The following is a 1153433-nucleotide window of genomic DNA, read 5'->3' as shown; positions in this document are numbered from 1 at the left end:
TCTACATTTATACTCCGCAAGCCACCCAACGGTGTGTGGCGGGGGGCACTTTACGTGCCACTGTCATGACCTCCCTTTCCTGTTCCAGTCGCGTATGGTTCGCGGGAAGAACGACTGCCGGAAAGCCTCCGTGCGCGCTCTAATCTGACTAATTTTACATTCGTGATCTCCTCGGGAGGTATAAGTAGGCGGAAGCAATATATTCGATACCTCATCCAGAAACGCACCCTCTCGAAACCTGGACAGCAGGCTACACCGCGATGCAGAGCGCCTCTCTTGCAGAGTCTGCCACTTGAGTTTCCTAAACATCTCCGTAACGCTATCACGCTTACCAAATAACCCCGAGACGAAACGCGCCGCTCTTCTTTGGATCTTCTCTATCTCCTTTGCCAACCCGACCTGGTACGGATCCCACACTGATGAGCAATACTCAAGTATAGGTCGAACAAGTGGTTTGTAAGCCAACTCCTTTGTTGATGGACTACATTTTCTAAGCACTCTCCCAATGAATCTCAACCTGGTACCCGCCTAACCAACAATTAATTTTATATGATCATTCCACTTCAAATCGTTCCGCACGGATAGTCCCAGATATTTTACAGAAGTAACTGCTACCAGTGTTTGTTCTGCTATCATATAATCATACAATAAAGGATCCTTCATTCTATGTATTCGCAATACATTACATTTGTCTATGTTAAGGGTCAGTTACCACTCCCTGCACCAAGTGCCTATCCGCTGCAGATATTCCTGCATTTCGCTGCAATTTTCTAATGCTGCAACTTCTCTGTATTGTACAGTATCATCCGCGAAAAGCCGCATGGAACTTCCGACACTATCTACTAGGTCATTTATATATATTGTGAAAAGCTATGGTCCCATAACACTCCCCTGTGGCACGCCAGAGGTTACTTTAACGTCTATAGACGTCTCTCCATTGAGATCAACATGCTGTGGTCTGTTTGCTAAAAACTCTTCAATCCAGCCACACAGCTGGTCTGATATTCCGTAGGTTCTTACTACGACCTTCACAGTGGAACTGACCATGGGGCCCGATAGTTTGTATCGAAAGTGTATCGATTAACTTCCGGAAACCCCACACGACATCTGCTTGCGTGTCATCGTCTATGGTATTGCGAATCTCATGAACGAACAGAGCTAGCTGAAAGATTCTGTTCAGTAATTCGTATTGATCACAAAAGATTAATTTCTGTTCTCCAGAGCTCATAACACCAGAGCATTAACAGTGTTCTACGATTCTAAATAGAATGACTGCAACCATATAGGCCCATAATTAACTGCAGCTGTTCGACGATGAATCTCGATAAAGCGGAAGTACAAGCCTTTCCTGAATCGCTTGCAGCCCCCTGTGCTCCAGCGCATCCTGCGAAAGTTATTGTAACCGGATGCAACCTTCGGTTACAGTATGTGTTCACCACATCTCCAATGGAGGATTATGCGTTGTAAGGAGCAAGGAGCACTGACTTACCCTCTTATGACAACCACAACACATCACCACTTGATTGGCAGAAGTCCAGAATGTTACTATATTGCTTCCAATCTACACTGTTTTTCTTTTCATTTTCCTTTTTGGGTTCACAGATACGAAGGTTGAATGGAGAGTAATGCCTCCACCTTCGTTAATTGGCTTTGAATGGGAATATTTTAATAAGTCAAATGCAGATTTAACCCTTAGAATGTTATCTTTAATTACCAATATTCACTTTTCCACATAATCACCAGCCAACTGGGTACATTTCTGTCAACGATGAACAAGTTTTCTGAAGCGGTCACAGAAGAAGTCGACACTCTGTTTCCGCAACCACAGTCTCACAGTTCTCTCAACGTCTTCATCAGACACATAATGATGTCCCACGATTGAATGGAGAAAGGCGCCACCTTCATTCCCGTAACGTGAGAGGAGTTCCTGGCAAATTTCAAGTCCGTACGCTTTCGTTTCAGGAGTCAGCATCCGGGGTACCCATCGTGCACAGATCTTCCGATAGCCAAGCAAAGCAATAATCTGACCCGGACGTTCTTGTGAATTGCCGATTGTGCTTGCACTTTCTCTCTGAGTGATACGATGATCGTCCTGAATCAATATGTCAACATTTTGCTTGTGAAACTCGGTGGTTGCTGTCACAAGACGTCTAGCTCTTTCTTTGTCACGTAGGTCAGATGTTCCCGCCTCAATATCTTAAACATACTCGCCCAACGACGCACTGTACGCACATCAACACACTCACCATAAACTGCTTTCATTCTCTGCTGATTCTTCTTTGGGGTGACATCTTCTGCTGTCAAGAATTCAATGACTGCACGTTGCTTAAATCGCACTGAACGACCGTCTGCGCAGGGTTCCATACTTTACACACTGTATCAACACAACCGTTCAGTGCTAAGGCTTCCCGCCAACTGGAGCTGTAGAGAAGAGGCTACGGAACAAGCCAGTACGTGCCGCATACCAATGCTGCCAACTGTTGAAGAGTGACGAAGGTGGAGGCATTATTTTTCAGTCAACCCTCGTAATTTCTCTCTTTTGCAATAAATGAAACTACTTGCAACACCTCTTACCAGTTGTTGTAAACCTAATCTTTTTTCTTAAAGCCGGCTGGAGTGGCCGTGCCGTTCTAGGCGCTACAGTCTGGAACCGAGCGACCGCTACGGTCGCAGGTTCGAATCCTGCCTCGGGCATGGATGTGTGTGATGTCATTAGGTTAGTTAGGTTTAATTAGTTCTAAGTTCTAGGCGACTGATGACCTCAGAAGTTAAGTCGCATAGTGCTCAGAGCCATTTGAACCATTTTTTCTTAAATTAAGTTTTATATTTTCTGTATTTGCGAGAGTTAGTCATGAAGTTTTAATTAACACTCCGAAGAATTAAAATTACGTAACTACTTTCTGTTACTGTGCAGTTGCATTTTTGCAGCCCAGGGGTTCACAGCGAAAACCCATCATCACAAAACAAAATGTCGCAGAATATTGATAAGGTGAAGTGCTGTACGATAATTTATTTTCTGCATTTGAAGGGGAGCAACGATGCAACAATCCATACTGTGTTATGGAAATGTGCGGCAAACATCGCCGCGATTTGTGGTTTACAGACCGGACAATACTGTGACCTCTACACCTTTTGATTAGGCGTGAATAGCTAATCGTCGGCTAGTGGCAGTTTCACTGTCCTCCAACCACTTTCCACAGTAGTTCCGGAATAGTTCAATCGTTTCCGAGATGCCCTTTCCCAGGCGTCGAGCCATAACAATCTGGCTTTTGTCGAGGCCGCTCATGTCAGTGGATTTCCGTGATTCTGGCTCGCATCACCGCTGGAGTCATTCCCCCATTCGTCTCTGCTCCGCTTATGCATAAAGGGTGACCAAAAACATTCCGTCCGAAGGCGTTGCTTAAGTTTATACAGGGTGTTACAAGAAGGTACGGCCAAACTTTCAGGAAACATTCCTCACACACAAGGGTTCGATTCCCGGCGGGGTCAGGGATTTTCTCTGCCTCGTGATGACTGGGTGTTGTGCGCTGTCCTTAGGTTAGTTAGGTTTAATTAGTTCTAAGTTCTAGGGGACTGATGACCATAGATGTTAAGTCCCATAGTGCTCAGAGCCATTTGAACCATTTTTGAACCTCACACACAAATAAAGAAAAGATGTTATGTGTCCGGAGACGCTTAATTTCCATGTTAGAGCTCGTTTTAGTTTGGTCAGTATGTACTGTACTTCCTCGATTCACCGCCATGATTTCATACGGGATACTCTACCTGTGCTGCTAGAACATGTGCCTTTACAAGTACGACACAACATGTGGTTCATGCACGATGGAGCTCCTGCACATTTCAGTCGAAGTGTTCGTACGCTTCTCAACAACAGATTCGGTGACCGATGGATTGGTAGAGGCGGACCAAGTGCATGGCCTCCACGCTCTCCTGACGTCAACCCTCTTGACTTTCATTTATGGGGGCATTTGAAAGTTCTTGTCTACGCAACCCCGGTACCAAATGTAGAGACTCTTCGTGCTCGTATTGTGGACGGCTGTGATACAATACGCCATTCTCCAGGGCTGCATCAGCGCATCAGGGATTCTATGCGACGGAGGGTGGATGCATGTATCCTCGCTAACGGAGGACATTTTGAACATTTCCTGTAACAAAGTGTTTGAAGTCACGCTGGTACGTTCTGTTGCTGTGTGTTTCCATTCCATGATTAATGTGATTTGAAGAGAAGTAATAAAATGAGCTCTAACATGGAAAGTAAGCGTTTCCGGACACATGTCCACATAACATATTTTCTTTCTTTGTGTGTGAGGAATGTTTCCTGAAAGTTTGGCCGTACCTTTTTGTAACACCCTGTATACAACGTAGCGCGACTCCAGTGCGGGTGTATAAGCACCGACATGTAGCTAAGGGGTTGGTGCGGTATTCGTGTCTTTGCGACATGCGTGCGGTAACTGTGGAAATGCGAACTATGGCGACTTTATTACCAAAGTCGTCCAAACAGACCCAACGTTCTGTTATTCTTTTCTTGTTGACCAAGGACAAACACCGGTAGACATCCATCAGAGAATGAAGAATATACAAGGGGCAGCATGTCCGGCGAAACCATCGTTGTGGAAATGAGCGCAAAGTTCGGTGCTGGTCGTCATTTGACAGAAAAGGCCGGTCCATGTGGTAGGCCAGCCTCGTCCGTTGCGGACAGCATACGAGCGGATGATGACGCGACCTGGGCGAATCGGTGCCTCAGCATTCGTGCGTTGGCGGAGGATCTCGACATCAGATTCTGTAGCGCGCAACACATTACCCTGCAGTTGCCAGGCTACCTTAAGGTCTGCAGCCAGTGGATACCCAGGGCGCTGAGTGCCGAAGAAGAACCAAACCAGGTGGCCGTTTGCCTGAAGCACCTGATGCGTTTCATTGTTGAAGGCAACACGTTCCCTGAGCCCACTGTTGCAGGCGATGAAAGCTGGTGCCACTACTACGAGCAGGCACTCGCCTCCGTGGCCGTGGTCGCTAAAGCACTCTTATGTGGTGGCGCTCGAGCTGGCGGTAAGCTAGTTCGAATCCTGGTGGTGGAAAAAGTTTTCACTGTCGGCAAGTGGACGAGATGTGGTGACTTTAATTGTCTTATCACCAGACTAAAAAAGAATTCGCTAGGAACAGACAGAGGTCAAATGGTAATGAAGTCACATTACGGAGGGTGGACGAAGGGGAAGACGGGTTCACTGGTTACCATAACAGACCACACTTTGGTACGATTTCACAGAAAGCAGGCAAACGTTTAGGACAAAGAAGATAAAGTGTTGTTTATCTCACAGAATGGTTCAAATGGTTCAAATGGCTCTGAGCACTATGGGACTCAACAGCTTAGGTCATAAGTCCCCTAGAACTTAGAACTACTTAAACCTAACTAACCTAAGGACATCACACACATCAATGCCCGAGGCAGGATTCGAACCTGCGACCGTAGCGGTCACGCGGTTCCAGACTGAAGCGCCTAGAACCGCTTGGCCACACCGGCCGGCTCTGATTGTCTGTCAAAGACATAATCTCACAGTTATTCGACTGTATATTTATTGTTGTACCCTCTTGCGTCTGATCAAAAAAAAAAATGGTTCAAATGGCTCTGAGCACTATGGGACTCAAGTTCTGAGGTCATTAGTCCCCTAGAACTTAGAACTAGTTAAACCTAACTAACCTAAGGACACCACAAACATCCATGCCCGAGGCAGGATTCGAACCTGCGACCGTAGCGGTCTTGCGGTTCCAGACTGCAGCGCCTTTAACCGCACGGCTGCGTCTGATCTATTTGGTTTTAACGATTTTTACGTTGAAATATTTTATAATTTATATGGCTGTGCTGTGTAACAGGGGCTTCAAGCATTCTCATGATATATGAATACGAGCGAAAGTGTAAGTAAATTAGCCGGCCAGTGTGGCCGAGCGGTTCTAGGCGTTTCAGTCTGGAACGGCGCGACCGCTACGGTTGCAGGTTCGAATCCTGCTTCGGGCATGGATGTGTGTGATGTCCTTAGGTTAGTTAGGTTTAATTAGTTCTACGTTCTAGGGGAGTGATGACCTCCGAAGTTAAGTCCCATAGTGCTCAGAGCCATTTGAACCATTTGTTTTTATTATAAGTTCGATTGTACGTTTCCAATCTTGTAATTGTACAGCTGAAGACGTGAATTGAAATCACGAAACCGGTCGCGTTCCTGTAAATGTTCATATACAGCTGAAACCGGTTCATTTCAGAAAAACAGAAGCATAAAACACTAAACAAATTGATTATCTGATCACTAGACATGACAGTCAATAGCTTTCACCAACTGAACAATACGTTTACTTTTACGGAATAAAGGAAAAAATTAAAAAACGATCGCGTATCTGTGAAAAAACAGTTGTGCCAACTTGTGCTCCACAAAATTTGTTTCGAACTTACAACGTCGTCTACTTCCGTAGTAAGTAGTCCAGCACACAATGACTTTCCGAATGCACTGTGCGATGTGAAGTACCCTCAGCGACGCATTTCACAGTGGCTTCCAAAATGAAGCACTGGCCATTTGAAAGTTTTCTATAGTAAAGGTTGTCAAGTTGATTTCAAAATGTGTTCAGTTGTCGGAATGCAACTACAGTATGTGACTGACAGGGATCAGACACAAATAGTCCGTACCTGGTTGTTCAGACATCTCGTATGGCCGACGGCCCCTCAGGCAATACGGCAGTTTCGATTTCACGCGCTGGCGCCGGCGGCACGAACTCATTACGGGCGCGACAATGCCATTGTTATTTTTGACAGAAGTGCGGCAAAAATCGCCGCGGCCCGTAATCAGGAGCTGTTTGATCAACTGAACAGTAATTACGGCGAAATGAGAGCGGGGGCGAGTTGGGTGTGCTCGCCAGCAGTTATTTAGGCAATCACTGAGGACGAAATGGCCGCCGCGCAGGGCGAGAGTAATGGCGGCGTGTCCGTGCTGCACAGCGCCCTCTGCAGCGCCGCGTGCTCGGCGAGTCTCGCCTCTGTTAACGTTGTGTCGCTACCGAAACAGCTTTACCGTCTGGCTCCGTTAACCCTAGGACGCCTAAGGGGCGGGGGGGGGGGGGGGGTTCGTTGAGCCCACAATTTTTTTATGTCCCCTGCTTTTGCCCAAGTAACTTTCATACTACATATTCCCTTTGAGTTATTATTTGTTGGCTATTTTATAAAACGTTAGTGTCAATATATTTTATAGAAAATTCCTGCTTTGAAAGAAAAAATAAATAAAATTATTATGGCTCAACAAACTTCCCCCTTAGGCTTCCATGCTATAGAATATTTCCCTTAGTAGGATTTCGTATTTCTCATCTCTACAACAATGCAAGTTAGTTTCTTGTTGGTTGGTATTCTTGATATCCACAACAATCGGTTTACTTTCAGAGGAAGTGATTGTTGATGTCAGTCAGCTGTTATTTATCTTGTAAACTTGCAGTGAGTTAGCGCAGTTCCCAGCACTTAGGCCTCCAGTAACTTCGGTGTCCTACACAGCAAAAACGAAACCAAGTAAAAACTTACTGATGTTTGGCAACAGTGCACCAAGATAAAGGCACTGTTGGAGGGGAGAAGAATAAAACCGAGATAAGTGCATATTGTAATTCCACTAAAGGTGGAATTGATACCATTGATCAAATGGCGCGTATGTACACCTGCAAGAGGGGAACAAAGAGATGGTCTCTATCTGTATTTTACTCTCTCATCGACATTTGTGCTATGAATGCAACTACCATATACATCCAGCAACATCCAAGATGGAATGAAAAGAAACGCAACAAACGGAAACTTTATCTTCTGCAAGCTGGGATGGTACTAGTGAAACTGCAGGTATAAGAAAGAAGTGTCAATTGAATAGGGTTATCTAACCAAATTGTTCAATCAATGGAGACTATTCTACAAAAGAAAATTAAAGAAGTGACAACAAAAGCACGTCAGCCTCCTGCAGGGAAAGGTCGGTGCCATATTTGTGTAAGAAAAGCTAAAACAAAGAAGCAGAAGTACAACAATCTAAGTAAACCAAAACATTATTGAGGACAGTGTCATAAACATGTGTGTCCACACATTCAGAAAAAAAAAATGTGAAGTGTGTCTCTTGCCTTGAAGTTGAGGACTCAGAGTAGTCTATTGTACATGAACACATCTGTATTTTGTATCGCAATATGTCAATTTTTTATTTACTCAATCCAATATTTATAACAATTAACAACTTTTGTAAACCGATGCCATAGTTAAAATACATAAACCATTTTGAAAGTTGTAATTTTTCGTCAGTAAACTTATTTAATACTTGTGGGCTCGCCGAACCCTCCCCCCCCCCCCCCCCTTAGGCATCCAAGTTATAAAAAAAGGCTTCCGATGAAAACTTATGCATCTATCAATTTCAGCAAAGCTACTTGTCGATGGGAGGCGATGAAAACCTCGTAACTCTGTTTTGTTAAATTTTACAGCAGAAGCAAAACCGGTTTCTTAAAAAATAATAGTGTGTATACAGATAACGTTGCTTCATGTTAACTATATAGTACAGCCTTGTTGTTGACAGATTGGAGAAATCCCAACACTTTCAAATCTCTCCTTGATAACTAGTCACCTCATTTTAGAAGTACGAGGTTTTCACAGACAGTTCGGGTTAGGGGTTTTAACTGGTTACCATCGATACTGTATCTAGGGCCAAAGGCTGAACTTTTGATGCAAGCCACACCAGGGATAACTAACCCAAAAAGTAGCATTTCAGAAAACGTTTCCAAATTAAAAGTGTACAGTGAACATGTAAGATTTATTATTTAACTGTCTAAAAGTTCACAATATAATTTGTGATTTTATGAATTTATCAGTTTAAAATTTAAAAAATGGTAATGTTTAAGGTATTCAAAAGGATCCATTTACAGTATATGAACATTTACACTTTTTTAAAAAAGAACAGAAAGTCAGTACTTATGACCACAAGAAATGCATATTTCTATTTTTACGTATGAACAAACATGGAAAGAGCATTTGGTATTACTAAAACCGTTACAATAAAAATTCCTATCCAGAAATTCAAAATAAGGCATTTCAGTACAGTAATGCAACCAGAATGTGTGTATGTAAGCAAATCTCTAGCATTAAACTATAATTTAGACAAATTAGAAATATTAGAAAGGCGAATTATTACGAAAATGCTAAGCCCACGAAGACCTATGGAAGACTGTAAATTCATGGAAACATAGAAAACATGTCACAAGTTATGAGAAAAAAAGACTTGTAATTTTTGGATGTTTATATAGAATCAATACCAAAAAATTTTCAATTTTATATGGGGTAAAAAGTGAATAAGATGGATCCAAGAAGTAAAAAAGGATTTAAATAACAATATGTATATAAAAGCTGAAGATACAGCTGACAGAAGTGTTTAGGGAAGAAGTATTGAATACGGAAGTATTCCAAGATAGAGAAGTAAAAAAAATTGGTCAGAGCTGGCCAGAGACAGGAAGAAAAAACACAGTGAACAGATCGAAGAGTACTGGGAGAAAGAGAAAGAACAACGAATAAAGAATTGAAATTGGCATTTCACTCTTACTTAGCTCGTCCAAGAAGAAGAAAATTTTATTTTCTGAGCAAATGCGAGATTATAAATGTAATGTTACAACACTTTCCCAAATAATCAGCTTTCAAATGAAAGTTTCCAGTTCAGTGGTCCACAAATTTTTACGTTTTGTTTTTTACAGAAAAAAAGAAATTACCGTGCTTTATAGATTTGGATGCGCTGAACACTTGATCAAAGTTAAAACTGTCTCCTAGTTGAGGGTTACAAGTAAATACATTTTACAGTCACAGTTATGGGTCATTGTAAGAGCTATATGAAGGGCATTGTGACAAGAGATACTCTGCCGTAAGTGACTAAGGCAGACGCATCCAGTACAGTTTTATAAAACTGCATTACACAATGACTCATTTGCGCACCATTCAGTCACATGGGCATTGTCGAATGTAGAAACCAGACACGATTTTAACTGCCGCTAGTCACGGGTGTGTGCTCTTGTGCTGCGTTAGTTCATTTGTTACAGGAAGGAGCGTCGTGGCGATTGGCAGTAAATTTATGAACGGTGATGTGTTGAAATTGAAGAATTGTGTTATTACGCCCGTGTTCGCTCTCAGAAAAATGTTCCGCGGCTGCAGTAACTTGTTACATTTGTGCAGATGTTATTTGTGGTTCAAAAACGCGACTATTGACTAAAGCAGTGAAACAATCTTACGCCTTGTGCTTCGGGTGTCGAGTTGGAGACCAAATTAAATCATGGGCTCCAGACGTATCTTGCATCTCGTGGTCATTTTCACTGAGTGCTGGGCTGCATGGCAGGCACATTTCCATGAAGATTGATGTATCTGCTATTTGGCGTGAAACCCACACCCATGCATCAAATTGTTATTATTGTATGGTACCTCCCTTTGAGGATAGGAGTCAATACTAAGACGAATGGGAATGTTCGGTACCCTATATCCCATGTGTCAGTCGCCTTGTGTCTCATGGCGAAGGGCTGTCACTTCCTGTTCACCAAATGTACCACAGCATAGCACTGACAACGGTGATGTTGAACCGGCACATACAGCCGAAAAAGTCAGATCATCCGCTAGTGACGCTGACTCTACATCTATAGCAACTACGTCATCTGGAAAATCACACAGAATCTCACAGCGTGGACTCAGTAATCTGATTAGGGATTGGTATCATGCATAAAGGCGACCTCTTGGCCTCATGACTGCAGCAGTTGGATCATCTCGCTAAGAAATTTTGGTCTTATGTCAAAGCGGTAGGTGGATCAAAACAAAATGTCCAGACACTCTGTGACCAAAATGGTACTGAAACAGAGGATGACAGACTAAAGGCCGAAATACTAAATGTCTTTTTCCAAAACTGTTTCACAGAGGAAGAGTGCACTGTAGTTCCTTCTCTAGATTGTCGCACGGATGACAAAATGGTAGATATCGAAATAGACGACAGAGGGATAGAGAAACAATTAAAATCGCTCAAAAGAGGAAAGGCCGCTGGACCTGATGGGATATCAGTTCGATTTTACACAGAGTACGCGAAGGAACTTCCCCCCTTCTTGCAGCGGTGTACCGTAGGTCTCTAGAAGAGCGTAGCGTTCCAAAGGATTGGAAAAGGGCACAGGTCATCCCCGTTTTCAAGAAGGGACGTCGAACAGATGTGCAAAACTGTAGACCTATATCTCTAACGTCGATCAGTTGTAAAACTTTGGAACACGTATTATGTTCGAGTACAATGACTTTTCTGGAGACTAGAAATCTACTCTGAAGGAGTCAGCATAGGTTTCGAAAAAGACGATCGTGTGAAACTCAGCTCGCGCTATTCGTCCACGAGACTCAGAGGGCCATAGACACGGGTTCCGAGGTAGATGCCGTGTTTCTGGACTTCCGAAAGACGTTCGATATAGTTCCCCACAATCGTTTAATGAACAAAGTAAGAGCATATGGACTATCAGACCAATTGTGTGATTGGATTGAAGAGTTCCTAGATAACAAACAGAACGCAGCACGTCATTCTCAATGGAGAGATGTGTTCCGAAGTAAGAGTGATTTCTGGTGTGCCGCAGGGGAGTGTCGTAGGACCGTTGCTATTCACAATATACATAATTGACCTTGTGGATAACATCGGAAGTTCACTGAGGCTTTTTGCGGATGATGCTGTAGTGTATCGAGAGGTTGTAACAATGGAAAATTGTACTGAAATGCAGGAGGATCTGCAGCGAATTGACACATGGTGTAGGGAATGGCAATTGAATCTCAATGTAGACAAGTGTAATGTGCTGCGAATACATAGAAAGATAGATCCCTTATCATTTAGCTACAATATAGCAGGTCAGCAACTGGAAGTAGTTAATTCCATAAATTATCTGGGAGTACGCATTAGGAGTGATTTAAAATGGAATAATCGTATAAAGTTATCGTCGGTAAAGCAGATGCCAGACTGAGATTCATTGGAAGAATCCTAAGGAAGTGCAATCCGAAAACAAAAGAAATAGGTTACAGCACGCTTGTTCGCCCACTGCTTGAATACTGCTCAGCAGTGTGGGATCCGTACCAAATAGGGTTGATAGAAGAGATAGAGAAGATCCAACGGAGAGCAGCGCGCTTCGTTACAGGATCATTTAGTAATCGCGAAAGCGTTACAGAGATGATAGATAAACTCCAATGGAAGACTCTGCAGGAGAGACGCTTAGTAGCTCGGTGCGGGCTTTTGTTGAAGTTTCGAGAACATACCTTCACCGAGGAGTCAAGCAGTATGTTGCTCCCTCCTACGTATATCTCGCGAAGAGACCATGAGGATAAAATCAGAGAGGTTAGAGCGCACACAGAGGCATACCGACAATCTTTCTTTCCACGAACAATACGAGACTGGAATAGAAGGGAGAACCGATAAAGGTACTCAAAGTACCCTCCGCCACACACCGTCAGGTGGCTTGCGGAGTATGGATGTAGATGTAGATGTAGATGTCTGTGTTTCGGGAGTGTCAGAAAAAACTTGAGTGTCATTTCAGTACTGAAGGCCATATCATAGTCTGCAGTGTGTAACACCGAAAATGCAGATAAAATACCTTCTGCACCATTCAAAATTTTTCGTCGTTTAATATCCGTTGATAACTTGTACTGTACTTCCGATTCACAGTCTGCAAGCCGTATTACAGAAACTATATTTAATACGTAATCGATGTAATGTGTATTTATTTCTGACTGTATATAATTGATTGTAATTTTAATGAAAATATTGTAAATTGCTGGGCAATAACCAAGGGAACTTTATTTCAGTGTACCGATAGCGACGACGAAATAGTAGCTGTGCCGTTGTTTGTCTTTGCGTATGGAGTGTCTGTGTCGCGCTTCGAGCAGAGACGAGGCAGAGCAGCTTGAGCGGAAGTGTTAGCTGAGCGCTCCCGCAGACGAGGTGAGCTATGATCACGCCAGTATAAGCGCATCTTGTCGATAACCCGCTAGTGCTGAGAGCACCGTAGGATGGACAGATAGAGGAAGCTGCAGTTCGAAATGTTGCCCAGCCCATAATCATCAGTGGCTCTGAAGACGACTCGGGGTTCTCATCCAGCCAACCAGCAGTAGCAGCAACAGCGCCAGCTGAGCGCTGTCGTCGCCTACAGTCTTCGACATCCGCACAGTTACAACATCGTAAGCCCGCAAAGTGGTAGGTATAATATTTTAGATTCTTTACCCAGTGACTTTCCTTTCGCAAAATATGACTAATGATCATAATCTGCAGTAGTTAAAACTTGTTGGGTACCTCTGTTGTCAATGTCCTCTGACATTATTAACAAGCAGGGTTCCTTTCCTTTCCATGCAATCACGGAGTGTTGTAAGAATATGAAAACTGAGTAACTAAACTACTGGCCATTAAAATTGCTACACCTAGAAGAAATACAAATGGTAAACGGGTATTCATAGGACAAATATATTATACTAGAACTGACATGTGATTACATTTTCACGCAATTTGAGTGCATAGATCCTGAGAAATCAGTACCCAGAATAACGGCCTTGATCCGCCTGGGCATTGAGTCAAAAAGAGGTTGGACGGCGTGTACAGGTACAGCTGCCCATGCAGCTTCAACACGATACCACGGTTCATCAAGAGTAGTAACTGGCGTTTGTGACGAGCTAGTTGCTCAGCCACCATTGACCAGACGTTCTCAGTTGGTGAGAAATTTGGAGAATGTGTTGGCCAGGGCAGCAGTCGAACATTTTCCGTATCCAGATAGGCCCCTATAGGACCTGCAACATGCGGTCGTGCATTATCCTGCTGAAATGCAGGGTTTTGCAGGGATCGAATGGAGGATAGAGCCACGGGTCTTAACACATCTGAAATGTAACGTCCACTGTTCAAAGTGCCGTCAATGCGAAAAAGAGGCGACCGAGACGTGTAACCAATGGCACCCCATACCATCACGCCGGGTGATACGCCAGTATGGCGATGACGAATACACGCTTCCAATGTGCGTTCACCGCGATGTCGTCAAATACGGATGCCACCATCATGATGCTCTAAACATAACCTGGATTCATCCGAAAAAATGACGTTTTGCCATTCGTCCACCCAGGTTCGTCGTTGAGTACGCCATCGCAGGCGCTCCTGTCTGTGATGCAGCGTGAAGGGTGACCGCAGCCATGGTCTCCGAGCTGATAGTCCATGCTGCTGCAAAGTTCGTCGAACTGTATATTCGGATGGTTGTTGTCTTGCAAACGTCTCCATCTGTTGACTCAGGTATCGAGACGTGGCTGCACAATCGGTTACAGCCATGCGGATAAGATGCCTGTCATCTCGACTGCTAGTGATACGAGGCCGTTAGGGTCCAGCTCGGCGATCCGTATTACCCTCCTGAAGCCACCGATTCCATATTCTGCTAACAGTCATTGCATCTCCACCAACGAGAGCAGCAATGTCGCGATACGATAAACCGCAATTCTCCTCCTTACACGAGGCATCACAACAACGTTTCACCAGGCAACGCCGGTCAACTGCTGTTTGTGTATGAGAAATCGTTTGAAAACTCTCCTCATGTCAGCACGTTGTAGGTGTTGCCACCGGCGCCAACCTTGTGTGAATGCTCTGAAAAGCTAATCATTTCCATATTACAGCATCTTCGCACTGTCGGTTAAATTTCGCGTCTGTAGCACGTCATCTTCGTGGTGTAGCAATTTTAATGGCCAGTAGTGTACATTGGATTGCTTTCGGTAACAACATACGCGAAACGTTTAGTCCCGACTTACTTGTAACACTGAGCTAGGAGACAACTTGAGCTGTGACGTTCGTGTCAGCGCATCGAAATCTACAATGACCTTCTATTTCGTTTGTGCAAAAAAATCCAGTATGGGCCAGTGTTACCATACATGCTGATTTTGAGATACACGTCGGACCAATGAAGCTTCTTATAATACGAAATTTCTTGGCAGATTAAAACTGGAGACTAAACTGGGACTAGAAAATATGACCTTTGCCTTTTGTGGGCAAGTACCTCACGTACTGAACTATCCTAGATGTCTTCCGGCCCGCCCTCGCAGCTCTACTTCCGATAGTATCTTTCTCTTACCTTGCAGTCTTCACAGAAAATCAGCAAACACCCCGCTGCAGAGTGAAAATTCGTTCTCGAAACAGTCCCTTTGGCTGAGGCTAAGCTATTTCTTCGCCAAGTTCTTCGTTCCAGTGGTGCGCCCCGCGAGGTATGCATGATAACTTCTGTGACGTTAAGAAGATAGAGCACTTGGACAGGAAGGGTAAGCGTCCAAGGTTTTCGTCCGTGACCGGAACACTGTTTTCATTTGTCATGAAGTTTCAAATTAGCGCACACTGAGCTGAAAAGTGAAAATTTGGTCCTGATAATTATAATATTTCGTAACTTCTTTATCTTAAAATATCGCTTTACATACTGAGGGAAGTCAAACATCCTGTCGGCTTTCTAACATGGTCATTCGAAGCCTGGTTTTGATCGTCTTCAGTTTTGAAAAAAGACGTTTCTGCAGTGCTGTTCGCCATCATCATCATATTAGATACAGGCTCCCAGGTAGATGCTATTTTCCTTGACTTCCGGAAGGCTTTCGATGCAGTTCCGCACTGTCGCCTGATAAACAAAGTAAGAGCCTACGGAATATCAGACCAGCTGTGTGGCTGGATTGAAGAGTTTTTAGCAAACAGAACACAGCATGTTGTTCTCAATGGAGAGACATCTACAGACGTTAAAGTAACCTATGGCGTGCCACAGGGGAGTGTTATGCGACCATTGCTTTTCACAATATATATAAATGACCTAGTAGATAGTGTCGGAAGTTCCATGCGGCTTTTCGCGGATGATGCCGTAGTATACAGAGAAGTTGCAGCATTAGAAAATTGTAGCGAAATGCAGGAAGATCTGTAGCGGATAGGCAGTTGGTTCAGGGAGTGCCTACTGACCCATAGACAAATGCAATGTATTGCGAATCCATAGAAAGAAGGATCCTTTATTGTATGATTATATGATAGCGGAACAAACACTAGTAGCAGTTACTTCTGTAAAATATCTGGGAGTATGCGTGCGGAACGATTTGAAGTGGAATAATCATATAAAATTAATTGTTGGTAAGGCGGGTACCAGGTTGAGATTCATTGGGAGAGTCCTTAGAAAATGTAGTCCATCAACAAAGGAGGTGGCTTACAAAATACTCGTTCGGTCTATACTTGAGTATTGCTCATCAATGTGGGATCCGTACCAGGTCGGGTTGAGGGAGGAGATAGAGAAGATCCAAAGAAGAGCGGCGCGTTTCGTCTCGGGGTTATTTGGTAAGCGTGATAGCGTTACGGAGATGTTTAGCAAACTCAAGTGACAGACTCTGCAAGAGAGGCGCTCTGCATCGCGGTGTAGCTTGCTGTCCAGGTTTCGAGAGGGTGCGTTTGTGGATGAGGTATCGAATATATTTCTTCCCCCTACTTATACCTCCCGAGGAGATCACGAATGTAAAATTAGAGAGATTTGAGCGCCCATGGAGGCTTTCCGGCAGTCGTTCTTCCCACGAACCATACGCGACTGGAACAGGAAAGGGAGGTAATGACAGTGGCACGTAAAACGCCCTCCGCCACACACCGTTGGGTGGCTTGCGAAGTATAAATGTAGATGTAGACATTCGTAGAGCGAACGAGGTATTAGGAAAAGTAATATCCGACTTTCTTCCAACGAGAAAAATTTCTTTAAATTTTTGCCAAGTCTCTTTGAAACTCAGGGTGAGAAGCTTTGAACTGAACCTGTTCATTTCCTGGTTGATTGTCTAAGTCAGTGTTGTATGAGGGTCTGTCGAAAAGTTCCCGGAATTTCGTCGCACATGTTTATTACCTCACTGTAGATACACGTTTTCTTAATTGCATTCATAGTTGTCTTCTTTTGCACACACGAATTTGTTCCATCGCTCCCGCCATTGCTGAAACAACGATGAAAGTCTTGTTTTGTTATCTTCCGTAGTTCAGCCATCGAGTTGGTTTTGATGTCTTGTACGGTAGCAAGACGGTTACATTTGAGGTTTTTTTTATTTTGGGGAAGAGCCGGAAACCCGCCGTTGCTAAATCCGGTAGAGAGCCGGAAACCCGCCGTTGCTAAATCCGGTAGAGTAGGGAGGCTGGTGGCAGAGTGAAATGTTCGTTTCTGCAAGCCATGTCTCCTCAACAAGCGAGTTACGGTATAGAGCACTGTCGTGATGCATCGCCTGTCCTCCATGGCGTTTCGCGGGACGTTTTCTTCTGATTACCTCCCTGAGTCGTTTCAAAACCTACCGTTAACAGTTGGTCCAGCTGGTACAAATTAATGGTGCACCACACCTTCCTTATTGCAAAAAGCGATGACCATCACTTTTGTATTCCATTTGACATGGCGCACTTTCTCTTGTGGTGGAGAGGACGTTCTGTGCAATTCTGACAATGGCCTCTTTTGCTCCGGATCGAACGCATACACCCAATTCTCAACACGAGTAACCATTGTCTCAAGAAAGGTCGGATCCTCCGTGCTTTTTTTTTCAAAATATTTGGCCACAGTCAAAAACGAGTTCCCATTTATCCGGAGTCAGCATCCGCGGGACAAAATTTGTACTGACACGTTTCGTCTTCAAATCAAGGATTGCGTGGATGGATCCATAAGAGAACTGTAAACCTTGTGGCAATTCGTCGATGGTCAATCGTCGGTCTGACGTGTTTAACTGTTTCACTTGCTCGACCATTTCTTCGTTAATGTTAAAAAATATATCGGCTCAACCACTTGTTTATAGTGTAAAACACTAAGATTAACGCGTTGCGGAAGTCAAGCTTCCATCATCAGAATAATAAAAAGTAAAAGAACCTGTTAAAACTCGCTAAAATGGAACATGCACCAGGCACAATAAAATTGATAATAAAATTAAAAACATCGTGGCTACTTCCCTTGTAGCAGCCGTGTCTTCCAAGGGGCATCTCCACATTGTCGTCAAAATATAAAAAGCTGGTGTCGCCTATGGTGTTCAACATCTAACCACATGGCTCTCTCCTCTATGGTCGTAAACCGCCAGTGCGTCTTCGTTGATACCACACACCACGTAGCCAAACACGACACTGAAACGCGAGTAAGCTCACGCGCAAGTAAACAAGGAAGTCACAGAGATGTCGCCGACCAATGGTTTCCGTGTGGTTGGTGCAGAATATGGCGTCCTTCATTGTGTGGTCAGACGAGGTCGACCGGAGCCTTCATAACGGGTATGCCTGCGCTAGCGTTCCCTTTCAGTCAAGCAACAGGCTACTGTCATATCCGAATGCAGCTGCATCTAAATGTTGCTCGATATTTCCAGCCCACAAAATAGACATCAAAAATGGGGAACTCCTTGAAACTCTGTCAGGTGCTGATAATGCTGTCTCACACGATTACGCGGCATCTCTGTGTCCTTCACACCGATCACTCAACATCTGACGCTGTTCACGCCTATTATAAAACCTACCAGGTCTTGTAACAACACTGAACATGAGCAGCACTATTAAACTCTTGAACATCCAGCAGACAGCAGCTGCAGAATTATGGATGCAATGGGAATCATACAGCGAACCAGTTGCACGTCTCAAAGGTTTATTTAAATCTTTACCCTAACTAGTTCTGCAGATGATGAAGAAATTGATGAAATGTATGATGAAATAAAAGAAATTAATCAGGTAGTGAAGGGAGACGACAATTTAATAGTCATGGGTGACTGGAATTTGAGAGTAGGAAAAGCGAGAGAAGGAAACATAGTAGATAAATATGGATTGGGGGTAATAAATGAAAGAGGAAGCGGCCTGGTAGAATTTTGCACAGAGTATAACTTAATCATAGCTAACACTTGGTTCAAGAATCATAAAAGAAGGTTGTATACATGGAAGAATCCTGGAGATATTAGAAGATATCAGATAGATTATATAATGGTAAGACAGAGATTTAGGAACCAGGTTTTAAATTGTAAGACATTTCCAGGGGCAGATGTGGACTCTGACCACAATCTATTGGCTATGAACTGTAGATTAAAACTGAAGAAACTGCAAAAAGGTGGGAATTTAAGGAGATGGGACCTGGATAAACTGAAAGAACCAGAGGATGTACACAGTTTCAGGGAGAGCATAAGGGAACAATTGACAGGAATGGGGGAAAGAAATACAGTAGAAGAAGAATGGGTAGCTCTGAGGAATGAAATAGTGAAGGCAGCAGAGGATCAAGTAGGTAAAAAGACGAGGGCTAGTAGAAATCCTTGGGTAACAGAAGAAATATTGAATTTAACTGATGAAAGGAGAAAATTTAAAAATGCAGTAAATGAAGCAGGCAAAAAGAAATACAAACGTCTCAAAAATGAGATCGACGGGAAGTGTAAAATGGCTAATCAGAGATGGCTAGAGGAAAAATGTAAAGATGTAGAGGCGTATCTCACTAGGGGTAAGATAGATACTGCCTACAGGAAAATTAAAGAGACCTTTGGAGAAAAGAGAACCACTTCCATGAATATCAAGAGCTCAGATGGAAACCCAGTTCTAAGCAAAGAAGGGAAAGCAGAAAGGTTGGAGGACTATATAGAGGCTCTATATAAGGGTGATGCACTTGAGGACAATATTATGGGAATGGAAGAGGATGTAGATGAAGATGAAATGGGTGATATGATACTGCGAGAAGAGTTTGACAGAGAACTTAAAGGCCTAAGTCGAAACAAGACCCCGGGAGTAGACAACATTCTATTAGAGCTACTGACAGCCTTCAGAGAGCAATATGTATGAGACAGGCGAAATACCCTCAGACTTCAAGAAGAATATAATAATTCCAATCCCCAAGAAAGTAGGTGTTGACAAGTGTGAAAATTACCGAACAATCAGTTTAATAAGTCACGGATGCAAAACACTAATACAAATTCTTTACAGGCGAATGCAAAAACTGGTAGAAGCGGACCTCGGGAAAGATCAGTTTGGATTCCGGAGAAATGTTGGAACACCTGACCCTACGACTAATTTTAGAAAATAGATTAAGAAAGGCAAACCTACGTTTCTATCATTTAAATACTTAGAGAAATCTTTTGACAATGTTGACTGGAAAACTCTCTTTCAAATTCTGAAGGTGGTAGATGTAAAATACAGGGAGCGAAAGGCTACTTACAATTTGTACAGAAACCAGATGACAGTTATAGGAGCCGAGGGACATGAAAGGGAAGCAGTGGTTGGGAAGGGAGTGAGACAGGGTTGTAGCTTCTCCCCGATGTTATTCAATCTGTATATTGAGCAAGCAGTAAAGGAAACAAAAGAAAAATTCGTAGTAGGTATTAAAGTCCGTGGAGAAGAAATGAAATTTGGGAGGTTCGCCGATGACATTGTAATTCTGTCAGAGACAGTAAAGGACTTGGAAGAGCAGTTGAACGGAATGGACAGTGTCTTGAAAAGAGGATATAAGATGAACATCAACAAACGCAAAACGAGGGTAATGGAATGTAGTCGAATTAAGTCGGGTGATTCTGAGGGAATTATATTAGGAAATGAGACACTTAAAGCAGATCGAAGTAGAGAGAATGTAAAATGTAGACTGGCAATGACAAGGAAAGTGTTTCTGAAGAAGAGAAATTTGTTAACATCAAGTATAGATTTAAGTGTCAGGAAGTCGTTTCTGAAAGTATTTGTATGGAGTGTAGCCATGTATGGAAGTGAAACGTGGACGATAAATAGTTTGGACAAGAAGAGAATAGAAGTTTTCGAAATGTGGTGCTACAGAAGAATGCTGAAGATTAGATGGATAGATCACCTAACTAATGAGGAGGTATTGAATAGAATTGGGGAAAAGAGGAGTTTGTGGCACAACTTGACTAGAAGAAGGGACCGGTTGGTAGGACATGATCTGAGGTATCAGGGGATCACAAATTTAGCATTGGAGGGCAGCGTCAAGGGTAAAAATCGTAGGGAGACCAAGAGATGAATACACTAAGCAGATTCAGAAGGATGTAGGTTGCAGTAAGTACTGGGAGATGAAGAAGCTTCCTAGAATAGAGTAGCATGGAGAGCTGCATCAAACCAGTCTCAAGACTGAAGAGCACAACAACAACAAACAACAACCCAGCTTTCACAAATACAAACCTGTCTTCCTCAGGAGAAGTAATAACACCTAAAAATAGCCTATATTACAACCAGTACAGTAAAAAAGAAACATTAAAAATTACATACCAGAGAAATATTAAGTAAACTTCCATGTCGCATATTGCGTGAAAAGTGAAACGAAGTCATAGGGGTTGGTCAACAATTAAATAATCCATTTATAGGCTAAGGCATAGCCATATGACTTAGTCAACAGTAAAAATGATCCGTGTAAAATATAAGGCAGATGGGCATCGTAGACACAGACAGCTACCAGAACAGAAGGGACAGACCAGCTAGAAACTTGTGGTCAGGCGGTGCTCACATAACAACCTATTCGAATAACAAAAGACATCTGACATGTTAATAAAATTACGTTAAAACTGCATTACAGTAAATGTCACACAACAAAAATTATAAAAACAGCATACACTACGTTATCAAAAGTATCCGGACACCGCCAAAAACTTACGTTTTTCATATCAGGTGCATCGCGCTGCCACCAACTGCCAGGTACTCCAATCAGTGACCTCAGTAGTCATTAGACATCGTGAGAGAGCAGAATGGGGCGCTCCCCGGAACTCAGGGACTTCGAACTTGGTCAGGTGATTGGTACTGGCCGACCACGTCTGTTGACTGACAGAGACCGCCGACAGTTGAAGAGGGTCGTAATGTGTAACAGGCATACATCTATCCAGACCATCACAAAGGAATTCCAAACTGCATCAGGATCCACTGCAAGTACTATGAAAGTTAGGCGGAAGGTGAGAAAACTTCGATTTCATGGTCGAGCGGCTGCTCATAAGCCACACATCACGCCGTTAAATGCCGAACGACGCCTCGCTTGGTGTAAGGAGCATAAACATTGGACTATTGAACAGTATAAAGACGTTGTGTGGAGTGCCCAATCACGGTACACAACATGGCGATCTGACGGCAGGGTGTGGGTATGGCGAATGCCCGGTGAACGTCATCTGCCAGTGTGTGTAGTGCCAATAGTAAAATTGCGATGCAGTGGTATTAATGGTCTGGTCGTGTTTTTCATGGAGGGAGCTTGCACCCCTTGTTGTTTCGCGTGGCAGTATCACAGCACAGGCCTAAATTGGTGTTTAAAACACTTCCATGCTTAGCACTGCTGAAGAGCAATTCGGGGATGGCGATTGCATCTTTCAACACGATCGAGCAGCTGTTCATAATGCACGGCCTGTGGCAGAGTGTATACACGACAATAACATCCCTGTAATGGACTGGCCTGCACATAGTCCTGACTTGAATCCTACAGAACACCTTTGGGATGTTTTGGAACGTCGACTTTGTGCCAGGCGTCACCTACCGACATCGGCACCTCTCCTCAGTGCAGCACTCCGTGAAGAATGGGCTGCCATTCCCCAAGAAACCTTGCAGCACCTGATTGCACGTATGCCTGCGAGAGTGGAAGCTGTCATCAAGGCTAAGGGTGGGCCAACACCATACTGAATTCCAGCATTACCGATGGAGGGCGCCACGAACTTGTAAGTCACTTTCAGCCAGGTGTCCGGTTACTTTTGATCACGTAGTGTATAATCCTACGCAAATAGTGAACAAAATTACGACGCACATTAGAGTACGATAGTGACAGATTGCGTGTTTGAGAAAAGTAAAATACGAAACAGCCCGGAAACCCGATACATCTGCTATCTCAATTTAAGAACAGGCCGAAAGCTATCGAAAATTTTTTTTTAAGCTGCAATAGCCCATATAACTGAAATTGTGCTTAAAAAAATGGCTCTAAGCATTATGGGACTTAACATCTGAGGTCATCAGTCCCCTAGACGTAGAACTACTTAAACCTAACTAACCTAAGGACATCACACACATCCATGCCCGAGCCAGGATTCGAACCTGCGACCCTAGCAGCCGCGTGGTTCCGGACTAAAGCTCCTAGAACCGCCCCGACTACAGCGGCCGGCGAAATTTGCTTCAAATATTTTCCAATTCCTCCAGCAAGTCGCATCTAAAACCCTTCTCTTCCCTATGCAAAATAAACCGTGTCTTCAAATTTAATAGGGGAGTGTGCACGTTGAATGAGATGCTGGGCGTAAGTACACTCCTGGAAATTGAAATAAGAACACCGTGAATTCATTGTCCCAGGAAGGGGAAACTTTATTGACACATTCCTGGGGTCAGATACATCACATGATCACACTGACAGAACCACAGGCACATAGACACAGGCAACAGAGCATGCACAATGTCGGCACTAGTACAGTGTATATCCACCTTTCGCAGCAATGCAGGCTGCTATTCTCCCATGGAGACGATCGTAGAGATGCTGGATGTAGTCCTGTGGAACGGCTTGCCATGCCATTTCCACCTGGCGCCTCAGTTGGACCAGCGTTCGTGCTGGACGTGCAGACCGCGTGAGACGACGCTTCATCCAGTCCCAAACATGCTCAATGGGGGACAGATCCGGAGATCTTGCTGTCCAGGGTAGTTGACTTACACCTTCTAGAGCACGTTGGGTGGCACAGGATACATGCGGACGTGCATTGTCCTGTTGGAACAGCAAGTTCCCTTGCCGGTCTAGGAATGGTAGAACGATGGGTTCGATGACGGTTTGGATGTACCGTGCACTATTCAGTGTCCCCTCGACGATCACCAGTGGTGTACGGCCAGTGTAGGAGATCGCTCCCCACACCATGATGCCGGGTGTTGGCCCTGTGTGCCTCGGTGGTATGCAGTCCTGATTGTGGCGCTCACCTGCACGGCGCCAAACACGCATACGACCATCATTGGCACCAAGGCAGAAGCGACTCTCATCGCTGAAGACGACACGTCTCCATTCGTCCCTCCATTCACGCCTGTCGCGACACCACTGGAGGCGGGCTGCACGATGTTGGGGCGTGAGCGGAAGACGGCCTAACGGTGTGCGGGACCGTAGCCCAGCTTCATGGAGACGGTTGCGAATGGTCCTCGCCGATACCCCAGGAGCAACAGTGTCCCTAATTTTCTGGGAAGTGGCGGTGCGGTCCCCTACGGCACTGCGTAGGATCCTACGGTCTTGGCGTGCATCCGTGCGTCGCTGCGGTCCGGTCCCAGGTCGACGGGCACGTGCACCTTCCGCCGACCACTGGCGACAACATCGATGTACTGTGGAGACCTCACGCCCCACGTGTTGAGCAATTCGGCGGTACGTCCACCCGGCCTCCCGCATGCCCACTATACGCCCTCGCTCAAAGTCCGTCAACTGCACATACGGTTCACGTCCACACTGTCGCGGCGTGCTACCAGTGTTAAAGACTGCGATGGAGCTCCGTATGCCACGGCAAACTGGCTGACACTGACGGCGGCGGTGCACAAATGCTGCGCAGCTAGCGCCATTCGACGGCCAACACCGCGGTTCCTGGTGTGTCCGCTGTGCCGTGCGTGTGATCATTGCTTGTACAGCCCTTTCGCAGTGTCCGGAGCAAGTATGGTGGGTCTGACACACCGGTGTCAATGTGTTCTTTTTTCCATTTCCAGGAGTGTATATCCGTGAACGTTGCCGCCTCCTGTACCCAGTTAATGTTCTTTGGATCTAACTTCGGCCGCTCTTCCAGTCTGCTCTACATGGAAACAAAGACAACCATTACACCTTATTTTATAAACGCAAGACTGAGAAAATGGTTCGTTATTGACTTTAAGGCGTGATTTAAATTTTCCCCATGACAGTTGTTAGCTGAAAACGAAACTTTACATCCGGCTTATCTAATATGAAATGTTTCCCAGAAATAGTATGAAAAAGAAATTCCCTTCCTGTTTATCTACTTTTTTCAGTCTGTAATGTCCTAGAGAGGAACTTTTTTAGCGTTTTTGTTATCAAATATTCGTTGTACTAATGACCAAATCTACTTGCAAAATGATTTAGATAAGATATCTGTATGGTGCGAAAAGTGGCAATTGACCCTAAATAAAGAAAAGTGTGAAGATATTCACATGAGTACTAAAAGAAATCAGCTAAATTTCGATTACGCGATAAGTCACACAAATCTGAGGGCTGTAAATTCAATAACAAATAACCTAAATTGGAACGATCACATAGATAATATTGTGTGGTTAGAGCAAACCAAAGACTGCGATTCATTGGCAGAACACTTAGAAGGTGCAACAGGTCTACCAAAGAGACTGCTTACACTACGCTTGTTCGCCCTATTCTGGAGTAGTGCTGTGCGGTGTGGTATCCGCATCAGGTGGGACGGATGACATCGGAAAAGTACAAAGAAGGGCAGCTCGTTTTGTATTATCGCGAAATAGGGGAGATAGTGTCACAGACATGATACGTGAAATGGAGTGGCAATCATTAAAACAAAGGAGTTTCTTAGTTGCGACGGGATCTTCTCATGAAATTTTAATCACCGGTTTTCTCCTCCGATTGCGAAAACATTCTGTTGGCACCCACCCACATAGGGAGAAATGATAATCGCGATAAAATAAGAGAAATAAGGGCTCGCAAGGAAAAATTTAAGTGCTCGTTTTTCCCGCGTGCCGTTCGAGAGTGGAACGGTAGAGACAGCATGAAGGTGGTTCATTGAACCCTCTGCCAGGCACTTTATTGTGAATTGCAGAGTAATCACGTAGATGTAGATGTAGTACTGGCTATAGTTGCATAAATTTGTCTCATTATACTATGGTGGCTGTTCTGCTCGTCACAGTGAATTGCACCTCTGATCATTTACATAACTGTTAATAGTGTGAGCGAGTACGACCTTGTCTTCTGGTTGCTTGGGTACTTCAGTTTTTTTATTTTTTATTTTTTTTTATTGCTTACTGAACTTGTAGTCGAAGTACTCAGGTACTTTCTGGTACATTCGGTTTTAGATATGGCGTTACAGTAGCGCAGCGCAGCGTATCTTGGTTTATATGATGGTTAATTATCTTATTTTTATTCTGTCTACTGATACGAAAGTGCTTCCATGAACCAGAAACCAGCTGTAACAACGGAAATAGATGCAATCTGAAGGATACTAAAGTTTCTTGCACAACAATTGACGGCGCATCTTCTTCTGAAAATGAGAATTTGGTCATCTTCAAAACGAAAAATGGCGGGCAAACTTTTCTGAGAACGTGAGTTTGTTTTTAAGCCTTGCCCCGAATTTTAAAATTTCTGCATGGCAAGCTTACCACCTGAGCTGTATCCACTATTGTAGTGCTGAGTGCAAGCACATAGTGGGTCCGATGTTACGTAAGCTCGCGTTCTGTCCGCCTGCCCTGAAGTTAATCATGTGGTCAGCGCAGAGCGGTTAGTTCCCGCTTCAGTCGCCACGCAGTGGAGTCGCTCGTTGCTTCCTTGGCCGCGAGTCGTCGCATTGTCTGCCAACGGCAGCGTTCTCTCAGAAACAAGCGAGTATCGATTCTCAGCCCCCGTCGGATTCAATTCGGCTCATGCATACAGCACGGCACTCGGGGGCTTTCAAGAGAAAAATTGCTTTCGTGGCTCGCCATTTGCCCCGAGGGAAATTGAATCTCAAGTTGCGATTTGTTGACCTTTGCCTCTCTTCTTTTTTTTTACGTCTGTAAAATCTTCAGCAAATATTCTGGTAATTGAGTTGCGTACACCAGAGGTTTCTCTTTCAAAAGTTTAAAACTGCACGAGGACAATGCTGCTTGTCGGTGAAGGCAGAGAAAGATAAAAAGCGAGATCTTAACGTGAGTATCGTGGATGCTGGTCCGGACTCGCCCATGAAAAATAGAAATATATTGCGTCAGTTCTCGATTTCAGTTAGCACCGGCAGCGTTCGGATGTAGTACAAAATGCAATAAATATATGAAGAAGCGTTTCCTATGAAAAATGAAGATGTACAGGTAACATTCACTTAAGGAGTGCTTATTACATGTGTATAACTCTCACATGTTCTAATAGTGTAGATCTGTAAGTCAGGTAGTTACTAACAAGAAGCAGTACCTTCGTCTGATCATATGTGCTTCGTTACCACGATGGTTCAGTTGACTCATTTTTACGTGGGACCACAATTTTTTGGTATTTTCTGGCAACTCGGCAAGAAATTCCGAATTAATGGGACGCTTCTAAGGTCGCAAAAACCAACAATCTAGAAACGTTGTGTTTTTTGCAGGCGTTTACCACTGACAGTTTCACAAAAACCTACCGATGTTTGCACACATTTCACAATAGGACCATTTTCATCTCCCCTCAGCAGCAGATTTTTCAGCTTCTATTTATTGTTCTAATGCAAGAGAAATTTCTGTCAGGACGTTGAATTCTTCCAACACCCAGAGAGGTCGATGAGCTAATTTATTACCTCTCAACCGTCCACGGAAAGTCTCCGTCATTAACTGTTCGAGGATTTTTGCGACTCACTGCGCACAAAATTTCGGAACATGAGAAACGTTTCGCTCCAAATGTGTGAAAGGAAGTCATTTGTAATGTAATGGAGTTGAGTATCGTGGTAATTGCGAGTTTCGCAAATTCCGCGTTAATTACTTCTTCATTATTAGTGTAGCGACGGACGAGCAGCACGGCGGTTAGTTCATTAACTCTGACTGCAAAAAAATAAAAATAAAAAATAGGTTCACCAAAAAGTCCGTGTGCAGGCGCTGGTTGCGCGAAAAATTGACCCGCGTCGAACAACGCGCAATTAGCCGGGGTTTCCACTCTGCATCCGAATAAATCACCAATTAAAGATACCGACCGGAGCCTCAAACAGATTAAACTTCACGCCCGAAACTGAATTTTACACCACGTCGAGGGTCAGCGCTTTCATTAAGGGAACGATTCGTTACGTTTTTTATAACAAGGTTACAATAAATATCTAATAAATGAATTATCCGGTTATGTTGCGCGACTCACTATGGCAGAAACGGACGTGCGGAAAAACGTGGCGCATCTATTTAGTAAACACAGTATTATACCTGCTATTCCATTTAATTCAACTGAAGAAATACGTGCCCAAGAAATAACAGGAGACAAAACTATAGAAAATGTAAGTTACGAAATTCTTTAGTCTATCGGTCCACTAGGGTTTGAAGTGTGAAATACATGTAAGTAACTTGTCAAACTCTCAACCATATTTTTGCTGCCGTTCGTTATGGCGGCGTTAGGTTGCAGTTTAAGGCATGGTTCAGAATCAAACGTGGACTCATCCACATAGGCTATGAAAATGCATCTAGTATTTTCGTACTTAGAAACACTGAGGAAGCCGAACTTTTCCTAAGGAAAAGCGCAATGATCGTGTCTTGGCGTCAGGAATACTATGCACAATTCCATTCACCATGAAATCGGTTCCTCTGAAAAGGCTGCTCACTGCATTAATACTAGAGCCGATGGATTTTTCGAATTTCCTAAAACTACATTTGGAACAAAAATGTCCCATCTCTTGTCGATACGTTTACAGCCATCGCATACTTTTTTTATTTCATGCAATACGTTTCCCTTTAACAAATAGTAACTCCAATGGTCTGTTATTTTGTTTCAATTTTAAACATTAGGCACAGTCATGTTAGATCTTTACAATTTATTTCAATATATTTTCGTGTCGTGAAATAAAAAATGAAAATTTTCTTAATTTTTGTCCAAATTAACTTAAATATGTAAATAATTGAAATCTGTTTGTAAAACCACGAGGAAATCTTGTGTTTTTATAGAAATACAGCCAAATCATTCAACAAAATGGTATTTTTCTAAAAGTAAGCAAGAATTTATAATCTGTGATATACCTCACAGTCTATAAGTAAATACCTACAGGTCATCGTTGTCAGTAGACTGACTGTACTTTGCAATCTTTCCAGACGTAGGGAACTGTAATAACATACATCTTGCACGCTGGTTCGTCACACGAAGAACTTTTATAAGAAATTTTCCCTTCTTTGCAAGATTTTAGCTCCTAACATCGGCAGCAATTTCCACCTAGGTTTTTTGGTTCAATTTGAATAGCTAAAGCTCTGACATTGATTTGTGTGTAATCTTTGGCAAGTTCCGCCTCGTGCTTGAGAAGGAAATCACGTCGTGTTATTATGATGGTTGTTACTTATCTGTAGATTACCCAGGCATGGATACTTGATAAATTTAAAATATTATAAAAAGCACAATAGGCCACTTTCTTCCACCAGCATTCACTGAGTGCTGAGGGCTGCGTAGCCAACAGCACCTTCTCCGTACAGTAACGACCACGGATGACGAAAATGTTACAAAGCATTAGTAGGGTGCTAAATAACCAGTCATGAAATGGTTGAGATTTACTGAGTGTACTGTGAAAAATAATCGACAAGAAATCGAAAAAACAGAAGTTACGGAAGTAGGGGTTTGGCACATAGTAAATATCGCAGGACACATTGCTTTGTTGGACGGAGCACATGTACAAGTTGTTTCCAGCCTGTGGCGGATACCTAGCATAGCTTTCCGATTTCACACAGTGAAATAGAAAATAAAATAGCTCGGTAAGAAGCATTGGCACTGTTCCATTGAGCAACTATGGGCGCTTGAAGCTGCTAAGACTTTTCGTGGTTCTTAAATATGAAGCGACAATAAATAGAACACGACGCTGCATATTTTTTGCGAAGTACGTGGTTATTAACAGGAAGACTTACCAAATAAATAATACGTTTGATGGTATGGTGAGATACTTATACAACTGCTGATATGTCCAACAGTGATTAAGAAAGGTATAACTCTACTTAGATCGTTAACTTTGTGTAGAGAGAATCAGGACAACGATTTCTTACGTGTATGAGAAAATGTGGTGAATCTATAGTAGAGAGTAAGCGATGTGCTTAGACTAGTGTGGTGTATGATAATCAGTGTAATTCTAATCAATGATGAGCGACTTAGACTAAATGATTTAATTAAAAGTAGAGAGATTTTTCAAAATGCATTATCTGCATGATGTTTAGTGTAATAACAATCAATGATGAAGGAACTTATCATGTGAGTTAATTAACAGCAGCAAGCTTTGTCCGAAATGCCTTATGAGCATGATGCTTAGCGTGAATGATATTTAGAGTAATGGCAGTCAATGATGAATGATCTGTGACAATGACAGTCAGTTATTTTGCAGAATGAATTATGAGCATTATGTTTAATGTAATAACAATCAGTGCGTCTTTAAACGATTTTTGACAATATTTGTTAACTAAAACAATAGTATGTTCAAAGCAAATAAATATCTAAATCGAAGTATGCTAAGATTTTTCAGAGCGGTTTCAGAACCACACAGGAGTAAGATATTTCGTCATTCTAGTTACATAGACTGTATTGATTTTACTATCGGTGTCGCGAAATTGGTGAAGCGAGTACGTACTGCCACAAAATGTCAAGTGTTGAGACATACTGTCCTGCTTTAGCCACACTCGGTAAATGAAGGAAATGGTTTATTTGTATTTTTTATTATGTGTTTTGCATAAGAATTGATTTCTGGTATTTTTTTTTATGTTTCATGTTCAGGTTGCGAGACTTTCTCCTAGCCGGCCGGTGTAGCCGAGCGGTTCTAGGCGCTACAGTCTGGAACCGCGCGACCGCTACGGTCGCAGGTTCGAATCCTGCCTCGGGCATGGATGTGTGTCATGTCCTTAGGTTAGTTACGTTTAAATAGTTCTAAGTTCTAGGGGACTGATGACCTCAGCACTTAAGTCTCATAGTGCTCAGAGCCATTTGAACCATTTTGAACTTTCTCCTATCCTGAGCAACCGGTAGTGAAAACAAAAGACTGTCCGTCAAACAACTGTGTGACGTGAGTCTTCGACTGCGAGAAAATAGGCGTCATCGATGGATGTTGTTACGACAGTAAGAAATTAGAAAGATCGATACAATTAAAATAAAATTAGTCAGTTGCTTTTGGATTGTCCTTAAATTTATTTACAAGTAACCCTTTTGCAGGTAAGCTGTTTACAAGTTTGTGTAAAGCGTGTTTTATGAGAATTAATTTAGTGCACGAAAATGTAGTAGGCCTAATGATTTATTACCAAGTAATCTTTTATTTTTTAAATGTAGTAGGCCTAATGATTTATTACAAAGTAACTTTTTTTTTTCAAAAGTGAGTGAATTAAGAAGATAGCATTATCCTCAGTTAGAGTTACTGGACGTCTATCAGTGAAACTGAAGTCACGGAAACTATACATTTTTGTGCCTGTAAAATCTAGTTTTACGTAAAAACATTTATAGCCGAGACATTGACAGGTTGGTTTCACTATTCTGCGCTGATTGTGTGTCATACTTTGGAAGTACGCATTTACCAGAAATTTCGACATATCCACTGATTATATCTGAAAAGAACCTGCCAAGAAAGGTTACCAATTTTTCTAAAATTTATCTGAGTGAAATGGTAGAGTATTTTAAAGTATTCTTCGGCATTTCTTTCTAAACAATACCATCTGTTTTATACAACCCCTTGAAATTTTATCATACACGGCTATGTAAACCCTGTATTTCTTTACTGAACACTGCATTTAAAAATTAAAAAAGGCCAAGAAAACTGGACTATGACACTGAGACGGATTCGATTTTTCGATGGATTGTGGTACTCAGAATTTTACCACACTACCACAATACGTGTAACATTACAGGTCTTAGGTGAGAAGTGTTTGGAAATATTCAGCCGGCTGGTGGAATATTACTGGTCTGACCTGTACATTGTTTTCTTGACATTACACGGTATACGACTGTCTCGTATTAATCTTCCTTTTTATTATTTATGGGAAAACTGTTATTGTTCACTGAATCTCGGAATTTTGAGTGACTCTTGCTTCAGCTGCAAGTCGTTTCTATAAATGAAAACTGCGATTTTCCCATCTACATGTGAACACTGCAAAGCAGTGTGAAACGTATAGCAGAAGGTACTTCCTCAGGTACCAGTTATTTGGGCTTTTTCACATAGCATTGTCCTACGCAACGCGAAAAGGATGAGTGTTTAAACGCCCATGTGCGTGGTATGGGAGCGAAACCAGATGGATGTAGTATATCCTAGACTCAACATAGAAATATGACGGCACTGGGCAATAGGATGGAGGGATGGAGCTGATTGATTGAGCTGCGTTACAAATTGCAATAATTGACACATTTATTTAAGTAACCTCTGAAGAACATAACAAATCCCAGTAACTTGACAGATCGAAATTTAGCGTGATCTCAGTTGACTAATAGCTTATCACTTACAGTAATGCCACAGATGTCTCGCGAAAAAAAAAAAAACAGATGAAACGCATAATTACTGTGAAACAAAGCTACCAAGTAATTTAACCCGACATCCTAAGAATTTAAAAGCAGCTTAACAACTTCTAAAACGTCATGATTAATAGTCACAGCATTATTAAAATACAGCGTAAAGGTAGTAAAACCAATATTTAAAATACAGCTTCAGAATGATCATAGAAAGTGACGCTTATACGACACAGACTTAAAAATGAAATATTTAAGAAAGGTACCTTCCCCTTGGTATAAACAGCTTTGATGCTGTCAAGTAAGGCGCCAGCATTAAACATCCATCTAGTTCAACTACACGTGCGGACTGCCTGCATCACATTGTGATCATTTCAAGCACATGTAGTTTACCTCAAAATTAACCACTACTCAAACGTTTGCCTGAAAGAAAAAAAAATGTATTAGTGGAACATCCACAACTGTTCTGCAACACGTCCGTGGTAAACATATCAGTCACGGTTGCAAAATGCTTTCATTGACCAAAGTCTTACATGACATAAGTCGCTATACACTACCACGGTTTCGGGGCCTTAGCCCCATTATCGTTTTAAATGTTTTTACTGTTTAAAGGAGTAGGTTACAACTATTGCTTAACATTAGATTTCAAATACACCTGATGGTGGGACTAAGACCACGAAACCGTGGTAGTGTATAGCGACATCCGTCGTGTAAATAAGGCATTTTACAACTGTGGCAGGTTTATTTACATTGAACATGTTACCTGAAAGAGTTCACCAATAGACACAAGACACAACGAGATATTAACAACATCAGTATTACTCAATTTAAACCACTGATTTTTAATAGTTGCACTCATCAACATGCTACAGAAACTTCATTCAATGTGGAATGTAACCTAACTACTAATGGCTAGTTCATCTTACGAACGACCCGCCAGAGTCGTCACTTTTCAGTCACTCTGGTAAAAAGAAAAAACGGAACAGATTTCAGTGTCTGATCAAAGCACTGTCTTTCCAGGCATATGCTAACTACATTCACTTGCAGGTCACACATTAATGTATGATGCTCAAAATGACAGAAATCTCATCCAACACTGCATGTTCAACACCAGACAGCCACACGTTCGAAAACGCCAAGCGTGCACTCTGGACAGTAGGACACAGCTGCCTCCATCGTTGACGTCCGTCGTTTCGCGCTCCCAGCAGTGAACAGTCCTGAACTCGGCTCACTGGGAACTTCTACGACGCGGCTTGGGGCATACAGATATCACTCTTTCGCCAGAAGAAGCATACACCATCTCTGCCCAGCGACTCATAGAACCACCTTGTTACAGAAACCAAAACTAGTGACACCCTTGGCACAAAAGGTTCTACGGACCTTACAATACTGGCCATTAAAATTGCTACACCACGAAGATGACGTGCTACAGACGCAAAATTTAACTGACAGGAAGAAGATGCCGTGATATGCAAATGATTAGCTTTTCAGAACACCTACAACGTGCTGACATGAGGAAAGTTTCCAACCGATATCTCATACTTAAACAGCAGTTGACCGGCGTTGCCTGGTGAAGCGTTGTTGTGATGCCTCGTGTAAGGAGGAGAAATGTGTACCATCACGTTTCCGACTTTGATAAAGGTCAGATTGTAGCCTATCGCGATTGCGGTTTATCGTATCACGACATTGCTGCTCGCGTTGGTCGAGATCCAATGACTGTTAGCAGAAGATGGAATCGGTGGGTTCAGGAGTGTAATACGGAACGCCGTGTTGGATCCGAACGGCCTCGTATCACTAGCAGTCGAGAAGACAAGCATCCTCGTATCACTAGCAGTCGAGAAGACAAGCATCTTACCCGCATGGCTGTACCGGATCGTGCAGCCACGCCTCGATCCCTGAGTCAACAGATGGGGACGTTTGCAAGACAGCAACCATCTGCACGAACAGTTCGATGACGTTTGCAGCAGAATGGACTATCAGCTCGGAGACCATGGCTGCGGTTACCCTTGACGCTGCATCACAGACAGGAGCGCCTGCGATGGTGTACTCGACGACGAACCTGGGTGCACGAATGGCAAAACGTTTTTTTCGTGTGAATCCAGGTTCTGCTTACAGCATCACGATGGTCGCATCCGTGTTTGTCGACATCGCGGTGGTCGCACATTGGAAGCGTTTGTTCGACATCGACCTACTGGCGTATCACCCGGTTTGATGGTATGAGGTGCCATTGGTTACACGTCTCGGTCACCTCTTGTTCGCATTGACAGCACTTTGAACAGTGGACGTTACATTTCAGATGAGTTACGACCCATGGCTCTACCCTTCATTCGATCCCTGCGAAACACTACATTTCAGCAGGATAACGCACGACCGCATGTTGCAGGTCCTGTACGTGTCTTTCTGGATACAGAAAATGTTCGACTGCTGCCCTGGCCAGCACATTCTCCAGATCTCTCACCAATTGAAAACGTCTGGTCAATCGTGGCCAAGCAACTGGCTCGTCACAATACGCCAGTCACTACTCTCGATGAAGTGTGGTATCGTGTTGAAGCTACATGGGCAGCTGTACCTGTACATGCCATCCAAGCTCTGTTTGACCCAATGCCCAGGCTTATCAAGGCCGTTATTACGGCCAGAGGTGGTTGATCTGGATACTGATTTCTCAGCATCTATACACCCAAATTGCGTGAAAATGTAATCACATGTCTGTTCTAGTATAATATATTTGTCCAATGAATACCGGTTTATCATCTGCATTTCTTCTTGGTGTAGCAATTTTAATGGGGAGTAGTGTAAATAGAGTTTCATGAGATATCTTGCGTCTATCATTTTTAGACAAAATTTCTAGTTCGTGTGGTAAATGGCTACTAGCTCTAAATGTGTAAAAATATAAGTTAATGCGGATGTGTAGGAAGAACAAACCTATAATGTTCGGATGCAGTGTTACTAGTGTCCTGTGCACCAGTATGTCTAAATAGTAGTCATGTGAACAAAATCGATGTCGAACTTAACAACACCGTGGGCATTATTTCAGGAACCGTTAGGTCTACACCCAAGCTATGGATACCTGTCCTGAGTCATATACCACCCCCCAAAAATACGACGAGAAGCAGCCTCGGTCAGGAAATACAGCAAGATGGAAGCAAACCGTGAACTACCGGTACCCATCGATATACGTGATCTGAGCATCAAGAGGCTTCGTTCAAGACATCCCCCTCTTGCTCTCGACAGCCTCACTGGGGCTGACATCAACTCTTGGAGAAGAGAATGGCTCCAGAATCCCCCAACAACTTGCCACATAATGCCCTGTATTGCTGAGGCAGTTCCTGGGTTCGATCAGCCCCGCAAGATCTGGTCAACTCTGAACCGACTAAGAACTGGGCATGGAAGACGTGCTGACTCACTCTTCGAATGGGCTCTCATTAAACTTCGACAAAACACAGTATATACAGTTCCACGCAGTACATGCAATGATCCCATTAATAAATATAGACTTCGATCAGAAATCGGTAGCTAAGGTAGAACATTCAAAATTTCTAGGTGTATGCATTGATGAGGGGTTGAACTGGAAAAAACACACTGAGGATCTGCTGAAACGTTTGAGTTCAGCTACTTATGCTATTAGGGTCATCGCAAATTTTGGCGATATACATCTGAGTAAATTAGCTTGTTGTTGTTGTCATCTTCAGTCCTGAGACTGGTTTGATGCAGCTCCCCATGCTACTCTATCCTGTGCAAGTTTCTTCATCTCCCAGTACTTACTGCAACCTACATTCTTCTGAATCTGCTTAGTGTATTCATCTCTTGGTCTCCCTCTACGACTTTTACCCTCCACGCTGCCCTCCAATACTAAAATGGTGATCCCTCGATGTCTCAGAACATTTCCTACCAACCGATCCCTTCTTCTAGTCAATTTGTACCACAAGCTCTTCTTCTCCCCAATTCTATTCAATACCTCCTCATTAGTTATGTGATCTACCCATCTAATCTTCAGCATTCTTCTGTAGCACCTCAATTCGAAAGCTTCTATTCTCTTCTTGTCTAAACTATTTATCGTCCACGTTCCACTCCACACGAATACTTTCAGAGACGACTTCCTGACACTTAAAACTATACTCGATGTTAATAAATTTCTCTTCTTCAGAAATGCTTTCCTTGCCATTGCCAGTCTACATTTTATATCCTCTCTACTTCGACCATCATCAGTTATTTTGCTCCCCAAATAGCAAAACTCATTTACTACTTTAAGCGTCTCATTTCCTAATCTAATTCCTGCAGCATCACCCGATTTAATTCTACTACATTCCATTATTTTCGTTTTGCTTTTGTTGATGTTCATATTATATCCTCTTTTCAAGACCCTGTCCATTCCGTTCAGCTGCTCTTCCCAGTCCTTTGTCGTGTCTGACAGAATTAGAATGTCATCGGTGAACCTCAAAGTTTTTATTTCTTCTCCATGGATTTTAATACCTACTCCGAATTTTTCTTTTGTTTCCTTTACTGCTTGCTCAATATTCAGATTGAATAACATCGGGGATAGGCTACAACCCTGTCTCACTCCCTTCCCAACCACTGCTTCCCTTTCATACCCCTCGACTCTTACAACTGCCATCTGATTTCTGTACAAATTGTAATTAGCTTACCATGCCTATTTTCATTCTCTGCTTTCGTATGGCATCATATTCTGGGGTAACTCACCATTGAGTAAAAGAGTGTCCACTGCACAAAACCGTGTAATCAGAATAATTGCTGGAGCTCATCCAAGATCATCCTGCAGACACTTATTTAAAGAGCTAGTGATCTTCACTGTAGGCCACAATATATATATATTCACTTATGAAATTTGTTATTAACAGTCCGAATGAATTCAGAAGTAATAGCAGTGTAAATGGCTACAACACTAGGAGAAAGGATGACCTTCACTACTCAAGGTTAAATGTAACTTTGTCTCAGAAGGGGGTAAATTATACTGTCACGAAAGTCTTTGGTCACGTACATAATAGCATCAAGTCTGACAGATAGCCATATAGCATTTAAAAGGAAATTAAAAGAATTTCTTAATGGCAATTCATTCTACTCATTAGATGAACTTTTGGATATAGTAAGTGGGTAATTTCCCCCACCCCCCAAAAAAAATTAAAAATATTAAGTATCATGTAATATTTTGTGTAATGTAATATCTTGTATTTATTAACCTGACACGTTCCACATCATTGCATAGTGTCGTATTCATGATCTATGGAACAGGTACTAATCTAATCTAACTATAATCTAAATGGCGACTGCTGTCTCCACCAGCATGTGACTGCGGCGCGCCTAAGCAGACCATCCAACACATCAGAGAAGAATGCAGTGCCAGAGCGTTCAGTGGGGACTTCGAAGAATTCCTCATGGCATCGCAAAAATCCACTGAATATATACAAGGACTAGATGTTTGTCTGTGAATATATATGATGTTATGTAATGCAGAATAACGTGATTCAATTCTGAAATGTACTTAAATGCCATACGCTAAATAAAATCAGTTTCGAGGACCCAATTCATAAGAGAGTAGTTGGTGGTGACTTTAATTTACCCTCTATATGTTGGCAAAAAAAACATGTTTAATTCCGTAGGTACGCATAAAATAATATCCGAAATTGTGCTAAACGCATTCTCTGAAAATTATCTCGAGCAATTAGTTCATGAGCCCACGCGAATAGTAAACGGTTGTGAAAACGCACTTGACCTCTTAGCAACAAATAATCCTGAGTTACTAACGAGCATCAAAACCGATTCAGGGATTAGTGGACACAGGGATGATGTAGCAAGATTGAATATTGTAATCCCCAAATCCTCGAAAAATAAGCGACAAATATACCTATTCAAAAAAGCAGATAAAAATTCACTTGACACCTTCCTGAGAGACAAACTCCACTCATTCCAGATTAATAATATAAGTGTAGACCAGATGTGGTTTAGATTCAAAGAAATAGTATCGGCAGCAATTGAGAGGTTGATACCAAATAAATTAACAAACTACAGAGCTGATCCTCCTTGGTACACAAAACGGGTTAGAACACTGTTGCAGAAACAACGAAACAAACATGACTATTTAAACAGACGGAAAATCCCCAAGATTGGCGATCTTTTACAGAAGCTCGAAATTTAGTGCGGACTTCAATGCGAGATGCTTATAACAGTTTCCACAACGAAACTTTGTCTCGAAACCTCGCAGAAAATCCAAAGCGATTCTGGTCGTATGTGAAGTATGTTAGCGGCAAGAAACAATCAATCCCTTCTCTGCCCGATAGCAATGGAGATACTATCGAAGACAGTGCTGCGAAAGCAGAGTTACTAAACACAGACTTCCGAAACGCCTTCACAAAAGAAGACGAAGTAAATATTCCAGAATTCGAATCGAGAGCAGCTGCCAACGTGAGTAACGTAGAAGTGAATATCCTCGGAGTAGTGAAGCAACTTAAATCACTTAATAAAATCAAGTCTTCTGGTCCAGACTGTATACCAATTAGGTTCCTTTCGGAGTATGCTGATGCATTAGCTCCATACTTACCAATCATATGCAACCGTTCGATCGACGAAAGATCCGTACCCAAAGACTGGGAAGTTGCACAGGTCACACCAATATTCAAGAAAGGTAGTAGGAGTAATCCACTAAATTACAGGCCCATATCGTTAACGTCGATATCCAGCAGGATTTTAGAACATATATTGTGTTCGAACATTCTGAATTACCTCGAAGAAAACGGTCTATTGACACACAGTCAACATGGGTTTAGAAAACATCGTTCTTGTGAAACACAACTAGCTCTTTATTCGCATTCCGTATTTCTGGATTTCCGGAAGGCTTTTGACACTGTACCACACAAGCGGCTCTTAGTGAAATTGCGTTCTTATGGAACATCGTCTCAGTTACGTGACTTGATCTGTGATTTCCTGTCAGAGAGGTCACAGTTCGTTGTAACTGATGGAAAGTCATCGAGTAAAACAGAAGTGATTTCCGGCGTTCCCCAAGGTAGTGTTGTAGGCCCTTTGCTGTTCCTTATCTATATAAACAATTTGGGAGACAATCTGAGCAGCCGTCTTCGGTTGTTTGCAGGTGACGCTGTCGTTTATCGACTAATAAAGTCATCAGAAGACCAAAACAAACTGCAAAACGATTTAGAAGAAATATCGAAATGGTGCGAAAAGTGGCAGTTGACCTTAAATAACGAAAAGTGTGAGGTCATCCAGATGAGTGCTAAAAAGAACGGGTGAAACTTCGGTTACACGATAAATCAGTCTAATATAAAAGCCGTAAATTCAACTAAAGACCTAGGAATTACCATTACGAAGAATTTAAATAGCAAGGAACACATAGAAAATGTTGTGCGGAAGGCTAACCAAAGACTGCGTTTCATTGGCAGGACACTTAGAAAATGTAACAGACCTACTAAGGAGGCTGCCTACAGTACGCTTGTCCGTTCTCTTTTAGAATACTGTTGCGCGGTGTGGGATCCTTACCAGATACCACTGACTGAGTACATCGAAAAAGTTGAAAGAAAGGCAGCACGTTTTGTATTATCGCGAAATATGGGAGAGAGTGTCACAGAAATGATACAGGATTTCGGATGGACATCATTAAAATAAAGGCGTTTTTCGTTGCGACGGAATCTTCTCACGAAATTCCTGTCACCAACTTTCTCCTCCGAATGCGAAGATATTTTGTTGACACCGACTTACATAGGGCGGAACGATGACAAAGATAAAATAAGGGAAATCAGAGCTCGTACGGAAAGAGATAGGTGTTCATTCTTTCCGCGCGCTATACGAGATTGGAATAATAGAGAACTGTGAAGGTGGTTCGATGAACCCTCTGCCAGGCACTTAAATGTGATCTGCAGAGTATCCACGTAGATGTAGATGTCTGACACACTCAAGTCGTTTAAATATCTATGTATAACGTTTAAAAGCGATATGAAACGGAACGATCATATATGAGCACGTTGGTACAGAAGGCGAATGGTCGACTTCGGTTTATTGGAAGAATTTTAGGAAAGAGTGGTTCACCTGAGTACAACCCTAATGTTTGGGATCGGTACCAGGTCGGATTAAAGGAAGACATCGAAATAATTCAGAAGCGGGCTGCTAGATTTGTTACCGGTAGGTTCTAACAACACGTAAGTCTTACGGACGTGCTTCGGGAACAAAAATGGGAACGCCCAGAGGGTAGGCGACGTTCTTTTCGAGAAACACTATTAAGAAAGTTTAGACAATCGGAACCTGAAGCTGATTACCGAACGATTCTACTGCCGCGAACATACACTCCTGGAAATGGAAAAAAGAACACATTGACACCGGTGTGTCAGACCCACCATACTTGCTCCGGACACTGCGAGAGGGCTGTACAAGCAATGATCACACGCACGGCACAGCGGACACACCAGGAACCGCGGTGTTGGCCGTCGAATGGCGCTAGCTGCGCAGCATTTGTGCACCGCCGCCGTCAGTGTCAGCCAGTTTGCCGTGGCATACGGAGCTCCATCGCAGTCTTTAACACTGGTAGCATGCCGCGACAGCGTGGACGTGAACCGTATGTGCAGTTGACGGACTTTGAGCGAGGGCGTATAGTGGGCATGCGGGAGGCCGGGTGGACGTACCGCCGAATTGCTCAACACGTGGGGCGTGAGGTCTCCACAGTACATCGATGTTGTCGCCAGTGGTCGGCGGAAGGTGCACGTGCTGTCGACCAGGGACCGGACCGCAGCGACGCACGGATGCACGCCAAGAGCGTAGGATCCTACGCAGTGCCGTAGGGGACCGCACCGCCACTTCCCAGCAAATTAGGGACACTGTTGCTCCTGGGGTATCGGCGAGGACCATTCGCAACCGTCTCCATGAAGCTGGGCTACGGTCCCGCACACCGTTAGGCCGTCTTCCGCTCACGCCCCAACATCGTGCAGCCCGCCTCCAGTGGTGTCGCGACAGGCGTGAATGGAGGGACGAATGGAGACGTGTCGTCTTCAGCGATGAGAGTCGCTTCTGCCTTGGTGCCAATGATGGTCGTATGCGTGTTTGGCGCCGTGCAGGTGAGCGCCACAATTAGGACTGCATACGACCGAGGCACACAGGGCCAACACCCGGCATCATGGTGTGGGGAGCGATCTCCTACAATGGCCGTACACCACTGGTGATCGTCGAGGGGACACTGAATAGTGCACGGTACATCCAAACCGTCATCGAACCCATCGTTCTACCATTCCTAGACCGGCAAGGGAACTTGCTGTTCCAACAGAACAATGCACGTCCGCATGTATCCCGTGCCACCCAACGTGCTCTAGAAGGTGTAAGTCAACTACCCTGGCCAGCAAGATCTCCGGATCTGTCCCCCATTGAGCATGTTTGGGACTGGATGAAGCGTCGTCTCACGCGGTCTGCACGTCCGGCACGAACGCTGGTCCAACTGAGGCGCCAGGTGGAAATGGCATGGCAAGCCGTTCCACAGGACTACATCCAGCATCTCTACGATCGTCTCCATGGGAGAATAGCAGCCTGCATTGCTGCGAAAGGTGGATATACAGTGTACTAGTGCCGACATTGTGCATGCTCTGTTGCCTGTGTCTATGTGCCTGTGGTTCTGTCAGTGTGATCATGTGATGTATCTGACCCCAGGAATGTGTCAATAAAGTTTCCCCTTCCTGGGACAATGAATTCACGGTGTTCTTATCTCAATTTCCAGGAGTGTTCATTAAGATTGAGGACCACGAAGATATGAGTACTCAGTGCTCTTACGGAGTAACATAGATAGTCTTTTTTCCCTCGTTGTATTTGCGAGAGGAACAGGAAAGGAAAGCCGGCTGGGGTGGCTGAGCGGTTCTAGGCGCTACAGTCTGGAACCGCGCAACCGCTACGGTCGCAGGTTCGAATCCTGCCTCGGGCATAACTGTGTGTGTGATGTCCTTAGGTTATTTAGGTTTAAGTAGTTCTAAGTTCTAGGGGACTGATGACCTCAGAAGTTAAGTCCCATAGTGCTCAGAGCCATTTGAACCATTTGAACAGGAAAGGAAATGACTAGCAGTGGTACAGGGTACCCTCCACCATGCACCGTACGGTGGTTTGCGGTGTATCTATGTAGATGTACATGTAACTGTAGGAATTTCTGCCTGTTTAGTTCCTTCAACATCTCCATGTCGGTCTCTCTTTCCCACGGGCTAAACAAATCTGTGACAATTTGTGCAGCCGTTCGTCACACACGCTGAATATCCCCTGTTTGTGGTATTTGTTATTAGTCCCATGTACTTGAGCAATATTCCATGGTGGGCTACACGAATGTTTTGTACACTACCTCCTTCGTGGACTGATTGCACTTTCCTAGTTTTATAACAATGAACCGTAGTCGTCTGCCACCCGCTTTACTTACGACTGAGCATCTGTGATCGTTCCATTTTGTATCCCTAAAAATTTCTACACCCATGTACTTATATGGCTTGACCGATTCCACCATTAACTCACTGATATCATAGTAGTAGGACAACACGTTTTTACGTTTTGTGAAGCACTAAATTTTACATTTCCGAACGTTTAACACAAACTGCCAGTTTTTGAAACACTCAGAAATCTAATTAGTATCTGACTAAATATTTGCTCATTGAATATTACACTGCGCAGTAAACATTTCACTGTTAAGATATAAGAGCTTTTCGTGCAATGACCCTACGCAGGGATAATCTAAATTTTAACCTGTGCTGACAGTTATTCTTTCTATCTATTCATCAGGCAGTACAAAGTCTGGCAATAAAACCTCCTCATTTTAATAGTTTGTCACAGAAAAACTAAAAATGATAGAGGAAAATTCCTTGTATTCTTAAAAAAAAAAAAACATACACTACTGGCCATTAAAATTGCTACACCACCAAGATGACATGCTACAGACGCGAAATTTAACCGACAGGAAGAAGATGCTGTGATATGCAAATGATTAGCTTTTCAGAGCATTCATACAAGGTTGGCAACGGTGGCGACACCTACAACGTGCTGACATGAGGAAAGTTTCCAACCGATTTCTCATACACAAACAGCAGTTCATCGGCGTTGCCTGGTCAAACGTTGTTGTGATGCCTCGTGTAACGAGGATAAATGTGTACCATCACGTTTCCGACTTTGATAATGGTCGGATTGTAGCCTATCCCGATTGCGGTTTATCGTATCGCGACATTGCTTCTCGCGTTGGTCGAGATCCAATGACTGTTAGCAGAATATGGAATCGGTGGGTTCAGGAGGGTAATACGGAACGCCGTGCTGGATCCCAACGGCCTCGTATCATTAGCAGTCGAGATGACAGGTATCTTATCCGCATGGCTGTAACGGATCGTAAAGCCAAGTCTCGATCCCTGAGTCAACAGATGGGGACGTTTGCAAGACAACAACCATCTGCACGAACAGTTCGACGATGTTTGCAGCAGCCCGCATCTCGTGGTCGTGCGGTAGCGTTCTCGCTTCCCACGCCCGGGTTCCCGGGTTCGATTCCCGGCGGGGTCAGGGATTTTCTCTGCCTCGTGATGGCTGGTTGTTGTGTGCTGTCCTTAGGTTAGTTAGGTTTAAGTAGTTCTAAGTTCTAGGGGACTTACGACCACAGCAGTTGAGTCCCATAGTGCTCAGAGCCATTTGAACCATTTTTGATGTTTGCAGCAGCATGGACTATCAGCTCAGAGGGAATGGCTGCGGTTACCCTTGACGCTTCATCACAGACAGGAACGCTTGCGATGGTGTACTCAACGACGAACCTGGGTGCACGAATGGCAAAACGTAATTTTTTCGGATGAATCCAGGTTGTGTTTACAGCATCATGATTGTCCCATCCGTGTTCGGCGACATCGTGGTTAACGCACATTGGAAGCGTGCATTCGTCATCGCCATACTGGCGTATCACCCGGCTTGATGGTATGGGTTGCCATTGGTTACACGTCTCGGTCACCTCTTGTTCGCATTTACGGCACTTTGATCAGTGGACGTTACATTTCAGATGTGTTACGACCCGTGGCTCTACCCTTAATTCGATGCCTGCGTAACCCTACATTTGAGCAGGATAATGCACAACCACATGTTGCAGGTCTTTTACGGGCCTTTCTGGATACAGAAAATGTTCTACTGCCGCCCTGGCCAGCACATTCTCCAGATCTCTCACCAACTGAAAAAGTCTGGACAATGGTGGCCGAGCAACTGGCTCGTCACAATACGCCAGTCAATACTCTTGATGAACTGTGGTATCGTGTTGAAGCTGCATGGGCAGCTGTACCTGTACACACCATCCAAGCTCTGTTTGACTCAAAGCCTAGAAGCCCAGGCGTATCAAGGCCGTTATTACGGCCAGAGGTGGTTGTTCTCGGTACTGATTTCTCAGAATCTATGCAACAATATTGCGCGAAAATGTAATCACATGTCAGTTCTAGTATAATGTATTTGTCCAACGAATACCCGTTTATCATCTACATTTCTTCTTGGCGTAGCAATTTTAATGGCCAGTAGTGTACTTTGGCATTTTCGATTATTTGGTTTTAAAAATTATATCTGCTAAGTGACGTCCTCCATTGTTGACGCATTGACGGAGTCTATCCCGCAAGTACACCTTCGTGTCACTTCTCTTGGAATTGCTGCCAATTCTCGGGTAGTGGCATCTTTAAATGCTTGCAGTCTTGTGGGACGATATTTGTACACTAGAGCTCTTAAGTGTCCCAAAAGGAAAAAATCAGAAGGCGATGAATCAGGTGACCTTGAGGGCCACACGATGTCTCCTCGCAAAGAGACAAGATGACCAGCGACCAACTCGGGCAACATTTCCACCGAACGCCGAGAGGTGTGGGATGTTGCTCCGTCTTGCTGGAACCACACTTCTTCATCTTCGTGATCTGTAATTAACTGGTTTACCCTAGGTTGGAGGAAGGTCTCTAGCATGTGACAATAACGGTCGGAATTAACCGTTACCGCGTGGCCACCTTCTACGAAAAAATACGGTCCCCTCACAAAACATTCAGCAACGGCGCACCAAACTGTCACATGAGGCAGCTGTGTGTGCTGACGAATTTCACGACGGTTTTCTGCAGCCCAGTAGTGGAAATTTTGTTTGGTTGCAGTTCCTGTGGAAATGGGCCTCATCCGAAATAATAAACAAATCACCACGTGGAATGTTTTCAACAATTTCTGCGATTTTCAAAGTATCTTCCACATAATTCCTGGGTAACCATCATGTTGAAGGGGTGCATATGAAGTTCTCTATGAAGAATTTTTCTTACATTCCTGTCAAATAATCCCAGGGCAGCTGCTAGTTTAAGTGCTGTACGCACTGTTGCACTGTTTTCCTTTTAAGTGCTGAACCTGTCCTTCTGAAGTTTGACACCCACAGTTGAATGGTTTCTCTATACGGGACACGGTAATGTCGGCCAAGTTCGAATTGTCTCCGAAACGCTCGCTGGGTACTAATCGCAGAACCACTGTTACGAATAAATGCCTCCACAACAAACGCACGATGATCACCAAGCCAGCGTGACCGCTACGGTCGCAGGTTCGAATCCTGCCTCCGGCATGGATGTGTGTGATGTCCTTAGGTTAGTTAGGTTCAAGTAGTTCTAAGTTCTAGGGGACTGATGACCTTAGAAGTTAAGTCCCATGGTGCTCAGAGCCATTTGAACCATCACCAAGCCACGCTATGGCGCGCACTGAAAATAGCACGTACACCGCTTTCATACAAAACACACTCCACATCAGTATTCCCACTACAACTCGCAAGCCAGGAGGGTTTTACTGCCGGACTATGAAGAAGACTTCTCCATCAGTCATTGTGTCTGTAAAGTGTAAACAAATGAGCTCCATTTGGGATGTTAACATTCCTTATAGTTTGTTTCTTATTACTGTATCCAAACCCATAATAATGGAAGAATACTTCTACAGTGGCCTTTAATAGAGAAAAGCTGATCTTGCAATTAAATGGTGTTTGTGGATCGTTTGGCTACTCTCATAGATTTAACGACCATGGTTTATTGGCGTGTTGTTCAGCTTTATCATGGAACGGGATACAGCGCACTTGAAAATCTTGTAAACGACAGTGGTATTAGACAATAATTAAATCTGATATTACCACAGTCTTTTACTTTTTCAAAGTTTTTAGTTGATTTTTGATGATTATTTACATGTGAAAGATATAAATTTTGCGTTTTGACTTCTGTATGAATCCTATGTGCAGCGTTGCGATGATAATAAGAAATCAGTGAAATATAACTTTGTGGTACATTTATGCTCAATAGCTCACTCCAGAGACATGGAATGTAAAAAAAAATGCGCTTTGCACTTTGTGCTAACGATAAAAAAATCGGTAACTTCATTTAGAGCAGATGGATATTAATTGCGAAATTTAGCGCTTGGAGTTAATCATTCACGAATGCAGTGTTATTAGTCCACGATTCTTCTGGACATTGACTTGGTGCTAGCCTGAATATTGTGACCTCGCATCGCTTCCTAGCATTGGCGATAGTGACTAATTAATTATAGTGAGCTACTGTCACAACGTCCCATAAACAGTTAAAATAAGTACGGGGGTAGTCACACAGTTTTAATTATCAGCAGTTGACGGAATGGACAGTGTCTTGAAAGGAGGATATATGATGAACATCAACAAAACCAAAACGAGGATAATGGAATGTAGTCGAATTAAGTCGGGTGATGCTGAGGGAATTAGATTAGGAAATGAGACACTTAAAGTAGTAAATGAGTTTTGCTATTTGAGGAGCAAAATAACTGACGATGGTCGAAGTAGAGAGGATATAAAATGTAGGCTGTCAATGGCAAGGAAAGCGTTTCTGAAGAAGAAAAAAATTGTTAACATCGAGTATAGATTTAAGTGTCAGGAAGTCGTTTCTGAAAGTATTTGTATGGAGTGTAGCCATGTATGGAAGTTAAACGTGGACGATAAATAGTATAGACAAGAAGAGAATAGAATATTTCGTAATGTGGTGCTACAGAAGAATGATGAAGATTAGATGGGTAGATCACACAAGTAATGAGGAGGTATTGAACAGAATTGGGGAGAAGAGGAGATTGTGGCACAACTTGGCTAGAAGACGGGATCGGTTGGTAGGACCTGTTGTGAGGCATCAAGGGATCACAAATTTAGTATTGAAGGGCAGCATGGAGGGTAAAAATCGTAGTGGGAGACCAAGAGATGAATACACTAAGCAGATTCAGAAGGATGTAGGTTGCAGTAGGTACTGGAAGATGAAGAAGCTTGCACGGGATAGAGTAGCGTGGAGAGCTGCATCAAACCAGTCTCTGGACTGAAGACCACAACAACAGCAACGTAATTATTTTTGTTTGTTTGCAAATACTTGTCTGTAGCCCTGGTACACATAGAAATACCCTCGCCGCAGGACCGTAGCACGCCGCTAGAGGAGCGAAAAGAAAACTGGTGAAGCCCTTTCATACAGTGGGAATACCGTGAGGTAACAGGTTTTCTGCGCTCGTAATGGAGCTACTATGCAACAATCGTTGCTGAGTTGGTGGAACTGCACGGCAGTAGTGCACCAGCATATAACCTACAGGTAGTAGTTTGGTGGCCACGCTTCCAGTGTGGTTAGACGTATGAATGTCGTAGAATCGAGTTGAAGACCATCTCGCTATGAAGAACCGGAAGAGAAGTGTACGCCTTGGTGTTAGACGAACAGCGTATCAGAATGCTTTTGACACGGCACCCATCACCCCTTCCTCTTGCCTCGGGTAGAGACCACTGCATTGCAGGATTCTGTAGAATGCATACAAGGTGATTTTCGTGGTGGAACATTTCCTGAAGAGCGAAAATGCGAACTTTTCAAACCAAGGTCTCAGTCAAGTCGTTCGACGTTGGGAAAAATGTGCCTTATTGAAGGGTGATTATGCAATGAAAGGCTAACATCGTCAAGAAGATTCGTGGTCACAGCTTGATTCCTTCTAATAAAGTGTCCCACATACAAGGATCGCATACGTACCTCAGTAATTGGCACGTGGTGATAATTGCTCACCAAAGTTAGCCAACTTGACTCATTTACTTTAATCAGATGAAAAGAATGCTGTGGGAACCAGTCACTGCGCCAAGTCGTGTTCTATCTTTCTGGAGGCCGTGTCCTCTATTTCTGAATACTTACAAGCTGTTGAGCACTACCTGCACAGGATGTAAGTGAAATTTTTTCCCATAAATGTAACAAACACAAATTAGCTACACAAGCTGAATATTGTAATAAATCCAATGCGATACACATTAGCCTCCTGAAAGACCTACAAATTGCTTATTACATTACTGGCCGTTAAAATTGCAACACCACGAAGATGACGTGCTACAGACGCGAATTTTACCGACAGGAAGAAGATGCTGTGATATGAAAATGATTAGTTTTTCAGAGCATTCACACAAGGCGGGCGCCGGTGGCGACACCTAAAACGTGCTGACATGAGGAAAGTTTCCAACCGATTTCTCGTACACAAACAGCAGTTGACCGGCGTTGCCTGGGGAAACGTTGTTGTGATGCCTCGTGTAAGGAGGAGAAATGCGTACCATCACGTTTCCAACTTTGATAAAGGTCGGACTGTAGCCTATCGCCATTGCGGTTTATCGTATCGCCGCATTGCTGCTCGCATTGGTCGAGATCCAATGACTGTTAGAAGAATATGCAATCGGTGTGTTCAGGAGGGTAATACGGAACGCCGTGCTGGATCCCAATGGCCTCTTATCACTAGCAGTCGAGATGACAGGCATCTTATCCGCATGGCTGTAACGGGTCGTGCAGCCACGTCTCGATCCCTGAGGCAACAGATGGGGACGTTTGCAAGACAACAACCACCTGCACGAACAGTTCGAAGACGTTTGCAGCAGCATGGACTATCAGCTCGGAGACCATGGCTCCGGAAACCCTTGACGCTGCATCACAGACAAGAGCGCCTGCGATGGTCTACTCAACGACGAACCTGGGTGCACGAATGGCAAAACGTCACTTTTTTGGATGAATCCAGGTTCTGTTTACAGCATCATGACGGTCGCATCCGTGTTTGGCGACATCGCGGTGAACGCACATTGGATGCGTGTTTTCGACATCGCCATACTGGCGTATCACACGGCTTGATGGTATGGGGTGCCATTGGTTATACGTCTCGGTCTCGTCTTGCTCGCATTGTCAGCACTTTGAACAGTGGACGTTACATTTCAGATGTGATACGACCCGTGGCTCTACCCTTCATTCGATCCCTGCGAAACCCTACATTTCAGTAGGATAATGCACGTCCGCATGTTGCAGGTCCTGTATGGGCCTTTCTGGATACAGAAAATGTTCGACTGCTGCCCTGGCCAGCACATTCTCCAGATCTCTCACCAAATTGAAAACGTCTGGTCAATGGTGGTTGAGCAACTAGCTGGTCACAATACGCCAATCACTACCCTTGATGAACTGTGATATCGTGTTGAAGCTGCATGGGCAGCTGTAGCTGTACACGCCATCCAAGCTCTGTTTGACTCAATGCACAGGCGTATCAAGGCCGTTATCACGGCCAGAGGTGGTTGTTCTGGGTACTGATTTCTCAGGATCCATGCACCCAAAATGCGTGAAAATGTAGTCACATGTCAGTTCTAGTAGAATATATTTGTCCAATGAATACCCGTTTATCATCTGCATTTCTTCTTGGTGTAGCAATTTTAATGGCCAGTAGTGTACATAAAATGACTTCCAGAAATAAAACAAATGGCAAATTGCACACTGTAAGTCTTTTGATACCGTAGTCTAGCAGAAGTAATGCGCCGTGAAAATGACGCATTTTACAAGAGGACTTTGTTTATTGATTAGACAACTGAGAGCGAAGTTAAATTCTCGAGCATAAAGGCGAATACATATACTGCATTTCCCAGCTGCAGAGAGTATTTGCAGCCGTCTGCGCAACTTTATTAAAACGCCCTCGCTAATATTGCAGATTCCGTGTTTGTTTACTCAGGGCGTTTATGGATCAGCATATATTTGAGCCTGCTTAAGCTGTTTATGAACAGACAGCGGAATCCAATCTCTTTGAAATTACCTCTGCTGCGATCATAGGACTGGAATGTGCACTAGCAAATGAGTGTGTTTAGATGAGCTTGTTTATTCTTTCACTGTTTGTTTGCTCGGTCCAGTTTTAATGCGACCATCAGGCCTTCTGCTAAGCACTCACTTCGCGTCAGACTAAATACAAAAGCCACACTGGATATCACATTTGTTTGGATCATTACAGCTGCTCGATAGCCACACTCTCATTTCAACTGAGACGTGTTCTTTGAATTAAAGTCGTCACAGTGTGACGTTATTCCATTCACTGCACTAAGACCTGAAGGTAACACAACATTTCCTAAGTGTTTATTGCAAGCAGTATGCTGATATACACACAGCAGACCTTACCACTACCGTTTTCCACTCTGGTGTTGCATTATCGAATTGTGCACAGGAAGATATAATGTTCGTAAAACTTTCTGTTAGGGTTAATTTCTCTTACATACCCATCGGATCAATTTGTCAGATGTATGTGAAGGGAAGAAACATAAAACAATAAACATAAAAAAATGAAAGAATTATAACCTTGTTTACCAATGACATTGTAATTCTGTCAGAAAGGGCAAAGAACTTTTAAGAGCAGTTGAACTAGAACAGAAAAGATAGTGTGTTGAAAAGAGATTGTAAGATGGCCAAACTAGAGAGGATGTAAAATGTAGACTATCAGTAGCAAGAACTCGCTTTCAGAAAAAGAGAAAACTGTAAACATCGAATATAAATCTGAACACTAGAAAGTAGTTTCTTAAGGTATAAACAGTTCAGACTCAGAAAAGAATGGAAACTTTGTAGGGGAACTCGGGGCGGAACAGGACACTTAATGTTTAACAATTTCTATAAAATAAGGGAACACAAGGAAACACTTCTTAAAGTGAAAAACAAACACCTTATAGTGTACCCTAATGCACCTTATTTTAAAATCACTTAAAACAATACATTTTGCATTTTTTACAATTTTGCAAAGAAAGTCTTGCATATTTCCAGTTCCCCCACCCACGGCGCAGAATGGGATAAGGGCATTTTTTGTTAAATTATTGCATAAACGTTGAACTTGAATTACGAATATCGTATTAAACTATGACACAATGCTGTATAACAGGCAGTTCATACTAAGGAATGTGTAATTTAAACAATTAAAAAATCATTCTTCAAAATAAGAAAATATTTAAATGTCATTCTGACGAATGTACAGTGATTAATAACCACCAAACCGCTAACTACTAGCCCTTTCGACAATGGTCACAAATCAGTATTTCCTCTTCATCTTCACTGTCTGTGCCAGCACATGAATTGTGTGCCCACTCTGGCATGCGACCCAGCCCTCATTAGAAACGGAGTAGAAGTCCCCACAGTAGACACACTCAGCATCCTCTCTCTCTGATTCTCTCTTGTCCATCATCTTCTTCCTTTTATTTTGCTTAAGGTCTTTGATGTCCTCTGTTTTGCTTTTTTTGGGTGTACAGTTTGATATTTTTGCCTTAAGTTGCATTGCACGTGACGTCTCTGTCCTGACATTCTTTATATTTGTGCACCCTCCTCCTTTCTGTAGGCCTACTTCACGTGTGACAGCATTCTGCAGTTCCTTCTTATAAGGAGAATCTGTTAATACGACGGGTTTTCCTTTTGGTCTTGTAGTCCGCCGAATATTTTGACAGATTAGTGGGATTGGAATGACAGCTTCGGGCGATATCTGGAAAGCTGAGTTGTTCGGCGAACATAGCTGGTTGGGAGAGTCTGGCATCCATGAACATCCAGGCTGGGTTTGCTTTCTACTTGCATAAAAATATGACGGGGCAGAACGGGACACTATCCCATTCTGCCCCGTCCCGTTCCGCCCCAAGAGCACTTTTGAGGTTAACAACTTTTATGGAGTGTAATAACTGACGTATTTAAACGCATTAAATAACTAAAGTATAACAAATGCCATGCACTTTGAGGGAATGTGTCATTTTAGGGTATACAATTAACAATTAACAGCTTACCTGGCGTTGAAATTCACCAAACGCTAGAACAACGCAAGCGGTAACGTGACGGACAATATTTCACTTAGATATCGCACTTCAAACTGAATCAGAATGGCTGCCCTCACTTCCCTTCCATTCGGAGAAATAGTCACATGCCCATACAACAGGTTGCAACACTGTCCAAGTCTAGAAAAGAGCAATTTCCCATTGTGCCCCGCTATCCCGTTCTGCCCCGAGTTCCCCTAAATATGGTGTTGCAGGACAATGTTGAAGATTAGATGAGTACATCAGGTAAGTGATGGAGAGTTGCGGAATTGAGTTGGGACGTAAAAGAAGTTTATGGCAGAACTTGATCAAAAGAAGGGACCGCTTCAAAGGACGCAGTGTGGGGCATTTGGAAGGAGGTAACATATTGCCTGGCTCCTCTCTAAATTACACTCTCGCACTTTTATTAGTAAACCTCTCATGTGCAGTGGCTCCCTAATAAGTTCTGTCACTTGAGTTGGATGAGAAACTACTTTACATTCTCACAGTTAACAAATGAAACCCTGACGAAACGCACCGACATTCTTTGGATCGTCTCTATTTTGTGTTTTAATGCTATCCTTAAAGGTCTAAAATCTACTAGGAATATTCCTAAATGTTTTGAATGAATGCTTTGTAGCCCTTTATTGCATGGATGAATTTGTTTATGGTGTTTTCTAAGCAAGATCCTATTGATGGTGGTACGTCATTTCCTTCCTCCTGATTTTCCACTGCCACCTGGACACAGGCAGTCGCGCAGTGGGAAGAGACGAGTGTGTTCACCAGCCACTGTAGGCCGCAGCCACGCGGCCACTAGTGTGTGGGTAGCAGCAGGAGGTAAAGAGAGGGGTGTTCCAGCCGTGGCAGCCAGTAATCAGTGACTGCTGAGGGCGAGCAGTGGCACGAAAGGAGTGGGTTTTAGCAAGGGACCGGGTGGCCACTGCTATGGGAACAGGAGCAGGAAAGAAGTGGGTTCTCTGGCCAAGGTAGCCAGTGGCCACACAGCAGCTGGCAGGCGGGCAGTGGCAGCGAGGGATCAGGATTTCTAGCCAAGTAAGCCAGAGCCACCTGCATGCCGGCAGTGGCAAGAAACGAGTGGGCTTTCTGGCCACAGCAGCATTGCAACCGCTGGCAGTTGAGAAACGGGTCGAAAAGAGTGGATTTTCTGGCCACAATTTCCAACAGCTGGAATGAAACTGGCAAGCGATCAGTGGCAGGAAAGGCGTGCATAGTAGCAAGTAGGCACGCGGCCACTGACTGGTCTGGCAACGGAAGACAGCAAAACGAAAGTTGAAATTTTAAATTTAGCATCTGAGAAATCTTTCACGCGGGAGGATCGTGCAAACATACCGCCGTTTGAGTCTCGTACAGATTCTCGTATGAAGGACATAGTGATAGACATCCCTGGGGTTGTGGAGCAGCTGAATGGGTTGAAAATAAATAAATCGCCAGGTCCTGATGGGATTCCAATTCGGTTTTACAGAGAGTACTCCACTGCATTGGCTCCTTACTTAGCTTGCATTTATCGCGAATCTCTTGTCCAAAGTAAAGTCTCGAGCGACTGGAAAAAAAGCGCAGGTTACGCCTATATATAAGAAGGGTAGAAAGACGGATCCTCAAAATTGCAGACCAATATCCTTAACATCGGTTTGTTGCATGGTTCTCGAACATATTCTCAGTTCGAATATAATGAATTTCCTTGAGACAGAGAAGTTGCTGTCCATGCATCAGCACGGCTTTAGAAAGCATCGCTCCTGCGAAACGCAACTCGCCCTTTTTTCACACGATATCTTGCGAACCGTGGATGAAGGGTATCAGACGGATGCCATATTCCTTGACTTCCGGAAAGCGTTTGACTCGGTGCCCCACTGCAGACTCCTAACTAAGGTACGAGCATATGGGATTGGTTCCCAAGTATGTGAGTGGCTCGAAGACTTCTTAACTAATAGAACCCAGTACGTTGTCCTGGATGGTGAGTGTTCATCGGAGGTGAGGGTGTCATCTGGAGAGCCCCAGGGAAGTGTGGTAAGTCCGCTGTTGTTTTCTATCTACATAAGTGATCTTTTGGATATGGTGGATAGCATTGTGAGGCTGTTTGCTGATGATGCTGTGGTGTACGGGAAGGTGTGGTCGTTGAGTGACTGTAGGAGGATACAAGATGACTTGGACAGGATTTGTGATTGGTCTAAACAATGACAGCTAGCTCTAAATATAGATAAATGTATATTAATGCAGATGAATAGGAAAAAGAATCCCGTAATGTTTGAATACTCCATTAGTAGTGGAGCGCTTGACACAGTCGCGTCGATTAAATATTTGGGCGTAACATTGCAGAGCGATATGAAGATGGACAAGCATGTAATGGCAGTTGTAGGGAAGGCGGATAGTCGTAGAATTTTGGGAAGATGTGGTTCATCTGTAAAGCAGGCCGCTTATAAAACACCAATACGACCTATTCTTGAGTACTGCTCCAGCGTTTGGGATCCCTGTCAGGTCGGATTGAGGGAGAACATAGAAGCATTTCAGTGGCGGGCTGGTAGATATGTCACTGGTATGTTGGATCATCACGCGAGTGTTACGGAAATGCTTCAGGAACTGGGGTGGAAAGCTCTAGAGGAAAGGAGGCGTTCTTTTCGTGAATCGCTACTGAGGAAATTTAGAGAACCAGCATTTGAGGCTGACTGCAGTACAATTTTACTGCCGCCAACTTACATTTCGCGGAAAGACCACAAAGATAAGAGAGATTAGGGCTCGTACAGAGGCATATAGGCAGTCATTTTTCCCTCGTTCTATTTGGGAGTGGAACAGGGAGAGAAGATGCTAGTTGTGGTACGAGGTACTCTCCGCCACGCACCGTATGGTGGATTGCGGAGTATGTATGTAGATGTAGATGTAGATTGACTGCGAGGGATCACAGTTGAAGAATGGGCCTTCTGGACGCGGCAGCCGGCAGCCTTGCAGCCACTGACAGGTGAGCAGTGACACGGAATGTGTGCGTTTCCTGACCACAGTAGCCAGAAGCTTTGCAGCAGCAGGCGGGCGAGTAGTGGGTCGAAAAGAATGGATTTTCTGGCCATAATTTCCAATAGGTAGACGGCAACTGACAGGCGATCAGTTGCAGGAAAGGAGTGGATTTTCTGACAAAAGTGGCCGGGAGACAAGAAGCTGCTGGCTGGAGAGGTGCGGAAGGTGAAAAGTGTGAGGTCTGGGATTGACAGCCAGTCGCCACGTGGGCTTTGGCAGGTGAGCAGTTGAAGAACAGAGGTGTATGTTCTGGCAGTGACACCAAATGGTGAAGGGGTCGCTGTAAGCCGAGGCTATGGCAGAGTAGGTGCGGTTCTCTCGCCACAGTAGCCAGCAGCCACTCAGCTTGCAGCAGGTGACCGCAGAACGCTTGGAATACATCTACATCTACATTTATACTCCGCAAGCCACCCAACGGTGTGTGGCGGAGGGCACTTTACGTGCTACTGTCATTACCTCCCTTTCCTGTTCCAGTCGCGTATGGTTCGTGGGAAGAACGACTGCCGAAAACCCTCCGTGCGCGCTCGAATCTCTCTAATTTTACATTCGTGACCTCCTCGGGAGGTATAAGTAGAGGGAAGCAATATATTCGATACCTCATCCAGAAACGCACCCTCTCGAAACGTGGACAGCAAGCTACACCGCGATGCAGTGCGCCTCTCTTGCAGAGTCTGCCACTTGAGTTTGCTAAACATCTCCGTAACGCTATCACGCTTACCAAATAACCCTGGACGAAACGCGCCGCTCTTCTTTGGATCTTCTCTATCTCCTGCGTCAACCCGACCTGGTACGGATCCCACACTGATGAGCAATACTCAAGTATAGGCCGAACGAGTATTTTGTAAGCCACCTCCTTTGTTGATGGACTACATTTTCTAAGGACTCTCCCAATGAATCTCAACCAGGCACCCGCCTTACCAACAATTAATTTTATATGATCATTCCACTTCAAATCGTTCCGCTCGCATACTCCCAGATATTTTACAGAAGCAACTGCCACCAGTGTTTGTTCCGCTATCATATAATCATACAATAAAGGATCATTCTTTCTATGTATTCGCAATACATTACATTTGTCTATGTTAAGTGTCAGTTGCCACTCCCTGCACCAAGTGCCTATCCGCTGCAGATCTTCCTGCATTTCGGTGCAATTTTCTAATGCTGCAACTTCTCTGTATACTACAGCATCATCCGCGAAAAGCCGCATGGAACTTCCGACACCATGTACTACAAAACACCGTTGGGTGTGCGTAGGTTTATGTGAGTCTCACTGTCCGCACTATTGAACAGCGTCGCATGGAACATGAAAGGTTATTCTATGAGATTTCGGGATTGCAGCCGGATCATGCTGACCTCTTGCCGGAGTATTTCGGCTGGCAACCGTTCAGCCATCTTCAGGTGAAGCAAAGAGATCAAAATATCGGACAACAGCCTCAATAGAAAACGGTGGATTGCAGCTGAGCGCGGCCTGGGATCCTGTGATTGGGGAGTTAAAGTGGGCGCGGCGGTTGTGCCACCAAAACACTGCCATACGTAGTGCCGGACTGGACACCAGTGACGTCACTGGCGGCAGGGTAGCACGGAAGGGGCATTCAGACGAGAGTCAGCCACTTGACAATGGCAGAGGAGAGCTCTGCCGAAAGCTCGTGGGCAGGTAACCAATTGATGCGGCTCGAAACCCGAGAATATTTTATCAAACAGAGTGAAATATTTATTAAACAGTGAGCGGATCACTAAGTTACCTAACAGACATAAATGGCCATGGGAAGGAGCTCCTGTGCATATGAGTTGAGCTTTTCTTTATGGAAAGTTGGTAATATAAAACCATAAAGAACAAAACAGTTACAGGTATACTGACCGAATGAATTAGTTGTTTCATTTAGTCAACTATAGCTTACATTATAGGACAACTTCTGAGACATCGACGAATTATCAATTTGGTACTGGATGAACATAGGCAGAGCAAAAATTGTAAATGGAGAGTGTATCGTCCGAAGATCACGGCGCCACACCAAATTCGGCAATGCACGTCGATACCACAGACGTTAGCCAGGTGTGGCTGTTATGTGCGGCGTCGAATGGGAGAGGCTGAAGAAGACACGGGCTCTCTCTCGGGACAGCAGCGCCCCTGCAAAGCAAGTCTGTGTGGAGCCCAGCATGCAAGCACTCTGCCCCGGTTCATGACGTCGGCTGAAGCAGTTCACATTTCAGGGTAGAAACAAAAGAGTTACTCAGGATTCAGACAGAAATGTACGTACGTAAATAGAAACACTGTACTTCAGGATAATAGTTTGTGAATTAATGCATCAAGTGCTGCCTCAGTAGTTAATGACAGAAGATTATCAGGCGCTCCTACGACAAAGGATCGTACCAAGTTAAGTAAAGTTTTTTTCTTTCCTAATTCCTCTTTAGTTTCGTTTTGCGCATTATCTATTTTCCTTTCAATTTCTTTTTGCCCTGCTATAATTTCCTCTTTTTGTTCTTTTAAAAGTAATTTTTGCTCTGCTATAATTGATTGTAACATTGACATTTTTGATCTCGCTCGACTCCTTTATCCTGGCTATTACTCTCAATTGGCAAGCTGTCAGCAGCATCAGTTCTGTGACCTAATCTACCTGACTTCACTGTCGGCTCATTTGTAATGTCGACGTCAGATTATGTGTCTCTGATGTCGTCATCCAAATTCACCACGTCATTGTGGTCAGGAGCGACAATACCTACGTCCTCAGTGCAATCGTTTAACACAGAATCAACATTTTCAGAAACATTATTAATCTCATTATTATCTGATCTTTGCAACTGAGCTATTAAATCATCTACAGTGTTATTTATTTGCAAGCCTTGTGGCTGATCTGAAGGATCATTGCCATCAATATTTACTTGATCTCTATCCCTGCTTCTAAGAGGTTATCTCTTTTCCCTTTCGTCAGACATTTTATACCTTATAAAATTTATGAATGTTAGCCAAATATGTTTAAATGAATCAAATTTAGACTACACTTTAAGATTTTACAACAATTGAACTGTCCGTTGCATAGATTACATTGTTGTGCCAGAACAACACTTACTCTTAGATACTATTGCTGCCGTCGAGAAGTTCCTTCTCTGCTGCCGCTGCTGAAGCTGGCGTGGCGTCCTGCTTTCCGGACTGCTGAAACACTCAGTTCAGTAACGCTGCTACAGCTGTGTCTCGGCGCTGCTGCTGGCTGGCAAGGCGTGTATCTGCCGCGGTGAACTGCGCCCGTTCGCACTGCTACTGCTGCCTCCCAGCGTTGCCTTGCGTCGCCTCGTAGTACGACGAAAACTTCTCGATGAAATAATAACGTAATCCCATGGACCGTGCACACATATTTGGTTTTTTGACTATTGCACATCAACACATCCAGTTTCACTCCCAACAAACGTTATGTTCTCGTGAATAAAAAAATTTGTCTGCGGCATCAATAATCAAAGTTCAACTAAAGTTCAAAAGAAAGTTCAAATACAGTTCAAAGACATTTGACACAGTTCCTATACAGGTCTGTCGTAATTTAGTAGCAAATTAGTCACTTTCAATGTTATGAATTTTTCCTAAAATTTTTCACTGTTCACTGTTCTCACTAATAATCGAGCCTCATATTTCCAAAGCACTCAAACATCGAAGATTTCCCCACCAGGGATGCCAGGTACGGCAAGAAAGGAAGAATGAATTGATTGTTGGTGTTAATAACGATCATCCTCCTTTACCTCCTCTGCATTACTGCAGACGACGTCTCACTGAGCACATTTGTTCTGTGCATGCAGTACACGTGAGGCGCCTAGTTGTTTCCACTGCACTGTGCGGAATACGAAGGTTCTGTTACAGTTCACTAACCTGCTGTCTTCAAGTTGATGTCCCCAGCGCAGAAAACAGCACGCGGGTCGTGGGTTCTGTTTCTTAAGGCTGAAACTGACTTTTAGCGAGGTTCTGTTCGGAAATAATGTATCACTTCTTTGGGATGCCACTCGCGTATTTTAATATAGCCGTACGAGAAGACTGCATGATCTTAATACAACACCTTCTGATACAGCAAAGTACATGATCAAACACAATGTTTACGAAAATGTATCTTTACACTATTTGTGGCACGTGTCTGTGCGTCATGACTACCGGAGTGAATCTTTTAATACTGAATACTGGCAAACACATCCTGCCACAGGCCACATGACTGTACATCTGGACTGCCTAATCCAGAGTGACGAACAGGAACTTAAATAAAAACTGGAAGCACATCCTTCGACAGACGACATGTCTGTTCTACTCGACTGCCTAATCCAGAGTGACGAACAGCCCGAAACACTTCACGCGCCATACCAGAAAAGGCGTGACCCGAACGCTTCCGAAGTGCTTAGTCTGCAATTTCGTCAGTCTTTTGTTTTTGATTTAACTTTTTTCAATAATTCTAAAATGACTGATTGATAGTCAGCTGTTGAGAGATATTTATATTAAAGAGTGAAGTCATTCCAATGAGTAGTTTAACTAATAATAATAACTATACTTTAACGTTTTGGCGCCCTTGCTCCGATCACAGCAGCCAATCACAGAGCAGTAGCATAATGCAGGCGGTCTTTCTCACGGGAATTGTACCGAATGTAACATCTGTCACAGGTACCTCACACCACATTTCGTCATCTATATACTTCTTGCATCTCCACTGCTCTGGGGACAGCTTCTTGGAGCCTAATATGATGGCTGACTAAGCCAGAAATATTACAACACAGACCAAAATAAGTTTTGCATCACGCCGCTCCCCGCAACTCTGAAAGATAGACGTTGACTGTACCTTTCACTGTTAAGAGATTTCACTAAACCCGCCCAAAGATGTCAACAACCAGTCATTCCACCGGGAAGGAGGTCCCCGCTCGTGTTGTCTGTAATTCAACCATGCCTAGACGGTCAATACCGCGGTTCGATCGCGTCCGCATTGTTACTTTGTGCCAGGAAGGATTCTCAACAAGGAAAGTGTCCATGTGTCTCGGAGTGAACCAAAGCGATATTGTTCCAACATGAAGGAGATGCAGAGAGACAGGAACTGTCGATGATGACAGGCCTCGCTCAGGCCGTCTAAGGGCTATTGCAGTGGAAGACCGCTGCCTACGGATTATGGCTCGGAGGAACCCTGACAGCAATGCCACCATGTTGAATAATGCTTTTCGCGCAGCCACAGTACGTCGTGATACGACTCAAACTGAGCGCAGTAAGTTGCATAATGCGCAACTTCACTCCCAAGTCCACGGCGAGATCCATCTTTGCAACCACGACACCATGCAGTGCGGTACAGATGGGCCCAACAACATGCCGAATGGACCGCTCAGGATTGGCACCACGTTATCTTCACCGATGAGTGTCGCATATGGCTTCAACCAATCGTCGGAGACGGTTTGGAGGCAACCCAGTCAGGCTGAACGCTTTAGACACACTGTCCAGCGAGTGCAGCAAGGTGGAGGTTCCCTGCTGTTTTGGGGTAGCATTATGTGGGGCCGACGTACGTCGCTGGTGGTCATGGAAGGCGCCGTAACGACTGTACGATACGTGAATGCCATCCTCGAACCGATAGTGCAAACATATCGGCAGCATATTGACGAAGTATTCGTCTTCATAGGCACCATTCTCGCTCCCACCGTGCATATCTTGTGGATGACTTCCTTCAGGATAACGACATCGCTCGACTAGGGTAGCCAGCATGTTCTCCAGGCATGAACCGTATCGAATATGCCTGGGAAAGACTGAAAAAGGCTGTTTATGGACGACGTGATCCACCAACCACTCTGAGGCATCTACGCCGAATCGCCGTTGAGGAGTGGGACAATCTGGACCAACAGTGCCTTGATGAACTTGTGGATAGTATGCCGCGACGAAAAGAAGCATGCATCAATGCAAGAGGACGTGCTACTTGGTATCAGAGTTACCGGTGTGTACAGCAATCTGGACCACCACCTCTGAAGGTCTCGCTGTATGGTGGTACAACATGCAATGTGTGGTTTTCATGAGCAATAAAAAGGACTGAAATGATTTTTATGTTGATTCCTTTTCCAATTTTCTGTACAGGTTCCGGAACTCTCGGAACCGAGGCGACGCAAAACTCTTTTTGCATCTACATCTACATCTACATGGTTACTCTGCAACTGATACCCAAGTGCCCGGCAGACGGTTCATCGAACCATTTCCATACTGCTTCTCTACCATTCCACTCTTGAATGGCGCATGGGAAAAAGGAACACCTAAATCTTTTCGTTCGAGCTCTGATTTCTCTTATTTTATTATGATGATCATTTCTCCCTACGTAGGTGGGTGTCAACAAAATATTTACGCTTTCGGAAGAGAAAGTTGGTGATTGAAATTTCGTAAATAGATTTCGCCGCAAAGAAGACCACCTTTGTTTCTGTGACTGCCACCCCAACTCGCGTATTGTATCAGTGACACTCTGACCCCTATTGCGCGATAACGCGAAACGTGCTGCCCTTCTTTGCACTTTTTCGATGTCCTCCGTCAATAATACCTGATAAGGATCCCACACGGCGCAGGAATATTCCAGCAGAGGACGGACAAATGTACTGTAGGCTGTCTCTTTAGTGGGTTTGTCGCATCTTCTAAGTGTTCTGCCGACAAAGCGCAGTCTTTGTCTCGCCTTCCCCACAATATTATCTATGTGGTCTTTCCAATTTAAGTTGCTCGGAATTGTAATTTCTAGGTAATTAGTCGAATTGACAACCCTTAGATTTGTGCGATTTATCGTATACCCAAAATTTATCGGATTTCTTTTAGTACCCATGCGGATGACCTCGCGCTTTTCTTTGTTTGGTGCCAATTGCCACTTTTCGCACCATACAGGAATTCTCTCTAGATCATTTTGTAATTGGAACTGATCGTCTGATGATTTTACTAGACGGTAAATTACAGCGTCATCTGCAAACAATCTAAGGGGGCTGCTCAGATTATCGCCTAAGTCATTTATGTAAATCAGGAACAGCAGAGGACCTATGACACTACCCTGCGGAACGCCAGATATCACTTTTGTTCTACTCGATGATTTACCATCTATCAATACGAACTGTGACTTCTCTGAGAGGAAATCACGAATCCAGTCACACAACTGAGATGATACTCCACATGCACGCAATTTGATTAATAGTCGCTTGTGAGGAACGGTATCAAAAGCCTTCCGGAAATCTAGGAATATGGAATCGATCTGAGATCCCGTGCCGACAGCAGTCATTACTTCATCGGAATAAAGAGATAGCTGCGGAAAACTCTGTTTAGTGACTCCGCTTTAGTGGCTCCCTGATCGGTAACGTTTCTATCGCTATCGCACAGTGACGGTATTGACTGTTTTTTGCCACTGGTGTACTTTACATACGACCAGAATCTCTTCGGATTTTCTACCACATTTTGAGACAATGTTTCGTTGTGAAAACTATTAAAAGCGTCTCACATTAACGTCCGCACTAAATTTGATGTGTGGAATAAGGTGAACTAATATTCATGTTTAGATGAGCCATGTCCGAGACAAATGCCGGCCGTAGTGGCCGAGCGGTTCTACGCGCTTCAGTCCGGAACCGCGCGATTGCTATGGTCGCAGGTTCGAATCCTGCCTCGGGCATGGATGTGTGTGATGTCCTTAGGTTAGTTAGGTTTAAGTAGTTCTAAGTTCTAGGGGACTGATGACCTCAGATGTTAAGTCCCACAGTGCTTAGAGCCGTTTGAACCATTTGTAGTTATTCGCCTGAATACCACGATAACAAAAACTACAACAACATGCCTAAATTTTTCTAATTTTTGCCAGTACCATTACCCTAACACGTAGCAGCGCCTGGTCCAGCAAATGATGTTCTTGTAACACCTTCATCTGATGTTGGTCTTTAAGTGGCTCTAAAACTAGCTAATGTTACTATAAATCGTGTCACATTCAACAATCGACTTGTTCCATATCATATTTGTATTAATCACCATTTTAAATTACTGTTGCAGTTCATGAACAATAATGGATGTGACGACTGGAATAAGTCTTTTGTGCGTGAAAAGCCAGCAGTTTGTCTGAGTTGTATTGCAACCGAGGAATGCATTTCAGCAGTTGCACAGACAGTACCCGCATTAATAAAGTAGTTTACCACATTCCTGTCGAACTGTAATTTCTTTTTCTGACATTCTTTGGCGAGTACATTCGTTCCGGAGTGGTGACCGCGAAGCAATATTCCCGAGCAATAAATCGGCAACGCAGAGGTTTATGCCCCGTTCGCACTGCGGGGGAGTGGAAGAAGGCAGACCCCTCTGGCCGTTCTCTGGCGACGCATAAATCCGGAATTCAATAAGCACCGCACCGCAGCGCGCCACGGCACAGCAGACCACACCACACAGCACCACACAGCACCACACAGCACCACGCCCGGCCTCACCTCACCTCAGCTCAGCTCGCCGCGGCCACACGGCCTCACTGCTGTTTGGACCCACTACGGCCCGCAGCTGGGGCGGCCCCGCCTCCCTCACGCCTCTGGAATTCTGCTGCGAGGTTTTAATTTCGCCGGCCGGAAGTGGAGTTTAGCTCCATGTGTCCAGTAAGCGGGCTGTGGCCGGGTCAGGGAGGGGAGGGGTGGAAGAGACGAGGGAGGGAGAGAAATTCTAAAAAGAGAAAGGAAACAGGAAGGCGGCAGGGCAGCACCTGCTGGAGAACTAGAACAGGAGAGTCGGCACCTGCTGTTGCGTGCTGCAGTTAACACACAACTGTTCTCACGTCCCTACGCATTTCACTTGAATTTTTACTTCGTTCTTACCTTAATTAAAAAACAGTTTTTGTGTAGGTGTGTAGTAACACAGTATCTACACTACAGTACCACAACGTAATTCGTTTTTTCCACACAGTTCATTCTGATGGTAGACGGCGACGCTGTTAACAATAAAAAATTTCATTGTAAAAATATTTTTTTCATTTCTCTCTTTTCTCTTTTACTTTTCCTCTCAGCTTACAGCTGGTACAAGCTATGTGTTTTTATTCAACTGTGGAAAATGTTATGCATTATTAAAGTAGAGATTTTTAAAAATTTTCAGAAGTATCGATAGAAATACATAAAAAGCAATACAAAATACATAAGATATGGATGAGTAAAAGGAAGAATCTTCAAGAACATTTGGAGTTACCAGAACCGTATCTCCCTCGGTCCAAGACGAGGGACAGGGGAGGAAATCCGCAGCTCGTGGTCGTGCGGTAGCGTTCTCGCTTCCCGCGCCCGGGTTCCCGGGTTCGATTCCCGGGGGGTCAGGGATTTTTTCTGCCTCGTGATGACTGGGTGTTGTGTGATGTCCTTAGGTTAGTTAGGTTTAAGTAGTTCTAAGTTCTAGGGGACTGATCACAATAGATGTTAAGTCCCACAGTGCTCAGAGCCATTTGAACCATTTTTAGAGCCGGAAGGAGTGCAAGAAGAGTCATCCACGTTTTGCACATCTCCCCAGTCGCGTTTCGTAGTGACGACTGCAGATTCCCATTTTTTGGAGAAGACATTGATCGGTCCCTGCTACGCGAGTCCGATTCACCAACTGCAGCCGGTCGGGTTGGAGACTTTCTCTGCCCGGGGACTGGGTGTTTGTGTCGTCCTCGTCATTTCATCATCATCCTCATCATTCGGGACAGTAGCTAGGTTGGACTGTGAAAAAAATCGGATTCTGAAAAAATTGGGACTTTGTACGGGCGCTGATGACCGCGCAGTTGAGGGCCCCACAAAACGATCATCATCAACATCAAACCAACAGCAGTTTCTCTTTTTTTTGCGATATCTTAGTGCCAGACAAGAAACTGGAGCATCGAAAACGCAAGGATGACACGAAATCAGTCTTCACGGGTTGAGAGAGTATGTGATGTTATTTCGGTGACTATAAATTCGACTCAGCTTTAAAAAGAGTTTGACAGTGTGAGCTCTTAAGTGTGTAAAAAGTAATTGAAAAGCCACGATCGCATAAATATCGTTTACTAGATGACCGGTTTCAGCACTCTGAAGGTGCCATCATCGGATCTGAAACGTGGATTAACATTTATAAAACCACTTATAAACCTACGTTTCAGATCCGATGCTGGCACCTTCACAGTGCTGAAACCGGTCCTCTAGTAAACGATATTTAAGCGATCGTGGCTTTCCAATTATTTTAAAAACAGAGTGATCGCCCCACGACACACCATGTGTTCACTTCATCTTAAGTATGTCTTTGCAGCATTTATGGCCTGGATACACGCGCTGATTTTGTTTCTAAGAGTGCCATTAAGTCTTTGCGTCCTGTCCTCGGGGTAGCTTCTCCGCCTGGTCCCACACAGATTCTATTGGGGCCACATCTGGGGATTTTGCTGGCCACAGAAGTACATCATGACGCAGACGGTTCCTAGAGACTCGTGGCAAGTGTGAAAGAGTGTTGTCTTGTTGAAAAATGGCACAACGATACTGTCACACGAGAGGTAACACGTATGGGTGTAGCGTGTCCATGACGTAACGTTGTGCCTTTGCAGTTCCCTCAGCGGCTACCACTCGTGACCTGGTGCCACATAAGTTTGTGGCTCCCCACACCACCAGAAGTAACGCGGCTGTGCTTCTTCAAAACTATGGAACAACGTAACCTGCCTCCAGGCTAACGCCACGCTCGTTGACGATGACCATCTGTGGTAATGCAGAATCGTGTACACAATGCGCCGCCGTTCACCAGCAGTCCGTGCTTACCTGCTACTGCACCACTCCAAAAGTAGCCGTTTGTGTTGTGACGTTAACGGCAGCGTACGCATTTTCAGTTTTTAAATTCGGTCAATAATTATATGAAACATGAAAAATCAGATTTTTGTTCTCTTTGAAGCCGTTAGATATAACCTACAACTGGGACCGGCTCGCCGGTGGCCTGGTGATCGCTTTAGCCGACAGAAAGAGCCATAAAAATGTAGACACTCTTTCATAGTTAATATCTTTGGAAACAAATGACATATCGCTGCAATTTTGCGCGGTAGCGTAGGCCATTGTTTTCTCGACACATCTTGGCGCGCGTTTTCCAGCAGATGACCAGCGCAGCAATGAATGAAGTAAGATTGTCGTTTGGGCGACGCAATGGCAATGGAAATGGCAATGGCGTAATGTGTACGGAACCCAGCCACCAACGAGTACAACAATTTATCGTATTAGGGATAAATTTGAAGCCGATGGTACCGTTCAGGATGTGCATAAGGAAAGGTGTGGCCGACCAAAAACATCAACAGGTCCAGCTTCCAGCGCTGCTGTATCGCAACACTTTACTGGGTCAACTAAAAAATCTGTGAAGCAGGAGGCACGTGAAAGCAGGGTAAGCCGAGCCAGTGTACGACGAATTCTGAAGGCTACCAAGTAAAAAGTGTGCATTCCAAGGTCGCAACGCGCTATGAACCAGGACGCCCAGGATCGAAGGATGGGCTACTGCGAATGGTTTGAAGGCATGTTTCTCGAGGACGAACGGTTTGCAGAGATGGTTACCTGATCTGACGAGGTCCAATTCAAACTGAACGGTACTGTAAACCGCCGGCCGGTGTGGCCGTGCGGTTCTAGGCGCTTCAGTCTGGAACCGCGCGACCGCTACGGTCGCAGGTTCGAATCCTGCCTCGGGAATGGATGTGTGTGATGTCCTTGTTAGGTTTAAGTAGTTCTAAGTGATGACCACATAGTGCTCAGAGCCATTTGAGACATTTTTGGTACTGTAAACAAGCGCAAATGCGTATGCTGGGCTGCTGTTAATGTACCGTCTGTTAATGTCTGGCGTGGTCTGTCATCGCACTGTTTGATTGGCCCATTATTGTTCCATAAAATTCAGGGCGTGCAGCCGCATATATTCAGCTTTTTCTTCTAATATTTCGACTGAATACCGTCCAGCCACCTCCAGCTCTTGCTCCGTCCTTTTAAACCCGAGGACCGAACCACTGCGTATGCGGCCAAAGATATGAAGTGGTTCGGTCCTCGGATTTAAAAGGACGGAGCAAGAGCTGGAGCGTTAGTCACCTCGGCTCACTCTGAAGGTGGCTGGACGGTGTTCAGTCGAAATATTAGAAGAAAAAGCTGAATATATGCGGCTGCGCTCCCGGGATTTTATGGAACAGTCTGTACGCCGCGAAAACACGAAGATGGCCCATTATTCTCTGAAACTGGTGAGGTGTATCTTCATATGCTGCAAGCACTGCTTTTACCTGCCATCCGAGAAGTGTTTGGAAATGAAAGAATTTTACCTACAAAAATGGTTGAAATGGATCTGAGCACTATGGGACTTCTGAGGTCATCAGTCCCATACAGCTTAGAACTACTTAAACCTAACTAACCTAAGGACATCACACACATCCATGCCCGAGGCGGGATTCGAACCTGCGACCGTAGCGGTCGCGCGGTACCAGACTGAAGCGCCTAGAACCGCTCGGCCACTCCGGCCCGGCTTTTACCTACAACAAGATGGTGCTCCTCCTCACTACCACAGAGGTGTCAGCTTGGATGGTTGAAGAGAAACTGCTGAGTAGGCACCACTGTCTCCACACCTTACACGTCTCGACTACTACCTATGTGGGACTTTGAAAAATGAAGTTTGTCAACAGACGCCAGCTGCACTGAACGAGCTACGGGAAATCATCGAAGAGTCCTGTCCGACTATCACAAGGCGCCAATGACAGCCGTAGTTTGGTCAACAGTTCCGAAGCAGCCACGTTGTTTGGCTGCTATGGAGGTCACCTCCCATCGCGCAAGAATTGCAACGGTATGTCATTTTGTTCCATTAATATTGACTATCAAATAGTGTCTTCTTTCTTCTGGACCCCTCTGCATACGAGGGCGATATTTCTTTTTTCTTTTAGTTCTGATCGGTCACGAAATGGAAACTGCAGTGCAAATAAAAAATGTTTTATTTGCAACATTTAGCTACACTGTCCGGCTAAATAGTCGCCGCTCCGACATAGACTAACTTTCCAGTACCCGCGTCGTTGAAGGCAGCCGTCTGTGCTTTCGGCCTGTTCTCTACGCTGATCTGCTCTTGTGTGTGCCACTCTGTGGTGGCTGATCAATCACTTCCGACCAAAACACTGCAGGATCGCACTTGTTCCAACTCCACAGTGTGAGGCTGAGTTTTGTCTTGAAGAAGGATAATGCATGGTGACAACAGTTCTCTTCGCTTGCTGCGAATTGCCCTTTGTAGATGACTTTCTCAAATGGCCAGCTCTACTCACTGAATAGGGTCATCGGTCAATTCTCTCTTTTTCCTCTGACCGCCTCCATCATGAAGTTCTACACTGAGCTTCAAAGCTCTTGCACCGTTACCGCAGTTTTCTGTCACGCATGACAGTTACGTTAGGTCGGCTGCATGAAATCATTCATGCGGAACCCCACAGCATGAAGGAATCGAATGATAGTACGTACGTCACACTTGGCGGGAGACACTATTATTCTAGGCATCTCTGAACTGAAACGTACGACGTGGCGCGATCCATTGACGTACTAGAGACACTACGCATCACATCTGCCCAAAGCTTCAACAGAATTTCACTGTGTTTTAATTTTGCTACCGATCTGGCATTGGATAAGAAAATCTCGTGAGGTATCAGCAATGGCCTTTAAGTTCTGTAGTTATGAGGAAATTCGAAAAAAGCCAGTGCGCTAGATCCCATAGTGAGACTGAAGAGCGTCAGTGACGTAAATCATCTTGTTTAGGGGGTGCACGTATGGCCGGCGAATGAGCCGAGCACAGCAGTGTAGTAAGGGTCCCATCCGTACGAGGATCAGTCACTGGGACAGGAACAGAAAGCAGGGCCTTGCATAAAGCCAGGTTATTGTGCTGAAGCTCCCTACTTAATCTGAAATAGTTCACAGATGTGAAAAGACTGGTAGCAGTGTTATTCTTCCAGTTAAGAACCAATTACAGCTTTGTCTCTGATAGACATGCAATGAAAAAAAAAGGACTAGAGTATCGACGCTAGTTCATCACCATTGCAGTTAATCGGTATATTAAGTTACAACAAGTTTCTTCAAAGGCTAAGCGCTCGCTTTGCAGCACTGCACATGATAAAGAGTTGTATCCCTCCACAGCTGGCGTACTTTCTGATAGTCGAGCGGTGTATAAGTGCCAGCCAAGTGTATTGAATCAGCACAGTGAAGATGTGGTAGAACGGCGGGAAAGGGGCTATCGTGTTCGGACGTGCCCGTCACCACACCATATGCGAAGCTGCCCCATTTGTTGGTGTGCCAACGCCGACTGTCCAACGGTCTGCAAGGAACTCTGTACCACCCACAGCCACGTCAAACAGTGTGGGAACAGTGCTTGTAGAAAGGTCCTAAGCGATAGGGACCAGAGGCGAATGGCACGCAATGTCAGTGTCAGTCTGCTCCAAACCCATCAATAAACACTGCTAACAGTCAATGCGCGTCCGTCTCAACCAGTGTCCCACCCTTCCTTGCGAACAGAATTGCATGCACTGGTCGTTTTGAGTCCAGTATCTCATCTCCTAAAAGACCACTTCTCTCATCAATGTACAAAGCTGCATATCTTCAACGGAATGGTTTGCTGTCGACAGTGATGAGACCAAAATGTTGAAATGTGTGTGAAATCTGATGGAACTTAACTGCTAAGGTCATCAGTCCCTAAGCGTACACACTACTTAACCTAAATTATCCTGAGGACGAACACACACACCCATGCCTGAGGGAGGACTCGAACCTCCTCCGGGATTAGCCGCACAGTCCATGACTGCAGCGCCTTTAGACCGCTCGGCTAATCCGACGCGGCTGATGAGAACAACCTATTACTAAACTGTTTACTGTATCTCAGTAACTGTCCCACTTTCATATTCATAACGAATCCTACTCTTGTTATACTATTCTCTGCTGCTGTGGGTACTGTTCTATATTCGTTTTACTGGAAATCTTTATCTTCTTTCCATTTCACTTCACTGACTCACTCTACAAGGTATTCCAGAAATGTTGCAACAAACTGCGGGCGGTTGTAGAGGGTGTCTTGAGGAACATACTGAGCATACTAAACCGTTTCCGGAAACGTCATCCAACGACGCTACAGAGCGTCGATATTAATGCGACGGCGTCTTCCCATTTGGCCACCGCTTCGGCAGCAAACGTGACTTTGTACGCTGAAGGATCGTAGACGAATCGTCTTGCAATGTTATTAGTTATACAGTGATCGCGACTGACTGCCACGATCGGCATTGGAGAAGATCGAGCTACCAGCTGCGTAGACAGGCCTTGTCTCTTATGAATGCGAAGCTCTGTCGACTTGGTGCGTGACGGTTTCAGACACGGGTTTCCATCCGCAGCTTATTTTTGTCCTGCATGCCGAAAAACATTGTTGGAGATTTAAGAGGATTCCAAGAGAAAACGAAACTCCAGATGGAAACACGTGCCTGAAGTGGTCATTCTCCAAAGCGAAGAGCATTGCGTTGATAGGAGACAAGGCCTGTCTACGGAGCAGGTAGCTCCGTCTTCTCCACTGGCGGTCGCGGCAGTCAGTTGCAAACGCTGAATAACAGACAACGATGCGAGACGGTCCGCCTAATGTCCATCACTGTGCATAGTCACGTTTGATGCCAGAGGGGTTGTCTAATGGCAGGCGCCGGCACCTATAACTTTGACGCTCTCTAGCGTCGTTCGATGGCTTTTTCGGACATGGGTCTCTATCCTCGATTTGTTCCTCAAGACACCCTCGACAACCACACGAAGTTTGTGGCAACATTTCTGGGACACCTTCTACATTTGCATCGAGCTGTTGTCTCTCTCTTTTCAGATGTAGCTTCTTCAAGGTTACGACATTGCAACTTGTAGGTTGTGACCCACACACTAGTTGCTCAAACTTTTTCTGATTGTTCCTGATGTGTCGGCAGCGGGGCCAACACCTTGTAGATCGAAGTGGCTGAAAGTGCACGCTAAACTAACGCAGACGGGCGTGAAGTACTGGAACATGAGACTTATTAATGAATAAGAAGAACAGTACGTAGCTGGAATAATATACTTAACTTTATTCTCTTGTTGGAATACATCTCTTGAATAGTAGTAAGCTATTAGCACTGATACAATTTGCGCCTTGCTAGGTAGTAGCTATGGAATAAGCTGAAGGCTATTCTATCAGTCTCTCGGCAAATGAGAGGAAGACTTGGTAGGTCTGGTCGCAAGCTATGTCGTCCGTACAACTGGGGCGAGGTCATGTCCATGTCTTGTGACCTGCCATGTGGTGGCGCTAGGATTGCGATTACACAGTGGCGACACGCGGGTCCGACATGTACTACAGGACCGCGGCCGATTTAAGTTACCACCTAGCAAGTGTGGTGTCTAGCGGTGACACCACATTCCTCCCCCGCAAATCGGCGAACGGTCGTGAGATAAGGCTTCCGCCCGCCGTGGGGAGGACCCCATGTTGACGTATGCGATGAGGTGGGGAGCCTAACAACAGGCGAGGCTGTGCCACCCGCACCCGGCCATTCGGTCCGAGGGGAGCTAGGAAACGCCTGCAAACCTAGTCCAGGGTGCACGTCAACATGAGGTGTATGCGCACGTAATGAGACAGAAGGGTCGACCTCCATGTGGTCGGAGCACCCGACGGGCGAAGACGACATCTGGTCCGGAGCGGGCAAGAGGTCCATGGCGGAGGACGGCTGGTCACGGGAAGCGAGCGGCGGCGCGTGACCCAGGGAGGCGCCAGGCGGTTGCAGCGACGCGTCCACTGCGGGCGGCGCCGGCGGCGGCTGCGGCGGCGGCGCGACGCCATGGGGCAAAATGGAAGGCAGCGTCGGTAACACCTGGGGATGAGGCGAGCCAGTAGGTGGGTCCCCAAGGCGCTGACCTGACGGCTCCGTCGCTGAAAGCAGACGGGGAGCGGCAGAACCCAGGCGACGACAGAGGCGCAGCTGATTGAGATGCCGACGCACCTCACCAGAGGCCCCCAATACCAAATACATCGCGCGGCCGAGGCAGCGAAGAATGCGCCCTGCGAGCCAACGCCGTGAACCGCGATAAGTGCGATAATAGACAACGTCGCCAGGAGCAAAAACAGGAGTCTGCCGCTGCACAGGAACCTGATGCGGCGGATGCAGCAAAGACATCAGGGTGCGATGAGATCGACCATGGAGCAATTCAGCCGGCGAGCGACCATCGCGGGGCTGAGAGCGATACGATGACAAAAAGAGCAACAAAGCGTCCTCCCGAGAATGCGATTCTTTCAATTTCAACATCTGTGACTTGAACGTCCGGACCAATCGTTCAGCGGCACCGTTGGACTGAGGCGAAAACGGCGCGGATGTCAGATGTTGAATACCATTGGCCGTGCAGAATGACTGAAATTCTGCGGACATGAATTGTGGGCCATTGTCGGAAACAATAGTCTGCGGAAGACCTTCAATGCAAAAGATAGCAGACAAGGCTTGGATTGTGGCAGAAGACGTCGTGGAAGACATCCGGACAACAAAAGGAAAATTACTGAAAGCATCGACCACAACCAACCATCGAGCATTCCAGAACGGACCAGCAAAATCTATGTGCAAGCGTTGCCAAGGGGAAGTGGCTTTCGGCCATGCAAAGAATTTCCGCGGCGGTGCGGATTGTTGTTCTGCACACGCCACGCAAGAGGAGCACATATTCGTAATCGCAGCATCGATTCCGAACCAAGTACAGTCCTGACGAGCAAGCTGTTTCGTTCGCACCATACCCCAATGTCCTTGGTGAAGAAGCTTTAAGACAGAGGACTGCAACGAACGTGGGACTACGACTCGGGATTGATCATTATCGGAACGCAACAACAAAACACCACGTCGTACTAAAAGTCTCTCCTTGTGAGCAAAAAAACGGCGAACCAAAGGATCTTCGATCCGTGACTTTGACAAGGGCCATTGCGTAGCAACAAAACGCAAAACCGTAGCAAGGACAGGGTCAGCAGCTGTGGCTGTAGCTACACGACGAAAATCAATCGGAAACGATGCGACCACGTCATCGGTTTCGGAATCAATGAACATGCAAGCAAGTTCGGAAGAATCGAATGCTTCAGCCTCAGCAACAGGCAAACGGGACAACGCATCAGCGTTGCCGTGCTTAGCAGTGGACCGATACAAGATATCGTAGCGGTACTGCGAGAGAAAAAGTGACCAGCGAATGAATTTCTGCGCTGTACGTGGAGGTACAGGCCTGGTCGGATGAAAAAGCGATGTCAAAGGTTTGTGGTCCGTGATGATGGTAAAGTGACGACCATACAAGAAGTCATGGAACTTGGTAACACCAAACACGAGAGCTAAAGCTTCTGTCTCTATTTGTGAATAATTTCTTTGCGCAGAGGAGAGCAATTTGGACGCAAAGGCAATAGGGCGATCATGCGAGCCATCTTTGTGCGCAAGCACAGCACCGATCCCGAAATCCGATGCATCAACCATCAACAAAAGGGGTTTTCGGGGATCGAATGGCGTAAGGCAAGTATTTGAAAGTAACGCCGATTTCAACTGGCGAAAGGCGCGTTCGCATTCCGTCGTCCAGACGAACGGAACACCTTTACGGCGTAAGCGATGTAGCGGAGCTGAAATGGAAGAAGCATTGCGCACAAACTTAGCATAGTAATTAATTTTACCCAGCACACTCTGTAGCTGTTTCAAATTCTGCGGAGCAGGTAAGTCCTGTATGGCACGGAGGTGCTCTGGACTCGGATGTATACCTTGGGCATTTATGACATGCCCCAGGTAGGGTAAGTCCCGAGCAAAGAACACACATTTGTCCTTTCTCAAGCGAAGACCATTATGACGCAATACCTGAAATAATGTTCGGAGATTTTGCAAATGTTCTGCTTCTGTCTGTCCTGAGATCACAATATCGTCCAGATAGTTCGCAGCAGTAGGGACCGACGCACAAATAGTTTGTAAATATTGCTGAAACAATGCAGGGGTGGAGGCACACCCGAATGGCAGTCTTTTGAAGCGATACAAGCCAAGATGCGTGTTTACCACCAAGACGCGCTGGGAGTCTTCGTCCACAGGTATCTGCAAGTACGCATCTGCTAGGTCCAATTTTGAAAAATATTTTCCCGGGCACAGTTTGTCAAAAAGATCTTCCGGGCGGGGCAAAGGAAAAGTAGCAGTCACAAGTTGTGGATTCACAGTGGCCTTGAAGTCCACACAAAGTCTCAATTTTCCGGAAGGTTTTGGCAAAATTACTAATGGTGAGGCCCAGAGAGAAGCCTGCACACGTTCAATTACACCTTGAGATTCTAACTCGGCCAATGTTCTTGCGACCTCATCACGCAATGCGTGGGGAACATTGCGCGCTCTGAAAAATTTCGGTTGCGCGTTGTCTTTCAATTCCAAATGTGCAGCATAGTTCTTAGCGCAACCAAGGCCCGGTGCAAAAATGTCTGCAAATTCTTCACAAAGACTAGAAACACTGGCGGAAGGCACAGTCTGAGTCACTGATAGGACCTGATTTACTATAGACAAATTAAACAATTGAAACAAATCTAAACCAAACAAGTTCACTGCACTAGAAGAACGAAGAACGTAAAATGATACAAGTTTTGTTTGTCCCTTGTATGTTGCAATAAGGCTGCACTGTCCTAACACAGGGATCGGCTGTCCTGAGTAACTAGTTAACTTAACATTTGCGGCACGCAATGGCGGTTTGCCCAGTTGTTTGTACGTGTCGTGATTGAGCAACGAAACTGCAGCTCCGGTATCGAGCTGGAATGGTATCACTTTGCCTTCAAAGTCTAAGTCCACAAAAAGTTTATTGTCCTGCTGACGACAAGAGCGACTGTCACGTGCAATGTGAACTGATACAGGTACAGAAGCACTTGCGACTTTACGGGATTTGCGGCGACGGCGACGCACTCTGTTTGTGGGACGAACACAGTCACTGATAGCTAAAGTGTCACTGGCCGGGTGGGAATGAACTACATTAATGTCCATGGGCGAAGGTCCACGAGCCTGATTGTCCTGGGTGCGATTCCGGCGCGAAGCAAAAGGCCTGGAATTATTGCGATTGTCTGATCTAAGCTTTTTCTGGCAAACACTTTGTACACGTCCTTTCTTTTGACAGTAAAAGCAAATAGCTTGGCGTGACGGGCAATTTTCACGCGAATGTCTAGTTGCACACCGCGGGCATGATTTCACTGCAGTGGCGTGCTTACGCGGCGCACGTGTTTGCGAGCGCGGCTGCGACGGGCGCGAGGGCCGCTTAGCGTCCCGTGCAGCGGGCCCGGCGGGCTGATTAATGTGACACACTGCTGGCGAAGTTTCAAATGAGTCCTGAGCAAAGTCAAGTGTGTCTTGCCTATCCAATATGTCGATCACTTGTTGAAGGGAGGGATTAACTAGTTTCAAAATCTGTTCCCTTATGCGAACATCAGAAACGTTCTGTGCTATTGCATCACGCACCATAGTATCTGAATAAGGGAGGCCACAGTCACATTCAAAGGCGCACTCCCTAGTAAGTCCTTGCAAAGTTGCAACCCACTCCCTATTAGTCTGACCGGCCGTACGTTTTGTACGAAAGAACGTATACCGTTTTGCAACTACATTGACTGTTTCTTTGAAATAGGCATCTAAAGCAGACAAAATTTCTTCGTAGGACAGAGTTGCTACGTCGCGTCGGGGAAACAATTTCACTATCACACGGTAGGTAGACACACCGACACAGGAAAGCAAAAACGGCTGCTGCTCTTTACCTTGAATTCTGTATGCTGCTAGGTGAAACTGGAACTGGCTGGCCCACTCAGTCCAGGTTTCGCACGTGGCCTCAAAGGGCCTAAATGGCGGTGCGACAGCGTTGTGTGGCTGCGGTAACGATGAAGCGGCGGCTGCCGCATCGGTTTGCAGCGCACGTTGACCCTGGACGAGCTGTCCAAGGGCTTCCAATAACGCCTGCGTCTGCTGATTCTGCAAGCGAAAAAATTCGGACAGTACATCCGGAGATTGTGGCGAAGCCATGACACAAGCAAATCAGAGCACAAAAAGGGAAAAAGAACAAATCAGTCCAAAGCAGAAAAAACACTATCCCATCCTCGTCGCCATGTGATGTGTCGGCAGCGGGGCCAACACCTTGTAGATCGAAGTGGCTGAAAGTGCACGCTAAACTAACGCAGACGGGCGTGAAGTACTGGAACATGAGACTTATTAATGAATAAGAAGAAAAGTACGTAGCTGGAATAATATACTTAACTTTATTCTCTTGTTGGAATACATCTCTTGAATAGTAGTAAGCTATAAGCACTGATACAAATGGCGCCTTGCTAGGTAGTAGCTATGGAATAAGCTGAAGGCTATTCTATCAGTCTCTCGGCAAATGAGAGGAAGACTTGGTAGGTCTGGTCGCAAGCTATGTCGTCCGTACAACTGGGGCGAGGTCATGTCCATGTCTTGTGACCTGCCATGTGGTGGCGCTAGGATTGCGATTACACAGTGGCGACACGCGGGTCCGACATGTACTACAGGACCGCGGCCGATTTAAGTTACCACCTAGCAAGTGTGGTGTCTAGCGGTGACACCACAGTTCCCTCCCTCTTGACAGTTCCCCTCCCAGATATCCCAAAGGGGGACTAATCCGCAACCTTCGTCCATGGAGACACTCTTTTCAGTTCGCATTTCTGTGGATGCATATTGAGTGCATTTAATGCGGTGTTTTCCATTGCCATCTCATCACCATGCTGCTGACCACGGCTGATTGTTCCGCCTCTTAGAGATAGTTTCCAACACCAAGGGCAATAGGTTCTCCTGCAACTACGTCCGCTTCTCCACCTTCTTCAACATGACCGTTGGCAGAACTAGAGTGACTGCTTATACCAACAGTCTTTAGCCGCCATGGCTAAAGAATTTTATTCAAAAAATAATGATCTGCTGGGTTCAAACCATGGACCCAGGAAATTTACATTGGTAGTTAAAATGCTACCCCTTTTCTTAATCCTTAAAAACTAATTTTTTACATTTTAAGGTCGACAGGCAGTTATTGCTGCATATAACTTTTACATACATAAGAAAACCAAACACCCTCAGGTGTAATGCTTACGTTTATGCCTCTTGTGGAATCAGGGCCACAAAACTGTACTATAAGAAATATGATCAAAAATTAGAACCGCACTCAAAATATGTCTGTTGGGCCAGTAAAGAAATAAATAATTCTTTAAGAAACGTTATTGATGACACATCTTTAAATGTTCATGCCATTACCTGTAAATACATTTAAACAATGTGACATCCTCAGTTTGTAAACTGCTACATAATTAATATGGAAAAGAGAACACTCAGTTCCGTTTTGGAGTGAACAGAAAATTTAGGCCTTTGGAACTAGAATGAGATTTTCACTCTGCAGCGGAGTGTGCACTGTTATGAAACTTCCTGGCAGATTAAAACTGTGTGCCGGACCGACACTGGAACTCGGGACCTTTGCTTTTTGCGGATGAGTGCTCTACCATCTGAGCTATCCGCGTACGACTCACGACACGTCCTCACAGCTTAATCTGCCAGGAAGTTTCATATCAGCGGGCAATCCGCTGCAGAGTGAAAATCTCATTCTAGAAACATTATCCAGGCTGCGGCTAACCCATGTCTCTGCAGTATCCTTTCTTCGGGAGTGCTGGTTCTGCAAGGATTGCAGAAGAGCTTTTGTGAAGTTTTGAAGGTAGGAGACGAGTTACTGGCAGAACTGAAGCTATGAGGACAGGTCGTAAGTCGTGCTTGGGTAGCTCGGATGGTAGAGCACTTGCCTGCGAAAGGCAAAAGTCCCGAGTTCGAGTCTCGGTCCATCACACAGTTTTTATCTGCCACGAAGTTTCACGTTTGGAACTGTTAAGCGCTTTTCTAGCACAATACCGATTCTTAGGAATTAAAAAAGAATTCCGTATAGCAGTCAAAAACATCCTAAAAAATTTTACTTTCGCTCAATCAGAATCAAATTCAGTTGACAGTTTTGAAACTGTTCGTTACCCACACATTCAGTATTGAAGTAGTCAAACTAAACAGAAATTGTGTGCCTGTATTTCACACATTCACTTGAGTTCTATTTCTGTCGGTGCGTAACACAAGCCATTTCATTATCATCAACATCACTCTGCCTCAGATTATCATTACGTTCTATAGCGCAGCCAAAGTTAGGCTTCATCCGATGCTTCAATGTTTCGTCAGCTAATGATAAAGTGTTTTGCTCCCCAGTCTTCTCTTGCAGATCATTTTTCTTTGGCAAGCGACACAGACTGGTGCGATTTCATTATCCTTCTTTTCCCCTTAATGTTTTTTGGTATTAGATACTGGAGTTTGGATTTCTCATCGCCTTTCTCACTGCTGGTCCTGTCTCTTTTCAATAATGTTTTATTGTTGGTTTGTACTTCTGTAATGAATATTCTGAGAACTTGCACAGTGTAGAAGAGGTTTTGACAAGGCTTCCATTTTTCACTGTTTTTCCCAGCATGGTGCTTTTATCGGCCATGGATGCGTAGTCATATTTGTTTTCTGCGTTTTCAGAACATTTAGTTTCGCTATTTTTGAACTGTTGTTTGGAGTCACCAAAGCTTGCTGCCATCTCCATATCCCCTTCCACTTCCATATGCTCGTCATGGTATTTCTCATCACGTGTGTCATCAATGACGCTGAAGGCATCCTCGTTGGCTGACTTATTTGTATTGTCAGTCTTATGGCCCTTCATTAGGTTCTCTTGCTTGTTAGAGATGGATTCTGTGATTTCTTCATTCAGGTCTCCCTCTGTCAGGCCTTGATGTGCTCATTCCCCCGTGACAGAGCGGCTGTAAACTTCACTGACGCCCGTTAACTTCTTCAATACACAATTATACACGAAGTGCACGCTCACAATTATCCCTCATGTGTTCAGTGGTATTACGTATGGAGCACACCCGCAACATAGCCCTATGACCGCATACATTCACGTGAGTGGTTAAGTGCTTTGTAATTATATACTCATATTCAGAAAAAAAAACAAATCACCCTGAACGACTAGAGACAGGGATTTCATATTCGAGCGATTTGTAAGGTAGTATATTATGAATAACGTATTAGCATTTGAACCATGTCGGCGTGCGGGCTCAAGGTCAATATCGATATTGCGGCGCAGCACCACCAACTGGTAAAACGTGCCTGGCGGCTCTCGTTGTCGTTACACACCGAAGGAATCAATCAGTGTGACCTGAGCAGACGCCCAGGATGCCTCGCAGACGTATGTGCGAACCACACCATTCAATCAGTGAATTTGAAAGGGTGCGCATTATTGACATGGGTGAATGTGGTGCATCCATCCGGGACATGGCTTCTCGTGTGGGACGAAGTGTTTCGGCAGTGCAACGCGTGTGTGCAGAATGGTTCACTGGAGGCCGTAGTATACAACGAGATGGGTCAGGTCGCACCACCCAGGTTCCACCCCGTCCCAATAAGATCGACACCTCATCCGAACGGTATTTCAGGAGAAATCTGCATCCTCATCGGCTCTGGTGCAATAATGGAACAGTGTGTCACATCATATAATATCAGGGCTGACTGTTATCGCCGTTTATTACGGCAAGGGTTACGTGTGGACATCGTCCACTTCGTCGCCTATCTTTGACAAATGTGCAGCGGCCGTTGTGGCCGAACGGTTCTAGGCGCTTCAATCTGGAACCGCGCGACCGCTACAGTCTCAGGTTCGAATCCTGCCTCGGGCACGGATGTGTGTGATGTCCTTAGGTTAGTTAGGTTTAAGTAGTTCTAAGTTCTAGGAGAGTGATGACCTCAGATGCTAAGTCCCATAGTTCTCAGAGCCATTTTTAGACAAATGTACAGAAACATGCTGGACGGCAATGGTGTATGGACTGACGTTACTAGGGACAGCAATGCCATCAGATAGTGTATTCGGAGGAATCCAGGTTCAGTCTGTTTGAAAATGATGGCCGAATTACGGTTCGCCACAGACAGGGGGAGCGGCATCATTGTGACAGCATTCGCACAACACATACAGCGGCAACTCGAGGCCTTATGGTGTGGGGTGCTGTTGGGTACGACCAAAAATGACAGTTGGAGCGTGTCCAGGACATTGTGACCAGTGTGACCTACGCGAATGACATCCTGCGACTCCCAGACACACCGTTTCTGCGCAACACCGCAGACGCCATTTTTTCAGCAAGACAATGCACGACCACATGTTGCTGCACGAACATGTGTCTTCTTGGTGTCACAGGATGTCAGTCTTTTGCCCTGCCCCTCCATGTCATCAGACTTCTTGCCAATTGAAAATCTGTGGAATATGGCAGGTGCAATGCCAACCACCCCAGATGGACTTTGGAACCAGGTGAACGCCATTCGTGGCTTATAAGCGCTGATGCCATCACGCATGGAACAAGTTATTATGGCCCGTCGCGGACCCTGTGCCTACTAGGCAACACGACACATGCTCGATCGAGGTTGATGAAATGCTAATCATTTCTGCAGAACATACCAATATACGTGTCCTGTGAATATGAATGCCCCATCTCTAGTAGTTCAAGGTGTTCTGTTTCTTCTGAAAATGAATGTACTTCAGCTATTCGGTTTGCATTGAGCTTTCCATGTGAAAAGTTTGCTGATCACATTTTTCCTCCGGTACCGTAAATGGTCCGTTGTAAACTAAGAACGTCTCTGATCTTTTCGAGCGCCACATTGAACGGTAAATTACACACTCTCACACATCGTAAGCCAAGACGTGCGTGTATTATTGATACTGCGCCGAGAAAACAATCACTATGCTTAAATTTAATGCTACCATTGGTGTTTCTCACTATTAGCTCACTAAAGTCGTTAGTCACACATTTTGCGTATACAGAATTGCCAACATTGTCAATCTGAATGACCATCACCTTCCTATCAAGTAAAAAAAATGTTCAAATGTATGTGAAATCTTACGGGACTTAACTGCTAAGGTCATCAGTCCCTAAGCGTACTCACTACTTAAGCTAAATTATCCTAAGGACAAACACACACACACCCATGCCCGAGGGAGGACTCGAACCTCCGCTGGGACCAGCCGCCTACCAAGTAACTTTACATTATTAATCATCCATTTCCGAATAGAGAGAGGGGTATGCCTACTCGTGTGCCGTTCAAAACTAAATTTCAAGGTTTCTCTCGTCGAAGATGACATTTTACTTGCAGTTAAACTGATAATTCCCTGCAACACAAACGGCACTCACTAGGAGAGCTCAGCAAGTGCCGTAATTCGTTTTCCCAGAAATTTCGCTCAGTAGAAGAAGGGTCAAAGTAAGCGAGCACGTGCCTCGAGTTATCTTTAGATACTCTACTATTTCCGAGAAAACCACGATCAAAGTTTCCGGCGTAATTCAGATGCCTTCTAGAGCGTGCTAATCTCAGCGGGGATGGGCGCACGGCGGGTAGCGGCGCGGTCTCTGATAATTCATTTTATTTTTTCCTGTATCAACCCATGTCCGTGGAAAGTTACTACACGTCGCTTTTTTATGGTAGGGGATACAAATGCGTTATATTAATTGCTAAATTAGAAATGGGTTTCACAGTAAGTGTGATACGTTTATTATACAATACAGGGTGATCCATTCGGGAGGACGACGGTTCAGTCCCACGTCCAGCCATCCTGATTTAGGTTTTCCGTGATCTTCCTAAATCGCTCCAGGCAAATGCCGGGATGGATCCTTTGAAAGGGCACGGCCGACTTCCTTTCCCATCCTTCTCTACTCCGATGAGACCGATGACTTCGCTGTCTGGTCTCCTCCCACAAACAACCCAGCCCCCCAGGGTGGTCCATTGATAGTGACCGGGCCAAATATCTCACAAAATAAGCATCAAACGAAAAACTACAAAGACCGAAACTCGACTAGAAGGGGGAAACCAGATGGTGCTATGACTGGCCCGCTAAATGGCACTGCCATAGGTCAAACGGATATCAACTGCGTTTTTTAAAAATAGGAACCCCCATTTTTATTACATATTCGTGTAGTACGTAAAGAAATACGAATGTTTCAGTTGGACCACATTTTTAGTTTTATGATAGACGGCGCTGTAATAGTCACAAACGTGTAAGTACGTGGTATCACGTAACATTCCTCCAGTGCGGACGGTATTTGCTTCGTGATACATTACCCGTGTTAAAACGGACCGTTTACCAATTGCGGAAAAGGTCGATATCGTGTTGATGTATGGCTATTGTGATCAAAATGCCCAACCGGCGTGTACTATGTATGCTGCTCGGTATCCTGGACGAGATCATCCAAGTGTCCGGACCGTTCGCCTGGTAGTTACGTAATTTAAGAAAACAGGGAATGTTCAACCACATGTGAAATATCAACCACGACCTGCAACAGATGATCATGCCCAAGTAGGTGTTTTAGCTGCAGTAATATCAGTTGCAGACAGAATGGCGATGTACTTCCAACATGATGGATGTCCGACACATAGGTCGCGTGCGGTTGAAGCGGTATTGAGTAGCATATTTTATGAGAGGTGGATTGGTCGTCGAAGCACAATACCATGGCCCGCACGTTCACCAGATCTGACGTCCCCGGATTTCTTTCTGTAGGGAAAGTTGAAAGATATTTGCTATCGTGATCCACCGACAACGCCTGACAACATGCGTCAGCGCATCGTCAATGCATGTGCGAACATTACGGAAGACGAACTATTCGCTGTTGAGAGGAATTTCGTTACACGTATTGCCAAATGCATTGAGGTTGACGCACAGCATTTTGAGCATTTATTGCATTAATGTGGTATTTACAGGTAATCACGCTGTAACAGCATGCGTTCTCAGAAATGATAAGTTCACAAAGGTAGATGTATCACGTTGGAACAACCGAAATGAAATGTTCAAACGTACCTACGTTCTGTATTTTAATTTAAAAAACCTGCCTGTTACCAGCTGTTCCTCTAAAATTGTGAGCCGTATGTTTGTGAAAATTACAGCGCTATCTATCACAAAGCGAAAAAAGTGGTCCAACTAAAACATTCATATTTCTTTACGTACTACACGAATATGTAATAAAAAATGGGGGTTCCTATTTTAAAAAACACAGTTGATATCCGACTGACCCATAGCAGCGGCATCTAGCGGGCCAACCATAGCGTCATCTGGTTTCCCCCTTCAAGCTAGACAAGTTTCGTTCTTTGTAGTTTTTTCGTTTGGCGCTTATTTCGTGAGATATTTGGCCCGGTCACGATCAATGGACCACGCTGTATATATGTGTCTATAGTATTTTCAAGGGTTACAATTTTTTAAAAACCCCATATTCTTTATAATCGTACTTACATATATTCTTATATTTTATTCTTATGTTTATTCTTCAGAAAGATTTCGTGCTTTCGTTTGGGTGATACCGATCGTGGAAAAATTTGAAACACAGAAATTCCGAAAACAACGAGCATCGCAGGAAGGCACATTTGCCACAGTGATATTTCTTCGTATGAATTTCACTCGGAAAAGAAACGTTTTTAACATTGCAAAAGATGTCACGCATTGGCAATAATGTCGCGGCAGACCACGCATAACGTATCAGTTTAAAATAAATTTCTCATTCATTTATTGTTTTTTTAATTTACTGTCGAGGAACACAATTAGTGAACGAATAAGGACAACTTTATTTCAATTTACATTGGAAAACATTCGTGCAGTAACCTTCTACGAACTTGGGTAGATAAATGAATAACAAAAATAAAATTAATAATACGGTTTCGAACACGGGTGGCAAAAGTATGAAGTCGTGACGCAAGCCACTGCGGCACCGCTTCAACAGAACTACTTACTCCCTAAGAGAAACGTAAATTACTCCGAAAACTTTGACCGTGTTTTTCTCAGAAATTATCTACGGGTAAGCCGAGACACGTGTTCGCTTATTTTGCTCCCTCTTCCACTGAGCGAATCTTCGGGGAGATCGGTTTATAGCGCTTGTCGTATGCTCGTCGTCAACAGTAAACAAGCGCTCCGGTCCACACAGCCGCTGCGAATCACCGCAAGCTGTGGCGACCGAGTAGGACTTTTTCCTAGACCACAGCGTCATGACGATGGGTAATACAACAAAGGAACTAGATAGCTTACTGTAGGCACGTGGTATGGTCCGACGGGTAGCAAAAGTCACTTTTTATGTGATGCAAAGCTTAGAGTGCACCAACAGTCCAACGAGAAGTTTAATCTACATGGTGCCAGAGTGTAGTTCAGGTCGCAGAGTGTACGGTGATGTTTTAGGGTACTGCTTGGATTCACTCGTTTAAGTTACCGTGAACATGAATGTGGATGGTTATTTCCACATTCTCGGTGACGAAGTATTACCCTATCCTATTGCATCTTCTTGATAATGCTGTGTCACTAACAGGGGTACGAGCATACGATCCCAGTTTGGCGAATACTCAGGCACCGTATTGCACCTTGACTGGACTATTAAATCACCCGAGCTTAATCCCATTTACAATGTTTGTGACTATTTGGAACAGCAACTCAAACGTAGGGAGTCAACATCCACGAAATTAGGTAGCTGTACAGGTTGTAACCACAGTGAGTGGCTTCAGTTTGATATGGCATAATTGAAGAAGCTTCTGCACACACTTCCTTGCCGAAGTGAGGCCATTATCAAGGCTAGAGCATTAGCGTGATATCTCCTGGGATGACTGATTTATTTGTCTGCTGTGATTAGCTGCTGAGTGTTGTGTGTGTAATAACCTTTCTTTAACATGAAGCACTGGAACTATTAATAGAATCTGACGGCTAGAAATTTTAATATGTTGATGGAAAAATACATTTGTCTAGGTAACATATCCAAATGATTAACATTGCAAGATCAACTGGTTCAAATGGCTCTGAGCACTATGGGACTTAACAAATGGCACTGAGCACTACGGGACTTAACATCTATGGTCATCAGTCCCCTAGAACTTAGACCTACTTAAACCTAACTAACCTAAGGACATCACACACATGCATGCGCGAGGGAGGATTCGAACATGCGACCGTAGCAGCAGCGCGGTTCCTGTGTGAAGCGCCTAGAACCGCTCGGCCACAGTGGCCGGCTGTCGAGAATTCTTCCGGGTTGTATGGCCTGGTCCGGAACTTTTCTATCCCTGACGTTTCGTCCACAGCTGCGTTGGACATCTTCGGAGGTGCTCCTGGTTGTGCTGAGTCTTGAAAAGGCCGGCAAGACTCAGCACAACCAGGGGCACCTCCGAAGATGTTCAACGTAGCTGTGGACGAAACGTCAGGGATAGAAAAGTTCCGGATCAGGCCATACAACCCGGAAGAATTCTCGGCAAAACATTCTACAAAAATGTTCAAATGTCTGTGAAATCTTATGGGACTTAACTGCTAAGGTCATCAGTCCCTAAGCTTACACACTACTTAACCTAAATTATCCTAAGGACAAACACACACATCCATGCCCGAGGGAGGACTCGAACCTCCACCGGGACCAGCCGCAAAGTCCCTGACTGCAGCGCCGTAGACCGCTCGGCTAATCCCGCGCGGCAAACTTTCTACGTCACGTTCTTTAATCTAATCACAGAACTAAATACAAGAAATTGCATCCATGCTCAATGGGTCAATGGCCACCCGTTTACTTCTATAAACTACACTACTGGCCATTAAAATTGCTACACCACGAAGATGACGTGCTGCAGACGCGAAATGTAACCGAGAGGAAGAATATGCTGTGATATGCAAATGATTAGCTTTCCAGAGCGTTCACACAAGTTTGGCGCCGGTTGCGTTACAACCGATTTCTCATACACAAACAGCAGTTGACCGGCGTTGCCTGGCGAAACGTTGTTCTGATGCCTCGTGTAAGGAGGACAAATGCATACCATCACGTTTCCGACTTTGATAAAGGTCGGATTGTAGCCTATTGCGATTGCGGTTCATCGTATCGCGACATAGCTGCTCGCGTTGGTCGAGATCCAATGATTGTTAGCGGAATGTGGAATCGGTGGGTTCAGGAGGGTAATACGGAACGCCGTGCTGGATCCCAACGGCCTCGTATCACTAGCAGCCGAGATGACAGACATCTTATCCGCATGGCTGTAATGGATACCTGACTCAACAGATGGGGACGTTTGCAAGACAACAACCATCTGCACGAACAGTTCGACGACGTTTGCAGCAGCATGGACTATCAGCTCGGAGACAGTGACTGCGATTACCCTTGACGCTGCATCACAGACGGGAGTGTCTGCGATGGTGTATTCAACGACGAACCTGGGTGCACGAATGGCTGTTTACAGCATCATGGTGGTCGCATCCGTGTTTGGCGTATCACCCGGCGTGATGGTATGGGGTGCCATTGGTTACACGTCTCGGTCACCTCTTGTTCGCATTTACGGCACTTTGACCAATGGACGTTACATTTCAGATGTGTTACGACCCGTGGCTCTACCCTTCATTCGATCCCTACGAAACCCTACATTTCAGCAGGATAATGCGCGACCGCATGTTGCAGGTCCTGTACGGGCCTTTCTGGATACAGAAAATTTTCGGCTGCTGCCCTGGCCAGCACATTCTCCAGATCTCTCACCAATTGAAAACGTCTGTTCAATGTGGCCGAGCAACTGGTCGTCACAATACGTCAGTCTCTACTCTTGATGAACTGTGGCATCGTGTTGGAGCTGCATGGGCAGCTGTACGTGTACACGGTATTCAAGCTCTGTTTGACTCAATGCCCAGGTGTATCAAGGCCGTTATTACGGCCAGAGGTGGTTGTTCTGGGTACTGATTTCTCAGGATCTATGCACCCAAATTGCGTGAAAATGTAATCACATGTCAGTTCTAGTATAATATATTTGTCCAATGAATACCCGTTTATCATCTGCATTTATTCTTGGTGTAGCAATTTTAATGGCTGATCGTGCTACGATAGGTGCTGCGTATATTACCTATATTGCTCTTCTGCTCAACGACATGGTCCCCAGCCGGCTGTCCTCGTCGTGCTGTTATGTGGATCAGGTGTGATATGGCTGAAATCACAACGCCGCGCGTACACGACACAGTCCCACGATATTATCCGAAGTTCAGGGTAAGGTGCACAACTAACCTGCAATTACTCCATATCGGACGGACGCTGAAACGCGCGAGTCCCATGTCTACCAAAATCTAGTGCGGCCTGTTACTCCGCTGCTGCGGCTGCTCAATCGCATCATTTAAAAATAATTTTAACCAATGAACGCCTCTCCCGCCAGACTGTAGGTGCGCAGGAAACGGCGCTTACGTCACATCGATCTGGCCAATCGTGGTCGCCTGTGGGAGACGCCGCTCGTCCGAAGAACTTTCCAGACGCTTCCTCGGCGCCAGCGTCTAAACGAACACGTTCCGCTCCCTTGTCACACACTCACAAAAAATGGAGTATGCGATTCGCAGAAGTACGTTCATTGCTGGCAGTGCCGCCCGCGACGCTTTTGTGAGCCCAGGCGACATGGCGGTGGGGGAAACAGCGTCCCCCTGCATTATTCATTTTGGGGAGAAGTTCTGCTTGCCGCGCAGTGTTTTGCCGGAAACGCCGCCAGCGTGTCGAGCGCATCAAAGCCCTGCCCGGCATGGTGGGGCCAGCACCTACTGGGTGCTGCAGGTTACAAAATACGACCTCTGGGCTAACGTGCTGCTGGCTTCACTGGCTCTCTGAGTGACATCCCGACAGAAACCTGTACTGTTTCTCCTGAGTGGACTTGGGGTTAAAAAAACATGGAAACTAGCCGGCCGCGGTGGTCTAGCGGTTCTGGCGCTGCAGTCCGGAACCGCGGGACTGCTACGGTCGCAGGTTCGAATCCTGCCTCGGGCATGGGTGTGTGTGATGTCCTTAGGTTAGTTAGGTTTAAGTAGTTCTAAGTTCTAGGGGACTTATGACCTAAGATGTTGAGTCCCATAGTGCTCAGAGCCATTTTTGAAACATGGAAACTAAATATTACGATTAATTTTGTAAATAATTGACAAGTACGCCAAAGAGGAAGAGATAGAACTACAATGGACATGTTATTCCTTGGACTCTTGCACTTTTATGCATGAACTATTTTTCCTTTGTCATTTGCTTATCCTATCTTCTTGGATTCGGACCTAAGAGGACGTTCTTGTGTAAAGCTCATCTTGCTGTACCAGCTGATAACGTAAGTTGTACTTAAAACCCGAAAAATATAATGGTTATTTTGTCAAAAGAATTTGTGTATGTGGCCAATCAATTTGTAGTCTGATATCTGGACTGTCTTGAGTAGATATGGGCCTTAGCAAAGAATTTTCATTTTTAGGCGCCATCTTAGAAAAATCTTGAACATTTTTCTTTTAGTTCATCTACGAGACGTGCCGTCGGTTAGGACAATTAACTTTATTTCAGATCCCACGAGACCGGAGGCAGCTACTGATAATTTAACAATTTTATTTACAGATTTTCGTTATATAACGAGATAACATCCCAGGCAGAAAAGGTCTGGTCACAGCATTCCAGTTCCGTTATAGGATTTCATTTGTAGATGCTACTCTTGTTATCTTATATTGGGCAATCGAGACGAAACCAAGATAAGTTACGTATTACAGTAGTGTACATCGATCAGACTTGGCAAATATTCTCTGGTGGAATAAGCACACGACTTCTCACGAGCCTGGAATAATATCTGTAGTGTTGGATAGATAAGAAAAGGACAATTAATTATCGACGATTACGTAACTACCCTGAGAACTGAGCTAGTTTACTGAGTGCTTATACACGTCGGGCTAAATTAAATAACATATTACACTGTTAATAATATTCCTACATTAGTTATTTCTCTTTTATGCTGAGCCATTGCATTAATGTGTGTTTCTTTTTTGTACAAGTCACGGCTCATATTAATTCTATTACATTACACTGATAACAAAGAAAAAGACTCACAAAAAAAGTTATTTTATTACATTACAAACCCTGTCTGCAAAACTATTTGCGCTTAGCGCAGGGCAGCACATTGTCACTGCTTACCCCTTAGCCACCTCTATTACCATAGCGCGAAGAGCCGTAAATTTGTTCACATCAATGATACTACTTGTGGTTACTGCCCTAATTACTTATCTAACAACGCAAAGTGGCGTTTGATGTGGACCTTGCACTCACAGTGCAACGCCCATGTAGGCTGCCACCTTGCAACCACGTCCGATCTGAAATGTGACTAAGGCTCTCGACCATTACAGCGCGTATTTAAAGCAAGCTCGATTTGCATCTTCATAGTGACGCTACTATCGCCACTCTGATGTGTTGCGTGAAACTTGAACGGACATCATGCCTCAGATGTAGAAACACACCTACTAACTTTCGTCTGTGTCTCACAACTCCTTATCGCTGTTGCGACCTTTTCTCCGTCAGTGTATGTGGTGCACTGATCCTCAGGGGGTCAGTGTGCTAGCGACCTCCACAGAAGAACGGCCGCTGACAGCCGAGCCTTGTGAACCTGCCAGGCGGTCGTAAAGTGTGGCCGTTGTTTACACGCCGCCACTGGAGGCCGTATATCAGCGCGGGAGCTGAGCCGATCTCCGGTTTAGGCGGTGAGGGATAGGCAGTCTCTTCCAGTCGCCAACGCCGGCCAAGCAACCTCAGCAGCGACACGATGTAATCTCGCAGCCGATGCTGTGCTGTGCTGTGCTCTCAAGCGTAAGAGGGAGGGGCAGGTAGTTACACACTCCGGACAACGTTGTCTAGCTAATGAATAATCAGTAAAAAAACAGAATATTCTTCTTTTGCTTTCTTAGCTGAATGGAGTTCAGGGCGATGCAGCTGAGACAGCTCATGTCCCAAAGTAAATGAGTAAATGTGAGCTGCGCTACAGCGGACGGTGCCGCTAATTTCTGGCATACCAAAGTTATTGTTGAAGTTCGTTATCTGCCGAATTTTTAATGGAGTTATATACTTGAGCCGTGTGCAGCTCGCGTTCATGCCGTTTGTTCTTTGGCAATTTTGTCACATCGAGTGGCGTCTTGTTTCTTCCTCACTTACTGGCGTAACGAAGTTGTTGGCTTGACTCCGTGAGTGGCAGCAGCAGCGCTTATCGATACTGGTACTGACGTGCTATCTTTGGTATGACCGCTAGTATATCCGGGTGGTGGTGGTGGTGGTGGTGGTGGTCAGTCGGTTGGGACGGGCAGCATAGCCAGGCTGGGACCGCTGGCGGCGTGCACGCGCTGTCGGATCGTGAGGCGCTAGCTGCGAGAGCGACAAAGTTCGTAGCCCACCGAACCTGGACACTGAAGTTGAGTGATCAGTTAACCTGTTATGAAACCTCAGCTATTGTGACATCTCTTTTTTCATTTGCGTGTTGTTGCTCCCTGGGCCGTTCAGGCCAGCAGCAATGTATGATGTGCTGGAGTCGGCGAAATCTTGCAGCCCTCTTCCCATATTGTGATTAATTATTAAACTGACTGTTACTTGCCAGTGACCTGCACCAGCGGTATTTTCTGCCCTGTGGCCGTTGACGCCCCAGTTACCTGCCCTGGTCGTTAGCGTACTTTTCCGGCAGTGTGCCTTTCCTCGTCATGTTGATGCTATCCGGCACGGTGTGTAGTTCGACAGCCTTTTAAGTTGTTTGGTTCATATTTTGCTTAGAGTGGTTATTATTCCCTTGGCTGTTTTTAGTCGCCAGTTTCTGAAGACGTAGTGCTGTTCGTATCCTCGCCCTTGGCCGATATTGTCCATCGTTGTGACGTTGGTCAGACGGAAGGGGATTCGTTAAGTTGTTGATTGGTCCTTGGGCCGTGCCTAGTTTGGGTTGCCATCCGATTATTTAACTTCAGTTCTTGGCTGCCTGTCTCACCTCACCTTATGTTTGAGCTACCTTCTCATGCCGACCCTTGAAACACTTGTGAGCAGCACTTTTTCTGTTTGTTTTAGACTGTGATTTTCATTTTCATTTAAAGTACTGTGCGAGGCCTTCGTCTGTGTATTAATTCAGTTCTTTTTAAATTTTAAATAAAGGCCATCAGCCACGTTAAATTAAAATTTTGAAGATTGATTTTATTTTAAAAATATTTTTCCTTAAAATTTTTTCTATCTGAAATTGTTTGTAATTCAGGCCCTAAGCCGTTAGTTGTTCGATGTGTTATGTGTGGCCTTCGGCCGAGGATTTACGTGAACCCCTTGTAATAAGGCCTTCAGCCGTCTGTATTCTTTAAAGCAATTTTTTATAAGAAGGAAGGGGTTTATTTTAAATTGTTTGTCTGACTTGTTCTTCAGGCCTTCAGCCGTTGTTTCAAATTTGTTTGTGGCCTTCAGTCGTGCAATAAGTTAATATTTTTTAATTATGCTTTCGGCCGTTCCGTAGTAAGTTAAAAAAGAAATTTCTTGGTTAGAAAAAATTGTTTATTAATGTGTAACCTCGCCACAAAATTTTATAATTAAATATAAATAATGAATGTGATTCTAATTTAGTGTAACCTCTCTACAGAAATTCATTCACATTTAACCTCCACACAAAATTTGTTTCCCATTTAATGTTCCCACAAAATTCTTTTCTCATTTAATGTAAGCTCGAAACAGAAAAATTCCTAAACTTCTTAATAAAAAATAAATTCAGTAACCTGCTAAAATTTGGACGACAGCAGTGCTGCGTCGTGGCCCTGTAAGATCATTCTGAATAAAAAGCAAAAATTCTTACCTCAATAAAAACGGCGAATATATCTGCTCTTACTTAACATTTTTCCGGCACAGCTCCGTGCAATGCTCGCCTATACATTTGTGATTTGTGAAAGGAAGCAACTGATTATTTTAAAATGAATGCTTTTTTAAAATAACAAAAATTATTATTAGGACATATTTTTAAAACATTTGGATGACAGTTCAGATACATTACTAGACATGCACGAGGCTGCTTTTTACCTTATACAATAATACTCAGGCTCCGGACTCCCGACCAGAGCAGACTCCAGACAAGCGCAGACAACCTCAGACTAGCGACTAGCAACAACTTACTGCTACAGCTACACAGTTCGTACTGCAGTCAACACTGCTCTCTGGTCAGCGATTCTCATATCGCAGGCAGCGCATACCTCTTACATAACCCTCCACTGGGAGGGCAAAAATTTGGCAGCGATGGTGAGTCAATTGGACTTGCCATGAGCAACAAATTTTTCTCAATTAACTAAGTTTACAGTCACAGAATATATACATGTATATAAGTGCAGAACATGAAATAAAATATAGTGCACATGCACTGAGTACAGAACATATCAAGAAATCACAAAATGTATACGCAATGAGTACAAATCATATTAACAAATGACATAAAGTGCACACGCACTGTAGTACAGAACATATAAAGAAACCACAAAATGTATACGCAATGAGTACAAATCATATTAACAAATGACATAAAGTGCACACGCACTGTAGTACAGAACATATCAGGCAATGACAAAATGTATACGCAATGAGTACAAAACATAGTAACAAATGACATAAAGTGCATACGCACTGTAGTACAGAACATATCAGGCAATGACAAAATGTATACGCAATGAGTACAAAACGTATTAACAAATGACATAAAGTGCACACGCACTGTAATATTTTTTACCATTCTACAAGAACTAGGATAAGAAAGGGAAGGATTGCATCATGGTTGTAGCACAGTAGGTTGCACGTAGCTGCACTGAAAGTCCATATCTTTCTACAGAAGCACAACACCAAGTGAGACAATCTGAAGTTCTCTTCCCTGAAGTATTAATCATTGTAGCCAAGACACTGCATGTCGTATTAATATTCAATGTTATCATTTTGGTAGTACATTAGGTACACAAAACAGTGGGACCATAATAACATCTCCATCGCTCAAGGTGGTGGACAGCATGTCGTGTCAACACCACGTTCTTGTAAGGTACACCAACGTATAATTAGTGCAAAAACCAAATATAGTGCTCCATGATCATGAGGATAGACAGGACAAACGGATATTCCAGTAATTTCTGGTAATTAGGTCAGAAGGTGAAGGACATTAAGTCTTATGCCAGTCATCATTGAGAATTACACTAGTCTATCAACTGATTTGAGTAATTGGTGGCACTCATCGCCTAGTTACTGAACATTTCTGTACTATGTATGAAGTATTACAGAATAATGTTCATACGTTATCTGATTATAGTGAACATTGGCACTCATTGGCCAGTTACAAATCATTTTTATGCATTATTCAGAAGTGATCATTCAAAACAAGAGTTAATTAATGGCATACTATTTACATAATTCAGCTAGTTATAGTAATCATTGGCACTCATTGGCCAGTTACAAACTATCAGAAGTCATCCTTCAAAACAGGAGCTAATGAGTGTAGCATCAAGCTGCTAGTATTCATATATATAGCATGTAAGTGACACAATACAAATATAAGAAACAGTGGCATTCATTGGCCAGTTACTAAACATATAGCAAGTATTGAATATTACAAAACACTTTTCATCATTCAAGTGACATATGACATATTTAAAATAATTATTGGCACTCATTGGCCAGTTACAAATCATCAAAGTCATCATTCAAGCGGGAGCTAATGAGTGTAGCATCAAGCTCCTGGTATTCATATATAATAGCATGTAAGTGACATAATACAAATACAAGAAACAGTGGCATTCATTAGCCAGTTACTAAACATTAGCAAGTATTGAATATTACAAAACATTTCTCATCATTCAAGTGACATACGACATATTTCAAACGTAACACACTGTAACTATTACTCAAGGTCTGTGATTAGAAAACATCATTCAGTATTACTCAAAACTCTCTTAAACTGGTAGCATTATTTGGGACTGGTAATACATTTTTTTTGTGCTAGCAATGCATTGCGTTGGGATCGATAATTAATTGCTGGGGCATAAAAATATTTGTTTTTGGCTTATTGCTGCAAATGAGCATAGGTAACGTCTTTCGTCATGAGTCAGCTGTAGCAAGGTTATGAAACAAATAGAGTATATGTGATCACATTCATGAATGACACATACAAATGGGTAAAAAAAAGTGCAAGTACTAGAACAGGTTTAATGACCAACTGCTTATAGCACATTACTTTCATGAATAGCTTCTCCTGGAAAAAATACAAAATGAATTATTAAGCTGAAAGAAGAAACGCATATTATGCTGAAAAGTAGTGAACTTCGAATTAACAGGTAATGAAATGTGTATTCAATATATATGTTCAATAGCTGTCTTTTCCAAAACCTTCAGTCATTATACCATGCGACATAAGACATACTGTCAAAACGAACTGCAACAAATACTTAAATAACTACATAGCATTTCTCAACTAACAGTAAATATATAAACTTCATCATTATCCTCATCTGCAAAGAAAAACTTAAAAGTGGTGCGTTTAGTGGCCATATAAAATTTATCACTATCATCACCTGTAAACAAAAACTTCATATCACCATAACTTCATTATTATCATCACCTGCAAAGAAAAACTTCATTATTCATATTACCATATACTTCATCACTATTCATCACCATTCATTATCATCTGCAAAAAGACACTTCATTATTCATTATTCATATTACCATTTACTTCATACAACTATTCATAGTATAGAGTTTCTTATTTCTATTACATTTCATCACTAAAACTAAGATGTGTATCTCTGTCTGACAGCCTGCATCAATCGCCTCGTATTCTGAAAGAAAAAATTAGTTAAGACCGCTATCATACGATGTGTATAGTATATTTTTGTTAATGCTTGTTAATTCTGATCCATTTACTCTTCGTGACGAGGTATTGCATCTTCTTTCGTTCATTCCGATGGTGAAATTCCCATTTCATAGTAATCCATTGTGGTTTGTTTAATTTATTTCTTTTACACGTTATTGCTTTCTGAAAATGATGAACAATGATTAATGTCTTGCATTTAAATCATATACCCATTAAATAAAAACTGGTTTCTAGTGATATAATTGAGCATACAGCATAGCATGACAGAAAACGTAATATGTCAAAAACATAGACAGTGTGCAGGTGTGAAAATGTACACAGAGTATCACAATATAGCAGCAAAAAAATGTAAAATAGTCACGATGTTGAGATATCATAAGGCAAAATGTCAAAGTCAACTGGTGTTTGTTATATCTTAGAGATTTCATAGTGCATACAAACAAAACAATCATACATACACGAAGAATGGAAAATGTGCACGGTCTGATGTGTAACGACAAGAAAAGCGACCTGCTAACCTTACCTTGCCGGGCACTAGCCAAGAAAAAATACGATAATCATCAGTAAGTAGTGACATAAATATAATTGCATCATTGGTCATATAAAAATCAGGAAATGGCATTACAGTGTGATAAATCATAAAGTATATTCATTTAATAAAGGGTTTAATATTGGAGACATGGTGGTTGCCTTTACTTTTTCTGGTTCTCAAAGTTTCAACGTGGACTACATTGGGGTGAGGAATGCTGTGAATTCGATATGGACCTGCGTATAGAAGCTCAAATTTACTACATCTACTCTTTCCTCTGTTAGATAAATAATGTGTGCGTACTAATATCTTCTGTCCAATGTGAAAGTCACGGCGTGTACAAACCTGTTTTTGCTGTCTTCTCCGGCGCTCTGCGGCACGTTTGATGTTGTTCAGCGCACTGTCAATTATTTCATGGTGTCGTAGTCGACGAGATGTAGGAAAGGTTACTAATTCTTTAATTTTGTTAGGTGGTTCAACATTTTTCAGTATAACAGTCGGAGATAGCATAGTAGATTCATTTGGTATGGAATTAATTACATCCTGGAATGAGAGTATGTGTGTGTCCCAATCAATATGTTTTTATGGCAGTATATTCTACACAGTTTACCAATTTCTTTCATTAGTCGTTCACAAGGGTTCGAAGAAGCATGGTACCTGGATATATAGATCGGAGAAATGTTTCTAGCTCGTAACATACCTGTCCATATAGCAGATCGAAACTGTGATCCACTGTCGGAAATTACTTTCAATACATGCCCTACATGGAATAGAAAATGTTTTACAAATGCTTTCGAAACAGTTTTAGCAGTAGCTTTGCGTAACTGAGTGAAGGTAACAAATTTTGAAGTGAGTTCAACAGCGACAAAGATGTAGCAAAAACCTCTATTAGTTCTGGGTATCGGACCAAAAATATCTACAGCGGCCATGTGTCTCAATTTAACAGGTACAATGGGATGTAATGGAGGAATATGTGAAGTCGTGTCTGACTTAGCTTTCTGGCAGATTTTACATGACGCTAAAACTCGTCGAATACGTTTCTCCATGTTGGTAAAATAACAGTTCTGTCTCAGTATAAGAAAACATTTTCTGGCTCCATAATGTGCGTACCTTAAATGAGTATACCAAATTAATTTGTTAACAAGCTCGTCAGGAATACATAATAACCAATTGTTGCTGTCAGGATGAGAGCGGCGAAACAGAATATTATTCCGTACAGTGTAAAGGTTTCTAATGGTAACATTATTCCTATCTTGCCAAAGGTGTTTAATTTCTTTCCATAGGTTGTCTTTACTCTGCTCTTGTGCTATGTCTTGTAATGACGACGAAATGAAATTCTCAAATGCAACTTTTGAATGTACATGACGCTGAAATTTGCTTTGCAGAAGTTGGTTGCGATGTCTTGCTGATTGTTGCTGAGAGAACGGGATAGTGCGTCTGCTACAATATTTTTTGTGCCGGGAATGTGAACAATTGTAAAATTAAATTCCTGTAAATAAAGTTTCCATCTGCTTAATCTGTCGTGTGTAAATTTAGCGGAGAGTAAAAACTGTATAGCTCTATGATCTGTGTAAACGGTAGTGTGTCTTCCATAAAGAAAATGCCTAAATCTCGTAGATGCCCATACAACACATAATATTTCAAGTTCTGTAACAGAATAATTGCGTTCAGCAGGTGACAGAAAGCGACTCGCAAAGGCGATGTTGTTAATTACTGTAGTACCATCTTCTTCAATTTCCTGAAAAATGTGTACGCCTAAAGCGGTGTTAGAACTGTCGGTAGCAATGGAAAAATTTCTAGTAAGATTTGGATGTGATAAAAGTGTTGCGTTCAACAAAGCTTCTTTCAGATTCACAAATTCAGAATGTGCTTGGCTATTCCAGGACCAAATAGTGTTTTTACCTGTCAGTTGACAGGTCTAAAGGAGTGTCTAAAGCAGAGTAATGAATAAATTTACGAAAAAAGTTAATTAAACCCAAAAAGCTACGTAGTTGTTTCTCCGTCGTAGGAACAGTAATGTCACGTAAAGCTTGAAGTTTTTCCGGGTCAGGCGCAATGCCTTCAGCTGAAATTACATGTCCCAGAAATTTTATAGAAGTTTTCCCAAAGTGCGATTTACTGAGATTAACTGTGAGTCCTTGTGCACGAAAAGTTCGTAACAGTTGTTCAAGAATCGGATTGTGTTCAGACCAGTTAGCTTCGGCAATAAGAATGTCGTCTACATACGTTGTGATTCTGTCTTTTAATCCAAAAGTGTGTATCGGATGTCGTCAAAAGTAATAACATTTTCGTGAACAAATTTCTGCGTGTCAAAAGTATTGCTTGCGTTGCTGGAAGATGCAACCTGTACTGTATCTAGTTAAATTCTATCTGACGTGCTATCATTTTCGGGAGGATGCTGTGGCATTTCCACTATTTGTACTGTTCTGTTATTTCGTCCTGACGTATTACGTTCGGGATGATATCTACTGTCTGGTTCATTCATGATAATTTGTTGTTGCGGATGATTTTGTTGTTGGTAAGACCGACTGTTATTAAAAGTACGCTGAAAATTCTGCTCATTACTTTTACGTCTGTCATAATAGTCATTTCTATACGGTGCATTGCGATATGAATTGAAATGGTGTGTTTTCTGTACGTACTGATTTCCTTGTTGCTGTGCGTTACTATTTGTTGGAGCTGACGCTATACGTGTAGGCGGCGAAACATTAAAGCTTCGTTGACCTTGTACATTACATTGTTGGTTAGGTATGCTAACCGGTTGGTTTTGATGCTGTTGCGGAGAAAAACCTCTATTGTTGCCAAAATGCGTCTGCGATAGCTGAAAATTTTGTACATACTGATGATTACAATTTTGTCTGTTATTAAAATTAAGCTGGTAGTTCTTGTCATTTCGGGAGCGTATAATGATAAATGTCACTTTCAGATAAAACTTGTTGTATCAGGTTTTCTTTACTAGTTTCTTAATTCTAGATAGATCGATAGTTGAAGGGCTGTTTTGACAGATATAAAGGATAGTAAAAGAGAAGGCAGCAGTGCAGAAAACTAAAGATGAAATAGCACTACTACGGATCGGGGCCCTGTGCACGCTACGGCATATATTCATCAAAGTGTAGTGAATCCCCTGAGGTCTATTACGCGCTACAAATAAATTTTGGTTTCTGTGTTACAGGCAATGGCGGTGAAAATTCAAAAGCAAGTTGTTGTATCCAGTCCAATGCTAGTTTCTGCATTACAGGCCAAACTGATGAAAATACGAAAGCAAATTGTCGTATCCACTCCAAAGCGTGACTCTGTGTTATGTCATTATTACACGCCTTAGATTTTTTTACGGATAAAAATTGCTTATAATCAACGTTATCGTCTCTGAATGTGTGAACAGGTTCAGGTTTGTGTAACAGTCTGTTTGTCTGTGACTGTTCGGAGTCTAACTCACGTACTCTCTGTAAATTACCTAAATTATACTCGCTGTGTGAGTCTGACAAATGTTCGCAAAGTGGCGTATGCTGTGATTGTGGGGCGGCGGGTGGAATAATGTTGTTATATAAAATTTCTGTAGAATGTAGAAACACTGCATTTCCCGGCCGATGCACCATATGTGTGGCAGCGGGTCGAATTTTGTTGCTGTTATATAATTTTGTTTGAATGTAGAAACACTTCCCGGCCGATTCACCGTATGTGGGGCGGCGGGTGGAATTTAATCAATTTTATGTTGTTTATATAAATGTTTGGTTTGTATAATGTAAAACCAGTTCATATTATTTATGCTGTTGTTTGCCGTTCTCAACACTGGCTCTCTAACTGCAATATTGGCAACCAGAAAGTGATTAGCGAAAAGTGAAGCCTGTAATTAGAATTCCTAGTGCCCACTTCATCTGAGAAACACACTTATAGCTGCAGCTTATAGCTCTGAGAAAATTAGGAGATTGACTGGGATTCATAATCAAAAACGATTTTCTAAAAATTCTCTGTATTCAGAAAGTCACAGATGAAAAGAAAAAGAAAAAATCCACACAATCTAACAGAGCCGTTCAGAGTCTAATGCGCTGATGCCACTATAACTATCCAAATTAAATATTTAAATGAATGCTCGCCATAATTTGATGATAATGTTTCATCTGTCCCGCGGCGGCACGTGAAAATACGACATACGCAAACTGAAGCTAGATAATTAAAATCATCCCAGAATTAACACTTCACTCGAAAATGATTTCATGGTTACGCGTATCCCGAGTAACTTACTACGGCATCCGAGGCCGTTTATAGCAATGATCCCGACGCGACGCGACTCCCGACACAGATGGCGTGCTATTCAGCGTCTGGAGAGAACTGGGCCTTTTCCTCGTGCAGCGTTCTTATATATAAAACCGCGGTGCGGACGGCTAAGGGAACGCCTGATCAAATCGGCTCTACCGACTAGCCGCTGGGCTAGTAATGCACCACATTAAGTTATTGAATAAATCATAGCTTCTTTTGCTGATGGCCGATGAAGCTCTCAATTTAAATGTGCATTCAACACACAGGTAAGTAATCATAATAAAAGTTTGACGTGGCTAAGTTAAATATTTTGGGCGAGAGAATTAATTTAATTACACTATACGTAGTAGACGAGCTCTGAACTGGCCCTTTGGAGATACGCTATCGCTATAGTTTTATAGTTATTCAAATGAATCTTCTCACATCTTTATGGTTATAGCGGATCTCCATTCTACTTAAATCTAAACATCCTAGCATTATTTATTAGCCTACTTAATCTATCTTGCTTCCTTAACTTTAAATACAAAAACCAGAAAATCATGAATTTCAACTAAAATCTTAATTTGTGAGATCCAGAAGACTGTTTCCATTAAATATTTATGAAAAAGGAATCCAAACATAAATTTTTAATTCTCTAGCTCTTTTCTGTTGCGCCAATGATTTTTACAGAAAAACGCCCAAATTTCGAAAATGGTTACAGTTATCGAACTGATATTCAACACATATTAATTTAGTATTACTCCTGACATGCTAGAAATGTTTTAGGTTATTTGCTTGATTTTTAAAGTATTGCGGAACATTTATGACGTCAGAGCTGGTTATAGCGGACTGGCTGGCACATAATGGAAAGACTGACGTGAATTTACTATGGCATGAGTAGGCTGCTTCCCTACATCACCCTCTACTTTAATTTTTCGTTTTTGAATGTTAATGAATGAAAAAAAAATTAATTACAAAAAGGGAAGCAAGAGTACAGCTTAACTTCCTATGAAAATTAAAATGGAAATGCAAACATGTAGAAACATTAAAAGAAAACTGATTACCTACATTAATTATTTAAATTGTGGGCATGTTCACTGCCCCTTAAGGAACATTATCCCTCAAAATCCAAGCAAAGTCAATGAAACACTTTGGCATACATATTGCCTTAGACAAACAAACACATAAAAATATGTAAAATTATGAAAATCTTAAATCCATTAAATGCATTTTTACATACACAAATTTAAATAAAATAACAGTTTTTCAAGATACATAAACAGATGATTATCTCTTAGCAGTCTTTTCTAAGCCTGAAAGAAAATTTCACAAATCATTTTTACACACGTGGTTGTAGCCGCTTTGGCTGGCGTCCTACACTTCCATTCACAAGGGTAGAGGAGGGGAAGTTGCTGTGGTGTGCGTCCTTCACGTTCTCTCTAAATTACATGGGGAAAGGGGAGGGGTCACTGTGAGTTGTGTCCAAGTCACTCCACGCTTTCACGCAGTTACCAGGCTGCCATTATCTGGTTTGTCCTGTAGAACAAACAAAAAGAGTGCCTCAGACTCTGTTCACTTAATATCTAAGGGTGGGTCACAATGAAATGGGGATATATACATTTTATCGTTCAATATTTTGCTGGAACAAAGTTAACAGAAATTTTTCAATTTTACTCTCGCGGTCACTTAATTGTCATAAAATCGATAAACAAATGGCTCAAAACGCCGTTAGTCACGTACTAGAGAAAATTTATGCTCAAGGCATACAATCATGAATCCTATTTAATTTCAATTTATTATTTCTGGGCCGGAACACTGAACCAATGCTCGGTACATTCCTGATACATTTGTATTTTATTCACTTAGCTGACTCATCTTCGATTACCTTATTCTTAGAGATAGTATGAGTATGATTAGTGGTTGTTTTCTCAGTTTCTTTGTACATGTGAGTAACTTTTGGTAATAGTACAGTTCTGAGTGTTCAAAACACACTACGTTTAGTTGACTACAAAATCCACTTATTGGTCCTCTGTTGCTGTGTCAGTTCCACATCTGCAATTATGTACTTACTTACTTTGAAGTGTATTTATGCTGAGCTATAAATAATGTTTCACGTCTGCCATTAGGTTACTCAAATATGTTGCTAGTGTATGTACTTATTTAACACTCACTCTATTAATATTTATAGAATAGGATAGCACATTTACTTCATATCTTTAGTGTATTGTAGCTGATCAGTTTGCTCACGTGGCAATCCATTTCCACTCGATCGGACGCTGAAACCACAGGTAGTCTCTCTCGACCTACCAATAAAGTGCATCAAGTAATTATGGACGAGCGTAATGCTAAATTCCTTACACCTATAGGACACCATGAGCTGCTCTGTCTCATCTAACATAAAGGTACCTATGGTCGCATTCACGCCTCCAACTCATAACCTCAATACATGTAGGTGTGTCCTGTCACACACTACACCAAATAACGGCCAGCTCCAACCTTATAAATACTTCAGGGTCGTGTCCTTCACGTCTCAACCACAAACACTGCTCACTTCTATTACACTGCCATTCCTTGCTACCCAAGGTGAGTTTATTCTTACAACTTATCTGCATATTTTTCATAACACTAAGCAATCTCTTTTACTATTAATTAGTTAGCTCTACAGCATACAATAGGTTTCACTGCCACTTCAGATCCTGCTTATAAATGAATTTGTACATCTTTTTAAAATATTATTGTGGGACCATTTCCAATAAAACAAAACTTTGTACTTATAATATTATCAGGGTTCTATACATAACTGTTACTCAAATACATTTGTATATTTAATTACGTCATACAATAAAACAAAACTTTGTACTTATAATATTATCAGGGTTCTATACATAACTGTTACTCAAATACATTTGTATATTTAATTATGTCATACTTCTCTATTGTTTATGTCACTGTTAGGTTTGTCACATTAGGTATTTTTCTTCACTAATCGGTAGATAGAATGGTTACAGAACTCATGGCTTGATAGCCATGACGGACAATTTTTGTATTACAAAGAAGGAGTCGAAACTTTAGTGGATAGGAAAGATGAAGATTGAGTGAGACCTGAAATGGGAAAGAAGATCTCACACAGCTGGGACTGCACAGCTGCCACACTGTGCAGAGGTTATAGAACAACCTCCTCCCTACAGCATTCATTGGTTTCAGAAAATTTTCATATTGGAAAGAAGGGGTCAACATTTTTGTAGACAGGAAAGATGAAGAATGAGTGAGACCTGAAATGGAAAGAAGATCTCACACAGCTGGGACTGCACAGCTGCCACACTGTGTGGAGGTTATAGAACAACCTCCTCCCTACAGAATTCATTAGTTTATTATTGGCTTGATAACCATACCGGAAAATTTTGTGTTGGAAAGAAGAGGTCAAAATTTTTTTGGGGGACAGGAAAGATGAAGATTGAGTGAGACCTGAAATGGGAAAGAAGATCTCACACAGCTGGGACTGCACAGCTGCCACACTGTGTAGAGGTTACAGAACAACCTCCTCCCTACAGCATTCATTCATAACCTTTGACCACGCCACGTCGATCTGAAAATACCTTATGATGCCTTTTTAAAACCTGTCTCTGTTCTTCCTTCTGATTAGCTGAAATTTTATCTATTTCCTGCTATTTAGCTTCTATTTTGTCCGAAATAATTGCTTCTTCTTCTTCTGTGTTTAGCTTACTTGTACTAAGATTAACACTTTCGTCCCAATATCTCCTATTTTTCAGAACTCGTATAGGCAGCTCCCAAGTTTCATCATTAGTTACTACATGTTTATCACTCAAAGGTACTGTAATCATTCCGGTTATTGGCAAGACCATTTTTAACTGGCTTCTTTCAAAGTCAGCAACACTCTGATATTTTGACAAGAAATCTATGCCAATTAAAACCTCAATACTGAGATTGTTTACAATTAAACATGGATGATCAATTAAATTACCATTAATGTTAGAGGGCAGCAAAGCTTCTTGCTTTACTGTTTTTGACACCTTGCCAGTAGCACCAATTATTCTTAGTCCTGATACCCTCATTACTGTAAGCTTGTCTTTACCAGGTAATGCATCAAAGAAGGACTGAGATATCGCACTCACCTCACTTCCACTGTCTAAGAGACAACGTACATTGATACCCAACATATTCACTATTATTATAGGGTGGCTTATTCTAGGTTGTACAGGTGGTTCCTCAAATTCATCCAATAGTTCCTTTTGAATTTGTCTCTAACTAAAGTGATCGACATCTGTCTTCATTACATTTAGGTCACAGTGTGTAGGGGTTTCCTGAATTACATTTTCAGCTGCCTTTTCCAGTCGGTCTATTAATTTCAAATCGAAACACCGCACGACTGCATTACATTTAGTTTGCTGAACATAACCCAAATTACTGTAGTCTGAGCGATTCTGCGCCTCCAGACCGGGCATAACACTAGTTACAGCTAAACCACTTTCACCATTATCGTCGGTTTCCTTCTCAAGTGACAACTGGTCACAGCTACTGGGTTCATCGACCCCCAACAACCTACCCTCTACATTCTCACTTATCTCCTGTCCTAAATCTATTAGTACATTATCCACATCCTGCACAGGCACTTTAGATAAGAGCACATTATCCTCATCGTAAATATAAGCATGAATTTCTTCTGCTTCTTCACCTGACAATTCAGTATTTTGTAGCTCCTCCCTATTGTTACACTGCTGCGCCTTCTCTTGCTCTTCCCACTTAGAAAGCGTCTCTAACACGGTATCTATCAAATACTGTGAGTGATCTAATATTTCTGTTGTATCCTTAGATGCTACCGACACTTCAGCCACATGTTCAGTTTGAGTATTCTGATCTGTCTTACCAATTATTGTAATTACTGGCTTAGGAAAAGTAACCGCCTGGTGAGCGCCAGTGTCCTCATAGACGGGAACTAGTTTTCCTGCCTTGGCCTACTACTGTTTCCTTTATTTCCATTATAGTCAACTGGCACAGCATTGCTTTCCGCACTGTTGTTTACCTGCATAATTTTGTTTGGAACAAAATTACTATCATTTGGATGCCATTGTTGGATCTGATAATTATTTCTCCAATTCCTACCTCTCTTAGGATGGCGAACACCTACTGTTCTGATGTTTACATCGCCATTTTGCTCGTTCCTAAAATTACTACTAGTGTTATTTAGATTTCTGTTGTTACGTGCTTGCTCCTCATTGGCAGCCACACGCTCTACACGTTCCAAATATTCAATGAAACGATCCAGATTGTCTCTAGGGGCAGATATAATTCTAGTTTGCCAATACCATGGCAGTTTGGCTTCAAAACCTAGTATTATCATTTCAGGTTTCAGCTTTTCGTCCAAATGTGACAAACGTGAAATCTATGACTTAGAAAACTCTTTAATTGATTCCTTGCCTGAATTGAAGCGTTTTCCACTCCAAAATTCTCTCAACACTTCATTTTGCTTATTACTAGACCAATACTCATTAATAAAAGTTGTTTTAAATTCTGCTAATGTTTTACACTTCAACATAACATCAGCTGACCAGCGCATGGCGTCACCTGCTAAATGGCTTCTAATAAATGAGATTTTCTCTCGTTCAGACCAAGTTGGTGGAATCACATCTTCAAAATCAATCCAGAAATCTAGCGGGTGGATATTTTTATCTGGATCGAACCGCAATAACTGCCGACACCCGATAAAAGCGGCGTTTGCAGCTACAACTTGTTGTATACTACCATTACCAGAAGCTACTGAAGCTACTTTACTCTCAATGTTAGCAATGTTAGTACTGATATTTTCTACTCTCATTTCAACATTATCTACTCTTTGCACAATATGAATAGTATCAGTTTTGATTGCGTCTACTTCTGCTTGACATATTTTTACTTTTATATTAACATCTTTAAACCTATCTGAGCACAGTTCAGATTCCACCTCGATCTTTTCTGTTAACTTGTGCTCCAGCTTCGCATCTTCCATTTGGAAGTCTCTGCGAACCTCAGCAACTTCAGATTTTACTGTTTTATACATTTCAGAAAATTGTTGAGCAACCTTTTTCGTAATATCCTCATGACTGTAATCAGTTTTACAATTCAAATTGTCCAGATCCTCTTTCAACTTATTTCAACCAGCCTTGAAGGTATTGTCCATTTCCTCCAATTGTTTATTAAAACTAGTTTGGCTGGCCACAATTCTGTTATTTTTCTCAATTATATCAGATTTTAATTCAGCTGTCATTCTAGCACTACTGGCTGACATTTTTGCATTACTGCTTTTGACCTCAGTTATTTCAGACTTTAATTCAGCTGTCACTTTTGCATTACTGGCAGCTATTGCTTGTAATATAACATTTAAATCAATAGCCCCAGTATCTTTGGGTTGCTCACTAGCTGGTTTCTTTTCACACTCAGGTGACGAAAAACTAGCTCCAACACCAGAATCATCAAAACTAAATGAAACTTCTGATTGATCAGTCATATCTAACTTCTCCTTCCTAAACTCTACCATCTCTGATGACTGTTTCATTTTTAATTCATCAGAGAAACTATCATCCAATAAATTAACAATTTCTGATTTCTCTATTATTGAATCATTGCCCCTTTTTACACTACTGTCAGGAGACAATACTTCATATTTCACTTTAACATTACTACTTTCATGCATATTTATGCTTGAACCGTTGTCTGGATTTACAGTTCCCTCAACAGACATAATTCTGATTTAAGTTTAACCTTGGTTTCTTCTGGCAGTTCCATTTCCGACAGTCTTTTAGTGCAGGTTAGTAAAATTTTTAACAGCTTTTCACTTAACTTAGTTCCTTCTGCACGACGTATGGCGTTGCCGGCGTGGCGTACCAGTATTACTGATGCGACGCAGCTCGCTGAATTGCAGATGGCACTCCGACGGCTGTTGTGTGTTTGCGTGGCCCGCAACTGCAGGCGCGGCTCCGGCTGCTCCAGCGGATGACTGCGGCTTCTCGCGATGCCGGCAGCGCCGCTAGACTCAGTGCCAGCTCCGTCAATCCAGATGCGTTGTTAATCCAATTGCGTCGTCCACATGCACACGTAACACTTTCACTGTTCTATTACTCAGCTGCATGTCGCATTTCACTCACGAATCTGAATATTTAAAAATCACTTTCACTTTTACTCAGTTGTTTCCCGGCCGATGCACCATATGTGGGGTGGCGGGTGGAATAATGTTGTTATATAAAATTTCTGTAGGATGTAGAAACACTGCATTTCCCGGCCGATTAACCATATGTGCGGCGGCGGGTGGAATTATTGTTGTTAAAAATGTTCCTATTATTTATGCTGCCTTTTGCCGTTCTCAACACTGGCTCTGTAACTACAATATTGGCAACCAGAAAGTGATTAGCAAAACATGAAGCCTGTAATTAGAATTCCTAGAATTCCTAGTGCCCACTTCATCTAAGAAACACACTTATGGCTGCAACTTATAGCTCTGAGAAAATTAGGAGATTGACTGGGATTCATAATCAAAAACGATTTTCTAAAAATTCTCTGTATTCAGAAAGTCACAGATGAAAAGAAAAAGAAAAAATCCACACAATCTAACAGAGCCGTTCAGAGTCTAATGCGCTGATGCCACTATAACTGTCCAAATTAAATATTTAAATGAATGCTCGCCATAATTTGATGATAATGTTTCATCAAACGCCACGCTAAATAATGGTAGAATGTCTGTCCCGCGGCGGCACGTGAAAATACGACATACGCAAACTGAAGCTAGATAATTAAAATCATACCAGAATTAACACTTCACTCGAAAATGATTTCATGGTTACGCGTATCCCGAGTAACTTACTACGGCATCCGAGGCCGTTTATAGCAATGATCCCGACGCGACGCGACTCCCGACACAGATGGCGTGCTATTCGGCGTCTGGAGAGAACTGGGCCTTTTCCTCGTGCAGCGTTCTTATATATAAAGCCGCGGTGCGGACGGCTAAGGGAACGCCTGATCAAATCGGCTCTACCGACTAGCCGCTGGGCTAGTAATGCACCACATTAAGTTATTGAATAAATCATAGCTTCTTTTGCTGATGGCCGGTGAAGCTCTCAATTTAAATGTGCACTCAACACACAGGTAAGTAATCATAATAAAAGTTTGACGTGGCTAAGTTAAATATTTTGGGCGAGAGAATTAATTTAATTACACTATACGCAGTAGACGAGCTCTGAACTGGCCCTTTGGAGATACGCTATCGCTATAGTTTTATAGTTATTCAAATGAAACTTCTCACATCTTTATGGTTATAGCGGATCTCCATTCTACTTAAATCTAAACACCCTAGCCTTATTTATTAGCCTACTTAATCTATCTTGCTTCCTTAACTTTAAATACAAAAACCAGAAAATCATGAATTTCAACTAAAATCTTAATTTGTGAGATCCAGAAGACTGTTTCCATTAAATATTTATGAAAAAGGAATCTAAATAAAAATTTTTAATTCTCTAGCTCTTTTCTGTTGCGCCAATGATTTTTACAGAAAAACGCCCAAATTTCGAAAATGGTTACAGTTATCGAACTGATATTCAACACATATTAATTTAGTATTACTCCTGACATGCTAGAAATGTTTTAGGTTATTTGCTTGATTTTTAAAGTATTGCGGAACATTTATGACGTCAGAGCTAGTTACAGCGGACTGGCTGGCACACAATGGAAAGACTGATGTGAATTTACCATGGCATGAGTAGGCTGCTTCCCTATATGATGTGTTAAAGGCTGAAACATTTTTCATTTCTGTCACTTCTTGTTGTAAAGTTGACAATATTCTACGTAATGTATTATTGGACGAATCTATCTCACTGATTGTCTGCTGTAAATTTTGGAATTCAGGTGTTTGATTCAACGAAATCGGTGAAGTATCGTCTGATTTGGTGTCATTATTACTTTCGATAACATCAATACGACTAGCCAATTCATCATATTTTTCAGTCAGTATTTTTACCTAATCATCGTTTTTAGTCTCGCAAGCTTTAATTTGTTCTTGTATTTACGTGTGGTTTTGTTCAACTTTTTAACGTCTGCTTTGATGGCATCGGGATCCTGAATTAGTTCTAATTGTTCAAGTCTGTCGGTCACTGTCTGAAAGTCTACTGTGTGTGTGTCTGTTTTTGTTTTAAGATCGGAGATTTCGTCATGCAGTTCGGTGTTCAACTGTTTGATAGTATTAATTTCGTCTGATACTGTAGGTATATTGTTGTCTACGTATGTTTTTGCTTTCGTAAACAATTTACGCTTATCTTCCTGTCTCTGTGCAGTAATTGTTTCCATGACTTGTCGCTTTACTTTATTCTGTTCCTGTATAAATTTACGGTAACGCGTTTCACTGTTTTGTAGGTGGTGATTAAAACGTTCGTCAATTCGGCTGTTCTGTTGGTCAAATTTCGCGTCTACTTTCGCATTCAGTGTACGTGAAAGTTCTGCTGACATTAATTTAAACTCGTCGCGTAACTGTGTTGCGTTTTCAGAGCATTGTTTAGCGACTGCACTAATTTCGTCTCTAAGTATTTTAGTTGTGGCTGCATGTGCATTAATTAATTCTTGAGCCACAGATCTAATTTCTTCACTACTGCTCCTAGCACAAGCCTTAATTTCCTCACGTAATTTTTATTTAGTATCATGACATTGCACGGCAACGGTTGCAATCTGTTCACTAAGTTGATTGTGATTGTTGTCTTGTTCTTTCTTCGACTGTTTAAGACTTTCATTAATTTGTTTGTTCGACTCATTAAGATTGTCATATTTTTCATTAAGTCGTTTGAAATTGTCGTCTTGTTCTTTCTTAGACTGTAGCACTACTGCCATAATTTGATCCAAGCCAAAATTAGCGACTCTATTTTCTATGCTGTGTAATGGTGTATGTGCGTTTGTCACGTTTTCTGTAACCATTTGGTCATTCTGTAATTCACAAAAAGGTCTGCCAATCGGATGTGCACTGTTGGTCACTATCTCGGAATCAAATAAATCTGACGTATTTTGACTACATTGTTCATGTTCGTGACAAAAATTTATCTGTTCACAATTCAAATTTTGCAAACCGGGTGTGTCAAACTGCGCAGCGTTCATTGTATCGGAACATGCCGCGTCATCAATTGTTACATTTACGGTGGACATAGTTGAATTTGTTTGCTCATCATTAGCATTAAAATCATTATTAGTGGTCGGTACGCACTGATTATCTGTAATTAGGGGATTATCACTATTACACTGAGTGTCGCAAATATTATCGGTCAAGCTATTCGAGTCGGCTATTTCACTCATTGCACATCGCGATGTAGTGTTAACAATTTTTCGCGGCATTTTTCACAAATCAAAATTAAGCATAAAATGAAACAAAGACAAAGCAAAAAATGGAACAAACAATTACAACAAAGAGCAATAAATTGCCGATGATCTGTGAAAGAAAGGGTGACAAATTAGTAAATGCGTTGCGCCAGATGTAAACTACACTCCTGGAAATTGAAATAAGAACACCGTGAATTCATTGTCCCAGGAAGGGGAAACTTTACTGACACATTCCTGGGGTCAGATACATCACATGATCACACTGACAGAACCACAGGCACATAGACACAGGCAACAGAGCATGCACAATGTCGGCACTAGTACAGTGTATATCCACCTTTCGCAGCAATGCAGGCTGCTATTCTCCCATGGAGACGATCGTAGAGATGCTGGATGTAGTCCTGTGGAACGGCTTGCCATGCCATTTCCACCTGGCGCCTCAGTTGGACCAGTGTTCGTGCTGGACGTGCAGACCGCGTGAGACGACGCTTCATCCAGTCCCAAACATGCTCAATGGGGGACAGATCCGGAGATCTTGCTGGCCAGGGTAGTTGACTTACACCTTCTAGAGCACGTTGGGTGGCACGGGATACATGCGGACGTGCATTGTCCTGTTGGAACAGCAAGTTCCCTTGCCGGTCTAGGAATGGTAGAACGATGGGTTCGATGACGGTTTGGATGTACCGTGCACTATTCAGTGTCCCCCCGACGATCACCAGTGGTGTATGGCCAGTGTAGGAGATCGCTCCCCACACCATGATGCCGGGTGTTGGCCCTGTGTGCCTCGCTCGTATGCAGTCCTGATTGTGGCGCTCACCTGCACGGCGCCAAACACGCATACGACCATCATTGGCACCAAGGCAGAAGCGACTCTCATCGCTGAAGACGACACGTCTCCATTCGTCCCTCCATTCACGCCTGTCGCGACACCACTGGAGGCGGGCTGCACGATGTTGGGGCGTGAGCGGAAGACGGCCTAACGGTGTGCGGGACCGTAGCCCAGCTTCATGGAGACGGTTGCAAATGGTCCTCGCCGATACCCCAGGAGCAACAGTGTCCCTAATTTGCTGGGAAGTGGCGGTGCGGTCCCCTACGGCACTGCGTAGGATCCTACGGTCTTGGCGTGCATCCGTGCGTCGCTGCGGTCCGGTCCCAGGTCGACGGGCACGTGCACCTTCCGCCGACCACTGGCGACAACATCGATGTACTGTGGAGACCTCACGCCCCACGTGTTGAGCAATTCGGCGGTACGTCCACCCGGCCTCCCGCATGCCCACTATACGCCCTCGCTCAAAGTCCGTCAACTGCACATACGGTTCACGTCCACGCTGTCGCGGCATGCTACCAGTGTTAAAGACTGCGATGGAGCTCCGTATGCCACGGCAAACTGGCTGACACTGACGGCGGCGGTGCACAAATGCTGCGCAGCTAGCGCCATTCGACGGCCAACACCGCGGTTCCTGGTGTGTCCGCTGTGCCGTGCGTGTGATCATTGCTTGTACAGCCCTCTCGCAGTGTCCGGAGCAAGTATGGTGGGTCTGACACACCGGTGTCAATGTGTTCTTTTTTCCATTTCCAGGAGTGTACGTTTAAGTAAATAAGAGCAGATATATGACTACTTCTCAGAGATTCACAAAGAAATACGTTCCTGGCCAGATGTCGCCAAGTGTAACCTCCCCACAAAATTTTATAATTAAATATAAATAATGAATGTGATTCTAATTTAGTGTAACCTTTCTACAGAAATTCATTCACATTTAACCTCCACACAAAATTTGTTTCCCATTTAATGTTCCCACAAAATTCTTTTCTCATTTAATGTAAGCTCGAAACAGAAAAATTCCTAAACTTCGTAATAAAAAATAAATTCAGTAACCTGGTAAAATTTGGACGACAGCAGTGCTGCGTCGTGGCCCTGTAAGATCATTCTGAATAAAAAGCAAAAATTCTTACCTCAATAAAAACGGCGAATATATCTGCTCTTACTTAACATTTTTCCGGCACAGCTCCGTGCAATGCTCGCCTATACATTTGTGATTTGTGAAAGGAAGCAACTGATTATTTTAAAATGAATGCTTTTTTAAAAAAAATTACTTTATATTACAAAAATTATTATTAGGACATATTTTTAAAACATTTGGATGACAGTTCAGATACATTACTAGACATGCGCGAGGCTGCTTTTGACCTTATACAATAATAGTCAGGCTCCTTACTCCCGACCAGAGCAGACTCCAGACCAGCGCAGACAACCTCAGACTAGCGACTAGCAACAACTAACTGCTACAGCTACACAGTTCGTACTGCAGTCAACACTGCTCTCTGGTCAGCGATTCTCATATCGCAGGCAGCGCATACCTCTTACAAATGTGCTTTAATTATAGTTTCCTTCAGACGTGTAGTGTAGGCCTTCAGCCGCTAATTGTTTTCAATTCCATGATTTTTTTTAAAATTTACCTTCTATTTTTAATTGCTTTTGATTTCTAACCCAGGCCTTCAGCCATTCTTGTTTTTGGTGTGGTTTTGGGCCTTCAGCCCAGAAAGCATCTCAAGTTTCCCTTAACTAGGCCTTCAGCCGTATTGTCTAATTGTGATCTTTTAAGCAATGTGTGAATAAGTAGTTCGTAGAAAAATAAAGTTGTATGTTTGATTGTGCAACTCACAGTAACAGTTTACGTCCCCATCCACAATCGTAAACTTACCCTGTGCCCTCTCTGAGTACCTACCAATCAGGTGTCAATACTTTTTCTGTAACTCTGGGAAGAACCTTCGAAGAGAAATGCAGGTGCATAACCAGTGTGGCACTTGATAAAGAAGTAACATGATATAGCGGCCTATAAACGTCTCCTGTGCTGTACCAGATGTGAGTAAATGTAATTCACGAACTCTCTTCCACGCTTGTTATGTTGCTCGAGTCCTGTTCGAAAGCTGTTGACAGTGAGACAGAGAAATGTATGTAGTTTCCTATTTGCTCAAGTCGATGTCACAGCTTGGCAGCTACAACCAATACTTAAGTGACGATGAGTGGTATCTCAACCTGCACGAGAGTTTCCGAACTCGCTCTCCAAGTTCAATTCTGGCCGAATGCTTCAGTACCCCTCTCCCTTTTCTCTCCTTAAATAGCTAACCATACAATGTTGTACTGTCGTCTGCATTTGTTGTTGATACGTGTTGTTGTCACATGTTGACGTTTCCCAGACCGCCCCTCGTGAACTATATACCCGTTTCCTTCAGTACGTTACAAAATGTGCTCGCAGGGAAGTCTCACTTTAGACGATCCCAACTTTAATAAAATTGTTACTCGGTGGATGGAGGAAGAAGTCAATGATATAGATCAAGAAATAGGCGGAAAAGGTGACGATTTTGCTATAGCCAATGATTACAACTCTGAGCGAAGAGGATCATTCATAAGACAATGATGATGGGAACCTCTCTGTTTCTGTAGTAAAATAAAGTGTTGGTTAAAATAATATGTGTCCTGAGAGGTAGCAAAGACAAATGTAGGTCTCAGAAATGAATTTCAATTTGCGGATTTCCCTTCTGTACCTTTCGAGTGCAATTTTTATGTGCAAGGTTAAAACCTGGAGTTAACTTTTAGCTGAAAAGGGGAACTATAATTTTTCAGAATGTCAAATTCAGTTCTCTAGCAGTTTGTTTACGTGTACCATTTAAAAAACCGCTCAAAAGTACGTGATTTTGTGTTATAAAAAGTACAATACAGAAAGCTTCAGTGCAAAAAAACAGCGAATATTTAAATAAATGTAAAAATAAATGTTGTGCAGCTTAAATTATAATTTTCTACTTTTTATTTGTTTATTCTTATGGCTAGGGCTCCCCGTCGGGCAGACCGTTCGCCGAGTGCCGGACTTTCAGTTTGACGCCACTTCGGCAACCTGCAGTCGATGAGGACGATAGGATGATGATGAGGACAGCACATCACGGAGGCCCTGGGCGGAGAAAATTCTCCAATCCAGCCGGCTATCGAACCCGGGACCCCGTGATCCAGAGGCAGCAACGCTAGACACTAGACCAGGAGCTGCGGACAGGAAAGCCTGCAGCAATTTCAACTAACTTGGTGTAAGTATGTCGTACAATCTGGAAAAATATATGTTCTGTGCCCTTGGGGTGGAGTAGGGGCGTGAAGCGAGTGGCACGTAAAAACGAAACGAAATACACAGTGTTGGATCAATAATTTTTGAGATTACTAGAGTGCTTCGTGAAATCAATCCCATTTGCGTTTGTGTGACGGTGGTAGGGGGTGACACAAAAACGAAGTTCATGGTCAAATCTACAGCTCATTCAGAGTAGAATCCTAGGTTCTGTAACAGAAAGAGTAGAGAGCTAGTCTCACATACGCTACGAGAGCATTGCAGGATTAGTTTCAAATAGTTGAACTACCGCAGTCAAAGCAGGAGGTAAAGATATCTTCATGAGCAAGATATTCAGAATACAATATTTTAATTCGTACAAATCGGTTAAAGTATCGTACAAAAATACGGATTACTCATAAATGTTTTATAGACTGACCCTGACAAAGCCTTACTTGAACCAACAGGAAGCGTGTCATTGATGGATATATTAGGAGACAGATAAAAAATTTTAAACCTTTGAAACTTTATTGGAAACATTAAAATAATTGGTAAACAAAGTATCAGTGTAATAATGAAATGTATTTAAGATAAAGGTACCATACTTAAGGTTTGTACGAACGTGAAGTTCGCAGGGAACCACTTTGTTAAAGGAGAAGAGCATTCTTGCTGTAGAAATAACCAGTAAGGACGTTTGTCACTGGAGCAGAGTGGGGAAACTAGGTCACAGAACGATTCATGCAGATTTCTTCATCACAATGTTCTGAGCTTACCAGCACCCTCGTGACATAAATAATGACATGCCGATGAAATCGTCAGGCGCAGGAGGAAGAGGAGATCATACAAGATGTAACAAGAGTCGGTAGTGTTATGAAACGTCGACCCTGTTGGAGGGAAGGGGGCGGGGGGGGGGGGGGGGGAGAGAGCAGCGGCGGGCTTGTCAGGGTGGGCGTTCCGGCCTGCTCAACCCGCGTGTATGGGTTCACCAGTGGGGAGCAATGGAAAAGTTAGCAATGCTCGTGTTACAAATGTATCCACTTAGATTTGGTGCTCGGGGCCCATGTCCAGTGGACGGCACGGGCGTCGAACGCTCGCTCCTTTATTGCGGTGCGCCTTCAGTACCCCGCGCCCAGAGTGCCTCGGAGCTGACCGTTCTTTCTTGGCAGGCAGCGAACGCCACATTGGTAATTGCTCTGACTTACAACACCACCACAATCAACTGCGGCCCCTTAGTACGGATATTATAGTCAGTTTAGATGTAGTCTCCTTCTTTATGAGATTTCCAAGTTTTGATTCCCTGGAACTAATGGTAGTTAAGTTTGACGATTGACACAGAACTCCTTGGGCAAGTTCTGCTTATTTCCTGTTCGACGGAAAAAATGTTACGAACAAACCGATGGCGTGCTGTTGAGTAGTCCGTGGCCATATGGAGCCGAAAAGCTTCGAGAGTTCCTGGAATCACTACCCCATCGACAGGCCAGAAACGACAGAATAAATACTTCCACGAAGACTTCTTACGTCCCTCCAGCCAACAATCATCTGAGTCTTCCACTGTCAACCGGAAAGGCTCTAAGAAACCAAGCAAAGGCAAACGGTCTTCTCCTTCGCCGACTGGAACATCCTCTTCGACAATACTGCCACATGACACCTTCAGCTGGCCGACCTCCATGTCGCCGGTGCATACTGCCAATCGTTTTTCTGGACTGGACTCCACAGACCGACGCCTCTGTAGATCTCACGGAGCAGGATTCTCCAGCCTCTGTGCCCTGTAGCAGTGAGTCTTTGAAAGATGGCACTTGGCAACCTTCAAGGTGACGCCAATTCATTTTCTCCCTCCTCCCCTTTCCTCATCATGACTCTGATCCAATGGAATGTTAGCAACTTTCGATCCAACAAAGAGGACTTACTGCTGCTCTCGGAATCGCAGCATCCTCTTGTTTTCTGCTTCCAGGATACAAATTTGTGTCCTGACGACTGCTCTCAGCTTTCACATTTCTTCCCAGTCCATTCTGACCTCCTCCCCGAGGATAGCATTGCATCTCATGGGGGAGTCATGCTGCTCATCTGGGATGACGCTCATAGTCAACCAATCTCCGTGACTACCTGGCTTCAAACTGTTGCAGTCGGCACTTTCCTTCCCCACTTCACCTTTTCCCTTTGTACCGTTTACATCCTTCCATCATTTGGTGTCACCAGGGAAGACTTCCTCCAGCTTATTGCAGAACTCCATCTCTTTCTGCTGCTCGGTGACTTTAATGCTCACGATCCCCTTAGGGGTTCTCCCACAACCTGTCCGAGAGGTGACCTTCTTAACCAGCTTAACCTTATCTGCCATAGCACGGGAGCACTCCCATTCCTACTTGAATCCACGATCACCTATCAGCGTTCGGGCCTCTCCTTCTGCACTGCCCAGCTTGCCCATCGCCTGTTCTCTCTGACACTTACTCGAGGCACCATTTCCCATGTGCTATCCATTTGCTGACCCCTGCCCCACCTGCATGCACATCCAAATGGTAGCTAAGGCCGACTGGAGGCTTTACTCCTCTCTGGTGATCTGCGACGAACATTCCCCCAGTTGTGATGACCAGGTACAATATCTTACAAACGTTGTTCTTACCGGCACATAACGTTCCATTCGTCGCACTTCTTCTTTACCGCTCCATGTCCCACTCCCGTGGTGGACAGAGGCGTGCCGCGACGCAATTCGCGCATGGATACGTGCTCTCCACGTTTTTAACCGTCATCTTACGATGGCAAACTGCATTCGTTATAAACAGTTTCTTGCACAGTGTCGTCGCGTTCTTCTGTATAGTAGAAAAGCTAGCTGGATTTCCTTTACTAGTTCTTTTATCAGCTCCACTCCCTCTTCCACCATGTGGACCAACCTCCGATGGCTCTCTGAGACCAAGTCCCGTTCCCAAGTTTCCTGCCTGACAGTAGCAGACGATATCCAAGTGGGCCCTATCGCTATCTCTGATACCTTGGGCAGCTATTTTGCGGAGATTTCGAGCTCGACTCAGGATGACCCTGCCTTTCTCCATCGGAAACGATTGGAGGAGGCTCAGGCGACATCCTTCTCACAGTCGTGAGTCCTACACTGCCGCCTTTACTGTGAGGGAGCTAGATCGTGCTCTCACTTCATCCTGATCCTCCGCCCCAGGGCCGGACGATGTTGATATTCAGATGTTGCAGCACCTTCCTCATGTGAGCAGGTACTTTCTCCTTCATATGTAGAATCACATCTGGGCAGAGGGCACGTGCCCAGACGCTGGCGTGAGCTACTGTCGTACCCATTCCTAACCCCGGTAAGGACAAACACTTTCCTTCTAGCTACTGCCCCATTTATCTCACCAGCGGTGTTTGCAAGGTGATGCAACGTATGATTCATGCCCACTTGGTATGGTGGCTCGAGTTTCGCAATTTACTAACCACTGCACAGTGTGGATTTCCAGCGCGCCCTGCTGCAGCTGACTATCTCGTCACTTTGTCAATCGATGTCATGAATGGTTTGCTGTGGCAATACCATACTGTGGCCGAGTTTTTCAATTTGGAGAAAGCCTGCGACACCTTCCAGAGGACTGGTATCCTCTGTACTCTCTACACATGGGGCTTCCGTGGCTGTATGCTCCATTTCCTTCAGGAATTTTAAAAGACCGAATTTTCAAAGTACAAGTGGGTTCTACCTTGTCGGACACCTTTATCCAGGAAAACGGTGTACCACAGGGTCCCATTCCGAGCGTCGTCCTCTTTGCTGTTGCCGTTAACCCTACTATGGCCTCTCTTCCACCAGGCATCACCGGCTCCATTTTTGTTTACGATTTTGCGATCTACTTCAATTTTCCACGGACCTGTGTCCTTGATCCACGTCTTTAGCGATGTCTCGATCGTCTTTACTCATGGAGCATATACAACGGATTTCAGGTTATTTTACATTATTTTACATTTTAACATATTTAAATAATCAAAGCTTGACCACTTTCACGTTTTAAATAAAGTAACAATAATACCCATCACACAATAAACGTTAAATTCTTTTACATAAACCAATACAATTTCCTTCTTAAATTTGAATGTCACCGACAGTAGCCTCGCACCAATGTGCTTTCTGATAAATAAATAAAGAACAAAAGTAACTATTACGCACTAAACCTTACAACAAATATTCTAATACCTAATGATTCAAGAAGCTGTCATGCTGTCATCGTTCAATGTATTTTGTGTGGAGGAAATGATGATCTCATAATTAACTGAAAATATTGATAATTTAAATTTACTATATCTTTTAAAGAAATAAAGTTACAGAGTTGATATTTACGACATTTTGTCATTTTAATGATGTGCTTCTATATGAAATGTCGATCGTTAAGATCAACTAAAGCGTTCAGATTTTAGCATTCAGGTCTTTGTTACAAAACATATTAATTTCACTTTAACACTAAATCCTAAACTATTGTACAGGATGGCGGGTATATGGGCAGGCGGTGGGCGTTGCGGAATAATAGGGTAATTTTTAGAGAAAGGCCATTTATTGGCTAAAGCATGATGAAAAGGGGCTACATAGGCCTAGGGAGGTGAGGGTGAGCCAGAGCTTACAATTTGGCGAACATTGTTCGCGAAGCTACCGAAAGTGGTTGTCTGCCAAAACTAAGTCCTCAGTGCCGCAGCACCGGGAGAAGCGGGAGATGTTCAGTGCTACAGGGCGCGCATCCGACTCGCGGGTGAGCAAGAATACAAGAGAGCGGGCCCGGCGACGGGCGGCCGGGTATATTCGACGCACCACGGGGCTTCCTCCACCCTGATTGGTCAGGACCGAGCAAACCGTGCGGGCGGCATGGAACTTTCCAGAGCGTTGCCTGCTAAGCGACGCCTGGGGCGGCGTTACCTCGTAAGCACATGAGAGAGGCGCGTGATCAAGGTGCCCTTCCTCGGTGCTGACTTCCTATAACTAGACCGTGGGACGAAAGAATTTACAGGCAGCTAACACTGCCGGCCGTGGCTTGGCCGCAATGGAAAAATGAAGTTACCGTTTGGGTGCTCATATACACTCCTGGAAATTGAAATAAGAACACCGTGAATTCATTGTCCCAGGAAGGGGAAACTTTATTGACACATTCCTGGGGTCAGATACATCACATGATCACACTGACAGAACCACAGGCACATAGACACAGGCAACAGAGCATGCACAATGTCGGCACTAGTACAGTGTATATCCACCTTTCGCAGCAATGCAGGCTGCTATTCTCCCATGGAGACGATCGTAGAGATGCTGGATGTAGTCCTGTGGAACGGCTTGCCATGCCATTTCCACCTGGCGCCTCAGTTGGACCAGTGTTCGTGCTGGACGTGCAGACCGCGTGAGACGACGCTTCATCCAGTCCCAAACATGCTCAATGGGGGACAGATCCGGAGATCTTGCTGGCCAGGGTAGTTGACTTACACCTTCTAGAGCACGTTGGGTGGCACGGGATACATGCGGACGTGCATTGTCCTGTTGGAACAGCAAGTTCCCTTGCCGGTCTAGGAATGGTAGAACGATGGGTTCGATGACGGTTTGGATGTACCGTGCACTATTCAGTGTCCCCTCGACGATCACCAGTGGTGTACGGCCAGTGTAGGAGATCGCTCCCCACACCATGATGCCGGGTGTTGGCCCTGTGTGCCTCGGTCGTATGCAGTCCTGATTGTGGCGCTCACCTGCACGGCGCCAAACACGCATACGACCATCATTGGCACCAAGGCAGAAGCGACTCTCATCGCTGAAGACGACACGTCTCCATTCGTCCCTCCATTCACGCCTGTCGCGACACCACTGGAGGCGGGCTGCACGATGTTGGGGCCAGAGCGGAAGACGGCCTAACGGTGTGCGGGACCGTAGCCCAGCTTCATGGAGACGGTTGCGAATGGTCCTCGCCTATACCCCAGGAGCAACAGTGTCCCTAATTTGCTGGGAAGTGGCGGTGCGGTCCCCTACGGCACTGCGTAGGATCCTACGGTCTTGGCGTGCATCCGTGCGTCGCTGCGGTCCGGTCCCAGGTCGACGGGCACGTGCACCTTCCGCCGACCACTGGCGACAACATCGATGTACTGAGGAGACCTCACGCCCCACGTGTTGAGCAATTCGGCGGTACGTCCACCCGGCCTCCCACATGCCCACTATACGCCCTCGCTCAAAGTCCGTCAACTGCACATACGGTTCACGTCCACGCTGTCGCGGCATGCTACCAGTGTTAAAGACTGCGATGGAGCTCCGTATGCCACGGCAAACTGGCTGACACTGACGGCGGCGGTGCACAAATGCTGCGCAGCTAGCGCCATTCGACGGCCAACACCGCGGTTCCTGGTGTGTCCGCTGTGCCGTGCGTGTGATCATTGCTTGCACAGCCCTCTCGCAGTGTCCGGAGCAAGTATGGTGGGTCTGACACACCGGTGTCAATGTGTTCTTTTTTCCATTTCCAGGAGTGTAATAAAGTAAAATCCCCTATTGTCTGGCTCATCCTTTACATTCCTCCCCCTTCCGTGGGAGCGGAGAACGTACGTGAATTCGCTCAATGTAATTATTATTTGAATGTAAACAAATGTAGCTTGTAAAACAAAGTAAACATTACTTGATTAAGAATGGCCCTCACGGAAGACGGCAGGGGTCTTAACCTATGGGAGGGTGTAGAGACTCTAAAGACCTCCTAAGGGTCGCAAGGGGACTTACATCAATAATATTGTGTGTATACAAGAATCATCATAAAACATCAAAACATCGTAAAACATCAAAACATCATAAAATCATCACAAAATTAGAACAAAACGTACAGTGTGAGTTAGGTAAACATGCTAAGTGTTCTTGCTGCTAAGATGAGGTAAAAATGTCTTTTTTTTTTTGCTTTTGTTTGAATAAGTTGAAAATGTAAACATATCACCACCGATGAGTCACTGCGGGGCGCCTGGCGTAAGGCGGCGTGGTGTGTTGTCCTCAGCGGGCAGCGCGCTGGCTGTCGGCGGGAAGGGGGCGTGGCCGCGGCCTGGGCCGTGCACTGGAACTCAGCGCAGGGGGAGTATGAGGGGAGATTCACACGTTCCAAACACATTTAGAAAGGGAGTTATCACTAAGGGAACACTTCACTACACTACACCAGTTTTTCCACATTAACTGATATCTCAGTTTCACTCTTAAAACTAAGGGAGGGCACATGCCTGATAGGTTCTTGTTTTCCCTTTTTTGTTTGGTTTAATTTGCGACTGTTTGCCATTCATTTAAGTGTGCCAACAGGCGAACGTAAGAAATTTGTCCTTTTTCAATGTTTTAGCAAGTTATCAATTGACGATAGGTGATCATTTGATTTATTAGATAAAGCTGGCAAGTTAGCTGACGGAGGAATCATGAATGGGCTTTCAGGTATAAAAAACATAATTAAAGGGGGCGCGAATACTAAGTGAGTAAGCCGTAGTGGCATGAAACGTCATTAATGGCGTTCCGACAGGAACCGTTTGCTAAAGATCTGCGCGGAGGCTACGTCAGAGTGGCAGCTGACTGCAAGGCCGAATCTCGCGCTAAGTCAGAAAGGCGCGCGGCAGATAATTTCCAAGGCCAGCGCGGCGTCAGGGCTGCACGCGGCAGCTGAGAAGCGGAGCCGAGGCGGCTACGTGCGCACGCAGTGCGCACGTGCGCGACGCAGGAAGCATGCGTCAGATGTAAGAGCGAGAGAGAGCGATGAAGCCTACCGACGCTGTTCGCTGCGCTGTCTGTACTTTACACTCTATCCACATGTTCTTGGGCTCCTGCGCCAGATGAGGGTATTTATGTGCTTCAAAGTGACGAACATTAATGTCACAAAGTGGAATAATGTCACAAAGTGGAATAGATGTACCTCATCGACATGGTTTTTTTTTTCAATGATGACCAACAAAATAGAAGTGGGATTACTCGTGACATCACGCTAGATGAGTTGTTACAGTGGGTTCTGTTTAAAATTACATTATGCATCAGTAAATTGGTTCATAACATGAAAATATAAAAATGAGTTACACAAATATTATGAATTGCTGCATATGCTATATCAATACGTAAACAAAGAAAGTTAAGTGCCTCTTTGGGCTGACCCTAACGTGTAATGACGTTCACATTATGAGAAGTTTCTAATGCATCAATGTATTTGCTGAACATATCAAGTGAAATTGACAAAGAAAAGTGACACCAGTTTGGTGCAGGTGGGGTGCAGATTGTGTCGTTGGATGTCAAGGCTGTTGCTAACAAGAGGAGAAAAATAAAACTCGAAGAGAAGCTAGAGACTTCTATAGTGGGAACAGAAAGTGTAAGAATTTGAATTAGAAAAGACTAAGTTGAGCGTAATTTCTGAAGGACTTTTCCTGTATGAAGGTATAGTGCATGGCGCATCGTTGACACGACATTATCTCCTACTTAACTGTGTATATGACAATTCTGCGACTCCAAGATAGCTGCTACATACTTCTTCGTCAAACTCGACTTCTCCGACATAAAAAATACTTTACTGTGCGACAAAATTCGTCGTCTTTATCCGCTCAACATCTTGTGACTAAACTCATCGTCTCTATCCTCTCAACATCTTGCGACTAAACTCGCCGTCTCTATAACTCCATGGTGCTGGCCTCCTCTGGCCCAGCTGGTTGCTTAAAACTCCGTCTATCATTGGGTACATCGCAGTGTCCTGGGACACGTCATACAGTTAAAAGCTACTACTTCAGTAGACGGTATTCCTTCGGAAAATACAACGGGAAACAGTGTCAAAGAAGGCTCAAGGTTTGAACAGAGATTTCCGCTTACTGGTGTTTAGCTGCGGGCTAGACGCGGTTCGCGTCTGATGGTGCCTGATCAGCTGTCGTCAGAGAGCACGGAACACTGTTCTCGTGAACTCTTCTTCGACATGGAAGATCAAAGTCTGGGCTGAATAGTTTTGTGTCTGTTGAAATTTGACAGATGAAAGTGGGTAGGATGGACTATGCCGCGAAACGGAAAAGTGAAGGAACGACACAGCTAAGGGACCGCGCGGGTGCCAACCGCGTCACGTAAGATACGTGCCCTTGCGGGTTGTGGTTCTCTTTTTCATCCAACAGACTAGGTATATAGCCAAAACTTGCTCGTTCTGGGGGTGTGATTCACTCTGTTTACGTTATCTATCACGGGGGTAGGCATGTGGTATGTCCCTCCAAATAAACATTCAAATACAAATGAAAATAAAGCATGGTTACATCCTAAATTACCCTTCCAAAACAATTTATTACCTAAGACATCATTATTACTGAACAAATAATTGGCAGTACTCGGGAACTTATTCTAGCGTACTTGAAATCCTACAAAATGATTATCCTCATCAATATAGTAACACAGCAACACATGGAAACACTAGGTTGATACAAATACGAAATTACTGGTGCTGGCAAAACTTTAGCAAAATTCTCTAAATAGGTAGTAATAAAACAGTCAAAATGAACAACAATAAGATGATACATGGACTTACGTAATTGGACACAAGTAATTAGACATGATCAATTGGACATAAGTAATTGGCAACTCGTCATACTGATATAAGCGGTGGCAAAACCGCAACAAAAGCAAAAGTTTAAAATATTATTTGCTTTAAACAAAACTTCCTTATCCTCCAGTTACATTTCGTAGCAAGATGAATGTAAGTATCCCTTGGTATTTCTTTATGCTCTCGTTTTTATTTCCATACCAACTGATCTTTGGTACTTCTACCCACAAGAAAACTGTCACTAAGTAATGGCAATGTTATGTGTAATGCTGTGGAATAGTGTGATGTCACGTTAATACTTCCTTTAACAAGACTGATGAAAAGTGGTTTTGTGTCTCCTTCAATGGACAGACCAATAATTATTAAACGTGTGATAAACCGTTTCCTGTGTTGACTTGTTTTTGCAAATATTTGTGATTATCAGTCACCCAGTCAATCGTTCAAGGATATGATTGTTGTTCTTTTTGTTAATTCTCTCACTTACCTGCTTCCATATAATCAATATTGGCGGCTCGACGAAGCTAGTTGCATCTCGGAATACGTCGATATGTCTTACCTGCCGTTGCTTTGGTTTTTAATAAAATTAGAGTTCATTTGTCATATAAAAAGTGTGTAGGGAGCAAAGTAAGTTCCTGACTATTGAAAATGTGCATAAAGTTATTCACAGGGTTCGTTGTTGTTGTTGTTGTGGTCTTCAGTCCTGAGACTGGTTTGATGCAGCTCTCCATGCTACTCTATCCTGTGCAAGCTTCTTCATCTCCCAGTACCTACTGCAACCTACATCCTTCTGAATCTGCTTAGTGTATGCATCTCTTGGTCTCCCCCTACGATTTTTACCCTCCACGCTGCCCTCCAATACTAAATTGGTGATCCCTTGATGCCTCAGAACATGTCCTACCAACCGATCCCTTCTTCTGGTCAAGTTGTGCCACAAACTCCTCTTCTCCCCAATCCTATTCAGTACCTCCTCATTAGTTATGTGATCTACCCATCTAATCTTCAGCATTCTTCTGTAGCACCACATTTCGAAAGCTTCTATTCTCTTCTTGTCCAAACTATTTATCGTCCATGTTTCACTTCCATACATGGCTACACTCCATACAAATACTTTCAGAAAAGACTTCCTGACACTTAAATCTATACTCGATGTTAACAAATTTCTCTTCTTCAGAAACGCTTTCCTTGCCATTGCCAGTCTACATTTTATATCCTCTCTACTTCGACCGTCATCAGTTATTTTGCTCCCCAAATAGCAAAACTCCTTTACTACTTTAAGTGTCTCATTTCCTAATCTAATACCCTCAACATCACCCGACTTAATTCGACTACATTCCATTATCCTCGTTTTGCTTTTGTTGATGTTCATCTTATATCCTCCCTTCAAAACACCATCCATTCCATTCAACTGCTCTTCCAAGTCCTTTGCTGTCTCTGACAGAATTACAATGTCATCGGCGAACCTCAAAGATTTTATTTCTTCTCCATGGATTTTTATACCTACTCCGAATTTTTCTTTTGTTTCCTTTACTGCTTGCTCAATATACAGATTGAATAACATCGGGGAGAGGCTACAACCCTGTCTTACTCCCTTCCCAACCACTGCTTCCCTTTCATGTCCCTCGACTCTTATAACTGCCATCTGGTTTCTGTACAAATTGTAAATAGCCTTTCGCTCCCTGTATTTTACCCCTGCCACCTTTAGAATTTGAAAGAGAGTATTCCAGTCAACATTGTCAAAAGCTTTCTCTAAGTCTACAAATGCTAGAAACGTAGGTTTGCCTTTCCTTAATCTTTCTTCTAAGATAAGTCGTAAGGTCAGTATTGCCTCACGTGTTCCAGTATTTCTACGGAATCCAAACTGATCTTCCCCGAGGTCGGCTTCTACTAGTTTTTCCATTCGTCTGTAAAGAATTCGTGTTAGTATTTTGCAGCTGTGGCTTATTAAACTGATTGTTCGGTAATTTTCACATCTGTCAACACCTGCTTTCTTTGGGATTGGAATTATTATATTCTTCTTGAAGTCTGAGGGTATTTCGCCTGTTTCATACATCTTGCTCACCAGATGGTAGAGTTTTGTCAGGACTGGCTCTCCCAAGGCCGTCAGTAGTTCCAATGGAATGTTGTCTACTCCGGGGGCCTTGTTTCGACTCAGGTCTTTCAGTGCTCTGTCAAACTCTTCACGCAGTATCGTATCTCCCATTTCATCTTTATCTACATCCTCTTCCATTTCCATAATATTGTCCTCAAGTACATCGCCCTTGTATAGACCCTCTATATACTCCTTCCACCTTTCTGCTTTCCCTTCTTTGCTTAGAACTGGATTTCCATCTGAGCTCTTGATGTTCATACAAGTGGTTCTCTTATCTCCAAAGGTCTCTTTAATTTTCCTGTAGGCAGTATCTATCTTACCCCTAGTAAGATAAGCCTCTACATCCTTACATTTGTCCTCTAGCCATCCCTGCTTAGCCATTTTGCACTTCCTGTCGATCTCATTTTTGAGACGTTTGTATTCCTTTATGCCTGCTTCATTTACTGCATTTTTATATTTTCTCCTTTCATCAATTAAATTCAATATTTCTTCTGTTACCCAAGGATTTCTACTAGCCCTCGTCTTTTTACCTACTTGATACTCTGCTGCCTTCACTACTTCATCCCTCAAAGCTACCCATTCTTCTTCTACTGTAGTTCTTTCCCCCATTCCTGTCAATTGTTCCCTTATGCTCTCCCTGAAACTCTCTACAACCTCTGGTTCTTTCAGTTTATCCAGGTCCCATCTCCTTAAATTCCCACCTTTTTGCAGTTTCTTCAGTTTTAATCTACAGGTCATAACCAATAGATTGTGGTCAGAGTCCACATCTGCCCCTGGAAATGTCTTACAATTTAAAACCTGGTTCCTAAATCTCTGTCTTACCATTATATAATCAATCTGATACCTTTTAGTATCTCCAGGGTTCTTCCATGTATACAACCTTCTATCATGATTCTTAAACCAAGTGTTAGCTATGATTAAATTGTGCTCTGTGCAAAATTCTACCAGGCGGCTTCCTCTTTCATTTCTTAGCCCCAATCCATATTCACCTACTATGTTTCCTTCTCTCCCTTTTCCTACACTCGAATTCCAGTCACCCATAACTATTAAATTTTCATCTCCCTTCACAATCTGAATAATTTCTTTTATTTCATCATACATTTCTTCAATTTCTTCGTCATCTGCAGAGCTAGTTGGCATATAAACTTGTACTACTGTAGTAGGTGTGGGCTTCGTATCTATCTTGGCCACAATAATGCGTTCACTAAGCTGTTTGTAGTAGCTTACCCGCGTTCCTATTTTCCTATTCATTATTAAACCTACTCCTGCATTACCCCTATTTGACTTTGTTTTTATAACCCTGTAGTCACCTGACCAGAAGTCTTGTTCCTCCTGCCACCGAACTTCACTAATTCCCACTATATCTAACTTTAACCTATCCATTTCCCTTTTCAAATTTTCTAACCTACCTGCCCGATTAAGGGACCTGACATTCCACGCTCCGATCCGTAGAACGCCAGTTTTCTTTCTCCTGATAACGACATCCTCTTGAGTAGTCCCCGCCCGGAGATCCGAATGGGGGACTATTTTACCTCCGGAATATTTTACCCAAGAGGACGCCATCATCATTTAATCATACAGTAAAGCTGCATGCCCTCGGGAAAAATTACGGCCGTAGTTTCCCCTTGCTTTCAGCCGTTCGCAGTACCAGCACAGCAAGGCCGTTTTGGTTATTGTTACAAGGCCAGATCAGTCAATCATCCAGACTGTTGCCCTTGCAGCTACTGAAAAGGCTGCTGCCCCTCTTCAGGAACCACACGTTTGTCTGGCCTCTCAACAGATACTCCTCCGTTATGGTTGTACCTACGGTACGGCTATCTGTATCGATGAGGCACGCAAGCCTCCCCACCAACGGCAAGGTCCATGGTTCATGGGGGGAGGTTCGTTATACAATGGTTAAGTATTTCTGTGTTGAGATTCAGTGCAGCTTGAGGTGCTAAGGTGCGACACGCGTCGCGCTCGTGAGATTGTAAGTTGCTGACAGTACGGCTGTGTCCGGTTTCACTGGCTCGGCGGCAGAACTGGCGTTCACGCTGGGTCCGTCCTCTTGCTACGCTTGGAGTTAATCTCTCGGTACAGTCACAAAATTTCCTTCCAGAGTTATCCTATGTTGTTCACGACAGTTATGCATGGAGGATGATATTTTCTAAGGGACTCTAATAACTTCAATCGCTAGAGGTCCCAAAACTATCGGGTTCCAATTCTTTTACTTAAACACTCTGTTCTTCTAAAATTTAGGTAACTGGCAGGTGTTAGGCTTCTATAGAAACTGTGTTTTGCGATGGCATTCCAAACCCAACTCCTTGGCTAACGCGTTTCCCACACAGCGGTCGTTTACAGGACAGATATAGCGACAAGTGTCGGCTTCCTTGACGCCATATAGATCCGTTTATTAACCGTGGTGGTGATACAACATAGCCGGAGATCGATCTGAAATTCCAACGTTTACTAATCCTGATGGTTTAGAAAATGCGTACCAGGAAAAAGTTCTCTCTCCGACAAAACAAACAGATTTCCATCTTTAGATCAGACTAGTAAAATCTGCAGGCGATATTAAGCTGGCGAGTTTATTTCTATAACTATCACTTTAGGTTTGCTGTTTAAACTGCAACGTACGAATGTACGAAGGTGTAGCGTGGCTGATGCACGTGGCGTGCAGGGCGAAGGGTTGGTGGAGAGGAGGGGCGAGGGGAAAGGTGCAGATACTGTACGCGCCAAAGACAGAGGTGGTGGGTGGGGAAGGGGGAACTGCAATGGCCGCTCTCTCGGCAGGCTGGCGAGAGGGAAGGGAAGGGGGCCGCGTCGCCAGCTGACAGGGAGGGGCGGGACTCGCCGCATGTGAACAGCTGTAGACAACAGCGGCGGTATTTACGCGACTCCTTCCGTGGCATTTAATATACAGAAATACGTGGTACCAAGAAAACTTACCTTGTTGTCTGTTCACATCGCATCATGAAAACAATAAAATAGCACTTGAGGAAGACTCCTTTTACTTTAGAGTAACCTATTTGTTGTTTAAGTTGGACATACTTATTCTTGTTATTATCGTTGTGTGATCACTTAGAAAAACATACATGTAATTGGGCGTATTTCAAAGGACAGGTAGACGGCAGCATGTAGTCACTGATCTACTGGCAGTTACAAGGCGTGTTACTATCACGTTTTTATGCTAAAGCTTTAATAGCTGTGTTCGTGCACTATTCACTAAATTAACAAGTGAAATGTGAATCCCTTTGAAATATACAAGATTAACTGATTCTTTCTCTACGTGTTCTTTTGACAAGGACAACTTTCCCCTTAATTCCATGATTAAAGAATGTTTGTGGTTTTAATTCTCGACTGCTACGATAACATTACTGGAGACATTAAATGACAAGACAAAATGATTACATAACTTCAGTCACTTCCATTAACATGTGACGTCATAAATTCTATTACCAGTTACCAATGGTTGCCAATTCTTATGTCTACTTAGAACTAACATGCACAACTTAATTAAAGGTATAGTACCGTCAATTGATTCTCTTGCTGCATGCAGGACTTTTCCAACTGTTTGCATACCATTTCAGACCTACTTACTGGAACGCAAATCATAGGGGTTTGACCTTAGAGCATATCTACGTTGCTGTCTAGGCGGTTGTATTACCTTCTTTCTTGCTTTTTTAGGTGGAACTACTGGCGTACTAGGCCGAGCTTCTCCGGTCGGGATTTCGTGCTGACCCAAATCCGTAGCCGGTAGAAACTGCCTCTCTTCAAACAACCACGAAAATTCCTCTAATACCGGCTGCAACATCCTTCTCTCCTCACTGTTTAAATGACCTAACTTCTCTGCTAACTGACTCCTTATCGTCGACGCGACATATCGCACTTCCCTAACTGAACATTTCTTTCCTTTCCTTCCTTTCTCATTTTTATCTCGCTGCTTCTCAGCTCCTCTTATTTCCTCAAAAATTTCCTGACCACTGGCAACAATAGTACCCTTCGGTATCACAACATCTTCTACACCAAAATTATCTATACTTACTGGTATCGCAAAACCCTTCTGTCTCCTTTCCGGTCGGCAGATACTTCTCTTTATATGTACTGACTGACGATCTAAAACATCATTCTGGGTGAGCGGGTCAACCAGAATGTCTGTCTTGGTCTGTTCTTGACTTTTGACATCTATCCAGAGAATCTTTCCACTTCCGCCTTTTATCCTCACACGGTCAGTGGTTTTTATCGCCCACATCTGCGGTTTTATGGGAGACTGCGAACGGCGCCTTTCGCAGCTCCCTCGCGTCTGACGGGGGTGCGCACTGCCAAATCGGTGAATTGCTTCGCCGAACTGCACAGTTCGCCTTCGATAATCCACTATCCCCTGATAACGGTGCAGGAAGTCATTCCCTAGTATGATGTCAAATTCACCCTTCTTTAGCCTTACTACCTCCATCCTCTGAGCGTATTTACCCTCGTTGATTTGCAGATTCACTACACACGAACCTGCAGGGACAATTACTTCCTCTCCAAGGCCACTGATATGGTACCGGGGTGGCTGTAACACCCTTCGATCATTTTTCTCCACAAACAATACACTAACTTGAGCACCAGTATCAACTAAAATTCTAACTAATTTGTTCCCGAGTACGCCAAATAGACTAACGTGTTCCACCTCTTTACATTTTTCGGTCCTAACCGGGCGTATTATTTTTGTCGGGGGCGCGGGTGGGTGGCGGAACCTGCCCCCCAAGCGTTTCCCTGATTCGACCCCACGTTGCGGCGGTGGCCGCGCATCTGATTAGAAAATGGAGACTTTGTGGGGCAAACATTATTAGCATGACCTACTGTCTGGCAAGTAGTGCAATACGGCGCGCGACAGCGCATTGCCGTATGGTTGGGCTTCCCACAACGCTGACAAAATACTTCTTTTGCTGGGACCGGTACTGGGTTCGTTGGGCGCGGGGCGGCAGCGCAAAAACGCAACACCTCTTCGCGTAGCATTGCCAAACGAACAGCTTCAAACAGAGAAGTGGGGGAGGCAGCTTTGACTTCTCCTCCGATGCGGGGGTCAATACCGCGAACAAATGCATCAATTGCACGCGCTTCGGCTTCTGAGCGCAAAATTCTGTTTTCACTGGCATTTTCACCTAGCTTGTAGGTACGACAAGACACTGCTCGTATGCGATCTGCAAAGGCATCAAAATCCTCATTAGGCTTCTGCCTAAGGGTTGATAATTGATCTCTGTAATATGCGGTACCTCTGGTATCGGAATAACGCGTAGTCAATCCGCGGGCCAATACTTTAAATTCGTGCGTGTCACGCAATTCGTCCACCGTTTCTATAAACATTCTGGCTTCCCCTGTCAACTTCAGTCTGGCTACATTGACCAGTAGATCATGCGGCCAGGCACACGTGCGACCCACATCACGAATATTTTGTAAAAACATAGCCACATTTTCGTGGGACTTCCCAGAAAATGTGGGAATGAAATCAGCCGCAGGAAAATTACTTACAGTCGCCATGTTAGCAGAAATTGTGGCGTTTGTATTAGAGACAGAATTAGTGTTAGTTGCCTCTGTTTGAGCATTTGTTACAGGGGCGGAGCTAGCCACAGGTATTGAAGTTCGCGCACTAGCTTCCAGCGTCTGTTTCAAGACGCGGTTTTGCTCAAGTAGCTCCTGATTTTGTGCGAATAACTGGCGCATTTGTGCATTTATGGCCTCGAGCGGGTCTTGCGAGGCAGGTGCCTCTACGGGGGTATCCCGTTCCGTCGCTCGTGTTCCCATCGGCATGTTTACAATTTTATGGGACGCTAGTGACCAGAAAAAAGTAATGATTGTTACAAAAAAAGGACGGCCACAAAGATTCTCAATCCAGCGGCGGAAGATCGTCGAAGCTATAGTTGTAAGCATCGCGGCGACTTACATGGCGATGGGGGCGGTGCGACGCATTGGTGGCGGCGACGGCGTGGTGCAGTGGCTGCGGCGGCGGTGGTCGGCGGGCGGCAGCGGGCGGCGGCGGCGGCGTCGTCCGGACCCTCGGGCGGCGGCAGATGTGTTGGCGGCGGACGGCGCTGGCTCGGCCGGTCGGCGATGGCGGCAGGCCCCTGGAGCGTCGGTGACAGCGGCGGGCGGCGGTGGGCGGCGCGACGGCGGCGTCGGCTGGCGCGGCGGCGGATGACGGCGGCCCGGCCGGTCGCGCAGCGCAGCGCAGGCCCCTCGAACTCAGGCAGCGGGCAGCGCGGCGGCGTCCGGCTCACGTGGCTGACTAGCGTGGGCTGCCTCGCTGCAGCGCGCGCCCTGTGCGTGTTCACTGGCGCAGCCACGGCCCACGTGGAGCAAACGTGGCGGCCGGTTGGCGCATTCCATGCGCGAAGTGTACGGCGTTTTGCCGGGAAAAATTTACTGTAGCGACAAAGTCACTACGGGAACGCATCCCACTTCTGACACCAGTTGTACAGGATGGCGGGTATATGGGCAGGCGGTGGGCGTTGCGGAATAATAGGGTAATTTTTAGAGAAAGGCCATTTATTGGCTAAAGCATGATGAAAAGGGGCTACATAGGCCTAGGGAGGTGAGGGTGAGCCAGAGCTTACAATTTGGCGAACATTGTTCGCGAAGCTACCGAAAGTGGTTGTCTGCCAAAACTAAGTCCACAGTGCCGCAGCACCGGGAGAAGCGGGAGATGTTCAGTGCTACAGGGCGCGCATCCGACTCGCGGGTGAGCAAGAATACAACAGAGCGGGCCCGGCGACGGGCGGCCGGGTATATTCGACGCACCACGCGGCTTCCTCCACCCTGATTGGTCAGGACCGAGCAAACCGTGCGGGCGGCATGGAACTTTCCAGAGCGTTGCCTGCTAAGCGACGCCTGGGGCGGCGTTACCTCGTCAGCACATGAGAGAGGCGCGTGATCAAGGTGCCCTTCCTCGGTGCTGACTTCCTATTACTAGACCGTGGGACGAAAGAATTTACAGGCAGCTAACACTGCCGGCCGTGGCTTGGCCGCAATGGAAAAATGAAGTTACCGTTTGGGTGCTCATATAATAAAGTAAAATCCCCTATTGTCTGGCTCATCCTTTACACTATTATAGAAATGAGATTTTAGCATTCAGGTCTTTGTTACAAAACATATTAATTTCACTTTAACACTAAATCCGAAACTATCATAGAAATGAACAATATTCAAGTTTTATTGGGATCACCATGAGAATTTCAGAAAGATGGTAGATTTAAATTACTGTGGCTTCATTCCCTGACTTACTACAGAATTAAATAGTTTTCATAAATGTTTCCCTTCGTGGCCGATCTTAGATCCGCCATATTTAACACTGCTACGCCTCCCTGGGCACAGACAGCTCCTTCGGGGTTTCCCTATGACGTAGGTTCTCGTCTGTCTCACTCGCACACTACAGCGCTTAGGCCTGATCAACCTGGCCTCATTCAGCAAAATAGACACCTGTGAATTTCCCCATCTTGTGGGGACTCTGTGCTGTTTGTGGCACACGGTCCTGGACGACAGGATTCGTTTCACAATTCCTGGGAGGCTGTCTCTTGCGGCCATATACTTAAATGAGAGCGAAATGCTCGTTAACTCACAAGGTGATACCAGAGAACAGGCAAAACATACTGGGAAGCATAGTAGTAGAAATGTTGTGATGTCTAGAAGCAATTTCTATACAGCAACGGTGAAAAAGGGTAGTTACGAATATAGCAATTCGAAACAGGAGTCGGAAAAGTATTGTATAACATACAGAGTTATCTGTGACAGATGATAAATGATTAATAAATTCCTAACGTAGAAAGTAATAATAAAAGTTTGGATACTTGTCAGGCACTTAGTGGAGAGAGAAAAGTAACCTTTAAAATCAAGATGAAGCCAAGATAAAGAGTTAGAGATTTATCTTGAAGTGTCGGGAAAACTTGTGTTATCCACGACGGCAGATGACGTCAGCCGCCTCAGGAACGTGAGAAACTTCGCTCTGCTCTCATGTCACTGGACTTATCAGAACGATTCACATTAGTGCTACCTGCGTATCCTAATTTGTGGCAGAGCACCGTGAGGATTCACTGACAACATTCGAGTGCAGTGTGTTTTTCTATATAGCTTATTCTTTTGCCTTTATATTTCCTTACAGTAGTACCATATTTTATCTTCACCATATTTTCGTTTCGTACCTTATTTCCTCGTGTGGAGATGCATTTGTTTGCTTTCCTGTCTCTGCTAGCATTTATCAACATGAACCTCTTCATCGCTTGTTTTGTAATCGTGAGTTCTGAAGGCCTTTCGCATTGGAGGGCCATACCTCACTTCTGTAAGTGAAAACAAGTCGTACACACTGATTTTAATGTTGCCTTATAGACCGTAATTACATTGCCCAAATTACTCCAGACCAGTTTCGCGCTGGCCGGAGTGGCCAAGCGGTTCTAGGCGCTACAGTCTGGAACGGTACGACTGCTACGGTCGCAGGTTCGAATCCTGCCTCGGGCATGGATGTGTGTAATGTCCTTAGGTTAGTTAGGTTTAAGTAGTTCTAAGTTCTAGGGGCTGATGACCTTCGAAGTTAAGTCCCATAGTGCTCAGAGCCATTTGAACCATTTTGAACCAGTTTCGCTCATCTGTTTACTTCTTTTGTTGTCCATCCTGTTGTTGCCTCCAGTTCCCTAAATACAACAAACCTCATCCGTCGGTTCTGTTGTGACCTACCTGGTCGTGAATCAGCTTGTAGTTCCTCAGTGGCAACGACCTGGGCGAAAAATTGACTGTTAATGTGGGTAGATACAAAACTATCTACGAGGGTTGAATCTTAAATAGTGGCAACTATTTATTCACAATCGATACAAAAGAGTTACATGTTTGCACCTGTTACTGCCCTTCAAAGTAGTCACCAGCGCTGTGTAGCACCCGTTGCCAGCGATGTGGAAGGCGTAGTATACCGTTAGCAGAGCCTGCTCTGTTGATGGTGCGAATGGAGCGGTCTAAAGTTATGGTGGTTCTTGCGTACCACTGTGATGGTGTTATCCTGACGCATTACGTTCCTCCACGGCAGACCGTCAATGCACAGTATTACTGTTAGTTTTTGGAGTATCACCTGCTACCAGCTTGGCGAAAGAAGCAGCGAAACTTTCTGCGCATCCCACCAATCATTTTGCACGACAATGCGCGGGCGCATACAGCGCAAGCTGTGGCTGCTCTGTTCGGTCGATGGGACTGGGAAGTACTGTACCATCCACCATACTCCCCGGACTTAAGTCTATGTGACTTTGATTTGATTCAGAAGGTGAAGGAACCACTTCGTGGCATTCGCTTCAGAACTGTTCCAGAGATTCGACAGCCAGTAGACCGCTCCATTCGCACCATCAACAGAAAAGGCTCTGCTAACGGTATACAACGCCTTCCACATCGCTGGCAACGGGTTCTTCACAACGCTGGTGACTACTTTGAAGGTGAGTAACAGGTGCAAACATGTAACTCTTTTGTATTGGTGGTGAATAAATAGTTGCCACTATTTAAGATCCAACCCTCGTATATCCAATAATGTGGTCGACACACACACACACACACACAGAACACACACATTTTTTTCACAGGTTTTGCTTCCATAAATGTGAGACCCCCTCCCTCACAGAATTAACCATGGCCAGTCCGTGTCTTAATTACGTAGTTAAGTCTCATTCACCAGGTACGCAAATACTTCAAAAATGTTCAAATGTGTGTGAAATCTTATGGGACTTAACTGCTATGGTCATCAGTCCCTAAGCTTACACACTACTTAATCTAAATTATCCTAAGGACAAACACACACATCCATGCCCGAGGGAGGACTCGAACCTCCGCCGGGACCAGCCGCACAGTTCATGACTGCAGCGCCTCAGACCGCTCGGCTAATCCCGCACGGCACTTTAGTGATAACTAGGAGCAATATTATGAGCTGATTCATTTTACAAAAACAGTATAATGAAAAACAATAACTTCCTGTTTGTATACAACATTGCTAAAGATCCGTTCTACAGGGATGTGGAATCTAAGCTGAGACGTAACTGCACTGCGACGTGATCTCCTTGGTTCCTTGTGACCTCCCCCTCCCTTATCGACCTCAATGACTGTGAAAAATTAAACCGCGTGTACCTAATGGAAATTTGGGAAAATCAATCGTCACCGAAGTTAACCTGTCGGTAAAGAGGGAGGAAAGGGGTACATTTAAATGAAAGGAAAAATGCTAATGAAACTGGTGGAAATTAATTTTGAAAAGGGGTAAAGTTAATAAAGAAAGTAAATGTGCGGCCGTTACGTTAACAATTAACTAGCGGTAATTAAATATTTGAGATTTTGGGAAAATTACAGTCGCCAGTCCTATGGACAATTACTATAGTAACTGAAAAAGAAAGGTTATTGCACATACAATTAGCACTAAAATCATGGCAACTGAAGGTTGACACGTGTAGTGTGAAAACTGAAAGTTTGTCTGACGTAATAAATTTCGCTACACTCTGACTTAATTTAGCAAAAGAATTAATAAAATCGGAAAATTGAAAGTCAGTTTAGTGACTGAAATTAAAAGTGAGCTTTGTTTCTGAAGCACATCGAAATTCAGTAAAATACGGTTAGTCTTGGGCTACCTCAACAATCATTTCAAAAGCTACTTGAATCTACGCAATTTAGAAATAAGAGGTTTAACTTTGAACTAGAATTTAATGATTCTGAACAATTAACAATAGTAAAATTCAGTACGTACCAAGATGAGCTGTAGTCACAGGTAAGCTAAAATACGTTACAAAACTCGCAATCTTAATTTGTGCTTGTGTAATCTAAATATTGTAGCCAGCTATGAATACCTTAACTGAACTTTGAAATTAAAGCAGTGAAATCGAATGATATTACTTTAATGCTGGCGTTTGAATTTCACCGACACTCGGGTTCATTCCGGAAAAGGAAGGGACCCTGCTTGGTAATGCAATTGGGACAATGAGCAACAAAGGTTCATGCTAAGTTGCTGTAATTTTGTGATGCAACAATTTTGAAAGCTGAGATCTGCCATACAGTTCTAAAACTTTACGTGCTTCCAGTCTTCCTTGTTGGTTGATTGAAGGTTTGAAGTCGTCGGTCGAGGAGGTGGCGACAGTCACTCATTGTCGGCCGTCGCTGTTGCAGAAGCTGGATGTTGGCGCGCCTCCTTCTCGACACGGTCACCAGGCGAAACGGGCTCTTGATGTGCGCCAGCTAATGCTTCCCGTCCGCGACACCGTGTCAGAAACTATCATAGCAAGTCGAGCGCAATTACATGCTGCCAAACCCCGAAAGCGCGGCAACTCGCGGGAGCGTCACTCAACACACCTGCTCAACCGCACTACTCCCGCCAGACTCCTCTGCTCTGCCCGCGCTCCACGCGGCAGAGTTCACACTACCAAAGATCCTACACACTTTGGTTCTCCACACGACCTATCGATGTATTCGTTCGATAGCATAGTTTTCCCTAGGCCAGACTCAGCGTAAAATTACAAATACAAATAGTAAAACAATTACAATATATAAAGAGACAGAAATGTCATATCTTCAGGTGACAAAATAAGGAAAAATTTTATAGTACAATAGATGGAAATAGGAGGATATGCATTTCCGGCGTTACATCCTTCGTTCTGCTTGACCAGGCTCATTGTCAAGATTACTGTCAGGTATGTGCTTCGTGGACAGATTGGTTGGTATTGCAATGAAGGTGCCCTGACCTGGATTTTTGTCGATGTATTTAATAACTGCTGTGTCACCATTGCAAGACATACAGACTATACTATTTCTTCTGATTTTCCTGCTCCAGCGGGACCAGCCGCACAGTCCATGACTGCAGCGCCTTAGACCGCTCGGCTAATCACGCGCGGCGCACATACTTCACGTTCTAATTATGCAACAATAGTCGTGCAGTACAAAGTAACGAACCCAGAACAGTCTCACTGAGATGAAACGATATATATTTTTTTTTCACTCCTGCAAACGCCAGCGAACTAACAGTTGCAGAGTCAACATTGCGTGGTGAAGCTAAACTTGGTAGTTTCTGTTGGTAGCGTCGAACGTCGACTACGTCATCATTTCCCCTCACACTTCATTGCACACCGCAACGACCAATCTTGTCGTTTAGATTTATGCTATTCTTTTTCAGCAACTGTTTTTGAAGAATTTGGATGTCTATGAATAGCGCCCTAGTTGTGTGAAAGTTGTTATTCCATTTACACCGCTACCCCCAGTGCAATCGCTGGTCTTCTTTAGTGCCACATGTACTTGCTTCCCACAGCCAAAGAGAAAGATTGGACGTGATGAAAGCTCAAAAAATAGTAGGAGTCCTTCACACAGTGAAAGTAAAATTGTGTCCTACCACAGTTTCAAAAGAATGACTTCAAATTTTTTCCGAAAAGAGTAAAAAAAATGTAACATAAAATAAAAATATCGGCAATCGATATAGCCGTTTTGGTGCCGATATATCGATACACAAGGAAAAATACCGCCGATATAACTAACGAAATATATTGGGAAAAACATTCATGTATATCGATATTTTATCAACAGTCCTATTACCGACAAATTTGAGTATGTGCGAGACAGGTTGCAATAAAAGGATGTGCACTAAAACTCTCTGGCACTGCTTCTTCTACAGCGGTGTCCCTGCAGTAAGGCATGTGCCACAATGAGCACATACACAGCTACATTCTGCCTATTACTGCAGACGCCACTGAACAGGATAATTTTTATAAGAGCTTTGGGATTTCCTGCTGCTGCAGTCAACAAAATGAAGAATGGGAAGGAAGAGTGGTTTTATGTCTCTTGGAGTGCTGTTACTATAATACTTGTCTTACAGCCTCTTTAATTACAGAGTCTACTCGGAAAGCCATTTCCTGGAATTTTGTAAGCAGGCTTTCCCAAGACATTAGGCGTCTTTCATTGAGGTTTTAAAGCCCGTATTATTTGAGCGTTTCTCTCCGGCATTGGCCAATGTGCCATCCCCATGACGTTATTGCGAAAATTTACGAAACTACTGCGACGACATAAAAAACAATCGTAATAACGAAATATTGATAAAAGCCATAAAGACGATGTCTTGTGATTATTGCAGTGAAATATTGTAAAATAATATAGAAAAAGAACAATGGAAATTACTATTAATACGAAAACTATGTATTTCAAGGCTAATCTGTGAACAAGGACAAAAATGAATAGACAGTCCTCTAACGAGGAAGAAAGAGAAAAAACTAACTACTTTTCATTTTGTTCTTCATTGTAGAAGGACGCCATTAACGATTCGTGATGAGAATGGTATGTGTTTGTTACTAATATTCTAAGAAAAAGCAATCTTATGATAATAATAATTAATTCTATAAATGTGTAATGTTGTGTTTTGCTTTCAATAGTGTAGGCAAAGGCATCCCATAATTATTACTGAATAATTTGCTATTTTCATATACTGAGCTGATTTTGTTTCAATGGCGCCATTACGGGCGAGAACATAATTTTAAGTTTTTCATTACGCCACACGGCTCAAAAATAGGAACTCACTCACTGAGAATTATCTGCTTAAGTGTTTCACTTGAAAGTGAATTAATATTTCTTGCAGAAACTGTTTTTGTGTTAGCCTGGACCAGTCAGTACGGATCAGGATTCACGCGATTCACTACATAAAAAATAATTGTAATTCAAATGTAAATAGAAAATAGCTTTCAAAGAATTTTAATCAGTTCTATAACGAGATTTCAATGCGAACCTCACAGAATGCCCAGAGTCTCTTCTCGTTAACAAAACAATGAAGCTGGTCGGATTTTAATGTGCGCGACATTTAGCTTTGCTACATTTCATGTCTAATACGTTAAACACAGACATGCTAGACTGCTGAAATTCGCAGTTGAAAAGAAATTAACATTACTGGCACAACAACCAAAGCCCTTCACGTAACCGTCAAGATTTTGGTGCACTTTAACACAGCATTTCAGCTTCGTGTTGCAGAGCGGCTCTGCGCGTCTGCAAACGACGAAAGGTACGTGAAACATAACATTCTAATAACGACAGGCCCACAGAAAACTAAAGTGTGTGGGGCCAAGGCGCCCAGGAAAAGTACATTTCTCTTTATTGAAAACAGCAAAGCTCAATTTAGGCGGCTTTAATGGTGTTGCACTTTCTAATTTGCAACCTTTCATATCATTAAACATCATTACGCGTTAGTAGAATTTAATATTCTGCATTTATAACTGCATTTACCATTGATACTGAGAATAAGTGGTCTTAATTATTTCTTGTGCTATACGAACATTGACAATAGCATCATACAGTACGGAATGTAGTACACCGAGCAAAGTACTGTGGCTCTTCAGAGATCAGAGAATGAATCGTTCAGCAATACGATCTCGACCTGTAACGACGGGGATGAAATTTACATGTCGCGGAGTGTTAGATAGTGAAGACACGACTACAGTGTCCGTCAGGGAATTAGGCACATCGCTTGTTTACAACGTTGAAAATGTGCGACAAATACAAGTATTAAGTATTGCCTTTTGTGTAGTTTATGTAGCAAATGAAGCAGGTAACAAGGAATATAGAAACCTCAGAAAATGAGGCTGACGGAAAGTTCAAAACGGCTAAGTCGGAATGGATAGAGAACAAATGTAAGGCTGTAGAAGCATGCGCAACGAAAAGACAGGTAGATGCCGCCTATAAGAAAATTAAACAGACCTTTGGAGGAAAGAGAAACTGCTTTACGAATACCAGGAGCTCAGATGGTGAGCCAGCACTAAGTAAAGAAGGGTAAGTTGAAACGTGGAAGGAATATACACTGGATCTGTACAAGAGAAATAAACTTGAGTGCAAAGTTGTAGAAAGAAAAGGGGATGTGGGTGATTCATTTCCCTACTAAAGCTGCTGCCTTTATTTATTCTATCTGCAATCCACTAACATTTCCTCTGCTTCTGTAAAATGCGGTCGAACTTCCACGTACTTAACCACACGTGCCTAATTCCCTGCAAGTAACACTGACAAGTCCACACTTGGTACCGCGCGGGGATGCGAGGAGGTACTCAAAAAACCAGAAATCTATATATTTTCAAATTGTTTACAGAGAACCTTGTCCCCTTCAAGATACTCTCCATCACAACTAACACATTTGTCCCACCGGTGCTTCCACTGTTCAAAACATTTTTGTAGTCACCTTTAGAAATGGCTGACACCTCCTCGCTCGTTTTTTCTTGACTTTTCAGTGTTGCCAAATCGGCGGAGTCCCTTCATGTCCCTTTTCATGTGTGGAAATAAGAAAACGTTGCACGGAGTCAGGATAAGCTAGTAAGGTGCCTGGGGCAGCAGAACCACGCCATTCTTAACTAAAAACTTTCTATCAGAGATGGCCGTCTGTGCAAGTGCGTTGTCGTGGTGGAAGAACCAGTCTCATGTCTGCCAGAAATAGGTTCTTTTTTCACGAACACTGTTGCGCAATCTTCTTAAAACTTCTAAATATAAGCTTTGATTGACGGTCTGACGTGAGAGAAGAAACTCTGAATGAACTACGCCCTTAGCATCAAAAAAGCAGATCTAGCGTTGTTTTGAAGTTTGACTTGACTTGACGACATTTTTTTTGGACTGGGTGACGATGACGTCTTCCATTGGCTTGTCTGTTGCTTTGTTCCTGGGTCGCAACAATGGCACCATAGCACCATGACTCATCACCAGTAATCATCTTTGACAGAAAAGCTGGATCAGTTCCAAGCTGTTGTTTTAAAGCACGACATGTTTCAACTCGACGTTCCTTTTGACTGTCAGTCACAACCCGAGGAACAAACTTGGCAGCAACCCTTCTCATTCCCAAATCTTCGCTGAACGAGCTCCAAGATAACCCGCTAATCTCTGACAGCTGATCAACTGTACGTCGACGGTCGGCGAGCACAAGCTCTCGAATTGTTTCAATATTTTCGTCAATTCAGGCAGTTGATGGACGTGCAGAGCGAGGTTTGTCATCAATCGAAATGTCGCAATTTTTTTTTCCCGTCATCTTCGTAAGCTGTTTTCAACATTAAAAGTTTGAGCAGAATTTTGACCGAGTAGAAAACAAGATTTCACAGCTGCACGTTGTTCACTTAAACCTGCCATTCTAAAAACGGCGTAGCAAAAACAATCACTGCAGATGAACAGAACAAGCCAGACCGACAATGCAGGCGGCATTGAACTGGCAATGAGTTGCGATATAAACGCCTAGCGGCAGATATGTGTGCTACACAGACTCCGCCACGGCAATGTTATTCCTTTCTTTTTTCTTGGGTACCCCCTTATAAGCAAGAAGAAAACATAAGTAAATTCCAGGGATTTATCTCGCGGTAGAACCACGAGGTTTTCCTGGGAAACTTTAGCGGCGTGCAGCGCCACAGTTCGCCAGCCTCGGTACACCCAGCAGAAGAGCTGCTTAATCGTCCTTAGCCGAAAACAGCTGATAATAATTAGTACATACAGGCTTTGCTCTTAATGGTACAACGTACTCTTTGATGGTCTAACATAGTCCTCGATCATTAACATTTTGTCTCCTCGTTGTACAAGCACATCAGAGCTATAGTGACACTTTTGTTCATTGTAGCCTTTGTATAACCTACAGGGTAACGTTATTCGTATGTTAATTGACATTTAGTCTCTTTTCACTTAGCTATCCCCCAGATTTCACTGTGGGTTAGCCCTCTTTACTAGCCCTTTACTGCGTTTGGGTTTTCGACTTTGACCTTCCGACATTCGCTCTTTTTTGCGGTTCAATTTCCTTGTCTATTTATTACCTTCATTGGTTCCTAAGTACTTCATAGCCATTCTCCAAAATCATCCCCTCTAGGTTCCTAATCTATTTCTTTTATTTTTTCTTTCATTTTTATTATTCTCCTCCTTGTTTCTCGTATTTCAATCGCTGGGATAGTTTCTACAGCAGAAGACTGCTAACAGATTTACAGAGTAGTATTATATTTAAAGGACTGCAGTTCAGAAAAACGAAACTAAAAGAAACCTGCAAACAGGTTGGGAACCTAGGTACTCCACAAGCGTGTTCACTTAAGGTGTGAACTCCCCCACCTTTTCTTATCCTTGTAAGGCAGGGCGGATAATCGGTCAAAGTTTCCGGCAATCTGTTTCCCTTGGGGTCCGATACTGCCCCTAAAGGCCAAACAATCAGCAATGATCAACGTCATTAGGATGCAGAAGACAATGGAAACTACTGCATTAAATACATATTATGTGCATTCACAGGATATGTGACCTGCAATTGAAAAAGTGTCATGATGATTCTCCATTGGTAAAAGATTCCGTAACAAGCCCCCTTTCTGATCTCCAGGAGGGGACTGCCAATGCTTGGGTCACCATAATAAAAAGACTGAATAACCAACGAAAGGATAACATTCTACGAGTCGGGCGTGAAAAGTCAGAAGTTTGAAAGAGTAGTGAAGCTAAAAAATCTGAAAAGGGAAATGCAAAGGCTCAGTCTAGATATAGTGGGAGTCAGTGAAGTGAAATGGAAACAAGTCAAGGATTTCGGTACGATGAATATAGTACAATAACAACAGCAGCAGAAAATGGCGTAACTGAAGTAGAATTCGTTATGAATAGGGAGGCAGGACTGAGAGCGTCTTACTGTGAACAGTTCAATGTTCTCATTACAGTCGACATCAAACCAAGACCGATAACGATAGTTTAGGATTACATGCCGACGTCGTAAGATGAAGAGATAGAGAGGGGAATGAGGATATTGAACGGGTAGTTCAGTAAGTAAAGGGAGAAGAAAATCTAACAGTTATGGAGGGTGGAATGCGGTTGTAGGGGAAGGAGTAGAAGAAAGGGGTACAGGAGAATATGGTCTTGGTAGTAGTAATAAGATAGGCGAAAGACTAATTGAATTCTGCAATAAATATCGGCTAGTAATAGCGAATACTCTGTTCAGGAATCACAAGAGGAGGATGTATACTTGGAAAAGAGCGGGAGATAAGGGAAGATTTCAATTAGATTACATCAGGGTCAAGCAGAGATTTAGCAATCAGATACTGGATTTTAAGGTGTCCCAAGAGCAGATATAGACTCAGATGAAGTGCAGACTGGCGTTTGAGATATTAGTCAGGTAGAGTCATTACGCAATGAAGTGAGATACGGAAGTACTAAGAAATGACTAGATAGGCTTGAAGTTCTCTAAGGCTGTCGACACAACAATAAGGAATAGTCCAGTAGGCAGTACCGTCGAAGAGGAATGGAAATATCTAAAAAGAGCAATCACCGAAGTTGGAAAGAAAAACATGGAAACAAAGACGGTAACTGCGAAGACACAGTGGGTAACAGAAGAAATACTTCCGTTGATCGACGAAAGAAGGAAAATTGTTCCGAGAAACTCAGGAAGACAGAAATACAAGTGGTTTAGGAATGAAATAAATATGAGTGCTGGGAAGTTGAGGTGAAATGGCAGAATAAAAAATGCAGCAGTGTCTGAAGGACTGACTGAGCATATAGACAAGTCAAACAGCTGTCGGTGGCATTAAAAGCAACGGTGGTAACATTAAGAGTGCCTCGGTAATTCCACTGTTAAACGCAGAGGAGAGAGCGGATACGAGGAAAGAGTACATTGAAGGCCTATATGAAGGGGAAGAATTGTCTGGTGTGAAATAAGAAGTAACACGAGTGAATTTAGAAGAAATAGGGGATTCACTATTAAAATCAGAATTTTAAAGAGCTTTGGAAGACGTAAGACCATATAAGACAGAAGGGCTAGATAACATTCCATCAGAATTTCTGAAATCACTGGGGGAAGAGTCAACAAAACGACTATTCATGTTGGTGTGTAGAATGTGTGAGTTTGGCGATATATCATCCAACTTTCGGAAAAAATATCATACACACAATTCTGAAGACTGCAAGAGCTGACAACTGCGAGAATTATCGCATAATCAGCTTAACAGCTCATGCATCCAAGTTTCTTACAAGAATAATATACAGAAGAATGGAAAAGAAAATTGAGGATGCGCTAGATGACGAGCAGTCGAGCTTTAAGAGAGGTAAAGTTCTGAAGTTGCGATTGGTAACGCAAGCAAGACTGAAGAAAAATGAAGACACGTTTATATTGGATTGTAAGGTGTCGCAAGAGCAGATATGGACTCAGATGAACTGGGAAAAGCGTTCGACAATGTGAAATGGTGCAAAATGTCCGAAATTCTGAGGAAAACCGGGGTAAGCTGTAGAGAGAGAGGTGGGTAATATACAACATGTACAATAACCAAGAGGGAATAATGTGTAAAATCAAGAACCATGTGCTCGGATTAAAATGGCTGCAAGACAGGGATGTAGTCTTTCGCCGCTGCCGTTCAATCTATACGTCGGAGAAGCAATGAGGGAAATAAAAGAAAAGTTCTAGAGTGGAATTAAAATTCAGGATGAAAGGATAGCAGTGAAAAAATTCGCTGATGACATTGCTGTCCTCAGTGAAAGCGAAAAAGAATTACAAGATCTGCTGAATGGAGTACAGAATATTGATCAGCAATAAATCGAAGAAAGAAGAAAGTAATTACAAGTAGCAGAAACGAGAACAGCGGGAAAATTAACATTGGTATTGGTAGTCACGAAGTAGATGATGTTAAGGAATTCTGATACCTAGGCAGTAAAGTAAACCATGACGGACGGAGCAAGAAGGACATCACAAGCAGACTATCACTGGCAAAAAGGGCATTCCTGCCTAATAGAAGTGTACTAGTGCGAAACATAGGCCTTCATTTGAAGATGAAATTTCTAAGAATGTAGGTTTGGAGCACAGTATTGAATGACTGTGCAACAACTACATCTACATTTATACTCCGCAAGCCACCCAACGGTGTGTGGCGGAGGGCACATGGACTGTGGAAAAACTGGAACAGAAGAGAAGCGAAGCGTTTGAGATGGGGTGCTACAGAAGAATGTTGAAAATTGAATTAGGTGTACTGATAAGGTAAAGAAAGTTCACGAACCTCTTGTCGACCTCTGTTCAGGAGTCTGGGTATTTTGACATTGGCCTCTCAATATGTATATTCCTTATTGTCGTTTCTTGTTACCAATAATAGTTTATTTCCAACAATAAGCAGCTTTCACTCGGTTAATACTCGGCAGAAATCAAACCTCCATTTGGATCGGACCTCCTTAACTCTTGTGCAAAAAGGTGTGCAGTATACTGCTGCATCCATTTTCAATAAGCTGCCACTCGAATTCAAAAATCTTAGCACTAATCCACGCGCTTTCAAATCGAAACTGAAGAGTTTCCTCATGGGTCACTCCTTCTATTCTGTGGAGGAGTTCCTTGAAAAATTATGATGATTCTCATTGTATTGCTGATAGCGTTTGCTTAAACTTATGGACTGATTTTCTTTCAGGTTCATGAACATTTATTTTTATCTGTTATTACTTTTATGTTGTAAGTTCATGTACTGACCCATTCCATGACCTTGGAGATTTGCTCCTTAATTTGGTCCTACGGAACTTGACATGTAAATAAAAAATAAATAAAAATAAAGAGGAGGTTCTTCCCTGAATCGATGAGGAAAGCAATATGAGGTTGAAAGGGTCCTACATTCCCCTTTCATTATCATTTTATTTGCTTCACAGTGCACTTTGCATCCTACAGAATAATTCGGGTGTTTTCGTTGCTAAATTTCGTACCAGAGAAGACAGCTCAATCTAGCCTTAGCCTATTTCTTTCTACTATTTGCAAGCGTCATATGTGTGTCATGTTGGTTCTGTTCAGACTTGCAAACGCATCTATAACGCCATTATAAGTCTTCCATGTTTTTATAGGTAACCCAACTCACGACCATGAGTGCATAAAATGTTTATCCCTTGTTCTCCTATTCCAAAACTCTGACACGCGTGAGTGAATGAATGTAGGTGTGTTTCATTTTGCTGTACGGTGGTTTAGTCTGCTGCAGAGAATCAGCGGTAGGCTTACGGACTGACCAACCCTTGTAGTTTTCAGGTAGGCAAAGAGGTTTGTTTCCTTTGTGTGAAAGTTGCCGGTGTTAGGTATGTGGCGGAAAGCTCATCTCTGGATTTTCCTGGCCACGGGGTTATGTGGGAGAAGTTTTAGTGTGAGATGGGCAGTCTACTTCCAGCTCTCCGAGGGTCTGCAGCCAAGGTCTCTTCGAAGAAGGGTGAGTTGATTTAACCGCTTGGCGCTTTCTCTCATAGAGAGAGGGGTGCTTTTAGTAATTCAGTCTAACTGAACTTGCACCTTGTGCAGCTTTTGGCCTCTCGCTTTGTCTTATACAGATTGTTTTGCTGGGTCGCAGCAAGGGAAGCAAGGCTTTTGCAGACTTTCAGTTTGATTCCTAATGCAGACTTTGGTCCGTAAGAAGAACGTAACACAAAGGTGTTGCATATGTTGAAGCGATCTCACGTAGGAAGTGCGCCCTCGGTTCATTGTGAATGTTTGTGTGCCTGCGACTGCGTGTGTATACGTTCTAATCTTTTCAGAATCTTGGTAATTTTTGCCTCTTTGTGAATTTTCTTTGTTTCATTACTATATGACCATTGGGAATCATCCAGTGTATTAATATTAGAGTTTGTTGGCCCTCTGCCATTACCCTTTGGCTATTCAAATTTGTCTTCTGTAAAATGGTCCGCAGCTCGTGGTCGTGCGGTAGCGTTCTCGCTTCCCACGCCCGGGTTCCCGGGTTCGATTCCCGGCGGGGTCAGGGATTTTCTCTGCCTCGTGATGACTGGGTGTTGTGTGCTGTCCTTAGGTTAGTTAGGTTTAAGTAGTTCTAAGTTCTAGGGGACTGATGACCATCGATGTTAAGTCCCATAGTGCTCAGAGTCATTTGAACCATTTTTCTGTAAAATGTTAATTGTTCGCGGCTGCGTGGTTTAATGTTGCTAAAATTTGGCCACGGTACCTAGAAATTGTGTCTCCGCAAACCACGTGGCCCATGAGTTAACTGTGCTCCTAACTTTCCGCTGGTTCCCTGTCTCTGTCCTAGAGTTTACTTATTGGTCAGATTTTGGAACATTAAATATATGCTGTCCGGATTATTCAATTGCATTTGTGGTTTGTGATTGCATGGTAAGAGCGTTAAGCGTGTATGTGTGGCCCACGTTGAGGCGGTTTCTCCAAACCGAGGTTCAACTTTAAATGAAACGGTGATATCCAGATTTACTCTTTTATTTAATCATTTCTCAACACAGCGGAACAAACCTCCTAGCTTCGTTGCTTATTGGTGTTGGTGCCGTCCTTAATGTTCTTTGAGTGAATGTGGGTCTGAATGCGAGTATTAAACCTTTCCCGTCCCACTCTAATTACGACCGCGATTCTAAATTAAGAGACTCTGTTATGAACAGTATAGCGTTTCACAACCAGTCGTACGTAGTTACCAGGCAAGAGCAGTTATACAGCTGTCTTATATCAATGTCTTAAGAAATAAATAATTTTGTTCCAAGTCTTATGCAGTGTACGATGTTACGTCTCCTTTAGCTACGTCTAACCTGACACGTTCCACATCATTACGAAATGTCGTATTCATGATCTATGGAACAAGTACTAATCTAATCTAATCTAAGTCATTTACTTTGTAGTTTCCTTGTTAGCCCATCCACAGCGTTCATATGCGCACAGACCCAATAATTAGTGTTCCCTTTTATTTAAAACAAATTCTTCAGAACAGATCATGTTTTTAAGAATGTTCTGCAAGCTGCTTTTATTCAGAGTTCACGCACTTTTTACTTTATTTTAATACTTGACAATCAAAAAAATGGCCCTGAGCACTATGGAACTTAACTTCTGAGGTCATCAATATCCTAGAACTTAGAACTTCTTAAACCTAACCAAATTAAGGACATCACACACACCCATGCCCGAGGCAGGATTCGAACCTGCGACCGTAACGGTCGCTCGGTTCCAGACTGTAGCGCCTAGAACCTCTCGGCCACCCTGGCCGACATGTCAAAAATCCCTGGATCATAGTAATAATTACATCCCATTTTTTAATCAGTAACATTACAATGAACTTTTATCAGTTTTTTTCTTTTGACTAAATTAATTTTCCAACTCAGTCGAACCTCTTGTTTGTCGTGTGGCTAGACATGGTGGCGACCCAATCTTTTACTTTGATTTTAATGTCAGATAGTATTTCTATTTAATGTGGCTCTTTTAGCCATCAGGATATAGCTCATGGCTCCACTCATTTCATAAACACCATTTACAGAGCACGTCACTTACAAAGTCTGTTCAAAAAAATTCCGCAACTTTATCCACAAATGTTTCTACGCTAACCTTTTACTTATTGCGCACGGTCTACCTCGATATACTCTCCTCCACAATTGATACAATGCTCTCAACGCCATTTCCACTTCCTGAAGCGTTCTTGGTACGCCTCCTGATATCGTTGCAATCTTCGTCCTTACAACGGGGTTTCCAACTGTGGAAATAAAATGAAGTCTGCAGGAACCAGGGCTGGAGGCTACGGAGGGCGAGGCAACACAGCTATTCCGTCTTTTGCGTGATATTCACTCACCAACAGGGATGAATGTGTAGGTGGATGGGATGTAGTTGGCGGCAACACGGTGGATTCCAAGACGTTGTGTCAGGATTTCATGACATGATCCAACTGGAATGTTACGTTCTTCTGAAATATCTCGGGCAGTCTGTCATCGACTGGCGAGCAGTCTAGTTCCAGTCATAAGCGTCGTCGGTGGACGTCGAAGGCCGTCCTCAACGAGGTTTATCTTTAACTACCGCCTGGCCATTTCTAAACCGTGTAAACCATTCGTGAAGACCTCATCACTGTAGGCTTCTTGCGCCATTTGATGTGTCTCTGCAAAGGTTTTCTTTGTTTCATGGGAAATTTAATGCAGACAAGTTGCTCCTCTAACTCTGCCATCTGGAAATTCGCCACCTGTGCGGCATAACGTTCATTTCAATAAAGCACGGAACAATAACTAACAGACATACAAAAATGAAACTTCCGGGAGTTACACATTAAACACACGCGTGTTCAGGAATGCCAGTCACATTTCGATCCAACAGACCATTGACGCGAAATTACGAATGTTCCAGAATTTTTTGAACGGACCCCACGTATGGAAAACACCGACAGAAGCAAGTGACAGCAAGTCACCAGTCAGCAAGTGACCAGTCAGAAGAATGATGACTTGAAAGAAAAAAAAAGTAGGTACCTCACCACCGACCAACGCCACTTTTAACCATTTATCTGGTGTCGCCTTTCTCATTTCCTTCTTAACATCTAATTCAGACATTCAAGATTATGTCGATAAATCGATTAAATTTCGGAATCCTGTGCTATTTTCTGATAAATCGAAGATTAACTTGTTTGGATCTGAGCAAAAGCGGAAAGTGTGCAGAAACGAAATACAGAGCTCTAGTCACATATCCTCCCTACAGTAAAGAGATGGCGGAGGAAGCATAATTGTTTGGGAGAAGAGGAGGAGATTAGTGTTTAACGTCCTGTTGACAACGAGGTCATTAGAGACGGAGCACAAGCTCCGATTAGGGAAGGATGGGGAAGGAAATCGGCCGTGCCCTTTCAAAGGAACTATCCCGGCATTTGCCTGAAACGATGTAGGGAAATCACGAAATACCTACATCAGGATGACCGGACATGGGTTTGAACAGTCGTCCTCCCGAACGCGAGTCCAGTGTGCTAACCACTGCACCACCCCTCTCGGTAATTGTTTGGGGACGCATGGCACCTTCTGCTGTTGGTGACTTGGCAATTATTGTCACGGATCATCGTAAGTATATCGCTGTGTTGAGAGGCCATTTACTTAGCAGTGCACAGAAACTTGGTCTTGCTGTTGTCTTCCGACAAGACAAAGATCCAAAACATACGGCTATGAGAACTCGGGAGTGGGTACTGCGTACTTCTCCAAGAAGGTTTTCCCTCCACCACAAAGCCCCGATCTTAATCCGATAGACCATCATTGGGTACACCTAGATACAAAAGTTCGAAAATTCCGTTCACAGGAAAGCGGGAGTTTCAGACAGTATTGTTAGAGGAATGCTGAAAGATCTCCCCAAGTATTATTGCGACTTGGTTCACTCCATGACAAGCCACCGTGGTACAACAACCGAGTTAGAAAACTACTACGGAAGAAAAGGTAACTTCACAGCAAACATAAATATAGCCAAAGCCTTGCAGACAAACAAAAATTACACGAAGCGAAATGTAGTGTGAGGAGGGCTATGCGAGAGGCTTTCAATGAATTCGAAAGTAAAGCTCTATGTACTGACTTGGCAGAAAAGCCTAAGAAATTTTGGTCTTGTGTCAAAGCGGTAGGTGGATCAAAACAATATGTACAGACACTTTGCGACCAAAATGGTACTGAAACAGAGAATGGCAGATTAAAGACCGAAATACTAAATGTCTTTTTCTAAAGCTGTTTCACGGAGGAAGACTGCACTGTAGTTCCTTCTCTGGATTGTCGCACAGATGACAAAATGGTAGATATCGAAACAGCTGACAGAGGGATAGAAAAACAATTAAAATCGTTCAAAAGAGGAAAGGCCGCTGGACCTGATGGGGTACCAGTTCGATTTTACATAGAGTACGCGAAGTAACTTGCCCCCCTTCTTGCAGCGGTGTACCGTAGGTCTCTAGAAGACCGTAACGTTCCAAAAGATTGGAAAAGGGCACAGGTCATCCCCGTTTTCAAGAAGGGACGTCGGATAGATGTGCAGAACTATAGACCTATACCTCTAACGTCGATCAGTTGTAGAATTTTGGAACACGTATTATTTTCGAGTATAATGACTTGTTGAGACTAGAAATCTACTCTGTAGGAATCAGCAATGGGTTTCGAAAAAGACGATCTTATGAAACCCAGCTCGCGCTATTCGCCCACGAGACTCAGAGGGCCATAGACACGGGTTCCCAGGTAGATCCCGTGTTTCTTGACTTCCGCAAGGCATTTGATACAGTTCCCCCAGTTGATTAATGAACAAATTAAGAGCATATGGAGTATCAGACCAATTGTTTGAGTGGATTGAAGAGTTCCTAGATAACAGAACGCAGCATGCCATTCTCAATGGAGAGAAGTCTTCCGAAGTAAGAGTGATTTCAGGTGTGCCGCAGGGGAGTGTCTTAGGACCGTTACTATTCACAGTATATACACTCCTGGAAATTGAAATAAGAACACCGTGAATTCATTGTCCCAGGAAGGGGAAACTTTATTGACACATTCCTGGGGTCAGATACATCACATGATCACACTGACAGAACCACAGGCACATAGACACAGGCAACAGAGCATGCACAATGTCGGCACTAGTACAGTGTATATCCACCTTTCGCAGCAATGCAGGCTGCTATTCTCCCATGGAGACGATCGTAGAGATGCTGGATGTAGTCCTGTGGAACGGCTTGCCATGCCATTTCCACCTGGCGCCTCAGTTGGACCAGCGTTCGTGCTGGACGTGCAGACCGCGTGAGACGACGCTTCATCCAGTCCCAAACATGCTCAATGGGGGACACATCCGGAGATCTTGCTGGCCAGGGTAGTTGACTTACACCTTCTAGAGCACGTTGGGTGGCACGGGATACATGCGGACGTGCATTGTCCTGTTGGAACAGCAAGTTCCCTTGCCGGTCTAGGAATGGTAGAACGATGGGTTCGATGACGGTTTGGATGTACCGTGCACTATTCAGTGTCCCCTCGACGATCACCAGTGGTGTACGGCCAGTGTAGGAGATCGCTCCCCACACCATGATGCCGGGTGTTGGCCCTGTGTGCCTCGGTCGTATGCAGTCCTGATTGTGGCGCTCACCTGCACGGCGCCAAACACGCATACGACCATCATTGGCACCAAGGCAGAAGCGACTCTCATCGCTGAAGACGACACGTCTCCATTCGTCCCTCCATTCACGCCTGTCGCGACACCACTGGAGGCGGGCTGCACGATGTTGGGGCGTGAGCGGAAGACGGCTTAACGGTGTGCGGGACCGTAGCCCAGCTTCATGGAGACGGTTGCGAATGGTCCTCGCCCATACCCCAGGAGCAACAGTGTCCCTAATTTGCTGGGAAGTGGCGGTGCGGTCCCCTACGGCACTGCGTAGGATCCTACGGTCTTGGCGTGCATCCGTGCGTCGCTGCGGTCCGGTCCCAGGTCGACGGGCACGTGCACCTTCCGCCGACCACTGGCGACAACATCGATGTACTGTGGAGACCTCACGCCCCACGTGTTGAGCAATTCGGCGGTACGTCCACCCGGCCTCCCGCATGCCCACTATACGCCCTCGCTCAAAGTCCGTCAACTGCACATACGGTTCACGTCCACGCTGTCGCGGCATGCTACCAGTGTTAAAGACTGCGATGGAGCTCCGTATGCCACGGCAAAGTGGCTGACACTGACGGCGGCGGTGCACAAATGCTGCGCAGCTACCGCCATTCGACGGCCAACACCGCGGTTCCTGGTGTGTCCGCTGTGCCGTGCGTGTGATCATTGCTTGTACAGCCCTCTCGCAGTGTCGCGAGCAAGTATGGTGGGTCTGACACACCGGTGTCAATGTGTTCTTTCTTCCATTTCCAGGAGTGTATAAATGACCTTGTGGAGAATATACGTAGTGCACTGAGGCTTTTTGCGGATGATGCTGTGTTATATCGAGAGGCTGTAACAATGGAAAATTGTACTGAAATGCAGGAGGATCTGCAGCGAATTGACGCATCGTGTAGGGAATGGCAATTGAATCTCAATGCAGACAACTGTAATGTGCTGCGAGTACATAGAAAGAAAGATCCTTTATCATTTAGCTACATTACAGCAGATCAGCAACTGGAAGCAGTTAATTCAAATGGTTCAAATAGCTCTGTGCACTATGGGACTTAACATCTGTGGTCATTAGTCCCCTAGAACTTAGAACTACTTAAACTTAACTAACCTAAGGACATCACACACATCCATGCCCGAGGCAGGATTCGAACCTGCGACCGTAACGGTCGCGCGGCTCCGGACTGAGCGCCTAGAACCGCTAGACCACCGCGGCCGGCGAAGCAGTTAATTCCATAAATTATCTGAGAGTAGGCATTAGGAGTGATTTAAAATAAATGATGACATAAAGTTGATCGTCGGTAAAGCAGATGCCAGACTGAGATTCACTGGAAGAATCTTGTTGTTGTGGTCTTCAGTCCTGAGACTGGTTTGATGCAGCTCTCCATGCTACTCTATCCTGTGCAAGCTTCTTCATCTCCCAGTACCTACTGCAACCTACATCCTTCTGAATCTGCTTAGTGTATTGATCTCTTGGTCTCCCTCTACGATTTTTACCCTCCACGCTGCCCTCCAATGCTAAATTTGTGATCCCTTGATGCCTCAAAACATGTCCTACCAACCGATCCCTTCTTCTAGTCAAGTTGTGCCACAAACTTCTCTTCTCCCCAATCCTATTCAATACCTCCTCATTAGTTACGTGATCTACCCACCTTATCTTCAGCATTCTTCTGTAGCACCACATTTCGAAAGCTTCTATTCTCTTCTTGTCCAAACTGGTTATCGTCCATGTTTCACTTCCATACATGGCTACACTCCATACAAATACTTTCAGAAACGACTTCCTGACACCTAAATCTATACTCGATGTTAACAAATTTCTCTTCTTGAGAAACGCTTTCCTTGCCATTGCCAGTCTACATTTTATATCCTCTCTACTTCGACCATCATCGGTTATTTTACTCCCTAAATAGCAAAACTCCTTTACTACTTTAAGTGTCTCATTTCCTAATCTAATTCCCTCAGCATCACCCGACTTAATTTGACTACATTCCATTATCCTCGTTTTGCTTTTGTTGATGTTCATCTTATATCCTCCTTTCAAGACACTGTCCATTCCGTTCAACTGCTCTTCCAAGTCCTTTGCTGTCTCTGACAGAATTACAATGTCATCGGCGAACCTCAAAGTTTTTACTTCTTCTCCATGAATTTTAATACCTACTCCGAATTTTTCTTTTGTTTCCTTTACTGCTTGCTCAATATACAGATTGAATAACATCGGGGAGAGGCTACAACCCTGTCTCACTCCCTTCCCAACCACTGCTTCCCTTTCATGCCCCTCGACTCTTATAACTGCCATCTGGTTTCTGTACAAATTGTAAATAGCCTTTCGCTCCCTGTATTTTACCCCTGCCACCTTCAGAATTTGAAAGAGAGTATTCCAGTCAACATTGTCAAAAGCTTTCTCTAAGTCTACAAATGCTAGAAACGTAGGTTTGCCTTTTCTTAATCTTTCTTCCAAGATAAGTCGTAAGGTCAGTATTGCCTCGCGGGTTCCAACATTTCTACGGAATCCAAACTGATCATCCCCGAGGTCGGCTTCTACCAGTTTTTCCATTCGTCTGTAAAGAATTCGCGTTAGTATTTTGCAGCTGTGACTTATTAAACTGATAGTTCGGTAATTTTCACATCTGTCAACACCTGCTTTCTTTGGGATTGGAATTATTATATTCTTCTTGAAGTCTGAGGGTATTTCGCCTGTCTCATACATCTTGCTCACCAGATGGTAGAGTTTTTTCAGGACTGGCTCTCCCGAGGCCATCAGTAGTTCTAATGGAATGTTGTCTACTCCCGGGGCCTTGTTTCGACTCAGGTCTTTCAGTGCTCTGTCAAACTCTTCACGCAGTATCTTATCTCCCATTTCATCTTCATCTACATCCTCTTCCATTTCCATAATTCTTTCCTCAAGTACATCTCCCTTGTATAAACCCTCTATATACTCCTTCCACCTTTCTGCCTTCCCTTCTTTGCTTAGAACTGGGTTTCCATCTGAGCTCTTGATATTCATACAAGTGGTTCTCTTCTCTCCAAAGGTCTCTTTAATTTTCCTGTAGGCAGTATCTATCTTACCCCTAGTGAGACAAGCCTCTACATCCTTACATTTGTCCTCTAGCCATCCCTGCTTAGCCATTTTGCACTTCCTGTCGATTTCATTTTTGAGACGTTTGTATTCCTTTTTGCCTGCTTCATTTACTGCATTTTTATATTTTCTCCTTTCATCAATTAAATTCAATATTTCTTCTGTTACCCAAGGATTTCTATTAGCCCTCGTCTTTTTACGTACTTGATCCTCTGCTGCCTTCACTACTTCATCCCTCAGAGCTACCCATTCTTCTTCTACTGTATTTCTGTCCCCCATTCCTGTCAATTGTTCCCTTATGCTCTCCCTGAAACTCTGTACAACCTCTGGGTTAGTCAGTTTATCCAGGTCCCATCTCCTTAAATTCCCACCTTTTTGCAGTTTCTTCAGTTTCAATCTGCAGTTCATAACCAATAGATTGTGGTCAGAATCCACATCTGCCCCTGGAAATGTCTTACAATTTAAAACCTGATTCCTGAATCTCTGTCTTACCATTATATAATCTATCTGAAACCTGTCAGTATCTCCAGGCTTCTTCCATGTATACAGCCTCCTTTCATGATTCTTGAACCAAGTGTTAGCTATGATTAAGTTATGCTCTGTGCAAAATTCTACAAGGCGGCTTCCTCTTTCATTCCTTCCCCCCAATCCATATTCACCTACTATGTTTCCTTCTCTCCCTTTTCCTACTGACGAATTCCAGTCACCCATGACTATTAAATTTTCGTCTCCCTTCACTACCTGAATAATTTCTTTTATCTCGTCATACATTTCATCTATTTCTTCATCCTCTGCAGAGCTAGTTGGCATATAAACTTGTACTACTGTAGTAGGCATGGGCTTTGTGTCTATCTTGGCCACAATAATGCGTTCACTATGCTGTTTGTAGTAGCTAACCCGCACTCCTATTCTTTTATTCATTATTAAACCTACTCCTGCATTACCCCTATTTGATTTTGTATTTATAACCCTGTAATCACCTGACCAAAAGTCTTGTTCCTCCTGCCACCGAACTTCACTAATTCCCACTATATCTAACTTTAACCTATCCATTTCCCTTTTTAAATTTTCTAACCTACCTGCCCGATTAAGTGATCTGACATTCCACGCTCCGATCCGCAGAACGCCAGTTTTCTTTCTCCTGATAACGACGTCCTCTTGAGTAGTCCCCGCCCGGAGATCCGAATGGGGGACTATTTTACCTCCGGAATATTTTACCCACGAGGACGCCATCATCATTTAATCATACAGTAGAGCTGCATGTCCTCGGGAAAAATTACGGCTGTAGTTTCCCCTTGCTTTCAGCCGTTCGCAGTACCAGCACAGCAAGGCCGTTTTGGTTAATGTTACAAGGCCAGATCAGTCAATCATCCAGACTGTTGCCCCTGCAACTACTGAAAAGGCTGCTGCCCCTCTTCAGGAACCACATGTTTGTCTGGCCTCTCAACAGATGCCCCTCCGTTGTGGTTGCACCTACGGTATGGCCATCTGTATCGCTGAGGCACGCAAGCCTCCCCACCAACGGCAAGGTCCATGGTTCATGGGGGGGGGGGGGGGGGGGGAAGAATCTTAAGGAAATGCAATCCGAAAACAAAGAAAGTAGGTTACAGTACACTTGTTCGCCCAGTGCGTGAATATTGCTCAGCAGTGTGGGATCCGTACCAGGTAGGGTTGATAGAAGAGATAGAGAAGATCCAACGGAGAGCAGCGCGCTTCTTTACAGGGTCATTTAGTAATCGCGAAAGCGTTACGGAGATGATAGATAAACTCCAGTGGCAGACACTGCAGGAGAGACGCTCAGTAGCTCGGTATGGGCTTCTGTTGAAGTTTCGAGAACATACCTTCACCGAGGAATCAAGCAGTATATTGCTCCCTCCTACGTATATCTCGCATGAGGATAAAATCAGAGAGATTAGAGGCCACACAGAGGCATACCGACAATCTTTCTTTCCACAAACAATAGAGGAGACTGAAATTGAAGGGGGATCCGACAGAAGTACTCAAAGTACCCTCCGCCACACACCACCAGGTGGCTTGCGTAGTATGGATGTAGATGTAGACGTCTACAAGCTCATATCAGTGCCAACAGTACGCACACAGGCTACTAGAACTGAGTTACGTGGATTAGAGAGACATTACTTCATTTTTCTCTAAGTGTGCCAATACTTTTTTGATATGTAGAGCAACTGATTTTTTTAGTGAAGTAATACTTTGTTGCGAGAAACATATGTTTACTATTGTGCTTTATTAAATATAACATAGGGCCTTCATTTGGTTCAAATGGCTCTTAGGACTATGGGACTTAACACCTGAGGTCATCAATGCCCTAGAACTTAGAACTACTGAAACCTAACTAACCTAAGGACATTACACACATCCATGCCCGAGGCAGGATTCGAACCTGCGACCGGAGCGGTCGCTCGATTCCAGACGGGGCCTTTATTTGTTTGTAATGTATACATGATGGTGTGTCAGTACCTAGTGGTGCCACTGTACGTGCGAATTCCAACGGAGAATTCCAGGGCGAGGTAACAAAACGGAGATATACGCTCACAGAAGGCTGAGATATGGTGAGATACTATTAAGAGCAGCTGGCTTGCCCAGCTGATAGCGCGTGAAGACTCCACGCCTCGGGACGTTATCGCGAGCGCGCTGGGGTCAGCAGCAGCGCCCGGCGATAGCGCTGCGAGCACTCGCGCCGCGGCACGGCCACCCGGCGACAGTGAGCGGCATGGCGCGGCGCCGCGATCCCACCCCCGTGCTCATCCTGCTGCTGCTGGCGGCGGCGTCTTGTGTGGGGGCGCCGCGGATGAAGCGCATCGTGGGCGGCAGCCCGGCCGCCATCGCCGACTTCCCGTGGCAGCTGTCGCTGCAGTACGACGGGTCGCACACGTGCGGCGCGGCCGTCATCGGCGGCGAGTGGGCGCTGACGGCCAAGTCGTGCGTCGGCACCGACCACCTGGAGCACCTGCAGCTGCGCGCCGGCAGCGCCGCGCGCTCCAGCGGCGGATCGCTGCACAACGTGACGCAGGCCGTGCGCCACTACCTGGCGCTGCCCACCACCATGGACTACGACTTCGCGCTGCTCAAGGTGCGCCGCGCTCACTGCTCGACTCTGCCCCGTCTACAAGGCTAGTTTACGAGGCACTAAATCGCCAAACAGGGCGCATGCGCGGCGCGCGGTTGCTCAAGTCCCTGTAGAAACTAAACCGTTCGCAGATATGAAGCTTCCTGGCAGATTAAAACTGTGTGCCGCAGCGAGACTCGAACTCGGGACCTTTTCCTTTCGCGAGCGAGTGCTCTACCGACTGAGTACCCGAGTACTACTCACGCCCCGTCCTCACAGCTTCACTTCTGCCAGTACCTCGTCTCCTACCTTCCAAACTTTACAGAAGCTCTCCTGCGAACCTTGCAGAGCTAGCACTCCTGAAAGAAACCGTTCGCACTCTGGCGATATGAAAATGCAGCCGCGCGGGATTAGCCGAGCGGTCTGAGGCGCTGCAGTCATGAACTGTGCGGCTGGTCCCAGCGGAGGTTCGAGTCCTCCCTCGGGCATGGATGTTTAGGTTAAGTAGTGTGTAAGCTTAGGGACTGATGACCTTAGCAGTTAAGTCCAACGAAATTTAAAAAAAAAAATTGAAATGCACTGCACAAACAAAACTGAAGGATCACTTTTTCGAAGCCCGTCATTTTCACATATTGCGCCTCTTAACTTTGGATGCAGTCTGCCTTTGGCAGAACACGGTTTTGTTTTATATCCCATACATGCTTCACAGCAGTTGCAGCATCATCTGTGGGATTTTATTTTATGGCAGTTAAACATAAAGAATGTTCTTTACTATTTGTACACATGTAAATATTGGTTTTAAAAATCGTAATTACAAATTTTTGAAGAATGCATAAAATTAAGTATTTATAACTCTTTTTACCACATGCTGTGGTTTTCCTGAGGTATGTTTTTATAGTGCCTTTTTTTCTTTCACAGTTTGTCATGTGCAATCATATAGAAGTCAATGTAGACAAATAATTAAAGCAAAAATTACGATTTGGAAACTGTTCTGGCTATGCCTGAAATTAAGGTTATTTGGAAGGTTTCAGTCACTGTTCCACTGTTCACCAGCTGTAAAAATAAGACGGTGGACAGTGGAAGAGTTGAAGCTATTCCTGGCGGTTGTTTTGAATCTTTCAGAGTTGTAGGTGTTTATTTTGTGTGTGTGAGTGTGTGTGAGTGTGTGTGTGTGTGTGTGTGTGTGTGTGTGTGTGTACATGGGCGAAAGGTAATTGGGGAGGGGGGGGGGCGTTTCTATGTTGTTGTGGTCTTCAGCCCAGAGACTAGTTTGATGCAGTTCTCCATGCTGCCCTATCGTGTGCAAGCTTCTTCATCTCCCAGTACTTACTGCAACCTACATCCTTCTGAATCTGTTTAGTGTATTCATCTCTTGGTGTCCCTATACGATTTTTACCCTCCACGCTGCCCTCCAATGCTAAATTTGTAATCCCTTGAGGTCTCAGAACATGTCCTACCAACCGGTCCCTTCTTCTTGTCAAGTTGTGCCACAAACTCCTCTTGTCCCCAATTCTATTGAATACCTCCTCATTAGTTATGTGATCTACCCATCTAATCTTCAGCATTCTTCTGTAGCACCACATTTCGAAAGCTTCTATTCTCTTCTTGTCCAAACTATTTATCGTCCATGTTTCACTTCCATACATGGCTACACTCCATACAAATACTTTCAGAGACGACTTCCTGACACTTAAATCTATACTCGATGTTAGCAAATTTATCTTCTTCAGAAACGCTTTCCTTGCCATTGCCAGTCTACATTTTATATCCTCCCTACTTCGACCATCATCAGTTATTTTGCTCCCCAAATAGCAAAACCCCTTTACTACTGTCTCATGTCCTAATCTAATTCCCTCAGCATCACCCGACTTAATTCGACTACATTCCATTGTCCTCGTTTTGTTTTTGTTGATGTTCATCTTATATCCTCATTTCAAGACACTGTCCATTCCGTTCAGCTGCTCTTCCAAGTCGTTTGCTGTCTCTGACAGAATTACAATGTCATCGGCGAACCTCAAAGTTTTTATTTCTTCTCCATGGATTTTAATACCTACTCCGAACTTTTCTTTTGTTTCCTTTACTGCTTGCTCAATATACAGATTGAATAACATCGGGGAGAGGCTACAATCCTGTCTCACTCCCTTCCCAACCACTGCTTCCCTTTCATGTCCCTCAATTATTATAACTGCCATCTGGTTTCTGTACAAATTCTAAATAGCCTTTCGCTCCCTGTATTTTATCCTTGCCAACTTTAGAATTTGAAAGAGAGTATTCCAGTCAACATTGTCAAAAGCTTTCTCTAAGTCTACTAATGCTAGAAACGTAGGTTTGCCTTTCCTTAATCTTTCTTCTAAGATAAGTCGTAAGGTCAGTATTGCTCCACGTGTTAGGTTGGTGTTATCTAATACGTCTTTGAGTGCAGAGAACAGATTTCCATTGCAGAGACCTGTTTATTCATGTATTACGTGTTTTCCTTCAACTATGGCTTTTTGTATTTCAAATTTTTCTTCAATTATTAGTTTTTGTGGGGGGGCTGTTGCTCCATTTGAGAATTTTCAAGTGAGTATTGCTGTCTGTTGGGCTATGTTTCTTGTCCATGAGGTTTTCAGCAAATGTGGAATGACAGGTGTTACTTTTTAATGCTCTTCTGTGTTCTGTCTACCTGCTATTAAAGTTTCTGCTTGTCTGTCCTATAATAACAGATTTGCAATCCTGACATGTTTGTTGGTAAATACCAGATGCGTTGTGTTTGTCTGTGGTTCTCCTTAGTTTTCTCTGTGTTGAGTTTTCTGTCCTGTAGCCTATTTTTAGCTCTTGGCTTTTTAGTATCTTACCTACTCTGTGGGCTGTTTTGATGTTATAGGTGAGAGTGAAGCACTTGTTTGTTGTTGTGGGTGTTTCTTATTCATGTATTGTTAAAGCAAACACAGAGAAAAGAGCTTCAACCTGAACATGATTACGTAAGTTTCATGTTTGCCTCAGAGGTGTGTGCACCCTTCCTTTGTGATGGTACAAAAGCGTGGCGCCCTTCGACATCAGCCTCGGGCTCGACGTCGAGGTGTCGACTCAGGTGGAAAAAAGGCCAGAGCTCAGAAGTTCATGTGACGTGTAAGGCGGGTTAACGACGTCACATTGACACCAAACTTCACAATTCTGTCCAAAGCCTCTGCGAACGTGTCACACAATGAAAAGGTTGTCACAGACGCCACAGAAAGATCCGTACTTAAACACTTGAAAATTGCTCAAGTCACACCAATACCCAAAAAGGGAAGTAGGAGTAATCCGATGAACTACAGGCCTATATCACTAACGTCGATTTTCAGTAAGGTTTTTGAACGTATACTGTATTCGAACATTATGAAGTACTTCGAAGAAAACGATTTATTGACACATAGTCAGCACTGATTCAGAAAATATCGTTCTTGTGAAACACAACTAGCTCTTTATACTCATGAAGTAATAAGTGCTATCGACAGGGGATGTCAAATTGATTCCATATTTTTAGATTTCCAGAAGGCTTTCGACACCGTTCCTCACAAGCGTCTTCTAATCAAACTGCGTGTCTACGGAGTATCGCATGAGTTGTGCGACTGGATTCGTGATTTCCTGTTAGAAAGGTCGCAGTTCGTAGTAATAGACGGAAAGTCAACGAGTAAAGCAGAAGTAATATCCGGCGTTCCCCAAGGAAGTCTTATAGGCACTCTATTGTTCCTGATCTGTATTAACGACATAGGAGACAATCTGAGTAGCCGTCTTAGATTGTTTGCAGATGATGCTGTCATTTACCGTCTTGTAAAGTCATCAGATGATCAAAACGACTTGAAAAATGATTTAGATAAGATATCTGTATGGTGCGAAAAGTGTCAATTGACCCTGAATAAAGAAAAGTGCGAAGTTATTCACATGAGTACTCAAACAAATCCGCTACATTTCGATTACGCGATAAGTCACACAAATCTGAGGGCTGTAAATTCAACTAAATACTTAGCGATTACAATTACAAATAACCTAAATTGGAACGATCACATAGATAATATTGTGGGTAGAGTAAACCAAAAACTGCGATTCATTGGCAGAACACTTAGAAGGTGCAACAGGTCTACAAAAGAGACTGTTTACACTACGCTTGTCCGCCCTATTCTGGAGTATTGCTGTGCGGTGTGGGATCCGCATCAAGTGGGACTGACGGATGACATCGAAAAAGTACAAAGAAGTGCAACTCGTTTTGTATTATCGCGTAATAGGGGAGATAGTGTCAAAGACATGATACGTGAATTGGAGTGGCAATCATTAAAACAAAGTCGTTTCTCGTTGCTAAGGGATCTTCTCATGAAATTTCAATCACCAGTTTTCTCCTCCGATTGTGAAAAAATTCTGTTGGCACCCACCTACACAGGGAGAAATGATAATCACGATAGAATAAGAGAAATCAGGGCTCGCACGGAAAGATTTAAGTGCTCGTTTTTCCCGCGTGCCGTTCGAGAGTGAAAGGGTAGAGAGAGAGGATGAAGGTGGTTCATTGAACCCTCTGCCAGGCACTTTATTGTGAACAGCAGTGATTTGAAGTAGCAAAGGGTGACTGTACTTTTTCATCGCTCGTATTTCTCGTTCCTGCTGTGGCGTAAACAGGGAGAAGGGCGCGGGTTGGGAGGGTGTGACATTGACACATACGCGAATAAAACGGTGAAATGTCCTTTTAGGACCCACCAGTTTGGTAAAACTCTCGGTCACACCAAACAACCTCTGTTGAGCGCCTTGAAAATGTACCTGTACAGACAGAACCTGTGACGAAAATACCACGGCCCCTGCTGCTGCTCTTTAGCCACCATACTGCTGGTCAGTAAGTGTCTAGTCACGTGTTCTCTCTGTACAGGTGGGCGAGGGCCACAGAGGGTTTTGCCCAGTTGGGTAGTCTTACGTTAGAGGCACGCTTCGCAGTTTTATTCACGCATGTGTCAGTGTCACGCCCCCCCGTGATCACCTCAGAGGTGGACGCAAAATAGGAGCGCTGAGAAAAGCGTAACCACCCTTAGCTGCTTTCTATCACAATGAGATTTCGTTGATTTGGACAGTCACTAGTGGTTCCAGAGCGAAAAATGCGGAACTACTGTGCTGCAAAGAGGTATGATCATCACCGATGGGGATGCGGCCCCACAATCTATCAGAAGGGATAAACGCCCGAGGGTGTTAGCAGTGGCCAAGGTTGTCAAGAACGTCTTCTTGTCACTCGCCCGAGCACGAATTGTCGAGAGAATCGACGCCCCAGAGAGGGTGGTGGTTTCACTGCCCTGTATGCCACCCCCTGCGGCCTTTTCGTGCCTATTATGGGTGAGGGTGTTTTCCTTGGCTCATTGGGAAACTGCGTGGTTTCAAAGACGGGCGTCGGTGTTCTGATCTCGATTGCAGAGGAGTCTCAGGAAGGGGTGAAATATGGATAAGAGGGAGTGTGACAACATTCCAATCATATGACACGTCCACCGTGCCACTGGTCAGAATTTCGGTACAATTTGGTGGGTGAATACACCCACATTACACGTCACACGAACTTCTGATTCGTGCCATTTTCTTACACGTGCCGACACCTTCTTATTCGAAACGTCGTGGAGCCCGATGGTGACGTCACAGGGCCTCAGGGTTTTGCACCATTACTAACGGATGTTGTACGCATCTTTGAGCCAAACATTACAACGGGAGGAAATTTCGGGGTTTCGAAAATGTGATTCTTTAGTTCTGTTGCGCCATGTAGTAGTAGCATGTGGTTTGAGGTTAGGCTGAGCTCGACCCCATCGAAGCAGTAGAGTGTTTGATGTCCTGGAGGAGCACTTTGGGGACCGCATTCTGGCTCTGCGGTACGCAGAGGCCACTGGCGAGGGCCTCGATTGGCCACCGTATTCTCCGGATCTAAATTGGTATACGGCCGGGAGAGCGGTGTGTTGACCGCATGCCCCTCCATATAGGCATCCAGTGGTGCCTGTTGGCTGAGGATGACACGGCGGCCGATCGGTACCATTGGTCTGTCCGGGCGCAGTTTAGTTTCTTTGATCACATGCGACTCCTCTTTGTGTACAGGTGTACAGAAAGAACGCCAAAATCATTGCTGAGCTGAAAACAGCCATTCAGGAGGTCGTCGACACCATCGGTGTTCAGACACTTCAGTGGGTCATGCAGAAAGTCGCTATTCGTCTGCGCCACATCAACGTCAGAGATGGCAGACATATCGAACATGTCATAACCTAAAACCGAATATCTTTAGTGACGTTTATGAAATCCAGGTAACAGGTTGAGGATAGGAAAGGACCAAACATCAACACGCGGAAGGGAGACCCATCAGATTCCGTCGTTTTCACCAAATTAACATTTATTTAAGAGAAACATATTGAGCAATTAAATTCCAGATTAATAACAACATGAAAAACATCATAATTATAGTTACATATAAAGTGACAAACTACTGAAATTAACCAACATAAACAAAAGGAAACAGTTTTCAATAAAAACAAAGCATATGAGTTTATGAAAAGTAAGAATGAAATTTGAATCGTTCAGTAAAGGGAAACTACATTTACCAAATACAAAGCACATCAGATTTTAAGAACAAAAGTTACTAGAGAATTTGGACGCTCTTCTTTTATGAACGGTAAGAGGATCAACAGCTCGATTATAATTTACAAAAGTTCGTGAGGTAATCCCAGTAAACTCCATTGCCTACAACCCTGGCGGCAGTCGCCCAACCCAGGTACAACTCCAAGGAACAAGACAACTACTCAACTTTGATACGTATGACGGAAGACTGTGCAAAAGCGCTCCCGCGGCAATAACTTAGACGTCGGGCGCTGGGTAGGGTTCCGCCAAGGTAGCGGCCCAGAACTCACGGTGCAAACACCAAGGTAGACTCGCGTGTTTCGCAATCAACTGTGAACGCAAATCACACACGTGGCAGCACCCTCAAACAGTAGCAGAATATACACCATCTAATGATGAGACTCGGTATAACAAGATAAATACAACGCGTAACCTTAGATAAAACACGAAGTTAAAGCCAAAGCATGCAGATTTGCTAGAAAGGAAATGATAATTAAATTGACACCCTAGCTGCAAACAGGCTCAGATGGATAGAGCGTCTGCCATGTAGCAGGAGATCCCGGGTTCGAGTCCCGGTCGGGGCACACATTTTCAACATGTCCCCAATGAAGTACATCAACGCCTGTTTGCAGCTAGGGTGTCCATTTAGTTATCATTTCATTTCTAGCAAAGCTGCATGGTCATCCACGGTAACTGTTCTTTCGGGAACAGATTCTACCGTCATATATAGTTAAAATATGGCTTCCCGGCCATTGACCTTCTTGTGCGAACGCACACGCTATGCCCGAACTCGTACGGGACTTGGTAGATTAATCTGCCACGAGTAATGAGTATGATGGGCAAACATCTACTAGGCGCACTACGAATGTAGTGGTGTGGACATGTTGGTAATGTGGATCTCACGGGGAGCGTGCAAGGGATAAGTCCCTGCAGACGCACTATCATCTGTGCCCGCGGTGGCTCAGATGGACAGAGCGTCTGCCATGTAGCAGGAGATCCCGGGTTCGAGTCCCGGTCGGGGCACACATGTTCAACATGTCCCCAATGAAGTACGTCAACGCCTGTTTGCAGCTAGGGTGTCCATTTAATTATCATTTCAAACTTATATATATTATTAATATTTTTGATTATTCCCTTTTGAGAAAGCGACTGAACTTGAGTAGTCATGATTTCTTCTTCTTTCTTCGTTCTTCCCAAATTCACTTCATGCGTTCACTGTGTTCTCTCTTGCGTTCTTCCGACCATCTTTTTCCCGTTCTGCCGACCGTTGTGGCGGAACGGTTCTAGGTTCTTGAGTCCGGAACCGCGCTGCTGCTACAGCCGCAGGTTCGAATCCTGCCTCGGGCATAGATGTGTGTGATGTCTTTAGGTTAGTTAGGTTTAACTAGTTCTAAGTCCCATAGTGCTCAGAGCCATTTGAACCATTATCCCGTTCTGTTCTCCGTATATTCTTGTTTAAGTGTGTGTTTCTGTATAATGTTGCTAAACTTTTCTGTTATTTATGTTGTCTTGTGTGATTCCCAATTCTTTAATGTCTTCTTCTGCTTCAGTGATCCACTTTGTGTTGTCTTTGCTCTTGTTTACTATCTCAAAGATTTGTCTTGTGAGCCTGCTTCTATTCATCCTGCTGATATGTCCATAAAATTTCATCCTTCTTTTTCTGATGGTGTCTGTTATTGTTTCTATGTCTTTGTAAATCTCTCTAGTTGGCCTCTTCATCCAAATTCCTTCCCGAAACACTGGTCCATACATTTCCTTCAGGATTTTTCTTTCCTGCTTTTCAATCCCTCTGATCTTCGGACGACCATGAATCACTGTAGTTTCTGCAGCATAAAGTACTTCTGGTAGGACTACTGTGTTGTAATGCCTTAGTTTCGTATTGACAGAAATAGGTTTCTTATTATAGTGATTCCAAGTGAGCTTATATGCTTTTTGTAATCTCGAGATTCTATCTTTATTGGCTAATGAGTTCAGTCCTGATGCTTGGATTATCTCTCTCAGATATCTGAAGTTGGCAACTTGTGCCACTTTCCCGTATTGACAAGTAATGGGGAGATTATCTACAGGTTTGTGTTCCATGTACTGTCTTCTCTCGTAGGAGATTTGTAGCCCAGTTTTCTGTGAGATGTCGTGTAGTTTTTCCAATGCAAGTTTGGTTTCCTCCCTATTTTTCGTTAGAATGGCAAGATAGTCCGCGAAAGCCAGACACTTCACCCTAATTCTCTGCTCTTTCTTTATCCCTAGCTGAATTCCTTTATTTCCTTTTCCCATGTTCTTACAGTTTTTTCCAGAACCATGTTAAACAGAAGGGGGGACATCCCATCTCATTGGCGAACACCAGTATGAATATGAAATGCTTCTGATGTTTCTCCCATGAATTTAAATTTGGCGGTTGTATCTGTTAATGCCAGTTGAATAATTGACCTTGTTTTCCTGTCAATCCTGAACTCCTTTAAAGTGTGAAATAATGTTTGCCTATCTATTAAATCGTAAGCCGTTTCAAAATCGACAAAAGTTAAGACAGTATTTCTACATCTTCTCATTTGCAAAATTGTTTTTAAATTCCGTATATGTTTGATGCAAGATCGACCTTCGTGAAACCCTACCTGATACTCCCCTATTAACTCGCTAAGATTGGGAGATAATTGGAATGGATTTTGTCGTACACAATAAATACATATGCCTCTGTCTAGGTAAGATGATAAGTGATTATATGTAACTAAAGAGCGGCAGGTACAAACTGAGCAGTTGCAGTTAAACCCCCTGATGCATGAGTAAGTATTGCTAAAACGCCTTAACAAACATCAGTTAAGGTGAGCATAAGAAAAGCAGAAAATTTCACTCAGTAGTAGCCATACGTAATTCAGTTGTGACTAAGACACATCAACGTAGGACCGGTGTTACCGCTTCAATTCATGAAACCTTCCCGTCTCCTCTATATCTCTCTTGTTACTCAACCTTCCCTTTTACAATAACCTTCCCTTAGGATTTCTATCTCTTGCTTAGTAATAACAAATGAAATCTTCCCTTTGAAATTAATTCTCTTTCTCAATCTTCTGCTTATTAAAAGTGATTATTTCGACGAAACATAGAATGTGTCGTCGTCGTGGCCTCAGTCGTTACCTGCAATAACCCAAAACTGTTCCTTACCTTTTTTACTGTTACTGGATCGCCATCTGACTGCTACATCGAACTGCAACGTGAATATACTTAGTCTGTTTTACTATACTCTATTAGCTACTGGTGGGCTGTCATAATAAGTGGCTGTATTTATTACCAAAGCTGACGCTATTCTTTAATAGCAAAGCTGACGTTATTCTTTAATTAATTTGACTGAAGTTACGTAATTCATAGTTAAACTTTTTCTTGACAACAATAAAATTTTGCAAAGTTTTACGTTGATGGTTTTTGGGACGAATTATAATCAGTAATGCAATATTGCTGGCAAAAATTAATTATATTCTGAATGAAATGATTTTACAAACGTTCAAATGGGACTTACTTTTTACAATAATCTTACAACTAGCATTGCGCAAACATACCTTCAGTAGTCTTGAGTTTCTCAAAAAATTAATTCAATAATAATAGTTCCTCTTATGATAATAGTTAGCTGATGTCTGTGTACATCCGTTTATAATCTCTTGTAAATCATAGCTAGTGGGTGCCAGGCACACCGCTCCTCTCAACCTCTCGCTTCAGACCTGCTACCGACTCGCTTCACACCTCGCTTACTACTGACTTCCTACGAACGCTGAAGTGCGGTCTCTCCCCTCAACACTGCTTTCTGGTGCAGACAATTCCTGCTACCGTTACAAAATGTATCAATGCGCGGTCTTTCCCGCTCTTTTCTTAAAACGTATCTGTACGGGGTCTCTACCGCCCTTTTTAAAATTATATCAATATGCGGTCTCTCCTGCCAACAATACTTTGGTGCAGACATTGCCTGCTACCTCAATTCTTTCCAAGATGACAAATATTAATTATTCCTACTTAATCCTATAAATAAAATATAAACATCTTTCATAAATTGTGGTTTGACAGAAGACAATAGAGATATACACGTCTTACGTTCATAACATCGTACCCCAAGCGGGTGCACACAAGGGGTTAACCAATTAAAAGAATGACTCAACTTGGAAGAAGGCGCACTAACAAACTATTGGCCACTCTCAGACCAAGGCACACTGCAGAACGAACAAACACATATTATTCACTGAGCAAGACACAAAAATATTGCAGCAATTTTCCTTTAAACAATAAAACGACAGTGCCAGCATATCAATAGGTAGTATGTTACGGTGCACTCTCCGCACCGTCAACTATCCTTTTTAACTCCTTTCCAAATTCTAACATTCTGCGTGGTGTCTGTTTGTTCTAAGTCGTGTCTCCCTACCACTTTCGCGCAACGACGCTCTGAGCGGGGTTTTTAGGGAATTGACTAGTTTGAACCTGGGACCTGCTGCTGGTAAGGAGACGCCAGACCACACATGACATGTAGAGTTCAGAAGAGTTCAGTGAGACTAGCGATGATATAATCAAATACTTAATGGTTTCAGCGTCAGCTCCACTGCACTCCCTGTAAAAGAATCTTAATACTAACTAAATTTAATGGAAGGGGTTCAAGGCTTTCCTATTTTTAGTTATCTGGTAAAATAACGTCGGAAAAGAAGTTAGGTTTACCATTGGAATTTTTATTCTACTCACAAAACATTGTTTATAAATTGCGCTGTTGATGAAAGGAAATATTTTAATACAGGATGATAAAAAGCAGCTACATTCAACAAAAATGTGAACGAATATTCCCTGAATGGGTTTCCAAGTTCTATAATGGATGAAAGGATGACCTATGCCATATCACATCTATAATCTAGGTTTAAATTAAGTTTCATAAAATAGAAAACTATCAAAAATGGTCTACAGTGACCCTCAATAATCTTTAGTTACTTATTTAACTTGTCATGAATTACAGTGGCTGATGAGGCTTCTCAATAATTATATAACAGAAAAACCATCGCATTTCAGATTTTAACTTCTAGTAGTAAATGTGAATACCATGAGCTTTAATTGACGATTGACACAAGTATTACGCAAAAAGGGGATGTAACAGATGAGACTTCTGCAGTTCTGAGTGAAGCTTTATGCGCTCTTATGCGGCATCATGTGCGTTCATTACCTTGTCAGTGGTTAGGCATATTCAGGGGCGGCTGGCGACGCAGCTCCACACACCTCGCCGTCTCGGCATCAACTCTCTCAAACTTATCATTACTACTGTTTACCAAAGTTGGTTTAAGGAAAAGTTATCTGGCTGTGTTTTCAACTGACCAATCAGGGTCTCAATGTTAACCTTAAGCCCCGCCTACAAAAATTCTGTCTGTCCAATGAGAAACGTTATACGTTTCGTGGTGGGGCAATGTTTTTAATGTTTGCAATGTAGCAGAGACGTGTATAGTCTCGCGCTAAAACTTGCAGCTCGTGTGGCCCTTTTAGTGTTATCGTAAGATCTATACTGTTCTTCTGGAGGGGTCTACCTTTTAATATGGGCTGGGGGGGGGGGGGGGGTTGGCGGTCAGCCGGCGACGTGGGTGTCCGTCCCTTATCGTAGGGCCTTCTAGCTTACACGGCTCTGCTCTCGGCTTCTGTTCTCGTTTCTCCCCTCGGAGCTGCGTCTGTTTCACGGTGGGAAGGTATGACATGTATTTAGGCATTCTTGTGTTAGTCTGTGGTATTCCATTTGCTCACTCGTTGATCGTATTACTTTGGTTAATTTAATGTCAGGATTTATTCGGAGCTATGTGACATACTGCCGGATTTGCTATCATGTCAGGGTTTTCATGGAAGGTGTTGGATTTGCCTGACACAAAATAACAGAAGGAGGCCCCCGTCACCAGAGCCCCAGAGCACGACCTTCGTCACCTTCTTTAGTGGCTGCCCAACATTCGACAAGTGGCTCGGCGATCCGGCTGGGTATATGCGCTGTCAAACCCAAATCTGCCCAACCAGACCGCGTCACCAGGCACTGCTGCTCCACCCTTGCACCTTCCGTCACGTGACGTTCACAACTCACTACCGCCGCGCCGAGCCTCCACGCCTCAACCAGGAAAACCAGAGATAAGTCACAAAGGGAGGTGACTCTCGGTACCGGTGCCAGAGGTAGTTAGGCCACGGCTCAATTTACATACTGAATAAAGTGTGTGCATGCCGTAGTTTGTAACTAATTCATATCTTTTTGATACAGTTCAGTAACTGTCACCCTGTATGCACGCGCCCAATGCAGGTCAGCCCCGCGTTCGACCTGGACGATCCGAACGTGAAGGCAGCAGCGCTCCCCGAGGAAGGCTCGGACCCTCCGGCGGGGACTGCAGTGACCGCCACAGGGTGGGGCCGCAACGGGACCTCCGTGGAGCTGCCGGAGACGCTGGAGCAGGTGGGCAGCGCGGTGCTGGAGCGCGCCGACTGCCAGGCGCAGCTCGGCACCTGGTACGTCACCGAGCACATGGTGTGCGCCGGCGCCAGCGACCGGGGGCTCGTGTGCTGGGGCGACACCGGCGGGCCCCTGGTCAGCGGCACCACACTCGTGGGCGTCGTGCCCACCACCGGCGTCTCCTGCGACGAGCAGCCCTCCGTCTTCTGCAGGGTCTCCGACGTCCGCTCCTGGATCACCAACAACACCGGCATCTGAACCAGCTGTCGGTTCCTGCACCGCACCACCTGACTGTGTGCCGGATCTGCCTTTTATGGAGTGTTAAATTCTTATCTTCCGTTCCTTCTTTCCCGCTCTGGAAACTAATTAAATAGCGATAGATTTGTTACGTTATTCAGTACGAAAATCTAATTTTTACTTACGTCATTCTTCAGTTGTGAAATATTGTACACGAGTGTCTCAAATGAAAGGATTAGGTGCATCATATGCAGGAGCTTAGCTAAACTATTTTATGACTGAAACTTCCTGGCAGATTAAAACTGTGTGCCGGACCGAGACTCGAACTGCTTCCATTTCCATAAAAGATTCTGTTTTGAACTACAACTAGATTGATTGCAGTTACCCTACACAAAATTTATTCTGCAACAACCTAAAATGTTTTTTCAAAGTGGAGATGTTTTTGATTTATTACGTAATTTCTTAAATTTCTTATTTTATGCTCTCATTACTTGTCAGGTGTCTTTTGCTTTGTGATGATGTTTGGTTTGTGGGGCGCTCAACTACGCTGTTATCAGCATCCGTACAAATTCCCAATCTTTACTCAGTTCAGTCTCGCCACTTTCGTGGATGATGATGAAATGATGAGGACAACACAAACGCCCAGTCCCCAGGCAGAGAAAAATCCCCAACCCGGCGGGGAATTGAACCCGGTACCCTGTGATCCTCTGTTTAAAGCTCGATTTCGACGTTAACTTTTAGTATTTGACACACCTAGTTGAGAAGCAAGCATGACGACTGCTTGGCGCAGGTAAGGGCCTACCTACACATTTGAAGGTTGCACTTTGTGTCATACACTTGCTATCACAGAGAAAAAAATTGTAAATTTGTCTTCCATTATAGGTCTATGTATTGGTTTTTTTTTATCTTAGGACGGCCTGAGGAAGGTAATGTGTATCGAAACTGGCAAATAAGCAAAATAAAAACTGCAACCATAGACTAAAACATTCATTTGTCCCCTACAAAAATTTACATGTTACATCATCATGGCACGGGGAAGAATTCAGCGAAGGCGCAGATGGAGACCACCGGAATGGCGGAGCTGTCGGATGAAGCAAGCCTGCTTTTAGGGGTAACATAGAAGCCAAGTGGAGAGGGATCTCAGAGGCGTAGTGAAGGCAGTCCCTCTAGGACAAGGGTAAGTCTGAAGGAGAATTCCCCTGGGACTACAGGTAGCGGATTGTGCTTCAGCCTGGCTCCATGTACAGGTAAAACAAATATTGATAGGCATCTCAAGAAGAAAAGACTGGTGGATCTCATGGGAAACGTGAAAGAACTGTTCGAACTGGAACGTGGATAAATCAGGGCCTCAGCAACAAATTCCAATAGGTGGTATCAGAAGTTCAGGAACAGCAAGTAGATATTTTAGTTTTGACAGAGACAAAGAAGACAGGTAGAGTGGTGAAACCGAAATACCAGCATGGTGTTGACAAAGGCACATGGGCTTAAGCTGAGGTGTCTGTTTCGGTAAATAAAGGATGGAAAGGAAGAATAAAGAACTGGGAGAAGGTAAATGAAAGGTTCTTGCAGTTGGTGATTGAAAAGTTTGATAATGATGGGGTTATAATACCAACATATGCTCCCTCTGGCTGTGCTGTCATCGCTGATAAAGAAGAATGTTTTGACTGGTGCAACTTCTTCACATCAGGAATAAATTGTTGTAGGGGATTTAAACAGTAGAGTTGAGTGTCGACTAAATAATAGTGTGACAGAGAAATTTGGTGAAGAAATGATGAACGAGATTAATCAAAGTACGTGATCAGATGCAATGTCAAATTATGAATGGGTTTTTTCAACATAAGGATATCTGTAAGTACACATGGATTCAACCAACTAGGAATTTAAGGTCAGTAAGAGATTTAATAACTGCCACGGAGGGTAGAAGATCAGGACGTGAGAGTGTTTTGAGTGCCAGAATATCGCCATATGATATTTGGAAGAGTCATAAGCCCCCTAAGCTCCAAAACTTTATTTCATTTTGCTGACATCAGAGGGGATATATCACGACACATTTTAACGCAGATGGAAAATCTCTTCATAAACATCTTTACTGTGCACAAACGTTTATATATTACCAAAAACAGTACTAAGCCATGTATTCAAAATGTACTCTTTCCTTGCTTCTGCTACTGCGCACGTTCCTACTGATTCCACACATTAGCTAATGACTTTTAGATATTGTCTGAAGTTCTCAGATACTTCCACATTTTCCACATGTTGTGACGCTCTTTTCATTTTCCATTCACGAACCTTTTTGTTGAAAGGAATTCATTAGTGCCAAAACAAAATTATTCTCATCATGATCTTTAAAACTAAAACAAATACAATAGCACATAAATTTCACCAAACACTATAGATTTATTGCGTACTGTCCTTGGTTCCATCCTTTTGTAGACTCATTACTTATGATTATTAATGTAATCGAAAATAATACTCAGAAGAAACTCTGCTGAAATATATTACTGTATTGAATATCATACAAAACTTGAAGTAAATTACTGATCAACTTACGAGCTCCTGGTAGGATAGTAGAAGAGCTCGAGTGAATAAGGAAAAAGGAAAGATGAATTCACACAGCTGTGGTAAGCCTTATACCACATAATGAATCTTTCAAACTTACACAGAAAATCACTATTTTGCACTTTCTCACCAAACGCTGCCCTTTGCAAACTATTCATTTCTTTATATACATCTAATGCTTTGCACATCTCAGTCAGTGATAACTTTCTTTAATTTAATGACTTTTTTTCTCTTCACTTCAGCATGACATTACTTAAACTGATATTTACTGATTGCATTTGTCGTCCCTTCGGTTGTTACGATGCGTGACGTAGTGTCGACTGAAGTCTTGCAGTCGATCGTGAACGCACCTGTTGATTGGCTGCTGTCCGTGATGGAGTCGACACTGTTGTTGTCACGAAGTACTGGGTTTTCCATTGCTCAGACATTCGTCTCGCAATGGCACCCGTTTCGACTTGCAAATTCAAACAGTAAAGTTTTAGTGTTCCACGAATCATTGTCTGTGCATTTTCTCAATCTACATCTAATTTCAGTTCGTTTACGCCGCACAAAAAGTATTCACTATCCCTCTGCGACGGTCATTTCACTGCTACGTACAGATCGTTATTTGCCACAAGTCTCTTGAGTTCACTATCACTGTGCCCATTTATGTCAGTTCGTCACACGATACGGCGTCAAATGTAGCGGAACCGTACTTACATGTACCAATAAGCCGTCGGCAGCTGCACCTCCGTCGAATCTGGCTGGAAAGTGGTTGTCAAAACTCACTGACGTCAGCTGCATTGAGATTACTGTTCAGACATTTTAACTGCACTTCGGTGTTAAGTAACCCACTGTTTATGGCCAGGTCGTGTCCCACTAATTTAAATTATGCACAGGTAATTGATTAGCCGCATACTACACTCGGTTGGTGTCTTATAATATGATTATTCGATTGAAGTAGCCTAAAGCAGAAATGACACAACAAGAGTTCAATTGTGGCAGATATACATATTATACTCATAAAACACCGTTCTTGGAATGTAGCAGTCAGCTTGGTACGAAAACGATGTGAACAGCAAGTAACTATTGGAAGTAGCAACGTTCCTGCTCAGATCATATTGTCACAGTTAGGAGACGGTATTATTGAGAATTAGCACATTTCTGAAACTAACAGTGTACAATCAGACATTAACAACAGTCACTTAATAAACTCACGGACGTGGAATTGAGATAGAACTCTGCACATTTTACTACTAGTAATAATGTTTTAGTCAATAACTCTAATTGTACAAGAAATAGATGAATGCAGTAGTTGCTAACATATTTTCTATATTTGCTGTATAAATAATGCAGACCTTCACACGGTTTTTTGAAGTACAGGGTGGCGCAGGAAAACGGGAAATTTCGAAATATCGTCATTTCCATGAATAAATTCATAAAACTAGCAATTTATTAACGAAAGTGAATGTATTCAGTATGCCATTATTCAGTATGTCTTTACAATCAAAATGTCGAAAAGTATCTCTTTACTTTTTAAAGATGACATCGGAAAGATGTGCTCCCATTCGGCGTTCACACTCTAACAGCCTGTTATGAAAACTCTGGAATGCGCGGTGTAGCAAATCTTGGGGAATGGCAGTGATTTCGTTTTCAATGTTCTCCTTCAGTTCATGGATTGTTGCAGGACGTGTACGGTACACCTTGCCATTAAGATATCCCCACAGGAAGAAGTCGCACACACTAAGATCAGGGGATCTCGCAGGCCATGCAATGTCACCGTTACGTGAAATAATGCGTCTTCCAAACAACTGACGAACTGCTGTCATCGATTGTCGAGCAGTGTGTGACGTGGCTCCGTCCTGCTGAAACCACACGTTTTCGACGTTAAGATTAAGCTCGTACAGTCTCGGTGTAAAGAATGTTTGAAGCATTTCAACATATCGAGCGGATGTTACTGTCACTGCACTACCATCCTCACGTTCAAAAAAATAAGGGCCGATAACACCATGACATGACACAGCACACCATATTGTGCTATTTTGGATATCGCCGTCGCAGACGAATGCTGGTCTACAAACAATTGGTGAATATTACTGGCACCTATGGTACTGTTCCAGCACCTGGTACGAGTAAGAAGATAACAAATCTCAAGAAAATTGCTTCTTTACCTGTATTGTCAGGTCCTATTTACTTTTTAGGACTTAAATTGAATTTTTCCATTTCAAAAGCATCTGAATCAAGTACTATAGGTAATTGTTGGATTACCTTTGCTGTTGTTGTGTGTCATGATGCTTCAAGGACTGGCTTGGAAGGTTTTACGTCACGTGAAGTTTTGGCATTTCGTACTGTACATTTGGATGAAATTCTTGTATTGAGTGAAGGTTCTTATCTAGTACCTTATGGTCCATTGTCTCTTAATTGTAGGACTAGGCGTAAGGTTAATTGTGATGAAAAAATTTATATTTGGTCTAAGATAAGTAGTACATCTAATATGGAAGATTGTAAATTTGTTGGTGATTGTATGATATATTATCATTAATAAAAACTACACATTGATCTTGCCAAAAGCCGAGAAGCGATTCTTCTTAGTGTTGTAGCTCCCTGGGGCACCCTGGGATGCTCTCTGGGCCGCCCCCCCTCAGGGGCCTCTCACATTGCATGTGGTTACGCAATCGTCTTCTCAATGGCCAGCTCCGTTCAGGTGGAAGTGGGCTTCGTCTGATATCCATAAGTTACCAAGGAAATTCGCGTCCTCGTTGATTTTAGCCAATATCTGGCTAGTAAACACCATACGTGACGCTGGGTCTCGTTCATGTAAGTGTTGCACAATCGGTAACTTATAGGGATGGAAGTCTAATTCGTGCAGTATTCTTTGTAAGCTTCGTCGCTTAATCGCTAGCGCAGATGCATGCTGTCGAACGGAGCAGCGAGGGCTTCTCTCGATTGCAGCTCTAGCAGCTGCAATGTTCTCTGGGGTACGTACCGTTGGAATGCCACGTGGAGGTTTCTTTTTCAAGGCAGATCCTGTTTCTTCAAAATTACGCACCCACGTTGTAATCGCATGCGCAGATGGGACACGTCCGTGACGTCCAAGCTGGTAATGCTGTCGAAACATTCTCTGCGCGGCAGTCGCACTATGACCATTTTTGTAAAACGCTCTCACAGCTACTGCACGTTCCGCACCAGTCCAATTCTCCATGATTACTAAATGGCAATGCGTTCACATCAATTGTGCAAGGTTTCGAACATCTGCCGGCGCTACAGTGCTGCCAACTGTAACGTTCAAAATTTCCCGTTCCCCTGCGCCACCCTGTACTTTATCAGGAAGTTATCAATCATGTATATGTTTACACACAAAAAATGATAACAAAGTTACTGGTATATGTATTTAGGAGGTTTTTAGGTAAGCTAATTACACTTGTGAGTTTCCATTAACTGAAAGAATGTAATGGACAATGAAGTTAAGTTGGCTAAGCTCTGAAATTTTTGGTACAGTGCACACGCCATATAAGTGAGCCTATTGATGATGTTTGCAAAATAAATTAAAAATGTTGGGTTAAGAAAACATAACAGGAGGAAAGAATGTACCTGCTTTGTTACCGTGTCTTTCCGACGTGCGTACTGTAAATGCAGATACGTGAGCTATGGCGATGTTATTACCAAATGCCTCCAGACAGGACCAGCCAGCAGCCAGCCGTTACTATTTTCTTGGCTGCTGCAGGATAAACGCTGGCAGACAGCCATACGAGAATGAATAATGTGTACGGGGCAGCTAGTCTGTCGGAAACCACCATTGTGGAGTGGTGCGCCAAGTTCGTTGCTGGTCATGATTGGCTACAAGACGCCAGTCGACCTGGGAGGCCGGCAGAAGTTAAGCCAACTCAAGCGAGTGCGACTCGAGTACCTGCCGTATTGCCCTGATGTCACCCCATGCGACTGTTACGCCTGCGGTCCCTTGAAAAGAGCCTTAAAGTGTCGACGATTCATGTCGGACGAGGATGCGCAGCAGCCAGTTACAGACTTCTTCCCACAGTAGGGCACGCTGTTCTACCAAATGGGTATTTGCAATCTGGTGCGTCGGTGGAGTGATTGCCTTAATGTCTGTTCGGCATACCGATACTGGATTGTACGGCCTTCGAACGCAAACTTTTTGATCGCCCCTTTTATATTCACCATTAGATTGTCAGGGGGACGCCAGCTGTTACTATGCTCTTATTTGAGTGTGGATGAATCCTTCCGCTGTATTTGAAGATCTCACTTTATCTGCTATTGATTTCGGCACTACAATGCAACATCTTCAGGTCACTGAATACATTAAACACATTCTTGTCATACCTGAACATAAATGCAGTAAAGCAAATTACTTTTAAAAGTGATCAGACATTAATTCCGTTAAACTGAGAAATATTGCTGTTTCGATGTGTACCATGTGGTAAGCAATCCTGTAAATACTTATCGATAGCTGGAAGCTACAGGTTAGTGTCTACAATGTACGATATTTTCAAATATGGCCCTAAAATCTGACGAAATAAATGGAGTACTAGGCAAATGCATCGAAAACACAGAGTGACAAGACTCACTAAGGGATCAGTCAATATAATGTAGAATCATATTGGCCAATATAAAAACTAAGACGGCAGGCTGGAGTCCTCTTGTGTCAGTGACAGAAACAGGATCTAAATGGTGTGGCACGTAACGTGTATATACGTGAAACGTTTTCTGAACCTATCATAAGAACCAAGAACAGTCAGCGAGTTTTGTTAAGTTATTTAATCGTGTAGCACAACTCATCAACGTAAGGCAGAATTATTAGTTTGGTTTGACAGGGCTATTTACGGCATTCCGTCTCACTTTGGCTAATGAGTATTGTATGTGACACAGTATATGATATTAATAACCCTACAATCCATCAATGAAGTATGCAATTTCAAACTGGGGAAGATGCATCCTGTCCCACAAACAACAAATGATAACACATCGCAACGCAAAGGCACACGAAAGCCAACGCTGGCAGCTCATTTCACACTGTATAACACTTTTAGTTTTCTTGAAGCTGAAAATTATAGGGAATGGGGTAGAGTCATGCGGAAGACCGGGTAACCGCCATAGTACACTTCGATAGAGGGCAAAATCGTACCGACGGCCGCGATGGTGAATTCCTAAACCTGATGTCGCACATAATATCAACTAGACTGCTGGTTAGAAGCAGGAATCTTAGTTGACGGAAATTCAAGATTCATAACACAACCATAGATAACTCCACTGTGTATACCAATCTCTCAAAAAACCGGTGGAGATAAACGAAAGAGTACTTACGGAAAATATTAGGTAAACATAAAAAATGACGCTCCTATGATAAAATATATAGATAACATAACATACTAAATCATAAACCGAGATGTATGGCTTTTCATTATGACATGAATGTAGTGTGTTGCGTTTGCAATACGTTTCGTACTCTTGAGGTGTGCTTCCTCCTAGCACATTAAATCCGAAAGACCTACTTGGCGGTAGGAAAGTAATGCTAATGTTACACTCCTAAACTTACTTTGACACTATTTGTCAATAATTATTTATTTTAAATTTTATTACTATATATGTAATTAGATTTTTTGTTGCACAGTGTATCTAGTACCAGAGAATGAACGCTATGATAGTCAACAATGACACCAGAGAGCTAACCCCCTTCCTGAGACAATTCCTGCGCGGGGTCATTACAGCCAACGAACAAATTAACTGAGTGGGTTTGGCTTCATGAAGCATAGTCATAAAACATACAAGATATTTGCGATTTCTGCTGCCACATCGGACTTAGATGAGCGCAGCGCTTTCTTTATGCGCTTTCGGAACACACGGTTCCACTGCTGACCTTAATGAAAATACAGGGCGATCAAAAAGTCAGTATAAATTTGAAAACTTAATAAACCACGGAATAATGTAGATAGAGAGATAAAAATTGACACACACGCTTGGAATGCCATGGGATTTTATTAGAACCAAGAAAAAAAAAAACAAAGTTCACAAAATGTCCGACAGATGGCGCTGGACAGCAAAACTGCTACCGTGACGGGTGAGAGGTACGCAGATATGTTACAGAATCGCATCATCCCCAGCCTGGCTGATAAACACCTGCTGGAACGTATGATGTTTATGCAGGATGGCGCTCCACCCCATATTGCTAGACGCGTGACTGATCTCTTGCACGCGTCGTTTGGTGATGATCGTGTGCTCAGCCGCCACTTTCGTCATGCTTGGCCTCCCAGGTCCCCAGACCTCAGTCCGTGCGATTATTGGCTTTGGGGTTACCTGAAGTAGCAAGTGTCTCGTGATCGACCGACATCTCTAGGAATGCTGAAAGACAAAATCCGACGCCAATGCCTCACCATAACTCCGGACATGCTTTACAGTGCTGTTCACAACATTATTCCTTGACTACAGCAATTGTTGAGGAATGATGGTGGACATATTGAGTACTTCCTGTAAAGAACATCATCTTTGCTTTGTATTAATTTGTTATGCTAATTATTGCTGTTCTGATCAGATGAAGCGCCATCTGTCGGACATTTTTTTGAATTTTGTAGTCTTTTTGGTTCCAATAAAACCTCGTGTCATTCCAAACATGTGTGTCAATTTGTACCTCTCTATCTACATTATTCCGTGATTTATTCAGTTTTCAAATTTATACCGACTTTTTCATCACCCGGTATTTATCCGAACGGTACCGCATAGCTTCAGTGTTCTGTCGACTTAATTTGTCGAACCCGGTTTCAATAACATGATCATCTTTAGTCGGCATATACACGTACACTGTAAGATCATGGACATTCAGGTACCTATTATTGGAGATCAATATTTGGTGTGTGACGTCTTGAACTTCGATGTGGACACTTTCAACGAGGTTTCTCAATGTCTGTGGAGAAATGGCCTCTCATGCTTCAAGAGCCGAAACTCGAGAAGGTAGTGATATTGGACGCTAGGGTCCGGAGAAAAGTCGACGTTCTAACTATCTCAGACCTGTTCGATTGGGTTCGAGTCCTGTCTCTGGCAGGCCAGTTCATTTCAGGAATGTTATAGTCCATGAAGCATTGCCTCACAGATGATGCTTTAGAACAGCGTGCATTGCCATTCTGTCAATCATTGTCTCCGAACTGTTGTTGAATGTACACAATGCTGTAAATTGTTTTCATACGAGTCCATGTTTTCTGTTTTGTTAACCGTAGTAAGGGGACCACAGCCCAAACACGAAAAATATACACATACCGTTACAGCACCTCCTTCGTACTTCATTGTTGCCACTACACTGACAACAGATATCGTTGTGCAAGCATTTGCCAAACAGTTCAGTTCACTCATTTCTGAAGTCATTCAATGTCTAGCGGTGGCGCTTTTTCACTATCTCAAGTGTCACTTAGCGTTACTACAGAAATATGTGACTTGTGAGTAGCTGCTTAACAATTGCGTATTGGCTAGTGGACTGCTAGCAACATTTTGGAAGTCGCGAGTGAATCCTTCAGCCGACTTCATGCAACTTTTGCAGCCACCTTCCACAGACGTCACTATAAAACGTACGTCAGGTTTTTGGTTTATCTGTGGTTGTTCCTCCGCGTTTCCGCTTCACAATGACATCCAGCAGTCGCCCTGGGCAGCTTTAGAAGGACTGACACGGCCCTCATGGACTTGGTACTCAGGTGACGTCCAGTGATCCAGTGGCTGCTGCACGTCCTAAGTGACTCAGTTCTTCTGGCCGACCAGTTGTGCTGCTGCGGCTTCTCTGCTGACGACAAACTACACTCCGGCTCTCTTGTGCCCGTGGGCCCGCCTCCCGTGAGGTCTACTGGTCCGTTCGGAATGATATGTGGGTGCCGGATATTTTTGATCAGAACCTTACCACGTCACCTGCACGAACTGTCTCACTCCGCCACTGCGTGCCTTAGAGCTGGCAAGTTTCCATTGTCACTGGGCGGTTGCAAAGAACCCAGAACTTCTATCAGCTGATGTCTTTTACATGCTGAACCAACGATAGTGATTTTGCGATACTGGATCCTTAGGATCACACAGCCCAGTCAAAGATACATATATGTTTCGTGTTTATACATGGTTATATGGCGAATGTGACGGGATTTCTAACAATAAGAATATTGTTAGTCAGTTCCTTGGATATTATATTCTGGCATGACACGTGATGGATAATATGCATGCACATTCTCTACCACAGCAATACAAACACTACTTCTTTTTATTATAAGTAGAGGAGTACAGTATCACAAACCAGTTTGGTCCACTGTTCAATGTTGCAGTTAGAATAGTGAACACAGTTTCCGGTTCTCCTTTCATACTCCAGTTGAAATAAAATGTATGTGCGAAATAATTTTCTTACCGAGTCTTTAAAAAATCTTAGTTTCCTAATTACAGTTGCAGATAATGTAATAATAAAATGTACAGTATCGTAATAGAAAACTGCAGGAGTACAAATAGTTTTAGTCTCCTTTTTGATACAGTTAAGATAGGAAATACAGTTACTAACCATGTCTTCACAGTGTACTTGAAATGTAAAAAAGTACAACAAAGAGGCTCTATCATTTTAAAAGATATTTTAGCTATTACTGGTTTGATACTTTATAAAAACGTGTACGTATATCTATAAAATTCAACTAACACACCAAATATCAAATTTTGTTACATTGGAAACGGAGGAGAGAACAATTTAACTAAACTGTGTCCTCATATTAACACAAAAAAAACATGGGCAATAGTGATGACCAGTCAAAACTGACAGTCTCGTCTAAGATTAGTCTAATAGGACTTTTATTGTACGACTACATGAGGCGTGAGAACACATTTTTAACCTATTTGGATCTTCTTTGTACTACTGTGGGCTGAATCTTCCGGTATTTTACAATTAACTTGAGTTGCTAGATGCGAAATAGCATAGCTGCAGCTTAGCTAAATGGATGGATGTCTGTGCAGGATATACGACGTCCTACCGCTGCATGGCAACGGCGGATTCTCCAGCTGTCGGTAATATCTACTGCACTCTAATGTATGGGCACTGCGCTGAAATCAGCGCCCTCCATCGGTAATGCTGGAATTCAATATGGTGTTGGCCCACCCTTAGCCTTCATGACAACTTCCACTTTCGCAGGCATACGTTCAATCAGGTGCTGGAAGGTTTCTTGGGGAATGGCAGCCCATTCTTCACGGAGTGCTGCACTGAGGAGAGGTATCGATGTCGGTCGGTGAGGCCTGGCACGAAGTCCGCGTTCTAAAACATCCCAAAGGTGTTCTGTAGGATTCAGGTCAGGACTCTGTGCAGAATAGTTCACTACAGGGATGTTATTGCCGTGTAACCACTCCGCCACAGGCAGTGCATTAGGAAAAGGTGCTCCATCGTGTTGAAAGATGGAATCGCCATCCCCGAATTGCTCATCACCAGTGGGAAGCAAGAAGGTGCTTAAAACGTCAATGTGGGCCTGTGCTGTGATAGTGCCACGCAAAACAACAAGGGGTGCAAGCCCCCTCCGTGAAAAACACGATCACACCATAACACCACCGCCTCCGAATTTTCCTGTTGGCCCTGCGCACGCTGGCAGATGACGTTCACCGGGCATTCGCCATACCCACACCCTGTCTTCGGATCGCCACATTGTGTACCGTGAGTCGTCACTCCACACAATGTTTCTCCATCGTTCAGTCGTCCAATGTTTAGCTCCACACACCAGGCGAGGTGTCGTTTTGCATTTACCGGCGTGATGGGTGGCTTATGAGCAGTCGCTCGACCATGATATACAAGTTTTCTCACCTCTCGCCTGTCATAATACTTGCAGTGGATCCTGATGCAATTTGGAATTCCTGTGTGATGGTCTGGATGGATGTCTGCCTATAACCCATTACGACCCTCTTCAGCTGTCGGCGGTCTCTGTCAGTCAATAGACGAGGTCGGCGTGTACGCTTTTGTACTATACGTGTCCCTTCACGTTTCCATTTCACTAACATGTCGGAAACAGTGGACCTAGGGATATTCAGGAGTGTGGAAATCTCGCGTACAGACATATGACGCAAATGACACCCAATCACCTGACCATGTTCGAAGTCCGTGAGTTCGGCAGAGCGCCCCATTCTGCTCTCTGACGATGTCTAATGACTACTGAGGTCGCTGATGTGGAGTACCTGGCAATAGGTGGCAGCACAATGCACCTAATATCAAAAACGAATGTTTTTGAGGGTGTCCGGATACTGTTGATCACATAGTGTACTTGGAGGCTCGCCCAGTCCTTCGCTTGTTCACGTAATGTCAATATTTGGCCGTCTCTTGATTATTTATCCAGCTTTGACTGTGGTAAAAACGCTAGGATAACTACAATATGTTTCTTATGGAGACATGTTCAAAATGCTTTTAAAAGGCTTGCAGAATTTTCTTACCTACTTGAGGACTGTCTCTTGTGATCGAGTTCAGTTTTACAAGACTGTTATTCTGCCATATTTTCTACACAGTGACTTCATCTCCGAGGAAATGGTTTTCCGGTCAAGCGTTCTAGATTCCGCCGTGTCATGATTCCATGTCATCCCACACGGCTAGGCTTTGCAACCCGTGCAACGTAATGTTGTATCATACTTCTTTAGAATTTATAAAGAGCGAAGCAATAAAGAAGCTATAAAATCGACCAGCACATTAATACTTCCCACAGTGACGTGGTAACGCAGTGTTTAAATTCATAAACAGGGACGAAATTACCCGATCTGTGCTATCTGTTTGCTGTTCACATTCAAGATTAGACTGGACCATAGAGAGTTTATCAATTACGCTTATCAGTGATTGCAGAGGAGACCGGGAACGCATGTACCGATTACATAGACACATTACGAGCTGATCGAAAGCAACTAAATGAAAGTCCAAACTGGCTCTTGTTCCATGATTATTTGTAGAACTATTACTCAAATCCTAATGTTTTCTTTGATACACATGACAGATTGCTAGATGTACTCATTTGCTGCAGTAAGGAGACCCAGTTTTTTTAACTAGTTCTATACAACGAGCCTCACTACTATATTTAGTTATTATTTTTGGATCCTTTTCTGCTGTTTGAAAATTATTTCTATGTTTTCTGCCTTTGACCCCCAGGAAAGAATTCCACAGCTAAGAACTGAGTGTAGTAGGAACGGTATGTCACCAACAAACATTACCTTTTACACACTGATGACAGAACACAAGAACATAAAATACTGCTGACATCCTTTTTGATAAATAAACAAACACATCTGGATTTCAACTTTTTACTCACCGACAACCGTTTCCAATCTGCGCTCAGGTCATTTTTAGGTCTGGAGCCGCAGTTTGTCAACTTTTTTTTTTCTTCCGAGAACGTTGACAAACTGCACTTAGCGGCGCCAGACCTGAAGGTGACCTGAACGCAGATTGAAACCGGTTGCTCGTAAATAAAAAGTTGTGATCCATGCGGCGTTTGTTTATTTACTACAAAAAAGGGTAACGATTACTAAGACATGCCACCTGTTATGAAGGGCATTCTTTTTGCAGCTATCTTCGTGTATTCATTGCACGTTAACTGGCAGCTAATATTCATCACTCGAAATCTTTTTGTGTTTGTTACACAATCTGTAGGTTTACCATAAATGCTTAATGCGACAGACTTGTGTTCCCTTTTTGTGCTGAAGCCACACTGATTATTTTCTTTATGTTCAGCGTTTATTTATTACATTACATATTGCCCAATTGGAAACATTTCTGAGGACTTTGTTCCATCACCGTTTGGGGCGTGCATCCAGAACAGTAATATTTCTTCTTCCGATATTTCAGCTGATAACCGCATAGCCATCTTCAACGTGCATCAGTGACGAAATTAAAAAGACCTTACACATCCTTGAAGGTTTCATTTTTCCTCTCTACTAAGTTTCCAGGTGTACCATTGACTACATTATTGTCTTGAAAACACTCTTATATATTCTATGCCTTTGTACATTTGAGCTACGTATTTTCATTGTATTATGATGACAAATACTGCATTATTATGAGATGACCCCTGGGTGAATAAATAAATAAAAGAGCAGCAGGTAGTGACTGACTGTTGTGTATCTGCAGCATTTGCGATGAGCCTCGCTGACTGTTATCGGTTACACTCGTGACGAAAGCCATATGTGATCTCGCAGCAGCTACTGAAGTGCCTCTCCTGACGCCTCCCAGTGAACTGTCCCATAATAGATAAATCTCTCTTCTAACATGCCGTAAAATTTTCTCGGCCTGTGTACTGACATATGATAGGCTACCTTCGATTCCTACACTTGCTAATTGACTATCTGTTAGCAACTTTCCTTACTGTTGCGTAGTGCCATCTTTTCCCAAGCAGTGAGTTACTTGGAGAAGAAAAATCAGAAGAAATAGTAGAGTCTGTATGTCTTTCCATGGTTGACACAGCAGTTATTAAAGACATCGACAAAAATCCTGGTCAGGGCACCTACTTTGCAGTTCCAACCAATCTGTCCACGAAGCACACACCCGACAGTAATCTTGACAATGAGCGTGGTCGACAGGAGATCATGTCGCAGTGCAGTTACGCCTCAGCTTAGATTCCAGATGCCTCAAGAACGGCTCTTTAGCAATATTGTATTCAAACAGGAAGTTATTGTTTTACAGTATACTGTGTTTGTAAAATGAATCAGCTCATAATATTCCTCCTGGTCATCAACGACGTCAAACATAACTAATTGCCCGCATCTCGTGGTCGTACGGTAGCGTTCTCGCTTCCCACGCCCGGGTTCCCGGGTTCGATTCCCGGCGGGGTCAGGGATTTTCTCTGCCTCGTGATGGCTGGGTGTTGTGTGCTGTCCTTAGGTTAGTTAGGTTTAAGTAGTTCTAAGTTCTAGGGGACTTATGACCACAGCAGTTGAGTCCCATAGTGCTCAGAGCCATTTGAACCATAACTAATTATTCATTTGTTATTTTCATAATTGTAACTTCCAGTATTTAATTTACTGATTCATAACTGCAAGCTGCATTACACTCAAACATAGACTCCCGTTTGCATGACTGACATATTATTGTGCGTAGCTGTTAACTCACGACGCCCACTGCACTCAGAGTATCATAATAACTGAAGCGTGATTCAACGCATTAGGAGCCCGATTATACAGGGCTATTACAAATGATTGAAGCGATTTCATAAATTCACTGTAGCTCCATTCATTGACATATGGTCACGACACACTACAGATACGTAGAAAAACTCATAAAGTTTTGTTCGGCTGAAGCCGCACTTCAGGTTTCTGCCGCGAGAGTGCTCGAGAGCGCAGTGAGACAAAATGGCGACAGGAGCCGAGAAAGCGTATGTCGTGCTTGAAATGCACTCACATCAGTCAGTCATAACAGTGCAACGACAAAAAAAAAATGGTTCAAATGGCTCTGAGCACTATGGGACTCAACTGCTGTGGTCACAAGTCCCCTAGAACTTAGAACTACTTAAACCTAACTAACCTAAGGACAGCACACAACACCCAGCCATCAGGAGGCAGAGAAAATCCCTGACCCCGCCGGGAATCGAACCCGGGAACCCGGGCGTGGGAAGCGAGAACGCTACCGCACGACCACGAGATGCGGGCAGTGCAGCGACACTTCAGGACGAAGTTCAACAAAGATTCATCAACTGCTAACTCCATTCGGCGATGGTATGCGCAGTTTAAAGCTTCTGGATGCCTCTGTAAGGGGAAATCAACGGGTCGGCCTGCAGTGAGCGAAGAAACGGTTGAACGCGTGCGGGCAAGTTTCACGCGTAGCCCGCGGAAGTCGATGAATAAAGCAAGCAGGGAGGTGAACGTACCACAGCCGACGGTTTGGAAAATCTTACGGAAAAGGCTAAAGCAGAAGCCTTACCGTTTACAATTGCTACAAGCCCTGACACCCGATGACAAAGTCAAACGCTTTGAATTTTCGGCGCGGTTGCAACAGCTCATGGAAGAGGATGCGTTCAGTGCGAAACTTGTTTTCAGTGATGAAGCAACATTTTTTCTTAATGGTGAAGTGAACAGACACAAAGTGCGAATCTGGGCGGTAGAGAATCCTCACGCATTCGTGCAGCAAAGTCGCAATTCACCAAAAGTTAACGTGTTTCGTGCAATCTCTCGGTTTAAAGTTTACGGCCCCTTTTTCTTCTGCGAAAAAAAACGTTACAGGACACGTGAATCTGGACATGCTGGAAAATTGGCTCATGCCACAACTGGAGACCGACAGCGCCGACTTCATCTTTCAACAGGATGGTGCTCCACCGCACTTCCATCATGATATGTTCGGCATTTCTTAAACAGGAGGTTGGAAAACCGATGGATCGGTCGTGGTGGAGATCATGATCAGCAATTCATGTCATGGCCTCCACGCTCTCCCGACTTAACCCCATGCGATTTCTTTCTGTGGGGTTATGTGAAAGATTCAGTGTTTAAACCTCCTCTACCAAGAAACGTGCCAGAACTGCGAGCTCGCATCAACGATGGTTTCGAACTCATTGATGAGGACATGCTGCGCCGAGTGTGGGAGGAACTTGATTATCGGCTTGATGTCTGCCGAATCACTAAAGGGGCACATATCGAACTTTTGAGTTTTTTTATGTGTGTGCAAAGCATTGTGAAAATATCTCAAATAATAAAGTTATTGTAGAGCTGTGAAATCGCTTCAATCATTTGTAATAACCCTGTATATATGTGCGGTAGGGTCGCGTGAATGGAGTATGAAACCACTGACACGAGTGGAAGTGAGTGAGTGAGGTTTATTCTTGCCAGTTGTTCTCGTCCAAGTCTGCTGTTAGGAATCAGCGTCGTTATCTGGTTTTCCCGTTGTTATTGTGTTTTATTGTGTGTGCTCCCCTGTCGGTGTGTAACATTCATTTCAAATTCTTCGAATAATAGGAAACCCCATTGGGTACGCAACTTCTTACCTTTAATCCTGCTGTCGTACATTGAATTAATTATTTAGCGTCGTTAAAAAAACCCGACCTGGCTCACTGGTTTGCACTTGACCTGTTTAGTCCGTTGTCTTCCATTATACAGCTGATGCCTGCTGCTGTTGGTCAAGTTGAACTACAACGCGCTACTGTGCTGCTAGTTTGCACAGTTGGTGCGGCTCAGGTAACAGGCGAACCCGCGGGAATTCGGAGCCGACATTTCAGTTTTTGAGAGGTAATCGCTGTCTATGTGACGATATTTACCGAGCTAAGACGTCTCGATTCACTTCATTCTTAACATTGATCGTGATAATATTCACTCACTTGTGATATTTGTGTATTATAGTTCTCGTAGAGCAGGAAAGTACGGTTCAAATTATACGTAACAGAAGGCAGTTAAAGAGCGGAAGCGGATCCTCAAAGCTCTTCGCTCATCAGCCTGGTCTCCTTCGGTGGATAGCGTTTTCAAAAATGCGCTTTGTGTGGGCCTCGAAATATTAGTCCCGAGTAATCTGGTAGTATTCCATTCAGATACGCTCCTACTACCGAAGTAAACTTTGTGATAAGCTAACGATAACGCTATATCTCCGCTCGTGAACAGGATAAGAGGCACTTGGACCAATTTATAAGAGCTCATGCTTCATCAGTCTGAGAACAAAACCGTATTACACTGCAGAAGATATAGTGAAAAACAGAAAGACCGAACTGCTTCTGCTGGTGTACAGTACATTGCGTTTCATGTGACGAGCGAACTGCATTTCGATTTGAGCCTTGTGAATGTCACTTAGTCTGGGATACTAACGCTGCTGTTGGGCAAATGTACCCTACTACGAAGGAATTGTTCGTAGTAGTGAAAACTCAAACCATAGGAAACATCCTTTTATAAAATATAAAGCAATTACACCGATTAATAATTTATAGACTAGTGACGCAATGCTATTTGGAACTTTATTATCACTTGAAATTTTTTTAAGCGGGTGGACTGATTGAAACATTCACTGTATCAATTTTCGCAAAAGACAAAGGACCTGACAAATAGTTTTCCTCCGTAACTGTCACTGTTTTTTACTAATGATGAAATGTTTCGGGTTATTGTTTGGTTTACATTATATTGATCATAATTAGTGGATTCTGCTTTAATGTGCCCGTACTCTGGCTCAATTATGTTTAATATATTCTTTGAAAGCGTCATTATTATGTTACTTAAATATTGCTATTATTATTTTGGTGGCATTGTCTACGTGTGACGTAATATTGCTGCAACTTAGCAACGCTATTCCACAGACGATCTATATCTTACCAACACATTAAAACACAACCAAATGCACCTTGATAATTATTCGTAAAAATACATATGCTTTCTTTCAAATTCTGAAGGTGGCAGGGGTAAAATACAGGGAGCGAAACGCTATTTAGATTTTGTACAGAAACCAGATGGCAGTTACAAGAGTCGAGGGACATCAAAGGGAAGCAGTAGTTGGGAAGGGAGTGAGACAGGGTTGTAGCCTATCCCCAATGTTATTCAATCTATATATTGAGCAAACATTAAAGCAAACAAAAGAAAAATTTGGAGTAGGAATTAAAATCCATGGAAAAGAGATAAAAACTATGAGGTTCGCCGATGACATTGTAATTGTGTCAGAGACAGCAAAGGACCTGGACGAGCAACTGAACGGAATGAACAGTGTCTTGAAAGGAGGATATAAGATGAGCATCAACAAAAGCAAAACGAGGATAATGGAATGTAGTCAAATTAAATACGGTGATGCTGCGGGAATTAGATTAGGAAATGAGACACTTAAAGTAGTAAAGGAGTTTTGCTATTTGGGGAGCAAAATAACTGATGATGGTCGAAGCAGAGAGGATATAAAATATAGACTGGCAATGGCAAGGAAAGCGTTTCTGAAGAAGAGAAATTTGTTAACGTCGAGTATAGATTTAAGCATCAGGAAGGCGTTTCTGAAAGTACACTCCTGGAAATGGAAAAAAGAACACATTGACTCCGGTGTGTCAGACCCACCATACTTGCTCCGGACACTGCGAGAGGGCTGTACAAGCAATGATCACACGCACGGCACAGCGGACACACCAGGAACCGCGGTGTTGGCCGTCGAATGGCGCTAGCTGCGCAGCATTTGTGCACCGCCGCCGTCAGTGTCAGCCAGTTTGCCGTGGCATACGGAGCTCCATCGCAGTCTTTAACACTGGTAGCATGCCGCGACAGCGTGGACGTGAACCGTATGTTTAGTTGACGGACTTTGAGCGAGGGCGTATAGTGGGCATGCGGGAGGCCGGGTGGACGTACCGCCGAATTACTCAACACGTGGGGCGTGAGGTCTCCACAGTACATCGATGTTGTCGCCAGTGGTCGGCGGAAGGTGCACGTGCCCGTCGACCTGGGACCGGACCGCAGCGACGCACGGATGCACGCCAAGACCGTAGGATCCTACGCAGTGCCGTAGGGGACCGCACCGCCACTTCCCAGCAAATTAGGGACACTGTTGCTCCTGGAGTATCGGCGAGGACCATTCGCAACCGTCTCCATGAAGCTGGGCTACGGTCCCGCACACCGTTAGGCCGTCTTCCGCTCACGCCCCAACATCGTGCAGCCCGCCTCCAGTGGTGTCGCGACAGGCGTGAATGGAGGGACGAATGGAGACGTGTCGTCTTCAGCGATGAGAGTCGCTTCTGCCTTGGTGCCAATGATGGTCGTATGCGTGTTTGGCGCCGTGCAGGTGAGCGCCACAATCAGGACTGCATACGACCGAGGCACACAGGGCCAACACCCGGCATCATGGTGTGGGGAGCGATCTCCTACACTGGCCGTACACCACTGGTGATCGTCGAGGGGACACTGAATAGTGCACGGTACATCCAAACCGTCATCGAACCCATCGTTCTACCATTCCTAGACCGGCAAGGGAACTTGCTGTTCCAACAGGACAATGCACGTCCGCATGTATCCCGTGCCACCCAACGTGCTCTAGAAGTTGTAAGTCAACTACCCTGGCCAGCAAGATCTCCGGATCTGTCCCCCATTGAGCATGTTTGGGACTGGATGAAGCGTCGTCTCACGCGGTCTGCACGTCCAGCACGAACGCTGGTCCAACTGAGGCGCCAGGTGGAAATGGCATGGCAAGCCGTTCCACAGGACTACATCCAGCATCTCTACGATCGTCTCCATGGGAGAATAGCAGCCTGCATTGCTGCGAAAGGTGGATATACACTGTACTAGTGCCGACATTGTGCATGCTCTGTTGCCTGTGTCTATGTGCCTGTGGTTCTGTCAGTGTGATCATGTGATGTATCTGACCCCAGGAATGTGTCAATAAAGTTTCCCCTTCCTGGGACAATGAATTCACGGTGTTCTTATTTCAATTTCCAGGAGTGTATTTGTATGGAGTGTAGCCATGTATGGAAGTGAAACGTGGACGATAAATAGTTTAGACAAGAAGAGAATAGAAGCTTTCGAAATGTGGTGCTACAGAAAAATGCTGAAGATTAGATGGGTAGATCACATAACTAATGAGGAGGTATTGAATAGAACTGGGGAGAAGAGAAATTTGTGGCACAACTTGACTAGAAGAAGGGATCGGTTGGTAGGGCATATTTTGGGGCATCAAGGGATCACCAGTTTAGTATTGGAGGGCAGCGTGGAGGGTAAAAATCGTAGAGGGAGACCAAGAGATGAATACACTAAGCAGATTCAGAAGGATGTAGGTTGTAGTAGGTACTGGGAGATGAAGAAGCTTGCACAGGATAGAGTGGCATGGAGAGCTGCAGCAAACCAGTCTCAGGACTGAAGACCACAACAAAAACAAATATGCTTTTAGCTGCCATTTGCTTTTTAGTGTGCTAGGTCAAATACGATATTTACTCTTTGTAATGACTGTCGTCCTTTGACGTATTATGGGCCAGGACCTAATTCCACACAACACCTTAAAATGACTGGCAAATTCGTAATTAAACTGCCTATTAAATAGTCTGCGCTGATAGTAACGCGCCTGTAAAACAATTATACAAATTTTAGACGTGCCACGTAATGTTGGCGGAATGCAGTTCACCAGCAATGTTGTTTTCGCTCCGCTATAATTCTGAAAACTGGGATTATTTGACATAGGTTTAACGCTTCTATAAATAAAATTCAACTCACGCTTAACTTAGTATGTATTTGATATCAGCCCAGTGAATAATATTACGTTACATTATTTACATTACAGACCTGTAATAACGTTTCGGAAGACAACCAAAGGGGAAGAGAGAAAGAGAACATTTACGTATAGAAACTGGATACAGACCGTAGATGAACACTTATCAGTTCAATCATATCGTTTATTTTTCAAATACATAATATCGTCTTTGTTTTTTAAACTATTAATTTTTGTAATTGTTTGCATAAAACACTATCTTTACGCATTTCATAGTCATAAGACCTTTTTTTATAGTTTTTGTACGTCTTACTTCACTTCCACATATTGGTATGGGATCACTATACTGCGGAAATGTAGAAGGAAATGAAGCACGTACCTTTAAGTTAACTGCGATACAAATCATAGCACTTAACTTTATGAAAAATTGTTGTATTATAGAGATAATATTAATTATAATCTATCATAAAACGTTTGTTTTAAGAGCCCCTGTGAGAATATTCAACAGTGGATTAGAATGTTTTACGCTGTTGAGATTTCTTCAGTTCACTCTTAAACTTCACCACATTAAGAATGAGACATTGAAAGTGGCTGTTGATCGTCACTTTAAATGATCCATTTTACGTTTTCTATATTTTCATTACTTCGTGCAACATGAGGGTTGCAACTTAAATAATGGCAACTATTTATTTACAACCGATACAAAAGAGTTATATGTTTGCACCTGTTACTGTCCTTCAAAACAGTCACCAGCGTTGTGTAGAACCCGTTGCCAGCGATGTGGAAGGCGTAGTATACCGTTAGCAGGGTCTGTTCTGTTGATGGTGCGAATGGAGCGGTCTGCTGCCTGTCGAATCTCTGGGACGGTTCTGAAGCGAATGCCACGAAGTGGTTCCTTCATCTTCGGAATCAAATCAAAGTCACAAGGACTTAAGTCCGGGGAGTATGGTGGATGGTACAGTACTTCCCAGTCCCATCGACCGAACAGAGCAGCCACAACTTGCGCTGTATTCGCACGCGCATTGTCGTGCAAAATGATTTGTGCGTTGCGCAGGAAGCGTCGCCACTTCTTTCGCAAAGCTGGTCGCTGGTGATGATCCAGAAACTAACAGTAATACTGTGCATTGACTGTCTGTCGTGGAGGAACGTAATGCGTTAGGATAACACCATCACAGTCGTACACGAGAATCACCATAACTTACACCATACTGGGGCTCTGACGCACTTTCGATTTTCGCAGCGACCCACAATGACGCCATTCGTTCGATTGGCGTTTCAGTTTTGGCTCGTACGATGTGGCCAACGTCTCATCCAGTGTTACGATACGGTATAAGAAAGCCTCGCCTTCGCGCTCATAGCGCACCAAGTGCAGCTTCGTAACGCATCCATTTCTGTATTTCCGTCAACTCATACGGAATCCATCGTGATGCAGTTTTTCGCATGGCCAGGCGTTCCTTCAGGATGCGAAGCACAGTCGTATGCGCTAATCCGGTTTCGTGGGAGAGCTCACGAACCGTATGGCGTCGATCACTGTCCACTAACGCGTCAACAGCATGCACTTCTTCTTCAGAGACACTAGGACGACCTGTCCGATGGATGACTGCCACAGTTTGCCAAACTTCGTTGAAGGCTTTTACCCAATGTGCCACTGTTCTGTACGGTAATGCCGATTCCCCGCACGCCTCTTCAAGACCTTGATGCCACTGTCGTGCTGTACGACCTCTGGCACATTCAATCCTGATCCAACTCCGTTGTTCCTGTTTCGAAACCACAATGACACCGTTACGTTAGACCGCTCCCTCATAACTATTTTTCCCTCGATTGTGCACAAGCCGGTGACGTGGGATGGGCGAGTTCATTTGCACGGATGTAAGTTAGGTATGTCAACAACGTGTGCTATCAGCGACAATAGTAGATTCCATTGCATAGTGTCTCCACTGCAGTGTTGCCACTGTTTAAGTTCCAACCTACGTAGTTATCATAGCTTTAATGAAAAGGTGATTCTGTAATCAGTATCGGATAAAACATAGTATCTTTGGGGTTTAGATTACGAGGTTTGAAGGAGGCATCCTTTGGAGTGTGTAACGACAACTGTACATATTATAATTTTTTCTTTATGAATTTCTCTAAATTAGTGTGAAAAATGGTTGATTTAATTTCTTGCTCTTTTCGTGATGTTAAAGAAACTGTGAGTAACTTTTGAAATGAATATTATTAATTATGTTAGATTTCAAATGATGTGATAATCAAAAGAAAGTGTACTTAATGTTAAAACTATTGTAAAATGTGGAAATTGTAATTTAAACACTTGGTCCATACGTAGGTAATGCATTAGAATATGTGTAGTAGAAAACCTGTGGTGAATACCCTACCTGTAGGGGAGCGGGAAAAGGTGGAGGCAGGCGAGCGCGGGAAAACGCACACTGGCGCGGTTCGGCACAACGGGCTCAGTAGACAGTCGGAGGCGAGCATCAGTAAGAGTCGGAGTGGTGAATTGGTCAGAGGAACACGTACTGTACCGAGGCAGCTACCTAGGAAAAGTGGATTCCTTTGAGCCTCGGATGAACCGATTCCGACGACTACTTGGCATGGCTATATTCTGAGGCACAAAATTGGAAAGATTACGACGCTAAGAAGATGGAAAGTGCCTGTGTAGCGTGAGCCTTAGCCGCGCTTGTATGTGTGCCGTGCTGCCCGCTATCTCGCTGCCCGCCAACCGCCGCACCGACTTGCACAGGTCAAACATTTATTTCATCTTTAGAAGTGTATTTGTGTGGACCAGTGTCGAAAATGTTTCTAGCCGTTCAATAATAACGTGACTTTTACCAGAATTGCCTTAGCCATGACTTATCCTGATCACTGACCTAGACAGGATCCTTACCTCGTATTGTGCAACCCGAGTATCCTGAACTGAAAGTTTATAATTAGTGTAAATGAGAATTATCAGCAGTCAAACTTTTGCTATAAAGAAATTTAAAAGTTCTGTGAATTATTGCAAATGTTGGTAAAGGACAAAAGTATGACTAAAATGAAAGAGAGTTTTTTGAATTGAGTTAGCGATGCTATTTAATTAACTTGAGACAGAACTAATGACAGTTAACTTATTCAGAAGTAAGACAAAAGAGTAGTTATCCATTGATTGATAAATTTGAGTGTTAATTTGCCTTTTATTACTTAACAGTTTCAGGCCCCCCCCTTCTCTTGTTCATTCTTTCAAACCTTGAAATGTGCTGATCATATTTGACCAGTAAATTTAAGTCCTTTATTGAACCTAAGTGTATTAGTGTTGTTTTCCCAATTTCAATAGTGACATTGTATGTGTGTTTTCAAAACTGTGCACTCTAGGAAAATCTGTGCCCAATTTCAGTCTGATCAATATACGAAATGCAGTTCGTAATAATCATTGCTGTGTGGTGTTGTGTGAATTTAGCTCGTCCAAATTAGTACAAAAAGAGAAAGCTTTAGTTCAGTGGATTTTTCCGGGTCCAAACTTTGCCATATAACGCATCATTACTACGTGTTACTATGCTTGTACATGCACCCACTTGTACAAGGAACAGCTCACTCATTGCCTAAGTAGGCTGGCGACCGAATCATTAATTATAGGTAGCATCTACTGTGTATACTTCTTGTCCGTGCAAACGAGCAATTATGCTTTACATTTGCTTGATGCATCTCTGTAGTTATTGACTGAGTACAAGTCCGATCTTGCTTCTATTAGGTACACGCGGTCAATTTATGTACTAAAATCCTTGGTTATAAGGTGAAGCCCGTGAACTTATTACAGTACAGGCTTTATACAGCTAACGCACGTCCGTTTAAGGGCGGTAACGTTACACGTGGCTTCCCGGTGACAGGACATCCAGTTGTTGTCGATTACAAATTAACGTAAAGATCGAACAGTGGATGTTCAGTGGCACGAATAGCAATAAAAGTCAGTAAAAATAAACTGCAGTGAACGTCAAGTACGACAGTGTGTTGTAGTTGGCATTCGATATGGACGGGAATGTAGGCAGGGTAGATGCGCCGAGCGAAATGGAGAATGCGGCTGGCAGTAGCCGGAGTTTACGCGGCCAGATAACAGATGGCATTAGCAGAAGACAATTGGCGTACATATAATACCACGAACACGTTAACGAACGGATTGAAATGGCGAGATCGCCTCGAACGCAGCAAGGAATGAAACAGGAAGTAGAGGGTGACTTTGTAGATGATAGTGGGTATGTGAATGAATCCACTGACATGTTTGAGTCACCACAGATAAAGAAAGAACCGAAAGAAACTTTTGAAGTAGGATCGGAACACACCGATTCCGTAGAACAAAACAGTGTGAACATTTTAAGCATGAACGATTTATTTGAACAATTAACTAAACAAATTGCAGGACAGAATGATCAACTTCAAAAACAAATTGTAGGACAGAGCGAGCAGATCAAAACACAGAATGATCAGCTTCAAAAACAAGTCGGCAATCAGGTTAATCAGCTTAAAACACACGTTGACGAGCAACTCAAAACACAGAATGAACAGCTTAAAAAACACGTTGACGAGCAACTCAAAACACAGGGACGTCAGCTCAAAACACAAAATGAGCAACTTCAAAAACAAGTCGGCAATCAGGTTAATCAACTTAAAACACATGTTGCAGAGCAGCTCAAAACACAGAGTGATCAGATTAAAACACAGGTCGAAGGACAGGGAATTAAAATTAGTTAACAAATAGAACAGGTAGAACAAAAAATGGGTAATTTAAGTTCTGTGGTAAATACACTGAAATTTGAAATTGATACCATTAACAAGAATATGGATACTATGCAGGGGGAAATTGGAAACATTAATAGTAGATTCGATGTTGAAATTCTCAACATCCAAGAGAAATTAGAACCTCTGGTTGAAACTAAGATAGACGAAAAAGTTTTCGGTCTCAGAACTGAGATCGTAAACGAATGTCAACACGGAATATCACAGTTGAAAAAGGTAGTTTTAGAAACTGAAAGGGATTTAGATAAAAAAGTAACCGGATGTGTTCAAAATTGTGAACAAAGTACTACGAAAATTCAAGGCAGAATTTTCGATCTGGAGAGCAAAATTAAAGATAGGCCTGGTGTTGTCTGTAATGGCACACCGATTACGAAGCTGTTAGAAGGCGAGGAACGCTTCGATCCAGCCAAGAAACATAACGGGTGGCATCCGTTAGATTTTATCAAAAATTGCGAGAGAGTATTTCCTGAGCACTTGTCTGATCAGGAAAAGATAAACGTTGTAATTAGCGCCTTAGCAGGTGATGCTAAGCGCTGGGGAATAAATTTAAATACCGAACGAATGACGTTCGAAGAATTTAGGCAAAGATTTATGGAAGAATATTGGTCTGAACAAAAGCAGGACCATTTATGGCGGGAGTTCATCATGGCCAAACAGCATGATAACAGGGGCAGGAATTCTTTAAAAGATTTCTGCGAGCATTGGTACCGGAAATTGACGCATTTAAGAGGCCGAAGATCAGATTCAGAAATTATCTGGGAATTATATAAAAAGCTTCCAGAAGATTCAAAGAGATACGTAGGAAGCAATCATCGAAGCTTCCAAGCATTTCTAGAAAGGGTCGAAGACGAAGACCATTGGCGCGAAAGTCGTGCCAATTATCAAAATTTTGGTCATCGTAATAATCGTAATAATGACGAACGAAATGACGGCGATGGATTTCGCGTCAATATAATACAGAGAGGAAGAGGCAGAGGAAGAGGTAGAGGAAATTATTCAGGTAGCGGTAGAGAGTATACCGCGCAAAATAATAACGACGCGGGAAACTAATTTCCGCGAACGTTGCGGGCCAAACGGAAGCGGACAATACATACCGGCCCCGATTTGAAAAAAGATACTGGACCGACCGTAATGTAATGAGACAGGCTAGGGACAGGAATGGAACGCCGCGGCGTGTGGTGGCGAAACAAGCGTCAGCTGCGAGCCAGAATGAGTCATTTCTGCCGCACAGAACGCTACAGGTTAACAGGCGAGTGGAGCATCAGAGGGCAACGGCCCAGCCTAGCAGAACATATGTTAAGAAAGAAGCCGCTAGAAATACGGCAGCAATAGATACGAATATAGCCGTCAGTGCTAATGAAAACTTTACGAGTAATAATTCCGTGGCAAAGGAAGCGATAAAGGAAACTGTGAATACATAGAGAGATGCGGTTAGCAGTGTTTGCAATGAAATTAAAGGCGAGGATGAATTAGCAGAAGTAACTGATTGGCGTGTGCAGATCGATAATCTGTACAAGGGCCTAAAGCAATGTGAGTGGGAGGATTTTAAGGAGTATGAGGCGAAGAAGGTAGTTAATAGGAAAGGAAATGATAGGGACGTCGATAAGGTGACGTGGCCCGAATTGGAAGAGGAGAGAATAAATAGCGCCGCGCAAAGTACGCGTGCTGCCAATAGGACGCAGATTAAGGGTAGGAAGGATTTGGAGGATGAAATCCTCAGCATTGACGAAGAAATAACTTCTGCTAACAGTCCGCCAATGGTACAAGCTGCTACCGAGAGGCACCGTGGAGAAGGGGCAGATGATTACCTGAAAGTAATCAAAGTCCACGAGGATTACACCGAATATGAAGTCACAGTGGAAGTGAATAAAGCTGAGGATGAGGCCGTATTGCCAAAAGAGGAGATTGAGTTAAAATCCAAGCCTGACGACAATACAGAGGAGGAACTTAGTGCCTGTCTCAGAAAAGCTTTTATGTTAGAACCGGAAAGCGATCCGGAATGGTCGGATTCCGACGATAGTTCGGATGATGAAAGGTACGCAAATACGGACGAAAATGAATGTACTAACTCTCCCTATTGTGCAAAAGTAGCGTACTTAAGTGAATCTGACGTTGAGGGAGAAAGTAGTGATGACTCTAGTGAAGATGAATTTTTAGGTGTAGACGAAAGTAAATATACTTTTACTGAAAGAGGGTATGAGAAAATTAGTGAAAATTTTCCAGAGCAAGATACAGTAAATAGAAGTGGGCAAAAACCGAATGAATTATTAAGTAATGTAAAACAGGGGCATAATTTGCAGGAACCTCCAGATGATACTATACTGGGGCAGGCCTTAATAAATGTTTTGAAGGAGTGGGAATTACAGGAACAAAAAGAACCACCTGATAAAATGATGGCAGAACAGGGAATGTTGTACCTTGCTAAAGACTTTGTAATTTCAAAACCTAAAAAGCCACCTGATGAAACGAAACGTTGGCAAGATCTGAATGGTTTAGTGAAAGATGTAGAAAATAGGAGGCCTAAAAAGCCACCAGACTTAAGTGACTGTTTTATGAACCCTAAAAGACTGCCTTGTTAATAAAGAGACTGGGGGCAGGATACTGTATTTTTATATATTATTAGTATTCTGCATGACTTTATTATTACTGTATCTCAGTGTTACCTGAAAGTGAATTATTGGTTTGTTGATTTGGAGTCTGGGGCAGATTTATATCGGATTTTGAGAATGTCGTGAACACATTACATCATGAAACTACAGGATTTCCACCGGAAGAAATTTTGTTAGACAGAAGTAGTAAAAGTTTAATTGAAGAAAAACTAGAGTTTCCACCTTGTACAAGTTTGGGATTGGATCAAAAGAAAGAATTGGTGATAAAAAGAGCAAAGCAAAAAGCTGAATCTAGATCTAAAAGACACAATAAAAATTTAAAAGTTTCAAAATTTAAAATTGGAGATTATGTTCTTTTAAAACCCCACGAAAAGTCTAGTGAACTAAACCATGAAATTTCAAAATTTAAATATATTTATAATGGACCATATATAATACAGAATATTCCACACGACAATGCTTACTACCTGATCTACCCAAACTCCAAAAGACCTTTAGGTGTGAGAAATATTGTGGACCTGAAACTGTATGTTCCTAGAAATGAGTGAGATAAGAATAATCAGAAAGCGACTGGCAATAAATGTGCTGTATCTTATGCTGAACCCAAGTTATTCTAAATGTAACTAATCTTTGTAAATGTCTGTATACCCTTGAAAGTGTGCTAATGTAGTTGTGTGAGTTTGAGTTTCAGATTACCAATTGTACTGTAACTGTAAAAATATATGGAGAAAGGGACTGAAATGAAAGGATAAGTGCTATCAGCCAGATAAAAGATGGGACTGTCAAAAATGAAAATGGGCAGTGTATGAACCATGATATGAAGGACTGCCAAATACCAATGAGGGCAGATAAATAGTCGATGGAAAATTGTAAATATGATCCAGGAGATGTGATAATATGAAGTGAAAAGGACTGCCCAAATCCGCACAATAGGCAGCAAATATGTGTAGTTAATTTTTTTGAATATATGTGTGTGTATTTTGTTTAGTAAGTAAGGAAATAGACTGCTATTCAAAGCAAGCAGCGACAAATTATCTAATAGTGTGTACAAAATATGCAATTGTTTTTGTAGTTATATGTTTGTATTCCAAAATTTAAATTATTTCTTTGAGAAAATTAGAAGAATTAATTAAATTACTATTTTAGTAATGTTATGATGAGAAGTTGGACTGTGCAAAAGGCACTTGAGTAAATGATAAATAATTATTCTTGAAGTGTTAAAAGAGTGTAAACTTATATACAGGGAGTAGAAGGACATATGTAGTGTAAACCTTTTGGACATTTAAGTAAAGATTCAGAACCACTGTATAATTGTAAGATTAAGTGTTCCCATAAAATTTGGACTTAAGCAAAATTTTCTGGAAACAGGGGCATGTGTAACGACAACTGTACATATAATAATTTTTTCTTTATGAATTTCTCTAAATTAGTGTGAAAAATGGTTGATTTAATTTCTTGCTCTTTTCGTGATGTTAAAGAAACTGTGAGTAACTTTTGAAATGAATATTATTAATTATGTTAGATTTCAAATGATGTGATAATCAAAAGAAAGTGTACTTAATGTTAAAACTATTGTAAAATGTGGAAATTGTAATTTAAACACTTGGTCCATACGTAGGTAATGCATTAGAATATGTGTAGTAGAAAACCTGTGGTGAATACCCTACCTGTAGGGGAGCGGGAAAAGGTGGAGGCAGGCGAGCGCGGGAAAACGCACACTGGCGCGGTTCGGCACAACGGGCTCAGTAGACAGTCGGAGGCGAGCATCAGTAAGAGTCGGAGTGGTGAATTGGTCACAGGAACACGTACTGTACCGAGGCAGCTACCTAGGAAAAGTGGATTCCTTTGAGCCTCGGATGAACCGATTCCGACGACTACTTGGCATGGCTATATTCTGAGGCACAAAATTGGAAAGATTACGACGCTAAGAAGATGGAAAGTGCCTGTGTAGCGTGAGCCTTAGCCGCGCTTGTATGTGTGCCGTGCTGCCCGCTATCTCGCTGCCCGCCAACCGCCGCACCGACTTGCACAGGTCAAACATTTATTTCATCTTTAGAAGTGTATTTGTGTGGACCAGTGTCGAAAATGTTTCTAGCCGTTCAATAATAACGTGACTTTTACCAGAATTGCCTTAGCCATGATTTATCCTGATCACTGACCTAGACAGGATCCTTACCTCGTATTGTGCAACCCGAGTATCCTGAACTGAAAGTTTATAATTAGTGTAAATGAGAATTATCAGCAGTCAAACTTTTGCTATAAAGAAATTTAAAAGTTCTGTGAATTATTGCAAATGTTGGTAAAGGACAAAAGTATGACTAAAATGAAAGAGAGTTTTTTGAATTGAGTTAGCGATGCTATTTAATTAACTTGAGACAGAACTAATGACAGTTAACTTATTCAGAAGTAAGACAAAAGAGTAGTTATCCATTGATTGATAAATTTGAGTGTTAATTTGCCTTTTATTACTTAACAGTTTCAGCCCCCCCCCTTCTCTTGTTCATTCTTTCAAACCTTGAAATGTGCTGATCATATTTGACCAGTAAATTTAAGTCCTTTATTGAACCTAAGTGTATTAGTGTTGTTTTCCCAATTTCAATAGTGACATTGTATGTGTGTTTTCAAAACTGTGCACTCTAGGAAAATCTGTGCCCAATTTCAGTCTGATCAATATACGAAATGCAGTTCGTAATAATCATTGCTGTGTGGTGTTGTGTGAATTTAGCTCGTCCAAATTAGTACAAAAAGAGAAAGCTTTAGTTCAGTGGATTTTTCCGGGTCCAAACTTTGCCATATAACGCATCATTGCTACGTGTTACTATGCTTGTACATGCACCCACTTGTACAAGGAACAGCTCACTCATTGCCTAAGTAGGCTGGCGACCGAATCATTAATTATAGGTAGCATCTACTGTGTATACTTCTTGTCCATGCAAACGAGCAATTATGCTTTACATTTGCTTGATGCATCTCTGTAGTTATTGACTGAGTACAAGTCCGATCTTGCTTCTATTAGGTACACGCGGTCAATTTATGTACTAAAATCCTTGGTTATAAGGTGAAGCCCGTGAACTTATTACAGTACAGGCTTTATACAGCTAACGCACGTCCGTTTAAGGGCGGTAACGTTACACGTGGCTTCCCGGTGACAGGACATCCAGTTGTTGTCGATTACAAATTAACGTAAAGATCGAACAGTGGATGTTCAGTGGCACGAATAGCAATAAAAGTCAGTAAAAATAAACTGCAGTGAACGTCAAGTACGACAGTGTGTTGTAGTTGGCATTCGATATGGACGGGAATGTAGGCAGGGTAGATGCGCCGAGCGAAATGGAGAATGCGGCTGGCAGTAGCCGGAGTTTACGCGGCCAGATAACAGATGGCATTAGCAGAAGACAATTGGCGTACATATAATACCACGAACACGTTAACGAACGGATTGAAATGGCGAGATCGCCTCGAACGCAGCAAGGAATGAAACAGGGAGTAGAGGGTGACTTTGTAGATGATAGTGGGTATGTGAATGAATCCACTGACATGTTTGAGTCACCACAGATAAAGAAAGAACCGAAAGAAACTTTTGAAGTAGGATCGGAACACACCGATTCCGTAGAACGAAACGGTGTGAACATTTTAAGCATGAACGATTTATTTGAACAATTAACTAAACAAATTGCAGGACAGAATGATCAACTTCAAAAACAAATTGTAGGACAGAGCGAGCAGATCAAAACACAGAATGATCAGCTTCAAAAACAAGTCGGCAATCAGGTTAATCAGCTTAAAACACACGTTGACGAGCAACTCAAAACACAGAATGAACAGCTTAAAAAACACGTTGACGAGCAACTCAAAACACAGGGACGTCAGCTCAAAACACAAAATGAGCAACTTCAAAAACAAGTCGGCAATCAGGTTAATCAACTTAAAACACATGTTGCAGAGCAGCTCAAAACACAGAGTGATCAGATTAAAACACAGGTCGAAGGACAGGGAATTAAAATTAGTAAACAAATAGAACAGGTAGAACAAAAAATGGGTAATTTAAGTTCTGTGGTAAATACACTGAAATTTGAAATTGATACCATTAACAAGAATATGGATACTATGCAGGGGGAAATTGGAAACATTAATAGTAGATTCGATGTTGAAATTCTCAACATCCAAGAGAAATTAGAACCTCTGGTTGAAACTAAGATAGACGAAAAAGTTTTCGGTCTCAAAACTGAGATCGTAAACGAATGTCAACACGGAATATCACAGTTGAAAAAGGTAGTTTTAGAAACTGAAAGGGATTTAGATAAAAAAGTAACCGGATGTGTTCAAAATTGTGAACAAAGTACTACGAAAATTCAAGGCAGAATTTTCGATCTGGAGAGCAAAATTAAAGATAGGCCTGGTGTTGTCTGTAATGGCACACCGATTACGAAGCTGTTAGAAGGCGAGGAACGCTTCGATCCAGCCAAGAAACATAACGGGTGGCATCCGTTAGATTTTATCAAAAATTGCGAGAGAGTATTTCCTGAGCACTTGTCTGATCAGGAAAAGATAAACGTTGTAATTAGCGCCTTAGCAGGTGATGCTAAGCGCTGGGGAATAAATTTAAATACCGAACGAATGACATTCGAAGAATTTAGGCAAAGATTTATGGAAGAATATTGGTCTGAACAAAAGCAGGACCATTTATGGCGGGAGTTCATCATGGCCAAACAGCATGATAACAGGGGCAGGAATTCTTTAAAAGATTTCTGCGAGCATTGGTACCGGAAATTGACGCATTTAAGAGGCCGAAGATCAGATTCAGAAATTATCTGGGAATTATATAAAAAGCTTCCAGAAGATTCAAAGAGATACGTAGGAAGCAATCATCGAAGCTTCCAAGCATTTCTAGAAAGGGTCGAAGACGAAGACCATTGGCGCGAAAGTCGTGCCAATTATCAAAATTTTGGTCATCGTAATAATCGTAATAATGACGAACGAAATGACGGCGATGGATTTCGCGTCAATATAATACAGAGAGGAAGAGGCAGAGGAAGAGGTAGAGGAAATTATTCAGGTAGCGGTAGAGAGTATACCGCGCAAAATAATAACGACGCGGGAAACTAATTTCCGCGAACGTTGCGGGCCAAACGGAAGCGGACAATACATACTGGCCCCGATTTGAAAAAAGATACTGGACCGACCGTAATGTAATGAGACAGGCTAGGGACAGGAATGGAACGCCGCGGCGTGTGGTGGCGAAACAAGCGTCAGCTGCGAGCCAGAATGAGTCATTTCTGCCGCACAGAACGCTACAGGTTAACAGGCGAGTGGAGCATCAGAGGGCAACGGCCCAGCCTAGCAGAACATATGTTAAGAAAGAAGCCGCTAGAAATACGGCAGCAATAGATACGAATATAGCCGTCAGTGCTAATGAAAACTTTACGAGTAATAATTCCGTGGCAAAGGAAGCGATAAAGGAAACTGTGAATACATAGAGAGATGCGGTTAGCAGTGTTTGCAATGAAATTAAAGGCGAGGATGAATTAGCAGAAGTAACTGATTGGCGTGTGCAGATCGATAATCTGTACAAGGGCCTAAAGCAATGTGAGTGGGAGGATTTTAAGGAGTATGAGGCGAAGAAGGTAGTTAATAGGAAAGGAAATGATAGGGACGTCGATAAGGTGACGTGGCCCGAATTGGAAGAGGAGAGAATAAATAGCGCCGCGCAAAGTACGCGTGCTGCCAATAGGACGCAGATTAAGGGTAGGAAGGATTTGGAGGATGAAATCCTCAGCATTGACGAAGAAATAACTTCTGCTAACAGTCCGCCAATGGTACAAGCTGCTACCGAGAGGCACCGTGGAGAAGGGGCAGATGATTACCTGAAAGTAATCAAAGTCCACGAGGATTACACCGAATATGAAGTCACAGTGGAAGTGAATAAAGCTGAGGATGAGGCCGTATTGCCAAAAGAGGAGATTGAGTTAAAATCCAAGCCTGACGACAATACAGAGGAGGAACTTAGTGCCTGTCTCAGAAAAGCTTTTATGTTAGAACCGGAAAGCGATCCGGAATGGTCGGATTCCGACGATAGTTCGGATGATGAAAGGTACGCAAATACGGACGAAAATGAATGTACTAACTCTCCCTATTGTGCAAAAGTAGCGTACTTAAGTGAATCTGACGCTGAGGGAGAAAGTAGTGATGACTCTAGTGAAGATGAATTTTTAGGTGTAGACGAAAGTAAATATACTTTTACTGAAAGAGGGTATGAGAAAATTAGTGAAAATTTTCCAGAGCAAGATACAGTAAATAGAAGTGGGCAAAAACCGAATGAATTATTAAGTAATGTAAAACAGGGGCATAATTTGCAGGAACCTCCAGATGATACTATACTGGGGCAGGCCTTAATAAATGTTTTGAAGGAGTGGGAATTACAGGAACAAAAAGAACCACCTGATAAAATGATGGCAGAACAGGGAATGTTGTACCTTGCTAAAGACTTTGTAATTTCAAAACCTAAAAAGCCACCTGATGAAACGAAACGTTGGCAAGATCTGAATGGTTTAGTGAAAGATGTAGAAAATAGGAGGCCTAAAAAGCCACCAGACTTAAGTGACTGTTTTATGAACCCTAAAAGACTGCCTTGTTAATAAAGAGACTGGGGGCAGGATACTGTATTTTTATATATTATTAGTATTCTGCATGACTTTATTATTACTGTATCTCAGTGTTACCTGAAAGTGAATTATTGGTTTGTTGATTTGGAGTCTGGGGCAGATTTATATCGGATTTTGAGAATGTCGTGAACACATTACATCATGAAACTACAGGATTTCCACCGGAAGAAATTTTGTTAGACAGAAGTAGTAAAAGTTTAATTGAAGAAAAGCTAGAGTTTCCACCTTGTACAAGTTTGGGATTGGATCAAAAGAAAGAATTGGTGATAAAAAGAGCAAAGCAAAAAGCTGAATCTAGATCTAAAAGACACAATAAAAATTTAAAAGTTTCAAAATTTAAAATTGGAGATTATGTTCTTTTAAAACCCCACGAAAAGTCTAGTGAACTAAACCATGAAATTTCAAAATTTAAATATATTTATAATGGACCATATATAATACAGAATATTCCACACGACAATGCTTACTACCTGATCTACCCAAACTCCAAAAGACCTTTAGGTGTGAGAAATATTGTGGACCTGAAACTGTATGTTCCTAGAAATGAGTGAGATAAGAATAATCAGAAAGCGACTGGCAATAAATGTGCTGTATCTTATGCTGAACCCAAGTTATTCTAAATGTAACTAATCTTTGTAAATGTCTGTATACCCTTGAAAGTGTGCTAATGTAGTTGTGTGAGTTTGAGTTTCAGATTACCAATTGTACTGTAACTGTAAAAATATATGGAGAAAGGGAATGAAATGAAAGGATAAGTGCTATCAGCCAGATAAAAGATGGGACTGTCAAAAATGAAAATGGGCAGTGTATGAACCATGATATGAAGGACTGCCAAATACCAATGAGGGCAGATAAATAGTCGATGGAAAATTGTAAATATGATCCAGGAGATGTGATAATATGAAGTGAAAAGGACTGCCCAAATCCGCACAATAGGCAGCAAATATGTGTAGTTAATTTTTTTGAATATATGTGTGTGTATTTTGTTTAGTAAGTAAGGAAATAGACTGCTATTCAAAGCAAGCAGCGACAAATTATCTAATAGTGTGTACAAAATATGCAATTGTTTTTGTAGTTATATGTTTGTATTCCAAAATTTAAATTATTTCTTTGAGAAAATTAGAAGAATTAATTAAATTACTATTTTAGTAATGTTATGATGAGAAGTTGGACTGTGCAAAAGGCACTTGAGTAAATGATAAATAATTATTCTTGAAGTGTTAAAAGAGTGTAAACTTATATACAGGGAGTAGAAGGACATATGTAGTGTAAACCTTTTGGACATTTAAGTAAAGATTCAGAACCACTGTATAATTGTAAGATTAAGTGTTCCCATAAAATTTGGACTTAAGCAAAATTTTCTGGAAACAGGGGCATGTGTAACGACAACTGTACATATAATAATTTTTTCTTTATGAATTTCTCTAAATTAGTGTGAAAAATGGTTGATTTAATTTCTTGCTCTTTTCGTGATGTTAAAGAAACTGTGAGTAACTTTTGAAATGAATATTATTAATTATGTTAGATTTCAAATGATGTGATAATCAAAAGAAAGTGTACTTAATGTTAAAACTATTGTAAAATGTGGAAATTGTAATTTAAACACTTGGTCCATACGTAGGTAATGCATTAGAATATGTGTAGTAGAAAACCTGTGGTGAATACCCTACCTGTAGGGGAGCGGGAAAAGGTGGAGGCAGGCGAGCGCGGGAAAACGCACACTGGCGCGGTTCGGCACAACGGGCTCAGTAGACAGTCGGAGGCGAGCATCAGTAAGAGTCGGAGTGGTGAATTGGTCACAGGAACACGTACTGTACCGAGGCAGCTACCTAGGAAAAGTGGATTCCTTTGAGCCTCGGATGAACCGATTCCGACGACTACTTGGCATGGCTATATTCTGAGGCACAAAATTGGAAAGATTACGACGCTAAGAAGATGGAAAGTGCCTGTGTAGCGTGAGCCTTAGCCGCGCTTGTATGTGTGCCGTGCTGCCCGCTATCTCGCTGCCCGCCAACCGCCGCACCGACTTGCACAGGTCAAACATTTATTTCATCTTTAGAAGTGTATTTGTGTGGACCAGTGTCGAAAATGTTTCTAGCCGTTCAATAATAACGTGACTTTTACCAGAATTGCCTTAGCCATGATTTATCCTGATCACTGACCTAGACAGGATCCTTACCTCGTATTGTGCAACCCAAGTATCCTGAACTGAAAGTTTATAATTAGTGTAAATGAGAATTATCAGCAGTCAAACTTTTGCTATAAAGAAATTTAAAAGTTCTGTGAATTATTGCAAATGTTGGTAAAGGACAAAAGTATGACTAAAATGAAAGAGAGTTTTTTGAATTGAGTTAGCGATGCTATTTAATTAACTTGAGACAGAACTAATGACAGTTAACTTATTCAGAAGTAAGACAAAAGAGTAGTTATCCATTGATTGATAAATTTGAGTGTTAATTTGCCTTTTATTACTTAACAGTTTCAGGCCCCCCCCTTCTCTTGTTCATTCTTTCAAACCTTGAAATGTGCTGATCATATTTGACCAGTAAATTTAAGTCCTTTATTGAACCTAAGTGTATTAGTGTTGTTTTCCCAATTTCAATAGTGACATTGTATGTGTGTTTTCAAAACTGTGCACTCTAGGAAAATCTATGCCCAATTTCAGTCTGATCAATATACGAAATGCAGTTCGTAATAATCATTGCTGTGTGGTGTTGTGTGAATTTAGCTCGTCCAAATTAGTACAAAAAGAGAAAGCTTTAGTTCAGTGGATTTTTCCGGGTCCAAACTTTGCCATATAACGCATCATTACTACGTGTTACTATGCTTGTACATGCACCCACTTGTACAAGGAACAGCTCACTCATTGCCTAAGTAGGCTGGCGACCGAATCATTAATTATAGGTAGCATCTACTGTGTATACTTCTTGTCCATGCAAACGAGCAATTATGCTTTACATTTGCTTGATGCATCTCTGTAGTTATTGACTGAGTACAAGTCCGATCTTGCTTCTATTAGGTACACGCGGTCAATTTATGTACTAAAATCCTTGGTTATAAGGTGAAGCCCGTGAACTTATTACAGTACAGGCTTTATACAGCTAACGCACGTCCGTTTAAGGGCGGTAACGTTACACGTGGCTTCCCGGTGACAGGACATCCAGTTGTTGTCGATTACAAATTAACGTAAAGATCGAACAGTGGATGTTCAGTGGCACGAATAGCAATAAAAGTCAGTAAAAATAAACTGCAGTGAACGTCAAGTACGACAGTGTGTTGTAGTTGGCATTCGATATGGACGGGAATGTAGGCAGGGTAGATGCGCCGAGCGAAATGGAGAATGCGGCTGGCAGTAGCCGGAGTTTACGCGGCCAGATAACAGATGGCATTAGCAGAAGACAATTGGCGTACATATAATACCACGAACACGTTAACGAACGGATTGAAATGGCGAGATCGCCTCGAACGCAGCAAGGAATGAAACAGGAAGTAGAGGGTGACTTTGTAGATGATAGTGGGTATGTGAATGAATCCACTGACATGTTTGAGTCACCACAGATAAAGAAAGAACCGAAAGAAACTTTTGAAGTAGGATCGGAACACACCGATTCCGTAGAACAGAACAGTGTGAACATTTTAAGCATGAACGATTTATTTGAACAATTAACTAAACAAATTGCAGGACAGAATGATCAACTTCAAAAACAAATTGTAGGACAGAGCGAGCAGATCAAAACACAGAATGATCAGCTTCAAAAACAAGTCGGCAATCAGGTTAATCAGCTTAAAACACACGTTGACGAGCAACTCAAAACACAGAATGAACAGCTTAAAAAACACGTTGACGAGCAACTCAAAACACAGGGACGTCAGCTCAAAACACAAAATGAGCAACTTCAAAAACAAGTCGGCAATCAGGTTAATCAACTTAAAACACATGTTGCAGAGCAGCTCAAAACACAGAGTGATCAGATTAAAACACAGGTCGAAGGACAGGGAATTAAAATTAGTAAACAAATAGAACAGGTAGAACAAAAAATGGGTAATTTAAGTTCTGTGGTAAATACACTGAAATTTGAAATTGATACCATTAACAAGAATATGGATACTATGCAGGGGGAAATTGGAAACATTAATAGTAGATTCGATGTTGAAATTCTCAACATCCAAGAGAAATTAGAACCTCTGGTTGAAACTAAGATAGACGAAAAAGTTTTCGGTCTCAAAACTGAGATCGTAAACGAATGTCAACACGGAATATCACAGTTGAAAAAGGTAGTTTTAGAAACTGAAAGGGATTTAGATAAAAAAGTAACCGGATGTGTTCAAAATTGTGAACAAAGTACTACGAAAATTCAAGGCAGAATTTTCGATCTGGAGAGCAAAATTAAAGATAGGCCTGGTGTTGTCTGTAATGGCACACCGATTACGAAGCTGTTAGAAGGCGAGGAACGCTTCGATCCAGCCAAGAAACATAACGGGTGGCATCCGTTAGATTTTATCAAAAATTGCGAGAGAGTATTTCCTGAGCACTTGTCTGATCAGGAAAAGATAAACGTTGTAATTAGCGCCTTAGCAGGTGATGCTAAGCGCTGGGGAATAAATTTAAATACCGAACGAATGACATTCGAAGAATTTAGGCAAAGATTTATGGAAGAATATTGGTCTGAACAAAAGCAGGACCATTTATGGCGGGAGTTCATCATGGCCAAACAGCATGATAACAGGGGCAGGAATTCTTTAAAAGATTTCTGCGAGCATTGGTACCGGAAATTGACGCATTTAAGAGGCCGAAGATCAGATTCAGAAATTATCTGGGAATTATATAAAAAGCTTCCAGAAGATTCAAAGAGATACGTAGGAAGCAATCATCGAAGCTTCCAAGCATTTCTAGAAAGGGTCGAAGACGAAGACCATTGGCGCGAAAGTCGTGCCAATTATCAAAATTTTGGTCATCGTAATAATCGTAATAATGACGAACGAAATGACGGCGATGGATTTCGCGTCAATATAATACAGAGAGGAAGAGGCAGAGGAAGAGGTAGAGGAAATTATTCAGGTAGCGGTAGAGAGTATACCGCGCAAAATAATAACGACGCGGGAAACTAATTTCCGCGAACGTTGCGGGCCAAACGGAAGCGGACAATACATACTGGCCCCGATTTGAAAAAAGATACTGGACCGACCGTAATGTAATGAGACAGGCTAGGGACAGGAATGGAACGCCGCGGCGTGTGGTGGCGAAACAAGCGTCAGCTGCGAGCCAGAATGAGTCATTTCTGCCGCACAGAACGCTACAGGTTAACAGGCGAGTGGAGCATCAGAGGGCAACGGCCCAGCCTAGCAGAACATATGTTAAGAAAGAAGCCGCTAGAAATACGGCAGCAATAGATACGAATATAGCCGTCAGTGCTAATGAAAACTTTACGAGTAATAATTCCGTGGCAAAGGAAGCGATAAAGGAAACTGTGAATACATAGAGAGATGCGGTTAGCAGTGTTTGCAATGAAATTAAAGGCGAGGATGAATTAGCAGAAGTAACTGATTGGCGTGTGCAGATCGATAATCTGTACAAGGGCCTAAAGCAATGTGAGTGGGAGGATTTTAAGGAGTATGAGGCGAAGAAGGTAGTTAATAGGAAAGGAAATGATAGGGACGTCGATAAGGTGACGTGGCCCGAATTGGAAGAGGAGAGAATAAATAGCGCCGCGCAAAGTACGCGTGCTGCCAATAGGACGCAGATTAAGGGTAGGAAGGATTTGGAGGATGAAATCCTCAGCATTGACGAAGAAATAACTTCTGCTAACAGTCCGCCAATGGTACAAGCTGCTACCGAGAGGCACCGTGGAGAAGGGGCAGATGATTACCTGAAAGTAATCAAAGTCCACGAGGATTACACCGAATATGAAGTCACAGTGGAAGTGAATAAAGCTGAGGATGAGGCCGTATTGCCAAAAGAGGAGATTGAGTTAAAATCCAAGCCTGACGACAATACAGAGGAGGAACTTAGTGCCTGTCTCAGAAAAGCTTTTATGTTAGAACCGGAAAGCGATCCGGAATGGTCGGATTCCGACGATAGTTCGGATGATGAAAGGTACGCAAATACGGACGAAAATGAATGTACTAACTCTCCCTATTGTGCAAAAGTAGCGTACTTAAGTGAATCTGACGCTGAGGGAGAAAGTAGTGATGACTCTAGTGAAGATGAATTTTTAGGTGTAGACGAAAGTAAATATACTTTTACTGAAAGAGGGTATGAGAAAATTAGTGAAAATTTTCCAGAGCAAGATACAGTAAATAGAAGTGGGCAAAAACCGAATGAATTATTAAGTAATGTAAAACAGGGGCATAATTTGCAGGAACCTCCAGATGATACTATACTGGGGCAGGCCTTAATAAATGTTTTGAAGGAGTGGGAATTACAGGAACAAAAAGAACCACCTGATAAAATGATGGCAGAACAGGGAATGTTGTACCTTGCTAAAGACTTTGTAATTTCAAAACCTAAAAAGCCACCTGATGAAACGAAACGTTGGCAAGATCTGAATGGTTTAGTGAAAGATGTAGAAAATAGGAGGCCTAAAAAGCCACCAGACTTAAGTGACTGTTTTATGAACCCTAAAAGACTGCCTTGTTAATAAAGAGACTGGGGGCAGGATACTGTATTTTTATATATTATTAGTATTCTGCATGACTTTATTATTACTGTATCTCAGTGTTACCTGAAAGTGAATTATTGGTTTGTTGATTTGGAGTCTGGGGCAGATTTATATCGGATTTTGAGAATGTCGTGAACACATTACATCATGAAACTACAGGATTTCCACCGGAAGAAATTTTGTTAGACAGAAGTAGTAAAAGTTTAATTGAAGAAAAACTAGAGTTTCCACCTTGTACAAGTTTGGGATTGGATCAAAAGAAAGAATTGGTGATAAAAAGAGCAAAGCAAAAAGCTGAATCTAGATCTAAAAGACACAATAAAAATTTAAAAGTTTCAAAATTTAAAATTGGAGATTATGTTCTTTTAAAACCCCACGAAAAGTCTAGTGAACTAAACCATGAAATTTCAAAATTTAAATATATTTATAATGGACCATATATAATACAGAATATTCCACACGACAATGCTTACTACCTGATCTACCCAAACTCCAAAAGACCTTTAGGTGTGAGAAATATTGTGGACCTGAAACTGTATGTTCCTAGAAATGAGTGAGATAAGAATAATCAGAAAGCGACTGGCAATAAATGTGCTGTATCTTATGCTGAACCCAAGTTATTCTAAATGTAACTAATCTTTGTAAATGTCTGTATACCCTTGAAAGTGTGCTAATGTAGTTGTGTGAGTTTGAGTTTCAGATTACCAATTGTACTGTAACTGTAAAAATATATGGAGAAAGGGACTGAAATGAATGGATAAGTGCTATCAGCCAGATAAAAGATGGGACTGTCAAAAATGAAAATGGGCAGTGTATGAACCATGATATGAAGGACTGCCAAATACCAATGAGGGCAGATAAATAGTCGATGGAAAATTGTAAATATGATCCAGGAGATGTGATAATATGAAGTGAAAAGGACTGCCCAAATCCGCACAATAGGCAGCAAATATGTGTAGTTAATTTTTTTGAATATATGTGTGTGTATTTTGTTTAGTAAGTAAGGAAATAGACTGCTATTCAAAGCAAGCAGCGACAAATTATCTAATAGTGTGTACAAAATATGCAATTGTTTTTGTAGTTATATGTTTGTATTCCAAAATTTAAATTATTTCTTTGAGAAAATTAGAAGAATTAATTAAATTACTATTTTAGTAATGTTATGATGAGAAGTTGGACTGTGCAAAAGGCACTTGAGTAAATGATAAATAATTATTCTTGAAGTGTTAAAAGAGTGTAAACTTATATACAGGGAGTAGAAGGACATATGTAGTGCAAACCTTTTGGACATTTAAGTAAAGATTCAGAACCACTGTATAATTGTAAGATTAAGTGTTCCCATAAAATTTGGACTTAAGCAAAATTTTCTGGAAACAGGGGCATGTGTAACGACAACTGTACATATAATAATTTTTTCTTTATGAATTTCTCTAAATTAGTGTGAAAAATGGTTGATTTAATTTCTTGCTCTTTTCGTGATGTTAAAGAAACTGTGAGTAACTTTTGAAATGAATATTATTAATTATGTTAGATTTCAAATGATGTGATAATCAAAAGAAAGTGTACTTAATGTTAAAACTATTGTAAAATGTGGAAATTGTAATTTAAACACTTGGTCCATACGTAGGTAATGCATTAGAATATGTGTAGTAGAAAACCTGTGGTGAATACCCTACCTGTAGGGGAGCGGGAAAAGGTGGAGGCAGGCGAGCGCGGGAAAACGCACACTGGCGCGGTTCGGCACAACGGGCTCAGTAGACAGTCGGAGGCGAGCATCAGTAAGAGTCGGAGTGGTGAATTGGTCAGAGGAACACGTACTGTACCGAGGCAGCTACCTGGGAAAAGTGGATTCCTTTGAGCCTCGGATGAACCGATTCCGACGACTACTTGGCATGGCTATATTCTGAGGCACAAAATTGGAAAGATTACGACGCTAAGAAGATGGAAAGTGCCTGTGTAGCGTGAGCCTTAGCCGCGCTTGTATGTGTGCCGTGCTGCCCGCTATCTCGCTGCCCGCCAACCGCCGCACCGACTTGCACAGGTCAAACATTTATTTCATCTTTAGAAGTGTATTTGTGTGGACCAGTGTCGAAAATGTTTCTAGCCGTTCAATAATAACGTGACTTTTACCAGAATTGCCTTAGCCATGATTTATCCTGATCACTGACCTAGACAGGATCCTTACCTCGTATTGTGCAACCCGAGTATCCTGAACTGAAAGTTTATAATTAGTGTAAATGAGAATTATCAGCAGTCAAACTTTTGCTATAAAGAAATTTAAAAGTTCTGTGAATTATTGCAAATGTTGGTAAAGGACAAAAGTATGACTAAAATGAAAGAGAGTTTTTTGAATTGAGTTAGCGATGCTATTTAATTAACTTGAGACAGAACTAATGACAGTTAACTTATTCAGAAGTAAGACAAAAGAGTAGTTATCCATTGATTGATAAATTTGAGTGTTAATTTGCCTTTTATTACTTAACAGTTTCAGGCCCCCCCCCCTTCTCTTGTTCATTCTTTCAAACCTTGAAATGTGCTGATCATATTTGACCAGTAAATTTAAGTCCTTTATTGAACCTAAGTGTATTAGTGTTGTTTTCCCAATTTCAATAGTGACATTGTATGTGTGTTTTCAAAACTGTGCACTCTAGGAAAATCTATGCCCGATTTCAGTCTGATCAATATACGAAATGCAGTTCGTAATAATCATTGCTGTGTGGTGTTCTGTGAATTTAGCTCGTCCAAATTAGTACAAAAAGAGAAAGTTTTAGTTCAGTGGATTTTCCTGGTTCCAAACTTTGCCACATAACGCATCATTACTACGTGTTACTATGCTTGTACATGCACCCACTTGTACAAGGAAAAGCTCACTCATTGCCTAAGTAGGCTGGCGACCGAATCATTAATTATAGGTAGCATCTACTGTGTATACTTCTTGTCCATGCAAACGAGCAATTATGCTTTACATTTTCTTGATGCATCTCTGTAGTTATTGACTGAGTACAAGTCCGATCTTGCTTCTATTAGGTACACGCGGTCAATTTATGTACTAAAATCCTTGGTTATAAGGTGAAGCCCGTGAACTTATTACAGTACAGGCTTTATACAGCTAACGCACGTCCGTTTAAGGGCGGTAACGTTACAAGTGCTTCCGGTTCAGCGGGCCAATCAAAAAGCTAACCGCTCACGGATCACACAGTTTCCTGGTTTCAAATCTATTCTGTTGGGTGCTTTGCTAATGGCTGGTGTCGTATGGACTGCATCAAGGTGAGGAGGTTAGGTGTCGTACCGTTGCTAATCCAATGCTTCTCTGTAAGGTCAGAAGAAACGAGGCTTGGCACGGAATCCGACATTGGACAATGAATACGAAGAATATTACACTCATTTCAGTCACTGTTGCTTTCAATCAATCTTAGGCTATTAAACGCTTTTTATCGTCTATGAGAACTTTGTTGGGATGATGTGTATATACTTGCATCTGCGTAACACGTGTTGTGAGCTAATATGGTATCTGCTGCATTGTCGTTTTCATCAGGTTTATCGCCTTAATTGCTTGCAGTCGCACATAAGCATTCTCTTTATTTTGCCTTGCCTTCGTTTACTTAGTGCATTGACGGGACTGATACTTCGCAACGATTATACGATCTCACAATGCAGTGTGTAACTACCGGTCCGTTTTTTATGTTAATGTGAGTTTGGTTGGCAAATTAGCACATCGCTTTATATCTAAATGTAATTTTGTCCCACGATATTTCGCAACTGTACTTGCGATTACATACATTTAGCTATCGCTGATACTTTTTCATCTGCATTCATATACGCTGCTGAGAAGCACACATTTTGTAGAATTTCACTTGTAAATGTCACTTTCCAACTTCGCCAAAGCACAGTGTAAATTTTGCTCTTGTATGCACAAACTCAGTTGGTGTTAATTGCTCTCAAGTGACTTTGGCGTCCTACCTGAATTTTATTTCCTTTCTCTGTCTCTCTCTCTCTGTCTCTCTCTCTCTCTCTCTCTCTCTCTCTCTCTCTCTCTCTGTGTGTGTGTGTGTGTGTGTGTGTAGTGTAGTGTGTTGTCTGGATATTAGTACTTTTAAATATGTTTTAGTTGGGTGGGTTGTGGGTGATTAAGTTATCAGCAGTTGTCCTGAACATCTTGCCTTAAAGATTCTGCATGAATGTTCTTTGTATACTGACTCACATGTAATGACACTGTACGTGCTTCTGCAGAAGTGACTGTATCCATTGTTTGATATTTGACTATTACAATCGCAAATTGGTGTTTTACATCTCCATTGTATCGTCGCCGACTATAAGTTGAGTTGCTAAAACACATTAACTAATGTTGCAATCTTAGAAGTCATTTTCGTGATATCTTGTGTTAAGTTTGTAGCAATTCCCGCTAAGTTATGCAGCGCTATTAACGCATATGTGAACTGCTCAGATAACTTTCATTTGTCGTGCTACGGTGAGATAGCATTCTTTAAAGAATAATATAGGTCACAACTTTTATCTATGGCAGGGCCTAGTTTTCTTAAATAAGGGCTTTATCAACAGAATGGCCACCTTACAACGTACAGGCCTACTATGCTATGCCAGGTTGTTGAATGGAAACCCATTGTAATTTTCGATCCCCTAATTCACTCAATAAAGTACATCAACTTGAGGCTGAGTGCATTCAATCACGCGAACTGCAAATTAATTGTAATTAACATATCCATATACTCATGTACATGTACACATACTCCGCAAGTCAAAGTGCTGTCCACGGCGGAGGGTACCCTATACCAGCATTAGTAATTTCCGTTTCTGTTCCACCAGCAAATAGAGCGAGGGAGAAACAACTATTAATACGCCTCCTAAGAGCCATAACTCGTATCTTATTTTCGCGGTATTTACGCGAAATGTATGTTGACGGTAGTAGGATTGTTCTAGTCAGCTTCAGATGCCGGTTCCCTAAATTTTCTCAATGGTGTTCCTCGAAAAGAGCTTAGTCTTCCCTTCAGGGATTCCCATTTGAGTCCCTGAACCATCTCCGTGACACTTGTCTGTTATTGGAAACTTCCGGTAACAAATCTAACAACCCGCCTCTGTATTGCTTCGATGTCTTCCTTTAATCCGAACTGGTACGGATCCCAAATACTCAAGCAGTACTCAAGAATAGGTCGCATTAGCGTCCCATATGCGATCTAATTTACAGATGAACTACGCTTTCCCAAAATTCTCCCGTTAAACCGAAATCGACCATCCGCCTTCCCTACCACAACCCTCACATGCTTGTTCCATTTCACATCGTTTAGCAACGTTGCGTCCAGATATTTAGATGAAGTGACTGTTAAACTGCCTATTGGCTTCTGTCTCGGGTTCTTCGGCCGACGTTCATCTAATGATTTTTCTGACGTTTCGCCAGCACGAGTGGCTGGCATTGTCAAAGCTTCACCCTCCATTGCCGGTGGTGAACTGGAGGCGAGCTCGCGGCCGCAGACTATATGTACCTGGCGCGCCAACGTCCGAGGGCTTCTCCGCGGTCATTTCCGGTGCGGTTCTCCTCCCGCTACCTGCGACGGTCGTTCGCTGCAGTACGGGAAGCCAGGATCCGTTTACCTTAAGGCTTTCCTCTTTCTTGTTGAAACTGTTCGCGTGTTTTTGGATTTCTACAGCTTCTCTGAACAAGCGCGTGTGATAGTGCTTCTCTACAGCCAGAACTTCCGTGTCGGCGAATTTTATTACGTGGTCGGTCTCATTCAGTGCGTGCTCCGCCACGGCCGATTTCTCCACCTGCCCCAACCTGCAATGTCGCTTATGCTCTTTGATCCTGGTGTTGATTGATCGTCCAGTCATTCCGACATAAACTTTTCCGCATGTGCAAGGTATATGTCGGAATGACTGGACGATCCATTAACACCAGGATCAAAGAGCATAAGCGACATTGCAGGTTGGGGCAGGTGGAGAAATCGGCCGTGGCAGAGCACGCACTGAATGAGACCGACCACGTAATAAAATTCGCCGACACGGAAGTTCTGGCTGTAGAGAAGCACTATCACACGCGCTTGTTCAGAGAAGCTGTAGAAATCCAAAAACACGCGAACAGTTTCAACAAGAAAGAGGAAAGCCTTAAGGTAAACGGATCCTGGCTTCCCGTACTGCAGCGAACGACCGTCGCAGGTAGCAAGAGGAGAACCGCACCGGAAATGACCGCGGAGAAGCCCTCGGACGTTGGCGCGCCAGGCACATATAGTCTGCGGCCGCGAGCTCGCCTCCAGTTCACCACCGGCAATGGAGGGTGAACCTTTGACAATGCCAGCCACTCGTGCTGGCGAAACGTCAGAAAAATCATTAGATGAACGTCGGCCGAAGAACCCGAGACAGAAGCCAATAGGCAGTTTGTCAACAAGTGGCCACGAAAGCCTTAACAATTTTGTATTACGCCTCTACGGGGAGGAGATTTGCAGATTGCACCGACGCCTTGACCAACGACGGAAGAAGAAAGCGCGACTGATGTCCTCTCTCGCCTTTCTGTCACGGTGCCGAGATGAATGTGCTACACCGAAGTTCTTGAGATGCAAGCGCCTATTCACCACCGCCCAAGCACATCGTATCTACGACAGAATGGAACGAGCTTTTCTTCGTGAGCGAATACATACAACACGGAGAGACTTGGCAAGAACGGATCAGGAACTTCTGGACATTTTCTATCAACTAAGTAGCAGAATGCATCGAGACGACTGGGACAAGATCGACAGCATCACTCACAGGAGCATGCAGAACGAACTCGAGCGCTGCACCGAGCGGCAAAAGAAAAAGTTTGAAAGATGCCGGAAGCAGACCGACAAGGCGATTCCCGACATGTCACACACAGTGGTCAACCTCACTGAACGACAATTGACCGAAGAGGAAGTGTCAGTCCTTCAAAAAGGAGGGAATTTCGCTATCATCCCGAGAACTATACCTATGGAGGACATCATTGCCAACACCGAAGCAGCCATTCGGACCCTTCCTTGTGAAAGGGCAGAGGAAATACGCACTGAAACAGCCAGGATACTGCGCCGAGCAAAACCACCAGCTTGCAACCTGAAGAAAGAAGCGGTACAAGCCATTAAGAATCTCAACGCCGACAAGAGTATATTGGTACTGCCTGCCGATAAGGGGAATGCGACCGTCGTAATGAAGACCGAAGATTATGAGCAAAAGACCCGAGACCTATTAGATCCGACGACGTACCGAAAACTAAGCGCAGATCCGACGCAGCGTATCACTCGGAATACGAATCGATTAATCAAGGCGTCTTCTCTGCCGGCGGACATACAGAGAAACCTGCGCAACACAGAAGCCCTACCACCTCGGCTGTATGGATTACCCAAGATCCATAAGAACAACGTTCCACTGAGACCGATCGTTAGTGCTCCTGGCTCACCAACGTATAAACTGGCGAAACACTTAGCCTCTCTGCTCCAGCCACACGTGGGAAAGACCGACACATACGTTAAGGACTCAGGACATTTCATTGAGAAGCTGAAGAAACTGAAACTTGCGCCAAACGACATCCTGGTCAGTTTTGATGTTGTTTCGTTATTTACGAAAGTGCCACTCAACGACGCTCTGGAGCACATCGGTTCCATGTTCCCGCAAGACATCAAAAAGCTCTTCCATGCATGTCTCACCACGAGCTATTTCACGTGGAATGGCGATTTCTACGAACAGCTGGAAGGCGTCGCCATGGGTAGTCCTCTCAGTCCAGTGGTGGCCAACTTCTTCATGGAACGCCGGCCGCGGTGGTCTAGCGGTTCTGGCGCTGCAGTCTGGAACCGCGGGACTGCTACGGTCGCAGGTTCGAATCCTGCCTCGGGCATGGGTGTGTGTGATGTCCTTAGGTTAGTTAGGTTTAAGTAGTTCTAAGTTCTAGGGGACTTATGACCTAAGATGTTGAGTCCCATAGTGCTCAGAGCCATTTGAACCATCTTCATGGAACAATTCGAAGCACAGGCACTGGACTCGGCGACTTGCAAACCTAAGGTGTGGTACAGGTACGTCGATGATACTTTCGTGGTGTGGAGCCATGGTGAAGAACAGCTCGGTGAATTCCTGAGACACTTGAACAGCCTCCATGTCAACATAACATTTACCATGGAGGTAGAAAAGGACAGGAAACTGCCATTTCTAGATGTGCTGGTCACAAGGGACGGCGAAAACCTGGGACACAGCGTGTATCGAAAACCGACACACACGGACCGATACCTGCACAAACTGTCAAACCACCACCCGAGCCAGAAAAGAGGCATGATTAGTACGCTCGTAACGAGAGCAGGACGAATATGTGAGCCTCAACACCTCAAACGAGAAATGCAACACCTGGAAACTGTTCTGAGGAGCAATGGGTACTCCACAAATTACATTAGAAGTGTAACAGAGCTAAACATTCGGCGAAGTAAGGAACCAGAAAAAGAAATGTCGGGTACGGCCTTTCTGCCATACATTCCCAGAGTGACGGACAGAATCGGCCGTATATTGCGCAAACACGGCGTAAAGACGATTTTCAAACCGACAAGGAAGATCAAAGAGTGTCTTAGATCGGCGAAGGAGAAAAGAGACCCACTTGCAATGTCGGGAATATACCGTATACCTTGCACATGCGGAAAAGTTTATGTCGGAATGACTGGACGATCCATTAACACCAGGATCAAAGAGCATAAGCGACATTGCAGGTTGGGGCAGGTGGAGAAATCGGCCGTGGCAGAGCACGCACTGAATGAGACCGACCACGTAATAAAATTCGCCGACACGGAAGTTCTGGCTGTAGAGAAGCACTATCACACGCGCTTGTTCAGAGAAGCTGTAGAAATCCAAAAACACGCGAACAGTTTCAACAAGAAAGAGGAAAGCCTTAAGGTAAACGGATCCTGGCTTCCCGTACTGCAGCGAACGACCGTCGCAGGTAGCGGGAGGAGAACCGCACCGGAAATGACCGCGGAGAAGCCCTCGGACGTTGGCGCGCCAGGTACATATAGTCTGCGGCCGCGAGCTCGCCTCCAGTTCACCACCGGCAATGGAGGGTGAAGCTTTGACAATGCCAGCCACTCGTGCTGGCGAAACGTCAGAAAAATCATTAGATGAACGTCGGCCGAAGAACCCGAGACAGAAGCCAATAGGCAGTTTGTCAACAAGTGGCCACGAAAGCCTTAACAATTTTGAAGTGACTGTGTCAAGCATGACGCTATTAATGCTGTACCCGAACGTTGTGGGTTTGTTTTCCGACTCATCCGCATTAACTTACATTTTTCTACACAGTCACTCAACTTCGACATATATCCGTACACCGGTGCATAATCAGAAAACAGCCGCAGATCGCTGTCCACCCTGACCGTCAGATTGTTTACTCATATAGAAAATAATAGCGGTGCTATCACACTTCCCTGGGACATTCCTGACGATATCCCTGTCTCCGATGTACGCTCGCCGTCTAGGAATGCATACTGGGTTCTATTATGAAGACTTCGCGACATTCACATAACTGGGAATCTATTCCGTATGCTCATGTCTTCATTAAATGTCTGCAATGGGGCTCCGTGTCAGATGCTTTCCGGAAATCTAGAAATATTGAATCTGCCTGTCGCGTTTCATCCATGGTTTGCAGTAGATCGGGTGTGAAAAGGGCAAGCTGAGTTTCGCACGAGTGATGATTTCTGAAACCATGCTGATTCGTGGACGCAAGCTTCTCGGTCTTAAGAAAATTCATTATTTTCGAACTGCTAATGTCTTCAAGAATTCTACATCAAACCGATATTAGGGATATTGGTCTGTAATACTGTGGGTCCGTTCTTTTGCTCTTCTTACACTCCTGGAAATTGAAATAAGAACACCGTGAATTCATTGTCCCAGGAAGGGGAAACTTTATTGACACATTCCTGGGGTCAGATACATCACATGATCACACTGACAGAACCACAGGCACATAGACACAGGAAACAGAGCATGCACAATGTCGGCACTAGTACAGTGTATATCCACCTTTCGCAGCAATGCAGGCTGCTATTCTCCCATGGAGACGATCGTAGAGATGCTGGATGTAGTCCTGTGGAACGGCTTGCCATGCCATTTCCACCTGGCGCCTCAGTTGGACCAGCGTTCGTGCTGGACGTGCAGACCGCGTGAGACGACGCTTCATCCAGTCCCAAACATGCTCAATGGGGGACAGATCCGGAGATCTCGCTGGCCAGGGTAGTTGACTTACACCTTCTAGAGCACGTTGGGTGGCACGGGATACATGCGGACGTGCATTGTCCTGTTGGAACAGCAAGTTCCCTTGCCGGTCTAGGAATGGTAGAACGATGGGTTCGATGACGGTTTGGATGTACCGTGCACTATTCAGTGTCCCCTCGACGATCACCAGTGGTGTACGGCCAGTGTAGGAGATCGCTCCCCACACCATGATGCCGGGTGTTGGCCCTGTGTGCCTCGGTCGTATGCAGTCCTGATTGTGGCGCTCACCTGCACGGCGCCAAACACGCATACGACCATCATTGGCACCAAGGCAGAAGCGACTCTCATCGCTGAAGACGACACGTCTCCATTCGTCCCTCCATTCACGCCTGTCGCGACACCACTGGAGGCGGGTTGCACGATGTTGGGGCCTGAGCGGAAGACGGCCTAACGGTGTGCGGGACCGTAGCCCAGCTTCATGGAGACGGTTGCGAATGGTCCTCGCCGATACCCCAGGAGCAACAGTGTCCCTAATTTGCTGGGAAGTGGCGGTGCGGTCCCCTACGGCACTGCGTAGGATCCTACGGTCTTTGCGTGCATCCGTGCGTCGCTGCGGTCCGGTCCCAGGTCGACGGGCACGTGCATCTTCCGCCGACCACTGGCGACAACATCGATGTACTGTGGAGGCCTCACGCCCCACGTGTTGAGCAATTCGGCGGTACGTCCACCCGGCCTCCCGCATGCCCACTATACGCCCTCGCTCAAAGTCCGTCAACTGCACATACGGTTCACGTCCACGCTGTCGCGGCATGCTACCAGTGTTAAAGACTGCGATGGAGCTCCGTATGCCACGGCAAACTGGCTGACACTGACGGCGGCGGTGCACAAATGCTGCGCAGCTAGCGCCATTCGACGGCCAAAGACCGCGGTTCCTGGTGCGTCCGCTGTGCCGTGCGTGTGATCATTGCTTGTACAGCCCTCTCGCAGTTGTCGGAGCAAGTATGGTGGGTCTGACACACCGGTGTCAATGTGTTCTTTTTTCCATTTCCAGGAGTGTATATACAGGAGTCACTTGCTATTTTTCCAGTCGCTTGGGACTTTATGCGGGGCGAGACATGGTGGTAGCTTACCATAGCACGTGCCTTCGTACAAAGGGTGGGAGCCTACTCTGTTCCCACAGAAAATTTCCGAAAGAAACGAGAAAGCAATCATTACGTACATTCATTTCCCTACATAATCTGAAGCTGGAAATAAAAAGAATTAGTTCAAATATTCAAATACCTTTCTTCCTGTGAACATCGAGGCAGACGCACTGAGGGCTCGTTTTCTCACTTACCCATCTTCTCTAGAACTCCTAGAATATGGCGGACACCCGGAGGTCTTCCTGGGCTCCGGTGGAAGGGATGGTCGAACCACCTGGCCGTGACCAACTTCTCCAACCCAAATCTTAGGACACTGGAACGTCTTTGGCTTCGACCTGCCTGTGCCTTATCTCTGAACCCCTACCCAGGAGTAAGTTGGCACTACTATACTACAGAACTACCTCTACTGGACCTCGCTTTATGGAAAGGTCTGAGGAGGATTAGGATTGTTCACGTGCAAAATTGGCATTCAAGTAGAACATGACAGCCGACATATATAAATATGTATAATGAAACCTAACACACTCTCCATCCGTCCACATGGGAATCCGTTGCACCCGCGGCTGGCCGCGTCGTCAATAAAAATTGGCGGCGGAGCCTCCTCAGTTTGTATTCCCGGTGTGAGCGAGCAGCGAAACCTGCTGCATATGGAGCGGTAACCACTGTAGCTTGGAGTGCCCTACAGCAAAAACGTAATCAAAACTACTATTTTATTGTAAATGTACCTGTAAATATTTTATAATAACATAAACAACTGCAGAACTTAAATAAGAACTTGCTTACGTTGTTATAATTCATTTCAACTCTTTTTACAATAAACCAGTCCATTTCCATTTTCTTGTCATTTCGCTGTTGGTCACCATCACATCAAAGAACTCTCACAACACCCAGAGAACTTCACACTTACATCACAATGTAAATTCAAATATGAACAGCTGTCTGAGGACGCAATTGTCGGTTCGACACCGGTATCGGCGCTATTTGCTCCTAATAAATAGTATTATTGACAGTGGCTGCTTGCCGTTTTTACTTTCTTCCGAGATTTACCTGTATTTAATGTTCCTTGTAGAGCGACAGCGGCCGAATGTCCAAATGATGTGCTAGTGTGTACGCCAATTCATAGGGCTACTTTTTGTGCTGACAGCCAGTGTTACCATAAAGTATCTATGTACGGTTTGACCGTTCGAGGACCCTGGAGATTGAATACTTATACAAACCGCATGGCACATTACGCTCTGCCGAGATGCACTGAGAATGCAAAATTCTTTTTCACCTCACCTTAGTTTCACAGGCATCTTGACATACCGCTTTTGGTGTCAAAATAGTATTGAGAAAGAGGTTTCCAGAAGAAAAACATGAATCACGCAAGTGATGAGGTTGACCATACTATTTTGTGCAGCTTCTGTCGTATTTTAATAACACTTCAGTAGGTACTTACGGAATGGCGAAGGACAGTAACAGTCCTAGGAGTGAAGGAGCTGGCGGTATCAGGCTGCTTTGAGGATGCTTCTTGCCAGAACTTTCCTCAGACCGCCCAACCTTCCAGGGAGATTCTGCGCCGTGGCAGCTACGCAACAGGCGGGGCCAAAGTTTTCCTGCGAAATCAACATTTATGGCCGCCCACGTCGCAAAGTGTTTCACTGTGAGAAATAGCGGGAAGAGCTTTGGCCCCGTATATTAAGACAGGCGCGACTTTCACAGGGAGCTCGGAATAAATCATACAGCGCTGGAGAAGCCTCAACAACACGGGACAAGCACTCCTGGCTCCGTCCCCATAGATCACGAGAAGTCTCACGAGAAAACACGAAACTATCCACACTCCGTGATCAAGATAATAAACTTTTCAGTTTTATTAATACGGTCTCTGTCAGCACCACTGGGGGACGATCTTAAGCCGTTTTGTCTAGTCTGCAGAAAGTGACGTATCAGAAAAGGATAAGTTGCCTAAACTGCACCGCTTTTGAGGTTTTACTTATTAAAGCGTAAACGTTAAGTCAGCAAATTATTCAGGCAATTCCAGTAGCAACTATAGGTTCAAGTGGCTCTGAGCACTATGGGACTTAACTTCTGAGGTCATCAGTCCCCTAGAACTCAGAACTACTTAAACCTAACTAACCTAAGGACATCACACACATCCATGCCCGAGGCAGGATTCGAACCTGCGACCGTAGCGGTCGCGCTGTTCCACACTGTAGCGCCTAGAACCGCTCGGCCACTACGGCCGGCAGCAACTATAGGATCTTCTAATTAGTATCTGGTTTAAAGAATGGTAATTCTTCAAGAAACACACTACACTTAATTATCTAAACATCTGTAAGTGGTACGGTTTAGGAATCTGGTCTCCTAATTTGTATCAGCGGATGCATAAATTGTACCACACTGATAAAAATTTAATCACCCACAGAGAAATCATTACAAGCATAATTTGTAAGGTGTCAGGCAAATCCAACACCTTCCATGAAAACCCTGACATGATAAGCAAATCCAGCAGTATGTCACATAGCTCAGAATAATTACTGACATTAAATTAACCAAAGTAATACGATCAACGAGTGAGCAAATGGAATACCACAGACTAACACAAGAACGCCTAAATGCATGTCATACCTTCCCACCGTGAAACAGACGCAGTTCCGAGGGGAGAAACTAGAACAGAAGCCGAGAGCAGAGTCGTGTAGGCTAGGAGACCCTACGATAGGGGCCGGACACCCACGTCGCCAGCTGACTGCCAGAACCACCCCCCCCCCCCCCCAGCCCATGTTAAAAGATAGAGCCCTCCAGAAGAACAGTATAGATGTTACGATAACACTAAAAGGGCCACACCAGCTGCAAGTTTTAGCGTGAGACTATACGCGTCTCTGTTACGTTGCAAACGTTAAAACATTGCCCCACCACGAAAAGTATAACGCTCCCCACGCAGAATGTTAGACATTTCATACCATGTAATTCCACCACTGGATTTCATAAACGCCTGGATACGGTTTGGAAATAAGACAACAAGATTGTGCAGCGACGCCGTATCCAGCTTAAACTACTCGTTGATTATTTTATCGCGCGATTCCACCAAATTGCGGGGATGATGATGTTGGCGTTTTATCCAGTATTCCAACGTATCTCACAAATTTATTATGGAGTCTGGTGGTTTTGCAGAAAAGTCGAGACCTTTTTAAAAAAAAAATCTCTGCCACACACTTAAGTATGATTTGCAAAGTATTCATATAAATGTAGATGTAACAAGGCGGGGGACAATTCAGAAAACAAGTCACACATTCTTCCAGCTCGATGAACTTTGCTGTCGGCTTTACGTGGCTGTGTGAGCAATGGCCGTTTGCAACGTGACCGACTCGAAATGTTCATCGCATGCGGTTCCTGTTGCAGTGTTCTGCTGCTAACAGGTTGGAATGGACCTTCATTCACTGCCTGCAGCAATTCATTGTCGCGTTTGGAAGCGATTTTGACTCACAAGCCGTGCAACGCGTCTCCGGCCAAAGTACTGACGTCGTGTTTCGTGACCACGCGTTTCACACCACTGTTTGCAGACACGTTGAACAGTCCGCCGCGAAACAAAAACAAATCCGGCAATTTACACACCCTGTGGCCACGGGCACGGCTAAACACGACTACCCCATCTAATATTCTGCCACGTTCTTACATTTACCTATGTTTACGTACAATATCCGCTTGAAACATAAATGTGTCGCCGATCGCTACGGTCTTATGCATACGTAGATGAAGTGTGAACGCGGCTGAGTACATTACTCGAACGCTTAATAATTCATCTGTGTGTGCGCACTGGGGTGACCAGCTTTTTGTCCAGCGAGTTTTTGTCCCTGAGCTTCAAGATTTCTAAAGATGTCGTTGCATGTTTCAGTTTTTTCAGTATTTGCAGACATTACAGTATGTCTCCTTCGCTTCTTTCCTCACCCCTGCACACTTTCCATCAATAAAAATTAAGCATTTCATCATTTTTTTCCAGTGTATCTTCCTAGCCCAACTCGCAACGCCAGTCCTCTCTTTTACGAATGAGTTTCTGTGTTGGCTTTCCCGCAGAGGCTTCACAACATTTTCTTTTCACGTCTGAAGCTGCAGTTCTAGATTTCTTCTCCTTTGCTTCGCTCAATTTATTTGTTTTTTCTTTGTCTTTCAACATAGACTTTTCTTAAGCTCACAGCCTCCTCGGCTGGACCTTGAAGTTTTGCTTGGAGCTTTCACCATTTCTATCACATTCCACGATATCTCTGGGATGGACACCTTCAGTCCACATTTTACCTGCCGCGGCTTCTTCTGCATCGAAATTACGGTGCAATCTTTTTTTTTCCTGCAATGTCTAAAGCAAGTTCTCTTACAACCAACATGCATTATCCGATCGTCATCTTTTATATAAGATTCGCTGGAAAAAACTTTTTCTGCGGCTAAAACTTTTTGTATCCCCGTTTGATTTTTTTTTCAGTATGCTCTTAATGCTCGGCTTATGCACATTTTATATGCGTCCACATTCATTTAATCCATGACCAACATTTAAATATGCTGTTACAATAGCACTCCGTCTTGAGGCCACAAGTGGCCCATCGGGACCATCCGACCGCCGTGTCATCCTCTACTGAGGATGCGGAAAGGAGGGGCATGTGGTCAGCACACCGCTCTCCCGGTCGTTATGATGGTTTTCTTTGACCGGAGCCGCTACTATTCGGTCGAGTAGCTCCTCAATTGGCATCACGAGGCTGAGTGCAACCCGAAAAGTGGCAACAGCGCATGGCGGCCGGATGGTCACCCATCCAAGTGCCGGTTACGCCCGACAGTGCTTAACTTCGGCGATCTGACAGGAACCGATGTTCCCACTGCGACAAGGCCGTTGCCTATGCTGTTACAGCTAGACGCTATTCATCTGCGCTCCGGTTTTCCATAACGCCTGTTTCTGTACGGTAATACAAAAAATTAGTTAATAACTTAGGATAAACAACGCATTAGAAAATTCGCCTCATCCTTTCTAAACATTATGTTATATTAATAACGCTAACGCATTTTTTAGAGCTCATGTACGAGCAAGTTTCTTAAACTGTAACGATACAATATCAGAAATTAATAAAGGTACATTATGGGCAACATCACCATTTTCTCTTTTTCATTTTAGAGCTGTGTCATATTGTCAGGTACCCTAAGTTATGATCGCGTCGTCATTCGGCTGTTATCCAAGACAATATGCCGTGTATACGATTATATAACGTTGGTGCATAAGTTCGTAGCGTTTTTGTTTCGCATGTTGCTATGGGTTTATTTATCGATTGTCGTATTTTATTTGTACTTCACTGTTGCTCTTTGTGTTTATATATTGTGATTTCGTCACATGGAGACAGTGAGTGGAGCTGTGGACGCTAGAAAATGGAGTGCCAAGAGGAGAAATCGGAACATTTCCGCCATGTTTTTCGGTTTGAGTTCCATAGAGGGGCTACAGCAGCGGACCCAGCCAGTAACGTTCGCGACGTGAGAGGGGATAATGGCACAGGACAGAGCACGGCAAGAAAATTGTTTTCTACTTTTAAGATGGATCGTTTGAGAGAGACGATACTAGAACTGTCGGAAACGAAGCCCTTAAAGAAGGAAGATATTAAGAACTCATTAATTTTGTGTGTGTATAGGTTAAGGCTAAAAGCAGCATGTATATGTATATGAACAGTGTGGAAACAGCAAATGTTTTTGTTTTAAGCTCATTTTAAAGACTTTAAAGATCATTTCAATGTATATTTTTAAAAAGGAAACAGTTCAATACATTTTAATTATGGAAAGATTTTTATGCTTATGAAGGTAGCTTGTTTAATGTGATATTTGTGCACACACAACAAGAGTTGAACTTTAGTCGTTTCTTATGCAGTCTGCATGGCCAAATGCTAGTGCACTTCGTAAAGTATCAAAATAAATTGATCAAAAATTATAATGTGATAGAGCACTGTGTATCCATTGAGCAATGTTGTATACATGTCGAGCTGCTGAGTGACAAACGATATGTTTAAAAGCATTTCTTTCACAATCAGCAACCATCCATTAAGTTCCGCTCCCCAAAATCCATGTCTCTTTCGAACTTAAAATTCACCCATAAATAAAAATTATGTTGCCAGTTTGCTTAAAACAGTAAGTCTGTTCGACATGTGCACAGACGATCTGCTCCTCAACGCACAGAACTTACAGGTGACAAAATGGCCCCAAGAAACACGCAGCTCAAGCTGACTTCTCAAAATATCGGATAGTGCAAGAGGTACGGGTTTTACAATAGTGGTAGAAATTAGGCAACTTTCCGCTACTGAGTTCTATATTCGTTGGAGTTGTTTGTAATCTTCTTTTACACTACCTGGTTTGCTACTGGTAATCTGTTAATTTTCATCACTGTTTAAATAAGATACATAAAGGAACTAAATCCGTCTATTGCATGTTTTCAGGTAATAAGTGATACTTGCAGAAATTATTGTTTCAAGATCCAGGCCTGACCCACAATTATGTTGTACAGGGGCCGTCAAAGTTTACATTATCAGCTAGGAAAAGATCGGGAGCCCTGAAACATGGTGCTGGTGTCAGTCCTTTCCTACATGTTCGCCTTTCAATGTATAGATTTTTTCCGATGACGGTTTGCATTTTGGCTGTCAAGAAGACGTTCAACCGGATTACCCATCTCGCCACAGTTCTCGAAGTTCTTGCTAGGCAATGGTTTGTTCATCACAGGAAGAAAGAAGAGTTAAGAGGGGCGTTCAATAAGTAATGAAAAACATTTTTTTCTCGCCCAGTTTCTCCTGAAAAAGTACGTAAATGTGGGACATCGTTGAATATTACCGCTTTAGCTCATATAGTTTCGTGAAGTTCCAATAGATAGCGCCGCTATACGTAGCTTTCAAAATGGCGTCTGTAACGGAGTTGCGTTCCGTGTAGAGAGCTGTCATTGAGTTTCTTTTGGCGGAAACCAGACCGTCGCAGTTGTTGATAAGCGCTTAGAAAATATCTACGGAGACATGGCAGCGAACAAAACCAAGGTGAACCGTTGGGCGAGGCGTGTGTCATCATCGCATCAAGGTCGCGCAAATCTGTCCGATGTCCTGCTTGCCGACGGCCAGGCACAGCTGTAACTCCTGAATTATCGGACTTCTGCGTGTTCGTCGGCACAAAAATGCGAACGAGTTTCTCCCTCTCCATGACAACGCACGGTGTCACACAAGTCTGCGTACTCGAGAGAAGCCTACAAAACATCACTGAACTGTCCCTCTTCATTCTTCCTACAGCCCGGATTTCGTACCTTCTGACTTCCACCTAACTTGGCCCAATGAAGGATGAACTCTTCGGGAAGCAGCTCGGCCGGCCGGTGTGGCCGTGCGGTTCTAGGCGCTACAGTCTGGAACCGAGCGACCGCTACGGTCGCAGGTTCGAATCCTGCCTCGGGCATGGATATGTGTGTTGTCCTTAGGTTAGTTAGGTTTAATTAGTTCTAAGTTCTAGGCGACTGATGACCTCAGAAGTTAAGTCGCATAGTGCTCAGAGCCATTTGAACCATCTGAAGCAGCTCGTGGATTTGGGGTGATTATGGATGCAACGAGATGGTGGCTCCGACATCGACCAGCAGAGTGATACCATGCGGGCATACACATCCTGAAACGGGGGTACGGGGTACTTACTGGAATTAAGGAAAACTGAAAGGGAGGACCCACCGATATAACTTTCTTTTCACACAACCTGTTTATTTAACAATATATAACCATAATTTTTTATTTATTTTTTTACAAAATGAGCAAATTTGCAAAATACTTTTGACCTTAAATCTTAAGATGAATAAGCTTTTGCAAAAGAAATCAAAACAGCAATCAATATGACACTGATTACAAGACGGACGGACCTGCAGTCCGCCCGTTATCAGGTGAAACAGCGGTGTTTACTACCGCACTGGACACAGTCTGTCTTATGAAATGCTCTTCTGCAATACATGAGAACCATGTGAGCACCATTGATGACAAGAGTGATTCAATTACTCAAAACAGATAACGTACTTTCTAATTTGAAATCTGTATGTCGAAAAGTTCGTGGTAAGGTGCGCACCTGTGCTTAAAGGTTAAACAGTTTAGCAAACAATATGAGAATGATAAGACTTACTTCAAAGCAACCAACCTCTTAATTTCAGTCGGCAACCAAGCTGCGACTGGATCCCAATCCGTCCCTTTTGACAATCTTACTTTGACTAAAGCTCTGGTGACAGCTGGCTGTTAATATTTTTAAAATTAAATTGACTGTCAGTTATTAAGACTGCTCTGAAGGAACGTCTTGAAACATTACTTGTGAACACTTATTACAAGAGAACTCACTTGGCGGAATCACAAGATCCAGGTAAAATACACCAACAATGACCCGGTCTATCATACACATCAACGCACAGCTCAGTACAACAAGTAGTTCAGATTATAACCAGTGACTGAGAAATACAATTATAGTCAAATAATTGAACCGGTTAACATCTAAATCTAAGCATTAGGCCCCTGTTTTGTTTAACGACGACCTGTGCCTTAGTACAATTGTTCTGGCTGTGTTTACGACCAGGAGGTGATTTATTAGAACATTAACGATCGGGTATAAACCAGAAAGGAAACGCAATATAATAGCGGGACAAATTTTCAAACGACAACACGTGTCTTAGTACAATACTACGGCCTATATTTTACGACCAAAGAGCCGACCGAGTAAACTCTGAGGGTCGGATACAAACCAGAAAATAATGATGGCAGGTAGGGAATGACACAAATCACCGCAGAATGTTACTCAGCAAGCAGTAATATGGATCCACGGTGCGTCGCGGCGGTTACTGAGTGGTGCCGATGAAAGCCAGGTAGAAGAGGGCAGCCAGGCCACTAGCGGTCGCCCAACACAAATGTTGCCAACCAACCGACGGGATGTCGGCCTGCTGTTTGTAGGCGACACTGACCCCGGTGAAGTACTCCGGTACCTTCGCACTGCGCAGGCCCTCCTCGCGCAGCTCGTGGCTTCGGCTGCTCGGTCATCGTGACCACCTCTTGTCGCGACGCTACCGCCAATCCCCAAACTTCGTCCCTCCTTCTCGAGCCAGCGAACCCCCCCCCCCCCATATATATATATATATATATATATATATATATATATATATATATATATATATATATATACGAGGCCTGTTCAGAAAGTAAGCTCCGATTGATTGCCAAATTGAAACCACAGTGAACATCAGAAATGTTTTACTTGTAACAATTAGCTACACCTTTCAGCTACTTCTCCACGTAGTCGCCGTTCTGACTTAGACTTTTGTCATAGCGTTGTACCAACTTTTCAATAGCCTCATCATAGAAGGCAGCCGCCAGTGCTTTCCGCCAATTCTCCACGCTGGCCTACACCTCGTTGTCTGTGTCAAAATGTTGTCTTCAAAGACAGCGGTTCATGTGACCAGAGATGAAACTCAGGGGGAGACAATTGCGGACTGTATTGTGGGTAATCTCACATTTCCATTTGAAAACGATGCAGGAGCATCTTCATTGCCCCTGCAGAATGCGGCTGAGAATTGTCTTGAAGAAGAAACAGCACGACAGTTATGTAACGTTAGCTGCATAGCTTCAGGCGAAATTTCTCACCAGGCCCCCGTACTTGGCGGCAGACACTATTTTCTAGACATCTTTACGCACTCACTGCGAGCTCAGAAATGAGAAGAGCGACGTGATGCTAACTGGGGTTATACTAGAGACACTACCCAACACATCTGTGCAAAGCTTTATCGGATTTTCATAGTCGTTTCCATTTCGCGACCGATCGGAGCTTACTTTCTGAACGCCCCTCGTATATATATATATAGGTCTCGGTCTGACGACCAGTGTTCAAGTATTGTTCGATGGATTATTTTGTAAGACAGTTCCATTGTTGATGTATTACATTTCCTGAGGATTTTTCCATTGAGACTGCCTGGCATCTGCCTTACTCGTTATTAATTTTATGTGGTCGTTCTATTTCAAATCGCTCCGTCCACATGTTCCTAGGCATTTTATGGAAAGTAACTGATTCCAGTGATGCTTCTGCACTTATGTAATCACACAATAAAGGGTATTTGTGTCTATATATTCGCAATACGTTACATCTTTTTATGTTGAGGATCAATTGCCATTCACTGTACCGCACATTGATCATCTGCAGGTCTTTCTGCATGTCGCTGTGTATCAACAGCATCATCTGCGAAAAGCCTCATGGAACTCCAGACATTATCTACGAGGACATTTATATATATTGTGAAAAGCAATGGTCCATAACACTCTGTAGATTAGAGGAACAGTTCGGAGACGTTGGTTCTATTAGCATGACAATGTACCTTGTCATAAACAACATATGTGAGGCAATGTTTTGTGGACAGTAACATTCCTGGAATGGACTGTCTTGCCCAGCATCCCGACCTCAAACTAAAGTAACATCTTTTGGATTAGTTAGAACGTTGATTTCATTCCAGACACCAGTGTCCACCATCTCTATCTTCTCTTGTTTCGGCTCTTGAGGAACAATGCGCTGCTGCTGCTCCACAGAGTTCAGGCTGTCAACCCGCATTAATGTCCAGTAACAGGTGTTCGGATACTTTTGATCAGACAGTATCTTTACGAAGCTACAGATGAGTACACACAGTAATTTTTCCCTCAGTCAGTACTCGAATGGGTGTGGCTGATAACTGACTTTCGGAGTATAGAGGAAGAGGCGCACAGCTTTTTGACTTCAAATAAGTTGTGACTCGTTAAAGATATTGCTGATCTCTTTTCAACTAAATTAATGCTCAACAGAATCTCGTGAAGCAGAAACCAATGCATCAACTTAATTTGGTTTAAACTGAAACTACGTTATTATTCGAACTAGAACAACAGATATGTATGAAAGATATTCAGTGTATAACTCTCATGTATGTATGACAATACATTACAGGATAAAAATACATTGGATGTGGGTACTATTCAGCTGTTGTTGCTACTGAACAGCGGGCGGCTCTCATGTTTGCCCCACTCTCCATGGAGACTGACACCGTTGACACGTGATGTTTGCACCGCTCCCGATGGAGAGTGAAGTAAACCTGAGACCGGCCCGCTGTTCAAACGGCGCAATAACAGTGCAAAAATACCCACATCCGATGTATATTTACTCTGTAATTTCTTCTTATACCTACATAAAAGTTGTGTCGCTGAATTTGTTCCATGCATATATGCTATTTCTGTGCAAATGATGCCGAAGCCCCAATTTAAAAAAGTGAAGTTGATGCATGTATCCAAGGATTAATAGATTTGCTAAAAGATGTAATTCTTTGCTTCAAGAGCTTCTCTTCACTATGCTTCTAGTTCAAAACGATTACAAATATGTCTTAACGAGTCGAAAGTAAGTTGATGAGAAGTTAGGTACTCACCTGGTACACAAGGTGAGGCATCTTAAGACAGCCCTCCTCAAATATTAACCTGAACGAATGAATATATCCAACTACAGCTGACCTAATTGTAAGTTATACTAGACAACGTGGCGAATATTGTGACGTACGAAAGTAATTTTAAACAGCTATAACCACTGAATTATGATACTGATCGTGGTTTTTTAATAAACACAATTGTGTACTTTCATGTGTGGCGATGTAAATGGCCTTCAAACAGGAATTTGACGACATTGCAAGTTGCCATTTGCGTGATATTATTGTCAAACACATATTTAACATGTTTTTCTATGATATTTGTGCCTACTTGTCGATATCTGTGTAGTCGCTACTGACGCCGGGTAGATTGGCTTAACTAAGTAAGGTCTTTGCCGCGAGTGGTGTTCCCGTCAGTGAGAAACCAAGGCAGCCAGATAGGTGGCACGGCCTATAGCTTAGAATAGGAACAAAGGTTCCTATTCTGTTCTGGCTCTGGTGGTGTTCGGTTCTTGTGTGTGATGTGGGATGGTGTGGTGTGGTAAGAGACTTAGCTGCTCTGGAATCCACTGAGAAGAAAGTAGACTGAGGTATAACTATAGCCTGGATTTATATCTATGATAATACTGTGAGAACTGCGAACAGCATATTGTCTGTCAATGAGCGACAGGAAACTATGTAATATTTGTTGCAATTCCGTGCTTGGCGAGCCATGTTGAAATAAGGAGTACTTGTCCGCTTTGAATTATTAAGAGTTCAAAATGTTCAAATGTGTGTGAAATCTTATGGGACTTAGCTGCTAACGTCTTCGGTCCCTAAGCTTGCACACTACTTAACCGAAATTATCCTAAGGACAAACACACACACCCATGCCCGAGGGAGGACTCGAACCTCCGCCGCATTAAGAGTAACAAGTTGGTATTTGAAGTTTCGATCTGAGTGGGCCATTTTAGCGTCTTCTGTATGGTGTATTTGATTTGTAACCGAACTGAGTACAGACATTCTCATTCAACTAGCAGTTCTTGGCATTTCAGATGATTACCTTAATATTTTGTAAATGAAGTCTTTGTCTTGTGGTATAAGCACCAAGTGGTTCTTGTAACAATGATTCTGGTATTTCATGTGAAATAACTCTATCTTTTGGTTTCCAATAATTATAAAGTGATACAAAATATCTCACATTTATTTGCGTACCTTCCTGTCACTAAACTGAAAATATGTAGTTGTCTAATGATTGTCTTTGATGAGCCACGAGGTTATTCACTTCTACACCATTCAGCAGTGTTAATCGACTATGATCTTGTGCCTTCAGCATGATTCTTTACTTCGATGATTATTACTTTTCATGTCGTAGCTACTTTTTTAAAACGTGCGTTTGTTTATCACATTCTTAATAGGTTCGATAAAGTAATCGTCAGACCAGTACTTACTACACTATGTTCTATGCATATTCAGTATTATCCTGTTCTTTGCAGAAAAGGGCTCTGTTTTACTGTTCTCAGCCGAGCAATTACATCGCATATCTTTTGCCTATAAGGTGGGATGTATAAAATTGTTACGTAAACTTTTATTTCTTGTGGTACTAAATTATTTATTACAGAGAATTTATTATACCTTAGCTAAATTTGAGTAATGTGTTAAGTAATTTTGTATGCGTTGGATTGTTCGTGTAGTGAGACATTATTATTTTCATGGGTGAACATTCATAAAAAAAATGAGCGTCATCACCAGGGCAAATTTCTCTGGGGACTACAATGTCGACTCAGTTTACGGTATGTGTGTTTTTAGGTTATTAGGCAAAGTAGGTAAGAGACGACAGAGGCGTTTGTCTCTGCATAAGTCGGATCTGCAAGATGTGATTTGTAACACCTGAAGGTTTTGTTGTATCGGTTTAACAGTTTCATGCAAGTGTTTGATACTTGCGAGTAATTTTGATCATATTCTCGCGCTTTGCGGAAGTTCGGTCTCCCTATCGTTAGTAAGGGGGCCGGATCATGTTATCACTGGCCCACATTCACTTTATTGGGATAAATTTCAAGGCATAATGTGTGTCCATTACTTTGCATGAAGACGCATAGGAAGGCGGCTTACCAAGTCCACATCGAAGGCTGTTTCCAAATCCACGCAAAAAGCACGAGTATTTCGTTGCATTTGAAGTAACCAAGTCAGTGTTACAACTCGGAAGCGTTAAACTGTAAAATTAACGTCCATACGTCAGAAATTTTCTTACACTGTGCACTAAAATTCTGCGAAAACGGTACCGCGGTATACTTAGTTGTGTTGGATATATTTCGGGGTGCCTCACCCTGAGTAGCAATGTTGTCAGACAGGCTGAGGGGTCACGACCATAAATAACTCCAGAACGCCGGCCTGGAGCGAGTGACGATAAATCCCAATTACCTGTTTGTTAATTTCAAGTTTGTGACCTAATTGCCGGCTGCTATTACTCACCGGGCCTGTGTCTGCCGGAAGGTAATTCCACGCAGGGTGGCTGTGCTATCACGACGACGCAAGTTGTCCGGGACTGCTGGGGAATTTTCGGGGCCGAACTTGGCGAGCAGCCGTCATCCACAATATCGGCGTCCGCTGCCACCCTCGCCTGCCTCCATTCCCCACTCTCTACCTTTCGCATCAACACTTCTAACTCTCTATCTTTCTCTCTCTCTCTCTCTCTCTCTCTCTCTCTCTCTCTGTCTCTCTCTCACCGCCTCCCAGCTCCCTGCTTCTCGCTCATTTCTCGTGTATTCATCTCTGTTTAAGAACCTGCCAGAAGCTTGTTTATCTACGAAGCCTTTCGTAGCTAGCTGTCGTCAAGTAATACTAATATTGCTCTCTTCTTGTGCCCTGTCTCACTGATCGCGACCGCCATCAACGTAGGTACTGACTGGTGCGTTTCTCTTTCGGTGTACAAATGACCGTTTAAACATGGGCGTCTGTCTGTATGAAGATGTTTCTCCACATTGTTGTACTCATGTATGACACACTGTATTTGTAGCTATACTTAAAAACTACCATTAGGTGCGGACCGTTCATTGGTTGTGTGTAGATCGCAGTACTCAAATGATTTACAGCGAAATTGTGACTTCTTTAACTACTGCTTGCTTCCCAATATAATTCCCCGGTCAGTGCCTGATTTAATTAAAGTACATTCCGTTACCCTTGTTTCACTTTCGTTGACGCTCATGTTATAATCCCTTTTTCAAGACACTACCGAGTTGACTCAACTACTCTTCCAACTAATTTGCCGTCTCTGACAGATTTAAAGTGTCTTTGGTAAACATTAGCTTTTATTTTTTCTCCGCAAACGTCTTTCACCCTCCAAATTTCTTTTTGGTTTTCCTTACTACTTGCTCAATGTACAGATCGAATAACACGGTGGAAAGCCTGTAACCCTGGCTCACTTCTTTCTCAACTAGTTTGGCCAATATCTGGCTGTGTTACCTGCGTAATCCTTGAACATTTTATATGTATCACGAGGGGACTTTAAAAAGTAAATTACACATTATTACGGCACGCCATTTAACTTTTATTGAATGCTGCACTACATCATCAAAATGAAACAGATGCACAACACTGTCACGAAGTCTCTGTAAACAATGGTCAGGACTTTGCACCAGTCGTTCAGTTCCTGACGGTATACAAACATTCCTCGATCACGGTGACTCGAGAACTACTGTGTGGACGTCCTCATCACTGGAAAATCCGTCTTCCCGCCTCTTTGCTCTAAATGTAGAAAAACGGAAGTTAATACGGATCAGTAAGAAAAACAGTCCTGTACCGTTCGAAAACAGCATTAGTAGTGTGCTGCTAGACTCACTCACCTCCATTAAAGATGTAGGCGTAACGTTACAAAGCGATATGAAATAAAATGACCAAGTCAGATTGACAGTGGGCAGGGAGAATACTACAAGGGAGGTTTGAAAAGTTCTCGGAATCACCACGAGAGGTCAGAGCTAGTGCAACGAGTTGTTCACGTGATACTCATCGGACTGTAGCCTGTAAACACGTGCCACGTCAGTGCTCTTGGAAGAGAGTCGTCACGGTGGCATGGCTCTGTTGCTGTTCCCGCGTAGTGACTTGCGAAGATGAAAAAAATCGAGATTCGATTACGAACTTCCTAAAGAAAGGTATGAAAGCAAAGGACATTCATGTCGATTTCCATAATACACTGTGGGACTCTACTCCTTCATATTCAACTGTTGCCAAATGGACAAATGAATTTAAATTTGGTCGGGAGAGCTTAAATGATGATCCGCGCGGTGGTCAGCCAAGATGTGTCGCTACTCCAGAAATCATCGTAAAAGTGGACAAAATGATCACGGAGGATCGCCGATTGGAAGTACGTGAAATTGCTCACGCTTGCCAGATGTCATCTAAATAGGGGGCATCATATTTTAACTGAAGGATTAGAAATGGAAAAATTATCTGCAAGATGGGTGCCGTGACTCTCGACGCTGGATCAAAAGCGCTTGACAATGGACTTATAGGAACAACGTTTGGCCAGTTTTAGGAGAAACGAACAAGATTTTTTGCGCCGGTTTGTGATCACGGATGAAATTTAGCTGCACTACTGTGCCCCAGAGACAAAACAACAGTCAAAGCAGTGGAAACAAACTGATTCTCCTTCGGCGGGAAAGGTCATGGCATCAGCGCTCTGGGATGTGAAGGGGATTCTGTTACTATATTATCTCCCCACAGGGCAAACAATTAGTGGAGAATACTATGCTAACCTCCTGGACAAATTTTACAAATGCTACCCTAAAAAGCCGGCCGGTTTGGCCGTGCGGTTCTAGGCGCTTCAGTCTGGAACCGCGTGACCGCTACGGTCGTAGGTTCGAATCCTGCCTCGGGCATGGATTTGTGTGCTGTCCTTAGGTTAGTTAGGTTTAAGTAGTTCTAAGTTCTAGGGGACTGATGACCTCAGCTGTTAAGTCCCATAGTGCTCAGAGCCATTTGATACCCTAAAAAAGGCCAGGTTTAGCAAGGAAGAAAGTCATCTTCCATCAAGACAATGTGCCTCCGCACACATGTGCCGTCGCCATAACAAAATTACACGAATTAAGTTATGAGTTGTTGCCACACTCGCCTCATTCACCTGATATGGCTCCGACATACTTCCATCTCTGTCCAAAACTGAAAATTTTTCTTGGTAGACGAACATTCACTTCAAACGAAGATTGATAGCCAGAGTTCACAACTATTTTGCAGGCCTGGAGGAAATTATTTTCGAGATGGGATCAAGAGACTGGATCATCGTTGGACCAAGTGCATTAATCTACAAGGAGACTACACTGAAAAATAAACAAAAGTTTCAGTGATGTAAGTACTTTTTTTCTATTCCGTCCCGAGAACTATTCTAACCACCCTCATAGATTTCGTTTTATTGGGAGAATTTTGGGGAGGTTTGGCTCATGTATGAAGCAGACGGCGTATAGAACGCTAGTGCGGAACGTTCTAGAGTATTGCTCGACTGTTTGGGGTCCCCATCAGATCGGACTGACGGATGACGTCGAAGAAATTCAGAGGTATGTTGCTAGATTTGTCACCGGTAGGTTCGATCAGCACGCAGATATTAGGGCGATGTTCCATAAAAGGGAATGGGAATCCCCGGAGGGAAGACGGCGCTCTTTTCACGATGTGCACCGTTGCGGAAATTTGGAGAACCATCGCTTGCGACTGACTGCAGAGCGGTTCTACTGTTGCCGACGTACATTTCGAACGCACGTCATAAAAATGAACGACTAGCCGAGATCTTTCGGTGTGGCCTCTGACTTCTTCTGTTTTATTACGATGATCCTATCTCTCTATGTGATGGGAGTCAACAAAATATTTTCGCCTTCGGAGGACAAAGTTAGTGACTGAAATTTCGTAAAAAGATTTCGTCGCAACGAAAACCGTCTTTGTTTCAATTATGCCGCCGCAAATCGCGTATCATATCTCAGGCACTCTCCCCAGTTTCCCGACAGTAGAAAAATAGCAGCCTTCTGTGAACTTTTTCTTGGATGACTAAAGCTGTGTGCCTTATCGAAATTCGAACCGAGAACCTGGCGACTCACGGGAAATGCGCTTTCCGGCTAATTTTGCCAGGAACGAAACATAGCCCGCCTTCACAGTCTTATTCACGAGAGACACTCGATCAGTTTGAAAGTTACGACTGAGGCAATGGCAGAGGTAAAGCTGTGAGGTAAAGTCGTGGGACGTGCCTGGATAGCTCATTCAGTAAAAGCATTGCCCATGATAGAGAAGGTTCCGTTTTCGAGTCCCGGTTCCATACACAGTTTCAGTTCCACACCACATTTAACAGTTTACACTAGTTCGATTTACCTGAAAGACAACGACCCCGTCTTTATATATGGGATTGCAGGCTTTCTTGGCGAATAATATTTCTGTAATCTTCCCCGTTTATCAACCGAGTCGTGCCGTCTTGACGCAATGTTTCGACGAATTTGGTCCTCAGTATCTTACGGTGAAGTACAAAATATTTGATCACATGAACGTCCGCAGCTGAGCAACATATTTATACACTACTGGCCATTAAAATTGCTACACCCAGAAGAAATGCAGATGATAAACGGGTATTCATTGGACAAATATATTATACTACAACTGACATATGATTACATTTTCACGCAATTTGGGTGTATAGGCCCTGAGAAACCAGTACCCAGAACAACCCCCTCTGGCCGTAATAACGGCCTTGATACGCCTGGGCATTGAGTCAAACAGAGCTTGGATGGCGTGTACAGGAACAGCTGCCCATGCAGCTTCAACACGATACCACAGTTCATCAAGAGTAGTGACTGGCGTATTGTGACGAGCCAGTTGCTCGGCCCCCATTGACCAGACGTTTTCAGTTGGTGAGAGATCTGGAGAATGTGCTGGCCAGGGCAGCAGTCGAACATTTTCTGTATCCGGAAAGGCCTGTACAGGACCTGCAACATGCGGTCGTGCATTATCCTGCTGAAATGTAGGGTTTCGCAGGGATCCAATGAAGGGTAGAGCCACGGGTCGTAACACATCCTAAATGTAACGTCCACTGTTCAAAGTGCCGTCAGTGCCAACAAGAGGTGAGCGAGACGTGTAACCAATGGCTCCCCATACCATCACGCTGGGTGATACTGCAGTATGGCGATGACGAATACACGGTTCCACTATGCGTTCACCGCGATGTAGTCAAACACGGATGCGACCATCATGATGCTGCAAACAGATTCATCCGCAAAAATGACGTTTTGCCATTCGTGCACCCAGGTTCGTAGTTGAGTACACCATCGCAGGCGTTCCTGTCTGTGATGCAGCGCGTCAAGGGTAACCGCAGCCATGGTCTCCGAGCTGATAATCCGTGCTGGTGCAAACGTCGTCGAACTGTTCGTGCAGATGGTTGTTGTCTTGCAAACGTCCCCATCTGTTGACTCAGGGATCGAGACGTGGCTGCACGATCCGTTACAGCCATGTGGATAAGATGCCTGTCATGTAGACTGCTAGTGATACGAGGCCGTTGGGATCCAGCACGGCGTTCCGTATTACCCTCCTGAACCCACCGATTCTATATTCTGCTAACAGTCACTGGATCTCGACCAACGCGAGCAACAATGTCGCGTTACGATAAACCGCAATCGCGATAGGCTACAATCCGACCTTTATCAAAGTCGGAAACGTGATGGTACGCATTTCTCCTCCTTGCACGAGGCACCACAACAACGTTTCTCCAGGCAGCGCCGGTCAACTGCTGTTTGTGTATGAGAAATCGGTTGGAAACTTTCCTCATGTCAGCACGTTGTAGGTGTCGCCACCGCCGCCAACCTTGTATGAATGCTCTGAAAAGCTAATCATTTGCATATCACAGCATCTTCTTCCTGTTGGTTAAATTTCGCGTCTGTAGCACGTCATCTTCGTGGTGTAGCAATTTTAGTGGCCAGTAGTGTAGAACAAAAATCCGCTTCAGCTGTCAGTAATTTTCTTTAGTTTATTCCACAACCGGTTTCGAAGTTTAAAGATAAATCTGTGTTCGCTACCAAATGCTTATGGGAACATAAATGCGTGTTGATCGAGCCAGTCAGGCATGGGGATCACATCACACCCACGTCAAATAAACGCATGGGAGTGTAGGACCAGCAACCACAGTGCCCACCTCAGCTGCAAGGCTCGGAGCATGGACGTCCACGTCTTGCTGCCCAGTCGGGCACTGTGGTTGCTGGTCCTACACTCCCATGCGTTTATATGACCTGGGTGTGGTCCCTCACTAACGACTGGCCTCACTGCCACACATTTAAGTTCCCATAATTATTTGGTCTCACATTAAGATGAAGCTTTAGCTCGTGGCATAAATTAAAGGAATTTACTGCCAACTGAAGCGGATTTCTGTTATTTAAATATTCAGACGAAGGGTTGTGTTCACGTACAGCTCGTTTCTTCACAGCCGCGGGACCGAAGACACCTCTGTCGAGGACGCAAAGAGTGGAGCAGTACTGGTATTTGTTCGTTAAAGAGGCAGTGGAAATAGGAGTAAGCGATGTTGTGAACCAGAGCAGTGGTTTGCCACTGTAGTCCGCGTGGGATACAGCATTAGCAAAAATATTTCAGGAAGGCTCTCGTGTAAAAGAGATCGAGATAACTGTTGGCATAGACGGGCAGTAGCTGGACTCGATGCCTGGACCCCACTCTTCCCTGCCGAAGGCCTACCTGCCACCGTGTAACCTCCCCATTACTAATCGGCCTAGCCTGCTTGCGATATGAAATATCAGCGTGGATCGCGTGTATACCTAATGGAATTTTTCTAATTGGATAAGGCTATCTTTCCCGAAGAAGTAGTACCGATAAGTAGGGGGAAATTGTACAACCGATCTTTCTGACAGAAAAGTCTACTAAAAACAAAAAAGTAATTAAACCGAACAGGGCTACAATTTGGAAAAAATGAAAGTTATTTTGTGCATTCACTCACGAACGACACTGGACAGAAAAGGGGTACCACTGATCATGAATCCAAAAGTTACACTAATGAACGAAAACTAACTAATTAACGGTCGCCAGCCCACTAGGGCGATTTACATCCAAAATCCTGTACAAGATGATGGGAAAGAAAAACACCTATTACTAAACACTCTCGTGGCAACTGAAGGTTGTCACGTTTTTTGACACTACTTTTAAGTGAGTATGTAATGATAAAGAAAACTGAGAAGTCACTTTCACGTTAAGTCTGTCATTAAATTTTGAAAAAGGCAATCGAGTAATGATTTGAAAATATCCACTGAAACTGTATGTTAGTATTGAAATTCGTTACGTGAACAATGACTTTCAGAGACCTCAACATAACGTCATCGAAGAAATTTAGAGAAAGGCAAGCACTTTGTACTTTGCAGTTACTTAATTTTCAAATTGAATTTCATATTATAGTCTAAACAACTGAGCCTTTTTTTATTGACTTGAACAGAATTAAATACTAGAATACGTACCAAACCAATCAGCCATGTGCTCCATCCTATATGTAAAATAAATAAAACTTCCGCACTCTTAATTTGTGCATTTTCTTTAGATTTGCATTTTTTCCAGTGATAGCTTGTCAAACTTCGGTTAGCATATAAGGAAAAAAGGGAACAAAGACCCTGCTTGGTAATAATGTCTGGGGGCAATGAGGACACAATCGCCCTGAGTTTAACTGATTATTATTTAAATAAAGTTCATTAATCAAATGACATTCAGTTGTGCTGCTGGGTTAGCCGTTAATACTTTCTACGAATGAACAGTCTTACTTCAGTGCTATGCGTGCGACGAAACTCGGAGCCGACTACGGTTCTGTGTTGCTGGAACTGCTGCTGTTCCTGAAGACGGTGGCATCTTGTGGGTCCACGGCTAATTACAGGAACGGGCAATCGTAATTAATACAGCCTCTTCCGCCCGTCCACTGTCCTTCCTTCTGCTACTAGTCATCTGGCCGGCGCGCGTACATGATGCCGCCGAAGTGGTACTATGCTACGAGAGCGTCAACACCACACTTCCGCACACTACAAGTGCTGCAACCCGTCTCTCGCTCTCTCCGTGCGCTCTGCGCAACAACCCCCTACCCAAAGATTTTACAACGCTCAAGCACTGCTATTATCGTTGCTAGTCGATGCAAGTAACAATTCCTTTGGCTTTTTCCCAAAGTTTATAAGTTCCACAGATAAATACAATGAACCGTCAACAGACTTCTACCTAAATGTACACATACAGTGAAGCAATGTCCTCACTTATTAAAAGAAAGCATTTAAATTACAAATATTTACACACAATTTAAAAAAGAATTATACATCCTGCATTTTCGGTGTTACAACCGCTCTCCATAACATCTATTTCAGAAGCAAGCAATTGGCCCACCCTTTCGGCCATCAACAAAATGGTTCAAATGGCTCTGAGCACTATGGGACTTAACATATGTGGTCATCAGTCCCCTAGAACTTAGAACTACTTAAACCTGACTAACCTAAGGACATCACACACATCCACGCCCGAAGCAGGATTCGAACCTGCGACCGTAGCGGTCGCGCGGTTCCAGACTGTAGCGCCTAGAACCGCTCGGCCACTCCGGCCGGCGGCCATCACCAGAGCAGCGGCTATAAAGGAACAAACTGGTCATGTAAACGACATTTCTCCTGAAGATCACAAGCAGGAAACTCACCGAAACGTTGCGACAGCACGATGCTACGACCCTCCTGATACCTGAGATTTGGATTTTCTTCATGGAAACCAACATGGTACCCGAAAAACTTCCATCATGTCATGCGGAACTAAACTTGCCATAGTAAAAAATCATACATAGTTCTAGTTCAACATGGCACGTTCTACACTGAAGCGCCAAAGAAACTGGTACAGGTAAATACATAGATATGTAAGCAGGCAGAATATGGCGCTGCAGTCAGCAACGCCTATGTAAGACAACAGCCGTCTGGTGTAGTCGTTACATCGGTTACTGCTGTTGCAATGGCAGGTTATCAAGATTTGAGTGACTTTGAACGTGGCATTACAGTCGGCGCACGAGCAATGAGACACAGCGTCTCCGAGGTAGTGATGAACGAATTTTCCCGTACTACCATTTCACGAGTGTACTGTGAATATCAGGAATCTGGTAAAACATCAGATCTCCTTCATCGCTAGGCCGGAAAAAGATCCTGCAAGAACGGGACCGACGACATGTGAAGAGACTCGTTCAACGTGACGGAAGTGAAACCCTTCCGCAAATTGCTGTAGATTTCAGTGCTGAGCCATGAACAAGAGCCAAGCGTGCGAACCATTCAAGTAAACATCGTCGATATGGGCTTTCGGAGTCGAAGGCCCACTCGTGCACTCGTGTACCCTTGATGACTGCACAACACAAAGCTTTACGCCTCGCCTGGGCCCATCAAAACTGACATTGGACTGTTGACGACTGGAGACATGTAACTGGACAGATGGGTCTTGTTTCAAATTGGATACAGCAGATGGACTTGTACAGGTATGGAGACAACCTCATGAACCCATGGACCCTGCATGACAGCGGGGGACTGTTGAAGCTGGTAGAGGCTCTGTAATGGTGTGGAGTGTGTGCAATGTGAGTGATATGGGACCCCTGATACGTCTAGATACGACTCTGATAGGTGACACGAACATAAGCATCCTGTCTGATCACCTGCTTCCATTCTTGTCCATTTTGCACTCCAACAGACTTGGGCAGTTCCAGCAGGGCAATGCGACACCCCACAAGCCCAGAGTTGCTACAGAGTGGCTCCAGGAACTCTGTTCTCAGCTTAAACACTTCGGCTGGCGACCAAACTCCCCAGACATGAACATTATTGAGCACGCCTTGCAACGTCGTGTTCCGAAGAGATTTCCAACCCCTCATACTCTTACAGATTTATGGACAGCCATGCAGGATTCATGGTGTCAGTTCCCTCCAGTCCTACTTCAGACATTAATCGAGTCCATGCAGCGTCGTGTTGCGGCACTTCTGCGTGCTCGCGGGGGCCGTCTACATCTACATCTACGTGATTACTCTGTTATTCACAATAAAGTGCCTGGCAGAGGGTTCACTGAACCACCTTCAAGCTGTCTGTCTACCGGTCCACTCTCGAACGGCGTGCGGGAAAAACGAGCACTCAAATTTTTCCTTGCGAGCCCTGATTTCTCTTATTTTATCGTGATGATCATTTTTCCCTGTGTAGATGGGTGCCATCAGAATCTTTTCGCAATCGGAGGAGAAAGTGATTGAAATTTCATGAGAAGATCCCATCGCAATGAAAAACACCTTTCTTTTAATGATTGCCGCTCCAATTCACGTATCATGTATGTGGCACTATCTACCCTACTTCACGATAATACTTTTTTGTACTTTTCCGATGTCAACCGTCAGTCCCACCTGATGCGGATCCCACACTGCACAGCAATACTCCAGAATAGGGCGGACAAGCGTGGTGTAAGCAGTCTCTTTAGTAGACCTGTTGCACCTTCTAAGTGTTGTGCCAGTGACTCGCAGTCTTTGGTTTGCTCTACCCACAACATTATCTATGTCATCGTTCCAATTTAGGTTATCTGTAATTTAATCCCTACGTATTTAGTTGAATTTACAACCTTCAGATTTACGTGAGTTATCGCGTAATCGAAATTTAGTGGATTTCTTTTAGTACTAATGTGAATAACTTCACTCTTTTTATTTCTTCAGGGTCAACTGCCACTTTTCGCACCATACAGATATCTTATCTAAATCATTTTGTAATTCGTTTTGGTCATCTGATGACTTAACAAGACACTAAATGACAGCATGATCTGTAAACAAGCTAAGATGGCTACTAAGATTGTCTCCTATATCGTTAATATAGATCAGGAACAATAGAGGGACTATAACACTTCCCTGGGGAACGCCGGATATTAGTTCTGTTTTACTCGATGACTTTCCGTCTATTACTAGGAACTGTGACCGACAGGAAATCACTAATCCAGTCGCACAACTGAGGCGATATTCCATAGGTACGCAGTTTGGTTAGAAGACGCTTATGAGGAACGGTGTCGAAAGCCTTCTAGAAATCTAAAAAATGGAATCAATTTGACATCCCCTGTCGATAGTACTCATTACTTCATGAGTATAAGGAGCTAGTTGTGTTTTGGAAGAACGTTATTTTCTGAATCCGTGCTGACTGTGTGCCAATAATTCTTTTTTTTTCCCCCTGGGCAATTCATAATGTTCGAACACAGTATATGTTTCAAAACCCTACTGCAAATCGACGTTGGTAATATAGGCCTGTAATTCAGCGGATTACTCCTACTTCCATTTTTGGGAATTCTGAGAGAAACCTGACTGGTATACAATGTGGACCAGAAGCCTTGCCTTTATTAAGTGATTTAAGCTGCTTTGCGACATCGAGAATACCTACTTCTTGGCAGTTGTTCTTGATTGGAATTCAGGAATACTTACTCCGTCTTCTTTGGTGAAGGAGTTTCAGAAAACCGTGTTTAATAACACTGCTTTAGTGGCACTGTCATTAGTGACTTCACCGTTGTTGTCGCGCACTGAAGGTATTGCTTGCATCTTGTCACTGGTGTGCCTTATGTATGACCAGAGTCCCTTTGGGTTTTCTCACAGATTTCGAGACAAGAGTTTCGTTATGGAAATTATTACAAGCATCTCGCATTGAAGTACGCACTATATTTCGAACTTCTGTAATGCTTTGCCAGTGTTGGAGATTTTGCGTTCTTTTAAATTTGGCATGCTTTTTTTCGCCTGCTTCTGCAACAGCGATCTGACTCGTTTTGTGTACCATGGGGGATCAGTACCATCACTTATTAATTTATGTGGTATATATCTCTCAATTGCTGTCGATACTGTCTCTTTGAAATCATTTCACAACTTTTCTACGTTTACATGACCAGATCGGAAGACACGAAGACTGTCTCTTAAAATGGCATTAAGAGCATGATACTAGGCAGGTGTACCAGTTTCTTTGGCTCTTCAGTGAAGTTCGATGTGAATGACCCAGTGGTCAGTCGTATCCTCACAGTAGGAACCATCACAGCATTTCCCATCAATGGGGAAACATGAAAATCAAGATAGTTGAATAGGGATTAATACTGCAAACCTCACGAATATAAGCAAGATAGTTGAATAGGGGTTAATACTGTGAACCTCACGAATATAAGGCCACTCCCTTAAAACCTCGTTTCGTTTATCCCTAGCCTACGCTACTGTTTTGTATATGCATTTTTTTTTTTTTTTTTTTTTTTTTTTTTTTTGCAAACAAGTTGTTTCCCCAACTTACAAAAGTAGTGCTACACCGTTCTTTCATCTCTAGTCACTGCTCACACTAAAAACACTATACACATATTTTAGTTGTCATCAGATTCATGGCAATATACATTTTCTCTACTGCAGCTTCCCATTTTCTTACCTTAAAAATGAGTTTGAAATCCTCCAAAATCAGTGAGATGTTGATTTTAGAAGGAAAACAAATTGTTAGTGATATCCACTTTAGAGAATGGGTGGAACATTTTCCAGACAAAATAAAAACATTGCAGTGTAAAAGTGTTCTTTTATTATTATTATTTATATTATTTATTTGTCTGACATATTTACTTGTCTGACATATTTTTAGCAAGCAGCTACCAGGTGTAATCATAATTATCCCCTACAAAAAAAATCTGGCAATGATCATCAAACTTATTGAAAGTGTCTGTCTTTCTTTACACGTTCACTCTTCAAGGCAACACATTTTTCCCAGTGATGGATGACTTGGCTGACATCTTACTTATAGAGGTCTGCATTTTCTCTCTTCCACCTGCAAAACTGCCTCTTCATCATTCTGCATGCTACATTTAGATTTCTTCATCCAAGGAAAGGGGAATGAGTCACTCGATGCCTTGTTAGAAGAATGTGGTGGTGAGGAATCTGAATGTGTACAGAAAGAGTTAGAGTGTTGTACTACAGCAAGAGAACCCTCAGACACCTTCCCAAAATGCTTCAACCAGACAGCCACCCTTGACGTCGTCAGCACAGTTTGGTAATATGCTTCTGTGACAGTTGCCCCTTAGGACAAAATCTCCTAACACGCCATTGTAGGCACTCCTGCCTTCCCAACAAAAATAAAAATAAAATAGAAACAAAACAGTCAGCACCATAATTCCAACACTGACAGTGTCTTCACCTTTGTTAGTGGTAGTGAACTCACAACTTTCCACAATTTGCTTTCTCCTTTGAATCTAGATCAAACTGATTAACTCATGACTAAAACGAAGATACCTGGATTGTCCAGATGCGGCTATAACATTCTTTTGCTGCCTTAGTTCAACAGACTTTTTGAATGGATCCAAGCAGGCTTGGAACGCAGAATGGAGACAATTTTGTCATGCTCAAAATGTTGTCAAAGAGCCGAAAATTAATCCATACTGAGTTTCACTTTTTCATCTGTTGCCTTGATTATGATATGCTGGACTAGGAGCACAAACCTCAACTTTCTTGCGATTCCTCATTCTTCACTGCCAGATGATCAGTCATTTCATTTGTCATCGTTCAGAAGCATGTGTGCCACCTAGAACCTGCATTACACAATTGCGCAGTACTGCCGTATACTTAAAGCCACACAGCATGGATTACTACAGTGTTGGCCTCCATGGAATTCAGAAAATGAATTATCTCACAGTACTACACTCTGATTTTTCTGAGCTGGATATTAAGTTGTGCTTGTTGAAAATCAGTATTAAAACGTAATCTCAACAACCGTTCACAATGCAAAAGGACTAAAATTGATGAATTTTAAAGAGGCAAGCCTACAAGATTCGATATTTGTTCTTAAGTATAACTATGTATTTACCTTTTAATGGTAAATGTTGGACTGACTATGTGCTTGGGCGTTTATCCTTCATTAATGCCCAGAATCCTATCGATAAAATCCTACACTATAAGTACAATATGGACAATTATTGCTTTTGACAAATCAGGGGAATGGAAGGTTACAGAAATTTTAAATAAATGTAATGATTTGCACAATAAAGTTGAATTCACCATCGAACAAGAAAATAAGGCAAACTGCTACTCCTCAATCTAAATATCATGAAGATGATAGACATGCCTCTAAAGTGTACAGGAAGCTGACGTTAATGGATATTTTGATACATAATAACTTCTGTCATCCAAATGGACAAAAACTACCCACTGTTCACTGTATAGTCGACAGAGCGTTTTAAAGTACTGATGAGCAAACATGATACAATGATTGAGCTGAATATTAGAAGAAATCTTGCTACAGCTAACTGACATCATGAAAACAAAGTGACTAAATTACTTGGTAAGAAACAGCACACAAAGGTAAATGGGAAAGCCACACAGAATATTAAGAGTGTCACAATCTGTTTTTCAGTATTTTAGCTCAAAAGCAGCTAATATTTTTAAGCTGTTTACAGCTGAAGGCTCTTTTAAAAGCCAACAACATGTAATGATGTAAATTAATGAATAATTTAAAACAATATGTTGATGAACATGATAGGGATAGTATCTGTTAAATTCAGTGTAGCAGTTGCAACTACATTAGTCAGACTGTTGGGACTTTTAAATTGAGGTTCAAGGAACATAGTGACATTCTTTTTTGGGATTTGAAGAAGCCCTCATAATATTGGACATAAAGGATAACGGTAAAAACTGGATCAACTGAAATAGTTACAAATTACTATGCATAGCAGAAATAATGAAAATATGTTAAATGAACAAGTTACAAGATGTGCAAACAATTGTTTCTTAAATTTTTATAGATCTGCTATAATATCAGTGTGAAGTTATCTATTTTACTGGATGTAATACTCCTGTCATTCAGTGTGTGACAAATTTTGGACTCCCAGTCATCTCCATACGGGTGTGCATTATCGTTCATCATTGGTGAGTGTGTCTTTGATTTCTCAATAATGCACGCAACGCTCTTAGTTACGCTACATAAACTGCCTGATCAAAAGTATCTGGACGCCCCTACGTAATGCAGATTTGACCACTAGGTGCCATTGAGAGGCAGACCTGCCACAATAAAAGAATTCAGAGTGCACTGTGTTGTCAGCAGAGAAGCTGTAACAGCAGAATGGGTGAGTCAGGATTGTTCAGGGACTTCAAACATTGACTGATCATTAGATTTCACCTTGAGTAGCAAATTCATCAAGGAAATTTCATCCCTTCTAAAGCTGCCTGAGTTGACTGTTGGTGAGGTGATAGTGAAGTGGAGATGTGAAGTAACAACCACAACTAAAGCAAGAGCAGGCATACCTCATGTACATATGAACAAGGACCCTGGAGTACTGCAGAAGGTGGCTGTAAAACACCACATGAAATGAGTGTTAGGAACCACTCACAATTTCCAAAGTGTCACCTGCAGTTTTGCTAGCATTATGACTACATGTAGGCAGTTGCAAAGAATAAGTCACAGTGGCTGAGCAACTCTTCACAAGCCACACACTTCTACAGTCAATGCTAAGTGAAACTCGAGATGGTGTAAAGTGCGACACCAATGGACAGTGGATTACAGGAAATGGGTAATGAATCCTGGTATACACTGTGGCAGTTCGACAGAACCAGCCTGCCTGATTCCCAGTCTAGACATGATGAACACCACTGGAATTAGTTAGAATGTCAACTTCACTACAGACTGCAGCATCCAACAGTTACCTTCTGGCTGCTTGGAGACCCAACCTGAACCCAATGGAACACCTATGGGATTATTTAGAATGTCGACTTTGCTCCAGATTGCAGTGTCCAACGTAAATACCTTCTCTGGCTTCAGCTACTGAGGAAGAAAGGGGTGCCATTTCTCAATAGACATTCAGACACCTCACTTAAACTATTTGCAGCAGTGTTCAAGCCATCATAAAGCCAAAGGGTGGACACACCCCTTATTAACATCCACTACCAGATGTCCAGATACTTTTAATCAGGTAGTATATATGTTTGTATTCAGGTGTGCCTTTACTCTACGTAAATGGACGGTGCATGCAGAAAGCCTTTGCTGTGACATTGTCCATATTCATAGGTTGGTTTGGGGAAGGAGACCAGACAGCGAGGTCATCGGTCTCATCGGATTAGGGAAGGATGGGGAAAGAAGTCGGCCGTGCCCTTTGAAAGGAACCATCCCGGCATTTGCCTGGAGCGATTTAGGGAAATCACGGAAAACCTAAATCAGGATGGCCAGACGCGGGATTGAACCGTTGTCCTCCCGAATGCGAGTCCAGTGTCTAACCACTGCGCTACCTCGCTCGGTGTCCATATTTATAGACTGCATATGCTGATTCATTTTAGTTTATTTTACTATCGTGACAGGTGATGTTGAAACACATTTAAGGAAGACATTATTACAGGTTAAGTTACCTAGAATTCGTAATACTTTTATTTTTTTTTTTTTTTTTATCTTTAGCAGTTTTATAAGATTCTTGTACAATGATTCTGATGATGAAGGTTGCTTCTATGGAACACATCATTTTAGTGATTTTTCATTGTGAACATTGATTGAGAGGGCATTTTAACCTCAATACTACATTTCATCAATGGACTGTGTGATTTTATTTTTGTTTCAGTGTCATCATGTTGCGGTATTGTGATGCGGAGATTGCACTGTGTACCATGACTGTAGACTCACGCCTGGAAACAAATGGAAGATCTATTAGTCATCTTGTAAGTGTTGTAATTATTATTCTTTCCATGCCTTCTAAAAGAAATGTTTCACTAATTTTTGTGCTGTCTTCAGTAGCCTTATTTGACTATTTTCTTTCTTACATGAAGCTATTGGTTGTTTATGCTCGTAGCTTTAGGTCTCCTACACAGTTTACAGCTTGCCAATTATTTTATTTTGTGGTGCTTTTTTCTTTATTTGTCCCCAGGTAACAAGCTTGTTTTGTTTACTGTTGTCGTTACACATGCTTTTTTTTTTTTTTTTTTTTTTTAAGGATATGTTTGCTAAAAGCAACTAAGCACACTAAGCACATATACAGAAATAACTCCTAAAGTTAAAGATAAGATGAGAAATGACTTGTGTAGCTGGAAATAGTTACATTAATCACTTTTTGTTAATTACATTCTGTTAAACAACCAACACACAAAAATGCTTCCAGTCACTAGGGCATTTAAACATAGATATAAGTATGATACTTGGCTTCAAAATATACATTGTGTGTCCCAGAATGAATAGTCGGTGTCCAGGGATACGACAGGAACTGTCATTCAAAGCAAAAAAATCCAGTAAACACTGGCTCTAAAATGCATACCTGAAGAGCTGAGAGCACTTCATAATCTTTGCTGCTGTGTCAAAACTAGAAAAGATTGTCTAGCACATGAGGCTCCCCCCCCCCCCCCCACTCCGTCGGAGGTTCGAGTCCTCCCTCAGACATAGGTGTGTGTGTTGTGTGTTGTGCATAGCATAAGCTAGTTTAAATTAGATTAAGTAGTGTGTAAGCTTAGGAACCAATGACCTCAACAGTTTGGTCCCATAAGACCTTACCACAAATTTCCAATTGTCTAGTAAACATGTTCTCTAAAATGCATACCTTAAGAGCTAAGAGCACTAGTGTATCTTTATTAGTGTGAAACATGTATCTACTACTTGCTTATCTCTGTTACTGTGAAGCAGGCCTCTTCTACTGAACAAGTGCCCATAGTTCTTATGGTATGAATGTTAGAGCCCATATTTACTAGACTTTTTCGCTTAGACTGACAGTTCCTGTCATATCCCTGGATATTGACTATTCCTCCTGAGACACACTGTATAATTCAAAACCATGTATCATACTTATGCCTTTTGTTAACCCTTTAACTGCTATGGACTTGTTAATGCGTGTGCCTTTGTACCTGTCCCTGTGTGTTCTGAACGTGTTTATGTGCGCCACCAGTCCTTCCATCTGGTACTCTGATCGTGTCTACACATAGACACATTCAGAGTACCAGGTAGAAGGAATGATGGCATGCGTAAACACGTTCAGGGCACACAGGGGCAGGCACAAAGGTGCGCGCGTTAACACGTCCAGAGAAGTTAAAGGGTTAAGTACATTAGTAACTGGAGGCATTTCTGCGTGTTTGTTTAAATGGTTCAAATGGCTCTGAGCACTATGGGACATCAGTCCCCTTCACTTAGAACTACTTAAACCTAACTAACCTAAGGACATCACACACATCCATGGCAGAGGCAGGATTCGAACCTGCAACCATTGCAACAGCGCGGTTCCACACTGAAGGGCCTAGAACTGCTCAGCCACAACAGCCGGCTGTGTGTTAGTTACTTAACAAAAGTGATGAACATAACTGCATAAAACTACACAAGTTATTTATTATCTTTGGCTTTAGGTATTATCTTTGTTGTTTTGAGTGAATCGGCACATGAAATATTTGGTAGCTATAAGTTATTTGATGTAATTTATTTAGATTCAGCAGGAAATATTGAATTTTGTACAGTAATTTGGTAACAGTTACTACAACTGTGAATAGTTCACAAATGTAAATGCCCAGTACCCTTGAATGGTTGACATTACATCCCAATTCATGTCTTAGGATTGATGGTGATAGAGGTAAGATTGTGTTGCATGGTTTGTAAACTACAACTCATTTCATTACATAACTGCAAATTATATTATTCTCACTGATGACAAAATATTTATTCCAAAAATAGTTCTTACAAAGGTCATTAACAATGTTTTGATATTAAAATAAGGGACACACACAGGTCAGTGAATCATTATTGCTCTCCTACTTTACAGTGCATTTTGTTTAAGAAGTTACATTTGTAAATGTAAGAAAATAAAGGCACCTTTACTTGGTTTGTATTTAATATGAATTAAAGCATAGCATTTTATTGTACTTTCACAGCCCACAGTTAGCCACATAATCATGAGGTGCTTCTAAGAAGCTTCACATTTGTACTTCAGTATCAGCATTAGAATGTAAGCCACAATGACACATGTTGTGTATTTCACAATCGTACCCACACAGAAATATCTTATGATGAAAGGGATGAGCCAAAATTCATGATAGGAGAAAGAAAACAGGTGTGATAGTTCACTTCCCCTGCTGAACACAGAATAGCAGCTGCACACACAGTTGGTGGACAGCTTCGTACTGTCAGCATTCTCTGAGGATGGCCAGGGGCTCCCTGAAAATGATTACACTTTCATGTCTCTCTGCAGACTTACACAGAGGTTTTGTACAAGAACACAGAATAAATATGGTTGTCCATCATAACCACCAATATGGAAGTGTCCCAACCCCAGGTTAAACAGATGGCTGCCAATGTGAGACACAGTTAAACAAATAAATATTTATACTGGTGCATACAAATGAATGTACATATGTTTCAGCACAGCTGAATTTCAGAAGAAAATGTAATTGTCATATTGCACACGAAATTAGACGAGGCTAAATGAAAAAACTATCAGATGATTAGTCTAAAAAGACCCACTTCTAAACAACTGACCAGAAAACTAAAAGAATATAGGGTTATAAAGAGAATTAAGACTTTCTGGGAGAAGTCAGGAAGGTTTCAGGATGGGAAGAGGTATTGTAGGAGTAATTTGACACAGTGTTTAGCAATGGAAACTAGACTGTTGATAAGCAATGAAACATTACTAGCATCTGGAAGTTGAATAGGATGTTGACGTCTTTATAAGAATGAGGCTGATGTGCAGAGGGAGCCGAATAATCTGGTTAACATCTATAAAATCCAAACAGTAGCAATAAAACTGGAAGTCAAAGACTGGTAAGTTCATGTTTAGAACAGTTCCAGATTTCCACCACAGTTGGTCAATTTATGTGGGAAAGAGAATGAATGAAGGAAGCAAAGGGACAATCTGGGAGAGGAATGAAAAAACAAAAGGAAGGAAAAAACACGATCATTTGAAAGGAATGGACGCCAAAGATATATTGAATACAGTTTAAAGGTAAACGAAGCATATTATAAAGGTGAACAATACCTTGATCAAGATCAGAACTGGAAACAACACAGTAGTAGAAGCAGGAAGGAAATCCTCCTACCTCAGAAGTCTGATTACGCCTAATGGCTGAAGCAAAGAAGACAGCAGGAGCAGAATGGCACAGGTGAAGATAGCTGTCTTTAGCGACAGAGCTCTACTGGTATGAGCAAATAATATGGAGCTTTTAGTGATACACAGCTTTGTTTGGTGTCATTGAAGAACTGGCTGGTACACATAAAGATTCAACTTTCATGTGATCAACCACATGAAGAAGCCCAAAGCTGTGCAAACCTTCTGAAATGATTTTTTGTACAATGAAAAAAGAAACTGAATACTGTAAAATATACTGTCAATATTGCAATAAGTTCTCATTCTGGCTACGGTCAACTTAACATGTATGTCATCACTTGGCATCTTTAATATGTGGTACGGAACTGTATTCTTTAGTGTTGAATAAAGCAAGCTCAATCGCAAGTGATTTTGATAATGAAAAGGACCAAATGAAGTATATGCATTTTCTGAAATATCTATGAAGAAATTTATTTGTGAGTGTGTCTGGATGGAGATTTTATCAACTGCTCACTTACAATCAAAGAATTTAAAGTGAAAGCAGTGAGAAAAGAAAGAAATGATATTTTGGGGGAGGGGAGGGAGGACGGAAGAAGAGAGAGAAATCAACAGGAAGCCAAGACAGAAAACAATAAATGTATCCCAGGTAATATACTGTCAAAATCATCAAGAAAAGAAAAGGACAGAGGAAAAAGAAAATAGTATTCCACTTTCAAGGCATAGCCTTTAGATGAAGATGATGTTAATCACTCACACAACAATGTTAAAGGAAAAGAGCACATTTTCTGGCCTCTAGTGTTTGCAAACGTGTGATTACCTTTTTCTTTCAGAGAAAGAGCAATCTCATCCTGAAGGGATGTCGTGTTCACAGCAACTGTGTCAGCGACTGCTGAGGTGACTCTGCTTCCATCAACTGAAGGCTCCTCTGGCTCAAATTTGTCACAAGGAAACTGCAACATGCACAGAAAATGTGTTCTATACCACCAGTTCTTAAGGTGCAACATAAAAGAACATGAAAAATTACAACAACGTTAGTGCCACAATTCACTGTTATTTTCCCAAAAAAAAAAAAAAAAAAAGCTGAAACAATCTTGTCAAAAGAAAAATAAAAGTAAAAGTAATCTGTGGCACAAGCCCATGACCAGGCTACTGGCCTCACAGTAGGTGGAGTACAGCCTTTCTTTGCCACAGTACTACGAGGTTGTGGGTGGCAAATCGAGTGCCCCAGCTGCCTTTCAGCCCTGGGAAATACCTCTGGTACTCATTTGATAGCTGACTCAGTAGACCTGGGGCCATACTGGAAGGAATGGAATGAAAAATCTTTGCCCCTATCAAGGACTGAACTCAGGGTTACCACACCCAAAGAAGCCACTCAACAGACAGGTTCAATATGCATTTTTCAGTCCTTAGATTCATACTGAGAAGATCCTCAATGATGAAACACAGCTTATAAAAAGCAAAATGTTCCTTCTGTACATCCTAAATGGTACCCAAGAAAGTAAAAAATCTGAAAGATATTTCCATTTAAAATTTGTTATTAAACTTTTCACAAACATGTAAATATGTACACATTGATGTACAAAGCATAATTTTACATTTGCTTATACAGATGGCATTACTGCACTGAAGATGTGCATAAGTCGTAATTGATGCAATGCTCAGGTTATTTGTTAATTTTAACAATGTACAGTATGTCATCTAGTTCAACAAAGATATTCATCGAATCAGGAGTTGGCCATCAATACATTCTTTTAGGCTTCACTAAAACTGTACTTTAGCAGTAGCTAAATTCTTGTGACTGTTAGGAAGTTATTGAAAATATTTCTTCCTGGATCATAGACAAATTTTTGGGATGAAGCAAGTGACCTTTAATGTTTTCATGGTTATTCACATTTCTGGTGTTGATTCCATGAACTGGACTACTGATATGAAAATATGATATTTTATTTATGACATGTTTCATTCACATCTAAATATATTTTGCAAAATTTCAGTAACAATTTGCAATTCTCTGAGCAAGCCTCTGCAGGACATTCTTCAATTCACATCATAGACAGTTCATAGTATCCACTTTTGGACTAAGGAAACTGTAGCCTGGCCCAGAAGTTGATCCAGCATGACATCATGGAATCAAATCAATCAAAATTTTCCAGAATTTTTTCTGTCATGTACGTCTAACAACATCTGTATTGTAAATAAAGGTTTGTTTAGGATTCTCAGTAGACCTCTGGATGCTTCTCCCATCTGTATTCATCAAGTTATAATCCCAACATGAACACTATCAACTTCATTTGTCTGCTTGTCACAATATCTTAGACATGTGGTAGAGAGAGACCTCTCTCAGGTCTTGAATAGCATTTAGTATGTCTATTCTGAAGTTCTTGGACACAGAATTGGCTAGAATCCATGTATTGATGTCCATGAAACATCCTTAACAGCTACTTTTAGAGCTATAACTTATTTGCTATTTATTGCAACATTCATATTATCTGTCAACAAAGCAGAATGAAGACTGACAGCTCAACATGGGGCAAATGACCTACTGACTTCAGTTGTCCTCCGTGCACAGTTATTCCTCTGGCACCATAATATTAAACTTTACTTAAAAAGATCACATTATTTATGCAGCCAAATGCATTTATTTATTCTTATAAGAATAACATCCTCATCAACAAGCAGTGTGGATTTCAGACACAACTGTCAATCGGACAGGATATTTTTAATTGAACAGATAATATGCTACAATCAGTACATCAGAGAGTATTATCATAATGAATGATTTGTGATATGGGTAACACTTCAAGTTTCATGGTTTTTGCTATTTACATGACAGACAGCAATTCCATTTACATCACATAGCAACAGGTAATCAAAATTGCAAGCAGTCAGATTAGTGCTATTTTTGGTTCAAATGGCTCTGAGCACTATGGGACTTAACATCTAAGGTAATCAGTCCCCTAGAACTTAGAACAACTTAAACCTAACTAACCTAAGGACATCACACACATCCATGCCCAAGGCAGGATTCGAACCTGCGACTGTAGCTGTTTTTGGTCCTGCGCTCTTCTGATGTGTGCAAATGTTAAATGACACACATTGTTAGAGGGTATAATTCTTGTTGTGCTTGCCAAGGACACAATATAGGTACAAGAAGTAGTAGTACATGCATTGTTAGAGGACATAATTCTTGTCCTGTTTGCCAAGGACACAATATAGGTGCAAGAAGTAGTACCAGTTCTCTCACTGCAAAGAGAGACAATGTCATATTTGAAAAGTCAACAGATGGTTCAAGGGAAAAGAATTCTCACTGCAGGTTGACAATATTCAGAATATTAAATTCTGTAGTTTTCTATGAACATGTTGTAAATAGCCTTCTTTTACAATGTACGTCACATAGGATTCTTTAGCAATGAAGTACAAGATGCAGGAATTATTAAGTGGGAGTACAGTTAAAACTCACATGTTATTAGAAACCCCACACTCTGTAATTAATGAGGCATCTTATTTAATCTCTGTTTGCTATAAACAGATTTTGAGTAAAGAAACTAGTTTATTCTGGTTATTTCGATCCATTACTGAGCTGCTGAATAATTTTGTAAGGAAGTCAGTATACAAGAATACTTGTATAAGAATACAGAAGGGTGTTCTTAAGTTGTATAACTTGTGTTAATTCTACAACTGCAGATAATGTTAAAAAATGAGTAGTATGGCAACTGCTACACAAGACATACAGATATTTATTAATGCCCTTTTCATCACTAGTATTTGTAGTTTATCAAAAAAACAGTGAAAACTTGTAGAAAAGTGGAACTCAAAACAGCCTCTACTGAGGCTTCCTATCAGAATCAAATGCACAGGTACACACATGTTCAGTAACTCACAACAGCATATTCCACGTTTCATGGGTGATGCAGTGGAGTTCTGCAGCTCCATTGAAGAGCATGTTCACAGAAAACTATTAAAATGAATCCTCTAGGTTAGTTGACACACTTGTTCTGATGAACATGTGCTCCTAGAATGAAGCTTCCATGTCATACTTTTCTTTCAATTAACTTGCCCATAACCTGCTCCACATTGTTGTATTTCACTCTCATATATATTATAATCACTAAACACAATATAGGTAAATAGATCAACTACAAAATTCTCAGAGTGACATTAATTATGTTATTTTCCCTCTGACATTTCTGTCAGCAGGTCAGTCATAAAAGCACATGTCAAAGAACGATGAGCATCAAATCTACCCTGAATAGATGATCCATGGAGTGCCTTTGTCATTTTCATCATTTGTGTTTTCAAGCACTGCTCCTAAATGGCTTATGTAATGCTTCCTTTTACAGATTCCTCCAGTGCCCAAATACATGTGGAGAAAATACATTGGCTGCAGTTTTAAATTTTCTCACATTTATTACATATGCCAGCAAAAAATCAATAATATTGATACTGTGTCATACATGTTCAAGAAATCAGATGCTACCAGTGAAACGAGCTGTTTTTATCTTTACTGTTGATGTAGTCTTACGATGTATGTGTCATATGCAAGAATATTAGCAGAGGATGTGTAGAAATAAATGCATTATATGTGGATGAACATGGAGGAACTGAGTAATAAAGCTACTCATAAAATATTAGTCAATTATATTCAATTAAATTTGAAACTAAGCAGAAGTTTAAGTAGTTTTTAAACTAAACCGTAGTTCATCTGTATGTTCTCGATGGAAGTATATTTAACCAGAAAAGTGAAAGATAATTTCCCTCATCTGATTGATGGGAGGGGCACAGAAAAGAACATTGATGTTATTAGACGCAACGTGTCATCCACAAATCTACATCTACATCATTACTCTGCTACTCACAATAAAATGCCTGGCAGACGGTTCAATGAACCACCTACAAGCTGTCTCTCTACCGTTCCACTCTCGAACGGCACACGGGAAAAACGAGCAATTAAATTATTCCGTGGGAGCCCTGATTTCTCTTATTTTATCGTGATGATCATTTCTCCCTATGTAGATGGTTGCCAACAGAATGTTTTCGCAATCAGAGGAGAAAATTGGTGATTGAAATTTCATGAGAAGATCCCGCCGCAACGAAAAACCCTTTGTATTAATGATAGCCACTCCAGTTCACGTATCATGTCTGTGGCACTATCTCCCATACCGTGCGATAATACAAAACGAGCTGCCCCTATTTGTACTTTTCCGATGTCAACCGTCAGTCCCACCTGATGCGGATCCCACACCGCATAGTACTACTCTGGAATAGGGCGGACAGGTGTGGTGTAAGCAGTCTCTTTAGTAGACCTGCCAATGAATCACAGTCTTTGGCTGGCTCTACCCACAAAATTATCCATGTGATAGTTCCAATTTACGGTATTTGTAACTGTAATCCCTAAGTATTTAATTGAATGTACAGCCTTCAGATTTGTGTGGCTTATTGCGTAACCGAAATTTAGCTGATTTCTTTTAGTACTAATGTGAATAACTTCACACTTTTCCTTGTTCAGTGTCAATTGCCACTTTCTGCACCATACACATAAACCATCTAAATCATTTTGCAATTCGTTTTGATCATCTGATGACTTTACAAGTAGGTAAATGACAACATCATCTGCAAACAATCTAAGACGGCTAGTCAGATTGTCTCCTATTTCGTTAATATAGATCAGGAACAATAGAGGGCCCATAACACTTTCTTGGGGAACGACGTATATTATTTCTGTTTTACTCGATGACTTTCCGTCTATTACCACGAACTGTGACCTTTCTGACAGGAAATCACGAATCCAGTCGCAGAACTGAGGCAACATTCCATAGGCACGCAGTTTGGTTAGAAGACGCTTTTGAGGAACGGTGTCGAAAGCGTTCTGGAAATATAAAAATATGGAGTCAATTTGACATCCGCTGTCGATAGCACATTAGTTCATGAGTATAAAGGGCTAATTGTGTTTCGCAAGAACGATATTTTCTGAATTGGTGCTGACTACATGTCAATAAATCGTTTTCTTCGAGCTGCTGAGAGAACTCTTCTATAAAGGTTATTTTGCACTCACTGAGCAGACATGTGAATGAATGTTGAAGAGGCAAGTATTTCAGTGATTTCTTTATGATTAGTCTACTTTTCAGTTATGGAAGACCTGCGAGTCAATGGCCATGTGCATACAGAAGATGAAGTGGTGTTCATCTGATTTGAGCATTTCGAAGGAGTGGTAGAATTTGCGTGAGACTGAAATTAATGTTGCGTCAGCAACATAGAGTACAGGTGAGATTAAATTTGTGTAAGCGTGGAGAATTGTTGCCCCGTTAGCAGATTCAGTTCCGAAAAGAAGCTGACTTACCTTGTAAAACTCCTCGTCATACTCGTAGTCATCGAGGGAGCCGACGCTTAACATACTCGTCTGTTGTGACCGTGATTGTGAAAGACTCGTCTTTCTGAAAAATGAACGAAGTATTTTAGACATTTAGACAGACAGGCTAGAGGCAGAGGAGGTGAGTTGCATGGAGCGAGTTGGTGGTGTCTGCGAGTTACCTGGAGCTGGAGAGGCGCTCCTCAGACGTGGTCTGCTGATCTCGGCAGGAGGTAAGGGTGTCCGCCATTCCCCTGACCATCTGCAGCTGCTGCACCAGCCCTGCAACGTTCAGTGGCGCCGCTGAGTGGAGGAGTTACTCCGAAAGGCGAGTAATAGAGCATTTAATCTTTCTCCATATTAAATGACATCGTATTACTGACGAGGTAAATGTCTGGGACAGTAATTCAAGATCTCCTACTAATTAAAACATGGACAATATTGTTACTGCACTGTATTAAGTTTTTATGCAGCCCACTTATATACAGAAAATAGAGGGGAGATTGTAGAAAAAATAGCAATATCTCACTAAAATTTGTAGAACTAAAGAAGGCTTTTGGCAATATAATAAGGCATAATGCGTTCAAACATCTTTTGAAAAGAGGGGCCAAAGCGTAGCGACAGACTAATATATTCGATATACACACAAAACGCAAGTAGAAACAATAAAAACGGAAATAAAGCAAGCAGAAGGGTTTACGGAGATTTCCCATTAATAGCCACTGTCATTCAGCATGTATGCCGAAGAAGTTATAACGATATGTTTACGTAATGTGTATACATAAACATACAGTTATAAATGTCCCCGTTCGTAGTCGCTAATTATAGGAATATGTTTACTTTTTTGCTGTAACATATAGCTATAATCAGCGGTGGAAATATATTTGCGAACGCCGACCGTGTGTGGCTGTTTCTTGTTGGATCGTCTGATCAGTCGGAAGTTGCATTGCAGAGGAGAGTAAATGCCTATTCAAAATATAATTATTTTTGGATAGCTCAATATGAATTTCCTAAGGGACCATAGTTTTCACGTATTTACCAGTAGAATATGGCGCGGAGAAAATACTTCGCCGCATGCAACTTCCGTCAGATTTCGACGAAAGAATTCGTTACTGTGAACTCTCTATTTGGCAGAAACTTAAAGAAAATTAAATAACTTCATGAAGGAGTGAGACATAGATTCTATACTAAATAAATAGTCCATACACCAGTTCCATTTAACTCTGAATTTATGGCAATCAATAGATGAACTTACACTGCAATGATGGATTTAACACGGATGCCGTTTTGACTGGCACTTCTCTTCTCGTAATGAGAATAATTCCTTTGACGTTTTCACGTCGCATAATAAATCTACTGCTATGTAGTATTGCACTTTTAGTATTGCACTTTCACTTTACACTAAAATAATATTTTTAACAATAATAATACGGCGGCAAGACATGCGCGTCCGATACGAGTTACAAGAGACAAGAGAAAATGAGTAACTGAGTAACTGTTCATCGAGAATATCTCGTACATCAAAAGAATGTGTAAAAGTGTTCTTCTTCTGTCCGTTTTTCGCGCCGCAGTTTTCAAAGTCAGTAACTCACTGCGTCTCTGACGGAGCTTCGACAATCAACACGTTACGTCACAGGTCGTTCACCTTTTACATTCTCGCAACTTTATTTGATAATTGTAGTTGCTGCCGAGCGACTGCTCGATTAGTGAATGAAATGTCGTGTGGCTAGGGCCTCCCGTCGGGTAGACCGTTCGCCTGGTGCAGGTCTTTCGGTTTGACGCCACTTCGGCGACCTGCGCGTCGATGGGGATGAAATGATGATGATGAGGACAACACAACACCCAGTCCCTGAGCGGAGAAAATCTCCGACCCAGCCGGGAATCGAAACCGGGACCTTAGGATTGACATACTGTCACGCTGACCACTCAGCTACCGGGGCCGGACGATTAGTGAATGATTCAAAATGATAAGGCAATCACATAATGTTAAAAAGTGATGAGAAAAGTGGAATAAAATTTAAGGAGGAAAATAATACAGCAAGAGGAAATACATTATTGGAGACTATACGTGACATGTGAGGCGAAAAGTAAGGAATACTTACATTTCTTAAAAGGAATGGACAGCACGGTTCAGAATGTGGCTTACGGACGGACAAACCAAAAAGAGCAGAATATAAAGGTTGAGTATACTGGCACAGTTAAGAGGAAAATATTAGCACAAGAGGGGAAAAAATGGAAGACAGAGTCGGATCAATAGCGAAATTAATTAATTAGAGAGAGTGAATAAATTGTGTGTGTGTGCATGTGTGCGTGCGTGTGCTTGAGCGAGAGAGAGAGAGAGAGAGAGAGAGAGAGAGAGAGAGAGAGAGGGTGGAGGGGGGAGGTAAAAGCACAAGATTGTTAAGAGGATGTTACGGTGTTCAGGAATTCGTCAGGAGTTAATGATGGAAACTGCTGGCAAGTTGAAAAATGATCACGAACCCAGCTTGTTTGCATTCAGAGATGGTAGCAGTAAACCCTTCCGCAACTTTCGATGCTTTAAAGAATCGAATTCCCACACATAAAACAGCTTCAAACGTCTGATTACAAATAACTTAATGCGTTAAACATCTGCTGTCAAGCATACAAATTCTTGATCGTTGAAGACGTAAAACATTAACTGGTTTTGTTAATTTCGGATTATTCATCCAAGGACTAATGAAAACTTCATAACCAAACTGGTAAGCTGAAAAGGTGTTAACCCTTTTATGTGCTCATGTAAGACCTTGTTGACAAACAGGTGCGTAATTTATGCTCCGTTTTAAGAAAAAGTAGTTGTTCGTATCGTTCAATGTTTATAACTTCGTATCTCCTAGATTATATAATGGTAAGACAGAGATTTAGGAACCAGGTTTTAAATTGTAAGACATTTCCAGGGGCAGATGTGGACTCTGACCACAATCTATTGGTTATGACCTGTAGATTAAAACTGAAGAAACTGCAAAATGGTGGGAATTTAAGGAGATGGGACCTGGATAAACTGAAAGAACCAGAGGTTGTACAGAGTTTCAGGGAGAGCATAAGGGAACAATTGACAGGAATGGGGGAAAGAAATACAGTAGAAGAAGAATGGGTAGCTTTCAGGGATGAAGTAGTGAAGGCAGCAGAGGATCAAGTAGGTAAAAAGACGAGGGCTAATAGAAATCCTTGGGTAACAGAAGAAATATTGAATTTAATTGATGAAAGGAGAAAATATAAAAATGCAGTAAATGAAGCAGGCAAAAAGGAATACAAACGTCTCAAAAATGAGATCGACAGGAAGTGCAAAATGGCTAAGCAGGGATGGCTAGAGGACAAATGTAAGGATGTAGAGGCTTATCTCACTAGGGGTAAGATAGATACTGCCTACAGGAAAATTAAAGAGACCTTTGGAGAGAAGAAAACCACTTGTATGAATATCAAGAGCTCAGATGGCAAACCAGTTCTAAGCAAAGAAGGGAAGGCAGAAAGGTGGAAGGAGTATATAGAGGGTTTATACAAGGGCGATGTACTTGAGGACAATATTATGGAAATGGAAGAGGATGTAAATGAAGATGAAATGGGAGATAAGATACTGCGTGAAGAGTTTGACAGAGCACTGAAAGACCTGAGTCGAAACAAGGCCCCCGGAGTAGACAACATTCCATTGGAACTACTGACGGCCTTGGGAGAGCCAGTCCTGACAAAACTCTACCATCTGGTGAGCAAGATGTATGAAACAGGCGAAATACCCTCAGACTTCAAGAAGAATATAATAATTCCAATCCCAAAGAAAGCAGGTGTTGACAGATGTGAGAATTACCGAACAATCAGTTTAATAAGCCACAGCTGCAAAATACTAACACGAATTCTTTACAGACGAATGGAAAAACTAGTAGAAGCCGATCTCGGGGAAGATCAGTTTGGATTCCGTAGAAATACTGGCACACGTGAGGCAATACTGACCTTACGACTTATCTTAGAAGAAAGATTAAGGAAAGGCAAACCTACGTTTCTAGCATTTGTAGACTTAGAGAAAGCTTTTGACAATGTTGACTGGAATACTCTCTTTCAAATTCTAAAGGTGGCAGGGGTAAAATACAGGGAGCGAAAGGCTATTTACAATTTGTACAGAAACCAGATGGCAGTTATGAGTCGAGGGACATGAAAGGGAAGCAGTGGTTGGGAAGGGAGTAAAACAAGGTTGTAGCCTCTCCCCGATGTTATTCAATCTGTATATTGAACAAGCAGTAAAGGAAACAAAAGAAAAATTCGGAGGAGGTATTAAAATCCATGGAGAAGAAATAAAAACTTTCAGGTTCGGCGATGACATTGTAATTCTGTCAGAGACAGCAAAGGACTTGGAAGAGCAGTTGAACGGAATGGATGGTGTCTTGAAGGGAGGATATAAGATGAACATCAACAAAAGCAAAACGAGGATAATGGAATGTAGTCGAATTAAGTCGGGTGATGTTGAGTGTATTAGATTAGGAAACGAGACACTTAAAGTAGTAAAGGAGTTTTGCTATTTGGGGAGCAAAGTAACTGATGATGGTCGAAGTAGAGAGGATATAAAATGTAGACTGGCAATGGCAAGGAAAGCGTTTCTGAAGAAGAGAAATTTGTTAACATCGAGTATAGATTTAAGTGTCAGGAAGTCTTTTCTGAAAGTATTTGTATGGAGTGTAGTAATGTATGGAAGTGAAACATGGACGATAAATAGTTTGGACAAGAAGAGAATAGAAGCTTTCGAAATGTGGTGCTACAGAAGAATGCTGAAGATTAGATGGGTAGATCACATAACTAATGAGGAGGTACTGAATAGGATTGGGGAGAAGAGGAGTTTGTGGCACAACTTGACCAGAAGAAGGGATCGGTTGGTAGGACATGTTCTGAGGCATCAAGGGATCACCAATTTAGTATTGGAGGGCAGCGTGGAGGGTAAAAATCGTAGGGGGAGACCAAGAGATACATACACCAAGCAGATTCAGAAGGATGTAGGTCGCAGTAGGTACTGGGAGATGAAGATGCTTGCACAGGATAGAGTAGCATGGAGAGCTGCATCAAACCAGTCTCAGGACTGAAGACCACAACAACAACAACATCTCCTAATCCATGTGTCGCACTGTGATGTAATGTTGCGGATGTGTTCAGCGGTATATGTGGATGCTGTCTGCAAAGTGTTTAGTAGTAAAGACATATTAAATATAAATGTCATGGCTGATGCATAAGTTCTACTGTATGAACTGCGGAAATATTCTAAACCATACTTTTTTTTCTTTCACAATTTTCTAGTAGGTGTCGGCAAGAAAACGTTCCGGACAAGTTTTAAATTACGCGTAAAGCTTGCTAGAAATGTGAAGTACTCTTATTCTCAAATACTTGATGGATATAATCTGGTTAATTTGTAAGCCACGACACGCTACTCAAGACATGTAAACAGTTTCTAACTTTAATACTTGACTTCTTGTGTTGAACCTTTAATTTCAGATTATAGTTCTTAATTACCTGATAATAACAGTATTTAATTTTTTTCAAATTCGATCATTATTAGAAATACTGAAAATCAAACTTCTGTTCCTCCTGGAAGCCATTGCACTGGCGACCTGGAACTTGGACTAGGTTATTCTCGGCCATTTAGTTCCGCAGGGTGTCCGAGGAGGAATGGTGAATACTCACGGATATGACAGGAACGATCATTCGAAGCAAAACATTCTAGTAAACATGGGCTCTAAACTGCATTCCTCAAGACCTATGATCATTTCTTGATCTTCGGCACTATGAAACAAATCTTCCCCACTGCAGGCTCTTTCCTTCCATGGTTTGAGAGGTGGCAGTATAGAGCAAAACAAGAAAATATCTCCAACAAACACTTGCTCTGAAGTGCAAAGCTTAAGAGACATGAGCAGTTGTTCATCTTCGACACTGTGGACCACATCTCTTCTACTGAACAAGTGTTCACAGCTCTTAAGGTATGCATTTAAGAGCCCATGTTTACTGGACTCCTTTGCTTCGAATGATCTTTCCCATCATATCCTCCTCGGACATCCCATGTATACAGCGAGTAAAATAAAACTAGCCCGGAATACATTTTTCGCGCTGTAAGACAGGCAACGCAGCTTATATCATACGCCCGGGGTGCGGGTGACATGTTGGATTGTCTCTTAGAGTGCGTTGAATACGAGGGGCTTTCAGTAAGTAATGAAATACTTTTAAGACTTTTATCCATTGTGGATGTGGAGCACTGCGACTGTGGTGTGAACAGGTTTTCAGAAATTACTGCAACCAGTCGCCTTTTATGTAGATGTATTTTATTTAACCATGACCGGTTTCGAGCTGCCTAGCAACTCATCATCAGATGGTGTATACATTTAGTGCTTTTTTGTACCCATTGTGTGGGTGGTTGAGTATCTGTGGAAATAAGTCTTTTTGCAGGTATATATATCTCTTTTAGGACGTATTTTTGAAACCATTGTGTCTTGTTTTTCACAATTTCACAAGTTAAAACTTTCACTAGATGTATATTACTTTTATGAGGCACTGTTGGAAACATATATCTCGTTTTTCGTAAACATCGCTGAACACACTTAGCCACAGATACGAATACAGGATTTACACATTATAAACAAACCAAAGATTGCAATCTTTGGTTTGTTTATAATGTGTAAATCCTGTATTCGTATCTGTGGCTAAGTGTGTTCAGCGATGTTTACGAAAAACGAGATATATGTTTCCAACAGTGCCTCATAAAAGTAATATACATCTAGTGAAAGTTTTAACTTGTGAAATTGTGAAAAACAAGACACAATGGTTTCAAAAATACGTCCTAAAAGAGATATATATATACCTGCAAAAAGACTTATTTCCACAGATACTCAACCACCCACACAATGGGTACAAAAAAGCACTAAATGTATACACCATCTGATGATGAGTTGCTAGGCAGCTCGAAACCGGTCATGGTTAAATAAAATACATCTACATAAAAGGCGACTGGTTGCAGTAATTTCTGAAAACATGAAATACTTTTTTCCCAATACAGGTCAGTTTTATTCAGGATTTCAATACACCATTATTATTCCCCATACTTTTGGCTACAAAATCCTATTTTTAAACATTATCTCCGTTTACTGCGACGGCCTTAAGCCACCTTTTAGGGAGGGCCTGGATGTCCGCATGGTACGACTCCACTGGTCGATATCGGAGCCAACAACTTGTACCAGTGACCTCGCCATCATCCACGCCCTGCTTCCCGTGGAGTGCGTTCTTCATTGGGCCAAACAGACAGAAGTCGGAAGGTGCGAGATCTGGGCTGTAGGGTGGGTGGATGAGGAAGTACAGTCCAATGGAGTTTTTTGAGCACCTGTCGCTTGTGTAGACTTGCGTGAGGTGATCCGCAGTCATGAAGAAGGGAACGATCGTCTGCAGTTTTGTGGCGACGAACACACTGTTGGGTGTGGCCGGCCGTCACGAGAGACATCTGACAGGTTGCGATGATGACAGACGCCTTGCCCAACGACTCACCTTGCTTTTATTCAGTACATTCTGTACGCGCCTATGAATGTATGCAATGCTCTGGTTCTCCGCCAAAAGAAACTCAATGACAGCTTTCTGCTTAGAAGTCCCCTCCGCTACAGACGCCATTTTGAAAGCTACATATATTGCGGCCATCTATCGGAACTTCATGAAACTATATGAACTGAAGCGCTAATATTACACTTTTTTTTCCTTTGTTGAATTTCGTTTTCCCCCGTAGGGGGAGGACTGGCTGCAGCTTAGTACGCTGCTCTTCAGCCTACAGAATTTGTTAAAACATAAGAAGAAAAGAAACAATAAAAGCAGGCGATAAAACGGCGACTTAAATTGTAAAACGGCGTAAAATTGTGGAAAGTTAAAACGTAAAACAAATGGGTGGGCGATGCTAAGAAAATACACAGGAAGGAGACAGGTAACACAGTAGACAGACAATTAAGAAAACATGGCGACAGTCTGGTTTCTGTTTGCAAGAGATATAAAAATCACACCCAGCGACAGTATTATGTCCGTTCGCAACACTTTGGAAAAAACGCACAACACTTAACAATCACTGCACTAAGAAGTCAGCTCGAAGATGACACACCACAGCCAAGGGCAGATTTGGGGGGGGGGGGGGAGACCTGGACAGATGAGGGGGAGAAAAAAAGGGGGGAGGAGAAGAAAAACGAATTGTGGGGGGGGGGGGGGGAACCGACGGAAGGAAAGTACTCATAAGGGGGGACGACGACGGAGGGTGAGGGCTCATAAGGGGGGGGGGGGGCAGGACAGACGCGAGAGGGAATGGGGAAAGGCAGAGGAGGGAACCGCAAAAGGACTCGGGGGAGAGAAGGGAGGCAAAGAGAGGGTAGTCGGGGAAAAACAGGATGGAAGGGAGGGAGAGGGAGCCCAGGAATAGGACAGAGGAAGGGAGGGGGAGGTGAGGATCAGTAATATTCCACGATGTCCGACAGAATTTACGTACTTTTTCCATAGAAACCGGACGAAAAAAATGCTTTGCATCATGTTATGGAACGCCCCTCGAATGTTCCAAGCTAGTGTTGTTTTGCCTACCCTGAGTGAGAAACGAGTATAAAATGTGTGTGCAGTGCTCCTGCCGGCATGAAGCAGGATGCTGCAGCTGCTGCTGCCGAGGTGTGACAGGGCTGTCTCAGCGGCGGCGCGCCTACCTTGCTGCTCGAGCAGCAGCGCCCAGGCGAGCCGGAAGCCCGTGGCCACGTGCTGCTGCCGGTGGCGCGACCCCTGGCGCCTCGCACCCTCCGCCACGCGCTGCAGCCGCGCCGTCTCCTCCCGCTGCGCCTGCAGTCGCTGCTCCAGCTCCTCCTGCGCGCAAAAAAGCCCCACACACAAACCTAAAAAAACTCCACACCACCTCCTTGACACAAAAGGTAAGTATACGCAAACCTGAAACACTACTCGTAGTCGTTTTAAAGCGCCGCTCACACACACGCAACTTCAGTGGCGCCAGAACTCGAGTGACACTGCAGTGGTACCGTCAGCTGCTACTACACATTCTGACGGCCGAGGTGGCCGAGGGTTCTAGGCGCTACAGTCTGGAACCGCGCGACCGCTATGGTCGGAGGTTCGAATCCTGCCTCGGGCATGGATGTGTGTCATGTCCTTAGGTTAGCTAGGTTTAAGTAGTTCTAAGTTCTAGGGGACTGGTGACCTCAGTAGTTAAGTCCCATAGTGCTCAGAGCCATTTGAACCATTTGAACTACAAATTCTACGTGGTGGCACAGTTTTGAATATAACGGCACCTGAGATGCTTTCTGCAGCTGTCAAACCTTTTTTTTTCTATCTGATCAGAAGTATCCAGACACACCTACTAGCACACATTAATACGGCATGTGGCTACCATTCGCCTTTATGACGGATTGAACTCTGATGCGATCGCTTTCAGTGAGAAGTGAAGTGGAAGAATGGCAGGTCGTACTTCCCCAACAATCGAAACTTGACGAGGTGTCGCTCGCTGCTGGTCTGAAGTGAAGTCGATGTTCTACGTTGTGCCAAAAGCTGGCCCAGTGAGGTCTTATCGAGGCTATGAGCAGGTCAGTCCACTGCAGAAATGCTGTTGCCCAAAACCCATTGCTCACAGATGCTGCTTTATGTCATGGTGCATTGTCATGCTGAACAACCATCGACAGTGTGCATTGTCATGATAATGCAATCATCGTCTCCGCGTTGTTTCTATACTGTATACCGAGCGAGGTGGCGCAGTGGTTAGCACACTGGACTCGCATTCGGGAGGACGACGGTTCAATCCCGTCTCCAGCCATCCTGATTTAGGTTTTCCGCGATTTCCCTAAATCGTTTCAGGCAAATACCGGGATGGTTCCTTTGAAAGGACACGGCCGATTTCCTTCCCAATCCTTCCCTAACCCGAGCTTGCGCTCCGTCTCTAATGACCTCGTTGTCGACGGGACGTTAAACACTAACCACCACCACCATCTATACTGTATACCGTAGAAACTGCTGTAAAATGTGTTCATATCTTTCCGCATTTGGTGTTTGCTTTAGCGCAGTAACGGGACCACACTCGACTGGCCAAAATACACCTCTATACCCTATCACTATACATACTCCGTACTCCACTGTCGGCACTACACATGATGGCAGGTAACGTTCTCCAGGCAATCAACCAAACTAAACACAGGCTCTAATGTGATTCATCACTCATTTCCAATCCTTCACTGTCTTTTTAAGAACTGCATCGTACTGCTTTAGCGTACTGATGTCCACTAGTTGTTGTGCAAATCCTGTAAGTAAGAAGGGAATTGGCCAAGACCAGTCTCTAACATCACCTTAGACAAAAGTTCATATTTACGCTCACAGGCGTAAAATCCATCCGAGTAAAGAGCAAACACATACCGTGCGCAAGATGAATTCGAAAATAACTCATATACACTGGATCCGTTTCCACAGGTCTTGAACAAAATATTGCATCAGTGAAAAGCTCCGTGAACATAAAAATCAAAAGAGACTGAAGGACCAAATATGGATCACCAGCTAATGAATCAATCACGTGCGGCTTCATATCTCTCCACCTTCTCTCTGTTTGTATAGTGTCCGCCTGCTTAGCTGGGTGGTAACGTGTTAGTCTCCCATACAAACGGGACCGAGTTCGATTCCCGGCAGGGCTGGAGATTTTCTATGCTCGGCGACTGGGTGTTGTGTTGTCCTCATCATAATTTCATCCTCATCACCGGCATACATGTCGCCCAGTGTGGCGTCGACTGCAATATGACTTGCACTTGGCGGCCGAACTTATCCATATGATGCCATACCCTCTTTTCCATTTCTGTTTATATAGGCTATCTAATGCTACACACTATAGTGACGTAACTGGGTGTTCACAAATGTAGCTGCTCCGCGACTGCAGTATATCATTAGCAGTGACGACACTTTAGTTTATGCTCTTTACTCCACACACAGTTTACACGTCAGAGAATAACGTCAAAACCTTAGACACACAATACACCATCTTCACCAGCACGTTAGGAGAGTGGACATTACAAGACATCTTATTAAAAAAGCACTGTCATTAACGTTGCATATTTTCTGCTTCCTTTGCTGTGACTTTTTGATGTGTACCATAACTTCACCTGCAGAAAAACTATGCCTTTTTTTTTTTTGCTTCACAAGCGATTTAGTCAATTATTACGAGAAAACTAATTGTCTATACTCACGACCTGTGGCCCAAACAGACTTCTATAGTCGGGTCTTGGACCGACCAGTCACACCACTTTCGTGTTGGACACAGCCAGCACACACGCAGAAGGAAAAATATGCCACATTCAGTCGGCGACAGTAGCTCATATAGAGAGGCAGTGAGATGACACAGTCGTTTCGCTTGCTTCATAACTTAAAGTTTTCGGATGTTTTGCGACCAATGAGTTCCGATTACAATTAGCAGCTCAATGAAATCATTATAATGTCATCATTATACTTAATTTAATCTCGTCTGATTTCCTATGTGCGAGTTACAGGAAACTGATATCCGTTGCAAATACTGGTTTGCTACACAACTTTTCAGCTGTATATTTACGTTGTCCGATTTTCCGTCAACATCGAAAGGGCCAATTCATACAAAACAGGTAATGTCTAATGCCGAGTACTAGCATGTAGCCATATACGGATGTAACAGAAGTAATACTACTACCACTTTTTAGGTCTACAGTCGAGACAGTCTAAAATAAACGCGAAATCTAAAAAGGTCTTGTGCTTTGAAGTAAAATAAATGTTGCAGTGAAGTTGCAGAGATGGATTTATTCAACAGACACAGGCTGTTTCAAAAAGAATCATCCTACTTCGCAGGACTGTATCTTTTACCTGAATGAATATAGAAACATTAAACATATTTTAATAAACGTATGGGACTAAAGAGTTCTTATCATCACCGAAAACTTTCGAGTTCCAAGGTTATATCTTTTACGTGTGTCCGCGTCCGTAGCTGATTCGTTAGTGCTGCTGACTGCATGGGGAGAACCCAGGTTTGATTCCCAGTATTGCCACAGATTTTTCCTTGGCAGTATGTCTGGAATGGTGTGCGCACAACCATGTCATGCCAATTTAGGAGCTACTTGGCCGATAGTAGAGGCTTCAGGTCACGAAAACTGACAACGACCGGGACAGCAGTATGCTGATGTCACGTCGTCCATACTACGTTCAGTGCCGACATTGGCAGAGGATGACTTGGTGTTCGGTCGGTGCCGATTACCTTGCCAGTGCCTGTGAGCGGAGATTACGTTCATTTTTTACGTGTACCTTCGGAAACTTTTTACAATTAACTTTCAGAAATATTCAATGTGCTCTCCACCAGTCGTACGACAGACATCCAGGCGATAAGATATCTCGTACTGTAGTTTTGTGAGCGTGTATGGAGCTGTGCTTTTATTGTTGTTGGTATGTGGCATGGCAATTCCCAAAGATGATGAAAGGCGAGACACACAGACGAATAGGGGAAGGAAGTGTTTGCAGAATACTGAAAGTGTTGGCGTTAAAAAACGTTTGTATCAGGTGGGTTCCCAGGATGTTGACAGTGGCTCACAAAGATACACGAAAAACGGTATGCAGCGAACTTTTGGAACAGTACGAGAATGGTGGGGATGAATTTCTTGGAAGAATTGCAATCGATGGAGTGGCATCATGCAAATTCACCCAAGAAAAAAAAAATTCAAAACCACACCTTCTGCTGGAAAAGTTATGGCTACGGCGTTTTTCGATTCCGAAGGACTCTTGCTTGTGGACATTATGCCAAGTGGAACCACCATAAATTCTGATGCATATGTGACGACACTGAAGAAACTTCGAGCTCGACTGAGTCATGTTCGACCATATCGGCAAAAGCAGGATGTTTTGGTGTTGCACGACAATGCACGGCCACATGTCAGTGAAAAAACCAGGGAAGCGATCACAAAACTTGGATGGACAACACTGAAACACACGGGTTACAGTCCTGGCCTGTCTCCATGTGACTATCATCTCTTTGGGAAACTGAAAGACTCTCTTCGTGGAACAAGGTTCGAAGATGATGACTCCCTTGTGCACGCTGCCAAACAGTGACTCCAACAGGTTGGTCCAGAATTTTACCGTGCGGGTATACAGGCGCTGGTTCCAAGATGGCGTAAGGCATATGATATGGATGGAAATTATGTGGAGAAATGAAAATATGGTTCCTAAACGATGTACCTACACACTGTAAATCTTTCAAACATGTAGAATAAAAGATTGATTTAAAAAAAAAGTGTGAATTTCTTTTGAAGTGACCCTCGTGCAACTGGCATGTAATTTGAATAGACACTATCTTTCAGACGTAGGAAGACGCGCCTACCACATTTCGTTTATGTCGCACAACTCCTTCGTAGTGATGTGATTTTTTTCCGTTGGTGCATTTTCAGGCTGCAAGTTAAAACTCACCCCAAGTTTGCATCTTCATACATGTATAACACATAGGCATCTTAAGCCATAGAACTCAATACGTTATAGTGAGACGAAATCAACAGGTGTAACGGTGATCTCTGGAGTTTTATAGGGCTATTACTGTTTACAGCGTCGTAAACTCCAGAGGCCTAATGAAAACGATGCTGCTGTCTACGAGAAGTTGGCAGCGACAGCCGTCGTACCAAAATGCAATGAGACAGCTGCATCGTTATTTGTTCAAGACTCGCAGTTGACCCTGAACGTAAATAAATGTAACATAGTGCGCGAAATTAGGCAAAAAGGTCCATTACTGTTCAATTATGTTACTGGTGAAAACTCTCTGAAAACAGCAATAACCGTAAAATACCTACCAGTGAGCATCTGCGGCAACACAAAATGAAATGACCACAAAGAAATAATTGTAGGAAAGTGAGATGTCAGGCTTAGATTCGTTATTGTAATCTTAAGAAATAATAATTCATACAAGTACAAAGTGGCTTACAGAAACCTTGTTCAAATGATGGTTCAGTATTTTTCATCAGTCTGTCAACTTATCAAATAGGATTAGCAGAAAAGAGAAGACACAATGAAGAGTGGAACGTTTCATAATGGACCATTTGGTCTGCACGCAAGCGTTATGGAGACGCTGACTAAATTCCAGTGGCTGTTGCTACAAGACGGGCACTGTGTATCAAAGAGATGGTTACGTCAAAAAAGGCGTTGAGTAACATATTACTTTCTCCAACGTATTTCTTGCTATACAGGGTGATTCAAAAAGAATACCACAACTTTAGGAATTTAAAACTCTGCAATGACAAAAGGCAGAGCTAAGCACTATCTGTCGGCGAATTAAGGGAGCTATAAAGTTTCATTTAGTTGTACATTTGTTCGCTTGAGGCGCTGTTGACTAGGCGTCAGCGTCAGTTGATGCTAAGATGGCGACCGCTCAACAGAAAGCTTTTTGTGTTATTGAGTACGGCAGAAGTGAATCGACGACAGTTGTTCAGCGTGCACTTCGAACGAAGTATGGTGTTAAACCTCCTGATAGGTGGTGTATTAAACGTTGGTATAAACAGTTTACAGAGAATGGGTGTTTGTGCAAAGGGAAAAGTTCTGGACGGCCGAGAACGAGTGATGAAAATGTAGCACGCATCCAGCAAGCATTTGTTCGCAGCCCAGGAAAATCGACTCGCAGAGCTAGCAGAGAGCTGCAAATTCCACTGAGAATCCGCGGGAAACAACTCAGTATGAACGTGACTCGCCTAAGGTGAACGTTTTCTGTGCCATTTCAGCCAATAAAGTTTTTGGTCCCTTTTTCTTCGAAGGTGCTACTGTAACTGGACTACAGTATCTGGAGATGTTAGAGAATTGGCTGTTCCCTCAGCTCGAACAAGAAGCACAACAATTCATATTTCAGCAGGATGGAGCGCCACCACATTGGCACTTATCTGTCCGTAACTACCTGAACGTCAACTATCCGAGGCGATGGATCGGCCGCCAGGCAGCCCGTGACAGAGCACTTCATCACTGGCCTCCAAGAAGCCCTGATCTTACCCCCTGCGATTTTTTCTTATGGGGGTATGTTAAGGATATGGTGTTTCGGCCACCTCTCCCAGCCACCATTGATGATTTTAAACGAGAAATAACAGCAGCTATCCAAACTGTTACGCCTGATATGCTACAGAGAGTGTGGAACGAGTTGGAGTATCGGGTTGATATTGCTCGTGTGTCTGGAGGGGGCCATATTGAACATCTCTGAACTTGTTTTTGAGTGAAAAAAAACCTTTTTAAATACTCTTTGTAATGATGTATAACAGAAGGTTATATTATGTTTCTTTCATTAAATACACATTTTTAAAGTTGTGGTATTCTTTTTGAATCACCCTGTATAATGACGATAAGAATATCTGATAAATTACGTCCCATACGGGAGTTTAAAGACAGTTGTCCTTCCCATGTGACATTTCAAATGGAACAAAGAACAGGGAAATCAACATACACCGTAAGATAGCTTGCGGAGTAAATATGTAGGTGCACAGTGTTGCGAATTCAGATCAATCTTTTTTGAAATATTCTGTATTTGGTCACTGCCAGACACGAAGCATACAAAAATTTAAGTTCTTGAACACGGCTGGGTGCACCAACTGTAGACCGGAATCCTAGTTAGGATATACCTATATTTTAATCTACATCTACATTTATACTCCGCAAGCCACCCAACGGTGTGTGGCGGAGGGCACTTTACGTGCCACTGTCGTTACCTCCCTTTCCTGTTCCAGTCGCGTACGGTTCGTGGGAAAAACGACTGCCGGAAAGCCTCCGTGCGCGCTCGAATCTCTCTAATTTTACATTCGTGATCTCCTCGGGAGGTATAAGTAGGGGGAAGCAATATATTCGATACCTCATCCAGAAACGCAACCTCTCGAAACCTAGACAGCAAGCTACACCGCGATGCAGAGCGCCTCTCTTGCAGACTCTGCCATTTGAGTTTGATAAACATCTCCGTAACGCTATCACGCTTACCAAATAACCCTGTGACGAAACGCGCCGCTCTTCTTTGGATCTTCTCTATCTCCTCCGTCAACCCGACCTCGTACGGATCCCACACTGATGAGCAATACTCAAGTGTATGTCCAACGAGTGTTTTGTAAGCCACCCCCTTTGTTGATGGACTACATTTTCTAAGGACTCTCCCAATCAATCTCAACCTGGTACCCGCCTTACCAACAATTAATTTTATATGATCATTCCACTTCAAATCGTTCCGCACGCACACTGCCAGATATTTTACAGAAGTAACTGCTACCAGTGTTTGTTCTGCTATCATATAATCATACAATAAAGGATCCTTCTTTCTATGTATTCGCAATACATTACATTTGTCAATGTTAAGGGTCAGTTGCCACTCCCTGCACCAAGTGCCTATCCGCTGCGGATCTTCCTCCATTTTGCTGCAATTTTCTAATGCTGCAACTTCTCTGTATACTACAGCATCATCCGCGAAAAACCGCATGGAGCTTCCGACATTATCTACTAGGTCATTTATATATATTGTGAAAAGCAATGGTCCCATAACACTCTCCTGTGGCACACCAGAGGTTACTTTAAAGTCTGTAGACGTCTCTCCATTGGGAACAACATGGTGTGTTCTGTTTGCTAAAAACTCTTCAATCCAGCCACACAACTGGTCTGATATTTCGTAGGCTCTTACTTTGTTCATCAGGCGACAGTGCGGAACTGTATCGAACGCCTTCATTTGGAACCTTCCGTTCCTCTAGAGACTTGCGGTACACGGCTGTTAGAAGGGGCAAGTTCTTTCGCGTACACTGTGTAGAATCGAATTGGTATTCCGTCAGATGCAGTGGACTTTCCTCTGTTGAGTGATTTCAGTTGCTTTTCTGTTCCTTGGACACTTATGTACATAAGCTCGGTACGGGCTTTTGTTAAAGTTTCAAGAACATACCTTCTCCGAAGAGTCAAGCAGTACATTACTCCCTCCTACGTATATCTCGCGAAGAGACCATGAGGATAAAATCAGAGAGATTAGAGCCCACACAGAAGCATACCGACAATCCTTCTTTCCGCGAACAATACGAGACTGGAATAAAAGGGAGAACCGATAGAGGTATTCAGGGTACCCTCCGCCACACACCGTCAGGTGGATTGAGGAGTATGGATGTAGATGTAGATGTTAACTATTGCAGGGGTAACCGTTTACCCCTGTGAATTAGACGTTTTTAAAGACGTCGAAACCTGGGTTAAGAGGTTTGAACGAACTTATTATTTCTGCAACTGGCTGGCTGTATTTCGCATTATCCTCACGAAGATACAAAAATTATTGGATTGTGTAGTCACAGTTTGGGGTTGCACTACATGATAACTGTGCTAATGTGATTGTTTTAGTTATAAAAGTCTAGCAGCATGTTTGCGTCACCTTGCGGCGCTGCAGCTGCACGTTCTCCTGGCGCAGCCTCTTGCTGTCCTCGGCCGCCTGCTGCTGGGCCAGCAGCGCCTCCTGCAGCTGTTCGTCGCGCTGCCGCAGCTGCTCCCTCAGCGACGCCTGTCCCAGCCGCAGCCTTTTCTCCTCCTGCCAACACAAACACCTTATGTCAGCAATAAACAGCTGCGGCCACTGGTTGACCTCACCACCTGCTGCCGTGTCAGCAGTGCCTCCCACAGCTATTCGTCATCCTGTCGCAGCCGCTCCCTCAGCGAAGCCTGGCCCAGTTACAGCCACTTCTCCTGTCAACAGAAACACCTTACAACAGCAACGAATAGCTGCAGCTTCTGGTTGTTCTCGGCTTCCTGTTGCTGGGTCAGCAGGGCCTCGTACATCTGTTCGTCATGCTTCCACAATTGCTTCCTCAGAGACGTCTGCCCTAGATGCAACCACTTCCTGTCAACAGAAACATCTCACATCATGAACAAACAGTCAGACACAGCCAGCAGTATAGGCACTGGTATTGGCTGCGATGGTATTAGCCGTATGCATTGGGGTTCAAAGTGCTGTTGTTGTACTGTTTTGTGTATGTTGTTCCTGCAACCTGTGGATAGAAGTAGCCTGAGGTCTTCTCTGTGCTGCTCAAACACAGTTGCCCCTCGTTTGTGCCTTCACCTCTGTGTCCTGTTGCACAATGGATACTCCCAACACTGCCTACAGTATGTACATTAACATCAACAGGAACGTGTAAAACCACCAATGTCGCCACCAGCTTCCCAAACCGAAATAAACAAGGTAAATGACGATAAGACTTCTTTCATTACAATTGTCAATCCCCACCAACTACACATTTTGACTAACTTCGCGAAAGAAATATTATATCATTATTTGCACAAACAGAAACGCCACATATATTTCACGAATAGGGAAACTCAACGTCAATGAAGCAAGGTGGTTGATACACATCTCACCAATGTTGCGCAATACTATAATGAAACCCTACAACAGCTTACGAGTGTTAAGGAAGAAATCTCGTGCGTCCCCCTCTCGCAGGTGCTCACTAAAAAGTGCTTTTACAAGTGGTACCATCTTCACCAGCTCTTACAATGAATGTCTCCTTAAGCCATTCAGCGGCTGGTACCTCCTTCCACGTCATCTTATATTAACTGCGACTCTGAAACGGTAATTAATCTTTCCAGATGGTAACAGACCGATACTCTTCACCTGAAAGTCACGAATTTATCAAACAGGTGTTATATTAGATAAGGCTGTAATTCGTTGGCTCAGTTTTTGGCGAACTCCGGGATTTTTTTAAAGGAAGCAAGGTCACCCAGACCATTGAGTTACCCACATCTGAGCCTGCTGCCCACTCACTGGCAATTTCGCTCAGGCATTCCACCGGCCCATTCACAAAGACTTATTGTGTCTATCAAAATCCCCACCCAACATGAGTGGTCCACTTTCTCCGCTCCTGCATCCGTCCTCACATCACCTTTGGGTCTATTCATGGCACCAGAAGTTAAATTTGTCCCTAAAGATGTGTTTCGTTCTGTTACACAGTTCATCTCATTGGACCAGTTTTCCCTCTCAGGGAATCGCTGCAGGTCTCTTTCCAAAGATTTTGATCCTCTGTAACTCCTATCTGTTAATCCGATGGTATTTTCTGTCTTGTTAATTATGTTGAGTCCACTGTAAAATTGCTAATACAAATGACAAACAAGAATTAGAATGCAAGAAATTTTGTTTGTAAATGTATTCCTTTTATTGCACTTCTGAGTAATATTAACGTACTGACTGCACGCAAGGTAAATTTTGTCGTCAATGTTATGAAGTACTATGCCAACGAGGTCGTAATTATCGTCTACGTTCTGCAAAGTAAAGATGTTCAGGCGAAACTGTCGACCTAAAGAAGGGCGTCGTCGCGGACAGTAATGGAGACGAATTGGTGCAGAGCAGCGAAATAAAAAATGAGACATCGCGTTTGTGGAAATTAATTATTCAAGGACAGTGAAAGAGTGTCAAGAGAGAAGAGATGTCGATGTGAAGACGAAAGAAGGAGTGGAATTAATTTTCTGATGAAGCTTCTCAAGAAAGCAGAGAACAAAAATCATGTAATGGGAAGTGGTTGCTACGTCGTCTTTGAAGAATTTAGATTGGTCGCTTGGACTCCGATTGAAAACCTATGAGCAGGACAGATGAACGAAGAGTGTAACGGCGAGTACACTCATTAGTAAAATTATATTTGCTAGCGAAGTGGAAGATGCAAGTGGACTGTGTCATGAAGACGAACTGTTGCAAATGAACAGAGCGTGTTTACGAATGAACTAATGTTACATGGACTTTTGTACACGATGGACAATTTAGAAGTGCTTTTAATATTTGTGAGGGCATAGTAAATGATTCGCGGACTGTGAAATTTTGAAATGAAAGTGTACTTCGCCTATCAAATATAACAACTCTGCGAGTGCTCACTGTTGAAAGGCAACAGCTTTGCTTTTACAAAATACCATGTCGAAACCAATTCCAGATAATCACTCGTGTTCTACGAAACGTTTAAAGTACTTTGAGCTATTTAGTGCAGTGGAATCTTCGCTATATTAATTTTCAGTGGGTTTATTAATTTTGGAGGCCGATTGAGGAAGCAAATCTCATTTACAGATAAGATAACACAGATCAGTCACGACAGCGGCCCAGAGATACATCATGCAGCTTCCTGCTATCAGCGACTATCTTCAGCCGATGGTAGGCAAATCTCAGACAGCAGGCAGAACCGCAACAAAAATTTATTTACGACGGCTTCTAACGGTGCATTCTTGTGTGTCCGCCCACTTCATACATCGTAGCGCCTACTGCATCGGCATCCCACTTCATGTCGAACCAACACGGGATGCCTGCATCCACAGGGCGTATATTCACCAGGAAAACCTACGTCGTCTGTGTTGTCAACACACAAATGTTTACCGGCGGCCGCAACACAGCACAACACTAGGTCTCCACCAACGGCCCCAGAGACCGCTACCCGTTCGCTGAGCCTGCAGAACAGCTTCACCAGAGGTAACAGCCAGCCCAGGAACTACTCTAATACGCCAGGCACGTGAAAGCAAATAGTTCTGGCAGATACATCTGCCAAACGAGCTTTATAGGGCGGTGCACTGCCGGCGAAGGGCAGTTAGACCCACCGCTTGGAAGTATACAGCGTTGTCACCCCGGCAGCCATGGCCAGACGCCTCTTCTACCTGTCTGATCTCTTGCAGATGGACTTGGTACAGTGGACAAACATCTTGACATTGTAGAATTGTTTTACTGTGATCCCTCCCCATGAAGAGACGGGTCTTTTCTATTATTATTGGTTATTGTATATCTGTGACGATCCGCAGTTGGGATCGAGTATGTTGATCGTTTGGAGACTGTATTTTTGTTTCGGTTTGGTCAGTCCAATAAACTGTTTTCGGACTTGTGTTTTTCGCATTTCTTTTCTGCTAGCGCAGATATTTCACACTCAACACTAAATTAGATTACAGAAGTAAATTAATTATACAGTAAGACATCCTTTTCCAATACGAAATTAAATAATAAAAATTAAGTGAAACTTACACGCAAGTTAATGGTAGACATTTCAACTTCTTCATCTTAGTAAACCACATAAACACTGTAATTTCTCTCGCAGTCCAGTGCTTCGCATTTTCTGTATATCCAAAAACAATTGCATTCTTGCATAACCAAACAATGGAACTCCAGGATGGCACGTTTTTGTTGAGGCTATCTGCGACCAGCATCTCCGCTATATGGTAAGTACATTCTTGCTTATTGTGATATAATTTTGAAAATTAACAGCGCTTTCTTTACATTGTAGTCTTATATTAGAGAGAAGTCGCAAACCTAGTGTTTCCATCCTGAAGTAAATCCAGACACTGATCCGTAATTTAATATATACTCACAAATATGTATATTTGCGTATCAAAACAAACACAGACTACACTCACAAGTTGTGATAAATACGGAAACTTTGAAGATATGCAGAATGAAATATCTAATGTCCAAGAGGATAAAGTTAGCAAGGCGATCTGCTTCGAAAATTGTTTACAAAATTGTCATACCTCACCTACTTTCATAAATTGACTGAAACGGAGGAAACTGAAGGCCTGCATGAGGTACCTCAACGAATTACTTCGAATTAGCATTGAACTTTTGTTAGCCTTTCGCTTGTAGCGTCCAGCACTGCAACGGGGCAGAATATGAAATGCAGATAATATTTAATTAACAGAATGATCATCACAAAAACCGTAACTTTTTGTCGATCATATTATTATCACAGTTCAATGAGAAGGCGCAATTACAAGTCTTGTAACAGCGTCAGTTCCTGTAACCTAAGTAGCAAGCACAGAATTCATCTTTATTAACACTGTGCTTCAGTAATGGTTCAGTAGCCGCAGACGTAATTAACAGAATGGCTATGACTGCATGTTCGGTTTTCCCTGATACTTGCAGGAGCGGAGACCTCCCAGTTGTGAGACCCACGGGTGTTGAAGCGACACACCGTGAACAGATGAGCTCGTATGCTACAGACCATGGTGAAGCCTGGAGCTGGCAACTCAAAAGCCGACTTTTCTTCTGATTCTAGGCGTCTGCCCGGAAGACCATCCAGTAGAGGCTCCAGCATGAATTTCAGTAACTCACTCCTGCTCTAACAGAACTTCATCCATTCAGTCGCTGATCCTAGCCAGTTATGTTAAAGGTTTACGTGAATCTCAATGTATTGCGATGCCTACCGTATCAGTGCGATGCCTGCCTTCAACAAGACAGTCATATCTTTTTCCAATACATACAGATAATTCGACCATATGGCACATACAAGGGAACCTCCCCATCGCACCCCCCTCAGATTTAGTTATAATTAGGCACAGTGGATAGGCCTTGAAAAACTGAACACAGATCAATCGAGAAAACAGGAAGAAGTTGTGTGGGACTATGAAAAAAATAAGCAAAATATACAAACTGAGTAGTCCGTGTGCAACATAGGCAACATCAAGGGTAATATGTGCACAGGAGCGCAGTGGTCCCGTGGTTAGCGTGAGCAGCTGTAGAGCGAGAGGTTCTTGGTTCAAGTCTACCCTCAAGCGAAAAGTATACTCACATTATTTTTGCAAGTTATGATCTGTTCGTTCGTTCATTGACGTCTCTGTTCACTGTAATAAGTTAAGTGTCTCTGTTTTGCGACCGCACCGCAAAACCGAGCGATTAGTAGACGAAAGGACGTGCCTCTCCAATGGCAACCGAAAACATTTGATCCAGGAAAACACGTCTGATATATTCTATACGACACTGGTGACGGCATGTGTGTCACATGACAGGAATATGTTGTCGACCCACCTAACTTGCACACTTGGCGAATGGGTAAAAAGATTTTTCTACCTTGCCCGATTTAGGTTTTCTTGTGGATGTGATAATCACTCCAAAAAAAAGTGATGAAAACATAAGTGTGTGTCACATAAACTGCAACAAATGAATCCAACAGTTTCACAGTCGCACAGTTTTCTCTGTGCTCTGTCAAAACATATGTTTTTAACGTTTTCAAATTTTTCCGTGTGTAGACCGTCAAATCCTGCATATGTCCAAGCAAATCTGAACATGTCCTGGAATTTTGGAGAGCGAAATTGATTATGTGTGAGTGCCTGAACTCTGATAACTGTCTGAAAATAAAAACTTAAACTTTTTGCTGGAAGGTAGACTTGAACCAAGGACCTCTCGCTCCGCAGCTGCTCACGCTAACCACGGGACCACGGTGCTCCTGTGCCCACGTTACCCTTGATGTTGCCTATGTTGCCCACGGACTACTCAGTTTGTATATTTTGGTTATTTTTCCATAGTTCCACACAATTTCTTCCTGTTTTCTCGATTGATCTGTGTTCAGTTTTTCAAGGCCTATCCACTGTGCCAAATTATAACTAAATCTGAGGGTGGTGCGATGGGGAGGTTCCCTTGTTAGTATGTTTCTATCGCTATCTGCTGGATCACAGGACTTTCTGCAGCCAATCATAATCGGGAAACTGTGCCTACAACTCGTTCTACTGAGGGCACCAGCCACTATTGTGTGCCAGGACACCCTGATGAGCAATTAAATCCCGCTGTATCCCTGAGGTGCGACTTCTTTTTATTATTGGGCTTACCCCATACTTTCTGCAAAAGAACATTAAGACTACTGCCCACCGTGAAACTGAAGGTCCCCTTGTGACGGAGAGGGCACGTGACGCGGTAAGAAAAGTATACGAGTGGACCGCAGACGTGAGGGAATCCCTCTAGCGATGTTATGGACCGTAAATGGCCTATTGCTCTGACATAAGCTACTTTGACAGAGGACAAATTGTTACGGCGGCAAGCCTGAGAATGAGCATCTTAGAAACGGCCTAGCCGCCTGGCTGTTAGCTTGCTACTGGCGTGAGCATCTATGGTAAGTATCTGGAGGACGGTGACCACGAATACGCGACAAACTGTTGGACTTCCACGTCTCATTAGAAACTTGGAGATCGGTGTTTTGTCCTTGGAGTAGGATAGGTGGTGATCTGTGGCATATCTAAGAAAGGGTACAATTCTGGTGAAGATGCAAGTGTTTCAAAGCACACCGTTCAGTGCTCATTGTGGAACATGGGGATCCGTAGCAGGCACCTCTAGGCGTTTCCAAGCTGATCCAACGACTTCTTCAATAACTTTTGCAGTGTGCTCGAAATCATCTCGAGTCTGTCGTGAAACAATGCAATACTATCGCCTGGCCGGATGAATTACATTTCTTGTTACATCAGGTCGATGGTCTTGTCCGGCTTTCCCCTATGTTACTTATCGAAGACAGAATGACAGTTGTGGACTGCGTGAACATTATTATGGAATATCTGCATCCCTTCAGGCGTGGTGCCTTCCATGACAGCGAAGTCTCTCTGTGTCACAAAACCATAATCGTGATACAATGGTGAGGTGCATGATAGTGAATTGACATTGTCTTGGCCACCACATCCACCTGACCTCAAGGCATGGAACGTGTAGGACGCTATCGGACGCCAGCTTCTATGGAGAGGTGGAAACATGTGGACTGGGAATCAGGGAGAAACTCGCTGATACAGTGGAAGATATGAATAAATTTGAAAAGTCTGTAGCAGCCTCCATCATTGGCGAACAAAGGTTTATACTTCTGAGTCATGGGAAGAAACAACCTAACATTGGTATCTCAGGTACTACAGAAAATCGTATGCCGAACAACTGAAAACTGCTGTACACACAAGAGTAATCTTATGACCTGTGATGATCATTCTACGAGAAGTAATCAAGTTTTGTACATCTTTTTCAGTTTAGAAGGATAGCAAATTTGGCTTTATTCGATTCAACATCAATCCCCCAGGGAAATAGACAATCATGGGCATGAGAACGTTATTTTCAATTAATAAGAGCTGCAACTGCAAGGTATAATGACAAACGCAGTTGTACGTTCGTCGCCGAAACCTGACCGTTCAGTGTTTAGTCCAAGTAACTGTTTGATCCAAGATGTAGGGCAGATTTATGACCAAACATGGAGACAGCTCTCAACAGCAGTGTCCCTAAAATGAATGTTCACCATCAGCACAGTTTCGAGGGGATGACACAGACCTACAATAAATAGGCGGCAGCGGTATCCTATGTAAAAAAAATTACGATGTAATTACAATTTCTTCCATGCCTTCTAGGTCTCTCCTTTTAGAACTATAGTGTAAGATAGTTTCTGCGCAACAGTCAATAATGTGCGGCGGGGATCGGAAACAGTAGCTGAAGATCATTCGGATTGTGAGGAGCACTGTTCGCTCGGTGGACCTGTTCTGTGATGTCTCGAAGCACAAGCAAGATGTGCTCGAGTATTGCACATTTTGTCTCTTCATCTTGTTATGTGACTGGGCTCATATTTTGATGCCATAACAAGAATACGTTACAAATGTGTAAACGTGACTCACCTGTCTCACGATGTTTTCTTTGTCTTCACTGAGTTGAGCTTCCATCTCCTCGAAGAGTTTCTGCATCTGTAAACAGTAGCAAAAATATTACAGCGTGAAAATGAAATTGGAATCCTAATATAAAAGTATACATACGATGTGCATTGTACACACGGTAAGTATTTCTTGCTTCTCCGTAATAAATCGTAGTTTTTCTAATCACATCATAGCTTAAGGCGTACGTTGCATTATACGACGTATTTGCCTTCATGGCGTTTACACATGTCGCTGGATCATGGCGGTAAAATCCAGTAAATCAAAGCATATGTAAATAACATATTTCGTAACTCCCTCCTTTTCTTTTTATCTTTTTAGCAAGTTGTAGCTTAATTTTGCTGACAAAGATTTCGTTACTGAAAAATTGTTTCTCTGTATTCTTAACCTCTCTCTGGTCCCCTGAGGATGGGTTACACCTAAACAGATGTCGGATAATACGAGTAAAACGGAATGATCGTAGCTGCGAGTTATTCCTTTCGAAATAAAAACGTCATTAGGAATTTATGTAGCTCAGGAGCGCTACGCACCTAAAATATTTAATCACTTGCACACGTTGATGGTGCACTGTTTCCAAGTATTATCTGGGTTTGGATAACTCTGGCCATTTTTTGCAGATATTGGAGGTGTCAGGTGGTGCAGTGCAGTGGTGATGGGCGCAGAAAACTTCTCACTGTACAGACTTAACAATGCAGCGAAATTTATTTTAAAACATTACTGCAACGAAATGGCGGTTACACAATAACGTTGCACACAACTATGAATACAGTCAGCAGCGGGAAGTCAAATGATTTCTTCAAATAATTGAGGTTTCTGTGGGCAAATGTTTTGTGCAATGTTGTGGCACACTGAATTCAACACTTTTGGTGATTTCTTTATGGCTTCAAAATAAGTTTTAGTATTCAGCTGTAACGAGAAACTGACATTGTTACTGGAGTGAAACGTATTAGTGTGGCGCACTTTTACATGCAACATTTAGGTTTGGTTCCTGTGGGTCATTGCTTCTGAATGTTACAGCAGACAAGTATTACAGTATGGTTGTAAAGAATGATGACATGGGATGATTATACATCAGCAGGATGAAGAAACGTTCGAGTGTAGCATATGTTACTTTGAAATGCTGAATGTAGTTAAGTGTCAATTGATGATAGCTGTCAATCACAAGTGAGGCAGACCTCCTTGACAACCTGCAATAGTCACATACTTTAGTATGGCGCCTAAGGACGTATAAAGGCGTTTAGTATAGCCTCGAAGGATGGACCGATGCTCCCTGTGTTGAGTAATTAATTTTGAAACAGTGAAATACACTCCTGGAAATGGAAAAAAGAACACATTGATACCGGTGTGTCAGACCCACCATACTTGCTCCGGACACTGCGAGAGGGCTGTACAAGCAATGATCACACGCACGGCACAGCGGACACACCAGGAACCGCGGTGTTGGCCGTCGAATGGCGCTAGCTGCGCGGCATTTGCGCACCGCCGCCGTCAGTGTCAGCCAGTTTGCCGTGGCATACGGAGCTCCATCGCAGTCTTTAACACTGGTAGCATGCCGCGACAGCGTGGACGTGAACCGTATGTGCAGTTGACGGACTTTGAGCGAGGGCGTATAGTGGGCATGCGGGAGGCCGGGTGGACGTACCGCCGAATTGCTCAACACGTGGGGCGTGAGGTCTCCACAGTACATCGATGTTGTCGCCACTGGTCGGCGGAAGGTGCACGTGCCCGTCGACCTGGGACCGGACCGCAGCGACGCACGGATGCACGCCAAGACCGTAGGATCCTACGCAGTGCCGTAGGGGACCGCACCGCCACTTCCCAGCAAATTAGGGACACTGTTGCTCCTGGGGTACGGGCGAGGACCATTCGCAACCGTCTCCATGAAGCTGGGCTACGGTCCCGCACACCGTTAGGCCGTCTTCCGCTCACGCCCCAACATCGTGCAGCCCGCCTCCAGTGGTGTCGCGACAGGCGTGAATGGAGGGACGAATGGAGACGTGTCGTCTTCAGCGATGAGAGTCGCTTCTGCCTTGGTGCCAATGATGGTCATATGGGTGTTTGGCGCCGTGCAGGTGAGCGCCACAATCAGGACTGCATACGACCGAGGCACACATGGCCAACACCCGGCATCATGGTGTGGGGAGCGATCTCCTACACTGGCCGTACACCACTGGTGATCGTCGAGGGGACACTGAATAGTGCACGGTACATCCAAACCGTCATCGAACCCATCGTTCTACCATTCCTAGGCCGGCAAGGGAACTTGCTGTTCCAACAGGACAATGCACGTCCGCATGTATCCCGTGTCACCCAACGTGCTCTAGAAGGTGTAAGTCAACTACCCTGGCCAGCAAGATCTCCGGATCTGTCCCCCATTGAGCATGTTTGGGACTGGATGAAGCGTCGTCTCACGCGGTCTGCACGTCCAGCACGAACGCTGGTCCAACTGAGGCGCCAGGTGGAAATGGCATGGCAAGCCGTTCCACAGGACTACATCCAGCATCTCTACGATCGTCTCCATGGGAGAATAGCAGCCTGCATTGCTGCGAAAGGTGGATATACACTGTACTAGTGCCGACATTGTGCATGCTCTGTTGCCTGTGTGTATGTGCCTGTGGTTCTGTCAGTGTGATCATGTGATGTATCTGACCCCAGGAATGTGTCAATAAAGTTTCCCCTTCCTGGGACAATGAATTCACGGTGTTCTTAATTCAATTTCCAGGAGTGTATTTTACTATGATACTCAAGGATGAATCAATGACTGAAGTGTAGCATTGTATTATAAAGAGTCAGTTTGATCGCAGTTGAATTTATTTTGTAAAGAGATAATGTAATAAAGTTTTAAATGATGAATGGCGTCCAAACCACGGCACATATACTGATGCGGAAAAAAGTAACACTAAGGAGTTGTTCGACACAAACGTAAGTTGTTAGGCGTATTTCTACATCTGAAACACGATGTGTGTTCATATTTGGTGCCGTTCGCATGACAGTGGCGTTAGTAGCACTACTGTGAGAATACAAACCAGATTTGCTTTAAAAACACGCTGTAGCGGTCCTGAGTGTTGGTTACATAGTGAGATGATGTAAGTCAAGAATGCCTTTAAGGTAACAAAGACGCCGTTATGAACACCTCACTGAGTTTGAAGGAGATCGTGTAATAGGGCTACAAGAAGCCGGACGTTCCTTCACCGATGATGTGCACAAAGACTTGGCAGGAATGCAGCCAACGTATACGACTCCTGTCAGCAGTGATAACGAGAATGTACGGTCGCAAGAAGACCGGTCTCCGGATGCTACGTGTCACTGCCGAGAAGAAGACCATCGTCTTCGGAGAACGGCTCTGGCGCATGGTGCTGTGTCCGCGGCAGCAGTTTGAGATGCAGCTGTCACCAAAGTGACATAACGAACTTGTTACAAAGCAGTTACTTCAAGGACGGCTCCGAGCTAGACGGCCTGTAGCGTGTATTCCACTGACGCCAAAGCACTGCCGTTGCGACTTAAGTGGTGCCATGCGAGAGCTCACCGAAGGGCAGGGTGGATGTCTGTTGTGTTTTCTGATGAAAGCTGGTTCTGTCTCGCTGTCGGTAATGGCCGTGGGCTGGTTAGAAAGAGGTTCAAATGGTTCAAATGGCTCTGAGCACTATGGGACTCAACTGCTGAGGTCATAAGTCCCCTAGAACTTAGAACTACGTAAACCTAACTAACCTAAGGACAACACACACATCCATGCCCGAGGCAGGATTCGAACCTGCGACCGTAGCGGTCGCGCGGTTCCAGACTGTAGCGCCAGAACCACTCGGCCACCTAGAAAGAGGTGAATTGACGGCCTGCAACGAACCTGTCTGGACCTAAACCTGGTGTTATGGTCCGAAGTGCGATTTCGTATGACAACAGAAGCACTCTCATGGTTACCGCACGCACACTGCCTGAAAAATAGTACGTGAGTCTGGTGTTTCGAGCTGTTGTGCTGCCATTCGTGAACAGTATCCCACGGTGTATTTTCAAACAGGACAACGCTAGTCCGCAAACCACTGTTGTAACCCAACACGACCGGGAATGGTAGCCGCGCGGTTTGAGGCGCCTTGTCACGGTACGCGCGGATCTCCCCCCACCCCCAGCCCCACCCCCCACCCCTCCGGGCATGGGTGTGTGTGTTGTCCTTAGCGTAAGTTAGTTTAAGTAGTGTGAAAGTTTAGGGACCGATGTTCCCAGTAGTTTGGTCCTAAAGGATCTTACCACCAATTTCCAAAAGAAATTAACCCAACACGCTCTACCGAGTATCGACATGTTGCCTTGTCGTGCTCCATCACCAGATCTGTCTCCAGCCGAGCACATATGGGACATCATAGGACGACAACACGAGCGTGATTCACAAACAGCATTAACTGTCGCTCTACTGACTGACCAAGTACAACAGTCTTGGGACTCCATCCCCAAAATGACCTCCGGCACCTGTTCATCACAATGCTTGCACGTTCGCAAGCTTTTGTTGAACGTTCTGTCGGTTACGCTGATTGCTAATGTACCAGAATTTCGCTTATCTCGCGCTTACAATGACATGTAATCTTGCAGTGTTAATCACTTACATACGTTTCCTAGACAAATGCATTACCGAAATTTCATTACTGTACATTAATAATTTTTTGGTATGCCATTTTTTTCCCAGCAATGTGTTTTGTTGTTGCATCACTCAATGTATCATTTCGGTTTGGATTTTTCAGGCCACTGTTTACAGTTGTTGTAGTCAAGCACTGGAGTAAGGTTGTAAGGGACGGAGTACCTCTGGAGGATGAAGCTGCTTCAGTGTGCAGCAAAAGTAATTTTAAAATAACTAATGTTTAAACTGTGATTGATGACCGTGTCAGGGTATGAGTATCTCCTTGTGGTGTTGCAGTTGTTATAAAACTGTTATGATGCTGCAGAACACATAAATGGGTCGAGCGTAGCTCTGGAAATGCACAGAGCATAGCGAAGTTCAAAGTAGCGAACGTAACGCTAGGAGAGGCGTACCTGCTTGTGATGGGCCTCGTCTCGCGCCTTGAGGGCCGCCTCCAGCTGCCGGGCGTCCTCCAGCCGCCTGGAGAGGTCTGCGCCCAGCTGTGCCAGGAAGCGCTCCAGGTTGGCCTGCACCAGCGGCAGCCCATCACGGCGAACCCGCCTCACCAGCTGGCGCAGCGGCTCCGTGCTGACAAACGTCTCCAGGTAAGCATACAGTACGCAGTTACCCTTCTATTGTTACTCAAATACATCCATTTTCTTAACCTACATGTCACGCTCGATTAATATCACTTAGATATGTAATCTAGAGCGCATACAATATATCATTATTCGGTGATAATGCATAATTATAATGTAAGTCTGCAGGCTTTCGTGACCGTTGTCACTGAAGTTAAATTCTTCTGGCTTGTTAGGCCGCGTCATATTTCTTCAAACGATCGACGTTTCGGCCCTCTGCTGGGATATTCTTCAGGATCTTCTGATGTCCACTGCAGATTGGGTGTTCAGTCTACAGTGGACACCACAAGATCCTAAAGAAGATCCCACCAGTGGAGGTCGAAACGTCTTCTTCAGGCTGTTGTGGTGTGCACTGTAGATTAAGTGCTCATTGTACAGTGGAAAACAAGACTGTGAAGAAGATACCGGCAGAGGGGTCGAAACATCTTCTTCAGGATCTTGTTGTGTTCTCTGTAGACTGAGTGTTCAATCTATATTGAACACTACAAGACCCTGAAGAAGACCCTCGCAGAGGATTCGAAACGTCGTTTTTTTTAAGAAATATAAAGTTGCCCAACAACCCAGAAGAATTTAATTTCTATAATAATAATGTCATACGGCTCAATAGCGAGGTATCCCGTGTTCCCAGGCCGTCATGCATCCATCACGCATAGCTTCCGTGATCGGGTGGGAAACGGTGTATCCAACGCGACAGCGCAATTGGCAATCGAGGGTTATATACATCAATATACGAGGTTTGTGGCCCACTGGATGTGGTAAGTAACGCAATGATACCACGAATAATCTACACTGATGAGCCAAAGCACTGACAACTTGTTTAACAGCGCGTTAGTTCAATGAAAAACACTGAAGAAGCAGTTCTGCGTGGCATGAATCAGATAAGTATTTTGTAGGTTTCTGGAGGTAGGTGATACCATATGTATACGCACAGATCGCGCAATTTCTGTAAATTATGGGCCAGTGGTCCGTGGGCACCGATTTGGTACATGATAGTGTCCCAAATGTGTTCCATCAAGTTCAGATCAGACAAATTTGGGGGCCAAACCGTTGACGTGAGATCACTATCATGCTTCTCAAACTACTGTAGCAAGATAATGGCCGTACGCCGAGGACATTTATCTCACTGGAGAATTCCATTTCTGGCACGAAGGACATCAGAAAAGTAAACAGATCGTCTGCAGTAATGTTGATGTAGTTCACAGCTGTCATTGTAACATTGATTACTACCACAAGTCCCATGGAATCCCATATCAATGCTTCCATAGCATAATAATGCCCTCACCAACCTGATTCCGAGGCGTGGGCCAGCAGTTCTCCTGGATGACGGTATATGTACATACAATCCACGACCTGGTGTAACAACAGAAGTTATTCACCCGATCAGGTGATACGTTTCCATTAATCTATAGCCCAGCCTCGATGACGCCGCGCCCACTGCAGTCGTAAATGAAAATGTCGTCGAGATAAAATGGGAATACACAGAAGTGGTCTGCTGCAGGGATCTGTGACCAACAACGTGCTCTGAACGGTGCGCTCCAGAACATTTGGGCTTGCACCAGCATTGTTATCCTGTCATCAAAAGTCCCACATATTGCCGCCTATCCTGCTTCAGTGAGTAGCCAAGACTCCACTAGCACGTTCACCGATGAGGCGCAGACGTCGGCCACATTGTCGCCGATAAAAAGATCGGCTAGTAAAATATTTGTGGGCATTAATCACTGGTTACTAGCCAATACTTTGTCACTAAACTTTGAAAAAACACACTACATGAAGTTCAGAACTTGTAAGGGGTGTCCCACGAGTATAACATACAATGATAAGCAGATAGAAGAAGTGGACAGTGCTAAATTCTTTGGATTACAGCTTCATAATAAATTCAACTGGGAGGAGCACACCACAGAACTGCTGGAGAGTCGAAACAAATCTCTATTTGCAATGCGAATTGTGTCAGACATAGGGGATATAAAAATGAAAAAGCTGACATAATATGCTTACTTTCATTCCATAATGTCATATGGGATTATTTTTTTTGGGGTGATTCATCAAGCCAAGCTAAAGTTTTCCGGGCACAATGACGTGCAGTGAGAGTTATATGTGGTGTGAACTCAAGAACATCCTGCAGAAGCCTGTTTAGGGAACTAGGGATACTAACTACTGCTTCCCAATATATTTATTCCTGAATGAAATTTGTCATTAACAATATATCACTTCTTCAAACCAACAGCTCAATTCATGGAATCAATACTAGAAATAAGAATAATCTTCACAAGGATTTAGAGTCACTTACTATTGTACAAAAAGGTGTGCATTATTCAGGAACACACATTGTCAATAACTTGCCAGCAGCCATAAAAAGCTTAACAACCAATGAAATTCAGTTTAAGAGAAGCCTAAAGGATTTATTGGTGGCCAACTCCTTCTACTCTATTGATGAATTTCTCAGTGAAACGAACTGATTTGTGTATATCTGCACAATTTCAGTGCAGTAATGTGTTTATTGTAAATAAGTATTATAGTAGTTCTATTACATGTTTATTACCTTATAAATAAGAAAACTTTTTTATTTTAAATTTAGTGCATTAGTGTTCGTAAATGATTCTTTCATATAGTGTTTCTTACAAAAATGACGATCATTCCACTTGGGACCTGTGGAGTGGTACATTAGTTTATTTGTTTGACTTGTAAATATTTGTCATGTATTATTGTTTTTCTGGCATGTTCTACATCCTGGAGGACCTCCTCACTACGGATCAATTGGAATGAAAGCAAATCTAAACTAATCTAATCTAGCGGAAAACGTCGCGCAATGCAGACGCAAAGTCGCGAATTCGAGCCCATCCCTTCAAATGGTTCAAATGGCTCTCAGCACTATGGGACTTAACATCTATGGTCATCAGCCCCTAGAACTTAGAACTACTTAAACCTAACTAACCTAAGGACAGCACACAACACCCAGTCATCACGAGGCAGAGAAAATCCCTGACCCCGCCGGGAATCGAACCCGGGAACCCGGGCGCGGGAAGCGCCCACCCCTTCCTTTATTTCTTAAACCACCTATCCGATGGAACCTCAAAGATAATTTATTTCACTTTCTAACCCACCAGTACCAACAAAAGCTTCCAGGAATACTTCCACAAAAGAGCTCGTGGCTGGATCAAGAACAGTTTATCCCCGAGAGTTTCGTGCCAAACAGCGGCCATCGGCTACACACCGCCCGCTCCGTAACACCAAATAAACGCGGCTCGGCGTGCCTTGGGCACGCTACTGCTCTCGCACTGGTGAGCATTAAATTGTTTATTATTACAGTTCGACTGCCCATGCAAAATAACATCGATAAACTGAGTGAACCAAAGTAGAAGCACAACATGCACAGGTTGCTATGAGCGTATTTATCAACCGCCATTTTCTTGTTTGAAGTTCTAATATTTATCTTGTAGTTACATATTGGATGTTGCATACTTGAAACTTACGAACGTTTGATACGCGTAACAACATACAGTCGCTAGTTTAATTTCCGATAAATTACAAACAAAGATTCCACGGCATGTTTTCAATGTAGTGGTAGAAAATACAAGTTTAATTTGTCCTACGTAACTCCAATACGTGTTTACACTGTAATTTAGTCAAGTGCATACTTGCAGGTCGGGGTTGCAATTTTACAGTCTTAATGCAAAAAATACTACTCAACACAGCTTGGTTCACAATTTCGCCTGTTTCAGTACCGTTTTTGCACGTGCAATGATTCTTTACCCGCCTCGTTTCGTAAGTAACATTTTTACTTAGTATATGGTGGGTTAAACACTGCTCACATTAACATCTGTCGTGTTTGCCATTACTTTGCATAATCTGACTTAACAAACATAGTCCTCAATTTACCGGCCGATAACAATACAAAAATGACAGCAGTGTCCATTTTTGTACAATTAATTAATTCTACAGATAAGCACAGTACCTATACATATCAACTATGAAAAAAATTGAATAAGATCTAAAAAATACAAATAAAGTAGTCAGGACTAACTAAGAAAGTACAAAGAGACTCCCGCAAAAAAGAAAATTACTCGACTGTGGAGCTGCTGAGATTGGAATATACGCAAAATATAAAGGAGGAGAGTAAAGAAACACTAAATTCAGCTCTGCTGAGCTCATACTATAGCCTAGGATCGCAAGATCCATAATCTCTCAAAACAGAAATAACTTTCCCTACTGAGAATGGATATATCATCAGTTACTTTTTACTAGAAACTCTGATTACGCAAGAGCTACTGCGGAAAATAAATACGCAAATTCTAAAGCACTGATCTAAACTATACGAAGTGTTGTAACACCACTTTTAAACGGAGTCACGTGACATGGCGCTTCTGGCGGCAGGAAGCTACCCGAGAAAGTCGCCTCACACAAAGATAAGAACAAAAATTTACGCAGAAAACTTAGGGAAGTTAGTAAACACCAGTCTACACTAGGGCGAGGCTAACGGATTAACTGTGGTTAGTCTTACCTTATATCTTTTTATTCAGGAGATCCATGCTCCGATTCTTCTTGGTACGAAAGTTACCAATAACGTTATCTTTAAATTTCTGATCTCTAATAAATTGTCAAATCAGTTTTTTCTAGGCAAATGTGTAGAGAGAATTTAACCTATCATTTGCCAGTAAATGGCGAAGATAATTTTTAATTCTTTTAAGAGCGCTCATACTTCTCTCAGAAGAAGCTGCATTGACAGGGAAGAATCAGTGTGATAAATTTTGTTACTCCTTTACAAATATTTGTCCATTATGTTACGAAGTAAACATGTGGTAAATATTTATGTTTATCAGTGTAAAAGTTTCCTAACTCATTTTCCAACTGTTCTTTGCTGAAGAATGGGGTAAGCTGTGACAAGCCCGTTCAGTTTCATTAGTGGGAAATTTGATCTATAATTTCCAAACTTATTCTTATCAAGCAACTCTATAAACTGAATATTCTGAAGATCTACAAAATCCATTTCCATCTGTATAGCAATGTCATCAGTAAATCTTATCATTGATGTCGTTAACAATGAATTTAAACCCCGGTTTTGAAACTTTTTTAAATTTTCGTCGTTGCTCCTTACATGTATGTTTTACAGAACAGCAGAGGCGAAACACAACATCTAAATCGTACATCTTTTTTTTAATCCGAACACTTCGTTCTTGGGCTTGAACTCCTACTGTTCCCTCTTTTCTCAGAATCTCGAATATCTTGCACCATTTTAAACTGTCTAACACTTTTTCTACGTCGACTGATCCTACGGAAGTGTTTTAATTTTTCATAAGGCTCGCAGACCCTCAATTTATGTTCAATTCCTATGTACGTTATTGCTGTTAGTAACTTCGGCGCATGAACTGTTAAGCTGATTGAGCAATAGTTCTTGGGCTTTCCTGCTTTTGCTATCTTCGGAACTGTGTGAATCATAATTTTCTGAAAGTCTGATGGTACGTCTCCAGATTCAAAGATTCTACAACCAACATGAATAGTCGTTGGTTGTCTCTTTCCTAAGTGATAACAGAAATTTCAAAGACCGACTGTAATAACTGAACCCCTATACCTTCCATAACGACTCATTTGTTGTTCTATAACTTCCCTCACCTCGTAGAGTCCTTCATTGTACCCTTTTCACCTATCCGCTTTCACATTTGCGAATTTCCCTTCCACTCTTCATGTTCACGCCTTTGCTTAAAATTTAACCGCAGACTGTTTTGACTTCCCTATACGCTGAATCTGTACTTCCGACGACAGTTTCTTTCTCGAATTCTTCGTCTTTTTCCTGCAGCCACCGCACATTGGCTTACCTGCAACTCCAATTTATTTCATTCCTTATTTACTTATATTGTTGTAGTCCTTTCTTTCCGTGAACAGTTTTGCAGTATCTTCTTCCACTGATGAACTGAAACATTTCTTCTGTTGACCAAGGCTTCTTGGCAGTTACCTTCCTTTTACCTATAACTGTATACCAAGTTTGTGTGACTGATCATTTTAGGGATGTCCATTCCTGTTCGACAAACTTGGCTGTTGTGGTATTCATTATTGTAGTATCTATAGCCTGAGAGAACATCAGGCGTACCTTACATTTTTCAGTACTTCCTTATCCCACTTCTCTCTACAGTGATTCTTCCAGACCACTCTCTTAAACTTCAGTTTACTCTTTGTCATTACTAAATAGTGATGCGAGTCTCTATCTGCTCCTGGGTACGCCCCTATTGTGATTTTCGAATAGTTACTCGACATTACTACCTATAGCTGAAATTTACTGCAGAATTTAATTAGTCTTTCTCCTTTCTCATTTTTAACCATCACCTCGAACAAATCAATTTACGCAATTAGTTTTTTGTTAGTTTGTACCGTAGAATACCAGAGGCAAAAGAAAATGGCGCACCTCATTAAGGAAGTGGAAGTGGACTGCGAGGTTTTTAATACTACATTTCGCATGTGGTGAATAGCAGCTGCCGTATTATGTTACTGTTGAGGGCGCCGGGCTCCACCACTGCTTCTTAAAATGCAACATCCGCTTATAAGGAAACGTTTCCGAACAGTTCCTCCAACATCGGAGGAACTGCCGCCACTTGCAGTAGTACCTGTTGTGTTGTAGTGCCGAATTTACTTCAGTTTCCAAGATGCCCCGAAGAAGCTAAGCATGGCCAGTGCTTGGCCAACACGGTCTGCGCCTACATGCTCCAAGTGGAGCAGCCCGCAGTACACGACCGACAACGCCGCAGCGGTCTTCTAGGGGCATCTGCATCTACGTCTACCAGGGTTGTTCCGTGAAATAATAGTATCATGTTCTGTGGCCTTATGCCAATGTTGTGAACTTACCGGTACTTAAATACGTTTCCCATAGATTACATGAACTGTTCTTTCATCGAAATGATGTGGAACGAGCCAGTTTATAGAGCATGTAAATGAGATTGGTGTTAAAATGACTGAACACATTATTTTTACTCCTACTTATGGTCTTAAAAATCAGTTTTCTTTTTTTTGCAGTTACCAATTTTTAAATAAAAATTCGTCCATGGAATAGGAGTTTACCAGGAGGAATGATCTTAGGTTAAATTCAAAATTTTCTTTGCTATCTGTCAAACTTTTCACATTATTGAACAAATGATCAAAAAATTATGTTGTTGGATATTAAACTCCTATCTGAGTTACTGGCAGCTTTAATATAGATAATAGTCATTTTTTCGCTCTAGTGTTGCAGGTATGGGCATCACTACAGTTCTCAAATTGTAATGGCTTCTTTGTGAAGAATTTCATTAGCGAATATATTTATTGCGATGGTGCAGTTAACCATTTAACTACTTAAGTTTGCCATGGTCAAGAACGTGGAAAAGCGATCTTAACGTTTACTATATCCTTTGTATAGATCGCGAGGTTATAAAATGATGTGACGAGTTTGGATTGTGCTAGCAATCATCTTTATATATAAAATAGTCAGAAACAATATTCTACCTACATACAACGTGTTCAGCATAAAAGGAAAAGAAAATGAGACAGAACAGACTATAAAATATCGTTACTAGACGTAACATGTCATATGTTGTACAATCAAGTCCCTTTACGAGGTTTCACCACGGTTTCTTTTTAAATCAATTACAGTATGCTGCTTGAAACTAGTACCTTACGTTACATTTCATTACTTAAGCATTGTTGAGAAAGATCGGAACCAGTTACAAATACTTTTGAGAAGATTTATTCCACTAACTCTTACACAAGAAGCTGTTGCACACTAACACATGGAGCTGTTGCATACTACATTCACAATCGATCTAACTTCGGACATATGCCAGAAGTAAATTTTCACTCAAGAGCGGACCGATCGCTGATATGAAACTTCGTGGAAGAATAAAACTATGTGCCGGACTGAGACTCTAACTCGGGACTTTTGCCTTTCAGTGGCAAGTCCTCTACCAACTGAGCTACCCAAGCACGACTCACACCCTGTCCTCACAGCTTCACCTCCGCCAGTACCTGCTCTTCTACCTTCCAAACTTCACAGGAAGCTCTCCTGTGAAACTTGCGAAACTAGCACCTGCGGAAGAAAGGATTTTGCGGAGACACGGTTTAGCTGCAGTCTGGGGGATGTTTCCAGAATGCAGTTTTCACTTTGCAGCTGCCTGTGTCTGTAGAGTACTTGCCGCGAAAGGCAAAGGTGCCGAGTTTCGAGTCTCGCACCGGCGAACAATTTTAATCTGCTAGGAAGTTTCGGATATGTGATTTACACGCCTTGTTTTCGTTTAGAAGCAAACATCATCCGTTATGCAAACATATCACTCACTTCCTGACAGAGATCATAAGTAGTTTATGTTATGCACAAAATACGCGTGGAAGGTGGAAAAAAGTTACTAACAGAAAGAATACAGTACTTAAATGCATCATATTATTACTAAAGACACAAAAAACAAATTGCGTTACCGAGCGGAGTGGCCTCGCGGTTTGAGGCGTCATGTCATGGACTGCGCGGCCCCTCCCGCCGGAGGTTCGAGTCCTCCCTGGGGCATGTGTGTGTGTGTGTGTGTGTGTGTGTGTGTGTGCGCACGCGTGCGTGTGTGTTGTTCTTAGCATAAGTTAGTTTAAGCAGTGTGTAAGTCTAGGGACCGATGACCTAAGCAGTTTGTTCCCTTAGGAATTCACACACACATTTGAACAAATTGTCTTACAAAGACTTTTTTATTTTTTTTACCAAAAACCTTGTCATGGAATAACTAGCAATGGATATGTGACACACAATGATAGTACTATCCAAGTGCAAACTATAAATTCGACATATACATTGACGTGCTCACCGCAAGTTGAATGACGCCTGGTGGCGCTTTGGGTACATGATGCGTTAGGACGGTACACAAGCGGAGTAGACATTCTAGTGACGATAGGAGCCGCAAAAGAAGACTCCACTGACGTAACAGACTTTGCCAGTGGGTAGATCGTTATGGCCAGGTGTCTGTGAACCAGAATCTCGGAGATGGAGAAGTTTGTCTCCTGTTTGCACGCAACTGTCTTGAGCATCTGCGGTCCTGTGTCTTCGCAGAACATGGAGGTCGAAGGTTTTCCCTCTATGTAAAGCAGGATAGCCGGTGACGGAGTACGATGCTGGAACAGGCACTTTTCAGGGAGCAAAGCCCTTGTGGCGGACGATGGGATTCCGCAGCAGACGACCCCTGCGGGTTCCCATGTTGACCCAACGTCACTGTCAGCAGACCTGGGATAATCGAGATTGATTGTTGGATCGATGAAAACGTGTCACCTGGTCATCATGTTTCTTTTGCCTTATGCCGGGATCATTTCGAACAGGATTGGTCGTATTTTGCGGACGACCATCATGTGAGATCAGGGTCCTTTTAGATTCCGCAAACGATGATCCTGGCTTGCGTAAGCCGCGTGTCTACCGCATTCCTTGCAGTTGTAGCTTGTCATGTATTAGTCACATTATCACGACTGAGGAGGGCCAGTGTAATAAACGTGTCACACACGCTTACAACAGCCTAGCACATTCGCCATTGCAGAACATTGTCTTGGCACCGGTTTCTTTTTTTTTTTTTTTTTTTTTTTTTTTCTCTATTGAATTTCCGTTCCCCATCCGGAGCGGGCTGGCAGCAGGATATGCGCTGCTCATCATCCAAAAGACAATAATGATACAAGACAAGATGTTTTAAAATTACAAACTAGAAAATATGGCGGACAAAGACATAAAAAATGGGGAACATAATGGACGAGAACAGACAAAAAGGGGGCGACTGTAAAATGGAGACAGAAACCTTAAAAAGTATTGAGCACAAAAAACCAGACACTGGGGCAATTAAAAGAACACACGGCGAAGTATGGCCGCAGCATAAAAGTATCGATGGACGGCGTAGCACATAAACATCACTGACAGTAACACCATCTACAAGTCCAGCACAAAATTAAAACCACAGCTCTGGACGCACAGGAGAACAGCACCAAAAACACAACACTGACGTAGCAGACTGATGACGATGAGCAAACCACAGGAACTGCCAGGGCCATGGAGATGAGGGAGAAGGGAAGAAGGGAGGGAGGGGGGATAGACGGGGGGGGAGGCAGGTGGGGGCGCGACGAAGAGGGCTGGGGAGGGAAGGACATAGGAGGGACACAGTTGAGGAGGGGGTGCAGGGGCTCGGGGGTGGGAGAGGAAAATACGCTCTGGGAGAAGGAGGGGAGAGGAAAAGGGGGGCGCTGGGGAGGGGAGGGAACAAGGCCAGGTTACAGTTGGAAGGAAGGGCAGATGTCACGGCAAAGTTCAACATCCATGAAGAGGAGGTGCCGGAAACTGCCCTGCTGAAGTAGATGGAGGGTGTGGAGGTGGAAAGAGGGAGGGATACAGCGATAGAGGCGGGATATGGGCGGGGGGTGGAGAGGAAGGAGGAAACCAGGGGGTGGGGGAGGGGATCAAGCCTGTGGAGAGTGTAAAGGATGCGGAGATGTTGGAGGAAAAGGATTGGCACCGGTCATCCTGTGGAATATAACAACACGGAGATTCTGGCATGCACTTCCAGCTACTGGGACAGCGGTATTAAGGAATCCGTTGAAATTGTAAACAGAAATGGATAGAGGTTTTTGTTTAAATTCTGCTTGGAATCCTAATCTCCTTTGTCGAAAAACAGAAGGACAGAGTTAATGATACGTCACTCGGCGATTATTAATTTCACTAACGTGAATTTCGGTTGTCTGTCATCTTTGCTTTGTGATGGTGCTAGTGTTTACAGTGTGTAAATGTTATCTGTGCAGGAGTTTCTCTGAAAACTGAGATATTAAATTCACTTTCACAGCGTTTACTTGCTGCAGTTATGCCTCGATAATAGCACGGTGAGCATCTGTCGAAATATCGGCGGTTGTCGAGCACGGCCACCGGCTGCATTCCCGTTAGTTATCTGAACATCATGTCTCTTAACAAAACACATGCATCTCTTCCCTCTTTATTTCTTTCCTGAGGTGATAGCATCAATCAAGCAGTGTATACCTGTCCTTGTCATAAGACCAGAATTGTGCTGCAGAGGTCTGAGGAGAAACTTATCACCAGAAACGCTGCTTACTACGTTCCAAATCTGGATCAACATGCTGTTAATTTGGCTTGTCCGTGTGTGTGATTACGCGGTACAGTGCAAGACTTGGAATCCAAAGACTCAGGTTCTCTCACCGGACGCTCTGAGTTTGTTATACGTACTCCCCCTTAGCTGTGTTTGTTAATTTGGACAATGACGCGTTGCACCGTAGTTCGGACACCACTTTACACTATAGGTCCTCCTATAATAGACTAGCCGCGCGGGATTAGCCGAGCGGTCTGAGGCGCTGCAGTCATGGACTGTGCGGCTGGCCCCGGCGGAGGTTAGAGTCCTCCCTCGGGCATGGGTGTTGAAGCATTCCCAACTCTCTTGTGGTTCCCTTTTTAGGTACTCCACGTCGACGTCCGCTCGTAGATACGTATCGTCGGTAGGTTTTCCGGCTTCACTTCCCGACGTGACAGCGACGACTCCTCCGATGAGGTGGCGGCCTTGTGTTTTGCTATTACTGCGAGTCTTGTAAATATCGCTTTTATTTAGTAATTTACCCGGCTAAAACTCTCCCTTTTTATGACTAAGACAGCCTGTGCCACCTTTCGGAGGGAGTGGGGACGTGAAAGAGTCACAATAGTTCATATTAAGCAGTCCGTAAAACACGCAAACGTTCACTTCAGTTGGCGTGTTAGTTAATGCCTACCCTTTCCGCTAGATGGTGATGACTTAGTGCTGAATAGCTTTGGTTCCGTAAAACCTTCACTGATTAGTACTAGGTAAATGAAATAAGTACAATACTCTTGTACTTCACATTCACTCTATATTCAAGGATTAAGATGGTGACGGATGATGTTCTATTTAAAAGGTCCCTAGCCGGGAGGAATCTACACTCCTGGAAATTGAAATAAGAACACCGTGAATTCATTGTCCCAGGAAGGGGAAACTTTATTGACACATTCCTGGGGTCAGATACATCACATGATCACACTGACAGAACCACAGGCACATAGACACAGGCAACACAGCATGCACAATGTCGGCACTAGTACAGTGTATATCCACCTTTCGCAGCAATGCAGGCTGCTATTCTCCCATGGAGACGATCGTAGAGATGCTGGATGTAGTCCTGTGGAACGGCTTGCCATGCCATTTCCACCTGGCGCCTCAGTTGGACCAGCGTTCGTGCTGGACGTGCAGACCGCGTGAGACGACGCTTCATCCAGTCCCAAACATGCTCAATGGGGGACAGATCCGGAGATCTTGCTGGCCAGGGTAGTTGACTTACACCTTCTAGAGCACGTTGGGTGGCACGGGATACATGCGGACGTGCATTGTCCTGTTGGAACAGCAAGTTCCCTTGCCGGTCTAGGAATGGTAGAACGATGGGTTCGATGACGGTTTGGATGTACCGTGCACTATTCAGTGTCCCCTCGACGATCACCAGTGGTGTACGGCCAGTGTAGGAGATCGCTCCCCACACCATGATGCCGGGTGTTGGCCCTGTGTGCCTCGGTCGTATGCAGTCCTGATTGTGGCGCTCACCTGCACGGCGCCAAACACGCATACGACCATCATTGGCACCAAGGCAGAAGCGACTCTCATCGCTGAAGACGACACGTCTCCATTCGTCCCTCCATTCACGCCTGTCGCGACACCACTGGAGGCGGGCTGCACGATGTTGGGGCGTGAGCGGAAGACGGCCTAACGGTGTGCGGGACCGTAGCCCAGCTTCATGGAGACGGTTGCGAATGGTCCTCGCCGATACCCCAGGAGCAACAGTGTCCCTAATTTGCTGGGAAGTGGCGGTGCGGTCCCCTAAGCACTGCGTAGGATCCTACGGTCTTGGCGTGCATCCGTGCGTCGCTGCGGTCCGGTCCCAGGTCGACGGGCACGTGCACCTTCCGCCGACCACTGGCGACAACATCGATGTACTGTGGAGACCTCACGCCCCACGTGTTGAGCAATTCGGCGGTACGTCCACCCGGCCTCCCGCATGCCCACTATACGCCCTCGCTCAAAGTCCGTCAACTGCACATACGGTTCACGTCCACGCTGTCGCGGCATGCTACCAGTGTTAAAGACTGCGATGGAGCTCCGTATGCCACGGCAAACTGGCTGACACTGACGGCGGCGGTGCACAAATGCTGCGCAGCTAGCGCCATTCGACGGCCAACACCGCGGTTCCTGGTGCGTCCGCTGTGCCGTGCGTGTGATCATTGCTTGTACAGCCCTCTCGCAGTGTCCGGAGCAAGTATGGTGGGTCTGACACACCGGTGTCAATGTGTTCTTTTTTCCATTTCCAGGAGTGTATATAGTCCGAAAATGCCGATGTGCCACGCGCTCTACGTCCAGATTCGGCACACGACACTTTCAAAAGTCCACACGTTAATATCTGAATACCGGTACCTCTGAATTCACTCGTATCAGCAGATAATTTGAGTCCGTAAAGTTCCAATCTAGCACCAAATTCCTAAAATCCCCTTAATACTCCGTTGCTACCAACAGTCAGAGATCGTACACTATATCACTTTCAATCTCCCTAATATTCTAACAGTTTATCGTGAATCTTAGCACGATAAAGTCCAATCTAATTACTGTCTCGCTGACTGACACGGGTTCCCCGCCCTTTAACGAAACAATCAAGGGAAAAAACGGCTATAATGACGATCAGGCCTTTTTATAGGTTTTTCATCACAAGAGTTTAACGTCACTGCCTTCTCCATGACGGAGCTTCCGTCGCTTTGCTGTACTTAGACGTTAAACTACTTGCTGATGTACTATAATTTTGATCTGCAATTACCGAACTCTGATTGTACACTACTTTCCCCTCTAAAAATTCTATTCTTAATTTTAAATTATTCTTTCTGTAGCTTTTATCACTGTAAACTGAACCGAGGTGTTACAGTGTGTGTGTCTGTTTGTCCTTAGGATAATTTAGGTTAAGTAGTGTGTAAGCTTAGGGACTGACGAACTTAACAGTTAAGTCCCATAAGATTTCACATACATTTGAACCTATAATAGACTAGGTCGAAGGAAGGCAATGGCATACCACCTTCAGTAGAACAAAGCCTAGTAAAATGGTTCAAATGGCTCTGAGCACTATGGGACTCAACTGCTGTGGTCATTAGTCCCCTAGAACTTACAACTAGTTAAACCTAACTAACCTAAGGACATCACAAACATCCATGCCCGAGGCAGGATTCGAACCTGCGACCGTAGCGGTCTCGCGGTTCCAGACTGCAGCGGCTTTAACCGCACGACCACTTCGGCCGGCAAAGCCTAGTAAGTGACAGTGGCGTTCAGCTCTGCCATTTTCTATACAGTGCTAGTTCGTCGGCATTATGAATAAGTGTAGTGGTTGGAGGTCGTGTGTCCAAAACGTAAGCCACGTCGCTGGTTTTACACAAACAGCTGCTCAGGCCTGGTCCGTCGTGGAGACAAAAATGCGAGCCAAACGACTCCGGCCACCGGGAACAGGGGGACCGCGACGGCAGCACCACTGCCGCACCGCGGCAAGTTTTCTAATTACGGCGCCAGCTCCTGGTTTACGCAGCGAGGTGCGCGCTGCGGAGTTGTAGCGCCGGCGTGCTAATAGCGCCCAAGTACAAAGGGCCTCTCAATATGTCGTTTAGGCGGCTGTCTCCCGTCGTGGAGTGCAGATGTTTCCGCAAGTAAAGGCTGTTCCGTGATGCGGCAAATTGTGGCACGTTCGTAATGAACCAAGTTTGACAGCGAGGCTTCCGGTTACTTGCGGGCGCACTAAATAGATGTCGACTGTCTGCAGTGTTATAGTAGGGATATACTGTCGCCGTTGCGACTACTGCAGGCACTCGTACATTAAAGACGACAATAAGCATTTAATTGTAGGGGGATTTTACTCAATGACTTCACTGCAGTCGTAGAACAAGCGCGACAGCGAGGTGTAGAAGCAGTAATTATTATCTATATACATGGTTGTCCCTTGATCGCGACCGGGATAATACCTCACGAAATAAGCGTCAAACGAAAAAACTACAAAGAACGAAACTTGCCTAGCTCGAAGGGGGAAACCAGATGGCGCTACGGTTGGCCCGCTAGATGGCGCTGCCACAGGTCAAACGGATATCAACTGCGTTTTTTTCAGAAGCGGAACCCCCATTTTTATTACATATTCGTGTAGTACGTAAAGAAATACGAATGTTTTAGTTGGATCACTTTTTTCGGTTTGTGATAGATGGCGCTGTAATAGTCACAAACATATGGCTCACAATTTTAGACGAACTGTTGGTAACATGTAGGTTTTTTTAAATTAAAATACAGAACGTAGGTACGTTTGAAAATTTAATTTCGGTTGTTCCAGTGTGATACATGTACCTTTGTGAACTTATCATTTCTGAGAACGCATGCTGTTACAGCGTGATTACCTGTAAATACCACATTAATGCAACAAATGCTCAAAATGATGTCCGTTAACCTCAACGCATTTGGCAATACGTGTAACGACATTCCTCTCAACAGCGAGTAGTTCGCCTTCCGTAATGATCGCACACGAATTGACAATGCGCTGACGCATGTTGTCATGCGTTGTCGGTGGATCACGATAGCAAATATCCTTCAACTTTCCCCACAGAAAGAAATCCGGGGACGTCAGATCCGGTAAACGTGCGGGCCATGGTATGGTGCTTCGACGACCAATCCACCTGTCATGAAATATGTTATTCAATACCGCTTCAACCGCACGCGAGCTATGTACCGGACATACATCATGTGGGAAGTACATCGCCATTCTGTCATGCAGTGAAACATCTTGTAGTAACATCGGTAGAACATTACATAGAATATCAGCATACATTGCATCATTTAGATTGCCATCGATAAAATGGGGGCCAACTATACTTCCTCCCATAATGCCGTACCATACATTAACCCGCCAAGGTCACTGGTGTTCCACTTGTCGCAGCCATCATGAATTTTCCGTTGCCCAGTAGCGCATATTATGCCGGTTTACGTTACCGCTGTTGGTGAATGACGCTTCGTTGCTAATAAGAACGCGTGCAAAAAATCTGTCATCGTCCCGTAATTTCTTTTGTGCCCAGTGGCAGAACTGTACACGACGTTCAAAGTCGTCGCCGGCCGCGGTGACCGTGCGGTTCTGGTGGTGCAGTCCGGAACCGCGGGACTGCTACGGTCGCAGGCTCGAATCCTGCCTCGGGCATGGGTGAGTGTGATGTCCTTAGGTTAGTTAGGTTTAAGTAGTTCTAAGTTCTTGGGGACTTACGACCTAAGCTGTTGAGTCCCATAGTGCTCAGAGCCATTTGAACCACTTTTTTCAAAGTCGTCGCCATGCAATTCCTGGTGCATAGAAATATGGTACGGGTGCAATCGATGTTGATGTAGCATTCTCAACACCGACGTTTTTGAGATTCCCGATTCTCGCGCAATTTGTCTGCTACTGATGTGCGGATTAGCCGCGACAGCAGCTAAAACACCTACTTGGGTATCATCATTTGTTGCAGGTCGTGGTTGAAGCTTCTCATGTGACTGAACACTTCCTGTTTCCTTCAATAAGGTAACTATCCGGCGAACGGTCCGGACATTTGGACAATGTCGTCCCGGATACCGAGCAGCATACATAGCACACACCCGTTGGGCATTTTGATCTCAATAGCCATACATCAACACGATATCGACCTTTCCCGCAATTGGCAAACGGTCCATTTTAACACGGGTAATGTATCACGAAGCAAATACCGCCCGCACTGGCGGAATGTTACGTGATACCACGTACTTATACGTTTGTGACTATTACAGCGCCATCTATCACAAAGCGAAAAAAGTGGTCCAACTCAAACATTCATATTTCTTTACGTACTACACGAATATGTAATAAAAAATGGAGGTTCCTACTTTAAAAAACGCACGTGATATCCGTTTGACCTATGGCTAGACGAGTTTCGTTCTTTGTAATTTTTTCGTTTGACGCTTATTTCGTGAGATATTTGGCCCGGTCACTATCAATGGACCACCCCGTATAGTGTGTTTTGCTGGCAACTTTCATAGCAAGCACAATAATCGACTGCAAATTTCGGAGTGAAAATCCGAAGTGCATTAAGTACAAAACGCACAGCTAAACAGTATGGCGTTTAACACATATTTGTTAAGTGGATCATAGTCAAACGATGTTTTCGGTTTTGGGAATGCGCAGAGTGCTTTTAGCGACGAATCTTCGTCATTGTCTAATTTCTTGAATTACGAAAGGCATAGAAAAGAAAACTGAGGATCCGTTAGAGGACGATCAGTTTGTTTTAGTTAAGGTAAAGCACCAGACAGAAAGAGCTGACGTTGTGCCTGGCAATGGTAACAAGACTGAAGAAAAATCAAGACATAGTCATAGGATCTATCGACATAGAAAAAGGTTCAACAAAGTATAATGGTGTAAGATGTTCTAAATTCTTAGACAAGTTATACAGAAAGACAGGTAACATACAATATCTATAAGAACCAAGAAGGATCAATAAGAATGGCTGACAAAGAGCGCAATGATCAGATTAAAAAGGGCGTAAGAGAAGGATACTGCCTTTCTCCCCTAAGTTCAGTCTGTATATTGAAGAAGCAATGACGGAAATAACAGGTAGGTTCAGGGTGAAAGAATATCACCGGTAAGACTCGCTGATGGCATTACTGTCGTCAAATGATGTGAGAAAGAATTACAGTACATACTTAATGAATAGTAAGACGAGCACAGAATATGTAAATCGAAGAAAGATAAAAGTGATGGGGAGTAGTAGGAATGAGATTAGTGATAAAATTGTCATCGGAAATGGAGACAATGGAGTAGACGGAGTGAAGGAGTTCTGCTATCTTGATAGCAAAATGACATATGAAGGACGAAGCAAGGAGGGCAAAAAATGCAGACTAGGATACGCAAAGAAATCTAATAGTAGCAAACACTGGCCTCATTCTGAGGAAGAAATTTCTGAGAATAGACGTCTGGAGCACAATATCCTATGGAAGTGAGTTGTGGACAGGGAGGGGAGGGAGGGAGGAGATGAAGAGAATCGATGCGTTTGAGCTGTGAAGGAGTTACAGAATAATGCTGAACATCAAATGCATTGATAAGAAGTGAGGAGGTTCTTCGCAGAATCAAGGAGTATAGAAATATGTGGAAAACATTCACAAGAAGAAGGGACTGGATGATAGGACATATGTTAAGACATCAGGGCATAACCGCCATGGTACCTATGGGAGCTGTAGAGAATGGAAGCTGCAGATTGGAATATATCCAACAAATAATCGAGGACGCTGGGTGTAAGTCCTACTCTGAGATGAAGAAGTTGTCGTAAGAGAGGAAGTTGTGATGGACTGCATGACACCAGTCACACGGCTGTAATATTATGTAAGTGTTGGTTACCTGTAAGACAAAACTTGGTGCACTTTACACATGAAGAAGGCATATGCCATATCTGTAGTGAGTGATGGTCTCTGAGTAGTGTTAGCTTAGCAGGCACGTAACACGTGTCGGTTCTTCCATGGCTGTACGCAGAGTACATATAATGTACAACATAGTACACACATATAGCAGATCTGCAGAACCAACTACATATGGGTGCACTTGAAACTTCGCTTCAGGTTAAAACTGTATGCCGGACTGGGATCGAACCTGGGACGTTTGTCTATCGTGGGCAAGTGCTCTACCGACTGTGCTATCCAATTACCAGTCATGACCTGCAACCAGATTAGTTCTGTAGCCACCCAATCACCGTGGACGGGTGCTGGCTGTTTCTCTGTGACTCGAAGACAAAGGAGCAAGCCAAGCAGCCGAGAAATGCAAAGACCCAACCGTTATCGAGCGAGGTGATGCTCTGTTTTGTGACTGCCACGGCGTGGTGCTAACAAATTTTGCTCCTAAGTGGCAAACCGTCTCAGAATCACACTGCCGAAATCTCCTGACGAAGTTACTGAAGTCTACCAAGACAAAGCGCTGCAGGAAGAGGTCCCAATGGGTGTTTTTGTTCCACAACAACACTCCAGCTCTTTCCGCTCCGTGCACTCTCATACATGCTGCTGCCTTTGGGCTATCAAATTTTGCCTCTTCGTCTCCTGATCCCAGCGACTTCTTCTGGTCTCCTAGGACGAATAAACTGGTGCGTGACAGGCATTTCCAGAATGGCGACGGGGTGGAATCTCTGCTGAGCAGCAAACACGAACCACTGTGTCCGTCACGTCATCTGTCGTTGGGGAAAATGTGTCGCATTATTATTAACGAGAAAAATACGTTCAGACTGAGCATTACTATACAAGTTCATACAAGCCTTACAAGTTTCAGTTTTGGCTAAGTTTTCATTCTCTTCGCACACGATGGAATATGGTATTTCTTACATACTTGCCGACATAGAATACCTTTCCACTCTTCTGTATGCTCGTGAAATTTTTTGTTGGCACATATTTTATGTGAAATTCGTATTTTGCCAGTATTGTTGTTACATGCCTCTGGTTCCTACATTCTTTGGCTCAGTTGTTATCCAGCATGGCTTATGTGTTGTAGAACTCTTGGCTTGTCTCCATCATTTTCCGATCGATGATGTTAATTAGTTTCTGATATGGTCCTGTTGATTCCATTGTTGTAAACTGACGACTCCAGTGAAATAAGCCTCTTTCATGAGTCGGGATGGCGTGGTTTCTCCCGTTTTGTAGTATCCTTTTCATGAACACTATCTTGTCTTTTTCTGTTCTTTTCCTATCGCCGATCTTAGGGTTTTTTCCATATGCTTCTAATCCATACGTTATAACCCGCACCACTGCCGCTTTTTGTAATGTCATCGCTGGGCTTTTCACAGACTGGTTATGTTCAAGATATTCTACGAGGCTTTTATGCCTGCTGCTGCTCTTTTCTGAATATGCATGCCGAAAGGTGCCGCTGATGCCTCTAATGTAATTCCCAAGTATTAATATTTCCCAAATATTTGTAGTGGCTCATTGTATAAGTGTGTCGCGTTAAAGGATGAATATGTGGAGAACGGCTAGCATCATTTTCAAGTTGAAGGTTGTAGCTTGATTTTTAGGGCCGATAAAGCTTCGTAACTACACCTCGTGTTCCACATCCGGTCACATGATGACATTATAAATTTGATCGTCTGTCATAAGTCAGCGCGAAGAAGTATCCTTGTTGATCTTCCTGTTATTCAAATGGTGCAAATGGCTGTGTGTACAATGGGACTTCACATCTGAGGTCATCAGTCCCTAGACATAGAACTACGCCTGAGGCAGGATTCGAACCTGCGACCGAAGCGGCAGCGCGGTTCCGGACGGAAGCGCCTAGAGCCGCTCGGCCACAGACGCCGGCGTTCCTATTATTTCCGGCTCACGCTGCAAACAGAAAGTACAAGATCCCACTATCAGTTTAGTAGCAGACCGATGTGTGTACATTCCTGCCCGCTATGTGGCACTGCTTATGGCGTCCCATGGCCCAGATTAGGAAAACTATAATTTCTTAACTATTTTTGCACGATATTAAGCAATTATATTTGTCATATGTAAAAGAATCTCTACTGGAAGTCAAGGAATAATGTGGTTATACAGAAAAACTATAATCTTTAACATAAGTATTATTACGGGGTGTTCAAAAAGTCTCTCCGCTGTGCTGTATGATTGTTAGCCGCGCGGGCCGTATGATTTTTCGGCTGCCTGGGTTACTTCCCTTCAAGTGGACCCTCCCAGTGATATTCTGTAGCCATCCATAGGAGAACTTGTGTTAAGTGAAATACTAAACGGTTATTTTCAACAAGATGGCGCAACCACGCATACAGCTCGCGTTTCAGTGTCACTGCTTGCTGATGTTTTGCCGGCCGTTGTGGCCGTGCAGTTCTAGGCGCTTCAGTCCGGAACCGCGTTGCTGCTACGGTCGCAGGTTCGAATCCTGCCTCGGGCATGGGTGTGTGTGTGATGTCCGTATGTTAGTTAAGTTTAAGTAGTTTTAAGTCTAGGGGACTGATGACCTCAGATGTTAAGTCCCATAGTGCTCAGAGCCATTTGAACCATTTTTGCTGATGTTTTTGGTGATCACATAATTTCACAGGGACTTTGGTCCCCACGATCGCCTGACCTAACACCACCTGACTTTTTCTTCTGGGTTGCAGCGAAAGCAACTGTCAATAAAAACCGTCCAAATTTCACCGATGAATTGGAAACTGCAATATCCACTTTCACTGCTTCTGTTACAGAAGAAATGTTACAGCTTGTGTTTGGAAACACGATTAGACGAATTGAACTGTGTATTCAACAACGGGGGGGGGGGGGGGGGGGGGGAATTTCAACATGTAGTGTGAAAATTTGTAAGAAAAAGTGAATATTCAATAAATTAATAACTTGTATTTCACTGAGTTTCAATTCGGTATATTCACTGCCGCATACGGCACGCGCAGCTAACAGAAATATAGCACTGCGGAGAGAGTTTTTGAACACCCCGTATTATCTTTGGTCTTTTTGGCATCGGCGTGAAACAAAAAGAGCCAGACTCTGTCTTGCTTTGTCTTGTTCGGATAGGACGACATTGCGCGCAATCTACATAGTAATGTGTGTTCATACTTTATTATTTGAGCAGTGAGCTCCAATATATGTCTTAAGTATTGCTGTTGTTAATTTTAACTGTAATCTGCACCACATATCCCGTTTGCCTGTCCCATCATTTTTAAAATAGTTTCAGACGCCGCGCCGGCAGCAAGCTAAACATCGCTGGACGGCGGCAATTGGTCGCCTTTAAGCAGCAATTTCAAATCATTGTAATTATTATCCCGTTCTTTCCACAGGCGACGCTGGAGACAGGCGACATTACTTATTTCATTCATGATCTATAGCAAACTGACATTTTCCAAGTACTTAACGATTTATTTAGACGATTTATGTTACTTGCAAAAGGACACAGACTTGGCTTGCACTAAGACGTAATTAAATCACACGTAGGTCCTTACGTACTGAAAATGGTGAAATACTTTTTTAGTGTGTATATAGCCTATAATGATTGCCTGTTTTTGAGCACGGATTCGTCTAAGTAACTTCAATAATTATACAAGATCCCATGCTACATTTTTGTGTCAGTAAAATGTAAGAACGATCCGTGCCTTCGCATATGTTTGCAGTGAAGCCAAAATCAAATTAAAAATAAAATATAAATACATTCACAGTCCATTCAACAACACACACATTAAAAGGGTATATATTACACTACTGGCCATTAAAATTGCTACACCAAGACGAAATGCAGATGATAAACGGGTATTCATTGGACAAATATATTATACTAGAACTGACATGTGATTACATTTTCACGCAATTTGGGTGCATAGATCCTGAGAAATCAATACCCAGAACAACCACCTCTGGCCGTAATAACGGCCTCGATACGCCTGGGCATTGCGTCAAACAGAGCTTGCATGGCGTGTACAAGTACAGCTGCCCACGCAGCTTCAACACGATACCAGAGTTCATCAAGAGTAGTGACTGGCGTATTGTGACGAGTCAGTTGCTCGGCCACCATTGACCAGACGTTTTCAGTTGGTGAGAGATCTGGAGAATGTGTTGGCCAGGGCAGCAGTCGAACATTTTCTGTATCCAGAAAGGCCCGTACAGGACCGGCAACATGCGGTCGTGCATTATCCTGCTGAAATGTAGGGTTTCGCAGGGATCGAATGAAGGGTAGAGGCACGGGTCGTAACACGTCTGAAATGTAACGTCCACTGTTCAAAGTGCCGTCAATGCGAACAAGAGGTGACCGAGACGTGTAACCAACGGCACCCCATACCATCACATCGGGTGATACACCACTATGGCGATGACAAATACACGCTTCCAATGTGAGTTCACCGCGATGTCGCCAAACACGGATGTGACCATCATGATCCTATAAACAGAACCTAGATTCATCCGAAAAAAATGACGTTTTGCCATTCGTGCACCCAGGTTCGTCGTTGAGTACACCATCGCAGGCGCTCCTGTCTGTGATGCAGCGTCAAGGGTAACCGCAGCCGTGGTATCCGAGCTGATAGTCCATGCTGCTGCAAACGTCGTCGTACTGTTCGTGCAGATGGTTGTTGTCTTGCAAACGTCCACATCTGTTGACTCAGGGATCGAGACGTGGCTGCACGATCCGTTACAGCCATGCGGATAAGAAGCCTGCCATCTCGACTGCTAGTGATACGAGGCCGTTGGGATCCAGCACGGCGTTCCGTATTACCCTCCTGAACCCACCGATTCCATATTCTAACAGTCATTTGATCTCCACCAACGCGAGCAGCAATGTCGCGATACTATAAACCGCAATCGCGATAGGCTACAATCTGACCTTTATCAAAGTTGGAAACGAGATGGTACGCATTTCTCCTCCTTACACGAGGCATCACAACAACGTTTCACCAGGCAACGCCGGTCAACTGCTGTTGGTGTATGAGAAATCGGTTGGCAACATTCCTCATGTCAGCACGTTGTAGGTGTCGCCACCGGTGCCAACCTTGTGTGAATGCTCTGAAAAGCTTATCATTTGCATATCACAGCATCTTCTTCCTGTCGGTTAAATTTCGCGTCTGTAGCACGTCATCTTCGTGGTGTAGCAATTTTAATGGCCAGTCGAGTATATATGTATATCACTGCATTCTCAACAATATAGGGCCGGCCGCTGGTGGCCGAGCGGTTCTGGCGCTACAGTCTGGAACCGCGCGACCGCTACGGTCGCAGGTTCGAATCCTGCCTCGGGCATGGATGTGTGTGTTGTCCTTAGGTTAGTTAGGTTTAAGTAGTTCTAAGTTCTAGGGGACTTATGACCTCAGCAGTTGAGTCCCATAGTGCTCAGAGCCATTTGAACCATTTTCAACAATATAGGGAGCGAGTATAGAGCACAGATTTCCCTCAAGAGCTGTCAGTGCGCAGCTGTACAAACTGTTTCACGCTACCCTCAAACATCCGGGTCACCATTCTTGGATTTAAACGACAATACTCCCTGATACACGTCGGGTGTTTCACGCATTCCAACACCTTGCCTGCTAACTGAAACTGGAGCACGCAGCGAAGCAAGGCTCCAAGGTGACGCGCCTACTGTGCAACAATGGCCATCGGCCTGGAACCAGTCTGACGCTGGAGTGGCGGTCCCTGTCGGTCCTCCTGGAGCAGTTAACGACGGCGGCCGGGGAAACCTCGGCTGCTTCCGGCTGGCCGGTCCAACACAATGGCTGCCAAACGAGCAGCAAGTGGGCGACCAGAGCGCGCGTTTTGCGGCCGGCCGACGGCTCCAGGAACTCAGCACACGTCACACGTCTCCACGCAGTCTCACTGCGAGTTATCTCGGGTGAGCAGACAGCAAGGGGGCGCAGCACCTGGTGGTCAGCACAGGCTTTCTGTCGGTACTCTTGTACTGAAGTACCAGAGGGCTGTGCCCGTCTGACTTCTAGGAATGCGCTAGGGGGTTCATGAAGATGGTGGTTTGGTTTGTGTGCGTGTTTTAAATGTCCCTAAAGTGGCGCGTAAGTTTAGGTCTTTTATGCTGAAGGTCTGGATGTTCGCAGCCTAAATTTCGAATGAGGAGATGGGGCGATCTTTGTGTCCTCTCATAAAGTTTGGCAGATTTTTCCTTTATGAGGGAATAGATGGTGGGGTGATCTAAGAATTCTCTGATTTGTGTGTTGCGAACGTATCTGTCAGCACCTGTGATTACTCTGAAGGTTTTATTTTGTAGTCGTTGTAGCCTTGCAAGTGAGGTGTCTGACGCCATTGACCACACTTCCGAGGCATACAAAATGACCGGAAGCATCAGTTTGCGCCAGAGAAGCATTTTGCAATTCAAGGTGAGTCCTTCACCCTTCAGATGAGGGTATAGTTGGGACAGGAGCGCACACCCTTTGTTTGCCGCTTTATTGATGTGTTGTCTCCATGTTGAGGCGGTTGTCGATCTGCACCCCGAGGTAGGTAATGCGCTGGTCAGCTGGCCGCCAAAGCCGCACATGTCTTCCGCTAACTGCAGCCACTATACAGCAACTGCTGGTCCTTGGATGAAATGTCACGTGCGCTCATTATTATTATTATTATTATTATGTGTTTTGCCCGCCTGGATAGCCGAGTGCGTTAAACACGCCGCTTCAGGAATTCGGGAAGTGCGCCGGCCCCGGTTCGAATACGCCGGGCGGATTAACGACGAGGAAAGGTGTGTCGGCCAGCCTGGATGCAGGTTTTAGATGGCTTCCCACATCCGGTGTAGGTGAATACCGGGCTCATTCCCAAATATCGCCTCAGTTACACGATTCGCGAACACTTTGAAAAAAATTCGGATTCTGTACATGGGTATCACTACATTCAGACAGCTGTGGTACACATATTTCGTCCTGAGATGTGGAATGGTGAAGGGCATCCGGTCACCGCCTTAAATTAACCATGCCTAATTCCGTAGTAACAATGCCAACCCCACTTAGATGCACACAAAGACACTAGAAGAAGAAGAAGAAGAAGAAGAAGCTTATGTATACATGCAGGCAAGCGACGAATTTGAATTTCTGCCTAGGTGTTCAAATGGTTCAAATGGCTCTGAGCACTATGGGACTTAACATCTGAGGTCATAAGTCCCCTAGAACTTAGAACTACTTAAACCAAGGACATCACACACATCCATGCCCGAGGCGGCAGGATTCGAACCTGCGACCGTAGCGGTCGCGCGTTTCCGGACTGAAGCGCCTAGAACCGCTCGGCCACAGCGGCCGGGGACCTAGGTGTTAAGGGGGAGTATCAGAAGGGGTGAGGCGTGATTGGGAATTTGAATTGAGGAGGGACGCATGCTAGGGTAGTCCGTGCAGTTGTGCAAATCCACTGTGCCAGGGTGGTGTAGTGGTTAGCGCACCTGTCTGGTGAGCACAGTCTCGGGTTCGAAACCCGGCCTTGGTAGAAATTTTCATTCATCGCTTCAGTCTGCGCATATACATCAAAGATATTTGGGACTTGAAAAGGTCTCTGGAACCATATAGTTTCATTTGATTTGAAATCGTTATACTTTTCTCTGCATGTCCTTCTGTGTAACACCTGAAGTGACTTTCGAAAATAGACGATCACTTCATTTTGTTTCATGCACTTGCAGGGTCAAATGGCAAATTGAGGGCACAAGAAATCTTGTTTGAATTAACAACAGAATTTGATTGTGTGTGTTGCATGCTATACACTCGCAGTAACTAAAGCATTACGGATTTAGCGGAAAAGCTAAACACTGGTACATGAACCTGAGGGCTATGCGATGTCTACCGGCTGCCGTGTCGAACCTCCGGCAACGGCGTCATCTGGATGTAGTACGGAGGGGGAGAGGGGGGGGGGGGGTGCACGGCATCGTCACTGCGCTCTACCACCTGTTATCAATTTTTCAGACATTCGTACTGATACCGCTCATTTCAGTATTTTCCCAGCTGGCGCCACTCGCGTGAGTGCATCACGTTCCAGTTCTCTCACTAACGAAAAACTTCGTGGTAGTGAGAGTTTGCCGGCCGCTGTGGCCGAGCGCCTCTAGGCGCTTCAGTCTGGAACCGCGCGACTGCTACGGTCGTAGGTTCGAATTCTGCCTCGGACATGGATGTGTGTGATGTTCTTAGGTTAGTTAGGTTTAAGTACTTCTAAGTTCTAGGAGATTGATGACCTCAGATGTTAAGTCCCATACTGCTCAGAGCCATTTGAACCATTTTGAGAGTGTTTTCGTGTCGCGAATCTCACGAGGCAGACTTGCTGAAAGCTCAGCTATGGAAGTGACTCAGTAATACACTTCGTATCAGGAAAACAGGAAACGGAAGATTGCCCTCCGACGCCTAAGAACGGGCGCTGTAAATTAGAGGACGCCACGGTATTGTGCTCTGGACTGTTCCTTTTCTCAATGAAAATCAGTTATCTGCCACTGAACATGGCCAGTGAAATAATTTCTTAGATTTGAAAACGACTTAACGAACAGTATAGCAGACAGTGTTAAATCTGGCTAACTCAAAACACATATAGGCTTCACTGGGACAAAACGCCACAGGTAGTGTTTGACATGGAATCTTGTGGTAGCCCAGTGTTTACTGTCAGAAGGTGATCACATTATCAATGAAGTCCCCCAGTGTTTACTGTCAGAAGGTGATCAAATTATCAATGAAGTCCAAGACTTTAAATTATTAGAAGTGAAGACGGATGAAGAAATTCCTTGGAAGTATCATATTCGGGGACTTGTACAGAAACTAAATACTGTTCACAGGATGAACTTCCACTATGCAGCAGAGCGTGCGCTGATATGGAATTCCTGGCAGATTAAAACTGTGTACCGTACCGGATCTCGAATCTGGGACTTTCGCGGACAAGTACCCTACAGACTCGACTATCCAAACGCGTCTCACGATCCGTGCTCGCAGCTATACTTCACTCCAGCCAGTGCGTCGTCTCCTACGTTGCAAACTGCACAAACGTTCTCCAACATTCTTGGTGGGACTAGCAATCCTGCAATAAGGGATATTGCGGAGACATGGCTTCCACTGGCTGGGGAATAGTTTCCAGAATGAATTTTAATCTGCCAGCAAGTTCCAAATCAGCACACACTCCTGTACCGTCCCCGTACATATAATTCCTCGTGGAATTTGTGGGACAAAACGTGGCCTCATTCAAAACGAATTTCCTCAGTCACTCAATGAACACTAGAAGATAAACAATATATACTAGCACAAAAGTTATTTAGCCGTTTCAAAAAATGGTTCAAATGACTCTAAGCACTAAGGGACTTAACTGATGTCATCAGTCCCCTAGACGTAGAACTACTAAAACCTAACTAACCTAAGAATATCACACACATCCATGCCCGAGGCAGGATTCAAACCTGCGACCGTAGCAGCAGCGCGGTTCGGGACTGAAGCGCCTAGAACCGCTCGGCCACTAGCCGTTTCAATTTCAATAGATTCTCATCAACACTGAAAAATTTAAACCACGAGGCAAACACTTTAAAATATATAATCTTCAAAGGCTTCATTGCGCCATATTCTTTAATATATGTACCATACAATGTAATGCTTTCTTAAATAGTTTTAGTTGTTTGGCTTTCAATTTTCCTAATTATAAATTATGCACTAATTAGCGTCACGGACAGATATTTTTCGCTCACATGGCCGCATGAAACCTCGCAAACTGAATTACAAACCGAACACCTGCATAACCCACGCGATCCGCTAGAGATTATTATAAACGTATGGCAGAGGGTAATTTTTATTGCACCATATGACAATGTGATAATGCATCTTTTCGTCCATTCACATATGGAGTGTGGTAAGGAAGACTAGTTACATAACTATGTGCGGTGTCTTACTACTCTGCTTTTGTCATAGCGCTATCTACAGGGACCGTATTGTAAAGCAAAGAACTCTGTTCATAGGTAGCCCTCTAAAAACAAGACGCTAGAATTTTCTACGAAGATTTTTATAAGCTATCTCATAAGGAAATAGAGATGAAAGACACGTTCGTAGCATTTCTCGACTTAGAAAAAAAGCGTTCGACAACGTAAAATGGCGCAAGACGTGTGAAATTCACAGAAAGATATGTGTAAGCCATAGGGACAGACGGGTAATATGCAATATATAAGAGAACTAAGAGGTAAAAACAAGAACAAAACGACAAATCGAAATGCTTGGATTAAAAAGCGTGTAAGAGACGGATCCCAGTTTTTTTCCACTAGTGCTGAACTGTACACAGTACAAGCACTAATGGAAACGAAAGAAACTATCAAATGTAGGAATTAAAACTCAGGATGAAAGGATATCAATGATAAGATACGATGATGACATCGCTATTCTGAGTGAAACTGAAGATGGATTACATGGAGTGAACAGTCTACTGAGCATATAATATGCATTGAGAGTAAACCAAAGAAAGACGAAAACAATGAGTAGTAGTAAAATGAGATTAGCGATAACGTTATCAAAATTAGGCGACAGGCAGGAGATGAAGGAATTCTACTTTGGGAGCAAAATAGCACACGACTGAACAAACAAAGTGACATAAGAAGCAGACAAGCACAGACACAGAGAGAATTTATGGCCAAAGGAAGTGTACTGGCATCAAACATCTTCCATAATTTGAGAAAGACCTTTCTGAGAACGAACGTTTGGAGCACGTCTTTGTAAGTGAGTGAATGAGGGACAGTGGAAAAACCAGAAAAAGAGAACCTAAGCGTCTGAGATGTGAAGGTATAGAAGGAGGTTGAGAAGTAAGAGGACTGGTAAGGAATGAGGAGGTCCTCCACAGAATCACTGAGGACATGTGGAAAACAGTAACAAAAAGAAGGGTCACGGTGATAGGAATAACTTCAACGGAATACGAGGGAGTTGTAGAGGGTGAAAACTGCATGCGAAGAAGAGATTGGAAAGTGTCCAAAAAGTAACAGAGACGTTTGGTGTAACTCTTACTGTGAAATGAAGAGGTTTTGGCACAGGAGAGGAAGTGTTTGGTTACGTGAAATCATAACTTGGTTTAGGGTAAACAAAGTCTGATGAAAGAGGTTGAATACTTTGTTGTATGGGGAACGACATACAGAACAACATATACGCTGCACCGTACCCAGCACTCGAAAACGGTGAATACGAGGTGCATTCAAGTTCTAAGGCCTCCGATTTTTTTTCTAATTAACTACTCACCCGAAATCGATGAAACTGGCGTTACTTCTCGACGTAATTGCCCTGCAGACGTACACATTTTTTCACAACGCTGACTCCATGATTCCATGGCAGCGGCGAAGGCTTCTTTAGGAGTCTGTTTTGACCACTGGAAAATCGCTGAGGCAATAGCTGCAAGGCTGGTGAATGTGCGGCCACGGAGAGTGTCTTTCATTGTTGGAAAAAGCCAAAAGTCACTAGGAGCCAGGGCAGGTGAGTAGGGAGCATGAGGAATCACTTCAAAGTTGTTATCACGAAGAAACTGTTGCGTAACGTTAGCTCGATGTGCGGGTGTGTTGTCTTGGTGAAGCAGCACACGCGCAGCCCTTCCCGGACGTTTTTGTTGCAGTGCAGGAAGGAATTTGTTCTTCAAAACATTTTCGTAGGATGCACCTGTTACCGTAGTGCCCTTTGGAACGCAATGGGTAAGGATTACGCCCTCGCTGTCCCAGAACATGGACACCATCATTTTTTCAGCACTGGCGGTTACCTGAAATTTTTTTGGTGGCGGTGAATCTGTGTGCTTCCATTGAGCTGTCTGGCGCTTTGTTTCTGGATTGAAAAATGGCATCCGTGTCTCATCCATTGTCACAACCGACGAAAAGAAAGTCCCATTCATGCTGTCGTTGCACGTCAACATTGCTTGGCAACATGCCACACGGGCAGCCATGTAGTCGTCCGTCAGCATTCGTGGCACCCACCTGGATGACACTTTTCGCATTTTCAGGTCGTCATGCAGGATTGTGTGCACAGAACCCACAGAAATGCCAACTCTGGAGGCGATCTGTTCAACAGTCATTCGGCGATCTCCCAAAACAATTGTCTCCACTTTCTCGATCATGTCATCAGACCGGCTTGTGCGAGCCCGAGGTTGTTTCGGTTTGTTGTCACACGATGTTCTGCCTTCATTAAACTGTCGCACCCACAAACGCACTTTCAACACATCCGTAACTCCATCACCACATGTCTCCTTCAACTGTCGATGAATTTCAATTGGTTTCACACCACGCAAATTCAGAAAACGAATGATTGCACACTGTTCAAGTAAGGAAAACGTCGCCATTTTAAGTATTTAAAACAGTTCTCATTCTCGCCGCTGGCGGTAAAATTCGATCTGCCGTGCGGTGCTGCCATCTCTGGGACATATTGACAATGAACGCGGCCTCATTTTAAAACAATGCGCATGTTTCTATCTCTTTCCAGTCCGGAGAAAAAAAAATCGGAGGCCTTAGAACTTGAATGCCCCTCGTAAATTCCTGAAAACGTTTTGTGTTACGCCTGCAAAAACCTAACCGGTTGAGTACTTGATTAATAAAATCATTATTAACACGTCTAAAGAATTTCCAAATATATCGTTACTATGGATGAAATTAAGATGAGGAATGTTTCTCCAACCTGTTTGCATTGACACAGATATGTCCATAGAACGCTTATGCACAGGGGGGCTAAAGTGAGGGTGTTCCTTCTTGTATAAAGGGGAGCTGGCTAGCTCACCTGGAGAGGAGCCTCGTGTCCTCGATCTGCGCCAGCAGTGCCTCCATGGGGTCCTGGTCGTCGTCGTCGTCCACGTCGTCGTCCCGCGCCACGTCCGCGTCGCCGTCGACGTCCGCGTCATGGTAGCCGGAGGGCCGCGCGCCGCAGGGCATGCCCACGCCGGAGTCCGCCTCGTCCAGGGATCGAAGCTGCGCCTCCCGGCTCGGCGGCCGACGCTGCGTGCGCAGGAAGTCACCTACGGCAGACACCAGACACCACGCTAGCCATTTACACTTTGTCCACTTAATTACTGCTTTCTAAAAAACTGGCTCTTATGTGGTTGTACAGGTCGTTGCAATACACCGAACGCCCTCTACATATTGGTGCTTTAGTTTTAGCTCTAATTCTACCCCGTAGGTAGTGGTTTGTGCAGTATGCCCGAGATAAAAGCGGCCTCTTGTCAATCATACGCGCAGCCTGTCCTATGGAAATGGGAATGAGCGTTTGGCGTCATTGGCCGGGAGGCCCCTCGCGGGGAAGGTCCGGCCGCCTTGGTGCAGGTCTTATTACAGTCGATGCCACATTGGGCGACCTGCGCGCCGGATGGGGATGAAATGATGATGAAGAAAGCACAACACCCAGTTCCTGAGCGGAGAAAATCCCCGACCCAGCCGGCAATCGAACCCCCGGGCCTGTAGGACAACGGTCCGTCACGCTGACCACTCAGCTATCGGGGCGGACAGCCTGTCCTATAAGATAGGAGTATCTCATATAACGGCTAAAAGACGCTCACAGCAGTTTCAAGCAACAAGCAAACGGCAAGAACTAGAGATGTGACCATTGACAACAACCGTCACTCGAACGGAAGATCCGTCGAGTGGGAAGCAGGAAAATAAAAAACCTACTTTGCTTACGAAGGAGGGTCGCTTTTTCTTATCTTGAATTTACTTTGTAATATAACTTAAAGAAGATGGGTTGGGAAAAAAAAGACTTGACGAAGTTCTCCATCATGAAGTACCGTTTTATGGAGGAAGTAGCAAAAACAAAATAGGCAGAACTACAATTGTGGATAAATATCTAGAAGAAGATCTGGTTTAGTACTGTCTAGCTGTGGAAGCTTCTTTCTTTGAGCTTACTCGTTATGTCTTGAGAAAACTGGGCGAAATTTTCAATTATCCAGATACGTTAGTGTTGCAGTAGAACTTCAACGTACGTTGTCGCAGCGATGGAGACTTCAATATTTTGCTGTCCCACTGGCTCAGATCTTTTCAGTTCATGAGGTGTTGCAGAATACAGAGTTTACATATATTACTTTGTACTGCACGAATTGCACCTATAAGGCGTTATTCACATAAGCGGATAGTAGTAGTTACAAGAGATCTGTTTTAAGGATAATTATTTCAGTTTTCTCTTGGTTTAGCTTATGTTAACACCACCACCACCCTCTAATTAATTCCGTTGCGCTATGAGGAAGTTGACGTCACCATGGCATAGTCTGTCCATTTACGGGTCAGGTTTCATATAAACAGGAATGTTCGAGGGCTTGAAAACTGGGGATCATAGTGTCTTATGAACAGACAGGTTAAATCTAAAGTAGTGGCAGGCTTTCAGCGTTCGGACGGGAAGTAATCGTTGTACTGATTCCTAAGTATTGTTTGTTGCCTTGGGAACATCACCAGGCTGGACGGACGGAAGAACAGGGAAAAAAACAAAAAAAAAAAAAACAAAGAAGAACTGCTCGATTCGTCACTTGTTTGTTTAGTTGCCTTGAACGTCACAAAAACGGTCGACCAACTGCAGAGCGAGGAGTTGCAAAACGATTATATGTGCATCGTCGAAGACCGGATGCGTCCCAAAACGAGTCCAGAACTAATAGAACTTCCTCTAATATGTAACATTCATCTTGCGTCACGACCACGCTCCTACAGTCAGGGACGGGTTCATACAGACGGGCACGTACCGACTCTACGTACCAACTGCGAATAGAATAGGGGGTGCAGGGGTGATACTGGTACGTTAAAAGCCACTCCCCTTCACCCCACGACGCAGCATATTGCGGCTCTCAAGAGTACAGGTCACTGTGCAGGGTACGTGATCTTTCCGTAAATTTAGAGCACAGTGGTACGAGGAGGGGAGATGTGACAATGAAGCTGCATTCTTTCTTCCATTATGCCTCCCATGGCACTGTGCCGAGTCGGGGTGTTTGTGTCAACAGCGCCAGCAGACATCGGTCACAGGGGACGTGGGTTCAGGGTCCCGCGCTGCGTCACAGAGGACAGACAGGTCGAAAGCCCGGATACGGCGCCACGCAAGCGCCGCTCGGAAACGAGCATTGCACGAGCAGCCTGGCAGCAATGAAATAACGCAAGGGGTCGGCAGTACCGTCCGTAAACAGCGCTGCTTCTGAGACAGCCTTCCCTAAAGTACCTCTTCTTCCAGTATGTCGACGTCAGAGGCTGACGGCAAAACTCCAAAATAGACAACGAAATACAATGAGGCGACGACACGGGATAGCGATGTGCATATATACAACTGACGTTAGTATCGCGTACACAAGGTGTAAATGTGAGTAGCCAGTTGCAATAATCACTATGTGGACGATGTGGCCTATTCTACACCTTATTTTAGATCCATGTGACGATTCTGTGCTGATTATACACTCCTGAAAATTGAAATCAGAACACCGTGAATTCATTGTCCCAGGAAGGGGAAACTTTATTGACACATTCCTGGGGTCAGATACATCACATGATCACACTGACAGAACCACAGGCACATAGACACAGGCAACAGAGCATGCACAATGTCGGCACTAGTACAGTGTATATCCACCTTTCGCAGCAATGCAGGCTGCTATTCTCCCATGGAGACGACCGTAGAGATGCTGGATGTAGTCCTGTGGAACGGCTTGCCATGCCATTTCCACCTGGCGCCTCAGTTGGACCAGCGTTCGTGCTGGACGTGCAGACCGCGTGAGACGACGCTTCATCCAGTCCCAAACATGCTCAATGGGGGACAGATCCGGAGATCTTGCTGGCCAGGGTAGTTGACTTACACCTTCTAGAGCACGTTGGGTGGCACGGGATACATGCGGACGTGCATTGTCCTGTTGGAACAGCAAGTTCCCTTGCCGGTCTAGGAATGGTAGAACGATGGGTTCGATGACGGTTTGGATGTACCGTGCACTATTCAGTGTCCCCTCGACGATCACCAGTGGTGTACGGCCAGTGTAGGAGATCGCTCCCCACACCATGATGCCGGGTGTTGGCCCTGTCTGCCTCGGTCGTATGCAGTCCTGATTGTGGCGCTCACCTGCACGGCGCCAAACACGCATACGACCATCATTGGCACCAAGGCAGAAGCGACTCTCATCGCTGAAGACGACACGTCTCCATTCGTCCCTCCATTCACGCCTGTCGCGACACCACTGGAGGCGGGCTGCACGATGTTGGGGCGTGAGCGGAAGACGGCCTAACGGTGTGCGGGACCGTAGCCCAGCTTCATGGAGACGGTTGCGAATGGTCCTCGCCGATACCCCAGGAGCAACAGTGTCCCTAATTTGCTGGGAAGTGGCGGTGCGGTCCCCTACGGCACTGCGTAGGATCCTACGGTCTTGGCGTGCATCCGTGCGTCGCTGCGGTCCGGTCCCAGGTCGACGGGCACGTGCACCTTCCGCCGACCACTGGCGACAACATCGATGTACTGTGGAGACCTCACGCCCCACGTGTTGAGCAATTCGGCGGTACGTCCACCCGGCCTCCCGCATGCCCACTATACGCCCTCGCTCAAAGTCCGTCAACTGCACATACGGTTCACGTCCACGCTGTCGCGGCATGCTACCAGTGTTAAAGACTGCGATGGAGCTCCGTATGCCACGGCAAACTGGCTGACACTGACGGCGGCGGTGCACAAATGCTGCGCAGCTAGCGCCATTCGACAGCCAACACCACGGGTCCTGGTGTGTCCGCTGTGCCGTGCGTGTGATCATTGCTTGTACAGCCCTCTCGCAGTGTCTGGAGCAAGTATGGTGGGTCTGACACACCGGTGTCAATGTGTTCTTTTTTCCATTTGCAGAAGTGTATTTATATGTTTTGACGATGCCATTATGGCCTTATCAGTTTAGGACATGGTGTAAAAAAGATCTCAGGATGGTCATTACTGACTGAAACCGGTCATCGTCTAAAGAATTGATATTGTGATCAGAGACTGGAATAAAACAACATATTTAAGGTGTAAAAGGACAGTGCATTGGTGAAGCCGTCATTTGCACACAGGTGATTCACTAAAAAGGCATCCGATATGATTATGGGCAGACAACGGTAACTACGCGACTTAGCACGCGGAATGGTAGAACTAGACGCATGGGACATTACATTTCGAAAATCGTCACGGAATTCAGTATTCCGTGATCCACAGCGGAAAGAGCGCGGTATGGAAAACGCAGTGGCCGCCGACCCCCACGTAACGACCACGAACAACAGCGTCTGCGTAGAGTTGAAAAAAACAATACTGCGTGAAATAACGGCAGAAATCAATGTGGTGCATACAGCGAACGTTTCCGTTAGGACAGGGCAGTAAAAGTGGGCGTTAATGGGCCATGGCAGCAGACGACCGACGCAAGTGACTTTGCTAACAGTAGAGATGGGCAAAACTGTTCTTTTCAGAGATCGGATCAGAACTGTCCACTCCCTGAAATGAACTAGCTCTTTTTCATGACTCACAACTCATTCACAATAGAAAATAAATGGAAGGCACATTGCCTTTAAACTTGGTTTATTCCAGTACTATACCTGTATTTTGATCTTATTTGATCCTACTTTGAAGTAACACAGATAATGAGTAAGAATTTTGTATTGTTTATTGAAATTTCCACGATATGACAAAGTTTTTGATTATTGATTTATTTTGCACTATCGTGGTTTTTTGGGTGATCGGAAAATGTTGTAACTTGAGATTTACATTAACAATATATTTGGCTATAATGTACTAAAATTTCATTAACCTCGTACAAATACATCGCAAGCCATATATTTTTAAAGTGAACGTTTCCTTCCGAAGACGCCTAAAATCGCAAAATCCATACCAGAATAAGAAAAAAATATATATAAATTTGACTGTAAGACTAAAGTGCTGCATATAGCCTTACGCAGAATAAAACAAGGAAAATATTGGTGTATCACATTTTGCTATACGTTTATCGGTTTGCTCGTAATTAAAGCGTAAATTCGAGTGTCCATAATAAAAATCCTACAGTAAGAGGAGTCGTCAGGAACCTAATATGATCAGTTTAAACAAATAAAAATAAAATAAAAACAAATGATGTATACATAACATAATAATGTAATATACATAGTGGTATTACTACGAAGAACAATATCCAGTAGAGACGAACTCCGATGCAGAGGCGCTGAGTCAAGCAGGTCGAACCACGAGCTGTATTACTGCGTGAGCGAAGATCGCAGAGACCAGAGTGATACCTGAGTTGCTTTGCTCAACGCTCTGGCTAGAGTCGAGAACGGTGGGGTGAGCGTTGAGCGCCCGAGTTCCAAGGGTGGGGGGAGCGGTGAACGGCCACCAGTCACCCGCTCCGAGACAAATCGTCCGTTCTCTTGCGAGCAGGTTGTTGCAAGTAGTTCTTATGTTCTCCGCTAGGTGGCTGCCCTGTTGCTCGCATCAACCGCCCAGAGGGCAGGACGTGTGACTGAAACGCGCCGACGGAGTGCGATGCTAAGTTAAGCTGCTCCAGACACTGCACGCGGCAGAGGAAGCACAGAGACGGCACGGCATATGTGAAACACAAAATCCAATGGGGCACTGCACGATGCAGGCAGCAAAGGTAGAAGCAGGGCAGAGGCCGGCGCTGGCTGTGTTGTGTGTCGTGTAGTGTGCTCTGACCAGCAGAGGCCCCGCTGATCTGCTCCGTCTCTCTCTCTCTCTCTCTCTCTCTCTCTCTCTGCTGTGGGAAACGTTTGGGGCTACCGTTCTTTTTTTCTGAGTCACTGATTGTTCACTGCTTTGAAAGATTCAACTCTATGAATCAGTTCAGGAGCGGATCCCCCATCTCTAGCAAACAGTAGGACACTGCATGAGCGCCTTTCCTGCGCTCGTGACCGTATCAGTTGGACCCTGGACGACTGTAAAATCGTGCTCTGGTCAGGTTAGTCTCGATCTCAGTTAGTAAGAGCTGGTGGTAGGGTTCGAGTGTGGCGCAGGCTCCACGACGGCGTAGCTGCAACGTGTCAACAAGGCACTGGGCAAGTTGGTGGTGACTCCATAACGGTGGGCTCTGTGTTTACAAGGAATGGACTCTATGCTCTGGTCCAACAGAACCCATCATTGATTGGAAATGGTTATGTTCGGCTACATGGAGATCACATGCAGGCATTCATTGGCTTCATGTTCCCAGGCAACGGTGGAATTTTTATTGATGACAATGCATCATGGCAGCGCGCCGCAATTGTTCGCGACTGTAGAACATTCTCGACAATTCGAACGAATGATTTCGCCACCGTGATGTCCCCGGCGTGAATCCCACCGCATATTTATGGGACACAATCGAGAGGTTATTTCGTGCACGGAACCCTGCATCGGCAACATTTTCACAATCATGGACGGCAATCGAGGCAGCATGGCTCAGTATGACGAGTCCGCGGCACCTCGAGTTGCTGCAGTACGCATATACACTCCTGGAAATTGAAATAAGAACACCGTGAATTCATTGTCCCAGGAAGGGGAAACTTTATTGACACATTCCTGGGGTCAGATACATCACATGATCACACTGACAGAACCACAGGCACATAGACACAGGCAACAGAGCATGCACAATGTCGGCACTAGTACAGTGTATATCCACCTTTCGCAGCAATGCAGGCTGCTATTCTCCCATGGAGACGATCGTAGAGATGCTGGATGTAGTCCTGTGGAACGGCTTGCCATGCCATTTCCACCTGGCGCCTCAGTCGGACCAGCGTTCGTGCTGGACGTGCAGACCGCGTGAGACGACGCTTCATCCAGTCCCAAACATGCTCAATGGGCGACAGATCCGGAGATCTTGCTGGCCAGGGTCGTTGACTTACACCTTCTAGAGCACGTTGGGTGGCACGGGATACATGCGGACCTGCATTGTCCTGTTGGAACAGCAAGTTCCCTTGCCGGTCTAGGAATGGTAGAACGATGGGTTCGATGACGGTTTGGATGTACCGTGCACTATTCAGTGTCCCCTCGACGATCACCAGTGGTGTACGGCCAGTGTAGGAGATCGCTCCCCACACCATGATGCCGGGTGTTGGCCCTGTGTGCCTCGGTCGTATGCAGTCCTGATTGTGGCGCTCACCTGCACGGCGCCAAACACGCATACGACCATCATTGGCACCGAGGCAGAAGCGACTCTCATCGCTGAAGACGACACGTCTCCATTCGTCCCTCCATCCACGCCTGTCGCGACACCACTGGAGGCGGGCTGCACGATGTTGGGGCGTGAGTGGAAGACGGCCTAACGGTGTGCGGGACCGTAGCCCAGCTTCATGGAGACGGTTGCGAATGGTCCTCGCCGATACCCCAGGAGCAACAGTGTCCCTAATTTGCTGGGAAGTGGCGGTGCGGTCCCCTACGGCACTGCGTAGGATACTACGGTCTTGGCGTGCATCCGTGCGTCGCTGCGGTCCGGTCCCAGGTCGACGGGCACGTGCACCTTCCACCGACCACTGGCGACAACATCGATGTACTGTGGAGACCTCACGCCCCCACGTGTTGAGCAATTCGGCGGTACGTCCACCCGGCCTCCCGCATGCCCACTATACGCCCTCGCTCAAAGTCCGTCAACTGCACATACGGTTCACGTCCACGCTGTCGCGGCATGCTACCAGTGTTAAAGACTGCGATGGAGCTCCGTATGCCACGGCAAACTGGCTGACACTGACGGCGGCGGTGCACAAATGCTGCGCAGCTAGCGCCATTCGACGGCCAACACCGCGGTTCCTGGTGTGTCCGCTGTGCCGTGCGTGTGATCATTGCTTGTACAGCCCTCTCGCAGTTGTCGGAGCAAGTATGGTGGGTCTGACACACCGGTGTCAATGTGTTCTTTTTTCCATTTCCAGGAGTGTATATCCACACTTATATATTACCAAGGTTGATGTATCAACAGATCGCAAAAAAGAGAGCTTGCAAGGCATTGCATTACTGCACTAAAGCTTCACCAAAGTCTGATATTGCACAGCGATCTTGTAACAGGATATAGGCAAGGGTAAATACATCAATGGGTTATGCTAAGAAATTAATCACTGATGTAGAAGGGGTTGGTCACAAGTTAATTCTCTAGGCTATCTTTAAGCTATCGAAAATGGTTGTCCCTGAATAATAGACACCTTTCTGGATCAAAGTAGGTGACTTTATAAAGATTGGTTCTCTTTCGAATTCCGTGAACTGAGCTGTTCGCTTGAAAGAAATATGTGTTTTATTAAGAAATAAATATACTGAGAAGTAACAGGTAGCACATGAAGTTGCTTGAACAAACTTCTGCACGACTTTCTTGAGCTCACACCACAAATAATTCGTAATGCACCCGTTCGAATCCAGAAGCGTTTGGTGTAGTCTGACGTGTATTTATCCCAAAATTCGATACTGTGCGACAATATCGAATGAAAGTAAGAAAATCATTACAGCTTTTTAGGTCACGTATGTCTGAATACATTCGCATTCCAAACAAAAAATCGTTCATTCATGGTAACCGTTCTGTTGCTGCTCTTCCTAACTGAACAGACGATGTTTTAATTTCAAGAAGTGGTCAACTTTGTGTATTGCATGTCCTCACATTTTACGTATATGTTACATGGCAAGCACTTGCAGGGTCTCAACTGCAAGTAGAGAATTTTGTCCAAGTTATCTGAACTGGTCCCAAATAAATTGTTCACGGACACGATAATCTCATTAACGTATCTTTCTAAAGTAACATTAGATTTGCCATGTAATACAATGTTTCTATCACCTACAAGCAAAACAAACTTCTCATTTTGGTAGTCTTGGTGCTGGAGGGTCATTAATATTTATTTTTGCCATCATCAGGCTTCACACTGTCCCAGCGGGAACTTCTCCTGAGCCAACCTCTTCATATCAGAGTAGTACGTACAGTAATACAAACAAGAAATATTAGTGCCCCTAAGATGGAACCTCGTGGGATACCACGTCAAATTACGAGTAGTTCCCATTCAGACGCTTCATGTCAGATGGTTCCTTTGTTGACGTAGGGAGATGTATGTTCGACGGACCTAGATTTGGTCGCATCCTCTGTTGAGTAGCACACGCATATGTAGTAGTGTGTTCTTGTAAAACTGCCTTTTGTCATCGGACAGTGGATATAAAGGCTCACGAGTTGTCACATGTGTTGCTGCATATTCAAATGTGAGAATTCCCCAGGGACCAAACTGCTGAGTTCATCCGTCCCTAGACATACACACTAATTAAAGTATCTTAAACTAACTTATGCTAAGGGCAACACACACACCCATGCCCGAGGAAGGACTCAGACCCCCGGCGGAAATGGGGCCGCGCAATTCGTGACAAGGCGCCTCTAACCACGCGGCCACTCCGCGCGGCTTGCTGCATATCATGTCCCTCTGTGTATCCAACAAGGTCAGCTTGGGTATCGATGGTATTATTTGTGCGGATAGCTCAGCGTAGCGGCACGCTTAGGTCGCACGAACTGGATCTTGTCGGAGCGTGTTCTGAAGGGCACTTGGTGACACGTGCGTTCTTCCTCCGGAGGGAGGACACCCCCCCCCCCACACCCCCCCACCCATCGCAATGTCTAGTAGAGATTTGAGGACAACAGGACAGCACGTATTAAATAAATGTATTTAGTGGTTAGTTTACAGTCGATATGTTCTCTATTTTATCAAACAATGGGACGAATGTTATGATCCTTAAGATATTGTGAAATGGCCGACATGCTACCAAAATAGTCAGGGAGAATGTTTTCATTGGGGTGGGTGACTATCCTAGATGTTTTTAAGTGTTAAGCAAGCCACAAGACCCTAAGGTTCTTTTGTCTTAATTCTGTAGTTCAGTTCAGTTAAAACTGTATTTAGATATCACATATTAACACTGAAGAAGTTGATAGTTTTATATTCTTCCTGAATGGAGGTCCCACAGGGTGGAATTGACATTTTGATGTCAACTACGTGGTGGAGTACGTTAGGGTCTCAAGTGTCACTTCCAACAGCCATTGACCTTGGTGGGCCGTGTTTCGCTAGTAATCAGCAAAAAACAATTTTTCGTCATCATACAGATCCTTGAAAAGAACCATAACTCTTTAAACGGCAATATAGCCTATTGGTTAAGTTATTTAGCTAGTAGCTATGCTGAAGGTTACGTGTTCGAGTTCCTCAGTAGTCCAGTCAAAATTTAAAGGAAAAAATTCGTGCAGGCGCAAATTTTTGTACAGTGGTATAGGAGAGGGCCATCAACAACATGATACACTACTGGCCATTAAAGTTGCTACACCACGAAGACGACGTGCTACAAACGCGAAATTTGGGCGACAGGAAGAAGATGCTGTGATATGTCAATGATTAGCTTTTCAGAGCATTCACACAAGGTTAGCGCCGGTGGCGGCACCTACAACGTGCTGACATGAGGATCATTTCCAACCGATTTCTCATACACAAACAGCAATTGACCGGCGTTGCCTGGTGAAACGTTGTTGTGATGCCTCGTGTAAGGAGGAGAAATGCATACCATCACGTTTCCGATTTTGATATAGGTCGCATTGTAGCCTATCGCGATTGCGGTTTATCATATCGCGACATTGCTGCTCGCGTTGGACGAGATCCAATGACTGTTAGAAGAATATGCAATCGGTGGGTTCAGGAGGGTAACACGGAACGCCGTGCTGGATCCCAACGGCGTCGTATCACTAGCAGTCGAGATGACAGGCATGTTATGCTTATGGATGTAACGGATCGTGCAGCCACGTCTCGAACCCTGAGTCAACAGGTGGGGACGTTTGCAAGACAACAACCATCTGCACGAACAGTTCGACGACGTTTGCAGCAGCATGAACTATCAGCTCGGAGACCATGGCTGTGGTTACCCTTGACGCTGCCATCACAGACAGGAGCGCCTGCCTCAACGACGAAGCTGGGTGCACGAATGGCAACACGTCATTTTTCGGATGAATCCAAGTTCTGTTTACAGCATCACGATGGTCGCATTCGTGTTTGGCGACATCGCGGTGAACGCACATTGGAAGCGTGTATCCGTCATCACCATACTGGCGTATCACCCGGTGTGATGGTGTGGCGTGCCATTGGTTACACGTCTCGGTCACCTCTTGTTCGCATTGACGGCACTTTGAACAGTGGACGTTTCATTTCAGATGTGTTACGACCCGTGGGTCTACCCTTCATTCGATCCCTGCGAAACCCTACATTTCAGCAGGATAATGCACGACCGCATGTTGCAGGTCCTGTATGGGCCTTTCTGGATACAGAAAATGTTCGACTGCTGCCCTGGCCAGCACATTTTCCAGATCTCTCACCAATTGGAAACGTATGGTCAATGATGGTCGAGCAAGGGGCTCGTCACAACACGCCAGTCACTACTCGTGATGAACTATGGTATCGTGTCGAAGCTGCATGGGCAGCTGTACCTGAACACGCCATCCAAGGTCTGTTTGACTCAATGCCCAGGCGTATCAAGGCCGTTATTACGGCCAGAGGTTGTTGTTCTGGGTACTGATTTCTCAGGATCTATGCACCCAAATTGCGTGAAAATGTAATCACATGTCAGTTCTAGTATAATATATATCTCTACTGAATATCCGTTTATCATCTGCATTTCTTCTTGGTGCAGCAATTTTAATGGCCAGTAGTGTAAAAATGTTGACAGGAGGGGTGTGATCGTGATGGTGGGGGTGAGTTTGAAGGTGACTTTATAGGCTGTTTTAAAAAACTACGTCAAACTTCCTACAGGAAAGATGCGACTCATTGTTTCACTATGGATAGTGTTTTAAGCATCGGAAATTTGCAGATTATTAGCAACGGTATTTTAATGGTATTAAATTACCCTTTACTGTTAAATGAAATGTATTAATGAAGCATATGAAATACGTGTGATTCGACTAAGTATAGCAGAACCATGTTAAGGGATAAATAATGTTCTGGAGATGGTGTAACAGGGTGGAGGGTTGAGGAGTAGGGGTAGGGCAGAAGAGTGAGGGATGGTAGGTTGCCGGTTTGTCATCATTGACTTCCCTCCTTCATAGCTCTGCAAACTGATGATTGAGAAGATGATTCCCCACTCTATCTACTCCACTACGTGAGAAGAGGCAACTGCAGCGTTTTTCACAAAGTTACACCGACCCTCCGCAGTGCGCGTTATGAATCACTGGTGACGCAGTGCGCACGCATGCTCGGAGCTGTTTATTTTCCATAAAATCGGTTAACACTACGTGGAAAACAGTTGTAGCTATGTCAAGCTACTAATAACACTAACGCAAGAAACGCATATGGGAAGTCTACGTAAAACTCTGCATACTGTACTACAATGCACAGGGGAAACTGATTCTTAGTCATCCTGTGCCGCTGCTATGCCTTAGCGTTTTTTCCGGGAAAGAAGACTTCCTGGACGACGAGGGCTGCCCGGATTTTAGTTTACAGACAGATTGTACCTCCCCAGCATTTCCCGGTTTCTTCTCTTGACAGAGCTCGTGTTTACACGAGATAATTGAGTTATTTTCAGTTGAGTACATATTTGCAGTTGCTAAGTCACTTTTTATGCAAAACACGTTCCTATAAACAACGGCTGAGAAGTGTTTAATCTGCAAGTGTGACGTATGTAGTTCAAAATTGTTCAAATGGCTCTGAGCACTATGGGACTTAACTGCTGAGGTCATCAGTCCCCTAAAACTTAGAACTATTTAAACCTAACTAACCTAAAGTCATCATACACATCCATGCCCGAGGCAGGATTCGAACCTGCGACCGTAGCGGTCGCGCGGTTCCAGACTGTAGAGCCTAGAACCGCTCGGCCACCCCGGCCGGCCTATTCAGGAATTGCTGGCACCTTTAGACTCGGCTGCACTCAGTGGAGGCACTCACCACACATCCACAGTATGTCTTACAAGGTGGTGTGGGTTTGTCTGTTGAAGTGTTCAAGTCTAGAACAATGATCTGATGTATGCATTGCTTGACTGAAATTCGTTAACACGTAGGTGACCTACTGGTGTTGCAGAGGGAGACAATTTAAGTCTCTGGGATTCTTCAGATGTTGGAAGAGCTTACACTGGGGTGATGAATTTGAAACCCCTCACGCCATGAAAAGTATCCCGGCCAGTGGTACTAGAGACAATAAAATCGACATTGCCAAAAAATATTGACAGCATGTTACACGTAGGACAGGCTCCTCAGTGTGGCAGACATCTGAGAGGCGCAGCTGCAGTGCATATTCACGTAAGAGCTCAATTAACAACTGCAAATACATACTCGTTTAATACACTGGAAATAACTGCGCTGTATAAACAGGAGCTAATTCAGGTTATTTTGTCTGTTCACGCAGAAGTGGACAGGAAATGCTGGGAAGGTTTAGTCTGTAAACTAAATCTGAGCATCGCTAATGTTGGGGGAAGTTGTCTTTCCCAGAAGAGCGCTACGGCAGGCGTACTGGAATTTTCCTGTAGCACTGTAGAAGAGTGTGCAAAGTTTTACGTAGAGTTCGTCCGTTTGCATTTCCTGTGTTAGTATTACCAGCTACTACTTCCTGTGGTGTTAACGGACTTTGCGAAAAATAAACACTAGCGAGTAGCGATTCCTAAGCGCGCTGCCGAGGGCTGGCACAACTTTGTGAAACACCACGTAGTTGCTTCAGGTAGTGGGGGTAGAGAGAGCAAGGAACCAGCTGATAACTCTTCAGTTTCCACACCTATGAAAGAGGTAGGCGCGTGACGACAACCCGGCGACCTACCTTACCTTAGGCTTTTATCCCCCACTCCCCACCCTTGATCCTTTTACAACAGAACATAATTTATTTCTTAATACGGCTATCCGTCACTTAAAATTTGTTATTAATCCACTTCGTTTAACAAGAAAAATTAATTTTATACCATTAAAACTATAATAGTTTAGATTTCTCCATCCCCTGCGATGCGGAAATTACTCATCGTGTCCGCAGCTCGTGGTCGTGCGGTAGCGTTCTCGCTTCCCGCGGCCGGGTTCCCGGGTTCGATTCCCGGCGGGGTCAGGGATTTTCTCTGCCTCGTCATGACTGGGTGTTGTGTGCTGTCCTTAGGTTAGTTAGGTTTAAGTAGTTCTAAGTTCTAGGGGACTGATGACCATAGATGTTAAGTCCCATAGTGCTCAGAGCCATTTGAGCCATTTTTTTTGAGCCATTACTCATCGTAGTGAAAAAAATGAATCCGCCATTTCCTGTAGGAAATTTGATGTAGTTTAATTTTTTACTGGGAAACATTTTCGATAGCATCTGCGGTTTTAGAGATATTAAAAAACACCTAAAATGTCTGACCTTCAATCACATCCCCATTCCCACACTCATATCCGACCGGTGGGGACTTTTACTGTGTTTCCATGGACCTGTTCCCTACCACTCAACAAAAGTTTGCGACTACACGAATTTCTTCTCCTATTCAACCCTTTTTCGTCTTCGGTGACTGGGCTACATATGGTGTACACATTTTAATAATATTTATCGAAAAGGTTAAGCATTATTTTTATTCAATTAACTGGTTTAAATTTATATATTTTTTTTTATTCTAATCCTTTGCGGCGTCATTTGAATCACAGTACTCTACTAACTTGTACATTCGCTCCCACTTTTCTTCTTTTCATTCTTTCTCCATCTAAAATATTTATCCGAGTGGCTTTAATTATTTTTATATATTTAGTTCGATTTAATTTCTTCCTCTTTACCATTTTGTATTTTCATCCATGTTATTGCAATTGTTATTTTGTTTGGATTTAATTTCATGTATAATGCCTTCTTTCGTTTAAATCTTCTCTGCGTCATGGTAGCCAAAATATTTCAAATGCGTGTGAAATCTTACGGGACTTAACTGCTAAGGTCATCAGTCCCTAAGCTTACACACTACTTAACCGCCGGCCGCTGGTGGCCGAGAGGTTCTAGGCGCTTCAGTCTGGAACCGCGCGACCGCTACGGTCGCAGATTCGAATCCTGCCTCAGGCATGGGTGTGTGTGATGTCCTTAGGTTAGTTAGGTTTAAGTAGTTCTAAGTTCTAGGGGACTGATGACCTGAGATGTTAAGTCCCATAGTGCTCAGAGCCATTTGAACCATTTTTGAACTACTTAACCTAAATTATCCGAAGGATAAACACACACACCCATGCCCGAGGGAGGACTCGAACCTCCGCCGGGACCAGCCGTACAGTGATAACTAAAATATTTAAAAATCACCGTGGGCAATAAGATTTCTTTTGTCAAAGAAGGCATGGCGGAATTTCGGTCGATGTTTGACCACGCCAGCGAGAACAAACGATTTATTTGTCGTTGCCCACCACGAAGTGAAATTAGTAATTTGTGCACTATTAGTTAAGTGCACTTTTAGTTTAGTTAACGACGTCGAGCCCTGGTCTACGGATGACTACGGCACTCACACTGTACGTAGGCTTCGGCTGTTCCTCTCCTGCCAGAGCTGACCGCGTCGTCCCGTGATGACTCACGGGCTCCACTTGGTATTTGCAGTGCGTGACGCACATCTGCGTATCAGCAGGCCGGATGCAGGACTCTCGGCTCCATCGCTACAATCAGGAACACACAGCCCAGGGAAACTGGCGGTTTCCACTTGGCACAGCAAGGAATTCCAGCCGAACACCACCTCTCTCACCGCAGGACAACAGTTTTTTTATACGACGCAGCCGCTGACTTTGCGCCACACACATTGTTCGTCCATGAGGAGAGGTCGACCAGTAGAAACGAAAAATGTAAATGATTAAAGTGGCGTACAGCTGCCTCAGACTTTTCCAGTAGTTTTACAGCGGCCGTTCATTAGGCACTCTACGTCAAGCTGTAGTGGCAGAAAACCACCACTAATGAAGGGGCCCACTGCAAAGCCACGAGTCGTGTGATAGGCCTAAGTCCAGCGATGTCGCCCGTATCTTGCAGTGTACATCACTATATGATGACCAGAAAAAGGAATAAAAGTTCAGGCAGGAAAAACAAAAAGTTTATGGAATGACTGTGCATTTTTATTCTGAGACGGCAAGGGGCGTGGAAGACCGGTTGTACGAAATGGATAACGTCTTTAAAAAAGGTAATATGACGACCATTAAGAACATTAGAACATAGGTAACGCAATGTAGTCATGAGGCAGAGCCGAGGATGTTAACTTAGGAAATGAGACACTAAAGTTAGTAGATGAAATATGCTATTTGGGCAGCAAAATAACTGACGATGGCCAAAGAGCAGATTGCCGGTAGGAAGACTTAAAGTACTAGCACGTCTTTTCTTACGATATTTATCTGGAATGTACTCTCATATGTAAGTGAAACAAGGACGATAAACCTTTCAGCAAGAATAAAATAAAAGTTTTTCAAATGTTATTCTACACGAGAATGCTGAAGATGAGATGTAGATGACTGATTTTGAGGTTGGGAATGTTCTGGAAGGGAAAGAGCTTTTTGATTTAAAAAAAAATTCATCAAAAAAACTAGACTGCTTGTAGGGATAGGTTGATATCACAAATCCTGCTGCTGTGTGGGGCATAAAATTGTACAGGGAGAGCGAATACAGCAAGCAGAGCCGAATGGATGTAGGCTGCAGTAGTTACACAGAGATGAAGGGATTTGTACATGTTAAGATGGCGAGGAGAGCTGCATGAAACATTTTTCCGAAAAAAATGCATAATAAAATTAACTCGCTGTTTAATTATTACGAGTTTCTGCCACTCAATTTGCGTAAGTCTTAGCATACGATGAGCACAGTCTACAGAAGATGCGTGCTGTCATTTCGGACTTTGGCTACAAGAAGTAATAATTAAAAAACTATACCCAGTACTTCTTTTGCAGTTCGGGCCCATTGGTGTGGCTGCTAGTCATAATGTTAAACGTTCCTTCCAGTTGTAACTACCACGGTAATGTTCACGTTCTTAATTTTACAATGCCAGTATGAAAACTTGTTCGTGTTGCAGCTTACGAGCGTTCAGCCCCTAAATGTAACTTACGCATTCATCGAGCCCTCAAGCGATTAGAAGTGTTTTCTTCGTTTAGTTGTGAATCCATTTTGATGGAATGACAAAGAATAGAACGAACTAAGCTGGGCCGAAGTAAAACTAGACATAGTACGGTCGTTATCTTCAGTCGGACTACTTAACTGATCTCATTCCAAGTTAAAAAGAAGAAACTTCCGTTCAGAGGGCCTGGTGTGTCATTGAATATTCCCTGTTGTTTACTACCGCGTTACGTATGTGAAGACACCACTCATTGATTAGACCTGTTCCGCGTGGCCGACAACTGCCTGCAAGGCATAACGAGGAGCCATCCATGATCGTGGGGAATGTGACGGCGTGTCGCCAATCCTTCCAGTCGTCACTGCCAGTGGGTGAATCCTGATGGCGCCGCTGCTTCTGAGTTCAAGCAGCTCCTGATCTGACCTTACGAGGCTGTTTAGACTCCTTCCCAGACCTCCCTACCACTCAGGACAAAACTGAGGAGTCACTAGGAATAGAAGCCGGGTCCTTCCGCATGGGAGGCAGGGACGTTAAACATTCGGCTACCGAGATGGTCAGTATGCTTACGTTTCCCAGAGATTACTTCGGTACCAAAGAGAATCAAGAGTATGTGGCCCCTGTTACGCGCGGACGTCGCTGAAGGATTCACAGCTGGGTATATTCCAAGAAAGGAATCGTGTAAGTCTACGGCACGCATGCAGCTGGAGCTCTACATCCGCGGGTGTACAGGTTTACCTGTCAAATCAACCTGACGTCTGCTGTGGATGCACGATTTAGGCAGCCAGTTCATCGGTTCACCATAAACTCCACCATGACTGTTCAACGACAATCTAGTTTTGACACGCCGTAACTGTTTTAACACAGGAAGAAAGTGTTATGTGATGTATAGAATGCATGAAGAAAAGAGAAGTGTATTGAATTGTCAATTTGTTATACTAAAGAATGGCAATTTAGGGCTTACGGTGCCGTCGGCGAGGAGATCATTAGGGACGGAGCAGAAACTCGGTTTAGGGAATCTAACGTGCTGTAAGCTATTTAAAGACGCCTAGATCTGAATGGCAGGACAGGGACTTTGGCCATTTAATGCGTTACAGTAAATTATTATATTTTACTTGATTTTAATATCTTTGTGTTTTTTTACAAAAAAATGGTTCAAATGGCTCTGAGCTCTATGGGACTTAACATCTGAGGCTATCAGTCCCCTAGAACTTAGAACTACTTAAACCTAACTAACCTAAGGACATCACACACGTCCATGCCCGAGGCAGGATTCGAACCTGCGATCGTAGCAGCAGCGCGGTTCCTGACTGAAGCGCCTAGAACTGCTTGGCCACACTGGCCGGCTGTTTTTTTTACATGTGAATACGAGTTTCCAACATTACCTTGTTTGTCCAAGAAACTCAACAGCTTGATCTGAAACTACTTCCTGATTTCAAAGTATGGTTCGCTTTCTTTCAGTTTCTTTCGACAGTTAATTCCAGTTCTTATTTTGGGAACTACTGTCAGTCGGTCGACAGTGAGTTCTATTTATTTCAAGGATTCCATTAGTTTTGAATATGCCAGTTTCTTCTCCACTATCATGTTAATCTCTAGTGTAAGATTCAGTGCACTTCGTCCCACCGCATTGTCTTTGTCTATCTTTCTACTCATTACGACTTACCAGAAAAACTGACGTCCGCAGCTCGTGGTCTCGCGGTCGCGTTCTCGCTTCCCGAGCACGGGGTCCCGGGATCAATTCCCGGATTTTCACCCAGATGGCTGCGTGTTCGTGTTGTCCGCATCATTTCATCATCATTCATGTAAGTGGCGAGACCGGACTGAGCAAAGGTTGGGAATTTGTACGGGCGCTGATAACCGAGCAGTTGAGCGCCCCACAAACCAATCATCATCATCGACCGACTGACACCTTGGAGAAGCAGCAGCTGACCTGCACATTCATCACTTGTGAAGGTATATCGCGTAACTTGGGGTATTTGCCCCAGTCGCCTGCACAAGTAAACACACTCTTTCATTCACATGTTCTTATTTGACAGCACAAGCCTTGTGAAGGTATATCGCGTAACTTGGGGTATTTGCCCCGGTCCTGCAGTCTGGAACCGCAAGACCGCTACGGTCGCAGGTTCGAATCCTGCCTCGGGCATGGATGTTTGTGATGTCCTTAGGTTAGTTAGGTTTAACTAGTTCTAAGTTCTAGGGGACTAATGACCTTAGCAGTTGAGTCCCATAGTGCTCAGAGCCATTTGAACCATTTGAACCATTTGCCCCGGTCGCCTGCACAGGTAAACACACTCTTTCATCCACACGTTATCATTTGACTGCACAAGAGCTTTCGCACAGGCAAACCTCGAAGGCATAACAGACAAGCCTTTCCCCTGTATTCACTGCAGCTTGGGCGATTAAGTTGGTTAGCGACCTCTCAACATACGGAAGGGAAGGATGTCAGGCGAAACCAACTTGCAGGTGAAAAGAAGAAGTTTATGTATACACCTGGATCTCCATCAGGTGTATATGCCCGCAAAAGCATTGCCCCAGAAATGAGTTACAAGGGCTCTAATGCTCCAGATCGACCAAGGTCTTCGGGAGGCCGGCCTTGTTCATCCCAAAATAAATCCATAATATTCCCATTTGGGACTTCCTGTGCCTCACTCACAGCTACCGAGCGAGGTGGCGCAGTGGTTAGCACACTGGACTCGCATTCGGGAGGACGACTGTTCAATCCCGTCTCCGGCCATCCTGATTTAGGTTTTCCGTGATTTCCCTAAATCGTTTCAGGCAAATGCCGGGATGGTTCCTTTGAAAGGGCACGGCCGATTTCCTTCCCAATCCTTCCCTAACCCGAGCTTGCGCTCCGTCTCTAATGGCCTCGTTGTCGACGGGACGTTAAACACTAACCACCACCACCACCAATCACTCACAGCTCTTTGCTGAAAACAACGAAGTTCTTCAAAAGCGATACATAGATTCATACATACACACACACACACATACACACATAAACATTCATAAGAGTTTGAATACTGAATGGGTCAATGAACATCACTGTCTGAGAAATTAAAAGTAGTTTCTATCCCCCAATTTCGATCCAGATTTTCGGGAGATTTCCCACGGATTAAGGCAAAAGCCATAGTTGGTAATCCCAACTGGGAATCTCTTTGCCCTACTACAAGCTAGCCTGGTACTACTTCGAAAGAAACCAAGGCTCTGTAATGGGCTGGATCTCCTTCTTCTATCGCTTTCAGAATGGAAAGTACAAAATGTTCTACCCTGAACACATCCAACCTGGGAGCTGACATCTCGCGGCTAGATATGAGCGCGCTTGGAAGTGAACTGTATGAGGTTTTCGCGAGCAGAGATTTAGCAAAGCACGGTAAGCAATTGAAATGACGTAGTTGGTACTCACCGAAGCCGGCGAGGAACTGGTCGATGGTGAGGTATCCGTTCCCGTGGACGTCGAGCGAGTCGAAGACTGCCTCCAGCTGCTCCGGCGTCAGAGGCATCTCCCCGCGCATGCGCTGTGGACACACAAACAGAAGAGCGGCGGTCAAGGTCACGCGGCAGCCGTCTCCGGTTACCTGTCTCTGCCTCTGCGCGCTGGAATTACACCGCCTTGTTAATCGCTGATTACGCGAGCAAGGACGCCGTCCAGGGATATTTCCAGCACCTGTGGTTCTGCCAGCAGGGGAGGGGAGGGGAGAGCGAGAGGCTGAGTAGGGCAACAACAGGCGGCCTGGCGATGATGCGGCGTGCCAAGAAAGCGAAAATTCAAGGACGTTCACTGCAGGTCGTGAATGACTTTTACATTACACCATATTCCATACACCCCACAGAGCGTGGTCTCCGGAATGAAGAAAGAAGTCAGAGCTACACATTTAAGTACTATACAACATCATCAAAGCATCACGTTTGACAACACTAATTCTAACAACGCAATAACCTAAAACATTGATTTTCAGAGGTCCTGTGGAGATATCCCTCAGAGGAGCAGAAATCGTTGCCAAAAATTATGTTCTTTAATTCAGTCCGCCACATTATCACAACGTGCCCTGTCAGGCTCTCAAATACTCATGTTCCTCTGGTAATATTAAGCCCTTGAAGCCTCTGCACAAGTTGATTTTGGTCCTAATGTTGTATTCATACTTCGCACTTCTTTTAAAGAAGGAAAAATGTTGATAACGGGAAAGCACAATAATGTATTGTGTAACACTTACCTAGTTGCCAATTTTTATTAGAGGTTTCGGCAAGATGTTCTACGACTACATCTGACACAACAATCAATTATCGTAGATCAGATAGACCGCGTTGAAAAATTATCAGTGCAAGTTTAGTTTCCCCAAAATATGATTCCATAAGTCATCAGTTAATGCAAATAAGTAAAATGAACAAATTTTTTTTTTTTTTTTCATTTTCGAATCACATGTAGCAGTGGTCACGTGCGAGACAAACGAAATTGAACTAGGTTCGTCCTCAATGCTAAACAGCATGTTTTCTAACTAATTTTGTCGTTTATTATATTTCAAAATTAAAATTACTACATTCTACATTTTGTATGTCGTTTTGAAGAACCTTATTTTTATAGCTTGTGGAGTTTTATGAGAAGTAATCTACTGCATGTATGATTCAAAATTCAATGATAATCCATTCTTCGTTAATCATCTTCTCTTCCTTATTAGTAGAAAATAAACTAACTTTTCGTCTGTCAGTCGATGTTTGTATTATTTCAAGCTGGCTGGTTACGGACAGTGTGGTTTATCTTTAGATCATTTCTCGTAGTTACGAAGTAGCCAGACTTAACGGAACTATTAGTTAGTTTCGCTGCTAAAGTCAAAGAAGTTTGGGGTTTGCTCCTGGTCGTCGTTAACTACGAACCACGATATTTCTACTGCTCCCCCCAGTCATCTACAGGTAAACCATCGAACTCACAACAGTTTCACTGTTGAGAATATGGCAGTGAAACTGATAGTTCCGTTAAGACTGTTGCTCTGTAGTTATGAGAAATGGCCTGAAGAAACAGGTCAAACAGTGTTTCACAGATGAAAAATAAGTCTATTTCCCATCTGTTGATATTTTTGAATATTTAATTAATTTCTTTCCAGTAAAGGGACTGGTACCACTTTTCATTTCTTTTCGTGCATCATAAAAATAGTTCGATCTTCCGAAACTGAAAGTGAAAGATGGTTTATCTAGTCTTTCATAATAATAAAAAAAAAAACAGAGGACCCAGAATCAATCCTTGTGGTACAAAATTTCTCAGTCCTTCAAATTCTTAGAGACTATTGTTACGTCATGAACATGGAATAGACAGACTTCGCTTTGCGTCTTTCAAATAAAATGAAATCGCTGAAACTGCAGTGTCCGCTATTCCAAAATATCTTATTTTTGCGAGAAAATATTATGGTTCACACAATCAATGGCCTTAGCCAGGTCACAAAGTACTCCCAATGGCAGGAATGTGTGATTTGTTGATTCTAATATATTTTTCTGTCAAGATAAATACAGCCGTTTCAGGTGACCGCTACTTTCAAAATCCAACTCGTTTGCTGTTGAATTTGTTTTCTTGTACTACACGATTTTAAAGTGTATTGTACATTATCTTTTCGATTTTTTCCAATTTTGGCAATAAGGTGGTTTAACTAATGAGCAAGCTAGAAAACTTTGAAATGCATTTAAAAATTACAACACTGTATAATGAAGGCTTTCACAACCCATTGTCTTAGCTGCTGTTGACTCTTCTTTGACGTATGGTCGCGGCTCACGAAACTTATTCGTTCCTCACATTTCGTCGAGACATGTGACAGACATCTACAGAGCGCCAGAACCATATCGTGAAACCATGACGCTTGACGCAGTGGGTTCTTTTGTTCTGCATGTACTTGCACCTTCAATCGTCTGATTACTTTACTGTGGTATAGTGAATTAATGTGTTAAATATTTTACGTTAAACGTGTGAGGTATTTTAAGTAAAGGAAGTTCGCACGACTCAGTGTTTGTGACGTCACACTTCCTCAACTGTGTGTCATACAATGTTATAACCTTGCAGGTACAGTGAGCGGTATGTGTGGATACTGTCTCCAAATTGTGCTGCGAACAGAGTCCGTAGTAAAGAGGCAATAAAATAATGCATCAGTACTCATGATTAAGGTTTACTGCATGAGCAGTGAAAATAATAAAGTTTCTTTCTTTCACAATTTAGCGGCGGGTGTCAGCGAGAAAAAGTTTTGCAAAAGGTTTAAAATTATGTGCAAAATCTGCAGGAAGTCACTAAGTGCTCTCATTCCCAAATGGTGGATGAATAAAATACAAGTATTTGCGCGGCGTCAGTTACGCTTCTTGAAGATAATCACACGGTTTTAACTCTAATACTTGTCTTATTGTCATTTTAACATAAGATTACACCTGTTAATGAGTAACTTATTAAAACATTTAAAATTCAACAGCTACGCGAAATAGTATTAAAAATCAAATTTTTGTTGCCCGTGGGAACCGCTAGTTAGGCAACAAGCAACTGTGGCAAAGTTGCGGGTTCATCGATAGTCGCTTAATAATACAGATGTCTGTCGACCTGGTGTGATTTAAGATCGAAACAATTCGAAAATAAGCTCAGGAGCAAACCAAAAGTACATTTGGCAGTTTCCAAGTTCAACTTGTACAGTAACTATGATTCAGTAAAAACATGTACTGTGCTTCCGCTGTTTTTTTCCCCCTCTACAACAGATAAGTACAGAAGATGGTGTTACAGTTACAGTACCCGACAATCTAGGGAATGAAACTGTAATAAAAATAGCAACTGATGATGGCGCCGGGCGCTGAAACGTCTTTGCTCAGAATAATAATAGTTGATTACATATTAGACAGACATGAATTTCCGTAATTTAACCCGCAAACACGGCCACTGCTAGAGGTTTAAAACCAGGCACCAATGATAGTTTATTTTTAATACAGTGGGCAGATCGAGTTACTGTAAGCCTTTCCTGTTAGCTGTTAGCTTTTGTTAATTTATATTTTGACCCTTTTCATGGCAGTACTCGCAGAATGAAAAGGACGAATCAATGAATGGACAGCACGTTTGTTGTCATTTCGTAATCGTTCACTGTGGTTACGACTGGCACTGAAACATCCAAAATGGAAACAATACTAAAATAGGAATTGCACCAAAAGCCAATTCACTGCAGTTGTATCTTTCGTTGTCTATTGTAGTCTGCACACATAAAGAAAGGAAGGTTACGCACCAGCCTATGTCTTTACATTTTGTTCTCTATTTTTGAAGTTACGAAACACTAGAAGTGATCTGGCTGTGGGAGACACGAGCGCTCACGCACTGCCCAGAGGGCGTGCTTCGTGAATGGAGGGGTGGAGCCCGGCCGGACACGGTCGGTACACACACTGACTGCCGGCTGCCAGCTGTAACGGCACCCACTCACAAGGACATCACGCGGCCTTACACAGAAGAGCTCCGCAACTGTGGGAATGTAGCGAGACAGCCAAGACTTGCCAACGGGAAACGAAATGTTTGACGCTGCTCAGTTCACGTACCGAAGCAGAAAATCCGCATTTCATTTCTGAAATCTGCAGGACGATAGCGAAGAGGTTTGTCATAAGGGATGTACTGTATTTTCGACTCATATGTGTTCACAAGCTACGGAGTATGCAAGAAGAGACATTTGTACTTCAACCTGCATATCAACGTCCTACAAGAATGGAAGGAAGGAAAGCACATTATGATGTAAGGTCCAGCTGACACTATGTCATTGGGGACTGAGTACAAGCTCGAAAATGAGGAAGGATGGGAAAGAAAAATACCTTTCTAAAAGGAATCATCCCAAAACAAGCGACTTGCAGATAGAATCGGAGAGTGATGATGATATTATTTCTGTGGCAGAAAGTATAGAGCCGAAAAATTATACCTACTTACTAGCGTGTTGGTCTACCTATTCTGCGTGGCATTCATTCGGTAAGTCCTTGGCCGGTTTTCGCAGCTACACTATGTGATCAAAAGTATCCGGACACCTGGCTGAAAATGACTTACAAGTTCGTGGCGCCCTACATCCGTCATGCGTGAATTCAATATGGTGTTGGCCTACCCTTAGCCTTGATGACAGCTCCCACTTTGCAACCATACCTTCAGTCAGGTGCTGGAAGGTTTCTTGAGGAATCGCAGCCCATTCTTCACAGAGTGCTGTACTGAGGAGAGGTATCGATGTCGGTCGGTAAGGCCTGGCACGAAGTCGGCGTTCCAAAAGATTCCGGTGTTCTATAGGATTGAGGTCAGGACTCTGTGCAGGTCAGTCCTTTACATGGATGTTACTGGTAGGTGCTCGATCGGGTTGAAATAAGCAATCGCCATCCCCGAATTGCTCTTCAACAGTGGGGACCAAGAAGGTGGTTAAACCATCAATGTAGGCCTGTGCTGTGATAGTGCCACGCAAAATAACAAGGGGTGCAAGCCCCCTGCATGAAAAACACGACCAGACCATAACACCACCGCCTCCGAATTTTACTGTTGGCACTACACACGCTGGCAGATAACGTTCACGAGGCTTTCGCCATACCCACACCCTGCCATCGGATCGCCACATTGTGTACCGTGATTCGTCACTCCACACAACGTTTTCCCACTGTTCAATCGTCCAGTGTTTACGCTCCTTACAGCAAGCGAGGCGTCGTTTGGCATTTACCGGCGTGATGTGTGGCTTACGAGCAGCCGTTCGACCATAAAATCCAAGTTTTATCACCTCCCGCCTGACTGTCATAGTACTTTCAGTGGATCCTGATTCATTTTGGAATTGTTGTGTGATAGTCTGGATAGATTTCTGTCTGTTACACATTACGAACCTCTTCAACTGTCGGCGGTCTCTGTTAGTCAACAGACGAGGTCAGCCTGTACGCTTTTGTGCCGTACGTGACCCTTCACGTTTCCACTTCACCATCTCATCAGAAACAGTGAACCTAGGGATGTTTAGGAGTGTGGAAATCTCGCATACGCACGTATGACGCAAGTAACACTCAATCACCTCACTATGTTCGAAGTCCGTGGGTTCCACGGAGAGTCCCATTCTGCTCTCTCACGATGTCTAGTGACTACTGAGGTCGCTGATATGGAGTACATGGCAGTAGGTGGCAGCACAATGGACCTAATATGAAAAATGTATCTTTTTGGGGGTGTCCGGATACTTTTGATCACATAGTGTATGTGGCAACAGATGTGTACGACAGGTCATACTATTCTCGTAAATTACGGACCATTGGGCGCACAGATGTAGCCCTCGATAGTGTCTCAGATCTGTTCCGTCGGGTGGATTTGGTGCCCAAGAGCTCTACATAAGTTTAGTACCATGCTTCTCAAACCACTGCAGCCTGATGCTAATCTTGAGACATGAAGAGTTATCCTGCTGGAAGATGCTAATGCCGTCGGGGAAGACAACAAACATAGTGGTGTGTACGTGAGCCGCATTATAATTCAGGTAGCCCACAGCCGCCTGACATAACTACGACAAATCGCATGAAAGCCGAGGTGAATGTCCCCCATCAAAACACTGCCTCCACCGACCTGCATCCGTAGGGCGGTGTGTATTTCGAACAACTGTTTACCTGCATGACGGTGTAGCTGGACCAAGTGTAACAAGAAACGTGATTCATCCGACCAGGCTTCAGGTTCCCATTGATCCACTGTCCAACCTCGATGAGCCTGAGCATGCTGCAATCGTAATTGCGGATGATTCTTGAGAACAAGCAAGTTTAGGTTCAAATGGCTCTGAGAACTATGGGACTTAACTGCTGTGGTCATCAGTCGCCTAGAACTTAGAACTACTTAAACCTAACTAACATAAGGACATCACACACATCCATGCCCGAAGCAGAATTCGAACGTGCGACCGTAGCGGTCGCGCTGTTCCAGACTGTAGCGCCTAGAACCGCTCGGCCACTCCTGCCGGCAGCAAGTTTCGCATCGCTACCATTTTCAGGTGAGAGAAGGTACGGTGGAATATTGCATTAACCGCTGGTAGTCAGTGAGCAGGCATGCCGTCATTCGGGCTAAGGCAAAACGTTGTTGAAATATTGGTAGACGGGCTAGGCTGGATGGGTGTCACCTGCCAGTCAGCAGTAATTCATACACAGGCAAAGGGATTTCTCCGTTATCGGGATTTCGGTGGAGTTGCTGAGTACTTGACCAGAAGCGGCGCACAGGTATAACAGGTGCGATAGCTGTTGCTTTTGTATCAGGTTCATTCCCAGCCCAGCAGTCTACCAGGGAAATGGGGTTACACCGGACGGGGAGGCAACATAGAGCCGCCAACGGCAGCCTTGGGTTCGAGTCTCTGTCGCAGTACCAGACTCTTGTGCTGAGAAGCCCTCCAGACTTGGTGCCGCAGCACAGTGGGCCTCCCCAGATTACCCCAGCAGCACCCGGAGTCCTGCCCAGGGGCAGCGAGTCGCACCCCGGACACGGCAGCCGCCTTCCGACAAGCCGATGGGTGTGTTCCTCGCTACACGCTTCAGTCGCCCACATGTGGTCATTCATCGAGGGTCGGGCTACTTCTGCAAGCTTTCTGTCGATCTCCATGCGTCGCTGACGACGGTGCTTTGACTCACCCAACTGGGACGAGTTGTTGCCAGCTGGCTGGTGGCTAGGAATCTCCTGGCCAGCTGCGAGCCCTGGGAAGGGGGGGGGGGGGGGGGGGATCGCACCTCCCCATATGGGCGCAGTGGTGATGTACAAGTTGATTATAATAGCTGCTTCTCTCTGGGCCTACACGGACGTGCCAGCCACCCTGAACTCGTAGCCGTTTGACGACGCAGCCACCGTGCTACTCCTGAGGTCTGTTGTACAGGGCTAGTCCGCTACAGAATCCCATGTTCAGCTAGGTGCACTCAGTGGTATGGTTCGAAATGTTTGTACCGGTACCGGCATTTTTAAATGCGATCCATAACTTCGTGAAGTACTGAAAATCGAATTTTTGTGGTCTCTGGAAGCCGTTAGACATCATTGTATTCTGTCGCAATATCTTCCACAAATCGCCACCTGTCCTGCGTGATGAGGTGTGGACGTCCAACATTTTGTCCCCTTGTTCAGCCACTTTCCACAGATGCTTACGACAGTAGCCAGTGAACAAGCGGCCATCTTTGCGTTTCCTCGATGCTCGTTTTCTGCTCCTGGCCAATAATAATCTGCCCTTTGTCAAGGTGCAGTGTGTTTCCCATTTGTGCCCCATATAGTCGCTAGAATAAGTCCACATTGGCCTCTGCTCGACTTATACAGGGTCGTTAAACAAAAGTTTAGAATATTTTGACAGGTGATAGTACCCACCTAAACAAGAAAAATAAGTCCAATAAATCGGGTTAATATGTCAGGCGCTAGAGAGACAGGCAGTCACAATATAACAACTTTAATAAAGTCTTCTATGTATTATGGTACTAAAGTTCCTCCACGTCCCAAATTACACAAGTGAAAAAGAGACAAACAAATTAAAATTCCCGAATCAAAAAATAATTAAGTTCCTCAACACGTGAAAATAGTCAGCTGGTAAGTGAGAGCACAACACTCTTTGAAGGTATGCAAAGTCGAGAAGTCTGAGTAAAGTTCAACATACAACAAGTTCCCTGATTTCACAAGCTGCGACATAATCGCGAATACGAACGGTGATCCAGGTACTGTCAAATGTTTATTTATTCCAGTCTTTGGCCACAATACAAAGTCCTTTGACGATGACATCTTCAGACTATCTTCAGACCTGTTCTACAGCATGTCCTGATGTGATACAGCCGTAATGGCATCGTCAAAAGAGTACTGAGTGTATTACTATATTTTGACGATGCCATTACGGTTTATCACATCAGGACATGGTGTAGAACAGGTCTGAAGATGGTCATTACTGATTCAAACCAGTCACCGTCGAAGGACTTTATATTGTGATCAAATAGTGGAATAAATAAACATTTGACAATTCCTTAATTCTTGGGTTTGGTAATAAACAAAGTCACACAATAGCTTAAGTCGTGAAATCAAACACTTTCAAAATGTCTTACAGTCATACTTCACAGGAGAAGTTACAACGATAAAACTGTACAGTAAATTTCAAAGTCCCGTAAGGACAGAAATGCAGAGTATTAAGTCTTGGCACTATCTTATCTTTTTGGTGAAATAAAAATAGTAGATATTACACTTAGTCTAAACAGAGGAGGCGGCGTGCTGTCCTGGAAGATGGCGTAGGAGCCCACAGCGAAGCAACGTTGAAATCACCCCGTCGACTGCTCCCTGCGACGGAATTGGTTTGCTGAGCTCGCATGCTGGCCTAAACAGCTGACTAACGGTAGGGTACGTGCGGGAGTATTTTCGGTACGTGACACTGGAGACGCAGGAAGAGGTGAGGTAAGTCAGCGACCTCTGCCGTCGCCGTGCGCGCCGTCTCGTGGCCTGGTGGGAAGGCTGTTGTCGCCACCTGCTGGTCTGTCCTCGGAGTACCGGAACTCAAAATTTCCCGCTGCGTCCGTTCCGCAGGAGCGACGTTCGCGGCAACCCACACAACGCAGACGTTGTGCCGTCGGCGTCTTATTTCTAGAGCGCCATGGGAAGTGGCTCTGCCGGCCGGGGTGGCCGAGCGGTTCTAGGCGCTACAGTCTGGAACCGCGCGACCGCTACGGTCGCAGGTTCGAATCCTGCCTCGGGCATGGATGTGTGTGATGTCCTTAGGTTAGTTAGGTTTAAGTACACTGCTGCCCACCGTAAATGCAACACCAAGAAAGACAAGAGGTAGCACAACACAATTTATTTTGTAGATAACATGTTGACCAAGTATCAAATGATTACGTTTACAGACGTCTGTGACATGTGGTTCCTGCCAGAATCTGTAGCCAGAGTAGCCGCCATTGTTGGAGATCACCGCTGCCACACGTCTCGGCATTGAGTCAAAGAGACGTTGGATGTGTTCATGGGGTACATCAGCCCAAGCAGCTTCCACACGTTGCCAAAGATCATCTGGTGTGGCAGCTGGGGATGTAATCTGGGTCACTCGTTGAGCAACCATGGACCACATGTTTTCTATCGGCGAAAGATCCGGAGAGCGAGCCGGCCAGGGAAGCAATTCAATCTGGTTATTGACGAAGAACCTTTCGACAATGCGTGCCACGTGTGGACGTGCATTACCCTGTTGAAATATGGCTGTGGCCGAGCCCTGAAGGTAAGGAAGGACAACTGGCTCCAGCACCTCGGATATGTAGCGCCGGCTATTTAAAGTACCGGCAATGCGTACTAGAGGCGTGCGAGAGTAATATCCAATACCGCCCCATAACATAATACCCGGTGCAAGACCAGTGTGGCTGTGCATAATGCAGCTGTCCAGCATCCTCTCTCCACGGTGTCTCCACACTCGAATCCGACCATCGTGGTGCTGCAGACAGAAGCGTGCCTCGTCAGTAAAGACAACGTCATTCCATTCTGCCGTCCACATCCGTCTGTCATCACACCATTGGCGACGGAGACGTCTGTGGTTCTGCGTCAATGGTAGACGAAGCAATGGACGTCTTGCGGACAGACCACTCTGCTATAAACGGCGTCGAATGGTACGCGCAGACACTGGATGATGCGTTACAGACGCAATGTGCTGTGCTATGGTTCGGGATGTCACTGAGCGATCCGTCACTGCCATGCGCACAATTTGCCTATCAGCACGTGCAGTGGTGCACCGAGGTGAATGCGATCGACCACATAGGTCCGTCGTACCCTCCTGCATCCAACGGTCACATATCCGTATTACAGTTGTTTGGTTTCGTCCAACACGACTAGCGATTTCTCTGTATGATAATCCACAATCTCGGTAAGCCACTATCCTTCCTCTGTCGAACTCGGATACTTGATCAAAAGATGTTCGCTGTTGTCTACGAGGCATAACTGATCGTCTTGTCAAACAACCACAAGGTAAACACACGTGCCGAACGTACACTCGTCGAAATCGCCAAGCCTTAAATGGCGCTATGAGGTGGCGCCACAGGCGCGCGTGATGTGCGTCTGCGCTGAAATTCTAATCAGCTGCAAACTCATGGTGTAAATTTCACTTGATTCGGATGCTTCCTTCAGGGTGTTGCATTTACGGTGGCCAGCAGTGTAGTTCTAAGTTCTAGGGGACTGATGACCTCAGAAGTTATGTCCCATAGTGCTCAGAGCCATTTGAGCCATTTGAAGTGGCTCTAAAATGCACTCTTTCCGAGTTACAGGCGGTTGTTCATCTTCGATATTGTGAAACACGTCTCTTCTACTGCAAGCTCTTTGCTTTCCATATTTGTTGGGAGGGGATAGTATAGACCAAAACAAGGAAAAATTGTAGAATGAACACAAACACTTAAATGTACACTACTGGCCATTAAAATTGCTACACCGAGAAGAAATGCAGATGATAAACGGGTATTCATTCGACAAATATATTATACTACAACTGACATAAGATTACATTTTCACGCAATTAGGGTGCATAGATCCTGATCAGTCAGTACCCAGAACAACCACCTCTGCCCGTAATAACGGCCATGATACGCCTTGGGATTGAGTCAAACAGAGCTTGGATGGCGTATACAGGTACAGCTGCCCATGCAGCTTCAACACGATACCACCGTCCATCAAGAGTAGTGACTGGCGTATTGTGACGAGCCAGTTGCTCGGCCACCATTGACCAAACGTTTTCAATTGGTGAGAGATCTGGAGAATGTGCTGGCCAGGGGAGCAGTCGAACATTTTCTCTATCCAGAAAGGCCCGTACAGGATCTGCAACATGCGGTCCTACATTATCCTGCTGAAATGTTGGGTTTCGGAGGGATCAAATGAAGGGTAGAGCCACGGGTCGTAACACATCTGAAATGTAACGTCCACTGTTCAAAGTGCCGTCAATGCGAACAAGAAGTGACCGAGACGTGTAACCAATGGCACCCCATACCATCATGCCGGGTGATATGCCAGTATGGCGATGACGAATACACGCTTCAACGCGATGTCGCCAAACACGGATGTGACCATCATGATGCTGTAAACAGAACCTGGATTCACCCGAAACGTTGAGGACACCATCGCAGGCGCTCCTGTCTGTGATGCAGCGTCAAGGGTAACCGCACCTATGGTCTCCGAGCTGATAGTCCATGCTGCTGCAAACGTCGTCGAAGTGTTAGTGCAGATGGTTGTTGTGTTGCAAACGTCCCCATCTGTTGACTCAGGGATCTAGACGTGGTTGCACGGTCCGTTACAGCCATGCGGATAAGATGCCTGTCATCTCGACTGCTAGTGATACGAGGCCTTTGGGATCCAGCACGGCGTTCCGTATTACCCTCCTGAACCCACCGATTCCATATTCTGCTAATACTCATTGGATCTCGACCAACGCGAGCAGCAATGTCGCGATACGATAAACCGCAATCGCGATAGGCTACAATCCGACCTTTATCACAGTCGGAAACGTGATGGTACGCATTTCTCCTCCATACACGAGACATCGTAACAACGTTTCACCAGCCAACGCCGGTCAGTTGCTGTTTGTGTATGGGAAATCGGTTGCAAACTTTCCTCATGTCAGCACGTTGTAGGTGTCGCCACTGGCGCCAACCTTGTGTGAATGCTCTGAAAAGCTAATCATTTGCATATCACAGCTTTTCTTCCTGTTGGTTAGATTTTGCGTCTGTAGCACATCTTCGTGGTGTAGCAATTTTAATGGCCAGTAGTGTATATCTTAAGAGGTATAAGTACTTGCACATCTCCGTTGTTGCAAAACACATCTCTTCTATTAAACAAGTGCTCATAGATCTTAATATATACATTTTACGAGCCTATGTTTGCTCGAGAAGCAAAGAGTGTGCAGCAGAAGAGACGTGTTTCACAATATCGAAGAGAAACAAGTGCTCGTAGCTCTTAAGGTTTACTGGACATCTTTTACTTGTTTTGGTGGGGACTAACATCTGCAAAAATATGCGACGCTATTTTTACACCTCGTATATTTTCCTGCCGCGACACGCGGCTGCAGCACCAGCAGGTGGCATTCAGTCCCGCTGTGATCGGCCGTCACATTGTTTAGTATACCTTTTCGGTTGCTGCGTCTCTACTATAGCATTTTTATTATGGAGACTCGAGTTTAAGCTTTGATTACACGCGAACCCATAGGTCTATGGCAAAATGAGTTATATCAATATTTTTCTTGTTTTATTCTGCGTTAGGCTACACGGATATTTTTTTTAGTTAAAAAAAAAAATCAAAATGTGTGTGAAATCTTATGGGACGTAACTGCTAAGGTCATCAGATCCTAAGCTTACACACTACTTAACCTAAATTATCGTAAGGACAAACACACACACCCATGCCCGAGGGAGGACTCGAACCTCCGCCGGGACCAGCCGTTTAAAGTTCAGTGTCTAGTTTTTATTTTAGATTGTAGTCAGGCTGGAGTTTTCGCTACTAACTGCTCATTTGAGAACTATATCTTGAAATGTGTTTTTCCGAGGTTAATGAAATTTTAATAGGTTATAGGCACATGTATTTGTAGCGGAAACCTCAAGTTACAGAACTTTTCAATCACCCACACAAAATTTCTTATGATTTCTTTAAAGTAAGTTTTTCTCAGCCCTAGATGAACACATAACCGAAAGCATGGGTTTATTTTGAAGGTCTCTTTTGTCGTTATACGAAGCTACGGCCAGTGTGACGCTTTCAGTTACATGTTTATCTTGGACTGAGGTAAAGTTACTGTAGGAAAATCATAAGAACGTTTTTCGTGTGACTGAAAAACTCTGTAACTGGAGATTTCCACTGCCAATATGTGTCTACGACACATCGAAAATTCATTAACATCGAACAAATATATTTCAGACAACATAGTTTTGATGTGAGCAGCACGTAGCGAAAACGCGGAAAACCAGACAATCTTTACTACAATCTAAAATTTACAAAAAAATGTATTGAACTTTAAAACTAAATTGCTCCATACAGCCCACTGCAGAATAAAACAAGAAAAATATTGGTGTAACTCATTTTGCTGTAAGCATATTGGCTCGCTTGTAATTATAGCTTAAACCCGAGTCTGTATAGTAAAAGAATCCGCTAGTAGGGATCACGCCACACACACGCCACATGCGGCTGATCGTCGGACCTCTACAGGAAATAAATACCCAGTCCGGATAGGAAAGTTCGTATCTGCTCTTCGAAGCCTTCGTTACGACGATTCAAAAGCACAATTGTTACTTATTTCGATTTAGAACTATTGCGTTGTTCTGTGCACAGATAGAGTGTAAATTATTAAAAAAAGTAATAGAGAAAAGGTACGAATTTAATATGGAAAGGAATATAGCCCTTATAGATTACGTGAAAGCCTTCGATGGTATAAATAGGCAGATGTAGTGGGGCGTTCTAGAAAAACAAGGTTACCTCCAAAACAACAAACAAGTTCTGAAAGATAAGTAGACAGACACTAAAACAATGATTAGAGCAAGTGCAAGAATTTCAGATATGATACGAGTGAATAGGGGGGTCAGACACGTGGGGAGTTCGTCAGCCGCGGTGGTCTAGCGGTTCTGGCGCTGCAGTCCGGAACCGCGGGACTGCTACGGTCGCAGGTTCGAATCCTGCCTCGGGCATGGGTGTGTGTGATGTCCTTAGGTTAGTTAGGTTTAAGTAGTTCTAAGTTCTAGGGGACTTATGACCTAAGCTGTTGAGTCCCATAGTGCTCAGAGCCATTTTTGAACCACGTGGGGAGTTCATGAGTGACATTATTTAATATCTATATCGAAGACATCTTATGAAGATTGAAACACTATTCACATAACCTTAAGGAACGGATTTTGGAAAGAGGCAAAAATTAAGTGTTATAAAGCTACGGCCCTACGGTACTGGGATGAAACCTGGGCTCTTACGAAGAGGGCCAAGAATAAAAAACAGACAGCTGAAATGAGTTTTCTAAGAACAGTGAAAATTTGACCTTGTCAGGATCAAATTAAGAACCATGAAAGTGAGAAAAATTGAATGTTGAAGGCACAAACAACTTAACATAGAAATACAGAAAGAGGTGGAAAGAACATGAGAGCTGAATGCTGCAAGAAAGACTGGCGATACAGCTGTTGAAATAAGGCCGAGATGAAGATGAACTAATCCTGGTAAGCCCAAATTTAGATGGGTTCAACAACAACTTTTGAAGACGATCTGGAATTATCATAATCTCTGGAAGTGAAGGTGGTGGTGGTGGTGGTGGTGGTGATGATGTTTAAAGCGAGTCTAGGTTAGTTTATGTGTACTGATTTTCGGTTCACGTTGCTACAAGTCTCTACAATGTTTTCGGCCATCGGCTTAGTCTCCATCTTGGTATCCAAACGCTGCGTGGTTCGTTACATTGCTGCTGCGATGACCGTTGACGCATATTGCTGCAGACAGTATGAAACGAGCTTGACTATCGCTTAGACGTCTGGCGTATGAACAAAGGGCACTCACAGAACATTTATCGAGTGTAAAATGCAACGTTGGTGATTTTAAGATCCTATAAATGCATCAATAACATCTGAACATGTAATTCTTTGGAAAATATAGAGCTTTGAAAACGAGTGGATCATGCATTTTATTCACAGTGTTTCATATACAGTTTTTTAAAAGTACAAGTAATTAATTTCATTCAGCGATGAACGTCTTCAGATCTGTGGCTAAATATTGGTAACGCAGTAGTGCGCTAGGTTGTGATTTCTCCACGTTAATATTCAGATGTAAGGCTTTTCAACGCTCAATGAATTTAATTACACGGGTTTTTTATAAATTCATGCTCAATGACTGTGAATAAAATAGTTTTAATATTATAAACTGTTGGTGACATTGTCGAATTTAGTAAACCCTGCCATTTGCTTCGAGTCATTAATGGAATCACGGAAAATTTAAATTCGGATAGCTTGAAGGGTGTTGACCCGCACACGCCCTCAATGCCAGTCCTTTCATAACCACTGCGATACATTGCTCGATTTTTTTAGGGGTCGTAGAATTTCCTTTGAAATTATCTTACGTTGACGTATTATAGCAAACAATCAGTTCACAGTTAAAATATTACAATAGATGAACAGTAGGTCAACAGTAGCCAAATAGATTTTCTATGGAAGAAAAAAAAGTCGTGTGTCTTTCGCCTGCAAAACCAGCGATAGCTATTTGGCACTTACGTTAAAAATTTAAGTGACAATTGCAAAACACTGACGTAGAAGTATGTGAACTTACGGGTAGGCAGAGAAGAGCTGTTTTATTACGTTTCACGGAACGCTTGCGTTAAGACTTCTTGACACTGAACTTGTCAGCGACATGAGCGTGGAGTAGAAGGCACGTGACGTCATAACGTGGAATGTCACACTTAACGAGCGCTATTGTTTCAAAAAAATGGTTCAAATGGCTCTGAGCACTATGGGACTTAACATCTGTGGTCATCAGTCCCCTAGAACTTAGAACTACTTAAAGCGAACTAACCTAAGGACATCACACACATCCATGCCCGAGGCAGGATTCGAACCTGCGACCGTAGGAGTCGCGCGGTTCCGGACTGAGCGCCTAGAACCGCTAGACCACCGCGGCCGGCGCTATTGGTTCACTAACAAGGGAACCTCCCCATCGCACCCCCCTCAGATTTAGTTATAAGTTGGCACAGTGAATAGGCCTTGAAAAACTAAGCACAGATCAATCGAGAAAACAGGAAGAAGTTCTGTGGAACTATGAAAAAAATAAGCAAAATATACAAACTGAGTAGTCCATGTGCAAGATAGGCAACATCAAGGATAGTGTGAGCTCAGGAGCACCGTGGTCCCGTGATTAGAGTGAGCAGCTGTGGAATGAGAGGTACTTGGTTCAAGTCTTCCCTCTGGTGAGAAGTTTACTTTCTTTATTTTCGCAAAGTTATGATCTGTCCGTTCGTTCATTGACGTCTCTGTTCACTGTAATAAGTTTAGTGTCTGTGTTTTGCGATCGCACCGCAAAACCGTGCGATTAGTCGACGAAAGGACGTGCCTCTCAAATGGGAACCGAAAACATTTGATCGCAAGGTCATAGGTCAACCGATTCCTCCACAGGACAACACGTCTGATATATTCTATACGACACTGGCGACGGCATGTGCGTCACATGACAGGAATATGTTGTCGACCCACCTAACTTGTACACTTGGCGAATGGGTAAAAAGATCCTTCTACCTTGCCCGATTTAGGTTTTCTTGTGGATGTGATAATCACTCCCAAAAAGTGATGAAAACGTAAGTGTTTGTCACATAAACTGAAAATAAAAAGTTAAAATTTTCATCCGAGGGAAGACTTGAGCCAAGGAACTCTTGTTCCGCAGCTGTTCACGCTCGTTGCCTATCTTGCGCATGGACTACTCAGTTTGTATATTTTGCTTATTTTTTTCATAGTTCCACACAACTTCTTCCTGTTTTCTCGATTGATCTGTGCTTAGTTTTTCAAGGCCTATCCACTGTGACAACTTATAACTAAATCTGAGGGGGGTGCGATGGGGAGGTTCCCTTGCAAGTACCGTCTGCCACATAGGATACAGTGGTTACAGCTGTAGATGTAGATGTGTAGATGACGATCCTCTTTGTCTAGTGAGGTCCCCGCTGGACGCCACAGTTCATTTGAGGCGTCCTAAGCGTGTTTGTACTGGAATGTAAAGTTTACTGAGCAACAAATATGAACTGAGAGTGAACTGAAGAAAGAAGAAAGTAAGGGAAATCACATTAGTGGGAACTTACTACAAAAATTGGAAACTACGAAGGAGACAAAGTTAAGGAATTCTTCTACCTTGGAAGCAAACTAATAAACACCGGATGGAGCAAGGCGCACATAAATAGCAGAAAAGCACAGGCAATGAGGAAATTTCTGGTCAATAGAAGTGTGCTAGTATCAAACATCGGCCTTAACCTGAGAAATAAATTTCTGAGAAAGTACGTTGAAGCACAGCAAAGTGTGGTTGTGAATCATGGACAGCAGGGAATCCGAAGTAGAAAAGAATCTGAAGCGTTTGAGATATGGTGGTAAGATATCAGGGAATGTTTTCCATGACACAAGAGGGAACTGTAGAGGATAAAATTATGGAGGACGTAGGGTTCAAGTGATTCTCAGAGAGGAAGAGGTTGGTACAGGAGACGAATTCGTGGCGGGTCGGTGCGAGCCAATCAGAAGACTGATGATTAAAGAAAAGACTTACAATATTGCCAACTTTCCCCCTTACAATATACCATTACTTAGTTCGCACAATGAACTGAGTTGTCATCTTCAGGGAGAATCTCAGGAACGCACCGCAGCTCTGTCGGTTAGCGGAAGCAGCCAAACTGCCGTGTCAGTCCAGCACTTCAGACACAGAACGTTACGTCAGCCAAAGGGACACAGCTTAGGTCTTGTTTCGTAACCATTCAGAGAGGCTTCCTACACCGAAGCAAAGCTTGCTGCTGGATTTACTCTCTGTGATAGATTTAGCGAAGACTACTGACGCTCTTGTTTTGAATGAGACCTGCAACGTATACAAAAACTAAACTGCAGTTTTATGAGTTGTAGGGCATGAAAGAGAAGGAGTAGTTGAAGAATGAGTATTCAATCTGTACAACGCCAAGCAACTAAGGAAACCCTATAGAAAGTTCAGGTGTTAGAAGTAAAATAATAAAAGGATTAGGAAAATCAATAGAATTGAATGGGTGGTGTCTTGTAAATAGGTTACAATATGAACATCAATAAAAGTAAGACAACGGTAATTGAATATACTCGAATTATATCGGCCGATGCTTAGGGAAGTAGATTAGGAAATGAGAACATAATGTATTAAAAAAGCGTTGTTTATTTGGGGCTGGCCGCGATGGCCGAGCGGTTCTAGGCACTTCAGTCCGGAACCGCGCGACTGCTACGGTCGCAGGTTCGAATCCTTCCTCGGGCATGGATGTGTGTGATGTCCTTAGGTTAGTTAGGTTTAAGTAGTTCTAAGTTTTAGGGGACTGATGACATCAGATGTTAAGTTCCATAGTGCTCAGAGCCATTTTTTTGTCCGTACAATAAACACTTAATACGCTTGAAAAATATAACTGATCCGAAATCGATTGGCTAAATAAATAGAGCGTCTGATTTCGATTTCCTCCCAACGTGCAACTAAGGCCCGTGTTACAGTGTCTAAAACATCTGAGCAATCTTTTATAAAGCCTAGGATCACGCTCCAGGTTTCGTGAGTTATTTTAGCGCGTTGTCTTGTGACAGCCAGAGCGAGAGCACCAGCAGCAGCGAGTACTGTTTGTATAAATCGTTTATTTTGCATTTTGTTTACGACCTTCCACTAAGGAAGGGATTCTGTTTGTGTTTATCTGCTCTGCATAGAAACTAACAGTTCTTGATCGTTAGGAGAGAAATTTATTTTGTACTTATTTGCTGCGCTTAGCTTTTAAATAGTTTTTCTGGGAAAACCTAGCGTAGTTTTCGCGTCTCGTATTTCAGTGAGTGTTTCTTGATTATCAGAGTAGCTCATCAGAAGATTATCTTGGGAATTTGTCACCGTATAGAGTAGGGTAAACATAGTCATGTGTAGGGACTGTGGTTGTTGTGAGCGGACGCAAGGAGAATTGGCCACTCTTCGGGGGCAGGTGGAGGCTTTGTCTGTTAGGCTCATCGAGCTCGAGGCGCAGGCGTCGGCTCGTAGTGGCGTTGGGGCAACTGTGGTGAGACCTATGCCTACTTCGGTGGCCTTGGAATCACATGGAACCCCTGATGTCGCTGCGTCTTCCGGCAGTGAGCATCTTACCGGTCAGCCATCACTCCAGGGTGAATGGCGGACAGTGGTGGGCTCGCGCGTGCCTGGCCGAAAGGCGAAGGTGGGATCTGGCCGCGTGGCAGCTGCCTTACCCCTTTCCAACAGGTACGGGGTGCTTCCTAGTGGTGATGACATCGTTTCCGAGCCACCACAGGATGCCTCGCCTGTTGGGCCAGTGGCCGATTCTCCGGCAAGGTCCCGACAGTCACAGAGGGCGGGCCTATTAGTTATAGGGAGCTCCAACGTTAGGCGGGTTATGGAGCCCCTCAGGAAAATAGCGGGTAGGTCGGGGAAGAATGCCAGTGTGCACTCGGTGTGCTTGCCGGGGGGTCTCGTCCGTAATGTGGAGGAGGCCCTTCCGGCAGCTATTGAACGCACTGGGTGTGACCGGCTGCAGATAGTAGCACATGTCGGAACGAATGACGCCTGCCGCTTGGGTTCTGAGGCCATCCTTGGTTCCTTCCGGCGGCTGGCTGATTTGGTGAAGACAACCAGCATCGCACGCGGAGTGCAAGCTGAGCTTAATATCTGCAGCATAGTGCCCAGAGTCGATCGCGGTCCTCTGGTTTGGAGCCGTGTGGAGGGTCTAAACCAGAGGCTCAGACGACTCTGCGACTATAATGGTTGCAAATTCATCGACCTCCGTTATTGGGTGGAGAACTGTAGGGCCCCCCTAGACAGGTCAGGCGTGCACTACACACCGGAAGCAGCTACTAGGGTAGCAGAGTACGTGTGGCGTGCACACGGGGGTTTTTTAGGTTAGATGGACCCCCCCCCCCCCCTTGGGCGAAACGATAAAATACCTGACGGCTTACCAGAGAGAACATCAGCATCGTTGATAAAGAACGTCCGTCCTCAGAGACCAAAAACAGGAAAAGTTAACGTAATATTGGTAAACTGCAGGCGTATCCAGGGCAAGGTTCCTGAATTAGTATCGCTTATTGAAGGAAATAGTGCGCATATAGTATTAGGAACGGAAAGTTGGTTAAAACCGGAAGTGAACAGTAACGAAATCCTAGACACAGAATGGAATATATACCGCAAGGATAGGATAAACGCCAATGGTGGAGGAGTATTTATAGCAGTAAAGAATTCAATAATATCCAGTGAAGTTATTAGCGAATGCGAATGTGAAATAATCTGGGTTAAGCTAAGTATCAAAGGTGGGTCAGATATGATAGTCGGATGCTTCTATAGACCACCTGCATCAGCAACCGTAGTAGTTGAGCGCCTCAGAGAGAACCTGCAGAACGTCGTGAAGAAGTTTCGTGATCATACTATTGTAATAGGGGGAGACTTCAATCTACCAGGTATAGAATGGGATAGTCACACAATCAGAACTGGAGCCAGGGACAGAGACTCTTGTGACATTATCCTGACTGCCTTGTCCGAGAATTACTTCGAGCAGATAGTTAGAGAACCAACTCGTGAAGCTAAAGTTTTAGACCTCATAGCAACAAGACCGGAACTTTTCGACTCCGTGAATGTAGAAGAGGGTATCAGTGATCATAAGTCAGTGGTTGCATCAATGACTACAAGTGTAATAAGAAATGCCAAGAAAGGAAGGAAAATATATTTGCTTAACAAGAGTGATAGGGCACAAATCGCAGAATATCTGAGTGACCACCATCAAACGTTCATTTCTGAGGAAGAGGATGTGGAACAAAAATGGAAAAAATTCAGAAACATCGTCCAGTACGCCTTAGATAAGTTCGTACCGACTAAGGTCCAAAGCGAGGGGAAAGATCCACCGTGGTATAACAATCATGTACGAAAGGTACTACGGAAACAAAGAAAGCTTCATCATAGGTTTAAGAGTAGTCGAATCATAGCTGATAAGGAAAAGCTGAACGAAGCGAAAAAGAGCGTAAAGAGAGCAATGAGAGAAGCATTCAACGAATTCGAACATAAAACATTGGCAAACAATCTAAACAAGAACCCTAAAATGTTTTGGTCATATGTAAAATCGGTAAGCGGATCTAAATCCCCTATTCAGTCACTCGTTGACCACGATGGCACCGAAACAGAGAACGACCGAAGAAAGGCAGAAATACTGAATTCAGTGTTCCGAAACTGTTTCACTGCGGAAAATCGTAACACGGTCCCTGACTTCAGCCGTCGCACGGACGCCAAAATGGAAAATATTGAAATAAACGATATCGGAATTGAAAAACAACTGCTATCACTTAGTAGCGGAAAAGCATCCGGACCAGACGAGATACCCTTAAGATTCTACAGTGATTATGCTAAAGAACTTGCCCCCTTTCTATCAGCAATTTATCGTAGATCTCTGGAAGAACGTAAAGTACCTAGCGACTGGAAGAAAGCGCAGGTCGTTCCCATTTTCAAGAAGGGTCATAAATCAGATGCGAATAATTATAGGCCTATTTCGCTTACGTCAATCTGTTGTAGAATAATGGAACATGTTTTGTGTTCTCGTATTATGACGTTCTTAGATAATACAAATCTCCTTCATCATAACCAACATGGATTCCGCAAACAGAGATCATGTGAAACTCAGCTCGCCCTATTTGCCCAAGAAATTCACAGTGCTGTAGACACTGGCGAGCAGATTGATGCCGTATTCCTGGACTTCAGGAAGGCATTTGATACGGTTCCGCACTTACGTTTAGTGAAAAACGGAATATCGGACCAGGTTTGTGATTGGATTCAGGATTTCCTAGAAGAAAGAACACAACATGTCATTCTTAACGGTTCAAAATCTGCAGATGTAGAGGTAATTTCGGGAGTACCGCAAGGAAGCGTGATAGGACCTTTATTGTTTACAATATACATAAATGACTTAGTTGACAACATCGGTAGCTCCGTGAGGCTATTTGCAGATGACACGGTTGTCTACAAGAAAGTAGCAACATCAGAAGACTCGTACGTACTCCAGGAAGACCTGCAGAGGATTAATGAATGGTGCGACAGCTGGCAGCTTTCCCTAAACGTAGATAAATGTAATATAATGCGCATACATAGGGGCAGAAATCCATTCCAGTACGATTATGCCATAGGTGGTAAATCATTGGAAGCGGTAACGACCGTAAAATACTTAGGAGTTACTATCCGGAGCGATCTGAAGTGGAATGATCACATAAAACAAATAGTGGGAAAAGCAGGCGCCAGGTTGAGATTCATAGGAAGAATTCTAAGAAAATGTGACTCATCGACGAAAGAAGTAGCTTACAATACGCTTGTTCGTCCGATTCTTGAGTATTGCTCATCAGTATGGGACCCTTACCAGGTTGGATTAATAGAAGAGATAGACATGATCCAGCGAAAAGCAGCGCGATTCGTCATGGGGACATTTAGTCAGCGCGAGAGCGTTACGGAGATGCTGAACAAGCTCCAGTGGCGGACACTTCAAGAAAGGCGTTACGCAATACGGAGAGGTTTATTATCGAAATTACGAGAGAGCACATTCCGGGAAGAGATGGGCAACATATTACTACCGCCCACATATATCTCGCGTAATGATCACAACGAAAAGATCCGAGAAATTAGAGCAAATACGGAGACTTACAAGCAGTCGTTCTTCCCACGCACAATTCGTGAATGGAACAGGGAAGGGGGGATCAGGTAGTGGTACAATAAGTACCCTCCGGCACACACCGTAAGGTGGCTCGCGGAGTATAGATGTAGATGTAGATGTAATACTGGCCCGAAGGGCGTTCGTTTTCTCAGCAGAGGAGAGCATCTGCGCAGGTGCGCCGTGTTTGCCGTACCTGTTCTGACTCGACGGGTAACACCCGTTCCACGACTCGCCGATCGCAAACTGTGTACCGCAGTATAACTCTGCTCAGTCGGCTGCTCGAGTCATTCTCTTACCCTGAACATCCTAACCAAATCTATATAACGTAACGGCGAAATATCACAGCTACTGGGACTAACGAACAAAAACCACACAGATTTATTCACATAAGTCAATGTCTTCGTCTCAGAGTAGCACTTGCACACACCTAACGCAACTGTATGTTGGATATATTTTACCGTCTGCAGCTGCTTCTACAACCACAGAGATTATTCCTTGATGTGAGGTTACTGCCTGATGTCTTTACAGGTGTCCGATCGCCCTGTCCCATCTTCATGTCACTGTTCCCCATAGTCTTAACAGGTGTCCGATCATCCAGACCTTCCTTCGCCTAACTGTTCCCCACATGTTCTCCTCGCCAATTCTGAGGAGAATCTCATTTCTTATCTTATCAGTCCGCCTATTTTCAACGTCCTTCTATAACTCCACCTAAATCTGAGTCACGTCGATTCTCTTCTTTTACAGTTTCGCACAGTCCACGATTCACTTCCATACAATGCTGAGCTGTAAAAGTACATAAACAAACATCTCTTCCCCACATCGAGAGCTGGTCTAATACTAGCATATCTCTCTTGGTCAATAACACACTCTTTGCCTGTGCTAATCTGCTTTTTATGTCCACCTTGTCTTGTTTTGCTTCCACGGCAGCAGAATTACTTAATTTCGTCTACTTTGTGATCCCCAGTTTTGATGTTAAGTCTATCGGTAACCTCATTTCTAAAACCCCACACTACTATCATCCTTCTTCTGTATTCGCTCAGTCCATATTCTGTAGTCGTTAAACTGTTCACTCCGTTCAACTGGTCTTGTAATTCTTCTTCACTCCGAGGATTACAATTTCGTCAGTGAATCTTATTATTGTTATCCTAAATTTTATTCCCAAGCCTGAACCTTTCTTTTATTTCCGTCATTGCTTCTTTTATGTGTAGATTGAACAGTAAGGGCGAAAGACTGCATCCGTGTCTCACACCATTTTTCATCCGAGCACTCCGTTCTTCGTCTTCCATTTTTACCTCTTGGTTTTTCTGTATATTGCATATTACGCGTCTTCCTCTATATCTTCCACCTATTTATCGGACAATTTCGAGAATCTTGCACTAATTAACATTTCAAACTGATTTACTAGGTCGACAAATGCTATAAGCAAATGCCAGACAAATTCATTGAAATAATTCCTAAAAGATGTAATTCACTTACGGAAGAACTAGCTTACAAAAATGTCTTTCCGATGCTTATTACGGGACAGTCCGGGTCTCCTAACAGGTAGCATTAATAGAGAAGGTGATAAATACCAAAAGAAGAATGGCGCACAGCGATCCAGTTTTGCGTAGTCGATGTGAGAGTGTCACAAAGATTATCTCCATTGGCAGACCTACACCAGAAACGCTGCGGATCACCGAGAAGTTTGCTGCCGAAATTATGAAAGCATATGTCCAAAGAAGACTCGGGGAACATGCTCTTTTCCATCACGTACATCTCGTTAAATGACTACAACTGGAAAGAAAGAAATTCGAGCTCTTACGTAAGCTTAATGATTAATGTTAGACAAGTTCTGCATCTAACAGATGAGGTCTACCGGTCATTTTTAGAAATTTGTCCTCCCACTCCAGAAAAGTGTTTATGTAGTGGCAAAAATAGGAACGAAGCAAAATGATGGGCAGGTGATTCTATTCTCGTGTGCCAAATAAAAGACAGGCTCTGTTGCAACATCAAATGATTAATAACGGGTTTCGCGTTCTTAGCACATCACCAGATTCACTTAAAATGCAACGGCGGTTGCATTACTCAGAATTAGAAACCATAGCGGCGATGGAGCTGCTTTCATGATTTCACTCTCAGGTGAAGGCAATGTGCGCGACTGAGTCCACAACTGTAGTTCGTGCAAAAGGAAGTGCACATCTATAAAGCAACAAAAGGAAACCTCCCATCGACTGTCAGTCTGAAGAATGGTGCAAATGGCTCTGAGGACTATGGGACTTAACATCTGAGGTCATCAGTCCCCTAGAACTTAGAACTACGTAAACCTAACTAACCTAAGGACATCAAACACATCTATGCCCGAGGCAGGATTTGAACCTGCGACCGTAGCGGTCGCGCGGTCCCAGACTGCAGCGCCTAGAAGCGCTCGGCCATAGCGGCCGGCTCAGTCTGAAGACCGCTTGACACACTTCTCTCAGCTATTAAGCCCTAGGCCATACACTTGGAGCCATGAGATGACTGTCCCTGGAGAACGATGGCGGCAGTGTAGAGCGGAACAACTACACCAATGATGCTGGTTTGCAAATAGTAAGCGATGTGGATCTGGCAGCCGGAGAAGGAGCTTCACTGTGGCGAGAAGTACGTCGCACCGAAACAGGGAAACTTCCGATCACCGTGTTCTTGTGTTCTAAAATGGTCAAACATCCATCCTTGTCATTTCCAAAAATGTAAGAATGTGCAGTTGTTGCCACCAGACCAAACTGATATAGCAAACTGGAGAACCACTGATGCTTGTTCAGTTTCATTCATACTTTTCTTCAAGTTGCATACTCTTTTTGTACTTTCCTGAAAGCCCTCTGGTTGTTGCATATACACTCCTGGAAATGGAAAAAAGAACACATTGACACCGGTGTGTCACACCCACCATACTTGCTCCGGACACTGCGAGAGGGCTGTACAAGCAATGATCACACGCACGGCACAGCGGACACACCAGGAACCGCGGTGTTGGCCGTCGAATGGCGCTAGCTGCGCAGCATTTGTGCACCGCCGCCGTCAGTGTCAGCCAGTTTGCCGTGGCATACGGAGCTCCATCGCAGTCTTTAACACTGGTAGCATGCCGCGACAGCGTGGACGTGAACCGTATGTGCAGTTGACGGACTTTGAGCGAGGGCGTATAGTGGGCATGCGGGAGGCCGGGTGGACGTACCGCCGAATTGCTCAACACGTGGGGCGTGAGGTCTCCACAGTACATCGATGTTGTCGCCAGTGGTCGGCGGAAGGTGCACGTGCCCGTCGACCTGGGACCGGACCGCAGCGACGCACGGATGCACGCCAAGACCGTAGGATCCTACGCAGTGCCGTAGGGGACCGCACCGCCACTTCCCAGCAAATTAGGGACACTGTTGCTCCTGGGGTATCGGCGAGGACCATTCGCAACCGTCTCCATGAAGCTGGGCTACGGTCCCGCACACCGTTAGGCCGTCTTCCGCTCACGCCCCAACATCGTGCAGCCCGCCTCCAGTGGTGTCGCGACAGGCGTGAATGGAGGGACGAATGGAGACGTGTCGTCTTCAGCGATGAGAGTCGCTTCTGCCTTGGTGCCAATGATGGTCGTATGCGTGTTTGGCGCCGTGCAGGTGAGCGCCACAATCAGGACTGCACACGACCGAGGCACACAGGGCCAACACCCGGCATCATGGTGTGGGGAGCGATCTCCTACACTGGCCGTACACCACTGGTGATCATCGAGGGGACACTGAATAGTGCACGGTACATCCAAACCGTCATCGAACCCATCGTTCTACCATTCCTAGACCGGCAAGGGAACTTGCTGTTCCAACAGGACAATGCACGTCCGCATGTATCCCGTGCCACCCAACGTGCTCTAGAAGGTGTAAGTCAACTACCCTGGCCAGCAAGATCTCCGGATCCGTCCTCCATTGAGCATGTTTGGGACTGGATGAAGCGTCGTCTCACGCGGTCTGCACGTCCAGCACGAACGCTGGTCCAACTGAGGCGCCAGGTGGAAATGGCATGGCAAGCCGTTCCACAGGACTACATCCAGCATCTCTACGATCGTCTCCATGGGAGAATAGCAGCCTGCAATGCTGCGAAAGGTGGATATACACTGTACTAGTGCCGACAATGTGCATGCTCTGTTGCCTGTGTCTATGTGCCTGTGGTTCTGTCAGTGTGATCATGTGATGTATCTGACCCCAGGAATGTGTCAATAAAGTTTCCCCTTCCTGGGACAATGAATTCACGGTGTTCTTATTTCAATTTCCAGGAGTGTATATCATGATATTGATTTCACTGTAGAAAAATGCAGTTTTAAAATCATCCTTAGTGATGTCCATGCCTTTTGATAACACAATATATATGATTACTCTTACAGGGTTGTGGGGGCACTAGCATGAGTAACATCTCTGACCAGAGAACACTCATCTCAGTACAATATCTGGCTGAATCTCAAAGAAGTACGTTCAGTTTACAATCTGTGTCATGTGGATGTCTTATATGCCAGTTTATGAGCAATAAAGTAGTAACGTCATACCAATATGTCATCTCCATTATTGATACAATCCCTGCATCTAACAGGAAAAGTTTCCATATAGTCAAATATTACCATTCCACTGAAGTTTTCAGTATAGTACATGACATGCATCTCTCAAAATCCTGTATCAACATGTTGAACTTTAAATCCGCGCGGTTCCGGACTGAAGCGCCTAGAACCACAGACACACAAAGAATGTTGGCCTAATATGCCCCAATCCAGGTTCACTTTTGTTAGTTCGTGCCCTATTTGGAAGCATTTACACTGGATTCACAGTTTTCTCAGGACCACAAAACACAACAGATTCACCATTTTCTCAGGAGCAATTCCATGATTCTCTCTTCAGTTCCTGGATAACTCCTCCTTCAAATCAAAGTTATTGTCGATGGGAGCTATCATTACAACACATTCTACATTCCTGTAATCATCCCAGCCTCAGTCTACAATAACATGATGTCCCCACACCCTCCACCCAACAGTTTTCACCCTCTCTGTTCTTCATCTCCTCCCCATTCTCGTTCTCACCCTCATTGTTTACTTCCCTTTGCCAATGCACCCGCCAGTATTTCCCTGTTTCCTTCCTTGTTAGCTCCTTTTTTACCGATTTCCCTGCCGCACAATCTCCTGATGATGCACCTATTGGCATTCTAGTTCCTGCACTCTCTGCCAGAGGTGTTTGTCTCTTCCCCACCCGTACACTACTATCCCTTCTCCTTGCCTGCGCCCTACAGATTGCCGCTTGCGTCCCATGTGACAGCTGCATTCCGGGTGAAGCTGGCAGAGTTGGTGGTCATATGCACACAAGGTGTGCTTGCTTCTGTGTATGAGTGACGTGTGTTTCTCTTTGCTGATGAAGGCTGTGGCTGAAAGCTTTATGTAATTGTCTTTTTATTGTCATTTACACAGTTGACAGCGGTCAAAGTCAGACTTCCCACTGTTAGCGTCCCTTCTACCAATAGCAAGCGAGCAGACTTACTGTGATTGGTCGGCGCTCGAATCTAATGGCGGACGCCTCCTATTATACAGGCTGCTACATATCGAAACAAAGCACGTAATTAAGACGCTCCTCCGAAAGAATACGTTAAAACACATGCGATAACAGCTAAAATAAAAGAAAAAGACGGTAGTAGCAAATGGCTATGACTGCCGTTAATTGTGGATCAACACAGATGCTTAATAGAAATACATTTTTAAGGGAAGTAAGTACTGAGAAAAGTTCATTAAAAAAGAAAAAGAAATAACACCAGTAACTAATAAGAATATTTTGGGCCTTTCTAGAGGGAGAGTGATGGACGTTGCAGCTTATCTGAGTGTGTGGTTGCTGTGACGTCGAGGGCAAGTCGTTTATGCCGGCTGTGTAATTAAATCGGCTCTCGTCAGTCATGAAATTTCCATGGACACCTCCTCTTCCTTAGTATATGGTTACTTCTGGGTAAAATACTACCATCCGTGGCATTTTGCAACCTGCCGGTTAGATGTGATTGTTGTATAAATCCAATTTGCTATGTACACGACAATAACATTCCTTATGCACACAGTTCCGATATCAAAGTCCCGTACACATTTTTAAAACAGTATAATATTCAATTTGACTAGTCGATCGCGATACCCCAGTCCATCCGTTTTTAGCAATCACGACCGCGAATACACAGTTCTGGTGAAAAGCAGTACCACACGTAACAAACTGTTTCAAACTCTCCACAGCGACAGCTAATGTTTTAACGTGTGCGGCAGGTCATTAAGTTGCACCCAAGATAATACGTTCGAAGTACATTACTTCGGGTAACTCTTGTTACGTGCATAACAGTTCGGTTCTAGCCGCGATAATCACATTCCGTTCCCTTAAGCATTGTCACTGCTGTTGATAGTACTCAATGTTCACAGTATTCACGGTGTAACATTTTGTTCCATAACGTCCACTTCGAAATTTAGTTTATACCGTGACGGAAGAATAAGAACTTGGCCATAAATTTGCGTGCTTTCCGGTCAACACGATTACACAACACATACGCGTCCAGGGCACGCTGCTACACACAACTGAGTAACACTGTCCGACTGCAACTATCGATATGTCCCGCCATCAAAGTTCAGTTTATACAACGGTGCTGCATATTACATTTAGTTTTACACAGCGCATTACAAAAAAGCATTACAATGACGGTCAAACACACTCGAGCGTTAAAAATTCTGCATACTCATTTAAAAAGAGATTACTGTTGAAATATAAATAAAGCAAAAAGAAACAGTTACATTTCATGCTACAGAACAAAACAAACATTATTCGAAACCGTCAAAGACAAACGTATAGAGTACATGATGCAAAAGAAAAGAAAGAATAGAAAAAAATAATCTATCGTGACTAGCCATATCTTCACAAACGTGAACGTACAACGGCCTAACCCGTGAGAGTAAGCCATGGAAAAGAATATGATGGGCAGAACAGCATTTTGCGGAAGGATGGAGTTGGGTTGGAGCCTTGGGGGAGGGAGTTTGGTTGCAGCAATGGACAGCGCTTCTCTGACGGTTATCGGGGGGCACAAATGCCTCACTAGCTGCTGATAAAGAGTCGCATATCGTCTCAATGCGTGTCGCGAGAACGCTATCACACACGCCTGCTCTTCCTTCCGACAGTTTGCCACCGTGTGCAGTCAGGGGCCCGACGATCGTTTGCTTTTCTTAAGCCAAGTTCCGCCCTAGACAAGGACCGGTCCGCACGCTGTTGCTTACAGGGAGTGTAATACCATAATGTTTTATGCAGGAGTGCTGACCTGCTGTATAGATATGGGAAGGGAGCGCATAACGGCTGGGAAGGGCGGCTATAACGGACACATTAAGGTTTGGTGATTTTTTTTTACCGAAATTGCAATCGATCTGGAAACTCTAAAATCGCAGGGTGCACAGTAAGACTTCCTTTATTACCCGCCATATTTTTTTCATTCTCTTCTCAAAAAAGGAAAGCTGTCTAATAATCACTAATCTGAAAAACATGCGAGTGGCCATTGTGCCCGACAGGATAGGTCGTAATGGCCACAAACCTAAAAAAGGGCTAAGCAAATTTAGAAAACCAGTTTCAACTTCGGAAAATTGTACTAGGAGAAAAAAAGAAGCTATTTACTGTACAAATTACATGTTCAGGGTAAAAAAAATGAAATACGTAATATAATTACTACATAATTTTTCAAGAAAGACTAATTATTACTACAATGAAAAAGTAAAATAACGTGATTAAAAAAAATTTAGGAACAGTCTCTGCACAAATGCTCATTGACATCGTCACCAACAGCCAGGCACTATTCGTGGGCCCACAATGCATATCCTGAGCACTTGATCACAACTCCAGCGTTGGAAATCATTTCTGGAAACGAGAACTCCATCCTTTTTTTTATATATATTCAGGTTCCTTTATTAAAATTTTGCACAATATCGGACAGCTCAAATTGTGTCATTCGCAGACCCATAAAAGTCATCCCGATAACTCTTGTGTTCAACAATAGGAAACGGTCGTAAATTTTCTAATCTTGATTTACGGTAATAATGATTGAAACTCTCCAAATATCTTCTTATTGACAGTATTCAAGAGCTGTTCACATAAATAACAGTACAAACGGAAGAAAAAAGTTTTCATATAGCACGAGTATACAGACTAGGCTTGTTGATAAAATATCGATATATATCAGCAATATATTTTCCCGCGATACATCGATGTATGGATGTCGTAATGACAATACGGAGGGCCGATATTTTTATTTTATACGATTTTTTTTCTTAACTTTCGCTAAATATTTGAAACCGTTCTTTTGAAATTACTGTAGAACATGTTTCACTTTCACTGGTGAAGGAGTCTTACTAGTTTTTGAGTTTTCATGACATCCAGTCATTCTCTTTGACTGTGTGAAGCAAGTACAGGTAGAACAAAGAAGAAGGCGACTGCACTGGAGATTGGCGTTGTGAATGGAACGAGAAGGTTTACACTATGTGATCAAAAGTACCTGACACCCCAAAAAACATCTTTTTCATATTAGGTGCATTGTGCTGCCACGTACTGCCAGGTACTCCATATCAGCGACCTTAGTAGTCTATAGACATCGTGAGAGAGCAGAATGGGGCGCTCCGCGGAACTAACAGGCCTCGAACGTGGTCAAGTGACTGGGTGTCACATGTATCATACGTCTGTACGCGAGATTTCCACACACTTAAACATCCCTAGGTCCACTGTTTCCGATGTGATAGTGAAGTGGAAACGTGAAGGCACAGAAGCTTACAGGCCGACCACGTAAGAGGGTCGTAATGTGTAACAATCAGACATATATCCAGACCATCACACAACAATTCCAAACCGCATCAGGATCCACTGCAAGTACTATGACGGTTACGTGGGAAGTGAGGAAACTCGGATTTCACAGTCGAGCGAGCGGCTGCTCACAAGCCACTCATCACGCCGGTAAACTCCAAGCGATACCTCGCTTGATGGAAGGAGCGTAAACATTGGACGACTGAACATTGGAAAACCGTTGTGCGGAGTGACGAATCACGGTACACAATGTGACGATCCGATGGCAGGGTGTGGGTATGGCGAATGCCAGGTGAACGTCATCTGCCAGCGTGTGTAGTGCCAACAGTAAAATTGGTTCAAATGGCTCTGAGCACTATGGGACTCAACTTCTGAGGTCATTAGTCCCCTAGAACTTAGAACTAGTTAAACCTAACTAACCTAAGGACATCACAAACATCCATGCCCGAGGCAGGATTCGAACCTGCGACCGTAGCGGTCTTGCGGTTCCAGACTGCAGCGCCTTTAACCGCACGGCCACTTCGGCCGGCTAACAGTAAAATTCGGTGGCGGTGGTGTTATCGTGCGGTCGTGCTTTTCATGCACTCTTTGATGTTTTGGGTGACACAGCAAAGGCCTACACTGATGTTTTAAGCATCTTCTTGATTCCCGCCGTTGAAGAGCGATTCGGGGATGACGATTGCATCTTTCAACACGATCGAGCACCTGTTCATAATGCACGGCCTGTGGCGGAGTGGTTACACGACAATTACATCCCTGTAATGGACTGGCCTGCACAGAATCCTGACCTCAATCCTATGGAACACCTTTGGGACGTTTTGGAACACCGATTTCGTGCCAGGCCTCACCGACCGACGTCGGTACCCTCTTCAGTGCAGCACTCCGTGAAGAATGGGCTGCCATTCCCCAAGAAACCTTCCAGCACCTGACTGAACGTATGCCTGCGAGAGTGGAAGCTGTCATCAAGGTTAAGGGTGGGCCAACACCATACTGAATTCCAGCAATACCGATGGAGGGAGCCACGAACTTGTTAGTCATTTTCAGCAAGGTGTCCGGATACTTTTGATCACATAGTGTACTATTATTAGCGAAGTGGGCATCATAAAGCGTGAATATGCATCGTTTTGCTTTCAATTCTTGTTCTAAAGGTATGTCCACAAGATGCTTCTTTCGTCGTGAGCAGTCGCACACTCACCGGAATAAAACGGCATGCACTAAAAGTTGTGGAAAGAACGCATGTGCACATGAACGTTCTCGTATCCACATGTTGCAACATTGCGCTAGCAGTCTGCTATGAATTATCTCCTTTGCTAGGAAGCTTGTGTCGCGTTTATTGTGATGAAGAGGCTACGGAAAATGAAAAGTACTTCATGTATTTCTAATTTAGCCGAAATTGGTTGTGTGACTAAAGCTACGACACGTTTAGCAAGCTGAGCGCTTGATTTCCGTAAATTTGTACGTTTTGCGCAATTCAGTTAGTAAACTGTAATGCTATTTTGCCGAAGTGCAATATTATTGGAGAGCCATGGCATGGGCTGTGGTGTAGAATTCTGATAGCGTACACATGGACTGTAGGTTTACCAGTCAGTTGTCATTTCACAGCAACCAAAGTATGTTAACCGTCTCGCAAATGAATGTTTACATTCGAAACCAGTAACGGCGATTTTTCAATAAGGCAAACAAAAACTGAATTGTGGTCGACTGTTAGCGTACGCTATCAACATATTGCACTCGCCAATCGTGTGTATTTAAGCTACGTTTTGGTGGCCCACACAATGTGCATGCACCGTTCGCATGATCTCATTTCCAACTCGTACGTCAGCATTTCTTTTATCTGCGACGTTTTGTTTCAATTGGGCGTGGGAATATTACCCTGACATGCCGCTATCTCTGCTTTCACTAGAGACAGTTGCGCTATCTAAATGTGTGGAACTGGTGGAGTGTGTTACCGAGAGTCAATAAGTACTATCGCAACGTCAATAAAGTAAAAGTTCGTAAACAGTGAATGATATCTCCCACAAAACTCCACAAAGTTGTGGTCGTATGATATTTCCTACTTTTACTCACACGTGTAACACAAAATTAATTGAGTGCTTTTTTCAGATAGATTAAAAATACGATTGCTTGGCCACTCTATAATAAATATGACTCCCCAGATATCAGTAAACTGCGGAAAGTCTCCCCCCTTACATTACTTGCTCCAACTTGTGGTAGCGTGCTCATGAGTAAGAATGGGTAATTTAATCAACTAAAGTTAGGAGTTCAGAAATGCTATCCTAATGAAGCAGCTATCTTTACATTCAGATGGCACGAAATAAAATTTTCAAAACATAAAACATCACCAACTTGGATCATCTGTGATCTTACTGAAGCGATCAGAATGCGTCAGTCAATATTCTGTTAGAGACGCTGAGTTTTTATGGGACCGATGTTACAGCAACTGCGTGGTTCATTTGATGTTTCAGTAAACAGTATGCAGAAAATTACAGTAGAATGTTCAAATAATTGAGAGAGGGACGTCACGTCGTCTACATGGGTAGATCACAACTAGCTGATTGAATCATGAGTTCACTACTATTTTCGTTTATGTTAATGATCTACCATTGTCAGTGTGTGGATGTTATGTTGACGAGTTGTGCAACGGATTGATCGGAGAAGTACCCTTTGGCTCCTCCAAGAAGCGAATTCCACCCCACACTACTACAGAAGTCAGACAGACGCTCCTAACTTACCAAAAGGAAATACATGAAAAACTTTCAGCAATAAATATCTTCTGGAGTCGTCGGCTGTTAGGAAAAGACACAAAAATATTCTTTTTTCTTACATAACTAGTGGGATACTTGGGTACTGGAGTATTGCTAGTTAGTGTAAGAAAAACTAAACGAACAGAAAATATTATTTATTGGAAAATTTAAAAAAATCAAGTCAAACTTATATTTATAAACTGATACACAAATTTCCAGGATCTTTTCGGAATAGGAGGTTACCTCTTATGGATAGGAATCCTGTTAATGACATTTATATACAAAGTTTGGGAATGCTGTTTTATCCCTTTAAGAATGTTGTTTACTCGGCAGAATGGCTGAGAGCCACACATACTCAAGTTGAATAATTATCCGATCCAATTTTTCTAAGTACGGTCGAGGCTGTCGCGTGAGAAATGCAATGGAGTAACGTGAATGAGGTATGTTATTTGTAATGGAGGAAAGACGGGGCTCGCCTACACTGTAGCGCACAATACCATGAGCTGCAACTACTGCTGCCTGCGTCGTTCGCCGCTGAAAAATAATAAAACTACCTCTTTCTGTCTGCATTGACCTTCGCCAGTCGAACTCTCACTACGCCTTGATGAAGTCAAGGACTCTTATCTGCCCCTACTCTAGCTATTGACATGGCACACTGGTCAGATAACCAGTCTACAGTGATGCCACTCAATGTTCGCTCGCAGGCGCTAACTAATACTCTGCTGTGTTCACACCGCACATTAAGTGTCGCAGCCAACACAGTGAACAAATGCTTAATGGATTGCGAGCGACTCAATATGGAGTATCATTCTGATTCACTAGCGACAGAGGTGCTCTCTCAAGCGGTTCTAGGCGCTACAGTCTGGAACCGCATGACCGCTACGGTCGCAGGTTCGAATCCTGCCTTGGGCATGGATGTGTGTGGTGTCCTTAGGTTAGTTAGGTTTAAGTAGTTCTAAGTTCTAGGGGACTGATGACCTCAGAAGTTAAGTCCTATGGTGCTCAGAGCCATTTGAACCATGCAACTACAGTTAAAAATAAGTCTTTCGTTTACTGGCTGCCAGTTTTTAAGTAGAAATTCGTCAGTGGACTAGAAAGAATTATCCAGGACAAACGGTTTTAAGTTGGGTTTATAGACTTGCTTTGCTGCCTGTCACACATTTTACTTTATTGGGTAATTGATCAATAATTTTTGTTGCTGCATACTGAAGTCCATTCTGAGCCACTGACAACTTTAATAATGTATAATAACGCTTATTTAAACGTCCTGTGTATTTTAATTAACCGATGTCCTATTGTGACACATCAGGTAGCTCCTCACTTAGGCAAAATTTAAGTGCACAAAAGTAGGTACCGTATTCAGAATTATGGTGGAGTTTGCACACGTACATACTGAAAGCACGTTTATAAGCAACTTCGAATATGAACTATAGCTTCACGGTTTATTTACTCAATTATTAACTTTGTTGTCGATCCATTACAGTTTGAGAGTAACATAGATATTCACGAATACAATACTAAAGGAAAATTAAACTGAACTTTCCTCCAGCGAATTTAATTTTTTCGCAGCAATGAGTGAAATGCACAGCTGAAATTCTCTCAAACGACAGTCGCCCATGACAATTAAATGTGTGACTTTCAGCAGAACTATTTTCACACGTAGATTAAAGAAATTTTCCTTTAAATGTCCTAAACTACTGAGGAATTCTGGAACACAAATAAACGAATTATAAACCCGGCATAGAGACTGCCATATTTTAATAAACAGCGGAAACTGAAACAAGTGAAAGTATATGATGATAAACGCGAAAACATTCTGGAAAACATGGGTCCGCAAATGAGCTGTGTGCGAGATGGTTGCGAATTTGTAGTTATTAGCCCTTCTTGGTGGCGCTCAAAACGTAATAGTCTTGCAGTAGTAGCATATTTCACGGATGCTTTTGTGGGAATTTGCAACGTCAGAATTAACAAGTACCACTGCATTCTTCCGTTCAACAGTTTTCGACTGCCTCTAAAAAAGTGTATCGTTGCACCTTTTTTTAAACTTTAGTTTTATCACACTGTTCGGTTGACACAAGAGTTAAGAGTTTTAATCATACAACAAAATTATATGCTCCCTCTGCGGTAAACATTCTTCCGATATCTTCAACCGTTCACAAAATAAAAGATAAATGGAACATGCCACTAACTAACTAATCATTCTGGGAATGGTGTTTGCCTCCGCACAAAATACACGGTTAACGAAACCCAGTAAACTGCCCCCGGTAATATATTGGACGGCTGTTGTGAGGCAGCTGAGTTCAAATGAAAGATCTGCTAGTGCTGTTATGAAAATAATAAAAAAATAACCTTGAAGGCGCCCGTCCAGCATAGTGATTAATCATTTTTACTCTCAACACTAGAGCCAAACAAACATCATCTCCCATGGTAAATAGGCGTGTCAAGCTAAACTTTGTGGCACAGGTAGCTAACACGCTTCGACATGGCGGTGCTTGGCTTGATATACGGGTACACAGTTCGAATCCCAGATGCGGCCTAAAATATGTTTTTACCTCTTTTTCTTAGTCACCAGTGTTGCGACTGATTTGCTTGCGCTAGCGGCAAACACTTTTTCCTCTTTTTGCACCCGGTGGATGTCCAGCAGCAGATATTTCTCCCACCACATTAGGGAAGACGTCCTCGGCGCTACTCCGGTTGAAGCCACCTCGGCGATACGTTGGGACTGACGTAAATTATTATAGATCAGAAAGAGCCGAGAAGGCGCCGCCACAGTTAAGGTGTTCTCGAGTGACAAGAGATGTGTCGACGATAAGATAGCACTCAGCCGTCATCAGAAACGGCCGCATCTGCCGAGAGCCGTGCTATCGGCGAGTAGGAGTGCCTTATCGCGTCTCCTGACCCGCTTACTTGTCTGGGTTCCATACAAGCGCTGAAGGTTCCACCGTACTGCGAATTGTGCTGGAGTATAGCAACTTGCGTAATGCGTTGTTGGGTGTAATGAACACACGTTTTATAACGCTTAAGGAAAAATCATAGTTGGAAACTCCTTAACGCTTGCTCGTACCTCTTACAGCCCCATTATTAAATCAATACGAAATCTTTCCTCATCCTGTGCCAATCATTTCATACGGACGTAATTGCTACTCCCAAAATCTGCTATTTGTTTTGTCCGTTTAAGTCTCCTATTTTTCCCTACTACCGCCAGTTTAACTAATCACGGATATTGTAAAAGACGTCTCACAACCAGTCCCTTTTTTGGTAAAGGTCGTCCATAGACTTAATTCCTTAGTACTTTTTCAGTTAGTACTTCACCTGTCTGGTAATTTTTTTCATCGACACCACTGCATTTTAATACTTTGAGTTTACTCTTCCCTAGATTAATAATTTTCATTTCACTTCTCTACGATACTGTGCCTTCCACAAACCAAGAACCATGCCGCAATGAATAGTTTCCGTGCTTCGACTATAGAGACAACCGTACCGACGGTGCATGCACATCGGAGAAATATTTTGGAGGGAACATATGGTTCGTGAAGGGGGACAGCAGCCTTTACAATGCACACAGGTGCAACAGTCTCGACCATTTAATAATCTAGCCTTTTAACATTAATGAACATGAACCTGATAGTTGGTATTGGTAAAAGTTGAAAAGCTTCAAGAAATTACAATACGTTAAGGCAGGTGGCAATGAATTAGAGACAACAGGTGAAAGGAATGAATAGTGGCTTGGAAAGGGGTTAGAAGATGGAAAAACACAAGTAAAACAACGGTAATGGAGACAAGTCGTATCAAATGATAGGAGACTGTTGGAATTATATTAGGTTCAAATCAAACGGCTCTGAGCACTATGGGACTTAACACCTGAGGTCATCAGTCCCCTAGAAGCTAGAACTACTTAAACCCAACCAACCTAAGGACATCACACATATCCATGCCGGAGGCAGGATTCGAACCTGCGACCCTAGTAATCGCGCGGTTCCGGACTGAAGCGCCTCGAACCGCTCGGCCACTACAGGCCGGCAATTAGATTAGGAAAAAAATGTTGACATGTGTGTGAATTCCTAAGGGACCAAACTGCTGAGATCATCGGTCCCTAGACTTACACACTACTTTAACTTAAACTAACTGATGCTAAGAACAACACATACATCCGTACCCGAGGGAGGACTCGAACCTCCGACGCGAAGGTCCACGCAGTCCGTGACATGGCGCCCTAAACAGCGCGGCCATTCCGCGCGGCGGAATTACTTTAGGAAATGAGGCACTAAAAGTAGTAGACAAGTTTTGCTATTTCGGCACCGAAGTAAATTACGGTGACAACAGTAAAGATGATATAGAATACATACTGGCAAATGGTCAAATTGTCTTGACAATCATATTTTCACATCGACTATCAGTTTAAACGAATGGAAGACTTTTCTCAAAACACTTGTCAGTAGTGTAGCCGTACACGGAGTTGAAACGTATGGTATAAACATTTCAGGCAAAAGGAGAACGGAAGCCTTCCAAAATGTGGTGTTACACAAGAACGTAGAAAATTATATGGGAGCGGCTAAGTTAATGAGGAGACGCTGAATCGAATGTAGGGAGTGTGTGTGTGAGAGAGAGAGGGCTTTGTTGCACAATATGACTAAAACAAGGGCTCCATCGGTAGAACACACTTTTAGGAATCACGGAAAAGTCAATTTGATGATGGAGGAAAATATGGGAAGGGAAGAAGCGGTTAAAATTGTTGAGTGAGAGCAGGCCCCGAATTCACTAAAAGGGTGAAGTGGATGTAGGTAGCAGTAGATGCGCAGAGATAAAGAAGATATTTAACGGTGCACACTAGCGTGGAAATATTTATCAAGCCAGTCTGCGGACAGACCAAAATAGCAACAATACAACTGTGCTTCAGACATAAACTTGTAGGAATTTTTCCCCAGTATGTGATAAGATTTCTGTTTCGTTGAAGAAAGACATTTACTTCTGATATCTTCCTTGTTCCTGAGGTCCTATGTTTGGAGGAAGCGCTGAAAGATAGAAATTTGTTCTACTTGCAGCTCTCTACCGGGACAGAGTAACGAGCCAGTCAATGGAACAGTAAACAAATCGCTAGTACGACGGTGTAAGACATAGGGATGTTTTTGCATGTAAATACGCACGCCAAACAAAAATTTATCATTACTAAAAGCGTCACTCTACAACCCTGTAACAGGATCTCTGTCCTTGATGATGGTTCAATTCGGTGAGGAAGAGAGTCGACAGATTGCTTCAGATGCCCCATATCCAGCTGAGGACCCCTCCCCCCCCCCCCCCCCCACACCATTGCTGATTAGATCCCGTTCAGTAATCATATTGCGACAATGTTGATTCCTACGTTTCACCCGCTGACTCAGTCCGAGACGTTTTCTGTATGTCTATGATCGGGTGCTGTGCGATAGGGAATCTGTTAGTCAAACGAGGAACGGATGCGTGCAGCCTTATGAATATGGCTCTTTCCGTCTTGGAAGATGGCTCAACACGAAAATTCAGAAGAAAGGGCAACACTTGGCCGACAAAAATGTGGAAATAAACATCGTGGCTCATGTTGACGGTAACCTGAATGAGTGGGTTCCGATCATGGTACAAAAGCACCTGCATATTATCACGGAACTACACTACTGGCCATTAAAATTGCTACACCAAGAAGAAATGCAGATGATAAACGGGTATTCGTTGGACAAATATATTATACTAGAACTGACATGTGATTACATTTTCACGCAATTTGGGTGCATAGATCCTGAGAAATCAGTACCCAGAACAACCACCTCTGGCCGTAATAACGGCCTTGCTACGCCTGGGCATCGAGTCAAACAGAGCTTGGATGGCGTGTACAGGTATAGCTGCCCATGCAGTTAAAACACAGTTCATCAAGAGTAGTGACTGGCGTATTGTGAAGAGCCAGTTACTCGACCACCATTGACCATACGCATAGTATTTTCCTGTCGGTTAAATTTCGCGTCTGTAGCACGTCATCTTCGTGATGTAGCAATTTTAATGGTCAGTAGTGTACATTCGCCCAGAGCTACACAGTTTACACACTTGACCGACCTATTCATGCAGACGATACCTTTCATCATTTGAAAAGGGGAAATATCGGCTACGTCATACATCTACAGGTAGCAGCTATCCTGTCTCCGCGTTGTTTGGCCCGCTGATGTTATACAGCTTAATGTGTCGCTGTGAGTAATAGCTTTCAGCGAGGTAACCAACACAACATATTCGTAGCATGCCCACACGTTCACTGGTTGAAATCGAACCTCATTCATTGATAGCAGCAGTTCTTATAATCGGGTATGGAACCATAGTCACTGACAAGGCGGGTCACTTGTCTCTACTTCCTATCAGGTATCACCCTTTTACGACCACTGTTGTAATGCCATTTTACATGGTTGCGAGTGCTACGCACTCCATGTAGACAGTCCGCGCTGATGTACCAATAAATCGGGCAACTTCAGTCATGGTGCGGCCACCGTCACGTCCAACGACTGCAACATTCAAGCACTTGAATGCCATGAGTTACGTCAGCGGTGGTGACCACATGATCGAGAGGTATCAGTTTTACACCATCTACAATAATACAAAGGGGCCAGTGTCCTCAGTTACAAGGTTTTGTATGTCCATCCTTTTAGCAGGAGGTTTCTGGGACGACGGCCGTTTACTATCGCGGCAAGTAAATAAAAACACCTACAGCCGTCCTTACGATTTTATTTTATTTTGTCACTGCCAGTTTCAACGCTTCAGTGCGTCATCAAATGCCCAATTTGAATGGTTCTCGCGTCAATTGGCAGTTGATGGTTGGAGTGCTGACACACTGTCTGCGTATCCAGTAAGGCTGGCAGCTGATGTATGCATGGGGATCATATCAACCTGTATCGCATCAAAAACAGCCTGAAGATGTCGCACTGAAGCGTTGAAACTGGTAGCGATCAAATGAAATAAAATCATAGGGAGGGTTGTATGTTTTTTATTTACTTGTCAGTTACAAGGGGTGTTCAATATGTGACATATTATTCCCCACTCTTCTGGCTAAAAACCCTATCTTCAAGCATAATCCCCGTTCAATGCGACAGCCTCACTCCACGTTACTGGGAGGGCCTGTAGCCCCTCACGGTACCACCCTACAGGTCGACGTCGGTGCCAGCGTCTTGCTGCGTCACTAACCTCCCCATCATCAAGGTAATGTTTCCCGCGTAGTGAATCCTTCGTTGGGCCAAACGGACGGAAGTCGGAAGGTGCGAGAGCCGGGCTGTAGGGTGGATGAGGAGAACCGCAAATGGTCGACGAGTTGTCAGCACTACCAACAGAGACGCCCAGCTGAGAAGCGAGGTGTTTGATTGTGATCCGTCATCACGTCGAATGAGTGTGTCCGCACGTTCCAACACTGCAGCGATCACAACAGTCCGACACGCGGGAGCTCGGACAGGTTTGCGCGACCTTGTTGCGATTATGACAGACGCCTCGCCCAACGACTCACCGTGCTTTTGTTCACTGCCAGGCCTCCGCAGGCGTCCTGCAAGCGCCTACGAATATCTGCGAGGCTGTGGTTTTCGGCCAAAGGCAACTCAATGGTAGCTCTCTGCTTGGAATGCACGCATCCGTTACAGTCGCCGCCACCTATCGGAACTTCATTTAACTTCAGGGGCTGAAGAGGGAATATTCCACGTCGGACCACAACAGATTCCGCATTTTTTTCAACAGAAATTCGCCGAGAAAAAGATGTGTTGCATTACTTATTGAACGCTACTTGTTTACGTGGGTGACTAATATTTTGTCCCGTGACTGCAGACAGTTTGATGGATTTTCTTTACCAGGCTTACCGGAATTCCATGGAAACACAGTGCCGCAGGACACACTAATGTGGACGAGCTGCTAACGCTGATGGAAGCAGGTGGTGATGGGAGCGTCCCGCCAGCCGCCGGCTGCTGCTACTCACCTGCTCAGGACGCACGGACATGGCGCGGCTCAGGGCAGAGGGCGAGTCGCGACTGGTGAGGGCACAACTACCGTACCGCCTGCCGCCGGCCGCCGGCCCTATCTTATCTGAGATTTGCCGACTGCCAAACACGTCAGCGGACTCCCGCTCCCTGTCTCCCCATCACGTGACCGGACGCGCCTCCGCAGAAGATCCGTTCAATTGGGAGTCGCAGACGCAATTGCCCAATTGTTTTGTTGTAGACCGAAGCGGATGGCTCACACGAACTACGCAACTTGTTCAAAAATGCCCTTACCGCCTGTACCCTAATTCGGCAACCACCAGCGGATTTGTAATATTCTCTTGATCAACCCCAAAACACGTCAATAAGCCACCGGGCTGGAACTGTAAGTACTTGTTTAAATGCGAACATTTTTAGTTTAGGCTTTACCGTGTCTGTTATTGACATTAAATAAAACAACAAGTTTACTGTTACCAGTCACTGTTTATTTATCCCTACGACGCGTTTCAAAGGTTTAAACCTCCATCATCAGGTGGATTTACAATTGCTAGTATGAAATTTGTGTGTGTGTTGTGTTACGATTTTTTGGAGGAACTTATGATACTCGCCATATTTGTTTACAGAATATAACAGTATACGTGTGATGAGTTACGACAGTTAAAGGAACCTGTGACCACTGGAGGTACTTTATTTTACTTATTTTATGTTTACCGTCAGATACGCGTTTAATTTTTTGACAAAAGAAACCCAAAACCATAGTGTTTTGTTTTTCCACTAGACATTGCCGTAAGTTTCTCCAAAAAATCGTAACACAATACACACACAAATGTCATACTAGCAATTGTAAATCTACCTGATGATGCAGTTTGAAACCTTTCAAACGTGACTGGTAACAGTAAACTTGATGTTTCATTTAATGTAAGTACCTCTATTCAGGTCATATTTTTATCTAAAGGTAACATTTAAGGTTTGTATACGTGTCACTAAGTCCACTCTGTCCATTTTACCATTATCCTACTGTTAAAGTCTGTTCTGGCGAACACTTGTCTTTATTTCGTTGTCAGTTCGTGGGACGAACAAGGACGTGACGCAGCAGATTGTAAGAATCTGTTTGCGTTAATAATTATTGACAAAATTGTAAATGTTAGTGTGAGCTGATTAAAAGATTTAAAATCGGAGCGAAATCTGTGGTATACATTTGTCGTTGTCCAAAGAACAAACCACTCACTTGCCCATGAGGGCATGAGAAGCAGTTCTGCTAGTATAAAAGGAGGCGGCAAGTAGTGTGTTGTCAGTTGCCGTTTGGTAGCCGTAGCAAGCGGATCACTATAAATAAGTGCTCGCCGCTGCGGGGGCTGAGAGGTGTAGTTGCCCACGGTTCCGTGCGCACAGAGCAGATTGTCGTGTTGCTGCTTTCACAGCGTCAGCAAACTGTCCTGAGTCGCGGGCGCTCTTTGAGTTGAGGAAGATGTCTCGAAAAGAAGACGACAATGAAAACGACCAGAGGCTCCTCGGTGGCATGACCCGAGAAGTCAGGCAAGGTAAAAAGACCGGTAGACGAACCGAGTGCAATCAATTAAGGGGACAGAGCACCCGACGAGCAGATGATCCGGGGCTCTCTCTCACTTTGTACATCCAACTTAAGGATGTGTGAGATCCTCGGACAGCTGGAAGCTGTTGCCAAAGGGAAGATGAGCGTCCAGTGTCTCAGGATGAAGATGCTCTCCTCAAGCTGGGCGTCGACAGCCAGGATGACTACGAGGCCCTCTCTCCACTCCTGGGCAAATACAGTGCCCCGGCACCGCGGAGGGAGCTGCAGGGGACCACAAATAAGACGGCAAACAAGACCGACCTGAGAGGACTACTCTAGAAGTAAATTCAACTACACTATTCGCCATTAAAACTGCTACACCACGAAGATGACGTGTTACAGACGCGAAATTTAACCGACAGGAAGAAGATGCTGTGATATGCGAATGATTAGCTTTTCAGAGCATTCACACAAGGTTGTCGCCGGTGGCGACACCTACAACGTGCTGACTTGAGGAAAGTTTCCAACCGATTTCTCATATACAAACAGCAGTTGACCGGCATTGCCTGGTGAAACGTTGTGATGCCTCCTGTAAGGAGGAGAAATGCGTTCCATCACGTTTCCGACTTTGATAAACGTCGGATTGCAGCCTATCGTGATTGCGGTTTATCGTATCGCGACATTGCTGCTCGCGTTGGTCGAGATCCAATGACTGTTAGCAGAATATGGAATCGGTGGGTTCAGGAGGGTAATACGGAACGCCGTGCTGGATCCCAACGGCCTCGTACCACTAGCAGTCGAGACGACAGGCATCTTATCCGCATGGCTGTAACGGATCGTGCAGCCACGTCTCGGTCCCTGAGTCAACAGATAGGGACGTTTGCAAGACAACAACCATCTGCACGAACGGTTCGTCGACGTTTGCATCAGCATGGACTATCAGCTCGGAGACCGTGGCTGCGGTTACCCTTGACGCTGCATCACAGACAGGAGCACCTGCGATGGTGTACTCGACGACGAACCTGGGTACACGAAAGGCAAAACGTCATTTTTTCGGATGAATCCAGGTTCTGTTTACAGCATCATGATGGTCGCATCCGTGTTTGGCGACATCGCGGTGAACGCACATTGGAAGCGTGTATTCGTCATCGCCATACTGGCGTATCACCTGGCGTGATGGTATGCGGTGCCATTGGTTACACGTCTCGGTCACCTCTTGCTCGCATTGACGGCACTTTGAACAGTGGACGTTACATTTCAGATGTGTTACGACCCGAGGCTCTACCCTTCGTTCGATCCCTGCGAAACCGTACATTTCAGCAGGATAATGCACGACCGCATGTTGCAGGTCCTGTACGGATCTTCCTGGATACAGAAAATGTTCGACTGCTGCACTGGCCAGCACATTCTCCAGATCTCTCACCAATTGAAAACGTCTGGTCAACGGTGGCCGAGCAACTGGCTCGTCACAATACGCCAGTCACTACTCTTGATAAACTGTGGTATCGTGATGAAGTTGCATGGGCACCTGTACGTGTACACGCCATCCAAGCTCTGTGTGACTCAATGCCCAGCCGTATCAAGGCCGTTATTACGGCCAGAGGTGGTTGTTCTAGGTACAGATATCTCAGGATCTATGCACCCAAATTGCGTGAAAATGTGATCACATGTCAGTTCCAGTATAATATATTTGTCCAATGAATACCCGTTTATCATCTGCATTTCTTGTTGGTGTAGCAATTTTAATGGCCAGTAGTGTAAATACCTAGGAATTACAATTACGAACGTCTTAAACTGGAAGGAACGCATAGAAAATGTTGTGGGGAAGGTTAATCAAAGACTGTGTTTTTTGGCAAGACACTTCGAAAATTTTACAGGTGCACTAAATAGACTGCCTACACTACTCTTGCCGGCCTGAGTCGCCGTGCGGTTCTAGGCGCTACAGTCTGGAGTCGAGCGACCGCTAAGGTCGCAGGTTCGAATCCTGCCTCGGACATGGATGTGTGTGATGTCCTTATGTTAGTTAGGTTTAAGTAGTTCTAAGTTCTAGGCGACTGATGACCTCAGAAGTTAAGTCGCATAGTGCTCAGACCCATTTCAACCATTATTACACTACTCTTGTGCGTCCCCTTTTGGAGTACAGCTGCGCGGTCTTGGATCCTTACTAGATAGGATTAACGGAAAACAAAGGAGAGCAGCATGATCCGTATTATCGCGAAATAGGGGAGAGAATGTCTTTGACATGATACAGAATTTGGGTTGGACATAATTAAAACGGCGTTTTTCGTTGCGGCGAAGTCTTCCCACCTACTTCCTCCTCTGCATGCGAAAATATTTTGTTGACGCCGATCTACATAGGAGAAACGATCGTCATAATGAAAATAAGGGAAATCAGAGGTTGCACTGAAAGATACAGGTGTTTGTTTCTATCGCATACTGTTGGAGATTGTAATAGTAGATAATTATTGCGAAGGCGGTTCGATGAACCCTCAGCCAGGCACTTAAGTATCATTTGCAGGGTATCCATGTAGATACAGATGTAGATGCTAATATGGTCCGCAAGAAGCCTACTGCGCGCAGGTTTTTGTGATGTGGTTCTAATGGAACACAACAAAAGCAACTAGAGGAAGACTCCGCCCTTCATCCAGGAGCCAAGGACAATGATGTGAAGAGAACCAGATTTTTGTGCTGCACAGCCTGCTCGGTTTCAGACTGTAGGCAAAGCATCTCCCAGCGAGACCTGACAAGGAGCCTCAGAGCTTCAAGTGTCAGGAGGAATGGCATGTTGCAAAATATTTTTGCAACGAGCCGAAGTGTGTGAAGTGCGGCGGCAAACACGACACTCGTGCCTGTACACTGAGCAGAGAAGAGTAGCCGACGTGCGCTCGATGTAGCGGACCTCACTTTGCAAACTGGCGCGGCCGCCCGGCTTGCACCAGCTGCGGCGCCGAAAGCCACCCAAAGAAGCAGATGACACAACAGGGGATGTCACAGCAAATGGCGCGCGAAAGAAACGAAGGAGTAGGAAGAGACGACCATGCGGTAGACCCGCCACACCGCCTTCCGAACTACCCAGAGGCGCCACGGTAGCCGTCTACCCAGCCGCAACCCCTCCATCCCACGCCAGTGAGAGTCTGGTGGTGGGGATGACGGATGTGCGGCGCAGAGCGGAGAAGATCAGTGCCGGCACATCACGATCAGAGGACCCTGTACGATGACTTCAGAGAAAAAAAGCACTCCGTCTTCAGACCACGAGTGGCCTACCGGGACCATCCGACCGCCGTGTCATCCTCAGGTGAGGATGCGGTTGGGAGGGGCGTGGGGTCAGCACACCGCTCTCCCGGTCGTTATGATGGTATTCTTGACCGAAGCCGCTACTATTCGGTCGAGTAGCTCCTCAATTGGCATCATGAGGCTGAGTGCACCCCGAAAAATGACAACAGGGCATGGCGGCTGGATGGTCACCCATCCAAGTGCCGGCCACGCCCAACAGCGCTTAACTTCGGTGATCTCACGGGAACCGGTGTATCCACTGCGGCAATGCCGTTGCCCATGACTTCAGAGAGGCACTCCGAAAAGCTGAGACTCGCTTCCAAGCCGCGCTCCATGCCGATATGAATGTGGGCTGTCCCTTACTGAGGTAGGTCAGCGGCCACAGGTCGCGTGAGGCGCAAACCAGCGCGATGACGTGCGTCCCAGCGGCCTTCCGGACGAAGACTCGCAGACAAGAGCACTAGGCAACGCAGGCTGCACAGGTGACGAACGAGACGACCAGCGTACATAAGACGACGGCCACCGGCAAAACGCAACTGGAGAGTATAAGAGAAGGCAAACATGTAACACATCAGCCGGAGATGGTCGACTAAGAAGTCATGATAGCTGCTGAACTTCATCGAGCGACTACGCATGGAGTAAGCAGAAATTTGAATAAGAGAAAGCGGAAGAGGCCTACTATCCAAAGTGCTGCCTTCCTGGGGCCGTATTGGAGGCGGGATGTATTCACCTGGAGGTAAGACAGCCCCCACGATCAAAGAGGAACCAGCAAAGGGGGCGAGCAGGCGAACATCGAGATAGAACAGCGCATACGCGCAACCGTAATCCGCCACCAAAATAGGTATTAAATCACCAGCAATTCTGGCCGGGTTTTGGAGATTTTCCTTCACTGAAACTTTTCTCACAAACTCCTCCAAGCAAATTCCCAATTTCGAGATACAAGTCCCACCCCCCCCCCACCCCCCCCACCCCCCCACCCCCGGTAATATAGCACCAAAGCAAGCAAATGTAGTAAAGAACAGTACAAAATAAATGTCGTACCCGTTTGGCCAGAAAAACAACTTATATCACGCTCTAGTTAGGCTAGCCCTCACCCTCATGGGAGGGAATGAAAAGTGCTTACAAAACTGTTAAATGGAGAAACAGTAACAGGAAAATAGGTCGGTCAAGAGAGCTCCGCGACTTCGAATGTGCACTAGTCATTGGATGTCAACAAGGTAACAGATATGTCAGAGACATTTCAGTCCTTCCTAAGCTGCCCATTTCGGCTGTTCATCACGTTATCATGAACTGGAAACCCGAAGGGGCAACCATAGCTAAACCAAGACCACGCAGACCTGAAGTATTGACGGATGGGGACATCAAGCATTGTGGATTACGTGAAATCAGTGGAAGGAACCAATCGTGAGTTTCAGCTTCCAGCTAGCACGACTGTGCATAGGGACTTAAAAAGAATTGGATATACTGTTCGAGCAGTTCCACACAAGCCACTCCTTTCTCTAGTCAGTGCAAAGCGACGTTTGAGATGGTGTAAACAGCGGCGTCACTGGACAGTGGATGACTGGAAATGAGTGATTTGGAGTGATGTTTGACAATGATTCACGCTATAACTTGTGCCAACCTGATAAAAAGTTTTGGGTCTGACGAATGTCTGGAGGGCGTTACCTGTCATCATTGGTAGAGCCAACAGCGAAGTACCAAGGCTGTGGTGTTAGGTAAGGGGGTGTTTTTCGTGATCATGGTGTGGTCCCCTTATTGTGCTTGAGAAAATGCTGAGTGCAGGTGGGTGTACACACACCTACATCTACATCTACATCTACATGACTACTCTGCAATTCACACTTAAGTGCCTGGCAGAGGGTTCTTGGAACCAGCTGTAGACTGCTTCTCTACAGCCTCACTTTCACACTCATAGGACAAATAAACTCTTAAATCTTTCTGTGCGAGATCTCTCTTATGTTATTATGATGATCATTTCTTCCTACGTTACAGCATTGTTACTTCTTAAAGTACAGGAACAGTTCGATGACAATGATTATATCAGAATTACAATACATCCTGTCATAAAGAATCATGTGCGAGGCAATGGCCTGCCTGTGTACAGTAACAATCCTCAAATGGGCTGGCCTGGACACAATGAAACATTTTGGGTCATCGCTCCAGACCCTGGTGCCCATCGTCACTACCTGCTCTCGTTTTGGCTCCTGTGGAAGAATAGGCTGCCACTACTCCATAGACTTTCAGACGACACCTCTTTGAAAGATTCACCAGAAGAGTTCAAGCCGCCATTACGGCAAAGGATAGACACATAACATACTAATTTCACTAATTGGAGGTCGGATATTTTCGATCAGATATTGTATGTACACGTTCTTCTACGTGATGGATGATTTACAGAATGGGGATATAGGGATTAGTGGACGTTTCCTTTTGTTAACTGCGGAGTTCGTTCCAAATGAAATCGCTCAACACAGAAAAGGAGACTGGTGCTAATGGGATAACTACATAATTCTACATACAGTAATCGTCTAACAGCAAGCGTTCCTCATTAACGGAAAAATGTGCAAGTCATCCCCATTTCCAAGAAGGGTCGTCGAAGAGATGCTCAAAGCTGTAGGCCTATAATACTGTTACAGAATTTTGGAATACGTTTAAGGCGCGCGGAGTAGCCGCGCGGTCTAGGGGATCTTGTCACGGTTTGCGCGGCTCCCCCCGTCGGAGTTTCGAGTCCTGCCTCGGCCATGGGTGTGTGTGTTGTCCTTAGCGGAAATTAGTTTAAGTTAGTTTAATTAGTGTGTAAGCCTAGTGACCGATGACCTCATCAGTTTGTTCCCATAGAATCTTACCACAAATTGTAACGTATCTAGAGATCGCAAAACTCCTCTATAGAAATCAACATGGATTTTGCAAACACGGTTCGTTGTAACACGCCTGGGGGTACAAATGGTGGGGGTACTTTAAACTGTTTTTTTTAACTTCGGACCGTGCGCCCTGCCCATACCACGTACCTGATAATCCCGCGTCGGTCGTATTGTTATGCTCAACGCTTCTGCTGGCTTAGCTGAAATTATCTACCTAAATAACCAAGCGGGTTTAGGGGAGGGGAGCCACTCAACGTTAAAACACACTGTCCTACGTCTGGCATGAACATCTATATTCTGAGACGATAAGGAGTCACAGTTTGCCCTGCTTACATTCTAAGTCATAAGGTTTGATGCCAACTTCTAGATGATTATCTGCCCACAAAATCACTTGGACAAGCGTACGCGTAACGGAACACGGCGCGGATGATTGTTAATGATGCGGAAGCCGAATGACCGAACGAAAGTTCTTACGCTCGCCACGCATACACAGATTTCTTTTGGTACCAGTCCTCCTTGTCACTAGTAATGATATAACACTGTTCGTAAAGTTAATTTTTCAGTTCTCAGTTCTCACTTGTACGAGCGTGCGCGTAACCGTCGCGGCGCGGCTGATTGTTGATAATGCGGAGACGCGATGATCGAACACACGTCCTCACGCTCGCTACAAGAGACTGGCATTTGACTGCACTCTTTTATGGTGACTAATTTCTACTGATTCACATCGGTTCATTCTGGGAGACCGAACACGGCGCGGATGATTTATACTGTACGGTACGACACGCAACGAGAGGATACACAAATACGTTATCGGCGGCACTGCTCACTTTTAATTACATCATTGCGCACTTTCCTCTGAATCACTTCCATATTTCATCACTTTACTGTAACAGCACTTGTAGCAGCACTTCAACTTCCATACTAACAATGCTTCTTACATGCGGAGCTACACACAACACAACACAACAGTTCCGTGTCCCGTGCTCCACACTCTACAGACGCGGCTGCCCGCAAAGATACTCCGCAACCAATCCAGCGATATGAAAGTATGAAAGCCAGTTCGCTCTATTCGTCGACGTGTCCCAGAAGGCAATAAATGCTGGCGCTCAGCTCCCTGCCACGTTCCTTGACTTCCAGAAGGCGATCGGTACAGTTTCGTACTGTCCCTTCATGAACAAAATATTTTTGAAGGCTATTGCTAACAGTTATTATTTTACGAAATGCATGAACACAGCTGTCTATACACTAATGAGAGAAAACATTATGACCACCTGCTTAGTGGGTCGTTTTTCCGTCTCTGGAACGAAATACACCACCGATTCTGCGTATCAGGAATCCGACAGTTTGTTGGTAGGTTTGTGGAGGGATACGGCGCTAAATGTCTACGCACAGCTCATGTAATTCGCGTAAAAACGGGTCGCTGATTTGCGTACGGGGTGATGGCGACCTATAGGGACCCAAAAGGGTTCCACAGGATTTAAATAAATCGAATTTGATCGCTGAGACATCAATGTGAATTCATTACAATGCTCCTCAAACCACTCTAGCACTATTCTAGATCCGAGACACTGACAATTGAACTACTGAAAGACGACATCGCCGTCGCGTAAGACACGACGGATGGATGGTTTCAGGTGGCTCTCAGCTGTCAGCGTGTCTTCGATTACTACCACAGGTCCCATGCGGGAGCTGTGGATGTCTCCCACCAGCCTGCGTCCGTGGCAACCTGTAGGTTTCGAGCCGCCATCCACCTCGGCGAAGTTTGTGGAGACGACTATCCACCTAGTGTAGCAAAAATCTGTTTCACCTGAAGAGCTGACACATTTCCATTGATCGACGGTCGAATGCTGATGGTCCCGTGCCCATTGCAACCGTAACTGACGATGTCATTCGGTCAACACGCGAACACTTAACGTGGTAGGCTGCTGCGGAGCTTCACGTTCATCAACGTGCGATGAACGGTGTGCTTCGTAACACTTGTGCGTCAACCAGCATTGCGCTCTTTCGGCAGAGGCGTCACGTATCACCATCTAACCTACGTTACAGAACAGATAAGCCTCAGAACCCCACGTTCTGTGAAGAGTCGTGGACGTCCAACCATGTAGTGCCTAGTGGTAGTTTCACTGTCCTTCTACCTCGTTCCCTAGATTCTCACGACAACACGTGAACATTCAGCCAGCTTCGCCGTTTTCGAGATATTCGTTCACAGGCTCTGCGTAATAATAATAGGCCCTATATCAAAGGCGTTTATCTCAATGGATTTCCCCATCCGTAGTCCATATCTTCGCTAGACTAATCCCTCGTACGTGTCTGTTCCGCTTAAATACTTTTGTTACCGCGCCATTTGCTCGAAACGCCACCAGGCGGCATCCAATTCGCGGCTGGCAGTGGTCATAATGTTCTGGCTGATCGGTGTATGGCCTTTTTTATCGCTACCGGTTTTGGTTAATAGCCATCTTCACAAGATAAAAGTTTTGTTAATACAGCGCGACCAAAGCACAGACAGGAATCCGTAATCATGGGGTGGTGTGACATTTCACGTACGTACACTCTACCATGCACTTCACGGTGGTTTACAGGATAAGAATGCTGACGTAGATGTAGATGCATGAGTCTACATTCATTCTTTATCAGTTTCTCCACTAGATGTATGGTACAATAAGTACTGTTTTAGAAAGTACTAGTTAATGTGTTTTTATTTATCATATTATCGATGGTGGTTAGGGGCAACAAACACTGAGAATAAAAAATGAAACCAGCCATGCTATTTTTGAATGAATAATGTATTTCATCATAAATAGTTTGGAGCCTAGGCACAAGTCCAGCATCAGATGGCACAGATTTCACAATTTTAATCCTCTAATTTTAAAAAGTGTTGCAGATTTTGCGGATTAATAAAGCTGTCTCTAGCTGTCTCTCTCTCTCTCTCTCTCTCTCTCTCTCTCTCTCTCTCACACACACACACACACACACACACACACTCAACACTATTGCAGTTGTCTTCCTAACTGATGATTTCTTATTTATTTTCAGGTAAGTTTCAAGTTATGAACATTTATGTGCACTTAAATTTTCTCGAAAATATTAATTATATTCTACATGTACACTATGCAAGCTGCTGTGCGGTCTAAGACGGAAATTAACTTTATCGTCCAATCTCTTAATCAACAATGTCAGTGACTTCACAAACGTTATCAAGAGCTCTGTCTTTCCCAGACGTACCTCACGTCCAGATAAGTCATCTACGTTTATATCGGTAGTTATTGAGCAGCGACACTCTACCTTCTTCTTAACGTCAGCAGGGCCAATACGCATGTCCGTATGTGCCATCTGGTTTAAACATAGAGCTGAATGCAATTTTAAATTTGATACCTTCATGAGTATATGCAAGTATGTATATATACTAAATATACACACTGTAAATCGCATTCGAGAGGACGACGGTTCAATCCAGTCTCCCGCCATCCTGATTTAGGTTTTCCGTGATTTCCCTAAATCGTTTCAGGCAAATGCCGGGATGGTTCCTTTGAAAGGGCACGGCCGATTTCCTTTCCAATCCTTCCCTAACCCGAGCTTGCGCTCCGTCTCTAATGACCTCGTTGTCGATGGGACGTTAAACACTAACCACCACCACCACTACACTGTAAATAAATATGTATGTTGTGAATGCCTCTCACTCCATATACTGCAGTCTAATAGTTGTAGACGTAAGAGAAATCATGTCACCATGCCTGAATGGTAATTTAATCTACGTTATTACAGGTTAGTTTTCATGGCGGTGTCTACGTGGGATATGTGTATTAACGCCCGTAAAAGAGGAGATAATAATTTTAATTTGTAATTTTACTATATCTCTATAATTTTTTAATAACCAGGTGGGTTTTTTAGACTTGTACGTGCGAATGCCAGAAAAAACGGCGGATTTTTTCATAGTTTAGTGACATTACTGTTTTTTCTATTACATTGCTTTACTTCTGGCTTCTTGAAGCGCATATCGACAGGGCTTTGACTCGCTCAGCAAGGAATGATACGCCTTGCTGTTTAACCTTACGATGTATCTGACCATGGAGTTTAAGGTTAGCTGTGCAGAACCAACTCACTCCGTTTTATGTACGATGGATGCGCTTTACACAGCCGCATGTTTGTTACGTGTGGCCTTTGGCTACGTGATGTAAGTTATCACAATGTAAGCTGAATCTATGAATTTGTCTTATTGCAAATCGGTGAATTTATCTTATTGTATGGTGGCGTAACACACTGTATTTCCACAGTTCTGAAGATGCTTGAGTAGGTCGAGTGAAACATGTAAAAATAAAGAAAAAGTTACACGCGACCTGCGGCTGTTCTAGAATTTTAATTATTAAGACGTATTCTTTGAGGTTTCGGGATTGCAGCCGGATCATGTTGACTTCTTGCCACAATATTTCAGCTGACAACCGTCCAGCCATCTTCAGGTGTGTGTCCGTCATTGGAGACAGCTAGTTCACGGTGTCGGCTTTACAGCAAAAATTGGCGCGGAAACGCATGCGCACTGGCGGCAGTCACAGCGGCGTTCTCTACTGGATATAAAAGTCGACACCGTGAACTAGCTGTCTCCAGTGGCGAACGCTCCCCTGAAGATGGCTGGACGGTTGCCAGCCGAATTATTGTGGCAAGGTGATCCGGCTGCAATCCCGAAATCTCATAGAATATTCAGTACGCCGGGAAGACCTCAAGAATCATATTAAGATGTATTCACAAAGATAATACCGCCAAATGCTGTGAGATATCGCCGAGCTACATGTCTGCCTGCACAGTGTCTCGCTGCTGCCACATAAATCCTAGCACAGCCCACCAACTTACCCCGCGCGTTGCGGCAAGACCGTCGCACGACTTTACGCAGAGCTGGCCAACGAAACGGCTGCAGTGTCCTGGTTTGCAGCTGATGCATCACAGCAGGCAGCACCCCCGGGTAAGCCCTACGGCGTGCCCGTCTCGTGTATCGATATTTTCCCTCCTCCCTCTCATCTTTCCCAAAACACAAAGCAATCTCTGATAGAGAAAACAGAACAAAACAAGAGCAGAGCGTTCTCTAATGGATTAGTTTTGTAAGAGCGAAAACGTGACGGAGATGCTCGTCAAATTACAGTGTCAGAAGTTATATGAGGGTTGTTACGTATTACAGTGTGCTTTACTGTTAAGATTTGGGAGAGCGTACGTTCCTAGGAGAGTCAACGAATGTCATTCGCAGCACTCAAAAATAGGTCGCACCAGCGTCCTTTACAGATGAAATACACTTTCCTAGATTTCTCCCAATAAACCGTAGTCTCCATTTCATGTCGCTTTGCAGCGTTACGCCCAGGTATTTGATTGACGTGACTGTGTCGAGCAGGACGCTACTGACGCTGTATCTAAATACACTCCTGGAAATGGAAAAAAGAACACATTGACACCGGTGTGTCAGACCCACCATACTTGCTCCGGACACTGCGAGAGGGCTGTACAAGCAATGATCACACGCACGGCACAGCGGACACACCAGGAACCGCGGTGTTGGCCGTCGAATGGCGCTAGATGCGCAGCATTTGTGCACCGCCTCCGTCAGTGTCAGCCAGTTTGCCGTGGCATACGGAGCTCCATCGCAGTCTTTAACACTGGTAGCATGCCGCGACAGCGTGGACGTGAACCGTATGTGCAGTTGACGGACTTTGAGCGAGGGCGTATAGTGGGCATGCGGGAGGCCGGGTGGACGTACCGCCGAATTGCTCAACACGTGGGGCGTGAGGTCTCCACAGCACATCGATGTTGTCGCCAGTGGTCGGCGGAAGGTGCACGTGCCCGTCGACCGGGGACCGGACCGCAGCGACGCACGGATGCACGCCAAGACCGTAGGATCCTACGCAGTGCCGTAGGGGACCGCACCGCCACTTCCCAGCAAATTAGGGACACTGTTGCTCCTGGGGTATCGGCGAGGACCATTCGCAACCGTCTCCATGAAGCTGGGCTACGGTCCCGCACACCGTTAGGCCGTCTTTCGCTCACGCCCCAACATCGTGCAGCCCGCCTCCAGTGGTGTCGCGACAGGCGTGAATGGAGGGACGAATGGAGACGTGTCGTCTTCAGCGATGAGAGTCGCTTCTGCCTTGGTGCCAATGATGGTCGTATGCGTGTTTGGCGCCGTGCAGGTGAGCGCCACAATTAGGACTGCATACGACCGAGGCACACAGGGCCAACACCCGGCATCATGGTGTGGGGAGCGATCTCCTACAATGGCCGTACACCACTGGTGATCGTCGAGGGGACACTGAATAGTGCACGGTACATCCAAACCGTCATCGAACCCATCGTTCTACCATTCCTAGACCGGCAAGGGAACTTGCTGTTCCAACAGGACAATGCACGTCCGCATGTATCCCGTGCCACCCAACGTGCTCTAGAAGGTGTAAGTCAACTACCCTGGCCAGCAAGATCTCCGGATCTGTCCCCCATTGAGCATGTTTGGGACTGGATGAAGCGTCGTCTCACGCGGTCTGCACGTCCAGCACGAACGCTGGTCCAACTGAGGCGCCAGGTGGAAATGGCATGGCAAGCCGTTCCACAGGACTACATCCAGCATCTCTACGATCGTCTCCATGGGAGAATAGCAGCCTGCATTGCTGCGAAAGGTGGATATACACTGTACTAGTGCCGACATTGTGCATGCTCTATTGCCTGTGTCTATGTGCCTGTGGTTCTGTCAGTGTGATCATGTGATGTATCTGACCCCAGGAATGTGTCAATAAAGTTTCCCCTTCCTGGGACAATGAATTCACGGTGTTCTTATTTCAATTTCCAGGAGTGTAGTACACGTTTGTTTTTCCTATACATCCGCATTTACTTACATTTGTCTATATTTAGAGCTAGCTCTCACTCATCGCAAAAACCAGAAATTTTGTCAACTCATTTTGTATCCTTTTACCGTCACTCAACTTCGACACCTTATTGTACACCACAGCAGCATCAGCAAACAACCGCAGATTGCTGATGTCCTGTCAGTCGCTTGTCACTGATAAACATTCGCCATCGAGGACAATATACTGGGTTCAACTAAAGAAATCTTCGAGTCACGCACATACCTGTGAACTAATTCCATATGCTCGTAATCTCTTTTTACGGGCTGCAGTGGGCACCATGTTACACGCTTTCCGGAAATCTAGAAATATGGAATCTGCCTGCTGACCTTCAGCCATAATTAGCAGTTTTTCGTGTGAGGAAAGAACAAGGAGAGTTTCGCACCTGCGTTGCGTCCTAAAATCATGCTCCATCGTGGACATAAACTTCTCGGACTCAAGAAGAAAATTTATTATATTCGAACAGAGGCATCACGTGTGCCGTAATTTACACCAGTAGTGCCAATAAATGAAACCTGTGAGTTTTGTACGGTTACAGAACAAATCTTTACTTATTTTGATCAATAAAAACGCAATATTTCTTTTTACTTTAATGCCAAGGTCGACTACTGTATAGTTATCACCGAGTGCACATTAACCTGTAATTTAGATCACTACCAATAACTGGAAGAAGAATGGGTAGCTTTGAGGGATGAAATAGTGAAGGCAGCAGAGGAAAGTAGATAAAAAAACCAGAGCTAGTAGAAATCCTTGGGTAACAAAAAAAATACTGAATTTAATTGATGAAAGGAGAAAATATATAAACGCAGTAAATGAAGCAGGCTAAAAGGAACACAAACGTCTCAAAAATGAGATCGACAGGATGTGCAAAATGGCTAAGCAGGGATGGCTAGAGGACAAATGTAAGGATGTACAGGCATGTCTCACTAGGGGTGAGATAGTTACTGCCCACAGGAAAATTAAAGAGACCTTTGGATAAAAGAGAACAACTTGTATGAATATCAAGATCTCAGATGGAAACCCAGTTCTAAGCACAAAAGGGAAAGCAGAAAGGTGGAAAGAGCATATAGAGGGTCTATACAAGGGCGATGCACTTGACGATAATATTATGGAAATGGAAGAGGATGTAGATGAAGATGAAATGGGAGATAAGATACTGCGTGAAGAGTTTGACAGAGCACTGAAAGACCTGAGTCGAAACAAGGCCCCGGGAATAGACAACATTCCATTAGAACAACTGATAGCCTTCAGGGAGCCAGTCCTTACAAAACTCTACCATCTGGTGAGCAAGATGTATGAGATAGGCGAAATACCCTCAGACTTCAAGAACAATATAATATAACAATATAAAACAACAATCCCAAAGAAAACAGGTGTTGACAATGAGAAAATTACCAAACTATCAGTTTAATAAGTCATGGTTGCAAAATACTAACGCGAATTCTTCAGAGACGAATGGAAAAACTGGTAGAAGGCGACCTCGGGAAAGATCAGTTTGGATTCCGTACAAATGTTGGAACACGTGAGGCAATACTGACCCTACGACTTATCTTAGAAGATAGATTAAGGAAAGGCAAAATGACTTGGAGAAAGCTTTTGACAATGTTGACTGGAATACTCTCTTTCTGAAGGTGGTAGGGGTAAAATACAGGGAGCGAAAGGCTATTTACAATTTGTACAGAAACCAGATGGCAGTTATAAGAGTCGAGGGGCATGAAAGGGAAGCAGTGGTTGGGAAGGGAGTGAGGCAGGGTTGTTGTAGTCTATCCCCGATGTTATTCAATCTGTATATTGAGGAAGCAGTAAAGGAAACAAAAGAAAAATTCGGAGTAGTGATTAAAATCCATGGAGAAGAAATAAAAACTTTTTAGGTTCGCCGATGACATCGTAATTCTGTCAGAGACAGCAAAGGACCCGAAAGAGTAGTTGAACGGAATGGACAGCGTCTAGAAAGGTTTAGGTTAGTGTTGTTTAACGTCCCGTCGACAACGAGGTCATGAGGATATATAATATGAACATGAACAAAAGCAAAACGAGCATAATGGAATGTAGTCGTATTAAGTCGGGTGATGCTGAGGGAATTAGATTAGGAAATGAAACGCTTAAAGTAGTAAAGGAGTTTTGCTATTTGGGGAGAAAAATAACTGATGATGGTCGAAGTAGGGAGGATATAAAATTTAGACTGGCAATGGCAAGGAAAGCGTTTCTGAAGAAGAGAAATTTGTTAACGTCTACATCTACATCCATACTCCGCAAGCCACCTGACGGTGTGTGGCGGAGGGTACCTTGAGTAACTCTATCGGTTCTCCCTTCTATTCCAGTCTCCTACTGTTCGTGAAACGTCGAGTATAGATTTAAGTGTCAGGAAGCCGTTTCTGAAAGTATTTGTATGGAGTGTAGCCATGTATGGAAGTGAAACGTGGACGATAAATAGTTTGGAAAAGAAGAGAATAGAAGCTTTCGAAATGTGGTGCTACAGAAGAATGCTGAAGATTAGATTAGATCACATAACTAATGAGGAGGTAGTGAATAGAATTGGGGAGAAGAGAAATTTGTGGCACAACTTGACTAGAAGAAGGGACCGGTTGGTAGGACATGTTCTGAGGCATCCAGGTATCACCAATTTAGTGTTGGTGGGCAGCGTGGAGGGTAAAAATCGTAGAGGGAGGCCAAGAGATGAATACACTAAGCAGATTCAGAAGGATGTAGGTTGCAGTAGGTACTGGGAGATGAAGAAGCTTGCACAGGATAGAGTAGCATGGAGAGCTGCAACAACTGACTGAAGACAACAACAACAACCACCACCAATAACTGAGCCACATGTTTTTCATACACATATAGAACAATAATACAGAAAATTTAGATGTGGAAATACGACTGTGATATTTAATGTGAGGTCCAGTGTGCCTTGCACCACTTGCGAAACAAAGCTCGATCTATATTCGTATTTGGGCGCCAAGTGGGGTACAGATAAGAAGACGGCCGAGTGCTAACACATACTGATCCGCTGTTTAGCTTTAATGGTCAGTAAAACAGTGGGGGAGCAAACAATGTATGCGCTGGTTTAGAAGCACTCTGACAAGCCTGTTCCCAAAAAAACAGCATGGCTCAGGATTAAATTTTTTGAATTTATGGCAAAATCTTATGAGACGAAACTGCGTAGGTCATCGGTCGCTAAGCTGAGACACTACTTAATCTAACTTAAAGTAACTTACGCTAAGGATAACTCAAACACCCATGCCCGAGGGAGAACTCGAACCTCCGACGCGTACCGTTACAAGACGGCTAGACCGCGCGGCTACCCCGCGTGGCCATGGCTTAGAGGAGAGATGGGTAGTGGAGGGGGTACGAAGGGGTACGCTGACGTCATACCGCCCATGCTCTAATAATTACAGTATATTTCTGTGTAAGTTGTAGATAACTTTTCCCTCTCTCTGATCTAGGGTTTCAGTAAATGTTTCCAACGCTTTTTCTAAATCTAGGGTTAGATTGTGCAATCTATTAGAAGGGAACAAAGGTTTGACGTAATCAAGAAAATGACAAGTCAGCCGACCGAGTACAGTGATATAAGAAACAGTTTGGTGACTAACTCGTCACCAGCTGCCGAGCAAATTATCAGCTGAGTGGGAGTGAGAACATCTTGACACCTGGTGATGAAATCTCCTGTCGGATTTACAGAAGAGATCAGTGCGGATAACACAGGCTCCAACACACAACAGTCTGCTGTAACCAAGACTACCATACCTCGTGTGGAGAGTTACCTCTTTCAGGGGAGCAATTTAAGTTTTCACACGGAACGCTGCCCACGTGTCAGAATATACAAGGTTGTTTTAAAGCGTCCCTTAACTTACAGGAACCAGTGCTGCTCAAAACTAGAAAAAGGGCATATACACTCCTGGAAATGGAAATAAGAACACCGTGAATTCATTGTCCCAGGAAGGGGAAACTTTATTGACACATTCCTGGGGTCAGATACATCACATGATCACACTGACAGAACCACAGGCACATAGACACAGGCAACAGAGCATGCACAATGTCGGCACTAGTACAGTGTATATCCACCTTTCGCAGCAATGCAGGCTGCTATTCTCCCATGGAGACGATCGTAGAGATGCTGGATGTAATCCTGTGGAACGGCTTGCCATGTCATTTCCACCTGGCGCCTCAGTTGGACCAGCGTTCGTGCTGGACGTGCAGACCGCGTGAGACGACGCTTCATCCAGTCCCAAACATGCTCAATGGGGGACAGATCCGGAGATCTTGCTGGCCAGGGTAGTTGACTTACACCTTCTAGAGCACGTTGGGTGGCACGGGATACATGCGGACGTGCATTGTCCTGTTGGAACAGCAAGTTCCCTTGCCGGTCTAGGAATGGTAGAACGATGGGTTCGATGACGGTTTGGATGTACCGTGCACTATTCAGTGTCCCCTCGACGATCACCAGTGGTGTACGGCCAGTGTAGGAGATCGCTCCCCACACCATGATGCCGGGTGTTGGCCCTGTGTGCCTCGGTCGTATGCAGTCCTGATTGTGGCGCTCACCTGCACGGCGCCAAACACGCATACGACCATCATTGGCACCAAGGCAGAAGCGACTCTCATCGCTGAAGACGACACGTCTCCATTCGTCCCTCCATTCACGCCTGTCGCGACACCACTGGAGGCGGGCTGCACGATGTTGGGGCGTGAGCGGAAGACGGCCTAACGGTGTGCGGGACCGTAGCCCAGCTTCATGGAGACGGTTGCGAATGGTCCTCGCCGATACCCCAGGAGCAACAGTGTCCCTAATTTGCTGGGAAGTGGCGGTGCGGTCCCCTACGGCACTGCGTAGGATCCTACGGTCTTGGCGTGCATCCGCGCGTCGCTGCGATCCGGTACCAGGTCGACGGGCACGTGCACCTTCCGCCGACCACTGGCGACAACATCGATGTGCTGTGGAGACCTCACGCCCCACGTGTTGAGCAATTCGGCGGTACGTCCACCCGGCCTCCCGCATGCCCACTATACGCCCTCGCTCAAAGTCCGTCAACTGCACATACGGTTCACGTCCACGCTGTCGCGGCATGCTACCAGTGTTAAAGACTGCGATGGAGCTCCGTATACCACGGCAAACTGGCTGACACTGACGGCGGCGGTGCACAAATGCTGCGCAGCTAGCGCCATTCGACGGCCAACACGGCGGTTCCTGGTGTGTCCGCTGTGCCGTGCGTGTGATCATTGCTTGTACAGCCCTCTCGCAGTGTCCGGAGCAAGTATGGTGGGTCTGACACACCGGTGTCAATGTGTTCTTTTTTCCATTTCCAGGAGTGTATGTCCGTAAAAAAATACTTGTTGAGTTATGGCCAATTGATCTTGTTCCGAGTAGGTTTTCGTCCTACTGACGTGCATTGCTTATTCTTATTTCCTGTGTTCTTCTCTGTAAGGCTTTCGTCCTACTGACGTGCATTACTAATTCTTAGTTCCCGTGTTCGTCTCTGTGGTCTGAAACTGTTGTCAGATGTAGCACCTAACAGGTGTCTCCCTCATCAGCTGTTCAGTTGTATCGTTCTGATGAACTGGCATAAAAACAATACTGACAAAATGAGATGTGGACGACGTAAATAATAGTCAAAAATTTTGGAGAAAAACGGGTTGAATCGTTTGTGAAATGATTGGTCTGAAAGTATAAAGTAAAGTAGGTTAGAGAAACATTTGAGGCGCCTTTGAAGGCTGCTCGAATACATGTACCGCAGCTGGGACGCTCATACGCTGATACAAGAAAACGACTGAGCATCCACATCGACACTTCGGAATTCTAAGATTGTAAGTTGTACGTTGAACTTTAACTTAATTTCATTCAACATAATCAACATTTGTGGAAACCCTGCAACTGTGTCATACATGATCTAACTAACGACGAAGTACAAGAGTTACGTATTTTATCTTGGTTAGCTTGACGCGTTTCGAGAATTTATTCTCACTCTCATGTGCATTTGTTTACACAAGAAATTTCTGTGATGTTTGTATGTGTGATTTTCTGCCTGTCTTGCACTGCAGTCGTCTTTTTTGAGGTTATACTGATATCATAAAATAGGACGAGATAAATCTTGGGATTTTTTTATGTCAGAGACGAGCTGCCTACTAACAAGTCAATTACGCCGAGTATCACATACATGCAAATCATCACTTGTTTTTGAAATCAGAACTTGTTACAGAGCAATTATGACAATATGGTTTCACAAAGAGTTTGTATACAGTGAGAGGAGTTACATTTTCTGTGGATTACATTGTTTACACAAAGCTGTTAATTATAAAATTTACTTTATCAATACTCGCTAATGAAAACTTTAAAATTATCTATTATGTTTATGTTCTACTTTGTTGTAAATGCTGAGTAGTGTCTACGATGAAATGAATATATTTACGAAAATTACTGCAATTAACATAAAGAGAAAAAACGTTTGGAGAAATTAATTGATTCACTATCTAGTTTGTGACTGGCTATTTTTTCCTTGCTTTTCATGGTTTACAAAAATTTCCAGCTCCTCCATTAAATACGTCGTATATGAGTTTTGAACTTGGTGAAGTATCTTAAGATCGTCTTCTATGTTTTTGAACGGGGTCCAGTGATTTTTATGTGTGTTGTTATTACTGAGTTTATGATCTGGTAATGTGTGTAACAGTTGATATGTTCAGTGTCCCTAACACGAAATTCGTTGCCAAACTATCCTAAGTAGTCGCTTGAGCAAGTTTTACATGTGGTTTCGTATATTCCTCAGTTTGAGAATTTATCTTTCATAACTGTTAAGGCGTGCACTAATTTCGGGTCTAGATTGTTGTGAAATCAACTTCCACTTTATGTGATCTAAGTCGATTTGCTATTTTTTTTAGAAATGTTCCTTCATAATGTATGCTGGATATACATTTGGCTGTACTGCTTGCTCCTTCCGAAGAGCCAGGAATTTTTTTTTCCGCTATTTGTTTTTGTATTTTATCTATCATTGAGCTGGCAAAGTCGTTAGGCACTGCTGTTTGTTTAATGATGTTTAGTGCTTTCACCCTGTCCCTTTGTTCCACACAATTTTGTTTGTTGTTTGCAGCATCCTTTTGTCTGAAGCTTTCTCGTGTATGTCCAGGTGACATATTGTAACAGGGATTGTGTTGCTTGATTTTTAAATTCTCTGTCTGCACCTCATTTGCTTCGCATGTCTTCGAGCGTCCTTCAAAGGCATGTCATACATTTTTCTATTTTATTGTATTTATTATTTTTATACAAGTCATTTCACAAAATATTTGTTTTCTTAAATTCTCTTTTCTATTTTCAAGTTTTGTTGATAAAAATGAATTATGTTTAAATATCCATCAGTATTCTGTTATTAGCAAAAGTATGTAGTTTTAGCCGTGATTTGACATTTTTCAACACCATTTAAGTAGCTAGTAGCAGCTGTACTCGAATCTCATGCTGGGCGGTTCGATACCCATTTTCTTCTCTTCGTTTGGCTATAAAACTCGTACAAAAATCCATTGTGTGATTTCTAGGGAGCCTTGTTTTCGCTACGCTCTGACATTTGTCGAAAAGGAGTCCTTTTATTGCACCCGGCAAATTGTAGACATAGTGTCCTTTTATGGTTGGTCTCCGGCTTTAATCGAGTGGCACGTACCATATACACCGATTAACATCTTCACGGTCGCGTATCATGTGAAGAAATGTTTGGTAGATTGTCACAGCCATTGGCAGACAAGGGGTAGTTCGCAACGAGGAATCGTGGTGGACGTGGCACTGTTCGCACGCCGGATATGGCGGAGCCAGCACTGCGATCAGTAGATGATCATTTAAAACAACTTTGATCAAATGGGGCTACTCAACACATTTCAGCACTATCAGACACTTTATCTGCATTACAGCGTGTGCATGCTGTTAGGAGACAACACCATCATATAAGATTACAGTTCTCCGAACGGTTTCTGTAAGGCAGTGCAGAACATCTACTGCTGACAGCTTCCATTTTATTTATGGTTGTGTCGGAATTCACATAGAGAGAGAGATAATAATTTGTGACAAGATCAACAAGTTGGCAGATATAAATATTCGACTGATCTTGGACGCAAGACATCAGGTTTATATTAGCATCAATGTCTGGAAGGGAACTGTCCATGACAGATTCATGGGACCATACACTTTACCGGACAAATTAACCTCGCGGAAAAAAGGATGTGATTTGTGCAGTAAAGGGCACCAACCCGAGTTTCACGCCTCGTACGACAGTACAAACATGTAATGAGCGGTGGATTTGTCGAGGAAACCTAATAGAGCGTCCTCCTCGTTGACTATACTTGAATCACTGACATTTCTGGCCGTAGTGGTTTCTGGAGGTATTGATATATTCCACACACATTACAGAAGCGGGTGTCGCAGTGCATATGACCAAATTCGAGAACAGCCAGGTGTGTTGGTACGAGGTCGTGACCGTGTAGGAAGGATGAAGGATAAACAACAACGTATGGTAACCACACTGAACACCTAGCGGAGTGCCAACAGGCAGATCGCTATCTTAGGATAAAATGGCCCATATTTCAACAAGTAGCTGTTTCCGCACCCGCTCACTGGATTAAGAAGAAAAATAAAACAGAAAAGTAGACATGGTTTTTAATGCTTCAGTTGTCCCACATCGTCTCTGCCCCCACCTGAGTATAACGCACAGAACATTCATACAACCATGTGAAACTTTTGAGACGTCCTTCTAGGGGATGTTGTTCAACTCGCTCGTCACATCAGATTCAATGTCGGTTATGTAAGTAGGCTGTTTCTGTTTTCTTATTGGCAACGTTACGTAGCGCAAGCAGTAAAGGAAACAAAAGAAAAATTCGGAGTAGGTATTAAAATTCATGGAGAACAAGTAAAAACTTTGAGGTTCGCCGATGACATTGTAATTCTGTCAGAGACAGCAAAGGACTTGGAAGAGCAGTTGAACGGAATGGACAGTGTCTTGAAAGGAGGATATAAGATGAACATCAACAAAAGCAAAACGAGGATAATGGAATGTAGTCAAATTAAGTCGGGTGATGCTGAGGGAATTAGACTAGGAAATAAGACACTTAAAGTAGTAAAAGAGTTTTGCTATTTAGGGAGTAAAATAACCGACGATGGTCGAAGTAGAGAGGATATAAAATGTAGACTGGCAATGGCAAGGAAAGCGTTTCTCAAGAAGAGAAATTTGTTAACATCGAGTATAGATTTAGGTGTCAGGAAGTCGTTTCTGAAAGTATTTGTATGGAGTGTAGCCATGTATGGAAGTGAGACATGGACGATAACTAGTTTGGACAAGAAGAGAATAGAAGCTTTCGAAATGTGGTGCTACAGAAGAATGCTGAAGATAAGGTGGGTAGATCACGTAACTAATGAGGAGGTATTGAATAGGATTGGAGAGAAGAGAAGTTTGTGGCACAACTTGACTAGAAGAAGGGATCGGTTGGTAGGACATGTTTTGAGGCATCAAGGGATCACAAATTTAGCATTGGAGGGCAGCGTGGAGGGTAAAAATCGTAGAGGGAGACCAAGAGATCAATACACTAAGCAGATTCAGAAGGATGTAGGTTGCAGTAGGTACTGGGAGATGAAGAAGCTTGCACAGGATAGAGTAGCATGGAGAGCTGCATCAAACCAGTCTCAGGACTGAAGACCACAACAACAACAACGTAGCGCTCTGTACGAAAATCACTGGCTGTGCTGTGTGCAGTCTGTGGCTAGTTTGCATTGTTGTCTGCCATTGTAGTGTTGGGCAGCGGCAGCTGGATGTGAACAGCGCGTAGCGTTGCGCAGTTGGAGGTGAGCCGCCAGCAGTGGTGGATGTGGGGAGAGAGATGGCGGAGTTTGGAAATTTGTAAGATATACAATGATCTGTTATGTATATTGTGAGTTTTCAACATTATTAAGGTAAATACATTGTTTGTTCTCTATTAAAATCTTTCATTTGCTATGTCTATCAGTAGTTAGTGCCTTCCGTAGTTTGAATCTTTTATTTAGCTGCCAGTAGTGGCGCTCGCCGTATTGCAGTAGTTCGAGTAACCAAGATTTTTGTGAGGTAAGTGATTTGTGAAAGGTATAGTTTAATGTTAGTCAGGGCCATTCTTTTGTAGGGAATTTTGAAAGTCAGATTGCGTTGCGTTAAAATATTGTGTGTCAGTTTAAGCACAGTCATGTATAATTGTTCAAAGGGGACGTTTCATATGGCGACCCTTAGCCGAGGATACCTCACTGGAATCTTCTGATTTTTTTCTTGTAGTTTGTGTAATTAGTGTAGCTTTTGTTTATTGCTAGCGCGTAATTGTAGAGAAAATCTCCTTTGTAGTTGCAGTCTTTCATTGTTGTACAGTAAAAAAGTTGTGGCATGCATGTAGATTTGCACAAAGTATTTCGCAGCTGCAATTAACTACATATTATTTTCAGTGCTATGTTAATGTGTTCTCTTATTTTTGCTCTTCAAATTGTGCTTTTCTGTGTTATCGTGTGAAATATTGTGACAATAATGGCGTGTGAAAAACGTAACACTAGGCTCCAAAGTAAACTGAGAAATAATAGTGACGACGAGCGTAGCTTGCCAGCACCACTGTGTAATGAATTAACAGACGTTCAAAGTAGTAATTTGGTAACTGTGCATAGGGAAATGGAGCGGGCTGCAAACAATGGCGTAGACAGTGAAACAGGTAGTGAACAGGGAAGCATTATCGATCGATCGCTCGGCAACAGCTCGCCTCAGGAATCCGAAATGACAGGACACAATTTTGCAAATACTGTAGATTCAGGTTTTGCGTCCTCACCGTTTTCTCAAATGAGTCAAGGCACATTTTCCGCTTGTCAAAATGTGAATGTTGCCGGTGCAAATTCACTGTCGAAAAGCACTGAGGAACATGTTTCAGACACCAGTGCATTGTTATTACAATTAATGCAACAAATGGGACAAAAGCTTGAAAAGTTAGACACAATGGAACAAAATCAGAGACAAACACAGCAACAGTTAGACACAATGGAACAAAATCAGAGACAAACACAGCAAAAGCTTCAAAAGTTAGACACAGTGGAACAAAATCTTAAAAAGTTAGACACAGTGGAACAAAATCTTAAAACGTTAGACACCACACTTGAACAAACACGTGAAGATTTAACTACTGAGTTACATAACAGTGAATCGAAATGTCAAAAAGTCTGTAATGACGTAAAAACACAAATTTGTGAGCATTTTCAACCTATTTTTTCGCGGCATGAAAATGCATTACATAATCACGAGGCAGCCATAAAAGAACTGCAAACAATTGTTCATGAAAATCATGAGACCTTGTGGGCTAAAATTGACTCAGTTGCATCTACCGATTCGGTTACGCAACTTGCAAAAACTCAGGAAAACTTAAAGGACACAGTAGATACTCTGAAAATTGGTTCAGAAAGACACATGGAGGAAATTAGTTCATTATCAGAGTAAGTAGTTGAACTTTCGGATCAGCTAAATAATTTATCTACGAAGGTAGATGATAATCTGAATGACACAAAACCGGTAGTCTTTAATGAGACAGAAGAGTGCGAACAAATTAGGAAACTGAAACAAAATCTGAATCAAATTAATACGCAACACCAAAGAGAAATCCTGGAAGTACAAGATCAGCTGACACAGGTAATACAAGAATTACGTATTTCAGAGGACACTCGCGCCCCAACACGGGAAGAGGGACTTAGAAATACGGAACACCCACAAGATAATAACGCAGGACACTTCGGAAATTATGAAAGAAATTGGCAAGGTGCACCGAATTTTGAGATGGAACCGCCGACACGACGTAACAATGACAGATATGCTACTCGCCGACACGATGATTTTGACTATAAGCTGTTTATTACTACACGTAAATTCAAAACATTTAAGAATTCTGCCAACGACATTCATCCACAAGCGTGGCTCCATCAATTCTCTCATTGTTTTCCTCCCAACTGGTCATTGGAGCACAGGTTAGAATTTATGTGTGCCTACTTGGAGAATGAACCAGCTGTAAGAATGCGATCGGTCATTCACGATTGTCACAGTGAAGGAGATTTTTATCATGCCTTCCTCTCAGCATATTGGTCTCAAGCCACACAAGACCGAGTAAAACATAGCATCATAATGATGAAACGTTTCGAACAATCTGAATTTTCCAGTCTTACGAAATATTTTGAAGACATGTTGCATAAGAATTAGTATCTTTCAAACCCATACAGCCCCTCAGAACTCATCCGCATTTGCTTAATCAAATTACCCGAACATTTACGGCATATTATTTTAGCAGGACGTTGCAAAGACGACATTGAAGCTTTTCAGGGACTGTTACAAGAACTGGAAATTGACACTGACAATCGCGGAACGCGAGAACAGGAGCACAACAATTACAGGTCACATCTGTCACAATTCCGCGATGACAGAAATAATACACAACAAGGCTATTCTTACAACGCAAATCGTGACCAAAACAGACACCACCCATATGACAACCACTGGCAGAGTAATAATAGTTACAGAGAAAGATCGCATTTCCGTAGTAATGAATATGACAGAGATAACCATAGAAACAGACAATATGGTAATCAGAACTATTATTATCAAGGGAGACAGAATAACTTCAGACGCAACAGTTCAGCGCACAGTTACGATTCAGGGAGAAATTCTCCACCACGTGACGGACAAGGAAGAAACTACGGAACCTACCGACATGACGACAGACGATATATTCGTAACGACAGACCTGAATTGCATCAGAACTGGCGGGATTTAAACAGGGCAGGGCCCTCTCGTCAAGATGAATTTGTAGAAGTTCGGTCTCCTAATCCCAATAACGGCGCGCGCCAACAAAGAAACAGACAATGACTCGCACCGCAGGCAGCCACCTGCGCCGGCTGGCTCAGAGAAAAATAACATAGACGCTAACCTTGAGAAAAATTTTAGCATTCCTCACCGACGTATAAAACATGACAATTGCTTTTCAGTTGAAAGTCTGCGTACTAGGAAGAGTAAAGGTTTACACCACATTTCACATGTAAAACCGTTTATTGAAAGATAATCTGCTTTTTAACTTTGTCTTTGCCATAAAACATTTCACTTCACATTACTAGTATGCTTTGTCAGACTTAGAATCTGTTAACATGCAACAATGTTTGAAGTTAAATATCCAGTCAAGAACCAAGAGAACTTATTTAAACAGAAATTACGAATGCATTGTTATAGTGAACAGACGTCACAGTGTTATTGTGTGTGTACATTCTTGCTTGTTAGTTGCACGATTACGTAATGACTATAAGGCTCACATACTTAGAACATTTACCAGTACTGCTAATGAGATTTTAATGCAACATTTTGGTTTACTTGAAATATGGTGTATCATGAGGTAAGTACATTGGCTTCTGCAGAACTTAGCTTTCGGAGGACGATAACTACGACACTTCCACAGAGATTATCTTACAGCAAGACGCACATTTAGCACTACAGGACACGTATTTGAGTGATTAATTTCGCACTTAAAACATGCATTTTTTAAGATATTTGAAGTACAATGATACAAGGGTTTTCCGTGATACATTTCATTCCATTGCTGTAATCTGTAACACCTGAGGGTATAATTACATTAATCCTCAGGGGGGTACATGTTTACTTTGTGTACCATTTGTTTGGCAAGCACAAGGAGCCCTAGCTAATATGGTATTTGCTTATACAACTTTACACATCGGTACCATGTTTCTCTAACACTCAAATTACACAGCTATCTGATCATTTAACTGAGAGTGACAAACATTTTTACTACGGCAGTGACAGATGTTTACGTAATTACACCGTTGGATAACTTCACACTTACGAAATTGTATTTTGTCTGTACTTTGTGAACTGTTCATATTTTTTCGGAACCATTGTGATACTATGAGAGTTTTGAATGATGTATTTGGTATGGGATCATGATTTTTGAAGTGCGTTTGAGGCAGATGACACTTTTGACATGAGCAGTGAATTTTTTTAGGTTTTGAAATTATTGGAGGAAGCTACGACGATTTTGAGAGTTGACTGAGGTGTTATGATGTTATTATTACGATGACTATGTGTATTATGCTGTTGCGGTATGTTTATGATCAGTAAGCTGATGCTATATGAGTTATTTGATTATGCTACATATCTGTAATGATGAAATATTGAAGAAGTGTCGACGAATAAGGTAAGAAATAATGAGTAGTGGTTAGGGACGCTGATTTGTGAGAAAGGTTGTTGGTAACCAAGAATCGTACTTTAAGAGTTATGAAATGTGTGTAAATGCATGAATGTATCACAATGCCGACGAAAACGTTTTGAACACTGTTATATTCATAGGATTTTGTATCTACACATTTGCAACGAAAATTCTCGACCTCTGAAATTTTTTATATGAGACTGCCACTGTAGCGGAAACTGCTGTCATAAATATTTCCGTAAGAAAGTCAAGTGACCACCTGCACGTAATGCGTTTTGGGGGCCCAGCTGAGAGGTAGACGTCTGACAAAAGAAAGCCATTAGGTGCAAAAAAAAAAGGGAGGCCATTATCCTCGCTATTGACATTCCTTTGTAGAAAGCATCGCAAGTACGACACGCTCATTACTTGGAAAGATACTTACATCTGCACACCTGATTATGACAAGCGTATTTCTACGAGAATTGAGAGAATTTCTACTAACTTATGAAATGCCACATGACTATTGAATGATATTTTTATGCTTTGTACATAGTTGCTTATTTCATTTGATATCTGTTTTCCAGCTATGTTGCAGCATTGGTTTTATAAAATAAAATTAAATACATTTGCTAATGTGAAAACTTTCTGTCAACAGATCTATAAAATAATAATTTTATGATCCACGTTCTTCGAAAAAGGAGCACTTGGAAAGGAAAGAACAATAAGAAGGGATTAATAACAGTAACTGCATACATAATTTTATTTTCAACTACTTGGTAATTTTTTTTGGTAGAGTAAGTTATCGTGATGCTGTAGTGTTAAGATGTGACATAGGTATTAGACATGGCCATTTTTAGTGTAATATTTTTTCTGCTTGAGCTATGTCATGTTTAGATATGTTTTTGCATTGCTGCTGCTGTTTGCCAGGCAGAGTGCTACTGAATTTTAATTTGTGTTACTCTGCTAAGCCAGTTTACTACTGATTTATTTTTCTTGTTTGCTGCTCATTGCCTTATATTAGTTGTAATTTATGCTGCTTGCTTCGCCATTTGTATTTTTGATCATTGCTGTTTGTGTTAATTGTTTTGTGCTGCTGCATTGCCTCGTCCTTTAGTTTAGCATCTGAGCTCAGTAGATTTAAGTTAGCTTAAGAGGGGGGATACTATATAAGAAACTAACTACGGAGAATAGGGAAAGAATGCATTGAGAAGTTATACGAAAAAGATTTGGGCCAAAATGAGTATTGTACAATGAGAAATAATTATTTTGAAAAAAATATGAATAGAATACAGGAAGGAGGTATAGATAGGACTTTTTGGGAATAATGATGAATGAAGGGAGATCTCCAAGAAGTAAAGAAAGTTTTGTTTGCAAAATACTGCAGTAAAACAAACCCTGTCCTTTCCTTGTGTTATCCCACTATGTGTTTGTGTACCCTTGCGTATTTGTCTTTTTCCTGTCTTTATGTGTTTAGCTAATAAGATTTATGTTGTAGAATTTTTCAAATACTATGTTATTTTCTTCGTAAAGATGTTTATAGACATTATTAATTCTGTTTTGTTTCAATGCTCATGTGTGAAATTAATGTTTCAAGAACTATTCTCATTATTTTATTTATTTACTTATGTCATAATTCCTGTAACACTGATGTATATGTTTATTTCTATTCTTTTGTAAAGCCCCTATTACTACAAATGTTATCTGTATTGTTATGTTCTTTAATGTTGTATTTTGTACCTTTGTAATTGTATTCTTATGTTATAAAATTGTAATTGACACCAGTTCATCAAATTAAGTAACTTGTAAGTTACATTTCACTGCACGCGTTTCTGTTGGTCATAGTATATGGACAATATGTGAGAAGTATGGACTGATAGTGTTTGCATGTGTGTTAATAATTCAGCAAGGGACTGGATAACAGCATTGCTGGTTCTAAGGACAATTAAAAAACTTTGTGAGTGCACAAGTGGTGGTTTATGGACTTGCTATATTGTCCGCAAGACTTTTCGATGGTGATTGTGCACCTGCACATTTGCAACAGATGGCTGTTGGCCGTCTCTACAAGGACTACAGTGGGTCTGCGTCTTTGCTGACTCACCAGTACCATTATTTCTACAAGGACTGCAGTGGGTCTGCGCCTCTGGTGGCCCACCAATACCGCAATCTCTACCAGGACTACAGTGGGTCTGCTCTGTGATGACCTACCTACCAATACTCTTCAGAATTTCGACTGACTCTGCTGTGGGTTTGCTCTGCTGTGGCCCATTACCTGTCAGCATGTCAAGAGTCAGCACTGTCTTTCCGTTGGAAGGACAACACTACTTCTTCAAGACTGCATGGAAATCCACTACTTCCGTGTGTATTGTCTGTTACTGCTTAGACTTTGAGAAAAGAAATGGCAGTTTTACTGTGATGAATGATCAGGACTGTCTTTATGGACTGTGAGAAAATTTTAGCTTTTGACCAACATTGTATTAATAAGTGTGTGCATATATCTTTCTTACTGTAATTATGAAAAAGTTTTTCAAATCTGTATTGGCCAGTGCCCAAAACAATTTGTAAAATTTTTTGTGGGGAGCATGGGGGCTATGTAAGTAGGCTGTTTCTGTTTTCTTATTGGCAACGTTACGTAGCGCTCTGTACGAAAATCACTGGCTGTGCTGTGTGCAGTCTGTGGATAGTTTGCATTGTTGTCTGCCATTGTAGTGTTGGGCAGCGGCAGCTGGATGTGAACAGCGCGTAGCGTTGCGCAGTTGGAGGTGAGCCGCCAGCAGTGGTGGACGTGGGGAGAGAGATGGCGGAGTTTGGAAATTTGTAAGATATACAATGATCTGTTATGTATATTGTGAGTTTTCAACAGTATTAAGGTAAATACATTGTTTGTTCTCTATTAAAATCTTTCATTTGCTATGTCTATCAGTAGTTAGTGCCTTCCGTAGTTTGAATCTTTTATTTAGCTGCCAGTAGTGGCGCTCGCCGTATTGCAGTAGTTCGAGTAACCAAGATTTTTGTGAGGTAAGTGATTTGTGAAAGGTATAGTTTAATGTTAGTCAGGACCATTCTTTTGTAGGGAATTTTGAAAGTCAGATTGCGTTGCGCTAAAAATATTGTGTGTCAGTTTAAGCACATTCATGTATAATTGTACAAAGGGGACGTTTCAGTTACATCGTCAAAGCGTTCACCTTTCATGTGAATTTCTGCAGTATGTTGTTATGTAATAGATTCGTACTGGTAGCACTAAGTCTCGTAGTCCGCGACGATTTTATCCAGGAGAGCATCGTCCGCGTTTTGCATTTCAATAAAGTTGCGGCAGGCGTCCATGCTCGTTATTTACAAAAAAAATGGCTCTGAGCACTATGGGACTTAACATCTGTGGTCATTAGTCCCCGAGAACTTAGAACTACTTAAACCTAACTAACCTAAGGACATCACACACATCCATGCCCGAGGCAGGATTCGAACCTGCGACCGTAGCAGTCTCGCGGTTCCGGACTGAGCGCCTAGAACCGCTAGACCACCGTGGCCGGGTCGTTGTTTTCATTCAGGAGTCGAGGTGTGCGAGACATACTTTGCCAAACGCTTGGCCTCAAAACATACTGGAGAATGTACATACTGGAGAATGTCTTGAACATTTCATTTAGGAATGTTGCCCCATTTGTGACAGAATGGGTTAACACACGAAGATGTCCACTGCTTAACACTTACTTCCCACAACTGACTGATCGAATGTAGCATATCTGTTGTTTACAGCTGATAGTGCAAGCTGCCAGATATAGTTAGTGTGCTGACATCGTTTATACGCCACGAATAAAATCGGTCTCAGAAAGCTTTGGTGAGACGGTGTATCTACATAGGAATTTCTGTTTAACTTTGACGAATACCATCTCCTGTAAGAATGTGTTATATTTGTTTCTTAACATCACGTAGAAAACAGCTGTGCTTCACATTTCCAAGAAAAGATTTCTTAAGTTATTTACACTTGTTAGACCTCTTCTTCACAGTTATCTCCACACGGTATGATAAAGTTCTCTTGAACTCACTTCTCTCAGCACTCAAGTAAGCACTCGATCGATATCGGACGAAATTTTCTTCGTTTCTGTAACCTAGATTTTCTCAAACCAGAAGTTAGTTCGAGCGTAACATAATGAAACCTTTCGACTGCTCGAAATTTCATCTCATACCGTCATTTTTATACATATTTACTCTTTTATCTTCATTCGATTCAATTTTCGTTCTTGCTTTCCATTTCGGAAATTAACGCAATGTTGTTCACATTTGTCACTAGTTGGAATCACATTTTACTCGCCGTGAGACAAAAGGTTTCGTGTGATCTGTGTGTGTGTCGACAGATTTTATGAGCTAATCTCATCACATTTACGATACTAAAGCATTGCGCCACTTGATTTCACCACATAATTTAGAAACAACACTTATACAAGTAATATCTAAATATCAGTAGACTTTACAACACCCTGAATAATATTCCTAGTGTCACACATGACACCACCCTTTAATTAATATGAATTAATTTAAATATCAAATTAAAACACAGTTTATTTTCACACGTGCCCCTAGAAAAAAATTTGATTCTACATTCACGTTCCGCAGACCAAATTCTCCTTTGATGTGAATAACAGTGAAATTAGACTGAGTTTATATTCTGGTGAAGTAACGGAACTTTCTTTTATGTTTTCGCACTTACACTTTAAAGACAACCTAGTTCAATCATCGCTTTATAAACACGATTTGTGCGTGCACAGATCATACACACAGTGAGGGGATCTCTTTCTTTTGTTGTCATTGTTGTGGTCTTCAGACCGAAGACTAGCCTGATGCAGTTCTCCAAGCTACTCAATCCTGTGCAGAACATTTTATCCCCTAACACGTATTGCAACCAACTTCAATCTAAATTGATAATTCCTTGATGGCTCAGAATGTGTTCTACTAACTGATCCCCTTTTAAAGTCAAGTTATGCCCCAGATCTCCAGTTCTATTCAGTTCTTCCTCATCGATTTCGCGATGGTAATCTACATTTTGTATTCCCTCTAGTTCGGCCATTATCAGTTATTTTACTGCTCAAATAAGAAAACTAATCTACTACTTTTTTCATAATTTTTTCCCTTTGCACCGCCTGATTTAATTCTAGTACATTCCATCATCCTTGTTTTGCTTCGGTTGCGTTGATCTTATATCCTCCTTTCAAGACAATGTAATTTTGTTCAACTGTTCTTCCGTGTCCTTTTCCTCCACCTTTCAAGACAATGTAATTTTGTTCAACTGTTCTTCCGTGTCCTTTTCCTGTCTCTAACAGAATTACAATGTACAAGTTGTACATAAATTTTCATTCTCATTACCTTCAGGATTACAAAGATTATATTCCTGTAAAGATTGTCAGGACTTTTCTCTAAGCCTACATAAGCTATAAACGTATGTTTGATTTAACTTTTCTTGCTAAATAAGTCATAGGGTTAGCATTGTCTCACATGTTCCCGCACTTCTCCGGAATAGAAACTGATGTTCCCCGGTCTCGTCTTCAACCAGTTTTTCTCCATTCTTTTGTAAATAATTCGTGTCATGATTTTTCAACCATGACTAACTAAAATGATTTTTTTTTTATTCTTTGTTGTGAACCAATATACTGTACAGTAAAATGGACACGAGATTAAATTAACTGTACACTAAACTTCAACAGAATTAAAAGGTATTTCGTCATTATGACGTATTGGACATTTAACGTTCAAACACTGACGTCACAAGTCACCTTTATTTTTTTCTTTCGAAACGTGGCAATGAAAAGAATCTCGAAACAAGAAGGGAAATCAACAAGATGCATTTGTAATACCATTATCGATTGTAAGTAGTTTATACAGTGTTGTTACGTGTGTCGATTACGCGATAAGTCACACAAATCTGAGGGCTGTAAATTCAACTAAATACTTAGGGATTACAACGTAAATTGGAACGATCACATGGATAATATTGTGGGTAGAGCAAACCAAAGACTGTGATTCATTGGCAGAACACTTAGAAGGTGCAACAGGTCTACCAAAGAGACTGCTTACAATTCGCTTGTCCTCCCTATTCTGGAGTACTTCTGTGTGGTGTGGGATCCGCATCACGTGGGACTGACGGATGACACGAAAAAGTACAAAGAAGGGCAGCTCATTTTGTATTATCGCGAAATAGGGGAGATCGCGTCACAGACGTGATACGTGAATTGGAGCGGCAATCATTAAAACAAAGGTGTTTTTCGTTGCGACAGGATCTTCCCATGAAATTTCAATCAGCAGTTTTCTCCTCCGATTGCGAAAACATTCTGTTGGCATCCACCTACATAGGGAGAAATGATCATCACGATAAAATAAGAGGTATCACGGGCGCGCCGTTCGAGAGTGGAACGGTAGGAAGACAGGATGAAGGTGGCTCACTGAACCCTCTGCCAGGCACTTTATTGTGAATAGCAGAGTGATCACGTAGATGTAGATGAGATGTAGATGTATGTCATGTTGCATAGGACCAAACTGAAGAGCAAGTCTTCATAGTCATGGAATGAGTCAGTATATGAAATTATTACAGAAGAGCAAAGAGACGTATACGAATCCTATGTAGAGGACAAGCCATAAGTTTAAACAAACATAATCAACAACGTAACACACGAATTCGTATATTTTTTAAAAATGTTTGCAAGAGTTGCTCGACAGAAAAGAAGGAATGAGCCACGGGGAAACCCTTCAGTTCAGGTTCCAAAGTGCGTGGGTTACTGCTAGAATTTTTGAATTCTTGTGGCAGCTTAATTAAAATGGATGCAGCAGAACGCTGCACGCCTTTCTGCCCGAGAGTGAAGGATGTGCGTTCCAAATGCAGATTGGATTTCTGCCTAGTAGTGAGCGAAACCTGCTAACTCTTGGGAGTAAGCCAATACTGTTTACACCAAACGAAATTAAATAAAATAAATATTGAGAGGCCAGTGTCAGAATTCCCAGAGTACTGAACAGGGGTCGACAAGAGGTTCGCGAACATCCACCATACATAGCTCGAACCGCCCGTTTCTGAAGCAAAAATACCCTTTCTGAATCAGAAGAGTCACCCCAAAAAATAGTACCATACGTCATAAGCGAATTAAACTAAGCAAATAAGACTAATTTTCGTATTAAACTATCACTTATTTCAGATGCTGTTCTAATGGCAAATAACGCAGCATTTTGGTTTTGAACAAGATCACGAACATGTGAAAATTGTGTTAGATTTCCAAGCTGGTTGTGAATATAACGGCGTATGACCGAAAGACAAGTGATTCGCATGCTAAAATGCAGATTGGATTTCTGCCTAGTGATTCGGAGGCTACGCGGCTGTTTGCGTCATCCGGGTGTTGGTTTGGAATACACGTAATTGCTGGATATCGCGTCGGGAAGTGAAGCGTGCGTAATAACTGCAGATGAGGCGTCCTCGTTTCCATGTTACGAGGCCTGACGTTCCAACACGGGCTTACCGGCAGGAAATTTCAGCAGTCACGCAGGATAACCAGCCCCGTGGAGAGACGCGCTTCTCATATGCCACGCTTTACCAGCGCACCGTGACGCAGCATTTTCACGCACTGCTGCGGGAACAGAGGGGGAAGTGACGTCTATCATACCCGGAATTTTAAAAATGTATTTGACCAATAACAGGAACGCCTTTCATGTGCACAGTCCCAACCGAGGTGGTTGTGAATATCAAATGAAATACACAAATAAGAGTAACCAGTCGTTTTTCTTCATACACTTCCGGGAAAAAAATTAGTACACCCTTTTAGAAGTTTCCAACTCACTCGAGGTTTACTGTGGCAATAGTGAATAGACTATGTGATCAAAAGTATCCGGACACCCCCAGAAACATACGTTTTTCATATTAGGTGCTTGTGCTGCCACCTACTGCCAGGTACTCCATACCAGCGACCTAAGTAGTCATTAGACATCGTGAGAGAGCAGAATGGGGCGCTCCGCGTAATTCATGGACTACGAACGTGGTCAGGTGATTGGGTGTCACTTGTGTCATACGTCTGTACGCGAGATTTCCACACTCCTAAACATCCCTAGGTCCAATGTTTCCGATGTGATAGTCAAGTGGAAACGTGAAGGGGCACGTACAGCATAAAAGCGTACAGGGCGACCTCATCCGTTGACTGACAGAGACCGCCGACAGTTGAAGAGCGTCGTAATGTGTACCAGGCAGACATCTATCCAGACCATCACACAGGAATTCCAAATTGCATTAGGATCCACTGCAAGTACTATGACAGTTAGGCGGGAGGCGAGAAAACTTGGATTTCATGGTCGAGCGGCTGCTCATAAGCCACACATCACGCCCGTAAAACCCAAAGCAAGCCTCTCTTAGTGTAAGGAGCGTAAACATTGGACGATTGAACAGTGGATAAACGTTATCTGCAGTGACGAATCACGGCACACAATGTGGCGATCGGATGTCAGGGTGTGGGTATGGCGAATGCCCGGTGAACGTCATCTGCTAGCATGAGTAATGCCAAAAATAAAATTCGGAGGCGGTGGTGTTATGGCGTGGTCGTGTTTTCTATTGAGGGGGCTTGCACCCCTTGTTCTTTGCGTGGCACTACCACAGCACAGGCCTACATTGATGTTTTAAGCACCTTCTTGCTTCCGCTGTTGAAGAGCAATTCGGGGATGGCGATGGCATCTTTCAACGCGATCGACCACCTGTTCATAATACACGGCCTATGGCGGAGTGGTTACACGACAATAAGAGCCTTGTAATGGACTGGTTTGCACAGAGTCCTGACCTGAATCTATAGAACACGTTTGGGATGTTTTGGAACACCAAATTAGTGCCAGGCCTCACCGTCCGACAGCGATACCTCTCGTCAGTGCAGCACTCCGTGTAGAATGGGCTGGCATTCCCCAAGAAACATTCCAGCACCTGACTGAACGTATGCCTGCGAGAGTGGAAGCTGTCATACAGGCTAAGAGTGGGTTAACACCTTACTGAATTCCACCAGCATTACCGATGGAGGGCGCCACGAACTTGTAAGTCATTTTCAGCCAGGTGTCCGGATACTTTTGATCACATAGTGTATGTAGTAAATGAAGTGATTACATTTACAGATCAATAGGACAAGCGTTTCTCAGTTATCAGGTATCGACCCACCGCTTAGTATGTATTGAAGCTTCCATGAGTGGCAATGCCGGCGCTTACTCCGGCATGCAGTCCATCATACAGATGGCGAATACTGTCCTGGGATTGTTACACCACGCCTGCTCGACCTGTTCACGTAGTTCTGGAAGAGTTGTTGGCTAACGAGTCGCACGAGTCACTTCTCTTCGCATTATATCCCATACGTGCTCGGTTGGAGACAAGTCCGGTGATCGTGGTGGCCAGAGAAGTTGCTAGACATCTCGCTTAGGACGTTGAGTTTCACGGGCAGTGTGTGGGCGAGCATTATCCTGTTGGAACATCACCTTCCTCTGGCAAGAGTGGCAAAAGAGCGGGTCTAGCATTCGACACATACCGAGTGCTGGTTAGTGTCCCCTCCAGAAACACCAAAGGTGAACGTGAAATGTAGCTTATCGCATCCCAGACCATAAGGCCTGGGGCGGAACTAGTGTATCTTGGACGAATGCATTCTACAAGACAGCGCTGACCAGGTCTATTCGCACGCGCAAACGACCATCGTGCAGGCACAGTCTGCTGAAGATCACGGCGCGCCATTCCACCTTCCAAGTGATCCTCTGACGGGAACAGTCGAGCCGTGCACGTTGACGCTGTTTGGTGAGTGGAAAACGGGCTGGAGGTGTCTGTGCCCGCAGTCCCGCTGCTAATAACCGGTCCACAACAATTCGTGTTGACAAGTTTGGTCTCACCAGCCCTTTTATCTGTTCTGTGGTAGCTGTACGATTTGCCACAGCTGTCCTTACAATACGTCGATCGTAGCGGGCGTCCGTGCTGCGTGGGCGTCCAGAACCTCGTCTGAGAATGTTCACGTGACCAGTGATAACAGCGTCGCCGCACAACTGACTCAGCGCGTCCAGTTTGTGTGTTCATTCTCCGGAAGGACCATCCCGCCACTCGGAAGGCCACTTTCTGACCGCGTTCGAACTCCCTCGAGTTGGCTTTAGGAAGTACGAGTGTGTCTCCACGGCACGGTTGCCTGCTTGTTTCACACGTTTGCACCACTATGAGCCTTCTGGCTGTGAGCATTCCCTATTAAAGGGCGGACACAGATGGCACTCTCGTAACTACTATCCTCGACGTGGCATATGGCGTGAGTGGGAGCACTTTAATTGTGATAAATTCTTATATTTAAGTACCCTAAAACAATTCGTTTCAATCAGAAATGTAAATTCTTGCGTAATGGAAATCAGCACAGGTGTACCACAAGGGTCTATCCTCGGACCCTTCTTCTTCACTGTAGCTATTAATGATTTACCTAATAACAGAGCCCACCCTGTCGAGTGTTATGCTGACGATACAACACTACTTACCACACATCAGAACATTTCATACCTGAATAAACTAACAAAAGCAACACTTGATAAGGCTCTGGACTGGTTTGCAGCCAATAAGCTCCTGTGCAATCCTGATAAAGCCCAACAACTTTTAATGGGAACACCAAATGAAGTAGGCAATAAGTCGATAAAACTCTTAGGTACTCACATTGAATCTATACTCTATTGGGAGGAACATGTCAATCACGTATGTAAAAAAAAATATCTCGGGTGTCATACCTTATCTTGGAACTAAGGGAGGTAGTGAGCTTAGAGTACCTGAGGGTGACATACTTCGGGCTATTCCAGTCACATATTTCATATGGTCTGATTCTATGGGGGCACTCACCTCACATCAAGAACATCTTGAAATTACAAAAAAGTCTTACGCATAATATGTAAAAGAGGTCAAAGGGAGCACTGCCGTCATCTTGTTTCCTCACTCAGAATGCTAACAATTATAAACTTATATGTCTATGTGTCTGTACTCTATACTAAAAATAATATTTCAGAATTTATGGCCAGAGGGGAAATACATGAACACACACCAGGGCTCAGGGTAATTTAGACATACCACAAGTTAGCAAGAACAGGAAATTCCCACTAAGTTGGATATAATTTATTTTTAAAATTAAATGGTACAGCTGACTGTCAGATCATCCATTCTATGACATTAAAGAATTCTTTGAGATGCCTGAGGAGGATATTAGCATTTAAAAGTTGTCTGTTGTTAAACATATTATTGTGTATTGATTGGCGACTCCATAGTGTCCTGTGCACTACCACCAGATAATGGGTATACTTGGAAGGAGAGACAGCATTGGTCGTATATTTTTGTTTATTATCGCTTTTAAGGAATAACATTCATGAACGCAACGTCTTACATGAATCAGGTGTTTACAAACTTACGTGTGCCACGTGTAATGCAGGTTACATAGGGCAAACAGGACGAAAATTGGAAACAAGGTTCCGTGAGCACGTTGCACTTGAGAGGAAAGATATTGCCGAAAAATCGAACTTCGCAGCCCATCTGGTAGCAACTGGTCATACAACTCCAGATTTGACATCGCAATTGAAGTTGTTGCACAAGGGTAAAAAAGGTCGCTTCCTCGACCTTATGGAAGAGATGGAGATCTTTTGTCATAATAAAGCTCCAGATATCACGCTACTTAACGAGCAAACGATATCGAGAAGCACACTTTTTGCGAATGCTTCTCGGATTTCTTATGAAAAAAGTCAACTTGTGGCCAATTACCACAATTAGCAATTCGTAGTCAGTTGCTTCTTATCCCTTATGTACAACGCCTCAGTCATAGTTGCTACGAGAACACTTACAATGGCCGCTATTCCAACTATCTCAACACATAGACACACATGTTTTGGTTTGTTTTAATAACATTACTAATTTCGGTTTTTAAAAAAGATGCTCCTTTTTTGTTCCGTAATTTGCAGAAATCATGGACGCCTACTGAACATAATTTTACTACAGTCGACATCTCGTAGGCGTTGACACAAAGTAATACGAACCAGTTATCACTTTACGTAATTATTTTTAATGTATGTTAACAATTCCTTTGCTGTTTGAATAAGTGCCGGATATCGTGCATAGCCTATGTTTAATTTCTCTAAAGTACGATGTATATTTTTGGTATAAGTGGCACTATTACCTGTCCTTCCTCATGATGGTTTCTCGATGTTTGATGTATACTACCTGTTCGCACCTTATATCTTCAAATGTATTTCAAATACACAATTAGAATTATAGGTACTTCTTAAGTCTGCGTGTATTTCATATGGGTCCCACTACTACTATAAGTTATGTAAAATCAAATTAGTTTATTAATATTCAAAACCGGTTGCTTGGCAACTTCATTAGTTTTATCAACCTGTGAATGTACATATGGGTTCTGACCCAGTGCTTATGCGGAAGCGTACAACCAGTGATGGGACGAATGATATGTACATTATCACGCCGTTAAATATGATAACAAAATTGATACTCTACACCCTCAAAACTTTTTAATATTATTTAATGGCATATGAATTGTTACTTAGTGGCTTTTTCGGACTATTACTATTCTATATATTTGACTTATCAGTTTTAACTTAATATTTACGTAAATCAAGAACGATGTACTTCTAACCTCCCACGCCAAATGATGGGGCTATGTTTTACAGTAAGCAACCGTGTATATTTGATGTCATGTATGTATGGGTTCTGACCCAGTGCTTCTGCGGAAGCCTATAACCACTGTTATAACACTGCTAGCTTGCCCAAAGCGACAAACGAGACGTACATCAGCATGTCGGTTAAATATGATAACAAAATTGTTTATCCACACCTACAAACATTTTTGTAATGAACATTGTGTTTCACGGCATTTTAATTATTAAGTAATGGCAGTTTCGTACTGTTATTATTTTTTATATATTTGACTCCTTAGTCTTAACGTAACATTTTACGTAAATCACGAACGTTGTACTTCTAACTTCCCACGCCAGATGGTGGGTATTATGTTTTTTTAAAAAAACCTGTGTTACACCTCATTTCATGTTATTCATTTATTATTCTTTTTCATTATCTTTTGCTCTTTTATATGTCCTTCACTCTGACAACTTATCATCGATCTGTTTTATGTTTTATAAGTTTGTTATTTTAAAAAACAATACGCCAATGTATTTTAGATGTTTCCTTCCCCCTTCGTCTGCTATGTGTCGTACGTACATTTTAAATTTGAATTACTGCACGATTCACAAATGCACAAGAGTTATTTAGTGTTAATATCTCGCAAAACCAGTAATACTATGTCTTCACGTGACACAAGTCACATAGAGGGCGTGTCAAACCCCATCACACCGAGGTCTGCTGAACAAGTGCATGTAAACAGCGACGTCAGTCAATGTGATCGCCGTAAGCTTATTGACACCAGTGGTTACTAATTTAAGTTATATATTACAGGTATGTTCCTAACAAGTGTTATGTTCATATGCAGATGTAATTGTGATTTTCTGTTTTATACTCTCTGATCGTAATGTGAAAAAAATTTTAACTTCTAGCACTGAAGATGGTCACTAAGTGACCGAAAATCGATTTTGCGATAATAAACAAAAATATACGACCAATGCTGTCTCTCCTTCTAATTATATTATTGTTTGCTGTGGTTAATCGTGTGAAATTACATAGAGTATACAATAAACAATGTTTTTGTTGTTGTAGTCTTCAGTCCTGAGATTGGTTTGACGCAGGTCACCATGCTACTCTATCCTGCGCAAGGTTCTTCGTCTCCCAGTACCTACTGCAACCTACATCCTTCTGAATCTGCTTAGTGTATTCATCTCTTGGTCGCCCTCTACGATTTTTACCCTCCACGCTGCGCTCCAATGCTAAATTTGTTATCCCTTGATGCCTCAGAACATGTCCTACCAACCGGTTCCTTCTTCTTGTCAAGTTGTGCCACAAACTCCTCTTCTCCCCAATTCTATTCAATAGCTCCTCATTAGTTATGTGATCTAGTACATCCTGTATGACGAAGCCAATATCATTGTAAAATGATCTATGGTGAATAAAATTCTTGATTCTTGATCGGATCCTAATCGCCGTTGTCTTCCAAGTGTACTATTTTTTTTCGGCAGTATTTTTCCAACAATCTTTTCGGAGGATTGCATTTCGATAGCTGAAGTATTCCATATTTGAGATGAAAATGTCCAATAAACATGGACTCCAAGGCGAGTCTTAAGAGCTGTGAGCACTTTTGGATTTTCGCTGCTATGAAACACATCCCTTCCTGCTGCAAACTCTTTGCTACACACACACTACCTACAGAATGGAGCAAAGGAATGAGGACAGATTGCTCCGTTATTGTCCATGGATACAGAACGCAGTAAGCATCTCATAGTTGTACACTGTAAACCGGTATTAAAGTTCTGGATATGTGCAGCGAAACCGATAATTCTAATGGAACCAGTTTGCGTTTTGATAAGTTTGTGAAATGCTTTACACTTTAGTTATATCTTTGCACTTAGCAGCATAATGGAAGATATTCCACGCGGGAAATGACAGACATGATCTTCTGTTAATCTATGGCAAACAGACGCAACTGAGCAGTGCAGGCAGCTTACATCACAAGTTTTGCTTTTCCACAGTAACGGAATGATGTGTTATCATATGTTCAGTCATTTGTTTGCTGCATTCTGTAAGTCGTTCATAACAGCAAAGAACTCGTAGTCGATGTGTTTTACAGTAGCGCAGATGAACAACTGCTCATAGCTCTTACTGTATGCATTTTAAGGCTCAAATTACTCCAAATTTTTTCTTCGTTTGGTCCATACTGCCTTACTATTGAGGGCTTCTCTGCTCTTCAGCAGTTGTCCTGTATTCACATTGTTCAACATTCCGTCCATTGTAGCCTCCCTCTTTCAGACCTCCCTTTCAGTTCTTACCGCTCTCCGTGTTATCTTCGGCCGTTCACCATTCCTCCTTCCCAGCAGCGACCAGTCGCGGATAGCTTTTGACCATCGTCGTTGCTCCATACGTCGTTCATAGCCATTCTACTGAAAAACTGTTTTCCCAATTCCTGGCACGACTATCTGTTCCAAATCCATTACCTTTCTAATTTCCTCATAGCTTCTCCTCTCTGTTCTGGATATCCTGGTTGTCCTCCACACGTCATCCATCTCTACTGCCTACACTCTTATTTCTCTGTATAGTATTTGACGCGTGATAGTATCAAGGGAGACGGAGGTGGCCCTCCTCCTCGATACTATAATGGAATTCTTTTTTTAACATTCTGTACATAAAAGTGAATGTTTTGATTGGAGAGGTAATCATTAATACCAACAGAAATTTTTTTCAGTGTGCACAGGTTGCTATTCTGAATTTTAGTTACCTTAGACATAGCTTAAAATTCTATTTATCTTAAACATAGCTACTGTAAACAGAAATAAGTATATATTGTGTTTCAAGAGGTAAGCGGTGCAAAGAATATACGATAGAATAATCTCGTCAAGAGCACAAAAGTTTTCGTAATTTTTATTTATTTACTGGTTTTCAGCAGGTAAATGCTTCACTGCAAATCCAAATGTTCGCCGTCGAAACCGAGCCTAACTAAAGTGCTTTTTCTTTATAGATCGTTCCTTTTAATTTTGTTGACGATTCGCTGCTGTGAAAAATCCTGAGTTGCAGTGTCTTTTGGAGTCCAGGTTAATATGTAGGTCTCCCTATAACTAGCTGGTAAGTCAATTCAAAGTCGGAAATAGGAAATGCCACCCTCCAATAGGTTAGAACACTGCGATGTTCGAACTAACGTTTTGTTTTAGAATTTATCTATTTAATGTTGATACATCTCTCTCTCTCTCTGTGTGTGTGTGTCGCGCGCGCGCGCACTCTTGTGTGTGTGTGTGAGAGAGAGAGAGAGAGAGAGAGAGAGACAGAAAACCCAATTGGAGGGTAGAAAGGAGAGGGGGGAGGGGAGAATTACTAGCGCAATAGAGACATTATGTTACACAAGCTCGCAGGCTTTCATCGCCGCGGTAACTGACGGTAAAATGTGCTGTGTTGTTAGACTGCGTCATATTCCCCTTCAAACTTCTTCTTTACCCGCTGTTTCGACCTCTCTTCTGGGATCTTCTTCAAGAGTCCTTTGCTGTCACTCGGAGACACTATGACACTCCTGAGGATGACCTAAGCAGAAACGTCGCGTATTCGACAAGCTTGGAAGGGAATGTGATGCGGCCTAACAACTCAGTAGATTCTACCACGTGAGGTGGTGGGAGGCTGCAGAGAGGGAGGGAAGGAGGTAGGGAGGGGGGGGGGGCAGGAATGTAAACTTAGTGCACAATTACTGCACAGATGACACTAAAAGCATCGTCAGTTGCGTAGGAAGATCATTAGATTATTTATAATCAGACATGGGACCAATGGGACTGAAACGATAGGAGAGAGAGCAATGAGCATAAATTAGCACTTTGTCTGAGATTCATAGGTTCTGAGAAAATTTTTACTCCGTTTGAAAAAAATCTCTGCTGAGGGCTTGAGAGACGACTGTTTGAAATGTAAAGCTATTTTTTTAACTATTCAATTGAAAATAGTTTTATTGAATAAAAGAAAAGCTGACATTTAATGTCTTACAGTTCTATTAGTCGTTCATGTTTATCTGCACTAGAGGCAAAGGGTGCAAAGTCATCTGCAAAACATAGCATGTTCGGGTATGACCCAGTAACAAGTACTCCTTCTTCGTTTTTCCATTTTAAGGATATGTAAACTTTCTCTGCCCGTCTACTCCTTCAGTTTTAAATTCTTAGCACACTAGAATCATATTCGGAAGGACGATGGTTCAAACCCGCGTCCGGCAATCCTGATTTAGTTTCCCGTAATTTCTCTAAACCGCTTCAAGCAAATTCCGGGATGATCCGTTTGAAAGGGCACGGCCGACTTCCTTTCCCATTCTGTCCAAATCCCATGGGACCGATGACCTCGCTGTCTGGTCCCCTCCTCCAAAACAACCAAACAACCAACCAATTTTGAATTTCGGCAAACAACCAACCAATTCTGAATTTCGCACTGTCGTGGTGAAGTCTAAAGCAGGTGGCAGCACTGAGGCATACTTGTTCTTCGGTATATAAGCGAAATTTGAACGAATGCCTTGTTTTTACACTACTGCTCTTAGTATAGATGTTGTTGAAATTTGTACAAGAAAGTAAGTATATGACGCCTGAGAACAAACGGAAACCGCCTAGGGAAACCCAGAGAACTGTGGGAGCGGAAGAAAATCGCTAATAAACAAGGAGCAGTTACGCTGTTATCATTCTCTGGCCATTCGCCAACCCAGAGGCGTAGAGATACATATTTATGGTCCACGCGACACAGTTAGGTTGTAAGTCATGTAAGTTACCTGCCAGCACCAACACGCTAGAAGTCTCGCTTTTCAACGTTATCGATGATTCCAAGCTCCAGGAACGTCTGTAGCGCGTGTATCAACACACAACTGCATTCAGAGACCCTCATGAAATAATTAAGTGGGTAATCCCAAAAGTAAGGTCTCCTATTTTTTTATAAGAACATAGACCTGTTCATTTTTACAGTGGCTTACATCAGTTTACAGCTTGAATATTAAGCTATTTTTCGACGTAATCACCATTTCTGCCGATGCGTCATACCAGCTCGCCGCCATGCTGTTCAGGAAGTTATGAACCTCTTCTTTCATCTCGTCGTCGGAGCTGAATCGCTTTCCGGCCAAATGTTCTTTTAAGCTAGAGACAGGTGATAGTTACTGGGCGCCAAGTCAGGACTACAGGGTGGGTGGGTGATTATGTTCTACTGAAACTGTTGCAGGAGAGCAACGGTTTGCCGAGCGATGTGTGGGCGAGTGTCGTCATGGAGAATGTGTACAATTAACGCTGACAAGTACTGTGAGACTCTGAAAAAACTCAAACGGGCAATTCAGAACCGGAGAAGAGGAATGTTGAGCAAGGGTGTACACATTCTCCATGACAACGCTCGCCCACACACCGCTCGGCAAACCGTTGCTCTCCTGCAACAGTTTCAGTGGAACATAACCGCCTACCCACCCTATAGTCCTGACTTGGCGCCCAGTGACTATCACCAGTTCCCTAGGTTAAAAGAACATTTGGCCGGAAAGCGATTCAGCTCCGACGGCGAGGTGAAAGAAGAGGTTCATAACTTTCTGAACTGCATGGCGGCGAGCTGGTATGACATGGGCATACAAAAACTGCCACAGCGTCTACAAAAATGCATCGACAGGAATGGTGATTATGTCGAAAAATAGCTAAATGTTCAAGCTGTAAACTGATGTAAACCATTGTAGAAATAAGCAATTCTATGTACTTATAAAAAAATAGGAGACCTTACTTTTGGGATTACCCTCGTAACACACAATTGAACTTCACGTAGGCTAACTGTTCTGAGAAGTACTGGACAATTAATTGTTTGAGTACCTTTCGAGGTTAAAAATATAAATTAATAGTGCACTTGATTGTTTCGGCATAAGTGTTACATCGAATGCCCTACAAAAGCCGAAACTGCACGATTCGACCAGTCGGCCAAATGCAGACCAACAATGAGTTCCCCCTCAATTTCTGTCAGGTGCTGATAACGCTGTCTCAGATGTTCACAGTGAACACTCAACGCCTGGCGCTGTGGACGCAACTTACACACTCTTAACAGGCGTGGTAGCAATACTAAACATGATCGACGCTAATGCAGTCTGGTGGCCGTTCTACTCACCACAGAGAATTGCTACTCTATCATTTACATACCCGTCGAGGGTGTGGACGTGTACAGTTACATTAACATCCGACCTTGTCTCCCGGGAGCTTCAATTTTTTTTATTATACTGTGCGACTGGTTGCGTGTCAGCACTGTTCTGCCGCAGAATATCATCGTGGCTGGTGTGACTGTCGTTTTTCCCTAGTAAGGAACTTTCCAGAGCAGTGTCTTCAGGATCTTGTGCAACAGCGAGGACAACTCGCACTCCGCACACTGGCAGTAATGAACATTCCGTGACGTCTTCCTAACTCCAGCGCCGTGTAGCAGGAACTCATGCCGACTCTACGGGTGTAGGGCAGGGTTAGATCTGTAGCAGCGGTGGGAATGCGAGCGGCTGCCGGCAGCAGGGCAGTGCGACTGCGACCCCTCGCCTCGGGTGACACCTGCCACGGGCGTCGAGCCCCGCACCTCTAATTAACGAGCTGTCACGCCTGCCGACACATAGCGCGCGACAACACACACACACACGCACACACACACACACACACGCGCGCGCGCACTACAAATGAAGTACAATTACTGCGTTCTGTCACCACATTCCTTATGAAACCGTAAACGAAATGTGTATATTAATCCGTCTTTATTTTTGCATTTGCCCTGTCGTAGTATGAAGATATCTCTCAATGCTCTTCGGTGTTACAAGAAAATGTTATATTTATTTAAAACCTTTGTTTCAGGGAGAGCATAAGGGAACAATTGACAGGAATGGGGGAAAGAAATACAGTGGAAGAAGAATGGGTAGCTCTGAGGGATGGAGTAGTGAAGGCAGCAGAGGATCAAGTAGGTAAAAGTACAAGGGCTAGTAGAAATCCTTGGGTAACAGAAGAAATATTGAATTTAATTGATGAAAGGAGAAAATATAAAAATGCAGTAAATGAAGCAGGCAAAAAGGAATACAAACGTCTCAAAAATGAGATCGATAGGAAGTGCAAAATGGCTAAGCAGGCATGGCTAGAGGACAAATGTAAGGATGTAGAGGCTTATCTCACTGCATACTGCCTACAGGAAAATTAAAGAGACCTTTAGAGAAAAGAGAACCACTTGCATGAATATCAAGAGCTCAGATTTCCACCCAGTTCTAAGCAAAGAAGGGAAAGCAGAAAGGTGGAAAGAGTATATAGAGGGTCTATACAAGGGCGATGTACTTGAGGACAATATTATGGAAATAGAAGAGGATGTAGATGAAGATTAAATGGGAGATACGATACTGCGTGAAGAGTTTGACAGAGCACTGAAAGACCTGAGTCGAAACAAGGCCCCGGGAGTAGACAACATTCCATTAGAACTACTGACGGCCTTGGGACAGCCAGTCCTGACAAAACTCTACCATCTGGTGAGCAAGATGTATGAGACAGGCGAAATTCTTTCAGACTTCAAGAAGAATATAATAATTCTAATCCCAAAGAAAGCAGGTGTTGACAGATGTGAAAATTACCGAACTATCAGTTTAATAAACCACAGCTGCAAAATACTAACGCGAATTCTTTACAGACGAATGGAAAAACTGGTAGAAGCCAACCTCGGGGAAGATCAGTTTGGATTCCGTAGAAATGTTGGAACACGTGAGGCAATACTGACCCTACGACTTATCTTAGAAAATCGATTAAGGAAAGGCAAACCTACGTTTCTAGAATTTGTAGACTTAGAGAAAGCTTTCGACAATGTTGACTAGAATACTCTCTTTCAAATTCTAAAGATGGCAGGGGTAAAATACAGGGAGCGAAAGGCTATTTACAATTTGTACAGAAACCAGATGGCAGTTATAAGAGTCGAGGGGCATGAAAGGGAAGCAGTGGTTGGGAAGGGAGTGAGACAGGGTTGTAGCCTATCCCCGGTGTTATTCAATCTCTATACTGAGCAAGCAGTGAAGGAAACAATAGAAAAATTCGGAGTCGGTATTAAAATCCATGGAGAAGAAATGAAAACTTTGAGGTTCGCCGATGGCATTGTAATTCTGTCAGAGACAGCAAAGGACTTGGGAGAGTAGTTGAACGGAATGGAGAGTGTGTTGAAAGGAGGATATAAGATGAACATGAACAAAAGCAAAACGAGGACAATGGAATGTAGTCGAATTGAGTCTGGTGATGCTGAGGGAATTAGATTAGGAAATGAGACACTTAAAGTAGTAAAGGAGTTTTGGTACTTGGGGAGCAAAATAACTGATGATGGTCGATGTAGAAGGGATATAAAATGTAGACTGGCAATGGCAAGGAAGCGTTTCTGAAGAACAGTATAGATTTAAGTGTCAGGAAGTCGTTTCTGAAAGTATTTGTATGGAGTGTGGCCATGTATGGAAGTGAAACATGGACGATAAATAGTGTGGACAAGAAGAGAATAGAAGCTTTTGAAATGTGGTGGTACAGAAAAATGCTGAAAATTAGATGGGTAGATGACATAACTAATGAGGAGGTATTGAATAGAATTGGGGAGGAGCTTGTGGCACAACTTGACCAGAAGAAGGGATTGGTTGGTAGGACATGTTCTGAGGCATCAAGCGATCACAAATTTAGCATTGGAGGGCAGCGTGGGGGGTAAAAATCGTAGAGGGAGACGAAGAGATGAATACACTAAGTAGATTCAGAAGGAGTATTGGGAGATGAAGAAGCTTGCACAGGATAGAGTATCATGGAGAGCTGCATCAAACCAGTCTCAGGACTGAAGACAACAAAAACAACAACTTTTTTTGAAATGTTTTGCAGTTTCGTGCTCAGTAATTCATCGTTATGTGCGAAATTGCATGTGCTATTGAATATTACAATGTGAACAAGAAATAGCCAAAACTTAACAGAAACCACACAGATCCAAAACTTCTCACAAATTAACAAACAGCTACCTATTTGCCACGTAGGTAACTGTCCTTGGAGCTGCGACAGCCAGAAAGCCACACTGTTTCTCGTTCATCTACAGTACTCGTTCAAAATGAGAGTTGCGACTGAAAAGCCAACCGAACATGAAATCCGTTCTGTAGTCCGGTTTTTAGTGCCAAAAAACCTAAAAATTGTTGACTTTCTTACCACAATTTTTGTTGTATACGTACCGAATGTAAAGAGTTAAAGTTGTTGTGTGTCAAAGGCGTCACTTATTTTAGTGTGGAAAGACGATTGTTCATGACGATGACAGAACTAGTCGTCAGTGCTGTAACGGAAGTGCACACCTTTTCTAATCACGTATTGCAGAATCCGATACATATCAATTTACATCACCTTCCTATGACATTATAGCCAAAATGGTCTTAGGTTTTAAAACAGAAATAAAGCTTGAAGCTAACATTAGTTAATTATTTTATGAATAGTATAACTATTTTCCTATTTCCGGTATATTTAATTTTTTTATATTAGAAGTCATAAACATTTCAAACTATAATTATGATCATATTTACTATTTCCATAATTATTCCGTAAGATAAATTAATAGACAGCTGTATATCTCCATGAAATTTTAAGGAAATGTAGAAGTCTTCAGCTACGAAATATCGGTTACATCGATTGTAAACACAACTCTTCGTATTAAAATCGCCATATTTTTGACCTTGTTGATCTATGTAAGCAGTAGTTCTGAGAATTCCGCTGTCAATTGTACCGTGGTCATAGACAGGTAATGGAAGAAAGACTTTGTTAGCAATGACAGTAATGTAATAAGTTAACACGTATTTGTGTCCCTCGTCACGGAAATGGAACAGCATAATATTGCGCAATGGTATGTCATTTCTTTTTGCGTTAATTTGGGTGAAAACGCGACGACAACTTACTGTAAGCTTCAGAAGGCTTTTGGAGAAGAGGTTATGTCAAGAGCTCATGTTTTTCGTTGGCATAAAATGTTAAGTGAAGGCAGACCAAAAAAGCTCGCATGTCAAAGTCAAAAGTGAAATGCATGCTTGTGTACTTCTTTGATTCCAAGGGAATTGTTCATAAAGAGTGGGTGCCTCCTGGACAAACAGTTAAGCAATATTACTACAAAGAAATTTTAGAAAGACTTCATAAAAAAGTTCTTCGTGTCCATGCCAACACTGCTGATTATTGGATTCTGCATCACGATAATGCGCCATCCCATACTGCTCTGTAAGTACACCAATTTTTAACCTCAAAACAAGTTTCAGTACTACCACAGCCACCTTATTCACCAGATGTCGCTCCGTGCGACTTTTTTCTATTTCCGAGAGTCAAAACGGCGGTCAAGGGACACCATTTTCAAACAACACAAGATGTCCAAAAAGCTGTGACGAGGGTCTTGGAGGATAATACAGAAGATGAGTTCCAGAAATGTTACCATCAATGGCAGAAGCGCTGGAAAAAGTGTGTGCAGTCAGAAGGGAACTACTTTGAAGGAGACAACACTAAACTTGACTAAAAAGGTTAGCAACTTTTTTTTCACATCAGTCTCATTACTTAATTGTCACACCTCGCACTTCACATGTGGCTCATCTACTCAGCCACACTGGCAGGGTGACACGATTGTTTTCATATAAACGTTTTTTAGAATGGCGTCTATTATTACGCTCTTAGAAGGGAAGTGCATGACATCGAATAAAAATTGCAGAAAAATGTGTTTAGAATAAAACCAGTTCATCACAAAAACATAGGTATGAGTCATTCGTTTGCAGAAATTCCACGTCTCACCACGAGACACATTTGAATGATCAAGGTCTGAGAGACGACAGGAGAAAATATAAAAATGCGGCAAATGAATCAGGCAAAAGGGAATATAAAAATGTAAAAAATGGGATTGACATGTAGCGCAAAATTCTACGCAGGAATGGCTAGACGACAAATGCAAGAATTTAGACATACAGTTCACTGGGGCAAAGTCATGTTATTTCTGAGAACACTGTTAGGGAAACCAGCGCTCACAATGTAATATTTGAAATTAATTATAAAATGGTCTAGATGTAGAGGGACGTTTAGTATAAGGTGATCGGTTTCCATCATCACACGATCATCTCCAAACCTGCAACCATACTGATGGACAATGACTGTGCATGGAGCAAGAGCCGCTGAATGACAATAGTCAACTGCTCTCAGCTATCGTCATTAATCGGTTCCTGCCTCATGCACAGCCGTTGTCCATCAATACTATTGTAGGTATGACGATGAACATGTGATGATCGAAACCGGTCATCCGGTCACCTTTTAATAAACGTGCCTTGCGATCTAGACTGGTTTACAATTAATTTAAAAGATATGGTCTTCCTGTAGGAAAATTAAAAAGGCCTTTGTAGAAAAGAAAATCATCTGCATGAATATGAGCTGGGACGGAAAACCAGTCCTAATCAAAGAAGGGAAAGGCGAAAAGTGGAAGAAGTATAAGGGCCCCTGGAGTAGACGGTATTCTATCAGAAGTACAGACAGAGCAGCCACGGGAAATCTCTTCCATCTGGTGTGTAAGATGTACGAGACAGGCTAAATACACTCAGACTTCAATGTAATAATTCCAGTTCCAATTCCAAAGAAAAGCAGGTGCTGAACGGTGTGAACATAACCGAACTATAAGTTTAATAAGTCAAGTTGCAAAATACTAATATGAATTCTTTATAGATGAAGAATGGAAAATCTCGTAAAAGCCAATCTCGGGTAAGATCAGTTTTGATTCTAGAGAAATGTAGGGACACACAAGGCAATATTGACCCTACAATTCATCTTAGAAAATAGCTTAAGGAAAATCAAACTTAAGTACATTGAGCCATGTTGCAGCTTGCGTTGGTGCCGTTGGTAGGTTGCCATCGTGTAATAGGGATAGTGGCATATCGTTTCCTTCTTATGTTTACCGGCGCCAATACATTTGCTAGCATTGTCTGTCCATGAGTGGCAGCAGCGGCGGTTATCAATATCTAGTAGCGTGGTACTATCTTTGGAAGGACGTCAAGTGTTTTCCGGGTCGGTGTGTGTGGAGGAAGTTCGGTTGGGACCGAGCAGCGGTGAGGTCAGGCAGCGCGAAGACATGGCAGGACGGCTGGCGGCACGCAGCCACTGCCGGGTCGAGGCCCACGACCTCGTTCTCCACCGGACCCAGGACGTTTGAGTTGAGTGAACACTAACTCAGTAGTGAAACCTCCACTATTTTGAGATCACGCCGTTTGTACGCTCGTTGCTGCTCACAGGGTCGCTGAGACAAAGAGCAACAAGTGGAGTGTATGGAGTTGGCGAAATTAATTATCCATCCTCCACCTTTTATTGTTAATCATTGAATTCCTTGTCTATTGGTAAAGTTAAACCAGCGGTATTTTTCTGCCTAGTTGCCGCTAACGCCTAAGTTAGCTGCCATGGAGATTAGCGTCTTTTCGCGGCAGTGTACCTTTCCTTTCCTTGCCGCTGCTGTCCAGTAAGGCGTGTAGTTCGACTGCCTCATTGATTGACGTTCGGATATTGGTTTCTTTTGGACTACTTTGGTCGTAGTGGTTCCTTCTGCTTCTGGATGTTCTAAACAAAGGATTCTGAAGATGGAGTACTGTCCGCCGGTTCCGCCTTGCCTGAGTTATTCCATCCTTGTATTGGTTCTCAGACGTTAAGTAGATTTTGCAAGAATGTTGGTCTGCATTTGAACTGTTGTAATTTTTCCTCCTATCTATGTAATTGTGTAGCTCTCAATTCGTTCGAGCAATCAATCATTCATGATATGAAACACAGTCATAGCTCAGTCACTCAAAATGATTCAGAAATTTTACTTGTTAGAATGAAATCAGGCGATGATTCTTCTTCTCTGGAGGCTCGTGCTTTGCGGCAGTCTGCTAATCTGTACAAATAAAATGCCCCGTAATTTTGGGAGCGTTGTATAATCAGTCGGGAAACCTCAGATCAAGCGGATATTTGGCTTTGATGAAGTTTAACCTTCCGAAGAAGTAATGGAGCTCTTGGATTATTAAATGCAGGTTCGTATCCAGTCTTTCGGAAGTTCCCATCTGATTAACAACTACACAATATATCGATGAATATCATTATTTCTCAAATGTCAAATACACACCTATTGCATGAAGGAGCAATATATACGTATATTTACCTTTTAATCGTACAATTTCGTCTCAGTTATCTTTTGTCATAAATCTCAATATTTAGATTACAATTCTTCAAACCAAGCTCAGGCTAATCGGCACGGAGACAATCTCGGAAGCTTTTTTTTTCTAACCACCACCAGAGAGAGTACTACAAAGAATAATTATGCGTTCATGGCATAGCTATTGTATGAAACTACTTTGCGCATGGATTCTGCGAGTATGAAGATAGAAAATTAGTAAATGTCATTCAAGGGTAGAATTGTATCAGAATAATTCATCGAATATAAAGAGATATTACACTGTCACTAGTTTAAGTTGCCATCTGGTTAAGTTCAAGTGGTTCAAATGGCTCTGAGCACTATGGGACTTAATATCTGAGGTCATCAGTCCCCTAGAACTTAGAACTACATAAACCAAACTAACCTAAGGACATCACACACATCCATGCCCGAGGCAGGATTCGAACCTGCGACCGTAGCATGGTGGTGGTGGTGGTTAGTGTTTAACGTCCCGTCGACAACGAGGTCATAAGAGACGGAGCGCCGGCCGCGGTGGTCTAGCGGTTCTGGCGATGCAGTCCGGAACCGCGGGACTGCTACGGTCGCAGGTTCGAATCCTGCCTCGGGCATGGGTGTGTGTGATGTCCTTAGGTTAGTTAGGTTTAAGTAGTTCTAAGTTCTAGGGGCTTATGACCTAAGATGTTGAGTCCCATAGTGCTCAGAGCCATTTTAGAGACGGAGCGCAAGCTCGGGTTAGGGAAGGATTGGGAAGGAAATCGGCCGTGCCCTTTCAAAGGAACCATCCCGGCATTTGCCTGAAACGATTTAGGGAAATCACGGAAAACCTAAATCAGGATGGCTGGAGACGGGATTGAACCGTCGTCCTCCCGAATGCGACCGTAGCAGTCGCGTGGTTCCGGACTGAAGCGCCTAGAACCACTCGGCCACAGAGGCCGCCTCCGGTTAAGTGAGTACAAGACAGGTAATGTGAAGAAAAGCGTTTCTACAGAAGAGAAACTCCTTAATATCGAATATAGATTTAAATGATACGAAGTCCTTTCAGAAAGTATTTGTATGGGGTGTAGTAATGTATGGAAGTGAAACGTGGATGATAGTTTCGACAAGCATTGTATATAGCCTTTTGAAATGTGGTGCTACAGAAGAATGCTCGTGATAACATCGGTGCCGGCCGGTGTGGCCGAGCGGTTCTAGTCGCTACAGTCTGGAACTGTGCGACCACTACGGTCGCTGGTTCTAATCCTGCCCCGGGCATGGATTTGTGTGATTTCCTTAGGTAGGTTAGGTTTCAGTAGTTCTAAGTTCTAGGGGACTGATGACCTCAGAAGTTAAGTCCCATAGTGCTCAGAGCCATTTGAACCATTTTTTTGATAACATCGTTAGATAACTAGTGAGGAGGTATTTAGAAGAACTGGGGTGAAAAAAAAAAAAGAACGTGACACAACTAGACTAGACGAAGGGATCGGACGTCGACGACGACAACCAAGAAGTGATGAATTTTGGTAACGCGGAGAAACGAAGTATCGATATAACAGGACCAAAACCACTCTAAAACAGAAAAGTAATGCCAACCTCTTGATGTTTACTGTACTACTATGGGCGATATGGGCTCTACACAAGGATCATTTTGTAAGACTATGTGAAAAATAACAACAATGTTACACTTCTCTTGTGCCATACAATCAACCTTCTGCAGAGAAGTACAAGCCTACATAACAGCTTGCCTTGCTGAAGGCAGGTTACGACACTGGCACGTCAATAATATCGTTTGCAGGTTAATACAAAAAGTATAAATATTTTAAGCAGAGGGAAATACAGCAATAAGTTCAGACATTCAGACATTGAAGTAAGTGTGCTTTTTGCGCTATCACGTCGATATTTTTCTTTGCGTTACCAAAGTTCCTCTCATAGACTTTAAATAGGTGATCATTCATGTGTCTCTCCTGGTTAATAAGCGTAGTTCTGCATATGAATCGTTCATACCACTGTTTGTGGAATGAGCGCTTTACATTCACAGCACGTTTTCGTGCGGTTCTGAGCGTTCTAGGTCACGCACTCTCCCTATTAGACTACGTCACGATGCACACCCGATTCGCTGGCGCTTTCCTGTGGCGCGGGCATTCGTTCTAGCGGTGGACAGGATGCGGGCGTCGACAGATCCTGCAGCTGTCACTGCAGCACCGTCAACGACACACATCTTGTTTTCTCGGTCCGTCGCGTACCTGGCAGAACCATTTAGGGACGTCGTAGAGAAAATTCTCGTCACTGTCGGAACTAATCAGCGCAGGCCGGCAGTCCTTGAAAGAACGCGAGCTGTTGGCTCTGCAGCTGACAACGCACATTTCATTTCACCTCTGGCAAGTTCCACGCCTTTTTATATAATGTTATACACCGCCTCTGGCGTCTCTGAAGAACCTCCCCTCTATCACCATCTGGTGTTCGCGATCAGAAATTATCATCTGAGAAATGCTGGTCCTGACGTGATTTTTATTCGCTGTATAATACATGGAATAAAAATCACGTCAGTGGCTGTACAGCACCCCATTTGCATACCCGATCAGCACGTCGCAATTTCTCAAGACCACCTGTTTCCTCTAGCACACAGTTTACATCAACTACCGACGTCTAATTAACTCTACCTACTTTTCTCTGTCTGCTGACCTTCTTACCGCATTGTTTATTCATTATTCCTAAATTTCTGCAGACGGCTTTATATAATACGCAATGAAAATATTACGCGCCTGATTTACCATGTTTAATAATTTATTTATTCATTGGAAAAATAATTATTGACGCATAAGAAATGTCCTGTATTGTCAGTTAAAATTACTAGTCAAGGACTTTACGTACAGGAAAGCACGCGTTTCTGTTTAACATTGCAGAATAAACGTTGCTGTTATAAGAGGCTACGTGTAAGTCACGTCTCAAACGAGGATCTCATTTTACTGAAGACGTCTTAGCAAACACAAATCATGAGAGTCTTGCAAGAACTGGGACTGAACCAGAACACCGATAATCTTAACAAGCACACTATAAACACCAACATATTACGAGTAAGGTTCGAGAAATTTCTAAGTAATTCTGAAATCAAGACAGTGGTAAAAAACCAACATGTTTAAATACCTGAGAGAATGTCTGGAACCCAATCTTACAGAAAGAATAGCATTATCAGCTTGGGTCAACAATCTGTAATTGGCATTACCACCTGACCAAGAGCACCTGTACCATAAGATGTCTCTCTCACAACACAAAAAAGAAACCCTACCAAACAGTCGTCAGCCCTAAACCCCATTTGCTCCAGAGTGTCTAACACTCAAAAGGAAGTGTCTCACAGACAAATGGGAAATCCAGGAGAGAAAGATAACGAGGGAGATACTGGAATAAGTCAAGCAGGGTAACGAATATAAAAGACAGGAAAACCAGGAGCTGTACAAATACTGTGAAAAAATTACGGACACGGCTAGGAAGACACTTCTATCCCTGTATGGACATGTCTACAGGATGCACCACAGGACTTACCAGTCAGCTTTTCGCGTACTGGCGAAAGAGGGAGACCAAGTCACCGCGGTTGATGGAAGTGATAAAAGATTTGCTGGAACTCAGAGATACAGAAAAAGTTTTAAAATAACGGATATCTGTCAGGAGAACGCTTCAGCAAGTGAATTCCAGGACAAACCACCGAGAAAGAAGACAGGTGGTAGGAATCCGAACATAATAGTGGAATGTGATTGTCCTTAGCACGCCTGTACGAAACAAGAAGAAGAAATGTGAACGTCGCTTGTCCGTGCGCATCGCTGTAATTCCGTAACCCACACCAGCTGCCGTGTGAGGATTGTAAATTATGGTACTCCCTCATCCTCCACCCATGCAGAAGGTTTCGGTTTGTAGCTGGAGGAGTTGAATAAGAAGATACGGCTGTCAAAAGAGGGCATCACACCGATGGACTTCTTACTGGACGCTGGAGGAGCAGCTATGAATCGAGTGGTTGAAAATGGTCAGGGCGTACAATGTTCAAGAATATTGTAGAATCTTCCAAGAGCAAAGATCCTAGAATGTTCCAGAGTGTTACAGAGTCTTCAAGCAGGTTCGAAAATGTTTTAGAATGTTCGATAATTTTTTCTAACGTTCAATTATCGCATTTCGGTGGCGATATTTCCAACTCAGGAGGGCATACACAGGCGATGGCGAGACGTATGCGTCAGTATACTTTTGGAAATCGATTAGAGCAGATCAAGGAAAATGGTACGTAATAGAACATGTAATAAATTCAAGTGAAAGTAAATTACTTAGCGAACAGTGCACTGCATGGAATTTTAATGTGTTAAGTAACAGTAGTCCTAAACGTAAAACAGGAGGAGATCTTGGCGGTGTTGAATAAGCGAAGAAATGAAACAGATGAGGAGCAAACACTATTAGATTCACAATGGAAGAGAATGAATAGACTGAGGTAAAACGTATGAACAATTTGATGAAATCACCCAGAAAAGGAAACTTTTTACGGTGATCTCGAATGTTCGCGACTGATTTGAAATCTTCTCAGAAAACAAATGAAAATAAAGACCAAGAGAAATGAGTGGTTTTTTTTTTCATTTAGTGTATACACAAATATGTTAATTTATTGAAATTATGTACAGTGATTTTTTTCTGCCACACAGAGGTCCCGGGTTCAATTCCAGGTACCACTTGGGATTTCTCGACAGGAACAGGGTGCAGTCAGCCTCGCGACGCCTACTGAGGAGCTACTTGTGCGAGGAGCAGCGGCTCCAGCGTCTGGAAGCTGACAACGGCCTGCAGGGCTCTGTGCTGACCCCATGCCCCCCATTCCTCATCCGAATGACGCAATAAGCAGAGGATGACACGGCGGCCATCAGGTAATGAATCGTCCTTGAGGGCCACTACGCAGTCATTGTTACTGTGACATTGTGGACGCTATAGGTTCTTCATCCGGTGCCGGGTGGTTACAATTGCTGTGCAGCTCATCACAGAGTTCTTCCAGTGTGGGATGTAATTACCCTATAGCAGCAAAACTTGGTACATACTGTACCTAATGCATAAATGCTGAACCGATTACGCTGGAAAAAATTAGAACCAATTTTGGCCACCAGGTGCAAATTTGGTGCTGTGAATGCACAAAAGACGTATAGAAATGTTTCCATATGTACTGGATTACGAACGATGCGTCGGCACATAGGTCAAACACGTGGGAAAAGCATAATGCTGATTTCATTATTGACCGCCACTTTACACAATTTCTTCAGTATGAACACCGAAGACGCCGACAAGATACTGTTTCCGTAAAACGACGTGATTGGCAGTTGCTCCCAGCAGTTTCGGTGGAAACTGAGCAATGTGTTCCTGTGTGCTGGCCTTCAGATCAGGTAAAGACCGAAAGCGTCACTGGTACCTTTTAGATGTGTCCAAGAGTCAAAGGGCACACGGATTCAAATCAGATCAGGAGCCCTTGCATATGGGAAACCTCTGGAGATAACACGTTCGTGGAAGGTTGCATTAAGCAGATCTTTTACTGGGCGAGAGACATGAGGTAGTACCCCATCTTGCACGAAAGCAGTGACTTCCACACAGCCGCGCTATTCCAACGCAGGAATCACGTGCTGTCCAACGAGGTGTCGATAACGTGAAAATGTTACGGTACACCTGGTCAGGCCCCCTGGGTGTATCCTCTTCAAAGATCAGCGGACCAAAATTAAAGATGCTTGTAAATCCACACCACATAGTCACATACGGCGAGTGCAATGTGCACAGCACGCGGCTCAACAGTAGCCCACATTCGGCAGTTATGTGTGTTTGCTGCGCCCAGTTGTATAAAATACGCCTCTTCACTCCTTAGAATATCGCCCGGCCACATGGCGCCAACGTCGACCCGAAGAGCGACTTCTGAAAGTTGCTGCTGATCACGAGGTTTCAGTTCTTGCACCATATGGAAAATGTATGGTGTCAGCGTAATATAGACTGCAAATCTTTCGTACTGTTGACCACGGGATGGACAATTCTCGTGTCACTGTACGAGTACTAAGTACAACCCAGGGCACGCGCTGCCTGGTCAGTTACAAGAACAGCAACCTCGACAATAACCTCCACAACAACAGGAAGCCTTCCTCTTGCAGGTGCCACACAAAGCTTAGCTGTGTTTTCGAATTTCATGACTTTAAACCATTTATGGCATCGGCTTTCTCCTCAAGCCTTTCAGCAGGCGACACTCTCTCAATGCACCATTGTAACTGCTCCTATTCACACACAACAGTTTCACGAACAGTGCCCAGTCTCTCTTCCCCATAGCCATACTGCTCACTCACGTTATGCCTTGTCATATGACACTGTGGATGTCATACCGTCATACAAACAACGTACAGCGCCACATACACACCTGGTGGCCAAAACTGGAACTATTTTTTTTTTTTTTTTTTAAGAGAAAATCGGTTCTGCATTAACGTATTAGCATACCCATCAAGATTCGCTGCCTTACGATAGTTAGCAGCTAACACGGCATCTCTGTGAGTAGCTGCACTTCAATTATAATCACCTGCTACTTGGACTCTGATTCCGTCTACATGTGTCTTTTATGTGTGGTTTATTTCGTTTAATACTAATACAATCGACATTATCAGGGTATATACACAAAGCTTAGGAGGAAAGTAAGTAACTGGTTTAATGAGTTAGCTAATTAATTGTCTCCATGTTCCAGGCATCATAGCTTCGTTACCTCGCTCGAATGTGCGACGAGTCTCTTTTAAAATACCGAGAACCGTATACGAGGTGCAATGTCTTACTGTCGCCAGATGGGGAAAAGAAGATGTCTCAAAATGAACAAGGTTTTCAAGCAAAAAGGCTACCTACCAGCAAGCTAAATTACCCAAACTAGCAGCTGTATACATGTACTGACATACATCTACTGATAACCCAAGCAGGTCGACAGAGTTTTGATGATCACAGATGTACTCCTAATTATAGTATGTTTTTTTTTTATTCCTTCCTGTAAGTAGAAGACACACTCAGTCACCCTACTCACGGTATTTTATAATTCCGCAAGCTTTTTATTTTTCCATATACATCCACATTTCTCTGCAAACAGTGTAAAATGTGTGAAAGAGATACGTACATCTTACTGTATTAAGATAAGGATTTTTTCCGTTCTGTTCAGTGGTGGTGAACAGTTGCAAGAACGACTGCAGTTGCCTGATTTGATCCATTACAAATGGTTGAGAAAGCCTGCGACCGTGAAAACAATAGGTTTGTTTAAAAATAACTCATCTGCTACCAGTCACGATTTTCTTTATTTTTCGCACGACGCGTTTCGGGAAATGATTCCCATTTTCAAGTGCGTTTTCTTTGTTATATCATTCCTATGTGATGTCGATGTGTGAGATTCTGCTTCATTTCGTTGACTTTACTGCAATATATAAGAAAACACGCGATTTTTAGTTGGTTGTCGATATTTTCAACAAGACACTGTGGAAGGTGGTAGAGGTTCAGTAATGATGTGAGCTGTGTTTACACAGAATGGACTGGGCCCTAATTATGTTCCGCTACTTGGAAACCATTTGCAGCCATTCATGGACTAATATTCCCGAATGCGCCGTTTCACCGGGACACAAGTGTTCGTGATTGGTTTGAAGAAAATTATGGTCAGTTCGAGTGAATGATGTGGCTACCCAGATCGCCCGATATGGAAACCATCGAAAATTTATGGGACGTAGTCAAGAGGTCAGTTCGCGCACAAAATCCTACACCGCCAACACGTTTGCAATTATGGACGGCTATAGTGGCAGCATGGCTCAGTATTTCTGCAGCGGACTCCCAACGACTTGTTGAGTCTACACCAGGTCGAGCTGCTGCACTACCCCAGGCAAGAGGAGCTCCGACACGATATTAGGTGGTGTCCTATGATTTCTGTCACCTCAGGAGTACGCCTTCGGGTCAGCCGTCACATCTTGTTCTCGAGACCTCTATGGCATTGTCGATTGGGACGCCGAAAATATTCTTAGATTCCGGGATGAAATCTTATTCCTTAAATTTTTTGTAGTAAAAGAGAGCTAATATACGATATGTAGAAGAACCAAGATATACGATAAGGAGTAGAAAACAAAGGGATTAAAATTCACGGTCAGCGGGTATGGATAATATGACTGTTGTCGTTTTATCCTCTGTGAAAATGAGGAAGTGTTACATGACTTGCTGCATGAAATGAATAGTCTACCGACTACTGAACATGCACAGAAACTAAACCAAATAACAAAGAACATATTTAAGAGCGGAAAGAATGATGTGGGGCGAATCCTGCCATCTTGTGGGAGCAAAGAAGCACATAATGGATGGAGCAAGGAGAAGGAAGAAAAAGGACATATTGAAAAAATTCAATTCCACCCACACTTTAGTTTCAAGGAATCTATCATATTTGTATTAATAACGTTATTAATTATATTATATTATGCCTAATCAATCCTTGTCTACTAGGAGACCAAGATAATTTTGTACCAGCCAATCCATTAATAACACCGGTCCACATTCAACCAGAATGATCTTTCCTTTTTGCTTACGCAATTCTGCGATCAATTCCTAGCCACCTTTTACCATCGCAGACGCAGTATACGGAACAACATTCTTTGTTGTAACAGGATTCCATGGATTGCATGTAATTATTGAAACAATCTTCTTAACGACATTCAATAAATCAATTCTTTCTTGCAAGAGACGTCTATTAGTATCAAACCTTAATGTGAGAAAGGAATTTCTGAAATATACGCCTGGAGCACCGCACTGTATGGAAGTGAATCACGGGCTGTGAGAAAACCGAAAAAAAATTGAACTGTAAGACATGTGTTGCAGAAAGACAATTAAAATTAAACAGCCTGATAAGATAAGCTACGAGGAGGTTCTCCGCACAACTGCAAGGGAAGAGATACTGGAAAACACTGACAAGCAGAAGGGACAGGTTGGTGCAACGTGTGTTAAGGTGTCCGGGACTAGGGGTATGGGTGCAGACATCGTGATCATTGTATCTTAATATCTACACACTTGAGTGTGTTAGTTGTTTTTTTGTCTACGTCTAATAGGCTTTCTGCAAACATGTCACAAAATTTACTACCTGGTGTTTTCTGTACAGTTGTAACTGCACCACTAAGTGTGCTACGCCTCTCAGTAGAGTAGAGTAATAGTTTTGCGTCCATGCATCCACAAATTAACACCTGATCCGTTTCCCAGCGGAATATAAGCATTAATGGCTTGCTCTTGTCACTAACCAACCTGAAAACACATTACACTTAATGCTATAATTATTATTACACAAATGAACTAAATACTGATGTAATGTTGTTGATTACACTGTCCCTAACGACCAAGAGAATTATCTGCGCGTAAGCCCCTAACTGTATGTGTAGAACAAGATAGCGAGGGATAGTAAAGGCTCACCGAGGTACAGTAGCCTTGTGAGAAAGTCACTACAAAAGCGAAGACATCTTCATCAGAGAGTTAAGCAAAGGAGAAGCCTAAATGACAAACAAAATCTCAATGAAGCCAAAATGCACGTTTTCACAACAACGCAAGAAGCCAACGAATCACGAAACATAATTTTGACTGCCGATCTGACTAACAATCCTAAGAAGTTCTGATGTCATGCGAAGTAAGTAAGCAGAACAAACTTATCTATTCAGTCACCATGTCCATACAGGCACCAAACCGGGGAGGATGATAGGGAGAAGGCCGAAATGCTGAATTCATTATTCCGAAACTATTTCATTGTGGACGATTGTAACAGGGTTCCTCCTTTCAAACATCGTACGAACGCCGACATGGCAGATATTGAGATAAGTGATCGAGGGACAGAAAAGCAACTACAAAGCTCAATACTGGAAAGGCATCTGGCCCGGATGAGACACATGTCATATTCTACAAAGATTATACGAATGAACTTGCTCCCATCCAACAGCAATAAAAACGAAGGGTACCAAGGGAATGAAAACAAATGTCACTCGCACCTGGCAGACAGGTCGTCAATCCGATACACATTATTATAGGCCTTTGTCGCTGACGTCAATATTTTGTAAACTTATGGAACGTTCCAAGTTCACGCTGAATGTGAGTACAAAAACAAAGCAAGGAAGCTATTGAGTAAATTGAAAGTCCCAGGCATAGTGCCTCGAAAAGGAAAAGAGAACATTTATAACGAATCCACGCAAGAATAAAGGATTTTTATTCAAATTTTACTCACTCTTTGTGTGTCACGCTGTGGACAGTTACGCCCCAAACAATATGAAGAATCAGATAAAAGGTCGCCGCGTTTTAAGATGACAACCGTAAATGGCGAGAAAAAATTATAAAGACAACACGCCTTGGTATAGTACGGTCAGCTGCAGAGTGGATGATTAATTCTGTACGACTCAGCACAAATTGGGAAACAATATTCTGTATTAATTCCATCAAAAAACTTGCTGCGAGTATTAGAGTTGAGCTGAATAGAATGCGGAATGTTGTCCCTTGTAGCTTCTCGAATACTATTCGCGAATTTCTGCCGCAGGGATTTCAGCTGACTCGAGTTTATAATACGGGTGCATGAGCATTTGCACAAAACCACAGACCAAGGATGTACAGGTTTGATTGTACGTCAAGCCGCAAACCACTCAGAGTGACTACGCAAGGGCCGCAAGAAAAGAATTATAAAATTACTTCTCATTATTTGTTTCACAAATGTTTACTTTATTTAACAAATATAGTTTCAACAGTGTCTTCTCAAAAGACCTAAGTTCTACAAGGGCCCGCCTTCTCTTTTCTGGGAATGAAACGAGGATCGTTAAAAACAAAAATTACAACGGCCAAACGTGATGGGTAGGCCACCATCAGATCAATGGCAGCGCCGTAATCTATGCACCGTTGCTATAGACCAATATTATTATCCGCCTGTGGCAGGTACACAGTATATTATTTGTGCTCTAGTGCTCTAGCATAACGACGCTCTAAGGGAGAGAGAGAGAGAGAGAGAGAGAGAGAGAGAATGTACTTCCCAGAAACTATCATGGGTTTCGTATACGTGACCCCCCGTAGACTGCAGCTCGCACGTTTCACGTACGAAGCGTTGTCAGTCATGTACACAGACAAGAAGTCAGCAAACGATATCCGAATGGCGTTCGACAGCTTACGGAACTATCAGCTGGTGAAAAATGTACGATGGAGTGCATATCTCATCAGATATGAAACTGGCAGCACGCGTTTTAACTGATACAACGCAGTGCACCATTTCATTCCAGTTTGTTCGAGCAATACTTGTTTTCTGTGTCTATGGTGTAAGCGTAGAAGGCGAGCGAGGAGGAGGGTGACGGGGAGGGGGGAGGGGGGGAGGGGAGGGAAGATTCAGTGACAGGCGTCTGAGGCACAGGAGCGGGTGTGTGTATGTATGTGTGTGTGTGGGTGAAGTGGAGAACTGCCGAAGTCAACAATTGTGCAGAAACCGTAATGCTAAAATTAAAGACATTTGGGCTCGTACAAACGGGAAGCAACGGTTCTTTCTTCCCGTGTACATTTAGTAAGGGGAACGGCTTGGTGTGATGGTGGTGGGGGGGGGGGGGGGGGAGCAGTGTACTACATATCCTCTACCACAAACCGTCTGGTGGCGGAGTATGGATATGTAAAGACTTAGACATGGTGTAAAGACTCAGACATGGTAACAAATAAAAAGAAACCTGTAGTGTATGATTACAATATTAGTGATGAACGACTTGAAAACGTCATGTCGCACAAGTACTCCACCTGACCAAAAGTATCCGAACTTCCCTATGCGGTGCGGAATTGACCACCAGTATAAAAGGAGGCGGGGGGTACGGTGTTACCAGTAGAGAAACAGTAATCCCACAATGGGTCGATCACCAGAGCTCCGTGGTTTTGAACGTGGACGGCTCGCAATGTGTTTCCGTCTTCGGCCTTCCTCTTAAGGAGTGGCGTACGTGGTGCAGCTGGTATCCTCCCTGATCTTGTTGATGTATTTTAGTATCGATCTGCCTCTTGTGTTTCTCCCTTCTACCTTCCCTTCAATGACACTTTTAATGTTGCCATAATGTTTCAATAGATGGCCGACCCGTGCTTCACTTCTGTGTTGCATAAATTTCAAGAGACATGCCTGCTCTTCCTCCTCTCGTGGAGCACTTCTTGTATCGAGGAAATCTTGAGTAATCTGCTGTAGCACCACATCTCGAAGCCTCTTTCTTTGTCTTTCTCTGCTTTTGAGAGTGTTTATGTCCCACTTCCGTGCAGAAGCATACTGCACGTCTTTATTAGGTCGTTTCCGTTTGTCTGTGCACTTGTATGAGTAGAGGTTTCTTCTCTTATGAAAAGCAGCTTTTACCAACATGTTTTACAACACTGTACTGTGTAAAGTAGAGGGACAGTTCGGAGCGGATGCATCCTATCATAAATTAGCATCTGTGAGACTGGTTTTTGGACAACATTCGTGAAATGGAGTGGCTACCCCAGGATCCCAACTGAACCCAATGGAACGCATTTCGGGTGAGTTAGAACGGTAGACTTTTCTCCATCCCCAGCATTAGACTTTCTCTGGCTTAGACTTGTAGAAAAATAGACTCCATTTACTCCAGATTCACAAAATTCGCTGAAGTCTCTCCAGCAGAATTTAAGTTGCCTAAGAGCGAAGAATGGACACATCGACATTAATGTCCACGAATAGGTGTCCGTTTATTTTTGATCGGATAGAATACGTGTAAGGAGTTGGATATGATAAAAAATAATGAAACTTATAGTATGTGATTGCGAGATTAGTGATGAACGAGTGTGTCATATGACACGTGACAATCACGTAAAATCACTAGCAGGGGAGGCTATTTAAAAACTTACGTTAGATTTGCTGGAAGGGTTCTGGGAAAATGCAGTTCATCTGTAAAGGAAATCTCGTACAGAACGATAGTGAGAGCAATTCTACACTACTGTTCCAGTGTTTAGAGACCTTATCACGCAGGCGTGACAACGGATATCGAACGAATTCAGAACTTCGAAGCTAGGATCGTAGCGGAAATACTAGGAGAACTTAAATCTACATCTACACCTACATCCATACTCCGCAAGCCACCTGACGGTGTGTGGCGGAGGGTACCTTGAGTACCTCTATCGGTTCTCCCTTCTATTCCAGTCTCGTATTGTTCGTGGAAAGAAGGATTGTCGGTATGCCTCTGTGAGGGCTCTAATCTCTCTGATTTTATCCCCATGGTCTCTTCGCGAGATATACGTAGGAGGGAGCAATATACTGCTTGACTCCTCGGTGAAGGTATGTTCTCGAAACTTCAACAAAAGCCCGTACCGAGCTACTGAGCGTCTCTCCTGCAGAGTCTTCCACTGGAGTTTATCTATCATCTCCGTAACGCTTTCGCGATTACTAAATGATCCTGTAACGAAGCGTGCTGCTCTCCGTTGGATCTTCTCTATCTCTCCTATCAGCCCTATCTCGTACGGATCCCACACTGGTGAGCAATATTCAAGCAGTGGGCGAACAAGCGTACTGTAACCTATTTCCTTTGTTTTCAGATTGCATTTCCTTAGGATTCTTCCAATGAATCTCAGTCTGGCATCTGCTTTACCGACGATCAACTTTATATGATCATTCCATTTTAAATCACTCCTAATGCGTACTCCCAGATAATTTATGGAATTAACTGCTTCCAGTTTCTGACCTGATATATTGTAGCTAAATGATAATGGATGTTTCTTTCTATGTATTCGCAGCACATTACACTTGTCTACATTGAGATTCAATTGCCATTCCCTGCATCATGCGTCAATTCGCTGCAGATCCTCCTGCATTTCAGTACAATTTTCCATTCTTACAACCTCTCGATATACCACAGCATCATCCGCAAAAAACCTCAGTGAACTTCCGATGTCATCCACAAGGTCATTTATGTATATTGTGAATAGCAACGGTCCTACGACACTCCCCTGCGGCACACCTGAAATCACTCTTACTTCGGAAGACTTCTCTCCACTGAGAATGACATGCTCCGTTCTGTTATCTAGGAACTCTTCAATCCAATCACACAATTGGTATGATAGTCCATATGCTCTGACTTTGTTCATTAAACGACTGTGGGGAACTGTATCGAACGCCTTGCGGAAGTCAAGAAACACGGCATCTACCTGGCAGCCCGTGTCTATGGCCCTCTGAGTCTCGTGCACGAATAGCGCGAGCTGGGTTCCACACGACCGTCGTTTTCGAAACCCATGCTGATTCCTACAGAGTAGATTTCTAGTCTCCAGAAAAGTCATTACACTCGAACATAATACGTGTTCCAAAATTCTGCAACTGATAGACGTTAGAGATATAGGTCTATAGTTCTGCACATCTGTCCGACGTCCCTTCTTGAAAAGGGGGTGACCTGTACCATTTTCCTATCCTTTGGAACCCTACGCTCTTCTAGAGACCTACGGTACACCGCTGCAAGAAGGGGGGCAAGTTCCTTCGCGTACTCTGTGTAAAATCGAACTGGTATCCCATCAGGTCCAGCGGCCTTTCCTCTTTTGAGCGATTTTAATTGTTTCTCTATCCCTCTGTCGTCTATTTCGATATCTACCATTTTGTCACCTGTACGACAATCCGGAGAAGGAACAACAGTGCAGTCTTCCTCTGTGAAACAACTTTGGAAAAAGACATTTAGTATTTCGGCCTTTAGCCTGTCATCCTCTGTTTCAGTACCATTCTGGACACAGAGTGTCTGGACATTTTGGAATCCTTGGAGGCGAGGGGAAGTAGCTGTTGCGAAACAGTGTTGTGGAAATTAAGAGCAGCTGTAACAGAGGAAGCTGTGTGACCGTTAAGCCGCGTCCACCATACTTCTCGTGTAGGGATCGTGTGAATGAGTGAGATTATGTCACGTACACAGGTATGCAATCAGCCTTTTTTCATTCAGTCAATACTCGAATGGAACAGTAAAGAAAAATGGATAGTACAGGAAAGTCCTGCTAATCCGAACCCGGTAATACGAAAGTTTGGTTAATCCGAACATGAAAAATGTTAGTCTAAGTATGGGAAACTGTGCTGTAAACTGCTGTACGTACACACTATTTTAATTTACACAGCACAGTAAACATGTATTACAAAAATTGGCAAAAAAACATTAGGGTTAAATAATACATAACAATGAAAGAAAAGGTGTAAAACTTACTAAATTACAGCGGACGTTTTATACCTACTTTTTAGATGACAAAAACTCAGTCATTGTTTTTTGGCGTAATGAAGACAGTCTGTTATATGCGGCATAGTTGCGTCATCGTCTCATAAACATCAAATCAGCAGGTGTAGCAGAGGTCTGTTGCTCCAAATAACGTAGCGCGTGGTCAAGGGCTTCTGCTGCGTCTTGAGTCACAGTAGCAACTACTGTACATCAGTGCCAGTAAGGTTGTCCACACATGCCCCATCCGCTGCCTTCCACTCATCTACGTTTCCTTCACTAGCTTCTTCACATCCGGGGATTAACTGTATCGTTTTTAGTAGATTTTGCTCTTCATTTTCAGCTAGGTGTCCTTCAAGAGATGTCCACAGTTTTCTCCACGATTTTCTCAGAGTATTTTCTGAAATATTATGCCATGCCTCAGCGATCCAATATTTTGTCCACTAAAGGTATGCTATCATCTTGGATCAGCAGTCTTGAAAATTGTTTTCTGTAAATCAGTTTTGATGTTTGCAGTATGCCCTCGTCCATAGGCTGTAGAAGTGGTGTAACATTCGGCGGCAAAAACTTCGCCACAATTTCTCCATCACATAATTCCTCAGTGCTGGGGTGAGATGGTGCGTTATCAATAAAACGGACTGCACGGGGAGACAAATGATTTTCCTTAGAAAACCTTCGAGCAGAGGGAACAAACTGGCCGTGAAACCATTCCTTGAACAGCTTACCATCCATCCACGATTTTTCCTGGTTGCGATAATATACAGGCAGATACCTCTTGTTGCAGTTTTTAAAAGCTCTGGGCCTAGCAGATTTGCCGATCGGCATTAAAGGCAGCTAATGATTACCAGCAGCGTTGCTGCATCCTAATAAAGTCACACAATCTTTGCCAATTTTAAAACCAGGAGCAAGGTCTTCTGCTTTTGACGCCAGGTCTTTTGTTGGCAATGCCTTAAAATTAAGGCCAATCTCGTCAGCGTTATAAATTTGTTGCGGAGAATACTTTCGCTCTCTTTTCATTTCTTCAAACTCACCCAAGTATTCCTTCGCTGCATCATGGTCAGAAGAAAGCTTCTCTCCAGTAATTGTAAGCTGACAGATTCCATGACGTTTTTTGAATGTGTCCAACCAACACGTACTCGCACTAAAAGACTCATCACTAACTTGTTCAGATAAAGAGCCTTCTCCTGAACCAGTGCTCCGCTCAAAGGAGTTCCCATTTCCCTTTCCTGCGTAAATCAAAGGAAAAGAGCTTCATCCACTTTATCGTACTGGGACTGTTTCAAAGTCTGCCGAATTTCGAGTGTTTTTCCCGAAGCGTTGCACAGGACTGTTCAAACTTCACTCGGTTCTTCTTCCAATCACAAATGGATGCTTTACCAACACGCAGCTTCGTTGCCAGTTTTAGCTACATTCTCACCACTGTCTATTGGCTTCAAAGCATTCAGTTTTTCTTTGAGAGTTAACGTTGTATGTTTCCGTTTACTCATGACGAAAATACGTACACCACTACAGCTGAACGAATACAGTACAACTGTTACGCGTGCCAGCGATTGATAACTAACATAAGGAAGCGCTTTGCGAGCCAACTGGCAGTGCACTGACCGCAGACACTACAAAGGTCTCAACAATGCACAACAACAAGGGCAGGGAGTGAGAGGGAGTCATTTTTGCCACACCTGTTCCCATTTGTTACCATGGTGTACCTACTTATCTGCTTGGTATACTTCATTCTAGAAACTCGTCACCATAATTGCGGCTAAGCCGAACAAATCGGTAATCCGAACAAGGTCCGGTCTCAGTTACTTCGGATTAACGGAGCTCCACTGTATCAGTAAAATGTACCCTACGCCATGCACTGTAACGTGGTTCGCAAACGATAACGGTTTAGAACGTACCACTGTCGTGTAGATGAAATGGTTCAAATGGTACAAATAGCTCTGAGCACTATGCGACTTAACTTCTGAGGTCATCAGTCGACTAGAACGTAGAACTAATTCAACCTAACTAACGTAATGACATCGCACACATCCATGCCCGAGGCAGGATTCGAACCTGCGACCGTAGCGGTCGCGTGGTTCCAGACTGAAGCGCCTGGAACCGCTTGGCCACATCGGCCGGCACTCCTCGGAGGGGCCGAGGGCCAACTGCGCCATAAAATGTTGAAGAAGTTACTATAGCCACGAGTGGAATGCTACACGCAAAGTACGATCTTCAGGCAGTCCAGCAGATGTGTCACGACAGGTGAACATTCCATGGTTCACCTGAGATGTTTCGGGCAACAGTACACCAATGTCTAGTGCGGTCCCAGGCTCTCGCCGATTCAGGTGGTCGTTACACTGAGCATCGTTTCTAACCCGGAACGTAAACGTGGTGCGCAATTAACAAATGCCGCCCTCTCATTTGGAAAATAAAACGTGATTCCTTCAACGGTTCATTCGTTATGTATCTTCCGCTTGTTCTTATAAACTGAAGAGCCAAACAAACTGGTACAGCTGCCTAACTGTCGTGTACGGCCCCCGCGAGCAAGCAGAAGTGCCGCAATACGACGTGGCATCGGCTCGACTAATGTCTGACGAAGTGCTGGAGGGAATTGACACCATGAATCCTGCAGGACTGTCCATAAATCCGTAAGAGTACGAGGCGATGGACATCACTTCTGAACAGCACGTTGCAAGGCATCCCAGATATGCTCAATACTGTTCATGTGTGGGGAGTTTGGTGGCTAGCGAAAGTGTTCAAACTCAGACGAGTGTTCCTGGATCACCGCTGTAGCAATTCTGGACGTGTGAGGTGTCGTATTTCCTGCTGCAATTACCCAAATCCGTCGGAATGCACGATAGACACGAATGGATGCAGGTGAGCAGACAGGATACTTACGTACCTGTCACCTGTCAGAGTGGTATATAGGCTAATCAGCAGTCCCATATCACTCCAACTGCACACGCTCCACACCAGAGGTCCACCAGCTTGAACAGTCCCGTGCTGACATGCACAGTCCAAGGAAACATGAGGTTGCCTCCATATCCTCTCCATACCCATACACGTCCATCGCCTTGATACAATTTGAAACGAGACTTGTCCGATCAGGCAACAAGTTTCCAGTGATCAACAGTCCAATGTCGGTGTTGACGGGACCAGGCGAGGCATAAATCTTTGTGTCGCGCAGTCATCAAGGGTATACGAGTGGGTCTTCGGTTTCGAAAACCCGTATTGATGATCTTACGTTGAATGAATCGTATGCTCACATTTGTTGATGGCCCAGCATGGAAATCTGCTGCAATTTTCAGAAGGGTTGCACTTCTATTACGTTGAACAATTCTCTTCAGTCGTCGTTTGTCCCGTTCTTACAGGATCTATTCCTGGCCTGTCGGAAATTTGATGTTTTGCCGGATTCCTGATATTGACGGTACACGCGTGAAGTGGTGGTACGGGAAAATCTCTATTACATTGCTGCCTCGGAAATGCTGTGTCCCAACGCTCGTGCGCCGACTATAACACCACGTTCACTTAAATCTTGATAACATGCCATTGTAGCTGCAGTAACCGATCTGACAACTGCGCCAGACACTTGTTGCGTTGCGGACCGCGGCGCAGTCTTCTGCCTGTTTACATGTCTGTATTTGAATGCGCATATCTATACCACTTTCTTTCGCGCTTCAGTCTAAATGTTTCCACAAAGTTTCATTGTCCTATGATCACTTGTTTTTCATGAGGGTCACCTTAGGTAGCGAAAGTATAATTGTAACCAGCATGTATTATGGAGGATCAAGAAGAGGATTATTTGCTCCAGAATTAAGTGAAAGGCAGAAGAACAGTGAGCAATGTATTTTTGGCACTTACCTGTTTTTGACAATTACCCGTTTATTTTCCTTGGTACTGAAAACCACTTGTAAATTTTAAGCAATATCTTTAATCCATTTTGCACACGACCTTTAAATGATTTGCAGCAATTGCATCACTACAGTGGAGCGTACAATGCATTAGGCTCGTCCAGAACCAACTGGCCTGTCACAGCTGACGTAAGGCGCTGGCGCACTACGCATTGCGCTCCATCGGAAAAGACTTCCACAATTTTGTCAGTGTCGCGAGGACGACGTACGTTGCCGGACGCGATAAGTACTACGCGGGGCAAAATTCCTGCTCCTAGCCGGCCGCTGTGGCCGAGCGGTTCTAGGCGCTTCAGTCCGTAACCGCGCTGCTGCTACGGTCGCAGGTTCGAATCCTGCCTCGTGCATTGATTGTGTGTGCCGTCCTTAGGTTAGTTAGGTTTAAGTAGTTCTACGTTCTAGGGGACTGATTACCTCAGATGTTAAGTCCCATTGTGATTAGCCGGCCGAAGTGGCCGTGCGGTTAAAGGCCCTGCAATCTGGAACCGCAAGACCGATACGGTCGCAGGTTCGAATCCTGCCTCGGGCATGGATGTGTGTGATGTCCTTAGGTTAGTTAGCTTTTAAGTAGTTCTAAGTTCTCGGGGACTAATGACCTCAGCAGTTGAGTCCCATAGTGCTCAGAGCCATTTGAACCATTTTGAACCATTGTGATTAGAGCCATTTGAACCGTTTTGAACCTGCTCCAAGCGACCCGTGGCACATTTTGGCTGAAATCGCCCCTGAACCCCTGTGTTCTGCACTTACAAAATGTAAAATTGACATTTCCGTAAATTTTACTTTAAAGTGTTGTGAATTTTAACAGCGTGAAATTAACAATTAAGTAGTTCTTTTCTTCCGGCCTTCTTACAACGAAACTACTGTGTTTGTAAGGGTGAAGTTTAGATCTAATTTTAAAGGTACTTTTATGGAAGTCTTTTCTCTTACATTACCCTTACGGGAAACTTGGATCAATAATGTTACCATAATAGCCGACAGCTGGTGGCGTGTGTGTGTGTGTGTGTGTGAGAGAGAGACAGAGAGAGAGAGAGAGAGAGAGAGAGAGAGAGAGAGAGAGAGGAGGCGGGCAGCTCTTGTGGCGCACATCTGCTGTATCTTAGGTGAGTTTTGTAGGCCAGTCTGAGGTCGTTACCCGTCTTTGTAGGCCGCAGGTGTTCTTTATCAAATTGTTCATCTCGACTTCTACTGCACCACTATGGGACGTTGGAAACAGTTACCGCTTAGACCCCAGACACCAAGATTTAGATGGTACCCACCTGTGAACCGGAGTTCATAGCTTTGCAACAGGCGTCGCGCAATCGCACCCCGGTGCGGAACCAGATCTCGAACGAGCAGCCCCGCACACCGGCGAGGTTCGAACCCGGCAACGCAGCACTCGGAGATGCGGTGCGAGCTAGACTGACGCCGGCGGCCAAGTGCTTGCACTTCCCCGGGCCTCCGGCAGCTGGCACTGCCGTCTGTCCACACTGCGTCACGCGGACGCGTGTGTACTTGCCGGCCCTTCTGTACACAACACACAGCTGCGAGAGCCGGCAGTAACTTGCCGCTCTCCCGGCGGCTTTCTCCCGTAAAATATTCTCGGCAGTCCTGCTGCGTGAAATTAGAATGGATATCGAGGCTTCGACGACGCCGGTTGGCCGCACAAGTGAGGTCAACAGCGATCTGTAGAAACTACCGAAGGGCGTCTTTTTTCAGTCAAATCCTGATATAGTTTCAAAAAATCGGTGGAAGTAAGCGGCTGAACATAACGAAAAACTGGAACAGTATGTGAAATACCATCTCTCAAAGTTTGTGGTTGAACGCCGTGTCGGCTAGTTAGTTTCGAAAACCGCCGTGATCACAGTTGCTGAAAATGGAGGCAAACTAGACCCAGAAAGTATTTTCTGTGCTACAATTTGCCCGTTGCCAATCGGTAGTTGGTACGCGAAGAGCCTTCCGTCGTCGTAAGTATCAGAAGACAACATCAGTTTACAACAACACAATCGTATAAATAAATAAATGCAGTGTGACTAGGGCCTCCCGTCGTGTAGACCGTTCGCCTGGTGCAAGTCTTTCGATTTGACGCCACTTCGGCGGCTTGCGCGTCAACGGAGATGAAATGATGATGATTAGAACAACACAACACCCAGTCCCTGACCGGAGAAAATCTCCGACCCAGCCGGGTTTCGAACCCGGGCCCTTAAGATTGACATTCTGTCGTGCTGGCCACTCAACTACCGGGGGAGGACAACACAATAGTGAAGTGGTACAAGGTATTGACCCCCCCCATGAACCATGGACCTTGCCGTTGGTGGGGAGGCTTGCGTCCCTCAACGACACAGATAGCCGTACCGTAGGTGCAACCACAACGGAGGGGTATCTGTTGAGAGGCCAGACAAACGTGTGGTTCCTGAAGAGGGGCAGCAGCCTTTTCAGTAGTTGCAGGGGCAACAGTCTGGATGATTGACTGATCTGGCCTTTTAACACTAACCAAAACGGCCTTGCTGTTCTGGTACTGCGAACGGCTGAAAGCAAGGGGAAACTACAGCCGTAATTTTTCCCGAGGGCATGCAGCTTTACTGTATGATTAAATGATGATCGCGTCCTCTTGGGTAAAATATTCCGGAGGTAAAATAGTCCCCCATTCGGATCTCCGGGCGGGGACTACTCAAGAGGACGTCGTTATCAGGAGAAAGAAAACTGGCGTTCTACGGATCGGAGCGTGGAATGTCAGATCCCTTAATCGGGCAGGTAGGTTAGAAAATTTAAAAAGGGAAATGCATAGCTTAAAGTTAGATATAGTGGGATTCAGTGAAGTTCGGTGGCAGGAGGAACAAGACTTTTGGTCAGGTGAATACAGGGTTATAAATACAAAATCAAATAGGGGTAATGCAGGAGTAGGTTCAATAATGAATAAAAAAAAAATATGAGTGCGGGTTAGCTACTACAAACAGCATAGTGAACGCATTATTGTGGCCAAGATAGACACGAAGCCCATGCCTACTACAGTAGTACAAGTTTATATGCCAACTAGCTCTGCAGATGACGAAGAAATTGAATAAATGTATGATGAGGTAAAAGAAATTATTCAGGTAGTGAAGGGAGACAAAAATTTAATAGTGATGGGTGACTGGAATTCGAGCGTAGGAAAAGGGAGAGAAGGAAACATAGCAGGTGAATATGGATTGGGGGTAACAAATGAAAGAGGAAGCCGTACGGTAGAATTCTGCACAGAGCATAACTTAATCATAGCTAACACTTGGTTCAAGAATCATAAAAGAAGGTTGGAGATACTAAAAGGTATCAGATAGATTATATAATGGTAAGACAGAGATTTAGGAACCAGGTCTTAAACTGTAAGACATTTCCAGGGGCAGATGTGGACTCTGACCACAATCTACTGGTTATGAAGGATGGAGAGGCTTATCTCACTAGGGGTAAGATAGATACTGCCTACAGGAAAATTAAAGAGACCTTTGGAGAAAAGAGAGCCACTTGTATGAATATCAAGAGCTCAGATCGAAACCCAGTTCTAAGCAAAGAAGGGAAAGCAGAAAGGTGGAAGGAGTATATAGAGGGTCTATACAAGGGCGATGTACTTGAGGACAATATTATGGAAATGGAAGAGGATGTAGATGAAGATGAAATGGGAGATACGATACTGCGTGAAGAGTTTGACAGAGCACTGAAAGACCTGAGTCGAAACAAGGCCCCGGGAGTAGACAACATTCCATTAGAACTATTGACGGCCTTGGGAGAGCCAGTCCTGACAAAACTCTACCATCTGGTGAGCAAGATGTATGAGACAGACGAAATAGCCTCAGACTTCAAGAAGAATATAATAATTCCAATCCCAAAGAAAGCAGGTGTTAACAGATGTGAAAATTACCGAACTATCAGTTTAATAAGTCACAGCTGCAAAATACTAACGCGAATTCTTTACAGACGAATGGAAAAACTTGTAGAAGCTGACCTCTGGGAAGAGCGAAATGCTATTTACAATTTGTACAGAAACCAGATGGCAGTTATAAGAGTCGAGGGCTACAAGAGATGAGTACACTAAGCAGATTCAGAAGGATGTAGGTTGCAGTAAGTACTGGGAAATGAAGAAGCTTGCACAGGATAGAGTAGCATGGAGAGCTGCATCAAGACCACAACACAAACAACAACAACGTTACATTATCTTTTTTTTTTACTTCTTTTTCCTGCTCATGTTATAATAGCCTTGAAGTCAGTATCGATTCCGCTGAATTGCTTTTCCAAGCCCTTTAGAGTGTCTGACAGAATTACTTTGTCATCTGCAAACCTTAACGTTTTTATTTCTTCTCCCTGATTTCCATTTTTCTACTTGGTTTCCTTCATAGCTTGCTAGGTGAACAAATTGAACAACATTGAACATAGACTATAACCCTTCCCTTCTCGGCTCCCATTTCATGACCTTCGACGTTTACAACTAGAGTCTGGTTTCTGTAGAAGTTGTAATAATCTTCTGTTTTCTATATTGTATTCGTGCTATCTTTAGAATTTCGAAGAGTGTATCCCAGTCGACAATGATGAATTGATGTCTTGTTGTAGCGTACATTTGATCTGGGTGGGTGGTTTACGTAAGCTATTTTGGTGGCTTGCATGTAAAAGTGGCGGTTTACATATTTATACCCTGCAGGACTGTATCCAATGCCTTCCGCGAATAGAAAACCATGAAGTTAGTGTGTGCACTGCTGTAGGCTGCCCTCCGGGTCACGAGGACGTACAGAGTTTTACTAGATCGCTATTTGCAGAATTCTTGTTGATTGCAACAGGGCCATCCGTGATTTTCCTAAATCGGTTAAGGCAAATTCCGGGATGGTTCCTTTGAGAATGCACGGCCGATTTCATTCCTCGTCCTTCTCTAACCTGAAGGTATGGTCCATCTCTAATGACCTGTAATTTCAGACCAGAATAGCTTAAATCAGGTATGTAATGTTATGGGACACGTTTCGTGCTGACCCATTTTCATGGAAAACGAAATCCTCCTCTATAGGAAGAAGGATAAAAGGAAGATTAGTGTTTAACGTCTCACCTATAATTTACACAACGGAGTTTTGTCCGAAATTTCGTAGATGGATGGAGAGATGGAAATAGACAAATGGGATATCAAACTTAGCATGATGTATAGTTTTTAGAGATATATTAAATTTATTAATGTAATTAGGGTAATTGAGGAAAACTTAATTAGTAATTTAACAGGAAACTGATATAATTCAGATATTTTGCTCGTAAAAAGTTGCACTGATGTAAATACTGTGGAATACTTTCTTTCAGAATAAAAAAATAATATAAAAATCATATTTTGGCTGAAAATGAACATTTTCTAATTCGTGTAGATTAATGTGTTCTTAAAAAAGAAAATAATACCGGTCGATATTTCAATGGATTATGTTCATGCTACCTGAATGAAACTTGTCACTAAAAAGTTTTGAGAAAATGCAGTCAATATTTTATGAAATTATTGTCTAAGCGTCGTTTTTAATTACTTCCTTTGTTTTACAATGATTGATGTGATGACGAACTTTTATTACTATATGATAAGCATATTTATTCTACTTCATTATGGTTCAAAAGAAATGTTTTTATAGCTTGGTAGTAATATTAAGGATTTCTATTTGTTTCACATATATTATGCAGTAGACCAAACCAGTTTTTCCTGTTTTCTGGCTTTTTCGATTATTTTAAACGGGCACACTATTTTTCCCCAAGGGTGGGGCAAAACAGAGTATTTTCATCTAAATAGATTATTATTTTTATGCTTAGATGGTTTATTTTAAGCTGAAAAGGGACTAGCATCATGTTGCTGAATATATAAGATATATAAATTTCAATTTCCAAACTTACTGGTCGCTGAAAGCATTGAATTAAAAGTTAAGACACCCAGCTTTACCCTACTTTCTTCTACTTTAGTATCAAGCCACTGTTATTCTCCATAAAGTTCAGAGTAAGTGAGTATGAAAAGCCTTTCGTAATTCATTTCGTAGGCTATTGTCTACAGCTATTAAGCAATTTGGAAAATGCAAATTTGTGCCATCAGCTGTACAATTTTGTGTTTATTCTCTACTGGTTTAGATTGTTATAATCGTCTTGAAGGAGAAAATCATTATACATCAATCGATCAATCATACATTTCCGTCACATACGAGACACATAAATAAAGAACATACATAACTGTCATAGTAAGCCCATAAAAACAAGCAAAATTGGTACTTCGTGCAGACGATGCTAGTGTTACAATAAATCTCACTAGAGAGAAAGCAACAGAAGAGTTAATAAATGATATTGTCCAAACAATTATTAAGCGGTTCCCTGAAAATGAACTCCCTAAATTTAGAAAATCGCACTGTGATCAGTTCTGTACGATGTAGCGCATTGGCGGGAGTCAGTACATTGGGTAGAACGCTCCACATTTTTGGGTGTACATATTGATGAAAACCTGAACCGGAAAAAGCAAGTTACTGAGCTTTTCGAACATTTAAGTTCAGCTATTTTTGCTCTTCGTATAATTGCTAATCTTAGAAACAAAACGTCTCATTCTCCTAATATATTTTGCATACCTGCACTCTATAACGTCGTACGAAAAAATTTTCTGGGATAATTCATGACTTACAAAGAAAGTACTGATTGCACAAAAGCGAGCAGGGAGAATAATAAGTCGTGTTCACCCACGGACGTCATGTAGGTGTCTCTTCAAGCAGCTACCCATTTCAACTGTGCCGTCACAATATATATTTCCGTTAATGAAATTCGTCATAAATAATCCAATTTGAGGCCAACAGTGGTGTACGTACCTATAGCACTAGAAGGGGAAAATGATCTTACTGCCCACCGTTAAAGCTGTTTGGTGGTTGATTTGGGGGAGAGGATCAAACAGTGAGGTCATCGGTCCCATCGGATTAGGGAAGGTTGGGGAAGGAAGTCGGCCGTGCCCTTACAAAGGAACCATCCCGGCATTTGCCTGAAACGATTTAGGGAAATCACGGAAAACCTAAATCAGGATGGCTGGAGACGGGATTGAACCGTCGTCCTTCCGAATGCGAGTCCAGTGTGCTAACCACTGCGCCACCTCGCTCGGTCCCTCGGGCATGGGCGTGTGTGTTGTCTACAGCGTAAGTTAGATTAAGTAGGGTGTAGGCTTAGGGGTCTATGACCTCAGGAGTATAGTCCCATAAAACGTTACAAAAAACAATTAGGAGATCACGGAAAACCTAAATCAGATGAGATGACACGGGTTTGAACCATCGTCCTCCCGAATGCGCGTCCAGTGTGCTAACGTTAAAGCTGTCAGTGGCTCAGGTAGGAGTTCAATATACAGCAATAAAAATTTTTGATCATTTGCCCTGTAAGATAAGCAAGTTTAAAAACTAAAATCTTATCTCCTAGACAACTCCTTCTATTCCATGACGAATTTTACTTAAAAATTGGGAAGCCATCAAAAACCACTTCTTACATGAGTACGAATAGAATGATATTGTGTACATAAATGTTAACAGTAATCATGCATACATACCTTGCAAACTGACACGTTCCACATCTTTCAAAGCCGGCCGCTGTAGCCGAGCGGTTCTAGGAGGTTCAGTCCGGAACCGCGCTGCTGCTACTACGGTCGCAGGTTCGAATCCTGCCTCGGGCATGGATGTGTGTGATCTCCTTAGGTTAGTTAGGTATAAGTAGTTCTAAGTCCAGGGGACTGATGACCTCAGAAGTTAAGTCCCATAGTGCTCAGAGCAATTTGAACCATTTATTTGACTGATGACCTCAGATGTTAAGTCCCATAGTGCTTAGAGCCATTTGAACAATTTGAATCTTTCAAATGATCCAAGGAACATGTAACTAACTAACTAGCTAACTAACAAGTTGTGCCTTGGCACAATTACAGTAGTATGGCTCAAAAATGACGAAAATATATGGTTGATCTGTTTATGTACAATGTTTTTCTCGTCGACGATGATTGTAAATGGCTCTGAGCACTATGGGACTCAACTGCTGAGGTCATTAGTCCCCTAGAACTTAGAACGAGTTAAACCTAACTAACCTAAGGACATCACAAACATCCATGCCCGAGGCAGGATTCGAACCTGCGACCGTAGCGGTCTTGCGGTTCCAGGCTGCAGCGCCTTTAACCGCACGGCCACTTCGGCCGGCGCGATGATTGTAACAAAACCGGTAGAGAGAAAACATGAAATTATACAGCTGACGCCACAAATATGCTTTTTCCAAATTTCACAATTCTACTATAGACTTACGTCATCGGTACTGGCCTACAATTAAGTCCATCTTCCCTACCTTTTCGTGTGCAGAATTCGATATGCGAGAACGTATGGGCGAACAAGAAGAATTACCGAGTGCATTTTCGTCAGTGTGTGGAATCGTACGAGAGGGCCGGATGTAAAAGGAAAAGATGGCCAGCCGTGCGGGGGCGAGCAGAGGAGCTCTAAACGGCGCTGCAAAAGCAATTTGCATGGCCAGATTGCGACGGCGCGTCACCCGGCGCCAGGCCGCCGTGTTTACGACGCGATAAAAGCCCAGCCGGCTGTGACGCCGCTGTAATTGCGACCGGAACGGAGAAGAGACGAGAGGAGAAGGGAAGAGCAGGCCCTGCCACGCCAGCGGCCGAGCTAGCTGGCTGGCTGACTGGCTTGGAGGCGCAGAATTGCGTCGCATTGTCGGCCGAGCGCGCGGTGCCCTGAAAGGTCTCTCCCCCAGCTCTCGTGTCGGACACGGCCGATATAGCCCCGCGGCGTTGCGGTGCGACAACACCTTTCCATCCCCGGGTAACAGCTGCAGGTGAGCCCTCGAATTACTGCCTCGATGGTTGTCCGACAGAATGAACTCATCCGTGGCGACCAGCGTGCGTTCCACAAACATCGGCCAGGAGAAACGCCCACTCGCGATGGAAATACAACAGGGTGTCCATAATTAAAGTTCCAGTTTCAAAACGCTGTATAAAGGGAACCACCGCTCATAATGACGTCGTATTATTGATGCAGGGGGAAACATCATGGAACAAATAAAATTAAACGAAAATTTTACCAGAAGGTGGTGCTATAAGGGTACTAAGGGGACCACACCCAGCCTATCTAACCCATGTTAATTTAGGCAAGTATTTGACGCATTTCTGAAAAAACTATTTTATGCAGGACCTTAATATTTTTACTTTATGGTACATGATGCTAATAGAGTCAAATCTACTTTATCCATTTTATAGTTTTTAAGAAATACATTTTGAAATTTATTAAGAAAAAATTTTAAGTTTTTTCTGCAGAATTTTTTTTGTAAACTTTCTAATGGGGGAATATTAACGAATGTAGTACCAGAGGTGGCTTTTTATGTTATGCAGAGTCTCTGGAAATTTTATTCATTTATCTATGATAGTTTCTGATACAATGGGGGATATGTACTGAAAAGCGATCGTGTGAGACCCAACTCGCTTTATTTGTTCATGAGACCCAGAAAATATTAGTTACAGGCTCCCAGGTAGATGCTATCTTCCTTGACTTCCGGAAGGCGTTCGATACAGTTCCGCACTGTCGCCTGATAAACAAAGTAAGAGCCTACGGAATATCACACCAGCTCTGTGGCTGCATTGAAGAGTTTTTAGCAAACAGAACACAGCATGTTGTTATCAATGGGGAGACGTCTACAGACGTTAAAGTAACCTCTGGCGTGCCACAGGGGAGTGTTATGGGACCATTGCTTTTCACAATATATATAAATGACCTAGTAGATAGTGACGGAAGTACCATGTGGCTTTTCGCGGATGATGCTGTAGTATACAGAGAAGTTGCAGCATTAGAAAATTGTAGCGAAATGCAGGAAGATTTGCAGCGGATAGGCACTTGGTGCAGGGAGTGGCAACTGACCCTTAACATAGACAAATGTAATGTATTGCGAATACATAGAAAGAAGGATCCTTTATTGTATGATAATATGATGGCGGAACAAACACTGGTACCGGTTACTTCTGTAAAATATCTGGGAGTATGCGTACGGAACGATTTGAAGTGGAATGATCATATAAAATTAATTGTTGGTAAGGCGGGTGCCAGGTTGAGATTCATTGGGAGAGTGCTTAGAAAATGTAGTCCATCAACAAAGGAGGTGGCTTACAAAACACTCGTTCGACCTATACTTGAGTATTGCTCATCAGTGTGGGATCCGTACCAGATCGGGTTGACGGAGGTGATAGAGAAGATCCAAAGAAGAGCGGCGCGTTTCGTCACAGGGTTATTTGGTAACCGAGATAGCGTTACGGAGATGTTTAGCAAACTCAAGTGGCAGACTCTCCAAGAGAGGCGCTCTGCATCGCGGTGTAGCTTGCTCGCCAGGTTTCGAGAGGGTGCGTTTCTGGATGAGGTATCGAATATATTGTTTCCCCCTACTTATACCTCTCGAGGAGATCACGAATGTAAAATTAGAGAGATTCGAGCGCGTACGGAGGCTTTCAGACAGTCGTTCTTCCCGCGAACCATACGCGACTGGAACAGAAAAGGGAGGTAATGACCGTGGCACGTAAAGTGCCCTCCGCCACACACCGTTGGGTGGCTTGCGGAGTATAAATGTAGATGTAGATGTAGAAAATTTTAGTTTGCGGCGAAATTGACTTTAAAGAAAAAACCTTTTGAAATTTGTTACTTACAGTTAATGAAAACTGTCCTGCTGCATATGATGGCCCTTCTTTGGCCCTAGCAGGTCTTCCAGCTTCTTTTTCACCTTCCTGGATGTTTGTCTTGCTTCAAATGGCTCTGAGCACTATGGGACTTAACAGCTATGGTCATCAGTCCCCTAGAACTTAGAACTACTTAAACTTAACTAACCCAAGGACATCACACAACACGCAGTCATCACGAGGCAGAAAAAATCCCTGACACCGCCGGGAATCAAACCCGGGAATCCGGGCGCGGGAAGCGAGAACGCTGCCGCACGACCACGAGCTGCGGACTTTGTCTTGCTTTCTTGGCACTATTAGATGCAGACCTGTCTGCATCGGCTATCATCATTTTATCGCAATGTTGCAGCCCAGTGTTCATATTTTCACCAGGATTAATTCCCAGCTTTTTCAGTACCCAACACTTTCCAATACTACCACAACTGAATCTAATAACAGCATCATGAACTCCTACTTTCATTGTGTGCATGCCTACAAATACAGTTTTAGGAAGGCGGTTCCAAATTATGCTGTTGAAACATTCATTTGGGTTCTGTGTCTGCCCATGCAGACATTTCCTTAGAAGGTCAGGATGAGCCAAGTCTCTGAAAATAGTTTTAATTGCTGTAATAACAGCAGCAAGAAGAGAATGCTGGTGAGAATAAGATTCTCCAGTTGCCTGAGCCCTATTGTATTTACACCACGAATTTTCTCGTGATGGACACAATCCATGACATGGCTTATCATCAGTAGAGGACTTACGGAAGAATATGGCCCAAACATCTCTCTTCATTGCCTCCAGATTTTCTTTATTTCTCTTAATTGCCTGCCCATAGTATACGTGCAAGTCTTGTATTTCAGTTTTAGTTAACCGACCCTGTCTGGTCAACAATTTTCCATCTTCTAATTTTTTTCCTCTCATATTAACAGTTAGTTTTCTCAGCCTTGTTCCCAAACGTTTTTGAACATGGCCTACACATTCTATTTTGCTAATAATGCACCTCCATGTAGCTTAGAGTTCACCACATTGTTGTATGCCTTACTTTTACCATCGCTCAAATATTTGGTGTACCGTACGCCTTTTGTTTCTACGGAGCGATGAAATATTTGTTGTACTCCATGAACTTCCATACCAGCACTTGTTCCTCTAAAATTAGCCACACAGGTGTGTTCTTTATGTTCATTGACTTTACAACATTTGCAATATTTAGACATTATCTCCACATCTCTTTACCGGTGTTTACACCCGTGGCAGTCACTATTCCATTCAGAGAAGTACGTCCTCTTTTCTGCCAACTTCCATCAAGTGCAACTGCAATAACCGAACATCGATCATTTTCTTCCACTGCTTCCCTCGCAGCCAGTTTCATGCTTTCCTCACTGACCTCACAGATAGCTTTGTCTAATATTGCAGTCAGTTTTTCAAATTTATTTGGTGGTTGATGTAAGTTCACCACTGAACAAAATGTTCTCCCTGCAGCCATGCCCTTGCCAATGGATCGTAAGGCATAAACTAATCTAGTATTGATTTCATAAGGGCCACTTGCATCTGGTTTTGAAGAACTTATAAAAGAAATCACAGCTGAGCATTTAGTGCAAAATAAATCCAAAGCAATTGCTAGGCCTTTTCTCCCACTGGCACTCTCACAAATTTTCACACTCTGTGGCTCATCACACTGTCTACATTGCACAAATTTAGAGATTACATCTGATAATATTCTCACATTTATAATAATGTTACTGCACCCCTTGTCACTTACAGTAAATTCGTTGTAACTCTCTTGAAATGGTGGGAGCTTCTTTGATGATGCACTTATTGAAGAATTACAATTAGAAACATCGTTGCCAGGCGACATAACCTCTTGTACAGGAGGCTTTTTAAATTTGTTTCCCCTAAAGTGTCGTTTCTTGAAAATGCCTTTACGTTTCCTCAGCTTCAATAAACACAACAAAACACACGTAAACAACCACTGCAAACATAACAGCTACTCGCAATCACACTTGAACAAAACTAACTGCGTGTTTGAAAGCGTTTTGTTTACAAACAGCAGAAACACAAGACTACAGACCGTTACATTCCAAGGATAACCATCACACTCGGGAGTAAAAAAAATCCCTAACGTGCAATGTAGGGGATATAAAGATCTAAAACATATGCAGAGAAGTGGGTGACAGAAAAGTGGGCGTGGCACACACGTGGTAGAAAAATGCTCTTTAAATGCTGGAAAAGAATTTTTTAAGCAAAATCCTTTTCAGAGTACTTAAATAAAATCTTAAAATCTATCGAAATATTATGAAAACGAAAAATCGATTTTTCTCGACCTGAACCATGGTGTGGTCCCCTTAATATAAATGAGGTCGGCTACAAATGACAGATGAGTCGCAATAGCGATGTCTTGCATTGCACAATACACCATCCGTACTGTTCAACGTGCATGACAGTACAAGTTCGGCAGCCAAAGTCGTGGCAATGCCAGTTAGGTGAACCCATTCACCATGGCAAGGTCGTTCCATATCTGATGGAAAAAACCGCTTTTTAATTGTCCTGAGCCCAAAAATCGCATAAAACAGAATTGTGACATCGTTTTTTAATTTCCATGGGGCCAAAAAAAACGAGTTGAAAGCAAAATGACTTCTGAAACTTCCTGGCAGATTAAAACTGTGTGCCGGACCGAGACTCGAACTCGGGACCTTTGCCTTTCGCGGGCAAGTGCTCTACCAACTGAGCTACCCAAGCACGACTCACGCCCCGTCCTCACAGCGTTACTTCCGCCAGTACCTCGTCACCTACCTTCCAAACTTGCCCGCGAAAGGCAAAGGTCCAGAGTTCGAGTCTCGGACCGGCACACAGTTTTAATCTGCCAGGAAGTTTCATATCAGCGCACACTCCGCTGCAGAGTGAAAATCTCATTCTGAAAATGACTTCTGTTTGTAATTGCCTTGAGACTGGCGCAAGACTTGCTCAGTACGCTGCCCATCGTCTTTCGCCGCAAGCTGAAATCGAGAAACGGCGTATTCCACAACAAATCGGGCAGTCTCGGAGGTGACCTTCAGAATGCGTTGCGGAAAGCGTGCCTTCAGTTGAGCTCTGGAGCACTGAACAAAACAACCTCTTTCAGATAACCCCAGAGCCAGAGGCCACACGGATTAACATCACGTTATCTGGACGACCAGGCTGTACGGAAATGAGGCTGATATTTCCAGCATTTCCGAAACGACTCTGCTGCGGTAGCTTCACTAACTCTGCAGTGCACGGAAGATAAACATCTCGCGTAAAAATTATCCTACTCACACACCCACTCCGTCGAAGGAGTGGAATGACGTTGGTGCGGAAAAGAATCTAACAGCGTTTACCAGTGACGGTACAGTTATCAGGATCCGCAGGATTCAAGTCCTCCAAAAAATACGCCGTCAACCGCACCGCAGAGGAGACTTTGCAGAATGAAATCGTACCGGTTGACGCGCGTGCGGATTTTCCGTTGCCCATTCTGCAAATCCACATAGTGACATGACTTTGGAGATGTAAATGGGCTTCGCCTGTCCACACAATGCTCCATGGCCATGCGACCAAAAAATCCAAAGCGAACGTTTGTCTTGCTCGCACGACAGCAAGAAGCAACTCCTAAACGCTGGTGATTTTGTATCGATAGCTATGCAGGATGTTTCGAAGTATTTATGCACCGTGCTACCAGACATGTTCAACGTTCGAGCAATTCTCCGTGCGTTGCATGTTATAAAATCACCTCTCGACTCGTCCTGCAATGCTGCGGTCACACAGACTTCGGATCAATTGCATTCCTCCCTCTGCCATTGTTTTACTATCAAAAACAGTCTTGATCACAATTTATTTATTACGGTGACCGGTTTCGACCATTACTGTGGTCATCTTCAGACCAATGAGTAAGAACCTCCTTCTGGTGGTAAATCGCTTGAGTAGAGACTTTCCGACGTGTGAGCGGCAAATGTGGAAAAGTGAGCTACGGGGACGTTATTACCAAGTGCGTCCAGACAGAAACAGCGTGCAGTTATTCTTTTCTTGACTAACGAAGTACAAAACCGGTAGACATCCATCGGAGAATGAAGAGTGCGTATGAGACAGAATGTTTCTCGAAAACCACCGTTGTGGAATGCTGCGCCAAAAATTCCTACTGTGTGCGAAGTGAACTAAAATCAAATAAAATAATCTACTTATGATAATTAACAAGTCGGTTTTATCGTTTCTCTTAAATTATGAGTTACATGTGAGATAAGTTCTTTGTTTGTTGGATTAGCTGTTTCTCTAACAGTTAAATTTTGCTGTGAGTTTGTTCTCATGTCTGCTGATTGTTACGTGATCTAACACGCAACATGACTTCAGTCTAGAGTGCTTTCTCCTACAATATAAATTCGTGTGCGTACTTACGCTATTAAATACGTTGTAAATTGTCTGGTGTAAGTTAATGTGGCATATAGTTTTTAGCGCTTCAGTACTGAGCTGATTTACATTTCTGACTATAAGGATGTCTGCATAACTACAGTTACGATGAACATGTACCATAATGTGTTTGCATGCAAAGAATGTTTATTCTGTAAACATTTTTAAGTACTTGTTCTTCATATTTCTACGGGCGCGTTCAGCATTCGGCTTGTGATTACAGTCGTAGCTATAATGTAATAAGAGCGTTTTTCATGAACTTGTTCACATTCTGTGACGAGTCTGATTGCTGCTAATAGTTTTATCCCGAAATTCTTCACAGTGCTGATGGACAAAATATTCGTGCAGTTTGTGAAGATGTCATTCAGACTATATTACGTTAGCTGCCCTACCAGTAACAAAGCTGTTACTAGTTTTAATTGCAGAATATCATACAATTTCGTGGGAACTTTAGTATTATCAACGGAGAGATAATCTGGCGATGATAGGATTTATAGGCGAGGAGGGGAGGGGAGGGGCGACATAAGGGACAGATGAATAATAGAATAAGCAGAACACATTATAGAAGATATCAAATGGAGTAGTAATATCAAGACTAAAAATTAAGAAGTAGGTAGTAAAGAAGTAGAATTAGTAGAGAGGAAAAATACCCGAAGCAGACGACAACTAGATTATACAAAACGGAGGTGGAAAGATGAGACTGGTGCCTTGAAAAGTACGGTAGCAGCAGTAATTGTAGTTATATGCGTTAATCACATGAACCATTACGTAAGTTACCGCAAAATTAGATGCAACGGCAACAGAAAGAGAAATGAAACGGAAGGATTCTACAGGTCCGCCTCCATAATTGAGTGGACAGTGCGCGCGATTGCCAGGTGGGGGACCCAGGTTCAATTCCCGCAACTGTCAGGGATTTTTGCTTGGCGGGAGGACTGGCATGGGGTCCTGTCAGCCTCGTGAGGCCAACTGAGGAGCTACTTGAGTGAGAAGTCAAGGCTCCAAGGCCAGGGAAGCCAACAACGGTCCGGAGAGCGGTGTGCTGACTACATCGATCTCTGTGCCACATACCGGCCGCATTGTAGCTTCGCAAGTTTGTTCCGAGCGAACGTTTGTTTTAGGGTAGCTAGCTGCATGTTAACTTCGGGGGCTGACATCTGCCGGCCAAATCGGGAGACACAGACTCATCTGTCACTACCTGCCGTTGGAAAGCTACCCAATGTCTCTTACTGCACGCGTACATTCACCACCTATAAGATCCTAAATAAATGATATTAAATATTATTCAATCATTCTCAAAACCGGTACACTACCTTTTGACATTCAGGAGACGATTGTACCCGAAATTAAGCTTTATAACTATCATAGTTTCATAGATAAAAATTGCTAAAAAAGTAAAAAACCGACACTTAGGAAACTAAATTCCGTTAGGAAATATAATAATTTATCTTTTAGTATTATGTAAAAACATAAACAGAACTCTCAGTGTGCAGAATTAAATAACCGAGATTTTATATTAAAACTTTAATTACTTTTCGTTTTCGTAATATAAAAATCAGACAAAATTATTATTTGTGTCTAATATTGTTGTGGGAGTGAATGTGAGTGAATGAGAGTGTGTACGTGGGACATTCGTCATATTTTATTGTTGCATTATATACCGTCTCAAGTAACCTGAAAGAGTTACGCAACCCTTCAAATGGCTCTGAGCACTATGGGACTTAACTACTGTGGTCATCAGTCCCCTAGAACTTAGAACTAGTTAACCTAACTAACCTAAGGACATCACACACATCCATGCCCGAGGCAGGATTCGAACCTGCGACCGTAGCAGTCGCGCGGTTCCGGACTGCGCGCCTAGAACCGCTAGACCACCGCGGCCGGCCTACGCAACCCTGTCGTGGGAAAATGTTCATAGCGAATTTACCCACTTTGCTGATGACGTATGTCTAGGTGTGATTGCTATTGTAACAGAGCAGCCAGAAGTCAGCTAGAGTATTATCTGTATCTAAAGGATATTTCCAGATTTATTGCCTTTTTGTTTTCGTTTATTAAACATTACTTTAATATTTGTGTATCAGAATGATTTAGATGTGTCTGTGTGTAAGAATTGGTGCAGGCCACTTTTGGCGCGAGTACGATGATGAGCAAGCATTCTGAGTGGCAGCGAGTATGGTTAGCCAATCAGAATTGAGACGGTTCCCGCTCATTACCTGATAGTTATACGGGGAGTGAGACAACAAGAAGGGAGTCTCTCGCTTTGAACGCGGATGGTCATGTTACTAGTGCGAGTAAAAATAATGTGTAAAATGGAGGAATATTAAGTGGCTCGCGTCTGATATGTATCGTAACTAACGCTGATGTAGTTACGGACAGGTTTTGTGAAGTTTGGAAGTTACAATTGTATTGTTGGAATGATATTCGCTTGTGAAAATTTGGCCTTCGTAGTATCCGCGTGGCATGTTTCAGTATTCAACCACTGAGCATTTTTGGTGAGCAATTTCTTCTTTGAAATCCACCAGAAGGACCGAATGTAATAACTCATATTAGTGGTGGAATTAATGACTGTGGAAACGTTGTTTAACTCCGGTCGGATTTGGACAGATTTCTGGCTGCTGTGCATGCGAAATGAGTGTATGAATTGTGAACTTGACGAAAATAAAAGTTTAAATGTGGACTGAATAGTACCGTTTCTTTGATTATAAGAACAAATAAAAATTTTTCTGTGGAAATTTCGGACATTATTTTCCAGAAGACAATCCATTCTCTTACCGCCCGATAAATTTTTTATTGACAGTTTTTCTACAGAACTTTATTTCATTACTAGAGTTTCGCGGCCTCAGTAACTGTATGTATTAGATGGTGTTTTTTATCAACGCTGCTTTTACATCATCTTGTAAGTATCTACGTTGCCGAGTGAAGGGACATCGAGCCGACGCCGTTCTGAGGTAGGTGAATTTTTAATTTGCAGCCTCCACAGTAGACGGAACGTTCAAACCCCGCCACGCCGCTGCATGAGTAGACTATGTGGTAGAGAAAGACACATCAAGCCGCTCTCGGGCGCTAGTCGCGGAGTTGAGGGGTTGTCGAAGGGCAGATTGAAGTGCATTCGACTACAGTTGTTGACTCAGCATGATGATGTTCCTTGTCATTCTAGCTCTGAGATGAAATACGAGTATCAGCTGCTCGTAGCAGTCTACGAGCGACGTGCTGTAAGGTTCACTGGTAACGAAAGCCCTAGAATCCCGAAGAAATCTTACGCAAGACTGCGACAGAGAGCTCAAACACAGGCGGTAAACGGGCGACTCAGGAGTCGTCGCTGCTAATGAATAGCACCTTGAGGACGCAGTTGCTTGTGTGCGGCGAGGTCGGTGGCATTCGCAGCGGCGATAAGCAGGAGCTAAAAATTAAAGACGCCTTTGTCTTTCTGTCCAGCCTACGGTCGATTTCTACAGACGACTTGAAGTTAAAGCTGAAATGTAGAAATGATCTCTACTAAGAGCCATGTCATTTTTCTCTTGCGTCGTCAGATTCACCACGTTGCTTACTTGCCTCGGCAGGAAGACTTGCGGACAAGCTCGACCATCCACTTCTTCTGCTAGATAGCCTTTTTTTAACGCTTTAACTGACAAAAAGCAACACTACGTCTGCAGCTCGTTGCCTAGTGGTGCCGATGCGGTAGCTCAGCGTATTCCGCAGAAGCATGGCTGCCCTCTGTAATTTAAAAAGAAACTGAGTGAAGTATTCAACGATGGACGTAAATGGGTGTCATGTGACGTCCGCCCAGACCAAATGCCGAGAGGGGGGGGGGGAGGAAGATAGCTAGCGTCATTGTTTCTGTGTCGTATATTCAGCATTTCGATTCCCGGCTGGGTCGGAGATTATCTTCGCTAGGGGATTGTGTTTTTGTGTTGTCCTAATCGTTCCTATGGTTTCTATATGGCAGCCAACCGGTTGAAACAAGATATAACTTGACTTGGTTTCGACACTGACTATTGGTGTCTTCATCAGAACACAGTTACATGTAGTGACATGTTGAAAACAGATTTACGAGCAACTGTGACTATATGTAATTGCTTTGGATTTTTCCGATAAGGATACGTATAGTCAGTGTCGAAACCAGGTCAAGTTAAATCTTGCTGAAACCGGTTGGCTGTATTATGCATATCACATTCCTGTACGGCTGCTGGCTCACCTATTTTGAAAATTGCGTAATCATTTCAGTTCGTCTTCACCTCAAAGACGCGCAAGTTGCCAAGGTATCGTCGAATAAAAAGACTTGCGCCAGGCTACCAAATAGGACTAGACGGCTCATCAAACTGGATTCCATCAGAAGCCTTGTGCACGGCGACTGTGATGTAATTCAAACAGACAGTAAGTCAGCAATTACTTCCGATTAAATCTGTCCTTTACTGCATTGAGTCTGTACTTTACTGAAACCTTGATTTCAGTATAGCTATCAACAGTGCTAGAAAAAATAAGAAATACAAACGAATAAAACAGTGAATGGCTTAAAACGAGAGCTGTATCATACATATACAGAAGCGGGGACTTCATAGTAAGTAACATACAGTATGAAGTGAACCACGTAGCCTCCACATGTTATTACACTACCTTAGCACGTACATAGCTTAATTCAACCTGAGGCTGCTGTTTACAGATCTTTACAACCAGCCTTGGTATACGTCATAGAGGATACCTTTATACCACTGGCACCTATATACGACTAGCAATTCAAACAAACTCCTCCCGAACCGGCCATGGAGACCCAACGGTACCGACCGGCCACCATGTCATCCTCAGCCCATATACGTCACTGGATGCGGATATGGAGGGGCATGTGGTCAGCACACCGCTCTCCCGGCCGTATGTCAGTTTACGAGACCGGAGCCGCTACTTCTCAATCAAGTAGCTCCTCAGTTTGCCTCACGAGGGCTGAGTGCATCCCGCTTGCCAAAACGCTCGGCAGACCGGATGGTCACGCATCCAAGTACTAGCCCAGCCCGACAGCGCTTAAGTTCTGTGAGCTGACGGGAACCGGTGTTACCACTGCGGCAAGGCCGTTAGCACAATTCAAACAAACTTTGTATAAAATTATAAGTAGACAAATAACAATCATAAACCAATAACAGTTTTCCACCAAATAGATTAACAAGGTAAAGTGAGATAAATATACTGACTTTGTGGGACAACCCGCTAATACTGATTTTAATCACTTAGCTTAAATCTGATTTGATCCAATAACATCTTTGTAACAGCTTTGTTTAAAGTATACAGCAAGTTGTTTCTGATGTTTAGTGTGTATGAGACCCTGCACAAATAGACCATAAGAAAACCTAAAGTTAATGAAATGGGACAGACTCTCATACATCGACAACATCACATAGAAATCGCATAATACACACAAAAAACGCACTTCAAAAAAAGAATCATTTCCCTAAACGCGTCGTGAGAAAAGAAAATAAAGAAAATCGTGACTGGTAGCAGAAGAATTATTTATAAACAAAGCTATTACATAGCTTAAAAATAAATGTTCAAATTTTTTAGAAATCTTATAACCATCATCAAAAGCTTGGAAAAAAGGAAGATAAGAGTTTAATGTCCCGTCTACAACGAGGTTATTAGAGACGGCGCACAAACTCTAAATAGGGGAAGATGGGGAAGGAAATAGGCCCGCACTTCTCGAAGAAACCACCCCAGCATTTGCGTCAAACTGTTTAGGGAAATCACGTAAAGCCCTAAATCTGTATGGCCGAAAGGGGATTTGAACGATCGTTCTCTTGAATGCGAGTCCAGTGAACTAATCACTGTGCCATCTCGCTCGGTATTTAAAGCTTGATGTCTTGTGTGAAACAATAAAAACTACATTCTAACACCCTACGTAATAAATTGTATTAACTACAGTGTCATGGCTGATGAAGGAAAGCGACATACAATAACGCATTCTACAAAAAGTTTATTGATAGTTCTATTAAATATATAACGGCCTGAGAGGGAGCTAATATAATTATTATCAAGGATAATGGCTATAGTTACAAGAAAAGCAACAAAATTTTGCAACGACAAAATTTGTTCTCATTTGATAAGCTATCAAAAGTTACTACATAGAGAAGAACTATGTCCCTCCTGGAGTCGCAGCTACCTCTACTGTCACGATGGGCTTTTACCGAAAGTGGTAGCTTCTCGCTGGCGACTGCTCATTAAGTTGAGCAGTGCCAGGAGATCTCAGATGGCAAAAAATTTCGCTCATCTACAAGAGGTCCATAAATCTGTCCTCACCTATGTACTAACCTGAAATGTGAGGTGGTACACGTGTCCGCTCCCGCTTTAAACTACGTGGATTTTTCGGCTGTACCTTTCTGTCCAAGGTTACGTGTTCACCGAACACAGCTTCCAGTCGCATCCCGTCTGTCCCACATAACAGGCATCACACTATGGCCATTCTAATTTATGAACACCTGATTCACATAAATGTTCCTCTAGTCTACACTGAAAATAAAATACTACCATGGTTATTCGTGGTCGAAAATGAAACTATAATTTTATGATTTTTACAAACTGATGTCAGTTTCTAATTTTACGGAAATGTGGCAAACAAATGTGTTCTCTGCTGATATCTTTTAATTCATTGCTCACATCAGTTACACTTTCTTGTTGACTTTTAATTTCAATTTTAAGCAAATATTACTCACGTAATACGGTGGATGATTATTCATTTTTACAGTGTATTTAATGGTACTGAATTCTAATTCCAGCTCGGCCTGTGGCAATGAAAACTTAAATAAGCGGTTAATAGCAAAATAAATTACACAATAATTGCGACTGAATGCTGACTTCCTTCTCATGCGCCAGTAATGTCAAGCGGTCCTTTCGTTTTTCAATACAATCGTACGAGCAGTAAGAGTCCATATGCATATTAATTGGCAGCGCTGCCGTCACTTATTTAAGCAGTATTGGAGGGCATATGTACTGATTTATTTTGTCACGTTTGTCACATACGAGGATGATAGACTTCGTTCACTGGGTAGATACTGCGAAAATTCAGCAGTCAACGAATGTGATTGGTTATAAAACATTCTTGCAACCCATTCCAGAATGTTGCGCAAATGTGTGGTGTCCAAATAAGACTAAAAGTGGCTATTGAAGGTGTACAAAGAATGGCAGCACAATTAGTCAAAGGTTTCTCTGATGAACAGGAGAGTGTCACAGAAATTCCGAAAAACCTGAATTTGTAGACACTTTCAAATAACGATAACTATCCCGCGAGAACCTGTATCAAGTAAGCAATCTAGACATGTACTACAGTCTCTTAGGTAACGGTCCCGTAGTGACCCAGAGAGAAGAATATACTAATTACCGCCTCACAGAGGCCTTTAAACAGTAATTGTTACGACGATCAGCCAGAGAATGTACCGGGAGTATACTGTGTGAAGTGTCCCCTGCCAAGCACTTCACATGGTTTTCACAGAAAGGATGTAGATGTTGACGAAGATCCGGCGGATTGTTCAAATGTGTGTGAATTCCTAAGGGACCAAACCGCTGAGGTCATCGGTCCCTAGACTTACACACTACTTAAACTAACTTATGCTATGAACAACACACGCACCCATGCCCTAGGAAGGACTCGAACCTCCGGCGTGAGGGGCCGCGCAATCCGTGTCATGGCGCCTCAAACCGCTCGGCCACTCCGCGCGGCACGAGAACTCTGAGCTGCCAGGTCGCAAGAGCTTTATTTCTTCATTTCTTAAATTGATCAGTCGAAGTTTATAAAGGGACTACTGTTGAGATTACGTTGATTTACACAAAAGTGTCGAATATGTGATGGTATTGTGGTGCAGTTTAATACTGAATTAAGAATGTTTATCTTGAGCAACTCCTACTTCACTGGAACGAATTTAATCTATGCAGCAGAACTTGTCAAACTGATTCAAGAAACTTTGTAAGTGGGCTTTTGCCAAACAGCTGATGTCTATCTTCAAGCATTTGCCATTAGAATGTTTTCAGCAGCTCCCTCACGCTATTCACTTGATCAAACGAACCTGTGACTATATTTCTGAACATTTAAAGAAAATTGCTATTATGTTAAATCTTACCAAGTTGTTCTTTCGGATGGTGCTTCATTATAGATAAATTCATCATATGCAAAAAGTCTGAGGTTCCTGACTATATTATCTGATAGGTCGTTAATATACAACATGAACAGCAAAGGTTCGAACACACTTCCCTACGGTGTGCCTGAAGAAACTTCTCCATTTATGGATGAATCTCCATCCAAGATAACATGCCGTCCTTGGTGAGGGAATACGCCGACCACATTTCATAGTAGCAATGTTGCGAAGAGTGCTTAGTACTGCACATAACACTGATTTCACCAATACATCACGAGTTTGAAGCTTTCTAGACTGCAACGTAATACGGCGACGCGCTTTCAGTTCCCGCGACATTTAGTCCCCTGCATCGGCAGCTTGTCACGGCTCCAGTAGCAGCTCCTAATTGCCGCCCTTAATGAGACGACGACGTCACGCACACTGTGGAGACAGCAGACTGCCAGTTCTTCCTCTGCGCTGGAGAAACGGGCGAGAAGCTTCCAGGACGCCGACATTATGCATGCAACACTCGTCACGGCATTAAAGGAGTGAGTGAGTGAGCTTCCCAAGGGCGTGACGCGACACTCCAGCCGAGCTCCAGTATCCGTAATTTTCCAACGTTTCCATTCTGCACGCCCCCTGCTACCCATCTCCATACTTTTTTTTTCACTCTTCACTCTTTTTCACAGTCGTAAGACATGTACATTGAGTTACTCAGTGAGAAATGCACACGTTAGCTTATCATTTGCGAGAGAAACCCTTTTCCTCCTTTTATTGTTAATTCAACTCTTTCACTTCATTTGTCTTTCTCTCTCACTCAACTCGAGCGGAATGAGGGCAGTGGAAGGGAGGGGGGAGGTGGGAGAGAATGGAGTGCTTTCAGCGGTAACACACTTGCCCTTCAGCCAGAGACGTTTAAAATTTAACAAAAGTAATTTAAAATAATAAAAAGTGTTGAATTAGCTAAATAATTAAGATATTTCATACCCACATTGTTGTTGTGGTCTTCATTTCAAAGACATACGGCGCAGCTCTCTACGCTAGACTATCTGTGCAAACCTCTTCATCTCTGAATAGTTTTTTTGTCATCAGTCTTCTGACTGGTTTTATGAGGCCCGCCACGAATTCCTCTCCCGTGCCAACCTCTTCACCTCAGAGTAGCACTTGCAACCTACGTCTTCAATTATTTGCTGGATGTATTCCAATCTCTGTCTTCCTCTACAGTTTTTTCCCTCTACAGCTCCCTCTAGAACCATGGAAGTCATTCCCTCATGTCTTAACAGATGTCCTATCATCCTGTCCCTTCTCCTTATCAGTGCTTTCCACATATTACTTTCCCATTCTGCGTAGAACCTCCTCATTCCTTACCTTATCAGTCCACCTAATTTTCGACATTCGTCTGTAGTACCACATCTCAAATGCTTCGATTCTCTTCTGTTCCGGTTTTCCCACAGCCCATGTTTCACTACCATACAGTGCTGTACTCCAGACGTACATTCTCAGAAATTTCTTCCTCAAATGAAGCTCTACGTTTGTTACTAGTAGACTTCTGTTGGCCAGGAATGCTCTTTTTGCAAGTGCCAGTCTGTTTTGATGTCGTCCTTGCTCCGTCCGTCATTGGTTACTTTACTGCCTGGGTGGCAGTTCCTTAACTTCTTCTACTTCGTGACCATCAATCCTGATATTAAGTTTCTCGCTGTTCTTATTTCCACTACTTCTCATTACCTTCGTCTTTCTTAGGTTTACTCTCAATCCGTACTCTGTACTCATTAGACTATTCATTCTGTTCAACAGATCATGTAATGCTTCTTCACTTTTACTCAGGACAGCAATGTCATCAGCGAATCGTATCATTGATATCTTTTCACCTTGAATTTTAATTCCACTCCGGAATTTTTCTTTCATTACCATCACTGCTTCCTCGATGTAGAGATTCAACAGTAGGGACGAAAGGCTACATCCTTGCTTACACCCATTTTAATACGAGCACTTCGTTCTTGGTCGTCGACTCTATAGCTACAACAACCTATATCCGTTTGACCTTACTTACTTTGCTGGAGCATTTGCCTTCTTCTATAATTTTTTTCCCACACACTTTCTTCCATCACCAAACTGACAATTCCTTGATATCTCAGGATGTCCCATATCAAGTGTTCCCTTGTTACAGTCAGATGAAGCCATAAATTTCTTTTTTTCCCCAGTTCCGTACTTCCCAATTCGTTACTCTATCTACCTACCCAATCTTCAGCTTTCTGCTGTACCAATACAGTTCAAAAGTTTCTACTCTGTCCAAATAGCAAAACTACTCAAATACTTTAAATGTCTCATTCCTACTCTAAATCTCTGAGCATCATTTGATTTAATTCGACCACATTCCACTACCCTTCTTTTACTTTTATTGACTTTAATTTTTTTCAGGAAACTATTCATTCTGCCCAAGTTTTCTTCCATGGCGTCTGCCATCTCCGACAGAATTATAAGTCATAAGTACACCATAAAATTTAATTTCTGCTGCTTGAACATTAATTACGTTTCCATATTGCTCTTTGGTTTCGTCAACGTAGTGAATTATATCGTGTATCGGCTACAACCCTGTTTCACTCCCTCCTGACGTACTATCTCCACTTTATGTACTACTCTTGCAACAGCAGTCTAGTTAGTGAACAAGCTGTAGATAAACTTTCGCCCCTTGTATTTTATCCGTGATAACTTCATAATTCCAAAAATTGCGTTCCAGTCGACACTGTATGTGTTCTTTTATAAGTCAGTCACGGACATTAATACTCTAGAACAGGGCTGACGAAGCGTGGTTCGCGACACATCGCCTCCAATGAGTTCTTCCCCCTCCAACCAGACTAGTCCGGTGACGTCACGGCACCACCACAGCCAGCTCGGCCAACTGCAGGAGCGACTGACAGATAGTGAGGCCTACCTAGTCCCACACATGAAGTAGTCTTCTTATACCTTGCAACGATCAACATCTCACATTCTTGTACTAACATTAATGAGATATTTGAATATTTAGATTAGATTTATTTAATTTGATGCTGACAAGTTCTGAAATATCGATTTCAATTCGCGTAGTAGCAAAACGAAGCTGATGTTCCAACAGTTCAGTTCACTGCATTACACTGAGCAGATTTAAGATTCTTCACTGAAGGAAATGTACTTTCACAAGTGTATGATGATCCGAAAAAAGATTTTATTTTAAGATAGTTTTGGGTACCAATCTTGCGGCGTGACTTCAAAAATTGCTGCTCCTCTCTCTTTTCTCGATAACATAAACGGATCATTTTGTAAACTGGAGACTTCTTCCTGAAGTTCACTTCTAACACTTTCAAGACTAATGCTATTGGACTGTTCAAGAAAATGATGGGCGCCTCCAGAGATTTAAAACCTTGAAAACAACTCTGAAACTAATTGAGGACTTCATCAGTAACGGAAGCAAATCTTGAAAATTTTACTTCCACGTATTCTTGTTCAAATAACAGCAACTCGGGAAATAACACAAATTTACCTTGTTTAATTGCAATATGAAGAACGTAATTTACCGCAATCCACTAATATCCGTAATCATGTCACAAATAATGCATTCCTTTCCTTGCAAAAGCAAATTCAAATACTTTAAATGCTTAGTAAAATCAGTTAGAATTCCTAGTGCTGATACAGATGGTGAATCTTTCAGCTTATTTTCAAATTCTGTACTATACGGATTTATGTCTTCGTTAAAAACTTGAAAAGTTCTTTCCTGAGTGCATGAAAACGAGCTAAGCATTTTCCTGCGCTCAACAAACAAATTTCGAAATGAAGGAGTACGTTTCCGTATTCCGCGTCAAGTTTTTCCAAAAAATTTTAAATTACTGGTGAGACAGAGATCGATTATCTCCTCGTACTGTATTACTAATTTTCACGACATATTTCATTGCGGACAGCACTGTGACCCTTTTTCCACACAGCGCTTTCTGACGTATAATGCAATGAAAAGTTAATCAATTTATTACTTTTTTTTTCTTAACAGGACAACGAAGCCATTTTAACTTCAGAACATATAAGGTGCAGAGTCTGAGCTAATTGCAGAGCACTTTTTAAGACCATTAAACTCTCAACACACGTTTTAAATGCGCTGATAATATCCAAACCTGTTGTTCTGAGTAACGGAACTAATGCGAATATTTCATGTACAGGAAAGTTATCCGTTATTATACCAACAAAAATTAGTAAGTTGACTAAAATGTGTTCGATCAGCAATCTCGTCCACACAAAAAGAATAATAGCGACAATTTGCAACTAAATTGCTTAGTTTCTTTTTTATGCTATGCCCAATGAATGCGGCTTTTTTCTGTGTTACGCAGGCAGAAGTGCTCAGCAGCATCACCGTAATCAAATTATTTTGCCATTTCTGTTCCACATTCTTTCACAAGTACGACGTCGCCGAAGAATTTTTGGCATTTTGCTATTTTTAGACATACTACATTTTCTTGAGATTTGGTCGTTCAGTTAACTCTTGTATCTCTTTAACTTACTCAACAAAGCGAGTCGTCGTCGTGATAGTAACGTCCGTATGTTCCTTCAGGGAATGAAGCAAGACAAAGATAACACATTTGTTTTGAATTAAGCATTTTTTTCTCATGAAACACTAGGGTTTTTCATCGGGATTGTGTACAAGAAAGTACTCAGTCTCCCGCTCTTCATTGAAAACACGGTTATCAGTATTCTTTCGTTTCGACATTCTGGAGAACTACACTCCTGGAAATTGAAATAAGAACACCGTGAATTCATTGTCCCAGGAAGGGGAAACTTTATTGACACATTCCTGGGGTCAGATACATCACATGATCACACTGACAGAACCACAGGCACATAGACACAGGCAACAGAGCATGCACAATGTCGGCACTAGTTCAGTGTATATCCACCTTTCGCAGCAATGCAGGCTGCTATTCTCCCATGGAGACGATCGTAGAGATGCTGGATGTAGTCCTGTAGAACGGCTTGCCATGCCATTTCCACCTGGCGCCTCAGTTGGACCAGCGTTCGTGCTGGACGTGCAGACCGCGTGAGACGACGCTTCATCCAGTCCCAAACATGCTCAATGGGGGACAGATCCGGAGATCTTGCTGGCCAGGGTAGTTGACTTACACCTTCTAGAGCACGTTGGGTGGCACGGGATACATGCGGACGTGCATTGTCCTGTTGGAACACCAAGTTCCCTTGCCGGTCTAGGAATGGTAGAACGATGGGTTCGATGACGGTTTGGATGTACCGTGCACTATTCAGTGTCCCCTCGACGATCACCAGTGGTGTACGGCCCCACACCATGATGCCGGGTGTTGGCCCTGTGTGCCTCGGTCGTATGCAGTCCTGATTGTGACGCTCACTTGCACGGCGCCAAACACGCATACGACCATCATTGGCACCAAGGCAGAAGCGACTCTCATCGCTGAAGACGACACGTCTCCATTCGTCCCTCCATTCACGCCTGTCGCGACACCACTGGAGGCGGGCTGCACGATGTTGGGGCGTGAGCGGAAGACGGCCTAACGGTGTGCGGGACCGTAGACCAGCTTCATGGAGACGGTTGCGAATGGTCCTCGCCGATACCCCAGGAGCAACAGTGTCCCTAATTTGCTGGGAAGTGGCGGTGCGGTCCCCTACGGCACTGCGTAGGATCCTACGGTCTTGGCGTGCATCCGTGCGTCGCTGCGGTCCGGTCCCAGGTCGACGGGCACGTGCACCTTCCGCCGACCACTGGCGACAACATCGATGTACTGTGGAGACCTCACGCCCCACGTGTTGAGCAATTCGGCGGTACGTCCACCCGGCCTCCCGCATGCCCACTATACGCCCTCGCTCAAAGTCCGTCAACTGCACATACGGTTCACGTCCACGCTGTCGCGGCATGCTACTAGTGTTAAAGACTGCGATGGAGCTCCGTATGCCACGGCAAACTGGCTGACACTGACGGCGGCGGTGCACAAATGCTGCGCAGCTAGCGCCATTCGACGGCCAACACCGCGGTTCCTGGTGTGTCCGCTGTGCCGTGCGTGTGATCATTGCTTGTACAGCCCTCTCGCAGTGTCCGGAGCAAGTATGGTGGGTCTGACACACCGGTGTCAATGTGTTCTTTTTTCCATTTCCAGGAGTGTATAATACGAAAACAGCCACAGTAATAACTACAATCAACGCCGGAATAATAGCCATAGTAATAACCAAAATGTCAACTGAATGATCGCGCAATATTATTGAGAGTAAATCTGAACAAACCACAGAAATCAAGTGGACCAACGAAACAGTGATGCGTCTTCGAAGTGGGACAGCCAGTGAACATGCGAGTGTCCATGCTTTCAGGGATCATTCAGGCTGAGCTGACCCACTCGATTGCTGACTAAAATGTACCGTACGCTGCGGCTAGGCCGTGACGTCACCCCGCGGGTACAGTTGGAAGTAGAAGCAATCGCTGGAGGGGAATGACACGTGACCCACGCTTTGCCAGACCTACTCTAGAGTGATGCCGGGACGAATATGAGATACCTTACGTAATTACACAGCTGTTAAGGGCAGAATGGGAACATAAAATAATGTAGAATTTATATTAACTGGAACTAAATTATTGACGACGATCTTGAGTTCCTCGTAACAAAAATTCATCGGAATTGTCTTAACTTACTGTTCCAGATCAATTGCAACAATTCACAGCAAACAGATCTTTTGTGTAAATCATTTTGCAATTCGTGATCGGCCTTTCGTTAACGGTAAGGCTAGGACGACTGCATAGAGATGGATCTGCATACAGATGGAAAGACTAGTATGGGAAATTCTAAATATAACTTCGGCTTGACTAAATGAGATCTCTCCATTTATTACATAATTTGGTCTATCCAAGTGAAAATACAATGTACCGTGTAGAGATGGTGATTCACAAAGAAGTGCGATGTCGGCTGGTCGCTCTACACAAGCACTCATTTCGTCGTTGCGTCCGCTTTTACTTTGTACGATGTAACCCACGTCTCGCATTCCCTGTCGGATAATGCTATCAGTACTGCAAATTAGCAATGTATTCACCCCAAAAAAATTCATTTGATTGATCATCACGGATGATCTGCTGCTTTCATTTTAGGGAGAAATGCGCACATTTATGAAACTTGTTACAGTTATTGTATGCAGGAGAAATATTTGCAGAAATTAACTGATACCCGGTCACTTCCATTATGTGCTGTCAGTTCAAACAAATACGAGGGTAATCCCAAAAGTAAGGCCTCCTATTTTTTTATAAGTACATAGACCTGCTTATTTCTACAATGGTTTACATCAGTTTACAGCTTGAACATTTAGCTATTTTTCGACATAATCACCATTTCTGTCGATGCAGTTTCGTAGACGCTGTGGCAGTTTTTGTATGCCCATGTCATACCAGCTCGCCGCCATGCTGTTCAGAAAGTTATGAACCTCTTCTTTCACATCGTCGTCGGAGCTGAATCGCTTTCCGGTCAAATGTTCTTTTAACCTAGGGAGCAGGTGATAGTCACAGGGCGCCAAGTCAGGACTATACGGTGGGTGGGAGATAATGTTCCACTGAAACTGTTGCAGGAGAGCAACGGTTTGCCGAGCGATGTGTGGGCGAGCGTTGTCATGGAGAATGTGTACGCCCTTGCTCAACATTCCTCTTCTCGGGTTCTGAATTGCCCGTTTGAGTTTTTTCAGAGTCTCACAGTACCTGTCAGCGTTAATTGTGGTCCCAGCGATTCAGCTCTTCAGAACTTAAGACACATAACGATCATATAGATAATGTCGTGAAGAAAGCAAACTAAACACTGCGGTTAACTGGCAGAGCCCTTTCGAGAATGCTAAGGGGCTAATAAAGAGACTGCTAACACCGCGCTTGTCCTCTCGTTTTTCTGTAGTACTGCTGTGCGATGTGAGTTTTGCGTCAGTTAGGATCGGCGGAGGACATCGGAGAAGTCCAAAGAAGGGCGGTTTGTTTTGTATTAACCCGAAACAGGGGAAAGTGTGCCACAGATATGATAAGCGAACTGTGGTCACGATCATTAAAACAAAGGCGTTTTTCGGTGCGCCAATACTTCTTTTTGAAATTTAATCACCAACTTCCTCCGCCGAATACGAAAATATTTTGTTGTCGCCGTCCTACATAGGAAGAAATGATCATCATAATAAAACACGACAAAGCAGAGCTCGCACGGGAAGATGTAAGTGATCTTTGACATCGTCAATGGGGGCGAGGGGGGGGGGGATGTGATCTGCTGATTTACAGCATGGAGGTTGGGTTGTTTGGGGGAGGAGACCAGACAGAGAGGTCATCGGTCTCATCGGATTAGGGCAGGACGGGGAAGGAAGTCGGCCGTGCCCTTTCAAAGGGATTTAGGGAAATAACGGAAAACTTAAATCAGGATGGCCAGACGCGGGATTGATTTACAGCATGTGTGGATAAAAATCCTACGTCGAGATAGCAAATCGTCTTTACTGGTTACCAGTTTCGGCTCATTACCGAGCCGCATTCAGATCGGTGTAAAACGTTGTTCAGTGTCTGACACTGTTTACACATCGTCGTATTTGTTTAGAGCCAGGTAGCCCTAGTTAAACAGAAAATCCTAAAGTGAAAATCTCGGTTGGTTATGTAACAACATTTGATTAGAGAATAACGTTGTCAATTTACGTAACTAACTCAGATTTTCACTTTAGGATTTTTATTTAATTAAGGCGACTTAGCTCTAAAAAATATGAGGATGTGTAATATGTGTCAGATTGTGTACCATTTCTCCTGAGATTATATTCCTCGCATTTCTTCTACCGTCACCATTTCTCTTCGCCGTTTTATTCGCAGGGCCTGCATTTGGGTAGGATAATCTACAGGCACAGATTTAGAGAGTGGTTCTGGGTACGGAACCGCTCTGGGATACACTGAATTATGAATTGCAGAGGAATTATGTACAAGCAGATGTGAACCTTTTCTTCTTCATTACCGACACCCCAAAGTTGCAGTTTCCCCACTGCCGTGCGTTGGCCGGGGAGAGTGAGACAGAGCCACGTGGAACAGGGGAGCACAAGTTGTGGGGCGGTTGCTCTCCGCCCGCAGGGTTCCATGGGGCGTGTTCCGCCCCCACCGCCGCCCCCTTCGCCCGCAGCGTTTGCTATCCGTGTCACAGGCCTGGGCCTTGGTGTGTACCGGCTGTCTGCCCGTAGGCCAGCTTCATTTACTCAAGAGAGTTCGGTCTGCACAGGTGCTCATTCGTCACCTCGCTTTGAGGCACATCTTCCACAACGAATTTTGTGCCGCTCACAGGCTTATATTGGCGAGGGACACTGCCTAACTGACCTTCTTGTAAACAATTCCTAGCCCGGGATCCACAAATTGTGTCACAGACGTTTTCAACTTGTTATACCGTCATCATGCGCCGAAATAAAAGTCGTGGGATGGTGAATTAAAAGTAGATTGAAACTGATGAAATTCTCCTCGGGAAATTATCCGAGTAATAGCTCGTTTCGGAGCGGCGATTCTATATGTTCCTTAACAAACTTGTCTGAACATTGCTCCAAGAAGATACTACTCGGTTGATTTCCAGTGCACAAATCATCTGTGCAATTAACAGAGGAAACGTACATTTGCATAACGTCTTAGCCGTTAAAGCTTTCAGGTGTTCCCGTTCCCCATTTCTCGGCATTTCCGATCAAAGATTTCTAGTTAATTTCCTTCACGACTGTTCGTTACAAAGCCGCTTGACAGATCGTTAACGTGATTGCCTGGCTGTGACGCAGACATACAGACCGATATTTCTGAACCACTGCAGAGATTTCCCAACTTCTGACACCCCCAACCACCTTTCTTCTTCTTTTCACCCATCTTCTCATCTGTGACAATATACCGTTTCTCGCTTCACTCAAATTCTCTGATGGTTTATTTACACAAAATGATGAATGGATAAGCTTCCTGTCATTAGCGGCTGAAGCAGTGTATGAGGTCAAGGCCCATACGAGGTATATACCACACCAAATGGAAGTTGTGATGTTAATTACATGGAAAGAGTCTTCATTTGTGCCAACCAGCAGCACTACTGTTACAATTTTTCTGCGTGCATTGTTTCCGATGTTTGCATAAACTCAAAGCCACAGTCATAAATACAGTAAGACAAAACAATTTATGTAGAAGACAGTTCTTCTTAGCTCCATGATTCTGGAGGACTACATACATCTCCCTACTATTTTTGTAGTTATTGGTGTCAAAACTTTTTCCTTCCCTGAAAAGAAAGCTGCCTTTCACAGTCGCAGCAAAAATCGAGAGGCACATCAATTATGCTAACGCCACGTGGCCACCTTCAAGTATGCGGTTAATAGTTTAATCGTTTAAAAATACTTTGGTAATCATGTTAACATCTTGCTAAAGGAAAATTAAAGGGACTCATCATTTATGTGCTAATGGAAAATAAAAGGGACACGTCATTTATGAGACCCTCCGAGGAATTAACCTCCAGCCTCATCAGTACAAGTTGAAATATGAAGGAAAGCACTCATTTCTTCCTCCACGTCAGAAAGTCACTTGTCAACGAAGCTATTCGCAAGCTCGAATTTGACCTTTTACCTGACATACCGTGCTTTTCTACAGAAAATTTCTACTAGAGATTTTCATTTCGGTGTTCCCGTTCAATAGTCGTGTGACACGTGACCTAACGGTGGCCAAAGGAAAAGTAAGTATGAGGCTAAAGAAACTGAGATGTGTTGGCAGAAAAGAACTTCAATTCCTCTCCTGTGTCTACCTCTTCATCCGAGTGTGACACTGCCACCTACGTCCTCAATTATTCGCGGGATGTATTCCAATCCTGATGTCTTGTCATCCTGTCCTTTCTCCTTGTCAGTGTTTTCCGTATATTCCGTTCCTCGCTGATTCTGCAGAGACTCTCCCCATTCCTTACCTCATGCGTGAAAAATTTTCTACCCTTGGTAATTAATTTTGGTCAGTAATGACCATCCTCTGACCTTACAATCTTACAAAATCGCGTGTACTCAAGTCTATAGATGATCATTACTGATCGAAAGTAGTAATCTTGTGTAGCAAAATTTTATAATCTGTAACTGAAATATATGTGTGTGTATGTGCGTGCGTGCGTGTGCGTGTGTGTGTGTGTGTGTGTGTGTGTGTGTGTGTGTGTGTGCGCCTTCCATTATGCTCTATTAAGCAGGTATTTCATACTTCACTCTTAACACGCTATTCATGTCAAAAATGGGCCTCCGACAGATCCGTGGCCATCAAATTGTTAGGGGGTTTACTTTTTGTTCGACTCCTGTAATCCAACAAAACTTTACGATGGGGCCTCCGCGTCTAACTGAAAACAGAGATCGCTGTCTAAAAGAGAAAGAGGATTATTTTGGCCGCGGCGGTGCTCCACAGGGATCGAGTTTCGGTCCAGCCGTGCCGGCTCCCGGTGCCTGATTACCAGCGCGCGCTGCTAATTGGAAGCCCTGGCCTGGCGCGCTTTCTAAACCCGATTACTGTTTCCAGCGGCCGTGGTCCTTGTTTAGGGAAACAGTATTACTCGCGCGCCCGTTTTTTGCTGTGCGCGCCGCGAGAGATTGTCCGACATTGTCCACCTATTGCGCCGCTTTACAAATGAGTGGACGAGACAAAGAGGGCTGATGGGGGAGGGAGCGGGGGAAGGAAGGGGTGCTGCTGATGAAGAGGCCGACTGCTGTGCTTAAAACGGCGGAAAATTAGTGCTGCCGCCGTGGCTGGCTCGCTCGCTCGCTCGCTCGCCGTGCAACGCCGCGCACCACTGACGCACACGTACACAACTCCGGCGAGGTGTGACCCTGCTCGGCTCCCTCTTTTGTTTTTGCCATTCGGGCAACGCGAGAGCAGACAAATGTGCCGGGGCCCGCAGTTTACGTCCCACACACCCAGAGCTTCTAGCCATTCGGAAGAATATTTTTCAAGGAATTAGCCGCAGGCGGAGGTCCACCAGGTGGGAGCACTGTAGCGGCGCTAAGCGCTCTCCACGGAACGGCGAGGGGGAGCTGGTCGTTATTCCTGTTGGAACCAAGCGTGGGGAATCAGGGAGAATTGTTACGAGAAGAGACAGGATGGGTAGGCAGGACAAAGGAGGTTAGCCGACTCATCGGCAGAAATACATTAACACAGGTCAGAAACAGCTATAAAAAAAGGAAGTAAAAATCTTTTGTGAGTAAATAATGTATTTATTTATTTATTACGCCATTTCGGCTACTGCCGTCGTCAGATCAGAAATTGGAACCCGCAAAACATGGTTGAGTGACAGAATGAAAAACCTATGCCTTATCGGGCTTTGGCTGGTTGGACATAGCATTTTCATACTGACACTGAAACTTGTTTTGCATGTTCCAAGTTTTGATCTGAAGACGGCAGAAGCCAAAGCAGCGTAATAAATAAAGTCAGATATCAGTCTTTCTAGATCGTTTTATTCATATTTACAACGATCGGAGTCATACGGAAATTTATTTCCTTTACTTTTGAAGGGGAAATGATCCACACAGCTACCATTCTACATCACTCACATGTATTTGTAACAGTCTGGCAAATTTTCAGTTCAAACAAGACGACCGTAAATATGGAAGTGAGTATGTGTTCCAAAATTATCAGTGTGGAACCGGGCGACCGCTGCGGTCGCAGTTTCGAAACCTACCTCGGGCATGGGTGTGTGTGATGTCCTTAGGTTAGTTAGGTTTAAGTAGTTCTAAGTTCTAGGGGATTGATGACCTCAGATGTTAAGTTCCATAGTGCTCAGAGCCATTTGAACCAGAATTATCGTTCATACGAAACTTGCACTCTTCACACGTGAAACAAGCCCTTCGATGTTTCCAGACATCCCAAAGACATCTGATTCAGTACTATATAGATGAATTGTAACCAGGTTTCCGACTGGATCGAAAATTCTCTAACACGCAAGGCGGAGCACATTACCTTGAGACTTCGCAGATTGTATTTGTAACGATCACAGAAGTGTTGGTATCGGGATCGAAAGGTGTGCGTAACAGTTTGACAATAATTGAACTTACCTTTATTTCGTTAAAACAATCTTAAACAGCTCTAGCAGCACGGGCGATCTGCAGATTAACCTTGTACTTATTTAATAATTAAGAAACGAACAAGCCATAATCACTAAAATGGTATGAAAGAAATCTCTTCAGAGTTGGCCAACTGTGACAGAGACATTTAAACAAGTTTCTAATAATAAACAAAATAACTGTGCATCAATAAATCTTATTAAAAATAAATAACCTTTAGCCAGGACTGGGTCCGGAGAACATGATCTGAGCACAGCCGAACAAGAAATGCACTCAGTAAACAATATGCCGTAGCAAATGATGGTATTCGGAAATACCAAAAAATCCTTTAAAGAAGAATTAAAGCTAAGCACTGTAAAGTACCGGCCACTAACACAAAATGGTCTAACTTCACTTACTCATAACTCACAAAACATCCAAACACATCCAAAGAGATTCTTCTCGTATGTGAAGTATGTTAGCGGCAAGAAACATTCAAAGCCTTGTCTGCGCGATAGCAATGGAGATACTATCGAAGGCAGTGCTGAAGAGTCACTAAACATAGCCGTCCTAGACGCCTTCACAAAAGAAGACGAAGTAAATATTCCAGAATTCGAATCGAGAATAGCTGCCAACATGAGTAACGTAGAAGTAAATATCCTCGGAGTAGTGAAGCAACTTAAATCACTTAATAAAAGCAAGTCTTCTGGTCCAGATTGTATACCAATTAGATTCCTTTCGGAGTATGCTGATGCATTAGCTCCATACTTAATCATATATTACCGTTCGCTCGACGAAAGATCCGTACCCAAAGACTGGAAAATTGCACAGGTCACACCAATATTCAAGAAAGGTAGTAGGAGTAATCCATTAAATTACAGGCCCATATCGTTAACGTCGATATGCAGCAGGATTTTAGAATATATATATTCTATTCGAACATTATGAATTACCTCGAAGGAAACGGTCTATTGACACACAGTCAACATGGGTTTAGAAAACATCGTTCCTGTGACACACGACTATCTCTCTATTCAACTGAAGTGTTGAGTGCTATTGACATGGGATTTAAGATCAATTCCGTATTTCTGGGTTTCCAGAAGTCTTTTGACACTGTACCACACAAGCGGCTCGTAGTGAAATTGCGTGCTTACTGAATATCGTCTCAGTTATGTGACTGGATTTGTGATTTCCTGTCAGAGAGGTCACAGTTCGTAGTACTTGACGGAAAGTCATCGAGTAAAACAGAAGTGATTTCTGGCGTTCCCCAAGGTAGTGTTATAGGCCCTTTGCTGCTCCTTATCTATATAAACGATTTGGGAGACAATCTCAGCAGCGTTAGGTTGTTTGCAGATGACGCTGTCGTTTATCGACTAATAAAGTAATCAGAAGATGAAAACAAACTGCAAAACGATTTAGAAAAGATATTTCAATGGTGCGAAAAGTGGCAGTTGACCCTAAATAACAAAAAGTTTAAGGTCATCCTCATGAGTGCTAAAAGGAATTCGTTAAACTTCGGTTACACGATAAATCAGTTTAATCTAAAAGCCATAAAATTCAACTAAATACCTAGGTATTACAATTACGAACAACTTAAATTGGAAGGAACAGATAGGAAATGGTGTGGGTAAGGCTAACCAAAGACTGTTTTATTGGCAGGACACTTAGAAAAAGTAACAGGTCTAAGGTTCAAATGGCTCTGAGCACTATGGGACTTAACATCTGTGGTCATCAGTCCGCTAGAACTTAGAACTACTTAAACCTAACTAACCTAAGGACATCACACACATCCATGACCGAGGCCGGATTCGAACCTGCGACCGTTGCGGTCACGCGGTTCCAGACTGCAGCGCCTAGAACCGCACGGCCACACCGGCCGGCTGTAACAGGTCTACTAAGGAGACTGCCTACACTACGCTTGTCCGTCCTCTTTTAGCATACTGCTTCGGGGTGTGGGACCCTTACCAGATAGGACTTACGAAGTACATCGAAAAAGTTCAAAAGATTTGGGCTGGACATCATTAAAAGAAAGGCGTTTTTCATTGCGGCGGAATATCCTCCGAATTCGAAAATATTTTGTTACCACCAACCTACATAGGGTGGAACTATCACCAAGATAGAATAAGGGAAATCAGAGCTCGTACGGAAAGATACATGTGTTCATTCTTTCCGCGCGCTATACGAGATTGGAATGAAGGAGAATTGTGAAGGTGGTTCATCGGAACCCTCTGCCGGGCACTTAAATGTGATTTGCAGTGTCCATGTAGATGTAGATTTAGATGTAGACATGGAAAGTAATACATCGACCTCTGATTCAGCACAATGGACGTAAGTTAGGGTGTTACAGTGAAACTGCTTCCAAGGTGTGCAAGAGCACCTTTCCCTCGATACACGGTTTAGCGGCTCCTCAATAACAAGTGCCCTGTACATTCAATACAGGGGCGCCCTCGCGATCGGAACTCGACGCACGGCCAGGTGCGGCTTCACCGTCGCCCTCGTTCGAGGGATGTGGCGAGCTCCATCGGTCCACGGGAGAAGTTCTTCTGCCCCGGGGGTGCAGCGCTGCGAAGCGCCCCCCCCCCCCCCCTCCACCAGTACTTGGGGCCGCCCGCCACGTGCGTTACTGCGGCGACTCGCTCAGAGCGAGTTCAAACCCGCCGGCACTGGTGACGGAAACGACCCGTCACAGTATTAATCGCTGTCTCGAGTTTTTTAGGAGACAGTGCAGTTATCTATCAGAAAATTCTATGTCGTAACAACTTCTTAAAGATAAAGTCAGATGTCGACAGAATGTCGGTCTGTTGCAAAGACTGGCAAAAAGGAAAACGCAGAGAAATGGCTTTAATGAAACATAGATGTGTAACACCCTTTGAGCACGGGATTAATGATTCACAATTACAGGCAGTCATGACGTACAAATATTTGGGAGTAATACTGTGCAGGGATATGAAGTGAAATACTTGAATATTGCTCTTCATTCGGTGATCCGTGCCAGATAGGATAGATGGAGAAACTCCAAAGAGGATCCAAAAAAGGAACTGCACGTTTCGTCGCAAGTTCATTTAGTAACCGCAAAAGCCTCGCTGTGATCCTCATACTGATGACGTCGCTGTTGAGCGCCCCATAAATACCACTATACCACACCACAACAAACCAGCGACAGGGGCTACAAGAGAGGCATTGTGCATCATACTGTGCTGTACTCTTGAAACACCGAGAGCGTGCGTTCCTTCAAGAGTAACCCAGTATGTTTCTTCTTCCTATAGGTATCCCGTGAAAGTTAAGCTAAAGAGACCTGAGCTCACCTGGAGGCTTCGCCGGCAATCACTCTTCCAGCGAACCATTAGCGACTGGAACAGATGAGGCATGAAGTGTGACGTGATAAGGTACATAAAGTACCCTCTGCCACGTATCATAAAGTAGCTTGCAGAGCGTAGATCCAGATGCTGATGTCGAAATTTCCACATACTCTGTATGTCCGAAATGATTCGAGCCTGGATTAATAAAAACAGAGAAAAGTCGGGATTCTGTTTTGACATCTACATCTACACGATTACTCTGCTATTCACAGTAAAGTACCTGGCAGAGGGTTCAATGAACCACCTTCAAGCTGTCTCTCTACCGTTCCACTCTCGAACGGCACGCGGGAAAAACAAGCATTTAAATTTTTCTGTCCGAGCCCTGATTTCTCTTACTTTATCGTGATGATCATTTCTCCCTAAGTAGATGGGTGACAACAGAATGTTTTCGCAGTCGGAGGAGAAGATCCCGTCGCAATGCAAAACGCCTTTGTTTTAATGATTGCCACTCCAATTCACGTATCATGTCTGTGACACTATCTCTCCTATTTCGCGATAATACAAAACGAGCTGCCCTTCTTTGTACTTTTTCGATCTGATCCGTCAGTCCCACCTGCTGCGGATGCCAAACCGCACAGCAATACTCCAGAATAGGGCGGACAAGCGTGGTGTAAGCAGTCTCTGTAGTAGACCTGTTGCACCTTCTAGGTGTTCTGCCAGTGAATGCACTCTTTGGTTTGCTCTACCCACAATATCATCTATGTGATCGTTCCAATTTAAGTAATTTGTAACTGTAATCCCTAAGTATTTAGTTGAATTTACAACCTTCAGATTTCTCGGGTCAATTGCCACTTTTCGCACCATATCTTATCTAAATCATTTTGCAAGTCGTTTTGATCATCTGATGACTTTTCAAGACGGTAAATGACAGCATCATCTGCAAACAACCTAAGACAGCTACTCAGGTTGTCTCCTATGTCATTAATATAGCTCAGGAACAAAAGAGGGCCTATAACACTTCCTTGAGGAACGCCGGATATTAGTTCTGTTTTACTCGATGACTTTCCGTCTATTACTACGAACTGTGACCTCACTGACTGGAAATCACGAATCCAGTCGCACAACTGAGGCGATACTCCGTAGGCACGCAGTTTGGTTACAAGACGCTTGTGAGGAACGGTGTCGAAAGCCTTCTGGAAATGTTCCATATAATCTTTTTCAACTTGAGTAGGACACACAGAATCATACAACCAAGCGAAACTGTCAGAAACGTCCTTTTTTGGGATCTTGTTGAACTGCCGTATCACACTGGCTTGAATGTCGGTTATATCGCCAAACCGTTGACCCGTCATGTGAATTTCCGAATTTTGTCGTTTTGAAGTAGGTTCGTACTGAAGCTTCATTGCCCATTACTATTTTTTTCAGTAAAGAATTGTCCGAGTTTTGCATTTCAATGAAGTGGCGGCTGGCGTTCACACTTCGCTGCTTATGTTCGAGGGTCTTGCTGCGGCGGACAGACTTCGCACACATTTTTATCTTCGTCAAGACATTCTGGACAATGGCTTCAACACATGATTTAGTGGTGTTCCTCCACTGCGATTCGTAACACAACGGCCGAATGTCCCCTGCTTAACACTGCCTGCTCACTACTGATTAGCTGATTACACATCTGTTGTGTACTATTCTTAGTTCACGCTACCATCGTACTATTGCGCTGCTTCGCTCATAAGTCAGGCACAAATTCAGTCCCGAAACTTTTTCGGCTGATGATGTACGCATAGGTGTAAATGTTCAAATGTGCGTGAATTCCTGAGGGACCAAACTGCTGAGGTCATCGCTCCCTAGACCTACACACTACTTAAACTAGCTTATGCTAAGAACAACACACACACCCATGCCCGAACCTCTGGCGGGGCATAGAGGGGGGGGGGGGGGGGGGGGCGGGGCGCAACCCGTGACATGGCGCCTCCAACCGCGCGGTCACTCCCCGCGGAAATAGCATAAAACCGTTGATATATATAGACTATGGATAGAAGTCTGTTGCTAAGGCAGAATATTCAAAATTTCTGGGTGTGTGCCCTGGTGAGAAATTCAACTGATGATCTGTTGAAACGTTTAGGTTAGCTACTTACGCTATTAGAGTTATTGCGAATATTGATGATAACGACATCGGTAAATTAGCCTACTATGCCTATTTTCGTCCAATGCTTTCATACAGAATCACATTTTGTGGTAGTTCATTACTGAAAGTATTCACTGCACAAAAACGTGTAATCAGAATAATAGCTGGAGCGCACCCAAGAACACCTAGCAGACATTTACTTAAGGAACTCGGGATTTTCACAGTACCTTCGCAAGAAATGGGTCAAATGGCGCTGAGCACTACGGGACTTAACTGCTGCGGTCATCAGTCCCCTAGAACTTACAACTACTTAAACGTAACTAACCTAAGGACATCACACACATCCATGCCCGAGGCAGGATTCGAACCTGCGACCGTAGCGGTCGCGCGGTTCCAGACTGCAGCGCCTAGAACCGCTCGGTCACTCCGGCCGGCAGTACCTTCGCAATACATACATATATTCATTTATGAAATTTGTTGTTAATAATTCATCACAATTAAAAAAACAGTGTATAGAAGAAAGTATTAGCTTCAATATTCTGGGCTAAATCTGACTTTGGCACAAAAGGAGTGAATTATGCTGCCACAAAAATATTTGGTCATTCATTAAAAGGCATTAAAAGCCTGACAGATAACCAACCAGCATGTTGTTGTTGTTGTGGCCTTCAGTCCTGAGACTGGTTTGATGCAGTTCTCCATGCTACTTTATCCTGTGCAAGCTTCTTCATCTCCCAGTACCTACTGCAGCCTACATCCTTCTGAATCTGCTTAGTTTATTCAACTCTTGGTCTTCCTCTACGATTTTTACCCTCCACGTTGCCCTCCAATACTAAATTGGTGATCCCTCGATGCCTCAAAACATGTCCTACCAAACGATCCCTTCTTCTAGTCAAATTGTGCCACAAACTCCTCTTCTCCCCAATTCTATTCAATACCTCCTCATTAGTTATATGATCTACCCATCTAATCTTCACCATTCTTCTGTAGCACCACATTTCGAAAGCTTCTTTTCTCTTCTTGTCCAAACTATTTATCGTCCACGCTTCACTTCCATACATGGCTACACTCCATACAAATACTTTCAGAAACGACTACCTGACACTTAAATCTATACTCGATGTTAACAAATTTCTCTTCTTGAGAAACGCTTTCCTTGCCATTGCCAGTCTACATTTTATATCCTCTCTACTTCGACCATCATCGGTTATTTTACTCCCTAAATAGCAAAACTCCTTTACTACTTTAAGTGTCTCATTTCCTAATCTAATTCCCTCAGCATCACCCGACTTAATTCGACTACATTCCATTATCCTCGTTTTGCTTTTGTTGATGTTCATCTTATACCCTCCTTTCAAGACACTGTCCATTCCGTTCAACTGCTCTTCCAAGTCCTTTGCTGTCTCTGACAGAATTACAATGTCATCGGCGAACCTCAAAGTTTTTATTTCTTCTCCATGGATTTTAATACCTACTCCGAACTTTTCTTTTGTTTCCTTTATTGCTTGCACAATATACAGATTGAATAACATCGGGGATTGGCTACAACCCTGTCTCACTCCCTTCTCAGCCACTGCTTCCCTTTCATACCCCTCGACTCTTATAACTGCCATCTGCTTTCTGTACAAATTGTAAATAGCCTTTCGCTCCCTGTATTTTACCCCTGCCACCTTCAGAATTTGAAAGTCAACATTGTCAAAAGCTTTCTCTAAGTCTACAAATGCTAGAAACGTAGGTTTGCCTTTCCTTAATCTTTCTTCTAACCAACCAGCATTTAAAAACTAATTTAAAGAATTTCAGAATGTCAACCCCTTCTACTCAACAGATGAATTTTTAGATGTGAAGTAGTAATTGTAAAAGAAAAAAATAGATTATGTCGGGTAAAGAAAACTTATGTTAAACTGACACGTACCACATCATTACGAAATGTCGTATTCATGATCTATGGAACAAGTATTAATTTAATGTAACAAAACAAGTCGTAGGTTGTGGTTGATTAGTAGCATACTGGGAAACTTCACCTTTTCTGCAAAAGAAACTGAATAAAAAACACGTATACGCTGTGTACCTGAACACGATTCAGGAGTGTGGGACCAAAACCAGGACACGCAAGCAGCCGACGTCGAGCGTATACGAAAAAAGACGGTGCGATCTGTTCAAAAAATGGTTCAAATGGCTCTGAGCACTATGCGACTTAAATTGTGAGGTCATCAGTCGCCTAGAACTTAGAACTGATTAAACCTAACTAACCTAAGGACATCACACACATCCATGCCCGAGGCAGGAGTCGAACCTGCGACCGTAGCGGTCGCTCGGCTCCAGACTGTAGCGCCACTCCAGCCGGCGTGCGATCTGTCACAGGTACGTATAAACACAGGGAAATCCTAAAACAATCAAATCTGGAAATACGAGGCAAGATGCCGTAAAAAACGCGAGGACCTACTTGGAAAACTTTAAGACCCATATGTCAGAGCAGAAACTACGAATGTTGTTAGATCCTTATGTATCAGTCGTGCACAGATAGTACAGATACCATCTGACTTACAACATCTCGTACAGAGGCACGCAAGCGGTCATTCTTCTCTCGCTGAATGTAACGCCGAGAACAATAATTATGCTGTGACAAGAGAAAAGTGTCCCCTGCCGCGCACTACACAGCGTTTCGTCGAGTGTAGACGTAAACAAACTTCTAGCGTGCGCCGTTGTCTGTTTCAGTGGCGGTCCACGGCACAAACTCGTACTGCAGGGTTGTTAACCTGGTTGCAGTGCTGTATCACTTTTGATCTGAATCAGCTGAACAGCGCTCCACTTCTGCTAACAAGTTGACACCTTTCTCTCTCTCTCTTTCTCTCTCTGCCTCTCATTCTCCGCGCCTGGATGCCCGCATATCTACATTTCCCTGCTGACGCCTCACACTTTCCCTTACCGAAGATAGCTCTCAGGATAGCTAACAAAATAACACAGGTTGTAAGCGAAACATTCAAATATTAAGAATGTAACAGCTATGTACATTGAATTTTAACGTGTGTCTATATATGGCGACCCTGTCGCTACAGTATTCTGATCTATATGAGAAATTCGTGGTAGCGTCACTCATTTTCAGCGTTAGCTTTCTCCGTTTCCTACCACACAAGAATGCAGGCTTTCTCAGCGACTGTCGTTGATGAAATTTTCTCGGGTTATCATCAGAGTCGTGTTGTCGCAATGTTTCGACGAATTTCCTCGGCGTCGTCTTTTAGGTGAACTACAATTCGTTACATTTGATATGTTTATCGGTGAAGGGGATTTTTAGACATGTACGTACAGGGTGTATCGTAAGTTAATAGTGAACAGCGCCACAGGTAAAAATATACAACAGAAGCAAAAAAGTACCAGTAAACGATCCGTTTGTGTGATTGTGTGAATGTTTATTACGAGCCGCCGCTGACATCAGTATGAAATAACTAGGCTATAATTTCAAAAATTGTGCACTTTAACAAGAAACACAGTATCGATTAAGATATATCCTAGTGATATTCAGAAATTGTCATTCGATAGCTTTAATTTTAAAATTTAATTTCAAAAACTTTTTAATTTTGCAAAAAAAAAATTAATTGTAAAAACTTATACTTTAAGGTACATAAGTAACTATCATTTTCACCGGATACGATCATATTCGTGCCCTTGGGCGTACAGGTGCCACCTTTTTAAGATATACTGGGCAAAATATTACAAATTAGTCGTCACTGCCAAGTTACGTAGAGAGCTTAAAACTAAAAATAAAAAGAAGCTTAAAAAGTGTATTGTGAGCTTTGGAAATAAATGGCGGGCAGTCGGCTAGTACTCCATGGGGCAGTAAAACGTAGATGGCGATCGGGGATCACAAAAGGGGCAGGGTTTAGTAACACAAACGCCTCGTGATCACCTTCAGGTATGCGATTAATCGTTTGAAAATACTTTGGTGGTTTTTGGCAATCGTGGTAATACCTTGCTAAAGAAAAGAAGAGGCATTCGTCTTTTACGGAAACCTCCACGGAATTAGCATGCAGTTTCGTCGGTACAGTTTGAAATGAGCAAAATAGGATGATTTGATCAAAGCTCCCATTTCTTCTTCCACGACGTCAGAAAGGCGCACGTCAACTTAAGTTGAACATACGTTGAATTTAACCATGTGCAGCATATATCGTGCATTTCATATACCTCATCTCACAGTGAATATGAACCAGCGGTTTAATCAGAAAATTTCATTTCACCGTCCCCGTTCATTATTTGTGCGACCTGTGACATAATGGCGGCAGTGTGTGAGCCCAGAAAGGCTGAGATATGTAGGTAAAAAAGAAATCCACCTATGAAAAGCCGAAACGCCACGAAAACCCCTCAAAACACGACAACAGCAATCTCTAACGCCTTCAGGTACTATTTGCAGATTTCGTATGTACAACAAGTAATATTCACGCCATCGCTTCCCCCTCTTATATATTCTACAGCAGACAGTTTTCATTGTAAAATTTCAGGCTGCATGTTGATGATAAGGGGCAAAGTTTCATGTACTTGTGGCACTTGAGTTTGTTTCACATAAGGTCTGTCTCTTTCGCGACCTGTTTATACAACCGAATTCGTTTTGAAAGTACAATAGAGGCTTTAAAGGCTAGAAAGCGTGTTTGGCGATTTTTAAGGTCTTTCGACAGTTATCCGAGGCTACGTCTATGATTAGTTTCGTCTCTCAATGCTAGAGACATTATCAAAAGCAAGAAGACAAAAAGCAGAATCATACTTCAACAAACTTAGCAAGCACAATTATTTATACGTATCCATGCAACGTTCGGTTCGTGACGTCATCAGACCGCTGCCTAAGATGGCTGAGTCACGTCGAAATGTGTTAACAACGATGTAATATTCGTCATTTTGACGTCACGCGCAGCATCGACGACCGCATGATTGGCTGCCGATTTTGTGAGAAGCACTCGCAGCAGTTTAAGCTGCCCTCTTAGTTTCCTGCCTAGCCACACACTTGGAAGTCCAAACATACTGGGAAACAAAGAAACAAATACTTGTGAGAAGAAAAAATACTAATTTTATTGCACCTCGTTTTAGTCGCAGCATTTAAAGCTGTATTCTTTGGTTCCAGCCTGACGGACTCGAAAATCGTCACATACTCGGAAACTAAGAACCAAATATTAGTGAAAAGGCAGAATACGAATTATAATGGTGCTCGTTTCAGTCGCAGCAATTAAAGCTATCCCCTTAGGTTCATGACTGACTGGAAAGTTGAAAAGCGGCGCATATTCGGAAATAAAAGAGTCAAATATTAGTGTTGCTCGTTCCCGTTAGTCAGTAGCTGTGGCCTTCTGACACTGGTAGGGCACCCAGAATGTCTGCGTGCACGGGTTCGAAGCGCTGACTTGATGGTACGAACGTGCCTAATGTTGCCTTGACGTGCCGAGGGATGTTATTTTTCTAGCACGCCATGCAGTGTTTGACAAATGTCCTACGCTCTGCATCCATTTCTGGCCAGGTAAAACTCTGATTACTTTTAGCGTGGCTCGCGCCCCGGGATGACCCATGTTGTGCACTGATGCAATTGCTTGTGCCAGAAATCGGCAAGATATGAACAGTTGTCCTTTCGCTCCCGACACACCAGAGTACAGTAAGATATTTGATGCTGGTAAAGTCATGCACTGTAACTTTAATCCCGATGGATGACACAATAACATGTGTAGGTCACCATCGTGCTGTTGGGACTAAGCAAGGCCACTGTAATTAATTGCAGTAGGTACCGCCCGCTTTACCACGTGAGAGAGCGTCAGCTGGTATATTCAACTTTCTTTGCACATAGACTACGTGAGCAGTAAACTGACTGATATAACCCAAATGTCGAAGGTGTCTTGGATATGCTTTCTGTGGTTTCATATTGAAAGGGTACGTTAACGGTTTATGGTCCGTGTATATGGTGAAGTGTGGACCTTCTAGAGAGTGCCAGAACCACAGGTCTCGATCGAAAGATGCGCAATGTTGCTATGACGGTGACAGCTTGTTGCTAAAGAACTGGAGTGGCTGCGAAGTATGATCAACGTATATGAGGAAAAGTACCACCACAGCTGTATCCTGAGAATGTATTTATTGTATAACACGACTAGTTTCGTCGGCACTTTACCGCCAACACCAGGCCCCACCACTGCCAACAGCGTATTTCATTTCCTTGGTCGATTTACTGTGGGATCCTTGTTACTATCACACGTAGGCTACCTTTCGTCAGGACTCCTTTACACGGCATTGGCATCACCTGAAGTCCCACGTCCTTGCAGTAAGATGGACATCCACAACATATCCATCATGTTGCTGAAGTACAGTGCCAACAGTGCTGCTGATGGATCTACCATGAGCGCGAGTAGAGCCAGTGATATTGGGTCAGCTATTGCCTCTGCTATTGCTGTCTCTATAGCCGTCCATAATTGCGAAAGTGTTACCGGCGCAGGATTTTGTGCACGAACTTATCTCTCGATTACGTCCCATAAATGTTCGATGAGATTCATGGCGGGTGCTCGGGGTGGCCAAATCATTCGTTCGAATTGTCCGCATTCTTCTTCAAACCAGTCGCGAGCAGCTGTGGCCTGGTGACATGGCGCGTTGTCGTCCGTAAAAATTCCACCGTTTTTTGGGAACATGAAGCACATGAACGAATGCCAATGGTCTCCTGTAAGTAGGCTGTTTAGGTTTTTATGTTGGTAACGCCACGTAGCGCTCTGTATGAAAATCGCTGACTGTGCTGTGTGCAGTCTGTGGGTGGTTTTCATTGTTGGAATTTTAGATATTGCAGTGTTGGGCAGTTGGATGGGAACACCGCGCAGCGTTGGGCAGTTGGAGGTGAGTCGCCAGCAGTGGTGGATGTGCAGAGAGGGATGCCAGAGTTTTGAGAGGTTACTATAAGCGGACGATCTGGTCGTGTGTACGCCAGAAAAAGGAAATTTCTAAAGATGGATGTCATGAATTGATATACAGGGTGTCCCAGCTATCTTGTCCACCCAAAATATCTCTGGAACAATAACAGCTATTGGAAAACGACTTTCACCGGTATCAATGTAGGACTGGGGCCCATGAATGTACATATTTGGAAACATTCTAAAACGAAAGCATATGTGTTTTTTAACACAAACTTAAGTTTTTTTAAGTGGACCTCCTATATTTTTTATTCAGCAATCCATAGCATGACAAAGCACATACACAATGGCGTTGATTGCATCGCAATATTCCCATTACATCCCGAGATATTGAGACGCGAAGTTGACGCTTGAAACACCCGACATGGGCTGCTAGCGCACGTCCTTCCTGAAGCTCAGGCGTGAACCCCATGCTGCCCGTAATCGTGATGTGATTGACATGTGTAATCACACTTCCATACTTATCAAGAGGTCCGAAACGAATAATACGGCCTGCTGCCATCCTGCATTAACGTCGTACATTCCAGCAGGTATTTATCCCATAGGCTAGGGGTGATGCGGTTCTGTAACATATCTGTGTACCGCAACGTTAGTCACAAAGTTAACTTCGCTTATCGTTAATCCGTTACTAAAAAGATAATGCCGTTAAATGTTAAAACTTTACATTACTGTAGATCTAGCGCAAGTGACAGTTAATCATTCACTCGTAATAGTAAAATGGTTTTAGTGAAACGAGCAAGTGGACTAAAAGTTTTACCGTTGTTTAGGTAAAAATGTTTTGATTTGGGAAGTTCAGGTAGGACATAGAAGATGATTGTAAACATGTTTAACCAATTAGTTTTATTATCACATAATTATCAATGTTATGTTTATCTAATGCGTTAAATGACAAGTTATTGCAAACAAATGTTTCTTAACATCACTGGTTAAAATGGCCCTTTGTAGAAACTTCCACTGTGATACCAGCACTACATACTAAATATAGCGTTCACATATCATGCTCAAAGTGATGCCCATTGGCTTGCATACGTAGGGTCACTCTGCGGATGAAGGATGCCCTACTTCGTGCTACTGTTTCCTCTTTTATGGCTGTACAAGCATCAATAATGCGTTGCTTCATGTCCTCTGGTGTTGTTGGTTCATGTTGGTAAACAGTATCCTTCACTGCTCCCCAAAGAAAATAATCCAGCGGTGTAAGGTCCGGAGATCGGGCAGGCCACCTAACTGGGCCACCTCGTCCAATCCACCTACCAGGAAACTTACGGTTCAGAAGTCGTCGCGCTCGTAAGGCGTTATGTGCAGGGCATCCGTCATGCTGACACCACATGACCATTCTCCGGTTCAGAGGTACGGTGTCCAAGAGAACAGGCAGATTGTGTCGTATAAATCTGGAGTATTGTCTGCCATTTTGGATGCCATTTATAAAGAAAGGTCCGATAATGGTATCTCCAATAATCCCCACACCAAACATTAACTTTGCACGGACGTTGATGCTGTACCTAACGGAGCCATTTTGGATTGTCTGCGGGCCAATAATGCATATTCGTCATATTGACAATTCCTTTGTTGGAGAATGATGCCTCGTCGGTAAAGAGAACATCTGCAAAAAAATTTGGATTGGTCAGAAGTTTTTGCTGAGCCCACCGACAAAATGTTTCCCTATTGCGGAAGTCATTTCCATGAAGATCCTGGTGTAAATGAACATGGTAAGGATGAAATTTATAACGTTTAAGAATACGCTGTGCACTTGATTTCGACACACCAACGTCACGTTCAATTTGACGTGTGCTGATTGAGGATTCACAGCTATGGTAGCGAGCACAGCAACTTCAGCACGTTCATCTGTGCGTGTTCTACGACGATGTAGAGGTCTTTGATTTAAGCTTCCCGTTTCACGTAGACGAGATGTGAGACGACCAAACATACGGCGCGAAGGCGTTGGCTTGTCAGGGAAAGGTCTTCTGTACAGTCGTTCTGCCTGAACAGCATTTCGTCCACCTACAACAGGGTACAGTCTAGGGATGTAGAGTAGGGTAGAAAACAGACATATTAACTTAATAATCACAATGTTCGCTAACAGTAATATCAACAAACAAGCAATCTCATAACGTATTTCCCGTCAACGTACATTCTCCATAGATCAGCAGCATTTCTACCATATCTTCATGTGTGTACATTATACTGTACAGTATAAGTTCCACACACAACGTTTATTCACAATGTGTACTACCTCCGTGCCGTCACTAGATTACTCTGATGCACGAATACACTGGCAAGCGGTGTACTGCACGCCAAAGCAACAACAAATGGGATGCTCGGAGGGTGGTGGAGTACAGGAGTTTGCATGGGTCGCAAATCATAAACAAGGCGAAGTGGTAACTGTGGCAGTGGTTGGACACTTGACTAGGTGGAGGCCGGCACAATGGGTCATATAACGCATTAGATAAACCTTATTTTGGGTGTGCAGGATGAATAAGACAACCTGACGGGTGTACACCGATCGGTACTGGTTCATATTGAGTACGTAGATACGTAAAACGTGCAAGAGGGAAACCATTATGTGCTTATGAGAGTTGATGGCAGCAGACCGTATTATTCGTTTCGGACCTCTTGATAAGTATGGAGGTGTGATTACACATGTCAATCACATCGCGATTACGGGCAGCATGGGGTTCACGCCTGAGACTCAGGACGTGCGCTAGCAGCGCATGTCGGGTGTTTCAAGCGTCAATTTCGCGTCTCAATATCTCGGGATGTAATAGGAATATTGCGATGCAATCAACGCCATTGTGTATGTGCTTTGTCATGCTATGGATTGCTGAAGAAAAAATATAGGAGGTCCATGTTAAAAAAACATAAGTTTGTGTTAAAAATCACATATGCTTTTATTTTAGAATGTTTCCAAATATGTACATTCATGGGCCGCAGCCCTACATTGATACCGGTGAAAGTCGTTTTCCAATAGCTGTTATTGTTCCAGAGATATTTTGGGTGGACAAGATAGCTGGGACACCCTGTATATATAATGACTTTTGAACATCATTAAGGTAAATACATTGTTCTCTATCAAAATCTTACATTTGCTGACTATGCCTATCAGTAGTTAGTGCCTTCAGTAGTTAGAATCTTTTATTTAGCTGGCAGTATTGGCGCTCGCTGTACTGCAGTACTTCCAGTAACGAAGATTTTTGTGAGGTAAGTGATTCATGAAAGGTACAGGTTATTGTTAGTCAGGGCCATTCTTTTGTAGGGATTAATGAAAGTCTAATTGCGTTGCGCTAAAAATATTGTGTGTCAGTTTAGTGATGATCAGAATAAGAAAGAGAAAACTGTTTGAGTACGTGGAGTTTTGCTCAGCTGTTTGAAAATCAAATAACGTAGAAGTTTACCTGCACAGTCATTCTTAATTTTTCTAGGAGGACGTTTCACTCCGAGTACTCGAACATAACCATTTCCAGTCAACGATCTGTTCAGTTGGACTAGAGGACCCAGTCCATTCCGTGCAAACACGGCACACACCATTATGGAGCCACCAGCAGCTTTCACAGCGCTTTGCAGACGACCAGGGTCCATGGCTGCGAAGTGTCTGCGCCACGCTCTAATCCTACCACCAGCTCTTACCAACTGCAATCCGGATTCATCAGACCACGCCACGGTTTTCCGGTCGTCTAGGGTCCAACCGATATGGTCACGAGATCAGGAGACACGTTGCAGACGATGTCTTGCTTTTGACAAAGGCACTCCGGTCGGTCGTTTGCTGCCATAGCGCATTAAGAGACACATTCGTCGTACGTCGCACATTTATTTCTGCGGTTATTTCACGCAGTGTTGCTTCTCTGTTAGCACTGACAACTCTACACGAACGCCGCTGCTCTCGGTGGTTAAATGAAGGCAGTCGCCACACTGCAATGGCGTCTTGAGAAGTAACGCCCGAAATTCGTTTTTTTTTTTTTTTTTTTTTTCCCGGCTCACCCTTGATCTCGGAATTTCCTAACGAAATGAAATTTCTCAGGCGTCTAGCTCCGACTACCAATCCGGGTTCGAAGTCTGTTAAATCCCAACGTGCGGCCATAATCATGTCGGAAACTTTACCACATCAAATTACCTGAATACAAATGACAGCCCCAGTAACGACCTGCCCCTTTATACCCTGTGTACACGAGGCTCCCGCCATTAGTATATGTGCACATCGCTATCCCACGACTTCCGTCACCTCAGTGTAGACTGACCGTGTAGCCAATGAATTGCAGAGCGGAAGCGGTTCAAGGTGATCGTCCTAGACAAAACTTGTGCCTGAGACGAACAGGAAAAGGACAATTCACAGCACCTGAAGTCGCTGAAGGTCGTGATATGCGCCTACTGCTTGGCTGCTAGCGTCGTTCTCACGTTAGCAGAGGCCGAGCGCCGGATGCCCTTTTCTCACTGCGTATGGCCTTTACTTACTCCTTCAAGAACGCAAAACTCATGGATGAAGATGGATTATGTGTGCATGACTTTCGGAAAGCTTCTCGGCCTCTACCTCGCCGGTGCTAATAACGACAGTAGCTTAGTGCGGGGTGCTCCATCACGACTACCCAGCAAAACAGAACTCAAGAAGTCATTCTTAACGAGTTGGTATCGTCAGATGTGAAAGCAACTTCGGTAGCACCCAAAGGCAGTGTTTTTGGGCCGTTACAGTTCATTGTAACTCCTTTCTGTTTGAGTATGCTGTTGCAATGCCCGAATGCAGTAAGACATGAGCAGAATCCCCTAGGTAGTGTTATAGGCCCTTTGCTGTTCCTTATCTATATAAACGATTTGGGAGACAATCTCAGCAGAGGGCTTAGGTTGTTTGCAAATGACGCTGTCGTTAATCGACTAATAAAGTCATCAGAAGATCAAAACAAATTCCAAACGATTTAGAAAAGATATCTGAATGGTGCGAAAATTGGCAGTTGACGCTAATAACGAAAGTGTGAGGTCATTCACATGAGTGCTAAAAGAAATTCTTTAAACTTTGGTTACACAATAAATCAGTCTAATCTAAAAGCCGTAAACTGTACTAAATACCTAGATATTACAATTAAACTAAATACCTAGGTATTACAATTACAAACAACTTAACTTAGAAGGAATACATAGAAAATGTTGTGGGGAAGGCTAACCAAAGACTGCGTTTCATTGGCAGGACACTTAGAAAATGTAACAGGTCTACTAAGGAGACTGCCTACACTACGTTTGTCTGTCCTCTTTTAGAATACTGCTGCGCGTTGTGGGAACCTTACCATATAGGACTGACGGAGTACATCGAAAGAGTTCAAAGAAGGGCAGCACGTTTTGCACTACCGCGAAATATGGGAGAGAGTGTCACAGAAATGATACAGGATTTGCGCTGGACATCATTAAAACATGGGCGTTTTCCGTTGCGACGGAATCTTCTCACGAAATTCCAACCACCAGCTTTCTCCTCCGAATGCGAAAATGTTTTGTTGACACCGACCTATATAGGGAGAAACGATCACCACGATAAAATAAGGGAAATTGGAGCTCGTACGGAAAGATGTAGGTGTTCGTTCTTTCCGCGCGCTATACGAGATTGGAATAATAGCGAATTTTGAAGGTGGTTCGATGAATCCTCTGCCAGGCACTGAAATGTGATTTGCAGAGTATCCATGTAGATGTAGGTGTAAAAGCGACGCCTTGTGCAGGAAGTGTTAATTCATTGTAATGTATTGAGAATAAATAGTCGCAAGCCATATTACTCGACAATATACAATATTTCCGAAATTGTATTTTAGGATTCCTGTAATAAATATATATTTGGGATACTGAAACAACTTTAATAAGTTAGCTATTCTTGCTATCACGAATTGAGGATTCATAGGAACTGTAGATCATAATAGGCTTCATGAGGAACCATCCCATCTGGCTACTTCCAGAACTGTATTACATATAAACAGAGGTAGTTTTCATTTAATATTCAAATGCGCTTACAAGATTGTTTACAAAACTAAACAGTTATCACCGAATTCTTGAGGACAAAAGATTAAGTTTCACGCATACAACTGATATCCAAAAGCGGCAGCTGAATTAATATTACTAAGCATAAAACAATATTAAATCCTCCATAACTGCAGACTAGCAAAACGTAAGAGAAGTTTTGCAGTCAGCACGAACGTTCCTTTAAGATGAAACCCTCAATCCTTTTCAATTTCGTAGAAACTGCGTTTATCTTATTTTCATAATATGGTAGAATCAGTGGGTCATATATTTCGTAATCGATTATCGACAAAAAGTCGAGTGTGATTCCTAACAATAAATTTCCTGAACCTAAGGATATGTTGATAGTCTCAAGTATGATTGCTACTACATCATTATACTCTTACTTTCATACAAATTTAATACGTACCAGAAAAAAAACATTTTTTACTTAGTTCTAATATAAATGAAAGACATCTTAATTTCTATATTTCGTTTTGTGATGTTAGGTCTCTTAAACTGGCGGGGAGGTGTACGTCTTGTCTTTAAATACATTCTGAATGGACGTCAAGTGTCAATTGAGAGTTAGTTGATGTTGCGGTAGCTTACACATATCTGCAATTTTTTTAATTTATGTGAACGCCAATCAAATGTAGGTTGACGAAGTGCACAAACATGTTCGATGTCAACCATGAGCGCCTTTTGCGAGCTGTTTACAAAATAAATGCAGAGCTATGAAGACATGTTCCGATTTAGCGATATTTACATTGCAAATAGTTACAGAACATGACAGCACAAGTGAACTCCGGCACCGGATACCTCAAATCGATTGCAGCCATCGTAATCATTTCATTACGCTGATTAAATCCAAAAGTTAGATTTGTGGCATGCAATATGGAACGATGACTTTTTTTTATCAACACCAAGCATGAGCCACAACTGGAAACAGTAACAACTGTAAACTATCTAAGAGTAACATTCCAGAAGTAACTAGCATATAACGACCGAAGCTCGTTACCAGCTAGATCTGCACGTAAATCTATGGCGGGAGAGAGGGAGGGAGGGAGGGAGGGAGGGAGGGAGAGAGAGAGAGAGAGAGAGAGAGAGAGCTGCATACTTAAGATACAACTGTCTTCTCTAATCTAATGCATAAGGAATTCTAATTCGTGTGTTGTTTACAGCAAGAAACTTATAAAATGAAATTTTAAAAAACTGTAATTGTAGGAAAAGCAGACACCAAGCTGTGATTCATGTGAAGAATATGAAGGAGATGTAATTCATCCACGAAAGAGGTAGCTCCACTCCTTCGGACGAGTATTATTTCTCGTCAGCCTGGAACCATGATCAGGTGTGGTTAGTAGAGAAGATGGACGAGAGCCAAACCAGAGTGGCGGAATCGTTTACTAAGCACGAAAGTGTTATGGAGATGAACAAAATCTCCAGTGGCAGAAGGTATTGGTCATCACCATGAGGTTTCCAGTTGAAATACCGATAGCATATGCTCCTAGACGAGCAAGGCAACATATTGCTTCCTCTCAATCATATAACCATAAGCACCCCCGTTCTGGCCGCAGAGGAGCCAGTCGGACCCGACCGATCGCCGCGTCATCCATCAGCCAATGATGTCACGTGTATGCGGTAAGGAGGGTTGACAGCCAGCGCATGACAGCCCGCCATGCTGATCTGCATAGGACTCCTCCCACAAACTTCTCGCTAGAATGAGAGTAATTGGAGCTCATACGGTGGTTTGACAGCGACAGCTATAAGAAAGGCAACTGCAAAGAAAATGAAGGTAACAGAAAATATATTTCAACTGATAGGTGAAAGAAGGAAATGCGAAAATGCTCAGGAAGAGACAGAATCACAGCAATGTATGTCACTAGGAATGAAATAATTTAAAATTGCACGGAAAATATGCCGGAATAGCTCCAGGAAAAGAGTGAAGGAATCGAAAAAGAAATAGTCATCGAAAGTATAGACTGAACTTACAGAAGAGAAAAATCAGCTTTCGGTGAAATTAGAATCAGTCGATACCAACCGCAAAAGAGAAATTGCACCGTTAAATGCAGAGGAGACAGCGTATTGGTGGAGAGAACATATTGGAAGTCTCTCCGAGGGTGAGGAACTGACAGTGCGATAGAGGTACAAATGGAATTCGATGTGGAAGATACAGGGCTGGCATTAAAACAGTCATGATTTCATACAGATGTGGAAAACTTGCATTCAAATACTGCAGAAAGCATAGACAACGTTCCTTCGGAAATTCTAAACACTGGGGGCAAATAGCAACCATCTGAATATTCTAGTTGGGTGTAGAACCTCTGAGACTGGTGACATGCCACCAGATTTTCGGGAAAATGTCATCCACACATTTCCAAATATTGCAAGTTGCTGACATGAATAATATACAGAAGAATGGAAAACAAATTTGAGGATTTCTTAAGACATGATCAATTTGGTTTTAGGAACCCGAGAGGCAGTACTGATGTTGCGCTTGATAATGGAAGCAAGACAATCAACACACTTGGATATGTTCTGTCAGCCTAGAAAAACTATTAGAAAATGTAAAATACTCAAAAATTTCTGAAATTCTCTGAAAAGTAGCTACATGCTGTAAGAAAAGGTGGGTGGTTCAAATGGCTCTGAGCACTATGGGACTTAACATCTGAGGTCATCAGTCCCTTAGACTTAGAACTACTTAAACCTAACTAACCTAAGAACATCCCACACATTTCTGCCCGAGGCAGGATTCGAACCTGTGACTTTAGCAGCAGCGCGGTTCGGGACTGAAGCGCCTAGAACCGGTCGGTCACACCGGCCGACAAAGATAGGTAGTATCTAATACATATGAGCGCCAAAAAGGAACAACGAAGAATCAAATACCTGTATTAGGAAGGGTGTAAGACAGGAACGCGTCTTGTCTCCCTACAGTACAATTTGTACATCGAAGAAACAACGACGGAAATAAAAGATAGGTTCAGGAGGGGGAATAAAATACAGGTTGAAAGAAAATTATCGATAAGATTCGTTGATGACGTTGCTGTCCTTAGTGAAACCGAAGAGGAATGACGGGAAATAACGAATAGAATGGTCTGCCGAGCATAGAATATGGATTGAGAGTAAGCCACAGAAGACGAAAGTACTGAGAAGTAGCAGAAATAAGATTAGTGTGACATATAACACCGAAACTGGGGACCACGAAGTACGTGAAGGTATCTGCTACATTAGAGGCCCCAGCATTGTATGGTAGTGAATCATGGACTGTGAGATTTCTGAATACATGGTGATATAGGACAAAGTATTTTAATGAAATCGGATGTAGGGTACCGAATGAGGAAGTTCGCCGCGGAATTGGTGACGAAAGGAATATTCCTAAAACACTGACATGAAGAACGGGGGACCGTTTGGTACTCCATTTGTTAACATATCAGGAATTAACTTCCGCGTTACTAGAGAGAGCTGCAAAGGGTAAAAACTCTAGAGGAAGGCAGAGATTGGAAGACATCCAGCAAATAACTAGGATGTAGTCTGCAACTGCTGCTCTATGACAAAAAGGCTGACGAAGGAGAGGAATTCGTGGCGAGCCGCATCAAACAAGTCAGAAGACCGACGACTAAAAGAAAAAAAACTATACATACCCAGAAAGATATCGTTATGGCCTGTATCTGCAGCCATTCTTCAGTGTTACTGCGCCAAAGGAGCTAATTTGTAGATAAGAATAAACGCCAGACATCTTTTATTAAGTGACTTGTAATCGACGTGTTTGCCAAACATGTTTCTCCTGATCCTATTACGCATATTCAGTAGTTTTTACACGATCCAGGCACTATCGGTCGGAGGACGGCATTCACGTATCGTACAGCCGTTACGGCGCCCTCCATCGACACCAGCGGCGTACGTCGGCCCCACATAATGCCACCCCAAAACAGCAGGGAAGCTCCACCTTGCTGCACTCGCTGGACAGTGTGTCTAAGGCGTTCAGCCTGACCGGGTTGCCTCCAAACACGTGTACGACGGTTGTCTGGTTGAGGGCATATGCGACACTCATCGGTGGAGAGAATGTGATGCCAATCCTGAGCGGTCCGTTCGGCATGTTGTTGGGCCATCTGTACCGCGTTGCGTCGTGTCGTGGTTGCAGAGACGGACCTCGCCATGGACGTCGGGAGTGAAGTTGCGCATCATGCAGCCTATTGCCCACAGTTTGAGTCGTAACACGACGTCCTGTGGCTGCACGAAAAGCATAATCCATAGGCAGCGGTCATTCACTGCAGTAGTAGCCCTTGGGCGGCCTGGGCGACGCATGTCATCGACAGTTCCTGTCTCTCTGTATCTCCTCCATGTCCGAACAACATCGCTTTGGTTCATTCCGATACGCCTGGACACTTCCCTTGTTGAGAGCCCTTCCTGGCACAGCGTAACAATGCGGACGCGATCGAAACGCGGTATTGACCATCTAGGCATGGCTGACTAAAGACAAGACTAGCCTTGTACCTCCTACCTCGTGGAATGAGTGGAACTGATCAGCTGTCTGACCCCCTCCGTCTAGTAGGCGCTGTTCACGCATGGCTGTTTACATCTTTGGGCGGGTTTAGTGTCATCCCTGAACAGTCGAAACGACTGTGTCTGTGATACAATATCCACAGTCAACGTCAATCTTAAGGAGTTCTGGGAACTGGGGTGATGGAAAACTTTTTTTGATGTGTCTAGTAGTCGTTTATCCGTTAACGCTGGTGTCAGCACTAGATGGAACACAATATAAGTTTTCTATCAACCGTGAGCCGCAGTGCTGCATTTCACTGTACATACCCCAGCCGTTGCTTTATGATGTATAGATTGCATCAACTTTCTGAAATTACTTATTTTTGTAAATCTAATAAATTAAATACCTACAGTAGTTCAAGAAGTAACAATGTGACACCTTAAAGGTGTGTGAGGAATAACCAGAATCAATCGACTAATAAAAGTGTATGCACCTGAGAATGCTGGATGATAGCAATCAGAATCAACAAACAACAATAAGAATAGAAGGCGAAGGAGCAGTACTCCAACCAGAAAGAGCTCTAGACAAGAACGCAGTATCATCTGTAATGTTTTTGATCTGTCAGTCGTCAGCTACTATTAATGATTTCTGGGTTAGGACCATCTGTATGCAATGCACAAAGGCGTTCGCCTCAATTTATTAAGGCATCAAAAGTGGCTGTGTGTCTTGCTATTGTTCTACACTCGCGAAATGACAGAACTAAAGGTTCTGGCTGCTGGGTCTTTGTGAACGGACAAATTCGCCAATATATTGTGCTACACCTTACAATAAAGTGAAAGTATACAACGTAAACCTGTCTCCGTGGCCGAGATCGCCAAAGGACGACTGTGCGGTGGCGCTAGACTCTGAGCTAAGCCGGTTCGAATCCTGGTGGTGGATGAGATTATTCAATTTCAAAACTCTCCGTAGTTTCTGACTATCGGCGGCCCCGTTAGTGCCACTCCCGAGGACTAGGCTGTCTGCTGGCTCAGAGATCCACCCCCTCTCTTCACTTCGTCCATCACAACACACAATAGCCACGTTCTCATCGCAGACATCCACACAACGCAGATACACAGTTGACACTTCATAACTGGTCGGAGGAAGGCGACACCAAACCACATCCACCAGGGCGTTGCTGTCGTCACCTAATAACGGGACTGCTTTTGACTTTTCATACAACGCAAATAACCTTTGGAATCACTGTCAAAAGAAATTATTCTTATAGTAATGGTAGAACTATTTATATTCTGCATAACATCCAGCATGCGATACTTGACAGTGATATATTCATGTATGTTCTGTATCAATAATTTAAAATGTGGGGTATCATTAATTGTTTGCGAGATAATTGCGAGTATGTCGTTATGGGCCGCCACCGACGTCGATATAATATACTGTCCTATTTGGCACAAATTTATTTGAAATGCAAAATTTGCCATTTAGTCGACAAGTAAAAGTCTGAAACCTTAATACGTAAGCGTATAAATATCAGGTGTTGACTATTCGTACAGTTTTCTCCGTTTCATGTAATAGCCAAGATAGAACGATTCAAATTTCTCGTCACTGGAGTTGCGGGCTATCATGCACTTTTTGTGTCTCCAGGGGAAGTCGACTAAGGGTATTAAAACAAAGATGTCACAAACACGGGAAGAGACATATGCTTCCTACGGCATTGTAAAAATCTGGATATCTGATTTCAAGACTAGTCATCTCACTGTTGAAGACGAGCCACTCAGCGGTCGCCTTTAAACCGCAACAGACCCTGCAACATCCGGTGCTGTTCATGAGCTGATTCTTCAGGATCGGTGAATAACCGCCAAAACGATAGCCTAGACACTGGATAATCTCCCGGGAGCGTGTTGGTTTCATTATGACCACAATCCTAGACATGGCTGCCGAAATTTTTGAACCGCGATCAACGGAAGGAACGAGTTGAGATTTCAAAAGCCATTTTCGCCGTTTTGAAGCTCCACTGATCTTTCTGGCGAGGTCAGTGGTTCAAATGGCTCTAAGCACTATGGGACGTAACATCTGTGATCATCAGTCCCTTAGACTTAGAACTACTTAAACCTAAGTGACCGAAGGACATCACACACATCCATACCCTGGCAGGATTCGAACCTGCGACCGTGGCGTGGTTCCAGACTGAAGCGCCTAGAACCGCTAGGCCACACCGTCCGGCTGGAGAAGTATACATTTCAAAGAAATTTGTGCTAACTGGGACAATATTTTGTACAGGATTATGGCATAACGAAGTAAAAGCGGAGGACGAACAGTACAGACGAGAATAGAATGGAAGCTTTCGCAATATGAGGCTACAGGAGATGCCTGTAGATCATGTGGGTGGATCAATAGCTAAAGAAGAGGTACTGAAACGAATCGGGAAGAAATTAAATCTATGCCACATCTTTACTAAAAGACGATATCGGTTGTTAGAACACATGCTGAGCCAGATATGTGTTCCACAGATCATTTGAGCGATTCTCTTATCTAAATTATGTGAAAGGAGTCATTTCACAGGGTGTGTATGGAAGATACGTGTTTTACATTATAGAATAATTTTTTTTATTCCAACTCACGATACTACACTTAGGAAGTAACTTTTTTGTTATGGTCTACCAGTTTTTAAATAGATATTAGTCCATGGAATAGGTGCTGGTTTCCAGAAAAAATGATTTTAGGTTAGATTTAAAACTTGTTTTGCTACCTGTCATATTTTATGTTATTGACGAAATGATAAAAAATTTTTGCTGCTGCGTATTGAGCTCCTTTCTGAAGCACTGACAGCGTTAATAATGGGTAATAAAGGTCACTGTCCCTGTAGTGTCGTAGGTACGGACATCACTGCTCTTCTCAAACTGTGTTGCATTGTTTATAAAGAAGTTCTCTAGCGAATATCTGTACCACGATGGCGCAGTCATAGTCCCTAACTCTTTGAAGAGGTACCTGCATTATGACCACGGCTGAACACCGCATCTCACTCTTACTGCTCGCTTTTGTCCAACCAGTATTTGCTTTCTGAGTGAAGATTTACACTAGAAAGGCAGCAGCTCGTGGTTTTGTGGCTTGCGGTTGCTGATTCTCGATCACGAAGCCCTGGGTTCGATCCTGGCTGGATCGGAAATTTTCTCCGCTCGCGACTGGGTGTGTGAGTTGCCCTTATCCATCACCTCATCATCATCATCATCACCAATGCGCTAGTCGACGATGTGGCGGCAAATAACAAGACTCGAATCTGGCGTCCGAATTACCCGAAAGGGGCCTCCCGGCCAAATATGCCGTACACACACTTCCATTTACTCCAAAAAATTATTGCATGAGACGGTATTGAGTGGCAATATAGAACATATACCAGGAGATTCTTCGTTTATTTCCGAGACCAGCAATTATACGAAGAGTAAACGCAGCTGAACTTAACTGTTCGAAGAATCTCAGGAATATACGAGTCTTTCAGTTCAACTTTCCATCAATATGTACGCCCAAAAATTTGGAGCATTCTATTCTACTTACTCATTCCTGTTGTCGCTCTTCATCAGTTGTTAATGTGAGTCTATTCGTTGAACAGAACTGAATATAGTGTGTATTCTCAAGATCAGAGAGTCAGTGTTTGAAGAACGAAGCAATTGTTTTAAATAAATCATTAAATATCTCTTTTGTTCCTTCCTCTCTAATGGCATTGGTTGTAATACTAGTATCATCTGCAAAATGTAGCAATTCTGCTTGTAGAAAGTTAAGTGGAAGGTCATTCACATACACAGGGTGTCTCTCGTAAGAGTCATCGGGCTCATTTTCTCTGATGTTTCGGCAGGTATTGCAAATTCGTTTTTTTAATGTGTAGCTTGAGTCAGCCCAAACAAGTACTGTTAATCACGTGTGTGGACGGAAAACGTCGGTTTGCTTCCCGTTACAAACAAAATTATTATTAAGCTGGAAATTTTCCTACCCCTTCGATAGAGCAGTCCCAAATTAGTCCACTGCGATATTCACGTTATCGATATGTACACTCCTGGAAATGGAAAAAAGAACACATTGACACCGGTGTGTCAGACCCACCATACTTGCTCCGGACACTGCGAGAGGGCTGTACAAGCAATGATCACACGCACGGCACAGCGGACACACCAGGAACCGCGGTGTTGGCCGTCGAATGGCGCTAGCTGCGCAGCATTTGTGCACCGCCGCCGTCAGTGTCAGCCAGTTTGCCGTGGCATACGGAGCTCCATCGCAGTCTTTAACACTGGTAGCATGCCGCGACAGCGTGGACGTGAACCGTATGTGCAGTTGACGGACTTCGAGCGAGGGCGTATAGTGGGCATGCGGGAGGCCGGGTGGACGTACCGCCGAATTGCTCAACACGTGGGGCGTCAGGTCTCCACAGTACATCGATGTTGTCGCCAGTGGTCGGCGGAAGGTGCACGTGCCCGTCGACCTGGGACCGGACCGCAGCGACGCATGGATGCACGCCAAGACCGTAGGATCCTACGCAGTGCCGTAGGGGACCGCACCGCCACTTCCCAGCAAATTAGGGACACTGTTGCTCCTGGGGTATCGGCGAGGACCATTCGCAACCGTCTCCATGAAGCTGGGCTACGGTCCCGCACACCGTTAGGCCGTCTTCTGATCACGCCCCAACATCGTGCAGCCCGCCTCCAGTGGTGTCGCGACAGGCGTGAATGGAGGGACGAATGGAGACGTGTCGTCTTCAGCGATGAGAGTCGCTTCTGCCTTGGTGCCAATGATGGTCGTATGCGTGTTTGGCGCCGTGCAGGTGAGCGCCACAATCAGGACTGCATACGACCGAGGCACACAGGGCCAACACCCGGCATCATGGTGTGGGGAGCGATCTCCTACACTGGCCGTACACCACTGGTGATCGTCGAGGGGACACTGAATAGTGCACGGTACATCCAAACCGTCATCGAACCCATCGTTCTACTATTCCTAGACCGGCAAGGGAACTTGCTGTTCCAACAGGACAATGCACGTCCGCATGTATCCTGTGCCACCCAATGTGCTCTAGAAGGTGTAAGTCAACTACCCTGGCCAGCAAGATCTCCGGATCTGTCCCCCATTGAGCATGTTTGGGACTGGATGAAGCGTCGTCTCACGCGGTCTGCACGTCCAGCACGAACGCTGGTCCAACTGAGGCGCCAGGTGGAAATGGCATGGCAAGCCGTTCCACAGGACTACATCCAGCATCTCTACGATCGTCTCCATGGGAGAATAGCAGCCTGCATTGCTGCGAAAGGTGGATATACACTTTACTAGTGCCGACATTGTGCATGCTCTGTTGCCTGTGTCTATGTGCCTGTGGTTCTGTCAGTGTGATCATGTGATGTATCTGACCCCAGGAATGTGTCAATAAAGTTTCCCCTTCCTGGGACAATGAATTCACGGTGTTCTTATTTCAATTTCCAGGAGTGTATTAATAGGAACAGCAGCGACTGAGAAGCGCTGCTACTGCATGGCACTAGCAGTCAGTGCGGGCTAGTGGGTGATGGAGTACTGATTATTCTTTGTCTTTTGCTGTTCCTATTAATACGTATCGATAACGTAAATATCGCAGTGCACTAATCTGGGACGGCTCTATCGAATGGGCGCCGGCCGGCGCTACAGCCTGGAACCGCGCGACCGCTACGGTCGCAGGTTCGAATCCTGCCTCGGGCATGGATCTGTGTGATGTCTTTATGTTACTTAGGTTTAAGTAGTTCTAAGTTCTAGAGGACTGATAACCTCAGAAGTTGAGTCCCATAGTGCTCAGAGCCATTTGAACAATTCTATCGAATGGGCACGAAAAATTCTGCTTTAAAAATCATTTTGTCTGTAACGGGGAAAAAACCGACGATTTCCGCCGACACTAGGAGGCGCATGGGAGATGTGGTGAGCAGTATTTGTTTGGGATGGCTCAAGCTACACATATGAGAAACGAAACTGCAAATATCTGCCAAAACATCAGAGAAAAAGCACCTGCCGACACTTGGAATAGACACCCTTTGTAAGGAATAGCAGTGGACCCAAAACTGAACCCTGTGGGACTCCCTCTGTAATTTTCCTCCAGTCAATAAAACCTACCTTTCCAACATATTAGTACACCTTCTTGCATTCTGTTAAGCATGATTCAGACCAGTCGTGTGTAAAGCCACTGTAAGACGTCGTGGTCTCCTGACCTTCATTGGTTACATATTCCGCCCTCACAATCATATTCCGCACATCAAGACGCTTCATTCGAACCCAAACTCGATAAGATAAATCAATGTTGTATGAATTCATGTAAACGATATGCAAATAACAAGTGCGCACCGGGGTTGAAATACTCCAGGCTGGCGTACACACATACATTCCAGACACGACGGTCACAGGAGCTTTTAGTTCGAGAGAGGCAGACCACACACCTGGAGGCCGTTCCCTTCAGAGGACGGCCAGCCGGAGTGGCCATGCGGTTCTAGGCGCTACAGTCTGGAAACGGGCGACCGCTACCGTCGCAGGTTCGAATCCTGCCTCGGGCATGGATATGTGTGATGTCCCTAGGTTAGTTAGGTTTAATTAGTTCTAAGTTCTAGGCGACTGATGACATCTGAAGTTAAGTCGCATAGTGCTCAGAGCCAGCCTTCAGAGGACGAGTCAACTCGGCCGCCCGTGGAGCAGACAGCGTGTGCTTGAGTGAAAGGGGGGACGACCCCACGTTTGGCTTAAAAGAAAATTCCGTTACATTTTGTGGGAGCGTCCAGCCTTCGTATTCTTTACACATAGCACGCAGTTTCAGAGATTTTCACAGGGAGACAGCAAACGCCAAACGCCGGTACTACAGATTTCCGGATTGCGAGGAACAAGTGTCTCCTCAGTACTTCACTGGGAGAGCACCTCTGTCGAGAGCGAATCGAAGTGCGGCTCTATATTGATCCTTGCGATTAAGCGTTGTTCACTGTGTTGGCCGACACACTTATTTTGCGGTGTGAACGGACAGAGTTATAATTCAACGCCGGCGAGCGAATTTTTGAGTGGCATCGCGGTGAACTGGTTATCTGACCGGTGTACCACACCAGTAGTTAGACTAGGGGTGAATAGGAATCCTTGACTTCATCAAGGCGTAGGGAGAGGTCAATCCAGGTAGAACGAGAGTTATCTTATTTGTCAGCAGCGAGTGGCACAGACAGCACTCATCGCAGCTTATGGTATTGTGCGCTACAGCTCTTGCGAGCCCCATATTTCCTCCACAACAGCACACTTCACTGCATTTCACACGCGACAGCCTCGACCGTACACAGCAACATCCTAAAAGATAATTATTCAAGTTGAGTAGGCCCGCCTCTCAGCCATTCTGCCAAGTCAATAACAATCTTAAACTTTGTATAGAAATTTCATTAGCGAATCCTATCCTTGAGAGGTAACTTCACATTCCAAAAAGAGCCAGGATATAACTTGTTCAATTCATAACTAAAAGTGCCATTGTGATTTCTCAGAATTTTGCAAAATAAATAATAACTATCGTTAGTTTCATGTTTTTCTTACACTAACTAGTACTACTCCAGTACCCAAGTATCCCACTAGTTACCTAAGAAATTTTGTGGATTTTTGTGTCATTTCCTTACAGCAGACGACTCCAGAAGATATTTATTGCTGAAAGTTTTTCAGGCATTTTTCTTTACAACGTTAGGAGTGTCTGTCTGACTTCCGTAGTAGTATGGAGGTGGAAATTGCATCTTGCAGGAGCCACAGGGTAAAGGGTACATCTCAGATTAATCCGTTGCGCAGAATAACAGAATAGCAGACCAACCCCACGCTCACACCACAAGCTGCATAAAACTGAACTATCGAGGAATAGTCAATTTTTTTCAATGTAGGGAGGGGGGGGGAGGTTAAATTGTAGAGGAGGAGCAAATCTAGGCTACAGTAAACAAGTTCGAATGGATGTAGGATACCAGTCTTTTAACTGAAGACCACAAGACCATTAATGGATAAAAATGAGATTTTTGTCAGATAATAGTGCTGGCAGCAGTGTGGTTGTTACGGAGGGCACCACTTGCGGAACATGGCAGCAGAGGGTTGTTCATAACGCGGTGGCTCGGTTCGCCGCACCGAAGAGCAGCGTCCGCCAGGGTCCCCGCAACTATTTCGCACTCCTTTGCACACGGGGGCCGTTACGAGTTGGGGAAGCGTTTGCGGCAGAACATTTCACGCCAGCGTTTCGCCAGCAAAGAGAGCCTGCAGATGAAGCGCTCTGAGGTGTTAGCGCGCTTCCTAACGGCCGCGGCGTCGCAACGGCGCGGTATCGGAAAAGCATCAGGGATCGGACGAAGGCAGCCGCAAGCCGGCATGTAGCCGCCGCCACCGTATTCTTGCGGAAGGCCGACACACAGCCTCAAGAGTGGGAAGCGGAGGGGCAGGAGCGACCCAGCTGAGGTGGCGCTGGAGACTGTGATGCATGTTGAAGTACGTACCGTAGCTGCTCCAGTAAACGTTTAAAGTGAACCGAAAATAGGCGTTTGCATGTGCCGTGGCAGAATTCACGATTCTCGGATAGTCGCTCGGGGACATTTCAGCGATGCGACTGATCCCATTAAAACAGCGTGGGCAAATCAGAATTGGATCGGAAAATATTTCGTATACCTTACATTATCCGTATCCGTAACCGTATCCGCACCTTGCCGTTGCCTATCTTAAGGTCCATGAAGTATTTTGCTGTCCAATTCTATATTTGCCACACGACATAAAGAAAAGTGATTCATTCAGGCATTGAGGAAAAATTACACGTCAGACAACAATTTTCTCATCTCACGAAGTAGACAATAGTTACCTATGAGGAAATCCTGTGCTACAAACACTGCAATACTACCCGGTTATAGCACTACGAAATACTGTATTAGTCTACTGCAAAGATAATTCACCAGCTTATAATGAGAAAAATGCAATCCATGAAATTTAAATACATGGTATCGCTTCACTAAGGGATACACGAGCTATAACATGGTCAGCCAAATAATACAAATATTTGGTACTAACAATATCTATGGATATGAAGCGAAACGAGTACATGTAAATGTAAATGGATGCTTCTAGGGTCACGCAGGACCGTAGAGTTCAAGAATTTCCGACTGTTCCCTCGTAGTATGGACGCTACCCACTCATTTAACCCATACAGCTGTGAAAAACGCAGAGATATAGAAGAAGAGATACGCTAACAGATACGTAGTCGTTCGTCACACGTTGTACACTTATCTTATTTTCTCAAAATGAGGAAATCTTATCTCTTACAAATCCCAGTATTACCCAGTTCGACATCGACGAAATGTCAGCACGCTGGGGTTGGTGATTAACGCTGAAACAACCGGTTCTACGTTACACCGATTTTTTCATCACCAGTCTGGCCTTACTTTTAAAACCGCTCAAAATACCTGATTTCTGAAATAACTAATTTTCGGTTTTTTATTGCTATTAGTTCCTGTAATAAACGCACACATCGAACAAATACTGAGATTCTAAGACGCCCTCAGACATTTACATTCGACTTTTCAAGATACCTAAAATAAAAATGTCGAATCAAATGGTGGAAAGAAAAGAAAACTTTGAGCGTATATAGTTCGCTGCTTTTCTCGAAAAGTGATGAGGCGTTGAATACTTCAAAAAATCACCTGAATTCTTCTACTGTATTTTTCGTGTTATGTTGTCCGTTTCCAAGGGCTACAAACACACAAAGATACACTACGCAGACACTGACAGCAGAGCAGCTACTTCTTATTTTTATTATAAATAAAGAGTGATTTGTTGAGTCATTAATTTATTACTGTTGCCTTAGTTTCCTTTCCCTTATCGCGAAACAGGGGAGATGGTGCCAGAGACATGATACGTGAATTGGAAAAATGGTCAGATGTGTGTGAAATCTTATGGGACTTAACTGCTAAGGTCATCAGTCCCAAAGCTTACATACTACTTAACCTAAATTATCCTAAGGACAAACACACACACCCATGCCCGAGGGAGGATTCGAACTTTCTCCTGGACCAGCCGCACAGTCCATAACTGCCGCGCCCCAGACCGCTCGGCTAATCCCGCGCGGCGTGAATTGGAGTAGCAGCCATTAAAACAAAGGCGTTTTTCGTTGCTACGGGATCTTCTCATGAAACTTCAATCACCAGTTTTCTCCTCCGATTGCGAAAACATTCTGTTGGCACCCACTTACATAGGGAGGTATGATCACCACGATAAAATAAGAGAAATCAGGCCTCGCACAGAAAAATGTAAGTGCTCGTTTTTCCCGCGAGCCGTTCGAGAGTGGAACAGTAGAGAGACAGCTTGAAGGTGGCTCACTGAACCCTCTGACAGGCACTTTATTATGAATAGCACAGTAAATGTAGATGTATTCTTGCATAGAAATAGCAGACAAATAATTAGTTTTTGTGTAAATTTTGTGGAGTTATTTTTCTTTAATAATTTCGAATGAAAAAACCCGTTTTGTAGTCAAATATATTTATTTACTTTTAAAGAGGAATTTGGATACGACTCATTTTTTGATGACAAAACGAAACATTGTCTTTCAAAAAATCAAAATGAACAGTTCATAACGTAGGCAAAATAGAACACTTATCAGGAACAATTACTTGATAAGCCCTAAAGTATCAGCAACGAATTAATTCCTTGGCCAGTATTTATTGTCCAGTCTTTTTAGAAGCACTCGTTCTATAATGCGTTGATCCGTCAGTCGACTCCTTTCACCGGAAACATTATCACTTAAAGACGATACCAATCCTTCAGAAGCCACAGAGCGTCGTGTCAATGACAAATATTTTTGGGCTGCAAATGACAAGCCTCGATACACCTTCTGCTCTGCTCTGCTCTCAAACAAAAACACGAAAGTATCGCTGTTTCTGGATAGCAAAGTACAGCAGGTACATTATTGTCTCGGCAATGCTGCGCCGATTCTTATGTCGTAAGTTTGTTGCACGTTTCTAACAGCTGGCATTGTTACTAAAGTAGTTCTGATCGCTTTTCCCATTTTCCATATTCATATATCAAAGCAATGGGAATTTGCGAATAAACATTACTCTTATTAAACACGTCTTACATAAAAATCCAAAATTTTAGCACCACTGGTATCACGAATTGACATAATGGCCTCTTGGCCAGCCATTAGTAAGTAAATAAAAAACCTGTAGTAACCGAGACCAAACAAATACCGAAAAATATCGGTTATGCAAAACTGAAATACCGGTGTTGGTTTTAACAGGTCGGTGTTTCCCACCCCTAGAGCACTGTACAATGGCTGATAACTAGTTCTTAATAGAGTGAAATATGAAGCTGTGCCCTTGAGGAAACCCAGCAGCAAGATGTCCTTTAACTACAAGACTGATTCATAAACGTCTTCAGGAGAATCAGTATGTAGATAAATGCAATGGAACGACCGCAAATTATCGTTTATAGGTAAAGCAAACGGCAGTGTACAACCCAGTGGTAGAACTAGGACACGGCAGTTTGTCTACGAAAGAAATTGCGTAAAAAACACTGGTACGTCCCATACTAGAGTACTGCTCGTGTGTGTGGCATCCATATCAGGTCGGAAATGGGGGGCAACGAGTATATGCAAAGGAGGGGAGACAGTTACAGGCATGTTTGACCAGTGAAAGAGCGTAGCAAAAAATGAGTAAACATACTTTCTCCCAAACACTCCAAGAGAAACACAGTACGTTTCGTGGAAGACTATCTAGAAAACTTAAAAGGCCAGTTTGTCTGGACAGTAAGCATGAATATTCAGTAGCCTTATACGCATGTATTGCGGAGACAACTAGAAGATAAAATTGTGCAAATAACAGCTAGCACAGTAGCGCATAAACATTCATTCCTTTCACCCTCCATTTACGGCAAGAAACCATAGTATACGGTACCATCTGCCATGTCCCATTTTAGTTCTTAGAGTTCAGATGTCGATGTAAACCAACTAAAAAACGACACTACATTAAAAAATATGTACGTCGATGAAACGCACATTTTCGAATGATTTCAGTGTGTACAGACAAATCTATCTTTGACAGGAGGTACACGGTCCTAGAATCCAAACGCAATGCTAACTCACCAACAGTTTGTTTTGACACCGTGTCCCGAATTAGGCGATATATCAGGTATTACAATACTCTTTCAGGCCATGTATCGGATACTAAAATACTGAGTAGTCATATATCAGATAGTTGAATTCTGTTTCTTACACTCAATTGTCGGCAAATAAAACCTGTAGACGAAGAAATATACTGCTATCGTTGGCATTTTTGCTCATAGTATTGTATAACGTTCAACTTATGTTCTCACGTACTGGTAAAGAAAATAAAAGTTTCTGGCATACATTAATTGCAGTCATATTTGTGATATCTAAATCTAATATCTTAAGAAGCAATATTATTGACTAATACGTTTCTGACTTCCAACAACGATCGTGTCTTGTTCAAAAAATGAAAAACTCGAGCAAACCATTAAGGAATATAAACTGATACCTAATCAGATGAAATACTTAGCTTGAAAAGCTACGTATCTTTAAAAAGTTATTTCATTTCGATAATTTATATCTCAGAGAAAAGCCTAGAGGGCAGAGTAAACAGAATGCATTTTACATTATATCAAAACTGGTGAGATAGGGTAAATCAAGTTTTGATTACGGAAATTGCGTCTCAAATCGAAATTCATAAACAAGCGTAATTCACACAAAGGCGAGTGCTAACGTCATTCACAGAGTTTCTTAAAACTGAAAAAATATTTACAACTTGAAAACTCATCTTTAGGGAAAAGATGACATTAAATTTCAATTTAGCGTTTACAATTATCCACAACAATTAGCGGCTTCACGTTTTTTGAACGCCTCAGAGGAGAAATGCTAAACTGTATTTATTTAGACTGTCATCATTACGCAGAAGAGAAGATGTAATGTTAAAGTTACGAAAATCTTTTTAATATTTAAGGTAAATTTGAACAGTTATCAGTCACCTGCACAAAGGAATCTTTATGTAAGAACTTTGTTGACTTTGGAGGATGAGTAATGTTTGGTACACAAAAAACGGATAAAGGAATCGGTTGTTTTGTGTTTAAGGGGGGTAGGGCGTCAAACGGGCCGACTTGGAGCAGGAGAGGCACCACAGGACATTTTAATTTCTACTGTCTATACTTTTACAAATAAATTCATAAAACTTTGAAAGCATGACCAAGAAGCGTTCAGGATTCATACTCACAGCTGTGGAAGTTCAAAAACGTAACATAATCAATTTTTTTACATGTGAAATTTCATGATTTTTTTCACTTACTATTGGCTTTATTTGTTGGTACAGGTACACTTTTCTTCCTAGGTAAGAGAGATTCTTCGATGAATTTTGCACAGCATACAAACCATAGTTACAGGTGTTTGAAATTGTAGAATTTATTTAATTTATGAAAAAATGAATGAACTGTTACATTTTAAACTTCATGTTTAGAAAAAACTCACATTTTATAGTTAATTATCTCAATTTTTATTACAGTTTTTTAATAGAGTTGGAAAATTCTAGAGTTTCACACACCTGTGAGACCCGTCTGTATGCTGGGCAAAATTCATCGAAGAATCCCTCTTACTTAGGAAGAAAAGTGTACCAATAGCAACAAATGTAGCCAGTAGTAAGTGAAAAAAATGATGAAATTTCACGTGTGAAAAAGGTATTTTGCTACGTTTTTGAACTTCCACTGCTATGAGTGTGAGTCCTCAATCCTTCCTGGCCATGCTGACAAAGTTTAATGAATTTATTTGTAAAAGTATAGACAGTGGAAATTAAAATGTCCTGTGGTGCCTCTCCTGCTCCAAGTCGGCCCCTTTGACGTCCTAACCCCTTAATGAAAAATATGTGTTTTGTAATTCCTACGTATGCTAATACCTCGAACAAAGTTAGCGACCATGTTAAAACTTTAATGTGATACGTAAGTAGAGCAAGAAGCCACAAATAAACTACGAATACTACTGAAACTAATGGCCTTTGCTTAATTTACTGTACATGTAATTAACACTACAAAATCTATTATACTAATTTTTGCAAAGCTTCGACTGCGAGCTTTGAGTTAGTAACTACGCAGTTTCGACTTCTCATCAAGAGCAAAGCTAGGTATATTGCTATCTCTCATTTCCCTGGCTGAAAGTGATTCCGTAGTGCTGAACTCACGTCAGGCGTGACGGCATTTGCAGATTCTGCAACCGAGACTTCGAGGGAAGGTCACACCCGAGGCGTCTACAGTCGTTGCTCACAGTTTGTGACGAGGAAGGCTAGGTCTCGAAAACAACTACTGTGCAACCGTCAACTGAAAATACTCGTATACCAGTTACACCACGATTACTTCAGGGGTCCCGCGATTCACTGTTTGGAGCATCTCCATCTCGCGCTTAAGGTCTATGCTTTCCAGAAGGAACAATTTCGGCGAACCCTCGTTTGGCAACAGATGTCGCTTGTAGCTCACCGGCTGCGGGAAGAGGCCCCCGGGCAGGTACTGCTGGCAGATGCAGCTGCAGGTGAACATGTCTCTGGCCAGCTGCGGCTGCTCGACTGAGCGCCTCTGCAGCACAGCTGGCGGGAACCCTCTCCTCGTTTCTCGTCACCGTCTGCTTGGCGCACCCACCCACCCGTTCACTCACCCACTCACTCACTAGCTGCCTTTCTCCCGGCGCCTGCTCTGCTCCATGCAGCCACATCATAATTAACAACAGGTTCTCGTGCCGTGCACGACGCAGAAACTGAGAATGCCTTTCAGTTCTGGCTGAAAATTGCGGGCGTTCACTCGCGAAACGGAGGAGCATATCGGTTATTTAGCGCTGGCTCCTGTTACGACGCCACACGAAATTGGATTCCACCCAATTTGCGTTGATCAGGGGACCTGAAGACGGTGTAATGTAATACCGAAACTTTGCGCAGAAATACATTAAAACCAAAAGAGGTGGCTGTAGGTGTTTCAATTTTCATTTCGGAGGAAAATACATCTGACGACTCTTATGAGGGCAGGCACCCTGCACACACTCAAGTACTACACTCTCTAGGGTGCACGGAGTCATATATCAGTCTCTAATAACTCATCGATGGGAAGCCGGCTGCTGTGGACGAGCGATTCTAGGCGCTTCAGTCCGGAACCGCGCTGCTGCTACGGTCGCAGGTTCGAATCCTGCCTTGGGCATGGAAAAGTTTGATGTCCTTAGGTTAGTTAGGTTTAAGTAGTTCTATGTCTACGGGACTGATGACCTCAGATGTTAAGTCCCATACTGCTTAGAGCCATCTCAACCACCTGAACCATCGATGGGATGGTGTAGTAGGACGTTCCTTCTCCGTTTTCCGAGACTGCACTGCAGCAAGCGGTTTCATGTATTCTGGAAGGTAAAATGACCGAAACGCTGCTGTCGATTGTTTTAATGTTCCTAAAACATCAAAACAAACTGCAAAACGATTTAGAATAGATATCGGAATGGTTCGAAAAGTGGCAGTAGACCCTAAATAACAAAAAGTGTGAGATCATCCACATGAATGCCAAAAAGGAACTCAAACTTCGGTTACACCACAAATCAGTCTAATCTAAAAGCCGTAAATTCAACTAAATACCTAGGTATTACAATTACGAACAACTTAAATTGGAAGGAACACATAGAAAATGTTGTAGGGAAGTCTAACCAAAGACTGCCTTTTATTGGCAGGACACTTAGAAAATGTAACAGACCTGCTAAGGAGACTGCCTACACTACGCTTGTCCGTCCTCTTTTAGAATACTGCTGCGCGGTGTGGGATCCTTACCAAATAGGACTGACGGTGTACATCGAAAAAGTTCAAAGAAAGGCAGCACGTTTTGTATGACCGAGAAATATGGGAGAGAGTGTCACAGAAATGATACAGGATTTGGGCTGGAAATCATTAAAAGAAAGGCGTTTTTCGTTGCGACGGAATCTTCACACGAAATTCCAATCACCAACTTTCTCCTCCGAATGCGAAAATATTTTGTTCACACCCACCTACATAGGGAGGAACGATCACTACGATAAAATAAGGGAAATCAGAGCTCGTACGGAAAGATATAGGAGTTCATTCTTTCAGCGCGCTATACGAGATTGCAATAATAGAGAATTGTGAAGGTGGTTCGATGAACCCTCTGCCAGGCACTTGAATGTGATTTGCAGAGTATCCGTGTAGATGTTGATGTAGAACTAGAATGCAAGGGGGATCAAAACCATTGAAGGGAATCGATAAATATCTGTGACACCTCAGATGAGGTTTTTCAAACTAAAATTTGAAGATAATTACTACGTAATACTTGTGATACAAGTGAGAGATTTAGATTTCAGGTTACTGCGGCAAACTAGATTGAGTTTTAAAAGCTTGTTTACTACTCAGCAGAAAATTTAAATTTGCCGCCGGCCGCGGTGGTCTCGCGGTTCTAGGCGCTCAGTCCGGAACCGTGCGACTGCTACGGTCGCAGGTTCGAATCCTGCCTCGGGCATGGATGTGTGTGATGTCCTTAGGTTAGTTATGTTTAAGTAGTTCTAAGTTCTAGGGGACTGATGACCTCAGATGTTAAGTCCCATAGTGCTCAGAACCATTTGAACCATTTTTTTTAAAATTTGCCTCACATATTTTAAAGAGAAAAGACATTGGCAGGTAAACATTTAAGTGGAATGCGTTCAGTCGACGAATTGAAAGATTTTGTAACCAACTGGTTTTTTACACTCTTGTACTTTTGATATAAAACCAGATTAATTTGTCTGTGAACCACAAAACACGTTTTTTTCTTCAAAAACTCATATTTGGTTTATGCCTCATATTACACGACGATTTTTTTAACATGCTTTTTTTGCTGTGTATCGGTTTGGGCAGATTTTTTTTACCATCTCCATAAAAAAAATGTACAAGTTGTGACGTGTAATGCATTTGAAAACGAAATAAGTGGTATTATATTTGCTCGACGTATCTGGTGACTCAATGGATAACGTGCACACACTAATTTTACAATAAGGCAAAATCCAACCAGAGATCTACGGACACCGGTTATTTAATACTAGGTCATGCTATGACTGCACACGAGAGCGGGTTTCTCCCAATGTACGTTGGTCTAGGGGCCTGAAGATAGTGTAATGGAACACCGAAACTGGTTGTGTAAATAAATTAAATGCGGAAGAGACGGCTACAGTTGTTCTACACTGAAGCGCCACGTGAAACTGATATAGGCATGTGTATTCAAATACAGAGATATGGGAAGAGGCAGAATACGGCGCTGCGGTCGGCAAAGCCTATACAAGATAACAAGTGTCTGGCGCACTTTTTAGATCGGGTACTGCTGCTACAATGGCAGGTTATCAAGATTCAAGTGAGGTTGAACGTGGTGTTATAGTCGGCGCACGAGCGACAGCCCACAGCACCTCCGAGGCAGCAGAGAATTGGGGATTTTCCCGTGCGAACATTTCACGAGTGCACCGTGAGTGTCAGGAATCAGGTGAAACGTCAAATCTCCGACATAGCTGGGGCCGGGAAAAGATCCTGCAAGAATGGGGACCAACGACGACTGAAGATAGTCGTTCAACGTGACGCAAGTGCAACCCTCTTCCAAGTTGCTGAAGATTTCAATGCTGCGTCATCAGCAAGTGTCAGCGTGCGAATTATTCAACGAAACATCATCGATACGGACTTTCGGAGCCGAAGGCCCACTCGTGTACCCTTGATGACTGCACGACACAAAGCTTTACGCATCGCCTGGGCCCATCAACACCAACAGTGGACTGTTGATGACTGGAAACATGTTGCCTGGCCGGATGAGTCTCGTTTCAGATTGTATCGAGCGGATAGGTGTGTACGGGTATAGAGACAACCTCATGAATCCATGGATCCTGCATGTCAGAAAAGGACTGTTGAAGCTGGTGGAGGCTCTGTAAGGGTGAGAGGCGTGTGCAGTTGGAGTGATATGGGACTCCTGATACGTCTAGATACGACTCTTGACAAGTGGCACAAACATAAGTATCTTGTTTAATTACACTCCTGGAAATTGAAATAAGAACACCGTGAATTCATTGTCCCAGGAAGGGGAAACTTTATTGACACATTCCTGGGGTCAGATACATCACATGATCACACTGACAGAACCACAGGCTCATAGACACAGGCAACAGAGCATGCACAATGTCGCCACTAGTACAGTGTATATCCATCTTTCGCAGCAATGCAGGCTGCTATTCTCCCATGGAGACGATCGTAGAGATGCTGGATGTAGTCCTGTGGAACGGCTTGCCATGCCATTTCCACCTGGCGCCTCAGTTGGACCAGCGTTCGTGCTGGACGTGAAGACCGCGTGAGACGACGCTTCATCCAGTCCCAAACATGCTCAATGGGGGACGGATCCGGAGATCTTGCTGGCCAGGGTAGTTGACTTACACCTTCTAGAGCACGTTGGGTGGCACGGGATACATGCGGACGTGCATTGTCCTGTTGGAACAGCAAGTTCCCTTGCCGGTCTAGGAATGGTAGAACGATGGGTTCGATGACGGTTTGGATGTACCGTGCACTATTCAGTGTCCCCTCGACGATCACCAGTGGTGTACGGCCAGTGTAGGAGATCGCTCCCCACACCATGATGCCGGGTGTTGGCCCTGTGTGCCTCGGTCGTATGCAGTCCTGATTGTGGCGCTCACCTGCACGGCGCCAAACACGCATACGACCATCATTGGCACCAAGGCAGAAGCGACTCTCATCGCTGAAGACGACACGTCTCCATTCGTCCCTCCATTCACGCCTGTCGCGACACCACTGGAGGCGGGCTGCACGATGTTGGGGCGTGAGCGGAAGACGGCCTAACGGTGTGCGGGACCGTAGCCCAGCTTCATGGAGACGGTTGCGAATGGTCCTCGCCGATACCGCAGGAGCAACAGTGTCCCTAATTTGCTGGGAAGTGGCGGTGCGGTCCCTACGGCACTGCGTAGGATCCTACGGTCTTGGCGTGCATCCGTGCGTCGCTGCGGTCCGGTCCCAGGTCGACGGGCACGTGCACCTTCCGCCAACCACTGGCGACAACATCGATGTACTGTGGAGACCTCACGCCCCACGTGTTGAGCAATTCGGCGGTACGTCCACACGGCCTCCCGCATGCCCACTATACGCCCTCGCTCAAAGTCCGTCAACTGCACATACGGTTCACGTCCACGCTGTCGCGGCATGCTACCAGTGTTAAAGACTGCGATGGAGCTCCGTATGCCACGGCAAACTGGCTGACACTGACGGCGGCGGTGCACAAATGCTGCGCAGCTAGCGCCATTCGACGGCCAACACCGCGGTTCCTGGTGTGTCCGCTGTGCCGTGCGTGTGATCATTGCTTGTACAGCCCTCTCGCAGTGTCCGGAGCAAGTATGGTGGGTCTGACACACCGGTGTCAATATGTTGTTTTTTCCATTTCCAGGAGTGTACATAAGTCCATTCATGTCCATTGTGCATTCCGAAATCTTGGGCAGTTCCAGCAGGACAATGCGACACCCCACTCGTCCAGAATTACTACAGCGTGGCTCCAGGATCACTCTTGTGAGTTTAAACACCTCCGCTGGCCACCAAACTTCCCAGACAGGCGGCCGCTGTGGCCGAGCGGTTCTAGGCGCCTCAGTCCGGAACCGCGCTGCTGCTGCGGTCGCAGCTTCGAATCCTGCCTCGGGCATGGATGTGTGTGCTGTCCTTAGGTTAGTTAGGTTACGTAGTTCTAAGTTCTAGGGGACTAATGACCTCAGATGTTAAGTCCCATAGTGCTCAGAGCCATGTGAACCATTTTTTCTTCCCAGACAGGAACATTATTGGGTATATCTGGGATGCCTTGCAACGTGCTGTTCAGAAGAAATTTCCACCCTCTCGTACTATTACGTATTTATGGACAGCCCTGCACGATTCATGGTGTCATTTACTTCCGGCACTACTTCAGATATTATATAGTCGAGTCCATGCAAGGTCGTGTTGCGCCACTTCAGCGCGCTCACGTGGGTCCTACACGGTATTAGGCATGTCTAACAGTTTCTTTGGTTCTTCAGAGTAATTTTCGTTTCATATTGAACAGCCGACATTCTCGTAACCATCCATAGCAAGAAGGACACACATTTCCCTCCTGTTTTTCCGCAGGTATTTGCAATTTGTTCTTGCAATGTGAACCTGGAGTCAGCCCTAACGAATAATTCTCATCATACTTTCATGCGACGTCCAGTGTCGAGGAAAAGCCTCGGTTTGATTCCCGTTGCAAACAAATTTATTTTTAAAGCCGCATGTTTCATGTCCATTCGACGAAGCGGATCCCAAATCAGTCTAGTGCGATATTCATTCACAGGGACAGTAAGGCAGGAAGAGTAAGTGGTACTCCAGTTTTTAAGTCGTCCCCATTTCATCCTATCCCGTACGGGGGATCAGTGCTTCACAGTGCTCCTTCCAAATATTAAGTGTTGTATGTACAAGCTAGGCTGAAAGCGATGCAGTGGTTTAGGGGGAGATGAGTAACGTGCATACAGTCCTACAATGATTTCTAGAAATATATAAAGAGGAAGTACTTGCATTTCATATCAGTTTACGTTAGACAACGGTGTAAACTAATAAAGGTGTTCCTCGTACTCTCGATCGTGTTTTCCTTACAACACTGGTTTCACTCGGGTTATCGTCACTCTGGATTTCTTTCCACAAAATTTACTGAGTCTCAACCATGGAACTGGGAACATCAAATAAAATGCAAAGTAGAACGCTGAAAATCAGTTCTCGACCAGGCATTTTGGCTGATGTTGCCATTCACATTATTATCTAGATACATTTTGCGGATTTGCAGAATTTGCCACGGCAAGTGCCTAATGATGAAGCCGTTTCAGCTTCGGAATCGATAGAAATGAATGAAAACACACAGCTGTCTGATATTCATTTAAAAATAAACAGATAAATAGTTGCACTACACGACGACACATTTTATTATGCGGCTTACATCAATAGTCCCTTCCCTTTTACTTCCTGCCCTTTTGTTTCTCCCCCTCCACCTTCACTTTACGTTGCATGTATCACAGCTGCGGATTCCATGTGGTGTCTGTTCTTTCGAAAATGCTGAAAATTATACCATTCACCACCTTCCAAATTCGAAAACAAATATAAGTTATTTGCGACACAGACGCAACTGTACATCGCTCAAGTTCTATCAAACGACGGAGTGATGTCTGGCCTTTATTGCAAGCACCCCATACGTCCTCTGTTTTGAGGCAAACCCGAGAAACACCAACTGGCCCGCGGTATCCGCCGGCTCATGCTAACCGCCGCTTCCATACCTATTAGTTTTCCTATTTTCTAGTCATACCAATCTTAGTCACACGAATTTACGTCACTTTCTGTTGGGTCTCTGCTCCTTTTAATTTTCCTGTCTTTCAACTAACATGCAATAAGCCTGTACTTCAACAAACGGTCATTTTCGAAGTTACGCTCATCTACGAGAAATAAAGAATGATTAATAGAAGCGGACCTCGGGGAAGATCAGTTTGGATTCCGTAGAAATGTTGGAACACGTGAGGCAATACTAACCTTACGACTTATCTTAGAAGAAAGATTAAGAAAAGGCAAACCTACGTTTCTAGCATTTGTAGACTTAGAGAAAGCTTTTGACAATGTTAACTGGAATACTCTCTTTCAAATTCTAAAGGTGGCAGGGGTAAAATACAGGGAGCCAAAGGCTATTTACAATTTGTACAGAAACCAGGTGGTAGTTATAAGAGTCGAGGGGCATGAAAGGGAAGCAGTGGTTGGGAAAGGAGTGAGACAGGGTTGTAGCCTCTCCCCGATGTTATTCAATCTGTATATTGAGCAAGCAGTAAAGGAAACAAAAGAAAAATTTGGAGTAGGGATTAAAATTCATGGAGAAGAAGTAAAAACTTTGAGGTTCGCCGATGACATTGTAATTCTGTCAGACACAGCAAAGGACTTGGAAGAGCAGTTGAACGGAATGGACAGTGTCTTGAAAGGAGGATATAAGATGAACATCAAGAAAAGCAAAACGAGGATAATGGAATGTACTCAAATTAAATCGGGTGATGCTGAGGCAATTAGATTAGGAAATGACACACTTAAAGTAGTAAAGGAGCTTTTGCTATTTAGGGAGTAAAATAACTGATGATGGTCGAAGTAGAGAGGATATAAAATGTAGACTGGCAATGGCAAGGAAATCGTTTCTGAAGAAGAGAAATTTGTTAACATCGAGTATAGATTTTAGTGTCAGGAAGTCGTTTCTGAAAGTATTTGTATGGAGTGTAGCCATGTATGGAAGTGAAACATGGACGATAACCAGTTTGGACGAGAAGAGAATAGAAGCTTTTGAAATGTGGTGCTACAGAAGAATGCTGAAGATAAGGTGGGTAAATCACGTAACTAATGAGGAGGTATTGAATAGGATTGGGGAGAAGAGAAGTTTGTGGCACAACTTGACTAGAAGAAGGGACCGGTTGGTAGGACATGTTTTGAGGCATCAAGGGATCACAAATTTAGCATTGGAGGGCAGCGTGGAGGGTAAAAATCGTAGAGGGAGACCAAGAGATGAATACACTAAGCAGATTCAGAAGGATGTAGATTGCAGTAGGTACTGGGAGATGAAGAAGCTTGCAGAGGATAGAGTAGCATGGAGAGCTGCATCAAACCAGTCTCAGGACTGAAGACCACAACAATAACAACATATTGTTTTTATGGTTATAATTTCTCGCGCTAACATTTAATCTTATTATATTCTCTTAGCTTAATGTGCAACAAACACGCCGTAGTAGCTTCATTCTTGTGACTCCTGGTTCCCGCCTGTGAGAGGCAGGCAAGGTCAGACATTTTCAGTATCGCCTACCGCTGCAATGGAGGTAACATGCGAGGAACACTATACGGCATAGAAATTCTGCTTTCATGTCAATTTTCAGCTGAGGCCTATACAATGGTACAAGAGGCCTATGGAGAGTCTGTTCTTCCCTACGGCACAGCTCGAAGGTGGTTTATATCGTTTAAAAAGGGGAGACAGTCAATTTCAAACGATGGTGGACCCGGTGCTGCAGTTACTGCTCTTACGGAAGAAAACATCAACGCTGCCGCTGTCAATGTGAGAGAGGATCGACGAATTACCTTAAGATCACTTTCTGAAATACTGAACGTTTCATTTGGTGCCACCCATACGTTGGTGACAGAAAAATTACACATGACACGTGTTTGCACATGTGATGGGTTCCAAGATTGTTGATTCCCGAACAAAAGAACATTCGCCTACAGGTCTGCATGCAGTTAAAGCTGATGTTAGAGGAAGATCCGGAGTTTCTTTCAAATGTAATCACTGCTGATGAAACTTGGCTACATCATTTTGATCCTGAGAGCAAACAGCAAAGCTCAGTGTGGAAATCTCCTTCATCACCAACCCCCAAAAAAGTAAAAGTGGATGCTTCTGCTGGGAAAGTTACAGTCATCTCATTCTTTGATATTCATGAAATGGTTTATCAGCATGTTGTACCCGCACGCACATCAGTAACTGGACAATATTACAGGGATATCCTGAAAACATTGCAAGTCCATATCAGGCGCAAAAGACCACATTCCCGCGAAGAAGGCTGGATGCTGCACCACGATAATGCACGACCGCATATTGCCAATGTTGTTGCTGAATGTCTTGCAAAAATCAAGGTGAGGTGCACCCCTTACCCTCCCCATAGTCCGAATTTTTTTCTGTTCTCTAACATTAAGAAATGCCTTCGTCGGAGGCATTATCAATCATCAGAAGCAGTGGTGAAGGCTGCGGAGGAGATTTTGAAGGACCTCTGAAAAACCGCTTTCCAACATGTATTTAAAGACTGGCAGAAACGCTGCTACAAGAGCATCGTATTCATGGGAGGCAACTTCGAGAAGGACCATCAAAATTATGAGGATGAGTAAAGGTATGTTGTCACAAAAAAATTATGATCATTCTTTACTGAACAGCCCTCGTTTGAAGAGGCGTGGTGCACAAAGCCTCAGGTTTGGGATCCGTAACGTAGAGTTGCTGTGTTGATCAGTCCGTACTCAATAATTTAAATGATGACCAGTACGTTAATCCGCGTTTAAGCGTCATGTATTTCCTAGCCAGCTAGCGCGGAGCTGCTTAAATAATGAAGGCGCTCGGTCAGAGCTGTGATGTATAGAGTGCAATTAATAGAGAAACTAAAGAGTTTTTGAAAACTAAAGAGGCTTTAAACGTTGGGGTTTAATGAAAGTAGTAAATTTGGTATAAGAATGAAAAAAAAATAAAAGGTTGCCAGCCCAGTTAGGCACATGAATTTGGAAATATATGTTTAAGAAAATTAAGTATTAGTTATTGATGTTACTTTCATTAATATTTCCCTTTGAATAGTACACAGGATACAAACGGACACAGGGCACTCTGAGCTGTGTTCAAATGGTTCAAATGGCTTTGAGCACTATGGGACTTAACATCTATGGTCATCAGTCCCCTAGAACTTAGAACTACTTAAACCTAACTAACCTAAGGACAGCACACAACACCCAGTCATCACGAGGCAGAGAAAATCCCTGACCCCGCCGGGAATCGAACCCGGGAACCTGGGCGTGGGTAGCGAGAACGCTACCGCACGACCACGAGCTGCGGACTCTGAGCTGTGTGTAGCAGTTGTTAACCAGTTATGAGCATACTAGTAATGATAGAAAGCAAAGTCGTACCAAACTCACACTGACAAGAGCTACACTCAGTATTGTTAGTTAGATCATTACTGAAATATTCCTGCAAGAAGTGCAGAACTAAAACTGGCTAGGAGGGACTTCTGGCTTCACTGACACACACACCCATGCCCGAGGAAGGACTCGAACCTCCGGCGAGAGGGGCCGCGCAGTCCGTGACATGGCGCCTCTAACCGCGCGGCTCTCGAAGCTAAATTAAGTTTCAAATGAGTATAACTTATTCGCCTTCTTTCATCACCTGTGAACCAGGTATTTTAGACAGTAACATTTACACAGTCTGGCACTGAATTTTTGCAAGACGATGCTTTGCAGTAAGTTGACAGTATTTTAGTAAAATTCTAACTAGCTTCACTTTTAAAAATCTTTGCACATCTGACAAACGTAAATAACCACTAATAGTGCATTTGAAACAGTATACAAGGTTTTATAAACACTTAGGAGGGGATCGTGCATAGATTCATGATCAGGAGAAAAGTTCTGATTCTGAACACAGGTTTATAGCACTTGGATTATTATTAAAAACACTCACACAAATTAACTGGTCCATGGTCTGATACATGTCTGTGTTCCTGAAGTTGGTGGAGCTGTGGCGACGTATTGGTGGCAAGCGACGTGGCGGCTAACTGTACTCTTGATGTCTGAATGCTCTTTACAATTTCCTCTTGGCGACAGATTTTTAACGTGTTAGAGCCATTCCTTATTGCCGAGAGTACCATGCAACAGCCGAGGCAAAATTCCTTGGAAGGCGGCTTCCAATTGCCTCCCTTGGCACCCTCGATGTGTACCGTGCAACGGCTAGTCACTGACTGCGTACCGTTCCCGCGAAGGAGTCGCGCAGTTCGACCGCCAAAACCACCTTTTACATCGCTTCGAGCCACTTCCGTTGCGGAGGGACTTTTACGTTATACAACTGCCTTAAGCACGAACCGGCTTCCAATATACAATGTTTTTCTTCTAAATGTACATTATTTTATTCGTCATTTACCTCAATCTATATATATCGTTCATTACAAACTTTAAACTTCCTGTCACAAATCAATGACCTTAAGTAACAAAGAACAAACACTTGATAATCACAGATACACAGTTACGTAGTATAAACCTACTTCTAATCGATATAGGTGTTACAAACGTACTGATGTGTGTTTAATACTGATACTCACACATATTTCGAGGATGACATTCAAAAAACGGAAATTGTGCGTCATTATATATCAAGAGCTCGAAAATCATTTGCTGCTGTGCTCTGTTATTTTATTTAACGGGTGATCAAAAAGTCAGTATAAATTTGAAAACTGAATAAATCACGGAATAATGTAGATAGAGAGGTACAAATTGACACACATGCTTGAAATGACATGGGGTTTTATTAGAACCACAAAAAGAAAAGTTCAAAAAATGTCCGACAGATGGCGCTTCATCTGATCAGAATAGTAATAATTAGCATAACAAAGTAAGACAAAGCAAAGATGATGTTCTTTACAGGAAATGCTCAATATGTCCACCATCATTCCTCAACAGTAGCTGTAGTCGAGGAATAATCTTGTGAACAGCACTTTAAAGAATGTCCGGAGTTATGGTGAGGCATTGGCGTCGGATTTTGTCTTTCAGCATCCCTACAGATGTCGGTTGATTACGATACACTTGCGACTTCAGGTAACCCCAAAGCCAATAATCGCACGGACTGAGGTCTGGGGACCCGGGAGGCCAAGCACGACGAAAGTGGCGGCTGAGCACACGATCGCCACCAAACGACGCGCGCAAGAGATCTTTCACGCTTCTATCAATATGGGGTGGTTCTAATAAAACCCCATGTCATCCCATGTCGATTTTTACCTCTCTATCTACATTATTCCGTGGTTTATTAAGTTTTCAAATTTATACTGACTTTTTGATCACCCGGTATAAATGGCAAGGGAGCAACTTATGAGACTACAGAAGGCGGAAAACCTGGTCGGTGAGCTTACAAATGCTCTTACCGAGTAAGCTATCCAGATAACGAATGTCTGCGCGGTTCAATCAGTAGGAGCACTGACCGCGAAAAGCAAGGTTCTGGAGTTCGAGTACCGGCCTGGCGCAGCACCAAGATGTTAGAATTGAAGAGGTTTTTCAGCCGCACGTTAGGGATAGGGGTGGGGGGGGTGAGAGGGGGAGGGAGAGGAGCAGTAGTTATGAGAGACAGGTGACAATGAACGCCATTGCAGTAGAGAGAGGCAGAAGAAGCGCTTTCCTCAGCCTGGAACGACGAGAATTCGGACTCGCCAATTATCGCGGCGTATTACGAGGGCCACTCTATTATACCATCAGCCAAGAATATTCGTTGCGTAACCTGGATTATGAAACGCTGCGTTAATTACTTCCTCTGTTCCCGGCAGCTGTCAGGACAGATGCCAGTCCACGGGCAGCATCATTCCGACTAAACGTAACGGACGAAGAACGATCTTGTGGTCTATGAAACGAAATATGTGAATGGATAGAATATTTATTAATAATGAGAGACACAAGTTGAAAGTAACTTTAAGCGTACGCCATGTAAGTCCACTAGAACTTTTTCTGTTTATGTTGTACAGTAGTTACGTGGCGGAACAGGTCAGTACTAACGTCCGATTTCTTGTCGATGATTCTCCTATCTGTAATGTAGTACTGTGTGAAAAAAACTGCGTTAATATCCATTCAGATTTCGAACTTATTTAAATATGGATTTTTCCTTTATACACTCCTGGAAATTGAAATAAGAACACCGTGAATTCATTGTCCCAGGAAGGGGAAACTTTATTGACACATTCCTGGGGTCAGATACATCACATGATCACACTGACAGAACCACAGGCACATAGACACAGGCAACAGAGCATGCACAATATCGGCACTAGTACAGTGTATATCCACCTTTCGCAGCAATGCAGGCTGCTATTCTCCCATGGAGACGATCGTAGAGATGCTGGATGTAGTCTTGTGGAACGGCTTGCCATGCCATTTCCACCTGGCGCCTCAGTTGGACCAGCGTTCGTGCTGGACGTGCAGACCGCGTGAGACGACGCTTCATCCAGTCCCAAACATGCTCAATGGGCGACAGATCCGGAGATCTTGCTGGCCAGGGTAGTTGACTTACACCTTCTAGAGCACGTTGGGTGGCACGGGATACATGCGGACGTGCATTGTCCTGTTGGAACAGCAAGTTCCCTTGCCGGTCTAGGAATGGTAGAACGATGGGTTCGATGACGGTTTGGATGTACCGTGCACTATTCAGTGTCCCCTCGACGATCACCAGTGGTGTACGGCCAGTGTAGGAGATCGCTCCCCACACCATGATGCCGGGTGTTGGCCCTGTGTGCCTCGGTCGTATGCAGTCCTGATTGTGGCGCTCACCTGCACGGCGCCAAACACGCATACGACCATCATTGGCACCAAGGCAGAAGCGACTCTCATCGCTGAAGACGACACGTCTCCATTCGTCCCTCCATTCACGCCTGTCGCGACACCACTGGAGGCGGGCTGCACGATGTTGGGGCGTGAGCGGAAGACGGCCTAACGGTGTGCGGGACCGTAGCCCAGCTTCATGGAGACGGTTGCGAATGGTCCTCGCCGATACCCCAGGAGCAACAGTGTCCCTAATTTGCTGGGAAGTGGCGGTGCGGTCCCCTACGGCACTGCGTAGGATCCTACGGTCTTGGCGTGCATCCGTGCGTCGCTGCGGTCCGGTCCCAGGTCGACGGGCACGTGCACCTTCCGCCAACCACTGGCGACAACATCGATGTACTGTGGAGACCTCACGCCCCACGTGTTGAGCAATTCGGCGGTACGTCCACCCGGCCTCCCGCATGCCCACTATACGCCCTCGCTCGAAGTCCGTCAACTGCACATACGGTTCACGTCCACGCTGTCGCGGCATGCTACCAGTGTTAAAGACTGCGATGGAGCTCCGTATGCCACGGCAAACTGGCTGACACTGACGGCGGCGGTGCACAAATGCTGCGCAGCTAGCGCCATTCGACGGCCAACACCGCGGTTCCTGGTGTGTCCGCTGTGCCGTGCGTGTGATCATTGCTTGTACAACCCTCTCGCAGTGTCCGGAGCAAGTATGGTGGGTCTGACACACCGGTGTCAATGTGTTCTTTTTTCCATTTCCAGGAGTGTATATTCACTTGATAAAATACAAAAAAAAAAATAGTATCCTGTGACTCCAATATCAGAGAATCGCAAATCGAAGCAACCGACTGATACAAACAACTGGCTGCCGAAGTCATTCAATCTGACGCCACTTAGGCGAGTTCAGTGTCCGTAATCCAACTTGGTGTTCCAGCAGCGGAAAGGAGACATACCGTTAACGTGCAATCCAAACCACGTATCGCTCCTGGTCACTCCCGACATCGTTGAAAGGCGAAGGCCACATTAAAGGCAGGCTGAAAGTCTGAATGGTCCGCTCGGGATTCGATCCTGCGACCTCTCGGTTTCCAGGGACGCGCTTTACCGGCAGTCCACCAGGCCCGAAAGGTGTAACAGTGTAAGCAGAACGTATTGGTGCGATATTAACAAGTAAAGCGGACGATACATCTCGGTTCATTATTAGGATACCGGGAAACTTCAATCTACAAAGTAGATTGTTCAGAAAACTCTCTCTTGGCCGTTCTATAATTTTGTTCAAGCTGTAAGTGGGCTGCTTCTGTGTTTGATACCGGGAAACTTCAGCCTACAAAGTAGATTGTTCAGAAAACTCTCTCTTGGCCGTTCTATAATTTTGTTCGAGTTGTAAGTGGGCTGCTTCCGTGTTGGATACCGGGAAACTTCAATCTACAAAGTAGATTGTTCAGAAAACTCTCTCTTGGCCGTTCTATAATTTTGTTCAAGCTGTAAGTGGGCTGCTTCTGTGTTGGATACCGGGAAACTTCAGCCTACAAAGTAGATTGTTCAGAAAACTCTCTCTTGACCGTTCTATAATTTTGTTCAAGCTGTAAGTGGGCTGCTTCTGTGTTGGATACCGGGAAACTTCAATCTACAAAGTAGATTGTTCAGAAAACTCTCTCTTGGGCGTTCTATAATTTTGTTCAAGCTGTAAGTGGGCTGCTTCTGTGTTGGATACCGGGAAACTTCAATCTACAAAGTAGATTGTTCAGAAAACTCTCTCTTGGCCGTTCTATAATTTTGTTCAAGCTGTAAGTGGGCTGCTTCTGTGTTGGATACCGGGAAACTTCAGCCTACAAAGTAGATTGTTCAGAAAACTCTCTCTTGGCCGTTCTATAATTTTGTTCAAGCTGTAAGTGGGCTGCTTCTGTGTTGGATACCGGGAAACTTCAATCTACAAAGTAGTTTGTTCAGAAAACTCTCTCTTGGCCGTTCTATAATTTTGTTCAAGCTGTAAGTGGGCTGCTTCTGTGTTGGATACCGGGAAACTTCAATCTACAAAGTAGATTGTTCAGAAAACTCTCTCTTGGGCGTTCTATAATTTTGTTCAAGCTGTAAGTGGGCTGCTTCTGTGTTGGATACCGGGAAACTTCAATCTACAAAGTAGATTGTTCAGAAAACTCTCTCTTGGCCGTTCTATAATTTTGTTCAAGCTGTAAGTGGGCTGCTTCTGTGTTGGATACCGGGAAACTTTAGCCTACAAAGTAGATTGTTCAGAAAACTCTCTCTTGGCCGTTCTATAATTTTGTTCAAGCTGTAAGTGGGCTGCTTCTATGTTGGATACCGGGAAACTTCAATCTACAAAGTAGATTGTTCAGAAAACTCTCTCTTGGCCGTTCTATAATTTTGTTCAAGCTGTAAGTGGGCTGCTTCTGTGTTGGATACCGGGAAACTTCAGCCTACAAAGTAGATTGTTCAGAAAACTCTCTCTTGGCCGTTCTATAATTTTGTTCGAGTTGTAAGTGGGCTGCTTCTGTGTTGGATACCGGGAAACTTCAATCTATAAAGTAGATTGTTCAGAAAACTCTCTCTTGGCCGTTCTATAATTTTGTTCAAGCTGTAAGTGGGCTGCTTCTGTGTTGGATACCGGGAAACTTCAGTCTACAGATTGTTCAGAAAACTCTCTCTTGGCCGTTCTATAATTTTGTTCAAGCTGTAAGTGGGCTGCTTCTGTGTTGGATACCGGGAAACTTCAATCTACAAAGTAGATTGTTCAGAAAACTCTCTCTTGGCCGTTCTATAATTTTGTTCAAGCTGTAAGTGGGCTGCTTCTGTGTTGGATACCGGGAAACTTCAATCTACAAAGTAGATTGTTCAGAAAACTCTCTCTTGGGCGTTCTATAATTTTGTTCAAGCTGTAAGTGGGCTGCTTCTGTGTTAGATACCGGGAAACTTCAATCTACAAAGTAGATTGTTCAGAAAACTCTCTCTTGGGCGTTCTATAATTTTGTTCAAGCTGTAAGTGGGCTGCTTCTGTGTTGGATACCGGGAAACTTCAATCTACAAAGTAGATTGTTCAGAAAACTCTCTCTTGGCCGTTCTATAATTTTGTTCAAGCTGTAAGTGGGCTGCTTCTGTGTTGGATACCGGGAAACTTTAGCCTACAAAGTAGATTGTTCAGAAAACTCTCTCTTGGCCGTTCTATAATTTTGTTCAAGCTGTAAGTGGGCTGCTTCTATGTTGGATACCGGGAAACTTCAATCTACAAAGTAGATTGTTCAGAAAACTCTCTCTTGGCCGTTCTATAATTTTGTTCAAGCTGTAAGTGGGCTGCTTCTGTGTTGGATACCGGGAAACTTCAGCCTACAAAGTAGATTGTTCAGAAAACTCTCTCTTGGCCGTTCTATAATTTTGTTCGAGTTGTAAGTGGGCTGCTTCTGTGTTGGATACCGGGAAACTTCAATCTATAAAGTAGATTGTTCAGAAAACTCTCTCTTGGCCGTTCTATAATTTTGTTCAAGCTGTAAGTGGGCTGCTTCTGTGTTGGATACCGGGAAACTTCAATCTACAAAGTAGATTGTTCAGAAAACTCTCTCTTGGCCGTTCTATAATTTTGTTCAAGCTGTAAGTGGGCTGCTTCTGTGTTGGATACCGGGAAACTTCAGCCTACAAAGTAGATTGTTCAGAAAACTCTCTCTTGGCCGTTCTATAATTTTGTTCGAGTTGTAAGTGGGCTGCTTCTGTGTTGGATACCGGGAAACTTCAATCTATAAAGTAGATTGTTCAGAAAACTCTCTCTTGGCCGTTCTATAATTTTGTTCAAGCTGTAAGTGGGCTGCTTCTGTGTTGGATACCGGGAAACTTCAGTCTACAGATTGTTCAGAAAACTCTCTCTTGGCCGTTCTATAATTTTGTTCAAGCTGTAAGTGGGCTGCTTCTGTGTTGGATACCGGGAAACTTCAATCTACAAAGTAGATTGTTCAGAAAACTCTCTCTTGGCCGTTCTATAATTTTGTTCAAGCTGTAAGTGGGCTGCTTCTGTGTTGGATACCGGGAAACTTCAATCTACAAAGTAGATTGTTCAGAAAACTCTCTCTTGGCCGTTCTATAATTTTGTTCGAGTTGTAAGTGGGCTGCTTCTGTGTTGGCAGCGCAGTGTAGCGCTTTGCATTGGATCTCTGACTGCGCTTTCTTCGTAAGAAACTCTGTGGCTTGTGGGACTCGTTGGAAGTTAATCGCCGTTAGTGTTGGGCAGTTGGAAGTTAGTCGCCATCAGAGATGGAAGTACTGTTGGGCAGTTGGAGGTGAACAATCAACAGTGATGGACGTTAGCTGTGAGAAGTTAGCATTGATGGATGGTAGAGGTCTGAAGTGTTAGCGTAGGCTAACGATCTGTATATGTTAGACTTGGAGATTGAATATTATTCATGATTATATACCTTTGTACCAGATGTCAATGACGATTTCTATTCGTGTTTGAACTGGATGTCACATTATTAAGATAAAAAATACATTATTTGGTTTGCAACAAAATCTTTCCTTTGCTGACCACATGCCTATTAGTAGTTAGTGGCTTTAGTAGATAAAATCTTTTATTTAACTGGCAGTATTGACGCTCGCTGTATTGCAGTAGTTCGCGTAATGAAGATTTTTGTGCGGTAAGTGCTTAATGAAATGTGTAGGTTATTGCTAGGATATCTTTTTAGCCACGGCCATTCTTCTGAATTAGTTATTTGAAGTTAGGTTACCTTTTTTTGAGCAGTCAGATTGCGTTGCGCTAGGATATTGTGGGTCACAGTCATTCAGCAATTTAAATACAGCCACACTCATTTAAATAAAGAAGTTTCAAAGTATGTGGCACCGATACACAATATAACTTCCAGAGGATACAGAAAGAAGGACAGAGTCTATGATAGCAGACGATATCGTGACGGAGATGCTGAAAAGCTTTGTCAGGCGTTTGAAGATAAGCGCAAACTATCCCCTGGAAGCCTACATACAAAGATTCAAGGACCACGGGATTTTCTCTGCCCGGGGATTGGGTGTTTGTGTTGTCGTCCTCATTTCATCACCATCAATCGTGACTGTGGTTAGATTGAACTGTGAAAAAAATTCGATTGTGTAAAAATTGGGACTCTGTACGGGCGCTGATGACCGCGCAGTTGAGCGCCCCACAAACCAGACATCATCATCATCAAGAACCACCATTAAGTGAAGAATCTGTGATTCGACTACAGCCTCTTACGTATCGCTTCCGTAACGACAGTTAGACTAATTACAGTGCGCATCGATGCATTTGAGCAGCCATTCTTCCTGCACGGTATTCACTGATGGTACAGAAAGAGACGCCAACACTTGATACAACGGGACATGGCCTATGCCATCCACATAACAGTGGTTAACAGTGTATTGATCATGCGGTAGAAGGCCTATGAGAAACTGATATGCGAAAACAAACGTTTCTTTCATTGAAGCGTTGATAAACTTTTCATGTTACTGACTCGTAGAACATGGCAAAGAGACTGTACTCCACACTATTCTAGATAAAATCTCCCAGTTCAGTGCATTAAACGGCTATATCTAGATCCGTAAGTTCTATATTTTACGAGTAACTATGAAGTACACTGCACAGGGTATTTTTAGGTAACGCTATGCCCAACGCTAAGATTAGCTTTAACATCGCAATGCTTTATTAGGCAGTGGGCTATTGCCAGTAGCTTCCCTTCGACCCTAATACTGACTCCGTGTTTTGGACAGCCAGTACCGTGGGACTGCGGTCCCCTGTGAAACTTCGAATTTTTTACCTAACAACACATTGGAGCGGGGAAAGGGGCGACAATGGAAAGAAAAAAATCCTGGGAATGACTGCAGTTCTGTTCTGTGACATTTATCCATTAAACCACTGCTTTTTGCCTTTTGCACATGTGCCACGTCAATCATCACTTTGTCGCTGTTAGTAGTAGTTTGTCCTGTAGTGAAATACAAGTGGAGAGTTCCTGCGAATTATTATGGGTGGAAGCTATACTCAACAACCGAGCTAGGTTAATATTTGACTCCTTTTACCGACCTCCCGACTCAGCAGCATTAGTGGCAGAACAACTGAGAGAAAATCTGGAATACATTGCACATAAATTTCCTCAGCATGTTATAGTCTTAGGTGGAGATTTCAATTTACCAGATATAGACTGGGACACTCAGATGTTTAGGACGGGTGGTAGGGACAGAGCATCGAGTGACATTATAGTGACTGCAGTATCCGAAAATTACCTCGAGCAATTAAACAGAGAACCGACTCGTGGAGATAACATCTTGGACCTACTGATAACAAACAGACTCGAACATTTCGACTCTGTGAATCAGTGATCATAAGGCCGTTGGAGCATCCCTGAATATGGAAGTAAATAGGAATATAAGAAAAAGGGAGGAAGGTTTATCTGTTTAGCAAGAGTAATAGAAGGCAGATTTCATACTACCTAACAGATCAAGTTGAAAATTTCTGTTCCGACACTGACAACGTTGAGTGTTTGTGGAAAAAGTTCAAGGCAATAGTAAAATGCGTTTTAGACAGGCACGTGCCGAGTAAAACTGTGAGGGACGGGAAAAACCCACCGTGGTTCAACAACAAAATTAGGAAACTACTGCAAAAGGAAAGAGAGCTTCACTGCATATTTAAACGCAGCCAAAACCTCTCAGACAAACAGAAGCTAAACGATGTCAAAGATAGCGTAAAGAGGTCTATGCGTGAAGCGTTCAGTGAGTTCGAAACTAAAATTCTAAGTACCCACTTGACAGATAATCCTAGGAAGTTCTGGTGTTACGTTAGATCAGTAAGTGGATCGAAACAGCATATCCAGACACTCTGGGATGATGATGGCATTGAAACAGAGGATGACACGCTTAAAGCTGAAATACTAAACGCTTTTTTCCAAAGCAGTTTCACAGAGGAAGACCGCACAGCAGTTCCTTCTCTAAATCCTTGCACGAACGAAAAAATGGCTGACATCTAAATAAGTGTACAAGGAATAGAAAAGCAACTGAAATCACTCAACAGAGGAAAGTCCACTGGACCTGACGGGATACCAATTCGATTCAACACAGAGTACGCGAAAGAACTTATCCCCCTTCTAACAGCCGTGTACCGCAAGTCTCTAGAAGAACGGAAGGTTCCAAATGATTGGAAAACAGTACAGGTAGTCCCAGTTTTCAAGAAGGGTCGTCGAACTGATGCGCAAAACTATAGGCCTATATCTCTGACATCGATCTGTTGTAGAATTTTAGAACATGTTTTTTGCTCGCGTATCGTGTCATTTCTGGAAATCCAGAATCTACTCTGTAGGAATCAACGGATTCCGGCAACAGCGATCGTGTGAGACCCAACTCGCCTTATTTGTTCATGAGACCCAGGAAATATTAGATACAGGCTCCCAGGTAGAGGCTATTTTCCTTGACTTCCGGAAGGTGTTCGATACATTTCCGTACTGTCGCCTGAGAAACAAAGTAAGATTTGAAGTGGAATGATCATATAAAATTAATTGTTGGTAAGGCGGGTGCCAGGCTGAGATTCGTTGGGAGAGCCCTTAGAAAATGTAGTCCATCAACAAAGGGGGTGGCTTACAAAACACTCGTTCGACCTATACTTAAGTATTGCTCATCAGTGTGGGATCCGTACCACGTCTGGTTGACTAAGGAGATAGACAATATCCAAAGAAGAGCGGCGCGTTTCGTCGCAGGGTTATTTGGTAAGCGTGATAACGTTACGGAGATGTTTAGCAAATTCAAGTGGCAGACTCTGCAAGAGAGGCGCTCTGCATCGCGGTGTAGCTTGCTGTCCAGCTTTCGAGAGTGTGCGGTACTGGATGAGGTATCGAATATATTGCTTCCCCCTACTTATACCTCCCGAGGAGATCACGAATGTAAAATTAGTGAGATTAGAGCGCGCACGGAGGCTTTCCAGCAGTCGTTCTTCTCGCGAACCATACGCGACTGGAACACGAAAGGGAGGTAATGACAGTGGCACGGAAAGTGCACTCCGCCACACACGGTTGGGTGGCTTGCGAAGTATAAATGTAGATGTAGATGTAGATGTAGAGCGAGTACGGGCCACCGAGTCACATAGAGCAGTTTCACTCTCGCAGATACCCAGTAGCGCTAGATAGGCGAAGTGTTATAAACACATTCTTAACAGCATATTGGTTCACCTTTGGAACGTAATACATCGGCGATTCTGCGTGGCGTGCATTCGGGCTGGACCTGAAGGTCTTAGAAGTTGTCAGTCGGTGCACGGAGACGGACGACGGCCTCGAGAAACTGGTGTGCTGCGGTGCTGTCAGCCGGACGTCACTACGGTCTGTGAGGGGCGTGGCCTGTGTCGACACAACATCGTGGTGGAGCGGCTGTGTCTTTTGCCGGACGCATGGACAGCGAACGCAGTTGAGCCGGAGTAAGGGTGTTCTGTCCATCCTGAGGAGCACTAACTGAGCACTTTTGCAGCTGACAGTTGCACATTCGTGGCTGTGCGGTTGTGACCATATAAGGCATTTGACTGTGTGAATCAAGGTAGTCTCCTAGATAAGTTGAAGTTTTACAGGACTGATGCTATAGCCTGCCAATGAATAATGTCATAGCTACCCAAAAGAATGCAGAACGTTGTACTGCCCGAATCTCGTGGTCGTGCGGTAGCGTTCTCGCTTCCCACGCCCGGGTTCCCGGGTTCGATTCCCGGCGGCGTCAGGGATTTTCTCTGCCTCGTGATGGCTGGGTGTTGTGTGCTGTCCTTAGGTTAGTTAGGTTTAAGTAGTTCTAAGTTCGAGGGGACTTATGACCACAGCAGTTGAGTCCCATAGTGCTCAGAGTCATTTGAACCATTTTTTTTTTTTGAACGTTGTACTTGTAATGCAAACTGTATGGTCCGGGGACATAATTCTGATGTCGAGAAAACACGCATGGGGTTCCCCAAGAATCCATCTTAGGTGCACTATCGTTCCTCATATACGTAAACGATATTCCGTGTAACATACAACAAGAAGAACTAGTTCTTTTTGCAGATTACACTAATAATCAATCCAAGCGCATATACAGAAAAAAAGAAATGGTAAACAAAGTTATTGAAAGTAACATTGACTGGTTTCCTGCGAATAGTGTCAGTCTCAATACTAAAAAAACAGCAACGTACTCGGTTCTGCACATCTAGGGGTACTACACCAGTGATAAGTGTAACACATGGTGAGGAAATCATAAATAGGGTGGAAACTTCAAAATTCTTGTGTCCATATCGGTGAGAATTTAAACCGGAAAAAGCACATTTTGGAACTACTAAAACAATTTAGAATCATTGGAAATCTTTGGGCGAGAGAGAATAATAAGTCGACATATTTTACATAATTTCATTCAGTAATATCGTATGGAATAATGTTCTGGGATAACTCATCTTCAAGAAAGAAAAACTTCATTGTTCGAAAACGTGCTGTAAGAATAATATGTGGCGCTCACATTGGATCATCTTGTAGACATCTGTTAAGCAGCTGGGCATTCTGACTACTACTTCACCATGTAGTTATACTCTCATGAAGTTTTCTGTCGTAAATAATCCATAAGGAAAAATGATCTACATATTTACAATACTAGAAATAAAAATACCACTCACCACTCCACATCAAGGTTGTCTTTAGCATAAAGAGATGTACAATGCCGCAACTGAAATTTTTGATCAGTTACCAAGTGATATAAAATATCTGACAGAAAACAAAGTAAATTTTAAAACAAACTGAAAAGTTTTGTCCTTGACAACCTCTTCTGTTGCACAGAAGAATTCCTATTGTTGTAATGTGGAAAATGTAGGGGCTAGGAATCACTAACAAATTGATGGGAATGTAAAATGACTTTCTCCGCATCATTAGGATTCAGCGCACAAAATGATCCACAGAACATTAAGGTAACTAACTAATGAACAGAGCACTGGGTGACAAAATTCTGTACGGAAGCCTGTGGTGTTGAATGGCAAGATGTGACTGTTTGTTGACGACACACGGGAGGGCACTGTGAGAGTGACCGTTAACTACAAACTGTGAGTGTGAATTGATTGTATTAATCAAATGGTTCAAATGGCTCTGAGCACTATGGGACTCAACTGCTGTGGTCATAAGTCCCCTAGAACTTAGAACTACTTAAACCTAACTAACCTAAGGACAGCACACAACACCCAGCTATCACGAGGCAGAGAAAATCCCTGACCCCGCCGGGAATCGAACCCGGGAACCCGGATGTGGGAAGCGAGAACGCTACCGCACGACCACGAGATGCGGGCGATTGTATTAATCGTCAGATGTTTTGTTAACACTATGCTGTGAGTGTGACTGCTGAGAATTGGTCTTGTTACCTGTTCTAATGAAAATATTCAGTTGTTTGTTCCTTTGTATAAGAATTTATTATGATATATAGTTTGGTAAGTTAGTGTGTGCAACTGGATTGGTAGCTATCTGACGACGTCGGTAGTAGTAGAGCAATGGGTAGTTGTATGTTATGATCCTAGTTAAGTACAAAAGTTATTTTGGCATCTTATGTTTTAGTGCTGTAGTTGTCTCAGATGTGATTACTGGTTATAAAGTTTTAAACATGGTCGCATAGTCAGCGATCGTTTACAAACTAAAGTTAATTTAAGTCTTTTGACACTTGTATGACTGCCTTCATCAGAAATTAAATATTCAAATTGGCCTATAACATAAGTACAAAATAATGTGAATTTTTTTATATATAAAAGTGTAAGTACTGACCAACAGTACAAGAAAGAAACAGTACTTACATGTCACGTAAAAGATAAATATCAAGCGCTAAGGCTTTAGTCACAAAAATTTAAAAAAGAATACATGGAAAGCGAGCCACTATGGGCTGCTCAAAACTGGCTCTGAGCACTATGGGACTCAACTGCTGTGGTTATCAGTCCCCTATAACTTAGAACTACTTAAACCTAACTAACCTAAGGACATCACACACATCCATGCCCGAGGCAGGATTCGAACCTGCGACCGTAGCAGTCGCACGGTTCCGGACTGCGCGCCTAGAACCGCGAGACCACCGCGGCCGGCACTATGGGCTGCTCATACATATAAAGCCACAGGTAGCAACAGAGGTGCCCACGTTAGCAACTGCGGACAGGCGAACATTACATCAATAGTGCCATCTAAATACTGTTCATCAGAACATTCGTGTGTCTATATTTTGAATTTTAAGTAGCCAGTTTGTATTTGCGGCTACTAGATGGCACTCTTGGTGTAATGTTCACCAGCCCGCAGTTGCTAACGCGGGAGCCTCAGTCTGTTGCTACCTGTGGCTTTATACGTAGGTTGGAACTGCTGTGGAGACATACTATGCAATGGACTCTACTATTGTTGCTGATAGCACACGTTGTTGATTGTCCGGCGCTGACATAGAAGACCTCAAACCTTCTTTCCTTCCCGCCTGGGTAAGCTGTGCAGTGACTAGAGTACACGAAAAGCTTACTGGGACAGGGTAAATGCTACCTACAATGAAGTCTATTATTCGATTGTAATATTGGCATTTTAATTTGATATCCCCCACAATTGACAAAATTAAAAAAAAAAAAAAGTGAATTTCTTTGTCCACCCACACACTCCTGAGAATGGCACATTAACAATTTGCAATTATGCGCCCCTATTACCGGCAGCTGCGTTGATAGATACTCGGCACCTCGCAAGGATAACTACCACAACAAGAATATTAGGTAAGTTGCTGGAAGTGGTTGAGAGTTGGTGAAATTCTCGCTTCTGAACACACAAAGAGCTCTAACCGCAAAACTCTGCACGGAACACGAGTTGGTGCAATGCCGCAATACAGACCGTATATGTCCCTTCGAAGACGATGGCCACGTGTTGCCCAGCACAGGTGGCTCCGGATGCCGGGCTATCCCCAGAAGCGCCGTACTGTCCCACGTTTCCGGTGACCGCTACCTGCCGCCCACGGCGATCCCGTGAGCTACAGTTAGCTGCAGACTTTACATTCCACAATCCTCAACTTCCGACAATTTTCACCAACGCTTTAAGTTAGTGCCTTAATCATGCAGACATGCAGGGAATACTGCTCGAGAGTGCCTCATATTTATCATAATTCAATAGTGTCATGATCTGATGCCCTTGCCAGTCCTTTTATTGTCCGCAGCTCGTGGTCGTGCGGTAGCGTTCTCGCTTCCCGCGCCCGGGTTCCCGGGTTCCCGTTCGATTCCCGGCGGGGTCAGGGATTTTCTCTGCCTCGTGATGACTGGGTGTTGTGTGATGTCCTTAGGTTAGTTAGGTTTAAGTAGTTCTAAGTTCTAGGGGACTGATGACTATAGATGTTAAGTCCCATAGTGCTCAGAGCCATTTGAACCAAGTCCCTTTATTATTAATACTAATGTTATTAAGCTGACGTGTAACTGCCCATGTCCTGGAACCTTACAATGTTACTATGTTTTCGAAACAGGAACAACGAAGACTGAATGTGCCAAAGGTCGTACAGCATTACAGTGTCATCAAGGTCTTCAAGAGGCGTGCCGAGAATCGGGATTTCATACAGAACAGAGGCACGATGGGTAAAAGCCTTCAACGAAGGTCGGCAAACTGTGGCAGACATGCATCGAGCAGGTCGTCACAGCGTCTCTGAAGAAGAAGTGCATGCTGTTGCCGCGTTAGTGGACAGTGATCGACGCCATACGATTCGTGAGCTCGCCCACGAAACCGAATTAGATGGGTTCCGCATGACTTGATGAAAATGCAGAAATGGATGCGTTACGACGCTGCCCAGACGCACTTGGAGCGCTATGAGCGCGAAGGAGAGGCTTTCTTACGCCGTACCGTAACACTGGATGAGAGATGGGCCACATCGTACGAGCCAAAACTGAAACGCCAATCCAACGAATGGCGTCATTGTGGGTCGCTGCGAAAGTCGAAAGTGCGTCAGAGCCCCAGTATGGTGAAAGTTATGGTGATTCTCGTTTACGGCTGTAATGGTGTTATCCTAACGCATTACGTTCCTCCACAGCAGACCGTCAATGCACAGTATTACTGTTCGTTTTTGGAGCATCACCTGCGACCAGCTTGCGAAAGACGCGGAGACACTTTCTGCGCGACCCACCCATCATTTTGCACGACAATGCGCGGGCGCATACGGCGCAAACTGTGGCTGCTCTGTTCGGTCGATGGGACTGGCAAGCACTGTACCATCCACCGTACTCCCCGGACGTAAGTCCTTCTGACTTTGATTTGATTCCGAAGATGAAGGAACCACTTCGTGACATTCGCTTCAGAACTGTTCCAGGGATTCGACAGGCAGTAGACCGCTCCATTCGCACAATCAACAGAACAGGCTCTGCTAACGGTATACTACGCCTTCCACACCGCCGGCAACAAGTTCTACACAACGCTGGTGACTACTTTGAAGGACAGTAACAGCTGGAAACATGTAACTCTTTTGTATCGGTTGTGAATAAAAAGTTGCAACTATTTAAATGCCAACCCTCGTATTTGACCTAGTAGATAGTGTCGGAAGTTCTATGCGGCTTTTCGCGGATAATGCTATAGCATACAGAGAAGTTGCAGCATTAGAAAATTGCAGCGAAATGCAGGAAGATCTGCAGCGGATAGGCACTTGGTGCAGGGAGTGGCAACTGACCCTTTACATAGACAAATGTAATGTATTGCGAATACATAGAAAGAAGGATCCTTTATTGTATGATTATATGATAGCGGAACAAACACTGGTACCGGTTACTTCTGTAAAATATCTGGGCGTATGCGTACAGAACGATTTGAAGTTGAATTATCATATAAAATTAATTGCTGGGAAGGCGGGTGCCAGGTTGAGATTCATTGGGAGACTCCTTAGAAAATGTAATCCATCAAGAAAGGCGGTGGCTTGCAAAACACTCGTTCGACCTATACTTGAGTGTTGCTCGTCAGTGTGGGATCCGTACCAGGTCGGGTTGGCAGAGGAGATAGAGAAGATCCAAAGAAGAGAGGCGCGTTTCGTCACACTGTTATTTGGTAAGCGTGATAGCGTTACGGAGATGTTTAGCAAACTAAAGTGGCAGACTTTGCAAGAGAGGCACTCTGCATCGCGGTGTAGCTTGCTGTCCAGGTTTCGAGAGGTTGCGTTTCTGGATGAGGTATCGAATATATTGCTTCCCCCTACTTATACCTCCCGAGGAGATCACGAATGTAAAATCAGAGAGATTCGAGCGCGCACGGAGGCTTTCCGTTAGTCGTTCTTCCCGCGAATAATACGCGACTGGAACAGGAAAGGGAGGTAATGACAGTGGCATATAATGTGCCCTCCGCCACACACCGTTGGGTGGCTTGCGGAGTATAAATGTAGATGTATAAACAGCCTGTAGTAGCTCGCCTTCCATGTTTTCCTTTTTAAATTTTTGTGACTAAAGCTTAAGCGGTTGATATTTATCGTATACGTGACATGCAAGTAGTGTTTCCTCCTTGCACTGTTAGTCAGTACTTAAACTTTATATAAAAAAATTTTTGCTATAATTTTGTACTTATATTGCAGACCAATTTGAATATTTAATTTCTAACGAAGGCACTCACAGGGGTGTCAAAGAATGTCTCTAAGCACTATGGCACTTAACATCTGAGGTCATCAGTCCCCTAGACTTAGAACTACTTAAACCTAACTAACCTAAGGACATCACACATCCATGCCCCAGGCAGCATTCGAACCTGCGACCGCGGTGGCGCGGTTCCGGACTGAAGCGGCTAGAACCGCTCGGTCACAGAGGCCGGCTGGAGTGTACATCCCGGACTCGTATGAGACAGCACAGGTTTGCAGAACGCGATTGTCTCACGCGTCCTGTCCAGGCTTCTGATACTATTACCATCTTTTGACATTTGAGAATTTTGGTTAGAATACCGACTAATATTTGATCCGAAGGAGTCAGCGTCTCCTGTCAGTCTTTGAACAGTGGGACGGGCGAATTCACGAGAATTATATCACGTAATTACACTACTGTCCCTTTCGAACTTGATTAAAATATTAATACATGACTGATACGGTATTTATGTGTCACTAGAGAGAGTTCCCTCTGTGGATCCCAATATTGCGTCCACCTTTCAACAAAAGAGACAAAAAGGGCGAGACAACATTCCGCAGCGAATAACTCGGATGCCGAAGGTTCGCGAAAGTTTGCAGCTTTGGGGGTGAGGGGAGGAAACGCCGATCAGATGTGGGGGATGACGGAGGGTGGGATGGGTGGGCAGCGCGAGACACGTCGCAACTATTTCAATATCCGCAGCCAAGACACAAAAACTCGCGACGCAACTGCGCGCTGTCGGCCGGACAGGTCAGCGCCTCTCCCAGCGGGGGCGAAGAAGTAGCGGAGGGCGGGGTGGGGGTGGTTCGCAGAAGGTCATTCTTAGCACAATACATATTCCGTGTTACCCACTCCAACAGAACTGTCAACCCCAGAGCGTCCGCTCACCCTTAGTTCCAGGTGAGTATACTACCCCGCAGTACAGGGTCGGCCACAGGTTGCCAGCCGGCACGCAGGCCGTGGTGTGCGATCCGCGGCCGGGCCAAGCTTCGGCTAAGTTCTGTTCGTTCCTTCCAGGAAGTACTCGCTACAGCGCGGAACTTCATTTAGCACTGCAGCGTGACATTTTTCGGCCGTCACGAATCTCTTCAGTGCGGCAAAATCGCGGTGTCAGCTCTGTTTACCCTTCGCTATTTGTTCGTGGCATGAGGAACGTTCACAGATACAGTGGCTGTTCGCTCATAGAGAGGCAACTACCAATCTATCGTCACAGGCCTTTAAAAATGAATGTGAAAGACAGGACACAGCGATAATTCTCAATATTTATTATGCAACTGCGTAATCGATGTGTACCACAAATACACTACTGGCCATTACAACTGCCACACCAAGAAGAAATGCAGATAATAAACGGGTATTCATTGGACAAACATATTATACTAGAACTCACGTGTGATTACATTTTCACACAATTTAGGTCAATATATCCCGAGACATCAGTACCGAGAACAACCGCCTCTGGCCGTAATAACGGCCTTGATGCTCCTGGCCATTAAGTCAAACAGAGCTTGGATGGCGTGTACAGGTACAGCTGCCCATGCACCTTCAACACGGTACCACAGTTCACCAAAAGTAGTGACTGGCGTATTGTGACGAGCCAGTTGCTCGGCCACAATTGACCAGATGTTTTCAGTTGGTGAGAGATCTGGAGAATGTGCTGGCCAGGGCAGCAGTCGAACATTTTCTGTATCCAGAAAGGCGAGTACAGGACCTGCAACATGCGGTCGTGCGTTATCCTGCTGAAATGTAGGGTTTCGCAGGGATAGAATGAAGGGTAGAGCCACGGGTCGTAACACATCTGAAATGTAACGTCCACTGTTCAAAGTGCCGTCAGTGCGAACAAGAGGTGACCGAGACGTGTAACCAATGGCACCCCATACCATCATGCCGGGTGATATGCCAGTATGGCGATGACGAATACACGCTTCAACGCGATGTCGCCAAACACGGATGTGACCATCATGATGCTGTAAACAGAAACTGGATTCATCCGAAAAAATGACGTTTTGCCATTCGTGCAACCAGCTTCGTCGTTGAGTACACCATCGCAGGCGCTCCTGTCTGTGATGCAGCGTCAAGGATAACCGCAGCCATGGTCTCCGAGCTGATAGTCCATGCTGCTGCAAACGTCGTCGAACTGTTCGTGCAGATGGTTGTTGTCTTGCAAACGTCCCCATCTGTTGACTCAGGGATCGAGAAGTGGCTGCACGATCTATTACAGCCATATGGATAAGATGCCTGTTATCTCGACTGCTAGTGATACGAGGCCGTAGGGATCCAGCACGGCGTTCCGTAGTACCCTCATGAACCCAACGATTCCGTATTCTACTAACAGTCATTGGATCTCGACCAACGCGAGCAGCAATGTCGCGATACGATAAACCGCAATCGCGATAGGCTACATCCGACCTTTTATCAAAGTCGGAAACGTGATGGTACGCATTTCTCCTCCTTACACGAGGCATCACAACAACGTTTCACCAGGCACCGCCGGTCAACTGCTGTTTGTGTATGAGAAATCGGTTGGAAACTTTCCTCATGTCAGCACGTTGTAGGTGTCGCCATCGGCGCCCAACCTTGTGTTTGCTCTGAAAAGATAATCATTTGCATATCACAGCATCTTCTTCCTGTCGGTTAAATTTCCCGTCTGTAGCACGTCATCTTCGTGGTGTAGCAATTTTAATGGCCAGTATTGTATGATATGAAATGATATTGCATGCACAAAGAATTAAAAGACTTATTTGACGATGAAAGAACAAAAAAGTACAAAGACGCGTTTCATTGTTCTGTAGATCACGAAACGCTCTGTGTACATTTTCAGGCATGGAGCACGTAAAGAAACAGGTGATAAGACTAGTAATATTTCTGAAGTCGCTCGCATTATTCCACGGTCAGTTGCGAGAGTGTCTGATGGAACTAAACGAAGAATATTGGGTCTCTATACAGAGTGAAGAAAAATTCGCGCACCCGGACTTTGCAACCCGATTCCTCAAATACTAGCAATACAAAAATGTCTGTCACAAAATTTCCTCCTGCGCATATTTCTATCAGTGAATGGACGTTAAAGACTGGCAATCTGGCAACACTGTAATCAAATGTACGGTAATTATCCCTGTCAGGATACGCCAGTAGATCTGTGTAGTTGGTGCAATGGACTGCGTTTTGGGTTAGCACGCAGGAGGTCGAGGGTCCGATTCTGAGTCAAAGCTTATTTGTTTTTATTTGCTAAAAGTAGTCTGCGTGATATCGTATCTGGCGTCTTAATCGTCATACGGCAATCACAGTGGATTTCCTACAAAACATTGGCAATTACGTACTACGAACACAGAAAAGGAAGAACAATCGTTTCCAATGGTCAGCTTTTAAAGAGACCTTTTGCATGTCGTGGGCGCAAACTGTTTGTGTGTTGGTTTGTACCGTCCTCTAGTGGCCCATCTATTAATACCATTAATTCGTGCCACGTTCAGGTCCATCACATTTCGTTAGGACCTTACGTCACCAGTATGGCTACCAATGTGCTTTGCAAATAATTTCGATGGAACCACTGGGGGAGAGCACCCAGAAAACAAGTTTGGAATCTAACAGATGTACAGGCGCGAAACAATTCGTGTCCACAACGTGCCAACGCCTTCTTTAAACGTTGACCAATGAAAACGATAGTTCTTCCATTCCTGTGTTCCTAGTACGTAACTGCAGATGTTTTGTAGAAGATCCACTGTAATGACTGTATGACCATTAAGACTCCAGATACCGTACTATGCAGACTAGCCTTAGCAAACAAACACAAATAAGTCTCGACCTGGAGTGCTTTTCACTGCACCAACCGCACAGTGCTATTGCTATATCCTGACAGAGGTACTTACCGTACATGTGATTACAGTGTTGCCAGATTGCCAATCTTTCACGTCCACTTACTGCTCGAAATAATCGCGATGAAATTTAGCGACAGACACTTTTGTACTGCCAGTATGTCAGGAATCGCGTTGTGAAGTCCGAGTACGCGAATTTTTCTTCACCCTGTATACGTAATACTAAAAATTACGTTGCTTAAGTCAAGGGGCCTAGCAGTGTTTTTCTTTTTAAAACCTGATATTGCCGAATTTATGAAGGAAAAAGGAGTGCAGGAACGAAAATACAGCAACCAGAATGAACTGAAGACCACGCATTTTAAGTGGATTTGACCGTACACTGTCCACAGGAAGACACTGCAAGGTGAGAAACAATTTATTTCTCATTTGTGGGGATGACTTTAAAAAGTAAATCGCATTGTGGAAGGCTCCGTCCATTTCTCTAAGCTAACTGGCTTTAAAGAAAACACGAGATTTGAAGAATTCATTGTTGCCTTCAAGCAATTCGAAGGCTAATTTCCTAAACGTTTCTGAGGACACTGCCAATCTTGCATCTGTTTTCGAACTGTTTTCGAGACGGTCTGGCATTTCCGTTAAAAGCGCACCTGTGCAGGTGCAAATGTAACTGATTTATCTGCAACGCTTTTACCATTATTAGCTTCTGCAAATTCTCATCGATTTCGGCCTTCGTACTATGCTATTATCAAGTACGTCTGAAAGTTATACTGTAGAGAAGCGACGTTAAATGACCATATGAATTTGCTCCTCTGCAGCATAACTTTCAGTTGCACTTGATAATAGCATAGCACGAAGGCCGAAACCGGTCGTGTGAACATAATGAAGTTCTAAAACAAGCACCTCAAGCGACTTTTCATCAATTACAATCCCTTTCTGTTAAAACCGACAAGGATGTCTACATCGTTTTCCCGAGGGAGAGTTACCACGTATGCATAATGATTTTGCAATTGTTGATAAAGTATTTCGATCAAAATACGTATGTGGATGGATTTTTTCGATTGTGAAACTGAGTAAGTCACGTTTACGTGGGAACCTGAGTGAAATTGTCTCCGTTTGTCTGAAAGCCGACAAATGGGGGAGTTAAAAATTATATTACGTCTTCAGCGTGCCAAAAACAGTGAAGTAATAGTGAAAATTTGTTCCGTTTGTTATCTTCTTTGTTGATATACACTGAAGCGCCAAAGAATCTGGTACAGGCATGCGTATTCAAATACAGAGGTATGTAAACAGGCAGAATACGCCGCTGCGGTCGACAACGCCTATATAAGACGACAAGTGTTTGGCGCAGTTAGTCGGCGCCGAGTGATTGACATAGCAGCTCGCGGGTAGCGATGAAGTGGGGACTTTCCCGTACGACCATTTCACGAGTATACCGTGAATATCAGGTATCCGTTAAAACATCAAATCTCCGACATCCATGCGGCCGGTAAAAGATCCTGCAAGAACGGGATCAACGACGACTGAAGAGAATTGTTCAGCGCGACAGAAGTGCAACCCTTCTGCAAGTTGCTGCAGGTTTCAATGCTGGGCCATCAACAAGTGTTAGCGTGCGAACCATTCAACGAAACATCATTGATACGGGCTTTCGGAGCCGAAGACACACTCGTGTATCCGTAATGACGGCGCGACACAAAGCTTTACGCCTCGCCTGGGCCCGTCAAGACCGACATTGGATTGTTGATGACTGGAAACATGTTGCCTCATCGGACGAGTCTCGTTTCAAATTGTATCAAGCGGATGGCCCTCTTTGGCTCCACTTGAAATGATAATTAAATCAAGACCCTAAGCTCTCAACGGGGACAGTTGAAAATTTCTGCCCCGACCTGGACTCGAACCCGGGACCTCCTGCTTACATGGCAGACGCTCTATCCGACTGGGGCACCGAGGACACACAGCATAGTGTGGCTGCAGGTACTTATCTCTGGCTCGCTCCCAGTGAGACCCACACTTCCAACTTACTGTCCACACACTACATTCGTAGTGCCCCAGCCCATTACACTCATTACTCGCGGCAGACAATCATACCGAGTCCCGTAAGAGTTTAGGCAATGCGTGTGCATCCGCACAGAAGAAGAATGTCAATGACCGGTTTGCCTTAACTATATGAAGAGATTCTGGCATGTCCGAAAGGACAGATACCATCTTCATATTGGCTCAATTTTGTCAAGAAAGCACTGTTATGCATACTCCAAACGAATTTTCACCATGCCTGCTGCTGTTTAACATGGATTTCTTCTTGATTGTTACGTTCATCTGCAAATCATTGGCCTATGACGTAATTAGATGTGATTTCATTGAACCATGAATTATTGTATTTTGTAGCCCAGAAATACACTACCGGCCATTAAATTTGCTACACCTCGAAGATGACGTGCTACAGACACGAAATTTAATCGATAGGAAGAAGATGCTGTGATATGCAAATGATTAGCTTTTCAGAGCATTCACACAAGGTTGGCGCCGGTGGCGACACCTACAACGTACTGATATGACGAAAGTTTCCAACCGATTTCTCATACACAAACAGCAGTTGACCGGCGTTGCCGGCCGAAGTGGCCGTGCGGTTAAAGGCGCTGCAGTCTGGAACCGCAAGACCGCTACGGTCGCAGGTTCGAATCCTGCCTCGGGCATGGATGTTTGTGATGTCCTTAGGTTAGTTAGGTTTAACTAGTTCTAAGTTCTAGATTAGATTAGATTAGATTTACTTTCATTCCAATTGATCCGTAGTGAGGAGGTCCTCCAGGATGTGGAACATGTCAGAAAAACAACAATACATGACAAATATTTACAACTAAAACAAATAAGCTAATGTACCATTCCACAGGTCCCAAGTGGAATGATCGTCATTTTTTAATGAACACTAAGAGTCATTTTACAAATACTAATGCACTGAATTTAAAATAAAAAAGTTTTTTATTTATTTATAAGGTAATACAACTACTGTAATACTTATTTACAATGAACACATTACTGCACTGAAATTGTGCAGAAGTTATGTTGTACTTATATACAAATCAGTTGGTTTTACTAAGAAATTCATCAATGGAGTAGAAGGAGTTGGCCACCAATAAATCCTTTAGGCTTCTCTTAAACTGAATTTCATTGGTTGTTAAGCTTTTTATGGCTGCTGGCAAGTTATTGAAAATGTGTGTTCCTGAATAATGCACACCTTTTTGTACAAGACTTTAAATCCTTGTGAAGATTATTCTTATTTCTAGTATTGATTCCATGAATTGAGCTGTTGGTTTGAAAAAGTGATATATTTTTAATGACAAATTTCATTAAGGAATAAATATATTGGGAAGCAGTAGTTAGTATCCCCAGTTCCCTAAACAGGCTTCTGCAGGATGTTCTTGAGTTCACACCACATATAACTCTCACTGCACGGTTTTGTGCCCGGAAAACTTTAGCTTGGCTTGATGAATTACCCCAAAAAGTAATCCCATATGACATTATGGAATGAAAGTAAGCATAGTATGCCAGCTTTTTCATTTTTATATCCCCTATGTCTGACAAAATTCGCATTGCAAACAGAGATTTGTTAAGACGCTTCAGCAGTTCTGTGGTGTGCTCCTCCCAGTTGAATTTATTATCAAGCTGTAATCCCAAGAATTTAACACTGTCCACTTCTTCTATCTTCTTGTCATCGTATGTTAGACATATACTCTTGGGACACCCCTTACAAGTTCTGAACTGCATGTAGTGTGTTTTTTCAAAGTTTAGTGACAAAGAATTGGCTAGGAACCAGTGATTAATGTACACAAATATTTTATTGGCTGATCTTTCTAAGACTACATTTGACTTGCTATTTATTGCAATGTTTGTATCATCGGCAAACAAAACAAACTTGGCATCTGGTAATGTTACTGATGAAAGGTCATTGATATACACAAGAAAAAGTAAGGGCCCCAAAATGGAACCTTGTGGGACCCCACATGTAATTAGTTCCCAGTTGGATAAGGCCTGATAGCTTGATACATGTCTCTTTCCTAATAACACCCTTTGTTTCCTGCCAGAGATATAAGATTTGAACCATTTTGCATCATTTCCTGTTATACTATAATATTCTAGTTTACTTAAAAGGATATTGTGATTTACACAGTCAAATGCCTTTGACAGATCACAAAATATACCAGTTGCCTGCAATTTTTTGTCTAATGAATTAAGCACAAATGGTTCAAATGGCTCTGAGCACTATGGGACTCAACTGCTGTGGTCATCAGTCCCCTAGAACTTAGAACTACTTAAACCTAACTAACCTAATGACAGCACACACATCCATGCCCGAGGCAGGATTCGAACCTGCGACCGTAGCAGTCGCACGGTTCCGGACTGCGCGCCTAGAACCGCGAGACCACCGCGGCCGGCGAATTAAGCACATTTTCACTGTAAGTGTAGATAGCCTTCTCAATATCAGAACCTTTTAGAAATCCAAACTGTGACTTTGACAGTATGTTATTTGAGATAAGATGGTTATAAAGACGACTGTACATTACTTTTTCGAAAATTTTTGAGAATGCTGGCAACAGCGAAATTGGACGGAAATTTGATGCTATTTCTTTATCTCCCTTCTTAAACAGTGGCTTAACTTCAGCATATTTCAGCCATTCAGGAAATATTCCACTAATAAACGACTGGTTACACAGATAGCTTAATATGTTACTTAGCTCAGAATCACATTCTTTAATTAACTTTGTTGATATTTCATCATACCCACTAGATGTTTTTGATTTTAAAGATTTTATGATGGACATTATTTCTGTTGGGGTAGTGAGGGTCAAATCCATATTAAGGAAGTTACTTGAAATGTCTGGTCTAAGGTAATCCATAGCAGCATCTACCGAACCTGACAACCCCATCTTTTCAGTAACAGTTATATAATGTTTGTTAAAAAGTTCTGCAACACTATACACATCTGTCACCAATGTATCATTTACTCTTAATGCTATTTGTTCCTCTTCATGTCTGGTTCTACCGGTCTCCTCCTTCACTATATCCCATATTGTCTTTATTTTGTTATCTGATATGACTATCTTTTCCTTGTAATATATTTGCTTTGACATCCGTATTACAGTCTTTAATATTTTGCAGTATTTCTTATAATGTGCTATAGCATCAACATTGGAAATGTTTCGGAGTGACATATACAGTTTTCTTTTTGTTTTACAAGATACCCCTATTCCTCGAGTAATCCATGGCTTCTTTGTTGACTTTGCTCTAACCTTGGTAAGTTTTGGGGGAAAGCAGTGTTCGAATAAGGTAAGCACTTTATTAGCAAAAATGTTATATTTTTCATTCATGCCATGAACGCTGTAAACATCAGTCCATGAATGTCTCTAAGGAGTGTCCTAAAATAATCAATTTTTGGCTTACTGATTACCCTTTTGAGCTCAGAGTTAACAGATTTGATATCCTGTTCAGTATTAACATTTAACAGAAGGAACTGCATGTCATGGTCTGAGAGGCCATTGACTATTGGTTTTGTAATATAATTTTGTTCATTGGACTTTTCTATAAATATATTATCAATGGCTGTTTGTGAGCAAGTGGCTATCCTAGTGGGGAACTTTACTGTGGGAATTAAGTTGAATGATAGTGTTACTAACTCAAACAAGTTCTTATTGGGAGAGTCTTTAAGGAAATCTACATTGAAATCACCAGCAACCACTATTTCTTTGTTTTTGGTTGTTAAATGGGCCAGTACAGCTTCAAGGTGGTTGACAAACAGATTAAAGTTACCTGCAGGTGCTCGATATACACTTAATATTATGAAGGATTTTTTGTGAAATTCTACTTCTGTTGCACATGCTTCCATATGCTGTTCTAGACAAAATTTATGAATATCTATGTTCTTAAATTTATGACATTTCCTGATGAATGTGGCAACTCCTCCTTTCTCCATTTCTGATCTACAAAAGTGAGATGCTAACCTAAACCCTGTAACACTTAAAAGTTCTATACCAGTGGTCACATGATGTTCAGAGAGGCAGATTATGTCAGCTGGGTTTGAAGACTCTAATTCATCTATGCAGATAGTTAATTCATTAATTTTATTTCTCAGTCCTCGAATATTTTGATGCAATAAAGATAGCTGACATTTCTCATTGACTGAGTTAAAATTGGGTGGAGTTAAAATATCTGCTGACAGTTGAAAATTCTTAACCAATGGCTGTTTATGCTGATGTAATAAGCTGGAATTATGTTTTTTGATTTCTTTCTCAAACTGAAGATTTGTCTCAGTTCTAACCTCTCTTAAAATTTGCTTTCTTTCTGTCCTCCCTACCCTAAAAAAGGGTCTTTTCTGAATCCTATAACCACTGGTATTTTACCACTCATGACAGTGCCTCCCCCCTTTAACTTTCCTGCTATTTCCCCAGCCAATTTACCCTTCCCCTTCGTGTTGAGGTGAAGGCCATGCCTAGTATAATCCCACCTACTGAGAGAATCAACAGGAACCACACCAATGTGTGACCCCGCACCCGACATGAGCAGCCGTTCCAGCTCCAAATTAACTCTCTTGACAGAAGAGTTCAAATGAGGTCGGTCATGGCGCCCAAGAACAGATACAAACTCAACACTAGTATGCCTCGATGCTGATGCAATCTTCGCCAGGTCACATTCTATACTGTACCCAGGATCTCTGTCAATACTGTTACCTGCCCCACCCACTATAACCACGGTGTCTTCCTTAGTGAAATCTTTGCAAAGTGATCCTAAATCCTCTGTCACCTGCTCCAGACCAGCACTAGGTTTAAAAAAATTGGTGACCTGGTATTCTGATCCTAGTTCATCCTGCAAAAGTTGGCCAACACCTCTTCCATGGGAACTACCTAACAACAACACTTTCTTTCTCTTTACTGATTTCCCTACATTCTTACTTTTCAATTTGCTGCTGAAAGTTTGTTGTGCCCTGTCTACACCTGCAACTGCTTGAGGCTCACCAGCTTCTAACTGAAGCAACAGGTCAAATCTATTTTCCACATTCACCATAAAGCTGTCAGACAAAGTTCTGGGCCTGTTCCTCCTGTTGCCTGTTGCCACTTCCCACCTCTCTTTACCCTTCTCCCTCCTTAACCTGTCAAGATCTCCCCTGGCCTTGTCTAACTCAGCCTGAAGGGCGGCAATTTTCCCCTCCTGTTCTAGTATCTTCCTATCTCTACTACAAATCCTACAAAACCACTGATGAGTCTCATTTACTTCCCCTATTCCCACGCCACTACAGTCACCCACATGGAAAAAACTACAGCACCCATCACACCAAAGCCCCGACCTAACAATTCTACGGCAAGTCAAGCACTTTTCACTCATGATAAACGTAATAGTTTATTAAGAATAAGTCAGTTAAATTACAGATAAACACGAAAATATGGTTACACAAATTTGGCCTATACGCAACTGTTTACGCAACTGTGTGTAAACAAAAACAAAAGTGCAAAGTTTCTGAAACAACAACTTAAACTTTACGCTACTTTCCGGAAATGCTAGTTAAATAATGAAGAGGTACGCTAAGTTAAATTGCTGGAGAGAGCAAGGAACAACTAAACGAAATTCTATAGATTTGCTTCAGCAGAACGTAAACAGAAAATACGACTGTACGGTCTTTTCGTGTTTTCTGCTATATTACGTAAAGAAAAATGAAACCTTTAATGGTAGACTTAAACGGCACACTAATATACTTATTTACCACGTATTCAGTACTAATCTATATGTTTTATAATCTAAAATGACTTATCTTTACGATAGGAAGACTAATGACCTCAGCAGTTGAGTCCCATAGTGTTCAGAGCCATTTGAACCATTTGACCGGCGTTGCCGGGTGAAACGTTGTTGTGATGCCTCGTGTAAGGAGGAGAAATGCGTACCATCACGTTTCCGACTTTGATAAAGGTGGGATTGTAGCCTATCGCGACTGCGGTTTATCGTATCCCGACATTGCTGCTCGCGTTGGTCGACATCCAATGATTGTTAGCAGAATATGGAACCGGTGGGTTCAGGAGCGTAATACTGAACGCCGTGCTGGATCCCAACAGCCTCGTATCTCTAGCAGTCGAGATGACCGGCATCTTATCCGCAAGGCTGTAACGGATCGTGCAGCCAAGTCCCGACAACAACCACCTGCACGAACAGTTCGACGGCGTTTGCAGCAGCATGGACTATCAGCTCGGAGACCATGGCTGCGGTTACCCTTGACGCTGCATCACAGACAGGAGCGCCTGCGATTGTGTACTCAACGACGAACCTGGGTGCACGAATGGCAAAACGTCATTTTTTCGGATGAATCCAGGTTCTGTTTACAGCATCATGATGGTAGCATCCGTGTTTGGCGACATCGCGCTGAACGCACATTGGAAGCGTGTATTCGTCATCGCCATACTGGCGTATCACCCGGGGTGATGGTATGGGGTACCATTGGTCACACGTCTCGGTCACCTCTTGTTCGGATTGACGGCACTTTGAACAGTGGACGTTACATTTCAGATGTGTTACGACCCGTGGCTCTACCCTTTATTCGATCCCTGCGAAACCCTACATTTCAGTAGGATAATGCACGACCGCATGCCGCAGGTCCTGTATGGGCCTTTCTGGATACAGAAAATGTTCGACTGCTGCCCTGACCGCACATCCTCCAGACCTCTGACCAACTGAAAACGTCTGGTCAATGGTGGCCGAGCAACTGCCTTGTCACAATACGCCAGTCAATACTCTTGATGAACTGTGGTATCGTGTTGAAGCTGCATGGACAGCTGTACCTGTACACGCCATCCAAGCTCTGTTTGACTCAGTGCCCAGGCGTATCAAGGCCGTCATTGCGGACAGAGGTGGTTTTCTGGGTACTGATTTCTCAGGATCTATGCACCCAAATTGCGTGAAAATGTAATCACATGTCAGTTCTAGTATAATATATTTGTTCCATGAATACCCGTTTATTATCTGCATTTCTTCGTGGTGTAGCAATTTTAATGGCCTGTAGTGTATTTTATAGCCCAGAAGTATTATTATTTTCGGCAAGCCGGGGTTTGTGGGAAATCGTTAGATTTTTTGTGGCGTGTGAGTTTTACTGATAGCCTTCTTAAGTTACGAGCTATAGAACCCATGTTTACAGGGCATTTTTTTGCTTGTGTTGGTCCATACTACCTCCTCCCAGAATAATGAATGCAAAGAGCTTCCAGTAGAAAGAAGATAACTGTCGGCGGTATCAGAATGATTTTCGCTTACGACTTCCGACTTGGTCGTCTCCGGAGTATGCGTCTCTGGGAGTACGCGTACGGAACGATTTGAAGTGGAATGATAATATAAAATTAATTGTTGGCAAGGCGGGTGCCAGGTTGAGACTGATTGGAAGAGTCCTTAGAAAATTTAGTCCATCAACAAAGGAGGTGGCTTACAAAACACTCGTTAGACCTATACTTCAGTATTGCTCATCAGTGTGGGATCCGTACCAGGTCGGGTTGACAGAGGAGATAGAGAAGATCCAAAGAAGAGCGGCGCGTTTCGTCACAGGGTTATTTGGTAAGCGTGATAGCGTTACGGAGATGTTTAGCAAACTCAAGTGGCAGACTCTGCAAGAGAGGCGCTCTGCATCGCGGTGTAGCTTGCTGTCCAGGTTTCGAGAGGGTGCGTTTCTGGATGAGGTATCGAATATATTGCTTCCCCCTACTTATAGCTCCCGAGTAGATCACGAATGTAAAATTAGAGAGATTCAAGCGCACACGGAGGCTTTCCGGCAGTCGTTCTTCCCGCGAACCATACGCGACTGGAACAGGAAAGGGAGGTAATGACAGTGGCACGTAAAGTGCCCTCCGCCAGACACCATTGGGTGGCTTGCGGAGTATAAATGTAGATGTAGATGTAGAACAGGGTCCCTTAGCATAAATTAACACGTTCGGTGCCCCGCCCTGCCAGGCGCGGTAGATCGGGCAACGGCAGGCGGTCCACCCTACGCGTAGCGTGTTCTCTCGACAGCGTCTAGTCTATGTTTTGTTTACATCTACATCTACATCTATACTCCGCGAGCCACCTTACGGTGTGTGGCGGAGGGTACTTATTGTACGACTATCTGATCCCCCCTTCCCTGTTCCATTCACGAATTGTGCGTGGGAAGAACGACTGCTTGTAAGTCTCCGTATTTGCTCTAATTTCTCGGATCTTTTCGTTGTGATCATTACGCGAGATATATGTGGGCGGTAGTAATATGTTGCCCATCTCTTCCCGGAATGTGCTCTCTCGTAATTGCGATAATAAACCTCTCCGTATTGCGTAACGCCTTTCTTGAAGTGTCCGCCACTGGAGCTTGTTCGGCATCTCCGTAACGCTCTCGCGCTGACTAAATGTCCCCATGACGAATCGCGCTGCTTTTCGCTGGATCATGTCTATCTCTTCTATTAATCCAACCTGGTAAGGGTCCCATACTGATGAGCAATACTCAAGAATCGGACGAACAAGCGTTTTGTAAGCTACTTCTTTCGTCGATGAGTCACATTTTCTTAGAATTCTTCCTATGAATCTCAACCTGGCGCCTGCTTTTCCCACTATTTGTTTTATGTGATCATTCCACTTCAGATCGCTCCGGATAGTAACTCCTAAGTATTTTACGGTCGTTACCGCTTCCAATGATTTACCACCTATGGCATAATCGTACTGGAATGGATTTCTGCCCCTATGTATGCGCATTATATTACATTTATCTACGTTTAGGGAAAGCTGCCAGCTGTCGCACCATTCATTAATCCTCTGCAGGTCTTCCTGGAGTACGTACGAGTCTTCTGATGTTGCTACTTTCTTGTAGACAACCGTGTCATCTGCAAATAGCCTCACGGAGCTACCGATGTTGTCAACTAAGTCATTTATGTATATTGTAAACAATAAAGGTCCTATCACGCTTCCTTGCGGTACTCCCGAAATTACCTCTACATCTGCAGATTTTGAACCGTTAAGAATGACATGTTGTGTTCTTTCTTCTAGGAAATCCTGAATCCAATCACAAACCTGGTCCGATATTCCGTAAGCTCGTATTTTTTTCACTAAACGTAAGTGCGGAACCGTATCAAATGCCTTCCTGAAGTCCAGGAATACGGCATCAATCTGCTCGCCAGTGTCTACGGCACTGTGAATTTCTTGGACAAATAGGGCGAGCTGAGTTTCACATGATCTCTGTTTGCGGAATCCATGTTGGTTATGATGAAGGAGATTTGTATTATCTAAGAACGTCATAATACGAGAGCACAAAACATGTTCCATAATTCTACAACAGATTGACGTAAGCGAAATAGGCCTATAATTATTCGCATCTGATTTATGACCCTTCTTGAAAATGGGAACGACCTGCGCTTTCTTCCAGTCGCTAGGTACTTTACGTTCTTCCAGAGATCTACGATAAATTGCTGATAGAAAGGGGGCAAGTTCTTTAGCATAATCACTGTAGAATCTTACAGGTATCTCGTCTGGTCCGGATGCTTTTCCGCTACTAAGTGATAGCAGTTGTTTTTCAATTCCGATATCGTTTATTTCAATATTTTCCATTTTGGCGTCCGTGCGACGGCTGAAGTCAGGGACCGTGTTACGATTTTCCGCAGTGAAACAGTTTCGGAACACTGAATTCAGTATTTCTGCCTTTCTTCGGTCGTCCTCTGTGTCGGTGCCATCGTGGTCAACGAGTGACTGAATAGGGGATTTAGATCCGCTTACCGATTTTACATATGACCAAAACTTTTTAGGGTTCTTGTTTAGATTGTTTGCCAATGTTTTATGTTCGAATTCGTTGAATGCTTCTCTCATTGCTCTCTTTACGCTCTTTTTCGCTTCGTTCAGCTTTTCCTTATCAGCTATGATTCGACTACTCTTAAACCTATGATGAAGCTTTCTTTGTTTCCGTAGTACCTTTCGTACATGATTGTTATACCACGGTGGATCTTTCCCCTCGCTTTGGACCTTAGTCGGTACGAACTTATCTAAGGCGTACTGGACGATGTTTCTGAATTTTTTCCATTTTTGTTCCACATCCTCTTCCTCAGAAATGAACGTTTGATGGTGGTCACTCAGATATTCTGCGATTTGTGCCCTATCACTCTTGTTAAGCAAATATTTTTTCCTTCCTTTCTTGGCATTTCTTATTACACTTGTAGTCATTGATGCAACCACTGACTTATGATCACTGATACCCTCTTCTACATTCACGGAGTCGAAAAGTTCCGGTCTATTTGTTGCTATGAGGTCTAAAACGTTAGCTTCACGAGTTGGTTCTCTAACTATCTGCTCGAAGTAATTCTCGGACAAGGCAGTCAGGATAATGTCACAAGAGTCTCTGTCCCTGGCTCCAGTTCTGATTGTGTGACTATCCCATTCTATACCTGGTAGATTGAAGTCTCCCCCTATTACAATAGTATGATCACGAAACTTCTTCACGACGTTCTGCAGGTTCTCTCTGAGGCGCTCAACTACTACGGTTGCTGATGCAGGTGGTCTATAGAAGCATCCGACTATCATATCTGACCCACCTTTGATACTTAACTTAACCCAGATTATTTCACATTCGCATTCGCTAATAACTTCACTGGATATTATTGAATTCTTTACTGCTATAAATACTCCTCCACCATTGGCGTTTATCCTATCCTTGCGGTATATATTCCATTCTGTGTCTAGGATTTCGTTACTGTTCACTTCCGGTTTTAACCAACTTTCCGTTCCTAATACTATATGCGCACTATTTCCTTCAATAAGCGATACTAATTCAGGAACCTTGCCCTGGATACTCCTGCAGTTTACCAATATTACGTTAACTTTTCCTGTTTTTGGTCTCTGAGGACGGACGTTCTTTATCAACGATGCTGATGTTCTCTCTGGTAAGCCGTCAGGTATTTTATCGTTTCGCCCAAGGGGGGGTCCCTCTAACCTAAAAAACCCCCGTGTGCACGCCACACGTACTCTGCTACCCTAGTAGCTGCTTCCGGTGTGTAGTGCACGCCTGACCTGTCTAGGGGGGCCCTACAGTTCTCCACCCAATAACGGAGGTCGATGAATTTGCAACCATTATAGTCGCAGAGTCGTCTGAGCCTCTGGTTTAGACCCTCCACACGGCTCCAAACCAGAGGACCGCGATCGACTCTGGGCACTATGCTGCAGATATTAAGCTCAGCTTGCACTCCGCGTGCGATGCTGGTTGTCTTCACCAAATCAGCCAGCCGCCGGAAGGAACCAAGGATGGCCTCAGAACCCAAGCGGCAGGCGTCATTCGTTCCGACATGTGCTACTATCTGCAGCCGGTCACACCCAGTGCGTTCAATAGCTGCCGGAAGGGCCTCCTCCACATTACGGACGAGACCCCCCGGCAAGCACACCGAGTGCACACTGGCATTCTTCCCCGACCTACCCGCTATTTTCCTGAGGGGCTCCATAACCCGCCTAACGTTGGAGCTCCCTATAACTAATAGGCCCGCCCTCTGTGACTGTCGGGACCTTGCCGGAGAAACGGCCACTGGCCCAACAGGCGAGGCATCCTGTGGTGGCTCGGAAACGATGTCATCACCACTAGGAAACACCCCGTACCTGTTGGAAAGGGGTAAGGCAGCTGCCACGCGGCCAGATCCCACCTTCGCCTTTCGGCCAGGCACACGCGAGCCCACCACTGTCCGCCATTCACCCTGGAGTGATGGCTGACCGGTAAGATGCTCACTGCCGGAAGACGCAGCGACATCAGGGGTTCCATGTGATTCCAAGGCCACCGAAGTAGGCATAGGTCTCACCACAGTTGCCCCAACGCCACTACGAGCCGACGCCTGCGCCTCGAGCTCGATGAGCCTAACAGACAAAGCCTCCACCTGCCCCCGAAGAGTGGCCAATTCTCCTTGCGTCCGCTCACAACAACCACAGTCCCTACACATGACTATGTTTACCCTACTCTATACGGTGACAAATTCCCAAGAATCTTCTGATGAGCTACTCTGATAATCAAGAAACACTCACTGAAATACGAGACGCGAAAACTACGCTAGGTTTTCCCAGAAAAACTATTTAAAAGCTAAGCGCAGCAAATAAGTACAAAATAAATTTCTCTCCTAACGATCAAGAACTGTTAGTTTCTATGCAGAGCAGATAAACACAAATAGAATCCCTTCCTTAGTGGAAGGTCGTAAACAAAATGCAAAATAAACGCTTTATACAAACAGTACTCGCTGCTGCTGGTGCTCTCGCTCTGGCTGTCACTGTGTGGGTCAGATTTGCGTCAGTCCGTGCCAGAGCACTCTGCAGTGGACGTCGGTTGCGATTTAGCTGTTGGTTTATCTTTCCACCACTCTGTGGTCAAACTAGTGCAGGTACTTATCTATAAAATCATTATTTTCAGCGTAATTACACACAAAATTCACCATGAACACGAAATATTTTCCTCTTACGTGCACGCCTGTTTTCAGGCATTAGCTTAAAATAATTGTTTTATAGATAGAGAACGGCAACGGCCTGGCCGCAGTGGATATACCGGTTCCCGTCAGATCACCGAAGTTAAGTGCTGTCGGGCGTGGTTGGCACTTGGATGGGTGACCATCCGGGCCGCCATGTGCTGTTGCCATTTTTCGGGGTGCACTCAGCCTCGTGATGCCAATTGAGGAGCTACTCGACCGAATAGCAGCGGCTCCGATCAAAGAAAACCGCCGTAACGACCGGGAGAGCTGTGTTCTGACCACACGCCCCTCCTATGCGAATCCTCAGCTGAGGATGACACGGCGGTCGGTAGGTACCGATGGACCACTTGTGGCCTGATGACGGAGTGTTTTATACATAAAGAACCATACATTAAAAACAAATATACTTACCGCAGAATGGCAGAACGATAAACCAGCAGCTAAATCGCAACCGACGTCTACTGCACGATGCGTGGGCACCGACTGAGGCAAATCCGACCGGCACAGTGAATGAAATATTCTGTACACTAGACGGCGCAGCTAGGCATGGCGTCGGTCGCCTGTTGTGCTTCGAACTACCGCCTGGTGCAGCGGTGGCACGGAACGTGTTAGTACGTTTACCTTTCTCCGTTATCTCTGAAAGTTTATAACACCTTCACGGAATCATCTTGCGTGACTTCAGCTCGTAAGGAGTACATGGAAAAACTTGCGGTCTCTTCCTCGCCGAACTGAAGCACACGGACCGTGCATCCGAACGTTGAGAGTTGAGCGTGCCGTCTTTCTGACGTCATAGCGTGGAATAGCACGTTCGGGAGTCTTTCCGAACGTGCAGAGCAATATCTGGAATGTCAGATATTCTGAGCGTGCCTCTGAGCGTTGACCAATGAGATGGCACAACGCCACCTACGTCACACGCACGCCGTCTCCCTTCAGTACAGAGTTGTGAGGCGCCATATTGGCATTCATTTCAAGCCTGTATGTATATATGCGGTTTCTGAGGACCAGAAAATTGAGAATCCCTGGAACAACCGTTGTTAGTTGTGTGATTCGTTCCAATAAATAATGAGAAACATCACATTCGTGGCAAAAGAATTATTGTAACTTGGGTATTATGAGAGTAGGCTATTTGAAGGCAGCGACACACCGAAGATCCACCCAAAACAAATTGATCTTGGTACAATGTGTTGTAATTAAATTTCAGTTATTAACAGTTATCTACGATTAACGATTTTAGTACGCCGTAACACAATTTGGCGAACTACAATGACCGTGTTGTCGGTTTAGCGTAATGAATACCGTCTCTGCTCGGTAATGAGTTTTTGTTGGGGCGGTGGTTCGCGTCTGAATACTTCCAATTTTTTTTCCCTAACATTCGCGCTTTTATTAGGTTCTGATACTTTATTATTAGTTTAATATAAGCATATGCTATAATCTTCGATGTTATGTAAATATAAGCTCACCATTTTTTGAGGGTGACTTCGTTCGATTGACTTCATCTACAGGACAGCTTGCGCTACTTGTGTAAAGATATTTTGCTCCCTTCTCTTTTACGCTTCGTAGTTCACATGTTGCAAAGATTCTGCTATTGGATAGGAACAGTGATCAAGTAAGACTGACCTTGCGGTTTTACTAAAATGTGGGAATGATGAAATATTGTTTATCTTACGCTGAGAAGTATTCCAAATTTGTACGGCAATATTTTTAATGGAAGTTTTATAACCCTGTGTCCTTATTGATTGGACAAGGTACGTTCCTTTTCGTGGACGATGAAGGAAATGTGCATTTTAATAGGGCTAACGTGTGAATTTTACACGCGCCCATTGCGTAAACAGTGTGATTTACGAACTAGAAACATCCCTCAACTGCCGCAGGAGTGCGCTGCGATCGCGTATGCCACGTTGGGGCCCATGTACCGTGTGCACAAGTCGCATCGTTCCTGAGCGTTCAGCAGCACGTTGAACGTGAACGTTCGACAGCACGGTGCGTGTGCCGACGGCTTTACAGTGCATTAGCGTGCTGTCTCCTGACGGCGACGTAATCTTCTACCTGGCTGCTTATTGTATTCACTAGGTAATGGCACAGAGTTGTTTAGGGAAGGAAACTGAAGGAAGGAAGCAGAGCCGAAGACAGTTGCGGCCGGTCACAGTGGCGTGGAGTGAGCCTGGCGGCTTCCCCTCAGGCCAGGGCGCATTCCGCATCGCTGCGGTCTGCCGGTGCCTAGTGGCGCCACCTGGCCGCGTGCCGCGCATCGCTCGCGAGCCTGCCACTGCTTCTCCTCCTGATGACGCCGCTCCGCACTGCCGAAACGTCCTCCGCGCTCACTGCGCACTTTCATAGTTTAGCTCTGTATGCCTCAGCGGTGCGTTCAAGGGCACCGCGCGAAGCCCGCTTTGGCAGCAGGTGCGGCTTAAGAATTCGTTTCCGGGAGAGGGAGGGTCACACTGTATTATAATATCCCGTCCTACATCCCGCGCAAATAACATTTGCCGTCATTTTTAATGTCCTACATTTGCATAACATTATTATAATAAAGCATATTTTATATTTTAGCACTGACTCCCCATAAGGAAGGTAGGAGTTCTTTGTATTGAACCCTGCAATAAAAACAAAGGGTTGTATACAAGAGGGCTTTTCGTGTTTAATTTGAATGTTACGTTGTTTTGTAAAACAAAATTGTTAACGTTTACTGTAAAGTAAAATTGGTATTTTCATTTAGATGCTGCGTTATTTTGTAAAATAAAATTGTTAACATGTCCTGTAACTTAAAATTGTTATTTTTTCTGTTTTTTAAAATATGACACCAATAAATGGCAATGAACGCAACAGCAACGTGTATATGAGGGCGACAGCTACCACAGTGTCCAGCTGACTATTGAAAGCAATATTTCTCAGTTTGGTTGTGTCGGTCAGGTGCTTTAGTAGACACCTACGCTAATATCAATGAGATGGTTTCCCGCAGTTTCACTTCTTAAACAGAAGCTATTCTTGCCTTTTGGCACCATATTAAATGATTAGTTACGGTTAATAGCAAGATTTGTCTATAAACATGTATGAATATGTAATATGAACATGCATACTGTATACAAACATTATTGTACGAGGTATCAATTAAAAAACGCCTTCAGTCACAATTTTTCATGTTTTATTCAGTACACGATGCATTTCGGACCCTGTAGGTCCATCGTCAGGTGTAATTCGTCTTAATACATGATTTATTTGTTGTCTTGAATGAGATGAAATGCATATTCCTGTCACGAAAAGGTCTCATGTTAGGTTACGAACTTCCTACGTCAGACGCAGAAAATATGTGCAAAATAGTGGTGAAGATGAATAGTGTAAACTTACCAAATAAGTTTTATGCTGTTACTAAAACTTTAAAACGTTAAAAACGATTTTCTTGGATGATTTGGTAAGTTTACACTATTTTGCACATATTTTCCGCGTTTGACTTACGAAGTTTGTAACCTAACATCAAACCTTTTCGTGACGGGAATATGCATTTCATCTCATTCAAGAGAACAAATAAATCAGGTATTAAGACGAATTACAGCTGAAGATGGACCCACAGGGTCCGGATGCATCGTGTACTGAATAAAACAAGAAAAGCTGTGACTAAAGGCGTTTTTTAATTCATACCTCGAGTGTATTGAGTACAGTCACGTTTGAAGCGGCAAATATGGATAAAATTAAATTAATGTACGACATGTGCTTTATAATTTTAGGTGTCTGGCCTGAGAACGGGCGTGTGAGCCCGAAACCGGTAACCACCGCAGCAAAAATTGTGTATTAATGCAACTGAGACGGACGAAATGAGAAACTGTCCAATTTCATCAAACAGTTTTTTGCTGGGACGATGACGTAGACAATGCCGTGGGGAAGGCGACCAAAGGCGGCGTTTTACTGTCAGAACACTCAGGAGGTGCAAACGATTCACTAAAGAGACTGCGCGACATGGGATCCTTACCACATAGGATAGTGAAGTAAGAATGTAACACATAGGATATTAAATACAGTTTTCACAAGATGTTCTCGCTCTCAACACTTTTAACTTGGAGTAGAATATTCGTTCCTAGTTACATGACAATTTTCGACATTTGAACAACTTTTTATGTTTGGAAAAACTTTACTTTTCCAGGGTAATTTTTGTAATTTCAGAAAAATACTGCAGCATACATAAAATGAATGTCATCATCTCAAAGTGGAGAGAGAAATTTGGTCAAAATCTTATCAAAATTTACAATTCCTCGGAAAGGAGAGAATTCACAGTCATCTCCGCGTTCCACAATTCCATTAGCCCCTTTTAAACGCCCCACTGAGGTCTGTTCACGTCAAGTCGGACTTACTTACGTACCATACTTTGCTGTCTCCACGCCTGTTTCGATTAGAGTCTTAGCTTTTCAGCACCGGGCGGACTTCAGTTGGCGACACGTACCTGAAAATAAATTTATTGATAAAAACTTGAAGTGATATGTCCCTTGGAATGTACTAATTAGACAGACTGTCTAAGCTTACAAATTTTTTGTTATTCACAGCGCTGGGCTTTCCTATAGTAAATGGGAACTAGGTCGACATAGAAAGACGAAAGTAATGAGAAGTAGCAGATATGACAACAGCGAGAAACTTAACATCAGCACTGGTCACGACGAAGTAAAGGAATTCTGCTACCTAGGTAGCAGAACAGTCCATGACGAACGGAGGAAGTAGACATAAAAAGCAGACTAGGAATGGCGGAAAGGGCATTCCTGTCCAAGAGCAGTCAACTAGTATCAGATATTCACTTTAATCCAAGGAAGAAATTTCTGAGAACGTAGGTTTGGAGCAGAGCATTGTTTGACAGTGCTACATGGACTGTGGGAAAACCGGAAAAGAAGAGGTCTGAAGCATCTGAGACGTGGTGCTACAGAAGACTGGTGGAAATCAGGTGGACTCTTAAGGTAAGGAATGGGGTGGTTCCCTGGAGAATCGGCGATGAAAGGAACATATGGAAAACACTGACAAGAAGAAGGGACAGAATGGTAGGACATCTGTTAAGACATCACGGAATAACTTCCATGGTGCCATAGGGAGAAAGATATTGGAAAACACCCGGCAAATAATTGAGGACGCAGGCTTCAAGTGCTACTCTGTGATGAAGAGGCTGAGACAGGAGTTCGCCACAAAAGTCAGAAGAGTCAGAAGAGTGATGACTCAAAAAACATTCAACCTGTTTCTTTCACAAACGTTCAAAATATTCACTTCAGTTTATTCAGTATGTTAAATGAATAAGATAACCACCGACGCTCGCGACAAATCAGTGTTGTCTTTACAAAATGGAGAGTTTCGGGAGAACATGCGTTCACAGCCTGAATGTTTTCAATATAACGCTCATAAATCGGCCGTTCTCGACATTCAAAGATCTATAGTCGGCAATACTGGATATCCGATCGATTGCTTCTGGCTAAACGCTCTTTGTTTCTCTATCCTGAATTACCACGTAATGTAAGCTGGTTATGACATTATATGAACTCTGGACTTCAACCTAAAGTGTTTGAAAATTCCTGGTCCTTTTCATTCCCAGTTTTTCACGTATATTTACCCAAATCTACTGTTGAAGGTAAAGTGAATAAGATATTAAGGCTGCAGCAGCTCGCGATATGCAGGAAACGCGGGTTAGAATCCTGATGTGGTACAGAATTTCAGTTTTCAGAAAAGCTGTATTGTACAGATGGAAACAGTGGAAATGTTTTATAATGTTGTGAACAAGACACATTTACGATCATAGTTTTACAAAGCTGAACATAGCTTCTCTTCGTATTTTAGATTTGTAGATAGCCTATTTTGACCGAAACTGGCAATTATAATATGAACTACATGATCTGAACTGGGGTCTCTTCTTAAAACTAACGATTTTCATTTGCCACTATATGTCCGTTGCACAGCAGATTCAGCATATCTGAACACTTTGCACTGATCTCACTTTATGTCTCTGCCACTTCAATATGACCCACATCAAATGTCATCCCATGTCAATTCATTCATTTCAGTCTTGAGAATTTATTCATTCCATAAATTTTTCGTTTATCTTAAATGTTGTCACGATATCCAAACAAGTCAACGCCCACAGGCAGAGAAAAGTCCGGAATCATAAAACAGAATCGTAAATATCGTTTTCTTAATGTGGAAATACAATAGTATGACATTACGTTTTCTAAATATAAGGTTAACATAAGTAAAAATAAATCTATATACAACTCCAGAACATCAACTAAAGATGCATTTGATATTACGGCAACTTAAATATCAATTTCTGCACAATCAGCTCATTCCGTTTAAAAACCGAATATTCTTTTACTGCTGCACAGGAAGATGGCTAGTGAAACAAAGTTGTTAAAATTACAAATGTAAGCAACTGACAATAGCAATTATTATACGCATATTTCACTATCATCGTATTCGTCTATTTTCTGGAGAAAATATTGTTACCTTCCTCAGAGCATTGTTAATTCCACAGTAAAAATCGTTTCCAGTTCACTCTTCTTTTAGACATTCATGCTACAGCACTGCTGGTTTGGGTCTCTCAAGGAGTCATTGTGACACTGTGGCTGTGATCTAATTAAACTGCAGTATCACTGACACTATGGTCAGTGGCAAACAGTGTGACGTTGTTTAGTAAGGGACAGACGTCTAGATTGTAGGAGGAATCCTCAGAGTTGCACCTGTCACTCTGACTACCCGACAGCGTCGTCTGCTGGGCGGGCAGCCGACTGCGCCAGGGGTGCTTGCGGCGCCGGTAACGTGGCAGCTTCTGCTGAAACTTACGATGTTTTCAGAAGCGTCAACTGGAAACTGCGGTCTTTTAAGAAAAAGTCTGTTGGAACTTAAAGTCTTTCAGAAATTTCAAGTTTGCTAGTCGTTCCGGTATCTCGTGATGCAATTGTTGCTTTCTGACGTGGTTTGTCTTTGAAGTCATTCCTACATCTAGACTACCTGATCAAAAGTATCCACATAATCCTGTGTAATGCGGAATTGACCACTAGATGTCATGAGTATAAAAAAAGGTGTTGAGTATCGTGTTGTTAGTAGGTAAGCAACGACGGTAGAATGGACATGTCAGAAGAGTTAAGTGACTTGGCACGCCGCCTAGTCACTGGATGTCACCTGGATAAGAAATCCGTCAGGGACATTTCAACCCTTCTGAAATAGCCCAAGCCGAAAGGTGGTGATGTGATGGAGAAGCGAAACGCTCGAAGGAAGAAGCACATCCAAGCCAAGAACAGCTAGGACTCAAGTACTAACAGATAGGGACCACCGTCGAGCATGGCTGTGGGCGAAAAAAAAAAAAAAAGCGCGACATCAGCGATATACGGATCACGCTTGGGTTACAAAGTGCTATCAGCAGTCTGTCTAGTACAATGACTGTGCGCAGGGACTTATATGAATCGTGTACAATGGTAGAGCGTTTCCTCATGATGTCACACATTTCTGTAGTCGACACTAACCGACGCCTGAGGTAGTGTAAAGGGCGAAGCCACTGGTCAGTGGATGACTGGGAAAGATTGATTTGGAGTGAAGGACCGCGGTATAGCCTGTGGCAAATCGATGGAATAGTTTGGGTTTGGCGGATGCCTGCAGAACTTTACCTGCCATCATGCGTACTGCCATCAGCCAAGAACGAAGATTAGAGGATTTTATAAAACTGTTTTCTTTCACCTTTTTCCCCTGCTTCAGAAGCGTAGACCGCCATCACTGAGATATGTCCTTCTTCTATTAAGGTCTGTACTAAATTTGCGAGAAATTTAACTATGCACAGTTTGCTGACGCAGAGGTAATGAGGCGTAGCGCCGTATCACGATCCTGCCTTGGAGGCGGTTAAGTGGGAGATGTGTCTCAGAACTGGATACTGACAGATGGTGATGCGAGGCTGGATGCGCACGTAGTTTATGTATCAGCCGATAGAGGACAGTATTGGATAGGGGGACTGATTTAGTTTCGATTGTGCCCAGTAGAGTGCACTAAAATAATAGAATGTTTTCCATAAACTGTTCTGGTATTTTCATAAAGTGTTATTATGTCTTTTTGTGTATGTAAAATGTTATAAATGTGTTTTAGCAGTATGAATGATGCGTGAGTGTCATTTAAGGTTAATATGAAGATAATTGTTTAACGAGTTATGTAGTAGGTTTTAGTGTGGGAACATTTTTAAGAAGTTTGGATATGGACAAAGGGGATTTTTATAGAATAGTTTTGTAAAGTAAGTTTATGGTAAAGGGAAAGTTAATTCGGGTATAAATAACAATAGTAAATAACTTTATGCATAAGCAAAACTTCAGCATATTAGATCATTACGTCGGTAAAAAGTGCAGTCGTTAGGTTTATTATTTTGCCATTGGTTATTGATGAAAAGCGCAGACTGACGCGGGAGAATGTTGTTTTGCTATTGGCTGTTGAGTAAACTGACCAACGGTAAAGCAATATTCTTCGCGCGCTTTTCTAGGCTGGTAGAGAAGACTTAGAGTATTCTAGAGAAGAGTGGGAGCCTAGCCATGAAAGAGATCGGACGCGTGCAGTAGTAGTTCCGATGGAAATGATAAGTTGCCGGATCTAGCAGTATTTCATACATCAAAAGTGTTGGAAAGTGACAGCATAATTATTCAGATGGGCGTGTAGAAATTTCGGAATTTTTAAGTGAATTTTGTGACGAGAAAAGACATATATTCCGCATGGCGTATTGAGCAGGTCGGTGGCTAAAAGCTGTGACTGTATTTGGTACCGACAGACTTAATATTTGGCGAGCATTATCAATCAAAAACAAACAGTATTTTTGTAGCTATTACGTTTTCGGGAAATGCAACACCATAAACTTACTGACGTGAGTGAAAGGGATTGTGAGTGACTGTGTTAAGATTAGCACTGGCTTGGCAGTGATACTTGTTCACCTAAGTTTCAGAATATATTAATTGAGGACAAAATTTCCAACCTTTCATTTCGTGTTTCTCCCGAAACGTAGATTAGTGATTTTAACTGCAGCCTGGTTCACGTCGAAGTACAGTAGGTTTCACTCGGCTTTCCTACCGATGATCTGCTGATACAATGTTCACAGGTAGGTGAGGTCAGTGATAAAGGGACGGAAAGAGCCGCGCCGCCGCAGTAGGTACTAGCCCTCATCAAGAAATATCAACTCTCGTTATTTTTCCGGAAAATACGACGTATATCAGCGGTATGTTCCCCACTATATATCGATATAGAAAAGTAAACATCGAGTGCCGATATTTACATTTTATACTATATTTTTATATTTTATATTATATTTTTTCACATATTTGATGCTGTTCTATAGGAACAAAGTCTGCTGTATTACTTATTGAACGCCCTTCGTATATACCAAAATCAAAGCCACCACACGCCGAAACATTCCTCCTCTGTGCCTGCTGCTTGAACGCTGCGCCAGGCAAGTGGATTCCTGAGGACGTCGCAGACGGTCTTCGTGGCGAATCGCAGCCAGCCGCCGCCTGCCGGCAGACGCCGGTCTCTCAGAGGAGGCGCCTTAATTAAGGAATGCGCTTCCCACTTCCACGTGTACAGCGCCGGGGCGGAGCCGCCGCAAACAAATGCCTCTCCTTCCGTCTACTACGTCACGACCGGCGTCACACGCCCTCGCGCTCAGCTCCCAGTAAATGCGCGCCAGAGGGAACTACACACTACTGCGCTCCTACGTCACGCAGGAGTCGTGACCGGAATAGCTCCTCTCCTCCGTTCTACGCGAGAAGCAGCAACGTGGTGAGCTCTGGTTGCGGCGACGCAAGGCCCAATGCTAGATCCCGTATTATTCACATTTTATATACACCTACATCTACATCCATACTCCGCAAGCCACCTGACGGTGTGTGGCGGAGGATACCTTGAGTACCTCTATCGGTTCTCCCTTCTATTCCGGTCTCGTATTGTTCGTGGAAAGGATTGTCGGTATGCTTCTGTGTGGGCTCTAATCTCTCTGATTTTATCCTCATGGCCTCTTCGCGTGATATACGTAGGAGGGAGCAATATACTGCTTGACTCTTCGGTGAAGGTATGTTCTCGAAACTTCAACAAAAGCCCGTACCGAGCTACTGAGCGTCTCTCCTGCAGAGTGTTCCACTGGAGTTTATCTATCATCTCCGTAACGCTTTCGCGATTACTAAATGAGCCTTTAACGAAGCGCGCTGCTCTCCGTTGGATCTTCTCTATCTCTTCTATCAACCCTATCTGGTACGGATCCCACACTGCGGAGCAGTATTCAAGCAGTGGGCGAACAAGCGTACTGTAACCTACTTCCTTTGTTTTCGGATTGCATTTCCTTAGGATTCTTCCAATGAATCTCAGTCTGGCACTGCTTTACCGACGATCAACTTTATATGATCATTCCATTTTAAATCACTCCTAATGCGTACTCCCAGATAATTTATGGAATTAACTGCTTCCAGTTGCTGACCTGCTATATTGTACCTAAATGATAAGGGATGTTTCTTTCTATGTACTCGCAGCACATTACACCTGTCTACATTGAGATCCAATTGCCATTCCCTGCACCATGTGTCAATTCGCTGCAGATCCTTCTGCATTTCAGTACAATTTTCTATTGTTACAACCTCTCGATATAACACAGCATCATCCGAAAAAAGCCTCAGTGAACTTCCGATGTCATCCACAAGGTCATTTATGTATATTGGAATAGCAACGGTCCTACGACACTCCCCTGGGGCACACCTGAAATCACTCTTACTTCGGAAGACTTCCCTCCACTGAGTATGACATGCTCCGTCCTGTTATCTAGGAACTCTTCAATCCAATCACATTATTGGTCTGATAGTCCATATGCTCTTACTTTGTTCATTAAAAAATTTAAAAAAAATTAAAAAATATAAATGTACATTCTTCTGATATTACGCTCAGGCAGATACCTTCCTACCCCACTGCCGGCCTACATTACCGGTTACGCACTACAATGGCGGATAAGGTAGTCAGAAGCCATCGAAGGTAGGCATCGAAGTACACATGTAGAAGAATAATCTACAACCGCAAAATTCAAATGGCACTGCAATAAATGCAACTGTAAGAAAGACACGTTTATTTCAGGTAGGATTACAGATCATCACTACTTCTGCTCGACATTTTCAATGGAAAGTGAACAAAATCTAAGGGGAACAGATAGGAATGCAACAGTTTGCTCGTGGGAGCATTTGTGGGTGACTTAAGATGATCTTTTGAAAGGGACTGACATCACACTTAGCACAGAATAATGCTAAAGAAAAAATAAAGTACAACTGAAGGCGATGAAATGACGATCATAACTTAGGCGAAATCAAACTTTTGTGTAACCACGGAAGATAATACTGTTGCCTGCTACTTTTCGACCATTGCATTGAATGAAAATGCAATGTGGACCGTGGTAAATCCAGAGAAGACGAGCATTTAAAATGTGTTGTTATCGAAGAATGTAAAGAGAAAAGTGATACAATTACAAGTACATTAGGAAGCACTAAGTATCTTGATGGAGTTGGAAGCACCTATTGACGTCTTGTGTTCCCTGTTTGGGAATTAAATTTTGCTTTTCAGCAGTTTCACCTTCTGCAAAACACTATTGCTTTTTTTGCTCTTTACCCAAACATATTTCGAAGCCTATGTGAAGATTAATGTAGTTTCAGGTGAACAATTAAAAATTGTAAGAAAAATTGTAAGAGTTACAGTTTTTAGGCCTCAAATAGAAAAGCAACCACGTACTTTGTACAACATTTTTTTACAGAAATAAGATGATAGATACTGGTTAAAACACGTTTGGATAATGAAAAGGAACGAAAAAAAATGAGTTTGATATAACTCAGTTTTAAAGATCCATAGGGGGTATTAAAAAGTCTAGATGAGAAAAGAAGTCTAGGAAAGGGTCTCAGCTGAACAGTGGACAATTAATAGACTATCTGGTAAAGCATCAGTGAATAATTAACTTGAGGCTGAAAGGAATATTAAAGGAAAAACGTAGTGGAGGCAATAAAGGATAGAATATCCATAACACATTATACATAGGGACAAGAAAATTTCACGATAACCATACCGGGAAAAATACTGTGAAACTGGCGATTCTTTGGGGAAATAATACGAAATCTGCGATTTTCAAGAAATACCGTGAATTTTGTCATTTTCCCGAAGAAAAAAGTTTAAAATTTAAGTAAATTAAAGGACGACAGTTAATCACTTTACAGAACTGATAATTAATTAATGTGATCTGACATCAAAAACTGCACCTGAATAGGCAAATCACCGAGAGTGGGGAAGCAATAACCGTGTCATTCTCAAAAAATCTGTGAATTTGGCAAAAAATTGCACCTAATTTGGCAAAAGAAACATTGAATCTGACAGAAAGCTACACCGGATCTTGCAAAAAAATTACACCGAATTTGACAAAAAATAGCACTAAATTTGGCAAAAAATGGCTCCGAATTTGGCAAAAATATAATAACGAAACTGCCAAAAAACATAAGAATCGCTATAAAAACATCGAAATTGGTAAAAAAGTCACAGAATGTGGCAAAAAATTACACCTAATTTGGAATAACAAATACTGAACCTGGCAAAAAAGTTACACTGGATCGGGCAAAAATATAACACTGACTGTGGGAAGAAAGTAACATCGATCTGACAAAAAAGTAGCACCGAATTTGACAAAAAATAAATGAAATGGATTTGGCCATAAAATAAAACGATTTTTTCCCATCCCTAACTGCAGAGATGACGAGATTGCCAAAGTATGTAAAAACCATCAAACATCAAAACTGTTTATATAATGCTAGCATCAATCGGTTGTAACTCTGGAAAATCGATATTAATCCTATTTAATGTATTGTTGCCGTCTTTACTTTGAAAATAACACCCCACATCGCAAAACGCTGTGAGAGTGTGATCTTCAAAGAGGACGACTGAAAGATTTATTCGGGTCTTTTGCACAGAACGATGTTTTTTCAACGACACAGAAAGTGCTTTCCAGATAGAGCTGTTGGAGTTGTGAGTCCACGTGAAGCGACAATTTTTTTTTTTGTTGGCCTGTAGATCAGGACTACAATGGACCCGCCAGATTAGCCGAGAGCGCTAACGCGCTGCTTCCTGGACTCGGGTAGGCGCGCCAGTCCCGGATCGAATCCGCCCGGCGGTTTAACGACGAGGGCCTGGATATGGTTTTTAGGCGGTTTTTCGCATCCCACTAGGTGAATACCGAGCTGGTCTCCACGTCCCGCCTCAGTTACCACGGTTTGCAGACATCTGCAACATGTTCACACTGCTTCATGATTTACTCTAGATGCAGACAGCTGGGGTACACTGATTCCGCCCTGGTTAAATTAACCATGCCAAACCCGATTGTAACAATGCCGACCCTGTGAATACTGCAGGAATGAATCACAATCGAAAGAAGGACTACAATGCCCAGGGGATGAGCCTAAAGTCTAGCACATTTACGACTCAAGTGGACACGGACTTTGCATATGATAACAGCAAATTGAGTATTAATGGCTCGCTAGTTTAGTCATGAAAAGCCAAACTACGTACCCAGAGCTGTCTGGTTCGTTCCTCGGTCAGTCCTAGGATTTTTAAATGTCACTTATCGGTTCTTTTACCTCTGGATATGTTTATTAATGTGATAATTGCTGTGATGCACCGTAGTTGGGAGACCACGTTAAACTGTAGGTCTCCTTATAACTAGCTGTGTATGTGCGTTCAAAGGTTGAAGGAAGGCAACGGGATATCACGTCCAGTAGCACAGTAGTTAGTAAATCCCTGCAGGTTTCAAACTTAATTTCACGTTGCTGGCAGCTTAAGTTTGAGCGTTACGCAGAAATTCTTTTTGAAGAGAGTATCTTTAGTATGTGTGGTCCTTCTCTTACAATAGAACAAGAGGTGATGCGCGATAGCAGCGCAGTTTGTCACCAGCTATGCGATTTGTGAAATGAAGAATCCGAATGGGCCAAGCTAAGAGACAGGCGCAGGCTGAAGTCTGAGAAATTCCAAGGGTGAGAGGAGATATTAAGTGGGGAACGCACAGACTTGTTATTAGACCTGATTGCAACAGCTGTCATAGCTGGCAGACCAGTCGCCACCATAAAGTGAAATGCGATCAACTACGCATCTGAGTAAGTCCATCTGCAAAGTTATGTTCGTCCCACAGTAGTAACTGACGCGTAGAAAAACAGTCCTGTGATATTTATTGATACAAAAAGCTCACTACAATAATGAAACAAGGAAGGAAGTTTAGAGTTTAACGTCTCATCGTGAACGAAATCATTAATGGCGAACCACAAGCTCGGACAACGAAAGATGGGAAGGAAAGCAGAAGTGCGCTTTAATAGGAATCGTCCTGGTATTTGCCTTAGGCAATATACGCAGATCTGAACCGCTGACTTCCCGAAAACGAGTCCAGCGTGCTTACCACTGCGCCACCTTGTTCAATCATTACAATAATCTTAGTGTGCGAAGGAAAACATTAACTGCATGAGAATAAGTTTCGTGAAGAGGAACTGTAATCAGTTTAAGCTACAGCCAAAACATAAATACGATGGTTGTCCATAAAGTAAGTGCCGATCGATCGCTAAATGGAAACCACAGTGAAAATCAGAAACATTTTATTTGCAAGAGTTAGCCACCCTTTCCAGGTACTTCTCTACATAGTCGCCGCTCCGACTTAGGCATTTGTCGGAACGTTATACCAAATTTCCAACACCATCGTCATTGAAGGCAGCCATCCGTGCTTTCCCATAATTCTCTACGCTGGTCTATAGCGCGTAGCCTGCGCCCAAGTGTTGTCTTCGTATCCAGCGTTTCATATGAACGGAGATGATAATCAGGACGAGCCAATTAGGGCTGTGTTGTGGGTGATCGAACAATTCCCATCGAAAAGGCTGCGTCTTCACTGCCCCTGCAGAGTGCGGCTGAGCATTTCCACGAAGAACTAAGTGCGTGGCAGTGGTGTTAAGTGGGTTGCATTCAGCAAGGCGAAGCCTCTCAGCGGGCCCTCCTACTTGGCGGGAGACATCGTTGTTGTAGGCACCTTCACTCGCGCACAGTGCGCTCACGACTGAAAAGAGCGCCTTGATGCGATCGACGGCCATGCTAGAGACACTACCCAACACATCGGTGCAAAGCTTCATCGGGTTTTCACTGAGGTATCCATTTCGTGACCGATAGGAACTTACTTTCTGGACAACCGTCGTAAATAAAAACATGAAGATAAATTTTCTTAAAATTCAAGCATGAACACTGATGGAAAAATATCGCAACTGCAAGAAGGTGTTTGCGACATAAACAAAAGTTGGAAGGCGTGTTTCGACTTCTGAAAGATGATGTCAATTCAGATTTCGCTTTGGGGTACCAATCAGGTTTGCTTCAAATATTCGCTGTAACGGTGGTGAGCTTAAGTTACCTTTGAGATTTGGACATGGTGAGTTGATATAAGTCATGAATGCCTTTAAGGCGACAAATGTGGTACTATCAACACCTCACTGAGTTTGAACGAGATCGTGTAATAGGGCTGCGAGAAGCTGGGTGTTTCTTCTGCGACACTGCAGAAAGACTTTGCAGGAATGTAGCCACTGTACGTGACTGCTGGCAGCGGTGGACACGAGAACGTACCATTGCAAGAAGACAGGGCTCCGGACGGCCACGTACCAATACCGAGAGGGATGACCGTAGCGTTCGACGTATCGCTCTAGCGCACCATGCTGCATATGCAGCAGCAATCTGAACAGCAGTAGGCACTACAGCGACAGCGAACTGTTACAAATTGATTACTTCGAGGACAGCTCCGAGGCAGACATCCTGTAGCGTGTATTCCACTGACCTCAAGCCACCGCCATCTGCGTCTTCAATAGTGTTAACAGAGAGCTCGTTGGAGGCCAGGGTGGAGGTCTGTTGTGTTTTCTGATGAAAGCTGGTTCTGCCTCGGTGCCAGTGATGGCCGCATGTTGGTAAGAAGGAAGCCAGTTGATGTCCTACAACGAACCTGTCTGCATGCTAGACACACAGGCCTGCATTTGGAGTTCTGGTCTGGAGTGCCACTTCGTATGGTGACAGGAGCACTCTCGTGCTTATTCCACACACTCTGACTGCAAATTTGTACGTCTGATTCGACCTGCTGTGCTGCCATTCACGAACAGCTTTCCAGAGGGTGTTTTCCAGCAGGATACAGCTCGTCCACATACCGCCGTTGTAAGCCAGCACGCTCCACGAGTATAGAGATGTTGCCTGCTTGACCACCAGATCTGTCTCAAATCTAGCACTTACGGGACATCGTCGCACAACTCCAGCGTCATCCTCAATCAGCGTTAACCGTCTCTGTACTGACAGACCAAGTGCTACAGGCATGGTACTCCATCCTACAAACTGACATACAGCACCTGTACAACACAATGCGTGCACGTTTGCATTCCTGCATTCAACAATCTGGCGATTACACCGATTATTAACGTACCTGAATATCAGATTTGCAATGGCTTATTCGCGCTTACATCAACCTATGATTTTGTTAATATTAATCACTTAAATATGTTACCTAGACAAATATAATCTCAGAATATTTTTACTCTACATTAATTACCATTCGGTGTTCTGATTTAGCCGGCCCGAGTGGCCGAGCGGTTCTAGGCGCTACAGTCTGGAACCGCGCGACCGCTTCGGTCGCAGGTTCGAATCCTGCCTCGGCATGGATGTGTGTGATGTCCTTACGTTAGTTAGGTTTAAGTAGTTCTAAGTTCTAGGGGACTGATGATCTCAGAAGTTAAGTCCCATAGTGCTCAGAGCCATTTGAACCATTTTTTGTTGCGATTTTTTTTCCAGCAGTGTACAATGTATTGTACTTACTTTCCTGGAACAAAGTGCCTATCATGTTTACTTTTTATGGTTTGTAAATCCCACACTGAAGCGCTTTCTTCGTAAGTAATAGAAATATTTACGATATGTAAATTTTTCAAGTTGGAGAACATAATAAATGCATCATCACTAAAATTATCTTCCGAAGTCCATCAAACGATTTGTTACTACACACAACGCTTATTACGATATGTTAGTATTTTACTCTTTTTCCTTGTTTTAGAAAAACTACTTTTAAGAGAAAATACTGTATAATAGTCAGACTATAAAGCGTTTTATTTGGGATCAACAAAAGTCTCGGGTATCAAAACATGAAGTCGTAATGCGTAAAGTTTGGAGCAGTCAGTTTAATAACTAAGTTATCTTTGTACAGCAGTATTCGTCTTTTGTCTGACATACTTCACTTCTCCTTTCCCTTATTTAACTTTTCTCCACCTAGCGGCGATCTGTTAAGACGCGTGTATTAATGTTTTGCAGTGGAAGTCCGAGTGAGTCTTGCTGTGTGAATGGATATATGCAGTTTCCATTGCAGCTCTGTCGTCGAGATAACTACGAACTGTAATTACTTAGAACCTGCTTGTCATTAAATTCTCGAAATCCGATTGCTCAGTGCGATTATAACTGGTGCACGTAAAATATTCCTAACTTCTACGGTCGCGAAAATGAGGAGCCAAGTCAGTTATTCCTAAAGATATACATTTCGCATCTTATACGAGTTCCATCTTTAGAAAGTTTCGTCTGCTCAACTCACCATGTGAAAATACAGAGTAAATGCTACAATTTTTAGCTTTTTTTTCAATATACTTCATGCATTAAGGCACTTGTCATAACGAGGCACGAGGTTTCCAGTGTCCTAGTTGTAGAAATCTGCTCTCTGCGAGCTGCGCCGTAGTTTGACGCTCTTCTTTGACTGTTCGTCATCGTAAAATCGCTGCGGCCCTTCATATTTTATCATCCTGAGAACCATGTACAATCACTGTGTGACAAATCAGAGCTGTACGGAAAATGATTCAACAATTACCTGCCGAATCAGTTAACCCTCGTTTGTGTGCGTGCGGCAGTATGTGGGCTAGCGTTGTTGTGCACGTGGACGATGCCAGAACTCAACATCTCACGCCTTTTGTTCTGGATGGCTCATCCGGACTTCTTTATGGTTCTACTGTAAATATAGGTGTTTACTCTAGAGCTTCTTTCGATAAGGTTAAAGACCACTAACTTCCCGTCCCCCCCCCCAAAAAAGAGTTATCTTAAGAGTTCGTTTAGAAAGTGTTTAGTGGCGTTCTAAAGGATTATGTGGCGCGATAGTGTGGCCTCACGGCATTTACTGCTTTTGTTCTCCCCATGTTGAAGTATGCAATCCGTGTTTCCTACCTTGTCATAGAGTAATGAAGAAATACCTCTTCATCTTCGTTGTAGCGCATCAGAAACGTCAATGTGGCTCCGAACCTCTTCGTTTTGTGGACATTAGTCAGCAGCATTCGGACACGTCGTCTGCAGAATTTGTGATAACCAAGCTTATCAGTCATGAGTTCGTACAATGCTGTTCATGATATCTGAGTAAAACTGACTGATTAATTCTGTAATCATATGTCACAATAGATAGTCGTCCACTTCTCTCGTTTGACTTACCCGGAAAAAAGGCACCTTTATGTTACAACACTAACACTAATAATGTTCTCTGCGTCTACTGCACAAAGAAGTCCATGAATGTCGACAGCTTTCCTGTTTTCCGTACCCAGTAAATGCATACCGAGCAGTGGTTAGTCCACTGGACTCGCATTCCGGACAACGAAGAATTCAAATCTGCATCCGACCATCGAGATTTAGGTCTTCCATGATTTCCCTAAATCTATCCAGACAAATTCCGGGATAGTTCCTTTGAAAGGGTATGATTTCCTTCCCCATCCTTCAAACAATCCGGGCTTGTGCTCCGTCTCTAATGACCTCGACGTCAACGGGATTAATCTCTAATCGTCCTTCCTTCCTTTTTACAGAAAACGTGTTACAGCGCGTAATTTACGACAGGCGGCGTTATTGATGGTATCTTCCTTCCTTCCCTTTTACAAAAAATGCATTACTGCACGTAATTTAGAAGATGCGGCGTTATCGATGAGAGAGGCTATATTTATTTACTGTCACTGTGCAAACAACAGCCGAGTAACTTTTCCAGGGCACGGCCACATTCCTACTGAGCCGGGAGGCGCAGTTGTGCTGAAAATTACACAGCCACCCCACAATGAGATTTTCACTCTGCAGCGGAGCGTGCACTGATATGAAACTTCCTGGCAGATTAAAACTGTATGCCGGACCGAGACTCGAACTCGAGACCTTTGTCTTTCGCAGGCAAGTGCTCTGTCATATGAGCTACCCAAGCACGACTCACGACCCGTGCCCACAGCTTCAATTCTGCCAGTACCTCGTCTCTTACCTTCCAAACTTCACAGAAGCTCTTCTACGAACCGTGCAGAACTACTCCTGGAAGAAAGGATATTGCGGAGACATGGCTCAGCCAAGGCCTGCGGGTTGTTTCCAGAATGAGATTTTCACTCTGCAGCGGAGTGTGCGCTGATATGAAACTTCCTGGCAGATTAAAATTGTGTGTCGGACCGAGACTCGAACTCGGGACCTTTGCCTTTTGCAGGCAGAATTGAAGCTGTGAGGACGGGTCGTGCGTCGTGATTGGGTAGCTCAGATGGCAGAGGACTTGCCCGCGAAAGGCCAAGGTCCTGAGTTCGAGTCTCGGTACCGCACACAGTTTTAATCTGCCAGGAAGTTTCACATAGGCACCCACTTCTCCCTGCAAGAGACAGCGTCGGTAGTTACTTTCCGAACAGCCGTTGTAAAATAGCCACACTACGTCAGGCTTACAGGGTACATTACATAGCACAAAATTAGAAAATGAAACATATTCTATATACGTAAAATCGCAAGCGCTCCCTACATTTATGAGACAAAATATTATGGCCACCAGCAGTGTTCGTTCCCATTTGGAACGAATACAACAGTGATTCTGTGTGGAATGGAATCGACAAGTCCCTGGTACCTTTCCGGTTGTATGTGGCACCAGACGTCTACGGAGTCACACAATTTTAATAATTTACGGGTCGGTGGTTTCTGGACACGGAGCCAGCGCCCGATAGCATCCCAGATGTGTTCTATCAGTTCCAGATCAGTAGAATGTGGTGTGATGCTCCTCAAACGACTATACCACTAATCTGGCCTCGTGCCTGCCATCACCGTCGGGGAATACATGAACCATGAAGGGATACGGCTGGCCCGCAACTTCGTTCGCGTTGTCCACAGGTGTCATGATGCCTTTCGATGCTATCATAGTTCCTATGGAAGCTGAATCTCCCCCCGAAGCATAACACTGCCCCCATCGTCCTGCGTCGGTGGCGCGATGCATGTTTCGAGCAGCCGTTCGCCTCGATAATAGCGTATTCGCACGATCGTCGAGCTGGTGTAACGTGGAACTTCATTCATCCGACCAGGAGACGTGTTGCCATTGAACTACGGTGCAATCTCGATGATCACGAGTCCATTGCAATCGTAACTGCCGACATCGTAGGGTCAACATGGAAATGGGTAGGACTCGTCTGGTACCGAGCACAAAGTTTAACAAAGTGCGTTAAGAGTTGCGCTCCGAAAACACTTGCGTCTGCACGTGCGCCGTACTCTCTCCTCAGATCTGCCACAATCAACGCGTATTTTGTTGTACAGAGTGGGAAAGTCTCCCACTTCACGTTCTTAGGCGTAGACGTCCAACACGTTCTCGCCTACTCACGATTTTGCCGTTCTGGAACCACTTTATATAAATGCTGACGACAGTAGTACGGCAATAGCCGACCAGCTTCGTCGATTCCGACATGTTCATTGCCAGTTGCCGGGCCGTAAGTCTGCCCTGTCGTAACTCACGCCATGTCCAGGAACAGTGATCCCGTTCGTTATACAGGGTGGCTACTCAGACTTGGAAAAAAAGTTCCTGAGAATTCCAGGTGTGAGGATGAAGATGGTGTCAAGAAGCTCCTGACAAATTAATGGTGAGTGCGGGAGAGGGGGGGTGGGAGGGCATCGTACCACAATGATGGATTTTCTTTCCTCTCAGCTGAGCTATACTAACAGCAGTTTTTAAACATTCATAACTTATCTGATTTGATCCATTATAAATGGTTTTTGAAAGCCTGCGACTGTGAAAAGAATAGGTTTGTTTATAAATAATTCTGCTACCAGTCACTATTTTCTTTATTTATTTTTCACACGACGCGTTTCGGGAAATGATTCCCATTTTCAAGGGCGTTGTTTGTGTGTATTATGCCATTTCTGTTGATGTCAATGTGAGAGAGTTTGCTTCATTTCGTTGACTTTTATTGCAATATATTGCAGTAAAAATCAACGAAATGAAGCAGACTCTCACACATTGACAACATCAATAGAAACGGCATAATACACACAAAAAATATATGGCAGTAAAACTCAACGAAATGAAGCAGACTCGCACACATTGACAACACCAGTAGAAACGGCATAAGACACACAAAAAATATATTGCAGTAAAAATCAATGAAATGAAGCAGACTCTCACACATTGACAACATCAACAGAAATGGCATAACACCCACAAACAACGCACTTGAAAATGGGAATCATTTCCCTTAACACGTCGTGCCTACGGTCGCAGGTTCGAATCCTGCCTCGGGCATGGGTGTGTGTGATGTCCTTAGGTTAGTTAGGTTTAAGTAGTTCTACGTTCTAGGGGACTTATGACCTAAGATGTTGAGTCCCATAGTGCTCAGAGCCATTTGAACCATTTGAACACGTCGTGCGAAAAGTAAATAAAGAAAATCGTGACTGGTAACAGAAGATTTATTTGTAACAAACCTATTGGTAATTTATGTGGAATAATGTTAATATTATTAACGAACTTTGAAATAGTAAGCATTTTAAAATTTGTGATTTATAAAAGACGATAAAATTAAACTTCCGTGCTAAGTTAAAAACACAAAGTTCCCTGAGATTTTCCCTGACTTTTTCAGATAAAATGTAATTCCCCTGAGATTTCCGGGTTTTCCAGACGAGTCTCCACCCTTTTACAATAAATACACAAATATCGTCTGGATCACAGTTTCTTATAACCGACTACCAGCTTCAATCTGCGCGGCAAATTATCTTAAGGTTTGGGGCTGCAAAGTGCAGTTTTGCAGCAGTAAACTTACCGGCCCTTTGTCAAACTCTCTTACGTATCAGCGATCAGCGACCAGGGTCGCGCAACCCGTTCTGATCCACGTGGCGTTAATTTTAATCAGCCGCCAGTAATAAAGGGTGCCACTTAATCAGTAGCTCCGTGCATCGACGGCTGATAATTGTGTATGAAATTTATAGCCACAATTAGCAAATGCGGTGCGCCAAACTGCAAACAAACAATTGATTAAAATCCATTTAAAAAGGCTACCGCAATTATTACTGCGAGGTGACCGGGGTTGCAGTAGTGTCTCTGATTTGTGTGTATCGCCGCCGAATGGACGAATCTCTTGTTGTGCAAGTTTGATCATGTGACGTAAGCGGATTATGTGTAATAACTAAAAGCAGCAACACAGAGGTAGAATTATGGGTAGCAGTCGGGATTACAGTAATTAGAATCCTAGCACAAACTGTATTTAACCTTTTCTACCGATATTCCGAAATCTTATTACTCAATTTAGTATAGATCGTTCCGTGAGGCCTTCAAGATACGTAACGAACAGCAAAATAACCAAATTCTCCGAGATAATCACATTATTACAGTAGACATTACGCTTTACGTCAACATATCGCATCAGAGAAATTTTTCTTCGTAGCTTTATTTTTACCATTGGCACGTACGTAAGAAAATTTTTGTGTCCAGAAATTTTCGTAGCAAAACAAAACAAGAAATGCTGAACTCGATTTCAATATTTACAGGTATTAGTGACAAAAGAGGTATCTGGTAGTGAGACGTAGTATTGAGGGATTTCTAGGGCAGTGTTGTTCAGTCAGATGATACGAAATGTAGGTTAGTGGCTGGTTGCTGTCTTCTTCTTTGTAAGAATCAACCTACATTAATTGTACACAGCCACGGTCTCACTATGTCAGCTTTAGACAAAATAGCATGATATGAAATTTTACGTGAAAGCCTGAGGAAACTGCCTACTATGACTGTAATTAATAAATCTCACAACAACCCTCCTAATAACACACACTCTTTCACCACATCAAATGTATATTGGTTTAGGGTCAACTAATGAGACATGATAATTTTCTGTGAATGAAAAAATGATAAGTTATTGATCCATAAATGTCTGTCGCATATGCATAAGTCGTGCAGGATCAGAGAAGAAATTAAATCCTATCATTAATCTAATTTATCAAACAACACGCAATGGTAACACAAGATTCGACTGATCATACGACGACATAATTCAAGTTTCACTATTTTCTTTACATGTGCTTGTGGCATTCTACCAATTCGCGGTGTCAAGACCATTAAAAAAAGATGTCATAGGCGAACATCAAATATATCACACATTACCTTCTTTCGAATATAAATGACAAGAATAACTAGTTCATGAAATCTATTCTATCCTTTTCCAATGTAACCTGATCTAACTGGATGAAAACTTATCTCAGCAGTGGCTTCTCTCAATGTCCGCCCCGACAGTTGAGTGGTCAGCGCGACGAAATGCCGTGCAAAGGGGCCCAGGATCCATGCCCGGCTGGGTCGGAGATTTTCTCCGCTCAGGGAGTGGGTGTTGTGTTAACATCATCATAGTCATCTCATCCCCAGCGACACGCAAGTCGCAGAAGTGGCGTCAACTCAAAATACTTGCACTAGGCGAACGGTCTACCCGACGGGAGGCCCTAGCCACAGGACGTTTCATTTCGTCTCTCTCAATAACAAAATTAAAATGATTACATGGGAAAAGGGAACTACATGCGAGAGCTTGACCGTTGCGAGATGACGATAATGACTGAAAAGAACTGGGGATAATTAGCATGCAAACTATATTGATAGGACTCCCCGCAGGAGGGTCAAAAGAACGAAGTGGACTTCCGTCCGCATTTTTACGTGGCTTTATTGAAAATTCTTCACGCGATTCTCGGATCATGTGGAAGCAAAATTATTATTATTATAATTATTATGACGAACACAAATACCTATCACGTAATTCCACTGTCGCAAAGAGTGAGCCACTCGCCACGTGGTCTCAAGATCTTACACAAAGCAACAACAGCCTGTCTCCGGAAAATTACTCGCTCGGAAATATTCATTAGGCACACGAGTTACAGAACAGGTTGGAAAATCAACAGAGGCAATACTGATCCAAATTAAGCACGATAGGCGTTACTTAACGTGGACCCACGTGTATGAATACTGAATAACGGACAAAGGACAATCACAAAGTCCAAAGCGGCTCAAAATTAAGTACATTTCACATTCAGTAAGTAGAAAAATGAGCAAAGAATTTACATGGGAACAAGAAAGCGATGATGCTTTGAAGTTTGCTGTTTTTCGTGTCCACTACGAACACACGTTCTCACCGGTCGAGGCCTGCAACACGACACTCCGGCACAAATTCAACCTCTGTCCTTATTCAGAGTGGAGGCTCAACTTCTTAGAAGAGGGAAATGGCGTCAGCTCCACTAACAAATGAGGATGGGTAGAAAAGCCGAGAAAGCTGCTTGCTGTTTCAGCAGACAACCTGAACGAGGCGGGATGGCCTAAGATTCGTTAAAGCTCGTTCAGAGAGACCTCTTTGTGGCTCCAAAAATACGTGGAATGTGAGATTCTAATGGCTGCTGGCTCTACTGCTTGGGAGAGAACGTAAAGCGACTTGTTTGTCCCCTACAAGACATCCAAACGGCTCACCCATGCATTCAAGATAAACGGCTAAGGTGGGGAAGGAAACCATAAAGGCTACGAGTGAGAGACTCTGAATTTAAGCAACATCCGAAGAATTCATGCCGAACTTTCGCACTTTTGTATTTTTAAAAAGTGACAGCATTTGGTTTATAGTGTTTGGGATAAGGGTAGCTGTGAGAATGAAGAGGAAACGTCTTTAAAAATGAACCGAACGACGTGCAATAATAATCATGAATTTATGATAGATCTATCTATATACATTTCCTTGTGTCGAAAAAAATGTTTTGCACTCGGAATGTTTGTCCCAGCCTGTACGACGAGCACAGATCAAGTACTGTCAATACGGCCACATAACCTGTAAACTTAACTCGACAAACATTTTTAATTACAGTAAGCAGGTTAGGCAGTAATAGCAGTAGGAACAACATAGTTTAATGCCACAACAAATATGTTTGTCGTTTCGGAAACTATACTTGTTTAGAAATGTAAACTTGTACGAAAGACAGAGACAACGGTCTATCGCAGTGGTCACAGTTATTATCAATGACAATGCTGTATACAAATTATCCAGTTAATAAGTACTTTGAAATAAATAAAATATGAAAAGGGAATCTCTTATGCGTGACTAATGAGTTAGTTCCGTAAAATATAGGTATGAAGCTGGGCATCCACGATAGGCTATTACGCTAAAAGTTTTCACAAACAGTAAGTTTCAGCGCAAAATCGGTATCCAGTGTTACAAGCCCTTTCTAACGATACCTTAATCATCACAGTGCGATTAGCATGTGTTGACAAAAAGGGATACTGATGAACTGATAAACTGTGATTTTCATATAGCAAATTAAGACCAATAATCGCAAGGTTAAAGGTGATATAAACCACAAAAGGAGTGCGTAACATGTGCACAATGGCTGTGAGGAACAGCTAAAGTAATTAAGATTGACCGAGGGTGCAGGATCGGCTCACAGAATCCCTTTCAGATTCTAGACAGAATTTCCAGCTGAGTTAAGACCTAGCAGGTGTTTCATCTATTCTGGGAACGGTAAATTTTATCACAACAGCAATTAATACACGATCAAAAAGAATAACATTAGATCAAACACCATTGTTTGTTTGATCGACTTCATGACAGTTCACATCTGTCTACAACAAGTTTAGCAGAAATGATCCACAAAACTACTGTCCAATACCCGTGACGTACGCCCACCTAGAAAATTAGAACAACTGAGGTCAAACGTACCGACCGACAGCCCTGTCGTGCTCTGCAAATGGTGTCACTGGATGCGGTGTGGAGGGTCGTGGGGTCAGCACACCGCTTTCTGGGCCGTTGCTAGGTTTCGTGAGACCTGGAGGGAGCCTCTACTGATCGGTCGAGCAGCTCCTAACGAGGGTGAGTGCACCCCTTTACTGTCCTCCCACCGAGGAAAGATCCCTGGCAGTACCGGGAATCAAAGCCGGGTCCTCCACATGGCAGTCGGCTGCACTAACCACTCAAACTTTATTGACAACAGTAAGATTAAATGAGGTATCAAACAAAATCTGCGCGTGGGTTGAGGATTTATCGATAAGGACACGTTCAAATGGCTCTGAGCACTATGGGACTTAACTTCTGAGGTCATCAGTCCCCTAGAACTTAGAACTACTTAAACCTAGCTAACCTAATGACATCACACACATCCATGCCCGAGTCAGGATTCGAACCTGCGACCGTAGCGATCGCGTGGTTCGAGACTGAAGCGCCTAGAACCGCTCGGCCACTCCGGCCGGCAAGTAGGAGTAACTTCTGGCCCATAATCAAACAATCGTTCGGCTTAGAATGGATTGACAGAGGTTTTGGATGTCCCCCTGAGAGATATCGTGCTAAATTCTGCCCAACTGGTCTGTTACATCGTCAAAATCCCGAGCCAGATGTAGGACCGTGGCCATTATGTTACAGGCCTTCTTAGTTGGGCGAGCTTGCTTTGCGGCTGGTCACGGCGGTGGTTCTAGTCCTCCCTCGGGCATGGGTGTGTGTGTTCGTCCTTAGGATAATTTAGGTTAAGTAGTGTGTAAGCTTAGGGACTGATGACCTTAGCAGCTAAGTCCCATAAGATTTCACACACATTTGAACATCGACCTTGCTTGGCAAGAGGATTTGGCAAGCACGAAGAGAAGCAGAAGAAACTGTCGCCGTTGAGGGCAGGGAGTATCTTGCTGAAATGTAAGCAAACGATGGCTTGCCACGAAGGGGGGGGCGGGTGCAGGAGTAGCGCGCGTAACAACCATAGCGGTGCTGCTGTGACAGGAAATGGCACCGCAGACCAAAACTCCTGGTTGTCCCGCCCTCTGGCGGCCGACAGTCAATTTGTTATCCCACCGACCTCCAGATCGTCTCGAGACTCGTATTCGCTGGTCATCGGGGCTTAGTCCGAATCGAGACTCATCACTGGAGACAATTCTACTCCAGTTACCGGGATTCCAGACCGAAGACTTGTCTGGAGACGCTCCCGACAGCGTGGGATACGTAACCTGAGTCTCGCCGACATGTGGCCCGACAACCAAGAGTGATGGTCTGGGGTGTCATTTGTTTACACTGCAGGACCCCTTTGGTTGTCAGCCGCGGCACCCTTACGGCACAGCTCCACGTCGGCGACTTCGGACACCTCCTTTTGTTGCCCTACACGGCAAGCAAACCTCAGCTTACATTTCAGTACGATAATGCCCGCCCGCCACACGACGAAAGTTTCTACTGCTTGCCTTCGTACTTGCGATACTCTACCTCGTCCAGCGAGGTCGTCGGATCTCTTCCCAACTGATAACGTTTGGAGCATTATGGGCAGGGCCCTCAATCGAGCTCTGGACTTTGATGATGTAACGCGCCGACTGGAGAGAATGTACGGGTAGCACGACACCCCTCAGGGGGCCTCCAACAAATCTATCAACCAGCGCCAAGCTGTAGAACTACCTGCATACGGGTGAGAGGTTGGTCAACGCATTTCGGACATGCTCAATTTGTGAAGCTCTTTCTTTTGAATAAATCATCCAGTGAAACTTCCTGGCAGATTCAAACTGTGTGCCGGACCGAGACTCGAAGTCGGGACCTTTGCCTTTCACGGGCAAGTGCTCTGCCAACTCAGCTACCCAAGCACGACTCAGGACCCGTCCCCACAGCTTCAATTCGGCCAGTTTGGAAGGTAGGAGACGATGTACTGGCAGAATTGAAGCTGCAGAGTGAAAATCTCATTCTTAAATCATGCAGTACTTCCGAAATCGTAGTCATTTGCTTGTCTGCACATGTAGAACACATCTTCCGATTTCTGTCGCTTTCGGAAAATTCCTCATGGTGCGTCGTTTTTCTCTTCCCTCTAAGAGTGTACTATCTCAAAAAGAGCTGCAGAAACATGCAGTCTGACCTCGATGAGATGTCAGCCGTGCAGAGATTAGCAGTTTTAAGTATTCAGAAATGAAGAACTGTGCGCTTCACAGAACGCAGGAAAGTAGTATCCTGTGACTACAACAATGATGGGTCACAGTAAGAATCAATCGAGTCTTACACATATTTGATTGGAACCATTTCTGGGTATATGAAATTGAATGATTACATATACCCAGTCACAGGTAACGCACGTGGTAGACTTCGATTTTCCAAGATACTGGTAAAATGTAGCCATTGTACAAAGAAGATTGCTCAAAAGTCACTCCGGCATCCAGTATTACAATATTGCTCATAACAATATTACCAACTAGGGATACTGAGCTAATACAAACAAGAGCAACACGAATGGTCACTGATTTGCTTAAGTTTCTGGCATCAGAATTAAGTGAAGCGTTTAGATACGACCCTCAGTTCGTGGATGGTCTGCGGTAACCTTCTGTATCTTTCCGAATGTTTTCAGTGTTAGCGTCTTGGTGATTGTGCGATATGTATGTTGAAGGAAGTACTGTGTCTCTTGTTACGCGATGGAAGAAAAGGCCTTGGGATTTTATGAGGCACTCTGCGATGCACAAAGCCTCTCTTGCAGCAACTCCCATTGCAGGTTGTTGGGTATCTCTGTCACACTGTCGGGCTTGCTGGCTCAAATGGCTCTACTTAACATCTGAGGTCATCAGTCCCCTAGAACCTAGAACTACTTAAACCTAACTAACCTAAGGACATCACGCATATCCATGCCGGAGGCAGGATTCGAACCTGCGACAGTAGCAGTCGCGCGGTTTCGGATTGAAGCGCCTAGAACCGCTCGTCCACCGCGGCTGGCTGTCGGGCTTACTAAACAATCGCCTGACGAATCGTGCTATCGTCTTTGAACCGTTGTTTACATCTTCCATTTATCACATTTGGTGTCTGAGCTCAGGGAACTATACTAAAGATTTGATCGAACAAATGGTTCGCGAAAAAAATCTCTGTCCCATGAGTCTTCCAAAATATTTGAGCCTGGCATCTGGCCCCACCCCATTTCCGAAAGATTTATGGCATCGTCCCACTTTTTATCGCTCCAAACAAAACTCCTAAATGAGCTAATGGCCATTAAAACTGTAACTATATGCAAGAAACTTCAGATTATCATTAAATGTGCTAAATGCTTGTTTGTAAAAATGATTAGTATTTCAATTTAACCACACACAATAGATAGGTGTAACATCTCCATTTATACCGTGTGCACATATTTTTATAAGTGGTACCTTAATATGTACACAGATCAGTGTGTTTCTCTGCATGTAGCCTTCCCACAAACACGTAATTCACTACCTTATGTGCTCTGCACGGTCGTAACAGTACCAGTAAGTGGACTACGCCTGTAAGTATAGACTAACCCTCTTGCATCCAAGCACCCACACTTGAACACCTGCCCTGCTGGCCAGGGGAAAATAAACATTCATGGCTTCGTCTTGCCACATCCATGTGGAGGTACTAATCGACCTAAAACCATACGACTCGTAATAGTTGCAATTATTAGTTTGCAAATGACGTAAATACTGAAGTAATGTTTTGAGTACACCATTCTCGGTCACCATATCTGCACTTACACCCTGTATATAAGGAAAGATTACGCACCAGATTTGTCATTCAGAAATGTTGGTTTCTTGTAAGAAGACTAATATCGAGTAAGCAGGAGAAATGCGTAGCGACAAGTGTCGGAATTCGACAGTGACAGGTCGTGGACTATCGACACTGCAGTACGTCGTTCCACAATAGTGCTCCTCGAATTGGTCGGGATCCTAAGAATGCCATGTGAATATGGGACCGTTGGGTTCAGGAGCACCATACTCAACGCCATGCAGGTTGTCAATTGCCTCAAGCGAATAGCGCCCGAGAGCAAAACCATAGTGTTTTCTCAGTCGTGCACCGTCATACAACCACATACTCTACCTTCAGGCCAGAAATGGGTCTTGTTTGCAGAATGGCAAATATTCCCACATACAGTGCGATGTCTGCTGTATCACTGTCAGCACAATGTCCGCTGCTGCGGCTTTCCTCACCGCGCGACGACATTGGTCTCCTAGTCAGACGAGTCCCCGGATGTGTGTACAGTATCTAGATGGAAGCAGCCGTGTGTGGACGAACGCTGCCGAATACCATTCGTCATCGTCATAAAATACAGTTTTCCGAAAATACTTCACCAAGGAGGACGAAGTAAATTTTCCATATTTCGGAATGAAGTCAACTGCTGACACGAGTAAATTAGAAATATATATCCTCGGTGTAGCGAAGCAGCTTAAATCACTTAATAAAGGCAAGTCTTTAGGTCCACACAGTATACTAATTAGGTTCGTTTCAGAGAATACTGATACAATAGCCCCATACTTAGCAATCATATAAATCGCTCGCTCGACGAAAGATAAAAACATGGAAAGTAGCACAACTCACACCAATAGTCAAGAATGAACTTAAAGTCCCACAGTGTTAACATATATTTGCAGTAGAATTTTGGAACATATACTGTGCTCGGACCTAATGAATTACCTCGAAGGTAACGATCTACTGACACACAGCACGAATACGGGACATATCATTCTTGAGAAACACAATTAGCTCTTTATTCGCACGGAGTACTGAGTGCTATCAACAGGGGATCTCAAATTGAAACCATATTTCTAGATTTCAAGATGGCTTTTGACACAGTTCTTCAGAAGAGACATCTTGTCAAACTGTATGCCTGCCGGCCGGAGTGGCCGTGCGGTTCTGGGCGCTACAGTCTGGAACCGAGCGACCGCTACGGTCGCAGGTTCGAATCCTGCCTCGGGCATGGATGTGTGTGATGTCATTAGGTTAGTTAGGTTTAATTAGTTCTAAGTTCTAGGCGACTGATGACCTAAGAAGTTAAGTCGCATAGTGCTCAGAGCCATTTGAACCATTTGAACCAAACTGCATGCCTATGGAGTATTGTTTCAGCTGTGCGACTGGATTCGTGCTTTCCTGTCAGGCGGTCACAGTTCGTAGTAATTGACGGAAAGTCATCGAGTGAAACAGAAGTGGTATCTGGCGTTCTCCAACAAAGTGTTTACGGGTTATACGGCCTCTGCTGATTTAGGAGACAATCTGTGTAGCCATCTGCAACTCTTTGCACATGCTACTGTCGTTTACCTACAAGTAAAGTCATCAAATACTCAAAACTAATAGCAAAATGATTTATGCAAGATATTTGTATGGATCGAAAAGATGGCAATTCACCCTAAATAATGAAAAGTGTGAGGTCATTCACATGAGTGCTAAAAGGAAACTGTTAAATTTAGGTTACACGATAAATAAAACGAATTTAAAGGCTGTTAATCTAACTGAATAACTGGGAATTACAGTTACGAATAACGTAAATTGGAACGTTCACATGATGTATGGGGATGGCGAACCAGAGACTGAGTCGGCGGAACACTTTACAACACGCAACAGGTCTACTAAAAAGCCTCCCAATACTAGGTTTGTCCCTCCTCTGCCAGAGTATTGTTGCATGGTATGCGATCCTTACTAAATACGATTGACGGGGAACATCGAAAAAGTTCAAAGAAAGGCAGCTCGTTTTGTACTATCTCGAAATAGGGGAGAGCGTATCACGGGTGTGATACGTGAGTTGGGGTCCCAGTCATTAAACCAAATGCGTTTTTCTTTGCGGCGAGCTATTTTCACGAAATTTCAATCAGCAACCTCCCTCTTCTAATGCAAAAACATTTTACTGTCGCCAACCTGAAATGGGACAAACGATCATCTTGACAATGAATGGGAAACCAGAATTCGTACAGAAAGATTTATATGTTCATTTTTCCCACGGGCTCTTAGAAAGTGGAGCTATAGAGAAACAGACTGAAGGTGATACGAAAAACCCGCTGCCAGCTACTTAAGTGTGAATTGGAGAGTAGCTGTATATACGGGTGTAACACCTAGCGGTACGATATGGGGTCCCATTGGACACAACAGGATGACCTCTGGTTCGCATAACTGATATTTTGGAGAGCAGGCGTCATAAATTTTTCACGTGTTAAGGCCCGTGGGTGTGCCCTACCTTCGAGTTTTCCGTCAGGTTATCTTCAACAAGATAATGCAAGACGGCGTGTAATCTGTTCTGCACCGACCTATCTCGGAACAGAGGATGTTCGCCCGTTGCCATGGCCAGCACGTTCCCTGATCACTGGCCAGCACGTTCCCTGATCCCTCTCCAACTGAAAACATCTCGCCTCGGATTGCGAAGCGACTATGACGTCACATCTCGTCAGCAACTACGAGTGAAACTCTGACGGAGTCGAAGCAGCTTCGAATGTCGTGTACACACCTGTCACCCAGGCACAGTCTGACCATCGTTGCTACCAGACGTGGCATCTCTACAATATTTTACATCCGTGTACCCCAAATCATTTACAAATTTAATCATATATATTTCGTATTGTACGATGTGTAGAGAAAGCAAAACTTCGTCATTTGCTATCTTTCCTGGTTTTGTACTCTTAAGGACCAGTACCTCGAAGAAAACGATTTATTGAGACATAGTCAGCACGGTTTCAGAAAATATCGTTCTTGTGAAACACAACTAGCTCTTTATACTCATGAAGTAATAAGTGCTATCGACAGGGGATGCCAAATTGATTCCATATTTTTAGATTTCCAGAAGGCTTTCGACACCGTTCCTCACAAGCGTCTTCTAACCAAACTGCGTGCCTACGGAGTATCGCCTCAGTTGTGCGACTGGATTCGCGATTTCCTGTCAGAAAGGTCACAGTTCGTAGTAATAGACGGAAAGTCATCGAGTAAAATAGAAGTAATATCCGGCGTTCCCCAAGGAAGTGTAATAGGTCCTCTATTGTTCCTGATCTATATTAACGACGTAGGAGACAATCTGTGTAGTCGTTTTAGATTGTTTGCAGATGATGGTGTCATTTGTCGTCTTGTAAAGTCATCATATGATCAAGACGAGTTGCAAAATGATTTAGATAAGATATCTGTATGATGCGAAAAGTCGCAATTGACCCTGAATAAGGAAAAGTGTGAAGTTATTCACATGAGTACCGGAAGTAAAAGAAATCAGCTAAATTTCGATTACGCGATAAGTCACACAAATCTGAAAGCAGTAAATTCAACTAAATACTTAGGGATTACAATTACAAATAGCCTAATTTGGAACTATCACATAGATAATATTGTGGGTAGAGCAAACCAAAGACTGCGATTCATTGGCAGAACACTTAGAAGGTGCAACAGGTCTACTAAAGAGACTGCTTACACCACGCTTGTCCGCCCAATTCTGGAGTATTGCTGTGTGGTGTGGGATCCGCATCAGGTGGGACTGACGGATAACATCGAAAAAGTACAAAGAATGGCGGCTCGTTTTGTATCATCGCGAAACAGAGGAGATAGTGTCACTGACATGATATGTGAATTGGAGTGGCAATCATTAAAACAAAGGCGTTTTTCGTTGCGATGGGATCTTCTCATGAAATTTCAACCACCAGTTTTCTCCTCCGATAGAGAAAACATTCTGGCACCCACCTACATAGGGAGAAATTATCATCACGATAAAATAAGAGAAATCAGGGCTCGCACAGAATAATTTAAGTGCTCGTTTTTCCCGCGTGTCGTTCGAGAGTGGAATTGTAGAGAAGGTGGTTCACTGAACCCTCTGCCAGGCACTTTACTGTGAACAGCAGAGTAATTACGTGGATGTAGACGTAGACGTAGCTGCGTACTTAGCGGTTGTCAGGGATTCCAGGCGATCGAATAAGTAAACAAGACGGGATATTTTCGTCTATTAGCGTGCTTTAATTACGTTTACGTTTAAGAGTCACATACATACTGTAAAATGACCACGCCGGGAAAATGAAGGGAATCCGAATTCATACGGAGACTTATTGACGTTTCCCCGTCGCAACATTCGAAGGTGGAACAAGAAATTGAGGAAATGGCATTCGTTCACAAATTACTCTCCGCCACAAATTAATCTCCGACATTCCCCCCGCAAGGTGATTACGGAGTATAGGCGTAGGTAAGGGTGTAGGAGACAGAGAGAGTGAGAGAACTTGCGGAAGCAGTGATTTGATTCGGGCGTTTCAATAGTGTCTGCATACGATTCGCTTCGTGGAAGCGAGAACAAGGGACCGACGGATGAGATACGAAAATTATATTCCACAAACTCGAGCCGCACCGATAGCAAGAACACCCAACTGCTACCGATAGCGCTGATGTTTACTGGAAAACAGTTCTTACAGGAAGGCCTTATCGCCAGAAACGTTGCTTAAAGGGCCGGCAGTTTTAATTAAACCTGCGATACGCAAATGGCGCGGCCTCCGTAGCCCCTCTAATAAGCACCAGCACTCTCTCTTATCTCCACTTCTGTACGGAATTGCAACAAAAGAACGGGCGAAAAAAACCTCTTTTATTCCGACGTAAAAGTTTTACGGAAGTAAAACCGTGTTACACTTTACTGTAACTCTCACTAGATGAATGACGCTTCGGCCACCGTGTCAGCGGTGTTGCTCTGATCCTACCGGTCTATATTACACCCAACTAATTCTGGACAGCGTAACTTACGTACTTCCACGTATCTCCCAAGTTTTCCAGCAAAATGAAAAACGTAAATTGTGACATTACAGCGTTCGTTTGTTAGAATGAACAGTATTCACACTGGTTTGTTGCACACCGTCTAGATTGCCTCTCCAGTTTCATTATCTTCATCTCATAGTAGCACTTACAGCCAAAGTCCACAGTTAATTATTATATACACTCCAGTATCCCTACAATTTCTGCTTTCTGCCCTCCCGTCAAGCACCATAGAAGTTATTTCTAGTACCCTATCCCTTCTTCCAGTTAGTGCTTTCCACATATTCCTTTCCTCACCTGTACTGCAGAGAAACACCTCATTTTTCAGCATCCTTCGATAATATAATAATGTTTTTTTTGTGGTCTTCAGTCCAGAGACTCGTTTGATGCAGCTCTCCATGCTACTCTATCCTGTGCAAGCTTCTTCATCCGCCAGTACCTGCAACGTACATCCTTCTGAATCTGTTTAGTGTATTCATCTCTTGGTCTCCCTCTGCGATTTTTACCCTCCACTCTGCCCTCCAATACTAAATGAGTGATCCCTTGATGCCTCAGAATATGCCCTACCAACCGATCCCTTCTTCTAGTCAGTTGTGTCACAAATTTCTCTTCTCTCCAATTCTATTAAATACCTCCTCATTAGTTATGTGATCTGCCCATCTAATCTTCAGCATTCTTCTGTAGCACCACATTTCAAAAGCTTCTATTCTCTTCTTGTATAAACTAGTTATCGTCCACGTTTCACTTCCATACATGACTACACTCCATACAAATAATTTCAGCAACGACTTCCTGACATTTAAATCTGTACTCGATGTTAACAAATTTCTCTTCTTCAGAAACGCTTTCCCTGCCATTGCCAGTCCACAGTTTATATCCTCTCTACTTCGACCATCATCAGTTATTTTGCTCCCCAAATAGCATAACTCATTTACTACTTTAAGCGTCTCATTTCCTAATCTAATTCCCGCAGCATCACCCGATTTAATTCGACTACATTCCATTATCCTCGTTTCGCTTTTGTTGATGTTCATCTTATATCCTCGTTTCAAGACACTGTTCATTCCGTTCAGCTGCTCTGCCAGGTCCGTTGCTGTCTCTGACAGAATTACAATGTCATCGGCTAACCTCAATGACCTTCCGTGTTAATCAACGACCTGTCGCAAGTCTTTCAATTGGGCGCCACTTCGGCGACTTACGATTCTCTAACCTATCTCAGAAATCCCGTCCCCAAAAGAAGCAGTTTGACATGGAATCCGAACCATGTACCGTTCCTGAGGAATGTTCACATCATTGAGAAGTGAAAGCTAGTACAAGGGTAGACAGAGATATTCCGTGGTCCAATGGGGATGTGATCTCGCGATTTTACGGATTCTGGCACAGGCTTTACCAGAGGACCACCAGGCTCAACACGATCCTTCTATAGCACAACATCTCGAAGGCTTCGATTCTCTCTTTCTCCGGTTTCCTCACCAACCATGAACATTCGCAGAAATTTCTTTCTCAACCTATGGTCTATGTTTGATAATAACAGACTTATTGTGACGATGAATACTCTCTTTGTCTGTGGTAGTCCGATTTTTATATGCACTTCGTATGACAAGCTGTGATATGAACCCACAGCAGCAAATTACTCGCGTTTCTTGCAGTAGAAGTTCATTAGTTTTGACTTTTAAGTAATTTCTGCTTTTCTTTACACTTGGATCTTTCTCTGGTTTACTCTCAATCCACATTCTATGCGCATTTGACTGATCATTTCTTTCAAAATATCTTGCGGCTCTTCCTCAATTTCATCGAGGATAGCAGTATCATGAGCAAATCATTTATATTCTTTCACCCTCAATTTTAATAACTCTCGTGGTCATTTCTTTTACTTCTTCATTGCTTCTTCGGCATACTGATTGAAAAGTACAGAAGACATATTTTATGCCAGCATTACTTCGTATTTAATGTAAGCACTTCTCTGTTAGTGTTCCTTATTGTTTCCCCACGGCTCTTGTACCATCTGTATTTTACCTGTCTTTCCATGTATACACCTTTTTTTCGGGGGGGGGGGGGGGGGGGGGAATTCCAGCATTTCGCACTCATTTATACTGTCGAATGCTTTTTCTGTCTAATGAATCCTATGAAGCTGTCCGGAATTTTTTAAGGCTCTCTGCCATTCTCAGAGGTAAAGTAATAACAGCTTCTCCTCTCCGGCGCCTTCTTTTTGTTAAAGTCCATCAAATCATCATAACAAATTTTTTCTATTATTTATATATTATTCTGATAGCAACATCGATGCATCAGCAGTCAAACTGATTGTCCGATGGTTCTCTCATTTCTTCCGATTTTCGGCACTGTGAGGATAACATTTTTCCCAAAGTCCCATACCATGGGTGGTATGTCTCCAGTCTCGCAGATTCTGTTCACTAACTTGAATAATTGGCTCTTCGAAAATAAAAGGTCAATGTGGCGCACTGGGCATATATGTTAATTTAGCTCTCTCCCCCCCCTCCCCCCCCACCCCACACAAACACACACACACTCACACAAACTGTTAAAGTAGTACAATTGCTTGCAATAAGCTATGCCGATGAGCCAAATAATGCTACTAACGACAGACAAATATGACCTCCAGTTTACGGTTAAACCTTTACAACGCGAGCAGGAGAAATGCTCACTAAGCAAGGTTCTGACATAAGGGCGGAAATCTAAATGGCGGCACTAGATTCCAAAGTGCCATCAGCGGTGACGCAGTAATTGGGTAGGGAAAAAGAATCTAATATTTATGGACGTATATTCATAAACATTGACTGGGTACAACTAAAATAAAGCTGAAGAGTAATGTCAATTTTAGTATATTCACTTTGGATGACGAACTGGAACTGTGATTTAAATTGGTGATTTATCTGGGTATGAATATGCCACCAGTCCCCTTTTGGGATTTTAGATGCGATTTATTGTATCACTAACTACGTTTCGAGTCACTACGGGCTCATTGTCGGATGGTGGTGTTACAGAAAAATTATATCGCCGACCAAATGTAGTAAGATGCTTTGGTGATGGGCTGACGAAAATGGCTCAAACTTAGCAATCGATAACGAAACGTTTATGAAACACAAATTTTGTTACGTTTCGGGTACTTACAGCGCACTTCATCGTGGTATTCATAGCAAATTCATCCCCAGAATGTAGATTATCGGATGTACATATAAACGCACACAGTATTTAGCTGCACTTGTATTCACAGAATGTAAAATAATTGATGTAAATACAAAGAATATGTACACTATAGGCATAACACTTTGCTACGTCGTGATCTTTGGCCTGAGACTGGCTGTATTAAAACAAGTACAGATAACGTATTTAAGTAAATCTTTCTAGCTGCAGTTGTGTTCTTATATTGACAGTATACAACTAATATGGATTAAAAAGGTATACAAAAAATAAAAAAAATAGAGTGAACTGTTTACTATTTCTGTAACTCAGTCACTCTTTTAATTGCGTAGTAAATATTTGACTCTGTTAGTCGTGTAACAACAATGACGTGCTGTAACACATCCGTAAATTAATAATTAGTTCACTCTATTTTTAATCCATATTACTTGTATATTGACAATATAAGAACACACCACACACCAGCAGCTAACAAGATTCACTTAAGTATTTTTTCTGAACTTGTAAATATTTATTTTGTAATACAATGCACCTTAGGCCAAAGATCTTGATGTAGCAAGTGTATTGAATAGGCATTCATTGTATTTACATCCAGTGTTCACATTCTGTGAATAAGTGTGAAACCAAGTTCAGCTAAATAATGTGTATATTTGTGTATACACCCGACAATGAACATCATGGGAATGGATTTGCTACGGATACTACAATGCAGTGTACTGTAAGTACACAAAACTTAACAGCATTTTTGTTTCATAAATGTTTCGTTACCGATTACTAAGTTTCCGCCAGTTTCACCAGCTCCATCACCACAGCGTCTAGCTACATTTGGTCCACGATATAATGTTTCTGTAACATCACCATCAAATGACGAGTCTGCAGTTACTCGAAAACTAGTTAATGGCACAATAAATCGTATCTAAAATCCAAAAAGGCGACTGGCTACGTATTTGTACCCAAATAAGTCGAAGAGTGACGAAATAGCTTTCAGTTGGGAAAGAACACCCCAAATGGCTCTGAGCACTATGGGACTTAACTTCTGAGGCCATCAGTCTCCTAGAACTTAGAGCTACTTAAACCTAACTAGCAAAAGGACATCACACACACCCCAAATAAAAATAATAAAAAGAGAGAGTAGAGTTTTGGTCGAATCAGGCGAATACTATGAATTTTTGGTCGAATCAGGCGAATACTATGAATTTGAAAAGAAGGCTTGTGTGTGTCAATTGGCTGTGAGAATTCCACTATTGTAGGAAAACAGGATTAACAAGGAAGTAGGAGCAACAGTGAGGACGGATGAACGGTGAGAGAACAGAAGGAAGATCGACAAAGCAGTGTGGACATTCGTTGATTGTGACAGTCTTACGTGTTCCGCAGAACGTATTTCGTTGCAGACCACTTGGAACACGGAAAAAAAACTACATAGTTCTTGGAAGAATGGGATCATGAAAGTGATGGAGAATCGCAGTTTACGAGACAGAGGAAGAGACTGCTTTCTGAGTAGAGAGGCTGGGCGGGCGTTAAAGGAAAAACGGGTCTGTGTTGTGATTGATTATTCTGTCTGTCTTCCATATATTTAAATATCGCAGTTTTCGGTAGTGAATGCAAATATACTGTGCTTCTTTAAGTGTTCCATATTCATACACGAGATTGTACAGGTAAAAACTCGAACTTGGCAACAGCTAGTTGTTGATGTATGGGACATTTTATTTGTTTCGAGAATGATAAATAATCGGTACGTTCCTGTTCACGCTCACTCCTGATTTACTATTGGTTGTTTTATATCTTCACTCGGTCCTCTCCCAAGCGCAGCACTCACAACCGTCTCCTACATCGAGCACTACATACGTATCGTTCTGAGGTCTTGCTGGAATAAGTACAATATTAGTGATTCCATGCGGTGAGAACAAGTTGAACAGAATTCCATACGGGACGTGACAGACGTAATACAGTGCTATGGTTTAGTCGACGAAGCTTAACGACAGGGAATTGAAGGTAATCTTGAACGCCGCACTCTTTATTTTCAGAAATATCCGGTAGCCTGTCACAGCGACACCTAGACACGGCGTCATCCGCGGAAACGTAAAGAGATGGTGGTAGAAGTCGCTCAGTTCAGGCAACGGATATAGAAGAGCGTTGCGATGAGCAGACGCTGACCATGAAATAAGTGTACGAAGAACTGGAGCAGATGTAAACTACTCCCTTGTCTGAAAATGAACACATTTCTTACGCCACTACCCAATGTAGACCCTTTTATTGTTCAAGGTGAACAGTTTTAACACAGTCTTATGCTGCCATTACCTGATATCATGGAACCTGATATAAATGTGCCATGTTTTGAATTCATATAACATGCAAATTTTATACCAAGTTCCATAAGATCAGACGACGGCAGCATAAAACTGTTGAAGCCTGTCATCTTGGAACAATTAAAGGTGTCTACATTGCGATAGCGGCGTATGAAGTGTGTTCATTTTCAACCATACCCATCGCTCCACATGTGTACCTCACTCTCTTTTTTGATCAGTTCCGTGTCATCACTGAATTTGTCTCCCAACGGCTTTGCCGCAGTGGTAACACCGGTTCCCGTCAGATCACCGAAGTTAAGCGCTGTCCGACTTGGCTAACACCTGGATGGGTAACCGTCCGGTCTGCCGACCGCCGTTGGCAAGTGGGGTGCACTCAGCCCTTGTGAGGAAGATTGAGGAGCTACTTGACTGAGAAATAACGGCTCCGGTCATGAAAACTGACATGCGGCTGGGAGAGCGGTGTGCTGACCACGTGCCCCTCCATATCCGCATCCAGTGACGCCTGTGGGCTGAGGATGACACGGCGGTCGGTCGTTAACGTTGGACCTTCCGCGGTCTGTTCGCACGTACTTTAGTGTAGTTTAGTTTATCTGTATCACTGTCAGCCTATGTAGACTCCCGCCCCGGGGCCCTTTAGCAGGTTCGAGTTTCTGACAATGGCTTTAAGAAGGAGCGGTGAAGCCGCGCAGTTCACATATGGAAGTTTTATCTCACAAATTACTGTAAAATAGCATCTGTTTCAACAACCAATGTATTATTTAAATTTAATTGTTAATGCTGCCGTGATAAATATGGTAATACAATCTGCGAGACTACGATGTACAATTTTAACGAGTATTCCATTCTTTAGCAAAGATTATTTCCTTATCTCATGGGAATTTACGGTTTAAGTACTTGAGCCGTGGTAAAAATTGCTGTATTGAAGAGCGGGTAGTGTGAAGCAGTCGTCCTCCGTTTCTGGCGTTGGCGTCGCTGTGGCAATCGCAGCTTTGGTGTCTCCCTCTGGTGGGAAAGGGGAAAGGTTGCCTGTTCACGTGCATTTAAGGGGCGCTATGAGCTCGCGAGGAGGGCATCTTTGGCGGTAATCCGGTAGGATACCGCCCTTCGATAGACCATTCGGTTTAATCGAAGCGTTAGGTCTTGCAGGTGCCGTCCAGCCAGCAGCAGCAGCAGCAGCAGCGGTCCCGGTCCCAGTCCCGGTCTGCACAGCGGTCCAGCCAACCAGCAGCCACCAACCAGTCGCCCTCGCCCTCGCCGTCGCCGTCGCCGTCGCCGTCGCCGTCCCCGTCGCCGTCGCCGTCCCCGTCCGACCCTGGTCTTCGGCCGTCCTCGTCTTCCTCCGTCTTTGTCTTCGTCTGTCCCCGGTTTGTGTCCTTTCCTTTTCGTTCTGTGCGTTATTGTTTCTCCCTGTCGTCATGTCCGCCCCCCCCCCCCACCACCACCGCCACCGCTACCACCACCGCCATAGTTTACACTTCCCCTTCCGCCGCCTCCACCACTATAACGTGGTGTGCCCAGTCCCACCCCCCTCCTTCCATCCCACCTCCTCACTCAACCTTCGCCCTCGCTCTTTGTCGCCCCCTCTCCAGCTTCTTCCTCCCGCTCCTCTCGATCTGATCCTTTCCCCCCACTCCCCCCGCCTGTCACTGCAGCTCCGGCTAGGGTGGTGGCCCGTCGGGCCACTGTCCATGCCCAGCTCTCCCCGTCGCCTTCGCCATCACCGCCGCCACCGCCGCCGTCATCGTCATCGTCGCCGTCGCCGTCGCCTTCGCCTTCACCGTCACCGTCACCATCACCATCTCCGGCGCCGACTGCTGCGTCCACGCCGGGACCTGTCCCTTCCCACCACCTCCCAATAGCTCCCAATAGCTGCCGCCATAAAACGCTCTAGTGGCACCACCACCTCCTCCGCTCCCAAAAAGGCCCCGCCCCGTCCTCCTTCATCCCCCCAGGGTGCCATGGATGTCTCCCCACCTGGCCCTGCTCCCCCCACCTCCTCCTCCTCCTCCTCCTCCCCCTCTTTCTACAAATAACTCCTCTCCCGTCCCAATCCTTCCCTTCTCGAGGCCCGGAATCTCTCCCTCCTCCTCCGCCAACACTTCCCTGGTGCCCCCATCTCTCTCCTCACTCCCAGACGGGATTCTGTTCTCATCTCCTCCCCCCGCCCAACACTCCATACTGACATCCTCTCCCGCCTCCCCATCGCCCGTTTTGGCCCCAACGCCTCCCTCACCCCTGCTCCTTCTCCTTCTCCTACCCGCCAACCCCAACCCCCGCGTCGCCCGCCGACCCTCACCGCCATGATCACTCGGCTTAGTCCGTCGATCACGGAGGAGGAGGTGTTGGCGGAGCTCAAGGCGCATCCCACACTGGAGGTGCGGGCGGTCCGCCGCATTTTCAACTCGGCCGGCCCCACTCGCCTTATGCGGGTTTTCTCCGAGGACGCCCCCTCCACTGACCGTCTCCTGAAGGAGGGTGCCCTCCTCTTCAACCAGCGCCACAAGGTCGACCCCTCCCGTTCCCCTCCTCAATCCCTGCGCTGCCAGAGGTGTCTGCGCTATAATGCACACCCAACAGCTGAGTGCCACGAGGCCCCCACCTGCCCGCATTGCAGGCAAGCGCACTTCCTCCAGCAGTGCCCTAACCTTCAATCCCCTCCCTCCTGCAACACCTGCAATCTCCCCCATCCCACCTACTCCCAGAAGTGTAAAGCCCGAGCCCCTCCGACCACTCCTGAACTCACTGTCCCTGTCTGTCCCCTGGACGCCCCCACCCCTCCTGGCAATTCCCTTCGTCCCCCCCCCCCACCGCTGAGGACATCATCAGGTTCCTCACCATCGTCCTACAAAATGTTCATCCCTTTCAGCGCCCCCACACCCTCCAGCAGATCTCCCTCACCGCCCGTTCCATATTCCAACTCAAGATGTACGCCACCTACTCCAACAACCAGGCCCATTTCACCTTCTCCCATCTTGACACCCTCGTCTAAATCCCTGTCATGGAGCGACAGCAACGTATCCTTTTCAACAGTATCCGCTCCCTCTCCGCCAACAAGAACCTCTCCTGCACACCCTTGCCATCCACCGCGTGGATGCCTTCCTCCTCAATGAAACCTTCCTCCAACCCCACCACTCCATCCACACCCCACCCTATCTCCTCCACCGCTCCGATAATCCCCTCCCAATTGCGCGTGGCGGAGTTGCCATTGGTCACCACCGCCAGATCTCCGTTAGGCTCCAACCTCTCCTTCCCGACCCCACCGAACACCTGATCCTTAGTCTCTTCTTCCCCGGCCTTACAGTTACCTGCGCCACCATCTATGTCCGCCCTAACACCCCTCTTCCCTTCGACTTCCTCTCCCACATTGACCGTACCTTCTCTTCCTACGTGATCGCCGCCGACCTCAACATCCATAGTCGTTCCGCCGCCCAGTTACGGCGGTGGAATCGGTTCCTCTCCTCCCTTCAAGGCGACCTCATCCCCATCCCCCAGCACACCTGTCCCGAATCCAATTCCACTCCTGATGTTATCCTCTCCTCCCCCAACCTCCTTGGCCGCATAACGGTGGATGTCCTGGAGCCTCTTGGTAGCGACCATCTCCCTGTCCTCCTCACCATTTCAGACGGTCGTCGCCCCCGCCCCGACCCTCGTAATGACCCTCCCCCTAAGTCTGTCCATGACTATTCCCGTGCCGACTGGAATGCCTACCGGGATACCCTTTCCACCCAGGTCGATAGCCACCCCTTCACCTACCACCACCCTGACGATGTCACCCATGCCGCCTCCTTTCTCCAGCAGACCTTGTCTGAGGCCGTGGAGGCCCACGTCCCTACTGTCGCCATCCACCCCCACCGTCCTACCTTACCCCCACAGGCCGTCCTCCTCCTCCGTGAATCCCGTCGTCTCTACCGTGCCTTCCTCCGCACGCATGACCCGGACACACTAGGACGCCACCGGAAACTCCAGCGACACATTCGTAATTTGCTCTCGGCTAAGAAACGCCGGGACTGGCGACAGACATGCACCCGTTTAAATGCTACCCTACCAATCAACTCGTCCAAGTACTGGTCGGCCTTCCGTCGCCTTACCGGAACTAAACCCTCCCCCTATTATCCTCTTCTCCATGATGATCACCCTTTCCCTGACACCCTTAGTAAGGCCAATCACTTTGCCTCCTACCTCTCTGATGTATTTTCCATCCCCGATGATCCCCAGTTCGATTACTCCCTCTTCCCGGATATCCGCGATCAAACTGACACCTCTGTCCCTCCCCTCGCTCCTGGTTTCCAGTACTTGGACAACATTGCACACACGGAACTCAATGCCCCTATCACTACATAGGATCTCATTGCTACACTTCGCACAAAACGCAACACCGCTCCTGGTCACGATCGTGTCACCTACCGTCACCTTCGTGAAGCTCCTGTCTCTTTCCTCTCCACCCTGGCCAGGCTCTACAATGTAGTCCTGTCCACCGGTTACTACCCCGACCTGTGGAAAACCTCCCGTATCCTCATGTTCCTTAAACCCGACAAAGCGCCATCCGCCGTCTCCTCCTACCATCCCATCAGCCTTACCTCGGTCTTCAGCAAGGTCCTGGAATCTATCCTCACCCGACGCATCCACCAGCATCTCCGCCAGCACCGCCTCCTTCCCGTTACCCAGTGTGGCTTTCGGCCGTCCTTCTCTTCCAACGACCTTCTCCTTCACCTCACTCATCTCCTTTCCGAATAGCTTAATTCCCGTCGCTCCGCAATCTTCCTCTCCCTGGACCTCGAACGTGCATATGACCGCATATGGCATTCCGGTCTCCTCTTCAAGCTCAAAACCTTCGCCCTTCCCATTATCTACGTCCGTCTGATCGGCTCCTTTCTCTCCCGCCGTCCTTCCTATGTCACGATCCATAACACCGATTCCTACACCTTTTTCCCCTATGCCAGTGTGCCCCAAGGCTCCGTCCTCTCCCCCCTTCTGTACGTTTCGTACACGGCGGACATGCCGCCGCCGTCAGCCCCCATCCACCTTCTCCAGTTTGCCGATGACACTGCCTTCCTTGCCCTTGCCCCCACCCTACAGCGCTCCCAACACCTTCTCCAATCCCATCTTGACCGGTTCACCGTTTGGTGCAACCAGTGGTTGCTCAAGGTCAATCCCTCCAAAACCCAGGCGATCATTGTAGGCAAAACCACCCCTTCCTTCCGCCTCCTTGATTTCTATCTCACCATCTATGGCCGTCCTATCGCCCTCACTCCCACCCTTAAGTACCTTGGCGTCACCCTTGACGGTCGCCTCTCCTGGACTCCCCACCTCTGGACAATCCAAGCCAAGGCACGCTCCCGACTCAGTCTCCTCAAGCTCCTCTCCGGCTGTACGTGGGGTCTGGACCCCTCCACCATCCTCCACACCTATAAGTCCCTCATCCGCCCTATCCTTCGTTATGCCCATCCGGCTTGGATCTCCGCCCCCCCTACCTTTTATAAATCCCTCCAAATCCTTGAATGTCATGCTCTCCACCTCGCCTATCACATCCGTCTCCCCTCCCCCACGCGGATCCTGTACGATCTCATCCCCTTCCCCCACCTCCTCCTTTTCCTTGAAAGGATACGGCTCCTGTACACCTCCCGCAAACTCGATCCTCCTCACCCGCTCGTCTCCCCGATCCTATCCCACCCCCGCCCGCTGCCGCGCCTGTATTCACACGTCCCACCCGGTCTCCATCTCTCCACCCTCCTTACCCTCTCCCAAGGTGGCTTCCGCCAGCTCCCCCTCCCTGATGATGCCCTCCTCCCCTCCATCTACCCCTCCTACCAACTTTGATCCTCCCACCCTCCTCCTGTGCTTGCTCCTCTGGGCACCCTCCCTCCCTTCTCTCCCTTTTCCCTCCCTCCTCCTTTTCTCCCCCCTCCTCCCCCGGGCCTCCCCTCCCCTGTCCCTCTCCTCCTGCCCCCGTCTCCTCAGCCATTGGCATCCTTTTTCTCCCCTCTCCCCCACCTCACCCCTGTTCCCCTCTTGGCAGGTCCCCAGACTCGCACACGCTAAGTGGACATTCGCGCGCCGGAGATCACCGCCATCAGTGTTTCGTGTGTGCCGTCGTGTTTAGTGTTCCGTGTTCACCGTCATACTCCATCGTTCACCAGTGCCATCGTCCTCTTCAGTGTTTGTGCGTCGTCTCATCAGTTAGCAGTGTGGATTATCGACGAGTGTGAACGGCTCCGTGTTTGTCTCTATGTGTCTCCTGTTTTATTGCCCACCGTTCTGAAACTTGTGTGTCTTCTCACTGTTTTTGCTCCTTGTCTATTCTATGGCTGAAGGGCAGCGTAGTGTGCTGCTGACAGCCTGCCTGTTGTACAGGCTTTAAAATAACAATAAACTAAAAAAAAACTCGCGAGGAGGACAGTCTGGGTCAGTCTCTGTCCCCAGCTCGCTGGTCTGTCTCTCGTCCGCATTTGTTAGGCAGTTAGTGTCTGTCTGTCGTTCGGATCAACCGTTAAAGCCCGCAAAATGAGAGTCTTTCCACTCCGCCAGTAAGAGAACTCAGAGAGAGGTCGCCCGGTCAGGGCTTGGTTCCTGCATCTGAGTCTGCACGTTAGGCCGCCAGTCTGCTCGAGTTTGCTCAGGCAATGGTCATTGGCGGTTGGATCCATCGGTTGGTCGGTCGCGCACTGAGACACAAGATGACTTGTCCGTCTTGAGCATCGGCGCGTGTGAGGTCGCCACGTGAGTCCAGTGGGCCGCGGAGTATAGCGAGGGGTAGTGACTTCACAGTCGACACGAGAGCAACAGCAGTCAACCCACGACATCGGTCTGGCCGGTGCGAGCTGCGACGCCGTGAGACGGGAGACGGGAGATCGGCGCGCCTTCCTTCTTCGTCCGTTGAAGCGGCTGGCAGCCGACGGTTCGGGAGAGCGATTTGGAGGTGCTGCGCCAGGTCTTCTCGAGAAATCGCAGTTTATTACAAGTTTAGTGATTGGTGATATGTTGTTGATTTACTCTTGTTAAATTGTACTTGTTTTCTTGGTGAGGTCACCAGCCGTTTCGCTTTGTGGTCGTCCCACCATTCTTCTCCGTTTGCCCACCCGCGGGAAGGTGGTTGTTTATAAATTGGGTGGTCCGTTTCTCCCTTGTGGAGTATGGGCGCGTTAGAGCAACCTGCGGTTCGAGTTGTTCGGTAATCTCCCTATCAATCTACCGTACGTTAGTAGCTGCCTCTGTCATGTTTGTCGGATTTGGTGTGTTAACGAATTTATTGCTTGGAGTGTAACGACCTATTACCTGAAATATGTTTGATCTTTGGAAACTTTGATATTATTGCCTATGATCTTGAGAGGCGGTATCTGTGTACTGTAGAGCATCGTAACTATTGTTTGGCCAACCTTGTAGAATTTTATATAAGATTGCATATCATGGGCTTTTATTTAAATGATCATTTTCGTATATAAAGTTGTCACCCTTTCACCGTAAGACTTTTCTTAGAAGTTAATATCAAATTGTAAGTTCGGTGGGAAGGTTAATACACTCCTGGAAATTGAAATAAGAACACCGTGAATTCATTGCCCCAGGAAGGGGAAACTTCATTGACACATTCCTGGGGTCAGATACATCACATGATCACACTGACAGAACCACAGGCACATAGACACAGGCAACAGAGCATGCACAATGTCGCCACTAGTACAGTGTATATCCACCTTTCGCAGCAATGCAGGCTGCTATTCTCCCATGGAGACGATCGTAGAGATGCTGGATGTAGTCCTGTGCAACGGCTTGCCATGCCATTTCCACCTGGCGCCTCAGTTGGACCAGCGTTCGTGCTGGACGTGCAGACCGCGTGAGACGACGCTTCATCCAGTCCCAAACATGCTCAATGGGGGACAGATCCGGAGATCTTGCTGGCCAGGGTAGTTGACTTACACCTTCTAGAGCACGTTGGGTGGCACGGAATACATGCGGACGTGCATTGTCCTGTTGGAACAGCAAGTTCCCTTGCCGGTCTAGGAATGGTAGAACGATGGGTTCGATGACGGTTTGGATGTACCGTGCACTATTCAGTGTCCCCTCGACGATCACCAGTGGTGTACGGCCAGTGTAGGAGATCGCTCCCCACACCATGATGCCGGGTGTTGGCCCTGTGTGCCTCGGTCGTATGCAGTCCTGATTGTGGCGCTCACCTGCACGGCGCCAAACACGCATACGACCATCATTGGCACCAAGGCAGAAGCGACTCTCATCGCTGAAGACGACACGTCTCCATTCGTCCCTCCATTCACGCCTGTCGCGACACCACTGGAGGCGGGCTGCACGATGTTGGGGCGTGAGCGGAAGACGGCCTAACGGTGTGCGGGACCGTAGCCCAGCTTCATGGAGACGGTTGCGAATGGTCCTCGCCGATACCCCAGGAGCAACAGTGTCCCTAATTTGCTGGGAAGTGGCGGTGCGGTCCCCTACGACACTGCGTAGGATCCTACGGTCTTGGCGTGCATCCGTGCGTCGCTGCGGTCCGGTCCCAGGTCGACGGGCACGTGCACCTTCCGCCGACCACTGGCGACAACATCGATGTACTGTGGAGACCTCACGCCCCACGTGTTGAGCAATTCGGCGGTACGTCCACCCGGCCTCCCGCATGCCCACTATACGCCCTCGCTCAAAGTCCGTCAACTGCACATACGGTTCACGTCCACGCTGTCGCGGCATGCTACCAGTGTTAAAGACTGCGATGGAGCTCCGTATGCCACGGCAAACTGGCTGACACTGACGACGGCGGTGCACAAATGCTGCGCAGCTAGCGCCATTCGACGGCCAACACCGCGGTTCCTGGTGTGTCCGCTGTGCCGTGCGTGTGATCATTGCTTGTACAGCCCTCTCGCAGTGTCCGGAGCAAGTATGGTGGGTCTGACACACCGGTGTCAATGTGTATTTTAATTGTTAGTGTTTTGTACCATATCCATCCCTCCTACGGAGGGGGGGGGGTGCACAGTTTGTGTGCTTGTGTAAATTGTTGAAACACTTAAAGTTATCTGGTGTGTTGCAGATCTGCACCAGTGCAGTCTTTCAGAGGCTGTTATGAGCGGTCGTAACTACGGCCCTGTCAAAAGGGAGCGGCAAGGTTCTCTGCCCGAAAGCTGATACAGTCAAAACTTGTTTCATTATTCTGAGTCCTTATCAAGTAGGCATTACAATAGACACCGAACGAATTTCGATACGTGCTCCTAGAACTTGTAGAAGATCGGTATTGCCAGTACGAAAACGTAGCAGAGATGCTCGATGAACTTTCATGGGAGTTATCTGCAGAAAAAGCATTTCTCGCGACAGCTTGTTGGGTAACTTTAAAGAATCTGTATTTAAAGAATTGCGCGACCATTATGGTGGCACCGTCATACATTATATCCTCTAGTAGGTATCATGACAATAAGTCGTTTAGCCGGCCGATGTGGCCGAGCGGTTCTAGGCGCTTCAGTTTGGAACCGCGCGACCGCTACGGTCGCAGGTTCGAATCCTGCCGCGGGCATGGATGTGTGTGATGTCCTTAGGTTAGTTAGGTTTAAGTAGTTCTAAGTTCTAGGGGACTGATGACCTCCGATGATAAGTCCCATAGTCCTCAGAGCCAGCCAATAAGTCGTTCTCCTAAATCATCGTCTTCTGACTCGTTTGATCCGGCCGCCACGAATTCTTCTCCTGTGCCAAACTCTTCATTTCAGAGCAGCACTTGGATCCTTCCTCCTCAGTTATTTGCTGGATGTCTTCTCCTACTGTTTTTACCCTCAACAGGTCCCTCTCGTACCATGGAAATCATTCCCAGTGTCATACATGTCCCATCCTCCTGTTCTTTCTTCCTGTCACTGTTTTCCGTACATTCCTGTCTGTTGCTACTGTCTTGAAAGGAGGGTATAAGATGAACATCAACAAAAGCAAAACGAGGATAATGGAATGTAGTCGAATTAAATCGGGTGATGCCGAGGGAATTAGATTAGGAAATGAGACACTTAAAGCAGTAAAGAAGTTTTGCTATTTGGGGAGCAATATAACTGATGATGGTCGAAGTAGAGAGGATATAAAATGTAGACTGGCAATGGCAAGGAAAGCGTTTCTGAAGAAGAAAAATTTGTTAACATCGAGTATAGATTTAAATGTCAGGAAGTCGTTTCTGAAAGTATTTGTATGGAGTGTAGCCATGTATGGAAGTGAAACGTGGACGATAACTAGTTTGGCCAAGAAGAGAATAGAAGGTTTCAAAATGTGGTGCTACAGAAGAATGCTGAAGATTAGATGGGCAGATCACATAACTAATGAGGAGGTATTGAATAGAATTGGGGAGAAGAGGAGCTTGTGGCACAAATTGACTAGAAGAAGGGATCGGTTGGTAGGACATGTTCTGAGACATCGAGGGATCACCAATTTAGTAATGGAGGGCAGTGTGGAGGGTAAAAATAGTAGAGGGAGACCAAGAGATGAATACACTAAGCAGATTCAGAAGGATGTAGGCTGCAGTAGGTACTGGGAGATGAAGTTTGCACAGGATAGAGTAGGAAGGAGAGCTGCATCAAACCAGTCTCAGGACTGAAGACCACAACAACAACAGCAGAGGACCCAAGACTGAACCTTGCGGCACCCCCATTCTTTGTTGTTCCCAAGTTTGAGAAATCACCAGTTTTTTAAATATTATGTGAACAGTGTATATCTTACCTCAATTGTTCTTATCGAGCTACTTTAGTAGTAATAAAATCTCTCTACCCCTTCTTCCCTTGCACGTTATGTCAACCACTACGGAGGTCCTGACCTTCTTCCACACCCGTGCTCTCACTCGTGACCTCGGACAGACTGTGTTTGTAAACGGACTCCCTTACGCTGTTACGACTGTATTGAAATCCACTCTGACTTTCTCCGCCGTTTTCTCGCTGGAGGCGGCAGTGTCAACACGGTCCCTCACTGCGTTTAAATATTACTCGCAAACTTTGAACGAGCAGCCCGCGCTTTTAGCGGGGAAACGCCGCCTGCGAAATGAGAAGAAGAGGCCCCCACCGCACCGCGCACCATTTCGTTTTGTGTTCCGCGGAAGTGTTATCCCAGGAACAGGAAGTGACGTAGCAGCGGCATCGCCGGCGGCTGGGTTTCATTAGCCAGCCGGCGGTCGGGGGACACAAAAGGAAGAGAAAAGGGAGGACAGGGGAAACGCGGGGGTGGGGAGGGGATAGAGGGGAGGAGAGGACAGGAAGGGGAGTGAAGGGGCGCCTGGGGGAAGGACGCGGCCGACTTTCCTTCTGCCTGCGAATAATAACGGCCGAGCCGGCACGGCGGCAGCCGAAGTGGCTCTCTATTAGCAGAGCGGCTGGCGGCGCGGCGCGGAGGCAGCTAACACGCGCAGCTCACGGCTGGGGCCGCAGCGGCCCCGGGCCCAGCGTGCCCACTCACCAGCTGCGTGTTGCACTTGGCGCAAGCGCGCAACACGATTTCTTCCACTACGAAAACGGGTGCCACTGGCAAAAAGTGTCCAAAATCAGACTCTATTGAGATAATGGTACTCACGTTTCAACTTCAATATACTTCTAGAAATGACTATGTATGTACGTTCAATATCTATTCCTAAAGCCAGGTTTCCGCACGCAATGAAAATCACCCTGCTCGGCAAAGTTGCATGTGGAAACACATAGTTTATTGTAGCATCAGCCGACTGACGCCACTTTTAACTGTTCCACTAAAAGCTGCTTTAGCTCTTCGACGCCACTTTCCTTTCCCCATCATCGATTAGCTTTACTCGACTGTCACCTCGTTGTTGAACTTCGAAGCACCGTGTCAGTGTTCCGGTTTTCATGTTAGTTAAACACTTGTTCGACAAATCTGGGAAAGGGAGTAACAAGGATTCTGATGGTAGTGTAACTTCAGGTTGATTGTAGCTTTTGAAAATGGACATGGATATCCAGTAACAAACTATGTCTCAGTGTTACCTGAATCTTCCGTCGGTTCTTGGTAGAACAACATTGTAATACAGTCACAGTGACTTTTAGTGCACTCCAGAATTCGTTGTACAAAAACTTTAATATTTACAATACCTGTCACGTTTTACTTAATTAATGTTGTGCCCAAGAGTCTTCAGTGCATCGTAAATAGCACCCAACGTATCACGCAAGAACCTTGAAAATTTTACTTTAGAGGATGTGGTATACCAGTACATATTGGGGAGATTAGACATCAAAGCCGGCCGCTGTGTCCGAGCGGTTCTAGGCGCTTCAGTCCGGAAGCGCGCTGCTGCTACGGCCGCAGGTTCGAATCCTGCCTCAGGTTAGTTAGGTTCAAGTAGTTCTAAGTCTACTTTTTTTAACGGAGCTCGATACGCAGCTCGACAAGTACCTAGCAGAGATTTCCTTTTGTTGTTCGAAAGTGGTACACTTCCAAATCTCACATTTATGCTTCGTTTTCTCTTTACTTGTTTCTTGGCTCAATCCTAACGCCATAACCTGAACCACAACACCAGTGACCGTCCGAATAAACTCAGTTGACGGCACATTTAAAACCGTACCACTGCAACTTAAACAATACCGTATCGAAACAGGAGCAAACGGCGCCACTGCCGTATCAGCTGCCGCGTCATCTGCTGGCTTCACTTAGGTGCACGTGGAAACCTCGATCGATATCACCTAAACTTGGCACACACACCGTTTACTATCTGGAAACAAGCACTTCTGGGTACGAACTACCTACCTACCATAGAAGTGAGGGTGAGGGTGAAAAGGAGGTGACATGGACGAATAGCATAGGTAAGTCTGGAAAAATTTCAGTCCAAATTTGTTTAGACCCTACACAAGAGTCATTATTTGCAGAATTTGTTGTATGAAAGTAATGCGTGTCTATACCCTTATTGCCCCTATCAGTAAGGTTGGGGCTCAGAAAACAACTGGTTTTCATATTCTACTGAATCCACAGTTTCCACGGTCGCTAGACTCACTGGTGACACTCCTGATGGCGTTTCACCTGTAGGGAAGCGGTGGGGGTGCAAAAACAGCGCTATAACAGCGGAAGTCTGTAACGTCTCAGGCAGTTTCTACCAAACGTGATACACATATCACTTGCTATCTGGGGAATAACCACTGTGGCAAAACAATATTATGAAAAGGATAGTTGTGTAACGCCGGAAATGCATATCCTCCTATTTCCATCTATTGTACTATAAATTTTTTCCTTATTATGTTACCTGAATATATGACATTTCTGTGCCTTTATATATTGTAGTTGTTTTACTATATATATCTATGTCGATGTATAATTGGTTTGTTTTGTAAATATTATTTGTATTTTACGCTGGGTCTTGCCTAGGGAAAACTATGCTGTCGAACGAATACATCGATAGGTCGTGTGGAGAACCAAAGTGTTCAGGATCTTTGGTAGTGAACTTTGCCGCGTGGAGCGCGGGCAGAGCAGAGAGAGTCTGGCTGGGGAGTGCAGTGGAGCAGGTGTGTTGTGTGACGCTCCCGCGAGTTGCCGCGCTTTCAGGGTTTGGCAGCATGTAATTGCGCTCGACTTGCTATGATAGTTTGACACGGTGTCGCGGACGGAAAGCATTAGCTGGCGCACATCAAGGGCCCGTTTCGCCTGGTGACAGTGTCGAGAAGAAGGCGCGCCAACATCCAGCTTCTGCAACAGCAACGGCCGACAATGAGTGAATGTCGCCACCTCCTCGACCTACGACTTCAAACCTTCAATCAACCAACAAGGAAGACTGGAAGCACGTAAAGTTTTAGAACTGTATGGCAGACCTCAGCTTTTCAAACTGTCCCATTTTCGTAACTATAATTACAGCAACTTAGCATGAACATTTGTTGCTCATTGTCCCAATTGCATTACCAAGCAGGGTCCCTTCCTTTTCCGGAATGAACCCGAGTGTCGTTGAAATTCAAACGCCAGCGTTGAAGTAATATCATTCCATTTCACTGCTTTAATTTCAGAGTTCAGTTAATGTATTCATAGCTGGCTACAGTATTTAGATTAAGCAAGCACAAATTAAGAGTGCGAGTTTTGTTACCATATTTTAGCTTACCTGTGACTGCAGCTCGTCTTGGTACGTACTAAATTTTACTATTGTTAATTGTTCAGAATCATTTAATTCAAGTTCAAAGTTAAATCTCTTATTTCTAAATTGCGTAGATTCGAGTAGCTTTCGAAATGTTTGTTGAGGTAGCCCAAGACTAACCGTATTTTACTGAATTTCGATGTGCTTCAGAAACAAAGCTCACTCTTAATTTCAGTCACTAAATTAACTTTCAATTTTCCGGTTTTATTAATTCTTTTGCTAAATTCAGTCAGAGTGTAGCGAAATTTATTACTTCTGACAAACTTTCAGTTTTCAGACTACACGTGTCAACCTTCAGTTGCCACGCTTCTAGTGCTAGTTATATGTGTAATAACCTTTCTTTTTGAGTTACTATAGTAATTGTCCTTAGGACTGGCGACTGTAATTTCCCCCAAATCTCAAATATCTAATTACCGCTAGTTAATTGTTAACGTAACGGCCGCACATTTACTTCCTTTATTAATTTTACCCTTTTCTCAAAATTAATTTCCACCAATTTCATTTGCATTTTTCCTTTCATTTAGATGTTAACCCTTTCCTCCCTCTTTACCGACAGATTAACTTCGGTGACGAATGCTTTTCCCAAATTTCCATTAGGTACACGCGGTTAAATTTTTCACTGTCATTAAGGTCGATAAGTGAGGCGGAGGTTACAGTTGCATCTCACCCTATAACGGATATCCCCGAGTGGCAGATAGGCACAACAAAAAGACTGTTGGAAAGAGAGCTTTCGGCCAACAAGGCCTTCTTTGAAATTAGGCAAAATACACACACACACACACACACACACACACACACACACACACACACGCACGCAGTCTCTGGCAGCTCAAGCCAAACCAAAATGACAGAAAGAAATCCTGCAGCTGAGTTTGGGGGAGAAAAGAAGTGACAGAGGTGCATAACTGAGGTACGTCTGGAGAAATATCAGCTAATTTTTGTGTCTGCATGACTCATTTTATATATAAAAATACTATAGGAGTAAGCTCTACTACACACAGGGGTTGGGGCAGGTGTGAGAAGCCAACATTAGTACCGAATCCATAGCGCCCAATGTTGCAAGGCCCATTAGTGACGATCCAGATAATGTTCACCGTTAGGGGTGGAGACACAAGGACAGTGACCTATCAGATTATTTCTGCAGTGTCTGAAGAAATTTCGGCAAACCTTGCACACATACCATCTGCTATCTGGAAAAAATAACACATTATTTGTAGCCCTACTATTTCTGGGGATATATATGTGCGCCCACATGCACCATACAAACACACACGCACACGCACACGCAAAAACATCTGTGTGTGTGTGTGTGTGTGTGTGTGTGTGTGTGTGTGTGTGTGTGTGTGTGTAATCGGTATGCATGCAACGGCATGCGTACGTAAAGGTGGGTACACATTTACCGGTACGTCAGCCTTGTAAGTAGGCTGTTTAGGTTTTTTTTATTGGTAACGCCACATAGCGCTCTGTATGAAAATCACTGGCTGTGCTGTGTGCAGTCTGTGGCTGGGTGGCATTGTTGTAATATTCGCTATTGCAGTGTTGGGCAGTTGGATGTTAACAGCGCGTAGCGTCGTGCAATTGGAGGTGAGCCGCCAGCAGTGGTGGATGTGGGGAGTGAGATGGCGGAGTTTTGGACAGAGACAGTAAATTTGTAAGACTGGATGCCATGAACTGATATATATATATAATCATACAGAGCGCTACGTGGCGTTACCAATATAAAAACCCAGACAACCTACTTACAGCGTCACGTAACCGTCATGTTTTTGAGCGTCAGCGGTCGGAGGAGGTCCTGAGCAATCACACTAAACGGCATGTCTACGTCCAAAGAACGTCCTGGCGTTACAGCTGGTTCGTAAAACACTCGCCAGAGGCACTATTTCCTCTATCAGAATGTTGCAAAAAGTGGTTTATCTCGATCTTGATGACTACTTCGTCTATCAGAATGTCTAAGCGACATTTATTTACCTGTTAATCAAGGTACAGATAAGAACTGCGACAAGAAATTCAAGATTTAGGTGTCCAATATCACCACGACAGGCGCGCAAGGTAGCCGCGTTGTCTGTAGGGCGCCTTGCCACAGTTCGCGCAGCTGCCCCCGTCAGTGGTTAGTCCTCCGTCGAGCATCGTTGTGTGTGTTGTCCTTAGCGTAAGTTAGTTTAAGTTAGATTCAATAGTGTGTAAGCTTAGAGACCGATGACCTCAGCAGTTTAGTGCCATAGAAAACCCCCACAAATTTCCAAAATCTCAACGACGGAAGTTGGTGGTTTGCTTAATTTATGCATATATGGGTCATTTTCGTGTACTTGAGCTGTGTTTACATACATTTCTGCTACCTGCTATTCATCGTTACTTTATTAAGAATCTTATTTTAAACTTCCGAATGCCGCATCGGCTATGCTCCAGGTTTTTCTTTTGCTACTCAAGTGGAAAAATCCTTTATTTCGCAATGTATTCCTTCGGCGTATAAAATAAAATACTTTAACTAAATATTGTTTTACGTATATATTAAGACCTATTCGCAGTAGCAGTCAGTGGGGAACACTTTCGCATTAGTTCGCACTGTGTACTTAATGTAACAGCTGCTCGCCAAGCACACTATTAATGTTTGTGAATTTATATTAGAAATGGATGACTTTAATAAACAGCTTTTCCATACTGGTGTTTAAAAATGTGTCCAAGTATTGCCTACTGGTATACAGAGCAGAAGTAACTTTTGGGAATACTGAACCTACCGATACCGCTCGTCTGATTTGAACCCTAATGTCATCAAGATCGAGACAAACCACTTTTTGCAACACAGTCTGCGTAAAATACGTACTCTAACAAGAATTATAACAGCTTGGATGATATCATATTCATTGGCTTTGCCAGCTCACAAGCAAACTGACACACTTCAACCCGGTGTAGACCTTAGGCTACGCTTGATGCCAGCATTCACAATGCAACTCTCACCTTCCAACCTAACCAATATAAGGGCTACGCTGCTTGTTAGTTTTGTCACCAAAAGTCTTGTGACTGGTTTGATGGGGCCCGCCAAGGATTCCTCTCCTGTGCCAAACTCTTCATCTCAGAGCAGCACTTACAACCTACGTCCCCAATTATTTGCTGGATGTACTCAAATCTCTGTCTTCCTGTACAGTTTTTGCCCTCTATAGCTCCCTGTAGTACCATGGAAGTCATTCCCTCGTGTCTTAACAGATGTCCTATCATCCTGTACCTTCTCCTTGTCAGTGTTTTCCACATATTCCTTTATTCTCCAATTCTGCAGAGAACCTCCTCATTCCTTACCTTATCAGTGCACCTAATTTTCAACACTCGTCTATAGCACCACGTCTCAAATACTGCGATTTCTTCTGTTCCCGTTTTCCCACAGTCCATGTTTCACTACATACAATGCTTTACTCCAAACGCACATTCTCAGAAATATCTTCGTCTAATTCAGACTTACGTTTGATACTGGTAGACTTCTCTTGCCCAGGTATGCCCTTTTTGCCAGTGCTAGTCTGCTTTTTATGTCCTCCTTGGTCTGTCAGTCGTTGGTTATTTTGCTGCCTAGGTATCAGAATTCCTTAACTTCATCTATTCGTTACCATCAATCCTGATGTTACGTTTGGCGGTTCTAGGCGCTTCAGTCTGGAACCGCGCGACCGCTACGGTCGCAGGTTCGATCCTGCCTCGGGCATGGATGTGTGTGATGTCCTTAGGTTAGTTAGGTTTAAGTAGTTATAAGTTCTAGGGGACTGATGACATCAGAAGTTAAGTCCCATAGTGCTCAGAGCCATTTGAACCATTTTTGAACACTGTCACCTATAAGCTTAGCCAGCCTCCCCTTCCCATACCTATTGAGGTGCAGGCCATGCCTAGTGAAACCAGACCTACTGATAGAGTCGGCTGGCACCACTGAGATGTGATCCATGCCCTCCGCCAATCAGTGCCCTCCGCAGCCCCACATTAACGCGCCTAACAGCCGCATTAAGCTGAGGCCGATCATGACGCTGAAACAGTTGCACGAAATGCACATTAGTGCCACCAGTTTGAGTAGCTATCTTAACCAGGTCACCCCTGACATCATATTCCCCGTCCCTATCGAGACTGTTCCCTGCTCCACCCACTATCACTACCTGATCCTCTTTCGTAAAATTATTACATAACTCCCCTATGCTTTCAGTCACCTGAGCCAACCCTGCACTAGGCTTCACAATGCTGGTGACCTGGTATTCCAGTCTCCGTTTTCCGCTACATATTTTACTCTCGAAGGTCCCATCTAGTACCAATGAAGTTACTGGCTGAAATGGCTCTGAGCAACTACGTAAACGTAACTAACCTAAGGACATCACACACATCCATGCCCGAGGCAGGATTCGAACCTGCGACCGTTATCGGTCACGCGGTTCCAGACTGAAGCGCCTAGAACCGCACGGCCACACCGGCCGGCATGAAGTTATTTCCTGATGTCTTAAGACGTTGTATCATACTGGCCCTTCTTCTTGTCAGTGTTTACCATACATTCCCTTCCTCGTCGATTGTTCGGAGAACCTCATTCTTTACCTTACCTTATCAAGCCACCAAATTTTCAACGTTCTTCTGTAGCACCTAATCTCAAATACTTAGAATCTCTTCTTTTCCAATTTTGTTACAGTCCATATTTGACCACCATATGATGCTGTGCTCCAACATTCTCAAAAATGTCTTCCTCAAATTAACGCATGTGGTTGTTACTAGTAGACTTCTCTTGGCCATGAATGCCCTTTTTGCCAGAACTACTCTGCTTTTTATGTCCTCCTCCCTTCGTCCGCCAAGGGTTATTTTGCTGCCTAGGTAGACGAATTCCTTAAATTAATCGTCACTGGTGTCAAAAGTAAAGCAACAAGCAGAAATTTTGCTAGTATGCATTTATTCTGCCACAAATCTGTATAAATAGGTGACAGTAAAGTAGATACAATGTAAAGAATATAAAAAGTAGCCAACTGCAACATGAGATAAAAATATTCATCGTTGTTTTCCAACTTAACGCATTTTCACACACATTCTGACAACTGGTTAATGTACTCAGTATGGGGTGTGACCATCACGGTACCAATGCCGGCCTGACAACGACGGGACATATTATGAATATCATCGATTTCACGTTAAGGCAATAACGACCATTCTTCCTGCAGAGCTGCTCACAAGTCTTGGAGAGTGGTTGGTGGATGCTGACATGAAGCAACCCGTCCCCCTAGTGCTTCCCAGACATACTCCGTGGGATAAATCGAAAGAGTGAGCAAGCCATACCATGCGAGCAATATCTTCCGTTTCCAAAAAAAGCCTGTGCTCTAGGAGGTCGAGCATCATTGTCCATCAAACGAACTCTGGGCCCACAGCACCTCGCAACAACCGCGCATGAGATACCAAGATCTCCTCAGGGTACCTGTCAACAGTTGAATCTTGCTGATTCACCCGTAGAGTTTCGAGTGGTAATCCCTGCCCACACCATTAAGGATCCTCCTCGATATCGACCTCTTTCCACAATGTTTGGATCCCGAAATCCTGTTCTATGCGCCCTCCACATGCGAATCCATTGAGGATCACTCTCCAGACCAAACCTGGACTCTAGACGTTCCCCTCTGTGAAAACACGCCAGAGGTAAACAGACAGCAGTTCTCCAACAATAAAGGTCACTCTTCTGAAGCCTTCTGTACAACGTTTGCCTCGATACAACACGTCCAGGGGATGCTGCGAGGTCAGTTGCAGCGCAGTACTAAGGCGGTACCGTCGTGTCCCTACAGCCCAATAATGGACCACTTTTTCTGATTTCAAAGGTGGTCGGCTCTGTCCTGGTCCCCGGGATACAGATAAACTGTCACCTCATCCGAGAAACAACAGAACAATTGATATTAAGCTATAGGGCCACGTCAGTTTGCGACTCTCTTACTTCCATTCTTCCCATGGCCCTCCACAGCAGAGAGTCTGTAGGCGTCTTCTCTGTGCCGTATTGTACCGTCTGCGAATATGAATGTGGCACTACCCTGCAAACACTACCCCGCTTGATAGATGCAACATGACGTCATTGCTGGCGTGGTTGTCCGTTGATCGGAATGCCGTCTTCCGTGTAGAACACGATCTTAACGACATCTGCTGACAGTTTGTATGACTGCATCGTGAATCAGACACAGGACGGGGAAATAGCAGCTTGTTGCTTAAATTTTGAACACAACTGTACTTCGTGATCGCCAATCCTGATGTTAAGTTTTCTTGCTGTTCTCATTTCTGCTACTAACCATTAATACGTCCTTTCTTCCATTTACTCTCAATCCATATTCTGTACTCATTACACTGTTCATTGCATCCAGGAGATAGTCTACTTTTTCTTCACTTTCACTGAGAATAGCAATGCATCAGCGAATTTTATCATTTATGTCCTTTCACCTGGGAATGGTAACTTGCCGTTAATTGGGGGATCCTGTGCGACGACTACAACGTGTATAGAGGCAGAATGTTGTTTCATTCGCTTCGTGACGCGGAGTGGGTGGTAGTGACGTAAGTGCGTTGAGATTAGATTTTCTGTGTGTATGGTTCAAATGGCTCTGAGCACTATGGGACTTAACATCTGAGGTCATCAGTCCTCTAGAACTTAGAACTACTTAAACCTAACCAACCTAAGGACATCACACACATCCATGCCCGAGGCAGGATTCGAACCTGCGGCGGTAGCGGTCGCGCGGTTCCACACTGAAGCGCCTAGAACCGCTCGGCCACCACGGCCAGCTTCTGTGTGTACATCACTCTAAAATTTACTTCGGACAGCATGCACTGGAACTCGATGGGACATTAATTTTGAGGTTACAGAAAGGGATTGTCAATTTGTATAAGTTATTAGAACGTCAGAAAACAACAAGCAGTCGCACAAAGAAGAAATGACCAGGAGGGGGATATGACTTGACATCCATTTAGAAAACTGAACACTGTATTCAGACGTAAATTCTCAAAGGCGTACAACCAGTCTACACTGCATATACTGAAACACGGATGGAAAGCGCTCATACAATTCAAGAATTGAGGTTTGTCCAACGAGCAATGAGAAGATGTGTGTTGGGCATAACACGAAGGTGCAGAATAGCAAATGAATAAGGAAAAAGACAGGAGCTGAGGGACTGTTACGAAACTGAATTTGAGACCGGCTCGATATACAGGGTGATCAAAAAGTCAGTATAAATTTGAAAACTTAATAAACCACGGAATAATGTAGATAGAGAGGTAAAAATTGACACACATGCTTGGAATGACATGGGGTTTTATTAGAACCACCCCATATTGCTAGACGCGTGATAGATCTCTTGTGCGCGTCGTTTGGTGATGATCGTGTGCTCAGTCGCCACTTTCGTCATGCTTGGCCTCCCAGGTCCCCAGACCTCAGTCCGTGCGATTATTGGCTTTGGCGTTGCCTGAAGTCGTAAGTGTATCGTGATCGACCGACACATCTAGGGATGCTGAAAGACAACATCCGACGGCAATGCCTCACCATAACTCCGGACACGCTTTGCAGTGCTGTTCACAACATTATTCCTCGACTACAGCTATTGTTGAGGAATGATGGTGGACATATTGAACATTTCCTGTAAAGAATATCATCTTTGATTTGTCTTACTTTGTTATGCTAATGATAGCTATTCTGATCAGATGAAGCGCCATCTGTCGGACATTTTTTGAACTTTTGTATTTTTTTGGTTCTAATAAAACCCCATGTCATTCCAAGCATGAGTGTCAATTTGTATCTCTCTATCTACATTATTCCGTGATTTATTCCGTTTTCAAATTTATACTCACCTTTTGATCACCCTGTATAGCGAGACGAAATAATGGAGTCAGGGCATTCTGTGCTGTATTCCTCGCGGCGGAAAAGACCTAGAGAGCGACCTAAGATGATGGAGTCACGTCATAAGGAAACCATCAGAAGAATCTCGGATGCGGAAAGCTGAAGACTGTAATCTATGGTGAAACAATAAGTGTCTTACAGCCATCAGCGACTGGTGATGACGATAATAATGATGGGGCATCGGCATATTTTAAAGCCAGTTGACTGAAGAGTGGAACACTTATATTAATGACTGCCCCACCCCTCTAAACGCCAACTCTGTTTCTCTCTGGGGAGGAGGGATGAAACAGCAATAAAGGAAAAATTTATTCACGAGAAGTGCAGCTCATATTTACATCTTGCCAGTGATTCCCGTTGTCACGGATCTCAATGCTACACCGCCTGTTCGTTCCCGATATTTGGCCCCGTTTATGACTTGAAGAAAGAAATCTCAAGGATCTGGAAACCGTAAATACTGTTTACAGGCTGGGGGTGGGTTTTATGGCGCGACCTTATCTGCCACCGTAAATCACGCTCTGCAGGAACGTGAGAAACAGCGAGCCCTTTAGGGAGGGGGCTAAGGGCTGGCTGCACGTGCCACGCGCCGAGGGCAGGTGGCCAGATAAGCGAGCAGCGTCTCTTCTATGGATGAAGTCCTAAGGTCACTGCCCCGTCCAGTGGCTTACACGACGCTCCAACCGTCAGAGATTGGTTGCGTGTGAACTGCGTACACCACAGGTTCCGCTTCGTTATGTTACCCAGCGATCTGCAGACCGAGCCCGCTTATCGACTAATCCGATAATCACCCCTTAACTCTCGCTGTCGAAACTTGTGAACGACGGACAGTTCTTTACTCACACTCGAGAAAACATCGTTCTGGTCATCCACTCAGTTTTACTCACTTTCATTTGCCCTCTGCTGATGTAGGTGTTTTATATTCCCGCGTCACCATGTACTATATATGGTATCATCGCCCGTCGATACCACAAAGGAGGCAATCGATTTTAATATAGAGGTTGGCAATGAGGAGTTAAGCAGCGGTCGCTAGAGGAAGATACAAAGGCAAGCGCCGAAAAATCGCTGGTCGCGGAAATTCTCATGGCTACGACATCCAGCCGAAAGATGTTTTCATAGATTCTGAAACTGCCATTAATAAAGTAGTCAAAGTAGTCAATAGGTGTACGAAGACGGGGGAGCGAAACAGCAAAATTTACCGACAACGTTTTCCTAGTTTCCATCAAGTATCTGGGCCGAATACTCGCCCACCTGCGCTGTACCACCAACAGTCGTGAAGCTTTCCATTCCAAGCTAAACGGTTCGCTTTATTCTGCCCATCCTTCTGTCGACCGTCTTGCGGATATTATGCTTGAGGTGCAAGCAGACACACGTGAAAATCAGTAATACGAACAGTGCCAAGCGCCCAAAGAAACTGTAGAGAAGGAAGCATTTTTACGAGAGCAGATGGAAGAATGGAGGAAAGGAGTCACCGATCGGTTCGTTTTTGTTTAAAGACTTAGCTTGAAGTTTTTGCGCCAAGAGCTGAAGAAGAAGCTTAGTTTTGACGATTTGATGTTTGTCAGAGTTGTGTTTGTTGACAGATGTTTTGGTTGTTATTTCGTTGGCGAATATTGGAGACAATCAGCTAACTTCCTCAGTTTACCCCTGTCCGCCGTTCACATAATTAAGGGAAGGCTGTCCGCAGTACACAAGTTGTGCAGAGATTTGTGTCGCACGCACTATTGCTCTCGCTCCCATTCGCTCAGAGTTCAGTACCCCGAAGACATACGGTGCTTAACACGTAACGATCCTTGCTCCCCCCTGGTCCACGTCAGGAGTAACCACAAGCTCCGAGCCGACTCCTGACCCTCAGTGCCATTATCAATGCGGCAGGCGCTTGATGTGGCGACAGCATATGTAATTCACAGTGAATAAGCATCAAGTGTAACTGGAAATGGGAATGCCGTGTGGCTAGGGCCTCCCGTCGGGTAGACAGTTCGCCTGGGTGCAAGTCTTTCGACTAGACGTCACTTCCGTGACTTCCGTGTCGATAGGGATGAGCAAAGGCGTTTTCTACATCTACATGATTACTCTGCAATTCAACATTTAAGTGGTTGGCAGAGGGTTCATCGAACCACAATCATACTATCTCCCTATCATTCCACTCCCGAACAGCCCGCGGGCAAAACGAATACCTAAACCTTTCTGTTCGAGCTCTGATTTCTCTTATTTTATTTGATGATCATTCCTACCTATGTAGGTTGGGCTCAACAAAATATTTTCGCATTCGGAAGAGAAAGTTGGTGACTGAAATTTCGTAAATAGATCTCGCCGCGACGAAAAAGTCTGCTTTAATGACTTCCATTCCAACTCGCGTATCATATCTGCCACACTCTCTCCCCTAGTACGTGATAATACAAAACGAGCTGCCCTCTTTTGCACCCTTTCGACGTCCTCCGTCAATCACACCTGGTAAGGATCCCACACCGCGCAGCAATATTCTAACAGAGGACGAACGAGTGTAGTGTAATCTGTCTCTTTAGTGGACTTGTTGCATCTTCTAAGTGTCCTGCCAATGAAACGCAACCTTTGGCTCGCCTTCCCCACAATATTATCTATGTGATCTTTCCAACTGAAGTTGTTCGTAATTTTTACACCCAGGTACTTAGTAGAATTGACAGCCTTGAGAATTGTACTATTTATCGAGTATTCGAATTCCAACGGAATTCTTTTGGGACTCGTGTGGATCACCTCACATTTTTCGTTATTTAGCGTCAACTGCCACCTGCCACACCATACAGCAATCTTTTATAAATCGCTTTGCAACTGATACTGGTCTTCGGATGACCTTACTAGACGGTAAATTACAGCATCATCTGCGAACAACCTAAGAGAACTGCTCAGATTGTCACCCAGGTCATTTATATAGATGAGGAACAGCAGAGGTCCCAGGACGCTTCCCTGGGGAACACCTGATATCATTTCAGTTTTACTCGATGATTTGCCGCCTATTACTACGAACTGCGACCTTCCTGACAGGAAATCACGAATCCAGTCGCACAACCGAGACGATACCCCATAGGCCCGCAGCTTCATTTGAAGTTGCTTGTGAGGAACGGTATCAAAAGCCTTCCGGAAATCTAGAAATACGGAATCAACTTGAGATTCCCTGTCGATAGCGGCCATTACTTCGTGCGAATAAAGAGCTAGCTGCGTTGCACAAGAACGATGTTTTCTGAAACCATGCTGATTACGTATCAATAGATCGTTCCCTTCGAGGTGATTCATAATGTTTGAAAACAGTATATGCTCCAAACCCCTACTGCAAACCGACGTCAATGATATAGGTCTGTAGTTCGATGGATTACTCCTACTACCCTTCTTAAACACTGGTGCGACCTGCGCAATTTTCCAATCTGTAGGTACAGATCTATCGGTGAGCGAGCGGTTGTATATGATTACTAAGTAGGGAGCTATTGTATCGGCGTAATCTGAAACGAACCTAATCGGTATAAAATCTGGACCTGAAGACTTGCCCGTATCAAGCGATTTGAATTGCTTCGCAACCCCTAAGGTATCTACTTCTCATGCTAGCAGCTGTTCGTGTTTCAAATTCTGGAATATTCCATTCGTCTTCCCTGGTGAAGGAATTTCGGAAAACTGCGTTCAATAACTCCGCTTTAGCGACACTGTCGTCGGTAACAGTACCATTGGCACTGCGCAGCGAAGGTATTGACTGCGTCTTGCCGCTTGTGTACTTTACATACGACCAGAATTTCTTCGGATTTTCTACCAAATTTCGAGACAATGTTTCGTTGTGGAACCTATTAAAGGCATCTCGCACTGAAGTCTGTGCTGCAGTTCCAGCGTATTTGCAAGTACCTCGCCTTCGCGCTCTTATCTTGTGGTGCGCACTGACTCTTGGCTGCCTTATCTTTGCTGGAGGAGTTAACTGGAGGCTCTCGCGAAGGACGTGAACAGTCGGTGTTCGATGTTACCTGAGGCCGGAGTGCGCTTGTAGTGGAGCGGGAGCCAACCACGTGCGTGGGGCAGCTTGGTGGACAGTTTTCCTGTCGTCTGTGAGGAGGCTTGCTGCTGCCCTGGGTTGAGTGCTGCTCGTTCCGAACACGGCTGTCTACGGTCGTCCGCTGCCTTATTGCCGCCTGCTGTACCAGACGCAAGCCATATCGGACCTCCAGCGAAAAGTTAAGTGACATTGTACTTCGGACATGTGTGTGAAGTTGTTGACGGCTGCTATCTCACTTCTGGTAACTGTAAGCGCATGGGTGCTACCGTGGAAGTAAAGGTGTGCCTATGAAGAGTTCGTGGTGTTCAAGACAGGTGTTAAATATTAATATAATAACGAGCGTGCCTATTCCAGCTCGTGGGAAATTGTTGTTTTATGTAATACGTAATCAGCTGCAAGGTCGTAATCTGTTTATCAAATATACTGCATTCGAGTGTTTGGTAGTCTTAGCGCAGTGAGTCCCAGTAAAGCCTATAATGAAATTTTCAGAATTGTGCTCGTTACCATTATCACTGAACAGTGGGGCATAAGAGTTCGCGTAATTTATTGATTGGCGACTCCATGGAGTGCTGTGTGCACAACGACCACATATGTTAAATTAAGAGGAAGGTCAGCGTTGGCCATAATATTGATGTTTTATTGACAGCAGAATCGATTTTCGATCACATAGTGATCATTTTCAGTGCTGTACAAATTAAACACAGACACTGGTATCAAGTTATCAATAACCAAAACTGAGAAGCGATATTGTGATTGCTTCTCAGTTTTGGTTATTGATAACTTGATACCAGTGTCTGAGTTTAATTTGTACAGCACTGAAAATGATCACTATGTGATCGAAAATCGATTCTGCTATCAGTAAAACATCAATATTACGGCCAACGGATTGGATTGTTTGGGGAAAAAGACCAAACAGCGAGGTCATCGGTCTCATCGGATTAGGAAAGGAAGTCGGCCGTGCCCGTTCAAAGGAACCATCCCAGCATTTGCCTGGAACAATTTAGGGAAATCACGGAAAAACTAAATCAGGATGGCCGGACGCGGGATTGAACCGTCGTCCTCCCGTACGGCCAACGCTGAACTTCCTTTTAATTTCACGTAATTTAATTGTGATTGTAATTTTTTTTTTAATATCTTAATTTCAGGCAGTTCTCCTTAAGGTTATTGATAAGATTTGTGCTGTTGGTTGTACCTTGCCCGTGTAATTCATTCGTAGTGGGGCAAAGGCAGGGTGCCGTTTTACTAGAGAATAATTTAACCTGTTATTTAATATCTTTTGGTGGTTGTTTACATGTAACAGCTGGCTGGCTGCTGTTTTGGAGTAAGCGCTACCTTTCCACCTATGGGTACCTGGGCTGTGAAGTCCTAGGTAGCGGCAGGTGACTGCGGGTCGAAGCTCCAGAAGTGGGTCTTGTACGAACTGCCGCCTTCCGTCTTTCGCCTTGGCTTCTCCAAGTTAAGTTTTCGTTCTGCCTTCGATCGACCTGGCGTCACTCCTCGCTAATTAATTCTGGCGCTAATTATATTCACTTGAGTATTTATTATATTTATTAAACCTTGTCTCAAGAGGAACATACAGTTGTGAAAGGTTGTTGCTGTGCTACTCTTCGTAAGACTTTGCGCTGACTACTTGTGTTACTGGGCGTTGGAGCCGAAGTTTCAAACTTTAGTAAGCCTTAGTGATGTTGATTGACTCTTGAGTGTGAAACAAGTACCTCTGTATTAACTTCATCCAGCTATTTTTTGGGTGCACCTCTGGCAGGTTGTAATTTAGGTAAATGTTTTCGCATAATTGTCAGTGGTTTTAAAATTTTCTTATATATAAGACAGACTTTCTTTCATAAAAAGACATTGGTAGCAGATTCACTAAATTCTTGTCACTTACTGTTCTTATTACCTAAAGTAATCAGGATTAAGATATTGTTGTTTTAAAGGAATTTGTTGATATGATTGTTAAATAAAACGATTGATAACAAAAGGGGTCCAGTCCTTCCTATTGTTTCCCTATTCCCTAGTAGAAGACCATTTCAGTTATGATAAGGACAACACAACACCCCGTCCCTAAGCGGAGAAAATCTCCGACCCAGCCAGGAATCGAACCCGGGCTGGTAGGTATGACATTCCGTCGCGCTGACCAGTCAGCTGCGAGGGGTGGACATTAACTGTAACTAATATAATCAAATAAGGAAAGCCACCTCATTTCGACAAACCATTCAAAGAAACTATCGCATCAATCAACTATCATCATATCTACATCATAATATAATTTCCGATATGAACAGCTATCTGAGGATGAACTTCTATTTTCGAAATCAGTAGCGGCGGTAATCTATCCCAAATAAATGGCATTATTAACACCGGCTGGTTCCTGTTTTACTCTGTTGTATGACTCAACCTTTATATGGGTTAGCGTTATTAAGGAAGATTTTGAGATTAAGAAAGAGTTCTGAACAAATAACACAGCAACAGCGCAACTTGCTCACCCATCTGTAGTCACTGTCTCACTATCGACAACGTCTGTTGACTATCTGGTTTCGTGGTGGCATTACTTATTTACAGTGTGTATGTTGTCTTTTTGCATATGACGTGCCTTGTTTTCTAGCTGGCGTTGTTCCAACCACTGAGAGTTTAAGTTCTCCTGCACAGCGCTCTCCAGTTTCAATCATACCTTGAAAATGAAGGGTTGTTCACCTATCGAAGTGCCGGCGATTGACTAGGACGTTACCTGCTGCATGTCGGTGATTTGTTTGAACATTCGATACGCCGGCAGGATCTCCATTTTTACGTCAACTGTTGGTTAGTGACCAACTGTAACATACCTTAGTTATAGGATGGATGTATAGCCACCTCGGTTGCACAAAATTATTGTGAAATTGAGCATGGCTTCGACAGCACTAAGGCGGTCTTCAGCAGAATAAAAATTACATAGAAGTATGTAAAACATTCTCGGTTTTTCTTGCCTCGTCAGTTCTGGATAACATCTCAAGTTTTCAGCTGAACAGTGATACCACCTCCACGCTGACTAAAATGTTATTTGGACCAACTCTTATCTGTTTGATTTTCTCAGTGAACATTTGGGAATTTTTATGTTCACACCCCGGCCGACTACAGGAGTCATCAACTTTGTTAGGCATTTGGCCAGCTTGTAAGTAGGAGAACCAAATGCACTGACAATAGGTCTCATGGGAGCATTATCCTTGTGGATATTCGATAGTCCGTACAACCTGGGCGGTCTAGGAGCTCGGATTCTGAGATTTTTTTTGTAACATCGTCTAAGCTGTACATGGAAACGAGGGCTTCATGCAGAGAAGCAGCAGAGACGTTCCTTCCAAGGTTTACGTTCCAACGGAAGCGGTGGAGCCACCGGCGCACACATTGACACCGTCTGCGACAGCAGTACGTAATCGCCGACCAATCATAAGCCGACCAATCAGAAGCCCTTCACGGGATATATATATATACATATATATTGATTATTGTAGTCAGGTTTTTAACATCTTCTTATTGTAATAGCGGACCTTAGAAAAAGTAAAATTTTACCTTGAGTGAGAAGTGTGGGCTTTGCCGTAGGTTCGTGAGTAGTGGATTGCGGTGTGAGACTTGTTCGAAGTATTTTCACTGGCGGGAATGCAGTGGGGAAGCCAGTGGGCATTCTGGTGAGATCCTCTCCTGGAACTGCAGGTTATGTAGCAAGAGTAAGTTGCTAGAGGAGCAGGAGCGTAAGATCTGTGCCCTTCAGGTGCAGTTGAAAAACGCACAGGAGGAGCTAGATAGGATGAGGAGGGAGAAGGGGGTTGGGGAATGGGAGCTGGCTGTTGGCAAGAGATCTGCTAGGAGAAGAAGATTTTCAGATAGTTTTACTATTGGTCTTTACAATAGACATGACCAACTGTCAGAGTCTAGTGGAGAGGAATCTCTAGTAGCTGTAGATGTAGGAAGTATGCAGCAGACCTCAGTAGTTACGGTGGCTAGAACAGTAGTAAAGTCGAAGAGGAAGAACAAGGTTCTGCTGTTAGATAGTTCTCATGGCAAAGGTGTACACCAGCAGTTGCAGGAAGTGCTGGGGAGTGAGTACCAGGTCACCAGCATTGTGAAGCCTAATGCAGGATTGGCTCAGGTGACTGTTAACATAGGGGGGTTATGTAGGGATTTTACTAAAGAGGATGAGGTAGTGATTGTGTGTGGGCCGGCCGAAGTGGCCGTGCGGTTAAAGGCGCTGCAGTCTGGAACCGCAAGACCGCTACGGTCGCAGGTTCGAATCCTGCCTCGGGCATGGATGTTTGTGATGTCCTTAGGTTAGTAAGGTTTAACTAGTTCTAAGTTCTAGGGGACTAATGACCTCAGCAGTTGAGTCCCATAGTACTCAGAGCCATTTGAACCATTTGATTGTGTGTGGGGCTGGTAATAGTATTGATAGGGATGGTGAGTATAACATAGATGGTGACCTGGAAAAGATAGCCACTCAGACTGGCAACACGAATGTGCATTTCGTGGAACTGTTTCAACGTCACGATCGGCCTCATCTTAACACAGCCGTCAGGCGTAATAACATGAGACTTGGGGGTGCGCTGATGACAGAAAGCATGGGTCACATTTCAGTGGTGTCGGTGGAGTCTATCAGCAGGACGGGTTTCACTAGACATGGCCTGCACCTCAACAGGTATGGGAAGGGGAGGTTGGCAAAGCTTATAGGTGACAGCATAGGTGAGGTTGGTGGGATCACCCATGGGAAAATTCCTGCAGTAGTGGGTGTTAGAGCTGCACCTTTTTTAGATTGAAGTCAGCTGATAGGTATTCCTGCTTAAGGAAAGTCTCTCTAACAAAGGAACCACTTTTGACAAAGCTTAGGTATCCGAGTAATGAGGGAATTAGTATATTTCATCAAAATATACAAAGTATTAGAGATAAAGTTAGTGAACTGCTTATAGATGTTGACTCTGAAATTGGTATATCTGAACACTTCTTAAATAAGGAGATAATTCAGAGGCTTCCTTTACCAGGATACAGGTTGTCTGGCAGCTTTTCGAGGAGCTCTTTGCGGTGTGGGGGAGTAGCCATGTATGTGAAAAACGGCATCCCATTTGAGTCAATTGATGTTTCAAAGTACTGCACTGAAAAGGTGTTTGAACGTTGTGCAGGTGTGGTTAAATTTAACGGAGCTAAACTTCTAACTGTTGTTATTTATAGATCCCCAGACTCCGATTTCACAACATTTTTGCTAAAGCTAGAGGAGGTTCTTGGTTCACTTCAAAGGAAATGCAAAAAGTTAGTTATATGTGGTGACCAATATTAATTGTATAAGTGATTGGGGAAGGAAGAGGATGCTGGTAGACCTCCTTTATTCATATAATCTTATGCAAACCGTATTCTTTCCAACGAGAGTGCAAGGGAACAGTAGAACAACCATAGACAAAATTTTTGTTCATTCCTCATTACTAGAAGGGCATTCTGTTAGCAAAAAGGTGAATGGCCTTTCAGATCATGATGCACAAATTTTAACTCTAAAAGATTTTTGTGCTGCATCACGTGTTAAATATAGTCATCAGCTGTTTAGGAAAGCTGATCCAGTTGCTGTAGAGACATTTGTAAACCTCATCAAGGAACAAGAGTGGCAAGATGTTTATAGCGCTGATACAGTAGACGATAAATATAATGCGTTTCTCAAGACTTTTCTCATGCTCTTTGAAAGTTACTTTCCGTTAGAACGTTCAAAACAGGGTACTAGCACAAACAGGCAGCCTGGGTGGCTGACTAGAGGGATAAGAATATCTTGTAGAACAAAGTGGCAATTATATCAAAACGTTAGAAACAGTCAAAATCTAAATGCAGCAGCCCATTACAAACAGTATTGTAAGGTGCTTAAAAATGTTATTAGGAAGGCAAAAAGTATGTGGTATGCAGATAGAATAGCTAAGTCTCAGGATAAAATTAAAAACATATGGTCAGTCGGAAAGGAAGTGGCTGGTCTGCAGAGACAGGTTGAGGATATAGATTCAGTGTGTAGTGGGAATGTCCGTGTTACTGATAAGTCGCATATATGTACAGTATTTAATAATCACTTTCTGAATATAGCTGGTGAACTAAATAGAAACCTAGTCCCAACAGGGAATCATATAGCGCTCTTAGAAAAAAGTGTTCCGAGACTGTTACCTGAAATGCTCCTCCATGATACTGACAAGAGGGAGATTGAGTTAATAATTAAATCACTAAAGACCAAGAACTTTCATGGATATGACGGAGTATCTAGCAGAATACTGAAGTATTGTTCTGTGTATGTTAGCCCAGTACTTAGCCATGTTTGTAACTTTTCCTTTAGGAGTGGTCGTTTTCCTGACCGATTAAAGTACTCGGTAGTGAAGCCACTTTATAAAAAGGGAGACAGGGATAATGTTGACAATTTTAGACCTATTTCTATGCCATCGGTGTTTGCTAAAGTTATCGAGAAGGTTGTATATACACGGTTACTGGAGCATTTAAATTCACATAATTTGCTGTCAAATGTACAGTTTGGTTTTAGAAATGGTTTAACAACTGCAAATGCTATATTCTCTTTTCTCTGTGAGGTTTTGGCCGGATTAAATAAAAGGTTGCGAACGCTAGGTATTTTCTTTGATTTAACGAAGGCTTTTGACTGTGTTGACCACAAAATATTACTGCAGAAGTTGGACCATTATGGAGTAAGGGGAGTAGCTTACAATTGGTCCGCCTCTTACTTTAAGAACAGAAAGCAGAAGGTAATTCTCCGCAATATTGAGAGTGGTAGTGATGTTCAGTCCCAATGGGGCACTGTTAAATGGGGTGTTCCCCAAGGGTCGGTGCTGGGGCCACTGCTGTTTCTTATTTATATAAATGATATGCCTTCTAGTATTACAGGTGATTCAAAAATATTTCTGTTTGCTGATGACACCACCTTGGTAGTGAAGGATCTTGTGTGTAATATTGAAACATTATCAAATAATGTAGTTCATGATATAAGTTCGTGGCTTGTGGAAAATAATTTGATGCTAAATCACAGTAAGACTCAGTTTTTACAGTTTCTAACTCACAATTCAACAAGAACTGACATTTTAATCAGACAGAATGGGCATGTTATAAGCGAGACGGAACAGTTCAAGTTCCTAGGCGTATGGATAGATAGTAAGCTGTTGTGGAAAGCCCATGTTCAGGATCTTGTTCAGAAACTAAATGCCGCTTTATTTACCATTAGAACAGTATCTGAAATAAGTGACATTTCAACATGAGAAGTAGTATACTTCGCATATTTTCATACGCTTATGTCATATGGTATTATTTTTTGGGGTAATTCTTCTGATTCAAAAAGGGTATTTTTGGCTCAAAAACGGGCTGTTCGAGCTATATGTGGTGTAAGTTCGAGAACCTATTGTCGACCCCTATTCAATAGTCTGGGAATTCTGACATTGCCCTCACAGTATATATCTTCATGAATGTTGTTTGTTGTTAGCAATATTAGCCTATTCCCAAGAGTTAGCAGCTTTCACTCAGTTAATACTAGGCAGAAATCCAATCTACATGTGGAATGCACTTCCTTGACTCTTGTGCAGAAAGGAGTGCAGTATTCTGCTGCATCCATTTTCAATAAGCTACCACAAGAACTCAAAAATCTTAGCAGTAGCCCAAACACTTTTAAGTCTAAACTGAAGAGTTTCCTCATGGCTCGCTCCTTCTATGCTGTCGAGGAGCTCCTGGAAGAGCTAAAAAATTAAGCAAATGCCAGTGTTACATTGTTGATTTTCTTTATTTAAACTTACGACTTGTCACCTGAATATTTTTTTTTTATATTTCATTTTATCTGTTTCTAATATCGTGTTATAATTTCATGTATTGACTCGTTCCATGGCAATGGAGACTTCTCCTTAATTTGGTCCTACGGAACAATATATATATATATATATATATATATATATATATATATATATATATATATATATATATATATATATAAAGGCTACAACAGCAGCACTGAAGACTGTCAGTTGCTCCTGACGATGACGATGGAGGTAATCGTCGAAAGCTCGAGATTTTATCCAGAAGTGACGCGGCAAGAGAACCGAGAATGTTTTACATATAAGTGCCGTCACGAAAAAAAACTTCGTTCCCACCTTACATAGAATTACACGTAATTGCACCATGAGTAAAAAATATCTGAGCAAAAGTGCTCTCGTCAAAATGGCTCTGAGCACTATGGGACTTAACATCTTAGGTCATCAGTCCCCTAGAACGTACAACTACTTAAACCTAACTAACCTAAGGACATCACACACATCCATGCCCGAGGCAGGATTCGAACCTGCGACCGTTGCAGTCCCGCGGTTCAGGACTGCAGGGCCTAGAACCGCACGGCCACCGCGGCCGGCCCTGCTCTCGTCAAATAGAAATTGTTCTGATTACATGTAATCCCATGTAATTTTTATTCTGATGAAGACCGCCTTAGTGCTGTCGAAACCATGGTCAATTTCACAATTTTGTGCAACCGAGGTGGCTATATAGACATCTTGTAATTAAATTAACGCACGGTTGCTTGACCTCAGCCAATTAAAATGTTGTAGTATATGTGTTAACTGTGTGAGCCGACGATACTGGATAAATAAGCAACTTCCGTCGCGGCATGGAATTCTTGTTTCATTATCACGATGCGTGAGTGTTGAATACAGAGAGCCCAATTCTAGTTATGGCGCTGATAGTCTCTCTTGGGTACTCTGAAGCAAACGACAACGTCTATATGATCTGGATGCACTTTCCTCTATTATGGCAGCCGAGCTGATGGCCATTTTGGAAGTCCTGCTATTCGCACAGACGACCACAGCAGACACCCAGTCATAATTCTGATAGATATGTCAACCCTAAAAGTGTATTATTGTTCCATTACCAAAGAAAATGCCAGCAAAATCGTGTGCACAATACAGAACCCTCAGCCTAACATCACATGCATCAAATATTTTGACGACCATCCTCCTCAGAAGAATTGAAGGGAACGTGGAATGCATGATCACAGAAGACCAGTTTGGCTTTAGAAGAGGGAGAGGTACGCGAGAAGCCATTATGGCCCTAAGGCTCATAATAGAAAAAAGAATGGAAAAAGGAAAGGACACCTACATAGCATTTGTTGACCTCGAAAAGGCCTTTGATAAGGTTGAATGGAAAAAACTATTCCAGATATTGAGGGAAACTGGAGCTAAGTACAAGGACAGGAGAACGATATGGAACATATACAAAGAAGAGGTGGCAATAGTGAGATGTGGGGAACATCAACAACAAGCAAAAATTAAACAGGGTGTGAGACAGGGATGTGCACTCTCCCCTGTCCTCTTTAATATGTACATACAGAAAGCAATGGACGAGGTCAGAGAAAAGTTAGGACAAGCTAATGGAATCAGGATCCAGGGAAAAATAGTTGATATGCTGCGTTTTGCGGATGACATTGCTGTCCTAGCGGAAAATGAGGAAGAATTACAAGTAGTGTTGGAGGAAATGGAAAACACTCTTGCTACACGGTATAACATGAAAATTAATAAGTCAAAAACAAAAATCTTAGTTGCAAGCAAACAAAATAATCAAGCAATTACGAATATAAGGCTGAATGGAGAGAAGCTGAAAGAAATACAAGACTTTGTCTACTTGGGAAGCAGAATAACATCAGATGGTCGTAGTACGAAAGATGTAATAAGTAGAATAAATCAGGCAAAGACTGCATTCTATAAAAGGAAAGGACTCCTCACATCAAATATGATAAGTCTGTCGTTAAGGAAGCGGTTAATAAAGACCTTTGTTGGGAGTGTGCTTCTCTACGGCAGCGAAACCTGGACACTTGGAGAGGACGAAAGAAGAAGGATTGAAGGATTCGAAATGCGGTGTCTGCGAAGGATGTTAAAAATTCCATGGACGGCCAGGATGACAAATGAAGGAGTCCTGCAGAGAGCGGAGGAAGTTCCAATTCTTTGGAAGACGGTCAAGAAGAGGAGAGATATATGGATGGGACACATTCTGAGACATGAAAGTCTTCTCCACACTATAACGGAAGGCCTTGTGGAGGGCAAAAGGGCAAGAGGCAGACCTAGAAGAAAGTACATAAGCCAGATAATGCAGGACCTAGGATGCGAAAGTTTCACGGAATTTAAGAGGCTGGCCGACAATCGCACTGAATGGAGAGCTGCTGCAAATCAATCTTAGGATTGGCAACTTAAGAAGAGAAAATTGATTAGTAACCATCATAATAGTTGTAAGAACTTCACAGTTGCAGCAGTTATCGATGTTGTGATCGTGGTGGTATGGATGAAAGGCCGCTCTGGTATACCTGGAAATGAACAAGTAGCCGTGCTACGAAAGCAAGCATCTCTGCATGGAGCTATTAAATACTATGAACTTCCTCTCACCGATATGATACCCACGCTCAGAACGCGGTTGACATCGAACTGGCAAGAGCAATAGTCGAGAACATCCAAAATGAAAGGCAGCCACTACGTAGTAATTCATCCCATGTTCCAAGACTACCATGGTATAATAAGACCCGAACATCTGGAAGCTTCACCACAGTTATGGCCCGGATGAAGTTTAATTAATGGAAGTTTAACAAACGTCTCAATCGGCTCAATCTAAGCCTCACTCCCTATGTGTTTGCGAAGAAGGAGAAGATCCAAACAATACGTTCTTATTGTGTCCTCGGAACACGTATCACAACACCATTACGAGTAATCTACGGGTGCTTGGTCATTAGTTCCCAACCACCCTCCAAACCTTACAATTTTTTTTGTATTTGTGGGGATTCACAGCCTCCAGATGCTTAAGAATACTATGTTAAAAGGTGTCACTTAAGTGTGGATCCTTTCGTAAAATGACGGAATATGGCTACTGTTTACTTGGAATTAAGAGTGATTTGAAAATGACATGAAATAAAGATATTACATACGTACTTGAGAATGACGCTTAGTCGAAATTAGCTGATCGCACGGTGAAATAAACAACGCATTACAGCCTACTACAGACAATGTTTACGGTTATTAAACCTTCAAGCCTTGTTAGCATCCAAAGGTATACCAACGTATAAAATGTATGAGTTCGTTAACAGTACCGCCATGCAAATATAGCTCCTTCCGCTTGGTAATTCGGGTACCAGGAGAAGACCGTAGCACAATTAAAAAAAAAAAATTCAAGTGTGTGAAATCTTATGGGACTTTACTAAGGTCATCAGTCCATGACTACAGTGCGTGAGACCGCTCGGCTAATCCCGCGCGGCCACAATTAACAGACCATATCGCCACGTACTATTTAGTAGGATCTGGAACGCGCGGGCTATAAATGCATGTCACTATGTTCGTACTATATGTACGTGTCTGCCTACATATAGATTTAATAGCCTTATATGGCTATTGTATACTGATGCCCTGTTGTGTCTAGATGGTACTCATCGACCTGCACAAATATTCACGCACCTAGCTGCAGCTTTTGAAGCAGTTCTTACAGTATTTAACAAAAGAACATTTTACTGTTAATTTAGATACACAATCACAAATATGGATTGACTTGGAAACATCCCAAATGTGTACCAACGGCGTTTTATCATTGTTTATTGTGTTACCAGTATTTTTATAGCATATTACTTCTGTTAACCTCTGTTACATTTTCATCTTGTTTAACCGTTTTAATATGCTGTGGTTGTGAAATTTGTTTTATTTCGGAATCCATCCTTTTTTAAGCGTACGACAGTATGAGTTGAACAAATGTATGCTCTACGTTGTCAAAACAAATTGAAGAATCGAATTTCCAGTGTTAAATGGCTGTATGAACAAGTACCGAGAGCAAATAAATTTAAAAAAACCGTATCTGTACTTTAGTTTGCTTCCCGTTGTTTTATTCATAAATACATCATTGCTGTCATCCGCAAAGAGATAAGCTAACAGAGTTTTTTCGCTAAAATTTTTTGCAATTACTTTTTTCAACTCGGTGGACGAAATCGAAACATTTTGAACGTAAACTCTGAGATGTAAGTGAAGCTGAACCATTCGCGGCGCTTTCATAAAGGCGTCCTTTTGCAAGTTCTTCCTTTGTACGCCGCCGTGGAGACGGAAGGCGACGGTCGTTCGCAAGCAGAGGTCGCGAAGCGGCGAAATTTGCGGCGGGCTGCGACTGCGACGGAAATTTAATAACGCTGACTGCGAGGCGTCCCCTGGTGACGTGGAAGATGCAGCGGCCGTTACGTGTGTTTAGCGGGTCGGCACTGGGCGCTCTCGTCTACCTGGTGTGACGCAGCAGATTGCAGGGGACGTGGGGTCACGTACACAGGCTGGACGTCGGCCGCAAACGCGGACCGTGCGGGCGGAACAGAGGGAACAATATGCGAGGGCCTAAGAATAAACCCAAGTCTTCACGTTCACTCTGCAATGCACAGTTAAGTGTTCGGTAGAAGGTTCACAGAACCATTTTTACACTATTCCTCGATCTTTCCACTCTCGAATAACAGGTTGGAAACTATCAACACCCAGGTCTTTCCGCGTGAGCTCTGAGTTCTCTTATTTGATTATGATGGTTATGTCTTTCTGTGTAGGCAGGAGACAAAAAAGCTATTTTCTGGATGTTGTGACTGACAATTCGCAATTTATCACAACGCAACTTTTATTGATGTAAATTCACAAGGTTGATGACTGAACATACAAACGAAAGGTAACAATAACGAAAAAGGCTGGTCCCGGCGGAGGTTCGATTCCTCCCTAGGGCATGGGTGTGTGTGTTTGTCCTTAGGATAATTTAGGTTAAGTAGTGTGTAAGCTTAGGGACTGATGACCTTAGCAGTTAAGTCCCATAAGATTTCACACACATCTGAATAACGAAAAAAGTCTCCTAATTGAGGCAACAAAAGTAATAGACGGAAAATCATCGAGTAAAACTGAAGTGATGTCAGGTGTTCCCCAGGGAAGCGTCCTGGGACCTCTGCTGTTCCTGATCTATATAAATGACCTGGGTGACAATCTGAACAGTTCTCTTAGGTTGTTCGCAGATGATGCTGTAATTTACCGTCTAGTAAGGTCATCCGAAGACCAGTATCAGTTGCAAAGCGATTTATAAAAGATTGCTGTATGGTGTGGCAGGTGGCAGTTGACGCTAAATAACGAAAAGTGTGAGGTGATCCACACGAGTTCCAAAAGAAATCCGTTGGAATTCGATTACTCGATAAATAGTACAATTCTCAAGGCTGTCAATTCAACTAAGTACCTGGGTGTTAAAATTACGAACAACTTCAGTTGGAAAGACCACATAGATAATATTGTGGGGAAGGCGAGCCAAAGGTTGCGTTTCATTGGCAGGACACTTAGAAGATGCAACAAGTCCACTAAAGAGGCAGTTTACACTACACTCGTTCGCCCTCTGTTAGAATATTGCTGCGCGGTGTGGGATGCTTACCAGGTGGGATTGACGGAGGACATCGAAAGGGTGCAAAAAAGGGCAGCTCGTTTTGTATTACCACGTAATAGGGGAGAGAGTGTGGCAGATATGACACGCGAGTTGGGATGGAAGTCATTAAAGGAAAGACGTTTTTCGTCGCGGCGAGATCTATTTACGAAATTTCAGTCACCAACTTTCTCTTCCGAGTGCGAAAATATTTTGTTGAGCCCAACCTGCATAGGTAGGAATGATCTTCAAAATAAAATAAGAGAAATCAGAGCCCGAACAGAAAAGTTTAGATGTTCGTTTTTCCCGCGCGCTGTTCGGGAGTGGAATGGTAGAGAGATAGTATGATTGTGGTTCGATGAACCCTCTGCCAAGCGCTTAAATGTAATTGCAGAGTAATCATGTAGATGTACTTCTCATTTTCCACAAAGATTCGTGGTCACACTCGCACACACTAGTAAGAGTCCAATTCCGAGACGAAGACATAATCTTCGAAGGTTGCAGTACACAAGGTCGGCATCTGGCGTGACGTGGCCTTCGAGCCTGGTTCTAGCCCCTAAATAGCTGTCTCCAGCCTATCAGATTTCGGCGTAGTGATACTTCCTGCAGGCCGTGGCTCGAGCTCCCCCTGCAGGAAGTAGTGCTCGGAATGTCTGTTTCCATTATCTTGTCTGTAAATAGCCGGTGTTTACCATGGTGCTTTTGGGTACGCCTTTGGGCGTAGACAACCCCGTCCTCTGTGGTGTTATATGGATTGCCGGCCCTCAGGGGCTACCTTGGCTCCGGTATAACACAGGAGAAAGTCCGTGATCCAAATTTCGTGAAAAGACCTCGCTGAACGTGTTACTGACTGCCTGTATCCGTGGCACCTTCCCTCGTGTTTCGCGATAATGCAAAACGTGTTGCTCTTCAGTGAACTTTTTTCTATGATCTCCATCAGTTCTACCTGGTAAGCACCCAATTCTGCACAGAAATACTTCAGTACTTCAGAAGAGGATAGAGAAGCGAAATATGGGCAGTCTCTTTGGTAGGTTAGTTGCTTCTTCTAAGTGCTCTGCCAATAGAACGCATGCTTTGATTCGCCATCTCCACATAATTTTTTGTGAGATGGTTCCATCTTAGCCGGCCGCTGTGGCCGATCGGTTCTAGGCGCTTCAGTCCGGAACTGCGCTGCTGCTGCGGTCACAGGTTCGAATCCTGCCTCGGGCATGGATGTGTGTGACGTCCTTAGGTTAGTTATGTTGAAATAGTTTTAAGTCTAGGGGACTGATTACCTCAGATCTTATGTCCTATAGTGCTTAGAGCTATTTGAACCAATTTTTTGAATTTGGTTCCATCTTAAGCTGTTTGTAATTTCAATCCTCAGGTATCTACATCTACATACATACACTCCGCCAGTCACCATATGGTTCATGGTGGATTTTACCATTACTAGTCCTTTTCCTGTTCCACTTGTAAACGGAGCGAGGGAAAAACGACTATCTATAGGCCTCCATACAAGTGAATAGTTTCTCTTCATCTTACATGCACGGTCCTTACGCGAAATGCACGTTGGCGGCAGAAGAATCGTTCTGCAGCCAGACGCAAGTGCCGGTTCCGAAGCATCTCCGTAGCACTCGCGTTTTCATCGAAACTACCGGTACTAAATCTGATAGCACGCCTCTGAATTGCTCCTCTATATTCCTCCGACTAATCCCAAAAACTCGGGCAGCATTCAAAAATGGGTCGCTCTAGTGTTCTGCACGCGGACTCGTTTATAGATGCGCAACATTTTCCTATAAATCTGGCCGCACGAAGTGGTCGACCGTCCAACTTCCCTAGTGCCAGTCATGTGTGCACCTTCCATTTCATATCGCTTTTGCAACGTTATGCCTGCATATTTAAAGGACGTGACTGTGCCAAGCAGCGTACCTCTAATTATGTATTCTAAAACTACAGTACTGTTTTTCCTACTTATCTGCATTAAAAGATACCACATACTCAGATCTCTTCATGTTCTTCCACGAATGACGGGTGGGGTGTGACATCGAGAATGACTGCCTCTGTGCGAGTTGATGATTACACAGTTTCGCCAGCAAGATGTCTACGGGCGTAGATTCCTTGTTTCATGCTGGTCCTACTGAGAAGCGTTCTGCCCTGTTGCCTTAGACAATAGCTTTTTCTATAAAAAATTAACTCCTCGCGTGTTTCATGTTCCTTACAAAAATTTAACATGTTAATTCATTACATAACGACGTCTAACAGTCTTATTTACTTTTTTGTATTGATTTGGCCTACTAAGGACCACATGAAATAGCTGATGTCTTCTTTCTTTTCTCCTTTCCCCCTTCCTAGAATTTTTTCATTCTTTCCCTATATTCCGCTTTCTTCTGTACACATTGCATCTGTTGTTTATTTCTGCTCTGAACTTTCCTCTTTCTGCTATTTCTTCCTCTGTTATTTCCATTTCGCTCACGTTTGCTTTAACTTCCACGTCATTAATGTTTTCGAGTTTGTGTCAAAAAAGGTAACTTTTACATTTTTTAAAGTTTCCATAGAATACCACTCTTCTCTTGCTCATAATGCCTAATATTCGTACAGCATGTTTTTACAAACTCTTTTATTATTGTATAATTTGCATTTCCCATTATCATATTTTGGTTCCCAGACTATTTCAATTTTTGTCTTTTCTATTTCATCTAATTGTTTCACTGTGTTTGGTGAAACGCATTCTTAAGTACAAAGGCATGTTTTGTAAGCATGTATAAAGATTTCGTGCTGTACAAAGTTTTCCTTAACTGAAAAGCCACTTCCATTTTCCTTGCTCTTGGAAAGTTAGCTTCTTTGTGTAAAGCATTCGGTTGTATTGTTTTACCTAGGTATTTAAATTTTGTAGCCTTGTTTTATTTTTCATATTTAGTTCCCATGTATTTCACTGCTTCCTTCGCGACTGTCATATACTTAAAAAAAAGTACCCTGCTTTTGATAAAGCCTCTTCCAGGAGATTTATCTGGATTGTTGCATCTTCTATATATCCGACTTAGATGGCAAGATCGTATGTAAAAGCCAAACTGTCCATGTACTCAAATTATCCCCTTTTCTCCGCATTATGATTTTTTAATAAATTCCACCTTTTTCTTTTCTTCCGTTCACTGATTTTCATGTACACAACCAAACATCAATGGGGACAATCCATCTCCTTGTATTACACCAGCTTTGACGCCAAAATATTTGGAGGTTTCACATATAAAATTGAATTTTGCACTTTCTATCCGTTAGTGTTTTCTCTACTCGGAGCTGTTCTGTTGTCAGTTTAAAACGCTTTTGGAGTGTTAAATAATGTTTCTCTTTAACACTAAGATTATATAAATGTTTTCCGCTCTCATATTTCAGATTTGCTCCACCCAGGATCGTCCTCTTCTAGACCCTACTCGTAATTGCTGACCCAGTTGGTTTTACAGTCTCTTTTGCAACGTTTTTGAAATAATTTTGTAGGTCACTGGTAGGAGGGAAATTCCTCTGTAGTTGTTCGGGTCAGTTTTATCGCCTTTTCTGACGACTGAGTGAATTAAGGTTGTTTTCCAGACTTCTGGTACAGTTACTTCCCACACTTTTTGATAGAGTCCATGTAGCTTCTTGACTGTCCCGGCACTCCAATTGCTCACATTTCGGCAGTTGCTGAATCTTCTCCGGAAACCTTATTTTACTTCATTTTATTTTGGTTTAAGACTTGGGAAGAGCCTTTCACTTGGCGAGTCAAAATCTGTTAGTGAATTTACTATTGTTCTCGTTACAATGAATCCTGTCCCCAGATATGGAATGCCTTTTCCCACTGGATTCCCTGCTTTCTTGCCTTTGAGAATCTTATATCCCTCCGATTCCATGTCTTCATCGGTGACGCGATGAATATTTGTCAAATGCGGCAATGAGGGATTTCTTACCGTGACGCTTAACGCTTGTCTGGAACCATACAATGGGCGGGTGTAAGTTCGGTTGGTTCCAGTATGCTGTTTGAACCACAAAGGAGCCAGCAATTCCGCTCTGTTTCCACCTGGGCAGCACGGTGGTAACAAGTAGTAATTCCGGCTTCTGTTTTGCGTGCGAGATGAAAGCCTTGGACCAGCACACTGCATTGTGAATGGTGAGATGCATATAGCAGCGCGCACTGCAGTTGTCTTCAAACGAATGACCTTCACGGTAATACCGCGTTCTGACAAAGTCTTCTCTATTTCGCGTTGCTATTCACGTGAAAAATGAGCGTTCTAAACGTAGATCTTTGTTCCTCCCTTATTTGCTTTATAAGACGTGGTGATACGAATATACTTCATTGATAGGCATCTGTAACCACGAGTGACTTATAGGAAGGTCTTTCAATTCTAAATAGTTCATGTACTGGTTAATATTAATTTTATGGTGTGGGTCAATGGTATTGCATTGAAGGATTTTAAAGATAGTCCATTTCGAATGTGTATTCACAGCCACCACGTGTGAATAGTGAATTTAACATCTACACAGCATTTCAATTTAATTTGTCTACGCAAATTCATTATCTTACACCGCATCCATATTGGTATTTCAAAACTTTGTCTCGTGGGGCAATGTTTCTGTTGAGCAGGTCGCAATGAACATGCGAGTTCCCTCAGAATTTATTTTCTTGTTTGTGACCTTCAGCGGCTGTTAGATGCTGATGCAGCACTCTTAAGATCATCCGATGTTGCCGAGTTTAGACGAATTTGTTACTGATAACTTTCGTCAGTAGGAATTATGCTCTTAGCTTATTAGGTGATACATTACTGGAGCTAGATGCCACCATAATGCGCAGCTCATCATACTAGGAGCGCGTGTAGCGTGGAGTTTACAGTCTCCGCCTCATATTCAATGCTGAAATGATATTACGGACGAGTAGCCTTCCGCCTTGTTGCGCGTTACGTAAGCTCTACGATTTTCTTATTACTAGTCAAACTTCATGGCCCGTTATTTATAATTTCTTTTTTTTTTTGGGGGGGGGGGGAGAGGAGGGTTTCTGTATGAGGGAAAATATTCCTGTATGAACACTTGATGGTTAGTTAAAGGAGAGACAGCTTTCAAAATAAATTTCTTTTCTCTCTTATTCGATTCATTATTTTGTGAAAGTTATGTGATCCATAAATCTAGTTTTCAGTCTTCTTTGGCATCACATTTCAGAAGCTTGTCTTCTGTTCTTGCCTGTATTGTTCAACGTCCATGTTTCACCTGAGCTACGTTCCGGACAAACAACTTCAGAAAAGATCTCCTACCATTTCAATTTATGTTAGAAAGTAACATACTTCCCTTTTTCAGGAATGGTTCAAATGGCTCTGAGCACTGTGGGACTTAACATCTGAGGTCATCAGTCCCCTAGAACTTAGAACTACTTAAACCTAACTAACCTAAGGACATCACACACATCCATGCCCGAGACAGGATTCGAACCTGGGACCGTAACGGTCGCGCGGGTCCACACTGAAGCGCCTAGAACCGCTCGGCCACACTGGCCGGCTTTCAGGAATGCTTTGCAATGCAATTGTCACGTATATTTTTCCGCCATTAACAATTATTTTGCTGCCCACACAGTAGAACAATGTAACCTCTTTCCTTCCGCCGCCATCAGTTATTTTTCAGCATAAATAGCAAAACTACTACTGTCAGTGTCTCATTTCCTAATCTAATTCCTTCAGCATTCGACCGCATTCCATTATCCTCGTTCAACATTTGTTGATATTCATCTTACAATCTCTTTTAAGGCACAGACTTCGCTTCCAAGATCGGAATTCCATCTAATGTATCGCAGTCAAGATTATCGTGGGTGAACTCGGGAATCGTTTTGCGGTACGTCGGGCAGGCGAGACGGCGAACTGAGGCCCTGCCTGTTTCAAAACAGCAGACACGTCGCATCCGTCAACGCTGGAAAAACACGGGCAGTAAAAGCTGCCTGCGTGTGAATGCGAGAGAGCGCGTAGCAAGGTCACACGACTTGTGTCTGAACGGTGGGCCCTGCCAACAGCTGTGTAAAGCAGTCAGCACCGCGTCGCCGCAACCCCGGAACATGTGCTGACGGCAGATGCCGACATGGGCGGCTTGTCGTTGGAACAGTGACGATGCAGATTATGTTAGTCGCCACTACGTCTGCGCATCTCTTGTAGCGTTTTGCAAGTGGAGTTCATTGAGAATCTCTGCAACACTCTCGCGCCCACCGAATGACCCAGGGACGAAAAGCGCTGCTCTTCGTTACATGCTGACTATTTGTCCAAATGATCCAGCCTGGCAAGGGTACCAGAATTATTCCTAATACACCAGAGTCGCACTCCTTTCTTATATGAGGCTGTGTACCGTGAAGAGAGCCAGAGTATATGATATCCGCTGGCAGTGTTACGGGCCCTGCGCAGGTTAAGCTTGGTGATGGGGCTACCTCCTGACAGCCTTCAAGCCAGCTCAGTAATATTCCGCATTACCATTTCTATGCAGGCCGCCGCTTCCCCACTCCGGACTCTGCCTGCCCTCAGAGATGTCTTCCTCCTCATCTAATGTTGGGATTTTATACAACATCCGAGCCGTTCAAATTCTTTTCTCTGGTCTTGGTCAACCCCGGGCATTTAGTTTGGCCGGTACCCACGACACATCTGGCTGGTGGGCCACCCTCCCACCAGGGGAGGCTCCCGACGAGGGCCCAGCAACCTCTTACAGCGATTTACGGTATCAGTTTGGAATAATGGAATATAGCCTTCGCTGATTAGTAAAGAAACTAAAACCATGGCTCTTCATAAGAGATATCCTACCTGCTCAATACCGCACTTGAGCAAGTATCTAGCTTCAATTTTTTTGTGATACAAGTTGCGATACAGACTCCCGCATATAGAAAATAAGATTAACAAGTATCAGTCAATTCGGAATGACAAACAGAACATCCCAAAACAAAATACGGAAGGAAACATAAATAAAGCTTTATAAAACCATGCCTACAGTTGTATTGTTATAAGGAAGTGAGTAATGGAACCCTACAAAATGTGGTATACGTAAAAACACAAGTAGCAGAAGTGAGATTTCTCAGCAGTTACTAGCGGCGAGACGACACAAGTTGTTGTTGTTCTGGTCTTCAGTCCTGAGACTGGTTTGATGCAGCTCTCCATGCTACTCTATCCTGTGCAAGCTGCTTCATCTCCCAGTACCTACTGCAACCTACATCCTTCTGAATCTGCTTAGTGTATTCATCTCTTGGTCTCCCTCTACCATTTTTACCCTACACGCTGCCCTCCAATGCTAAATTTGTGATCCCTTGATGCCTCAGAACATGTCCTACCAACCGGTCCCTTCTTCTAGTCAAGTTGTGCCACAAACTCCTCTTCTCCACAATTCTATTCAATACCTCCTCGTTAGTTATGTGATCTACCCATCTAATATTCAGCATTCTTCTGTAGCACCACATTTCGAAAGCTTCTATTCTCTTCTTGTCCAAACTATTTATCGTCCACGTTTCACTTCCATATATGGCTACACTCCATACAAATACTTTCAGAAACGACTCCCTGACAGCCGGCCGAAGTGGCCGAGCGGTTAAAGGCGCTGCAGCCTGGAACCGCGAGACCGCTACGGTCGCAGGTTCGAATCCTGCCTCGGTCATGGATGTTTGTGATGTCCTTAGGTTAGTTAGGTTTAACTACTTCTAAGTTCTAGGGGACTAATGACCTCAGCAGTTGAGTCCCATAGTGATCAGAGCCATTTGAACCATTTTTTTGACTCCCTGACACTTAAATCTATACTCGATGTTAACAAAGTTCTCTTCTTCAGAAACGCTTTCCTTGCCATTGCCAGTCTACATTTTATATCCACCCTACTTCGACCATCATCAGTTATTTTGCTCCACAAATAGCAAAATTCCTTTACTACTTTAAGTGTCTCATTTCCTAATCTAATTCCCTCAGCATCACCCGACTTAAATCGACTACATTCCATTATCCTCCGGCCGAACTGGCCGTGCGGTTAAAGGCGCTGCAGTCTGGAACCGCAAGACCGCTACGGTCGCAGGTTCGAATCCTGCCTCGGGCATGGATGTTTGTGATGTCCTTAGGTTAGTTAGGTTTAACTAGTTCTAAGTTCTAGGGGACTAATGACCTCAGCAGTTGAGTCCCATAGTGCTCAGAGCCATTTGAACCATTTGAACCATTATCCTCGTTTTGCTTTTGTTGATGTTCATCTTATATCCTCCTTTCAAGACACCGTCCATTCCGTTCAACTGCTCTTCCAAGTCCTTTGCTGTCTCTCACACAATTACAGTGTCATCGGCGTACCTCAAAGTCTTTATTTCTTCTCCACACAAGCAATGAGGATATTAGGAATGAACTAGGTCTTTTGTAATATTAATGAATAGTGATGAAAATAACAGATAATGGAAACATCAGCTACAAAGAGTGACTGTAGAGAGAATCCCCCGTCAGGTCAAGCTATATCAGCCAACAGGAAGAAGGGACGTAGGAAGACGAACGAGGTGGCACCGAAAAATGAAGACAGAAAAAAGTGCAAGAGAAAAAGAAGAAGATGATGAGACTCAAGAATGGGCAAGTTTTTTGCAAAGCTCTTCCTTCGTGGATGACTCACATTTTCCTAACATTTCTCCTGCGAACCTCAGCGCGTGGTTCGTGCCCTTCCTGCAATTAGTTTTGTGCGCTCATTGCACCTCAGGTCGCTAGTGATAATTACTCCCAGTATACCTTACGACAGCCATTGCTGATATTGCAGGCGCCGAATCACTGGAGTGTAATACACACTCATCCATTAACGGTTTGCTGCCGGCTACGCTGCCGTGTTGCTGTTTCCATTTTGTGCACAATATTTCAGCGACCGACACAGCCGTCTTCTTCAGGTGCTGCGAGTTTTACTGTTTTGTGTTCTCGCTGCCTCGGTTCCAACCAGTTATTATTTTTCGGAGTACAGTGAGCAGAAGATATTTCATTTTGTTGACATTTAATTGCAGGGCACTTCTCCCCCAAGGGCTTCGAATAACTGCTGCGTCAGAACTGTAACTTCTCTTTTTACAGTATATCAGGCAAGGTTTGAACGACGAACCGGACGTGGCTCCCAGGGAAATTGTACTAATCGATAAAATCCTTTTGCAATGGATTTTAACTGGGCTGAAATAAATGGTCAGTTAATGACGTCATTTATATATGCACCGTCCGGATTTTACGTGCAAAAAACGTGCAAAAACACGCCTTTCTGGGAGGTTTTTGAAGTGCGCCACATATATACTTGCCGAAGGTAGATAAATGAATACGTCAAGAAGAAATATTTTTTATCCAAAACTGTTTATCTGTTGACGAGATCAACGTAGAACGTGAAATTAGCTCTTACGTGAAATGATGGCACAGAAACGGTTTTAAGTGACACAGATCAATAAAAAATGGATTCTTACGATAAAATTGAAAACTCACTTTCAAAAATCTAGCTTCATTCGTATTTTACGTACAAAAAACACATTTTTCTTTTACACGCGCCACTTCTATGTTTCAGACCTCTGCGAATCCGTCCAAATTTTGTAAGAATGTAAAGAAATACAGGGTGTCCGAAAACTCTTTCCCTGATTACATAAATTGATAACTCAGGCTAGAAGTAAGATATAAATATGAAACTTGTGTCGAATTGTTTACAACTATCAAAGTTTTTTTTTCTGTTTTAGGCTCGCAGTACGTAAGTAGTGGATGAGGTGCAGTGCCCAAGAAGCTATGTTAACCAATCAGGAGAAGGCACAGTGTGTACTGTGATACACGATCACCAACCACAGTGCAGAGACACTTCCAGACAACATTTGGAAGGAATCCACCTGATGTCTAGAGCATTGAAGCCTGGTATGATAGTTTTAAGAACACAGGATCGGTTGCTGACCTTCCGAGGTCTGGTCGACCAAGAACCTCAGCAGACAGGGCGGAAGCTGTAAGGCAGTCTTTTCTGCGAAGTCCGAAGAAATCGGTGCGCAGGGCCTCACGTGAATTACAGATGCCAAAAAGCTCTCTCCATGACATTTTACACAAACGTTTATTGTTTCGTGTATACAAAGTGCAAATCGTTCAGGCCTTATTGCCCAAAGACAGTACACGTCAATATGACTTTGCGGTCGAAATGCTATCACGTATTGAGGACGATGATGGTTACCTCAGACGCATTGCCTTTTCCGACGAAGCGACCTTTTTTGTCAGTGGAGTAGTGAATCGCCATGATGTGCGCATTTGGGGTTCACAACCCCCTGGCGAGGTCACGGAGTGCACCAGAGGCAGTCCAAAGGTGAATGTTTGGTGCGCGCTATTGCACGATCGAATTATCGGGCCATTCTTCTTCGCTGAGGTTACCATAACATCTGCAATGTGTCTGGACATGTTGCAACTGTATGCTGTTCCTCAGCTGCTTCAGTATCACCCCGATGTCTTGTTTCAGCAAGACGGTGCACCGCCTCATTGGGGTTTGGACGTCCGTGCCTATCCCGATATGACCTTTCCTGGGCGATGGATTGGTCGTGATGGGCCAACGGTTTGGCCTCCATGCTCTCCTGACACAACCCCATTAGACTTCTTTTTGTGGGGTTATGTGAAGGACGAGGTCTACCGAACACGTGTACCAGATCTTGAAACCCTGCGGTAACGGATAACCATAGTCGTTGAATCGATCCCTCCAGTGACGTTGGCTAATATGTGGACGGAAATTGAATATCGCCTAGATGTGCTACGTGCTACCAAGAGTGCTCATGTAGAAGTTTACTGATGTGTGAATAAAACTTTGATAGTTTGTAAACAATTAGACACCAGTTTCATATTTGTATCTTACTTCTAGCCTGAGTTATCAATTTATGTAATCAGGGAAAGACTTTTCGGACAACCTGTATATGTTCTTAATGCTCACCTGTGGTTTTGTGAAAGTTTTATCCGTTGCCACGATATGAGCAACCTGGTTCGAAAGACAATAAAAAACCTACGTTGAACGACTCGTCGTCCGAGTGAACAAAAACCTGTATCAGTTGCCCAGCTGTGGTGATCTAATGCAAAAATTCTGGTAGAGTAAAAGTTCGGAAAACCAGAATGAAATATGCTCCTACCATAGCACTACAGGCTACGAAGACCAAATGGGAATGGGGTGGCCACGTGACGGGGCTGCAAGACGACAGATGGACGGCACGAGCTGCCACAAAAAATGGTTCAAATGGCTCTGAGCACTATGGGACTTAACATCTGAGGTCATAAGTCCCCTAGAACTTAGAACTACTTAAACCTAACTTAGCTAAGGACATCACACACATCCATGCCCGAGGCAGGATTCGAACCGCTTGGCCACTTCGGCCGGCTCGACCTGCCACATGAGACGCCTACATCCGACAAGAGACTCCAAGGAAGACCGAGACGCAAATGGCCGGACTCATTCAGAAAACAAGCAGGAAGACAGTGGACCAGCATAGCCAGAAACAGGAAGGAGTGGAAAGAACTAGAACTGCAACTAAGTGATCAAGTGTATTTCAATGTGTAGTGTGCATTCAGGGCGACACCCTTTGACGCGGACTAGCTCACCGCGTGATTCTTTAAAAGTAGCTGCCCCCACTTGTAGGAGGCCTTTGCCCTCGATGGGACAACACAGGCTATTTTCATTCATTTCATTCATTCATTCATTCATAGCACACAAAAAAGGCGAAAATGTCCTGGGCAGAGTTATGGGTGTAAAAGAAGGGAACTAGCTTTTCGAATTACGTGGCAGCTCCAAAGACATTTACATCAAAACCTCTTGACCTGTTCGCGCTTTTTTACGAGTTAACCCTACTTCCCCAGCGGAGTGAGCTCTCTCAGCTGCGAAGTGTTGGCACGCCTGCTTGTTGCAACTAACATGCCTAAGTCCCGGATCCTGTGCCAGAAACCCAGAAGGTTCGTCAGCCACATGTTACTTGACACGATGCACTATCTTACATGACATGGGTACTAAACTAAAAAGTAAACAAGCACAATTACATCACAATGTCTTGAGTGAAATGTCTTCGAAGCTGCCTGATTCATCGAAAAGTTCCCTACGTTTACATCTCAAGCTCCGCTCAGGACATGTTCGGCAGTATTTGTGCTATTAGGAGCATTTTTCATTCTGGCGATAAATTAAGGGACGACAGGGATTGTAATCCCTGCCATCTTCAATTTTGTTCAACCTTTATTGGAAAACAATTTTTCAAGCGTCTTTGAAATACGCGAAAATGAGAGCAAAAGCAAACTGAAAGTGGGCCAACAACATCGAGTAGGCTTACGATGCCATTTTAATCGATCATAATAAAAACTGGTCAATGCAATATCAGTAACTAAACCATTGTTTAGTGTATCCAGCTCGGAAAAAGTGTGGGTAGTGTGGTGCCTCTAAGTCGCGTAGTCCTAGGTTCGATGCCTGGTCAGACTGTACGCTTTCTTTACTCGCGGACTGGGTGTTTGTTTTGTCCTAATCATTTCATGTTTATTGGTGCGCATGTTGCAATGTTTGCGTCAAGTAAAAAGACTTGCAACAGACTGACGTACAATCCGGATAGGTCTCCCAGACAATAATGCCATACGTTTATGTTATTCTCAGTTCAGTGTTTAGTAATTCCTTTTGTTTAAACAAAGAGAGCTAAATTGTGAGAGGAAATCCTAACACTGTGCACGGTGAGTTGGTGGTTGTTGAAAGATAGGCCAGCTTATCCTATGCCTTCAACACCTGCCTCTTTGTCCCTATTGACTAGCAACACAGCTGATTTCAACAGTGAGAGTAAGTGTGATCATGGTGATCGTTACTATTGTCACTGAAAGAATGTTCGCGCATGATCAGAAAGATTAATGCCACTCCATTTGTTTTCAAAATGGCTCTGAGCACTATGGGACTTAACTTCTGAGGTCATCATTCCCCTAGAACGTAGAACTACTTACACCTAACTAACCTAAGGACATCACACACATCCATGCCAGAGGCAGGATTCGAACCTGCGGCCGAAGTGGTCGCGCGGTTCCAGACTGTAGCGCCTAGAACCGCTCGGCCACGCCGGCCGGCCATTTTGTTTTACAGGTAAACTGATATATGGCGATGTGATAAAAGTGTCGCATGAGAGCAAGCAAAAATCCGTAAGTCTCTTCTGTGATCGTTATTTCTTATGCGAGTATGGAGAACCGCATCTGCAATCACTCTCTTTTCTTAATGAAAGTGGCCTGATATCACAATAAACGTTGCCCAGGTCACTTTTAACATTTTTATCTGCTATAAATACAAAATAGCAACATTTTCATTCAATAACAGAAAGATTCTTTTCAGTAAATAATGTTGCAAATAAGAACTGTTTGTATGAGTTCCAGAGCATTAGCTTGTCTTTTTAATACGTTATTTATCCGTTATGACCACTTTAAGTTATACAGTGGCCGCCAATTTTGTAGGGAAGTCTGCTCAAAGGATAAGTCTCCTGCCACTGAAACTTACCCAAACTCTGGGTCTAGGTAGGTGTCTCGACCTGTTGTCACAGTGTAGTGGGTAACCTACCTACCTATTGTGACACGCATATCCCGGAATGTGGTATGAACACCACCATTGGATCTAAATATCGACTCGGGAACACCAAATTCATCAGAATCTCAATTTATTTCCAAACTCGAATCTAAAATTTAACTGAATTGCCAATAGAAAGATTGGACGCGTGTGTTATAACTGAACCGTGGCGCGTTCGACTTTGCTTCATTGTCTGTAGTTATCTCTGGTCAATATTTCGCGCTAGTTTTGGGGCTCTGATTACTGGAGGAAATTGTAAGACCGAGCACGGTGGAGCTAGGAAAAATGGTTCAAATGGCTCTGAGCACTATGGGACTCAACTTCTGAGGTCATTAGTCCCCTAGAACTTAGAACTAGTTAAACATAACTAATCTAAGGACATCACACACATCCATGCCCGAGGCAGGATTCGAACCTGCGACCGTAGCGGTCTTGCGGTTCCAGACTGCAGCGCCTTTAACCGCACGGCCACTTCGGCCGGCCCGGTGGAGCTAGGAGACCTAGTCACAACGCTCAACGTACATCTACATCTATACTCCGCAAACTACCGTGAAGTACATGGCTGAGGTATATCTCACTGTACCCGTTATTAAGGTTCATTCCGTTCCATTCAGGTATGGAGGGCGGGAAGATAATTGTGATCTTATCCTCAAGATCCCTGTGTGAGGGGATTGTAGTAAGTTCCTAAAGTAGAAAATTCCTAGGGTAATCATTTACAGTCGGTTCTTAAAAATTTGTTAACAGACTTTCTCACGATAGTTTACGTCTATCTTCTACTCTACCTGTTCAGTTCCTTCAGTGCCTCTGTGACACTCTCTCGCAGATCAGACAAACCTGTGAGCAGTCGGGCTGCCTTTCTCTGTACGTGTTCAATATCCCCTGCAGACCTATTTGGTATGGGTCCCACACTCTTCAGCAGTGATTTTCAAGCAATCTCCTTTGAAGACTTCCCCTGCATTCTAACCACAAACCGAAGTCTACTACCTGCTTTACTTACGACTGAGCGTAATTCATATCACTACAAAGTGTTGTTTGTATCTGTATGAGCTGGCTGATTCCAACAGAGACTCATTCATGATATAGTTTTAATCTACAGTTCAAAACCAATAGATTGTGGTCAGAGTCCACATCTGCCCCTCGAAATGTCTTACAATTTAAAACTTCATTCCTGAATCTGTCTTACCATTATATAATCTATCTGAGACCTTCCAGTATCTTCAGGCTTCTTCCAAGTATACAACCTTCTGACACGATTCTTGAACCAAGTGTTAGCTATGATTAAGTTATGCTCTGTGCAAAATTCTACCAGGCGGCTTCCTCTTTCATTCCTTACTCTCGTTCCATATTCACCTACTACGTTTCTTTCTCTTCCTTTTGCTACTATCGAGTTCCAGTCACCCATGACTATTAAATTTTCGTCTCCCTTCACTATCTGAATAATTTCTTTTATCTCATCAGACATTTCATCAATCTCTTCGTATCTGCGGAGCTAGTTGGCATATAAACTTGTACTACTGTGGTAGACGTGGGCTTCGTGTCTATCTTGGCCACAATAATGCGTTCACTATGCTGTTTGTAGTAGCTTACCCGCGTACCTAACTTCCTATTCATTATTAAACCTACTCCTGCATTACCCTAATTTGATTTTGTATTTATAACCCTGTATTCACCTGACCAGAAGTCTTGTTCCTCCTGCCACCGAACTTCACAAATTCCCACTATATCTAACTATAACCTATCCATTTCCCTTTTTAAATTTTCTAACCTACCTGCCCGATTAAGGGATCTGACATTCCACGCTCCGATCCATAGAACGCCAGTTTTCTTTCTCCTGATAACAACATCCTCCTGAGTGGTCCCCGCCCGGAGATCCGAATGGGGGACTATTTTACCTCCGGAATATATTATCCAAGAGGACGCCATCTTTATTTCACCATACAGTAAAGCTGCATGCGGTTGGGAAAAATTACGGCTGTAGTTTCCCCTTGCTTTCAGCCGTTCGCAGTACCAGCACAGCAAGGCCGTTCTGGTTAGTGTTACAAGACCAGATCAGTCAATCATCCAGACTGTTGCCCCTGAAACTACTGAAAAGGCTGCTGCCCTTCTTCAGGAACCACTCATTTGTCTGGCCTCTCAACAAAAACCCCTCCATTGTGGTTGCACCTACGGTACGGCTATCTGCATCGTTGAGGCACGCAAGCCTCCCCACCAACGGCAAGGTCCATGGTTCATGGGGGGGATTAAAAGATAACTGGGACACCTTTATGAGCATATAACATTAAATTAAAAGATTATATGCTCATAAATGTGTCCCAGTTGTTGTACGTATTTAACAGCTTTTAAGTTGCAGGAGTTGTGACAAAGCGCTGAATTTGTTGTTGTTGTTGTTGTTGTTGTTGTGGTCTTCAGTCCTGAGACTGGTTGATGCAGCTCTCCATGCTACTCTATCCTGTGCAAGCTTCTTCATCTCCCAGTACCTACTGCAACCTACATCCTTCTGAATCTGCTTAGTGTATTCATCTCTTGGTCTCCCTCTACGATTTTTACCCTCCACGCTGCCCTCCAATGCTAAATTTGTGATCCCTTGATGCCTCAAAACATGTCCTACCAACCGATCCCTTCTTCTAGTCAAGTTATGCCACAAACTTCTCTTCTCCCCAATCCTATTCAATACCTCCTCATTAGTTACGTGATCTACCCACCTTATCTTCAGCATTCTTCTGTAGCACCACATTTCGAAAGCTTCTATTCTCTTCTTGTCCAAACTGGTTATCGTCCATGTTTCACTTCCATACATGGCTACACTCCATACAAATACTTTCAGAAACGACTTCCTGACACTTGAATCTACACTCGATGTTAAATTTCTCTTCCTCAGAAACGATTTCCTTGCCATTGCCAGTCTACATTTTATATCCTCTCTACTTCGACCATCATCAGTTATTTTACTCCCTAAATAGCAAAACTCCTTTACTACTTTAAGTGTCTCATTTCCTAATCTAATCCCCTCAGCATCACCCGACGTAATTTGACTACATTCCATTATCCTCGTTTTGCTTTTGTTGATGTTCATCTTATATCCTCCTTTCAAGACACTGTCCATTCCATTCAACTGCTCTTCCAAGTCCTTTGCTGTCTCTGACAGAATTACAATGTCATCGGCGAACCTCAAAGTTTTTACTTCTTCTCCATGAATTTTAATACCTACTCCGAATGTTTCTTTTGTTTCCTTTACTGCTTACTCAATATACAGATTGAATAACATCGGGGAGAGGCTACAACCCTGTCTCACTCCTTTCCCAACCACTGCTTCCCTTTCATGCCCCTCGACTCTTATAACTGCCATCTGGTTTCTGTACAAATTGTAAATAGCCTTTCGCTCCCTGTATTTTACCCCTGCCACCTTCAGAATTTGAAAGAGAGTATTCCAGTTAACGTTGTCAAAAGCTTTCTCTACGTCTACAAATGCTAGAAACGTAGGTTTGCCTTTTCTTAATCTTTCTTCTAATATAAGTCGTAAGGTTAGTATTGCCTCACGTGTTCCAACATTTCTACGGAATCCAAACTGATCTTCCCCAAGGTCCGCTTCTACCAGTTTTTCCATTCGTCTGTAAAGAATTCGCGTTAGTATTTTGCAGCTGTGACTTATTAAGCTGATAGTTCGGTAATTTTCACATCTGTCAACACCTGCTTTCTTTGGGATTGGAATTATTATATTCTTCTTGAAGTCTGTGGGTATTTCGCCTGTCTCTTACATCTTGCTCACCAGATGGTAGAGTTTTGTCATGACTGGCTCTCCCAAGGCCATCAGTAGTTCTAATGGAATGTTGTCTACTCCCGGGGCCTTGTTTCGACTCAGGTCTTTCAGTGCTCTGTCAAACTCTTCACGCAGTATCTTATCTCCCATTTCATCTTCATCTACATCCTCTTCCATTTCCTCAAGTACATCGCCCTTGTATAAACCCTCTATATACTCCTTCCATCTTTCTGCCTTCCCTTCTTTGCTTAGAACTGGGTTGCCATCTGAGCTCTTGATATTCATACAAGTGGTTCTCTTCTCTCCAAAGGTCTCTTTAATTTTCCTGTAGGCAGTATCTATCTTACCCCTAGTGAGATAAGCCTCTAAATCCTTACATTTGTCCTCTAGCTATCGCTGCTTAGCCATTTTGCACTTCCTGTCGATCTCATTTTTGAGACGTTTGTATTCCTTTTTGTCTGCTTCATTTACTGCATTTTTATATTTTCTCCTTTCATCAATTAAATTCAATATTTCTTCTGTTACCCAAGGATTTCTATTAGCCCTCGTCTTTTTACCTACTTGATCCTCTGCTGCCTTCACTACTTCATCCCTCAGAGCTACCCATTCTTCTTCTACTGTATTTCTTTCCCCCATTCCTGTCAATTGTCCCCTTATGCTCTCCCTGAAACTCTCTACAACCTCTGGTTCTTTCAGTTTATCCAGTTCCCATCTCCTGAATTTATACTATTAAATTGATGTAAGGTCCATCTGACAGCCGTACACGTGGCATTTGATGTGAGCAGGGGCTCCATCTAACGTTATGCTGACATGTTAAACGGTCTGATTTTGGATACGAGGCACGTTACTTCCACTTACTGTCATAGTGGTTAGCTTAGTTTTGAGATTTCATGTGTAAATTACAAGAGACGTCAGGAATTTGTAACATTGAAATTCATGGTCTTTCCTGTTTAGTACGATAAATAAGGTTTTAGTAGGATAAATAAGTTCTTTTAAAATAGCAGTTAAACATTTCTTGTCCCAGCACCTTTCACATGCCACAAGCTTAGAATTGCGAGTTGCGTCCAGATTGAGTAAAATTTCTCTGCTTAAAAGTTTCTTAAAATTTGTACTGAAGATAGGGGACCAAAAATATTTTGGCAGATGGGTATCGAAAGATGGACGTGTGATAACGAGGCAAAATGCTACACTGAAGAATCTGGGCAAGTATTCTTATTGTTTAAAAACGTGCTTGCACGATCGCATTCTGATCTAAACTTGAGGCTAAGGGTTGCAAAAACTGTTACATTTGGTCGAAAGTTTTTGCGTTGTATAAGGTTGGACTTTAAAAGTAAAAACCTCAAACAAGATAGCTTTCGAGATGTGGGTACACCACTTGCAAGACACTCTCGACCGCGAGAATGATAATGAGGAAATACGCTTTTCAGCAGAGATCAGTCAAAAGAAAGATGGCTTACCTAAGCAACCTCACACGAAACGCAGAGTGCCGTTCTTGCAGATGATAAAGACAAAATTGAGTAAAGAGGAGGAACTGTAAGAAAGACAAATTTAAACACCTGAGAGAATTTATAGCAGGAAGGAACAGGAGCAAGGAGGGAATAACAGAGAGGATAAAGAAGATGAGGTCAGCCTTCTGCATGACGAGAGACATATGCAATAAAAAGAATATATCCACAGACGCAAAGATAAGCCACTACAAGGCAACGGTGAGGAAATGCTGTATTATATGCTGCTGAGACGATGACACTAGGAAGAAATGGGGCAAAACAACTAGAGAAAGACGAGAGAAAAAAAACTAAGAAAAATACTAGGTCCCAAAAGAGGTGGAGAGAGGTGGATGCGAAGACCTAGGGAAGAATTGTACCGGAACATGGGAACAATATCCGGGGAAATCAGACTCAAAAGGGCAAGGTTTACTGGACATGTAGTTAGGATGAGTATGGACAGAATGACGAAGAGAGTGTGAGAAACAACAGAGAGGACAAAGGGTAAGACTGGTTGGAATTGGGTTGGGTTGTTTTGGGGAAGGAGACCAGACAGAGAGGTCACCGGTCTCATCGGATTAGGGAAGGGTGGGGAAGGAAGTCGGCCGTGCCCTTTGAAAGGAACCATCCCGGCATTTGCCTGGAGCGATTTAGGAAAATAACGGAAAACCTAAATCAGGATGGCTGGACGCGGGATTGAACCGTCGTCCTGCCGAATGCGAGTCCAGTGTTTAACCACTGCGCCACCTCACTTGGTTTGGAATTGGGGATCAAGGTCGAAGGAAAGGAAAATTGGAGGATCAAATATACACCGACCAATATGCCGGAGATCAATGACAGAGAAGAATACAGGAAAAGATTAGAGTGTCACTAGTGGAGCCGACAGGAGAAACGAAAACTGAAGATCTCAGAAGAAGATCAGGAGAGAAGAAAAGAAAGAATGAAGAGGTTCTGGGAGAAGAAGAGGAAAACGCAGTCCATGAAAGGGCTACCCGTGGTCCTACAGAGGCCGTAACTCAAGAAGAAGAAGAAGAAGAAGAAGAAGAAAGATGACGTTTTAGCTATAGTCTGTCTGTAAACTCAAGAGCGAGCAGCGCTTTTGGTGGGGGAAGTGGCCTTTCCCAGAAGAACCCTGCCACTGGCCTACAGGGCAACCCAAAATCAGTTGCCCGTTACCTATGTAGCGGTGTAGTTCGGCGTGCAGTGATGTACGTCGTTTCTGTTCGTGGGATCTTAGTTGCCGATCTCAGTCAGTTGACTCTGGTTGACTCTGTGTACTCACTGACGTACTTCAATATCCGGAAGTGATGAATAATCGCCCTACATTGCAAGAAAATGTGCAGAATACCAAGAAGATACTTGCGCAGAACGAGCGTTCGATCGTCTCTAACGTTATTACAGCGTGTGTTAAGGAGGCGACACAAAAAGAACTGTTGGCTAATATTACCAGTCCCAATCAAAGGGCTGCAGTTTATGCAAACGTCAGCCTCGCCAAAATAGGACGCAAAAGGAAGGGACGCGAAAACAAGGCGCATGGTTTACTGGAATCGCCGCGAAGGAAAACGAATAATTTAGGGAGGAAACCCATCGTTATAGACAGTTTCACAAAATCGGTCATTCGACAAACGATGGAGGTCTTTTACATAAACCAAAAAATAATGCCCACATTACGGAAATTACTCACTGGCGTGAAACAAAAAATACATTTTCGTTGCAAAAAGATGTTTTACACAAGACATTGCGTGAAATGGGATTTACCTGGAAATACTTTTCAGACATGTTTACGAAGACAATGACAAAAAAAGCAGTGCGAATCGAACTAATACAACACACGTAATTATTAATTTCTGGTTACTTTTTAAACACTCTTCGTGTTGCAAGAATTGTTAAGTTTTAATGCAGCCCTTCAAAGAAAACTTCTACCTTTTAGTAGAAACACAAAGTAAGAACAAGCCTTAAATTCTACAGACTGATTGCACTAAATCTGGTTCGTCTTACGAATAGAGGAACATACATCATATGAATAGGCATTCGGTTCTATGTTTTTAGTAGAATCCTGACTTCCGTTCTTATGTTAATATTATTTACTCCATAATGTTTTGTTTCGAAGAAGCTATCGTCTTTTGTTTTCCTTATAATCTTAACGCATTTGTCTAAAAATAAACGCAGACGGGACGTATCTGCACACAGCGTCCTCACAGATTTAAAGCGCGCGCCGCGGCAGGGACGGTACTAAGTTGTGAAACAGCCTGTAGAAGCGCCCTGTGACGTAGGAGGGTAGGCACAGTGGGGACTCGGGCGCTCGCTCTTCAGTTTACCGACAGACTATACAGGCCAATAGGCAATGGACGATACGATATTGTATTCACCCGTTGTTACACGCTGCAGGAAACCGAGAAGCTACGTTAAATTTGATCGCAAAAATCAATCAGTGAGCACGCATTGGAAGAAAAAGGAGATGAAGCATGAAACGTAATTTTGATCACGACAGCAGAAATCTTCATATACAATTTCGCTGGACTTTCAAGTTTTCTAAGGATTTATCATTCCCGGAAAGTTTCCATTAACAGAAACTATCATAAATTACGCTGCATCAATACAACGAAGAAGTGCCCTCATATTCTCCAGTGGTGGCGCTGACGTCAGCGAGCGTTCGACCGGATCCGTGGTCGGCCACTGGCGCGACCCTACAGCACAGCCAGCTTCGGAATTTCGTTCCCCGCCGGCCTCCGAGCCGCTGTCTCCGCAGGGCTGCGGCCCGGCGTCAGAGATCCGTAATTTTCCGCGGCGCTGACCACACGAGATGGATCGGGCCAATCACTGCACGAGCTCAAGGTGCGACGTTTCCAATTTAGGGTGACGCCTTCAGCAGAGAGAGTTCATTTTCTGTACGTCGCCCCGTCCGTTGCCCTCCGCGAGCCTGTGGGCTGGTCATCGTATACGAGACAAACAACACACTGCTCGTACTACTTTGTTTGCAAACCCTGAGATGACGGACTGCAGTTGCCGTCCTCTTTTTTAAAAAAAAACACAAGAACTGAAATATTCAAGTACTACAACTCACAGAATTACAGACCAGCATCGTTCACGTTTTTTCGCTGCGACATTCTTGGGCGCAATCTAGGTTCCAATCTAAGAAATTGCTTGACAATGAAAAGTTGTTCACAAATCAGAACAGATTTAGAAAGCACCGATCGGGTGAAATTATGCTTGGCCTCTTCTCTCACAATACCCTTCGAACCATGGATGAAAGGCATCAGGTAGGTTCCATATCCCCAGAGTCCAGGGAAACGACTGGTGCACTGCAACACGGCAGACAGTTACTAAAGGTCTGACAGTAAAAATGGTTCAAATGGCTCTGAGCACTATGGGACTTAACATCTGAGGTCATCAGTCCCCTAGAACTTAGAACTACTTAAACCTAACTAACCTAAGGACATCACACACATCCATGCCCGAGGCAGGTTTCGAACCTGTGACCGTACGGGTCGCGCGGCTGCAGACTGTAGCGCCTAGAACCGCTCGGCCACTCCGGCCGGCGGTCCGAGAATACAGAGTACATTCCCAGATAGGTGAGTGTCTCAAAGACCTTTTCAGTAACACAACCTGTACATTGCCTTGAACTGTGAGTATTCATCGTCCTCTATATGGGGTGAACCAGAATGCAACCGAAAAACTTTCAGAGGTGATTGTATGGACCAAATCAAGAAAAAAAGTCTAGTATGCATGAGCTTTAAAGTGCATAGCTTAAAGACCATTAACACTTGTTCATCTTCGGTAGTGCGAAATCCATTTCTGCTACAGTAAGCACTCTGCTTTCCTTATTTTGGGAGGAGGTATTACGTACCAAAACAATAAAAAATGTCCAGCTAACACGGGCTTTAAAATGCATACCTTAAGAGGTATGATCACTTGTTCAATAGAATACATATGTTTCACAGTAGCGAAAAAGAATTATCCAATACTGGAACAGTTGTCATCTTCATATCTTATATACAGGCACGCAGTTATCTTGGTTGCTTCGGTGTACTGTCAAGGTATACACTTCATAGCCCATATTTGCTGGACTTTTCTTTCTTTTTTTGGTCCATACTACCACCTCTGAAAGTTGGAGCTCTGGTTCACCCAATACATCTCTTGGAGAATGTCAACAGCAGACGGCGGATGTTTGCTGATGACGTGGTGGCGTATAGGACAAATCAGCCGTCGAGAGACTATAGGGTAATTGCTGTTTGGGGTGATGAACTGCAGCTTGCTGTAAATGAGGATGAGTGTAAATCAATGCAGATGAGTAACAAACACAATCATGTAACGTTCGAATACAGATTTAGCTGTGTGCTCTTTGACGAAGTCGATGATGTACTTAGGCGTAAAGTTGCAAAGTGACATGAAATGGAGCGAGCACTTGAGGTCTTATTATGGGAATTTTATAGCTTTGCTTATTACGGGAATTTTATGCTCGACTGTTAATCTAGTGTCGGCAAGAATTCATGTGCACTCAGTATGTTCTCAGTCAGTGAAGAAACAGCGTCGAACTAAATGCGTTTCCGGGAACGCCAGTGTTGTCGCATCCACCCATGTAGCCTTGAAAATGTTTCCACATGTGTCTTTATTGATCTTCCGTACATCTTGACCTTTGTTGCTTATTGGTAAATATTACGTTTTCTGCGCAATATTTTCCACTTTGGAATCTCAAATAATTCTGCCGCGTGGCGTTGACTTCTAACTGACAATACGATTTAACTTTGTTCTGCATGACATTCTCGGTCAACGAATAAAAAGTTTTTCTTTTATATTTTCCCATCAGCAACACAAAACAGAAACAAAATAATGTGCCGGCTGGTGTGGCCGAGCGGTTCTAGACGCTTCAGTCTTGAACCGCGTAACCGCTACGGTCGCAGGTTCGAATCCTGCCTCGGGCATGGATATGTGTGATGTCCTTAGGTTAGTTAGGTTTAAGTTGTTCTAAGTTCTAGGGGACTTACGACCTCAGATGTTAAGTCCCATAGTGCTCAGAGCCATTTGAACCAAAATAATGAAAAATGAAAACAAAATAGCAAGTGAAATAAATTGACAAAAAAATTCCGGCCCTTTCCTACCCGCATTTTAATGACCCGATTCGCGGATACACAAATCTTTATTTTTCCTTAAGTTGGTAGTCCTGAGCAAGCACACGGTGTTTCCGTAAGGGCGTACAAAAATTTAACGGGGCAGAGGATGCTCCACTGAGCAATTTCAGGCAGGAAACCAGCGGTCGGAGAAGCTAGCTTAAGGATATAATAGGAATAAAATCACATAACTGTGTACTTTTTTATTTACATTAGTGACCATTAACTGCAAATGCCATCACTGAGACAATGGACGTAGCACTGGTACTGTATCTTTCAAAATGTGCTGAAACTGACGGCTATTAAGTATGAACCTCAATGCGAGCATGACATTGGCGAAGACGATTCTGTCGCACCCTGACAAATATCTGCCTGCTAGTAAATCGCTCCCTCTACAACCTGTCAGCACCGACAGCACTGCAACGCATTTCCCCAAACACAAGGTGCATGTCAGCGAGCTCAGCTCTGCGAAACTGTACCGACACTACTCCATCGTATTGTTCTGTACGTCTCTGAATAGCAGTGAGTAATGAATGGGTCTGACGTTGATTCATAGCAAGCTCCGTCATGGAACAATGTAAATAAGATAGAACACAGCCACCTTGTGGACAAGTTAAGTAAACAAAACCTGCATCATGACTTCCTGGTAATCAGGCTGGTCCTCCTTGTTTCCTTGCAGGAAATAAAGAATGTACATGTAAATAAATAGCACAGTACGTCTAAACTTGTACGCATGTTACTTGTAAATAATGTGGAAAACAGTAATGCTACACAAAACGACAGACAAGTTTACTTCCATATCACCGTAAGATGGCTTCTCCGACCGCAGGTTCCCTGCCTCGAATTGCTCAGTGGAGCATTCTCCGGTCCGTCCTGTTATATTTTTGCACGCTCTTACGGTAACGCCGTGTATAAACGCGCAGGTAACACCATCGTCTCACCTCCAGAGTATACAGTGCGAAACAAATTATCACAGATATATCAATTCCAAAAATGTTTTACAAAGAAAAATACTTTGGAAACTAAAGACAACCGTAAACAATGGACACACCTGCTAACGTTCCGTGCTTTCCAATTTACACAGTCACCGCTCTACGGCAATGCTTCCTTTCCCGTTTTGTACTTACACGTGGCTACCCGGGCGATATTTCTAGAACTGACCGCATTCATCTACCGATGCGATTCCGTCGAACCTGTTCTGGAAGAAGGTAAGGAAATCACTTCTTTTTTTTGCGGAAGGGGAAGCGCCATTTCGCCCAGACATCAGTACGATTTCCAATTATTCTCGTAGCATGTGCAATACTTTCAATTGCACAACAACAGTTCCAGGAAGTCTTTGACAGTTACTCTTTCACGCAATACCACAAACTCAGTCTCGAACCTCTGTACAGTGAAGATCAGAAATGAGTTCCGTGCCCTGGCTTTTAACTCGGCAGCTAGTGCTGTGACGTCACATCTGAACTCGCTGTCTCCGTGTGCCCGTAGACGCCAATTCGTCACCTGAGCCTGTTGGCTGCAAGTGGAGTCGACTCCCTCAGAACGGACAGCGAAGATTCGCAAGTATAACCGCGGACTCGCAGCATTCCCCCCTGTATAAGTAACCGTTTTGAAAGAAATTTCCGTCATTAAACAGTAAATTAATATTCATTTATTTCACGGAATCATGATTTCGGCTTTATAGCCATTTCAAGCGCAAGCTGAAATGTCGCACAATGTCCGACCTGCCTAAATGACAAAAGCAAACTAAACCAACATAACGACTGATCGGTTGGCAGTCAATATTGTTCTGCTTTACATACATTTATACAGATAAAACTGTTCCGAAGACTGGTATAAATTTATTTTCGTATTTAATAGCCGTTCAGAGAATGTCTATCAATTACATACACATACTTTCGAGGCGTTGCCGAGCTTGCAAAGACAGTACCAGAAAACATGACATGAAGATGAAGCGCAATCTCTAAATGCTGTTGAACTATTAAAATAAATTATAAAAATCAATGATAAGCTAAACAACCAGCTGTTAGCCTGTAAACGCAAGTTGTCATGACCGCACCAATTTTTTTTTCCGCTGGTTTATAACACTGACATTGCTCTGTGCCCAGTTTTCGTATTACGGAGTATACTCGTTTTCTCACGGTGGAGAGGTGGAATATACAAGAATACAGTAACTTTGTTTGCACTGGACGAAATTTGTCTGTTTTTCGTCTGAGCCGTGGACTGTAGCGTCAAACTTATTCCAGATATCACTCCTCGTCTAATGGAACACACTTTCAGTTATGTACTATGCATCAACTAATTCTCGTCTTACACCTTCTACAGTCTCACAAAACATATGAATTATACCTCTCGTCTTTTACTACTGCAAGGTACTGGTCGGATCATCTTCACGAAGTATCTCTTTTCTGATTTCCTAAATCCCAAGAACGACTATGCAAATAGAGCTTACGTTCGCTTGCCTCGAACAAGTACGAAACGAAATTTGTGATTAGTGGGAAAATTTATTTAAATATTAATTAATTACACTGATAACCGGGCACCACTTCACAGATTATTTAGTGAGCTAATAGAACACCAATCCATATATTGGATATACAATAATCATGATTAATCTCACTGAAATATTATTACGGGGGAGGGGGTGCCAACTGACAGCTTTTAAGGGTCCTGACTAGGAAGCGGACTGGGGCTGTGGGATGTGAAGTTCACGCGCCAGCATTCCAAGTAACTGTGTATTAACTTAACATCTATGTGAGTGTTTGTTGTAATGAGGAAATATCCTTATTAAAACCAACACTCACACAGATATTAATACTCAGATACTTGGAATGCTGGCACATTAATCTCGAAGCATGATACATTATACAACGCAACAACTGAACTGACACGTTTGGGAGGGCGGGCAAGTCTGCAAAATTACTGGTTACAGTTTATCAGAATCACACACACCACGTTCACACTTATCACTCACACAACAAAAGGTAAAATTTAGAAGCACGTTTCCCCACTCCACATGCAGCTCACTGAGTCAAAGGGCGTCTGGCTTTAGCGGTAAATTTCAGAGAAAAAAGCAAACTTCCGAAATTCCGTACAACTCAGTAACTTTGTAAATACATTTATCAAATGTGAGCACATCCACTCCGCAATGAAACTGAGGATTCAATTCGAACACGAGAGGTGTTTACATCGAACTGGAGCCTCACGGTTTACAAAGAAATGCACGTAGTACACCAGAGTACAGGCTAGTAAGTCCGTGGGAAAGAAGCACAAATTGGACGGAAAATAAAATAAAATTTAACACAAGCATTTTACAAAGTACACGACACATTCATACACGATACTCGAAACTAACTAAAACTTTACATTGCGCGGTGGCTCCGCTCGTCCATGACAAGTTGCAGTTGCACCAAAGATTTCATCGAATAAAATGAATATTGATGAAATAAATACCGTTTCCTCACTGAACTACTTGGTGCGGCATGATTATCAACGCCACACACCAGAGTGATTACGGGAAACTCAAACACAGCTAACACATTCCCACTTAGCAACTACAGATGCTACTCAGAGTATCCTCATTGGCCGGTGTCCTAGGGAAGAGTAAACTAACCTGCCCCGCCGCCGGGGTCTACACAGTAACCCCGGAGGGCTCAGAGAGCGTAAGCGGTTTCTACCTGTACCGACCTCACAATGGATGCTGACCAGTGGCTACTAATGCCTCTCTGACCCGGCGTATTCAAAGCTCTACACAAAGGTTGGCTAAATTGCTCTTAACATTCACGGAAGCTCCTGGCAACTAAGAAAACTCGAATTTCCTGTTACAGACAAGCCGCACATTCGTGCTAGAAGCCGACAGTGAGGACAGGAACGATATGACATGAATACTTGGTAATGGATTACACAGAGACGTACGGAACATAGTTATGAATTTGAAAGAATGGCAGCTAACTCTAAATATAGATAAATGTAAATTAATGCAGATGAATAGGAAAAAGTATCCCGTGATGTTTGAATACTCCATTAGTAGTGTAGCACTTGACACAGTCACGTCGATTAAATATTTGGGAGTAACATTGCAGGGCGGTATGAAGTGGGACAAGCATGTAATGGCAGTTGTGGGGAAGGCGGACAGTCGTCTTCGGTTCATTGGTAGAGCTTTCGGAAGATGTGGTTCATCTGTAAAGGAGAGACCGCTTATAAAACACTAATATGACCTACTCTTGAGTACTGCTCGAGCGTTTGGGCTCCCTATCAGGTCGGATTGAGGGAGGACATAGAAGCAATTCAGAGGCGGGCTGCTAGATTTGTTACTTGTAGGTTTGATCATCAAGCGAGTGTTACGGAAATGCTTCAGGAACTCGGGTGGGAGTCTCTGGAGGAAAGGAGGTGTTCTTTCCGTGAATCGCTACTGAGGAAATTTAGAGAACCAGCATTTGAGGCTGACTGCAGTACAATTTTACTGCCGCCAACTTACATTTCGCGGAAAGACCACAAAGACAAGAGAGATTAGGGCTCGTACAGAGGCATATAGGCAGTCATTTTTCACTCGTTCTGTTTGGCAGTGGAACAGGGAGAGAAGATGCTAGTTATGGTACGAGGTACCCTCCGCCACGCACCGTATGGTGGATTGCGGAGTATGTATGTAGATTTAGATGTAGAAATTGAAAAAGAGATCTCCTTGGGCGTTGAAATGGCAGTCAGAAATGCTGCTGCAATATCACACACTCTCTCGTCCATCTTTCTCTCCAGGTATAGTCGTACAGAACATCCGAGTCGTTAAGAATTGTAGCGAAACCGAAGGATGCTTTCCAAGATCAGTGAAACGTATTATACTAACTTGCCGTGAAACACGCTAATGTTACCCTCTGAGAGGATTTCTAAGTTCGACCGTGCGTGTGTCTAATGGAAAAGGGTATTGGACTATAATTTCGAATTTTGTGAAGTTAACAGGAGAACCTAACGGGCTGTAACACTGGGAGTTCACAGAAGTGGTAAAATCATAAATGAATGAAAAAAATTAACGGTCGCCAGCATAATTATGCACATTAATTTGGAACTATATTTTTGAGAAAATTGAATGTTAGTTATTGAAGTTACTTTTGTTGAGATTTCCCTTTGAATAGCGAACAAGGATACAAACTGACACAGTGCAGTCTGTACCGTGCATACCAGCAGTTACCAATAACACACACACCAGTAAATTATGAGGAACAAAATTACACCGAGCTCATACTAATGACAGTCACACTCAACAGCATTACTTAATCAAATACTGAAACCTCACTGCATGAAGTGCAGAACTACTTTTGGACATGAGGGACTTCTGTCTTGATTGACATGAAAAACACAAACAAAGATGAATAACATCAGAACACACTGTTTAAACTCCTCTGTATATAGCAGTTTTCTTTAGTAACAGTCATAGTTCAGTTTTTTTTAATAGATGGAGAATACGATGGGGGCCCATAAACTGGTATAGTTTCACTAGCCAAGGATCTCTGATTATTGCAATGGTAAAAACTATCTCTAAAAGCTAATCATTCGCTTAAATTACTTTGCAAGGTAATAAAATACAACACTAGGCTTAATTAACTTCAAAAGGAACCATCCATGATGGGTACCAAAACTACACTATCTTAGAAAATGTGCGTAACTTCACTTCTAACAGTACTACTGTAGATCTCTTCATTAAAGATTTACATGCACTTGAATTTTAATCACCTGTGAAGCAGGTATTCTTGGCAATATTTGCACAATCTTGCACTGTAATTCTACAAAACTATATTTTAAAATAAACCAGGGATACTTTAGCAAAAGCCTATCCAACTTCACTTTTGTGGTTTTTGCTTTTAAATAATTAAGGTTTCCACTTGTGTATTAATTGCTCTTTGAATTTTTGTACTTATACTTCCTATCTTAACAACGTCAGTTGGAGTAGTTCATTAATAAAGCATTCAAATGTTACCCTTACTTTAACTTTAGCTACTCCTTTTACTTTAGACAAAAAATCACTTTTAAACACATGAATGCAAGAATTGCTCATTTAAATCAGGATACTCGGTTTTACTAGCACTTAGGTGAGGACCCTGAGTAGGTTCGCGATCAGGATTGAAGTTAGGGTTTTTGAACACGAATTGACGTTTTATGTGATTATTATTGAAACAACACACAAATTAAGTGGTCCATGGCCATATACATTACTTAACTGAATATATGAAGTTTGCGGAGCAGTGGCCAAGATTGGTGGCAGGAGAAATGGCGGCTAACTGTATTCGCGGCTCTTGACGTGCGAATACTCTATAGAATCTCTTCTTGGCGTCGGATTTTCAACATATTGGAGCCTTTCCACTATTCCGTGAATATCAAATAATAGCCAGATCGACATCCGAGGCAAATCCCTTCTAATGCAGCTTCCAATTGCCTCTCTTACAAGGGAACCTTCCCATCGCACCCCCCTCAGATTTAGTTATAAGTTGGCACAGGGATAGGCCTTGAAAAACTGAACACAGATCAATCGAGAAAACAGGAAGAAGTTGTGTGGAACTATGAAAAAAATAAGCAAAATATACAAACTGAGTAGTCCATACGCAACATCAAGGCGAGTGTCAGCTTACGAGCGCTGTGGTCCCGTGGTTAGCGTGAGCAGCTGCGGAACGAGAGGTCCTTGGTTCAAATCTTCCCTCGGGTGAAAACTTTAATTTTTTATTTTCAGATAATTATCAAAGTTCAGGCACTCACACATAATCAACTTCGCTCTCCAAAATTCCAGGACATGTTCAGATTTGCTTGGACATATGCAGGAATTGACGGTCTACGCACGGAAACATTTGAAATCGTAAAAAACATATGTTTTGACAGAGCACAGGGAAAACTGTGCGACTGTGAAACTGTTGCATTCATTTGTTGCAGTTTATGTGACAAACTCTTATGTTTTCATCACTTTTTTGGGAGTGATTATCACATCCACAAGAAAACCTAAATCGGGCAAGGTACAAGAATCTTTTTACCCATTCGCCAAGTGTGCAAGTTAGGTGGGTCGACAACATATTCCTTTCATGTGACGCACATGCCGTCACCAGTGTCGTAAAGAATATATCAGACGTGTTTTCCTGTGGAGGAATCGGTTGACCTATGACCTTGCGATCAAATGTTTTCGGTTCCTATTGGAGAGGCACGTCCTTTCGTCTACTACTCGCACGGTTTTGGGGTGCGGTCGCAAAACACTGACACTAAACTTATTACAGTGAACAGAGACGTCAATGAACGAACGAACAGATCGTAACTTTGTGAAAATAAAGAAAGTAAAATTTTCACTCGAGGGAGGACTCGAACCAAGGACCTTTCGTTCCGCAGTTGCTCACTCTAACCACGGGACCACGGCGCTCTTCAGCTTATCTTGTCCTTGGTGTTGCCTATCTTGCACATGGACTACTCAGTTTGTATATTTTGCTTATTTTTTCATAGTTCCACACAACTTCTTCCGGTTTTGTCGATTGATCTGTGTTTAGTTTTCCAAGGCCTATCCACTGTGTCAATATATAACTAAATCTGAGGGGGGTGCGATGGGGAGGTTCCCTTGTTAGTACCGTCGATGCGTACCGTGCTACGGCTAGCCACACACTGCGTGCCGTTCACAGAAAGGAGCCACTCAGTTCGACCGCCAAACCCACCTTTTACATCGCGCCATGCCACTTCTGTTGCGGTGGGACTACCCTACAGCGTTTGTATGTTACAAATACAAGTGCCCTAAGCATGAACTAGCTTTTAACAAACATACTTCTTTCATAAACATATTCATATCACAATAATTTAAAATTTCAATATATTCTTTTGCTTTTTTCATATATACTTTACAAAACTCTAGTTTTCATACCGTACATCAAGCAGTTCAAATAACACAGAATGCACACTTTATAAATTGCAAGTACAAACTTACTTAAGATAAACCTACTCCTAATCGATGTGCGTGTTACAAACGGCTCATGTGGAGACGTTTCATTTAGCTTCGATAAAGGTCATCTGATCCCGACAATCGGTCATAAGCCTCGTCAGTGCTACTTTACAGCAGCAAGATCGTGTATTCACCTTCTGTACGAACAATAAGTCATAACCTGTCTGCTTGAGCAACAGAGAACGAGTCGACGAGTATGAAGCGACCGCAGCGCCACAGATTTCAGTCTCGTCACACTAGTGGAACTACAGCGGCACGGAGGAGGACCGTAAGCACTGACGTAACAGCCGCCCCTTGACTTGTGTAGTATGTAACCCGCAATGTCAGAGTCGAACTCGCTCCGTTTCTGATCTCTAGTGTACGGGGGCGACATGTGTAGCTTTTGCGCTATTTGTGGTTCTTTGTTCCCTAATTACTGAGGCCCAAATTTTTAAACAAATGGCGAAATGTTCAGCTTCTAAATAGATCATCTGAACGTGAATCATACTGCGAATTATAAATGGTTCAGATGGCTCTGAGCACTATGGGACTTAACATCTGAGGTCATCAGTCCCCTAGACTCAGAACTACTTAAACCTAACTAACCTAAGGACATGACAGACATCCATGCCCCAGTGAATTATAACCGGTATCCTCGTGAAGAGGATTATTTTAGTGAGATTAGAATTGTATTAATACCTTCAGCTGCTAACGGGCGTTGATATATATATATCAACTGGGACAGGTGAAAATGTGTGTCCAGACCGGGACTCGAACCCGGGATCTCCTGTTTACATGGCAGACGCCCTATCCATCTGAGCCACCGAGGGCACGGAGGATAGCGCGACTGCAGGGACTATCTCGCGGATGCCTCCCGCGAGACCCACACCTTGTATCTCCACACACTACATTTGTAATGTCCCACCCCAACACACTCATTACTCGTGGAAGACATTCTTACCAAGTCCCGTAAGAGTTCGGGGAATATGCGTGCATCCGCGCAGAAGAAGGTCATGGGCGGTGTTGCCACAACTTATACTTACAGGGGTATGGTGTCTGTTCTTTCGGACATGATTTGCGGCCACTGTTGTGTTTACATGATGTCTCTCCATGTTTTGTGTAGATTTCCATGACTACTGAAACAGTTGCTCTTGAAACATTCAGTAAGTTGGCTGTCTCGGGTACTGACGCTCCAGCTAATTGGGCTCCCACAATGTGCTCTCTTTGGAACTCTGTCAGGTCTTTCATTACACGTCGACCTCGGCCACTGAACGCAAATACGGGGTGTGCACTACTCGTAAACAACCTGCACTGAAGCCTGGTCCGTACTGAACAAGCACAGTCGAGTGCGACACGCGCCGTACCTGCAGTGTTGAGTAACATACACAACCAACCCATTACTCCCGCGGTTCACATTATTTTGCCTATCCCCTGTACATAAACGCAGCAGAAACGAAAGGGGAACCGTTATAGCAACGACGTGCGCCGCACATCGGGTGAGCCACTGATATGAGCGGCTTTGAGAAAGTGTAGAAATCTGTGAACCGGCGCGTGGGAGCGATGGACTCGGAAACGGCCAAGCGCGTCAGCTGTTCGTGTGCTACTGTCTTGAGCATCTACAGCAAGTGTTTGGAGGACGGTGAAATCTCGAGTAGATGATAACGTTTTGGATGTGCACGCTTCGTCACAAAACATGTTCGGAGGCTTGCCCAGTCTGTACAGGACGATACGTGGCCATTTATAGCGTATACGACGACAGAGTACAATGCTTATGCAAGCACAAGTGTTACGCAGCACACCGTTCAGGACACATTATTGTCATGGGGACTCCGCAACAGAGACTACTATGTGTTCCCATGTTGAATGAATAACATCGTCAATTACGGTTGAACTCGCCATGGAATCATCGAGGTGGGACCGTGGAACAATCGGAACGAGTTGCAAGATCGGTTGAAACAAGTTTCTTGTTATACCAGGTCGATGATTGTGTCCAAATACGCCGCATCCGGGCGAACGGCTGCTATGGACATGCAGGGCGCAAGCCATTAGCGGGTGGTTATGGAGGGGAGGTTGGTTTGTGGGATTGAAGGGACCAGACTGCTAGGGCCATCGGTCGATGGAGGGGAGGGGTAGAGGTCGAGGAGAGAGGCAGTATTATCCAACGGGGCACGTTCACCAGGCGTTCCTATGGTCACCATGACAGCTCTGGACTACATGAACATTACTGTGGACAACCTACATCTCTCCACGCTTAATGTTTTCCCCGACGACAATGGTATCTTCCGGTAGCATTTCTGAGAGTGTCATAAAGGCGGAACAGTGCTACGGCGAGTTGAGAAGCATCGCAGTGAACCAGCACTGATATCTCTGGCACGAAATTCACGTGGTCTGGGCTCAATGGAACACGTCCGGGACGTTATCGGGCGCCATCTCCGCACCCACAAACTACCGGCCGATCACGTACGAGAATTCATGACCTGCACGTAGATACTGGTGCCACACATTCGGAACTCCACCAAGGACTCGGCGAATTCATGTCACGCAGAAGTGCTCTTAAACTGAGTTCCAAATGTGTCCCAGCACGCTTTGAAGCAGGTGCTATTTTCCATTTCAGGTAAGACCTATTTAGTCGCGTAAGATATAAATAAGTATTACAGTTTTGAGCATGGCTGTTACTCAGTAACTCTATCCTACACACATGCTCAAAAATTAAGGATAATTGAAGAATGTGGTTCCACACAACGTGGCACTATACAAAATTTGTGCTAATAGCATAGGCACATGGGAAACACACCCGACACTGACCTGTAAGTCCACGTTATCAGTGATAAGTTGAGAAAACCGTCCCGAAACACATGTGCTACAAATCGCCACTGTTTCCTGCACATGTACCCCGAAATCGATATGGGATATGATCACCATGCACACGTACACAGGCCGCACAGCCGGCCGCGGTGGTCTCGCGGTTCTAGGCGCGCAGTCCGGAACCGCGCGACTGCTACGGTCACAGGTTCGAATCCTGCCTCGGGCATGGATGTGTGTGATGTCCTTAGGTTAGTTAGGTTTAACTAGTTCTAAGTTCTAGGGGACTGATGACCTAAGATGTTAAGTCCCATAGTGCTCAGAGCCATTTGAACCATTTTGAACAGGCCGCACAACGAGTTGGTATACTATGGATCAGGTGGTCGAGCAGCTGCTGGGTTATAGCCTCCCATTATTGTACCAGTGCCTGTCCGAGCTCCTGAAGCGTCCCTGGGGTTTTAAGAGGTGCAGCGATACGTCGACCGAGAGCATCCCAGACGTGCTCGATGGGGTTTTGGTCTGGAGAACAGGCAGGCCACTCCATTCGCCTGATATCTTCAGTTTCAAGGTACTCCTCCACGGAGGCAGCTCGGTGGGGCCGTGCGTTATCATCCATCAGGAGGAAGGTGGGACCCACTGTACCCCTGAAAAGGCAAAATGACGTCCCGATACACCTACACTGTTACAGTTCCACTGTCAAAGACATGCTGGGGTGTACGTGCACCAATCATATACCCAACCCACACCATCAAATCACGACCTCCATACAGGTCCCTTTCAAGGACATTAAGGGGTTGGTATCTGGTTCCTGGTTCACGCCAGATGAAAACCCGGCGAGAATCACTGTTCAGACTACATCTGGATTCGTCCGTGAACATAACGTGAGACCAGTGTCCCAATGACCATGTACTGTGTTCTTGACACCAGGCTTAATGGGCTCTCCTGTGACCGGGGGTCAGTGGAATAAACCTTACAGGTCTCCGGGCGAATAAACCATGTCTGTTCAGTCGTCTGTAGACTGTGTGTCTGGAGACAACTGTTCTAGTGGCTGCGGTAAGGTCCCGAGCAAGGCTACCTGCTGTACTCCGTGGCCGTCTGCGGGCACTGATGGTGAGGTATCGGTCTTCTGGTGGTGTTATACACTGTGGACGTCCCGTACTGTGTGTCCACAATGCTTAAAACTTAGAAATAATAGTGTTGTTTAGCTATATGTCCTTTGTACTTTGAAATAATGTTCCTGTTTTTGCTACACGTTCGTTGTAATTAGTAGTTTAATAGACACCATCTTTACTTTCAAAATGCACAAGTTTAAATGTTATGCATAACAACAGAGAAATGAGCCTGTGACCACTGGGGGTTTTCTATTTTTGTTGTTCTATTTTCACCTTTATATTTATTTTTAGTTTGTAGTCAAAAACTCCGTGATCTACACTCGCTGGTCACGCTGCTGGAGATCAAGCACAAATTTATGACAACTGATGATCGGCATGGAAGAGTCCGATACCGGTTATGTTTAAGTACTGAAAAATAAAATGAACCTTGCAAATGAAGCGGTATCTTCAACTTCTTGTTGTTTCATTCGAAAATTCTCCACAAATTTTTGAAAACTATTTGTTGTCGAGTGCCTTGTATCTTGAAATGGAAGGAGATCTTTTACCGTTAAACATGTATTCGCAAATGTACTGAGTTTATTCAATTTCTTAAAAAATTTTACTTGTCTTGGAAATGGAAATTTATGTTAGTTTCCAATACCTATAGCTTCGAAATGTATTTAATTTGTATGTGGTTTCTGATAATATTTCTGCACAATTTGATTTCACTTACCGATTATTTGTGTTTAGCAGAATAATATTGTAACAGAAAGACATTTTCACTTTGCAGTGGAATGTGCGCCAATGTGGTACTTCCTGGTAGTTAAAACTGTATGCCGGGTCGAGACTCGATCTGGGGACCTTCACTTTTCGCGGGTAAGTGCCCAAGCATTACTCGTGACCCGACCTCAAAGCTGTACTTCCGGCAATACCTCATATCCTCCCGAACTTCACGGAAGCACTCCCTCAAAACTTGCAAGACTAAGCACTCCTGGAGGAAAGGATATTGTGGAGACATGACTCACCCACAGTCTGGAGGATTTTTCCAGAGTGAAATTTTCACTCTGCAGCGGATTGTGCGCTGATATGGTAGGAGATGTACTCACAGAAGTAAAGCTGTGAGGATGATTCGTGAGCCGGCTCAGTGGCTAGAGTAATGGTTCAAATGGCTCTGAGCACTATGCGAGTGATTTCCCTAAATCGTTTCAGGCAAATGCCGGGATGGTTCCTTTGAAAGGGCACGGCCGATTTCCTTCCCAATCCTTCCCTAACCCGAGCTTGCGCTCCGTCTCTAATGACCTCGTTGTCGACGGGACGTTAAACGTTAAACACTAACCACCACCACCACCACCACCACGACTATGCGACTTAACTTCTGAGGTCATCAGTCGCCTAGAACTGAGAACTATTTAAATCTAACTAACCTAAGGACATCACACACATCCATGCCCGAGGCAAGACTCGAACCTGCGACCGTAGCGGTCGCTCGGCTCCAGACTGTAGCGCCTAGAACCGCACGGCCACTCCGGCCGGCTGCTAGAGTAGTTGCCCACGGAAAGCAAAGGTCCCAAGTCCGAGTCTCGCTTTGAATCTGCCAGGAAATTCCATAATAACAGACATACGACTGAATGCAGCATTAACAAGATTTCTCGATTTCATCGCTTTCATATTCCAATAGAATATCTGTGCATAGGTACATGACGATTCTGTACCTTGGAATGTGTTTTTGTAGTTCGAAAAACTTTTATTTTCCGGAGTAATTTTTGTAATATTAGAAAAAGAGTGCAGCATATAAAAAGTGAATATCATCATTTACTAACAGAACAGGAAAATATTGTTATGTATCACAGGGATGGCTATAGGCGAAAATCGGGAAAATGTTCCGAAGTCCTATTAGGTCAAATTTTGCTAAAATTTAGTCAAAAGATTATCAAAATCTAAAATTTCTCGGTAAGGTGACAATTCACAGTCATTGCCGAGTGCCAAAATTTCGTTAGGCCCTTTCCAAATGCTTCATTGTGTTTGTTCACTTGTAGAACCAGACATACTTACGCTCCATACTCTGCTGTCTCCACTCTTTTGTTTCGACTGACGTCTTAGCGTTTCAGCATTGGCTGCGCTTCAGTTGGAAACACGTACCTGAAAAAGAAACATTTGTTGATAAAAACTTGCAGTCTTGAAATTCAGCAGTGTGACAGACTTGCTATAGCTGGCTAGAAGTGAGTCTGAGAAATGTCCCAAGGCATAACACTTTCCCCTACTCATCATGAGCGAAACATATGTCAATATGCTGACCATTTACATTTTTTGTCCTCACACAGTAATTTATACTAACTACACTGACGGGGAAAAATCGCGACTCCAGGAAGAAGTTCTGCGACATAAACGGAAGTAGTCAGGCACGTTTCTACACCTGAAAGCCGCCCGGTGTAGCCGAGCGGTGCAGGGCGCCTTGACGGTTCGCGCGGTTCCCCCGTCGCAGGTTCGAGTCGTCCCTCGGGAATATGTGTGTGTGTGTGTGTGTGTGTGTGTGTGTGTGTGTGTGTGTGTGCGTAAGTTAGTTAAGTTAGATTAAGTAGTGTATAACGTTAGGGACCGATGACCTCAGCAGTTTGGTCGCATAAGACCTTACCACAAATTTCCAATTTCTACACGTGAAACTGAAACGGTACAGTAGTTTCCGCTCTATAAGCAGCAGGATTCGCTACTCGCTCGCACCGAGAAATACAAATAGAGGAGGCTCTGCCGCCAATTTTATTGCCCGACGAGGCCGGCCGCGGGTGCAACAGAACCCATGTGGACGGGTGGAAAGAAATGTGTCAGGCGTCATAATACGTATTTATATGTGACGTGTTTATGCATTTCTTGTACGTGAATGTGAATCTGCACATGAACTTTCCTAATCCTCGTCACACCTTTCCGTAAAGCGTGGCCAAATCTTTGTTGGGAAGTAGTTCCGTAGTTTAGTAGTGCCAACCTCATTCCTGGGTAAGGGATCAGAGAGACAGCACAGGCAGGTAAAAGTCAAAGACTTTCCAGTGTCACAAGATTTGGGGTGGAGAGGTTGAGACGGCCAAGTGGTTCGACCACCCCCTCCACCGGAGCCCAGGAAGACCTCCGGGTGGCCGCCATATTCTCGGAGTGTTACAGAAGACGGACGCGTGGAAGAGAGGTATTTGAATATTTGTACTAATTCTTTTATTTCCAGCTTTTGACTGTGTAAGGAAATGAATGTTCTCGTTTAATTTCGGAAATTTGACCCCCTGTGTTAATGTATCCGGTCCCCAGTTAGCCCGTTATCCTCCTACATAGTGGATGTCCCATGTAAAATATTGGGAGACTTTGGTGGTATACATTTGGCCAACGCTATTCCGTCTTGCCCGTAGAAATGTGCGTGGAGATTAGTATATAATATACCCGAGCTATAAATTGTAAAATCGTAATACCTGTAAACTGGAACAATTGCTGCAATCGCTGTAAAGTCGAGTGATAATGTTTAAAATATATAGGTAATCAATTGTCATCAGTCTTTAACGTACCTTAAAAATCACAAAGAAGTCAAATTAAAGGAATTCATTTAAGATAAAAGATATAGAATGGAGGAAACCACACATCAGCCTGTGAGCCCTCCAGCCCCTTGCCTAGTACAGTACAGAAAGGGCACGCTCTCCAGGTGGCGCTCTCAAGCTCCCCTCCCCAGTTATCCGTTACGCCACTTTCATTCAGGGCTTGACGACATCAGCTTTCATCTGGCGTCCTTAGGCAAGGAGGTTAGACGGGAAACTTTCAAAAGCTGATGTTTGTTCAAATTTCGCACCAGCCGCATAAGACTGGCCAGCGCTAGTAGCGCCACTATGGGGGTGGGGACGCAACTGAGCTACACGTTGTAACGGTCGTGAGCGTCAGTTACATTTGAGATCCGACGTGGTGATTTGTCGTTGGTCAAGAATGCCTTGAAGGCGACAAAGACGCCATTATCAACAAGTCATTGAATTTGAACGAGGTTGTGTAATAGGGCTACGACAAGCTGGATGTTCCTTCTGCGATACTGCAGGGAGACCTGGCAGGAATGTAGGCACTGTTCATCATTGCTGGCTGCGGTTGTGACGAGAATGTCGCTCGCAAGAAGACGCAGCTTTGGTCAACCGAGCGGCGCTACCGACAGGGAAGACTGTCGCGTTCAGCGTATGGCTGCGAAGGATCGTACTGCGTCTGCAGCAGCAATCTGAGCAGCAGTTGTTAGCACACTGCAACAAAGAAATGTTACAAATCGTTTACTTCAAGGACAGCTCCGGACCAGACGCTCTGTAGCCTGCATTCCACTGAGCCCAAACCACCGCCATTTCACATTTCAATGGCGTCAAGCCCATTCCACTGAGCCCAAACCACTGCCATTTGACATTTCAATGGCGTCAAGCAATTCCACTGCGCCCAAACCACCGCCATTTGACATTTCAATGGCGTCAAGCAATTCCACTGCGCCCAAACCACCGCCATTTGACATTTCAATGGTGTCAAGTCCATTCCACTGAGCACAATACACCGCCAATTGACATTTCAATGGTGTCAAGTCCATTCCACTGAGCCCAAATCACCGCCATTTGACATTTCAATGGTGTCAAGCCATTCCGCTGAGCCCAAACCACCGCTATTTGATATGTCAATGGTGTCAAGTCCATTCCACTGAGCATAGTCCGCCGCCATTTGACATTTCAATGGTGTCAAGTCCATTCCACTGAGCACAATCCACCACCATTTGACATTTCAATGGTGTCAAGTCCATTCCACTGAGCCGAAACCACCGCCATTTGACATTTCAATGGCGTCAAGCCATTCCACTGAGCCCAAACCACCGCCATTTGACATTTCAATGGTGTCAAATCCATTACCCTGAGCCCAAACCACCGCCACGACATTTCAATGGCGACAAGCCCATTCCACTGAGCCCAAACCACCACCATTTGACATTTCAATGGTGTCGAGTCCATTCCACTGAGCACAATGCACCGCCATTTGACATTTCAGTGGCGTCAAGTCCATTCCACTGATCCCAAACCACCGCCATTTCACATTTCAATGGTGTCACATCCATTCCACTAAGCCCAACCCACCGTCATTTGACATTTCAATGGTGTCAAGTCCATTTCACTGATCCCAAACCACCGCCATTTGACATTTCAATGGTGTCAAGCCCATTCCACTGATCGCAAACCACCGCTATTTGACATTTCAATAGTGTCACATCCATTCCACTGAGCCCATACCACCGCCATTTGACATTTCAATGGTGTCAAGTCCATTCCACTGAGCCCAAACCACCACCATTTGACATTTCAATGGTGTCACCTCCATTCCACTGAGCCGAAACCACCGCCATTTGACATTTCAATGGCGTCAAGCCATTCCACTGAGCCCAAACCACCGCCATTTGACATTTCAATGGTGTCACCTCCATTCCACTGAGCCGAAACCACCGCCATTTGACATTTCAATGGCGTCAAGCCATTCCACTGAGCCTAAACCACCGCCATTTCACATTTCAATGGTGTCAAGTCCATCGCACTGAGCCCACACCACCGCCATTTGACATTTCAATGGCGTCAAGCCCATTCCACTGAGCCCAAACCACCACCATTTGACATTTCAGCGGTGTCAAGTCCATTCCACTGAGCCCAAACCAACGCCATTTACCGTTTCTGTGGTGTCAAGCGAAAGCTGGTTAGAAGGCCGGGTGGACGTCGATTGTGTTTCCTGATGAAAGATGGTTCTTTCTCGGTGCCAGTGGTGGCCGTGCGTTGGTTACAAGGACGCCAGTTGAAGGCCTGCAACCAACTTGTCTGCCTACTAGACACATTGGACCTACACCTGGAGTTATGGCCTGGATTGCGATTTCGTATAACAGCAGGAGCAATCTCGTGGTCATCACACGCAGCCTGTGTATCGTATTTCAATCTAGTAACTCGACCAGATGTGCCACCGTATATGAACAACCCTCCAGGGATGTTTCCCAACAGGACAACGCTCGCCCACATACTGCTGTTGTAGCCCAACACGGCCGGCCGATGTGACCCAGCGGTTCTAGGCGCTTCAGTCCGGAACCGCGCTGCTGCTGCGGTCGCAGGTCCGAATCCTGCCTCGGGCATGGATGTGTGTGCTGTTCTTAGGTTAGTTAGGTTTTAAGTAGTTCTAAAGTCTGGGGGACTGATGACCTCAGATGTTAAGTCCTATAGTGCTCAGACCCATTTGAACCATTTCAACCCAACAAGTTCTACAGAGTGTCGACTGGTTGCCTTGGCCTTCCCGGTCACCAGATTGGTCTCCAATCAGCACATATGGGATAACATCGGACGACAACTCCAGTGTCACCCACGGAAAGCATTAACCGTCCCTGTATCGACCGACCAAATACAACATGCATTGATCTCCATCCCACAAACCGACATCCGGCACCTGTACACACGTTTGCTTGTATGCGTTCAACATTCTGGCTGTTACACTGGTTATGTCTTGCGCTTACATTAACCTGAGATCTTGTAATGTTAATCACTTAAATATGTCGCCCAGAGAAATGTATTCCAGGAATTTCATTACTGTACACTAATTAATTTTTGTGTTGCGATTTTTTTCCGTCAGTGTATATTCAGTCAAACACTCTTAAATACACACATATACACACATACACACACACACACACACACACACACACACACACACACACACACACACACACACACACACACACAAACATCACACTACCATATATTCTGTAATCCTTCTATGAAGTAACACTTGTCAAGAGCATATGATTTCAGTTTGTCTTTCTAGTTAATTTTATAGTTTTGTTTCTCAAAGATTTTTAAGGATGAATATTTCTCTTTCAGTGCAACACCAAATCTCAGTGACGAATAGCGTAAATTATTTCTCCCTCTCGTATTACATGGACAAATGTTAATATTGCTTTCAATCTGCAACTGGTTGCTGACTAGAAACTTCAAAAAGGAGTAACAGTGCAGCGCGGATTTCGGTGTGCCATAGTGTTTAAAGTAGTGTCCAGAAGTATTTACGCAATGGACACCACTGTTATCCTTATTTGCATACATCCGGGCAACGAAATTCTTTTTATCAGTGACAAGCTACCGCAGAATATTCCACGAGACATTAATGGATGAAAATAGGAAAATTCTTTTTCTTCTTCTTCTTCATTTCACGTATTAGGCAAATTGCCCGTTACGGTACTCCATCTCTTGTATGGTCTTCCTACATTTTTTCTTCCAGTGGATTTACAATTGAGAGCTTTACCGGGAATCTTTCTGCAACCATATCGTCTACATGTTCCTTCCATTTTATCCAGTTTTCATTCATTTTTTTTCGCTTCGGTTATATATTCTTAAGTCTCTCCTTACAGCTTCAGTTCTTTTTCGATCTTCCCCTGTACAGTCTTCTACTCTTCTTAAGAGTCCCATTTCTTGACCCTGTATTCCACTTTCTTTGTCTGTGTTCATTGGCTTTGTTGTGATATTTGCCATATCTGTGACAATTTCGGTGTTACATCACAATGTACCCCCCAAAATACCTCTTAATAGCACTTAAGAGGTGAGATTGATAACTTGTTCAGCCATGATATTCCATTGCAATCCTAGATTCGCATGATCGAATGCTTCCTCAAACTCTACAAAAGAAAGGTGGATTTCCCGTCTCTTTTCTACAACTTGTTGCAGCGTAAAACATGGTAAATAGTTACTTGTCCTTTTCTAAAAGCTGATTGTTCTTCAGATACTAGCTTTCCCATGTAATTTTTAAGTCTTGTATTCACGAGTTTGGCATACAGTTTTTAGGCTGGATCCAGGAGTCTTATACCACGATAGGTACTACATTTATTTTTACTTTAGCTCTCAGCCAATCTATTGGTACCTTCTTAGTTCTCCAACACTGATTAAATATTTGAAGAAGTCTTCACTGCAGGAATAACCCTCCATATTTCCACATTCCATACTGATACCATGTAAACCAGTGGCTTTCTTAGTTTTTGTAGCTTTAGAGTTTCCGTCAGTTCTTGACTCAAAAGGCGTGGACGATATTTATACTGATTTGAATCGGAAATTTAATAAATTTTTTAACAATGTACCCCCCAAAATACGGTATTATCAGTAAAGCAAATGTTTCAGAGATTAGACGTGCAAGAAGGTCTGTAAAATGTGACTTACAGTTCAGCTTCTTATCATTACAAACACCTAAGAATGTAGAATGTTCTGTTTGATTTATTCAATTACGCAGCCGAATTATTTCTGTTGATGAGGTCAGGCCTTGTACAGAACTGAACTGAATATAATTTGTTTTTATCGAACAATCAGTAACTAATTTTGAAGAAAATGCTATTTACGTTTTCACTTGTTGTAGTTACTCAATTAGGCCTGCACATTCAGCAAAGAGGACTTTTTCTGATTCTTGTGTAAACATTGGGATTTGAGAATGGCTCTGAGCACTATGGGACTTAACAGCTGTGGTCATAAGTCCCCTAGAACTTAGAACTACTTATACCTAACTAACCTAAGGACATCACACAACACCCAGCCATCACGAGGCAGAGAAAATCCCTGACCCCGCCGGGAATCGAACCCGGGAACCCGGGCGTGGGAAGCGAGAACGCTACCGCACGACCACGAGATGCGGGCTAAACATTGGGAGATCATAATATTTATAAAAGAAAAAGTGTGGACCCTGCATAGATCGCTGTGGTACACCTGTAGTGATTATACCCCTTTCTCAAGATGCTGTTACACAGTGCTGAGACACAGTCTTATAGTTGAGATCAAAACCAGTTACAAGCACGAACTCCGATACCACAATATTTGAACATCTCTGGGGAAACAATTGATATTACCCACTTTTCCAGCCACGCAGTGTAAGCTTTAGGAACATCGAAGGCTAACCAGAGGGCAGTGAGAGGACCATTCTGTCGTAGACTGTGTGGGAAACACTTGTGGTGTTCCAGCAGACACCTCCGCGGTTGCAAATGCTCGCTGCACCTAGCGCAGTTATCCCTGGGAATCCACACGCTCTGCGCAGTCGCCTCACACGGCCAGCTACGCTACGCTCCCCCCTGGCGGCGGAGTGTTCCCGGAGCCACAACACGCTTTGCCTGTGTTCCACTGGAATGACCAGACGGTCACCTGGGAACCTGAGGCCGCCACGCCCAGTCGGCAGCTATTGATCGACAGCCGCATTAACCGGCGGCCATGTTATTTCATTACGGATAGCGCGGCGCTAGTAACACGGCGTCGACGCCGCACGCCGACAATGGGCCACTTCAGCTTTTCCGTTTGTGCTGCAGCACTCCTGATACAGTAGTACAGCCCTTCTGCTGAGTCGAATGCTGGTCAAAGGGTCAGCTGCTACCACAGCGCCACACAAACACCATAAAGATAAGGCGACAACACAGATATTAGCGTAAGCATGGACTGTAAAGTGTAGATAAAGTCTTTGAAATCATGTTCAGTTTTAGGTGTAACAGTTTTATTACAGTAAGCAATTGCGGCTTCTGTGTCATTTTCAAATACCTACAAAGACATACCTACATAAAGTCTTTGACGACACTTTCGTTTTTAAGTGTAACAGTTTTATTGCACTATTGGCATTTTCAAACACCTACAACAATATAATACGAAGTACCAAGAAAAACATTATATCAGAATAATACTGTGCACAACAAAATCGTAGTCTATTAACACTTGCGTACTTTAAGATTTAATGTCATATTACGTTACAGAAATACGTTGCAAATAACGCTCTAGTTTGCCTTTGCCGCTCCTGATGATAACAAAGCCAGCGGTTGCTATCGGCGACATGAGCAGGGGTGTGTTAATAACAGACAGGTTAAAGTCAGTCAAATTGGGAAGAGATGTCAGCGTAAGAAGTACATGCATCAAAAACTAGTCAACAGGAAATTACAAATCGTGGTACTCCATTTTTTGTACCTCCTTCACTACACAGCTAAAAGTGCGTACTTTCAGTACATTACAGTAAATGCCTAAAACAATCTGAAAATATTTTATTTCCAAAATCCGCTTATCATTGGGGATATTCCTAATTTGCTCTTCCTACAAATCTCAATTTCTTCCAGTGCGTCCATTAGCCTAACAGTCTCCATCATACACAGAGCCTTCAAAGCGTCCCGAGAGTTGTCGGTGTTGTTATTGGGATTACGCAGATGTACACCAAACGAGGACCTACAACTTATGTTTGTGTCGTCTCCGAAACTTGAATCTCTGAAGATGCCACATAGGGTGAAAAAGGATAAATTAATACCCGCTACGAAACTGGATATTAGAGCAAACAAATTCGCAAAACAACAGATTTTCGTAATTGAAATTCCAGTTCCTAATTAGGAAGCAACCGGGTAAGAGGCAAAATATGGATTAAAAAAATGCAAAGTGTCGTAAGAAACAGTTTGTTCAAATTCTTATATCCGTGTTGCGGCTGTAGTACTGTACCAAGAAACGACGAGTTAACCAGTCACTTCAGCTGCTTTCAATGTAAACATTTGTTTCAGTGCCCATTCCATGTTGTCATCTAATTTTCAAGTACACAGATACAGCAGATGAAGTCAGTAACACAAAATAGGCTAATAAATGAACAGATACTGCACCTAAAACAGAGTAATAAATATTTGGTAATTGCTATCAAAAAGCAACCAAATACGATTACACACTATGTCTGCAGGAGCCGGCCAGAGTGGCCGAGCGGTTCTAGGCGCTACAGTCTGGAACCGCGCGACCGCTACGGTCGCAGGTTCGAATCCTGCCTCGGGCATGGATGTGTGTGATGTCCTTAGGTTAGTTAGGTTTAAGTAGTTCTAAGTTCTAGGGGACTGATGACCGCAGCAGTTAAGTCCCATAGTGCTCTAAACCCTTTGAACCATTTTTATGTCTGCAGGAAAAATAGTCAGCAGCCGTAACTTAAAAGTAATTTATTTCATTGTGGCCAAACCACGTTTTCAGTAATGATTACTGGTTTCCATTCAAATAAATCACGTTCGAAAACGAATGGAGGAACAAATTCTTCCAGTAACGATGACGAGAAAATCTGAGGAAATCGGGTTCATTAGCTTCTCTCCTGTGGTTCACGTTCTACGCGCGGATGGATTTTCTTCTTTTTGGAGTCGTCAGTCTTGTGACTGACTCGTTCCGGCCTGCGACGAAGTCTCCTTCTGGGCCAGCTTCTTCATCTCAGAGTAGCTCTTGCACCCTACGAGCTCAATTATTTGTTCGATGTACCCCAATCTCCGCCTTCCCTACAGTTTTTACACTCTACAACCCCCCTCTCGTACCATGGAAGTTGTTCGCTAACGTCGTAGCATATGTACTATCATATCCTCCCTTCTTCTTGTCAGTGCTTTCCATATGTTTCCTTCTTCGCCGGTTCTGCGGACAATCTCCCCATTCCTTAGGTTATTTGCAAATCAGATTTTCAACATATACGAGGGTTGGAACTTTAATAGTGGCAACTATTTATTTACAGGTCGTACAAAATAGATATGTGTTTCAAAGTTTTAGTGAACTTCAAAGTAGTCACCAGCATTGTGTATAACCCGTTGCCAGCGATGTGGAAGTCGTAGGACACTCTTAGCAGTGCCAGTTGTGTTGACAGCTCGAGCGGCGCGGTCTGTTGCCCGACGAATTTGTAGTAGTTCTGAAGCGAATGGCGTGAAGTGTTTCCTTCAGTTTAGAAATCGAGTTGAACTCACGAGGGCTTAAGTCAGTGGAGGGCATTAGGTGGTATAGCACTTAGCAGTCCCATCAGTCAAACAAATGGTAACAGCTTGCACTGTACCTGCTTGAACATTGTCCTGCAAAATGCTGGTCAGGTCCTGCAGAAAGTGTCATCACTTCTGTCTCTACGCTGGTCGTAGGTTGTGTTCCAAAAATGAACAGCACAGAGACAGAAGAATTGATGACAGTTTCTGCAGGACCTGACCAGCATTTTGCAGGACAATGCTCAAGCACGTACAGTGCAAGCTGTTACTGATTTGTTTCACTGATGGGACTGCTAAGTGCTATACCACCTACTGCACTCCCCTGACTTAAGCCCTCGTAAGTTCAAATCGATTTCTAAACTGAAGGTAACACTTCACGGCATTCGCTTCAGAACTGCTACAAATTCGTCGGGCAATAGACCGCGCCGCTAGAGCTGTCAACATAACTGGCACTGCTAAGAGTATCCTACGACTTCCACATCGCTGGCAACGGGTTATACACAATGCTGGTGACTACTTTGAAGGTCACTAAAACTTTGAAACACGTATCTATTTTGTACGAGCTGTAAATAAATAGTTGCGACTATTAAATTTCCAAACCTCGTATCTATAGCGCCACTTCTGAAACGCTTTGATTCTTCTTTGTGGTTTCCTCACAGTCCATGACTGACTACCGTAAAAGGGTGTACTCCAAATGTAAATTCTCAGAGCTTCCTTCCTCAGATTAAGGTCCATGACTAATGCGAGCAGACTGCTCTTGTCTGGGAATGCCGGCTTTGCCTGTGCTATTATGGTTTTTATGGTATCCTTGCTTTGTTCGTCGTAAGTTATTTTGCTGTGAAGGTAGCATAATTCCTTAATTTAATCTACTTCGTGGTCTCCAATTTTGAACTTTTAAGGTTATCGCTAACCTCATTACTGCTACCCTTCATTACTTTCGTCTTCCTTCGTTTTACTGTCAATCTATATTCTGTATTCATTAGACCATACCAATCAAAACGTCCAGTAATTCTTCACTTTGAATGAGGATCATAACGTCGTGTTGATATCGTTTCACACTGAATTTTAATCTCAGCCGGCCGCGGTGGTCTTGCGGTTCTAGGCGCTGCAGTCCGGAACCGTGGGACTGCTACGGTCGCAGGTTCGAATCCTACCCCGGGCATGGATGTGTGTGATGTCCTTAGGTTAGTTAGGTTTAAGTAGTTCTAAGTTCTAGGGGACTGATGACCTAAGATGTTAAGTCCCATAGTGCTCAGCGCCATTTGAACCATTTAATCCCAGTCTTGAACAATTTTTTTCATTCCCGTCATTGCTTCTTCGATGTATGGATTGAACAGTAGGATCGAAAGATTACATTCTTGCCTTAAGCCCTTTTTAATCGGAGCACTTCGTTCTCGGTATTCCAGTCTTATTGTTCCCTCTTGATTCTCGTACACATTGTACATTACCTGTCTCTTCCTATGGCTTACTCGTATTTTTCCTCAGAATCCGAACATCTTACCCCATTTTACATAGTTGAACGCTTTTTTAAATCAACAAATCTTATAATCCTGTACCGATATTTCTAAAATCTTGCCGGCCGCGGTGGCCGTGCGGTTCTAGGCGCTTCAGTCCGGAACCGCGTGACTGCTACGGTCGCAGGTTCGAATCCTGCCTCGGGCATGGATGTGTGTGATGTCCTTCTGTTAGTTAGGTTTAAGTATTTCTAAGTTCTAGGGGACTGATGACCTCCGATGTTAAGTCCCATAGAGCTCAGAGCCGTTTGAACCATTTTTTTTCTAAAATTTTGCTTTCTTACATGGTCAATCAAACGCCAGAATTACATCTCCGGAGCCTTTAGCTTCGCGAAAGACAAAATCGTCGTCTGACAGGTCTTTAATTTTCTTTTCCATTCTCTTGGATATTATTCTTGTCAACAACTTGGGTGCATGGGCTGTTAAACTGATCATGCGGCAGTTCCCGCACTTATTTGTCCTTGCTCTTTACCGAGCGAGGTGGCGCAGTGGTTAGCACACTGGACTCGCATTCGGGAGGCCGACGGTTCAATCCCGTCTCCAGCCATCCTGATTTAGGTTTTCCGTGATTTCCCTAAATCGTTTCAGGCAAATGCCGGGATGGTTCCTTTGGAAGGGCACAGCCGATTTCCTTCCCCATCCTTCCCTAACCTGAGCTTGCGCTCCGTCTCTAATGACCTCGTTGTCGACGGGACGTTAAAAAACACTAACCTAACCTAACCTTGCGCTTTCCAGCATTCTATGGATATTATTTTTCCGGAAGAACATACATTGTGCACACCATCTTAAATAGTCGCTTTGTCACTACTTTCTCCTATGATTAAAAGTTCTAAGGAATGTTATCGAATGGAATAGTAAGCGGAAAAAAATTTGTACTGATTCGCTATGTATTCTCCGTCACACACTAGATTGCTGTGGGCTACAGATGCGAATACAATACAAAACTAATAGAGGTAGTTGCAGCAGCTGGGAACTCTGGCGAAAGCAGGAATACGTGACGTAAAGGGTTCTCCGTCGTATACCACAATTACTGTTTGCTGCATAATTCATGTCTGGTATTACTCTAAAATATAAAGTAAATGAGTGAAAGTGGTTACTGATGAGCTACTAATAATTAATAACCAATTAACTTACATACAAGAAATGGTAACAGTGGCGCGAGCCTACTGAAAATAGAATCACACATGTTCGAAGGCACCCATCCAAAGACGACAGTGATGATGTAAAGTGAATAAGGCACTCCGCAGGTCCGCAGGTCACGTAGGGTTTTAACCGGAAGAAATGCAAAAATTCTTAAATGAATCTTCCATTATGACGAATTTTTTGCGAGTAATCCCGTCTAGAGCGCTTAATGTATTTTCATTTACTTTATTAGTAACATGTTTCAGCAACTGCTTCGTCCGCCGCAGACGCAGTACTCGTGAGACGATCAGTGTCAGCCGAGAGTCAAAGCGAAAATAGTAAAACATACTCTTGCTCAAAGGAACAGACTTCCAACTTCAGTAAAGTGTATGAACCACGGATACTTGAAGCAAAGACTAAACTGATGAAAAGTACAGTAAAAGAGAACGATGAGTTGTTTAATATCAAAAGTGGAAATGACGGAGTGGGTTAAACGAATTCTCTTATCTAGGAAGCAAGATGACCAAAACAAGGATGTTGGAAATTGACGACGCAAAGGTTGCTTCAGTACTGAAGCGTTACTAATATCAAAATCAGTTATTAAAATGAAGAAGTTCCTGAATGTGAACGTCTGGACCATGGAAGTGAAAGAAGGGGCATAGGAAACCGGGAGAAGAACAAACTTTTTAAGCATCTGAAATGTGGTGACACGCATAAACGCTACAGCTTAATTGGAAAACTAAAGTACGAATTGAAAAGATGCTAAAAAGAAATGGGGAGAAAGAAATCAATGAATGTTATCAGAAGAATAGAAAATTTACTGCAGTATCTTCTACGGTATAAAGAGAATGCTGATTTTGCGCTGGCAGGAAAAGACGACGGGAAAGTTGTTGGAAGAGGTGAACACTACATCATGAAAAATGTAAGTAGAGTTAAGTAGAGATTAAAAAATTAGCAAAACGAAAGAAAAGTTGGATGTAAATAAATACACCTGTTAGAGAATATATTAGAACAGGAAATTCAGAGTGAACATTGCCCGAATTTGATTATATTTAACCCGAACATACTACCAGTACTGGAAAGGAAAAAAGATTAACGAGATGTATAAAAAGAATAGTAGTGAACGTACACAACTATGAAACAACACGATTGGAGCCGTTATTCCTCGGCGGTGCATTACACCCCAACAAGAAGAAACCCCATATGTCTCCCTGAATTAGTCTGCTATTTAGCTTAGTTTGGTGACCATTAACTGTACGGAAATAGTTAAATGCTAGTTGGAAGCCTAAATCTGCCTATTTCCAAGCTGTGATCAAATATTTCATTCACGTAATAAATTCATTACTACTGTCAGTTAGTGTTACATTGGTATCTGTTATTTTTCGTATAGGTAGTTTCATTACTCTCTTACCTGATATTCGCTTAATCGAGGAAATAGAATAGGCAGTAAGACAGAATTTCAGTTGCCGATATGTGAAGGTTTGTGGGATTGTGTCGTATCAAACGAAGGGAACAGTTGTATTTTGCCCAAACATTTGCAAGAGAGGGGACAGTTACTTAACACATGATTTAGAAAGTTAACCACTGTGAGCACTCTTCTATGATACTCCAATGTAATTTAGTCCCCAGGCTTTACTTCATATTATGTATATTTGTGGATATACCATTGCTAATCTTAACAATAGGAACAGTAGAAAACTGGAAAGCAACACAGGAGATTCTTTTTCAGACAGGCGAAAACCATTTACCAACAAAATAAATTACGACCATTGTTTGCTTGGCTGATAATTGGGAGTTTATGGGCTTCTTGAAAAAGGTAGTTCACGACCAAATAGAATTTGGCAATTGTACCGTGACACTGCCATTGGAGATGTGCTATCAAAGAATATTAAAAATAAACTGGGCAGATAATGTATGAATTGGAGAACTTCCAAAAAGTCTACACGAGGAAATAAGTCAATGGAAGGCTCTCATCAGAAGAAGTAACAGGCTAGTAGGACATTTGCTATGACGTCGAGGAATAGTTAACTAGTCACCAGAAGGAGCAGAAAGAGGAAAATTAGTAGGTAACAAAGGGTAGAATATGCTAAACAACTTAGAGAGGATGCTCGGTGTAGAAGTTGTGTAGACAGGGAAGGATAAACTGAGTGAAGCCATTTTAATGACTGATGACATAAAAAGAATAAAAGATACATCGTTACATGTAAAAACAACCAAAGAAGGAATGATGTGACGCATTGGAAGGAGGCTATTTCGTCTCTTTAAATAACTTCCGAAATCCTTTCATCACACACAAACAAACTGAGTTCGACAGTTTCCTTACCTCTCTGAGCTTGTGCATTAAACTGACATATTAAGATCTTTGCAACTACAGTCATGTTGCGGTGATGCAGCCTTCAGTTCATTTATTACGACGAGTGTCGAACCAAGTACGCGACTGGCGGAGCATTCTGGGCTGCTTCCAGGCTCCAGCAACATTGCATATAGCAGAGTTTACCGACTTCCCAAGTATAACGAAAATTACTGATGTTACCTGCGCTATTATTTGTTTCTCATGGTATCTGCCGCTTCGAAAAATGTACTCATTTGAACGACCTAGATTTTTAGGACGGAAACTTGGTATTTCTCTGGTCGACCATCTAACAGGGAGAAAGAATCTGATTTCAAAATATTTTACTACATGGAGATTGTACGTAGTTCGGCTTCGGTTTTTGTAAAATCATCATTCCTGCCAGTTTTATTTCAATATTCTGATACAGATAGCTCCTATATCATTAGATCTTTCTTTTTTTTATTTTAGGGGCTATTAGGCTCCACCACGCGTCTTGGTGTATCACATCAGTATAATACGCCTACGTGCTGTAGCGCTCGACTCCGTTCGAATTTTGGTTGTGGGTGAAATTCTCACTGCCAGTATTTGGCCGGTAAGGAGTCAACAGTTTTGAACCAATGTATCTGCAATTATGATGAATTTTTTTGCGAATAATACCATCTTGATCATTTAACGTATTTTTTATTTATTTTATTACTAAAATTTTCAGGTGGTGGTGTAAGTCTTGAAGTAAATCCCAGAAGTCTCCGCAGCCTCTTATGAACTGAGGACACTGACACTTTTGATGGTGATCTGCAATCCGTGATCCGTTCACCGGAAGCTTGGAGGCCCCCTTGGTTCTATTCGACAGGAATAAGGCACGTGCTGGTACCAGGTTTCATTTTCTCCCTTCTGTCATCATCAAATATAACACTACACTATATATGCATCCATTACACTCATCTACACTCTACAAATACACATACGACACAACTCACACATACCCGCAAAGAAAGTAACCAACGTGCGCGGACGGCAGGCAATTACGTCACCGTGTGGGATATCCCGGACAACGAGATTAAATTTACACCTTACTTGCTGTATATCTACCATATAATACTTGGCTACTATTTAATTACTAGTGTGCTAACCGTCTATGTGGTACTCTCTCTATGCCCCCAGCTAACTATTAGATACGGCTCGTTTCAGGATTTCATCCTCATTTTACGCGCGTGATGCAAATCAAATGAAACACAAGCAAGTTCCTGAGATCGGATTATCTGGTAATAGTGGTAATAGCCAAAACACACGTACGACTATCGGGACGGGAGTCGATATAGCCAAAGCGAGTGTGGTTCTTGTGCCATTTTCTGATGCTCCACGCTCGTGTACGAGTGAAGCATTTTGTTTCGCCGCAAAAGCCGTCTTATACGATCGTCGGTAATTTATAGGAGGTAATCTTTTACGTTGTTCATCGCTGGTTCCTGTGGTAAACAGCGTTGGCGCAACTGATGCTGACGCGTCAGGAGGATATGGATATTGGGATGGTGCGCGGTGAAGCCTGCTGCTTGGAGATTGCGTTTGCATACTGCAGATCACGTGGGTTACCTCTGTGATGAAGGGCACACAGGTGGGAGGTCACAAGTGGACACACAGCTCACCAGTGGTCCAGGCAAAGCAAGTGGCGTTGTTTATCTGTGCCATGGAGCGCGCCAGAAGAGCCTCAGGTAAACCACGATGAGTCTAGTGTGTCTATCATTTCTAGGAATCTCTATAGATTCTGTTTTACGGTCGTTAATAGCTCTGCGACAGACTCTCTTTGCAATTTCCTTTAGTTCACTTGAGAGTGCTTCTGCATGAACAGATACAGTCCATAAACCACTGTATAGAGCTTGAAGCAGTGTACTTTGTACTATCATCAGCAAACTTCTGCCCCACTCCACACGTTTGTTGATCTTGAAATGACTACGTGCCTTCCTATGCACAGTCATCTCTCTTATTTTATTCTCGTTATCCCACGGCGAGGTATGCTATGCTGACAGTAGAACTGTCGGACAGAACTTCAACACGAACCGACACCACAGTGTTCCCCGATAACATGGAGGCCTGTGTTGCGGAGATTCCGATTTAATGAGAGATCTGAGTTCCTCCCGGCGTACACAGTGCTCTCATAACTCACGTGAATGCAGCCGGGTGAGGTCGTTGTTAGCCGCCGCTACTTCGACAGGTGACCACCATTTCAGTTTCCTCTTGAAAATGACACGGTGGTCAGCTGTCGAAATAACGGCAGCTCTCAACGACTTCACCCGGCTGCATTCCCATAAGATACTTGAGTCCAGTTTAAGTTCACAGAGTGTCTCTGTTGCTCTTCCTTGAAGGGCTGCACCGACCTGTTACGATCCTATCAACCGTTCTCTGATGTATGTTCGATGTCTGGTGCGGACTCCAAACACAGGAGCAGCACTCAAGAACTAGTCGCACTAATCACATGGGCGTCTTGTACTCGATTACATTTAAAAAAGAGAGCTGCCATTCTTCATGATACTAGTTCCCTGCGATCGCCGAACGAAGAGTTTTTCTGAAGACGACAACAGTATCAGGGAACAGTTGGATCATTTCACTGAGAACTTGAGTGGTCCTACTACGTTTTCGTATTGGCACACCTGAGGCTGCTTTCGTTTTTATTTAACATTACTTTCATTACAACGTACTGTGTCACGTTACTCAAAAATTCAGCGAGGCAGTTGTATGTCTGCGAATGTAGTCTGTGTGCTAGTATCTTGGTTACTTTTTATTTTCTTTTTTAATTAAGGGACCAAACTGCTGAGGTCATCGGTCCGTAGACTTACACACTACTTAAACTAACTTGTGCTAAGAACAATAGACACACCGCTGCCCGAAGGAGGACTCAAACCTCCGGCGGGAGTGGCCGCGCAGTCCGTTACATGGCGCATCAAACCGCACGGCCACTCCGCGCGGCTCTTGGTTACTCGTCAACAGCATGGTACAATGGCGAACACCTTCCGGAAGCCTAGGAAGACTGAATATACCTGCCCGCCTGTACTTAACGGATTTCACGGTACCACGCGTGAGCAAAGCGCTCTGTGTTTCCGACGACAGTTTCTGCTGTAGCCCGATCAAAATTACTTCTGAGTTGACACTTCACGCGTTGTAGCTGGTTTCCTCCAACCAGAGCGCCAAACGTTACGCCCGAACTGTTCGTCGTTGCCAAACTGTCAGAAAAATTAGTCAGTTCACTTCCAGTTCCTTGTCTGTCTTTCTGTCCTGATGTGTTTGGATCCCTGTCTGACTTTCTGTCTTGATGTGTTTGGACCCCTGTCTGCCTTCTTTCTTGATGTGTTTGGATTCATGTCTGGCTTTCTTTCTTATGTGTTTGGATCCCGAATCCTATGTCTGATACAACTATTTCGTACTTCATCATGCATAATACACACACACATACACACAACAATTCTTACGAAATACAGTCGTTTCGCACACAGCACTAACCAAATGCTACTGGACATGACTGGTTTCAGCGTCACTTACACGGTAATTATAATCACAGAGATCTGTTTTCTTTGATAAACCTACGCAACATACGTTATAATCTAGAGGTTACCATATTAACCTGATGTGTAGAAGGTTGTGCGTTCGTAACACTTCAAGTGCAGCGGATTTTTTTTATTTTTCTAAACCTGATCAAAAGACTTTGATTATCTTTCACGTTCAATTAACTGGTTGAAATTATTTTTTTATTTCTAATACTTTGACGCGAAATTTTCAAAACGCATTGAGCTTTTCTTGCTCTTATTTTTCTTTTTCCGTTTGGAAACTGCTTGTGTTGTCGGCAAGCAAGTTCCAACCAGGACAGCTCATCGGTTGATAAAGCGGCATCCGTGTAGCTAGTGTGAGAATAGTTTCAGACAACCAATGGTAGCGACATATTTAAGTTTGCTTTTACAGTTAAAACTGAAATTTTGCTGTGGAAGCTGGCTGTGCAAACAAACACATTATGAAACTTGTCTGCCTTGAGTTTGCTCTTTGAAGTTAGCCTTAATCGCCATGGAGATAGCGACCGTGATGTCAGTTCTGCCGCAAATTGTTGATCGCCATTTTCTCGGATACACTGCACGCCACGAGTTTGTAGTTACGTTAGGACATTAGTTTAAATTCACGCATACAAAACGCGTCGACTGCCGCAGTTCAGACACCGATCACTTAAAATCGGGAAAAGCTCCCATTTCCGTCATACCTCGCGGTGGTCGTTTCCAACATTGCTCCACGTTACGCGCAGCAGTATTTGGTAAGTGACCCGCCGTGTTTGTGTGCCGCCTATAACCGAGCGGCAGCCAGAAGCAAAGTGGCAATACTGTAAGGGAACGAGACAGACGTATAAAAGTATCAAACAATTTTAATCGGACTCTACTTGTCTTCGTGCTTGTCAAACTCTACCTTGAAAAGCAAGGTAGCCGCATATGTCCGCAACTGAGAATATTTGGCCCATTATGGGCAGGGCCCTGCAACCATCTAGGGACTTTGACGATCTAGCGCGCCAACTGGACAGACTTTGGCAAGATGTTCCTCAGGAGGACATTCAAGAACTCTGTCAATCAATATCAAGCAGATAAACTTGCGTAAGGGCCAGAGTTTGATCAGGGGTAACATGCTCAATTTGTAAAGTTATTTCTCTTGAACAAATCACCCAGTTTTTTGGAATTGTAATCATTTGTTTGTGTGTACATGTACATCATAGCTACATCTACATCCATACTCCGCAAGCCACCTGAGGGTGTGTGGGGGAGGGTACTTTGAGTACCTCTATCGCTTCTCCCTTCTATTCCAGTCTCGTATTGTTCGTGGAAAGAAAGATTTTCGCTATGCCTCTGTGTGGGCTCTAATCTCTCTGATTTTATCCTCATGGTCTCTTCGCGAGATATACGTACGACGGAGCAATATACTGCTTGACTCCTCGGTGAAGGTATGTTCCCGAAACTTCAACAAAAGCCCGTACCGAGCTACTGAGCGCCTCTCTTGCAGAGTCTTCCACTGGAGTCCATCTATCATCTCTGTAAAGCTTTCGTGGTTACTAAATGATCCTGTAACGAAGCGCGCTGCTCTCCGTTGGATCTTCTCTATCTCTTCTATCAACCCTATCTGCTACGGATCCCACACCGGTGAGCAGTATTCAAGCAGCGGGCGAACAAGTGTACTGTAACCTACTTCCTTCGTTTTCGGATTGCATTTCCTGAGGATTCTTCCAATGAATCTCAATGTGGCATCTGTTTTACCGACGATTAATTTTATATGGTCATTCCATTTTAAACCACTCCTAATGCCTACTACCGGATAATTTATGGAATTAACTGCTTCCAATTGCTGACCTGCTATATTGTAGCTAAATGATAAAGGATCTTTCTTTCTATGTATTCGCAGCACATTACACTTGTCTACATTGAGATTCAATTGCCATTCCATGCACTATGCGTCAATTCGTCGCGGATCCTCCTGCATTTCAGTACAATTTTCCATTGTTACAACGTCTCTATATACTACAGCATCATCCGCAAAAAGCCTCAGTGAACTTCCGATGTCATCCGTAAGGTCATTCATACACTCCTGGAAATGGAAAAAAGAACACATTGACACCGGTGTGTCAGACCCACCATACTTGCTCCGGACACTGCGAGAGGGCTGTACAAGCAATGATCACACGCACGGCACAGCGGACACACCAGGAACCGCGGTGTTGGCCGTCGAATGGCGCTAGCTGCGCAGCATTTGTTCACCGCCGCCGTCAGTGTCAGCCAGTTTGCCGTGGCATACGGAGCTCCATCGTCTTTAACACTGGTAGCATGCCGCGACAGCGTGGACGTGAACCGTATGTGCAGTTGACGGACTTTGAGCGAGGGCGTATAGTGGGCATGCGGGAGGCCGGGTGGACGTACCGCCGAATTGCTCAACACGTGGGGCGTGAGGTCTCCACAGTACATCGATGTTGTCGCCAGTAGTCGGCGGAAGGTGCACGTGCCCGTCGACCTGGGACCGGACCGCAGCGACGCACGGATGCACGCCAAGACCGTAGGATCCTACGCAGTGCCGTAGGGGACCGCACCGCCACTTCCCAGCAAATTAGGGACACTGTTGCTCCTGGGGTATCGGCGAGGACCATTCGCAACCGTCTCCATGAAGCTGGGCTACGGTCCCGCACACCGTTAGGCCGTCTTCCGCTCACGCCCCAACATCGTGCAGCCCGCCTCCAGTGGTGTCGCGACAGGCGTGACTGGAGGGACGAATGGAGACGTGTCGTCTTCAGCGATGAGAGTCGCTTCTGCCTTGGTGCCAATGATGGTCGTATGCGTGTTTGGCGCCGTGCAGGTGAGCGCCACAATCAGGACTGCATACGACCGAGGCACACAGGGCCAACACCCGGCATCATGGTGTGGGGAGCGATCTCCTACACTGGCCGTACACCACTGGTGATCGTCGAGGGGACACTGAATAGTGCACGGTACATCCAAACCGTCATCGAACCCATCGTTCTACCATTCCTAGACCGGCAAGGGAACTTGCTGTTCCAACAGGACAATGCACGTCCGCATGTATCCCGTGCCACCCAACGTGCTCTAGAAGGTGTAAGTCAACTACCCTGGCCAGCAAGATCTCCGGATCTGTCCCCCATTGAGCATGTTTGGGACTGGATGAAGCGTCGTCTCACGCGGTCTGCACGTCCAGCACGAACGCTGGTCCAACTGAGGCGCCAGGTGGAAATGGCATGGCAAGCCGTTCCACAGGACTACATCCAGCATCTCTACGATCGTCTCCATGGGAGAATAGCAGCCTGCATTGCTGCGAAAGGTGGATATACACTGTACTAGTGCCGACATTGTGCATGCTCTGTTGCCTGTGTCTATGTGCCTGTGGTTCTGTCAGTGTGATCATGTGATGTATCTGACCCCAGGAATGTGTCAATAAAGTTTCCCCTTCCTAGGACAATGAATTCACGGTGTTCTTATTTCAGTTTCCAGGAGTGTATATATTGTGAATAGCAACGGTCCTACGACACTCCCCTGCGGCACACCTGAAATCACTCTTACTTCGGAAGGCTTATCTCCATTGAGAATGACATGCTGCGTTCTGTTATCTAGGAACTCTTCAATCCAATCACACAATTGGTCTGATAGTCCATATGCTCTTACTTTGTTCATTAATCGACCGATTTCCGTCGCATTCGGATAATTCGTTCGAGGTGCGTCTTTTTTCCCCCTTAAAGTATATTTATTCTACTAGGTAAACATTAATTTGGTTGGCCTGTCTTATGTTATTGACCCTGTACATTTGGAACCCTGTGGTAGCCCCAAAGTTTGTTGTCAGTAGAGGGCAACCTACTATTTCTCGAATAAAAAAGTTATTCAACTTTTGTCCTAAATCTTTATGAACGCAGCTGACGTTCTCATCGGTGTTCGCAGATGCAGTGCGAACTGTTTCACCATATAAAATACAACATAACAGATTACTGACCTCGCTGCAGGTGACTAAGATGAGCCGGCAGCACGTCTGTGGACCTTGCGACCCCCACCCCCCACCCCTTCCTGGCACCATCCCATGGCGTGAGTGACTCTACGTGAGCCCGTGGCCCTGCCTCGAGTCCCTGGCGCTGGGGGCGACTCAATAATGCACGCAATCTGCGCCCTTTGCTCGCTGCATACTGCATGCTGTCCATACCCCCCACCCCCTCGCCCCCCTGCCAAGCAGCAAGCTCCTACCTGTGTGATTACGCGCTCTCGCCTCGCACACACTGCACAGTTTGTGGTCCACATGACTCCGTGCTGCTCCTTGTTGTGACTTACATATTCAGGGCTTCATCTCAACAATACGCCATAGTTGGATGCATGTTTGAGAAGGGTATTGGGACAAATGTAAATGGCTGGCGAACCGTTCAGTAAACACGCCATACATAAGGGTGTTGCAGGTTTTATACAACCTGCAACGCCTTCAGAAACCGTGTGCAAGAGTTTCACATTATCTCGCTCGCTATGTGCAAACTATGAGTTCTATAGAAAAAATGAAAAGGACATTTTTTAGGAAATTTAATGAAGTTAATTTCTGTACTGGGAAGCCACAGTTTTCGATGGAAGACACAGTTTTCGATTTATTCAGGAAAAACACGTTTGAAGGTCAGCTTTGCAAGTTTCTCTTGAATAAGTCGAAAACTGCGGTCCCTAGCGAAAACATATGACACTACAAAATTTAACTACATTAAAATTCCTACAAAAAGGTGCTGTTCATTTATTCTAAAATGGCTCTGAGCACTATGGGACTTAACATCTGAGGTCATCAGTCCCCTAGAACTTAGAACTACACACATCCATGCCCGAGGCAGGATTCGCGCAGTTCCGGACTGAAGCGCCTAGAACCGCTCGGCCACACCGGCCGGCTCATTTATTCTGAAAGACTAACAGTTTGCGTGTAGCGAGTGAGAGATGAAAATTTGTGCGTAGTATTTGAAGGCGTTGCACGTTACCTAAAATGCTTACGTAGGCGCAGCTGAATCACTTTGTATGGCCAAATTCTCCATCTGCATCCATGCTCTGCAAACCATTGTAAAGTGTGTGACAGAGGGTACTTTAGATTGTATCAGTCATTAGCACTTCTTTCCCCTCCATGCACTTATGAAGCACGGAAACAGTGACTGTTTGAACGCCTCTGTGTGCGTTGTAATTAATTTTATCTTTAGGATACCTACGAAAGTGGTACACAGCGCGCTGTCACGTATTCCTAGATATGTAGAGGTCACGAAGGCGAGACAAGATTATTTACATAACACATTTCAAGCTGCTTCTTGAAACTTAACTATGCAGGCTTTCAGGGAATAGTTAGCGTCTAACTTCAACCGTCGCACAGTTCATTTTGTTCAGATTCTCTGTGAGACTCCCCCGTGCAACAAACAAGCCTGTAGGAATGCGCGGTGCTCCTCACGATATACGTTCAGTGTACCTTGTTAGTTCCTTTTGGTATGTGTCTTACACATATTCTACGTTGGGTCGTACAGCTGTTTTACACGCAATTTCTTTTGTACATAGATTGCATTTTCCTTGCACCCTACGAGTGAGCCAAACTCTACCGCCTGTCTTACCTACGACTGACTCTATGTGTTCGTTCCATTAGCCCTACTACTTATTGCATTAAGGTAACTGTATGGGTACCGATTACAAATGTCACTTACTGACACGATATGCTGTGCTGTACTTACAGGACACAACGAATTATATCACCGCGTGAAAATTTTACATTTCTGAACATTTAAGTTGATAACCTGCACACTACTTTGAAATGTTATCAAGATCTGCCCGAACATTTGTGCAGCTTCCTTCCACACAGTGCTTCACTATAAACAATTGCATCACTTGCAAAAAGTCTGAAGTTACTGTTAACAATGTCTCTAATATCATTAATATACGACATGAACAGCAACGGTCCAAACACACTTCCGTAGGGCACACCTGAGGTTATTTCTGTATCTACGATGACTCTTCATCCACGATAACATGCTGCATCTCCCTACCATGAAATCCTCGATCCAGTCGCAAATGTCGCTTCACATGACGTACGATCTTATTTTCCTTAAGAGGCTTAGTTGTGGTACTGAGTAAAATGTATTGAGTAAAATGCTTTTCTATGGTTGCCAGGCAGAGATAATCTAGTCGTTGTACCTTCGATGATTCAGTTCTCTCTTTCGAGTGAACGTCTTCTTTTTAATTTAGGCAGTCATCCTGATTTGGTTGGCATTTGTGTTTTTGGAGTTATGGGAGGAAGCAGAAAATTGATTGTGTAATATGTATGCGAGAGATACAATTGAACACTTCGTGCTTCCTTCCAGAAGTACATGAGACAAAACAAAGTAAAACATCGCTCAGTACAACAAAACTAAGCACACATCTCAATTTCGTTTATACCACGAAATTTTACACTATCATACAAACTATCCACGCACCATCTAAAGTCATGATACGTCAATATTCTTATGCAGTGAGGGATACAAATCATCTTAACGATTCTGATACTGTCATAAAACAAGTGCAGATATCTAAGAACAGACAGGGATGCCGTCTTTCGCCCTTAATGTTCAATCTATAAACCCAAGAAGGAATGAAGGAAATAAAAGAAAGTTTGAAGCGTGGAGTTAAAATGCAGGGTGATAAGACATCAACGATAAGGTTCGCTGATGACATTGCTAGCCTCAGTGAACGTGAAAGTGAAGAAGAATTACAGGATTTGTTGAATGAAATGGCCTAAAGGAATATGGATCGGAAGGAACCCGGAAAAAGGCAAAAGTAAGAAGAGGCAGCAGAAACGAAAATAGCGAAAAAATTAACATTAAAATTCGTTCTCACTAAGTAGACGAAGTTAAGTAATTCTGCTACCATGGAAGCAAAATCCCATTAAGCAAGAAGGACATAAAAACAGACTAGCACATGCAAAGAGAAGAGCAGTCTACTGTTATCAAAAGTAAGCCTTAATTTGAGGAAGAAATTTCTGAGACAATACGTTTGGAGCACAGCTCTGTTTGGTAGTGAATCATGGACAGCGAAAAAATCTAAGAGAAAATAGCAGAGAATCGAAGAGGTTAAGACATGCTGCTTCAGAAGAATGTTGAAAGTTATGTGGACTGATAAGCCCATGAATGAAGTTCTCCCGGAATCAGTGAAGATGACCGAGCGAGGTGGCGCAGTGGTTAGCACACTGGACTCGCATTCGGGAGGACGACGGTTCAATCCCGTCTCCAGCCATCCTGATTTAGGTTTTCCGTGATTTCCCTAAATCGTTTCAGGCAAATGCCGGGGTGGCTCCTTTGAAAGGGCACGGCCGATTTCCTTCCCACTCCTCCCCTAACCCGAGCTTGCGCTCCGTCTCTAATGACCTCGTTGTCGACGGGACGTTAAACACTAACCACCACCATCAGTGAAGATGAGAACATATGGAAAACACTGAGGAGAAGAAGCGGCAGAATGATACGAGATACGTTAAGAGATCAGGAAATAGCTTCAGCGCTCCCAAAAAGGCACTGTAAAGGGTAAAATTTGTAGAAGAAGGCAGAAACTGGAATCCATAGAACAAATAATTGAGGGCGTTTGGTGCAAGAGACACGTCGAGATGAAAAGTTGGCACAGAAAAGGAATTCATGGCGCGCAGCACAGAAAAATAAACAAACAAACAAAAAATCTAAAGACTGCGATCTCCGTCAACAATCCTTAATAGAATAATAGCCACAGAGCCAACACAGTTTGCAACACCATAGCTCTAACGCTCTACTGATTTATTTTGCCTTTTCTTTTATTTAATGTTACATCGTTGAGCTTCTGTAAATGTGTTTGATTGAATAGATACCATGAGAGTGTTTATTCTTTCCTCTGTTAAAAACTTCGATGTGTTTTAGATTGTAGGAAGTGTAATCTCTGTAATATGTACAGTATGAGCAAATTATACGTTTTGTCTTTGTCATAGAATCTCTTTGGTTATCTTTAAAATTAAACAATTTTATTTAAATAATTTTGTGTAGAACTGCCAATATATGCAAGTGTTCTGTTTTAATTAAAATGTTTGTTTGCTGTTATGTAAACTGCTGACCTTCACTTAGGGTTCTTAGTTATCCCGTATGTAAAAGGTAGTGCGGTTCCCCTCGGGAACGGAGCTTAGTAGCGCGCAAGTTGTGGTTGGCCTAGGTAGAAAAGTGGAACAAAGAGTCAGTCGGGGACGAGCTACCAAACTGTGAACTGCCTGCCCATGTAAAATTTGTATATTGTGTTGGTTCTGAGAGAGGCTTTGCCTGGCGCTTTACAATGCCTCGGATGGATGAATAAAGAGCTGGAGCTATTCTGGAAATGATGTCTATCATCGCCACCTAGAAGTGACAGAGTCCAGCAATTATACCCGAAATTCCACCTACCAACATGCAATCGCCACCACACTGCGCAATCACTGTAACGGAATACTATAATAATATAGAGTGAAGGATCAGCTCATTAGATGCTTTAGTGTGCACAAATATAAGGTAACTTATAACTGAATTTATGTACCTACCTTGATTTTTTTTCCTATCGCACACTCTCAGGTTCCTGTCCGTTTGAACTATGATTACCGAGTGTCCTAGTTTGTGGAAAAAATGAAAGCCTCAAAGCCAAATAGTTAATTAAATAATGTTGTTTCATCTTTGGTAAGAAGGGAGTATTCAGATTTACTGTGGATTTAGTGAAATTGTGGAAGGTAATAAATGTAGTTTTGTGAAAGCCTCCATGTGATAGAAACAGTCTAATTTAAAGTTTTGTGGAGTTTCAAAGTCACCTATTTAATCCTTTACTTGAAAGTAGAAGACTGTGGTAATAAAGACAATTTTCTATTTCTTTTAAAGATTAAAAGTTCTTAAAACTGAGGCATATAAAGTTTTGCTTAGTTACTGATCATAGTGCTGCCTGTAGTAAATTTTAAAATGTGAGTCAGTTTCTTGCAAATTTGTCAACATTGTGTCTCACTATAGTGAAACTGGAAAACTGCAGTAGTGGAAAGTTATATGCTCAGTTTGCTAAGTACTCGTTTCTTTTGGGTAATGAAAGTGCATATTAATAGTGTGATAGGATCCACAGGTCATCCTTTATGCTCATGAGAAATTACAATTAAAAAGACCACTATTTATGAAAACAATAATTTCTTTATTCAAAAGACAGTGAGAAGTAACCTGTTAGTGACTTCCAATTACCTTTCATTCTAAATAAAATAGTATTTAGCTGTGATCAGTTCATAATTTTGCCGTGAACTACCTTTACGATTTTATGTCAGCTAGGAAAATGTGTGCAAAGTAATAGTGTGTAACGTTATCTGTTATATTTATGCAAATAATTTGTTCTACTTTATCAACTCCAACCTTAACGTAAACATACTGTGTTCAGGTGCCAGAGTTCATTGCACTCGCGTGTGGCAAAGTTTGGGTTGTGTTTGTCCGTTTACAGTTACTCATACTTACATTCTTGAACAAGAATGTCAATCATTCTCTTGCCTAATTAGGCTGGCGACCGTTTTCTTTATTCTTCAAACAGTGTAGTTAGGTAAAATATTATTTGTTACTGTTCGAATATTTATGTAATTCTGACTTTCACTTCCGATAAGTCACCTCCGTTAGGTACAACACGCTCTACATAACAAAATTCCTCTTAGAGGGTAACACTGCTCTGTTGCGATATACCATAATTGATTTAATAAGGTAGTTTTATTTCACGACCTGCCTCCAACTTTAAGGTTATGTTACAGCAGTAGAGGACTGTAGTGTTATAAGTTCAGCACGGATAAAATAACTATTTATGGCACACACAACACTTCACAGTGTTTCCGCATTATGTCGCACCTAGGTATGTGTTTCCTGATAAAGAAAGATATATTTTGCGACCGACGGCACGGTCACACAAATATTTACCTAGTTGTGGCGTTGATTCAGTGCTAGCTCGATAACTGCGCCTCAGCCGAAAGGATCTCGATACGCCGCAGCGGCGAGTGCAGAAACTGGTGCAGGTGAACGCGTGTGTCACTCGCGAGGTACCGCACAACGTACTGACTCAGTGCTGAGCACACGCGGGGGCCAGAGTAGATCAGCCTAAGGCAGTCACGTACCGCCTCGAGGAGCGCGGGCTGCAGCGCGGAAAATCTGAAATAACAGACCGCGAGTACCTGCTGCAGGGCGGCAAGTAGGTCGCGGCTCCGTCTGTCCAGCGTCTGGCGGCTGGAGGCTGGAGTCTGGGGGCGCACCGTCTGGGCTGCAGCGGCCGCGGGGCATCGCCGTCTGCAGGGAGGGGGAGCGGAGCAGCCTCTCCAGGGCGTCTTCCACAAATACAAACTTAGCAGACGGAGCGTATAGCTATTCCTCTACCGGCATCATAGGCAACAAGTTGCATAAAAGAAATTCAATTTCTTTACCGGTTTCTGGCGCTTAGTGCCCTTCTTCAGAATGCTGAGCAGGAATATACACCACAAATAAGTAGAAGTCATATAAGAACATTAAAATTAAGGACGAAAAGTCTAAAAATCTTAAGGTAATAAAACGGTTCATACACTCCTGGAAATTGAAATAAGAACACCGTGAATTCATTGTCCCAGGAAGGGGAAACTTTATTGACACATTCCTGGGGTCAGATACATCACATGATCACACTGACAGAACCACAGGCACATAGACACAGGCAACAGAGCATGCACAATGTCGGCACTAGTACAGTGTATATCCACCTTTCGCAGCAATGCAGGCTGCTATTCTCCCATGGAGACGATCGTAGAGATGCTGGATGTAGTCCTGTGGAACGGCTTGCCATGCCATTTCCACCTGGCGCCTCAGTTGGACCAGCGTTCGTGCTGGACGTGCAGACCGCGTGAGACGACGCTTCATCCAGTCCCAAACATGCTCAATGGGGGACAGATCCGGAGATCTTGCTGGCCAGGGTGGTTGACTTACACCTTCGAGAGCACGTTGGGTGGCACGGGATACATGCGGACGTGCATTGTCCTGTTGGAACAGCAAGTTCCCTTGCCGGTCTAGGAATGGTAGAACGATGGGTTCGATGACGGTTTGTATGTACCGTGCACTATTCAGTGTCCCCTCGACGATCACCAGTGGTGTACGGCCAGTGTAGGAGATCGCTCCCCACACCATGATGCCGGGTGTTGGCCCTGTGTGCCTCGGTCGTATGCAGTCCTGATTGTGGCGCTCACCTGCACGGCGCCAAACACGCATACGACCATCATTGGCACCAAGGCAGAAGCGACTCTCATCGCTGAAGACGACACGTCTCCATTCGTCCCTCCATTCACGCCTGTCGCGACACCACTGGAGGCGGGCTGCACGATGTTGGGGCGTGAGCGGAAGACGGCCTAACGGTGTGCGGGACCGTAGCCCAGCTTCATGGAGACGGTTGCGAATGGTCCTCGCCGATACCCCAGGAGCAACAGTGTCCCTAATTTGCTGGGAAGTGGCGGTGCGGTCCCCTACGGCACTGCGTAGGATCCTACGGTCTTGGCGTGCATCCGTGCGTCGCTGCGGTCCGGTCCCAGGTCGACGGGCACGTGCACCTTCCGCCGACCACTGGCGACAACATCGATGTACTGTGGAGACCTCACGCCCCACGTGTTGAGCAATTCGGCGGTACGTCCACCCGGCCTCCCGCATGCCCACTATACGCCCTCGCTCAAAGTCCGTCAACTGCACATACGGTTCACGTCCACGCTGTCGCGGCATGCTACCAGTATTAAAGACTGCGATGGAGCTCCGTATGCCACGGCAAACTGGCTGACACTGACGGCGGCGGTGCACAAATGCTGCGCAGCTAGCGCCATTCGACGGCCAACACCGCGGTTCCTGGTGTGTCCGCTGTGCCGTGCGTGTGATCATTGCTTGTACAGCCCTCTCGCAGTGTCCGGAGCAAGTATGGTGGGTCTGGCACACCGGTGTCAATGTGTTCTTTTTTCCATTTCCAGGAGTGTACTTATACCTAACGTTTTATTTGCGAGAGTCTTTTCCGAATGCGTAAATATTTTATTGAAACCCACCTACGTAGCGAGAAATGATCATCTTAATAAAATAAGAGAAATCAGAGGTCGAACGGAAAGATTTAGGTGTTCCTTTTTCCCACGTGCCATTCGAGAGTGGAATGGTAGGGAAGTAGTAAGAAAATGGTTCGATGAACCCTCTGCCAAGCACTTCAGTGTGAATTGCAGAGTAACCATGTAGATGTAGATGTAAATGTAGAAGACGCATACAGCCACGTTCCTACATTTGTTTGCGGTGTATTTTTCTATACAGCCTTATGAGGAAGGGCACAAAGTGCCCGAAACCGGGTAAGAAATTAAATTTATTTTATGACATTGGTTGCTTATTATTTAGTTATATACGACTGCAGTTGCTGATGATGGATAAAATACTATTACTCTATTGTTCCACTCTCGAACAACATGCGGGGAAAAGTGAACATTTAAATCTTACCGTCAGAGTACCGATTTCTCTTACTTTATCACAATTGTATTTTCTCCGCATCTAGGTGGAAGTCAACAAAATATTTGTGCATTAGGAGGAGAAAGATGTTGGTTAAAATTCTGTATGAAGATATCACCGCAACCCAGTTAAGGGTTCCACAAAGCAAACACGCGACTAGTTTCCAAAGCTCTCTGAATAAAACGAACATTAGAAACATTCTACACCTTTACATTAAATGTATTGGCAATTGCGAATAATGACAACCATCAGCTGTAGAATGGAACGACAATGAAAATTTGTGCGGGACCGGTACTCGAACCCGGGTTTCCCGCTTATCGCGAGCGGGCGCCTTACCATCTGGCTATCCGTGCACGACTCACCACCACACCTAAACTTCCAAATGTTGTCGACCATGCGTCTACGACCTGCACTTGTACGTCCATTATGTACAGTCCCGTACTGGCCAGACATCGTACGTTAAAGTCGCTTGCACGCTATCGGCAGAGAAATACGATATTCCAGCGCCAGTGTTATTCTGATTACGATAAAAAGTTCCACTTGCGATAGTATGGGAATCTGGGTTCGAGTCCCGGACCGACACAAATTTCGCCGGCCATTCTAGGCGCTTCAGTCCGGAACCGCGCTGCTGCTATGGTCGCTGGTTCGAATCCTGCCTCGGGCATGGATGTGTGTAATGTCCTTAGGTTAGTTAGGTTTAAGTAGTTCCAAGTCTAGGGGACTGATGACCTCAGATGTTAAGTCCCATAGTGCTTAGAGCCATTTGAACCATTTTTGACACAAATTTCCATTGTCATCATTCCATTCTACAGCTGATGGTTGTCATTATTCGCAATTGGAAATAAATTTAATGTATTTCATAACGGCTGTAATCGCCGCAGTGCCTGTTCCTTTGGACATGCTTGCGTGTCCAAAGCAGTTTTGCATTGTAATCATAATAACACTGGCGCTGCAGTATCATATTCTATATATTTATTCTTCATGTAATTTATCGCCATACGCTTTTCGCTTCTTTTATTTGCGAAGCACCTTCATTGGCGTGTGTTACATGTTTCTCTTTACACATACCATATACGTATTATGCGGCAGATAAAATGTGCTGCTACGTTACATTTTGTCGTGTTTTGCTCTTGTTTGTAGGTTAGACTCAACTTTTGTAGTACAAACCTAAAAAAAAAAAAAAAAAAAACAAGAGCAGAACACGACGAAATGTAACATAGCAGCACGTTGTAGCTACCACATAATATTTTTATTGTATATATAAAAAGAAACATGTATTACAGGCCACAGAAGATGCTTCCCAAATAAAAGCAGCGAACGCGTATGGCAATACACAACCTGCCTTCGGTTAGTTGCATAGACGGAACACACCTCCACGTATTTAAAGCAAGTAAAGAAATACGGGAAAGAGAAAAATATGACCGTCATATCTAAATATGTGCAGCTCTCTGCTGCCTGAGGCACCTGCAACAATTCAATGTCTTGCTTTCACTGTCACCGATCATCCCACATACAGTTCCACCTTGACCCATCCGAATTTTATGTTTACAAAACTTAAAGACGACTTTAGAGGACTTCACTTTCATAGTAGTAATGAAGCGCCGCAACGAAAGAAAGGTTGTGGCTCCATCAACAAAGTCAAAACATTCTACAGTGATGGTATGAACAAACTGGTCTCCCCCTGCGAGAAATGTTTCTTCGTCAGGGTGACTATGTTTTGAAATACATATGTAGACATGAACAATAAACATGCAAAATGTGAATAACGTTTATTTAAAAAAGCCATAAGAGCTTTCATATAAAAAAATTCGGAGGTATTACTTTCCAGGACTCCCTTGTACGTATGAGCCCCCAATAGAGTGGCTGTACTACGAAGGTCATACGTCGGCCATCGCCCCCCCCCCCCCCCCAAAGAACTGATCGTTAAAAGTCGGCACCATTCGGAACTATTCATGCTGACAGTTTTTGTTTCAGGTTGCTGCGACCCTCAACGGCCCGGAAGCGTTAACACTGTAACTGCCTGTTGCGCTGTTGTTGTTGCTGTGTTCTCTGCGTGGGTGGATGGTTTATTGGATATTAACAGTAACCGCACTTATATTGAAATGCATTATGCAGTGTGAGTCCCGATCACACATATGTTCTGAATGTCATTTTTCTTCTGCTCAATGCGTTGTATTACAGTAGCCCTTATTTAATTTCATGTTTCTTGTTACAAATATGTGCCGCATTTAAAGATGATCGTCCCTATAACGCACACTTAGGAATCCGTGTTACTACCGTCTGAAATTTATACCATAGCAGCAGATCGGTACGAGTCGTGCACGCCCTGAATTGTCAGTACTGAAAGACAAAGAATAAAACATTCCCCCTCTCACATCCCTAACCCCAAACTGGTCGCGCTACTTACCCCTCTGCCACTGAGATAAGCCGCCAACTTAACTTACTGTTATCTCAAAGCCAAATTCATCAAAGCCTATTAAAATTACACACATATTAAAGATTACTGTCTCTGTAAGTATTTTTGTTTGTTACTGAGCAGGAAAAGTACACTCAGAAGAAGCTCTTAGCGGTAGTTGACATTTTTTCATACGTCTGTTGGCTAATAGATGCATATTATTATTATTATTATTATTACAGGATACGGCTGAGAAAGACGGGGCGCATGAACACACAGTTTGACCAGCACTGAGTTAACCCTTTAACTTTAAATTATTTTCTGAGTGAAAGGCATTTTGTATTGTTATCTTAATTAATGTTTAATTAAAAAGAAATATTCCCTGCTGTTTCATTTACCAAAGTGGGTAGGCATGAGACATACAGGATATTCGTAAGTACCTCCAGCGTTTCAGAAGATTACTTCGCAAAAACTAGAAGAAATATAGAAAAATAATACATATCAGTGGATATAAGTTTTTAACTTACATTACACATTACACGTGTAGTGTGGGCACCGCCCGTCAGGCTGCAAACGTCAGTACGTGCTTCATAAGGTTGCCTAATTGCAGGCGCTAATTACTTCCATGTGACACTACGGAGATGACTGGTTCACAATGAAACGTGAAGCATGCTCAATCTGCTGGTGCAGTCTGTAATTATAAGAATTCTGCAAACCATTAGCATACTTTCCTTTACGTTTTATAGAGCAGTATCATGAAGCAAATTTCCCTTTATGTACTTACCTACATACATCAAAAAAAGTTTTGCATCACCCGGTTCCCAGAACTCCGAAAGATAGACGTTGACTGTGGATATTCTATCACACACACACAGTCCCTCTGACTGTTCACAGATGTCACTCAACCTGCCCACCAATATGTAAACAACCATGCATGTGCAGCGCCTATTGGACCGAGGGGCTCCGACGGCCGATCAGTTCCAGTCATTTCACCAGGAAGGAGGTACACGCCTCGTGTTGTCTGTAGTTCAACCATGCCTAGACGGTCAGTACCGCGGTTCTATCGCGTCCGCATTGTTACTTTGTGCCAGGAAGGGCTCTCAACAAGCGATGTGTCCAGGGTTCTCGGAGTGAGCCAAAGCGATGTTGTTCGGACATGGAGGAGATACAGAGAAACAGGAACATGCCTCGCTCAGGCCGCCCAAGGGCTACTACTGCAGTGAATGACCGCTACCTACGGATTATGGCTCGGAGGAGCCCTGACAGCAACGTCACCATGTTGAATAATGTTTTTCGTGCAGCCACAGGACGTCATGTTACGACTCAAACTGTACGCAATAGGCTGCATGATGCGCAACTTCAGATGTCCATGGCGAGATCCATCTTCGCAACCACGTTCTCTTCACCGACGAGTGTCGTATATGCTTTCAACCAGACAATCGTCAGAGCAGTGTTTGGAGGCAACCCGGTCAGGCTGAACGCCTTAGACACACTGTCCAGCGAGTGCATCAAGGTGGAATCAAATGGTTCAAATGGCTCTGAGCACTATGCGACTTAACTTCTGAGGTCGTCAGTCACCTAGAAGTTAGAACTAATTAAACCTAACTAAGGACATCACACACATCCATGCCCGAGGCAGGATTCGAACCTGCGACCGTGGCGGTCGCTCGGTTCCAGACTGTAGCGCCTAGAACCGCACGGCCACTCCGGCCGGCATCAAGGTGGAGGTTCCCTGCTGTTTTGGGCTGGCATCATGTGAGGCCGACGTACACCGTTGGTGGTCATGGAAGGCGCCGTAACGGCTGTAGAATACGTGAATGCCATCCTCGGAACGATAGTGCAATCATGTCGGCAGCATATTTCGAGGCATTCGTCTTCGTGGACGGCACTTCGCGCCCCCACCATGCACGTCTTGTGAATGACTTCCTTCAGGATAACGACATCGCTCGACTAGAGTTGCCAGCATGTTCTCCAGACATGAACCCTATCGAACATGCCTGGGATAGATTGAAAAGGGATCTTTATGGACGACGTGACCCACCAACCACTCTGAGGGATCAACGCCAAATCGCAGTTGAGGAGTGGCACAATCCGGACCAACAGTGCCTTGATGAACTTGTGGATAGTAAGCCACGACGAATAGAGGCATACATCAATGCAAGAGGACATGGTACTGGGTACTAGAGGTACCGGTGTGTACAGCAGTCTGAACGGCCACCTCTGAAGGTCTCGCTGTATGGTGGTACAACATGCAATGTGTGGTTTTCATGAGCAATGAAAGGCGGAAATGATGTTTACGTTGATCTCTATTCCAATTTTCTTCACAGGTTCCGGAACTCTCGGAACCGAGGTCATGCAAAACGTTTTTTTGATTTGTGTATTTATTGACATCAAATTCACACTAAACATCTGATAGCCTATTGTGGGACACATGCGTCCCAATGGTAGTAGCAAAGGGTAACCTAATTCGTAATCTTAATCCATAGACATTTTGTTCAGTCCACAGTATTTGAATCTCTGCGATTTATCATATAACTGAAATTTAACGCCGGCCGCTGTGGAAGAGCGGTTCTAGGCGCTTCAGTCCGGAACCGCGCTGCTGCTACGGCCGCAGGTTCGAATCCTGCCTCGGGCATGGATGTGTGTGATGTCCTTCGGTTAGTTAGGTTTACGTAGTTCCAAGTCTAGGGGACTGATGGCCTCAGATGCTAAGTCCCATAGTGCTTAGAGCCATTTGAACTATTTTTGAAATTTAACGCGATGTTTTTAGTACTCACGTGCAACACATCACACTTTTCGTTGCTCACGGTCAACTGCCACCTTTAGAACCATGCAGATATCTTCTCTAAATCATTTTGCAATTGGTTTTGATCTTCCGATGACTTAACTTGATGGTAAACGACAGCATCATCTGCAAACAATCTAATACGTCTGCACGGATCGCCTCCTAAATCGTTTATATGGGTTGTCGCAAGAGAAATGGTCAGTATTCAGGTGTATTACAGTTCAATAACCATCATTTGCTGGTCGTATGGACCAAAATACGAAAAAATATCCGGTAGACATGCTCTCGATAGCGCATATCTGAAGAGCTATGAGCACTTGTTCATCTTCGCCACTGTGAAATACATCAAGACATGTAAGACATATGTCTTAAGGTATGTACTACAGAGCCCACGTTTAATGGGCATTTTTTTCGTGTTTTGGTCCATACTATCAACGCCCAAAGTATGGAAAGCAAACAGCTTGCGGCAAGAAGAGATTCGTTTCACAGGAGCAAAGATGAAGAAATGCTCACAGCTTTTCAAGGTATGCTTCTCACAGCCCACGTTTAGCAGACTATTTTGTTTCGAATCATCTTTCGTGACATATACTTTAAGACTGAAATGGGATGCTCTGTACAGACTAAGAACAGCAGGGGGCCTACTTCGGGGAGCACTACGTATATCTTGGTTTCACTAGACGACTTCCCGTCGGTTACTATGAATTCCGACCTTCCTGACAGGAAAACACGAGTTAAGTGCTACATCTGCGACGATACTCCATAAGCACGCAGTTTGATTAGAAGCTGACTGTGAGGAACGGAGTCAAAAATCCATCTGCAAATTTAAGTAAGTGGAACGAACGTGAGATCCCTTCTCGATAGCAATCATTACTTCGTGCGAATAAAGACGGATATTTCCTGGTTCTGCGCAGATTAAGTGTCAACAGACCGCGTTCCTTAAGAGACTTAATAACGCTGGAACACAGTACATGTTCCAAAGTCCTACCACTGACAGATGGGCTTATACTCTACTTCCTGTCTTGCGTACTGGTGTAACACGTGCAACTGAGCCGTCGCCCTACTGCTAGCTATTTGCGAATTCACAGCAACCTGCTTTCAGGGTATAAACAGCGAGTGTTGTTCAGCCTCGTACGTATCTCTCCAGTGAAGATGGTGCAGATAAAATCTGGCAGATTACAACTCGGATGTTGTGGTTATTTGACGAAGACAGGATGCACCCTGCAACGCATCGGTTTAGACGAACTTCGACGCATTGTATAAATACATAGATATGTACCCTTACGACGGTTGCTGCAACGCGGCAGAAACTCCAGTTATTTTACCAGTTTCTCATTCCAAGTAAATTATGCGTAAGATGGCGCGTTAGCACACTCAGAAGAAATTTAATGAGTTCGACATGTTAGTGTAGGCTCATTCGCAAATAATCCTCTGGAAGGATTTGTGTTCTGCGCTAACAATTTCGAAAAAAGAAAAAGTCGAGGGCAAGTGTTATGACGCACGATCCATTTTGGACTAGATTAATCATTAAAACACTCAAAAATAAGGCAGATTTATTCATAAGTAACTTACCCGCAATTTAACAGTTTCCATGGCGCGTAAAAATTAGTTCATATCATCTGCAGCATATGTTCTTTAAGACAAAAGGGTTTGCTAACTTCAATGGTGGACAAGCGGCATACAACCTGTGTTCAAACCATAGTCAACGTGCCCGCTCACGAGTTTCCAATCTTTTTTTTCTCTCCCTAATAAGCAAGAGTATGAAAGATTTGGCTAACTTATATATTCTTATTTCAAATCAAATAAATTTTACTGTGAACGAGGAAGAAAAGTGATCAGCATACTTGCCTACGAACATTCAGGACGTGATTTTTCTTTGGCCCTGGCTGTTTATTCATAAAATATATTACACCCTTTTTGGGAATGTGAAGATTAAAAATCGAGAAACACCAAACAAATGTTACCTCGATGTTGAGCGCCCACAAGCCCCAACACACACACACACACACACACACCAAACAAATGTTAATGGCTCCTCATAAACACAAGAAATAAAATTCCATCAAAGTGCTTCCTACTACGAGAATTAAACCTCCATCTTCAGAAACTTTAAGAGCAACAGTTTACACAACACGATAAGGGATGACGCTATGAAGTTATGTAGACCACGACACCAAGAAACTTAACTTCAGTTGCTCAAAAGATCGAGCATGCAGCGCAACATACGATATGTAATTGCCAAGTCAGCTTCTAAAACCTATATCAGAAGAGACCTGACAATCAGTATTGAATAGGATCACAAACTCAATGGATACGCCTCGTTACAGAAGTTGGACTCTACTAGTAACGAACTGAGCCCCAACCCAACTGCTACCGCCGATATCGCGGCGTGTCGGGGTTGGCTTACGCTGTGTCGAAGGCATTCGGACGTAAGGAACCCGACTCGGCCGCCATTGAAAGCAGAGGATTAATTGCGGACACAGGCGCTGCCGCAGCGGCCATTGTGTGGCTCGGTTTGGCCCTTAATTACCCCACCCCACACCACACCACACCACATCGCGGCCTGTCGGCGGCGGCGAGAGGTCGCTACGGAACCAGAAGTTCTGAGCCGGAGTTCTGAGGCACGTTCTTCTGAACAGACTCCACCTTTCTGGAGAGCAGCAGCAAACAAGTTCAGCCAGTCGATCACTGGCCTGCTGCCGGCAGGGGCATTACAGCCGAGAAGCTTAACTCGCTGGCTGCAGCGTCCAGCGCTTGGTGTCGAAACTCCAGCAAAGCACATAACATACTGTACTGCCATTACTGTCTTCATTGATGAAGTGAGTCCAACTCCATATCCACGACGCCATTCCCGAGGAATAGTCTTCCTGTCAATACGTCTACCTAACCGCTGCAACGAAAGGAACATTGGATGAATGTTGCCGAATGTGGGAAACCTCTATGACGATGAAAGGACAAAAACTCGCGGAGATTGAATCGTTCATTCAAAAAAGGACATTGTATTTAAAGTCAAAACTTTCACAACAACATACATCAATCAAAGAATACGAAATTAACGCTACTGTTACCCTGCGCATGTTAACAGAAGTTAGCAGGCCTAATTCTCTAAGGCAAAATTGTCAAACTGGGAAAAATCGTTTTCGGCACTGCAAGACAATTTCAAGAGACGGACTCTCATCTCTAAATTCCAAAATGTGAAGATATCGAGTCACAGCAACCGGATTACTCCACAGGTGCACAGCAGCAACTGATACCCGAAGGAGAAACTATCTGCATTCATTTTATAAATGGTTATTTTACAGTGTTAATCTCTTGTCCGATTACTTCTTTGTTTCCAGTGATCAACCTTATAAAACCTACTCGAATGAAACATGATTCTCAATTATTTTATTTGTTATTGTTCGAGGGAACTCCATTAGGTTATTTAAGAGGTGGTCAGAAAGTTTCTGTCTGATAGCGTTGCTGCAGCGTGTATGCAACGTAGAGCGACTCCGATGCGGGTATATAAGCACCGACACGTAGGAAGGGATTAGTGGGGCATTTGTGTCTTTCCGACATGCGAGTGGTTAATGCGGAATACTGAACTATGGCGACGTTATTATCAAATGCTTTCAAACAGGACCAATGTTCCGTTATCCTTTTTTTGTCTGCCAATGGACGAACACCGATAGACATCCATTGGATAGTGAAGAATATGTATGGGGCACGGACGTCACCCGTCGTCCTCTCGTCCCAAGAAGTTCAAGAGCCACAGCCATTAGCTTGAACGGTGATGCTTACCCCGTTCTCTGATTAGTGGTACCGATTTCTTATTGATTTCAAACAATCTGGTGTCTCCATCACTGGGGACCGGAACAATGCGATTATCACGCCTTCGGTCGCTTTCAAAATGTCTTGAAGGGTCGATGATTACCGTCGGACGAGGATGTGCTCCAGGCAGTTGTGGCTTTCTTCAAGCAGCAGGACACGGTGTTTCACCGAAAGAGTATTTTCAATCTGGTGCGTCGGTGGAATGATTGCCTCAATGCACACTGACATTTTGCCTGATTGATTTATTGATTCGGGACTGTATGGCCTGCGAAAGGAAATTTTGATTGTTCCCTACAGTAGAGATTTCATCTGTTTCTAGACAATACTGACACAAACATCTTTCATCAATTTACCTTCCATTAGGAATGCACTTAACGGCTGTGATTTGACTTTCAAAACGACGGAGCACAGCAATCAGGTGTGCTTTCCCTTCAGGCTTCGTTAAAGTAAGTCTAGATTTTGGCTAGTGCCTAGCCATTATCGCACTATTTCACAGTTTCAATACATGTCCTAGTCTGTCAGTCCCCTGTTCAAATGGTTCAAATGGCTCTGAGCACTATGGGACTTAACATCTGAGGTCATCAGTTCAAATGGTTCAAATGGCTCTGAGCACTATGGGACTCAACTGCTGAGGTCATTAGTCCCCTAGAACCTAGAACTAGTTAAACCTAACTAACCTAAGGACATCACAAACATCCATGCCCGAGGCAGGATTCGAACCTGCGACCGTAGCGGTCTTGCGGTTCCAGACTGCAGCGCCTTTAACCGCACGGCCACTTCAGCCGGCTTGAGGTCATCAGTCCTCTAGGACTTAGAACTACTTAAACCTAACCAACCTAAGGACATCACCCACATCCATGCCCGTGACAGGATTCGAAACTGCGACCGTAGCAGTCGCGCGGTTCCGGACTGAAGCGCCTAGAACCGCTCGGCCACCGCGTCCGGCTTAGTCCCATGTTGTTCAGGCTTCTCCCACAGTGCATTCAAGACTTAAATGAACTGTGATAGAAGCCCAAACAACAGGCTCTGACAAGACTAGGACATGTATTGAAACTATAAAATAGTGCATTGATAAAGGCTAGGCACTAGCCGATACCTGTATTTGCTTTAATAAAGCCTGAAAGAAAAGGACGACTTACTGTTGTGCTCCATCATTTTGGAACTAATATCTGTATCGCTTATTGCTGCAGTGGGGAGAGAACTAAATTGGGGCAATACTCCTTGATTTTCATGTGTAAAGTGGGGAGAGAACTAAACTGGGGCAATACTCCTTGATTTTCATGTGGAAAGTAACATTTGAAAAACGAGTTCCTCATTTGTGCTTTCGCTTTACTGCCCCTTATGTGAGGGACAGTAACTTTGGTACCAGAAACAGCCTTTAATATGACCAATTTTTTTTTTTGTTTTTTTTTTTTTTTGTTTTTGTGAGAGGTCCTTCGATAATATTCTACTACAGCAACCATTGAAAGCTTCACGTATTGCCTATTTGACAGTCAAGAGCGTTTCATTCAGCCTCTCGCTATCTCTAGCTGTATGCTTTTTGTACGCCTATTACTCAGTACTTATCGCAAAGCTAAATATTTGCAGTTCCTTTCTGAGATACGACACTACAGGCTGTTTATCTTGTTTGCTAAAAATACACTGACGGAAAAATAACACGACATCAAAAAATGTTTGATGTAGATTAATGAAATTCCGGAAATACATTTGTCTAAGTAATACATTCAAATGATTACTATTACAATAGCATAGATTACTGTTAGCGCAATATAAGCCGTTGCGAATGTGAAATGCTGCTACAAAAATAACCAGAAATTGAATGAAAGCATACTAATGTGGACGTCTTGTGTTTTACAGGTGCCGGATGTAAGTTAGTGGGATGGAGTTCCATGCTTGTTGCACTTGGTCCGCCAATACAGGTTAATACTGTTTATCGTTGGCGCTGGATTTGTCGTCCGATGATGTTCCGTATGTGCTTGACTGGCGAAAGACGTGGTGATCGAGCAGGCCAAGGCAACATTCGAATGTTGGGTTACAACAGTGGTATGTTAGCCACCGTTATAGTGTTGAGAAACACCCCCTGGAATGCTGCTCATGAACGTCAGCAGAACAGGTCGAATCACGAGATTGATATACAAATTTGCAACAAGGTGCGTGGGAAACCAAAAATGTTCAAATGTGTGTGTAATCCTATGGGACTTAACTGCTAAGGTTATCAGTCCCTAAGCTTACACACTTCTTAACCTAAATTATCCTAAGGACAAACACATACACCCAAGCCCGAGGGAGAACTCGAACCTCCGCCGGGACCAGCCGCACAGTCCATGACTGCAGCGCCCGAGACCGCTCGGCTAATCCCGCGCGGCTCGTGGGATAACCATGAGACTGCTCCTGCTGTCATACGAAATCGCACCCCAGGCCACAACTCCAGGTGTAGGTCTGGTGTGTCTAGCATGCACACAGGTTGGTTGCAGGTCCTCAAATGGTCTCCTCCTAACCAACACATGCCCATCACTGGCATCGAGGCAGAACCAGCAATCATCAGGAAACATAATAGATCTCCAACCTACCCTGCACTGAAGTCGCAAAGATCGATGGTCTGGGTTCACTGGAATGCATGCTACAAGGCCACTGGCTCGGAGCTGTCCTTGAAGTAACGGATTTTTAACAGTTCGTAGTGACACTGTGGTGCCGGCTACCGCTCAGGTTACAGCTGCAGATGCAGTACAACGCGCCAGAGCAGTCGCGGCGGAGGCCTTCGTCAGCACACCGGTCGGAACTAGGAAACATTGTATAGCAGGCGCTGAACTAGGCGCTCCTATGAGAAGACGGTGACTCGCCCCCAGGATATGCGCCGGTAAAGCCCCCTGGGCAGCTTCCATATAGGCCGCTGACACCGACCGAGCTGTCTCAATCTCTCAGTCATAGCACCTCACTACGTTACACTGTGCTCCAGAGGTAGTTGTCGCATAGCACCTTAGATCGCTGTGAGGGAACGTTAGTCATTGTATATACTCTCCTGGAAATTGAAATAAGAACACCGTGAATTCATTGTCCCAGGAAGGGGAAACTTTATTGACACATTCCTGGGGTCAGATACATCACATGATCACACTGACAGAACCACAGGCACATAGACACAGGCAACAGAGCATGCACAATGTCGGCACTAGTACAGTGTATATCCACCTTTCGCAGCAATGCAGGCTGCTATTCTCCCATGGAGACGATCGTAGAGATGCTGGATGTAGTCCTGTGGAACGGCTTGCCATGCCATTTCCACCTGGCGCCTCAGTTGGACCAGCGTTCGTGCTGGACGTGCAGACCGCGTGAGACGACGCTTCATACAGTCCCAAACATGCTCAATGGGGGACAGATCCGGAGATCTTGCTGGCCAGGGTAGTTGACTTACACCTTCTAGAGCACGTTGGGTGGCACGGGATACATGCGGACGTGCATTGTCCTGTTGGAACAGCAAGTTCCCTTGCCGGTCTAGGAATGGTAGAACGATGGGTTCGATGACGGTTTGGATGTACCGTGCACTATTCAGTGTCCCCTCGACGATCACCAGTGGTGTACGGCCAGTGTAGGAGATCGCTCCCCACACCATGATGCCGGGTGTTGGCCCTGTGTGCCTCGGTCGTATGCAGTCCTGATTGTGGCGCTCACCTGCACGGCGCCAAACACGCATACGACCATCATTGGCACCAAGGCAGAAGCGACTCTCATCGCTGAAGACGACACGTCTCCATTCGTCCCTCCATTCACGCATGTCGCGACACCACTGGAGGCGGGCTGCACGATGTTGGGGCGTGAGCGGAAGACGGCCTAACGGTGTGCGGGACCGTAGCCCAGCTTCATGGAGACGGTTGCGAATGGTCCTCGCCGATACCCCAGGAGCAACAGTGTCCCTAATTTGCTGGGAAGTGGCGGTGCGGTCCCCTACGGCACTGCGTAGGATCCTACGGTCTTGGCGTGCATCCGTGCGTCGCTGCGGTCCGGTCCCAGGTCGACGGGCACGTGCACCTTCCGCCGACCACTGGCGACAACATCGATGTACTGTGGAGACCTCACGCCCCACGTGTTGAGCAATTCGGCAGTACGTCCACCCGGCCTCCCGCATGCCCACTATACGCCCTCGCTCAAAGTCCGTCAACTGCACATACGGTTCACGTCCACGCTGTCGCGGCATGCTACCAGTGTTAAAGACTGCGATGGAGCTCCGCATGCCACGGCAAACTGGCTGACACTGACGGCGGCGGTGCACAAATGCTGCGCAGCTAGCGCCATTCGACGGCCAACACCGCGGTTCCTGGTGTGTCCGCTGTGCCGTGCGTGTGATCATTGCTTGTACAGCCCTCTCGCAGTGTCCGGAGCAAGTATGGTGGGTCTGACACACCGGTGTCAATGTGTTCTTTTTTCCATTTCCAGGAGTGTAGTTGTGACATGGACGAGGACAAGATTCAAGAACTAGTACAACTTAGTTGATTGCTGTTAACCACAGAACTTCAGATTGCACATCACTGAAGTTAAGTACTCTAATGGTTCCTGTAATAAAGTGTATTTAAACCACGTGTTCAAAATGGCTCTGAGCACTATGGGACTCAACTGCTTAAACCACGTGTGCTTTTTGTGTTGCAGTGAGAGGAAACCGGCCAGCCACCTATCGTACGACCCTCTCCTCATGCAGCCAAGAACCAGAAAACATTACAAGAGGGCACAGTCAACACAAGAGCCTTACGTCGAACACGGTATTCCCCCTCTCGGTAGTGCCACGTGGCCACTGGAGCCAGCTTCAAATGGTTCAAACGGCTCTAATCGCTATGGCACTTAACATCTGAGGTCATCAGTCCCCTAACCTAACTAACCTAAGGGCATGACACACATCCATGCCCGAGGCAGGATTCGAACCAGCGACCGTAGCAGCAGAGCGGTTCCGGACTGAAGCGCCTAGAACCGCTCGGCCACAACGGCCGGCCCTGGTGCCAGCAATCACGGACAGTGGCTACATTCCTGCCGAGTATTTTTGCAGTGTCGCAGCACCCAGCTTCCCGCAGCCCTAACTAGACGACCTCGTTCAAACTCAGTGAGGAGTTGATAATGGCGTCTTTGTCGCCTTAGAGGCATTCCTGACTAACATCACCTCAACTCAACACGTCCAATCTCAAAGATAACGAACGTTCACAACCGTTATAGCTCGTCTTAAAAGCAAACTTGATTTGCATTCTCGCAGTGGCTCTACTAGCGCACGGTCCCGCTTGATGGTTGTTTTCCAGCTGTCAGGTTTTTACACTGTTGCGCGATTTCCATAGAAACAAATGCAACTGGGCTAACAAATCGAATAAATCTGACCAACTCTGTAACGACACACCGGCGATCACGGGTAGCTGATAAGCCAAATATTCAGAAAACCAAATATTCAGAAAATATCCATGAAAAACCTTCGAATATTTGACAGCAGAGTTACAGTTCTTTTGTAAAAAATTTTTGTTTATTTATACACGCAGTCACATTTTTATGACACAGTCATAACCGGTTTCGGTCATGAACCTGTGTTCACTGTATGCCGCCTTTAGAATCTGAAGATGGTCATTGTATGGCCGAAACCGGTTATGGCTGTGTCATAAGAATGTGACTGCGTCTATAAGTAAACAATTAAACAATAAATTATTACAAAATAAGCGGTCAATCACTCACTCCATGGACAAAATGTCGTTTTTTTCCACAGTTACAGTTCACCGTGTGAAAAGTGTTCGAACTGACTCCGACCAGCGATCTGTCATCGTGGGTACACAACGCTTCGCTGGCACGGACAGGACACTGTTACGTAGACTCCAGCGCGTAGAAACCTGGAATTCCGCGCTGGCGAAAGTCGGCGGTCGAGCACAACGGCTGGCGGGCAGCGTCGCCTGTGTGAACACGCCTGTCCGTCAAACCTCCTCACGCTGTCAGACGGCCTCTCCACTCATTCCCGAACCTAGCTGATAAGTACATAGCGCAGGTTACTTGGTTCAAATGGCACTAAGCACTATGGGCCTTAACATCTGAGGTCATCAGTCCCCTAGACGTAGAGCTACTTAAACCTAACTAACCTAAGGACTTCATACACATCCGTGCCCGAGGCAGGATTCGAACCTGCGACCGTAGCGGCCCCGCGGTTCCAGAATGAAGCGCCTAGAACCGCTCGGCCACATCAGCCGGCCAAAGGTTACTTCCTATCATCGTTCCTTCCTTTTGCCCTCCAGTACAAGCTGCATGGAAAGACCCACAGTAGCTTACTTCTGTTCAAATGGTTCAAATGGCTCTGAGCACTATGGGACTTAACAGCTGTGGTCATCAGTCCCCTAGAACTTAGAACTACTTAAACCTAACTAACCTAAGGACATCACACACATCCATGCCCGAGGCAGGATTCGAACCTGCGACCGTAGCAGTCGCACGGTTCCGGACTGCGCGCCTAGAACCGCGAGACCACCGCGGCCGGCGCTTACTTCTGTAAATTTTCTTCAATCCTAAATAAAAAATTCTCTTGATACTTTTTTTTATAGATGAAAGTTGTGCCAATTGTGACAAATGGCCTTCTTAAGAATGACTTTCTACACACTCTAACTTGATGAAGGCCACTTAACGCCGGCCCGCATCTCGTGGTCGTGCGGTAGCGTTCTCGCTTCCCACGCCCGGGTTCGATTCCCGGCGGGGTCAGGGATTTTCTCTGCCTCTTGATGGCTGGGTGTTGTGTGCTGTCCTTAGGTTAGTTAGGTTTAAGTAGTTCTAAGTTCTAGGGGACTTATGACCACAGCAGTTGAGTCCCATAGTGCTCAGAGCCATTTGAACCATTTGAACTTAACGCCGCCAAAACATTAGTCCGTGGAATAACATGACGACGCAGCCACATGTCTGGAAACGTTTTATTTAAGATGCCAACACTCGTATATCCCGCCAATCTGCAATGTTTCGCTTATGCCTCTTACACGTAGCTACCAAGGTGGCACAGTGGTATGACATTGGACGCGAAGCCGGGAGGTCAGTGGTTCAAAACACGTGCGCCAATCCAGATTTAAGTTTTCCACGGTTTCGCTATGTAGCTTTAGGCATAGGTCGAAGTTGCTCCTTTGAAAAGAATACGGCTGATTTCCTTCCCCAGCATCTCCTGGTACGAGCTTGTGCTCCAGTGATACGGTCGTCGATGGGACGTGAAACCCTAAATTTCCTTTCTTGTGCTTAAGCTTTGGTTACGAAACAAGTCAGAGGTGCACAAATTAACTCTGAAAATTGGGTGCTAATTTTAGGGTAAAAAGAAAAGACTTGCACCACCTGCATATCAACGAACGAATGAAAGATTAGATTCAAGGGGAGCAGGGAGTGAAAGGAATCGCTGTATGAAACTATAAGAGTAACTGTCTTACTAAATAATAACAAAACAATACTCGGTATGGTTCAAATGGCTCAGAGCACTATGGGACTTCACTTCTGAGGTCATCAGTCCCCTAGAACTTAGAACTGCTTAAACCTAACTAACATAAGGACATCACACACATCCATGCCCGAGGCAGGATTCGAACCTGCGACCGTAACGGTCGCGCGGTTCCAGACTGTAGCGCCTAGAGCCGCTCGGCCACTACGGCCGGCAATACTCGATACAAAAGCATTGTATTCGAAAGTGTACCTTAATGGACTAAGAAACCTCTGTTGCGAAATATTCGAAGCAATGCTGCTCCACCCCATTTATCGTACACTAGGATCTCCCTTGGCAGACACTCGCTGGTAAACTCAACGCCACAGCTGTAATTTCCATTCCACGTCCTCCCTAGCCCGCCATCCTCGCCGACCACGGTGCTGGGTGTTTTGTACTGTAGTTGGGAATAGGTGTTTGGAGGCCAAACGGATCGTGCGGTCACAGTTGCTTTCTCTTTGTGTCGACGCGCCCCTCCCAGCAAACTCGAAAAAGACAGAACTCAGTTTTGTTGCGTTCTCGTCGTAGCGTGCACCGATTCGGAGAGTGAGTTTCCGTGCTGACAACGGTTTCTTGTCGTTGAGCTACAAAGCGTGCTATGTCCGTCTTTTACGCGTCTACTTGCCCCGTTCACAATGCGCGCTGTATTCTACACTACTGAGGGTGCAGCATTACTGTTATCTGCAGTACACAGTTGGAGTTGTGTAGTTGTTTCCTATGATAAAAACAGTATTGGAGGTATCCAGCATCTAAAAAAAAAAACAAAGAAACAAACAAACGAAACTATGCTGGTTGTGAGGATATTACGCTCCCAGTAGGATTGACAGGCTGATCCGTTTGAGATGTCGGAAAAGTAAAACGCTACATACAAGAAACTATGCCGGTTTACTACTTTTTAACGGTGCATACATGTGTAGGAAAGTCTGGAGTTTGTGCCTGAACTTTGTGAAATTTAGCACTCAACATATCTGCCACTGCGGACACGGCACCTATAGTACCTCGTATCTCGTCCATACTGGAGTGATTTGCTGCAAGGCCGCCGCTGTAATCTGCCTCCGTAGACCTCCGTAGACCGGCCAGATTCTGTAGTCTTCGTGCATACACTGTTGACTTGACATAGCTCCACTCAAAAAAAAAAAATAAAAAAATAAATAAATAAATAAAAACCGTCTGTAGGCATTAGGTCGGGGCTGTTATCAGGCAACGGGAAGGTCCCCAACAGCTACCGTTTAACATCTGGTTTCGTTGTTTCCGCACTACGAGAGCCCAATGCAGTGGAGCGCCGTATGTTGTTAGTTAATGGTGTCCAGTAGCCCATGTTGCTGTAATTGGAGGACCACATACTCCTCGATCATTTCAAGGTAGCTGAGGACACAAACAGTCACGTCAGAAAAAAAGGGAAAAGTAAAAATAAAAGTAATGGGGCGATGAAGTTGTACTGCTGTCTGAAAGCTCGCTGGGTCCATATGTCACTCGAAGACGTTGTGACGTAACGACCATTTTCACTTAATACTCGACACACACTTGAGCACGCTAACTTGTGCCATCATTGTAGAGTGTTTTTGTATGTCCCTCCTTCTGACTGATGACCTGCGGAACTTCGGGCGTTCACCTACAGCCGTCGTTCTGATGTTATTTTACATTGCAACCAGTTTCATCCTTTAACTGATGACGCTGCAGAGGTGAAATCCAATAGTATACACGATCTCTTAAGTGGCCAACATCTATAAACTGGCTTCCGTAGAATACTGTAAAGGCGATGTTGTGTCTGTAACATCGCTTTTACAGTGTTCTACGGAAGCGATGTTGTGTCTGCAAATTTGCTTTTACATTATTCTACGGACGCCAGTTCATAGATTTTGGCCACGGAAGGGGCTTTGTATACGCTTGGATTTCACCCCTTCAGCTTTTAAGGCCTGAAGATGGTGTACTGAGTCACAGAAGCTGTTTGCAATATAATGAAATAACATCAAAACGATGGCTGCAGGTGTTAAATTTTTTTACGTCCACAAAATGTGTTTTGTGACATCCGGTGTTTGCGCTGTGAACTACGCACCGTTGGCTTGCCTCCCAGAGCATTTTTAGCTCCCATCATTTTCACGTAAATTGCAAAAGATTGCTCAGAAATATATTCATTAACTGAATGTATATAACGTGATACTTTTCTGACATTGCAAACAGATCTTGAACAAATTACGCACGGTAGCTTGCGACACTTTAAATATGAGCTGCCCAACAGAGCTTACTTTTATTTTTTATTTTACTTTTTTTTATTTATTGACTAGGTGGTACCGGGAACAAGGTCATCATCAGCGGCATATGCATTGCAGAAGATAAAATGTTTTTCAAAATACGTTTATCTCTACTCTACAGTGTTTCGTATTAATTAATGCGCTTGCTACATTTTCTTATATTTTGACTTGTCTTATATACCGGTTTCTTAGCCAATAACCAACACAGTACGCTTATGAACTTGTCAACCCGTAGAACAGAGGCACCTAACCTCTTGAGAGGTTTATGGGTGTGTGCAATTAGTTATTAGTTAGTAGCCCCCTTTCCTCCCTACCAACGTTAGCGCCTAACTAAACTTTAGAATGAAAAGAATTTTCAGCACTTCCATTTTCAAAATGACGAACGATAAATGTTATTTTGTCAATAAGTAACTAATGAGTCGATGAAACTATTGGTATAATCCTCATAACTTCCCTTTTTTATAGCAGTGGTTCTCACCCTGGGGGGATGGAGGCGCCCCCCTGGGGGGGGGGGGATGTCAAAAATTTTATGTACTTGTTTCAGTTAACGAGTGGAACTTTTCGTAGAGCTAGCAGCATCAGCTTTGTCCCGCGCGACGTAAATTTAGTTCTGACAACACATTCTTCAGAGTCAGTTCTTAACTCAGTACTACACCTGTTGTGCTTAGTAAATATTATTTTTATAGATGTCGTACTCTTGAGTGTTGAGCCGTGTCGGCTCGTATTGATCGCGGTCTGTAGGTCGAACCTCTGGCTCGTTTTCTCTCTGGTCGCCGGGCGGCGCTGTTGCGGCGCGTCTTCCGGTTTGAAAAGTTTATGAGGCCTCGAGTGCGTGGCGAAGAGTCAGCGGAGCCGAGGAGGAAGGAAGTCGGTTGGAGGAAACGTGTGTTGTCACGCGCCTGAGGTCTGTGTCCTGAGCGATTCGCCCTGTTACGATTAGCTGAATCCGGTGCGCTGAAAGAGCACCTCCTTCCTGTTGGCGAGCCGTTTTATGGGGGCTTTAGCGGACTCTGTTGTTAACGCCATGACCTGTGTGATTCTTCCCTGAACTGAGAATTTGTGCTTTCCGGGATGTTTGGATTCGAGTGTGGGCAGCATCGCTTACAGAGAAACTGTTTGAGCCTGCCCCTCTCGGTGTTAGCTGAGCTTCCCGCGTTGTTTTCCTCAAAAGTAGCTTAGTTGTGATCCCTGGATGTGCTGTTTGGTTTAAGGTATCTTCGGCAGCGCATTTATTTTTTCCGTGGCGGACCTTCTTCCTTAATAGTGTTTCTCCTTGCCAAATGATGCCTAACCGCACAGAATGGCCGCGCGGTTTGAGGTGCTGTGTCACGGATTGCGCACTCCGTCCCGACGGAGGTTCGAATCCTCCCTCGGGCATGGGTGTGTGTGTGTGTGTGTGTGTGTGTCTGTGTGTGTTCTTCTCAGCGTAAGTTAGTATGTAAGTCTACGGACCCATGACCTCAACAGTTTGGTCCCTTAGGAATTCACACTCATCTGAACATTTTTTTGATGCCTAACATTATTACTGTTACCGTATGAACAGGCTGTCGGTATGTGACGGCGATCGCATGTGTTACTGATGTTGTCATGAACATTTATGATAAATTCACTCTTTTAATTATGTTTTAGATTCTGATGTGGCCGGATCTATTAGTATACCGGGTGGCGGAGACCTGTGAAATTTTCTGTGTTGGCACCCTTGGGTGTGGTAAGGCGAGATCCCGTTCCTGGTTCTTGGAGCCTGATTGGGTCTGCGGGCCGTCCTGTACATCTACATCTACTTTTATACTCCGCAAGCCACCCAGCGGTGTGTGGCAGAGGGCACTTTACGTGCCATTGTCATTACATTGTCTTGTGACAGCCAGAGCGAGAGCACCAGCAGCAGCGAGTACTGTTTGTATAAAGCGTTTATTTTGCATTTTGTTTACGACCTTCCACTAAGGAAGGGATTCTATTTGTGTTTATCTGCTCTGCATAGAAACTAACAGTTCTTGATCGTTAGGAGAGAAATTTATTTTGTACTTATTTGCTGCGCTTAGCTTTTAAATAGTTTTTCTGGGAAAACCTGGCGTAGTTTTCGCGTCTCGTATTTCAGTGAGTGTTTCTTGATTATCAGAGTAGCTCATCAGAAGATTATCTTGGGAATTTGTCACCGTATAGAGTAAGGTAAACATAGTCATGTGTAGGGACTGTGGTTGTTGTGAGCGGACGCAAGGAGAATTGGCCACTCTTCGGGGGCAGGTGGAGGCTTTGTCTGTTAGGCTCATCGAGCTCGAGGCGCAGGCGTCGGCTCGTAGTGGCGTTGGGGCAACTGTGGTGAGACCTATGCCTACTTCGGTGGCCTTGGAATCACATGGAACCCCTGATGTCGCTGCGTCTTCCGGCAGTGAGCATCTTACCGGTCAGCCATCACTCCAGGGTGAATGGCGGACAGTGGTGGGCTCGCGCGTGCCTGGCCGAAAGGCGAAGGTGGGATCTGGCCGCGTGGCAGCTGCCTTACCCCTTTCCAACAGGTACGGGGGGCTTCCTAGTGGTGATGACATCGTTTCCGAGCCACCACAGGATGCCTCGCCTGTTGGGCCAGTGGCCGATTCTCCGGCAAGGTCCCGACAGTCACAGAGGGCGGGCCTATTAGTTATAGGGAGCTCCAACGTTAGGCGGGTTATGGAGCCCCTCAGGAAAATAGCGGGTAGGTCGGGGAAGAATGCCAGTGTGCACTCGGTGTGCTTGCCGGGGGGTCTCGTCCGTAATGTGGAGGAGGCCCTTCCGGCAGCTATTGAACGCACTGGGTGTGACCGGCTGCAGATAGTAGCACATGTCGGAACGAATGACGCCTGCCGCTTGGGTTCTGAGGCCATCCTTGGTTCCTTCCGGCGGCTGGCTGATTTGGTGAAGACAACCAGCATCGCACGCGGAGTGCAAGCTGAGCTTAATATCTGCAGCATAGTGCCCAGAGTCGATCGCGGTCCTCTGGTTTGGAGCCGTGTGGAGGGTCTAAACCAGGGGCTCAGACGACTCTGCGACTATAATGGTTGCAAATTCATCGACCTCCGTTATTGGGTGGAGAACTGTAGGGCCCCCCTAGACAGGTCAGGCGTGCACTACACACCGGAAGCAGCTACTAGGGTAGCAGAGTACGTGTGGCGTGCACACGGGGGTTTTTTAGGTTAGAGGGACCCCCCCCCCCCTTGGGCGAAACGATAAAATACCTGACGGCTTACCAGAGAGAACATCAGCATCGTTGATAAAGAACGTCCGTCCTCAGAGACCAAAAACAGGAAAAGTTAACGTAATATTGGTAAACTGCAGGAGTATCCAGGGCAAGGTTCCTGAATTAGTATCGCTTATTGAAGGAAATAGTGCGCATATAGTATTAGGAACGGAAAGTTGGTTAAAACCGGAAGTGAACAGTAACGAAATCCTAGACACAGAATGGAATATATACCGCAAGGATAGGATAAACGCCAATGGTGGAGGAGTATTTATAGCAGTAAAGAATTCAATAATATCCAGTGAAGTTATTAGCGAATGCGAATGTGAAATAATCTGGGTTAAGTTAAGTATCAAAGGTGGGTCAGATATGATAGTCGGATGCTTCTATAGACCACCTGCATCAGCAACCGTAGTAGTTGAGCGCTTCAGAGAGAACCTGCAGAACGTCGTGAAGAAGTTTCGTGATCATACTATTGTAATAGGGGAAGACTTCAATCTACCAGGTATAGAATGGGATAGTCACACAATCAGAACTGGAGCCAGGGACAGAGACTCTTGTGACATTATCCTGACTGCCTTGTCCGAGAATTACTTCGAGCAGATAGTTAGAGAACCAACTCGTGAAGCTAACGTTTTAGACCTCATAGCAACAAATAGACCGGAACTTTTCGACTCCGTGAATGTAGAAGAGGGTATCAGTGATCATAAGTCAGTGGTTGCATCAATGACTACAAGTGTAATAAGAAATGCCAAGAAAGGAAGGAAAATATATTTGCTTAACAAGAGTGATAGGGCACAAATCGCAGAATATCTGAGTGACCACCATCAAACGTTCATTTCTGAGGAAGAGGATGTGGAACAAAAATGGAAAAAATTCAGAAACATCGTCCAGTACGCCTTAGATAAGTTCGTACCGACTAAGGTCCAAAGCGAGGGGAAAGATCCACCGTGGTATAACAATCATGTACGAAAGGTACTACGGAAACAAAGAAAGCTTCATCATAGGTTTAAGAGTAGTCGAATCATAGCTAATAAGGAAAAGCTGAACGAAGCGAAAAAGAGCGTAAAGAGAGCAATGAGAGAAGCATTCAACGAATTCGAACATAAAACATTGGCAAACATTCTAAACAAGAACCCTAAAAAGTTTTGGTCATATGTAAAATCGGTAAGCGGATCTAAATCCCCTATTCAGTCACTCGTTGACCACGATGGCACCGAAACAGAGGACGACCGAAGAAAGGCAGAAATACTGAATTCAGTGTTCCGAAACTGTTTCACTGCGGAAAATCGTAACACGGTCCCTGACTTCAGCCGTCGCACGGACGCCAAAATGGAAATTATTGAAATAAACGATATCGGAATTGAAAAACAACTGCTATCACTTAGTAGCGGAAAAGCATCCGGACCAGACGAGATACCCGTAAGATTCTACAGTGATTATGCTAAAGAACTTGCCCCCTTTCTATCAGCAATTTATCGTAGATCTCTGGAAGAACGTAAAGTACCTAGCGACTGGAAGAAAGCGCAGGTCGTTCCCATTTTCAAGAAGGGTCATAAATCAGATGCGAATAATTATAGGCCTATTTCGCTTACGTCAATCTGTTGTAGAATAATGGGACATGTTTTATGTTCTCGTATTATGACGTTCTTAGATAATACAAATCTCCTTCATCATAACCAACATGGATTCCGCAAACAGAGATCATGTGAAACTCAGCTCGCCCTATTTGTCCAAGAAATTCACAGTGCCGTAGACACTGGCGAGCAGATTGATGCCGTATTCCTGGACTTCAGGAAGGCATTTGATACGGTTCCGCACTTACGTTTAGTGAAAAAAATACGAGCTTACGGAATATCGGACCAGGTTTGTGATTGGATTCAGGATTTCCTAGAAGAAAGAACACAACATGTCATTGTTAACGGTTCAAAATCTGCAGATGTAGAGGTAATTTCGGGAGTACCGCAAGGAAGCGTGATAGGACCTTTATTGTTTACAATATACATAAATGACTTAGTTGACAACATCGGTAGCTCCGTGAGGCTATTTGCAGATGACACGGTTGTCTACAAGAAAGTAGCAACATCAGAAGACTCGTACGTACTCCAGGAAGACCTGCAGAGGATTAATGAATGGTGCGACAGCTGGCAGCTTTCCCTAAACGTAGATAAATACATAGGGGCAGAAATCCATTCCAGTACGATTATGCCATAGGTGGTAAATCATTGGAAGCGGTAACGACCGTAAAATACTTAGGAGTTACTATCCGGAGCGATCTGAAGTGGAATGATCACATAAAACAAATAGTGGGAAAAGCAGGCGCCAGGTTGAGATTCATAGGAAGAATTCTAAGAAAATGTGACTCATCGACGAAAGAAGTAGCTTACAAAACGCTTGTTCGTCCGATTCTTGAGTATTGCTCATCAGTATGGGACCCTTACCAGGTTGGATTAATAGAAGAGATAGACATGATCCAGCGAAAAGCAGCGCGATTCGTCATGGGGACATTTAGTCAGCGCGAGAGCGTTACGGAGATGCTGAACAAGCTCCAGTGGCGGACACTTCAAGAAAGGCGTTACGCAATACGGAGAGGTTTATTATCGAAATTACGAGAGAGCACATTCCGGGAAGAGATGGGCAACATATTACTACCGCCCACATATATCTCGCGTAATGATCACAACGAAAAGATCCGAGAAATTAGAGCAAATACGGAGACTTACAAGCAGTCGTTCTTCCCACGCACAATTCGTGAATGGAACAGGGAAGGGGGGATCAGATAGTGGTACAATAAGTACCCTCCGCCACACACCGTAAGGTGGCTCGCGGAGTATAGATGTAGATGTAGATCCCTTTTCTGTTCCAGTCGCGTATGGTTCACAGGAAGAACGACTGCCGGAAAGCCTCCGTGCGCGCTCGAATCTCTCTAATTTTACGTTCGTGATCTCCTTGGGAGGTATAAGTAGGGGGAAGCAATGTATTCGATACCTCATCCAGAAACGCACCCTCTCGAAACCTGGACAACAAACTACACCGCGATGCAGAGCGCTTTCTTGCAGAGTCTGCCACTTGAGTTTCCTAAACATCTCCATAACGCTATCACGGTTACCAAATAACCTTGTGACGAAACGCGCCGCTCTTCTTTGGATCTTCTCTATCTCCTCCGTCAACCCGACCTGGTACGGATCCCACACCGATGAGCAATACTATACGTCGAACGAGTGTTTTGTAAGCCACCTCCTTTGTTGATGGACTACATTTGCTAAGGACTCTCCCAATGAATCTCAACCTGGTACCCGCCTTACCAACAATTAATTTTATATGATCATTCCACTTCAAATCGTTCCGCACGCATACTCCCAGATATTTTACAGAAGTAACTGCTACCAGTGTTTGTTCCGCTATCATATAATCATACAAGAAAGGATCCTTCTTTCTATGTATTCGCAATACATTACATTTGTCTATTAAGGGTCAGTTGCCACTCCCTGCACCAAGTGCCTATCCGCTGCAGATGTTCCTGCATTTCGCTGCAATTTTCTAATGCTGCAACTTCTCTGTATACTACAGCGAAAAGCCACATGGAACTTCCGACACTATCTACTAGGTCATTTATATATATTGTGAAAAGCAATGGTCCCATAACACTCCCCTGTGGTACGCCAGAGGTCACCTTAACGTCTGTAGACGTCTTTCCATTGAGAACAACATGCTGTGTTCTGTTTGCTAACTTTGTTTATCAGGCGACAGTGCGGAACTGTATCGAACGCCTTTCGGAAGCCACCGAAAATAGCATCTACCTGGGAGCCTGTATCTAATATTTTCTGGGTCTCATGAACAAATAAAGCGAGTTGGGTCTCACATGATCGGTGTTTCCGGAATCCATGTTGATTCCTACAGAGTAGATTCTGGTTTTCCAGAAACGACATAATACGCGAGCAAAAAACATGTCCTAAGATTCTACAACAGATCGACGTCAGAGGTACAGGTCTATAGTTTTGCGGATCTGCCCGACGACCCTTCTTGAAGACTGGGACTACCTGTGCTCTTTTCCAATCATTTGGAACCTTCCGTTCCTCTAGAGACTTGCGTTACACGGCTGTTAGAAGGGGGACAAGTTATTTCGCGTACTCTGTGTAGAATCGAATTGGTATCCCGTCAGGTCCAGTTGACTTTCCTCTGTTGAGTGATTCCAGTTCCTTTTCTATTCCTTGGACACTTATTTCGATGTCAGCCATTTTTTCGTTTGTGTGAGGATTTAGATAAGGAACTGCAGTACGGTCTTCCTATGTAAAGCAGCTTTGCAAAAAGGTGTTTAATATTTCAGCTTTACGCGTGTCATCCTCTGTTTCAATGCCATCATCATCCCGGAGTGTCTGGATATGCTGTTTCGAGCCACTTACTGATTTAACGTAAGACCAGAACTTCCTAGGATTTTCTGTCAAGTCGGTACATAGAATTTTACTTTCGAATTCACTGAACGCTTCCCGCATAGCCCCCCTTACGCTAACTTTGACATCGTTTAGCTTCTCTTTGTCTGAGAGGTTTTGGCTGCGTTTTAACTTGGAGTGAAGCTCTCTTTGCTTTCGCAGTAGTTTCCTAACTTTGTTGTTGAACCACGGTGGGTTTTTCTCGGTCCTCACAGTTTTACTCGGCACGTATCTGTCTAAAACGCATTTTACGATTGCCTTGAACTTTTTCCATAAACACTCAACATTGTCAGTGTCGGAACAGAAATTTTCGTTTTGATCTGTGAGGTAGTCTGAAATCTGCCTTCTATTACTCTTTCTAAACAGATAAATCTTCCTCCCTTTGCCGGCCGGTGTGTCCGTGCGGTTCTAGGCGCTTCAGTCTGGAACCGCGTGACCGCTTCGGTCGCAGGTTCGAATCCTGCCTCGGGCATGGATGTGTGTGATGTCCTTAGGTTAGTTAGGTTTAAGTAGTTCTAAGTTCTAGGGGACTGATGACCATAGATGGTAAGTCCCATAGTGCTCAGAGCCATTTGAACCATTTTCTTCCTCCCTTTTTTTATATTCCTATTTACTTCCATATTCAGGGATGCTGCAACGGCCTTCACTGAGTCCCTGTTCTGCGCTTACAGAGTCGAAATGTTCGGGTCTGTTTGTTATCAATAGGTCCAATATGTTATCTCCACGAGTCGGTTCTCCGTTTAATTGCTCCAGGTAATTTTCGGATAGTGCACTCAGTATAATGTCACTCGATGCTCTGTCCCTACCACCCGTCCTAAACATCTGAGTGCCCCGGTCTATATCTGGTAAATTGAGATCTACACCTAAGACTATAACATGCTGAGAAATTTTTTGTGAAATGTATTCCAGATTTTCTCTCAGTTGTTCTGCCACTGATGTTGCTGAGTCGGGAGGTCGGTAAAAGGAGCCAATTATTAACCTAGCTCGGTTGTTGAGTGTAACTTCCACCCATAATAATTCACAGGAACTATCCACTTCTGTTTCACTACAGGATAAACTACTACTAACAGCAACAAACACGCCACCACTGGTTGCATGCAATCTATCCTTTCTAAACACCGTCGGTGCCTTTGTAAAAATTTCGGCAGAATTTATCTCTGGCTTCAGCCAGCTTTCCGTACCTCTAACGATTTCAGCTTCGGTGCTTTCTATCAGCGCTTGAAGTTCCAGTACATTACCAATGCAGCTTCGACAGTTTACAATTACAATACCGATTGCTGCTTGGTCCCCGCATGTTCTGACTTTGCCCCGCACCCTTTGAGGCTATTGCCCTTTCTGTACTTGCCCATCTAACCTAAAAAACCGCCCAGTCCACGCCACACAACCCCTGCTACCCGTGTAGCCGCCGGCTGTGTGTAGTGGACTCCTGACCTATCCAGCGGAACCCGAAACCCCACCACCCTATGGCGCAAGTCGAGGAATCTGCAGCCCACACGGTCGCAGAACCGTCTCAGCCTCTGATTCAGACCCTCCACTCGGCTCTGTACCAAAGGTCCGCAGTCAGTCCTGTGGACGATGCTGCAGATGGTGAGCTCTGCTTTCATCCCGCTAGCGAGACTGGCAGTCTTCACCAAATCAGATAGCCGCCGGAAGCCAGAGAGGATTTCCTCCGATCCATAGCGACACACATCATTGGTGCCGACATGAGCGACCACCTGCAGATGGGTGCACCCTGTACCCTTCATGGAATCCGGAAGGACCCTCTCCACATCAGGAATGACTCCCCCCGGTATGCACACGGAGTGAACATTGGTTTTCTTCCCCGCTCTTGCTGCCATATCCCTAAGGGGCCCCATTACGCGCCTGACGTTGGAGCTCCCAACTACCAGTAAGCCCACCCTCTACGACCGCCCGGATCTTGCAGACTGAGGGGCAACCTATGGAACAGGACAAGCAGCCTTGTCCGGCCGAAGATCAGTATCAGCCGGAGACAGAGCCTGAAACCGGTTCGTCAGACAAACTGGAGAGGCCTTCCGTTCAGCCCTCCGGAATGTCTTTCGCCCCCTGCCACACCTCGAGACGACCTCCCACTCTACCACAGGTGAGGGGTCAGCCTCAATGTGGGCAGTATCCCGGGCAGCCACAGTCGTAGTCCGATCGGGGGATGCGTGGGACGAGCTGGCCGTCCCCGACAAACCCCCATCCGGACCCCCACAGTGATGCCCATTGGCAACAGCCTCAAGCCGTGTGACCGAAGCCAACACTGCCTGAAGCTGGGAGCGAAGGGATGCCAACTCAGCCCGCATCCGAACACAGCAGTCACAGTCCCTATCCATGCTAAAAACTGTTGTGCAAAGAACGTCTGAACTAATCTACAGAGCACAAACAATTCGACACAAAATTTAAACGGTTATTAAAATACAAGATTGCCTAATAAATGCAGTAATGCTGCTACTTGCGCACTGCTGACACACTGCTCGGGGGCAGAAGGAGACTACGCGATTTTACACTATTCAGGTACTAAAACGCGATCCTACAACTCTCAAATACTATAATACGCCCGAAATGTATGAATTAAACAATGCAAGTACCAAAAACACGCAAATATATTAAGAAGTAAACTATGTAACAAATAAGTGAGCTAAGAGTATACGACTTGCTGCTGGCAGTTGCTTATCCAACGGCGGCAGGGAGCCATTGTATTATTAATAGTAGCAGGATTTCAACCAAGAAGGGGGGTTCAAAATTGTTATTTAAAATCTACTTAAACTATGTTTGAAGTTTGGTTATATTAATATATTTGTTCTTGGTTCTCCCCAGTGTTTAACTTGCACTGTTCTTTAAATTTTTAATTTTGTCTGTTAATCGCCATTTGCCGGCTGTTGTTTACCTTATTCTGGATTGCTCGTTCAGGTAGCTACTCGCTGGAGGTGTATCATAATAATTGACCTGTTGGTGTTTTTCGGCTTCTTCTTACCGCGTGAAGCTTATTTCAGGAGCGCCCTGCTGTTGCCTACTGTTTCTGCAGTCTATGCTTGCAACTGGCCCGGCCTGACAGGGGTGACCGTACCGGTAACACGATGTTACTGGCCGGCGCTTGCAATTCGCCGCTGCCGTTCTATCGTGTGAAGCTGATCGGCAGCAAGGTGACTGTTGCTTAGGTTTTTTCTTCACTGGTCCGCGTGGGCCTGTATCTTTTCAGAGATCGCGTATTTTTTGCCTTTTGGCTTGCATCCCTTCTGGTGCGGCGCCCTTTCTGTATCTAATTTTCCTTTGTCAGCTCGGCCTTTTGCTGGCCCTTGTATTTGCTTAAATTTGTCAGCTCTCTCAAAGGACTTCGCTAAATAATGGTCTGCAATTTAAAAACATTCTGGTAGCTCGGAACATCTAAATTTGTTTAAACGTTTTTACTAAATTTGTGTTAGCCGTTGTCACATTTGACTTTTTAAAACTTTGCTTTCAATTTTGCCCGATCTCTTAAATAGCTCTGTTAAATTTTATTCTTTAATTTAAAACCATTACGTTAGCTTGGATATTTAAATTTATTTAAAAGTTTTATCTGTTACTAAGTCTGTGCTAATCGTTGTTACATTTGACCTTCAAAAATTTTACTTTATATTTGTCAGATCTCTTACAGGACTGTGTTAAATCTCGTGTCTGTAATTTAAAACCGATGTGTTAGCCTGCAACATTTAAGGTATCATATTTGTTTAAACATTTTTCTGACGTTGTTAAATTGACTAAGCCTTGTGCTCCTTTAAATTTAAAGAATTCCAGTAATTATTTTAAGAACTGCTGATTTCTAAAAGATTGTTTATTCGTGTTTAACTACTGTTGCATTTTAAAAAAATTGTTTAATAAATGTGAATCATATGACAAAAAAATGAATGTCATAACTTTGGCCCTAGCCCTTCCATACATTCCTGTTAACCTGGCTTGCTGGAGCTCAGTTGGTAACAGAGCGTGGCTGTCTGCTAAAAGAAGACTGTATAATGAATATACTAATTGCGGATTCACCTTTATTGTAAACGACAATGTCCAGTTTCGACCCTGTGTTTATCATAATGACTCGTTGCGACCTATGCCTCTGGAACCTCAGTTAACAACGGTTCATCCGGCGCTGAAAAATGAACGAAAAGAGTTTTTTGTTGGAGAAAGATATTGTTTACATCGCATGAAACTAGGCTCTACTGTGATCCTACAGCAGGGAAATGAGAATGTTACTGACACACCGCATAACATTTCTCTCTTAACAGCAAAAAATAAAAAAAAACCTCAGACTATTGGTGAGACTTTCGTCCAATCTTCCATTCTTAAAGCAATCAGAATTATTTTTGGAGAAGACAGTCAGCGAAAAATGGACGAGATAACTCTTTCACACAACAGTGTGCAACGTAGAGAGGAAGAAAAAAAGCCCTGAATTTGAAAGAACAGCTACTTGAATGGCTGATATGTCTCCTTTTTTTTGCCCTGCAGTTTGAGTAATCTCCTGATATCACTCTTTTCATATGTCTCCATTTTTCTGGCCTTGAAGTGCGATAAATCCCCTGATATAGCTCAACAATGCCACCTAATAGTATTTAGCTGATTAGTGGACGAGAAAAAATAATGCACTACTGTTTCTAAAATATTGGAAACGTCAAAATGTTCTCATGTATTTTCTGTCGTTAATGAATTTTTGATTGAAAACAGTTTGTCTTGCGACACAGTTATTGGGATCTGTACCGAAAGAGCACAAGCCATGTTACGTTCAGGTTCTGCCTTCCTAAGTATTGTCAAGAATATTAATTTTACAGGCTCTCGCTGTATGATCCAGAGACAAGCCCCAGCTTCTAAAACTTTACCTTGGAAACTGAGGACCGCACTGAAAGTGGCTATCAGCGTACTTCATAAAATTCAATCAAGTGCTGTGAACACTCGCTTACTTACTGAGTTCTGTATAAGGATCTCAATGCTCAACAACAATCTTCAATCTTTCATGCCAAAGTCCCCTGGATTTCTAAGGGCAATATGCTTAGTAAGCTGTACGAATTGAAATCAGAGGTAAAACTATTTCTTTTGATTCAAGGGAAACCTGAGCTTCAGTATTATTCACTGACGACTGCTTTACACCTTTTCGATAGCATACCTTAAGGAGCTCTTTGAAACCCTGAATAACCTGAATTTGAAACCAGAAGATAGGAACACAACTATCCTCTTTTGCTTGTGCCTTTATCCCGCGGTCTCGCAGAGTCGGCATGGTTAGTATCGGGTTTGGCAAGGTTAATGTTAAGGGGTGGCCGGATGCCCCCCCCCCCCCGGGACAGAATTCGTGTACCCCAGACAACAATAAAGAATTCCAATGACCCTACAAGTAGTGCCTTCTTGGAAAAGACACAACAATGGAAGCGTCTACTTGATGCGCCCCTTGCTAACTTTTCGTCGTTTCCTCGGTTAAATGAACTTCTAGAGAGGCTGCAGTGCAATATCAACAAGCGGGGTGTTATCAGTAACACTTTGAATGGCTTCAAGAAGAGATCAAATTTTTTTTTTTTTATTTGTCTTCAGAAGACCGGCAGAGCAAATTAGCAAAATCATCCGTCACAATTACTGTGCAAGCTCTTACTGATGAAATACAAGAGGATACAACTGAAATGAAATGCGTTTTGAGTGCTTAAGAATCGTTTCAACACATGGGATTGAAAGAATTTTGGCCCATTTTCCTTCCTTTTTATCCAAGACTGGCAAAGGAAGCCTTGAAGGTCCTCATACAGTTTTCAAATACATACCCATGTGAGACCAGATTCTCTTCACTAACCATCATGAAAATAAAACACCGCAGTCGCCTGAACACGGTCAGTAAACTTAGATGTGCTTTAACTAGTTTGAAACGAAACATTCAGCATCTGCTTGAAGAAAAACATATTCAATCGTCTCATTGATATTCTCAATTTTTCTTGCAGCTTCCATTACTTACAAGATAGGTGTAAAAAGTGTTGTTCAAGTGAAAACCACATCATTAGGTATTTAAGTAAGACATAAAGACATTTCTATTTCGGTTACCAAGTCCACTGGAACACCATAGTTTCGTATGTTCTACATTTATTAACTGTCTTTTCCTAAAATGTGGACAGTAGCTTATAGCACTCAACAACTATTTTGCATCTGATGTGATACACCAGTTAGGATAGATCTTGTTGTATATAATTGGAATCTATCTTTCAAAATGTTCTAGCAGGTAAGATTTTTTAGTTTTTAAGAGCTTTTATACTTTATTTGCCGTACTTTGGTGTTTGCTGCTCTTATGTTCAGATATATATATATATATATATATATATATATATATATATATATATATATATATATATGTATGTATGTATGTGTGTGTGTGTGTGTGTGTGCTAGAAGATCTACAAATCCTCGCTAGATGACAGGTGTGACAAAGAAATGGTGAACAAAAAAAGAGCACATTTTTCGAAAATAAAAGAAGAATTAAACTGAATGTATCTTGAGGACTAATTTAGACTTGCTGCTACTGACATCATGCCCACATATACATTTTAAACAGTAGTAAGTTCTAATGTTCTGAATATGTATTTCTTGTCAGCGTCCACGAGTACAGTTTTTTGTTCTGCTGTGTATCTTGGAAATATGATGTGATGAAAAAAAGTTGATTTTACCAGTGAATTCAGCACCGAAATATTGAGAGATGGAGAAAAAAAAACTTTAAATTTTTTTACTAGTTTTATTGCCAAGTAAAATCAAATGGCCCTCTATTGGAACGTATTCTGGATCAGACGACATGCTGCTGATCAAAACATCTGTGTAATGAAGACTGCCAACGGCCTTGTCGCAGTGGTAACACCGGTTCCCGTCAGATCACCGAAGTTAAGCGCTGTTGGACTGGGCTAGCACTTGGATGGGTGACCCTCAGGTCTGCCGACTGCTGTTGGCAAGCGGAGTGCACTCAGCCCTTGTGAGGCAAACTGAGGAGCTGCTTGATTGAGAAGTAGCGGCTCCGGTCTCGGAAACTGACATACGGCCGGGAGAGCGGTGTGTTGACCACATGCCTCTCCATATCCGCATCCAACGACGCCTGTGGGCTGACGATGGCGCGGTGGCCGGTCGGTACCGTGAGCCTTCATGGCCTGTTCGGGAGGAGTTTAGTTTAGTTTGTAATGAAGACTATTAGTGATCTGAAGATGGGCATGGTTGCCAGAAACCGGTTGTGGTACTAAAATAAAACATTTAAAAAGTGTTCGTGCGTCGTTGCGTCATTCACCAACTATCATTAACGGCCGCGGAGTTTACAAGATACAACTTGGATAATATTTTATAGAATGCTACTGTTTCTTATAACTTCTCTTCTGAAAAGGAAGATAATTATTTACATCGAGGATGGGCACTTGTTACAAAACATGCTTTCTCTGCACAACTCCTCTTTCTAACGACACTTGAAACAGTCACACCCTGTACCCCCATTTAAAATCAGTACAAGTTAAAAGCGTGTGCGCTGTACTTAGGCTGCCTGTTTGTAAATCGCTCGATTTACTTCTGCACTGGTAGAAATTGGAAGACCTTAGTCTTCCAATGCTTTGTGTCTGAACGCTGCCAATAATAATAACAATAAAAATAAACGTAGTAGTCAGTACAAAGCTACTGTTGTGTTGTGTTGTCAGTTCGTACGTTTATTGTTGCAAAGTTAATAATGGAGCTTTTTATGGTTTGCTAGTGGAACTATTCGCTGATCACAGAAGATATTTTGAAGAGGTATTTAAGTGTATGTGATGGCGGAATGTAGATACGATCTTACATAAACCCGTAAAGGAGAAATCGTATGGCGTGAGATTAGGTGAATGTGGAAGCCAGCGGAAGAAGTTCTGCCATGTTGACCATTACGACCACTCAAACAGTCAGGGATCTCGACGTTTAACCACTCTCCTACTAAGAAATGCCAGATAAAGTTTTCACGTTCAACCTGTAACTGGGTAAAGAACAATTCTTGCAATATATCCAGATAAGCCAGTCCTGTTACAGTAGCTTCAGCGAAAACTAAATACATAAATAAACGGTCCGTACAACTGACGTAGCGACATAGAGCGGAAGACATTCAATTTTGATGAATCTCTTTGACACTTCACAAGTTCATGACGGTTTCTGACCACCAGATACGAACGTTAGCAGTGTTTGCCTTCCCACTTAAACAACGCGATCGAGGAAGTCAGCTTTCCACTACAGCACTCAGTTGCAAGGTTACAACGCACAGCCTAGTCATCTCTTGCTTACAGCAAACGTACTTTTAGCAAACCGTTTTACGCTCAGGGGACACTAATTTGCATAAGTGGCGTACTTGGAACTGCAAGTGGGAAAACAAAGAAGCAAAATGCGGTATCCGCGTATGCGCTTATTTAAAACTATGGACGCGTGTGTAAACGTTGTCTCGAAACCTTCCAGAGTGTCGCCTTTGGTAACCGAAGTTACAGACTTGCTTTCCGAGCAGACTTCTTAGCACACCCTGTCCAGCGTTCTGTTTAGAAATTCCGTTAAACACACTATGTAATTTAGAAATTATATAATCCATGAAATAAACAACTCAGTATCTTTGGACGTCAAGCACGTCGCAATTGACAATTACATAATATCCAATTTTAATATTCTGATTAAAACTGTCGTATAATTACATAATTGCATAACTGTTATTGGCAAACATCTTTGGTATGTGCTAACAAAACAGGACATTAGACAAGCTAATCTGCATGATAAGTAATAGTCACGTTAAATAATGCGAGACACTATTTGCATCTACTTATACATCAGATACTCCGCAACGTACCGTATGGTGCGTGTTGGGGGGCTTACCTTGTACCACTACCAGTCATTTCCTTTCCTGTTCAACTCGCAAATGAAGTGAAGCACAAACTACTATCTGTTTCCCTCTGTACGAGACGGAATTTCTCTTCTCTTCACGTTACTTCCGCGAGACGTATGTTGGTGGCAGCAGAATCGCTCTGGAGCCAGCTTCAGATTCCCGTTCTCTAAATATTCTCAACAGTCTTTCGCGACAAGTACGTCATCTTCCCTCCAGGCATTCCGGCTTGAATTCACGAAGCATCTCTGCAGCACTTACGTGTTGATCGAGCCTACCGGTAACGTATCTAGGAGCGTATCTCAGAATTGCTTCGACATCCCTGAATTGCTTTGATGTTTTCCTTTAATTCGACCCGGTGGGGACCCCAAAAACTCGAACAGTACTCAAGAACGGATCGAATTGAGAGCTATACGCGGTTTCTTATATAGAAGACCTAAGCTTCATAATAATTCTTCGAAGTAGACCATTCGTCTTCGCTACTATCCTCCTCATGTGATCGTTACATGTCATATCACTTTGCAACGTTACGCCTCGCTATTTAATCGACGTGAATGTATGAAGCAGCACAACGGCACAATAATGATAGGTGGGAGGAAGCTTTTCTGTCTCAAGGAAATTTAATATATTCTCGCACAGAATATGTTCAAGAATTCTGCAGGACAGTCTATTAAGAAAGTTTGAAGAACCGGCTTTAAATGATTACTCTAGGGGTATATTACAACTCCTTACGTATCGCTAACATAGGTATCGTGAGATTAGGTTTAGAATAATTGCTGCACGCACAGAGGCATTGAAACATTCTTCTCGCACTCCATACGTGAATGGAACAGGGAGAAACCCTAGTAACTGGTCCAGTGAGACGTATCCTCTACCAAGCAACTTAAGGTGGTTTGCAGAGTGTAGATGTAAATGTAGTGTAAGCACTACACATTTTGGGTGTAAGCACTGCACTGCGTCAGCGATTGACGGCACGGATCCGATGGAGAGGAACCAAGTGGGTCAGACTGCAGAGAGACACGCTCTGGTTGCGTCCAGGTACGCCGTTGCCACCTCCCACCAAAACACCAGCTGAGCTGCCAGTTAACACGTCCCATTTACTACTGGACGAAAGGCCGCCGAGTTGCGTAGCCGCCTAAACTAGCTACCGCCTCGCAGCGCCTGCGTGTTCCGCGGAGCTGAAGGCAAGTCTATGTCTGTACGTGAAGTCACATCCGATGATACACGATGATGATGATGTTTGGATTGTGGGGCGCTCAACTGCGCGGTTATCAGCGCCCGTACAAATTCCGAACCTTTTCTCAGTCCAATCTTGCCACGCACATGAATGATGATGACAACACAAACACCCAGTCATCTCGAGGCAGGTGAAAATCCCTGACCCCGCCGGGAATCTAACCCGGGACCCCGTGTTCGGGAAGCGAGAACGCGACCGTGAGACCACGACCTGCGGACGATGATACACGAGTGTTGCGAATAGAAACCAAAACACAACGGAATGAGAAAGTAGTCAGCACCTGCACGGATCACACCTTCCGAGTCAGTCCACATGGTTATTTGGAAATATAAGATGGAACATCTTGCAACAGCCACAGAGAAAGCAAGAATTTCCGATTTTCTTTTAGCATTCAGCGCCATGCTGGCTTGCTCTCCGGGTATAGCACAGATTAAATAAACTATACCAAACCAAAGTCCGTCTGAACAGGTCTCGGAAGACCGTAACGCTACCTACCGACCGCCATGTCATCCTCAGCCTAAAGGCATCACTGGATGCGGATATTAAGGGCGTACGGCCAGTACAGCGCTCTCCCGGCCGTTTTCTAGACGGCAGCCGCTACGTCTTAACCAAGTATCTCCTCAGTTTGCCTCGCAAGGGCTGAGTGCACCCCGCTTGCCAACAGCCCTCGGCAGACAGAACGGCCACCCACCGAAGCGCTAGCCAAGCCCGACAGCGCTTAACTTCGGTGATCTGACGAGAACCGGTGTTACCGCTGCGGCAAGGCCATTGGCGTATAGACAGATACGTGCCTTGTTGCACGGAAAAAGTCTTAAATAGCGTGCTTTACTGGGCGCTAAATTAATCTCTAAATACGCAATCCGTAACCATTTCTAACCTTCATACTTACGTGGCGTGGCAAAGCTAACATAAAGGAGCTGAGGAGCACTTCTGTTACACAAAAATTTGGGTACAGTGGACGTTTCCAAGTTTACACTAATGTATCAAGAACAATCTGTTTCTTAATGAAAGGGGCTAGCTGATGCATATAGAAACCATATAAACTAAACTAAAACCACAATTTAGCCTATTAAAATTGCAACACCACAAAGAATAGCAAATAACGACATTTTACTTATTGTGTGATTAACTTTGTAGTTGATGTAGGTGTATACAGGATGCGAAAATTAGTTCACAGATCTGCCACCTGTGGCAGCAACAGCGGCTGTAACCAGATTGTGCACAGAGTCGAACTTAACACGGATACGGCTACCGCAGCCGGCCGCTGTGGCCGAGCGGTTCTAGGCGCTTCAGTCCGGAACCGCGCTGCTGCTACTGTCGCAGGTTCGAATCCTGCCTCGGGCATGGGTGTGTGTGATCTCCTTAGGTTAGTTAGGTGTAAGTAGTTATACGTTCTTAGGGACTGACGACCTAAGATGTTAAGTCCCATACTGCTTAGAGCCATTTTGAACCATTTGAACGGCTACTGCATTCCATGATGCTTCATCTGTAGGCCTAGAGTGTATCAGTGGCAATGGCTGGTGCCTTGCGGTGTGCCAAGTTCTTGACAATCCTAAGAAGATCGTTTCGATGGGTGAGAAATCTGGAGATCGTGCTGGCCAGGGGCACAGTTGAACACTCTCTGTGCCGAGGTAGGTCTTCACAGCGGCGCAGCATGCTGAATTGCGTCATCTTGTTGAAAAGATAACGTAACAGTGACCATCATCAGATTTGTAAGGGCTGCTCTGTAAATTGTCGGCTGTTCGGAATAGCGTTGATCGTGTAGTACACCGAACGTTATCGCATACCCTAACTCCATGTGCTGGGCCGTGATGACGGTGACAGATGCAATCCGACAATGTTTCTTTTTAGAAATTTGTGGTAAGGTCTTGTGGGACCAGACTGTTGAGTTCATCGGTCGCTAAGCTTACACACTACTTAATCTAACTTAAACTAACTTACGCTAACACAGACACCCGTGCCCGAGGGAGGACTCGAACCTCCGACGGGGGCAGCCGCGCGGACCGTGACAAGGCGCCCTAGACCGAGCGACTACCCCGCGCGGCGCAGTGTTTCTTGTTTCCTAAATCATACACGCTAATGCGACCAATGGGATGGTGTATTCAGTAAAGGGAGAGGGGCGGTGTACTCCTGTGTGCCGTGTTGTCGCTTGTCTCAACGCTGCGGGCGCGCCTCTCCGTCTCCGACTCAAGGCAAGCCGCCACAACGGTTCGTGGTGGTCCAGATGTGTCGCAGTGCCTGAATGAATTATTTTCGAGCTCCATACCAACGCATTTCCTGACTAAAGATGTGTGATGTGGCTGAACGATCGTGCACGGCCGGGCGGACGATATGTCTGTCCTCTCGGGCGATAGCCGCGTGGGGCCTCTGAAACACAGCACGGCACTGACAAGGAAAGGCCGCTAATTGTGAAATTCAGATTCGATTCATACTGCGCATAATAAAAGCTCATGGCCAGAGGTGTAATGTGGCAAAGCACCAAGATGCACTTCTCAGCCGTTGTCGAGAAAATCGACAGTTAAAAGAAACCGTTGCGGTGAAATACTCTCTACGATTAATAGTTTTCTGCACCGTCGTGGCGCAGCGGTAAGCGCTCGGGTTCGTAATCCGAAGGTCGCCGGATCGAATCTCGCGCCATGCAAAAATTTTTTTATTATTTGTTTTTTTGTAATTCAAGTATATATATAATTCCCGGCAATCAGTTGCGACAATTATGCATATAATAAGTTGTTGAAAGTCGTTTGTCGTGGAAAAATTAAACTTGAAATAAAACACAATATCACAAATAGTATTCAAGTGGATACAATTTATTGAAAAGTTCGGTGTACACTCGCACATAATTAACAATTAGTGACCAGAAGTAGCTGGAGTATCGCACGAACCAGAGTGATAGTTATCATAGGAACATGGAAAGCAGAAAACAGCACGACATCGAGCACATCTGATAAACGATGCGTTTTTACAAGAACAATTGTTTTTTAAATTATCTGTTGGGAAACACACCTGATTGACATTCTGAAAAAAATGTTCTATCGTTCGTCAGGTTTGATGCATATCACGCATATCGTATCATTTCGTCAAAAATCGGAGAAGACAATTGGTGGTGGACGATGGATTGGATATATATATACATATATGTGTGTGTGTATGTGGGTGTGTATACATTTGAATTACAAAAAACAAAATAAAAAAAAGTTGCATGGCGCGAGATTGGATCCGGTGACCTTCGGATTACGAACCCGAGCGCTTACCGCTGCGCCACGACGCTGCAGAAAGTCAGCAACCGTAGAGAGTATTTCACCGCAACGGTTTCTTTTACCTGTCGATTTTTCTCGACAACGGCTGAGAAGTGCATCTTGGTGCTTTGCCACATTACACCTCTGGCCATGAGCTTTTATTATGCACAGTATGAATCGAATCTGAATTTCACAATTGGCGGCCTCCCCTTGTGAGTACGGCCTCCCTGAACGCATCGATTCTACGTTCGCAAGACGGTCGTGGTGTCCCGACTGAAGGGAACCGCAACAACGCAGAATTATAAAAAGCAGCATGTAGGATGTGTTTAAGCCGACGTCAATTTCCCTAACATTAGCTTCTGATAGGCGTGGTTTGATTTTAAAAAAGCGAGCTTTTGTCAGTTGTATGTGTAGGCCTACTAATTGTTCTAACTGTAGTCTAAAATGTAAAGGAATCGCTTTTCATGCGTAACTGGACTCGTTCAAGCGCAAGTTTATTTTATACACATTAATTGCGACAGTCATTTGGTTTTCATTTGTCTACCCCTCGTAACAGCGTCTTTGAAACCGTCCGTGCAGTGTCGTTTAGACGGGCAGAGAATGTTTCGGTCACAACGGACGAAGCACACGGCTTAGTTAGCTACATACACTGGTGGCCATTGCAATACGTGCGTCTTGTAGACGGCGTAAATTTCACGACAAGTATAGTACATAAGCGAATGCTTAGTATTTCCACGAAGCTGCACGAGACAGGTAGCAGTAATGTATGGCTGTATATAAGGGAAGATTACGAAGTGATTCTCATTCAGAAATTAAAGTTCAATGTTCTTTCGTCGTCGGAAGAACGTGTTGTGTCCACTGTATAAAGGAGAAACTGTCAGAACGAGTCACAGTCCGTCAGCGGTAGGATCGTGGCCTATCGAGAATGCTTTTCGTGGAAGTGTAACAAGGGCAGATGACCCTACTGACTTACGCTGTACGTTGTTTTGAACCCGGCTACGCCATATTGGATGGCCCGAAACATTAGCAGACTGCTGTTCACGGTTTCTTCTTGTCCTTAATTTCTGTGGTGTCTACGCTAAAAGGGGTTTCAAATAGTAATTATTACATTGCTTTCGTGAATAACAATATCAGGAAGGCATTTTCAGACATTTTTCTCGACGCATTTAGCGTCATTAAAGTAACGCTCTTTCTGTTACACGTTTCGAGAAAACAATAAGTACATAATGTGAGAAGGCATCTTTTGTAAGCCAGCATTTTCCTTCATACGGACTGACAGACGTGATACGCGGTGTATGTCCTCTTCCCAAGAATACTGAAAAAATATTTTGCTACGTTTGGTTGCTTTCCAGTCTTTCCTTCTCAGATCGTACATCCAGAGAGCTTTTAGAGTTGGGGTGAAAGGAAATGTTAAGTCGAAAGACAGAATTAAAACCATTACAATAAAAGTAAATGGTTCCCGTCAGAGCTAATCACCACACACGCTAAGACGTTTACCCCATTGGGAGACCAGGCGATCAATCCCTGTTTCGAAGAACGCGGCCGGCCGCTGATGGCCTAGCAACCGCAACCACTCATGCACTTTGTCGTCCCACTGAAACAGACGTCAACGTATGTCTTTCTTCATGTTTCCAAAGATGTGAAAATCAGACGGTTGAAGGATCCGGGCTGTACGGAGGCAACACGATTATTCCGTCCGAAAATATTCCGAAAGCACGAGGACAAACGCCGAAGTCAGCACTGGAAACATCCCACATCTTCCTCACCGAAATTCTGGTATGGTAGTGATGACCTTCTTCTTCGGCTGTAGGGGCGCTCTGCCCGTAGATTTCATCGGCTGTGGAAAAGCAATCAATGCGCAGCGCTATGAAGACACTTTGGGGAAGCTGCGACGTGCCATAAAGTCAAAGCGGGAATGCTGTCGGGCTGAATCATCGTACCGCACGATAAAGTCCGCCCCCACATACCAATTAGACGAAGGCTACACTTCATATATTTCGTTGTGGAACATCACAACATTCTCCGATCAGTCCCTATCGAAAGACCTGCGTGGACAACGCTTTCAGTCGGATGAGGCAGTGCGAGAGTCGGTGCGGTTGTGGATGCGTCGGCGGCCCACCGCGGTCTGCGAAACACGTCCCGTCTCGTCTGCCAGTGGGATAAATGTCTTAATGCGTGTGGTGATTACTTCTGAATGGAACCATTCCATGGTCCCACTATGGTGGGTGTTTGGTTTTCATTTGACTGCATAATTTGATGCATCTCTTAGGCCCATTCATCAGCTTCGTGATGAAATGCCGATCATTTCGTTAACGGTGAAAGTTATTGCGATATTTTTATACTAAGGCACCACGCGAAGCTCCAATACTTCGCAATGAAAAGTAGGGGTCGCTATGAATTTTTCGTCTGGTGAATGTTAGACCACATATAGCTGATTTCGAAATTGAGCTAACACGTTGAAGCTTTCCTTAAACTTGAGACGATCTATATCTGTCACCAATCTCAGAAAATACATTTCATGTAATGCACTCACTTCTGATCATCTGCGCAAACGACAGAGAGCAAGTTAAGTATTCATAACATCCCTCACATCTCTCACATCTCTTACGCAGTTCGAAATGCTGTAACGAATTTTTGGCAAATGACAACATGCTAAACTGAGAGTATTTTTCTATATATCTAACATTCAAAACTTTCTAACTGCTGGTATACACGAGTGGCTCAAATGGCTCTGAGCGCTATGCGACTTAACTTCTGAGGTCATCAGTCGCCTAGAACTTAGAACTAATTAAACCTAACTAACCTAAAGACATCACACACATCCATGCCCGAGGCAGGATTCGAACCTGCGACCGGAGCGGTCGCTCGGCTCCAGACTGTAGCGCCTAGAACCTCACGGCCACTCCGGCCGCCTATACACGAGTGATTACTGACTTTTTCCAATGAAACGTTGTAATGATTCAAAGATCCATCCATATCTGGTGAAATGAGAATATTCGTATGGGTTTGTAATAGTATAAGTGAAGCAATCATACCTTCATTTTTAAAATGAGCATGAGCTTTTCATAAGCTATTGTCCTTATTTGTCCTCAGTTGTTTCTTTCATTGTAGACTGCTTCAAGAGACAGTCAAACTTGTATTTTGCATCAGCATGTTAGCGAAATGAAATTGGATAATCCCCTCTGTGTTTTGGGAAAAGAAGCTAATTTTAACATGGCAACAACAGAAAGAAAAAAAAAGCTGTACGAGGCAGCGAAAATGAATCTCCCCGTACCCGTGTTTTTAATAAAAAACGGTTGATTCGTCGAATCAGTGGTCGTACTGGCGTCACATGTTAATGTGATCGTTTTCAGGCTCGCTATCCGTAGCTTACAGGTTCCGCGTGATGTGTGTTTGTGTGAAGGTTTCATCTGTAGAATTACAGCTCTCCTAACTCACTGCACGAATTCTACTTTTCCACATTTTACGAGCGGTATCATTTAATACACGAAGAGGAAATTCTGTCCAAGAGACTAAGGGCCGCCCAACGAACATGTCTTTCTTTAGATGAGAGCGCCGATTTCGAACATCCTGACAGGACTTTGCACTTATGTAATACATAGTTTGGATATTCTGAGAATATTTGCGATTTGTATATATTTTGTCTCACTATACCCATTGTGGACGATGAACTGCAAAAGTGATTTAAATTGGCTGTGTATGTATTTATAATACGCAACGAGTTGATCATTGAATTTGATACGATTTATTACACCACTTCACCATTTCGGCTATTTCAGGCTCATCAGCAGGAGGCGTTAGAAAAACATTTTATTGTAGACCACGTGCAACTGGGTGCTATGGTTCTAGTGTTGGCAGAAATAACCGAAATTTAAAGTAGTTATATTTAGGGTACTTAATTTCCACTGCTGCGTGGTATTCGTGGTAATACATCTGATGACAAGCTTGCAGTGCCTCAAAAACTGATTAATTGTATAATAAATCACATCGAAATTAGTAGGCGACTGGTTGCATATTATATCTATATAAGACACTAATACACTGAAAAAAAAAAAAACACGACGCAATACGAAGGAATTACCCGAATGGGCCTATATCTCTGACATCGATCTGTTGTAGAATTATAGAACATGTATTGTGCTCGCGTAACATATCATTTCTGGAAACCCAGAATCTACTCTGTAGGAATCAACATGCATTCCGGAAACAGCGATCGTGTGAACCCAACTCGCTTTATTTGTTCGTTAGACCCAGAAAATATTAGATACAGGCTCCCAGGTAGATGCCATTTTCCTTCACTTCCGGAAGGCGTTCGATACAGTTCCGGACTTTCGCCTGATAAACAAATTAAGAGCCTACGGAATATCACACCAGCTGCGTGGCTGGATTGAAGAGTTTTTAGCAAACAGAACACAACATGTTGTTCTCAATGGAGAGACGTCTACAGACGTTAAAGTAACCTCTGGCGTGACACAGGGGAGTGTTATGGGGCCATTGCTTTTCACAATATATATAAATGACCTAGTAGATAGTGTCGGAAGTTCCATGCGGCTTTTCGCGGATGATGCTGTAGTATACAGAGAAGTTGCAGCATTAGAAAATTGCAGCGAAATGCAGGAACATCTGCAGCGGATAGGCACTTCGTGCAGGGAGTGGCAACTGACCATTAAGATAGACAAATGTAATGTATTGCGAATACATAGAAAGAAGGATCGTTTATTGTGTGATTATATGATAGCGGAACAAACAATGGTAGCAGTTACTTCTGTAAAATATCTGGGAGTATGCGTACGGAACGATTTGAAGTGGAATGATCAAATAAAATTAATTGTTGGTAAGGCGGGTGCCAGGTTGAGATTCATTGGGAGAGTCCTTAGAAAATGTAGTCCATCAACAAAGGAGGTGGCTTACAAATCACTCGTTCGACCTATACTTGAGTATTGCTCATCAGTGTGGTATCCGTACCAGGTCGGGTTGACACAGGAGATAGAGAAGATCCAAAGAAGAGCGGCGCGTTTCGTCAGAGGGTTATTTGGTAAGCGTGATAGCGTTACGGAGATGTTTAGCAAACTCAAGTGGCAGGCTCTGCAAGAGAGGCGCTCTGCATCGCGGTGTAGCTTGCTATCAAGGTTTCGACAGGGTGGGTTTATGGATGAGGTAACGAATATATTGCTTCCCCCTACTTATACTTCACGAGGAGATCACGAATGTAAAATTAGAGAGATTCGAGCGCGCACAGAGGCTTATCGGCAGTCGTTCTTCCCGCGAACCGTACGCGACTGGAGCAGGAAATGGAGGTAATGACAGTGGCACGTAAAGTGGCCTCCGCCACACACCGTTGGGTGGCTTGCGGACTATAAATGTAGATGTAGATGGGACGGAAATCGGTAGATGAACATGTACAGGCAAACAAATAATTACAATTTAAGAAATATTGGATGATTCACTCAAGAGAAAGAGCTCCAAAGATTGAGCGATCGCTAAACTATTCGTCTACCTCTCGCCCTTATGCAAGCAGTTGTTCACTGGATAGTCAAAATTCCCAAGCTGCCTGGAGCACCCTGCTCATAATGCACCAAATGTTCTCAGTTAGGGAGAGATCCGACAACGTTGCAAGCCACGGTACATTTTGGCAAGAAGACAATCAGCAGAAATTCTCGGCGCGTGCGGGCGGGCATTATCTTGCTGAAATGTAAGCCCAGGATGGCTTGCTATGAAGGGCAGCAAAACGGGGTGTAGAATATCATGTACGTACCGACGTACTTTAAGGGTGCCGTGGTTAGCTATCAAAGGGGCCCTGCTACGAAAAGAAATGACACCCCAGTCCACCAATCTTGGTTGTCGGCCGAACGGCGGGCGACAATGAGGTTGGTACCCCACCGCTGTCCGGGGTGTCTGGAGACACCTCTTACGCCTGGAATCTCATTGAGAGGAGTAGAATTGTCTTAAATGTTGAGACCCGCTTTCGGATGGCTCTAATGTCTCGGATATTTATCCAGCCACGCTTGGCACTGAAAAATTTTGCGCACAGCCACGTGGAGAAGTTCCACAGCTCCAAGAGTGATAATAAAGCTTTGGACGATCCCTAGTGTTACGCCGCATCTTCAGAGACGCTCCGAGAGAGATTATGATGCAAACTTCCGTTGGCAAGGAGCTTTTTACGCAACGAGAAAAGTTTTGACGTCGTTTGTAAACATCGCCTCCGGCGTTTCAGGACGTCTTTCTTCGATGTGCTAAAAGTTTACTTCCGCATAAGAACCTGCTTTGTGGTTTTATGTGTATACACAATATTGGTGAAGCAATTTCCCAAGTATTTCAGTAATCGTGAAATGGTGTGACAGCATAAACTTAAAAAGGCTGACTTACGTAACACATGACTGTGGGAATGGCTGCTATATACGAGACTATACCATATGTTTATCGTATTATAGTTGACGATTGCAATACGGGAACCGAGTGATGTGGTATTCCTATGACAGCCGACGACAAATTTTCTTTCCATCTTTCCGCAATGCAAACCTGTGCTCCATCTCTAACAACTCTGTCGTCGACGGGACGTTAAAACCCTAACCTTCCTTTATTAGTATACGGAACAAACGAAAAACGTGAAACATAGATCTCCCAGAAGCATTCGGTGATAGTCGTAATAAGATGTTGCTTATCTCCTTCTCCCCTAACTGTTCCACTACCCTATATTCCATCGTCACATATGCCTTATAAGGTAACCATTAAGTTAAATGAATTTGATTACTGCTTTGACTTCTTACTACTGATAGTTACTTGTGCTTACCAATAACTTCTGTCTTTTATCGCTCGGATTTCTTTCTTTTCTTTGAAATAGCTTAGTGGGAACTAGGTCCAAGATTCTGTTTGATAATGTTGAGAAAACGTAAAAAGGAGTGATTCCTTATCATTCCAAGATGGATTACGCTGTACTGATCACACGAAACAGCCTACTATGAGCCACGATTGTTGTATGGACTTTCACACTGAATATTTAACCACGATAAATGCATTTACTCCCACTCTTGCCCCATCGTTATGCTTTTCCAAACTCGTCTCCATCGTGAGTCTGAGAAAACCGTTACCTATCGCTAACCACGAATACTAAATATAACACCGTCCACGCACTTCTAACGCCAGCCAACGCCGACCTTCGCTCACCAACTCCAATTACTGGCAGCTTAAACACTACAACAACGTAGCTATAGTGGACAGTAATCGGACATTTCTCAGATTTCTTGGTATTAACTTCAAAGTTCTTAACAACTTCACAAAGTATCTCAAGATGATAGTGTGTACTCACTTAGTGACATGACATATATATCACTGTTCAAAACTTGGTCTGAACGTATGTAAATTACTGCCAGTTTATTTAACTCACAAAGTTAACTATGTGTCAGTAATTTAAACTGAGGCGTCATAATATCTAGCGACCCATACATGCCAAAAGTAAACAGTGAAAATCAAATTGGAATGAGTTATAGTAGCTCACAAAATAGTACTAACCACTTCTTACTAGTTGGTTCAGTTTCCTTTAATAAAAAAAAAAACTCAAATTTAAAAAATGGTTACAGCTATACTTAACAGAATAGTTCTGTCTTACAAAAAAATGCCAATATTTGAAATAAATATTATTTTTTTTACTTCTTTTATTAGAACTCTGTTTTAACGAGAGTTGGAATAATTGTCCAAAAAGATTTAATTCAGTACATCCTCTGCGTTCCAACCTTTAACCTTATTCCTGGACCTTGGGATCCCTGACAATGTGTAATATGTATGATCATATGCCAAGTGTAATATTTTTGCACAACAACGCAAAGGGATGCCAAGTGTGATATTTATGAAGGCTGCACTTGTTCAAACTATTTCCTAACGCAGGGGGTGGCAAGTGTCTATTGGCTGTTTTCCCAAAAGACAAACTGCAACCCTCATATACTACACTGTGGATTCCTGAATGTAATACTTTCCACCAAAAAGATATGAAACATACGCGGTGGATTTCTGAACGTAACACCCCCGCTTACTTCTCGTAGCGCAACTAGAGGCAATTTGCTTATCTCGTGGGGTGTAAAGATGACTCCTAGTCGTCATTTCGATTGGTTTCATCTTCACCGCAGCAGATTGTAAATTGCATACAATAAACAGGGCATGAGTGGCCAATGGGAAAACCTCAACGCAACTAAAAATGTTGTTGTTATGGTTTTCAGTGCAGAGACTGGTTTGATGCAGCTCTCCATGCTACTCTATCCTGTCCAAGCTTCTTCATATCCCAGTACCTACTTCCACCTACATCTTTCTGAATCTGCTTAGTGTACTCGTCTCTTAGCCTCCATCTACGATTTTTCACCCTCCACGATGCCCTCCAACACAAAATTGGTGATCCCTTAATGCCTCAGAACATGTCCTACCAACCGATCCCTTCTTCTAGTCAAGTTGTGCCACAAACTCCTCTTCTCCGCAATTCTGTTCAACACCTCCTCATTAGTTATGTGATCTACCCATCTTATCTTCAGCATTCTTCTGTAGCACCACATTTCAAAAGCTTCTATTCTCTTCTTGTCCAAACTATTTATCGTCCATGTTTCACTTCCATACATGGCTACACTTCACACAAATACTTTTAGAAGCGACTTCCTAACACTTAAATCTGAATTCGAAGTTAACAAATTTCTCTTCTTCAGAAACGCTTTCCTTGCCATTGCCAGTTTACATTTTATATCCTCTCTACTTCGACCATCATCAGTTATTTTGCTCCCCAAATAGCAAAACTCCTTTACTACTTTTAGTCTCTCATTTCCTAATGTAATTCCCTCAGCATCGCCCGACTTCGTTCGACTACATACCATTATCTTCGTTTTGCTTTTGTTGATGTTCATCTTATATCCTCCTTCCAAGACACTGTCCATTCCGTTCAACTGCTCTTTCAGGTTCTTTGCTGTCTCTGACATAATTACCATGTCATCAGCAATCCTCAAAGTTTTTATTTCTTCTTCATGGATTTTAATTCCTACTCCGAATTTTTCTTTTGTTTCCTTTAGTGCTTGCTCAATATACAGATTGAATAACATCGGGATAGGCTACAACCCTGTCTCACTCCCCTCCCAACTACCGCTTCCCTTTCATGCCCCGCGACTGTTATAACTGTCATCTGGTTTCTGTACAAATTGTAAATAGCCTTTTGCTCCCTGTATTTGACCCCTGCCACCTTCAGAATTTGATAGAGAATATTCCAGTCAACATTGCCAAAATCTTTCTGTAAGTCTACAAATGCTGGAAACGTAGGTTTGCCTTTCCTTAATCTATCTTCTAAGAAAGTTCGTAGGGTCAGTATTGCCTCGCGTGTTCTAACATTTCTACGGTATCCAAACTGATCTTCTCAGAGGTCGGCTTCTACCAGAACTGCAAAGTAATGGGCTGCCACTTGATTTTCTTTTATTCACGCAAACATGAAATAAAAAAAAAAAACGATCCAATCAAACAGTCTACGATTAACAGTCTACTACTAAAATTTCCCGATATTTACCATTATTTTTCGAGCAGGGTAAAAAGGCATAAATAACACTTTACTTCACATAATCTTAAGAACCGCATGGGATCACACTTGTACGTTTTCCGAGGAAACTTTTAACGGATTGTTCCATCTTTAGGTGAAATCGCAAGTCACACGCTGAATCATGTGTTACCTCTTCAGAACCTGACCGTAGACTTCTCGACATAATCGTTAAGATTAACACGAGGTTGTACACATACTTCATCCGAGGAAATTTCCAACGGAATCGAGGCATCCAGTATACTTCGCTCACTCCAACTAAGATAAAAAGTATTCATTGTAATCTTAAAGGCGTTCTAGGTCTCTGAAAGCCGGGTGTGTATCGCATCCCATGCGAATATGGCATGTCTTACGTTAGGCAGCCTATCAAAACAGTCAAGGAGAGATGCAAGGAACAAAAGCGACACATCCGACTAAAACAACCAAGCAGATCAGCTGTCGCCGAGCACCGCCTAGAATATAATCATGAAATGAAATACGGTGAGACCAATATCGTCCTGCAAACGCCAAGTTTCTGGCACAGCATAAGTAAGGAGATGATCGGAATAAATTTTTCAGAAAACCTTATAATCAAGGATTGATGCTTCAGTTTAAATAACGGTTTGAGTCTCGCACTCGATTTATTAAAATCTCTCCGGCCGTCACATCCATCAGAGTTGGAAAACGCTGAAGGAATTCGCGTTTCACGGAGTATGTGTGAGCGCTCTGTAGAACAAAGGAGCATCACAAGCGCACTGGACGTCGGGAATCGAATTCAGGGAATAAAGAGCGGCGCGGTTGTGCTGGCAATGAGCAAACGTAACAGCGTAACTCGCAGCACCTAAAGATGATGGATAGGTCGGTCGTCGAAATATTTTGCGTAAAATGGAAACAACAACTTGGTTGAACACCAGGAAGCTTGCTACTATTATCCAAGAAATTATTCCATTTTACAAAAGATCGCAGTTTGGTGCTGCCTGCTCACGGCACGCTTCTCACTCATTTATCTTATCTAGCAATTGTTATCAATTTCCAATTAGTTTCAGAGAATGAGTTTCAACTATTGTTAACAACTTATCAGTGAAGACAACTGCAGCAGTACGGGTGGAGATGTATATTAACAGGCAGTTAATTTAGATACGCTTCTTGGCGCCAAGCCTCGAAGATGAAGCACCGCACGATATGAGGGTTCCAGCAAGATAAGGCGTCTACTCAGGCCACAGCTCTCACGCTCTGAGACCATATGTGGCGTAGCGAGACATGTGCGTAGCTCGATAGCTTAAAGCGACTTTAACGTTTCTGTACTGTACGGTAAAGGTTACCAACATAATATAATAAGATGTAGGCCGAGAGGTGACAAACGTCACAAACGCTACAGTATTTCCTTGTCAGTAGCGACCAGCAATGATTGAAATCATTCTTGGTACAGTTTCAAGCATTGAAAAACATCAATTATGATGAAGGAAATAAAGGACCAGAAATTCGGCAGTCATTGTTGCACACCAGATGTCAGCTGGCAAAAGAAGCTGACACTGATGTGGAAGTGAGAAAGAGTTCTCGGACACCAATACTTCGCGCGTGCCCCGTACACCGCGATACTGAGTGTACTGGTGCTTTCTTCAGAGACTTTTGTCATGTTTAATCGCTTCAAATATTCTTGCTAGACCTCATTATTGCAAATGCGTCGAGTCCGAGCCTTTCCCTGCCCGTATTTAGCCGAGCCCGGTGCTCAAACAGAAACACCTTGCGCGTGTCTGTGCAGCTCAGTGTTTCTAATGGGTATGGTACACATTAAGGATCGACGAGTGTTCCTTGAACTATATGAAAACAGAATCGTATGTTTAATGCCGACTTGAATGCGAAAACTCGCGTACTGCATGTTCCCAATGATTCGAAGATACACAAATTAGTGAAAATTTTCAAGAGACTGGATCTGTCTTACACAAACGAAGGCCTAGAGAACCTGGTGTTTTAACCGAAAGGCCGGCCGGAGAGGCCGAGCGGTTCTAGGCGCTTCAGTCTGGAACCGCGCGACCGCTACGGTCGCAAGTTCGAATCCTGCCTCGGGCATGGATGTGTGTGATGTCCATAGGTTAGATAGCTTTAAATAGTTCTAAGTTCTAGGGGACTGATGACCTCAGATGTTAAGTCCCATAGTGTTCAGAGCCATTTGAACCATTTTTGAGCTTAAGTTAATCAGGGGGAAACGTTGTTTATGCTTAACTCAGGGGAAGAACAAGCGCAGACGGCTAGCAGCAGAGTATCTAGTCCGAGAGTCGTGCGCGGCGACGGCCGGCGAATGCGAAGGCGGCGGCCGCTGGCTTTGCACCGCGACCCGCCGTCCCCTCCCTGGCGTCTTTCGTGAGACACCCCGTGTTTGCATGGAAGGAAATCTGCAGAATATACTTAGTAGAAAAATAGCAGGTTAGCGAACCATCTGCTAAGACATCCATAAGTAGTTAACTTGATGGTGGAAGCAGCAGAAGTGGGCAAAACTGCCAGCGGCAACACAACACATGGGTAATACAGACTACACAGCATTAAACTCTTCAGCAACGGCGGCTGAAGACTTCAGGCGTTAGAGCTCATCCTCTTTATGCCAACGGCCTTGCTACGAGGGCTGATGATGGTGATGTTTGGTTGGTAGGGCGCTCAACTGCGCGGTTATCAGCGCCCGTACAAATTCCCAACCTTTGCTCAGTCCAGTCTCGCCACATTCACGAATGACGATGAAATGTTGAGGACAACACAAACACCCAGTCATCTCGAGGCAGGTGAAAATCCCTCACCCCGCCGAGAATCGAACCCGGGACCCCGTGAGCCACGAGAGCGGAATAGCAGACAGAGGCTCAGGGCACTCTCTTGATTTTGGGGCGCGAAAGGCGGAATAATGAGGAATGATCAACGGGATGAGGATGCAGAAGGGAATGGAAACTACTGAATTACAAATACATACCGCATAAACAAAAGAAAAATTCGGAGTAGGTATTAAAATTCATGGAGAAGAAGTAAAAACTTTGAGGTTCGCCGATGACATTGTAATTCTGTCAGAGACAGCAAAGGACTTGGAAGAGCAGTTGAACGGAATGGACAGTGTCTTGAAAGGAGGATATAAGATGAACATCAACAAAAGCAAAACGAGGATAATGGAATGTAGTCAAATTAAATCGGGTGATGCTGAGGGGATTAGATTAGGAAATGAGACACTTAAAGTAGTAAAGGAGTTTTGCTATTTAGGGAGTAAAATAACTGATGATGGTCGAAGTAGAGAGGATATAAACTGTAGACTGGCAATGGCAACGAAATCGTTCCTGAAGAAGACAAATTTGTTAACATCGAGAATAGATTTAAGTGTCAGGAAGTCGTTTCTGAAAGTATTTGTATGGACTGTAGCCATGTATGGAAGTGAAACATGGACGATAACCAGTTTGGACAAGAAGAGAATAGAAGCTTTCGAAATGTGGTGCTACAGAAGAATGCTGAAGATAAGGTGGGTAGATCACGTAACTAATGAGGAGGTATTGAATAGGATTGGGGAGAAGAGAAGTTTGTGGCACAACTTGACTAGAAGAAGGGATCGGTTGGTAGGACATGTTTTGAGGCATCAAGGGATCACAAATTTAGCATTGGAGGGCAGCGTGGAGGGTAAAAATCGTAGAGGGAGACCAAGAGATGAATACACTAAGCAGATTCAGAAGGATGTAGGTTGCAGTAGGTACTGGGAGATGAAAAAGCTTGCACAGGATAGAGTAGCATGGAGAGCTGCATCAAACCAGTCTCAGGACTGAAGACCACAACAACAACAACCGCATAAGAGTCGACAGCAAACCAACACCGACAACTATAGCTCAGGTACACATGCGGATGTCGCAAGCCGAAGATGAAGAGACAATGAAAGTATATTAGGTCACTGAATGCGTAATGCAGCACATATAGGGCGATGAAAATCTAATACTCGTGGAGGATAGGAATGCGGTTGTAGGGACAGGGGTAGAACATAGAGAGAGACGGGAGAATATGGGCTTGGTACTAGGAATGGGAAAGCAGAAAGACTAACTAAGTCCTGTAATAAATTTCAGCAAGTAACAGTGAATACTCCGTTCGAGAATCGCAAAAGCAGGAGGTATATTTGGAAAAGGCCGGGAGGTACAGGAAGATTTCCGTTTGATTACATCATGCTCAGGCAGAGTTTCCGAAATCAGATATTGGATTACAAGTCATACCAAGGAACAGACACACACTGATCACAATGTAGTAGTGATGAAGAGTCGGCCGAAGTTTAAGAGACTAGTCAAAAAGTATTAATGTGCAAAGAAGTGCGATACGGATGTACTGAGAAATGAAGAGATGCGCTTAAAGTTCTGTGAAGCTATAGATACTACAGTGAGTAATAGCTCAGTAGGCAGTTCAGTTGAACACGAATGGAGCCGCGCGGGGTAGCCAATCGGTCTGAGGAGCCTTGTCACGGTCCGCGCGGCTTCCCCCGTCGGAGGTTCGAGTCCTCCCTCAGGCATGGGTGTGTGTGTCGTCCTTAGCGTAAGTTAGATTAAGTAGTGTTTAAGCTTAGGGACCGATGACCTCAGCAGTTTGGTCCCATAAGACCTACCACAAATTTCCAAATTTCCAATTGCTCTGAGCACTATCGGACTTAACATCTGAGGTCATCAGTCCCCCAGAACTTAGAACTACTTAAACCTAACTAACCTAAGGACATCACACACATCCATGCCCGAGGCAGGATTCGATCCTGCGGTCGCACGGTTGCAGACTGAAGCGCCTAGAACCGCTTGGTCACTGCGGCAGGCCCAAATTTCCATGAATGGACATCTCTAACCTAAGTAATCACGGAACTTGGAAAGGAAAACATGGGTACAAAGAAAGTAGCTGCGAAGAAACCACGGGACATGGACCGTAAATACTCCCTGTACCAACTACAATCGTTCTGCAGTGGAAAGGCATCAGGACAGGATGAGATACCTGTAAGATTTTATAAAGACTATGCGAAAGAACTTGCCCCCTTCTATCAGCAGTTTATCATAGTTCGCTGGATTAACGAAGGCTACCTAGAGCTACTGGAAAAAAGCGCAGGTCAATCCCGTCTCAAGAAGGGTCGTTGGACCCATGCACTTAAGTACAGGCTTGTATCGTTGACGTCAATCTGTTGTAGAATTGCGGACCATGTTTTATACTCAAGAATTCTGACATGTTTGGAGGACTAAAAATCTCCTCTGTAAAATTTAATATGCATTCAACAAACAGAGATCTTGCGAAACTCAGCTCAATCTATTCCTCTATGAGAGCCATAGCGCCGCAGACAACGGCGCTCAGGTTGAAGCCGTGTTCCTTGACTTCTGGAAGGCGTTTCATACCGTCTACCGCACTGCCGTTTAGCGAAAAAAATACCAGCCTACCGATGTAGGACCAGATTTGCGACTGTATTCAAGATATCTTTGCAGGCAGGACTCAACCTGTCGCTCTTAACAGAACAAAATCAACAGATGAAAAGACAATTTCCGGAGTACCGGTACCCCAAAGTTAGTGTTTATAATACATGTTGCACGCTCTGGCAGATGACCCTGAACGTAAATAAAAGTAACATATTGCCCATACGTACTAAGAAATCCACTACTTGGTGGAAAGTGTCTACCATAAAATATCTATGGCTAACTGTTCAAAATGTTCAAACGTGTGCGAAATCTTACGGGACTTAACTGCTAAGGTCATCAGTCCCTAAGCTTACACACTACTTAACCTAAGTTATCCGAAGGACAAACACACACACCCATGCCCGAGGGAGGACTCGAACCTCCGCCGGGACAGGCGCACGGTACATGACTGCAGCGCCCGAGACCGCTCGGCTAATCCCGCGCGGGACTAACTGTCTGGTGCGAAATTAAGTGGAATGACCACATAAAACAAGTAATAAGAAAAACAGATGCCAGATAGATTCATAGGAAGAATCTTAAGGAAATGTAACTCGTCCAAGAAATACAGGGCTTACAAGGCGCTTGTTCGGTCCATTCTTGAGTACTGTTCATCAATCTGGAACACATACGAGGCAGGACTGATAGAACAGGTAGAGAAGATCCAACGAAGAGCGGCGCGGTTGATCAAGGGATCGTTCAGTCTGAAACGTCCCCTTAGAAAAATTTATGAATTACTGTGCTGGTAAATCCCTTACGTTATTTGATTTTCAAACAGCTGGGCAGAACTGAACGTACTCAGAGATTTCGCTCTTTACCTATTCTGATCAACACTAAACTGACACACAATATTTTTAGCGCAACGCAATCTGACTTTTAATAATCCCTACAAAAGAATGGCCCTGACTAACATTAACCTACACCTTTCACAAATCACTTACCTCACAAAAATCTTCGTTACTCGAACTACTGCAATATAGCGAGCGCCACTACTGCCAGCTAAATAAAAGATTCAAACTAGTGAAGGCACTATCTACTGATAGGCATAGTTAGCAAATGAAAGATTTTGATAGAGAACAAACAATGTATTTACCTTAATAGTGTTCAAAAGTCATAATATATATAACAGTTCATCATATCCAGTCTTACAAATTTACTGTCTCTGTCCAGATCATCCGCTCTCAAAACTCCGCCATCTCTCTCCCCACATCCACCACTGCTGGCGGCTCACCTCCAACTGCGCAACGCTACGCGCTGTTTACATCTAACTGCCCAACACTACAATAGCAATACTGCAACAATGCAGACCAGCCACAGACTTCACACAGCACAGTCAGTGATTTTCATATAGAGCGCTACGTGGCGTTACCAAGATAAAAACCTAAACAGCCTACTTACAAGTCGGTACAAGATCTTTACGGAGATGCCAAGAGAGGCGTTGTGCTTCACGGAGAGGTTTACTACTGAAATTTCGAGAGAGTACTTCCCGGGAAGAGTTGGACAACGTACAACTTCCCATCCCACAAAAATCTCGCGAAATGACGACGACGATAAAATTCGAGAAATTCGAGCTAATACAGAGACTTACCGACGATCATTCTTCCCACGGCCCATTCGCAAATGGAACAGCGAAGGGAGCACCAGTTAGTACAATAAGTACCCTCCGCCACACATCGTCAACTGGCATGCAGAATACAGATGCAGATGTACGAGGGTGAGTCAAATGAAAACTTTAAATATCTTTTTAAATATTATTTACTGTACAGAAGTGGTACAAAGCTGTATCACTTCTCAACATAATCTCCCCCACGGTCAATGTAAATCCTCCAGCGCTTACAAAGTGCATAAATTCGTTTAGAAAAAAATACGTTTGGTAGTCCGCGCAACCACTCATGCACCGCGTGGCGTACCTCTTCATCTGAACGGAACGTCTTTCCTTCCATTGCTTCTCAGAGTGGTTCAAATATATGGAAATCACTTGGGGCAAGGTCTGGTGAGTATGGAGGATGAGGAAGACCCTCAAAATGCAGGTCTGTGATTGTTGCAACTGTTGTACGGGCAGTGTGGGGCCTTGCATTGTCATGTTGCAAAAGGACACCTGCTGACAGCAATCCACGTCGCTTTGATTTGATTGCAGGCCGCAGATGATTTTTTTAGGAGATCTGTGTGTGACGCACTGGTGACCGTGCTCCCTCTAGGCATGTAATGCTCCAAAATGACGCCCTTTTCGTCCCAAAAGAGAGCCAGCATAATCTTCCCTGCTGATGGTTCTGTTCGAAACTTCTTTGGTTTTGGTGATGAGGAATGGCGCCATTCCTTGCTCGCTCTCTTCGTTTCCGGTTGGTGGAAGTGAACCCAGGTTTTGTCCCCAGTAACGATTCTTGCAAGGAAGCATCACTTTCTCGCTCAAAGCGCCCAAGAAGTTGTTAACAAGCATCAACACGTCGTTCTCTCATTTAAGGAGTCATCTGCCGTGGCACCCATGTTGCAGATACTTTGTGAAACTGGAGCATATCATGCACAATGTGGTGTGCTGACCCGTGACTAATCTGTAAAGATGCTGCAATGTCATTCAGTGTCACTCGGCGGTTTACCTTCACTATGGCTTCAATTGCTGCAATGTTCTGTGGAGTCACAACTCGTTGTGCCTGACCTGGACGAAGAGCATCTTCCACTGAAGTCACACCATCTGCGAACTTCCTACTCCGTTCGTAGACTTGCTGCTGTGACAAACACGCATCACCGTACTGAACCTTCATTCGTCGATGAATTTCAATAGGTTTCACACCTTCATTATGCAAAAACCGAATAACAGAACACTGTTCTTCCCTGGTGCAAGTCGCAAGTGGGGCGGGCCATCTTTATATTGATACTGCGACGGTATGTGTGCATCTGCGCTATGCTGCCACCTCCAGACCATTCTGCACGCTGTTTGTAGCACGCTTACCAACTTATTTGTACCACGCTTACCAACTTACAGGATAACGGCGCGAAATTTCGATTTGTTATTTCAAATTTAAGGTTTTCATTTGAATCACCCCCGTAGGTTGAGGTAACAATGAGGAAGCCAGAGAGATAGTAAAACGTGCAAAACCCACAGAAATAATGGATGGTCAGGTTTCACCAAGAAATAACTGGCCTGGAAGGAGTACGTTTCACTTGCCTGTTGACTACCTTTTCGAATGAACTATTATATAGACAGTTAGCTTTCCGTGCGTAGGACGATGAGTTTTGTGAAAATAACCTAAAATTTATAGCGTTAGCCTTTTAAAGCTGTGGTGCATTTAATAATGATTCCATTAACAATTAGTTCTAGGTTTCCAAATAGAAACGTTTTGCTTATGCACACATTGGGGTTCGTTTTCTCGTGAGAATGTACCATTCAGAGTTCCAATGGTTCTTCTGCTACAGGAGATTACAGCAAGCGTGTCCCAAGACAAACCAGCGAGCGATGGAGTAACTTCAATCGTCTCCCACGCTGCCTCACCTGCCCCCCCCCCCACCCACCCTCTCTCTCTCACGCACACACACACGCTATCGCTCTCTTCGAGACCGAAGTTATGCGCGGAGGGTCGTCACTTGCAACACAGGACAGCCGAAACTTCACGATCTACTTCCACTCTCCGCTATGTCGTCACAATAGTGTGTGAGGTGGTGTTACTCTGTGGCTGGCTTAGCAATTCTTTAGTCGGGAAATAGCAAACTGCCCAACTAGAAAATAAACAATGTGCTGGTCCCCCCCCCCCCTCCAGAAGTTGAGAGAACCGAGGACAAACGCAGAGGAGCGGACAGACGGCGGTGAGAAACGCCCTGGCACGGTCGCCAGTTCGCTGCACAGCCACAGACCTTGGCCTTGAACTTGCAGAGCGCTGGGACCTGCGCGGAAACTCACCGCCCACGCCCATGGTACTGCGCGTCTCTGCAATCTAAAACGACGTTCTTACTTCGAGCCCGAAGTACGGCGAGTATATGCGAAAGTAATCGGCCACTGTCACAATTAATAAAATGTTCCGGGCTACTATGCCGTGGTCGAATGGATCTCACCTGAAAACCGAAGGTTTCATCGCAATCTGCCGAGGGCACTTTCATGGGGGATCGTAGCTTTTTTGAATGTCCAACTCACACTACTGAATCAGTAGCGAGCCTGCGAATTTTTTGAATGTCTGTCCACACACACTGGCTGGCTACTGAGTCAGTAGCGAACTAGGATGTTAATCGGACATGCCAAAAAATCTACGCTCCCCTTGAAACTGTCCTCCGCAGACTGGGCGAAATGTCGGGTTTTAAAGTGAAATCCATTCGACCACGCCATGACAGACCGAAACATTTTATTAATTTTGACATTTTATACTCGAGCACTGCCTCCTAAGTCAGCATGTTACTGCCGTTAGTCTTCAAAAGGTGAAACATAGCATTCTGTCGTAATACATGCCAATGTTTTTGTTACACTACTCACGTTGTTAACTGTTATCACCAGTTTGGGCAGAATTACAAAGTCTTCAATTTAAAACTGAAATCCGAAGAGCTCATTTTAGTTTTAAATCCGACACTGTCTGTTTCGGTCAAAAAATTACATAAAAATTTAATGTCAATTTTTTTCATAAAAAAGTTATTTTAAGTAACCTGTATTTCGACTATTTGTCGCTGTCTCCCATCTTGTCCTATCTTGTGCCGATCTTTTAACATTTTACGTAGCCACAACATTCGACACTCTCTATAATTTTTTTCCCATACTACCGTTTGTCCTCCAAACTGCTCCTTCCCATGCCAAACTAGTGATGGATCTCGTCGCACGCGTCACACTAACCTGTCCCTTCTTCTGGTAAAGCTGTTATCTAAGAATGTATTACATCAAATGGACACATAAATTAAGAAATTAAGAAGTAATAAAATCAGAAGTATATTGAAGGCACGTTGTTGTTTTAATACTTCTTATTTGTGCTTCCTGGTGCCAACAGAGCTGTTTTACTGAAATGTTTTTTCGCATCCCTCAATCTGCTTCTGGTATCTTCCTTTCTTCAGTTGTCATGGGAAATTTTTTATCCTATGTAAGTGAATTCTATTTCTCCTCTGATTACTGCGCTGTATCCGAATATGGCGGTAAGCAAGTCAATATTGTTTCTCCTACCACTCTCCATGACCTTCGTTTTGGCTTAAATTACCACATTCTGTGCGAAGTACGCTGCCCATTCTAAATACACTTAAACGATTTACGAGGTAGCAGCTTTGTAAAATGCCCCTCCCCCTCCTCAGTTCCTCTCGGCTCCTGGTGGGACTGGATTTATCATGTCCCCTGCCGTTGAATTAGTTCTGTTCGAATATACTTGGAAATGTCCTGATCGGACCTGTGATACCGAAGCATTAGACATTTTTCCTCTACTAAAAGGTTGAAATTAAGCCAACACTTTTTGATCAGTCACATTCGATACGATACTGCTACATGTAAATCAAGGGAATGGATGTGATCTTCGTTATCGTTAGTGATAGGACGGGCGTATTTAGAATCAAATAAAACCTTTATACTTGGGTGCTTGTACAATCAGAGTAAATCGCGTGGCTAATTAAAAACGTCTTAACGTAATAATAATATCCTTTAATATCTGCCATTACATAAAAACACTTATATAGAAAACGTATCATCTTCATTGTATGTGACATCTGAGCAATTGAAAGTACCATCTACATTGTATGTGCTACTTCCGCAACTGAAAGAGTTTATCGTAGCAGATAGGAGTCTCTGGAATGATGTTAACATCAGAATGTGAAAGTGTTATATTGTGATGTGTTTGTTACTTTGCTCTGGATGTCAGGCAACTGTATTTCCAGCAAAAATGTAAGTAAGTACAGTGATGAAATGATTTAAAACATACAACCCACCTACAACACACACTAAAATAAACTTGTCTCCCTGTGCAGCGTTATATTCGATACATAATCTCACTGGCATACGTAGCAAATGATCACAATTCAGATTAATGTAATGCACGTGTAACTGTAAGACACGTGATAATGGCAGAAAACTACCGAAACGCGTCACGCTAGTTAAATACTAGTAAAAAGTGACTGAACCAGTAGAAATTATTTCATAAACTTACAATACAGTCGCAGACCGCAAACATTTCCATATAACTAGGTAAAAATGTGACTTCAAATCTTCACACAAGGATAAAAGAAGAAATCCATCAGCCAGTAATTGGATACACAAAAGCAGTAGATGATGACGTCAGCGAGAGAAACGTAGACGAGTGGTGACGTAACGCCAGCGGAGCGTGACGGTCCCACATGATGCTCGGTTGTGATCCCATATCCGCGCTACCATGGTTATATTAGCTAGTTTGATATCGAAGTTAGTTAGTAACGAAACGATGGATGTGATTACTCGTCCTAGTGGTTGCTTTCCCTAATTTTCGCAGACTTCGGCACGCGGTAAACACTTCTAGCAACAAGGCGCCCATACCAGAGGTTCAACGTGGTCTTGCCGTAGACTGTACCGATGTTGGTTGGTTGGGTTGTTGACTCCGGCGAGGGGAACAAACAGCGAGGTCATCGGTCCCCTCGAATCAGGGAAGGACTGGGAAGGAACCATCCCGGCATTTACCTGAAACGATTTAGGGAAATCGCGGAAAACTTAAATCAGAATGGCAGGACTTGGGTTTGAACCATCGTCCTCCCGAATGCGAGTCCAGAGTGCTAACCACTGCGTCACCTAGCTCGGCATGTACCGATGTTGTCTCCTCCAAGTCCAGCTAAAAAGTAGGCGTAGTTGTTTCCCTGGGTCCTACCTGAAGACTTGTATCTAGCGACAAACAGTAGCCTGCCCCGAGTGGAACTAAGTTTTGCGACCAACGAAATGGGCCTATTTGCTATGTAACTTTGGGATGTTAGGTTGCCTGGTTCTGGCGAATTTTTAGCGCAAGTTTCACGGCGCAAGAACACCTCTTTACATGAAGGCGAAATATTGCTCACAAAAAATCTGTTTCAACAGAAATCGCCATTTTAACGATAATTGGTTACGTGATGTGAACAGTTACTCAGATACAAATATCAGAGAAAAATACATGTAAACTTAAACAACATTGTTGTCTCACTTCTCAGTCGAGTATGAAACAAACATGAAATTTATATTAATACATCCCTACGTACAAATGTATAACGTTTTTCAGTTCATTTTTAGTCTCAATTTTTTATGCTTGATTCTAGGTGTTTACTGAACACTACCATGGTGTTTTCATTCTTTTCGTGTATAGCATCACACACTCTCAAACACATCGACGTTGTTTCTGTGTCTGTGGGACTACTAAGCAATGTTTACTAATCTTCTAGTGAATGTCAGTCCCTTTAACGGTGATCATTAAAAAGTAATGCACATAAAAAATAAAAAGGTCAGACAGTAAGAAGAAACTTTACTGGAAAACTTCAATATTCTGGGTTCACCCGGTTAAAGAAATCACAGGCATGAGTCTAGTGCAACGTATTATAGACTGCGTAACCTTCCAGTTATTTAAGTCCTTGGCAACTGGATTTGGCGAAATACATCCAAGGATTTGAAAGACGTTACTAAGGGATATGAAATGGAGATGCACAATGTGAAAAAAGTACCAGAGGAAGTAAACGGCAGAGTCAGAATTATTGGGAGGATTATGGGAAATTCCACGGCATCGGCTACACGTTGAAGCGGTGTATAGAAACTGCGCCTAATGAAATTTGCACCTTAACAAAAATCTATGAAATTTAAGCGGAAACTACCTGCACCCACACCTCTTCCACTTGGCAATACTCAAAATTAGGAAGGCAAATATATTATAAACGCCGGCCGGAGTGGCCGAGCGGTTCTAGACGCTACAGTCTGGCACCGCGCGACCGCTACGGTCGCAGGTTCGAATCCTGCCTCGGGCATGGATGTGTGTGGTGTATTTAGGTTAGTTAGGTTTAAGTAGTTATAAGTTCTAGGGGACTGATGACCGTAGAAGTTAAGTCCCATAGTGCTCAGAGCCATTTGAACCATATTATAAACTCTCCGTATATGAAGGTAAATCTGGGGAACTACTGTAAGGATTTTTCACTGGTAGACAGACTGATTCACAAGGAAGGTTTCATTACCGCCACGTCAGACAAGTCGTCCGGCCGTATAAAGAAAATTCCAGAATGAAATTTTCGCTCTGCAGTGAATTCCGCACTGAAATGAAACTGCCTGCCAGATTGATATTGTGTGCCAGATCGAGACTCGGACTCGAGACCTTTGCCTTTTCCGGACAAGTGCTCTGTCAACTGAACTACCCAAGAAGACTCACAGCTCGTCCTCAGAGTTCCGCTTCCACCAGTACCTCATCCCCAAGGTTCCCAAACTTCAAAGGAGCCCTCCTGCGAAACTTGCAGGACTAACACACCTGGAAGAAGGAATACTGCGGAGACGTGGCTTAGACACAGCCCGGGGTATGTTTCCAGAGTGAAATTTTCACTCTGCAGCGGAGCATACGCCGACGTGGAATTTCCTGGCAGATTAAGGCAAAGGACCCGTATTCGAGTCTCGGTCTGGCACACAGTGTTAAGCTGCCAGGAAGTTTCATATACAAAATTGTTTCCAGGTTCCTAAGTCACATGTTGATGACGCGCCCATGTACCGCTGGACGTGAGAGGTGAAACCGTATAGCGCTCGTGTCACGTACGTACGTGCATACACCCAATCTTTTGGTTAGTATGGCAATGCTTCTTACGTCCGTTACACGTACCATATACTGTTCCACTGTTATATAATATATTTTATGTTTACTTTAAATTATGCTTTGTCAGGTAGAAGATACACGGTTTGTAAATGCCGTGTTTGTAATTTGCTTTTTATGTTTTCCACTATAGTTTCTGAAGATTCTAAGTCATAAGTGAAAATTCTGTAATTGCGCCAGGCAGCAAACAAAAAACAAATTACCACCACTTTTGTTAGTAAAAATTTTATTGTAGAATATGCAATATTCTTCCTCAGTACAGTAACGTTGTTGCTTTAATTTGCTTTGTAAGCGGTGCTGATATTCAAGACCATAAAAGTGGGTTAAAACCTGTGAGCTGTCTGGGGAAGTTAACCTTGCATTACTGCGCAACTGTTTCACCAGGGATCCAGTCTAGCTTACCAAATTCCCAACCAGACTAACATTAATTATAATCTTTTAATAGTCATACGATAACCAGTGATATATATATATAAAAAAGAGAATTTAAATAAAAAGAAATAAATCAGTTTATATTTGGAAATTTATTTTAACATTGATCATTGAAATTTTAGCATATTAAACTTGATTCATAACTAAACTGGTGCCTTATTTAGGATTGTGAAAATGTGAGACTGTAATCTTACGGAACACATCAAATATGGAGCCAAGATTGGGAGACTCCATACAACACTGCATTCATAAAATAGCACACGAAGAACGTTGAAACATATGCAAGAGGAAATTAACCACAACCAACCGATTCAATTTTCACCCAAAGAAGTTACGTTCGTAGCGCAATCCTGTCCGTCATGTAATTACCACACACTGGTATACTAAATTCATACTAACTCTCTGTGAAATCTTCCCGAAAAGAATAGCTGAGGGCTACTTTGATGATTACACCACATGCTTCACGTGGTCAACTTGGTTTACACAAAGAGTGTAACTCCACAATAATTTTGATAATTAAAATAAATTAGATCGAAAAGCAATTTACAAAAGAAAAACCTCGAACTGGTTACTATCGTCTTACTATTAACCTGATGGCTCAAACAATTGTATAAGCACGTGGTACTGGTCTCACAAAGTACACCCCACGTGGGTTGGACATAAAGAAAAGTTGCTATATTGAAAAATATTGTCAAGACGAGACGTTATAATCTCGCGCACATTCGCATTGAAGATTGATGATGCTAGTTAGAGTTACTGATCAACACGTGGTTCCAGTTTACTCACAAAGTAGTGACAAAGCAACTACCGGAATATATTCTCAACTTCACATTCGTATTACACTACGTTGCAATTTAAGATAACATTAGATATTTTAGAGCTAAACCTGAAATAAAGGAGATTAAATTTTCAGTTAGGCTGAACTTAAGAAATCCATTGTCCTATGGACTTAGCAGACACGCACTTAGCCGGAGATCTTACCACTTCAGACGCTCGCTGCGGGCAGACTGCCCTGTTCCCTTCCTGAGGGTGGCTCAAAAATACAAACGGAAGTGTCCAGACGGGCAGCTTCCTATACCAACATGACAAGGGACGGACAGGACCATACTAAGAATAGAAACCTCTCTGCTTTTAGAAAGCGTAGCTACCTGTTCCGACGTTGGTCCTACTGTTCTCTAGCAGACAGGCTTGTCTGCTACCCTCAAGCATGCAACTAGAAATACATTTGCTCATTCATCCTCTCACACAGAAGGGAAGGGGGATGACAGTATCTTATCATATACAGTATATAAAAGAAAGTGGATGTAGGTTCCGTATGAGACTGTGTGACATGAATTACATATAAACTGTGTTTTAAAGTGTAGTAATGTGACAGATCGTTCTTGTTTATGTGTAAAAGTAACACGTTCCACTACTCAGTCTCCTCCCAGATAGTCAGAAACGCCACAGTAAATTTAGAAGAGGAATTTATGCCGAAAATGACAACAGATTTAAGAAATTAACATGAAAGGAATCCAGCAGAGACTTTTCAATACAACAAGTGAAAAGCCTTCCGCCCTTCTACCTGCCGAGGAAGCTGCGAGTGCGGAAAGAAGTATTTGTGAAGCTTTCGTCGGGCTACACTGGGTGCACCCGGTTACAGAAGATACAGGCATGGAACTAGTCCTAGTGCAACGTATTATAGACTGCGTAACCTTCCAGTTATATGTGTCCTTGGCAAGTGAATTTGACGAAATACATCAAATACATCGAAGGATTTGAAAGACGTGTTGATAAAATTCGAATAGATCAGTCTGTCTGTGACCATAATGACCATTTCGTTTACAACTTGATCGCACGTTGTGGGTCAAGAAAAATTTCGACGCAGGAACACGTATGTGACGTCAGAGCAGGGAGGCGACGCCGTCAGTGTTTAAAGCGGCCGCAGGGACGGGCGAGTCAATGGTGATTCACACAGACATCACTGGTGGAAATACATGACTACAAGCGCGTCTCGAGTGCGAAACAGGCAGTCAGCTGGAAAATCACAGCCACTAGCCTCACCTCAGTGCATTCATCTGCACTCGCGAGCTCCAGTACGGTGTGTGTGATGATGGTACATGCTTCGCCAGCACCACACTTTGTTTTTTTTAATAATGTTAACCAGCAGTGCTTGACAGCTGTTAAATACTTTGTAATGCCACGATTGTATCGGTCTGTTGTTCAGAACAAATAATCTCTGTTATACAACCAGTTTCAAACTGTAATCGACGTCTGTCAGCTTACATACAGACCCGACATACTTAACTAAACTCTACAGTAATCATCTTAGGGTTGAAGCTCATTTCTTCCGTGTTTGCTTTAACAATACGTATGTTTTTGAATAGGGTCCGCCTTTAACAAAACACAATTTTGTTTTTTAACCCAAACATGTTTCACTGCAGTTGCAGCATCTTCAGTGGGCTTTTATTTTTGATCTCTTAAAGAGTGTTCTTTGTTGTTTGTATACATGTAGCTATCAGTTTTTAAATCGTAATTACAGATACTTGAAAAAACACATAAATTACGAACTCATACCATGTCGTAAAAAGGTATGAATTCGTAATTTATGTGTTTTTTTCAAATATCTGTAATTGTGTTTTAAAAACTAATAGCTACATGTATAAAAACAACAAAGAACACTGTTTATCTTTAACAGATGAAAAATAAAAGCCCACTGAAGATGCTGCAACTGCAGTGAAACATGTTTGGGTTACAAAACTAAATTGTGTTTTGCTAAAGGCGGACCTTATACAAAAACATACCTAAACTCTACAGGTTGCTCGGTACTCTTAACAAGAGTGGCAGTAACAAGCTAACAGGCAGAATCAGGCATACAGGGGTAGGGTGCTGATGTGACGGGGGAGGGGCAGAGTAAAATGAGGTTTTGAAAAGGTTATAAATTGTTTTCCAAACTGTTATTTCACCAACTTAAATTACATAAAAATATTTAAGAAACGTCAGTAAATGTGGCCAAGTTTTATAAATAACTCCATTAAGACGACGTCCGTCCGGGAACAGACATCCTTTCAAGCGAACCTTGAAGTTATTCATCACATTCCGCAGCAGTGTCTGTGAGATTTGAACCGCCTCCCGTCGGATCCGTTCTTTCACTGCCTCAGCTGTTCGGGTGGGTTATCCTGAGACGCTTTACTGTCGAAGTAACCAAACAAGTCGCATCTCGAACTTCCTGCCAGATTAAAACTGTGTGCCGAAGTGCTCTAGCACTTGCCCGCGAAAGGCAAAGGTCCCGAGTTCGAGTCTCGGTCCGGCACACAGTTTTAATCTGCCAGGAAGTTTCATATCAGCGCACACTCCGATGCAGAGTGAAAATCTCATTCTGGAAAGTCGCATTTCGTTAAGTCTACGCGATATGCCCATTCCGAGGGATCACGTGACTTGGAAATAAAGCATTAAGAACATTCATTCTCACTCTAACCACGTAGGTGGCTGCTCCGTCTTGTCAAAAAGAGATTCCTCGTTTACTTCGCACCGAGGAAGTTGTGGAGTCTGCTTTATCAGAAAATGCACGACGTGTGAACTCAAACTCAAAACTCCGTCCGAACAGGCCGCGGAAGGCCCTACCGTACCGACCGACTGCCGTGTCATCCTCAGCCGATAGGCGACGCTGGATTCGGATATAGAGCGGCATGTGGTCAGCACACAGTGGTCAGCTTTCGTGACCGGAACCGCTGCTTCTCAGTCAAGCAGCTCCTCAGTTTGCCTCACAAGGACTGAGTGCAGCCCGCTTGCCAACAGCGCTCGGCAGACCGGATGGCCACCCTTCGAAGCGCTAGCCCAGCCCGACAGCGCTTAACTTCGGTGAACTGACAGGAACGGTGTTACCACTGAGGCACAGCCGCCGGCATATGAGAACTCTTGTTTTGGTGAAAAGCTTCCACAGCGTATGCGCGGTGCTGAGATGTTCACCGCTCTGCTGCTACCGAATGCTAATGCGTCTCGAACACAGTATCACCACCACCTTCCATCAGCTGAGCAGGATTCCTGCCCTTGTCTGTAACATTCGGTGCTCTGCCCCAAACTGTACAAAGTGTTATAAGCTCGATGAAAGCTAATATACAACTGTATGCAAGCTGATTTTCAAACTGCAACAATTTCTACGAGGGGCGTTTAAGGAGTAATGCAACATATCTTTTTCTCTGCCAATTCTCGTTGAAAAAATGTAGAACTTATCATGGAACATCTTGCAATATTCCCGCTTCAGCTCCTATACGAGGTGCATTCAAGTTCTAAGGCCTCCGATTTTTTTTTTCTCCGGACTGGAAAGAGATAGAAACATGCACATTGTTTTAAAATGAGGCCGCGTTCATTGTTAATACGTCCCAGAGAAGGCAGCACCGTACGGCAGATGGAATTTTAGCGCCAGCGGCGAGAATGAGAACTGTTTTAAATACTTAAAATGGCGACGTTTTCCTTACTTGAACAGCGTGCAATCATTCGTCTTCTGAATTTGCGTGGTGTGAAACCAATTGAAATTCATCGACAGTTGAAGGAGACATGTGGTGATGGAGTTATGGATGTGTCGAAAGTGCGTTCGTGGGTGCGACAGTTTAATGAAGGCAGAACATCGTGTGACAACAAACCGAAATAATCTCGGGCTCGCACAAGCCGGTCTGACGATATGATCGATGTGCACACAATCCTGCATGACGACCTGAAAATGCGAAAAGTGTCATCCAGGTGGGTGCCACGTATGCTGACGGACGACCACATGGCTGCCCGTGTGGCATGTTGCCAAGCAATGTTGACGCGCAACGACAGCATGAATGGGACTTTCTTTTCGTTGGTTGTGACAATGGATGAGACGTGAATGCCATTTTTCAATCCAGAAACAAAGCGCCAGTCAGCTCAATGGAAGCACACACATTCACCGCCACCAAAAAAATTTCGGGAAACCGCCAGTGCTGAAAAAATGATGGCATCCATGTTCTGGGACAGCGAGGGCGTAATCCTTACCCATTGCGTTCCAAAGGGCACTACGGTAACAGGTGCATCCTACGAAAATGTTTTGAAGAACAAATTCCTTCCTGCACTGCAACAAAAACGTCCGGGAAGGGCTGCGCGTATGCTGTTTCACCAAGACAATGCACCCGCACATCGAGCTAACGCTACGCAAGTTTCTTCGTGATAACAACTTTGAAGTGATTCCTCATGCTCCCTACTCACCTGACCTGGCTCCTAGTGACTTTTGGCTTTTTCCAACAATGAAAGACACTCTCCGTGGCCGCACATTCACCAGCCGTGCTGCTATTGCCTCAGCGATTTTCCAGTGGTCAAAACAGACTCCTAAAGAAGCCTTCGCCGCTGCCATGGAATCATGGCGTCAGCGTTGTGAAAAATGTGTACGTCTGCAGGGCGATTACGCCGAGAAGTAACGCCAGTTTCATCGATTTCGGGTGAGTAGTTAATTAGAAAAAAAAATCTGAGGCCTTAGAACTTGAATGCACCTCGTAGTTAGCCTTCAAAATGGCATCTGTTCATAGCAGATAGCTGTCACTGAGTTTCTTCTGGCGAAACCAGAACATCGTAGATATTCATAGGCGCTTGCAGAATGCCTATGTTGACCTGGCAGTGAACAAAAGCACGTTGAGTCGTTGGGCGAGGCGTCTGCCATCACCGCAACAAGGTCGACCAAACCTGCCCGTCCTCCGTCGTGCCGGCCGACCGCACACTTGTATAATTCCTGCCCCGTTGGAACTGAGGGCACTCTCATTCGAGGTCATCGACGGATCACAGATACTCGCTGCACAACTGGAAGTCTCTGTTGGTACTGCTGACACGCTCGTCCACCAGTTGTGGTACCCAAATGTGTGACCCCGTTGAGTTCCTCGCTGCCTAGCAAAAGACCATAAAAACCTACGAAGGATCATCTGTACAGAATTACTTGCGGCCTCACGTGGCTGTTCGTGACAATTTTTTGTAGTCACAAACGATGAAACATAGATTGATCACTTCGAACCGGAAACAGAAGGGCATTCCATGGAGTGGCGCCCACCACCTCTCCTCCGAAGAAAAAGTTCAGCGTTGGACCCTCAGCCGGAAAAGTCAGGACGACGGTCTTCTGGTACAAACTGAAGAAACGACTTCAGCGTGTTCGTCGCCACGAACGTCTCCTTCCCCATGACAGCGCAAGGCCTCACACAAGTCTGCACACCAGAGAGGAGCTCACAGAACTTCATTGGACTGTTCTTCCTCTCCACCCTACCGCCGGATCTCGCGCCTTCGACTTCCATCGCCGGCCAGTGTGGCCGAGCGGTTCTAGGCGCTTCAGTCTGGAACCGTGCGACCGCTACGGTCGCAGGTTCGAATCCTGCCTCGGGCATAGATGTGTGTATTGTCCTTAGGCTAGTTAGGTTTAAGTAGTTCTAAGTCCTAGGGGACCTCAGATGTTAAGTCCCATAGTGCTCAGAGTCATTTCGACTTCCATCTGTTTTGTCCATTGAAGGATTTTGCAGCAAAAGTGTGGAGAATAACGTGGTTTATCGGAATCCTGAATAACACCGAACTGCTTTCACAAAAAATGCTTGTTTTACTTATTGAATGGCCCTCTTATAATAAACCAGAGTGACACCAGCAACACACTCAAAATTTAATCTTCGTATATCCATCTTCAGATACTTCGGGCGATGCTAACTGTATTTTCTCTGAGTATGGGATAATAGCTCAGCTCTAATTAGATGTAGTGCTTTATTTGCTATGGATCTGGGCGCTACAACGCACCCCTCTTGAGACACCTCTGTGATAAACAGGGTAATCAATATACAATTCTGACATGCATCTAGTGTGGCGCCGTTAATACAATAAGCAGAAAGGAAGGAATTAATCGTCGCACAAATAGATTTCATAGTGTGTAGTACTATGAATATGTATTAAGACAGGCTGTCTGCATGATTGCCTGGTTTGTCATAGAGGAACCTCAGGTTGGTGCCTCGTAGTACCGAAATCAATAACAAATAAAAGAACGACGGTTAATAAAGTTGAAGTACTCATTCACAGCTGTAAAAAAAAATCTAATATGCTTTTTATTTATTTTTATCCGTATTTGGGACTGACAGCATCATTGGCAGTACATTTGTAACAATTTTATCATAGTATATACAGAGCATATAGTTGCGAATTATATGTATAGATTACAATCATTTAAAAAGTTCGTTAAGGTTTTCCTTTTGTCTGATCCGAAGACAATGATGATTTTAGCTGAAAAGTGGTGCTTTTCAGTGTTCTTAGCGTCTTGCTGATAGTGATACCACTTATACGAAAAGAGTGTGTGATTTACATCACCTTCTGAAGTCGCACGCCTAACATTTGGAAGGGAGTTGGGAAATTTCCATGACGTTAGGCTATGTTTGCCCAAAGTCCAACCCGAAAATCCCGATCTTCTGTGAGGCAGACAGCAAGCAGTAGAACTGGTGCCCTTTCTTCCATCGTATTTATCTTTGCATGCTTTTACCCTAGTTTTATGTTCAAGGGTGTCGTGGGACGTAATGACCCAGAGAATAAGCAAGTGACCGTTGTTGGTCGCGACTCTGCGTGGAGGTCCACGTGCTCTTACGGCGATGATATCCAAAAGAAGTTCACCGATGCTTCCTACCGCTGCAGCTGATGTGTAACATTGCTGATCATTTGCGGTTGTAAATGGCTGTTTCTTCAACCGTTCTATGATAGGTTACAGTACACTTGTTCGCCCACTGCTTGAGTATTGCTCACCAGTATGGGATCCGTACCAGATAGGGTTGATAGAAAAGAAGATCCAACAGAAAGCCGCGCTTCGTTACAGGATCATTTATTAATCGCGAAAGCGTTACGGAGGTGTTAGATAAACTCCAGTAGAAGACTCTGCAGGAGAAACGCTCAGTAGCTCGGTACAAGCTTTTGTTGAAGTTTCGAGAACATACCTTCACCGAGAAGTCAAGCAGGATATTGCTCCCTCCTACGTGTATCTCGCGATGAGACCATGAGGATAAAATCAGAGAGATTAGAGCCCACACAGAGGCATACCGACAATCTTTCTTTCCGCGAACAATAAGAGGCCGGAATAGAAGGGAGAACAGATACAGGTACTCAATCTGCCCACCGCCACACACCGTCGGGTGGCTTGCGGAGTATGGCTGTAGACGTACATGGTAGTAGATTCTGTCTTACGTACCAGTGACCGAGGTGGCTACCACAGCGGTAAGACAATCGGCGCTTCAAATCCCCGTCTGACCATTCTTATTCAGATTTTCCGTGGTTTCCCTATGATGAGTAATATGTTGCATGTTGCGTTGGTCCGCCAAACACAGCAGCAGCCCTACTTTTGTTACACACACTTCGGTATTTATGGTGTGTTCCTGCTTCTTTCAGTATCCGTAACTCAGTTGTTCACCAATTCTGCATTATCAGAAGCTTTCCTTACATCTAAGAAATCTGTTGTTAAATTTTTTACGCTGAACCAGTCTACTGAACGTGGAAGTTGAACAATTATAGAACATATAAAGGTGAGTTGTGTAACTGCGCAGCGGGTAATCGCAATCTGTATATGAAGGTGGCGTTAAACGTGGCGGCTGCTGCTGACCTTTTGATTGCTGGAATTGACAAACAGGTACAGGAACGCAGGAGTTGCTTGAGCTGTTGGATGCTTGAGTGTGAAGCAAATAAAGCAAACAAGTTTCATATTGTGTTCAGCAAACAGAAAATGACAAGGTAAGCTTGCAGTTATTAGTGATTTATTTTTATCTTAATATGTTATTACAACCCGTAATTTATTGTACCATTTCAGTTTAACATACAGAATCAGTAATGGCAGGCTTAGGTAACGATGCACTGGAAGACAACAGGTGCGCGTGACCGTAATAAATAAATGGAAGAGTCTGGAATCAAGAGAGAAAATAAATAACGGAGTGGGCTAAAGAATAAGAATGGCTAAGCAGTACATGTGTGCTTTACTGAGCAACCAGAAAAGAAAACTAGAGCTAAAGAGGAAACACCTGACTCAGCGGAGATATGGATCTTTCCAGCATTTGTGGTCAGAACGATGAGAGAGCAATGTTTCCAGCATTTCTGGTGATGACAATAATTAAGATAAACAGTTTACTGGAGCAATGAAATCACGACCTACACATAGCAAAGAACCAAATGCGTTACGCTGCATCTGTGGAGGAGTCTCATAAACTGTTCCACTTTCAGCACTCTTCTGCTTTTGTTGAAGCCTAGTATACATTCACTAAGTTAATACTGATAAAGTGTATCCCATTCTCTCACATTCGAACAAAACGTTTCTATCATTTAAATGATATGACACAGCAGAGATGAACAAAGTAGTAAAATTTATCAGCAGGTCTTCTAAATATTGTACCACAGGTATTATAAATTGTGCCACTGCCTGAAAATCATGTTTGTCCACTAAATCACAAACAACTGTCGAAGTAGCTTCTGTTTGACACTGAGGTAATTCAGGCTGCCAAGACATGAAGTTCTATACCAATGTTTACCTGCCACCCCACTTATAAACATACAGTACGTGCAATCGCATATGCTTACCTATGAATATTCGCATATGCTCATGATAAATCATAGGCTACCGGTCCCAAGTCTGCACAAGAACATCAAAACATACGGGATTCAAGCAGAAGAGTGTGACATAACAGTGCGTCCGCAATCTCACTGGTAGGTCCTTACCACGTGCCGGCCGAAGTGGCCGTGCGGTTAAAGGCGCTGCAGTCTGGAACCGCAAGACCGCTACGCTCGCAGGTTCGAATCCTGCCTCGGGCATGGATGTTTGTGATGTCCTTAGGTGAGTTAGGTTTAACTAGTTCTAAGTTCTAGGGGACTAATGACCTCAGCAGTTGAGTCCCATAGTGCTCAGAGCCAGCCTTACCACGTCCAAATTTCTTCAAGCCATCATGTGATTTCACTTTCGCATTCTCCAGCCTCCTCTTCAAAGTGGACTTGGGACAGCCTTACGTCCCACTTATTTTGTTGATGCCAACACTGCCGTTTCGGAAAGCATCAATCGCCTTCTCCATGTCTTCTTGTGATCATGAATCATATTACGCAAGTGCCGCAACTTGAAAAATTTGTAATTTTGCATGTAAAGTGGCACCCTGATAATATAATTTTCATCAATAATAATGTTTATAATGACTAATTTATTCGTATGTCATTGGAGCTCTAGTAAGTAAAGGACCACGTTTTCATTCTGGCTAAAGAAACTAGCATGCGTTATGATTACGTTTTTTAATCAAATGATGCAGCACATGAACTGTAGTAACATAATATTTTATATAATCTGATTCGTTTTGTAGTTAAATAAAATGAATTAATGAAATTTGTGAAATGCATTCTTCGAAATATAGCCCGTAAATATATCTCGTGTATTTATATTTTTACACGTGCCAACACACACATCAGCGCAAGTCACCTGCTAAGACATATATAATATACCAGGACAATACATAAGAAGAATGGTGGTACAGTTAAAGTTGGCGCCATACTTCTTATAATTATTTTTCACTGCACAGGCACTGGGGCTATTTCAGATGCTTTTACGCTACATTATCGCTGATAACATATAGTCGAACAGCCCACACACAACAGACAGATACACTCCAATACACATTCTGTCCAACAGGCGACATCTCCATGTAGATAGTTTGCTGGACATGTTGGTGGCCCAATTTAAAAGGCGGTATTATTTATGTAACTTCATGAAGACAAAGTACTGTGGTAGAATCGTACTGCACTTGGAATCATATTGCTTGTGCTGAAGAAGACACGCCACGGTTATATCTGTGATGATGGCGTATCCAAGAAACGAACAAAAAAATGGTTCATATGGCTCTGAGCACTATGGGACTCAACTGCTGAGGTCATTAGTCCCCTAGAACTTAGAACTAGTTAAACCTAACTAACCTAAGGACATCACAAACATCCATGCCCGAGGCAGGATTCGAACCTGCGACCGTAGCGGTCCTGCGGTTCCAGACTGCAGCGCCTTTAACCGCACGGCCACTTCGGCCGGCCAAGAAACGAACATTCCATAAAACTATGGAAACGTGAAAATGAAAGTAATTACACTTTCCATGATACTGTTTCACATTTTACTATTCTATTTTCCTAACAGAAATTAGCAGATGATTTAAACTACGATTATTTTCACTCATATATGTTCAATACGAGGGTTATTCGGAAAGTAAGGTACGGTAGGTCGCGAAATGGAAAATACAGTGAAAATCCGATGAAGCTTTGCACAGATGCGTTGGGCACTGTGTCCAGTACGCCCATCGATCGCTCTTTTCAGTTCTGAGCTCACAGTGAGAACGTAAAGACGGCTAGAAACTAGCGTCTCCCGCCAAGTATGAGGGCCTGGCGAAAGATTTTGCCTGAAGCTATGCAATCCACGTAACATAACTGTCATGCGGTTCGTTCTACACGACAATTCTCGGCCGCACTCTGCAGGGGCAATGACGATACGCCTGCAGCGTTTTCGATGGGAAGCGTTTGACCACCTACAATACAGTCCGTAATTGGCTAACCCTGAGGTTCATCTCTGCTCAGATGAACCGCTGCCTATGAAGACAATATTTTGAGACAGACGACGAGCTGCAGTTCGGAGTAGAAAATTGTCGAAAAGCACTGGCGGCTGTCTTTTATAACGAGGGAACTGAAAAGCTGGTACAACACTACGACAGATGTCTGAGTGGCGACTGTGTGGAGAAGTAGCTGGAAGGCGAAGCTAACCGTTGCAAATAATACAGTTTTGATTTTCACTGTGGTTTCCATTTCGCGACCTATCGTTCCTTACTTTCCGAATAGCCCTCGTATAAGCTTCGATTCTCAAGTGCGCAATTTGCAACCCACTGGGAGTAATTATCCCATGTTGTAGGGAATTTTGCGCAATCACGTCTTTGAAATATCTGCAGTTAAACTTCGTTGTATTGTTCGAATAGTTTACGGGAATGTATCCGGGTGATACCTTCGGCAACCACTGATATTCCGCCAGATGCACAAAGCACGGCAACGAGAGAACTCTGTGCAAGGAAATGTAAAACGTCGGTATGCAAAGCAGGTATCGAAAGCGCAAACACGCACACACACACACACACACACGCACACACACACACGCCGTAAACACTAGTGACACCACACGCCAAAGGTGGCTAACGTCAGAAGTTATCGATAGTACTTTTGGTCATAATTATACTGCACGGGGGTCCAGTGCTCGCTCTGATGATAGTATCGTACCGAAACTTGGTAGCCGCGCGGAGTGGCCGCGCGGTTAAAGGCACCATGTCACGGATTGCGCGGCCCCACCAGCCGGAGGTTCGAGTACTCACTCGGGCATGGGTGTGTGTGTATGTTGTTCTGAGCATAAGTTTGTTTAAGTAATGTGTAAGTCTAGGGACCGATGACTTCAGAAGTTTGGTACGTTAGGAATTCACTCACATTTTGAAGCCTAGCGCCTTCGCATCGCTCCTGTCACTTGTTAGGACGATATCGTTATAGGCATGAGTCATCGACAGATGTCACCAGCTGACATGGACCTGAGTCACAGAGCTGCACGTAGTTGTACTAGTAGGCGGCAGAGGTCAGCAGTTGACGGACAGTGCTAGCAGTCGTAGTCAAAACAATGTTGTAAAGTTATGTTTGATTAATATTTAATGTATTTGCATAATTATAATTGTTTTATATGTGTAGTAATTAGCAGTGTGAGTGTTGTATGAGTGAAGAAGAACAGAAGTAAATGAAAATTGTTTTGATTATTCACGAAGTACCAGTTTAACTATACAGGGGATTTACAATAATTAAATGTGCAGTCAGTTTATGGTACTAATAAATCGTGAGTAGAACACAAATAAATCGGTAATTTCAGAATGAGTAATTTTGATTCAAATGGTTCAAACGGCTCTGAGCACTATGGGACTCAACTGCTGAGGTCATCAGTCCCCTAGAACTTAAAACTAGTTAAACCTAACTGACCTAAGGACATCACACACATCCATGCCCCAGGCAGGATTCGAACCTGCGACCGTAGCGGTCTCGCGGTTCCAGACTGCAGCGCCAGAACCGCGCGGCCACTTCGGCCGGCATGAGTAATTTTACATTTGATACTTTTCTAAATTTATTTATTTAGCAATTGCCATAGAAAGAAATGTTTTACTATGATTGGTCATTGAAGTAAAGCGCGGGTTAACGCGGGAGAATACTGCAACGTGATTTGCTGTTTGTCACATCAGCCAATCAGAAAAATGCAGGCTCGCGCCAATCTATGCTGGGAACAAAGCCTTTGGTGTGATCTAGGAAAGTCAGGGCTGAGGGTTCGAACTAGTAACATCTCATTTAAAGCAGCTCGGACGAAAGTACTGTAAAGTCGCGGAAAAATGCTAATTACGAATTCGCGAGTTAGTACAAAGTGTATTTAAGTGAACGATATAGTGGAAGTCGTGTGGAATTTTGGACGTAATATCAACATTATTGCTTTTGACTGTTAGTTAAAACCGTGTGGCGTGTTGTGCGACCTAAGACTGGAACAGGTATTACGTGTAGAGCAGAGTGCACAACATTTGAGCGAGCATTTTCATAACTAAACGATCCGGTGAACTCTATGAACTTCGGTAACGGGTATAAATACCATAAGCTGGCTACGTGTGTGATTGTGGTGTGCGTGTGAACTTTACATTGTGTTACCACTTAGTACGGACTTAGCAGTATTAACTGTGCTCTTTATCCTGAAAATACACCTGAAAATTTACATTGCCGAGTTAAAACTTTTATTTCAGTATTAGCCACATCCCGTTTACCGGACAATTCTATGTATGTTGCGACCTGCAATAGACAGTAGTGGTCTAGTATTTTCTACTACAGCTTTTATCTAGACAAATGAACATTGCTGGACACTGGCAGGGCGGTATAAAAGTAACGTGCCGCGCCGCAATTTGAACATTTTGAAACTTGCCAGATGTTCTAATGCGATAGTGCGTAACCGATTTACAATGGAAAAAATTATCTCCTATTTCGGGCACCAGATGAAAATTTGGATCTGTACAGCATCTCTTCGACGTCTCCGGTGCAGATATTCCGTAAGCGATGACTAATAATAAAATCAATATTATGTCTTTATTACTCGTTTCATCTTTTCTGCCCACATTTCGTTCCCAGTCCACTACACACAGAAACATTTCTATGCGTCTTTCTTAAAAGTCACAGCGCCAATACATTGTACTGTATTGTATTGTTTTCGTGGCAACAATGCAATCCACTGGTCCGATCAGTCTGATGCTGTTCCCAGCAGGGTATGGGTACCAAAGACTGGAACGTACTTTACTTTTTGACTTGAGCACATCTGCTCGAAACTTTGACCATTACTTTCTCGCAATGTAACTTTACGTAAGTAACCTTTGTATGCCATGACAATTGTCATCTCGGTTAATATTTTTGTAAAACTTAATTTTTATGTATTATTTTATACCGTTTCTTAAAATTTCATTTTTTTAAAGACATCTTTAGAGGTGTCGAAACCCAGGTCAGTGTATCAAACAGTTATTTGCAATCGGTTGGCTGTGTGACTCCTATGCTGAAACTTATTTACGGCTGCTGACAGACAGCCAAGTTTAAAACTGTGATCAAAGGAATGCCTACCAAGTTTCGCTGCCATACGATCATTACAGCCCACACTGGACCTCTGTCGGTAGCTGCATTTTAATTATAACCATCCGCCGCTTGTGACGAGCAATGCATAGCATTTACAGATAAGACAGGATTCACTACAGATGGCACAGTAAATTACCTCATGCGTGCAGATGCAAACACACGAGCAATCAAGGAGGCGAGGCGTCAGGATCACTTCAGTATAAATGCATGCGCAGGAATTGTCGGTCACAGGCTAAGAGGTCACACATACAGTTTATGAAACAGTTTAACAGCTGCCGTCTATCACCTATTTCTTCATGTTGAAGTACCAGCGCTATTGGAGAATGCTATCCTTGCAGGAAGAGAATGTGTTTTATGTACGACGGGGCACCACACCATTTTCTACCTATCGTGCCAAAGTATGTCATCGCGACGTTTCAGGGGTAATTGACTGTCGAGGAGGACCGGTAACGTGGTCTCTCTGAACATCGGATCTGGATCCGTTAGACACCTGTCTACGGGAACATTTAAAGGCACTGGTGTGTGCTCAGCCCATCGACAATGTGCAGACTTTACAGGAACGTGTGGCCAATGCATGTGACGCAATCCTAGTGGAGCAAAGGCTAATTAGAGAGTTAAGTTGCTTCTTCCATAGATCAAATGCACGATAAACGTTATATGGAACGTGCCAGCAGAACAAACACAGAACACAACTTTACAAAACATATATGAAAAATAATATTTATATGTATCTTCTGGTAAACCTTCCGGGATGTAAGGTCGTGGTCCATGAAACTCTTCAGCTCCTAACATTTCGTCCAGAGCTGCGCTGAACATCTTCAGAGGGGTGTTTCTCCTCCGGTGAGTCTTGCCGGAGGAGAAACACCCCTCTGAAGATGTCCAGCGCAGCTCTGGACGAAATGTTAGGAGCTGAAGAGTTTCATGGACCACGACCTTACATCCCGGAAGGTTTACCAGAAGATATGTCATCCGGTCGTGAAAGCTTTCATAATATTTATATGGTTACACGCTGGATATTTATAGTGTTTTTGTAAACGACTCATTATCTCTACGCAAGAATTCCTCCATTGTACACAAAGAAAAGTTAAAGAGAAACATCTTTAATCGTCATTTGAGAACACTTCTTCCGTCATGTATACAGGGTGTTACAACAAGGTACGACAAAACTTTCAGGAAACATTCCTCACACACGAAGAAAGAAAATATGTTATGTGGACATGTGTCCGGAAACGCTTACTTTCCATATTAGAGCTCATTTTATTACTTCTCTTCAAATCACATTAATCATGGAATGGAAACACACAGCAACAGAACGTACCAGCGTGACTTCAAACACTTTGTTACAGGAAATGTCCAAAATGTCCTCCGTTAGCGAGGATACATGCATCCACCCCATCCACCCTCCGTCGCATGGAATCCCTGATGCGCTGGTGCAGCCCTGGAGAATGGCGTATTGTATCACAACCGTCCACAATAAGAGCACGAAGAGTCTCTACATTTGGTACCGGGGTTGCGTAGACAAGAGCTTTCAAATGCCCTCATAAATGAAAGTCAAGAGGGTTGAGGTCAGGAGAGCGTGGATGCAACGGAATTGGTCCGCCTCTAACAATCCATCGGTCACCGCATCTGTTGTTGAGAAGCGTAAATCTGTGTTGATGACGTGATTGCACAATTGCGTGCGGATTCTCGTCAGCCCACACATGTTGATTGTGAAAATTTACAATTTGATCACGTTGGAATGAAGCCTCATCCGTAAAGAGAACATTTGCACTGAAATGAGGATTGACACATTGTTGGATGAACCATTCGTAGAAGTGTACCCGTGGAGGCCAATCAGCTGCTGATAGTGCCTGCACACGCTATACATGGTACGGAAACAACTGGTTCTCCTGTAGCACTCTCCATTCAGTGACGTGGTGAACGTTACCTTGTACAGCACCAACTTCTCTGACGCTGACATTAGGGTTATCGTCAACTGCACGAAGAATTGCCTCGTCCATTGCAGGTGTCCTCGTCGTTCTAGGTCTTCCCCAGTCGCGAGTCATAGGCTGGAATGTTCCGTGCTCCCTCCTGTTGATGCTACGTACTGATGTGCTTGATGCTAGTACTGTAGAGCAGTGAGTCGCATGTCAACACAAGCACCGAAGTCAACATTACCTTCCTTCAATTGGGCCAACTGGCGGTGAATCGAGGAAGTACAGTACATACTCACGAAACTAAAATGAGCTCTAACATGGAAATTAAGCGTTTTCGGACACATGTCCACATAATATATTTTCTTTATTTGTGTGTGAGGAATGTTTCCTGAAAGTTTGGCCGTACCTTTTTGTAACACCCTGTATATGGTAAAAGAGTTTTATAGCTGTACTTTAAAGTGTGTCAGTATGCGCGGTAAACACATCTCATGTATATATAGTCAAAGAGTTTTATAGCTGTAATTTAAAGTGCGTCAGTACCTAAATGAATGGAAGCACAGACAGACGATCCACAGCTGTATGATATAAGTCGTAATTAATTCTCTGAATGCGAATTCCATGACATCAGCTATATTAGGTATTGATCTACTAGGCAATACTGACTTATGAAAAATTGTACCAGATCGAGACTCGAACCCGGATCCCAGTTACCGCGAGCGATCATCTTACCCAGTTTAATTATCCATGATGCTCCCCAGTCCACTGAATTCATAACCAAACATTCGCAACATTACTTGCATTCTCGCAACAGGGAGAATTCCTCATTGTCTCATTCTCCCTGTTGCGGGAATCCAAGTAATGTTGCGAACATTAGGTGATTAGGTGATGAATTCAGAAGACTACGACATAGGAATGCAGACACTGTGATACGTGGAAGTTCCAGGAGGTTTAGGGAGCGTGCACGGGTAACTAAAGTGGGTAAGGCGACCGCTCGTGGTTTAATGGGAAAGCCGGGTTCGAGTCTCAATCGGGAACAAATTTTCATATGTCACTATTGGTGCTGTAGGTCTGTACCTAATAAGAGAATTCCCAGTCAGCGAATTAACTTCCAACTAACTACATGTAGCAGTGCCTAATGTGTCTACTTGCACGTAACAGACAGACAGGTATGAGAGAACAGATTGGTCCATGTCTAACAGGTATTGGTTACCGGACACCTAGTTATAAGAATTTTTCTTCTAGTTTTGACCAGTACCACCTCCTGTAGGCATAAGTGACACTTTTTTTCAAACACGCAACATAAATGGTGAGCAGATGAAATCTGTAACCGTACAAGGCTGTTCGTAGTCGATGCAGTTCTGCGCACGTAAGTTACTCAACACCATGTGTTACTTTGTTGGAAAGCTGTTACGAAATATAGAGACACTGCCGAATATCAGTCCCTGGTGCAAAGATTAGCAGCTCACTCCAAATACAAATAAATTTAACATGATGGGCGTAAACAGTCGAAAAGATTCGATATCGTCTTACAATGCGAACCGCGATTAGACGCTTGAAACAGTAACAACCTTCAAATGTCACATGTGTCTATCCGGATTAATTTAAGATGCAAAATATTTATTGAAAGAACAGTAAGGAAGAGTATTTCGCCCCCGAAAAACAATGCTTAGAAATCAACGACCAACTAGACTTTTTTTATTACTATTCGTTGGACTGGGACAGGATTACCGGAGCAGATAAGAACGATTTAAAGAAGGGCTGCACGATTCGTCACGGGTTTGCTGAGTCAGCGTAAGGGTGTTACGCAAACGCTGCACAAAACTTCACTGTGAGACGCTAAGTGCAAAACGTCGTGCATCACAGAGTCTGATTTGCAAAAATTCCAGAGATCACTTCCTGAGACAAGTGAGGAAACATATAAATTCCTCCATAATACAACTATTCTAATGGCCACGACATTAGCAGTAGTGAAATTCTGGTTCATGCTCGGGCATATCGACCGTCTTTCTGATACGCGTATGTATATCACAGACTTCTAGATGTGTCTCGCGCAAGTTTGCTTGAAAGTAATCTACATCTACATCTACATTTATACTCCGCAAGCCACCCAACGGTGTGTGGCGGACGGCACTTTACGTGCCACTGTCATTACCTCCCTTTCCTGTTCCAGTTACGTATGGTGCGCGGGAAGAACGACTGCCGGAAAACCTCCGTGCGCACTCGAATCTCTCTTATTTTACATTCGTGATCTCCTCGGGAGGTATAAGTAGGGGGAAGCAATATATTCGATACCTCATCCAGAAACGCACCCTCTCGAAACCTGGACAGCAAGCTACACCGCGATGCAGAGCGCCTCTCTTGCAGAGTCTGCCACTTGAGTTTGCTAAACATCTCCGTAGCGCTATTACGCTTACCAAATAACCCTGTGATGAAACGCGCGACTCTTCAATGGATCTTCTCTATCTCCTCTATCAACCCGATGTGGCACGGATCCCACACTGATGAGCAATACTCAAGTATAGGTCGAACGAGTGTTTTGTAAGCCACCTCCTTTGTTGATGGACTACATTTTCTAAGGACTCTCCCAATGAATCTCAACCTGGTACCCGCCTTACCAACAATTAATTTTATATGATCATTCCACTTCAAATCGTTCCGCACACATACTCCGAGATATTTTACAGAAGTAACTGCTACCAGTGTTTGTTCCGCTATCATATAATCATACAAGAAAGGATCCTTCTTTCTATGTATTCGCAATACATTACATTTGTCTATCTTAAGGGTCAGTTGCCACTCCCTGCACCAAGTGCCTATCCGCTGCAGATCTTCCTGCATTTCGCTACAATTTTCTAATGCTGCAACTTCTCTGTATACTACAGCATCATCCGCGAAAAGCCGCATGGAACTTCCGACACTATCTACTAGGTCATTTATATATATTGTGAAAAGCAATGGTCCCATAACACTCCCCTGTGGTACGCCAGTGGTTACCTTAACGTCTGTAGACGTCTTTCCATTGAGAACAACATGCTGTGTTCTGTTTGCCAACTTTGTTTATCAGGCGACAGTGCGGAACTGTATCGAACGCCTTCCGGAAGCCACGGAAAATAGCATCTACCTGGGAGCCTGTATCTAATATTTTCTGGGTCTCATGAACAAATAAAGCGAGTTGGGTCTCACATGATCGGTGTTTCCGGAATCCACGTTGATTCCTACAGAGTAGATTCTGGGTTTCCAAAAACGACAAGATACGCGAGCAAAAAACATGTTCTAAAATTCTACAACAGATCGACGTCAGAGATATAGGTCTATAGTTTTGCGTATCTGCTCGATGACCCTTCTTGAAGACTGGGACTACCTGTGCTCTTTTCCAATCATTTGGAACCTTCCGTTCCTCTAGAGACTTGCAGTACACGGCTGTTAGAAGGGGGGCAAGTCCTTTCGCGTACTCTGTGTAGAATCGAATTGGTATCCCGTCAGGTCCAGTGTACTTTCCTCTGTTGAGTGATTCCAGTTGCTTTTCTATTCCTTGGATTCCTACGGAATCGTTGTTCACTAAGCTGGTACTGAAGAGTTGCTTCAAAAAGAGGGCGTGGCAAGAATGTCGAGCCACACGTTTCATTATTTTTCAGGGACTTTGGATGCGATTTCATCTTTTGAAACTAATAAATAAATAACAAATTGAAAATTGGCACTTTCGGTCAATTTCTTGAAAGTCCCCCCATAAAATCATCGACTGGATATTAACACAGTTGACAGTAAGCTGTGACTTGCGAGTGATTGTGAATACATCCACTGAATAACAGGGCGGGCACAAATTGATGTCATTTCTAAACTAGCGCTACCTACGTGTGGGTGAGTGGGCTGTCGCCCGGTCAGCCTTGCAGATGGCCTCGGGTGACGACTCGCGGCCACCCAGCCGCATCGCACGGCGGGAGAAAGGGAGAGGGAGGAGAAAGTGTGATTGCGCCGGCGGACTTTCGCGACGCTTCCGTCACCGGCCGCTGCACGTAACAGCCGTGGGCTCGCCTGCAGCCAGCAGGTAGCGAGCACTCGCGCTGCAGAATGGCGTGCCCGTCCAACCCGGAACACTGCACTGCCCGTAGGGTGCAGCCTCGAGTAACGCAGAAAGGGTTATCTAACCTTGTTAACAGAAACACATTACGTAGTAAGGCGAATTCGTTCAAGTCAGTGGCTTGGCTCACAAATATGGCGTAGATATCAGTGGAGTGTCTTATTACACATTATGTCACAAACATATACGTCCACAAGGAGAGGCAAGAGAGGGCAGTTACCCGCTGCTAGAATCTGGGGTACAAACTTTTTTTATCAATTACAGATTTCTCCGACGCATAGCTAGATATTATTATCTATGATTGTACTACATCGTAACTCTAAACATTCTGCCGCAGGGTGATTAAGCAGCCCCTACGGCTGTCTTTTATGCAACCTGCAATGTTACATCTGACCATAAAACAAGGGCGTGATTTTTCATATTCTCTTAGCCCTACAAAAGTCCGCCCCCGGTAGCTGAGTGGTCAGCGCGACAGACTGTCAATCCTAAGGGCCCGGGTTCGATTCCCGGCTGGATCGGAGATTTTCTCTGCTCAGCGACTCGGTGCTCTGTTGTCCTAATCATCATCATTTCATCCCCATCGCCGCGTAAGTCGCCGAAGTGGCGTCAAATCGAAAGACTTGCACCAGACGAGCGGTCTATCCGACGGGAGACCCTCGTCGCACGACATTTCATTTTCAGCCCTAAAAAAAAAAAAAAAAAAAAAAAAAAAAAACTGAAAAGGAGGTTTTTGTAGGAAATTTAATGTAGTAAAATTTTGCATCGGGATATGTTTTCGCTATAGGCCGCACTTTACGAGTTATTCACGGAAAACTTACAAAATTGATCTCCAAACGCAGCACCACATCCACATCCAGCCCTCCACTGGTCTCAATTTCTAGTTCGTGACACTCTTTCCTACCACTACATACACTACTGGTCATTAAAATTGCTACACCAAGAAGAAATGCAGATGATAAACGGCTATTCATTGGACAAATATATTATACTAGAACTGACATGTGATTACATTTTGACGCAATTTGGGTGCATAGATCCTGAGAAATCAGTACCCACAACAACCACCTCTGGCCGTAATAACGGCCTCGATACGCCTGGGTATTGAGTCAAATAGAGCTTGGATGGCGTGTACAGGTACAGCTGCCCATGCAGCTGCAACACGATACCACAGTTCTTCAAGAGTAGTGACTGGCGTATTGTGACGAGCCAGTTGCTCGGCCACAATTGACCAGACCTTTTCAGTTGGTGAGAGATCTGGAAAATGTGCTGGCCAGGGCAGCAGTCGAACATTTTCTGTATCCAGAAAGGCCCGTACTGGACCTGCAACATGCGGTCGTGCATTATCCTGCTGAAATGTAGCGTTTCGCAGGGATCGAATCAAGGGTAGAGCCACAGGTCATGTTGTTGTTGTTGCTGTTGTGGTCTTCAGTCCTGAGACTAGTTTGATGCAGCTCTCCATGCTACTCTATCCTGTGCAAGCTTCTTCATATCCCAGTACCTACTGCAGCCTACATCCTTCTGAATTTGCTTAGTGTATTCATCTCTTGGTCTCCCTCTACGGTTTTTACCCTCCACGCTGCCCTCCGATACTAAATTGGTGATCCCTCAATGTCTCACAACATGTCCTACCAACCGATCCCTTCTTCTAGTCAAGTTGTGCCACAAGCTCCTCTTCTCCCCAATTCTATTCAATACCTCCTCATTAGTTATGTGATCAACCCATCTAATCTTCAGCATTCTTCTGTAGCACCACATTTCGAAAGCTTCTATTCTCTTCTTGTCTAAGCTATTTATCGTCCACGTTTCACTTCCATACATGGCTACACTCCATACACATACTTTCAGAAATGACTTCCTCACATTTAAATCTATACTCGATGTTAACAAATTTTTCTTCTTCGGAAACGCTTTCCTTGCCATTGCCAGTCTACATTTTATATCCTCTCTACTTCGACCATCATCAGTTATTTTGCTCCCCAAATAGCAAAACTCCTTTACTACTTTAAGTGTCTCATTTCCTAATCTAATTCCCTCAGCGTCACCCGATTTAATTCGACTACATTCCATTATCCTCGTTTTGCTTTTGTTGATGTTCATCTTATACCCTCCTTTCAAGACACTGTCCATTCCGTTCAACTGCTCTTCCAAGTCCTTTGCTGTCTCTGACAGAATTACAATGTCATCGGCGAACCTCAAAGTTTTTATTTCTTCTCCATGGATTTTAATACCTACTCCGAACTTTTCTATTGTTTCCTTTATTGCTTGCTCAATATACAGATTGAATAACATCAGGGATAGGCTACAACCCTGTCTCACGCCCTTCCCAACCACTGCTTCCCTTTCATACCCCTCGACTCTTATAACTGCCATCTGGTTTTTTTACAAATTGCAAATAGCCTTTCGCTCTGTGTATTTTACCCCTGCCACCAGAGTAGCACGGGTCATAACACATCTGAAATGTAACGTCCACTGTTCAAAGTGTCGTCAATGCGAAGAAGAGGTGACCGAGACGTGTAACCAATGGCACCCCATACCATCACGCCAGGTGATACGCCAGTATGGTGATGACGACCACACGCTTCCAATGAGCGTTCACCGCGATGTCGCCAAACACGGATGCGACCATCACGATGCTGTAAACAGAACCTGGATTCATCCGAAAAAAATGACGTTTTGCCTTTCGTGCACCCAGGTTCGTCGTCGAGTACACCATCGCAGGCGCTCCTGTCTCTGATGCAGCGTCAAGGGTAACCACAGCCACGGTCTCCGAGCTGATAGTCCATGCTGCAGCAAACGTCGTCGAACTGTTCGTGCAGATGGTTGTTGTCTTGCAACCGTCCCCATCTGTTGACTCAGAGATCGTGACGTGGCTGCATGATCCGTTACAGCCATGCGGATAAGATGCCTGTCATCTCGACTGCTAGTGATACGAGACTGTTGGGATCCAGCACGGCGTTCCATAATACCCACCTGAACCAACCGATTCCATATTCTGCTAACAGTCATTGGATCTCGATCAACGCGAGCAGCAATGTCGCGATACGATAAACCGCAATCGTGATAGGCTACAATCCTACCTTTATCAAAGTCGGAAACGTGATGGTACGCATTTCTCCTCCTGACACGAGGCATCACAACAACGTTTCACCACGCAACACCGGTCAACTGCTGTTTGTGTATGAGAAATCGGTCGTAAACTTTCCTCATGTCAGCAAGTTATAGGTGTCGCCACCGGCGCAATCTTGTGTGAATGCTCTGAAAAGCTAATCATTTGCATATCACAGCATCTTCTTCCTGTCGGTTAAATTTCGTGTCTGTTGCACGCCACATTCGTGGTGTAGCAGTTTTGATGGCCAGTAGTGTAAATATTTGCGCCTGCAAGCATTATTTCCCACTCTCTACCTATTTTGGTCGTCACTGACTAGCCTTATTACGCCACCGGCTTACACGAGCATTTACAAATAGGAAAACTGACGTTTGCGTAAATGTTATCTAACTATATACATTTTGACAGGATAACGTAAACAATTACATCGTTGTATCTGATAGACCTTCTGACTACGAAACCACTGTGGTTGTAAGGATTTACTTTGGATCAAATGTTCAACGTTAATTAGTTTCGAGGGAACATTTGCAAAAGCTGTTTTTTACTCATTACCCTCACGGGCATGTTTAAATTAATAACGTTAACGAAGGAGCCGACCACGCTGGTGGCGTAATAGCCCAATCAATAGAGACTAAAAAGGTCGAATGTCGGGAATAGTTCGTGTGGCAGGAAACTTTTGTGCAGCGGTAGGAGGGAGTGCCATGAAGAACATACTAGAAATCCTGGCCACTGCGGGCTGAGTGCGGAAATGGGGTTGCGTTTGGTGGTCACTTTTTTCCTTTCTTTTTTCTTTTAGTAAGTCGGAAACTGGGATCTCCGCCGAAAACGCATCCCACTAAAAAATTTAACTGGCTAGTTTTTTGGTTGTTATGCTGTTCAAGGGGAATTACACGTTTTCCTTTAAGCTGAGGTGGTTTCGCCGCTGATCTGCTGTCAAGGCGAATCTGAAGATTTATAGAACATTGCCGAAACAGTCCCCAAGATATTCTCTACCACTTCCGCGTACTGGGATTATCGAGTTCCAGAAAGGAACCATTCCAACAGACTGGCGTGCGCATTTCTGCGCATACGCCCCGCACAAAATTAACACAACTCGATAAATCCATTAAAATGATGTGACGTGAAGCTTTGTTAACAAAGGAGGTGTTAAGATGGCATCAACGTTGAATTACCATTTTTTTACAATTTGAAGAGTATTAATCAGTGATATCTCTATAAGCTGCCATTGTCAGTAACCAAGACTGCTTTCGCAAGTTTTCAGCCTATATTTGTATTTCAGTTTTTAATTTTCTGGGCCAAACCAACATTATCGTTATCATCATCATCATTTATTGCCTTATCGGGCCTTTAAGGCCTACAGCAAGAAGAACAAACGGAAAAATTAAAGAAAAAGGGCTTACAAAGGTACACTATACAGTAGTAAAGGTTACATATATACATTACAGCTTAAAGAAAAACGAAAAATAAACAGGGCATTCAATCAAAGGTTTAAAAAGGCAAGAGGGATACATTACAGAAAGAAAAACACACACGCAGTGTCTGTCAATTACACGAGAGGAGGGAGCTGTTGCATATGGCAGTCCATCTCATCCGGTCGTTGGCGTCCTCCTCCACGGCTGCTGGTTCCACTTCTTTCAGGATCGTTGTTATCCTATCCTTCCATCGAGTTCTTGGGCGTCCTCTAGGGCGTTTTCCTGTGGGTTGAGAGTGGAGGACTCTGTTTGGAAGGGATCCGTCTGCCCGTAGGATGTGGCCAAACCATTGGAGTCTCTTCTGCGCCAATATTCGTCCAATGTGTGGCTTTCCATACCGCTGGTATAAATCTTCTTTTTTTCTTCGTTCCCATTTGCCTTCCATGGCATTGTAGATGGGTCCATATATCTTCCGAAGTACCTTCCTTTCAAATGCACATATTGCTTCTTCTGTTGTTGCTGATGTTGCCCAAGTTTCACAGCCGTATAAAAGTACTGGTCTCACCAGTGTCGTGTATAGGTGGATCTTGTTTTTCTGCGATATTAGCCGAGATCTGAAAAGATTGTTCAGGCTAAAGAACATGCGATTAGCATTTGTTGTACGTTGCTGTACTTCTTTCGTTACTTCACTTTTATTTGTTAGTATGGAGCCCAGGTACTTGAACTCTTCAACTCGTTCGAAGGTATGCCTGTCGACATCAATGGAAGGAGGGAGATCTCGGCGGCGTGATACAACAAGATATTTAGTTTTTTCATCGTTCACCACCAGCCCAATTTTCTCTGCATTGTGGAGGAATCGGGAGGTATCACTGCGTACTTGCTCTAGAGTGTCACCAAGGATCACAACATCATCAGCAAATGCCAAGATTGTGTCTGCTCCCACCATCTCCATCTCTCTGGTTCGACAAGTGTCACGGCTTACTTTTTCCAGGGCCAAATTGAATAATATTGGCGCCAATGGATCTCCTTGTCTCAATCCATTTTGTACACTGAATGATGGTGATAGTTGATTACCAAACCGCACTTGGGCCGTAGACTGAGAGTAGCAAGCAGCAATTAAGCGGATGTATTTTGATGGGATGCCAAGTTCCTCTAACGTTTCCCATAACGTGGCGCGGTCAATGCTGTCATAAGCTTGTCGAAAATCGATGAAGATGAGGTGTAGATCCTTATTGAATTCGTAGAATTTTTCTATCAACTGCCTCAGAGTAAATATGTGATCAATTGTCGATCGTCCAGCAACGAACCCACATTGATAGGTCCCTACAATTCCTTCAGCCAGTGGTTTCATGCGGTTTAGTAGCAGTGTTGTAAAAACTTTGTAGCCAATTTCAAGTAACGAAATCCCTCGGTAGTTGGATACATGAGTAGCATCTCCCTTCTTGAATATGGGACATATGATTGCTCCCTTCCATTCCTCAGGAATTACTTCTGCTTCCCACATTATCGTTATACGAACAAAAATATATGATGTAAATATTTGTAGCTAAATTTTCTAACTTGTTGAATGCACTGTATTTAATCACATGCGGGATGCAATTTCATCTTGCTACATCGAAAGGTGCAATCTCTATTTGTACTGATGACCTATAAAAACTGTATACATTAATTAAGTATACTTACCTCTTAAGTATTAAAGGAATCCACCTTGAACAAATATTAAGGTGAAACTATCAATCGTTTGACACACTTTACGTTCACTACATATCATCTCAAATGTAGTTCTTAAATTCACCGAACCAGTTACACACAAAACGGCAGTTCTGCAATATTGCCCCCTGTTGCATAAACTTCTGCGGACGCTCACCGTTTTGCGTAGTTCTTGTCAAATTTAGTTCTTGGGGCACGACACATTTACAAACCCAGTGAAACAGTCATACTGAAAATGGCAAATTCTGAATCTTGGTAAAATTTCTGCGGACACCCATGGTCACAACTACAGTAAACAAGATAGGAGAATATGAAAGAAGTATGAAATCAGTCAGAGGCAAATCTAGTGGTGGGGTGGATGGGGGAGGACGTTGGGCTGCATTACCCTTGCAGCATAACTTTAACACTTAACAGCCTCATACATTTTCTTCCTTTTGTAGTTGGCACTGTAACAGATTAAGAAAACACCTTCGTTTAATCCACTAAATTTGGAGTCGGTACGTTGATACAAAACTTCTATGAGCTCAGTCCCCCCCTTCCTCCCACCAAAATCCAGGATTCGATTCTGACGTCAGTGAAGAGTGACGATACTCATGAGTGTAACGAAATCTCATGATGAATTATGAAAATCAATTCTATGCTGTCACTTGTCCATCGTGTCTCGTTACTAAAAACACACTATTAAAACTGGGAGATACATCAGCATTTCCGCCACACTGTAATTAAAATTTTGAGTCATTGGTCTTCTGATTGGTTTCATGTGGTCCGCCACGAATTCCTCTCCCGTGCCACCCTTCTCATCTCAGAGTAGCACTTACAACCTACGTCCTTGATTATTTGTTGGATGTATAGCAATCTCCGCATTCCTGTGCAGTTTTTAGCCTCTATAGCTCCCTCTAGTACCATGGAAGTTAATCCCTGATCTCTTAACAGATGTCCTATCATCCTGTCCCTTCTTCTTGTCAGTGTTTCCCATGTCTTCTGTTTCTCGCCGATTCCATGGAGAACCTTCTCATTCCCTACCTTATCAGGCCAACTAATATTCAACATTCCATGCCCGAGGCAGGATTCGAACCTGCAACCGTTGCGGTCGCGCGGTGCCAGACTGAAGCGCCTACAGCCGCCCTGCCACTCCGACCGGCAATCTGATTGACAGATTTCCATTCCGTTTGAGGCGTAGTGACTACAGTAAAATTTGTTGTTTAGAGAAAACTTGCTGTAGCTAACAACTGTCAGAGACAGCACGTTAAATGTATCTATGATATCCAAGAGGTAAAAAAAGAAGGAAGTTGTCATTACGTCATAAAGTCGAAGCTGACATCCACCATCTTACATATCCCAAAACATTAGGTTCACTGTATATATTCCTTGCTTCTCCACTGTGATACTTCCCCATAATGCAACTCTGACGCGCCTGTGTCAAGTTTCGACCGTTGGCAATATCTATCGACTTTTGTGGTCGTATCTCAAATAGCATCTGGTACTTTGATTGTGTGGAGACGTAATATAAAGTGTAAAGGCATCACATTTCGTTCGCAAGCGGGGCCGTTCAAGCAACATTTTCTTTTGTATGCGTGAATTGCATTTGAGCTGTTTATTTTTATTCTTTTCTGTGTTTTTCATTGTCTTCCAAACAGCAAACGCTCCGACGTCGGAGCTACACACTGTATCAACGATTCGTCCCTCGTGATTAAGGGGGGTAGGACGTCAAACGGGCCGACTTGGAGCAGGAGAGGCACCACAGGACATTTTATTTTCTACTGTCTATACTTTACAAAAAAATTCATATAACTTTGTCAGCATGACCAGGAAGGATTCAGGATTCACACTCATAGCAGTGGAAGTGCAAAAACATAACAAAATAAATTTTCTTTAAATATGTAATTTCATCATTTTTTCACTTACTGTTGGCTGCATTTGTTGCTAAAGGTACATCTTTCTTCACAAGTAAGAGAGAATCTTTGATGAATTTTGCACAGCATACAAACCATACTTACAGGTGTATGAAACTCTAGAATTTTCCGAATCTATTAAAAACTGTGGTGAAGATTGAGATGATTAACTACAAAATTTGATTTTTTTCTAAACATAAAGTTTAAAACGTAACAGCTCGTTCATTTTTTTCTAAATTAAATAGATTCTAGAGCTTCAGACACCTGTAAGTATGGTTTGTATGCCGTGTAAAATTCATCGAACAGTCTCTTACTTAAGAAGAAAAGTGTATCTATAGCAACAAATGCAGCCAATAGTAAGTGAAAAAATGGTGTAATTTCACATGTAAAAAAAAATTATTTTCTTATGTTTTTGAACTTCCGCTGCTACGAGTGTGAATACTGAATCCTTCCTGGTCATGCTGACAAAGTTTTACGAATTTACTTGTAAGAGTATAGACAGTGGAAATTAAAATGTCCTGTGTTGCCTCTCCTGCTCCAAGTCGGCCCGTTTGACGTCCTACCCCCCTAAAGTGAGTATGCGAATCAAGCCCGCGGGTCAGCAAAGGTTGCCCATGGCTAATTTAGGCAACAGTTAGGTGGTCTGCCGGCAGTGCCCGATGACGCATTAGGCGGTACAGCGCACCACCCGAGCGGTGTAACTGAAGTGACCCTTTGTTGCGCAGCATTAGCAGCGTCAGTTCCGCGTGTGAGGTTGCACGTTCTGACTGGAGGAGCCGAGTTCGCAGGCGTGAAGTATGAACTGGCACAGGCAGTGTTAATCAGGCAGTAAACAGATTTACACTTGCTGCAGCCATTGCCCCCCCCCCCCCCCCCATGTAAGCCTGGCGCCTCCCTGACCCGCCTCTGACGCAGCCTTTGAAGCAGCCAGCGCTGGCCAACCCCGTTTGACCCGGACACTGCGGCATGAATAGCCCGCGCCCCCTCTGAGGGCACATTGCCCCTGCCTTCGGTCTAATGGGGCCTACCTAGCTTCCTCCTCGCCTATGCCGGCTATTCAGCGGCGATTTGCTTCGTTAACGAACCGCCGAGGGAGGAGCCATTCACACGAGCCACGGAATTCTTGGGCGATACACACACACACACACACACACATTCCAGCCATTGAAGCAAAGGAAACTCGCGCGAATGATTCGCACAACCTTACGTCACGGACTCGGCTAACGAAGCTGATGCAAGGAGAGAGAACCATAAATCTATTCGGTACCGTGCCTTGCAGCGAACAGGTTTTTCTTTAACAGCATCAGTTCCACAAAAGCCGTATAGCTAGACAAAAACGCTACGCTTCCGACCAGTAAAATTGCACCAACAGGGAGGAGAGCAAACAATGAAATTTGACTTGCGTGTACATAGCAGTATTAAGGACACACGATTATACAGGGTGTAACAAAAAGATACAGCTAATCTTTTAGGAAACATTCCTTGTACATGGAGGAATTAAATGATTAAATGGACAATGGGTTTGGAAACTCTTTGCATCCACGTTATAACTCATTTACCTCTCCTCTTCATAACCCCATTAATCACGGAAAACTCACAATGGAAACAGAACATATTAGCATTACGTTTTCTTACATGGAACGGTAAAAATACACTCTTGGTTCCGTTTGGTTAGAATGTGGAGCACGTAATTCCTGGGTTCAGCGTCAATGCTCCTTGTTCCAACAGAAGAGAGGTATACAGGGTTGATTCACGAAGATACGCAAATATTTTAGTATGTTATTCCACAAGTAAAACTAAAGAAAAAAGTTCATATAAACATAGGTCCACAAATGTTTAGTTACGGAGTTACGGCAAATAAAAGATTTTGCCTGAAATTTAGCAACATGAAGCCAGCGCAAAACTGTACGAGATTAAAGTAGAGCACGATTTCCATTTATATTGTTGTTATTGATCTCGTGAATCTAATAAAACATGTGTGTCTGCAGTAGTTCTCCAGAACATCCAGAGAAGCAAAGATTATTATACAAGTAAATTTGTTTACTTTCCACTAATAATGTAGAAACGTTTATGTCATTGCTGGCAACCCTTAGTGAGTTGTTTCAGTCGTTTCCTAATCTTGAAACGAGTTTGTTTTCTGTATTGTTCAGTGAAAGAACATAACAACAAGAAGATATTTAAGTGAAACCACGTAGTAGCTGTTGTAGTTTATAGATTATTTAAGAAATACGGATGCCTTTCACATTTACGACAGAGGAATACGCCGATATGGTGTTTAATTTTGGCAAATGTGATGGTAATGTTACGGCTGCAGTTAACGAATGTCGCGTACCGTTATCCAACTCGGAGGATTTCGAATGGACGAACAACTAGTGGAGTATTTACAGTGTTGCGGGAGACAGGTTCTCTAACTAGGTGTTCATAATGAGTACGAGAGCTCGATACTTGAAGACGATGACGAGGATATTATGGGTGCTTTCAACGTAGCCCGGGTACCAGTACACGATGTATCTCTCAACGATTGGGCATTTCACAATCTAAGGTATGGCGTACACTGAGTACAATAATCTGTATCCTTACCATAAACAAAAAAGTGCATCATTTACATCCTAGAGATCCTACCTTTCACTTGGAGTTGTGCATCTCCTTGAATACTAATCGGCAGTTACACACATTTTATTTACTAATGAGAGACAGTTTACTCGAGATGGTATAAACAATTTACTTAACGAGCACGTATGGTCTGAAGCAAACCCACATGCAACAGTGCAACGCAATTTCCAACAGCAATTTAGCACAAATGTGCTGTGGTATATACAACTCACACTTTATTGCACCATTCATTTTCGCAGGAGTCTAACTGACGAGACGTACTTACAATTCCTTCAAGAAGAAATGCCCCGCTTGCTTGAAGACATTCCAATTTTTACACGACTGCAAATGTATCTTCAACATGACTCCGAGCCTCCACATTCCACTAACGCCGTTACTATACATTTAAATGAACATTTTCCTCAGAAATTGATTGGTCGTGGTGCTACACGTCTGTAGCCACCAAGATCGCCCGATTTAACACCAATGGATTTTTGTGCATGGGGATGGATGAAAGACATAGTTTATGAGGACAAAGTCAATAGACGCGAGGCATTACTTGCTCTCATTATGGATACTATAGACGAAATTAAGAAGAACCCTGTGAAACTGAAACGAGCAACAAAGTCTGGTCATACACATGCAGCTAAATGCACTGAACTCGGTGGAGACATTTTTGAACGTTTATTCTGAATGTATTGTGAAATTGTATGTACACTGTACAACGTCCATAACACTGAGCTTTGTTTTTGACGGTTTAACATGAATTCACGTGTCCTATGGTATTAATAAAAGCAGCCGGCCGGGGTGGCTGAGCATTTCCAGGCGCTACAGTCTGGAACCGCGCGACCGCTACGGTCGCAGGTTCGAATCCTGCCTCGGGCATGGATGTGTGTGATGTCCTAAGGATAGTTAGGTTTAAGTAGTTCTAAGTCTAGGGGACTGACGACCTCAGATGTTAAGTCCCATAGTGCTCAGAGCCATTTAATAAAAGCAGATTATCTGACACATTCATACAGTTTCAGTTAACGTTATTGCCATCATTTTTCCAAAATTAAATTTTGTACAATATCTGTTGAAAACTTGGTGCAATTGTCTGGAATTTAAAAAACAAATTGGGCCAAGTAGTTAATAAAATAAAAATTTTACTAAATTACGTCTTTTTTGCTTCTCTAGATGTTCTGGAAAAGTACTGCAGATACACGTCTGTTACATGTTTTATTACATTCATCAGATCAATAACAACAAAATAAATGGAAATCGTGCTTTACTTTAACCTCGCACAGTTTTGCGATGGCTTCATATTGCTAAATCTTACCCAAAATCTTTTATTAGCCGTTACTCCATAACTAAACATGTGTGGACGTATGTTCATACGAACTTTTTTCTTTAGTTTTACTTGTAGAACAACATACTAAAATATTTGCATATCTTCGTGAATCAACCTGTATATGTTGACATATAACTCAGTTAATTGCTCTAATAGCATAAAACACGTAGGCACGCATCATATTGTTTAGTGCTCATCACGGACTTTGTTTCCGGTATAGTTCAACAGATGCGTAATCAAATGCGGAGTTGGCAGATGCTCATTTGCTGTACAGATTACGTCCGCAGCGCTCAACGTATGTCTCTAGAGAGGCTTCCAGAACGACAGTGCCCCACAGGGAGACATTTGAAGGAACTGATCGTCATCTTAGGGAATGTGGGACGCCTCAGCCCTCTACTCGCGATTAGGCGACGCCTAGAAGGACGAGGACACAACGGAAAGAGGAAATGTTCGAGCAGTTGACGACAACACTAGAGTCAGCGTAAGACCATTAGAAACAAGTGCTACATGAAACCTTTCTGTATCAGGATCACGCACAGCGTCAGCAAGACTACCAGCAGTCGACTTTCCTGCACGGGTACACTTCAGCGAATGGTTCATTCAGTAATGTGCAACCCCCACTTTAGAGCTGATGTGCTGTTCATGGGTGAGGCTTCATTCCAAGGTAGATGATGAATGTCTTGAAGAGTTGTAGAAACTTGAGCTTGAAATGGAGGTAAAGCGTTTCTTCCTCTTCATGTTAGGAATGTTTCGTGAAAGTTTGTTACACCCCGTATCTGTATATGATTTGGGTGTGTGAAATAGCGAAATATAGTACAGAACTGCCACCTCTGAGAGCGACAAAGCCTTTAACTTGGCTGGTCAACGGGTCGAACTGACAGAGGGGACCACCAGACTTGTTAATCACGGACTTTGATGAGTCTTAGGTATGTTGCACAAGGACCTCTCCTCAGTGCCTGGTTAGTGGCTTTTCATGCGACAGCACCTAGTTCCCGAAAAAATCTAGAAGTTTCATGTGTGCCTTCTGTACCCCTAAAGTTATTCATACTTCGACCAAGTGATAGTAGCGCTACCACTCCGGCGCTACGGTCTCCAGTTCTGATTGTGTTTCTTCTTTCACTCGAGGAATGAATTAAAAAACGCCTTCAGCCGCAACTTTTCGTGGGTCCATCTTTTTCTTTTCTTTTTTTCAATTTTATCGTATAGAGTACCATTAAATTGTATCTGTCACTGTCACGCAATATTACTCAAAAATAGTCATTTTCGCCGTGGTAATTTTATTATTATTATTATTATTTTTATTTTATTATTATTTCAGAAGGATGTAGGCTGCATTAGATACTGGGAGATGAAGAAGCTTGCACAGGATAGAGTAGCATGGAGAGCTGCAGCAAACCAGTCTCAGGACTGAAGACCACAACACCGACAACAATTTTATTAAAAAATCAAGCATGACACCACACTTCTTTAAATTACAAAATCATCTTGCATCTTGCATGCAGCTGGTATCTGCCGTAGAACCAACCGAAACACACAGTAGAGCATGACGCAAATTTTATGAAAGCTAGTGCCTATCACGCTCGCCTATTTCTCAGAAGCGATGCCGAAAAACACAGGTCGTTTAAATTTAAAAAAAAAATGTCGTTGTTTCTTCAATCGGCTTAAATTCGAGTCACACGTATTTGATCATTCCTCTGAAAGCAGGTGCACAATATTGATGAACAGTTAAAGAATATAGTCTTACGGGGTCTTCTCTCGAAGCTATTTCTCTATCAGTCTTTAGAAATATTGAATTTTTTTCGCGAAAATTCTGTCCTGCCTTGATAAATAAACATCACAGGAATGGCCATGATTCGTCTGTCCTCTTCGGAAGAATGAAATATTTTAAAAACTCGACTTTACAGCACTTTCGTGAGCTTCCCTGATTTCGTGCTGGTCACGATTACATTTTTTATTTATGAATCAGCTCGTCGACTCCTTTTTGAACAACCCGAGCAAATTTCCTGGACTGTTCTTGCATAAATAAGAAAAGGTAAGGGAATATCTTTCCCGACTGTGCTGTGAAGGGATGACTAATCTTCTATTTAATAAAACTTTGTACATGAAACTGAAAAAAAAGCATTACAGAGTCACGACTGGAATCTGCGTCGGTGGTGTGGTCGCTGCGAACTTTAGCCGCTGCGCTACGTTGGCTTGGTCGAAATGCGAATATCATTAAGGGTACAGGAAGAGCTCATAAAGCTTCGACCTCTGTTTTCTCGGGAACTAGGGCGTCTCATGAAAAGCCGTTAGCCAGACACTCAGGATAGGTCCCTCAACACCTTATCTAAGAGTCATCAAAATCCGTGATTAACAGGTATGGTGGTCAGATTGTGAACTTGGATGACGCTTGAGGGCACGCCATTACCTGCTTCTTTAACTCTGCAGCACCGTCCGTCGATCGCAGTGGCTAACGAGTGGTGGAGTACCAGACCTTGCCCCCTCGCCCCCCCTCCCCACCACAAGATGTTTTCAATCAGTGAGAGGTGTGGAGAACTTGCTGGACAATACTACACCCCGTGTACTGAAGTAGATCAGAACAACACCGACAACATGCGGACTTACGTTACCTTGTTGAAAGGTAACTTCACAGAGACCAACAAGATAAAGCTTAGTAACTGGCCTTAACTCGGCAGAGATGCAACGGTTGCTGTCCAAATTACCGAATATGCGAACCAAGCTGACTCTCGTGGCAGCTAGAAAATTGGTTGCTGATTTAAACGGTCCTGTTAGGTTCCTGCCCAGCCACGATCTGCGAAATCGAGACATGTTCGGAAAAACGCCCAGAATACAAAATGCCACTGCTGGTCGTTTCACTAGTGAAATTCCATCTTTCGCTTTTTGTTCAGACTTAAGTCACATAATCGAAGAAACTTGTTTCTGAGAGTGTGCTCTTATATGTACCGGGTGATCAAAAAGTCAGTATAAATTTGAAAACTTACTAAACCACGGAATAATGTAGATAGAGAGGTAAAAATTGACACACATGCTTGGAATGACATGGGGTTTTATTAGAACCAAAAAAAGTATTGTTAGACGCGTCAAAGATCTCTTGCGCGCGTCGTTTGGTGATGATCGTGTGCTCAGCCGCCACTTTCGTCATGCTTGGCCTCCCAGCTCCCCAGACCTCAGTCCGTGCGATTATTGGCTTTGGGGTTACCTGAAGTCGTAAGTGTATCGTGATCGACCGACATCTCTAGGGACGCTGAAAGACAACATCCGACGCCAATGCCTCACCATAACTCGGGACATGCTTTACAGTGCTGTTCATAACATTATTCCTCGACTACAGCTGTTGTTGAGGAATGATGGTGGACGTATTGAGAATTTCCTGTAAAGAACATCATCTTTGCTTTGCCTTACTTTGTTTTGCTAATTATTGCTATTCTGATCAGATGAAGCACCATCCGTCGGACATTTTTTGAACGTTTGTATTTTTTTTTTTTTGTTCTAATAAAACCCCATGTCATTCCAAGCATGTGTGTCAAATTGTACCTATCTATTTACATTATTCCGTTGATTTATTCAGTTTTCAAATTTATACATCTTGATCACCCCGTAAATAACATCAGATATTGCAGAACATACTTGTATTATATTAACAATATCCGTGAATCTGTTAAAAAATTGAATATAGCATTATGGGAACCTACTTTCATTGACTCCGTAACCGCACGCCTTACGCTAGGGTGAACTCATGCAACATCCGATGTTGTCTTTCGTCTTACGACGTCCTGAAGACTTTTACACATTGATGTGTCATTAACGGTCATGTAATTACAACAAATCGCAATAAAAGTGACGTGTTTGTGATACGTCTTCCAATGCGTTGTCACCTTCAAACGGAACTTACAAAAGGCAAACACACTAGACCAACGAAGGCCAACGAACGAAAACCAACCGCTTCGTTGGCCGAAATGTGCCCAGTGTGTACTGGCGGCAATTCGGACCCAACGAAGCGACTGGTCTTGGTTGCGATTCGGACTGTCGACAGAAACATCAAAGCGTTAGCGGTCAGTTGTCTTGGGATCCACCACCTAATGTGGACGACCGGACGAATGTTCGTTGGTTCAGTACCGATTTGCTGTGTCTGTTGGTCGGGTATGTATTTATTGTGCCCAGAAGTAACATAGTACTGGTTGAAATATGAAGACAGCGTTAAAACTGATAGTTTTATTGTGAACGGGAATATTTAATAGATCCTACCATTTGCGGCTGTACAAACAAATCGAAAAGATTAGGGATTTGGAGGGAAATGAGTGAGCTGTTTGAAAATAATGTGCACGATGTGAAAAAGAAAAATGAATCTTTACGCATACGTTTTTATTGCAGGTACTTCTTCTTCTGTAGAGGTCAATCCAAGGATTGATTTGCAGCAGCTACAAGGCAGCTTGTCTCGATTCTGTGCGTCTTTCGGCTTTTCTCTTCATTTCTTTATAGGTGTTACATCCCACATCTTTCACGATTTGATCCATGTACCTCAGCCGTGGTCTTCCTCTTGGTCTTTTTCCCTCGACATATCCCTCTACGATTGTGTTCAGGAGTCCTTTATGTCATAATACATGGTCTGTAAATTGCACTCTTCTTTTAACAATGAAACTCCAGAAGCTTCTCTTCTCGCGTGCTCTTTCCAGAACCACTTCGTTTGTGACCTTGTCGATACATTTTATTTTGAGCATGCGTCTATAGCAACACATTTCAAAAGAATTTAGCTTCTGGTCCTATGTCCCGATAGTCCATGTTTCACACCCACAGTATGCCACACTCCACACATATGATTTCAAAAATTTTTCCTGATTTCAAGGCTGATGCTGTTAGATGTTAAGATGTTTTTCTTCTTGTTAAAAGCAGCCTTTGCTTGAGCAATTCTACTCCTCACTTCTGCCTTACTCTTTCCATCCCTGGTAATATTACTGCCAAGATAAGTAAATTTATCAACTTGTTCAAGCAGTTCATTGCCTACATGAACTTGGACTTTCACTTGATCTTCTTTGTCGCATGCCATTACTTTTGTTCTTGCTTTATTAATTCTCATATTATATTCTTCACCCATAACTTTATCCATTCTATTCAGTAGAACTACAAGATCTTCTTCACTTTCAGCTAGGACAGCTATATCATCGGCATATCTTATCATATTTATTCGTTGGCCATGAATTACTACACCTGTCTGTGAATTTTCCCTTACTTTTTTCAGCGCCTCTTCAATGTATAGGTTAAAGATAACGGGATAGTGCGCAACCTTGTCGTACGCCTTTCCGTGTCTGCACCTCTTCTTGTTTTGTCCGTCCACGGATAACTGCTGTCTCGTTTTTGTACAGGTTCCATATGATTTTTCTATCTTTATAGTCTATTCCTACTTTTTTTAGTACCTCAAACATCTTATCCCATTTAACATTATCAAAGGCTTTCTCTACATCTACGAAAGCTATGTATGTTGTCAGGTTCTTATCTAGTCGTTTCTCTATTATTAGTTTTAGAGCAAATAATGCTTCTCTGGTTCCTCTATCTTTCCGGAATCCAAACTGGTCTTCGGAGAGTGTAGCTTCGACTTTTTGTTCTATGGGTTATAGGATTATTGCAGGTACAGCACTCCTGAATGAGGTGCAATCTTTAGAAATTGTAGTGCCTACAAATTTCAATGAAATCTGTAACTTTCATTCGCAAAAATTATGAAACAGCCCAGTGTCCAGTTCAGCCTTAAGGTGAAACATTAATTTTGTCTCGCCACACGGCTCCCTGCTTTTTAAACAGAGATCGTATACTAGTGTCATTTGTGCATCTTTTTCTGATGATCAGCTTCTTGCTGTTCAACAAATGCTGCACATGCAATGACTGCTAAAAGCCTCTTCTTTCATCCTAATAGAGGCCGTAAAAAGCTACTTTCTAACAACAACAAAATGGCAGCAACCTCGACGAGTTATCAGAGCCAACAGCGATTCCACATGGGCGATTCCCTTGGTCCCAATCCCCTCGTTTGTTAATAATGACAGGCCGAACGCCAATGCGTTGGCGACCAACGTTAGGCCAAATCGGTTGGCTCTCGTTCGTTTGCCTTCGTTGGTAGTGTGTACGAACATAATGAAATATGAACAGAATGACATACGACGAAATTTAATATGGCGTTGAAGCTGGTGCTGGGTTGTTGTGGTCTTCTCTTGACTGTAGACACTTAAATATGTAGTTCGCTTGTGGCGTCGTCGTCTGTGCAGATCTCGACGTAAATCGTACGTAGTGTGTTGCCGGAGTATGCTAGCTTTTATTTTGTTTTATTTGAATAACACGGCGGTGAAGCTTCAATTCAGTTATACTCTGTTTACTTATAAGAACACAGATTAAGAATAAACACCTCGCTTCCAACAAGACTCAGTTCGTTTAAATTTAATTTGAATAGTTTATAGTTACTGCGCGCGATACTAATGAACTGTTTATTACACACGCTACAGAACAGGCTGTGTCGACGTAACTATCTGGTCGGCATTATTGATTCTGATTTCTAATTACAGGTTTTCAAAGTTCATTTTCTCCCTGATTTCTTGTTCTTTAGATAGGCCAATAAAAATTCATTAACAAGTTATCAAAATGTTCCAGCTAGCTCAAAGTTTACGTCCAACCAGAGATTCTAACAGTCTGCAGTATTGAAATATTAACCTAACATCGATACTGTTAACTTTTGCAAATATTAACGATAAAGTGCAGTTAATTTCACCTTTTACTTTTAACTAGTTTACTTTTCACTCGATGATTCCATATCTCGTCAAAAATCATAAATGTTCAATTCTAATCAGTAAAGAATATATCTTCCTCTCTCTGTGCATAAATTCAAGTCTCTCCTAACTATATCTTTGGATGATGAAAATTACGCCGACTTGCGCAGGTAATATTTTCGTAAAAATGATCGATACACTTTTTAAAATAACTTGGTATATTTTCAGTGCATCACTCTACACAACACGCAATATTAGCAATCGCAACAACACTAACAACAGCAATCACAATACAGCAATCGAACAGTAATAAGCTAACAAACAGGGTTACCTGCTTATACACACAAAAACAAACTACGGTATTACAGCTTTGGTCTCTTATAACTGTATGTTCTTAATTATTTTACTTCCTTTTAATTAAAATTTTTATTTCAATATTTCAAATAATGCTGATTAAAAATTATTATGAAAGAAATAGTTACTGATATATTTCTCTAATACTGACGGAAACGCGAGAAATGTGAAAATCGTGTGAAAATGTGCAACGAATTGTTTGCTGAAAATTTTTGACGTGGTTTTCACATCTTCGGAAATAGCATACTGATTAACAGAAGTTGCTACTCCAGCATACTGGAAGTTCGTTTCGAATCTTTTTCGGTTTCCTCACAGCCCATGTTTCACTACCTACGATGCTGTGCTCCAGACGGACATTCTCAGGAACATATTCCTCAAAATTAGGCCTACGTTCGACACAAGTAGAGCCCTTATGTCCCGGTATGACGACTTTGCCTGTGCTGCTATACTTTTATGTCCTCCCTGCTTCGACAGTCGTGTGTTATTTTCCTTCGAGGTCGCAGAAATACTTAAAATCTTGTACATCGTGCTCGCCAATGTTGATGTTAAGTTTTCGCTAATCTCATTACTACTGCGACCGCATTATTTGAGTCTTAAAGCTATTCTGTCGAAAACTGACACTCTGAGTCCGTGGATGTGTACAGAATATTGGTTGACTCTTGCGTAGAAGATAACAGCAACCAGCTACTTTTTACAATGCTGTTTATTTATTTAAATACACTTAACGTGAATTAGCATTCTGAAGATGAACCTGTCGATTCGAAAAAGGTAACGGCGTTATTTAAATTAATAGATAACATTGTAAAATGTGGGTTGTTGCTGTAGTCTTCTATATTACTTTAGTCTTTCTTCGGATTACTCTCAATCCATATTGTGTACCTAGTAGATTGTTCATTGCATTCAACATATTCCATAATTTTTCTTCAGTTGAAGGCAACAGTGTTATGAGCGAATCTTAGCACCTTAAATGCACTCCTGGAAATTGAAATAAGAACACCGTGAATTCATTGTCCCAGGAAGGGGAAACTTTATTGACACATTTCTGGGGTCAGATACATCACATGATCACACTGACAGAACCACAGGCACATAGACACAGGCAACAGAGCATGCACAATGTCGGCACTAGTACAGTGTATATCCACCTTTCGCAGCAATGCAGGCTCCTATTCTCCCATGGAGACGATCGTAGAGATGCTGGATGTAGTCCTGTGGAACGACTTGCCATGCCATTTCCACCTGGCGCCTCAGTTGGACCAGCGTTCGTGCTGGACGTGCAGACCGCGTGAGACGACGCTTCATCCAGTCCCAAACATGCTCAATGGGGGACAGATCCGGAGATCTTGCTGGCCAGGGTAGTTGACTTACACCTTCTAGAGCACGTTGGGTGGCACGGGATACATGCGGACGTGCATTGTCCTGTTGGAACAGCAAGTTCCCTTGCCGGTCTAGGAATGGTAGAACGATGGGTTCGATGACGGTTTGGATGTACCGTGCACTATTCAGTGTCCCCTCGACGATCACCAGTGGTGTACGGCCAGTGTAGGAGATCGCTCCCCACACCATGATGCCGGGTGTTGGCCCTGTGTGCCTCGGTCATATGCAGTCCTGATTGTGGCGCTCACCTGCACGGCGCCAAACACGCATACGACCATCATTGGCACCAAGGCAGAAGCGACTCTCATCGCTGAAGACGACACGTCTCCATTCGTCCCTCCATTCACGCCTGTCGCGACACCACTGGAGGCGGGCTGCACGATGTTGGGGCGTGAGCGGAAGACGGCCTAACGGTGTGCGGGACCGTAGCCCAGCTTCATGGAGACGGTTGCGAATGGTCCTCGCCGATACCCAAGGAGCAACAGTGTCCCTAATTTGCTGGGAAGTGGCGGTGCGGTCCCATACGGCACTGCGTAGGATCCTACGGTCTTGGCGTGCATCCGTGCGTCGCTGCGGTCCGGTCCCAGGTCGACGGGCACGTGCACCTTCCGCCGACCACTGGCGACAACATCGATGTACTGTGGAGACCTCACGCCCCACGTGTTGAGCAATTCGGCGGTACGTCCACCCGGCCTCCCGCATGCCCACTATACGCCCTCGCTCAAAGTCCGTCAACTGCACATACGGTTCACGTCCACGCTGTCGCGGCATGCTACCAGTGTTAAAGACTGCGATGGAGCTCCGTATGCCACGGCAAACTGGCTGACACTGACGGCGGCGGTGCACAAATGCTGCGCAGCTAGCGCCATTCGACGGCCAACACCGCGGTTCCTGGTGTGTCCGCTGTGCCGTGCGTGTGATCATTGCTTGTACAGCCCTCTCGCAGTGTCCGGAGCAAGTATGGTGGGTCTGACACACCGGTGTCAATGTGTTCTTTTTTCCATTTCCAGGAGTGTATTAATCCTCCTCTGAAACTTTTTTTTGTTTCCGTCACTGCTTCTTCGATGTGCAGATTGAACAGTAGAGGCGAAAGACTACACCCCTGTCTTACACCCTTTTCATCTGAGCACCTCGTTGTTCCATTCTTATTGTTCCATCTTGGTTCTAGGTCGACATATCCTGTTAAACTGTCTTTTTTCCACTTTATAAGTCTTTTTTCGCTTATCAAACGCTATGTCAGAACTACCTATCTGGCGGTTGTATCTTTGCGATAGTCAAAATCATCGTCATCTAACAGCTCCTCCATTTTATTAGCCTTTCTTCCGTGTATTATTCCTGTCAGCAAATTCGACGCATAAGCTGTTGAGCTGACAGTCCAGAATCGCGCACTTATCTGCACTTGCAGTCCTTGGGACTTAGTTTATAAAACCGAACTTATCTTTCCTCAAATACCTGAAAATCGTAATCTGAACTTTCTTCTTATTCTTCTTCCTCTTCGTCGCCATCGTTATCCTGTTCGTATAATACGTATATAAGATGGTCTTCACTCCCACGGGAGCCGCACCTTCTGAAAGATTTGACAATAATGTCTTCTCTCACTCTGGACCACGACTGTTTTGCCCACCGACACACTTGTTTCATTGTAGATCGTTTTAAAGCTCCCTTTGTCGTGAAATCATGGGGTTTCGCCCATCACCCAATTGTCCCATTCCTCTCTCACGTACACGTCAAATGGTTTATTTGTCGAGATATCAAGAGGTTGCAGTTGTGAAGTAAGTTCTCCCGGAATAACAGCAAGCTCTGCATTTACCTGTCTCAATTTCTCTTTCAAAGAATTTTTCAAATGACTAGAACTGATCTAGCACAAGAAGAGAACTCTTTTTCAATGAACCACGTTTCCTTCTCTCCCACACCCTTTTAATCCATACTTTCATACCACCCTCGTCTATCGAACCCTCACAACAACAGCTGGCGGTTATTTCAAGAGGTTTTTGCATTGTTTTGAGCTTGAAAACGATCACTGGATTAAGTTTTGTACAGTCAGCACAAAACATGAAGGGACAGCACTGTAGTGCATTCTTTCAAATGGCTGTCTCTGAGCACTATGGGACTTAACATTTGAGGTCATCAGTCCCCTAGAACTTAGAACTACTGAAACCTAACGAACCTAAGGACATCACACACATCCATGGCCGAGGCAGGATTCGAACCTGCGACCGTAGCGGTCGCGCGGTTCCAGATTGAATCGCCTAGAACCGCTCGGCTACACCGGCCGGCACATTCTTTCATGTCCACTTGTTTTTATGGTTACAGTATCAGCACCTTTCATGGCAACAGTTCTGTTACTCGGCACATCAAATGTCAGAGGAGTTTCATCCATATTCGCTATTTGGCTTAATTTCACACTGGTTTTCTGTCGATGTTGAATTATAAAGATAATATTTGTGGCATTTTCTGAGATATTTTGGTTTTGGGTCGCATGCTACGTCCATGACGCTACATAAACCTGTAGCAAGAATCAACTCCCACCCTGAAAGTCTGTTAAGTTCCACGGTATCGCTAGCTTAAAGGTGTGTATTTCAATACTATTTGTATTAATTCCAATGCCTTTTGAAGGTGTACTGGAATCGATTTCAATGCATCATCTTCTAGTTTTGGCCATTTTGCATTCAGTTCTCTATTTGTACACTTAGTCTTCCTCTTTTTTTCAGCTCTTCTTTACTAGCCCACCAGTTATGAATGGTTCTTTTTTGTTGGTGGAGGGCCGAAATGCCACTCAGCGGCTCTGCCCCAGTGTTCTTCTGCATATGCTGTTACTTCCAATTTATGGTCCGCATCACATGAATACCGTTTTTTCTGTTACGAAACTAGCTACTAACAAAACTATTGTACTGTTACCGTTAACACTAATCAGTTTCAATTCAAGTTCCCTGACACCGTAGACTGGAATGACCCATCATAGGCTAGAAAGTGTTTGGCGGGCAACTGAGGTTTGTCGCATCGGTGCATTGCTGCTGCCAGTTGAATCCAATGTTGGCAGATAGAGATAGGTTTCCCACGGCATCGAAAATTTGGCCGTTTTTAAGACTGGCGGGAATTTTAAATCAAACAATGGAATTTTTATATTAAATTGGAGTGTAAGATGCTCCTGAATTTTGGAGACAATTTTTAGAATAAAGAAGTGCATCTTATAGTTCTTAAAATACGGGAATGTCATTATACCGTTTTTCCCCCTCTCAGACGCCTTCAGAGTCCCATTTTCACCAACCTGCTCTCTCCTCTGTGTATAACAGTGGAACTCCTCTTGCTTTTCAATGTTGGCACGTGTGCCAGTTGGCACGTCTTTGCCTACCTACAGGCTTGTGGCGGTCAATTGGATACGTGTCGTGCATCGCTAGGACGGCGCCAGCAATGAGAACAGTCGTTACACGGCGGGCAACAAGCAATGTATGGGGCAGTGCGAAACGGAACGTGTGTGTACCAAGTAGGGCTACGGCAGTCGTTCTTCTGTAAATGACGCTGAAACTTGCAGTAATTACTGTGCTCAAGTCTGTGGAGACTTTGAGTCACTGCCTTCAGAGAGGACGGAGGCCCGTACAGGCTGGACTTGCTGGTATGTTGCTTTTGATGGAACGTTGTAGACGGGGGAAGCTTCCTGCTATGTAGAACGGATGAACCGAGTCAGGGGATGGCTCTGTGATGGGCCTTTACAGTAATTCTGTATGGAAGGGAATCTGCTGCTCCAACCTGACATCAATCATTGCTTGTTATCACTGTGTTTTGCCGCAAACTCATGGGCGGTATAGTTGCTCTTTGCCTTGTGGCACTCTAAGCAATACAGGACTCATACAACGCAACAGACGTTATCGGTGGTTGTTTGTCTCATAACGCAACGGACGTTATTGGTGGTCGTTTGCTTATCGGTTTAGTGCATATGCTGTGGTGTGAGTAGCCGGCCGGCGTGGCCGATCGGTTCTAGGCGCTACAGTCTGGAACCGCGCGACCGCTATTTGAACCATTTTTGTGGTATGAGTATACAGCTCACTGTACTGTGATGATGTGGAGCCTGGGTTATAGTACATTTTGGTATCAAATAATTTTCATTTAACTGTGGAGAGCTGACTGTGTCGTCGGACCTCACGTTGATTTTTCTGTATCTTGCTGGGTAGCAGGAGCAGTATGCTGTAGTATCTTTGTTTCACATGAACATTAGGCATGATAACTACCTGTTATATGTGTGGACAGTTAACAGAGGGCGAAGAAATTGGATTTTTTTTTTCTTTTAATTTCGTCCGTCTCAGTAGCACTGATGTAAACTTCAGCTGTGGTGGTTATCGCTTTCAGGAAGACGCGCCCATTTTCAAAGCAAACGCCTTGCTATTAACTGTAATTATAGAAACAGTACGGTGCCAGAAATCACGGCAAAGTATACAGTGAACAAGTACCGTCACTGATCTTACCTTCTGCGTCCGTTGCTACTACGTGACACAACCACGCTGAATTTTGTATCAATGCAACTGAGACGAACGAAATAAAAAATAATAATAAATTATCCAATTTCCGCAGTACTGAACAGGCACGGACCTACTATCCCGTGGCAGCATGCCTCAAACAAGCAAGTAAACAGAAAGGCCCGAACAAATAACGGCAGTCAGATGAGTGGAAATGTACCACGCTGGGGACAGAAGATGCAACTGCATGAGCCATTTCTCCGATGTTTGCAAGTTACGTAAATGTTTGTTCTATATTTTAATGCTCCTTATGTCTCATATTACTATGATTTTGCTTTTATTAACTAATCAATTACATTGTTGTTTTAGATTTTAGTAATGCTATTGTTGCTTTCAAATTTTAGTAATGCTATTGTTGGTATTACGTGAATATTTTGAAGCAACAGTGCAGGGGGCCGCTCTCTAGAAAAAACAGAGATGTGTGGATCTAGAACGAATGGGAGTCCATGAAAGGTTCACACTAAATTCTGTATGAAATAATTCGGAGTTCGTTCGTTTCGGAGCCATGTATGTCCTATTAGTATTACGGAGTTGTTATCACTGTGAAACATGGGATAACGTACGTCTAGAAATACGTCCTAGGGAACCCGCGTGGCGATACTTTCGAATTTGTGCACAGCTGAAGCATCATGAACTTTATCTTTCTGAAACGGCTTACTGTTCGTAAACCGTTCCTGCTCCGGAACTTAATGGTATTATCGTTTCTATGAAGATTTTGTTACGATGAGTTTGGTAACGTACTACATAAATGTAATATTAGTGTTTTAATAAATGTCACTCTGCATCCATTTACCGAGTTTAATTTTAGTAACTGAAGTTCCGCAGCACATTGGTTTTAATTTCACGGAAGATTGTTTTGACTTTTATATCAATTCTTCCAACGACCAGATCTTTTTTCGGTATCTTCACATTTTTAACGTAGTCATTTCGCCTTGACTTCCCTGCACTTCCTATTTATTTCATTCACAAGTGACTTACATTGCTGTATTCCTGTCTTTCCCTGAATGTTTCTGTACTTCCTTCTCTCGTCGAAGAAGTGAAGTGTTTGTTCTCTTACTTTCTTCGTAGCTACCTTCTTTGTATCTAAGTGTGTGTACTTCTGCGAATACTTACCTTGCTGGAAACAAGCCCGTTTTCCGATTCAAGGTATATGACATGAATGTACGATCCTCTACACTCGAGCCCGCATCTCGTGGTCGTGCGGTAGCGTTCTCGCTTCCCACGCCCGGGTTCCCGGGTTCGATTCCCGGCGGGGTCAAGGATTTTCTCTGCCTCGTGATGGCTGGGTGTTGTGTGCTGTCCTTAGGTTAGTTAGGTTTAAGTAGTTCTAAGTTCTAGGGGACTGATGACCATAGATGTTAAGTCCCATAGTGCTCAGAGCCATTTTTTTCTACAGTCGAGCGGAGAATATGTTTGTCATCTTGGGCTAGTCGCGAGCATCCGTTCAGATCCTGAATGACATTATGTCCCTTCTAAACCCATCGAATCAGCGAAAGCTGTAACGGACGATAAATCACAGACTCTTGACTTACTGTTATTTATTTAGGTTTCCATCACAATTGCATATTATTTTTGACAGTGGCTAGTTTTCAACTATTGCGTTCATATTCCAACCATTGTCTCCATCAGAAGGTACAACACGAATAAAAACATAAAGAACGTAATTTTAAAACACATTAACAATTTTCCAACTTCGTGTATCGCATTCGGGAGGACGACGGTTCAATCCCGCGTCCGGCCATCCTGATTTAGGTTTTCCGTGCTTTCCCTAAATCACTCCAGGCAAATTCCGGGATGGTTCCTCTGAAAGGGCACGGCCGACTTCCTTCCCCATCCTTCCCTAATCCGATGAGACCGATGACCACGCTGTCTGGTCTCCTTCCCCAAACCAACCAACCAACTTCGTGTGTGCACAGATTACATTAGTGCAATTGCTCGGTTATGACATACCTGAGTCTCTAATGTCAGACTGTAACATAATTTCAATGGGACATTCACAATTAGCCTTGTACATACAACAGGTCAACATAATAAATGAAGTTAGGAGAAACTCGCCTTCAGTTGTTTACTGTGTATTCATACGCACTGGCTCCGTTTACAGAAAATAATACCTCAAATTTTCATAGTTACTTCAAAAAGTTACAAATTTCCATTACAAAACTATTTCACGTTTCTCAAATGTGGTCGTGACATTGCGTCTTCAATTAAAATTAAAATCGTATTCATGACGCTACATCATATTGCCACCAGCCAAAGGTACTGCGACACGTACACTTTCACAGTCATTATCATGATTATTCTACATTCGTTCTAAATTTCATCCACTGTGGTGTAATCCATATTTGGTTAAAATAATGAAACTGTAATCATCAATTTAAAATTTCGAAGAATCCAGCAAGTGCTGCCAAAACCAATTGCTGGTCGCAGCGTTATTGTTCTATGGCCGTCAGCCGACCGCTGCGCTTTTAAAAAATTATCATTATTGCAAAGTAAAGGGCATTTATATTCACCTGATGCATCAAAAAGTCTTTTGAATGTTAATTGGAATCATATCATAATCAAACATTAGAGATTGAGTTATGTCATAATCGAAGTATTGTACCTACTGTAATTCGTGCAAACACAATGTTGGAAACCGATTTAGGTATTTTAACATATTTACACTATTTTTGTGCCTTCTGATGTCGGTAACTGTTTGAAAATGAGCGCAAGCGTTTGAAAATAGTCACCACCAAAATTATACGCAGCGATAATGGAAAACTAAACAAATAACAAATAATTATAGCTCCTGGTCCTTTACTCCAACGCAGTGTTGGAATTTCACAAATCTGACTTTTGTTGTACACTCATAGTGATGCACAAAACTTCTCAGGTATTTAAAAGCATATGTACGTCCAGGAATTTGTACGGTAGGACATCAAATGATGTGCATGTGAGACCTTGTGGCAATCGACATGCCTCAGGACACACTGACGACATGTAGATGTCAACGATTTGTTTAGAATTTTCCATCCGTTACAGTTTTCAGGTATAGGCAGCCACGTCGCTCATGCATGTTACCTCATCGTACCGTACTTCTATGGTTCTCGCTTCGTCCTCCGCCACCAGCAGCCATAATGGTGATGTACGCCTGAAAATGGGCCAAGGAAAGTGCCGGAACCGGTTTCCAGCAAAACGCGATCGAGACTGTATTTATTGATTTTTAATATTCCTTCAACGCTCATTCTTTTCTCATCTCTTTGTTTCCAGCAAAGAACGAACTTCTTGATCCATCTGTCGCCCATTCGTCTGTCTTCATGACCCTCGCAAACTCCATTTCATATCCCCACAAAGGTGTCAATATCGTCTTCCTCCACTCAAATGTGTTCCGAATCCATCTGTGCATTTTACCGTCTCTCCTAGTGCGACACATCTAATAACACGCACTGACTTTACACTGTAAACCACCATTTTCATACATAGAGGAAGCTCTGAAAACTCTGCTTAGTTTATCAAAAACACTCAAGATCATTGTTATTCTTCTGTTTGTTTCGTTCGCTGCCAATACTTTCGTCGTCGTTACCTGCTTCGAAAATAATAAACTTATCCTAGGGTTGTATGACTTCACTGTCCATTTGTACGATCTTCTTAATATTTGTTGGTTATCTATTAACCAAAAGCCTACAAAGGTGCACAATATCGATTGCAGGTTGCCTATCTATCGGTTTCCAGGGACAACAAAAATTATATCTTCAATATTTCATATACTTTCGGACTAGTTATGTTCAATGCATCTATATAGATACTCTGCAAACCATTGGCATGTGTATGACAGAAGATACCATATGTTAGGGTTTCTTAAAGTTTCAGTTGAATTTCTCTTGATTACTCACTAATACTGGTTGTCGAAAGTTTGTGCTTAGGCTTTAGCGGAATAACTGAAGTACTCTCATTCGTCGCATCCATCTGTTTACCTGAACTAGTTTATCTGCACTAGAAGGCAACAACACTATGTCATCGGTAAAACGGAGACAGTTATGATGTCTTCCATTAAGGGGCTCCGGAAAGGCTCAAAATCATGAAAAGTTCAATTTTTACTTTTTTGCGTTTTCTGAATCTGCAGACTATTACCTTTTAATAGATATATAATTTACTCAATTCCGAAGACTACAACTATTTTTAAATTTTTTTTTAAATGTGTTCTACATGGGCGTGACCCACTGTGGCGCTGTTAAACTGCTGTCAAATGGTGTTATTATTAACGTCCGTGTTCATCAGGTACATTTTAGTGATGTGAGATAAAGTATGTGTTGTGGCTAACCTGTGATGGTTCAATATATATCGCTGGTGTGATTGTCGATTGTTTCATGTTTATTTACTCTGTCGTTATCTCGAAAATATTCGTAATTAATTCTGTTTCTTGAGTCTCTGTTTTGTTGAAGTATAATAATGAGTAAAAGTAAAGTTATTAGAAATCCTCTGAAGGCTTTTAAGAAAAGGAGAAATGTTGGAAAGCCAAAGGTATGTGTTATTACTGTAAACAATAAAGACAATAACCAAGTGAGTGAACCTAACCTCTCAAGTACACCTGCCCATAGCAGTCAAAGTGGGAAAGAAAATACTTCACAGAAGAAGCTTGGTTCAATGAGGTGATAAAACCTATTTTGAGACTTAGCAACACCTGAACTGTTGAAAAAGTGTATTCACGGAAAAACTCAAAACCCCAATGAAAGTGTAAATAGTGTTATATGGTCGAGAATCCCCAAGACTGTATTTGTTGGAATAGAAACACTTCACTTTGGTGTGTATGATGCTGTTGCGACTTTCAATGATGGCAACATTGTAAGGTGCAAGATATTTAGAAATATGGGAATGAAGATAGGTTCTAACATGGTACGAGCGATGCTTGCTTTAGACAAGGAACGCCTTCGGGCTGCAGACAGGGCTCTAAAGAGTCTAGAAATACAAGCAAGAGTAAACAGGAGGAGGAACAAGAGGAAGCTGGAGGAGGAGTTTGCAGAGGATGAAGATAATCCATCCTATGGACCTGGAATGCACTAAAAAGTTAATCCAATCTTTGTCGCTCGATTCCCAAAACTTTTATTTTCTCATACTAATTACATGTTTTCTAAGGATCTTCCAAACATATTTGTTTCAAACTTTCAGTAAATGTTACACAGTACCCTCTGCATAATTTAACACAGCCTTTTTCCAAAAAACTGTATATTTTTGACTATATAAATAAAAAATTGCAAAAAAAATGTTGTGAATTTTCATTACAATTGAAAAAAAATCATCTTTAATAACTGAACTAAAATTTTGTAAAATCCCTGTGTTAAGTTGTAGCCCATATTCCAATAAATAATCTGTAAAAAGTTCAACTTCCTACCTCAAATACTTTGCGAGGAAAGATGTAATTTATAAGCGTTATTTTAACATTGCAAGTATAGGGCGTTCCGGAGCCCCTTAAAACGTATTCATTCTACACTTCACACATTTAGGGTTGGGGAAGGTTCCTCTAGGACTGCTGAAAACACTCTCGGTGACACGTAACCCCGTTCCCACCTGTTCGTTAGTTCAGGATTTCTCATTAACCTGGTGAAGTGTAACGGAATTTGCAGCGTTGACTTGTACATATGTAGCATACTCACACAGGTTTTGTTTCTCAAGACGTGTGAAAACAGATTTTATCGAAACGGAATCAAAATATTTTACAAAAATGTACGCATTGCAGACAAAGTTGTAATTCATACACCTTGGTTTATTTACATTTTTGCTCATCGCTTGTAAATGGTCAACTGTGTGAGTGGTCAACTGTGCTACTTCCATTCCCAAAGCCAGCTTATTCCTTCTCCTGATTACTGTTTTCTCCATGAGATTGGTGGGAATTAAGCGCAACATAAAAATCAAGTGAAGACAATACGAAACATCGAACATTTTTTTATCAAGAAGACTGCCTTAATGGGACGCATGGTACGAATTTCAGTATAGGTAAATTTGAGAACGCTGCTGAAAATCATCTTGCTGTTGGGTCAAGATTTGACAGCTTGATGGAGATTCCGCATACCTGAACTCTTCCTGTTGTACCTCAGGAAACGCATCACCTGCGTGACGCAATGACTCCCACACTTGGCGAGGAAGCTTCATATTAAATAGGATGTTGAGGCTAAACACAGGATGTGGAAGACCAGGTGGGCCCTGACAGACAAATCCCACGCCCTTGGCACAAAGGCAGCGGTACGTCGCCTAGAGAAAGAGAGACACGTTCAAGTAGTTTCTTTTGAGTTAAGAGTTATGCCTTAACGCCGAAAATACGCTGTATCTTCGTCACATTAATCGGCTTTGATTCATAGTTTTACTGAATTTGAATATTGTTTTCGTGTCGTGTTGCACTGTGAGGTTCACCTGCGTTTTTTGTGCTGTGTCCAGTGCAACTAAAATCTTTAACTCACATATTTATAGTAATATTTATCGACATTTTTCATCCTTTCCAGCTAAAACATTAAGTTAGAAACATAACTATGTACATGACTCTCTGAGACAGTGTATTACGTTTATATATATATATATATATATATATATATATATATATATATATATATATATAACCTCCACAGTTTATGTTTCATCGTCTTATCCTAATTAATTTTCATGCACACTACTGTAGATCGTGAGCGATACTTCAGATACACAATGTTTGTGCAGAGATTCGGCCGGGTTAGAGCAGTTGTAACGTGGTTCATCATGAAACCACACTTTTACCAATATTTACAGATCTGCATTCTGAATGCTCCAGTTTAGCAAGACGCTTTTTCACAATACTCCACGGATTCTCGATGGGATTTAAGTTTGGTGAATTACTAGGCCACTGAAGCACGTGAATGTCTTCATTGCTTCAGAAGTGTGACATATGGTCTGATTATATTGAGATGTTCCTCCACCATCTGCAAAGGTCTTTAGGAATGGCACAATTCTGCGTCTAAGGATTTCCATGTATTTGGCTAAATTCATCTTACCAGTAACTGTAGCTTGTGTCCCAAGAGCACTTGAAGTGAAGAAACCCCAAAACATATTTTTGCAAGATATACTACAGACTGTTCAAGATGGTCAGCTCTCACTCCCTCATAAGTGGTTCGCCTGACAATCGTCGCTCTGTAGCCTCGAACAATAAAATTACACTTTCCAATCATTGGAGGTCCAAGATTTGTGTATTTTGGCTCAGGTCAACAGTTTTTTCATCACGGTAGGTATTAACCAGCTTTCATGCCTTCCACCTACAGTCAAGAAGACTACGCCGTACAGTTTATGAGCCAATTTCGGTCCCAGTAGCCAGTAAATCTCTCTAAAGGTCCTTACTCGTAAGGATGTACGCTTCTATTTCTATGTAGAGTTTTGTTAGTGCTACGGGTGGTTTCTCGTTGTTGTCCACATCTGCCTTGTCCCTTTGAGGAGAATGAGGCAGTATCACTATGTGCCCTAATAGGTCTTGAAGCACTAGAATTTCCCACAGTAACAACAAGAGAGGTAATGTCTCTTAGAGATGTGTATTCATGAAGAGCAACTACTTTTATCCGCTTCTTAGTCGGAATGTTCATTTTAACACAAACACAAAGTTTTCCTGTCTGGAACACAGATGATGATGATGATGATGATGTTTGGTTTGTGGGGGCCTCAACTGCGCGTTCATCAACGCCCGTACAAAGTCCCAGTTTTATCACACCCCAATTTTTTTTCGCAGTCCAATCCAGCCACTACCACGAATAATGATGATGGTGATGAGGTGATGAGGACAACACAAACACCCAATCCCCGGGCAGCAAAAATCCCCAACCAGTCCGGGAATCAAACCCGGGACCGCGTGATCCAGGGGCAGCAACTCTAGCCACTGGACCACGAGCTGAGGGCAGGGAAAACAGAAATAACACACACCGTTGCTAAGCACACAGACACCCAACTGAACTGGAGGGACCTACAATTATTGTTCTCAGTCAAGCCAACAACAGTCCGCCAAGAGTCCGACAGCTGGGCGGATAAAATTGGTTACAGCAAAGCAACTTCAGTTCTTTTTAAAATACTACCTTGTCCCAATGAATTTGCACACTACCGTATATCACACCGAAGCACCACGATATTATGATCTAACAAACATGTAAATAACTGATTCTGCATGATACGAGAGGAGTAATGGAACACATTTTGTTTCTGAAAGCAGGTTAGTCTTATTCAGGATTCCAATACGCCATATTATTCCCCACTCTTTTGGCTAAAAAACCCTATTTTTCAGCATAATCTTCGTTCAGTGTAATGGCCTTAACGCTGACTTGCTGCGGAGGCCTGTATGCTCAAACGCTACCACTCTACTGGTCAGGGGCAGCGTCTTGCTGCATCAATAACTTACCCATCATCCATGTATTGTTCGACAAAAAATTGTCACCATCAACCTCGTAACGCCAAAGCAATTCCGTACAGATGGCCCTTGGTTGCTCTGGTAGGCTCCGAGAAACCTAGGGGGCAGACACCTTTGAGTACCCAAACTGGTGGAGGAGTGTGTCAACACTAGCGACAGAGACGTCCAGTTGTGCAGCGAGAGTGTTTGACTGTGATTCGTCGATCACCCCGAATGAGAGTGTCTTCCAGCACTGCAGGAGTCAGCTGTGTGCGGGAGATTGGGTAACTTTGCGGAGCTTGTTGCGATGATGTCAGGCGTGGCACCCAACGACTCACCGTGCTTTTGTTCACTGCCAGCTCTCCGCAGACGTTCTGCAAGCGCCTATGAATGTCTGCAATGCTGTCTGGTTTCCCGCCAAAGGAAACTGAATGACATCTGCCATTTTGAAGGCTACGTATAGCACCGCCACCAGATAGAACTCAATGAAACTACAGGGATGGAAGCGTGAATACCACACGATGTCGCACAACAAATTTCGGATTTTTCAACCGAAACTTGACGAGAAAAATGTGTTGCATTACTTACTTGACGCCCCTCGTGCATGAAGTTGTTTTGTGTCAATCTATAAAGAAATGTTCGTAACCCAGCGTGTACATGCGTTTCAGATATGCTGTGACACGCAGCTAATACGAAAAGACCAGGCGCAACCTTTAGAACACAACAAATACAAGGTGCCGGGACTCCGCTGCCGTAGCGTTATGTTTCCTGCCGAGTCACAGTCTCGTGATAGGACACTGCGTTGTGACGTCATGGAGTACAATTCCTCGATGCTTGCGGACAGTGACTACGCTGCAGTAACGTTTCGACTGCCTGTTGCGGAATGAAAAGCTTCCTCTGCTAAATCGATTTCGTCGCAACCACTGTATTTGTTGGTTCCGAGCACTCCTGAGGTACAGAAAACCAATTTTCCCCACCTCTGTCATCTGCCCCTGCAAATGCTGAGCTAAGTAAGTCTTCCAGCACCAATAAGACTCAATAATCCTGATCGCTCTATACAGGGTGATTTACAACTGATATTACATGCGTCTAGGGGTCTGCAGAGGGGACTTAGTAGACCAAGTTCATTAGGAACACATGTCCAGATATGTAACGGTTGGATGTAAAATAAGTTTGAAGAGCGGGTACCTTTCAAATCATCCGATCCACCGTACGAATGCAGCAAAGACAATGAGCTGTTGTGTCAAAGCATCCCTTACTTCGGCTGACAAATACGACATAATGCAATACTTTTGCATTAGCGCTGACGATTTCGCGCTCACTGTGCATTAAGATTCTACTGGGACCGATGTTTTCCGAGCGGTCTGTACAAGCGATCGCTGGGGCTCCGGGATGCGTAGCTGCTAGCTGTTACCCCAAGTTACCAGGGCCCACACTCGGGTGACGAGGGCCTTGCTGTGATACTATAAGGACTATTTCCTTTCCGTAGCTACGGTAGTGTGCTCCTCACAAAGCTAAATGACTAAGTTCACGTGTGTTGCATAATTCGACATTATCTCAACGCCATAAACAGCTATAACATTTTATAATAACCATCGCGTAACAAGCGGGAAGGTGAGCAGCCACGCTCGCTGTGTATCGTAGCGTAGTGCTCAGCGGAGAAAGCATAGAAACGCCGGCAGCGGCGGTGTGACTGTGCAGTCTGAGATTCCGCTTCACAACTTTGCCACCCGCAGTTTCCAAGATAAGAGGAACGTAATATAATAGGACAGACCTTCCTGTGAATGATGTATGCCTCACAACTAACGTGAAAACGTGAATGCGACGTTTTGCCACGCAACTTTGCAACAGCAACGAGTAGCTGACAGGATACCGTAATGTGCAAAAGCATTATTGTTCGGCACGTCATTTGTTTATGAATGATAATAAATCTGTAGCACACAACTAATGTTCACAGAGCCATTAAAAACTAGTCTTAGAACCATTATTCTCCATAGTCAATGGAAATACGTTCCGGAAGATATGAATTGATTGCATGTTTGTTGGGCAGACATTTCATTTCTTACATGATAATACGGTACGAAACGGACAGGGACAAACGCGTAACAGCTTTTTTTTTCCGAGATATAGCGTTCAGTGGACGTTGTGAATGACACTGGAATAATTACAGGTGAGCAACTTCTCTCAATCAGTACAACGGAAAACCAAAGTTGCAAATTTCAGATTTTTTATTTCCTTAATGGCTAGTTTCGGTCCGGGACCCATTTTCACATCCCGAAAGTACCCATCAAATAATTAAAAAAAGAGAAATTCGCAACTATCGTTGGTTTCCGTTGTACTGAAATCTCACGAAAAATTGCAACCTTAGACGGTATATTCTTCAGTGTTTACATGAGTGTTAAATCTAATCGTGAATGACTTGATTGCTTCTGGTTCAAATGCTCTCACGAATAAAATATCAAATAATACAGGCCAATCGTATCTTATCTCGTTTTTACTGTGTAAAACACGACACGTGAATAACGTTCGTTCACTGTTTCGTTCATGGACTGCATTTACTACTTTTGGAGGCCATGTGAAAAATCAAAAATTGCGCAATTTTTTCACTCACTCTGAATGGCCCTGCTACTTTTCCTTCCAAGTCATCCAAAAGAATCAAAGCTCTGGTTCGCTTCAAATCGTATACGAATTTCATGTTTCAAGAATTAATTATTTCCAGATCAGACATGTGACAAAGATGCCTATATTGCCACTCATGGATTTGAAATCATGTTGCAAGAACGTCAGTTTCGATTTTCTTCTGTATACTTCTGCAGAGATTCCCCTTTCACTGACGCATAATTTGTTGTATGGAAACCAGAGCTTACGACACAGGCTGCTTTGTAACAAAAATGAATCAATTCAAAGAACCGTTGAACGCCAAACGTGACGTATTTGAAAATATATGGGACTAACCCAGTCTACGTCAACATATTGATGGACAAGCAACTAAACGTTATAGGTATGATGCCGCACTCAACTCTTCAGAATAATCTAAACCGAAATTTTGGACAAAGTGATTGGAAAGTTACATGATAGACCCAGCAATATGTATTACATTCACTAAACGACTATTGTGAATTATTTTTTCTTTGTCGGCTTAAGATCACAGGAGAAATGTAACACAAAACTGTTGGTGATTTGTTGAAACTGAAGCAGTCTATGAAAGACCTGAGTCGAAACAAGGCCCCCGGAGTAGACAACATTCCATTAGACTACTGACGGCCTTGGGAGAGCCAGTCCAGACAAAACTCTACCATCTGGTGAGTAAGATGTATGAGACACGTGAAATACCCTCAGACTTCAAGAAGAATAATAATAATTCCAATCCCAAAGAAAGCAGATGTTGACAGATGTGAAAATTACCGAACTATCAGTTTAATAAGTCACAGCTGCAAAATACTAACGCGAATTCTTTACAGACGAATGGAAAAACTGATAGAAGCCGCCCTCGGGGAAGATCAGTTTGGATTCCGTAGAAATGTTGGAGCACGTGAGGCAATACTGACCCTACGACTTATCCTAGAAGAAAGATTAAGGAAAGGCAAACCTACGTTTCTAGCATTTGTAGACTTAGAGAAAGCTTTTGACAATGTTGATTGGAATACTCTCTTTCAAATTCTGAAGGTGGCTGGGGTAAAATACAGGGAGCGAAAGGCTATTCACAATTTGTACAGAAAGCAGATGGCAGTTATAAGAGTCGAGGGGTATGAAAGGGAAGCAGTGGATGGGAAGGGAGTGAGACAGGGTTGTAGCCTACCCCCAATGTTATTCAATCAGTATATTGAGCAAGCAATAAAGGAAACAAAAGAAAAGTTCGGAGTTGGTATTAAAATCCATGGAGAAGAAATAAAAACTTTGAGGTTCGCCGATGACATTGTAATTCTGTCAGCGACAGCAAAGGACTTGGAAGAGCAGTTGAACGGAATGGACAGTGTCTTGAAAGGAGGGTATAAGATGAACATCAACAAAAGCAAAACGAGGATAATGGAATGTAGTCGAATTAAATCGGGTGGTGCTGAGGGAATTAGATTAGGAAATGAGACACATAAAGCAGTAAAGTAGTTCTGCTATTTGGGGAGCAAAATAACTGATGATGGTCGAAGTATAGAGGATATAAAATGTAGACTGGCAATGGAAAGGAAAGCGTTTCTGAAGAACAGAAATTTGTTAACATCGAGGTGTCAGGAAGTCGTTTCTGAAAGTATTTGTATGGAGTGTAGTCATGTATGGAAGTGAAACGTGGACGATAAATAGTTTAGACAAGAAGAGAATAGAAGCTTTCGAAATGTGGTGCTACAGAAGAATGCTGAAGATTTGATGGGTAGATCACATAACTAATGAGGAGGTATTGAATAGAATTGGAGAGAAGAGCAGTTTGTGGCACAACTTGACTAGAAGAAGAGATCGGTTGGTAGGACATGTTCTGAGACATCGAGGGATCACCAATTTAGTTTTGGAGGGCAGCGTGGAGGGTAAAAATTGTAGAGGGAGACCAAGAGATGAATACACTAAGCAGATTCAGAAGGATGTAGGCTGCATGGAGAGCTGCATCAAACCAGTCTCAGGACTGAAGGCCACAACAACAACAACATGAAATTATTTCCGCTATTCCCGTAACCAGCGCCTCATTTGAGAGATGCTTCTAAGCCCGTAACGAGATAAAGAACTATGTAAGTAGTTCACAAACTCAAGAGCGGCTTACAAACTTAACTCTATTACCGATGGAAGGGATTTCCTGCAGCATCTGAAGTCTGAACCTGAGTACAACGAATTCCCCCAATAGGGACGTAGAATCCAGCTTCATTACATGTAAGGTAGTATCACAAACAAAAATGGTGTTTTCCACTTGTGCAACTCCTTTCCTTAACGAAAAGTTTAGTACACGTCAGTTCCTATTTGTGTACGTGTCAGTTCGTTGCAGCTGCTGTAGTCGGACGAAATTGTTTTCAGTGTGTGTGTGTGTGCGTGTGTTCCCGTGTAGTGGGAGATCTGAAAGTGATTCGATCTTCAGAAGTATTTTACGTACAAATGACACATTCCCGGACGTGGGTTCCTTACTAAAACATCATCTACTAAGACCGCTCTACAACCACCAGAAGTCAGTAACAGGAATCGCGAAACACTCTGTATGTACACATTATTCTAATATTCCTTTTCAAGACTGATATGATACGATTCTGCGTGTTACTCTATACAGTGCAGTTCTTTCCATCTGTGCGCAGCTCCTGCAATCTAAAGCCAACTGAACCTGTGTAATGCAGTGAAACCTCCACAGTTTTTACCCCTAGTCTTCGATACTTACCAAATTACTCATTCCTTGATGCCTGTGTGTTGTCCAGTCAACATATCGTATCTTCTACTGAGGTACGGCCATAAAGCTCTTTTCTAGTGATTATATTCAGAGCCCCCTTTAATAGTTACTGATCTACGTTTTTATCATTCAACGTCTCAATAGCTTCTAGTATATTCTTGCCCATAGAGTTTATCGTCCTCAGATCGTTTTCATATAAAGTTTATAACAGAAATGATCAGAAGTATACACTTTCATTTTTGATACACATTCAATAAAGTCATCACCTGATTCAATAACACAAAACAAAATTTTGACATTCATTTACTTTTAAACAAATGGTAAAATATAATTTGGTAATGTAAAGAAAAAGTTATGAAAAGTTTTATAAATCGACTATATTACATAATTTTGGAAAGCAACCATTATTATTGTTATTATTTTACAATAAATTTATTTATGTTCACAAATAAAAATTAATGTTCATTTATAAAAATTATAATGTCAGTTATCCAAAGAATTAATTACACGTAAAATTATCTTACCTTGTATGGGTCGAGTTGAAACAACAGCTTCTTAAAGCAAAATACGTCGCTAATAACTTTGTTTTTTTAGGCGCGTGTTAAGCAGTATATTTGCAAGAGGTATTACGACAGTCATTAGTATAGAAAAGTTTCTTTTTCTTGCAACTCAATGTTTTGTGTTGTATGGTGCATTCTCCAAAAATACTATTAAACTTTGGAAATGATCCCGAGACAAAACTTCGCAACAAATATTTTTAACGCTAATGCATAACCAAATTACCATTCCTGGAACTGTCCTCTGCAAACAGAAGCATACTTCTAGACGATACAAAGATCGAGAAAACTACGAAGAAAAGACAAGAACAGGTAATTAACAATTTTACAGGTGAACAGCAACAATGCACACTCTTTTCTATGGTCAATGAGCAGACCCCACCAATGTTCATCGTTGAGATTTGCTCACAGTTTGAAACATTACCTTTACCCCATCGCAAAACAGTAGGCCAGAGAGTACACTTCAGAAAACCACCTTCAGAATGAACTTCCTAAGACGCTAAATTTAAATATAATCTTCCAACGTAATTTTCTTTTCAAATAAGCCTTATTTACTGTTACTACAGTCTACTATTTATCCTTTGTATTCCCATCGTCATCCGTTATTTTCTCCCCAAATAGCAAAATTCGTCTGTTACCTCGAATGTCTTATTTCCCAAAGTAATTCCCTCAGCATCGCCTGATTTAGAACGACTAAATTTCATTACCCTTGTTTTATATACATATATATTCATTTCAGGTAACTGTGTATTCAGTTTGTTGTTTCTGATAGAATTACAATGTCATCAGCAAGCCTTAAAGTTTTTGTTTTCCTACCTGAACTTTAATTCCTTTTCTAACTTTCTGCCTAGTTTCCTTTCCAGCTTCATTAATGTATATATGGAATAACATGGCGGACAGACTACAGCTCTGCCTCACTCCTTTCTCAACTACGAACTGATTTCCTTTGATGTTACTCTACTCTGGTTACTGCAGTCCGATTTCTGTATGAGTTTTAGTCCAAATATGTTTTGTCCACAACAACTACAGAATTTCAAACGTTGTGTTCCAGTGTACATTGTCCAGAATTTCAAAGACTGTATTCAAGTCTACGTTGTCCAAAGTTTCTTCTAAATCTACGTAGAAGAACATAATTTACACCCTTGGCAGACGTAAATACTTTCCGTAAGTTAAGGTAACGATGATTAGTTGGGAAACGCATGCTGCCAGAGAAACAGCAATAAATACTAAACCTACAAAAATAAAATAAGTAAACGGACATTTCAGAAAAATATCTTCTGTACCGGCTGCCTAGAAACTCGACTGTTGGCTTTGTGACCTCTTTTCGCACCCAACTGTTTTGCAGACGATTACCTTTCCGTGTCTAGGACGTCGTGTGTTCTGAAGATAACCTAAAATCTCAGACTTACCAGTAACCACACCACTTAGTTCCCGTTATTAAACTCGACCTAAATGGTCACTGTCAAGACTTCCTTGTTTTAGCGCTCAGGTTACACCACTTCGGGTAACAGCCACTCTTTTAAGCTTCTCTCTATAATACGACCGCTTTTACTAATTTGAAGAGAATTTTGAAAAGTGTGCGATCTGTCTAGCGATTATTAATAAGCACTTGTATCCCCCGAATCTGTAGATAAGGAGATCGACACGACCACGATTCTGGTATATATAGTTCTTTCTTAGTCGTGTAGCGAACGAAAAAGAAAACTGATGCACTTTGTGATATGGTTGTTCATTCAAAGCTGTACTCCGAATGTACGTTTTCATAAATTTCTTTCTCAGACTAAGGCCGATGTTTAGTGCTACCAGACTTGTTTTGGTCAGGTATTTCCCCTTTGTCTGTGCTAGTCTACTTTTTAAGATCACCTTGCTTCGGCCAACAAGGTTGCTTTGCTTCCAGGATAGTAGAATTCGTTAACTTAGTTTATTTTGCAGTCATCAGTTTTGATGTTAAGTTTATCACTAATCTACTTGGTGCTATTTCTCGCAATTTTCGGGTTTCTTCTGTTTACTCTAAATTTGTATTCTGTACTCCTTACATTGTTAATTCCATTCAACATGTCCTGCAATTCTTCATCAATTTCACTTGGATAGCAAGTTCATCAGCGAATCTTATCAGTGACATTATTTCATCTTGAATTTTAATCACAGTCTTGAACCTTTATTTGATTTCAATCATTGCGTCTTCGCTGCAGAGATAGAAAAGTAAGGGCGAAGCACTGCATCCTTCCACCCTTTTTAATACCACAATTTCGTTCTTGGTCTACCATTCTTATTGTTCCCTCTTGGTTCTTGTGTATATTGCATATTATACATATATCCTTATATCTTACTACAATTTTGTTCAGAATTTCGGTCTTTCTCTATATCTTACTACCATTTTCCTCAGAATTTCGAACAACTTGTACCATTTTACATTGTCGAACGCTTTTTCCAGGTCGTCAAATCCTGTGAACGTGTCTTGATTTTTCTTAAGTCTTGATTCCAATTACAAGCGCAATGACAGAACAGTACGAAATTTAAAAAAAAATATATTAAAAAGAACAGGTGAGGTAAGTGGTCTACGAAGAGCCTCAACAGAACAAGGAACATTTAAGAGGGACACTTGCTACGGCATCCAGTCATTTTTGACCTGGCGCTGAAATGAGGAATAGAGAAGGGAAATAGCAGTGGCAAACAAAGAATAGAACATGCTAAATTAGTTATAAACGAGCTTGGACATAGCAATTACATCCGGCTGAAAAGATTAGCACAAGATCGGAAAAGATGCAGAAGAGCACCACATAACTCCAAGGTTATATGATGAAAAACCTGTTCACAATTTATTGTTTTGACTACCGGACATCACGAGCAAGCCATCACGTTGCCGCTTCTTGCTACTGTCGTCAGCTAAGACCTTGTCCCCGGAGACGTTTGCTTGCAGGGGGGAGGGGGGGTTCAAAGAACCCTCCGCTGGGCCACTTCTGCTGACGCTAACAGCTACACACCGCTTGTCAGTAACACGAGAGCCACGGCCGTTGTGTCCATCTCTTGTGGATTGCGAAAGGCGGTGCTTCATTCGACATGTCAAGCGGGTAACATCCGAAGAGGGAAAAACGGAACACAATAAAGCACGACGTACTGTCGGGAGAAATACTGCAGCGGGAGGAGCCCTGTGGTATGGAATGCTACACATTTCACGGGCAATGTTCTGTTTAAAACATTGAAAGGATGTATTTTCCGTGCCAGTGAGAGTAAAAATGTAATCGACAACGCAATAATAAAAAGAAATATTGTCTGTTCCCTAGACGGAGGACGCTAGCAGAAAGTCATAGAACAGTTTGTGATGAATTCTCCGCGTCGGTCAGAAAGGGCGGCGGCTCGTACATCACCGACAGCAGGGCTTAAAGTACTGACAGCCACGCAGTACACCAATATGAGCACTGGAGATATAGACGGCCAACGTTGTAAATTACACTGAGGTCATAAAAACGACGCGATACCTCCTAATATCATGTTGGACCTCCTTCTGCCTGGCGTACTACAGCAGATCGACGTGCTGCAGGAAAACTGAGCCATACTGCGTCTCTAGCCGTCCATAACTGCGGCAGGCTTTTGTGCACTAAATGACGTCTCCATTACGTCCCACAAACGATCGATGGGATTAATGTCGGGTGGTTTGGGTGGCCAAACCACTCACTCGAATCGTCCGGAATGTTCTTCAGAACAATCGCGAACAACTGTGGTCCCGTAATATGGAGCACTGTCATAAAAAATAAAAAAAAAAAAAAAAAATCGTTGTTTGGGAACAGGAAGTCCATGAATTGGGGCTACAACGGTCTCCTAGTTAGCCGAACAAAAGCAGGGCCTAGTTCATTCCATACAAACACAGGCCACACCATTATGGATTCACTACCAGCTTCCACGGTGTCTTGTTGACAACATGGGTCCACGGCCGTGGGGGTGTGCGCCACACTCGAATCCTACTATCGGCTCTTACCTACTGAAATTCAGGCCTCATCTACATCTACATATATACTCCGCTAGCTACCAAGCGGTGTGTGGCGGAGGGCACAGGTCGTGCCAAAGTCATATTTTCCCCCTCTCTGTTCCACTCGCGGATCACACGAGGGAAAAACGACTGTCTGAAAGCCTCCATGTTGTTGTTGTGGTCTTCAGTCCTGAGACTGGTTTGATGCAGCTCTCCATGCTACTCTATCCTGTGCAAGCTTCTTCATCTCCCAGTACCTACTGCAACCTACATCCTTCTGAATCTGCTTAGTGTATTCATCTCGGTCTCCCTCTACGATTTTTATCCTCCACGCTGCCCTCCAATGCTAAATTTGTGATCCCTTGATGCCTCAAAACATGTCCTACCAACCGATCCCTTCTTCTAGTCAAGTTGTGCCACAAACTTCTCTTCTCCCCAATCCTATTCAATACCTCCTCATTAGTTACGTGATTTAGCCACCTTATCTTCAGCATTCTTCTGTAGCACCACATTTCAAAAGCTTCTATTCTCTTCTTGTCCAAACTGGTTATCGTCCATGTTTCACTTCCATACATGGCTACACTCCATACAAATACTTTCAGAAACGTCTTCCTGACACTCAAATCTTTACTCGATGTTAACAAATTTCTCTTCTTCAGAAACGATTTCCTTGCCATTGCCAGTCTACATTTTATATCCTCTCTACTTCGACCATCATCAGTTATTTTGCTCCCTAAATAGCAAAACTCCTTTACTACTTTAAGTGTCTCATTTCCTAATCTAATCCCCTCAGCATCACCCGATTTAATTTGACTACATTCCATTATCCTCGTTTTGCTTTTGTTGATGTTCATCTTATATCCTCCTTTCAAGACACTGTCCATTCCGTTCAACTGCTCTTCCAAGTCCTTTGTTGTCTCTGACAGAATTACAATGTCATCGGCGAACCTCAAAGTTTTTATTTCTTCTCCATGAATTTTAATACCTACTCCGAATTTTTCTTTTGTTTCCTTTACTGCTTGCTCAATATACAGATTGAATAACATCGGGGAGAGGCTACAACCCTGTCTCACTCCTTTCCCAAACACTGCTTCCCTTTCATGCCCCTCGACTCTTATAACTGCCATCTGGTTTCTGTACAAATTGTAAATAGCCTTTCGCTCCTTGTATTTTACCCCTGCCACCTTCAGAATTTGAAAGAAAGTATTCCAGTTAACGTTGTCCAAAGCTTTCTCTAAGTCTACAAATGCTAGAAACGTAGGTTTGCCTTTTCTTAATCTTTCTTCTAAGATAAGTCGTAAGGTTAGTATTGTCTCACGTGTTCCAACATTTCTACGGAATCCAAACTGATCTTCCCCGAGGTCCGCTTCTACCAGTTTTTCCATTCGTCTGTAAAGAATTCGCGTTAGTATTTTGCAGCTGTGACTTATTAAACCGATAGTTCGGTAATTTTCACATCTGTCAACACCTGCTTTCTTTGGGATTGGAATTATTATATTCTTCTTGAAGTCTGTGGGTATTTCGCCTGTCTCATACATCTTGCTCACCAGATGGTAGAGTTTTGTCATGACTGGCTCTCCCAGGGCCATCAGTAGTTCTAATGGAATGTTGTCTACTCCCGGGGCCTTGTTTCGACTCAGGTCTTTCAGTGCTCTGTCAAACTCTTCACGCAGTATCTTATCTCCCATTTCATCTTCATCTACATCCTCTTCCATTTCCATAATATTGTCCTCAAGTACATCGCCCTTGTATAAACCCCCTATATACTCCTTCCACCTTTCTGCCTTCCCTTCTTTGCTTAGAACTGGGTTTCCATCTGAGCTCTTGATATTCATACAAGTGGTTCTCTTCTCTCCGAAGGTCTCTTTAATTTTCCTGTAGGCAGTATCTATCTTACCCCTAGTGAGACAAGCCTCTACATCCTTACATTTGTCCTCTAGCCATCCCTGCTTAGCCATTTTGCACTTCCTGTCGATCTCATTTTTGAGACGTATGTATTCCTTTTTGCCTGCTTCATTTACTGCATTTTTATATTTTTTCCTTTCATCAATTAAATTCAATATTTCTTCTGTTACCCAAGGATTTCTATTAGCCTTGTCTTTTTACCTACTTGATCCTCTGCTGCCTTCACTACTTCATCCCTCAGAGCTACCCATTCTTCTTCTACTGTATTTCTTTCCCCCATTCCTGTCAATTGTTCCCTTATGCTCTCCCTGAAACTCTCTACAACCTCTGGTTCTTTCAGTTTATCCAGGTCCCATCTCCTTAAATTCCCACCTTTTTGCAGTTTCTTCAGTTTCAATCTGCAGTTCATAACCAATAGATTGTGGTCAGAATCCACATCTGCCCCTGGAAATGTCTTACAATTTAAAACCTGGTTCCTAAATCTCTGTCTTACCATTATATAATCTATCTGATACCTTTCAGTATCTCCAGCATTCTTCCAGGTATACAACCTTCTTTTATGATTCTTGAACCAAGTGTTAGCTATGATTAAGTTATGCTCTGTGCAAAATTCTACAAGGCGGCTTCCTCTTTCATTTCTTCCCCCCAATCCATATTCACCTACTATGTTTCCTTCTCTCCCTTTTCCTACTGACGAATTCCAGTCACCCATGACTATTAAATTTTCGTCTCCCTTCACTACCTGAATAATTTCTTTTATCTCGTCATACATTTCATCAATTTCTTCATCATCTGCAGAGCTAGTTGGCATATAAACTTGTACTACTGTAGTAGGCATGGGCTTTGTGTCTATCTTGGCCACAATAATGCGTTCACTATGCTGTTTGTAGTAGCTAACCCGCACTCCTATTTTTTTATTCATTATTAAACCTACTCCTGCATTACCCATATTTGATTTTGTATTTATAACCCTGTATTCACCTGACCAAAAGTCTTGTTCCTCCTGCCACCGAACTTCACTAATTCCCACTATATCTAACTTTAACCTATCCATTTCCCTTTTTAAATTTTCTAACCTACCTGCCCGATTAAGGGATCTGACATTCCACGCTCCGATCCGTAGAATGCCAGTTTTCTTTCTCCTGATAACGACGTCCTCTTGAGTAGTCCGCGCCCGGAGATCCGAATGGGGGACTATTTTACCTCCGGAATATTTTACCCAAGAGGACGCCATCATCATTTAATCATACAGTAAAGCTGCATGTCCTCGGGAAAAATTACGGCTGTAGTTTCCCCTTGCTTTCAGCCGTTCGCAGTACCAGCACAGCAAGGCCGTTTTGGTTAATGTTACAAGGCCAGATCAGTCAATCATCCAGACTGTTGCCCCTGCAACTACTGAAAAGGCTGCTGCCCCTCTTCACGAACCACATGTTTGTCTGGCCTGTCAACAGATACCCCTCCGTTGTGGTTGCACCTACGGTACGGCCATCTGTATCGCTGAGGCACGCAAGCCTCCCCACCAACGGCAAGGTCCATGGTTAAATACGAGCTGTAATTTCCCTTATCTTTGAATGGTGATCATTGCGCGATTTGAAAATTTGTGGTAATACTATATGCAGTACATCTTCGACGAAGATCGGATTGTGGAATTTAGTGAGCAGCCCCTTCGGTTTAGCGCTTCATCTATCTGAAAGTGTATCTCAATTCAAACGTTCTATGAGATTTGTAACGCTCTCGCGATGGCTAAATGTACCAGTCACGAATCTTGCCGCTCTTCTTTGGACATTCTCAATCTCTTGAATCGGACCGGACTGTTAAGGGTCCCAAACAGACGAACAATAGTCTAAGACTGGACGAACTAACGTATCGTATGGAATTTCCTTTGTTGAAGAACTGCATCGCTTCAGGATTTTACCAATAAATCGCAGTCTAGAGTTCGCCTTGCCCGTTACTTGTGTAATCTGATCATTCCATTTGAGATCATTTCGCATAGTCACACCCAGATAGTTGAAGGAAGTTACGCTTCCAAAGACCGGGCATTTATTTTGTGCTCGTACATTAATGGGGATTTTCGCTTTGTTATACGCAGTAGGTTACACTTACTAATATTGAGAGATAACTGGCAGTCGTTACAAATGGTTCAAATGGCTCTGAGCACTATGGGATTTAACTTCTAAGGACATGACACACATACATGCCCGAGGCAGGATTCGAACCTGCGACCGTAGCGGTCACGCGGTTCCAGACTGTAGCGCCTATAACCGCACGGCCACCCCGACCGGCCCAGTCATTACACCACGCTTTTACTTTCTGCAGATACTCACTGATTTGTTCACATTTTTCGTGTGATACTACTTTCCTGTAGACTACAGCATCATCGGAAAACAGTCTAATGCCGCTGTCAATATCATCAACCAGATCGTTTATGTAAAATAAAAAGCAGCGGGCCTATTACGCTGCCCTTGGGCACACCTTAAGTTACGCCTGTTTCTGTTGAAGTCACCCCATTCAGGACGACATACTGCTCTCTGCCTGTTAGAAACCTTTCTGTCAGACCGCACATGTGATCGGATAGACCGCCTCATCTGACCAGGCTACGGTTTTCCAGTCGTCTAGCGTCCAATCGATGTGGTCAAGAGTTCAGGGGACGCTCTGCAGGCGATGTGGTGTTAGCAAAGACACTCGCCTCGGTCTTCTGCTGCCACAGCCCATCAACGCCGAATTTCGCCGCACTGTCCTGACGTCGTACGTGCCCCACATATATTTCTGCGATTATTTAAAGAAGTGTTGCTTCTCTGTTAGCGCTGACCTGCTAGCGCTGACAACTCTACGCAAGCACTGCAACTCTCGATCGCTAAGAGGCCTTCCGCCACTGCTTTGTACGTGAAATTTGGAATTCTCGGCACATTCTTGACCCTGTGGTCTCGGAATACTGAATTCCCTAATGTCTCTAACGAAGTCCGAAACGGAACGTCCCACGTGTCTAGGTCCAACTGTCATTCTCCGTTCAAAGTCTGTCAATTGCCGCCGTGCGGCCATAACGTCTTCGAAAACCTTTTCACATAAATCACTGACACGAGTACAAATCCAAGCCCCAGGAATGCACCGCCCTTTTATACCTCGTGTACGCGATACTATCGCCATATGTATATGTGCAAACGCCACCCCATGACGTTTTTGTCGCCTCACAGAGTGTAACCTTGAGATCTACGTTAGTGTGTACGTGACAGCAAGAGCGATTCAGCTCAGTAGATTATGCCTGGTGGGAGATACATACTGAATTAAGTAATAATTTTATTACTCTGAAGAGGGCTTGTCAATGAGCTAAAACTAATAATCAACAGGATTTTTAGTCGCACCTTTTAACACACTTCCTGCTTCGTCTGTGTGAGATGGAAAGTTGTTTATATTTATCACTACGTAACATGACCCTATCCGTCCCATCAGATAGAGAAACACAGGTTGGTCGTCCTGCTCCTAGCCCGAGGATTCTGAGTTAGAATTCCACTAATTTTCCTGAGATAGAGAAAGTGTATGAGGATGTCGAACGGGTTATTATGAACGTAAAGGGAGATGAAAATGTAATAGTCATGGGGGATTGGAATGTAGGTGAAGCAGTAGAAGAATAGCTTACGGAGAATATGGGCTTGATACTATGAATGTGAGAGAAGAAAGATGAATTGGGTTCTGCAATGACTGTACTAGTGCAATAGTACTAGCGAATACTCTGATCAAGAATCACAAGAGGTGGAGGTATGCTTGGAAAAGGCCGGGAGATGTGGGCGGGAGATACGGGAAGATTTCAGTTACTCGTAGATTACATCATTGTGGAAGATTACATCATTGTCAGACAGAGATCCAGATATCATATATAGGATTGTAAGTCGTACCCAGAAGCAGATATAGACCCAAATAACAATTTAATAGCGATGAAAAATAGGCTGAAATTTCAGAGACTAGTCAGGAAGAATAAGTGTGCACATAAGTGCGATCCAGGAATACAAAGAAATGAAGAGATACGCTAGCAGTTCTTTGAAGCTGTAGATACTGCCATAATGAATAGCTCAAAATGTAATTCAGTTGAAGACGAATGGGCACCTCTATAAAGAGCAATCACAGAAGTTCGAAAGAAAAACATAGGCGCAAAGAAGGTAACTGCGAAGAAACCATGGGTAACAAAGGAGATACTTCACGTTATCGATGATAGAAGGAAGCTCAAAAATGTTCAGATAAATTCAGGAATACATAAACACAAGTCACTTAGGAATGATATAAACAGGAAGTTCAGGGAAGCTAAGGCGAAATGACTGCATGACAAATGTGAAGAAATCGGAAAAGGAAATGATTGTCGAAAGGACTGATTCAGCATATAGAAAAGTCAAAACAACGTTCGGTGAATTAAAAGCAAAGGTCGTAGAATTAAGAGTGCACCGATAATTTCCCGTCAAATGCTTAGGAGAAAGCGGACAGCTGAAAAGAGTGCATTGAAGGCCTCTATGAGAGGCGCAGACTTGTCTGATAACGTGATGGAAGAAGAAACAGCAGTCGATATAGAAAAGATACGGGATTCACTATTAGAATAAGAATTTAAAAGAGTTTTGGAACATTTAGGAACATTCCGTCAGAATTTATAAAATTATTGGGGGAAGTGGCAACAAAACAACTACTCACGTTGGTGTGTAGAGTGTATGAAGTCGGCGATATACGGTCTGACTTTCAGAAAAATATCATCCACACAATTCCGAAGATTTGAAGAGCCAGCAATTGCGAGAATTATCGCACTATCAGCTTAACAACTCATGCATCCAAGCTGCTGACAAGAATAATATACAGAAGAATGGAAAAGAAAACTGAGTATCTGGTAGATGAAGATCAGTTTGGCGGCTGATAACGGAAGCAAGACCTGAAAAAGGCGTTCGATAATGCAGAATGGTGCAAGATGTTCGAAATTCTGAAAAAAAAATAGGTGTAAACTACGGTAACAAACAAAATGTGTACAAGAACCAACAGGGAATAATAAGAGTGGAACACCCAGAACGCAGTGCTCGGATTGCAAAGGATGTAAGACATGTATGTACTCTTCCGCTCCTAATGTTGAATCTACTGTAGAAACAATGACGGAAATAAAAGAATGGTTCAAAAATGGAATTAAAGTTCAAGACGAAAGGACATCAATCGTGAGATTCGCTGATGACACTGCTATCCTCGGTGAAACTGAAGAATTACATGATCTGCTGAATGGAATGACCAGTCAGCACAGGATATGGACTGAGAGTAAATCGAAGAAAGACTAAAGAAATGAGAAATAGCAGAAATGAGAACAGCTAGAAGCTTAACATCGGGATTGGTGATCACGAAGTAGATGAAGTTATGGAATTTTGCTAACTAGCCAGTAGAATAACCCATGACAGGCGGCGCAAGGAGGATATATAAAGCAAACTAGCACTGTGAAAAAGATTTCCCCTCTCCAAGAGAAGTCTACTGGTATCAAACATAGGCCCTAATTTGAGAAAGAAATTCCTGACACTTCACGTTTGGAACACAGCATTGTATGGTAGTATGTGATGCTATAGCAGAATGCTGAAAATTGGGTGGACTGATAAGTGTTAAAACATCAGGGAATAACTATGATGGTGCTTGAGGGAGCTGTAAAGGGTAAAAACTGCAGAGCAAGACCGAGATTTGAATACATCCCGCAAATAAATAAGGACTTAGGTTGCAAGTGCTACTACGAGATGAAAAGAGTTTGGCACAGGGGAGGAACGCGTCGCAGGCCGCATCAAAAAGAAAAGAAAGAAGTTTTCCCGAAGTAGTTATTGAATGTGAATTCTGGAATGGCCACTTCTAAAGGTTGCAGACGATTCCCACCTATGCAGTGTGTCCCAGCAGCTCACGGTCGAAAATGAGTCATAATACATATACCTCTGGTTCAGTTAATACGACATTAATATTAGGCTCTATACAGGGCGGTAGCGGTAGGTAGTCGTGTCCAACGTACTATCAGAGAATCTAGTACGAAGCTGGTGAAATGACAACTGGAATAGTAAGTGCAGTGTATTAAGGCCCGCAGAGAATACACGTACGTGAGTGCAGACTTATTTCAGCTCTAGATGAAGCAACGTAACTGAAATGACGACTGCATTTTAATTTGAATCTACTTTCTAGTGCTTTCGTATATATTGTCTTGTTTTTCTTTTTTTAAGTTTTAAATATGCCACGTCAACGCAATTCCTCCTGACAGTCAGTCGCTGCGACCTCGAAACGGAATTCGATTTGAGCCGTAATCTCTCCCTGTGTGTAATAATGCAGCTGTTATGCACTGTGTATTCGTTTCATCGGCAGCCGCTGGAATGCTTTACAAATTATAATTCCTGGGGCATTATTCATATTCGGTGCAAGGCAAACAGCGTGTTAGCAGGTGCGAAATGTTCCCAGCTGGCTATGCATGGACCGTAATTTCTGGTACGTTATACTGTTTTCCCTCGTGGTGAAAACAATTACTCTCTCTGCTCTCCCAGTGCCCAACCTATAAAATCACCATCAATTGTTTGTCGTATCACTTACTGTCTCGAACTGTTACGGGAAACCTTTTCTTTGAAATACACACATCAAAAAAAGTTTTGCATCACCTCGGTTCCGGGAGTTCCGGAGCCTGTACAGAAAACTGGAATAGAGATCAACATAAACATCATTTCCGCCCTTTTTATTGCTCATGAAAACCACACATTGCATGATGTACCACCATACAGCGAGACCTTCAGAGGAGGTGGTCTAGATTGTTGTACACATCGGTACCTCTAATACCCAGTGCCACGTCCTCTTGTGTTGATGTATGCCTGTATTCGTCGTGGCATATTACCCACAAGTTCATCAAGGCATGTCCAGATTGTCCCACTCCTCAACGGCGATTCGGCGTAGATTCCTCAGAGTGGTTGGTGGGCCACGTCGTCCATAAACAGATCTTTTCAAACTATCCCAGGCATGTTCGACAGGGTTCATGTCTGGAGAACATGCTGACCACTATAGTCGAGCGATGTCGTTATCCTGAAGGAGGTCAAAGACAAGATGTCCATGAAGACGATTGCCTCGCTAATATGCTGCCGACAAGGTTGCACTATCAGTCGGAGGACGGCATTCACGTATCGTACAGCCGTTACGGCGCCTTCCATGACCACCAGCGGCGTACGTCGGCCCCACATAATGCCACCCCAAAACAGCAGGGAACCTCCACCTTGCTGCACTCGCTGTACAGTGTGTCTAAGGCGTTTAGCCTGACCGGGTTGGCTTCAAACAAGTCTCCGACGATTGTCTGGTTGAAGGCATATGCGACACTCATTGGTGAAGAGAACGTGGTGCCAGTCCTGAGCGGACCATTCGGCATCTTGTAGCGTCCATCTGTATCGCGCTGCATGGTCTCGTGGTTGCAAAGGTGGACCTCGCCATGGACGTCGGGAGTGAAGTTGCGCATCATGCAGCTTATAGTACACAGTTTGTGTCGTAACACGATGTCCTGTGGCTGCACGAAAAGTATTATTCAGGGTTCCTCCGAGCCATAATCCGCAGGTAGCGGTCATCCACTGCGGTAGTAGCCCTTGGGCGGCCTGAGCGAGGCATGTCATCGACAGTTCCTGTTCCTGGCTCTCTGCATCTCCTCCATGTCTGAACAACATCGCTTTGGTTCACTCCGGACGCCTGCACACTTCTCTTGTTGAGAGCCCTCCTTGGCACAAAAAAACAATGCGGACGCGATCGAATCGCGGTACTGACCGTCTAGGTATGGTTGAATGACTGGAACTAATGTCGGACCCCCTTCGTCCAATGGGCGCTGCTCATGCATGGTTGTTCACATCTTTGGGCGGATTTAGTGACATCTCTGAACAGTCAAAGGGACTGTGTCTGTGATACAACATCCACAGTCAACGTCTGTCTTCAGGAGTTCTGGGAACCGGGGTAATGCAAAACTTTCTTTGATGTGTGTATTTCAAAGATGTGTGTACTTCTATGAAAGACATATTAAGGAACATAGCCAAAATGTATGGACAATAGATCGAATTTTTCCTTTCAAACCTATGAACTATTGTCTTTACGCGTGAATGTTGGTGTTACATCCAATTGCAATTTTCCATGATCCCTCCACTCATCAGTGACAAATCCAGCTATTATTACCTTTTCTCAAACTAAAATGTCAACTAAAGTACGTGAATCACATGCAACTGGTAGCATTGTTTATCCAGAATGCCTAGTGAAAAACGCATCTGATTTCAAATCACGTGAGGCCAACAACTTTGCATTCGAAACGGAAAAAAAGGCCTCATTTGTCTCAGAAAAAAAAACCATGACGCTGCACAAAGAAATTATCGAGATAGGTCGGAAGCCGGAATATGTGACGTACATGTACAGACAAACAAATTACCACAATTTATCCAAGAGAAAAAGCTTCCCAAACTGAGCAGCAACTCGTGTTTCTTCACTTTTGACCCTTATATAAGCAGTTATTCGGCTTGGCGTCCGCCCCCGGTAGCTGAGTGGCAGTTCCGCTTGGGACGCGACAGCGACCGGACGTGTCGGTACTTCCGCGTAGTCGTAGCGCCGCAAGCCGTGTTTATAATAATTCTTGGATTGTGACCTGTGATATTCTCAGTGCTTCTTCACTACCGTCGTACACAAGCTTCTTAATTTACTCACAGCGGTCCCGACCGCGCATATAGTGCAGTTATGGCTCCCAGTGTACCACGTAAGAATACCCTGTGTTTTGCATTTGAGAAATCTTCCAGGAACGTGCAACCGAGTTCTCTAGAAATCCATGACTGGATAGTAGATATTATTGGCATCACATCTGATCAGGTCCACACAGCATATTATGACATGGCAGAATACTGTTTCTTTGTGAAGTTTTTAGACCAGATACAACTGGAGAAAATTTTGGTGAATACTGGTGGGAAAGCAGAGCTCCGACATCGTGATCAGTCGGTGAGTACAGTTTCAATAACTAATGCTGACATTGAGTATAAACAAGTGCGAGTGTTCAATTTGCCACCTGAGGTTGAGAATTGTTTTCTTAGAGATGTCCTCGCCAAATACGGTGACATCCGACAGATTAGAAACGAAAAATGGTCGAGCCGTCACAAACTCCAATGTTATAGTGGGGTTCGCTCAGTTGACATGGCCGTTAAAGTCAATATCCCATCCTATATAATGGTTTGTGGTTATAAGGCTCGTGTCATTTACGATGGGCAAGTAGGCACTTGTTTTATCTGTAACACGAGTGGCCATTTACGAGAGGATTGCCCACGGCGAGTTGTCGTACTTCGAAACAATCTGCAACAACGACAGAAATTAACATTGGCTGATGTCCTAACTCAAAATCAGACGCCTTGTATGACTGACTCCCAACCGAGTGCATCTGTGTCAGAGGACAACGATCTCGGTAACAGCACCTTCCCACCCTTGCCTCAAAAACCCGTGGCCGGTCACCCCTTAGCCACCGGTGTTGCATTATCTGTCGGTAACAAACGACGACGTACTATAAGTGACGGTAGTGGTTCCGGCGAACAAGTAGTAAAAAATCAAACCGATGACGCGGAGCCACGGGCCTCCACGCAGGACACGCAGGTGTTGGATGGCTCAGTTACGACCCGCCAAATTCCCATTCAACCGCCCGACGCAGAAACTGTCAATGCGAGTGCAGCCGAGTGTTTACAGCAATCCGTTCCGATGCCGCTGGCCGACTCGCCGCAGGTGGCCAACACACAAGAGGCGGCAGGCAGTCAACTGCAACTCGTAAACACGGCGGATGAAGCACGCGGTGTAGAGCATAACATAAACAGCCGCCACCTCGAAACTGCTTCCAAACAACACGAGGACCCGGACAGCTGCATACAAACAGCCAGTGCGGCTCCAAACAAACACAGTGAGCCTACTGAAGCCGTGTCTTCGGACTTGCCGTCACCCGTTCCGAAGCAAGGACTTTCACATACTGCTTACAGCCATGACTCGCCGACTCCGCCGTCTTCAATGACACTTCGGACGCCTTTGCGACGGCAAAACAAAGTTAAACCAAAGGACTCCGTGGCTGGAAGTAACTCAAAAAGTAAAGTCAGTGCAAAAACTGGCACAAAACCTGCGGATGTAGGTTCGAAGTCCGACGGTGAGATGGACTGGGCTTCCTACGCTTCCCATCACCCACAAGTCTCGGACGATCATGAGTCAAGCTTATAAGTTTTTGTCCCTGAACATTAATAGAGTTAGGACAGATTTAAAATTAGCAATGCTACGGCAGTTTATCTATGAGTCCGAAGCTGATATAGTTCTGTTACAGGAAGTGTCTATCCTAAGTTTTCATGTATCAGGATTTGCAACAATCGTGAACACCGTGGCGGACGGGGGTACAGGTACGGCCATTCTATCACGAGACGGAATCCCAGTGAGCAATATCGAAATGTTGGACTCCGGTAGAGGCATAGCTTGCCAAATTTTTGACGTCACCCTCGTCAATATCTATGCTCCGTCTGGAACGACCTTAAAATCAGAAAGAGCTAACTTCTTTAAACTAGACATCATATACTTGCTACGCCGCAACCCAACCCAGTTGATAATTAGTGGTGATTTCAACTGTGTGATCCACAGGAAAGACCAATCGCCAAACTTTAATTACTGTAGGGAACTACATGATCTGGTGCGTCACCTGCAGCTGAAGGATGCGTGGGAACTAAAATTTCCTACCCTGGTAAAGTACATGTACCTGACCACCACCGCATGTAGCCGTCTAGACCGTTTGTACATCTCTGAGAACATTTGCCAACATGTTCTGGACGCCGATGTCACTCCGGCTAGCTTCTCCGACCACTGCGCCCTCTGTGTCACAATAAATCTGAACAAACAGCATACTAAATGGCATAGGATTCCGTGGAGCCTAAATGTTTCTATTCTCGCCGATGCCTTGCTACAAGATGTCATCTCCACGACATGGGCGGATTGTCTCAAGCAATGCTGTAGATATCCGAGCAAGATAGCCTGGTGGAATGCTGTGGTCAAACGGAAAATGCGATCATCTTTAAGAAACTACAGTTGGCAACGGGCGCAAGATGTCAAACGCACGATTGATTTTCACCAAACAGTTCTGCGAGAGTTGTATGCGACTACGACACCGACCAACACACAGCTGACGACCATCAAAACAAATAAAGGCGAAGCTTATAGGCATAAAGCGAACGCAGCTTGAAGGACTGAAGATCAGATTTAAAGCAAAATCGCTCCAAGACGACGAACTCGCATCGCTGTATCACCTCATAAAACATCGTGTCCATCGCAAGCGAGCTTTTATCGGGGAGCTGGACACAGATGATGGACTCCGTTTGACCCGACAGAGTGATATTCTTACTGCAGTTTACGGGTACTTCACGGATCTGTACTCACAATGCGATACATGTGGTGATGACGGCGGCGATATCGTGAGTGCTCTGCCCACCGTAGTCACGCCTGCGGACAACTTGGCGGTTGTACACGATTTTGCTCCAGACGAAGTCCTTGAACTGATTTCTGGCTCGCCATCAAATAAATCCCCTGGCCCTGATGGTTTGCCACGGGAATTTTATGTGCGCTTCTGGCCCATAATCGGACACGCATTTACAGATGTTCTCAATGAAGTGATGCGAGGGAGTGACGTGCCGGCCGAAATGAAGGAAGGCCGAATTGTATTGATACCAAAAAGCAAACACCGAAAAACCTTAGATAACTTCCGACCTATTACTTTACTCAATTTTGATTACAAAATCTTCGCCAGAGCACTCAACAGCAGATTGTCTCCGTTAATGAAGCAAGTGATTCACAACCATCAATCATGCATCCCTGGTCGCACAATTATGACGCCCCTTTCGGAATATAGAGATGTAATAGCCATAGCGTCAGTCACTAACGTGAATCTCGCATTGCTGTTTATCGACTTTTGCAAGGCTTTTGATCGTGTCCGCCACGAGTACCTCCTACAGCTACTGCAGCGGTGTGGTTTTGAGCAACGGGTTATAAAGGTCGTGCAACATTTCGTCACGGGCATTACAACCAGAATCAGCGTAAATGGACAGCTTACTCAACCTATCGAGGTCCAAAGAGGAGTGCCGCAGGGGAGCCCTCTCTCCACGATGTTATTTGTTTTATCGCTCGAGCCGCTCTTACGCTCTATTCATGACAAACTTGCAGGCCTTTCGATCGCCGGGACGTCCTTCGTGGTTCGTGCTTACGCCGACGACGTCGGAGTGTTATTGCGCAACGACAGAGACGTATCAACCCTCAAGACCGCGGTAGACGAGTACTGTCGTGCTTCCGGTGCTAAAATCAACGCCGGTAAATGCACCTTTGTCAACATTCGAGGATTCGACGCAGTTATTATACCTTGGGCGAAGCGTGTCGAAAACCACACCACTCTGGGGATGATTATCGACAAATGCCCGCTAAAAATGAATGCAAAAAATTGGAAGCAGGTCACCAATAAAATGCAAGGTGCCATCTATGAAAACAATTGGCGGTCCGTTAACATTCTCCAACGCATACGACTCCTCAGTAGTTATATATTCAGTAAAGCGTACTATATGGCCCAACTATTTCCAGTCCCCAAGATGCAGGCCAAACACGTGATGAAACTCTCTAATAGATTTATCTGGAAAGGGCATCTGTTCAAAGTGAAATATACCACGCTGACGTCTTCCAGACAGGCCGGCGGACTAAACATGCCTGACATAAACCGAAAGTGTACTGCGTTATATATTAAACGAATCACCCATTTGTTGGACAAGGAACCTCTCAGCGTAACCAGTTGGCTCTTCCGAACCTTACAACCCACCGATACGCATCCACCCATTGATGTAGGTAAAATACATTACAAACTACGACATGTCAAGCAGTTTTTTCTTGAAGTAAGCTATATTGATGGACATTATTTCACGCAGAATTTACCGACGACGCACCTGTTATTAAAAAGATGGACATCTCCAATAGTCCGGAATCCCATTGAACTTAAATACCCGGGTGTTCATTGGAAGGCAGTTTGGGACAACATAAGTTTAACCGTCCACACTGCTGAAGTGGCGTCCACATGGTATAAAGTGGTAAACGATGTTATACCCACTAATGAAAGGTTGCGTAGAATCGGTTTAAGTGACAGTGATAAATGCGTCCGCTGTGGCCTGGTCGACACCTTACGCCATCGCTTCACTTGTGGCGGTCATCTCATTAACTGGAAATGGGTGCAGCAGAGACTCGGCCTGATTACCCGCAGCAGCCCAGCCAGCCACTGCACCGACATCCTGCTCTGGCCGGACGCGAAACATTTTCCCGCTACCAAGAACAACATCGTGATGTGGATGTTAGGACAGTTTGTGACATATATCATCATCCACAATAGTGAAGATAATCTCATTAGTTTCGAGGCTTACATGAGAACGGCACGCTGGAAGATGAAACGTTACCCAAATTTCAGGAAGATGTTTGCTAACATGTTAGACATAATTTTTGAAAAACAAGGCGTAGGGTAATTCTCGATGCCGGTAAGGACACAAATCACATGCAAGACTGTGTAGCGAACAAAATACACAACGAGTAAGGGGTTATACCAGTTTCTAGGACTACTCCCGACTTCTCAATGGTGTTATTAACTTCATTATGACGTTTTCATTAATTTATGTTCCTGTGCATCACTTGTTATCCGTTTGTGTGCTCCAAATGACTTTGAGTTTGGACGGTTATGAATCAAATGACAGAACTGTCATTCCAGTTAAGACAATCAATTATATATATGTTTGCGTTTCGGATCTATGTCTCTGTCTGGACTGAGGAGGCTATTGTCAGTTTACTATTTATGTTCTATTTTGTAAGCTTACAAATGGCACTATATTGAAATGTGTTCTTCAGTCTCTTGTAGGATACAATTTGTGTTGAATCAGTTCCAGCACTTCAATATTTTGTTTTGTGCTTATGTAGATATATGGTTGTTTTAATAAAGGAAAAAAAGTTTAAAAAAAAAATGGTCAGCGCGACAGTCAATCCAAAGGACCCGGGTTCGATTCCCGGCTGGGTCGGAGATTTTCTCAGCTCAGGGACTGGGTGTTGTGTTGTCCTAATCATCATCATTTCATCCCCATCGACGCGCAAGTCGCCGAAGTGGCGTCAAATCGAAAGACTTGCACCAGGCGAACGGTCTAGAGGCCCTCGTCACACGACATTTCATTTCATTCGGCTTGGCGTTGAGTGATGCAGTTGGATGTCCCGCTGAGGAATATCGCGCCATATTCAGTCCAATTGGAACGTTAGATCGTCAAAATGCCGAGATGTTTGGGGGGGGGGGGGGCAGCCCATAACGCTCCAAACGTTCTTAATTGGGAAGAGATCCGGTGAACTTTCTCGCCAAGGTAGGGTTTGACAAATGCGAAGACAAGCAGTTGAAGCTCTCGCCGTGTGTGGGCAGGCATTATCTTGCTGAAATGTCTTCGATTGTAATTGGGGCCCAATTCTAAGCGGACTCGCCACTGAAAAGAATTATACTCCAGTCAATGTGTTTCCAGGCTGAAGACGTGTCTGGAGACAGCCCAGACAGCAGTGGGATGAACTGGGCTTTCTTTTCACAGCAGGACCCTTTGGTTTTCATCCGCAGCATCCTTCTTGCACAGCGGTATGTCGACGTGTAAAGTTGCGTGGTCTCCTCATCTTGATTTCTTACATATTCCGACCTCACCATCGTATTCTGCATATCAAGACGTTTCATTTGTGCACAAACTCGATAGGGTAGAGTCAGTTTTACATATTTACATTTAATCAATATGCAAATCCAATAAATAAATCGCAAGTGCGCACCGAGATTAACTAGTCGAAGTTGGCGTGCACAACCATTCAACACACGACAGCCACAGGAGTTTTTGTTTGGCGGAGGCAATCAGCCCACTGGAAAGTCCGTAGGAGGGTGAGTTGGCACGCAACTGTGCCGGCTGGCCGACCGCCCACGGACGAAAACACTTTTTGCCAGAGAAAAGGGATAATGGCCTGCATGTTCACCTTAGAAGCAAAACCCGCAGTATTGTTTGGGAGAGCCCCAGCATATGCATTTTTTGACGGACCTAGTGCGCAGTTTCAGAATTCTCACAAGTGGACAGTAAACGCTTAACGCAAATGCTATATATTTCCGGATTGGTCAGCTTAGCCATTCTTCCGTTTGTAAGAGTAATAATGTTTGGTGGACTATTTCTGACGCAATGAGCTGGAGGAGAGAGGAAAAGACAGCAGATGATATACCATTTCGCTATTTGCATGGAGGGAAGTCGTTCCGGTGACGCTCTTGTAGCGGGAACACATAGCGGGAGCGAGTGCGCTCGTGCGTGTACACAGAGAGCGAGGAACAAAGTCTCTAATCAGTACTGCACTGAGAGAGCACCTCTGTGGCTAGCGAATCGGAGTGATACTCTTTATTAGAGTCGCTCGCGATCAAGTGTGTGTTCACTGTGTTGGCCACGACACTTAATGTGCGGTGTGAACACAGAGTATTAGTTAGCACCTATGAGCGTACATTGAGTGGCATCGCAGTGGACTGGTTATCTGACTGGTGTACCACGCCTATAGTTAGACTAGGGGCAGATAGGAGTCCTTGACTTCATCAAGGCATAGTGAGAGTTCGATTGGCGAAGGTCAATCCAGATAGAAAGAGATAGTTCTGTTATTTTTCAGCGGCGAACGACGCAGGCAGCAGTCGTCGCAGCTCATTGTTTTGTGCACTACAGCGTAGGTGAGTCCCATCTTTCCTCCATTAGAAATAACATACTTCATTCACGTCACTCCATTACATTACATGCGACAGCCTCGACCATACTTAGAAAAATTCAATCAGATAATTATTCAAGTTGAGTAGGCGAGGCTCTCAGCAATTCTGCCAAGTAAACAACATTCTTAAAGAAAAGGGATAAAAGAGCTTTCCCACACTTTATATATAAATGTCACTTACAGGATTCCTATCCATAAGAGGTTACCTCCTATTCCGAAAAGAACCCGGAAATTTGTGTATCAGTTTATAAATAAAAGTTTCACTTGATCTTCTTAAATTTTGCAATAAATAATATTTTCCGTTCGTTTAATGTTTTTCTTACACTAACTAGCAATACTCCAGTACCCAAGTATCCCACTTGTTACGTAAGAAAATATAATATTTTTGTGTCTTTTCCTTAAAGCGGACGACTCCAGAAGATATTTATTGTTGAAAGTTTTTCTGGCATTTCTTTTTGGTACGTTAGGAGCGTCTGTCTGACTTCTGTAGTAGTGTGGGGTGGAAATTGCTTCTTGCAGGAGCCAGAAGGTACTCGTCAGATCAATCCGTTGCACAACTCGTCAACATAACACCCACACACTGACAGACGATATCCTACGCCCCGTTTTCTTGCCCTTCATGGCAAGCCATCCTGAGCTTATGTTTCAGCGCGGTAATGCCCCTCCGCACACGGCGCGAGTTTCTATGCTTGTCAAATCTCCTTACCTCGGCCAGCAAAGTCGCTGAATCTCTCCCCAACTGAGAACGTTTGGAGCATTAGGGGCAGGGCCGTCCCAAGCAGGTCGCCATTTTGACGATCTGACGGGCCAACTGGGCAGAATTTGGTACGATATGCCTCAGGAGGAGCCAACAACTACATCAATCAATGTCAAGCTCTGTAAGTACTTGCATAAGGGTCAGACGGGGCCCAACGCATTACTGACGAGCTCAATTCGTGAAGCTCATTTTCTTGACTAAACATCCAATTTTTCTGAAACTGTAATAACTTATTTGTCCTTACATGTACGTCGCATCTACCGATTTCCCTCCCATTTGGGTAATTCCTTCGTGGTGCATCTTCTTTTTCTTTTTTTCCTCTCTCTGACAGTGAATGGTGAAAACTCACATAATACAATTCAACGAGTGGAGGAGTGAAATGTAAAATATATTTATGAATGCTAGTGCAATTAAACAGGGGATGCAATCATTATGTGGCCTACTGTAGTCCGTGAGCTTACATAACCATGTGGTTACGCTAGTAACAAGCATGATTTTGAAAGAAACGAACGCATAAGCACCGGATTTGTTGGTAATTGGCCCTTTTAGAAAACCAATGTTCAACGAACACGAGTAGAAGGAAGATGCTTCTGAAACTCAAATGGGAATCCCTGCAGCCAAGATGACGTTCTTTCTGCGAAACACTGCTGACAGAATTTAGAGAACAGGCATACCATGTATATTTCTCCTGAGGTCCACGAAGATACGATAAGAGAAATTAGGGCTCGTATAGAGGCGTATAAGTAGTAATTTTTCCTCCCTTCTACTTGTGAGTGAAACTGAAGAGGAAATGACTAGCAGTGATACAAGGTGCCGTCCACCATGCTTCATATGGTGGCCTGCGAAGCATTTACGTACATCTATATCTACATCTACATCCATACTCCGCAAGCCAGCTGACGGTGTGTGGCGGAGGGTACCTTGAGTAGCTCTGTCGGTTCTACCTTCTATTCCAGTCTCGTACTGTTCGTTGAAAGAAGGATTGACGGTATGCTTCTGTAGATGTATAATAAATGCAGAAAGAAAGTAAGTTCCGTTTTTAAATCTGAAAACCGAGTAATTCTAAGGGATTTTCACTGCCTAAACGTGACGTCGGAAAACAAACTCGTACTGCGTGATTGCAGGCGATTACATCTGCAATGCTCTGCTTAGACCAACAGCATGTAGCGATCTTACCCATAGATTTGCATCAGCATGAAGTGAGGCGGCAGCTTGTAACCCTGTGACCGATATAACGTATGAGTCCATTTGGAAGTGAGATCTGGAAGATGGAGAGATTGAATAAGAGTCTCTGACTGTTCTTTCTACCGACTTGTCCTCTTCTAAACTTGTGCCCCCAGCGCAGAAGACAGTTCGTCGGTGATGGGATTTTCTTCGGCGGAGGCTGCTACGCTGTTATTCGAACCTGTGATTGCGCTTTCTGCAGGTTGCTGCTTGCCTAGGTTAGTCTCTGTAACTACAGAGGGCAAGATCTGTAGTACTGTCAATGGTAGTAGGTGTCACTTCTCATTAATGTATGCTGTTCGGTTATTCTTCAAATATTTACACATTTAAACTGTCTTTTATAGCACTCAGCATAGTTTTCTTAATTGCATGGTAACTTTCCCATCCAACTTCCGAAATATGGTACACATGTCCGGCTCTCTGGAACGCACTAGACAGAATGAGTATTACATATTCACAACTAAGTTACGCCCCATATAGAGTACAACATGTCCGGCTTTAAAAAGCACCCAAAACAGAGTAAGTATCACATATTCACATCTAAGTGACGCAGGATACTGAGGTACGTGTCCGATCCTCCAGAGTGCCCGAAACAGAGTGACTAGCGCAGCAGGACTCCGTCTCCCAGGCGCACCAAAGAGAGCCGAATGTGTGCGGAGCACTTCGGTTGCAAGATTGTTACTCTTACGTTTATCAAACCTAGTGAAATTTAATAAACAAAAACGACAGACTCGTAGACAACCATGAGAGATTGTCATACTAAAAACTGGGTTAAATACAATGAAAAATATATACACTCCTGGAAATGGAAAAAAGAACACATTGACACCGGTGTGTCAGACCCACCATACTTGCTCCGGACACTGCGAGAGGGCTGTACAAGCAATGATCACACGCACGGCACAGCGGACACACCAGGAACCGCGGTGTTGGCCGTCGAATGGCGCTAGCTGCGCAGCATTTGTGCACCGCCGCCGTCAGTGTCAGCCAGTTTGCCGTGGCATACGGAGCTCCATCGCAGTCTTTAACACTGGTAGCATGCCGCGACAGCGTGGACGTGAACCGTATGTGCAGTTGACGGACTTTGAGCGAGGGCGTATAGTGGGCATGCGGGAGGCCGGGTGGACGTACCGCCGAATTGCTCAACACGTGGGGCGTGAGGTCTCCACAGTACATCGATGTTGTCGCCAGTGGTCGGCGGAAGGTGCACGTGCCCGTCGACCTGGGACCGGACCGCAGCGACGCACGGCTGCACGCCAAGACCGTAGGATCCTACGCAGTGCCGTAGGGGACCGCACCGCCACTTCCCAGCAAATGAGGGACACTGTTGCTCCTGGGGTATCGGCGAGGACCATTCGCAACCGTCTCCATGAAGCTGGGCTACGGTCCCGCACACCGTTAGGCCGTCTTCCGCTCACGGCCCAACATCGTGCAGCCCGCCTCCAGTGGTGTCGCGACAGGCGTGAATGGAGGGAAGAATGGAGACGTGTCGTCTTCAGCGATGAGAGTCGCTTCTGCCTTGGTGCCAATGATGGTCGTATGCGTGTTTGGCGCCGTGCGGGTGAGCGCCACAATCAGGACTGCATACGACCGAGGCACACAGGGCCAACACCCGGCATTATGGTGTGGGGAGCGATCTCCTACACTGGCCGTACACCACTGGTGATCGTCGAGGGGACACTGAATAGTGCACGGTACATCCAAACCATAATCGAACCCATCGTTCTACCATTCCTAGACCGGCAAGGGAACTTGCTGTTCCAACAGGACAATGCACGTCCGCATGTATCCCGTGCCACCCAACGTGCTCTAGAAGGTGTAAGTCAACTACCCTGCCAGCAAGATCTCCGGATCTGTCTCCCATTGAGCATGTTTGGGACTGGATGAAGCGTCGTCTCACGTCGTCTGCACGTCCAGCACGAACGCTGGTCCAACTGAGGCGCCAGGTGGAAATGGCATGGCAAGCTGTTCCATAGGACTACATCCAGCATCTCTACGATCGTCTCCATGGGAGAATAGCAGCCTGCATTGCTGCGAAACGTGGATATACACTGTACTAGTGCCGACATTGTGCATGCTCTGTTGCCTGTGTCTATGTACCTGTGGTTCTGTCAGTGTGATCATGTGATGTATCTGACCCCAGGAATGTGTCAATAAAGTTTCCCCTTCCTGGGACAATGAATTCACGGTGTTCTTATTTCAATTTCCAGGAGTGTATATTATTAACAAGAGAAGTTATGCGTTCTGGCGCCTAGCACCCGAACGATCCGACCATCAGAAGCAAGTTCAGTACAATTGGCGGACTGTCTACAGGTCTGGTACATACTGTACCATCTGTCGCTTGTACCTCACTGCATGTTTGTACCACGTGCTACTTCTCGTGTATCAAGCTGCATCAAGGCGAGCTTCTAGCAAAATAAAATACTGGAGGCCACAGCCAGGAATATCACACCGAGGAGAACCGAAACCAGAGAAGATGCAGAAGTAATAGCAACCGCGAAAGTGGGTCCACGCCACGCTGATTCAAACAGTGCGAATTCGCGCAGAAACTGATCGGACTGACCGCAGCAGGCCAAAGAGATTCTCGCGAGACGTGTTGTAACCAGCCCTTTCACTTCCGGTTGCTTAGGACTTAAATGGACCGTGTACCTAAAGTTCCCTGTTGCGTGGGAAAGGCATCTGCTCCGAAGAATATACGAAATTCGTGAGATGTAGGTGCAGTTACAACCGAATCACCAGTGCTCTGTACTTGCAGCGGTGACAACAAGAAGTAAAATCTCGGTTAAAGTAAATGAATGTAAAATTTGGCTGGATGGAATCACAGTAATTAGTTAAATTTGTAAAATGTAATAAGGTTAGTTAATGAATTAAAGAAAACCAACGGTTATCAGCTCACTATGTGATCAAACTTACTGTCATTATAATCACTGTCTGTTAATGGGAAAACGTACGTAAGAATGTTTGGTTTTGTTGCAAGACGGAAACAGCACAAAATTAGTAAATATTACTCTATCGAGATTTCAACTGGATATCTCACAGTGAACAAATACTTTTCAATTAGGTAGCAGCTCATGGAAATCAATTAGTAATAATCAAAGAACAACAAAACCTCATGACTAGTAAACGGTTACGTAAATGCAAAAATTCGTGAAGTCACTCAGTGTAAAGCTTACTGTCTTTAATTTAACTCAAAAAGTTTTTTATATTTCTTCATTATTGAATGCTGTCATTTAGCTTTTAAATTATTGTAATGATATAGCGTCAAGCAATAATCACTTTACTGTGAGTAACAGCTACGTAATTTGAAAAGTCAAAACTTCGATTTAAAAAAGAATGGCAAAGTTCATGATATAATTTTACCGAATTACTGCTCTCTTGCAACTTCAACTTTTATTGCCATACATTAATGTTTACTCCCAGCCACTTCGTGCAGTTATATTATTGTTTGCTCCAGACGTTAACAAACATTTGTGATTGACTGCAGTTGAGTAAAATGGAAAGCTTAATTATCCACGAAAACTACACAAAAATATCTTTTACTGATTGCATAAAGTCGAAAAGTTATTTATGCATGAAAAATATACGAAAAATATATTTTACTGAATGTCGCTGTATTAAGTAATGACTTTCAGATTAATGTTTACCGGACTTCAACACTTCTGTTAATTGTATTATTGCTAATTATTGAAATTTTAGTTGCTCTCTCTCTCTCTCTCTCTCTCTCTCTCTCTCTCTCTCTCTCTCCTCTCAACACTCGCCTACATTCTATAATTGTTAGCGCGCTTGCTCGCCCAGCGATAATGCAACTGATACTCTGTTATATTTCCTCACAGTATAGCATCGCCCTGACTAGGCCAGCGTGTCTACTTGCACTAGTTTACAACTAACATTTATTTAACTTTATAATGAGGAAACAATTCCTTTCATCAAACAAACATTAGTAAGATTATTTACAAACGTGGATTCCTAGAAAAATACATCGAAAATGAAAGCTGCAAGGAAAAATTTTGGTAGCCCACAGAATTGTTTTGTTACAGTGCTACGCCTCCCTTCAGGCCAAAGAGCTATGCTAGGCAGTGCACTATCGTCCTCGGAATGTGAACATACGTGCCTCTTTGGATAAGACGGAATATAGTGATGATGATAACGCTCTCAGTAGAGTGTGGAGACGGCAAGATATCACTGTACGACGCAGTTCCAAGGGTTCAGCAGACAGGTGGGTCAGTTACGTTTTGGCCCAGTATCGTGTAAGGGCGTCAGGCGCCTCTCATCGCTACTCATGTTATTTGAGCTCTGTGCAGTACCAGGACTGGAGCGTGTATCCTACAGTCCGGTCCTACAGTCAACATTGTGGTGAACACGTTTCTCCAGGAGGAAGGAATCAACCGAATGGTTTGCGTTGACCTAATTCCCAATGAGTATCTTTGTGATCAGTTGAAATTTGCAGTTCGTCGTCACAAGAACGCTTCTTGACACGCTTGATTACCATCAATTCCGTCATCGAAGAGAGGGTCAGTCTTGAACAGCGACATCCAAGAAGGAGGATCCAGCTTTGGTCTGGGAGATGAGTGTTTGGCCGAGAAAGAAGTGGCAGCTTTGGTCGATTTCGAGAACAACGCTTTTCGTTGTCATATATACAGCTGTTATGAAAGAAGAGAATGCCCCATTTTATGTAGATTACTCGAGTCGCTTCAAAATGACAATCTTTTTAAAGGAAGCAAATTTTCATTGCATACTGCGCTGAAAGACAGGCTTCAGTTATTCGGTGTTTAACGGAAGAAAAACATTAATGGGAAGAACAGATATAGTTGCATAGCGTTGAACATTCCTGCGCAGGATCACGGAAGTAAGATTCGAAAATATATTATGGAGATAGTTAAAACCTGGATTAATGCCAGCCATTCATTACGTAGAGGCTCGAGTGATGGAACACCTGAGGGGACCATGGCAGTGCCTGTAGGAACAAGGTGTGAATTATTTTTTTCACAAGGAAGTACATACGACAGTTTTCTTCCAAAATGCTTGTTAATTTTTCGTTCCAAAAACACAGGTGATTATCACGAACAGATGAACAATGTAGTTTTTCGAAACGGGTTCGAGACATCCCCTATGTGAATCAGTGATCGTTATGGATAACGCCGCATATCAGTCCGTTGTTCAAGACAAGACATCAACTTTGGCAGCAAAAAATACCATATTATTCAGAGAATGAAAGGATGATAAGTGTATTTCAGAGAAGATTTGAAGAAGGCTAAATTGCTCAAAATTGTGACCCAAACAGACCACAGTTTCCAGCATACATAACTGAAGAGACTTTTAAAACAGGCGTGAAATAGTTCGGCTTCTGCCATTCCACTGTCAGTTACAAGATATGGGCGCCAACAAAAAATTACGTTGCTCCAGGCAATGAAACATTCACCATCTCTGATGCTGAAAATCTCCTTCGCAGCTTTCAATCAAGTGACAAGCGAAACCTGCACTAAAACTGTGAACAGCACTGCACATCTCATCAGAGGAGGCCAAATCTGAAGGCTTTGTGGAAGAATGCGTAGAAAATTTAACTAAGCATCTGAGAGGATAATAATGGATAATGTGTGTGAAATCTTATGGGACTTGACTGCTAAGGTCATCAGTCCCTAAGCTTACTTAACCTAAATTATCCTAAGGACAAACACACACACCCGTGCCCGAGGGAGGACTCGAACCTCCACCGGGACCAGCCGCACAGCCCACGACTGCAGTATCTGAGAGGCAGTGGTAGTTCGAGTAGTGTTGAATAAAACTATTCTGTATCAGATTCTTACAGTAATGTGAGTGGTGTTTTCCCATTAGCGTAACTATAACACCCCCAGGAAAATAAGGAGGGAACATGTGACTGACCTGTCGTCACCTTTCAGTACCTTCTTCAGATTATAACTGTTAATTTATTGATAAATTATTCGTTGCGGAAGTAATTAATAATACTACTATTTAAAAATGGAAACAAAAACTGTGGTTGTTGGACGATTTGCGAAAATAATTTTCATTTATATTGTCAAGTTAAACAAGTAACTGATAATACTTTGGCTCTGAGCACTATGGGTCTTGACTTCTGAGGTCATCAGTCCCCTAGACGTAGAACTACTTAAACCTAACTAACCTAAGGACATCACATACATCCATGCCCGAGGCAGGACTCGAACCTGCGACCGTAGCGGTCGCGCGATTCGAGATTGTAGCGGCTAGAACCGCTCGGCCACACCGGACAGCTCCTGCAAAGGGATTATAGAACGAATTCCAGGGTACATGATTCGAGCTTTTGCAAATAATTGTACAACATAGTCCCAGGGCACTTGCTTACAATCTGTGATTGGCTGAACTTCAAAAATACCAGTGTGTATCGATACATCGAAAGAAACTAAAAGCTGCAATATGTTTTGACAGTGAAAGCAAGGTTCAAGCAGTTGTATTCCTTTTATTATCTGTGCGATGGGCCAGTTTCAGTCTTGGGTCATTTTCAAGCACGTATCTTAAGCTTTCAGCTTAAAAATAATTCAAATTTGAAATTGGACGATCTCAAAGACGCTAAAAAGAATAGAGCATACTTAGACCGTATTTTGGTTCTCAATACACATTCAGGTTGTGGACTTACACAAAATTGAAGTTTTTCGCACTACTATGCTTTGTGAGACATAATCTAGGGCTCCGAAACGGGTTGCACACTGGACGCTGTGAAAATGTCGCCGGATGTATATTGGATGTACTATAAGAACTGTTGAACAAACCTGTGAAGAAGGCGAATTGTCGGCTTCGGTTGACTGGGAGTGATACCGTATACATCACTAGTGCGGTCAGTTTTTCAGTACTGCTCGAGTGTTTTGGATCTCTGCCAGGTCGGATTAAACGAGGACATCGAAGCAATTCGGGGGCGGGCTGCTTGATTTGTTGCCCGCAGATTCGATCACTGCACGAGTAATATGCAGATGCTACGTGAGCTTATACGGAAATCTCTGCTGGGAATTTTGTATTTTGTAAAAATAAAAAAAGAAAACTATTGAGAAAACAGAACGATTCTGCCGCCTCCAAGGCATATTTTGCGTAAGACAACAGAAATTTGGGGTCGGGGGGGAAGCATGCAGAAAGTCGTTTTTCCTCGCTCCATTTGCGAGTGCAACTGGTACAGGCTACTCTAAGCCGAGCACCGTGTAGTGGCTTGCAGAGTATGTATGTAGATGTAGACACAGCACACACTCATGCATTCTGCTAAATTTATACTCATGCATTCCACTACATAAATGAACCGGAGACGTTCAACTGCCCGCTGTGCTTCTACTCCAGTTGGGCAGCATTTGAGAGTTAGGAAGAGGGCGCTGCCTGCTCCTTGATGAGTGGAGAACAAAACGTGCGCTGATCGCAGCAACAGCAGCTGGCCGATGGCCGGTTCTCTTGGTCGTGGCGGCGGTGGACGGCTGGACCGTGCTGTGGACGGGCGTGCTGAGTGCATGCGGGCCATTCCTGGCCAGCCGATAAATCGTTACGGCGGTTGTATAGAGTGACACTATCCGTCTGCTAGTGCAGTTGATTTTGACCCTTTTATAGCTCGGTTTTTGGTGTTCTTTCAAGATGCTCGACTGGGAGGTAAGCCAGTTCGAATGCTGGTGGTGGATAAAATTTTCACTGCCAGTATTTGGCCGGGAAGGGCAGGAGTGGTCGTTCCTGAACACCAGTTGTAAGTGGGCTGCTTCTGTGCTGGCAGCGCTGTGTAGCGCTTTGCATTGGATCTCTGACTGTGCGTTCTTTGCAAGAGACTCTGTGGCTGGTCGGACTCTTTGTTGGAAGTTAGTCGCCAGCAGTGATGGAAGTACTGTTGGGCAGTTGGAGGTGAACAGCCAGCAGTGACGGGATGTTAGATGTGAGAAGTTAGCATTTGTGGAGGGTAGAGATCTGAAGTGTTAGCGTAGGCTAACGATCTGTACATGTTCGACTTGGAGATTGAATATTATTCATGATTATATACTTTTGTACTAGATGTCAATGACGATTTATATTCGTGTCTGAACTGGATGTCACATTATTAAGGCAAAAAAATACATTATTTGGTTTGCAGCAAAATCTTTCCTTTGCTAACCACATGCCTATTAGTAGTTACTGGCTTTAGTAGTTAGAATCTTTGATTTAGCTGGCAGTATTGACGCTCGCTGTATTGCAGTAGTTCACGTAATGAAGATTTTTGTGAGGTAAGTGCTTAATGAAATGTATAGGTTACTGTTAAGGTTTCTTTTTAGCCAGGGCCATTCTTTTTAGTTAATTTGGTAGCAGTCAGATCGCGTTGCCGTTGTATATTGAGAGTAATTAATGAATACGAAAAGTTTGAGTTCTGTTTGCCAGGGCCAATTCAGTAGGTCAATGTTGTAAGGATAAAGACTACCAAAGTGACACTTGTATTCACTTTCACTCAGCAGTTTAAGCAAATATTTTATTAAAGAGTTTCACAGTCTTTGCGCCAATTTCCTGGTTTAAATTCCAAACCTGTCTGCAGTCCCTCATGAAGTAAGGAAATTTGACACCGTTAATGGTGATCCGTATGTGGAATAGTGACGTTTAGTTCGGAGGCTGCCGTGCCGCTATTTGCCAGCACCGGTTTTCCGCCCTCTCCCTTTCTTTCATACACAACAGCACAAACACAACACTACACTGTAGAAGCAGTCATCATAGACGTCCGCACGACACCGATACAAACCTGACATTTGATATCGACGTAAGATTCCTGGATTTGCTCCCTTACGCTCAGTTCCAGACTCCGCGACTAATGTGAATTGAGTGGTTCAGCAAATGCGCTTCGTCATAACCAATCCCAGCCTTTCACTACCGCTCCAGATCAGTTGGTTTGATAAATACTGGGTAACAAAAAGAGTTGAGAACTCAGAAGGAGGGGATGATACGAACTTGACGGGTAGAAAGTGTATGCAACACTGGAGGGAAAAATGACCTTTCCTATCCGTTATTGAAGCTGTCAGTTGCTCAAAAAGGAGTACATTATTCAGCAACAAAAATCTTTGATCATTTGCCCAACAACATAAAGTGTCTGGGAGGTAGCAGATCAAGTATTAAATCTAGCTTAAAATCGTTTCTTTTGGACAACTTCTTCTACTCCATGGACGAGTTTCTGTTTCAGAAACGGTAAAAAAAAAATGTTCCTCTAAATGTAGCTGCATGTGTAGAACTAAAAATTTCAGTAATATTAATATTAGCACTATTCATGTGTGTATATATATCTTGTAATCTGACTTGTTCCACATCATATCGACAAAATAATCGGGAAAATTATCTGCAGAACATGACATAACTAAAACTATTTGAGTGATTACAAAATCGAGTCAAGTGCAAGTGTACAAAGCTCTTGGCAGTGCGTGCCTACCTCTGGCCTGAACGAGTGTGCTCATTCAATTGGGAAGGCTGTCAAAATGTACCCGTTGTATCATTTCCATAGGCAAGAACTCATGAAACTGGTCCTTAATATCCTAGATACTGCAAATGGGCCGTAGTTGACGGTATGGGTAGTACCTCAGCATCACGCGGACAATCACAGAGACACGTGCGATGTGTGGACGAGCAGTATCCTGCCACATGAGAGGTAACATATGAATAAGCAGTACGTCCGGCGCGTAGCGTTTTGCTATCAGTGTTCCCTTAAACACTATCAGCCGTGACCCCCCCCCCCCCCCACCAATGACGCCTCTCCAACACTTTGGAGAAATGATGCCACTTCTAAGTCGCCGCCTAAACTCGCCGAAGATGTCGTCCTGGACAGTGTGTGTGTGTGTGTATCAAATCTTATGGGACTTAACTGCTAAGTTCATCAGTCCCCAAACTTACACACCTTAACCTAATTATCCTAAGGACAAACACACACCCCATGCCCGAGGGAGGACTCGAACCTCCGCCGGGACGAGCCGCACAGTCCACGACTGCAGCGCCTAAGACCGCTCGGCTAATCCCGCGCGGCCCGGGAGAGTGCAGAACCGCTATTCATCGCTGAATACAGATAGTGTGAGCAACCGATGTTTCCCGTCACGGCACCTCTGCAAACACAGCCGCTTGTGTTATGGGCAGACAACGCATTCCCCGGTCTGGCTGCTGTTAGTCTCCGACCTGTGGTGTTTTTTGACTTAGACCACAGCAGCTGCAGACGTGACAGGGTGCCTCGTGCACGGTAAACCGATCCTTCCTTGTGATGGTAAACTTGGTCGATCGTGACCTTGACGGCTAGTATGTTTGCCCTCACGCTTCCATGCAGTCCATCATCAGACCAACGCCATCCCAGTCCACTCCAAATCTCGATTCGGCCAGCAAGCTGAATGAAGTCCAGCAACGAGACCCGGTTCAAACTCTGTCAGGCACTGATAACGCTTTCTCACATGAGTACGCGACATCGCCGTGTCTTCCGCAGTGATCATTCACCATGTGATGCTGTTCACTCCTGGATAACATACCAGGCATGGTAATTTCACTAAACTCGTACAAAAGTACTGTGCTCTGGTGGCCGTTTACCCATCAGAGAGAATTACAGCTCGAAGCATTTAACAAACCTGCCGATGGTGTATACGTGTACAAAGTTACGCTGACGTGCGGCCACATCTGCTGCGTACTTCACTTCTCTAGTCGGGCAGTGTATTTTTGGTAACCCTATGGTTTAGTTAACGCGGCCTCACCCGTGAGCTTGAAATCTCATCGCGGCGACAAATTTTTGGGACAATGTTACGAAGAAGGGTTTGGAGATTGTAGGGGAGTATAACTGAATTAGCAGGAATAGATGTTTAAGTAAGGCGAAGGATCCGCCTAGGGTTTGGTTAAATCACGTCGGGAAACATCTCAACGCTCAGTAAAGTATGTCTTACGCCCTCTGCTGGTGAGGGTCTAATATTATGACATCTCCTCATTGCTGATTTCTTTCTTTTTGTGGGGCTACAGTCATGTAGAATTTTCGGAATGTTATTAACGGTATTTGACAGTACGACAGTAAGGAGTATATTTATTTCCCGATCTATATTTCGCCCTTAGACCATTTTCATGTCGAGAATCGTATGACTAAGGCCGTAATCTAGATCGTGAAATAAACATATTCCATACAGTCAAATATCGATAATATCATTTCGAAAATTCTACTCACTGATAACTTTTTATGCACTGGAATAGCATTCAGGATAGTCCTAAATTTCTTTTATTGATGGCGACAGGAAACAATCATTAGCGTGTTGCACCGTGTCCCATTCACAGTTTGGATGGACTCCAAACAATAAGGAACAGTATGTGTGCTCCACATCTGAGGAAGACAATATATTTTACATAACCATAATATTCAAACAATATTTATGAAATTGAATGCTGATGGCCAAGATAAACAATTAACTGAATGTCTGTCATAAAGATCTAGTTGGCATTTATGTTTATAGTCTATCAGATGTTTGTTGATTGTGACTAGATTTCTCTTTTTGTAGAAAGGAATTCAATGTCTCCATCGTCACAGGGTGTTGATTCTCTGTATTACAGATCAAATGTAAATGTAGTGTCAAAGAAACCTGAAAGAGTTTTTTGAAATGTATCTGCCATGAAATTCTGCGTCTGATTTAAGAGTCAGGTAATTCGTCTGATGCGCTATGACGACGCTCAGCGTGTAGTATGATCGGTGTATTCTCGCTATGTAGTGCATTAAGAGGCAGTTCCGTTTTGTAAATGTTTACGTGAATCGCAAGGACCGCGTTTTGGATTCGACCAAGCCCGTCATTCTTCCCGCTTCCCTGTATCTTACGTGGAGAAAGTTCCTGGCATATGAAATAGGACTCAATAATTATCGAGGAATTCATTGAAAGTATCTTAATTAAGTAGATAATTATATATTTTCAGAATTTTCACAGTTCACTACTTCAGCATTCTTCAATACAGTGTGTAGATTATCGTCCCATATTGGACGTAATTTGATAAATTACAACTTTTCCTTTAACTAGAAATATTCCTGAAAAAATCCCTTTAAGTTAATAATGCTATCCCACGTAGTAAGCGTCGTTCGTTCCACAGAGTACATAGCGAAGTCGTTGCAGTCATTTCTATTATCAACGCTGACCGCGCTCGGCCGCACAGCAAAACTTCGCGTAATATACACTTAACACACACGCCGAGAAGTTCGCAGAAGGATGGAAAAAGTATAACGCCTATGGAAATTTTCGCAACATCGTGTAACAAAAATTAAAACAATGATTCAAATACAGAAACAGACACTTCGACAACATGCTTGTATTTTTACCTATAGTGACAACTAGCACATTCTGATGCCTGTAGTGTGTGTCTTTTTAATCACATATCTGTTGGTTCAAAAAGTCTGTATGATCCATCTTCACAAAAATATTTCTACATTCCTGCTTCATGGATATGGGAAAAGTGCTCGAATTCCTGCTTTTATCTCTGCAGCTCATTTCCATCACAACAACTACATCATGTCCACGTCTTGCTTCATTTTCTATTGCTGTAAGTTACTCACAAGGTGAGCAAACAGGTGTTCTGCAACGACCACTCCTCGGCAGAAATTTCCCATCGCTGAGCAAATAGTCTACCGGAGAATACGAGACGCAGGTCGATGTTTGCTAAGTGCATCGGCGGCGCCTATACGTAACGTACACTAAAATATCCGTAACTGTCCGTACGGCCTGCAAGAGATGCAGAACGAGAAAAGCAAAATATGTGCTAAATTCACAACGTAGCCAGGTTGGCCGAGCGGTTAAGGCGCCAGACTTAAGTTCTGGTTCCCAATAGGGAGCGTGGGTTCGAACCCCACACCTGGCACTATATTTTTACACTTTGCGTTCAGCGCCGATCCTCTCTACATGAATGGGCAGATATCGCTAAAGCCGTCTTAGGTCCAACTCATTAATAGTAGGGCATTAAAAAGTACACTATTTTCATAATAAAAAAATTGGTTACTGATACAATATCGGTATAAACATTCATGTTTAGGGTGGAAACCTGTCATTGATATATATATATATATATATATATATATATATATATATATATATATATATATATATATATATATATATATATATATATATATATATATAATCTCTGAACTTTAACTTGAAAGCTTGTTTACTACGCATACTACCGTTCTCTTACATCCTATACCATGTTTTGGAACCGCTCTGTGACTTTGCAAGCAATATTCTTCACCCAGAAAACACCAGTTGGAACTATCTTCATTGTGAGTTCGTTAAATTTTAGCAGGGTACCTCGAATACTGTGAGAGTATGCTATGGTATTTTTCTTTTCCTTAATCTTTCTTTTTTACTTTTCTTGTCGCCTTTGCATGAATTATGGAGAGGCACGTTCAATAACAGTAGCGTCTGCTGCTGGGAAGTATCCACACAACATTAGTGTGACACCGCGTTCGGTGTGCACTGAGACCTGGTCCAGAGTAGCATAATACGTTAACTTTCAAAATCATTTTTAGGAGTGAAATTACATTATGATCCTAACAGTGAAAGACTTGACTATGTTCGAGCGATGTAAACACATAAGAGCGTCACATTTTTTCTGTGTAATGATACATGCGGTATTAGCAGCGACGGTATAAATATTTTATGAGTCAATACTAGCGCTTTGCAGCCACTGAAACATGGTTTCGTCACAACACACGTTTCGTTTTGTTCAGTGAAAATATCGACAATGGTAGGATTTTTCCAGTCCGTTTCCTGACATGGATCTGATGTTTACACGCACGTTTCAAAAGAATTTTCAAGTTCTACATCGGCACTCTAGTTACGAAATAAACGAAAATCGGACACATTAAACGATGATCAAAGAAACACGGAATAGCGATGTTGACTAATAATTGTACCAGTAAGACAATATTTATGAGATGGCCAACAACACAGACCGTGAGAAGCCACGCGGTAGAAGGAAGCGAGAAAAAGACTGTTTCCCTGCTCCACGCCTTACCCCTCCCTCTCACCAACATTTTTGACAACTACATGCAAGACAAACGCGGTTACACTTCTGTGTAACTTGCAACATTGTGCAATTAGGGGGTGGGGGAGGGATCTGAACAATGGTTTATTTCATATGCAGGAAACAGAAGGCTGTACTGCAGTCAGCTAACGGAGAACAGATTTGAATGTGACTGGGGTGCTGTGATTGTTGTGAAACTTGGAGAGGGGGAAGGGGGAGGGGGCAGAAGAAGATACCACAGGGTTCTTTTCTGGGTCTGTTGTTTTTCCAGTGTTGCCAATTTAGCGACTTTGTCGCTAGAAATGGCGACTTTTGCCTTCGTATTAGCGACAAAAAAAACTTTTTAGCGACAAAAATTATTTAGGGACTTATCTGGCGACTTTTGGAGTACTGACGACTTTTGCAGTACAAATCAAAACTATTTTGTGCCAATATGTTCATTAACAAAACTAAGATTTTAACTATGGAATGGGTGCTGCACTGACTTTGTTCTACATTTACTAAGTTAAATTAAGTTCTTAGCTGATCATGTAGCATTGTTCAGCATTTAGTAAACCTGAATGTGGGAATTGCCTACAGAGTAAGAAAACCTTGATTATAGAACAGTTCATTATTCATTACCCACTAGCCTGTTATCGTCGATAGCGTATCGATCTATGATTCTTCAACTTTTGAACTCCCTTTATTTTTCGAATTGTCAAAAAACATTCGTTTGATAAAATACATTTCTGTCCAGCAACTTCTAATTTTTCGCAATGTTAACTCTTAGCCAAATTATTACCACATTCACAGTGGTAACACAAGAACGATTCAGTGGGGTTATCTCAGACATTATTACGTTTTAAACAATGAACAACAGGACTGATATCGAGTTACCGAGTGAGTAGATTGTTTCATGACCTCTAGTTCGCCTGAGTTTTAATGTATTTTCAGTGATTATGAATTGGTGAAACTTATGTTGTGGTGGATTACATAATGGATTTACCGCAGAAGAAGAAGCAGTACGCTCAAAGATATCGGGATGGGTGGGAAGCAGAACCTGAATTCAATGGGTGGCTGAAACCAGTCGTTGGAGACTTATCCAAGGCAAGATGTCAAGTATGTGCAACAGAGTTTTATGCTAAATTGTGTGATATTAGAAAGCATTAGAAAACTATTAAGCATAAACAAAAAATTGATTTTAAAAAAACACAAACCACCTTACCTGTGAAAATTGTTCCGATAACTATAGTTAGAATAGCAAGCAGAGCGAAAGGCGCCCTTTCTTTATTTATTACTGAACATTGTTCTATTTTAGCTGTAGATCATTTAGGAATACTGTGCAAGAAGGTGTTTTCCGGTGATAAGGGCGCTAAAAACATGCAATTACATCGTACAAGGCCGGCCAGGGTGGCCGAGCGGTTCTAGGCGCTTCAGTCTGGAACCACGCGACCGCTACGGTCGCAGGTTCGAATCCTGCCTCGGGCATGGATGTGTGTGATGTCCTTAGGTTAGTTAGGTTTAAGTAGTTCTAAGTTCTAGGGGACTGATGACCATAGATGTGAAGTGTACTAACAGTGTACTAATAGATGAATCCACAGATGTATCAATATCTAAAATGCTAGGTATCGCTATACGGTACTATAGTGTAAACAACCAAACCATTAGATCAGCATTTCTCAAACTCGCTGTAGCAGAAACTGCAGATGCAAGAACTCTGGCTGCTGTTCTTGTGAATTCTTTGAAAGATCTCAAACTTCCAATCGCTAATATGGTAGGAATTGGCACAGATAATGCTTCTGCAATGGTTGGAATAAACAATGGGCTCTTCGAACAACTCAAGAGAAAATATGGTTTGAAGCATTTGGTATTGATCCGTTGGATTTGTCACTCTCTTCAGCTTGCAGTTTCGCACGCCTCAGTGAATACCATAACTAGAAACATAGAGTTTCTTGTACGGGAAACCTACAATTGGTTCTCCATTTCACCCAAAAGACAAGAGGAATATAAAAAGGTTTATGAGACAATAAATTGTGGAAAAAAGCCACTAAAAATTCTGAAGGTCTGTGCAACACGTTGGCTTTCAATTGAACCTGCAATACGAAGAATTCAGGAGCAGTGGGAAGAACTAAAGCTACATTTTTCACTTGTCATGGTTCAAGACAATTGTTACACAGCCGATCTTTTGTACAAGATGTATTGTGACGACTCAAATCATCTTTATATGTTTTACCTTAAACATGCTTTAAAAGACGTACAAATAGCAATAAAAGCTTTTGAAAGAGAAGACAATGACCCCACTAAATTACTAGATACACTTGTATTTCTCATGCAGTCACTCGGACAAAACATAGTTTTTCCAACTGTTGATTTGTGGACAACACCAGTTCCAAGCCAATGTACGTACGCAAATTCGAACCTTGGCTTTATGTTTGAACAGAAATTGTCTGAGTCAAGTTTGTCTGAAGAAAATAAAGTATATTTGAAGGAGAAATTCAACACAGACTGCCAAGTAACGTTACAATCCTGAAAAAAAAGTCAATACTGAATGTTGAAGAAACACTAAAAGTGAATAAAAATAATGCTGTAACGGATGTAGCCAAAGAGTTGGGTTTTAGTGGCGATTTCATAGACGGTATGCTGCAAGAATGGCATAATATCAACTTCATTAGGTGGAATAACACTACTAGCACTGTTCGATTTTGGAGAGAGGTTTTGCAGTATAAAAATGCCGCAGGGGAGAATCCTTTTTCTTTGATTTCACAGCTAGCTCTGACTGTTATATGCCTACCGCATTCAAATGCAGAAGTGGGAAGGATATTCAGTTCTATGAACATTATAAAAACTAAACAACGTAACAGATTATCGTTAAAGACAATTAATGCTTTGGTCATATTGAGAGACCAGCTGAAGAAACAAAATAAAGATTGTGCATCTTTTGACATACTGTCAGACGTATTGGAGCTTATTGGAACGAACAAAAGTTACTCTTTTGCGACGAAACCAGTCGAACTGCAACATCATCTTTTGAGCGACGTTCAACCCTCTACATCAACTACAGTTCTGTCAAAGCATGAAACAAAAGAGTTATTGGATCTTCTGAGTGACGACGATGAATAGCTCACATACCGGTATGTGTATATTCTGTAACCTAATTTGAGTTCTTGCTTTCTTTTGTTACAAATACGGTCGTATGTTTCTAGTATATTTGAATACTGTGATTGAAACAACAATTTATGTATTGCGTCAATAATGATAACATGTTTAATTAAACGTTAGCGTATTTTATATGTATGTATGTTGTTGCAAGCGATGCGTCATTTAATTAAGACAATATAGCAATTACGTATGAGACAATTTTTCTTAATATTTTATAACCCCCCCCCCCCCCCTGTCTTATTGCACCATTCACAGCGCGAAATTTTCAGTACACCCCTAGTAAAATCAGTTTTAGCGACTTTCTAGCGACTTTTGATATTGAATCTAGCGACTCGGGCTTTTTAGAGTTGGCAACACTGTGTTTTTCTCAATACGCAACGTGTAGCAACACGATACTGACTACCGCAACCAACACTGTATTTTTATCTCAAATTTTACACTGGTTGGCTGTATCAACCGAGTTCATGGAATGGAAGAAATTTTACCTTCGAGAGGTTGTAAGGGAACAAATCGAGGATAGGAACAAGTCTTCAGAAACGTGATCCAACGATGCTACAAAAGCTTGCTCACTGGGGGACTGAGTTCTTTAAACTATCAAACTTTTTAATGTATTTATCGTCTCATTAGACTTCTAAAAGAGTTCTTTAATGATTAAGTTTTGATCTTCTGACTGGTTCCTTAATTTGTTACTTTGTGGAAAAAATTAACTTGAATGGGGCATCATCTTTAATTTTCTTTGCCCTGTAACGTTATGCTCATAATTTTTAGGATAGATTTGATCAAAGTCAATTTTATTATGCCTTTTTTATTAATGAGAAAGTATTACGATTGGCAAGCTGTGTGGATGCTGCTCTACTTGTGTAATGACTTACTTGCTGTTCTTCTACTTCCAGTCTTTCGCATTCTCAGTAGCACAGTACTGTGAATATGAACACATGATGATGAAAATTTGTGTTCATGCTCTCACCGGCATTTTGCAGATTGCCTAGCCCTTCTTACTGGTATTTAAAACTTCTTATCTTTTTTATCAATATTGTAATGTTCGATTACAATTCATTGTCGCATACCTGCCAATTATAGCAGACGTTTCAGTGGAAGGTGTTTGTTCTGTAGAACGTGATCCGTTGACATCCTGCACCCACTGTGGGTAGAAAATAGTGTGTATGTGTGGGGGGGGGGGGGAGGTCACGTGATGTCAGCTGAGAGAGTCGATTCCAAGCAGGACCTCTGGCACCGGCTTCTGCGACTAGCTAGCAATGACGCGCATCCTCTCTTTCAGTTTCCTTCGTACTTAGTTCCGGCACGAAATTAACATTATCTTATGCCTGCCAAAACTGGTGAATGGCATCTTAGATCGACCTGTATGTGGCCATCCGTATTCCGTGCAACTGAATACAATGGTTTCATTACTTTTAAACCAACTCATTCAGTTTGAAAAATCCCTTTGTCATGTTCCCTTCGACTCCTGTACACTGCGCTGGTGAAAATTCGGAAGACGGAGCAGACAAATAGTTTTAAAGCCAGCAAAGTAAGAACGCATTTGGTGCAGCGACTAAAAAGCAACTACAAACTATGTCGCTTTATGATGCCTCTAAAAAAACGCATATGCAATGATAAAGTTGATTTTCAGCTGCGGTATAGCGGGATCTGGCCTGAAAATTGTAAACATAATGAGTCGTGTTGAATGATTCAACGTTCTACAGAGAGTGTCCTAGGACGACTGGTCAGTGTTCAGGGATATCACAGTAACGATCAATGCCAAGCAAAAAAGGCTAAACAAAATTGACGTTAAAACGCATACATTAAGGGCGATGAGCACGTTTCCGATACTGTGAAATAAATCTCTTCTACGGCAAGCTCTTTGCTTTCCACATTTTGGGACGAGGTAGTACGGGCCGAAACAATAAGAAACTGTCTAAACATGGGCTCTAAAATGCGTATCTTCAAGAGCTATCAGCACTTATTCAGTATAAGAGATGTGTTTTACGGCAGCGAAGATGAACAAGTGCTCGTAGCTCTTAAGGGATGCACTTTATAACTCATGTCTACTGAACACTTTTTATTGTTTTGATCCACAGTATCACCTCCCAGAATATCGAAAGCAAAGAGCTTGCAACAGAAGAGATTTGTTTTACATTACTGTAGACGAAGACCTTTTTGCTTCCAATGATCGTTCCTGTCATATCTCTTAATATTAAGCATTCGTCTTGAAACACCCTGTATAAACACAGTGAAAGTTAGTTCTTGGTTGTATGGGCATTTGCCCAAAACCATTTGAAATAAAGTATGTTATAGGGGATAACACCTGCCACAAGACCATCCGTTTTGCAAAAAAACTGAGTTTTAGACGCTGACACTAGGCTTAGCGGTTTTCACACTATGAAGTCCTGAATGCAGTGACGTGAGTTGAGTCAGTGTTACAATTCAAGTAACTGTTCCAGGGATGGCCTAGCGGCAAGCACTATCCCCTCCCTGTAACTTCCACGCTTTGAAGCGCTCTATGCCCATCTTATTCAGCAGATCCTGCACAACCCCTTGTAGTCTATGGGATCGTTTTGTTATACTCTATATACAAACTAATTACCACTAAACACGCAGAGCAGCCACGGTTGCCTTGGTCTCGCGGATCCAATAAGTACTTGGATGACTGAGATGGATGAACTTCGCGAGCTGCACCCTACCTGCATGTCCCTGCGGACGATGAAGCCCTTGCGCTCGGCGTCGGACAGCAGGAAGAGGCGCTGCGCCCGCTCCGCCACCAGCTGCTCCAGCGCCGTCTCCGCGCCGTCCATGGCCGCTCCTGTCGAACACAGACACAACCGCCACGTCACACACCGGCCTCTGGAGCATTCCAAGCGCATATTGCTAGCGCAGCACTCCTTTGTTCATCGTGGGCAAAACGTAAAACTGGCACGGAACACATTTCATGCACTTTAAGGTAGGCAACCGAACTTACACCTTATAACCGAGGTGGGGATGACGTAAAGTGGGTTGCCTACCTTAAGGTGCATGAAACGTTATCCGCGCCAGTTTTACATTCTACCCACACTGTATTACTGGATGACGTTGGACGATTGTAACGAAATACAGCAAGACGCTCGGACTAGGGTTACTAACTTAGGGTAACACAGCCACACTACTGCAAACAAAATTCATTTATTTATTTTTCAGCTTCAGGTCACACAAACTGTATCGTAACAAGTTTCGATAGCTTTGCAACACATCATCAGATGATTCCACTTCATTATATGCTCAAATTGTTACCGCATAATCATATCTACCACGTAATTTCCATCTACTTTCTCTAGAAAGGTATACTAGAACGGTGTTAAATTCCAAGCACATAGTATGCTGTCGAGATCTGACGTGCTTATTTGATGATCCTGAGGAAGTGTATTAGAATGTAAAAAGCACAGTTATTGTAATGTTATATAATTTATACAAATAAAAAAATGTAAGTGTTTATTTGTTCTAAATCTTAAATCTTCGATAGTTGATCAGTCTCTTCGAAATTTTGATACACATTTACATTCGAATACGTACGTGTTTTTACATATCTATTGTTAATATATGTAACATATAAATGAATATGTAATATTACCAAAAATCTCAAAGCGCACTCGACCGATTTACTTCAAATCTTACACGTTACTGTAATAATCTTATGGACACATACCGCCAATATATTTTTAATATATGTATAATAATGAAACGTTGTTATTAAACAGGACAGTTGCGTTTCTGGCTTATACGCTTACGATTAGTATACTACGACAGAATCTGAATTTGCAATAACAATAAACATGGCTTAAGGTCAGAGAGGGGTAGGGATGGGAGGTGGAAATAGGTGTAGGAGGAACTGGATGTAGAAAACGGAAAAGAGGGAATAGACAGAGATAGGAGAAGACGGGCACAGAAGCGGGAAAGGAAGTGGTGGACAGAGAGAGGGCCCAGGAGGAGATGAAGGAATGGGGGTGGAGAGGATGGGTATAGAATGAGGGGGAGGAGATGATGAACAGACTGAGGGGGCAGGAGAAGAGGATGGACAGCGATACAGGGAGGAGGAGACGAGAGGGGGAAGGAAGAGGAGATGGGAAAAGAGAGGAGATGAACAGGTAGAGGTGGGAGAAGGAAATTAAGACTTATATCCAATTCCCATACATGTTAGAAACGTATGCTTTCTCTCTTTTTTTCCATTTCATCAGACTGAGCCACATTTCTGCATGGTATGAACTCATCCTTAACTTGATATTATTTTTATTATTACGGAAAGTATAAAATTTCTTTCAAAGAAAGAAGGAAGCCATTACGCCCGAGGAAGGCAAAGTTTTTGCACTTGTCGTTACATGTGGCGAACGCCTTTTGTACAAGACGAAAGGTGCAGTAGTCAGACCCGGCGGACAGCGTTGAGACAGGAGTAAAAGCTAGTCTTGGCGCGCTTCATTTTGGGAACAGTTTTTATGCAGGCAAAAGTTAACCGCATACAGCCTGAGCAACGAAGAATGGACTACCAGCAGCGATAGTGAGAGGTCGTGTTTTGGTGCAGTACGCACGACATTACTATTTTGTACCAACATATCCACTTGTTATTGCAAGGAATCGTTTACTAACGCTTCTGCGTTAATAAGTCGCCTCTGGTAACTTTTAGCCTCAGCTGCAAGACTTACGAGGCTAAATTGTGGTGTTGCGGCTACTGCACCACTGTGCTGCAAGCAGCCTTACTAGGGGCAGCCATTATGACGGCTTGGACTATCATTTTAAGGAGAGACGTGAAGAATTTGAAGTGTTTTTGACACCGCATCCTTAACTGCACAGTGTCTAGCAAAGCAAGCTGCAGACTACTTATTTGTTATTCTTGTAAAAGGAGAACCAGGCTTAATTTAACACGTACTGTGAGCAAGTGTGGTTTTTGATCATCAGTGGCCCTGACATCTAAAGTTTGTTTAATTGTAAGTACCTATTCCATTTTACTTAATTCCTATCCACGTTCTAAGAGACGGTATGAACTGGGACGATCACTTAAGCTCTGTCGTCATAGTAAAAGCAAATGTGACACTTACTTGGATTTGTTGAAAAGGTACTACGGAAGTGCTGTGCACCAGTAAAGGCAGTTCTATTACTTCACCGTTTGGAATCAGAGGTCCACTGCTTACCTTGGCACGGAAAATTTCCAGGCTGGGCGCCTACTGAACGGCCGAAACAACAGCACAAAAATCCCAATACCCAATGTATTGTCAATCTGTAACTTCTAGTCAAATTTACGAAAGAGTTGTTTCACTAAATTTTTCTCGTACAGATCTGCTATGCTGATGCAGAAAATTATCATAGTTACACTTAATCGGTTCAAAAATGGTTCAAATGGCTCTGAGCACTATGGGACTTAACTTCTGAGGTCATCAGTCCCCCAGAACTTAGAACTACTTAAACCTAACTAACCTAAGGACATCACACACATCCATGCCCGAAACAGGATTCGAACCTGCGACCGTAGCGGTCGCGCGGTTCCAGACTGCAGCGCCTAGAACCGTTTGGCCACTCCGGCCGGCACTTAATCGGTAATTAATAAACTGTTTGTCTAGGTGAAAACAGGTTGCAAACGTCGTTAATGAAACAAACTTTACTTTAGGTGAAAAGCTGGGCACCTCATCGTTTATATGCCGATATAAATTTGCACTTTTCCTAAAACTAAATATGTATGTAAGTACTCTAACACTGATGACAATGTGAGAAATAATTTACATGTGCTGTGTCACAAATAATTAGTTAATATGTACATGGTGTTTATATTCAAACTATTGCAACTTGAGCCTATGTAGACAGAAAACTAGTTACCGAATGGGTACCCTACTTTATAGGAACGATGTTCAGATTCTGTGCTGCATGATTTACGTTGTTAGTAGTGTTAATATCATGTCTTGCATTCAGGCACCGGTACTGGTACAACGACGTAGGGTTGAATCTCAAGCACCAGTGTGCATTACAGCTGCAGACAGTCAACGAGGTTGGCCAAGGTGTGCAGGGCTTGCTTTAGCAAAACAACAGCAATAGTGATGCTGCTCTTCTCGAATGGCGACGTATTAATGGGATGCGAAAAAGCCCTCTTCCTGCGCCGAGATTGGAAAACGTGATTCGGAAATTCGAATTAATTGGCGATTTGAGAATTTCTCCTGGGAGAGGTCGGCGGCTAACTGCGCTACAGATTGTTGAAGAATTGACTGTTGTCACGGTTAATAATGCTGGACGGAATGTGTCCTCAAGCAGTGCACGAGCTGTGTCACGACACCTGAACATTCCACGTTCCAGCGTTGTTTCTGGAGCATTCGCTAGGCTGTCGTCGATGCTGACGATCATAACACTGAACCTCCCCCCCCCCCCGCCCCCCCCTCTCCCCACTGGGACTTAAACATGGTACGCAGTTGTGTCATGTGGGAATTTAAATGTGTTTCTTTCTGTGGTTTACTCGTAGTTTCTTTTTTTTTCTGCGTGGCCTTACAAATGTTTCACAAAGTTACATTAGCCTACAACACTCGTTTTCGGTGGGGGCCCTCTCAAGTGGCGAAAGTTTAATTGTAGCCGCTGTGTAGAGTCTTATTCCAAGAGAAAAGCGAAATCTAGTAAGGCATAGAATTTACTTTGCTTCCTGAACAGCTTGGGTAAAAAGTATGTAATAACAAAAAAATAATAATTTTTAAGACTAATTAAATGGAAAGAGAACTAAAATATTCTGCACATTTGAAAGCAGCCTCTGGAAATTGATCACAATTGGAAACCGAGTTCAAAAGAATGAGTTATGTCCAGTCAGTTCTACAGGAAAGCATCTAACTTCCGAAAGGCGTTCCTTATCGGCTGAATTCCAAAATTGGTTCAAATGGCTCTGAGCACTATGGAACGTAACAGATGAGGTCATCAGTCCCCTAGAACGTAGAACTACTTAAACCTAACTAACCTAAGGACATCACACACATCCATGCCCGAGGCAGGATTCGAACCTGCGACCGTAGCGGTCGCGCGGTTCCAGACTGAAGCGCCTAGAGGCTGAATTCCAAAAGGGCAAGCGAGCGATGAACGTACCCCACTCTCCTCCGATAAGTTGTGCATTCACAGATAGCTCTTCAAATATAAACTTTCTTTTCAGGGACCCTTTTATAAATTTATGGAACTACTTGATTAAAAGAAGGAATCAGTTTACCAGGCACACTTTGAACTATCAAGGAATAATCACTATGGTAATGAAGGAAGCGTGGCGAGTGAAAATTGCGGAGTGGGACGTAGGCTTGATTACAGTACGCAGATTCTAATGGATCTAGCCTGCATTACTTTTGCGGAGACAAAGAGACTTGCGCAGAACAGATTAACGTATAGAGAAGCATCAAACAAGTCTTAGTAGTGAAGACCACAACAACAACATGATCTTCTTTCGCAATGAAAAATTACTTTTTATTGTGTAGCTAATTTTCTTATTTATAACGAGTCACACTTTGAGTGTACATGATAGACAACAAAAACGTCAGATATGGATTCGCTGCTCCGAAAGTCTTGAGGTTTAACTATTATCTGAGAGAAATTAATGAAACGTGTTTAATGGAACTCGTATATTGTACGTAGTAGTACAGTATGTGCTTGTTGGCACATAACTTCCCCACGGGCCTGCACGCCCGTGAACTATATGGACGATGGTTCTGTCTGGGGGACAGAATGGGGATTTTCCACTCTCAAGGGAAACTCCACATGCCACCCCCACCTTCCCGCACCCCCGCCCCTTCTGATTTAATGGTAAGATGGCTCAGTGGATATCATGTCGAAAACTGACCACAGATAAAGCATGAAAACAGGAAGAAGGTGTACTGAACTGTGGAAAAAGAAGCAACATAAAAACAATGAACGGTCCAAGCTCCAGCTGTGCAACATCGAGCGAATGCAAGAATCACGGCGTCGTGGCTGTGTGGTCATGGTATTGGATTGCGAAGAGGGAGATCCGCGTTCAAATCTCCCTCGTGCACAATTTTTTTCATAAAATTATAAACTTTCCATCTGTTCATTGGACGTGTCCATTCTCTTTCTGTAGTTTGTACTAGGTATATGGCTTATAGAATATGAGTCATGTGATAAAAAAATACTACCGTCACAAGTAAATGTGATGAATAGTGAGAGCAGGCGAGCTGCCGCATAGACTTCTCACAGAAATGAAAACAACAAATAAACGAGTGTGAACTATGTTACAACAACGGAATTCAAGAGTCAAAACTTCCAAAACTGAAAGCAAGGGTCATAACTTGTGGTACTTCAGTAAAAGAAAAAAGAGGTATGTACGTTTTGAGGTCCCTTCCTTCCACCTCATTGTTGCAAACCGCGCGGGATTAGCCGAGCGGTCAAGGCCGCTGCAGTCATGGATTGTGCGGCTGATCCCGGCGGAGGTTCGAGTCCTCCCTCGGGCGTGGGTGTGTGTGTTTGTCAAGGATAGTTTAGGTTAAGAAGTGTGTAAGCTTAGGGGCTGATGACCTTAGCAGTTACGTCCCATAAGATTTCACACATATTTGAACATTTTTGAACACTGTTGCAAACGGACGCTACACGACACAAACACAAATTTCAATGCAGCGAGACAAAAATTTGAATAGAGTGAACAGACACGCCAGTGACCGGACGCACAGTTCATAATTTTGTGAAGAAAACAATATGCGGCACGATGGAGATTTGAACACGGATCTCTGCCCGCCACCGTGTCCACATAACCACGACGACGCGGCAATTCAAATTCGTTCAATGTTGCGCAACTTGAGCTTGAATCGTTCAATGTTTCTGTCCTGCTTCTCCTTTCATAGTTCCGTACACCAACTTCCTGTTTTCATGCTTGCATTGTGTTCCGTTTTTGACGCGCTGTCCACTGGGCAGTCTCTACACTAGATCTGAGGAGTGTGCCACGCGGTTTCACCCTGTCGGCTGCGCTCACACATCAGCTTTGTTGAGCGACCCCCACTGGCTGGCCTCCAGTGATGTCACAGACTGTATGCGCCTCGGGCGTTTTAACCTGAATTTTCCGTATTGACTTCTCACGACTCATTGCTATATTATGAAAGGACGTACTGCTGCAACTTTACGAATCTGCACACTCACCAGCGAAATGTCCATTATATCTGCAGCAAGCCTTTTTGTGTACATCGAGGCGCGCGACCCAGTCTGCTTGGCGTTTCCTTCAGGTTGCGAAACACCTGCACACACGGCGCATCTGTTCTGTTTGTACGCTTACCCACAGGTGAAAGTTTCACGGTGACTTTTGCCGCCAGCAGACTTGCAACAGGCCTTGTGAGGAGCTCCGTTCAACAGAATACATATTAGAGCCTCGTACGTCTTCAGTTGAAAAGTTTACACGCCTGCAACAGTATAACCTTTTGTTTGCAAATATATGAGAAGAGCCGCTCGGCTTTCTCTAATCTAATGTACCATGATGTGATGTAACAAGGCCGACTGCTTCTGAAGAAGAGATTTTTACAAATTTCGAATCATAGGTCGAGGCATAATAAACCTTTGTTTGCAACTGGTTGGCTGATTTTTCAGCCTCTTCATCTTTGTGAATGTCTGTATACTTCATTACACCAGGATCGCTTAGATATGTAACAGATATTCACATTATCGGTTAAGGAAGTAGTCGTCATCTTCAGATGTGCTTAATTCACTAAAAAGCTTCGTACAGATATATACAAACAAATACAGTTAGGCATTTGGAGCATCCGAGGTCGTTTAGCATTTCAATGAATGTAAATCTTATTGTCAAAAGCACGTCTTTTTATCATGTTACGATACGTTATACGCTCATACATGTGAGCTAAGCACATCTTAAGTTGGCAACTTTTTGCACAAACGGGGTAACGTCAATATTTTTATATAAGTAAGCGATCGTGACGTGATAAATTATTATATACGAATCGTATGGCGGTGTAGGCTGGGAGACCCAGAAGGACATGTACAGCCGTCTGTCTGGGGAAGCTATTTGTTCCTCCTCCTCGCACAGCGCCAACTTTCCTTCGCGAAGTGTGAGCGTTGTGTGGTTAAGCGAATCTGAAAGTGTGGGTGACTGCAATGGGTGTGTGTATGAGCAGTGTGGTGTCATGTTTGTACTGGACGATGACGAGAGAAGAAGAGGGTGAAATCGAATGCCGTCACGTGGACGGCTACTGTCGCACAACGCCAAAGCAGCAGTCGAGCTTGAAGTGCCAGCCCGACGGACCAACAATGGCCAACGCTCTCACTTCACGAGACACCGTCGCTTTGTTTGCCATTAGTCCAGGACACTGGTGCAGAGTCTGATGATGAGGAACCAGCGGAAAGGAGGCAGCAGCTCGTGGCGTACCCAGACGGGTACCCACCCAAGTACCAGCCACGCCAAACGTTGATTCACGTCGGTAATCTGACGAGAACTGGTGTATTAAATAAGGCAAGGTCGCTGGCTATTCGGAAGGGTAAGAGCACAAGAGAGGACGTTGTGACGTTGCAACTGATAATGGAAGCACGATTTAAGAAAAATCAAGACACGTTCATAGGACATGTCGACATGGAAAAAGCGTTCAACAACGTACAAAGGTGCAAGATGTTCGAATCACTGATAAAAAAAAAGTAGGAGGAAACCATAGGTAAGAACAGACAATAGACCATACTTATAGGAGCCAAGAAGGAACAATAAGAACGGAAAACCAGGAACAGATAGCTCGCATTAAAAAGGGTGCAAGACAGGGCTGCAGTCTTTCGCCCTTGCTGCTCAATCTATACATGGATAAGGACTGAGGGAACTAAAAGGAAGGATCCAGAGTTGGGTTAAAATTAAGCGGAGGGACATCATTGATATGACTCGCTGGTGTCACTGCTATCCTCAGTGAAGGTGAAGAAGAAATACGGGACATATTAAGTGGAATAAAATGTGTAACGAATACAGAATATGGATAACATTTTCTCCATCTCTTCTGCTTTATTACTACAATGAGCGCATTAACAAGACATTAGCTTCCTACTTGTGAACAAACCGCATTTCCCAATTTCTTGCATATACCTGGACCAGAATAAGAAAGTGACTGACAGCTAGTTGTTTACAGGATAGGCAGCAAAGTAACAACTGCCCAGAACTGAGTACGGAGCTGCTCAGCCGTCGCTACAAGGAGCCGCATTGCGCTCGCGCGTAAAGGCGAACCGACAAACATGGCATCACAACGGGGGCCCACTTAAGTAGATGAAGTGAAGGAATTCTGCTACCCTGATTGGAAAATTATGCACGAAGCAACGACGACACAAAGAGATGATTAGCGCGGGCACACAGGGAATTCCTTAACAACAGAAGTGTGCTAATATCAAACATCGACTTTATTCTGAGGAAGAAATTTCTGAGAACTTACGTTTGGAGCACAGTATTGTGTGAAGTGGAGCATGGACTGTGGGAAAGCCGCGGAAAAAAATCATCATGGCAATCGTGCTGCTGTAGAAGGGTGCTGAAGATTAGTTGCACAAATTACAGGCCCATGTCGTTAACGTCGATATGCAGCAGGATTTTAGAACATACATTGTGTTCGAACATTATGAAATACCTCGAAGGAAACGGTCTATTGACACACAGTCAACATGGGTTTAGAAAACATCGTTCCTGTGAAACACAACTAACTCTTTATTTACATGAAGTGCTGACTGCTGTAGACAAGGGATTTCAGATCGATTCCGTATTCCTGGATTTCCGGAAGGCTTTTGACACTGTACTACACAAGCGGCTCGTAGTGAAATTGCGTGCTTATGGAATATCGTCTCAGTTATGCGACTGGATTTGCGATTTACTGTCAGAGAGGTCACAGTTCGTATAACTGACGGAAAGTCATCGAGTAAAACAGAAGTGATTTCTGGCGTTCCCCTAGGTAGTGTTATAGGCCCTCTGCTGTTACTTATCTATATAAACGATTTGGGAGACAATCTGAGCACGTCTTCAGTTGTTTCCATATGACGCTGTCGCTTATCGACTAATAAAGTCATCAGAAGATCAAACCAAACAGCAAAACGATTTAGAAAAAATACCTGAATGGTGGGTAAAGCGGCAGTTGGCCTTAAATAACGAAAAGTGTGAGGTCATCCACATGAGTGTTAAATGGAACTCGTTAAACTTCGGTTACACGATAAATCAGTCAAATCTAAAAGCCGTAAATTCAACTAAATACCTAGGTATTTCAATTACGAACAACTTAAATTGAAAGAAACGAATAGAAATTGTTGTCGGGAAGGCTAACCAAAGACGGCGTTTTATTGGCTGGACACCACAGTAATGATACAGGATTTGGGCTGGAAATCACTAAAAGAAAGGCGTTTCTCATTGCGACGGAATGTTCTCACGAAATTCCAATCACCAACTTTCTCCTCCGAATACGAAAATATTTTGTTGGCACCGACGTACATAAGGAGGAACGATCACCAAGATAAAATAACGGAAATCAGAGCTCGTACGGAAAGATATAGGTGTTCATTCTTTCCGCACGCTATACGAGATGGAAACCCAGTTCTAGGCAAAGAAGGGAAAGCAGAAAGGTGGAAGGAGTATACAGACGGTCCATACACGGGCGATGAACTTGAGGACAATATTATGGAAATGGAAGATGATGTACATGAAGATGAAATGGGAGATATGATACTGCGTGAAGGGTTTGACAAAGCACTGAAAGACCTGAGTCGAAACAAGGACCCCGGAGTAGACAACATTCCATTATAACTACTGACAGCCTTGGGAGAGCCAGTCCAGACAAAACTCTACCATCTGGTGAGCAAGATGTATGAGACAGGTGAAATACCCTCAGACTTCAAGAAGAATATAATAATTCCAATCCCAAAGAAAGCAGGTGTTGACAGATGTGAAAATTACCGAACTATCAGTTTAATAAGTCACAGCTACAAAATACTAACGCGAATTCTTTACAGACGAATGGAAAAACTGGTAGAAGCCGACCTCGGGGAAGATCAATTTGAATTACGTAGAAATGTTAGAACACGTGAGGCAATACTGACCCTACGACTTATCTTCGAAGAAAGATTAAGGAAAGGTAAACCTACGTTTCTAGCATTTGTAGACTTAGACAAAGCTTTTGACAAAGTTGCCTGGAATACTCTCTTTCAAATTCTGAAGTTCGCAGGGGTAAAATACAGCGAGCGAAAGGCTATTTACAATTTGTACAGAAACCAGATGGCACTTATAAGAGTCGAGGGACATGAAAGGGAAGCAGTGGTTGGGAAGGGAGTAAGGCAGGGTTGCAGCCTATCCCCGATGTTATTCAATCTGTATATTGAGCAAGCAGTAAAGGAAACAAAAGAAAAATTCGGAGTAGGTATTAAAATCCATGGAGAAGAAATAAAAACTTTGAGGTTCGCCGATGACATTGTAGTTCTGTCAGAGACAGCAAAGGACTTGGAAGAGCAGTTGAACGGAATGGGCACAGTCTTGAAAGGGGGGCATAAGATGAACATCAACAAAAGCAAAACGAGGATAATGGAATGTAGTCGAATTAAGTCGGGTGATGCTGAGGGAATTAGATTAGGAAATGAGACACTTAAAGTGGTAAAGGAGTTTTGCTATTTGGGGAGCAAAATAACTGATGAAGGTCGAAGTAGAGAGGATATAAAATGTAGACTGGCAATGGCAAGGAAAGAGTTTCTGAAGAAGTAAAATTTGTTAACATCGAGTATAGATTTAAATGTCAGGAAGTCGTTTGTGAAAGTATTTGTATGGAGTGTAGCCACGTATGGAAGTGAAACGTGGACGATAAATAGTTTAGACAAGAAGAGAATAGAAGCTTTCGAAATATGTTGCTACAGAAGAATGCTGACGATTAGATGGGTAGATCACATAACTAATGAGGAGGTATTGAATAGAATTGGGGAAAAGAGGAGCTTGTTGCCCAACTTGAGTAGAAGAAGGGATCGGTTGGTAGGACATGTTCTGAGACATCGATGGATCACCAATTTGGTATTGGAGGGCAGCGTGGAGGGTAAAAATCGTAGAGGGAGACCAAGAGATGAATACACTAAGCAGATTCAGAAGGATGTAGGCTGCAGTAGGTACTGGGAGATGAAGAAGCTTGCGCAGGATAGAGCAGCATGGAGAGCTGCATCAAACCAGTCTCAGGACTGAAGACCACAACAACAACATACGAGATTGGAATAATAGAGAATTGTGAAGGTGGTTCGATGACCCCTCTGCCAGGCACTTAAATGTGATTTGCAGCATTCAGGTGAACTCGGACACCGCGATGTGGAGATCTGAGCCGGGCGAATGTCACGCCCGCTCCCTGCTCTGGAGAGCCACACAGTCACCAACCGTGAGTCGACTCTCTCTTCCACGGCGACAGCGCACAGCACTTAGACAGCACTGGCGTCTTGCAAAAAATTGCAGCTTCCCGCGCTTCTCGTGCTTTCAGCCTTCATGCTTTGCTCTGCATGTCATTCTGAACGGAGAAAAGTCCTCAGACGAAAAAGTAACTTCGGGCGCGTCCCAGAGGAGTGTTACAGGACCATTACTTTCCACAGTGTATAGAAATGGCCAACTGGATAACGCCGGGAGTTTCCTAAAGATCTGCGCAGGTGATGGTATTGTGTATTTAGAACTCGCGGCGCTAGAAAGTTGAAGCGAAATGCAGGAAGACCTGCAGAGGATCGAACCTTGGTGCACGGAGTGGGCATTGACCCTCAGCATAAACAAATTTAATTTACTGCGAAACCATGAAGGTCCTTTATATTGTATGATTACACAATTGTAGACCAATTACTTGGAACAGTCACTTTCGTAAAATGTCTAGGAGTATGAATAGGGAGCAATCTGATGTGGAGCGACCACTTGAAGTTATTTGCGAGTAAGACAGATGCCAGGCTGAGAGTCACTGTAGGAATACTCACGAAACGTAGTCCATCAACAAATAAAGTAGCTTACAAAACACTCGTTTGACCAGTAATTGAATATTGCTCGTCAGTATGGGATCCAGTCCAGATAGGACTGAGAGATGAAATCGAAAACATCAAAAGAGAGCAACGAGTTTCGCTACAGTTTCATTTAGCATTGCGCGAAAGCGTCACACAGAATTTCAACGAACTTCAGTGGCAGACGCTGCAAGAGAGACGTTCTGCATCAGTCTGGTTTGTTGTTAGCAGTTCCGAGAGCGTAAGTTCCTAGAAGAGGCAACAAATGCATTGCTTCCTCTTAAGTATATCCCGCGAAAGGACCATCGACACAAAATTGTGGACATTCGAGCCCACACACAGGATTCGAGCCCACACTCAGGCTTACCAACAATCGTTCTTCCCGCGAACAATATGCGACTGGAAAGGGGGTAAACGACACACACATAGTACACTCCGCCACACACCGCAAAGTGGCTTGCTTACTATAGATGTAGATGCACATTCTCGTAACATCCTGAAAAACCCTACCGAAATGTTGAATACACAATACATGTCAGTACACGCAACTCTTTGTTCGACTTGCAGTTTAGTTTTAGGATAAAAATGTCAGCAAATATTGGAACTTATTGTTTTCTATGTGAGACATTCATAAGGCTAAGTGATAACCCGACAATAAGTATATTCTTTCGTTTGAAAAGAAGCATTTGACTGAATCTTACTAACAAGGGAACCTCCCCATCGCAACCCCCCCCCCCCCCCCCCAGATTTAGTTATAAGTTGGCACAGTGGGTAGGCCTTGAAAAACTGAACACAGATAAATCAAGAAAACAGGAAGAAGTTGTGCGGAAATATGAAAAAATAAGCAAAATATACAAACTGAGAAGTCCATGGGGATGATAGGCAACATCAGAGATAATTTGACTCGGGAGCGCCGTGGTCCCGTGGTTAGCGTGAGCAGCTGCGGAACGAGATGTGTTTCGTTCAAGTATTTCCTCGAGTAAAAGTTAAATTTTTTATTTTCAGACAATTATTATCTGTCCACCGAATATCATTGTGAATTGCAGTGCGCCAGGAAAAATGGAGAAAAGACTAGTGAAAGACTTTAATGAACGTGTGATTGCTCCTTACGCGGACAAAGATTTTGCCTTACTCCTTGACAGCTATACAGGACAGAAGGATCAGGCATTGTACAATTTTAGTGTGGGAGTAGACGTGATTACCATTCCTCCACGTTGTACTCCTCTTGTGCAACCGTTAGATGTTCGGTTTTCGGCAAGTGAAATACTTTGTGAAAACATTCTATGATTTTGCGAAGCTGCACAGGTACACAGAGCAGTATTGTTTACGTGATCGTGTGTCAATTATCAAAGTTCAGGCACTCACACATAATCAACTTCGCTCTCCAAAATTCCAGGACATGTTCAGATTTGCTTGGACATATGCAGGATTTGACGGTCTACACACGGAAAAATTTGAAAACGTTAAAAACATGTGTTTTGACAGAGCACAGGGAAAGCTGTGCGACTGTGAAACTGTTTCATTCATTTGTTACAGTTTATGTGACAAACTCTTATGTTTTCATCACTTTTTTGGGAGTGATAATCACATCCACAAGAAAACCTAAATCGGGCAAGGTAAAACAATCTTTTTACCCATTCGCCAAGTGTACATGTTAGGTGGGTCGACAACATATTCCTGTCATGTGACGCACATGCCGTCACCAGTGTCGTATAGAATATATCAGACGTGTTTTCCTGTGGAGGAATCGGTTGACCTATGACCTTGCGATCAAATATTTTCGGTTTCCATTCGAGAGGCACGTCCTTTCGTCTACGAATAGCACGGTTTTGCGGTGCGGTCGCAAAACACAGACACTAAATTTATTACAGTGAACAGAGACGTCAATGAACGAACGGACAGATCATAACTTTGCGAAAATAAAGAAAGTAAACTTTTCACTTGAGGGACGACTTGAACCAAGGACCACTCGTCCCACAGCTGTTCACGCTAACCACGGGACCACGGCGCTCCTGAGCTCACATTATCCTTGATATTGCATATCTTGCCCATGGACTACTCAGTTTGTATATTTTGCTTATTTTTTTTTCATAGTTTCTCACAACTTCTTCCTGTTATCTCGATTGATCTGTGTTCACTTTTTCAAAGCCTATTCCCTGTGCCAACTTATAACTAAATCTGAGGGGGGTGCGATGGGGAGGTTCCCTTGTAAGCCTTAGCATAGCTTAGAATGTCGTGGAATTAAGGCAATAGCTGATCGATGGTTCTAGTCATATTCAGAAATGGATGTTCTCAGACGCCACAGACGTCATTGCGAAATACGTGGAATACAATGAAAATGTCTCAATAGCTAGGTTAGCTGTTAATGTTATCTCCTGCCTCACTAAAAAACGATTGATGCTCAACGAAAACAAAACACAGTCGTACTGGGCAACCACAGCACTTTTTTTCAATGTATGACAGAAACTGAATTTGAATGTTAACACAAATATATCCATTTGACGGGTTATTCTATTTAAGTTCTCTTTTATTATTATTTAACTTTTAAATTTTATTCCATCGACTAAGAAAGCAATTGCTAGTTTATTTACCGCATAAAAATAAGTAAAGCAGACAGAAGGGAAGAAGGAAGCGAAATGAAACTTTACGTGTTGAGCGAGTATGTGACATTACTTCAGTGATTAGTCAAATTTACAAAGAACTTTGCAGGATGAACCACTTTATAAGAGGCTGCACCTGCTCTACCGTTGGTGAACGCCATGATTCTGTCATAAAGCCACGAATGCTGTAACTGGTATCCGATCTCGTGGACAGTGGCACTGAGGCGGAGTTGACATCTGAGACGGTCCTACGTGTGTTGTATCGAGAACAGCTCTGGTGATCTTGTTAGCCACGCAATCACTTCATAGAGACATGTGCCATATGTGCACAAGCATTATTCTGTATAAAAATGGCACCACTTTCCTTTGCAGTCCAATACTGAGCCGTTTTCACAACCGAATGCCCCACAAATCTGGATATTGCACGATTACACCAGCTGGCGCAATACAGATACGCAATGAATGCCCTTTCAAACTCGTGTTAGGTGCTGATAATGATGGATCCCGTGTCCTTCGGAGTGATGACTCAGCATTTGACACAGTTCTAGCACCTTATATTATATATCCCAGCAGGGTTGGTAACAATGCTAACCACGAACAACACTAACGCATTCTGGCGTCCCTTCTACGTGTCACAGAGAGCTGCAACTCGAATAATTTACGTAACTGCTGTGTACGGAGCTACAGTGATATCCGGGCGTTTCACTTTTTGTATCAGGCAGTGTATTTTTATTCTATCGATGTCACAACTGGTATTTGAGGCACTTAAAAATATGACTACATGGCTGAAATTACATATTAGTGAATATTACAAAATAAAATGGCATTTTACTCAAATTACCGACAGCCAGTGCGGCAGGTTATTGTCATTCAGAAAATTTGCTGCGAGAAAAATCTCCACTACCACAGGCATATAAATGCAAAAACTTGTCTGCTTGGCACACTTTCATTCTATTGTATGCTTTGAGATCGTGTTTTGGGCTGACTGTGCATTCACAGAGAATATTCACAGGTTAGGCAAAAGCAGTCCGAACAATCTGCGGTGTCAGTTCACGAACTGCGTTGTTCGTTCATCAAGCGCACAGTAATTCTAACTCCGTTACACGTATTCAGTAAGGGGCTTATAATGTAGACTCATTCGATAGCAGCAGTACATGGGAAGACGATTTTTACTTGGTTAACAATTTGTTAACTACTAAACAGAAAGGTGTGCACTGTTCAGCAGGTTTCCGTTTGAATATTTCTCGAGTAGAACTGTAAAACTTGGGCGATAAGCGATAGATTTTCAAGTCGGCGCTTTAGAGGTTCCTTACGGCACATTCATTTCGTTCTGAACAAGACTCCTTGATAGTGGTTTACAGCCTTGCACTGTGACGTATTATTTATTACACACCACACGGTAAATTGTTATTGCATTTTTTCCTTTTTCTATGTATGACCCACTAAGGACTACGTTTGTGTCAACTGTTTCTTCCTTCTTTTCTTTCATGTTTCTTTCTTCTTGCCCCTGTCCAGACGGCTCCAGTTTGCTTGGTTTTCATGGAAAACTCTGATGTGTTACAATTTCCTGCCGAGTGGCAGTCTTTCTTCCAAATCTTGTGCAGTAATTCGGAGTTCGTCTACGTCCCATTTACTGTCTTTGCACCTTATTTAGTTTTAATTCACCCAGCCTACTGGGATTCATCTTTTGGATGTGATCGTACAAAGATATTCAAAAATTCTGTTTGTAGGCTGTCCGTTTTGTGACCTAATCTGACTCCCTCATTCATATGGCTTTCTGCTAAAGACATTCTGCACTCCTTTTTGATTTCTTCTAGATCTGCTCGTTATCTACATGAACGATTCAGGAGACAAGTCTGATTAGCACTCTTACATTATCTGCACATGGATGCTGTCATTTACCGTCTTATAGAGTCATCACACGATCAAAACAAATTGTAAAACAATTTAGACAAGATATCTGTACGGTGCGAAAAGTGGCAATTGAGTCTAAATAATGAAATGTTTGAAGTCATATATAAGAGTACCAAAAGGAATCAGTTATATTTCGTTAACACGAAGGATCACACAAATTCAGCTAAATACTTAGGATTACAATTACGAATAACATAAACTGGAACGATCACATCGATAATGTTGTGGGTAAAGCAAACCAAAGACTACGATTTATTGCCAGAACACTGAAAAAATGCAACAGGTCTACTAAAGAGACTGCCTACAATACGCTTGTACGTCCTCTTCTGGAGTATTGCCGTGCGATATGAGATTCGCGTCAGACAGCATCGACGGGAGACATCGAAAAAGTACTGCCGCCAAATAGGGGAGAGAGCGCCACGGATGTAATACGTGAATTGGGGTGGCAAACATTACAACAATGACGTTTTTCGATGCGGCATGATCTTCCCATGACACTTCAATCACCAAGTTGCTCCTAAGAAGGTGAAAATATTTTTTTGGTGCCCACCTACACACGGAGAAATAACCATCATAATAAGAGAAATCAAAGCTCGCACGGAAAGGTTTAAGAGTTTGTTTTTCCCGCGCGATGTTCGAGAAGGGAACAGTAGAGAAATAGCTTGAAGGTGGTTCGATGAACCCTCTCCCAGGCACTTAATCGCGAACTGCAGAGTAATAATGTAAATGTACGTGTAGAACATAGCTAAGGAGTAGCAGGGAGAGACCATCTCCCAGTCTGACTCCAGATTTACTCTCCAGAAATTTCAACTCTAAATTGCTCTTTAGAATGAGTCTTTGGTAGTGTTCGCCTGATTAAAGCTGTGGTTTTACTATCTGAGCCCAGTATGTAAAGAATTTCAATGGCTTCCTATCTACCGAGTCATAGGCTTTTCTTAAGTGAAAAAAAAGTGATTTCCAAATTTTTACATCTTCTTTTCATGTACATTATTAGTGAGCTTTAGTTGAGAATCTGCTCTGAATTTTTAATCACATTAACATTTACCAATCTGAACGTCATGTTGTTGTTCTACTCCAGCGAATAATGCATTGGTAAGATTTTGTAGGCAGCCGGTAGGAGACGATGCCTCCTTAGTTGTTCACATCTGTTTTGTCACCTGACTTGTGCGTGGGTGGATCAAGGCTCTCTTCCGGTCCTCAGGAATCTCTTATTGAGTTCTATTCTAATTATCGTAGTCTTCCTTTGATCTCTAGATTTCCTTGTCAACCTGCTGCGAATTATGTTTTTGAGTAACTGTTAAAGGCAACATACATTTTAAAAGACCGTGGAATGCTTGTACGAATTTCTCTCCCTCTACGTTGAAACTTGGGGTGGGAAAAAACACGTTCGAATAGCAGTTACGCACAGCGCCATTTGACGTCACGTGAACGGGCATCAGTAAGTTTCTAAACGTTCGCGGTGTGAATTCGTTGCTCTGGCTGAAGTGTTTAAGTAAGTCAACGAAAAATAACGCTAGCCCAAAGAGACAGCTGTCGCGTTTTTTGTGTATTACGCATGACACATTTTGCGTATAGCACATATGTACAACTAAAAATAAAAAAAATCCTTCTGAAGTTACAACATGTATGAAATGTAACGTGTCAGTTAAGCATGCCAGAAATAAAGGAAGTCTTTATTCTTGCATAGCTGTTCTCGGCTTGCCGACGCTTGGGGTGGAAATTTGAGCGTAGGAAGACGCAGTCTGACAGCTTGAAAAACTTGCTCTTTTGGGTTGATGAAGAGACAGGGGTGACGAGGGAGAAACAGAAAAGATGAGGTCACCCACTGTTGTCACCAAGTGGAAAAAACATGATTCCAGACAGTCGATGCAGCTACAGTTCCATGGCTCCAGGCCTAAGATTTGTTATTTCATATTTTATCATTGACCAGGAACATGTGTCTATATCTTACATACTTCATGACATGTTTTCATCGTTTTTGTAATTGCACAAAATTTTTGGTTACATACACATTGGTTGACATCACTGCTCACTGTCTATAGCATTCGACGTTTAAGTTAAATTGTAACACGGCTTTTATAATGTAAGCCTATTTATCATGACTAATGTGTACTTCTACATCATTTACTTCAGTTTCAAACTGTTTTTTGAATATAAATACTGAATGAAAAAAATCGCAAGAGAGACAAACGAAAATTGGTAGGCGTGTTTCCACACGTGAATGACGATTTCTACTCATATATCGCACCAGTCGCATATGAGTGGCGCTAGTCGTGCTACTATGAGAATACAAATCACGTTTGTTTCAAATACATCCTGTAACGGCATTGAGTGTTAGTTACCTTTCATATTGAACTTGGTGACTTGACGGTAGTAAAGAATGTCTTTATGACGAAAAAGACGCGACTGTCAATACCTCTGAGTCTGCACGATGTAGGCCCATATACTGCAGAAAGACTTGCCAGGAATGTAGCCAACTGTACAGCGGTGTTCACGAGAACGTACGGTGGCAAGAAGACCGGACTCCGGTCGGCCACGTGGCACTACCGACAGGGAAAACCATCGTGTTCGGCCAAGGGCTCTGGTCCGCTGCAACTTGAGCAGCAGTTGACACCACAGTGAGACAACGAACTGATACAAATCGTTTACTTCGAGGACACCTCCGAGCCAGCCGCCCTGTAGCGTACATTCCACTGACCCCAGACCACCGCCATTTGCGACTTTAGTGGTGTGAAGCGACAGCTAACTCGAGGTCAGGATGCATTTCTGTTGTAGTTTCTCACGTTCGCTGGTTCTACCATCGGTGCCAGTGACGGCCTTGTGTTGGTTAGGAGGAGGCCAGTTTATGGCCTGCAACCGACCTGTCTGCGTGCTGGACACACTGGACCTATACCTGGAGTTACGGTCTGGACTGCGATTTCGTACGACAGCAGAGCACTCTCGTGGTCATCCCACGCACCTCGACTGCAAATCTGTACGTCAGTCAGGTGATTCGATCTGTTGTGCTGCCATTCATGAACAGCATTCCAGAGGATGTTTTCCAACAGGATAATGCTCATCCACATACAGCTGTTATAACCAAACAAGCTCCACAGAGTGTCGACATGTTGCCTTGGCCTGGTCGATCACCAGATGTGTTTCAAATGGAACACACGTGGGTCATCATCGGACGAAAATTCCAGCGACATCCACAAACAGCATTAACCCTACCTGTATCGACAGACCAAGTGCAATAGGCATGGAACTCCTGCCCACAAACTGACATCCGGCGCCTGTACAACACAACGCATGCACGTTTGAAAGCTTGCATTCGACATTCTGGAGGTTACACCGGCTATGAGTGTAACAGCATTTTACATTTACAACGGCTTATCTCGCGCTAATGTTAACCTGTTATCTTGCACTATTAATTACTTAAATATTTTGCCTACACTAATGCATCCATAAATTTCGTTACTCTGCATTAATTATTTTTTGGTGTTGCGATTTTTTTCCATCGGTGTACGTCTCTGTTTCTTACACAGTTCATGATGTGTCTACATTGTTTTTGTAAATATGTGAAAAAAGATTTGGTTACATACACTTAGTTTGACCTCACTGCTCGCTGTCGCTAGCATTCTAACCTCTCTTTTGTGATGTACGTCTGTTTATTATGGTCAATATATAGGTCTATACCATTTGCTGCATTGAATTTTGTTTGCCACGTGCGACCCGAAACGTAGGTTCTAATACGCTCATAATTCTGATCATATATATAGATCACTATTATTAATATGTTTCATTATTTGTGATACGAATGGCGCTTGATATCGAATCATTAACATGGAATTATGTCAATATGACGACAAGTTCATTGACTGTAAATAGTACATGCGAAGGTCTTTTATATAATGATAGTTTTATACTGGAAAGAAGCTACGTTAGAAGACACGACTTTTAAGCTATACCATTTACTGGACCGCCATGTCTTTCGACGTAATGCCATCTACGCTAGTTCTCCTCATGCTATACGCAATGTAGTTTCACTGTTTGTAAACACAGCACTTTAGCAACAACAAATTGGCCTTGTATTAATTGTACAGTCTCACTTCTTCCACTGACTATAGTGTAGGTCTTTATATATTTTAATCTTTAATATCGTGTTCTTCGGTGATCTTCTGTTACATACGTCTTCGATGACATTACTTGTCGACTATCAGTAGTCTTTACGCGACCTTTAGTATTTTGAAGTTTAACCTACTTGTGTGATTTATGACATTACCAAATTACGAGTATTTTACATACCATTGCAGAATATCGATGTATTTTGTAAGCTGTTGAGTCATTTGTGAATACTGCTACTAGTACTACCACTACTACTACTACTACTATTACTACTACCACCCCACCAGATGGTTATCATAACTACCTAAGACAATTCTCTACCAGACTACCTACTCATAATATGCGATAGTAAAACCAATTCATTCCCATAGAAGAACTAACAAGATGAATTGTCAGTAGTCGTGCTCACGGTGTAGTTTAAACAAAACACTTTAGTATTAGCACAGTTAATAACACTGTGGTACAGAACTAGAACTACTGTCAATGAGAGCACATACAAGGACTCACGTGTGCCTTCAATAAATAAACACAACTTGTCACGAGATAACCACAGACATCCGTGCAGGACGACTCACACCAAACACGCAGCTCGCATACAACACATACTGAACTGTACGAACCACAAACTGCCGGTGTGAAACTTCTTCCTTCTTCGGTTATCAACCCACAGGTTGGTTGGCAGCAGCACGCCATTCCGTTCTTTTGTCAACTTTCTTCTTCATATCTGCATAGGTCTGGCACCCGATGTCATTTATTACTTGTTGAATGTAGCTTAATCTAGGTCGTCCTCGGCGAGTTCTTCCTTCAATGATTCCTTCTAATATTCTCTTAATGAAATTGTTATGCCGTAAAATGTGACCTATGAAGGTTATTCTTCTTTTCTGTATATTTCGCCAAAGAGATCTGTTTTCTTTCACTCTTCTGAGGACATCTTCGTTTGTAGCCTTGTCTCGCCAGCTGATTTTTTCCATTCTCCGGTAGCACCACATTTCGAATGCCTCTAATCTTCTCTTTTCTTCTTTTCCACTAGTCCAAGTTTCACATCCGTAAAGGGCTGTACTCCACACATAGGTTTTCATGACTCTCTTTCTTACGTCTAAACTAACATTTCTACTCGTCAGTAAGTTTCTTTTTCCATTGAATGCTATTTTGGCAAGTTGTATTCTGTTTTTAATGTCACTTTTGCTCCTTCCATCTGCTGTTATTTTGCTACCTAAGTAGTTAAATTCTGTAACCTGCCCTAGTTTCTCTCCCTTTATTGTTATTCGTATGGGTTCATTGTAGTTCAGGGCGCCACTCACCATCACTTTAGTCTTTTTCTTATTTATTTTCATTCCATATTGTTCTTTTAAGGTGTTTTCCATTTCATTGAGTGCGGCTTCTAAATCTTCTTTCCTTTCTGTAATTATGGCGATATCATCTGCATATCGCAACATATCTATTTTCATTCCGTTAAGTTTTATTCCTACTTCAATATTCTCTCTTATTTTATCTATTGCTTCTTGGATATATGCGTTGAAAATTACTGGAGATAGTGGGCATCCCTGTCTCACTCCTTTCCTTATTCTTGCTGTTTCTTCTTTGTTTTCCTTCTTAACTAAGGCTGTTTCATTTTGGTATATTTTAAAGATTATCCTTCTATCATTATATTTCAGACCAGCCTTCTTCAGAATTCTAAACATTTCTGGCCATACAACATTGTCAAATGCCTTTTCGAGGTCTACGAAGGCTATAAATACTTGTTTGTTTTTGGAAATTTGTTTCTCAATTATTAGTCTTAAAGATAAGATTGCTTCCCTCGTCCCTACACCGCTTCTAAAACCGAATTGGTCTTCACTTAGAGTGCTATTCAATTGGTTTTCAACTCTTTTCAAAATTATTCTTATTAGAATTTTTGATGCGTGTGAAAGAAGACTGAGTGTTCGATGGTTTTCACAGTCCATAGTAGATGCTTTCTTAGGTATGGGGAATATGATGCATTTCTGATAGTCTTCAGGAACTTCACCTGTTTTGTATATTTTCTGTATGAGTTGCAGTAATGTAGCTTTCATTTTGTCTCCTGATTTCTTAATTAGTTCAGAAGGTATATCATCAACACCTGCCGCTTTCTTATCTGGTAGTTCTTTTAGTGCTTTTTCAAATTCATCTTTCAGAATTGTGTCCCCTAGTTCTTCTTTCTCTACTTCTTCGCTTAATTCTATCATATTATCTGTTAGAGGGTCTCCTTGATATAGCTCTTCAATGTATTCTTGCCATCTCTTCAGCGTGTCATATCCAAATAGTGAAACTGTCAGCTGCAAAAACACATGGATACTGATTCTCTTGAGATGCAGAAGCCCCTTTCTCTGCCTGCACCGGGAAAAGACACAAGGCTGTTGTGTCCACGCAACAGCCACACCGCACGCAACCCGTACTGAGGTCAGACAGACAGTACCACAGGCCCTCACTCTCGGCTAGTCCAGAACTCGCTCTTTTGTCTCCCTGCAACCGGTCACTACCCCAACACATTCATGCCCAGCGCGGCGTTACTGACACCTCGGCCGCTGCGCCAATCCGGATGTGCTGCCCTCCAGAAGATACTGTTGGTCTCGTTCGCTGCAGCTGACTTGACCACCCCGCCGTCTGTGCTTGCGACCGGCTAGGCCACAACGCCACTCTTGACAATTACGCGTCTGAGGCGTCCGTCCTCTCGCGGCTCCGGAGCGACAATGCGCCAAAATGAATCTCTGGAGGCGAAGAAAACAACGCTGCAGTGTAGGAAAGAGAAACTATGTGGGCTTGATACAAATTAATGCCTCCTGTTCTCAATATCAGTTAGGGTATTTGATTTCAAGCATATTACTCGGCCAACTTTTCCGCTTCGCTGATGCAAGTTACAACACTCTGCAGCTAGTTGTTGTTGTGGTCTTCAGTCCTGAGACTGGTTTGATGCAGCTCTCCATGCTACTCTAGCCTGTGCAAGCTTCTTCATCTCCCAGTACCTACTGCAACCTACATCCTTCTGCATCTGTTTAGTATATTCATCTCTTGGTCTCCCCCTACGATTTTTACCCTCCGCGCTGCCCTCCAATACTAAATTGGTGATCCCTTGATGCCTCAGAACAAGTCCTACCAACCGGTCCCTTCTTCTAGTCCTGCCACAAACTCCTCTTCTCCCCATTTCTATTCAGTACCTCCTCATTAGTTATGTGATCTACCCATCTAATCTTCAGCATTCATCTGTAGCACCACATTTCGAAAGCTTCTATTCTCTTCCTGTTCAAACTATTTATCGTCCATGTTTCACGTCCATACATGGCTACACTCCATACAAATACTTTCAGAAACGACTTCCTGACACTTAAATCTATACTCGATGTTAACAAATTTCTCTTCTTCAGAAACGCTTTCCTCCCCATTGCCAGTCTATATTTTATATCCTCTCTACTTCGACCATCATCAGTTATTTTGTTCCCCAAATAGCAAAACTCCTTTACTACTTTAAGTGTCTCATTTCCTAATCTAATTCCCTCAGCATCACCCGACTTAATTCGACAAATTCCATTATCCTCGTTTTGCTTTTGTTGATGTTCATCTTATATCCTCCCTTCAAGACACCATCCATTCCGTTCAACTGCTCTTCCAAGTCCTTTGCTGTCTCTGACAGAATTACAATGTCATCGGCGAACCTCAAAGTTTTTATTTCTTCTCCATGGATTTTAATACCTACTCCGAATTTTTCTTTTGTTTCCTTTACTGCTTGCTCAATATACAGATTGAATAACATCGGGGATAGGCTGCAACCCTGCCTTACTCCCTTCCCAACCACTGCTTCCCTTTCATGTCCCTCGACTCTTATAAGTGCCATCTGGTTTCTGTACAAATTGTAAATAGCCTTTCGCTCGCTGTATTTTACCCCTGCGAACTTCAGAATTTGAAAGAGAGTATTCCAGTCAACTTTGTCAAAAGCTTTGTCTAAGTCTACAAATGCTAGAAACGTAGGTTTGCCTTTCCTTAATCTAGCTTCTAAGGTAAGTCGTAGGGTCAGTATTGCCTCACGTGTTCCAATATTTCTACGGAAACCAAACTGATCTTCCCCGAGGCAGGCTTCTACCAGTTTTTCCATTCGTCTGTAAAGAATTCGCGTTAGTATTTTGCAGCTGTGACTTATTAAACTGATAGTTCGGTAATTTTCACATCTATCAGCACCTGCTTTCTTTGGGATTGGAATTATTATATTCTTCTTGAAGTCTGAGGGTATTTCGCCTGTATCATACATATTGCTCACGAGAATGTTGTCTATTCCCGGGGCCTTGTTTCGACTCAGGTCTTTCAGTGCTCTGTCAAACTCTTCACGCAGTATCGTATCTCCCATTTCATCTTCTGTTCCAGCTCGTCGGCTCCGTTGTGAGCCGCGGAGCGCTCCCTGCTCCAGGGAGCCGTGTCGCTCGCTGTGACCATTCAAAGTGGGCCGGCACGTGGCAGGGTAGGCTGAGGCAGGCGGCAAGGCAAGCGTTTTGATGTGCCAGCTGCGTCTTACAAGATCGATAACCTCATACTCTTAGCTGCTAAGACGTGGTGACATGCTACACCAGGAAATACGATGTTCAGGAAATAAATAAGAAACAATTGTTTTACAAGAAATTGCATACTAAATTTATTGGGTCTCTGTAGCTTGACATTTTACAAGATCGGAAGTACCAGGCATCAAAGTGTTCGCAGCGTTAATGCGGAGGATGGCCTTCATTGTTCCATCCTGAAGAAACGATTGTTCCTTACTTTTTACTCTTTTCAGTGCTGAGGAAAGCTGCTCGCAACAATACGTAGATCCAAACATGCACATGATCTAAGCTGCATTGTTGTGAAGCTTGGGAAATGTTTTTTGCTGTAATGAACGATACCATCGTGACAAATCCAACGTGTTGTAGTATCTCTCTTTCAACAAAGTTGAATTTTGCAAATCAATCATCTCCAATTGAAATGACGATGACAAGTCATCGGGGGAAACTGAAAAAGGAGTGCTGAACACCTTAAGTTCCATTCCCAAACTAGTGATGTCTCGGAATCGTGTTTCAAACGACGTAATGAGCTGCTTTAACTTTGCTTGGTAATCGCCGAAAGTAGTACCTTCAGGTAGTTTTAAAGAAGCAAGACGATTGAAGAACGTTAAATGTCCATTACTCATCTGCCTCTCAAATAAACGTAACTTTTCCATGAACGCTTTGATCTGGTCGTGCATGTCAACGATTAGCCGCCCTTTGCCCTGCAATGACAGATTTAAATTATTCAGAAGCATAGTTATGTCAGCTAGGAACGCCAGGTCTGATATCCATTTTATATCTTTCAGACAACGCATTTCTTCCCCTTTCATTTCGAGAAAAAGGGATATTTCCTCACGAATGCAACGAAAATATCAAGAAATTTTCCCCGACTCAGACAACGAACTGTACTGTGGTAAGATATATCCCCATACTCCGCTTCCATATCTTTCAGGAATCCTTTGAACTGGCGATGATTCATACCGTGACGCCGCACAAAATTCACACACTTCACGACATCTTTCATTACGCAACCTAGCTCTACTGTTCCAGCACACAGTGCCTCTTGGTGAATAAAACAATGAAGAGTCAAAATGTCTTTCCCGAATTCTTCCCTGAGTTTATTTTTCAAACGAGAAGCAAAACCTTGGTGACGCCCGACCATTTGTGGTGCGCCGTCTGTCGCTACAGAATGGAGCTTATCCCACGGCAAATTCATATTGTCCACTGATTCACTAACAGCTTCAAAAATGTCATGTCCTGTTGCGATGTAATCGAGTGGTACCACATCCATGAGTTCTTCAGTTACTTGCAGCTCCATGTCGACACCACGCACAAAAAGCTCTCCGCCTTTGACCGAGTTGTGTCTCTACATTCGCTGCCATGTCCAGGATTCGACGAGACATTGTTTGCTTTGACAGGCCTGGATCTTCCTTGCAAACAAACATTCTGCAACTGCTACCATGCACGATTTTACGAGTGGTCCCACCGAAAACGGCTTGCCACTCGTCGAAATGATGTGAGCCACCCTGTAGCTTGCTCGAATTGCAGATTCAGTAGTGGTTTCTCCGCTTTCATTCACCTGAAAATTATAAACGCATTACAGAACACGAACTATGTTGCATGTTTTGATACCCTCCGTATTACGAAACCGTTTTTAAACTTACGTCTCCTGGTATGTCGTTCTTAAGCCTGGCTACCAGTTCTCTGCATGCAACGCCTTCTACCTGATCGTAGTGCGCTGCGTAAAGACGTGTATAATGTCGTTGTATATTGTACCTCTTCGCAAGATTTAAATACTTTTGGACGATACAAGACACTGCAGACGACCATCCCTCTCAATGAATAGAAAGGTATCCTCCAATAGAGGTACAGAGCTCCCGCGGCTAGTCATAGCTGTCATAGAGCACGGATTATTGCGTCAGTTGCGGCTACATGCGGCCAGGGGGCAGTGAGTTCGCTTTCCCCCTCCACGCTAGCTCCGAGCTGCCGCAGTGAGCGCTCTGGAGCGCTCCGGCTCCCTGGAGCTCGGTTGGAACAGCCTGATCTACATCCTCTCCCATTTCATCTTCATCTACATCCTCTTCCATTTCCATAATATTGTCCTCAACCACATAGCCCTTGTATAGACCCTCTATATACTCCTTCCACCATTCTGCTTTCCCTTCTTTACTTAGAACTGGGTTTCCATCTGAGCTCTTGATATTCATACAAGTGGTTCTCTTTTCTCCAAAGGGCCGCTAGAGGGCTCCGAATTGTAGCGGGTAACATGGTGGTGTGTAAAGGAACTATGGTGGTGCGTGAGAAACAGCGTGCGTAATCGAGTTTCTAACCGCAGGAAACGTGCCTACAGTTGAAATCCGCAGAATAATGAAAGCTGTGTACAGTGTATTGACACCAGTAATGTGCGGCAATGGGCTGTTCGTTCTCGTAATGACAGAAAGTGGATGATTACGTACGGCAACCGACGACACTCGTCGTAATCGGGCTGATGAACTCATCAGAGAAGATCGTCGGATAACACAGACACAGCTCTCGGGCAAGTGTGCCGTATGACGAGAACTAATACAGGCCATTATTGTAGAACTGCAGTACAGAAAAGTGTGTGCACGTTGGGTGCCCGGAATGCTCACTCCTAACATGAAACATAGCAGACTGGCTATCTTCCAACAATTTCTTTTGCGTTTTGAGCGCGAGGGTGATAAATTCCTGAACAGCTTTTCGACAGGTGATGAAAGCTGGATTCACCATCTCGATCTTGAAAACAAGAGAGCGTCAATGGAGTTCCGCAAAAGTACAGAATGACGATGGACATATCCGTGCGGAGAGGCTCCGAGCAGAATGAACGTTGCCAGATTGTGTCACACGGATGCAACAACACCGGGAGAGAAGGTAAAGTGTGCCAATGCGTGCATTACAGGATATTCTCTGGTTCGCATAGCCGGTAATTTTGAACCAGGCGTTAAATTTACGTCGCATAAAAGGCCGGTAGATGTGTCCTGACTACGAGGTCTCCGTGACGTTATCTATCAATAAGATATCGCAAAACTCATTGCTATTCATGATGTCTTGTTTTTTTTTTTTTTTTTTTTTTTTTTTAATGTGTGTGAAATCTTATGGGACTTAACTGCCAAGGTCATCAGCCCCTAAGCATACACACTACTTAGCCTAATTTATCCTAAGGACAGACACACACACCCATGCCCGAGGGAGGACTCGAACCTCCGCCGGGATCAGCCGAACAGTCCATGACTGCAGCGCCACCCAGACCGCTCAGCTAATCCCGCGCGGCATGATGTCTTGAGCTACCTCAGTCGTGTGAAGTTAGCACCCCTTTTTCGAGAAATATACATGTTTTTCACAGTTCTTGTTAGATGTGCAATAGTTCTAGAGTTCTTTGCACAAAATTTCAATAGTTCTGCAAAATGTAACGAAGAAAACAACAATACTCGAAAAAATTTTCGTATCGAAAACATTCTCTGACAATTTCCGCAAAATGTAAATAAGTACAAGAGTTCTGAGCACAGTTCTGAACAGAACTCCAAGAGTTCTCTCGAAAACCCAAGTAACATTTTTTGTGCAGCTAATAGTTTACGAGATAATTGCAATTTAAGGAGAAAATCTTTTCACTTGCTGTGAAGTTGGCACCCTTTTTTTCAGAAATGTATATTATTTTCAGAGTTCTTGATAGATGTGCCATAGTTCTAGAGTTCTTTGTACAAAATTTGAATAGTTCTGCAGAATTTAGCGACGAAAACAATATTCGAAAAAATTTTCGTATCGAAAACATTCTTCGTCAATTTCCGCAAAATGTAAATAAGTACAACAGTTCTGAGCACACTTCTGAACAGAACTCCAAGAGTTCTGTCGAAAATCCAAGTAACATTTTTTTGTGCAGCTAATAGCTTACGAGATAATTGCAATTTAAGGAGAAAATCTTTTCACTTACTGTGAAGTTGGCACCCTATTTTTCAGAAATGTATATTTCTTTCACAGTTCTTGACAGGTATGCCGTAGTTCTAGAGTTCTTTGTACAAAATTTCAATAGTTCTGCAGAATTTAGCGAAGAAAACAACAATACTCGAAAAAATTTTTCCATCGAAAACATTTTTTGTCAATTTTCGCAAAAATTAAACTTGTACAACAGTTCTGAGGACAGTTCTGAACAGAACCCCAAGAGCTCTATCGAAAATCCTAATAACATTTTTTATGGCGATAATAGTTTGTGGTAAATTGATTTAATGTGGGACACACTTTCTCTACAGAAAATATAAATATATTCGTACAACAGTTCTGATGACAGTTCTGGACACCAGGTGAAGAAAATTCCTAGTAGAATTTTTTAGTGCAGGTAATAGTTTAAGAGTTAATTGCAACTGAATTAAGAACCCCATAAGAGCTCCTACTGTGAAGCTGGCGCCCTTTTTTTCAGAAATATATATATTTTTCGGAGCTCTTGATAGATAAGTCATAGTTATAGAGTTCTCTGTACAAAATTTCAATAGTTATGCAGAATTTAGCGAAGAAAACAACATTGTATAACATAGCTGATTCAGGAACCCTTTCCTTCTGATACAATTCTTACTGTTGCCACAATAAATTACTTGTGCGTAGATTCCAACTGTACTGATCATTACAAAAATACAACCATTGACCAGCAGCGCACATTTCTTGCAGCGTTGTACAAAGCATTCGGCCTATCCGCTGTGAAAATACCACACTTAACGCTATTTTAAAATTTACGGTGGATGGCTTCCGTTTATCTACAATGTCAGCATCTATCGAATTATCTTCATGCAAACGTGATGCCTGGATCACTCACTTCCCCTTTTTAGGTACGGAGGAAACTAGAGTTCAGTCTTGTGGAAGCCAAAAAAGGAAATGTGGGCAGCCCTTCTTTTACTGACAGCAAACTCTAGAGAAATCTCCACGCTTGTTTTTCTTCATCATGCCAACAAAAGAAAAATTCTCCCTTCATAGCTCTATTATCATTCCAGTACTAGTAAACCAGTTGTCCGCTTTCACATTTCGACCTGACTGATATATAGGTTTACACAGTCACAGAACAACATCAAAATGTTTATTGGTCAGTTGGTAAATCCTTCTGGTTGCAACACAGAGTATATTTCCAAATTGTACAGGTAAAATACTTAAGAATCCAAACTTAAGAATCCATACTCGTTCGTTTTGATTGGTACATATTGGCGAAAACTGTACCTTCCACAGAATCCTTCCAGCTTCTTGTCTACTGTAACATTTTCTCCAAGGGTGTAAGATTTGTGTTAGTTGGGTACAAACACAGTAAATATTTCCCGAATAGCTGTTAACTTCTCTAATTGTCTCCTTTCATCACGAATAGCGCGACTGTAAATTCTAAGGCTCTCCAGAATAAATTTGAAACGTTTTATGTTCATTTGCGAGGTGAAATTTTTCAATGCCATCACCATCATTTCCACACAGATCTTCCAGGCTTTATCTGTTACTTTTGTTAACAACAATTAAAAACATGAGACTGATGAAGGCTTTCAATTCAATATCATCTATTGATTTTACCCCTCGCTCACGCTGAAATGAGGCTTTGATGCTCTCAAAATTCTGATTGGAATACAAAACTACAATAGACAAATATCGTTATCTATGAGGTAATTATAGCATCACAAATGCTGCTTTGGCTGCACCTATTGGTACAGGTAAATTTCGAATAATATTATGCTCTTCGAACAATATGCTTTGGATTTCTTCAACATTATCTAGTACTTCCCACTTACAATAATAAAATTCCTATAAAATAACGCAACCAGGCGCAGTGTATTAATCTGAAATTTGACGTTCAGACGCGGACACTGACTATTAAAGAGTTCAAACAGAATTTAAGTGCAGTTTACATTCTGGATTAGCTTTGTACTACTTACTACGTTGATAAACAAATAAATTAATCGCTGAAATGAAATACGAAAGGGCACAGTGGATAAAAACGAGCAATCGGCTCATATCTCATCAAGAGAGCATTAGCGTCGATACTGAATCATACAACAATGAAAGGCACACATGAAGTGTATATTTTTAGAATCAGGAAGAACCAGATGAATTTTATTACGTAAAACAGTAATTGTTTTGAGCTCTCATGACATCCAGAACCCACTAACAGCTAAAAATATGCCCAGGACCCTCATGGATGAAAGTTATGTGGCAACATCACCAGCCGCTAGGATACATAAAAACATGTGCTGTGTGTAACGAATAAATTTGAAATTGCTGTCGTTAATATTGTTGCAAACATTTGTTCTAGTTAGAAAGGAAGTGTGGAAGTTTGATGAGTTACACTACAGCGAGAGTTAAAAGTCTTTACAATGTATAGAAATGTAAGTATATTTACTGAATATATCGTACAAACGAACTAAGTAGTATGTTTAAATCCTAATTCAATACATAACTGATAGAGGTGTTATAATGTTGAGGGGATACAGTATTAAAGTTAATAAGAAGTTCGAAATTTGTAAATAAGAACCTTGTTTATTTGGTCCTCAGTAATCCGGATTTCCGGTTTATCCGGATTCATATTTTGTGTCCCTTGGTATTTTTCTCTTTTTTTCTTATAACACGAAGATGTGTAGTCGGTGAGGTACATAGGCTGCTTATCACTAGGCCGGTAATTTAGTCTAGTACTGAGTGATAAGGAACTCTGAGTGTGTGAATGACATTGTTTCTCAAGTATTGTACATTAATATAACGGTGTATTGATGCCCATCAAGTAAGTTGCATAGTAACCACGCCAACAGCACTACACCACAGCTCATTGTACCTCTGGTGCGATTCTCGACAGGTGTGACACCATCTGGTTAGTGGCGCGTGTGAATGTATCTGCTCTCTCAGCCATCTGTTTGTTTTGCACTGACGAGCCTTCTCTCCTTGAATCATCTAAGCGTGCACATCCCACGCTTCCACCTACAGTTACTACAGTCAGTCTTAAGAAGGTGTACTGGCATTTGTATAGTGCTGAACATTTAGACTTTTTGTATTTAGTAGAATATACATCTGGGTTTTCAATTTTCGGTTTTCCAAAATAAAAGTGAGAATTTACGATCGTACTCATAGCTGTACTTCCAGCAGTACTTCATCTCCTGCGTTCCCAATTTCGTAGAAGTTGTCCTACGAAAATTGCAGAAGAAGCACTCCTGGACGAAAGGATATTGTGACGATATTCTTTCGTCACAGCCTGGGGTTAGAGACCCGGTCCGGCACACAGTTTTTATCTGCCAGTAAGTTTCACATCGGCGCACACCCACTGCAGAGTGAACACACTATCTATTTCATAATCTACTGGCACCATAAAAATGTTATGAGGGTTTTTAAAAGAACTCTTTCGGTGCTATCCAGAACTGTCAGCAAAAGGGTTGTGCCAATTTATTATAATGTAGACCAAGTGGGTCTCTCGAAAATGCTATTATCTCATAAACTGTTATCCCCACAAAAAATGTTATTACAGTTGTCGGTAGAACTCTTAGGGTCGTATTAAGAAATGCCATCAGATCTTTTGTACGAATTTATTACTTTTACATGACAAAAGTGAGTCCCACATTAATTATCTCATATAATGTCATCATCACAAATAAAGTTATTATAGTTTTTGGTAGAACTCTGTGGGTGATATTCAGAACTGTCATCAGAACTATTCTAAGAATTTTGCTATATTAGATAAAGTATCAGATTAAAACAATTACTGTATAAACTATTATCGCCACAAAGATGTTCTTATCATTTTCAATGCAACTCTTCCGGTGCTATCCACAACTGCCAACAGAACTGTTATACAAATTTATTTTTTCCAAACTGAAAAATAATTTTTTACCATACCAAAATTTTGCCGAGTTATTGTTTTCTTCCCGAAATTCTGTAGAACTATTCGTGTTTTGAGCAGGGAAATCTAGAACTATTGCATATATATCAAGAACTGTGAAAAAAATTTATATTTATCGTAAAAGGGGTTCAAACTTCACGGGAAATGCTCATAAGCATTCCTTAATAAAGGCAGTTACTACGTAAACAATTACCTGCACAGAATATGTTACTAGTATTTTCGATAGAACTCTTACAATGCTATCCAGAGCTGGCATCAGAGCATACGAACAGACATTTTTTTTTTTTTTTTGAGTAAGTGTGCTCCACAATTAATCAATTACCTTACAAACTATTATAACCACAAAAAATGTTATTATGATTATCGATAGAAGTCTTGAGGTGTTAACCAGAACTGTTCATCAAAACTGTTGAACGAATTTACTTTTTCTGTGGGGAAAGTGGGTCTAACATCAAAGCAGTTACCGTATAAGCTATCATCGCCACAAAACGATACTATTAGGATTTTCGATAGAGCTCTTGGAGTTCTGTTCAGAACTGTTGTACGAATTTACTTTTTGCGAAAATTGACATAGAATGTATTCGATACGAAAAATTTTTCGAGTATTGTTGTTTTTTTCGCTAAATTCTGCAGGACTACTCAAATTTTGTACAAATAACTCTAGAACTATGACATTTCTATCAAGAACTCTGAAAAAATATATATTTCTGAAGAAAAGGATTCCAACTTCACAGTAAGTGAAGAGGTTCACTCCTTAAATTGCAATTATCTCGTAACGTGTTAGCTGCACAAAAAATTGTAATTAGGATATTCGATAGAACTATTGGGGTTCTGTTCAGAACTGCCCTCAGAACTGTTGTCCGAATTTACTTTTTGCGAAAATTAATAACGAATGTTTGCTATACGAAAATTTTTTCGAGTATTGTTGTTTTCTTCGTTAAATTCTGCATAACTATTCAAATTTTGTACAAAGAACTCTAGAACTATGCCATATCTCTCAAGAACTCTGAAAAAAATATATATTTCTGAAAAAAATGGTGCCAACTTCACAGTAAGTGAAAAGATTTTCTCATTAAAATGCAATTATCTCGTAAAATATTAGCTGCAGTAAAAAATGTTACTTGGATTTTCGAAAGAACTCTTGAAGCTCTGTTCAGAACTGTGCTCAGAACTCTTGTACTTATTTACATTTTGCAGAAATTGCCAAAGAATGTTTTCGATACGAAAATTTTTCGAGTATTGTTGTTTTCTTCGCTAAATTCTGCAGAACTATTGAAATTTTGTACAGAGAACTCTATAACTATGACTTATCTATCAAGAGCTCCGAAAAAAATATATATTTCTGAAAAAAAGGGTGCCAGCTTCACAGTAGGAGCTGTTATGGAATTCTTAATTAAGTTGCAATTACCTCTTAAACTATTACCTGACTAAAAAATTCTACTAGGAATTCCGACAGAACTCTGCACGTGGTGTCCAGAACGGTCATCAGAACTGTTGCACGAATATATTTATATTTTCTGTAGAGAACGTGTGTCCCACATTAAATCAATTTACCACAAACTATTATCGCCATAGAAAAATGTTTTAGGATTTTCGATAGAGCTCTTGGGGTTCTGTTCAGAACTGTCCTCAGAACTGTTGTACAAGTTTAATTTTTGCGAAAATTGACAAAAAATGTTTCCGATAAGAAAATTTTTGCGAATATTGTTGTTTTCTTCGCTAAATTCTGCAGAACTATTGAAATTTTGTACAAAGAACTCTAGAACTATGCCATATCTATCAAGAACTCTGAAAAAATATATATTTCTGAAAAAAAGGGTGCCAACTTCACAGTAAGTGATAAGATTTTCTGATTAAAATCCAATTATCTCGTAAACTATTAGCTGCACAAAAAAATGTTACTTGGATTTTCGAAAGAACTCTAGGAGCTCTGTTCAGAACTGTGCTCAGAACTCTTGTACTTATTTACATTTTGCGGAAATTGCCAAAGAACGTTTTCGATACGAAAATTTTTTCGAGTATTGTTGTTTTCGTCGCTAAATTCTGCAGAACTATTGAAATTTTGTACAAAGAACTCTAGAAGTATGCTACATCTATCAAGAACTGTGAAAAAAATGTATATTTCTCGAAAAAGGGGTGCCAAGTTCACACGACTAGCTACCTCGGTACAGAGGGGGTTCGACTATAGACCTGGGCTGCACGTTCTGAATATCACTCAGGAGTTACTGAGAATGTGGTGCACGTTAAAACTCGCCAGCCTCTAGGACTGATGACCTTTAGTATAGAGAAAAACAGCATGGAATGCTGGCCAGAATCTGTCATCTAGTTGAACGTTCAGTTCGCCTCGATGCATTTCCGCATTACAGCCAGCTCTGTTTAGTGCGCTTCAAAAACACCGTAACCCCCACCTCCATTCCCCCCTCACACAAATTTATTCATTACTTAGGAGAAGAACTTCTTAGCAGAGATCGCTATAAAGAACTTTATTGTAGATAACCGGTTTCGGTAAAATTAAGTTAGCATCTCGAGATCTTCATAAAGGTTATTAGAAACATCGTGTGCCAGCAGGCACAAGATGTTTGTAATAACCTTTATGCTAACTTAGTTTATCTACACTGAAGTTTTTAATAGCGAGCTCGTCTAAGAAGTACTTCTTGCCCTGAGTAACCGCTACACATCGCCCCTTTGAGCTCAACACGACTAAAATAATTAATAAGTTTATACATGTTTTCCTCCAATATCTACGTCTACATGGATATTCTGCAAATAACATTTAAGTGCCTGACAGAGGGTTCATCGAACCACCTTCACAATAACAATAATGTATACACACAATAATGTATACACACAATAAGTAAAATTTCCTGCCCATTCTGGTGTTACAAGATAAAGGGCCAGCAGTGCATATCGTATTTCCTACCTCTATCAGTTCACTGACACCAAATCATCGCTGTTAAATGACCCTACACACACGTACAGACAGACACTAAATAGTTGCCACCCTGCGTAGAAGACAACTCACCATGCGCACAGTTCAGTCGAGCTCTTTAACTACGTACACATTCACGTTAGTACCTCTTCGTGACAGATAGCAGTACATGAGTAACGCGCTTATTTTCGCTTATTACTCAGCATCATTAGCCTTCGGGCTGCTCTCGTGTTGCTGTCAGATAGCTGTTCGACTGTTTGTCTACCACCTGCTATCGCCCGACATCCGATAAGGTGTGCAGTCGCTCAAGAGCTGCTCAATGCCAGCCTACAAGTTGTTTACGAACACCGGCAGCTTTGCATGCAACGCTTCGATTAGCCTCAACTTTGTAGCTGTCCAACAGCCAGTCCTGTCCCCGCTGTAACGAGGTAATGCAGACGTCTCAAAGACCCTAAATCCAATAATCGCGCATTGTGTTTCAATTAAATTTATTTCGAAGGAAAGATGTCAATTGTGCAACACTTCTTTTAATTCATCAATCTTCCGACTGGTTCGATACAAGTCACCGCGATTTCCTCACTTGTACCAGAATTTTCATTTCATAACAGCACTTAAGATACCTTAATTATTTGCTACACGTTTTGCAATCTCTTTATTCCCCGGCAACTTTTGCCCTCTGCGGCTACGTCTAGCGTGACAGAAGCTATTCCCTAACGTCTTGACACACATCCTATTATATTGTCCCTTCTTAGGGACCGTGTTTTCCCCGTTTGTCATCTTATCAGTGCCCTTAATTTTGAGTTTCCTTCAGTAACATTACATCTCAAAAGCTTCGATTCTCTTAGCTTCTCGCTGACCTCATTTTTTTCTGCTCCTTAAAACATTCAAGTTTTTTTCTATTTACTTTCTATCCACATTCTGTGCTCCGTAGGCTGTTAACTCCATTCAGAGGGTCCTGTAAGTCTTCTTCGGTCTTATAGGTGATAGCAATGTCATCAGCAAATCCTGTCAATGGTATTTCTCACTGAATTGTAATACTGCTTCTGGGCGTTCCTTTTATTTCCTTCGTGTTGTAACTGCGACCGGGACGGTCGCGGGGTTGAAATGACGGAAAGCGCGGCGGGACCCGCGGGGAGGCCCGCGAACAACAACACAACGGGAGAGGACGGAGACGGCCAACGAAGGGCACAACGAGCAACAACAAGGACGAACAACGGAGTCACAAGGAAACCTAAAAAACACGGCCACTCTTACACAGAACAAGAAAGTAAGTGAGCTGCCTAACGCGAAGCGATGTGTCCACAGACGTACGGGAGATTGGACTGGCTGGCTGAGCTTTTCTTTTTCTTTTTTTTCTTTTCCTTTATTGAGTTTCGATTCCCCCCGAAGGCGGCGGGCTGGCAGAAGCTTAGCATGCCGCTCTTCAGCCTACAGAATTTGTTTTAAAACGATGAAGATGATAAATAATAAAAACAGGCGATAAAATCGGAGACTTAAATGGTAACATGGCGGAAAAATCGTGGAACTTAAAACATAGAACATCGGGATGATGATGCTAATAAAATACATATGATGCAAACAGGTAAAAATAAGAGACAGACATAAAAAAACACGGCGACAGTCTGGTTTCTGTTCGCAAGAGACATAAAATTCACACCCAGCGAAGCATGATTTCTGTTCGCAACACTTTGGAAAGACGAACAACACAGAACATTCACTTGAACACTGCAGACTTCATCACTTCTTCAATAAGCGGTTTTAACAGTTGAGGAGAAAAACTGCATCCCTCCTGTCACTAGTCTCTTTGTCCTCCATTATCATTATTGTTCCTTGCATTATCGAGCTTGTCATCTGAATACGGTGCCTTTAGCTTTTCTGAAGCTTAACTGATCATCATATAACAGATTCTCACTTTTATTTTCCGTTTCTTAGTATATTAGTCTGGCCAACAAGTTGGACGTATGAGCTATTAAACTGCACGTGCGAGACTAGCGGCCTCTTAACGGATTGTGTGGATGGTTTCTTCCGAAAGTCTGATGACACATCTCTAGCCTTGTAGCTTTATACGCACTAACTTGATTAATCGTTAGTATGCTGCTTCGCCAATTATTAAAAAATCTGAAGGAATCTCTTTCTGCCTTGTTTTACTGCAAGGCTTCTAAAGTTCTATCCAGATCTACTTGAGCTCCTGACCATCCACAAACGGCATCTATTTCTTTTCCGTCATTTTAACACACAGTTCCACCCTCTCTTAGAGGCCATGAATATACTCTTCCGACCCATCCATTCTCCCCTCTGTATTTGATAGTGGATTTCTGATTTCTAACACAAGGTGTCGACATAAAACCGGTACGCCTCACCTACCGGTTCATCATCTCTATTCGAATTGCTTGTGGTCTGGATGCCCATGGCCACCACTTACAGCATCTCTTATAAACAGGTAACTAGATGTTTTTAACGTTACTATTACCAGTTCTTCCTTAGATGTTAATTTAAGAGGGATCACTGCTGTCAGCTGCAGCAGGACATAAGTGGAATCAGCGGCTACGAGCGAAAAAGTGTACCGGACCGGGATCTCCTGCATGTTAGACAGGTGAGATAACCACTGCGCCATGCGGGACACAGTGCTATCACAACTGCACGGACTATCTCGGCACGCCTGACGGCCGATCCACGCTCCCACCGAGCTGCTACCAATCCGCAGTCAGATTCCCACGGGAGGTCGGACGTATTTGAGCATTCGCAATTTACGTACAGTGTTTCACAGCGCGCGGGATGTGCGCGGTGTCTGTTCTTTCGAAGGAACAGACAACACGCATTCAAATAATTTAAATATCGTTTTTTAGTTAGTTCATTGTTACTTGAATCTGGCGCCTGAGTCATACCGGTTTCATGTGGGACACGCTGTATTAACACGTTTGCTTTTTAATTCCCCAGAAGTTCCTTTTTCTCGTACTATGTGCTCAGTCTTCCGACAACCGTTTTTCGTGCAACCCTTTCGCTTTGGCTGACAAAGCCTGAGTTGCAGACGTCGTCTGCAATGTGTCATTACAGATTATAGAAAATCAGAGGATCCGCAGGAAGCATCAGCTCTTCAAAACGCATGATCTCTCTGCAGTGCTCCCCCATCTGTATTACTCCGCTGCGCAGTTAATTCGTGTGAAGAGATTGCTCCCCAGCGGAACGTCGGCGCGTAATCCGAGAAAAGTAGCACTCTGCGTAGTCAGAAGATGAGAATCGTGACCGACGCAATGAGTGAAACTCTAGAAAATCATCTGTTGCCGTCAGCCGTCGGAACAACAACGTTGCGGAGAAAATATCTTTGCCAGAAGGTGACTGATCCTAAACGTATGTTGAAATGTTGGACATGTATTTAAATTTAACAGATAAGGTTCTGACGCTACGTTAATTTTGTTAGGGACTCAGTCATAAATTTAAAAAAATCTTGTCTCGCGATTTGTTAAGTTCCGAAGATCAGTGTTATTCGGAAATTATCGTTAGTATAATTTACAGGAGTAATTTTAATGCACAGCGCTTCAAACTGCAGTTATTGGTGGCAACCGTTAGAAAAACTCCATGAGTGCAGGATTACCTTCCTGTGAGGTGGTTGGTGGTTAGGACCAGTCAGGGAACGACAAAGAAATACATTGAGAGAGTTCCTTCGTAACTCACTTCTATAATGAAACTACTTTTTTGCATGTACGGCCGTTTATGGCGGCAATAGAAAAAAGTACCTACCCTGACACTCTGTTAGACTACTGGCAATTAAAATTGCTACACCAAGAAAAAATGCAGAAGATAAACGAGTATTCATTGGACAAATATATTATACTAGAACTGACATGTGGTTACATTTTCACGCAATTTGGGTGCATAGATTCTGAGAAATCAGTACCCAGAACAACCACCTCTGGCCGTAATAACGGTCTTGACACGCCTGGGCATTGAGTCAAACAGAGCTTGGATGGCGTGTACAGGTACAGCTGCCCAGCCGGCCGTGGTGGCCGAGCGGTTCTGGGCGCTACAGTCTAGAACAGCGCGACCGCTACGGTAGCCGGTTCGAATCCTGCCTCGGGCATGGATGTGTGTGGTGTCCTTAGGTTAGTTAGTTTCAAGTAGTTCTGCGTTCTAGGGGACAGATGACCATAGTGCTCAGAACCATTTGAACAGCTGCCCATTCGGCTTCAACACTACCACAGTTCATCAAGAGTAGTGACTGGCGTATGGTGACGAGCCAGTTACTCGGCCACCATTGACCAGACCTTTTCAGTTGGTGAGAGATCTGGAGAATATGCTGGCCAGGCAACAGTCGAACATTTTCTGTATCCAGAAAGGTCGTGCATTATCCTACTGAAATGTAAGGTTTCGCAGGGATCGAATGAAGGGTATAGCTAGGGGTCGTAACACATCTGAAATGTAACGTCCACTGTTCAATGTGCCGTCAATACGAACAAGAGGTGACCGAGACGTGTAACCAGTGGCACCCCATACCATCACGCCGGGTGATAGGCCAGTATGGCGATGACGAATACACGCTTCCAATGTGCGTTCACCGCGATGTCGCCAAACACGGATGCGACCATGATGATGCTGTACACAGAACCCGGATTCATCCGAAAAAATGACGTTTTGCCATTCGTGCACCCAGGTTCGTTGTTGAGTACACCATCGCAGGCGCTCCTGTCTGTGATGCAGTGTCAAGGGTAACCGCAGCCATGGTCTCTGAGCTGATAGTCCATGCTACTGCAAACCTCCTCGAACTCTTCGTGCAGATGGTTGTTGTCTTGCAAACGCCCCCATGTGTTGACTCAGGGATCGAGACGTGGCTGCACGATCCCTTACAGCCATGCAGATAACATGCCTGTCATCTCGACTGCTAGTGATACGAGGCCGTTGGGATGCAGCACGGCGTTCCGTATTAACCTCCTGAACCCACCTATTCTATATTCTGCTAACGGTCATTGGATCTCGACCAATGTGAGCAGCAATGTCGCGACGCGATAAACCGCAATCGCGATAGGCTGCAATCCGATCTTTATCAAAGTCGGAAACGTGATGGTACGCATTTCTCCTCCTTATACGAGGCATCACAACAACGTTTCACCAGGCAACGCCGGTCAACTGCTGTTTGTGTATGAGAAATCGGTTGGAAACTTTCCTCATGTCAGCACGTTGTAGGCGTCGCCACCGGCGCCAACCTTGTGTGAATGCTCTGAAAAGCTAATCATTTGCATATCACAGCATCTTCTTCCTGCCGGTTAAATTTCGCGTCTGTAGCACGTCATCTTCGTGGTGTAGCAACTTGAATGGCCAATAGTGTATTTCCTTGCAAGTGGAGTGCTTGTAAACGGCAACCAGCAGGGTCAATCAACCGCACTGATTGAACGGATGCCTGCGAGAGTGAAAGCTGTCATCAAGGATAAAGGTGGGCCAACACCATATTGAATTCCAGCATTACCGATGGAGAGCGCCACGAACTTTTAAGTCATTTTCAGTCAGTGTCCGGATAGTTTTCATCACATAGTAGCTTTGCCAACTGAAGAGGATACAAAAAACAAGTAGCCATGTCTCGTTCGCCTGTCAGCTCTGCTTCTACAGCATTCTTAGCTGTATGTGACGGCGTTCCAGATAAATCGATGAATATGATTTTGCACTTGACCGATACATGGAAAGGCACTGATATTACTTCATAATTTTGTACAAGTGTTCTTATAAGCACTGTCGAGAGATCAAGTCTTGCATATTCGTTATTGTTCATCCATTACTGTGACACAAGTATAAGCCGATCAGAAAAGATTTTCCCGTTGTCGCAAGAATTACGAATAAATGAATCTCATTTTGTCGTTGATCCCGTTCGTCCAAGAAAAATAATATGAATGCTGATAAACATACCTAAAGCCATTGAGTCGTGCTACGTCTCTGCCATGTGGAATTATCTCTCCATAAGCAAAATAAGTCTCTAAACGAATGTTAAAGTGAAGGTTGCGACGCACACCATATCACTCTTCTTTCCGTTTCGGACACGCGATAGTCTGAACGGTCGGAGAAGTCTGAGCGGTACAGCTGTACTTCTCTGTACTAAAACATGCTGCTTATACTTCCGCAAAGAATGGCGAATGAAAAGACACTCATTTAAAGCTAGACACCTTCTTCAACACACATAATCGGGACCACATGTCTATTTACAAGTGTACATGTTAACTGACGAGATACACTGCATTGAGGTTTTCAATACGAGTGTGATGGTGGCTGCCGCTGAAATCGTTAAGGTGTATATTTTTAAATAATAAAAATATAAATAGCGATCAAGACAGAGTATCCCATCGATTACGCACATCACGCAGACGCAACAATTTCTCTCCAGATCTCCTTTTGGCATAAAACTGCCCCCTCCCCCACTGATTCTTTTTTAACATGGACCAAAAACAGAGCTTCTAACACCTATTCAGCGATAGAGATTTACAGGTTAGGCCGGACAGTCGGAAGTATATCTGTCTAATTTGACCCAATCAACGGAAAAATTTCAAGACTGAATTAATAAAAAAAATAGTGAAAAATTAAGATGGTGGTTTTAATGCTGAAGGTGTTGTACGTAGTCTTCCCCTCGCCGCTCGAGTGCAACACACAGAATGTTCATACAAACATGTGAAACTGTAAGAAAAGATATTTGGGATACTGTTCAACTCGTGCAGAACGTTGGCTTGGATGGCAGTTATGTCGACAAAGGGTTGACCCTTCATGTGAATTTCTGCACTTTTGTGTTTGTTTCGTATTAATAATATCAAATCTTGTCACCGGCGACGAGTTTTTCCAGAAAAAGAATTGTCCGCGTCTTTCATTTCACGCAACAAGCGTTCAGATATCATTGGTTTTGTTCAGGAGACAAACTTTGCACACAGTTCCCTATTCTCCAAAACATTTTGGAGAATGTTTTGAACACTTCAGTCAGAAGAGGTTGCTCCATTGCTATTGGTCATATTACAACGTAGACTCATTACGTCCACACGTCCACTAATTAACACTGCCTGCTCACAACTGACAGCTCGAATGCATATCTGTTATTTGCGGTTGTTAATTCAAGCTGCCAGTGTAGTTAGTGCGCTGACGTTGTTACACGCCATGAATAAAGCCAGTCTTACAGTTTTTTGGACAGACAGCATAAATCTTCTCTCTTTTCTGAAGGAAAACATGAACTGCTTCCTCATTTGGAAATTTCGCAATCGATGATATTTTTATTTAGAATGATACGGACAGGATCCACCTACAGCCCATATCTCTCATCTTCGGCTACAAAATCAAAGAATACTTAATATTTTAAATAAGTTACAGATCAAACTTTTCTGATGTACTCCGCTTACATGAATAAGTCCTACACTTACACAGTTTTTTGTTCGGATTTTTTAACTAGTTACACGTTCCTGAATAAACTATACATATTCATTGCGACATTTCCAGTTACTGTGGTTTCCTTGAAAGCGATACAAAATTCAACAGTTTCAGTAAATTTTTAACAAAATTTTCAATCACAGAACATTCACTAGTCTTTTTGAAATACATGTCTGAGCCCATAATCAACTACCTCAACATATTGCGAACATTTTATGATACCATATTCAGTTAATTATTGAATGGCCTGACCTCAAATTTGGTAAATCGAACTATCTGAAACTGCGAAAATGAAAAATAAATAAAATTTATATTTTGTCATATAACCCTCCTTGGGTTACGATTATTTACGTAAAAACGTCTCTCAAATTAAAGATTTAACACCATAAACTTTAGAAAATCACTGTGGTCTGTCCATATCCGTCAAATAGCGCTGCGACACGTTACTTGTCACGAAATGGTGGGGTGGGTGTTCTTACACTACTGGCCATTAAAATTGCTACACCACGAATGTGACGTGCAACAGACGTGAAATTTAACCGACAGGAAGAAGATGCTGTGATATGCAAATAATTAGTTTTTCAGACCATTGACAAAAGGTTGCCGCCGGTAGCGACACCTACAACGTGCTGACATGAGGAAAGTTTCCAACCGATTACTCATACACAAACAGCAGCTGACCGGCGTTGCCTGGTGCAAAGTTGTTGTCATGCCTCGTGTAAGAAGGATAAATATGTACCATCACGTTTCCGACTTTCATAAAGGTCGAGTTGTAGCCTATCGTGATTGCTGTTTATCGAATGGATACATTGCTGCTCGAGTTGGTCGAGATCCAATGACTGTTAGCAGAATATGGAATCGGTGGGTTCAGGATGACAATACGGAACGCCGTGCTGGATCCCAACGGCCTCGTATCACTAGCAGTCGAGATGACAGATATCTTATCCGCATGGCTGTAAGGGATCGTGCAGCCACGTCTCGATCCCTCAGTCAACACATGGGGACGTTTGCAAGACAACAACCACCTGTACGAACAGTTCGACGACGTTTGCAGCAGCATGGACTATCAGCTCGGAGACCATGGCTGTGGTTACCCTTGACGCTGCATCACAGACAGGAGCGCCTGCGATGGTGTACTCAACGACGAACCTGGCTGCACGAATGGCTAAACGTCATTTTTTCGGATGAATCCAGGTTCTGTTTACAGTATCATGATGGTCGCATCCGTGTTTGGCGACATCGCGGTGAACGCACATTGGATGCGTGTATTCGTCATCGCCATACTGGCGTATCACCCGGCGTGATGGTATGGGGTGCCATTGGTTACACGTCTCGGTCACCTCTTGTTCGCATTGAAGGCACTTTGAACGTGGACGTTACATTTCAGATGTGTTAAGACCCGTGGCTCTACCCTTCATTTGATCCCTGCGCAACGCTACATTTCAGCAGAATAACGCACGACCGTATGTTGCAGGTCCTGTACAGGCCTTTCTGGGTACAGAAAATGTTCGACTGCTGCCCTGGCCAGCACATTCTCCAGATCTCTCACCAATTGAAAACGTCTGGTCAATGGTGGCCGAGCAACTGGCTCGTCACAGTACGCCAGCCAGTACTCTTGATGAACTGTGGTATCGTGTTGAAGCTGCATGGGCAGCTGTACCTCTACACGCCATCCAAGCTCTGTTTGACTCAATGCCCAGGCGTATCAAGGCCGTTATTACGGGCAGAAGTGGTTGTTCTGGGTACTGATTTCTCAGGATCTATGGAGCCAAACTGCGTGAAAATGTAATCAAATGTCAGTTCCAGTATAATATATTTGTCCAATGAATACCCGTTTATCGACTGCATTTCTTCTTGGTGTAGCAATTTTAATGGCCAGTAGTGTAGTATAATAATTTTTTCATAATGCAGGGCTACAGTCATAAAATATTTCTTTAAAGTCAGTACCACCATTTGAATGTTGTTTATTTACAGTGTTACACTGTGTAAGTGTAAATGTAACACTGTAAATAAACAACAGTCTAATGGCGGCACTGACATTGAAGAAGCATAAGCAGTATCCTGCTTGACACAGTCAGGTCGTTTAAATATCTAGGCGTAACGTTGCAAAGCAATATGAAATGGGACGAGCATGTGAGATTTGTGGTAAGGAAGGTGAATGGTCGACTTCGGTTTATGGGTAGAATTCTAGGATAGTGTGGTTCATCGGTAAAGGAGATCGCATATAGGACGCTAGCGCAATCTATTCTTGATGTTTGGGTTCCGTACCAGATCGGATCCAAGGAAGTCATCGAAGCAAAACAGAGGCGGGCTGATAGATTTGTTACTGGTAGGTTCCAACAACACGTAAGTGTTACGGACATCCTTCAGGAACTGAAATGCGAATTCCCGGATGGAAGGCGCCAGTGTTTTCGAGGAGCATTACTGAGAAAATTTAGAGAAGTGGCATTTGAAGCTACGGCCTCCAATATGCTTTTCGCCTAAGGACCACAACGATAAGATATGAAAATTACGGCTCATACGGAGGCATATAGGCAGTCGTCTTTCCCTCTGTGGGGCGGCGGTTTGTATTGAAAATATTGTTGTTGCTGTATAAATGTTTGTTTGTTGATTCAGTTTCTGGCTATTAGCATGTTGTTAATGCTGTCTTTCGCCGTTCTCAACACTGGCTTTCTATTTACTTTTTAGCCCCCAGAAAGCGATTTAACAAAACGTGAAGCCTGTAATTAGAGTTCCTAGTGCCCACTTCATCTGAGAAGAATATTATAGCTGCAGCTTATAACTCTGAGGAATTAGGAGATTGTCCGGGATTTCTAATCAAAAACGATTTTCCAAAATAGTTGAGTATATTCTCAAATTCACAAATAAAAAACACAAGTATCCCTACAACCTAACTAACAGAGCAGTTCAGAGTCTAATGCGCTGATGCAACTATAAATGTCCGAATTAAATGTTAAAAAGAATGCTCGCCATAATTTGATGAAAATATTTCATCAAACGCCACGCTAAATAATGGTAGAATGTCTGTCCCGCGACGGCACGTGAAAATACGACAATACGCAAACTGAAGCTAGATAATGAAAGTCAACCCAGAATTAACACTTCACTCGCAAATGATTTCATGGTTACGCGTATCTCGAGTAACTTAATACGGCATCCGAGGCTGATTGTAGCAATGATACCGACGCGACGCCACTCCCGACACAGATGGCGTGTTATTCAGCGTCTGGAGAGAACTGGGGCCTTGCTTTCTCGCGCAGCGTTCTTCTATATAAAGCCGCGGTGCGGACGGCTAAGGGAACGCCTGATCAAATCGGCTCTCCCGACTAGCCGCTGGGCTAGTAATGCACCACATTAAGTTACCGAATAAATTATAGCTTCTCTTGCTGATGGCCGATGAAGCTCTTAATTTAAACGTGCATTCAGCACGCATGTAAGTATTGATAATAAAATTTTGACGTGGCTAAGATAAATATTTTGGGCGAGAGAATTACTTTAATTACACTGCACGCAGTAGATGAGCTCTGAACTGGCCCTTTGGAGATACGCTATCGCTATAATTTTATAGGTATTCAAATGAAACTTTTCACATCTTCATAGTTATAGCGGATCTCCAACCTATTTAAATCTAAACATCCTAGCCTTATTTATTAGCCTACTTAATCTATCTTGCTTCCTTAAGTTTTGAGACGAAAACCAGAAAATCATGAATTTCCACTAAAATCTTAATTTGTGAAATCCAAAGTACTGTTTTTATTAAATCATTATGAAAGATGAATCTAAATATAAATTTTGAAGTCTCTAGCTCTTTTCTGTTGCGCCAATGATTTTTACAGAAAAACGCCCAAATCTCGAAAATGGCTAAAGTTATCGAACTGATATTCAACACACATCAATTTAGTATTATTTCTGACATGCTAGAAAAGTTTTAGGTAATTTGCTTGATTTTTAAGGTATTGCGCAACATTTATGACGTCAGAGCTAGTTACAGCAGACTGGCTGGCACACAATTGAAAACTGATGTGAATTTACTACAGCGTGAGTAGGCTGCTTCCCTACACCTCGCTCTATTTGCGAATGGAACAGGAGAGGAAATGACCAGTGATGGTACCAGGGACGGCGGATTGTGGAGTGTCTATGAAGGTGTGGATGTGGCGTTGTCACAGCTTGTTGGTGAGGCGCATCCCCTGGGTTTGTTTGCGTTGCCAGGTCCCTGTGAACGCTCGCCGCTGCCACACACAGCTAACAGGCGTCGCCTTGAAGCGCTGGACTGGCGCCCGATCCGGCATCGGCCGTGCTGCCAGCACAAACCGGTTCTGCCATCGCCTTCTGGCTGCCGGACCCGCCGTGGGCTTGACCAGTGCCCTCGCTGCAGCCGTAAGGACCCGCAGCTCTCGCAACGGCATTTGTTTACCTGCCGTGACTGCTGCAGCGAGGTTGCCCCCCTGCCTCGAGTCCAGTTTGACGGAAGTTGGCACCACTGAGTTTGTCACGGCCGCGCGGCCGGTTTAGGCGACCGTGTCAGGATTCTGCAGACGTTTCCACGAGTTTTCCTCTGCTTTGTTTACCATTACACCCATACTCTGCAAACCACTGCAAACGTTCGTCACGGAGTACTTCCCGCTCTATCACAAATTACGACTTCATGTCCCATTTGATTGTCGAGCCGTAGAAAGTACGACTTCCTAAATGTCTCTGGTCGTTATAATTAATCGAACATCGCATTTGCAGTACCTCTGGAAGCGATACGTAGGGGTTGTAGTATGCTCTTAGTTTCCTCACTTAACACTGCTCCTTGAAACTCTGTAAGAAGGCTATTCCAGAATTGTTCTCTCTTCTTTCGTACGTTCCGTATTCCATGTTAATTTTGTTTGGTGTGTGTCTGACGCACTTTGTAAGTAGGCTGTTTAGGTTTTTATGTTGGTAACGTCACCTGGCGCTCTGTATGAAAATCACTGGCTGTGTGTGCTGTGTGCAGTCTGTGGCTGGTTGGCATTGTTGGAATATTCGCCATTTTAGTGTTGGGCAGTTGGATGTGAACAGCGCGTAGCGTTGCGCAGTTGGAGGTGAGCCGCCAGCAGTGGTGGATGTGGGGAGAGAGATGGCAGAATTTTGAGAGCGGACGATCTGGACGTGTGTCCATGAGAAAAAGTAAATTTAATATTGGATATCAGGAACACACACACACACACACACACACATATATATATATATATATATATATATATATATATATATATATATATATATATATATATGATGACTTTGGAACATTATTAAGGTAAATACATTGTTTGTTCTCTATCAAAATCTTTCATTTGCTGACTATGCCTATCAGTAGTTAGTGCCTTCAGCAGTTTGAATCTTTTATTTAGCTGGCAGTAGTGGCGCTCGCTGTATTGCAGTAGTTCGACTAACGAAGATTTTTGTGAGGTAAGTGATTCATGAAAGGTATAGGTTCATGTTAGTCAGGGCCATTCTTTTGTAGGGATTATTAAAAGTCAGATTGCGTTGCGCTAAAAATATTGTGTTTCAGTTTGGTGTTGATCAGAATAGGTAAAGAGCGAAATGTCTGACTACGTCGAGTTCTGCTCAGCTGTTTGAAAATCAAATAATGTAAGAGGTTTATCAGCAGAGTCATTCATAAATTTTTCCAAGGGGACGTTTCAACTTGATCAATATTCTAGGAAGTGCTTCGTAAGCAATCTTGTTTACAGACTGACTGCAGTTTCCCTGTTCCTGCCAATGAAACAAAATCTGTCGCCTCAGTTACTAAGACTTACTATCTGATCTTCCGCATTAATACCCCCACAGAGGTATTTGTATGAGCTGACTGATTCCCACAGTGCTCATTGGTGCATTTTTGCGCTTTCTGATTCTATATGTCGGAGCATACTTATACCTCTCTGAAATCTTTCGAAACTTGGTTGGATATTTGTGCAGATTCCTTCAGATACTACTTCCTGAGGGATAATTAAATGACCTACAAAGATTCTGACGTTACTGTTAATAATGTCTGTCACTTCTTTAACAAACAACCTGAAGAGCAAGGATCCTGAAACAGCTAAGTCAATCATACAACGAAGGCTTTCGGGACCGGTTGTTTCAGCTGCTGAGAATGCTACCGGGTTGTATGGCCGTGGTCCATGGAACTCTTCAAACCTTCACGTTTCGTCCAAGGCTACATTGGACACGTTCGGAACACTGCATCCAACAGATTTCCTTGATACATCGCTATCAGGAGATCATATGAGGGAAGCTGAAACGGTATCGCCTCATCAATATATTGGAAATCCGTGTTGTTTGTGAATGGTGACATCATTCCGTTCGAGATATACAGGACGGTTGGCATCAAAATAGGGTCTGAGATTCTACAACACATCGATGTCAATGATACCGGGCAACAGTTTTGTGGATCATTTTTGATACCCTTCTTGTACGAGGGGCGATCAATAAGCAATGCAACACTTTTCTTGTCTGCTATTATCGGTTGAAAACAACACGGAATTTGTTTTCGAAAATCGTGGTATATTCTCCCAACGCTTTCATGAACTTCCGGTCGGTGGCAGCGCTACACGTAGCCTTCAAAATGGCGTCTGTGACGAAGGTGCGTTCCAAGCAGAGAGGTGTTCATTGGCATCCTTTTGGCGGAAGACCAGAGCATCGCAGATATTCACAGCCGTTTGCTGAACGCCTACGGAGACCTGACAACGAACGAAAGCACGGAGAGTCGTTGGGCGAGAGTCCGTCGCCATCGCACCAAGGTCGCGCAGACCTGTTCGATCTCTCGCGTTCCCGCCGGCCGCACGCAGCTGTGGCTCCTGCAGTGCTGGAACTTACGGGCCCTCTCATTGGAGGTGATCGACGGATCACCATCAAACATCTCGCTGCACAACTGGACGTCTGTTAGTAGTGCTGACACATTCTTCCACCAGTTGGGGTACTCAAAGGTGGTGCCCGCCGGGTTCCTCGCCTACTAACAGAAGACCACAAAGAGCAACGAAGGACCACATGTGCGGAATTGCCTGCGCGTTACGAGGCTGACCGTCACAACATTTTGTTGAACATCGTCACAGGTGATGAAACAAGGGTACGCCACACATCGAAACGGAAACAAAGTGGCAATCCATGGAGTGAGACCGCATCACCTCTTCTACGAAGAAAAAGTTCAAAGCCGCACCCTCAGCTGGTAAAGTACCGCCGACGGTCTTCTAGGACTCTGAAGGGGTCATTCTGTTTAATGGCTAAAAAATGGCTCTGAGCACTATGGGACTCAACATCTTAATTCATAAGTCCCCTAGAACTTAGAATTACTTAAACCTAACTAACCTAAGGACATCACACACACCCATGCCCGAGGCAGGATTCGAACCTGCGACCGTAGCATTCCCGCGGTTTCTGTTTAATGTCCTCCCTCATGGTGCAACGATAACCTCTGTAGTGTATTGCGCTACCCTTAGGGAATTGAAGAAACCATTGCAACGTGTTTCTCGCCACAAAAATGCAAATGCAAACGAACGTCTTCTTCCCCAACCGGCCGGAGTGACCGAGCGGTTCTAGGCGCTTCAGTCTGGAACCGCGCGACCGCTACGGTAGCAGGTTCGTAAGTTCTAGGGGACTGATGACCTCAGCTAACGTCATCTTCCCCAACCGGTCGGAGTGACCGAGCGGTTCTAGGCGCTTCAGTCTGGAACCGCGAGACCACTACGGTAGCAGGTTCGTAAGTTCTAGGGGACTGATGACCTCAGATGTCAAGTCCCATAGCTATTTTTTTTCTTCTTCCCCATGACAACGCAAGGCCTGCCACTGATCTGCGCATCCCAGAGAAGGCCACAAAACTACATTGGACTATTCTTCCCCATCCACCCTACAGCCCGGATCTCGTACCTTCCGACTTCCACCTGTTTGGCCCAATTAAGCTTGCACTCGGCGGAGAGCAGAATGTGGACGATGGGGAGGTTATTGGTCGTTGAGGTCGAGGACAGTATACGTTGATAAGACGGTCGAGGACACAGTGTGTATGGAAATCTCTGCACTTGTCTGCACTTAGCTTAGATAGCTGTGCATGAGATGGTGAAATGTGATCAACGAGTCGAATGTCAGAGATATATCGAAAGCAGGCGTTTATCGCCAGTTCCAGGTAGAGAGAGCTCTCCAGAGAAACACTTTGCAGGATAACATCTCTGTAATCAACAACTGGAAGTATAAACGTCTGTATAAATTTCTTTTTCAGGTCAATCAGGCCTTTTATATTTTTCTACGGCATGGAGAGATGTTGATACATTCTTGCCCACTGCAGCTATGTGCTCAGCCCACTTTACGGTTTTCATCTGTTGTTACTGCCAGACCCTTTTGTGTGCGAGAGGAGTAGATATTCGCCCCATTTAGGATTAAATATGACAGGGATTCCCAATTTGTAGGGTGTTAAAAATATTCGATATAATTTTAAACATGACTGTGAGACAGCAGCCGTACAAGAAGATGATTTGTATAATATAGTCAACAGGTTGCAACAAGATTTAACTTACATGCTTTCGACACCGGTTATGGGTGCCTTCATCAGAAAAACCATAAACAATTATATGTACTGACAGATGAAAGATTTACGTGCAAAATACTCTCGTCACACAAAATAGCTTCTTAAAATCATATTTAAAACCACATCAAAATGACAGCAATTGGAACTGACGTAACAATGGTACTTTTCAGTAAAAATTATAGCTACGTCACGTAGCCGCTAAGGGCTGTAAGAGGAAACACGCGCTGGAGCGGCTTATAAACCGGTTACGTAACTAAAATTATGGGCATTCGCAATATTTTTGTTAAATAAACTTTTGTTGCCGTACAAACACAACACAGCAGAAGTTTTTCTTACGGAATACCATGATTTACAGATTTTCGATGCACTTCACTGACGTCAAGGGGTGGAAAAAAAAAGAAAAAAAAAAAAAAAAAGCAAACCACGCACTGCTCACGTGTGTGCTGAGGTCAGCGTTCTGCTGGCTACGCACGTAACAAGCGAACAGGTGAGTCGCTCATTTGTCAGCGTTTAGCATGTCGCCCGTAACTAGGTGTTTAGCATTAATGGAGTTCTGGAAGGAGAGTGCGTATTGTCCGCTAGCTATTTCAGGCGCTTCCACTCATCGGCTGTTACAGTCACCACCGTACCAGATAGGTACCTACACTAACCCAGCACAGATGCCGTTCCTCTACGCAGCAGTTCCCACATCACACGGCTTTATCATTTCACACCAGCTCGGTTACTTATTTACGTCTATCTCATGTTTCATAGGAAAACTAATGAAAACTGTCTCCACTGCTCTACTGTAACGATAGTCCTAGTTTACTCACATATTTTTCAAAGCGTAAATGCAGTTTCTAGAATTGATTACATAGATAACTTCTACTTTTCACTGGAGGTGCAAGTGTAGATCGTCTGATCATAACCTGCCCCACGCAGTTCCAGAGCAGTGCTCACATCACAGACGTATTTCTTATTTTCTGGTGTTTGGCTCGTTGCACTATACTAACATAATAAAAATAAATAAAAAATCGCCTAATGTTATCACTACGCAAGTAATTTATTTTTATTTAATTTGTGTTTTATCCCATTATTGATTTGACTAATACGAGTCTGATTTTTGCACCATAACTATGCTAAACACTTGTAACTTTTATTTTTGAAAATGTATAGCACACATGGCAGCGTATCCTTGTCTCATCTTTGTATTACACTCCTGGAAATGGAAAAAAGAACACATTGACACCGGTGTGTCAGACCCACCATACTTGCTCCGGACACTGCGAGGGGGCTGTACAAACAATGATCACACGCACGGCACAGCGGACACACCAGGAACCGCGGTGTTGGCCGTCGAATGGCGCTAGCTGCGCAGCATTTGTGCACCGCCGCCGTCAGTGTCAGCCAGTTTGCCGTGGCATACGGAGCTCCATCGCAGTCTTTAACACTGGTAGCATGCCGCGACAGCGTGGACGTGAACCGTATGTGCAGTTGACGGACTTTGAGCGAGGGCCTATAGTGGGCATGCGGGAGGCCGGGTGGACGTACCGCCGAATTGCTCAACACGTGGGGCGTGAGGTCTTAACAGTACATCGATGTTGTCGCCAGTGGTCGGCGGAAGGTGCACGTGCCCGTCGACCTGGGACCGGACCGCAGCGACGCACGGATGCACGCCAAGACCGTAGGATCCTATGCAGTGCCGTAGGGGACCGCACCGCCACTTCCCAGCAAATTAGGGACACTGTTGCCCCTGGGGTATCGGCGAGGACCATTCGCAACCGTCTCCATGAAGCTGGGCTACGGTCCCGCACACCGTTAGGCCGTCTTCCGCTCACGCCCCAACATCGTGCAGCCCGCCTCCAGTGGTGTCGCGACAGGCGTGAATGGAGGGACGAATGGAGACGTGTCGTCTTCAGCGATGAGAGTCGCTTCTGCCTTGGTGCCAATGATGGTCGTATGCGTGTTTGGCGCCGTGCAGGTGAGCGCCACAATCAGGACTGCATACGACCGAGGCACACAGGGCCAACACCCGGCATCATGGTGTGGGGAGCGATCTCCTACATTGGCCGTACACCACTGGTGATCGTCGAGGGGACACTGAATAGTGCACGGTACATCCAAACCGTCATCGAACCCATCGTTCTACCATTCCTAGACCGGCAAGGGAACTTGCTGTTCCAACAGGACAATGCACGTCCGCATGTATCCCGTGCCACCCAACGTGCTCTAGAAGGTGTAAGTCAACTACCATGGCCAGCAAGATCTCCGGATCTGTCCCCCATTGAGCATGTTTGGGACTGGATGAAGCATCGTCTCACGCGGTCTGCACGTCCAGCACGAACGCTGGTCCAACTGAGGCGCCAGGTGGAAATGGCATGGCAAGCCGTTCCACAGGACTACATCCAGCATCTCTACGATCGTCTCCATGGGAGAATAGCAGCCTGCATTGCTGCGAAAGGTGGATATACACTGTACTAGTGCCGACATTGTGCATGCTCTGTTGCCTGTGTCTATGTGCCTGTGGTTCTGTCAGTGTGATCATGTGATCTATCTGACTCCAGGAATGTATCAATAAAGTTTCCCCTTCCTGGGACAATGAATTCACGGTGTTCTTATTTCAATTTCCAGGAGTGTATTATAGTGGTACAAGTCCATTACCTCCAGTTTTCTGCCTATTATGCTTCTGCACTTAATGATCCAAACAAACAGAAGGAAAGGTTCATCTGTAGCAAGAAGCCATATGCTTGAATATTTCTGGTATCTCAACTGCAGATTTTTCAGCGCTCATTTAACTTTAGGACTCTGTATCTCACAATGAACAAAAATGGACTTATACCACTATTGAAATAAGCCCCTCACGTTTCGTACGACAATATTCTATTAAATACTACGAATATCATACACTCCTGGAAATTGAAATAAGAACACCGTGAATTCATTGTCCCAGGAAGGGGAAACTTTATTGACACATTCCTGGGGTCAGATACATCACATGATCACACTGACAGAACCACAGGCACATAGACACAGGCAACAGAGCATGCACAATGTCGGCACTAGTACAGTGTATATCCACCTTTCGCAGCAATGCAGGCTGCTATTCTCCCATGGAGACGATCGTAGAGATGCTGGATGAAGTTACATCTTGAAACTCTTACTAGATACACTTTCCAGTACATCTACTATGTTACGACTTATCTCATCTAAATTGAAGCTAAATTAAAAAAAAATAAAATAGAATAATCAATAATGAGAGTGACGGGCGTAGTCCTGTGGAACGGCTTGCCATGCCATTTCCACCTGGCGCCTCAGTTGGACCAGCGTTCGTGCCGGACGTGCAGACCGCGTGAGACGACGCTTCATCCAGTCCCAAACATGCTCAATGGGGGACAGATCCGGAGATCTTGCTGGCCAGGGTAGTTGACTTACACCTTCTAGAGCACGTTGGGTGGCACGGGATACATGCGGACGTGCATTGTCCTGTTGGAACAGCAAGTTCCCTTGCCGGTCTAGCAATGGTAGAACGATGGGTTCGATGACGGTTTGGATGTACCGTGCACTATTCAGTGTCCCCTCGACGATCACCAGTGGTGTACGGCCAGTGTAGGAGATCGCTCCCCACACCATGATGCCGGGTGTTGGCCCTGTGTGCCTCGGTCGTATGCAGTCCTGATTGTGGCGCTCACCTGCACGGCGCCAAACACGCATACGACCATCATTGGCACCAAGGCAGAAGCGACTCTCATCGCTGAAGACGACACGTCTCCATTCGTCCCTCCATTCACGCCTGTCGCGACACCACTGGAGGCGGGCTGCACGATGTTGGGGCGTGAGCGGAAGACGGCCTAACAGTGTGCGGGACCGTAGCCCAGCTTCATGGAGACGGTTGCGAATGGTCCTCGCCGATACCCCAGGAGCAACCATGTCCCTAATTTGCTGGGAAGTGGCGGTGCGGTCCCCTACGGCACTGCGTAGGATCCTACGGTCTTGGCGTGCATCCGTGCGTCGCTGCGGTCCGGTCCCAAGTCGACGGGCACGTGCACCTTCCGCCGACCACTGGCGACAACATCGATGTACTGTGGAGAGCTCACGCCCCACGTGTTGAGCAATTCGGCGGTACGTCCACCCGGCCTCCCGCATGCCCACTATACGCCCTCGCTCAAAGTCCGTCAACTGCACATACGGTTCACGTCCACGCTGTCGCGGCATGCTACCAGTGTTAAAGACTGCGATGGAGCTCCGTATGCCACGGCAAACTGGCTGACACTGACGGCGGAGGTGCACAAATGCTGCGCAGCTAGCGCCATTCGACGGCCAACACCGCGGTTCCTGGTGTGTCCGCTGTGCCGTGCGTGTGATCATTTCTTGTACAGCCCTCTCGCAGTGTCCGGAGCAAGTATGGTGGGTCTGACACACCGGTGTCAATGTGTTCTTTTTTCCATTTCCAGGAGTGTATTTGCTGGTGATAGCTTACGATACTTCTACTGTGTACATATATATCTAATGATGGAATGTTTATCCTGAAATCGACCATGTATGTTGTATAAACAATCAAAACCAATAATGTTCAACCTGAGGAAGTCTTGTAATCTTTCTCGTAATCAAATAGTGCATGAGCGTGCCTCCGAGATGCCATCGCCAACTACCATGGAGAGACTGAAATAAGAAAAGACATCATGGATTTGTCAAAAGTATTCATTTAAAAACAAGTAACAGCAAATTTTGTTTGCTGGCACCACGACCGGTATCAGCCACCAAGATCTTTTTCAGATCGTTACGAACTTAGCGTCGTGGAGATACGCAGACCGCCTTTGTGAACTTGGTGGTTGAGACTGATTATACTGTCCGAAAATAAAATTTCTACTGGTGCTGTTACGTGTTTCCAAGTAAGTACTACAGTTACGAAATCTGCTTGCTGGACGCACACGCACAAGAAAAGGCATCCTTTTCGATTTGTTTGTTAATCCCGTTCACACCTAGGCTGAAATCTCAGGAACTGTCACCATTCAAGCTAGCGGCCTCAAAAATGGTTGATTAGACGCTCACTGTGAATCAATAAGCGCACAGACCCGTTATTGTACGAACACACGATTGCCGAATAACCACTGGCAAAAGTGACGTCCATTACATTCCTTCCAGCATGCGTACGGAACCGTTTAAAGCGCAACGATCAGACAGAATTAGTCGGAGGAGGGGGAAAATGCCAGACTTTCGTCCTCAGGAAGTGTGGTCCACCCACGAAGGAGGTTGCTTCCAAAACACTAGTTCCACTAATAATCGAGTATTACTTATCATTCTACGACCCTTTCCTGATTCACCCATACATTTATACTCTGAAAGCTACTGTGAAGTGCATGACAGAGGGTGTTTCCCGTTATACCAGTTATTAAGGGCTTCTTACCATTCCATTCATACAAGGAGCGTGGAAAAAGATGACACTTCAGATGCATCTTTGTGCCCCAGAATTACTCTATTCTTGTAAGCAAAAATGTGCTGGGAATAGAGTTAGTAGTGAAGATGTAATAAATTAAAACGCCATGCCTTTGTTGAAATTTTACAAAGCCCATTTTAAGCAGGAGCCAGTTTTTCATTGATCTAAATTTTTATGACATCATATATCCTAAAGTGTGTGTCGTACAATGATATACTTTTACAGGAACATTCACTGGTCTATGTTGGGACTGTCTGAAACAGGTGTTGTGAGTATAGTCATCAGTAAAGGTGTAATACATTATAACTTCATGCCAGATGCTGAAGTCTGACTGCAGAAACAATGAAAATGCAGTAAGCGATAAACTTTGTCCCGTTCATCATTTTGTGTTTGGGGGGAGGGGAATGGAAGTCAAGGAGAAAAAGTTTCGTAAAGGTTTGAAATTGTGTGTAAGCTTTGCTGGAAGTCGCTAAGTGCTCTGATTCTCAAATACCGGATGAATTAAGTCCGTCCATTAGCGGGCCGTCACCTACGCTTCACCAAGACACACAATTTCTAATTGTAATACTTGTCTTGCTTTTTAACATGAGATTGTACCTCTTAATTGGTAGATAAATAGAACATTTAAGTTTTTTAATTCGGTCAATAAATACGCAAAGTACTGAACATCAAACTTTTGTTGCCGGGTTTGCTGCGCGGGGTAGACGCACGGTCTCAGGCGCCTTGCCACAGTTCGCGCAGCTCCCCCCGTCGGAGATGCGAGTCCTCTCTCGGGCATGGGTGTGTGTGCTGTCCTAAGTGCAAGTTAGATTAAGTAGTGTGTAAGCCTAGGGACCGATGACCTCAGCAGTTCAGTCCCGTAGGAACTTACCACAAATTTCCACATTTACCCGGTTTCGGGACAGAGTTTTAGTGACATGGATCGTCATCTTCGATCCTGGCAAGCTAACCGAAAACTTAACGTCTCTTGGAACAATACCACATTGGAGCATACCGACCCACCAACGTATCTGGGCGTGGTGCTCGATAGATCTCTGGCATACAGGTACCATTGCGAAAAGACACGACAAAACGTAACTGCCACAAATAATATTCTGCGGGAACTGGCACACGGGGTGCCAAACATTCCATATTCAGAACCACCGCACAAGCCTCATGCTTCTCTACAGCCGAATATGCCTGCCCAGTATCGTCCAGATCAACCCATGCGCAGAAGGTCGACATAAGTCTTCATGAAACACGTCGATTAACAATGGGATGCATGAAACCTATTCCCCTACCAAAACTATATAGAGCTTCCGGGTTTGCGAATCCCAAGTCTCGGAAAACTTTACTGAATTCACAGACAGGCTTAGACAAAGTATTGACGATTAGCATCCCCTTTTTGGCTGTGAGTGTAAAGCCGGGCGATTTAAATCCCGTAAAAGGTTCCTAGCCAAGATAATAGAAGAACCACCAGCTGATTACCCACCTGCACAGGCAGTGCCCAGCGGATTCAGCACAAACTGGAAGACGTGGAGGACACTGAACCGAATAAGGACAGGGTTGGTCCCAGTGAAGACAAATATGATTAGGTGGGGTCTCGGAACCACGGATGATAAGTGTGAGTGTGGCGCTGTGCAGGATACGGAGCACCTGCTCGCCTGCCCAGACTGCCCTTATAGGTGCAACGTCGACGAGTTATGGCTGGACAAGAAAGAAGCCTTGGACGTGGCCATATGCTGGGCTGAAAGATTGTGACCGTTTCCGGATGCACGTAAAGTAAGTAAGTGATACAGATGTCTGGCATGCGATGCGAAGCCACCAGCTAGCGACCTTCATAAACTGACGTGGAAAGTATTTCACACATGGCAAGAAATTCCTGAAGATAACATTCGCAGGCTGTCTGCTTCCATACCACACTAAATTAAAATCCAAGTAGTGTCACGCTCAAGAAATGATCGCCAAGGTGCGCATGCAGGAATCCTGCATCACCGCTCGTGCTGAGGTCCAAGTGGTGGGCGTCTGCTGTCGCCTTCTCCCACCTGGTATGAAGTGTCGCGTGTGTGCTCCTCTGTCGTGCGGATGGCGGCGATAACAGCGTGTGCAGTGCAGTGTAGTGTTGTTATGGGCGAGGGGCGGGAAGAGTGTGAAACCTGATGCCGGCATAGGTCCACTTTACCCTAACAGCTCAAAATACGCCATCGAGCTTAGCGTCCCCACCTGACGTATGGATCATCTTCAGTAGTGTGACACGCCCTCGTTTCATGAAACTCTGCAAAGAGGTTTAATTTAACCTCGAGATTGTCGCAAAGATAGTAATTAACGGAAAATCATCGAGTAAAACAGAAGTGATTTCTGGCGTTTCCCAAGATAGTGTTATAGGCCCTTTGCTGTTTCTTTTCTATATAAACGATTTGGGCGACAATCTGAGCAGCCGTCTTAGGTTGTTTGCAGATGACGCTGTCGTTTATCGACTAATAAAGTCGTCAGAATATCAAAACAAATTGCAAAACTATTTAGAAAAGATATCTGAATGGTGCGAAAATTGGCAGTTGACCCTAAATAACGAAAAGTGTGACGTCATCTGTGGTGTCAACGTTAGACACCACACTAGAGGTTGCAGCAATCGATAGCGGTCCAGCACTTGCAACCTCTCTGGAGTCGCTGGCGCTTGCAGCGCCGCCGTACGGCACGGACAGAGACTGGAAGATCGCACTGGCCGAGTCAGCTACAGGTCGTGAGCCAAGTCAGATTAGAATAGCCTCCAGCTGGCTAGCTTCGCAGCCTCTAGTTCGCCCATATATTACGCACGTAATACCAGAGTTGTGTTATCTTGCTTTTTGTATAGTCCAGTTAATGTTTGTTATTGAGTCATTTGTATTCAAGAAAGATACTTGTTAATAGGTATGTCCCTGAAGTGCAGTAGCAGGACAAAGTTAAGTAAAAGTCAGTGTTCCAGTACTAATTATTATAGAATGTCCCAGATTCCTACAACGCTACGATCGCAGGTTCGAATCCTGCCTCGGGCATGGATGTGTGTTGTCCTTAGATTAGTTAGGTTTAATTAGTTCTACGTTCTAGGGGACTGATGACCACAGATGTTAAGTACCATACTGGTCAGAGCCATCTGAACCATTTGACCCATTCCTACTGAAACGTGCCCTTAGAAAAATTATACATGACTTTACTTAAACTGACACAATATTTTTGGTGCAACGCAATCTGCCTTTCAAACTACTAAAGGCACTAACTACTGATAGTTATAGTTATCAAATGAAAGATTTTGATAGAGAACAAACAATGTATTTACCTTAATAGTGTTCAAAAGTCATAATATATATAGCAGTTCATGACATCCAGTCTTACAAATTTCAAAACTCCGCCATTTCTCTCATCACATTCACCACTGCTGTCGGCCCACCTCCAACTGCGCAACGCTACGCGCAGTTAACATCCAGCTGCCCAACACTACAATGGTAGACAACAATGCAACCTAGCCACAGACTGCACACAGCACAGCCAGTGATTTTCATACAGAGCGCTACGTGGCGTTACCAATAAGAAAACTTACACAGTCTACTTACACTACAAGCACCCCACTCGTGCTGGCCTCTATCATCCCGCTGCAAATCCCAGAGGTACAGATCGAAAAGCTTCCAGCATTTGTGTGAGGTTATGACATGCTGCCATCGACCTTCACATCATGATCCACACGAATGCTAAAAGGAATTCATTAATCTTCGGTTACACGAGAAATCATTCTAATCTAGAAGCCGTAAATTCAACTAAATACTTAGGTATTACAATTACGAAAAACTTAAATTGGAAGGAACACTTAGAAAATGTTGTGCGGAGGGCTAAACAAAGACTGCGTTTTATTGGCAAGACACTTAGAAAACGTAACAGACCTACTAAGGAGACTGCCTACACTATGCTTGTCCGTCCTCATTTATAATACTGCCGCGCGGTGTGGGATCCTCACCAGATAGGACTGACGGAGTACATCGAAAAAGTTAAGAAAAGGGCAGCACGTTTTGTATTATTGCGAAATATGGGAGAGAGTGTCACAGAAATGGTACAGGATTTGGGCTGGACATTATTAAAAGAAAGGCGTTTTTCGTTGCGACGGAATCTTCTCATGAAATTCCGATCACGAACATTCTCCTCCGAATGCGAAAGTATTTTGTTGACACCGACCTACATAGGGAGAAACGATCACCACAATAATATTAGGGAAATCATAGCTCGTACGGAAAGCTATAGGTGTTCGTTCTTTACGCGCGCTATACGAGATTGGAATAATAGAGAATTGTGAAGGTGGTTCGACGAACCCTCTGCCACGCACTTAAATGTGATTTGCAGAGCATCCATGTAGATATAGATGTAGATTGGCGATCAGGAACTTTACGCCACCAGGTCTCCTCCTCGCCTTGCGAGCCAAATACTGGTTGCAAAAATTTTCCACCACCAGGATTCGAACCGGTTTAATTCCGGCTCGAGCGCCACCGAATACGCCAGTGGCCTCGGCGACGGAAGCGGCTGTCAAACGGAAACCAGAGTCATCGTGGGAGTCTTATCTGCTGTTGATTATGGACATCGATTCCTGAAGGAAATACAGTTTCATAATTCAGTACTGATTAGTTGATGTACATCTGCAAAAAAGTTTTGATAACTATCGGACTGCTCCTTCATGGTGTACATCTTTCCATTTACGTCAACGCATCTATGCTGACTGTACGAGGAGCGCTCAATAAGTAATGCAACACATTATTTTTCTCGGCCGATTTCGGATGAAAAATCATGATTTGTTGTGGGGCATCGTGGAACATTCCCACTTCAGCCCCTATACTTTCATGGAGTTCCGATAGGCTACTGTAACGGAGGAGCATTCCGAGCAGAAAGATATCATTGAGTTTCTTTTGGCGGAAAATCAGAGCATCGCAGATATTCATGGGCGCTTGCAGTATATCTACGGACACCCGGCAGTGTTGTTGGGCGAGGTGTGTCACAATCGTACTAAGGTCGCTTTGCCGGTTCGCCATTTCCTGACCGAATGCCCTTTTTTTAACCGCTCACGTTCCAGTGCTTGTTGGCAGTCTGAATTATCTGCCGGTTTTGCGGACGTCGCGCGGACTGTCGATCGCGCTTTACGTTTTATCTGTCGTAGCAGTGTGGCGAAGGATATTTAATCTTTGGGTACTTCCTGGACTTTTCTGCAAGCGGAAATCCTTGTTTTTAGCTGACATTCCTTCCGTTGACTGGGGTTAACGTGTAGTCACTTTTAACATTTACTCATTAGTGTTCTAAAGTTATGACATTGGCGCTTATGACCTCTCATTTTTGCAGACCCCCCCCCCCCCTTTCAAGAAAAAAGAGGAAAGTGCAACAACGTCGCGAAAACCTTTCCGATCTCGTGCATGCCTGCCTGCCGGCCGAACACAGCTCCTGCAGTGATTAGATTAGTTTTTCGTTCCATAGATCCGTGCTGAGGAATTACTCGTGGATGTGGAACATGCCAATTTTCTTTTTTTTTTCCTTTTTCTTTTTTTAAACTGAAATAACAATACTAATGAATAATACAATACATCATTTGTTTCTATTAAAAAATTCGTCAATGGAGTAGGAGTTGGTCAGTAGTAAGTCTTTCAGGCTACTTTTAAACTGATCTTTATTTGTAACCAAATTTTTTGTGTTTGCTGGCAAATTATTGAAGATGAGTGTTCCTGAGTAGTGGACCCCTCTTTGAACTAAAGTAAGTGCTTTTAAGTCCTTGTGCAGATCATTTTTGTTCCTGGTTCAAATGGCTCTGAGCACTATGGGACTCAACATCTGTGGTCATCAGTCCCCTAGAACTTAGAACTACTTAAACCTAACTAACCTAAGGACATCACACACATCCATGCCCGAGGCAGGATTCGAACCTGCGACCGTAGCAGTCGCGCGGTTCCGGACTGAGCGCCTAGAACCGCTAGACCACCGCGGCCGGCTTTTGTTCCTGGTATTGTATGTATGAACTGAGCTGTTTGTTGGAAAAAGAGATATATTATTTAGGACAAATTTCATTAAGGAGTAAATATACTGAGAGGCAGTAGTCAGTATACTCCTTTGAAGAGGTTTCTACAGGACGTCCGTGAATTTACTCCACAAATAATACGTATTACACGCTTTTTGACTCTGAAAACTTTTGTTTGACTTGAGGAGTTACCCTAAAATATTATACCATATGACATTATGGAATGAAAGCAGCCAAAGTATGCAAGCTTTTTCATTTTTATGTCGCCTATGTCTGCTAACACTCTAATACAGATTTGTGAAGGCGTTTCTGCAGTTCTGTGGTGTACTCCTCCCAACTGAATTTATTATCAAGTTGTAATCCCAATGTTGGAACCTGCGTCTGCAGTTATTCGTGGTGATCGGGCGGATCACAATCAAACACCTCGCTGCACAACTCTGAAGGGGTTATTCTGTTTGATGTCCTCTCTCATGGTGCAACGATCAGCTCTCAAGTGTAGTGTGCTACCCTCAGGAAACTGAAGAAACGACTTCAGAGTGTGCATCGCCACAACAAAGCAAAATTTGGAAATTTGTGGTAAGGTCTCATGGGACCAAACTGCTGAGGTCATCGGTCCCCTAAGCTTACATACTATTTAATCTAACATAAACTAACTTACGCTAAGGACGACACACGTCACACACACCCATGCTCGAGGGCAGTGTGCGATTTGCAGGGGGGGATGGGGGGGATTTCCCCCCCTTTACATCAGACCATCCCCTCCTCTGGTTTTAGTTTATGCGTCCCAACCTGGGATGTTTATTTCCCAAGCACTGGAGTAAAACTTTACATATAATTTAAATTTGTGGAGCCGAATACTTAAAGTTTTTAATAAGTCTTACTATTAATACTATTAATATGTTTCAGTTTTCTATCATCAGAATAAGTAGAGCTTTTCACAAATGTGCCTCTACTTTTTGAATTCCCCTCGTATACCTGTATGTAGACGATTTTGTAAATAAGCTTTACCTATAATGTACTTTTAAAGATATAAGAAGGGATGGCTTTTCTGATAGTGCATATGCGTGAATAGTGAGTTTCGGCATTAACATATATTTATAAATAGCTGTTTAACTATGCGTAACGCCACGGTCCAAGCTGGTAACATATATAATTCTAATAACCCCCGAAGACATCCCCCCCCCCACTGGTAAAAGCACAAATTGCACCCTGCTCGAGGGAGGACTCGAACCTCCGACGGGGGCAGCCGCAAGGACCGTGACAGCACGCCCTAGACCGAGCGGCTCTCAACAAAGCAAACGAACTTCTCCACGAAAACGCAAGGTCTCACCCAAGTCTGCGCACCCGAGACGAGATCACAGACCTTCACTGGACTGTTCTCCCTCATCCACCCTCAACTCGAATCTCGCACCTTCCGACTTCCATCTGTTGGGTCCAATCAAGGATGCACTCCGCGGCAAGCAGCTCGTCGATGATGGGGAAGTTACAGATGGGGCAAGACGCTGGCTCCGACGTCAGACAGTATAGTAGTAGCATGCGGGCGTAATGCTCCTCAGTTGGCGTAAGGCCTTTGCACTGAACGGACATTATGTTGAAAAATAGCGTTTGGTAACTAAAAGCGAGGGGAATAATATGGTGTATTGGGCTCCTGAATAAAACCAACCTGCTTTGAGAATAAAATGTGTTGCATTACTTACTGAACGCCCCTCGCAGATAATATGTCCGCTTTTATGTAGAAGACACTTAATAACGAAAGATTTTCGCACTTTCGAGCAAGAAAAGTGCTAATCAACAAAACGACGGAATGTATAGATCCATCCACACACGAAGTAACTATTAGGCGTCAGCTACTGTCCCTGTATTTTCGCAGAGGCGAAGGCTCGCTCACATACATTTTTTTTTTAATTTATTGGTTCTCGAAGCGTGTCCATAGAGCCATTTAAGCACTGGAAATATTATGTTGCAGATTACAATTTGTGGTGACAGTTCGAAGTAGACATTAGTTGAAGTCGTACCCTGGTAAGAAGTACAACAGGCTTAAAAAAGGACTCATACCGACATAAGTTTTACAGCCACGGTACACTGAAACGAGTAAACAAGACAAAAGTGTAACGCGGGATACACGGAGGCAGCTAGCTATAAAAATCCTACTGGTAACACAGTTAGAAACTCTCGCAGCCCGTTAACGAGCTGGAGGTGACACACGATGAAGTCTGGACGTGCCGGTACGGCTATTACACACACGAGCGCAGCCAGTGCGCCATGGCTTCGCGCTTGTTTGCCTGTTTGTGCAACGCTAAAGCCGCCCCAGCCTTATCTCCGAGCCGCGCTCTCGTGCGAATGCGGCGCGAAGTAAAGCTTTGCCTCTCTGTGCAAATACAAGGTGAGCCGCATTTCGCACGGCAAAAACTCTGCGTGCAAGGGCACCACGGCACGGCTGCCGCAATTATCTTGAAACAACGACACCTTTTGGTAAGCGCAATTTTTTTTCCTGTTTGAGTGACAGCACTTCGTTGGCGGAGTAGGCTCTGGGCTGTTCTGTTTACACAGGACCGACTCGTATATCGCGCTACCTGAATAAACAGTCTGATCACAATCCCTGTCAAACTGCGAATATCGTACACGCTTTTACATTACGGGCAAAACGAATATCCAAGCGTAAACAAGTGTATGCAGAGCTGCAAACATGGAAGTCACGTTCAAAGGTATCGGCCACACGGAAGCCTAATTGCGTAGGACCCTGCCGCTGTGGCCGAGCGGTTCTAGGCGCTTCAGTCCGAAACCGTGCTGCTGCTACGGTCGCAGGGTCTAATCCTGCCTCGGGCATGGATGTGTGTGATGTCCTTAGGATAGTTAGCTTTAAGTAGTTCTAAGTCTACGGGACTGATGACCTCAGATGTTAAGTCCCATAGTGCTTAGAGCCATTTGAACCATTTTTGCGTAGGGGAAAATAGCTCGCACGACAGAACCCTAGGAAAAGACAAATGGAAACAAAGACATAGCTCACCAACGTTTATGCCTCGAGTCAGAGAGAGAATCAGCCACACCTAATGACATTCAAAGGTTTTTAGGTCACGAGAACATCAGCTCCTTACTATTTTCCATAAACCATCACTTTACACGACACTGAAATAACAGAAAAATTCAGCTGTGCTGCAACATATTTTTAATAATATGCACTCCCAGTAAGTTCAACGAGGGTCACATACTAGCTCACAAAAGGCGTCTTTATGCACGTCGAACTAAGGAACTTTGATTAAAACAAGAGTCGAGATCGCAATAACATTTGTTTATTACGACCGGCTTCGGTTTATGTTAAGGCTATCCTCAGATTTGTTGGCCTCTGCTTTCCGCCTCCATAGCGTAGCGATAGCGTTACCGCCTACCAAGCAGGGGGCTCGGGTTCGATTCCCGGCAGGGGACATGGTATTGTGTGCCCTCCTTCAAAATTGACTTGTAAGTCGCCGATGTGGCGTCGCCTAAAAAGGACCTGCAATATGGCGGCCGAACTCCCCCGAATGGGGCCCCCCGGCCAGCAGTGCCGTACGATCGTTTCCATGTATACAGGGTGATACAAAAAGGTGCGGCCAAACTTTCAGGAAACATTCCTCACACACAAATAAAGAAAAGATGTTATGTGGACATGTGTCCGGAAACGCTTACTTTCCATGTTAGAGCTCGTTTTATTACTTCTCTTCAAATCACATTAATCACGGAATGGAAACACACAGCAACAGAACGTACCAGCGTGACTTCAAACACTGTTACAGGAAATGTTCAGAATGTCCTCCGTTAGCGAGGATACATGCATTCACCCTCCGTCGCATGGAATCCCTGATGCGCTGAAGTAGCCCTGGAGAATGGCGTATTGTATCACAGCCGTCCACAATACGAGCACGAAGAGTCTCTGCATTTGGTACCGGGGTTGCGTAGACAAGAGCTTTCAAATGCCCCCAATAAATGCAAGTCAAGAGGGTTGAGCTCATGAGAGCGTGGAGGCCATGGAATTGGTCCGCCTCTACCAATCCATCGGTCACCGAATCTGTTGCTGAGAAGCGTTCGAACACTTAGACTGAAATGTGCACGAGCTCCATCGTGCATGAACCACATGTTGTGTCGTACTTGTAGAGGCACATGTTCTAGCAGCACAGGTAGAGTATCCCGTATGAAATCATGATAACGTGCTCCATTGAGCGTAGGTGGAGGAACATGGGGCCCAATCAAGACATCACCAACAACGCCTGCCCAAACGTTCACAGAAAATCTGTGTTGATGACGTGACTGCACAATTGCGTGCGGATTCTCGTCAGCCCACACATGTTGATTGTGAAAATTTACAATTTGATCACGTTGGAAACTAAAATGAGCTCTAACATGGAAAGTAAGCGTTTCCAGACACATGCCCACATAACATCTTTTCTTTATTTGTGTGTGAGGAATGTTTCCTCAAAGTTTGGCCGTACGTTTTTGTAACACCATATATATATATATATATATATATATATATATATATATATATATATATATATATATATATATATATATATTGGGAGGGGGGAGGGGGCTCTGTAAAGGTAGGAACAGCAAAGTTACAAACATTCCTATTACATATGGCGTTAAAAGCAAACAAAGAAATGCTGTAGCGTTTACCCCTATGGCTGTTGCTGGCTACTCATCGGTTTTTCACGTGACACCACGACCGTACACTGTGGAAGCACGGGGTAACAGTGTACAATTCACGCGCCGACTATGGATTACGTCAGCAACAACCAACGGGAAACGATACTTTGATAGCAGTCGGCATCCCCGTGTGTACTCCTCTGGTTTCTTAGATGCCACTTCAGCCGTTACTTTACCATGACAACGGCGTCCCTTTCAGTACAAACTTCTATGATCACGCGGCCACCGTGGCCTTTACGCTGCTTAGACAACAGCATAGTTTTGAATTCTTACCAGAGGACACTGTGTAGTAAATATACAATGACGTGTATATACACTCCTGGAAATGGAAAAAAGAACACATTGACACCGGTGTGTCAGACCCACCATACTTGCTCCGGACACTGCGAGAGGGCTGTACAAGCAATGATCACACGCACGGCACAGCGGACACACCAGGAACCGCGGTGTTGGCCGTCGAATGGCGCTAGCTGCGCAGCATTTGTGCACCGCCGCCGTCAGTGTCAGCCAGTTTGCCGTGGCATACGGAGCTCCATCGCAGTCTTTAACACTGGTAGCATGCCGCGACAGCGTGGACGTGAACCGTATGTGCAGTTGACAGACTTTGAGCGAGGGCGTATAGTGGGCATGCGGGAGGCCGGGCGGACGTACCGCCGAATTGCTCAACACGTGGGGCGTGAGGTCTCCACAGTACATCGATGTTGTCGCCAGTGGTCGGCGGAAGGTGCACGTGCCCGTCGACCTGGGACCGAACCGCAGCGACGCACGGATGCACGCCAAGACCGTAGGATCCTACGCAGTGCCGTAGGGGACCGCACCGCCACTTCCCAGCAAATTAGGGACACTGTTGCTCCTGGGGTATCGGCGAGGACCATTCGCAACCGTCTCCATGAAGCTGGGCTACGGTCCCGCACACCGTTAGGCCGTCTTCCGCTCACGCCCCAACATCATGCAGCCCGCCTCCAGTGGTGTCGCGACAGGAGTGAATGGAGGGACGAATGGAGACGTGTCGTCTTCAGCGATGAGAGTCGCTTCTGCCTTGGTGCCAATGATGGTCGTATGCGTGTTTGGCGCCGTGCAGGTGAGCGCCACAATCAGGACTGCATACGACCGAGGCACACAGGGCCAACACCCGGCATCATGGTGTGGGGAGCGATCTCCTACACTGGCCGTACACCACTGGTGATCTTCGAGGGGACACTGAATAGTGCACGGTACATCCAAACCGTCATCGAACCCATCGTTCTACCATTCCTAGACCGGCAAGGGAACTTGCTGTTCCAACAGGACAATGCACGTCCGCATGTATCCCGTGCCACCCAACGTGCTCTAGAAGGTGTAAGTCAACTACCCTGGCCAGCAAGATCTCCGGATCTGTCCCCCATTGAGCATGTTTGGGACTGGATGAAGCGTCGTCTCACGCGGTCTGCACGTCCAGCACGAACGCTGGTCCAACTGAGGCGCCAGGTGGAAATGGCATGGCAAGCCGTTCCACAGGACTACATCCAGCATCTCTACGATCGTCTCCATGGGAGAATAGCAGCCTGCATTGCTGCGAAAGGTGGATATACACTGTACTAGTGCCGACATTGTGCATGCTCTGTTGCCTGTGTCTATGTGCCTGTGGTTCTGTCAGTGTGATCATGTGATGTATCTGACCCCAGGAATGTGTCAATAAAGTTTCCCCTTCCTGGGACAATGAATTCATGGTGTTCTTATTTCAATTTCCAGGAGTGTATTTTAATTGTTGTATCTTCTAATGTTGTGTTATCTGCTATTGCGTCTTCATTTAATGTGCATATAATTACTACTCTCGAGTTTAATCGCTTATCGACAAAATATTAATAAGAACAATGTGTTTTGTCATTCACACCAGTGTCATTAAATGGAACTGCTTCTTCTCTCGTTCTGTACGTTTGTTTATTTTTTTTTTTACATAAATGACTACTTGCCTGACGATTTACATAAAAAAATCTTATACGTGGCTGCGAAACAGCAACTACGTAAATCTGAAGAAATTGAAAAATCAGCCAACCAGTTTCAAAACAACGGTTTATGAGCTCTTGACCTAGGTTTCGATATTTTTAAAAATATCTTCTTCAGAAGGAGTGGGCCTTGTTACATCACAAGATGGTACACTAGATTAGATGCAGCCGAACGACTCTTGCCATATATCAGATTGACAAAACAGGAGTTATCCCAAGCTGTAGATAGCAGCCAACAGTGGTTGGCCTTAGTCTCTGACATGCTGTACACGGAACGTAACGAAAATATTTTATCCTGTGACTTCTGTAACAATTTTACCTTGGGGAGAGCCTCTGCCTTGGGCGTTTACTACTGAGCATTCATACTGAAGTACGATATGTGTAATCTGGCTGCTGTCTATAGCCATGGCTTGGGATAATTCTTGTTTCTTCTATTTTATATATGACAAAAGCCGCTCGACTTCATATAATCTAGTGTATCATCATATGATGCCCACGCCTTCTGAAGAAGATATTTAAAAAAATATCGAAACCTAGGTCAATGGCAAATAAACCGTTGTTTTGCAACCGGTTGGCTGATTTTTTCAACCTCTTCTGATAGTTTATAACGTTTTAACGTCTTATGTACTCGTACTTCGTCTACAACATACTTTGCAAATTTCATACACCAATGACATTTCAATTCTTGTGAAGCGTTTGCCATTGGCTGCTTCTGACGTAATCCATAGTCGGCGCGGGTACTGCACACTATTTAACCCGTGGCTCCACAGCCATCAGTCACAGCGCACGAACGTGGTATTACGTGTAAACCGAGGAGCCGCAATCACCAGCCATAGGGGTAAACGCTTCAGCATTCCTCTATTGTCCTTTAACGCCATATGTAGTAGGACTATTTGCAACTTTGCTGTACCTACCTTTGCAGGGCCCAAAAAATCTGACGACGGCTTTAACATAAGTCGGAACCGATCATAATAAATAAACGTTTTTTGCGACATCAACTGTTGTTTTAACGGAAATATAGCACCAGATCTCTGCGCTCCAGGGATAATGTTGTCTAAATTTATGATACTCAGCAAGATACTGGAATACATAAGTATGACAAGGAAAGAAAAAATTACCAATGGCGAAGACAAAAGTGGCTGAACTTCAAGGGAGAGTTGCACCAGACAGCAGTTAAACAAACCGGTCAGGTCCGGTGACAGACAGCAAATTCTCCCTAACACGTGGCGCGAAAATGAGATTATAAATTGAAGAGTAGGCTGTCAGAGTAATAAATGATGAAAAACTCTTGGAAATATGTGCTGTGACGGCACGGACAATATATTAAGTAGCATTCAGACTCACTTTTACAGTAAAAATTTGTGAAGCGACTTGTTTCGGGTCTCAAATAGCCATTTTTAATTTTCCTGAAAGACAAAGGCTATGGTTTTTCTAATCTAGAAGGGTGATACCGTGATGACTTTACAGACTTCCAGGGGGGAATGGAGAAAGGTAAATGTAATAAGGTAAGGGACGCTTGTCCGGAAACGATAGAGTCGAACGTTTTAAGCGTAGATCGTTCTGATACACCTAATGCTACTGTTGTTGCAAAGACTAAAGGATAGACAACTTTGTGGTATTATGGACCAAAACAAGAAAAAAAGTCTACTAAACAGGGGTTCTAAAATGCATATCTCAACAGCTATGAGTACTTGTTCATCTTGGCGACTGTGAAACACATCTCTTCTACTGAACAAATTCCCATAGTTCTTAAAGCATGCATTTTAGAACCAAAGTTTTCTAGACCTCTTTCTCTTTTGGTAGATAATACCACTTCTGAAAGTTGTCTACCCTACAGTCTTAGCAAAAACAGTACTGGTACAGGCATTCCACCTTCGCTTACTGTTTCGACTCCGTCGTTTACGGGTTGGGGTTGCTCACCTCAAATGTATCATTTGACACTTCTCCATCATACCTGAAAGTTCGTAACATCATCTGAGAATCGCCTTTTATGTAATCACACTTGTATAGTAGCTTCGATTACCAGTGAAGAACCATTTCGTCACAAGGATTTCAAAATGAGTTTGCGCTAAACCTTTGCTTGTGTAAGCCAACATCTAACAAATGGTACTCGTAACATAAAAATGTAGAGTTAGAATACCGTGTGAAACTATCGAAAATAATCCGTTAATGACCATTGACGCCGAAGTGGCCGTGCGGTTAAAGGCGTTGCAGTCTGGAACCGCAAGGCCGCTACGGTCGCAGGTTCGAATCCTGCCTCGGGCATGGATGTTTGTGATGTCCTTAGGTTAGTTAGGTTTAACTAGTTCTAAGTTCTAGGGGACTAATGACCTCAGCAGTTGAGTCCCATAGTTCTCAGAGCCATTTGAACCATTTGACCATTGACGTTCTGGCAGCATGATGGGTTTTCCATCCGGTGCTTCACCAGTAATTGTCGGATTTGTAGTGTTTTGATCATGTAAGTAGATTTTCTGTTACATTTGCATATAAGTGACAGGAACCTCAGGATTTGGCCTGTAGGATACTATAAAATGGATGCTTGACATCCGAAACAGGTAGTTTAATATATTCGACCATAACGGGTCGTTTAATAAATTCGACTATACAAACTGGATCGTACAGTGTCTTTTGCATCCTAGAAAATGCTATTCACTCGCTGGCGAAGGACCTGGAAGAATAACCGTCAGTGGATAGCGTCCAATACACGAGACAAGCGATCAGGAGGAGAATTCTGCATTCGACAGCCACGAAAGACTGACTCATTTTATGAAATATAATATCGTCTGTCCTCCCGGACCTGAAGTGTCCTAGTACGGAGCTACGATGAAAAGTAATGTCTCCGAAGTTTTGTGTAAAAACTCTTAGAGCTTTTTAAATTAAACTAACGTTAGGTACTAACATTCTACATCTTCATCCTTTATGTCTATATATTTGCATCTCTCTGCCGCTAGAAGACTCCGAATTTTGTTGCTTGTAAGATGGTGGTCTGTAAGGTAACTAGGCAGGTGCGCGAGAAACAGGGTGCTGTAATCAAGTTTCGAATTCGACGAGGTCATTCACGCATGGAGCACCATCTCCTTCGCCATGAAAATTCCAGACCACACACGAGCTTTGCGACATCTGCTACAAGCCGACGCCTTGGGTCACTTTTATCGTTCATTCTCCATACATTCCCGACTTGGTCACAACTGTTCCCAAAACTTAAAGAACGCCTTCGACGACTTCACTTTGACAGTGATAAGCGCCGCAAGCAGAGGTGAGGTTGTGGTTCCGTCAACGAACTCAAACATTCTACAGTGACAGTATCAACAAACTGGTCTCTCGCTGGGAGAAATAAGTTCGTCGTCCCGTTGACTATGTTGCGAAATAAATATGTATACATGAAGAATAAAGATGTACTACGTTAACAACGTTTGTTTTATTTAAAACGCTTAAAGAGTTTTGACATACAAAATTCGAGGGTATTAATTTTTGGTTGGGCTTCGAGCGTGCGGCAACCCGCTGTGAGCAGTGTTTACCTTTCGCGCAGGTCAGTTTACAGAACGTCAACTCGTGACGTACTCTTACATCCGAATAAATTGCCACAGAGCCTCGAGCGTGTAGAGATAAGTGTTCGTTGCATCAGCTGTCGTTAGCCGTATGACAGAAGACATAAACCGCCTTCAAGTTCTTCCAACAAGTCCAACTCGAGGACTGACATTCCGTCATGCGCCGCTTTGGCAGCATACTTACAAGCGTAAATTAAGCAGTCAGTTGGTGCGCTGATTAATTAAAGGTCAATGATGGAGATATGGGAGAATACGAGCGACCGTACCGCAATCTTAGAATCGGAAAGATCCCAAATTAGACTCGACAACTGAAATGCTGTTGTGTGCTGAGATGTCGTAACGATAGAAAGTTGCAGTGAAATGCAAGAAGACCTGCAGACCATCGACTGTTGGAGCAGGGATTAGCAGCTGAACCTCAACATAAACAAATGTAACATCCTGCGCACAAATAGGCGGAATGACGTATTGTTGTATGATTCCATGAGCGCGTAACAACCAGTGGAAGCAAATGAGTGTGAATTTCTAAGGGACCAAACTGCTGAAGTCATCGGTCCCTAGACTTACACACTACTTAAACTAACTTACGCTACGAACAACACACACACAACCATACCCGAGGGAAGGGCCGCGCAGTCCGTGACATGGCGCCTCAAACCGCGCGGCCACTCCGCGCGGCCAGTGGAAGCAGACACATCCTTTAAATGTCTAGGAGTAGGCGTACAGGGCGATTTAAAGTGGAACGATCACATAAAAGTAATCACATGCGGGGCAGATACCAGATTGAAATTCATCGGAATAACTCTCAAGATTTGTAGTCCACCCCCAGTATTGGAATATTACGTGTCAGTCTGGGATCCGCACGAAATAGTATTGACAGCGGAAAACAGAGAAAATTCACAGACGGACAGCGTGTTTCCTTACAACTTCTTTTAGTAAGAGCGAAAGCGATACTGAAATACTCGGCACAATTCAGCGGCAGAGGATACACGACAGACGTTCAAGATCACTGAGTGACTTACCATTAAAATTCCGAGAGCGTACGCTATTACAACAGTACACCAATATGTTGCTACTACCTGGCGATGAAGGTGGAACCAGGAAGTGACGATGGGACATAACATTCTCTCCGGACTTGTCGAGTATAGAAGTAGATGCAGTTCGAAGTTTTAAATTGAGTTAATCGAACAAATATTTTTCACTGACATCAACGGAAAATAATGCATTTGTATTGTTCATCAGGGAACAGTGGTTAGCAAAGGAACCAATTAAGAACGGAGAAGTTGACTGAAAAACATCAAAAACTTTTGGAAAAATTTGGGAAACTGAGAAAATAGCGGTCTAAGGCGTGCAGTCATGGACTGTGCGGCTGGTCTCGGCGGAGGTTCGAGTCCTCCCTCTGGCATGGGTGTGTGTTTGTCCTTAGGATAATTTAGGTTGTGTAAGCTTAGGGACTGATGACCTTAGCAGTTAAGTCCCATAAGATTTCACACACATCTGAACATTTTTTTGAAAGGAACAGCTTTAGAGTAACTCTTTAATGGCTGTTACGTACAAAATCTTATCCAAGTTCCTTATAGATCCTGTGGGGTATAATTCATCACCTCAGTGAATACACTATCTGAGCATCGAACATCTGCTGGTAGACATTGATAGGGTGTGTGTTCATCCTTCGCTTTTACGATGGCTTGCACTCTCCTGAAGACACTTTCAGTTAGGTCTGCGAATATCTGTGGAGGATTGGCAGCCCATTCTTCCTGGTGAGCCACAACCAGTGAAGGATATCTGAAGGCTCTATCTCGTCCCAAAGGTGCTCCACTAGGTTCAACTCGGGACTCTGGGCACGCCAGTCCATAACCATTGCCTCACAGATGCCGCTTTATATCAGGGTGCGTTCTCATGCCGATTCAGCCATCCTATCCAAATTGTTCCTCTACTACACGCACAACAAAATGCTGTAAAATATTTTCTCATCTTTCCGCAGGTAGCATATCTCAAGTGCTATAAGGAGACCACGCCTAACAGCAATACGTAGTCTTCAAAATGGCGTCTTTAACGGAAGTGCATTAGAAGCGGAGAGCTATCACCGAGTTTCTTTTGGCAGAAAATTAGAGCGTTGCGGATATTCACAGGCGCTTGCAGAATGTCTGCGGAGAAAGTGAACAAAAGCACGGTGAGTGGTTGAGCGATGCGTCTGTCATCATAGCAGCAAGGTCGCGCAAACCCGTCCCATCTCCCGTATGCCGGCTGGACACTGACAGCTGTGACTCCTGCAGTGTTGGAACGTGCGGATACTCTCATTCTATGTAATTGACGGATCAAAATGAAACACCTCCCTGCACAAACGGATTTCTGTCTTGGTAGGGCTGATACACTCGTCCACCAGTTGGGGTACCTAAAGGTGTGTTCCCAATGGATTCCTCGCCACCTTCACACCTTTAGACTTCCATCTGTTTGGCCCAATGAAGGACGCACTTCGGGGAAAGCAGTACGTGGGCGATGGGGAGGTTACTGAGGCAGCGAGGCGTCGGCTCCGACGTCGACCAGCTGAGTGGTACAATGTGCATACATAGGTCCTCCCTGTAAGGTGGACTAAGCCGTCGGGTTTAACAGACATTATGTTGAAAGGTAGGGTTTTGTAGCCAAAAGAGTGGGGAATAATGTGGTGTATTCGAATCCTAAATAAAACAAGTCAGAAAAAAATGTTCCGCATTACTTACTGAACGCCCCACGTATATTAGCGGCTCTTACAGTATCTGCTTGGAATCTCAGTCCAAAATTCATGCATTTCAGACATCTAGCATGAGATCATTTGTATTAGACGCTGACTACCCGACGCAAACGTTATGTATTGCCTGCTAAAGTAAAGGAAAAAAACGAAAGTTGAATGGCATTGTTGCCTGGCCGGCCTAAAACGGTAGAGATTCGGCCAAATAAGGGGAAAACGTATTCTTCCTCCGCTCATAATGCCCCGTATCCTCGCCATGTCTCAGAGTTGAGCCTTTAGTGTGGCTCGTTGACTGCAGGTAACTTGTGGCTGTGTATATAGTGTGGTGTCACCTTTGTGTTGCATAATGATGAGAGAGGCCTGAGGGTGGAACTTTGGTGCCGGCACGCAGCTACTCCTCTCAAACAGCGCCGAGAGGGCCGCCGAGCTTAAGGCCCCCATCCGACAGATCGATCACCACCAACAGCGCCACAAGCCCTCACTTCTTGAGACACTGCGGTTACGGGATTTAGCGTAGAACGGTGATCAGGAACTTTAACATCACTAACACTCTGCCCTTGCCTGCCAAATGCTGGCGGTGAAAATTTCTACACCGTCAGGACTCGAACCGGCTACCTTTCAGTCGAGCGCCACCGCACAGGCGTTCGTGGCGGGTAAAAGTGACAAAAGAGACACTTACTCCCCTGCTGGGTACCGCCGCACGAAGCAAATGTTTTCCGTTGTTGCCCTAACGGAAAGGCTAGGTCACTCATTCAAACAAGTTCTGAGGAAACTGTATACGTATCTTCTATGTTGCCATTATTCGCCAACTACCTCCCAGTAAAGGTACCTTTGCGCCCATGGCGACGTTTTTCATACAATGGGACATTTTCAACGAACACGACATTTTCGTGAAATCTCACAGTTATAAACTCAAAGGAGTTACAGCAAAATTAAACATAAACAGAAATAATTCCGTACGTAACGAATACATAACGGACAACTTAGTTATGTTAGATATAAGTATCTATTAATTATTAACTTACTTGGTAAAATTTGGACACATTAATAGCGACCATAAATTACTTAAGGCAGATATAGAAATAAAAATTAAAAACTTCCGAAGGCTGCCATGGTGTAGATAAAATAAGATCAGATCTGGGAAAGGAAGGACTATGGAAATGCTCTCATTTCAAAATACTAACACTTTACGAGACAAAGAACCCCCGCCGAGCGGTCTAAGGCGCTGCAGTCATGGACTGTGCGGCTGATCCCGGAGGAAGTTAGAGTCCTCCCTCGGGCATGGGTATGTGTGTTTGTCCTTAGAATAATTTAGGTTAAGTAGTGTGTAGGCTTAGGGACCGATGACCATAGCAGTTAAGTCCCATAAGATTTCACACACATTTAAACATTTCTGAATGAACCCCCTGTCAATGTCAGCGATTATTCGGATATGTTGACAGAAGAAATCACAAGAGCAGAGAAGAAAAGTATAGGGTATGTAAATGGGAAAAACGGCAAAAAAGCCGTCGATTACACAAGAACTGATTTCGAAGATAGACGAGAGAAGAAAACGTAAAAATAAAACAATGAAAGGCAAGAAAAATGTACCGAAGACTGAATAAAGAACTTCGTAGAGAAACAGAACAGGCTAGGACAAAATGGCTGAAAGAGGAATGTGACTCAATTGGATAAATGGAGAGCAAGGGAATATATGATTTAATGTACTACAGAGTGAAGGCTACAACATGGGATCAAAAAAGATCAGGAAGCGCAACTATGGAAATTTTCAGTAAAAACGAAAATGTAGTGTCCAAAGATCATGAGGACATCCTACAGCCGGCTTTTGTGGCCGAGCGGTTCTAGGCGCTTCAGTCTGGAACCGAGCGACCGCTACGGTCGCAGGTTCGAACCCTGCCTCGGGCATGGATGTGTGTGCTGTCCTGAGGTTAGTTAGGTTTAAGTAGTTCTAAGTTCCAGGGGACTGACGACCTCAGATGTTAAGCCCCATAGTGCTCAGAGCAATTTGCACCATTTTGACATCCTACAGAGAAAGGAAGACAATGTTAAAGAGCAGACGAAGACCCGGCGAGAATCACTGTTCAGACTATACCTGGACTCGTCCGTGAACATAACTCGGGACCACTGTCCGAATGACCATGTACTGTGTTCTTGACACCAGGCTTTACGGGCTCTCCTGTGACGAGAGGTCAGTGGAATGCATCTTTGAGGTTTCCGGGCGAATAAACCATGTCTGTTCAGTCGTCTGTAGACTGTGCGTCTGGAGACAACTGATCCAATGGCTGCGGTAAGGTCCCGAGCGAGGCTACCTGCAGTACTCCGTGGCCGTCTGCGGGCACTGACTGTGATATATCGGTCTTCTTGTGGTGTTGTACACTGCGGACGTCCCGAACTGTAGCGCCTGGACACGTTTCCTGTCTGCTGGAACCGTTGTCATAATCGTGAGATCACACATTGTGGCACACGGAGGGCCCGTGCTACGACCTGCTGTGTTTGACCAGCCTCCAGTCGCCCTAGTATTCTACCCCTCATAACGTCATCAATATGTGTTCTTTGAGCCACTTTCAACACACAGTCACCTTTAGCACGTCTGCACACTTACTCGTTGCACCATACTCTGACACGCACCAACACAGCTCTGCGTATCAGGGACTGCTACCAGCGTCACCGTGCGACGACAGCAGGTCAAATGCACCGCATGGTCATACCCCGAAGGTGATTTGAACCCACAAACCGCCTACCAGAGCGTTGTTTCACAGTGTATCAGCATTATCAAATTGGTTCAAATGGCTCTGAGCACTATGGGACTTAACATCTGAGGTCATCAGTCCCCTAGAACTTAGAACTACTTAAACCTAACTAACCTAAGGACATCACACACATCCAGGCCCGAGGCAGGATTCGAACCTGCGACCGTAGCGGTCGCGCGGTTCCACACTGTAGCGCCTAGAACCGCTCGGCCACCCCGGCCGGCTATCAGCATTATCCTTAATTTATGAGCATGAGTGTAGATGTTGGTGTAGATGTAGATTCCGGCTGTGGGTCGACGTGTTCATCAGTATTGAGGTCGACCTCGAGATCAGAGCCATCTTTTTTTTTCTACTGAATGATCAAATTTCAGTTTGGTATGTGCATGTAAGCCTATTGCGAGGGTGTCCGTCGACGGAGGCACCTGGCCACACACTTTGTTTACTAGCTATACGCAAACATATACAGTCGTCGTGTACCAGAGCCTGTGCAGAGTGGCGTCCAAGGGTTTCGTCGAGGCGCTGTCGAGAGCAGGTACGCAGACGCCGTAATGGCCGGAATTACGTTAACAAACGGCTCGTGAGCGGCCCTGTCTGTGCGAGTGGCGAGGGGGCCACACCGCAGGTAATGTTTCCTCCGTAAAGAAAACGAGAGAGGAGCACGGTTAAGCCTTCTGCCGCAATCCCGGCGCAAGTTTTACGCCGAGACGCGAGGGGAGACGTCTGGAAAATTCGATTATTCCTGGCTGCCCGCGGCAGAAGGGCTTTTATTTCATAACATAAGAGATGCTATAAATTGCGCGTGGCCTAATGTATTATGCAGGCAGGGTATTCTTAACTGCCACAATTTAAACTTGAAGATAAACGAAAGCTTACCCGCCTGCCCTGCCCCTTGCTGTGTAATTATGCCGCAACGCAACTTTTGTTCCTGGCCACACAAAGATCACAGGCCGCCGGTCTTCCGCCCTGAATAAAACTTGTGGCCACCCCTCCTCCCTCCCACCTCCCCTACCAACCACCCTTTAACCTCCTCCACTCCATTTCTCGACGGCTTTTGTTGTCTCGATGTCGCTGTCCGCGACACGTAATTACGGCAATGTGCACATCTGCGACAACATTACACAGCAGGCTTCATAGTAATGAAATATGTATGGGTAATTCGGTGGAAAAAATTTCAAAGAAATGAAATGAAACGAACAGGTGCTGGGGAGAAAACTACATCACAGTAAAACAAACTGAAAAAAATGTTTTTTTAAAAGCAGAAGCCACATCAGTTATAAAACATACTTTTTATTTCGATGTCATCAGTCGTATCATTTACGTCTACTGTCGTGCTGTTTTATTTACTACGTCTATGTTTCAAGCTCTCGTCAGGCTTCTCATATGATTAAATTCAAAGAACTAGAAAACAGGATTTTCGTTTTATTAAGGCACCAAAGTTATTTTCAATCTATCTCAGCGGTGGCATTCAAATATTTTCAGAAACTTCCGTCTCAGTATTAAGAATTTTTTGTGTATTTTTCAGAGTTAATCGGAAAAGTTTGTGTTGTAATAGTTACTTGGAGATGAAAGAAGCTTGCGCAGGATAGAGTAGCAAGGAGGGCTGCATCAAACCAGTCTCTGGACTGAAGACAACAACAACAATCGGAAAAGTTGGGTACGCATAAGAAATGTCACTGTTCTTGGTATTTTTTGTGATATGTCCAAGACCATTGAGTAGATCACATTACTCTCTACGAAAAACGTAAGATTTATGGAGCCGCGTGCGATTAGCCGAGCGGTCTGAGGCGCTGCAGTCTTGGACTGTGCGGCTGATCCCGAGCGTGTGTCTGTGTGTGTGTGTTTGTCTTTAGGATAATTTAGGTTAAGTAGTGTGTAAGCTTAAGGACTGATGACCTTAGCAGTTAAGTCCCATAAGTTTTACACATTTTTTGTATTTCTGGCTTTACAAACAACACATTTGAATCATACTTAAAAAACAGAACACTGAAAGTTGTACTAAATAATTCAATGTTCGAAGAGAATAAAATTTTAGTGACTATGGAGTAATCACAAAGGGAACACAGGGTTTGATTTTAAGTCTACACCTATTCCTTATATACAGTAAGTTACGGGTGATATTTGTATTGGTGACTGAGAACAGTCTACTGATCAACATTACACCAGTATTCACTTCATTTGCAGAGTAATAATTAAACCTGTAATATTGGTTAGCACCTCCACGTACACATGGCAAGAGCAAGCCATTAACGCTTACTTTTCCCTGGGCAGCAGGTCAGCTGTTGAAGTGAGGACACAAAACGGTTAGTCTCTACTGACAGCCGTAGTCTACTTTGTGGTACAGTTACAACCATGCAGAAAATCTACACTTGTAACTCTAACACCCTGTATGTAAATGACTTTCCACTTAACATTCGTCAAGCAGACAACACTAGTTTAGTAACAAATCTCGTTACAAAGAAAGCAATGGAAGAAATTTTTAGTGACGTTTCTTCAAGGATTATTAAGTGGTTCTCTGAAAATAAACACGCCCTTAACTTTGTAGAAACATACCACAGTCACTTCTGTTTGTTGTAGCACATGGAATCAGTAGACGTACTACAGCGCTAAACATTTTTTGATGTACCTATTGACGAATGTAACAAACTGCCTTGCCGCAGGGGTAGCACCGGTTCCCGTCAGATCACCGAAGTTAAGCGCTCTCGGGCTTGCTTAACGCTTAGATGGGTCACCCTCTTTGTCTGCTGTTGGCAAGTGGCGTGCATTCAGCCGTTGTGAGGGCAGTTGAGGAGCTACTTGACTGAGAAGTAGCAGCTTTAGTCACGAAAGCTGACAAAGGTCACATGCCCCTCCGTATCCGTATCCGGTGACTTCTAAGGGCTGAGGATGACACAGCCGTTGGGCTGTCAAGGCCCTTTCGGATCGTGTTTCTTTGTATTTCACTCAATAATGTCATATGGAATAAGTTTCTGGTGTAACTCATCACTAACAAAGAAAATATTAATTGAAGAAAAGCGGGCACTGAGAATAATGTGTTTACCTGCGGTCGTCTTGAAGATGCATCTTCAAGGAGATAACCCTCTCTGCAGGGGAACGTCGAGATGCTGCATACAGTCTACACTACAGCCTAGGGATGAGAAAAAGCGACCGGTTAAAGCCGATACTTTCGGTATTTGTTTGGTCTCAGTTATAACAGGTGTTTTTTTTTTCTTTTTACTAACAACCGGGTGAAAAAACCGAAATATCAGTTAGCCCTAGCAGCAGAGCTAAAATTTTTCGTTTTTAAATATTTTGTTAAAGAACAAGTTTTTATACGTAAAATTTGCACTGCTTTCAATTACTGAGTTATTATAGAAAATCAGCGCTATTTTAATAACTGTGCCGCCAGAAACAAATGGCATACGAATTGATACAGCATTGATGAGACAGTAATGTAAGTGGTAACATGTGGCTGGCTTGGTCTGTTGCATGGTACGCATGTACAGCAGTGTGTAAGACTTGCCACATCTGGTCTAGATGGCAGTTTCTCACTGTCGTGGTCGGAGCTGAGTGGTCAGCCTGGCAGCTATGGGCCCGGGTTCGATTCCCGGCTCGACCGGAGATCTTCTCCACTCAGGGACTGGGTGTTGCGTTGTCTTCATCATCATATCACCCCCATCGACAGCAATAATTTCATCAGTTGCATTACATAATGGAGCTAGCCCAAGTATGGAAATATTGTACGAAGTGCGGTAGCAACGAAGTTCAGGTCTCCATTTGATTTAAGGGAATGAAAACCGGAGGACCCACAACAAACTTTCCACATAATGTAACGAGAAAAATTAAAAACAGTTCATTCATAGTTTCCAATAAAAACGGGAAACAGCCTGTGTCTACAAAACATGCTTGTATCTGTTTGTAGCCCTTGAAAATGGACAAATTAGCAGGATAAACAGGGATCTGCAACTTCAGTTAGCACTGACTATTCGTAATGTCCAAGTAGCGGTATGATCTCTGATTACAACACCATTTTTGAGGAGAGTTTAAAATAATTAGGTCCAGTGGTAGAACATCGGCGATATTTTGTAGTGGTCAACCACTTACCACTTTTCGAGGAAAGTAGCGAATGGTGTGGAGGTGATTCAGTTTTATTTTTTATGCCTGTTTATTTTTTATTTTGCTTCTATGTAGCTTGAAACTGAGGGATTTAAACTTTTTCAGATATTGTTCGATTTCTACGTTTATTACAGGAAATAATACGAAAATAATTGAAAATCGTATTTCAGAAACCGGTATTTTGATCGGTTTTAAAGTTTAGTTACACTGGCGCTGAAAAAGACGATATAACGTATAACCGGTTGTTGGAGCGATATCCGGTATCCCTACTACACCCCAGCCAACACAAAACGCCGCAGGTTCTTCTGTCGGTTCTTGTGGCTCACAGTTGTCTCTGTCTCTTCTTAACAACGCAGTGCCATTCTAAATATCAGAAGATATTATACTGACCTTTTTGCTTTTTAAATTTATGTCTTTGCTATCCAGTGAACCCTGGATGATCAACACAATTTTCCTCTGATTTCAGTACAAAATATTTTGTTTACTTAACTAGATTTAAAACCTTGAACTACATCCGCGTCTTCTTCCGCAAGCCATCTTAAGGTGTGTGGCGGAGGGTACCCTGTGCACCACAGTCACTTGTTCCCATTTCCTGTTCGGGTCGCGAATGATCCGCGGGAAGAACGATTGCTGCTTAGCCTCTGTGTGAGCACGAGTCTCTCTACGTTTACTTTCATAATGTTTTCACGAGTTATACGTAGGAAGAAGCAATACACTGACTGACTCTTCCATGCATCATGTAATTAATTAACCACGGCGGCCTCCTTGATGCTTTTGGTGAAGAGCAGGCTGCGTGGCGGCATCGGTTTTCACCTTCTCCCTTCTGTCGTCACCACACAACAGAAACATGACATAGTGGAAAGGAACAGTAAGTGCTCGGAGGAAGAAAGTCTTGAACAACTTTTCGGAAACTCTGAGCCAGCAACAAACACCATACATTTCTTTTTTTTCTTTCCTATGCATTTCAAGAATAAAAAAAAGTGAAGTCAACTTGTCAGCCAGTACGCCGCAGGGTCTGAATACTACAGAGACTCAGCTACCCCTCAGATGTGGATATGAAATAGCGGTCATAATATTCTCCTTGGATCTATTACACCACTCGCTCTTCGCAAGTACTCTTTCGTCACCAGGAAGCAGTTTTACAGATTTGGTCCTCCAAAGGCATATGAAATGTTTCCTGCCGTTATAATACCTTATTTTTCTAAACGAAAAGCGACCGACTGGTGCCTCTGGAATTACGAGGAGAACATAAGCGGGCAGTGGAAACGAGAAGCGCGTATTTTCAGATTGTAGGACTAGTTGCTATTGTGTCACAGCAACTCGCGGATAAGCGGGACCTTGGTGTGGCGGCTTCATCAATCGTGGGAGCTTTAACACATAACAGACCCTGAATCAATTCTCGGACAGAGATGTATTTCTTCGTAACTGCGAAATAGCCAATAGAGTGTTTCAAACGATGTAGAAGGAGGGAGGTGACTATTCAAGGAGGTTTAAAATTATCTTTAAAAGAGAGAGAGAGAGAGAAGTTAGCGAGCGTACAGCAATGAGTGACTCGAGGTTTTGGAAGGAAGCAGACATCCCCCCGATGAAACCTTTGCATTACATTACTGCGGTTGTGTATAAAATGCAGAGATCTTAAGACGTTGATGCGCATGTAGTAAAAAGGAGTCGAATAGCAGACCAGTGGAATTAGCCATCTAAGCTGGTTTGCAAGTTATGGGTATTCAGTTGAGCTTCATTTTCTTCCCACGATATTTCGACATCTTCTTGACTGTCTTCGTCGGTTGTCCAGTGAGGGTTTTGTGCTCGTTGTGTGTGTGTGTGTGTGTGTGTGTGTGTGTATGTGTGTGTGTGTTTATTTGGAGATTTAGGGCACAAAACAGCGATGATCGTAGCGCCCTTGCTGAAACAGTTCGAGTCGAGTACGGTTAAAAGGGTCAAAGCAAAAAATTCCTAAAATGCAAAGTCACAATAAAACTGATCATCAATGATTTCAGCTGGATCTGGTTCATGTGTAGAAACCTGTAGTGTCTTCCACGCCGAAAGAAGGCTACAGGCTACAGGTATTACACATTATTAGCGTAATGCCTCCTGTCGGTGATTGAATTTCTGTCCGGTGTGTTTACGCTTTTAGTGATGGGGTGACATTTGTAGGCGTGGCGAAAACGTGATGGACACAGAAGCCAATGAACTGAATAACTGTTCTTTCGGACTCCGCTTATTATGCATGCGCTGCCTTTCTAGCAACGAGCCCCGCCTTTAAGCATTTTTGTTACGTCGTATTGTGGTCAATTGATAACTTCGCTACATTTCCCCAACCCAACGAACAAATTGCAAAAAAATGGTTCAAATGGCTCTAAACACTATGGGACTTAACATCGGAGGTCATCAGTCCCCTAGACTTGGAACTAACTGAACCTAACTAACCTAAAGACATCACACACATCCATGCCCGAGGCAGGATTCGAACCTGCGATCGTAGCAGCAGCGCGGTTCCGGACTGAAGCGCCTAGAACGGCTCGGCCATAGCGGCCAGCGAACGAATTGCACATCTTCGAGACTGAAGTTGTGGGGCTAAGAAGTGTCACGGTGTCTTGAAGGCAAACTGCAGGTGGTGACACTACCACAAAATTAGTGATATTTGGTGAACCTGGAATCGAGAAGATAGCCACGAGAATGGAAACTAGGTGGGAAAGGAGAGGTACACGGCACAGATCCAGTGGTACCAAACAGTCCATACTTCACGGAGCTGATTTAGCTGGAACCCTTAATTTAAAGTTCTGGGTACTGCACAGTAATATCAACTTAAATCAAACGACCTTAAAATCAGCACTCAACAAACTAGTCCATGGAGACACTAGAATCTCATTCGCAATCACGCATTCTTATTTCCTGTACAATTGACTGCTTTTTTTTATATAAGCTATGTAATTAGTCAAAGTATCCTAAATTTTAACACTAATTAATTAGATTAATGCAAATGATGCGTTTACTCCGTGAGGTGTATTTCGCTGCTGTGTACCACATGCTGATGCGCTCTAATGTGTATTTGTTATATTTAATTAATGAACGGCTACTTTCTGTTAATTAGAGCTTTCAGTCTCATTACGTACGCTCTGTTTATGCAAAACTGAGTGGATTAATCAGTGCTGACGGACTGGCGCAAGAGTCCTAAATCGCGATAGGTGAATGACTGCCATAGTCAGTGTGGTGGCTGAGGTTTAACACGTATATTCAAGAAACAATGACGACAGTTGGAGTAGTTGGTTACGAACAAGAAATCAACATGACATGATTCACTGATAGCGTAGCACTGGTCGCCGAAAGACAAAATTTAATGAGTCTGACGGTTGATGCAGTGGAACTGGTGCTGATGGCCGTAACACGGAACGAGCATTTAAAACACTAAAGCAATGTTGTACACAGCAGGTTAAATGTTAAACAGTCTGGAAAAGGTGGGCACTAGAATAGATAAGAAAGGCCATAGTGCTCGAGACAGAACAATCACACATAGAAACTGCTACTACATTTAGAAACAGAAACACTGGGACCTAAGAAACAGTGAAAATCAATATTTGGAGCACACCGAAACATGAAGAATAGCAAACACAGTAATGAGATGATTACAAGCCTGCAATATGTGGTACTTTTGGAGGTTGTTGAAGATCAGATAAATTGGCAGTATAAGAAGTGATGATTTCTCGCAAAGAGTTAACAAAAAAATGAGTAATAAAGAATATAATGAATCGACGAAATAGAATGGGAAGAGACGCATTATGACAAGATTCAAATGTTTCAAGTGGCTCTAAGCACTATGGTACTTAACAGCTGAGGTCATCAGTCCCCTCGACTTAGAACTACTTAAACCTAACTAACCTAAGGACATCACAAACATCCATGCCCGAGGCAGGATTCTAACCTGCGACCGTAGCGGTCGCGCGGTTCCAGACTGTAGCGTCTAGAACCGCTCGGCCACAACGGCCGGATCATTATGACAACAGTCGAAGCTGAAAACAGAAGTGATGGTAGAATGCGGACCGTTACTGGTGTAGGATGCAGCGCTTATGATGAAACGAAAGAGTAATGGACAGGAGATGCGAACATAGGAAATGCAATGTCAATGTTTCTACCTTTCGTTGATACCTTTTGTATGAGATCTGATACGAGATCTGACTGGTGGTTGGACGATGTTGCACTCATGACTTGTTCATTTTGAACTTATTTACTAATTAACTGACTTCCGCAGGTGCCAGTATATCTACTTTTTGTAGCCGCAATGGCTGTAGTGTCCAGATATCTTCCGAGTTGTACCATCTCGGCAAGTCGTGGCGTACGTTTCCATTGTTGGATACACCATATTCCACCTCTTCTGTTGATTTTTTGCCTCACAGCTCACAAAAGCCAGAAACCGCAAGGCGTATGGTACTGTCATTTTCGAAAAAGTTCTTAATCCTATTCAGCACACGTTACTTTGGTGACAAGTGAAATTATAAATGTTTCTTGTATGATGCAAACGTTACAGACTAAAAAAATACTGAGACTACACTGGTACCCGCACTGGCTCCTTCACCTGCCTTTCCAAAACACAAAATAACTACTTATTTTGCACGGGAATTAAACCAATAATAAGTCCACATATGCCCCGGCAGTGCCAGCTCCGTCAGGTCACACTAGAGTTGCATAGCCAGCATACCGCCACAACCAGGAAGGCCGAAGAGTTGCCGGCCGCAGTTCGTTCTCCTCAGTCCTTGGTAAAATAGTCGGCCACCGCCCAGAGACAGGGGACTTCCCGCGGCGATACCTTCCACTTATTCAAAATACTGATTATGTAATAGAAAAAGGGTTGAGATAAACACACAGTTTAAACACGACTGCATTATCTTATCCGAATCTGCTGCTAACAAGCTCTAGTGCGTCCTGCAGAGGTACTTTCGTGCATAACGTACACAAGGATTTAGTATTTTATCCATCTTCAGCAACTGCAGTCGTGTATAATTAAATAATAAGCAACCAGCTGCATAAAAGAAATTTAATTTCTTTACCGATTTCGGGCACTTAGTGCCCGTCTTCGGAAGGCTTATCAGCGATACATTCTTTACTGAAATAAATGTGGTTGGAGATCCTCAGAGTCTTCAGTTTATTTTTCCGGTACAGGTAGGTCGCTCTTTGCGTCTGGCTTGATGTTAGTATACTACTTTAACCATCTTCAGAAACTGTAGTCGTACGTAATGACATAATAAGCAAACTGTTGCATAAAATAAGTTTAATTTCTTTACCGGTTTCGGGCACTTGGTGCAACTGGTTGCTTATTATTTCATTACATACGACCACAGTTGCTGGAGATGGAGCCAGACACAGAGAGCCATCTACGTGTACCGGATTAATAAATTGAAGACTCTGAAGATATCCGCCCACACTTATTTTAATAAAGAATGTATCGCTTATAAGCCTTCTGAAGATGGGCACTAAGTTCGGTACCTTATTATTTCATTATATGTATACAAGGATATATCAAAGCTCACCAAAAGATCCAACGACCGTAGATTATGCGTCTGCTAGCCCCCTACGAAATCCTCTGAATTCCTAATACACTGGTGTTTGCTTAAGAGAGGTTCAAACAGCAAACGAAGATATTTAGCCTGAAAACAGGTACGCATTGCTACGTTACTTACTGAGGGGAGAAGAGGGGAACTTTGGTCAGCCGTACAGACTTCAAGGAAAAGCAGCTTGTTGGCGCTGGCTCTTGCTGACGTTTGCTCGAACAGAACCCTTCTTGAGGAGAACCAGAGCTATTCTCTGCTTATTGCCAGTCGGATTCTGCCTTAGTTTTCGCTACGCAGGGTCTGAGATAAGGACGATGACGTTCTCCGTGTCGGCAGGTAAATGAAGAGCTCTTTTGCTGCTCCCAAGACTTGCAGACCATTCCTTTCGGCTGGAGTAATAGGCGAAGCTTGGGTTAAAATTCGGTAGGTGTCCCTCCTCTTCTAAAACATCACGGGGAAGTTACAAGTTTACTTGTTGTATCACTCCACCCGAATGTGTCGAACAGTCGCTCAGTTTTTGTATGTCCATCCTTGTAATTGACGATCTATGGGACATCGGCCGTTCACTTACGTAATAAAATGAAACACCTGCTATAATAAAACATCATCAAATGTAGTAAAAGAACATCAAAACGACCGCTGCAGGTCTTCCATTTTATAGCGTAGTTGTTCAGTTGTTTTAATGAAATATTACGAGACTTGCACAGTGCTACCCAGCGCCAAACCGAGAGGTGATTTTTTTGCTGTATCACGATTCACTAATGTAAAATGTGGAATGGATTGTACCGTGTACTGAAGGTCAAAAATGTTACTTTTCGTACTAACCGATTCACATATAATTATTAGCTAGTTAGTTACATGTTCCATAGATAATTTGGACGATTCTTTTATCAAAGTGATGTGAAGAGGGTCAGTTTACACGATGTGTAAACATGATGGTTTGTGTGTGTGTGTGTGTGTGTGTGTGTGTGTGAGTGAGTGAGTGAGTCTTTACTGGTCTCCAGTTTTTAAATAGAAATTCGTCAATAGGATAGAAGGAGTTGTCCAGGACAAACGATTTTATAAGTTGGATTTAAAACTTGCTTTGCTGCCGGTCAAATATTCAACGTTATTGGAGAAATGATTAGAGATTTTTGTTGCTTCATATTTAAGAGTCGCTGACAGCTTTACTAATGGGTAATAATGGTAGTTATGCCCTCTAGTGTTGTAGGAATTGACGTCATTTTGACAAGAGGAGAATAGAAGCTTTCGAAATGTGGTGCTACAGAAGAATGCTGAAGATTAGATGGGTAGATCACATAACTAATGAGGAAGTCTTGAATAGGATTGGGGAGAAGGGAAGTTTGTGGCACAACTTGACCAGAAGAAGCGATCGGTTGGTAGGACATGTTCTGAGGCATCAAGGGATCACCAATTTAGTATTGGAGAGCAGCGTGGAGGGTAAAAATCGTAGAGGGAGACCAAGAGACGAATACACTACGCAGATTCAGAAGGATGTAGGTTGCAGTAGGTACTGGGAGATGAAGAAGCTTGCACAGGATAGAGTAGCATGGAGAGATGCATCAAACCAGTCTCAGGACTGAAGACCACAACAACAACAATAATTCTCAAATTGTGATGGATCATTTGCGACGAATTTCATTTGCGAGTAACTTTTGTCTGCTGTCGTTATATCGTGACATGTAGGAAACATAGGTAAAGTTCTGATGAAAGCTATAATTCTAGTGAGATAGTAAGCAGTGTTTCCGCTGTGACTTACCCCCACCGGCAGTAGGACGACACGGCGGTAACACACAGCGGCTCCGTAACTACAGACTAGCGACGGCACACCTGTCGCTGTATGACGCAAAGCACAGAACCACATGCGAAAATTTATGGCGTCACAAAATCAGGGCTTTGCATGAGTCGTGGCACGAGAATCGCCACTTGATACGTCGATCACTTATGGGGTCCTCAGACAATAAATCAGGTTTTGTTGGTTTCAACTGTAGAGGTAGTAATAACCACAAACGCGCTATTTCGCCTTGTACAAATCAGCATTAGTATTGAAGCACTCGAGTAAAACACGAAAGAATGGACTCGATTTTTGAACACGCTGAATCATGTCATTTGGATGCAGGACGTCCATGTCACCAGCGAATCCTATCATTGCTATTCTTTCCTCGTGAAGTTTTGTCCCACTTCCGAATCTTTCTTTTATTTCGTACAAAGTTTCTTTGATATGTGTGCTGAACAGTAAATGGAGAACGCTGCATCCTGGCCTTGCGTACTTCTTATCGTTAAGTTCTGGCACATCACTATGAAGCATACCGATTTCATTTTGCACCGTTTCAAATTATCGAATGTGAATTCCGCATCGAAAAATGCTTCAGAACTGCACTGATTTTTTATAGGTTTGCTTCCACACTAAATTGTAACCGGAACTGCCTCTCTGGTACCTCTACCTCTTCTGAAGCCAAGTTGGTTGTGGCATTCTGCTATATTAAAACTGTGCTGGCGCGATCCATAGATCAGCCGGTAAGTGCATTACACGCGAAATACCAGCTTTGGATTAAGAGTGCCGGTCCGGCAAACAGTTTTAATCTGCCTGGAAGTTTCAAAACAACACACATTCAGCTGCATACTAAATGCGTCATTCTGGTAAAAAATCCCACAGGCTCTGGATTCTTCTGCTAGTCCAGGAAGGTGTGGACGGGAGTTTTGAAAGGCAGGAGAATAGGTAATGGCGGAGGTAAAGCTGTTAGTAGGAGAAGACTTACTTACTCCCTTAGTAGCCTCTATATGACTCTTAATGTCCTTTACTATTACTATCATATTTATTATTAGTGTCAATTACTATTATTTTCATTGTTATTATTATTATATCTTCATTATTATTATTACTGTCAATTATTACTATCGTTATTAGTCTCTATTATTATTATTAGTATATTCCTGTAGTGTTTACGTAATGTTGTTGTTGTTGTGGTCTTCAGTCCCGAGACTGGTTTGATGCAGCTCTCCATGCCACTCTATCCTGTGCAAGCCTCTTCATCTCCCAGTACCTACTGCAACCTACATCCTTCTGATCTGCTTAGTGTATTGATCTCTTGGTCTCCCTCTATGATTTTTACCCTCCACGCTGTCCTCCAATGCTAAATTTGTGATCCCTTGATGCCTCAAAACATGTCCTACCAACCGATCCCTTCTTCTAGTCAAGTTGTGCCACAAACTTCTCTTCTCCCCAATCCTATTCAATACCTCCTCATTAGTTACGTGATGTACCCACCTTATCTTCAGCATTCTTCTGTAGCACCACATTTCGAAAGCTTCTATTCTCTTCTTGTCCAAACTATTTATCGTCCATGTTTCACTTCCATACATGGCTACACTCCATACAAATACTTTCAGAAACGACTTCCTGACACTTAAATCTATACTCGATGTTAACAAATTTCTCTTCTTCAGAAACGCTTTCCTTGCCATTGCCAGTCTTCCATAATATTGTCCTCAAGTACACTGCCCTTGTATAAAGCCTCTATATACTCCTTCCACTTTTCTGCCTTCCCTTCTTTGCTTAGAACTGGGTTGCCATCTGAGCTCTTGATATTCATACAAGTGGTTCTCTTCTCTCCAAAGGTCTCTTTAATTTTCCTGTAGGCAGTATCTATCTTACCCCTAGTGAGACAAGCCTCTACATCCTTACATTTGTCCTCTAGCCATCCCTGCTTAGCCATTTTGCACTTCCTGTCGATATCATTTTTGAGACGTTTGTATTCCTTTTTGCCTGCTTCATTTACTGAATTTTTATATTTTCTCCTTTCATCAATTAAATTCAATATTTCTTCTGTTACCCAAGGATTTCTATTAGCCCTCGTCTTTTTACCTACTTGATCCTCTGCTGCCTTCACTACTTCATCCCTCAGAGCTACCCATTCTTCTTCTACTGTATTTCTTTCCCCCATTCCTCTCAATTGTTCCCTTATGCTCTCCCTGAAACTCTCTACAACCTCTGGTTCTTTCAGTTTATCCAGGTCCCATCTCCTTAAATTCCCACCTTTTTGCAGTTTCTTCAGTTTCAATCTGCAGTTCATAACCAATAGATTGTGGTCAGAATCCACATCTGCCCCTGGAAATGTCTTACAATTTAAAACCTGGTTCCTAAATCTCTGTCTTACCATTATATAATCTATCTGATACCTTTTAGTATCTCCAGAATTCTTCCAGGTATACAACCTTCTTTTATGATTCTTGAACCAAGTGTTAGCTATGATTAAGTTATGCTCTGTGCAAAATTCTACAAGGCGGCTTCCTCTTTCATTTCTTCCCCCCAATCCATATTCACCTACTATGTTTCCTTCTCTCCCTTTTCCTACTGATGAATTCCAGTCACCCATGACTATTAAATTTTCGTCTCCCTTCACTACCTGAATAATTTCTTTTATCTCGTCATACATTTCATCAATTTCTTCATCATCTGCAGAGCTAGTTGGCATATAAACCTGTACTACTGTAGTAGGCATGGGCTTTGTGTCTATCTTGGCCACAATAATGCGTTCACTATGCTGTTTGTAGTAGCTAACCCGCACTCCTATTTTTTTATTCATTATTAAACCTACTCCTGCATTACCCCTATTTGATTTTGTATTTATAACCCTGTAATCACCTGACCAAAAGTCTTGTTCCTCCTGCCACCGAACTTCACTAATTCCCACTATATCTAACTTTACCCTATCCATTTCCCTTTTTAAGTTTTCTGACGTACCTGCCCGATTAAGGGATCTGACATTCCACGCTCCGATCCGTAGAATGCCAGTTTTCTTTCTCCTGATAACGACGTCCTCTTGAGTAGTCCCCGCCCGGAGATCCGAATGGGGGACTATTTTACCTCCGGAATATTTTACCCAAGAGGACGCCATCATCATTTAATCATACAGTAAAGCTGCATGTCCTCGGGAAAAATTACGGCTGTAGTTCCCCCTTGCTTTCAGCCGTTCGCAGTACCAGCACAGCAAGGCCGTTTTGGTTAATGTTACAAGGACAGAGCAGTCAATCATCCAGACTGTTGCCCCTGCAACTACTGAAAAGGCTGCTGCCCCTCTTCAGGAACCACATGTTTGTCTGGCCTCTCTACAGATACCCCTCCGTTGTGGTTGCACCTACGGTACGGCCATCTGTATCGCTGAGGCACGCAAGCCTCCCCACCAACGGCAAGGTCCATGGTTCATGGGGAAAGTTTACGTAATATCTTTGGTGTATGTTGTTCCTGGCCACGTGTCAGAAACGGCCCTAAGACCCTGTTCTGATCACGCTAAATAAGCAATAAACAAATAAAAAAATTGTTAGTCGAGACCCAATATCATCCACTTGGCTATTTACTAAATCGTTTAATCATATTTCCCGAGTTACACAAACTGGGAATCGAAAAATATGTAAGTCACCTTCCATGTTTACCGGAAGATAATTATTCATCGATTGGTTCCCACTTTCCTAGATGACTTTATAGGCTGTAAAATAATGTTATCACCTCCGCTGCCTTGCTTGACTGAATATTTTTTTTTCAAACTCCATTAAACTCTGACATTACTAGACCTACTAATCATCCAAATCGACGCCTATTTTTAGCGTATACGCTGCCGGAAAGAAATGTTACTCTCTAAAGGACAAGGTAGTCTTATTGACAAGTGAGATGACTAGGGAATTCGTCATTGTGGGTGTATTGTATATACGCCTTTAAAACAAATAAAACACACGTCACAGTAAAGTGTGCCGAAACAGTCGCTTCAATACACAGTGTAACCCCCCCCCCCCCCCCCAATGCAGGCATGTACAGTCGCGTGCAAACGATAACAGAGGTGCCTACGACAGACTACCCCAAGCATCTTGCTGTTCGGCACTGGTTCTTGCAGGCCCTGGAGAACCAGCAAGTTTCTGCTTCATCACGTCCCATACGTGTTCAACTGGTGAGAGATCTTGTACATCACCAAGAGTACGTTACGTTGCAGTACATCTACATCTACGTGACTACTCTGCTATTCACCATAAAGTGCCTGGCAGAGTGTTCAATGAACCACCTTCAAGCTGTCTCTCCACCGTTCCCACTCTCGAAAGACACGCGGGAAAAACGAGCACTTAAATTTTTCTGTGCGAGCCCTGATTTCTCTTATTTTATCGAGATGATTATTTCTCCCTGTGTAGGTGGGAGCCAACAGAATGTTTTTGCAATCGGAGGAGAAAACTGGTGATTGAAATTTCATGAGAAGATCCCGCGATGATACAAAACGAGGTGCCCTTATTTGTACTTTTTCGATGTCATCCGTCAGTCCCACCTGATGCGGATCCCACACTGCACAGCAATACTCCAGAATAGGGCGGACAAGCGTGGTGTAAGCAGTCTCTTTAGTAGACCTTTGCACCTTCTAAGAGTTCTGCCAATTAATCGCAGTCTTTGGTTTGCTCTACCCACAATATTATCTATGTGGTCGTTCCAGTTTAGGTTATTTGTAATTGTAATCCCTAAGTATTTAGCTGAATTTACAGCATTCAGATTTGTGTGACTTATCGCGTTATCGAAATTTAGCTGATTTCTTTTAGTACTCATGTGAATAACTTCACACTTATCTTTATTCAGGCTCAATTGCCACTTTTCGCACCATACAGATATCTTATCTAAATCATTTTGCAAGTCGTTTTAATCATCTGATGACTTAACAAGACGGTAAATGAAAGCATCATCTGCAAACAATCGAAGGCGGCTACTCAGATTGCCGGCCGGAGTGGTCGAGCGGTTCTAGGCGCTACAGTTCGGAACCGCGCGACCGCTACGGTCGCAGGTTCGAATCCTGCCTCGGGCATGAATGTGTGTGATGTCCTTAGGTTAGTTAGGTTTAAGTAGTTCTAAGCTCTAGGGGACTGATGACCTCAGAAGTTAAGTCCCATAGTGCTCAGAGCCATTTTAGCGATTTTTTGGCTATTCAGATTGTCTCCTATATCGTTAATATAGATCAGGAACAATAGAGGGCCTATAACACTTCCTTGGGGAACGCTGGATATTACTTATCTTTCGCTCGATGACTTTCCTTCTAATACTACGAACTGTGACCTTTCTGAGAGGAAATTACGAATCCAGTTGCACAACTGAGGCGATACTCCGTAGGCACGCAGTTTGGTTAGAAGACGCTTGTGAGGAACGCTGTCGAAAGCCTTCTGGAAATCTAAAAATATGGAGTCAATTTGACATCCCCTGTAGATAGCACTTATTACTTCATGAGTATAAAGAGCTAGTTGTGTTTCACAAGAACGATATTTTCTGAATCCTTGTTGATTATGTGTCAATAAATCGTTTTCCTGGAGGTACTTCATGATGTTCGAATACAGTATGTGTTGCAAAACCCTACTGCAAATTGACGTTAGTGATAAAGGCCTGTAATTCAGCGGATTATTCCTACTTCCGTTTTTGGGTACTGGTGCGACTTGAGCAATTTTCCAGTCTTTAAGTACGGATCTTTCTGTAGCCGTATGTGGATGTGCATTTTCCTGGTGAAAAAGCTCATCGCCTTCCTGTCTTTACACGGGGATGTCATCGTGTGCAATGCGCCGGGCTCTGGTTACTTTACCCTGCAGAAAGACCACATATGGCCCAAGTACTCACATCCTCCTCCGTCTTCCATACTGTGAAGCCTGGGGAGTGTGCAGTAGGCATATGCCGTCTGGAAGAGGTAGCTCACCAGGTCCACGCCACAGACGTGTACGCCTACCTTTCGCATACAGGCAGAACCTACTCTCGTCACTGAATACAACAGAGCGCCAATCCGCTCTCCGACCTGCTCTTTTTACGACGCTACAGTGGCCGTGACTGGCGGTGTCGTTGTCAGTGGTAGCCTGGCCAGAGGCAAACCTGATCTTAATCCTGCCACAATGGTCTATGATGACACAAAAAGTGCAACACGTTCGGCTGGTCACCCCTGCTCGCATTAATGAGTCCATCTTGACGTCCGTCTGTGCTACGCGGACGACCAGAACCTGGTCTACAGGTGTGGGAATGTTCCATAGGCGGCTGCCGAAACGACACAACACTGATACAATGTGCGCAATGTGTGTAGCAGTCCGTGGATTCGTTCATCCGGCTTCCCGCCTGTAGACAACGCGACCCCGTTCAAACGGCTGAAGCTGTTCAACATGGGTACGGTACGCATTCGTCGGTGAGGCACGGTTGTTCTCTAGTTGCAAACACTTTGCACCTCTAAACTCACCACAGTTACTGCCTTGAGAGTCAAACAAAAGGTGCACATGTAGACCTCCTGAACACCATATGGTCGGAAATTACTGTGAAAAACTCAATCACTAAGCACTACAACCCCTCAGTAGACTATGCCCATGTGCCACTGAAGACTGTCCTTGAGGGTGTTGCACTTTTTTTCTGGCAGAGTAGTTCCGCCTTGCCACACTTAGCATGTCATCTACAACTACACTCTGAAAACGATTGTGAAGTGCGTGGCAGAGAGTACTTCCTATTGTATCACTCATTAGGGTTCTCTCTGTTACATTTACTAATGAAGCGCGGCAACAATGATGGTCTAATCTTGACTCTGCGGTACCTACGGGGATACCTAGGTTGCTCACTTAATGCTGAAACTTTTGAAGTACGCTTTCGATGGCTAGTTACCATCTACCTTCAAGCGTTGGTAGTTCGGTCTTTTCAGCATCTCCGCCGCGCTCTCCTACGTGTGTAAGAACTCTGTAACCGTATGTGCCGCTATTCTTCGCATACGTTCAATATCTTCTGTTCTACTTGGCATGGATTCCACTCACTTGAGAAATATCCTCGGTTGGGTCGCAAGAATTTTTTGTATGTATTCTCTTTCGTAGACTGAATTTCCCTAGTATTCTACAACGAACCGCCGTTTGCCACCTGCTTTACCTACGACTGAGTCAATTCGATCATTCTTTCTCACAACTGTTACACCAAAGTTTTTGTAGCTGAGCAATTCCAGTTGTGGCTCATTAATATTGCAGCCACAGGATAATACCTTTTCTTGTTTTGTTTCGTGAAGCGTAAAATTTTTCATTTCTGAACATTAAAAAAGATCTGCAAATCTTTGCACCAGTTTCATAACATAGCAAGACCTGACTGAATACTTGTGCAGATTTTTCCGATCTTTACTTCGATACAGAAGTGCATCATCTGCGAAACGTCTGAGGATACTATCAGTAGTCAGAATGAGATTTTCACTCTGCAGCGGAGTGTGCGCTGATATGAAACTTCCTGGCAGATTAAAACTCTGTGCCGGACCGAGACTCGAACTCGGGACATTTGACTTTCGCGGGCAAGTGCTCTACTACTGATACTGGCGAAGTACAGCTGCGGGGACGGGGCGTGAGTCTTGCTTGGGTGGCTCAGTTGGTAGAGCACTTGCCCGCGAAAGGCAAAGGTCCCGAGTTCGAGTCTTGGTCCGGCACACAGTTTTAATTTGCCATGAAGTTTCACTAACAGTAGTGTTCAGCCAGTACTTTGTATACAAACTGAACAACACGTCTTCCAATATAGTTCCTTGGGATCCCCCTGAATTTAGTTCTACGCCTATCGATGGCCCACCAAGCAAATGACACTTTGCGTCCTCTCTAACTAGAAATCTTTAGTCGTCGCAAATTTCACTTGATTCTCCGCACAGGATAATTTAGGTTAAGTAGTGTGTAAGCTTAGGGACTGATGACCTTAGCAGTTGAGTCCCATAAGATTTCAGAAACAAAACAAAAACCACATCTGCGCAAAGTTCCACGTTTAAGGGGTAAAACACACACCGAAAAGTAATTTGGCATTTTGGTTTAGAGGGAATATCTTTGAAACGGTGATACACAAAAAATGTTTTTCTTGTAAAAGTTGATATGCAATTAATGTTCTTGAAAATTGTGTATTAAGTTCTGTAATAATTTTGAAATTTTGGCAAATACCCCACCACGATTAATTAATTTTGAAAAACGGAAACGTTTGTTATAAGATAAATTGAAGAAATATTCAAGACACACACATCCGTTTGTAAAAAAGCTGGTTTCTGAAATAGCATTTCTGGAAAATACACAATTTGCTGTCAGAATATTTTCCATACTTAATCAAAATATCTAAAAATTCATTACTATTCTAATTAATTACTTATGTTTGTTTTAAGTTTGAAATTGTTCAAAATGGTTCAAATGGCTCTGAGCACTATGGGACTCAACTGCTGAGGTCATTAGTCCCCTAGAACTTAGAACTAGTTAAACCTAACTAACCTAAGGACATCACAAACATCCATGCCCGAGGCAGGATTCGAACCTGCGACCGTAGCGGTCTCGCGGCTCCAGACTGCAGCGCCTTTAACCGCACGGCCACTTCGGCCGGCTTGAAATTGTTATTTTATGTTATACATTCATGGTTAATCTGTAAAGAAATGCTTAAAACACAACGCTTTTTTTACACCATGCACATAAAATGAATAAAATTTCTTCGCAGTTTTGTTGAATGATTATGCTGTCAATCTCCACTTGAGAAACAATATAATCAAGCTGCAGTCGCTAGTACGTAATCAATTCTCTTCGCCTTGGCTTACTAATGTACTGAAATACGCCTGATACAAGCCAGGATATTTAGGGTATCACTCGTGAGAATTTGAAATCCTGCTCAATTTTGATTTATATTGTCTTCTCCGTAGTGTATATTACATGAACATATTTCGTTCCTTTTATCTACATGGTGTAAAAACGTTATTTTTAAACATTTACTTACAGATTGTCATTATTGTAATTATTTTCTGTCAAAAAAACGAATTAGTTATTATTTTCAATTAACAAAATGCACGTAGACTATGTGAAGCAGTTGACTACAAAACAAAAAAGAACATGAACGTAAAACGTAAAATAACAATTTAAAACATAAAACCAATATAATTAAAATAAATAATTAGAATATTAATGAATGGTTAGCTATTTTAATTGGATATGTTGAAAATACTCCGACGACACAGCGTGTAAACCTTATTTTCCAAAAGTGGTATTTCAGAAACTAGCTTCATTGCTTAGGAATGTACAGGGGATAGGCAAAATAAAGTGAACACCTGTACTTACTTGGAAATAGTTTATTAATAAGGGGTTGGACGCCCCACTTGCTTGTAATACCGTTGCAATTCTTCTTGGAATACTGGCAAAAATGATTGTATAGCCTCCAGTGGAATATTTACCACCATTCGATCAGAACCTCTACTAACTCCTTCAGAGACGAGGCGGAAATCTGCTCCAAAATCTGCGCTCCAATATCACTCACAAGAGTTCGATAATGTTCAAGTTCGGGGACTGTGCTGGCCAGGGAACACGCTGGAATTCAGTTGCATGCTGCTCACACCACGATTGTGCTGTCCTGGCTGTGTGACTGGGTGCATTATCGTCCCGAAATATGGCATCATTGTTGGGGAATAATATTTGAATCAAGGTGTGCACCTGATCACCTAAAATGATGGGACCAGCAAAATACCTAGGTATGGCTCCCCACATTACACTTCCACCTCTATTCTTAACCGTTGGAATCAAGCATTCAGGATTGTAGGCTCCTTTTGGAAATAACGAAAGCGTTGACTCGTCGGACGATATGAAGTGTTTCCACTGATCACCCGTCCGTGATATATGCTCCTGAGACCATTCTTTACGCTTCTTTGCGTTGGTTGTCGTCACTAATGGTTTCGGTATACCAACTCGTCCATGAATATTCACTTTATGGAGTTCTCGGCGGACAGTGTCGATAGATGCAGGTACTCAAAGATGGTTATTGAGTTCTGCAGTCACTTTAGTCGCCGTGGTTTTGTGTTGTTTTGACACAGTTCGTGTTAGCGTATGACAATCTCTATCATTTAGTTTTGATTTGCGCCCACTATTATGTTTACATGATGCCTCTCCATGTTTTGTATATGCTGCCCTGACTGTTGAAACAGTAGCTCTTGAAGCATTGAGTAAGTTGGCCGTCTTGGTTACTGATGCTGCAGTTAATGGGGCCCCCACAATCTGCCCTCTTTGGAACTTTGTTAGGTCCTTCTTTGCACGTCCACCTGGGCCTCTGAATGCAAATACGAAGTGTGCAATACTCGTTAACAAGCTGCACTGATGCCTAGTCCGTACTGAACGCTCAAAGTACAGCTCGACACGTGCCTTACCTGCGTTGTTGATCGTTAAACACAACCATCCCATTACTACCACTGTTCACATTATTTTGCCTATCCCCTGTATGTGGCGTGAAAACTTCTTTAATTTATGCTTGTAAGCGTCTTGTCTTATCGCTGGTATCCTTGCGAGCATCCGCGTTTTACAGAGTCGAGCACAGGACACGTTACGTTGTGTTGTGGGTAGCTCTGCATGGGAAACGAATTATTATAAAAATTCAAGTGTGGCCGCAAATGCTATTGTTGTGAAGTAATGAGATATGGAAGTGGATTCAGTGAAAAGCACGTAAAGAAGTAATTAAATATGAGCAGTGCCGTCGATAACGTTTTTGAGTATCCGCCCGTTTGCGTGTCGTACCGTACATCAATCACCAGCGCCATGTTCGGCCTCCCAGAATGAACAAATGTCAATCAGCAATATAGTTTGCCACAAGAGAGAGCATTCAAGAGTCGGTGTCTCGTAGCGACACTGAGAACGTGCGTTCGGTCATCGCGTTTCCTCACAATCAACAACCCACAGCGCCGCGACGGTTAGGTGCACACTCGTACAAGTGAGAAGTGTGAACGGCAATTTAACTTTATGAACAGTGTTATATTATTGCAAGTGTCTAGGAGGACTGGCACCAGATATCTTTATGTGAGACGAGCGTAAGAACCTTCGTTCGATCATTCGGCATCCGCATAATCTACATCTACACCATGTAGTATCCATACTCTGCAAATCACATTTAAGTGCCTGGCAGGGGGTTCATCGAAACAGCTTCACAATTGCTATTATTCCAGTCTCGTACAGCACGCGGAAAGAATGAACACCTGTATCTTTCCGTACGAGCTCTTATTTCCCTTATTTTATCGTGGTGATCGTTCCGCCCTATGTAGGTCGGTGTCAACAAAATATTTTCGCATTCGTAGGAGAAAGTTGGTGATTGGAATTTTGTGAGAAGATTCCGTCGCAACGATAAACGCCTTTCATTTAATGATTTCCAGCCCAAATCTTGTATCATTTCTATGACACTCTCTCACATATTTCGCAATAATACAAAACGTGCTGCCTTTCTTTGAACTTTTTCGATGTACTCAGTCAGTCCTATCTGGTAAGGATCCCACACCGCGCAGCGGTATTCTAAAAAAGGACGGACAAGTGTAGTGTAGGCGGTCTCCTTAGTAGGTCTGTTACATTTTGTAAGTGTCCTGCGAATAAAACGCAGTCTTTGGTTAGCCTTCCCGACAACATTTTCTGTGTGTTCCTTCCAATTTAAGTTATTCGTAATTGTAATACCTAGGTATTTAGTTGAATTTACGGATTTTAGTTTAGACTGATTTCTCGTGTAACCGAAGTTTAACGACTTCCTTTTAGCACTCATGTGGATGACCTCACACTTTTCGTTATTTAGGGTCAAACTGCCACTTCTCGCACCATTCCGATATTTCGTCTAAATCGTTTCGCAGTTTCTTTTGATCTTCTGATGTCTTCATTAGTCGATAAACGACAGCGTCATCTACAAACAAGCGAAGACGGCTCCCCAGACTGTCTCCCAAATGGTTTATATAGATAAGGAACAGCAGAGGGCCTATAACACTACCTTTTGGAACGCCAGAAACACTTTGGTTTTACTCGATAACTTTCCGTCAATTACTACGAACTGTGACCTCTCTGACAGGAAATCACATACCCAGTCACATAACTGAGACGATAATCCATAAACACGTATTTTTACTCGAGCCGCTTGTGTGGTGAAGTGTCAAAAGCTTTCCGGAAATCCAGAAATACGGAATCGATCTGAAATCCTTTGTCAATACCACTCAACACTTCGTGTGAATAAAGAGCTAGTTGTGTTTTACAGGAACGATGTTTTCTAAACCCATACTGACTGTGTGTCAATAGACCGTTTCCTTCGCGGTAATTCGTAATGTTCGAACAGAATATATGTTCCAGAATCCTGTTGCATATCGACGTTAATGATATGGGCCTGTAATTAAGTGTATTACTCCTACTACCTTTCTTGAATATTGGTGTGACCTGTGCAACTTTCCAGTCTTTGGGTACGGATCTTTCCTCGAGCGAACGGTTGTATATGATTGTTAAGTATGGAGCTAGTGCATCAGCATACTCCGAAAGGAACCTAATTGGTATACAGTCCGGAGCACAAGACTTGCTTTTATTAAGTGAATTATGTTGCTTCACTACTCCAAGGATATTTACTTCTGCGTTACTCATGTTGGCAGCTGTTCTCGATGTGAATTCTGGAATATTTACTTCTTCTTTTGGGAAGGCTGTGTTTAGTAGCTCTGCTTTGGCAGTACTGTCTTCGATGGATTTTGCGTCTATTTAAAATTTTGCATGTTCGTTTCGTTGTTTCTGCAACAGTGTTCTGATCCGTATTGTGTACCAAGGAGGATCAACAATCACTCCACCACTGTGGACATGTAATCATCACGAATGTTAATTGGCATGAACACTAATGACTTAGAATTCAAACAGTGCAACATCCGATTTTCTTATCGTCTTAGAGTACAGTTGTTCATACCACACGTAGGACAGTGTAGTGTTTAATGTTGAGTGACTCCCCTAATCCCGCTTGCGTATTGAGATACATAATTTCAGGCAGGCCAGCAGCAGTGTGGAGCAGAACAGTACGACCACCGCGACAGTATGAGGTACGTAGTGTGGACAGGGCGCACGGTCAACAAGTGACAACCAGTTTAAGGGGCCACACCATTAGTACCCCCAGGTGTGTTACCACGTTGTAACAAAAGTTTTCGTTTTTTAAAAGTAATTACTGGTGGTGAGGTATTTGACAAAATTTTAAATTATTACGTAACTTGATTATATAGTTTTCAATAACATTAATTACCTATCAATTTTTATATGAAAAATCTTCTTTTTATATAAAATATTTTATATAATCGTTTCGTAGATATTCCCTCTAAACTTAAAATGCCAATTTACGTTTTCGTGCTGCGTCTTGCGCCTTAAAAGTGAAACTGGGCACAAGGAAAAAAATATATATTGCGCTAGTTTGCCCCTTCTACACACCCACCAAGTACCTTCACATCGTTTATTGACACTTGGGAATGTTCCCTTGTAAGTAAAATTCTTTTCGGAGGTTAGAAAATACTGTCTTGATCCGTCGTTTTCAGGATTCCTGTGAGAGAGTAACCTTACCCATGCATACTGGATGTCCTGGGGAGTCGCTATACCTGCTAACACACTGCACTCTATACACCAGGCACTGCGTCAGGCTGAGCTGCTACAGGCGGCCAGGTGAGGGGTGCTGTGTACTCCCCTTTCCTGCCTGCAGCAGCTGCTCTCCCCGAAGAATGGAAGGGCGGGTTTCGCCTCCGCCCCAGGCCGTTACGTTTTGCACAGCAGGCCAGAACACCCCGCCGCCGGCTGCCGCTTCCCGTCTCGAGGTGGGCCTGAGAGCTGGCAGCGGGCCAGACGGGTGCCGCTAGACTCGTGTCTGTTTCTGAGGCACGCCGGAACCTCACTGAGCGCACAGCATGCGTTCGTACCCGTGACTACTATGAGAGCATCGAACACCACAAAAGACTGCAGCTTCCCTGAGTCACAGAGCATTTCGGACCTTTTTTATTTATCGCAGTGCACTTTGTTGATTACAACGACAACGGACCCTGACATATCTGTATGAATTTTCATGATAACCTACACAATTTCTTGAGTCTTTTTTCTGTTCTGAACATGAATTAATTTCACACTGTCTATAATACTACTTTTCCCTGTTTTTATTTCTTTCCTACTAGTATCACAAACATTTCGATGACTACCTGTCCACCCTTAGTAGTGACGTAACATGCCTAACCATTTATATGCTGGGGAAATGCCCTCAACAAACACCTGTGTAAATGACCAAAATTCAGTAATACCCGGATACCCGTTTTAAATATTAACTGATAAGCAGCGCTTATAAAAAAAATTTAATTACATTTTGTACTGGAAAAGGCGTTTTGTAATGGTTGGGTAACCAAAAAGAAAAATCTGCTTGAGAATTAGGGAGGAGTTACTAGGAGAGATAAACTGCACTGTAAACATAACTAATCATTTTTAATGACGTCAATTCTTGGGGTAGTACATAATAAAACAAAGAAAACAAAACTCAAGTATAAAAGTAATTCTTGAAATAAAGTATAGTTTATATTAAGGAGGTAGGCTGTAGGTAGTATTTTTACTTTCACTACTTCAAAAAATGAGAGTAAAAAAAGTTTACCCATAATGGTTTTAATCAGGGATGAGTCATGTGCCGATTCTGATTCCGCGAGTCCAAGAATCACCGGTTCTCCTGGAATCGACTAGTATCGGAATCTTAACGATTCCAGTCTCTTCGGCATCTATACTTTGCTCTGCATCTACACCTACACGATTACTCTGCTAGTCGCAATGAAGTGCCTGGCAGAGGGTTCAGTAAACCACTTTCAAGCTGTCTCTCTACCATTCCACTCTCGAACGGCGCGCGGGAAAAACGAGCACTTAAATTGTTATTAAATCTTTTTTTATGTTACTGTCCTCATTTTATCTTCACAGCAGTGCAGTCATACGTAACAAGGTAAAGGAAGGAGCAGAACAGAACTGTCTCAAATTTCGCTGACAAAAAAGCTTTTTTTTTTTTCACTGAAAACAATTTAACGTTTAAGAATACATTTATCATCATGAAACACATGCCAGCTGTTTAATACATTCAGTAATAATTTTGTTATCAACAATCGTTCTTGAGTAATATTCAGAGATTTCAACACGGATTATAAGGGTGTTACATTACAAAGCGAAGACCTAAGCACAATGTGTTTCTATACCGGCTTATCACTACACAGCTGTTCAACGGTGCATACCTGAGGATTTATAAAGAAACTTCTTTTTACAGGTTTTACTGCTAGAATGCATAATTTACCAGTTAGAATAAGGGATGGAGCGATGCTCCAGATATTGTAAGTTAGTAAATGTTTACAGTTAAACATACGAATCTCATTCATTGCATTTATTGGAAAGAAGAGAGAAGAATTTCTTTTCTAGCATTCCAACTTGGTGTACCAAGGAAGGGCGCGTGTTACTGACAGCAGCTTCTCATTTACAATGCCCTTTTTATTTTAACAGTTCTATTCTCTCACTCTCTCTTTATTGTGCGCCCCCCCCCCTCACGCACACACGCACACGCACACACACACACACACACACACACACACACACACACACACGCACACGCACACACACAGCAAGTTGGGATGCTAGAAAAAAATTATTCACGCTTCTCTCCAATAAATGCAATGAACGAGATTCGTATGTTTAAATGTAAACATTTACTAACTTCTAATATCTGGAGCATCGCTCCATCCCTTATTTTAATTAGTAAATTATGCATTCTAGAAGTAAAACCTGTAAGAAGTACTTTCTCTATAAATCCTCAGGTTTAGGGCATTTAAGACTGCTTTGGGAAAATTCAAGGGCATATGCACATTTATAAATGTCCTGCCCACTAGGCATTTGCCCGGTCCACATCATTAACCCGCAATCGGGTCTTCGTTTACTGTGACAGAAAGAGAGCCATAGGTCTTCGGTATTTCAAATTATCTTCACTAATTTACAGTTTTCATTACACAGAAGTGACAAAAGTCACGAGATACCGTCTAATATCGCGTCGGAAGTCCTTTTGCCCGTTTTTTTTGGGTCATCAGTCTACTTACTGGTTTGATGCGGCCCGCCACGAATTCCTTTCCTGTGCTAACCTCTTCATCTCAGAGTAGCACTTGCAACCTACATCCTCAATTATTTGCTTGACGTATTCCAATCTCTGTCTTCCTCTACAGTTTTGCCCTCTACAGCTCCCTCTAGTACCATGGAAGTCATTCCCTCATGTCTTAGCAGATGTCCTATCATCCTGTCCCTTCTCCTTATCAGTGTTTTCCACATATTCCTTTCATCTCCGATTCTGCGTAGAACCTCCTCATTCCTTACCTTATCAGTCCACCTAATTTTCAACATTCGTCTATAGCACCACATCTCAAATGCTTCGATTCTCTTCTGTTCCGGTTTTCCCACAGTCCATGTTTCACTACCATACAATGCTGTACTCCAGAAGTACATCCTCAGAAATTTCTTCCTCAAATTAAGGCCGGTATTTGATAATAGTAGACTTCTCTTGGCCAGAAATGCCTTTTTTGCCATAGCGAGTCTGCTTTTGATGTCCTCCTTGCTCCGTCCGTCATTGGTTATTTTACTGCCTAGGTAGCAGAATTCCTTAACTTCATTGACTTCGTGACCATCAATCCTGATGTTAAGTTTCTCGCTGTTCTCATTTCTACTACTTCTCATTACCTTCGTCTTTCTCCGATTTACTCTGAAACCATACTGTGTACTCATTAGACTGTTCATTCCGTTCAGCAGATCATTTAACTCTTCTTCACTTTCACTCAGGATAGCAATGTCATCAGCAAATCGTATCATTGATATCCTTTCACCTTGTATTTTAATTCCACTCCTGAACCTTTCTTGTATTTCCATCATTGCTTCCTCGATGTACAGATTGAAGAGTAGGGGCGAAAGGCTACAGCCTTGTCTTACACCCTTCTTAATACGAGCACTTCGTTCTTGATCGTCCACTCTTATTATTCCCTCTTGGTTGTTGTACATATTGTATATGACCCGTCCCTCCCTATAGCTTACCCCTACTTTTTTCAGAATCTCGAACAGCTTGCACCATTTTATATTGTCGAACGCATTTTCCAGGTTGACAAATCCTATGAAAGTGTCTTGATTTTTCTTTAGCTTTGGTTCTATTATTAGTCGTAACGTCAGAATTGCCCCCTTCGTCCCTTTACTTTTCCTAAAGCCAAACTGATCGTCACCTAGCGCATTCTCAATTTTCTTTTCCATTCTTCTGTATATTATTCTTGTAAGCAGCTACGATGGATGAGCTGTTAAGCTGATTATGCGATAATTCTCGCACTTGTCAGCTCTTGCCGTCTTCGGAATTGTGTGGATGATGGTTTTCCGAAAGTCAGATGGTATGTCGCCAGACTCATATATTCTACACACCAACGTGAAAAGTCGTTTTGTTGCCACTTCCCCCAATGATTTTAGAAATTCTGATGGAATGTTATCTATCCCTTCTGCCTTATTTGACCGTAAGTCCTCCAATGCTCTTTTAAATTCCGATTCTAATACTGGATCCCTATCTCTTCTAAATCGATTCCTGTTTCTTCCTCTATCACATCAGACAAATCTTCACCCTCATAGAGGCTTTCAATGTATTCTTTCTGTGGTGTCACCGCTAGACACCACACTTGCTAGGTGGTAACTTAAATCGGCCGCGGTCCTGTAGTACATGTCGGACCCGCGTGTCGCCACTGTGTAATCGCAATCCTAGCGCCACCACATGGCAGGTCACAATACACGGACATGACCTCGCCCCAGTTGTACGGACGACATAGCTTGCGACCAGACCTACCAAGTCTTCCTCTCATTTGCCGAGAGACTGATAGAATAGCCTTCAGCTTATTCCATAGCTACTACCTAGCAAGGCGCCATTTGTATCAGTGCTTATAGCTTACTACTATTCAAGAGATGTATTCCAACAAGAGAATAAAGTTAAGTATATTATTCCAGCTACGTACTTTTCTTCTTATTCATTAATAAGTCTCATGTTCCAGTACTTCGCGCCCGTCTGCGTTAGTTTAGCGTGCACTTTCAGCCACTTCGATCTACAAGGTGTTGGCCCAGCTGCCGACACATCACTTTCCACCTATCTGCTCTCTCCTATGCATTTAACAGTGGAATTCCCGTTGCACTCTTAATTTTACCACCGTTGCTTTTAATGTCACCAAAGGTTGTTTTGACTTTCCTGTATGCTGAGTCTGTCCTTCCGACAATCATATCTTTTCCGATGTCTTCACATTTTTCCTGCAGCCATTTCGTCTTAGCTTCCCTGCACTTCAAAAAAATGGTTCAAATGGCTCTGAGCACTATGGGACTCAACTGCTGTGGTCATAAGTCCCCTAGAACTTAGAACTACTTAAACCTAACTAACCTAAGGACAGCACACAACACCCAGCCATCACGAGGCAGAGAAAATCCCTGACCCCGCCGGGAATCGAACCCGGGAACCCGGGCGTGGGAAGCGAGAACGCTACCGCACGACCACGAGATGCGGGCTCCCTGCACTTCCTATTTATTTCATTCCTCAGCGACTTGTATTTCTGTATTCCTGATTTTCCCGGAACATGTTTGTACTTCCTCCTTTCATCAATCAACTGAAGTATTTCTTCTGTTACCCATGGTTTCTTCGCAGCTACCTTCTTTGTACCTATGTTTTCCTTCCCAACTTCTGTGATGGCCCTTTTTAGAGATGTCCATTCCTCTTCAACTGTACTGCCTACTGCGCTATTCCTTATTGCTGTATCTATAGCGTTAGAGAATTTCAAACGTATCTCATCATTCCTTAGTACTTCCGCATCCCACTTCTTTGCGTATTGATTCTTCCTGACTAATGTCTTGAACTTCAGCCTACTCTTCATCACTACTATATTGTGATCTGAGTCTATATCTGCTCCTGGGTACGCCTTACAGTCCAGTATCTGATATCGGAATCTCTGTCTGACCGTGATGTAATCTAATTGAAATCTTCCCGTATCTCCCGGCCTTTTCCAAGTATACCTCCTCCTCTTGTGATTCTTGAACAGGGTATTCGCTATTACTACCTGAAACTTGTTACAGAACTTAATTAGTCTTTATCCTCTTTCATTCCTTGTCCCAAGCCCATATTCTCCTGTAGCCATTTCTTCTACTCCTTCCCCTACAACTGCATTCCAGTCGCCCATGAATATTAGATTTTCGTCCCCCTTTATATACTGCATTACCCTTTCAATATCCTCATACACTTTCTCTATCTGTTCATCTTCAGCTTGCGACGTCGGCATGTATACCTGAACTATCGTTGTCGGTGTTGGTCTGCTGTCGATTCTGATTAGAACAACCCGGTCACTGAACTGTTCACAGTAACACACCCTCTGCCCTACCTTCCTATTCATAACGAATCCTACACCTGTTATACCATTTTCTGCTGCTGTTGATATTACCCGTTACTCATCTGACCAGAAATCCTTGTCTTCCTTCCACTTCACTTCACTGGCCACTACTATGTGTCTAGATTGAGCCTTTGCATTTCCCTTTTCAGATTTTCTAGTTTCCCTACCACGTTCAAGCGTCTGACATTCCACGGCCCGACTCGTAGAACGTTATCCTTTCGTTGATTATTCAATCTTTTTCTCATGGTAACCTCCCCCTTGGCAGTCCCCTCCCGGAGATCCGAATGGGTTATAGTGTAGCAAAGCCACTTGGCAGGAACTCAACAAGTCGATAGAAGTCCACTGCAAAAATATGGAGCAATGCTGCCTCTACAGCCGTTCATAATTGCGAAAGTGTTGCCTGTGCAGGATTTTGTGCACGAACTGATCGCTAGAATATGTCCTATAAATGTTCGATAGGTGATCAAAATATTCGTTCGAAGTGTCCAGGACGTTCTTCAAAGCAATCGCGAACAATTGAGGCCCGGTGCAATGGCGCGTTGTCACCCATAAAAATTCCATCGTTGTTTGGGAACATGAAGTCCATGGTCTCAGCGTAGACGAACGTAACCATTTCCAGTCGGTGATCGGTTCAGTTGGACCTGAGGACCAGCCCATTCGACGTAAACGCAACCCACTGTGCAAGCCACCAGCTTGCACAGTGGCTTCATCACAATCTGGGTCCACGGCTTCGTGGGGTTTGCGACAAACTCGAACCCTACCACCAACTGAAATCGGGGCTCATATGACCTGGCCTCCATTTTCCACTCGTCTGTAGCCAAATGATACGTTCACGAGGCCAAGAGAGGCACTGCAGGCGACGTGCTGTTAGCACAGGCACTGACACAGCCCCTTGTGCCAAATTTCGCCGCACTATCCTAACGCATACGGTCGTCGTACGTCCCACACTGACATCTGCGGCTAACGCAGTGTCGTCCATGCCTCCAGTTCCAACTACCATTCCGATTGCAAAGTCTGTCAATTTTCGTCGTGCGGCCATAATCAAAAGGTTCAAATGGCTCTGAGCACTATGGGACTTAACTTCTGAGGTCATCAGTCCCCTAGAACTTAGAACTACTTAAACCTAACTAACCTAAGGACATCACACACATCCATGCCCGAGGCAGGATTCGAACCTGCGTCCGTCGTGGTCGCGTGGTTCCAGACTGTAGCGCCTAGAACCGCTCGGCCACCGCGGCCGGCGGCCATAATCACCTCGTGTACGTCACACTACCACCATCTCCACATGTGCATATCGCTACCCCACGACTTTTGTCACCTCAGTGCGTAGCTACTGCTATTACTGCTTTTAGCACACCATATGCTACTGCTACAACAAATACAAAAAAAGTCACTAATACCGCTACCACCAGCTAGATTTTTATTTATTTATGTTACTGTCTCTAATATTTCATCACTTCTACTACCATCACTATTTATGTTTATTGTAGTCTGAGATAGTCACACAGTTTAGTGTGTACTTTCTCTTTACGTTCTGTACGATATTGACAACCCTGTCTGGTCCAAAAATATTTTGTTGCCTCCACACAGTACTGCGACGAATCGGAGCGTATCACTTATATTGCAGATTCCTCTCGGTCTTCTCAGGTAAACTTCTGACCACCTCCCTTCACTGCCGGCCGGGGTGGCCAAGCGGTTCTAGGCGCTACAGTCTGGAACCGCACCACCGCTACGGTCGCAGGTTTGAATATTGCCTCGGGCATTGATGTGGGTGATGTCCTTAGGTTAGTTATATTTAAGTAGTTCTACATTCCAGGGGACTGATGATCTTAGAAGTTAAGTCCCATAGTGCTCAGAGCCATTTTGAACCTCCCTTCACTCATTCCGTGATCATTGAGCTAACGGGCTACGCTCACGTTCCCTAAGATCATATACAGGCCTTACTCGTCTCTACTGTAGTGTCTGTTGGCTATAGCTAAACCTTCCTTTTTCTGAAATATCAGCTACAGGATTAAAGGTATCGAAATCGTCTTTTATTCTATGACACTTCAGAAATTTGTCCAAAATGTAGGTCTGGCTAGTTGGGTTGGGGTTGTTTTGGGGAAGGAGACCAGACAGCGAGGTCATCGGTCTCATCGGATTAGGGAAGGACGGGGAAGGAAGTCGGCCGTGCCCTTTGAAAAGAACCATCCCGATATTTTCCTGGAGCGATTTAGGGAAATCACGGAAAACCTAAATCAGTATGGCCGGACGCGGTATTGAACCGTCGTCCTCCCGAATGCGAGTCCAGTGTTTAACCACTGCGCCACCTCGCTCCGTAGGTCTGGCTAGTATTTAATTAATCAACCACTTCAGGTTCATAGAAAAGAGGGAAGAGACCACCAACCAGCAAAGAGTAGTATCACAGAAGGAATAGTTCTCTTTGTACAGTTTTTGGCATAAAACCTGGCCACCAGCTAACCGTACCAGAGACTAAGTGCGCATCGTCGACTTCAGGTGCCAATAAAACTGCTGCTCCTCAGTATTCCAAGTACAGCCATCTGAACGATATGCCAACACTGTAGAATGCGAAAGTGTTGTCTTCCATTCCACCTGTTGCAGTGCTGTATCAGCTCACATTCCAATGGCACACGACACACAATGATGTCTCAAGTTTGAATTCATTCCTCATTTTAATTTTTTAAACTGCATTTTTAACTAGGTGTTGATCTCTACTTAATCGCCCTTAGATTCCAAAATGTGTCCAAAACTAAAGCAGAATGATTCTTTCCGTTTTTCTCATCCCGTAGTGGAGGGCTACCTAGAATTTAATCAATCGAACTTCCGACATCCACGCTCCACACTAGCGAAGGAAACTCAACCTTAAGCAGGGATTATCGACGCCCTTGCTGGCGCTCAGCGTGGCCCCAATATAAACACTGCTACAGAAAGACTGTTTACACTCCCCGCCGCTTCGCTACCGTCGTCGCTCTTGCCGTTTACCTCAGCTACAAGATAAACGAACCGCTATTCTCACGATCCTTACACCAGATACACGACGATGGCAACAGAACAGTGTCATACTCTTCCTGGAATACAGATACCCTATATTTACACCGATCGAGGTGGCGCAATGGTTAGCACACTGGACTCGCATTCTGGAGGACGACGGTTCGAACCGCGTCCGGCCATCTAGATTTAGAGCTTCCGTAATTTCCCTAAAATCGCTTCAGGCAAATACCGGGGCGGTTCGTTTGAAATGGCACGGCCGACTTGCTTCCCCATCCTTACCTAATCCGATAATGCCGACGTCCTCGCTGTTTGGCCCCATTCCCCCAAATCAACCAGCCAACGAACCGTCTAAATTTTACCACTGTGTTCTGTGAACACTCCTCTTTTTCTTGCAGTGAGTCACATTCAAGCTTCTAGAGTATTTATGTTACATTTACAGAAGAAGGACTATGCTGTCCTGCAACGGTTCTAGTCGCGCGCCTCTGAATTCGATATACATCACCTGATCAAAAGTATCCGAACACCTGTTAGTGGACATTGATTCAGTGTGTCTGTCCTTCGCCTTTATCACGGCTTGAACTATGGTGGGGAACCTTCCATGAGGTTTCTGAATGTCTGTGGAGAAGTAGCAGCCCATTCTTCCTCAAGACCCGAAAACTAGAAAAGGTAATGATGATGGGCACTGTTGTCTGAAGCGACCTTCTAACTCATCCCAAACGTGTTCCATCAGTTTCACGTCGGCACTCTGGGCAGGCCAGTCTACTTAAGGAATACTGTCGTCCACCAACCATTGCCTCACAAAATGGTTCAAATGGCTCTGAGCACTATAGGACTTAACATCTGAGGTCATCAGTCCCCTAGAACTTAGAACTACTTAAACCTAACTAACCTAAGGACATCACACACATCCAAGCCCGAGGCAGGATTCGAATCTGCGACCGTAGCGGTCGCGCGGTTCCGGACTGTAGCGCCTAGAACCGCTCGGCCACAGCGGCCGGCCATTGCCTTACGAATGCTGCTTAACGACACACCGCACTGTGATGCTGCTACAACAATCATCGTCTCCGAAGTGTCCCTCTGCTGTACGTAGTACGTACTGCTGTGAAATCTGTTAACACCCTTCCGCATTTAGCGCAGTAAGAAGACCACAATATAAGCACTAAAAGCAGCCCTGTAACACAACACCAGCTACTCCGTACTTCATTGTTGACACTACAAATGATGGCAAGTAATTTTCTTCAGGTATTCTCCAAAGTCAAACCCTTCCACCGAATAGCCACAGGTTATAACAGTTCCAGTCGCTTTGCTCTTTAGACCACCTCAATCATCGCTTGGTAGTGACTACAAAAATATGTTCCTTATTAAGATCTGCTGGAGCTCTGTGCACCATTAATTTAAGTACCTATGTACAGTCACTGTGATAACCTCACTCCTGATAGCACTTACAAACTCATGCTTTTTTTTTTTCTACAACCACCTTCCGCAATGGTCCACGGCCCTGTCTGTCAGTACATTAGACCCTCTGGTCTTTGTTTAGCAGTGGTTGTTCCTTCGCGTTTCTGCTTCATTATCACATCTTCAACAGTCGACTCTGGCAGCTTTAGAAGGGTAGTAATATCTCTGGTGTATTTTTACTCAGGTGTCATCCAATCACTAGCCCACGTTCGAAGTCAATGAGCTCTCCTGACGGACACATTCTGTTATTACAGCTCCACAACTGACAACATAAAAAACTCCGAGCCTAGTTCTATACTGGCGGGTCTGCATCTCGCGACACCTCCTCCTCAGTTCATGGGGGTGTCCTGATATTTCTAATCGGAAAGTGTATACTGACATATCCACTTCATACGGACTGAGAATTTAAAAGAGCTTTGGAGGACTTAAGATCAAATAAGCAGAAGGGATAGATAACATTCCGTCAGAACTTCTATACTCATTGAGGGAAGTGGCAACTAAACGACTCTTCACGTTGGTGTGTAGAATGTATGAGTCTGGCGACATACCATCTGACTTACGGAAAAGCATCATCCACTCAATTCCGAAGACGGCAAGAGCTGACAATTGCGAGACCTACCGCACAATCAGCTTAACAGCTCATGCGTCCAACCTGCTTACAAGAATAATGTACAAAAGGGCAAATAAGATTGAGGATGCGCTAGATGACGATCAGTTTGGCTTTAGGAAAGGTAAAGGAACGAGAGAGGCAATTCTGACGTTGCGGTTAATAATGGAAGCAAGACCAAAGAAAGATCAAGATACGTTCATAGGATTTGTCGACCTGAAAAAAGCGTTCGACAGTGTGATATGGTGCAAGATGTTAGAAATTCTGAGAAAAGTAGGGGTAAGCTATAGGGAGAGACGGGTCATATACAATATGTACAACAGCCATGAAGGAATAATAAGAGTGGGCGACCAAGAACGAAGTGCTCGTATTAAAAAGGGAGCAAGACAAGGATGTAGCCTTTCGTCCCTACTGTTCAATCTGTACATCGAGGGAGCAATGATGGAAATAAAAGAAGGGTTGAAGAGTGGAATTCAAATTCAAGGTGAGTTGGGTTGGATTGATATGGGGGGGGGGGGGGGGGAGACCAAACTGCGAGGTCTTCGGTCCCATCGGATAGGGAAGGATGGGGAAGGAAGTCGGCCGTCCCCTTTCAAAGGAACCACCCCGGTATTTGCCTGACGCGATTTAGGGAAATCATGGAAAACCTAAATCAGGATGGCCGGACGCGGGATTGAACCGTCGACCTCCCGAATGCGAGTTCCGTGAGCTAACCACTGCGCCACCTCACTCGTAATTAAAATTCAAGGTGAAAGTATGTCAATGATACGATTCGCTGATGACACTGCTATCCTGAGTGAAAGTGAAGAAGACTTACATGATCTGCTGAACGGAATGAAGTCTAATGAGTACAGAGTAAGGAGGTGATGAGAAGTAGTAGAAATGAGAACAGCGAGAAACTTAACATTAGGACTGATGGTCACGAAGTAGATGAAGTTAAGGAATTCTGCTCCTAGGCAGTAAAATAATAAGTGACGGACGGAGCAAGGAGGACGTCAAAAGCAGACTAGCACTGGCAAAAAGGGCATTCCTGGCCAAGAGAAGTCCACTAATATAAATATCGGCCTTAATTTGGGGAAGAAATTGCTGAGAATGTACGTCTGGAGTACAGTGAAACATGGACTGTGGGAAAACCGGAACAGAAGAGAATCGAAGCATTTGAGATGTGGTGCTACAGAAGAATGTTGAAAATTAGCTGGGCTGATAAGGTAAGGAACGAGCAGGTTCTGCGCAGAATCGGAGGGGAAATCATTAGCCTCTCTGAGAAGCCTTGCAACGAATATGTTCGTTGATTTTAACAATTATCCGGTATAATGTGAAGTGTATTACTTCAGCGGTAACTGTATGCTCTGGTTGCAGACCGTGACAAGAATATCAAAGCGAGCGCTACTTCACACAAGTGGTTTTCCGTACATCCGCGCTCGTTATTTTAGACAACCAAATTTTGTTCCACGAACGTCGTAGTGTTTGAGCTCGGAAAACCCTTTACAACCCTGCAACATTGGGACGCGAAGGATATTTGTCTAGAAGTGCGTGCTTCAGATTTTTTACCCTTTATGTAAACAAACATGAGCTACCTGTCTCTTTCCCATTCACAAGAGGAATTATCGATAAATGTGAGCTAGGAAAGCAAGATATTCTGCAGCGTATTCAGTGTAAAAGGGGCCTGTTTCAGCCACCTATCACACAAATGTAATATAAATGTTTGTTTTGCAATCAGTGTAGCATCTTACTTTTCTACAATATTATGCTTTTTATGCTGCGATTGGAGAGAGACTTCGTAGGAACAAAACCGTTTTGTTTGTGTCCCACACGATCAGCATCTTTCCATTTCTTAATACACATCATGAATAATCTCTGTACAGTGTGGATGTGTGAGTATCTGAGTATTCACATGTATCGGCAGAAATTTTCCTTCAATCCCGTCCACAGACACTTGGCGCTCCTTTTACCGTTTTTCGACTGGTCCAGCACTCCTCCCGTGCTTGCAGAAGGCGGTTATGAATTTTTGTGGTCATTCTCTTCCTGGGGACGCCGTCGTGAGGCATCTTGCTCCTCACAAGTTTCAGTTACGGAATTCGTTAAATGTACATTAGAAACGTGTGACGTTATCTCCGGCCGGGGTGGCCGAGCGGATGTAGGCTCTACAGTCTGGAACCGCGCGACCGCTACGATCGCAGGTTCGAATCCTGCCTCGGGCATGGATGTGTGTGATGTCTTTATGTTAGTTAGGTTTAAGTAGTTCTAAGTTCTAGGGGACTGATGACCTCAGGAGTGAAGTCCCATACTGCTCAGAGCCATTTGAACCATTTTTGTAACTTTATCAAATCTGCCAGTTTATTAACCGCTTTCGGCGAGATATTATTAACTTCTGTTTTAAATTTTAACTACTAATCGTGATTCAGGTTCCTGTGTGTCCATTTAGTTTGAAGTTGTATTTCTGCGTTGTACCGAACACCACGTAAGTTTGACTAGTGGATTCCTACTTCAAGACTGGCGAACCGAACAGTCGTCAAATCACCCATATAGTGTATTGATATTGGTGGGCATCGAATTTAATCGATTTTATTGTCGTGTTATGACTTAATCCTGTATTTATTGTCCACCCACCGCAGTCTCAACTAATTATCAGATATAGTTTTTTTGGGTTGCTGTCCGTTGAAACCTCCTCTTATGATTATAGTATATACTGATATGAATACATTGTGTAATTTCTCCAGTAGTTTCCTGTCACAAGAAAAAACGCGTGTTGTGACACTCAAGAGTTATTCGCTTCCTAATGTATCCACACTTCCTATTTCTTCCCATGAGGTTGTCATGCTGATGTTAAGGATAAAGACTGTTGATATTAGTCCTACACAAATGTTAAAGAACGACGTTAATTAAGAGATTTTCTTGATTCACGTTGTGTAATGCAAGTGTGTTTTAAGTATTCTGTTTTTAATTATTGTCCATTTTATAGAATGTGAGTTACTTTTGTTCGCAAACCCACTCACACATTGATGGTCTGCTGCCTCCCTGCATTCCACGTAAAACCAGTAACAGAATTTCCCAAATTTTTGAGTAGTGGTCAGTGTGACAGGCACGAGGCATTCATTGGAGAATTGGGCTCTTGAAATTGTATTGGTAAGATTTTCTGTGAGCACAATGTACATCTTTTCACGCCTGAAACTGCAGTCCATCTAGCATTTGTATTTCATTCTCACGCTGAGAAAGCAAACCCGTGACGAGTCGTGCGCTTTCTCTTTGAAACTTTTCTACCTCTTGCGTTGATCTAACTTGATGAGCGTCCAAAACCGACAAATACTGCTCAGGAATTTGTTCAACGAGTTATTCTACGGTATCTTCCGCGTATGATATATAATTCCTTAAGATTCTTTCAATAAAGATGTCGTCTGCATTCCCCACACCTACATCTTCTCGCCTTAAACCACTCTGAACAGAACCTCCTCGATACTTGAAAGTTTATGACTGACACCAATGATCGATCCGGACCTAGCAGCTAAACGACACCGGATCTTATCTTCTATTTATTTTCAAGGCTTCTCGCATTCAGCAAACAAGTTTATAACGCTTTCACTGCCCTGAGCTCTCCGAACAGTCTCATAGGGCTACAGACTGTACCTCGTAGGGAATTTGTACAGAATGATCCAAATCGCAAGGACAAAATTTGAAAGTCGTTCAGTGATATTTTCTGAATATTTTAATATTAGGTCTTCTGTGACTCGTTGCAGAGGAACGCTTACTTTACCGTTCGCCCTCACGCTTGCATTCAGTACTGTCCACTTCCATCTCGGGTTCATTTTTCTGGCATTGATGGTGGTACTTTATCAGAGATAGGCTTAGTTGGCTATTATGAATATATCGAAGGCTCAAAAATGGTTCAAATGGCTCTGAGCACTAGGCGACTTAACTCCTGAGGTCATCAGTCGCCTAGAACTTAGGACTAATTAAACCTAGCTAACCTAAGGACATCACACACATCCATGCCCGAGGCAGGATTCGAACTTGCGACCGTAGCGGTCGCTCGGTTCCAGACTGTAGCGCCTAGAACCGCACGGCCATTCCGGCCGGCGAATATCTCGAAGAAAACGATTTATTGGCAAATAGTGAACACGGTTCAGATTGTGAAATCTAAGTTGCTCTTTATTCTCACGAAGTAATGAGTGCTATCGACAGGGAATGTCAAATCGATTCCATATTTTTAAATTTCCAGAAAGCTTTTGACAACGTTCCTCAAAAGCGACTTCTAATCAAATTGCATGCCTATGGATTATCCCCTCATTTATTCGACTGGACTCGTGAGTTCCTGTCAGAAAGGTCACAGTTCGTGATAATTGACGGAAAGTAATCGAGTAAATTACCTGGCGTCGTCCAAGGAAGTGTTATACGATCTTTGCTATTCCTGATCTACGTAAACAACATTGGAGAAAAACTCAGCAGCCCTCTTAGACTGTCTGCAGATGATCCTGTCACTTACAGTCTTGTATAGTCATCAGACGATCAAAAATAATTGCAAAATAATTTAGACAGACATCTCTATGGTGTGAAAAGTGGCAATCGACTCTAAATAACGAAAAGTGTAGTCATGCACATAAGTACTAAAAGACATCCGCTAAATTTCACTTACGCGAAATATCACACAAACCTAAAGACTCTCTAGTTTAATTATACTACTGGCCATTAAAATTGCTACACCACGAAGATGATGTGCTACAGACGCATAATTTAACTGACAGAAAGCACATGCCTTGATATGCAAATGATTAGCTTTTCAGAGAATTCACACAAGGTTGGCGCCAGTGGCGACACCTACAACGTGCTGACATGAGGAAAGTTTCCAACCGATTTCTCGTACACAAACAGCAGTTGACCGGCGTTACCTGGTGAAACGTTGTTGTGATGTCCCGTGTAAGGAGGAGAAATGCGTACCATCACGTTTCCGACTTTGATAAAGGTTGGATTGTAGCCTATAGAGATTGAGATTTATCGTATCGCACATTGCTGCTCGCGTTGGTCGAGATCCAATGACTGTTAGCAGAATATGGAATCGATGGGTTCAGGGGGGCAATACGGAACGCCATGCTGGATCCCAACGGCCTCTTATCACTAGCAGTCGAGATGACAGGCATCTTATCCGCATGGCTATAACGAATCCTGCAGCCAGATCTCGATCCCTGAGTCAACAGATGGGGACATTTGCAAGACAACAACCATCTGCACGAACAGTTCGACGACGTTTGCAGCAGCATGGACTATCAGCTCAGAGACCATGGCTGCGGTTACCCTTGACGCTGCATCACAGACAGGAGCGCCTGCGATGGTGTTCTCGACGACGAACCTGGCTGCACGAATGGCAAAACGTCATTTATTCGGATCAATCCTGGTTCTGTTTACAGCATCACGATGGTCGCATCCGTCTTTGGCTACATCGCGGTGAACCCACATTGGAAGCGTGTATTCATCATCGCCATACTTGCGTATCACCTGGCGTGACGATATGGGGTGGCATTGTTTAGACGTCTCGGTTACCTCTTGTTCGCATTGACGGCACCTTGAACAATGGACGTTACATTTCATATGTGTTACGACCCGTAGCTCTACCCTTCATTCATTCGCTGAGAAACCCTACATTTCAGTAGGATAATGCACGACCGCATGTTGCAGGTCCTGTACGGGCCTTCCTGGATACAGAAAATGTTGGACTGCTGCCCCGGCCAGCACATTCTGTTGTATCGTGTTGAAGCTGCACGGGAAGCTGTACCTGTACACGCCACCCAAGCTTTTTTTGACTCAATGCCCAGGCGTATCAAGGCCGTTATTGCGGCCAGAGGTAGTTCTTCTGGGTACTGATTTCTCAGGGTCTATGCAACCTAATTTCGTGAAAATGTAATCACAAGACAGTTCTAGTATAATATATTTGTCCAATAAATACCCGTTTATCATCTTCATTTCTTCTTGGTGTTGCGATTGTAATGGCCAGTAGAGTAAATACCTAGGCGTTACTATTACGAACAACTTAAATTGGAACGATTACATAGATAATATTGTGAGAAAAGCAAACCAAATTCTGCGGTTCACTGGCAAAACACACAGAGAATGCAACAGGGCTACTAAAGAGACTGCTTGCACCACTCTCATCCGTCCTCTTCCGGAATACTGCCCTCGGTATGGGATCCCCATCAGACAGAATTGACGGAGGGCGTCGAAATAGTTTTGCATTATGCGAAACAGGGAAGAAAGTGCCACAGACATCATAACTGAATTGAGGTGGCACTTTCGTTGCGGCAGGATGTACCGGCGAAATTGCAGTCGCCAACTTTCTCCTCCGATTGTGAAAGTATTTTGTTCAAATGGTTCAAATGGCTCTGAGCATTATGGGACTTAACTTCTGAGGTCATCAGTCCCCTAGAACTTAGAACTACTTAAACCTAACTAACCTAAGGACATCACACACATCCATGTCTGAGGCAGGATTCGAACCTGCGACCGTAGCAGCCGCGTGGTTCCGGACTGAAGCGCCTAGAACCGCTCGACCACCGCGGCCGGCAAAAACATTTTGTTGCAGCACACCTACGGAGGGAGAATCATCATCGTTAACAAAATAGAAGAAATGAGAGCTCGTAAAAAAAGATTTGAGAGCTTTTTCCCCGCTCGCCGGGAGAGAGTGTAACGGCAGAGAAATAGCTTGAAGGTTATTTCGATGAACCCTCTGCCAGGCACTCAATTGTGTATTACAAAGTAATGATGAAGAGGTAGTTGTAGAATATGCACCTCGTGTATGAGTTCACTGAATGCAATGGCAGAGCGGCAGAACGTGCTATGCTGAGGTGTCGGAGGTAGGGCATTCCCATCACTGTACATTTGCATCTGAACGTAGAAACCGGGTCATTCCATGTTATGATGATAGTGATTGCATGTGACACGCTTTTTCACTTTAGCGAAGGCCCGGAAACAAATATGACTAAGAACAAACCGAATAAATCATAATTATATTATTGTCCCGTAACTACCAACCTGATCACGCGTCCCTTATATCAAAATACAAATATTCCTGAAAAATCACTGAAATTTTAATGGTGGAGGTGAGGTCCAGCAGTCCTATCGCTCTACAACGTGCTGTGCGAGACTGTATGGAACCTTTTCTTGCGGGAACACTGTAAGACGTCATGGTCTCCTGACCGCCCTCACAATCATGTTCCGCACGTCAAGACGCTTCATTTATTTATTTATTTATTTATTTATTGTTCCGTGGGACCACATTTAGGAGAAGTCTCCATGGTCATGGAACGAGTCAATACATGAAATTATAACACGATTGTAGAAACAGAATGAAATGAAATATAAGAAACATATTCAGGCGACAAGTCGTTAGTTTAAATAAAGAAAATCAAGAATGTAACACTGGAATTTGCTTAATTTTTTAGCTCTTCCAGGAGCTCCTCGACAGAATAGAAGGAGTGAGCCATGAGGAAACTCTTCAGTTTAGACTTAAAAGTGTTTGGGCTACTGCTAAGGTTTTTGAGCTCTTGTGGTAGCTTATTGAAAATGGATGCAGCAGAATACTGCACTCCTTTCTGCACAAGAGTCAAGGAAGTGCATTCCACATGCAGATTTGATTTCTGCCTAGTATTAACTGAGTGAAAGCTGCTAACTCTTGGGAATAAGCTAATATTGCTAACAACAAACGACATTAAAGAAAATACATACTGTGAGGGCAATGTCAAAATTCCCAGACTATTGAATAGGGGTCGACAAGAGGTTTTCGAACTTACACCATACATAGCTCGAACAGCCCGTTTTTGAGCCAAAAATACCCTGTTTGAATCAGAAGAATTACCCCAAAAAATAATACCATATGACATAAGCGTATGAAAATATGCGAAGTATACTACTTTTCGAACCCAAACTCGATAAGATAAAGTCAATGTTGTAGGAATTCATGTAAACGATATGCAAATAACAAGTGCGCACCAGGGTTGAAATACTCGAGGCTGGGGTACACACACACACATTCCAGACATGACGGTCACAGGAGCTTTTAGTTCGAGAGAGGCAGACCACACACCGGGACGCCGGTCCCTTCACAGGACGAGTCAACCCCGGCCGCCCGTCGAGCAAACAGCGTGTCCGGAGTGAAAGGGGGAACGACCCCGTGTTTGGCTTAAAAGCAAATTTCGCTACCTTGTGTGGGAGCGTCCAACCTACGCATTCTTTACATGTAGCACGCAGTTTCAGAGATTTTCACAGGGAGACAGCAAACGCCAAACGCCAATACTACAGATTTCCGGATTGGTCGCCTTAAACGAAACGTCATTCTCCCGTTTTAGAAGAGGAATGCTGATCGGCAGACGACGCCTTGAGCTGAAGGAGTAATGGAAGAGACCGAAAGATATACCCATTCACGTCTGGCGTGGAGAGGCGCCGTTCCGTTGTCGCTCTTGGAGCGAGGAACAAGTCTCTCCTCAGTACTTCACTGGGAGAGCACCTCTGTCGAGAGCGAATCGAAGTGCGACTCTATATTGAGTCCTTGCGATTAAGCGTTGTTCACTGTACTGGCCGACACACCTACTGTGCCGTGTGAACAGACAACGCCTGCGAGCGAATTTTTGAGTGGCATCGCGGTGGACTGGTTATCTGACCGGTGTACCACACCAACAGTTAGACTAGGGGCGAATAGAAATCCTTGACTTCATCACGGCGTAGGGAGAGTTTGATTGGCGTAGGTCAATCCAGATAGAACGAGAGTTACCTTATTTGTCAGCAGCGAGCGGCGCAGACAGCAGTCATCGCAGCTTACGGTATTGTGCGCTACAGCTATTGCGAGCCCCATGTTTCCTCCACAGCAGTACACTTCACTGCATTTCACACACGACAGCCTCGACCGTACCTAGCAACATTCTAACAGATAATTATTCGAGTAGGCGCAGCTCTCAGCGATTCTGCCAAGTCAATAACAATCTTAAACTTTGTATAGAAATTTCATTAGCGAATCCTATCCTTGAGAGGTAACTTCACATTCCGAAAAGAACCAGGGTATAATTTGTTCAATTCATAACTAAAAGTGCCATTGTGATTTCTCCAAATTTTTGCAAAATAAATAATAATTTTCGTTAGTTTCATGTTTTTCTTACACTAACTAGCACTACTCCAGTACCCAAGTATCCCACTAGTTACGTAAGAAATTTTGTGAATTTTTGTGTCATTTCCTTACAGCGGACGACTCCAGAAGATATTTATTCCTGAAAGTTTTACAGGCATTTCTCTTTAGAACGTTAGGAGCGTCTGTCTGACTTCTGTAGTTGGGGGGGGGGGGGGGGGTGGAAATTGCATCTTGCAGGAGCCACAGGGTAAAGGGTACATCTCAGATTAATCCGTTGCGCAGAATAACAGAATAGCAGGTCAACCCCGCGCTCACAGAACGCTTCTTTATTAAGAGCAACATGTTGAACTCTGTTTGCTAGGAAGTCTTGGCTCTAATCACAGTTCAGCACGCACATACTTGGTTTACAAGGCATTGGTGCAGACGCGTGTCTAGCGCCTTCGGACGTTGAAGAACACATCATCTAGTAGAGATTCTCTATATACTGTTTCCTTGATCTCCTGAAGCGAGAAGAACAAGCTGGGATTCACACGACCGATTCTTGCGGGAAACCAGGTTACTGCAGTCACAGGTGGCGCCCACTAGCGAGGAGTAGACAAGCCAGTAAACGGACTGCCGTACAAGGGTGGGAGGGAGGGGCCGTGTTGAGGCAGGCGGAACGGAACGAGATGTGTGAACCAGGCCGGCGGGCACTCAGCCGAGGAAGCAGAGGTTTTCCGCTCGCTGGACAGAGCGCTAGCGTGTTTGCTTCTGCGGACGCGACCTGAAGGCCAAGCCGTCTGCAAGGCGCTCCGCAAGCGCCGTTGAGAATGGTGTTTTAGGACATTACAGGAGCAGTATGGAGATACGCAAACACCTATTTATAGTTATTTATTATTTTATTCCACGTAAGGACCACTAAAAAAGCTTTTTAAAACACCCAGTAATAAACTTCGGTTTGTAATAATAATCTTCAGGCCTATAAAATTACGCCGGGCGGTTCTCGGCGCTACTGTCTGGAACCGCGCGACCGCTACGGTCGCAGATTCGAATCCTGCCTCGGGCATGGATGTGTGTGATGTCCTTAGGTTAGTTAGGTTTACATAGTTGTAAGTTCTAGGGCACTGATGACCTCATAAGTTAAGTCGCATAGTGGTCAGAGCCATTTATAACCAAGACCAAACAAACAGAGATAAATACTGGTTATTCAGAACTAAAATACCGGTATCGGCTTTAACGTCGGCTCTTCCCATCCCTGTCACATACCTCATTGCACAGTTTGCTGATCGTATGATGTCGACATGCACAGAGTGGTCAGTAACAGTCCGAAAAGCTTTCAAGGGTGTTGCAGGGTAAGTTGTGCTGAGAAACAACTGTTAAGTAAAAATTAAATATGTTGCTCCGTTTCCAAGTCAATTAGCAACACAGTTAGCCTATGAGGCTGCTGCGCGCCGAAAATTCAAGCGGCGCGCCTGATACAGTTTGTCAGTTGTTCTCATAGAGTAGATGATAGCGCACGAGTCTACTCTGCGTTTGGTTCGGGTTCGATCCTTAATGTGGTCCCATGTCCAGCTTTTTGTATTGCTTTCTTGTGCGGTTTTAGGAAACCAAACGAAGAACTCTGTCCCTGACGGGTCGTTTGAATTTGCACGCGCACTGGCATGGTTGACTAATTTCAATGTTAATTAACTCGAAAACGGCAAAACGTACCGAATTTTTTCTTAACAATCATTTCCCAGAACAACCTAACCTGCAACATGATTCCCAGATTTTCAGACTGTTTCTGACCATCCTGTATTAAAAACGTTACAGTCGCAATGAGCCAGCCGGCCGTTGTGACCGTGCGGTTCTAGGCGCTTCAGTCCGGAACCCCGCTGCTGCAACGGTCGCTGGTTCGAATCCTGCCTCGGGCTTGGCTGTGTGTGATGTTCTTATGTTAGTTAGGTTTAAGTAGTTGTAAGTCTAGGCGACTGATGACTTCAGATGTTAAGTCCCATAGTGCTTAGAATCATATGAACCATTTTTTTGCAATGAGCCAAATAAGCTTTGACGAATACACGTAAAATTTAAGTATCATATAAACAGTTGTAATAGATATTCTGATTACGAAGAAACCTATCATATTGCCGCGCAGCCACGACTGACATGCCTGCTGTCTGATGTAGATCGGATAATTAATGAAGCGTTAATGAATCTAATCTGAGAAAATCACAGCGGCAGCTCGCCCATGTTGCAGTCTCGGGACTGAATGATAAATATCCCTGGTAATGAATTGAAGAGGGTCCGCCTTTTGCAAGAATGCAATTTCTATTTTGTTTTAATCCCCAAACACGTTTCACCACAGTTGTGTTATTTTCAGTGTTTTCTTAATTGTTTCTGAAGCACATAGATACACATTTTAAGTTAGTTCGGAATATGTCGACACGAGATTTTACCATTTTTTTTTAGATTATATGTGTACTCAACTTCTTTTACATTGTGTGTGGCCTGTGGCTGCCAACACAAATCAAACAAAATGTCTAAATTAATAGAATATGTCATCTGCAACAAAGGGATGTTAGGGCAACTTCATTAAAATAGTCGTATTTTTTTACGCTTACCATTGCTATAGTTGATTTGTCCTCTACTTGATTTTTATTCATTGCAAAACGTGCTCTTGTTGTTTTTGTGTTTAACCCTTTTTTCTGGAAGAAAGAAAACATTTCTTTACGTGGTAATGCTCTTAGGTGATTTTTTAAAGACTTTAGACGCAAGATTCATACAAATAAAATAGTTTCTGCGTCAGTCTCTTGTTTATTTGCCACTATGCGTTTCGGTGGTTCATACCATCATCTTCAGGTGCACAAGTGTTTATTTATATTGCTGATGTTGGTGAAGAGTACAGATGTCTTTTCATAGTCGCAGAGCAAGAGCAGTGTAGATTATTCTACGTCTTTTGATAATAATAAAATTGTTGATTTAGAAAAGCGCTTTAGAGGTTAAAAAACGTGAATTACTGACAGCGAAATGTGGAGACCTCTTACAGCTCTACCGCTCCTTTAAGTGCAATTCACTGTCAGAAATTCATGTTTTTTAACCTCTAAAAATGCCTATTCTAAAACAACAATTCTTATCATTAGCAAAAGACGCAAAATAACCTACACTGTCCTTGGTCTAATACTCTTCACCAGTACCAGCCATGTAAATAATTCTCTACCTGAAGATTATGTGTGAACCATCGACGCGGGTAGTGGCAAAATAAACAAGTGACTCAAGCAGAAACTGTTGCCGACCGCGGTGGTCTAGCGGTTCTGGCGCTGCAGTCCGGAACCGCGGGACTGCTACGGTCGCAGGTTCGAATCCTGCCTCGGGCATGGGTGTGTGTGATGTCCTTAGGTTAGTTCGGTTTAAGTAGTTCTAAGTTCTAGGGGACTTATGACCTAAGATGTTGAGTCCCATAGTACTCAGAGCCATTTTTTGAACCAGAAACTGTTTTATTTGTATTGATCAGAAGTCGCACCCCTCATAATAGCGTCCCTTATGGGCGAAATATTCATGCAAGAATTATACAAAAATAGAAACATACTTTTTACACTTGGCTTCATATTAAGGACTGAAACGTACGAAATATTCTCTATTGTAATAAATAGTAAAATGATCATTCAGTAATTTCCGTGCAAACTAACAGTAACAATATTCAGTTATACAGTGGAATACAGCTAACCAACCACGTGCATGTTTTCTGGTAGTCACTAGGTGCAGGGCACAGCCGCACACTAACACGCTGCCTTGCTGATATTTTCACAGTGACGCCCAACAGCTGGTGGGCAGTACCTGCGCATGATCAAAAGATTGAACACTCATAAATGTGTGCCTCAGGTTTCTATTGCGAAAAAATACTTCTTTTGCAGCAAAGGCAAAGTAAAAGTTAACATACACAACTGTAGTCAGAGAGTCTGAGGGCTTAAAACGACCTGTAGCCACCGGTGAAATTTCACAAACTTTTATTTTTGAAAGCTATTTGGTGCGGTTATTCTACTTCTAGATTGTGTTGCGGATCTTTAACAGAATTTAGTTACGTTTTACCGAACTCATTGTTGAAATGTGGATGTTCCTGTGTTATCACTGCACATTTACATTTCAGATATGCTGTTGATTGCCGTTTGTTTCGATGTTTTCAGAGTGGAAGCTGCGACGTTTGAATTTGTTCCGATGTGTTTTCATTTGTTTGTGTGTGTTTGTGTGTGTGTGTGTGTCTGTGTGTATCTGTGTGCGTGTGCTAGCGGGGGAAACTTTTAATGGTGTTGTTTGGTAATTCACTTGGTGTTGAATAACTGTCTGTTGCAGAGTACTGTTTAATCATGGAGGAATATTTTGCACTGTGTGATAGCTTTTTGGATGTGATAATTTTCTTCTATTAACAATTTTCTTCTCTTGTTACGAAGTGGTGCTGGTAATTACAGTCTTTTAAGATCTGGAGCTGTGTTTCTGCGTCACTAGCATGATAGCCGTTTTTAATCAGGTAATCTGGAAGCGGATAATGCGTAGTGTCGCTTTTCTATGCTTCTAAACGTTCAGAGTATGCAAGTAACCACAACTATGGTGAAGCAAGTTTGATGACCAATCGAAACAAAAAGTATGTTCAATTGTAAGACGATGGTTCCTCTTTAATTCATTAATACTTTCTGCGTACACGGGAACAGAGCGGAAAATTCCATTTTAATAAGTGTTCCTGCCGTCGCAGGCTTTTAGTACGTGTTTCATAACTGGAAGTTAATGAAACCGCAGTCGTTTTCATTATGTGCAGGTACCAGAAGCCTTTTTAGTGCTGGTGAAACGGCACTAAAACTGAATAGCTACTGAGGGGCAGACCACGTTTTTCTTGCCCGGTAAAATTTTTTATCATCATACAGTGAAACCATGTCCAGAAAATTATTTAAAGACACGAATGACATCTACTAGATATACTTCTGAAATTTGCTCGTCGATTAAACCTCCCGAAGCTTACTGGCAAATTAAAACTGTGTGAGGCGCCGGCAAAACGGCGTACACACTGATGTGGAGTGAGAGAGTCATTCTGGAAAGAATCCTAGGCTACGGCTAGGCCATTTCTTCCAAAAGGGGTAGCCCCACAAGGTATGCAGGAGAATTTCTGTTAAGCTTGAAAAGTGGGACGGAGGTACTGGCAGTTGTGAAACGCTGAGAGCAGGGAGTGAGTCGCGTCTTGATTGCTCTCAAACGCTAAGGCTTCGGGTTCGAGTACAGGTGTGCCACAATGTTTAAGTTCGCCATGAGATTTCAAACGATGAAATGTCTGTTACAGAGCTAAAGACGTACCAGTATGAATTACAGAAGGCTGCTAAACCTTTATTATATTCCAGAAAGGATGTCACGTATACCGACAACATGTTCCGCTGCAGAGTAAATCCGGTCTAGAAACTATCGAAATAAGGTTGCGTCAGGAGGCGTTTCCGCGTAGTGACACATATGCATTGGCGCAGGTACGTAATTACGGAGTGTGGCAATCTTCATCTGCATACGGGAGCCTTCACCAGCTGCACCTGCCGCCTACGGTTGTCATGCTCGCCGCCACACCCCTACGTCGTGCAGAGCTAGTCGAAACGCCAGGAAGCGGTCCCGAGTGACTTCCAGGTGTCCGTAACCAAAAAGAGGCCTGAATAGAATTTGGGGTTCATATAATGTGGCCTACCTGGAGCAAAACGACTTCGATGTAAATTAGTATTGATTTCGACAAGATCGACCATGCGAATCCCAACTGGTACTCTTCACTCATGATTTTCTCAGTGTCATACATAGCAGAAACAGTATGGTGTTTGTGGATTTTTCGAAAAACTTTTGATTCGATACTACATCGCTGCCTACTAAACGGAAAAAAAGAAGAGAACGTCCTATGGAATTAATTCTAGGCACATAGTCACATAGCTTAACCTTTCCTTGTTTATCTGAATGTGATCCCTTCACTAAAAAGAATAATAATAATTTCTGTTTGCCTCCATTTAAACTGGCGACCGCTTATGTCTATCAAATATAGTGAAAGGAGGTGGAAGCGTAATATCGGAACACGCTATTATGAGGAATTGAGACGTACTCCAATACAGAGAAGAAGTAGTATGAAGAAGAAGAAGTAACTGGAAGTGGACATATAAGGTACGAAATGGAGAAGTCGCAAAGACAGATGTTTGCAGAAAACATTTAACGGAAGAAAGAACAGATTATGGCATCCAGGAATGATGAACTTGGCAGCTGAAGGGGCAGAAGGGAGAAAAATAGGAGGAACTTACAAAGAACAGAATGTGCCAAACAGGTTGTAGAGAATGTTCGGTGTAGTGTTCATCGGAGGTGAGGGTATCATCTGGAGTGCCCCATGGAAGTGTGGTAGGTCCGCTGTTGTTTTCTATCTACATAAATGATCTTATGGATAGGGTGGATAGCAATGTGCGGCTGTTTGCTCATGCTGTGGTGTACGGGAAGGTGTCGTCGTTGAGTGACTGTAGGAGGATACAAGATGACTTGGACAGGATTTGTGATTGCTGTAAAGAATGGCAGCTAACTCTAAATATAGATAAATGTAAATTAATGCATGTGAATAGGAAAAAGAATCCCGTAATGTTTGAATACTCCATTAGTAGTGCAGCGCGTGACACAGTCACGTTGGTTAAATATTTGGGCGTAACATTGCAGAGCGATATGAAGTGTGACAAGCATGTAATGGCAGTTGTGAGGAAGGCGGATAGTCGTCTTCGGTTCATTGGTAGAATGTTGGGTATATGTGGTTCATTTGTAAAGGAGACCGCTTATAAAACACTAATACGACCTATTCTTGAGTACTGCTCGAGCGTTTGGGCTACCTATCAGGTCGGATTGAGGGAGGACATAGAAGCAATTCAGAGGCGGACTGCTAGATTTGTTACTGGTGGGTTTGATCATCACGCGAGAGTTACGGAAATGCTTCAGGAACTCGGGTGGGAGTCTCTGGAGGAAAGGAGGCGTTCTTTCGTGAATAGTTACTGAGGAAATTTAGAGAACCAGCATTTGAGGCTGACTGCAGTACAACTTTACTGCCGCCAACTTACATTTCGCGGAAAGACCACAAAGATAAGAGAGATTAGGGCTCGTACATAGGCATATAGGCAGTCATTTTTCCCTCGTTCTGTTTGGGAGTGGAATAGGGAGAGAAGATGCTAGTTGTGGTACAAGGTACCCTCCGTCACGCACCGTGCGGTGGATTGCGGAGTATGTATGTAGATGTAGTAATTAGGTCAAAATGAAAGAAAAAAACTAAGGAACGCATCAAATCAGTCATAATACATTTTTTTAAAATATGTCAAGCGTAGGTCCACTCGATTCTTAACTACGGGATTGTTGTCTGTGAGACAAAATATGTACACTCTTTTTCAACTACTGAAAACGGCCATAGCAATAACAATCAAAAATAAAAGTAGAGTTCATTGTAAAGAAATGCTTAGAAGACTGGGGACTTTATTGCACCATGTGAGTATATTATCTATTAGTTGTGGACATAAATAAGAACTGATAATTCTTGCATGAACAGCTCTGTCCATGACCATGGAACAAGATCTAAATTGAACTTACATTTAACAAGAAAAAATAAAGGTAAAACGCTAAACAGCATTTTCAGCCAAGAAATAAAACATAAGACAAAGTGTCTGAAGAGATTAACGAGGTTACTAAAACGAGCTTATTTAAAAAGGCATTTAATAAGTACCTGTTAAACGACTTGTTCTACACCGCGGCCGACTTCCTGTCGCATTCTTGTTAAACTAGACCGGCAAGTATGTAAATGACTGTATACACGAATATTGTTATTATCATACCGCCGAGATACTGTCTTGCAGACAGGCCACAACAAAAATGTACTAAACACACAAACTTTAGGCCTAGAGGCCTTCTTCTGAAATGGGCAACACACACACACACATACACACACAGTCGTGTAAACGCAGCTCACACACACACACACACACACACACACACACACACACACACACACACACACACATGCCCACAGTCTGGCTGCCGAGAATGTGTGTTTATGTTGTCTGTTTCAGAAGAAAGCCTCCTGGCCGAAAGCTTACGCGTTTAATAGCTTTTCTCGTGTGCCTGTCTGTGACTCAGCATCTCCGCTATTTGGTGAGCAGCAATCTGTGGTTTCCATAATATTGTTATTATTCCATTCTGGATTTTCCATTGTTGATATTGTTATTTTGTTGTTCTTAAATTGTAATACCGCGTTTTGTCCAATGTTCTTGTAAAAGGATCTAAAAACTACTACTACTACCCTAGATCACGTAAGAAACTACACTAGTGGCCATTAAAATTGCTACACCACGAAGATGACGTGCTACAGACGCCAAATTTAACCGACAGGAAGAAGATGCTGTGATATGCAAATGATTAGCTTTTCAGAGCATTCACAAAAGGCTGGCGCCGGAGGCGACACCTACAACGTGCTGACATGAGGAAAGTTTCCAACCGATTTCTCATGCACAAACAGCAGCTGACCGGCGTTGCCTGGTGAGACATTGTTCTGACGCCTCGTGTAAGGAGGAAAAACGCGTACCATCACGTTTCCGACTTCGATAAAGGTCAGATTGTGGCCTATCGCGATTGCGGTTTATCGTATCGCGACACTGCTGCTCGCGTTGGTCGAGATCCAATGACTGTTAGGAGAATATGATATCGGTGGTTTCAGGACGGTAATACGTAACGCCGTGCTGGATCCCAACGGACTTGTATCACTAGCAATCGAGATGACAGGCATCTTATCTGCAAGGCTGTAACGGATCGTGCAGCCACGTCTCGATCCCTGACAACAACCATCTGCACGAACAGTTCGACGACGTTTGCAGCAGCATCGACTATCAGGTCGGAGACCATGGCTGCGGTTACCTTTGACGCTGCATCACAGACAGGAGTGCCTGCGATGGTGTACTCAACGACGAACCTGGGTGCACGAATAGCAATTCGTAATTTTTTCGGATGAATCCAGGTTCTGTTTACAGCACTATAATGGTCGCATCCGTGTTTGGCGACATCGCTGTGAACGGACATTGGAAGCATGTACTCGTCATCGCCATACTGGCGTATCACCGAGCGTGGTGGTATGGGGTGCCATTAGTTACACGTCTCGGTCGCCTCTTGTTCGCATTGACGGCGCTTTGAACAGTGGACGTTACATTTCAGATGGGTTAAGACCCGTGGCTCTACCCTTCATTCGATCCCTGCGAAACCCTACATTTCAGCAGGATAATGCACGAACGCATATTGCACGTCCTGTACCGGCCTTTCTGGATACAGGAAATGTTCGACTGCTGCCCTGGCCAGCACAATCTCCAGATCTCTCACCAACTGAAAACGTCTGGTCAATGGTGGCCGAGCAACTGGCTCGTCACAATACGCCAGTCACTACTCTTGATGAACTGTGGTATCGTGTTGAAATTGCATGGGCAGCTGTACCTGTACACGCCATCCAAGCTCTGTTTGACTCAGTGCCCAGGCGTATCAAGGCCGTTCTTACGGCCAGAGGTGGTTGTTCTGGGTACTGATTTGTCAGGATCTATGCACCCAAATTGCGTGAAAAAGTAATCACATGTCAGTTCTAGTATAATATATCTGTCCAATGAATACCCGTTTGTCATTTGCATTTCTTCTTGGTGTAGCAATTTTAATGGCCAGTAGTGAACGTGATCTGGGCTACTACTGGGAGACTTGTGAAAAGCGTTTGCCACGCATGAAAATTCCGACCGCCCAACACCACCCTAGCTGAGCGAGCTTCCCCAGCTGTAGGACTGACGTGGCAGTAAAGCGCAAGTGCACAGTGTTTTCCAGGGGCAGCGGTGACACGGCACTGCTTCCTTCCTGACGGCCTCCTGGCGTCCTCTTCAGTCCTGCAGCCTGCCGCGTATGTGGCAGAGGCCAGCAGGCCTGCGACAGGGACGGACGTCGCAGTTTACAAGGTGTGCTGGCCGCAACTCTTCCGCAAGCTGAATACGCAAACAGCGGACGGGGTGTGCCTCGTGCTGAAGACGCGCTATTCCTGGCCCCCAGGCTACATTAAGGTACGCTGGGACCTCATGTACCGCGCATGAAGCTTTAATTCCGCGACGGGCAGACATACGCTTATCGCCATATCCCGCTACTCCCAGCGGTTCCGGTCCTGCAGATTTCGAAAAAGAGTTTCTTTGAGGATCACTGAATCTGCGTCGCGTCTACAGCTTACGGCGTCTAGTGGATACTACGGCACCACTGTGATTTTCCGCCTTTTACATTTTCCGTTCGCTAATACCGCGCGGAAGAAGACAACCGGTAAACGCCCTGTTACTTTTCCTTTTATTTATTTATTTTCGAACCATCAGTCATCTGACTGGTTTGATTTGGCCCGACACGAATTAATCTCCTATGCCAACCACTTCATCTCAATGACACTTGCAACATAGGTACTCAATTATTGCCGGCCGGAGTGGCCGTGCGGTTCTAGGCGCTACAGTCTGCAACCGGGCGACCGCTACGGTCGCAGGTTCGAATCCTGCCTCGGACATGGATGTCTGTGATGTCCTTAGGTTAGTTAGGTTTAATTAGTTCTAAGTTCTAGGCGACTGATGACCTCAGAAGTTAAGTCGCATAGCGCTCAGAGGCATTTTTTTAACTCAATTATTTTGTTCGGTGTTCCAATATCTGTCTTCACCTATAGTTTTTACCCTCTATAGTGCCCTCTGAGTTACTCTCACAGAACGTTGTGATGCAAGCGTACATGCTCAGAAATTTTTTTCTCAAATTAAGGACGATGTTTCATAATAATACAGTTTTTTGTCTAAATATGATTTCTTTGCCTGTGCTAGCGCGGTTTCTATGACCTTATTGCATCGTTCGTTATTTGTTACTTTGCTCAAAGATAGCAGAAATTCTCCACTTCATCTGCTTTGTTGTCACCACTTTCGATATGTTTATCTCTAATCTTATGTATCGTTTTCCTAATTAGTTTCGTCTTTCTTCAGCCAATATATAGACTGAACAGTAGGAGCGAAAGAATACATTCCCGTCTTACAACCTTTTCAATTCGGCACTTCGTTCTTGGTCTTCAATTCTTATTGTTACCTTTTGGTTGCATATTACCTATCTCTCCATAAAGCTTACTCCTAATTTTTCCCAGAATTTCAAACACCTTTCACCGTTTTACATTTCGGGGTCTATGAACGTGTCGTGATTTTTCTTCAGTTTTGCTTCCATTGTCAGTCCCAATGTGAAACCTCGGCATCTCTGGAGTCTTTACCTTCCCTAAAGCCAAACTGAACGTCACCTAATAGATCCTCAATTTCCTTTTCCACTCTTCTGTGCATTATTATTGTCAGCGACTTGGATGCATGAGCTGTTAAGTAGACTGTGCGATAATTCTCACGTTTGTCGGCTCTTCCTGTCTTCGGAATTGTGTAGATGACGTTGTCGGCACATTTGATAGGTCGACAAATGCTATGAACGTGTCTTCATTTTATTCATCAGTCGAAGCATCAGAATTGCATGCTGGTGCCCTTCTTTTCCCGAAAACTAATTATCATCATCTATCAGATCCTCAATTTTCTTTCCCGTTCCTCTGTATGCTGTCCATATCAGCAACTTGTATGCATGAGCCGTTAAGCTGATTCGACTTGGATGCATGAGCCGTTAAACTGATTGTGCGATAGTTCTCGCGCTAATCTGCCCTTCCTATCTCGGTGTGAGCTCTACTTCCCCTGATTTTCCCCGTCGTGGTTATTTCGCAGGACGAAAGTGGGACGAGGCAAAATGTTGCTTGTCTGCTCTTGGGATGTTCACTTTCTATAGCAGTACACGTCTCAGTCATGCACAATGCCTCTATTCATAAGTTTAACTCAGGAGTTTGATGGAAATCACCGTGAAGTTCTTTCATCCTTACCAAACGAATACGTCACGAAACACGGCGCTTTCCTCTAGATCGTCTCCATCAGATTTATTAATTCTATTTGCTAGCAGTCCCAGACTGACGAACAGTATATAAGAACAGGTCCAACTAGTGTTTTGTGGTTGCTTTTAGATCTGTCGATATATGCCCTTCAAAAACAGTGTGTTTTTGTCGCGCACTGTGGACTACTTATCAATTTCCCATGTTACGCACCACAAATTGCTCTTATATCTCGCGATTTCACCCTGTTAATAGTAAACTTTTGAGTGCTGCTTCCAAGCAAGTACTCATTCCAGCTGACTTTATTATGCCTAAGAGAAATTTGAAAAGACAATTGCTGTTCCTGCTATTTCACAATATTAATCACTATCAACAGAAATCTCAGAGATTACGAGGATCATGAGATTATCAAGGAGAAAACGGTAACCGATAAAAAATGTATAAGCGGCTGTCAAAAGAAAATGAGACCAATGGATACAAAACTGGTCAAGTAAGACCAGGACTCGCGCACTGCATGTTCTGTACGTACTTCATTATGCAAATAAGTTCGTCCATTCCGCGAATCTAGTATCTAAAGATTTTTGCCTGTTATTACACCGCGAAGGAACTATACACCTTAGTGTGTGACATAAATTTCAACTTGATACGTCTATCCATTCTTGAGAAAAAAAAGTTTTAACAATCGGACAAACAGACGAGCTAGTGTTTCGTTTTCACTGATTCACGCAAGCAAACTGTTCATTACACCGAAAGTAATCGCCATACGATTTCCAACATGCTGGATAGCAACATGTTAGCAACTTGAAATCATTCAACAAAATTGTAAAACGCCGTCAAAGTTGCATAGAAGAGTGTCTTTATTAACTGATGATTAGTTTCGTACCTTTACACTTTACTTTCAAATCATCCACATAAGTCATACAATAACATCCTTTACATGCGAACGCTAGGTAGCATGTGTCTGCAGCTGAGTGCGTTCATTTTCAAATCATCCACGTAAGTCATACAATAACGCCCACTACTTGCGAATCCTAGGCAGCGTGTGTGTGTTGTTGAGTGCAACATCTTATTTACAAAACGACCGTAGTGTGCTACATGCAGTGAAATAATGAGCATTACTTTGCTGCATGCAGCACAATACTGTCTTTTAGCAAATCCAATGTTGCACTCAGCTACACACACACGCGCCATGTGCTCAACGTACAAACTCAGTGTGTGTTGTATGACTTACGAGGGTGATTTGAAAATAGACTGAAATGGTCTGAAACCAGTCATCAATTAATAAAGACAAACGTTTGTGTAACACTGACGCTTTTTCTAAAATTTTGTTAATACACTTATCCCTCTACGACGCAAGGCGACCGATGCTTTCATGGAAAACTGAGGTTGCATACGGAACCATGGCTGTACTCTCTTCATCATTAGCAACTCGACAGCCACGAATGTCGTTCTTCAGAGCTCCAAAATTGCATAGCGGAGGTACGCAATTTATGGAGGACGTGTTAGGGCTTCCCAGCGAAACTCCTGCAGCATACTCGAAACAACCTTGGCAACATGTGTACAGGCCTACGGTTGGTTGTCCCGACATGTAAATCACGAGCTAACGGCGTCGCGGGTAGATCAGTGACGTGAAACGTCGGTGGAGCGTAGACTTCCGATATCCTGATTTTGAAGCAGACTGCTCATTCGCACGGGGCGTCGTCTGCTAACATCTCAAAGCTGCCACTCACAGCAGCAGTTGTGTGTTTCCGTGTCTGCTTCATCTTTGTTCCTCTTTTTTTCGTGAAGACTTTCGCGATATTTCCCACAAAACAGAGCAAAGCAAAGAAAAAGCCTACAATGGCCATACATAACGACGGAGATAAACGTTTGTTAAGGAAAACTGCCTTAACAGGCAAAAAGAGACCTCCTGAACAAGAAAAATTATATTCGATGCTATTTAGTGACTACAAATGGTTCAAATGGCTCTGAGCACTAGGGGACTCAACATCTGTGGTCATAAGTCCCCTAGAACTTAGAACTACTTAAACCTAACCAACCCAAGGACATCACACACATCCATGCCCGAGGCAGGATTCGAACCTGCGACCGCAGCAGTCGCGCGGTTCCTGACTGAGCGCCTAGAACCGCTAGACCACCGCGGCCGGCTGACTACAAATGAAACGAGATGTAGTGGATGAAGTGAAAATGCGCTATTTACCGGCTTCTTTAAAACATTTGGTGTGTTTGCGTGCATATATTCCCTCGAGCAAATAAATGCTGATATTCTGAAATATTTAGACGATGCCTTACCTGTTCTTTCAGTTCTCGGCGGTGTGGAGAATTTACCAAACCATCTTCGTCAAGAATATCTACAATGAACACTGCTGTATTTATGAACAAACTATAGTAGCATGGCTAGTTTGGTAATGATGTTACTATAGTCACAGGTTTCGTAAGATGGATCGTCTCTCGTAGCTCACTTGCAGGCGGGAAACTGCGTAGCAGGCAGCTCTCGTTAACGCACACAGTTCTGACGCAGATATGTAATTAGAAGCGACCACTCGACACAGACAAGTCTCAGTACAGGAATAACACGCCAGAGGCGCTGCAGTCGGCTCTGAGTTTGTAGCATAAAGTAAATGTTGACAATGCATCTCCATAACAAGTTGGAGGCAGCTAAGAGACGGATAGTACAAGGGCGACCTGACAAGTAATACCTCCGAGTCTTTTATGTGAAAACTCTTAAAGCTTTTTAAATAAAACAAACGTTACTAACATTCGACATCTTTATTCTTTATGCCTTCATATTTACTTCGCAACATAGTGACTGAACACATTCCTCCCAACGAGAGCCCAGTTTGTTAGTGCCGTCAATGTAGAATGTTGGCCTTTGTAGAAGGAGTCACAACCTTACCTCTGCTTGTACCACTCGATCACTGTCCAATTGAAGCCCTCGAAGGTGTTTTTTAAGCTTTGCAAACAGATGAAATTCCGATGGAGTCGTAACTGTAGGGAGGATGATCGATGAAAGTGAACAGAATGCGTCGAACTGTTGCAAACGTCGCAGCGCTCGTGAGTCTTCTGACATTGTCCTTGCTGAAGGAAAGGGTGCTCCACGTCTGGACGAACTCGTCTGCGATTAGCAACTCAACTACCAACACGCCGTTTCTAACGTAACGACACACTGACATTAGTCACCGATGCTACACGCTACAATTCGAAGCTCTCCAGTGGCAGAGGACCGCTGATAAACAGACATGAAGAATAAAGGGGTAGAACGTTACCAACGTTTGTTTTATTTTAGCAGCTTTAAGAGTTGTCACAAAAAAATTCCGAGGCATTACCTTTCACTACGCCCCCGTATGTGTTAGCTACACACATCTTTATGCCACTAATTTATGAATTAATCGCATTTTGTGTACCGCCTTTCTTTTACATTCTCTCTCTCTCTATCTGGTAGAAATACTACACTACTGCACCACGAAGATGATGTGCTACAAACGCGAAATTTAACCGACAGGAAGAAGACACTGTGATACGCAAATGAATAGCTTTTCAGAGTATTCACACAAGGTTGGCGCCGGTGGCGACACCTACAACGTGCTGACATGAGGAAAGTTTCCAACCAACTTCTCATACACAAATAGCAGTTGACCGGCGTTGCCTGGGGAAACGTTGTTGTGATGCCTCGTGTAAGGAAGAGAAATGCTTACCATCACGTTTCCGACTTTGATAAAGGTCGGATTGTAGCCTGTCGCGATTGTGGTTTATCGTATCGCTACGTTGCTGCTCGCGTTGGTCGAGATCCAATGACTGTTAGCAGAATACGGAATCGGTGGGTTCAGGAGGGTAATACGGAACGCCGTGCTGGATCCCAACGGCCTCGTATCACTAGCAGTCGAGATGACAGGCATCTTATCCGCATGGCTGTAACGGAACGTGCAGCCATGTCTCGATCCCTGAGACAACAGATGGGGACGTTTGCAAGACAACAACCATCTGCCCGAACAGTTCGACGACGTTTTCAGCAGCATGGACTATCAGCTCGGAGACCATGGCTGCAGTTACCCTTGACGCTGCATCACAGACAGCAGCGCCTGCGATGGTGTACTCAACGACGAACCTGGGTGGATGAATGGCAAAACGTCATTTTTTCGGATGAATCCGGGTTATGTTTACAGCATCACGATGGTCGCATCCGTGTTTTGCGACATCGCGGTGAACGCACAGTGGAAGCTTGTATTCGTGATCGCCATACTGGAGTATCACCCGGCGTGATGGTATGGGGTGCCATTGGTTACACGTGTCGGTCACCTCTTGTTCGCATTGACGGCACTTTGGACAGTGGACGTTACATTTCAGATGTTTTACGATCCGTGACCCTACCCTTCATTCGATCCCTGTGAAACCCTACATTTCAGCAGGATAATGCACGACCGCATGTTGCTGGTCCTGTACGGGCCTTTCTGGATACGGAAAATATTCGACTACTGCCCTGGCCAGCATATTCTCCAGATCTCACCTCAACGTCTGGTCAATGGTGGCCGAGCAACTGGCTCGTCACAATACGCCAGTCACTTCTCTTGATGAACTATGGCAGGGCTTCACAACATACGTGCTCGCGGAGCAAGCTCTGAGCAGCAAGGCGCGAGCACGGAGCAGCGCGAGCACACTACCCCCACTACCGGACCAGAGCGGAGAGTGGGGAGAGTCACGTGGGGTACACAACAGCTGCCGCCAGTCGATGTAAATCCGCGGCCACCTGCAGGGATATCACTCACGAATTATTACTGCGACAAATGAAAGAAATAAAGGAGAATGTACACGTGCCTCATAATTTTATTAGCTTAGTGTATGCCTCTACCATCTGTAGACACTGAAACTAAAAAATTCCACGACAATCCTATATTTTCAACACTTTCTTCAACACTACTTAAAATATCACCTCCGGTTGTAGTGTTCTTCATGGCTACTACATCGAGGAGCTCCTACCTCACCTGAAGATCTCTATTAACAAAATGGTTCAAATGGCTCTGAGCACTATGGGACTCAACTGCTGTGGTCATAAGTCCCCTAGAACTTAGAACTACTTAAACCTAACTAACCTAAGGACATGACACACATCCATGCCCGAGGCAGGATTCGAACCTGCGACCGTAGCAGTCGCACGGTTCCGGACAGCGCGCCTAGAACCGCGAGACCACCGCGGCCGGCTACTATTAACACCTCTAATAAATATGGCAAGGTGCGCTGTTCCAGTGATATCAACACTTCCGTCCAGAGCTAGAGAATACGCCATAAAATCTTTACAGATATTTGCAAACTGGCTCTGGACGTCGTCTGCCTTGTCCTGTATGCGACGCATAATGGTCATGTTAGATAATGGCACAATCAGAAACTGTTCAACTTGAGATGGACACAAATTTTCCGCTGCAGCTACCAAACATTCTTTTATTAAATTGCCATCAGTTAAGGGGCGCAGGGATTTTGCTAAAAGCAAAGCAATTTTGTAACCCACTCTGAGAGCTGCCTCAGTTGATTTTTCTTCGTCGTCCAGATCTTCTTCAGATAGCTTCCTTTTAAGTTTAATAACTTCCTGTGCACAATCTGGTCAATCACATTTTCCACGTCCGTAGTCTTTCGCGTGGTACGACATATAATGTCGCTGCAAATTAAATATCGTAAAAGAATTCAGCGTTTTGTGACATACTAATCATTTTGCAACACCAACTTTTTCAGTAAACAGATACAATTCCTCCCAATGGGGGTTGAACTGCGAAAGCATGGTTGGGGTTACACAACGGCGACTTCACATGATTCTTAACCAGCGAAGTGACTGTTACGAGCTGATCGTAGTACTTTAAACGTTACACAGTCGGCGCGAATTCAATAGGCACGCTGTGGCCCTATTCAAACGTGCGCGCGCATTTCCCCTCCCTCCCCACTCCGCGACCTTGCAGCTGCTCGCGAGCACGGGCCTGAGCAGACGCGAGTACTCGTGCTCAAAACCGGCCAGTTGTTAAGCCCTGAACTGTGGTATCGTGTTGAAGCTGCATGGGCAGCTGTACCTATACACGCCATCCAAGCTCTGTTTGACTCAATAGCTAGGCGTATCAAGGCCGTTATTACGGCCAGAGGTGGTTGTTGTGGGTACTGATTTCTCAGGATCTATGCACCTAAATTGCGTGAAAATGTAATCACATGTCAGTTCTAGTATAATATATCTGTCAAATTAATACCCGTTTATCATCTGCAATTCTTCTTGAAGTAGCAATTTTAATGGCCAGTACTGTATAAATTATTTCGTTTTAAGGTCGTTGTTACGTTGTGATGTAATGATTAGTTGTCTTTAGTGCAGCCTGGGTCTAGGCTACTTTGGTGGGTCACAATTTGGTTGCTGTTTGTGTATCCAACAAATACGAAAATAAATAAATCTATGCAATAAAATAGGGCACCTATAGCCGTCCTTTCGATGTTATGTTTCATATGGCTACCAGTTTTGGTGATTCAATATACCATCTTCAGGCCTTAATTGACGCTGAGGGGTTAACTCCAATCGTATACGCGATTCCATCATGCGCCAATATCTAAGAACTGGTACCCGTAAATGGTAACAACGATGTTGTGTTAATGATTGGAGACACAACAACGTTGTTACATTCTACGAAAACCAGTCTTCATCCTTTTCCCGTGACACTGCAAATGTAACAACGATGTTGTGTTAATGATTGGAGACACTAAAGTGTTGTTAGAGTCTACGGAAACCAGTTCATGTATGTTGGTCACTGACGGAATCGTATAGCCGCGTGGTCTTGGGCGCCTTGTCACGGTCCGTGCGGTTCCCCCCCGTCGGAGATACGAGTCCTCCCTCGGGCATGGGTGCGTGTGTTGTCCATAGCGTAAGTTAGTTTGAGTCAGATCAAGTATTGCGTAGGCTTAGGGGAATCATCGAAACTGACAGCCATATAATACATTACATCGAAAGTTGGGTGTTCCATTTTGCTGCATTAGCGAACGGCCGAAGTCCCTCAAACATTCAGTCAGAACGATGCACATGCAGAAACTAAATAAATCTCAGTTGTGATGACAGGATGATCTGTAGAATCGCCGGAGGGTCTATTGTTTTTGCAGACTGACAGTTCCATATTACACTAATTTCTCTTTACTTGCGGTCAACGGCCTGCAGTACACATGTCAATATCGGAATAACCAAGATGCGGTAAAAGCAGAATATGAAAACGCAGTGTTAAATTATTTATCGTGCGTGTATTTGCCTCAGCAAACTAAGTGTTTTTATAAGCGAGCGCGGTTGCGAATACCGAAGGGTTATCTGCGAATACCGAAGGGTTACCTGCAGATATCCGCAATATCGGTGTTATTATACACTTTAAACCTGCGTTCAATGACCTAGATCGCATGAATCTCCACCACAAGTCCGTAGTAACGTTAGCTGAAAACTTCAAGTCTGTGGTCATTCTTGGAATGTCTGCGACACCCTTGTACAGAGGAAATCGGTTTCCTTTATTACCTTCCGCCTACGACCACTTTTTCAGCATCCAGGGAACCAGCACCTAGTGACTTTGCGTTGCCCTGACCTTATCTTTCGTGTACTTTGTGAGAAGCATGTTCTAGATGACAGCCCCGGGTACTGACTACCAGAGAGGAGAGAGTTGCCGACTTTCTGGAGCCTTCAGCCTTTCTAGTGACAAAGTGATCACGTGCCTCGGAGTAAACATTAGTGAGACTGCTTTAACAAAATGAACACCACGGTCGTAATCTCATATAATGTGAACTAAGTTGATTTCACATTACTGCGAGGATCCAAACTGAAACTATCGATTTGGAAGAAATATGGTAATGTATTTTTGAGACGCAGAAGTTCCTTAAGTCCCACAGAACTTGAAGGTCGCCGACACAAAAAAACTCATCGATCTAGTCAGCAAAGACATTTTACATTTCGAAGTTACTTGTGGAAATGGATTTCTCGAGACAGCACAGTTCCTAATTGATTTGGGGCCTAGTGCCGTGCAATGAGCAACAAGGAACTATTACATCGTCCAACTACCATTTCGAGAAATTTAAAGGAAACGACCGATTATCTGCATGAAGCTGTTTCTCGAGAGGTGAGGAATGTTTTCAGAGATGTAGAAGAGGCACAAACAGTCGATCTAAGGAGTGATTCGTATCGTAAAATAAACTACGTGCGATTGGCTGCACATTAAATTTAAAGTTAATAAGAAAAACCCGAGGATTGAAAGTTTTCAAGAGAGAGAGATTGAAAAAAAAAAATACTAAACGGTTGCCAACTTATTCAAACAGTGTAGCAATATGACAGTGGTCAGCGGACATTCTGCTGGAGCACACGACTCAAGGAGACATCGATGACGATAAGAGTGATGTACAGCGACCAATCAGTCTTGTCGAGTCGTCAAAACTTTCTACAAAGATTTGGCCTACTGAAGCAACTGCGGAAATCGCTGGAAAGAGATGCGCACACACGATGAGACAGCAAACTAGACACGCTTGTTGAGTCAGTTAACTCGCAGTGGTTCAAAGTTCTACCAATTTCATCTGAGAAAAATCAAGTTAATTTAATTGACTGTTCTGACATAAAAAAGTTGGAAGGTGTAACAAGCTCCCTGACACCATTTATTAACGCCCCACAGAGATCTCGAGGCCTCCAAAATACCAACGCAGTATCCATGTGAATTACAGAAATTTGAAACTATTCTCCTGTCTAGGAACAAGACTAAGGATGATGAGAATTTCTAATATATCAAAAGACTAATGGAAAATCACTTCTAATCAATAGGTGAGAAATAACTGCGCACGAACTTGCAACGTCTTTAAATCCTAAATACAAAAGCTTAATATTACAGTGCAGAGGAAGTTTGCAAGAAATTGTCCACATCTCAAAAATAATGAAAAAAACAACACATCTGAAGGTCATGCAAAGAAACATGAAGCTGATGGATTTTTCAAAAAATTTGAATAATTTTGAACTTGCTGAGCAACAATCATGCAATATTTTCTAAAGGAACACACCGCCATTTGACTGGTTTATTGTTTATCTAAGTACGACCCAGGTTTCGGCCTCTTATGCATTTTAAGGTATTTTATTTTATGCGTTTTACATATACTGCAGGACACCTAACATGTTGTCAGTCTCAACGTTGACCATAAATTAAGTAAAATATTGGCTCTCCACGAAATGCCAGATGTGAAATCACCATCTTGTAATAACCTCAGGGAATCATCGTACACCCACGATTATTTACCGATCTGTTACAACATTGGGATTTTACATCCGCCATTTCGATGGGAGCCAATATTTTTCTTAATTTATTGCCAACTTTCGAGCTTGACAACATGTTACGTGTCGTGCAATATATGTTAATGGCATAAAATGAAATACCTGAAAATGGCACAAAAGGCCGAAATCTGGGCTTTACTTAAATAAACAAAAAACAGTCAAATGGCGTGTGTTCCTTTAAAAAAATTGTAGAACCGTCGGAGGATGAGTCTACAAGTGACATCGGTGTTGCAGCAAATGGATATTCCAAATATATCAACGACAAACTCCAATTTGCGGATCAAATAGCTTGGTGACGCGGACGTGAAAGCGTGTACTCACGTTTCCGAACTGGCATAATTTATACACTGCATTCCAGCATCCAGCGCGTAATCCGAGAGGAGCTTCTCTACTGCGGGACGATTAATTCTGGGCCAACGCATTTATTTGAAGCCATAGACAATTGAAGGTATTCATCTTCCTGAATAGTAATCTTCCAAACTAAATAGGTACCTGTACAGCTCCCCTTTATTTGCTACCTCCTTTTTACAGTTTGATGCAGCACTTTTACATTTAAGAACTCGCTCAAAATATTGTCAAACTTTTTACTATTACCTAGAAGAACATTTAACTTCAAAATCAGACTTTTGCGATATTATAAAACTAAATTCGTTATTTGCCTACCTAAACTCTTAATATGCATGACAATAAAACCATTCTAGACCAGACTGTTCCTGCTCGTGGAGCATTGTTGCTCTTTGTGAACGATGAAATGGACACGAACACTTCCGAGAATTGTCGCTTGCTGCAAACAATCAAATGCGCGAGCATAGCGGAGCCCTGTGATCTGCCTGCCGCGTCTTTCATGATCGCCGACTTAGCGTCCCGCACCACATGGCCTGAAAGCCGCTGAGAACGAGTACCAACATAGAGATGATTACATGCGTTGTTAACATCTGCTCTAGAGCTAAAAATGGCAACGCTGTCTTCTTCCCGGTTTTCCACACTCTTAAATGTGCATTCTATTTCCAGCTGCCTTCAAGAACGAGGCAGTATTTTGCACAAAAAGAAAAGCGGGGGAGGGGGGCTCCAATTTGTTAAGGAAGACATTACAAAGACTCGTGTTTTTAATTTATTCTTAGAATTTTCGTAACGATAAACCATTTTATTCGATAATGATCTCGGAGTCTTCACCAAGCGGATCGCCTTACTTATGAGTGTTGTATTTTGGCAAATCACTAAAAAGGCAGTAATGCTCCAGTCTCTCTTCACCCTCCGTGGTAATTTTACACTTCTCTTCTTCTTCCAGTCTCAATTTGAGCTTAGGAAGTGATCAGGCAAGGCCGAGCGCTAATTTTTTTGGGCAATATGATAATTAGCGACAAGGTTTTTGGATTACAGAGATAAACGTTCGACAGAGGAGAAAGAACAATTTTTGGTGGCGAAAATGCAAAGGATCCGGACTTACTCAGCTTTACACTTTCCGGAAGTTCCTCATTTAGGTATGCATCTCTATGTTCTTGCAGTGCAAGAAAGAACATTTTCTGTATTAAAGAATATCCCCGGCAGGCAAATGTATGAGCCTAAATGAGGAGAATTTGGATTATTATTTATTTATCATATGGCTTTTAGTGCTGGGTGTCTCCATAGCAGTGCTCGGTTCGCCTTCGATGCAGCTCTTTTGATCTAAGTAGAGGGGCTACATCTTTATGGGAATTAGAATCTTTCAAGAAAGAAAGGTATTTGGAAGGAATTGGTTGTGGCCTATAGGAAGGAATCAACCCCGGCATTTGTCTAAACTGAAGATGGGAAACAACACAAAACAATTTTTAACGCTGCTGGCGGATGGATTCAAACCACCTCGCTTACCTTATCCAGGAATTGCTATCTCAGTGGCCCAATATCCAGAGCTACCCAAAGTCGGTGAAGAATTTGGAAACTGGTTGCTGTACATTGCTTCAAAATAAAATAAAATGCATTACAACGGAAAATTTAATTCTGACACTGCATCTTTTTCCTTTATTTCTGCATGTTTACTCAACTGATAGCCCTAGGACGAATGCATATTTTAAGATTTAATTGTGTGTGGAATTGCTGTCTTCAGTTGCTACCGTTTTATGAGAGCGTAAATAGATTCTAGACGAAAGGGACAGGGAGGGATGCACATCGTGGTCGGTTCGGACGGATTCAAGCAGTCCGTTGAAGCAATCTTTTGGAAACGAACGAACTGCAGAGTATGCTTTCATCCCGCACCCCTTCCGCTAGGAACTGGTTTTCGTAACTGAGTGCCGTCCAGGTGACCAGATTGGGCGATATTTTGCCATTTTATGCTACTAAGATTTTTTTAAAAAGGAATTCAACCATTGCCGTTTCGTTGATATTTTAGCTGATAAACGTGATTTTTGGGCGACACAGACAAAGCCAAGTATATTTTTATGCGCTGACTTCAATTTAGTGTTGTTTGTAATTATATTTACCATTACGCTGCCTTGTGAAATACTTAAGTATTGCAATTACAAAAGTTCCATCAGCCTCTAAATAACGAATTCAGTGCTACCAGAAAACTGCTATAGATACGTAGGCTACTGTAGTAGTGCGTACTAATTTTTAACTTAGCATAACACTAGCAGATGAATTGAAATTAATTTTGCTCTTCTTCCCTGTTACAAAGTTTTCTACAACTGGAAACTACAACAGCACACAGCACGAAAACAATAAACGGTACCACTTATATTAAATTCAGCTGTAGGTAAGAGCTGAGCTGATTAGCACGACTACGGATGAGCTCGAACAAAATCAATAACTGGTCTTGGCTAACATATGGATGGGCGATAACCGATAATCCTCCTGTTGTATAGATAGTTTAAGTACATCGTTGGCGTTGCTGACTGCCGATAGTGCGTATCCCTTTTCCCTCTTATGCCGTGTGTAATTTCATTTAGGTGATTTTTTTGGGGAGGGGGGGATCAGGACCCCCTGGTACCCCCCCCCCCCCCCCTTTGGCTATGGACTTGCTACCTTACATCTAAGTAATTCCTGTTTCTTTTGCAGCAACAGAACTCAATTACGAGGCTTCTAAGCATTTACGTGATAAATAGGCTCTTCTGGGCCAAGCTGATATTTGGAATTCTTCGTTTCGTAACGCACATAACTCTCAGTCCTGTTTGTTATTCACATACGCCATAAATAACGTTCGCTATAAAATCAGTGAACATGTCAACGTGTGTATGCGTACACACTAGCAACGACAGCTAAGCGCTTCGTCGCCCGAGATTTGCTTAGTGTTTACGGGCGGCAACTCGCAGCCAACCCTGGTTGCGGTTCCGTCTGCTGGCGGTAACATCAAAGCGTTGGCGTTGGTGATCTGTTGTTGAATTATGAAGGCCCCAATATTTCGAAAGACAACATCTTTTTGAGAACCTGCAGCAGAAAGTTAACAGTCACTCCCAGTTTTGTTTGTTTCTCTTTATCGTTCGCGGCAAAAAGATGTCAATAACGTCAACGTTTTCTTTTTCACTTCTAACAGCTGAGATATTTCCTTCCAAGTGTCCACTGTTTTCAGTTTTGTTTTATAATCGCAGTTCGCAGGGGCCCATAAACAGCCCCGTTCACGATAAAACTATCAACTTTAATGCTCTCTCCATATTCCAGTGTTTTTAAACACAATAAACAGATACCCTTAAGCCTGCAGGGAAAACAGCGACTGTTGAAATTAAGTTTTTCAGGAGAGCCACAAATCGCACTCATTCTGTTTTACTGACTGGTTTCGCTCTTTAACAGCCAATTACTGTACTTTAAATTGTAAATTTCAGAGTCTCTGAAGACGCTCTACATACATTAAAGAGCAAAACCGATCAATAGAACATTCTAAGCGGCACTTGTCGGATATCCTTAGAACTTAAATACCCACCCGTTCTAAGATACGCGACAAATGGCAACTGAACCAACAGACGTTCGATCCGGCGTTCAGCCGGCCGCTGTGACAGAGCGGTACTAGGCGCTTCAGTCCGGAACCGCGCTGCTGCCACAGTCGCAGGTTCGAATCCTGCCTCGGGCGTGGATGTGTGTGATGTCCTTCGGTTAGTTAGGTTTAAGTAGTTCTAAGTCTAGGGGACTGATGACCTAAGATGTTAAGTCGCATAGTGCTCAGCCATTTTTTTCGGGCGTCCATACTACGGAAAGGGGTCACAACTACGTGACTTTAACAATATACAATTAACAACTTGTAACACGATTTCGTTGACTTTGAGTCACAGAGAAATTCGCAAAATACGTTTCAGTAATTGTGACTGTATGTTATTATTTGCCGACCGTATCAAGAATACGGCAAGCCATGCTGTATTAAAAATAATTATTTACATTATCAGTCTAGAGCATAAAATGTTTTAAAAATTTGTTCTCTTCAAATGTCTTTCTACGTAAAAAAAAAGACCAAGCATCTTTTGTGACACTCCAATATGCAAAAGAAATGAGTTTATATTTGATATGAGAGTCACTGAAAAATGCCCAACACTTATTCACATGAACGCACACAAAAATCCTGGCGAGGCACAAGCCTTTTGTCAGTCCACACTACAACCGCCGGATTTTTTGAACCTCCTAAAACTGTCGTCTGGACAAAGTTGGCGCAGCTCTAGTTGATGCGTTTACAGCTCGTCCAACTTTTTCTTAATTTGAGGGAATGAGTAGTTTTGTAATAGATAATCACTTTAATGGTCAGTTATTTTCTTTTACTTCTAAACATTACGTACAGTCGTGCTTGCTACTTACGTTCACCACCAGGGCGAGTTTCATCTTTATCGAAATATGGTAAAGCATTCAACGTATACTGATACAGTTTAAGGGCAGCCATATATATTGGGTAGCGATGAAATGGGTGAACTGACATCTAAACTTGCACTGGAACTGCTTCTTGTCCACCATGCATACTTTGACAGTTTGTTGTTCTTCTCCCGCATATGTGAGACATGAGAGCAACTTTCACTTTCTTGTCACTCCGCCCACATCGATCCCAAATTAGACGTGAGGAACATCATGATTTCCCTAAAGATTCTTTTCTCTGACCAAAGAACGTCCACTTCCACTCCTTTGGATTCAGTGGCACCACCAACATGCAGAATAGCAAGAAACGCATTCAGCTCTTCTAATGGTTAATGGAAATGAGCGTTTGGCGTCATTGGCCGGGAGGCCCCTAACGGGGCAGGTCCGGCCGCCTTGGTGCGGGTCTTATTACATTCGACATTGGGCGACCTGCGCGCCGGATGGGGATGAAATGATGATGAAGACAACATCCAGTCCCTGAGCGGAGAAAATCCCCGATCAAGCCGGGAGTCGAACCAAGGCCCGTTAGGACGGCAGTCCGTCATGCTGACCGTTCAGCTATCGGGGCGGACTCCTCTAATGGCAATGACCATTCTGCACCTTCTAACGGTCTACGCGCCTCTCTGTCAGTGCTTTTTTTTTTTTAAAAAAAAGTTTATTTTAAAACCTATTTGTCAATAACCAAGTGCCAAGCATCACACGGTAAATCACTAATGACTCGTCATTAAGCATATGGAGAAGGATATCTTGCTTTCCGCTCCTTCTAGGAATACCAGTACTAACAGGAAATACTTCCCACTTTGGTCCATCAGAAGCTTCAACATCTGTAGCGGCAATCGAACTACTGAGCATTTTGTACCTGAATTACGGCGCCTTTCAGCATATGCGTGGCTCAGTTTTGCATCATTTAGTTGTACCCATACTCTGTTCATCATTCTTACTTTGAACCATTGTGGCAAAACAGCCTCAACTATTACCGAGATGTCATGCCTAACCTTTGGATGAGGTGGCACATACAGATAAGTGGAATGAGCGTTATTTGTGGAAACAGCTTCTATGAAAAAAACTGAGAAAACAATATATTCTCAACTACTGTGTACAGTATACATGAACATTCATCAGTATCTTCGTCGCTGCCCTCTGATTCATCGGAGCTCCGTGCTATACTTAGTTTTACACCAGAATCAGCTCAAATACGTCTAAATAGTCAGATTCTTCACTATCACTTATCAAACCTAACACTGCTTGTCCGTGAGATGGCGACTAGTGATGCAGCACTAGTTCACAGCGTCTGTGTGTTACATGATGCCGTCAAAGACGCCGCCGCACTTATACAGTTTCACATCCGCTTTGCAGCAGCAGACCGAATAAATGCTACCAACAGTGTGTAGCTGTTTATTCAACGGGCCGAAAATGTCTACTTGTTCCGTGTTTTTTCCTTGAAAACTATGCAACTGACGGCGCTGGCATGTAATTCAAAATGAACTAAGCCAGAAATGTTAACCCTTGTAGCGCACACCTCTGAAAATGACACACGAAAGTGTACAACAGGGCCAAAGTGACTCAATTGTTTTCTGGAGAAGTTTAGTGAAAACAGAATATTTTTTAAAAAATGAAATTGTATTCTCAAGTACTAAACTCACTTTATTTCACTTCTCTCATGTACTTTTTCAATCAATATTAATATTAATGCACCCAAAATTCGTGACGAAGTAAAGGCCGTCACGGAACCTTTTCACCGTAGTAACTTGAAAGTGTTCCGGATCTAAAGACTTTATCTGCAATTTAATTGCCGGCCGCGGTGGCCGAGGGGTTCTAGGCGCTTCAGTCTGGAACCGGGCGACCGCTACGGTCGCAGGTTCGAATCCTGCCTCGGGCATGGATGTGTGTGATGTCCTTAGGTTAGTTAGGTTTAAGTAGTTCTAAGTTCTAGGGGACTTAATGACCTAAGATCGTAAGTCCCATAGTGCTCAGAACCATTTGAACCATTTTTTTGCAATTTAATTAGGCGAAGGTACTATTCATTCTATGAAGTGCAGATATGACGCGAATATTTCGAGGTGTTCTAAATCATTCATAAGTCCGTTCATTCATTACTTCCACATTCTTGGAATATGGACTACAATGTTATAGGCAGCTGGCAGCCCTGTACAACTAGCGACAGCTGTGACCCAACAATGACCATTCTTACCGTAGACGGCTGTATTTTCTTTATCGCAGTCTGTTCGGCAGACTGACTGATCAGTTTCGCTATTGTCCATATCTGCTGCAGGGGCATCACCGTCAGAATCGGTTATGTCAGTTTCATGACTGAGTACTTCTAACAATGCTTCCCGCATATCATCTTCCGTTAGTAAAATGCCATTCCTAGCTGCCGTTTCCACATAAATGAACTTAACATTAAGCGACAGAACATTTACACATTTGTGTACTCCAGGATCGCAGTGACCCTTCAAAAAATATTTCTGTCAAATTAATTAAGCAACATCGTCTCCTAATTTCGAAAGCCCGTCCACTGCTAGGTCTCACTCTAGGCTGAATTTACATTGGTGGCAGCGGGACGTGTATTTGCACTGGCGCATGCACAGTAATGAACAAAAAAGTCCAGGGTCAGAGTGACATTGCTGTACACTTCTAGAGTTAAGTCATAAATTATCAGTCCACATCCTAAGCCAGTTAGAAGAGGGACAGCGATTAAAATTTTGCTGTCGGACATACATGTTTCGTCGACGGTTCTATTGTTCAATTGCTTCGTTCAAATGGCTCTGAGCACTATGGGACTTAACATCTGAGGTCATCAGTCCCCTAGAGCTTAGAACTACTTAAACCCAACTAACCTAAGGACATCACACACATCCATGCCCGAGGCAGGATTCGAACCTGCGACCGTAGCAGTCGCGCGGTTCCGGACTGTAGCGCCTAGAACTGCTCGGCCACTCTGGCCGGCTTAAATTGCTTGACAAAGCTTTTATTTTGTGTGGACGGGGATAAGGGTCCTGTGGATGCGATGGGTGCAGCATTCTTTTTCATCCGCGCTGACCTCCAAGTCAAAACAGCTGCTTCGCCATCGTTACTTCCCACGACCCGCTCGCGACAGGTGTTGACATAAGTCGAGGTTAGCGCGCGGGCGACATAGTTTTACCAGCTCACTTGCCACGAGTACTCGACTGAGACAAGACAAGGCTAGTGTAAAACGGACTTTTGGAGAGAATTACCGCCCTTGTACCAAGAGGAAACATTGTCGCTCTCCATTTCGTCGCAGTCACCTTCCGAGAACACCTGCACGCGGGCCAGCAGTGCGGTCGGCGTCAGGCCTGGGAGTCTCGTGTTGACACGGGCCGCCGCGTTCACTCACCTCGCTGCTGCTGCTGCTGGCGCCGGCGCGCTCCACGCGGCACTTACACACACTGCACTCGCACTCGCCACTGACACCTGTTGGGCAGCCTCGGTCCCGCGGCCGCAGATAACGCGCGGCGGACTATCTGCGTGACGTCACACGGCCACTGTGCCCAGGGTGCAGCTCGCCCTGGCTCGCGTGCTGAAGGCGGCCGGCCTACTACTGACTGCGGCCCACGTGTGGCGCTCTCTCTACCTGTAGCGTGACGTCACGCCCCTACCAGGCTGGGCCCTGCCCCTTCCAGACGCGGCCAGCCTTGGGACGAATGCCTGCCCGCCCGCCTGCCTTGCCTGCAGCTCCTGATGCAGCCGCGCATTCCTCGGCTCGCTGTAGCGCCGGCCAAACCTAGCAGAGCAACCAGCGTATCTCGAGGAACCCAAAACGTCCTGAAGAGACAGTAACATCAGACGCCCGTATCATGGCTTCAACAGAAGAAAAGCCAATACTTGGTCACAGAGCGTTTTGAAGGGAACGAACACCCGAATAAGTTGGCCCATCTCAACTGGAAGACATTGGTATACACTACAAACTCAATACGGACAGACAGGGTGCCCCAAATGTCCGTTAACGTTTGAAAATTAAATTCTTCGCGGAAGTAGGGAGAGAGGTACAAATTGTAACACATGCAGTGACCATAAGTTTTATTGAAACGAAAAAATAAAAAGAAATGATATCGGCCGTAATTCATCAACAACAGCTGCAGTAGAGGGGCAATGTGAGCAGCACTGTGCGACATATGAGTAGGTATGGTGAGAAATTGCCGCCGGATATCCCTTAGCATCCCTAATGAGATCGGAAGATCGCGATAGAGTTTCGACTTCGGGTAACCCACAACCCACAGCCAATAACCACACGAATTGAGCTCTGGGGATCTGGGAGGGGCACGGCGGTGATCCTCACCAAACTACAGACCTTTCAGCGTGTAGCAATATAGGATGGAGCGTCGTTCTCTATAAGAGTCGTACCTCGCAGCAGGTGTTAATCAGTCAGGCTAGGGATGACGCGATTCTGTAACATATCAATGTACCTCGGAACCGTCAACCTGACAGTTTCCGATCACGAGTGACGTGGTAGATACACACCCACCGTGGCTTTCTCGTCATACGTTGGGCTACTACAACAGTTCTAGCATTTTGTGTTAGCCCATATTTTGTTGTTTGGGTGTCGACAGACCATCGGAGTTAGAATGTGCTTCGTATGTAGACAACCAGTCGCTATCTTCCCCCATTTTTCGAAATGTCCACACCGCAAATGCTCTCCGCGTCACGAAATCGGCGGCTAACAGTTTACGATGACACTGCATTTTGCGCGGAAAAGATTGGAGGGTACGACTCAGAGCTCTCCAAACAGTGGTGCGTGGAACGGCAATGCGATGTTCGACTTCACGAGCGTTGACTTCACCATGCGGAGATGAACCCGCCAGATGCTACATTGTTCCTGAACTCTGTGAGCAGCAATAGCGCTTGTGTCCGGCTGCCCTCTGCGCGGCCGATCGTCTAAACAACCCTTGGTTTCGAACTTCGTGATCATTTTCTTCACAGCGACACTTGTCACAGGACGCTTTATCCGTTTGCGTATCCTTCGTATGGTGATGGGATCGTAAAACTGTAGTAGCGGATTTCCCATTCTGATAGCAGAGCTTCACTAAAAGTGCCTTTCGTGTTAAAGCCAATTCCAGCCGACTCCACTCTCACTACTGCTCATTTTATTCACGACTCTCATACGGTGTCACGTGTTGCTGTCCAGCGCCATCTGTTCGCCAGTGTTGTCAGTCGTTTTTGGTTTCAGTAAAAAAGCCAATGTCACTTAAAGCATGTGCGTCTTATTTTTACTTCTCTACGTACGTTATTGCATGAATTACTGCATTTTCAAATGTTAATGGACTTTTGGGTCACCCTGTATATAAGAAAAAGCATCACTTGGTTAAAGAGAATATTGAAATAAATGAATACTTGAATAAATGGGGGCAAGTGACGGTACACCGCACCTTCTAATCATCCGCTTCAGAGAGAAAAGTCAGCTGGTGCTGGGGTGTCGCGCGTTTGTGATCTCTGTGTACTAGGCGATTTTTTATTATAATTTAAAGTGGCAACTTGTTAGCGATGTAGGCTTATACTGCGAAGCGAAAATGTTGTTTCTTCAATTACGAAGTAGTACGTTGCAAATGTTTCGTTAAATTAATTTCTTGCGATGCAACAAATCAATCATTTCCAAACAATGGATCTGTCAGCTAACCAGCCTGGCCTACTCAATGGAGTGCAAGGTAAGGATTTGTTGCTATCGTGCAAACGGGCAATTATCGTCTCACGTTAACTATGTATACTGTGCCTAAAAACGTGTCGCTTACGGTCAACATTCACACATTGCAAAGATGAGTGACGTAAGCGATAATGATCTTGAAGATCATCTCTGGTAACTGTAACCTCTACAATGTAACAGGGCCGACGATGTCTCGTAAAGTTCTATACAAAATGAACAATATGTTCAGAATTTAAGACACATTCCGTTAGCAAAGAACCTTTCGCGAAGACTAGAAAGAGAGCGCGGGCCATACCATCTAAAAGGAAGAAAGAGAAACGGGTTCATAGTTTTTTATCACTCGTCGTTGTACGTCTCTATGAGCAGCAGAATTACGTACATTCTGTGCATTATGTAGAATTCTGTATATTATTCTGATGCCATATGTAATGACCAAATTCGGGACCTACCTTCCCTTTGAAACAAGTACTGCTTTCACAAATCATGGTATCGACCTCCGGCTGGTATTCTCCACATACAAAGAGCGAGATGGCGTAGTAGCTTCAGCAATGTGTGACATTTATGGCACATCTCCGCCTATGATTTATTACAGTTTGTTGCTACACTTTAACGTACAATATACACTACTGGCCTTAAAAATTGCTACACCAAGAAGAAATGCAGATGATAAACGGGTATTCATTGGACAAATATATTGTACTGGAACTGATATGTGATTACATTTTCACCAAATTTGGGTGCGTAGATCCTGACAAATCAGTACCCAGAACAACCACCTCTGGCCGTAATAACGGCCTTGATACGCCTGGGCATTGAGTCAAACAGAACTTGCATGGCGTGTACAGGTACAGCTGCCCATGCAGCTTCAACACGATACCACAGTTCATCAAGAATAGTGTCTGGCGTATTGTAACGAGCCAGTTGCTCGGCCACCATTGACCAGACGTTTTGAATTGGTGAGAGATCTGGAGAATGTGCTGGACAGGGCAGCAGTCGAACATTTTCTGTATCCAGAAAGGCCCGTACATGACCTGCAACATGCGGACATGCATTATCGTGCTGAAATGTAGGATTTCTCAGGGATCGAATGAAGGGTAGAGCCACGGGTCGTAATACATCTGAAATGTAACGTCCACTGTTCAAAGTGCCGTCAATGCGAACAAGAGGTGACCGACACGTGTAACCAATGGCACCCCATACCATCACGCCGGGTGATACGCCAGTATGGCGATGACGAATACACGTTTCCAGTGTGCGTTCACCGCGATGTCGCCAAACACGGATGCGACCATCATGATGCTGTAAACAGAACCTGGATTCAGCCGAAAAAATGACGTTTTGCCTTTCCTGCACCCAGGTTCGTCGTTGAGTACACCATCGCAGGCGCTCCTGTCTGTGATGCAGCTTCAAGGGTAACCGCAGCCATGGTCTCCGAGCTGATAGTCCATGCTGCTGCAAACGTCGTCGAACTGTTCTTGCAGATGGTTGTTGTCTTGCAAACGTCCCCATCTGTTGACTCAGGGAGCGAGACGTGGCTGCACGATTGGTTACAGCTATTCGGATAAGATGCCTGTCATCTCGACTGCCAGTTACATGAGGCCGTTGGGATCCAGCACGGCGTTCCGTTTTACCCTCCTGAACCCACTGATTCCATATTCTGCTAACAGTCATTGGATCTCGACCAACGCGAGCAGCAATGTCGCGATGCGATAAACCACAATGGCGATAGGCTACAATTCGACCTTTATCAAAGTCGCAAACGTGATGGTAAGCATTTCTCCTCCTTACACGAGGCATCACAACAACGTTTCACCAGGCAACGCCGGTCAACTGCTGTTTGTGTATGAGAAATCGGTTGGAAACTTTCCTCATGTCAGCACGTCGCAGGTGTCGCCACTGGCGCCAACCTTGTGCGAATGCTCTGAAATTTTAATCATTTCGCGTCTGTAACACGTCATATTCGTGGCGTAGCAATTTTAATGGCCAGTAGTGTAGAAGGATCCACGTCGCTGTAAGCTCTTTAATGGGACGTCTCTGCCTTCATTTTGTTACGTTTTGTTATTACGCTTTAATGTATAGTATAGAAAGATCCACGTCGCTCTAAGCTGCTAAGAAGTTAGCGTCATCAGACTTCCCGTCCCATGAAGCGACACGTGCTCTCAGACTGTGAGAACTATGGGGTGATTAGAAGCTGCCTCGACCTACAACCTATAATGACAGCTTTGATTCAGCTACGAAGATGGCGCTAGGAAGCTTGTCTTTTATTATTTAGATTCGATGTTTGAATACTGATCTACGTTTCCGGCTGTGGTGATGACAATGCCGCACTGACAACTCGTTATCAATAATTTGAAGAACTCTGAAGTCATTACGAGAAACTGATTCCAAATTTCAGTTAACGTTGATAATCGCTGGTGGGCAGAATCAACCAACCAGAAGCGCGCCCTGTGTGGGCAGGTGTCAAACAAGTAAGCTAGCTCACGAGGAGTCTAAGATTTCTGTAAAGCCAATACGTGAGTCTGTGTGTGAAGTGCGATTTCCGCGTAAAAGTGTACAATCCTTTAAATGTTGCCTCGGAAAATGCACAAGTGCGATCTTGTGTCAATCTTAAGACCATGTGAAGAATTTTCTATGACGGTGCTCGAGAAATGATGGTTAGTATCCAGAAACCTTGCTCTGAGCGTCAATGTTGGAGAGGCTCTGGAAATGGTTTTCCTGATTTTATGATTGGCTGAATAAAAAACAAAACGGGTGCTATCCTATTATTTTGCAAATCTCAGCCGGCCGCTGTGACCGAGCAATTCTAGGCGCTTCAGTCTGGAACCGCGCTGCTGCTACGGTCGCAGATTCGAATCCTGCCTCGGGCTTGGATGTATGTGATGTCCTTAGGTTAGTAAGGTTTAAGTAGTTCTAAGTCTAGGGGGCTAATGACCTCAGATGTTATGTCCCATAGTGCTTAGGACCATATATGCAAATCTCATTATAGTAACGTTGAGACTTTCCCATTTGCCATTCTTTTATACACTGTTTATTGCATGTATGTTAGAGTCGGCTGGCACGTAGAAGAAACCAATCGGGAAGAGACAACGAGTCATCTTTTCAAGATAAAAAATAAGCAAATTGCCTGCAGTTATATTAGGAGAAGTGTGCGAGGATTTTGCATTCAGAATTCATCGGGTATCTTGCATCTGGCATCTCATTTTCGTGGAAAGTATTGCTTTCAGAAACTCAGAAACTGGACTCGAATCCTGAATCCTCAAGGAGTGGTGTTTCGAATCTTAGTGCGGCCATAGAGATAAAGATTTATTACGATTTCCCCAATTCGATTAGGACAAAATTCGCTATGATTAATTTGAAACGACGAGACCGGTTTCATCTGCTTGAACCCGTTATCAACGGGACTCCAATCTTTCTTCCTTCTGCACACCAACTCAACTAATTTGGCATTCATAGCTGGATAAAGGCCTAGCATTTACTTTTAGATTTGTTACGCTCTTCAGTTACTGGCAAGCATGTGACTGTTGCATGTTTCCTCATGTCATTTACTCATCGTCAATCACGGGTTCTAGTACGGATATTTCCTTATGTCCTGGAATCCGCAAAAATATCCTTGTTCCATCTTTCATTCAAGCATCCAGTCACCTCCATTTAATTTTTGTTACGGCAGTACTTACCCCTTCTACTCTGATATATTCCCTGATCAGTCTTTTCTGTCTCTTCTAGTAACTCCCTACGTGCGTTAAAGTTCATGTCTCATTTCATTCAGTCAAAAATGGTTACACACACATATAGTCAACTTTCCTTTCCAAACGCGTCTTGTTTTGAAAACCATATCTAGTATTACAAAGCCCGTCCGGGATATTTTTCCTCTTTATTTCTTTTTACCAACCATCGAGTCTATAACCATCCGATGTGTAACTGTACTTGACTCACTCAATGATTCTTAGATTTTGTTGTTAATTTACTCTTGTTCTGTTCAATATGGTCCTTATACATATTTTGGTCCTTCTGCAATTGTTTTGTAAGCACACTTGTACAGCTTCAAAACTGCACTACTCAGCAGCACTCCGTCTTTCATAGCTGAAAGACGGTGGCGCATCACACCATCCTCGTAACAGTCTGGTTCCCTTTCTTCCGGTCTTCTGCATCTGAGAGTAGCTGGCCCCACGTCTGTTGTGTCTTCTCCTTTATGTGTGCCATCCATCGTCTCGGTGGTACTCCCTGCAATCTTTTCCCCTCGACTTTGCGTTGGGTGATCTTCTTTTCGAAATTATCCTCCTGTCGTCGAACTGTGTGACTAAAGAGATGCAGTATTGGCTGGATCCAAATACTGGACAATCTCTTCCCCACGCTAAGTTCCTGAGGGATTGATTTGTTGATCCGTTTTTCTAGTCATGAAATTCTGAGCAGTCTCCTATATGTCCACGCCTCAAAAGTGAGTGAGTGCTAAAAGGAACTCGCTAAACTTCGGTTACACGATAAATCAGTCTAATCTAAAAGCTGTAAATTCAACTAAATACCTAGGTATTAGAATTACTAACAACTTAAATTGGAAGGAACACATAGAAAATGTTGTGGGGAAGGCTAACCAAAGACTGCGTTTTATTGGTAGGACACTTAGAAAATGTGATAGACCTACTAAGGAGACTGCCTACACTACGCATGTCGGTCCTCTTTTAGAATACTGCTGCGCGGTGTGGGATACTTACCATACAGGACTGACGGAGTACATCGAAAATGTTCAAAGAGAGGCAGCACGTTTTGTATTATCGCGAAATATGGGAGAGAGTGTCACAGAAATCGTTAAAAGAAAGGCGTTTTTCGTTGCGACGGAATCTTCTCACCAAACTCCAATCACCAACTTTCTTCTCCGAATGCGAAAATATTTTGTTGGCACCGACCTACTTAGGGAGGAACGATAACCACGATAAACTAAGGGAAATCAGAGCTCGTACGGAAAGATATAGGTGCTCATTCTTTCCGCGCGCTATACGAGATTGGAATAATAGAGAATTGTGAAGGTGGTTCGATGAACCCTCTGGCAGGCACTTAAATGTGATTTGCAGAGAATCCACGTAGATGTAGATGTAGATGAAAAGCGTCCATTCTTTTGCGGCTCCCTTCATTCATCCATGTTTCAGCGCAATAAAGGAAAACTGGAGGCACAAGTTGCAATATTACATCCTTCTATTCGTTGTTGACGTTTACTTGCAGTAGTTTTAGTGATACCGAATCTCTATGTATGTGACTCCTCTTTCACTTCCAACTTTGTCAACTTTATGATGAAGTCCCACAGTAGCTGTGGCATTAATGTACACCATAAGCCAAAACATTATGACCATTGCCATTCGTGAGACTGAATGCGAACACCATACTTGGTACAGAAAAGTACACTGTGCAACACAGTTACAGGACAGCGTCTTCGACACACTGTACTTAACTTCCACTGTAACGTATAAGTTTGAAATTTGGCCCAAAGCTGCCTACAGCGTACCTTTCTGATGGTGCAAAAGCGAGGTGTCCTGTGACACCGCCCTCGGTCTCAACGGCGCTTCCAAAGCAAGTCGTCGACACATTCGAAAAAAAGGCCAGCGCTCAGAAGGTGATGTGACGTGTCGGCTGGGTTAATGACGTCACATCGGCTCCAGATTTCTCCACAAACCTGCCCGGCACCACCGTGGACGTGCCATACGGTGGGAAGATCGTCAGTCGCACCCCCTGTTATCCACATTTCGCCCCTCCTTTTGACACCTCTGCGATCGAGGTCAGAACTCTGGCACCCAGCACTGAAATCACTCGAGTTTCACACAGGTGGCCGAGGGAAAGATTTCAGACACACCGCCGCTCGGAATCGACAGAGGAACGCCCCAGGAGGTGGCATAAGGGGCGTCAATGAGACCACCCCTCTGTGGGCGTTCGGAAGCGTTCTCAGTGCGACCAGTAACTGGACGACGTTACTGAAAACGTTTGAAGCTGCTGACACCCCCGGACGCTTCAGCCTCTCTCTAAGGACATTGTGGGGCTGCTTCGGATCACGATCACATTTTCTCGAATGGAAGATCTAGAAAAGGCATATGACCGGGTTCCTAGCAGGAAGTTATTGTCTGTTCTACAAGATTCCGGAATAGGAGGCAAACTTTTGCAAGCAATTGGAGGTCTTTACATAGATAGTCAGGCAGCAGTTAGAATTGACGGTAAATTGAGTTCATGGTTCAGAGTAGTTTCAGGGGTAAGACAAGGCTGCAACCTGTCTCCACTGTTCTTCATATTATTTATGGATCATATGTTGAAAACAATAGACTGGCTGGGTGAGCAAAAAAATAATCAGTCTCGCCTATGCGGATGACTTAGTTGTGATGGCAGATTGGACTGAAAGTGTGCAAAGTAATATTTCAGAGCTAGATCAGAAATGTAAGGACTATGGTATGAAGATTAGCATCTCCAAAACGAAAGTAGTGTCAGTGGGAAAGACATATAAACGGATTGAGTGCCAAATAGGAGGAACAAAGTTAGAACAGGTAGAGGTTTCAAGTACTTAGGATGCATATTCTCACAGGATGGCAACATAGTGAAAGAACTGGAAGCGAGGTGTAGTAAAGCTAATGCAGTGAGCGCTCAGCTACGATCTACTCTCTTCTGGAAGAAGAAAGTCAGTACCAAGACTAAGTTATCTGTGCACCGTTCAATCTTTAGACCAACTTTGTTGTATGGGAGCGAAAGCTGGGTGGATTCAGGTTACCTTATCAATAAGGTTGAGGTTACGGATATGAAAGTAGCTAGGGTGATTGCAGGTACCAGTAGATGGGAACAATGGCAGGAAGGTGTCCACAATGAGGAAATCAAAGAAAAACTGGAAATGAACTCTATAGATGTAGCAGTCAGGGCGAACAGGCTTAGATGGTGGGGTCATGTTACACGCATGGTAGAAGCAAGGTTACCCAAGAAACTCATGGATTCAGCAGTAGAGGGTAGGAGGAGTCGGGGCAGACCGAGGAGTAGGTACCTGGATTCGGTTAAGAATGATTTTGAAGTAATAGGCTTAACGTCAGAAGAGGCACCAATGTTAGCACTGAATAGGGGATCATGGAGGAATTTTATAAGGGGGACTATGCTCCAGACTGAACGTTGAAAGACATAACCAGTCTTAAATGATGATGATGATGGTTTTGAAAGGTCCCTAGTGGTTCCAACCTGTACACGAGAACAAAAATTGCAGTTGCACTGCACTCTAAAGGGGAGCGATCGCGTTCAGTGCCGATGCGACTCCACAATGTCCTTAGAGACAGGTTGAAATATCTGCCTTCAGCATCAAAGGTGTTCAAGAACGACGTCCTGGTGCGCATCTTACTGAGAAGTATCGTTTTCGACCGCGAAATGTGTGGGAATCAACGCCCCAAAGAAAGGGCTAGTTTCATTGGCGCCTTTTGTGCCCCCCCCCCCCCTGAGATGTTTCCGTGTCGACAGTGAGCGGTGGTCTGAACCACTCACGAGAAAACCGCGTGATTTCAGTGCTATGCGTGGTGATTCTAACCTCACTCGCAGAGGTGTCAAAAGACAGGATGAAACGTAGGTAAGAGAAGGTGTGACTACCTTCCATCGTGTGACTCGTCCCCGTGACGTTGGACAGGGTTTTGATGAAATTTGATTTCAATGTGACACCATTCACCCGCCTTATACGTCACGTGACCTCCTGACAGCTGGCCTTTTTTCCTCATTTGTTAACGTTTTGCTGTTTGAAGCGTGGTCGAGCACGAGGTTGACGCGTGAACGCGGCATGCTTTTCCGCCGTTACGGAGGAAGGTTGTAGAAATCTTTGAGCCCAACTTCGAACTGATATCTGGCATCACGAGACAGTTAATGCGGTTCCGAGTAAGTGGTCCTTTAATTGTGTTGCACAGTGTTTTCACACAGAGCAGAGACGACTGGGGAATCATTTTAGCGTCGATACGAGCCTCAAATGCAGAAATCCACTCACACAAGGCGACACTGACAAATGGCAGATTGTTACGACCCCGCCTGGGAGCGAGCATCTCGGGAACGGCGAAGCTGGTGGTAATACCACGTGGAGGCGACGAGGTACTGCACCACAGAACGTGAAGACCGGAGATCTGCCCGCTCTGTGAAACAGGATTGGCGGCGTTCTTTGGAAAATCTGCCAACAGTACGTAATGCTGGTGCAGGTACGCTTCTAATAACACTGATAAGCGTTTATTAGTGAACTTGGGATTCTGTAGCAGACGGTCCTTTCCTGTTGCTATATTGACCCAACGAAATCCTCAGTTACGATTGTGGTTGACACAGGGTCGTTGAGATTAGATCGTGTCGCCTTTTACGCTGAATCACGTTTCTTTTTACAACAGATCGATGGTCATGAATTCGAACTTCTGCTCGAAACGTGAACTGCGACACGTATAAAGGGCGAGGGTGGCAGTGTTATGTTCTGGGGGACGTTCACCTGGGCTTCCGTTGGACTTTTGCTAGTAAATTAGGCATATTACAGTTCTAAAATGGCAAGAACTATGCCCCTTACGTTAAGTCATTAAAGATCACCGAACTCAAGTTGAGTGAACAGTAAGGCTGAACAAAAATGACTGACAAGGCACAATGCATCTTGTATAGGGTATAGTATGGACGTATTGGAATAATTAATGTTGGGTGATGGTTTTAAAGTAATTCACGCGACATGAAAACTTCGTGGAAATGCGTCGATTTACTGGAGGCTAGTTCATCCCAGGGAAGTATTCGGAGTTGACTGTGGCCGGCTGGGGAGTGGCGAAGGGAAGCGACAATTGGCAGCTTAGGGCGGCTCAAGCTCTGAGAAAGCGGTAACGCGGCGCGGCCTCCAGCTGCCTTAAGATGAGTGACAGTGAGGGGGTGGTTGACCCCATGCTGGTGTAACGGAAAGTAGACAGACAACTTGTATGCCTGTTGATAAATGTCCGTCATCCCGTTTTCAGTGAAACATGCGAAAAAGCGCAAAGCTATGGTGGAGCGGTCAACAGAGGCCGAAATAAGCGTGTTCGTGACTACAGCAACTTCACGCTGAATTCACCGTCCGCAGAGTCTGAAGCAAACCAGGTGAAGAGCGGCAGAATGAAATACGCCGGCCTCTGATGGGAATGTAGGGCCAAGGAATTTGAAGTACTCTCCTGGGAGTCAGAATCTCGGTGTTTTATGCAGATTCTAACCTTGATGGGTGGCCTGGGAGGAGCTAAATAGCAGTAGTTGAGGGGAAGGGAAATTTTGTGGTAATTTGTACACTTCCCAGAGCAGGCATTGGTCGGCGCTGGGAAGCGACAGATAATTAATGCGACTTGCACTGCAATTGGCGTAAGTGAATTTGCCGGAGGGGAAACTGAGGCGAAGAGCGGACTGGCAGAAGTCTCCGTAGAGTTTTTTTCTTCTGTTCCCAGCTCGACTAGAGTGCAGACGTGGCGTTCTTTACTCAGCTTGCCTCAGAGAAAGTGAGCCATCTCTGCAGTTTAGGACTTAGCAAACGGAATGATTGACCTTGGAGATAGAAAGTTTTCGTTCAGCTAAGTACTGAGCAAGATAGCTAGGAGTGAATAGACGAGCGCAGTCTTTCAGCACCACGAGGCCGGCTGACGTCCACACAATGACGCCGCCCCGCCACGCTGAATTCGGTGATATTGCGCCCGCTCCGCCTTGAGTTAGGCCACTGATTAATTTGTTGGATCACATCAGCAAAGTTTCCACGAGGGCTTCATGGGCCGTGTATTGTAGAACTCTTCTCGCACTTTGCATTACGCCTGGGTCAGTCGATAGGAATTAATTTTGATTTATCGCGCTTTACTCCACGTAAACGCAATTTATTCCCACTGCCTATTAGGAGAGTCATGTAATGTGATGATTGAAGGTCGTGAGTAAAAATAAACTTGTGCTAATCGACTGCATCAGTTGTCAATCAGTAGTTGAAATCCCGAGTCACTTTCTTAATTAATTTTATGTTCAACATTTGGATCTGGTGTTCAATACCTGAATATAACATCAATGTACACCCCTTTTTAATTAAGAGGGATCAATTCCCAATCAATTAATGTCAACACAGCCACCGCAGTTCAATCAGGAGTCACGGGGCCTTATTACTTTCTTTGTGTTATCTGATATTGCGAAAGTTTTGCACTCTCTGTTTATTTGTTAGTCAATTAACTGGGGTGAACACACGCCAAAACCAGATAAGTGATGGGTGGGGTGTTACACAGTTGTGGACTTCGTTGCGGACCAACTGCACTCCTTCATTCTTAATATCTTTCTCGTCGCCAATGGCATCTCCCAGCAGGATGTAAGTACAAGTCACAAGGCCAGAAATGTTCTATTACATTTTTGCAGCATAAACTCACCTAGTTGTCTCGGCCACCATATTCGCCTGATCGGAACACTATGGTACACATTTAGTTTGATATCGGGTACCATCTCTGCTCTCACATAGCTTCGGGAACGTGCCAAGGACTTGTCGAATCCACTGCACCCAGAGCTGCTGACGCATTGTGTTCCAAAAGTGCAGCCGGCCGAAGTGGCCGCGCGGTTCTGGCGCTGCAGTCTGGAACCGCGAGACCGCTACGGTCGCAGGTTCGAATCCTGCCTCGGGCATGGATGTGTGTGATGTCCTTAGGTTAGTTAGGTTTAACTAGTTCTAAGTTCTAGGGGACTAATGGCCTCAGCAGTTGAGTCCCATAGTGCTCAGAGCCATTTGAACCATTTGAACCAAAAGTGCACCAACAAATCTTGAGTAGGTTCGTATTTCCGTGGATTATTGATTTAACGGTGCATCATACCAACCAGAGTATCTACATACAAAAAAATGGTTCAAATGGCTCTGAGCACTATGGGACTTAACACCTGCGGTCATCAGTCCCATAGAACTTAGAACTACTTAAACCTAACTAACCTAAGGACATCACACACATCCATGCCCGAGGCAGGATTCGAACCTGCGACCGTAGCAGTCACGCGGTTCCGGACTGCGCGCCTAGAACCGCTAGACCACCGCGGCCGGCTATCTACATACAATGTTTAGTCTCGCTTAACGTGCTGTACCGATACACAGTACAAAATATTAAATCGTGCGACGACAAGTCAGACACAAAACAAACTAAAATGAAAATTGTAAAAAAAACTCTGAAAATGCGTGTGTAATTAGCTGCCACAACGGCAATTTATAATGAAATGAAATAATAATGGTACAAACAGACCCTACAACACAAATGTATAGGATCTTTGTGGTAATTAATTGTTCTTTAGCTCGCTGGCACAAGAAACTAAAAAGACCAGTGTCATTACTAGAGCTAGGATTTTTGCATATTTGAATGATAGTGCATATTAATGCATGTTTAAGGGTTTATTGCATATATAAAAAAGCTTTTGCATATTTATGCATATATTTTACTTTTGCAGCAATGATTCTTTAAATACAAGTATTTCACCACAATTGTTTAAGCAGAATAGTAAGACCTGAGCAAATTTCTCTTTTATTGATCTGTTTCTGTAGAATTACTTCTCTGTCATATGTACAACTCCATGAAAGGGTGCCTAAAAATGAGGCGAACATAGCAATCAGCAATGAGCGGTTCCTGTACTATAAAAATATGTCTCTCGACAGCTTAACAAAAACTAAATAGCGATCAACAATCGTGCGGCAAACCTTTAAAGTTCGGTCGGCCATCGCGTCATAAAAGTCAGTACGGTTTGTGTTGAGTAACAAACGAAGCCGCCGGCGGCAACAATGACATTTCCAAGAATGAGAAAGTTCGATTGTCAGCTACCTATAAATCAGTAACTAGTGTGCTGTTGTTAGTGATTTCTGAAGTGTGCGCAGGAGGAGACCATATTACCACAATGACAAAGTAGAAGAACAGTAAAGCTTATTTACTTCGACAGTGGATTGATGGAAATCCCACTCTAGCAAAATTCCAGATTACACAACATTTAAAAACAGCTGCTCATAGAAATGCTGCTAATAAAAATATCTCCAACATTCAGACAACCTTACCAGCAGCATTTTCTGCAAGCAGAAGTGGAAATGATGGCAATGATAATTTTTCGAAAGATCTCTGCAAAGCTTTAGTTTCAGCCAACATCCGTTTCAATAAATTAAATAATGTAGAATTTCGAGGGTTCCTCGAAAAATATACCAAACGAAAAGTTCATGATGAATCAACAATAAGGAAAAACTATCTTGGCAACGTTTACGAAGAGGTAAGTTTAAACATTTATTTAATAGAATTAGTTTGCATGTCAGCAACCCCCATAACCCCCAACCTCCATTTAAGTTTCATTAAAACTTTTAAATTTTTTTAAGAATTTTAAATCTACGAGGGTCAGTCAAAAAGTAATGCCTCCTATTTTTTTCTACGTTTAATTGTCAGGAAATTTAAATGCAATTACATAGGTTGAAAACCACAACATTGAGGATCATTTTGTCATTTTTCAATGTAATCTCCGCCCATCTCTACAGTTTTGGTCCATCTTTGAACAAGGGCATGTATCCCAGCACGGTAAAAATCACAGCTCTGCTTCCTAAGCCATTGACGCACGGATGTTTTGACGGCCTCCTCATCTTCAAAATGAATCCCACGATGAGCTTCTTTTAGTGGCCCGAACAGATGGAAGTCTGATGGTGCCATGTCAGGGCTGTATGGGGGATGAGGCAAAACTTCCCATCCAATTTTGACAATCTCGTCAGAGGTGTGACGACTGGTGTGTGGTCTTGCATTGTCATGCAAAAGAAGAACATCTGCCATTGATTTTGTTGGGCGAACTCGCTGAAGACGTGCTTTAAGTTTTTTGAGGGTTGTGACGTATTGAACAGAATTTATTGTGCATCCTTGCTCCAAAAAATCAACCAGAATCACACCCTCTGTATCCCAGAAAACTGTTGCCATAACTTTCCCTGCCGATCGCACAGTTTTGAATTTTTTCTTCCTCGGCGAGCTTGTGTGACGCCACTCCATTGACTGCCTCTTTGATTCGGGTTCAAAAAAATGCACCCATGTTTCGTCCCCGGTCACAATTTTTTTCAGAAACTCATCTCCCTCCAAACGGAAGCGCTGCAAGTGTTGGGAGGCTATTGTTTTCCTTGCCTCTTTATTCTGATCGGTTAACATTCTTGGAACCCACCGTGCACAAACTTTTGAGTACCCCAATTGTTTAATAATCGTGATCACACTGCCTTTACTAAGAGAAATAATGCGACACACTTCATCTGCAGTCACCCGACGGTCACCACGAATGATGTCATCAACTTGCTGAATGTTGTGTGGAGTCACTGCACTCACCGGCCTGCCGCTCCGCTTTTCGTCAGTCAACGGTGTTTGCCCTTCAGCTTCCTTACAACGACGAACCCATCGTCTAACAGTGCTGACATCCACTGTCACAACACCATACACCTTCTTCAGTCTTTCATGAATGCGTATGGGCGTTTCACCTTCTGCATTCAAGAATTCAATCACACAACGCTGTCTCAAACGAACATCGATGTCGGCCATCTTACAAACTTCTGCTGTGCTGCCACCTGTTGACACAGAAAGTTACTACTGCAGTGGATTGCAGAAGAAGGTTTGAGGAATAGCGCCAAATTCAAATTTTTCACTTAACTTAATTTCTTTAAGTAGAAAAAAAATGGGAGGCATTACTTTTTGACCGACCCTCGTATTACACAAAGATATTTTAAAATCGAAACATAAAATTTCGTATGGCCTATAGTGTCAACGAGTTTACAATCAAGAAACATTTTAAATATTTTTTCTTATAGTTATCCTCGCATTTTACACTTGGGCTCCCCCCCTCCCTCCCCCCCTCCCCCCGCAAAAAATAGTGAGATCGATATTACCATGGCTGTTCTTCATAAATTTTCAATAAAATAACTCTTTTCAGGTAATACAAGAGGTCAGAGATGATATTGGGGATTCAAACGTGTGGTTGTCTGTAGATGAAATAATTTCTTACAGAAAACTGTGAAAAATATTTAATTGTTTATTGCAATAAAAGCAACTGATGCTAAAATAGACTAAGAGAAAGAGACAAACAGACCGTAATAACTATTAACTTTATCAATTAATGTTTTAAGAATAATTTATAATCAGATTACTTTAGGAGAATTAAAAGATGTGAGAAAGTTGAAATAATGAATTTTATTTATTATTCGTATTTTAAAGTTTTTAGAGCATATTTATCAGATTTTTAATGCATAGATGCATGCATATATTCACATTTATCAGATTTTTAATGCATAGATGCATGCATATATTCATACTTTTCAGTGCATATAAATCCGAGCACTTGCTATTACTCACACTCTGTTCTAGGGCCGAAGCTAACGCACGCTACGGCAGCCATTTCGCACTGTAAGTTGTAAATTTTAAATAATATATGGTAATTTATGCTGATCGTGCATTTTTTCTTTCGTGTGCTTAGTGACCTTCATACAGAAGTAAAAATAGTGTTTGTAAGGTTTTCAGTACGCTGGATAATTAACAAGAACGGCCGAACAATCGACCATTCTTGGCAGACATCTGGCGTAGGAATAATTTCGTTATAATTACATTGCGTTCCGTCTTTAAAGAACGCTTCAAAAGACTCGTATCATAATTATTAAGGAAAAGAAAGTGACTATATTAATTTATATTGTATTAAGATAAACACTAACAACATTCAGTTAAGTTCAGATATTGGCCGCTTCTCGGCAAGACAAAGATTATTACGTTTAGAAAAAAAGCGGAATACTTCCATTCATTAAAAGGTTTCTTTTAATTAAATTTCACTACAGTAAAGATATCCTCCTGCAATATTTTAATGTGATAACACGAAATACTGTCCCGGGGATTATGTTTACGTTCTTTTTTTGTCAGTATGAACGCTCCACGTGGACATCAGTTTTAACAAATTCTAAAACCGTCTCACGCAATCCTATGTTAAAAAGGCGGTGAGTCGCACGCTGTTAAATAATCAGAGCCCAGAGAAATATTTTACGAAAGTATAGATTCCGGTCCCGCATATTATCATGATTCTTTCTTGTGTCCGCTCCACCAGAGAAGTGCTCTATTGACACTCTTGCCGGGCGTACATATAAGATCTTCTTACACACTTTTCGTCACATTCGTTGGGTACACCGTAAGTATACTTGAAACGGTGTCCGGATCGGGGCGGTAGCGATACAGTGCTATCACAGAATCTTTCAGCTGTTTACAGTTAAGTTGAAACGTCCCCCTTGAAAAATTATGCATGACTGTGCTTAAACTGACACACAATATTTATAGCGCAACGCAATCTGACTTTCAATAATCCCTACAAAAGAATGGCCCTGACTGACATTTACCTATACCTTTCACAAATCACTTACCTCACAAAAATCTTCGTTACTCGAACTACTGCAATACAGCGAGCGCCACTACTGCCAGCTAAATAAAAGATTCTAACTACTGAAGACACTAACTACTGATAGGCATTGTTAGCAAATGAAAGACTTTGATAGAGAACAAACAATGTATTTACCTAAATAGTGTTCAAAGGTCATAATATATAGCAGTTCATGACATCCAATCTTACAAATGTACTGTTTCTTATGGACACACGTCCAGATCATCCGCTCTCAAAACTCCGCCATCTCTCTCCCCACATCCACCACTGCTGGCGGCTCACCTCCAACTGCGCAACGCTACGCGCTGTTAACAGCCAACTGCCCAACACAACAATAACCAACAACAATGCAAACCAGCCACAGACTGCACGCAGCACAGCCAGTGATTTTCATACAGAGCGCTACGTGGCGGTGGCGTTACCAATATAAGAACCTAAACAGCCTACTTACAAAGTGTCTCAGCAAGCAGACACTCCGATTGCTCTGGTGTTCTCCCTCAATGCATCTTTACGATTCGGGTTCCTGGTGTATGACACAGAGCTGTGTACGATCCTAATGGCCGTCGAGCAAGAACTTACTCTTCTGATCTCATGTGCTGAGGATCCATCATACCATTCGGAACAGGTAATTTGAAATGGCGTAAAACGCCCTCTGCGTACTGCAGTGGCATGGGAATGAAGTGTCATTCTGATGGGTGCCGACGTGGAAATCCAGGCGAAAGGCCTGTCGGCACACAGATTTTGGGATGCTTGCATCGACAGTAACGTGGTACCTCACTGTCTTTGGATGTTACATTATCGTGTTGTCGAGGAGAAAATTTATACGTTAGTTTGAAAAAGTCAATAGTCGTCGTCGCCCCCCCCCCCCCCCCACACACACACACCTAGCAGCCACTCAGATGAGAGAATCGACTTCAGCGTGATTAAACAGTAGACATTACACTGTGAAACATGGTGACTCCTTTTGGTGGTAGGAATCATTAGTGAACACTGTGTTCCACATTCGTAGCTGGAGCCAGTAATAGTCCTAGAAAATACCATTCCCGCTATTTTAGGTTATAGTCGGATGGTCATGGAAAAAGTTTTATTAGCCTTTTGCGTGTATACGGGACCGCTGCCAAAGCCCAAAGGATAGCTGAGTGTCTCAGTCGGTGGGTTAATCTTTGCTTTAATTTGTGCTTCTTTGTCCTGTTAACTGTTATTTCCCGGTTGGTGTAGGCCAGCTACAGCGACGTAAAGAAGTCTTTTAAATCTTTTTCACTGTATCCAATTGCCGTTTTATGGAACACCGAATATAATCCATTAGCTGTCCATGATTATACAGTAATGTTAAGTCAACATGCGGCTCGTGACTAACATAAATGGGGTTAATCCCTGTGAAAAGCCTTACCAAGTTCATAAGAGACACATACAGTTTTATTTAACAATACATCTATAAGTAACAAATTTGGCGAAATAATGTCGCTATAATCTGCCCTAGACTGAGAAACAGACGCAAGTACAATTCTTGTACACACGGTCAGTGCTACTGTCATGTATCATGTGTGACATGTTCATTCATATTTGCACGGGTCGTTGGTATGGGCACACTTTTCCTTTTATGAAATCGCAAAAAAAGAAATCCGGAGATACAAGACCTTATGATGAAGCTGCCCAATTTATTCTAACATCTCCTGTAACTGCAATCAAAGGCATTTTGTGATGGGCAACCAACGTAAGTGTAACAAATAATTTGACTTTCGTGAAGGCTAAGAATTTCAGTCAATCTGAGGATTTGTCTTAAATATTTCATCAAAAATAGCCCAAACCAAAATGGACCAAGGAGTTTTCCAGCATTATACTACAACAGATGTTAACAGATCAAGTATGTTCAAATTCAATTCATAAAGACAGTTCAGGTTTACTGGGCACCATTAATGCTTCACATGTCCACTGATTTCACCAACTTTCTTTTTGAAAACTGGTTCATCTGAGAACAATACACGGCAAAGAAATTTTTGATTAATGTCTTTATGGTGACAAGCCCACTGAAAAATAGGAGGAGATTATGAAAAGCATATTCTATGCTACGCTAAATCCTTACTGGAATTTATACGAAAAGACAAGTTGATAGAGTAACAAATATTTAAAAAACTTGTTTATCTAGACGTGACTGGTCTGTAGTAGCCGAGTGAAAAAATAAACAATTGTCAAGACAATGAAACATAGCATAAACAAAAGAGTAACGAGACCACTGAGGCACTGAACTATCATACTTAATATTTTGGGCAACAGTGATTGTGAAAATCATACGTACTTGCGCGTGCTGCAGGAGTAGGCTTCCGATGTAAGGAGTCACCCCGGTTGTGCCAACAGGCTATTTTCCTGTATTAAAAATATGGTCCGGATTGTTATTCTGATTTATTGTAACGTTTAAATAGCATTTACGGTCTATGTTCTCACAAAATATCTGTAATTTTTGTGTAATTAAAGCTTTAAAATCATTTAATACCAAGATCTGGTGACGTGATCGAAAACGCTCTGTTACTGGCTGATGCTCTGGTGACGTCACAGGCTGGGAGTAAGACGAAGCTATTACTTGTGTTATAGGAGCGTTAGCCAGAGTTACGAGGTTTTAAACTACTTTTTCTGCAAACAGTTTAGTTACTTAGTGATGGAAAAGGCAATTACAACTTTAAGTAACAATAGAAAGGAATTTTGTGAACACTCGATTGTGGAAGCCTTGCGAAAGTTGATGTGTTTATGCTTCACCCGTTTAGAGCGGCGATATGTGAAACGACAGACATTCTGCAACATCGTTAAACTCGCTCAGACTTGTAACTAGATTGTCGACTATCGACCTTGAACTACGACCCAAGGCACAATAAAATTATTCTTGGCAAAACTTAAAGCTGGTTTTCTCTGTAGAAGACACTAAGCAGAGAACTTCGTATATCACTCGTTGGATAGCCCAACGGGTAACGCATCCGACTGCAGAGAAAGAGGTCACATGTTCGAACCCTGGAAAGATAGTGTGTTTTGAAAAGTTTTACGCGAAATATGAAAATAGTGTTAGCAAGAACTGATTGTAGCATTTCTTTCAATTGTGGGATGTATTATATACAGCTCCATATTAGTCTTCGTCTGAATAGTGCACATTTACTTTACGAACAAACAATTCACTTTCTTGGAAAGTAGCTAGTAACGAAGATATCACCACACGCCCACTGTACAATAGGTGTGGGACGATGAGGTTGCAGGGAGAGATAGAAAGCAAGTACAACATGCAGGTGACAGAAACTTAAAGGCTGTGATGTTTGTGATTGTTAACTGACGCTGTCATCTGAAGAAGACTAACTTCATCTTTATGTAAGATGATAAAACTGCAAAAGTTTAAACAAGTAGCTGGACAGTACGAAGATAAAAACATTGTTTCGCATAAAGTAAGTAGTTTGTCAAACTAACTAGAAAATATATTTTTGAACGTAAATTGCGTGAACAGCGAGTGCAACGTGTAAGTGCATGTAGACAGCAAGGAAAACACAATAATATTCTGTTTCTGATCGGTGTGGTGAAGTTTTGTGGTTGTGGTTTGGTTATCACATTAGTGCGGACTGCCAAGTCGTTTTACAAATAAGTTAAAATGTTCTTTCGTGTTAGATTCGAGCCAGCGATCTATGGACATCAACTCGTAAAATTCGACGGTCTACCGCTCCAACAAGTGAACTACTGAACAGTTGAGGAGTGGTTGGATAAAACGACAGTTTTAACTAGGAGTTTAATTTCGTTGACTGGCGTTATCCTTCTTCGTAACCGTAGGAGAACGTATCTCGGAGGTAAGTTAATGTTAACTTTACAGTGCAACATATTTCTAATTAAGTTAGTGAACTTGTGCGTCCACGTAGTGGAAATTAGCCGGTGCAGTGCAATCGCACTTTATGCGTTTTCTCATTGTCTGGAACACTCAAAAACAACTTTTCAGGAGTGTTTGTAGATGTATTTGTACAGCACGCTTCTACACTCCATTTCCAACCCTTTTTACGAAACGTAAATTCCAAAACAAGACATCACTGTGAATCAGCGTTATGACAGTAGGAATAGCGAGCTAGCCAGTGACGTCACAGGCATCACATGACTCGAATGGAGAGTTTTAGCGGGCTTTCAAATTATTTGAATTGAAATTAAAGAGGAAGAAAAGCATGTTAGGAGCATAAAATGACGTATTTAATCAGTTAACACAATTACCAGAAAACAATCAAATACCCTATTGCCTTGTCGGAGGAAGGAGAAGTTTCAGGGCAAGCATGTGCCCCTGGGCTGGTAAATTTCCCCAAAAGGAGGAAGACTCAGTGTTGATGAACTGTATGGAAATTCAGAAGGCAATGGGAACTCCTTCATTAAACTCTTAGAATGTAGATACAGGACATGTGACCTGCAATTTAAAAACTGTCATGATGATGACCTATACTGGCGGAAGATTACAGATTAGTCCTCTATTGATACCTCCTGGAGGACACTGCAAAGAGGAAGGTAAACATCTTAATAGCCAAGGGAAGGGTTACTTTCTGCGAATCAGAGAGTGCAGCATCAGAAATTTAAACGGGATAGGGATGTCAGAAAACCTGAAAAGGGAACTACAAAGGCTCACTCTGGATACAGTGGTAGTTGCTTAAATGAAATGGGAAGGAGATAAGGATTTCTGATCAGACGAGTATAGGAGCATACAAGCGATAGCAAAAAATTGTATAAAGGAAGTAGGTTTCATTATGAATAGGAAGGTATAAAAAGAAATGAGTTACTGTGCACAATTCAGCGATGGGGTTGTTCTTATCAGAATAGTCAGTAAACTAATCCCGATAACAAGAGTTGAGGCACAAAACACAAGCAAAAGACGAAAAGGTGGAGTCAGTATATGAAGACGCTGATGGGATAATTTCAGTAACTAAAAGAAGACGAGAATCTAATAATCAAGGGGAACGCCGTGTTAAGGGAAGGAACAGTAGAACAAGGTACAAGAGCGACTTGGTTGTTGGCCGGCCGGAGTGGCCGAGCGGTTCTAGGCTCTACAGTCCGGAACCGCGTGACCGCTACGGTCGCAGGTTCGAATCCTGCCTCGGGCATGGATGTGTGTGAGGTCCTTAGGTTAGTTAGGTTTAAGTAGTTCTAAGTTCTAGGGGACTGATGACCACAGCAGTTAAGTCCCATAGTGCTCAGAGCCATTTGAACCATCGACTTGGTTGTAGGAATGAGAGAGGAGAAAGAGAAACTGAATTCTGTTATAAATTTCAAATACACGTACTTGGAAAAGACCTGGGGACACGTGAAGATTCCAGCTGGATTACATCGCGGTCAGAAATTCCGAAATCTGGTATTGGATTGTAAGGCGTATCCGGAACAGATGTAGAATCAGATGGCAATTTAGTGATGATGAAGAGTAGGATGAAGTTTAAGAGATCACACCAATCAATGTATCAATGTACAAAGAAGAAGAATACTGAAAGGCATGGTGAAATGCGACTGAAGTTCTCTGAGGCTACAAATACTGCGTGAATGGATGGCACATTAGGTATTTCAGTTGAAGGTCAATGAGAATCACTAAAAAGATCAGTCACGGAAAATGGACACACAGGCATCGGTACAAGGGAGGTAACTGCGAAAAATCTTGTGTAACAAAAGTAATACTTAAACTGATCGACGAAAGAAGAAAGTACATAAATATTTTCGGGTTCAAATGGCTCTAAGCACTATGGGACTTACATCTGAGGTCATCAGTCCCCCAGACTTAGAACTACGTAAACCTAACTAACCTCACACACATCCACGCCCGAGGCAGGATTCAAACCTGCGACCGTAGCAGCCGCTTGGTTCCGGACTGAAGCGCCTAGAACCGCTCGGCCACAATGGCTGGCAATGTTTGGGGAACGGCAGGAATACAGTAGTGTAAGTCACTTAGGATTAAAGTAAATAGGAAGTACAGGGAAGGCACCACGAAATGATCTCAGGAAAAATGTGAAAGAATCGGAAGATAAATAGTTGCCGAAAGGACTGATTCAGCATACAGAAAAATCAAAAGAAACTTCGGTGAAATTAAAAGCAAATGTGTCAACATTAAGACTGTAAGAGTAATACCACTGTTAAACGGAGAGAGAGAGAGAGAGAGAGAGAGAGAGAGAGAGAGAGAGTGAGTGAGAACGGGTGGGGGTGGGGGGGTGTTGGATTGATGAAAACAGCACATTGAAGGCCTGTACGAGAGGCACAGAAGACGGATTGAGAGTTTAAATACACCATAAAATTATTTTCATCTAATTAATATGGCCGGCCGAAGTGGCCGTGCGGTTAAAGGCGCTGCAGTCTGGAACCGCAAGACCGCTACGGTCGCAGGTTCGAATCCTGCCTCGGGCATGGATGTTTGTGATGTCCTTAGGTTAGTTAGGTTTAACTAGTTCTAAGTTCTAGGGGACTAATGACCTCAGCAGTTGAGTCCCATAGTGCTCAGAGCCATTTGAACCATTTGAATTAATATGTTTGGTGCTATCTGTTAGCTGGAATTTTATTGCAATATCAGAAAAAATGTCCGAAGTATTTATGTAATGTCTGTGTAATTATCAGTTCGCTTATTAAGTGGCACTTCCTTCTGGTAATTGCTTTCTGAAGCTCCGCGAAATTAGTCTCCTGCTGCCCTATGTTCCGCTGCTAAGTTTGTCGTAGGCTGTAACTCCAAAAGAAATTACGTTTCTTGTGATAGAATATTTGGAAGTTGTCTATGCAATGACAGCACACTAGATTGGAATCTGGTAGTATTATGTGTCCAAGGAAAATCTCAAAAAGGAGGAAAAACCTGTTGCGCTGAATAAAAATTCTCCCAGGAAAGTTCTGATCGTGCACAGAGTCGAGAATTTGGTACCAAAAGTCCATCCTTCCGAAAGTCGGTTCCGATGTGCAACACATCGGGATTCATATTTACTGTCAGACTTGAAATAAAATCGTAGTTACCTTTTCAAATTAAACAATGATGTATTTTTCTATACTCTTCTTATGCAGCAGTAATTGGTGATCGAATTTAACTTAGTTCGACTTTGTCAGTTCATCAACTTTTAGAAGTCGAAAATCCGCGCGTTGGCTGACCTTCAACAATACATTCAACTGGCTTCGTACAAAACGCAGTACACTTCTACTCCGTCGTATGATTAGCACCAGGATGAGATATTCCCTTACATTAACTACTTGCTCGCCAAATCCAGAGAGAAGCGCTAAGCGCCACAGAGCCCGTAACTTCTCTCTCGCAGTCACAAAATATTGATTATCCATTATATAGGAAATGTTGGCGTCCGTGATTTCGATTGGGGTAAGCTTAAAAGTTGGCAAATTACGAAGTATCTCCAGAGCTGCAGGACGCGCTGGTCTTTACGCAATGAAACCGCAACAAAACGGAAGTAGTCGAAGTTGGTGACCACGAAGTGCAATAAATCTGCTTCCTAGTACACAAAACAATATGTGAAGTATGTGCACAGTTATATGATTGTCTCCAAGAATTTTTGGATAATACGTTACGCTGGACGGCCCGTGTTCAGGGGAAGAATGCGCATGCTGCTAAGAAATACAACAGAACACGTAATAGTGGCAGTACACGTAGATTCATCCTATGTGGTGAGCATTGTTATCAGATATAACTTCCGCAAGCAGAGTCACTGAACGTGAAAGTTTTGTGGATATGGTAGCGCGCCGTATTGTAAATAACTATCACGTTTCGGCGGCGGCCTTCTGCTGGGTCTACTGGTCAACCCAGAAGCAGGTCAGTGTAACGTTGGTTTCATCTGTGATAGTTCTTTACAGTATGACGTGGTACCACAAGCAGAAAACTTTCACGTTAACCTCTATCAGATTGTTCCCTGATGATGCCATTACTCACAGGAAATTATCGTCGTTGGATCACATCAAGAATTCAGAAACACTGGCAAAAGTTCTTCTGAGTATAATGAGTAGCACCTCTGTTTAGATATGGATAAAAGCAAGATAATGTCTTTAACAAAGAGAAAAAAAACCCAACAACGTTAAAACTGTCTCCAGCACGTGTAATCGTGTAAATATCAAGCGGTAATATTAAGGGGGGAACGAGGACTCAATAGGGAAACCGTCGTGCTTTTAGAGAGTTTATAAGAGCATTTGATAATGTGGACAGGGAAGTGGTATCTAACATAATGACTGAACGAGGTTACTGTCTCATTTCATGAATGTTGTACCGAGCATCGAAATTGTTATAGGTGAGGGAAACAGTATCATCAGGCCAATAAACATAAAGAAAGCGGTAAGACAAGGGAGCTGCATTTCCACGACATCTTTTGGTATACTACATGGAATCGGTGTATAAAGAAGGAATGTTAGATTGTGATCCAAGACTAAATGAAATCCCATGTGCAGATCATCCGACATTCATTGCAGAGACTGAGGGTGACCTACGGATTGGGGTCTGCAAGTTACAGCAATAGCGTCTCAATATAACCTAAAACTCTCTGTAGACAAAATGAAAGAGATGAAATTTCTAGGCACACAACCAGTAAGATAAGCGCTAATAAGCCAAAACATTACGACCACCGCCCACAGCGAGGTTGAATGTCCCTTCGTAGTATTACGGGCATGTGACGCAGTAAGGAAAGAATGTAAGCAGAAGAGAGACGGATGGGCAGTCATTATGGCGAAGATACGGACCATAAATGCGGAAATCCACCGATATAAGGGGTTTTGACTAAGGGCACATTATTGTGGCGCTGTGGCTGGATACGAGAATCTCTGAAAACCAGTAGGCCGTATGGTATTGGACGATCACGTGTCATCACAATACGTAGCCGTCGGAGGATCCCCCACTGTGTAATACGGGCTAGGCAGCGCTCTGTGGCAGATCTGACGGCAGAGTAGAATGGCACAAGTGTTTTGGAGCACACCGTTCAAAGGCCATTGTTGAACGTAGAGCCCCACATCACACGAGTCCTGTATTTCTCTGTGTAGACAGAACGACATCGTCAATTATGACTGCAGTGGGCGCAGCATTGCCGAGTTTTCACAGTGGATCGATAGCAAAGTGTCGCCCGTATCTCTTGTTACACCAGGTCGACGGTCGGGTCCATACACGCCATTTTCCAGGCGAATGGCTGCGAGAAACATGCACCGCGTCACAGATGCAGACCGATGAGAGCAGAATTATGCTGTGGAGTACACCGAGTTGTGCTTTCGTGGGATCTGCGGTGATAATCGAACGCATCATGACAGCAGTGAAGTACATGAACATTATTGCGAGCCACCTGCGTCGCCCCATGCTTTAAGACTCCCCCTACGGCGATGGCATCTTCCAGAAGGACAACTGTCCGTGTTGCAAGGTGAGAATCGTGGTTTGAAGGGCATTACAGTGAACTCACATTGCTGTCTGATCTACAAACATTGAAAAAAATATCGGGCCCCAGCCGCGTGCCCGTAAACCACCGTCCCGTAATTTCCGGGAACTGCTTGACCTGTGCGTAGGCTGCTGTCTCCAGCGCGCAAAAAAGGTGAAAAAATGTGCGCGACAAACCGTTTGAAGAATTGTCGTGTCTGTGAGAGTGATGGGTGAGACTATGGTGGATTATTGTCCCCCTGCATGGCATGGGACCTGGAGGCACCTGCTCCTGGAGAGAGCGGACGCACTGGAACTGGTGGTCAGGTCGGCGGTGACCAATGACACGGGGTCACACACATCCGGTGGCCGCGGCTGATTCTGTATGCAGTGCAGGGCGTGCGGCCGGACTGTGACCGGACAGTGGACGAGGTGGTTCGTGTGTGTGTGTGTGTGTGTGTGTGTGTGTGAGAGAGAGAGAGAGAGAGAGAGAGAGAGAGAGAGAGAGAGAGAGGGGGGGGGGCGTAATGTGCTGCACTAGAGTTCACATCAGGCACATGGCTGGTAGGGCGTGCCGAAGCATCACAAGGCATCTCTCGTCCACGTCGGCAACCTTCATCGAGAAAGCTTCTGCCTTCACTGAGAACCCAGAACCCTTCTGCACCTTACTCTGCGAATCTTTATTGTACGATATATTGTACTACGGTTTGTTCCCGTTCCATTTATAGATAGAGGGTGGCAAGAATGACTGCAAGTGCCCTGTTTCATCTGGTATTTACCCTATGTTAGTTAAAGGAATTCTCTGGGGAACAAATGTACGGAACTGAATAAATATGCCACAGAGACAGTACCTCACATTTTCTGAATAGGTTCTTTAGAGATCTGCAGTCCATTTAGGTTTCGACATTGCATTTATATACGAAATGTAAATATAATATCAATTATTCATATAAATAATTACTTATTTTCCATCCAGATCCAAACCTGTAAGCCTCAAGCCTTCGCACCGCAACTATCGCTCATTTACTGCTGTTGAAAGATTTCTCGTTGTTGCATTTCGTACCGTTACTTTTCAAATATAACTCACGATAAGTCGAAAAATCAAATGAAAACATGCTTCTCAGCAACAGAAACTGTGTTTTAAAGACCAGACAAGTGCGCAAAGGAGTCTTACTCTGAGAATTCCGTACAAACTTAATTGTGTATATACGAGATTATCTGTAGGTTTTGATGAGTGAGTTTGCGAGTATTAAAATATGTGACATAAATACCCGTATCTTTCGACTGCATTGACTTAGAAGCTTAATGTTTTACACCGCGCAAGGATCGTTGACCTTATAATCTGACATGAATTGCAACTTGGTACTTCTATCCGTTCCTGAGAAGATTTCTTAACAGTCGAACAAACAGACAGACGGACAACAAAGTTGATGGTGTTAGACACCAACCAGCCACAAATTTACTTTCAGTTCCTTTATTCAAAGGGTACCGTTACCGGTTTCGAATCGTTGTGATTCATCTTCAGACAGTTTACACGCTTTCCTTATAGCATGTGATGTGTTTTTTACAGATTAATTGTCCTAAAATATAAATAATACATAATTATAAGCACGCCACACACAGATGGTTGCGTTACAGGTTTTCGTTGTATGTGACTTACGTGACATGTCGGTTTGGAGTGTTTGTTTTCATAACATTTCAGCCGTCCGGTGTGGCCGTGCGGTTCTAGGCGCTTCAGTCTGGAACCGCGTGACAGCTACGGTCGCTGGTTCGAATCCTGCCTCGGGCATGTATGTGTATGATGTCCTTGGGTTAGTTAGGTTTAAGTAGTTCTAAGTTCTAGGGGACTGATGACCTTAGATGCTAAGTCCCATAGTGCTCAGAGCCATTTGAACGATAACATTTGACCAACAGACGTGAATACATTCCCACTGCATTCTTATTGTTGCACCTGTAAATTTTTCTCACTGAACTCTTTAGATTTGTCACAGAGAAAATTTCTACCACGCACCACGTGTTTAGATACATACAGAGAGCTTACAAACATATGAGTATCAAAGATGCTATGATATATCGTAACATTTGAAGACGTCCTATGTTTGGAAAGGATAATTTTTTCACTTACGCAACTGAAATGCATTTTACGCTAGTACAGAGCATGGAGAGCTTGCATCAAACCAGTCTCAGGACTGAAGACCACAACAACAACAACAACAACTAGTACAGAGACATTGGTTTTTTGACTTGATACTGTTACATTAATTATAAAGTTGTTCCTTTTTTTAGTACTGTATAGGTAAAACAGTACATTATTTAATTACATTTAGCATCATGAGAATTATAGTAACATATAAATTTGCTACTTGATCTGCAGATAGGCGTACTAATATTATTTGCTTTGGACGTTGGAAAATAATTTTTGGAAATTTTTCAGGAAAGGGGTGTTAGCTAGCTCTGTTACAAATCTAAAGAGTTCAGTGAGAAAAATGTACGTGTGCAACAATAAGAATGCAGTGGGAATGTATTCACGTGTGTTGGATGAATGTAATGAAAACAAACACCCTAAACCGACATCTCACGTAAGTCACATGCAACGAATACCTGTAACGCAACCATCTGTGTGTGGCGTGCTTATAATTATGTATTATTTATATTTTAGGACAATTAATCTGTAAAAACAACACCACATGTTATAAGGAAAGCGTGTAAACCGTCTGAAGATAAATCACAACGATTCGAAACCGGTAACGGTACCCTTTGAATAAAGGAACTGAAAGTAAATTTGTGGCTGGTTGCCGTCCCAACACCATCGACATTTGTCTTCAAATAACAGTCACGGTCTCCAACCATGTCATCATATGACAAAATTGCATTGGACAACGAACTGATTTTATAAGAGTTCCGTTTTTACCGACTGAGGTACGGAACCCCAAAAACAATCCGGAATAACTACTCCGGTTCAGCATTTAATGAAGATACAGAATCTTTTCTAATTAAAAACGTGCTCACATAATTAATCGCTTGAAACTGATAAAAATGGCCCGCCACGACTTAAGGAAGTTGAATTTAAGTAATGTAATATTCCCAGTGTGACGCCACGTGTTGAGAAGTGCGCGTATGCAGATGCCCTAGCCTTCAGACGAAGAACTAAGATCGTATCAATCAAAAATCGTGCATTGTGACTAATAATGAACAGTACACTGGTGTCCTCATTTTTTCATATCAGTTTTGTTTTGAGTTCTTTTAAATTTCAGTGCCGTTTAACACTTTAATAAAAATTCAGAGAGAAAGAGGCATTATTATAATTATTCCTGAAGTACTGTTGAACGAACATCTGGAACCGGATTTCGGCTACGGTAATTTTGAGAGCTGTTAACTTATGCAGAACGGCGGAAACCGCTAAAAACCATTTAAACAGTTCCTTCTTATTCCACGTTGACGCGTAGGATGACAGTGAGGACCGCTTTCCCGACGTATGCCACAGAGCCAGGATGTGAAACTTCTTTCGGGAAAATACGTGGTCTGTCCCTTACGTCATAGCGGGCAGGATTTGACACACTGCCTATTGGCTTCTGTCTCGGGTTCTTCGGTCGACGTTCATCTAATGATTTTACTGACGTTTCGCCAGCACGATTGGCTGGTATTGTCAAAGCTTCACCCTCCATTGCCGGTGGTGAACTGACAATGCCAGCCACTCGTGCTGGCGAAACGTCAGTAAAATCATTAGATGAACGTCGGCCGAAGAACCCGAGACAGAAGCCAATAGGCAGTGTGTCAACAAGTGGCCACGAAAGCCTTAACAGTTTTCTAATATTTGACACGTCGGCTCTTCGTCTCTAGATCGCGGGCTTCCTTGGCTCTGGGTCTGCGTATTTCTGTTGTCATAATGAGTTCATCTCATGAATGAGATTTTCACTCTGCAGCGGAGTGTGCGCTGATATGAAACTTCCTGGCAGATTAAAACTGTGTGCCCGACCGAGACTCGAACTCGGGACCTTTGCCTTTCGCGGGCAAGTGCTCTACCAACTGAGCTACCGAAGCACGACTCACGCCCGGTACTCACAGCTTTACTTCTGCCAGTATCTCATCTCCTACCTTCCAAACTTTACAGAAGCTCTCCTGCGAACCTTGCAGAACTAGCACTCCTGAGAGAAAGGATACTGCTGTGAGTACCGGGCGTGAGTCGTGCTTGGGTAGCTCAGTTGGTAGAGCACTTGCCCGCGAAAGGCAAAGGTCCCGAGTTCGAGTCTCGGTCGGGCACACAGTTTTAATCTGCCAGGAAGTTTCAGTTCATCTCATCTTTATCAACGCGCGTCGCCAGAGGCGCTAACAACACAAGACGGCGTCTCCCAGCCAGGAATGCCACAAGATCGTTTCGTCCAGGTTTTGGCCCTTGTTCCTCCTCCTAAGTTTACAACGGTCCTATTCTTCTGCGAACCCTCTGTGAAGCGCTTGGATATGAACTGGAGAGTAGTGACGTAGGTTTGTAGGGATCGGAAACTCCTTAGACGTTGGCGCCTAAACAGTCGTAAAAGGATGGTCCAAAGATGTAGCTTCGCTTTGCTACAGGCACTTCGCGCTATACATTTAGCCATGCAAGTTTAACTTGAACACACCGTTTCGTTGGCGCGCCGACTGCGACCATCTCGCGCCATGGCAACAGACAGACAGCCCCAACCATGCTGCTTCCCCTTTGTCGCCTGCATTGGCGTCTTGTGGTTTAGTTCCCTCTCACTAGTTTCAGAGAATCTTACAACATTTTTCATCCAACACAGCACCAACCCTTGCACAGATCAAGTACATTTCCATTGAGTTGTGTAGTTTCTGTGTACTTTAGCGTCGTATTTCCACACTGATCCTCCAGGGTATTATGACCCCGTACCTAATAGTCAGTTTGTCCACTTTAATAGCGGCGACGTGTCGTGGCATGGAAGCAATGAGGCCTCGGTAGGTCGCCGGAGGGAGTTGGCACCACATCTGCACGCACAAGTCACCTAATCCCCACATATTCTGGGGAAGGGGACGATGAGCTCTGACGCCACGTTCAGTCACATCCCAGATGTGTAAGATCGTGTTCAGGTCTGAAGAGAGGGGGGGGGGGAGGCGGTGGCAGAACATCAATTGGACCTCTGTATTCATCGAACAAGTCCACACACTTCTGACCTTATGACATGGCGAATTATCTTGTTGAAAAATGCCATTGTCGACGGGAAACGTGATCGTCATGGAGGATGAAAGGTGGCTACACTGAGCCACAGCGCCAGAGATCGCGCTAGAGAGTATTGTTCCGCCGCCTCCACTGGCAGTGATTATTGAGAACTCGTAGTGGGCAGTGCTTGGGGTGAGCTCGTGGTAGTCAGTGCTTGTTAAGAACTCGTAGCAGAGAGTGTTTGTTGAGATGTGCTAGTAGGGAGTGCTTGCTGAGATGTGATACTGAAAAGTTCTTGTTGAGATGTGATAGTAGCGAGTCGGTGTGGAGAGATTGTAATGTCTAGAGTGCTTTTCATCAATATAAATTAAAGTAACAAACTACTTTTCTTTTCTTTCTCATTATTTTAATGTCGTAAATAATGCTTCATTACAGGTTCAGTCAACAAAGCATCTGGCTTGTGTTCTTGGATTAGAGTGTAATTCTGGTTTTCTTGAGTAATTATGGTATTTCTATTTTCTTTAATTAATTCAGTATAAATGTTATTTAAAATTTCTTGTGTTATTGAAGAAGAACCGTGCCAGATGCGTACGTTGAGTCATACTTCCACACACAGAACAGTTATACTTGTGCTTTGGTTTCGTAGGTTTTATAGTTGCTGGGGACTTAATTAATTAATTGTGTTAATGAAAATTTCCATTTCATTCTTTGTTATTGTTCTATGCAGTCAGATAGCGTAATAATACTAGTCAGGGCCAACCGTTTACGAGACATAGCGTAATCGGACATACAGCTACCAAAAATTAAAATTATTTGCATTATATTTTAATTAAGCCCCCATGCACGTGGCGACCGCTGCTTCGGATCGTCCCTTGGAATTCTTCTGATTGTAGAAATAGTAGACAGTAGGATTGTTGTAGTTATTTGTAGTTTAGTAATTGTAGTCTATATTGCATGTGTAGATTTGGTAATTGTCATTCTTCTAATGGTATTTATTTTGCAAAATTTCATTTCTGTTGTCTTGTCTACGGGTTTGACAATTAGTGCAATTATTTCAATTGTTCGATTAATCGTGTTTGAGGGAAACATTTCGTGTGAATGGTATTGTTGGAGATAAAGTGTCATTGTGTGTAATTTTCATATAGTGACGAGTTTTGTATGTTTTGTAAATGATTACACGATCGATGAAAAAGGCAAAAATGATGGATAGTGAGAATGACGAAATTGATAACATGGCGAACTCGCCAACAGAGGAAAACAGTATCATGAATAATGAAGTGGAAAACAATTTAATAAGTCGGGAAAATAGTCCGGAACCAATTCAAAATTTTTCTCAATCAGAAAATTCACAGAATACGAGATTAACGATAGAAGATTCTGAAATAGTATCGAACACAGATAGCTTTACAGCCATGACGAAAGAAGTTGGTTTCGCGGGAAATGTTAGGGGCGAAAAGAATTTCGAACCGGCTATTATGGAGCAGTTGATGGGTGCAATATTAAATCTGGGATCTGAATTAAAAACAGTGACAACACGGTTAGACTTACAAAGGGAAACAATGGAAACACGGTTAGACTCACTGGGATCACAAATGGGAACAATGGAAACACGGTTAGACTCACAAATAGGAACAATCAAAACCGAGATGGGAACTTTGGGATCTGAATTAAAAACTGATATGGGAACACTGGAAACACGGTTAGATTCACGAATAGGGACATGTTTCAAAAACATGAAAGATGAATTAAAGAAAGAAATCAGAGAAGAAGTACAACCGATTTTGTATTCTCACAATAATAGATTAATTGCAGTAGAGATTAGACAAAGGGAACAAGATAGAGAACAGGAAGAAAGAGATCGCGTGATAGTACAAAAATTTTCAGAGTTAAATTTACAACGTGCACATGATATGGAAGAAATATTTGAGAGAATCGAGGAATCCGTACCAAATGACAGAATAAATAATCTAACACAACAATATGAACAGTTAACTACCAAATGTGTCAATACTGAAACCCGAGTCGCGACACTTACAGAAGACGCAGGTAAACAGAAAGAAAAAATAGGTGACTTATCGGAAAGAGTTGAGGAGATTTCAGGTAAATTGACAAGTCTTAGTTTAAATGGGGATAGAGATTCAGATGATACAGCTCCATTACCATTTGCAGAAACCGAAGAGTACCAGAGCATAAATAAACATGTTGACAATCAGGGAAAATTTAATGAACACGTTAAAAGGGAAGTTGAGGCATTACGGAAGCAAGTCAAACAAATCGAAGGCGAAATTGTAGGAAAAGACAGTAGAAGAAATTTAGAATCACAGATAGCAGAGGGGTTTGAAGAAAGTAATTTGTTTCATTTACGGGATGCAACAAGAGAGCGCCAGGCGCGCGAACTTGACAATAATCGACATTGGGACTGGGACAGACGCGGTAGGTCTTTGTCGCCACGAGGCGAAAACTTTGACTATAAACACTTTTTGACTGTTCGGAAATTTAAGATCTTCCGCAATTCTAAGAATGACATACATCCATGTTCATGGTTAGATCAATTTACGTACGCACTTCCACCAAATTTGCCTCTAAGCCACAAACTGAAATTTATGTGCAGCTATTAATGTCCTCAGGGGATTCACTATACTAAGTGAATATGTGCTGTAGCGTTCACAGGGCCCCGAGCTGTAGTGGTGCTATTTCCCTTTTAGTTTTCTGCACCGCTGCCTACTCTTTCACTATTCTTTGTATCTATAAAAACAACTCTTTAACTATCCATCTATCTAGACAGTAGGTAAAGAATAACCGGATTTGACTGTTTTACCCAAAAGTGACTTTGGAAATTACCGTTTGGACTTACTATATTTTCTGCAGCATTCATTCGTAGTTTAAACGAAATTTTACCTGTTTATCTTCGTGACAATATTACTTCATATGTTGACGATATTCTTATTGCTAAACATTCTTGGAGTGAGCACAACAAAATTTTGGATTCATTATTACGTATTTTTGCAAGAGTTGGTATTACAGTGAACTTGGAAAAATCTGAATTTGGTTGTTCTCAGATGAAATTTCTCGGTCACATTATTTCTACAGAAGGTATTCTTCCAGATCCAGAGAAATTAGACGCTATTCGTAATTACGCTGTTCCTACCACAAAACGTGATGTTCGTAGTTTCCTTGGTGTCTGTAATTTTCTTAGACGCTTTGTTAGATTGGATGATTTGGCCACACCTCGTTTACACATTTCAGTTATGCGCACTTTGGTCCCAGAAAATGCTTTCATAAATTACAAGAAAAATGCTACTTCAGTAATATGGAAAAACGTATTCGATCTGTTCTTGCCAAATGCAAATTATGTCAAAAGGCTAAGCCGCCAACTGTTTCTCACAGAGCACCGTTGTTTCCTATCATTCCAGCGAAATTAAAGGACATGGCTGCAGTCGATTTGTTCGGTCCAGTGGTTCGTTCTACTAATGGTTTTGCGTACATTTTCGTAGCAGTGGAATTGACATCAAAATATGTGTGTTTTACACCTTTACGCAAAGCAACAGCTCGTTCAGTATCTAATGCTTTCATCAAACATTTTCTTAAAGAAGTTGGTCATGTTGATAAGGTTATATCAGATAATGGATCACAGTTTCGCTCTAAAATTTGGCTTCGTACTCTACGGCGTCGTAAGATTAAACCAATTTTTATTTCACTTTTTCACCCTCAATATAATGCTTCAGAGAGATGGATGAAGGAAATCAATAAATTGTGCCGTCTTTATTGTCATCAGAATCACAGAACTTGGGATCAGTATCTTCATATTTTTCAAAACATTCTGAATGAACTTCCTAATGACTCAACTTCTTTACCGCCTCTATTGATATTAAAAAATAAAGCACCGTCAAATCGCATTTCTGAAATAGTTCCTTTTCCGCCTTCACGGAAACTGCGGCATTCTGAAGTTGTCAACCTGGCTCTACGAAATATTGCGTCTGCGGCTGCAAGAAGAGAGAAATCAGCTAAACGTCCTGGTCGTTTAAAAATTTTGTCAGTTGGTCAAAAGCTCTTAATTAAGTCTCATCGTTTGTCTCATAAAGGAAAAGGCTTATGTCGCAAATTTTTTCTGCTTTATAACGATCCATATAGGATTCGCAAAATTATCCATGATAACACTGTTGAAGTAGAAACTCTTAAATCTCGACGCTCTAAGGGAATACATCATATATCGAACGTAAAAATTTTTGTGGAATGACATACTTTTGAGACATCAACAGTTGTACGTAAACACACGGAGAATGCAAGGATACCGCGCTGTGTTCTGGCGGCGGCGCATACTCAAAGCAACAGTGAAGTCTGCGCGCCGCACAAGGCAGTCGTTGACCGCAAACAATTACTTTCTACGTCACGCGTCTACAGCTGATCGAGCGCTCAGTGCGAATGCACTGACAGACGTAAACAAATACACAGTCTAATTTCTCGGATTAAATTCAGTATAAAGCTATGGTGACTTTATAAATTATGTTATTAACGTTCAGTATTTTTCAGGATACGGTTGTATAAAATATTTAAGACCTTCAGGTAAATTCTGTGCGTGTCCGACGTTAAGACGACTTGCTATGGAGAAAATTTCAGGAAGAATGTAATTTCGAAGAAAAAAGTAAAAATAAAAAGGGTAACTATTAATTGAGTTTATTTTTCAGGTAACATAATTCCACTTAGGTACGTATTTTAGATGTAATTTGCTGCTCGCGATTACGTGATTCATACTTTGTGCTAATTTCATGTTCTATGAATTTACTTGTGAAGCGACGTGCTTGTGTACATTTGCTGATTTTGACAATTATTGATTAATGAACAGTGTTATTACTTATGTATATTATGCATCGCTTGGCCGCTATGCTTTTTCACTGATGTCATATTTTTTTAATTATGTGCCTGCTGTGCTTATTTATTTAAATTGTAATTGTCAACTGATTAATTGTGCTGACTGTGGTTAGGTATGTAAGTTATACTTTGTGATTTATCTGCTTGCGCCTTCATGTTTACTTATTAAGATTACATATGAACATTTATTTGCTTATGCTGATATGATGCTAATGACTTGTTTATTACGTAAGATATATGTTTGCTGCTGTGCGTATGGATTGCATATTAACACATTTCCTTTGTTGTCATAACTACTCTTTAATTAGGTATATAGAAATGCTCACATACTGTGTATGAACATAGAGTTTAGGTCACACTATGGTATTAATTATAGATTGTTCGCTTGGCAGAGCCTCGTTGTAGGGATTGTGCTGCATCCACTTGTTGACATTCTGTTCTCTACTGGTATATTTACGCGCTATTGCATGTTTTGCTTACGCTCAGTGCCTTATATTTTTAAGATAAGAAAATGAACTGCTATAATTCTACGAACAACATTGGTACAAGAAACTACATAGAAGTCACATTAGCTGGAGGTTTTTAGGAAGCTGTATAAATTTATGCTAATAGGAAGGAAGCTAACGACGTGACATACCAACACTAGGTTTAGACCATTGACAGTTATTACACTGCATTCTTCGTGAGCAATTGAAATAGGAAGTGACACTTGACACAAGAAATACTCCACATGTTTGCTTCTGCCATGATTCTTGAAGTGGTGTACACACTGTGAAATATCACGATCATTAACACTTCGTAATCGTACTTAATTACTGAGAGTCATTCGAACTAAGTCTGTTAGAGGTCATGTATGCATTTCTTTTATTTAATGATGGACAAGGTAACCAAAATCCATCTTATAATCTATGAGTAGAAGATTTGGGTCAGATGGATTACACAGAGGTTGTGTGTTGACACTGTGTCTTCGGATTGTATGGGATGCTGAATTGAAGTTTGCACTAGGATTTTGTCTGTACTTGTTCGAGGAGACTGACTAGAGGAAAGAGTTGTTATGGAAGTGACATGATATTGGTGCTGAGGTTTATATGTATCGACGTATTGAAGAGGTGTTATAGAGGTATTGAGATTATGTGAAGTTGATGATTATTGGAGTTTTCGTGGATAAGAGGTAAGGTAAATGATATTGATGATAAGGTTTGTATGTATCGACGTATTGAAGATGTATTATTGAAGTATTGAGATTATGTGATGCTGATGATTATTGGAGTTCTGGTGGATAAGAGGTGAAGTAAGTGAGGAGCATATTTTTTTTTTGTTGGTCTATATGGAACAAGGAGGATGAAGATGGCAGACTAGAACACTCAAGTAGAAGGAAGATTGTCTACACACACACTTTGTCAAATCACTAAGCAGTATATACTTTTTTTGAAGAGAGGAAGTATTTGCATATCTTGGCTCACTGACAGTTGTTCAGCAACAGTACATTTGATCTGGCTTGGCAAACATTGGTCTTGACATGATGACTATGACGTTGACTAACTATTATTGACTGTTATACATTGCTGCCACTACTACTTGATACACATGATGAACATAAAATTTTGACAGAATTACATTTTCACAGTTAACTCTATTCAACTACACAGGAGCACTAAATGTGGATGAAAGATGAGTGAGTGTGTTTTGTGTGTTTTCCTTTTATAATCCCAGAGAAGTGATCCCAACCTATCTCCTAAATATTATTTTACTTGTTTGTTGTGGCTTGCACTGACACCCATAAATATTATAGGTTTACTGTTATTTGTGTATTGTAATAGTTAATAGGACAATTATCTGATATCATTTGTGTGTTTATTAGAATTTATATGTTTAGTGTGTAAAGCATTTGTATGTGCATTCAAACTATTGTTCATGCCTGAACTGTCTGATTAGTGATAGGGAATATTATGGACTGTTATTTGTACTTTTTCTACATGATTGGTGCCACTAGATCATGTTTAATTTCTGCTGATGAACAGTGTGATTAGTGAAAGTGAATATTATGGACTGCGGTCAGCACCTATTCAACATTACTGGGTGCCACTGATGGACTGCTTATACTGAAATGGTGTCACTTGTTGCTGTGTGTACCTGCTCAACATTGCTGGGTGCCACTAATGGAACTGCTTCTGTTGAGAAATGTGACTTGTTGCTGTGTGCACCTATTCAACATTGCTGGGTGCCACTGATGGTCTGCTTCTACTGAAATGGTGTTACTTGTTGGTGTATGCACCTATTCAACATTACTGGGTGCCACTGATGGACTGTTTCTACTGAAAAAATGTTACTTGTTGGTATTTGCACCTGTTGACCATTACTGGAACTATCAACTACTTGTTTTTTTTTAAAATCAAAAGCGTTTATGTGAATATTTGTATAAACTGATTTTTTGTGTATTACTGTTTGTGAAAAGTTATGAGACTCTTACCTGCACATATTCGTCATTGCTGACGCTATTGATTGAACTGTTTAACCACATAATACTTGCGTAAACTGTTATGTAAAGTCACATGTATGAAGGAATTTGTATTGCTTACTGTATTTTATATATTAGGTTATTGAAAGGTCAGTGCAAAGCCAAAATTTTATCTAGTTATATGATATTTACGCATTAATATTATCTTTTATTTTTGTCTGTATTTTTTTGACGAATTTGGTGGTATTTTCACCACCAATGCTGGCAAAAATACCATCAAATTGTAGCCCGTGGAGGAAGGGCATATGAAAGGTGGCTACACTGAGCCACAGCGACAGAGATCGCGCTAGAGAGTATTGTTCCGCCGCCTCCACTGGCAGTGATTATTGAGAACTCGTAGTGGGCAGTGCTTGGGGTGAGCTCGTGGTAGTCAGTGCTTGTTAAGAACTCGTAGCAGAGAGTGTTTGTTGAGATGTGCTAGTAGGGAGTGCTTGCTGAGATGTGATACTGAAAAGTTCTTGTTGAGATGTGATAGTAGCGAGTCGGTGTGGAGAGATTGTAATGTCTAGAGTGCTTTTCATCAATATAAATTAAGGTAACAAACTACTTTTCTTTTCTTTCTCATTATTTTAATGTCGTAAATAATGCTCCATTACAGGTTCAGTCAACAAAGCATCTGGCTTGTGTTCTTGGATTAGAGTGTAATTCTGGTTTTCTTGAGTAATTATGGTATTTCTATTTTCTTTAATTAATTCAGTATAAATGTTATTTAAAATTTCTTGTGTTATTGAAGAAGAACCGTGCCAGATGCGTACGTTGAGTCATACTTCCACACACAGAACAGTTATACTTGTGCTTTGGTTTCGTAGGTTTTATAGTTGCTGGGGACTTAATTAATTAATTGTGTTAATGAAAATTTCCATTTCATTCTTTGTTATTGTTCTATGCAGTCAGATAGCGTAATAATACTAGTCAGGGCCAACCGTTTACGAGACATAGCGTAATCGGACATACAGCTACCAAAAATTAAAATTATTTGCATTATATTTTAATTAAGCCCCCATGCAAGGAGTGTATGTTATCTGCAACCAATGTACGATACTCCTTGGCCATGTATGAGCTCCACAGAACCCACGGAGGCTCACGTGAATGTCCCCCGCCCACTTGTCTCCATGCCGCAGTACAGGTGTCAGGGAGCCGTTGCCCTGGAAGACGACGGATACGCGCCCTCCCATCGCCGTGATGAAGAAGATATCGGGATTGATCAGACGATGCAACGCTCTGCCATTGCGCCAATGTCCATTGCCGATGGCCAAGTGCCAACTTCAGTCTTCCTTGCTGATGTCGTGGTGTTAACATCGGCACATCCACGAGTCGTCGGCTGCGGAGGCCCATCGGTAGGAGTGATAGGTGCACCGTGTGTTCAGACACGCTTGTACTCTGCCCAGCATTAAAATCTGATGGTAGTTCCGCCATAGTTCGCCGTCTGCTCCGTTTTACCGTTCTGCCCAGCCCACTACAGCCGACATCTGTAATCGTGGTGGCCGCCTAACCCCACGACATCTGGACGTAATTTCATCTCTGTTTCGCCAAGTTTCGAAGACACTTACCACAGCACTCGAACACCCGACAAGTCGTGGAGTTTCCGAAATGCTCGTGCCAAGCCTCCGGGCCATCACAATCTGGCCGGGGTCAAACTCAGATAAATCGCGCGCCTTCCCCATTCTACACAGGGACAGCACGCTCACTGATGCACCGTACGTGTGTCCAACCAACAGTCGTCCCTCGCCTGGACAGGTGTACACGGTTAGTAGGTCACTTGTCATAGTGTTCTGCCTGATCAGTATGTTCAGTAAAGCTTAACGTTAGTGAAGGTGGACCTCAACTGGATACTGTGAACCTATAATCTCTGAATACTTTATTTTCTTAGATGTGACTTTCCCTTTCCTTCCAATCTCCTTAAGTCTCCATGATCGGTGACCCTGCAGGCAGTAACGCTTTCGACGTCTTACACGGTCCGAGACGGAACATACAATCGTTATTAGAACCCCGACGGCCTGCTGATCTTCACCGCCTCCGCAAACTGGGCCAAGTTGCTTTCATATAAGCTCCCTGGTGAGGGAACTCTGTTAACAGCCTGCGGTGGGAAACCACCACAAGATACTACACGAAAACAAGTAAAGCAGCTCATACCCATATCGAAAGACTTTTTTTAACCGAGTTTTTGAAATTTAAATCTCACAGGCAACTTAACTTTGACATTGCTGTACAAAATAGAACGAATGTATAACCAAGAAAATAAAGAAAAATGAATTTCCAGAATGAGATATTCACTCTGCACCGGAGTGTGCGCTGATATGAAACTTCCTGGCAGATTAAAACAGGAAGTTTCATATCAGCGCACACTCCGCTCCAGAGTGAAAATCTCATTCTGGAAACATCCCACAGGCTGTGGCTAAGCCATGTCTCCGCAATATCCTTTCTTTCAGGAGTGCTAGTTCTGCATGGTTCGCAGGAGAACTTCTGTAAAGTTTGGAAGGTAGGAGACGAGATACTGGCAGAAGTGAAGCTACGAGTACCGGGCGTGAGTCGTGCTTCGGTAGCTCAGATGGTAGAGCACTTGCCCGCGAAAGGCAAAGGTCCCGAGTTCGAGTCTCGCTCGGGCACACAGTTTTAATCTGCCAGGAAGTTTCAAAAATGAATTTGGTCACAGAGCAGGTTGCGGTACAACGCCTCGTGGTGACCAGTCTTGGAGCGTTTCTGTGGGTGCCAGTTAAGATTTGAAAACGTTTCCATCTGAGTTTTCTTCGTTTGATTTTGTCTACAGTCTGACTTCCATTTTGTACCTCTTGTTGTGGTCTTCAGTCCTGAGACTGGTTTGATGCAGGTCTCCATGCTACTCTATCCTGTGCAAGCATCTTCATCTCCCAGTACCTACTGCAACCTACATCCTTCTGAATCTGCTTAGTGTATTCATCTCTTGGTCTCCCTCTACAAATTTTACCTTCCACGCTGCCCTCCAATGCTAAATTGGTGATCCCTCGATGCCTCAGAACGTGTCCTACCAACCGGTCCCTTCTTATAGTCAAGTTGTCCCACAAACTCCTCTTCTCCCCAGGCCTATTCAACGCCTCCTCATTAGTTCTACCCATCTAATCTTCAGCATTCTTCTGTAGCACCACATTTCGAAAGCTTCTATTCTCTTCTTGCCCAAACTATTTATCGTCCATGTTTCACTTCCATACATAGCTACACTCCATACAAATACTTTCAGAATCGACTTCCTGACACTTAAATCTAAACTCGATGTTAACAAATTTCTCTTCTTCAGAAACGCTTTCCTTGCCATTGCCAGTCTACATTTCATATCCTCTCTACATCGACCATCATCAGTTATTTTGCTTCCCAAATAGCAAAACTCATTTACCACTTTAAGTGTCTCATTTCCTATGTAATTCCCTCAGCATCTCCCGACTTAATTCGACTACATTCCATTATCCTCGTTTTGCTTTTGTTCATGATCATCTTATATCCTCCTTTCAAGACTGTGCCCATTCCGTTCAACTGCTCTTCCAAGTCCTTTGCTGTCCCTGACAGAATTACAATGTCATCGGCGAACCTCAAAGTTTTTATTTCTTCTCCATGGATTTTAATACCTACTCCGAATTTTTCTTTTGTTTCCTTTACTGCTTGCTCAATATACAGATTGAATGACATCGGGGAGAGGCTACAAACCTGTCTCACTCCCTTCCCAACCACTGCTTCCCCCTCATGCCCCTCGATTCTTATAACTGCCATCTGGTTTCTGTACAAATTGTAAATAGCCGTTCGCTCCCTGTATTTTACCCCTGCGAACTTCAGAATTTGAAAGAGAGTATTCCAGTCAACTTTGTCAAAAGCTTTCTCTAAGTCTATAAATGCTAGAAACGTAGGTTTGCCTTTCCTTAATCTTTCTTCTAAGATAAGTCGTAAGGTTAGTATTGCCTCACGTCTTCCAATATTTCTACGTAATCCAAACTGATCTTCCCCGAAATCGGCTTCTACCAGTTTTTCCATTTGTCTGTAAAGAATTCGCGTTAGTATTTTGCAGCTGTGACTTATTAAACTGATTGTTCGGTAATTTTCACATCTGTCAACACCTGCTTTCTTTGGGATTGGAATTATTATATTCTTCTTGAAGTCTGAGGGTATTTCGCGTGTTTCATACATCTTCCTCACCAGATGGTAGAGTTTTGTCAGGACTGGCTCTCCCAAGGCCGTCAGTAGTTCTAATGGAATGGTGTCTACTCCGGGGGCCTTGTATCGACTTAGGTCTTTCAGTGCTCTGTCAAACTATTCATGCAGTATCGTATCTCCCATTTCATCTTCATCTACATCCTCTTCCATTTCCATAATATTGTCCTCAAGTACATCGCTCTTGTATAAACCCTCTATATACTCCTTCCACCTTTCTGCCTTCCCTTCTTTGCTTAGAACTGGTTTTCCATCTGAGCTCTTGATGTTCATACAAGTGGTTCTCTTCTCTCCAAAGGTCTCTTTAATTTTCCTGTAGGCAGTATCTATCTTACCCTTATTGAGATAAGCCTCTACATCCTTACATTTGTCCTCTAGCCATCCCTGCTTAGCCATTTTGCACTTCCTGTCGATTTCATTTTTGAGACGTTTGTATTCCTTTTTGCCTGCTCCACTTACTGTATTTTTGTATTTTCTCCTTTCATCAGTTAAATTCAGTATCTCTTCTGTTACCCAAGGATTTCTACTAGGCCTCGTCTTTATACCTACTTGATCCTCTGCCGCCTTCACTACTTCATCCTTCAGAGCTACCCATTCTTCTTCTACTGTATTTCTTTCCCCCATTCCCATCAATTGTTCCCTTATGCTCTCCGTGAAACTGTGCACAACCTCTGGTTTAGTCAGTTTAGCCAGGTCCCATATCTTTAAATTCCAACCTTTTTGCAGTTTCTTCAGTTTTAATCTACAGTTCTTACCCAATAGATGGTGGTCAGAGTCCACATCTGCAACTGGTAAATTCTTAAAATTTAAAACCTGGTTCCTAAATCTCTGTCTCACCATTATATAATCTATCTGAAACGTTCTAGTATCTCCAGGATTCTTCCATGTATACAACCTTCTTTTACGATTCTTGAACCAAATGTGAGCTATGATTAATTTATGCTCTGTGCAAAATTCTACCAGACGGCTTCCTCTTTCATTTCTTACCCCCAATCCATATTCACCTTCTATGTTTACTTCTCTCCCTTTTCCTGCTCTCGAATTCCCGTCTCCCATGACTATTAAATTTTCGTCTCCCTTCACTACCTGAATAATTTCTTTTATTTCATCATACATTTCATCAATTTCTTCATCATCTGCAGAGCTAGTTGGCATATAAACTTGTACTACTGTAGTACGCGTGGTCTTCGTGTCTATCTCGGCCAGAAAAATGCGTTCACTACGCTGTTTGTAGTAGCTTACCCGCACACCTATTTTATTACTCACTATTAAACCTACTCCCGCATTACCCCTATTTGATTTTGTATTTATAACCCTGTATTCACCTGACCAAAAGTCTTGTTTCTCCCGCCACCGAACTTCACTAATTCCCACTATATCTAACTTTAACCTATCCATTTCCCTTTTTAAATTTTCTAACCTACCTGCCCGAATAAGGGATCTGACATTCCACGCTCCGATCCGTAGAACGCCAGTTTTCTTTCTCCTAATAACGACGTCCTCCTGAGTAGTCCCCGTCCGGAGATCCTAAAGACTGGAAAATTGCTCAAGTCGCACCAGTACCCAAAAACGGAAGTAGGAATAATCCGCTGAATTACAGGCCTTTATCACTAACGTCAATTTGCAGTAGGGTTTTGCAACACATACTGTATTCGAACATCATGAAGTACCTCCAGGAAAACGATTTATTGACACATAATCAGCAAGGATTCAGAAAATATCGTTCTTGTGAAACACAACTAGCTCTTTATACTCATGAAGTAATAAGTGCTATCGACAGGAGATGTCAAATTGACTCCATATTTTTAGATTTACAGAAGGCTTTCGACAGCGTTCCTCACAAGCGTCTTCTAACCAAACTGCGTGACTACGGAGTATCGCCTCAGTTGTGCAACTGGATTCGTGATTTCCTTTCAAAAAGGGCTCAGTTAGTAGTAATAGACGGAAAGTCATCGAGTAAAACAGAAGTAATATCCGGCGTTCCCCAAGGAAGTGTTATAGGCCCTCTATTGTTCCTGATCTATATTACCGACGTAGGAGACGATCTGAATAGCCGTCCTAGATTATTTGCAGAGGATCCCGTCATTTACCGTCTTGTAAAGTCATGAGATGGCCAAAATGAAATGCAAAATGATTGAGATATGATATCTGTGTGGTGCGAAAAGTGGCGATTGACCCTGAATAAAGGATAGTGTGAAATTATTCAATGAGTACTAAAAGAAATCCGCTACATTTCGATTACTCGAAAAGTCACACAAATCTGAAGGCTGTAAATTCAACTAAATACTTAGGGATTACAATTACAAATAACCTAAATTGGAAAGCTCACATAGATAATGTTTTAGGTAGAGGAAACCAAAGACTGCGGTTCACTGGCAGAACATTTAGAAGGTACAACAGATCCACTAAAGAGACTGCTTACATCACGCTTGTCCACCATATTCTGGAGTATTTCTGTGCGGTGAAGGATCCGTATCAGGTGGGACTGACGGATGATATTGAAAAAGTACAAAGAAGGACGCCTCGTTTTGTATTATCGCCAAATAGGGGAGATAGTGCCACAGACATGATACGCGATTTGGACTGGCAATCATTAAAACAAAGGCGTTTTTCGTTGCGACGGGATCTTCTCATGAAATTTCAAACACTAGTTTTCTCCTCCGATTGTGAAAACATTCTGTTGGCACCCATCTACACAGGGGGAAATGATCACGATAAAATAAGAGTAATCAGGGCTCGAACAGAAAAATTTAAGTGCTCGTTTTTGCCGGACGGCCTTCGAGAGTGGAACGGTAGAGAGACAGCTTGAAGGTGGTTCATTGAACCCTCTGCCAGGCACTTAATTGTGAATAGCAGAGTAATCACGTAGATATATATGTATATGTTAAATGACTACCGTTTCGATAAGAAGTACCATCATCAGTCCATCCCCTGGTCCACAGTCGTCAGAACTGCACCCAAGTAGGTCACTGTAGTACACTACTATATCGCGCACCAAACGATGGACTGAAGATGGTAACTGGTGCTGAAAGGCACTCATTTTAGAAAAGGAAAGTGAGACTGTACACTAAAGAAGATATTTTTTTTAATAATCTTCTTGTTCTCGCGATGTATTGACCCATAAAATTGCAGGATTTCAGCCTAACAAAACTTTGTCCGCCGAAATATTTGTAACAGCAAAGTTGGCTAATGTCTGAATTTCCGTAACTTTATGGATTTTTTTTTCCTGATCTGCTGATCCATGCTACAGTTTGTCGAGAATATGTGATTTACGTTACAGTCTCTCCTTATTTAGGCCAGCCTTCGATCTTGTACAGTGCTGATAAAGGGCGGTTGGAAGTGATAACGTGCCAAGGAGAATTTTAAACAGGGTATTAGCACAAAGTTCTTATTTAACTAAATGGCAAATACAGAATTCTTTTGCAAACATATTTCCACATTTCATCAAAAAAGAACATTATCTGCACTTAAAACTATAAACAAATATCTATGAATTCACTAGCACGTGCAGCCTTCAGGTAGCTGAATTGAGTGACAATCTTTACCTCAAATATCGGTAAGATTATTAAACAATAACAAACTTTGACTAGATGTTTTAATTAATCTCTCTTGTTTCAAAGCAAGAAATGAATTACACTTCCGGTTCAGTGGTTCTGGCATAACCAGTTGACTGGCACCTTCGAATAGTTACACGAAAGGGACGTGCTAAAAAATAATGGAGTAACATAACAGAATTAGAAACAGCGTATAGACCGTTAAAACATCAGTTTAAATACAAATCTGGCCAATAAAAGCACGGTAGATACTGAAACATACTTGATTAAAACATTAAAACATTTTATTTTACACCAGAATATAAACAAGATAGTTATTGTTAAGAGTTGTGAACTATATTCCCGAAATAAATATAGCTTAAAAACAACAAACTATATATTAAAATAGGTGTTATCACTCACAAGAAGAAGACGCCACGTTCGGAGCACGGATTTTCTTGACATTTTGTTCATTAGGACAACATAAAGTGCAAGTAGTATGGCGTACTACTTAGGCTATTTCGAGGAAATTTCAAGAGAAGTTTCACTCGTCAATGATGTATGTGTGCGTTGCGAGTTTCTGCACGAGCTGGCGGCGCTCATGTGGTTAGGGTTTATGCTCCGTAATCGGTGGCTCGCTGGATCCAGTCCTGCTCATATAGTTTTTCTAATTTATATTATTTTCAACAATAGTTTTATTATTCCGTATGTACTACATTTGAAAGGTAATATGATGAAAGTGCTTGCATGAACTTCTTATCAAATTTCCAATGCATTTGTCTCTTAACTAATTTTTAATATCACAAGCAATATTATCCGATTTTTGTTTCTAGAGGCAAGTTAAAACATTGTCAATTTTTGCTTCTCGTGAAGATGCTATTAAAATTCATTTAGTCGCACATTGCCAATTTTCAGCACCGATAGTAATGAAAATGTTGACTCTAAATTGTCGGAAGAACGAGAAATTTTTCAAAATGTCAACGAGCTTTGTTTTCCCTAAGAAATTCTGACGATCCCTTGTGCGTACCGAAAAACTGCTGTTGTAGGTACTGTTTTAGTTTATGTTTCCTGTGTCTGTTTGAAAAATATTATTCTGCAACTTTTGTAATGTGAAAGCACATCTGACGATTAATCGTATATTACCTTCACATTCTACCACATTATAACTCATTGCACTTCTGAATAAAGTTATTTCCACCTTGATTTATCGATGTTTGACTTGGTCTTTCCAAGCATGTCCCTCGTCCTTGAAACATGTGTCTGCATATCGAAGCGTCCGGGTGCAAAGCAATCCTCCCTACCTTACCGACTGCAGGCACAAGGGATTTCGGAAATCACGACAGACCAACACTTTCAGCTTTCAGGAAAACTTCGTGAGTTTGGTCGTTTACTTGTCGATAGTTATATTTATAGTATTTGATGTGATAGTAAGATTTATCAAACAACCAAATAACACTGGAAATTCAACAAAAGTTCATGCAATTACACATGTCTTCTCATCATATTACTTTTCAACTGTAATAGAAATGAAATAATATGACTAACGTTAAAAAACATACATAAAAGCCGGCCGAAGTGGCCGTGCGGTTAAAGGCGCTGCAGTCTGGAACCGCAAGACCGCTACGGTCGCAGGTTCGAATCCTGCCTCGGGCATGGATGTTTGTGATGTCCTTAGGTTAGTTAGGTTTAACTAGTTCTAAGTTCTAGGGGACTAATGACCTCAGCAGTTGAGTCCCATAGTGCTCAGAGCCATTTGAACCATACATAAAAATCATGAGTGGGACTCGATCCAACGATCCACCGATTACGGAGCTTGAACGCTAACCAAATGACTGCCGCCACCATAAGTGACGCGTAGAACTTCTCTTGCAATGTTCTAGAAACCAACCAAGTAGTACGCAATACTGTGTGCACTTTATGCTGTCTTAATGAATTACTAAAAGACACCAAGTTTAAAGTGAATCCGTGTTACGAACGCCATGGCCTCCCCTTGCCAAGATAAAGGACACTGGTGAATACAAACACGTAATGTCCACCTTGTTAGACAGCAATAATGAAGTTGCATTGTCATTCGCCGGTGAGATCGGAAAGAAAATGTCTAACGTAAGTTAAAAACCATGCAAAAGCCAAGACCGCACAAAATATTTTTATTCAAGACGACCGATTTCGACACTCTTAGCTGTCATCTTCATATCTTAAACGCTTTTTTGTTTGTTTGTAGTAAAACATGTTCATTTTACGTGGATAAAACTTGACATCTTGATCGTGAGGTCAACGTACAATGAACATGGTTTACTACAAAAAACGTTTGAGACACGAAGATGACAGCTAAGACTGTTGGAACCGGATGTCTTGAATAAAAAGTATTCTGTGCGATCTTGGCTTTTGAATGGTTTTTAACCATTAAAACAGATCGCTCTTCAATACACTCACAACGAGAAAATTCAGTTTAAAGTAAAGTTCTCACCAACATAATTTTCCTCTGTGATAGCCCTGGAAGGAAGATTCCATACCCGTCGGTGCCGTTGGCTAATGTGCGCTTCCTTCTGGAAGCACTCCTCGAAGTTAACAGCCCTGTCTGGATTGCAGATGAAGCACCAGAACCACAGGCCCCAAGTAGAAGCCTCCTACTCGGCCACAACACGATGCGATATGACCAAGTACCACATATAATACATGGACGGAGACACTGTCCCTACTTACTCCAGCACATTACGTTTTGGCGAACACGACCACTCCGATTAAGTCGGCGTACGCCGGTTGCACGGTTGTGATATCCAGAGCGTGCAATTCTCGTAGCAACCTCATAAAATTCTCTTATTTTACTAAAAAATTCTCGTACCTCTTTAAAAAAATATTGTATTCATGGTATACGAGACTACATGTACTGCCTAAAAAAACCACCTTATTTGCAACAGACTAGAATAAAAATATCAACAAGATTTTGTACCTATGGTTCAGATCCGAAGTCCACTTCTTCTTCTTTCTTTCTTCGTTTTTCGTGTTGTACAGACTAGCCGAACTCAATTTCTGGTACATTTCACGTGTTGATTGAAAAGTGACATGTGCTGTTGTTCTCTGGATCCTCTTTAATACACTCTGAGGAAAGAAGTGCTCCGTACGATGTATTGGTTTGTAATCGGTTTTTGATTTTGGTATTTATGAGGTTTAACTGACATTTAACATTTACATAACCGTTGTTTCTCTTTAAAATTTGCACTAGGGATTCCAAAGTATTGTAGGGTAAATTGCTGTTAACTGTTTTCTACTTATATGACAATGTCGTTTGAAACGACATTTTCGCATTTTGAGATTCCCGTGGCCGGTCTGTTTATGAACACTAATAATCAGAACTGAGTGAAAAACGTTATACAAAACGAAGTGAATCGTTATTGTCAGCTTTTTGAATTATTTACAGTGTCAGGGTTTGAAGCCTCGTCCTCGACTTTAATTCTTGAGTCAAACTCGGCTTCTCGGCGCTCAGCCTCTCTGGCTGAGGCTGTTGACTTGTAGAGACCGCATTGTCCTTAATCATGATTAATCTGTAACAACTTAACGTGCATTTCATGAAATATACCAGGCGAATTAATCATTTCCCCAGCGAATGTGAGCGAACGAGGCGGCGCAGTGGTTAGCACACTGAACTCGTATTCGGGAGGACGACAGTTCAAATCCACGTTCGGCCATCTCGATTTAGATTTTCTGTGATTTCCCTAAATCACTTCAGGCAAACGCCGGGATGGTTCCTTCGAAAAGGGCGCTGCCGATTTCCTTGCCCATCCTTCCCCAAACCGATGGGACCGATAACCTCGCTTTTGATTCCCTCCCCCAAACCAATCAACCAACCAACCAACAAAAGTCTGTAACGTATACTTGATACAAACCTAGGCCCCAGGCAAAATTCTCGTACGTTTGCGTACGACACTTGCTTTAGCATCGTATCACCTACAAAGGATAAAATTCTCGTATGCGTACGAGAATTCTTGTACATATCACAACCATGTTCTGTAGCCCCCTCTGGCCAAAGAAGGTAAACATGTACTCGCGAGTCGAGCAAAGATACAGTCACACACACGTTATCGATCCCGCGCGCTTGCACGGGTCATGTACGACACACGTCAATATTATTCATGTGAGGGTCGTGAGAGTATTCTATGCGCAATTCTAGGTAGACTGTAGTTTCTCAGTCGAAACGTACGTCATAAATGAAGCATAGTAAACACTTAAAGATAAGAGACTTGAAACAGGGATTTATAAAAAGCAATGACGACTAAAATACCTCTGTGGCATTGAGGTATTCGGCGTCACTACAGCCCTTGTTACAGAAAAATCATGTAGTGAAGCCTACGATTTGTAGTACTAGTCTGTCATCATCATCATCATCATCATCGTCATCATCGTCATGATCGTCATGAGGCCAACAACTATCTCATCACTGAGTGTCGCTGTGGGGCTGGGACGATGCATGGGAGGGGTGCGGGGGTTGGGTTTTGATTCAGTCAGAAGGGAAGACATGGACTTGTAATAGATGTGTGGCAGCATGGCCGTCGTACTCAGCTATGCAGTGGTAAGTGTTGAGTGATGCAATGAACAGTGTACTCTTTAAGTTATTAAGCTAACTTTTCCCAGGTTTTCATACACAAAAGAGAATTGCTCACTAACTAGAGAAATGGATGATCCTGAACGCTCAGTAAAGAAAGAAAATGTGCTTACACTATAAATCGCCCATTTCAGAAACACTGGTATGAGTCATTCGCTCACAAAGCTGCACTTTTTACCCTGAAAAACATTTTATTTGTCACATCTTCAGGTGGTCCCACGAGGAAAAGAAATAAACAAAATATCGATATAATAGGACGAAAAACATACATATTTCAATGTCGTGTGTGACTGCTATTTTTCCTTCCGCCTAACTTAATTACACTATCTGAACAGTAAACTCTTTCTACGGCCGGCCGGAGTGGCCGTGCGGTTCTAGGCGCTACAGTCTGGAGCCGAGCGACCGCTACGGTCGCAGGTTCGAATCCTGCCTCGGGCATGGATGTGCGTGATGTCCTTAGGTTAGTTAGGTTTAATTAGTTCTAAGTTCTAGGCGACTGATGACCTCAGAAGTTAAGTCGCATAGTGCTCAGAGCCATTTGAACCATAGCCAAACTCTTTCTACTGACCTGATAGTGTTGTGTAGCTATCCTGTCTTGAAAATGTAGGGGCGGGATTTCAATGAAGTAGTCAAAGCAAAGTGGAACTTAACAACGTGCACATCTGACTAAAGCCACTTTTTCTCATTTAGCTTCACTTCTGTACTCAACCAGTGCAATATGAAATGCCACGCTAAATACATTACCAAACGATATTATTGGTACGTCAGTCTCTTAACCAGATTGTTGCAAACATATTGTAACGTAGCCATGTACTTTGGTGCTGAATGCTGATTATATACTGAGGTGACAAAGCTCGTGAGATACCTCCTAATAATGTGTTCGATCTCCTTTTACCCTGAGTAAATAGGTGTTCGATCTTGTTGAAAGATGCAGTCACCATCCCCGAATTGCTCTTCAACAGTGGGAAACACGATGGTGCTTAAAACATCAGTGAAGGCATGTGCTGTGATAGTGCCACGCAAAACAACAAGGGGTGCAAGCCCCCTCCATGAAAAGCACGACCATAGCATTAACACCACTGTCTCCTAATTTTACTGTTGGCAATACACAAGCTGGCAGATGACGGTTACCGGTCGTTCGCCATACACACACGCTGCCTTCGGGTCGACACATTGTGTACCGTGATTCGTTACTCCACACAACGTTTTTCCACTGTGCTATCGTCCAATGTTTACGCTCCTTACACCAAGTGAGGCGTCGTTTGGCATTTACCGGCGTTATGTGTGGCTTATGAGCAGCCGCTCGACCATGAAATCCAAGTTTTTTCACTTCCCGCCTTACTGTCATAGTACTTGCAGTGTATCCTGATAGCAGTTTGGAATTCCTGTGTGACGACGATCTGGACAGATGTCTGCCTATTACACATTACGACACTATTCACCTGCCGACGGTCGCTGTCAGTCAACAGACGAGGTCGGCCTGTACACTTTTGTGCTGTACGTGTCCTTTCATGTTTCCACTTCACTATCACATCGGAAACAGCGGACCTAGGGATGTTTAGGAATGTGTAAATCTCTCGTACAGACATAAGACACAAGTGACACCCAATCACCTGACCACGTTCGTTCTAACGACTACTGAGGTCGCTGAGAAGGAGTACCTGGCAAGTAGGTGGCAGCACAATGCACCTACTATGAAAAACTTATGTTTTTGGTGGTGTCCGGATACTTTTGATCACATTATGTCTAGGCAAAGGCCGCTGCTCTCGGTCGTTAAGTTAACGCCGTCGGCCATTCCGATGTGCTCGGTGAGAGGCAGTGCCAGGAATGTGGTACTCTCGGCGCTCTCTTGACGCTGTGGATGTCGGAATATTGAATCCCTTACGATATCCGAAACGGAATGTCCCACGAGTTTAGCTCCAGCTACCATGCCGCGTTCAGAGTCTGTTGATTCCCGCTGTGCAGTCGCAATCACATCAGACAGCTTTTCACGTGAAGCATCTGAGTTCAAATGAGAGCTTGGCCAATGCACTGCCCTTTCATACTTTGTGTACGCCATACCACCACCATCTGTATGTGTGCATATATCTGTCCCATGACTTTTATGACCTCAGCATGTAGTGCATAAAGAAGTCTGTTGATGAAACTGCGATCATGTAACCTGCAAGACTACACTGGTTTTGCAGTGTGTTTTGGAAGGCTACAGATGACTGGAAGTTTACACCGTGACGGCAGTCACTCTAACTTGTAAGTCTTCCACTGGTCTACGTGGCCATGGGTGTGCTAAATTGATTCCGCCCTCTGACAGTTGTTGTAATTGCTAGCCTGCACTGGATGTCATCACTTTTATGAGAATTTTAAACAGAGATCGAATGCTGAAATAATTTAATGAAATGGTGGCCATGTAGTCATGTATTGATAGGTGATTAATACACTCCTGGAAATGGAAAAAAGAACACATTGACACCGGTGAGTCAGACCCACCACACTTGCTCCGGACACTGCGAGAGGGCTGTACAAGCAATGATCACACGCACGGCACAGCGGACACACCAGGAACCGCGGTGTTGGCCGTCGAATGGCGCTAGCTGCGCAGCATTTGTGCACCGCCGCCGTCAGTGTCAGCCAGTTTGCCGTGGCATACGGAGCTCCATCGCAGTCTTTAACACTGGTAGCATGCCGCGACAGCGTGGACGTGAACCGTATGTGCAGTTGACGGACTTTGAGCGAGGGCGTATAGTGGGCATGCGGGAGGCCGGGTGGACGTACCGCCGAATTGCTCAACACGTGGGGCGTGAGGTCTCCACAGTACATCGATGTTGTCGCCAGTGGTCGGCGGAAGGTGCCCGTGCCCGTCGACCTGGGACCGGACCGCAGCGACGCACGGATGCACGCCAAGACCGTAGGATCCTACGCAGTGCCGTAGGGGACCGCACCGCCACTTCCCAGCAAATTAGGGACACTGTTGCTCCTGGGGTATCGGCGAGGACCATTCGCAACCGTCTCCATGAAGCTGGGCTACGGTCCCGCACACCGTTAGGCCGTCTTCCGCTCACGCCCCAACATCGTGCAGCCCGCCTCCAGTGGTGTCGCGACAGGCGTGAATGGAGGGACGAATGGAGACGTGTCGTCTTCAGCGATGAGAGTCGCTTCTGCCTTGGTGCCAATGATGGTCGTATGCGTGTTTGGCGACGTGCAGGTGAGCGCCACAATCAGGACTGCATACGACCGAGGCACACAGGGCCAACACCCGGCATCATGGTGTGGGGAGCGATCTCCTACACTGGCCGTACACCACTGGTGATCGTCGAGGGGACACTGAATAGTGCACGGTACATCCAAACCGTCATCGAACCCATCGTTCTACCATTCCTAGACCGGCAAGGGAACTTGCTGTTCCAACAGGACAATGCACGTCCGCATGTATCCCGTGCCACCCAACGTGCTCTAGAAGGTGTAAGTCAACTACCCTGGCCAGCAAGATCTCCGGATCTGTCCCCCATTGAGCATGTTTGGGACTGGATGAAGCGTCGTCTCACGCGGTCTGCACGTCCAGCACGAACGCTGGTCCAACTGAGGCGCCAGGTGGAAATGGCATGGCAAGCCGTTCCACAGGACTACATCCAGCATCTCTACGATCGTCTCCATGGGAGAATAGCAGCCTGCATTGCTGCGAAAGGTGGATATACACTGTACTAGTGCCGACATTGTGCATGCTCTGTTGCCTGTGTCTATGTGCGTGTGGTTCTGTCAGTGTGATCATGTGATGTATCTGACCCCAGGAATGTGTCAATAGAGTTTCCCCTTCCTGGGACAATGAATTCACGGTGTTCTTATTTCAATTTCCAGGAGTGTATATCAACATGGGGTTAATCTTTTATATACAATAAATGGCGAAAGTTTATTGATCGTAAGGTAGGACAAACAACAGAAGTTAAGCGAGATGACAAATAGATCATGAACAGTAGGCAACACAACAAGAACCAACAAGTAATTAGTACTCCAGTGGGTGACATTTGGTATACGAAGAATAAGGTTTATCTGTTTAATCCATTTACCTTGGCTCAATACGCAATCTGAAATTATCTAATGCTTAATAGACCTTGAAGGATTTATTCTACACAGAAGTTACAGTGCGTTGTTGCAGCTGAGAACTGGTGGCAACACTGTGATTCTGTTTGCCCTGACAAGCCGGAACAGCAGTACTACACCTCTTTCTCAATGCATACTCCTGTCTCAGGTGATGGTCGTGGTGCAAGCACAGGCAGAGTGGCGATGAGTGGCGTCTGTAATTCGTTATCGCGGGCAGGAAACGTGGGAAGCCGCGGACTGGCATACTGTTAGACAGACTGCAAGTACACTCTGATGGAGCCCTGGAATGTCTGCAGATTCCAGCTGGTGACTCTCCTGTTCGCCAGTCGTACCACAGACCAATTTCACTCATTTTTGCGGCAGTGCATGGAAGGAGATAAAACGGCAGTCCTCAGTCAAGAAGGCTGAGGTGTAAACTGTCAGTGCGGCCAAGACTTCACCACAGGCCGACCAGTAAAGGCCAATGCCAGTGCGAAGTGGCGCTCAGGACAAGTGACCTAAGTGCAACCCGCTCATAACATGAGTCAAGACAAGAATCTTCTCTCCAGACTGGAGTCTGAATTAGAAGCCACATTTCACCACTCCCCTCTTATTTCCCATCAAACGTCGGTAAACTTGAAAAAACCACCCGTGCAATCGCCCACACAAGGCTTTTTTGCCAATCACAAGACTCCACGAGTGCCATGTCTCCCCTCTAACTCGTCTGCTCTACCCTGCGGCCATTTCTAACCAAAGTTAATAATACTCTTTTCCCTGCTAGAGAAGCTAACTGTCAAATTCTCGTGTGGGGAGTCACACTCCTGAACTGTTTTCCCATGGCCAGTTTAGGCAGCATGTTTTGAGGTTTCGTTTAGTCCTAAAGTGAACAACACGTTTATTACAGACGTCGTTATCTCTACTGGCCAAAAGTTACAGCATGTCTGACCAGGAGCCCTGGCTAAACTAAGAGAAGTGCTTTTGTGTTCCAACATGGACCACTTCAGGATGACCATAAATGTTGCATTCCATCCTCAGGACCTTCGGAAGGACTGAGGCTTCCCAAAAAACTCCACAGGCAGAGGGACGACGCCACGACCATCGATAGCGTCTGGTCCAAGGTGGACACGGAAACTCGCGGATTTTTACACAATAGGCATTTACAACACAGTCGAAGGGCGTTGTGCAGGTGACACTCATCTCTCCTGCGTCCCTGCTCCTGCCATCGCCAGAAACGCCAGAAACGCTACCGTAAAGATCCTTCGTGCATTAACAACGTACATGCTCCCATCAGTGCAGGCTCATATTGATAACTTCCAGTCGTCTCATAAAAATGATGTCTAGGGCATAAAACAACATCAAAGAGCAGCCTCGAATATGAAAATAAGTGAGAGAGTGAGTCGTCCTCTCTCAAACGTTGCTTGTGGTATGCAGGACATTCCAGTTTTACCTCTAACTGTTTGACATCATTCGTGGGATTAATCTGTCTGAGATATTATTCTCAAAACTAGTGTAAGTATTTATCAGAGTAAGCACAATATGCTAACATCGAATGATACTAGCAAACAACAGGTTTTTGCATGCGAATGGCTCATACCAATGCTTTTGGTGAAACCTGCTAGAGTGTGTACTGCCATGGATAAATTGACTAGATAGGAGATTACGAACAGAGTTTAAAAGGTTGCTGAATTCTATCAGCAAGTGAGAACCCTTTTAGAGGATGACAATATTCCAGGAAAAGCAAAATTAGTGATGTTCAACAGCTATTTCGCACCAGTAGAGACCTACGTTAACGAAGTGTGCCCTCTCACAGAGAGAAAGTGATCGAGCTCCACGCATCAGAAATGAAAAACCTTGATCCACCATCCAGCGGACTAAGATGCGTATGTTACGGAATGAAGAGGTGAGGAAGAAACTCGGAATCAACATGTACCTTCTAGGCAGAATCAGGACGTCCATACCACGGCAGTACAGACTTTTAATGTAATTGGACATAATAAGAACAGCCCGAAAAGTTAGGAAAGAAGGTTGGAAGGAAAGCGCCCCGTGGGAAGACACAGACCCCGTTGTTGGACATGATGAAGGAAGATATCGCCGAAGAAGAAGGAAAATAGATGATTTTCTCAGTGACAGATAGTACATGGACAGCAGAAGGCGGAAGAGGCTCACAAATAATACCCTGGAAAACGGAACTGTGCAATGATTTCGATGATGACATGACGTGACGTGACGTACTTGTGAGTCATTGTCCTGCAGTCAAAAGATTGTGTTTTTACGTTTTGGGAAGTGCTCAAATTAGCTTTTATTTACAATGAGGGAGAGAAGCCAGTCTGTGCACAAGCTGAGGTTTTGCCGTGACTCAGAGAGGGCGGGGAGCAAAACCTCCGTCTGCTCGCCTCGAAGCAACTTTTTGGCAGGGCAGAGGAAAGCCACGCACTGTGGAAACTGTGCTGTCGGATGAGGGCATCAGACGCACACAGCGGAAATTTTTAGCAGACCACGGACTGCCAAAACGGTTGTAGCTGATGTCAGATACCAAGCTGCCCGCTCCACTTAACGAATAACCACGGGTCTTTCACACAGATATGCAATGATAAATGTTACTTTGTGAAAGTCTTTTGTGGAATGTATTTTTCTGCTTTTACTATTTGAACTACTTTAGCAAAAACTAATATGGTAAGACTGTGGCCTTGTGAAAATATAGGTCAGTCACAACAAAAACCAAAAACAATAAAAATAATGCTATTTATTACAAATCAAATCGCGTCATTACCGGCTTCGAAGCGGCAGGTTCATCGTCAAACAGCTGTTAACGTCTATAGTTTCATTTAGGTACTGCTGAACATGGGAGCTAACTATTCTTGCTTTCTGCGGTAATTGGTGCCATCGAAAACACTGCGTCATTTTGTGGTACCGTTGCCTGATTTTGTAGAAGTTAGTTATGCGCTGAAAACAAAAAAAAAAAAAAAAAAATGGCTCTGAGCACTATGGGACTTAACTCCTGTGGTCATCAGTCCCCTAGAACTTAGAACTACTTAAACCTAACTAACCTAAGGACATCACACACATCCATGCCCGAGGCAGGATTCGAACCTGCGACCGTAGCGGTCACGCGGCTCCGGACTGTAGCGCCTAGAACCGCACGGCCACTCCGGCCGGCCGCAGAAAACAGCTAACTTCAACAGTTTTCTGAACTTTAGGGCCTACGACACCGCAGAGCATGAATTGTGCGTTTCTTGAATACTGAAGTATTACAATGAAAAATTTCTCAGTAAGCGACGCTACAAAAAAATATTGCGAATAATATAAGACTTAACCTGCGTTAATTATCGCGCCAAGAAAGAACGTCTCAGTGACAGTGGAAAAAATTCCTTTTTTGAAAGTGGCGTGAGACGAAAGTAAACTGATGTTTCCGAAAAAACGAAAATTACATATATTCAAATATACAGCTGTCAGTAAGCAAAATATGGAGGCGCATCAGGCCATGAGCATGATGGGTAGCGTGATTGCTCTATAACGAGTTTAGAACAAATATTACACGGAAAGTAATAATGTAAGATAAAGAAAACGATCGGGGGGTGGGGGGGGGTGGGGGGGGGCGTTGGGAGGGTTCTCTCTCTCCTGAACACGAACAATATTCGTTCGTTTCCCGCCGAGGGCCGCTAAAAATCAAATACAATAAAAATTATATTCATAACGGTGGAGATGAGGAAGGTAATTGCTTTTGCACTAAGTATAATGAATAAGTTAATTATTTCCAGCAAATAGGAATACATGCAACTTACTCCAGTGTCTTCGAGCTCCCACAAAAAGAAGGGCACCAGAACGTTTATCAGACAAGTGAAGATACATAATCGCTTGTTAAAAACAACAGAGTAGCAGCTTTACAAAATTACAAAGAAGTTTGAAATCCTTGACAAAAATAAATCTCTCCTTATCTTTATATTTTTCTTACATAGAGTAGTTAAAAGAGTATTTAAAAATGCAATCTTTCAAGCAACACAACAGATGTTGTGTTGTTCATACTCTACGTGTCAACGCATCATCGTCGTCATCATGATTATCATCATTATTATTATCATCACCATCATCAATTTGACTTCAGCAGCTGGATAATGATCTCCTCGAGACATTTACATGCATTACCGCTCTCAACCTGAGTTATCCATCTTACTAATTCATGATTTCTGATGGATACTCACCTTCCATTAGACCGCCCCTTTCCGTCGCCGCCGCAGACATAATTACGTTTTCTATTCCAGCCTATTTCCACCTATATGTAGACTGTCCGACTGGATGAATGTCTGTAGAGGAATAGACACTGGGTTCTCGAACCAGGTCGACGTTAGAACTTATCGTAAAGGTGTTACATTAGGTTCAGATCGGAACTGTGCGCAGGACAGACTATTTCAGGACTGTAATTTTCCATAAACAGTTGCCTCTCAGATGCTGCTTTATTATAGGGCGTATCGTCATGCTGATGAAATCATCGTCTCAGAACGTACGCAGTACACAGTGCTGTGAAACACCAGGGTTGGAACTTCAATAGTGGCAACTATTTATTTACAACTTGTACAAAATAGATTCGTCTTTCAAAGTTTTACTGACCTTCAAAGTATTGTTGCCAGCGATGTGAAAGTCGTAGGATACTCTTAGCTGTGCCAGTTGTGTTGATAGTTAGAGCGGTGCGGTCTATTGCCCGACGAATTTGTAGCAATTCTGAAGCGAATGCCGGGAAGTGTTTCCTTCAGTTTAGATAACGAGTTGAACTCACGAGAGCTTAAGTCAGACGAGTGCAGTAGGTGGTACAGCACTTAGCAGCCGCATCAGTGAAACAAATCAGTAACAGTTTGCGCTGTACGTGCTTGGGCATTGTCCTGCAAAATGATGGCCAGGTCCTGCAGAAAGTGTCATCACTTCTTTCTCTATGCTGCTCATTTTTGGAACACAATCTACGAGCACTTGAGCCGGGCCACGGTCTTGGTGGATCGTCGGTCGGTCGTCCTATCAGACGACGCGTTTTCACTCGCCGATCGATCGTGATTCGGCTGTGTGTTTGTGCATCGAATCCCGAATTGTCCTCGTGCGTGCTTAATTACTGTTGGGTATCGTTCAGGTCTTCGTTGAAGTGTTTGTCAGGTTGTGTGTGTACTTGGCGTTATTTCCACTGACAATTATTTTAGATGTTGTCGGCATTCTGCGGGAATCGGTCGGTTGCTGCGGACCAGGGAAGTTATCTCCGCACGGAGCAATCGGCTGGGTCCGCTGGCGGTCCCTACGCAGTGTCGGAGCGTGTGTGGAGCTGCCCGATTGCTACGAGCTTCGTGGTTCACCGACCCTGGACGTCAAAGTTGAGTAGTGGTTCAAACTACCCAAGCCACGTCCATTCATCTTGTGGTGGTTCGTTTCGGTGGTTCACTGTTGGGGAGGCTTTCCTGTGAGTAACACCGAGTGTTTCTATTGCTGAAATTTAGCCGCAATGGGATGCAGTTAACCATATTGGTTAACTACAATTCAAGTGCACCAGCGGAATTTTCTGCCTTGTGACCGTTAGTGTTCTGCCCTGGCCACTGACGTAAATTCAGGCAGCGCCTGTTGTCGCATTTCAACAATGCGTGTAATTTTGACAGCTAATACACACATCATTGTCGATTATCACGTTCGTAACCTTTTGTGTGTGAGTTCTCATGTACTGATTGAGGGCAAGCAAGTCTTTGTGTCGGTCGGTCCGTGGCTGTCCCCTGGTTGGGTTTCGACGGATCAAGTGTGGTTGGTCTCACCTAAGTGAACGAGGGCAGACCGACCTCCCTGGAGGCTTCTGAGTGACGTTTATTGTCTTTCCCACCGGTGTTTAATTATCGGTTTTCAGCTACTTAAAATTTAAGTCTATGGATATTTTTTTCTTAAAAATTTTGCAAAATTAATTGTGGGCTTTCAGTCTTGCAACCGTATTCTTGAAATTATCTTTCAAGCTTAAACATTGCGGCCTTCTGCCCGTAAAAGATTATGGTAATATACACTCCTGGAAATTGAAATAAGAACACCGTGAATTCATTGTCCCAGGAAGGGGAAACTTTATTGACACATTCCTGGGGTCAGATACATCACATGATCACACTGACAGAACCACAGGCACATAGACACAGGCAATAGAGCATGCACAATGTCGGCACTAGTACAGTGTATATCCACCTTTCGCAGCAATGCAGGCTGCTATTCTCCCATGGAGACGATCGTAGAGATGCTGGATGTAGTCCTTTGGAACGGCTTGCCATGCCATTTCCACCTGGCGCCTCAGTTGGACCAGCGTTCGTGCTGGACGTGCAGACCGCGTGAGACGACGCTTCATCCAGTCCCAAACATGCTCAATGGGGGACAGATCCGGAGATCTTGCTGGCCAGGGTAGTTGACTTACACCTTCTAGAGCACGTTGGGTGGCACGGGATACATGCGGACGTGCATTGTCCTGTTGGAACAGCAAGTTCCCTTGCCGGTCTAGGATTGGTAGAACGATGGGTTCGATGACGGTTTGGATGTACCGTGCACTATTCAGTGTCCCCTCGACGATCACCAGTGGTGTACGGCCAGTGTAGGAGATCGCTCCCCACATCATGATGTCGGGTGTTGGCCCTGTGTGCCTCGGTCGTATGCAGTCCTGATTGTGGCGCTCACCTGCACGGCGCCAAACACGCATACGACCATCATTGGCACCAAGGCAGAAGCGACTCTCATCGCTGAAGACGACACGTCTCCATTCGTCCCTCCATTCACGCCTGTCGCGACACCACTGGAGGCGGGCTGCACGATGTTGGGGCGTGAGCGGAAGACGGCCTAACGGTGTGCGGGACCGTAGCCCAGCTTCATGGAGACGGTTGCGAATGGTCCTCGCCGATACCCCAGGAGCAACAGTGTCCCTAATTTGCTGGGAAGTGGCGGTGCGGTCCCCTACGGCACTGCGTAGGATCCTACGGTCTTGGCGTGCATCCGTGCGTCGCTGCGGTCCGGTCCCAGGTCGACGGGCACGTGCACCTTCCGCCGACCACTGGCGACAACATCGATGTACTGTGGAGACCTCACGCCCCACGTGTTGAGCAATTCGGCGGTACGTCCACCCGGCCTCCCGCATGCCCACTATACGCCCTCGCTCAAAGTCCGTCAACTGCACATACGGTTCACGTCCACGCTATCGCGGCATGCTACCAGTGTTAAAGACTGCGATGGAGCTCCGTATGCCACGGCAAACTGGCTGACACTGACGGCGGCGGTGCACAAATGCTGCGCAGCTAGCGCCATTCGACGGCCAACACCGCGGTTCCTGGTGTGTCCGCTGTGCCGTGCGTGTGATCATTGCTTGTACAGTCCTCTCGCAGTGTCCGGAGCAAGTATGGTGGGTCTGACACACCGGTGTCAATGTGTTCTTTTTTCCATTTCCAGGAGTGTATTTTAAAATTATTGAAACTTAATTGTGGCTTTCAGGCTTGGTATTTCACCTTGGATATGTTTGCTCTATCTGCTTTGCCTTGAGACTTTCCACTTAGCCGTGATATATGTTTTTTTTATTTCTTTTCTTTTCTTTTTTTAATTCCATTTTTGTCTTGTTGATTTTTAAGATTTCTTGTTTTTAAATATTGTGGCCTTCTGCCTTTGAAAGTCTATGGTAATATATTCTAAAATTTTGAAACCTAATTGTGGCCTTAAGCCATTTGTATTGCACCTTGCATATGTTTGTTCTGTCTACTTTTCTTTGAGGCTTTCCACCTAGTTGTGATAGATTTTTTAAAATTATTGTGTTGCTATTTTAATTGGATTTTTATCTTGTTGATTTGTTAGGATTTCTTGTTTGGAGGCCTTCAGCCGTGAAAGAGTTGCATTTGGCAAAGGTTCGGCTATGTGCCGCTTTGGTTTAAATGTGTTGTTAAATTACAATAAATTACAATTAGAAGGTGAGACTGACCCCAACCTTATTTGGCCCTTTCCACAATCCTAATTACGTGTCGTGCCCAGCGGGTTTAGCTGGCGTTTCAGGAATATTACATGAAACTAAAAGATCCAAAAGTTACACGATACGAGTAGTACAGATACGTCTGCCGGACCTTAATTTTGGAATTTTGTTTACCTTCACCGCGCGTTATTTACGTATGACGTGCGTCGCAATGCAAATGAATCCCCCGGGGTTCGCTCATTAGCCATCAGTATGGCGGGCTTTGTGGCGGCGTTATCTGTGACGTCAGAAGCCAAAGAGAAGCGGTAAGCCGGCCGCTCCCTGCAGTCCGCTTTCACACACAGCTCTCAAAAAGAGCATTAAAGTCGGTGTATATGGAACGGCGTCCAAGCACGGCGACGCGTCTTTCATCGTTTGTGTGGCAGTGCTGTTCACAGAATATTAGAAAGGTAGCGATGTGCGCCGAAGATACACGTTAACCTCGAGGGCACGGCTGATTACTTAGGTTGACACGTGTGTGAAATATAATCAGCGAGATGTCTCTTTGATGCAGCGCGACGTCTAACTACGAGGAACGGAGCCCCTTGGACATACAAGATGAGGGTGACGTGCTGCATATTAAGATTCAAAGAGCTGGCGTGTGCCTGAGCATTTCCGGATAGCTTTTTTAGTTCACCGTACACGGCAACTAGTCGGTGCAGGCTTCTGACATATTTCTAAAAGGCGTTCGATATTGCTTTACGTCATGTACTTCAAACACTTGTACAGTTCACGTAGAATAATTTGCTCCGAGCTGCAGCTTTAGCCAAGAGAAATATGCTGAAGAGATCGCACTTTACCCCACACTATAGAGGAATTTGGTCAATCATTCTATAAATAAAACAGATTATTCCAAATATTTGGAAGTAGGGACACCAGATTGAAAACTATTGTACAGGTAACTTTTTATATTAATTGGCTTTTGGTACGTTCACACACAGCCATATCAACAGTCGAAAGACGATACGACAAAGCACTTCTTCAGTTTAGAATGTACACTACTGGTCATTAAAATTGCTACACCAAGAAGAAAACTGGACAAATATATTATACTAGAACTGACATGTGATTACATTTTCATGCAATTTTGGTGCATAGACGCTGAGAAATCAGTACCCAGAACAACCACCTCTGGCCTTAATAACGGTCTTGATACACCTGGGCATTGAGTCAAACAGAGCTTGGATAGCGTGTACAGGTACAGCTGCCCATGCAACTTCATCACGATACCACAGTTTATCAAGAGTAGTGACTGGTGTATTGTGACGAGCCAGTTACTCGGCCACCATTGACCATACGTTTTCTATTGGTGAGAGATCTGGAGAATGTGCTGGCCAGGGCAGTAGTCGAACATTTTCTGTATCCAGAAAGGCCCTTACAGGACCTGCAACATGCGGTCGTGCATTATCCTCCTGAAATGCAAGGGTTTCGCAGGGATCGAATGAAGGGTAGAGCCACGGGTCGTAACACATCTGAAATTTAACGTCCACTGTTCAAAGCGCCGCCAATGCGAACAAGAGGTGACCGAGACGTGTAACCAGTGCAACCCCATACCATCACGCCGGGTGATACGCCACTATGGTAATTACGTATATACGCTTCCAATGTGCGTTCACCGCGATGTCGCCAAACACGGATGCGACCATCATGATGCTGTAAACAGAACCTGGATTCATCCGAAAAAATGACGTTTTGTCATTCGTGCACCCAGGTTCGTCGTTGAGTGCACCATCGCACTCGCTCCTGTCTGTGATGCAGCGTCAAGGGTAACCGCAGCCATGGTCTCCGAGCTGATAGTCCATGCTGCTGCAAACGTCGTCGAACTGTTCTTGCAGATGGTTGTTGTCTTGCAAACGTCTCCATATGTTGACTCAGGGATCGAGACGTGGCTACACGATCCGTTACAGCCATGCGTATAAGATGCCTGTTATCTCGACTGCTAGTGATACGAGACCGTTAGGATCCAGCACGGCGTTCCGTATTACCCTCCTGAACCCACCGATTCCGTATTCTGCTAACAGTCATTGGACCTCGACCAACGCGATCAGCAATGTCGCGATACGATAAACCGCAATCGCGTTAGGCTAGAATCCGACCTTTATCAAAGTCGGAAACGTGATGGTACGCATTTCTCCTCCTTACTCGAGGCATCACAACAACGTTTCACCAGGCAACGCCGGTCAACTGCTGTTTGTGTACGAGAAATCGGTTGGAAACTTTCCTCATGTCAGCACGTTGTAGGTGTCGCCACCGGCGCCAACCTCGTGTGAATGCTCTGAAAAGCTAATCATTTGCATATTACAGCATCTTCTTCCTGTGGGTTAAATTTCACATCTGTAGGACGTCATGTTCGTGGTGTAGCAATGTTAATGGCCAGTAGTGTACATTAGGGTCAAGCCGTACCCTGTTAGGAAGTTACAGAGGCTTATACTTGTCATGTGCTGTCATGCAGGCGATTTCCGTGTCACTTATGACGATACGAAGATCAGACTAATACACATCCAGTCCCCGAGCGGAGAAAATCTCCGACCCGGCTGGGAATCGAAACCGGGCCCCTTCGGTGGGCGGTATGCCGCACTGACCCCTCAGCTACCGCCGCGAACTTGTGGCGTCATTGGATTAACATAGACAAAGGAGCTTTCAGCTCTCTGAGGGATGCGATTTTAATTTGATCTGTGCGGATGCAGCACTTGACTCTGCGGCCCGTTTAAGGGCGGGAACTTTTCCTCGTTCTACTCCCTCTAGGACGGATCCAGATTCACTCAGGCTCAATTGATCAGGAGACCATTATCGGGGATAGAGAGGGGGCCGGGGTGGTGGACCTGCTACCCCCCCCCCCTCCCCCCTCTACCTGCAGACGGGCCGATGGCCCCTCCACGTTCTCGTGCCAAGGGCTTCACCTATGCTATGAAACTACATCCCCTTTAAAGTTTTGTTTGTTTTTGAGAACAGAAAAAAGTCACATAGGACCAAGTCTGACGAACATGGAGGCTGACGCATCATTAGATTGTACTTCTTAGGCAAAATTCACGAATAAGCAACGAAATGTGTGTAGGCTCGATATTGTGGTGCAAAAGCCATGAATTGTTGTCCACAAAGCTGGCGTTTTTTTTCTGATTTCGCACAGACACAGTGGGACTTGTCCGTAGTACTCCTTATTGGTGGTTCGACCGTGTCACAAGGAACTCTTGATCTATTACACCATGAGCCCTGGTGTTTTGTTCACGTTTACTATACAAATGCACTTTTGGGTGCAGTATTACTCGACACTGAAAAACTGCAAAGAACTTCTACTAGCACACACTTTTCGTATAACTTTTAACATTGTTATATACCAATATGTTTTGATCAATACCTTTTGATAATAATAACAATAATCAGAATTTTTTTAAAAATTCTAATAATAACAATTCTTACATGCATATCTGAAAGAACAGACATTGTCGATTCAGAGCTGTGCGAAATAATTCGAAATTAATTCTCTGATTGCAAAGTCTTTAACAATAGCTATATTAGGTAGCAACTTTATACCTAACACAGCTAATGTTAAAGAATTCGCATTAGTGAATTAACTTCGAATAATAACAGTAATTATATGCAGAACTTAATGTAAGAAAATTTCTCATTTTAAAATTCACGTAGGGTAAACTTGGCACAACAAATAGTTCTCATTATGTCATCATTCTTAGAAACCATTACATTATTTTTCTTATCATACTTTTTTTTGTTACATTACTTACTGCAGTTTGGACACATGTAAGCAACATGTAATTTATTCCTGACATTATCAGTGTAGGGGGAGCTTGCAGCATTCGGTAACTGAGGAAAACTTCACTAGCCAAGATCGCTAAAAAAGCTTTTCCTTCGATGACCAGATTCGGTAGAGCCGTACTTAAAACTATTACAGCATACTGTCCTCCAGTATAGGAAGTCGTTTTACATTGCATCTACACTTCCTACCATCATGAAGATCAATACAAATCTGCCTGCCAAATGTAAAATTCTTATGTACAAACGTAAACATAACTGTAGTGCGCCGATTACAAGTGTCCATGTCTATCACCAGCTGGCGACTACTCATCCAATAAAACGCTTTTTTAGCGACCTTAGCTTATGAAGTCAATTACCATAGGTGACACGTGTTTTGCAAACATGTTTATTACATTTTCCACACAACATGTTTGCTTTATTGTCATTGCATCCTGGACACTGTTTACATCACGCACGTTTGGTAGGTTTTCTTCTTGTTACTGATTCTGACGCACTTGCCACACCTTCATGGTTCTGGATGCACCTGATCATTCGCAGAGAACCGTTTACGCAATGTGTTATGCTACAAGTGACTTCCCACCTTTCTCCAAGGATACTATAACTCTCAATATCTGACATTTCCATTTGGTAACTCCTGGTGGTGCGGGGGTACTCTTGATAAGATTCGAAGCTTATAGGCGGCCATGTTATGCTGGTGGGTGATACTGTCAGTCTTTGTTCCCATTTTTAGCAAGAAAAGAATTTACACTACTTTGTGCAGGCTGTCGACTGTGGAAACACACACTTGTGTTCAGATTGAAACATCCCCTTAGAAAAAATTATGAGTGACTGCTGCTAAACCGCTTACGTTATTTGATTTTCAAACAGCTGAGCAGAACTGAATGTACTCAGACATTTCGCTCTTTACTTATTCTGATCAACGCTAAACTGACACACAATATTTTTAGCGCAACGCAATCTGACTTTCAATAATCCCTAAAAAAGAATGGCCCAGACTAACAATAATCTATACCTTTCATGAATCGCTTGCCTCACAAAAATCTTCGTTACTCGAATTACTGCAATACAACGAGCGCCAATACTAAATAAAGGATTCTTAACTACTGAAGGCTATAACTACTGATGGGCATAGTTAGCAAATGAAAAATTTTGATAAAGAACAAACAATGTATTTACCTTAATAATATTCAAAAGTCATAATATATATATCAGTTCATGATATCCAGTATTACAAATTTACTCTTTCTCAAAATTCTGCCATTTCTCTCCCCACATCCACCACTGCTGGTGGCTCACCTCCAACTGCACAACGCTACGCGCTGTTCACATCCAGCTGCACAACACTACAATAGCAAACAACAATGCAAACCAGCCACAGACTTCACACAGCACAGTCAGTGATTTTCATATAGAGCGAGCGCTACGTGGCGTTACCAACATAAAAACCTAAACAGCCTGAAACCTTCCCGTCTCCTCTATACCTCTTTTGTTACGCAACCTTCCCTTTTACAATATCCTATGAAACCTTCCCTTAGGATTTCTACCTCTTGCTTAATAATAACAAATGAAATCTCCCCTTTGAAATGAATTCTCTTTCTCAATCTTCGCATACAAATTTAAATGCTGCTTATTAAAAGTGATTTTCTGATTATTTCGACGAAACATAGAATGTGTCGTCGTCGTGGCCCTCAGTCGTTACCTGCAATAACCCAAAACTGTTCCTTACCTTTTTTTACTGTTACTGGATCGCCATCTGACTGCTACATCGAACTGCGACATGAATATACTTACTCTGTTTTACTATACTCTATTAGCTGCTGGTGGGCTGTCATAATAAGTGGCTGTATTTATTACCAAAGCTGACGTTATTCTTTAATAGCAAAGCTGACGTTATTCTTTAATTAATTTGACTGAAATTACGTAATTCATAGTTAAACTTTTTCTTGATAGCAATAAAACTTTGCGAAGTTTTACGTTGATGGTTTTTGAGATGGATTATAATCAGTAATGCAATATTGCTGGCAAAAATTAATTATATTCTAAATGAAATGACTTTACAAACGTTCAAATGGGACTTACTTTTTACAATAATCTTACAACTAGCAATGCTCAAACATACCTTCAGTAGTCTTGAGTTTCTCAAAAAATTAATTCAATAATATTAGTTCCTGTTATGACAATAGTTAGCTGATGTCTCTGTACATCCGTTTATAATCTCTTGTAAATCATAGCTGGTGGCTGGCAGGCACACCGCTCCTCTCAACCTCTCGCTTCAGACCTGCTACCGACTCGCTTCACTTCTCGGCTTCAAATGGCTCTGAGCACTATGGGACTCAACTGCTGAGGTCATAAGTCCCCTAGAACTTAGAACTAATTAAACCTAACTAACCTAAGGACAACACACACATCCATGCCCGAGGCAGGATTCGAACCTGCGACCGTAGCGGTCGCGCGGTTCCAGACTGTAGCGCCAGAACCGCTCGGCCACCAGCGGCCGGCGCTTCACTTCTCGCTTACTACTGACTTCCTACGAACGCTAAAGTGCGGTCTCTCCTGCCAACAATGCTTTCTGGTGCAGACAATCCCTGCTACCATTACAAAATGTATCAATGCGCGGTCTTTCCCGTTCTTTTCTTAAAATGTATCCATAGGCTGTCTCTCTCACCCTTTTTAAAATTATATCAATGTGCGGTCTCTCTTACCAACAATACTTTGGTGCAGACATTCCCTGCTGCCACAATTATTTCCAACATGACAAATATTAATTATTCCTACTTAATCCTATTAATAAAATATAAACATCTTTCATAAATTGTGGTTTGACAATAGACAATAGAAATATACACGTCTTACAAGCCTACTTACAAGAAGAGATCCTTCCACGATCTTCAAACGTGGGAAGTATTCCTTTATCTGTTGAGGAATTCACTAATTCTTTCAACTCAGCATCATTCAGTGACGTAAACGCCGCAGCTCAGTCATTCAATCAATCACTCACTCACTCACTCAAAACTGATCAGATAGTCCTAACTGCCTTTTGGTTGCGCAGGTTAATTGTACACATTGTTTGTGCATTTCCTGTATTTTGTATTTGTCCTAGATTGTTGTTTGTGTCTTCTCTTCAATAGTGTGTTTGTGTGTTCTCATGTGTTTCGCGCCGAAAGTAAACACTGTTGAGTCGAGAATGGTTTTTGTCGTAGCAGTCTGGGCCGCCTAGTGGTGGTTTTGGTGGTGGTGGTGGTGGTGGTGGTCCTCCTGTGGTTGCACAGAGTTGAAATTAACCTATTGGCTGACTGATGCATGGTGGCATAGAACGACCGCGTAATGAGCTTGAAAGGGTCCCGTAACATGGGGATACCAGTAATACCAGACAGAAATCCCGCGGTACGTGCATAGCGAGGCGTAAGACTCTGCTTTGCAATCCTTGGAGCTGAAGAGTATAGGTGTTGGCTGCATTCCCCCTCACTACGTCTGCGTATTCCAGCACTGCCCGGATTAGTGCCAAATGTAGCGTGATTCTGCAGTGTGGCAGTAGAGCTGGCTCTGCATTGAATAGTGGGTAATCCCTCTGATATGCGGCCCCCGAGTGAGGCGACTGTGCAGCGTCACGCCAGGATCGAAGTGCACGACCGTGGGCTGCAGCCTCCCATGATCCGCACCAGTTGAAGATCTAAAGGCACTCAGCGCAGCCTAATAATCGCAGCCCGGCTCTTGGTGGAACTTCAGCGCCACTTCGTAGCCCAAGCTTGAAGTACGTTACAAGTCGTCTGCGGAGGACATCTACCTGTAAGCATCGCGCGTAAGGAGCGGTGTCGTCCGCTTACAACGTCAGCGCCAGTCACCCCCTCTTAGGTACGTCAGAGGTATAAAGCGAGCACATCAGGGGGCCAGGGACAGACCTCTGCGGCAGTCTCAATCGCATAAGCCTCGCCGTTGAAATGCCGTCTTCGGCACAGACATTGAAAGTGCCATCACGTCAGTTGAGGAATTCACTAATTCTTCCAACTCAACACGAGTCAACGACACAAATGCCATGGTGCCACAATTCGAACTCCGCAGAAGCGTATAAAGATTCAAATAATTGAGAGGCACTAAACGATTTCTTGGGAAAGGCAAGAAACAAGGACATTGCTGTAAACGTAGAGGCTTCGCTGACTGCACAGAGTAAGCTGGAACAATAAGAATCATTGTTACCATTGAAAGGTGGCTACACTAAGCCACAGCGCCAGAGATCGCGCTAGAGAGTATTGTTCCGCCGCCTCCACTGGCAGTGATTATTGAGAACTCGTAGTGGGCAGTGCTTTGGGAGAACTCGTGGTAGTCAGTGCTGAGATGTCGTAGTGAGGAGTGTTTGTTGAGATGAGCTAGTAGGCAGTGCTTGCTGAGATGTGATACTGAAAAGTTCTTGTTGAGATGTGATAGTAGCGAGTCGGTGTGGAGAGATTGTAATGTCTAGAGTGCCTTTCATCAATATAAATTAAGGTAACAAACTACTTTTCTTTTCGTTCTCATTATTTCAAAGTCCTGAATAATGCGTCATTACAGGTTCAATCAACAAAGCATCTGGCTTGTGTTCTTGTATTAGAGTGTAATTCTGGTTTTCTTGAGTAATTATGGTATTTCTATTTTCTTTAATTAATTCAGTATAAATGATATTTAAAATTTCTTGTGTTGTTGAAGAAGAACCGTGCCAGATGCGTACGTTGAGTCATACTTCCACACACAGAACAGTTACACTTGTGCTTTGGTTTCGTAGGTTTTATAGTTGCTGGGGACTTAATTAATTAATTGTGTTAATGAAAATTTCCATTTCATTCTTTGTTGTTGTTCTTTGCAGTCAGATAGCGTAATAATACTAGTCAGGGCCAACCGTTACGAGACTTCGTAACCGAACAGACAGCTACTGAATCAAAAAATTAAAATTATTTGCATTCTATTTTAATTAAGCCCCCATGCACGTGGCGACCGCTGCTTCGGATCGTCCCTTGGAATCTTCTGATTGTAAAAATAGTAGACAGTAGTATTGTTGTAGTTCAAAAATGGTTCAAATGGCTCTGAGCACTATGGGACTCAACTGCTGAGGTCATTAGTCCCCTAGAACTTAGAACTAGTTAAACCTAACTAACCTAAGGACATCACACACATCCATGCCCGAGGCAGGATTCGAACCTGCGACCGTAGCGGTCTCGCGGTTCCAGACTGCAGCGCCAGAACCGCGCGGCCACTTCGGCCGGCCATTGTTGTAGTAATTTGTAGTTTAGCAATTGTAGTTTATTTTGCATGTGTAGATTTGGTAATTGTCATTCTTCTAATGGTATTTTTTTTTTGCAAAATTTCATTTCTGTTTTCTTGTCTATGGGTTTGACAATTAGTGCAATTATTTCAATTGTTCGATTAATCGTGTTTGAGGGAAACATTTCGTGTGAATGGTATTGTTGGAGATAAAGTGTCATTGTGTGTAATTTCATATAGTGACGAGTTTTGTATGTTTTGTAAATGATTACGCGGTCGATGAAAAAGGCAAAAATGATGGACAGTGAGAATGACGAAATTGTTGACATGGCGAACTCGCCAACACAGGACAACAGTATGATGAATAGTGGAGTGGAAAACAATTTAATAAGTCGGGAAAATAGTCCGGAACCATTTCAAAATTTTTCTCAATCAGGAAATTCACAGAATACGAGATTAACGATAGAAGAGTCTGAAATAGTATCGAACATAGATAGCTTTACAGCTATGACGAAGGAAACTGGTTTTGCGGGAAATGTTAGGGGCGAAAAGAATTTCGAACCGGCTATTATGGAGCAGTTGATGGGTGCAATATTAAATCTGGGATCTGAATTAAAAACAGTGACAACACGGTTAGACTTACAAAGGGAAACAATGGAAACACGGTTAGACTCACTGGGATCACAAATGGGAACAATGGAAACACGGTTAGACTCACAAATAGGAGTTTCGAATCAGTTACTATGGAGCAGTTGATGAGTGCTATATTAAAAATGGAAACACGGTTTGGATCTGAATTAAAAACACAGAGGGGAACAATGGAATCACTGGGATCACAAATAGGAACAATTAAAACAGAGATGGGAACTTTACGATCTGAATTAAAAACTGATATGGGAACAATGGAAACACGGTTTGGATCTGAATTAAAAACACAGATGGGAACAATGGAAACACGGTTAGACTCACGAATAGGGACATGTTTCAAAAACATGAAAGATGAATTAAAGAAAGAAATCAGAGAAGAAGTACAACCGATTTTGAATGCTCACAATAATAGATTAATTGCAGTAGAGATTAGACAAAGGGAACAGGATAGAGAACAGGAGGAAAGAGATCGCGTGATAGTACAAAAATTTTCAGAGTTAAATTTACAACGTGCACATGATAAGGAAGAAATATTTGAGAGAATCGAGGAATCCGTACCAAATGACAGAATAAATAATCTAACACAACAATATGAACAGTTAACTACCAAATGTGTCAATACTGAAACCCGAGTCGCGACACTTACGGAAGACGTAAGTAAACAGAAATAAAAAATAGGTGACTTATCGGAAAGAGTTGAGGAGATTTCAGATAAATTGACAAGTCTTAGTTTAAATGGGGATAGAGATTCAGATGATACAGCTCCATTACCATTTGCAGAAACCGAAGAGTACCAGAACATAAGTAAGCATGTTGAAAATCAGGGAAAATTTAATGAACGCGTTAAAAGGGAAGTTGAGGCATTACGAAAGCAAGTCAAACAAATTGAAGGCGAAATCGTAGGAAAGGACAGCAAAAGAAATTTGGAATCACAGTTAGTGGAGGGGTTTGAAGAAAATAATTTGTTTCATTTACGGGATGCAACAAGGGAGCGCCAGGCGCGCGAACTTGACAATAATCAACATTGGGACTGGGACAGACGCGGTAGGTCTTTGTCGCCACGAGGCGAAAACTTTGACTATAAACACTTTTTGACTGTTCGGAAATTTAAGATCTTCCGCAATTCTAAGAATGACATACATCCATGTGCATGGTTAGATCAATTTATGTATGCACTCCCACCAAATTGGCCACTAAGTCACAAACTGGAATTTATGTGTGGATATTTAGAAAATGAACCGGCGACGCGGATGCGCGCACTCATTAGAGATTGTAATAATCTGAATGATTTTTATCATGCATTTCTATCGGCATATTGGTCCGAAAACACGCAAGACAGAGTCAAACACAGTCTTATTATGCAGCGTAATTTCAAACAGTCTGAGTTCCGCACGCCAGCGGAATATTTTGAAGACATGATTCGAAAGAATCAGTTCCTTTCCAACCCTTATAGCCCGACTGAATTAATTCGCATTTGTTTAACTAAGCTGCCACAATCCATAAGACAAATTGCTTTAACCGGAAGATGTAAAGACGACATTGAGACTTTTAAGACTTTGTTACAAGAACTTGAGTATGACAACGACGACGGGACTTCTTGTAACTTTTTCAGTAACAGTAATTACGATAGATTTTCAGAGAAAAGGGATAGTGATCGGAACGGGCGTTATATGGGTAATTCTGAGAATGACAGATGTAACAGACAGGACAATAGATACCAGCCTTATGACAATAACAGACGTTCTAACAGAAATTACACAGACAATTATAATAACGGTAATTCTTACCGGAATGATCAATCATACGGAAACAGTAATCGGTATCATCAAGACAGAAATTATCCATACAATAATAGAAATTCTTACTACAGAAATGACCAGGGTAGTAGATACAACAATAATTACAGAAGTGACAGTCGAAATTATACAAGAAGTAGTTATGCAAACAGACAGGAAAACAGAAATTTTAATAACAGACACAACCAAGAATTTGCATCTAACAGACAGGAAGGACCTAATTGGCATCCTCCGCGTGACAGAAATTCAGAGAGACAAGTGGAAATAGTAGAAATTGATCCGCGAAATGTCGGGAATAATCAAAGACGTGACGCAAACAATCGACAATGACTAGCAGCTTCGGCTTCTGGCAGCAATATAGACGGGTCAGAAAGTAATGACACTACAACTTTACACTACGTACGCCTGGAAGATATGAGAGACATTTTGCTAGGCGAAAAGGAGAATAATGTAGACGCATTTTTACATCCTGTTATTGAACTATGTGTGGGTAAGAATAAGTTCACTGCAGTTCTAGATTCTGGGAGCCCATTGAACGTCATTAGTGAATCAGTTTTTCGTATATGTGAAAGAACTATTGCCTGTCCTGTGTTACCTATTTCTAAAACTACAATTCGAGGAGCGATTTCTGGAAAATGTGTGGAAGTTAAACAACAGACCAACCTAAATTTCATTTGTCAAGGATACGAATTGTCTGCTAATTTTATTATTGTTCCATTACTCAGTACACAGATTATATTAGGTATGGAGTTTCTTAACACACATAAGGCAATTTTGAACTTTAAAGAAGGAAGTGTGAATTTGACTGTTGCCGGAATGCCGAAATGTCTGAAATTTTTCGAGTGTTTAGCAAGATCTGAATCAGATACAAAATGTTTAAGGTTTCTTACTTCTGATGTTTTCGTTGAGCATTATGACGACAGTGTGTTTATTCATGACAATGACAATAGATACAGAGACGCGATGGAGGATATAATTAGTAGCGAAGAATTAATTAATGAAAAGGTTAAAAAAGCTGAAATGCCAGATGACGTTGCAAGAGAAGAGCTGCACCATATTTTGACTTCACATGCTACAGTGTTTAGTCATCACACAGGAACTATACAAGGCTTACAATATTTATTTAAAGTAAAAGAACACACACCATTTCGCGGAAAAACGTACGCTATTCCTTTGGCTTACAGAGACAAGGTTAAGAATGAACTTCAATACATGTTAGATCAGGGCATTATTGAGCCAGCAGTCAGCCCTTATACCAGCCCATTACACGTTGTTCTTAAAAAGGATGGATCAATTCGTTTGGTTCTGGATTCCAGACAGATAAATAATATTATTATTCCTGAAACTGACCGTCCACAAAATTTAGATGAACTTCTTCAACATTTCCATGAAATTAAAGTTTTATCCACGATTGATATGCGCGCAAGTTTTTGGCAAATAGAACTCCACCCTGATTGTAGAAAATACACTGCCTTTTTAGCCTTTGGTAACTGTTACCAGTTTCGGAAATTACCGTTTGGACTTACTGTGTCTTCTGCAGCATTCATTCGTAGTTTAAATGAAATTTTACCTCTTTATCTTCGTGACAATATTACTTCATATGTTGACGACAATCTTATTGCTAAACATTCTTGGAGTGAGCACAACAAAATTTTAGATTCATTATTACGTATTTTTGCAAGAGTTGGCATTACAGTGAACTTAGAAAAATCTGAATTTGGTCGTTCACAGGTGAAATTTCTCGGTCACATTATTTCTACAGAAGGTATTCTCCCTGATCCAGAGAAACTAGACGCTATTCGTAATTATGCTGTTCTTACCACAAAACGTGATGTTCGTAGTTTCCTTGGTGTCTGTAATTTTCTTAGACGCTTTGTTAGATTGGACAATTTGGCCACACCTCGTTTATGTGAACTATCTGGAAAAAATTCTAATTGGTGTTGGGATGAGGAAGCTCAGTCAGAATTTGAACAACTTCGTGATGCTTTAGTTGCTGCTCCACTTCTTTTACATCCGGATTTATCTAAAGATTTTTGTTTGGCGACGGACTCATCATACAAAGGCCTAGGTGCACATTTATTTCAAGAGATAAAAGAAAACGGCGTTGTAGTACAGAAGACTATTGCATTTGGAAGTCGTGTTCTCTCTAAATCCGAAAAGAATTATTCGATTACGGAACTTGAAGCTTTGGCTGTTGTTTGGGCTTTCACAAAATTTCGCACATTTTTGTTCGGTAGACATACTAAGGTTTACACTGGTCATCGAGCTCTGGAATTTCTTATGTCGAAAAAATTAACTCATGGCAGATTATCACGATGGGCGTTGTACCTACAGGAATTTGATTTTCGTATAGTTTACATACAGGGATCTTCAAATATTGTTGCTGATGCTTTATCACGTGCACCTATGGGTTTGAAACAATGTGCTGAAGAGGACTGCAAAGAAAACCATTATTGTTTGATGTACATTCAAGGTGTTGCGTTTGAGAACTTTATTTCGTCTTCGCTCCAGGACATCGCTAAGGAGCAAAATAAGGATCCCATCTGGAAGGACATTAAGGAGAAGTGGAGGAGAAAGGAAAGCGTAGCGATTAGACAGCATTATTTAGTTCGCAATGACATTCTTTTCAAACGAAAATCGGTCGACAACTCTGTTTGGTTAGTTTGTATTCCTGATGAGTGGGTCAATAAATTGATTTGGTACACACATTTTAGTTATGCGCACTTTGGTCCCAGAAAATGCTTTCATAAATTACGAGAAAATTGCTACTTCAGTAATATGGAAAAACGTATTCGATCTGTTCTTGCCAAATGCAAATTATGTCAAAAGGCTAAGCCGCCAACAATTTCTCACAGAGCACCATTGTTTCCTATCATTCCAGCGAAATTAAAGGAGATGGCTGCAGTTGATTTGTTCGGTCCAGTGGTTCGATCTACTAATGGTTTTGCGTACATTTTTGTAGCAGTGGAATTGACATCAAAATATGTGTGTTTTACACCGTTACGCAAAGCAACAGCTCGTTCAGTATCTAATGCTTTCATCAAACATTTTCTTAAAGAAGTTGGTCATGTTGATAAGATTATATCAGATAATGGATCACAGTTTCGTTCTAAAATTTGGCTTCGTACTCTACGGCGTCGTAAAATTAAACCAATCTTCATTTCACTTTTTCACCCTCAATCTAACGCTTCAGAAAGATGGATGAAGGAAATCAATAAATTGTGCCGTCTTTATTGTCATCAGAATCACAGAACTTGGGATCAGTATCTTCATATTTTTCAAAACATTCTGAATGAACTTCCTAATAACTCAACTTCTTTACCGCCTCTATTGATATTAAAAAATAAAGTACCAACAAATCGCATTTCTGAAATCGTTCCATTTCCGCCTTCACGGAAACTGCGGCATTCTGAAGTTGTCAACCTGGCTCTACAAAATATTGCATCTGCGGCTGCTAGAAGAGAGAAATCAGCTAAACGTCCTGGTCGTTTAAAAATCTTGTCAGTTGGTCAGAAGGTGTTAATTAAGTCTCATCGTTTGTCTCATAAAGGAAAAGGCTTGTGTCGCAAATTTTTTCTGCTTTATAACGGTCCATATAGGATTCGCAAAATTATACATGATAATACTGTGGAAGTAGAAACTCTTAAATCTCGGCGCTCTAAGGGAATACATCATATATCGAACGTAAAAATTTTTGTGGAATGACATACTTTTGAGAAACCGACAGTTATACGTAAACATGCGGAGAGTACAAGGATACCGCGCCGTGTTCCGGCGGCGGCAGATACTCAAAGCAACAGTCAGTCTGCGCGCCGCACAAGGCAGTCGTTGACCGCAAACAATTACTTCCTACGTCACGCGCCTACAGCTGATCGAGCGCTCAGTGCGAATGCACTGACAGACGTAAACAAATACACAGTCTAAATTCTCCGAATAAATTCAGTATAAAGCTATGGTGACTTCATAAATTATGTTATTAACGTTCAGTATTTTTCAGGATACGGTTGTGTAAAATATTTAAGACCTTCAGATAAATCCTGTGCATGTCCGACGTTAAGACGACTTACTATGGAGAAAATTTCAGGAAGAATGTAATTTCGAAAAAAAAAGTAATAAATTAAAAAGGGTAACTATTAATTGAGTTTATTTTCCAGGTAACATATTTCCACTTAGGTACGTACTTTAGACGTAATTTGCTGCTTGCGATTACGTGACTCATACTTTGTGCTAAATTTCATGTTCTATGAATTTACCTGTGAAGCGACGTGCTTACGCACATTAACTGATTTTGACGATGATTGATTAATGAACAGGCTTGTTATTTGTATATATTACGCATCGCTTGGCTGCACTGCTTTTTCACTGATGTCACATTTTTCTATTATGTGCCTGCTGTGCTTATTTATTTAAATTATAATTGTCACCTGATTAATTGTGCTGACTGTAGTTAGGTATGTAAGTTACACTTTGTGATTTATCTGCTTGCGCCTTCATGTTTACTTATTAAGATTACATATGAACATTTATTTGCTTATGCTGAATGATGCTAATGACTTGTTTATTACGTAAGATATATGTTTGCTGCTGTGCGTATGGATTGCATATTTACACACTTCTGTTTTGTTGTCATAACTATAAGTTGGTATATAGAAATGCTGATATACTGTGTACAAACATAGAGTTTAGGTCACACTATGGTATTAATTATAGATTGTTCGCTTGGCAGAGCCTCGTTGTAGGGATTGTGCTGCATCCACTTGTTGACATTCTGTTCTCTACTGGTATATTTACTCGCTATTGCATGTTTTGCTTACGCTCAGTGCCTGATATTTTTAAGATAAGAAAATGAACTGCTATAATGCTACGAACGACATTAGTACAAGAAATTTCATAGAAGTCACATGAGATGGAGGTTTTATGGAAGCTGTATAAATTTATGCTAATAGGAAGGAAGATAACGACATGACATACCAACACTAGGTTTAGACCATTGACAGTTATTACACTGCATTTTTCGTGAGTAATTGAAATAGGAAGTGACAGTTGACATAAGAAATACTCCACGTGTTTGCTTCTGCCATGATTCTTGAAGTGGTGTACACACTGTGAAATATTATGATCATTCACACTCCGTAATCGTAATTAATTACTGAGAGTTATTCGAACTAAGTCTGTTAGAGGTCATGTACGCATTTATTTTATTTAATGATGGACAAGGTAAACAAAATGTATCTTATAATTTATAATGAGTAGCAGATTTGGATCAGATGGATTACACGAGAGGTTGTGTGTTGACATTGTGTCTTCGGATTGTATGAGATGATGAATTGAGGTTTGCATTAGGATTTTGTCTGCACTTGTTCGAGGAGACTGACTAGAGGAAAGAGTTGTTATGGAAGTGAAATGATATTGGCAATGAGGTTATATATATCGACGTATTGAAGAGGTATGTTTGAGGTATTGAGATTATGTGAAGTTGTTGATTATTGGAGTTTTCGTGGACAAGAGGTAAGGTAAATGATATTGATGATCGACGTATTGAAGAGGTATTATTGAAGTATTGAGATTATGTGATGCTGATGATTATTGGAGTTTTGGTGGATAAGAGGTGAAGTAAGTGAGGAGCATATTTTTTTTTTTTGTTGGTCTATATGGAACAAGGAGGATAAAGATGGCAGACTAGAACACTCAAGTAGAAGGAAGATTGTCTACACACACACTTTGTTAAATCACTAAGCAGTATATACTTTTTTTGAAGAGAGGAAGTATTTGCATATCTTGGCTCACTGACAGTTGTTCAGCAACCGTACATTTTGATCTGGCTTGGCAAACATTGGTCTTGACATGATGACTATGACGTTGACTAACTATTATTGACTGTTATACATTGCTGCCACTACTACTTGATACACATGACGAACATAAAATTTTGACAGAATTGCATTTACACAGTTAACACTATTCAATTACACAGTAGCACTAATGTGGATGAAAGATGAGTGAGTGTGTTTTGTGTGTTTTCCTTTTCCTATCCCAAATTGGTACCAACCTATCTCCTAAATATTATTTTACTTGTTTGTTGTGGCTTGCACTGACACCCATAAATATTATAGGTTTACTGGTATTTGTGTATTGTAATAGTTAATAGGACAATTATCTGATATCATTTGTGTGTTTGTTATGATTTGTATGTTTAGTGTAAAAGCATTGTATGTGTATTCAAACTATTGTTCATGCCTGAACTGTCTGATTAGTGATGATGCTGCACTTTTCAACATGGTGGATGCCACCTGGACATGTTTAATTTCTGCTGATGAACTGTGTGATTAGTGATAGGGAATATTATGAACTGTTATTTGCACTTTTTCTACATGATTGGTGCCACTAGGACATGTTTAATTTCTGCTGATGAACAGTGTGATTAGTGATAGTGAATTTTATGGACTGCGGTCTGCACCTGCTCAACATTGCTGGGTGCCACTGATGGACTGCTTCTACTGAAATGGTGTTACTTGTTGGTGTCTGCACCTATTCAACATTGCTGGGTGCCACTGATGGACTGCTTCTACTGAAATGGTGTTACTTGTTGGTGTCTGCACCTGCTCAACATTGCTGGTGCCACTAATGGAACTGCTTATACTGAAATGGTGTTACTTGTTGATGTCTGCACCTGCTCAACATTGCTGGGTGCCACTGATGGACTGCTTATACTGAAATGGTGTTACTTGTTGGTGTCTGCACCTATTCAACATTACTGTGTGCCACTGATGGACTGTTTCTACTGAAAAAATGTCACTTGTTGGTATTTGCACCTGTTGACCATTGCTGGGTGCTACTGCTGGAACTGTCAACTGCTTATTCTTGAGCTATGGAAAGCGTTTATGTGAATATTTGTATAAACTGATTTTTTTGTGTATTACTGTTTGTGAAAAGTTATGAGACTCTTACCTGCACATATTCGTCATTGCTGACGCTATTGATTGAACTGTTTAACCACATAATACTTGTGTAAACTGTTATGTAAAGTCACATGTATGAAAGAATTTGTATTGCTTACTGTATTTTATATATTAGGTTATTGAAAGGTCAGTGCAAAGCCAAAATTTTATCTAGTTATATGATATTTACGCATTAATATTATCTTTTATTTTTGTCTGTATTTTTTTGACGAATTTGGTGGTATTTTCACCACCAATGCTGGCAAAAATACCATCAAATTCTAGCCTGTGGAGGAAGGGCATATGAAAGGTGGCTACACTGAGCCACAGCGCCAGAGATCGCGCTAGAGAGTATTGTTCCGCCGCCTCCACTGGCAGTGATTATTGAGAACTCGTAGTGGGCAGTGCTTTGGGAGAACTCGTGGTAGTCAGTGCTGAGATGTCGTAGTGAGGAGTGTTTGTTGAGATGAGCTAGTAGGCAGTGCTTGCTGAGATGTGATACTGAAAAGTTCTTGTTGAGATGTGATAGTAGCGAGTCGGTGTGGAGAGATTGTAATGTCTAGAGTGCCTTTCATCAATATAAATTAAGGTAACAAACTACTTTTCTTTTCGTTCTCATTATTTCAAAGTCCTGAATAATGCGTCATTACAGGTTCAGTCAACAAAGCATCTGGCTTGTGTTCTTGTATTAGAGTGTAATTCTGGTTTTTTTGAGTAATTATGGTTTTCTATTTTCTTTAATTAATTCAGTATAAATGATATTTAAAATTTCTTGTGTTGTTGAAGAAGAACCGTGCCAGATGCGTGCGTTGAGTCATACTTCCACACACAGAACAGTTACACTTGTGCTTTGGTTTCGTAGGTTTTATAGTTGCTGGGGACTTAATTAATTAATTGTGTTAATGAAAATTTCCATTTCATTCTTTGTTGTTGTTCTTTGCAGTCAGATAGCGTAATAATACTAGTCAGGGCCAACCGTTACGAGACTTCGTAACCGAACAGACAGCTACTGAATCAAAAAATTAAAATTATTTGCATTCTATTTTAATTAAGCCCCCATGCACCATAAAATACAACAGAAAACTATGAAATATTTGACATCAGAGAAATAATATCTCTATCAGGTCATTGTGACCCAGACGTCATATATGTAGCTTCTACGTTTATGACCAAAGTGCTTCAAACATTTTAAAATAATTTTATTATATATTTATTATGCATTTTCAAATGGCTCTGAGCACTATGGGACTTAAGTTCTGTGGTCATCAGCCCCCTAGAACTTAGAACTACTTAAACCTAACTAACCTAAGGACATCACACACATCCATGCCCGAGGCAGGATTCGAACCTGCGACCGTAGCAGTCGCGTACGCATTTTCAGACAAAGGCACTAAATTTCATAAAGTTATCTTGCTACTTAAATAAAAAACGAAATTTATAACTTTTTCTGGTCGTATAGCCTGTAATATCCACGACACTATGTTCTAGCTACAAGATATTAAAATGAACTAAGTGTACAAACTTCAACAAATATTATCGATACTGCGAGTAAAAAGACTGTATCGTGTAAAAACGACGACAATTGTTTCATTATTTCTGTAATTTAATTTCCCTTGAATTAAAACTATTATCCGAGAACTACATTCATAGACAACGACAATTTATAATCTTTTTTTTTTTGTAGGAAACGTTAGCGACAGCCCTGGACATTTGCACAAGCCCCGCCCATTTACCCCCCTCCACACCTACCCCCCGCCTCACCAACCAAGAGCGCATCAATATGATCTTTGGTAGTCCTCGTCGCTGTCGTGTTTTTGTTCGTCGTTTTTTGTTTTCCCGCGGTTGTTCATACTAGCAGTGTTGTGCTGTTAGTACTTCTTAGCAGTTTGTGTAATACTGTCAAAATGAAACATAGATATGCACTCTCAATAAAGTTATCATAAACATGGTACCTAATCTTGTGTGTTGTGGCCAACTGCTGTCAAAACTGATATCTAACACACATTAAAGTACGATAAGATGTGTTGGAGTGACACTGACGAAATTATGTACATATGTTTAACAATAGTCAGCTCTAAAGCTCTCAAACACTGAAGAAGAACTCAAAGTAATTTCGTGTCTGCTATAAGCAAGTAGTCATAAGAGTTCACAAGTAAAAATTCACCCATTACACAGGCAAATATTAATGAAGAATGTCACTGTATAAATATCTGACTGCTTGCATTACGCATTTCTACATTATCCCACTCTTACATTCTTTAGTCTTAATGAGGTAATCAGAAACAAACCAAGACATCGACTTTGCCTTGTTTATGCACAACATTGACTTTAGACAATCGAGATAATGGACAGCATCCTTGGCGATACTACCAATTAATATTTCCCAACAGAATTTCTTACACTACGCGAGGTGACAGAAATTTGCGCTCACTGCAGTTAACAAATATCAGATTTTTTGATGTATTGCAGATGAAAGCTCATGAAATAAAAAAGACAGTGTGGATACCATTTTTCTTTTTCTCTCTTATTGATGATTTTTCAACTAGCATATTCAATGAACATATTTCTAATTCTTTTCACAATGGTACCGGAAAAACTGTATTTCGTACTAACTACTGATTTTCTCCCTTGTTATGACTGGCATATCTGTGATACGAACAACTTTGACGTTGCAACATGCGGCACACCATGGGCGGAGCTTAGGATATGGATTGGTGTGGAGGGGGGTGATTGGGCGAGACTTCTGCACCGTCCGCGGCTGTCGCTAACGTTACGTTTTTTTTATCTACATCTACATTTATACTCCGCAAGCCACCCAGCGATGTGTGGCAGAGGGCACTTTACGTGCCACTGTCATTACCTCCCTTTTCTGTTCCAGTCGCGTATGGTTCGCGGGAAGAACGACTGTCTGAAAGCCTCCGTGCGCGCTCGAATCTCTCTAATTTTACATTCGTGATCTCCTCGGGAGGTATAAGTAGGGGGAAGCAATATATTCGATACCTCATCCAGATACGCACCCTCTCGAAATCTGGCGAGCAAGCTACACCGCAATGCAGAGCGCCTCTCTTGCAGAGTCTGCCACTTGAGTTTGCTAAACATCTCCGTAACGCTATCACGCTTACCAAATAACCCTGTGACGAAACGCGCCGCTCTTCTATGGATCTTCTCTATCTCCTCCATCAACCCGATCTGGTATAGGTCGAACGAGTGTTTTGTAAGCCATCTCCTTTGTTGATGGACTATATTTTCTAAGGATTCTCCCAATGAATCTCAACCTCGTATCCGCCTTACCAACAATTAATTTTTTATGGTCATTCCACTTCAAATCGTTCCGCACGCATACTCCCAGATATTTTACAGAAGTAACTGCTAGCAGTGTTTGTTCCGCTATCATATAATCATACAATAAAGGATCTTTCTTTCTATGTATTCGCAATACATTACATTTATATTATCTGTGATAACTGCGGTTCAGTTGTTCGTCCTGTGCTATCCGATGAACTGTTGGGACGTGAGACGTGTGAGGTGTGTAAAGAGGAAGCCTGTAAATATATTGTTAATTACTATTTGAAAATTAGAGTCGCTGTTGTCTAGACTTGGATTTGTATTTATTTCAATTGTAATCCAATCTAATTAATGTTTTTAAGTGCCAATTTTCAGCTCCGCAATTAGGAGCGCAGCCATTAGCGCTAGTAACTTACAGCGGAGTTTACTAGTAGCTGGTATAAAAAATATGAAGTATTTTTCATTGAGAATAATTTTAAATGCTAAAGAATAGAGAGCAAAAGGCTTAAAGACTTTTACCTAAATATATTGACTTAATAGAATTAGAAAGGAGGATATAAGATGAACATCAACAAAAGCAAAACGAGGATAATGGAATGTAGTCAAATTAAGTCGGGTGATGCTGAGGGAATTAGATTAGGAAATGAGACACTTAAAGTAGTAAAGGAGTTTTGCTATTTAGGTAGTAAAATAACCGATGATGGTCGAAGTAGAGATATAAAATGTAGACTGGCAATGGCAAGGAAATCGTTTCTGAAGAAGAGAACTTTGTTAACATCGAGTATAGATTTAGGTGTCAGGAAGTCGTTTCTGAAAGTATTTGTATGGAGTGTAGCCATGTATGGAAGTGAAACATGGACGATAACCAGTTTGGACAAGAATCGAATAGAAGCTTTCGAAATGTGGTGCTACAGAAGAATGCTGAAGATAAGGTGGGTAGATCACGTAACTAATGAGGAGGTATTGAATAGGATTGGGGAGAAGAGAAGCTTGTGGCACAACTTGACTAGAAGAAGGGATCGGTTGGTAGGACATGTTTTGAGGCATCAAGGGATCACAAATTTAGCATTGGAGGGCAGCGTGGAGGGTAAAAATCGTAGAGGGAGACCAAGAGATCAATACACTAAGCAGATTCAGAAGGATGTAGGTTGCAGTAGGTACTGGGAGATGAAGAAGCGTGCACAGGATAGAGTTGCATGGAGAGCTGCATCAAACCAGTCTCAGGACTGAAGACCACAACAACAACAACAATAGAATTATGAACAGCCGACCAGTTGCAATGGGTAAAGAAATCTTTACCTAGGTTTCAACAAATTTAAATTTGTCTTCTTCAGAAGGTGGCAATTTTACATTAGTATGGACTGATGTATCATCGCCGTTTTTACAAATGTCTGCATAGATCCATTTGTCCAAATTAAAATATAGCCCTAAAAATAGGGTTTGTCATGTAAATATAAATTAGTACATGGATGTTGCAGAGCTCAACTTGATATAAAAGAAATCGAGAATATCAATAGACAAAGTGACTATCGTCTGTCTGCCGCCATCTTAGCAAAAATATCTCGGCGGCAGCTTTGAATCGAGAATTTTAACAAACCTAAATGTTGTTAGATATAAATGAATGGAAATAAATGTGCACCGGTGGCCCCGAATCTACTTTAAACGACAGAATTCAACTCAGATTGAATATTTAAAAACAGTGCTCACAGCACGTTACATAATATCAATCTTATTTGCTGATGTATGAAGCCTAATTATTTCGGACGATTTACATGAAGTATTTTAATAGGAGACATACGTCAGTGTTGTGCGCGGGTTGTATTTTGTGACTAAATGTCCCTTTTCCTAGAGAAAAGTGCATCCTTCTTAAGTAACAGTTGTGTAAAATCTGATAAATGATATACAATTTAGTGCCACTCGCACGACTTTACAGACAACATTTCTACACAACGTCAAGTGGAGATTTCATTAGGAGAATGAAAAATATTAGCCGGGATAATCATTTTTGAGAGCAAACCGATTGATACGCTGACAATAGCTAACTGGATTTATATTTTTCTTTTCATCTACCTGAAATATCATTTATAAGTAATTAAAGTCATGAAATACTATAAACCGGTTCCGCCACAAGCCCCAAACAGAGCTGTAGGGCTAAAATCTAGGAACACAGTGAGCAATATCTTCTCACATGACCACACTTACGAAACGCTTTTCTGTCTTGGCGATAACGATTCTTCAAGGACAGCTGCACCTTAATTTCAACTCATATCCGTAAAATCATGTCTAATCAAAACATTTCATGGCATGAATCCATTGTTATATCAGAATCATCAGCCACTTCTCTGACGGGGCTTCGGTGATATTTCTCTATCAATTCCTTCATTTGTTTGACGATTTTATCGCGCTGGGGCTTCCACGGCGCTCGTCACCTTAGACGATTTCACGGCCTCCTTCCAAACGCTTGCACCACTCGTAAACCCTTGTTTTACTAACACTAAATTCACCAAGAGCAATATTTAACATTTCTAAAATATCGCTGCACTTTTTTCCGTTCTTATAGACAAATTTAATACAAATCCTTTAATGAATTTTTGAACAAAATAAATAATCATCGAAACCACAACGCACATATGACATTTTTGATAGCTGAGAAGAAACTATATTTCCGACATGATTAACACTGCTCACAGACTTTTCAGACACGTTTACCAACACAAAAATGAAAGAGTCGTTCTAATCGGAGGATATAACACGCGAAATAAGTAAAAAAAATTCTGTTACTTAATGGACACGCCATATGATAAACCGTACAGCGATGGAAGTTTGTTCCTGTATGCAGGGTGTTTCAAGCAGAACAGTAAATATTTTAGGAGATGATAGCACAGACTAATTGGAATAAAGCGTTCCCCATAACAGATTTCAAATTTTTACTGGTCACACGCATACGCCTGGTTGCAGTGATACGTTTCACGTGCTGGTACTTCAGTTGCTGTGCGTTTATTTATCAGTTGTCACATTTGTTTTGAAGTTTAAATTGCTAAGCTATGTTTGTGTTTACGTAACTGAATTTTTCAACTGCGATTATAATTGCTATTTGTTGACCAATTCTACAGCATCGTTTAAACTTGCCAAATGTATTTGCAAACGCTGAGTATGCCGGTATAACATTTGTGTACGAACTTTGTAATGCAAATGGTGCTGCTGCTTGCGGAGAATACGGTAGACGATTTCCTAAGCGCAAAGTACCAGTTTCAAGGGTGTCTACTCGTGTTTTCAGTAAAATGCGTGCTACTGGTGCACGTAGAGCAGTCATGTCTCAATTAAAGGTGTAAATGAATAGTGTGTGGACGAGGTGAAAGGTAGCTGACAGCACGTGCTGAGTTTCTGTACGTGTCGGCGTACCTCATACAGAGGTTGGACGAAAATATGGAAACCCCACTAGAAATGCATGGTTGAACATAAATGCAGAAACCAGTCAAGCGTGCAGGTTGCACTGTTGTACACGATCATGAACGGCAGCTGTGCAATGTCCTCGATATTGTGCAAGGGTCAGTTGTCGCCAGAACACTGATGCGTGAAGTTGTGATTTCATTACGTCGAGGCTAAGCGAATTCGAACGTGGGTAGATGGTTGGTGATCGTTTGGTGGGTGCTTTCGTAGCAAAGGTAGGCAAAGTATTTGGTGTCTCACGAGGCACCTTTTCGTAGATTTATACCGCATGCAAATAAAGCGGAAAAACTTCGTGCGCTAACTCACAACGCGGACGAAAATGTGTGTTGAGTGATCGTGGAACACGGTCACTGAAGAGGATTGAGGCGAAAAGTAAGAGGACTAAAGCTGCAAAAGTCACTGCAGAACTGACTGTCGCACTCGCGAACACTGGCGGTACCAAAACAACAATAAGGGAGTTCCATAAGAAGTGTATTGCAGGGTGAGTTAGAATTCATCAGTGATACGAATGCCTGCGACAGTAATACATCTACATCTACATGGATACTCTGCAAATTACATTTAAGTTCCTGTCAGAGGGTTCTTCGGACCACCTTCACAGTTCTCTACTATTCCAATCTCATATAGCGGGCGCAAAGAATGAACACCTATATCTTTCCATACGACCTCTGATTTCCTTTTTTTATCGTGGTGCTCGTCTGTCCCTATGTAGGTCGGTGTCAATAAAATGTTTTCGCATTCGGAGGAGAAAGTTGGTGACTGGAATTCCGTGAGAAGATTCCGTCGCAATGAAAAACGCCTTTCTTTTAATGATGTACAGCCGAAATCGTGTATCATTTCTGTGACACTCACTCCCAGTCCTGTTTGGTAGGGATCCCACACCGTGCAGCAGTATTCTAAATGAGAACTTGTAACCTCCCCCTCACTTATCGACCTTAATGACAGTGAAAAATTAAACCGCGTGTACCTAATGGGAAATTTGGGAAAGCAATCGTCACCGAAGTTAATCTGTCGGTAAAGAGGGAGGAAAGGGTTACATCTAAATGAAAGGAAAAATGCAAATGAAACTGGTGGAAATTAATTTCGAAAAGGGGTAAAGTTAATAAAGAAAGTAAATGTGCGGCCGTTACGTCAACAATTAACTAGCGGTAATTAGATATTTGAGATTTGGGGGAAATCACGGTCGCCAGTCCTAAGGACAATTACTATAGTAACTGAAAAAGAAAGGTTATTACACATATAATTAGCACTAGAAGCGTGGCAACTGAAGGTTGACACGTGTAGTGTGAAAACTGAAAGTTGTCAGAAGTAATAAATTTCGCTACACTCTGACTTAATTTAGCAAAAGAATAAATAAAACCGGAAAATCGAAAGTTAATTTAGTGACTGAAGTTAATAGGGAGCTTTCTTTCTGAAGCACATCGAAATCCAGCAGAATACGGTTAGTCTTGGACTACCTCAACAATCATTTCAAAAGCAACTTGACTCTACGCAATTTAGAAACAAGAGATTTAACTTTGAACTTGAATTAAATGATTCTGAATAATTAACAATAGTAAAATTTAGTACGTACCAAGCTGAGCTGCAGTCACAGGTAAGCTAAAATATGCTAACAAAACTCGCACTCTTAATTTGTGCTTGTGTAATCTAACTATTGTAGCCAGCTATGCTTTAACTGCACTTTGAAACTAAAGTAATGAAATGCAATGATAGTACTTTAATGCTGGCGTCTGAATTTCAACGACACTCGGTTTCATTTCGGAAAAGGAAGGGACCCTGCTTGGTAATGCAATTGGGACAATGAGCAACAAAGGTTCATGCTAAGTTGCTGTAATTTTGCGAGGCAATGGAACAATGTGAAAAGCTGAGGTCTGCCGTACAGTTCTGAAACTTTACGTGCTTTTAGTCTTCCTTGTTAGTTGATTGAAGGTTTGAAGCCGTCGATCGAGGAGGTGGCGACGGTCACTCATTGTCGGCCGTCGCTGTTGCAGAAGCTGGATGTTGGCGGGCCTTCTTCTCGACACGGTCACCAGGCGAAACGGGCTCTTGATGTGCGCCAGCTAATGCTTCCCGTCCGCGACACCATGTCAGAAACTATCATCGCGAGTCGAGCGCAATTACATGCTGCCAAACCCCGAAAGCGCGGCAACTCGCGGGAGCGTCACACAACACACCTGCTCCACTCGCTACTCCAGCCAGACCCCGACTGCCCTGCCCGCGCTCCACGCGGCAGAGTTAACACTACCAAAGATCCTACACACTTTGATTCTTCACACGACCTATCGATGTAATCGTTCGATAGCAGTTTTCCCTAGGCAAGACCCAGCGTAAAAATACAAATAATATTTACGAAACAAACCAATTATACATCGACATAAATGCATAAATATATATATATATACAAATAGTAAAACAATTACAATATATAAAGGCACAGAAATGTCATATATTCAGGTAACAAAATAAGGAAAAAACTTACAGTACAATAGATGGAAATAGGAGGATATGCATTTCCGGCGTTACAAACTGACAAGCATAGTGTAGGCAATCTCTTAGTAGGTCTGTTACATTTTCTAAGTGTCCTGGCAATAAAATGCAGTATGTGGTCAACCTTCCCCGCAACATTTTCTATATGTTCCTTCAAATTTAAGTTGTTCGTAATTGTAATTCCTAGGTATATAGTTGAATTTACGGCCTTTATATTTGACTGATTTATAGTGTAACCTAAGTTTAACGGATTACTTTTAGCACTCATGTGGATGATCTCACACTTTTCGTTATTTAGGGTCAACTGCTAATTTGCGCACCATTCAGATATGTTTTCTAAATCGTTTTGCAGTTTGTTTTGATCTTCTGATGACTTCATTAGTCGATAAACGACAGCGTCATCTGGAAAAAATCTAAAACGGCTGCTCAGATTGTCTTCCAAATCGGTTATACAGATAGGGAACAGCAAAGGGCCTATAACACCACTTTGGGGAACGCCAGAAATCACTTCTGTTTTGCTCGATTACTTTCCGTCAGTTACTACGAACTCTGACCTCTCTGACAGGAAATCACGAATCCACTCACATAACTGAGACGATATTCCATAAGCACGCAATTTCACTACGAGCCGCTTGTGTGGTACAGCGTAAAAAGTCTTCTGGAAATCCAGAAATACGGAACCGATCTGAAATCCCTTGTCAACAGCTCTCAACATTTCATGCGAATAAAGAGCTAATTGTGTATCACAAGAACGATGTTTTCTAAACCCATGTTGACTGTGTGTCAATAGGTAATTCATAACGTTCGAACATACGTGGTGCCGAAGCTATATAATCCGAATTGTGGAGTAGCGGAAGAATGTCGTTTGGTCGGAAAGTCTTGCTTCACACTCTTTCCAACTTCTGGCCGACTTTACGTCCCCACACTGAAACACGGGTTTGATGATAAATTGGACAACTGTGTCGTGGTATTCCACCGGCCTCATGGTTACTCCGCAAGGTCGCATTACTAATAAGAATTTTGTGACCATTTTAGCGGATCAGGTCCATGTGTTTGTTCCTCAGTGGTGATGCTGCGTTCCCAGATGTCAGAAACCACCCTCCCCCCGCCCCCCTATTCACACAATCGCTTCATCCAGAACAGGTTTTGTGAGCACGAAGATGAACTGTCGCTTCTTCCTCGCCAGCAGTCACCAAACCTTATTGAGAATTTGTAGTCTACTTTCGAGACAAGGGGTCGGTGTTCGCTGTCCGCCTCCATCATAGTCAGCTGAACTTCCCACTATTTTACAGGAAGAAAGGTATAGGTATAAGGTATAGGTATAAGGTATAGGTGTAAGATATAGGTATAAGGTTCCCTTGAAGACCATACAGCACCTGTAATTATCCATTCCGAGACGGCTGGAAGCTGTTTTGAATGCCAACGGTCTTCGTGCAACGTATTGGGCGTGGTGAAACACTGTGCTCTGTGTTTCCATATTTTTGTCCGCCAGCGTTACAAGAATATGGTGGACGTAACATATGAATGGCCTCTATTGTTATCATTTATAGCGTTATCAACTCTTCGGAAATGGGATTCAGATAGAAGATTGTAATGTTCTCGTTGGCTATTTGCAAATCGCCTATAAATCTCAGTAATATTGTTTGCGAGCGAAATCACTTTGCTTTGATGGGGGAACATTTTCAAGAACGCTTCTCGGGGGGATTTGTGGTGTGGTACGATAATCACCTGGCTGGTTATTTGGTGTTGCCGCATGCCGCATCGTCTTACAGGACCCCGTTATCCTGACTTCCTTGAAAACGAGCCTCCAGCATTACTGGAAAAAGTTCCCTTGACTACAAGGAGTCATCCGGTATGGTCGAGCGGTTCTAGGCGCTTCAGTCTGGAACCGCGCGACCGCCACGTTCTCAGGTTCGAATCCTGCTTCGGGCAAGGATGTGTGTGATGTCCTTAGGTTATTTAGGTTTAAGTAGTTCTAAGTTCTAGGGGACTGATGACCTTAGATGTTAAGTCCCATAGTGCTCAGACCCATTTGAAACTTTTATTTTTTTTTTATTTTTTTTTATTTTTTTTTTTTTTACTACAAGGATATATGTTCTTGTAGCTTGACAGGCCCTCTCTGCATTTTAGTCGTCAGGTGACACATTATCTAAATAAAACATTCCCCGAAAGATTTGTCGGGAAAAATGGTCACGTTTCTTGGTCACCAAGGTCCCCGAACCTCTTTTCCTATTACCGTTTTGATTCATATTGACGTCACGGATTGCGCGGCCTCTCCCGCCGGAGGTTCGAGTCCTCTCTCGGGCATGGCTGTGTGTTTTGTTCTTAGTATAAGTTAGTTTATGTAGTGTGGTCTAGGCACCGATGACCTCAGCAGTTTGGTCCCTTAGGAATTCACACACATTTGAACGTTTCTGGATTAATGCTGACAGGGTGTGCAGGGGACGCCTAGGACTTTTAAGATTTGTAAACAGGAAGATGCAACTCTCAACTGTTTTCGAGAAAATCGAGTCTGAAACTTTTAGGCGTCTTTGTACACTTTGTATACTCGACAGTGTTCAAGGAGTGGGCAGCCAGGCAAGTAAGCGCTGAGTTTCATAGGCGCGGTTTTTCTGCCTCGAATCTCGCTGCTGGTACTTTTTTTTTTTCATTCCCGTAATTCTGACAACAGACATTTGTCACACGCCACGAAACTCTTTGCTGACCGAGAACCGTTGATGACTATAAACCAAATCTGTATTGCAATAGACACACTGACAGAACCGTGGGCATGCCAAAACGCGGCATCAGTCGTATGTGCTGTATGTCGCAGTAATTATTGTTTTGCATGTTTCTACGATCGTGCGGCTTCCGCAGGTTGCACATTATACTTATCACAAGTGTTCACACAATAATATTAATAAAATGACTACTGGTTTTACTGAAAGTTCACGTGTATAGTCTGTTTACGAGGGTGATTCAAATGAAATGTTCCATAAAATTTCGAAAAGTTGTGCGAGGTGGTTGGTAGGTGGCAGTAATGTTCCTTGAGGTTTAAAGTGACCGAGAAGTGGCAAAGTGAAGCTGCAACGCAAGAGAAGGCAGCAGCGTCCACAAGAAGATGACCACCGTGCTGTCAACATGTATCGCGATTGAGCAGGCATCTATGTGGATATTTCAGTAGTGAAAGTGTCAAATCAATCGTAATACATCGCAGAATGACAGCGCAGTAGGGTGATACGGTGGAACAAGTGTACGATTGGTGTGGGAAGTTTAAAGGCGGTGTAACGTCTGTGGAGGATGCCCTAGGACCACGGCAGGCACACCGCATAGTCACGAACGAGAACATTGCGTTTGTGGAGCAGCTTGTAAACGAGAACAGACGCGTAATTCTGAACAAATTAGCTATATGTTTGACGATCAGTATTGGTTCAGCGCACAGTATTGTTCGCAATTTACTGCACTTCAGTAAGGTGTATGCAAGATGGGTGCCATGTCAATTGACTGCCGAACTGAAAGACCGTCGCGTCGATACCTGTGAAGGACTTTCCCATCGTCTTCACATCGGAGCTGATGCATTTCTGGGGAAAACTTACAGGCTATGAGACTCAGGTCAGGCTATGAGACTCAGGTCCGTTATAACCAACCAGAAACGAGAAGGTCAAGCAAGGAATGGCGCCACAGCTTGTCGCCGCACTCAACCGTCTGCTGGAAAAGACGTGCTCATTCTCTTCTGGGATGCAAATGGAGTAATTCTGGAGCATTACATACACAGGGGAGTGGCGGCAACCAGTACTTCTTATTCAGACACACTGAAAAATCAACTTCACTCTGCAACCAGGAGTAAACAACAAGACATCTGACTTCAGGGGTATTAAAAACAATTCAAAAGCCTAGATCGCATAAAAAATTTCTTTATTTAAGACGACCGGTTTCAACAGTCACTGCTGACATCTTCAGGTTTTTAACATCTTTTTGTTATAAGGCGTGTACATTTTACGCTGGACCTCACGCACAAGATGTCAAGTGGATAAAACTCAGCGCATTATAAAGGTTTGTCATCGCTAAAATATTTAAAAATGTGCTGAGTTTTACCCACTTCGCATCTTGTGCGTGAGATTCAGCGTAAAATGAGCATCTTTTACAACAAATAGATGTTAAAGACCTGAAGATAAGACCAAAGACTGTTGAAACGTCGTCTTAAACAAAGAAATTTTTTATTTGATCTTGGCTTTTGAATAGTTTTTAACAATTAAAACGGACCGTCCTTCAGTACTCCGGAAACGAGAAAATTCAATTCAGGAGTATTCCTACAGCATGACAACGACTCCCCCCCCCCCCCCCCCCAACGTACAGCCCGTGAAACAGTTGACACTATTCAGAAAACTAAATCTGAATGTCTGGTAAATCCTCCTTATTTACCAGACCTTGCTCCTTGTGACTTTCATGTGTTCGGTGCACTCAAAGAAGCAATGGGAGGCAGGCATTTCAAAAGTGACGAAGAGGTGGAAACCGGTGAGCACGCCCGGCTACACACACGACCAAAAGCATTTTTTCATCTATGCACTTCCAAAGCAGTGGAATACGTGCACCCAACGTCAGGGAGACTACGTGGAAAAACGGCAGATAATTTTTTTGTTCATTGTTATAATTTATAGCACATTTAAGTTTTCCATTTCAATCACCCACGTACTTCCAATCTCCTTATCAAAAGATGTTTTTCACCTTTTATTAGGACAAAGATTACGAAAAGAATATATAAGGCGTTAGAACTACGTGAGAATAAAAGAAAGAAAGTACCGGCAGCGAGATTCGATCCAAAGACCACGCGCTTATGAAACCAAGCGCTTATTCGCTCCACTGCGGACTCTTTGAATATTAGTAAAAATACAAAGTGTACAATCGGGCCAAAACTTTTCAAACACTACTTTCTCGGAAACGGTTGAGAGTTGTGTGTTCGCCGGCCGTGGTGGTCGAGCGGTTCTAGGCGCTTCAGTCTGGAACCGCGCGACTGCTACGGTCGCAGGTTCGAATCCTGCCTAGGGCATGGATGTGTGTGATGTCCTTAGGTTAGTTAGGTTTAAGTAGTTCTAAGTTCTAGGGGACTGATGACCTCAGATGTTAAGTCCCGTAGTGCTCAGAGCCATGTGTTGTGTGTTCCTGTTTACATGTGTTTAAATCCTAGTCGTGCTCCACACAGCCTGTCACTATGAATCAAGTCGGTGTGGGAAGTCCCCTTGTAAGCGTTAATCCCGTTTAGTACGACGTCTGCTGTATTCAGGGTCTGAGAAACTTTATTTATTTAACTTTGCGGCCGCAGATATCAGCTGCCTAATGGAGGAGAGGCCAGAAAAACGTGTGGTTCCTGAAGAGGGGCAGCAGCCTTTCCAGTAGTTGCAGGGGCAACAGTCTGGATGATTGACTGATCTAGCCTTGTAACACTTACCAAAACGGCCTTGCTGTGCTGGTACTGCGAACGGCTGAAAGCAAGGGGAAACTACAGCCGTAATTTTTCCCGAGGGCTTGCAGCTTTACTGTATGGTTAACTAATGATGGCGTCCTCTTGGGTAAAATATTCCGGAGGTAAAATAGTCCCCCATTCGGATCTCCGGGCGGGGACTACTCAAGAGGATGTCGTTATCAGGAGAAAGAAAACTGGCGTTCTACGGATCGGAGCGTGGAATGTCAGATCCCTTAATCGGGCAGGTAGGTTAGAAAATTTAAAAAGGGAAATGGATAGGTTAAAGTTAGATATAGTGGGAATTAGTGAAGTTCGGTGGCAGGAGGAACAAGACTTCTGGTCAGGTGACTACAGGGTTATAAACACAAAATCAAATAGGGGTAATGCAGGAGTAGGTTTAATAATGAATACGAAAATAGGAATGCGGGTAAGCTACTACAAACAGCATAGTGAACGCATTATTGTGGCCAAGATAGATACGAAGCCCACACCTACTACAGTATTACAAATTTATATGCCAACTAGCTCTGCAGATGACGAAGAAATTGAAGAAATGTATGATGAAATAAAAGAAATTATTCAGATTGTGAAGGGAGACTAAAATTTAATAGTCATGGGTGACTGGAATTCGAGTGTAGGAAAAGGGAGAGAAGGAAACATAGTAGGTAAATATGGATTGGGGCTAAGAAATGAAAGAGGAAGCCGCCTGGTAGAATTTTGCACAGAGCACAACATAATCATAGCTAACGCTTGGTTTAAGAATCATGAAAGAAGGTTGTATACATGTAAGAACCCTGGAGATACTAAAAGGTATCAGATAGATTATATAATGGTAAGACAGAGATTTAGGAACCAGGTTTTAAATTGTAAGACATTTCCAGGGGCACATGTGGACTCTGACCACAATCTATTGGTTATGACCTGTAGATTAAAACTGAAGAAACTGCAAAAAGGTAGGAATTTAAGGATATGGGACCTGGATAAACTGAAAGAACCAGAGGTTGTACAGAGTTTCAGGGAGAGCATAAGGGAACAATTGACAGGAATGGGGGAAAGAACTACAGTAGAAAAAGAATGGGTAGCTTTGAGGGATGAAGTAGCGAAGGCAGCAGAGAATCAAGTAGGTAAAAAGACGAGGGCTAGTAGAAATCCTTGGGTAACAGAAGAAATATTGAATCTAATTATGAAAGGAGAAAATTTAAAAATGCAGTAAATGAAGCAGGCAAAAAGGAATACGAACGTCTCAAAAATGAGATCGACAGGAAGTGCAAAATGGCTAAGCAGGGATGGCTAGAGGACAAATGTAAGGATGTAATCTCACTAGGGGTAAGATAGATACTGCCTACAGGAAAATTAAAGAGACCTTTCGAGATAAGAGAACGTATGAATATCAATAGCTCAGATGGAAACCCAGTTCTAAGCAAAGAAGGGAAAGCAGAAAGGTGGAAGGGGTATATAGAGGGTCTATACAAGGGCGATGTACTTGAGGACAATATTATGGAAATTGAAGAGGATGTAGATGAAGATGAAATGGGAGATATGATACTGCGTGAAGAGTTTGACAGAGCACTGAAAGACCTGAGTCGAAACAAGGCCCCCGGAGTAGACAACATTCCATTGGAACTACTGACGGCCTTGGGAGAGCCAGTCCTGACAAAACTCTACCATCTGGTGAGCAAGATGTATGAAACAGGCGAAATAGCCTCAGACTTCAAGAAGAATATAATAATTCCAATCCCAAAGAAAGCAGGTGTTGACAGTTTAGTAAGTCGCAGCTGCAAAATACTAACACGAATACTTTACAGACGAATGGAAAAACCAGTAGAAGCCAACCTCGGAGAAGATCAGTTCGGATTCCGTAGAAACACTGGAACACGTGAGGCAATACTGACCTTACGACTTATCTTAGAAGAAAGATTAAGGAAAGGCAAACCTACGTTTCTAGCATTTGTAGACTTAGAGAAAGCTTTTGACAATGTTAACTGTAATACTCTCTTTCAAATTCTAAAGGTGGCAGGGGTAAAATACAGGGAGCGAAAGGCTATTTACTATTTGTACAGAAACCAGATGGCAGTCATAAGAGTCGAGGGACATGAAAGGGAAGCAGTGGTTGGGAAGGGAGTAAGACAGGGTTGTAGCCTCTCCCCGATGTTGTTCAATCTGTATATTGAGCAAGCAGTAAAGGAAACAAAAGAAAAATTCGGAGTAGGTATTAAAATTCATGGAGAAGAAATAAAAACTTTGAGATTCGCCGATGACATTGTAATTCTGTCAGAGACAGCAAAGGACATGGAAGAGCAGTTGAATGGAATGGACAGTGTCTTGAAAGGAGGATATAAGATGAACATCAACAAAAGCAGAACAAGGATAATGGAATGTAGTCTAATTAAGTCGGGTGATGCTGAGGGAATTAGATTAAGAAATGAGACACTTAAAGTAGTAAAGGAGTTTTGCTATTTGGGGAGCAAAATAACTGATGATGGTCGAAGTAGAGAGGATATAAAATGTAGACTGGCAATGGCAAGGAAAGCGTTTCTGAAGAAGAGAAATTTGTTAACATCGAGTATAGATTTAATTGTCAGGAAGTCATTTCTGAAAGTATTTGTATGGAGTGTAGCCATGTATGGAAGTGAAACATGGACGATAAATAGTTTGGACAAGAAGAGAATAGAAGCTTTCTAAATGTGGTGCTACAGAAGAATGCTGAAGATTAGATGGGTAGATCACATAACTAATGAGGAAGTATTGAATAGGATTGGGGAGAAGAGAAGTTTGTGGCACAACTTGACCAGAAGAAGGGATTGGTTGGTAGGACATGTTCTGAGGCATCAAGGGATCACCAATTTAGTATTGGAGGGCAGCGTGGAGGGTAAAAATCGTAGAGGGAGACCAAGAGATGAATACACTAAGCAGATTCAGAAGGATGTAGGTTGCAGTAGGTACTGGGAGATGAAAAAGCCTTCACAGGATAGAGTAGCATGGAGAGCTGCATCAAACCAGTCTCAGGACTGAAGACCACAACAACAACAACAACAACAACAATGGAGGAAAGTCGTGTGCGCCATCTGTTTGCGAATTGTGTAAACTTTGTACCGTGTTTGATCGTATTTTAACTGTTCGAGTATCGTCTCTTCTGAGGCAGAAACTGGGGATACCCCAGCGTGGGAAACTGCCAAAAAACCACAGCGACGAAGCTACCCGTCCCGTCAAGATGACGCACTGTACGTTATGCGCTACGAGCAGATCCGGTTGAAAGGCGAAATCTACAAACAAAAACTAGACACAGGAAATCGAACTGACGGTTTGGATTGCGAATAGTGCTCCCCTCATAAAAGAACACAAGGATGACTTATTGAAATTTATGAAAATCGGCTTAGAACTTAATCATTTGCCTTTGCTTAAAACCTTGAGTCTCAGTGGTTTCTGCCTGATACCACTATTTTATTAATTTTTTTTTGAAGTGCCAATGCCTTTCGCATGAAACCACCGATGCTATTGCAAAACAGAGACTTCTAATGGTACACGGATGTTGTTCTGCGAATGTAATACATTATAGCATTTACTTATACCGTTCCAAGTTAACAATCGGCCCGGATATCGCGCTGCATTATTGTAGGAGATTCTGACATGTGGCTTTTTTATAGTGGCCAAAATGAGACCATTGCCAGTGAAGGTAAATATATCTTAATTATGGTAACGTAAATTTGAGTTTGTACTACTGTTTTTTTGAGTATAATCGAAATGAAGCCACTGAGACTGTGTGTATTTGTGATACAAATTATATTAAAATGTAGGCCCATTTTTGTTTTTATTTAGGACTGTAATTCGTTTTATGCATTATGCTTTCATGGATGATTAAAGATGTAGGATTCTGTCTACGAAAAAGGAAAAATGCGAATTTGCTTTGAAATATATCACATCAAATGACGAATGGAAATTTGTGTAAGGTCCTATGGGACAAAACTGCCGAGGTGATCGGTCCCCCGGCTATCCCGCGCGGCCAAAATGACGGATGATTAGAAACTATATGTCGCAGTGGTTCCTTAAAACAACTGATTGTTTTTCCTTTCGCTAATTTCATTTTATATTGGTTGCTTATTGAGATCATAAAAATTTTACATTTATAATCCAAAATGCAATCCCTCCTTAAATTGATAGTTTACTTTTTACCAGTTTCGTCTTGTATTCGTTGGTTACTATCACCATGAAGGGTAATTATATGAAAAACTTCGATTTTTTTCATATTGATGGGCCACAAAGAGTTAACACGTTGCTTGAGTATGTGTTGGGTCTACATTCCAGCAGCTGTACA

General features: G+C 43.5%; 2 protein-coding genes, 1 non-coding gene and 2 pseudogenes across 5 annotated transcripts; 4 read left to right on the top strand and 1 right to left on the bottom strand.

The window, feature by feature from the left end:
- Positions 1-158226: 158226 nt before the first annotated feature.
- LOC126240450 (trypsin beta-like) lies at positions 158227-172203 on the top strand. Its single transcript, XM_049947926.1, has 2 exons — positions 158227-158643; positions 171476-172203. Exons 1-2 carry the CDS (start codon positions 158284-158286, stop codon positions 171878-171880), a joined length of 765 nt encoding a protein of 254 aa, XP_049803883.1. The 5' UTR covers positions 158227-158283; the 3' UTR covers positions 171881-172203.
- An 85304-nt stretch (positions 172204-257507) lies between these two features.
- LOC126240414 (EF-hand calcium-binding domain-containing protein 4A-like) lies at positions 257508-1052351 on the bottom strand. Of its 3 annotated transcripts, XM_049947923.1 has the most exons (12): positions 1052165-1052351; positions 898626-898744; positions 347644-347755; positions 327071-327305; positions 295672-295846; positions 290626-290691; positions 282650-282802; positions 273963-274116; positions 265446-265545; positions 265255-265348; positions 259735-259867; positions 257508-258031 (listed from the first exon to the last, which is right to left on the bottom strand). In XM_049947923.1, exons 2-12 carry the CDS (start codon positions 898734-898736, stop codon positions 257781-257783), a joined length of 1584 nt encoding a protein of 527 aa, XP_049803880.1. In that variant the 5' UTR covers positions 898737-898744; positions 1052165-1052351; the 3' UTR covers positions 257508-257780. The 3 variants fall into 3 exon arrangements, with proteins under 3 accessions (XP_049803880.1, XP_049803881.1, XP_049803882.1); XM_049947924.1 differs by lacking the exons at positions 898626-898744; positions 1052165-1052351 and adding an exon at positions 390064-390146; XM_049947925.1 differs by lacking the exons at positions 898626-898744; positions 1052165-1052351 and adding an exon at positions 384656-384672.
- On the top strand, positions 583569-583686 carry LOC126210069 (5S ribosomal RNA; annotated as a pseudogene).
- On the top strand, positions 764601-764718 carry LOC126212796 (5S ribosomal RNA; annotated as a pseudogene).
- On the top strand, positions 891560-891642 carry Trnal-uaa (transfer RNA leucine (anticodon UAA)). Its single transcript has one exon. It is a non-coding gene; the product is annotated as a tRNA-Leu (tRNA).
- Positions 1052352-1153433: the final 101082 nt, after the last annotated feature.

Source organism: Schistocerca nitens, chromosome 1, assembly GCF_023898315.1.
Source record: "Schistocerca nitens isolate TAMUIC-IGC-003100 chromosome 1, iqSchNite1.1, whole genome shotgun sequence".
Taxonomy (NCBI): Eukaryota; Metazoa; Arthropoda; class Insecta; order Orthoptera; family Acrididae; genus Schistocerca; species Schistocerca nitens.
This window is presented reverse-complemented; position numbering and strand designations above follow the sequence as displayed.

Excerpts from the sequence above, each read along its gene's own strand:
- LOC126240450 (XM_049947926.1), top strand. The coding sequence starts at position 158,284 with ATGGCGCGGCGCCGCGATCCCACCCCCGTGCTCATCCTGCTGCTGCTG. Across the intron at positions 158,644-171,475 it reads ACGACTTCGCGCTGCTCAAG|GTCAGCCCCGCGTTCGACCT; the intron begins GTGCGCCGCGCT and ends CGCCCAATGCAG.
- LOC126240414 (XM_049947923.1), bottom strand. The coding sequence starts at position 898,736 with ATGGACGGCGCGGAGACGGCGCTGGAGCAGCTGGTGGCGGAGCGGGCG. Across the intron at positions 295,847-327,070 it reads GACACGAGGCTCCTCTCCAG|CACGGAGCCGCTGCGCCAGC; the intron begins GTGAGCTAGCCA and ends GACGTTTGTCAG. Across the intron at positions 265,349-265,445 it reads GAGCGCCTCTCCAGCTCCAG|AAAGACGAGTCTTTCACAAT; the intron begins GTAACTCGCAGA and ends TTCATTTTTCAG.